Source organism: Camelus bactrianus, chromosome 2 (genome assembly GCF_048773025.1).
Source record: "Camelus bactrianus isolate YW-2024 breed Bactrian camel chromosome 2, ASM4877302v1, whole genome shotgun sequence".
NCBI classification, from domain to species: domain Eukaryota; kingdom Metazoa; phylum Chordata; class Mammalia; order Artiodactyla; family Camelidae; genus Camelus; species Camelus bactrianus.
In genome coordinates this window covers 94,654,173-95,688,916 of record NC_133540.1, presented here as the reverse complement: position 1 = coordinate 95,688,916, position 1,034,744 = coordinate 94,654,173, and the positions used below count along the sequence as shown (strand labels likewise).

Sequence of the window (1,034,744 nt, the reverse complement as noted above, 5' to 3'; positions counted from 1 at the left end):
TTAGCCACATACTAGGGACAGTTTGCCATTTAATCCCCAGCAGTCCTGTGTCATGCACACTGTTGAAGGACTAGAAATAGCTATGAACACAGCAGTGGTAAGCAGGAACCCAGAGGAACCTCAGAGGCTGGAGCCCTACTCTGCTGGCAGGTGAATGAATGCTGCAAGGGTTCTGAATATTGTTTTCTGCATTTTAAAAAAATAAAAAAGCTTGCTTCAATTCACCAACATCAGGCAATTACTGCTGTGACTCTAAGTCTGAAAAATTTTAAGTGTTAGTTGAATGACACTAATCCTTACTCTGAACCCACTTCTCAACAGTTTAGTAGGAAAATCTTTCTCAGCCATCAGCAGGGCTCCTTGTGAGGGTCACACCAAAATCAAAGAGGCTTACATTGCCTTGGGCTAAGTGGGAAAATACTTCGAATTGTCAGCTGTCATGGTACCCTGTGGTCCTAAACTGGCATCTTGATGACTGATGGCTCTCTCCTTTGCAGGGTACAGAAGTCCTGACTGTGGCAGGGAACCACCCTCCCTGGACATAATCTTAAAACCTTCCTCTGAGCCTTTCCTGTCACCCTGGGGTCCTGCCATGGGACTGCTAGGACTCACCAGCCTCTCTTATATTCCCTTTGAGAATACTTCCATGCTTGCTTCAGAAACACTCTTCCCTACCCCTGTTCCCCACCACCATTCCCATTTGCCAGAAATCTATACTTTTTAATGGAAATGAAAGCATGGAGAATCAAGCCAAGGAAAAGGATGAAAATTGACCCTCAGTACATCTTCAACACCAACTTGGCTAGTGAGTAAATGGCTAATAAGTATTTTACTGTGGGGAAGGGTGCAATCAAGAGCTTCCTCTCCCAGATACGGTGATAGGTTTACTTCCATGGACAGTTCTGTGTGTGTGTGTGACTTCATTATCCCTGGCTTACAGATGACTATAGCCCAGAGAGGTCCACCAGACACTTAAAATCACAGAGCTACTTAGAAGTCACGCTGAGGATTTAAACCCATGTTTGCTGGCCTCACTACCACACAGCTTCAGTGGACTTCTTAGAGAGTTGAACTATATCCCTTAACACCCTCTTCTTCCTTTTACCCAAGCTTTCCTTCATATTTAAACAATATTCCAAAATCAGCCAGTGAAAATCTCAGTTGGCAATTTAAACTGTTCAATCTAGGAATTATTTAAAGGTAGAATAAAATGCTGCAGTGCAGATACCCAATTATTCCACCTAAAAAAAAAAATCTAGCCTGGCCTGGCCCAGTATCACCACAGTCTAAAGTTTCCTGAAATTAAACTACTGAGCCTGAAAATAATTGGGGTAGTCTTAATCTATGCCAGACATCAAATCCTTCCCCAAAATAGATAGGAAATTTCCACTTGACCTGAGAGCCAATCTGACCCCACTAAATTCTTTTCTTTTTTTTTCTTTTTTTCTTTTTCCTTCTTTTTTTTTTTTTTTTTTTTTTTTTTTTTTTTAGTTTGGAGGTGCCTGGATCAACTTCAGAACTGAGGAGATGTGCCTTTTACTTTTGTAGTCTTCACTTTAATTAAAGGTACCCTAGTACTGCAAAAAAAAAAAAAAAAAAAAAAAGCAGCAGCACTGGTTAATCTAATACAAGCTAGCCTTTCTGGAACCTCAGTTTCTTCATCTATGAGAGAATCAAATTAGATTACATAGTCTCCTAGATTACCTCCAGTTCCAGTTAAATAAATGTTTTAAAATCAACACATACAAAACCTAGCATCTTCTCTACCCCATCCACATTCCCTAACAGAGAATGCCATTTTTAACAACTGTCTAAGCCAGAAACCTGGAGTTATACCTTCTTCCTACCTTCCCCTCACCCTCATCTCTCACCACACCAAAAACCTAATTCCCACCACACACATTCAATATCAATCACCATTCCCACATTTCTATTTCCAGCCTAAATCTTCCCTCTGAGCACCAGACACATCCAGATGCTTTCTTGCTATCTCTGCCCGTATGGCCAATAGGCATTTCAAGGTTCTATTGCCAAAAGTGAGCGTTTGATGCTCCAAACCTGCTCCAAACCCCATTTTCTGTTTGCTCAGGCCAAAAAGATTTGTGTCATCCTTGATTCCCCTCTCTCATTCCCCACATCCATTATGAAAACAACTCTGTTTTTTCTACCTTGAAAATATATCCAGAATTCTATCACCTCTTATCACCCCACTGCTACCATCCTGATCCAAGTCACCATCACCTCTTGTTCCTGTTTTGCTATTCCCAAAACAGCAGCCAGAATGATTTTTTAGAATATGAGATCATGTCATGCTTCAGATCAAAATCCTTCCTTAGCTTCTCATCTAAAACTTAAAGCAACAGTCCTTACCATGACCTACAAAGTGATATGTGGTCCAGTCTTCCTACCTGTTACCTTACTACTTATATTAGTCAGGGCCCTCCAGAAAAACATAACCAGTAGGAGATTTTATATACATACTTACTGGTAGACAGACAGAAGGTATTTCAAGGGATTGACTCACATGATTGTGGGAAGCTATCAAGCGTGAAAGTTGTAGAGGAGGCTGACAGGCTGGGAAGTCTTGGGCAGAAGTTGATTCTGCAGTTTTGAGGCAGAATTTCTTCTCACTCGGGGTGTCTTAGTTCAGGATGCTATAACAGAATGCCAAATACTGAGTGGCTTGTAAGCAACAGAAAATTATTCTTCACAGTTCTGGAGGCTGGGAAGTCCAAGATCAAGACATCAGCAGATTTGGTGGCTGGTTACCTGCTTGCAGGTTCACAGCCAGCCAGCCTGTCTTCGCACTGTGTCCTCACAGGACAGAAGGGGCAGGGGAGTTCTCTGAGGCCTCTTCTGTAAGACTGTAATCCCATTCATGGGGCTTCACCTCCATGACCTAGTCACCTATCGAAGTCCCCAACTTGTCATGTGATTTCTCTTGGGTTATGATTCCTCGTCATCTTCTGTGAAACTCATAGGATTTAAGCTACAGTAAGTAATTCAGAATGCAATCACAATGGCCAGTGTCAACTTCACTATTAGTTGTTTTGAAATATCCAATATAGGACTTCAAATGTGTTAGAGTGATAAATTAAGAGGGTTACTTTAAATAAGGGTTACTTTAAATAAGGAATCATGGAAATATTTCACTGGAACAGAAGGACAGAGACAAGATCTCCCTGGGGCATAACCATTACACCTCACTGGCAGACTCCTTAAAACGAGCCCACTAAGCCAAGCAACTGGCGACTTTTCCTGGAGGACCCAACTCCAGCTGCTGAGAGTTTTTCTAGACCAGTGCTGCCAGAGGCTCTGTCGTCCCACTCACAGCTTGTTACAGGACCAAAGACCACAGCTCATGCTGAGATGCCTCCTTCCCAGGCTTCTCCTTGGAGTGGCTTGTAATCCCCTTTCCTGTTTTCCCTACTTTGACTTAACCCGTGTTGTGTGCAAAAACCAAGTGATTTGTGAAATGAATATTGGCTTCATTTTGTGTGTCTCTAATCCTGGGATTCATACCTGGTCTTACCTCTGGGCCCTGTAACAAACACCCGACTTCCAAATACCATGATGCTGGGGATTAGGTTTCAACATGTGAACCTTGGAGGGACTCAAATGCTCAGCCTATAGCACAGAGAAAGCTCAGTTTTTCTTTCAGAGACTTCCAATGGATGGGACGCAGCCCATCCACATTATCAAGAATAATTTCCTTTTATTTAAAGACTACTGATTGTAGACGTTAACCACATCTACAAAATATCTTCACAGCAATACTTAGATGAGTGATTGAATAACTGGGAACTATAGCCTAGCTATGTTGACCTGTAAAACTAGCCATCACTCTACCTTCACTCTCTTTCAGTTCACTCCAGCCACACTGGTCCCTTGATGTTTCTTGGACCCACCAGACATATACTCATGTCAAGACCTTGTACATTGCTCTTTCCTCTCCAGAATCTCTTCTTCCAGATCCACATAGCTAGCTCCCTTTCCTTTAAGTCTTTTTCTTAATGTCTTTTCAGAATTTTTCACCCTGTACCTAAAACTGCAATCCTGACTACACAGTCTACACACAAGATTCCGTTTCTCCCTCTGTTCTCTGATTTTCTCCTTGGCATTTATCATTATGGAACATACTATACATGTTACTTATTTATGCTCTTTGTTGTCCACATTGCCTCTAGAGCATTAGCTCCCCAAGGGAAGTGATTTGCTTTAATGTATTTTGTTCACTGCTGTATCCCCAATGCCCAGAATAGCCCATAAAACTTACTAAGTATTTGATATATATTTATTAAAGAAATGCCTATTTCTTTTATTATTCTAGCTTGTAAGTATCTCCTTTGCCACCAGCCTCATTCCGACCACTGTCATCTCTGGCCTGGATTACTGAGAAGCCTCCTAACTAGTCTCCCTCCATCTATTCCTGTCTTTCTTCCAGTACATTCTCCATCCTGCAACATGTCTAAATCTGATGATGGCAGTCCCCTGCTCAAAACCTTTTCCCAGTCTTCACTGAGGCTAAGACTCTGAGAGACTGAGTCTTTGCTGTGCTCTCTATCTTCTCTCTACCCGACACTCTGTTCTCCAAGGGAGAACTTCCTATTCCTTGAATATGCCATGACCTCACCTCCAGTGCCTGCACACATGATTTCCTATACCTGGAACATTCCTATCCCCTTCATCATCTAGCTAACCCCTGCTCACCCTTTAGGTTCCATCTATGGCTCACCTCCCACCCCATCATCAGGACTGGGCGATGTGCCCTTCCTGTGAGCTCACAAAACTCCTTATATTTAGGACTGTCATAGCATCTTGTACCAGGTGAAGAGTAAAAGGGCAATTATACTCCTAGGGAAATGAGTAGCCAGAAAACAGAGGCAACCACTGTAGATTAAACTTGACAGTAAGATATGAAAGACAGGATGGCAAACAGGGATGAAGTGGGTAAAAATTTCACCGAGTATTTTTATGATGGAAGAGATCCAAAAATAGTTGAAAGCAAAAGAGACAGGTCCTTGGTAGACAGGAATAGTGGAATTGATAGGGAAATAAAAATAATGAGGGGAACCAGGAAAGGAAGATTGAGTAGCAGATTACAGAGGTCAGGACTCTTTTTTTGCTAGTCCAGGGAAAGAAGTAGGATAGATGTGTGGAAAGGAAGAGAGGGGTTTTATAAACCAGAAATACACTGAGGCTCTATATGAGGTGTGAATTGGGGGGTTGTTTGGTTGGATAGATACTAGGCTTTGCAGCCTCAGGTTGGAGTTTATATGACCTTTAAGACTACCTGATACTGCTTTAACAATTTGGCAGTACACAGAACACTTGAACTAATGAAAACCCCCAGAAAGGAGGAAGAAAGTTTTCATTTGAAGAGATCATATTCCTAAGCTTCTACTTGGCAGGTACTTACAGACTAACAAACAGTGGATCAAAATAATGTGCATAAATCCTATAACCTCCTCTTTTTATGGTCTCAAAGTAATAATGCCTTAGTGTCAACTTTCTTTTTTTTTCAGTTTTATTAGGTAGAATTGTTACAATTTGACTGTACATATACAACATATTGCATGTAAATACAAATACACAATATACTGCACATATTTTTAAATTTACATATATGTACTGTTTATTGTTTTTAAGAAAGTTTAGAGCTTTAGCTTTTAAACTTACATAGTTATCAAAGGCATAAAGCCAACCACAAAATAAGAATTAATTTAAAAAGATACATATACCCCACTATTAACAGCAACATTATTTATAATTGCTGAGATACAGAAGCATCCAAAGTGTACATCAATAGATGAATGGATAAAGAATATGCAGCATATATACATAATGGAACACAACTCACCGATAAGAAAGAAGGATATTTTGCATTTGTAGCCCTTCATTCACCTTTTTTTTTTTTTCACTTCAAAAACCAGAATTTTATAACTGGCATAAACATTTCCAGTGCATCAAAAATAGCAAAATACGTTTTCCCTTACTAATTTTAATATTTTCTCCTTATCCTTAATATTTGTCAGTTTGATTACTACATGCCTTGGCATGTTCCTCTTTGGGTTGATCCTATGTAGAACTCTCTGCACTTCTTGGACTTGGGTGACTGTTTCCTTTGCCAAGTTGGGGAAGTTTTCAGTTATTATCTCTCCAAAATTTTTCTCAGGTTCTTTCTCTCTCTCTTCTCTTTCTAGGACCCCTATTATGTGAATATTAGCATGCTTCATGTGTCAAGCAAGGGGCAGATTCTATGCTTCTAGCATTGTTGAGTTCTCTTAAGCTATCCTCATTTCTTTTCATTCTTTTTTCTTTTTTCTGTTCTGCAGTAGTGATTTCCACTAATCTGTCTTCTAGCTTATTGATTCATTCTTCTGCATCATTTAGTCTATTGTTGGTTCCTTCTAGTGTAATACTCATTTCAGTGATTTTATTTTTCAACTCTGTTTTGGTATTCTTTATATTTTCCAACTCTTTGCTAAAAACTTCACTCTGTACATCTATACTCCTCTTGAGTTCTCTGAACATCTTCGCCATCATTACTTTAAACTCTTTCTCAGATAAATTGCCTATCTCTTCATTGCTTATTTCTTCTTCTGGGATTTTATCTTGTGCCTTGGCCTGGGAGATATTCCTCTGCCACCTCTCATTGTCTGTCTTTCTATTTGTATTTTTAGGTAGGTTAGTTATGTTTCGATACCTTGGAGAGGTGGCCCTCTGTGGGAGATGTCCTATGCGTCCCAGCAGTACACTCCTCTCTTGTCACCCAAGGGCCAGGGTCCAGCCAGTCCCAGTGTAGAGTCTAGTCTGTGTTTGTGGATTCCTTCCATAGGGTTTGGGATTGTTGTTTTCTTATTTTTAGTACCTGCCTCTAGTGGATGAGGCTGGACTAGAGGCTTAATGCAGGTTTCCTGGCAGGATCTGGTGCCTGCCCACTGCTAGTTGAAGCTTGGTCCTGGACCTCTGATGGGTAGGGCTGTGTCTAGAGACGTTTGTGGCTTAGGAGATCTGCTGATGGGACCTGGTTTGCTGTTTTGCCTGAGGCTTCCCAACAGGCTGTTGAGTGGGGCTAGGTCTTGGTGTTAAAGATCCAATCAAGATGTCAGCCTCCAGGAAAGTTCACACAGATGAACACTCCTGGAATGTCTGCCACAAGTTTTTATGTCCCTGGGTGAGCCACAGCCATCCCCTATGTCCCCAGGAGACCCTCCCAAACCAGCAGGCAGGCCCAGGTTCCTATGAAATCACTGCCTCTGCCCTTAGACCTGGCACACTCGAGCACACACTTGTACGCTTCCCAAGAGAATGAAGTCTCTGTTTCCCCTAGTCCTGTGGGAATCCTGGAGCTAAGCTCTGTTGGCCTTCAAAACCAGATGTCCTGAGGTCTCCTCCTCCTCCCAATGCCAGAACCTGGGGCTGGAGAGACTGATGTGGGGCTTAGAGCTCTCCCTCCTGTGGGAGGGCATCTGCAACTTAATTATTCAGTTTGTGGGTCACCCACCCCGGGGGTATGGGGCCTGATTATTCCGTGAGCATGCCCCTTCTACCGTCCTGGTGTGGTTTCCTTTTTGTTTCCAGCTGAAGATTGTTTTTGCTAGTTTCCAGTCTTTTTTTCCAATGGTTGTTCAGCAGTCAGTTGTGATTTCATTGTAGTCTTGGAGTGAAGCGAGCTCATGGTCCCACCACTCCACCATCTTGACCCAGCACTGACCTTCTTTACATCATAATATACTACCTACCCACCATCAATTACAATATCATGTCAATTCCTGAACTCTACAGTGTGCAAGTGACAGTCACAGAATGGCTCTGCTTGGAATGTGAAATCCAACTCGGATGATACCTCTGCCAATGTTCTCTCACACATTCTCTTTTTCCTTCACTTTCTTTTGCTATAATTAAATATTAACATCATTATTATCTGTGTTCCAAATGATAAATCTGCTAGTTATGCTGTTCCATCTTTTTCCCTTTCTTGTTATTATTACCTGTGTAAAAATCATTATCTTTCTAAAATTGGCACTTAAAGAGGTGGCTCTCAAGAGGGACAGTAACTGAAAAGAAAAAAGCAGACAAAATTCAGAAAATATTTCAGTTTAGTAAGAACTTAAATGTTATAAATGGTATTAGTTTAGTCGAGAAAATTTTCCCCAAAGCAACTCATCTTAAAATGTGATGTGAAGGCAAGTTAATGGTAAACTCAATGTGCCTTCATTCATATCTACAGGAAAAAACTGACATGAAATGAGTTCAGAGCAACTAAACGTTTTTACTTATCATGAAAATTCATTGAAATGAAGCCAATTATGTTATAAAGACATGCAAACAAAAGTCTCCAAAAACTTAAAAAAAAAAAAAGCAAGGGGAAGATTCTGTGCTTCTAGCATTGTTGAGAAAGTAGACCCTTGTGTGTGAGGAATATAAACATTCTGACCCAAAAATAACAAAAATAAAATAAAAGGTAGTTCTCCAGGAGATCTCAGGCTGAATGAAATTTCTCAGCATCCAAACTATTTGAGCATAATGTGAACTAAGTAACACTAACAAAGTGACTTTCGCTTCGTCAAAGTTTCTTAATTCTTGTATAATACAAATACCCCAGTAGGTAAAAGTATCTAGATCTTTCTGTAAATTTTTAATTGCCTTTAAGAAGTCTATCAGTAGTATATGAATTTGAATAGTGTGGGTCCTCTGGCCTGGCCCACTCTGAGCAAGCAGAATATTGAAGTTATAGACATTCAGCCTGAAAACAGGTTCCTGACATTGCAGCCAGCATGAAGTCTGATCTAAATCACCTATGTTAATATTTAAACATTTATATGGCTCCATATAAACATCACTACAAACCTACATGCAGACTGGTATAGCCAAGTGCTCTTTTTTGTAAACATACTCAGGGTTAAAACTCAAAGAATCAATTATACTCTCTCCAATGCAATATGGCATAGCCCAGGTCACGATGTCTCAACCCCAGTGCCACTGCCATTTGGGGCTAGATAGTCCTTTCCTTCAATGCTCAGGGCTGTCTGTGCATTGGAAGATGTTTAGCAACATTCCTGGCCTTTACCCACCAGATATCACTAGCACACCTGAGGTGTGACAACCAAAAATGTCTCCAGACATGGCACAATGTCTCCTTTGGGGCAAAAGTATCCTTGGTTGAGAGCCATTTGGCTGGTTGGTTTTAACTTAGTTGGTCTAAGTTGAAAGTTGGGGTTTTCCAATCTGATTTCCTGGGTTAGAGTCCTAACTCAAACTCTCGCTGGCTATGTGACTTCAGCAAGTTACTTCACTCTTCTATCCATCAGTTTCTTCATCTGTACAATGCTCACTCTAATAGTACTTCAAATACTTCCTGTGAGGATTAAATAAGTTGCTATAGAAAGCCCTTAAATAAGTCCATGGCATATAGTAAATGCTTAATAAATTTAAATAACGACCATTATTATTATTTGGTTTATATAACTATTAGTGGATAGAGGAACTCACAAATTGGAAAGCCCAACAAACGGGTGGGCAACCCCTCCCCAGTGTATGGGTCCTTGCCCGCCAACTGGGAAAGAATTCCCAACAGAGGGAGAGGGACCAAGTGAAAAAAGAGTTGCTTTTATTGCTCAGAGAGAGAGGAAAAGAAAGTACTCTAGTGGGTAGCTGGTGGAGACAGCTCCAGCCCACGATCAGCTGCAGGGTCTTTTATCAGAAGGTTCTGCCACCATTATCTTCATTCCAGGGGTGCCAGTCATCTTCTACTATTGGCTCTTCTGTCATGCAGCTCAGCCCTAAAACTGAAACTTCAGGGGGAGGAAGAGAACAAAGAAAGAGAAACTGGGGTATGTCCTTGGAATTAATGCAGCAATGGTGGAACATAAATCGTCCTGTGGTATGACTAAGTCCTTGTAATTAAGGAGCCAGCTGTGGGATAAGAGAGATGTCCTGCCTTTCATCAGCCTGGCACTGTCTTTCCCTTCCAAATCAGCCAGGGTCAGTAAGCCTCCTAATCACCTCTCTCATAACCATTTACTACTAGCAAATCTACTTCATATACATGATCTCTCTTTTAATCTTCATAACCCCCTTGTGTGTGGGTGTGAGGAACGTTGAGCTTATGGTGTGTGGTGAAGGTCTGTGTTGAGTAAAAGCATTTTACCCAGAAGCACTTATTTTCATCTTTATTTTCCAGATTAGAAAACTGACACATAGGAAAAATAAAAAGGATTGCCTGAAGTCATACCACTTTTTGTGTGTGTGTGGTAAAATATACATAACATAATATTTACTACTTTAACCACTTTTAAAAGGACAGTTCAATGGCATTAAGTATATTCATATTATTGTGGAACCATCACCACCATCTATCTCCATAACTTTTTAAAATTGAAGTATAGTTGATTTACAATATTGTGTTAGTTTCAGGTGTTCAGTAAGGTGATTCAGTTATACTTTATTTTTCAGATAATTTTCCACTGTAGGTTATTCCAAGATACTAAATATAGTTCCCTGTGCTATATAATAAATCCTTATTGTTTATTTTGTATATAGTAGTATGTAGCTATTAATCCCATACTCCTAATTTATCCTTCCCCCACTCCTTTCCCCTTTGATAACCATAAGTTTGTCTTCTATGACTATGAGCCTGTTTCTATTTTATAAATAAGTTCTTTTTTCTCATTTTTTTTAGATTCCACATATAAGTGATATCATATATTTGTCTTTTTCTGTCTGACTTAGTTCACTTAGTGTGATATTCTCTAGGTCCATCCATGTTGCAGCAAATGGCATTGTTTCATTCTTTTTATGGCTGAGTAGTATTCCATTATATATCTACCACATTTTCTTTATCTATTCATCTGTCAGTGGACATTGAGGTTGCTTCCATATCTTGGCTATAGTAAATAGTGCTGCTATGAACATTGGAATGGATGTATCTTTTTGAATTAGAGTTTTTGTCTTTTCCACCTTTTTTTTTTTTTTTTTTTTTTTTTTTTTGTCAAGGAGTGGAATTACTTGATCATGGGGTAGCTCTAATTTCAGTTTTATAACGACTCTCCATACGTTCTCCATAGTGGCTGCACCAATTTACATTACCACCAATAGTGTAGGAGGGTTCCCTTTTGTCTGCACCCTTCCCAGCATTTATTTTTGTAGACTTTTTGATGATGGCCACTGACTGCTATGAGATGTTACTTCATTGTGGTTTTTGCATTTCTCTAATAATTAGTGACATTGAGCATATTTCATGTGCCTATTGGCCATCTTCTCATTGGTATGTCTTCTTCAGAGAAATGTCTATTTAGGTCTTCTGCCCACTTTCTGATTGGTTTGTTTGTTTTTTGATATTGAGTTGTATGAGCTGTTTATATATTTTGGAAATTAAGCCCTTATCAGTCATATTGTTTGCAAATATTTTGTTTCATTCCATAGATTGTCTTTTCATTTGTTTATGGTTTCCCTTGCTGTGCAAAAGCTTTTAAATTTGATTAGGTCCCATTTTGTTTATTTTTGCTTTTATTTATTTTGCCTTGAGAGATTGATCTAAAAAACATTGCTACAATTTATGTCAGAGAATATTTTGCCTATGTTCTCTCCTAGAACTCTAGGAGTTTTATGGCATCATGTCTTATATTTAGGTCTCTAAACCATTTTGAGTTTATTTTTGTATATGGTGTGAGAGAGCGTTCCAATTTCATTGATTTACATGAGGCTGTCATCTCTATAACTTTTTCATCACCTTGAATTGAAACTCCATATCTCTTAAACAGCAGCTCCTCATTCTCCCTAGCCAACCCCATTCCCAGGCCTGGTAACCAGCATTCTACTTTCTGTCTCTGTGTATTTGACTATTCTAGGTTTTACAAGTGGAATCATATATTTGTCCTTTTGTGTCTTGCTTATTTCACCTAGCATTTTTTGAAGATTCAACCATGTTGTAGCATGTGTCAGAACTGCATTTCATTTTAAGGATAAATAACATTGCATTGTATATTTTAGGCAGGGAGAAATTTTACTCTACCCTTCTGGATTCTTCTGGCTGGGTAAGAATTAAATTGGCATGAAAAAGATTAACAGAAGACAGTCAAATAAAAGTTAATAACATGTATACCAGCAAAACTGAGTAACTTGCCAAAATGGGCTGAAGCCCTCACCTTAAATACCGTCAGCTAAAGACAAAAGAGGATATGGAGGGTAGTGGTTTGAGGTTTCAAAGGGGAAAGAGGAAATTTATATGGAGATGGGAAAGCAAATGTTTGGTAAACAAATGTTTGCTGGGCCATGCAGGGACAATGGGACACAGTGAACTCCGATCTTGAGACCCTGAGTCCACACCTAGCCTATACTCTTTGTAGATAGCTCTGGTGATAGTGCTATTCTGGGAATGGGCCCTTTATTTAAAATCTTTAGACAGCTTATTGGGAAGTAAAAACAAAGACTTCTTGAGTGTTCTGTTTCTTAAAAATAATCAACCTAAATTAATTCCCATGCCAAGGAGACATATTTTGGGGTGGTAAATTTTGCTCCCTTATGTATGTATATATCACATTTTGTTTACCCATTGATGTACACTTGAGTGTTTCTACTTTTTGGGTATTGGAAGTCACACCACTTTTAAGTAGGAGACTTCTGGCTCCTGATCTAATACTCTTCCCTATATTATCACAAAGAGAACTGATTGCTTTATATAACCTACAATCTCCCCCAAACTCAAGAGGTTTTCAGGGAAATGGTCATCTCATGTAAAATGATTAGCTGTCTGAAATATGGATGCTGAGCATTTATGAATAAATGAAATCAAACTAAGCTTGGCTAGTCCATACTTAGTTTCCATAAGATAGTATCTCTACTTTCTCCTTTTCCTTCATTAAAAAAAAAAATAGTTTGCAGAGAGACACCAAGAGACCATTAGCTGATGTACTATCTCTAGAATTATTTCTAGAGGTAAAACTTCAGGGCTGTGGACAAAGAATAAAATGTTGCCTGCCAATCTGTAAACAATGAATGTTGCTGGCTATCAAGACATCAGCCACTGTAGCCCCCAACCATGCACACTGAGAGGAATTCAGGATAGACAAAAACAGGATATTGGCCTAAGATACTTAAGGGGCATATCAAAGGAATAATGTCAAGGAACCCATCTTCCCATACTTAGAAAAGCACTAAATCATTAACTTAAGATGTCTGTTTTTTTGTGATTAGCAGTAATCTTTGATATTCGACTACATGTTTTGCCATCCCCCCCCGAAAATTCCTGTGTATCTTTTTTTTTATTGAGGTATAGTCAGTTTACAATGTTGTGTCAATTTATGGTGTACAGCACAATGCTTCAGTCATAAATGAATATACATATATCCATTTTCATATTCTTTTTCACTGTAAGCTACTACAAGATATTGAATATATTTCCCTGTGCTATACAGTATAAACTTGTTTATCTATTTTATATATACCAGTCAGTACCTGCAAATCTCAGGCTCTCAGTTTATCCCTTCTCACCCCCATCCCCACTGGCAACCACAAGTCTGTATTCTACATCTGTGAGTCTGTTTCTGTTTTATAAATAAGTTCATTTGTCTTTTTTTTTTTTTTTAAGATTCCCATATGAGTGATATCATATGGTATTTTTCTTTCTCTTTCTGGCTTATTTCACTTAGAATGATGATCTCCAGAGCCATCCAGGTTGCTACAAATGGCATTATTTTACCATTTTTTATGGTTGAGTAGGATTCCATTGTATAAATATACCACAATTTCTTTATCCAGTCATCCATTGATGGACATTTAAGTTGTTTTCATGTCTTGGCTATTGTAAATAGTGCTGCTATAAACATTGGGGTGCAGGTGTCTTTTTGAATTAAGGTTCCCTCCTGATATATGCCCAGGAGTGGGATTGCTGGATCATATGGTAAGTCTGTTTTTAGTCTTTTGAGGAATCTCCATACTGTTTTCCACAGTGGCTGCACCAAACTGCATTCCCACCAGCAGTATAGGAGGGTTCCCTTTTCTCCACAGCTTCTCCAGCATTTATCATTTGTGGACTTTTGAATGATGGCCATTCTGACTGATGTGAGGTGATACCTCATGGTAGTTTTGATTTGCATTTCTCTGATAGTTAGTGATATTGAGCCTGTGTATCTTGGCTCCTTCTTTACCTCTTTGGAGCAGTTTCTCAGAACTATCTGGGAGATGGTTCTCAGTAAAGCCACCAAATAAAACATAATTCTTAACTTTAAGTTGTGCGTTGTTTTCCAGTTGACATAGTGAAACATATGATATAGAACTGCTTCTTAGAAAGTAAGTCCAGAGTGCACTTTCTTTTGAGTTTCCTTGTCCCTATGTCAGGTTTTTACTTGCAACTGGCCTCATTTCAAAAGCTCAAGATGTGTCTTACTCACTAGAACACGTGTACAAAGTCTGCTGCAACTGTTTACCTCTGCTAGTCCCATCAGCACTTGGAATACAGCTCTTCTCTGGAGCTCTCTGCAGAGGGTGGCTCTTTGCTGGGACTAGACGGGGACCAGACTGAGCCAGAGGAAACGAGTACAGAGCAGAGCCATGAATATTGTCTTGGATTTCCTTGTGCTTCTGATCATCATCATCTACTCCTACTTGGAATCCTTGGTGAAGGTTTTCATTCCCCGGAAGAGAAAATCTGTGGCTGGGGAGATTGTTCTCATTACAGGAGCCGGGCATGGAATAGGCAGGCACACTGCCTATGAATTTGCAAAACGGAAGAGCAGACTGGTTCTGTGGGATATTAATAAGGTAATGAATTCATGTGCCCATCTTTTAAAGGTACAAGTGAGACAGGTGTTTAAATTTTCCTTTTCATTTGCTTACTTTTGTATTTTTCTGGGGCTTTACATATGCTGTGCATTAGGATGGTTTGATGAAGGGAACAAACCAAACTGAGACCTTAGCAGTGATTTTTATGCCACAATATGCAGGTTTGATAACATAGACTCAGGAGCCAGGCTACTTCCAAACTGTTTAAATTGAGAAGTCACTTATGTTTTCTGTCCCAATCTCTTCATCTCTGAAAGGAGAGTAATACCTCAGTGGATGGGCAAGAACAGAGGTTAGTAAACTACAACTAATGGGCCAACCCTGGTCCCCGAGCAGCCTGTTGAGCCAGGAATGGTTTTTTGTTGTTGCTTTGTTTGTTTGTTTTTACACTTTTAAAGTGTTTTAAATCAAAAACCAAATAAAAAAACAAAGAAGAACCATGTGACAGAGCCCTTTAGTATCTCCTCTCATGCACACAATCCTAAAATATTTACTGTCTGGCTCTTTACAGAAAAAAGAACTAATTGAATGAGTATTTTAAGTGCTTAGAACAATGCCTGGCCATAGTAGACATTAATTGTGTTAAATAAAACCTCCGTGCAGAGAGTCTGGATTTTTCTTGTACTGTTATTTGTAAACACGATATTAACTACTCAAAATAAAACTGAAGTAACTGAAATCTTTTATCATTTCCCCTAAACCTTTGAATTCTGATAAGGCCATGAAAATATACACAGATAAATGTTTGTAGGATTTTAAGACTGGAAAAAAATGGTCAAGCATTTTTGAGAATCAGATTTTTTACATATCACAATGAGATTTTAATTGCCATTATATTACTACTCTATCATGTTCTTTGCTGTCATGTGTAGTTAGCACCTATTATCTTAAGGCCTTCAAAAATGTCTCTTGAATTTAGAAAACTAGTTCTCCAGTTCTTTGTAGACATTAAAGAATGCTATTCAAGAAAAAGTTGATACATTTTTATATAACAGATATGGGCATTTATATTATGGATAAGCTGATATACATGAAAGTGTTTTGGTTTCAGTTTGGTCCTTGAAGAGATTTCAATAAGCTTTCTAGAGAAAAACAAGAATTTACAAATTAAGAAAATTGTCTGCTGTTCTTAGGCGCTTATTAAAATAAGTAAATAAATAAGTACAAATTCATGAAAAAGTCTTGATGAAATCTAATCTTTGGATCTCTCCAGTTGTGTCTTTTGAGGGAGATGGCTCATATTTATTATTATTTTTAATTCCAGTGATAAGAAATAAAAATGACTTATTTAATTCTGCCTAAAGGATGAATCACCTAACCTCACAGGATCTCTTTAAGTCCTTGAGTTTTATGATTAAACATTTAAGGTATTAAATGATACACCCTAAGGCTGCAAATGTAACTCAGATTTTACCTGTGGAAGGTGCCAACTGCCTTTTGGTTATGCTGGCTTTTGCCTTACACTACAAGTCATGTTAGCAGTTTGCTTACAGTCAATCTGAACAGTTGATTTAGCAACACTGTGATAAGTGGAGTAAACAACCACGTTGGAATTGAAGCTTAAGTAAGTATTTTGCTTCTAGAGAAGAAGGCGAGGCATTACATTTTGCAGCGCTCTAGCTCAACATCTGACTAAGGCTCTTGTTGCTGGGTGCTCTACCGACCTAGAACCTAGAGATATGAGGGTGTAACCTTGTAGTCTAGCAGTGAGCAAGCTCCCAGCTGAAACCTAATCTGGTAAAAGATGCTCTGTCCTCCCTCCTTACTCTTCGGCAACTCCCCAAAAGGCTATGAGGGATAATGGCTCCCGTGATTGAGTGTCCTAAACTAGGAGGGTCTGTTCTTTGGGACTTCAGACTGCTGCTCCAGGGTTTAGCCTGGTGGTGAAATTCTAAGGACCTGGGGGAGACAGTGCTGGCTAAGGAAACCACTGCACACTCATTCAAGGACCACCCCAAATAACAGCACACCACTGATATCCCAATGTGCAAAAAGGGCTCTTTGGGTGTCTTTACCTCTTCATCACAGGGAAGAGTTTACAAATTATTAGAGGAAAAAGTATAATTTTGAAAACTTTAAAATCTGCTCTATAAAAATAAAAAATTGAAAAGAATTCTAATTTTCCACAAATGCAGGTCAAGAAACATTAGGGCAGTTTTATCTTAGGAAAGAGGTCTTTAAATTTAAACTAAAAAGAAGTTACTCTGTCTCCATGTCCTGGAATTATGTGCAAAGTAGTTAATATCGATGAGAATCCATCCAATGGCCCTTGGCCATTTTCACTCCAGAACAATTGAAAAATATAATATCATGTCCCCAAGAGTAGTAACATTGTCTCCCCATGAAAAGTTTTCTCGAATAAGATCCTTCTTACTCCTTCCCTCTCCTTCCCTCCTAGAGAGTTAAATCAGAATCATCAAGAAAAGTATGATGGAGGGTGGAGGGTGGGAAGGGATAGACTGGGATTTCAAAATTGTAGAATAGATAAACAAGATTACACTGTATAGCACAGGGAAATATACACAAGATGTTATGATAACTCACAGAGAAAAAAATGTGAAAATGAGTGTGTATATGTCCATGAATGACTGAAAAATTGTGCTGAACACTGGAATTTGACACAACATTGTAAAATGATTATAAATCAATAAAAAATGTTAAAAAAAAAAAAAGAAAAGTATGATGGGCAGAGGTATGTAGTTTAAAATTATCACTAGTTTAGAATTGCTGCTTGGTGCTTTACTGCCTATTACATAGTTAGTGCTCAACAAGTATATGTTACATGAATTGTCAAGATTTCTTTTCTTCTCTATACTCAAATGTCTCCTTTCATGATGCCACAAAGAGCAACATCTTTCAAGCATGTTTTTAAGTTACAAGAACAAAGCAAACAAGGTGAAAACACATGACTAATATGAGCATTCCCTGGCAGAAAAGCCAGGTATTATCTCTGGGAAGCAGGGCCTCTGATGAAATTTGCTCACAAACAAGGAGGACATTTTGGACAAGAATTTTAATCTTTAAAAAAAGTCTTCTCCAATCCTTTCTCCCTCACTTTTGTCCCCTAGCTGACCTACATCTTTTGAATTTGTTTTTTCCAACTGTAGCACGGTGTTGAAGAAACTGCAGCTGAATGCAGAAAATTAGGGGCCACCACCCATGTGTTTGTGGTAGACTGCAGTAACAGAGAAGAGATTTATAACTCTGTAAACCAGGTGAGACTTCAGGGTACAAATTTCTTCCCATAATTTTGTATCCACTTACATGGATATGAAAAGGTTCTTTATGACTGCCTGATTTAAATTAGATCTTCTTTCAGCCTGTGTTGAGGAAGTTGTGTGAACAAAGAAGGACATGTACTTTTTCCTTGCGTATAATCCACTAAACTCTGCCTATTGCTATTGTTTCATATTATTAATCAATTTCATTCTAATCAGAAGTTTGAGCAGTGCTATAGAGTGACAGAGAAAAGATTTATCACCAGGGAAAAGAATCTCTTTGTAGTTTCATTTTAGTCCTATTAATTTTGCAGTAATTTAAAAAAAAATTTCCCTTTAATTGTTTCCTCTTTGGGATTTTATTTATGTTGGTGCCATTCTAATACTCTACGGAAAATGTAATATTAGTAATTATAACAACTTTTAAGAGTAAATATGAAATACAACAAACCAAGCACTCTGATAAACAATTGCCCCCTTTAACTTAATCCCTACAATAACTCTATTAACCTCATTGGAAAGATAAGCAAATTGAGATTCAGACATTTTAAGCTAGACCAAGGTCAGGTAGCTAGTAAGTGGTGGAGCCAGGATTACTCAATTAGCTCTTTTAAAATATTGGGTAAGAACTGACATAGCAGACCAAGGTCATGTACCTAGTAGGAGGTGAAAACAGGATTACTCAATTAGCACTTTTTAAATGTTTGGTCAGAACGGATATATCAATTTATCAACACATATTAATTTCACTTTATTGATAAGTTAAAAAAAATCTATGATGTATTGGATACTGAAATTTAGATATTAAAAAAAAAAAGTTTATCACTGGTTTATGGCAGTGTTTCCTTTGCAAGCACTGTTTAGGTTAAAGGTCTTTCCTGCCTGAACTCTCATCAAACAGAATAAAGAATCTAATCCTGATCCTGGAATGATATCAACCTCAAAACTTTGAGTTTCTATAATACACCCAATGAATGTGTTCTTTCTATTTCAAAAGGTAAAGAAAGAAGTGGGTGATGTAACCATCGTGGTGAATAACGCTGGGACAATATACCCAGCTGACCTTCTTAGTACAAAGGATGAAGAGATCACCAAGACTTTTGAGGTCAACATCCTAGGACATTTTTGGGTGAGTATGAGTCAGAAACATTCCTAGTTTGTGTATATCTCCTGACACCTCTTCTTAAGGTACGTGAAGTTCATAATTGAGTTCACATCCTTCTGAATGGGAAACTTCAAATCTTTGCCTTAAGTCAACTTTCATCAAATGTTAGTCTAGTTAGTCTGCCTTATCGGCCAGTATCTAACACAAAGCCTGGCATGTACTAGGTGCTCAAAAAATATTTGTGGAGCTTTGCTAAGGATTGTCAGTGGACATCTTCTCAGTGCTTTGGGAAAAAATGCATATCGTGTACATTCACTTGTGACCTCATGTCATGGAATTTCAGAATGGAAAGGACAACAGAACTCACTACTTGGGTGTGTATAGGGGTTGGGGACTCTTCCGGATGACATTCTGAGACAAGCTCTAGATCCAGGCTGGAGCTTAGATATATATACAGACCTTTTATAATTAGTTGGTTTTGTGAGACTGAAGTATGCCTTTGTAGAGGGCATTTTTATGAATTAATCTCCCAGTGCCTCAATATTAGTGTAGAACTTAGGACAAATCTGGATTCTGGAAGAAAGGAGAAAAAAAGAGATCTGTTCCCCAATTTCCCCAAGCCCCTAACACATGCTAATGAGAATTGATAATTATGCCCAACAAACTACATAGAGACCCCATGAATTCATTATCTATAGCTGCATAAAAATGATATAAAAACTTAGTGGATTAAAGCAACAATAAAAGCTCGTTTTCCTCTCACAGTTTCTGTGGGTCAGGATTTTGGGGGTGTCTTGGTTTGTCAGTTCTGTGTCTATAAATTTGCATAGGGTCCATAGGGTGGGTTTATAAAATTTGCATAAAATATATTGATATTTCTCACAAAACAGTAAAGCTTTTTGGAGGTAAAGACTTTTTGTTTCCTATAACATCAACATATAATGCACAATATCACAAGTAGGGAGAAATTAAATTTAATTATGATGCATTGTGACCATGGGTCAGTACAAAACTCAGCTTTTTCTACTCAACTTGATATAGATACACAGGATTTTAAATTCTTCTCATTCAAAAGATAAAGCCCCAAACCAAAAGCAATCGCATGATACCAGATTACCACAGGGAATTTTTTCAGTTCTGAAAACTCTGGATTTTTCCCTTAATAATATTGTTTAGATGATATATCCATAAAGGAAATATTTGATTCCCTCTGAAAGGAAGCAGGGGAAATTAAGATGAGTTCTTGGCATGTGATAGCCAACGCACAGCACTCAATGCCAGCTGAAACTAATTATTTTAATCTTTTTCATTTCTATCGTTTGTTTAGAAGTAATCATGGAATCTTGGCACATATTTCATTTCACCACAAAAGTTGTCTCAAATGACATTTTGTCTTAAAAATAAAACTACCTAATTTGGAAACCTAACACCTGTCATTGTTTCTTTACTTTTCTTTCTGCAATGATCCTGAAGATCACAAAAGCACTTCTTCCATCCATGTTGATGAGAAACTATGGCCACATTGTCACTGTGGCTTCAATATGTGGCCATAGAGTGATTCCTTATATTATTCCATATTGGTAAGTATTACTTTCCAGCAGTGCTATATGTTTTTATACTTTTATTAGACCTCAGATTCCAATCCTCATAGCAGGGTAATTTGGATTTACAGAATATACATAGTAGTTTAAAATAAACTTTTAAAAATGACTTCCCCTAAAACAACAAAACTGGTTGTAATCATTTGAAATATTTTTAGATTTCTGAAAACTCCTCCATAGAGCAGTGAAAGAAAACAGTAATGCCAAGTATGTTTCCATTGTATCCTGGAATGAGTAGATGTTAATGAAAAAAATAGGGAACTCAATAGAGTAAGAAAAAACATACAGAAGTCCAAATGAACACAGATCTGTGCCATGGCCTTCACGGCCAAGATAAGCTAAACAGAGTGGCCTCTGGATTAAAACATTTTCCAGTGTGTATGTGCCATGAAAGATTGTGTGTGTGTGTGTGTGTGAAAGAGAGAGAAAGAGAGATTGAGAGAAAGCCTTAAAAGTATTAAAAGATGCAGATAGCATATTCCATGCTCTACCAAGGACATAAAGAGAAGGTGGGAAGGCCCTAAGGACACACGATTTGCAAAATATCTTTTCCTTGTCAGCTCCTTCAATGGCATCTGATTTCCTTTTTCCTGCCTTATACCCACCTCATAGAGAAATTTGACTTGTTGACATTTTGGCTAGTTCTTTTTGTAACTGCCAATATGTGAGTATCAGTGGGTGGGTGTGGGGGGTGGGTAGTTAACTGGTTTATTATTTACTTACACATCCATGTTCAAGGTTAAATTTATTTCTGACACTGAATGTAGTCACAGATGTTAAATTTCACTGTATGTCAAGGTGCCCTTGAACATAGTTGTTTCAAGCTGCCTCTACCATCTTAAAACACAAATAAGAATTTCATAGATCAAACATTTTCTATTGTTTTAATGTTTAGAAATGTGGAAGCCCAGTTGTAATAATAGTTTTCCTTTTTTCTTTTCCTTTGAGAAAGCAGCCAGCCTTTAACTTCATTGTTCTTATTGTCATCTGGGCTAAAAATACAATTAACATTACATAGCTCCTTATAGGTAATAAAGTTATTATGCATATGCTATTTTATTTAGTCCTCAAGACAGCCCTATATTTTATTATCAGCATTTTAACCAGAAAAATCAAAGGAAGAAACAAAGTGATATGTTGAAGGTTGCACACACTATCATACCCACACCACCTGAAATCTTTTTACTCCAGAGTTTTACAATGAAATTAAGAAGACAAAGTGCATCCACATTTCAAGAAAGAAACTATCAAAAAAGAGAGGAAAAATGTGTAGAGTCCCCCCAGAAGTCTGTGTTTAGTACAGATACTAGTTACGTAGTTTTCCTAACCATCTTTTTCCTAATTCATATTTTTCAAAATAAAAATAACAGTAAAAACTAATTTAAAAACAGTTTAAAGATTAAATGAAAAACCTTACCTGGAAAAGTGAGCAGTAAGCCAGTCAATAAAAGTTATGACGATTTGTTCTACTTTATTACTGTTAATAAAGAAATTTGTACATGCAGAATTCAGTGAAATCAAATAAGAAAATGTAAATGAAAATTGGTGACCAAGTCAAAGGTTTTGGGGGTTTGGCTTTTACTTGTTCCCAAACCTAATCAACACTGCCTTCTCACAGAAAGCTTTCCCTTCACTAACTGTGGGTAATTCGCTTACAGCTCCAGCAAATTTGCTGCTGTTGGCTTCCACAGAGCTCTGACATCAGAACTTCAAGCCTTGGGAAAAACTGGTATCAAAACCTCTTGTCTCTGCCCAGTTTTTGTGAATACCGGGTTCACTAAAAACCCAAGCGCAAGGTGAGGTCAAAATCAAGCTAGGGTGGAAACATGGCATAAGAAATTGGTATGAAAATTATATGAGACATTTTTAGGTGGGTCAACCAAGAAAATAGAAAAAAAAGGAAAAATATTTTTTCTTAATGTTATTGTACTGCCTTTACGTTTTCACTTTGAAATTAGATGAACAAAGGGGTAAGTGTATCAGGGACTAGCAGGAATGATTAGCTGCCAATGAATTAGTCATCTGGGTATCCATTTGTGTCTAGGTGAAAGTTTCAACATATACTCAAGTGCTGAGGGAGTGAGAATGGAGGTGGGCAGGATAGAGAGGAGTGTGCTTCATGGGGTGGTAAGAGTGTCCTCTCCTGGAAATGGTACCTAACACCCCCCTTCCCCATTCGTGATTCATCCTCCTTAAACAGGGTATGAAGATGTACACATATGTGTACCTTTTCCATCTTCCACAGCACTGGTCACAAGGCTGGCATAAAGTACTCCAATATTTTCCAAACTTGCCTGATCCTAAGAATCATCACCTCTGCTTAAAAAAAAAAAAAAAAGTTCATAGGCTCTTCTTTAGAGATTCTGATTTCACTAGGCTGGAATGCGCTCCAAGAATGAGGTGTTTAGTTTTGCTTTGTTTACAGACATACCAGGTAAGCCTGGAGAAAGGTTTGGAAAACATTGACATTGTAAATATAACCACATTAGTTTTGATCACTGTTCTCACCTTGCCCCCCTTAAAAATACAAATGTTCCTAGGAGCTGCAATAAATTGAGTTTCCTAAGCCCTTAGTCAAGGTGAATTTCTACAAGTACTTTGTCTCTAGTAAGGGAGGATTTTGAGACCATAAAAGAGAAGTTGGTCTTGAAAGGAAAAAGGCAGAAAGGTGAGGACAAGGGCCCTAAAATTAAGACACCTGCTTCACAAATTTGCCTCAATTCTAGCATACATTCTGCTGCAGGTTAACAAAATATACTAAGCTTGATAATTTGAAGCCAACTTATTACTGGAATGGAATTAGTCCAAAATATAGTTATTCGAGGGAGCTAACATATTCCCTTTTAAGCTCAGCCTCATCTGAAGCTACTGACTCAGAAACTCTAAATCAGCTGTGTCGTCTCTGGAACCGTAGCCGCTCCCTGGCAGCTGAGTCCTTAATTATGTTAGAACATAGTTACTTAACAAGTACACAATACTATATGAAAGTAAATTCTGTGATGCAGTTGAGACTCTGGGCTCAGTTTTCCTAAATAGGAAATTGGGCCCAATAAAAATCTTTTTGGTAAGCATTCAGGTTTAGTGTTTGCCCAGAGTACAGGTCTCCTAGTGCGGAAGGCAAAGCGAATGAGAAGAGTAAGGCTAATGTGACGTTGGGTAGCGTGGGTTCCTGGGGGTGATCCCAGGGGCTGACACAGGCAATGCTGACGATTTGGGGTTGGTCTCACCAATCAGACTACCTGATTCTGAATTTCCTTGGCAAATGCTAAAATGTCCATATAGGGATGTCAGGGTTGGCTCAGAGACTGGGTTGATAGAACCAGGTAGGCGAAATCAGGGAAGGAAGAGGCAGTACCCAGTAATTTAGAAAACTATTGATTTGTATTACTGTCTACTGACTTGCCATGCAATGCCGCGGAAACCTCAGTCACATAACAATCTGCAGTAAATTACAGAATACCTCAGGGAAGGAGGTTGTAACAGTTACTACTTATTTAACTCCTCTACACAACCTTTTTACTCACTAGCCATTCCACCTGTGCCTAGACATTATAACTTTTAGTTTCAGTCCATTGACATTTTCATTTCCAGTCATCATCTTGCACTAAAGGTCATTCTACACTAGGCCTGTGGTTATGAATACTTCTCAAGAACCCATGTATACACAGTCTTCAGCATAAGCAAGGTCACACCTCTAGTTGTACTGTAATAATACTCCCTGTGCATATCTTGAACTCTCATTAAACTGCAGCATAGGCAAGTCAGCCGTGAATCTCAAGTATTAAATGCCCTCAAAACAATTCAGCTTTATGGAATACCTCCACAAGAAAGCAAGTATGCTTACCTGTAAGATTCTCTTCTTGTATCCAATAAGCCCTGAGGAAAGATGTCAGATGCTTCCTTTCTGCCCTGTGATTAATCCTACCCACTACTCTTCCTTACTTGGCTCCTCTTCTCCTCTGCTATCTCCTTCCTCGCCACCATTTTGATATTTTGAATGAGTGAGCCATGAAACACACCTACTGGATGTGAAAGTATGAGATTGTAATAACAAAACACCCACATGGCATGGGTAGCAGGGAGGCAGGTAGCATTTGTGCAGTGAATCCTGGAACTTTAAAAATCCTAATTGGTGAAAAGATAAGTTAACTTTCCTACTTTCGTTAATTTAAAAACAACAACAAAGAGAACCAAACATTTCCTTTTTGATCACAGACTCTGGCCTGTATTGGAGACAGATGAAGTTGCAAGAAGCTTGATAGATGGAATACTTACCAATAAGAAAATGATTTTTGTTCCATCATACCTCAATCTCTCTCTAACACTGGAGAGGTAAGTACAGTAAAAAACAAACAAACAAAACACCTAAAATATGAAAACACCAATAGAGCTATCATTATGGAGATTCTTTCAGGTGTGAAAGTTGCCATGGGAACTCTCCATGCCTGGGGAGATCAGTTAAGTTTCCTCTCTATTGCCTTACCCAATCTATTAAAAGAGAATGATTCATTTTCTCTACTACGTCTACCATCTCCACCCAATCTTTGCCAGAGACTGTTCTAATTGAAGGAAAAACAGTTTAAAGAGAATGCAAAATAGTGAACTAACTAAAAATAAAGGGTTTATAAATAAACCTGCTAGTGTTTTGATTAAGACTTCATTAGATCTACGTACAGATCAATTGGGGGAAAATGGACACATTAACAATATTGAGTCTTCCATTCCAAGAACACAAAGAACACAATATATCTTTTCATTTTTTCACCTTTTTCAATATGTCTACACAGTATTTTGTAGTTTTCAGTGCACAAACCTCACACATTTTTGGTCAGGTTTATCTCAAAGTATTTTGGGTTTTTGATGCTATTGCAAATGGCATTTTTAAAAATTTCTATTTCCCATTGTTTGTTGCTAGTATATATTTGATTTTGGCATTTTGTTCTACATTTAGCAACCTCGCCAAACTCACATCTAGTAGCTTTTTTGTAGATTCTAACAGATTTTTTAGATAGATGATCATATTGTCTGCAAATAGAGAAACTCCTACTTCTTTTTTCCAAACTGTGTGTTCTTTATTTCTTGCCTTATCACAGTGGCTAGAACTTCTCATGCAATGTTAGAGAAGATTGGTTAAAGCACATGCGCAAGGGTTGTTCCTGATCTTAAAAGGAAAGTGTTCAGTCTTTCACAATTAAGTATGATATCTGCTGTAGGTTTTTCTCATAGAGGCTTTTTATCAGGTTGAGGAAGTTCACTTCTATTACTACTTTGATGAGAATATTTATCAAGAACAGATATGGATTTTGTCAAATGCTTTTACTGAACAAGTTAAGAAGATCTTGTTGCCTTCCCATTTTAGTTTGTTAATATGGTGAATTATACTGATTCATTTAAAGATTAAATCAACCCTGCATTTTAATGTCTGTCTTATTTTTGTGTCAGGATACGTCTTAACCTTATAAACTGAGCTGGAAAGTATTCCTTTCTCTTCTCTTTTCTGGAATAACCTGTGTGAAATGAGTGTTATTTCTTTCTTAAACATTTTATAGAATTCAACAGTGATACTGTGTGAGTCTGGTGTTTAGTGTCTTAGCAAAGACAGTAAGCTCCTTAAAAGCAGTAGCTGTCTTTAAAGTATTTTAGGCTACCTTACTATAGAGGGCAGAATAGATATTCAGTAAAAACTCAAGGAGAGGTGGAGAGATGGATAGAATGCATTCTGGTGGTGTCACTCTGTAAACTCTTAGCATCAGGATTCACTGACAGTTTCAGCAGTGAGCCCAGACCTTCATTTTTAGGTCTTTACTCATGTAAGATTTCATCTAAGAGTTTACTTATATAAGATGAGACAGTGAGAAGAGTGATATATATCAGTGCTTTCTTTATATTTGCATAATATTTGACCTGTGAATATTAAAGACACACACATAAAGAGAGAGGTGGATGTGAAGGAAAGGAGGAAGAACAGAAGAAAATTAAATGCAAACCAGATAACTCTCAAGGTCATTTAACTGGCAACAAAAAAGTACTCTGGTGTCAAAGATTTTATTTTTTTTATTGAAGTATAGTCAGTTAACAATGTTGTGTCAATTTCTGGTGTCCAGCATAATGTTTTAGTCATACATATACATATATATATATACATACACATATATATATATATATATTCCTTTTCATATTCTTTTTCATTATAGGTTGTCAAAGATTTTAAATTGAAAATTTTTCATCTTCTGTTTTCATACAGATTTCTTCCTGAACGTGCCTTGGCAGCTATAAATCGTGTACAGGATATTCAGTTTGAAGCAGTGGTTGGCCACAAAACCAAAATGAAATGAATAAATGAGCTCCAGCTTGAGATGTATGCACCTTAATGATGTGGAACTAAGTTTAGAGTCAATGCTTCAAAGCTTTATTTCACATTTTTCAATGCTGTTAATATTAAAAACAGTAGTTTGGCGGTTGCAGCAATTGAATGAACAAGAATAATTACCTGTCACTCTATTTCTCAAGAATATTGATGTGGTTTTAATAGTCAGATCCATTTTTCATTCCATACCTCTTAAATATGTCCATGCTTACATAAACATACTTAGAAGGTCATTTTTCTGTAAGATATTGCATTTCTTTTCTTTTCATTTAAAGGTAGACAAAGCTACCTCCCTGAGAATAAATTTAAAAAGAACTTTATTTATATAAGGAGGGCTTAAGATTGTTCTCAAAGTAGCCTTCCAATCTGTAAGCTGGCCACAGAATGTTGGCAGGTACCCAGCGTGAGCTGCAGGTTGGAGATAAGTTTAAGTAGGCAACTGCGCTCCAAAAGACAGATAACTTTTATGCAATTCAACATTTGGAAGCTTTCTCCCTTTTCATCAGCCCCAAACAGTGCGATGGTATTCTGGCCTGTCTCTCCTGATTCTGTCCCTTATATATCTCTTATATGCACCAAGAGTGGGCCCTCCATGCTTGCCACCCTTTTTGTAATCTCTTAAAATACTATGACTTTACAAAAAGTGACTCTCTCTTGAATCTCAGAGTATCTGAAATTATAACCCCATGATAATTTCTTTCTTTATAGTTTATGCTTTCACATATCATTGCTACCAGAGATGTTTAGACAGTTTTGAGCTCCAAAAATGAAAGCTAGCACAGGGAGAGGACCTAGGCTGACTGCCTAACAGTGCACAATGGATCCGAGAGAGGGAGGGGAAAACAGAGTGGTCTTTTAATAGAAAGAAAAATCTGATACCCACTACATCAAGACTAATCTTGTTTTCTGTGTTTTTCACATTTATTATAGATTGCTTTTACACTGACTATCCTCCTGTTTTATCCTCATTAAAAACAAATGATTAATAAAAACAAAATTTTTAAAAACAAATGATAAATACGTTGCCTTGCATTTTTAAAAAAACCTCCTGAAACCTCTTGTAGCCATAAAATTAAGAGTTTTGATTTCTAATCTCTGAGTCTCTGTGAGTCTCCTTCATAAAGCAAGGATCTGGGTTGTCACAGCTAGATCTTGCAGATGTTGAGGAGAACCTGGGGTTCTCCCAACTCCAGCTAGTTTGACAGTTAGGAGTGCTGGTTTATGCAGTGAAACTGACTGAGTCCTTTCTATGTGAGGCACTGAGCAGAGTGCTTTCATTTTAAGATTTTTTTCCTAGTTACTTTGGCAATAATTTCTGTTCATGTTATTCTTTTAATTGCTTGCTTTGAAACAAAGAACTTTATGAGTGAAACCTCAAAATGTATTATTTTAAAAGTATGATTACAAAACTTCAAAAGAGAAATATGTAAAGTAAAAAATATAAACGCATCCCCCACAATACCATTCCCTAGAGATCAGTCTATTAATGCATAATCATCTGTTCTTTTTCTAATGCACATGCTAGCATATATATGACGACTACCTTACATTCTTTTAGTGCATATGTTACATAAAAAGTTCCAAAACATGCATTATATTCTGTAACTTGCTTTTTTAACTTACCAGTGTATCCCAAACAGCCTTTTCTTTTAGTACAGAGTTTAACCTCATCCTTTTTCATGTGTACATAGTACTAGATGATACTATATTTAGCCATTCCCTTGTAAATAAAACATTTAGGATGTTTCCAATTGTTCTCAGTTTATTTGCTGATTTATCTACATAACAAATACCTATGGAGTGTCAGTCACAGTTCTAGGTGCAAGGGAAACATCAGTGCAAAGAGCAAACTCCTTGTCTTACTGGAGCTCACATTCTAGTAGGTGGGATAAACAACAGACCACAAACATCATGAGAAAGAGTAGTAGTAGAGTCAAAGAAGAACCCTCTGAGAACTAACATCGTGGGGTAGAAATACACATGGAGTGAAGGCATGGCCCATGTGAATATCTAGGGAAAGGAAAGTGCAAATTCTGATGAAGGAACAAACTTCTCTGAAGACCTGTATGAGGGCCACTGAGGCCGGAGTGAACGAGCGAGTGGGCAGAGTTGTAGGTGACATGCTCAGAGAGATACCAGATTTTTGAACACCACATAGGCCACAGTAAATTTTGATTTTTCTGACTGTGAGAGGAAGGATGTGAGGAATTTGAGTTGGGAACTGACCCAAATAAATAAAATCTCAATGTTAGGTGCACAGAAAAAAACTCCTTTTTGAATTCAATTTTGGTTTCACTCCTTTGTGAGTGAAACTCAGAGAAATACCTGGAAACATAAATATTGAGCTCTCTTTGCCTTTTTTCCTGCATACTTGGAGTATGGATCTCTTCCTTGTAAGTTCCAGCTGAGTTTCTAAATGTTTTACTATAACCATCTCCACTTCATAATTCTCTCCAGGGGTCCTCACTCCCACCAAAATTCTAGTTCCAGGGCTACCTTTAGAGTGTGCAGGGCTCCGGGCAAATGTTTCTCATGGGTTCCTGCCTATATAAATAAGACTTTTTCCTACAGGCCTTACGTACCTTTACTCATTTAGTTGTTACAACAATGCTGCGAGATAGATAGTACTATTGGTTACCATTTCAGATAATCAGCTGTAAAGTTTCAACATCTCATCCAAGGCCACATGGCTGGTGAGTGAATGGTGGAGCCATCAGTCCAGCTCCAGAGTCCATACTCTTAAACATCGTGTTATCTTTTTTTCTTTTTTATTGAAGTATAGTCAATTTATAATGTTGTGTCCAATTCGGTGTATAGCATGTTTCAGTCATACCTATACATACACGTATTCCTTTTCATATTCTTTTTCATTATAGGTTACTATAAGATATTGACTATATTTCCCTGTACTATACAGTAGAAACTTGTTGTTTATCTATTTTATATATAATAGTATCTGCAAATCTCGAACTCCCAATTTATCCCTTTCCACTCCTTTTCCTCCCTAGTAACCATAAGTTATTTATTTTCTATGTCTGTGAGCCTGTTTCTGTTTTGTAAATAAGTTCATTTGTGTCTTTTTTTTAAGATTCTACATATAAGCGATATCATATGGTATTTTTCTTTCTCTTTCTGGCTTACTCCACTTAGAATGAGGATCTCCAGTTCCATCCATGTTGCTACAAATGGCATTATTTATTTTTTATGGCTGAAGAGTATTCCATTGTATATTTACCACATCTTATTTATCCGCTCATTTGTTGATGGATATTTAGGCTGTTTCCATGTTTTGGCTATTGTATATAGTACTTCTATGAACATTGGGGTACATGTATCTTTTTTAATTAGAATTCCCTCCAGATATACGCCCAGGAGTGGGATTGCTGGATCATATAAGTCTATTTTTAGTTTTTTAAAGAATCTCTATACTGTTTTCCATAGTGGCTACACCAAACTACATTCCCACCAGAAGTGTAGGAGGGCTCCCTTTTCTCCACAGCCTCTCCAGCATTTATCATTTGTGGACTTTTTAATGATGGCCACTCTGGTGTGAGGTAATACCTCATTATAGTTTTGATTTGCGTCTCTCTGATAATTAGCGCTATTGAGCATTTTTTCATGTGTCTATTGGCCACCTGTATGTCTTCATTGGAGAATTGCTTAATTAGGTCCTCTGCCCATTTTGGATTGGGTTGTTTGTTTTTTTGTTGTTATTGTTGTTCTTATTTAGTTGTAAGAGCTATTTATATATTCTGAAAATAAAGCCCTTGTCAGTTACATCATTTGCAAATATTTTCTCCCATTCCATAGATTACCTTTTTGTTTTGTTTATAGTTTCTTTTGCTGTGCAAAAGCTTATAAGTTTAATTAGGTCCCATTTGTTTATTTTTACTTTTATTTCTATTGCCTGGGTAGACTGCCCTAGGAGGACATTGCTAAGATTTATGTCAGAAAATGTTTTGTCTGTTTTCTTTCAAGATGTTTGTACTGTATTATCTTATATTTATTTTTGAGTTTATTTTTGTGTATGGTGTGAAAAAGTGTTCTAACTTCATAGATTTACATGCTGCTGCCCAGTTTTCCAACACCACTTGCTGAAGAGACTGTCTTTTTTCCACTGTAGATTTGTGCCTCTTTTGTTGACAATTCATTGGCTGTGAGTGTTTGGGCTTATTTCTGGGCTCTCTTTTCTGTTCCATTTATCCATGTCTGTTTTTGTGCCAATAGCACACTGTTTTGATTACTGTAGCTCTGTAGGATTTTCTGAAGTTTAGGGGGGTTGCTCCTCCAGTTTCATTCTTCTTCTTCAACATTGCTTTGGCAATTCTGCATCTCTTGTAATTTCATATAAATTTTAGGATTATTTGTTCTAGTTCTGTATAAAATGTCCTGAGTGATTTGATAGAGATCACATTACATCTGTAGATTGCTTTGGGTAGTATGGCCATTTTAACAACATTAATTCTTTCAATCCAAGAGCATGGGATAACTTTTCATTTCTTTAAACCATCTTTAATTTCCTTAATCAATGTTTTGTAGTTCTTTGCATATAAGTCTTTCACCTCCTTGGTCAGGTTTATTCGTAAGTATTATTTTGGATGTGATTTTAAAAGGGATTGTTTCTTTAGTTTCCTTTTCTGATATTTCATTGTTAGTGTAAAGAAATGCAACTGATTTCTGTATGTTAATCTTGTATCCTGCTACCTTTCCAAATTCTTTAATCAGCTCTAGTAGTTTTTGTGTGGAGCCTTTAGGGTTTTCCACACATAGGTGGCCTGGAAAAAAACAAACATTTCCTCACTTTTTGAACTGCATATGAAGAAGGGTGGCCAGGAGGAGCTGAGAACCCTTCAGCCCACAACCAGCAGGAAAATAGGAAACTAAGTCCTACAACTGCATATTAATCCTGCCTCAAACCAAAAACCAGTGAGTGTGGAAGAGGACCCTGAGCCCAGATGAGATCACAGCCCTGGCTGACACTTTGATTTCAGTGCAGTGAGACTCTGAGTAGTGAAGCCAGGCCACCATATGTCTGTACTTCTGACCTACAGAACTGTGAGCTAATATATGGTTGTTTCTAAGCCATGGTATTTTAAATTTGTAGCATTTTGTTACACAGCAATAGAAAACTGACACAGGATGTCACAGTGACAGAGTCCATTTCCTTGACTAAATAAACATCATGTAACTTTCACTCCCACTTTCCAAAGTGTATTAAATGTTTAAGAAATTAAATAAAATTTTTTTCCTTTTGAAAACATTTTATAAAACAGTTGTTCCCTTTTCCTGTGAAAATGTTTTTATAAGTATTTTAAGATGTTTGGAGAAAATATTCATATCTCCACATATTTTTTTTTCTCAGTAAGAAAATGTTATGACACATTGACTGATCCTGAAGAGGCTGAAATCTAAAAGGTAAGATGCCAGGTGACAAAACAAAACGTTTTTGTTTTGTTTTTCACTTGACTCCACTATAAAATTTCCAGAATATATAAAACTATAAAGTTCTATAAAATTGTCTAAAACCACCTCCTTTCTTTGCAGGTGGGAAAGAGCAGGTGGAGTTCGAACAGGTAAGTCAGGCAGCACACCCCTTGGTAACTTTTGTTTCCCTGCTTGTACCTCACAGATGCTGTCTGAGAAAGGCAGTGGCCAGATCATCTCTGGCCTTGTTACAATATATGTCTCACCACTGCTGAGCTCATTAATCTTGTCTTCTTTTCCCACCCCTCTCTTGGGGGCTTGCTGGGTATAATTTTTCTGGGAATAAAGTAAAAATAAAAGTGTACTCATTTGAAACATTAATTTTGAGAGTCACCTGTTTCTATGTCAATAACATTAGAGATCAATCCAAAGGGATTTTATTCTTTCTCACCATGTTCATTGAACTCTGACTCCTAAAGGTAAGTCGTCTTTGTGCCCAACAACTTCATTCGCCCTAATGGAGACAGACTGCAGCTGACTTGGGCTGGGCTGGACAAGTTCCAGGCAGCATTCTGGCCATTATGCCTCAGGTCAAGGTGGCCTTTGCTGAATGTGGGAGAGGTACATTTTTGACATAAATATGATTTGTAGAGAAGAGTAGGCAGTCCCCTCCCTGTCCTATCCCCATGGCCTCCACTTATCATCCCTAAGCCGTGGGAGCTATGCTCTCTGGTTCCTTTTCTTCTGGTGCTGGCAGCTGACCTTGAAGGCCATTAAAGCAGTGGATTTCAGAGAAATGGGTGGAATAGTCCATTTGACTTGTTTTGATTTGAGGGTCTCTAGGTTTTACTAGCTTTGGAAAAAGAAGCCTTCCCGTGGAGCCTTAGCCTACTGGTATTTGCACATTGGAGTTTTGAAGCAAAGCTTCAGCTGCTAATAAAATTTTCTTTGCCTATCTTGCCTTCTTTGATATGGTGGCTGAATGACTAAATTAAAGAAATTATAAATTATTATATAATAATTTTAAATAACCCCTCACAAGTTATTATAATTCTATGCATTAATGAAACATTCTGTAATGGAGTTACATTTTATTTACTAAAGGAACAGAATTTAACTCTAATTTAATTTTAATTTAATTTATTATTTTACTAGTATAGCTAAAGAGAAAGTTTTGCTGGGTTAAGTAATTCAAAACAAAGATGATTCTCTTATTGAACTCGTTTTACTCAGCACTGCCTAAAGAAATGTTTTATGAAAGTATTAGGGTAGTTACTAAAAACAAACAAGTGAACAAACACAATGAACTTTAGTTCTCTGGAAATTACAGAAACAAGTAAGTTTATATAAACTGTATCAATCTTAACATCTTTTTAACCAAGTTTCTTTTATTGGGGGAAGACAGAAATTATTGGTAGTAAAACAAATAAAATCTGGCATTAGGTGGGTATTTTCCCTTGGTGAAGATGTGTGTAATTAATTTCAAAGTTGAATTCAATTATTAAAAATCCTTCAAAATTTTCCTAAATGAGGAAATGACTGGCCACAAAAAGTTGTTTGAATTGAATATATAATCTAAAGCAGTGTTTCTCAACCCATTTAAGTCACAGTATCCTTTGAAGTCCTGATGAATGGTTTGGCTTCCCTACAGGAAAAAAAAAACCTGTACATAAAAACATAGTTTGGCATATGCAATGTGTAATAGCTATGTGTAACAGCTAGATATGCATCTATTTTGAAAGACTTGCTTGATAAACAAGGAAGGAGTCATTTTCCATCTAATTAAGTGTAAGTTCTTCTTACTGATCATAACTAGCTGGCATTGAAAATATTTTGTTTAAAAATTCTGCAATATATTAATATTTATAATAATGTTTTGGAGTATATTAAAGCAATATTTAAAATATTTTAAGTATATACGCAAAATATTTTCAGTGGGTGGTAGGGTTTGAGATGATTTTTTAATTTTGTCTACTGTCACCTCTGTTGTCAAGGTCTTTCCAGGGTTTGTTTTTATAATTTGTTTTTCTTTTGGCAGTTAACATTTAAAATATAAAATTCTCATAAGAGAAATGCTCTTTTCATTCTGGATAAAGAATGTTGTGTGATTATAGATAATGTTAAGAAAATATTATCCAGGAATTAGAAGCTTTTATTTATTTATTTTGGCTTATTATTATACAGATTTATAGAATATAGTTATAAATAGTACAATGACGCTCATATATCCATTGTGCTGCCTCTGCATTTGTCAGCTCTTAGCTAGGTTGTTTGATCTTTATTTCTAACCACTTCCACCTCTTCTATTATTTTTAAAATTATGATTTTGAAAACTACATAATATTAAATTTACCATCCTAACCACTTCTAAGTGTACAGTTCAATACTGTTAATTGCATTGACATTATTGTGGAACAGATTTCTGGAACTTTTTCATCCTGCAAAACTGAAACTCTTTATCTGTTGAACACTAATTTCCTCTTCCCTTCTGCCTTCAGCTCTTGGCAACCACCTCTCTACTTTCTGCTTCTATAATTTTGACTATTTTAGATACTTCATAGGAATAGAATCATACAGTATTTGTCCTATTGACACTGACTCATTTCATTTAGCATAGTGTCCTTAAGTTTCATCTGTATGGTAGTATATGACAGGCTATCCATCTTTTTAAATGCTGTATAATATTCCATTGTATGTATGTACCACATTTTATCTAGTCATCTGTCAATGAACATTTCGATTGCTTCCACCTCTTTCTTCTATGACTTTTTAAAAATAAATCCTACCTATCGTATTATTAAAAATATTCTTTATTTCATATTAATCCAATCCAAGTTAGGTCATTTTGTGTTAAGTAAGTCAAGCCCCTAGTACAATATTATATATGTCTAGGTAATCATTATGTTACATGATATATAATTGGGCAGAAGGCAGAAAGAAAAGAAAGAACTTATTAATGGGTAAAATGTTCAGTTTTTTTAAACCTAGAAATCTGTTGCACTGTTTGAAGTTCACTGCTGAGTGGCTGTCATGACTTTCTGGAGTTAAGAGGAAACAAATTCCCCATTCAAGCACTAAAACTGGATAATTTATAGAGATTACCTTAGTGTGACAATTTCAGATTTTCACCAGCATTAGTGTTTGTTCTAAGATTACAAACAACTCAGATGGTAAACACATTTTAGGGAAATATTCTTAAATCAGAAAACCACATGTTATCAGTTGCATCTTACTGTATAATCAATTTGAACATTTAAAAATCAGTGGGGTAACTGGCAAAATTTGAGTAAGATCCATAGATAATAGAATTATAACAACATTAATTTCCCAGTTTTAATAATGGTACTACAATTTATATATGATATTAACATTTGGAGAAATGGGTTGAAGCTTATACTTGTACTATTTTTGCCACAGTTGTGCAAATCTGAAATTATTTCAAAAGAGAAAAACTTTTGAGTGCTAGTTTCTCTATAGATAATTGGTATCTTCAGAATGAAAGTTAGATTTGCCCTTTTAAAGTCCCAAACTTGGTGGATTTGACATTGAGAAATGCACATACTGTAGGAAGGTAAAAATAAAAGGGTGATAATCTTGATCATCTTACATCTGAGCAAGAGTACAGCGTGCTGAGAGCTTCCTGCCAAGAGATCCAGCCACCTTTCTGACATGTAGAGGGCTAGGTGCCACCAACCAACCAGAGATACCCACCAAGTTCTTAATCTTTGATCTTTTTTTATAATAGCATAATTTTTATCCACAAAAAGACAAACTAAATGTGCAACTTGGAGCTATGTAGAGAACAGGAGAAGGGGAGCTTAATATCATTTCAATTTATTATTCTTAGCGTAAAAGAAAATATAAATGAACTAACTTCACTTTCCTAATAGCTGGACAGAATTAAATTTCTATGAATTTTTTTCTCCATGCTTTTTTCCTGTGTTCCTGCATGAGCTTATATCTCCCTGTATTCAGTAAATGTGAGTTAATACCTGACCCTTTATTATGCAATTAATAAAATCTCTGAGCCTTATATTAAAAACTGTAAGTAGTTATTAATTTCACAGTTGCTAATATCCAGTAAGCAAGCGCAAGTGTTATATTGAAGATAAAGTTCTAGGCAATAGATCCAGGTATGAAAGAAAACTCTGAGCTAAATTTATATAACACAAGGTAAATAACTGGCTTAAGAAAAATTCAAACAAGCAGCCACTTTACTTAAACGGTGCCAAAGATCCAGTTTCTGTAAACCAAAGGGTTTTATATCATATAGACACTCCTTAAATGTTGAGTTCCTTTTCTAACGTTCTAGTTCTGTTAATATGTTGAAGACAAGGCCAACTTGGTGGACATGCCAGCTGTGCATTTGCATAGAACCTTATGCTAAGAAGGGCCCCACGAATGATTTAATGCTCTACTGCCATCATCTTGAAATTCTTAATCATTTCTGAACAAGGGATCTTGTGTTTTCATTTTGCACAGGGCCCTGCAAACAAGAATCTGGCCCTGGCTGAAGTCACATCCAGTACCAATCAGCCTTTATCCAGGGGAAGGTTTCATAGACAGCACGCCTTAAGTGTCTAAACCCCAGGCTCAGCCTCTGTCACTTCAGGTTAGAAAGGAAGGCCCCAACCTCAAGGTCGTTTACCATTTATGTAAAGGTATTCAGTGAAGGCTGATTTCCATTCCTTTCCTTTTCTCCCTCCCATTTCCCATTTTTCCTTTCCCCTTCCCTTCTTTCCCACTTTATTCTCCTTTTCTCCTTCCATTTCTTCCCTTCCCAATTCACCCACCGTATTACTAAGTCCTCCTCCTTCATTCTGCCTCCTCTCTCCCATTTCTAATGTTTTCTAATTTCTAAACATTTCTAATGTTTCAAATTCCCATTCCTCTCTCCCGCTTCGCTTTCTACCTAACCCTCACCCATCTTCATTCCCCATTCAGGGTGGATCTTTGAGAGCTGGCGCCCCAGGACCTAGTATGGCCAGAAATAATGAGGCTCAGTGTTTCTACTAATGCTGGCTCTGCACTCCCAGAGAGACCATACCCTGAGGGCTTTTTTGATCCTACAGAGATGGAATCAACGACTGTCACTTGACTTTTGCAACACACATTTCAAATTTTTTATTCCCTGCTTTTTAGTCATTCCAGGTTGAATCCAGGGAAATTTCACCATCAGTTAAAGGACATCTTGGAAATCTTTTTGAAATGGCCTGAAAATAGACTTGAGAAAAGGGAGATGGATCAAGGCCCTCTAAAGCCCCTGGAATCCTGGAAATCTGGGTAGATCCATCTGACCCTGTGGTCATTCTTGTCAGCTAGGAAACTGTTTACATGTTTAATTTGCACTTAGGTAACTTATCGCCCAGCTGTGGCTGCATCGGGTCAGAGTCTGTATACTCTTTACAAAAGGTGCTGCCCTGTTTTCAGGACCTTGCTGAACAGGAGAAAGTTGAACATTACAAATCTTGGCTGACAAAGCTTAAACAAAAGTAAACAAATGGAACACATTTAGGGGTGGTGCCAACACAAAAGGCAGCAGTTGCTCTTGATTTGCCAGGGCCTCTGCCAAGTGAAGGTCTGATGATTTTGATAAGAAGAACTTTGTTCCATTTCAGTTAAAAATTCATGATTTGAACTGAAACATAATACAGGTTCACACGGAAGGGTACCTTTTCTTAGTTCATTTGGGGGAGGGATGGGCTAATCTAGAGTAGGTTCTGGAAAAGACGTCACAGTTCCGACTTTTAGTTGCGGGGAGGGAGTGCAAAAAGCCTTTTATTATTGCTTTCTCAATTTTTAAGGGACTGTGATTTTTCTAGAAGCAGAGAAATTGTGGAAGTAGAACAGAAGAAAAAATTATTTTCATGGATCAGTGTTTGGCCAAGTACGTAAAGGAGTGTGAGTAGCCTGATAATGCTTATTATGATAAAAACAAGGTACAATAGCAAATAAACTCCACATTTCCAGTGGTTAATTAACATAATGAAAGTGTACATTCGGGGGAGGGTAGAGCTCAGTGGTAGAGAGTGTGCTTAGCATGCACAAGTCCTGGGTTCAATCCCTAGTACCACCATTAAAAATAAATTAATTAACCTAATTACCTCCCACACACACAAAAGAAATTATTTTAAAGAAATTAAAGAATATTTTTTTAATTTTAATTAAAAATTTTTTAAAAGAAAGTGTATTTCTTACTCATATTAAGGGCCCATGCAAATGTGCCTGGTCAGAGGGGAGCTTTCATGGTCATTCCAGGGTGTGCAGTCCTTCTTGTAGTTCTGTTCTCTAGGATCTTGGAGTTCTCTGAAGTGGATACTGTAAGAGAGAATGGAAAAGTCTCATCCTCTTCTAAAAAGCCTGCAGCCCCATCAGAATATCCATCAACAGATAAATGGATAAACAAAATGCAATATATCCATACAATGGAATATTATTCAGCCTTTAAAAATGAAGGAAGTTCTGATGCATGCTACAACATGGGTGACCTTTGAAGACATCCTGTTAAGTGAAATAAATCAGACACAAGAGGACAAATATTGTACACTTCCAGTTACATGAGGTATCTAGAACAGTCAAATACAGACAGAGAGTAGAACAGTGGTTCCTAGGAGCTGGGGGGAAGGAGGACTGGGGAGTTATTCTTTAAAAGGTACAGAATTTTTGTTTGGGATGATGAAAAAGTTCTAGAGATACAGAGAGTTGATGATTGTACAACAACGTGAATGTACTAAATACCACTGAATTGTACAGTTAAAAATGGTGAAGTTTATGTTAAGTATATTTTACCACAATTGAAAAAACCTCAGTGCAGAACTAGTCAAGAGCATCTGGGAACAAATCATCTTTGGCGGGGCAGCTGCCTTCCAGTGACAACGGCACACTGTGAGAGGGAGCATGGAGTTTGGGTGGACATCTAGCTTTTCCTGCCACAACTGGGAAGGGAGAGGGACAAAGCACTGAAGTATTCCCTCACGGATGCTCACTCATCCCTTTTCAAATAAAACGAATTCTGGGTCATTATTTGCTTTCAATGGTAATAGTTTAATCTCACCTTTCTCAATGTTATCTATATTCATTTATTGAGTCCTTACCATGAGGTAAATGCCCTGCGCATATTAAATTATTTAAGCACTCTTGTTATCCTTGTTTTAGGATCAATGACCCGAGGTACAGAGAAACTACCTAACTAGGTCAGAATGTACAGCTACAGACTGTCCCAGCCAGGGCTGCACCCATTGTCAACAGAGCCCGTACTTTCCCCCCATACCATCCTGCCTTCCTGGAAGCTGTGCTGTATTGAGACTAAATTGTGTTATATTTGGCTGAGACAATGGTTCAGCTGCTTTTATACTGGCTCACGCAAAAGAGAAGGTTTATTTGTCTTTCATTTCATTTTAAATTCTAAGCTATTGAGAGGTCCAGGGGAAGAAGGCAGCTGTCCTCTACGGTATTATTTAGGGACCCAGACTCTTTCTAAGGTGTTGCTCCACCCTCCCCTAAGGTGTATCCCTTGTATTCCAGCTCATCCTGCTTCTGCCCAAAGGCAGTAGGAAAGAGGAAGTGAAAGGAAAGCAGTTTTCTTCTGAGTATACGACTTGGAAGTCACACTAACCACTTGGAAGTCGGGCTCAGCCATAACTTAGTCATACAGTCACACCGAGCTGTGAAGGGAACTGAGAATGTGTTGTACAGCTAAGCGGTCATGTACACCTTGGAAACTCAAGGTAGACTTGATTATTAGCAATCTCTGCCATGCTTGGTCATCACATAAGGGTCAGATGCTTACTCATCAGACCATATGTAGCAACCAGGTACCAGACATGGAGAGTTATTAAAAAGAATGTATAGAGAAAGTATCTTGGAGAAATTCTAGGTCATAGAGAATAAAGTGAAAAATAGTTTGTAGAAATAGGTAAGCACAACTTGGTAGGAGGATGAACCCTAATTTTAGATTCCAGAAGACTCAGGTTCTAGTTTGTCTCTGCCATGTTCTAGTGTGTGAATGTGGACAATTTACTTAATTTTAGTTTCCCCATCTATAAAACAAAATTGACAACAACATCTACTTTCAGAATTATTTTGGCAATGAATAAGATAATGCATATAATGCCTAAAATTTGCATCAAGTTTAGCATTTCCAAAGCCAATTCTCAATATTCTTTCCCAAACCTGCTCTTCTTGTAGTCTTCCCTACACAGTAGATAGCAACTTCATCCTTCTGACTTCTCAGATTAAAATCCTTGGAGTTACCCTTGACTGTCCTTTTCCGACGTCACATCTACACCGTCTGCAAATCCTGTCCACTCTTCAATCAAACCACATTCACAATTCAGCCACTTCTCACCACTTGTCCTGCCACCAGCCTGGTTCAAGCCATCATTTTGCTTTGCCCGGATTATTGCAACAGCCTCCTGTGTTCTCCCTGCTCCTTCCTGAGCCTCCGACACTATTCCCCAGCAAACAAATTCATCTTTTAAAATAGAAGACTGATTACATTCAGAGCTTTCCTTAGTTGTCTCACTTAAGAGTAAAGCCCTTCACAACCCGGCCACCTGTTACCTCTCTGACCTTATCTCTTCTTATTCCCACTCTCTTTAATTCAACCAAACATAGAGATCATAGGTCTTAGAGAGAAGCCACCTGTAAAGTATGGCTGGACTTTATCTATTACTGCTCTTTCCTATTCAGAGCAAGACCAAGTCCATGCTAGGAAAAGAAGGGAACAGAAATATTAAGCATTTCACAGTGTTGGGAAAGCTTATTTTGAAAAGACATTAGAGAGGAGGTTTTTATTTAGAAAATGCATCTTGTCAAAAGAAGCTGTTGGAAATGTAGCTGAGGCATTATTCAGGCCTCAGCTCAAATGTCATAGCCTCGGGGTATCCTTCCGTGACTGCCCCATCTAAATTAGCCTCTTTATCCTGTCACTCTTCATTTTATTCTGTTTCTTTCATAGCACCTACCACTAGCAGATACTTGTTCACAATTTATTTGCTTATTTGTTTAGTGGTTCTCTCCCTTGCAAGAGAACGTAAGCGCCAAGAACCTTACTGGTTTTATTTACTGCTATATCCCAGTTACTCGATCAAGTGCCGGCTACTTATTAGGTGTTAAATATTTCTTGAATGAATAAATGTGCAAGATAGTTGTGTGAAGAAGTGTATTCATTAAGGTAACAGTAATCACTTTAACAGATAAATCCCCAAATCCCAGTGGTTCGTAGGATAGAATTTGATTGATCATTCACATTGTTACCAAGCAAGAGCTCAGTGCCCAGCGCATGTAAAAGCCAATACTGTGGCACTGGCTTTTGAGAAGAGAAGAGCTGTATTTGATGTCAACTGGCAAAGAGACAGGAGGCAGTGCTCAAATCTGTCTCCCAGATCTGGGGTTCATCTAAGGGTTTGGGGAACAAGTTGGTATGTGCAGGCTTCCATCGGAAGGCTTTGGAACTTGGCCATTTATGATAAATTGTGGTAAAGGGCTTCAGCGCCAGGTCTTTCTGGGCAGCAGAGCCTTGGCTTCTGAAAGGGTTCCCATGTTCAGGTTCGGGTTGTGTCCTTGTCCTTTGGTTCCAGCTGTTATTAGAGGTGAAAAGTTTCTCCTCTGTCCACGTTTCAACTGCATGACTTGCAGTTTTGTTCTGTTGTCTCTGAAAAACAACTCAGCATCTTGTGGTTGACAGAATAGGACCAGTTTGAGCTGGTCTTGTGGTTCCAACATGAAGTCTATTCAGGGGCCAAGCTCCTTTTTTGCAGCTCTGCTCTCCCAGAGGGCTTTGATGCTCTCTGCATTCTGTCAACAGAAGGCGAAAAGGGGAATGGAGGTTTTTGTAGGCTAGGCTTACAAGTGACATATATTACCTCCTCTTCCCTTATTTTGGCTGGAACTCAGTCACATGACTACTTCCATTCAAAATTTCTTTTGAAACTACGTTGTTGATGGATGAATCAAGTCAGTGATAGAAGCACTAAAATTACTGTTCTTTTCCCAATGTTCCCAATGATAGTGAAATGTTCAAACGTGAAAACCTAAAGGTAAATCATTCATGTAAAATGCATTTCTTTATAACAGAATTATAGTAAATTTAGAGGAAAATTAAATTATAAAATTAATTTTAATAAATATTTATGGAAACTACAAGTTAAACCATTACATTTTATTTCCAGTAAACCTCTGGTCATATTTTTGTGGGGGTGTCCTTAATAATATCACTTCACTCTCCTCTTCTCCATGACCTTGTACAGAATAATCTTTATAAAATCATTTTCTCTGCCTATTTATAACACATGCCTTCCTCCTCAGGCAAATAGTATAATTTAACCTTAAATATTGCATCTTTCAAGATGATATTCTTTTGAGATAAAACTAAAAAAGGATACTAGAAGAAAAGGGAAATGAAGCTAGTTATAGGGAAAAGAAAAAACAGAAGACAACTTGAAACTAGTGAGTAGCACAGGAAATGGGGCATGAGATACGTGTGTGAGGTTCGAGATAGAATTGTGTATTTAATCATCTCTTCTGGGCAAAGTCACAAACCCCAGAGAAATTTGTACAGCCTTCTTAGAACGTTTCTAGATGGCATTACAAATTGTCTGTTGCTCTCCTGCCTCTCCACTGGATTAAGCTCCTCTGGTGCAGGACCCTTGTCCTTCCTTCTCCAGATTCCTGAATCTTCCTCTGGGCCTGTACTCAGAAAGGCCTCAGTTAATGTCTAGATGAAATTCTATAATAAGACTGTTGAAAACAATGTAGAGAGAGGAACACTTCCCAAATCCACCTCCAGAATGCCAGCATTCAGACATATCCCCCAGGCAGGAGACCGGCAGCTATTTTGCTAAAAAACTGAACCACTCCAGAGAAAGTATCTATAGATTCTGGCATTTTGGGGTCCAAGATTGAAAAATTCAGTGACCCTCCAAAAAAGCTTCAGTGAAGCCCACCTGACAAGATTTACTCATACTTTTAGTTCCAATTAATATTTACTTTTACCCATACTTTTACTTCCAATTAATATTTTAGAATTCAGGTACACAAGGGTTGTCAGGTATTTTTAAAATATGCCTCCTGCATGGCAGCTAAGATCATAAACAACTTTTTAAGAACTAAATAATAAACAATGAAAAGAGGAAAACTTCAAAGAAACTAATTTATATCCTCAGAGAGATAAGATGTTGCATCTAAGAAACAAACAAACAAAAAAAGATCCTAGTAAGAAGGAACAAAATAGAGTTCTTGACAATTAAAAACTAGATATCATTCCTAAAAAATTCTGTGAAAACTTGGCAGCTAAAGTTGAGGAAATATCTAGAAAGAAGAACAGAAAGAGAAAAAAATGGAAAATTAAAAAAAAATATTTTTTAATGTTTTTTAAATGTCTATCCAGGTTGCCCAATATCTGTCTAATAGGAGGGCCAAGGGGGAAAAAAGTATGTAGATAAATAAAAATAAGAAATAGAATTCCATTGTCAATAAAACCACAGAAGAAGGATATCTAGCATTGATCAAAATAAGTGTCCAAATTGAAAGAGCTAATTGTATTTATATATGAGTATCTAGATTGAAAGATTGCTACTAATAGTGAATGAAAAAAGATTTATACCAAAGTTCATCACCATGAATTTTCAGACCACCAGGGACAGAGATGATATAGACAGAAAAAAATACCACATCCAAAGGTTTGGGAAGATAATGGCATCGAACTTCTCAACAGTAACATGGGGAAGCTAAAAGACTAGGGAGCAATGCCTACAAAATTCTGGGGAGGTATAATTTTAAAACTAGAGTTTTATATACAAGAAAATTATCAAAGAAATGTAAGGGTAGAGGAAGACAGTGCTGGAGAGGTAAGCTTTCTAACATAAACGCAAGCAGAAACAGAAGATTTTCAACCCTCTACCCAGCCTTTCTCAGGAAGTAACCAGAGGATATGCTTCATCAAAATGAGGGGGTTAATCAAGATAGTATAGGTAATTAGAAGAAAAACATGGAGAGAGAGGAGAGGTGAGGTTACAGCAGGCCTAGAGAATGACAAGTCCAGATTAGAGCGGGACAAAAAGGGATTCCAGGAGGGCTATCTTCGTGGTGGGCCAGAGCACACCGCAGGGGTACGGGCTCAGAAGGGCTGAATGTGTGCTTCTCTTTCCATCTCTGCATTCAGTAACATCACATTGGCTACTTGAAATCTGCCATGGTGAGAGTATTTACACAATGGAGAAGGGAAAAAGCTAAAAATCAGGATTTGGTACCCTCTCTCCCCAGGAGAGCTACTTGTTAAATATTTACCAGCTCACCCCTGAACTTAGCATTTGCTGCTAAGTTTACTCATTGAAAATTTGTATTAAGAGGTATTTTATCAATGAAAAAAGAGGTATTTTACAAACCTATTGGGAATTAAGGGAAACTTGAGCCATAAGTTCAAAGAAAACTAAGCAAGTGGGGAAAAACACGTATAAATAAAATGTATAAATACACTAGGAAAAACAAAACGTATAAATACATTATAATAATAATGCATTATGTGGCTCATCAAGGGGCAAAATTTTACAGAATGATTATAAAGAAAGTGCTGAATATGGGTTTAATCAAAACTGGAATATAATTATATTGGAAGGAAGAAAAAAGGGAAGGAGGTCCTTGCAAGAGTACAAAATCTTCAACTGTCACACTGGAAGTGGTGGCAGGCGTGAGAATGTCCCCTCTTGGATCTCTAGATGCAGGGAGCATATCTACCTCATAGGCCCAGCTGCTGCACTTTGAAATCCATCACCACATTTATGTGGAGGCCAGACTTCCCATGGGCTGCTCCAGCCAGTGACTGAGAGAGAAAGAGACACTAAGTCCAGTTCCTGAGAAACAGGAGATTCCTCCAGTGGCTGACTGCGACTCAAGGACTCCCTAGTGGCCTTGCAGACCTTTCCTTAGAGCTTCCCTGTAGTCTAAGGGGACTCAACCTCCATCTCTCTCCCTTCCCTGTCTCCTGACTTAGTAAGACCTGCGGGCAGTCTGACAGCATTTCCCAGCCTTCCCCCAGTTCCCTCTCTAGTTTTTCTCACAGGCACTTCCCCTAGTAAATTTCTTGCTTCTGTGTCTGCCTCTTGGAGGGTCTGGGCTAACACAGAAGTCAATTAATAATATCTAAAATTGATGAATCTAAAGATCATGTATCTTTTTTTCTTGAAATACACATGTAACTATCAGAAGAAAGATCTAAGAGAAGTAAAAGAGGTGAAGAGCACCCATTTTTAAAAGGCTTTAGCACTACTTGACTTTTTAGTATCTGTGTACATACTATTTTTAAGTAAACCATTTTAAAAAGCAAAGACCACAGCTTTAAATATTAGTTGATTTAGATTGTTAAGGGGAAGCAAACTTTTATCTAAACTGTTCTTCTGTAAATGATTCCTTTCATTTTCTTTCTGGATATGAGTAGTGACAGGCTGATTCAATAAACTCCTTGCAGACAGCTCCTCCCAGAGGGAGCAAAATGATCTGCTGACTAAACTTGCAGTCTGGGATGAAAGTACCATTGACAATGCCCTTGAGTTGCTGTTTCTACCTTTGATGTATCTGGAAGGATAATTTTTAGAGATGTTATTTTTTTTCCTTCTCTCCTCCTCACTACAGGTAGACAAGCCCTTAGGATGACTTTGCCTTAGGGATTTTTCACAAAAGTTGTATAAATCCTCAAAAAATTCACTAGAACTTTTAAACAAAATCTAGGCGGACATCTTTCACATATTAAAAATGTTTGATATGCTACGACAGTTTATTGAAACATTGTATTCTATTATCCAAAAACAAAAATAACACCCTTCACTATTCATGACAGTTGAGTATTTTCTTATGCTGTCCTCAAGTCTTTGTGAAGAAGCTACTTAATCATAAATCCTTTTAATTTTTCACTGAAAATGTAGTTGGACACTCTAGTTAAACTGATCAATTAAAACATAAACTTACCACCATACTCTCTCATAACTCCTCTAAAATGGCAATGAAGGAAATGTTAAAAGGTATAAAGTCACAGGATAAAAAAAGAAAAGGCTGTAACAGGGAAGAGAATATACAGAGCAGATGGGTAAGTGGTGAGTAGCAGTGGATCAGAGAACCCTGAAACCTAACCCCCAGAGGGGTAAACCTGAAAGAAACAAACTGACCTTTGCACTTAACTTTGAGGAAATTAAAGTAAACCAAGCAAATAAATATAATGATATCCTCAAAGACTTAAGACACTGTATAAGAGATAAGATATATTTAGAACAAGAAAAATGTGCTATTTTATAAAAGGAACTTTTAGGAAACAAAAGGAGAAATCTTGGAAGCTAAACATAATATTACAGGTATTAGAAATGCAATAAAAGTTTGAGAAGATAAAGCCAAGGAAATTTCGCAGAAATTAAAAGAAAGAGACAAAGAGGTTTAAAAGGAAAAGAGAAAAAGATTAGAAAACAGGAGAACCAGAGGAGTTCCAGAGAATAGAAGAAAGAGAGGAGGAATTAACAAAGAACAATTACCAAAAAATCCCCCTATGTATTTAGTCATGAATTCATGTGTTCACTTTTCAGCGAGTACCTTCTATATACCAGACCCTGTGCTGGGTGATGAGAATTCAGCAGTAAACAGTAAAGCAGTAAAATTCTTGATCTCACAGAACTTACTCAGAAATGAAGGCTGTAATTTCTCTGGTAGAAAGAGCCCACTGAATATCATGTGTAATAAATAGAAAAGGTTGACAGTAAGGCACACCATGATGAATTTTCAGAACACTGGGGATGATGAAAAACTCCTAAAATCTCCCAGAAAGAGAAAATAGCTTATTTATTAAAAAAAAAAAGACTGTGAATTAAAAAAAAAAATTGGCTTCTCAACATTCACACTGGAAGATGAAAAACAATGAAACAATGTTTTCAGAATCCCAGGGGAAATTTTCTCCCCAGAATTAAATTCCCCGACCTAACTATTAATCAATGTAAGGGTAGAATATAGTCATTTTCAGACATTTCAAGGTTTCAGAAACTTTACCTATTGTGTATCCTTTCCTGGGAAGCTACAAAAAGAGGTTCTCCACACAATGGAAAGTAAACTAAAAAAAAAAAAAAAAAAAAAGATGTAAGATCTAAGAAATAGGAACTCCAACACAAAGGAGGTAAAGGAAATTCCAGGACAGGAGCTGGGTAGTAGACCTGGAGAGTAACCAATCCCAATGGGAACGGAAGGTAGGGCGCTTCAGGGGATGGTTGTTTGCAGAAAAAGGAAGGGGAGGGGAGGGGACAGGGCGCGGGAGGGGGAGAAAAAGCAGGTAACTTGTCTGATATAGATGCATAATTTAGGAGGAGATTTACCCTGCTCTCAAGAGTTATGAATGAATAAAGAGTGGGTAGATAAACTAGTATCAACTATACTTTTTAAAAAAGTATTTAAAAAGGCAATTTTTAACTCTTAGGCGGGAAACTGTACAGGAAAGGAAATGTAATCATAGTATGATACATGGTTCACGTGTTAATAATGCTTACACAGCCATAATAATGTAAATTCTCAATATTTATTTAATTTAAAAGGCTCATATGAGGATATTGGGAGGAAAGAGGGTGGGAGATTATGCAAGTTTAGAGAGAAGCTGTTGGAAGTGTAGGATGGTTACTTTGTAGAATTGGGAATGTGTAAAACGGGAGGGAAAAAAAACTCAAGAAATAGTAGTATGAACACGTTATTTAGAAACATGGAAGGACATACCTGAAGAGTAAATTGAAACAAATGTTTCTTCCAGTGAGAAGAAAGGTGGTGGGGATTTCTGTGGTAGCAAATGCTGGTTTTCATCACAAGCCTTATTAAAATCTGAGTATATGTATTTCTCTCATAAAAATTTAAATTATAAGAAGGCAGGTAGTTAAAAATTGATGCTACTTAGAGGAGTTGTCAAAAAGTATGTAATAAAATATAAAAATAATTGCTCAATAAATCTATTTTCTTTAACAACAAAAAATGGACCTCTCTGGCCAGTTCAGGCACTCTTCTGAATCTTCTGAATCTGAAGGAAGGGCAAAGGAATAAGTCATCCATGCAAGTAAGTACTGGTCCATGACTGTGGAATCAAAAGCAATCAGGAAGTGCCTAAAGCAATTTAGGCAGTGGGTCTACAGTAAATCATTAAGTAGGCATAAGGTTCTGATCTGCCTTCTGTTCCTCATTTCTACATGTGATGGCAGGCATGTTTGCAAGGAAACTCTGAGTCATTTGGCAGCAGGATTAGTACTCATATTCTTTTTCCTTCTTAAAGAGGAAGTGGTATAAAATCCATGGTATCAAAAAAAAGAGAGAGAGAGAGAGAAGAAACAATGTTAAATATTTATAAAGTATTAAAAACAAAGAGAGATGGGGGAGAAAGACAGAGAACAAGAGACAGCATGTGCATTAAACAGGATTTTCTGATTTGGCAATTTTTGTCATTTTATTATATAAAACGTGGACAAGTAACTCTTTGAAGCCCCATCTGGAATGGATTTACTACTGGACCAGAAAACTAACTCAGTAAATTCTGTAAGTATTTGAAGTAAAAGAGTACTATTCTTTCCATTTCTTCATTTAAACTTTGATGAAATAAGTAAAACACAGAGATTCTCCAAGAAAGAGAAATAATGGAATAAAGCAAAAGGACAGAACCTCCTTTCCTCCCCTCGATGATTAATGGTGCAAAGAAGAAAAGAATGTATTTTCTTATAATCCATTCTTACCCATGTATCCTATTAATAGTTTGTCCTCCCTTTCACTTACTAAAATCATGCTTAACAGTGTGTATCAAATGGAAATTTTCTTTCAGAGCATATGTGGTGTCCTCCACAGGAGCAGGAGAGCTCCAGAGCTTCAGACTGCCTTTGTAGCAAGAAAGGGGAAACAGAAACAAGGTTGAAGTAGCCCTTCTTCTCCCTCCTCTTCTCTTACCTCTTCCTCCTGCTCCTTCTCCTTCCCTCCTCCTTCTTTTCAAACAATCTGCTTAAAGAGATAAGCAGGTTAGCAGGAATAAAGAGAATGGTGAAGGAGGAAGGCAGAGTGTATCTCAGCTTTGCTTGGCATCGCAACAGAGAAATACCAGCTAATTACACCAGCTGAAAGTCTTCATCAATTTAGAGTCTTAAAGAAAGGCGATGCAAGTAGAAAGCATTACCCAGTCACCCTTGTGAGTTTCTCTGTCTTAGGAGCCTGTCAAAATTATTCTAGCCTGTGCTGTTCGAAGCTCTTTGGCAACACCAACTTAAGAGATAGACTACAAAAGTAAAGATGAAATATTACCACCTCCCCAAATATAGCACTGTAAATAGTTCCTGCCACAATGAGACCTTTCAAAAATCTATTTTTCTAGTGAAATGAAGTGAAAAAATTGGATTCACCAGAATTCCCTTCACGGAGAATACTGTATTTGTACAAAAGAAATGCCTCGTCAAACCTGTGTATGCTGATTACTGAGAAATTGAGGGAGTCTGAATATGGGTAGAAAGCCCTCTGTAAGACAAGAGAATGGATTTTCTGGTTGTTTCAGAACAGCAAGAGAGAGAAAAGGGAAGCAAAGAGGGGAGTGGGGTGGTGGAAGGAGGATGGCAAAAACCTACAATGTGACATCTTTTCGAGACCACCATCAACATTCTTCATGCAGATCTGCAGGAAAAAAATCCTGAAAGGCTCGACGCTCATGAGTAGAAAATGGTGAATATCCAGATTTCATCTCCAGGATGTCACGGGACTGATCAGAGATTGCCTGAAGGGAAGGGGAATGGTGAACGCAGAGAGAAGTGTGAGGAACCAGGAGATCACCAGACCTCACAGACCATGATGTCAGGGCTTTGAGCCAACTTTAGCCAACTCTTTCAGAGTTCAGAGACCAGGTGTCCAAATGGCATAGAGGTGACAAGTTTTTTGTTTTATTTTGTTATTTTGTTTTTAAACCAATCCAGGCTGTTTGGAATTAAGGTAGAAAACTCAGTTTGATCTCAGATGAAATCATTTTAGAATCAGGTATGCCTCTCACTGTTATTACTGAATTAGACACCTAGTGATGGGAAAGGCATAGACCCTAACAGAGCATAACCTCTGAGGGCCTTTGGAATTCAACAGTGTCACAGGGAAATTAGGGAAATTACTGAGATGGTGATTACAGGCCAGGGTGGGGAGAGTGAGAGTTAAGGGAGATATAATTGAAGAGAGAATGTTTCAGACAGAGACCCAGACTTACCCAGTGCCACATGACCTTCTTGGAATGCAAAAGTCCAAGGAACTCCTGATGACATAGGGGGCTATATATTGATATTCACCCCAGCCCTTATCCTAATTTACCTACCTAAAAAGGATTTTCTAACTGAATGGCTTCTGTGGGGCTGAAGATCAGACAGATATGAAGAACTCTGGTCTAGACTGCATATTACCATTAATTGGAAACATTTAGAAGGGAGCAGAGACTTGAAGTTGTAAGGAGAACATACCACTGACATAGAGAAAGGATGGTAATTAACCCAATGTACAGGCTCCAGCCTTGGGAATTAGCATGGACTCAAAGACGCCAGTGTATTTATATTGGTGACAAAATGCTGGCCAGAGTTCAAAAGAAAACTACGACCAGTCATATGCCAGTTTGGGGGCTATGCACAGATGGGGATTTGAAGAGTCCCCCATGTACATGTTAGTACTCAAAGGACTTTTGCTGTGAGAGTTGCAACAAGGTGGTAGGAAACACAATTTGGAAAACAGGACCAGTTGGAAGGTATTACTCTAATAGCAATTTAAGCAAAAAATCAATGTAAGAAGCCAAGCTGAAGGACCTCCTCTCCTCCCCTAAACCAGGGTAAAGAGGTATACCACTTCAGATTTGGGAGCAGATGCAAAAGTAGCTCCCTTTCCCTTGTTCACCCTGGACCCTAGTGGCTAATTACACATACATGCATTACACCCTCACTAACCAATAAACGGTGTTCTAATATGCAGGTCATTTACCTAAGAAACCCACGTCTTCCCAAGTTTGATTCTTGGCTGTCTCTACATATTCAGCAGACTTGGGTCCCTGCTTCTGGTCTCTGCTCTGCCACTCTGTCCTAGCACAGGGCATTACTTACTTTGCACAGCTCTCCAGCAGAAGCATCTCCTACTGTCCTAGATGAGGACTCCACAGCCTTGGGGCCGGACCCAAGAGGTAAAGAGAGGGCATCCAGATGTAAATCAATATTTATAGGCTTAGAGGTTCAAATAGCAACATTCAGTCAACATAAACAATATGTGAGATGTAACAGGTCTTTCCCCAAAGATAAAAGTCCACCTAAAACAAGAACACTGGGTACAAAAGATTCTAGAATAGTCCCAATTTATGCCCAGCAAGTGTAATCACTTGAATCCTGGCCTTTTCGAACTTTTTTCTGTCCTTGAAAGTTTCAGGATCATGTCTAAAGAGTACCTGGTATGACAAGCCAGATGGAGTAAAAGAGAAAGGAGGCTTTCCAAAGGCAGATTATGAAATCACTGTACTTGAATCAGCTGAAAAGCAATGATTTGAAAATTTCCTGACAGTTCTATTATGTAAAGGAGGTGACAAGGAGAATTGCTACTCAATGACAGACTCTGACCAATGGGGAAAAATTTGCTGGTGAGATAGAAATGACAAGAATCTTGAGAGAAAGTTACATGTCAGTCAGTATTAGAAATATTTAGCATGAAGAGGCAAGGACTTATGAGGCACACAAATGCTATCTTTAGTGTTTGAAGGGCATCGATGTAGAAGAGAGATTTAGATTGTCTTATGTACCCCTGAAAAGTAAAATTGAGTCCAATGAATAGAAACCGCAGGGTAATAGATTTCAGTTACTAGAGAGAAATAACTTTCAAAAATAGTGCTATTCAAAGATTTGATAACTATAATCACCAGTGCCACCTTTTGGGCATTTTGTTTTGTTTTTAATCTCATATTATACAAAAGTAGAGAAAGTAACTAGTAAAGATGGGACGTTCTCTGTTGCTAGGGGTGTCCAAGCCCTAGCCTTGTGGTCAGCCTTGTGGTCAGAATTGGTCCTATAAGCATTGGGATACTTAGTTACTTATTGGTACATAATGAACCACTCCAAAGTTTAATGGCTTCCAACAAAGATATTTGCTTAGCTCATGAGTCTGTGGGTGGGCACTTCGAGGTAAGTTTAGATGGACAATTCTGATCCCAGCTAAGTTCACTCATGGGTTTATCCAGCAGAGAGGAGGGTAGCAAGAGACTGAGAAGCGTAGAAAGCACTGGCATACCATCACTGCATCCCACTGGCCAAAGCAAGTCACAAGCTCAACCAAGACTCGAGGAGAGAGGACACAGACTTCACCTCCTGAAGGGAGGAGTTCAAAAGCCATATTGTAAGGGGCCTGGCTACAGGGAAGTTGAAGGACTGTGGTGACTTTCACAATCTTGTACAAAAAGTCACTCAAGGATCTTTAGCAGAGGAATGATGTCATCAAATAAGTGTTCTAGAATGATCGTTCGGGCAATATGTTGAGAGCCACTGCTTTAACATCCCTGAAATTATACTGCAGAAAGCACACAAGTTATATACAGTCTTCACTTCGCATGGTTCTGATATTCACAAAATTCAGTTACCACAGTGTAGTTAAATAACACCATCCCCAACAACATAGTTCCAATCTCTGTTACTGTGGTATAGGAACTGAGTAATTATGTCAAATATCAACTTCACTGCTTGCTCTTTAGTCCACAAATCACTATGTTAATAACAGATGCACACAAGATCAATGACCAGTCATGTCACTCCTTTCAAAGGAATGACTAGTCACACTGTCAGTGACTGGTCACTGCACATCTGGAATTCAGTTCACACACAGACAGCAAAAACGCAGTTGTGTGGTCCCCTCTTGTATCCCAGTGATAAATCCCCATGAAATTTTACAAAAATGGATCATCAAAAGAGGGAATTGGTCAAGAAAAATGAAGGTACATCAAAGAAATAAAAAATGGTATCACTAAATATAAAACTCAAACCAAACATAAAATGAGTTATAAAGAAAGAGTGGACCATGGGAATGTTGACATTACATTTGCAGCCAGAGAAACTTAGTGAAGACAAACTAACCAACAAAAATGAGAAAAGCAGTTGTAACAAAAAGGATAAAGATGTCCCAGGGGAAATGACAATAGTAAAAAACTTTTCATCAAAGCAACCCTTGGAGATATTTTACAACATTGATGGCACAAAGGATGAAATATTGGGAGCTGATTCAGACTTAGAAAGGAGTATGAGAGTCAGCCAAAGTACAGAAAAGACGCTCACTTGGTATCATAAGTTATGATAAGAAGGCAAGCACTATTCAAACTACTTGTGGCAAGTTTCTTACAAATAAACATTTAAATTCTCAATGTGTCTCATGTTTTAAATTACAGTCTACTAAATAAATATTAGTTTTACTATTTTTTCACTTTCTTATATATACATTCATAACCAACAGTGAAGCAGTTTTTAATATTTTGGCAGAAGGTCACAGAACAAGTGTAATTATTCCCATTGATGATGAAGATTGCTTTGCATGATTTGAGCAAGCCTAGTCATTTTCATGGACCCATGGTACTAAGCGGAGAGGACTGCTTCTTCAAGAAACTTCCTTCTTAGTCCATGAGATTGTTTTTTATAGTTACTAGATCTGGAATTTGGGGGGTGTAGTAATTGTAATTAATAAACAAAAAAAAATGAGATGTTAGGAAAACAAATTGGGATTTTTTTGTGTATATATATACATATTTTATTGGAGTATAGTCCGTTTACAATGTTGTGTCAATTTCTGATGTACAGCACAATGATTCAGTCATACATGAACATACATATATTCGTTTTCACATTCTTTTCACCATAAATTACTACAAGATATTGAATATAGTTCCCTGTGCTATACAGTTTGAAGTTGTTGTTTATCTAATTTACATGTATTAGTTAGTCTCTGCAAATCTTTTTTTTTATTGAGTTATAGTCAGTTCACAATGTTGTGTCAATTTCTAGTGTAGAGCATAATTTTTCAGTTATACAAGAATATACTTATATTCACTGTCACATTGTTTTTTGCTGTGAGCTACCACAAGATCTTGTATATATTTACCTGTGCTATACAATACAATCTTGTTTATTTATTCTACATATGCCTGTCAGTATCAACAAATTTCAAACTCCCAGTCTGTCCCTTCCCACCCGCCTCCCCCCTGGCAACCACATGTTTGTATTCTATGTCTATGAGTCTGTTTCTCTTTTGTATTTATGTTCTTCTTTCTTTTTTTTTTTTTAGATTCCACATATGAGCGATCTCATATGGTATTTTTCTTTCTCTTTCTGGCTTACTTCACTTAGAATGACATTCTCCAGGGACATCCATGTTGCTGCAAATGGCGTTATGTTGTCATTTTTATGGCTGAATAGTATTCCATTGTATAAATATACCACCACTTCTTTATCCATTCATCTGTTGATGGACATTTAGGCTGTTTCCATGTCTTGGCTATTGTAAATAGTGCTGCTATGAACATTGGGGTACAGGTGTCATTTTGAAGTAGGGTTCCTTCTGGATATATGCCCAGGAGTGGGATAACTGGGTCATATGGTAAGTCTATTCCTAGTCTTTTGAGGAATCTCCACACTGTTTTCCACAGTGGCTACACCAAACTGCATTCCCACCAGCAGTGTAGGAGGGTTCCCTTTTCTCCACAGCCTCTCCAGCATTTGTCATTTGTGGATTTTTGAATGACGGCCATTCTGACTGGTGTGAGGTGATACCTCATTGTAGTTTTGATTTGCATTTCTCTGATAATTAGTGATATTGAGCATTTTTTCATGTGCCTATTGATCATTTGTATTTCTTCCTTGGAGACTTGCTTGTTTAGGTCTTCTGCCCATTTTTGGAATTATCTACAAATCTTAAACTCCCAATTCATCCCTTCCCACCCCAAATTGGGTTTTAATAAATAAAAATATTTTAAAATTAGAATATATCCTATGGCTTTAAAAAAAAAATTAAACTGCTTTAAGATCTAGTAAAATGCTCCTGGAAGAAAAACTGGAATATGCTTTTTCATAAACATTACTTCAGAGCCAATGATAATGATGCATAATGAGCAACAAGCAGATCTTTATCAACAATGAAAGTTTCTTCAACAGCTATGACTCCTCATGGTCTCGGTCTGGGTCAAGGGGTGGTGACTCTCCATACCAAAGCAGGAGTTCCCCACACAACTTCTCTCCTTTCATACCCTACTGAGACAGGTGATGGGAATATTTTTCTTTATTTTTTAGGTGAACTGAGCTGCTTTGTGCTCAGAATCTACATTCCAGATCGATGATTTTGTGTCTTAGGAAATTTTTTTTTAATGTTTAAAAGAAATAAAACTACATGATTTCTACCAGGAAAAAAAAAAAAGAATAAAAGCTTCCTGCTACAAAATAAAAATCAGTTACAGCCTCATCTAAAATGAAAAGCTTCCAGTTTTAAAGGCATGCCAGTGTTTTGGGCGGCAGGGACTCACTGCCAATCTTGGAACCAGCATACTCTATTTGTTTTGGTCCCTCTGGTCATCTGAGCTAGAGGAATAAATAAAAATACCTCAAAGGCCACTTCTTCAGTAAATCTCCTATGCCCCTATGGTTCAGTCCAAAAATGCTGGTGAAAAAAAAAAACATTAAGGATGAACACAAAATTATGTGTCCAACAAAACAAGTTCACACACCAAAAAACCTTAAAAAAGATAAATGATTGAATCATAGCCCTCCTCTCCCACAATTAAATGGATCAAAATAACTCTCTTTGGGGAAAAAAAGAAGAAAATGGGAGAAATAGTGAAAATGCAAAAGTGGGCCTTGCATATGTTATAGCTATTTCTTCTGAAATTCTCTTCTTACTAAGTTACTGTGACAATCTAAATATAGACTTGTTATAAGGAAATAATAAAACTGTCATACATATTTATTAAACAAATACCTATATAGCTTTTACCAAATGCCAGACACTGTGCTGAGCACTTTTTGAATATTCACTCTGGGAATCATCTCTTTTTCATGTTCTTTTTCATTATAGGTTATTATAAGCTATTGAATATAGTTCCCTGTGCTATACAGTAGGACCTTGTTGTTTATCTACTCTGTATACAGTAGTTTGTAGCTGCTAATCCCAAATTCCTAATTTATCCCTCCCCTACTCCTTTCCCCTTTGGTAACCAAAAGTTTATTTTCTATGTTTATGAGTCTGTTTCTGTTTTATGAATAAGTTCATTTGTGTCCTCTTTTTTAAATTCCACATATAAGTGATATCATATGATATTTGTCTTTCTCTGTCTAATTTACTTCACTTAGTATAATAATCTCCAGGTCTATCCATGTTACTTCAAATGGCATTATTTCATTCCTCTTTATGGCTGAGTGTATGTGTGTATATATATACACACATACCACAACTTTTTGTCCAGTCATCTGTTGATGGACATTTAGGTTGCTTCCATGTCTTGGCTATTGCAAATAGTGCTGCTGTGAACATTGGGGTGCAATATCTTTTTGAACTGGAGTTTTCTCTGGATATATGCCCAGGAGTGGTATTGCTGGATCATCTGTAAGTCTATTTTTAGTTTTTTCCATGCTGTTTTCCATAATGGCTAGACCAAATTACATTCCCACCAACAGTGGAGGAGGGTTCACTCTGGGAATCATCGCAACAACTTTGAGGTATTTTTATTTACTTCATTATGGAAGAAACTGAGGCACAGAGAGGTTAAGAAACTTGCCCAATATCACATTACTAGTGTAGTGAAGCTGAAATTTGAACCCAGGTAGACTATGTTCTTTTTTTCACTATACTATGACATGCGGTAAATTTTTTCCACCCAGCAGTTTAGTTTGGAAAGCATTATCCTCTTTACTCATTTATAGGAACTTGGATCTGATTCCTAACCTATGATTTTCATTCAGTTTAATGGTCTATGAACTTTCAGTGAAATCACATTGTATATAAGGAAGAGATGTATCTTTCTTTCTTGAAAAGACAGAGGCCTATTTTTATAAAGTGACAGCCTTTGAAGAAATAATTATAGTTACCTGCTTCTAGTATTACTATATGCCAGGCAATGTGCTAATACATATATAAATTCCTTTTCAAAATCTTTTTCATTGTAGGTTATTACAAGGTATTGAATACAGTTCATTATGCTGTACAGTAGGACCTTGTTGTTTACCTATTTTGTATACATATCTTTCTTTTTCTGAAGACTCTATTTATTTATCTATTTTAGGGTCCCAGTGGTTCCCATGCAACTCCCATAGTCTCATGGTGGGGAGAGGAGAATAGAATTGCCGTTTCATTTTATCACCTCCTCAGCAGTTAGTTACAAATGGATCCCTAAAAAAGAAGAGTAAGTTTTGAAAAGTAAAAATGCCATTCATTTTAGAAGAACTCATTTGGTTATGCTCTTTTTACATAAACTTTACCTATTCCAATTGGCAATTTAACAACATATATTTAAGAAAATATATTAGAAATCTGTTCTCATTGTAAAATGATTATAAATCAATAAAAAATGTTTTAAAAAAAGAAATCTGTTTTAAAAATGGGATGTTTCATTATACTATCAAATTAACCATAAAGCATCTATTCACTACTTCGTCACTTCTTAAGTCTCAAATTTTCCTCAGCAACAACTCCTCGGCATTTCTGCCCCGCAGCAAGGCCCTCTATTTTTAAAAAGTTAGAATTTTCAAGAACAAATTTTTTAAGTAATAAACAATTTCCCCCATGTTACAGGTGCTGAACAGAGAGGTGCAACAGCTGACTGTGTCATTTCCCCCTCAAAGCCATGGATCGAGCCTGCACTGGGGGTGCCGAAGAAATGAGATTCATACAGAATCTGAGAGTGAAGCATTAAACTGAGGTGGGTCTGATAGAATTAGAGGAAGAAACATATGGAGCACCTTTGCCCTTAAACAGTGGCGAGAAGGTAAGTAGTTAATTCAAGGGCAACAGGAAACTCTGCCTCAACATACAATTACACAAATCCACAAATATATTCCTTCCTGATCCATTTCCCCCAGTGTTCTCTTCACTAGCCCTGGATGTCTAAATCCAGTGAGTTTTACTTGCATAACCTAAAACCTGAATAAAAGGTTGAAGAATTTTCTACACATCACTGTAAAGCACAGGCAATGTGGCGCTGTCTCTCTCAGACCTCATTCCTGTAGGTAAGTGCTTAGGTGCCTAAAATCAGAGCAGCCACCCACTCTCAGACCAGTACCAAAGAGAAAGTGCACTTTGCCCCCTCACTACAGCCACCATCCGGCTTTATACATCATCCCCCAGACTCTAGCATTACAGGGAGTTACTAGATTGAAGTGTTTAATGAGTGGAAGCGTTAAACAAAAATAAAAACAAAAGAGCCATCACAAACTGCAAATTAAGGGATCAGCAAAACCCCTGCTGGTTTAAAAATCCCATTCGACCTTGCCAATACACTAATTAATATAATAAAAAGCACAAAGATCCTGCTTAAAATTAAGCAAGCCGGCTGCCCACGCGGGGCTTGTTGCCCACTCTCTGAGCCAGCATCTGCTGAGAATGTAACCAATTGTCTCCTTGGGAGGTTAGAGGAAGGGAGGGGAAATTGCTTTGGCAGAAAGTCTAACAGTTAACTATGCCCCTTTTGAAAATAGAATTCTTACCCTGTTTTTAATGCCAAGCACATACAATGTCAAGTAAATTGGTCTTCATTCCAAACATGACAGAACTGCAGCAAATGGATGAAAGTGCAACTATTTACACTAACAAAAATAATAGAAAAAAATAGATACAATTTATCTCATAGTGTTAACCAGTATTTGGAATTTTTCTTCTTTCCAGCTTTCACTCCTCTCTTGTACCTAGAACAGGGCTTGGTACATAATGGACACTGGATAAACAGGTGTTTAATAATTACTCTGGTTAAAAAACTATATACTTGTTGATGTCCCACAGACACTGTTAATATTAAATCATTCAATATTAGTTCTTGATGCCCAGACTCAGAGGCTAAACATCTTGTTTTGCTTTATTTAATTGCTGATCATTTAGTATGCCCATCACTGTTCGAGGCACAATGAATAATATAAAAAAATTAAAGCTTCCATGAGCAGCTTACATTCTGGTCCTCAAGGGGAAAAAAAAATGCATGGATAGGAAAAGTTAACAGTACAGAGAAATAAGAACTGAGTGACTCCTAGCTGGAGTAAAGTGCTATACATATTACTGTTTCTTGATAAATAGTAAAAGCTGCCATTTACTAAGCATCTTCTATGTGCTAGACACTGAAATAGGTGATTTATACACATGATTTCATCAAATTTTCACAACTTTGCTTCAGATTAGGTTTTACAATCCCTAGGTTTACAGAAAAGAAAACAGATACTCAGAGAGGTTACTCAAGGTGATGCCGTTAAAAGACAGAGTTGAGGAGTCCAGATGTCTTACTTCAGAGATTACGTTCTTTCCAAAGTGTCATGCTGCCTCCTGTTTTTAAAACTTATAAAGTATGCTTGTGTCTCTCTCAGAGCTACAGAGGTATTTAGGAGATGTAGCTTGGATACTGAAATTCTGAAACTGCCAGGATATTTTGAGAAGTTTATGAGAAGAAAAATGGTCCAAGATTTTGAAATCTGGAATATTCAGGAAAATTTGTGCTCACTGTTCAGGGTACATGTGTAAAGAATGAAAGATTACTTATGGATAGGCAGGAAAATTTTAAGAAAGGGATGAGATTTGAGCTATGCCCAGAGGAATCTAAAATTAAGATTCACCCTTGCACTTAAACAAGGTCAAACAAAGGAGAAAGATGTGAATCAACGGATATGTCTACAGGATAAAGCCGTCTAGAATTTAACTAGTTTTTCCTCTACACAGCATGGGTTTTGTAGTTAGTCATGTTTAGCCTCAGGCAAGGTTCTTAATGGTGGCTGCGACTCATAATGAACACATCCTTCATTTTCCTAGGAAGTGAAAACTAGGGTTCAAAAAACTCAAAGGACCAATGATACCATACTTTTGTAATTCTGTTATGTACATCATTTAAAGTACCAAAGATAAAACATAATCATAAGAAATTCTAGCAATAAAAACATTTATAAAGCATTAAGCACACTCCCCTCTCCGATTAATCCTACTCCCCTGGAATCCTTCCATTCATTAACATTATTCAACAAATACTTATTGAGTGCCTGCTGAGTGCCGAGCTATGTCTTACCTAGACTCTTGGACAATCCACGAAAAAAATAGACTAATACCTTTGTTCTCGTATCTTTGTTCTCAATTTTACGTTCTAGAGGGAGAAAGGCAACAAATGATAAATATTTAAATTATATGGTGTATTAGAAGGTGCTAATTGCTTTGGAAAAAACAAGTAGAGCAGGTCAAGGAGGGTAAGGAATGCAAGACGGTGGCTGCGATTTTACAAAGGGATCCCAGGGTAGGCCTCACTGGCAAGTGCCGCTGTCTCTGCAAATCCAAATATATACTCACTCATTATCTTTTTTACAAACATAAGGTCATATTCTGATACTGCCTTTTCAGTTCAAAAGTAGATTGTGGGCATAATTCCGTGTCACTATGTGTGGATCTGCTTCATTTGTTTTAGTCCTTGCATAGTATTCTATCATACTTGTTTTCCATTACTTATTTAACCAACTTTGTCTTGAAAGTTACTTAATCTGATTCCAGTTTTTTCTACTATTACAAACAATACTGCAATAAACATCTTTATTTTTTAATGTGTCTTTGCGTATCTACAGAAGTACTTCTATAGGATCAAGTCCTAGAAGTAGAATTGTTGGATCAAGGATAGGCACATTAAATACTTGATAGGGAATGCTAAAGTGCTTCCCAAAAGATTGTTCCAGCTTACACTCTCATCAGCACTGTTTGAAAGTGCATGTCTTTTCTCCTACACCTTTATGAATAATAGGCATTACCATTTCATTTAAATCTTCATCAGTATGACTGGTTTTTAAACAAAATGCTCTTGCAAAATATTTGCAGTTCTCTAATTATTATTTTATCATATGTTTATTGTCCATTAATTCATAATGACAAGCATAAACCATTGTCAAAATTAATTTATAATCTACTTATGTATTTATCAAATATTCATTTCTACAATTGTCTCCTATAGAATGCTGTGAATATTTGTTAATATTAACTGAAATGTTATTTTAAATTAAAGAAGTTCTCATAGTAGCAATCTTTAAAACGTTCTGACTTTTCACTAGTTGTAGAACCTTGATTTTCTCTTGCCCTATGAACCATAACTATACTGTTTTAATGTAAGAATTTCAATTCTTTTTCACAACCCCTATACCATTTTATCAAAGATCTTGCTAGCTTTTCAACAAACTGGGTTATGATCCAGAAAAGAAAACAAATGCAACGTCTTAATAATACTAAGTACAATTGGGAGCTTGAATCTAAAAATGTAGGGAATGGAACTTTATTACAACCACCAATGGGCCAAGGAAACTCTTCAGAATTATAATACATGGGGCTGTTCAAAAGACTTATACAAGAAACTAGCTTAATTAAAGGAGATCCAGCCAAATTAAGGACTAATGGGAAGAGACATAATATTTGCTTTTAATTTTACCTTTTCTTGCCTCTTCTGGGTTTTCTTCCACTCCAGTTAGATATGGTTAAGCATTCTATTTTTGTGTGTGAACTATGTTGTATTTTTCTCATGTTTCTAAAAATCAGAGAAAACTTCACTATATTTATTTTTTACTTGAAGTATAGTTAGTTTATAATGTGTTAGTTTCTGGTGTACAGCATAGTGATTCAGTTATATATATATATATATATCTTTTCATATTCTATTTAATTATAGGTTATTATAAGATACTGAATATAGTTCCCTGTGCTATACAGTAGGACCTTGTTGTTTATCTATTTTATATATATGCTTAAGCATTCTTAACTCCCTTATGTTATAATCTTCTTCTATATGACTCAAGTTTTTCTTGAGAACAGGAAAATTACCATGTGAAGTCAGAACTAAGGGGCACAGGAGTAAGGCAGTGCCTAAGCACTGGAGGCAGCAGGAAGATGGCCTGTTTCCATTCTTGCCTCACTACAATCCATTGTCTGCATGGTAATGAACATGAGAATAAGGCTAGGGGAAAAAATCAGATCATAATGTTTTGCTTTCCTAATTGTTTCCATCGCCCTTAAAACACAAAATCCTTACAATGGCCTATAAAGCGAGACAGGATTTGGCCCCTGGCTACATATCTAACCCTCTACGACTTCTCTCCCACTCTGCTGCCACCTTCCAGCCAAACTTGCCTTCTTTCTCTTTCTCCACTCACCAAGTTTCTTCACACCACTGGACCTTTATAGGTGCATTTCTCTCCAGCTCCAGCACTTTCCCTCGGTGATCATGTGATAAGATCTTTCGTTAGCACTTGGTAGGATCCTTCCTCATTGTGCAAACTGATTTTTTCCCCTTATTGAGTTTCTCCAGATGGAATTATTCAAGTGTTTTCTTCTTTTGGAACAGTTCTGTGACTATCTCCATGTCTGCTATGAAAAGACAAGGTTTTATGGTCTTTGATACATGCATGTATACATAGCAAAGCTTTTGTAACATGCACTTCTTAGCCTTGAATTCTGGGTTTGGATCTTATCTGAATTTTGTTTGAAATGGATGAATAATACATACAGTTGAAGATCAACCAAATAAAAGAGATCCAGAGTAAAATTTATCCAAGAAGTAAATATGGTAAATTTCAAGAAAATATGGTGAAAGAGAGGTTTTTAGCAGGCAAAGAAGAAGCAGGAGATTTCACGCAGGAAGACCTAGGCTGTCAAAGGTGAAGTAGCAGACCACATCTTCTGTTGGAGTAGAGGAGTCACAGGATCTGGGGGCCTGAGAATAAGGGTAAATGTTGGAGAACCAAAATGGAAGAGATGGGAGTAACTTAAGAGAACGTGAAAGCGATCAGGTGGAAATATGCAGTAGTCCCAGTCGATGGGGTTTTTTACAGTTTCAGAATCAATAAAGAGAACAATGATAGTGTCCTGGGTTCAGAAGTAACTAATAGAAATGGCAAGCGGGCAGAAGAGTCAAGGGCCTAAGGGAAAGCAGAGAGAAGAGAATAAAAATCCCATGTCAGCAACTATCTCCTCAGAGTCAGTCTTGTTTTATTTATACTTCCATACTCTTCCTCAACTCATTAGGTTATTTTAAAGAAAATCCCAGGTATCATACGATTTCACTTGGATCTTAGTATGTATTGCTAAAAGATAAGAGATCTTTCAAAAAAAGCATAATTGCAATACCATTATTACATCTGAAAAACTATCAGTTCTTAATACAAATATCCAATCTGCGTTCAGGTTACTCCAATTGCCTCCTAATTTTTTATAGTTGTTTTGTTCAGTTCAGAATCCAACCAGAATTCACGCATTGCATGTGCTTTACAGGTCTCTTAAGTTTCTTCAAATTTGTAGTTGTCCCCTAGTTCTTTCTTTGCAGTTTGTTGTTGAAGAAACTAGAAGTAGGAGATGGACTCAGATATGCAACCAAGGCTAGATTTTATAAGGTTTTATAGGCCATTGGAAGAACGTTGGGCTTTAATTGCATTGGAAAGCCATTAGGAAAGTAAAATATTGTGATCTTAGTTTTTTCTAGGCTCATTCTCATTCCTGCTACTGTGTGGACAGTGGGTTATAGTGGGCAAGAGTGGAAACAGTCAGTCATTGCTGTCTCCAGCACTTAGGCACTGCCCCTAAGCCTATGTCCTTCAGTTAATGACTTCACATGAGGATTTTCCTGTTTTCAAGATAATCAATGACTACACTGGGTGTAGACGTTTTCAACCAAACAGCTATCTTTGGGACAAAAGACAACCTTCTTTTCGGGATTCTTAATAATGAACATACAGCAGATTAATCTTGGCATGGCAGAAAATGAGCCCTCACTTGCTCTGAAGTGCTCCCCTCTGTGCAGAGACAAAGTGGACCTTAGCCAGACTCGCCAGGATGAACTGAAACCCACTGTTAACAGCAGCTTGCAGCACAAGCCTCACTGAGTCTGCTTGAGTTGGCAGCATTAAAAGAAACTCAGCCCTTGTTAACTATCAGAGCCAAATGCCCCATCCTGTTTTTTCCAGCTTCCACTTTAAAATGGAGTGAATATTTCTAATTCTACTGAGTGCTGCAAACAGAACTCAAGGATTTAAAAAAACACACACACTTCAATGAGAATTAATACAGAGGTTTTTGAATTTGCATGCTGCCAGTGATCTCTGAAGTGTAAGTGCCAAGAAAGGGCCTTTCTTAACCCAGGATAATTAATATAAAAATTTGTTTTATTCTCCTGTTCAAAAAAATTAAATTTTCCAATATCCTCTAGAAGGCACAATAATTTTTGTCACCATAAATTATTTTTTATAAAATTATTTCCTGTTTACCAGTTCCTTTGGAACTTTGTTGCATAGTCACAATGACAAGCCAAATAACCACAAGTACAGGTTGAAGGGACTTCCATGTCAGACTGCTTGGGTTTGAATCTTAGCTCTGTCCCCTTCTTAATTGTATAACCTTAGGCAAGTTCTTTGACGTCTCTGAATTCAGGATTCCTCCTCGAAAAAGTGGAGATAGTAATAGGACTATGTCATAGGCTTATAATAAGGACTAAATGATTTAACATCAGCAATGGATTTTGAACGTTAACAATAGTTGCTGTTATAAAGTATTAGGTATTTTTAGCTACCTCCAAAGTTTTAAAATATTGTTAAGGCTATGATTCTTTTTCTAAGTACATAATCTGGTGGTTTTGAGTATTTTCACATAATTGTGCAACCATCACCACTATATAATTCCCAGTCATTCTCCACTCCCTGACAACCACTAATCTATTTTTGAGCTCTATAGATTTGCTGTTCTGGCCACTGCATTTAAATGGAATCATAGGAAATGTGGCCTTTTGCATCTGATTTCTTTCATTTACCATACTGTTCCCAAGATTTATCCATTTTGTTGCCTTTATCAGTACTTCATTTCTTTTTATGACTAAATAATATTTCTTGTATGGACATACCACATTGTGTTTATTCACAGTTGATGGACATTCTAGTTGTTTCCAGTTTGGGGCTATTACAAATAATGCTGCTATGAGTATTTATATAAAAGTTCTTGTATGGACATAAGGTTTCAATTCTCTTGGGTAAATAACCTGGAGTGGAATAGCTGTGTCATGTGATAAGTCAACTTTTAACTTTTTTGAGGAATTGCCAAACTGTTTTTAAAGGTGGTTGCACCATTTTGTATTCCCATTAGCAATGTATGAAGTTTCCCATTCTCTACATCCATGTCAACACTTGTTATTGTTTATCATTTTTATTACAACCATCACTGTATGTATGAAGTGGTATCTCATTGTGAGTTTGATTAGCAATTTTGCTAATGACTAATGGTGTTAGGCATTTTTTCATATGCTTTTTGGCCATTTGTATATATTCTTTGGAGAAATGTTTATTCAAGTCCTTTGCCCATTTTAAAATTGGGTTGTCTTTTTATTGTAGGGATGTAAATATTCTTTATACATTTTTGATACAAGTTCCTAATCAAACATATTATTTTGAATTGTTTTCTCCCATCCTGTGAGTTGTCTTTTCACTTTCTTGATGGTATCCTTTGAAGTACAAAAATGTTTATTGTTGGGGAAGCCCAGTTTTTATAACTCTGTCTTTTATTACTTGGGCTTTTGTTTTTGTAGCTAAAAACCATTGCCTAATCCAAAGCCACAAAGATTTATGCCTAGATTTTCTAAGAGTTTTATAGTTTTTATTTTTACATTTAGATCTTTGATCTATTTTGAGTTAATTTTTGTGTATGGTACGAGATAGGCACCCAAATTCATTCTTTTGCATGTGAATATCCACTGTGTTTATCCTCTGCCAGTACCACACTGTCTTGATTACTATTATTATTATAGTTTTACGGTAAATTTTAAAATTGGGAAATGTGAATCCTCCAACTTTGTTCTTTTTTTTGAAGATGATTTTAGCTATTCTGTGTGCCTTGCATTTCCATATGAACTTTAGAATCAGCTTGTCAATTTCTACATGAGACATTTTTCCATTTATTTAGGTCCTCTTTCATTTCTTTCCACGTGTTTTATAGCTTTCAGTGTACAAGTTTTGTATCTTCTTTGAAGCTATTTTAAATGAAATTATTTTCTTAATTTTGTTTTTGGATTGTTCATTCTAGTGTATAGAAATACAACTGATTTTTGTGTATTGATTTGTATCTTGGAAACTTGCTGAAATCATCTATTAGCTCTAATACTTTGTGTGTATGTGTACTCCTTAGGTTTTTCCATATACAAAATTATGTTATCTGTAAATGGACCAATTTTTACTTCTTCCTTTCCAGTTTGGATGCCTTTCATTTCTCTTTCTTGGCTAATTGCCCTGGATAAACCTCCAGTAGAATGCTGAATAGAGGTGGCAAGAGGGAACATCCTTGTTCCTGATATTAGGGGAAATCTTTTCGTCTCTCACTGTTAAGTGGTTTTTCATAGACACTCTTTGTCAGGATGAGGAAATTCTCTTCTATATCTAGTTGGGTGTGTGTTTTTATTATGAAACGGCGATTAGCTTTTTCAAGTACTTTTTCTGCATCTATTGAGGTAATTTTTCCCCTTTGTTCTTTAATATGGTATATAAAATTAATTGATTTTTATATGTTGAATTATCCTTACATTCCTGAGACAAAAATCCCACTTGGTCATGGTGTACAATTTTTTTAAAATATAATACTGGCTTCAATTCACTAGTATTTGGTGAGGATCTTTGCAACTATATTCATAAAGGAAATTGGCCTATAGTTTTCTTTTATTATGATGTCTTTTTGGTAGCAGAGTAATACTAGCTTCATAGAATGAGTTGGGAAGTTGGGACAAATCTAGGAATCTGTCCATTTCACATAAGTTATCTAGACCTATAATTGGAGTATAAGTTTCATAATATTCCCTTATAATGTTTTTTTAATTTCTGTATGGTTGGTAGTAATGGCTATACTTTCTTTTCTGATTTTAGTAATTTGAGTTTTCCTTCTTTTGTTTTTGGTCAGTCTTACTAAAGCTTTGTCATTTTGTTGATCTTTTTCAAAAAAACAAATGTAGGTTTCTTTGATTTTCTGTTTTGTTTTTATATTCTCTATTTCATATAATTCCAGTCAGTTATTATTTCCTTCCCTTTGCTTGCTTTCAGTTTAATTTTCTCTTCATTTTCTAGTTCCCTAAGGCATATAATTAGGTTATTGATTTAAGACCTTTCTTCTTACCTAATGTAGGCACAGATATAATATTTTTCCTGCTCTAAAAACATGCTTATTAAAAAATTATTGGGGGTGGAGGGTGGGAAGGAATAGACTGGATTTCAAAATTGTAGAATAGATAAACAAGACTATACTGTATAGCACAGGGAAATATATACAAGATCTTATGGTAGCTCACAGAGAAAAAAAATGTGACAATGAATATATATATGTTCATGTGTAACTGAAAAATTGTGCTCTACACTGGAATTTGATACAACATTGTAAAATTATTATAAATCAATAAAAAAAGTTGAAAAATAAACAGCTATAAAAAAAGAAATTACTAAAGGCTAAATGCATGAAATATAAGATATAATGCTTAGCCTCCAAGGACCTAAAAACTACAGGATACAGTTTTTTTTTTCCTGAAGGGAGAGCAAAAACAGAACTCATTATCATTACTAATGTTAAATTTGTGTTATTATCTTTAATATACCAACTAAAAGCTATCAAGCCTATCAGAAGTAGGATATAAATGATAAACATATAACTTATAATCTATCACTACATTAATGTCTCCCTGTACATCAGCCAGTATTTTCCTTATTCCCATGCTGATATAACTATCTCAGTCCTGTGATTTATTTAACCAATGCTTGCATCAGTATGTCGTTTGTTAAGCCTTCCAATAAAACAAACTAGAACTAGGCTAACTTTCTGTTCTCCTCCTTAACGTTTTTTAAAAACAATTTTGGAAGAAAGTTCCTACTGAGAACAGCTAAGTAAACACAAATTTTAAGTAAGAAATATATATTGGCAAGTATCTCATCATTCTAATCCCAACTCAAAGACAACTTTTCTTCGAAGTCTTCCCTGACTGTCTGGAAAATTATGTGTCTCCATAACCTTCCAATACGTTCTTTTACAGGATTTGCTGTGTTCTATTGTTATTGTTTGTGTTATTGTAGCATCTTCCCCTGTAGGCTGTTAAACAGTGAGTTCTGGAAGGGTGACAGGCATGCTTTACTCATCACTGTGTCACCAGGGCCTGACACAGAACCTGGGACCCACGCTGTTTATCCGGGAACATAGCTACCAGTCAGTTCTGGGATTTCAACCACCAGGATATGTGGCACTTTGGAAGTTTGTTTCACATCTGTCACCTTCTCACTTACCCTCTCATTGTCAGAGTTTGGCACTGTTACTGTCATCTTCACTTTAAAATTTGAGAGAGAGAGTACAGAGAAGTCAAATGATTTTCCAAAAGTCACATAATGAATACGTCTACTCTATAAATATATTTTCAGTCATCAATGGTCTAAAACGATGTTATGCTCTTCCCTCAGACTGCTCCCATAAGATGTCAATTAACGAATCAAGTTCATGCTTTTCATACTATAAGGCAAATATTCCTAAAGTAGAAGGAAGAGTAACGACTTTTCCATGAAACCCTAGAAGAAAGACTAGTGTTGTTTTAAACTTTCCCTTTAACATAGTGTCAAAGCTAACTTTTAGAGAGAGCCATTTTTTTCCCCTTCTTTTCCATTTCTTCCACCTTGGAGGGAGAATATTTCCTTCACTACTGCTCCTTAACCAGGATAGTCCAGCAGAGGGGGTCCAAGTGTTTCACAGCTACTACTATGGTGCCTTAGCTTCCTCCCACTGTGCCTATCCCAAAGACAAATTTGGTCCTAATTCTGGTATCAAGTCATTGAATGGGTCTGGCTTCCCCCTGGGGTTACATGAGGAGTTGGTAGGGTTTGAAAAGTCTGAAGAGAGAGACTCTGTATTTTATCACACATCTCTATATTCCATTAAGGAAATCATATTTAAATATACAATATGAAGTATAGAGCATAATTTTTAATACTTGATTTGCTATAGTTAGAGATCATGATAATTAAATTATAAAAACCATCCTTTCCCCCCTCCAAAGGTATTGCTTACCCAATTCATCTCAAAGGATGATGCAAGAATATTTTTACATTTTCTTCATTTAGCAGATCAAATACTTAAAAATCTCTCAACATCCACAATATGGACCCAGAACTCATTCCACTCCAAATCTAGTGATCCTTCCAAGAGCTGAATGTGATTGTGGTAAGTTGTTGGCTTGCCTGTGTTTTGGGTAATTTATGCAACATCTAAACAATAACAAAGAATGCATTTTGGAGTGCTTCTAAAAGATTCATTTAGCTTGAAATAAGCACTTTAAAAATTTTTTAAATAAATTAAACAATAAAAAAAGAGGTGGAAAATACTGATTATCTTCTATAGGCTGGCTATGGTGTAGGCATAAATTGTTCTTGGAGGAAGAATAACCAACCGAGTGACAAAAAGCAATGAGATCATAACCTCCGGCTACTATTACAATTGCGGTGTCTTCCTACAACTGTCCTTATGAACAGAAACAAGGCAGATCATAAAAAAGAGAACAGAATGACCAATGAGTTCATCCTTATTATTAATCAGAGAAATGAAATTATTGGTAAGGGCTTCGAAAAGAAAACAGAGGTGATAAAGTTGTCAGGAAATAAATAATCTCGTACATCGCTGGTAGGAGCCACTTAGGTAAGATGTCAGAAATCTTTTGAATTTATGTGCCCTCTGATGTAGCAGTTCCACTTTGCGGGAAATATCTTGATGATTTAGCTACAAGTTATACAACCTATTAATTTTTTTTTGAAAGCAGAAAAACTCAAAATAGCTAAAAATGAAAGCTTGATTAAAGGAACAGTAGTAGTAAGTCGACACAGTGAAACAGTCTGCAATCATTTTAAAAAAAATTTTTGTTTTATTTTGACTTTGTGGGGAAGGTAGTTATGTTTATCTAATTATTGTAATGGAGGTACTGGGGATTGAACTCAGGACCTCGTGCATGCTAAGGGAGCACTCTATCACTGAGCCATACCCGCCCCCAACTCTGCAATCATTTTTAAATGTTGTTAAATATAAATATTTTTGACTTGGCAAGTGATTTAGCATATATTATTAGGTGGGGGAGAAAAGCAATTAAAAATTAATTCATGTAAAGAAATGTTCCAACAATGGCAGCAGAGAGTGATGTGACAGAAAGAGTATCCTAGGGCCACCTGTCAAAGAGATTAAATCCCTGGATTTCCCCCCACACCTCAGAATATTAGCAATGATTCACTTGGTGACCATGGGCATCAGCCCACAGAAATTCTGAAGAAGCACAGTTACAATGTGGCATTATGGGCTGAATTGTATCCCCTCAATCCCCTCAAAAGAGATGAATATGACTTTATTTGGAAATAGGGTCTCTGCAGATGTAATCAAATTAAAATGAAGCCATTAGAGTGGACCCTAATCCAATGATTGATGACTTTATAACAAGAGGGAAAAGCCATGTGGAGAGAGACACGCACAAGAAGAATGCCACGTGATGAAAGAGGCAGAGACTGAGTAGTGCAGCTGCAAGCCGAGAACACCAAGGACTGATGGCCATTATCAGTACTTAGGAAAGGGCAAGAAGGATCCTACCCAGAGCCTTTAGAAGGAGCATGGCCTCACCTCGATTTGGGACTTCTAAACTCTAGAACTATGAGATAATAAATTTTTGTTGTTTAAAAAAAGAGAAAATGTTCCATAAGAATACACAGCAAGATATTAACAGTTGCTATCTTAGAATAGTGGTGTCATTTTTATTGTCTCATTTTTTCAACAAAAAATAATGTTACTTTTATAATAAGTTAAAATAACACTACCATTTATTTTTAGTTTTAAAAATGTCTCTGTAATTTTTCTCAGGTAGGTCAAAAATAGGTTTAGTATCATGAAAGCAAAGGAAGAGGAAAGTATCAGGACAGAGAAGTTATATCAAGCAAAGCACATCCTTGTATATTCATTCCTGCCACAAGTGGGCTGGATGTCATTGTTATCACAACATTCTACCTTAGAAGTAAACTTGAAGAATTTGTCAGTATTTCATTTGGGAAGTGATTCCAAGAAGCAGCTACAGAGAGGGAGAGGGAGAAAGGGAAGGAAGCTAATTAAGGATGCATTATCATGCAGCTCCCCCTGTGGGCAGCTGGGCTCAATCCCCAGGGAAATTCTGGGAAACCCTGTAGAAGATACCTCAGAGTTGTCCCCCATCAGGTAGGCGAAGTTGCTTGATTTTTAGTCACTAACCCCCTTCGTCACTGTTTGAGAGTTGCTCAGGGGGAGATTGGAGACAGCGAACTTCCCAGCACGTCTAGCCTCCCCTGCCTTTTGGGTTAATAAGGCAGACAGAAAAAAAAATTGGATAGAGTTGCAGGTGTCTGCTGATGGATGTGTATGTTTGATCTGCATGCCCCACTATTCAACTTCAGGAATAGCCCTACAGACACATCTAGATTTCTTGTGCTTTCTAAAGCTGATTTTAAGTGATTTTTTCCCCCTTGAGTGCCCACAAAATAATATGAAGATATAAGCATCCTCTGAAGTAGGTAGGGGGTGGGGAAAAAAGAGGAAGGGAATTAAGAAGAGTACAGTTTGTTTCAACTGGTCTGTGCTAAACACTCTGTTTGGTGCTATGGGAGATTGAAAAGTGTAACTCATTAATTCTGGTCCACAGAGGTTACAATATAACAGAATATTTATATACATTTGAAGCATTTAGGTGGCAATAAAGGATGTATATAATTGTCAGTATGGCTGATACAACTGAAAATGCTAACTGAAGAGAGAGGCAATTCCCTATTTAAAAGTAGGTCACACACTTGAATCCCAGACTAGACCAGAGGATTATATGACAGTTGAAAATGAGGGCGTTCTAGGTGATAAACCCAACATGAGCAAAAATGTCACAGTAGGTGGCTGACTATCTTCCAGTTGTCTCTCTTCATCCCTCTTCACCCTTCTCTGTCCAGCTTTGTGCCAGAAAAGCTGACCTTTATGGACAAAATTCACAGACTTCCTCGTCCTCTGGCTTCCAGCAGCTGCCTTTGTCAGGGGGTGTCACTTGAAGTCAAAGAGAAGGAGAAGGAGACTGGGGTATCTCTACCCTAGCTCCCATCCTGGAGGGTGGCCGCAAGTGAGCTGCTTTCCTTTACCAAGGCTTTATTTTATTTATTTTTTTAATTGAAGTATAGTTGATTTCCAGTGTTAGTTTCTGGTTACAGCAAAGTGATTCAGTTATACATATATATAGTCTTTTTTCATATTCTTTTCCATTATGGTTTATTACAAGATATTGAATATAGTTCCCTGTGCCATACAGTAGGACCTTGTTGTTTACCTATTCTGTATATAGTAGTTAGTACCTGCAAATCTCAAACTCCAATTTCTCTCTCCAACCACCTCATTTCCCTGCCCTAGTAACCGTAAGTTTGTTTTCTATGTCTGTGGTCCTATTTCTATTTTGTAAGTAAGTTCATTTGTGTCCTTTCTTAAAGATTCCACATGAAAGTGATATCATATGGTATTTTTCTTCCTCTTTCTGGCTTACTTCATTTAGTATGATAATCTCCAGGTCCATCCATGTTGCTGCAAATGGCATTATTTCATTCTGTTTTATGGCTGAGTAGTATTCCATTATATTTATATACCACATCTTCTTTGTCCATTCATCTGTTAATGGACATTTAGGTTGTTTCCATGTCTTGGCTATTGTAAATAGTGCTTCTATGAACATTGGGGTGTATGTATCTTTTCAGATTAGCATATTCTCTGGATATATGCCCAGGAGTGGGCATATAGTAACTCTATTTTTAATTTTTGAAGAAATCTCCATACTGTTTTCCATAGTGGCTACACCAAACTACATTCCCACCAACAGTGTTGGAGGGTTCTCTTTTCTCTACGCCCTCTTCAGCATTTATTATTTTTAGACTTTTTAATGATGGCCATTCTGACTGGTGTGGGGTGATACCTCCTTGTAGTTTTGATTTGCATTTCTCTGACAATTAGCATTGAGCATTTTTTCATGTGCCTAATGGTAACAAGGCTTTATTATAATCAATAGACCTCTCCACACAGCTTTCTCTTCTCTCCAGTTTCTGGTAACTGCTCCCTTACTAACTCAGGAGTACTACATTTAGACTTTTTTTAAGTGTTTCCTAGAAACTGTCCACACCTTTATTCCATTTGCCTCAAGTGACTCCTTGATTGTACTGTGAGTTTTCTGCCAGCAGCCTGCCAGTGGGGTCCTTGGGAGGAGAGAGAAGTGAAACATTTGGTAGAGCTTGAGGAAAGGGTTCACACCAAGGAGAGGCAGGTAAGATGGACGTTTCTTTTTAAAGTTTCTCTAAAGAAAAATGGTATTCCAGGTTTAAGGACAACATTCTGAGTAAAGTTTAAAAATTCTTGACTGACATGTAAATAAATGACTGCTTGCCAAAGCAGCACAGGTGATCATATGTCTCCTGTCCTGTGCCCTCTTTGGCCTCATCTGTTTTCTGCTCAACAGCTGTGAGCATAAAACAGGGTCTTTCTGTGGTACCTCCATCCAGGTAGGCACATATCCAATCACGCTCTGGACTTCCATGACTCAAGTCTCAGCTGATGATGAAAGTAGCAACTGAAACTTCCCAGACAGGCTGAACAACAGGCTATTCTGTTCTAATAATCCAATTTTGCCTCTGAGGAAATTGGCTGAAGGTTCTTCTTTTGGTTCTGCTTCCTTGAAAAAGAAATGCAGTTATAACAATTTCTCTTTTTCAATTTGGCTTATAAACTCCCAAGGAGAATCACTTACAAAGAGGATCTGAAAATTTAAGCTTCTTTCGGCACCATCCATGCAAGGATTTGGAGTGCATGAGTTCTAGACTGTGGCTGCATAACAGTCAGCAACCATTGAGGGAAAAGAATGACATCATCATCACAAGGCTGTAACATGATAACCTCAAAATATTGTCTTAAAGCTTCTGTGCAAAATGATCAAGGCTGAGGGAAGTAAATCCACATACCCTGCCTGATTAGTCCACCCTGGTTTATCTCTTTCAATCAATGGTTTTCATCTGCTGATCTCTTCACAGCTCCTGACTGTTGTAACTCCTTCTCCACTGACCCTGTGGAAGGACCCCAGTCCTAAATTGCTAATTAAAGTAGAAAAGAAAGCCTGCAAGCCTGGGCAGGCCACTGTGCCAGTTCCAGAATTTGGAAGCAGCTACATTTTGTTTATCACATACAAATATCATCCTTTTTACAACTGGAACTTCCAACCCTGAAAGGCCTGTAGTGGGACTGTTCTGGAGGTTTAGTTCAGTGGTCATCAGGGACTTAGGCTCTTTCTGTCATTCTTCCACCATCCTGTAGATGCCTTTCACCCTCAAAGAGCCTCATAGTCCAAGGTGGTTGCTAAAACTCAAGCTGTTACTTCCAGGAAGAAGGAAGAAAGAGCGAAGTATTTGGTAGAGCTAAATCAGTTCTCTTTAAGCAGCCATCCCCAAAGTCCCATGCAACACGTGTGCTTATACCTTATGAACAGAACTTCGTCCGTCAGGGAACCTGACAAATGATCTGTTAGCTGAGAACTTAGTCATCTCCCCAAAAACACTGGGATTCCTTTTGTTCATGAAGACTGTACTGCAAGAAGATACTGTTTAAGCAGCTACAAATACCTGCCATGCTGCATTTATTTTAATGAAAAAAAAAAAAACTTTTCAGAGGTAGGTTTCTTTATGAGAATGTGAAGATATCAGAAAGCTAATGTAATTGACATCTATATCTGAATGAAAGAAGTACTTTTCATAGAGACCATACATTTGGAATAATATTGGAATTGAAACACAATTACATTTGTATCACTGGGCCACTTTCTACACGTTAAAAACTCACCACTGCAGGTAATTTTCAAAAGAAACAAATCTCACTGGCAGTGACTATACCAAAGATGCCTTCTGTTTTAGCTCCATCTACTGACCCACCCCCAAACTACCCAAAATAAATATAAATCACTCTAAATAAGAACAGTGTACCTGCTTTGTAACCATATCCTCAAGTAATGTCTTATAGCCAAAGCTGCACCCCCACTGTTTCCATTCAAATTTTACCCAAATTCTCTGTTACATAAATATTCTGGAGCCACCAGTGAGAAATAGCCATCACGCTTTAAGAAGCAGAGTTGAAGAGTTGCAATGGAGACCTTAAGGTCCACAAGCTTAAACTAATTTCTTTACAGAAAATATTTGGTGAGTACTTTATTGCACAAAGTTGATATACTTTTATTTATTTCTCTGGTATGTTAAACAGCTACTCTATATCAAGTCTGTGCTCCTACTTTCTATTTAAGAAGCTTCCAGACAAATGAAAGAACAGATATCTAAAGAAAATGCTCACCTGAGGAGCAGAAATAGGTTGTAATGTGAGTACAGATAGGAAGCCCTAATCCAGAATAGAGAGGAGGGGAGCTGTCACCAGGAGAGACTTCCTGACGATAAACGGTATCTAGGCTGATGTTGGATGGTGAGTAGGAGAGAGTGAGCCAGGCAAAGAGGGAGAAGGCACAGCGATCATGAAGACCCAGGGAGAAATCAGGGAAATTCAAATATTACAGAGAGGAGAATGAAAAAGAGGTCAGCCAAGGTTCAGAGATACTTGTGTCAGATTAATGGCAAGGATAATGGATGGAAGGACTGTCAAAAACTTACTGAAATAGCTTAAGATAGGCTGCTAGGCTGAGGCCAGAAAATGCAGCCATCCAGAGTACGGTGGGGCCAAAGGCAGGAAGTGATTGCTGTTATGGGAGCTGAAGCACCACCGTAAAGGCTGTGGGGGAAGGTGAGAAAATAGAAGTTGAGATGTGGGAAGAAAGGTTAACTGCACACCAGTGACTCTGACCTGGACAGGAGGGGTGGTCTTGCTGGGGGTGTTCAGGCTCTTTAAGGAATTTTTCATAGTTACGCAGCTGTCCAGGGAACTGCTCTCTGACTGAAAGCTTTGCCTCCACTACAAATGAAAATAAAATGGTCCTCTTCATTAATCTTTCCAAATTCCTCTGCAGGCCACATGTGAAAATTCTTCTGGGGATTAGAAAGCCTTTTATTCCAGGATTAGAGATAAAGACTTAAAATACAAATGTCAATTGAGGTTAAAACATTGCAATTTATTTGGACCAAAGTACAACAGTGAGCCAACAGATATCAGATCCTTTCCAGTTTTGATTTATGGAACTTTAGGGAAGGGAAGGAGCCTCTAACAAAACGTCCTTACTTATTATGACTAGTCTTGTTCTCAAGTGAAGCTAGGGAGGAATGAATAAAAACTAAGAAGATATTTTTGTCATATTTAGGAAATGTGTGTTCTTTTCTTTCAGTTGAGGTTGTAGCTGAGGAAGAAGTTTCCTGAACCCTCCTAGGGTCTCTGTCTATGCCTGAAAATTAAGCAAAGACAGATTAACAGGATAAAGGCATACAAATTTTATTGAATTTTTACATGTACATCAGAGACTTCAGTACATTCAAGAGAATGAATACCCAAGGTGACCAGAGCAGTAAGCTTTTACACCTTTCAGGCAAAAAAAAAAAAACAATGTATTTGTGAAGAATTGACCAATGTGGTCTGGGCTAGGGTTAGTAAATGGTAAAGAAGTAACTAGGAAGATAAGATTAGTTTAACAAGGTTGTTTATATAGACTTCTTGGCCCTAAACTCCATCTCTGGCGATAAGAATGTCTTCTTTTCTCCTGGTATAGGAAGGATATCTTTTATATGGGAGTTTTATGACCTGTTTTGGGGAAGAAGAGTGAGGGGGGAAGGTAGAGTGACCTTCCTGCTTCTGCTGTTTTCTCAAATTTCTTCAGTTTAAGGTATTTGGTATGCCAAGGTGGCATACTTGAGGTAGCATGTTCTGAACCCTATCAAGGTGTATCTTGCTTTGTAAGATAGATATTTTTAAAAAGTAATTGAGGGCATTGTTGTTGATATATCACATTTTGGGGAAGGACTTTTCTCGCCAGTTTATTGTTATGTGGTTTGAGAATTTCAAGCAATTTTCAGAATTTTTGTCTGAATCCCCTCTCCCCAAAAAAGCTCTAGATTGGTATACTTTATATGGTCCCCACTCCTCCTGCCACCTTTTGCGTACCTTTTTATTTCTCATTATCTGTTTATTTCTCTGTCTCCTCCACTGGATCTAAGTCTCCACAAGGTCAGGGACTATTCAGTATTGTTCACCGTGTATTTCCCAGTTCCTAGCTCAGGGTCTGGCATGTAGTAGGTGCTCACTAAATATTCTTGAAAAAACGGTAACAAGATTAAAATATTGTGTATTTTTTTTATGTAGTTAGTAACTACAAATAGTCTGCTTTGGGTATATCAATTAGCAGAGAAAAAGAGCAGTCCTGTTCTATAAGCATTTTTTAGGAGACACTGAACATGCAATTAAAAAGAAAAGTTCAGATTATTAAAAAATTCTATTAGAACATGGTCTTATTAAATATGTAGTATTACATCATACTTCCACACAAATTTTACAAGTTTTCTTCTGAGTGCACACTTAAACCGGTCTTGCACTATTTTTCTAAGGGTGTTTGCATTTAATTTGCAAAATATAATGTTCTGCAGAGAAATGTTCTGAAATATTAATACGTATTTCTACTTCTGCCATTTAAAAAAAGAAAAGTGACTTTTTCTCCTAGAAATGAATTTCAAATTGTCATCTTGGGGTTTTTACATAAGATGCTATTGTTAAAAAAAAAAAAGCTTATTTCTAGCAAATCAATACAAACATACGTGTTTAATATTTATAAATGCACCTACGGTTGAGTTTATTCTGAAATAGATTCCTTGGATTGTGAAAGCTTGAGGTTACTCTAATAAAAAACACATTTAGGTGAATATCCTTCTTCCAAATTTGCTTTCTTTGCTCTCTCAAACTCCTCCCTCCTACATTTCATTGACTTTATTGAAAAATTAGCTTATTTCAGTATTTTTACTTGCAACGGATTTCAGCAGTGAGCGCTTAGGTCAATCAACTGCTTCCTTAGGCTTACAATCTGTGGGCATGTATTTATAAACACCAGCTGTTTTGTATATCCTTTGCAGAGCACGTGGAGAAAGTGACAGGAATAAAAGCCGAAGCCCTTTTTCCCTTTTTTTTTTTTTTTTTTAAAGACTTAGACCCTAAGAACCCTCATCATGAGCAGGAGGAGATTTACTCTACTGCCAAGGAAGTAAAGAAACAGTTGACTCCAGAGGTATTTATGCTGTGACCTATCTAAAAATGCGTTTTGAGAGCGTCCGCAAGGCGTTGGTCTGCAGTACCGGGCAGGGTAACACCCATCGTGGGGTGAAAACTCCCACCGCCCACAGGGAGCCGGCCGGGCGAGCGCGTGGGGGCGGGGGCGGGCCCCAGGAGAAGGTAATTCGAAACCACTCTTCCCAGGGTGCTGTGCGCAGGCGCGGGCACGCGCTCCTCGCCCCTTCCCTGAGGCCGCCGCTTCGGGGGCGGAGGCGAGAGAACGCTAGACGCCGGCTGAGCTCGGCGAGGCCGCTCAGCGGAGCGCGCGTCCGTCGGGTGCTCGTGCGGGGCTGGTGCGGCGCGGCTCCGGGCTGCGGGAAGCTGATAGCTCGGCTGCAGCCGTGTTGAAGCCGGGAGGAACCGAGTGGAGGAACGAGCCGCGGACTGAGGTAACCGGACGCTCGTACTCCCTCACTCCCCTCTTCCTTTGTGCGGTGCGGTCCGCTCACGCCAAGTCTCCCGTCGCCGCAGCCCCAAATCGTAGCGCCTCCCGGGCTCGCGCCTGTGGCGCGGGGAAACTCCAGGCTTGCGGGGAGTGACCCAAACTCCGCAGCTGAGAGCGTTTGGGCCCATTAAACCGCTGCACGGTTTCTGTCGCCCCCTTCGGCGTGGGGAACGGGGTCGCGTTCTTCGAGGGGACCCCCAGCCTCTGGCTCTGTCAGCCTCGCCGGCGGCCCCTCTCGGTCTTTCGAAGAAGAGAGGGGCTGGCAGGTGCTTCGCGGGGTCCCGGGAACGAGCAGCGCGGTACGGCTGGCATGGGCTCGGGGTCCGGGGAGGGCGGCGGGACACCCCCGAGACCCGCGGCCTGTGACTCGGGGCCCTGCGGCGCAGGACTCGCAGCCTGCCGGGGGGTGGCCGCCCCTCCGGGACTGCTGGCTCTGGGGGCATGCTGCGGGTCCGGAGGGTTAGCCGCCTGTCCCGCACTGGCCCGCCCGAGAGGCTCGTTGCCCGTCTGGACTGGCCGGTCCGCGGGGCTCGCTGCGAGTCGGACCTGCTGGTGCCGGGGGTTTGCAGCCCGCGCCAGGTGGACCATCCGCGGGGGTGGAGACCGGATCGGAGAGTGCCTCCCGGTGTGACACGAGAACTGCAGCCTTTTTCAAAACACGCAGCCGCTCGTTGGAGTTGTTTTACAGCCCCTGATGCCAGCTCGTTCCTCCTTCCACTCAGTTCTGGGCTTAGTTAGCTTGCTAGTTTCCTGAGGGAGGCGATTTGTCTTCATAGTTCTAGCCAGGAGCTGGTCCTTCACTGGATTTGCACAGTCCTAGCGTTTGGGCACCTGAGTTTGAAAAGCTTTTTGTTTTCCCACTTAGCAGTGTTTGATCTGATGACTTTTTGTAGAAAATTGAACTTTTCTCAGTGCTCCTTTTAATCTGTATTAATAGAATAACTGTCCTTTTATGCTAGTGTTACCACTTTGGAAAGACTCTTTGGGAAAAGGTTCTTGAAAGAAGTTGGGTTGACACGAGAATTATATCTACTGGTTGCATTTCTTCTTTCTTTGCAGTGTTTTTTTCCTGTGTAGGTTGAGAGCTGTTTGATTCTTGGTATTCTTGATTCTGACTCTGTAAGGAAATCGAGTCCTGCCAAAGGATAGACTTGGATAAGCAGAGGACCTCTACTTGGCGGTGGCTTTTTTCATTGGTTGCTGTTTTTCCTTGTCCTTTCTACTGGCAGCCACTTTAGTTTGTCAGCCAACCCATGACCCATTTCAAACTTTTAGTCACTTCGCATATCACCTTTGAGATACCAAAGAGGATGAACATAAATATCAAAAGAAATCTTAGGATACCGTACTCAGCTGTTGTATTTAGCTTTATCATATTAACAGTTAAAACTGCTAATTCTTTTAGCATTTGATAAGATTGCTACTGTTGCTTTCTAAGATGACAGTATATTCTGTAATAATTGCATGTTCTGCATCCTGGCAGGAAACTTAATTCGCAGTCAGTGAGGGTAGTTTTTAAAAACAGTGTTTCCTCATTTGTTAAAGAAGAAGGTAAGGTAGGTTAATTTGACCCCCTCCCCTCTCTGTCAAAATAGTTTATATTTAGAGCAGTTTTAGCTTTATAGCAAATTTAAGTGGGAGGTACAGAGAGTTCTCATATACCTTCTGTACCCCTAGGCCCTCTGCCTTGCCCCATGTATGCACAGCCTCCTCCACTATCAAAAACCCCTCACCGGAGTGGTACATTTGTTATAACTGATGAACCTACGTTGATAATACATCATCACCCAAAGTCCAGAGTTTACATTAAGGTTCATTCTTGGTGTTGTACATTCAGTGGGTTTAGACAAATGCCCTTTTTCAAAAAATTAAGAACTTTTAAGTTATAGAGAACCGAAAATGGGTATTGTCATTTTTAAAAGATTAAGGGGACTGTTGGGGGGGGGTTTGTCTTTTTATTGCTAAGTTTTGGGGTTTTTTAAGTGTAGTAAGGGGGCTATTTTGAACATCCTAAAAATTAATTTCAAATAGCTTTAGTGTTTGAAAAAATTGGATATTTAAAGTTTGGTTTCTTATGTTTGAATTTTCAACAGTCATTAATTTTTGTATGTTAAGAACTAAAGAAAAAAAAACTAATGAGGGAGAAGAAATGCTTCATAAAATTACAGAATGTCATGTTTTTCAGTCCTAAAACTTAATAGCTTGACCATTTCTTCACTTTTCTGAAAAACATGTTTCATGTTAACCAGTGAAGCAAGAGGAAATTGAACATACAAAATGTAATATTTTTAACTGATATCAAGATTAAAGGTATAACTTCAATAAAGTGTGACCCATTAGGCTTTTTTAAAAAATCTGTTTTCTCTGTTTGAGGGACTTTTGTGGAAGCTTCAGGATATAATGTTCTGAGCTCAGTTCTGGAACTAAGCAACTTTGAATTAGAATCCCAGCTCTTCACTTGTTGTCTGTGGGACCATGGCAAGTAATTTTCTGAACCTCTCTTTCTTTAGCTATAAAAGGAGGATAAAATATTAATTGTTATAGTATGCGAAATCATTTTATAAACTGTAATGTACTGTTGTGTTCATTGGTATCATTGTCACATGCTGTATTTTAAAATGTGTCCGTACAGTTTATTTTCTGTTGGATACTGCTTATGTAAGTACTATCAAACTTTTTTTTTCAAGGGTGGCTGTACAAGAGAGTTCATTGTCTGGTTATGAATAATTTAGTTGGTTTTTGTGAGACAGTAATAAAATTATGGAAGAGGGTCAAAGGGACCTTAGGAAAATTTCTACTTCATCTCTGGTTCTTAACCTGGATCTGTAGGTACACTTGTAAATGGTCTTCCAGTAGTCTGTGAATTCTGTGTATATCTGTACTTTTCTAAGGAGAAGACCCACAACTTTCAACATAGTTTAACAAAGGGGTTTGTGACCATCCTCTCCACAGCCATTCTCCCCTCAAAGGTTCTAAGAACCATTAGCTTCAGTATCTAGGCAGGTTTCTTTATTGGATATTTTGCAGGTTATTTTTAAAATTAGTGTTTATGAGAAAGGAAAGTGAATAGGTTTCTGTTCGTGAACAGGTAATTTTTGCAGCACCCGAGTGCCTGTTTTGTTTTGTTTTTGAACTACAGTGTGATATTTTTGGTATATTATGCCCATACCAATAAAAGTGCTGTTGCTTGTACCTGGAGCTGACACCACTGATTGATCCATTGTTGTTAGGCAGATACTGTCTGTTCCTCCTCCCACCCTGCCAGCATTGATGAGCAATAGAATGCATGGCAAAGAATGGCACCCTAATACAATCCAGCATGTTAGAATATTGTTTTGAAATGTTAAAAGATAATTTGGTTTGTTTATTCTAAAATTTGGACTTTTTCCCTTTCTCAACAAAACACCAAATGGTAAAGAAATTAAGTATTTTTTCTTCCAAACTAGATGACGAGATTTATATAGTATATTTGTTGTATAATATTTCTTCTTGTATAGCATGGAATGTAAAGTTATATTGAATCCTAATTGATGATCATTTTAACGTTCAGTATTGCTAGTTTGGGGAAAATATGAAATTTCCAGTCAGTTTATGTAGATTAGATTATAATTTGTGATTTTCATTTATAACATTTAAAATTAATCTTGTTTGCATTTTGGAAATTTCAGAATTAGGTTAGCATTCTAAGTTTGAGTTCATTCTTGTGATAGAGTTTGGAAGTAAGCTGTATCAAACTGCCCTATTTTCCTTGTTTGTGATAGATTGCTGAACTATAAGGCTTTACACTGTGAAGCCAAGTTCTGTTTCTGGGTCAATTACCAGTGGTAATCACAAGGTCTAAAGAGTATGAGATTGATCAGCTGATGCTGTACAAACTTATGAATGAGTCTGTCCAGTGGAGTAATGTCTTTGTCTTTTTACTTGAGATTTTTTTTCTTTTCCCCTTTGATATTGGTATTTTCATTTGAAATCTGAATGCTTTTCAAAGTTCAAGGTTCTAAATCAGTACTTGGGGATTTATAGACTGAAACAGCAGAACTCTGGCTCTCTAGATTTGCTCTTTATAAAATAGTCTGAGAGGTCTATATAGATCTCAAAGATCAATTAGAGATGAATGTAAGATGATCAGTAATTTTACGTATATTCTCTTGAACTTTAAAAAATTCAAAGACATTTTCTGTGTGGAGAGAATATTTTAATATATGTATTTTAGTTCTCATAAAGGAATTTATATATACCATACAAAGATATAGTTACACTTCCTGTACAAAGAAAAGGTTAATGCCATCTTTGTTCTAGTATTGAGTTTTTGCTGATAGGCAAGTCTATGTTGCGTCCTGGGTATTGCCACTTAAATACTGTGTGACCTTGGGGAGGTTTCTTAGCTTCTCTGAGCCTCATTGGGCACAATTATAAGTAAAGGAATAATACCTCTTTGGGTTGTCCTGAGGATTGAAATGAATAAATGTGAAATAACTAATTCAAATAATAGCAGTTACTTATATAGATTTATGTGTCAGACAATTTATAAACTCATTTAATCCTTGTAACAGTCCTATCGAGTTTGTACTGTTACTTTCCTCATTTTTACAGATTGAGAAACTGAAACTAATGAAAGATTATGTAACTTAACCAAAGTTATACAGTCATACAGAGTAGATAGTAAGCGCTCAACTAATGCTGACTGTTGTTATCTAAAAAAAAAAAAGAGTAATGTAGCTAGTTCTCATCTTTTGCTATAGTGAAAAATGAATCTGAATGTAGATCATTAGAAAGCATACATTATTTCTTTGCTGGAAAAAATGTCGATTGGAAGATTGTGTTCCTCACCAAGGACTGAGAATCACATGATTTACAAAATTAATAATGTAAATATATTGAATGCTTACTGTGAACTAGATACAGGGCTAAGTACTTTACATATGTTACTTCATTTATGCTTCACAACAATCTTACAAGACAACTGAAACTCAGAATGATTTTAAATGACTTGTCCAAGGCTACACAGCTAATACGGAATCCCAAAACTGGCTCTAAACTTTGCTATTAACCACTAGTTTTTGTGCTTTGTGTTAGATATGCCTAACAGATTTCTCTAAAAAGGAAGGCAACAGCTTAAGTAATTTTAAATAGAAAAAAAGAGTACTCTCATAGTTTTAAAACTAGTACAGTTGGCCATCTATATCCATGGGTTCCATTTAGGCGAATTCAGGGAACTTCAGACTGAGAATATTCAGGGGGAAAAAAAAACTCCAGAGTTTCAAAAAGCAAAACTTAAATTAGCGGCGCACCAGCAACTATTTACCTAGCATTTACATTGAATTGGGTATTATAAGTGATACAGAGAGGATTTAAAGTATATGAGAGGAAGATGTAGGTTGGTTATATGCAAATACTGTAACATTTTATATAAGGGACTTGAGCATCCTCGGATTTTGCTGTGGAGTGAGTGTCCTGGAACCAGTTTCCCAGGATACCAAAGGACAACTATAAATAGTGATTATCCAAAACTAGTTTCATATGCCAAATCTTGCTCGCTGTCAGTTTTGTGAAGTTTTTTGGAGCACAACCAGCCATTCCTTTATGTATTATCTACGGGTGCTTTCCTACCACAGTGGCATAATTGAGTAGTTGTGACAGAGTGTGGATGGCCCACAAAGCCTAAAATACTATCTGACCCTTTACAGAAAAAGATTGCAGACCCCTGACCTAGACCAACCCTGTTTTTCTTTTTTATAAATGAAGAAACTGAGACTTGAGAGATAAGGTGACTTTCTAATAATGCAGTTAGTTAAAATCCAATTCTCCTGACCCCTACCTATCTCACTTTTTTTCTGCTCTACCATGTTCTCTCTCTATAAAATCAACAAGTATACTATATGATCATTATATAAGGGACTTTAAACTATTATAAAATGTTTATGATATATAGGAATATTTAACCTAGTTAAAACAGACACACTAGTTATAATAACAGTAAACATTTAGTCATTTCTCTTTTTAGAATTTGAAGAGCTTTGGGTATATACTTTGTATGGTGCATGCCTTAAAGTTCTGTTGCCGACTTTAAGCTTACATTTCCTTATTTTCCTCCACAAATTCCTCTGTAAAAAAGTAGAGACTTTTGGAGTCATTTCATTACTTGATTCCAAAATAATAATTGGAGTTAGAAACCTAACACATACACATATTTACAAAATAGAAATCATACAGTCTATCTAGTTCTTTCTGCTTACCGTTACATTATCCATGAAATTTTTAAGCACTGAGGTTATGTGTTTGGATTTGAATTTGGGAGTGATAACTGGCAGCATTAAGAAGGATGAATGTATTGGTGAGAGAAGAGATTGAGGGAGGCTAATAATAATAATTGTAAGATGATTGGGCCTGCAACTAAAGTGGTATGGCTAGAGAAGCAAGGTCAACAATAGGAGAGAAATTTAGGAGGTAGGATATCTGAAACTTGATTATAGTTGAATAAAGTGGAACTGAAACTTTGAGTATATGTGAGCTATTGTATTCAATGGGGGAGCCCTCTTGATCACAAAGGTTAGTTTAGGTTCTCCCATAACATCCAGTATATCTCTCTACTGTTGCCTTTAACCACATTATTATCATCATCACCTGTTTGTGTCCCATCTAGATGATTCAGGCTCCTTAATGGCAGAAATTACGTCATGTCTTATTCATCTTTTTTTTGGGGGGGGGACTCATTTTATAGATAACTTTAAAAATTTAGATTATTCATGCATTTTTTAAAAGCGAAATATAAGAGATAGATTGGTTAAGGTATTCCTAAGTTTTTTCACATTTAGAATCTGACTCTTGAAGCAATTTTACTGAGTCATTTGTTTTTCCAGACATTATAATCTTAGTCCATCTAGAGGATGGATGATTCAGGCTTTCATATGAGTGCTATATCTGTCTTCTGAGACATTTGCTTTTAAGCCACCAACACCATTCTTCAAATTTTGATGCAGACACTCTCTTGGTGTGTAATCCACATTCTTTTTCCATGTATCTTAGTACCAGACCATAACACAGCCTCATCTATTGTGGGTATCTGCCTTTCTTGAGCCCCATAAAGTGGTGCTTCTCAGATTCTGTGGTGAAAGACTAGTTTGTGAATCAATACTTTGTAAAAGATGACAAAAATGAATTACTGGAAAAATGAAATGAAAAAGAGGACACACAAAATACATACCTCAGTTTTTTTTAATGAAATTCAACAGACATAAAGTTAGTCTGTCAAATATTACTTTGCTAAAAGAGTTTCCAAACACTCCATTTTTGACCTACCTCATTGCAGATTTGTTTTGAAAAAAAAGTTTGTGGACGACACTCACTTTGAATAGCACTGCTATAAAGCACTTGATTGTTGCTTTTTGTGTTCATCTTTGAATTTCCAGAACCTGTAATATAACAGGTGATAACTGACTGAATGAATGGATGATTAAACTAATATAAGACAAATGGTGTTTACCCTTAAGACTGACAGTATTTCTATTTTTTTATTGAAAATTCTTGAAATGTTATAAAAGCACCAGACTAGTATATATCCTTAGTACATGTATGTGTATATTGGATTATGTGTTTACCTTGTAAGAATAAAAAAGTGTGTTCCCAAACTCCTTTAAAAAAGGCTGATTCTTCTTTCCTAGGAGGTAGCCAGAACAGAGAGCTGTAAACTCCTTGAAGTGCAGGAGGCTGCTTCTGGTACCTGAGAGGCTCTCACTCAACTTTGCCTCCTTCGCCTTGTGATTTCACCATTCCAGACTGAAATCATGGCAGGTCCAGAAACTGAGGCCCAATTCATTTTCGCCGGCATCAAAAAATACTTCAGCTCTTACACTCTCACAGGGAGAATGAATTGTGTACTGGCCACGTACAGAAGCGTTGCTTTGATAGTCTTATACTTCAAGTTAAGGTCTAAAAACACTCCAGCTGTGAAAGCAACATAAATTCTAAACTGTACCTCATCTGTTAAGGTCTCATCCCTGAAGAAGCTAGTGTCAGCTCATCTTGTGATACTCAGTTTGTACAATAAATTACGAACCTGAGGGAAAGAAAAAAAAGACTGATTCTTGTATAGCCATGGTAATAGTCCCCAGAACCAGTTTTAAATCTGCTTACTTAATAAATGACAGTTTTTTAGAACTAGTTAAACCAATAACAGCTTCCCTTAGAGGCTTGCAAACTCCTATTCACTGAAAGTCCACCAGCCACTGAACTCCACACTTCCTCCCAAACCCTTTGTAAGATTAGCCATGTACTTTTCTTAGAGGCTCAGAGGAGCTGTGCCTGACCAGCAGAGTGCTCCCTGAAGTAAGTAACTATTATTTAGCTTTGTGTTTTTTGTTTTGTTACAGATGTCAAGTGGGGATTATCTCATCTTTTAACACTTAGAAACAAATTAGTGGTAAGTTTATTTTTTAGTAGGGTTTATGTTTTTATTCAAATAATAATAATTTATTAGGTATAACCCTGTAACTTCTATGGCATTCTCAAATAAAAATAGTCTTCTAAGAGTTCATACACATCGTTCACCTATTTAGGTAAAATTTAAGTCGTTTTTTTTTTTAATGCTTTATACTAGATTTTCAGACTATTATGTGTAATAAATTGTCATCTAGTTCAAGCAAGGAAATGACTATGGATAGTGAAGCATCACTAGAATGCCTTCTTAATAAAACAGATCCCTAAGTAGGAACATCTTAAATGTTATACTTACATACTTATACTCAGTATAGTGAAAATGTTGTTTATAGATTCTGAAAATGACATTAGTATTTAACAAGCAAAATTCGATAACAAATAACAATTGTATCTAATATGTGCTAATGTTAAGAAAAACATTTTTTTGTAAGTCACAGTAGTAAATTGTTCGAAGTCATGTGTACCTTTACTGAGTAGTAACTTTTGAAGCTGTAGTCCAGTTTGTCAAAGCAGCAGATTCTCCTTTAATCATTGGCATAATATATCTTCTTTTGAACTATTTGATTCAAAATTTAAAATCTCTACTCTTTGCTTTTATAAATAAAAAGGGAATGAGTATAGCTTATTTGACTTAAAAGTAAAAAATTAAATGTTAAGAAACATACCTTTGAAATGAAATAATTCAAAAATATCTTTGTTAAAATATTTACATATGATTGTGATTAAAATTGTATATCCAGAATGCAGTGTTATTTTAGCTAAAATAATTTAATTTTTTGTTGATTTGGATAAGCATAGAAAAATAATCTCTAATGTTCATAATCTGTTCATTCCAAAAATACTTTAAGTACATCTATTTATGATATGTTGTGCTTAACATGGGAATGATAGGAGTGAATAGAAGGTGCCTGTATTTAGGGGCTTGTGTAGTATTATGGGAAAGAACAATACTGAATAGGCAATTATTAAAAGTATTATAAATTTGACTAACAGTTGAATATGGTATAATCCACTTTATGTTAAGTGCAATGAAAAAGATATGATCAAATTGTTACAGGAGCACAGAGGCAGTACATGTGGTCCAGGCTAGGAATAAGACAGATTTTCGGGGATGACCTTTTTGAGCAGATGAACCTGAGCTTAGTCTTAAAAGGTAAGAGTCAGCTAATTAGAATGGGCATTTCAGAATGAGAGAATAGCCTGAGCAGAGACAGAGCAGTATGAAATAGCATGGAGTGTGTGGAGAATTCATGCAGTCGGGTTTTCCTCTATACAACATGATGTGGGGTTTACCATCTTGATATTTCACAGATATTTGTGAGTTAATTTTGTTAAATACACACATTCTCTGTCAACTTTCAGATATAGCTCTAAAATTGATCAGATGCTGCTATAAAATGTAATATTTTGTATCATTTTAAATCTTTTATCTAATACCAGAAATTGACACATTATAAATTTACTTCAATTAAAAAAAAAACTTCATCTAACTGAATTGTGAAGAATACAAACTAAAGTTATTTTAAAGAAGAATGAGTCTAATAGTACCATTGCTTCCTGTAGTAGGTACTGCAGCAGTAACTATATAGCGTTGAGTTTTTTGAGGTACTTTCAGTCAAAGTGCTGTTCGGAGTTCTTTCTACTTAGAGCTGTTCTGATAAATGTGTGGTATAAAAGTCACTCTGCCTGTAAAGATCTTTATGAGAATAATACAATATATGAGTTAAAACAATATTCTTCAAGAATAATACAGTATGAGTTTTTACAGAATTCTGCATAATAGTATTTCATATTAATAGTACATGCTAAAATGTGGGATTGTAAGTGCAAAGAAATTTGAAAAGAGAATGAAGTAGACTGACAACATGGTAGTATCTTTAGGCTTTTGCTAGAAGTTCTGTTTTCTGTGATTCATTGTAAGTTGTGTTTACATGTAAAATATGTTAGTTTTGTTATATATTCTCTGCAGTGAACCAATAAAACCTATTTTCTTCTGTTTGGAGTTCTCTTTTCTTTAGAACTTCCTATTTTGTTGGTTGATACACTTAGAGGAACAGAAAAAATAGTCTCATCTTCCTGTCTGCTTCACTGTCATAATGTGCCAGGGTGTGATTAGAAACAGACTGCCATGGACCATCTCTTTTTTCCTGATGTCTTAATTCTCTTAATATATTTGGGAAAGGGGAGTACCATATTTTTTTCTATAAGAGTCAGAATCTTAGATACATGTTTTAAAAATTCTGAGTTAGAGTTTAGGTGGGATTATACTCTCACTTGTTATTAACATACAGTCTTTGTAAGTCCTACAGTTGGCTAAGTTCCTTAGAGTGAAGTGTCCTAGGGTAAATTTTTTTTCCTGTTCTGTCTTCATGTTCTAGTATATATAATAGATTTTTTTTTAAGTTGAAGACATTGTATTCTTTAAATAGACCGTTTTAAGAGAATTTGGTATAGAAAGTTTTTGAGCTTTTGTGTCTTGCCCAAATCTGAGGTCAAATGTAAAAAAATTTTATAAAAATGGGTATTAATGCCCTTTTCATAGAGTAGTTCTCTGACAAAGAAATAATTTTATGACTGTAATAAATAAAGCCTTTTACTAGACAGAGGCTATAGTAGTTTGGTATATGGGGGAAAAGTGTATGATAGTTTTGAATTGTATGTGTTTAAACCTAGTAAAGTTTAAAAATATTAATGATGCCTACAATCATAATACCCAGACACTTAGGGCACCAAATATGGTATGGTAAAAGTTCTAGATGAAAGAAGACTCATTAGACTACTGGTAATGAAGTTGACCCAGTTTTTTAATATTGGAAAAAAAAAAAAAACACCCAACCCACAGAAGTCATGTTAATTCAATTATTATGACCCAGGCTCATGTGGATAAGATACACAGATGTTTTTAAGACATAATCTTTTCAAAGAGTTCAGACTTTATTAAGCAGATAAATCTAAAACATAAGGAAAGATGTTGAATGAATCCAAAGTACGAAGTACTGTTTGTGTTCATAGAGGGGAGATCACATCCCATTGGAAGGATTAGAGAAGGCTTCATGAAAAGAAGCATTACTTAATAAGCTGGGCCTTCACATCATTCCCCCATGAGGAATAGCTTGAGGTCTTGCACATATACTTGAGGAAATGGAATAGTGAAGTCTGTGATACAGTAGAAGAATGGGCCTAATTAGAACTGAATTGAAACCCTAGCTCTCACCATTTTCTACCTGTGTGACTGGGCAAGTCAGGGATGTTTAGGCCATCTGTAATGTAGTTGTGATTCTTAAATGAGAGAGTACAGTCAACCCTGTGTATCTGCAGGTTCTGCATCCATGGAAATGGAGGGCCAACTACTATATGCCGTTTTATGTAAGGGACTTGAACATCCTTGGGTTTTGGTATCCGAGTGGGTTCCTGGAACCAATCCCCTGTGGATACAGAGGGACAACTGTATATGTAAGATCTGGGGGGAAATGTGACACAGTGGTTTAGTAGGTTGTCTTTCCCCTACTTTTCCCTACTTTATGTCAAAAATCAGTGGTGGAAGAGATTGGAAGGTAGGCTGGAGTCAAAGCAGGAAGGGCCTTGAATGCCAGGATAAGCTGTTGAACTACATAATATTAAGCAGTTTGGAAGTGACAGGTATAGCTAGATAAATCTGGCAGCATTGCCCTTGACAAATGTTTAGGGGTGAGAAAGAGGGGCACTGTGATTGGTTAATGGAGGTTATTATGGTTAATGGAGTCTATTATAGTCCAGACAAGGTATGTGGGTCTGAATTACAGAGAAAGAGAGTAGAGTTTAATGAAAGTAGGAAGAAAAAGATGAGTAGGAGAGAGGTTTTGCCAAGTAGAAGTCAGGGGAATTGAGACTGATGGGTTATGTAAGTCAAGAGAGGAGTCTGATGTGGCTCAGGTTTTGAATTAGGGCACCTGAAAAAATGGCGTTGCTACTTCCAAAAGTAAAGGAATTATTAGAAAGAGTAGCTGGTTTTAGAAGGGAGAAGATAGAGACCTTAATTTTTCATGTTTTGTTGTTGTTGTTGTATAATTCTATTTCACTAGCAAAATGCTCTGAACAGTAGTATAGGATTTAAGCGCATAGACCCTTGGAGTCCTGCTGGCTTAGTTTGAATCCTGGCTACACCACTTACTTGGGCTCCACTCCATCTCATTGTGCCTCAGTTTCTTCATCTGTAAAAAGGACAATCTGTAAAAAGGACAATCTGTAAAAATTTCTGGCAATCAAAGCTTTTTTGTTAGGTTCATGCGCATATAGAATTATTATATCTTCTTGGTAAATTGACCCTTTTATTAGTATGTAATGTTGCTTTTTAATTGTGGTAAATAAACACAACATAAAAATTTCCCGTCTTAGCCATTGTAAAGTATAGAACATTAGTGTTAATTGCGTACACATTGTTGTGCAACAGATTTCTAGAACTTTTTCATCTTGCAAAACTGAAATGCTTGTACCCATTGAGCAATTCCTTTTTCCCTACTCCTTGGCCTCTGGTCACCACCATTTTACTTTCTGTTTCTAAGAATTTGACTACTTTAGATACCTAACTCATGTAAGTGGGTTCATACAGTATTTGTCTTTTTGTGACAGCCTTATATCACTTAGCATAATGTCCTCAAAATCCATCCATGCTATAGCATATAAAAATTTTCTTCTTTTTCTAAGACTGAATAATATTCCATTCTGTGTATATACCACTTTTTCTTTACCCATTCATCCACTGATGGGCATTTATGTTGCTTCTACCTCTTGGCTATTGTGGATAATGCTGAGATGAACATGGGTATGCAAATACATCTTCAAGGTCTTGTTTTCAGTTCTTTCGTATATATATGCAGAAGTGGGATTGCTGCATAATGTGATAATTCTATTTTAAATTTTTTGAGGAACTACTGTACTGTTTCCATAGCATCTGTACTATTTTAATATTTCCAGCAACAGTGATAAGGCTTCCAATTTCTCCACATCCTGGCCAACATTTGTTCTTTTCTGTTTTTTGTTTTGATAGTGGCCATCCTAATAGATGTGAGGTGATACCTCATTGTGATTTTGATTTGCATTTCCCTGATTTGGTGATGTTGAACATCTTTTCATGTGTTTATTGGCCATTTTTATTTCTTTGGAGAAATGTTTATTCAAGACCTTTGCCCATTTTTATATTGGATTGCCATGTTTTTTTGTTGCTGAACTGTAGGAGTTCTTTATTCTGGATATTAACCCCTCATCAGATATATGATTTGCAAGTATTTTCTTCCACTTTTTGGGTTACCTTTTCGCTCTTGGTTGCTTCCTTTAAGATACAGGAGTGTTAAAGTTTGATGTAGTCTCTCTTTTTTTTTTTTTTTTTTTCTTTTGTTGCCTTGCTTTTCTTGTTATATGCAAGAAATCATTGCCAAAACCAGTGTCATGAAGTGTTTCCCCTATGGTTTCTTCCAGGAGTTTCATAGTTTCAGGTCTTACATTTAGATCTTTAATATATGTTGAGTTAATTTTTGTGTATGGTGTAAGGTAAGAGTCCAACTTTATTCTTTGTAATGTGGATATCCACTTTTTATATAGTATCTTTTTATCACTGGTAATTTTTTTTGCTCTGAAGTTTGTGTTGTTTGATAATATAGCCAGTTCATGTTTTTTCCAATTACTGTTATGGTATATATGTTTCTATTCTTTTACTTTCACCTACTTGTATCTTTATACTTAAAGTGGCTCTTTTCTTGCAGGCAACTTATAGTTGGGTCTCATTTTGTTTTGTCCAATCTTACAGTCTCTTTTTTCTTTTTTAAGCATTTACTTGAGATAATTATAGATTCACTTGCAGTTGTAAGAAATAATAAATCTTGGATATCCTTCACCCAGTTTCCCTCAGTGGTAATATCTTGCATAACTTTAGTACGATATCATAACCAGGGAATTGACATTAATACATTTCTGCTTACTTTATTCAGATTTTTCCTGTTTTACATGCACTCATTTATGAATGTATACTTTATCACATGTATGGATTCATGTGACCACTAGCACAGTCAAGATACAGTATAGTTCCATCACAAATATCTTTTGTGATACCCGTTTACAGCCCCTGCCACTCCTTGCCTTCATCTTTCCCTAGCTGCTGGCAACCACTGTGTTTTCCCCATCTCTATAATTTTGTCATTTTGAGGATGTTACATAAATGGGATCATACAGGATGTAACCCTTTGAGATTGGCTTTTTTTCATTGAGCATGTTATATGTTTTAATTGCTTATTCTTTTTTGTTGTTGAGTAGTATTCCTGAGTCTCTGAGTAGTATTCCTTTTAGTTGGAGGCATTTAGACCACTTTTATTTAACATGATTATTGATACAATTGGTTTTATTTTTTTTTTAATTGAAGTACAGTCAGTTACAATGTGTCAATCTCTGGTGTACAGAACAACGTCACAGTCATGCATATACATACATGTATTCATTTTCATATTTTTTCCATTAAAGGTTATTACAAGATATTGAGCGTAGTTCCCTGTGCTATACAAAAGAAACATTTTTTAAAATCTATTTTTGTATATAGTGGCTAATATTTCTTAATCTCAAACCCCCACATTTATCCTTTCCCACCTCCTTTCCCCAGTAACCATACAATTGTTTACTAAGGCTGTGAGTGTGTTCCTGTTTTGTAGATGAGTTCACAGTGTCCTTTTTTTTTTTTTTTAAGATTCCACGTATGAGTGATATCATGTATTTTTCTTTCTCTTTCTAGCCTACCTTAGAATGACAATCTCTAGGTCCATCCATGTTGCTGCAAATGGCATTATTTTATTCTTTTTATGGCTGAGTAGTACTCCATTGTATAAATATACCACAACTACTTTATCCAGTCATCTGTCGATGGACATTTAGGCTTTTTCCATGTCTTGGCTATTGTATATAGTGCTGCTTTGGACATTGGGATGTGTGTATCTTTTTGTGTTAAAGTTCCCTCTGGATGTATACCCAGAAGTGGGACCATATGGTAAGTCTATTTTTAGTTTCTTGAGGAATCTCCATACTGTTTGGTGCATGGCTGCACCAAACTACATTCCAACCAGCAGTGTAGGAGGGTTCCCTTTTCTCCAGACCCTCTCCAGCATTTATCGTTGGTGGACTTTTGAATGATGGCCATTCTGACTGGTGTGAGGTGATACCTCCTTGTAGTTTTTGATTTGCATTTCTCTGATAATTAGTGATATTGAGCATTTTTTCATATGTCTATTGGCCATTCACATGTCTTCATTGGAGAAATGCTTGGTTAGGTCTTCTGCCCATTTTTGGATTGGTTTTTTTTTGTTATTAAGCTGTATGAGCTGTTTATATATTCTGGAAATTAAGCCTTTGTTAGTCGCATCATTTGCAAATATTTTCTCCCATTCTGTTGATTGTGCTGAACCAAACCAACCGTTTTTTTAAATTAAGTTTTATTGGAACACAGCTACGCTCATTCACTTACAGTTGTCTATGATTGCTTTTGTGCTACAAGGGCAAAATTGAGTGTTTGTGATAGAGACCTTATGGCCTGCAAAGCCTGAAGTATTTACTATATGACCCTTTACTGACAAGATTTTTGACTCCTGGTTGAAGTATTTTTCTGTTTGCCCCACCTGTTCTTTGTTTATTCTGTATTAGAAATGTGAGCATAAAAGAGATGTTAGAGGAGCTTCTGGCTATTAGAATACCTACATGTGCTTTCCTCAGATAAAATTTTAGATCTGACCGAAGGTATCTGTATTGGTTTTCTACTGTGTTACAAACTACTGTATACTTAGCGGCTTAAAATACATTTATTTCACAGTTTCTGTGGATGAGGAATCTGGGCACAACTTAGCTGTGTTCTCTGCACAAGATCTCACAAACACTGCAGTCTGGGTGTTGGCCAGTCTTTGTTATCATGTGGAGGCTTAACTATGAAAAAATCTACTTCCAAACTCATTTAGGTTGTTGGGAGAATTTCTTTGCAGCTGTGTGACTGAGGACCCTAACCTTTTACTGCCTCAGGCAGAGGCCTCCCTCAGGTCCTGGGATTGCCTGTAATTCTCTGCTATATAGCGCTCTCCATGGCACTTGGCTTCCTCAAGACCTGCAGGAGAGCCTCTCATTCCAGTCTGCTCACAGTCTTATATAATGTAACATAGTCAAGAGAGCGACACTTTCTCACCTTTCCATTTTCTGTTAGAAGAAAGTCACAGGTTCCTGTCACACTCAAGGGGATTATAGGAGGGCATGGCTTAGTGGGAGTCACCATCATGTGTCCACCACATTAACTTTAAGAAGATATGAATAACCATAATTGATAATCTTTCATTGACCATTTTGTTTTCAAGCAGGTCTCTTGTAGACAACATATCATTGGATTATATGGTTTTTTTTCCTTCTGCCTATCTGTCTTTTGATTGGAGCATTTAATCTATTGATGTTTAATTACTGATAAGGAAGCATTTATTTCTGTCATTGTGCTATTTGTTTTCTGTATGCATTATCACTTTATTTTGAGCCTCATTTCCTGCATTACTGTTGTCTTTAGTGTTTAGTTGATTTTTTTGTAGTGAAATGTTTAAGTTCCTGTCTTATTTTCTTATGTGTATATTCTATAGATATTTTCTTTGTGGTTTATCATGAGGATTACATTTAACATTCTTAAGTTATAATACTCTAATTTGAATTTATAGTAGCTTAACTTTAATGAAAAATTCTACTCCTTTACAGCTTCATCTCCACCCCTTTTCATTGTTTTTTTTTTTTTAATTGAAGTACAGTCAGTTATGTGTCAATTTCTGGTGTACAGCACAATGTTGCAATATTGCATATACATACATATATTGGTTTTCATAGTCCTTTCAGTTGTTGATGTCACAAAATAACATCTTTATACATTTATACCCAAAAACATGAACTAAAAATTCTTTCAAATTATTTTAAAATTGTTCTTAAAATTAAAATTTTGTTTTATTTAAATTCTTCTTTCTTACTTAATTATTTTAAATTATACTCCTAAATTATGTAGGAAACAATATTTGGTGTTACAAACCAAAATTACAGCAATACTAGCTTTTACATTAATAATTTTTTAAAAATGTATTTGTCTCTTAAATACAAACAATAGAGTTACAACCATTGTTAACAATAATACTAGCTTTTGTAATTAAGCATGTATTTACTTTTATACCTATATGACTGAGTTATTGTCTAGTGTTCTTTCATTTTATCTTGTAGGACTTCCTTGAGTATTAATTGCAGGCCAGGTCTAGTGGTCATGAACTCCCTCAGCTTTAGTTTGTCTGGGAATGTCTTAATTTCTCCCTCACTTTTGGAGGACAGTTTTGTTGGATATAGATTCTTGGTTGACAGAGTTTATTTTTTAGTACTTTGAACTTACCTGCCCTTTGTCTTTTGGCCTCCAAATGAGAATTCTGCTGATAGTCCTATTGAGGGTCACCTGTATGAGCTGAATCACTTCTTGTTTTCAAGATTCTCTTTGGCTTTTGATTATAATGTGTCTTGGCATGGATCTCTTTGAGTTCATCTTTGTTTGGAGCTTCTTGGTTGTTTATGTCTTTCATCAAATTTGGGAAGTTTTCAACTGTTACTTTTTCACATATTCTCTCTGCCCTTTTCTCTCTCTCTTCTCCTTCTAGGGCTACCATGATATGTATGTTGGTCTGTTTATGGTAGCGTCCCATAGGCTCTGTTTATGTTTCTTCAGTCTTTCTATTCCTCAGACTTGATACTTTTTGTTATTTTATCTTCAAGTTTGCTAACTCTTTCCTCCTACTCAAGTATGCCTTTGAATCCCTGTAATGAATTTTAATTTTAGTTATTGTACTTTTCAGTTCCAGAATCTCTTTATTGTTCTTTTTTAGGTTTTCTATTTCCTTATTTGATAATTCCATTCTGTTCACACAAATTACTTTTACCATGTGTTCCTTTAATTCTTTGAGCATCTTTAAGACAGTTGTTTTAGAGTCTCTGTCTACTATAAACACCATTACTTCTTTTTCAGAAATAATTTCTGTTGATTTATTTTTCCCTTGAATAGGCCATACTTTCCTGCTTCATTGTATGCCTTGTGATTTTTTGTTGTTGTTGAACACAAGACGTTTGAATCTAATAATGTGGTAACTCTGAAAATGAGATTCTCCCTCTTCCTTGAGGTTTGTTTTTTTAATTGTTTCTACCCTTTTTGATTGATATAGGCTTTCTCTGTGCTGAGAGTCAAACTGAGGTGTAAACTTAACGGACTTCTCAGGTCTTCTCAGGTCTTCTCTGAGCCTTTTCCTGGGCATACATGGTCACTTTTTCATTTTTCTTCTATATGCATTTGGTTTTTTATTGTCTCAGTCTTTAGTGTCTTGCTCCCAAAAGGGGAAAAAATGAAAATGAAGGTGTAAAGGGCACCAGCCATTTAAATCCTTGGGAAGTCACTTAAGATGAGGAGATGGGAGGCTTGCAACAATTGGGGGACGTATAGCAACAATGGCTGCCCACCTCTTTGCACCTCTGCGATCAGAAACAGTAGTCAGCAGTCAGAGGAGAGAGGCTTGATATTTGGTGGACACAGTCTTTCCTGCCTACTGTGGCTCCTGCAGACTCTGCGCAAGCTGCTTCAGGAACACATGCACAGCTGCTAGCTACATGGCTGGGGGTGTAGGATGGGCAGCTGCTGCTGTACAAAGAGCTGAAATTGACCAAAATTAACTGTAATTTACCATTTAAGTTGTCTTCTGGAAGTTGTAAGCCTTTAGCAGATTCCAGAGTTCCAAGATAGTTATCAGACAGATTCTTGCCGATGCAGTTGTTGACTCGGTGGGGAGGCAGATTCCTCATGTTTCTATCCCACCATCTTCCCACAATTTTCCAGTTTGATATTAAAGGAGTTCCTTCACTGATATAAAATAATTAGCTGAGATAACTTATGTGACATTTAGTATAAAAATGCAAAGTTACTTATTTTTTCAATAATGATTTCTACAGTCATTTTATATATATAGCATTCAGTAAGCTGTAATTACTAATGATTGGGTTTTGGGGGGGTTGTTTTTATGTGTGTGTGGTTTTTGTTTTGTTTTGTTTTAGTCTCAGCAAGCTGAACAATGGCAGTTGAGTGGATTTTGAAAAATGTCTGAAGTTTAGTGAGTGGCATCTACCTTCTACCTTCTCCCCATCCTTTACAAAAGAATAAATGGGATGTTTGAGAAGAGAGCTGTATTAAAAGAAGAGTGTTACAAATGGCTTCAGAATCTTTGAATGCAAAACAAGCTAGGAATCGCCTCACAAAGGGGAAAAGGCAACAGCACCAGCAAATAAAGAACAGATCTTCAGTCAGTGATGGTGATGGAGAAGATTCCTTTATCTTTGAAGCAAATGAAGCTTGGAAAGATTTTCATGGTTCTCTTCTTCAGTTTTATGAAAATGGAGACCTTTGTGATGTCACACTGAAGGTGAGATTGTCTTCTTTTTTCTTTTCTCATCCTCTTCAGTGTATTATGAAAAATAAAGGTTTCTGTAACCAGGCAAATTTTTGGTGCTGTACTACTTATAGCCAGGATGATTTTAGTTTCAATCCTTTTTTAAAGGAGAAGGGACAAGGGAGGGTAAGTAAAGGGAGCTTAACATAAGAAAAAATTATTGTACTAATTATATGTTAATATTCACTGTTTCTTAGTTTAACTTCTGAAAATTCTTAGCCCTAAAACAAGTAGCTATTATTAGTGAAATGAGTAAATTGCTGTTGATCAGAAAAGCTTTCAACTTATGAATTTAAAAATCTTAATGTATTCATTTACACTTGATGTAGGTTAGAAGTTAGAATTCTTGGTTTATGTAGCTGCACTAGTGTTTTATTGAATGTTTCTATTCTGGTACAGGCATATCTCGTTTTATTGCATTTTGCTTTATTGCATTTAACATATATTGCTTTTTTTTTATAAACAAATTGAAGGTTTGTCAAAGCAACCCTGAGTTGTCAAATGATGGTTAGCACTACTTAGCAATAAAGTATTTTTTTAATTAAGGTATGTACACTGATTTTTAAACATAATGCTGTTGCACACTTTTAGGATAGTCTAAACATAAATTTCATATGCATTGGGAAACCAAAAAACTTGTGTGACCTGCTTTATTTCAATATTTGCTTTATTGCAGTGGTCTGGAATTGAACCTGCAGTATCTCCAAGATAAGCCTGTAATTTCACCTCTACTTCAATACTGTTGTCTGTTAAGTGAGATTGTTTATACCTGATAGTGAAGTAGAGTCTATTTAGACTTGGATGAATAAGTCTTTGGTAGAGTTTGTCTAAGTCTATAGGATCATGTTGCTCTGCTACAAAAGACGATTTTAATAAAATTAGAAAATTGATAAAGCAGTGTGGAAGAACATGTTTTCTAATTGTTTCTCATTGCTCATTTAAAGTACTTTATTATTATTCATATCTTGCAGTGTAATAATTAAATTCTTTTGGTGATTTATGTGCATCCATGCAGTATTTTCCACATGAGATTTACCACTTTGCGATCTCTCAGATGTTACTTTCTGCTTCTTATTAGTCAAATTCTTAGAGGTCAGAATTGTGGGGATTGAGGCCATCCTCAGAGAGTCAGATCAGGAGACACTCAGTAAAAGTCCATAAACTGAAAACATAAACGCTTGAGTTTCAAGCCCAGAACGTTCAGGAGTATAGTGTTACACTGTAAGTGACCCCTGTTCTTTTTACTTAAACTCTTAGTTTCCTTATATGTTTCTAGGTCCTAAAATATTGAGAAGGAAGCCATTAAATAATTTTACTAGCTTTGTGTGAAATTTAGCCATGTGTATATTTTAAGGAAGGAACACCTAAACTCTTTGATCTGTGTAGCATATTATGTTTAACGCCATTGTTCTCATTTTCAACCCTAGTGTGAAATTCAGTGACCCACATTGCCTTTGGCAAAAATAAAATGTAAAATAGATTATTTGTATAATAAATTATCAGTTCAGTATATTAATATGTGTTGGAAAATAATTAAACAGAATGTTATTATATAAGTTTTATAATTGGACTTTAGGATGATTTTTACTAGCTGCTACATATAAACTTAAGTGAAAAAATAAGGATACAGTCATTTTAGGGCAAATGATAACTGATTTCATAACTTTTCTTTATTAACTTCAGCAATAGGTTGAAATGAAAACTTAAGAAGAATCTATGCTGGAAACCCAAAAATACTGTGTTTGAAGCAATGACAGAGGTCTTTGGTAATGAGAAGCTTCACTAATTTAAAGGGGCTATCATTTTTATTTTTTCAACTAAAATTAATTAGGTTTTTGTGATGAATAAGTGAATTGATAACATGTAAAGTCCTTAAAACAGTGCTTAGTGCATAAAAAAAATAAATATCAGCTGTTAGGTTCATTACGTGCACTATTATTGTTTTTCCAAAGAGTGTCAGATAATTCTGCTATGGTATATTCTGTTCTTATTTATTAGAAAGAATTACAACTTAATCTTTTAGCAAGTCTGCTCTTGGATTCATTTAATTGTAATTCAGCATTTCTTAAACTTTCGTAATTTAACTATCATAGAACAACTAAACCAAATAGGATTATGGATAGTTTACAATGCTGTTTGACATAAACTTCACTTTTTACATTCATATAACCTTAGGGGTTATGCCTTGATATATACATCTCCTTTTTGCTATTTGTTTCCGTTGATCATTATTGCTTTTAGAACAAACATTTTAGAAAGGCAATTATCAAGACTTGTTTTATTGTTCATATGTAAGGCCATTAGTGCATTTTAAAATTCCAAAGTGAGCACCTATATTAGAAACAACAAACAAATTCGTTTAACAGATATTTACTAAGATCTTACCCTACTACATGGAGAGTATAAGTAAATTTGAATAATATGCTGTACTTGCCATAAAAGAATTTGAAGGTTAGCCAGAGATAGGCACATTCACAGCTAACTATAATACAACTTAGTGATTGTCATTTTGTGGTATTTTTATGGAAGCATGGGAGAAGATCTATTATGTCTGAGAGGTGACTGGAAAGGCTTCACTTAGGAGACTGTATATTATCTTGAGGTCATTCCAGGGAGAGGTAAAACTTGTTTATACTTTATTACATTTATTAGAGAAATATTTTAAAATAGTATATCTAGTGGCAGGTCTAAAATTATATCTGAGGGAAGCTTTGTAAGGGCAACAGTTTGGGGACAGGGCAGAGGGAAGTTGTCTTGAAGGGGTATTGCATAGCACTCATAATGCTTAGATTGTATGTCACAGATCGACAAGAGTGGCATTTACAAAGATGCTTTTACCTATACTTTATGTTGTTTGAGGAAGTGTCATTGTTCTTTTTAAAGGTAACAGTTAATTTTACTTGACGAGTTTAATAGGGATTATTAGAGGAGGACAACCCCTAACATCATCTCTTGATGCCACCATTGAATATGTTTCATTCATAGTATTTGGCTTCTTTTTTTTTTTTTTTTTTTTTTTGATATGTGTGCTTCTGTGATTTTTTTTTAGGCAAGTATTTATAGGATTCTAATAAACATGTTGAAGGCTGTAAGTGTTATAATTATTTGCTGTCAAAACTTTCAACTGACCAAGTAAGAATAAGAGCTCTGAAAAATTGCAGGGAAATAAAATATGTAAACTACATTAGAGTAGTATACTTCCCAGAAGTAGAAATGATAAAATTATTATCCTTATAAATGTAACGGTTAATTCCTGACTAGAAAACAGACATAATTTAATAGAAGCGAAAGTAATTTTGTAATTAACATTTAAATATTCTGTGTTAAGAAGTCTAATAAAATTATGATCACTTTTACTTTTATCCTTTCAACTAGTAAATCAGTATTTTGATTTTTTTTCATGTTGCTCCGAAAAGGAGGTATTGAAGTATTTCTATCCATAGATCCTTTAACACCCAAAATGCTACTACCTAAAAATTGTTTCCATTGTGAAAGTTTTTAAAATAAATGTGGTAAGATTGTAGAACAGTGAATGTGGCTAGACATTTCAATATGCTAATTCACTGTAAGCTAAGACATTATCTTGAGCCTTATACATTTAACCCCTTCTTAACCTTGGCAATTAAACATGTTTTTTGGCTACTCAAGCTGATTAAAATTTTTGGCTGAATGAAAAGAGTAGCTAATTGAGCTAAAAGGGCAAAATTACAAGGGATTAAACTGAAAAATTAGAATATAGCTTATATACAAACATAAAAGGAGACAGGTATATAGGCTTTTTTCCCTTCAGTCTTTGTTTCTGTACTGCTATGTGTCTTCTGCACTTTTATTTCTATGTAGTTCTTAAACATTTAGCTTGAATTACTGTTGTGGCATAATCACAAACATTTCAAGCTAATATGCTTTAGTTTTTGTTTTAATTATAAAAAATTTTTAGTATGTTATAGTTAAAAACATACTTAACTATTAATACTTAGAAATGAAACAAATCTAAGAACAACTAGTTCACGAAAGAATAGTTCACAGAATAGCCAAATTTTTAAAAAGCACTAAATATGGCAAAGAAGAAAAAAAAATCGTTGAAAAATTCTTCCCTTATCAACGTATTGAACATTTAACACATTTATTGCTTTTGAAATTTTGGTGAAGGAAGTATTTTCAAACACTGCTGGTGGATATGTAAATTGGCTCATTGTTTTTCACAGATGGTTTGGCAGTATATATGAAGAGCTATAAAAAGCTTAAATTTATTGATTCGTTAATTCTGCTTTTCAGATTTTACCTTAAGGAAGTATTCTGAAATGCTGAAAAAACCTCTGCTCTAAAATGCTGTTTGTGTTTAAAATATGGAAAAATTGTCCAAATGGCTGATATCTCAGTAGTTAAATGAGCTGTGTTACATCCACTGTATAGAATAATATACAGCCAATAAGCATGAAGGTTTCAGCGTTTTCAGAAACTTAGGAAAAGATGACAAAGTTCAGGACAATCTCAGTTATGTTTCAAAATGCATGGGAAAAAGTTAAAATAATATCAACAGGTTGACATATTTGTTGAATTGTGAGTAAATTTTTTCCCTTATATTTTTCTGTGCTTTCTTGATTTTTACACATTGAATATGTGTTTTAGTCAGGGGAGGAAGAAAACTTGAAAAGTAAGTGACCTTTAATATAAGATAATAGATAGGTTCATTTTATAAGTCAGAACTGATAGTTAATAGAAGTTTTATTCTTTGTTTAATTTTTTTATGTCATTTTTAGTTCATTTTTAAAATCTCATAATTCAGCAGATCATTTATTGTTTTCAAACAGAGTTCTACTTAGTTTGTCATGTAGTTTTTCTGGTTGGACCTAAATACTGAATTCAGCAATAAAAATTAAGGGTGCTTGACTTCCCCTAGTATCCCTTCCCACCAGACCTCCATGTTGAAAGTGAGATGCTTTATCAAACTCAAAGCCTTTGTTTCATTGTATTTTGATCCATGTTGGCTGATGATCTGTGGGAAATTACTCAAGGTTTTGATTAGATGTTTGTATTTCAAGCTTTTATTAAACAAGGGATCATTATATTAGTTGATATTCTACATATTTAACTGCTTGAGTTTTAGCTTGACTTTTTTTCCTCTGAGCATCTTGAATTATTCTTATGTTCACTGATCTAATAAAAATGTAAACTAAAAAATTCACTAGTTATCAAGGACATACTGTAGTATTTATCTCTATAATTTTAAATTATATAATAACATCTAATATTTTATAGTTTGTGCATTTTTCACCCAGTTTTAAGCATCTAGTTTTTAGACGTTTATTTTTTCATTTTAAAATTTCTGATGAGATGTTTTTGATAATCGGTAATTATTTTTATGTACTAGAGAAGAAAAATTTGGGAGTAAATGCTTAAGAGTATAATGACACTCTATAGTGTTAAAGGAGAATTAATGAATGCATAAAAGTTAATTTTTTTTTAATGTTCCTGTTTCATACATATGGCTTAAAGATCTCTTTAAAGTTAAGGTGGGTATTCTCAAAGGTACACAGGGGTGTGATTAAATGTGTATTAAATATCTATTTTACCTAATTTGAATCAAACTAGAGTTAAAGAGAAACAGCCTTATTATAAACAATATGAAAATAGCTTGCAAGCTATTGATTTGTACAGCTTAGATGAGAAGGCAGTGTTAAAATGATGTTTATTTGGAAATTGTAGAACCTTATAATACTATTATATAATAGTGTTAGTTGTTTGAGCAGTTTTATGTCATGTGAGATTTACAGATATTTACATAGAAATTAAATATCAGTGGTGTCCAGTGCAGATAATCCAAAAAAGAATATTTTTAGACTATTTTTAAATGTTTAATACCAGATTTCAGATCCCATTTTAAGGTTGAAGTAAATTTGAGAACATTTCAAGCTTTTTGCTGCAGTCTAGGTTGCAACTTGAGACTCAATGGAATCTAAATCCTGCCTTGTGAATTCTTTTAAAAAATTAAATATAGTATAACTAACAGAAACAGCCTTCCTATACTTACTGAAATAAGTGATATTCATTAATGAAAAAAGTTGGGTAAAGGGAATTTATAAGCAAAACCATTTACACATTGTAACATTCCTCAGGCTTTTTTTATGTTTAGAGTTCTTATTTTAAAATTAGTTCCCAAATAATGAGACACAACTATCAGTGTATTATATAATCAAAAATGCTGCATGAAAACAGGAAAATTGCTAAAACATAGGTAATCCTGTTACTTGTACTCATTGATTATTTAACATAAAGTGCTGGGAAAACCAGATAACTACTATGTTTAAAAAAAGAAAAAAGGTATCTGTCATCTCAGTACTAGAAACTTCCAGATGGAAATAAAGATTTAAGTGAAAAACATAAAACCATAAAAGTACTAGAAAACGTACTTGAAGTAAATATTTATAGAATATTAGAGTGACTCCCATTTCAAACATAGCACCTAAGACAGAAATCATAAAGAAAAGATTGATTTTTAAAAAATTCATAGGGAGTGAATAAAATTCAGAAGCACACTTACAAAAGAGAAAAGTGTGAAATATATATGGCAAATGACTTAATATTCTAAACATCTGAGGAGTTCTTACAAATAAAAAGTCATAGAAAAAGAGTTCACAGAAGAAATACAAATAGCCCAAAGGGGGGAAGGTTTATAGCTCAGTGATAGAGTGCATGCTTAGCATGCACAAGGCTCTGAGTTCAATCCCTAGGGCCTCCATTAAAAATAAATTAAATAAATAAACCCTAATGACTTCTCCAAAAAAAAAGAAAAGAAAAAAAGCCCAAAATTTATGAATGATGCAGTCATATTAGTGAAAGAAATATAAACTAAAACAATGAGATATTTCATTCATCAAATTGGCAAATACTTCTTAACAAATTAACACTCAGAATATGGCACAAATATTGTTAAGTAGAACAGAAACGGACAATTTAGCAGTATGTAGGTACAAATTGTACCTATCCTTTGAAGCAGCATTTCTATTTTTAGGAATTTATCTGTGGGAAATAATAGAGAATGTAAATAGATATTCAGTTACAACAAAGTTTACTACTTTGTCATTTATAATAGCAAACTATTGGAAACAATCTAATTTTTCAACAACTAAAGGGGTGAGATTTCAGTTTTTTTATTATAAAATATGTTTTATAAAATATGTCATTTCAAAATAATTTAGATAGGAAATGAACAAACCTCAGTTAAGTTCATAGTAGATACTACTAAATTTCTAAACATTTTTTACTCTATTTGTTTTTTTTCACTGATAAATTGTGGATAATAAAAGTACCTACTCATGGGGGTGCTGGGACAATTAAGTGAATTAATACATGAAAACACTTAGAATAGTCCCTGACATGATGACTACAGTTACCAATACTGTATGGTTTATTTGAAAGTTGCTAAGAGAGTAGGTCTTAAAAGTTCTCATCAGAAAGAAAAGAAAAATTGTGATTATGTGAGGTGATAATTTACTAAAACTCATTGTGGTGATTGTCTCACAGTATATACATATATCAAATCATTAGGTTGCATAACTTTTTTGGTTTTTGTTTTTTAGGGTTTTTTTGGGGTGGGGTGGAGGTAATTAGGTCTGTTTATTTAGTTATTTTTTAAATGGAGGTACTGGGGATTGAACCCAGAACCTCGTGCATGCTGAGCAGCATGCACTCTACCATTTGAGCTATACCCTTCCCCTGTGTTGCATATCTTAAATTTATAGAATGTTGTATGTCAATAAAACTTCAAAAAGTTAAAAAAAAAAAAAAACTCAACAGATCAAAAAAAAATATAGTGCCTGATACAAAGTGCTAGGTGATGTTTGCTGCTGTCCTCATTAATTCACAGAATGCTTCTGAAATATGAGATAATATAGAAAAATCATAGTTTATGGTATAGACATTATAGATAACACGTGTAAAAGTTAACTGTCTAATTTGGAAGAAGAAAATTGCCTGATTTTAAGAAACTGGCCTACATTGAATGTAAGTGACCAAAGCATTACATTGTTAAAACAAATACACTAAATTTGTCTGGAATTTTTGTCCCTGCTACAGCACATGCTCGATGCTGATCTAAAACTAATTTTGTTATTAAACTGAGTCTTTTTGTTTGTTTTGAACAGGTTGGCTCAAAGCTAATCTCTTGTCACAAACTGGTATTGGCTTGTGTTATTCCCTACTTCAGAGCCATGTTTCTCTCTGAAATGGCTGAAGCCAAGCAAACACTGATTGAGATCAGAGATTTTGATGGTGATGCAATAGAAGACTTGGTAAAGTTTGTCTATTCTTCACGGCTCACGTTGACAGTTGACAACGTCCAGCCTCTGTTATATGCAGCCTGTATTCTACAGGTTGAACTGGTGGCTAGAGCTTGTTGTGAATACATGAAGTTACATTTTCATCCCTCCAATTGTCTGGCAGTAAGATCCTTTGCAGAAAGTCACAATCGAATAGACTTAATGGACATGGCAGATCAGTATGCTTGTGAGCATTTTACTGAAGTGGTGGAGTGTGAAGACTTTGTAAGTGTGTCACCCCAGCATCTCCATAAACTTTTGTCCTCCAGTGATCTAAATATTGAGAATGAAAAGCAGGTCTATAGTGCAGCCATCAAGTGGCTTCTTGCCAATCCCCAGCATCATTCCAAATGGTTGGATGAAACACTTGCACAGGTAGGGACTGAAGTAAGATTGTGTATAGATATGAAGTGATATGGAAGCAAATCAGCATGTTCCATTTAGCATAAGAAGTGTAGATTATCCATTGAGGTAATACAGTGTGAAAATGGCTTTGACTCTTACTTGCCTGCTTACTCACTATACCATTTAAGGATAAGTCTGAATGTGTTACATTTGAATTAGAAATACCATTATCTGCTTTTTAATCTGAATATTTAAAATATCCTTTGAGGTAGTAGTAATGAATGTTTTATTTATGCTAAAATGTTCTGAGAAAACACTGCTACATTAGTTTATAGCTATTTTATAATAAAGTTTCTAAATTTACTGGATTACCTTGCTAATGAAAGTACACTTATTCCTAATAATTGGATTTATTCTGGAAGGAACTGTAAGACATCATTTTATGTTTTGTTTCCTCACTACAATTTTACTTTTTCAACATCAGAATTATATACGATGTCTCTTTTAAATTATTTATTTGTTAATTTATTTTTACTGTCAACAGACATTTTTAACAGGGAGATAACAAATAGGCCTTAGAATTACTTTTGAAAATAAGTTTGTCAACAAAAACAAAGTTTTATTTCTGTTTTATCTTGCACCTGAATCTTACTCGTGTGTATGTGTGTGCACCTTTAACTCAGTCACATAATGTGGTTTGATCATCCCTTTAATCCACTAGAAAATCAGTGCATCTTTAAGAGGAGAATGGTGAGTGCCTCTACTGAAAGAGGGTGCATCCCCTAGTATAACCTTCCAGGTCATAGAAAACATCACCTATTTGTTTCAGATATGAATTCTTTCACATACATGTGAAAAATTAATCACATTTCCATACATTCAGTCTTAGCTTTAAAAGGCCAGAGAACAAAGCACCACAATTTTGTTTTGATTATGCCTTTCCTGTAGCAGCAAGGGGCCTTGTGATTATGACAGTACCATTTTTGGAAGTGAATAAGTAACTTGACTGAAGACAATTGAATGATTTTATCCAGTCTACTTAAACCTGTATTTAAAAGGGAAGATATATTTAACATGTAATCTCATTTCATTAGTGCAGACCAATACTGGAAATTGCTTTAGAACTTGGCACTTTGAACTACATTCACATGTTAGAAAGGATTTATGAAGTAAATGAGTTTTAAAAAGAGAACATGCTACAGTGAAAGTAGAGAATGAGCTATCCAATTGCAAGTTAAATTTTATATCTGCAACTATTCACAATCTTAGGTTCGTTTGCCGCTGTTGCCAGTTGACTTTCTTATGGGTGTTGTGGCAAAAGAACAGATTGTCAAGCAAAATCTAAAATGTAGAGATTTATTGGATGAAGCAAGAAATTATCACCTTCACTTGAGTAGCAGAGCAGTACCTGACTTTGAATACTCCATTCGGACTACTCCAAGGAAGCATACTGCTGGTAATTAAATTACTTATTTTATCAACTCTGCTGAGAAGAGTTTTGTTGTATTTGAGGGTTGGTTATATATGCCCAAACCTAATTGTAAGATGGTTAGTATCTGATTGTCTTAAAGTAATAACTGGCAGATAAGGTTACATATGAATTCTTGACTGTACGTGATTCAGGTAGTTGTAGCAATAAGCCAGTTTTTTAAAAAGCTGTAGTATGACTTATGCATTCTGAAGAGCTCGCTGAAGTATCTTGTCTATTGGTGTCTTTTTGATTCTCCCAGGCAGAATTAGTTCCTCTGTCACTTGTGTTTTTAGAGCACTTATTTTGCACTTATTTTACTATGTTGCATTGAAATTTATTTGACATATTTTGAACCCTTCAAAGACAGAGAAGTATTTTATTAGAGTTGCATCCCTAGTGCCAAGCATGCAGCTTGATGTGTATTATGTATTTAAGTATTTGTTTTTGCATTTCATCAAATCAAAAGACACTAAATACACCTAACGTTAGTATAATAGACCATATTAGACTCTTAGAATCTAAAGCTCTTTTATTTGAGGAAGCATGCGTTTTTTTGCCTGTACTTCCCACAATTTTCAGACTTCGTATTTTCTCGAGAAAATAGTTTATGTTCACTTATGTTCTTCTTTAGAAATATAAAGAATATATTTGTGAGATAAGGGAAAATAAATGAGGTTTATGAATTCAAGGATCAGTACTCGGAACAGAGACCTTGTACATTTGCTACTATGTAATACAATTATCAAATAAGAGACCCATGGACTAGCCTAAAAGCAACTATAAAAGGTAGTACTCTATTATGAATAGTGGGATCTTTACCTAGGTAGTATAAAGAAAGTTTGAATGTCGTAGATCTGCCTATGAAGAAGTAATTCTTCAGAATAATTAGTTTAACATGAAAAGGACTGCTTATTTATTTTCCTTTTTTATAGGTTAATTTAACAATTTTTTTTCAGTTAAGATTTTTTCTTTTCTTGTGAATTCTGTTTTAGAAAGTCAAGGTATTCTTCAGATTCAGATTTGAATTCAAACGACATCTTGACAGCTTAGATGATATGCCAAACATACTAGACCCTCGTATACATGATTTCTTACGTGACTGCAAGAACTTTAGGAAGTAGATTTAGTGAAGGATTTGATCCTCATGAGCACGGGGTATTATTCCATTTTACAGATGAGGAAACTGAGAATTAGAGCAGGAAGGGCCCACAACATAGCAGAGAAAGGATTTGCATCCTAATATTTTTACTTCAGTTTAGTTTGTCCTTTCATGTCGTGTTCCTAGGTGACCTATATAGCTGAAATATTAGTGTCCACTTAAATAAAATCTAATCATTGATTGGGCTTACATTCTGGGATTGTAACTCCAGACTGTGGCACTAAACATTTGTAATTTGGGGCAGATTTCTTAATCTCTGAAGGCCTCAGTTTATTTATAAGTAATTTGGACTGGGATAATCTTTAAAGTCTCTTCCAACTTTAAATTTCCCTGATTTAAAATATTTAATTAGTTGGGAAACTGCATAAGTAGCTCTGGTTATTCATTTATGCAGTCATTCCGCAGACATATAATTGCTTTCCACGGGGCAGGTTCTGGGTTAGGCATTAGAAATGCAAACACAAATGGAGTATAGCCAGCCCTGTACTGAGAGAGAGAACTTTTAGTCTGATCTAGGGAAATAAACATATGAATAAATAAATGCAATAAAGTATTACTGGTACTTTGATGTAATCACAAGGTATGGTGGGAGACAAAAAGAAAAGAGTGGTTATTTTTACTTTGGAAGGGACAAAAAAGGTTTTATGGAGAAGGTAACCCCCAGTCTTAGTTTTGAATAATAGGTATTCTTCTGGGTGCCACTAAGAGAAGGGCATTCAGTTCATTTTACATTTATTGAATGCTTAGTACCTGCTAGACATTGTGCTAGTCTTTATTAGTGCATAAACCCTTAACACACCATCTTAATCTAGTTTAGATTCTGGTGACGGATAATCAATGTAATAGATCATTTCAGTACTGTATGTTAAATGAATAATAGTTACCAAAAGTTGGCTGTCGGAACACTGAGGATGACCACGGCAGGAGCATGAACATTAAGAGAATGAGACGCAGAAGATCAGGTTAGACACTGCCAGGCCATTATGCTGTTTTAAGGCTCTGTCTTGCAGAGCAGTGGTTCTCACTGTGTGAAGCAAGTGGTGGCCCCCTGACCAGCAACATCAGCATTCACTTGGGAACTTTTTAGAAATACAAAATTTTGGATCTACCCCAGACCTAATGAATCAGAAACTCTTGGGGTAGAGGGGTCAGCCTAACAATCTGTGTTTTACGCTCTCCAGGTGATTCTGTACCACACCAAAGTTTTGATCTTTTTTTAAAAATTGTAATAAAATACATACAATATAAAAATTGCCACTTTAACTATTTTTAAAATGTATAATTTAGTGGCATATGATAAAATTTTTAAGAACTGCTGATGTAGGTAATGAAAAGCTGTTGAGAGAGTCCTTAATTAGATTATTTGGTTGATAGCCCGAAAGCAAAAAGAGTACTGAGTACTAAGTGACAAGAGAAAACAGGATTTTGCAGTAATAGCTGATGAGGGCCTGCACTAAAGCAGTGGCAGTGGGAATATTGAGGGAGAGGAAGGAAGAGGTTGTTTAGGTAGGTGAGGAAGAAAATGCTTTTGAACATTTTGGTTTGAGGTGCCTATGGGACACCAAGTGGAAATGTGGCTTAGAAATGGATGTTGAAAGGCATTATGATACAGATGGAATTTTAAGTGAAGTATTGAATTTTTCCTGTGTGAGCATGGAGTATCTGAGAAATAGGCTAAAAATGAAACATAGAAAACATAGGAAAGAGAGAAATGACTGGAAACAAAAGGAGACCTTGATATTATGGAAACCAAGAGTGATAAGGAGTTTCAAAAAAAAGGGGGTGATCAACATATCAAATATTTTAATTGTGTCCCATCAGCAATTAACTTTATGAGCTTTTTAGCTTTTATAATGGCCTGAGCAAGAGCAATTTTACAGAGTGGGTGAGAGTTTTAACCACTTCTTAGTGGGATGTTAGCAAGCAGAGATAACTGATGTATCCTATTTGAGAAATTCAAAGGAGGGAAAAAGAAAAAGAAATTTAGATTTTTAGTACTATAATGACATTAAATGCTATCCAAATAACTCATTTTTTTGGCCATGAATCAAAATTTTGACTTTCTAAATTTTTTTCTGTACTTATTTAAAAAAAATTACTGTGATTTTTAACCTCTATTTTGTGTCCTTACCTTTAGGCGTGCTGTTTTGTGTAGGTGGTCGAGGTGGATCAGGTGACCCCTTTCGCAGTATTGAATGCTATTCTATCAACAAAAACAGTTGGTTCTTTGGACCAGAAATGAATAGTCGAAGGCGACATGTGGGTGTAATTTCAGTGGAAGGTGGGTCACTATTGTTTTAAATCACATCTCATGATCAAAATGCTCTTTTAAAATATTTGCACTTAGAGAATTTGTTTCTATAAGAAAAATCCTACATTATAAAATGTTTCCATATATCAATAAATTATTTGGGTGGTGAATATTCACTATGTGCCCATAGATGCTCAGTGTATAATCTGCTGCATATAGACGTTAATGGGAGATGAGTATTAGGGAAAAAGCAGTTAAAATAAACTATTCTGAGTTATATTTGCAAAAGACAAACTAAATAAAAATATTATTGAATTCAAATAATATATATCAGCTTTTTTTCCTGTACCCATCTAATTATTATTATTGAAATAAGATTTTTTTTTTTTTACTGGTTACTGGAAGTGAATTAATTGCAGAGCCATGGATAAATTGTTAGGAGACTTTAAAAAGTCACTTTTCTTCTGATTATGAGTTTATAAATGCTTTGGGGGGGAAATATGAAAACATGTTTTAATAAAAAATAAAAATCATCTGTAATCCAAACACCTAGAAATAGTTAACATTTTGGTATGGAATATTTCCAATTTTTATTTCATTTAGAATAAAAGTTTGATTTATTGTATTAAGGGTTTTATATTTTTATATAGCATAAGAGCATTTTTTGATTTTATTAAACATTCTTTGAAAGGATGATGAGTGATTTCATTTACTAAGTAATAAAAAGTTGGGACATCTAAGGGTGGGATAATATTTAAACATTTAAATAACTTCTTGTAAAACAGCATGTCTCAGGTATTGTATTAGTAGAAACTTACATTTTCATTTGACTACTGAAGTGACGACATATTGCTGAGCAGAAGAATATGTGTTAAATTAATTTATCATACTATTTTAATTATATATTGATATATATAAACACCATTATCAATTTATTTATTTGTAATCAAGTGAATACTTCTCTTTTTGGCAGGTAAAGTGTATGCAGTGGGTGGACATGATGGAAATGAACATTTAGGTAGTATGGAGATGTTTGATCCTCTCACTAATAAATGGATGATGAAGGCATCAATGAACACAAAGAGGTAGATCAGCATGGAAATTTATTTTGATTTGTTGGTGGAAAATAAAGCTTCCTGTAATTGAAAGGGCTAATTTTTTACTTTTTAGAAACTGTTAAAGCATCCAATGTGATACTTTTTATAACGTTTAAATTTTTCCTGAAAATTAAGAATAGAATCATGTCTTTGAGTAAGATGATTGTCATAGTTTTCACTTACACCTCAGTGATTATTTTTTAACTTTAACTTTGAAACAATTTTAGGTTTTCAGAAAAGTTTTAAAAATAGTTGAGTTCCTATGTACTTATGGTTCTCAACTGAAGATAATTTTGCTCCCTCTGGAACACTTGGCAATGTCTGGAGACATTTTTTGCTTGTCACAACTTGAGGGCCAACAGGTTGGGGGAATTGCTGTTGGTTTCTAGTTGGGCGAGGCCAAGGGTGCTGCTGAAGATCCTCTAATACACAAGAAAGCCCTCTACAGCAAAGAATTACCCGGCCCCAAAAATTAATAGTGCTAAGACAGAAATCCTACTGTATACTCTTCACCCAGCTCCCGTAATACGAACATCTTACACCATCTTAGCACGATTATTGAAACTAGGAAATTTGAAACTAGGAAGTAACATCAATGTAATGCTGTTAATTAATCTGTAGACCTTATTCAACTTTTGCCAATTTTTCTGCACATTCTTAGGCTTCTAATTGGTCTTTGTTGCCTAACTGTATTGGTCATAATCTAATATAGTGTGAATGGTAGCAGAGGTGGTAGATGTTTTTGTCTTGTCCTTGATCTTAATAGAAATGTCTTTAGTGTTTCCCTATTAGGTAAGATACTAGCCTTAGGGTTAAGGCATATGTATTTTAGCATGTTAAGAAAATATCTTTCAATTTCTATTCACTATTTTTTAATCATTATGAGCAGTTAATATTTAAAATATTCATCCATAATAAATTGACATATATATTGATAAGTAGATCAATCTCTTTAGAGGAGAAAGATTTTTAGTAACATGACTTAGGAAATGTTGACTAGCTTTGAATACCAAATTTTCAGATGTCTTAAGATAGAAGAATAGCTAATATCATATGAATAAGTCAGGATTCAATAGCATAGTACACCAAACATATTCTAGATCTACAGGCAAAACCTAAAAATATTTAAATTAGAGTTACAGGTTAAAACCTGCTTTAGATATTAAAAAAAAAATTGCACCACTACAACATGGTGAGAAGTCAAATTTGTGATTATGTTTCATATGGAAAAAATACCTGAACCAATATGAAGCACAGTTCTTAGAAAAGGAGGGAAATGAACATAATACAGTTGCCTGCATTAAGAGAAGTAAAGCCTTTGGATCAAGGGAGATTGTAGTTGTACTGTTCTTCATGCTGATCCTGTCTGTATCTGGAGCTGTGGTCTCATGTTGGGATATGCAACACCAGTTGGAATATGGGAATAAAAAATTAAGACTTTCAATATATTTTTTTATTTCATCCTTAAATTTATTTTGAGTGGGTGTTTTATAATGAACATAACCTGTTAGTACAGTAATAAATGTTTATAATTTGAAAATGATTATGGGGGTGCACAAAAATTGATATAAATGTAGGAGTAATTTTATGGGATAGATGTAAGGACTGACATATTAGAGATCTGAAAAGCGTTCATATAAAAAATTGTTGAAGGGGTTTGGTCTGGAGACATAAGTACTTGAAGGAATATCTGGATGCTTTAAGAGATGATGGAAGGAAGGAAATTCAGCAAATAGGGTGAGGATTTCAAAGACTGCACCTAATAATTTACATAAACCTAGATACTAGAATAATTCTGCCTCTGTTTCAGCGTGAAAATATAATAGAAGAAAGAAAAAGAGGGGTGTTAGAGTAAATATTGAAAATATTGCTTAAGAGTAGCTTTGTATACAAAAACAAAAATCAAAACATCTTTATTAGAATTTTATTGAAAAGAAACAAACCCAAATTAACAAAACCTAACCATAAACATTGACTTACGTGGTTTGCAAACTGCAACAACATTCTGTAAGAGTTAAAAAATGACTTGTTGCCAAAGTGAGCAATTCCAAATTGAACTGCCCGCAGGGATCCATTGCCATCTAACTTTCTATTCTTGATTAATTTCACATAAAGTGTTTTTAACTGGTTTTTCTTTATGTGTTAAAAGTATGAAAGATTAGCTGGAAATGTGAAGAGAGTTCTGCTGAAAAGAGATCTTTAGCCTTTTTTCACTCTTGAGAAGAAAGAATCTTAGGGGGAAAAGCTGGTCTTAAAATATACTACTTATCTACAAATGACATTTGAATACTTCAGTAGGCTTGATTTATGCTCCATGGTAACTACAAATAAATAGTTTAAATTCTAACAGATGAATAAAAATGAGGGAGAAAATCCTAAAGTATATTTTTAATTTTTATATCTTTGCCTCTTTTTCATCATAAGCAGGTTTTTTAGCCAAGTATTGAGTGAATTTCTCTAGCAAAATAGTTCAGTTTCTTTAATGTTTTAAGAATATGCCCTGAGCACTACAATAGCTTTCTAACTGTATAAGAAAAAAACATAGAACTGCAATTATTTTCTCATATTATTTGCTTGTATAATTTGTAACCCCACAAACCACTGTTTCAGTGCATCCCAAGATAATTTTCACATGTTAAGTATCTGGTTTTATTTGTTTTTTCCCCTTTTCCATCTTTCCCCTAAAATGGATACTTATATTTGCTCAAGCTGTGGTTTTACTGAAACCCATCATCCTAACAGAGCATCTCTAGGGGTCGATTTATTTATTCAACATATACTGGTTAAGTGCCCATTGTAAGATATACCAAGTGCTGAAGATGGAGCAATAAATAAGATAGCCAGTTTCCCTATCTCTGTAGAGCTTACACTCTAAAAGTCAAGATAAAAATAAAGACATAATTACAATGGTAATAATGTTAGCACCAGGATAAGTAAAGGATACTTGGGAGCAGAGATCTTAATGAAGTCCCATTTAACCTAAGATCAGAAGCAATAGAAGAATTTAGCCTGGTTAAGTGGGTGATGGGTAGAAGGGTGGTGGATGGAAAGTGATAAAGAGTCTTTGAAAAACTGGAGGTGAATGAGAACAGAGAGCATGAAAGAAGTCCAGTGTGTCTGAGAAATTAAAGGGAATAGTGTTGGGGGGGGGGTATAGCTCAGTGGTGAAGCACATGCTTAGCATGCACAAGGTCCTGGGTTCAATCCCCAGTACCTCAGTTTAAAAAGGGAATAGTGTTGAGAGGTAAGGCTGAAATAGTAGGCAAAACATAAGGGTCTTTCAGGTTTGCCAGGATTTTTTATCTGGTCGGCTTAGAAATACACACACACACACATTTTTGGTAGCAGGGGAATGATAGAATCACATTTTTCTCCAGAGTTCCTCTGCTTATGAAATGGAGAAGGTATTTGAGGAGGACCAGGGTGAAAAGTCTGGGGGACTGAAAGGGTTATTGTAATATTTCAGTCAAGAAAAAATGGTGGCTTGGACTCAGGTGGTAGAAGTTAAAGAGAAAAGAGGACATATTTGAGAGTTCAGAAGTGTACAATCAACAAGATTTTATGATAATTATATGTGGGCGGTAGAAAGAACAATAAGGTAGAGGCAATGATGATCCTTCAGTTTCTGGCTTAAACAACTTAGTATGGATAGCAGTATGATCTTCTGCACTGGGAAGAACAAGATGGTGAATAGGATAAAATTTTTGTTTCTCTTGTGATAGGTGTGTTAGTTTTCTCTTGCTGTGTAACCATTTACGACAAGCTTAGCAGCTTAGAACAACATCCATTTATTAGCTCACAGTTCTGTAGGTCAGAAGTCCAGCAATTTTTACTGAGTTTTCCACTTAACGGTCTCACAAGATATCTATGTCAAGGTGTAGGCTGGAGGCTCTTATGGAGGCTCTGAGGAAGAGACTACTTCCAAGGTCGTTTAGGTTACTGATAGAATTCACTTCTTTGGGATTATAGGACCGAGTTTCTCATTTTTACTGGCTGTAGGTCAGGGGTCACTCAGCTCCTAGAAGCCACTGTGGGGTGCTTTCCAGGTGTTCTCCTCTGTCTTCAAACAAGCAGCAGTTTGCAGAATTCACCTCGTTCTCTAAGTTTCTGATCTGACTTCTGCTACCAGCTGGAGAAACCTCTCTGCTTTTATAGGGCTTGTGTGATTAGATTAGGCCCACTCAGCTAATCTCCCTTTTGCCATATAATGTAGCATAATCATAGGAGTGAAACTTGAGGGTGAATATTGTTGGGGGAGATATCTTAAAATCTCCCTAGCACAGGGAGGTAAACAGTGAGTTTCATTTCAGATTAAAGTTAAAGTTGAAGAGCCAGGTAGATTTAAAAAGTTAGATATACATCTGGAAATATATATCAGAGCTCTCATAAATTCATGGAAAGGATGAGATTACCTGCAGAGAGTATAGTGTGATAAGAGGCCTTAGAGAACTTCGTAATTTAGTGATGGAGTAGAGAAGAAGGCACTGTTAAAGGAAGCTGAAAAGTACCAGCCGGAGAGATAACGTAGAAGGAAACTCAAACATGTGATGTCATGAAAATCAAAAGAAGAGAGTTTTAAGGAGTAGGAAATAACCAATGATGTCATATGCTCTTGTGTTCTGGGGGCTAGGAAGTGGGGGGGAATTACATGGCACACTTACTTTTGCCATGGTATATAACACTGGTATGTTCTAGAGTGCACACGCACGTGTTCACCCACACCTGAAAGTTTATAACCACAGTATTTTGTAAATCATTGCTTACGAGGTTAAGGAGACAAAATGAATGACAACATTATCCTTAACAATTTCTTTCCTAAGATACTCTTGGTAAACTGAAAGTTAGAATTTCAGTAGAGCAGCCCTCTCTCCAGTAATAGTAGCTAATACATAGCACTGAATATGGGCCAGTCACTATAGTGCTTTCCTTTATTGACTCATTAGGATCAGCTGTGTCTGCTCTTTCCTCAGATGAATTACAGATGAAGCAGCAGAGTAGTACAGGTTTATACAGTACACTTTTATCCAAAGTATATACCAAGTCAGTGACGTATAAGTTTTAGAATAGATCAAATTTTATTGCTGCAGTGTGTTAAAAAAAATTGGTATAGTTTTTTCCAATCACCATTACAGTGAATTAGCTTTTTATTATATCAGTAAGTTGGTTTATTAATTATAAACAGGTACTATACATTTCTTTATACTTTGATACGTTTATCATCATTTGTATTATTAATTTATATGTATATTTTGACATTAGTAAGATACTAATAATAAAGTAAAATGGGTATGGGATATATAGGAACTCTGTGCTGTTTTTGAAACTTTTCTGTAATGTAAGTATCTCCTAAAATAAAAAGGTTTTGAAATAGGGATATTTTCACTGGCCACTTCTCTTCTCTGTTATCTTCCATTTCTCCAGTGTTCTCCAAATTTTCTCGTCTTGTTTCATGCTCTCTTCTACACCATATATGGGGCTCAGCTTTAATCTGTTAAGTACAATGAGGAGAAATTATGACTTTTGATTATGAGCGTGGGTTTTGGAGTCTGACTAACTGTTTTACTCTTAGCTCTGCTGTTTTCAAACTGTCTGGCCCTGAGTAAATTACCCCTCATCAGCCCCATTCCTTACGTGTAAGGTGGCGTTGACTTCAGTATCAAACTCATAGTTGTTATCTTTTTAAAGATAGTATTTTTATAGCTCTTGGCTTATGGTACTAAACATCATAATAGTTTTTTTTTTTTCAGTTTTCTACATTAACATAGTTTCATCATTACAGGTTTTATAGACAACTACTCTCAGAGTTTGCAGAGAGGCAAGAACATGGCAATGACAGTAATGTGTAATGTGAAAATTCAAAGAAAAGACAAAGCAACTATTTGATGTTGAGATAATTGGTAATAGATTATGTGAGATTATGAGGTTAGGGTTCAGGCAGCCCCACATCATATTCATTATTCAGAAGGCTCTGCAATAATGATAATAAATATCAGACAAAGAGTGAGATCCTGGTTTAAATAATGCTTTTTTCCTTTTCTGTATCTCCTTTCTGTTTAATACTAATCTCATGAAATTTAGGCCACCTGATACAGCAGAAAGACCACATGTTAAAATTTGCAAAATTACTGTTAATATTTGATGCAGCCCATAATCCAAAGGTCAGAGAAGGCTTAAATAACTCCCGTCATTCTCTAAAGGGGTTTCCCCAAAAAGCACTTCTGACCTCACTATTAAACTTCATTATTTGTTTGTTCTATTTAAGATTTTTAGGTGAATAATATTTCTTTCAATTCCTTGTTTTGGTAGACAGATTTCTAAGATGGCCCCCAAAATTCCTACCCATGTACTCACAGGACTGTGAATACAATGGGATTGCACTCCTACGAATGAATTAGCTTATAACATGGGCTAAGCCTCTTCCTTTCCAGGAAGATAAATAAATGCCCTTCAGAAGTAGAGCAATGTGATACAAAGCTTGTAATATAAAAATTGATGTTATTTTGTTCGATACAATGAACTGCAACAAAATGTGGTCTTCAATTACATGAATTTAGTAATGAGATTGACTTCTGACCTCTCTAGCAAATCATCTGAGTTCATCAGCCTCTCATATGAAATTGTTTTACTAATTGAATGTCTTGGACTCCATTTATAGTATTTTGTTGGATTTTCCTTTATTATTTCATTTGAGTTTGGCATCACCTGTATAGGCTGTGCTTCGTAAAACTCCAGAAGGTGCTGTTCATAGACTTGCAGTTTGGCAGCCCTGTAGCCCTCTGTTGAGAAGATATGATAAATCTAAAAATAATGGGGAAAAGCCACATTGATGTTTAACATGATGAATGGGGGCATTAGCACAATTTTTTGGCTACCTTTTTTCTGGAAACAAATCAGAATGCTAAAGTGTTTTATTACTTTTGCAGGCGAGGAATTGCCTTGGCCTCCTTGGGAGGCCCAATATATGCAATTGGAGGTTTAGATGACAACACTTGTTTCAACGACGTGGAGAGATATGACATAGAATCTGATCAGTGGAGTACAGTGGCACCAATGAACACTCCCCGTGGAGGAGTCGGCTCTGTGGCTCTTGTGGTAAGTTATGTTGCAGCTTGCTCACTGGATTGGATTGTATCACATCCCCAACCAAAAAGGAAAGACCTGTGTATTCATATCTCCAGGATGCAGTTAATGATTACACCCCAGACTCTTCCATGAAATACTGCTCTCTCGCACATTCTAGTCTACCGTTAGGACAGCAGAAAATCCAATTCAGAATCTAATGTCATGTGTTTTTATTTTTTTCTTTATTTAGAACCATGTTTATGCAGTAGGTGGCAATGATGGAGTAGCTTCTCTATCTAGTGTGGAGAGGTATGATCCACATCTCGATAAGTGGATAGAAGTTAAAGAAATGGGTCAGCGAAGAGCAGGCAATGGAGTTAGTGAGCTCCATGGTTGCTTATACGTTGTTGGTAAGTGGATGGTATTTCTCTAATTTTTTACAGGACATAAACACAGTAACACAAATTGCATTGCATTTAGGCTCAAGTGGAGTCAGTCCTAAGATCTGCTTTTGAATTCTTAAGGTTCATATTCATACTTTTTTGTTTTCATCTCATCTTTCATGTTTAAACTCTACCTCCATATTTTTACTAAGAGTAGCAAGTAATCTGAAGTAGGGGATTACATTTAAATAAGACATTTTTTAATGTCAGGACACAGATTGAATGTGCTTTGTTAAAATAAATATTTAAAGACCTAAGACATGTTTTTCTCATCTTCATTTCAAGGGAATTATGTTGACTACTTTAAGCAAACTAATAGGTATTTCATATGCATAATAGCTATTAGCATCTCTGTATTGCTTTCTGACTTACTATACGGTACTTTCTCAGACTTTCATATGGAAGGAATAATCTGGCGAGGCCCAGATTCTGTATTTCTAGCAGCTCCCAAGTGATAATTGGTGCTATTTCTGGTCCACTTAACACATTTCCAATAGCAAGGTTTTTAAAGAATTATGAAATGGGGATAATAATGCCTATCTTTAAAAATTATTTTAAGACTCCAAGATGATGTATGTTAAGCTTTTCAAACTGTGTTTGTTATTTGTTACCAGTACACAGGTAGATATATTGTAATTAATAATGCCTTCCTTTACAAGAGGAGGAGATGAATTTGGAGAGGGGGTCGCTAGTGTATGTCACACTTTCTTATGTTGATGTAAATTGGTGTTACAGAACTGAGAGTTCTTGATAAGAGAGTGGGATATTATTAGCATTTAAATGTCTGCAAATAATAGAAGTATTACTGAGTATTTCAGTGCTCATGTGTATTAAACAAGAAGAGAAATAACAATTTACGTCTCACAGCTCCCTGCCTAGCATAGGCATTGTTATGTGTTGTACGTCAATAGGAGTATCACTGCTGCTGTTACTTACTAAATCTTCTGGGCCCTTATAGGTAGAACAGACCTAGTAAAGATAAGACTGACTTAAGGTTGAACCTTAAAAACAAACCCTCTTGGTCATTCAAGTCCTACTTAAAACAGGCACTACCGATTTGAATAAGAAAATTTTGAAGGTAACTTTACAGGAAGCTAATTGCATCCTGCCTTTTCTGTTCTTCTGCTTTGAGTTCTTTATTCAAAATTCGTATGTATTACCTAAGAAAGTGATAGGGGGTCCAATGAAAAAGTGGGCTAGAAAAGTATAAATACCCTGTTTTAAAAACTTAATCTTCTACATGAGCATGAGCAATAATTAAAACTAAAGCCTTTGTTACAATGAAAAAATATAGTTGTGATAGTGATGAAATTGCTATATACATTTGTTAAAATTCATTGAAATATGCACTATGATCAGTGGATTTTTACCTCAGTTGATTAAATAAAATTAAACTCATTAGACTCATTAGAGAAGTTGACTTTGTTGATTTTTTTTTTTTTTTTTTTTAGCTGACCTTGTTTCTAAATAGACTGGTCATAATATCAGCACTTCCTGTCCTCAGGAAAATAGGCTTAGTCACCAGGGAGAGCTGTTACTCACGTAGACTGAGATGGAGCCTAAAAAGAGACACGTTTATTTTTAAAGGAAGGAGCACTGTTAAAAGGACAGTCTCTATGTTTAACCCTCAGGAACATAATAAGTAACATTGTTGGGATGATCTATAGAGAGGACTATCATCATCTATAATATATAGCACAAAGATATAGTTTTGGCAAAAATCAGTAAGAATTCAGTCATAGTCCACCATCTCTGTAATTATGGCAATTATAGAACTAAGGGAAACAGTTGGAAAAGTTTAACTTATACCTAAAAGAGTCAGATGATTTAGTGTAGTTTATTCTCTTCTCAAGCCCTCTTGCTGTTTAAAATCTAATATATACATGTATACACCGTGAGAAGGAATCTCAGTACTGTCTTGCTTGCCTTTAGGAGTCTAAGGAAAAATTATATGAATGTTGTGGGGTTTTTTCTTTTCTCCTAAATTATCTGCTTGAATACAGGGACTCCAGTTTTTCCCACTTTAAGATTTTTAATCCTAGTGTTGAGGAGAATTTAAATTATCTTGAATTACAGAAAATGTCTAATAGGAGTTGGTAGTAGTGATAGATGGTGGGATTTTCTAAAATGTTTTGAAAAGCTTGGTTTGTAGAAGCTATTGAATTGAGATTGAATGGTTAATTTCTGTGAAAGATAATGCTATTTTAAAAATCTTTCTTCATGTAGGAGGTTTTGATGATAATTCTCCTCTGAGTTCAGTTGAGCGGTACGACCCTCGAAGCAACAAGTGGGATTATGTAGCAGCTCTTACCACTCCCAGGGGTGGAGTGGGGATCGCGACAGTGATGGGCAAAATCTTTGCAGTTGGTGGTCATAATGGCAATGCATACTTAAATACAGTAGAAGCATTTGATCCAGTGCTGAATAGGTAATTTTTATTTTTCCTCTATGCTTTCTTTAATGGGTTCTTTCAGTAACATTACTCCAGAGTGCTAAAATACTGCTAGACGTAGTTAATAGAAAACATTTGGGATATCTTATCTCCGCTAGGAAGCTTTTACTGTCTTTCAAAACCAGTCCCATAATAGGGAGTTTTTGTTTTGTCTTTTGAGTAAAGTAAATCATGATTTGTTTTAAGATGACATTCTTTCTCCTCTGTCTTTTCAGGTGGGAGCTTGTTGGATCTGTGTCTCACTGCAGAGCTGGAGCAGGTGTAGCTGTGTGTGCCTGTTTAACTAGCCAAATTCGAGATGTAGGTCATGGATCCAGTAATGTGGTTGACTGTATGTGATGGGAGTTCCAGCACCAACTATTTAGTCATATCTGATAGGGAAGAAAGACAACTAGGATTTTGTAATGACTGCCTTTGAACAGTTTTAACAACTGCTAGAGTCTTATTTAAATGTAAACTTGTATTGTGACTAAGCATAACTTTTGGAATGGTAACTGAAGAATTACTAGTAATAAAGTTCAATTTGCTATTTCCCACTGTAGCAAATAATGAAGTAGGGAAGGAAGACAGTCTAGCCTGAAACCATACCTCCAAAAAAATGTTTAAATTAGTGCCAAAACTTGGAAATCTCTTTTTAAAAAAGTGTGGATGAATCAAAATGTAAAATGGATTCATTTGCTGAGCTTTACCTTTTGCCTAAAGGTGTTAACCTTAGACAGTGGATTTTTCCTAGAGGGGAAGTTAGAACCCATTCATCAACACAAGGATACCAGGACACATAATGGACCTGCTCCAACTGAAGATCATTTCTCTTTGGTGCTGATGAATTTATGCCGTGCTTTTTTTAGGTGTTGATTTTTCAATTTCTTGGATATTTACAGAAGTAGAAAAAGTGTTTCATCTTTCTGAGTGCCCCTTGGCTGCATTTTCAGAATTTTATAGGGATGCTGTAAGAAGCCCTTAATTTCAGTTTGAATTGTTAGGACACCAAAAGACCTAACTGAACTATTTCCATCTGAACGAATCTACACTTTTATTTTTTCATCTCACGCAAAAAGGATTTGTTTCATAATAAGCAAAAATGGAGCCAGAGGAGATACTGGAGAAGAAGGCTTTAGAGTCGACATTATTCTAGTGCCCAGGTGAGATACTGTGAGAGTGAATGGTGTTCATGACACGACTCCCTAATGGAAGGACTCTGAAAATATGTTTAACTCTCCTCGTTGATTTATTCATTTGATTTTGAACCCAAGATTTATTAACTTTCTATTTTGCTATTTGCCACCATCATAGTTTTTCTAACTGTACAGAATCTGGATTTATTTATTATCAGAAAAGGAATGCATTTTTATAAAAACCCTTAACAGACTATACTTTATGATTAGTTCAAGATACTGTAAAAACAGAGGAAAATTGAAACTACTGTTTTTTCTGTTATATTTATTCCTCTCTAGTGTATTTATTGAACTTTAATTGAAATTTTTTCTTTACATTAATTTGAAGCTAGATATTGATACACCTACTGATCTAACTGCTCTTCATGGTTTTACCAGCGTTATAAAACGGCCTGTTCATTATATGTATATATTTTATAAATATTTATGATGACTATTAAAATATTCTATTTTGTATTTGCAGTGTAGTTCAGTATCTCTCTTCCAGGCCTTCCTAAATTTCGTTCAGTAATGCCTTAGACTTAGTATAGTTTACTGCTGGTCAGTTATCTTGTTCACAAGGAAGCTGGGGCAGTGAAGAATACTTCCCCTATATATCCATCCCTGAAGTTCATTGCCTAGTAGCTGTAATGGTCCTCATGAAATGGCAACCTGGGCTTATCAGTACAGTAAGGCAGAAAGCCACATTGCAAAAGCCTAGTGCCTTGGGTATATCCGATCAGAAAAAGAAAAAATGTGAGAAGGCTTGGCTAGCAGATAAAGGTCTTTCATGAAGCAGATTTAAAAGGTTCCAAATTATGCCATTTTTTTTCTGTCAGCCTCTGGGCAAGTCCATAAGTCATTGCTGGATCTGAACCAGTGTTCTCTTGTACAACTGTACCCATATTTCAGTCAGTCCCAAAAGCATTTGACTCTGTAGCACTCACTGGACTGGCTACAACTGGCTGAATGTGGGAATAAGGCTCAAAACCTGGCTTCAGCTATTTCTCATGTCTAATGGAGTTCTTGTATAATAATGCATTTCTTGTATTATAATGTTTTTATGGTTACTAGTGTGTTATATTTATTTTTGTAGGGGAGGGAATCTTATTGTTTCTAAGATTACTTAGAATGTTTTTTTCTTGAACGTCTTTCTGCCTTTGTCATGTGTATAGAGTATAGGAGCATAAAGGTATTACATTTCCATTACTGGTTTTGTCTATACAGTAGTCATCTAATATCCTAAGTGGATCCCCTAGCTACCCATAAAATATGGAAATAAAGGGAACATGTGGCTGGCTGTTACATCATGTGTGAGCAGAAGCATAGCCTTGAAGGACCTGACAGTGATTTGAAAAGATTAAAAGTAGAATCCATATGCAGTCTCTATTAAAAACATTCACTGAGATATGAAATATGAATCAGGCAGAAGGAATCATGCAATTGAAAGATGATTATATCCATAGGAATAGAAAGATGAAATATTCAAAGAGGATGGCTACAGGCCTGTAACTTTAACTTCAGATGTTAATATAACTACCAAAAGGACATAAAATAGAGCTAAAATTCAGAAATTATAAATGGAAAACAGAAAAAAGTGAAAATTTACACATTTCTTTAAGGAATATTTCTAGAAATATTGTTTGATTCTCCCATATAGTTATTAAAGCCAGTGCTTTTACTGTATTGCACTGCCACTTTAAAAACAAATTACGTGATAATTGCTTTTGACTAATTTTACTATATCCTCTGTAACTAATTGATCATTTTAAAATGTATGAATAAATTTTGTACTCCCTCCAAGGAGTATTATTCATTCGCTTAATTCCTAAATGCATTTTGAGCTTAATGCCTAGATAAGAGATTGTTGAAATTGTATAAACTACTCTTGCAAACGGTAAACTTGAGTTTTCTTTGTTCCTTTCTATGTCTTATATGATAGAGAATGCGTTTAGAATCTAATTCATGTCTTAGTTAAGAATGTTTTCTGTGGTTTATCATACCAGACTTTTAAAGAAACTATACTGGAATGTAATTGACTTTCTTTTTTTTCCTTTATGTGGAGTTACAAGTGTCAATAAAACCTCTCTATATTTTCTTAAAATCATGTATAAATTTATGTAGTACTATTCCAGCAAGTCAGAATAATTATCATATATACTACCAGGTACTGAGATCAGAAAGTTAGGTTCACATCAGTGCTTTTTATTGATTCAAAACATATTGCATGTATTTATTATAAATAGGAACTGCTTTCTGTACAGCCTGTTTTTCATTGTTTGATTGCTTTTTATAGAATCTTTTCACAACTATGTAATTGTTTATTTTCCATCCCTCAGATACAAAGATTTAGTAGGTTGACTGTAACATTATTCTCCTCAAAGAAAGGATCTTCATATTTAACTGAAAATAGGAAGATTTTTGTTACCTTACAAAAATTGAAAGTTAAAAGCAACCGATTTAAGCAGTTGTCTCTTCAGCAATTGCAGGCTTGTAGTATATAAATGTGATTCTTTATGCATTAAATGGATGTTGTCCTTCCAATTAGTAACCTCATGAAGCATGAATTTTGTTTTTCTACCTATCTTGCCATTGCTAAAAACTTTTCTGAAACTCCTCTTTGAAAATAGCCTGAAGATCCATTTTTAGGTCACTCAAGAGTTAATTAGTCTCATCATAGTCATATGTTAATTTTGACCAGAACTTAACTTGATAATGGCATTGTGTACTTTATTCATCAGACTTGATTTCAAAATATTTTATGACTATCACAGGTGAAATTCTACCTTCAAAGAATTAAGATTTTCCTCCTGGAAAGGATTTTTTCAAAAATCAACAGTTCCAATGGAAGATTTCTAAAATTACCCTAAGCAATAGTAATTTGAGTAAAAAAGTATTTATCTTCTTTAGAAAGACAAATAATGCATGATTTCACATGTATATGGAATCTAAAAAAAAAAAAAAAAAAAGAACAAACATAATAGAAACAGAGTTATAGATGTAGAGAACAAACAGGTGGTTGCCAGAGTGGGGAGGTTGAGGGGAGGAGAGAAATAGGAGAGGGAAATTAAGAGGTACTGATTTCTAGTTGCAAAATGAGTGAGTCAGAGGTATGAAAAATATATTGTTTCTTTGAGAGGACATTCTTTATTTGAATGCAGAAATTCTGGTGGGTTTTGTTGTTTTAATAAATCATTCTTACATTATCTTACTGGTTGAGGCTAAATTCAGTCTACCTGAACAAACTATTTAGAATATAAGGAATTAATTTTGGGTAATAGCCCTGTAATTAATAACTACAATTTTTTAATGTATAGTCTGTGCCAGTCACTTTATAGTAACATTTTAATCTTTTCAGTAATTCTGCATTTTACAGTTAAAAAGAATAAATTCAAAGACAAGTAACTTGCCCAAGATCCACAATTAATCAATGGTTGACCAGTATTCTTTGTGACTTAAAAATTCCCCTGTTCCACCTAACCAGCTATGCCTCTACTTTTTCAAGGTAGTACATACATACTTAAGGAAAGATGATTTTTTTCATAGCCTTTTCTTAGCAGTATGAAAGTATTTCTGGTCACTATTTTTTGTCAGTTTCCATTTATTTTATTGAGATATAATTATGTTTCAGGTGTACAACATGATTCAATGTATGTATGTTGTGAAATGATCACAGTAAATCTAGTGAACATCTGTCATCCACATAATTACAAAATTTTTTTCTTGTGATGAGAAGCTTTACGATCTCTCTTAGTGCCTTTCAAATATGCAGTGCACTTTCATTAACTATAGTCACAATGCTGTACATTACATCCCCAGGACTTACTTATTTTACAACTGGAAGTTTGTATCTTTTGATCCCCTTTACCCATTTCTCCCACCCCATACATTGCCTCTAGCAACTACTGGTCACTGTATTTCTATATGTAATATTTGATGTGTATATGAAAGTAGATGCAACATGAAAGTTATTAAGCATACTAATAAAACACCTACATATCTACTCCCTAATTAAGAACCAGAACATTTCTGGTGATACTGACTCTGTGTTCCTTAATTCCAGTCCCCAGCCTCCTTTCTTCCCAGAGGTAAGTACTGTCCAGAATTAATCATTCCTTTGCCTTTTTTCCTTCTGTTTTTATACCACTATACCTAAGCCATGCATTGTTTACTTTCATAATTTCTTTGATGAGCTTTATTAAAAATAATATTCTCTATGTCTTAGGTAACTTGATCTTTTCATTCAATAGTTTTGTTTTTTTAAATTTTATGTTGGGTATAGTTTCCCTTTTCTTTCTTTCTTTTTTTTTTTTTGCTTTTATAGTGCCAAAATGAACATTCATATATAGTTTCTTGGTACACATGTGCAAGTTTCTTAGAGTATATACCTAGAAGCAGAGTTGGCTGTAAGATAGATGCTTGATCAGCTTTATGAGAGTTTTACAAGATAATGCAAAATTACTTTCCAAAATGGTTATGTCAGTTTACAGTATGGTTTATTACTTACTTGCTGTTGTAAGACCTAGTTCTTGCCAATCTGTTAGGCATAAAATTATACTTTATTGTGGCTTTAATTTGCATTTTCTTGATTGTTGAACATGTTTCCATGATTATTAATCATTCCTGTTTTTTCTGTGAAATATTTATTGATGTCTTCTGTCCATTCTTTTTTCTTGTTTATACAAGAGTTCTTCATAATAGGCTACTAATATTTCCATTTTTTTTATTACACATATCTCCTCCCAGTTTATGGCTTATCTTTTGGGGTTTTGGGTAAAGAAAACTTCTTAATTTTAACCTATTCAAATGTAGTTCTTTGTCTTAAGATATTTCTTGTTTCTTCTAAAAGTCAAAGTCTCTCATAGTCATCAGTCCACCTGGAATTGATTTGTCTATGGGTGAGAGAGAACAAATTTTATTTTTTACTATGTGGATAGCCAGTTTTCTTTAAACTGTTTAGTGACTAATTCATCCTTTCCCCAGGGACTTTATCTACATGGCCAATTTCCATGTAAGTAAACATCTGTTTTGGGACTTTCTGTTCCATTCCATTGGTCAATTTGTCTAACCAAGTGCTAAATGACATATATGATGAATTATGGAGTATTGTCTCTTTTCTGTTCTCTGAATTATTTAACATTGAAATAATCCATTTCTTGAACATCTTGAACCTAGTTTTCTTTTGCAGAAAAATTAACAATTCAGTGTCTTACTGGTTATATGATCTTTCAGTATTTTTGTTTTCTTTTAAGTCAGTTTTGGTAAGTTTTACTTTTTAAAATATCATTTGCTGGATCCCACAAATTTTATTTGCACTGTTTTCATTAATTTTCACTTGCAAATATTTTATAAATGTTCAATACACGTTTTTCTTTGATCCATGGGTTTAGAAGTATATTTTAAATTACCAAATATGTCTTAATTTCATTTGGTCTGACCATGGTATGTTTGATTCCACTTCATGGAAATGTACTGAGACTTGTTTTATGGCCTGTTATGTTAAACTTTGTTGTTATTTATGTATTCTTGAGAAGCCTAATGTTGTGGTGTAGTTTCTGTATTTGTATATTACATCTAACTAGCTAATTGTGTTGTTCAGTCTACTGTATATTGCTATTTTTATTTTCCTTTGAGCTGTTTGACCTGTCAGTAGAGAAATGTGTTGAGATTCTATATTGTGATTAGTTTTCTGTGTGTGTGTGCGTTGAAGTTTTCTGATTTATGTTTATGCTAATTTAAAAGAATTGAACGTTTTATTTTAAGTAGTGTAATTTTCAGATGTGTATTTGATTCTGTGCCTAGGGATTTTATCCTGGAAGGGTGCTTTCACTGGTTAGTTTTGAAGTGTTCATGGGCCCAAAATACTGCAGCCCTTTCAGACCTGCCTCAGACCCTTTGTTCTCCCTTGCTATTAATAAAGGCAAAAACACCTTCCAGTTTCAGTGCTGTTCTGGAGCTGGTTCTCCACATGTCTTAGTGAGTGCTGTGGCTCTCTCGTGGGTCAGTACTGGTGGTTTTCCTCCTACTCGTTGTTAACACCTCATTTGTTAATGTCTTATACCTGCTCAGATTGTGGGGTTCCTGAAACTCCTAGTTTGATTAGGATGTTCATAGGCTTTTTAAATTTATCCTCCTTGCTCTGGCTGGTTAATTTTTTTTTAGGGTGGAGGATTAAATGATCAGAAATTTTACCAGTACCCCACCACTCCCCATTACCCAAAAACCTTTTTTTTTTTAAATGAAGGATTTTGGTTTGTGTTTCCCTTCCACCTCCTTCAATCTTGCAGCGGTTAACCTTGAAAATTTCATTGCATATTTCACAATCTAGAGTTAATCAGTATGTTAAATGCCTTTCTGAACAATGAAAGGCACTAAAATTCATCACTTTTCTTCCAACTTTTTTCAGTATTTTCGTTATTTTGCAGCCCATATTTAAACATGATTAAATATTTATTTGGGTTTACTTTAATCATTTTTCTTTTTAGTATCTCAGACATTCCTTCTGAGGTAATTTTTTTTCCCTAAAGGATGTATTTCAAAAGTTACTTTGGGGAAGTTCTGTTAAAGTAATCTCCATTTTTGTTCATCTGAAAATGTCCTTATTTTACTACTTTTAAAATGTATTTTTAATGTTTTCAGCTTTATTCAGAAGTATAATTGATGAAATTTAAAGTATACAATATGATTTGACATATGCATACTTTGTGATTATCAGTCAGGTGATTATCACAGTCCATCACCTCACAGTTACCTTTCTCTGTGTGTGTGGTGAGGACGCTTAAGGTTTACTCTCAGCAAATACACAGCACTTAACTGTTCTTGATAGTTTTACTAGATACAATTCTAGTTTTCTCTCTGTTTTTAAGTTATTAGTCCACTGCTATCTGGTTTTCTTTGTACTTCAGGTCAGCTGCCATCTAATTATCTTCCTTCCTATGGGATCTTCTGTTTCTCTGCTGCTGCTTTTAAGATCTCTTCATCTGTTCTGATCTGTAGTTTCACTATGGATGCATCTATATATGTCTTTCTTTGTCTTGTCCTGCTAGTATACAGTGTGATTCTTATATTTGCGATGTATCTTTCTGCCCTGAAAATTTCTTTCATGGACTCATTGAATATTACTTCTGTTTTTCTAGAACTTTAAACTGTCTTCCTATGTACTAACTTTGACTTCAGCTCTGTGTAACCTTTTGTTAAACCATTGAATTTTTAATTTTGATTACTAGGTTTTTCTTTCCCAAAAGTCCTACTTCATTCTCTCTTAGCTATGCTTGGTAATTTTGATGGATTTTTAGTCTTAATTCCTTTCTTTTGCTGCATCTTTTTCTTTCTTTGGGTGGGTCATAGATAGTTCTTTCTGTATCCCATGGCTGATAAATCCAGTACCTGAAGTCTCAGGAGGTCTAAATCTGTTTATTGTCTCTGAATTTTTCCTTATGGTGTCATTCTTCCCTGTTTGATGATTTTATTTCGTAAATGCATTCTTGATTGAATCTGTGGAAATCCACAAGTTCCAAATTGGGCATGTTCTTTCTGAAAGTTTTTTTCGCATTTGCCTCTCTAGGCCAGGAACTGCCCTGGGACATCTTTGCTCTCTTCTTGGCTCCTGGCCAAATTCTAGGTGCTCAGGTTCAGCTAGTCTTACTGTGGTTCAGTGCTTGGTGTCCCAGTCCCAGCGCTGATAGTGGCATTTGTCCTCAGGGCATCCGTGGCTTTTCTGTTTACTTACCACTTCTGCTCAGAGTCTAGCTTTTATATTGGCCTTGGAGGTTTCCTTGCTTTCCTGAGACTCCAGTAAAGCATTTTAAAGTATGTTTATAATTATGTAAGAACTAACAGTAGTGGGAGAGCCCTTCAGACTACAGGTCTTTCATAACCCCTGCCGGCAGAATGTTGCCACTTCTGTTCTAGAGCCCCCCAAATGGCATAGTTTTGTCTTGTTATTCACTTAACCTTTCTCTTATGTGCTGCTAGACTTCTCTGTAAAGTTTTCATGTTGACTTTCTTAGTAGACCTTAACAGAATGAGCTTTTTGGTCCCATATCTTTGTCATGCCTAAAGTTTCTTTCTTAAATTTAAACTGGGAGTTCATAAAAGGATAATCCATGAAATGTAAGATTTCTTGGCATTGGTGTGTGTATCACTTTGCCCTGCATGTCTCAAGTATCAGTTATTTTATATACACCAGTTCCTTAGCACATTGCTGTTAAATCCCTTCATAAATAGGACTCCAGAGTAGTTATGTAGATTCAGAAAATAACTGCATTCTGTCTGAAACTTTGCAACCTTTCTTTAAAAAGAAGTTTGTTTTGGCATTTGGCCAAAAGTAATAAAATTCCTACCTGACCATAAATTCCCTGATTTCCCCCTATTCGTCTGCAAACAATTATCTTTTTTCCTGTCTGGAAACCAGAGCTCAGGACTGAACAACACAGTGGCTATTTGTACTGCATTCTAACACAAAGTGCCCTAATTTTCCTGCTTCTGCTTGTTTCGTTTCTCAATACCTATTCTGATGCAGTACTAAATCACTGTGCTTTTTTGAAGACCGGCTTTATTGAAGTATAATTTATATAATAAAAAAGTGACCCATGTTTACAACCCATGATTTAGTAAATTTATTAAGTTGTGCCAACATCACCGTAATCTGGATTTAGAACATTTTCATCATGCTTCCAAAACTTTCACGCGTCCTTCTTGCAGTCTCCACTCCTCCCCATCCTTTCCTCCCTGCCTTTCTCTCCAGGCAACCATTGATGTGTTCCTGTCCATTAATTAGCTTTTGCTGGGTATATCATATAAGTGAAACTATACTCTGTATAGTCTTTTGCATCTTGCTGTGTCACTTAGCATGATGGTTTTGAGGCTCATTTTATATGTACTATAGCATTTTTACCCCTGAATATTAGTCCATCTTATGCATATACTACAGTTTGTTTATCCACTCACCAGTTGATCATTTGGATTGTCTCCAGTTTGGGGCTGTTATGCATAATGCTGCCATGATGCCATGAGTGTTCACATAAAGCATGTTTATGAACATGTTTTCATTTATCTCGGGTGGGTTCATACAAGTGGAATTGCTGAGGCTATTCGTTTTTTTTAAAGGAACTACCAAACGGTTACCCATAGGGGCTGTACTGCATTATATGCCTGTCAGTGGAGTATGGGGATTCTGGTTTCTCTTCATCTTCTCCAATGCTTTGTGCTGTCTTTGTCTTTGATTATCGCCATTCTCCTGGGTGTGAAGTGGGATTCTCCTTGTGTTCAGCGTATATTTCTACATTTTTTTTTCCTATAGGAAATGGCTGCTCTCTAGTGGTGCATTCTACACATTACACTTGGGAAAAGGGCACTAAATAGAAAGCTTAAAGCTAAAACATGTTAAAGTTTACACTGATTTCATGTTGTGCCTGCATTATTTAGCACACTGAGCGCAATTGAGGCCCAGGTTCAAAATGTTTTCCTAATTACCCCTGTTAATAGTTCTCAGGACTTGGCTGGTTGGTTGTGGCTTTTACTTAATCCCTGGAGGTGCCATATATTCAAACGAAGCTTTTGTGCTTCAGATCTCACCCACTTTATGCACTCAGGCCTTTTGGTATAAAGGGTTACACCTGTGGAGTGGCTAATGCTTATGAAGACGGGGAGGAAAAGGCCAGACACAGTTTTGTTGACTCATACCTACCACATCCTTTTAGACCAGAGCCAGAGGAGTAAATAATTCTTACTAGTGGAGTGAATGTAAATTCCTTTTAATGAATTGCACACAAGTGGAATGTCTGGTGGCTCCTTGGTATTTTCAGGTAACACTCTGTAAATATGCCTGTAGAGAGTTGTAAAACTTTAGAATGGGTCTCAGCTGCCCCCAGGCTCCTAGGGCTCTGCTGAAATGAGAGCAAGATGCACATTAAAAACTGAAAAAATTGAGCTAAAGAAGAAACCCGGCCAGCGACGGACTGACTGAAGGAATGTGTATTTGGTAAGTAAACAAAGATGTGGCTTCAGGAAATTAGGGTAGTAAAACTAAACACTTAATTGTTTAAGCAAACTGTAGGTTCTTACTTTAAACAATTAAATGTTCAAAAAGTGGGGAGAATGTACCTATGTGAAATTTCTCTTAAATTTTTGGGCACTAGCACAATGCATTTACCTAACAATGTATTTTACTTTCCTGACATGTCTGTAAAATGATCATGTATATTTGTATGTGTGTATATGTACATATGTGCACACACACAAAAGCCTAGTACAAAATAGTAGAAAGCATGATGGACCCATGGGGTCTGCGCATGGTTGATTTACTGCTTCAGTCAAATGGAAGCAAGAGGAGAGGCCAGACCATCCATCCTTGTGTGACAATTTGGTACACAGTAATTCTACACCATAGTAAATGGATTATTTATCAATTAGGGTGGGTAAAGGGATATAAGGTTTAGGACAGAAGGTAGTTTGTTCAACTTCAGGATAAGCAGTGGCTAGGAGGGAAATTGAAATAGTTGGGGGTTAAAATTTTTAAATATGCATCAGAACTTTTTTAATGTTGCTATAACAAATACTGCTTTTTAAAAAATTAATATGTGGAGATTTTGATTAATCCAATGTCATTGCCAAAACAAGAGATACTTAACATAGACAAAATTTTATCCTCTGCCTTTATTTTGGAACCAAGTCTGATGATTTATATGAACAGTATTGTTTAACTCTTCCCAGAAAAACTATCATAAAGTCAGTAGGGTATGTGTGTATGCTTGCCTGCCTAGTTCTGCAAACAGTTTTAAAGATGTTATAAATTTGTTTTGAACAATGGTAACAAATGTGTAGAACACTCCCCATCTCCTGATGATCTTGAAGGACAGTGGGGTTTTTTTTGTAAGTTCTGTGTAGTTAACTCACATTTAATAGGGAAATGTTTGATTGCTAGTATTTTCACTGTAGACTCTAGGATATCATTTTAACTCCTTCCTTTTTTGTTACAGGTGAGGAAATAGAGTACCAGACATTCAGGTAACTTGCACAAGACAGAGGAGGATGTTTGTTTTGCCTAGATGCCTATACCCTATATGGTGAAAATTAGAGGACTGAATGTCTTGGGCCCCAGTTGGACCCTTCTAAGTCATCAGTTTCTGAGTTGAAGTTTTATTTGGTCCCTTTACTCTCAAACTTAGAGGACCCAGGGGGAATTCATGCTGTTGCCTATTTTAGTTATTTCATATTTGCTGGGACTTTAAACTTTAAAGGTTACTTTACATCATTCATGACTTCTAAAAATTGTTTTCATGCTACTTTAAAGGTTTATCACATATTTAATATTTTAAATTTTTCTCTATTAAGTAATCCATGCCCTCAAATAGTATACAAATGAGAAAAAAAAAAAACCTGTCCATCTCAGCAGTCACTAGAATTGTTAGTGTCTTGACTAGCACTGGTAAATGGAGGACGTCTACAAGGCAGCACGTGAAGCGGCGTTAGACAAGGACTCCTTCCCCCGCCACTGTGCTGTTGAAGTTTCTGTGGCTGCAGGTTCTCAGGACTTCCTTCTCAGTTTGTTTTGTAAAACCTATTCCTGCTCATAATCCAGTTTTACTGATTGTCCCCCATAAAACCCCAAAACGGTTAAATGTTAACTGCTTGTGGATGACATTTTTAAAAAGCTTATAAAAGCCACATTTCCTTTAGTTTGTTCTCAAGAAAAATCCCTTCCTAAGTTGAGGTCAAACAGATCTATACCGTAATGAGTTTCATCTTTTACAAGCTGCTTGACCATAGACATAGCTTAAATTTCATCATCTGTAAAGCAAAGTAACGACTCATTTGAAAGGTGGTTTTAAAAATACAAACCATAGAAAATGCACAGCACGTATCACTTAATACATGTTCCTTTCCTCTTCTCCATGTTTTCACTTTCTAGGCCTGTTGTGCTAGAGCGATGGGAGTGTCATGGATGAGGTAAATGAAAGGAAAAAAGGCCGAATGGCTCCATTTTGCTGTGGGGAATTCAGGACCAACACATAAGCATAAGAGGAATGCTGTTCTCTGCCTAACAGATTAGTTGGTTGAAGTAACCCAGTCTGAACAGTATGACCATAGGGTGTTCACTTTAGCTTCTGTGTTAGGACCACTGACAAGGCAGGACAGTGGGTATCTCAGTGTAAAATCACCAGATCTAAATTAACCTGTCACCTGGGTGGAAAGAGACATGCAGTCCAGGAGCTGGGCAGCCTGACACATATTCTGAAGAAAGTCACTTTGTACACAGGAATCACTAACACTTTGAACGGATGGGAGTAAATTTCACAGGGGTAAAAAAAAAATCAGTCTTCCTTTGCTTTTTACCTTCATTTAAAATAAGCAAATGTGAAGTTAATAGGGCTAGTCAAGTAAGGCTCAGGACTGACACATCAAATTTTAGGTTTGATCTCTGGGGCCATAGGGAAACCTACAGTGAACTTCCTTCTGTATACCCACTGGGTCTCAAACCATTGCCAATGTTTTACAGCTTCCAGTTTATCCAGGATGAGTGTCAGTTCCTTGGACCAAGAAATAAGTTTTAAAGGTTAATGGAACTTTAAATCCTGAAGACCCATGTCAGGGATTGACCATCACCTCCAATGCTGGAAAAAGTGGGGAAACGTAAGCAGCCTGTGATGTCGTCCGAGGTGCAGGCAATGGAGCAAACTTGGGAAGTCATGCAGTATGTCAGAGGCAGTCAACAACCTGAAGAGAATCTCACAGAAATAAGTACAAGAACAGGCATTCCACAGAATCAGAAATCCCAGTGGCCAAATAAATTTGTGGCAAAGTGGTTAACTTCAGTTGTCAGAGAAATGCAAATTTAGAGTATAATACTGTTTTTCACTTTGCAGCCAAAGCTGGCAAGAACTTAAGCTCATCCACAGTTGGTATAAGAGCTTCTAAGGAGAAGTGGTTTGGTAACAACAAAATTTTTTTTAAGTTGGTTTATCTTCTGACCCAGATATCCCGCTTCCAGAAATTTATCTTTTAGAAACACAAGAATGCATGATGATGTGTGTACCAAGATTCCTCAGTACAGCATTGTTTATAACAGCAGAATAATTGGGTGGGGTGCCAGGGGAGGCTTACGTGCATAATGGGAGAATGTTTAAATAAATGGTGATATAGCCTTACTACACAAAATGATTAACAGAAGACATATAAAGTGGAAAAAAAATACAGTATATCCAATTTTATGTATAAAAACAATGTGTAAGTGCACAAAAAAGTTCTGTGCACACAAAGTGCGCCAAACTTACTGGTTGTTTACTTTAGGGAGGAAGGGATGAAGTAAACTTGCTCTAAATTCTTTTTGCTCTGTATGCTCATGTGTCTTTTTTTTTTTTAAGTCTATTTGTAAATCAGTTTGAAAACAATTTTTACAAGATTTCAAAATGATAACTCTTGTAGTTGTAGGCTTGGGGGATCTCTGCAAAACCACTCTACCAGATCACTTACTCCCTTGAGATGCTTGTGAAGACCTCAGGTGCAGTTGGAATCTCTTCAAAGACTACAGGACAAATATGGAAAAACAGGAAGTTAAATAGTTAAAGACATTTTTCTAAAGCCCATGCAGTTGAGTACAATTGGTTTTCCAGTAATAGTGTATATATGTGTATGTATACACGTGTGTTGCTCAGGTGATAATTTACAGGAATATTTAGCAGTGGAGAGATACAGACCACTTAACTGTTTCTGCCTCTGACGTGTGAAATAAGGTAAACGAGATGTTAGGACTGGGCCCCAGGAATTGAGAAGGGTGATGTAAAGCACTTATCCAGAGCAGACATATGGTCTTTTAAAGTTAAAATAGAATTGTCTGTTTAGAAAGCATTCCAAGAGCCACCCTCCAGTCTGTTCTAAGGGCACAGGTCTTCATTATCAGAGCCTCGCTGTCTCACTACAGTCTTGGCTTTCAGTTGAGTGTGGTCCGTGGGGAAACCACAAACACTGACAGAATCCTGTTCTAAGACAAAACAGTCTCGATGGTTATACTTTTCTAATCACAACCAAGTAAGAGATAAACCTCGATTATATTCTGAAGACCCACTAGGCTTCAAAGCTGTTTGGAATGGATTGAGGGGGTTCTAAACACTACCTAGATGTCTTAATTAAAAGTGGCCTGGATTGTGACAATTTATATTTGCAGCATCTCTGGCAAAAAGTGAACAAATGCTCGTTTAAATAAACTCCAAAAGTGCCTAAACACTGATTTAAAGCCTGAGAAGGATACACACAGGAGGGTTTCTATCTCACCTCAGAGTTGCCACCGGTAATCAGCAGTAGGAAATGGGCCTCGCAGTGTCCTGGGAAACAGCCCTTACATACAAAAAGCGGAAACTGCGGACATTGATAGAAGTCGGCCTACTTAAAACTAAACAAACTTTGTTTAAAAAGTACCATAATAAAAATTGAAAGGCAAGATACTTTGGAGAAAAATATTTACAACATAAGAGGTTAATATCCTAAATATATAAATCAAGAGGAACAAAGATGAATAGCCCGGAAGGATCATCTGTTCTTTTTTACTACTCAGCATCCTCTGTTCATTAACAGAACCTTTCCTAGTTGTGAACTCATTCCGTATGATTTAAGTGACAACTTTCCCCACATCTACCCAGTTGGGAACTCACACTGGGTCTAGGTCTAGAGTATTGGGCATGTAACCCATGTGCCACACACAGCACCTTCACATGTAAGGGGACAAATACTGTAAGAATGAAAACGTAAGTGAAAACATCAGAAGACACCGTTTCCCACCTATCAAATGGAGTGATTTTTTTTCGCCTTTTTGTTTTTTTCCAAACATAGTACAGTTGGTAAAGGAGTAAATGATCACTGAATGCTAAAATCAGTAAGTGAAAGATGGCTGCAACAGGGAAAGGCCCCAATTAACAGTTTTGGTGACGGTATCTTAACCAAAGACTCAAGAGTTACCATCACTAATGATTTTAGGTGCCTTCTTACGTGATGCAATACGAAATACACAGCACCACCTTTGAAAGATTCTTGCCAAATATAATCAAGCCTCTAAACCTAAGCTTACAGAGAATCTACATAGGAGATAAGGGAATGAATTAAAGGACACTGAGGGAAACACAAATCCAAGATGCAGAACATTACATTAAAGAGACATAATGACCAACTGTAATGTCTAAAACTTGACTGAGTCTTGGCTCAAAAAAATGAGCTGTAAGACCTTTGGGGCACAATTAACAGAAATTTGAATGTGAACTGAATACTAGATGTTGAGAAATTTTCTTAGCTTCTATAATGGTATTGTGGTTATGCTGGAAAACTTCCTGAGAAATGCATGCTGAAGTTTTTAGGGGTGAAGTGTAACTCAGTGTAAATATACACATGCACACATTTTCATTAAAAAATATGAAAAATCCAATCTGTCCAACTAGTTTGCTCCAGGAATGGCTGTGGGAGCATTCTTTATGATATCCCCAAATCAGAAGTAATGTCTAACACGGGGGTTGCTTGAATAAATTGGTACAACCATACAATGGACAACTTCTACTAAAACTCTGTAATAGACAAGATGTGACATAGAAAGTTTTTGTGGATTTAGAATAGATAAACAAGATTATACTGTACAGCACAGGGTAATATACACAATATCTTGTAGCTCAGAGAAAAAATGTGAATGAATATATATATGTTCATGTATAACTGAAAAATTGTGCTGAACACTGGAATTTGACACATTGTAAAATGATGATAAATCAATAAAAAATGTTTACAAAAAATTTTTGTGGAAAAGATGAAAGCCATCAGAGAGGTGTAATGGCCCATTATCCTTCAAGGCCTAGTTCAAATGAGATCTTGTCCCTGGAGCTTCCCTTACTCGGGACTAACACATGCCCTTTCCCACACCTGCTGTTTCCCACACAGGTCTTGCTGGCTTGTCAGCTTTACTATTAGCTTGCCAAGGGTGAGTCCGTTTGTTCATAGGATCAACATAAGTAGGGGTCTACCTAGTGTAAGAACAAAAGAATCAGAGGGGAAGAGGTGGGTACTAAGGACTTTATCAGTGTCCAGTCAGACTGGAGCATCAACTGTTGTGATACTGCAGTGAGGGGAGGGAATAAGTTAAAAAAAAAAAAGCCACAAAGCCCGAGTGTTCATGCCAGAGACACTATGCTATAATAAGCACACCATCTAATGTGATCCTCACCATCTCATTAGGCAGACACCAAAGCAACAAAGTATAAATGAGAAAAGAAACTTAGGTTAAGTAACTTACCCATGGTCACACAGCAGACTGGAGAGCCAGGATTCGAATTTAAGAAGTCAGATTTCAGCACCTAGAGTATTTCTTTCGGAGGGGCAAAGGGAGGAGAGACCAGATGGCCTTTAGATTCCTTCCAATATTAACATTCTATAAACAATCTGTCTACCCAGCAAACTGAAAATCGGCGAATTTGGTCACTGGCAGCTGATGTTAGGATAAGCCATGCAGGTGATACTAAGCTAATTTTTGTTGATTGAGCTCTTGAAAAATAAACTGAACAGAAGGATGTGCTGTCCTCTGCCCACACTTTTCCCATTGCAAGAGTAAACACATATTGTGAATAAGGGCACATGATTCCACGTGAGACTCCTTTGGCTATAAGTGGTAATTACGTATAGCGATTTTAGGAATTACTTTATATTCAGGCAAAGTAAAAGCATGGATTCCACCCAAATGATTTCTCTAAATTTTTATTTATTTTTTTTTACAGCTCTATCCTCTTGTCAAAAGTAAAGAATTTGAAGACGAACAAGTCAATTACATGTTTTTTTAAACAGTAATTAATCCTCATTACAGAGAACAACAAACAAAAGATCTGTGGCACATTATCTTTGGAAAGATCTTTTGCAAATTTTTCTTCTAAAAAAAAGAAAACCTGTAATTCTCACAGATCACATATGTCTTTCAAAGGACTACACAAGGCAGCTAGATTTTATTCACAGAAGCCCCAAGTTGCAGTTCCAGCTGAAGTAGGTAACACACATGGAGTCCCCTCACCTGTGCTGCACATCTTCCCACTGAGAGCATCGCTGCTTTCCTATCCTACATACAAAATCACGGTGTGGACTAGACAGCGGGCACGTTATTTCACAATAATTAAAGAAAAATTCATATTATTTTAGACATAGACCAGTGATCTTCATTTATCAACTGGACAATTTATTTTTTAAACAATTTCAATAATACCAAGATTTGACTTTCCTCTAAAGTTATAAGAAAGCAAAAAAATATATATAATATAATATATAATGGTAATAAATAAAAAAGGTAACCCTGCTCAGGTATCATCCAAAACATGATCACATTCAGAAAAAAAATCAAAACAAGATTTGGGACTATCGTGTATAAACACACACACACCAACATGAACAGTGTATACTTGCTATCTGAGGGGGGTGTGCAGTAATTTTAACAATACATGTTGATGGCCTGAAAATTAACAGAAGTTAATTAACAAAAGTTAATACTGCCTGTTTTAAGCATCGCTTAAACATCTACTTTTAAGCAAAGCAAGTTACCTTCCTTAGGTCAGCCACTGCCCGGTCTGACCAGTGCAGCCTGGTCAGCCTCGCTGTCAGTGGTCTTATTCCCTTGTCCTTCAGGCCGGTGTAGTACTATCCGGGCTCACAGGGAGCTGTAAGTCTCCCTCACGTCCTCTTGGGGAGAGAAATACATATAGGCACTTCTCTACCCATCACAGTACCTGTCAACATCCGACACATCGTGGAGCACAATACAGTGTGACTTTCCCCAGGACAACAGGAAATTTACAGCCACCTTAAGAAAGGTGGTAGATGGTGCTTGTCAACTCCTCATAAATAAGAACTAAAGAACATGGCCAGTGGTCACAATTCATTCTCAGATTCTTGGTGATTAGCACAACTGGACTGGATGTTTGAGGTTTATTTGGTAGAAATACCACTTGCAATGTTTGAAGGAAAATCCCCCAACACCATGTTACTCTGCTGCCACTCCACCTCCCACAAACAAAATGACAAAAGATAAAGCACAGGGGAAAAACTCACATCCATAAATTCTAAATAGGATAAAAAAACAAAAGAGGCAACCCGCTAGAGAAAGAGAAGGGAGCAAGTACCGCTATAACCCTGACCACGATGAGCAAATCTCTACACCTGTGTTTCTAAAAGGTCAAATATTCTTGCAAGATTGAAATACTGCTAATCAGTATTTAATACATGAAGTGGTTCAGTTTTTCACAGATTTTGTGTAGTGTCTGGGAATATAAATCCTTAAGAAAAAAGGAGAACTTGTGGTGGGAGGTGTAGGAAAACAAGGCTTATTTGATTCACTTACCTTAAGATGCACAAATACACCTCAAACTTCATGAAGCAGAAGAGAAAAAGGTGCAAGATCCACCTCACCATGGCAAAATAAATACGGCATTATTCCAAAATTAGGTTTGGTCAACAAAGGCACAATAAATATATCCAATTCAGCTAGCCTCTTTGTGTGTGTGTGTGTGTGTGTGTGTGTGTGTTTTCAAACACACATACTTCCTTTTATATAGAGATAAAAGTTTTGTCCATTTGGGAGGGCACAATGGTTCTTTTTGTTTCTAAAAATTATTGAAGAATCATTAAAAAAAATAGTAAGATCCTGATCCTACTAACATTAATATTTAAGGTACCAATTAAGGAAAGTTTTCAGCCAGAAAAGGGTAGTTTGTCAGCTTCTAAACATCCTGAGAATGGGCATTTAAGGATATAAAACAAGGGAGAAAAGTGTGGTCCAATCTGTCTAGGGGAAATAGCTAAACATTTTTGTCAAAACAGATTATAAAATAAAGGTCCTTTTGTTCCAAAAAAAAAAAAAAAAAAAAAAAAACAGGCACTTTCCCCACTCAGTCTGGTAGTTAAATCACAACATCAGGTAAGTCCCGTTCCAGCCCTGGTAATACGCTGGCTGGACTCTGCCACTCCTCACCACACCTAGCACCTGGCTGATGTTTTCACATTCGTAACCCAGTGTCATCTGGTAAATTGCAGTAAAGTATTTTTCACTGTTTAGCAGGGCCCTTAGTCTGGCTAAAATCTTATGTTCAGTGATTCACATTTTAATTATCTTCAAGGACAGAAACATTCAACATTTTAAAAAGTAAAACAGTATTTATCCATTCCTTAATAAAGACAGACACACACACACTAGAAACTGTAGTGCCAAAGGCAAGACTTTTACACTCAATTTTCACTCAAGATGTTTTTTGTATGTGTCTCACTGTGAAGTGTGTACTACTATGGTTGTTTTAAGAACTTCACACATTGAAAAGCTTAATTTTATAATCTAATCCTTTCAATTATCTACCTCAGTACAAAATTTGCCTTTGGGGATTTAAGCATGCAGTGGAAAAGTGCAAATGACTTAAAAACCCTTTAGATTTCTATATAAACTGTAACAGCAAAAAGACCTTAGGGACATTAAGGATTCATCAGCCACTACCTCTTACATACTCTATTTAAAAAGTAGCCATTAAGATTTCTTTTAGGTACGATGCATGTTGCAGTTAAGGATCAGAAATATTCCATGATCAAAATAGTACAAACTGATCTCTGCAAATTCATTAGTTTTTCAAGGGACAAATAAAATTTCAATATAAATATCAGGGGGAGGAAAACGCACAAAGAATAAGGCCACTGAAAAAGGAACCACTTCTTTTAGACACGGCTGAGAAATTGACTTGGAAATGTCTTCAGTCAAAGGGGGCTCTGTGGCTCCCGACAGGACACACACACTCGGCACGGTCTGCACAGACCAGAACCTGTGCTCAAGAACGCACCCTTCCAGACTGACTGGTGGCTTGTACTGGGGACTGATGGGGTGGAGGGGGACGGAAGGGCCAAGGGATTAGGAGGAAAAAAGATGTTAAGTAACCACATAAGCCTGATCCTGGTGTCTTGTCTCCAGGTAAGAGACGGACACACAATGCCATAACCATACAACCTACCAAGCAATTACTGTTAACAACAGGTTCCTTTTTAGACGAGTCATTTAAAAAGGACCATGGTTTTGCTTTAGAACATCCATCAAAGAAATCAGCCCATCAAGATCACACATCAAGTTCTTATGTTCCGATATTGCAATTGCTGTAACTCTCCGGCTTTAACCTAAATATGAGGCTAACAGACCTCTGTCCTAGCTAGTGAGAACCAGAGAACAGGCTGGATAATGTAAGACACTGAGGGAACAGCTTCACACAAACAATTCATATTGTGAAAAATAAGCATCACTCCCATCCTCTACACATCCCTTTTATATAGTTACCAAGTTATCAAGACAGTTCTTACATTCATCGTATGGACCTTAGACCTCTTCACTATAAATAAAGATGGTGCTCCCTTCTTCACTAATAAATAAATATGACAGTGTCAAGCATGCTTGGTGCGAAACAACGTGCAGAGGAGCAGGACGGGATGAAGGGAGAAAAGTAAACGAGCTGTAGCAATAACACTCACTCCTCAATTGTTAATACATGTGCAAATTCTACTTCTAACAGGGATAAAAAGAACTGGCTTCTAAAAACACTGCACTCAAAATAATGCTTCCAATAATAACCCTCCAAGTTTCAATGAAAAAAATCTGTGCTTATGAATATGTGGGAATTTTTTTTTTCCATTTTAGGTCATTCAGAATAAACTTGGGTTAATGTACAGAACCTGGCAATAGCAACTTACGGGAAGGCCACAGTTTCTCTTCAATCTAATCAAACCTAGTTGACTGAGAACACTCTGGAGTGAAGGCATGCGGTGACAATTTTTTTTTAAAGTCTAATTAACCACCCCAAATTGCCACAGCCTAGCAGGGAGTTAGTTTCTCCTAGACAATCAAGGGCTCTCAAAGTCTAGTTTTGCTATAAATATAAAATAATTCGTAGCAGAAAAATATAGCCTCTCTAAGAAGATTTCATTTTTCTTTGTTCGCTGACAAAACTCTGAGTTGGTTAGACAACACGAGTTACCACATAACTGCAGCCCACAGATCAGCACCTCAAATTCCAGAGCCACTTACACAAAAATCAAAAAGCACTTCAGCCATCTTGTCATGGACAAATGTTGGTTCCCTTCTTCCCCAACGTAGAAAATTCAGAATATAGTCAATGTGATGGACTGCCCTTCGCTGAAGCAGGGGGTGGGAATGGCGGCACCACGTCCTCCGTCTTACATGGGGACCTCGAGATGGCTCCCCGGGGTGCTGGAGCTTCTCTCTCTGCCACTCCGATGTGGGCTGGCTTCTGACCCAGTAATGGGAGAAACCAGAGCTGGGGTGAATGTGCAGTACTCCAGGCCATGGGGCGGATGCCTTCAATTGTATAAACTATGACAATACTTGGTATTATCAAGGCCACTGTTCACTGGTGGAAAGTGGGGTACAGTGGAGTCCTTCACAACTCACGTTTCATAGATGACCCCTAGAATTTATTAAACAAATATTTCCCCTATAATTTAAAAGCAAAAAGAAAACATCCACAAAACCCTACACCAAAATTCACTGTTAAAGAAACTTCCTTCTGGGAACGAACTAATGTGGCTACTGAGATGATGTGAATTTGCTTTCAGAGTTGAAATTGCTTCTCCTCATTCCATTTGCATCCTGCTGGTTAAAAAAGTAAGGAAATGTTTCTAGACCACTCATACACCCACAAAGGCAACATTGCACTTCTGTCCTTTAGTTAGGAAAGGCAAGATCATCTCTGGGGCCAGCTTCCTCTTCTCTGCTTCTGCATAACCATCGTGTCCAACCAATGATTCCACAGTTCTTGAGAGTTTCAGTGAACAAATGTCCTGGCCAACTCATGGTGCTTCTCTTCTTGAGTCTGGTGTCCTGCTGAGACAGATGTCTGGATGTCTTGAGGCTTCCAATGTGCAAAAAAGTTCCCAAGACATCAGATCAACCTGGGCCTCCATTAAGGTGTTTTGGTTACTTGTTTTAGCCGCTGAAAACCCTGTCTTGTGTAGTGCACCAGATCCATCAAACTGCTGTTAAGGGCCAGGGTGCACACACTTGTGCTGAGCTGAGCAAAGAATTCTGCAAAGCAAAACCAAAACCACATAAACACACTTGCACACACAAAAATAAAAATGAAAATGTGAAAAGTCAAGGTTCCAGAAACTATATCCCCCACATTATTCTGTACTTCATCTACCACAGTAAAAAAAAAAAAAAAAAAAGAAAAGAAAAGAAAAGAAAAGAAAAGAAAAGAAAAGAAAAGAAAAATCACCATCTACTGCAAAAGCCTGCTAGCTCTCCACGTCCCTCCACTAGTCTAGAAGGGTAGGAACTAGGTTTGTTTCAGAGCTGAGTCCACAATGCCCAGCACAGTGGCCGACCCTGGAAAAGACCCAATTTATACCTCTGGATCAGTGGATGCATGAATGAAAAATAAAACAGCACAAAACAAAACATCCAACACATTAAAAAAAAAAAGCATCACCAGTTTGCTTAAAAAGAAAACAAAGTTTCAAGAGGCTGTGGGGAAAGTAAGCAGCTGGCCGAGTTCTTCCCCACCACCAGGAAAGACGGCACCGTGGCATTCCACGCCGAGCAGTGCCTCGGGCAGCACGCCCTGCCATCTCCCAACCTTGGATTTCTCCAAGGGCCTTCCTCCCAAACAAATCTCTACAATGTTACTAAGCCGTATTTCTTGTACTGGAGCTAATCCTCTTCTTAACATGTGCTGAACAAACAATCAGCTCGGTGCTTAGGTTACCCAACACCCCATCCCCAAGGTGCCGTGCCTGGCGTCAGCCGACCTTCCCTTCCCAGTCTGCTCTGTCCTTTTGCAAGCACCCCCGTTCAGGCTGAAACAGTGACACCGGAACTTCTGAAGGGGCAAGGTGCCGAAGCCACTTCTAATCTCATTTTGCTAAGATCTAGCCACAGAAACCCACCCCCACGCCACAGGACTCAAGAAAGGACTGCGACTAGGTTATCAGATGGAATGGAGAAAGCGTCAGAAGGGGAACAGGTACGCAGTTCTTTTCTTTGAAAAACTGAACATAAAATACGTACAGTGTTATTATGCCCCTCCCAATCCCCACGCCCCAGTAATAACCACCACAGAACCCTCTACCTTTATTCTTCTGCGTGAGGACCTCAGCCTGTTCCCAAAGGTCAAAGGCAGTAAGGACGTGGGAAGTGATGGTGACGTAGGAGGAGGTCATGTTCTGGATGGAGACGGGGGTACTGATGGCGGGAGGCAGCCCACTGCTCCCCGCGCTGCCAGCGCTGGGCTGGGAGCCTCCGCAGCCAGCTGGAGAAGGCATTGGAGAGAGGGGGGATGGCGTGCCTGTGCTTCTGGAAGCAGAAGAAAAGAACCAGTTCATCACCTAAACTCCCACATTACAGAATTCCTGTCTCTGGGACCCGCGCGGCTCAAGTCACAAAGTTTTAGTGTGTTCTTGCCAAAATGACAATCACTTCTAAAACCACTTACTTCTACAAGGACAAAGAGGCACACTTCCCCTTCAGTATTCTGGAAATTTACTTCATAAAACACAGTGGGACGGGGTCCTCTGAACGGAAAAAGTAACTGGGTAGAGGTGAGGCGTCCTTCACCGGGCGTAGAATCAGGTGGACAAGTCTGTATTCCAAGTGTATTTCCCACGCCCTTTACATATGCTTTCCATCGGCCTAGAATCCCTCTCTCTTCATCCCCGATCCAAATTCTCCTAGTAAGACAATACTTCCCGGGAAGATGGTCCTAGTCTCCTATGTATTCATTCTTTCATCCGCTCAGTACACGTTACTGAGTGCCTCCTCTGCACCCGACACTCTTCCACACACTGGGGCTACATCCTAGCTTCCTTTCTGCCACCACCTGAACCTATCTCTCTGCATTTATCACAGCCCGTGATGCTTTTCTGTCTATTCCTTTTCCTGCCTCACAAGCACCTGGAAGGCAGGGATCATTCCTTATTAATCTCTGCATTTCCAGCACTTAGCACAGCAGGTGCTAACAGGGGGCTCCTGATAAACACTGGGCAAGCCCGCCCTCCGCATCAGTGGCTCAGTATGTCCTCTGCTCTCCTCCTGACTGTACAAGTGAACAAGTGCCTTGATGCAGATCAAACAAACGCAGGCAAAGTCACTCCGACATCTCAGAGCTGACAGAGAATGGGAAGGTGGGTGTGCAGCAGTGGCCCACGAGGTAGTTACATCTGCCCTGGGCTGCACGGGTCCTAAGTGTCCCCAGCAGGACGTACATGTTCAAAGACTAGAAGCAGAAGCTCCCCAAAGGCGCTGTTTACTGCTGCGCCTCTGCACCGAAAACAAGGAAGGTGCTCAGTACACACAGGCTGGACGACTGGTGAAGGAGTTACCAAAAACCACGTGACTGACAACCTATTAACGCAGAACAGCATCTCAGAGGTGGGAGTCATGAAAATTCTCAGAGGTAAAGAAGCTACCTCTCAATCAGGACTTTCTGTTTTTAAGAGAGGTCATATGGGAATCTCTTCTTTGTAATGTGCTGGAAATGGGGTCATTCTTTAGGTGATAGTCTTAAAATAGCAAAACCTATCAGAACCAGGAGCTTTTTAAGGAGCACGACCAAATTAAAAGAATGTGTACACACACACACACACACAATTAGGCAAGTACTAAAAAGAAAATTCTATCTTCATCTTAAAAACACCCACAGAAGGACTCTGGTTTTTCAATATCTTATGGAATATGTGAGCAATTTCAGTTCACAAAGTGGGGGAAAGAACTGAGCCAGACCTAACTGTTCTCATTCTAACGTCGCTGCTACAGACCCTGGAGAAGGTGGAAGGCATGTGGTTCGGGACAGTGCTTGTTTACTGAAATACCCAGACAATCTGTTGTGGAGAAGAAGGACTGTGGCTCTGGTCCTGCTGGCTCTGTCTGTTCTGTGCTGTTAGGCACTTCCACATATCCTCCCCCTCAGAGCTCTAAAGTTTGAACTCTGTGTTCTTTGCAAGTACCATTTTATGTTGCCCAACCAGCAAACACCTTGATTTACAACTATTCCTCAAAAAGGCAGAAATATGCCAGTGATTTAAGCTGAAGGAGCAAATCAGCACATAGATATATATATATAATTTTTTGAAAAGTTTAAGTCACAGCAAAAGGTAAAAAAGAAAGACATCATTTCGGAAGTTATTTAAATCAGACTGACAATTACCTTGCAACACATGGCGAAGGTGCCTGAGTGACTTTGGAGGAAGTCTTGACGAAGTGTTCGTTGAGAGTGCGGGAATACTTTATTGCTGTATCTTTTTTACAACGGAACATGGCCATGTTCAAAATGGACTGGCAACGCATGCTATGAACATAAAACAGGGTGAAGTAAAGTATGACCTCGCAGACACGAGCATCTGTACTACAGAAAGGCAGGCTTGACTCCTTCCACCCCAGCGAGCACACTGGGCTTTTCACCATCAACACGAGCAAGAGAATCTCAAGACTCTCACTGCACCGTTCACATTATCATCAGAGTAAATATTGGTGAAAAAACACAAATATATACAAATATAATTGAAGTCACAAGCCTAAAGGTCCTGAGTCGTCAGTTACATGGCAGTAGACGCCGTTTCACAATAATTATCAGTGGGATTAACCCCTTGACCATACATCCTGCCACTTTCTGGTACTGATCTGCCTTTCATGATAATTTTCACTTTAAGAAAACAGATACCAGAATCTCTTTGTAATATCGAAAGATGCAAAAGCAACTGTAGTACTATTCAGATAAAGGGGGAAAGTACACACCATAAAACAGCAAATATTTTCTCTTGTGTTGGTGTTGTGGCATCTGAGAAGGATTTTAATGACATTATGAACCTACAGGAAAATATAAAATTGTATGAGGTTAAAAAAAAAAGGCATCAAGAAAACCCCAGACACAGAGACACCTTATTATGTTTGTCTTGGTTTTGTATTGATTTTTCCTGAAGATGTGAAGGCATGACAGCAACGCAGAGGGAAAATGAGGCTTTAGAGCAACGATTCAAGCCATTCAGAAAATAAGGCGAAGACACGCCTCTTCTCTGACCTGCGCACCTGCTTGAAACCAAGCAGCAGCCTGTGCCCTTACAGAGTCCCCTGCTGACGTGCAGGTAATAAACACGGAGAGTTTCAACCGAGACGAGAGAGCACCTGATCAGAAAGCCAAACTGGAAAAACCAACCCTCTCCCTGAAGGGTTTGGCATCTCACTGTGCACTTGGCAAAACAAGGCAGCCAGACCCAGTTACTCTGTTCCAGCACTTCGTCTAGAATACATTTAACTTTACGATAAAAAAAAAAAAAATTTCCTGGATCAGTAACTTTTTAAAGGCTCCCCTTTGTTAAGCTGTCTTCCTACTAAAGTTCAAAAGGATTAAAGCAATAAAGGTGAGGACAGAAGCACTTAAGAGGAAGGCAAAATGACTGGGCACTTACTTAATGAGGTCCACGGTTTCGGAGTAGATGGAGTAAGCTGACCTGGACGCTGGGCCCTCCAACTCCATGGCGATCCCACACTCAATGAAGGACAAGGCGGCTTCCAGGTACTTAAACGCCTTCCCAACCTTGTCTGTCTGTGGGCGAAGAACACGGTCATTGTTAAGCCTAAAACAGACTTCTAGTTTCTCACACACATTCTTTACAGTAACTCCCCTCCACCGTCTGACTTTAATTGTGGCTAGAGAGAAGTATGAGAGCAAACAAACACAAAATGGTAACCGAAGCCCGTCAGCTCTGACCTGCTGAAAATTTCCTCGTGTTACTAATGTGCAGTTACTCATTATGTAATTTTCCTGAGAAACAGATTATTCTACACATCCAGAATAATGCAGACAGTTTCTTTGTATGGGCTGAAGTTTATCTTACAATAAGGAGAAAATATTATGGTTTAAGCATCTTAGATGTCATATTGAACAACAATTTTTTTATGTATTTGAGAACCCAGCAGATCATCTCCTTGGGAAGTCTGGGTTCAGGGCACAAGGCTATCCCCTGGGCTAACAGGGGAAAAAGTTCAGAGTCCCTTAATGCAAAAGTAGAAATTTGAATGAAATCAGATATTGGTGGTTACCAAAACCTGAATACACAGTTTGTTACTTAACGCTCTCCTCACTTGGTGGCATTCAGCTCACCCAGCACCCCCCCACTTGGCCCGTGCACCACACGCTGTAAGAGCAACTGATCAACACGGCATTCGCAAGGCTGAGGTTTCTGCTGACACCTCTCATCTGATACGTTCAAAAAGAAAGAATGAAAACAGGAAAGGTGCAAGTGGAGTATAAGGAGATGGTGGCATATTAGCAAAGAAAGACGGCTTAGGGCTGCTAGTTTTAATTTTTAAACATAACTTGATTTAAAAATATGTCTTCTAGAGAAACCAGGCTCAGAAAATTAGTGACAGAATAAAAATCAAATCAGCATGCCCAATTAATCAACAGTACAGGGCCTTAGTGGTTTGCTTCGCTGGTGGGAATTTAACTCTTCAGACTTACTCATTCAATACCATCTCCTTTCATGGACTGTCTAAAATTCATATTGGCATTAGGGTAGAAATAAAACAAACCATAGTACAGCAATTGGCCAGTGTCTACTTTCTTAAGTATTCTGTAAGGTTAATAAGTTACTATGTATCTCCTGAGACAGGGTTAAGGTCACAGAGTTCTAATTTCCTTACTCAACAGTAGGTAAAATAAGAACAGAAGAAATACATCCTCTACGTTCAGTTATGCGCTTAACTATTTGCAGTGCAAGATGGACAACTTTGGGACGTTGTACAGCTAAAGGAGAACGTGACAAAGAGGCTGGCCATTCAGGTTTCTGTCCAAACTGGCGTATTTTGAGAGTGGAATGAGCTAGTATTACTTATTAGAATGGGAAGCAGCAGGTACAGGAAGGGAGAAGAAGATGCACATGTGTACAGATTAAAAGCAAAGCCAGAATGAAGTTCCCTGCAGTATTAATTTTGTTTGAATAATGAGGAAACCTAGTGCTGAAAGTGTCCAGTGTCAAGGTAAGTATTAGGTCACTGGCTGACCAAGACAAGTTTTAGTTTACTGAATATTTGCACTTTTTCAAAACTCAAAAATTCGTGTAGTTCTAGCAACAGCCGTGGAAAGTGAAAGGAAGAGGCTGGGAAGACACCACTGTGGGGTTGGTTGCAGGAGGCTTAATGTGACTCAGGTCATCCAGGCAGAAGGTCACTTTAGACATAGTGTCTAATTTGTCTCTGTCCCCCTCACAGCATCCAGCATGATAGGGACTCAATCAACATTTTATCTGATGAATGGGGACCTGATGAAAGTGTCTCGGCCCAGCCCTCCCTAGCATGAGAACAGATGTGAGTCTACAGAGTCGGGATGAAGGACACTGGGCAGGGAGTCTGACGGCCACTGTGGACGGATCTGACTCAATCCCTGTGGACCTCCAGACCCTGTGGTTAGCTGTGCACATGGCAGGATCAAGGCAGCCTCTACCGTTCTCCTGTGGCACAAACTTCAACATATCTGCAGGGGTTTAGGTCTGGGGAATACACTAAGTAAATAAAAGCCCCAGTGTCTTAGATGTTTAAATATGACAAAGGGCAAAGCTTATCTAATTATACTGCAGCAGGGAAGTAAAAGCATTATTTAATTATGTATGCAATTAACATAAACTACCACCTTCCAGAAAGTCCAACAGCCACCAGTTAAAGAGAGTTCACTTCTTTAAAGTATGTTTACCAACAGTGCAATCATTACCTTCACCTTAAAGTTTTATCTGATGGCACTGGTCTACTGACTAACTTCACTGTTAGGCTCTCAAGGGCTTTAAGATAACTTTGGAATGCAAACAGGCTACCTCACTTTTTGAAATGTTTCAGGATAAACACAAACTGACAAGCTTTCAGTAAGCGAAGAGTTGTTTTTCACATCCAAGGAATTGATTCAGGGAGACAAGGAAGCCCTCATGTATATTAAATAAAACACTAACCAGGCAGGTCAACTTTCAATCATCTAGACATAAAACTTGTGACTAGCAGTTTGTACATCTGCCCATGATCAGCCTGAATCAACAAAGTAAAAGTAATTTCATTCTCCAGGAACCCCTTGACCCTCAACTCATTAGATGCCACAGCTCCTGTGGGGCCCGTGGCCAGTGCCCAGCCCCGCAGTCCCCCCTCCCACCCCGCACCAGGCTTGGCAATATGGAATCCCCAAGAATAAGTCAAGACTGACCATTAATTCTGCTTTGTCCTTCAACCTCTTGGCCTCCTTCATGTGAAAATCTGCCTGTTGTCTGAAAGAGAAGAGAAGATCAGGGGTGAGTCAAAGGAACTTAAAATGACTGGACTTGGGCAAGACGACTTAAGAAGACTAGAGGGTGAACAGGATGGGAGGAGAGGGAGGGCAGAGAGGAGGGAGGGCGGGGGGAAGGGAGTGGGAGGAGAGAGAAGCAGCAGCATCCATCCAAAGCCTTACTTGTCAGGCTTCATGTGAGGCTTCCCTGGTTTGGAGTTACCATTTGGCAAAGAAGGCACTGGAAAACGATTTGCAGTATCTCCAGAAGATCCCTTAAGAAATCATTATACAGATCACACTCTAACATTTAAGATCACTGACCTAAATGTACCATCCCTCTAAATTAGCCCAAAATACTAGTTCAAAAAAGAGGAAATCAAACACTGCACACTTCAGCGTGGCCAAGAGCTTTCTCAGCTAGATTCAACTGAAACTGTAGTTTTTGATCGTATTTGGGACACAAAAAAAGCTGTAAGACGGGCATGTCCTAGAGAACAGATTATCAACAAAGCCAAATCTAGTATTTTCTCTTAGGTAACACACGCGCTCGCGCACACACGCACACACACACTCATCTACCCCAGTTTAACAAGAAGAGAAGAATTTGCATTTGAGAAAGTGGATAAATTTTTTCCCATTATAACCAATAATGAAAGTATTTGAAATCAAACATCCAAACCAAGAACTAACCAGGGTAAACGATTTTTTTTTAACTGCAAAATACCTGATGAAAAATTAACACAAAAATCTATTCTGATTTTTCACCCCAAACCACTTTGAGAATAAACTGACATCTAAATTTTCATGTAATATTAACTATCTTTTACTCTCCCTACAAAAAAGTAGATTTTTTAAAAAATTATTTTTTTATTTTTTATGGCAGGGGAGGCAATTAGGTTTTTACTTAGTTATTTTAATGCAGGTACTGGGGGTTGAACCCAGGAACTTGTGCATGCAAGGCATGCACTCTACCACTGAGCTGTACCCTCTCCCTCAAAAAATAGATCTTAAAACAAAAATAACTCCTCACTACTTTGTTAAAAGTGATGGACAGCTCTGAAATATACCACCACTAGCAACTTCTCTTATCTGGGCGTTTGGAGTAAAGCTACACCTCTATGTTCCGGCCCACACAGCACCGCCTCCCCGCCTTACTCTGTGCTCTGCAGAGCTTCCAGAGCCCTTCCCCTCTGCTTTTCTGTGCTTGGAAACAGAAGTGTCTTTGTGGTTGCCCTTGGTACTACTGGCACTTTTGGGAGCGTCCTGCCCACAGGAGTCTGCTTCCTGCCGTGGCCTCTTTGGGGCAGACTTGGCTGGCTTCTGGGAAGACGAGGATGAGGACGAGGACGACACGAGTGAAGGGGGAAGCATTTCCTTCTTTGAGGGCTCAGAGGAGGGCCTTGGAGTTCTGGAATGAAACACCATACAAAACTAGGTTAAAGCAGAGCATGAACTGGCTGATTTAGGTGTTGAGCGGTAAGGACAAAATGGCTGTTGACATAAAAGATTAAGATATCACAGAGCATGAAATCCATTTTTGTAGAAAGGTCCAACTTCAGAGTCCTTTTTTGATGCCTTTGGAAAATCTAGTTGTAACTATGAGTAATGAATGAAGTCGTGTAATTTGTCCCTAAGCCTGCAGAGTCTGCCAGCAGTCTTACCCTGACCTACCCGACCTGGTCTGCAATAGTTGCTGCCCAACCTGTACCTTTCTCTGACAGGCAGGCAGGCCTGGGTGCCACCTGCTCTCTGACCCTGCACATCTGGCTCTCTCTCAAGTCTGTTGGCCCCTACATGGTGACACCACTCACTTGTTTTTGCCAAGTCTTTTGTGCTTTTGATAAATCTAAGTTTGCTGCCAAATCAACTGTCAATTCCTCTAAGGTCCTCATGGAGGAAAGTAACACAAAACAAAATGAGCCCGAAGGGGTTTATTATTTTCTCATTCTACTGTGGAAGAAAAATATTTTCGCCATGTCAAGATCCAGGAAGATTTGAGCAGCTTTCTAGACTATTCCTAATCTCTATACTCACTTTGATTTAGAAGAATCTTTGTGGGAGGATGAAGACGATGACTGTGATTTGACGTCCTTCTCCAGTTTGACTTTCTTGCTATCGTGGTCTCTTTCTGCTTCACCCTATCAGTGTAGTATAACAGAGTAAACTGTTACAAACATAACTGTGCAGACAAAAGAGAAAAATATACAGCAAAGACAGTTAGACTTTTGGAAACATTTAGGTAAGTACCTACTGTGTGTGTCTGTGTATGTGTGTGTATTTGGGGGGGGTCAGACCATCCAGATTTGACATGACTTATATTGAGAAGATTTCTGCATGAAGAAGGACTGTCCTTCATACCCAGGATGCAAACAGCTAAGTTTTCCCACGACAACACATATACCAAATTTACAGACTCCCTCCTGGTCTGGGCTCATGTATTAGCACCGTGGGAAGGAGGAGCCACCAGCTCTCCAGCAAGGACAGTGAAGTGATGGGTGAGAGTCCTTCAATCAACTCAGGTGCATTTGGAACTAAACTCCTGGGGCAGGGAGGAGAGGGGGCAGGGTACAGCTCAGTTGTAGAGCAGAAGTTCTGGGTTCAATCCCCAGTACCTCCATTTAAAAAAAATTTTTTAATAAAGGTCAATCTTTTAAAAACACACACACACACATATATATATATATATAAAAACAAACAAGTTTATACTGTTATGGTGCAGAGAACTATATTCAATGTCTTATAGTAACCTATACTAAAAAAAACTATGAAAAAGAATATATGTATGTATATGTATGACTGAAATATTATATTGTATACCACGAATTGAGGCAACGTTGTAAAGTGACTATACTTCAATAAAAAAGAATACAAAAAAAAAAAACTAAATTCCTCTGACTGTTGGGGAGTTGGGGGAGGGAGAGAGAGAGAGAAATCTGGGACACCGCCAGCCAATCTAGGACAATCCCCCCCAAACCTGAAACCCTCTCTTAGAGCCTTAAAGGGAAAAACATGCAAGTGATGAGATTGTGGGGGGCCCCATTTTCACCAGTCTCTCCTTCTTTCTCCAAATTTCTCCAAGAAAAATGAATAAATTAAGACGAGTAGGCTCAAGCTCTCCCCAGGCGCTAATAAGCAGCCTGGCCCCACTCAATAGGAGGGGAAACAGCACAGACACGCCCTTCCTTCCCCCCAGCATCCTGCAAACAAGTGTGCCCAGTGTGTGCCTCCACCCAGCCTCCTGTGGAAACCATTTCTCTCTCGTTTCAAAATGGACCAGTCAAACTGACTTATAAGGATACCTGCTTTTACTCTCTCAGTGCGCACACAGGTGAGAACATTTAGGGAAAATATGGGTAGAGAAATTCAATCCAAGGGAAGGCTTATACCCACTAGAGGCCATTTCTGCACTGCCCTGCATGCTCCATCCCAGAGCCGGGCACCTGGGGAGCACCTGAACGTGGCTAGTCCAGGGACAAGTGACATCAGAGACTTTGTGCAAAAAAGGAGAATGTAATCATTAAACTGTCTAAATTATTTCTCTTGGGTTTTTTTCCCCCTTTTAATATTTTTTATATGGCTACTAGAAAATTTTGAATTACAAATGTGGCTCACATTGTATTTCTATTGGACAGCGCAGTTTTACACCCTTTTCTAGAGGTCATCTGCAAAATGGACCTTGAACTTCCAATGAGCCTATGCAAAGAAACAATTCTTAAATGTACAGGCTGTTCAGAAATATAACCATTCATTACAGAGAACTGAGGTAAAAGGACCTTGAGGGACCTACGGAGGAGATAGCGCGGAATGTGACAGCACACCCACAGGCACAGCGGGAGCACGACAGGAGGCCGCACGGAGCCGAGTCTCGAGTGGCAGAGTGGCAGCGGGCGCGGCCCAGCAGCAGAGCCCCAGGGCGCAGGCCAGGAGGGGACTGCTGGGGCTTTGCCCGGCGCGTAACTTTCAACGATTCATAATAGTAATGCTCGACCCGCACTCAAGAGGTTGGCAGAGAAAACAGAATACACTGGAAATGACTGGGTTCAAATAGAACTCTACTACCAGGGATACCCTCCTCGTCACTACAGCCAGGGTGCCCGAGAGGCTCTGCCACCATGGAATTCTCTGGAGCTTTAGATTAAAGGACACACGGCTGGCCCAGCAAACACTGCAAGAGGATGGGCAATTTATCTCTGGGAAAAGTCACAGAATTTGCTAAAATATCCAGACAGGTATAACTTGTACATGAAACTGCAACATAAACTTTCTTAAAAGGAGGGCATTTTCCAGCTGTTAATGACTTGTAGGACTAAGTCCCCAAGACAAAGCTAAGCATTTATGTTCAATGCAGAAGGTTACTTCCTAAACACAACACCAAACTCCAGAGGTGGAAGGAGAGTTAATTTTTGTTTGTGTATCTTCATGCTGCTTCGGACATGCTAGTTATGACTGGAAACCACAGTGGCGGACCTTACTAACCGCGCATGAAAGTAAGGCTCCCAGTGAGTCAAACCTCCCCGACTGGTTTTACCTCCGGCTTGTGCTGCTCGGTGACTCAAAAGAACAGCCCAAAACCAAGAATCCCCACACATGAGCTTCCATGCTAGCTTTAACCACTCTGTTACTGGAAAAACATGCTTTCTATTGACATGCTGATAATAGTCTGTAAGCTGGCAGAAAGTAAGCCATTGAATCAATTAGGCAAAAATCCCCTTTTGTGGCCTGGGCCCGCCTGCCAGAGTTCACGCCCATGGGCCAAGGTTAGTATTCCAGCACACTCTGCCCTTGGAACCCTCTGGACTCCTGTGGGAACAGTCCCCGAGGAACCCCCAGAGCAGCACTCCGGGGGCGTCTGCCAGCTGGCATGGAAGCAGGCCTGCACTACAACCCTGAGAGGATGGATTTCGGAAAGGGCCGTTAGAGGGAGTCACCCGATTCTGGGTGCAGGAAAACGCAGACGTGAATTCCAAGACTGGAAAACATGAGGCAAGGAGTTCTTAACATTTTTCTGGGTCAGAAGCCATTTGAAAGTGAGACGAGAGTGATGTGCTCTCTTCAAGAGGAGAAAGGAGTCTCCGTTGCCCAGTGGCTTATGCACAGATCAACTCCCATTTCAGGGAACCCCATCTAAGGTCTGGGTCTCAGAAATTCCCTTTTCCGGGACAATGTCTCAAAGGTGCCTCCATCTCCAACAGGAGGCGGCTGCTGACCACCTGCTCCTGACTGACTTGTTTGCTTTTCTTAACCTGTTGGGTCAGGCAGCCATGGGTTATCTGCCAAATGCCGCTCCACCTACGAGTGGAGCAAAAGGGCAAGAATGAAGACCATAAAAGGAAGAGCTGGGACAGTCCAGGCCAAGCAGGTTTCTGCAGGGAAAGCCTCCACGGCAGCCTGCTGCCTGCCCAGCCTCTGGCTCACCAACAAGGTCCTGTAGGTAACACAGGGAATGAAAGCAGCTTTTGAGAACTGACACTCATCTGAGGACACAGTTCTTAATAGGTGGAAAGACAGTCTACTCAGAGCCTGCCATGACAAGGAGAGATGAGGGGCATCTGGCAGGGAAACTGAAGGTGGGGGGCGGGGGCACATCAGGATCTCAGGAGGGGGGACAGTGGAGTGATTGAGCCAGAGATGTACAGTGATCTTGAACTATGACCTCGGGCCTTGCTCCAAGAATTCCCCCCACCTCCACTCCTGCCAACAGACACTTGTGCATCCCCCCACCCCCCAACAAAAGGTGTGAAAGAGGGAAGATCACCAGACAGAGAGGAGTCAGCATACCGAGCTCCAGACCCTCTTTCGCCAAGTGATGTGGGAGTCTTTCTGGATCTCAGGTATGGAAGGCAGCAGCTGAACAAGAAATGCGTGAGGTTTCAGTACTGCAATTCTAAACTCCACTGTCCACCCCCACAGGGAAGCAGACTAGCTTGACAGCATGGGGAGCACAGCAAATGTGGAGAAGCAGCCTTCTGGGAACTTCAGGTACTTTTCCAGGATTTGCCTCTGCAGGTTCAGTAAGACGACACAGAGGGCACCAAGTCCAAGCTGGCACCAAACGGGGGTAGGACTTACTGAGAGAGGTTACAGTCACTGGGGTAAGTGCCACAGACAAGGAAAATGAATCCACTTTCCCCCTTCTTTTTGGAGAGGGAATACACGGGCATTAGACTGGTCCTAAACCAGCTCTTCATATGATGCTCTTAGGGTAACTAACAGGCATGAAGAAATTAGATGTAAGTGGCTTTTTAAGAAATTATAGGGATGACTTTTCAAACCCTTGATTTTGAAGGATAATAACTGGGCATGTTGATGTGGAGAATCAACTCAAGGAAAAACAGTCAGATCTTGGATAGAAGGGAAGGTCTAAACCAACCATCAAGCAATAAAAATGCACATTTTCCCACCATATCTCATAACTTCCCTCCCCATTCCTCAAAACACACATAAATGATGGCAATGAAATATGTTTCCAAAAGGGTCCAAGCTTCTTGGTCAGTAAAGCAATTATTTAGAAAAAGGAAAAGACCTGAATGAATGTAACCTCCCAGTCCGTTATTTTTCTGTTAAAGACTATCTAGCATTTTATTTGAAAGACAACCTATAAAATGACTGGATTAAATGAGATTATCTACGAAAGTGCCCCGGGCAACACTGAGCTCACAAGGGGAGCTTGTCGTTTGTTTGCTATGTTAGTAACCTCCCAAATGCACCCCCCTGACTGTATATTATGTTGTGCATCCCAATGTCAACTTTTCTTTCAAATCTGGAAAACATAAAGTTTAAAATTATATAAAAGAAAATACAGGTTCTATTTTAAATTCTAAACTGTAATCAGGTTGAAGAAATTCTGTAGTTTACATAAGGATCATGTGAGTTCATGACTATTTACCCTTATAATTTTCTCTACTTTTCCTCATGAATTGTCCCCTCTCACTCCTTTAAAGTAGTAAAATACACACATACAACAGGCGCCACATTTGATGGCTTTATCACAGCTGTTAATCACCATTAACTCTTTGTGATCATCTTCTCACACTTTTGAGTCTAAAATGGCTTCAAGTATCTATTAACCCTCTGAAAATATTTGTAGGATTTTGTCCCAGGAGGAGGATGGGTCTTTAAACAAAAACACTAAAGCCCACTAATGTGAAGGAGCAGGTACATTATTCAACTGCTCTCACCACATCCTCATGGAGCTTCTCCTAGTGTTCATACTTAATATGAAGGAAATGGACACGTCTTCACTATCCCAATTTGGGGCATTTCTACCCAAACTTCAAAAGAGACCTGGGCTGGCCATGAAGCAGCCACGCTCATCAAGGTGCCCTAAGCAAGCGGAGTCAGGGTCCTGACAGGAAAGGCGGGGGCCGCCCCTCGCAGGCAGAGAGGACCTGAGGTTATGATGTTCAACATTAATATCACTTGGAATCCAGCAGGAAGTAAAACCAATGATACATGATCCTCTGATCATAAAATTAGTATACAGTTGGCTGACGTTTATATTTATCCAAAAGTTTCTAAGTAATGTTTCTAACTAGTGACATACAGCAGGCCAGGTTGTCTAGATCCATGATATCTAAATGGAGAGATTTCTTGGTCCAAAGAACTCGCTTTGTACAATTTTGGCTTGCTAATGAGGTTCTGTTCCAGAGCCTCAGGCAACAGGATTACCTGAGGATTTAGAAAACACTGACGGGAGTGTGGAGTGCGGGGGGATGGGGAGTGACACATGTCCTGCCACCAGTTCTAAGGGCTCCCCTGGAGACTGGAATGTGCAGCCAGGGTTTGGAGCCACTGGTTCAGACCCTGATGCCGTCAGTCCCACAGCAGAGAGGCAGGGCCTCTTTCTCTGTGGCCCTCTCTTTCCCAGGGCCAGATTTCTCAGCTGCCTGCCAGAGCTCTAAAGCAAGCATGCACTTGCCTAAGACGAGGGGGTCATTATTTCTCCATACTCTCACCAGAAAGATAAATGAGCTGCCCTAGTGGAGCTCAGCCAAGGGCTGGGAACGGCTCTCAGAGGGCACAGTTCATACACTCAACAGGGACAGCTGAGTTTCCCTTTCTGGAGCTGCAAGCAGAGCTTCTAGATTTGTACTGGAACACGGACTATGCTGAGAACAGCCTCAGGCAGTCTCCAATTTCCAACATTTCCACCAGGTTAGGAAGCACTTTACAAGTTAATACTTCTCCCCACTCCAGCTGGGGCAGTGGAGACTAGGTGATATTATGGCAGCTGGGGGAGAGATGATAAAAGATCTTCCAGGAAGAGGTAAAAGAGTGTATTTCTGAAGTTTTCACAGGTGTATTAGGTGCAAACACTTTTTTCCTAGCCTGGTCCATCACGATTTTCTCCATAAAGTTTTACACCTCTAACATGCACACATTGTTTTAAAAGTTATTGTGTACGAGAATCTGCTCACTTCTAGTTGAAACAACGCCGCCAATGAGCACTTATCCCATCCCCACTGGACTTGCCCACTGCAGCTACGGTGGCAACACACACCCTCATGTCTCATTCAACAAGATTCTGGAAAAACCGCCGCCCTTCGCTATTTGATAAAGTCATGTTATATTTTTAACCCAGTGGAGTAATCAGTTGAATGAGACATGACAGCAGCCTTCATGATCTTTTTGTCCTTGTTATTCTTAGCTCAACTTCCACAACTGAGTAAGAAGTGTTTTATGTATTTACAAGAGGGTTAAAGTTTTTATTCCTTCTCAGCAGGAAAGAGTTGGCCCTTCTCATGCTTTCCACACAGAATCTTGGGTAGGTTGGCTTGGGAACGCCGCTGGGGGAAAACACTGACTTATCTTTCATCACCAAGAAGCAGCAAAACACACAGCAAGAGGGCAATGATTCACAATAAAGGAGATTGTCCAAAATTGTGAGGGCGTTAAATAATACAGGGATCTTTTCTTTTTTTTTTTTTTTTACTATGTTCATTCCTTAAGTGAGGCTTCCAAAAATTGTGATAAATACTCTATAATGGCTCTAAAACTTTTTCATAATATTCTGCTTATTAATAAAAAGTCATTAATGGAGGTCACAAACTCTTAAATCTGGTGGTTCAAAACTAATGAAGTGTTAGGTGGCATGAGTTAAAACACAGATGTAATAACAGTATTAACAAGATCAAACTACAGGTGTAAAATCTGGCGTGCAGCGCTCGTGTCAGTAATCCAGAATACTAATTAACATTTCAGTTCATGTAAGGTTTTAATTTCTAAGGCAAAACCTAACAGGCCGAGTGGTAAATACCAAATTATCAGAATAGATTAAAATGTACCGTTAAATGCCGCATCATTCTAAAGCAAGATATCCTTTTCAATGACTGCGTCATCTTTTTCTTCAAACTAGCAAGACCGCTGAAGGAATTTGTCATTTATTAACACGCATCTGCACAGTGGGAGCGGAGGGGCTCCGGTGTAGGAGAGAAGGCTACATGGAATCCAAAGATTTCCAGCCTCTTCGAAGACAACTCTGGGTTATAATCAAGGCCCAAGACAGCCCCAAGCCCACAGCAAGTACGTTCCACACCGTGGAGGGAGGTCGGCCCCCACACTCACCTTTCTCTTCTTGGCCAATTTGCTCGGATTGTCTGAGCCTTTCTTCTCAGAATCCAGTTTCTTCCCTGCAGACGGCGGTTTGTACTCCGGTTTCTTCTGGCGGCCGACCTTCCCAGGGGGCTGGGGTATCCGAGAGAGGAGGTCGAGGGTGATCTTCACCATCAAGCTTTGCGGGGGCGGAGGGTCCCTGAGCGGGGAGAGCTGCTTGGGGTCTCTCAAAGGCACCAGGGGTTTGTCCTTGCGGCGGTCCTCCTGCACGACCACGGCCAGGCGGCAGCCACTAGTCCTGGCGCCGGCGCCGCGGGCGGGGCCCTGGCTCTGCGTCACGGGGACGAGGGCAAAGTGCTCGGGGCTCCTGTCCTCCGCACCGTCCTTCGCGGGCGCCTTCGGGGGGCCCGGGAGGCCGCTCCGGTGCTTCTTCCGCTCGCTCGGGGCGGGCACCGCCGGCTTGGGCTCGCGGCTCTCTCCGGCGCGGGGCCGCCCTTTCGTCTTCACCTTGGGCTTGTCTTTGGAAGGCTGGTCTTTGGCGCCGTGGGGAGGAAGTCCGGGCTCGCCCTCCACCTGCAGGCAGGCACGCGTGCCCGCCGGAGCGGAGGCCTTGACCGCTTTTTTGGTTCCCACGGTCTGCCTCTGCGGGGGCTCCTGTTGGGCGGGGGACTTCTGACAGCTCCTCTTGCCTGCGTGGGGGCCTTCCGACGACGGGGGCCGGGGGGCTTTGCTGGAGCTTCTGGGGGGAGGCTCTTTGGATTCCGAGCGCTCGTGGCCCGCGGTGGCACCGTCGCCGCCCTTGGCCTTACCATCCGGGTGCCGGGCCGGGGGCTCGGCGCTGCCCGGAACCTCGGGGGGCACCGCAGGCTGGCTGACTTTGGTCAGCCAGTTGTCTAGCTGCCATTTGTTTACTGTTGGAGGCTCAGGCTACAAACAAGAAAAAGGAGAAAGGGTTAACTGACCAATGACGACACTCTCCATCTGGTTTAGTCACCTGATCCTCTAGGACTGCCGTGAAGATGCAATCATCACCCCCAACCTAAGGATTCAGGTCCTTTTGATCCTCCCCTAACTACAGGTCAAATTCTATTTAACTCCTCTTCTTTTCCATTTCTGATTTTATTTATTTGGGCCTTCTCTCTGTTTCTTGATTAGACTAGCTAAAGCTTCATTAATTTTAAAACAACTCTTAAAAAACAATCTTCCAATTTTTTGGTGCCACTGGAGTTTTACTGTAGCAGACACAGTCTAACAATATACCATTAGATACTGACCAATGAAGACCGTTGGCAACTGCCGATAAGTCTGTGTTAACAAATACTCTGTTCCCCTGGTAATTACACTGTAACTTAAACAGAACTGACACATTTTGGCTTGTAAACAATCTTATCAGAAAATAATAGGGAAAAGAAGAATGGAAAGAATCCTCTTATCAAGGATTTTCAGAAGTTCAATGAATAAATGAAGTCAGTGATTATGGATGAGTTTCATGTTTTTATGCTCTTTTTGACATACTTTTCAACTGAAAATGGCTTTCTTCAAGACTTGATTTCATTTCTCTTATTTACAAACATTAATACATAACACAGTTTTCAGTGTTTTCACAGACATACTGTATACTGATTTTCAAATTTTATACCTGGGTGATAAAAAGCCAAAGTGAGGTCACATTAGCAAACCATTAATCCCACTTGAATTCTTTAAAAATCAAACATGAAGTCTCTTGTTACAGGCAATCTGGTCTGAAATAGCACCTACTTTCCTAAGAAACACAGAGGCTCCAGAGCACACAAAAGCAATGAGATTATACTGATTATCTGTGCACTCACTTGGCAAGTAAACAAAGTTCCTAACTTCTCCTGTTAACTGCTGTGGAAATCTTTGTTGCTAACTGACTCTTGATGCATCACAATGTTCTCTCTCCAACTGGGTTATTCAGATCTTATTAAAAGAATGACAAGGACACCTTTATCTCCAAATTCCACTCTTATTGCATACAGTGGTATACATGAGGTATTTATTTGGCCATTCCTAGAGGTATATTACTATTCCTATAAACGTTATGCTGTTTGAAAAATATTAGTGTCTAATAGAGTAAGCAATGGTTATACTTTTTTTTTTAAAGGGCAGTATACCACTGACATGCTACATGTTTTTCTTAAGATCCATTTGACAGGTGGCTTTTATAAATGACTAAATCATTTCCATAATGTACAAGAAGTTAACTGAAAGATATTCCACATGGGGCTTAATTGATTAGATCATGGATATGGAGCTCGCTCTGGTAAGTGGATGGTATTTTATGGAGAAGATTGTTAACAATTTTCCCAAGTCGAATATCCCAATTAAACTCTAAAAACATGCAAACTTAATATGTTTAAGATATGTAGATACAGAGTAAAGGCCTTGGGGGCCAGAAAAGGTTAGGTAATAAAATGATCAGGTAGCTAGTTTGAGTTTAGTGTGATTACAACAAAATAGAACTAAGAGGAACTAGGAAGGACCACACTTTGGCCAGAAAGAGGGGCTGCGGAATTTTTTTTTTTTTTCTTCCTGCTCAAGACAACATACATTCTTTATAGCTCTCTTTACTTATATCAACTCTATAAGCATGCTCTCATTTGAATTTCAGAGTAGGGAAAGAAGAAAGAAGCAAATTACTCTAACAAAGTCCCAGGCGTTTTTTCACAGGTAATCTGAAACTGTATCCAATATTCTAACAAGACAGGACAATTGTTTACGGCAGAGAGAAGATTACCACACAATATCTACCTGTCAGACATTATTTCCTACAGAGACTTGAGGGTGTGGTAATACTAGTGGTTAACTGATTGGGACAAAGGATTGAGATATGTCATTTGTCAATCACCTCAGGAGCCAAATCCTTCAAACTTTTCTCAGGAAAGGTATAGCGATCTCTCACCAGGGCTACATTTATGACTGTACTGTGATCACTGACACACTTGCTCTATAGAAGAGTATTTATGCGTGAACCAAAAGGGAAGGTCATTCCTGATACAAGTAACATCCGCTTCCCCCCACCCCAAAACAGGGCAGTGTAAGATATGCTTAGCAGTCCCTGAAGGAATATCCTGGCTACAGAAGTAAAACACATTTTCTTCCAGCGTGGTACTAAAAACGTCTAAAAGGAAGGCGTACGGCCCAGTTGCAGGGCCACACTGAGCTGGCGTGCCCAGACAAAGGGAAAGGGTAGGGGCGATCCCTTCTGTGTACCTGCTCTGAAGATGTAAAATGGACAGAATTCCTTTAAGGTCAGATATTACTTGGTTGTTGGGATGGGGGAAAGTTTTACATGAGGGATTGATTAAAAATCAATTTTAGGATGAATTTTAAGAGTGTTAAGTGTTGGACAGAATCAAGGTTTGGACTTTCATTTCTTCCTCAGCCTTTCCTCATGCCCCACCCCAACCTCCCAGTGCTGGATCAACCCAAACACTGCACAGGAGAAGTACAAAAATATGTGATTAATTTTCATTGAGCATTTTAATAACTTTGGCCATTATGTCCCTTTATTTCTCCTAACTTCTCAAATTGGCAAAAGTTTGTGTACTTCATTTTTTTAAATTTTTATTTATGTATTTATTTCATGTCATATAGCTTTATTATTTCTATATGCTTCCTTACGATAGCAACATAATACTTAAATTTTAGGGGGAGGATGGGGCTCAGTGGTCGAGCCCATGCTTAGCATTCACAAGGTCCTGGGTTCAATCCCCAGTACCTTCATTAAAAGATAAAATAGATAAACCTAATTACCTCCCCCGCCACAAAATTTAAATAAAATAAAAATAAATAAATTTTATTATACCTAGATAGGTATTTATATTACACTGTCATTCACTCTATATAATAATTTAAAAGAAGGAGGAGGCATTGCTTCTTAGGTTAAATATAGCTATATCCAACAGGGAACAAGCCCACATAAACATTTTCAAGTATGTTAAAAGAAAGAAAAATTGAGGGGGGAAAAAAGGTTGTATGGTAGACTGCTTTGGGTAATGTGGCCATTTTAACAACATTAATTCTTCCTATCCAAGAACATGGGCTATCCTTCCACTTCAAGTTTGTGTATTTTAGACTGAATTATGATTTTGAATAAAAAGCTTTTCTAGTCACAACACACATTCTACTTTTTCAGTAAAAAAATCATAGTTGTGAGGGAATATGAGCCCAAAACTTAAGAGAAAAGACAAAGCTGCTTAGCAGGTAATCAACCACAATAGTTTACTACCAAAGAACTGGACAATGAAGAGATCAGAAAACTAAGCAGACCCCTGAATAACTGGGAAAATAATCATTTTCCCCTAAACTTCACATTTCTACTGCTTAAGTGCAGCACTACAAATGTGACGTGGCCCACGTATTCTCAAAAGCTGAGATCCACATTCTGACTCACACTATAAAGCAGAGACTGAAAGTGGCTTTCCCCCAAGTTTACCACCAGCCCATTGACACACACACACAACATTTCAGATCTCATAAGATCACAGGGCTTCTTCATCAAATGAATTTAAAATGGAGTCCTAAAGAGCAAATTTCTCAGCATTAAAAATAAAAGGGTGAGAAAGTTAAAACTAGTAACTATGGCCTATTATGGAATTCATGTAACTCTCAACTAACACAGATTTACAGTAATGCAGGTATTTATTTTAAAAGGAGAGAAACGTTGCTAAATACCTTGGGAGAAAAGTAAATAAAAGTTTAAAATCTGCAAAGACAAAATATTTCTGAGGAAGCCAGGCTTTGATACATAACATACAAAGCCATACTCAAGTCCAGATTTGCACATCAACACATGTACAAATATGAACCTATTTAGGAAGGTGATTTTAAAAAGTAAAGTAGAATAGGAACATCTATTTTTCATCTAAGAGCCTCTAAATCTAGTCTGGTAACCTTTTGAGAAACAAGATATATAACTTTCATTACTACAAGTACGAGATAAAATTCTTTTCAAGTTTCAATTATTCAACCAAATCTGTGCCATTCCCATTTTATTTGAAAAGAATGTGATGATTTAGTTGGATTCACTTGCTTATATCAGGAATCAAACACGCATGCAGATCTCTGAGTGAATAAGGTGAGACAGAGAGCACAGATCTGATGAACAGCAACGTGAACAACCACAGCATTTCTGCAGCACACATTTGGTACCTTGTTCCCTGGGACATAGAAAAATTCCTTCAACAGCAGTTACCATTTTACCAGGAAGCAGTGCCCCCAGAAACTGAGCAGTTTTTAAAATCTTAAAGGCACTTCAAGTGCAGCTAATGCTGATCTGTTTATTCACTCCACAAAATATTTACTGCGCACTTACTCTGTGCCAGACAGAATTCATGAACAACAAAGAAGATGACACTCAGTTATTTCCTCAACCTCCCTTGCCCTGGGACATGGCTCCTCAGTCTCACTTCATCATCTCCAGATGTATTTGGTTAGTGCTCTAGGGCAGTGGCCTTGCTTTCTAAACAGCAGGACGAACACTGAAAACTTTTAACGCTTTCTTAATCAGAGAACCTCATTTCCTGAGATTCCTACCTAAAACATGTAAAATAATTTTCTACATACATGCTAGCTGGGTTCACTAAAAATACCTTCCCTTTTCACTAAGTATCCTTCCCCAGCAAACATTTCACATTGCTACTCTTAAGTTTTGAGGACATTTGGCAACCGTGTTAGTTGTTACTAAATTTCTGGTGTTTAACAATCCAGTAAATAGTATAAATCCTCCAGATAAATTTAGTGCTTGAGATTTTCAGTCTCATCTGTTTGTCTTCATAGTATCTCCCAAGGGTGGGTGACAGGCAAACACAATTATCCCTGCTTTCATGGGAAGGAGGGAGCAAGAAACTCAGTGCTGGCAAAACCACTTTGCCATCAATTTAATGCATGGCTTTTAGTGATTCAAAAATAGAACCTCTGAAGGCTTATTTCTAGTTCACGTTCCTGCCCTTTGCTAAATCAGGCTGTCTCCTTTTGATTTCCTTAATTCACGCATTCCTAAAATTTCAAAAAGACTCCTTATTAATATTAGAACAGCAGCCAAATGAAATGAGTTTTCCTCCTCTAAAGAAGGGAAGAGAAAATGGGGTATGCACATTCTTAATGAGATGCTCTTCAAAACAGCTCTAGCAACAATGGGAAAGAACCTATCGTCTTAAACAGGAGACAGACGACTTCTCTCCCAAACCTCCATTGCCACACGTCTGGGAAGAAACCAGTAAACAGACACGGCTGGCTGCGCATGCGCGTGCGGGGCAGCAGGACCACGCCGCCCGCGGGCCCCACCGCGGCGACTCCAGCCCCGGCCACGGACCGCGCCCCTGAGACCACGGCCGGGAGGGGACCCGGTACCTCGGGAGCCGGGGCTTCTCGGGGCTCGTTCTCCTCGCTGTCACTTGAGCTGCTCTCGCTCTCCGAGTCCGAGGAGCTGTCTGAGTCACTGGTGCTCTCTGACTCGGCGCTGCTGGAATGTGCTGAGGCCGCCGCTTCTGGAAGCGACTGTGGAGCGCTGCAAAGCAACCGGGCGAGAGTCAGGAGGACCCTGCGAGGCGGATTCCCTCCCTCCTTCCTCATTTCCTTCTTTGCCCATTTTTCTGCTACTCGAAAGAAAGGACCTCAAGACTCCCTAACAAAACTCAATGACCAGAGCATCCAGTTGAGAGGCCCACAGTGGCTGCAAAATCCGTGAAAACCCTTAAAACGACTCACCACGTAAGCGCATAAAAGAGAAGCCTGTGGCATTCTGCTCCCAAAGAACATTGGGGTTATATGAAATGTAAGTGAGATGCTGGGTGCTTTAAATTAGGGGTTAGCAAACCATGGCCTGAGCTGGCTGCCTGCTTTTCTAAATAAAGTTTTATTAGAACACATCCACATGTTATTTTATGTATTCTCTACGGCTGCTTCTATAATACAAAAGCAGAGTCAAGGAGTTGCAACACAGATATGTGGCCCACAAAGCATAAAATATTTACTTTCTGACCCTTTTAAGTTTGCTGATGCCTGCAATACAAAACCCAAAGGAGTTAATTTATAAAAGAACAGCCAATACGTTAAAATCTCCCTCTATTCTCAATGTGAGAACCACCTGTAGAGTAGCCAGAGACTACTGAATATAAACGGTATTCCTCTGGAAAGTGTCCTCAAAGGCAATCCACTCACACTTCTTCTTGGGCAGAATCATAAAATGGGCCATCCTTTCAAGGTGGCTTAGCATCATCCCCAAACATTAGCTGAAGGAGAGATTAACTACTCCGAGTTTTAAGGACAGGGCAATAACTCTAGGTGGGTGAGAAAACACACAGTGATCACACTGCTGGACACATAGACACAGAATTTCAAAGCATATCGTAAAACCTTGCCCTACACAGAATTAGCCAAAGCAGTAAGTCAATAACTCTAATCCTGAAAGCCTCCAAATCAACCTAAAGTATTTCCAAAATAATTGTATTAATTATATTAGAATAAGTAGAATAACAAAAAATTATTAGATAATAACAAAATCACTAGCTGATGCAATTTTAAAATAAGCACTATACAACAGAATATTCTCATATAAAATGTTGAGTCAAATTTGTGGTAGCTGGAAAGCTTCAGCCGGAGATAATCAGAATGAGACACACTTTCAGTATTATTCCTGCCTCTAGTATATCCTCTACCTTGACTTTTCCTTTTCCCCCACTCCACTTTTAAGTTAGGTTACTTTGTCATATTTTATAAGTTGTTATAAGACACCAGAAATTACTGAACAAAATGGGATAGAAATAAGTAAGCTGTGCTTATGAATTCTTAAGACTTTGCATAACTACATGATCTTCCTCCACATTAACTATAACCTCAGCTGTATTAGAGGTAGGTTCTTAGTGCTGAACTTGTCTCAGACTAGATCACCACGTCTCAAGGGAGTAAAACAGCTACAGTGTAATCGAACAATTTGTCCATGGAGGACAGCTATTGGCATATTAAAGCATTAAACTCAGTACCAGAGGAAATGGTTAAAAAGGTAGTTTAGAGAGCTCGCATTTCCAAAAACTAAAAGCATCATCTTCTCAAATATGGCTAGCTGTTTACAAAGTAAAAACCATCCCACTTTCCATCACACTAAAATGCAGTCATTTTTAAAAGCAGCTGAAACAATTAGAAAATTCAGAACTAAGACAGGCACTATGGAAAATAATTTCTAGAAACAATTCACTTTTTTTTTTAGAAAAAATACAGCAAATCAGTCACTTTCATAAAAACATAGGGCTCTTCAGAGTAATTTTTCAAATACTGGTTACTGATGAAAGTGACTTACGCCTATTTTTAACCTCTTGAGCATTTTAAACACAAAACTAAATAAAGATTTAGGTGGAGGCAGGGAGTTTCTCTTTTGTAGCATTAACAACCTCCCTAGGGCTGATTTAAGCTTCCAAAATATTAGACAGGTAATTTCTTTTAACTGATCCTCTATCTCCTTCTCCCATAATGAAGCTATGAAAGTGCTAAATAAGGCTGCATTTTCCCCATTTGGTAGAAAAAAGCAAACATTTTATACAGATGGGGAGGAACCCACACACGGTACCTTGGAGGTGCAGATGTGGAAGAAGGCTTCTCTGGGGTCTAGGCATTCACATTAAGGGTAAGAAGGAAGAGGAAAAGAACAAAAAAAGGTTAGGATAAGTGGCTCAGAAATATTAGATGGACTTAAATGGACTCCTGGTACTGGGGGGTGTACAAAACTTACTTGATCGCTGTCACTGTCCTCACTGTCACTGAGCTGAAGGTCATCTTTGAGCATGCTGGAATGGGCAGGGACAGAGACAGTGTGGAGTTTAAAATAATGTCTAGTAACTTCTTTCAGCAGATAAACAGAAAATATGCTTAACGAAACAGAAGGAGTGATGGGATAGGTGTAACTTTTATTTATCAAATACTTTATTTTCCTGGAAATGTTAATTTTTACAATTATAACACAGAAACTAGTTCAGTCCAAGCTCTTTACCATCTCAAAACTGAATCTTTCACATGTTCTGAGCATTAAAAACAGAACTACAAGTTCTACAAGGGGCTTTCTGCCATCCCTGAGACTAAAGTTCCCAGGCCCACACAAATAAAACAAACAACAAGAAAAAGAAGTAAAATAGAAAAAATATAATAAAATTTTTTTCCTATGGTCTCTAACAACGGGAATAAATGATTAAACATTCAATGAGTTAATATTGGATGAATGAATATCTGTAAAGTACTTAGAACAGTACCAGGTACTTCAAAAGTGCTATCTATGAATTAAAATAAAATATATAGTAAGATGTATGAGGCTTACCGAGGCAACTGTCACCAAACAGTGCAGTCAGTTACGTTACATTTTTGTTCAAAAGACATTATTATTAATATTGAGCTTATTCTCTCACACACACACTCACACACACACGCCTCCTCTTTTGTCTGCCTGAACACGAATCAGTGGAAAGAGTAGTTATACAAATAACACTGTTGTCTAAAAATATGTTTTACCTTACTGCTATCATTCAGGTAAAAATAAAAACTCAGTTCACTTCCTCAAAGTTTTATTAACACTTATCTCTAGGCACCCTGGTTTATGACAAACCTAAATATTAAAAGCACACAATTCCAAATCTGTAAATCTTTACTCAAGTCTTAGCCCACTTTCCTATCCCCTCCCTCCTTCACCTTCTTCCATGAAGATACCAGTATCAACGGAATGAATCTGTAATTGCTCCCTCCCACTTCTCACAGAAGTTTTGAGCATGAATATTTCAGGAAGTGTTACAAATGAAACTGAAAAAAATATCTGCATGACTATTATTGATGCTCCGAAAAGCAAACTGTATTAGAAGTTACAATCCTTTGGTATTTCTAAAAATACCCCTTTAATACTCTGACCAAAAATTTTACTGCAAACTCACTACCTATCACTGAAATAAGTGTGCACGATTATTTTGGGAATCCGTGGTAAAAATCACTATATTTTCTAATGAAAAGAAGTGATAAAACTTGGCTCTTTCACAATGACCACCTACATACGATGTTGTAATTCTGCCAAGGATGTATTTCCACCAACAAATGTACTAAAAAAATCTTGTGATGAGTTTCTTTAAAAATACGAAAACTGTTAGCTACTTGTAAATGTAGATCTTGCTCAGTATTTATCTAGTAGAAGCTAAATTCATATTTTAGCAAAACTAGAAGACATAGCTTTCAGATATAGGCTTGGCAGCACCAATCACAAGAGTGTATATGAAAAAAGTCACTCAATAGGTTTACTGCTAAAAGGTGGCTTGCCTGGCATACACACAAGCAAAAGATAAAAGATTTATCTTTAGAACAAATGTTAATATAATACAATAAAAAAAAATCCGGCAGAGTATATTCAGTATTAATCAACAACAACAAAATCATAGGAAATGGACTTTTTGTTTCTTAGTTATTGGGTTTGTTTAGTATAAAGCTGATTTTTCTTAATTTCCCAAAACACTGATGACTGTATAGTCCAACCATGCCTCCTGTTACAAGCAGAGGACTAAATACCCTGCAAGCTGTCTGCCTAGCTTCCACGCACAGATTCTTCTAAAGTCAGAAAGAATATAATGTATGTTCAGTATATCAGAAAGTATATATTCTAACTTTTAGCTCTACTTGCTCTTACGGAATAAAAGGGGCCATAAAAGTGCTGTCCCAGATCCTGAAAACTTCGCTTTCGGAGCAGTAGGTAGACAATAACAAACACAGGCCTGCAGGTAGAAATCTTACTCAGGACCTAAAGAGTTGAGGGACAGTGGCCTCTGAAGGCAGATTGCTACGGGCATCTCCAAAGATGCATTCACTCAAAACAAACAAACAAAAGATAAACCAATACGGTCAAACAAAACGTCACTTACATAGTACTAAGGATTTACACATGGGATTTCATTTAATCAAAATTCATGGATATAATTTATTTGACACAAGAACCGGCAGACATAGTGTAATGTGTCTTCCAACCCAGCCAATGGTACGCACAGAACCTCCCAGAAACCATGGTTTATTGTATCACCAGAGATGGGTAGCTCGACATAAACCAGGAGTGAGGGAAGGGTACTTTCTAAAGTTTCTGATAGCAAACATGTATTGTGTCTCTAATAAGAAAAAAGTTTACTTAAAAAACATGACTAAGTTTTGATATATAGAAATATATAAAATTAATCATAAATACCATTGTGAGTTTTTTTTTTTTTAAGATCTATATAGTTGGGAAAATGTAACCTGATGACAGGTAAAGGTTTTATGTTTAAAGGAATCAGTTGCTAAAACCCTCTACTTGTGCCACAGATAATTATATTTGGAGCTAATCACATTACTGAATTACTACACCAGTTATACTATGCTAGTATAATGTAAGCTACTCTGTTATACTTCGTATTTTATATACTAGGTTGGTCCTTGAATGTGTAGAATGACAAACTTAGTTACAGCACATCTGGGTGAGCACCTCCGTACTCAGCAGAAAAGAATTAAATCTCTTAGACCCAATCTCACACATACCAATAAAACCTAGGTCAAGAAAACTAAGACCAAAGGTACGTACTCAACCGTAAGCTTTTCTGGGGCAGGATCAAGTCATTTTCACTTTCGTATTTTCTATACCTAGAACTTGGCAGGTACCCTAAGAAGCTGGCTGAATGAATAGTGTCCCTTTTGCTGAACAAGTAACAGTACCACCTAACTGTGCCCTCTGTGTGATCTGAATGAACTTGACAAGCATTGCTTATAGTAGCAACCCTGTGGGCTGGCTCTGATCATCTCACATTCTAAAGATGAGGAAACAGCTCAGAACAGCCACCTAATTTGCCTAAGATCATGAAGCTGGTATATGCTGGACCTGGCATGCAAAATCCATTCCATCTGGATATGATCTCCTTGCTCTGGCCCATAACGGACAGTGGTTAGAAAACCTAACAGATGGAATGAAATCTAAGTTACAGAACCCACTGAGAGAAAGACTAGGATTTGGATGAAAATAGTAACTATACTGCTGGAATAAAATGAATATACCATTTCTCCTCTATGAAAATTAATGAACTTTAAACCTTATATACTTTTAAAACTGGTCAAATAACTAATTTCATTTCCAAACTCCAGGGTAAACCAGTTATTTCAAAGACATGGCACCATCTGGCTTAGCTTGGCACTGTTCAAAAGAAGACAAGTGCTCAGGTAAAGCCACTCTTTGAACTACCATGTAGGTTTAACCACATTTCACATCATTGGTTAGGTAAACTTCTTACTAAAAGGTTACAAACAGTCCTCAGTCTCCTTTGTACAAATGCATCCTTCAGGCAGCTGTTCTACAAAGCGGGGAGAGCCGTACAGGTTCTGGCAGGCACGCTTCAGGGGCTCAGAGGACAACCGTTACTGTGTGAAGACACACCAGACAAGCCTTCACTCCTTTTCCGTTCCTTAGCACTGGACTTGCCCAAAGCTTCTGTAACATCTCAGTTCAGAACTCCCAAACTGTTTCAATACACTGATTCCTTGGCTTAACATTTCCTATGATCGTGCCGTACATTCTATTTGCAAAAGAGCAAGTGGAGGCAAGTTCAAGCAGTTATTTGCAATTAAAAAGTCACAACCCTGGTATTAGGTGTGCTTAAAATAGCAAATAAAGTGGTACATATTTTTCAGAAACCATTAATGAGCATGTGAGAATATGTAAACTTACACAATTCTCACATTTCCCAAATGTTTAAATTAAATCAGGCTTTGATTTCTATTTTGATACGGGGCAAAAATCAGGACTGCAAATGCTTTGTAGGAGATGGTGAGAAGTGACAAATTAGGGCTCGCTCCATATACAATAAATTTAAAAAATGAAAAAGCAGACATTAAGCAGTTGTGACACAGCATACAAGGGGAACTCTCCAAATGGTGACAATAGTTGGCAGAATTCAAATTCGTGGAGAGGCTGTATGCAAGAGATGATGGATTAACAAGGTAGAGGGGAAAGTGATTCGGCTATAGTAGTGAGCTTATGGCTGATGGTAAAATTATGGTAAAATTGTGGCCAGAGGTATAAAAGATTATTTAAACTTTGTGGATGAAGAGAGGATTATCTGAGGTCAAAAAAATAATTATCTGAGGTCAAATAAGGATATAAGAAAAATCATGACAGTATAAATGAGAGAAAGTTTGAAGTTAATAAATAAGATTAAATTTTTATGTATGCTAAGTAAGATACTAGTACAAGATGCTATACTGGACAACTAGAAACAAAATCTAGAAAAACTGCAGCTGACAATCATATACCTATTTAACATTGCTTATAGACAGGTGAGTTACTGCACAGCGGCAGCCTATTAAGCCCCTTTAAAGGTAGCAAGTATTCTCTGCCTCCCTCTCATCATTCAGGCTCCAGATCAAATATCGCCTTCTCTGAAAGACCTTTCCTGACCCTCCCAGAAGTATCAGCAGCACCCAAAAAAGCTGCTTCCCCTAGCCTGTCACTATCACATCACCTAGTCTATATTACATGCCACCCGTGTTTAGTTACCAGACATGCAAGACAACAACTTTGTCTTACTGGCTACAATTTCCCCAAATACCTAAACCAGCAGCAGGCACACAGCATGTGTTCAATCATTATGCACTGAATGGATGAATGGAGGCCATTTTTGAAACTATCTCCAAGTCACCTGGCGCCAAGCCCAGAGAATAATATTTATATAATTGGGGTCAAAAGCATGTTAAAGAATGACGAGAATGATTCTTCTTATGTAGACTATAAACTCATTTACATTACACTTATCTATTAGACAACAGGCACTTGATAAATTTATTCTTTTTGTCCATTTTATTTGACCTTTGGTCTAAGACCAAGTTTTGGAAGTATATATTATCCTAAAAGGGTGCTCCCAGAGTAGTTCAAGCCATCATTTAAGAAAGTATAGCTCCAGGAGAAATACTTTGAAGGAGATAATCCTCCAGCATCTTATCTGTATTTTTATAATTCTTTAAAATTATAACATATAATTAAATTGATATATATATTTAATTATTTATAATTAAACATTTGTTATAATTGAGAATTATGCTTCATTTCATAGCTTCACCAGAATATCCCTTCAACATTTATGCAAGTTTCTACCACTAAGTTGTATACGATGTGAAGTTAAATAGTGCCCTGCAAGAGTCCTGGAATATTGTCTAGTAAAGCCAGAACTCCAAGAACTGACTACCCCAAACGACTGTAATTCTGCCATGAGCTAGTTACAGGACAGCGCAGATGGGGAAAGGTGATTCTGCATTTGGAAATTTCAGTATTTACTAAATATTGATTTAATGTGTCCTAGCAACTATAATTCTGAAATAAGCAGATTTTTCAAACATTGCACGGAATGACCATTTGTTTGCTTTCACTTAAGAATGGAAATTATTCAATACTCAATATTACAAATTCTCATTTCTCCATAGCATGGCTAATATTAACTCACTTAAAAACTCAATCACTTGTTAAGTTGAGAGTGAAAAGTAAAGTGCATCTTTCTTCAGCAATACCAGGTATCTGAGTCCTGAGAACTAGCATTAACCACAGGATCTCCATTTACACTATGAGATGCTGAAGGTTTAACGTAGACTCACAAGCATATCACTGACCAGGCCAGTGTTTGTTCCTTGTTTTCAGAAGAGCTGAAGAACTGTGCATACAGGACAGTGGTATGATCTCAAGGACAAATAATTTATAAGTTTTGCTCCTAGGGGTGACTTCTACCACTTCCTCCATAATGTTCAGCAGCAAGTAGCACTTGAAGCTAAAGCTGTCATTGGAATAAGGCCCCAGGTGAAGCACCTTCACACAGCATGAGCTAGCATTTAAAAACAAGACAAAAAGAAGTATCTAGAAAAGGAAAAAAAATTTTTTCCTACGGCAGTTATGATTTAAATGAACTGGTACAAGTAAGCCATTTCTTTGGGCTGAATTCTAAGATATTTCAGCTGACACATGTGTCCTGATGTGATGGTTTTATATTACAGTAAACTGACAGGATGGGTCTTCCTTAGTTCTTTGCTAAGATATTTAAAAAACCAGTGAAGTTTTGAGTAAAAGCCAAAACTCAGGCTTATGTGGAAAGGTGTTAGATTCTTTCCAGCCGTCACTGAACTCTGCACCATTCCTTCTTGTACAACTTTCGGGACAACCTCAACCCCCGTCTTCACGTCCAAAAACTTCCCTCATTTCAAAAGAAATTTTCCAAGTAAGTAATAAAAACCCCAAATTGCTATAATTGCTAATTTCTACCTCTGAGTTGAAATAGGTACTGATGATTTTTGAAGCAAAAATTAGACAAATAAAGGAGGGCACCCTCTAGTAAGGCTTGGCAACTTCAGGGTAGGTAGTGGGGTGGGAAAGACGGAAGTCAGCCACAATAATGTCCATCAACTACTCTATAGTTTGTAAAACAGTAACACGTGATCCCTTTGGAGAGGCTGGCAACTCACTGACACTTGGCAACTGCATCTGACTGTACAGAAAGGGAACTCTCCACAATTATATGAAGGACATTACAACTGTACAGAAAAAGGAAATTATTTCGTACTCTGCGCTGAGAACTCAACAGATCAAAGCCTTGGAAAGGAAAAAGATGCCAGAGCCAGGAGCCCTGAAACCAACATCCCCTCCCGTAAACTGAGAAGCAAATAACACTGACATCCTAGCTAATCACCTCCCTGAGGTGCTTGGCCAGAAGGAGGTCATCATTTAAGAACTAATCAGAGCTTCAACTACAGAGATTAAAAGTAACGGATTCAGCACCTGTTTCTTTCTCAGCTACATCCTTCTACCACCTGGCTAACACCTACCCGCCCCCAGGTCTGGACAGATATAAGAGTTCATACAGACTCTCCACAAGCTTATCCTCCAGTGCCAGGCCCCTCTTTTTCCCTTTCATAAGTACTCCTCCACTTCTGTCAGGAGTCCCGAGTACTAGTAACTCTGAAAGAAAAAGCATTAAGACCTAGATTGGTTTTTAAAACCAAGGTACAAATGACCCTGTAATTAACTTTTTTTCCATGACATTCAAAGTGCATTAGACGATCTTCCGGCCACTCCATGTGTCACTGAAATAGTTTAACTGCATGTCAAAGAGCCCTGATGCCGACACTAGATCAAATCTACCTGCAAACACCAAGAGATTTGCCATGCCAACTCTGAAACAATGACTGCACTTTACAAATTAATTGGGACACTGCTTTCATCCAATCTCCATACAAGTGATTCTTTTTTCCCAAAGGCACATTTCATTTTGGCACTTAGCAAAGTGCCACCCCACACAGCCCTCGGTATCCACCCCGCCTCAGGATTACTTTCTCTCCTGCACCACTCTTTACCTCTTCACCTGCACTGGGCCCTATGTTCATCCCAGCTCTAAATCTATTGGGATCAAAACAAATATTCTTTTCTAGGTAATTTTATACATGGTAAGGTAATAGTTTTTTATAAAGAAAACACTACGTATGCTACTGATATAAGCATATCTGTCATAAATTTTCAGACACCTCTGATTTTCAGTTTAACTCACGTATCAGAGCTACCCATTTCTCTGAGTAGCAAAATCATCATAGAAAGTGGTCAGTCCCTACCAACTACCTAAGTCTGAAAGCTGATGGAAACTGGTGTGGAAGGGTGTGCTCTGGACTGCTTAGTCTGAAGCGACTTCTCAGGCCTGGGCCAGACCCAATGGCCCTGCTCCCTCTACACACCGGCCCAGGGAGCCAGCAGCCTCCACCCGCTCCGCCCCTCAGGAAGCCCCTCCTTTCTGTTCTTACTGTGAGTGGGATGCAAGCTCTTCAACTCCCCCGCCCTTGCTGCCCCAAACACATCAGCAGAGCTTCTTACAGTCTAAAGAGCTTTACTTCCAACCATTACCAGGAGCACAGGGTGTAACGGTTTGGGGAAGCAACGGAGCTCCCCAGGATTGCCCTGAGCGTCGTCCTTGGAGTCGCGGTGTCTGTTCCCCACCAGCCGTCAACTGGCTTCCCCAACCACCTCCTCCTCTTAACGTCATCTAAGGAGATGACTCTAGACTCTCAGAACTCAGGATAAACTTTTTTTTTAAGAAACAAAAAGGGAAAAAAGAAAAGGCAAAAAAGACAAAGGGGAAGACTGACATAGGGCTAATTTCTTTCCCTAGCAAGCAAAACTTCACCATCAGCCAGACCTACAAATGAAAGAGATTTTTATTACACGCACAAAAATTCATCCTTCAAACTATAACAAGTTTGTCTTTTAACAATAAATCTCTCATTATTTTTTTTCTTACTTTGGGGAAGTCGAAACAATCGGATGAAGGATCTGACCTTGGGAACAGAGATCTAACCCAGCCCCACACGCAGTCACGGTGAGGAGACAAAAAACCTCTTGGCCTCAACTATACGCTTTGTAAAATATTCAACCCACAGCAACACCTCCTTCCAAAATACATGGATAAATCCTAGGCTTAGAAAACAGACGGTGGAGACTAGCAACGCCATTAGTACCCGCTCAGATTGCAAGAGAGGAAGCCCTCCTCACCACTGCTGGTCATGAAGTGAAAGGAATATGAGTTCAACACCAGCAAGAAATGACAAATTGGGTCAAAAAGCTGGTTTAAAAATCTTTACTATGTAGTTTCAACTGTTCCAAAAACCCCAAAATATATCTGGACTTACTTGGCCTTAATAAAGAACAGCTGGGCAATAAGACATTATTTATTAGTTAAAACTAGGCCAAAAAAGTGGCAGAAAATCTTAAATTGTGCACATCCCCCCAAATTTGTTTCCAAAAGCTAAAGCTATTTAAGATTGAAATTTATAAAGCTAAAAGCCTTCTATTTCCCACGGTTAATATGTAGATAATGGCTCAAAGGCCTTTCCTTTTGAGAATACCCTTTAGCAAACTCTTACGGTGCCTAAACCTTCAATAGGATCCAAATGGAAATGTAGGTCATTTCTTCCCCTTACAATGCAGCAGTATTTTGAGTCATTACTTGAAAGCAAAGGAGGGGAAAATAAAAAACCTATGCAAGAGTTTCATGGGAAATTACAATGTAAACTTTTAATAAACATAAGCATTTTACTTACGATGTTCCCTGCTGAGAATTACTGTGGGTTTTTGAAGATGTATCATACTGTTCTGTAAGGGAGGGAAAAATGATCAAACACAAAGACAAATTCCCGAGACTATTAGTTATAAATTCTCTCTTTTTTTTTTTTTTTTGCTGTCCCCTCCTTCACCTTTTTCACCTAAACTCTTAGAATACTTGAATTCCATCAACCAGGGTGCTATACACTGCTTATAAAATAACATTTATGTTACCGCTAGAGAAGGGGCTTGCTCAGAATTAGAAAATCCCTTAACAAGAACACACTCTGAGACATGCTATCCAGGCTGCCGGAGACTCCCATGAGTGGGAACCTTTCCTTGGTATCGGGGGGCATCCCCCCACAGAAGCAATATGACTGGGCGGCCCTCACCCCCCACCCGGTGTGACTTCACCTATCTATCAGTGACAGCCTAGCACTGCCATTTATAGCTTCTGTCCTTGGCCCACTGTGCTCCCACCTGCACCCCCATACATTCATTCAACTGCTATTTACAAACTGCCTGTTAGACACCAAGATGTTCAGGGCATTTGACCTTGTCCTCAAGGAGCTTGCAGTTGACCAAGGGACACCAAGCAGGCGCACAAATACCTACAACCACAGGCAGTGTGAGGTAAGTGCACAAAAAATGGACTGTCTCGGGAATCTAGACAATAGTCACTCTGCTGGTAATGGCAAAAGGAACAAAATCAGTTGTGTCACAAAAGATGTGTGAGATGCAGAGAGAATGACTGCCGGCAAGAGGGAGATGGGGGTGGGGAACGCCTTTGGACGGAAGAGACAATGTGAGTGAAGGTAGGAAAGCGGGGACAGGACAGAGGGGTAGAGCCGGGGTGCAGAGTCGGGGGGCAGCACGGGAGGACTGGCCCAAGTCAGAATTTAGACGGCTCTGAATGCCACAGTGGGAAGTTAAAACTTCTGTCGCTGGGCAATGAGACACCACCACGGCAATTCCTCAGAGACATCAGCCTGGTGGTGCTACCCGACAGAACATGGAAAGGAACAGGAAAGGTTCAGCATGGAGGCAGCAGAGCAGCTGGGAGGATGCGTAACGGGGACCTGAAGCAGAACTCGAAGTGAATGGAAACATGGTGCCTTGCAGCAGGGGTGAGGAGATGCCCCACCAGCGTGAGGTGGAGACCCTCGAACATGTGCAATTAACCGCTTCATCCTCATGGTGGCAGCAGCTCTTATAGGATATTTTTTAACAGCCTCCCCTTCTGGCTAGCAAGCTGGGGCTGGGATTCCCAATTAGAGGGGCTAAATCCACTCAGACAGACTCCACACAGTCATCTCGGCACAGTCCAAGCTCCACAAGGCTCTGGTAATCCTCAGGCAGCCAAGTTTTTTTTTTGCACACATGGACATTAATACTGGGGCATTCCAGTAAAATCCCTATACTTCATCCTCTACAGACTCCAAAACCATAAGGTAATTTTTCAAGAAATCTGAATTCTCCTGCTGAGCTTACTTTGAGAAATAGATGTCACACTCTACTTCTCTGAAAGCTCTATCTGCACCTACTCCACTCCCTCTTCATCCAACATACAACGAGACCCCTCTAGTGCCCAACTCTACCCCCTAAAGGTCACACTCTCAGAGGTAAACAAGGTTTTCCAGAACACCAACAGACAAAGTGGTAGCAGCACAAAAAAACCCCAGAGTAAGCATTTGCTGAGCCAAGACCTACAGGAGACGTGCCAGCATCTGAAGACTTCTCATCAGGACAACGAGGAACCAGTCCACACTCCTGCACAGGCCCAGAGGGCCACCAGCCTGGGCCAAAAAAGTGCTTACCAGTTCATCCTCAACTATATTTTGCAAAAAAGGAGAAATCAGACAGCTTAAAGGATTATAGGGTCTTTCTAAACCAGGAGTTAGCAATCATGCAAGATGTGAGTAGCCCAGTGGAAGGCATATAATCTGCATGACTGGCGCCCTAGGACATTGGGGGGCAGGGGAGCAAGAGGTCAAAGGTGCACAGCAATGCAGCCCACAGCTGAGCTGGGGACCCGCCTGCTCACTAGTGCTGCCAAGATGTTGGGGGGGTGAAAAAGATTTCCCAATCTCCCCAATACTGTGGCAAGATGGTCACATTCATTTCTCTGCATCTGGAAGGCATTTAGTTAGCAGTTCTTTGCAAGGTCTTATTCGTTATCTCTAGAGCAGGGGATGGCAAACTTTCTCTGTAAAGGTCAGGTAGCAAATATTTTAGACTTGGCATGCTATACCCTGTAGCATTAGTAATAAATGAGTGGGCATGCCTGCAACCTAATTAAACCTTCTTTACAAAAACTAGCTGTACAACAGATTTGACTCTCAGGCTATGGTGTGCCTGCCCCTACCCTAGAGGAAAGACATTCGTTTTTCGCTTTTCTCATCTTTTCAACTCTCCTCGTATCCTTGCAATTTATAAACAACAGGATAATCGAGGGGAAAATACAACTGAGGGAAAAGAATGTGATGGGGAGATCTGAAGAAGAGCCACCTCTGTGGGGCGTCCATGAGCAACCTTCTCTGGACCCACATACATGCTCCACACACCCTACTGTGGTCTCCCCGTCCTCTGAAGATGAACACTCCGTAAATCAGGCACTCACCAGATGCTAAGGAACTAAATGATTCCAAATACACTAGGCATTTTTGTAAGGCTTCAAATGCCTCGCATGTAGTTAGGACACAAAGAACTGACTGAACTGAGGAGTTATTGATGAAGAGAAAGGCTGGATCCAGTTAGCTTTTTCCTGTTTCCCCCTGAATTCTCAAATATTTCCAATCCATAAAAAAAAAGCCAGAAAAGAATTACATGGCAAATACATAGAGAAGGACTTAAGAAGCTATGTGCTCTCTTCCTTATAAAAATTCCGTACTTTGTTTAAAAAAAAAAAAAAAAAAACACAAGAACCACATAAAATACCCCAACCCATTCTTATATACAATTCCAGGGTAACAATGCTTTCACAGTAGCTCTTCAGATATTCATCATAAGTCAGGCAACCCCAAATTATATGTTAGGTACTTTATAAGATATCTTCATTAACACTGCAATAATCCGAAATTCTACTTAAAGACCAGCTTTATGTTTGCCTCCCTTCCTATGTTTTAACCACAGGAGGCCCTATCTCTGCTGGGGCATCTTTCATTAATTTTTTTTATATTTAAACAGTCAACACCATGCTTTGTTCTCCAACGCAATCATCTGTTCCACGTATTTACTTACTTTGGTTTTGGGTTGCAGAATTGATATGCTGAGAATCCTAGAAAGAAAAATAAAAATCTCTAGTTATTAGAATATTAAGGTTTATAAATCTAAGACTGCATCACTGCTAAATCTTATAAACACTGATAAATCTAATTTTTACATAAATTAGGTTTTATTGCTTCTATTCTTTCCTAGAGTTTTTCCTTTGATGTCAAGCAAGGATTTTTTTTTTTTTAAGCACAAGGTATAATGTTTTACCTTAAAATCAAATAATGAATTACCTTTAAAAAAAAAACTATTACTAGAAGAGATAGAAAGCATCCAACATGGCAAATTCGGGTTTGGGTAGATAAATCCTCAGTGACATCATGGAAAGGAACAGAGAACATGTATTAACAATGTGCATATATACCAGGCTGGACCGAACACAGATCTAAAGGTGGTATTTCTGTTTTCTGAAGATTATGTACAAGTACAGAACAACAGCAACAAAAAAGGCAGTGTTTTTAATATAACATTTACAATCAACAGAAACATGCAAGTTAGCAACTGATTAGCTTGTTATTAAAACCATCACTAATGCAACAGATCACATTAAACTTTAAGAAAAGGTAGGAGGTATGATAAATGTAAGATGTATGTATGCATCTAAATTCTGAAGCAGGAAGCAGACACCCTACCTCACTTAACTTCCCTGTACCTCTGACTCCACCTCCCCCACAACTAAGTCAAGACCCTCAAAAATGACAGAATTTATTGTAAAGTCCTGAATGCCTTCCTAAGCCACAAAACCCTATACAAGTGTAAGATGTACTTACTGACATGACTTGGCGAGTAAAGCATGTGCAAGCATTAGGAAGCACTTTAGAAACTAAAAGTAACTTGCAAATTTAACCTAATTTCCAAAGATTTCAACAAGTAATACTTAATCTGGCACACAGCAATATTTCAGACTTTTCACTGGTGTGGATGCAGGGCTTGCTGTACTTGTAAGCAGTTACCTTTGTGGGAAAAGGAAATTTGGAGGGCTCAGCTGTACTAGGCGTGTGTATTGCTGTCAGAGGAGGAGGCCATGAATGGGTCATTTCCTGGAAAGAGATTTGGAAAGGCAAGATAAAGAAAATTATAAACAGAACATTTACTGCTACTTCAGTTAACTTCTTTAACTTAATGTAGAGTGGACTGATGGTAAATGAAGAGTAAAATCTTAAGAGTTATTCCATTTACTTAAAAAAACAAAAAACAGAAAATACCTCCTACTTGGTGGGCTATATTTGCTCAAAAGCTGAAGATCTCCAACAAACAAAACTGAAAAGAAATCAGTTTGAAGAAGGAGAGCACAGAGCAGGACCGGCCTCAGAACCCTGCGGAGCCTGAAGCGTGAAACGGCAGCAGGTAGCACCAGAGCTTATGTAACTATGAAAACGCAGTCCCGTCTCAATGTGCTCCTTCTCCCTCAGCTTCTTTATTGCACTTCCTGGAATTATTTAAGTTCAAAGGAAGAAGAACTTTCCTGTTTGACTTAAGCAAACAAGTAATTCAGGTCACTTGTTCCACTTGGGAGAGTTTTAATGGATTTGACCCTTCCCTGGTACACGTTACTAGGACATAAGAACTTCTGTGGAGAACGCTTTACAACGTGACCATCCCTTTTCATTAACAGAAGTTTCATTTTTATTTGCTGTTTTCATGGAGGCAAAACTTCTGTGTCTTACAAAGTAACATACCTATCTGGACATGAATTCTTTTCTAAGCACATTTGCTTGCTAAGAACAAGTGGAAAACAAAATGTCAGATTAAAGGTGCCTGATCACAAATGTGCCACACACACACTTTGCTGAAGAGCTACAATGACACCAGAGGTCGTTAACACCAGCCCCTTCACTTAACAGCTGAGAAAACCGAGGTCCAAAAGGACAGGATCAGGTCCCCCAGGAAGCTGCCGGCTGGCAGCACAGGGAACGCACCACCACCACCACCCGCACCCCCCGCCTTCTGAGTCCAAGAGAAAGCAGCCCATCCCCACGTGTGTCAGACCTGCCTGGCAAACTGGCGTCAAGGTCGACAGGCAACCTCCACCAGCAAGCTGGGGAGCCGGGATCCTGCTGTACCACCTGTACAGAGCACTGGGCCTTCTCCCACAGCGGTGACCAGCCTCCCCACGACCACAGAAATGCCATCCGATCCTTGCCACAACTGGAAATTGGTGCAGCGGCAAGCATCTCCATTCCCAGCCTCCATGCACATCTTCCCACGGCCGTCCTTGCCAGAGCCCCAGGACATAAAGGACCAGGCACAGTGACAAGCAAAGTAACCTGCACTGGCTTTTCTGAGTAATTTTTGCTCAAGGTGGTATCATGCCCTTGCTCACTTGACTAACCACCTTCTGCTCAGTACAAGAGAGGAATTCTGTACCAAACGGCAACGGAAAGGGTAGCAGTTCTGGAGCCACAGTCCCGGATTGGACCCGAACTCCGACCCTGTTGGTCAGCTCAGCTTGAGGTGCTGGGGCTCCGTGCGCCCCAGCTCTCAGGAAGACCTGGACAAAGACCACTTATTTTTCAAAGCGTATGTAAAGTGCCTGAATACGTGGTCAGAGAAAGCACTTAGTAAGTTAAAAGCATTACAATTTTTAATTAAAAGTCTAGTTTTTAAAGAATTTTAAAATACTGCACCGCAGAAGAGTTCCCTGTTATTTTATTTATTTGGCTCTCCCCTAACGTATGGTACCATTAGAATGTTACAGTGTAAAAACATGTAATAATTAATTGAGAAGGTGTTTGAAAGTATCACCTTTCTGTCTTCCAAGAATGTCTTTAGGATCCCAATGGTATCGGTATCTATGACTTTCAGTCACCACGGATTCCCAGGAAACATCCATTGTACTCTCAATGCCTGAGGCTGCCCCAGCTATTAAATTAGGCAGTTGGAAAGTGCATAAACTCTTTCAGGCCCTCAGTGGTTTGCTGGTAGTGTGAAAGAATTTATATACTTCCCTAAATGCCCCCCTTATAGAGGAAGTGAGGCCTTATGAAAATTGGGGCCATAAGGAGAGAATGGCCAAGTCCTGAAAAACAACTTACCACACGAATGAGGGCAAATCACCTGGCACCTGCTTCAGACCTGGCCTTCCAGGTGCCACCGCTGCTCTCTCCTCCCCACTCTCCCCCCTGCTCACCTGGCTCTAGACACGCTGTCTAGTTCTCGCTGTTCCTCTAACGCACCCGCCTGTACCGACCTCAAGGCCTTTGCGCTCACTCTTTCCTCTGCCTGTTCCTCCACTCACCTGCCTGCTGTATGACTCACAGCCCTTATCAACGTCTGACACTTTATTATATATTTATCTTTCCCACTGTGATCTCCAAGAGAGCAAGGACTCTGTCTTATTCATATGGCGTCCCCAGTGTTCAGAGAAGTATTTGAGTCTTCATGGATATTTGCTGAGTAAATGAATGAACAAAAATGGTGCTGCCACTCACTGCACCAGTTTCACTGGCATGCTGCACTGAAATAATCAATGTCTACAAGTCCTGGGTTAACTTCCCCTAAAGGCTGTTGAGGCTGTGCCACTGCAAGGAGAAAAGCTGAGCTGTTTCCACACGCCCGCCGAGGGCACGGTGCCCTACCCAGACCCTTGTGCACAACCGATTCCTGGCTTCTGGCAGTGTCTGTCTGCTGTCTTCTTCCCCCACCAGTCTGCAGGAGTCACAGGCCATCACTGCCCCTCATCACAACACTTCCTCTCTTAGTATTTCCACCAGAGAACGGAACAATCTCTGCCATGACTGATTTTCTGTCAGGGAGCTATTTACAGCTTCTCTCGCCCATCAGAAAGATGCATGTCAGGATCCTGGCAATCTTCATAAATTACTGGTCGGAGATACGAACAGGGACCACAAGGCAGAGGCAAGTATCTGGATCGGCATCTCAGAGTGAGAGCTGGGTCCAACCCTAGAGATCACCCACTGTCTACCAGCCCGGGGGCTTCAATCTACCAATGAGGAAACTGAGGTCCGGGGATGACACATGACTTAACTGGGGCCCACAACAGAGGAGGAGAGGAGGGGACGGACTCCAAGTCTCCACGAGGCAGAGGCCCATGCCCCTCTTCTGTCCAGGACACCCTTCTAATCGCTTTCTCCATCTATGATTTCCAAATGAAAACACTCACCTGTGGCTTGTGTTAAATATCCACTTTCAAGCATTTCCAGGCAAGTAAGAACTCATTAAAGTGATGTTGGCTGAGAGGGGAGGACAGATGAGTTCATTGAATTAAAAACGCCTGCCTGACACTCTAATGCCATCACCTTACATAAAGGACTCAACAAGTTGTATGTTAACACACGTCAAAACCAAACACACCCAGGAGACAACTAATCTATACCGCTGTATTTACTTATGAAATAACCATTGAACAAATCGCAAATAATTTCACAGAAAAGGCTAAGGCCATATTTTATAACTAAGTCATCTGTTACTTTTATGACTCATCTTACCAAAGAATTTCAGAAATACCAGAGGGAGAGGATAAAATAAAAGCTTGATCAAGACAACTTATTATTAATCTTACTTGATGGCTGGCAAAAATTTCTCATTTTCTGCAGTACAAAGTATGTTTCCTTAGAACTATTTCTCAGAAAATTCTAACTACAAAAGTAAGGGATCAAACATTGTAAAAACAATAATGATGGAACTGTTTTCCAAATATCTGGTTAGACACCACTTTTGTCAAGAATTTCACACATGAGAAGGTAACCAATATACTTAATTAGTGGTTTTAGCATCCCCTCACTTAATACTTTGCAATGAAACATTAAAGAAAAAAATTAGATAAGCACGTATTTTGAGGGAAAAAGTATGAAACAGAGATAAAAATTAATAGGTATATGTGTCATCTCTCTCCTACTTCCAAAAAAAAAAAATCAAACTTTATAGTAAAAGATGAAGAGTATCAGTAAAACAGACATGAAAAAAATTAAAAGCCACAGAAGAGGAACAAGAAATAAATAAACAAAACCCTCAGTTATTACAATTACTGTATTTGAGTATTAAATTTAGCTCTAGATTTCCTGGAAATTAAAGCCAAAATGAGAAACAACAGTTTATATAATTCTCTGATAAAAAGAAAGCATGCTGATTCATGAGGAGAATTTATTTTTTTTTTCCTGGAACTGAATTCTAGAAGGAATTTGTCATCCTTATGCAAGAAAAACTGAACAAATGGATAATGGATTCAATGATGTATTTGTAGAAGCAGCACAAATGTTCCTGGCATGATCTCAATAATCAAAAGCAAAAAATAACCCTTTCAAGGTAGGTCTAAAGATGTCCATTGACTTTCTACCATTTTTCCTCTCATCCCTTTAAAAATTCATAGTCTCACTTAAGATGAGGCCACACATAGGAGATGCCACCTATAAAACACCAAGAGGTGTAGATCAAACACTACATAACCCCTGGTGCCTCCCATATGGCAGCAGCACAGGGAGCTTCCACTCGGAGAAAGAAGTGAGCAACTCTCCTGGGTCTTTACGGACAACCGGAGAAGCATGAGAGACATGTCTTAAAGCTCTGCTCCAAATGCCTTGCAGTTTGTAGACTTCATTTCAATTAATAAAATCTGTCAGAGAATGCAATAACGTTCTAAGACTCCTTTTGTTATTATTCTGGCTTATTCTGCTTTGCTAGTTACGTTTAAAGGGGTCTGGAATGACAACTGTTCATTAAAGTCAAAGAAAATGAATATATGTCTGCCTACTTAAACATTTCAAGTGAGAAATGGTAACAATAAGCTCACCTTCAGAATCTCTTCAACGCAGTGGACTTCACTGGAGTAGGTCTGCTGAAAGTGAAAAGCAGGAAAAAGATCAGCACACGAACCAAAAAGCAACTACAGAGCTGGTCTTAGTAGACAGATGCTGGTATTAATTAATACAGCAACATTCTTGTAAGTAGAATCACCTCAGGGCCCACCTTTTACCAGCTATGTATTAGGAACCCCACATTCTGGATGAAAGAAAACCAGAGATTAACCTGACTTAAACGGGGAGGAAAGGGTTCCACTGGAGACAATGGCAGACTAATTTTGACCCTCAGGTCAGCAGTTTCTGATGGAAAACGTATATATTAAATGAAGTTAGTGCGTTAGTAAATCTATGGGGATAACAGATACTACAAAAATAGAGGCAGAAAGAGGAAATCGGTGCCACAATTTGCTGCTTCGTAACAACATCTGTCCAGTGAGCCAAGCGAAATGAACACAAAGACAGTGATGAACTGAACTTCTTGAGCCCACAGTAAGGAGACCAACACCCAATCAAGGTTAGAGTTTTTGGTAATGTTCTAACCCACCAAAAATTCATTTTAAAGTTGGCCATCTCCAGTTCTCATTCAAGGCCAGCATTTTCATCTTTCATAGAGGCACACACACATACATGTGTGCACACTCACACACAAAGCATGTCCCCAGAGAAAGCCCCTAGGGAGAGAGGAGATTACCTAGCACCTTGGAGGAAAGATGCAGTTTATACTTCTTGCTTAGCCCCAGCTAAACACATGACAGCTGCCGCTGGTAGTATCACAACCAGTGTTCAAGAGAGTCATCTTACAGTCTTTATTTTTAAACAGAAAAGTTAAATATTTAAAAAAAATTTCACTTTTCCTTAACCAGAGATATGGAACAAATCCCATGACTTCTTGGTTATCAGTGGAAAAGCAACTGTTGCTCTGTGTCAATTCATGAGCCAAGCGTCCCGGCCAAGTCCTATACAACACACACCCCTCCCACCACTGGCCTGCTGTGCAGAAAGCACTGCTCTTCCCGGTCAGTCCATCCAGTGCCCGCCTCACAGCCAGCGTGTGCAGATGGGAAAGGATTCTTCTCCCAGCTCCCATTTCTAATTTGAGTTAATTTAATACTGTGCTGGTTGCTAATCTAGGGTTTATTAATCCAACATTCCCTTCATTCTAGTTCCTCTAAGGAAAAAGGAGAAGAAAGGAAAAGAGCATACAACATTCACACTGTCCTGGAATCGAATCTAATGGACATTTCAAAATTCAAATGCAATATGACTTGCCTGGGTCTGGATTTTAAACATGTAAATTTCATAAAGATGGTTTTATTGAAATGCTTGCAGTTTGTTATTTTTGAGGTAGAGTCTGGAAGTTAGGAGGTATAACCAAACAATCAAGGGTATCCCTTTAATTTGCCAGCCCTATCAGACCCATCTGTGGGTATTATGCATGTCAACAACTAGATCTGCTTACCAGATTTCTGTTTTTCAAGATGATTTAAGGAATGGCTAAAAACTGGACCAAACATTAGAAACCAAACATTTTAGCACAAATTTCAGAAACAGAAATTAATGCTATTTTGACCTGAGGGTAAAATGTAATTATACCTCATGGTTTCAATTTTTTCACATGCGTCATCAGGAAAAATAATAATTAGGAGTTGAAAGTGAATCAACAGAACAGCATGTGACTACGACTCTGGTCAAATAGTCTCCTCATCCTATCTGCTGCTGGAATGAGAATGGGAATCCAGTTAAAATATTTGCAATCAAGGAAATAGTGAAGCACAGTTCAAATGAGAGCAAAAAAGATATGCCCACTGCTTCCAAAAGAATGATGTCAGAAACCTACAACTTCAGGACACTAAAAGACTCTGATGTTCGTTATTACTCAAGCTGTCACTTAGCCAAGATGTTGCATGTAACTAAAAGATTCATTATTTTCTCCTAACATTTTATTACATGAGATGATCCAGGACTATAGAAGTTTTTTCTAGTTTATTATTTATTAGTATCTGGGTAAGATAAATATTGCTAAATAGTCACCATTTAACCCATTTAAAATTCTAACCAAGGTCTAAGGGTCAAGCATTAATTGGTTAATGTACTGTGAATTTCCACATCAGGTCCATTATGGAATTAGGGGTATTTCAAAGGGGTACAGGAATTCCAATCCAAATACACGAGGATATATCTTATTTAAAGATCGCCAGCAGCACTATTTATAATGGCAAATAACTGGAAATGATCAAATGCCCAGCAGCAGGCTAAAGATTTTTACCGTGCGCCCTACAGCAGTATGTTACACAAACAATACACATACATACCCACCAAGGAATGTAAATACATGTGCTTGCACAGAAGGATGCTCAAGACATTTTCAACTTTTTAATAATTTCATACTTACAGAAAAATAAAAAAAATAATAAAAGAAATTCCCACAAACCCTTCACTCAGATTAGCCAAATGCTGGCTTTCTACCACATTCGCAGTGTGTTTCCACCCTCCTCAGCCCACCTCACACATTTGAGAGCAAGTCAGAGTTAATGCTCTTTTACTCCTAAATACTCCTGTGTGTACCAAGACACGCTTTAAAGCTTTATTTAAGAGGCAAGAGATTGCAAGATAGTCTCTACAGCTGAGTCCATTTTATGTTCCGTCCACCCAAGGCTCTTGTCTGCACTCTTCCCTGGCCCAAATTAGAGATTCTCAAACTAAGGTACAGTAGGCATTTCAGCTGTGTTTGCAAAGAAATATCTGTAAGGACAGGCTGCCTTGTTTTAAAAAGTACAACTTGGCACCTCCAAGTCTGCCACTGGAAGGAGACATTCCAAAAAGGGAGGCGTAGTTCAACAAACCATTATGTCTTAATCCCTTCCCTTAAAATCTGCTTTCCCCACAAGGTCTCCAGCTGAGCAGTGCTGCTCCTGCTCAGGGAAGCCAGGCTCTCCCTTCAACACTGTGGCCAAAGAGTAAATAATCAGCCTCTCAGAAGCACAGCCAAGTTACGGCTAAAGATCTTAGGTAAGACTTCCTCAAAGAACAAGAGACGAGAAAAAAAAAAAAAGCAACAGCAAAAATCTATGCTAACGACATGAATCTAGTTTGCAGGTCCTTCCCTGTCTAGCTTTCCTTCAGTGGCAGAGACACTGACTTTGGCACATGCAACCACAGATGTCACTGCTGTCTCCCCTCCTCAGTACCTAGGCTCCTAGAAGAGGCCAACTCAGACACCTCTCAGATCTGGTGTCCTGTATACAGACACACCTCCCGGCGGAGCCCTCACCTGCCCGCTGTGCAATATGGCCGTAACACAGGAACCATCCATCTATTCAATTAAAAAAAGTATTAAATACATACTGCACTTGATAATTGCATTAAGCTCTTTACTCACTATTATTTCCTCCATTTGAGGAAACTGTAAAACACGCCATCATTAGCTTGGCAGAGGGGAAAGCTTAGGATACTAAATGTACCATCAGCCGTCGACACATCTCTCACCACAGAAGCTGCAAAATGAAATAAAAATCTGAGGGAATTTTGTATAATGCTCCATTTCTCACATCAGTCTCTGTGGTATTACCCCAGTTTTTTTTTCAAACCTTTTTTTAATTGAAGTACAGTTGATTTACCATGTTGTATTAATTTCTACTGTATACCATAATGATTCAGTCATACATATAAATATATACTTTTTCATATTCTTTTTCATTACAGGTCACTACGAGCCATTGAATACAGTTCCCTGTGGTATACGATAGGGCCTTGTTGTTTAGCTATTCTGTACATAGTAGTTTGTATCTGCCAGTCCCAAACTCCCAGTATTATTCCAGTTTTTAAAATGAAACTAAATTTTAAAGAAATTAAGTTACATGCCCAAGGATACACAATGCTCTCAAGTAACTGAGCCTCACTTCACAATACTGCTACACTACCTTCCCAAAAACCTCAACCTTCAGGCATGAGACTAATGTATTAGTATTTAAAGGGGGGATATGATCCTAGTTGTCATGTGCATGACCAAAAACATTTTTTTTAGAGATTGGAAGTTTTCCTCATGTTTGTATGAAGAAGCTGTTCAGACTTGAGTGCCCCTTACTACTACTATGGGGACTTCAGACCAGAAAAGGCAGCAATGCTGGCCTCCGTCTGCATTTCTCTCTCCTGGAATGACACTGTGTAATCCTAAGAAAATGCACGGATACCAAAATAAAATACATTCGTCCGTGTCTTCTAAGCATGACACAGTTTGTTTTAATAAGCTAAAAAGAGCCAGACGGAAGAAACATACCTCACCACTGAGACCAGGAGGCTCTCGCAACACTGTGTTTTAAGTCTCTCAAGTTTCAACAGAACAGCACTTTTCTAACAATGCTGTTCTCAAAAAGGCTCAGTTATCACTAACCAGGACTGCAGGGAGCACGAGGGCGGCATGCTGATGGGGGAAGCCAAAAGATCTTGGATCCCCGTTCTGGCTCCGCTGAGGACTGGCTCTTGCAACACTGGACAAGATTCAGCTTCTTTGGGGCTACTCCTCATGGCAATAAAAGGATAGCATTACCAACCCTAACTGCTTCATACGGTGGGCATGAAGGTCAAAGGTGAAACTGTAAAAAACTTCCAGGAGGCATCCGGGGCCAACATGATCAAGGCAGTCTTCACTGGTGTGACAGCTTCTAAAGTTTAAAAAAATTAAAAAAAATGCCAGTGCTAGTTTTCTTCAAGTATATGTCACCTTTCGGGTTACGGTTCAGTCTGCAGTATCTACCTGCAGTATCACCTATCCCTGACTAGCTGGGAAGTCACATTCTTCCTGCCCCACCTGGAACCTGTTTCCCTCTCCCATTCAGGTTGGGATAACTCCTACTCAGACTTTGGGTTGCAGTAAATTAAAGACCATCTTTTGGAAAACATTCCTTGATTCCCTCACTCCCAAAACTGTCCAAGCACCTCATGTCACACCATCTCTGCTGCTTCCAGGTTACAGTTCCAGGAGGCAGGGGCCAGCTCTACCTTGCTGAATCCCCAAGCACACACACCGCCTGCCACACAGAGGCAACCACGAAACATTTGCTGGTACAGTTTACAGTCTTGGAACTCAGAATATGGAAATAAATTTCCAATGTTTAGAGCTTGCAAGGCTTACTAAACACTGTAGTTTGTCTGAATTATAAGCCAACATCTTAATTAACAGCCTACACAGAAATCAACACACCAGGGACAGAAAGGAAATTGTTTTGCATTGTTTTCTCCTTTAAAAACATTAAGACTATTCTTAGCACCTATTTTTCACATATCAGATTGGCAAGACAAAAAAAAGAAAGACTGACAATACTGCGTGTATGAGATAGATGTGGGAAACCTGGCGCTCAAATACCGTGGTTGGCGGAAGGACACAGCAGTACAACCTCTGGAGACAACAATCTGACAAGAGTCACCAAATTCTAGCTTCTCATACTCTGACCCGGCCACTTGACCTCTAGCACCAATTACTCCTACGTGTACAAAAAGACATATGCACAAAGCGATTCACTCCAGCCTAGTTTGCAAGTTAAGTAGTAAGATATTGGAAAAAATCTAAATGCCTACCTGGAGGTAACTGGCTAAGAAAACTGATGCACACCCCTTAAACAGAACTACTACCGGCGGGTGGGGAGGATAGACTGGGATTTCAAAATGTAGAATAAACAAGATTATACTGTATAGCACAGGGAAATACATACAAGATCTTATGGCAGCTCACAGAGGAAAAAAAAGTGACAATGAATTATATATATGTTCATGTATAACTGAAAAACTGTGCTCTACACTGAAATTTGACACAACACTGTAAAATGATTATAAATCAATAAAAAATGTTTAAAAAAGAAAAAGAACTACTAAGCAGCCTGACAAAGAATGAGGGTGCTCTTCTCACACTGATCTGGGTAATCTCCAAGATACACTGTTAAGGGGAAGGGAGGAAAAACCAGGTGCAGTATATGCCAGGATGTGGATAAATGAAAAGGTGATGTCAGAAAAGCACATGGTTGTCGAGTTAATGATGCATAAAATACCACTGGGAATAACGCAAGAAACCTGTAACATCAATTACTTCTAGAAATGAAAACTAAGTGGCTGGTGGGTTAGAGTAATGAGAAAATTTTCACTGTGTATCTTTTCCCCTTTTAAATTCTGCATTACGAAATCTATTATCTATTCATAAAAGCACAAAAATTAGACTGAGGTTTAAAAAATAGGGATAAAACTTTTTACTCAAAGTATAGCCAAAGGTCTTCTGCCACACTGCTATTTACCTTCGGTCAGCCTTCCTCTACACAACTTTCCTTCTTCCAAACACACATCCATATGCATCTGCCCCCAGCTTCCTCCCCGGTGCTCTGGGCTTGCCCCATGGAGCACTCTGCACACTAAAATGTTCCAGATTTACAGGCACCTTCCTGTGACATGCTCCTGGGGAAACCTAGGACTTGCTGTCAAGGTCTGGCCCAGGATTTGCTGGCTAGTTCATTCTCGTTTCCCAAACTAGGTACTAGAAAGTCCTTGACAGAGAGGCGTGGTGGCGGTGCAGGAGGTCTCCCTTTTAAAAAAAAAAAATAGGTCATACCTAAGTATCATACCTAAATGCAGGACACATTTGAAATACACAAAGCTTCACAGGATTGTTGAGGAAGAAATAAGACAACGCACATTAAAGCTAATGCCGCACAAAGAAATCCAAGCATTTATCTAGAAGACGCCATAATCAGCATTTCCCAGACATGGATTAGAGGAGGAAACCAAAAGGCCTGCCTGAGCAAGGTTTTGACATAAAATTAATTTTATTCTCAATACAAAATAAATTACCTAAATACCCAGGCCTATTTGAAGAACTCGCGCATACTATACTGCCTGGGTGTGCCTCCTTGGGCTGCAAAAGGCACAAGCTGCGAGCAGTATTACTTCAGAAGTGTCGTGTCCTTTGGGCAACTACCTAAACACCTACTTCCACACCCAGGATTTTAGGTGAGAATTTTTTAAATCCCTGGACAGATTTATAGACACACATAGCACAAAGAGAAAAAAAGAAAGAAAGAAAACTATAGATTGTTAATATGGAAGAAAGAATAATGGGACAGAAAACAGAATAAGATACCCTTAACAGTCTTCCTAAAGATGAACAGTAGTATAATGTAGACTGCAAACCAGTTTTAGCTGTCAAACTCTCCCTTCAAAAAATTAAACACCCTCTACCTCTCCCAAGGTATTTTCAAATAACAGCAAGGTTTTGGGTAGTTTTTTTTCTTTTTTAAGTGATACACTCCAATACGTAGCAAAGAATTACTCACATGCTCCATAGAAGCCTCTTTTTACTGCCAAACTGGTCTGCCAGGCATGAAGGCTACCACAATTAATGTTACACTAACTGCAGAAATCTCTATAGTTCTCCAAAGAAATGTTTCAAGGAGAATAGGAAAGAGATTGTAAAGGACAAGATTACTTTAAATTAAGAGGACTGTATAGGTCACCTACCGCTATCATCCAACAAAAATTTACTGTGGAAAGACCAAATTCTACTCGTACTGAAGGATCTGGAAGACAGGGAGCAGTGTGGAAACAGGGGTGTCACAAATACTGGCGGCCCCTTCCTGCAAGTCTTTACTGTCTCCCCACCTTCAACCCCGAATGGTAACCCACAGTGTTCTAATCTGTCTCTCCCAGACTAGCTTCCCCAAAGCAGGGCCTGGTTTTATTCCTCTCTACATCTCCCAGGACCTTAGCATAATTCTGGACTAACACACATAATACACAAGCCGCATCTGTGAAATGAATGAATTTGATTTTGCCATTTCATGGCATCTCCAACAAAATTTACAAACACGAGAAGGCCAAAAAGTAATTATGGAATATTTTATAGTGAATTCTCCATTTTCCCCCCTGTATATTGGAAGCACTATATGTCTCCTCAAATTTGCAAAACTCCAGGCAACTTCACAGAACAATGTGGTTTTTTAAGATACAGAAATCCTCAACCTAAAAATAAAAAGGGAAATTCTATCACTACCACCAATCTAATCAGATTTTTTTTTAACCCAAGAAGCTGCTGCCTAAAGTGCAATTTAGGGATGTGAGTTTCTCAAAGAGCGAAGTTTCTGATGTGACAGTAGCATGAAGTCATGATTGTTGGGGGAGGGGTACACTGGGCATGCTTGGGTGGGGTAAAGGAAAGGTATGTCTCCTTGAGACAGGACATCAAGAAATATTCCAGGATAAATGAAGAAAGAGTGTTGGAAACTTAGAAGATGTGCTGGCACCCCCATTCACTTATTAAATGAAAACTAATATTCCTAATTTTTTTTAAGTTTACCTTTAGGCAAATCACTCCTTTATAGGCAAAATATGTTATCTCTTGGTCTGTCCTTCATCAGCTAAAGCAAAAATAGACTTAAAAATGGAAAGAGAAAAAAGCCCCTAAATATCATTACTGAAACTCATAAAACCTTACAGGAAGAAGTATTTTGAACTACAGGTACTTTAAAGATCAATACAAGTAACTAGAGAATTTATTGCTCCTTCCCAGTCACTGTGATTTTTACCAGTGAAGCAATTTGCTTTAGTGTCATAAAGAATTAATTTTTCTAAAGTATATGAACTTTATAAAAGTTCATAATGTGTATTAACTAAACTACTTGAACTATTCTAGAAATTCTGCTTTGATCGCCATTAAAATAAGGCATCTTATATACATGCACCTCAATGTTCACAGCAGCACTATTTACAATAACCAAGACATGGAAACAAAACTAAATGTCCGTAGAAAGATGAATAGATAAAAAAGATGTGGTATATATACAACAGAATACTAATTAGCCATAAAAAAAAAAAACAATAAAATAATGCCATTTGCAGCAACATGTATGGACCTGGAGATCATCATTCTAAGTAAGCCAGAAAGAGAAAGAAAAATACTATATGATATCACTCATAAGTGGAATCTTTAAAAAAAAGAAAAAAGACACTAATGAACTCATCTACAAAACAGAAATGGACTCGCAGACATAGTAAACAATCTTATGGCTACCGGTGGGAAGGGATAAATTAGGGAGTTTGAGATTTGCAAATATTAACTACTTTATATAAAAAGATAAAACAAGTTTCTACTGTATAGCACAGGGAACTACATTTAATATCTTACAATAACCTATAATGAAAAAGAATTTGAAAAGGAACATATGTATGTAAATGGATGACTGAAACATTATACTGTTCACCAGAAACTGACACAACACTGTAAACTGACTATACTTCAATAAAAAAAAAAAAAAATGAAAGAAAAAAAGAGAGGGCATCTTTAAATTATGAAACCTAGGATCTAGTTCTTAAGATCTCATTTAAATAAATAAAAATAAGAACAGTGAGTAGCTATTCTGCACATATATAATTATAAACACTTACTTTATTTAAATATACAAATAAATGTGAGGGGAGTAATAAAAGCATTGGTTTTTTTAACTGAGATCACCTGAGTGCATAAATTTTAATATATTTGCAAGGTTTCTGTAGAGTCACAGAAACATTTTATTTTTTAAAAAATGCTATTTATGTTGCTGCATTACATGCAGAAATGTCTTCAGTATGACAATATGTCAACTAGCTTCTCGGTGTAAAAGTTACAAGGGGTGGAGTATACCGGAGATAGGTTTAAATAGACTTAAAAACAAAGCACCTGGATGAAAAACAAATGTAGAAAACTTAGCATTGTTTGACAGTAAATATGTCTAATGTGTTATTCATCAACTTTCTAACTTTTGACTGTGAACCATTACCATTCACCATGTAATAAGGAATCAGAAATCCCCAGAAGTCTAAGACTTGAAAACACTGTGCCTTTGATGGAAGATCACATGAGACCCCACGAAGCCCATTGTGGGTGTAGCAACCATGAATGATTTAGTAAGACTGGCTTAAAAGGCACTGCTTTAAAAAGAAAGAAATAGGCAAGACAAAGAACAAGTCTAGACACTGGTTCTATTTCAGTGATAATAAACTGACAAGTTATTACAGTTATCCAAACTGTACGATCTAACTCCCCTTCCACAACCAGCTCTACTCACTAAAACAACCTTCAGGTTTTTTAAAAGAGGGATTTAATTTTTATTTTGAGTGGATACATTAATTTACAAGGCAAGTAGTCTTTTGATTGAAATATAACACTACAGGGAGGGTGTTAAACCAAAGTGTGATGTTTTGTGACCATGCTTACTCCATGCCCACCCTGCCCTTCACACACACACACAGAGTGCTCTCTCACAAATCATATTAAGTGATGGTTCTAAGTCTAAAACAACACCACTAAATTACTTTGTCAACCACAACAGGATTTACAGATGCATAAACCTGCTACTTTTGAGTGTACGTGTCTATCAAATGTAAGTGGCAAACAATGTTCCAGAAACATGTCTAATTCTGTGTTTCACAGGATGCATGGGCATTTTTTTATAGTTAGGCATAAGCGCAGACTACAGCGGCACCAGAAAAAAAAAAAAAACTTTCCATCAGTTTCTGGATGAGGTTGAAAGAAACTGAAGTCATATGAATAAGATAAACCATTTAATCCACGCTTTGTCTGAAAGGACATAAAGATTTTTATCCTGGGTTTGTACCAGCAGTAATCTCAACAGTCCCCCCTGGGCTAGGTGTTGCCTGTCTTGTCTCCTGGCATCACAGTTTTTAAAAACAAAAAACAGAACCCAAGGGAAAAAAAGGGAAAGAAAATTACTGAAGCAGTAGACTAGTGGCACACACACTCTGAGGAAACAACCTCAGCTTCAAACTACCTTGGGGATTATTGATACTATAATAAAACACAGAGGAGAGAAGGCAAATAAAGATGGCCCTGCCCTTTGAATCTTAATTCTGAACAAGTAAATTCCCTTTATTTTTGGTCTTTAATATTGAGTAACAGGTCAGGGTCTAAAAAAAAGCCCAAAGATCATTTGAGAAAGTATAATTCACTTAATATTATAACATGATGATGATCATATATCACTTACTTAATCCTATTATCAAAAAGCACCTAAGTTTAACAGACTACTTTGCTTTTCTATAACTTATTTAAAACTAGATTCTTCTTAGAGAAAAAAAGAAAAGTTTACAAATTCCACTGAATCTCAGGTAGATTTAAAAATCTTTTCCGGCATTATAAGTTTGGTCTGAAAGTACAAATTGCATGAGCCTTCCAGCAAAGTTCATCTCATAAAGTGATTTACTGAACTGGCAAAAGTGAAAATATGTTTAATAAAATTTTGAACAAACAAGTGCCAGTATTTCTTTTTTTTTTAATAAATTCAAGAGCCAAGCTAGATAAATATACATAATTATTCTAAAACTTATTTTAAATAGGTATTTAGAACTTATTTTAAATAGGCATTTAATATGTGCCAAGGAGAAAATTTTCTTTGTAAAATAAATGTAGTCTAATACCTGCTGAATTTAAAAGTATTTTAAGTATAAAGCACATCAGACCACAATTCTGAAAGTTACAGTAGCAAGTAATACGTTTACGCCCATTTTGAAAAGATGAAGCAGTGGCTCTGCACATCTTTCTCCATCTCAATATATTTCTCTGTCCTTCTGACTCTCTGACATCCCCTCACATGGTCACATACATGCAATGTAGTTTGTTTTTCTTTGGGGAGTGGGTAGTAATTAGGTTTATTTATTTATTTACTTTTTTTTTAAGCATGCACTCCACCACTTTTAGCTATACCTTCTCCAGCCTTGCAATGAAGTTTTAAAAGTACTCTTTTGACTTTAATCCAGAGCCCTTGACCCAAGACTCCAACTTTCTGAGTGTCCTCAGGCACAGTGTAACTCAGCCACATCTGCCCTACCTCCCAATATTCTCACATTTACTGTCATTCCTGTTTTCTCCCTTCCTTTCTAAACTTTCTAGAATGCAGCATCTAGGTGCCAGAGAAGAGGTAATATGAAGAATAGATCATCATTCTAACAGGAATGACAAAATCAACTTCCTATTAAAATTGCCTTGAAAAGATGGGAGGGTCAGTCCAGCAGAGGTAAATTACATCTCAGTTGTACATAAATCCACCTGTGGCCCCGACTACTCCATATACCTGGCACACAGCCCTGCTGGGGGAAAGGCTCTGGGAGCCTCCTTCACTCTTCCTCACCTTATCATAACAACGTTCCCATTTGGGGGGTGGGTGGGGGTTGACAAGGAAGGAAGGAAAGAAAGAAAAGAACAGGAAAGAGAGAAAGAAAAGGAAAGGAAATGAAACGAAACGAAAGAAAACTAAAGAAAAAAGAAAAGATCCTTCCAACTTGAAGTTCTTTAATTAGTATACAGCCAAATCCTCTGTAAAAATAAGCAGTATTATGAACATCGCCACAATAATGTTGTCTATCAAGCAGCATTAAATGAACCTGAAAGTTTTAGATTGGCTCCTAGCAGGTAAGTCTTACCTGCTGTACTCTCTTTTAGGTGAAAGTTTCAAGAGGCCTCCCAATGTTAAAAGGTTATTTTCTTAATAACTTTCTCTCCAAAGTTTTTGTAGGACAAATAAACCAGTTTCTTCTGGACTTAACTAGAATACGGTCTTTAAACAAAAAAAAAAAAAAAAAAAAAAACACTTGTGAGGGATGTAAGTCACTAAAAAACTCTATTGCTTCTTAAGTCTGAGGGTAACAGATCCTCAAACTCATTTTACAACACAGTTCTTACTTTTAAAAAGCCAAAAAGCATAATCTAAATTCAAATCAATGAATGGAGTATTTGCACTATAATAACTTGAGGGTTTCTCCCTGCTTCCTCATTATTTCTGCCCAATTTCTGAGCTCTCTTGCAGTGGATGGAAGATTCATTACTGTTTAACCTTAAAGTAAACAAATTCTACTTCTGGGGGTAGGAGGAGGGTGGAAATGAAAACACTGTCATCTTCTCTAATTTCATCACATCTACTTACAACTCAGATAGATACAGACTATGTGAGCACAAACTATGCTGAATAAACTAATGAGAACCATAAAGCTACACGAACAGTAGAATTTATCTACTATACCTGCTTGCACTGAAGCAAGATTACTTCTGAATATTCCTAGACTACTAGAAATCAACACCACCACTTGTATGTTAAAACTTGGGTAAGAGCGCTACAATATTTCACATTTGACTTGAATTTCATTTGTCTGCTGAAAAACAAAGCAATAAAAGCCAAGGAGGAACGGGGAGGGGGAGGAGTGCACACATGTATACACACATAATTAAACCTTTAGGGTGCCAATAGCTTCAATTTGTACCTTTCCTTTAGGAAGACAAAAGAAACCAACATTTGCCAAGTGATCCAGAAGTTCAAGACCAGAGTTTGAAAGAGGAACCAAATATCTGAGTGGTAAGGAACTGTGTATTTTAAAATGTTTTTAATTTCTTTAAAATGCACTGCCAAAAATATGCTGTGATTTAGTCCGGATGCAAAACTCTAACATTATACTTTCTCTGCTCTTATGCCATTAATTCATTAGCAAGAGGGAGAGAGGGAGAGAGAGGAAAATCCACAATCCAAACCAACAACCATGCAAATCTCAAGAGGTATTCCAAGTCTCTAGTGGCCCCAAAAGGGGAAAAAAAAAAGCCACCCACACCACCTGTCTGTTACCTATCAAGTGTACACCAAGGGAGGGGACATGGGAGGGGCTGAATGCCTGCGGCTGGGAAGCTTATTTACCTGGTTTGTAAGGTCAGACTCCCAGCAGCACTGAGCTACAGAGGTTTTTCGGATCCTTCTCTTCTTTGATGTTAGCCCCTAATAGAGGAGGCAAAAGAGGAGAAAAGGAGGGAAGGGAGGACGGAGGAAAGAGAGGAAGGGACGAAAGGGAAGAGGGAGATAAAAAGGGGGCACAGAGAGGGAATGGGAGAGAGAGGTTTTTCTTTGAGGCCTCACTCGCCTAGGACCTCAGGCTCGCACTTACTGTGGGGCTGCTGCACACTGGGGCACTTACCTCCGTGAACATGTCTTACTGCCTTCCTACATGGCAAAAGAGCTTTCCTGTTTCCATACATCCCTTTGCCAGCCCTAATCGGTGCCACTAGGTCACTGTCTTTTGTGCTGGCAGCTGCAATGGCGGCCCTGACAGGAAAGAACTTTTAATCTCTTCCCTCGTACTGAGCCATAAGCAGCAGCCAGTGCTCCCAGGCACAACTCCCCTGGCTCTGCTCCTAAAAATGCTCTCTCAAGTACACCGTTGCTTAGCAATATTTGCCTTCCCCCTGTACATTTGAAATTGGCAACATCTGTCCCTTTGGCAGTTTTGACTTGTGCAAAGCACCATGCTCAGAGTTTAAAAAACACGTATAGCTTTAAGAAATGGGCAGTCCTCCACTCCTCCCATCTGCCCACAGATCCAAGGATGAGGAAAGCCCCTCAGATGGTTTAATCTTCACTTAGCTTCAATGGTTGACACAAAAATCTACAGGATTCAAAATATTTAAGCCCAGAAGGAGTTCCTATTAAACTGCTCCTAATAAGTAGTGCTTGCACAATGACACCTGGGTCTGAACTAAGAATCTCCTTCAGTTCGAAATTTTCTATATACTTATTTCTATCACCAGGTATTATATGTAAATATCTGTTAGCAAAATAAGACATAAAGGAAATTTATTCATGGAGTAGGTAGGGTCATTTTCAGCTCACATTATAGCCCGACCTCATAAACAAAAATACAAAGACAGATGTACACACACAGAGACACAGATCAATGGCAAAGGGATATAAGAAGTCTAGAGAACAAAATTCACTTAATTCCAACATTATGAATTTCAAAACAAATGATCTTAAGTTTCTTAAGTTTTTAATGCATCCCTCAACACAGTCATCTTAGCATTTTACTGAGGTTACTCATTAACACTAAAAGTAGATCATAAAACTGTAATTTTATACATAAGAAAAAATCTAATAAAAATAAAACTTTTACAGGTAGTATATATGTTCTGCATATAGTTTTATTTTTAACTAGCACATAGACGGGAAATAAAGGTCAGAGTATTGAAAAGCATAGAAGTCAACTAAGAATTGGACCATGCTCTGCACATACAAACTTTGGCATGTAGGTATTTTTATTCCTTTAAACAAATCAGGCTACAATTTTCTTTTTGGTCAAACCAATTTTGACATATTAGAAACACATGTTTTCAAAAACATTTTATAGGAACCAAGTTAAAGCAACAAAGGGCAGGCTGACCTGTTGCTCTTATCAAGTCTCTACCTGGAGTTCAGAGACAGAAAAGACTGGGTGATACTAGTGGCCACTAAAAATACATCCCAAAGGTCTCTAACTGGATTTAACAGCAGCCCTGAAATTCCATCACATGCTTGGATGTGTAATCCTGCTTAGCCACAAGCATGAATTCAACTAGAAGGCACTTCACACCACAGCTCATCACTCACTACTTGCCCAGATACACAGTAATTCCTGTGAAGCTAGGTTTTTTATTGCAGTTTATGGGAGAAATTTGTGCAGACTTTGCAAATTGGGGAATTCTCAAAAATCTCAGATATTCCTCCAAGTCATCCTCAGTGGTTCTGGCCTTGCAGGGAAGTGCTTACGAACAAGGTTCTGAGTTGGACACACCAGCTTCCAGACATGGCTTTGCCAGGGGCAACTATTAAATTCAGTGCATGGGAATAGCTTAAGCACAGTGCCTGGTACACAGTACATTCTCAATAAAACACAGGCATCACTTTTATTCAAATATTAATCTTACCATGACACAAAAGCCTCACTCTTTTCCCCCCATTTCTTCCATTCTACTAAACCTTCCCACTTCTCCACCCCATCACACAAACACAACTTTTATTTAATGAACATCTAGGAAAACTTCCTCTAGAAATGGGAAGAAAATACTAAGGGAACGAATGACAACAAATTCTATATATTTTAATAACTACGTAGTACAATCATGGCTTGTATCTCTCTCTCTTGATTTATCCTCAAACAGACAAAGTTTCTCCAGCTCTGAAGAAGCCATTGCACACTAGACACCTGAGTCTGCAATATGCTTCTAATAAATTCTGAATTAATCAATCTGGGAGAAACATGATGATGTGTAGAGGCTGGGATCCTGGGCCCCGGGGACCAGGAGGACAGTGGGGGCAGGGGCTGTGGTGCTGTCCACCAGGCAAGTGCTGACAAGCCTTGAGGGTTTGGTTGAGACTGCCTCCCGGAGACCGTTACATCAAGCCATTTACTGGACAAGGAGAAAGTACAAGAAAGCTCCCCCTGAGATGAATTCCAGGCCCAAAAGGGGAAAGCAATGACTGGTCATTTAGTACTGTCCTTCCTTCACCATGACTGTTCCTTGACTACAGAGTCTACCTGGCAATGATGGGCCACTAGAAAGCTAAACCCTGGGGTTTAATTAACCAACTACTAGAGCATTATTGAGTGTCTCTCCATTCTGAGGCTTCTGGCTTGAGACCTGCTCTTAAGGACGAATGCCATGATCTATCCCACAGTGACAGTCAATAAATAATTATTAGGCCTGCAAGCGAGGAAAATAAAACACAGGCTGGAATACTCTTATCAAAAACAGCTATATCTTCATTACTATTCAGTGACAGCTCTGCCTTATTCTAATATTCTGAAAATCTATGGCCCCTGTACCTGTTTTTATCTCTGAAAATGTTCAAATAGAGTCCAGCCCCAGTCTCCTTCAAATCCTACATACCTAATAACCTGCAGGACAACCTGCTGACATAGTCAGAAATACATTCCACACAGTATTATCATAAAAACCTTCTGAAAGATATTCCTCACTCAAAAATGTCTACAATTTGGCATTCACAGAGGTAGCAGCAGTAACAGCTGTCAGCAGCAGAAACATTTATTAAGCACCATTTGGATGGAGCGGTGGTGGAAGCGGGAAAGAAAATAATGAACAAAATTCAGTTCTGAACTGAGGAGTTTTTCAAGCATGAAAAGGTCTTTCATTGATGAAGGCAAGGAAATGTTTTAAGTCACCTCAAGGCCTCAAGCTTATTTTTATTCTATGGCATTGTCCCATCTCTTACTGAACTTTGTAATTCTTTCCTCCATGACTCAAAGGATAGTCTAAAACAGTTTTATCCAAACTTCAGTCATTTCCACACCATCCTGATGGTGATACAATATTGTAATACTATCTGTACTCTTCTCTTTAAGTCACCTTATGATGAACTCATGTCGTTTACCTGGCCTCATCTAAGAAACAATATTTATGAAATCCTGGGTTTGATGAGCGAGTGTGTGTATATATATATATTTTTTCTAACTCATATTGAGATAACATAGAATAGAGATACGTGCCCATATACTTCTTTGGGAATTCATACAGTAATCACTATTATTTAAACCAAATGCTAAATGAACGTCGTGAAGCATTTTGTTGATGTTTTTTAATAAAGCTATGGTGAGTCCCCTACCTTATAAAATCATCCTACGTTATTCGCTTACGTAAGTGTTGCCCATCCTCTGTATCAGATTCTGGAAGCCTTCACAAATTACATGAAAATATGTCTGCTCGTGCCTTTCCTTACTGGATCTGTGACCCAGAACACAAAATCAACACTGTATGATCTGCAGTTCAGTATAATCATTTTCCAGAAGTTTCGTGATGTCCAAATACAACTGAAAGCCCCCTACAGTTCTCACAACAACTAGAACAATTCTGGAAGCCCAAAAATATAGCAGGTATTCAGCAGTTTATTAGTGGCACAAAGTATTTATTCAAGTCTCTTATTTTAAAAAGCATCATATTTTTAAACATGAATAAAATTAAACCATGACACAGAATTTTAGTATTTCACCAAAACAACTGAGAAATACCGTCAAACCAACCCAAAACATTAAGATACTTCTTAAGACCCTGGTGATTCCTAAACACAGTTGTAGAGTCAATAAAGACAACTTGAAAAGATGGGTAATATACAAATTTTCCACAGTGTGAATCTGCTTTTACTGCTAGGCATTGTCAAGAAAAGGTGGGACATCCCAGTCTACTATATGCAAGGTAGATATATCCCATTTCATTTTCACAACAGCCCTGTGGTTCAGGTGGAACTGTCCCACTTAAAGGTGGAGGAAAATGAACCCAGGTATTCTGACTCCACAGCGTCATCCATCAGAAACACTACTTCCCACTTACTATTTCTGTAAAGCCTTAACATTAAAAACTTTTCAACTAAACAAATTTCAGATTCTATGCCAAGGCAAAGAGATGAATCTACATTTACTTATACATTTAGACAGTATTAAAATAAGTATGATAATGATGTGATACAGAAGCTATTTATTAAATATTTACTATATGCCAGTCACTGATTTGGGGGTTTCACAAACACTGTCTTCCTGGGGGAGGGTACAGCTCTAGCGGTAGAGTGCATGCTTAGCATGCACAAGGCGCTGGGTTCAATCCCCAGTACCTCCATTATAAATAAATAAATAAACAAACCTAATTACCTTCCCCAAAATAAGAAAAAAAACCCATAGATGTAGAACACCCATTAAAAAAAAACAACCCAAGTCTTTCTTAATCACAAATCCATACTCTTAACCACCACCTATAATGCCTACAAGTCCCATCTAATTAGTGCCCCACCCCCCTCCAAATCTTCACGTATATCTTTCTACTCTCTATCTCTGTAACATCCAGAGCTTTCAGCATTCCAAGGGTTACATGTTCTATTATATATGTATTATTCATGCCGAGTTATAAAATAAGTATTAAGACATCAAAATTCTCAGCCATGATATTGCTAGGTGTAAAAATAACACGCAACAAGAATAGTTTGGAAATACTCCAAAACAGTCACACCCTAGTTCTTAAACAGTACCCTATACCAATTAAGTACACTTGGACAAGTACAGAAAACTGTACCCTAAAGAACCTGTACACTATAGCAACTTAAACATGAGTTGTCTGTGTAACTACAGGATCAATATTACTAAGATTAACTCTTTTTTTTTTTTTTTTTTTTTTTGGCAGAGGGGAGCAGGGGATGTGATGGAGTCTCTGGAGCTCCCCCAGGAGCCAGAGCTGTTACATCCTCCCTCTTCGCTGCAACCAATAAAGGCTGCTCACAATACAAAAACAAAAACATAACGTGGTTACTAAGATCAAAGGAAGGAAAGTAGCTCTCCTTTGCTGAATGGGTGTTGAAAACCAACTTCCTATTATTCACTATAAAAACAAAAATAAAAGGTTTTAAAAGATATGCTAATGGACATGGTACAGGAAACAGCATCAGAGTTCAATTGCTAGAATACAAACTCTTTTTAAAAAAAGAATCATAATATTTCACAGAAGAAAAAAGCATCATGACTATCCACCCCCTCATCACACACAGAGGAAAGAAAACAAAGCAAGCACATTTCTACTTGGTGACAAGGAGGATAAAAACCCATATTCCATGGCTTTCCGTGGCGGCAAACCCCCCCCCTTTTTAAAAAAAAAAAAAAGGAGTTGTCAAGTAGGCTAACAGTGTGAGGTTTTTTTTTCTTTAACTAAAATATGAACAAGTGTCTGAATCACACATTTAAACATTTATAGGAAAACATCTTCATGTTTGGAAATAAGGGCAAAAAGATAAAGAAGCCAAGTAGGAACTACTTTACATAATGCTGTTTGAAAGTTTGAAAACCAACCCCTTTTCACTTTAAAAAAAAAAAAACAACCCTTTTCACTTTAACTAGGTATCATTAAATACATTGCGTTATAAATCCTTCTGAAAAAACGTGTCTGGGTTCTCATCCCTCGGGTCTGCCCAAAGAGAGGAGCAATCACAAGGATGTGACTCATAGGGAGAGAACACCAGCACTTAACAGGGCTCAGGCAGGTGACAGGAGGGGCCCAGGAGGGCTGGGGCAAGACGGAGTGTGTGCCCGTCTAAGGAATTCAAGTCCTACGTTGCCAGCGCTTCCAGTATTTTAAGAAAAAAATCAAAATACAGATTTCAATGAAAAACCTACTAATTCGCAGATGTTGCAACTAAATCAACCCACCATACAAGACACTGCCTCTCTGAGTGGGGGTCCTCCAGTGTCAGTTTTAACACTTCCTTCTCTCTCAAAGGAGGGAATAAGGGGTAGGGAAATAAGCCCATTTTGAAGAGAAGGATCTCTTTTCATGCTAAACATGGCCCCATATACAGAATGGGCTTCTTCAGTTCCCCCCAAGAGATGGTAAAGAGGCCCTCCGCCTGAAGGGACAAAGCGTGAGGCACCTCACTGCTGACCGGGGCCGGGCTCCCCTTGGCTGCACAAGCTCCTGCCAAGCCTGCTCCGGCGGACTGGCAGGGGCGGCCTGACAGATCGCTAGAAACATGAACCAAGGAAGCAAAACAAACCACAGTGTAGTTATTTTACATGACTTGCACGGAATAAATCTGTGAACTATAGGTGAGTCATAACATAATAAAGGACTCAATTAGGTCCAGAACAACACACCAGTGTTTTCCCTCGTCTTAGCAACTAGTTCACTGGAATCTTGTGAGAATATAAGGGACATAAAGGACCCTGGTGTCTCTGTTTTACCCTTTACTGCAAGATAATTAATCTTACTAGAAAATTAAACCCAGGTTGCCAGTCAGGCATTTTCAGGGTCAATAATTCTTAAGTTACTAGGATACCAATTAATGATACCCAAGTGGTCTAGAGAAGTTAATACCTCTACCCAAAGTGGTTGGCCCATTCCCAAAAATTTGAATCATTCAAAGGCAAAATATTTAAAATTGAGAATCCATTGAGATTAACAGCAATTTTATTATAAGTACTACTTATATTTAAAATTTTTAAAAACCCATCGTACATTAAAGGAAATCTGGTGTGGTATTTAATACCGAGAAAAGTACCAATATACATGACAGATACATAAAAATCATTACTTTCCAATTTTTATAGTACATAAAACCCCCTGATTAATCTCTAAACTCAAAACTGAAAAGCACAGCACTTTGAGGCTGGAACTCCACTAAGAACACCCAGTAATCGGATTAGACTGCTTATTTTCAAACCCACACATAAGAACGCCTAAAATGACCCAGGAAATACTCAGGCTGAAAATGGTAAGTCAAACAATTCCTCTAAAAACACTGTTGAACTTAGTGCCTGCACTTTCCATCTAAGTGTCCTAAAATAGGAAATTCAGTCCCACATCAATTTTTTTCTCCCTTTGTTCCAACACACATTTACAAGAGATTATCTTTCAAACTCCACATCAAGATGAATTGGGTAAGAACTCTGAAGCTAAGCCCCGGGCACAAAGTGTCCCTGTTCTGTCCCAGTCCTCACCTGTGCTAAACACAAAGGACAAACAAGCAAGTAAGACAAAGGACCCCACCCTCAAAGTGTTTACCACCCGGAGAAAGACACAGAGGATGATGCCAAAGAGAAGTGCTGAGAGTGGCGGTGTGGGCACCAGGAGCACAGGAGAAAATTCTAATGTCCTGTGTGACTGCACAGGGGCTAGAAGGCAGCAGCAGGAGGGCCACAACCCAACCCTAGAGAGACAGTAAGAAGGCAACTGGACTCACAGCGGCTCTATTTATAACAGCCAAGACACGGAAGCAATCTAAATGTTCATTCACAGATGACTGGATAAAGACATTGTGGTATAACTTTTATTCAACAGTTTTGGAAGCCCTAGCGATAGCAATCAGAAAAGAAAAAGAAATAAAGGGACTCCAAGTCGGAAAAGAAGTAAAACTGTCATTGTTTGCAGATGGCATGATGCTATACATAGAAAACCTTAAAGAAACGACCAGAAACCACTAGAGCTCATCAATGAATTTGATAAAGTTGCAGAATACAAAATTAATATATAGAAATAAGTTGCATTTCTATACACTAACAATGAACTAGCAGAAAAAGAAACTAAAGAAACAATCCCATTTACCATCACACCAAAAAGAATAAAATACCTAGGAATAAACCTACCCAAGGAGGCAAAGGACATGTACTCCAAGAACTACAAGACACTGATGAAAGAAACTGAAGACAACACAAATCGAAGGAAAGATATACTGTATACTTGGATTGGAAGAATCAATATTCTTAAAATGGCCATACTACCCAAGGCAATATATAGACTCAATGCAATCCCTATCAAATTATTAATGACATTTTTCACAGAGCTGGGACAAAAAATATTAAAATTTGCATGGAAACACAAAATACCCTGAAGAGCCAAAACAATCTTGAAAAAGGAGAACTGAGCTGGGAGAATCATGCTCCCTGACTTCAGACTATACTACAAAGCTACAGTACTCAAAACAGTATGGTACTGGCACAGAAACAGATCCATAGATCAATGGAACAGGATAGAAAGTCCAGAAATAAACCCACACACTTAAGGTCAATTACTCTACAACAAAGGAGGCAAGACTATACAATGGAGGAAAGACAGTCTCTTCAACAATTGGGAAAATTGGACAGTTACCTGTAAAAGACTGAAATTAGAACATTCTCTAATACCATATCCAAAAATAAACTCAAAATGGATTAAAGACCTAAATGTAAGACCAGATACTATGAAACTCCTAGGGGAAAACAGAGGCAAACCAAACTTTGACATAAATCACAGCAATATTTTTTTTCAAACCAGTTCCCACAGTAATGGAAATAAAAGCAAAAATAAACAAATGGGATCTAATTAAACTTGAAAGCTTTTGCCCAGCTAAGGATACCATCAACAAAATGAAAAGACAACCTACAGAATGAGAGAAAATATTTGCAAATGATGAGATTGAAAAGGGACTTGTTTCCAAAATATACAAACACCTCATACATCTTAATATCAAAAAAAAAAAAAAAAAAGCAACCCAATCAAAAAAATGGGCAGACCTAAATAGACATCTCTCCAAAGACATCCAGGTGGCCAACAAGCACATGAAAAGATGCTCAACATCACTAACTGTTAGAGAAATGCAAATCAAAACTACAATGAGATATCACTTTACACCAGTCAGAATGGCCATCATTAAAAAAGTCCACAAACGATAACTGCTGGAGACGGTGTAGAGAAAAAGGAACCCTCCTACGCTATTGGTGAGAATGTAAACTAGTGTAGCTACTATGGAGGACAGTATGGAGGTTCCTTAAAAAACCTAAAAATAGACTTACCACATGATCCAGCAATCCTGGAGGAAACTCTAACTCAAAAAGATACTAAATGTCCATCAACAGATGACTGGATAAAGAAGATGTGGTATATTTACACAATGGAATACTACTCAGACATTAAAAAAGAATAAAATAATGCCATTTGCAGCAACAATGGATGGACCTGGAGATTGTCATTCTAAGTGAAGTATGCCAGAAAGAGAAAGAAAAATACCATAGATAATTCACATGTGGAATCTAAAAAAAAAAAAAAAAAAAAAAAGATATATGCACCCCAATGTTTATAGCAGCACTATTTACAGTAGCCAAGACATGGAAACAACCTAAACGTCCATCAACAGAGGACTGGATAAGGAAGTTGTGGTATATTTACACAATAGAATACTACTCAGACATTAAAAAAGAATAAAATAATGCCATTTGCAGCAACATGGATGGACCTGGAGATTGTCATTCTAAGTGAAGTATGCCAGAAAGGGAAGGAAAAAAACCATAGATCATTCACACGTGAAACCTACAGACAGAAAAAAGAAGACACTAATGAACTCATCTACAAGAGTAACAGACTCGCAGACATAGTTAAACAACCTTACAGTTACCAGAGCAGAGGAGTGGGGGAAGACAGGGTGGGGAGGGATAAATTTGGGGGTTCGAGGTTTGCAAATATTAACTACTATATATATAAATAGATAAAAAACAAATTTCTTCTATATAGCACAGAGAACTATATTCAATATCTTCTAATAATCTTTAATAAAAGGAATATGAAAAGGAATATATGTATGTATATATGTATGACTGGGACGTCATGCTGTACACCAGATCGACACATTGTAACTGACTTTACTTCAATTTTTTAAAAAAGGGGGTGTGCAGTTGTACCAGCAAGAGGAAGAACATCTCCTTCATTGAGATCAAAGGAAAGACAGAAATGGTGGGTGTGGATATGGACTCTTTTTTTTTTTGAGTCATTGTAGATGGAAAGATTTCACATCTGGTGGCCACCTCCTTTGAACGGTACAAGCCAAGTTAAAGGCCTCAGATTAAGCCACGTGGCCGCCACCACCAAAAGTGAGTTGGAATCGTCTCATTTGAATCATCTGTGCCACCGAACATCTGCATGATTTATCAGGTGCCGACAGGAAGGCGGGGCCAGGCAGAAAAAAGAGCGCTCTTAAGGCTTTAAATGAAAGTGTTGCTCGAAGAATCATTACTCTACAGAAAACATGCTGTGTGGCAGAAAGAGTACTGGAAGTAGAAGCCAAGGGTCCTGGTTTCGTGTTCCCAGCTCTGCCACTTACGTGCTTAAGTCATTAAAGTTCTTAAGAGACTCAGTTCCATGGCATGTAAAATGGTGATTCGTGCCAACCACCTTGTCTAACTCACCAGGCTGCTGTGACAATCAAGAGGAAACAAATAAGCAAGTGCTTTGGGAATTAAAGGGGAGGCAGGGTGGGGGAGACAGTAAAGTATTTCCGAATGCATCAAGTTTTTAAGAGTGAAATCTTTACACCAGGACTTGCCAAGCTAAGAGAAGGCTGCTCTTCAGGAATAAGCTGGAAACCCCTGTGCCATCAGACAGGGGTAGACCGCTGAGGGCAATGGTCCTCACCTTGGCAAATCAGTTTTTAAAAGCTTGACAAAACTCTCACGCAAATGCTTTCTTTCCCTAGGCTTTTCATTTGTTTTAACACTCGAAAATCAATTTTTAGGGCTTTATTCACCTAGAACATCTTAACTGGGAATTCTGGGTCCCTTTGACCTGATCCCACCTACATTTCTCAAGTATGCTCCAATAAACAAAAGTATGAGGAGTCTTCCTGCCTCCCCAACAACACTGACTACTCACTTTGATAACCCTACCTTTTCCCTTACAACCCAGTACAAAGTTTAACTATGAGCACTCCTACCACCGCTTACTGAACTCTTGTTATATACCAAGCACTGTCTAAAGCACTTCAAATGAACCACCCTCAATCCAGGAGCTCCACTGTACAGAAGGACAGACTGACAACACAGCAAGGTCCAGTTCCTTTGCCTCTACCCAATCTCCTTCAACCAAAGGCCCAGCTACTCCTGCAGGATTTCTCACCGTTTCCTGCCTTCAGGTCTTTCCTCTCCCTAATCCTTTCTCTTGGAGTGCACTTTCGCTAATACCCAAAGTGCTTCAAAAGTCAACTCTAAAAAAAGGTACAGCTTCCTCTTTGCAAAGGCAGCATAACGTAGGTGTCATAGGTAAGGGTATGAACTCCAGCCAGACTACCTGGATCTGGACTTCAGATCCAGCACTTAAGGCCTGGGTCAACTTGGACAAACGAATCTCTGTACCCCTGTACATCTCTCAATAAAACAGCGACAGGAATGGTGCTCATCATGTGGGATGGTTGCGAGGGTGAAATGAGTTGATATGCATAAGGCATTTAGAACAGTTCCTATCGTAAATGTACAAGAGAACGGTGTGGGCATTATAATTAATAGTTCCAGATTACCTTTCATACTGATTATACTTTGTATTTTTTCTGCTATGTAATAGATGTACAATGACATTGTCTCTCTCATTAGCTCCCCTTTCTATCTAGTGGGTGTTCAAACATTTGCTGACTAAAAGGGCAGAAACCTAGAATGTAAAAAGTGGATCCTTCTATGACTAAACTGTTCCTGACAGGAAAGATTTCTGAACATTTTTAAGCATGCCCAGATTATTCGGTAATAGGAAAAAATTTTTTTCATAAATTAACATGTTCTCAAGGATGAAAAGAAAAAATGTTGGAAGTAAAATAAGAAACTCTAATTACAACATAAAATTATGTTAAAAAATTTTTTTCCTTAAAATGCAATGACAAATATTTGATTTGGGGTAGAGTATTTTAAAAATTGAGCTGTAAGGAAAAGGAGAATCCGTCATGCCTGATGTTGTTTAAGAATGAGTGCAGGAAATCTGAATAGCACAGAATGCTTTCCCTTCTTAATTCATGCAGCTCAACTCCATGCTTCAGTCTTACCCAATATGAATTTTCAAAGTTCTGTTTTTTCGTAAACTGGAACAAAAGGGGACAGAGCTAGAAATAGGACCTCTAATTACTTAAATACTAAGGCCTCTAGATTAAAACATTAAACCTCAAAACCTTTCAGCCAAAGGGATTAAGGAGATTAGAATGGGTTTGACAAATTACCCCAAGGCTGGGGGCGGGGGAGAAAAAGTAGGCCAAGCTTAAACAGGGGATAAAATGAAGTTCCAGAGAAATCTAAGGGGGTGTGTGTGTGTGTGGACTCCGAGCATCTGTGCAGGGAAAAAAAAATGGTCAACCTAGTGATTTCAATAATTAAAAAAGGAACAATACCCATGTAAAAATAGTTGCTTAGAAAGTTCTTGGAAAATGTGAACATGCCACAAAGTTTAACCTTGGAAAATAATGACTTTTCAAAGAGATCTTGGCAACTGGAGAGGAGAAATCCAAGGCCAAAAAATAAACTTGTTATGATAACATGAACCAGGATCCTCTGTTAAAAGGAATTCTGCTTAAATGTCTCATGAGTGTTGGTCACCTCCACCAAAACAGCCTAAATCAAAACCACCAGCTCAGTCATCAACAGGGCTCCCCTTGGAATATTTGGTTTTCTGTCCCTGAATATTATCAGTTGGCTCAAAATAAAACACAATTAATCTAGAGAAGAGCTGAAATGACTGGGTGGCTATGTGAGAGCCTGGGAGAGCGCACAGCCTGGAAAGATTCTAAAGCACTGACTGTCTCCATCTTGGCAGCAGCGCAGCATGAGGGACCCAGGGGGGATCCAATAACCCTCCACAAACATCTCAAGTGTGAAAACAACAAGGAGGAACAGGAATTTCTTATCCTGGTACCAAATGTACTTCTGGCATCTTGAGAAGGAATGGAAAGTAAAACGTACAAAGAAAACAACTCCAATGAATACCACCCAAAAAGATGTTCCAGGTTCAAGTGCAGGCTTTCTTCCTGGGCTTCTACTTAAGCAATTCAATCCTTTGCACTAACTCATTTCTAGCAATCTTGGAGCTTTTCAAAAAATTATTCTGCCTGTGTTATTTAAAATGTTTCCTTCAGAGTTCAAAGTGTTTCTTCAAACTCAGAAACTTATCAGGATCAGGAAATTAAAGGTGGCAGCTTCTACTCGGCTCTAGCTGGTGAAACTGAAAATCTGACTTTTTTCACCAGGATTTGCCAGTTTGTAAATACTGGCTTAGGGCTTAGGGGGGCGGGGGCAGAGAAAGGAAAACACTGTATACAGACAACACAAAATAGTCTGCAGGCAGGTCTAGCCCTCAGGCTGTTCGCAGCTTCTGCTCTAAAACTTCTGTCAGTCATTTGCCACTACTTTCAAACTTCTAAATTTAAATATTTTGGGGTCTAAAATTCAGGCAGCCTGCAAGCAGATACAGGTTACTTACTACTCATTATTTCTCATAGACAGGAAGTATTCTAGCTCCAGACACACTATCATCAAGGGGATTGTGCACACAGACAACCTTTTTTGCTTGGCTATCATTTTCCTAACAAATATTTCAGGCGGGTAGGTTTGCCCAAGTTGACTGAGCTCTAGCTCATGGAATCTAACTTAACTTTGCAATCAAAGAGCTACTGTAATTAAAAGAACATTTTTAGAAAATTGAGTAAAGCTGTTAGGTAGTTGAGATAGAAATGAGCACTGGGCAGGGGGAGAGGAAGGGAAAAGGAACAACCCAGAACACAAGGAACCTGAGCTGTCAATTAACCAGAGCGCAGGGAACCTGAGCTGTCAATCAATCAATCAATCAATCAATCAATCAATCAATCAATCACAAACCCAGGATATAAAAACAGAAAAAAAGAAGGAACGGTGCCATTTTCCCTCTCTTGGACTGGCCTGCTCCCAATTCTCAGGAGTGTACTATCTTCCACTATTTTTTTTTTTACTTCACCAATAAAAATCTTGTTTTTTATCACACTTTATGTCTCTCGTCAAACTTTTTTTTTTTGACTAAGAACTGAGGTAATTCTTATTTTCCTTTTCCCGGTAACAAAACTAGGTAAGGCTGTATCAGAATCTTACATTCCCCAGGAGCTTGAAAATGTTGGGGGCACAAGAAAAGAAAAGAAAGGGCTGTAAAGGAAGGGCGTAATCTTGGAGGCCCCACTCCCTGATTTCTTCCCTGAGGTTCCTCTCATGTCATGCTCAGGACAAGCAGACCCATCAATTCAGCTGATCCTTCTGCCTAGGGACCCACATGGAGACTCTGGAACCACTGGGGAGGGGACCCTTTTCTGACTCCTTGTGGCCTGTTATGAGCTCATCTGGAACAGTTTTCACTTCCAGGCTCTAGAAAAAACCTTGAGAATCAAAGAGACTCAAGCCCCGCTGTATACTTCTTGAGTCAACCTGCTACGGTGGAGCCTGGAAATTTTTATCTGTAACCGTTTGTCTTTTTAACAGGCTTCCCCCAGGTGAGTCAGCCTTGCCTCCAGGTTTCAGAGTGAACGCAAAAATTCCTTTTGATCTACAGTACTGGGCTTATAACCAAGAAAGCTTACAACCATCTCTGTGCATCACGTGGCATGAACCACTGGCACACACTGCTCTTTCTGCTTCAAATGCTGGTGCTGTTTAACTCTTAACACACCTATCACAGTCTCAGTGTTCATGTGCCTCTCAAATTCATGCTGAGATACTAACTCCCCATGGTGATGATAAAAAGAGGTGAGGGCCTTTGGGAGATACTTAAGTCATGAGGGTAGAGCCCTGATGAATGGGATTAATGCCTTACAAGAGAAGTTCCAGAGAAGTTCCTAGCCCCTTCCACCATGTGAGGACACAGCAAGAAGGTGCCAGCTGGGAACCAGGAAGAGCGCCCTCACAAGAACATGGCCATGCTGGTGCCCTGATCTTGGACTTCCAGCCTCCAGAATGTGAGAAGTAAGATGTGTTTATAAGCCACCCAGTCTGTGGTATTCTGCACAGCAGCCCAAACGGACTGACAGTCTCTCACTTCTGTCACTTTGACCCACATTCAGGTCTCACTCAATACTTCTTCCCTAAGTGCCTACGTTCTAAACCACAATCCCTTTTATCAATCTTACAATAGTTTGTAGGTTCCTTTATAGAACCTGCCAAAGTTCTTACACACTGATCTAAGTGGTTACTGAATACTGTCAGTTTCTAACTAGATAGTTAAGGTCCAAAAGGACTGGAATCATCTGGGTTTTGACCGCCCTTGTGACCCCAGCCCCAGCAAGAGGCCTGGCAGATAGTAGACGCTCTAGGTATTTTAGTTAAAAGTTGCTGAACTACTAGGAATAGACTTACCATATGACCCAGTAATCCCACTCCTGGGCACATCCAGAAGGAACCCTACTTCAAAAAGACACCTGCACCCCAATGTTCATAGCAGCACTATTTACAATAGCCAAGACATGGAAACAGCCTAAATGTCCATCAAGAGATGACTAGTTAAAGAGGTGGTATATTTATACAATGGAATACTATTCAGCCATAAAAACCGACAACATAACATCATTTGCAGCAACTTGGATGTCCCTGGAGAATGTCATTCTAAGTGAAGTAAGCAAGAAAGAGAAAGAAAAATACCACGAGATCACGCATATGTGGAATCAAAATAAAAAAAGAAGAAGAAGAAAAACACAAAACAGAAACAGACTCATAGACAGAATGCAAACTTGTGGTTGCCAAGGGGGAGGGTGGTGGGAAGGGATAGACCGAGAATTCAAAATTTGTAGATACTGACAGGCATATGTAGAATAGATAAACAAGACTATACTGTATAGCACAGGGAAATAAATACAAGATCGTGTGGTAGCTCACAGTGAAAAAAAATGTGACAATGAATATACCTATGTTCATATATAACTGAAAAATTGTGCTCTACACTGGAATTTGACACAACATTGTAAAATGACTATAACTCAATAAAAAATGTTTAGAAAAAAGTTGCTGAACTGATGATGCATATAGGAGAGCTTTACTGTATTTTAAGTGATGATCAGCACTACATACGCCATCAACACATCAAAAGTGAACCTCCTGAAGGGGCAGATCATTTCATAACAGGGAAGTTCCTCTTTTCAGGGTTTAAAATAACAAAGCTGAACTATGAAAGTAGGAAAAGACTACACACATGAATGCAAAGTGAATCACCATCACAGTTTTCCACTGCGGATTACTTCTGTTAGGTTGGCAATTTACTGAAAACGGAAGACTCAGTTTAAGAGTTGCCATGAGTCAAAGTAGTCCAACAACGAATTCACAGCTGCAGGTGAAACTTCAGTCTTGGAAATTAGGTGGAAGGATCTGGTTAACAGAAAATGTTCCCAAATGATGTCATGAGAGGCCACAAGGAAAAGAGCAACTGCTCTGCAGAAATCAGAAGCTATCAGGACTCACAGCACGACTTCCTCTGGAGGGGAATGGAGTGCGAACATATAAGGAGGTAGAAGCAGTAGCAAATTTAAATTGACGGTAAATTCTGCTAAGTTTCAGTGACTTACTCTGGTAAATTAAGATAACTGTACTATTTACATGTACACTTCAAACCCTAAGTGAAAAAAAAAAAAGCCTATATATAATTTCCCCTAATCTATAAGCAGATTCTCAAATTTCCAAGACGATTTTCAATTTCTGCTTCTGAAGACCCAGCAGGTCCTTATTTCTCCCCACCCACTGCCCTGGCCGCAGGTAAAACTGAGCCAGGGAGGGCCTTATCAGGCTCACCTGCCTAGTCCCCAAGCTTTAAATACCCACTATATGCAAACATAGCCCAAATTTATTATTCCCAGTGCAAAGATGTGATTTCTTTTGTTAGGATTTCTACTCATCGTGTGTGAAACTTACAGGACTTAAGCAGTGTTAAGTCATTCAGAATGGAGTCCCAGAGGCCAATGTGAACTTCTGTGTTAGTTGTTTTGAAAAGTCCACAGCAGGGCTGCAAGTGTTTTTGAGTAAAACCAATACACCTACTGACAGACTCCTTACAATGAGCCCACTGGGCCACACGACTTTAAGGATCTTCACTGGAGGACCTGACTTCACCTGCTGAGAGGTGTGGATCCACATTCCATGTGGATGCTATCAGAGGCTCTGTCGGCAGAGAGGACAACTTCCAGCTCACACTTGTCCCATGACCGGACTGGAGACCACTGCTCGTGCCGAGCACCTCCTTCCTGGACTTCTCCCTGGAGTGGTTCGTTACCTCCTTTCCTATTTTCCTGACTTTGACTGACCTGTGTTGTGTGCTAATTGAATGCTGGCTCCATTTCACGTATCTCCAATCTCCTGATTCTCACCCAGCCTTACCACTGGGCCCCACACAAACATCCAGTCCTAATATTTTCTCTGAGCTGGTCTGCTGCTGACGACTGCCAACTTGTCGTGTTTACCTGGAAATACAATGCCATCTCAAACTTAATATACAATCTATTCAGAGCTCTTGGATGTCCCTCCAAACCTGTTCTGCCCAGGTCAACTCCATCTCAGTAACAGGTATCATCCCACCATCCACACCTTTCAAGTAAAAAAAACAAAAATCTAAGGGCCTTTCTTGATTTCTCACTTTCTCTGGTGCCTGCGACCCACTCCCATCTCCAGTCAATCACAAAGCCCTGTCAGTCCCTTGCCCAGTGTATCTGGAATCTGTCCACTTCTCACTACGCCCACTGCTAGTATCCTACTCTGAGCCATCACCATTTCCCACCACCTAACTGGCCTCCCTACTTCTGCCACCCTTCACCCTCCATGCCATTTTCCACCCATGAGCCTGAACGGTCCTTTTCAAAAGAGAAAGTACATATATCACTCCCCTACTCAAGATCCTCCAACGGTCTCCATTCAAACTTAACAAGCAGAAGTAGAAAGACCAAAGAACTGAGGGTTCTAGCTCTGGCTCTGCTACCAACTAAACTGCAGCAAAATTAAGTGAGTTCACCCTCCTCTGCCTTATTTGAAAAATCAACGGGCTGCAGATTGAGCTTTAAAATTCTAACATTCTAGGTGGGGAGGGTATAGCTGAGTGGTAGAGCGCATGCTTAGCATGCACAAGGTCCTGGGTTCAATCCCTAGTACCTCCATTAAAATAAATGATTAAAAACCTACTTACCCCGTCCCCGTCAAAAACAATTAAAATTCTAACATTCTAAATCCAGTATACAATTTTACATGCCTGCCTCAGCTTATTTCATTTCCCCCTTTCAGTAAAATGCCTATTTCTTAAGTCCTGCACCTAAGCACATCCACTCCAGCCCAGGGTCCACAATCAGGAACACTCACACAGAGATGCCACAGTTTACCTCTCACTTTCGTATGTTAACTTCAGGCAGAAAAGAGGGCTAAAATGAAGCGCGGCCTTCCATGTGGGCAGGTCTGCCTCTGCTGTGGTAACTCTACAGCTGGAAGGCATCCATGTGAGACGGCGGAGTCCTGGCTATACCCTCAGAGGGGTTGTTCCAAGCTGCCTTACATCTTCCAGGTGACACAAAACTAAAACCAAATGCCCAGAGACAAACCCAGTGCAGATTTTGTGCTCTAGCCTCTACGTAGTCAGAATACTGCCCTTCGGATAAGTTTTTCTAAGATTAAGTTTTAACGGTGAGAATGGCCTCTCCTAGAAAGGAATACTATTTTTTAAGGAGAACCAAGTGAAATACATAAACCAACCACTTCCTATGAAGTGAGAGGACAGAAAGTAGCAAGGAACCCACACAGCATGGCTTAAGAACGAAGCAGCACCGGACAGACAAGATGACTTTCCCGTTCGGGGTCATTTTCTAAAATACTGTTTGATGGAAGCAGTGGAGTAGGGGGAGCAATGAAACAAACCACAAAACCCTCACACTCAGAAAGCCAGGAAAGAAAACCTCCTCTGACTTGCCCTAGGACAAATTAAGCAAATAAAGGAAAACCACTTAGCTACCCCAACCCTCCTTCTCGGAGCTCAACCAACAGCCAACTTCCCCTTCTGCCCCGGCATTCTCTGTCCTCCGGCCCCAGTGCCACAAACAGCCAAGACATCACTAATGTGCTCCTTCATATACATATGCTCTGTGGCTAATTCCCTGCTTTTTCTGTCTCCCACCTCTACGTTTTCCTCTGATTCCCTAGAATATCAAAATTTGAGATTTTAAAAATCCAATCTACGTATTTTATAAGCCATTACAAAGCAGCCATTTTAGTGAACAGGAATGTGTCTATGTGTATGACTGAAACACTATTCTATACTCCAGAAAGTGACACAAAATTGTAAACTGACTGTACTTCAATTAAAAAACAAACCAAAAAAACATTTTATTGGGTCTCTGAACAGAAAATTAAAAGTAAGCCTGTGAAATGTGAGTTCTCACTAGAAAGAACTAGACCAAATCTAAAATCCAGCTAGCGCCAATATCCGTGCTTCCCAGATTCACTACCTCTTCATTACAAGTTCTTTGCTGAGAGCCCTCCATCTGCCTGACCCCCGAGTTTCATCCTCCCAAGGGCTTCAAGGCAGTTGGCACCTCAGCTGCCACTGGCCTGGGAACCCTGATCAGAGACCAGAGGGAGCCATTGTGTTAAAATGAATGCTGACTGCAAGCACAGGCTGAAGATGAAAAGTTCACATCTACTCAGTTGTTGATAGCAGATCAAGAAAAGCCAAGAAAACTCCATTCTCTCATCACCAAACTTACCGAGGATTTTGTTTGTTTCATATGCAAGGGCCATCTAATATAGTCCTATGTTTGAAAAATATATTAAATCTGAGGAGCTTTAAAATGTCGGAGAAATCTCAACTCATCTTTTTTCCATCAAGAAAACAAAAGTTTAACTGGGATCCTCTTGCCTAAAAGGTCTACTGGTAAACCTACTGGTGGAATTTACATGGGTCCACTGTGTTAAGGCTGACATTTGGAACTTCCTCTCTGCACCTAGTAGCAGACAGCTAATTGTTTCATGACCTCCACACTAGACTGTCATCTCCCTGGGGGAGGGGCAAGGGCTTTTTGGCACCTCACCCTATATTTATGCATATGGTTGGACATTTGGTAGACAATGCAAATATTTGCTAATTTGTCTCTAAGTTATTTTAAAGCAAATTTGAGTTGCTTAGTTTTCTTTTTAAAGAAAGAATGTTAAAATGTCCCCTTACCCTTTTTTTTTTAAACTAGGAAAGCAGAACAGACCTTAGTTGATAAATCAAGCAAAGAAAATTCCATTAAGTTCTTTACCGTCTGAATCACAAGGTAGGCTAGCTAACTATAGGAGGAGGGAGGACCTCACTTTATTCTTCTCCATCTTCATTCTGTTCCCTATCCATCCCTACTGCCTATCACAGCCCAAAATGTTCAATAAATGGCTCACTGCAGTGAATCTGCATAACTTAACGGGGTTAAAGGGAGAGTTCTGGCGTCTTGGTCATTTCTACCATCCGCTTTACTCCCCTCCTCTAATATTTCCTCAGCCTCCAAACCTTTCCTTTTCCAAACCTCCAAACATTCTGAAGACATCTGGAGATACTCCAGCTCAGGAGCTGACTGCGGACAGAACGTTAACCTCTTCTAAACCAAAAGCTGACACCACAAAGGAATAGATTTTCCTCCTTCAAGATAAGGGTTCTTTCTGGCTAAAAGATCTTGGAGACTTCTTTTTTTCCATTCTTACGGCATTTTACTTCTAGCACTATGTAAAACTGGTATCTGGGCACAGCATTTGAGCAGTGGATATGCAAATTAGAATGTTTATCCAACAGATGTAACTAAACCACAGACTTTACCTCAACAGATTAGGGCTAAAATAAATTCACTTCAAACATTTCACTTTGCACTATTAATCCGAATTTGAGTAACTTGTGCTAAGTTAAAATTTCAGTGATAGGATGTGTGCTCTGATTCACTTCAAACACCGTTTGTCAAAAGGAGCAGATAAAGGAGTTTTCCCTTTGTTTAAAAAGATAAAGTACTTTGGTTATTCGAAAAAGCCATAGCTGAGGAACATTCTGTATAATTTGTGACTCACTCTCAAATGAGAAGTCACCACAACCCTACTCTTCTTTGGTAGGTGGTAAATAAAATGTATTAGAACAGAAATTTAGTTTCAAAGTTTCTTACAATTTATAGGGAACAAATCTTTAAAAATTAATACTTGGTCTTCGACATTCTGACCTCTGACCTCGTTTTCACTTTTTTATGGTTTGGATCTGAGGAAAAACCAACTGGGGCTGAGGAAGTATTAACCACCCCCCCAAATCTGTCTTCTTTACACTGTCTTTAAAGCCAGTGTTCCCCAAAACCAAAAAAAGTCAGACAGTTCCAAACCTTCCAGAAACTGTCTCATGATAGAAATGTCTTCTGTGTTGATTGGGTTGTGGGTCGTACAGGTGTGTACATTTTTCAAAACACAGCAAACTGTTCCCATCCCACTATTTCACTGTATGTCAATTATGGCTCAATAAAAAAGATTTTTTAAAACTTTCTACATATCACATTTCAGTACCTGTCATCAGTAATCCATCTCAGACCTGAGTTTTTTGTGGGTCAACAAGATCCCAAAGCCAGAAAGGAATCTCCCTAAACAAAGGTCACTGACACCCCTGCCCCCAATTCTCTGGAAACTTCCACCTCAAATCTTTCCTCATCCTGGAATTGACCCCGATGTGAAAGATTCCACTCACCTCGACGGACTGAGAAGGCATTTTCAGCTTAGTGAGCTTGGCTTTGGCAGGCACTTTTAAGTCTGTCTTTTCAAAGGTCTGTGGCCGGTAGTCCTCTGGCAGTGGTTTCAGTTCAGGAGACTCACTAGGAGCCTGATCTTGACCATCCATGGGCCGGACATAAGCCGTGGGCTTCTGCTGCATTGCAACGCTTTTTGAGGGGAGTGGGGGTGGGGGGAAAGTCTGAGAAGGTGGCTGGGGAGGGGCTACCCCAAGGCTGGCAACCGCCACTGAACTGTCTTGTGGGGTCTCTTTATCATGGCCCTTTCCCACCGGGTCCTTGGGAGATTTGGCCGGGCAGTAGCCTTTATTGTTACTGCTACTGCTGTGAACCTTGCTGCTTCCTTGCGTCCTGGGAAGAGTCTGCTGGTTGGAATGTACAGGTGACAAGGGGGGCACTGGGGAAGGCAGAGAGGAGAACAAAGGAGAAAGCGCCCTCTCTGGAGCGGAGTCTGTCATGGAAGCACAGTGGTCTCCGTCAGCCCTGCGGTCACCTTTTTTGGGATGACCAGAGCCGTACCCCTCCTGACCAAGGCGCTCCTGAGTCAGGTGCTGGCCATCCGGTGGGCCGTAGCTTTTGACGTGGAGACTCGGCATTGGTTCCATTCTTGGCTGCGCCATCTTTGGGTTACCAACAGGAAGTGGTCCGGAGGCAGGAGTGTTAACAGGCTGGTGGTGGACACTAGAGTGGAAGGAGTGGGATGGAATGCTGCTCCCCTTCTCAGGAAATAAAGGATATCTCGGCTTTGCCAACCTATTTTCGGAAGCATCCAAGCGCTGAGGGTGGGACTTGGAACTAAGGAACTCCTTCACTTCTTCATAGTTTCCCAACATGTTCTGTAATCGACTGGATAGCTCATCACCTTTATCTGTCTGCAAAAAGACAGCAGAGTTAGATACTAAGGGTGGAAAGGGGGAGGAAAACCACCGTTTAATAAGCCATGTTAAGTGATGTCATTATAAAAGAAACACCTTGATTTAATGTGAAACACAGAATTTAACGTGCAATTTTAACTCAATTCCCCTGTTCAAAAGCCTGTCATGGACAAATACTACCAAATACAGGAGACTAACATTACAAAAGAAAACCACAAACTTTGGTAATTTTGACTAGCAAGGTTCAGAGAATTTTCATATTTTGTATTCAACAATTTCTAGGATAAATTGTCCTATTTTCACAGTTGTGACCCTTGTTCAAATTCACTTTCATCTCAAAGTCAAATATGGTGATAAAATCAGACTCTCGCGCATACAAGAAATACCTTGTAGGGCTCGCCAAAGAGCGGGACCTTTTCAGAAAATGTCTCTTTCTCTTGATGAGCTTCCTGGTTGCGTCTTTCCTTCTCTTTAATTCGAAGCAGGTTTCTGTCTTCATTGTACAAGCTGCTTCAGATGCCACAAAAGAACAAAAACAAAGTTTATCAGTATCTGGGCTTTGCTGTGCATATGCGCATGTGTGAGGGAGGCAAGGACTGCTCAAGCAGCAGCAGCAACAAGGAAGCTGACTTAAAGAAAGCGTAAATCCCTCAACCCATTCCCAGATTAAATTAAGGCCTCAGTCAACTGGCCATGACCCTCCAGCCTTGGGTCTTGGCTCTGGAAACCAAAATTTTCACTCTGGGCTACTGCCTTCATGACTCAGGACTGACTCCAAACGGGACAGTCTTTTATAGGTAGTGGTGGAACCAAGACAAGATTTATAATATTTTTACTTCCAGCTTGCAAAACACAGGGTAGAGGTAGAAGCTTTTCATCTGAAGGAGTCAGCAGGATGTGAACTGTGAAAAGGCTGTTTTCCTGGATCAGTACTGTACATTTTAGAAGATTAAAATCAAAAGGCTTATTTTGTAATTAAAAGATTACCAGGCACCCAAAACAGCATTTACTTTATTTTCTGCCCACTCCACTGGAAGTGTCTTGGCATGTAAACCTGAAAAGATAATTTGTATTTCTCATTTCAGGTGTCAAGGACGGGAAAATCCAATTTTAGATACCAGCTTTATCTACTGAGAAACCTATCATCGACTTAAACAATATAAAAATGTATCCTAAATCATCAGCCCTGGCACCAAAGGAGTTAAAAATGCATCTACTGTCAAACAAATCACAAAGATGGAAACCAAAGAGCCCAGTTTTTGATATGAACTAAAAGTGGGCTTGCCTGAGGTCAGCAACTTGGGCCACGCCCTCCCAACCCCAACATGTGACATGCAATAATGAAAATAAGAACCATAAGTCAACTTTTGTCCTCATAGACTTGCTTTAGGGTATCTACTGAATCCCTCCCCCCAACGTCACCACAACGTTATTTGAATAAATAAGAAAACATTCAACTGCCTCTCCAAGACTGTCTACCTTCAGAGATTCCAGCCTTGATGTCAGACACCCTCCTTCACTCCTTCCTGGCCTCTCTCCCCTCTCAGGACTTCTCTGATTTCCTCTGACAAAAGCCTGCCTGCTGGTCTCCTGCCCCCCAACCCCAAGTCTTGTCCCTATAATTTAGCATTCTTATGGAAGGAAATCTGATCTAGGACTCTGGTTTTCAGGTTACTATATCCATACTCTAAAATAACAAGCGTTCGATGGCTCTTTATTGCTGCAGAATAAACCCTAAATCTGTGCTTTGGCATTAAAATTCCCCCATAATCTAGTGCAGATCTACCCTAGAAATTACCTGTCTCCCCACAGACCTACTACATGCATTCTAACAGTCATGTCCATGCCCCAAACATCTGTGAAGGGCAGCCTCTTGCTCCAATCCCCCGACCGTAGAACCTTCTACTGAAAGATAACCAGTTCTTCCAGGACCAGTTGATCTACAAAGTTCAATGCTTCTGCAAACCACCTCTATATTCCAGGCACACCAGGTGACTCCCTGCTCCCTAGTGATATCCTGGACTTGGATACTTTCATTCTAATCCCACGAATTTCCTCTGCCTCTCTCAACCACATACCTCTATCCCCAATTTTCAACTACCAGCACATCTCGGGTGATTCCAACTGCACCCACCCTAAAGGCTTCCTCAAAGCTACCAAGTATGTGCTGATTTAACATACTGATTGGTTCTCTCGCCTTCTCCCCTTTCCTCTTGAATGTGAACCCCATCATAATAGAACCTCTCATATTTTTATCCTGGTGCTAATGCATGGTATTTTGAATAGGCACAAAACATTTAAGTTTTTTAATTAAAAAACAGCTACTATCTTACAGCCTATCTTTATGAATTTACTTGTAACTTTTAAAAAAACTTAACTCCAGAATGCACATGCAAAAACAGTTTTTAAACTGTTAAAATCTGTAACCATCTAAAAAATGATTGTCTGCTATTTCCATAACCTTTCAATCTACAGGTTGAGGGTGGGGGTAATTAACTCACTAGACTGAATTCACTGGGAAGTAGTAAAGAATAATCTGCTTAGACTGTTGTATCAAAAACTTTCCCTAGATAATGGATGTCTTGGTATCAGATTTCAAGAGAACTACAAAGTGAACACTTATATTAGTCGACATACTGGCTCTTCTATGGAGTCTTCTTTAATAACAGAGTCTGAATTGCACACGTCTCGGACATTAGACTTACTTCTGGTGGACAGCAGCACAGTGGTGACCACTCAAGAATTCCTTTCTATTGTTTTATGATTTTGGTAGTTCTTGTTGGCTCAAAAAAAAGAAAAAAAAGCCACGTAGCATTAACATCCAACCATGAGAGCCAAGTAAGAGGGTTGAGCAAGAAGAAACTTTTTCCTTCAACCGCCACTTTGTTTGCAGGAGGGGTAGGTCATACAACTGTCTTCTAAGCAACTTGAACTCTCAAGCTTCTCTTCCCCAGAGCTACCTGGTACAGGCAACCCGCGCAGAAGGGGAAGCAGCTTTGCAAGGGCATCTGCCTTGCTGTTCTCACCACAGGGGGGTTGTCCCTTGTCCGATTCTGCTGGTTACAACAGTGGGGCCTCCGCAGCTTGACTGGCTTATGAGCACTCATGGCCTGTGGCTCTGCTTTAAGAGGCAGAGCTCTGCCTGCTTCTGAGAAATTGCTACCTCTGTCTCAGAAAACGGAACCCAAATGGCAAAATCCTCAGTCACGTGAAAAGTGAGCGTGTGTAACCGTAGCACCTCAACTGTCAGACTGCTCGAGGTCCTCGCTTAATTTTCCTGTCAACAATACACGCATCTTTAAGAAAAGCTACATTGGTTTAAAATTACTAAAGTGTTTCTAAATCAATCAGCTCAGCTTCAGCTCAGCATCGATTAGGTTTCATCACACTTCTAGATTTTCTTTCCAAAATAATAAAAGCTGCTACAGAAATAACTCAATTTTACAAAATTCCAAACACTGGTTTATTGCTATGTGATTCAAAAACTGAAGTGCGGGCCTCCCACCAGGAGGAAATTCTACTAAATTAAGGATTGTGCTTAATTAAATGTTTAACCACATTAGTTTTTTTTTAAAAAAAGTTAAGTAGCCACACCCAGATGTTATTGGCAGGCATGTGTAATACCATTCCAATTCTGACATGAGCTTTGAATCTATTTTTTTTTTTTTTATCCACCATCACCCTTCAACTGAAAAACCCACAAGTAGTGAGGTGAGGAAAAAACATCACAAGTGTCACTGGTAGGATGAGTTTTATGAGGTCTAGACTTAGTACTAGAGAGAAACTCACTCTCACCCACACTGTCTGCTGGGCAACTCCCTCCTGGGCCTTGCTCACCAAGGCTCCTGGGCAGGGCAGAGGAAGGCAGGAGAGACAGGAAGTGACCAGTCCAAGTCCCAGGACAGCACAGGGTAAGCCGGGAGCTCTCATTCTTCTGGGCTGTCTACCTTCTCCTTGCAACTAATAGGGTTTTGCCAGCCATATGGGGTAGCTTTCTGGTTTATTAAGCTTTTTTCTTTTTTCAATTTTTGGGGGAAGTAATTAGGTTTATTTCTTTTTTAATCAAGGTGCTGGGGATTGAACCCAGGACCTCATGCATGCTAAGCTAAGCTATACCCTCCCCCTCTAGCTTTTACTTATTAAGTTTGCAATGGCTTAAGGAATGGTTTGTTAAAGTGTCAGGTAAATCTTTTCGTGATATTTTCTTTTTCTTGGTTCCATTTTGAAATCAGGGGAAGTTTACATTTAAAAAACATTAACACAATTAGTAACAGGAGTAAGCCATTGTTCAGCCTCTTACATACAAATCATTGTTTTTAAACTAAGGTGAGAGGAAGGAGAGGGTGGGTGGAAGAATTTTAAATGAGGGGATTTTAGGAAGCAATAAATGTCCTACGCGACTCATAAACTCTGTAATTACTTTTGAATAATTACAAGCTGACTACCACTTCATTTAATTAAAGGTAGCAGTTCTTCCTCTGGTATGAAGGGAAAACGCTTCCTCGCTCTCACAGGATAACCTCATCCCAACATCAGCCCCGTCACACTTTGTCACTGTTCACACAGAGTGAGTTACAGCTGGCCCTCCGTATCCCGAGACGGGGAACGCACAGATGTGGGGGGCCCACTGCACCAGGCCATTTCCCATGAGGGACTTGAGCACCCTGGAACCCACCCCCGTGGACACCAAGGGACGACTGTACAAGTCCTCCTTCACTGATTTCTCCACAGCTCTCTGCGTTAGAAAAGAGGTCCTCAAACTTCTGTGAGCATCAGAAGCACCTAGAGGACTTGCTCAAACACAGATCACAGAGACCTGCCCCTCCCCCAAGAGTTTCTGATTCAGTGATTCTGATGTGGCACCAGAGACATACGCATGTTGAGCAAGTTTCTAGGTGGTTCTGAAGAGCACAAGGGAGCAGTCTTTGGGGGCTGCATGGACTGCTTTAGGCTGTGCCAGTAATGACAGCAAGGGTGAGAGGAGTGGCGCCAAGGAGGGCTCCCACTTAGCACCTGCTCCCCGGGGGGCACTGCTTTAGACGCAGCACATTGGTCTCCTATTTAATGCTCACAACGACTCTGAGAGAGGGAGAATATGAACTCCATTTCCCAGGTGAGAAAATAAGGCTCAGAGATTAATTTACCAGGAAATGGTAGGCCTGCAAATTCAAACACAGGTCTGCCTGGCACCAAAACTGGTGTTCTGAATCACAGTTTGGCCGGTAAAGTTCTCAGGCTGTATTAAGTAGGGCAGACAAAGGTGTGCTGGAGTGTGCTCATCCGCAATGGCTCATAATTCCTTAGTCTCAAATCATCCAGGTATAGTATCCCTGCCAGCAGAGTACCTCAGAGCCATAAACTACCTGTCTGGTTAAATGTACCCACACAGATCTGTCCCTGCCTAAGGACCCCTCTGAGAGAGAGACGGCTGACAACATGAAGTTGCTTGTCAAGTTATAAAAACTCTGCTACAATATTTTAGAGCCCGTTTTAAATTTACAGATTTGAGGTCACTGACCCTATAACAACCTCTGGATTCACAAGTCATCTCTAATGTGTTAAGGGGCCCTTCATATTCATTTCTTTCAAGAACAGGCTGTAAATAAACTTGCACCGAAGTGGCCATTACCCAGTAACTTCTGGCCGGCTGACCTCGAGCCATGTTCCTAGGGCCTCAGTGCCAGCTTTCTGGTCAGCCCAGGAGCCCCCATCTGGGGGGAGAAAACAAGTCACATGGTGATTTGAAGCAGCTGACTGGATACACAAACAAGTCCACGTGCTGAAGTGCCCCTGGGGGGAGGGTGCAAAGTCTGACCGTCTGACCACCCAGCAGACATCCATGAATTCCACCAAAAGTTTGCAGACATATTTTTAGATAGGGAATAACTTTAATTTGCGGTAGCCAAGCTCTTGCTTTTCGATCATAGGCCACTATCTGCAAGGTACGACGCTGATGCCTCAGAAAGATCTATGCAAAATGCATCAAACCACCTCCTCTACCACTTTTTTTTTTTAATTAAGTGAACTAGAAAGACGGAATGGGGGAAACCACAGGCTTCAATTTCCAGTGCCTGGTGAGAGAGTGGCGACACGTGAGACTCACCAGCCATTACTAAGGTGGGCTGCACCACAGATGTTCTCACTGACAGAATCTGTTCCCTCCCCCTCCAACCACGTCCCCAGTCAGCGCGGGGGTGGCCTGAGCGAAGGCTGGAGAGTGGCTGGAGAGCGACAACAGGCCAGGCCAGGGTGCGCTCGCTTTGAGAGAGGTGGTGAAACTCCCGAGGAACTCAGAGCCGCCAGCCTGGTTGGCCCTGAATGCAGTCGTTCAGCCAGCCCCATGCTGGGGCCTGTCAGGGCGCATTTACTCCCACTGTTCAAGGGCTGCTCCTTGGGGGGTAGGGGCCCATGTGTTAAAACACTGTGATGAAACTTAAGAAGACTAGTTAGTGTGATTTCCCCTTTTTCTCTTTCCCTTGCACTAAAATAAGAAAGAGCACACGTGGAAGGAGGGAAGGGCAGGCCGGAGCTGGGCTTGGGAAGTGGGCTGCAAGCACCTTCGCCGGCCAGAGCCCACGGGCCCTGCTGCTAATCTAGGTTAGTCATGCAGGATCGCTGAATGCCACTGGGCGCTTCCATGGCAACCCGGCCCACGGGGCAGGCTGTGCACAGCTGACTACCCATTTATCACCCTTGACTGGTCACTTCGCACAGACCTTCCTCTGATGGATGTGACCAACTCACATTTAAAAGTTTAATTCTCCCTTGGAGGATAGAGTGCAATTTCTCTTGTGTATTTATCTTCATAGGTGTGGAAGAGACATTTGGCGGAAGGAAGGGGGAAATCCTGAAATCAACAGGGTGCATTAATTCTCAAAAAGAACGAGGCTTTTCACTGTTTTAGAAGCACTATGCCATCCTGATTTGAATGTACAAAGGACAGAGCAAAACATAAAACTCACAAGTCTATTCACAAAAGACAGGCAACTCTGGCTTAAGAGAGTGGTGATATATGTGTCACAAAGTGACAGGCAAAAGGACAGCAGGCTTGGGTGCTCACTTGTGCAAGTGACTTTTTTAGTTTGGAAGCCACCGCTGTTTTAAGTCCATCTTCTGGCCCTTTGTTTCCATATCCTCTATTCCTACAATTCAGGGATTGGAGAACATTTTTCACATCGGTTTTATGAAAAAAAGTCAATATGCTTCAAAGCACCATATTTTGTCATTAAACTGTATCACTCACAAATGCATTTAAATATGAGACATCAAAGTGGCTCCATGGTGGAAGGTAGAAGAAATGTTGCTTCAAAGAATGGAGAACGTTTTCCTCTCCCGCTTTGCGCACGTCAAAGAATTCACAACAGACTTTCTCATAATAAAAATCACTCAGCTAAATCTTCCAAGGACTTCACCTTCACTACCCCCTCCACAACTTACACACACAACACACATGAAGAGAAAAAATCAGACTTAATCCCAAAACAAAATCTCATTTTATATAAAAAAAAAAAATCAGCCAAGCAAAAGGACAAAATAGCATTATGTCACAGCTGTTTTCCTCAAGGAGCTCCCAGGGGACCATCTCAAACTAACAGCTCTCTCTGCTACTCTCTTCTGCTCGCTGCAAAATGCTCAGCCTCATTAAAACACTGAAATAGTTGTATGTGATGCCATTTTGCAAAATTAAATCAATCTTTTAAGATTTTTTTTTATACGTTAAGGGCATACATACTATGAGTTTTCAAGTAAGACTGTATCTACCTGGCCAAACTTGGCGGAGGCACGGGGAGTTACTTCAATTCTAAGGAGAGACGTGTTACTTTTAATTTATCTTTCCAAATGAATCTACCAGGTGCCTCTGCAGGCCTGTTAACGTAGAACAAAGATCTGAGAGGATACACTTTACAAAAAAATCTATCAAGAAGGAACCCCAGACTAGGGTGGAGGAGGTAGGTGGTTTAGGGAAGATCTTGCTTTAACATTGTTTTAAACATGCTTTTTCACAAGGAAGTATTCATTCATTATTTGTATAGTTAAAATTTCTAATTAAAACCAAAAGCAGCAGCCTCAGACACATATAACATCAAAATGAGGGGTAAAGAAATACTGCTGTGTTGATAATTTTGGCAGTTAACTCTCATCAGAAACTCTGAAAACTGATTCTGGACCCTGGACTCAGCCTTTGACATTCACTAAATAATAATTACAGACCCATCTTCATAAAACTGCCTTGAAGGCTGTGTTCCAAAGTTCACACCAGCAGCTGCTGTTTTTTAACTGAAGTAGTCTCATTATAACCCATTTTGTTCTTCTTAATAAGTCATATAAATATATCTTGAGGGGCATTTTTTTACCCTATAGATGGAAAATCACAAGAACCTGTCTTGCTCATTAACTGGTCTTAAAGGGGGTTTGGGGGGAAGGGGGAAATCATCAGCGGGGGGGCGCAGTGGGGATACACAGCTCTAACAAAAGTAGGATGAGGAAAAGGAGACAGATGAGCTAATGCGTCCCTGTGTGCCGTACACCAGGTCCCGGACCTTCCAAACACATTTTAAAAACAAGAAGCTAGTTCTGACAGAGGAAGGCCTTGGTGCCAGTGACACAATTACACAAACCACACCAGGGAGAAGAAATCATTCCCAATTTTGAAGATCTGACGATGTAGATAGCTAGCAGTTAATCAACTATTTGTTTTTAATGTTACTTGAAGTGAGAACATATTAACGTTACTGACAAATTCCAGAAAACTCGGTCTGAGAAGGGTTCCCTAAAAATGCAGACAGGACTTAACTGCAGTTAATTGAAAGGACATACAGAAATTACTCCCTGGGTCAGGCTCACTGGGGCTAAATCTGATACCTGACTAGTTATTTATGTTTATGTCCCCTTTAGTTAGAAGGATCCCTGGTGATCCAGAGCCGCCTCTGCCTGCCTGCTTGTGGGCACTGCGCATTTGGCACCCATCAGAAACATGGGTAGAAGCTTCCCCTGCAAGTCTGGTCTGTGCTAGGATCAGCCAGAGCTCTGGCCTCATTCCCAGGGCATTCTGCTTACACACTCAACTGACCGTGAAGGACCACATCACATACCTATAAAATAATGAGGCTGGTGAAAGTCTGTATCATTACAGCTACAAATTAAAAGAATGCTGCAGTCACAAACTAAGGAAGAATGCAGACAAGCAAGCCTTAAGTTTTGTTTTTTTAATGCTCGCCTCATTTAATTCATACTCAACTTAAAAAAAAAAGTTTAGGGCATTAAATCAATTAAGCATGCAAAATTGAAATGAAGTGTTGTGTGGACTTCCTCCCTTCTTGTCATCCTGGGCTACCTAGCTCCACAAAGCTGCCTCTCTCTAAAAAGCATGCGTCTGGTCCTGTTACTCACCCATCTGATAAGCTTTCTGAGCCCCCTGCTGCCTACAGGATTAAAGCTGACGGGTGACTGTGCAAGCAACCCTTTTCCACCTGGCTTCCACTTACCTCTCAGTCCTCACGGAGGACCCTTTTCCACTGACTGCCTCTCCATTCAACCCTGAGCACAAGGAACTGGGAGGCTGGAGAAACGGCCCTCCTCTCTCTGCCAGTTCTCTGATGAACTCCTAACTTGACTTAACTCCTAACCTGACTTTCAAAGCCTTCCAAAACATCCCTGCCTCCACTCTCACCTCCCATCTCCTGCTGTGAATGATTTCTTTCTCGTGAAACATTCTTCTTGCCAATCTGCCCATGTTTACATTTACAAAAATAAGACTGTACATGAGCCTACAGATTTCCCTTATTAGACTGTGAGCTCCTTAAGGGCAAGGACTATTTCTGAGTGCTTAGCAAAAAGTGGTGCTTAACACATCTTTGACTAAAACAATTATATTCCAGCCTTACTCAATTGCAAACAACCCAGAATTCCACCGAATTCTGCCAGTCTTCTTTTACTATTTGATGACAAAATATGATTCATTGTCTGATGCCTAAAACCGATTTTACCAGACTGTTGTACGCATCAAGTGATTCAAACCTGGAAGGAAGCTGACATCATTCTTTTCCAGATCAGCCGTGCAAGCCACCTCAGCTCACAGAGTATGTTTATCAGTTAATGTTATAGGTTTTATTCTTCAACTAGTCATAAAAGTCCAACTATACTACATCAAAGGGAAAAAAGGTTGGCAACATTTAGAGCAAATACAATTTTAAATTAACAAGATTCAAAATACTAATAAGGTGTCTCTAGGACTAAAACTTCAGCAACAACACTCCCACAATGAAAAATTCTCTCAGAAAACACAAGATCTAGGAGTATTTTAAAATGCAAATCAGACTATGCAGCCCCTTCCACCGAGGAAAGCCCTCCACCTCCAAAGGCTCCCCCGCGTCCAAGATTCCCATCCAGACGCCTGGCCAGGCGGCTCCTTCCTCACTTCCTCTCCACTGCTGCCTCCCACATCCGTTCCCCTCCAGTGTGGCCTTCCCATGCCTGCTCGAGCTGTGCACTGCTGAGCCCCATCTGGATACTCTGTCCCTAAAGACAAGGACAACGTTGTCACCAGTATCTCCGGTTAAGTATCAGCTTCTCATCGAGGTCCCAGATCTGAATGGCCACTCTGGCCCACCCCCACGCCTACCCTGGGCTCTCCAGTACTTCACTGTGCTCTCTCTCTTTTTATCACTATCTAACATGGTCTTGTCTGTTCATTTATCTGTTTAATTATATCTGGATCCCCACCCTTACCTCCAGGAAGAATGTAAGCTCTGCAGAAGGTCAGTCACCTTTCCTCTCTTCCTCCTCACTATGTACCCAGCACTAACCTATTAGGCTAAATGAGTATTAGTTGAGTGGATGGAATTCTGCATACAGCTGCAGACACAATAGTAGTTTTTTTAAATTAAAAAAACATCATACATACCAAATATGCCACACTGATGAGGGATGTTGAGGGTAGGGAAGTATACATGTGTGGGTGGGGAGGGCTATGTGGGAACTCCATGTTTTCTGCTCAATTCTGTTGTGAACCTGAAACTGCTCTAAAAGAATAAAGTCTATTAAAAAAACATACAATTTGAAGTTAACAGAAGCATTTTCAAAGACAATCTTTTTTTTTTTAACTAAGCAGTTATGGACAGCATCCTCTGATTAATACATCAAATTTTCAATCACCACATAGAAAACAAGGGAAAAAAAAATCATTTCCAAAAGCATCTTGTATCTCATGAAACTGCTAAAATGTCCCTAAGTGGATTTTTAAAAGCAACTCTTTTCTCAAATTATACAGGAGCAGTTTTTTGTTGTTGTTTTTAAAAAAAAAAAGATTAAATCTAGTCATAAGAGATCAAACATACTATGTGGCTATTTTTTAATCACTCAACAGCTTAAACATCAGATAATTTCCAACACACACCAAACTGAACAAACTACACTCTACAGAACAGCTTGGAAAACTGTACAGGATTTACCATCCCAAAAGGAAGAGTCCCTCCCAATGACTGAACTTCTAACACACATTCCAGAAAACCAATTGCACCACATACGATAAGAAGAACTGTTTGAAACCGGGCCAATGTACCAAATCCAGCTCCAGCCAGAACAAATGCTCAGCATTTAGACTTGCTAACCAACTGCAAAAAGCAACAGGAAAAGGCTCACACTTGGAAAATGAAAGGAAAAGCAATGTCTGTGTATTGATAAGAACAGTAGGAACAATGGGATAATAAGGATACTGGCAGGATGCGATTTATTTCCCTAAAGAAGAAAATATTAAGAAACATTTATTCTTTAAATGAGTACAGAGAGATCCAACACATTTTTCAGTTAATGAACAAACCCCAGCAAATGGCAGGGCTCCTCCTCTACCTGCTTAATGAAGCTCAATCCACAAAGGAAGAGGGGATCTAAAGCTGAACTCAAGGATCCTCCGTTCCCCAATCAACACACAACTTTCAGGAGTAGAAATCATCACCAGTTGCGTTTTAAACCTAGTTAAACAGGCTGCTGTGGACACACGTATGAAGAGACAAACTTCCTAGGACTGAAACAAGTTTGCAGGCTTGAACAATCGCATGGAATAAAACCACACAGATATCTAATCTTCCCTGCGATTTACACAAAGGAGAACAAAAACCTAAGAATAAAGTGTTCCTGTAAGTGTTTCTACAGAACCATCAGCATTTTCCTTTACATCTTGACTTACAGTTCTCTCTCCTTTTGGTTAACTGCACATGTCACATTTGTTTTTCACAGAAAGAAAGCTCCATGTCATAAAAACTAGAGCCAGTCTCATTATTCCATTTCATTCCACAGACAACTCGAGTAGGAAGAACAGGGAGAGTATTATAGGAGAAGAAAGCTGGAAACATGTATTGGTGTTTTATATGGCAACAAGCAACAATTACACGTTTCTAAATATTCTCATTTCATCATAACCCCGGCTCACCTCCTACCACCGGCTATAACTGGCCTGGCCTTAAAGCTGAACAGTAAGTCATTGTGTTTCTGGAGAAGTCTCCCTTCATTTTGACCTCTGCTGAGCAGTGTTATGAGCCTTACAAAGCTTGTCAGGATTCTTTGGGCTGGATTTTGGCCCAGCCGTGAACATTTATATGCAGAATCTATCATTCTTTTTCCCCATCACTGCCAACAGGCAGTTCACTTGCATAAAACAAAGGGTATTTATCAAACTTAATAAAGCACCCTTCCCCTTCTTCAATGCTAGTAAACTAGAATCGGAGAGCTCAATTATGTGAAAAGGAAAAGCAGCACAGTTCAGGATTCTGCAGATTATGCCCTTTAGAATGCTTCAGAATTTCCATTTTTACCTCTCTCTTCAAAAAGCAGAGGCTAATATATCCATTGTAAGGAAATGATAAGGAAACATTCAGAATTATCAAATACACTGTTAACTTACATTAAACAAGGCCTCTGATTGTTAAGTATTTTCTTCAAACAGAACGGCATTTTAAATATTATTTACGCCACTTAAATTTATTTAAGAGCACTGCTGCACTCATCTCTGGTTTTCTGCAGTCCGACTCAAGATCTTAACCCGAAGAACGGGAACAGGAGATGCTTCCAGTCAACCCTGACCCCTATGTGCTAGACCCAGCAACAAAAGAAGTAAAGATACAACCTAGTGGGAGAAATAAAGGGGGGGGGCCACTACGAGTGACTACAGAGGTCGGTTACAAGGGCTCAAGAATCAGAGGAGAACACCAGTCTACATGGAGGGGCCTTGGACAGTTTAATTAAGAGCAGTGCCACCTGAGCTTGCAGGCTGGGCAGAAGTCTGGTAGAGTGGAAGGGACCCCCACACCCGTGCTGAGCAAGGGATCCTCGGCCGTGGGTATCTGCACCCATCTCGCCTTGTTCCCCACGCACAACTCCTCGTAGAACGGATCCAAAGAACCCTGGGGTGTTTGTGGGGGTGACAGCTTTTTGCAGCCATCCACTCCGAGAGGCTTGCCTAGGCCTCAGCGGTCTTTCTTGGGGACAGTCCCCTGATAACGTCGTGTGGGCTTTCCTCAGCCTGAAACGATCATCTCAAATACCCCGCACACCAAAAACTGTCCATTTTAGAAAATGAATGGGGTGGGGGTGTCAAAGTTTAGAATGCAAATGGACTTGACAGTGGCCACAGATGATCACAAAAGCAAAGCTGATGACTCCTCCCACACCCTCCTTCCCTGATGCGTGGAGGGCAGCCCCAGAGCCCGAGCGCACAGCCCGCTACAGAGCCTCTCCATGCAGTCCACCTTGATTGTCTAATTCAAGTGTTTTACACTGTTTTCAAGACCTCCAATGTATCATTCTGTTTGCTGAGCCAGCGGTCACAATTCCAGAACTGAAAAAGGTCAGCAGTAAATTTAAAAGAACGTTTAATTGAATATCTCCACCTGAAACTGTTCCTTAACTTCCCGACATGATTGGGCCAGAAATTTCAGAGTTGTGAGTAAAATTAGTTAGAGAATAAGGCTACCAGTGCCAAAGAAGGGAAAAAAAATTTTTTTAACATTCTTATTTGACTTAACATTGATCAATATTCACGCTTCCACCTGTAAATGTGCACTGAACAAAGTTAGCAGAAACAAAAAGAGGGACGGGAACAGGGGTTGGCCAGCTATGGCTTACGGGCCAAGTCTGGCCCAGCTGCCTGTTTTTGTGAACACTGATTCGAACACAACCGTGCCCATTTGTTTACATACTGTCCACGGCTGCTGCGGCCCTAGGACAGCAGGGGTGAGGAGCTGCCAAGTTGAGTGGTGGCAGCGAAGAATGGAAAGATATACAAAATCTCTACTCTTATCTCTAATTATCCAATTTTAATGCCTTACTCTCTTATTCCAAAAGATCTGGATAATGCAGTGTGTGGTGAGACATGTCCTAAGCTGCCAAGCCTTCGGGTTCCAGCGCCACCCACAACGTGTCACTCACACTAGGATGCTATCCGCCATCTCCAGGACTCAGCTTCCCCGTCTCAATACCTTGTCTGGCCTAACAGTCAAAAGCCTCAAAGAGTTGAAAAAAAAAAAAAAAGTGTGCTGGTGGAAGTCAGGGAGATGCATGAAGCATAAAAACCATGCCAGTCACTGGTTCCAGCTGCATCTTCAACAGAATAATGGCCTTCACACTACAACTCTTAACAATTTTATGATGAAATAAATGGAAAAGGACAGGATGTAAGGGAGATGGCAGAGCAAAAGAAAAAACATTAAGGGAAGCTCTGGGATTAAAAACTCCCAAGGCACAGTGAGTCCATCCAACTTCCCTGAGCTATCTACTCTGGCAGGCCGGTGTGGTTTTTGGAAAATATGAAGAATTAGGCCAGTGGCTGCTATTAAAGGTCAGAACTCACTGTTCCTCAAATGTCCTGGTTCTTCAGAAGTCTGGTGGGAGACTGCACCACTAGATTTGAGTACCTTTATTTAAATAAAAGGACAGCTGTTAGGTTGATGGTAGAAGGGAACTGGTTCACAGCCTTGATAAATTAAGCTGAGATCTTCCAATGGAGGTACAGTGAACCTCTTATTTGATGTCTTATTCCTTTGAATTTAAAACCTCCTAGGGGATCTCCCAGGAATTAAGGCTGCTACCCTCACCTCTGCTCTCAGGGGGACGCTGCCTCCCTCACAACTCTGGCCCAATCATAGTCTCAACTGTTTCCTTACACTCAAATAGCTGAGACATAACTGGAACATTCACATTAAACTTTACCAAAAGCTGGAGGATAACAGAACAGAAATAAGCAGGTAACATGCAACCAGATAATTTGATTGACAATTTACAACTTTTCTCGATTCAGCTTGGAGCCCTTGATTATGTATAGAACCACCGCCAGGGAAGACATGCCATCACCCCCAGACTTCTCTCATCCTGCCCAGGAGGGAGGCTCTGAGACCCCTGCGCCCACCCACACGGGATGACAGAAGTCACCTATGCCTACCACTTTCGGGAGAGCCCCCGCCTTCCTACCCCTGACTTTCACACATAACCCTGGAAGCACATAACCCAGTCAGCCTAGCATTCATTCCTCTAACTCACACACCCTTAACAAAGGAGCAAGGGGTGAGTTACTTACACTCTGTTCCAGGCATTTTACTGTTACCCCAAAACAGGGAGGTCTTAAAGAATGGGTGGAGCCAGTAGTCCTCGCAAAGTGTCTTCACTAGGGCAAGGGCTAATTCAAACCAAAAAAATGTATCTTTAATGATTCTGGAGTCAGACTCAAATGTTCAAAGTACTCTGTAAAGAAGAATTTGCTTATTTTAAGGAAAGCAGTCACCATATCCCTAGTCATGGACACAGAAGAAATTTCAGTTTCAGCAGTCATGGCAGAAGTCATTTTAAAACAATATTCAATATATCTTAGAAGGTGCTAAAATGCCAGAAACTTAATACAGCAATCCAAGAGAATTCTTAGCAAAAGAAATCTGGGTAAAGAAAAATGTACCTTAACCAAAGGTTTTAGTCTGAGACCTCTATAAACTAAGTAAATAATCTCTACAAAATGAGACACTATCAAGCACATACAACTCATCCTACAATTAAAAAAAAAAAGAAAGAAATGACACCCTGGAAGGAGGAAAAATAAAACAGAAGAATGTCTGTTTACTCATCTTCTAATCATCCTCCCACATACACACCAAAAAAATAGCCCTAAGATTAGTTCTATAACGTATTCATAGTTTGAGTTACACAGATGTATGCCTTGTCAAAACATACCAGTGCACTCAAGGTTTGTACATTTTGAAGCATAGAAATTGTATGGCAGAAGGGGAAGGGGGGGTCACTGTAAATAAATACTTGAACATCAGTTAATGGCATACAAGCCTAAGTATTTAGGGGGAAGTACACTGATATCTGCAAATGATATAAAAAGCACAAAAGGCAGACTGCTGGACAGTTTCAGAGACGAAGAGATGAAGAGATACATGGTAACGTAAGTTCAATAAAGTGTTAACAATATAATCTGGGAATAAGGCTTTTTACTGCGGAATTCTTTCAACTCTTCTGATGGTTTGGAAATGTTCACATTACAACATTAAGAAAAACCACAAGAATAAACTAGTAAATATGATAGGAGCTGAGAGGCTGCCCCATGCTGGGAGCTCCCACAACTTTCCCTCAGACATATTCAGAGACTTCTGGTGAAATCTGAATTTTTATCAGAAAGGAAGAACTTGGAAGCACAAATTCACCTATCCAATAGCATGGTGGACCTTTGGAAGGAAAGGAAGGAACTAAGAGTGGCCCTGAACTTGTGAGACACACGATCGCATCGGCTGTGAGCGGAACTGAAACAGCTTGATCGTCTGCGTGCGTGGTGCGCATGAGTGGTCTCTGCACGAGCACACTGAGCAAAACCTTACCTCACTCCTTCAACGTCTTGCTCTGGCTTCTGCTTTTTGCTCTATTGAGAAACTACAAGCCATCAGGCAGAGATACATACACACATTTGCAGGAGTCAGTTTCGGGCTCCCATCTGCAAAGCTTTCAGGGCAATCGCCTTAGCAACCACTGTGAAGACTTAATTCACCTTTTCCTCCTCCTTTCCTTCCCCATCTTCAACTTAAAAAAAAAAAAAAAGTTTTTCCCTATTTGAGAACTAGGTTGTTTGTGAGGTTTTGGAAAATTAATCTTCTTTGATTCTTGTCCTATTTCTTCATGTACTGATTTAGTGCCTATAAAGGAAGCACCAGAATCACATTTCCTTCTTCATATTTCAAAGTGTTTTTCCTGCAAGCCTTCCCTACAAAATTACCAAGCAAGAAAGCTTTGGGCTTTAAGGAGGGCCTAATTCTATGGTTCCGCTTTCCCTAGTTTGAGCTGCATCTGATATCTAACATACAAGAGGCCCAGATTTTAGAAATGCATTTTACACAAGTAAATCTGTAATACAATAGGTGGTTACTTTATACCTACCAATCTCCGTTTCTGCATAATTTTTTCCCTCAAACTAGTTCAAAATGCTGCTGCAATCAACCTCTTCCCTGGCAGATATGTTGAGGCCCACCTCACTCAGGGTTCTCTCCTTGCTCCTTTAGAAAGCTCGCCCTCGTTCTCTGCTAATGCGCCCTCGCCACCTCCAACCCCTCGACCACCTCCTGCTACTGAGCAGCTGGATGGCCACTCAAGGTCTCCAAATGGAGACCTTCTTTGGTTGAATCTGGAGAAGACAGAGAGGAGGCTGAGCAATATAGGGCAGGGTGGAACATGCTGGTTACCAGCATACTAAGCTGGGTAAGAGCATGGTCTCTGGAGTTAGCAAGGGGTCAAACTGGGCTCTGCCACTTGCCAGCTGTGATCCTCTGGGCAAGTCATTTAACCTGAGTCTCAGTTACATCAGCCATAAAAGGGGGGGGGGGTGCTAATAATAGCCCCAAGTCCCTAAGATTAATATGAGGATTAAGTGAGCTAATGACTGCTAAACTGCACAGTCAACAGAGCACTGAAGTGGGTAAGCAAGAAGTCTAAAAATGCCCCCCAGATGCAACTCCAGCCCTAAAAACTATACCCAGCTCTTCACCCACTCAGGTTTGACACTTTCCTAATTCACAGCTTGTATCCATTCAAGCTGGTGCCCACGCCACGGCCCTTCTGCTTCAACAAATCCTTCCCTCACCACACTCAGAAGTGTTTCTTCCATTTTCTGAGTTTCTATGAGAAGTCTGACCACTTCTCCCTTTTCTATAGGGCTGTGTAATCCCCACGGTACCCAGCAATGTCTTGTGTACTGTGTCCCAAAAGGCTAAGTAACTCATATTTGGGGCCAGCACTGATTAACTGGAAGTCTGAGGACAAGGTACAGGTGCTCTCTGAAGCACACCTATGATGAAGGGGACCTGGAGAGCAGAGGTCCGCAATCATGGCACTGCTGATGTTCTGAGCCAAATCGTTCTCTGCGGTGGTGGCTGTCCTGTGCATTTCCAGGATGTTTAGCAGTATGGCCTCTATCTTAAATGATGGTAGCACACCCTCCTCCCCACTGTAACAATCAAATACGCGTGGTGGGAAGTGGAGTTGGAGGGTATAGCTCAGCGGTAGAGTGCAGTGCTTAGCAAGCACGAGGTCCTGGGTTCAAACCCCAGTACTTCCATTGAAATAAATAAATTAAAATGTTTCTAGACATTGCCAAATATCCCTGGGGATGGGGGGGTGGTAATATATACTCTCTTCCTTTTTTCCCTTTCTCCCCCATGTTGAGAGCCACTACTGGAGAATGAGAAATAGTCCCCAAGTCACTGAATTCCTTTTCTACCGAGAAAGCAGATTGAAGACAAACATGGAGATCTTTCCTAATAGCTACTTTTGTGACAGGCACCTTCCAGACTATCTTTACCAAGCTATGGCTAACAGGGTAAGTCACAAACCCTAAGCTCTAGTTTCCCCTTCTCTAAAATAGAGACATTGTACCAAAGGTTTCGGACTGTTGTGACAATTGAATTACCTAATGCATACATAATGCTTAGCCCAGTGCCTGGCACACAGTTAAGTATTCAGTAGCTGTGAGTTATTATTAACACATACAGCTGGAGTCCAAGAGCTGAGCAAAGCAGCACAGATGTTGCCTCCATTCTTTCTCTGCTCTTCCCATTCCTTTCCTCCCCAAGGAGAAAGTAAAATAATTCAATACTAAACACAATGCAATGGTTTTTTAGAGCTGACAGCATTCAGAACAGGTGAGAGAACAGCAGGAAAAAAAGGGAGAATCGAAGGATGGCATGAAAAGTGTGGTGTCCTGCATGGGAGGCAAAGAGGTACGTACATTTCATACTAAAAAGGAAGAGGCAGAAATATGCCTGTTTCATTCCACAAAGAGTTTCTTATAAGGAAGTGGCATCCTTATAAGAAGGAAGATGAGGGGTCAGAAGGATTTACATCTTTCATCCAGAAAGGTTCTGCCCATGTGTATCTCCCCTTCCAGATATTACAGCAGTTGCCTGAATTACAAATACCTTACAACTTCAAATAGTTCCATCGTTTCTCCCTAATTCACCATGTGGCGACCAAGTTGCAGGGGAAAAGGCACTTCCCAGTGCTGGGCATTAGGAAAGACTGACCTCACATTTCTTCTGCACATTTCTTCACCCTAAGAGGAATTTTATAAATACCAGGTTTCCCTATTCTCCCTCCCTTTCCTCGTTTCACAGTCACAGTTCAAAGACAGACAGACATACACATACAATCATGTTCCATTTTCTCCATCCTTCCTTCGCTCCATTAGTAAACCAAGGAACACAGGCCATATGGATAGTGTATACAGGACAAAGACATTTAAATAAAAGTCTGGAGTAGCTTAATAGAGGCTTGTGTCAGCTGTCACTTGCTGTGTAACCCGGGTCAATTAATCTTCACAAGCCTCAGTTTTTTCATCTGTACAATGGAAGTGACCATCTCTGCCTTACAGATCCAATATCAAACATGCAAAGCTCCTGGCTCAGGACTCAGAATATAACAGAATGCTCAATAAGTAACTGCTATTATCATATACCAAAATTATACATAAAGCCTCTGTCCTTCAAAGCGCCCAGGTTTACCAACAGAAATACTGCCCCAAAAATTCATTTTCTCCTACAATTTCCTTCTACTAAGCCTAAAGACTCCTCACACCACTCCTCCCTCCCTCCTGCCAAACAAAAACTAACTTAAGTGTAGGATAACCCATCTTACTCAAGCATGGTTTGTAAACTTTGTTTCATCACCATTATTGTTTCAAATATTTGACATTTTGACAGCAAAAGTGAGAAAACATTCTGGGTTCAGTCTGGGGGCGGAAACCTTCATCACATGAATCTCATTGCTGCTTCTGCAAAACACTTTCTGTGTTCCAAACCCATTTTGGGGAGAAAAGCAATTAGTAATCAAGAAACTAGCTATGCTTTTTTTTTTTTTTTTAATTCCCAACACCTATTGAAATAACTACCCACTCTTACCAGCTCAACTATGAAAACATAATGGTGGTGAAAAATTTTTCAATTAAATCAGAAATGTTTCCCTCAAGTAAACGAATAATTCAGGGACCCTTGTCATCCTACAGTTTGGGCACAATTTTTAAAGGAATTCTATAAAAATCTAAGTATCTGAATTTTCTATTCCTGGTAATTTAAACAAACATAATTCAGATTAAGATTTACAAAGTTAAAGGCAACTGCCAAAAATCTGTTTATTTTCTTGTCAATTTTAAAGTGAGACTGATAGCAAGAAACAAAACAGCAACTTTTCAAACTAATATTTAAAGGCATGGCTAGAAATTATGATTTCAGTCTCTGTATGATTCCAACTTCTACTGAGGCAATGTGAGCATGCCTGTACATTATCTGCACGTGTGAATAGAAAAGAAAAAATCCTACAAGGAATCTTCAATTATTACAAGTCTGTGGGCCATATTAGCTCTTCAACTATGAAAATCTTACAAGCAAAAGTGAGGTTCATAAGTATGGTGTTCAGTGTACGTTTCCACAATCAGAACTAGGAATAGACGGTAACATCTATTAAATCCAAGTGGTGGTGTGTTAATTTCTCCATTTCTACCTTGGCTCCTAGATGTTTTATAAAGTAACTTCTTGTTTCAGTCAATATTAACTGGACTCGTTTGGCTTTTAAAATTATTCTTAGCACGACATTTCTAAGTATAAAAGTTCTGAAAATCTTATCTATTCCTTTTCAAATTTAAGAGAAAAACAACAATCTCAAAAATTACAACAGTCTAAAGTAAGTAAATCACTTATCAAACATATATAAAGAAAAATTCAACTGGCCCTCTCCCTCTTCAGAGTCGGCCCACATTCTGTCTATGGAGTGTGTACCTAACTTTTAATCTGAGCACCCAACACCCACACCTCATGGCCTTTCTCTTGCCTTTCAGTGTATCTCTCTGAATAAATCTACTTTTACTCAAAAAATAAAAAAAAAGAATAATTCAACTATGTGAAAATATTTAATGTGTAAAGAAAAGCTGAAAAGGAAACAAACAAAACCTCTGGTCAAGCTGTTGAGATTTAAGGAAGATATTTATCTTTCACTGTAATTACAATTAACTTTAATATAGTGTTACTTTCATTTTACTGAACTACAAAAAGATTTTAAAGAGCCTAAGCCATATCTATTATGGTCAAGGAAAAGTGAATGACCAAGCAAGTGAGATATTATCCCCAGCAACAGAGTCTACAAAATGCTCCTTCTGCCAAAAGCTAGTCAGACATCACTTAGAGAAACATGATCTCACTTAGAGAATTAATAACACATTCACTCATGACAAAAGCAAATGTACATTTTTCTCTTTTGGAGAAACTGAGGCAAACAGCATTTCTCAAATGTCTCCAAGATAAAGGAGTGGCATCTGGCTGGTGATTCAGCCCCTGGCACTCTAACTTACCCTTTTCCATTCCATGAAAATCTACAGAGAACACAGTAATCCCATTTAAAACTCTTAAATACTTCTGAAAAACAGGATGAGGTTTTACAAGTTTGTTAGGAAGTCATTCTATTAAAAGCCACCACTTTTTGACAAAATACTCAAGTTGATTTTGAAAAATATACATGAGAAAATATCCATGGAAATTCTGAAAGCACAAAGGGTAAAGAAGAGAGGTTGGCTCAGCCACATATCAAAACACATTATAAAGCGACAGCGATTCAGTCTGATGATGGCTCTTGAACGGAGAACAGAATGCCTAGTTTTTGAGTGGGAAGGTGGGGGTGGGGGGCTGGACCCCCTCTGCCACTCCTTAAACCAAAATAAAATCCACATGGATGAAAAATGTGAAGATAGATCTTTTATTTTAGACATGTACATCACCAGTACTCCTGACACTTCCTGGGAGTATATGTAAGCAACTAGTACCTTCAAGGGGAGTGACCTAAAACTCACAACTATGAGTATCTCTGCACCAAAGTCATCGTATCACCATTCATAAAGCAAAAACTTCAGCAGTTAGTAGGAGAGATAGAAACTCTTTAATTGTATGAGACTTTTATTCACGTCTTGGTCCAGGGCAGAATAAGTGGACAAAAATAAGAATATAGAAATAATGCAAAATAGGTCTAAGGTACAAACCCACATTTAACTGTGGACCCTGAAAATAAAGAATATACCTTCTTTTCACATATTCACAATATGGTCATAAAAGTACCATATATTATGCCACAGAAGGTCTACAACTTAGTACATTTATTTGAAAATAACTGTAAAATAGTGGTACGAAAGAGAAGCGGTGATAACGAACACAGGATCCTTGAAGCAACTCTGTGATCAAATACAGCTGTGATGCATGCAGAGGGTAAGAACTTTCAGTTCCTACAGTAGTTTGTTGTGATCACATTTTTCAAGAAGCCACAGAATCCCTTGAGAAAAAGGTAGTTAAAACCATCTGCTACCTCCTAAAATACCCAAGGTAGGAGACTATCTATGTTCTATTTCTATATACACTAAAAGACCACCACCTTCTACTGCATTTTCATGCTTCACTATCTTCAACAAGAAGTTCATTCCTGGGCACTGCTTAAGCCTCTTAACACTTATAAATTATTTATTTCTTCAAGATCTGTTTTTGGCAGAGGTGGAGGCCATCCTTCACCCCACTCCCCACAGCAGTCTTACACGTGTATAGGAAGATGCCATGCAGACTACTGACCGTTTTAAATCGCCAGGCTTAAATATCCTCCTCACAGTCTAAATCTTCATTCCCTTATGACTGTCCTCACTGAGCTGTGACTTCTCTAATTCCATCACATCCAAACTAAGAAAAATGTCCTCTCAAATTTCTTTTCCACATGGCTAACTTGTTTATATTTATGCACCCATCAAAGCAAACGCTTAGAAAATATAGTCTCCACTTTAAAAGTTCAAGTTACACTGTTACGGAACACATTATGCCTTCATTAAAATTTTTTTTAAAAAACAGGTCTGAGTTTTGGTAGAATTAATCCACAGGAATAATTAAAATTTTATTTTAAGAAACGGACCCACAATGCTTATTTCCTAAAACTGTATTTGCCCTGTTTAAAATGCCGGTCCTCCCCCTTCAGCATCACTGATTCCTATGCAAATTCTGAAAGGACAATTCATTCTAACACGTTACGACTTGCTTTTTCTCCATTTCAAGTCAACTTCCTCGAAGGTCCTCATGCCCACATGAGACCAAGTTCCCCGCACTCCCTTCTCTGCCACCGCCCCGTTGGGTTTTCGCTGAAGCACTTAACAGTTTTCAGCTGCTTTGCCGCCCGTTTGCTGATTTTGTCTCCTTGCAGGAAGGGGGACTCTGCCTGAAGCAGCTCAGAGCCTTGCATGTGCTGCGGGTGGACCCATCAATGCAGGACGTGGAGAACCAATATTAAAAGCACTGTCCATGCCTGTGGATAGACCACAGTCATAAAGCTATTAATACTGATATGTAATCTTTAAGTAGGTAAATTAATACCAGAAGTGGTAAATTCCGATAACACACCATAACACACCAAAGCCTCCAACGCAGAAAGCATGCTGGGCAAACTTACTCAAGACAGGCCAAACAGTGGACAACAAACCAGGGCCTCACTGCATTTAAGGAAGAAAAAAAAAAAAAAAAAACAGAATAGCAAGGGGGTGCTGAAAAGATGACCTGCTTTTATTACCATCACACATGCACCAACAGACAATTTCAGAGCATTTAATGAAACCTTTGTTTTTAAAATAGATCTTTGTTTTCCTGAAGTTTGGAGCACACCACTGACTGAGGACATGTGATCACCACCTTCCCCTGGCAGGACCCAAGTTTTAACGATAATTTCCAGAAGCTTCACTTAGATAACATAGCTGTGTGTGTGAGGCTGTAGTGAATGAGAACAGTTAATTTTTGCCTGAATGCTTTTTATTAAAAAGTACACTGCAGTGACAATTTCTAGGGCCATTCTGCAGTTATGAAATAAAAGATTTATATTTAATAATATATTTGTGGTATCCGAATTGTGGGCTGGAAGTTTCTTTTGCAACTTGGACAACAGTTAGCATGCACTGATATTTTAAATTTTAACTTGGTTTTCTTTAAACAGTCTTTAATAAGTTTCTTCATCAAAAAGCCCAACTAATTTAAGAAATACTGTGAAGAATTTTCTATGAGAGGAAAAAAAAGAGTTGCATTTTTAAGTCATATATAAATTTAAAACATTTCCTAATAATCAAATGCAAAATGGATCACATCTCAGAACCACTATTTTCACAGCCCAACTATTTTATGGACATAGTACATAACACAAGAAACCAAGTGAATCAGACTGGTTTGTCATACTGAATATGATTTTAGAAGATAAGCCTTGGGTGAGCATGTATTTTGGAAAACAGCTTGGTGGTTTCTCAAAAAGTTAAGCATAAAACTGTCGTTAAGACCCAGCAAATTCCACTCCTAGGTACCTAGCTAAGAAAAAGAAAAATACATCTACATAAAGACTTGCATGCAAATGTTCATAGCATCATTATTCAAATGCTAACTGCCCCTCCAAAAAAGCTGGAAACAACCAGTCTGCCCTATCCAGACAATGGAATTAATTACTCAGCAACTAAAAGAACAGAGCTACTGACACAGGATATGCCATAGATGAACCTCAAAAAATTATGTGAGTGAAAAAAGACAGATGTAACAAACTACAAGGTCCTGTGTACATGAAGTGCCCACCAAAGGCAACTTTACACCCAGACAGAAAGTAGATTAATGGTAGGATGGGGCATGAGGGATCTTATTGGAGGGATAAAATGTTCTAAAACTGATGAATGGTGATGGTTGCATCAGTCAGTAAAGTAACTAAAAACCACTAAATTGTACACTTGAAATGGTCAACTTTATGATATGTAAAATAGACCTCAAAGCTATAGAGGGAAAAAATTAAGAACTTAGGCTGGAAAGAAGCATTCATAAAACAAGAAGTAACACAGGAGATAAAAGATCTGCGTGATGGTGAATGGACCTTGACTAAAGCTAATCACTCTTCTTCTCCTTTACAAAAAAAGTCATTTACTGAGCTACCAAAAGACCAACCAGGGGTAAGCTTCTACTTCACTCTTTAAAATAATCAATAATACCAATACCTTACGGGTGTCACACAGAACTATGGGTGACCTCAGAAACCAAGTTCTGTTCTAGGCTTGTCGTGAGAACTGTCATGATTTTTAAGACTAAATTAAACTCACATTAAGTAAATCTAAAGATTTTCACTCTATCCTTAGAAAAGTATGAGTGTTAAAATAAACATATGAAGAAGTTTCTGTTTTTAAGACTAGGCCCCTATCATGAGGGTTAAAACAAAAAACCCTAACACTATGAGGAAAATGATAGAATTTATCAAATTCATTCTTTTACAACTTCCAATCTAGGGCTTTTTGTCTTCTGGGCACAATTCCCATTTAAAAACAAAAACTAAGTTTAATTGGTTTACTTTAAATTTTGCTAAAACCAAGTGACACAGACATTAATGTGCTTATTCTTTCCAACATCTTCAGGGAGCAGAACTTCACTCTGAAACAAATGTAACACACTGGGTTTCATTATACCCTTTTACTATCCTAATGTTAGTAAATGCTGCTGCCTAATTTTTTCCATGTGGTACAAAGTTTGTATTTACACAGTTTTTTTTTTTTAAATGAAGAGTTAGCACAAGAATGGTTTAACTCTAAAAGGGAACTAAGGGCGGGGTTGGGGGGGAGTGGGAAATACACAGACTATAAAAGAAAAAAACAGAAAAACAGAATTTCTAGAGGCATAAATGCTAGGTCAAAGTTACTTGGGAAAAAAACATAAAATGAGAGCTTTACCTTGGTTTACTGTCTAGAACGCTGTACAAAAAATATCTGCCTTTAACAACAACGCAAAAAAACCTACTTAAAACAGCTTATTCAGTCAGTGAGAGGTTATTTTCTTTTACACTTGACCTTAGTCAAAAGGCTGAGAAGCGATGAGGTTATTTTCTTTTAAAGAACAAAATTAAAATCCTAATATCATGGACTCAAATCTTTATCAATGTTTTGGCAGCTAAAGTTACCAACTTATTAGACAGGTACTTAGAAATTTCTATGGTCAAATATTAATTTGTCAATCATGAGATAAAAATATCTTAAGTTCTGCAAAGCTGGACAGAAAACAGGTTTCATACTTTTGCACAGAACAGTGGGAACTGGTTAATTTTATATCACTTGCCATAAATTCACATGCAGAGTAAATCAGATACACCTGTATTTTTAAAGCAACAAGAATGGGGAGAGGGAGAAAAGCAATTTAACAAGTTATCCAGATGCACGTCATCCAGGATGAAAGTCACATGATAGCCTCTGCTCTATCGACCACAAAAACATATGCCCCAAATCAAAATTTAATTACACTGCACGACAGTCTGTGAACTGTGCTTCATATTTTATCTACTGCTCTGCTTTTGACAGGACAGTTTCCTGAAGGAAAAGTTCCAAGAATTGAAAAGTTACAACACCCACATACCAAAAAGTGTTTCCTGAATTTTGTTACAGGAACTGACATCTGCTATAATTTTAACATTTACTTCCCATAGGAGTCCCATTTAAAAACTTTGTTGCACAGCATTTGTTCGACGACAGTATATCTAGTCGATGCTTTTGTTTAAAACAAGAAAAAAACACCCAACTTTCATTTCAGCTCCAAAAGTCTGGATATAACTGACCAACTCGCAATTAGTTATAACTTTTCCCTGTGAACAAAAACAACTGTCACCTGATAAACGAGGGGGGGGGGGGACCGGTCACGTGTAGAGCATGAGTTAATAGTTTTGTGAGGAAGCCCAGAGTGGATAGGAAAGGGTAAATTAAGTATCCAGCTTCTTGGGGAAGCGCTGCTTGATCAAACAGTGGACATTACTTCTTGGTACCTTCCTTTTCTTTTTACTTTTAAAATACAGGTGCATTTGGACATTTCAGCTAATACAGGCAGTAACAGGTGCGTCTACCTTCTCTACCGATCTCTTACTTGAATTGAATGGGGGAAACACGTGTATATATGAATATATATTAAATCAAAATAGGACTGCATTACACGATATCGTGTATACGCTACTGCATCTCTCTCGCACACTCCCCATTTCACACTGTGGTCGCTGGGCCTCGGGCCTCAGACCCAGCAGGGCTCCACCCAAGCACCACCCCGGACCTGCCCAGTAGGAATCTCTAGGGGGAGTGGAGAGCAGAATCTGCACGTGAAGCAGTACTCATGGGGTTTCTTGTGTCTAATCAAGTTTGAGAACCTTGAGCTTAATATAAACACATTGGCTCCTAACATATTCCATTACTTGTATTTGCTTAATTGCCAATCCAGCAGCAAGCAATACTGAAAAGAAAGACAAGATCCTTCCGGGCAAAATAAAGACCAAGCCAGCGACTCAAGAGCCGCATCCTTAACTCTCCTCAGTCCACCCAAACGAGGGATCGTGTGGTCCGCAGGGCTCCAAGGAGAAAGAACAATCCGTGGTCCTTTTAGAACGTGGTGGAACTGTGGGTGCCCTTTGGAAACAGTACCTAATACCGAATAAAAGACAATTTAGCTGTCAATAGAAATATAATATATTTCCCCCTTCTGTTTGCTTCAGTTCCTTTTGACAAGATGTCACTACTGGGATTTCCTCTTAATATATTAAGTCTGACATCACATTACTGCTTTGGCTAATAGCTTTAAGAACCTGATAGGAGTCCAATCTAGTTAAATTAAAAACGAAGCCAATAAACCAATGCTAGAAAACAACAGACGTTCACCAGAGAAAAAAGACTTTCAGGATATTAAGTCTGCCAGCTTTGTGACCATCAAGTTAAGCTTTAACTCACTGTGGATAGATAGGAAAAGGGAAAAGTTTGCACAGGGGCAGGATTCTCAACACTGTTCACTGCCAAGACACAAAAAGTCAGCACTGGGATGGTTATTAAAGTTAATTTTTACTTTTGGGTCTCCAAGGGCATTAACATTAAGTTATAAATCTTATCCCCCCACCCCAGGTGTAAAGCTAAACTTCATCTGGTACATTTATATTTGAGCAAGACATTATTCTGCATTCTACTTGCTGTATTATTTTAAGCAAATGAATATTCATACTAAAGTGAATTAAGAATAATCTGAAGCAGAACTTAAAGGACCACAACTTTAGCTTTCCCCATTTTTTTTTTTTACTTGAGTAAAAAAGACAGGCAATCATTTAAGAGGTAACTCATGCACCCACCCCTATCAATAAAATGTAACTGAACCGCAACAAAGAGATTATGACACCCAAGCTTGCTATGTTTGTACTTCTAAGCCAAGAAACTTTGTCCTGAAGGTGCAGATTGTATTTCCAAGTAGTCCGGAGGGAAAGTCAGGATACAGTGGTGTTCATAGTCCTCCTCACCACATCTCGCATACAGGATTTTCCCTTTCAGAAGACAGATTTTGGAAATATGTTTATTTTCCTACCTTAGAAAATGAATGAAAGAGAAATTTGCAAATAGAAAAACCTAATTTATATATTTAAAAGCAAACCAGTTGACTGTTAACTCTCAAAGCAGTAATGAAGTTACTCAGCTTTATAATTCCTCCATTTTACAGCTATTAAGTAATACAAAGATTTGGATGCTCAAAACAAGTGACAGTACCAAGATGAGAGTTTCCTCTTATCCATAATTAAGATAATATTAAATATATTATATTTAAATTTAAATTACTTAAATGTAGCATTCACTAAATTCCATTTTCAAAGAGTATAGAACCAGCTACTGAATGCCTTTTCATGGTGCAGCATGGAATCCTCTAACTCTCCTGAGACCACTTGTATTAATTTTGCCAAAGACCATCCCCACAAACCAGCTGACTCAAAAAAAGACGACTCAATCCTCTTTCCATCTTTATCATGCAAGAAGCTCTAGTCCAAGTCAGGAAGCTCAGCTGGGCTCTCAGGATGAACTAGAAGGAAACCACTTAAGAGACCTGTCTGTGTTTCTCTTCTGTCAAGGACACTATTTACAATGGTGTCATAAGGGAAAAACTGAAGACATTCACTGGGTCGAAACACTGCATAAATTATTTCCCTCTTGAAATCACTTCCTTGAACTGCACTTTCCAAAACACCAGTGTTCTTCTTTGATATTTGCTCATATTTAATCAGAGCTTCTTTGCTTTTGCAAATTTTCTTCCAAGGTAATCTTTATAGAGCTCATAAATCAGGGGTGGGGGCAGAGGGGGGAGCAAACTGGTTCCAGACCAGTTTAAGAGTACTGCTCTTTGCAATGGAAAATGTCCCCCACCAGAGTCACATCCACCAAAAACCGGCTTCATAATAATCTTGGGAACAATCTGACTTTGCTCTATTATTATTTCTTTAAACTTCATTAACTTTAGTCAAATTCAAACAAAAACACTGGGAGAGTTGACTAAACCGAATTTCCACATCTTCCTCAAAAGATGTGCTCAGCCACCAGAAGCTACTCTCCTAAAGAAGCAAGTTCAACTCCCCCATTCCCATTCAGGCACCCCTCCCTACAAGGTGGGGGCGGGCCAGGGCTTCTCCAATAGCACAAGGTGTATTTTAAACCGGTTAATCCCTGTCCATAGTGTAAAATACGTATGTGTTCCTTTCTAGAATCCAGAAATTGCTTCAATGAAGGGGTCAGCAGAGATGGAGTACCAAAGCCCTCCTTTCTATTTCATCCATCAACACACTCCTCAATATAAAGCAAGCTAATCCTCATAGAAAAGGAAAGACCTACAAACTGATGGGACTCCATGTCTACCCCTACCCATCATACAGGCTTACTCGTCCACAAAAAAGGGCGTACCAGGTTGTATATACTTCCAAGAAAGTACAGTCTCCAAGTGCTTTAGATCAGGATTTAGAAACTAAAGCCATAATCTGTAAGTATTTCACATTAAAGAAAGCAAGTCTGTTACAATTTCCACAAAGACTAGTCAATGTATCTGTTGTGCTTACAGATTCCAAAGGAAGCACACACTGATCTGAGTGGAGGGATAGCATATGCCCTGTTTTAACTGATGTTGCATTTTTAACTGACTGCCTCTTTCTCCCCATCTCTGAAAACACAAACCAAATATTCACTGTTTTCAAAATATTTACCCAAAATCTAATTTGTAAAACTTAGGCAACTGACCTTTCAATTCAATGTCTTCCATATCTAGCAGAAGAAAGCAACCACAAATCAAAACAAAATTATCAATCTTCTACTTTTAGGTTTTACAATGAAGGAGTGAAATATGCAGCCTCAATTTATGAAAGTTCACAAGCCAAGAAACACTTAAGTAGTCCCTCCCTCATTCAAAGTACTTCTAGCTCATGCAGGAGATACTAAAAATGTGAGACAATTATCTTAAGGAACCAACTACAGAGAAGAAATACACATGAAAAATTAGTCATACACCACTCATCAATATCAAATGAAGAATATATCACCTTATAACAATACCAAATAATGAGAGAATAGTGCCATGGTCAGCTCATGTATTCACTCTCAGTGCTACAAAATTCAGTTTCATTTAAGTTCCCCTCTACCTTTTTCACTAAAAAAAAAAAAAAAAAGTAAACAATGCACAAGGAAACTCCTGTGGTTAGAACAGACTGACTTATGAATCCACTGAGTCCAACAATTTAAATTAATTTTTCCAAGAGCAGAGAGATGCTACCTCTCTGCTCTTGAAACAATGAGGGACATGTGGGCAAGATTTTACTAACCTTGATTATATATCATAGGTGATGGTCCCATTTCTCTTAGCACTACTCAGAGTAATATGGCCCAGCTTTGAGATTTCCCTGAAATCCAAAAATATCTGCAATCTTCTCCATACATTCTTTCTTTGGATCTCAAAGGTTACCTACTCTCCCACAAACACAATGTCTGAATGAACATGGACCATAGTCCAGCTACACCTAAAGAAAATGGGCACTTGTGAGATACACTCCCAGAATGCAGACTTGGAAAACAACAGACTACCATGGCCTTGTGGCTTTGTTCCTAGTTCAAGGGAACATATGAAGGCCAGGTAAAAGAGCGGAATATGTATGGTCCTTCAATTTCAATTACTGGCAAATTGAATTACCACACACCTGATAACTCAGATTTTTACATCTTGTAGCCAAGTCCTTTTAGCAGAAATTGCTTTTCGTGCATTTATATGGAGGCTTTGCAGCTCCCTCTTAACACCCCATCTCAGCATTAAAGAGGCAGCCTGGAAGTAAGGAAATGCTGCAGAGCAGCTCAGGACTCAAGCACTGCTCTACCCATGTGACCTCAGGCAAGAACAAGGCTGGCTGGGCCTCAGTTTCCTTTAAAAAAAAAAAGTGAAAAACAAAAGTACTTACCTATTTAAGTGACTGAGAATAGTCAAAGAGGTAATTCAATTACAGCCGCTGTGCCTGGCACACAGCAGTGTCCAATTTAGCTATTACCTCATTTGAGTCTTAATTAGTTTAAGGGCGAAGACATTGAAATCACTCACACCTGAGTTCAAATCTCAGCCTTATATTACTGAGCTCTGTTGTATAGTCTTTAATTTCTTAGATCGTGGTATTTTAATCTGTGGTTTTGATGCCATGGATCCCTTTGGCAGTTAAATTTCAGTAAAGCTTAGCAAAAAATAAAGATGCAACTTTTGTTTCTCATCCTAGTTTTCCTACTACCTGGTTCCAAGAACCTTTTAGAGCAACCAGTAAAACAGGGGCAGGGATAAACCACTGAGTTCAGAGGATTAAATATATACACAGAAGGTGCTATACAGTGAAGTTCTTTTTCTTCCTAGAAAGTTCTATACCTTAGGAAAAAATTTCAAAGTCTCATCAAGTTCAAGCTTCAACATTAAAGCATTGATTTCTTTGAGTGATCCATCTAGGTCTTCAGATGTGAAATGTGTTTAGCCTTATAAGATTTCCCCCAAATCACTATGTTACATCAGAGAGCAAAACTGAGGAGCCCTATTATTTTAAATGTAACACCAAAGTGCTTTCTAGTAAAATTTAAAGTTAAAGAACGTATAGGCAAGTTCTAAGCTTCCCTTAGCACCAACTGCTGTCACGACTAACATTCAATTACACACAACAGTCTGAATCTCATAAGAATCACGACAAATGCCTTGTCATCACTCTTAAGCGCTCATTACCATAAAAAAATAATAATAATAAAGCAACAAACCATGGAAAGCCAGGGCTCGAGGTTCTTATAACAGCGTTCCTGACAGCAACTGCAGTTCATTATCCTCTCCCTTCACCAACCCCAGTACGTTCCTGGTCTTTGCCTACTCAGCAAATTCAGGCAAGCTGTGCCGTTTTATGTGCAATCGTACATTTTGGCAGTAAAATTTCCAGTCACTTACCAGGCAAATTCCCAGTCACCTCCGTCGAGGCGAACTGTTTTACATTAATTAATTTCTAAAATTCTGCTCAAGGCGTTAGCGGGAAAAAAAAAATCAAGAGAACCAAAGGAAAGTGCACAAAGAAACTAAAGGACAATTTGGGTAAAGGCAGACAAGTTAAGTCAACTTGATTACTCTGAAAATAATTATTTTTGGAAGACAAGAGAAATTTAACTTTAATCTGAACTTGAACTCAACCCCTCTCCTCTCCTCTGCAGAAAACTGTCTCGGATGTTCTCCAAACTGTTTTTTATCTGACATAATGAACCACAGCATCAGGAATGACGAGAAAGCAATGACAAAGCTGCTTCCTGCCCGTCTTCTTCGCAGCACCCCAAGCCTTCGCCCGCAACCTTCAATCTCCCCGAGCCACTAACACATTCTAAAAGTTTCTCTCGGTGCCTGCCTTACCTTGACTGGGCTGCCATCATTCAGTTTATAGAGCTCAAGGTCTCCTGTCCATGAGCGCCTTCAACCCGCGGCCCTTGTGCCAGCGCCGCGCTCACCATTTGCCGGGGCCGGGCGGGGACGCTTCCCCAGCGCGACTCCCCGATGTTACGGGACTACCTGCTCCCGAGCCCGGGCGTCCTCAGCGCAGCCTCCGGCTCCGACCGTATTGGCTCACGCTAATCCTGATGGACATCCGGGCACTGGGGCCTCTGCGGGCGAACTACACTTTGGACGGCCCCGGGTAGCGTCGCGTCCGAAACCAGAGTGAGCGCGATCCCTCCGGGCGATTCCAGAGAAGGGAAACCAAAGGGGTCCGCGCGCAAAGCCCACCAGCGCACAGCTCCCGCCGAGCGGCACTTGAACTCAGGTCCGCGTCAGAAGAGAAAAGAAATCGTCCTCTGGCTGACATAAAGTTGCCCGAGTTCGCCTAAACACCCCCGTCAAGAAAGTTCTGGTGGTACGGTCCGCCTCCTTAAAAGGGCACGGCGCTCGGCTGGCCTGGGCCGGAGGCTGCGCCGGGCGGGGGCGCCGACGCAGCCCAGCTGGCTCGATCGCGGCCCGGCCCCGCCTGCAGGCTCCTGGCTAAGGCTCTCTTGCCAGGTTTTAACAATGTACAAACACACACCGCCGGAACACACAGTACCCGGCTGCTCAGAACTCCAGCTCCAATTTGATTATTTGTTGAATATTGGGCCCCGAGAGGCTGCAGGGAACAAGGAATAAAACCAACGCAGGAAACCACGTTCGCTACTTTTGACCATTCCAAAGCTTGCAGTCAGGAAATGTGCAACTAACGCACACTTGTTTGACTTTGTTCGCTTTCAGTTTTGATTTCGTTACACTGAAGCAAGTATTTACAAAACGCCCTCTCCTTTATTGGACAACATGCAGATTACAAAGGAAACAGTAACTCATGTGGTACTTAAAGAAGTAAATAAGGAACTGACAAATTCTTAGAACATTACCAAGAATGCAAACCAACAAAATATTAAACACAGTAAAGTACAAACGAAATCGTGTCCTACTAAGGGGACCAGGGAAGGCATTTAAATTTAAACTGTGCCTAAGGCTAAGCAAGAAAAAACGTAGGTGGACAGGAAGGAGGTTGTGCTTCAGCATCTCAAGGGGACCAGTACCACACTCTAGGAGCTGAGAACTCCTTTTTTTAATATATTTTTTAAACTTTTTTTTTTAATTGAGTTAATAGTCAGGAGCTGAGAACTCTTAAATGAATGCTGAGTGAATGTCTGCCCTGTGGACTCCCCATTCTACCTACAATCATGACAATGTCACCATCTCACAGAGATACTCCAGACCTTATTACTAAGAAGCCAAGGTATACAGACAAGCTGACGTCTGCAAGAAAACTGCAGAGCTGTGAGGTTGGGGGCTGGAGGGTAGGAGGAAGGCCCAAAGCATCTCTATCAGTGGTTCTCAAAGTGTGATTGGTGGACTCCTGGGAGTTCCCAAGACCTTCCTAGAGGTCAGAACTATTTTTAGGATAACACAAAGACATTATTTGTCTTTTTCACTGTGCTGACATTTGCACTGATGGTGCAAAAGCAATCGTGGGCAAACTGCTGGCGCCTTAGCACTAATCAAGGCAGTGGCAGCAAAAAAAACTAGTGGTCACTGCACTCTTCACTACCACACATTAGCAGTTAAAAACAAAAGAGCCAATTTCCTTTATGAATGTCCTTAATGAAGCGAGAAGTAGGAATTACTACTTTATTAAATCTTGACCCTTGAGGGCAGGTCATTTTGATGTTCTCTGTGACAAAATGGGAAGTACACAAGAGGCACTCTACTGTCAGAGTGAAGTACAGTGGTTGTCTAGAAGAAAACACTTGTGTAATTGAGTTGCAAGCTGAACTAGCTATTTTTTCATGGACTACCATTTCTACTTGAAAGAACAATTGACGAACTGTGGTTATTCTGACTTGGGTATTTGGCAGTCATTTTCTCAAAAATGAACAAAGTGAGTCTGTTTCTTCAAGGAAAACTGACCGTATTTATTGCCAATGATAAAATTTGAGGTTTCAGGCATTTTGGAAAATTTGACATCTGCCACCCTGAGCTTGACAGCTTCCCAATTCTTAACAACTTTCCTGATGAGGTAAGTACGGTAATGAATATGATTTTAGAAAATCTGCATAACTTAGTAACCAATATTTTCAAAACAGTACAAAATCATGCATGGGTAAAAAGATCCATCCAAAGTGCAAGACAGACCAAAGGATTTTAATATGTCAAATTAAAAAAAAAAAAAAACCTCAAGATATGATTTCAGATTCCACATTGCAACTAACCTTTAAGAAACTATGACTTGTGGAGTTTTGATACAATATCCCAAAAAGGTATTAAAATACTCTCCTCTTTTTTGTATGAGTCTGGATTTTCATCACAGATTTCAGCCAAAATAACACTGCAACAGATTGAATACAGAAGCAGATATGGGAATCCAGCTGTCTTTTATTAAGCTAGACAGTAAAGAGATTTGCATAAATGTAAAACTACCACTCCTCTAATTTTTTTTTTTTTTTTTTGGTGGGGGAGGTAGTTAGGCTTATTTATTTATTTAATGGAGGTACTGGGGATTGAACCTAGGACCTCATGCATGCTAGGCATGTGCTCTACCACTGAGCTATACCCTCTCCTCTTCCTCTAATTTTTTTTTTTTGGAAAGTTTTTTTTTAAGTAAAAATATAATTTATGTTAACAGGGAATAGGTTTCTTATTTTAAAGAATTCAATATTTTAGATATCTCAATTTTCATTTCTAATACAGCAAGTATCAATAGATAAAACCAACATATACAAAAACTCTTTGGGGTCCTCAATAATTTGGAAATGCAGAATCAGTCCATGTCACTTGCTGATATTTCCACATCTCCCTGACCTCTTCACATTCATCACGGCTTCCCTTATATTAAAATGTAGCATTATAATATCAGCTATTCCTGTATAACCTATTAGCTCCTAGATCAGCTTTGGCAAAATGTCAGATCACCTGTGGCATGTATTAAAAACAGACTCCAAAACTACTGAATCAAAATCCTTGTGGGGTGAGGTCTCAGGGATACACACTTCAACAAACTCTCCAGCTAATACCTGTCTGCTTAAATGTGAGAACCACTTTCCTAGAGTATGTGTATTTAGATAATAATGTTGAACTTTTGATTCAGTATTGGTTTATAATCCTTCAATCATTTTAAGGATCATGGTTGGAAAGCATTTATTTTTAAACATTAAAAGATCTCTATCAGACAATAAAATATCACTGCACGTATATATTCTTTTGCAATAAGAGAGTAATAAATCTTGAACGAAACAAACTATAAATTTAGGCAAAATCTACTCCCCCCAAATTTTTGCTTGCCATTTCCCCCATCTTTCTCTTGTTGTTCTAAATACCAACTATGATCATTTATGCTTTAAATTGATATCAGACATATAAGTAAGCTGAAACAATATTGCACAATAGCATTTATCATAAATTTTCCAGGTTAGAAATGTAACATCACTTACATTAAAAATACAGTTTTCCCTCTGTGAACTGTGTTAATGGTTCTGACACCAAAGATAGGAAAGAATACAGCAAATATTTACACAAAAGGAAGTAAGAAATCAACTGCAGATCAAGATTACACCTGAGATTCCCCAGGCTCTTAAGATCATTTGTAATGTAAATTAGTGAAGGTAATTTGAAACAGAAGTGGGATTACACTCGATTTGTCACAGATCTAAAAATACTAGAGGAAAGTGCTGGAGAAATTACTCTGGAACTGGATACCGCATGTGGCTGCAGAGAGAGGTACAGCAGGATACACATGGGCGTTATTATCTCCGAGTGTTTTGAAAACATCAAGGTATCCGACCCAGTCTTGTTCAGCAAAGAAACTGAACAAAAAGACATTCTTAACCTTTTGGGGGCACCTAATTTTTTGGCTTTCTGATGAAATTTGAGGATAAAGGCCCATGCACATAACATTTGCTCTACTTGGATGTGATTCGTGATTCCCCTGCAGCCCACCTAGGAAGAACCTGAGGCTCTGTAGGCTTCAAATGGTAAATCTCTGGACCCTAGGGTATGTTCAAACTGGACCAGCTAATGGACTCAACTTACCTTCCAAATAAGGGGTTGATCTTCACTGCCCCTTTAAAAAGTTGGAACTGTCTTAGTAATTGCCCAGTTCAGTGAAGAATTTCTAACAAAAGCAATGGAAAGAGGCATACCTGTCTCGCTGCTAGATGGAACTCTGCCTAGTAAGGCCAATCTGAAATAAAATCTTCAAAAATTGGAAAGAATGGAAAGATACTACATGACAGCAAAACATCATCTACACATCCAAATCCCAAGTTTCTCAGAACAGTGATAATACGCTAATCAGTTCCCCATTTCCTGAATTCACTAATCCTTCCATGACCAAGTATGCTAACACCAAAAAAGTAAGGTATACAATTTAATAAATGGGGCAGAATTTATAAGGTGAGTGCGACAGACTAGTTTACTACCTGAAACGGGTTCCTGAATCACAAGAGTGCCTTTTTATTAGCTCTTTAAATTAATGAGCTTTACAAACGACACTTGCACACATGTAGTGGCAATAATACATGGCCTATGCAACAACACACCTTAAGTACAATTACGAATGTGCACTAGAATTGTTATCCAAGAGTGAAAACAGGATAGTCTTTCAAGTGCTCCATCATTTATTTGGCAAAATACAGACGGACATATGTTAAAAATATGTTTATATTTTTAAATTTTGGGGGGTGGGGGGAGGTAATTAGGTTTATTTAGTATTTATTTATTCTTAGAGGAGGTATTGGGGATTGAACCCATGTCCTCATACATACTAAGCATATACTCTACCCCTTGAGCTATACCCTCCTCCCAAATTTTTTTTAAGTGATAGGTGGCAAACTCTTTCTAACATACCTTAGTTTAAATTTAAAAGAAACATTTTTTTTCCAACAAGTTGTCTTAATCATAACTCTTAAATACCATTCAATGTATGCATTTGGTCTACAATAGTCACTCAATGATTCTACTCTTTAGTGGCATTTTTAGTCTAAAAATTACACAGGTCAAATCTAAGAATTTTTACTTCATTTCAATGGGATGTTGTTTGATGAGGACACTGCAAAAATGACTTCACCCAAAGAAAGGTGCTTAAGGTGCCACTGGATGAACTCAAATAAATCAGACACAGGAAAAGGGAGGCGAGATGAGCAGAGAGACAAAGGAGGAGAAATAAGATGAGGGAGGGCAGAGACAGCAGGGAAAACTGGGCAATAAGCATCGCTGGAAATTAACTGGCTTCCCCTTCAGCTGTGACCTCAACACAGAGCAGATGCTCCTTCACTGGTCCTGAGCAGGTCCTGTCTGTCCCCAGGCACTCTTCCGAGCTTTACTCCACACTTTTCAGGTCCTCTAACATGGCCTTCAAACTAGAGGAACATGGAAGTTCTCAAGAGGTAAGAGGGCAAAGGTTTGAAGTAAATTATTTCCAGGTCCTTCTTTCCCAAAACAAGGGCTCAGGCTTTCCTCCCACTTCCCGCTTGCCTTCCCCCCCTTGAGTAAGACAAGCAGGCCTCTCACGCACCCCAAATCAGTCTTAGAAGCTTACACTGCTCCCGGGTGCAAGTGCCTCTGGGGCCCCAGAGGAACAGTTCTATGTGGAGGACAATCCCTGAGCTCAAATCAAGAAATACTCCTCATTAGAGACGTCCAGGTAACCAACCTGCAGCAAGGCCCGTGCCCCACTGATCCAGCTACAGGTTAGAATCAAGAAATGCGGTGGAAGGTTTTCTCTGATGGGATTCAGCTGATGGGTTGAGAATGCTGACTTGCAGTTTTTCAACATGCTTTTGGGGGAGCACACAAGCAAAAATGTTTAAAGACTTCTGCTCAATTTCACCTCTTCCTTCACGGCATGTCTTTATTTCTGGTCTACACCTTTCCACATCTTCCTCTATTTGTGCACAGACAAAACATCCCTCCTCCCCTCCCCATCCATACCAGTGACTTATTCTCAGCCTACAAACTCAAGTTTACCCAATCCTGCTCCCTCGTCCCAACAGACACTTTTTTAAAACAGTCTTTTTATCTTGGAATAATTTTAGATTTACAGAAAAGTTACAAAGAATTCTCATATACCACCCCAGCCAGTTTCCCCATTTTCACATCCTATAGTACCATTTGTCATTTGTCAAAACTGGGATATTCACATTGGTATATTACTATAAGCTAAACTCCAGACTTTATTTTGATTTCACCAGTTTTTCCATTAATGTCCTCTTTCTGTTCCAAGATCCAATGCAGGGTATCACACATTGCACTGTGTGACAGCGTCTCAGTCTTTCCTGGTTTTTTATGACCTGGATAGTTTCAAAGAGTTCAGGCCAGGTGTCCTATAAAATGTCCCCCATCTGGGTTTGTCTGATGTTTTTCCCTTCAGTGGAGGGAGGGAACTGTGTTCCACCTCCTGTAGGGTGGTAGTATCCACACATTGTATTTCTCTAAGAAAGATTTGCTTCTCCATTTATTATTCAGTCATTTATTTATACCAGTATGGCATATGCTTACATATGTATTTTACTCTTTGGGCTATAATTCAATACTACATGCTTTCTTTCGTTGTTCAGATTATTCCAGCCGTGGCCCCTGGGCACTCTCTCCCGTCAGCGCCTTGTCCCTTTGACTTGCTGTGGTCCTTCTGTCTTTTGAGCACTTCCTTACTTTCTGGTACAAGATGCTCCAGGCTCATCTTCTGTTTTCTCTACCACGGTTCTTGAAGCAGCTGTTTCTCCCACATATCACTCTTCTCTCCTTAGAAGCTACTGCCCAAACTCCTTCTGCCATCACAGCCAAAATTCCTAAATGAAGAGTGTCTGCCTCCTTTGCAACACCAGTGCCCACCTTCCTTGAAGCTCTTCTCTGTGGACTTCTATGACACTGATCTATTTTGGTCTGGGGTAGGGGGTCATTTTGTTTCGGAATTCTTTCTGCTCACACATACAGGATTCACTATAAAATGCTGGAAAACTTCCCTTATCTCTCAGTCCATATGCTGTCTCGGGCAACATCAGTAACCCTCTAGAAGTGTAACTCCAGCCCAAACCTCTCCCCACAACTCCAAGTCCCTTCTTTCCACCTGCCCAAAAACACATTCCTGGATGTGAAAAGGTACTTGGCGGTTGTCCAAAATGGATCATTTACTTAGTGAAAAGTATGTCACCCTGGAGATGCCAAGAGCCACCCATCTCATTCACTCTCAGTTGCTGCTTGGGTCTGCAAAGGGTGGTTTCTCCATAGATGGAGGGGACAATGTCCAAAGGAGGAATGGGGGAGGGGGAGGTAAGCTGGTTCCATTCTTGGGAATAAAAGCAGAAGACAAAATTCAAAGAGGGCTTCCAATTAGCAGATCAGGAGGGGTGTGGGTAACACAAAACTAAAAAATTCCACTATCTTTATCATGTGTGCAACTGTAATGATCAGTGATAAACCTCTTAAAATAAGATCTGCCTCCTTAAGTTTTTTACTAGTAAAAACCAGGGAGTGTGCACAATAATGAGTGTGCAGGTAAGTGTGCAGGGTAGTGATGCCTTTAAAATGGAAAGGCAAACAGGTTAGGGAAAGAGATAAAAAAAATCAGCCTGAGAAATGGCCCCAGGCCAGGCAGTAACCCCCAGCAACTCAAACTCAAGGGGCCAGAATTAATGTGGCTCCAACCAACTCCTCTCCCCGAGTCCCGGTCACCAATCACGAAAACTAAAGACCAGTCACTCCTTTTCCTGGCTCTTCCTGCACATGTAATCATCACCCAAATCCCTAAGGTCTCTTGAGATAGTAAAAGTGCAGGAGTGTGGGAGTTGGAGATCTTACTTGAAATACTTCTCTGTTTTTCTGAATTTATACAAATAGTCTCAAGTTGCTTTTTCTCTCCCCAGGTTGAATATGCTTTCACCCTCTTGTTACATAAAAATATTTTATGATATGGAAAGATATTACAGCATAAGTTTAAAAAAAAAAAAAAGTAATTGCTATACAGTGCATTTGTTATGAACCCACTTCATCAAAATTGAATTAATTGTGTGTATTAAAGAAATTGACTGGACCTGTGTACCAAAGTGCTAGCCATAGATATTCTTGGAAGGAAGGATCAAGTGACTTATTCTGGGCATTTAAAAATGTTCTAAGTATTATAAAATGAACACTTGTCTGAAATTTACAATTTTTACAATTGTGATAATTTACAATTACTGTAGAAAATAAAACTATAACCAAATCTTAGCTCTAGAAAGGAGACCAAGATCATCTAATCCACTTCTCCATGCAAGAATGCTCTCTGCCTAGACTGGCCCGTTTGTGTATCTCCAGGGACATCTGTTGTAATTACAAGCCAGCCCCTTCCACCGCTGGCCAGAGACAGAGCTCAAAAGTTCTGTGCTCCATAGAGTTCAAACTGGCTTCCCTGCAGCCGTCATCCCTTGGTTCTACTTTTGCCCTCTTGTTGCTAACACAGCCGTCCCCCTTTCCTATGCTGTTTCATGGTGCACCCTGTACTATCCTTTCCCCTTATACCTATGCATGTTTTTATTTTTAAACACATCTATTGGAAGCAGATTATTGTGTTGGGTAAAACCCAGCCTGCTGGATCGCTGCCTGGTAGGTTTGATCATTTATTTTAATTATTGATATGGTCTGGGTTTAAGTTCCATCAAGTTGTTGTATGTTTTCCTTTTGTGTCTTTGGGTTCCTCAGTGGCTCCATTCCTGCATTCTTTTGCAGACTTTCAGGCCCCACCCAAACCTACAAAAGCAGAAACTTTCCGGGTGTGGTCCAACAATTAGAGTTTCAACAAGCCTTCCAGGTGATTCTGTTTTACAGTAAAGTTTAGAAACCACCGCTCTAGGGCTAACAGTATGCAACCTTAACTTACCAAATTGTATATAGAGTCAAAATTGTACCAATTCACTGACATTTCCAACATCTCATTCCTCTTGGAAATTAAAAATGATCATAAGGTCTTCCATTTTTTCTAGAACCCCTCCCATTCTCTGAATTCAGGTTCTTCTTCATACATCATTACACTTTTTCAATAGGTTAGTAAGAATTATTTCCCTTGCCAACTCTCCCCCAACTCAGCCTTCAACCCCACTGCCAGAACATAGAATATACTGTTCCTAAAATACACATCAGATGTTACTCTGAAAAGAAAAGGAAAGAAAAGAGGAAAGAAAAGAAAGAGGGAGGAAAGGAAGAAAAAGAAAAAAAATTGTGTATTTCCTGCCTCCAGGCTGAAGACTAAACCTCTTTCAGAGGCATTCAATACTCTCCCCAATTTGGCCCAACCTCAGGAGTTCTCTTACCCACCAACCTCCCTCCATCCCCTCCCCACCCCATCACCACAGACGCCCTCCCGCCAGACTCTTGTGCCACCAGGCTTTGCACAGAGGATTTTCTCCTTGTTGGAATGCCCCTTCCCCTCCTCTCCAGCGGAAGACTCCCTACCATTATTCAAATTCCAACCTCGAAGAAGCCTTCTCTGATATCTTAACCTTCACACTCTTTACCTACCACAAACTCTTAGCTCTTCCGTCTGTCAAGTCAAGAGGCTAGATGGGATTAAGGGGAATGTTTGCTCGTCTGAAGGGAAAAGCAGCCAAAAGATACTGCAGCTAACAGATGACCTCTGCAACACAGAACTGTGAAGAACTCTGCTGGCGGGGCGGCTGGCAAGATTTCCTCCTACCCGTGAGTGAGAGATCAGCCCCCAAACCAGCACCATCTGGGGAGGACTCTCATTATGCAACCATCGGATTCTGACCTGGGTTCACAAAATGCAAGTGGAGACCAGTCAACTGTTTTCAACATTTCAAAAAGTCCAAAGGAAATCACGTATTCGCCCATGGGAAGTGTGTGAAGGACTCCGCTTTGGGCCTTTCTAGAGCTGATGCCAACTCGGTGTGGTAATAACAGTTAGCTCATGCTGACCAGGAAGTCTCACAACTGCATGTGGTCTGATTAATTTAAATAGGAAAACAAACAAAATTATTTAAATGTAAGTTTGTCTGGTAGAGGGACTCTTTCAAAACATGAAATCCAAAGGAAAAGGGAAAAAATAGAAGAAAGTAAGAATTAAACACACAGACAGAAGACATCGTTTTGAAGACAGGTACTCCCCCCTTGGATGTGAACTAATGAAAACAATGCAGATTCCTTCAGACTGAGCTGAGGTTCACAGCCTCGGCTACACAGGAGTATCCCCTAACCTGGGAGATTTATAAATTCCTGATACTCAGGCCACACCTCAGGCCAGTTAATCTCTGCAGGTGGGACTCATGCATCACTGTTTTTTAAATGTCCTCAGGGGACTTAACGTACAGCTAAATTAGAGAACCTCTGCTTTCAAGCTGGCCCCTCCCAGTGAGCTGACGGCATGCCTGGTAGAAATGCAGAATCTTAGGTTCCATTCCAGATCTACCAAATCAGAATTCATATTTTAACAAAATTCTTAGGGGATTCATATGTCCATTAAAGTTTGAGAAACACTGCCTTGGAAAATACAGAACATTTAAGAATTGCTTAACCCAGCATTATTTATAACAGCCAAGATATGGAAGCAGCCTAAGTGTCCATCAACAGAAGAATGGATTAATAAGATGTGGAATATATACACAATAGAATACCACTCAGCCATTAAAAAAAAAGAAAGAAAGAAAGAAATTTTGCCATTTGCAACAACATGGATGGACTTGGAAGCCATTATGCTAAGTGAAGTAAGTCAAAGACATATGTTGTATAATAACACTTATATGTAGAATCTAAAAAATACAACAAAGCAGTGAATATAACAGGAAAAAAAGACACAGACAACAGTTACCAGTGGGGAGAAGGAAGGGGGAAGGGGCAATATAGGAGTAGGGGATTAAGATGTACAAACTGTTATGTATAAAATAAGCCACATAGATATATTATACAACACAAGGAATATAGCCAATATTTTATAGCTATAAACTCACAGATTATTTGAGTATAACCTTTAAAAACTGTGAATCATTTTACTGTACACCTGTAACATATAATAATTGTACATCAACTATGCTTCAAAAAATATTAAATTAGTATTCATTTAAACTATTATTTTATTAGAGTATTTAAGATTTTATTAAATTATAAAATCTTCCCTAAAATAATTGTTATAATTAATTAGACTTACAAATAAAATAGTAAAATATATGTAAAACTCGACAACAAAAAGAGCAGCTTAACCTCTCAAAAACAAGTGACCAATATTCCCTGATATTCAGTCTAAAACACTGATCTGTAAACAATGCCTTGGGACAGTCCTCTCTGTTGTTGGAGGTTTTTCCATCCCTTCAAACTACCCTCAAATTTTCCTGATTACACATAAGAAAAGGGAAAGATTTAAGAATTGGAAGAAAGGGAATATTTCCCAGTCTTTCTTTGCAAGGCTGTTTTTTCCTTTTGTGAGGGGAAAAAAAACCACATACATAGACAAGCCACAATGATCAGTAAATTGCAATGTGTAAGTTACACAAGATCTGATCTCCACATACATAAAAGAAGTTAACTACTGACAGTTTTTTGTGATACCCGGGCCTGTCCTAACTGTGCGGTTTTTATTCCTAGCAAATGTTTAAATCCAAACAATTCAAAATCTAACTTGGGGTCTCAGTTTTACTTTCCACTGCAGGACTGAGGATTTCTTCCAAATTGTCAGAGGAGTTTTAGTTGAGATTTATTTGTCATGAGCTCTGTCTCCTTCAAGGTCACATGCAAAACAGGAAAATTCAAATGAAATGAAATCAACATTTATTAAGCACATATAATGTCCAAAGCCCTGTGCAACCTTTTAGAAGAGTTTGTGGGGTTTTTTTTTTTTAATCCTTGTCTTCTGAGCACTTACTGTAACTAAGAGACAGGGTACTCCATTTTCTAAGTCTTAAATATCTTGAAAATACAGCTGACCCTTGAACAATGCGAGGTTTAGGGGCACCAACTCTCTGCGGAGAAATAACTGCATACCATTTATGGTCCGCCCTCCATACCCAGGGTTCCTCCGTGTCTGGGGTTCTGCGTCCACAAATTCAACCCATGTGGGATTATGCAGTGCTGCAGGACATTTATTGAAAATAATTCTGAGTAGTCCCAACCTGTATTGTTCAAAGGTCAACTGTGTAACAAATTGAAAGAACCAAAAGTTGATTAATAACCTATTAAACCTTTTCCCGATCAAGGATCTATAGGTGATTGAGCTAATTAAATAATTAGTTTTAAGCATTATGTTGAAGAACTCATTTAAGAAAATGACAGCAGTTTCAGTTTACAGCACTGCCTATGTTCTCAGGAAGGAGGGGCCAAGGTAAGAATTCTCAGCTGGGAAGTTGTGAGTGTTTGAACACCTCAAAGCCAAAGCCACTGCTGGCCTCAGGCCTCAATGCTCAATAACATAACGGGCCCTACACTTCCACTTGGAAATTCACTGAAAGATGACTTTCCCTCCAATACGAGTATACTCCCTCAGTACACATGTTGGAGACACTCAGGAACAGTCTTAAATACCACAGCCTGAGCATAATGGCAAGCAGAGTGATCGGAATGGTTCTGTTAGTGATACGAATTGCCAGTGCTTGCTGATGGCCTATAATACGCCTGGCCTTGTCCTGAGTGCTTTGCTGGTATTAAGTTAATTCTCAACACAAGCTGTTAAGCCAAGTACAGTATTACCATCCTGCTTTACAGATAAGAAAAGTGAGGCCCAGGAAGCTGGTAATTTTCTCCAAGTCAGGGGTTTGTAAGTGGTGGGACAGAGCTATGACCCTAGGTCTCTGGCTCCAGGTTCCTGACTCCTAGTCACTACGCCACTCATGCAGCCTCTCTGGAGAAGCTACTGTCACTCTCTCAAGGAAACAGTCGCAGGGTTACTTCCATGTTTTCAGAAAATCATTTTTCGTGATATCTGTTTCATCACAACACTCCCAAATTTGACATGACTTTCGAGCCCAGCTAGATGGCTCCTGCGAAATGCAAACGGTGATTTATTATCATGGTTGGTTTGGTTTTCTTTAGGAGTGTTTGGGGTTGAAATTCAACATCTGGGACCAGAGCACCTACCATTTTTCAATGACTAAGCATAAGGATATTTTTTTTAAAAAGCAATTTGAAGTAAACATCGAACTCCAGTCCTGTTTTTCACCCGATATTTTGGTACCATGAACCCTACAGTCCCCCACAATGATTCATAAGTCACGTGAAAACGTCGTTTTCATCCTTCAGAAAAGATGGTGGTAGGAAGTTTGCAGAGCTACAGGTTAATGCTACTGCACAACATGACTGGGTCACAGTAATACAGTTACTGATGGTGGTGACATCAAGGACAATCATTTTATGACTAGGAAGTGATTTTAGAATACGAACTAACTTGGCTGAAACAATTTCAACTCACAGAATTTCTCTCTCCTCCCTCACTTTAACAAATGTATAGTTGCAAGGGGCCAACCATATATGTAGGTTATAGATTTCCAACAACCTCAGATAAGTGGGTCACAGCTGAGAGACCAAGATAAAATAATAAATCAAGAAACACTGTCGACCCAAACAATTTTCCTAACACTCATACATTTATTCTCAGAGTTAAGTCAAGGTCCTGGGAAATTCACTGGTTTTGGACAGCTTCCTACAGCCTACATGCGATACTTAAGCCCTAGGTTTTCAACCAACTTTGATGACGTCTATAGCACATTACCCAAGACATCTTTGGCAAGAACCTCCTTGCACTCTCCCCACTCATGGCTGGTGGCTAGCAGTTTTGTTTCATGGACAGCAGCCTCTCTGAGCCCAGCCTGAAACTGCTCTCGGGGAGCCTGGGGTTTCAAGAAATTGTGCTGTACACAAGCTCTCGTGTACAGTTCTCTGAAGATGGATCCTATGGCCGTGTGTTTTGTTCATACCTCTCTGATGTCAACAGCTAGCCAAGACTCTTTGGATATTACCAAAGCAGGGGTGCCAGTGCCCCCCAACCCCACCGCTGCCTTTCACAACTCATGCAGTCTAAAGGGCTAAATCTTTACTACACTACAACGGTTACTGCCTCCGGTTTCCACATGGGTATTAGTTATCCCCTCTTCAGGAATGAGGACTTCCACATGGAGGGCTGGCTCTCAGCCAAGTCTGACTCAGTCCAGTCTATAAATTGTTGTCAAGCCCCTGGCAGACCCCTGGCTCAAGGTTCAGAACTGTTGTGTTCAGACCCTGCTAGGGAGGGGGCAAGTGACCAGGAGAAAAGCACAGAGCAGCTTTCTAGGGTCAGTCAGGTCGATCGGCCCCAGCCCTGGAGTTCCTGCCCCCAGAGGTGCACAGATTAAATAAAGCCTTGTCCACAAGCAACACAACTGCTTGCACATAACAGTGTAAGACTAGGAGAAGGAAAACAAGAGGGAGTGGCTACGACATAAAGAGCAGAGAGCAAACAGAAAAGACATCTAATCCTCTTCCCTACCTCACATGTGAGAAATTCAAGTACCACCGTTTTACAGCTTTAAACAGACTTACAGATGAAGATTTAAAAAAAAAAAAAAGAACATAACCACAATACTACTATCCCACCTAAAACTTTCCCTTTAATATTCATATTCATAAAATTTTCCTTTAATAATCTCAACTATCCAGTTAGTCTTCAAATTTAATTGATGTGCCCAGACCCAAACAAGGTCCTTTCATTACAGAGCTGATAGGCCTGTTCAGTCTTTTAATAATCTATGTATTTTTTTCTTGAGGTTTATTTGGGGGAAAATTATTTTCTACAGAGTTCTCACATTGTGGATTTTGCTGATAGCATGAAGTGTCCTGTAACACGTTTCTCAGTCCAGTGTATTTCCAATAAACTGGCTTGATCTGATTCCTGTCCAAACTTTTGGAAAGACTGTTTCATGGATGGTTTGTCTACATCCCACGGAATCCCGTCAGGATACACAATAGTTAACTCTTTAAAAAAAAAAAATTAACATTAAATAATGGATTTGGGTAATAATAGCCATCCCAAACCATCCCATTAAAAAGTTTCTCACCATCTTTTAACATAATGATATTATCAGCTACTGGTAATCACTGCCTACCCAGTTTGAAAATGAATATTGGAATGATAATATTCCAATGCTATCACTGTATTTGCTATTTTTTCTTATTTTGTTATTTTTTTTAAGTAACTTTTCCTCATTAATTATTTGGTTACCCAAAGTATTCAGGAAATTAGGCTAAACACTTGATTCTTTGTTTCTTTTTTTGTTTTTTAAAAATTATATATTGGTTCTCTACCATTCTCCAAAGGTAACTAATGGATTTTGTTGTTTTAGTATCATTTTAAATCCATGGGTTTAAACATTTGATGTGTTTTAATCCACTGCAGTTTTTATTCGTTTGTGTCCCACTGGCTGATCTTTGGCTGCAAGAAACCCTTCAAGTTGTTTCTGGAGTCCTCCTGCTCTCACACCAATAATCTCTGATAGTGTTTGTTTTCTGGTGATGATGAGAAAAGGTAGGCTCATCTTGTACATTTCCAGACCCAGATCTAGAATCTAATTCCAGTCTTTACTGCAAAAAGCCCCGATTCCTTTTAGTGAGAAATGGTGTGTAAAATCTATACCGTGGGGTCTGGGAGAGTGCCCTGCCGCTGCGTTGGCCATTTTTATGTTTCTCTCCTCAAGGGCCAGAAGAAGGAAATGCAATTTTTGAAAACATACTAGGCAGCGTTAGTTTCCATTGATATTTTCAATTAAATTTAGGGTTATAGTGTTTTTACTTAGCCTCTTTGATTCTGTTTGTATCTCTTTTCTCTCACACTGAAAATTTTGTTTCCTAACCAGTGCAATAATGATAGCTACGTCGTTACTAAACATGTTTGCTGAGAACAGTTTAAGGTTTCTCTGTCATTAAAAGTTACTTAAAGTACAGACGATCCTCACTGGCAGAGGAGTGCAGGACATAAAAAGGACTGCCCAGGCTAAAACTCCACAAAACAATCGTTAATAATCAATGGGGTAAATTACAGTTGTTTCATGTCTTTAACCAATTTTTTTCAAAACACTAAAAGTTCAGAAGTTTATAGGCAAAAAAACTAATATATATATAAGGAATATGTTACATATAAATAGTATATACAAAATGATATATATAAGTACTTAATATAGTTACCGGTTTACGGGGAAATGAACAAAATAGGAAAACTAACATTTCATTTAGTGTACTGTGATCTAAGACATTAGACACATTTGAGAATTGAGGGGTTTCATTTGTTTAAAAAAAGAGTTCTTTGAGCAGTGCCTGCTTCTCCTTATCACGTAACTTATGACACAAGCGGACACCTTTTCCATGCCCTAGCCAAGTGTCACAATGGATCAACTTTAAAGGTGGTGAAATATCTCTGGGAGTTCTTTTAATGTGAGCACTTTGAGGCACCACTTCCTCTGAGACGTCGTCATCCTTTCCATCTCAACCACTTGGCTTATTTATTTCAGTGTTACTTCCACTCCGCTCCCCTGGCAGCACATGCCCACAGTCAGCTATTTCTTCTCTAACTTCACTCAGGCGCTATTTGAATTTCACTCCCAGCATTGTCACTTATTGTTTCTGTCCTGCACTTTGGTCTTTGTTGGCCAATTCTCTCTTTCGACTATGCATCTGTGTGAAAGGTCACACGGGTTTATCACTGGGAGACAAGGAGGCAACACAGTGACAGGCTTTGCTATCTGTGCATGAGCTAAATGACCACCTCAGCGACCAATCACCAAAAGGCTTTAAAAGCAGTGACATGACTGGTCACTGATCATGATGCTGTCTGTTATTTAAACAGTGATTTGTGGAGTAATGAGCTGGCAGCAAAGTTTGTGCTTTATGAAACTGCTGTGCTCACTGAAATTTGAATCACTGTGTTGGAGGACTGGTGTCATTTAAACCATGACAACTGAAGTGTGTGTGTACTGGAACTGTGCAAAGTAAGGACTGACTGTGATTCCTCTCAGTAAATATAAACCACCAATTACAGAAACTATTAATTTCACTTGCTCATTGTTGCTTTCAATTTTTAAGGGATCGTTTTCCCCTCTTTGATTTTGTTTTGTAATTGTGTGTAACATTTAGTAGTTCCAAAGTGAGCCACAAAGCAAGGTACATTCAGGTGCATCTAGCTTGTTTTTGTTCCCCCATCAGTTTTTGGTTTATCCTCTTATTACATATTTTTTAATACAAGCAAATACATATACATTTTCATAGTCTTCTTCCCTTACTAAATAAAAGATAACATAACTATACATAATATTCTGCACCTTATTTTTTAAAATTATATATCTTAGAGAAAATTTAGGCTCATCTTAAAGGTATAGCTATGTGTTAAAGTAGCGCCTAGCATGCACAAGGTCCCAGGTTCATTCCCCAGTACCTCCACTAAAATAAATAAATACCTAATTACCTTCCCCAAAACACACAAAAATTTTTTTAAATAAAATAAAATATCTTAGAGATCACACAACAGCAGAAAACAGTCCCCATTTCTTTTTATAGTTGTGAAGCGCTCCACTGTGTTGCAGGACCTGATTTTTAAACACCAACTCCCTGTTGACATTTGGGTTGTTCCCAGTCTTTTGCTATCACACACAGTCCGTAATAAATAAACTTACAGATATCTTTTTCTTATTTTTGCCAGTGTATCTTGAGGATAAATTCCTAGAAGGGAGCTGGCTAGATCAAAAGGTAAATGCAAATGTAACTCTGCTCCCTACCGCCAATTCCCCTCCGAGGGCTCTGCATGCTGCGTTCCCACCGCTCTGAGTGGGAGCGCAGTACCGTCCCCCCTACAGTCTTATCAACAAAACGTGCTGTTGAACTTTTGCTTTTTACCACCCCTGATAGACAAGATCTGATAGTGCTGTGTAGTTTTCATTTGCATCCCTCTTAGTATGCATGACTGAGCATCTTTTCATATCAAAGGGACATTTTAAAACCATAACTGTTTTGACAGGTTTGATATTGTAGAGTAAGAGTTTTCATACAAACTTTCCACAAAGATAAAAAAAGAACTATTAAACACATTCCTTAAAAAATCTGAGTAATTTAAATACACTCCCCCCCAACACACACACAGACTTTATTCATATCAGTTCATCTAATCAATACATATTTGAGGGGTTTGTTGCACCAGGACCTGCCCCTGATGTGCTAACAAAGGCTGGGCAGAGGGGCGTGGGAAGGCCATGGAAGAAGTTAAGTGTTTAGTGGGCACCCCAGTCATCGGCACATCACTGGAGTAGAGAGTATCTGAGGCAAACTTTCAACAACAGTTCACTGGGTCAAAAGAGAAAGGGTTTTCTAGGCTTTAGAGATGGTCTGAGCCAAGAGTAATAAATGGTCACAACAGAACAAACCTGCCTTTTCTATTTTAAAAATAAAAATCTTAAAGAGGTGGTGGGATAGGCCACAGGTGCCAGAATTATGGTGAGAAAAGCAGAAAGAGATACAACCAAAAGTTTAAACTACTATAATTAAACCCTGTAACTAGGTACCTCTAACCTGATGTAATGCCCAGCACTGATTATGGAGTCCACAAAAAGTAATCCAAGAAGAGAGTCCAGGGAGGTATTCTGTTGAAGGACAAGGATACAACCCCTATTCCACATGGGTGGAATCCTTTCCACTCAGGATTAGAATCTGAGAAGCCAGCAGGCTTACAATGAAACTTTCTATACTGTGCAATTTACTAGACAGAGTCTGTCATGATACAAGCATGAAATGTAGCAACGAGAAAGAAGCTACCACCACCAATAAGACAGTATTAAAAAGTAATTCTGAGATTCTTTGGTTGAAGTAATTACACATCTAAACAAAAACCCCAATATAACTAAACCACTTCATAGCTTACTTCTCACTAAACCTATCAGCAACCATTTACCTTTCCCCTCACACCCACAATTAAGACTGTAAGAGTCAACACAACCCAGGGCAGAGTACACGGCTGATTCATCTCTGTATCCCCCACAGCACCATGTGAAGTAGGCATTCAATAAATATTTGGTGTATGAAAGAATGAAAACACCCTCCCATAGTAACAAGCCCAGACTTTTCCATGGGAGGACCTTTCTCCTGAATTATACGTTAGGGCAACTCCCTAGTAAACCTTCCAAATAAATTCAACAAACACTTACCGGGTACCCAGTAAGCTCAGTATTAGGCACTATTCTTGGCAGTGGCCTGAAAAGATGAGTAACCCCTAGTCCCTAACACCCGGAGGGAACTCAGTCTACTGTGTGAGAAACACGAACTATAAAATACAATGGGAAAATGCCTCTGTGGAGAGAAAATGATGTGGGAACACAGGTGAAGGAACAAGTCATTATGCAGGGACTGAGGGGGAAAGGTGAGCTCAGAGAATCCACAAAACTTCAATCCCAGCCCCCTCCTCCCCAACACTCATACATGCTCATATCCACTCTAAAACAGTATTTGAAAAAACAGACGATCAAATCGTTCCACCGCAAAGAACCCTTCAAGGGTCTACAATAGGTCAAAGCTTATCTCCACTCAACGCAAAAGCCACGACCACCACCACCTGCAGCTAGTGGGCGCCTGCCGTTTTCAATCCTTACAGTAACCTGAGGTTGCTGCTGCCATTTCAGTTTGACAGACCAGGAAACTGAGGGCACAGAATGATTTTTTTTTTTTAATTTTGTCCTAGATGTCGGACATGGGAAAGCCAGAGCCCAGTTCTGGCACAGAGCTCCTTTTGTGATCACCCACTTCTCAGCCTCATCTCCTGCCTCTGGGCTCCTTGCACCATAAAACTTCAGTAATATCAAACTACTTTAAATTCTGTGAACACAACTCAAGTTGTTTCAAACCTCTGTGCTCCTACGTGGAAAGCCCCTCAGCCACCCCTCACCAAAGCCTTCCTCGGCATGGCAATAAAAACTGTGTGCCCCTCCCATGATCAAGTATCCTTTGTCACAACCCACCATCCTTGAGCTTATCACACTGTATTATAACTCCTCGTTTGCATTTACATTTCTACACTTAGTTCTCCTGTACTTACCCTATGACAATCAACCTTTATCATGCTTCACTGTAATTACTTGTTTAAATGTCTTTGAAGACTTTTAAGTCTTTTAAGACTGTCTTAAGGAGTTTTGTATCCCCAGCACACGGTGCACAGGAAGCCCTAAATAAATGTTTGTTGAACTGAAACCAAATAAAGGTGAAGGTAGGATAAACAGGCTTTTCCCAGGAAAACAAAGTAGTGTTGGAAGACCATTCCAGGCCTGGGACCAACAGGGTCAGGAACACAGAAGTACAGGAAGACATGGCTTTCGGAGGGGAAGCAGTGAAAACTCATGTTGCTCTGCAGGGAGCCCAGGAGACACACAGGGCAAGCACCAAAGAGGTGAGTGCCTATCAGGCTGCATACACCCTCAACATGCTCCTTAGGCAACAGTGATCCAGCAGAGTTTTTTAAACAGTTGTGGGTTAGAAAGATCACTCCAGGAGGGGAGGGTATAGCTCAAGTGGTAGAGCACACACTTAGCATGCACAAGGTCCTGGGTCAAATCCCCAGTACCTCCTCTAAAAATAAATAACTAAATAAACCTAATTACCTCCCCCACCAACAAAAAAAAATTTTTAATAATAATAGTCTTTAAAAAAAGAAGAAGAAAGTTCACTCCAGCAGACACGGGGGATGGAGGAGGCAGCAGCTGGCTAGAGGAACAGGGAACTGGAGTCGGCTGGAGAAGTCCAGGCAGTTACTGTCAATAGTATTTACAAGACAACAGGGAAAGAAAGAGGGCCTGGAATCTGAGACCAGAAAGGGACAGCAGAACCTTCTAAACCACGAGCTGAGAGTTGTTCTTGGTGTCATGACCCCCAACCTTAGCTAGTCACCAAAGTTCTTTTCTGAATTTAACTGATGTGAGCAAAACATTACATTCAACTTCTTAAAAGTGTATGTGAAAAGCTTCCTTGTGGTTGTTTCCAATTGTTAGCCTCTGAGATACTTGATTTGCATACTGTTAATTAGAAGAAATATCATCCTTTCAGGAAATCATAAGTTAGCGATTCTTGATGGCATTTCCTGTCTGATTCCCTTCATTTGCACTTAAAACCTTGGAAGAAAAGCAAATTCACAGCAAATTCACAAAATGATAATGGTGGAACAGCCTTTAGAAGGAGACCATATTTAATATAGAAATCACTGCATTTCTAAAAACTCTAAAGTTTAGGTAGGACTAAGTTGAACTCTGCCACAGCGATGCTACAAGCGAGATGGCATGACCCCAAAGCCCCCCAAAGAAAGTAAAAATGAATCAGAGTAACCGTGGTTCTCAGTGGGGAGCTCTTACACAGGACATGTCACCTCCTTCCACGACCCTGCAACACCTTATTGACACTTCCATTAGAATACTTATATCACACAGTTTCATTATTTATCCGTGTGCCTTATCTCTCTGGTTAAAGGGACCCCTTATATCTTGATCCTCTTTAGACACCAGATTTTAACGTACCATCTGACATAGTAAACGTTCAATAAATACTAAATGAATGAATGAACAAAAAAACTCTAAAAGTGGGGGTGGGGCTTTCATAATAAAAGCTTTCTTGGTCATCATTCTAATTCCAGGAAATAAAGCTGAGCAAATCTGTTATTTGGTACTTCCTATCTCTCTACCAAATCAATCTGCTTCCAGAAATAAGGAAAAAGGTAAGCTGCTATTCTAGTCTAAATATTTGCATTAAAATTTGAAGGCCACACCGTAATTTGCACACTTCCTTTTTTTTCCTACTATAAAGGGTGATTTTAAGCACAAAAAAAAAAAAAAAAAAAGAGGTGGGGGGATTGTCTGAGGCAGAATTGGGAAGCCCAATGTAAAATTCAGCATAACCTACTAAGCAATTCTGTAGATTACTTCTCAGTGTATCACTCTCTCACCCTGCCCCCTCCAAGAGGCTGCAGCAACCAGGTGTGATGGGCATGAGACCCAGCCTAACTGGTCTTCCCACCTCCAGCCTCTGCCAGCTCCATATTTTGCTGCCAAATTAACCTCCCTACAGTACAGCCTGTGATTAACAGAACCAAAATGAAATCACTGTCCTCTGCCTTCCAACGCCTCTGTGCAGCAGTGCACGCACTCATTCAAGTCCATTGCAACATCAAGGCCAGAAGCCTCAGGGATGTCTCTGACCTCCCAAACCAACTAGCATAAATCCTAGAGCTTCACTGGTCCCGGTTTTCATCTTTCCCTCCCTCTCCTTTCCATTCAACCTGCTTTCACTCCCCCTTCTGGTGCTACCAGGCCCAGGTTAGATCAGCTATGACCAAGAAAAACAGAATGGGGGCTACAAAGACTAATTTTAAATTTGCCAGTAGCCATTTTAAAACGGTAAAAAACAAAAACAAAAACAAAGAAACCAGTGCAATACAATTTATTTAAACCAGTATATACAAAAAGTGTTTTCACTGTTTAACTTATAATCAATATGAAGTTACTGATGAGATCTTTTACATTTTTCTCCAGACCAAGTCTTTGAAATCTGTGTGTATTATGCATTTCCAGGACATCTCAATCCAGGCCAGCCACATTTCAAGGGCTCAACAGCCACGTATGGCCAGTGGCTGCTTCACTGAACTCTAACAGTGCAGGCTTAGGAATGACCCCACTGCATCCACTGCCTCCTTCTTTTTCTCCTTTTGAAAATACTTTAATCCAGCTCTAATAGACCATTCCCTAAACCCATTTTCTTCCATGTCACTCCTCTGGCTGTCCCTTAAGCATGTCTTTTCTGCTTCTCTCCAAACTTCAATATCCAGCTCAAGTGCTACCTCATCCATGAAGCCGTTCCCTTACCCTCCCCTCATAATTCATCTCTATCTCCTTTGTGCTTCCACGTCCTCTTTGCAACTCTAATAACATTGGTGCTTTTGCCCGTTGTACCCAGCAGACTGTAAACTCCCTAAAGACATAGCATTGCTGTTTATATGATGGCTCTCAAAGAACACAGGGCAGTGCTTTGCATGCAGCAGACTCTTGATGAACTTCTGATGAAATGAATTCTTTGATTTACCAGCCTCACCTGGGACGAGTGTACTTTTAACATGAATGCACACCCAAGATACGGGTGGTTCCAAGTAAGCTCAACTATTTATTGCTCAATACCCGTTGGCAACACAAGAACTGAATGTTGGGTGCGTCCCAACCCTGTCGTGGAAATAGTGACACTAACTCACACTCTGACCCAGAATTTTAGCAAATGTCAGACATCAGAAGCATCATCTTCACGTAAGAAGAGGACTGAGGCCAGAATCCCTGGACATTCTACACAGCATCGTAGGCCATATTCATGAGACTTAGTCACAGATCTAACTATTACAAATAACATGCTCTAACAACATGCTAGAAAATGGAAATTCCAAGATTAGATACCCTCATCTGTGTAACAGAGTGCTGAAGTCAGTAACAACCAGGAGAAGTCGGGACCTGGTCCCTACCCTGTAACGTTTCATGTTCATGTACCTAACCTTTGGCTTTCTCTCTTTGTGAAATGAGGGGAAAGGATACTTTCCGTCCCTGGCAGAGACAGTTGCCCCTAAACCACTTTTGCTGATGCCCACCACAGTGTAGACATTAGTGCTACTCCTCTGGTCAAAACTCCCAAATGGCTTTCCATCTCACTCCAACAACTTTCTAACAGCCTACAAGGCCCTCTACAGCCTAGCCTCCTGCTAGCTCTCTCAGACCTCATCCAACCACTCTCCCTCCCACCACTGCTCCAACCTCACTGACTGCCTACTGCCTCCAGGGTCTTTACACATGCTCCCTCTGCCTGAAAAATTTCCCCCACCCCAGCTCTAGTCATGTGTCTGGCTCCTACTCCTTCTGGTCTCTGCTCAAATATTTACCTTATCAGTGAGGACTTTCCCGATAACTTGAGATAAAATAGCACACCTTTCCCTCATGCACCTGACACTGTTTACCCCCACCAGTCCTGCTTTATAACGCTGACGTGTTACATTTGCTCTTTGTCTGCAGTGGACATGCGCTCCAGGAAAGCAGGATCATGATGGTTTTATTTGCTGCTATATCCTCACTGCATAGACCAATGCCTGGAATGCAACGAGATCACAAATACTTATTGGCTGAGTAAGGGAATGTGCAATATTTTAATTTTCTTAAGGAAATGGCAGAATAAGGGATCATTTCTTCGCTTTTTCAAATAATATTTCAGAAAACATTTTCATTTTAATATCTTAAACCTAACTATAAAATTAATACATATGCATCATGGAAAAAATTTACTCTAAAGTGTATAAATTTTTTTTAGTCATTCCACTAAGCAACCTGAATAATTCTATTCCCAAGAAAATTAATGTTGCAAGGGTTAGGACGTGTCCTTTCAGACCCATTTTAAGACATGTTTGTCTAGATAGAGCTCTATATACCTAGCCATAAAAATAGATCATGCCTTTGATTCTATTCCATAATTTGTATATTATACCATGCTATGTTGACACACATAGAATTATCTTATTCCTTTTAATAGCTATTTAGTGTTCTATTTTGTTGGTAGACTCTAACGCCCTGTTGATGGACAGATTCTAGCGTCTTTCATTTGAAAAGGACCCCCCCAAACAAACGAATGAACAAAATCTCAGGTCAAATAATTCACTGTGTGGCCAAGACATTAGGACCTCACCTACACATCCCGAATTAGAGCAGGAACCAATGCACATTCATGAAGCAACAGGGAGGCACTCGGTGCAGAGGGCACCCTGTGAGACCTGGGACCAATGAATGCAATCCTCCGCTCCCTACAAATGGCCCCTTCTCTCTCTTCTGTTCTTCACAATCCAGCAAGCATTTATAAAACTACAGATGCTTCTGGGGCCCGCTGTGCCAGCTCTCTGGCTTTCCTGTTCTCCTGCTCCTATTTTCCCCCTTCTGAAAGACGGATTATCTCACCCCAGACTCACCCCAACACAGACTTACACCTATCCATTCTCCTTCACCCATGTGCTATGCAAAAGATATCCATAAGGGTCCCCCTGAGACCCTCCAGGGCAGACTTTATTTCCTGAGCTGCCTTCGTGATTTATACAGCAGTTTCGCCCCCTCTTCTGTCCCCAGCAGTGATCCCAGAACAGGATGTTGCTCATAAATCTTTTCCCTCGGCTTACCTACCACCCACTGACTAGCTTATTTTTACAAGAGTTGCCATTTCCCATAGTCCCCTAGTGTAAGCCCCCTGTGTAAGGTCACAAAAGTGTGGTTCCTAAGACAAACCTTCTATGTTATCGCTTATATGTGGAACCTAAAAAGCAAAACAAATGAATGTATATAACAAAACAGAAACAGAGTCACAGATGTATTTAACAAACTAGTGGTCACCACTAGAGAGGGAAGGGGGCGGGGCAAGATAGGGATAGGGGATTTAGACATACAAACTACTATGTATAAAATAGATAAGCAACAAAGATACACTGTACAGCATAGGGAAATATAGCCACTGTTTTGTAGTAACTTTAAATGGAGTATGGTCTATAAAAATATTGAATTACTATGTTATACAACTGAAACTAACATTATAAATCAATCATATTTCAATTTAAAAAAAAAAGTGTGGTTCCTGAGGTCTTTGTCCATCACAAGAACCAGACAGTCAAAATGTCATCCTTCTGCCATTGCAAGTGCAGAAAATTCTACAAGGGGCTAGGAAGGAATGTTGATATATTTAAAAGTACATCCTAAACCCAGAGACAAAACTCAGGCAAAATCGCTAAGAGGGCATTACCGTTTGGTTATAGAAGCCAATTCTCATTCCATCTTTAAATTATTTAACTAATTAATTTACTGAGTGTCTTCCAAGTCTAGGTACAATGCCAGCCCTTGGAGACACCAAGATGACAGCTCTTAAACAACTGTCTGATGACAGAATCTTGCAAGGAAGGGAGGAGGGTATAGCTCAGTGGTAGAGTATCTGCGTAGCATGTACAAGGTCCTGGGTTCAATCCCCAGTACCTCCATTAAAAAAAAAAAAACACTTAATTAATAAAAATCTAATTTCCTCTCCCCCCAAAAAATAAAATAATAAATAATTAAAAATTAAAAAGTGTATCAATAAATGAAATCTTCCTACTCTATTACAGTTAAAAAAAAAGAATTTTGCAAGAAAGATAAACATAAAAGTAACTTAAGGAATAAATGCTGTAATAAAGGACGGCACCTTTGAGAGGCAGGGGTCCACTGCTGCCTGAGAGTGAGTGGGGAAACTGCACAGAAGAGGTGACTGAACAAGTAGTCGAACAGCACTGGCTGCTCTGAACCACTCCTTCCTACCTTCTCTTCTCCTGGTCCCCAAGATAGCACTCTCCTGTTTCTCCTCCCACTTCTTTGGCAGTGCCTTTTCAGTCTCCTTGAGCCTTCTTGCTACTTAGTTGTCACTTAGTTTCCTGTTCTTAGACATCTTCATCCTCTTTCTCTCCTTAGGAATCTCATGTACAATTGTGATTCAGTTTCTTCTGAATAAACGTGTCACTTGAGCCCAAACCTTCCCCCAATGAGCTCCGTTCTTACATAACCAGTTGTCCACTTGACAGCTCCTCTTACAAGCATTTTCATGGGCATCTCAAATTAAACATTCCTCTGAAGGACGTGTACCATCTTCAGTCTTCCTCCTCTTGAAAAACAGCATCTCCCAGTGACATAGCATCTCCCCACAACAAAGGTAAGTAGGTAGAAGTTCTTTTTTTTTTTTTTTTTTTTTTTTTTTTGGTGGGGGGAGGTAATTAGATTTATTTATTATTCTTAGAGGAGGTACCAGGGATTGAACCTGGGACCTCATGCTTGCTAAGCATGTGCTCTACCACTTGAGCTATTCCTCCCCCTTAGGAATTCTTGATCTTTCTTTTATACATCCTTTGCAACCAACCAACCTACCTACAAACATCCCCCCATTTTTCGCCATTTCTCCCCAGTTATCCAGAATCCATGGGGGTCTCCCAAGCTCTCCCATGGACTATTAATAGGCCTCTAACTGGTTTCTGAGCTTCCACATTTGTCCCACTGTACTCCACTCCCCACTTGACAAGCGACCTTTTAAAATCACATCAAACATTAACCTACTTAAATTTCTTTGATGGCTTCCCATCCCCCTAAATATAAAGTCAAATTTCTTACTATGCCCTCAGATCATTTCCTGGTCTGGTGCTCTATGTTCCAGCTCTACTGAAGTTCACTCAGTTCCTCAAAGGGGCCCTATCGTTTTTTTCCACCCAATCTTTAGAAGTATGTTTCCTTTTATCTAGACTACATTTCTCTTCTCCTCATTCCACTACTCAACTTTTTCAGTTAATTCCTCAATATACATTAATTTTCTGCCCAGCTACCTCTTCCTCCAAGAAGCCTTCCCTGACTATTCCCTAACTCTATGTTTAGGTGTCCTTCCTGTATGTTCCTGTAAAGCTCTGCTAGCGCTTACATATGAAGGAATGAATGAATCAAGCAGAGATGGGAGGAAGGCATAGCATGTGCCAAGGCATGGTATTTGAAACACAAAGGCCTGTATATGGAATTGTGAGAACTCCTGCAGGCACCAGGGCAGGTGGAAGGACAGGAGTGATGGGAGATGAGATGAAGACAAGGCTGAGGCCCAGGGAATGGAGGGTTTGAGAGCCACATGAAGGGACTCAATCTCTAAACTGTGAGTGACAGGGAGCCCTGGAAGTTTTTTAAGTAGAGGAGCAAATGAACACAGGGGAAACCTCGAAGGAACAATTAAGTTAGGCTGAGAGATGATGACAAACAGTTAAGGGCATGTAAGAATATGTGGAGGGCAGTGATGGCATTCTGGAAGCAGTTCTGGCTTAGCAATCCAGATGTGGGAGTCATCTCTGAAGCTGTGATGAGAGACTGTTTGCAGAAAATCTGCAGTGTAAGAAAGGAAGGCAGTAGGGGATAGAGGTCTGAGAAATGACAACTTTTATCAGGTAGGAAAAAAGGAAGTCGAACATGAAAGTGAAAGGGGCCAATTAGAACAAACAATAAGGAGCTTAAAAGCCAGGATAGGTGTCTCAGGGCAGGGTCAGGGAGGAGGAAGGCATGCCCACATCGTGTGTCCAACCCACTACGCAGCGCTCTGCACACAATGGGTGTGGAGCATCTGCTGCCGTGTAAGCTGATACACCGGAGATCTCTGCTCAGGCTTCCGCTATTCCAGAGAAGCCGCGTGGATTTCCCAGATTATCAAGACTCTCTCTCACTAGAGAAATCGTCCCCTTGGGGAGTTGGGGAGGATAAAGAGCACACCCACCAAAACGTAGCTTTTTGACTACATTTCAAAAAACCACACCTGCTCCCTGATTCAAAGGATGACAGAGGTGAATCTCTTTGAACAGAAACAATAAATTTGTCTTCATACAAAATACTACTTGCTACTTTTTCAAATTGGGAGTTTTAATGTATCCTCTAACTTCATAAGGGAGAAAAATCTTGCTGTTGTGGGAAAAGGTCATCTGAGTGGGTGCAAGTTGGGGAGGGGTGCAAAGAATCGGACAATGTCAGACACACTGATGGGGAAGAACTGTGTGTGCCAAGTCTCCACAGGCTGAAATCAGCACATCTTAGAGGGTCAAATCAGCAGACTGGCTGAACAAAGTAGTTCTTACGGATTCCCAAATGAGCACTGGCCTCACAATGATGCCAAATATCAGTATTTCCTTTCTGTGAGCCATCATGGAACACCTATCTTCAAAATGCAGGCAATATTCCTGTCTCCTGGCCATACTCCTCTCCTGGACATAGGCTTAGAATGCCAAAGGAGAAGAGAAAATGTTCCAACTCTGGGCTACACCCTTCATCCCTCCCCTCTGGCCCCGGGATTGGTGACAGAACAGGCTTAGCAAAAGTGTGTGTGGAGCTTAAACACTACGTGAGCTGCAAGCCCCGCTTAACAGACAACAATGCTGCTGCAAGATGACACAGACAGATGAGCCTGAGGAGTGAAATCCAGGTGACTTTGAAGCAGCACTGGTTGTAAGGCTTGCTGGGCTTTGAAGCAATTTGTTTTTAAAAGGTCGATGAAGACAAATAGGCAGCAGTAAACTACTGTTTACACAATCCTGAAGACTATACACAGGCCTTAAAATGTAGTTTTCAACAGTTGGGTCAACAAGCAATTGCCTCAACAGCTACAGGATTGCACAGAAGCACCAAGTTAACCCGACAGTAATAGAGCAAGAACTTTGGGCCGTTTTTTCCAAGAAAGGGCAAATAAATACCCATTACAACCATCCTCCATCCTCGATCCTCCATGACAGCAACAACTGTAACAGCAGCAAACTCAATCACTCATTAATGACTGGTTTTGCAAAGCACAGAGATAATGCTGAAAGATCAAACAGACCTCCAGCGTAAAAGAAATACACAAGTTACACAGATGTGTGATGTGACACTGAGACTGAGGGAGATAAGCACCAGAGGTCGTGTTAGTCCAGGTCTAGTCAGGAACAGAGAAACCACACAATAATGTGAACAGCGGTGTAACACGAAAAATGTTAAACTATGAAGGGGAAAAACTATAAAGACATAAAGAGAGACTCTAAGGGATACCCTCAGCTGAGACAGGGTACCCTAGGAAGGACAGACTTCAAAGGGTGGGGGGTCACCCCCCAAAGCGGATATTGAGATGTCACTGGCGAGGGTATGACTGCAGCCCACGGATGGCAGAGAAGTTCACTGGAACTGGTCCACACTAGCCAAGCAGCAGGAAACAACTCTCCGGATGCAGGCAAACCAAGGCTGATGAGGTACACAGAGAGAGCTGGGAGCCTCTGCTGGAGCAGTGTGCCAGTGTCTGCACTGAGGGCCCAGGCAAGAGCTGCAAAGTCGCCAAGAGACTGCAAGCTCTGGGGCGCCTGGCTGGGGCAGAGCACCACTGGATGTGCGCACGTGTACACACACAGACGCAGTGTGCATGCTCGCACTGACAGACTGTACAGCATGAGTAAGAAAGAACAGCAACCACAACCAGAAAAAGAATCTAACTGCAGCTGTGTCCCTCCAGCACCCCCTACTGACCAAGTGTAACACCACGCTCACTGTAAAGGAGAAAAGCTGAGAGTCCGTTACATATAGTACAGCAGGTACTGAAGGGTGAATCTGGAGAAAAGAGACATTAATTCAAATCTGGCACAGACGTAAAGGAAACGATGGGAGTGCATAAAAAGAGTAATGAATTTCTTGGATGATTACAGTTTTAGAAGAGGTGATACTTCAGCTGAATACTAAAGGATGGGTAAGATGTCAACAGGAGGAATAAGAGGAAACTCATTCCAAGTTGAGAAGTCAGTTTTATTATAATTCTGGGATCTTGAGCAAACCTCTTAACCTCTTCAAGCCTATGTGTCTTATAATCCCTATGAGATAAAAATGCAACAGCTGGGGAAGAGAGTATAGCTCAGTGGTAGAGCACATGCCTAGTATACATGTGGTCCTGGGTTCGATTCCCAGTACCTCTATTAAAATAAATAGATAATGTAATTATCTCCCCCCAAAAATGAAGATTTAAAAATGCAAGAGCTAACGGTGAATAAACTTGGAAAAAAATTTAAAGCACTAGATGAAAACCACTTGATAATACTTTTACATAGCAACTAGAATGCAAGCTCTAGTAGGAGCTCCTGCAAGAATGATCTACCACCCCCAGCCCAGTTCCTTCCCTCCCCAGCCTTACCTCCTAGCAGACCCTTGTAGTATCAAGGGTCTCCACAAGTCTTTGCTGAATGGATGAGTGAATCTTGGATTATCGTAACAGAGAAGACCCTCCATTTAAAATCAAACAAAAAATAAGTAAGTAATAAATAAATAAAATCAAACAAACTGAAGGAAATGCATGATTTCTTATTTACTTAACATAAAAGGGTAAAAAGGATTATTAATTAAATAGCTACTTTCTCTACACGTTAGACACACTTATCTTGATGTTCACCCTAAACTATATCTTAATGCAATACTGTAATAAGGAAATACGAAATGAAGGTTTCACTGAGAAATGAATTCATAGCATCATCTACCATTTTAAATTACACAAATTCTTAATAATATAAATTCCAAGATGACAAACAAAAACCCGCCTCATAACCACCTGAATCCACAGCCAGCAGGAACATTTGATTAAGCAGCTCACACACTGCCAGACCGTGGTCACAGCCCGGGATCTCTGAGCTGGGTCTCAGAGCAGGGGTAGAGGGTTGGGGGGTTGCTTCCCTGTACTACTCAATGGAGCCCAAACTTTTAAACCTCCTAGGGGCTTTAAAGACATCGTTGAATTCAAATTCTCCAGGCCCCAAACACTGAAACTGTCAAAGGAAGGTCAACAGAAAGAGAAGAAAATTAGTATTTATTAAATACCGACTCAGTGCAGGCAATGGGTTTTTAAAAATACCTTATCTCACGTAGTTCTTATTATTCTTATTTCACAAATGAAGGAAGTGCAGTTTGGAAAGGTTAAATACATTGCCCAGCAGCCCAGCATTACACATCTAGTTGGGACTAGAATTCAAGCCGAAGTCTCACTATTTCAAAGCAAACGCACTTTCCCTTCAACTCAGGCTGCCTAGGATGAAAATTTTTCAGCAGAGTCTCAGCGAGCCTGTAAGAAGCATTCTGCTCACCTGATCAGCGAGCCTGTAAGAAGCATTCTGCTCACCTGAGTCACTGCCGTGGGTTAACAACACGATGACAGAAAGGTACAATAACAACGACATTAAGAACTGTTCCAAGTATCCTCCCATCTCACCCTATTTATTGCCTTTGCTCTCCACTCTGTCCTTTACAAGGAACACATATTTTAAAATACATTTTTTTAGACAAGTAAGATTAATATTCCCTGCTCTCATTTATTAAATACTCTGTTCTATTTGAAAATCAACACTTCCATTCTTAAATTAAGGACGATTTCATATCTCAGTTATCAAGTGCTCACTAGGGGAAAGTAAATTTCTGCCGGATGTTGAGAGATAATCTAAAATGAGAGCGCCTACAACTTCTAACCGTTGAGAGCTTGATTTATTAACAGGGCCACCACCTGACATCTGTGCGATGCTCCACGGACTGCAAAGTGCTCTCGAGGAGACAGCACACAGCACCTCACCGCGAGCATGAAAACAGCTCTCACTTATCTTAGGATGGGCACCACCTCCATCCCTCAATTTTAAAATTAATTCAGCCTTTTCCTGCCAGCAACTCCATTAGTCACCCCTTCCATCCTTTCTTATCCCCACCCCACCTTCCACACCCCAGGGTAAGGATATCCACTTTGTTCCTGCAGTAGAAAAAGATGCATGTTTCTCTGGCTGCTGGAGCCATGCTGAACCCATCTCCCAGGAACAATCTTTTATCTAGTACTCCTTTCCAACGTCAGAAAAGAAAGTCAACCACGAAGGATTTCTGGTCCAAGCCTCAGTTTTTCAAACTGGAGCTCAGAAAGGATTTCCCTGCCGCTGGCTTCCACCAAGTCAATGTGGAATAGACTTGGGGTCTGGTGACAGAAGGAAGGTAGCTTCTTCTGTATCTGTCACTGATCCTTTTTCCCCTCTTTTTCATCTGTAAAATATAGCCTCTTAAGGAGCTGTGAGTCTGAAATGAAATCGCACCTATCAAATACTCATTAGTACAAAATCTGGTCACTGTGCTCATTAAATATTAGCTGCTTTTGGTATCTGAACTCCTAAAAGCCGTTTTAACCAGGAGTGTCTCCCACATCTTGCCATTCCAGTATATCTCCAGAAAAGAAGGCCTTGGAGACTCTCTTATCTAGAGTTGAAAACACCTCGGCTTAGAGGACAGCTTCTCTCTACCCACCATCCAGGGGTGCACTCCCCTCCTGCTGTGACCTCTGCTCCTTCCTCAAATCTCACAACTTGTTTGGAAGATACACTCGGAAGGTGATTACCAAACACGTGGGAAGGCAGTAAACACATTAGAATTCTTGGGTGCCCAGCACCTTACTGGTTGCACTCGGGTTACAAAGGGCAGTCTCTGACCTCCAGCTGTTTAAAATCTGGTGGAGGCTTGGCCGGATGGCAACAAAGGAGCAAGCGAAAAAACAGCGCACACGAGATAAGCGTGATGGGGAGCTGGGCACACCATGATGGGAGTTTACTGAAGGTGGACCTTCAGCTGCAGGGTTGAGTTTAGAGAGCAGTTTTCAAGTCTTGGTTCCAAAAAACGCTAGATTATTAGTGCTAATAATAGTGTTTTAACGGTGTTGCTTTCAACATAAACATTGAACATAAAATGTTCAAATACTGTGATTTTGGTTAAGGGTTTTAATCCAAGGCAAAGCCCTGTACTCCATAAATAAAAGGAGTATTAACTTTAAATGTAAATTTGAAAACAACAGCCTGTGGACTTCTTTACAAAGTTCTAAGAATTTACTTAAAAATTGACCTCCTTCTGTGTTGCATGGGAGTCAGGGAGTTTTTCTCTTTTTGTTGGGCAGGAAATGGAACAGAGAGGGATCTAAGCCCTCAGTCTCCCTAGAGGAACAGGGCTCAGAAATTCTGCCCTGTTCTCCCTTCTTGCAACGAAAACGCCGCTGAACCCAGGACACTTCAATTCTCAGTCTAGCAGGAGTACCTGTGGGGCCACCCCGGGCAGAGCCATTTACCCAGGATTTGAGAGTCAGGGCAACCCGGGTAACAGAGGCTGCCTCCCTGTCACCCTAACAAAGATCTTCTCCAGGGTGAGCAGTCAAAATTCAAACGAAGGGCAGCCCCGCGCTCTCCACTAGGAAACCCTGTTTTCTTTTAATTAAAAAAAATGTAGAGGTCACCCCTCAGCTTTGTTTACCAGTAATGAGTCCAGCAGCCCCCATTTATCACCCCTGGAGATTCTTTTACACTTTGATGTGAAAAGAGTCAGGGCTCATTGTGATTTCAACTACTCCAACAGCAGCCTTTTCACTTGCAAACGAAGCTTGGGCCCCCAGTAAGAACTGACTGTCAGAAAAAATTCATTGCCTTTCCTTCCGATGATTTATCAGAGATGGGGAAAGAAGCTGGTTGTAAGACAACTTTCCAGGAAGGGTTCCCAGCACACCCCTACTGCATCGCCGCCTTCACTGGCTCTTTCTGCCCAAGTGCCCCTTTCCCACTGCTCCGAAAGGCCTAACATTACTTACTGTTTCCGTGCTCCCTCCCTTAGGGCAATGCACCAGGGCAAGGAAGACAGCAGCACCCCAGCTTGCCCCTAACCGACCCATAATCGTCCCAATAATTAAGTCACAGGTCACCCGTTTTCCTCGTCTTTACCAGCCTCTTACGTTAAAGGGGATTGAGTATTAAGGGAGTTTAAAAGGAAAGAGGATTTAAAGATTGCCTGACACATGTAAGAATTTGAAGTGGGAGTCAAAAAGAGGAAGGGCCCAGCAGGACTAAGATTGTTTTTCAAGTAAACTTTAAAAATGAGAATACAACATACATTTAAAAAGGGCATGGCTCAGAAGTGCATTTCCACAAAGTGACACACTCCTGCAACCAGCACCCAGACCAAATCATGGAGCAGTACCAGCACTCTTGGGCTATTAAACTATTTCTAGCAAAAAGACTTAAGTCAAATTTAACCGAACTTGAGTGCTAACTTCCATTCTACAGGAAATACCTGGGACAGAACTACAGGGATCCCCAACCTCTGCACTAGTGACATTTGGAGCCAGAAAATTCTTGGCAGTGGGGGCCATCCTGGGCATTACAGGATGTTTAGCAGCATCCCTGGGCTCCACCCGCCAGATTATGACGAAGAAAAATCTCTCCAGACATTGTCAGATTCTCCCTGCTCTGGGGAGGGGGGGATTATTCCAGGCTGAGAACCACTGGTACATAAGAATAAAAACATATTAAGAGGAAGCAACCACACAAATCCACAAAGTAGGACATATATATATATTCAACTCAGCTTCCTCCACCAGTCAACCCCCTCCCCCATCACATAAGGAGGGTAAATGCTTTAGGTTAAGACTTAATTGACAAAACCTAATGCAATGTATGCACTTTGGTTTGCTTCAATCAGGATGTAAATAACTTTAACAGACATTTTAAAACAATCTGGGCAGCTTGGATATGGGATAATTAATAGATGACTCTAAAATGTTAGTTTATTAGGCATGAGACTGGTATGCAATTCTGTAGGGAAATATCCTTTTTTTTTTTTTTAATGAGATGCACATAAGGTACGCTGGAGTGAAAAAGCAGATGTCTGGGATTTGCCTTAAAGCACTTCAGTGAAGAACAAAAGCAAAAGGATAGATTTTTTTTTTAAGTGTGGCAAAATACTGAGAAACGTTAAATCTGGGGGAAAGGGTATTTGAAAGTTAATGAACTATTCTCTCTACTTGTATTAATGTCCAAATGTGTCTATGATAAAATTTATTCTTTCAAAGTGAAGAAAAGAAAAAAGAGTAGGCAAGAACTATGATAAAGTCTATACTAAATTAGGTTATCATGCCCAATCAGGGCCAATATTAATTGTTCACTGCTGCTACAGTGCACACGATTTCTTTCTGTCTTTCCCTTGTCCACACCCCCTCCTTTCCTTTCCCTCATTTTCTCCCTTTAGACTGTCTTCCTTGTAACAAGAAGTCTTGGACCACCCTCAAGCTTTCAGTAACTGAGCTTTCACAAAATCTGTTCACTTAACCATATCTATTAACATCTTACCTACGTAAACACATACAATCCAACGTCTACCATTTTAAAGTCATTTTAAATCAACAAAAACGGTGGCACTTTGCACTACAGGTTAGGAAGACGGCACCATCAAATGAAGCATCCGAACTTGTTTGCCTAAGGCAGAAACGAAACTGCACAGCGCCTCACGTTGTTAAATTGTTTAGTATAGTCATTTAAAAATTTCCCACCAAAACAAACTTGTTGCCCCAGCATTCCCTACAGTCTTTTTCCTCCTTTAAATTACCTCAAATGTTTTTATTTATTAGTCTCATTATATAGCATTTTAAAGAGCTGTCAAAAAATTTTTTATTGACTACAGTTGATTTACAATGTTGTGTTAGTTTCTAGTGTAGGGCATAGTGATTCAGATATATATATATTTTACATATACATATTCTTTTTCATAATAGATTGTTACAAGCTATTGAATATAGCTCCCTGGGCTATACAGCAGAGTCTTGTTTATCAGCATTCCCTATCGTCTGATTCACACATTCAACTGCTAACTCCTCCAGGTCTTTGCTTCCTCCAGCACAATGAGGCAGAACACCACCTGATCTGACCACATTACAGGGTTATCATGAGGTACAGAAAACAAGACTCAGGTTCTGAAATAACGTCCTCCAGGCTTCTGAAAAACAGAGGAAACTGGAAGGAACTCAAATTCTTTCTTCCTAAACCTGTTCCACAGATTCCAAAGGAAGTTAGCTTCAGAAGAAAAGGATTCTGAACCCTCCAAAAAGAAAAGGGTTCTTCCCCAAATCAGGATAGTATAAAATTGTCATTCCTACAAAGATGGTATAATCCTTAACAATTCAACTTATTGGCCATCTTATCCACCACCAAGGACCAAACTGTCACCTAAAATGATATAATGCCAACTCCCTGGACTAGAATCCATTCTGTGGAAGGCACTGAATAAATATTAGTTTGTTCTGCTCCAACTCTACAGCATTAGTAGAGCATTCAGGGCTGAAGGTAAAGAGAAAAAACATACACAAATATACCTGAAACTGACCATGGGCACACTGACTTGTGAACTTAGAATAATCTAAAGATGACTCTAAACATAAATCTACCATACAAGAAAGCAATTGCACCCCTAAATATCTACCCGAAACAAAACATACATGCAACATTATTCATAATAGCCAAAAAGTGGATACAACTCAAATGTCCATCAATTTGGTGAACAGTAAAACATTGGTATATATCCATATAATGAAATATTATTTGACACAATAAAAAAGAATGAACTATTGATATATGCTACAACATGGATCAATCTTGAAAACCTTATGTTAAGTGAAAGAAGTCAATCACACACACAAAAAAAACCCACATACTGTATGACTGCATTTATATGAAGTGTCCAGAATAGGCAAAAGTATCAAGTAGATTAATGATTGCCTGGGGTCGGGGGTGAGACACAGGCAGTTGCATCCATCGAGGGTGCAATTCTGAATCTGGATTGTAGAGAGGACTACACAACTCAGTAACTTTACTAAAAATCATTAAATTGTATATATAATGGCATGTAACTTATACCTCAATGAGTGATTTTTTTTAACACTTGCTACTTGTAAAAAAGAAAATACTATGCAGCAGTGTTCTTACAGTTCGTGTAATTCAGGACAGTCTCACAGCCAATATTAAATGTAAAACAGACCACAGTAAAACCTGTAAGTGTATCCACATGCCCCGCAAATAAACAAACGCTTTGTGTTTTGTTTCTAAAGATCTGTTTCCTCTATCATGCTCCTTCCGATGAATTCTATTCTTGGAGTTGCTCACAAAGGAATCCCTTCCATTCAAAGAGTTGCCTCTAAAAAAAGCCTTTCTCCTTGAGGTGAACTGAGGAAGGTACTCACTATCCTGAAACCCACCAACCATTCTAACATTGTCACCAGAGCAATAGAACTAATAACTTACCGAGAATTCATGATCTACCAGGCAGGAAGTGTGATAAGCACTTACATACATTATTCTCCTTATCCTCATTCTAATGAGGCTTTAAAAGCTGACCAATTCATCCAAGTAACCGATGTGTCAGGGAACTGAACACACGCTGTCTGGCTCCAGAGTCCCACACTCAAGCTCACAGCACCACACGTGCAGCAACAGGTCAACCAGATCTTACGGGTGGAATTACTCAATACTTCTACAGTTTAGTCTTTGCCCCCCAAATTTAACTGTCTCTTGGGGAAATAACTAATTCTGAAAACGATTTCCTCTTCTAAACCCATCACACTGAGTGACTCATCTTCAACCACATATGACAGTGACACACACTTAAGAGTTAGGAACTATTTTCTGAAATAAAGGGAAACAATGTGCTCTGTATAAGAAACATTATTGCACTTGTAAATCAAACCTAAAACAACTTGCTTGGGGAACACAGGAAATTTCACCATTCCAGGTGTGGATTATTTACAACGTCCAGGCCAATCACTGTTTCAGGAAAACACGGCCTGCAGCTATTAATCTCTCTGGTAAGCATCTGGAAGTTAGGCCCCTGATTTACTCACACAAAGAAAATCTGTCCGTATAATAGGTGCTAATCAGCTTAACACCTTGTAGCTTCCTCACTAATTGAGGACTCTTCTCAATTAGGAGAGTTAAATGGTGTTTCAGACCCTCGGGAGGGGGGTGGAGCTTTCAGGACCACAGTACTATGAATCAGGGTTCACAATATTCAACCCCTCAAATCTTCCCCCAAACGGGGAAACACATCAGCAGATCTCCTAACACAAACAGAGGGTGAGAAGGGGACACGTTAGTGAAATAGCAAAGACTCATGTTCTCTCTTACAACAAGGGAAAAAAAGTAACTAAAAACTCCAAGAAAAATAAAAACACCATCCAAAGATGAAGCGATTCAAAATGTGGCACGAATTTGAACAATTTTATTCAGCTTAAGAGTTCATTTGTCCTGGTCAATATGAATCTTCTCTTTCAAGTGGTACTTGGGTTGACTCTGAACCCAAAGAGGAGAAATGAAACCCTAAACACTACTTTGCTTCCCAGTCAGAATAATGTAATAAAGTTTATTGGGTTTTCAAGCTTTTATTATAAATTAAAAGACAAAGCTTGCAAGGGTACAGATAATTATAAAATAAAATGGGCTATCAATCTGGACAATTTAAAACTAAAAGCAGAGCTAACAGCTGGAGCATAGAGAGAAAAATGGAAAAAAGAGTAAGGATAATTATATTCTCATACTAGACTATGGAAAGTTGATGAAAAAATTTTTTAATTTAATGTTGATTCTATAATCTACAATAGTATGCTAATTTAAAATACATTATTATAAAGGCATTTAAATGTTAAAGATATTTAAGTTCATGAAATAAAAAACAAACATCAAAACTGAATAGACAACACACAAGAATATATGATATTACTTTTAAATAAAAATTCAAAAGTAGGCAAAGCAAATCTACAGTGTTAGAAGTCAGAACGGTGGCAGGCTTTGAGGGAGATCATAGCCGAAGGGAAGACACGGGGGCTTCTGGAGAGCTGGTATTGTTGTGGTTTGATCGGTTACACAAGTGTGTTCACTTTGTGAAAATGCACTGAACTGTACTAACAATGTCTGCCCTTTTCAGATTGTTATACTCCAATAACAATTTTTAAAAAGAAGAAGAAACAGGAGGAGAAGAAGGGTGAGAGGGAAAAAAGAAAGGTTCAGCAGTGCTCAATGTCGATAAACCTGGAAACCAAGGAACAAGCCTATTACTTATAAGAATTAAAACAAACACTGTCTTTAGGCATGACATTAATATTCTGTCCAACATTTATGACTTTTGATAGCCCTGAGCAAAGTAAGGATTCACACTCAGACTTCTATTCAGTATGAGAAAGCGGAGCTGCTGACTCAACACACGTTTCCTTTAAAATATGTGCTAGTCCTGGACTAGTTTCACATGAACTTGATGATTTTTTTTTTTCTGGACTACTGAAAGATTAAACTACCATGATTAAACATTTAAACAAGTGAGCTATTGGTATATATTAAAAATAGAGCTCCACTTAGGATTTCCCCTAGCTTATCACTTGTACTGGGTATCAGAATTAAAAGAAGCACATCAGGGAGGTAAGGAGCTGGAAAGAGAAAATGTAACAAACAACAAAAACAGCTCTGTAATTGCTAGAGAGTTACTACAAAGCACAGTTATCTATCCTAACTTAATAATTAGCAACAATGGAAAATGTATGTAAATAACAGACTACAAAATATCTTTTTAATCTTGCCACTGATAATACTGTTAACTATTATAATTGATTCTTCTACCAGAAATTATCCTGGATGCAATATCAGTAACTAGAAAACAGCCGAAAAATCATACCTCCAAAACATCTTGGAAGTGAAATTAAAAATTTTTTCATCCTCTCAAATTTTCACTTATCTGGTATTTAGATTTCTTTGTAGAAAGACTCAGATTTAATATTCTACAGAATTTCATCCAATTGATTAAATCAAAGGGGCTTCAATTCAACTGCCAACAATAATTTTTCGGGAAAATGACTAGTGACTTCAGAGCACACATGGAAATGTAATCAGATGTGAAGAGCCATAAAAATTCTAAATGAAAATGACAAAGAATCTGCGTGAATATTAAGATCTATTAAAATACAATGAAATATATAGCACCATTGCCAGAAGAGACAATCAAAGGAACAAAAGAGTCCAACAATAAACTCAAAAATGTGATGTAATTTGGACATAGCACTCAAATCAGTAAAGACAGATGATTTAATAAATCAAGTTGAAACAACTGGCTAGCCTTTTGCTTAAAAAACAGAGGGCTCCCTAACATCCCTAGACCTTTTCATTTTCTTATTAACATGGAGATTTATAACACACGCTTTACACTGAAATTAATTACAGAGAGATCAAAATACTAAAAAGTCAAAGATCTAAAATGGGTCTCAAGAGGGCGAAGCAGCTGAGGTGTGTCAATCCGGCTGTGTGGGAAAAAATGTGGTGAACCAGAAGGCATCCGTGCTTTCCCAGCCTTTCTTTAAATCAGGTCTCTCTGGGGCAAGCTGACAAAGCAGGTGTCTGCAAGAGGGAATGAGTTGGAAGTTTGGGAGTTCTGGCTGGAGAGAGCAACATCTCTGCTCACCTGAAAAGAACGGACGGCACACCACTTGACAAGTTCTGAATTAGAAAGCTCACACCTTCTCTCAAAGAGCAGTAACTACTCAATTCCATCCGAGTGCTCCCCAACACTGTTCAACCTTAAATTTTTCAAGAGAAGATAGGAGTCTAGATTGTCATGTAAAAATCCTTGGCAGATATATATTTTTTAGAGCACTGTGAGGGGCCCAATGAAACCCATCTGTTGACCAGATCTGTCCCATTGGCCACCAGCTTACAAGTTCTGACTGAAATGCAAAAAACGAAACCTTTCAAGTGCCAGCAGAGAACACATGACATTATTTTCACAATCTTGAAGTAGGAAAGACCTTTCTAAGCACAATCAAAACCAGAATCCATAAAAGACAAGACATTTAACTACATAAAAATGTAAAACTTATGTGGAACCGAATATTATGAACAAGCCTAAAAAAAAGAAAAAAAAAAAAACACGAATGATAACAGATTCCCCTCTGGCTCTAGCAGAATGTGGACTGCCGCAGCCTGGATTACACGCTTTTCTCTGTGAGGGAGGAGAGTGTACCAAGTTGAACAACAGGATCACCAGGACCACCTGGAATACAGGAAGGATTTCCGAAATGAACCAGAAAGGAAGAGGCAGTAGGAGAGCATCAGGATGGTCCAGAATTACAGTCTCCATCATCTATTACTCGATAAAAATGTCTCCTACTTTCATATGTATTTGAATATCTCATAGTATAAATAAAAACTGGTCGGTGATATTAAGAATTCCTTCTGGGTATCAAACAAGTTATTCTTAATAACTGCTTCAGAATGTAAATACACTCCCCTCAACCAACCCTGACTGTGTACTATATGCAAGGCAGTTAACTTTATGTACAGAGTTGGAGGGAAAGACGTGAAAGTCATAAAATGTAACTGACAGAATTCCCTGATTCAAGGCTCTCATGCGACAGATTTCATCATGACATTTGTTTCAGCACAAGCTGAATTGCGAACATTTTCCCAATCAGTGTGATATGGACCAGTACCTTGAACACAGAATTAGGATGCTAATCTAACATCCACATGTTAAGAAACTAGTTAAGAGACTCAGCGAGCACTAGATTGAAAGAAAGTATACAGCCAGTCTAACAGGTTTGATTTAACATAGAGAAAACAAATTTTCATATTTTCCTGCACCAGAGAGTTCATAAGTCACAAAAATTAAAAGGACCAAACTTATTCTCTGAAAAACAGATTATAAAATTAAATATTATCACATCTTTGAATCATGGATTTCACGGTTACCTGTTGCCGCTGCTGTTGACCCTTTCGGTAAATGCCATTGCTGCCAGTCAGTGGAAAGCGATGAGTCTATTCATCTGAAAGAGAAACAGCAACCTGTGAAGATCAGCCCTTAAGTAAGCTCACCGGTACACCTGACCTGCAAGAAATCTTACTGGAGACAGAATTCAGAGTTCTTATTTGAATAAGAGAATGTTTCTTACCAAGTTGCATGTACACACTGACTAGCATATAGCAAAGGGCAAATGCACTTTTAATTTTAAGGCTGCTACTCAAAGCAATTTCAGCAAGGGAAAAATGTGCACAAATTTATCATGAGGAGGAAGAAAGGAAGTGACATTTCCCCAGTGTCTACTTTGTGCCAAGCATTGTGTAAAGCCCTTTTGAAAACGACATTTCATGTAAACATTAAAGTTGCAAGGTACATACGAATACCACGTATATTAAATAGTCCATTTTATATATAAGTATATATATGCAGTTTGCCTAACGTAACAAGTGGTCTTAACAACCTCACTATAATCAAAAGGAAAAAAGGTAAAATAATATGGATGAGAAAGAAAATGAACAGTTAATCATCACATAAGAATTCAACACTGAATTTAAAAAGTGGGCCAAATTTTCGATGAGGCAAGTTTTCGATTTTATTTCCACTCATAAAAGATATTTAATCCCCAAAGCAATTCTGGAGCATTCTCTCAAAATAGTACTGGTTAAAAAACGTTGTTATCCAACCTGGGCAGATGGCCTTGGTACTATCTTGTATATCTCTAGAAACCAGCTCTCTATGGTCAACACTATCAACAGCTGTTTCCTTTTCCCTTCCTTGTATGTATTTGTGAATTTACTGCTCTTATCCTAACTTGCTTTAAATAGTTCCTATTTTTTCAAACATCCTTAAGGCAAAGGGTATGTTACTAAATTATCTTAGCACAGATTTAATAAACTAATTGATACAAATGGAAACATGACATTTAATCTGTAGCAATTTTAGCTAGCCTGCTATGTTTAAGAGGCTAACTGTTACACTTCTTGCCTAACGCTGGAGAAAAACCAAATGAGAGTCCTTCAGCTCTACTGGGACTCCTGATACCGTCTTTTATCTCTCTCTTTCCATGAAATTAAAATTGCTGACTTGCTGACCACAATGTTTTCATTTGTCACTATCTCCTCCCCCAAAAGAATGCAACATGGATGTTACAAACATTTTAATTAAACTCACACTAGAGCTCTGAAATTTTCAGGGCCAAACATGCTTCGGAGTAGGATACTCCTCCAGCCAGCTTAGTGGCCCTAGACAAGTTTCCTAAACTCTCCAATTCAAACCCCAATTGTCTCCCTCCCACCCCCACCCTGTTACTGTCTCACCTTCCCTCTCTCGAACACTTTTGTTTCTCTTCCTGCTCTTCTTTTCCTACCCTCCTTTCACCCGGCCTTCCTCCCCAACTTCACTTTCTCTCTCTCTCCTCCTACCCTTCTATCTCACTGTTCCCCGCCCCCACCTCCATGCTCTCTCGCTTTGCCTCTTGACTTGCAGGGCTGGCACACAACAAGTGATCGATAAAATAGTAGGCATTCATTTTGGCATTAATCTTCCTAACACTGTAAAGTCTTCTCAAGAGTCCACGATGGCTGTCCCCAGCACAACCCTTCCAATGAAGATGCCCCATCTACTTGCAGCCCAACAGCAGCCTCCCCGGGGCCCACTGGTGGAGAATGAGAAAGTACTATGGCAGGAGGCAGGCTGGGCTGTTGCGGGATGCCAACCTGAGAGAGTGGTCCTGAGTTCACTTGTTCTGCTCATTTACTCACTGAGCCAACAAATATTTCCTGAGCATCTACTGTGAGAGAGAAGGAAACAAGCACTTGCCATCACTGAGTTTACAAACTACAGGAGGTGAACAAAGATGACATATAATATATAGACGTTAGATTTTAAAAGGTATTATAGAGAAAAACAAAGTGAAAAGCGAAGAGTGCCAGAGAGGAAAGGAGGTAAGGTGCTGCAATTTTACACAGAGTGGTCAGAGAAGGAAACATTTCAGCAAAGGCTTAAAGGAAGGGAGGAGCAAGCCATGCAGAGAATAGTAAACGAGGGTCTAGCACTCTGGGTGTCGACGTTCATCAACTGTAACAAATGAACCGCTCTAGTGGGAGATGCTTATTATAGGGGAGCCCGGGGGAGGGCAGTGAGGTCTACCGGAAAGCCCTGTACCTTCCATTCAATTTTGCTGAAAGAATGGAGGGAGGGAGGAAGAGAAAGAAAGACAGGAAGGAAGGAAGAGAGGGATGGAGGAAAGAAAAAAAAGGAAGGAAGGCAGGCAGGCAGACAGACAGACAGCCTATTTTTTTTTAATGGTCCTAGAAACTGATGAGTCCAAGACTAAAGGAGTCAGCTGAATCCCTGGGTCTCTCTACTGGTTTCTTGGGTAGATGAGTTAAGTACAAAGTGAAAGACATATTCTCTGAGGAATCTGGCCCCTCCATGCAGCCAGTGCCTCGTCTGCACAATTCAAATTCGTAACTTTGCATGGAGGCTTGATCCTTTCCCACAGAGTCAGGGGCAAGGAGGCAGCATTGCCAGATTATTGACTCTTTAAGTCTCGCAGGAACGACCAGATTCAGCCTATGGAAGTTTGCTTGGGTGATGATGTACATATGATTTGCACAGCTGCATGGAGTGCAACCCAGATACAAGGTTAGTTAGGCTAGATTGGAGATCTTTTGTAGCCAGGAAGTTACTACCCTAAACCGCTGCTAAGAAAGGCAACTAGTATATGCTTCAGTTAATGTCTCCTTCAAAGACTTTCTTAAAAATACTCACATTTGTACAAGGAGATTTGTGCAATAAAATGTTTATAATAGCAAGAAAACCGGTAACCACCTAACACCTACCGACACAGAAATAGTTAATAAATTATGATACATCATAATGAGATGCAATATAGCATCAAAAAGAATAGGTTTCTCCAAACAAGATGCTGAACAAAATGTACAATGTGAGCCAATTTGTTTAAAAAGAAAATGCTTTCTTTTTATATTTATGCATAACACATACCCATATAACACACACGCACACAACCACTCTCTGGAAAGGGGCACTTTCATCTTTTATTATGCATACTATGAATCCTTTATTACCTGTGTAAACATTTTTCTTTCTAAATATGGAGATGGGGGGGGGGAATGGATGTCCCAGATCATAAATATTGAAACCAGAAGTTCTTCCCAATGTTTTCATACATTTTTATATCACTGTCACAAGATTATAAAGACAAAGTAGAATAATAAATGAGGGGGCAGTTTAAAGTCCTTCCATTAAAACAAGCAGGGAAGATACGAACTCGGCTCTATTTAAAAGACAGAGCAGGGCTGTATAACACACAGAAAGTAAGTTCAAGGGAGACAGGTGACCACTTTGGGCAAATTAAGCCCTACCAGCCTCAGTGATGCTCCCATCTGTAAAATGGAAAACAGCCTCTTTTACAGAGTTACTGAGGAGAGTGCTTTGTCACAGCTAACTAAAACGTCCAGCACACTGACATATGAAAAGCACTCAATACACAGCAGTTCTTATTTAAGTCAGCAATGTCTATCTTACATTTTATGTAACTGAAGCAGACTAAATTTCATGTAGGCATGCACCCTGCCAGATTTATCTAAGTGACCCTTCTATAGTCCTTCCAGCCTCTTGCAATGCAAATTTATTCAGAAATTAAAATGTCATGTATATCAAACTACTTTTCCTCCCAAAATAGCAGGTAAAACATTTCAAGTAAATTTTTTTCTTGTTTTTTTAAGTCTTACACTCACACCATACACATATATAATTATATAATTACAATTAAAAAAAAAAAAAGGAGGAAGAATACCAAGAAATGATTCAGGATATTTTCAAATATTCTGTTCTAGGTCATTAAGTGCTGCCAACCATGTATTTCTGGGGAACCTGCTCTTAGGAATCTTTGTGATATGCTGGTTAAAAGGCCTGCTTTACAACCTATCAGCTATACGAAAATCAAGAAATCACTGTTCTTCCCCAAGGTCTCAGCCTCTCATCAGTGATATGGGGCTTCATGGGGTTGTCAGAGGGTTCAATAAAATGTGTGCAAGCACAATGCCTGGCTCATGGTAAGCACTCAATAAATGGTTGTAGTGGTTGTTCTGGTTATTTTTCTGCCAACCAAAGCACATATCTGAGACAAGCCATACATTAGAGAAGCTTTTCAACTGGACAAACAGTGCTAAGCAGATCTCAAAGCCCCATGACCACGACCCAGTTTCCAAAGGGGAGTATGAGGAAAATAACGATCCAGAGGCCAGAAGATGCCCCGCCTGGTCAGTAGTCGCTAGTCAGATCCACTTCCCCTTCTCCACACATACCCTTCAGGAATAACAGTCTCTTGGTAACTGGCAAAGTGTCAGGAATGAGTCATGGGTCATACACTGTTTTCATCTGAATTCTCCAGAAATTTACCGCAAGCAGCTCATAATCTCCCAGGGCCCCAAAATGACTTGATCACCTCCAATTCCTTTAGCTCTCCAGTGCCACACGAAGTCCACAAGCTTAGAAATCCACAATGGAATGTGATTTCTCCAACTATCTCTTCTCTACTTCAAATCCTCTCTCTAGGGGGCTCTGATGTTGCCCCCAAACTCAAGTACGCATCCCCCATCTCATCAGCTCCCTCCCATCATTCAGGTCTCAGATCAATGACACATTCTCAGAGCAGCTTCCCCTGAATACAGCTGCCAGCGTAGCAGCGCTGTGCCCTCCAGCCAACCCATGCTCACTCCATTGTACTCCATGTGTGTCTAGCTGCAAGAACCACCACTTAATTATCAGAGGTTTACACTTCTCCCACAGCAAGTCTAGAGGAGGGTGGCTACTGGTATAATTTTAGCTGTTCAGTGAGGCCGTTGGGAACGCTGGCTCTTTTTGCTCCACCATCTTTAGCATGTTGCCTTTGTGCTTGTCATCTCATGGCACAAAAAGGTTGCTGCCATAACCAGACATCTTATCAACACTCCAGGCTGGTAGATGAGAGGAGAAAGGTGCGGCTGTGTCAGCCACCTCTGTCTCCTTTTGTCAGGGAAGGAAAATCCTTCCCCAAACCTTTGCTATCTAAACACCAGAACTAGGTCACATGGCCTCCTCCAGCTGCAGGGGAAGCAGGTAAATCAGGATACAAATTGTTACCACTGACCGAGAACAAACATGATCTATCACGTAAGGCTGGGCACGGTGTCATTCCACACACACAATCAAGGTTCTCTTAGCAACAAAAAAATGGGAATGCGCATCAGGGAGGAAAAATAACAGTGCCGGCCACCCTTATCTTTCCATGGTATGTACTACCATCTGCAATTACCTTGTGCTAAATAAATAAATACATACAAACATAAATAGGTGTTAATTGCTTATATCCCCTTAACAGAATGCAAGCTCCAGGTCTAGCTTTACATATGTAGACCCAGAGCTTATGTTTTAAAATAACTGACTGTCAAATTTCTCACGGTAGGCAGATATTATAGGTACCGGAAATATAGTAAGGATAGTCTAAGTAACGCTACAGTAGCAAATTAACCCCAAAGTTTCAGCGGGGGCTTGACAGAACAGAAACTTATTTCATGCTTATTCTTTGTGTCTACTGTATATGGGGGAGGGGGTAGGCAGGGAGCTTTTCTCTGTATCGAGAAACCTAAGCTGGAAAAAAACTCAAGTTGGAAGCTCCACTATCTCCAAATGTGGCTAAAAGGTTTACTACAGTAAAAAAGAAAGGTGGAGGGTCTCACAGAGCCACTTAAATGCGTCAGTCCAGAAATACCCGTACGTAACTCCCATAGACAGCCCACTGGACAGAATTAGTCAGTGATTCTGTGTAACCTGAGGAGGCAAAGACACATGCGTGAGCACATGAATGTTGGTAGTGTTTCTGCCTCATTCCCCAATGGACTGGTAAAATATCACACAATGTATTATCCCCATTTTAGAATTTAGACCCATTAAATAAATTTCTCAGAACAAAATCAAACTTAGGGATCCTCAGTAAAGCAATTATTTCATCTTATAAGACAATACTTACCATTATAAAAAGGGAAAAAATTTTTTCAGGAGTAATGGTAAATATTTATACAGCACTTCTCATATTCTGCTCCAAGTACTTGCCAAATCTCAGTACCTTTAATCTACCCAACTACCCAGTAAAGGAGAAACCACAGTATTGTTAACCCCATTTTATAAGGGAACGGAAAAGTGTTGGAAGCCCGTCATCCCCGGGCCTGTGGTATTTCTGCGTGTCTACGCAGAGGCACTAACCGCCTTCATTCTAGACAATCCTTCAGGATGCTTTTTTAGAGAAGAGCCTTAAGAAAACATACGTGTCTTTCTGGAGCAAAGGGCAGCATGTTTACTGTCCAGTATAATCAAAATAATGTCTCCCTCTGAAGCAAAGGGCAGGAAGGCATGCTTACTGCCCATTATAAAAGATTAGTATTCCCTAAACTCAGGATTCCTCTCCTTAATACAGCTGTGTTTATAGGTGTCATCTGGTTCTCTTCGCACCTCTCCTCTTTAGAAACTAGGGCTGAGGGGACCAGTGTAAGAAAACAATGATACTCTGGCTATAGCCATTATTATGAATAATAAAGCCTTTCCCAGGAGTACATGAAACTGAAGATTAGCTTGTTGGCTTAAAAGTAGGGTGAAATCTCAGAGCTTTCACAGTTCTTGACAAGAAGTTAAGTAATTTGCCTAAGGTCTGACAGCTAGTAGGTGGCATATCCAAGATTCAAGCCCAAGCTGTCTGGTTCAGAAATCAAACTTTAAAATTCTTTGCTATACTGAAGCAGCTCTCAAAAAAAAGTGTAATTCCAAAACTAGCAGTATTGAATCACCCGTGAACATGGTACAAGAGCAAATTCTTGGGCATCACCCCAGACCTATTGAATCAAAACCTCAGGGTGGGGGGAGGGGGAGGGAGAGAAATAAATGTGCTTTAAAAGCCTTCCAGGAGACTCTGATGCTTATTAAGTTTGAAAAACACTGCTAAATTGCATGTATTCACTGTATCTATGAGATTGAAGGAAATGGTATGGATATATCCTGATTTCCATAGGGATGTGAACTGACCTTTCATAACCTGAATAATGGATTTGAAGTACTAAGGGAGATGACTCCTCAGCCCTTGTATTTAGTTTTTAGGAAGGTAAGAATCTTTATTTGGAGCAAAACAAACACCACATGTCTGTTTAACAGGTCTGCACATTTTCCTTTGGAGTCACGAATATATGTCTGGAATGTTAAATGAAAATACCTGCTTTTTATTCCCATAATGATTAGAAAGAATTACTTAGCCAAAGAGAAACACTATTTATATTTGAGAGTCAAGCTGTAATTCTTGAAAAACAGGAAACCACATATCAACAGTGTACCATAGTAGAAAGGGCACCAGGCTTTGAGTCAGAGAGTCAAGTCACTTAACTTCTTCAACTCAATTTCCTGATTTTAAAATGGAAAATGAACTCCAACTTCAGAGTTGCAATTAGGTTTAAATGATATGTCATGTGAAAGCCATGGGTAAACAGCTTTTGTGCTACATGAATGTAAACTCTACCTTCATGGGCTCTTTCTCTTTCTTGATCTGGTGTTATCAGTTCCTCCAGTGCTTAGAGTACTGCCTGGCACATAGAAGATGCCCCATACTTATAAGGTATTAGAAATGAATATGAGATATTATATTAATGATGTAATTGATGCCTCTGGGCTCCATGTGTCACAATCATCTCAGTCTTTTAATAAGAAAAAGTCACTCCAACTAGAAATCCTTAGTCATGTTTAAAATGGGCCAGATAATTTAAGAAAATCAGCTGATTTTCTTCCCCTGGAGAACACTACTGACGGAGCTCTGTCCTCAGGCATAAGACAGAAACTCCTATTAACAACCCTGATGGCCCTTGAGTCTCCTGGTCTGAAGTCTATCATAATCTCTTGTGCGTATACAGTCAAAAATAAAGGATATGTACCTACAAAGAACAAATACTTTATATTTACATCTGCAATGAGGTAGAATTTTAGTAAATGGATTTACAGGGTTTATGTAATCGATTTTAATAAAATGTAAGATTCAATATAGCAAATAATAAATAAGCTACTACTGTGCATAAAAAAGTGACTGATAGAAAACCACTGTCAATATAATTTGGGAACAGAAATCACTGTTGAATTTATAATTTAATGAAAAAATATAACTTATTTACTAAACTTTTTATATTTATGGTAAAAGTGGTTCCTTAATTTGTACTCTCTCCAACACACTTTCTCAATCTCCTGAAAAATTAGTTAATGGTCTAGTCTTGAAATAGGGGAACTTTGGGCTTGTAGCTTCAACAAACATATCTAAGTCAGCAAATGAATTCAAGCTGAAGGGCTGCTTTCAGTGCACAGCTTCAACAGTAAAGAGAATATCCCAGCTATGTTGCCTATATCCTAAGGGACCTGGGCAGGGTATACTGCCCCCTATGTATGCTGTAACAATCCAGGTACTTATATATACATTAGTTCTACCTTTTATTTTTATTTATGTATTTTTTTTGGTGAGGGGAGGTAATTAGGTTTTATTTTTGTTTTTGGAGCAGGTACTGGGGATTGAACCCAGGACCTTGTGTAGGCTAAGCATGCACTCTACCACTTGAGCTATACCCTCCCCCCTAGTTCTACCTTTTAACAAGTGAAAGCATTAAGGCCATTTCAAGACTTGGAATTTTACCAGTCAACTAACTTCCTAAAAGAATATGCAAGTATGTTTGATGAAAAAGCACAAATTACAGAGTTGAGCAGGAAACTTTCATTTGCTTCTTTAAAAATATGGAAAACAAGTTTGCCCTTTTTTCTTTTCTTTTTTTTTTTCTTTCTTTTTTTTTTTTTTTTTTTTTTTTTTTGAGAGGGGGTAAGGGAGAGAAGGTAATTAGGCTTTTTTTTTTTTTAATGAAGGTACTGGGGATGTTGAACCCAGGACCTTGTGCTTGCTACGCACACGCTCTGCCACTGAGCTATACTCTCCCCTGAAGTTTGCCTTTTCTAAGCTTATTTTTTATCCATCTTTTCAACTCCCAAGGCAATATAACTTCCACTAAACAATCACGTGGCTACAGTGATTTGTAGAGGTTCCTAATAAAGATGCAACTCCTATATGTATCTTGATTAAACAGTACTCTTCAAATATAATTCAAAACCAAATTAAGCAAATATCTTAATCAATAAAAAAGGTAGCTATTAGTTCCACCAACTCGTTGCAAAATTCGGTTAACCAATAGGAAACAGAAGAGAAAGCCAGTTTTGATGTAGTCTAACTACATACTGGCTTATAGCCCCACAGTGAAATACTGACTTCTGGTGGCAAAAAATGCATGTGTACTCTGCATCTGGCAGGAGAAAGCAATGTTGAAAAATCACCTGGATTTTACTGTTGCCATAAATTCTCAGTCTCTTGATGATTTTTGTATTCTAAATTAACACATTATGAGTCTTCAAAATCACATTTTTACACAGTTAAGTAAATACCAAATGCCAAAGACTACAGAAATTCAATTGCTACAGTGAATAAAACATATTAACTCTGATGTATAGCAGTTCATTTTCTTCCTGTAAGTAGAAAGGAAAGAGTTCACATCCCCAGCCTCATCATTCCTGCAAGTTCTATTTAGAAATGGAAGGAGGGGGAGGGAAGTCCCCAATATCTTTTTTTTTTCACAGCGTTGTGTCCCACTCTTCAATACCTCTTCGTCTTAAAGTGACCAAATCTGTTCCAAATACTTTCTTTGGTACCCTCCCTCCTAAATTAGCTGAATTCAGATTAGTCTTCTCAGTTTTAAGTACTAGTTATCTATTTTCCGGCTTTCTCTTAGTCTCTTTTCATATTCTCTTGGGTAATTATCCTTCAGTTCTCTCCATCCACTTAGGCATATTTATCTTCAAATACAATTCTTTCCAACACTGGCAAGAGACACCATCTTTAAATAAAACAGGCGAATCATCCAGAATTTTCAACCCTCCTGTGAATTCATTTCCAGAGTATTCACTCAAGGAATCCTTTCCACTAAAGATGAAAGGCAAGCTAAGGAAATACATTAGACAGAGGAAGTAAACATTGAAACAGGGCCATGCCTAGGTATTCTTAAGTCTCTGAGCAGAATTAGACTCTCAAGTCCAAAGGTTTTCTCGTGTCTTCCATCCTCACTAAGTCTAACCCCACGTAGGTTCAGGAGAGATGTTCCACTACAGACCCTACCATCTACCACTTCTGCATGACCTTGCTCTGATATAATCTGGCACAAGCAAAATCCCCCAAACTCTCAGGCCGGTCCCTTGCCTGAGGTTTCTGTGCCTCAATTACTAAGCTCACCTTGCAACCGTCCCAGGGGACACTGGATCTTCGCCTTAACGTGCGCTTTCGCCTTTAAAAGTTTTAAATGTCTGGCTTCTCGATGGTACGTAATCCCCCACCCACCCCCGCCTCCAACGTGCACCAACACAGCTAAAAGGACCCTATCCCACCCTTTAAAAAACAAAATTTCGTCTGCAAGACCTTCCCCCACCGCCCACCTTCATCGCCCCCTCCTCAATAGAGAAGGGCTCCCGGAAGATTCGGACACAACTCCACCTCCAAAGCCAAGGGTCTTCCTGAGAAATTTGCACAACAATACGGGGTCTGTGTGTAAACTCCGAGAAGACTAACCTAGGAGGAAATTATCAAGACCCTCGAAGGTCCCTCGCAGCTTCATTAACGTAACCACCGTTACAGTGAAGTAAAGTATGATTCCTGTAACCCTCCAATTCCTCTCCCTTTTAAATTGCCGACCCCTGCGCTCGCAAAGTCGGAGGGCCGGCGTGCGGCAGAGGATCAGTCACCAAGAAAAAAATTATCATCAAGGGAAATTAACCAGTTCCACGTTCTGCAGATGCCGTCTCCCTCTGCGCCAGGGGCAAGTCCCAGAAGGTGCCTCCAACTTTTCCCCTCCCTCTCTAGAGGCTGCGGACCACCGACGGACGCCTCCATCTGAGTTACAGTTTGATAGGATTGGAATCACTGATCTCTCTCTATAAGACGCAAGGGGGAGGGGTGACCGTGTTGTGGGGGAGGTGATTCGGAATGGGGGAAAGAAAAGCACCATTTTATCCCCCGGAGAAACTTCTGGGATTCTTCTATTACGCAACCTGGGGACCAGGTTCCAACAACAGAACATTTTTCCGCAAAACGCCGGGCGCACAGGCAGACGTCTGATTTTGGGAAGGGGCAGAGTGGGAGGAGGATGGGTCTCTTCCTGTGTTCCCCTCCCCAGTTTTTCTAGACGCTACCTGCAGCGGATTTGTAAGTGAGGGCGGTACGAGCTCTGCGTTTCCTTCGCCGGTTCTCCCCGAAGGTTCCCACCGGAAAAGTGGGAACGCCAGCGACTTGAGTCAGCGTGCTGGGAAGCCGGCAGCTAGGCGGGAGAGCCTGGGCTTCCCAGAAGTCAGCGGCCGCGGAGCCTGGGCCAGGGCTGACCCCCAACCCGAGGCTGGGCGCAGGACTCACTTACCTTCCAGACCCTTAGTCCTCCAGTCTCGGCTCGTGCGCCCTCGCCGCCTCCGCCCGCCCCAGACCTGTTGCGGTGGGGAAGGGGCGCGGGTGCGGAGAGCGCAGGGGAGCGCGTGCTCCCGAGGCTCAGCGGCGGCTCGCGCGGGACTCGGCTTCCAGCCGCGGAGGCGAGAACGCAGCTGTGCCAGCGACGCGCGCAGGCAGCGGCCGAGTGCGCAGGGGCCGCGCGCTCGTCCGCTTGCTGGTTGGCAAGCTCCGCGCGCCGGCGGCCCCGGAACGCCCGGTAGGCGAGGCCACACCCTCCCCCAGGAGGCCACGCCCCCTCCCGCTCTTCCCCGGCCCACGCCCTCTAGCTGGCGCCACCCAGATGGAGAGGAACAGCGCGGCCCTCCCCGGGAGACCAGTGGGAGGATCGAGGGCGAGCAGCCGCTCCGGATGGAATACTGCAGTGACCGCACCGACAGCGTGGGTGACCCTGCCCCGGGCTGCTGTGGGGCACAAGAACCCTTTCGCTTTACAGAGAGATTAAGCTCAGGGTCAAGTTCTGACTAAAAGTGTCAAGAAGTCTTTTTGCAATCTCCTACACAGTTGAAGGAGATTCTGTGCCCTTTAAAGGAGATAGTAACTAACATTATAGAGAGCTATACGTTTTATAAAGGGCTTTTACACACAGGCTCATCTCATCTTCACAGTAACTTTCTAAAACAGACAAATTATTGCGACCATTTCCCAAATAATGAAACGGAAGAGCTGAAAATAACTATAAAGTATTTTGCCCAATATCACAGGCTAAAAAAAATGGCATGGGAAACCAGGTCTCCTGAATCCAGCCTTCCGGTTCTTTCTCTTCACCAGCCCAACCATAGAAAATTCTAGTGGGTATATGGGCTTTGGCAAACAGATCCAAAAGAGGAAGGGAAACCTAATGTCTGGTTAAGTTGCTACCCGATCCCTTTTACCAACATACCAGGAAAGCACCATGCTGAGTTCTTTGCCTCTCTCACCTCGTCCCCCGAAAGAGATGCAGAAAGATTGCATCAAATGGCCCAGACAGGCTTTTCCCCCCAACATCTAAATGGTTTAAAATGGGTGAAATTATTTGGATGAAGAAAATCACCTTACTCAAATGCAATGTAAATGTAAATAAATGTAGTATATGAAAATAACCTCCTTCCGTGCCCTTTATGTTCTTTCTCCTTCATTTTTTACTTTTTTGTTGTTGTTGCTGTTGCTTTGCCCCTCAAGACTCCTTCATTGTCTACATGAATATTGTTTGAAAACCCAATCGATAGATCTTTGCATTTCCAAATTAAACTCTTGGCTACTTGACTTAATTTCCCATGGATTGTTTTCCAAAATATAACTTCTCTCTAAGCTTCTGTGATGATAGCGATTTGATTTACCTTAACGTGTAAAATAATTAAGGTGCCCCTGATAAGGTCTGGTGTGCCTCCAGATGAAACCTTTGGTGGTCTTCCCTGGACAGGGTGGGACAGGAGTCACCCCTGACAGATGTATGTTTGCACATTTCTTAAAGGTTTCTAACAGATTGATATCTATTCTAATCATAACAAATATTTTAATCTTCTTGTTATGGAATTAATGCATCTCACTGTAAAATATACATCAGCCTAGTCATCATTTATAATCTGAAGGTTTTGAACTATATTCAATATCTTGTAATAACCTATAATGGAAAAGAATCTGAAAAAGAATATATATTGGGAAAACTGGACAGCAGCATGTAAATCAATGTAGCTAGAACACTCCCTTCCACCATACACAAAAATAAACTCAAAATGGATCAAAGAATATATATACATATAAATCACTTTCTTGTACACCTGAAACTAACACATTGTAAATCAAATATACTTCAATTTTTTTTTAATCTGAAGGGTTTTACCTCTCCTATCTGAAACTTTTTCCTATCTTCTGTTCCTTATCCTATAATACCTCCTGATACATTCAAACTGTAGTCAATTTAGTAAATGATGTCGACAGTCAAAGTTTGATCATTTTATGTTACTGCTTTTGGAACTGAGGGATGTAATTTTGTAAAACTTTTTAGTTGAAGATGGTGCAGCTTTGGTTCAAAGAAGAGATCATTCCATTTATAGGAATATTTTTAAGGCAATGTGCTGGGTGATGGGTCATATCAGTGACAAAGACAGAACTCCTGTTCTCCTGAGATTCCAGTGCCTTGTGGAATCAGGTGAATAAATAATTTGAATGCACACGTCTATTGATTAATTTCCAGAAAGGTGCTAAGTTATTTTAAAACATGTAAATTAAAACTAATTTTCTTATACTAAGTAAAGAAAAAGCAGATAGTCATTCCAGTGAGGTTTTTTTTTAAGATGCTTTTCTGCCTTTTCTCCAGGTTACATTATATAAGCGGTTAATAAGCAGGCTACTTTAAATAATGATTATACCATATGTAAATTTTCAAAAAAAAATGACAAAAAAGAAAAGTAATCATGCAATAGAGATGCAGAGATATTTCACTTTATTAGCTATAATTTCCTCTATCTTCTTTATTATAAGAATTCTTAAATTACATTTTTAGCTCACTCAATGAAATTCTAGCACTTTCTTAATCCTGACAACCTGGTCACTTATTTCTGATTATGTTTCCTGCTGAGGTGAAGCATGTCTCTGACATCAGTGATCTTTTCCACAACAGAACTGGAAAAAAAATTTTTTCCCCTTAATACAGCTATGGTACTTTTTCAGCTGCCTCTTCATGTAAGGACACCTGGGATGTTAGTTACCTGGCAATTTTCAGCCATGATTTTACTTAAATTTTGAAGACAAACAAGTGAATCCCCTGGGTCTCATAGACACTCATGGACTGTATTCTCAGAGCTCCTGAAGTGTACAAGGGGGCAGGAACACATGTTAAGATTGAGACTCGGGGGCGGGGGGGAATGTGCCTGCATCACCACCCTGACAACCTCTTGTTTGGCCAGCCTGAAGTACTCCTAAATTCTGCAGTCAGCAAGACCTGAGTATTTTAAACCAGCAGTTTAAATTATTTTATTCCGAAACTACTGCATGTATGTTTCAAAGAGAATGAATTTCTTCAAAGTGTAAAAAAATCCTTACCAAGTTGGTAAATAAAACCTAATCAAATTCTAATCAGAGCATAAAACTTGTGGGGAAAAAAAAAAAAAAAAAGCAACCAACCCAGAGTTGGGATAAAGAGGTGTAGATGAGGAGAGGAGGCCAGTGAGGAGAGAGGAGGAAGGATTGGCCTAAGCCAGGTAAAGGGCAGTGGAGGAAGGGCCACTTCCCAAAAAAGAACACAAAGAGAGAGGGGGAGTAGGACCTCCAGGCAAAGATTACGATAAGAAATAAGACAGGAAAGGGCAACTGGAAATTGATGGTGAAGGGCCCTATGTGCCAACCTAGGGAGTTTTCTTTTCATCCTAAGTGCACTGGGTAGGAGACTGATTTGATCAGGTTGCATTTAGGACTACTGTGGCTGCCATATGAAAATCAACAGGAGACAGGAAGGCTATGGAAGAAGTGTGGAGAACTGGGCAGAGACTGTAGGCAGACACAGAAACTCCTAGTTTTACATCTTTCTTTGGGAGGCAGATAAGCAAATGTAAACCTGCTATCTTTTGCTGCAAGAAGAACTAAATGCACAATTATTATAATTAAAATTCATGTATTTTATCATGAACACTTTGTGGAAAACATGGTTCCTAGTGACCTGACATCACTTTTTCAGTACAATATGTTTCAGATTGTGTGTGAGTTTTTACTTATTGCTACTACACACCACTTCCCAATCCCAGTGGAGATTATGAATATTTTTTAGTCATGTGATAGTGCTGTTAAATTAATTTCATATTTAAAGTAGTAACTTGGAAAATTGCAGTGAATCTGGAGCAAAAGAACATGAGTACAAATCCATATTTTTCTCTAAAGAAATGAACTTAGGGGTTTAACTGAATGTCTACAATTTACCAGACATTTCACACATATATATTTTTTAATCCCCTTGAAAACATTTGCATAGTTCTAGTTAATGTATAAAGGAGGAATCAACTCAGAGAGATAATTCACCTCTATTATGATTATATAGCAAATAAATAGCAGTGACAGTATTTGAACTTAGCTCTTTTGTGGCTCAAGGTTATGTTTTCACCACTATCAGCATTAGATTAGTATAAATACCCAAACTATATCCCAACCGTAATGTCTATTACACTTAAATCCACATCAGCAAGCCCAAGGGAGTTAGCAATGGGTTTTCATTCTGACAGTTACATCTGGAGGGTTAAATAGGAAGATGATAAATAAACTGAGGGATTATGGGAAAGCCAAATAGTTGGAAAATGAAAAAGAGAAAGAAATAACATGCAGAGCCAGAATATAAGAGCCAAGTTATGGTCCCCCAGTGGGAGCGGGACTGGGGGTAAAAGCACCCTACTGAATGTCTCAAAGAGGCAGAAAAAATGGCTACAGTAGTTTATCAAAGTGTCACCAGAAATAACTAGAGCTTTGAAAAAATCTGTTTCTTCAGGCAAAGACTTTGTTTAAAGGAGGCACTACAGGCTGAAAGAGCAACCTCAGGAACAGTTTTGGGGTGGACCTGCAAACTCAGGGCGATTGCTAGGAAAGGAGAATTTAATAAGTAGTTTTTTAAAATACGAAGTACTACAAGTAAAACACCAATGATTAATATGTATAAAAGTTAAATGATATTAAATATGAATGCCAAAAAAAAAAAAAAAGAAAATCTCCCTAAAGACTATGGCACAACTTTAAGAATTTAATACTATGGTTCACTCAATCCATATCACTCTTCTAAGTTCTAGACTATCACCCTCATTTGTTTGCAGGAAATTTCACCAGGGTCGTCACACAGGCAGAGCAAACTCAGCATATGTAGTAAGAAACTCATAGTTTTTCACTCTGTCCATTTATTCTTCCAAAACCCACCCAATGCAATTCCTCCTATTTTGTTATGAACTTTTGCTGCTGGTACCATTATAGACCCAGGATTCAGGTTCAAATGTCCATTTCCAAGGGAACCCTCCTACATCATTGGTGGGAATGTAAATTGGTGTAGCCACTATGGAGAACAGTATGGAGGTTCCTTAAAAAATTAAAAATAGGGTTAGTATATGATCCAGCAATCCCACTCCTGGGCATATATCTGGAAAAGATGAAAACTCTAATTCAAAAAGATACATGCACCTCAATGTTCATAACAGCACAATTTATAATAGCCAACACATGAAAACAACCTGAATGTCCATTGACAGGTGAATACATAAAGATGTGGTATATATATATTACTCAGCCACAAAAAAGAATGAAATAATGCCATTAGCAGCAACATGGATGGACCTAGAGATTATCATACTAAGTGAAGTAAGTCAGACAGAGAAAGACAAATATCATATTATATCACTTATATGTGAAATCTGAAAAAATGACACAAATGAACTTATTTACAAAATAAATATAGACTCAAACGTAGAAAACAAACTTATGGTTAACAAAGGGGAAAGAGGTGATAAATTAGGAATTTGGGATTAACAGATACACACTGCTATATATAAAACAGATAAGCAAGGGCCTACGCATAGCACAGGGAATGATATTCAACATCTTGTAATAACCTATAATGGAAAAAGAATCTGAAGAAGAATACAAATATACACACATATATATATAAATCACTTTGCTGCACACCTGAAACTAACAACATTGTAAATTAACTATACTTCTGTTACTGGGAAAAGGGAAATAAGAACTACCTCGGTTCTTAGTCACCCAAAAAAAAGATTTTTGACGAGAGACAAAAAGTGTGATATAAGCAAGATTCTTATTAGTGAAGTTAAAAAAATAGTGGAAGATAGTCCACTCCTGGGAATTGGAAGCAGGCTGATCCAAGAGAGGAAAAATGGCACTGTTCCTTTGTTTTTCCTCTTTTTATATTCTGGTTTCTTGATTGACTGACTGATTAATTGATTGATTGACAATCCAGGTTCCCTGTGCTCTGGTTGATTGACAGCTCAGGTTCCTTGTGTTCTGGATTGTTCCTTTCCCCTTCCTCTCCCCCTGCCCAGTGCTCATTTCTATCTCAACTACCTAACACTTCCATTTAAGAAGTAAATAAAAATAAATAAACACATAAAAAAATAAAATAAAACACAAAATATAGAAAACTAACTTTATTACATTAATGAAATTGAAGTTTATCAATTATCAAAAAAAGTCCATTACTTACCAAGTCATGGTTAACTTTGCTTTTAAATATCCCCCTTTCCTACAAGTTCCCTTCCTGTTTTTGTTTCATTTCTCCATTCTTTCACTTAATAGCTACTAAGTGTCAGGTACTAATTCTGTTCAATTCTGGGGCTATAAAGACAAGTAAGAGACGGTCCTTGTTCTTGGAGATTTCACATCTAGAAGGAGAGTGTCGAAGGCAGAATTCTAAGATGGCCCAGAAGATTCCCACTTCTGGTGTGTATTTGCTATTTAATTTCCTCTCTGCGTGTGAGTGAGTCTGACCTAATCGAGTGAGTTCTTTTTAAATGGAAACTCTAGGGGCCAAAGAAGGAGGAAGTCAGAGAGATTTGAAGCTATAGCAGATACTCTCCTTTGGCCTTGAAGGACCAAATCGTACGTTGTACGAGGGCCACATAACAAGGATCTGAGAGTGGCCTCTAGATACTGAGAGGTCTTTGGCTACCACTTGGCAAAGAAATAGGAACCTCAGTCATACAACTGCCAGGAAATGAATTCTGTCAAGGGAACTTGGAAATAGATCTTTCCCAGTAAAGCCTCCAAATGAGGGAAGATACAGCTGGACATCTCGATTTCAGCCTGGTGAGATCCTGAGCAGTGGACCCAGGTGAAGCGCGCTGGCCTTCTGTCTTACAGAAACTGTGAGGTACTAAATGGGTGTCGTTTTAGGCTGTAAGGCTTATGGTGCTTTGTTACGCAGTGATAGAAAACTAATACGGAGAGATAAACGAATAAACAGATCATTGTTACTCAGTCTGCTTACTGCTTTGGTAGAGGCATGCATAAGGATGCTATTAGAATCTAGCCAGGGGCATCTAACAAACACTGATGGACTACGGAAAGGCATCCTGCCAGAAGCAGACCCCAAGATGAATCATGAAGGGAAAGACAGAGTGGGGGGAATGTGTATGACTGGGGAGGAAACAATGCTATGTGCGCAGAGGGAGCTAAATATGCACAGGTCCTGGAGTAATAGAGTTCATGGTGAATTTCAGAAACTAGAAATACTTCAATATGTCTACAGTTAAAGGAAGGATAGTAAAAGATAAAGATAGAGATGTGAGAAAGTGTAATTTAAAAAAGCAGCACGAGGGGGACGGTATAGCTCAGTGGTAGAGCGTGTGCTTAGCATACATGCAGTCCTGGGTTCAATTCCCAGTACCTCCATTAAACAAATAAATAAATAAATCTAATTACACCCCCCCATTTTTTTTTTAATAGCGCTTACCATTTACAGGTTGTATACTATGTCCAGTGTGTAATCTCAACCAAGATGTTCACAGTAACCCTGAGTGATGTACCCAAGTGTGCTGGTTAGTTGCTCGTTTGCCTCAAATCCAGTCTCTGCTCTTCTTCTACTCTGCTGTGAGTCACAAGGGGTTGATTCTTGCAAACCACCTTTTCCAGGCTTTTTGCGGGAAACCAGCTTCTGGCGGGGTTTGGCCAATGAATGGCACTGGGAGGAGACTCCTGGGTACTACTCTTCTGTCTCTGCTCTGAGCAATGGCTCTGACCCAGTGGCTGCCCCACCTCCCTAAGCGCTAGCTCTCACAGACCCTGAGGCTTGGCTTTGCCTCCTGAGCTCCAGTAACACCGTGTCTTCCCTTGGTCACAGCCTTGGGTGTGGCTGTTCGTGGCTTCCTGTAGTTGCTTAATCCCTGGGTAACCTCACCTTTCCGTGTTGGGTCTAAGTATGTACCTTTTAACTAGTTCCCTTGCTGCAGAAAAATGTGTTACAGCTCGGTGTTACAGCTCAATTGTGACAGCAACCCGGATCCGGGCGAGAGACCAAGCAGCACTCACAGAGTTGGAGAACCCAGGTTTATCACACCACCAGACCCAAAGGAGTCAACACTCCAAGCTCTGGACCCAGTTGGTAGGTTTACACAGGCCTTTATAGGCTTCAAGTTTTACACTTTGTAACATCGTATGCAAATAAAGTATAACAGAAGTTGACCAACCATGAACAAGCTTTGTAGAAATAGACGATTCAGGAGTGAGAGAAATGACCAATCAGGAATGAGCTCCATGCAAATGAAGTACTACAAATGGACCAATCAGAAGTTAGGGAAGTGGACCAATCAGAAGTGAGAGTAATAACCAATCAGTAGTGAAGGAAATAACCAATCAGAAGTGAGCTCAGGGAACCAATAAAATTTTAGGGGTAAGTAAGCTGTTTCAGAGGCAGAAAGTGAGATAGAGCCTCTGGGCCAGGGAACTGGATGATGCCAGCATGAGAGTAATGGCCCTGCTTGGGGGCCCTGCTGGGTTTCTTATGGGGCTTTCAGCCTCACGCTTAGTCAATTCTCTGTTGAATTACCACCTGGCATGAGGGTTATTCCTAACTGCATCCTTACTAAATCAACATGTTTTACAGATGAGGAAACTCAGAAAGACTGAACAACTTGCCTAATTACTCACAGTTAGTATATTATGGGGGCTCGATGTAGACCACGACTGTGAAGTGTATCGAGGTCTATCAAGCTCTCTTGTCTCCCTGAATTTACCATTGCCATATTGAGTCAGCTGCTTTTCGTTTCACAATTATAGGAGCCTCTGAACTGTTCTCCGTCTCTCTTCTCTCTAATCTGTTCCCCACAGTGCTGCCGTCTGAGTCCTCCTTAAGCATATCTCTGGTCATGAGACGTATCTGGCAACTGCAAAGAGAATTAAGCTCCGACTCCCCATTCTAGAGTCAAGACTCCCTAGAATAGTTTTTTTTTTTTTTTTTTTTGAGGGGGAGGTAATTAGGTTATTTATTTTAATAGAGGTACAGGGGATTGAACCCAGCACCACCTGCATGTTAAGCACATGCGCTACCACTGAGCTGCACCACCACCCACCCAGAATACTTCTTAAATCAGTCTTTTTGCCTTCACTTTTGTTAAATATTTGCTCTGCTGAAAATCTACCCTTGATTTTCACTTCTGTGTCTTTGCTCATACTGTTTCTGTTGCCTTTAGCTGGAATGCTCTATTTCTACCTTCTGAAATAATCTCTCACTTCTACCTTGTGAAATAATATCTGCCTTTCAAAGGTTATTTATTTATTCATTCATTCAACAAACCTGGGAAAGGTACATTCAAGGTCTTCAGGATAGAAAGAAAAACAAATTGTTCTTATCTGAGGAAGGGAAATAGCTCAGTGATAGAGTGCATGCTTAGCATGCATGAGGTCCTGGGTTCAATTCCCAGTACCTCCATTAAAAAAAAAGTAGGAGTTTGGGATTAGCAGATACATATTCCTATATATAAAATAGATAAAAACAACAACAACAACAACAAAGACCTATCATATAGCACATGGAACTGTATTCAATTTCTTGAAATGAGCTGTAATGGAAAAGAATCTTAAGAGATATGTATTTATGTACATGTAAAACTGAATCACTTTGCTGTCCACCTGAAACTAACATTGTAAATTGAGTACACTTCAACAAAAAATAAGAATTAAAAAAAAGTAGGCCTGTCAAAATAAAATCTTTGGTGCATAGAATTTTTTTTTTAAGTATTAAAAATTGTTCTTATCCTCTATGTGTTGACAGATTTTTTTCTGTGAGGGGCTAGATGGTAAGCATTTTAAGCTTTGTGAATCACACGGCCTCTGTTGTAACTACTCAACTGCCCTTGTAGCACAAAAGCAGCTATAGCTTCTAAATAAATGAGTAAGTACGACTAACCAACAAAACTTTTTTTTACGAAAACAAGTGGCAAGCTAGATTTGACCCATGGGCTGTAGTTTGCTGACCTGTCCTCTGGAAACTCACATCAAAACAAATGGAAAAGCTAACAGGGAATAATAATGAATAAAACACAGAAAAGAGATGTGGAGAATAAAAGTAGAATTGCCAGCATTTATGTAAAAGGAGTCTCAAAAGACAAAATTAGAAAGAATAAGGAAGAGGAGAATATTTTTGAAGAAAAGAGTAAAGTTAAATTTCTCACGACTAATAAAAAGTGAATGCTTTCAGATCATAAAGTGCCAAAGAGGAGATCAGGAAAAGCCAGACCTAAACATAAAGAGAAAAATCTGAAACTTTCTAGAAAAAGAGAGGACACGTGACCTACAAAGGAACAAGAATCATATTGATATTGGACCTCTCGACAGCACACTGGCTGCTGGAAGACAAAGGAGTAATATATGTTAAGTACTAAAAAAACTTGAGCCTAGAATCTTGTATTCAGTCAAAGTGTCATTCCAATATGAAAGCATAGGAAAAGTGATACTCAGCCTCAGGCATATATGTTCTCAGAAAATATTCCACAAAAAGATCCACATTGATAACATTTTTGAGGAAGTACAGAAATGAGAAGAAAAATAAAAAGTCCAATTGCGCTTCAACAGTTACCATAAGTAAGGTATAGCTCAAGCAGTAGAGCACATCCTTAGCATGCACGAGGTCCTGGGTTCAATCCCCAGTACCTCCTCTAAAAATAAATAAATAAATATAATTACCTTTCTCCCCTGCCTTGAAAAAAGAGAGAGAGAGATCAGAAGTAAGAGTAGTATATATTTAAGTAAAGCTTGTTGTAGCCTTAAAAAAGAAAAAGCAACTGGGGCCAAAGAAAAGAGAGAGAAAATATATCCACTTAAATGCAAAACTAAAATTCTAGATATTATTAATATGATGGATGCCTTGAGGGGAAATGAAAGGGACAGAAGGACATGCCAGTATATATTTCTTTTGTTAAGGTAATAATATGACAAGTTTAGAAAATAAATAGGGAGAAAATAACTAAGGTTATAGTTGTATCAGTCAGGACACAGAAAACACACTGATAATTTATCAGGGAAAATTTAATGTTAAGAGTTGGTTATGCACTAACAAAAAGGTGGTTCAACTTTTCACAAAGTTAATACAGCTATTGAGAGAGGTAAAAGAAAACCGTAGACTAGCAAATGCAAGCAGCACTCCTACGTCTAAGGTTTAGGGAGAATACCCACTGGAGGAACAAACTCGAAACAGGTCCCATCTTCAAGGCAGAGATTCAGACCTCCTTGCAGTGCAGAGCTGGGGTGCAGCCCGCAGCCCAGGGCTGGTCAGCTGGAAGCCCTCCTCTAGGGTGGTGATAAAATTTGCTGGAGAGTGAGTGCCCCCGGATCCCCATAAGAGACATCACAGAAACAGGAAGATCCAGGAAGAAAAGCCACTGTTTCTGCCATGCCTTGAGGTGTCCCTCCAGTGCCCTCTGCTGATAAGGCTTAACATCATACCAGCTGGCAAAAGACAGTTGTTCACAGGTCCCACTCCAGGTGGCTTTGGAGCTGATAAACAGTAAACTGGTAACTGGCATAGTCCTCCTCCATTTTTTTCCCCTACTCAGTACTATTTTGTCAATATTCATCCATGTTCTGTGTGTATAGTTATCGAATATTCTGCCCAGAGCACACTTCCTTGTTATCTTTTTCTTTTCCTGTTTTTGGGTTGTTTTTACAATTCCGTAAGATGTAGAAAATGAGTAATAATGCAAACAGTTTTAGCCCATAGAAATGGAAATGAATTGTGTCCAGTGAAATATAATTGATTATTTCCTTATGGTTAGATCATCTTGTATCTTTTTGTAAATTCATTCTAGTATTCATCGTTGCTTATGTATGTGTGGTTGTTTGAATTCTTTGATCTGCTTGTAACATCTTACTGGTTTCCTCATTAATGAGTGAGTTAAGTAAAACCTCTGACACATATTCATTTTATATTTGTATTAGTTAAAATCTTAACTTTCGAAAATTTATACCTTAAATAAGCCAGTCCTAGAGTAGTCAAGGTCATAGAGGTTGAAAGAATACTGATTGCCTATGGCCTGGGGGAAGGGGGAGCATGGGGAGTTACTATTTAATGGGTACCAATTGTCAGTTTGGAAGGTGAAAAAGTTCAGGAGATGGATGGTGGTGATGGTTGCACAAAAATGTGAATGTGCTTAATGCCAGTTAGCTGTACATTTAAAAATGGTTAAAGTGGTAAATTTTGTGTTATATATATTTTACCACAATTTTAAAAAATAAAAATTAAAAAAATTATACTGTAACACTGGCTGTATTAGTTACTTCTCAAATTCAGTCACAATTCTACTAAATATTCTATTGCCTAAAGACCACATACTAAATTGTAAAGTTAGCTGACAATAATTTGTATGGGAAATAATGGGAAAAAGAAGGAAACATTTAATATTTACAAATAAACACATACACATAACAAGCAAAGAGAAAATATGCAAAGCTATTACCATCCTTATTTCTGTAACTGGTCATGAGCCACAGTTGGCCCCCATCTTTTATCACCTATTCTGCATTTCTTTTGCTCTCAGCTGGACGCTTAGGTGGTCAGTTTCCTAATAGAGTGACCTAATTTTCATTCTGGAAGCATATCAGTCTTTGATATTCCTGCCTCTTTTTCGTTACATTTCCTTAATTAGTACTTACTGTTGGGCATGGAAGTACTAAGGGATGCCCCAGGAAATGCCCTGGGTTCCAAATATAGACCTACTGGTCCTCATGGGCTAGCTGCAATCTAAGTTTCTCCTTGGTAGTTGGGATCAATCACTGTATCAGTACAGAGACCCTTTTTACTACCTGTTACTTTGTGACATAATAAGTCCAAGATGGCCAGGTAGCAGCCTCATCTTCCCATTCAGGGCACTCATTGTTGTGTCCCCTGGTGGAAGAGTTTCTCCCTTGGGAACAAAGACCTTTAAAGCAGCAAATCTCAGAGTCGCCAGGGTGGGAAGCAAAAATTTGTGAGTGGGTTATTTGATACAGTAGAGAGAGATGCCACTCCTATTTACACCCCTTGGTTCTGAATCCATGTGTTCTGGGATGTGGAGGCGATACCACAACATAATAGTCTCTGATTCAAAGCACATGCAGCCCTAATTACTTCCCCTTGCAAAATAAATAAATAAATAAATAAATAAATAAATAAATAAATAAATAAATAAATAAATAAATAAATAAATAAATAAATAAATAAATAAATAAATAAAATAAAATAAAATAAAATAAATAAGTGAAAAAAGCACACGCAGCATCTTGCAAAACAGAACCTGTCTTTAAAGGTGTTTTCTCGCAACTGGCACCATCACTGAGTTTTCAGTAAGCAATTCCACCTTTACAGCAACCACTTCTAGATGATGGAGTGTGGTAAGACCAGTTTATTCTATAGGTGTCAGTTCACTACTGCGTTTCTATGGCTGTGAAATGAATTTTCTAATTAGGTTTATTTATTTATTTATTTTTAGCGGAGTTACTGGGAATTGAACCTAGGACCTCAGGCATGCTAAGCACATGCTCTACCACTGAGATACACCCTCCCCTTGAAATCAGTTTCTTGATCAGAAGCAATGCCCTGTGGGATACCATGATGGTGGATAGGGCATTCTGTGACTCTACTGATGGATGTCCTGGCAGAATGATTATGGGTAGACAAGGCATTTGTACCCAGAATATGTGTCTATTCTAATGAGGATGTTTTTTCTGTCCTCTCAACAATGGAAAAGTTCCAATGTAATCGGCCTGCTGCTGATCAGGGTGGCTGCTGATCACCCTGAGCAATGGTGCCTTATCAGGGGGCCAGTGATGGTCTCTGCTGTTGGCAGATAAGGCACTCAGCAGTAGCATTAGCCAGACCAGCCTTGGTAAGGAGAAGTCCATGTTGTGGACTCCATGGCTAGCCTCCATCCCTGACATGACCATTTTGTTCACGGGCCACTGAGTAAGCATTGCATGTCTGCAGAAAGAGGTTGTTTGACATCCACAGAGCATGTCATTTGTCCTCTGGATTATTAACAGCCTCCTTTGCAGTGAATCTCCTTTGGGGAGCATTCACTTAGGTAGACACAAATATCTTTATGATCTGTCCTTTACAAGAAGACCATCAACATTCCTCTTCTCCATATGTCTTTGTCACCAACCTTTCAATCTGTTTCCTTTCCTAACTATCCAAACAGTTAGCAACCACACATGAATTAGTGTACATACATCTGTCTTCTCACAAAAGCAGATATATTAGCTTCCTAGGGCTGCCAAAACAAATGACCACAAATCAGGTGGCTGGGAACAACAGAAGTTTATAGTCTCATAGCTCTGGAGGCTAGGAGTCCGAAAACAAAGTGTCAGAGGGCTATGCTCTCTCTGAAGGTTCTAGGGAAGGATTATGTCTCACCTCTTCCTAGCTTCTGGTGTCTGCTGGAAATCCTTGTGTTCCTCGACTCATAGATGTATCACTCCAGTCTCTGCCTCTGTCATCACGTGGCAATTTCCGTGTGTATCACATCTAAATGTCCCTCTTATAAGGACACCAGTCATTGGGTTAGGGCCCACCTTAATCCAATAGGACCTCATCCTAACTTGATTACATCTGCAAAGATGCTATTTCCAAGTAAGGCCACGTTCACAGGTTCTGGGTAGACATGCATTTTGGGGGAGAACACTATTCAACCCAGTACAGCAGACAGTCCTACTGGGAGGGTTTTCCTTCACCACTGTCCCTTAGAGTCATTTCTGTGAGGAGCTTTGTCTAAGCACATTACCATGAAGTTAAAATTTAATTACAAAAGGATAGATGCAATTTTACATATTTGAAACATGTATTTCTGAATAACCTTCATGTTAAAAAGGAAAATGCAAAGTAAATTAATACTTGGAAATAAATAGCAATGAAAATAATACATGTAAGTATATATATTTATTAAGAAATAAGATAGCTTTAAAATGAAGCAGCTAAGCATTTAACTATGGTATTTGAATAAAAGTAATATCCAAGGAAACAGAAAGGAAGCAAAAAATAAAAATAAATAATACAAATAAAGGGAAGAAATAAAAGCAACAATATTTTTTAAAAGACAGAAAATATTAAAGAAATATTAAATGAGAGGCAAGTCCATGGCAAAATTGATGAAGAGAGAGAGAGAGAAACCGCAAATAAATAATAATATGAAAAAATGGAATTAACCACAGTCTCAACAGAAATTAAAACTTAGCAAAGCAGTATTATGAATAATATAATATGAAAATAAATATGAAAACCTAAATGAAATGGACAAAACTGAAGAAGAAACACAAAACTGCAAAAATATTGCAAGGAGAAAAAAACTTGACTCGATCAATAAATATTAAACAAAACAGAATAAAACCTCCAGGCCTAAATGTTTATACAGAAAATTTCTACCCAAGTTTTAAGGTATAATTAATGTGTAGTTTATTCTTATCAGCAAACATGAAAACAAATGGAGAAATCTTAAATATATTCCTTTGAGATCAGGAAAAGGGAAAGAGTGTTCAATATTCCTGGTAATATTTAGTATAGAATTACTGGTCTTGACCAATGCTATTAGGAAATTTTGTAAAAGGTGAAGAGATATAAGAGAAAAGACTAAAATGTCATTTTTCCAGATAATATGATTATTTATAGAGAACAACCAACAGAAACAAATCATAAACTTATTAGAATAGGAAAGTTGAACAATATTTTTGATACCAGCACAACAGACACAAATTAATTGCTTTTCTCTACAGCAGCAATAATGAACTAGACAATGTAATTTAAGGAAAGATATCATTTAAAATAGCAGCAATACATCTATGAAGAAAAATGTAAAACTGCAGTAGAGGACCCAGAGGATGACCGGAACAAGCGAGAGGACATTTCATGCTTTGGGGTGAGATAACAATATCACAGATATTAATGTTCCCCAATTAGTCTATAAATCCAATATAAACCCAATCAAAATTGTAGTTGAAAATTTTAAGGAACTTGATAAACTCACAGGGAGGAGTAAAAATTTATAAATACCCCCTCTCCCATCACGCACTGCACGTTCGTGGGGAACCTGGCGCTAAACCATTCCTAGACTACCTGCTTCTGGGCTGGGGTTTCTTACATAGCAGAGCATCTCCCTCAGCCCTTGACACAAGGGTTTGAAAAAGAAAAAAAAAAGAAAAAGAAGAAGGGGAAGGGGAAGGAGGAGAAGGAGAAGAAGAAGAAAGAAAAAAAGTCAATTTAAAAAATATTTTAAAAATTAAAAAGGAAAAAAATTAAAGTAAAAAACAAAAAAACAAAAAAAAGAAACAACAAGGTTCATAAATAGCTAAGTCAACTTTGGAAAAGTAGAATAAACAGTAGGTTTTGCCCCGTCAGATATTAGGGCATATTACAAAGCTATAGTAATAAATACTGGGTATTGTTGGCGTTGGAATAGACAGACAGATAAATGGCAACTAGACCACCATGTGGAGACAATAAAACTGGATTCCTTCTTAATACTATGTACAAAGGTAAACTACAGACGATTTATGAGCTTAAATGTGAAAGACAAAACTGTATATTAATGGAAGAATATGTAGGGGAATTTTATTTTTTGAGCAGGGAACTTGGAGGGTGACAGCCAAACATAAACAGTGACGGTGAGGATGAATGGTCAGACGGAAGCTATTAAGGAAGTTACCACTGACAGACTCCTTAACCTTCCCTTCCCACGTTTAGAGGAGACAGGTGAAGGGGTATAAAATGCACACGCATTGCTATATATTATGTAGTTACGTGTCATAGATTTGTGGCACAGTGTTATAAAGGGGACAAAATTTGGAGCCAAAACCCAAGTTTAAGTCATGGCTCTTTCACTTACTAAGTGTGACCATGAGCCTTAGTTTTCTTATCTCCATAGAGTGCATGGTCAAAAAAGATAAAACTTGCAATATACAGTATGAATGTAGTGCCCAGCACCCGCCCCCTTTCTTTTTTTTACTAGCACATCCTCCTTCCTGTTACAGTTGATCGTTGGTCTATGTATCTGGGAGTCTGCTTTCTCACTTGCTGTAGATAGGCCAGTTCAAACAGGATTAAACAAAACAAAACAAGAAGAGAAAGGGGGAATTACTAGCTCTTGTAAATGTCAAGTCCATGAGTAAATCTAACTTCTGGCGGGGCTGAATTCAGGTGCTCAAACGTGTTTCAGGAGGCTGTCCCTCTCCATCTCTTGGCTCTATCCATCATAGGTCTGGTGTGCCCTGTCTGGTGTTCCCAGCAGTTTCATGATATTATCTTCACAGTTTCAAGAAGAGCCTCTTTTCTGTAAATTCTCACAGAAGTTCTGGGATACGTAAGCTGGTTGGGTTAATGTGTTTCCTTTTTCATCCTTGAGCCGATCGCTGCAGCCAGGCAAGCGGCACTTGTTTTGATTAGCTTAAGTCAGTATCACGTGGCCATTCTTAGAATTTAGAATGGAGTCAGGTGCACCCAAACTATGAGTACTAAATGTGGGTTGGGGTAGTTTCCCAAGGAAACACAGGCTTCTGTAATAAAAGAGGAGAGGAGGAGGTGCTTGGCAAAGAAAAATAAGATATTTATTGTAATATTGCTTCTCTTTCCTTTGTCTTTATTGTTCATTTTGACAAGAGAACCAGAAACCTGGTGATTAGTTCCTCAGGGAGGAACTTGACTTGAATTCAAGGATGGCTGAGTACATAAGACACCAGGTTGTGTAGAAGAGTAACTTGGAAACTGGCAAAGTCACTTCCTTGCCTCCTTATTACACAATCAGAGGACTTAAAATTTTTTTATTGAGATACAGTTTATAACATACAATTCACCCATTTACAATGCACAATTCAATAGTTTTTTGTAATTCAGAGTTGTGCCACCATCATCACGATCAATTTTAGAACATTTCATCATCTATGTACCCTTTAGGAATCACTTCTCCCCTTAATTCCCCCACCCCCACCAGCCTTAGACAGCCATTAATTTACTTTTTGCCTCTATAGATTTTCCTATTCTGGATATTTAACATAAATGGAATAATGTAACATGTGATCTTTTGTGACAATATCTTTCACTTAGCACAATATTTTCAAGGTTCATCTGTATTGTAGGACATATCAGTACTTCATTCCATTTTATGGCTGAATAATATTCCATTGTGTAGATATACCACATTTTAAAAAGTCCCATTCATTAGTTTATGGACATGTGTGTTATTTCCACATTTGGGAGTTGTTTTTAAGTGAAAATAAGTTTTCATTTCTAAGGGTAGACTTTCTGGGTCAAATGGTAACATTATGATTAATTTTTTGAGGAACTGCCAGACTGTTTTCAGCAAGGGTGTATAAAGGTTCCAACTTCTCTACATCCTAGACAGATCTTTCTATCACCTGTCCTTTTAAAAATTACAGCCATGTAAGTAAATGTTAGGTAGTATCTTGTGGTTTTGATTTGTATTTCCTTAATGGCTAATGATGTTGAGCATCCTTTCCTGTACTTTACTGGCCATTTGTTTATCTTCATTGGAAGAAGGTCTTTGTGGATATATATATAATTTTCAATAATTTTTTCCCATTCTGTGGGTTGTCTTTTCGTTTTCTTGACAGTGTCATTTGAAGTACAAATATAAAATTTTGATGAAGTCCAATTTATCTATTTTTTTTTATTACCTGATTTTTTAAAAATGCCACCCTTGCTGCTTCTAAACCTGGTACTTTATACAAAAGCTTATCTCTGTTTATTTTATACATAAGCTCTCACAAACACTTTAGGCAAATCCTAAGAATATTATTTAAAAAATATGACTCACCAGCACGGGACAGCAGAGCCTGAATAAGGTGAGGAGGACATCCATCTGGAAGTGGCCAGATGTGAGGTGAAGGCTCAGAACCCACATAGGGCTAGGAGGACATCCATGCATGAGGAAGGCCCAGCTCTGAGTGCTGGAGCCCAGAAAAGGGAAGAAAGCATCCACGTAAAGGAGCAGCCTGACGTAGGGAATCAGAACTTGACTGAGCTGTGAGTTCATGCAGGGGACAGCTCAGCGCATGTGAGAGGCCAAAAGGAGAGAGAGGCTCTCACACAGGGCGTGGGGTGGCCTGGCATCGAGTACTGGAACACAAGTGAGATGAGAAGGGTTTCTGCATGAGGAAGAGGATGGCGTTGGTGATGGGAGATTGATTATATTCAGGAAGAATTATCAAATATTAAGGATAATGAAGGCCAAGTTTGTCACTACTGGAGAAAGGACTAAAAGTATAGAAAGGAAGAAAAGTATAGAATGAACCTTATGGTGTGAATTAGAATTGGAGTTATTGGTGAGAACTCATGGTTTTTAATATTTAGAGATATAGAAATAAAGATGTAATTAGGTATATATACACTTACACATATGTATTCTTATATACATGTTCATACATACATAAATACATACATACACTCGTGTTGATTAGATCTGTCCTCTGCAAGAACCCGGAAGCAGTGACATCTCAATAGCAATGAGCAACACTTGTACCCAGATATTGGTTTCTAAATACCGTCTGAGAGCAGGCAAAGCAGCTGGCTTGTAGATGAAGGAAGAAACCCGTTCATTCCAGGACGGCAGAGAGTGAAGTCACAGTGAGAGGCCAGGGGCCTGCAGTGGTTTGGGGACCAAGCTTTGGGTCCACACCAAGAGAGAGGAGGATCCTGGCCCTGGATTTGCAAAGTGATGTATCGGCATCAAGTTCTTAACATTTCTGAGCTGCAGCTCCTCATCTATAAATAGAATAGCATAAGGGTAGGAAGGGAGGATGTGAGTGAAATGCCTGGCATGCTGTGAGCACTCAGCATTCTCGCTGGGAACACCGGGAAGGTATATTGTAGCTGCAAAGGTCAATCAAAGACATAAACAAAAAAGCAGAAACTCTGTGAAAACTTTCCAAAATCTTCATCTAAGTTCAGGCCAGGAAACGGGTGCAGTTCCAGGGGTTTTCCAGTCCTGTATACCAGCCTTGAAATTAGTATGTATAATTGCTATTAATCCTTTCATGTTAATTAAGCCTATTAATACAACTTGTCACAAGGCACCTCACCGGTGTGGTGGAGAGTCCCAAGAGCGGGGAGTTGGACAGGGGTGGGATGGGAGGAGTCATGCCAATTTGATTTCATTCCACGAAACTAATGCGCTGGGGAAATTCCTGTGAAAACGGGCTGCCGCTGGGATCTCACCACTGCTCAAACCAGAGTCTTCTCAGTTTCCTGCCTCTCCCAGCAGTGCTTACATCCAGTGAGTCACCAAGACTTCCTTCCCAATTTCCCCACAGCTGTCCTGTTTCTCTTCACCTCCACTCTTTGGTTCCAGCCCTCAGCTCTGACTTACGTTGTGCAAAACTTTCTAATTGGTCTTCCTGCCCCTAGTTTTGATGTTCCCCAAACCATTCTCTTTCCCCCCATGTAATGATTTCCTTTTTTCCAAGGATTAATCGGATCATGTCACACCCACATGGAAACTCCCCAAATCCTATTTCTTCCAGAATAAATGTTGCACTTCTTAGATATCATTCAAGGCCCTCCTTCCATACAATCAGCTAAAACCAAGGTCCTCCCTGTCTGTTCTTCATGATGTTTTCACATTTCCACCTCAACTCTACCTATCTTCCTTCCTTTTCCTTTTTGCAATGACAATTCCTTTTTATATCCTGCTGTCAAATATCTTTAATCACAGTTTAAAGTGCCCATAGGAAAACAAAGAGTCTAAGAGACTGTGATGTAAGCACAGGCCCCTGCCCCTGCCCATCACATTCTCCCCCTCCTCAGGGTTTGCAGCTTTTACTCTTGTTGGTTTTTTTTTCATGCTTCTTCCATATCTCTAAATAAAATGCTTATGTTGCTACTCCATTTTAAAATTTAAACTTTCTATTTCAGAAAATTTTGCTCTTTTACACACACACACTCTCACCCTTCCTGACCACACATTTTGCCAGTAAAATTATATTACAATTTTGCAGAAATAAATATTCATGTAAATGCTAATCCAAGTTGAGACGTACTATATTATGACAACTTTTCCTTTTCTGCTTAATTTCTCCCTTTCCTCAGTTTTCTGTCAGTTCTGTAAAACTCCTCCCACTATATTCAGAGGCATCACTTTTCTTTTTGGTTTGTTTTAAATCATTTCATCTCCTTGTGCTTTGCCTCTTACAGAAGTGCCCTCAAAGTTTGTCTGCAGGTCTCTCGATTTATTGGCCTGTCGTGCAGTGAGCAAAATAAGAGCTTGGACTTGGTAGCATGTTGATCTTAGGCCTTTGTTACAGGCCATTCATGATGGTCTCTGGGAAGGAATCAATAAGATGAAGGGGCCAGTTTCACTAGGGGTGGCTCATTCACATCCACGTTCCCCGGAAAAACATGGACCCTGAATTATCAAATTCAATAGTCTGTGAATGAGCATCAGGGAGGTGCAGAGGGGAAACTCTGACATGACTCATCAGGCTTATCATGGTCGGGGTGCTCATTTGTAGATAGGCCACAGTGGCTTATAGGAAAGAATGCTCTACCACCTGACCGTGAACAGAGCAGGGACATTAAGGGACTGGGTTTTTCATGGGAGGAGAGTGACAGGTCACTAGGGACTGATTATCCAGGAGAAATAATGCAGGGGGCAAGTTGGTCACTTTCTCCATTGGATGGCAATAGCAGTTGTATATATTTATGTTCAGAGAAAAAATTAGTCTTATTCTTGGAAACTGAAGAGAGTCCATTTATCTTGAGAGGCAAGTTTAATCAGAAGAAGCAGAATAGCATGTGTATGTGTATGATTCACGTAAAACTGCTGCTATCAGCTTTTGCTACTGTGGTATCCAGAATGTATCATACGGCTCCTGCTTTAATTAATAACATTTAATCAATTTTGTCACCCCCCAAAAAAGTTTGTCTACAGCTATTATCCTGGGACCTCTCTTCGCTTCTCATGATGGAGGGCTTGTCTAGTAGATCACATGTCATCTTCTTTTTTGGTTTACTCCCTCCTTTTGGAAAAGCACATTATTTTTCGTTTCCTAGAGAGAATTCAGTGTAGGTATATATTTTTTAAACAATTGATTTTTGGGGTTGGGGGGTAATTTATTTATTTATTTTTAAATGGAATTACTGGGGATTGAACCCAGGTCCTCATGCATGCTAAGTATGCGCTCTACCACCGAGCTGTGCCCAACTCCACAGTGTAGGTATATTTTTTGAAACCTTGTGTGTATTAATATATTCTCATTCCACTTTCATGCTTGAATGATCATTTCACTGGGCAGGAAAATTTTATATTAAAAATATTTTCCTTCATAATCTCATCATCTAGCTTTCAGGGTTGTTGCTGAGAAGTCTGATTCCATTCTGACTCCTGATTCTGTATGTAGGGTCAGCTTACTTGACTTTGAAGCCTTAATTCCCTCCATAGCCTGTTTCAGTTAGGATGCCTTCAGCAGTAAGTGAGTGAAAATCAACTCAAGGTGGCTTAAAAAATAAGAAAATGTATCTCATATAAGAAATCCAAAGTAGGATGGCTCCCAAGATAGTTGATTCATTGATAAACAGCATTATCCTTAAGCCTAATCTTCCCATTTTCTAGCTTTTCCCTCCTGTGTTTTCTCCTTAGATTTACTCTCCTTCTGGTCATGAGGTGGCTCCACCAGTTCCAGGTGTAGCAAATGTCCAGACATGAGAGGATGTATAGGAGGAAAAGATAATCCCTTCACAGTATCCTTTCTAGGAGTGAGGAAACCTTTCCCAGAAACTCCTAGTCAATTTTACTTCATGTCTCATTGGTGAGAATGTTATCACCTGCCCAAGGGAAAATCAGTCAGTGACAAAGTGAACGGAATTACCTTGATTGATTTTGATTAAATCAGGATTCACTCTCAGGAGCTGACGGAGTAGCCAGCATCCACACAAGACATGACCAAGTGGAGGAGGGTAGACGCCCCACCAGAACTGGAGCTGCAACAGCAAGGAACAAGGGGAAATGGTTTCGGAAGACAATGTCTACTACACTCCGGGATGCACTTTGTTTCATTGATCCTGATGTGATTACAGTTCCTCCCGTGCTCATGTTTTTAGGCTCTGATTCTGCATTGGCTCTTGCTGTTTCTGTCACTGTCTTCAGAAAGCTGAGGGGTAGGCTTGATATTTGGAGTCTCCCTAGGAAGGCATTTATCTCCATGCACTTCACCGGCATTAGTCTTATGTCCCCTGTGAGTGTTGATATTGGGTGCTTCCCTATTCACTGAGTTGGGGCCCTGGCTGCAGGTTTGCACTGAAGCTCCTCCAATCACTACCAAAGCTAACTGGTTCAAGGCGAGGACAGGGAACTCAAATTTAACCAATCAGATTCTCTCCATACTTGGTTTTAGAACTGAAGTCTCCATTTGCTTCAAACTTTAACTTCAAACTCAAGAGGGGCAGCTGTATTCCATCTTGTGCTTTGAGGGGTACAAAAATCAGCTTGCAGGGAAGGGTGCGAATGCACAGAGAGAAGCAGAAACGCGATGGAGTGGAGTGCTCCTGGCTTTCCACTTCTTAATTTCAGTCCTCGTCTGAGGGCTCGCTGCATTCCTACACTTGGGTCTCATGAGATAAGCCAATATCTTCATTACAAATCCCCCTTTCAATTTAAACTAGTTCCCTGGAAGTTCTGCTATTTTTAACCAAATTACAACTAACAGGATGTCCAGTCTTTCTGAATTAAGGCTAAAAAACCTCAGAGCTTGCGACTTTATCATGTGGCTCAGGGCCTCTCTCTGCCTTATTACCAGGTTTAATTTATTGTTACACTTTGTGGGGACTCTGGTATGGTTGGGAAGGGGATCTGAGATTTTGTAGGCAAGATCTGGTAGAAAGGGTGTGTGTCTGGTTCATGCAGAGACTAGTAGATGTTTCCTTTTTCCTTTCACGCGGCACACAGTAAACATTAATACATATTTGAACAGACGAGCATTCTATACCTCATAAATCTGAATCTGATGAAAGATTAAATTTTGAAGCGATTGTTAACAGCTGTTGTTACATGATCTAAAAGCTCAGCAATTATTCTTACCTGTTGCACCTGTGGTCTCTGTGTTGTGGTATTGGCCTTGCACCCTTGGGTTATGCAGCCAATTTGCCGTGGGGGGGACAATCCTAGGGCTGACACAGGAGACCACTGAGAGAAGGCCTGAGGAGTTACGAACAGCTTGGCACCCATCTGAACAAGCACTTTGGTTCAGAATCTTGACATAGATTTTGCCACCTCTGATCATGTGTTTGCCTTCTGGCGAACTTCCATTACTTTTTGACCCAACTCTTTATCTACATAGTGTTTTGGACAAGTTACAACTATGGTCCCAGGATCCCTTTCCTTGTGTGATCTGTGTTAGAATTAGAAAAAAAAAAAGCTGGCATGAGATTTGGGATGTAGCAGTGAAACCAGAGCCATGCTCTGGGAGAAGTATGCAGAGAGGCTAGCACATCCCAGCTGGTCGCCATCCTCCACTAGACTGGTGGCAGGTCCAGAGGTCCTTGTTATCCCCTGCTCCACACCCCAGTCTTCTCTCAAGTGCAGACCTTGCTGGCCAGCAATGACTCCAGGCCAGGTGGTTTCACTCTGACAGCTGAAGTGCCTGGCTTTCCAAATGAATTTGCAAGCTCCATCCTGCCCACCTGTACCAGCACTAAAGAAGGCTGGTTAGTGACTTTTCCCTGATCCTTCAACTTCTGCTTTCAGACTCTTCATTTCCCAGCTTCTCCAATAATGTGGGTAGTAACTATGTCTTGTTTGCTATCTGTGAGCTGGTCTTGAGATGAGTTAAGGCCGTGGGACCCAAGGCCACGATCAGAGCATGTTTGTAGTATGCAGTAAATAATTGCTCCACGCATGCGTCAATTATATAAGATTTAGAACAAAGAAAATAGAAGTACGCATGTGCTAGAGATATTCTGTAAGCCTAATGAACAAAGAAACTCAGACCGCGCATGTGCTGACAGAAAACAGATAAAAGCAGGACAGGTGCATCAGAGAGGCACCTCCCTGTGGCAATAAAGTGTTGTTAACCCCATGGTGTCTCCGGCTGAAGTCTGTCTGGCAGTATGGCAACTCCTCCTGCATTTTTTCGTTTGGGCCGCTCACCTCTTAGAACCCCACATCAGCCTCCCTCAGCTGACACTATCCCACAAGTCATTCTAGCGTCTAGTATATAATGAACCCTCAGTGTACATCTGCTAAATAAATGATCTTTAGTTTGTAGGAAGAAGGAAATAAAAAAAAGAAGGAAAGAAAAGGAAATTACTTCTCTCATTGAACTGGCCCAGATGGTGGAGATTCTCTTCTGAATAATTTTGGCTAGGAGGAAAAGGGGCTTTCCAATCTCTTCTTACTTCTTAAAATAATTCCACAAGGCATATTCCTTAGGAAAAAAAAAAAAGGCACAGTTGAAAGAGAGAAATGAAAGTAGCTTGCTTGAGATCCTGGGGCCAGAGAGGAAGTAAACCAAAATTAGAACTTGTACTTACGTCTTTCCTAACTACGGCTGAAGTCTACTCAGGAACCCTTTAAGTTTTATCTCCCTGCCTTTATCAAACCCACTTTTGTTCACCACCCTTTCCACCCCCTTGCCCACATACACAAGTAGACATGTTCAAACACCACCACTAAAAAGCCTACGAAAGTATGACTCTCCCAAGTGGAATACATTCAAGTCATTTTCATGGGTATTTATTAAGCATCTTGAAGTGGGGAACCTGTGCTGCAGGCAAAGCAATGAAGCATAGAGGGCAAATGTGGTGTGCTGCTCCTGCTGGAGAAATTTGACAAAAAATCTTTGATGTGGAAACATTGTCGGTTGTTACTTAATTCCTGTTCTCAGCACCGTGTCTCTTTCTCATTCCTCACTTGAGTCTTGGGGTTGTGGTTTCCTCATGAACAGACATCCAAAGCAGCTTAATAAGATTTGGCAGAAAGAGGTCCTCCAGCCTGAGAGAACACTTCGTTATTCCCTAGGCAAGTGGTTCTTAAAACAAGGTACCAGTAAACCTTCACCTGGGGAGCCTCTTTAAAATGCAGATGACTGGCTTCCTTCCTCGTTTTCCTCCTCTAACTCTGTCCCTGCAGATTAAAAATTCAGGATATTCATGACATTTGTATTTTTCACAGGACTCCAGGTGCTTACCTGATGCAGTGGTCCTCAGGCCACTCTTTGAGAAATGTCCAAAAGCACATGAAAGAGAATCACCTGAGCGTTTATTTTTGAAAAGATGATTCTTGACCATCTGAATTAGAATTTTGGCACCAAGGCCTGGGAATTTGCATTTTGAATTAATTACTCTCTTGATTCTTAAGGGTCCACAGATCCCCCTTTGAGGAGTATCACCGGGTCTCCTACTCTACATTGAAAGTGCAGTTTAGACACAAAGCCCTTTGGAGAGAGAAAAAGGTAAAAAGGGAAGGTCTTTCTCTCCAACAAACATTGATTTTGGATTCATCCTTTCCTAACTCTTAGAATCCGTCGCCAGTTTACTGCCGATCTGAGCATTTCCTGGGAAGTGGCTGGGTTCCCAAGGCCAGGCAGCCCTCACAGCCTCTGGGGTGGTCAGGACTGCTGATGGGCCCATCCCAGCTAGTCCTGATTTGCAGACTAAATATTATCTGCAGCCCCATCAAATAGTAATGGGAACCTCAGAAGCCTAGTAGGTGTGGGGAAGTCAGGAGAGCACTGAAGAGGTACTTTTCTGTCCTCCTGACTCACACTTCCTTTCAAGCGCATTCCTGCCTCTTCACTCCACCCCTCCCCCTCCCGGCTCCCGGACCCATCTGCAAATTTGAGGAGGCTTTCCTGAGCCACCCCGCCCCGCTCCCCGCTTTGTGGAGGACACTCTGCTCCATAAGGCACTACTTTTTCTCACTAGCTTCTCATAACCAGAGCTGCCACTCCGTCAACTTTACTAACTATAAAATCTGCTTCTAGGACTGAACGGAGCTAAGCACTGGGAATGCGCCAAATGCCTGGACTAAAGCTACTGCAGGAAAAGTGCTTAGGGCAGTGCTTGGCTGGTTTAGTAATTAGAGCCATTACTCACCATCGCTTTGCTGTTTATCTCTCAGACCCTGGAGAACGCGTCCTGACTGCTGAGCTGCTGCTCTTTGCAGGTGAAAACCTGAGGCTCCAAGAAAGTTTAGTCACTTGCTTCTGATCACACGGCTACCAAGTGGTGGAAGTGGAATTTTCACCCAGTTTAGAGACCGCTCCAAAGCCATGCTTTTTCAACTGCAATTATTAAAACCTCAGTCTGAGGACTTACATTCAGAATAAATATAGGAAAACTTTAAAAAAGTTAGCTGGAGATATATACACATTTGTGTGTGTGTGTGTGTGTGAAATTAAAATAACTTATCAACGACTTCAAAAAAATTACCCACTTTATATGGGGAAAGCAACAGATTAAACAAGATTGGAAATGTGTTGATAGCTCCTGACTATCACTGGATATGGAGATTCAGTACATGAATCTCTTTGCTTTTGTATCCGTTTGAATTTTTCTTCACTGAAGAGTTAAGAACTAAATGCACTTTATATCTGTCCAAGATCTTGTGATTACAGTAGCAGATTATCTGTAGGCCCTAAATTGGTAGTTGATAGACTTCACAGTTAGTGAGGATTCTCTTGTTTTGAAAGATTTTGAATACTAGGTTTTTATTTCTTAACTAACAGCCATGAGAGTCCTGCGATGAAGGTAATGCTCCCTTTCAGGTGGAAAACCAAGGCAGTGAGGTACCTTCTTGAGGGCTCCTCGCTGCCATGGGAGGAGATTTTGAACTCAGTTTGTCTCATGTGCACACATATTATCTTGCCCTGTTTGAGGGCACCACCTTGAAGCAAATATTCATCTTACATATCAGTTAGGAATGATTTTACCACAAATAACAGAAAACCATACTAATCATAGTGTACATGGCTTACGCAGTAAGGAATGTTAATACTGTCCTAACCAGAAGGTTGGAACAAAGCAATTCAGGTTTGATGCAGTCACTCAGTCACGGCTCCCAGGTTCCAGGCACTTTCTGTCCTGAGGCTCAGACACCCCCTGCACCATACCTTTCCATCTTTAGGCTTGTCTTCTCATTGGCATAAGACGCTGGCCTCACACAACCTTTCAAGACACATAAGAGTGGAAGGAAAGTCAGGGGCAGTGCTGGCAAATTCTTAAATGTGTTTCTTTCCTCAGCGGGAAACAAAATATTTCTCGAAGCTCCCAGGAGACTTCCTCTGTGTCTCCCTGGCACAGTGCTTTGTCTGTGGCCACCTCAGTTATAAGAAAAACTGGGAAGTTGAGTAAAAAAGGATAAAATGACTAGGGTTGACTTAGATAAGTGGTCCATAAGCTTGGGACACATCGAATCACTTGGCAGTGTTAGATTACTATTATTTATTATTATTTAAAAAATGAATTTTTACTTAGTTTTTCAGGAACACTGGGGAGAGATTTGTAACACATAGCCCAGCAAAGTTTCCTAAATATACCTTTGAACATCTCTCTGTCCCCAAAGTCCCACTTCTTGTATCAGTTGCCTTAATCTCACCCTGTCTTTCCAAAAAAGTGAAAGCCTTCGAAATTCTCCTCACTGCACCCTTTCTACTTCTTTCTCCTAACTCCTCATTTCCAGACCTTTCCTTCTGTGTCTCTTTATTTCTTCCTCATGTAAGAGACATCTAGCCCCTTGTGTTAGTTACCTATTGGAGTAACAAATCACTCCAAATTTAGCAGCTTAGCAATAAACATGTTCTTTCAGGATCGCTGTGGGTCTGGAGCTTGAGAGCAGCTGAGTCGGATATTCTGGCCCAGCGTCTCTCCTGAGGTTGCAGGCAAGATGCTGGCAAGGGCTGTGGTCATCTGAAGGCTTGGCTGGGGCTGGAGGACTCACTTCTGAGATGGCTCACTCATGTGGCTGTTGACTTGAGGCCTCAGTTTCTCACTCCATAGGACTGCTCAACATGGCAGCTGGCTTCCCCCAAGGCAAGTGGTCTGAGAGAAGGAACATGCAGGGAGCCCAGGGCCTCTGATGGTGGAGTCTCTGAGTCACACACAGTCACTTCTACTCTGTTCCGTTTGCTAGAAGACAGTCACCAAGTCCAGCCCATACTCAAGTGGAGGGAAATTAAGCTCTTCTTCTTGAAGGGGGGTGTGTCAAAGGATTTGTGGTTATGTTTTTTTAAACAACCACATCCACATATCATTTAACTTCTTTATCACACTGCAGTGAGTTTTTTGAGGGGAGAGGGACAAGGGAAAAAAGGTACAAAGGAATGGGAACATGAGTTGGTAGCTGTGTTAATCTCCTGGGACTGCCATCACGGAATGCCACACACTAGGTGGCTTAACAACAGAAAGTTATTTTCTCATAGTTCTGGAGGCTGGAAGTTCAAGATCAAGGTGCTGCCAAGCTTGCTTTTCGGTGAGGCCTCTCTCCTCGGCTTGCAGACGGCTGCTTTCTTACTGTGTCCTCACATGCCCTTTCCTCTGTGTGCATGCACTTCTGGCGTCTCTTCCTTTTATGAGGACACCAGTCCTATTGGATCAGGGCCCCACCCTTGATCTCATTTCACTTAATGATCTCTTTGAAGTCCCTTTCTCCTAATACCGTCACATTTGGGGGAGTTAGGGCTTCAATATATGAATTTGGGGGACACAGTTCAGTCCATGACAGTAGCCACGTGTGGCATGTTGCTGCTTTGCCCATTACTGCCACTAAGATCATTTTAAAATAAAATGGCTTTGTGGCTTTTTTGGGCATTATGAATATATTGTACAGTTTAATATAATCGTAAAGTTACAACAGTTTTATAAACAGTATTTTAAAGTAACATCTTTCCCTGTAGGAAAACCATGAAAGAAATTCTTAAAGCTTTTTATTGTAGAAAAATAGTTTTTGCAGAAAGATGCATAAAACACAAATGTACAATTTAACAAGTTACAAGGAAGAATCATCCCTTTAACGGCTAACCAAGTTAAGAAATAGAACACTGCCTGCAAGTCAGAAGTGCCCTGCACGTACTTCACAGTTACCTCCCTTCTCCCTCCAAGCGTAACCGCTGTCTTGCATGATACTCACTTTGTTGCCATTCTTTATGTTTTTACTACCTAAATATTCATCCCTATGGAGTGTTCAAGGGTCTAGGGATACAGTAGTGAAAGAAATAGAAATCCCCCCCCCGAAGGAGTTTATATTCTGACACTAAATAATAATAAATAAAATGTATAAACTGTGTGGTATGTTAGAAGGTAAGAAATGCAAAAAACAAAAAAAAAAAAACCAAACAAAAAAACAAAAAAAAAAAACCCCAGAAAACAAAACAAAACGCAGAGCTGGAATTTGCTTGGCTCTCTCAGCAGGTAATGATTTCAACATCAGAAGGGAGATAAAGGGAGAATTAAAAGTATGGAGGGAAAAAAATAAATGCAAAGAAGGAGAAAGGAATAAAGGGGAAAAAGAGAAGAGGGAACAACAGAAGAAGGAGAAATAGAATGTCAATGGGGAAGAAAACATAACAGATGTTAAGAAGAGGGAAGGAAGGGAAGTAAGAATGAGGCAGAGAAAGAAAGCTGTGAGGTTAAAAGTTCTCCCTCATCTGGAGAGTTACAGAAAAGACCCTGAGCTGGAACCACTTTATTTACATTTTGGTGAAACTAAATTCTTAATCCGAGAGGGCAATTTCCTATATTTTCCATTGCTTCCATTTGTTTAATATAAATTTATTCTTTGTCAGCTAAAACTTAGCTTTCGTGAAAGCACTCTTTAATACTTTACAAAATTCAAGCGGCTATTTTAGAGACGGATGTTTTACAGCCCATAATAGATGACTGGGCTGAGCAGAGGCTATGCAACATGCCTGGACTTTGTAAGAATTGACAACTATTAATAAAGTATTTTTCTTAAAAAAAAAAAAAAAAGCAGAGCAAGGTAAGGGGATTGGCAATGCAGGGGCGAGGGTAGGGAACACTAGAGTGTTAGGGAAAGTCTCCTGGAGCAAAGGCTTGATGGAGGGGAGTGCCATCCTGTCTGGAGAAAGTCTGTTTAAAAGCCTCAGGTGGTGTATTTTGTTTCGTAGGGCTGTTCTAACAAAGTACCACAAGCAGGGTGGCTTAAAACAACAGGCATTTTATTCCTTCATGCCTTGAAGGGCCAGAAGTCTGAAATCAAGGCGTTGGCAAGCTTAAGTTCTCTTTGGAGGCTCTGAGGGAGAACCTGTTCCTTGCTTCTTTAACTTCTGATCCTTGCTGGAAAACCTTGGCCTTCCTGGGCTTACAGACACATCACTCTGTTCTTTGCCTCTCTTGTCATGTGGAGATCTTCCTTTAGGTCCCTGTCTTTTTTGTAAGGACACAGTGATTGTATTTAGGACCCATGCTAATCCAATAAGACCTCATCTTTTTTAAAGAAAATTTTTATTGAAGTGTCATCGATTTACAATGTTGTGTTAGTTTCAGGTGTACAGCAAAGTAATTCAGTTATACATATTGTGTGTATATATATATATATTACATATATATAATATAGATGTATATATTATTTTTCAGATTCTTTTCCATTACAGGTTATTACAAGATATTGAATATAGTTCCCTGTGCTCTACAGTAGGTCCTTGTTGATCTATTTTATACATAGTAGTGTGTATCTGTTAATCCCAAACTCCAGTGTATCCCTCCAGTACAATCTCATCTTAACTTCATTACATCTGCAAAGACTCTAAATAAGGTCCAAACAAGGTCACATTCATACGTACTGGGAGTTAGGACCTCACCACATCTTCAGGGGACACAATTCAACCCGAGACTTGAATACACCCTGCGGGCTTGGGAAACAGCAAGGAAGCCAGGGAGGCTAGAGCTGCTTAGATACATTTGAGAGAGACTTTGCTTAACTGTAGGGTAGAGAGGAGTTCGTTTTAGCATTGCTTTACCTCTATTTCTTTCTCGAGTATATAGTATATATGGGATCAACCTTAAAATTTAAAAGCATATTAGTTTGCAGGGCCTACTAATGAGCTGCAGGGGGTGTCCGTTGATTTATTGTTGGTACCGTGAAAGTAGAAATGGAACCTGAGAGACAGTTAAGAATTGGTGACTCTGGCTGATAATTCAGGATTGATTTTAAGCAGATCACTCTGGCTGCTGTGTTGAGAACTGTAATGTCCAAGATTCATAGGTCTGATGCTAGTTAACCTAGTAAAGTTGACCGATACCCAGCTAATCAGAGGCACGGCAGGGATTCAGACCCACGCAGTCTGGCACCAGGACCCATGCATTGGACTTCCACCGCACTGCTACCTGCAGGGTGCCTCCACTCCTGGTGTTAACCCCCTGTGTTATCTCAGGCACCACTGGCAGAATAATACTCTCCTTGCTGCTTTCAATTACTTGCTTTTGACGCCAAAACCCAGGAGGGAGCCAAGAACAGGGGAGAGCCTGTGTTCTGGCCAGTGGAGCCAGAGAAAGAGGAGTCTGGTCTTTCTGTCAAGCACAGTAAATCCTATTTCCTCTCAAAACTCACACAGGTACATTGTTCAGTAAAGGAAGTAGAGCAGATCTTGGGCAGCCAAAAAAAGAAAAGGGAAAGAAGAAAAAGAAAACACACACACACAAAGTTAACTGTGTTAACTATGTGGAGTGATGGATGTGTTTATTACCTTGATCCTGGCAATCATTTTATAATGTATATGCATACCAAAATCATCACTTTGTACACTTTAAATACATACAATTATATTTGTCAATTACCCTTTGATAAAATTGAAGAAAAAGAATTTGTCTTAGGGGTTTAGGCAGACAAAACAATTAAGGAGTTAAATTCACAGACAGGTTTAACATTAGGAAGTCAGTGTTTGAGCATGTATAACAGATCCTACACTTCGAAATAATTCCTTTTTTAAAGATCCTGAATTTTGGTAGATTGATATTTATTGCCTATGGGGGCTTATATGAATTCTAATTTTAGATTTTGGCTTAAAAAAAGAAACTTAATTGTTTTAAGACAACTTTTACAACTGACAAAAAGAGAGGCAATAACTTCTTTTTCCACATTTCTCCAAGCTGAGAATGTATACTTTTCATAATTGACTTAACTCTTCGAAGGAAAAGAGCTTTTCTTACACATGGGGGGAGGGGGGAAAAGGGGGAAGTTTAGACTGCAGGGGCTGATCACAGAAACTTGCATACAGAAAAGTGCTCAATAGATATGTGTTAATTGGCTTAAATTTAATTGAATTAAAGCTCAGGATGGAATATGGATCTCTGAAATGAATAAAATTAAGAACATATAAAAGATGTTTTGAACAGGACCGAATATCAAAGCCAATTATCAAGGACCTTCTGGTATGGACCAAATGTCTCAATGGACACTTTGGATATGATCAAAGGTCCTGCAAAGTTAATGAATGTTTCATGTAAGTGGGTAATATAAAAGCTTTAAGTTGTAAAAAAGAAAAAAAAAAGAACATATCATATGGATATGGTAAACCTGGGATATATATCTCCAAAAGAAAAGATTTTAGGATTAAAAAAAATGGTATCCTTTTGTACATTAACTATAAAGAATTCTTTACATAAATATACCAAAACACAAAATAGGTAAAATTATTATCATTTACTAACTTATTAAAGACTTAGTGCTGTAATATTTATATATAGGATTTAGACAAATTCATGGAACCAAGCATAAAAACATTTCTGAGATCTATATATTAGGTTTCATAAATGATACAAAGGCTTAGAAATCGTTCATATTTACGGAGTCTCCAGCCCAGGTGTTTTGGCTTCCTAGTTAGACTCTTCCTATCAGAGCACATCACCTCTTCACATGGTCTTTCTCCTCAGGAAAAGAGTTCAACTGATGTGATTTATAATGTATTTGAAGAGTCAGTAAAATGTGACTCATTTTAACAAATGAATAACTAGAGATCTATTGTTTTCTGATTGCTCCTACTTTCCTACCTACTCTTAAAGTAACACTATAAATAAGCATGAAATTGAAATGTCAATCGGGCTGAAGCAGATAAATCCTTTCATTAGAACACTATAGGACGACACTGTTACACTGCCAGAGGCCTCATATACTAAGCTGGGTAAAGACCTTTCTTCCTATTCTTACAACAAATGCTTTATGCTTGTGCAATGGAGGAATTCAAGTGTCGCTGTCAGGGGCTGAGCCCTCCTGATGTAAACAACTGCATGGCAGATGCAGGATAGTGGTGCTGTCCTGAGACCAGCCAGGGATCCCCACCAGGGATCCAGGTTTTGTACTGGGGAGAATCCTAGGCTGTAAATCACATGCCATAGTCTTGGATCAGGATAATGGATTCTCATCTGCTTTGCCTCCCGCAGAACAGAATGGGTACCTGAGAAACTGTAACTTCTGCCTCTAAGGGGAGCAGCGAAGACTGGACACTAGCTGTGGCTATTAATTTCTGTTCTGGTCAGAAAATAATGTGTTTAAGGTACAGAAACCTACCCAATTGACCTCAAATAAAATGGATGTGTAGTGAATGTTGTTGCTAGGATGCAATGGAAATCTCACGGACAAAGGGACATATAGTCCACCCAGAAGATCCAGAGAACTCAAAGGAGGTAGGTCAGGAGTGAAACTGACCTGGGTTAAATTTGGCTCTGCAACTTACTAGTTGTATAATTGTATGTAAGTCATTCTGTAATCCTATAAACTCTTTTCCCCTTAACTGTACTAGGGAAACCATTGTCTTCTTTCCTCCTAAGCTGTGAGGGTCAGATGTCATGTCAGATGGCCAAGAATGATGGCTGGCATGGAGTAGGCGCCCAATAATATGCTTTAAAATGATTCAGTGCTCTAAGTGTGGCTCATGGGAGAGTCATGGGGCAACCCTGGAAATAGAAGAGATGGTTTAGGGAGTAGGTGATGAATTATATTTTGGATATGTTGAAATTTTCACTGAACAGGATATTCAGGTAGGAAGTTCCCACAAACCATGCAAATGCAGGATATGAATTCAGGAAAGAAGGCAAGGCTGGCTAGAGAATCAGATTTGGGGCCCATGCAAAGAGAAGTGAGTTACATCAGCAAGAGGAGAGCTGCTGAGAGCACTGGTGTAGAATAAATAGGGGAAGATGGGCATGCACAAAATTAAGGGGAGGAAGAAGAGGATGGAAACCAGGGAAGGAGTGGTTAGAGAGGTAAGAGAATTAAGAAGTTGCTTGTACAAAGGGGTTGAGAATATTTAGGGCTTTCAGTGCTGTTAAGTTCTTTGGTGATTTTTTAAAAAGTACATTAAATCTTCATTAATTAATTAGGATGTTAAATGGGCAATTACTGTTTTCTAAGAATTTTTTTTATTGAAGTATAGTCAATTTACAATATTGTGTCAATGTCTGGTGTACAGCATAATAGTTCAGTCATACATATATATACATACATTTGTTTTCATATTCTTTTTCAGTATAGGTTATTACAAGATATTGAGTATAGTTTCCTGTGCTATACAGTGTAAACTTGTTTATCTATTTTATATATGTATCTTTGATGATTTAAACACTTTTGCAGATGAATTGCTTTATCATTGTCTTAGAGCTGGTGTCATTCCTAGAGAAGTTTTGGGGGTAGCCATGAAAAAGTGTATGCTGCATCTGTAATTTATATATTAAAAGAAATAAAACATTGCTCTTTTAAATTAAAAGAGAATACATAATGAGAAATTAATAGAATGTTTGAAAAGGGGAGTTGTAATAATATTTACAAGTATATACTCTAAAACCTTGCCCTAATTACTAATTACAATCTTGGAGGAATGTATAGTGTGGTAGAGAAAGCAAAATATCAGTGTTGGGTCAAATCCTGTGATCTGCTTGAGGTGCCTGTTTTTTCCTTCTCTAATAACGCAAAAATCACATCACTAAATTAGTAATAGCATCTACTGATGTGATAATTACATGAGACAATGTATATGAAGTACCTTAAACAGTGCCCAATGCATAGTTAATGTTATCACACAAGTATTGTTTTTGTATTATGATTATTACACCTCCTTGGCAGTCCTCCTTGTACTTTAGTTTTACCACTAGGTGGCAGCAATGCTCTCTTAACCAATTTAAATGAAAGGTGGCAACTTTCTGAAATAGTTGAGATCAGTGAAGATCTTTCCTTATTCAATAGGAAGATGTGTGTAGGGCACCAGAAAAACAGGGGGAGAGAGATTAGAGATCGAGATAGAGATAGAGAAAAAAGGAGAGAAGGGAGAAAGGGAATGAAGGGAGAGGGAGGGGAGGAGAGAGGAGAGATGTTTAGAAATAATTTCATATTTCATAAGAAAATACTGAAGTAGTGATTATGGGCAGGGGGAACAAGACCCATATTGGATACCCTTCCACATTCTGTAGAATTTAGTGTTATTTTTGTTTACAAATACACATGGGGGAATGATGGTTATCATATACTGCTGACCCTTGAAAAATGAAGGTTATACATACCACATCTTCTTTTTCCAGTCATTTGTCAATGGACATTTAGGTTGTTTCCATATCTTGACTATTACAAATAGTGCTGCTGTGAACATTGGGGTGCATATATCTTCTTGAATTAGAGTCTTCTCCAGATATATGCCCAGGAGTGGGATTGCTATATCATAGGGTACGTCTATTTAAATGATGAACATTTATAATCTTATATTTTCTGAGGGCCGTGAATCATGCAGTGTCTTACCATGTGAATTTCTCCATAAGTTGGTTTGTGTCCTCCCCACATGGCAGCTGACCTCTTCCAGGGTTAGTGATCCAAGAGAGACGACAAGAAGGTTAAGCCACAATACCTTTGATGACCAAGTTTCAAAAGTCATACTCTAACTGCCACCATTTTTGTTTGAAGTGAGTCACATAGGAAATAACTAAACACAAGTGTCAGGAATAATATAAGTATACAGAAATGAAGTTCCCATGTAGACAAATTAGACTATCTGGTCTCTCTCAGTGTGATCCTGAACCCACTGCATTCTTTCTCTGCATCTTGATTTCTTCATCTATAAAAAGAGAACAGGTCACGACACCATGGCTACTTCAACTCTAAGGTGGCCTATCTCTGCCCCATCTGAGTGTGACTTCAGTTAATAACTTGGTCTCAGTTTTTTCATTTCTAAAACGAAATGATCCTAAAAGTGGCTTTCAAACTTTTTAGATCCACTGTAAGAACTACAGTTATATTGAAACAGCGCATACACACAGGCATGTGTATGAGAAATGAAAGTTCCACAAAACAATTCTTAAAAATACTTATTTGCATGTTGTACTCTCATTCCCCTCCCCCAGGCTATGCTAATTAATTTAAAAAATTCAGGTCAAATCCTACTATGTTGATTTCACAATCCAAAGATAGCGTCACCATTCTTTGTGTTAAAATACTAACAGCCCCTTTCACTCCTGGCTTCTCAGGGGAGTCCTCATCTTCCAGTTTCTTGGAGGCACAAAAGTACCCTCTACAGGTGGGTCAACCCTGCCAGCCTGTTCTAATTAGGCAGGAGCTAGTATCAGAAGTAGCTTGTCAGGGTGGAAAGGGTATTGCGTTTACCTTCAAAAGTTGGCCCTGTAACTCACCACTATCTGACCTTGGGCAGTCCTTTAGCCTCTCTTAGCGGAATCCTCCTCTCTACAATTCAAATAGTAAGTACTCCCTTGCCCATCCCGTAAAGTTTTCCTAGGTTCAAAATTAGATAATTGGGCACTTATCCTGTGGCAGAGAATATTTACAGACCCCATCTTTGACCCACACAACCACCCTGTAAGATAATAGAGTAGTTTACTTGCTTTATAGGTGAAGAAATGTAGGCCTAGAGAACTTACGTAGGCAAGATCTTAAAGTTAGCAAGTGGCAGACCTAGAATTCCAAACCAGTCCTTACTCCAAAACCCTCATGCAAAATGGAGGCAAACTATTTTCACCTGACGTTAAGTCGTGATCATCTGACATATCAAAATAGCAACACATTCTGAATCCCCCCGGTGTAATGACTTCAGAAAGGAGTCCGTCAGGCCTTGTTTTCTGATCCTATTTTGCTCTTAACGCGGGCCACGAGTTTCGAGATTTAGCGTTTAAAACGCCTTGACGCACCAGGACGTGTGACCTCTAACAACGCTTCCGCTCCTCCAGAGGCACCCGTGAGACTCGCTCCCGGTCAACACGTCGGGATTGGGCACATTTCTGTAAGTGGTGCCCTCAGACCTCTTCTCACAGCCCCCTCACATCTGGAAGTGTGGTTTTCATGCAAAGGCCTCGCTTACAGCCCTCTCTTTCGCTGTGGGCTTTGCTCCGTCAAGCGTGACCCGGTCCTCGGCCGTGGGACACGGAGCACCCCGCCCCCGGCACCGAGGGGACCCCGCGGGGGCCTTATCCCGGGCCCGGCGCCCAGGCTCTCTCGCGGGTGGGACCCGCACCACAAAGCCCTTTATTGAGGCCCGGGCTTGACGCGGGGCCGCCCGCGGCTCCGGGCGCGAGCAGAAAAGAGGCGTGTGCGCGGCCATGTGCGCCTAGATGGGCGCGCGCTCTGCCCTGGATCCGCGCGGCACCGCCGCCCCCCAACTCCCCCAACCCGCCAGACCCCCTAGTGCCGGTAATCAGGCGCCGGCCCTTTCTGCGGGGGTCCTGTCTCGCGAGGCCCAAGGCGCACCCCCCTCCCCGGCGTGTGGGGTGCGGGTGGGAGGAGGAGCGAGGCGGGACGGCGCGCGGGACGGCCCTCCCCTCTCTCCTTCTTTTCCTCCCGCTCCTCCTCTCCCCTCCCCCTCCTTTCTTTCTCCCTTCCCCCCTCCCCCTCCCTTCCCCTCTCCTTTCCCCCCTCCTCCCCTCTCCCTCCCCCCTCCCCTCTCCCTTCCCCCCTCCTTCCGTCTCCCTTCCCCCCTCCTCCCCTCCCCTCTCCCTTCCTCTCCCCACCTCCGGCCCTGCGGCGGCCGCCGACTCCCCCGAGCCGGTTTTTACTGGAATTTGCGCATCCCGCGGGGAGGAGACTCCGAAGAAGCGTGCTCATGAGGGGAAGTGGTAGTGGTACTTAAAGTGGGCCAATTTTCAAGTTCAGATTTTTGAAAAAGGGAAAACCTGGGAAGGTTTGTATCCTTTAAAAGGCTCGGGCGGGGGACGGGAAGTTCCTGGGCCCTGAGAGCTATTTGTCGCTTAAGATTGCTCCAGTCAGACACGTTTTGGTGGTAAGGTGTTGAGCCAGTTTGGCTGGCTTAGGCAGTGACAGAGTATCAGGACGGAATGCCAATGTATTAACCTGGCATTTTCTTCTTACTTGGGAAGAAATGATAAAATGAGTTCGTGGAAAGTAAACGAGAACACAGTTCTACATTAGGAGTTCTGTTCAATGAACATTGATTAGGGACGTTCTGACATTTAGAAGTTTTGGGGGGAATCTTTTTATTATTTGAATATAAACATAGTCAAGTGCATATTTTATTTTAATAGTAATTAGATGTGTTGCAATCATTTCAGGCAAAGTGAACGGAAGATCTGAGTCATTACATCAGGCACCTGTGTTAGGAAATTGGACTGTAACAATTCACCATGGCTTATGGTTTGCCAAGAAGGAATACAGTGAAAACCATTTTACGGAGCAGTTGTTACGAAGTGTAAGTATTTTTTTCACAGTAAAAGTAAACACTGACCGTCGTGGAGAGTGTTCTTGTTAAAATAAAAGTACTGGGCATGTTTACACTAGGCTATGTGTGGCATTTTCAGGGGTTGGGGTATTGATTTTTTTTTTTTAAAGAAGATGCTTTTGTAAGGATATATAAATTTTCTTAGTTGGTCTTTACAACAAAACAACACTTTAAAATGAGGAAACTGAGGTTTGGAGAAGTGATTTGATCAAAGTCCCACAGTCATGTAGTAAGGAAGTGACTGGTTTAGAAGTCTGAGTCTTCTTACTCCAAAGCAACATTTTCTGCTGTAGACAACCACCTTAAAATACCTCTTTAGATAGTGTAAATCTACCTAAAATGCGTTGGTGCCAGGTACATCTTAACAGGACACTTAATTAGCAGATATAGACAGTTTTGCATTCTGTAAGCTTGGGCAGGCAATGTATGGACAACATGGGCTTTGCAGTTAAGAAGACCTGGGCTCAAATCCTGGCCTTACCCGGGCTCCCTCTGTGGCCTTGAGTAAATTACTTAACTTCTCCGTGCCTTGGCCTCCGTGTCTGTGACGGAGGCCTATCAATACCTGCCTATGCGGTGTGGACTACAAATGAAGTGATGTATGTAGAGTACTTGCACGTTGCCTGAGGTATAGCAGGCCCGTAATGAACATGGTTTGCTGCCATATAGTAGTATCACTCTGTAGTATTGTCGTGCTACCTTGTTTTTAATTTTTGGATTTTTTTTTTAACGTCTCTGCCACAGTCAATGACATATTCATTGATGTGAGTCAATTAAATTTTACTTTTTGACAGCGTTCTAAGAAGTATATGGATACACCTCACGGAGTTGGAAAACCAGAGAAAGCTCACCATCATATTCTATTAAGATTTATCAATTCAGTATGTGATTAGACCTTCAGCTGTAGGCAGGTACCACTATAGTCATCATTATAAACGGAATTTTTATAACAAAGATATTCCTGTGTCTGAAGAATGATTTAAAGCTCTGATTCTGTGGTTTTGGTTATACAGAAATTTGTATCATAAATAATATCTTCAAAACCAGTGTCGTCTTTATCATTCTCACAGGAAGGTATTTGATATCATACTATTTACAAGAGCAGCTAAATTAAGAGGAGAACAGTAGTAGCACTCTTTGGAGTTCGTTTGCTAAAGCAGCTCCTCACCTTGGACTTTTCTTGGTTGAGTGTTTTTAAAAGATTAGTAAACAAATACACTAAAAACATTCAAACAGTATAGAAGCATTTGGAAGGAAAATAAAAATGTTATCTCTCATATCCCTATTCCCATCCCCCCTCAGTCCCACTCAGGTAAGATGTTTTATATTTTTCTAGAATTTCTGTCTGTTATACAAGATACAACACACTGACACGTACACACATGTGTATGTACACATGTATTTACTTGTGGGATTATATTGAACTTTGCTCCCTCTCCCCCCTACATATCCTGCACAGCCTAGTGGTTAAGAGCACAGATTCTAAAGTCTGACTTTCTGGGTTCAAATTCCAAAGCCACGATCAACAGCCTTATGATCTTGAGCAAGTTCTCTGTTCTTGTTTCCTAATCTGTAAAATGAGTATAATAACAGCACCTGCCTACTTCACGGGGTTACTGTGGCAATTAAAAGTATTTATACGTGTAAACTGATTAAAGCAGCATCTAGCAGATAGTAGGTGTTAGGTAAGCATTAGCTGTTTTATTGCTTATCTTTCCAAGTCAGTATATAAGGATGAACCTCATTCTTTGATTATGTGTAATACAGTTTGTTTAATAACCAGGCTCTTCTTGATAGACATTAAAGCTATTTTGTGGGTTTTAGGAGGACAAACAATGTTACATTGAGCATTCTTATAAACACATCTTTGTGTGTTTGTTCAAGTGCATGTATAATTGTAGACTTCAAGTCAGTCATTAAGATTGGATGATAACGTAACAAGGAAGCTGGAGGAGGAAAGCAGACAGCATGTGTGCAATACCCTCACTTCCCCTACTTGTACCAAAGCAGGTCGTCCACCTTTCCTCATGCCTGCAGATGAGAAATGTAGCTGATAAGTTAAATTTCCAAATTAGGATACATAAACAAATCCATTAAGATTTCATTGATTATTTTAAAATATTGTAGCTTAGGATTTCATTCCCTTCTCTGGTTTTCCAAGGCTTCTCTTGGTACTAGTGCTTCTAAATATACCTTGGGTTCATACCAGCTCTGGTTCTCAGTTAACTTCTGAGTCTCTGTTTCTTTGTCTACCTCCATGGTGGTTGTAAAGATTAAAATCAGATCACACACTCAAAGACTTAGTGTGTGCCAAGCATCCTGCTCAGTGCATGATTATTCCCTTTGTTCCTTCTGTAATGTGACCATATTTTTGATCAGCCAAAAAGGACTTGGAGCTTATAGTTCTTAACTACATCCTATTTAAAGACATGGAAAGATTGGATTGACTCCCAAGGAGGCTGTTTTTTGAGCAAATGTTCCTGTCATTTTAACTTATGTTCATTTTTTTAGTATATCTCTACATTAGTTAATATAAAGCTCCTTCTCCTGACTTGATTTGCAACTCTGGGAAATCCTGAATACTCTCCTGTAAATAAACCAAAATGTGTAATGGAAAATGGAACTGAAAATTAAGATGTCATCTCTATATCCTGCAGTAGATGTCAATAAATATTTATTGACTGAATTAATGAACTTTTGCTTCAGACAGGAACCCTGGGAACTTGCACTGCTTACGAAGACCTGGCACACAAACCTAGCCAACATCAAGTTGCCTTTCTTGAAAGAAATTGCATTTGGTGGTTCCATACGCCTCAAAAAATGTAAAACCACTAAGGATGGTCTGGTCCCTTCAGCAGAATGTAAGTTCTGTTAAAACTACTTTAATAAATTGCAAATTTTGTGTGCATTATTTTGATTAGAGAAATGTTCAAATCTGCTCATTCACACCCGTACTCCCTTTCTATGTAGCCCTGTCTCCTTGTTTCAGATTCAAGAATGTGAGTTTTGCTGTGTGGTAAATATTCATTTTTGACTGAATTATGCTTGGTAAAAAATGTCAGTTGGATTGCTTCATATATTTTATTTTTCAGCCATCAAACTTGAAAGGGAGTATGAAATGAAGCGCCTGGATAACCTGAAACGTCAGGAAAACGCGGCTGAGGAAATTAGGTTTTCCCTGAGGGAAAAGCAGATTGGTTTGAGAAGACCTCTTCCACCTAAGTGACAGTCATCTTGTAATTGAATCTGTACTCTCTGCTTCCTACACCCAAAGAGGATGAAGGGCCCCGACCTTTCACTGTGTGAAGTTTGGTGCAGACGTCCGAATACCCGCTGGTGGATGGGCCAGCTCCCGCGGGTTAGCAGACAGCTCTGACAGATCTTCTGGGGTCCTGCCATGTGCTTGTACCTTTGTATCACAAGCGACAGCACTGTAAGTAGATGAAAATGTAGCCGGCATTGAGTAGTCATTTGTGTTCTTGATTTTGGTTTTTGTAAAATTGTACTAGGGAAAGAGGAAACTCCTTGTCAGAGACATTATTTTAAAGAATATCTTGAGTGTGCATCTTTGAGGCCCCCAAGGGGGTACCAGAAAAGAGAGAAAGAAATTGCTTTTAAAATTTTAAACTGTGAAAATTTTTAATGAAACATTGTAGGTTTCATTTAGTAACTCTCCAGTTTCTAGTTTTCAGTGAAACATCCTTTACTATTCTCTTGTGGTACTTTAAAGTGGCAACTAGAACTTACTTTGTTTTTGTTCTCCAAAAAAAATTGTCTTTTTCCATTTGCCTAATTTCATATTGTCTCCCTGAGATGCCTCTTGGAGCATGTGGAACACATATACGTATGTGAAAATGATATGAAAATACAAAGACTGCATTTGTGAGACCTGTTCCTTGTACAGAGGGGTTGGAGAATGGAGAATTGATTAACTGGAAAGAATTGGATTTGCATCAACCAATTTTCCTAGAATTTGAATCCAGGAAAGCACACTTGGATATGAAAGTTACATTTAAGCACAGTTTAGTGTTTGTTCGATGATTCAGCAGGCATTTTACGATCTTCTGGTATTTTCGCCTCATTATGAAAGTCATAATGGCACAGTATTTAAGAGTCCATACTTTTGACCTGGCTGCTGCCTTCTTCAGATCCCAGCTTGGCTGCTTAGAGTGGTGTGACCTGGAGTGAGTTTCATTTTTCTTGCATGTGAGATAGAGAGAATACTGGTATTTACTTCCTTGACTTGTCACGAGGATTAAGTGGAAACCACCTGGCACACAATGGGAATCACTGTAGTTTTAGCTGTCACTGTGAGCATCCCTTTGTGTGGCTGCGATCTCAGTACTGAAGAGGATGATATCAGGCTGACTTTGTAGACCTTTGTGAGACCAGAAGTCTTGAGTTTTCAAAAATTTGTTTTTTTAAAATATATTTTTATTGAAGCACGGTCAGTTTACAATGTTGTGTCAGTTTCTGGTGTACAGCACAATGCTTCAGTCACCTTGGAACATATATTCATTCATTCTCATATTCTTCTTCATCATAGATTACAAGGTATTGAATATGGTTCCCTGTGCTATACAGTATAAACTTGTTTATCGGATTTATAAGAATCCTCCCCTGTTTTGAAACGAGAGCCACTCTGCCAGAGTTCAGTAGGTGTTCTGTGCGATTCAGTGGGTTTGTAGATGTAATTCTTGGTATATTTGTGGGAGAGGGTGAGCTGTGAGTCTCTCTACTCTGCCATCTTGGCTTCACCTCCTCAAAAGTTTGGTTTTATTCTTGTCAGTGTATATGTCCCTGCCAGACCATATGACCTGATTTTTTAGTTCAAAATCTGGCCACAGTACCTATGGCACGTCCTGATCATTTCTGTTTATGAACAATAATCTCTGATAATTAGCTTGTCACTTATGCCCTTCTCTTGAAAGGAGCTTGGAACATTTGTGTGCACAAAGTCACTTTTTAACTCAGAAACATACATAATGGTTTATGTCTGCTCTTGGGAGTCACCAGGGAACCTTAAGCATCTTACTCATCCCCTCAGAGCCGTTCACCTCTAGTTAGTGACATTAATTGAAGGTGTGAATTATATGCTTCCATCCTTCTTCAGAGCTGTTGTGCAAATGAATGAAATATGTATCTGTTTGCAAAAAAGGTTTCCAGAATTCAACATTTTAATATTCCTTGGGAAAAGGTGATATTTGAAAAAATTTTAGTTTCCTGTCTTTCTCTTGGTAGAAAAATGCCTGCTTGCAGCTTTAGGGTTCTTCTAAATTCTAGGATTCTTATGTTTTCAGGCAGATATTTATGAACTGGCTTTAACCTGCACATATTGAAGTAAAATGACATCACAAAATAAATGTAATATGTTGTGCGTATGTCTCTCTCCTCACATGACACAGGACTAGGAATAATTTCCCGCTTATGTTAGCGCTCCAGTGCCTTTTCTCCACGCTGAACTCATGGAGCCCCTCAGTGTACATTTATTGATTATTGATTGAAAGTTTCCTATGGTCAGAGGTTTATAATGGAAAGTACTTCATGGTTGTGTCCCTACTTTTTGTGTTGGGTTAGTTTTTATGGAGGGGTGGCCATGATGTGATTGAACATGGGCTCAAACAGTTCAAGGCAAAAATAAGAATGAACAAATACACAATTTTACATAAACCGTCTTAAAGTTACACAAATTTATTTTAAGCTGTAACAATTAGCATTTCTTACAGGGCAGGTCTAGTGGTGATGAGCTCCCTCAGTTTTGTTTATCTGGGAAAGTCTTAATTTCTCCTTAATTTTTGAAGGTCACTTTTGCCAGATGTCGTATTCCCAGTTGGCAGTTTTTTTTACTTTGACACTGAATATATTATCCCACTCCCCTCTGGCCTGCTCAGTTAAGGAGGTTTGCCCACCCTTCACTGGGGTCTGCAGTCTCTTGTTCCCACTGCGGTCTGCCTGTGATGGTGCAGTGTCTCTGTGCTGTAACGAGCTGCCGTGCTTTTGTGTGTTCTCTGTGGCCCCCAACCTGTATCCAAATCAGTGTCCTGAGTCAGGTAAGACAGAAACCAGGTTTTTGAGGAGCCCCTGAAAAGAACATTGGATGTACACTTTACTCTTCTCTTCCCTTCCTGAGGGAGAAGCTGGGGGTTGGGATTTTTCTTTTCATCATGCCAGACTGTGCCGGGGACACGGAGTAGCTAGATCCCAGAATTCTGATAGGAATCAAGGCGGAAGACTATTTACATCTAATATAGCATAGTGATTTAGAGCACTGGGTGTAAAGCATGGGCCATCGGGGACTGAATGCCAGTTTTATCACTTATTAGCTGTGTCATCTCAGACAGATGATTTAACTTCCCTGTGCTTTAGCTTCTACGTCTGTAGAAAGTGGATAGTGATAGTTGTGACAAGTGAGTGAGTTAATATGTACAGCACTTACAGCAGTGCCTGGCGTAGAGTGAGCGCGAACACTAAACATTAGCTCCTCCACCGTCACCCACTGTGCTTGGTACTCTGCAGGCTTTTGCAGTTTGGAAGTTCATGTCCTTCAGTTCTGGGAAATTACTTTAAATTATTCCATGGCTATTTCCAGCTTTGCATTTTCTATATACTTTCTAGAGTATTGTCATTCGTATACTGTAACTTCTGTACCAGCTTTCTAATTTTTTATCTTTCTTCCTCCTGTCTTCCATCCCTTTGTCTTTTGCTCCAGTTCTGAGAGAAACTCTCGGTTTTATCTGCTAATCATTACAAGCTTTTCATTTCTGCTATCATGTTTTTTCCCTCTGAAGACGTACTCCTCTCCTTTAAAAAAAAAAAAAAGGAACCTGTTTTATTCATAATTGCTTAGCTTATCTTTCTGAGAACACAAAATAGATTTCTTCTCCCTGTATTGTATGCATCTCCTCAACATTATTTTTGTTTATTTTTATTTCTTTTATGTTAAAAGCTCTCACAGTAATCCAGGTGTGACAAAGTGCATAACTTAAGGAAATAATGGTGGAATGTAATACAGGTCTGACTCAGGAGTCATGGAAGAAGTAGAAACCATAGGATAATGTCGTCAATTGGATGTGTCTGAGTTAAGAAATGTGGGAATTTAGGATGACTTCCAGATTGTGAGCTTAGGGAAGGAAAAATTGTCTTAGGTGTGTAGGAGATACATTTAGTTTTAGATATGTTGGTGTTTGAAGTTCTTGGGAGACACTTGAGTGACGATCACCAGTAGTAGTGGGCTTTATGGGGGGGCTGCTCAGGAAGGAGACTGTGTAGAGATGAAAGATGAAACCACAGGTGTCTTTGAGCTCATCCAGGGGGAGCAGACAGAATGAAAGAGGAGAGATAGTGAACATCCTGAAACTTTGGTTGGCAGTGTAGAAGAGGCAGATATTTAGGGCAGAAATGGATTAGATACCTAAATCCTAAGTGAATTGCATACTGCATTTTATTTTTAATGAAAAATATTCTGGCATAGAAATTTAATAGTAAATAATAGAAATTTTTGGAGAGAATCTTTCTTTTTTTCAGCTGACAGATTTTCCTCAATGGAAACATTTTATCATGGGTCAGAGGAGGAAGATGGAAAGGAAGAGGAGAGAGAAAAAAACCATTTGCTAAGAACTTAGATGCAAAAACTCTTCTAGGTGCTCTATTCATGTCCTGTAGTCCTCACAACAGTCCTCTGACATCAGGGAACTAAGTCTGGGGACAGGCCTGGGCCAGGGCCTTGGCGAGGCAGAGCTTATGCCCTAGTTGACAGGGCAGCAAGTATGGAGGAGAAAAAAAAGTCTTCTTTTGCTTACTGTCTCTAGGTACCTTAGGGCCTTGCTTTCACTCAGTTTCTCTGGCCTCTTTTCCTCATGGTCTTAAGAACAGTTATCTCTTTTCTATTCCAGGAAATGGCACCATTTCCATTCCATTTTTGTAGTCCAGAAACCTACGAGTCGTCTGTCCTTCCTCTGTGTCCTCATCTCCTCTTCCCTCCCAGTCCAGTCCGTCAGCAGCTCTTGCTGGCGCTGCCTTCAGAGTGAATCCCAGATGCACTGCTTTTCTCAGCCTCTTTCATCCTTGTCCAGACCTCCATCATCTCTTACTTGGAATATGGAGAAAGCTGCTTAACTGACTTCACTGCTTTCATTCTGGCCTTCCTACTGTAGTCTATTCCCAGCTGCCAGAGCAATTTTTAAAAAATGGCAACCACGTCATTGCCAAAAAGATCATGTCCGTCCCCTGAGTAACACCCTTTCCCATGGCCTGCGAGGCCCTGCGTTATCTGACACTTGACTCCTTCCTTGACCTCATTTCTCCCACTCATCATCCAGCCCCGCTGGGTGCAAGCGTGCTAACCTGCTTCTTGTTCTCTCACAGATCAGACTCGTTTCTGCCTTGGAACCTTTGACCTTGCTGTTTACTTTTCCCCAGATTCTCTTCCCTCAGATTTTCAGTGATGTTTCCTAATTGTTTAGGATTTAGTTCAAATGACATCTCCTGAGGGAGACCTGTGACCACCCTCGATAAATAGGTCTTTCCTTTTACTTGCTGTCCGTAATAGCATTCTGCTATTAATTCCTTTATAGCACTCATATCATTATCCACAGTGATTTATTTCCTTACTTATTTGCCTATGTTATTTTCTGTGGTGTCTCTACTGTCTATTTATAATAGTACCTACCCATAGATGCCACTCTGTCAGTATTTGTTGATTGAATGAGTGTATTACCTTAAAAATTGTTGAAAGGGTACTGCTTTTTAAAATCAATGTTTCTAATGCTTTAAACAAAAAATTTCTTTTTATTGAGGTATAATTGATTGAAAAGGTGCCACTTTTGTAGGGTGATCGGGGGATTTGATTTTTGCTGTCTCTTCCCTATATATGCTTAGATACATATTTTTCAGTTTTATTGGGGTGTGATTGGCTATACCATAAACTGCACATATTTAAAGTACAGTCTGATGAGTTTTGACGCCTGTAGGGTTGTCATCACGATCAAGATAATGAATATATCCACCCCCTCAAGAGTTTTTCTGTGCCTCTTGTAATCCATCCCTTCTCGCTGCTCCTCTCCCTCCCCCAGGCAACCACTGATTTAGCTGCTTCCTGGCACTATAGATTGATTTGTGTTTTTGAGAATTTTATATAAATGGAATCATACAATATGTTCTTTTTTTTTGGGTCAGGCTTCTTTTCCTCAGCACAATTATTTTGAGATTCATCCGTGTTGTTGTGTATGTGTTCCTGTTTATTGCTGAGTGTATGGATATACTGCACTTTGTTTATCTGAGAACTTGCTGATAAACATGTTGAGTTGTTTCCAGTTCTGCGTGCTTACAGATAAAGCTGCTGTGAGCATTGTGTGGGCACATGCTTTCATTTCTCTTGGGTGTGTACTTCAAGGAGAGGAATGACTGAGTTGTATAGTAGGTGTATGTTTAACCTGACCCATTTTCTTTCTTTTTTTGTAATTGAAGTAGAGTTGGTTTACAATGTTGTGTTAATTTCTGCTGTACAACACAGTGATTCAGTTATATATGTATATTCCTTTTCATACTCTTTTTCATTATAGCGTATTACAAGATGTTGAATATAGTTCCCTGTGCTATACAGTAGGACCTTCTTGCTGACCTATTACATATAGAGTAGTTAGTGTCTGCTAATCCTGAAATCCCAATTTATCCCTCAACTCCCCCTTTCCCCTCTGGTCATCTTAAGTTTGTTTTCTGTGTCTGTGAGTCTGTTTCTGTTTTGTAAATAAGTTCATTTGTGTCATTTTTTTAGATACCACATATAAACGATATCATATGGTATTTTTCTTTCTCTTTCTGGCTTACTTGACTTAATATGACCATCTCTAATTGACCCATTATCTGATCCTTGTTTTAGTTCTGGAGGAATCTGGGGCTAGATGAAGGACTTGTAACTCCCCCAAGGTGACACAGCTTTGAAAGAAATGGACCATATGCTGTGCCACAGAGCACGTGCTGAATTACAGAGAGCGCGAGCTCTCTCACTCAGAGATTAAGCTACGAGTGTGGACATACCTCAGAGATATTGTGGGTTTGGTTCCAGACCACTGCAATAAAGCGAGTATCACAATAAAATGAGTCACGAATGCTTTGGTTTCTCAGTGCATATAGAAGTTCTGTTTACACTATACTATAGTCTGTTAAGTGTGCAATAGCATTGTGTCTAAAAAATGTTCATACCTTAATTAAAAACACTTTATTGCTTAAAAATGCTAACTATGAGCCTTCAGCAAATCAGTCTTTTTGCTAGTGGGGTTGTGCCTTAATGTTGATGGCTGCTGATTGATCAGGGTGGTGGTTGCTGAAGGTTGGGGTCACTGTATCAATTTCTTTTTTTTTTTAATTGAAGTACAGTCAGTTTACAATGTTGTTTCAATTTCTAGTGCACAGCATAATGTTTCAGTCATACATATACATACATAAATTCCTTTTCATTATAGGTTACTGCGAGATACTGAGTATGGTTCCCTGTGTTATACAGAAGAAACTTTTTTTTTTTTTAACTCTATTTTATATATAGTAGTTAGTAGCTGCAAATCTTGAACTCCCAATTTATCCCTTCCCACCCCATTTGGCAGTTTCTTAAGATAAGACAACAAGGAAGTTTGCTGCACTTGGCACTTCCCTTCACAAACAATTCTCTGTAGCATGCAGTGATGTTTGGTAGCATTTTACCCACAGTGGAACTTCTTTCAAAATTGGAGTCAGTTCTCTCAAACTGCTTCAACAACCAAGTTTATGTAATACTCTAAATCCTTTGTTGTCATTTCAACAGTCCTCACATCATCTTCATTATTTTTATTATAGACAGTGCTTCAGTGAACATACTTAAGCATGTCTCTTTATGCACATTGTATGGGAATTTCAATCTAGACTGTATGGCTAGAAGTGGAATTTCTGTGTCACAGGATACATATTTTCATTTACAAAACGCCAAATTGCTCTCCAAAGTGGCTACACAGTTTATGCTTCTTCCAGTGGTTTATGAGTATATTGGACATTTGCCTTTTTGTTTGTTTGTTTGTTCATTTTTGGGCTGCCCAGAATCTAACCTCATTTCTGTGGTTTTGTGAGTTGGAAAGCCAGATTCTTGCTCTGCCTGATCCCTAAAGCCTTGGCACAAGCCAAGATATGCCCGCTGGATACTTCTTCCTGGGACGTTGAATCTGGACTGAGAGAGACGCAGAAGCCAAGCTGGCTTGGCGTTCATTTCAGTGACAGTGTCACGGCATCCAGTGTCTGGTGGCAGAGGTAGGAGTAACATCAAGTTACTAGTGCATCTTAACAGACCCCGTCCCATGTCAAAATTTTAGCTGTGATTCTGTTTCCTGAAGTCCTTGAGCCTGTTTTCTGAATCTTACTCTCTTCTTATTCATGCAGTGCACACTGTGACCTCTCCAGTAGCCTTCCAACAAATTCCCTTTCTCCTGCTAGAATTGAGTGTAGTACACTGTTTTCATATGTGAATCACAATACATTGGAGGGTTGTGAAATCAATTTACTAGGTATGACCAACATTTAAAAAATGAAATAGTATAGAATAGAAAATTGGAGTTCACTGACTGTGGTAAGGGTAGGGATTGTTTCATAAAACATACACATATAAACATGTATGTGAGTGAGGGTGTAGCCCAGTGGTAGTGTGTGTGCTTCACATGCATGAGGTCCTGGGTTCAATCCTCAGTACCTCCACTAAAGCAAAACAGAACAAAAAATGTGTACAGATACATACATTTGTGTACTAAGTTGCTAAGTGAAATGCTTTTCTTATTTTAGTTTATGGTTCAAACATTTGAAAAAGTAGTGATTTGGTGTTTAAGATCTTGGGCTCTGAAATCAGCTTGTGTTCCAATCCTACTTGCCAGCCCTGTGACATTGGACAAGTTACTTTAGCTCTGAACCTTGCTTTCCTCATTTGTAACATGGTGGAGACTGCTAGTTTTCTACCAGAATTATTTCCCCCTTCTTTCATAGCTATGATATTTTTTTAGTCAGTTCAGGCTGCTCTAACAGAATACCAGAGACTGGATGACTTAAACAACAAACAGTTATTTCTCACAGTTCTGGAGGCTGGAAGTCCAAGATCAGCGTGCCAGCATAGCCAGATTCTTGATGAAGGCCTACTTCCTGGCTTACAGATTGTTGTCTCTTGTTCTGTCCTCAGATCAGAGAGAGATCAACTCTCCTGTGTCTCATCTTATAAGGGCACTAGTCCCATTCATGAGGGCTCCACCCTCATGACCTAGATAACCTCCGGAAGGCCCTACCTCCAAATAACATCACAGTGGGGATTAGGGCTTCAACATGAATTTTGGGGACACAACATTCAGTCCATAGTAGTGTGGTAGCTGAGCACATGACTGTGCAGCTAGACCACATTTGCTGCTTGACTTAAAATTAAGTGTGGAGATGTGGCTAAATTTTTGCCAATGGAATGTGTGGCAGTAATGAACCTTGAAAAGCATTGTGCATACCTCCTCCATTACCTTTTTCCTTTCTTGGTGGGTAGAACCCTGATGTGATGGTCATCTGTCTTTGGCAATGTAGGCAATGATGATGCAGACCAAGTAGACAACAAAATGGGATGTGCCTGGGTCCTTGAATGACTGTAGAATTCTACCAACCTGGGCTACTCACATCAAGACTATTGAATATGAGAGAAATGTCTTTGTTCTCTAAGTCACTGCATTTTGGAATATCTTTGTTATATAAATCTCATCTTTACGTTAGCTAGTACTCTATCTTATGGAGCTGTTGAGGATTATTTATGAGCAATTCCTGGTGAATAATAAGTACTAAATAAGGTATACCTGTTTTGTTTTGTTTTTTAAATTAAAGCCTAGTCAGTTTACAATGTTGCATCAATTTCTGGTGCACAGCATCATGTTTCAGTCATATATACATGTACACATATTCATTTTCATATTTTTCATTATAGGTTACTACAAGATATTGAATATAGTACCCTGTGCTGTACAGTATAAACTTGTTGTTTATCTATTTTATATATGGTAGGTAGTATCTGTAAATCTTGAACTCCCAATTTATCCCTTCCCACTGTCTTCCCCCACTGGTAATCATGTTTGTTTTCTATGTCTGTGAGTCTGTAAGGTATACCTGTCATTAATTTTTTTGAAATCAAGTATTTTGATTAGTGAAATGAGGGATGAGTTTAGCTCAGTGGTTCTCTAGGAGGGGTAATTGTTCCTGCTCCCCCTCCCCCTCAGGGACATTTAGCAGTGCCTGGAAACATTTTTGGTTGTCTTAACTGTAGGGTATCATAAAGGCATCTAGTGGGTAGAGTCCAAGGATGCTGCTGAACATTCTACACTACACAGGACGGCCCCCCACAACATAGAGCCCCAGATGTCAGTAGTTCCAAGGCTGAAACCCTGATTTAGCTGATTGGTTTAAGCTCCTCAGGATATGTTGCTGAAACGGAAGTTTGGGTCAGACTGCATGGTTGAGAATCATGAGGTAGGGTATTTCCCCCAAAGAAATGCAGACCATTGTTACCATGACTGAAGGAGAATGGATGCTGGGCAGCAATGGATAGATGTCTCCAGTGCCTTTTTGACTCCTCACATTCACTCACACCCTTTCCATATATGAACCCATTCACTTATTTCTCAAAATCATATCCAGCTGCTGCATCAGCTCCAAGTCCAAGATTTCAGGGTGATACACAGTCCTTTCTTCAGTTTGGATCTTGTGACCAGTGGCTGAATAATATGCCATTCACTCTAACACTGTTGTTACACCATAATGGAGAGAGAGCAGGGATAGACACATGCAAGACCATCTCTAGTTTTGCAGATAGATGGTCTCAGGTCACAGAGCTGGCATTCCTTTCTTGGTATTTGGGGGCAGATAGCAGGGGGGTTGCTGAATCTGTTCAGACTTCACTAAGCCATCAACCCACCATTATGGAGCCCAAGGTGAAATCCAATTACAATTTTCTTTTGCTTCACTTGGCAGTCAGAGGGGTAGGAGACAAGACAACAGAGGCATTGACATGGAGGCTTAGAGATGTTTTCATCGCCTTTAAGAGCAGATATAACCTATGAAAAGAACCTAGTGACCTTGGCTTGCTTTATTTACAATTATGGGCATAATCTATTGGTCTTAATTGATCCCTAGAGTAGGGAAAAGTTGCCTGTGTACCAGAGTCTCAGTCTATTTTGGAATTTTCTACTAATAGGCTCTTTCCCTCCATTCACATGCTCCTTTCAGTTTCATTCCCTCTCCTCTTCAGATCATCTACCTCCACTCTGAAGACTTGTTTTTCATTTTGAGACTTTCACAGTATTAGAATGTAGGTGTAATCTCTTTCATGTACTGCCATTTTATGTGCCATTTTTTTCCTACATCAGATCAACTCTCTGTCAAAGCAACTTCTTCCAAATGCCAGAAACAGACTCCCTCGCTCATTGTTTTAGAGAGTGCTCACCATATGGATATTTCCTGTTGGAATTTAGTCTCTTGTTCTTACCACACATGTAGAGCAGGTAAGATAGCATAACCTGAACCCAGCAAATGACCAAACATTTCCTGGGCTGCGTTACCTGCACCACCTCCTTCCCCAGGAGCTCTGTTGCAGCAAAGCTCGGGTGTTTGCACGAGACTGCCTGTCAGAGCTCTAGCACTGCAGTTTAACAGTATCGAAATCACTTGAAGTACGTAGTGGAAGTAGCTGACTTCATTTCCTTCAAGAGAAGAGGATTGTTTCACAGTGGTGGTCTCCTTTCATCACAGAATTGCATGACTGTTTTAGTATTTCAAAGAAATTATGAAATTTTACTAACAGAAGTCTTTGAAAAGCAAATCAGAAAATTGGAAGCAGGAGCAAAGGAGAATTTATTTTTGATACTGACCTAGTTATTTTTCTGGCTTAGATGCAACAGATGTTGTTAATAATAATAACTAACACAATAAGTAATATTTATCAAGCACTTAAAATGTCCCAGGCATAGTATCTAGAAATGGGCAGATCAAGAAGCTAGAATTTGTACCAGATGCTTGAGGTTGATCCCTGGTTTTCCTATGAAATGCTTGAGTTCAGCAGCACCCTCTATGTTGATGAATTTTGGCTACTGTACTAGGTACATGTCCTCCACCCAATTGAGGGTGGAGAAGAAATAGCCATGGCTTTAACGTTTACTGTTTTTTGTTTTGTGGAGGGGATAATTGAGGTTTATTTATTTTATTGGAGGTCCTGGGGGTTGAACCCAGGACCTCATGCATGCTAAGCACACACTCTACCACTGAGCTGTACCCTCCCCTACAAGATTTCCTGTTGAAAGTATTTAAGGAAGGGATAAACAGCCACTTTTATCATGATTGTAAACTGTCTGACTTGCCTGGTTCCACCCAATTTTGGTAGTTGGTTGTTGAAAGGTCAAGGATCTATTTTGCTTACGTATGTTTTTAGGGAGGCCACTGTAAAGTAGCTTATAATCTACAATGAGTGGTACGAAATACTCTTTGTATTTAGGATAATGAACGTTTGAATCAGATAATTACTTCAAAATAAAAGAGTTATTCAGACATGTAAATTAGCATATTACCTTTTCAGCATGGCTATTATTCTTTTGTAATGTTAGTTAACAAGTTCACTGTGCACTTGTGTTCAGCACCTGGTAAGGCACACGAATTAAGGGTTTAGGAAGGTGAATAGTCGCGCCTAAGATGTGATGTTTAGTTTGAGTAGCAAGAATAATATTTTATACAAAGTGAAACTCATGAACTTTTACTATTTTATTTATTTTCATATGTAGTATGGACCCTGGAGTCAACCCCTATCATCCTGCCTTGTCATTTACTAGCTTAGCACATGGCAGGTTGTCTAACCTCTGTAAGCCTCTCTTCATTCATGGGTAAATGACGGTAATAGTGGTACCTGCATGACAGGGTCGTTGGGGGGATTAAGTGAGATGTGTGTAGGGGAGAAAAAAATGTTTCCTCTCCCCACCTTGGGTTCTCCAGCTGGGGCCTTGCAAATTAGACTAAAAGATTAACAAGAGAAAGACAAGTTTATTATCGTATGCATCTCACATACACAAGGGAGCGCTCATAAATGAGTGACTCAAAGAAGTGGTTAGAGCTTGTCCTTATATAGCATCTGACCAAAAGAACAGTACATTTTTTGGGAAGTGACAAGATAAAGGAAAAGGACTCTGAGCTTCTAGGGGTGAGAAGGCAAATGTGTGGGGAAACCAGGCTAGTTTAGCAGGGTCTGTTATGTGGGTTCCTCTGGGTTGATAAGGGTCTAGAGTTGTCTCCAGTGATTAAGTTCTGTCCTTCCTGGTAGAGAGCGGAGGGGAGACATCTTTACAAATTTATGTCCTACTTTTAGGCAAATAGGAGGAGGGCAGGGAGCTCTTCTTGTATCTGCTTTATTCTCAGTTGCCTTCTGCTCAAAATAGTCCTTGTGCCCAAGTGTCATATTTTGGGGCGGCGGGCTCTTACTAGCCTTCACACGTCAGGGGCCTGTCATAGGGCCTGGCACTTAGGAAGGACACAGTGCCTGGTAGTTGTTGCTGCTGTTACTGTTATTGTCATAGAAAATTAGGAACGCTCATGGTTGACAAACCCCGTTAATCTCATTTGTTACAATCTGTGGATTTTCTTTTCATAATTCTAAGACTCAAACTGGCGAGAAGAGTTTATGGTTATCTGATCTGATGAGCTGAAGTCGGAAAAGGTTGCTGGGAAAAGAACCGTGAGTACTATTATAAATAGCAAGGCACCAGTGCCGGATAAGCAGGTCTTTCCAGTTGGTTTTGTTGATGAGCTGCTGCATTTTCCCTACTGGTTATTTTGTCTTGAAGGTGGAGCAGGTGCTGTTTCAGGCTAACCCCTCTGCGAGCCCATCACCACCCTTTCCTGCTCCGACTCGGCCCATCAGTCCTTCTCACGCCCACACATTCCATCTTCTGCAGGTGTCTTTTACCTGGAGGTTTGGGTACTTGTTAGGCTTCCTAATAAAAACCGATGAACAAAGACAATGAGTGAGTCACCTCAGTAGTCTGGCTCGATAGACTGGTTGTTATCAACTTTTAGGGAGCTTCTTGAAATAACCACAGCTTACTCTGTCTTTATTCCTTTTTTTTCAATTCCTTTTCCCTGACAATAAAAAAATAGTGATTCATAGCCGTTTCAAAGATGGTAGGTAGTACCAAAAATATAAAGAAGAGAAAAGTCATCCACAGTCCTATATACGGAAGCAATCCCCATGAAGATTGTGGAATCTTTCCCTTTGGTCTCTTTTCTGTGCTATTTTCACATGGCTGGGGGCACTCGATCTGGGCCATATGATCTTGATTTCTTTTGCTTAACCTTCTAACGTAAACATTTCTCACATTTTTAAAGAACTCTGTAATATCTCATTTTGCCATAATTTACTTAAATTAGATTCACTTTAGGCATTTGGGGTGTTCGCAGTTTTCTGCTTTTATAAATAATAATGCTGTTGTAAATAAGAATGTGTTTATAAAGAACAATGCTGTTATAAACAGAAACATTTATAATAATAATAATAAATAACTTTTTTTGCCAGTACTGCAGCTGATTTTATTAAGACTACTTAGCCCTGTAATAGCAAGGCTGTTGGTACATATTGCCAGACGCTTTCCAGAAGGGTTGTGTGAATTTTCAGTGCTACCTGCAGCATGTGAGAATGTCTCTTTCACTCCGCTCTAACGAGGGATATTCACCTTAAAATTATTTTGTTCTTAGAAGAAACACATGTTATCTTAATGTCCTTAAAAATTGTTAGTAATGTTGATTACTATACTTAACTGTTTTGTGTATTTTCTATTCAAGTATTGGGTTCTTTTTTTTCTGTGAGGTGACAGTATTTTTATTTTTAAGATTTGATTTTTATGATTAGGCTTTTTATCTGGTGTTATGTAACAGTCTGTTTCCTCACCACCATTTCCCTTTAATTTTGGATTAAATAATTAATTTGGATTAAATAAGTAATTTTGTTTTGGATTTCTCTCTCTCATCAGTTTACCTAAATTCTTCTGGAATCTGTAGGATTATGTTCTTCAAGCTTCTAGAAGTTTCTTGTGCTGATTTTCAGAGTTTGGCAGTTTCTTAGCCATGTTTAATTACCTTTCTTTTTGGCACTTCCTCTTCAGCCGTTACATTCCCAAGGTGAAGAAGCCAGGCTTCTCAGTTGGTTTTTGTGAAGAGTGCCTTGACCTCTAATTCTGTCTGTAGAGAATAGAAATGCATGAGATAGCTCCTGTGATTTGTAGGGCTGGATCTCAGAATTAAGCTGCAGATATGTTGAACATACTCAGGTGCAATTTAAGCTTGTGAGCATAGGAAGTAAATTTAGAGATGAGGGGTTAGTTCGTTTTTTCCTCCATCTTTATGCCAGATAGCAGTGTTTACCCCTGAGGTGGGTCTGAGGATTGCCAGCATGATCCAGCATGATCATGCTGTTGACTCCGTTCATTGCTTCCACCTCTCTGTGCTCCGGGGAAATGAGGACAGGCTGAGAATTAGACTGGGATTTAAATCCCAGGGTTACAACTTGCTTAATAACCTCGGACAAATCACATAGGCCTGTCTAGGCCTTTGTTTCCTTATCTGTGAGGTGGGGAGTGATAGTCCTTACCTCTTAGTATGGATGTGAAGATTAAATGGGACCTCACTAGCTTGGGGTATGAGTTCGACTTTAAAAATTTTCTAATCAATCACTTGAATCCCTCCACGTCAGTAAGTGTAGGATCCCCTATTTAAAATCTCCTTTACAGTTGACCAAGAACTCTAGGGGCTTACTCTTCCAAAGGAGCCTCCTCCTCGACTCCAGATGGAGAGAAACTCAGAAAAGCCTGACCAGGCCACTGGTAGGCCCTGGTTTTCAGCTGCTGTTGTTTTGTAGGGACCTTTTGAATAAATCGGTTCTACCCAGTCCAGTGGGTCCTTACCCACTGCCGCTGTGCCCCTTCTGGTCCAGATCCGTGCACACAAAGCGGTGGTGCCAAGCTTGGCCTCTCAAGGTTACTTCTTTTCAGGTTACATCCACCTACTCAGGCACTGTGTGCTGTATCACTCTGTGCCAAGACAGCTGGTCCCAGAGGTACTTGCCACTAGTCCAGACACCCCTTCCTTTCATGATATGTAATTAGACTTTAGCATCTTTTCCTACCCAGTGGACCTCAGTTAGAATCATCCTAGGAATTCATTTGAGAAATTCTGATAACGCTGAATTTTAAAAGGCAAGTGGCCAAGGTCACCTTCCCCTTTGGAGACTCCTTAAATTCACTATGCAAATTTAGCCCCCTCCTCCCAGCTATCAGGGCTGAGTACCAGACAAGTCACCAAAGTTCCTAGCACATCCTCCTCTATCAGGAATGGAATATTAAACTTAAATTTGTACAACTGAGAAGGGCCATTCAGGTGATTCTTTCGAGAACAAAGAAGGTCTCCCAAGGGACTGTTTGGCATTCTCCAGACAGAAAATAATCTGATACCTTCTTTCTAAAAAAGTTTTTTTAAAAAAAAGTTATGCTTCACCAGATACAGCCACATATGTGTAAAACACCTAGCATGCTTCTGTCACTTAGTAGATGCTCAGAAAATGTTAGTTGTCTCCTTCCTCTGTTCCTCCTCAGCTCAACCGCACCTTGCATCATTCAGCTGGGGACACGTAGCCTTCCAGAGACCTAACCCACTCCTCAGTGTCCATTTCTCTGCTTGCCTCTGCATAAACCCAGTGCAGAGGGTTCTGGGTTGCCTCCTGACAGGCTCACCAAGGGTAGTGTAAATGTTCGCTTGTTCTTGGGTATAAAACAAGAGTTGGGGGCAGCAGGTCCTCATAGTGACCTCTGATGGCCTCCAGCAAGGTTTCACTTTCAGAGCTGCTTTTGGGGGTGGGGGGTTTGCCTGAGGCAGTTCATACTTCCTGCAAATAGTTAGATTTCATTTTGCATATGTATTCAGCTTGTTTTTTATACAGCAAACATGGCCAGAGCATTTTGTCATGGAAAATAATTTGCTAATCCGAAACTAAACAATGCGTAGCTGTTGTCCCTCTTAAGGCAGGTGGAGCGTTTATAAAGTGTGCCTTGTCCCAACCTTTGTCCCACAAATAAACTTCCTGCTTTCTGTGAGGAGGGGTGTGGCATCTGCTTTTTGGAGCTTTAGTTTCAGGGAACCGTATTTTCCTTGCCTGGTTTTGCCAACAAAACATGTGTCTGTGTAGTTAAGGCACATAGAGGGGCCCCAGGCCATTGCAGTCAGAGGCTGACCTCAGACTGTCTTCAGACTTCCAGACAAGCTCTTTACTGTGTTTCACTGCCGAATTCCCAGACCTCACCACGAGACCCAGGGGTGTGGCATCTCAAAGCCGACTCTATATTCTCCAAAAGAAAGGGACAGCTTCATTGAATTATTTTGGGTTCAGAAATGAGTTTCCACATGTTTCATGAGACAAATCAGGTGTTTAATATATTACTCTTACAGGTGTTTAATTAGGGCTTTAGACACAAATTCTCATAGAAATAGAAGAAAAAGGTGAGACTAATTTCAAAGCTCTCTTGAAATTATCCCTAGTTCTTCCTGACATTTCCTTACCTGGAGTTCTTTTGCTTTAGTATCTTCACAGGAATGTTTTACTAATACCATGAGGTGTGGCTTTGGCTTAGCTGCCTTTGTTTTTTCCAGAGTTAGCCTTTTCTCTCCGCAAAACATTGCATCCTGGTGCTTTGAAATTCCCATTGAGTTCGGAGAAATTATGTCTTGGCAGCCAACTTGCTTTCCTGGAACACAATGTGTTGCTGACGACATACCAGTTGCTCCACTTGACAGTGGGTTTTCTTGTCTGTTTCACTTGGGTGTTCAGTGGTGAGTAAGAACTGAAGTGGAAAGCCGTACTTACCACAGTTTATTAGATGGTTCATGCCCACGGTAATTACTTTCATAATGCCACTCATGAATAGATGGATCAGATTAAGGTGAATCAGCTGGCCGGCCAGCAGCTCCTGGAATGATTCTCCACGCGTGATTTTGTTGTGTGGTTACAGAACGTGGCAGGATGGAGCTGCCCGGCTATCGCGGCAGAGGCTCATTTGTAACGCTGCCTTAAGGAGATAAGAAGATGAGACCAAACTGTTCCAGCAGCTCAGCCTGCCCTGCCAACAGTTCGGAGGAGGAGTTTCCGGTGGGGCTGGAGGCGTATGGAAACCTGGAACTTGTGTTCACGGTGGTGCTGGCCGTGATGATGGGCCTGCTTATGTTCTCCCTGGGATGCTCTGTGGAGATCCGGAAGCTCTGGTCGCACATCAGGAGACCCTGGGGCATTGCTGTGGGACTGCTCTGCCAGTTTGGGCTCATGCCTCTTACAGCCTATCTCCTGGTCGTCAGCTTTTCTCTGAAGCCAGCCCAAGCGATTGCCATCCTCATCATGGGCTGCTGCCCAGGGGGGACCATCTCAAACATTTTCACCTTCTGGGTTGATGGAGATATGGATCTCAGGTGAGTTACACTAGGGGCGCTCATCTGCCTTCCCCTGGTAGCACTCTGCCTGGGAGGATGACTGATACTTCTGTGTCCATCTAGGTGGAGATTCCAGTGAGAAACATCTTACAGAGGCTTGTTCAGGCTTGGGAGCGCTTTCCTGGCTGAGCTTAAAATTTACTTTGCTGTCATTGTCCTCTGTTTCACTGGCAGCTCCTTTTCTGAGTTGAGGGGTTTGGTTCATTTGCAGCAGTGAAGGCAGGTCTCCTCCTCATCCAATGGCCCTTCCTAGGTGTGAACTCATTGTCACCCACACTGACAGCGTTCACAACAGTCCTGGTTTCACAGTCTCCCAGGATGGAGGTTCAGAATCCCAGAAAGAGAAGGATAGTGGTTGGCAGCCATGTGATGGTGGGGGTGGTGGGGGGCATAACCAATGAGGCTCTCGAATCTCTAACCAGCAAGTGCTGCCTGAGGCCCTAGTTTATGAAATCAGTATTTTGGGGAACTGGATAAAGGAGCCTTTGGGGAATGCAATGAACGTCTCCTATTTTAAGTGGCCTATTGAGTTGACTTGGGGAATGACATAAAGACCATGACTAAAATTGTTTCTTGTTGCTTTACAGATGTTTAACATTCATTACTAGAATCTCGTTTCTTTCACTTAAGCCAGTGACCTTATTCCCAGTTATGGTGTAGATAAATACCCCTGGGAGACATTAGGCTTTATCATTCATTTACATTTTAATGAGAGTGAATGCTTCAATGGGGGAGAAAGCATTTGAGGAAAGAATAGAGGAGTCACAATTGGAAAAATGAAAGGGCTAAAAACACAGTGGTCTTTCTAGAGTCTTTGCTTACTTATGACCAAACTGTTGCACCTTTTGCCCAGGGAAAGAACTACTTATAAATTTAATTCTTTGTTCGACATGTATGTCATTTTGGTGAGATTTATTGTACAATGGATGAATGACTCAGGTGCTGACTGTGCTGGGAGTTGACATTTGTGACTCAGCTGCAGGTATGGGTTTCTAGTTTCCTGCATGTGCTGAATGTGTAGCATATGGAACTTATTTCACCTATAAATTTTAATGAGTTCGTGCCAAGCAGACCAATAATTAATTTTCATGTGGCTATGTTTTTAGTTCCCCACTTATCAAAGTGAAATGAAATGAATCACTTGCATTGCTAATTCAAAAAAACACCACGAATAGGTATTGCTGTTTCAAATTCAGTAAAGTTGATCACTAACGTAATAATTGGGAAATGATAAATATTCTTTACACAGAGTGCGTGTAACAGTGATAAATTCCAGGACCTGAAGGCTTTTGGAAAGAAAAGGAAATATAGGTATTAAATACCCCGACAGGCATGGGGTCGATGCTTTCATGTATTCTCATTCTCTTCTTTCTTGACTCTCATAATAACCTTGTAAATGACCTTTTATTATCCTGAACTTTACAGCTGAGATAAGTTTGACTCGGATTGGCTAAGTAGGTTGCCAAATGCTACAGATGAGTATGGCAGGACACACATTTAAAGTCACATCTGTTTCTCATCAGTCTGCAATTTAGGAACTTTCTTCAATGCCATTTATTAACACAACTGGATCTTCTGTTCTGAGTAGGAGCATAAATCTTTAAACAGTGTTCTCCAGCACTTCTGTTCTGGGAAAGAGAACATTTATTATCTTCATCTCTTTTTGGCCAACATTATAGTAAAAATAGCAATTAATAGGAAGTCTATAAAAGATTAAGTTCATTTTACTTCTCTTAATACGCTTTTAACTTTGGTCAAATTATTTAACCTATAAACCTCATCTCCTCATTTGTAAAACAGGATTAAAATTACCTATTACAAGACTGTATTTTAAAGGAAGAATATATATGCAGAATAGCAGGCACATAGTAGGTACCCAATAGATATTAGCTATCATCCCCTTTCTCTTACAAAATTTTGATTTTGAACCTCAGAAAATAAAAACGAAAACCAAGCAAAAAATTAAATTCTAAGAAATGCAATTTAAAAATGACTAAATATTCAATTTTCAAAAGCTTATAGAGACAAGAGTAATAGATCTTAAATCTCAGTAAAAATTGCAAATAGGAGGAAACTGAATATTATTGAGTGAAACAATATCCAAGTTCATTATGTTTTTCTCACTTGATTACCAACAAAAATAACTTTTAAGCAAAACTCAGTAGATAGTCATTGATAGGAATTCTGTTTTTCATGCTGGATAAGATCCAGGAGGATTTAGTACAACATCTTCGTTTTACAAACGAGGAAATTTAGACTGAGAGCTCTTCAGACGACCCCAAATGTGTTTCATGCCTTAACTCCGTGCTTCATTCAGTTTACTTGTAGTTCTCCGTGTACTCACACAGAGAAAGCATTTTCGGAGTTTGCACGTGTGAACGAGTTCCTGCACTCTGCGTGTCCGACGCTGGCACCAGTCATCCTCCCACCAGTCACCAGGGCTCACCATCCCAGCAGCCCGTGTGCCTCCCATCAGGCTTCATGTCACCATAGCTGTTGCTTCCTATCTCTCCACTGCCATCACCTCAGCTCAAGTCCCACCATTTCTTTCTTGTCCAGTTGTGGTATCTTCACAGTGTTCTCCCTACCTTCAGTCTTTCCGTCGTGGTTTTGTGGTAGGTGAGTAAGGCAGGCTTTGGGGTCGGGTTGCCTGTCCTTGTATCCTGACTTAGGACCTCTTTTCTGTAACTGCAAATCATGGTACTTCCTTCATGGCATGGGGAAGAGAAAAGGAGCGTGTTATACATATACAGCTGCTCAACACCTGCTACATCGAGTAGAAGCTAAGCCGGGTCTGACAGACTTCTGCAGGTGTATTTCCCATTAACCCCTTGAGCACAACTGGTCTGTAGTCAAAATAGACGATTAACTGTTCTTTAAACATACCCCACACTTTCTCAACTTGCTTTTGCCCATTGTCCTCTCAGCCTGCAAAGACACCTGGCCTGGTCTGTCGCCTCCACTCATCCTTTGTTGTAACTGTTCTGGAAAGCTGTTGGTCCATGTGTATGAAGAGCCTAAAAATCATCCTTCCCTGGACTGAGCACAGCAGATCCTGGCAGGGTCCTCTCACATGTTTGGGGGCTGGCTAAGTGTAGACTGGGCTTGGATGGCCTCACTGGGGACAACTGGGGCCTCCTCCATGTGGGCTCTCATTCTCTGGCAGGCTAGCCTAGACCTAATTGGCTGGGTTCTGAAAAAGAGGAAGCATACAAGGTCTCTTGAGCCCTGAGCCTGAAACCGGCTCATTGTTACTTCCACCACATTCTACCGGCCAATGCGAATTGCAAAGCCAGCAAATTACGAGGACTGGAGAAGTCGATTCTGCCTCTTGATGGGATGAGCTGCAAGGTCACAGTGCAGATGTCATAGAAAAGAGAAAATATCTGGAGACATTTTTGCAATCTACTGTGCTAACGATGGACAGAACTCTTGTTTTGGACAGTAGGACATGAAAACATGTGGCAGTACAGTGTCGTTAAGTGCACCACTCTGAAGAAACTAACCAACTATCACTTACCAACTGGGTCATCTTAGCAGGTTATGTAAATGCTCTGTGCCTTAGTTTCCTCCCCTCTAAAACAGGGAGAAGCATTAGCTACCTCACGGGTTGTTGCAAGGACTGAATGAGCTAATAATAATACATACACAATGCTTAGAGTGTTACCTGGCACAGCATGCTGTGTGAGTTACTACTACTATATGGAACAGGCAAAGGAGCCCTGCGCCAGGGGTCTGTTTTAGTCTCTGCTCAAGGAGCTGTGTGCCTTTGAGCAAGTTACCTCTCTGGACCTCAGTTTCCTCATTTGTAAAATCAGTAGGTGAGACTCTTGAGGTCCTTTTCTCTATTATGGTGCAATATATACATAACATAGCATTTCCCATTTTCCCGTTTTTAAGTGTATGGTTCAGTGGCATTAAGTACATTCACATTGTTGTGCAGTCATCACCACCCTCCATCTCTAGAACGTTTTCATCTTCCCAAATTGAAACTCCATCCATTAAACAATAATTGCTCCTTCCCTCCAGGCCCTGGCAACCGCCATCCTATTTTCTGTCTGTGAATTTGACTACTCTGGATATCTCATATTAGTGAAATCATGATAAAACACTTGTCCTTTTGTGTCTGGTGTATTTCACTTAGCATAGTGACTTCAAAGTGCATCTGTGTTGTAACGTGTCAGAATTTCCTTTCTTTTTAAGGCTGAATAATAATCCATTGCATGTATATAACACACTTTGTTTATCCATTCTTCAGTTGATGGACACTTGGGTTGCTTCCCCCTTTTGGCTGTTGTGAATCATGCTGCTGTGAACATGGGTATGCTGCTAGGAACTGTTGGAGTCCCTGCTTTCAATTCTTTTGGGTATAAACCACAAGTGGATCTGAAGTTCTTTTATGCTTTAAGTATTTTGTGACAGTAGGAAAATAAAGTAAAATTATGAAGTCTAAGTATGTGCCTCTCCCTCCCCAGTTTTTAGTGTTTCTCCTGAAACTATTCGACAGAGGTGCCCCTCCTTGCTGTCCCCAGAGCACTAAATATGCAGTGTTTTCCTGTCTATCGGAGGGGCCTCGCCCGCTAGGTCTCTGAGCTCCTCCATGGCTTGTTCGTCTTTGTGTGCTCAGTACCAGCCTGGTGGTGGCAGGCACTTGATAGACGTGAGTGAATGACTGAAGGAAAGTTTCTGATTGCCTGTGTGTGTTACAAAAACTCTTGAAATGCTGTCAGTTTATTGGTACAACTCAGGACAGCTCCCACTGTCTTTACTTTGATAACTTTTGGTGCACGAGGTCTTTTCCTCCCTAAGTATGCGTTTGTGTCTTCAGTGGCAGAGAAAGAATTCTGACCACTAGTGGTGGTGGAGCCTGAGGGGTTCAGTGGCCAGTTTTGAGTTTTGGACTTTAAAGAAGCTCTTGGTTCTTCAGCAGAGACCCTGGAAATAGGACTTGAGATTTTTCAGGTCCGTCTAACAGGGCCTGGTGGAGAACTGACCATCTTGAGAGACAGAACTTAGATTGAATCCATGTGACTTAGGGTACATTTTTTTTTTAAACTTTCTTTTATTGAGTAATAGTCATTTTACAATTAGGATACAATAATTCTATGTACCTTATAATTCTATGTACCTTAGTTTTCTTGTCTATAAAATAGAAAGAATACCTACATGTAGGATTATTGTATAGACAAAAAGAGAAAATGTATTTAGTGAGGTCTGATACTTAGCAGGTCGTGCTCAGTAAATGCTGGTTATTGTTCTTGAGAAGCAGCAGACAGGAATAACATTTACATTTGAGGATGAGAAACCTGGCCTTGAACTCTTCTCTAGGGCCAAATCTGTTGATCTGATCTTATAGCTTACTCCATGTCCATCTGACTAGCTAGATTTTTTTTTGAGTTAAAAAAATTTTTTTAATTGAAGTTGATTTACAATGTTAGTTTCAGGTATACAGCAAAGTGATTCAGTTATACATATATATATATTTTTTCAGATTCTTTTTCATTATATGTTATAAGAAATTGAATATAGTTGCCTGTGCTATACAGTAGGTCCTTGTTGTTTATGTTTTATATGTAGTAATATGTGTCTATTAATTCCAAACCCCTAATTTATCCCTCCCTGCCCTTTCCCCTTTGGTAACCATAGTTTGTTGTCTATGTCAGTGAGTCTGTTTTTGGTTTATAAAATAATTTGTATCCTTTTTTTTTAGATTCCATATATAAGTGATATCACATGTTATTTGTCTTTCTCCGTCTGACTTACTTCACTGAATATAATTTCTAGGTCTATCCATGTTGCTGCAAATGGCATTATTTCATTCTTTTTTATGGCTGAGTAATATTCCATTGTGTGGAATGAATATATACATATATATACACACCACATCTTCTTTATCTAGTCCTCTGTCAGTGGACATTTAGGTTGCTTCTCTGTCTTGGCTATTGTAAATAGTGCTGCTGTGAACATTGGGGTGCATGTGTCTTTTTGAATTATAGTTTTCTCTGGCTATATGCCCGGGAGTGGGATTGCTGGATCATATGGTAAGTCTATTTTTAGTTTTTTAAGGGGCCTCCTTGCTGTTTTCTATAGTAGCTGCACTAATTTTCATTCCTACCAATAGTGTAGGAGGGTTCTTTTTTCTCCACACCCTCTCCAGCATTTATTATTTGTAGACTTTTTAATGATGGCCATTCTGATTGATATGAGGTGATACCTCATTGTAATTTCAACTTACATTTCTCTAATAATTAGCAATATTGAGCATCTTATCATGTGATTGTTGGCCATCTGGCTGTCTTCTTTGGAGAGATGTCTGTTTAGGTCTTCTGATTGGGTTGCTTGTTTTCTTTTGATATTAAGCTGTATGAGCTGTTTGTATATTTTGGAAATTAGCCCCTTGTCAGTCATGTCATTTGCAAATATTTTCTCCCTTCTGTACATTGTCTTTTCATTTTGTTTATGGTTTTCTTTGCTGTGCAAAAGCTTTTACATTTAACTAGGTCCCATTTGTTTATTTTTGTTCTTATTTCCATTACTCTAGGAGCTGGTTTGAAGAAAATATTGCTGAAATTTTGTTAAAATGTTCTGCCTATGTTTTCCTCTAGTTTTATAGTATATGTTCTTACAATTAGGTCTTTAACCTGTTTTGAGTTTATTTTTTGTATGGTGTTAGAGAATGCTCTAATTTTACTCTTTTACACGTAGCTGTCCAGTTTTCCATGCACCACTTATTGAGGAGGCTTTCTTTTCTCCATTGTATATTCTTGCCTCTTTTTTCATAGATTAATTTACCATAAGTGTGTGGGTTTATTTCTGGACTTTCTATTCTGTCCCATTGATCTCTGTGTCTGTTCTTATGCAGTACCTAGCTAGGTAATTTTTAATTTTTTTCCAGTGAGGAAGCTAGTGTGTACTTTCATAGTTTTGAGTGTCAGAGTTCCTGAGTTTACTGGTTACAAACCAAAACAGTATTTGATAATTTAAACTCCAGTTGCAAAATGGCATACTTATTGATGCTACATTTTACTGTAATGCATATATATGTAATTTTCATGTTTTAAAGGAGGTTCAGGATTTACCTGTTTGTCCAGACTTGCTGAATCTGTCTCATTATTCTCTGTAATAGTTGGGGGTGGGATGTCATTCTTCTTAGTGCAAGTGGAATCTTGTTATATTGAGGTCAGATTTTGCCAACAGTTTTCCTGCATGTGAGCAGCCGAGAGATCCAGCTAGCCACATCCTCTGTTTACGCTACATTGGAATTTCATGGCAGTAAAACAAAAGGTGTGACTTTCCAGTGCACGCACACGTTCACTGTGTGCTTTTCCAGCTTTGTTGGTATTTATAAAGTTGGCGAAGCACCAGGGTCATCTGTCCCCATCCTTGACCGTTGCTGTGAACATTACAGGCTTGAACAGTTGTATAAAGAATGGAAGTAGTAACCTATGTAATCAAAGATAGAGAATCAGTCTGAAATAAACCTCACACTTTGCTTCCTACTGTCATGGATCTTAGCTTTCTGCTGTTTGAGCCAAAGCCATACAGGAGGGAAACGCTGTTCATGAAGTTCAAGGTGAATGTGACGTCATACAAATTCCTTTCAGGATGTGGTGATGCGAGGAGCCAGGAATGTAGCACTGCCACAGACTAGGGGTTTGGAAAAGCTTCCCAGACACACTCTTCGTGGATACAGAGGTTTGAGAGCTGTGGCGAGCTGCTTTTCTTCCTTTATCTGCTCTCTAGTTAGGAAGAAAACTTTGCTCAAAGTAAGCATTCTTAATAGGACAAAATAATTTTAAATTTCTATGGAAAAAATCTATACAAGAAGTGCTCAGAATAGTTTGAAAAGAAAAACTTATGTGGAAGTATCTGCTCTGTCATATACAGAAATACTATGAAAACACTGTAATTAAAATAGTCTGGTATTTGCTTAGGGAAAAAGAACATTTTGAATACACTTGAACATATATTTAATACATAATGAAGTTGGCACTTCAGTCTAGTGGAAAATTGTTTATTTGGGAAATTTAACACACTTGCCTCTCTATATAGAAGACAATAGATTAATTTCATACCTTATACAATATAAAATATAAATTTTAGATGAGTTAAAAATATAAATACAGAATATAAACCAATTAAAAAGTAAAAAGTGGGGGCAATATTTGAATAACCTCAGGAGAGGGGTAAGTCTTTAATAAGACAAGAAACTCAGAAGCCAGGAAACAAATGGACAGATTCAACTATCTCAGTGTTAATTATTTATTATGGCAAAAGTCATAAGCATAGTAAAAATATAAAGTAAGCCTGGTAGAAATATTTATGTTATATCTGATGACATATACTTTAAATTTAAAAGAGCTCCTACAAATTGAGAAAAGAAAAATCAGACAAGCAAAGCTGTTTAGAGGGGACACCCATGAAGCTAATAAACATGAGAGAAAGCACAACCTCGGAGACAGGTGTCTAACCAAAGAGGGAGATGCGTTTTCCAGTGTTCTCATGAGAAGTAAAAGGATTGATCACCTCCAGTGTGAGCAGGATTGTGAAATGCAATGAGCTTTTTAGAAGTGAATCTGGCAGTCTTTATTAAAATAAAAAACACAGACTTTTGACATAGTGATTCAAATTTGGCATATCTGCTCTACAGAAAGAAAAGAGTTATTTCAAGTGAAATATGTACAAGAATGTTTATTATAGCAGTGTTGATAATAGAAGAAAAAGCAATTTTTCATCATTAATGAAGTGATTGAAGATATTATGGCAAATTTATGTTGTACTTTGCAGTTCTTTAAAAAATGAATTTAAGTTACACGTATTGTCCTGAAAATATGTCTATGATATTAAGTGGAGAAAAAAACCAGAAGCATCCAAGCTGCAGAGTAGGTTGTCATGTGTGATTGTTTTAAAAAGAAAAAAAAAAAAACCCAAAAAATAAACCTCTATTCACTGAACAAACAAGTATAAAACAGGACTACTTAAATGAAAAAAAAAGGGGAGGGATATATACAAATACTTATGAATTACCTAAGTCTGGTTTTGGGAAAGGGGCACCAATCAGCTAAATATTTGACAGCACATCTTTGGGATAGATTCCCAGATGTGGAATTGCAGGGTCAAAGGGCAAATGCATGTTTAATTTTGCAGATATTGCCAAACTCCCTCCAGGGGGTGTGCTGTTTTGCATTTTCACCAGCAGTGACTGAGAGTGCAGGAGTGTTTTTAATATTGGAGTATAATGTTTGCTGCCTTGCCGAGAGTATAAACATTCTTCTGAGAGAAAATGTCACAGCAATCGCAGATAGATTATTTTATAGGCAGGGTAAGTAGATGGAACATTGGTGATTCATATCATGAGGGGATGATGGGTAACTTGCAAGCCTGATAAAGTACTGGAGGACGCTTGCTGTCTCAGGTCTCAGCCCTGCGAGGGGTCTCCTTCCTGTCCTCCGTGGGCTGGGAGGTTGCGAGCCTCTCAGTCTCTCGGCCATTTGTGCCATGGTCACAGAGTGGGCATATCCTGTGTGCAAGGCAGTCTGGTGTGAGAACTTAAAGAATGAATATTAAACAGTTCCCAGACTCTCGGGGCCTAGTGCTGCAGTGAGTAAACTCTTGCTTCATCCCGGGTTGTGCTGTATGATGGCCCCTTCGCCTCACCTCATCAGTAGAGCAGCATTAACCATGTCAATAAGCAGCCTGTACGCACTTAAACAGATTGTGTACCTTCCCCAGCAAGTTAAGTTATTTTGTTGACCTGAAGGATATCTCATTTCCATTTACCTTATTTCCCCTAATTTTAATGATTCATTCTGTCGCTGGTTTTATTGCCCAGATGGGGACAAAATTCTTTAAAGACAGAGTAGATTACTGGTTGTCAGGGCTGAAGAAGGGAATGGGGAGGGGCTGCCAATGGGGTGGAGCTTCATTTTTCAGGGGATGAAAATATTCTGGAAACAGAATAGGATGGTATATTCACATATACTAAAGGCACTTTAAAATGGTGAATTTTATGGTCTATGAATTTTATCTCAATAAAGAAGAACTGTATAAGGAAAGAAAATGAATCCTTATAGTGACTAGCAGAACGTTTAGGACAAGTAAATGCTCATCAAATATGATTTAATTGATGGATGGCAAGAACTGCTGGAAATCTTTTTCTAGACCACGGATACAGCCATCATGTGTTGAATAATAAGACAGGAGGGAGTTTCAGGTAACTTAACTCTGCGTAATCTCTAGGATCTTGTGCCCAGGAATTGTTTTCAATAAGGACTAAATTCTTCATTTCAAATTCTCCCTCTTAAGTGTATCACTTTAATTCTACTTTCAGCATCAGTATGACAACCTGTTCCACAGTGGCTGCCCTGGGAATGATGCCACTCTGCCTTTATCTCTACACCTTGTCCTGGAATCTTGAGGAGAATCTCACCATTCCATATCAGAACATAGGTCTGTATTGGGCTTGTGAAATGAAATAGTAGCAGTAATGTGATAGTAATAATAATAGCTATTGTTTTTTATGTCTCCTACTTTATATAGGGTTTTTAAAATTATTATCTAATTTAATTTTCCAAATAACCCTAGGGTAGAGATTCTGTTACCAGTTCCATTTCCTATAGTTTCAGGATTAGGGAGGTTAAATAACTCGACCAAGGTCGTGCAGCTGGTAAGTGCAGAACTGAAATTCTGACTCAGCAATCTGACTGATTCAAAAAGAGTCCAAGCTTTTTTTGAAAATAAAGCCAGAAAACTTACTTATTAAGAAGAAAAAAAGAAAAAGACAAACCAACCCTTACATAATTCACTAGAAAGCGATTATACTCGACTCACAGGTTACCTGGGTCACGGTGGCTCTATTGAGACCTTAGTTCCCCCGACTCCACCTTTAAATTGCTTGTGAGCCTTGACTTCTTTACTAATCAACGTAAATGATTCCTGTTGACTGTGGAAGAGTACGCACACGTCACAGTTGCACCCACGTAAACTCTGCCCTTTTTCTAGAGATCTCTGTGGACTTACTAGGCTTGGAAGAAAGACTCGGTGAGATGATACACCCATGCTCGTTTGATCAGAGCCTGTGGAGAGGTGGTAGGCACTGTTACTCCTCAAACTCTACTGTGCCAATCTGGAGTCTTAAGTTATCACTTGGGGGGCTTACAACCCATGGCCCGTAGTTCAAAACCATGAGCCATGTCCTGAAGCTCATTATATCTGTAAAAAATTTGAGTGAAGTCTTAATTTAGAAATTGTGATTTTACGTGCAGTTTTTTTCTGATCACTAAATTATTTAATATACTGTTTTGATGATATATTCTAAAGGGCACTTGTAAACAGTTAAAGCTCAAAATGTTACGGGCAACTCATATAACTTTGGAGCCAGTATTGCAAGTGGCCAGATTCGGAAAGTGGCCCTGGAAATTGTCAGTGTGTGAATCTGATTGGCAAGTAGACCTCTGCTCTGTTGAGCCTGCCTTCAGTGTCTTTACTGTGTTAATTAAAAGGCATATTTCCCCACCTGCCTTTGGGTTACCTGGCTACACTTGGAAATATGAGAACTTGCTCTGGTTTCTGTAACGAATGCTACTTTTGTCCCGTAATAGACATTCTTTCCTTTGTGAAGCAAATCACCCACTGGCTTCCAATAGAGAAATAATAGCTGTAGCTGTAGAGGGGTGACCCAATACATAGCAACCAAAGAATTTCATAGACATAAAGGGGTCTCCTGTTTTCTAATGTTCTTGGTTGTCTCTGAAATTCCATGTGATTGTCAGAGGGATCTTAGAGAAATGGTAGACCATGTATGGTGACATTCAGTGGTATCGTAGACCCTTCAACGACTGTCTTCCAAAGATTAAGAATAATTTTCTTTTGGAGGAAGATGCAGAAATAAAATGCAGCTTTAATTAAAACTTTTATCTAGTTGAAATAGACATAAATTGTTGGGGACTGGGCAGTTAGGGTGAGAGGGGTCCTGTCTGACAGATTTTTCTTCTCTGCAGGAATTACCCTTGTGTGCCTGACCATTCCTGTGGCCTTCGGTGCCTATGTGAATTACAGGTGGCCAGAACAATCCAGACTTATTCTTAAGGTAAGCAAGATGGAACTTAAGGTAACTCCACAGGCCAGTTAGCACATTTCAGACTCAGAAACTTGACAAATAGATGCAGGCAATGACTAGAACAAAGGGGCCAGTCAAATACAGCCCCACACCCAGCAATTTTCCTTACATGTCCTGCATTTTTGGATCCAACCGCAATATATCCTCCACTTCTAAGCCTTGCTTTGTCACCCCTGTGGGCCCATACACTGAGGCTTATGACACCCTGCAAAGTGTGGAACTCCTGCTTGAGTAACAGAAAAGCTTAGGCCTACATGTGGCCAGTGAGAGCCCATTCATTCACCAGGCCCCACACAGGCGCTCTCAAGGGAAGGCTGTTCAAGTGTGCCGGAAACGGAGCCCAGTGGATGGAAGTACAGCTGGCTTCACAGAGCAGCAGGAGGAGAGGCAATCTTTTGGAAGCATTCCTAGGAGAGTTGTACACATGAGCAAGGGCTGCTGACACATGAGTAACTGTCAAAATGAAATCATCCAGAACGCATTGACCCTAAAAGAAGGGAACTGGAACCTTCCACCTCCTCTTAACTTTCCGGGGTTGTCCCTTGTCTGCTGGAGAAACAAGCAAATGTCCTCGTTCAATGGCTTTTAAAATTAATCTAGCTAGAGAGGAGGCCTTCTCAACAGTGGTATCAATCTCTTGGAGTGTCTTCCATTTTTCCAATTATGCATTGCTTTAGAAGATACACGTGTTTATTCTGTGCCGCTTTCATGAAGATTTAAAAAATGTTTCAGTTATTTTTTTACATTTATAAAGTGGGAAACATTTGGAGCTAATTGGAGGTTCAGCTAAGAAACTTCAGTTCACTTTAGTCTGGGGTTTATGGTTTGGTTGAGTTTAAGCTCTTGACGTTTGGCTCTACCTGACGGAACACTCATTCCATTTGCTGCACGAATGGATGTTGCTTCCCCAGTTTGGCACCAGACTGAACAACTCTCGCTATTCCTCCAATGAGATGAAGAACAAGAGAAGAGGGGTTGACAAGTAGACAGATGAGCTGGGCACAGAGAGCTGGAGTAAGGACTAAACGCTGTACATTTGGATTGCACGTAGTGACTTTACTGTCATTTCAGTAGGAGGAAATTTCAACGTGTGGTTATAATTTTGTCTATAAAACAAGAGGAGAGAGCTTCATCACGGGAACCTCTTACTTTTCAAGTACTCTATCTTGGATTTCTTAAAGGGCATCAACAAAAAAATGATTATTTTGGTATTTCTAGATCCTCTATTTGTCTTTCAGTGTCAATGGAGAAACCAGATAAATTTTCTATATGTCTGTAAAGAGCAAATTAAAAACCCTTTGGCAATTCCATAGGAGTTGTGGGAGAAAATATTTAATAATACAGATAAATATTCTAGAGCACCTTAGTTAAAACTAGGATAATTTAATCATTATTTTGGGATGTCTTCATTCTCTATTCCTAGTCCTCTTTTGGTTTTAGATCTGATTCATTTTCTGAACAAGTTGCTGTTGGTAAATTTTAAACTTTTAAATCCTTTTCTTGGTAGAAAGTTGGAGTAGGATTTTTACAATCGGAGGCCTTTGTGTGTTCCAGCATCTTCCCGTTAGGCAGAGGCCCAGTCTGTCCTCAGATTGAGCAATAAAAACAACCGCCAGAATACATCTGTGGTCCATTGAGTTGTTTTTATTTTGTTTTGGTTGCCCATGACCATCTTCCTCCATGCCCTGAATCATTTCAAATCAAGGGTGATGCTGTAACTGGGTGCATAGTTTGCTGCCGCATGGTGTGAATGGGAGCTTGCCAAGATCCTGATTTTCCCCAATATTCTGTATTTTGCTTCCTTGCTATTTGGTTTAAGACCCAGACCTTTGAGGGGAAAAATCATTGATTTTGTTTGTTTGTTTCTTGTTGTTTCTGTTTGTTCTGTTAAAAGTAAGGTACCTGTCTGTACTCCTCACATTACACTACATCTGTCTAATGAAGAATGGGCACATTTCATTTGGAGGAGACAAGGGCAAGGATCAAAGCGGTTAGAAGTCGTCGGTGGTTGAAGGGGTGGTGGGAAGAGAGTGGTGGATGGTCAGGCAGGGGAGATCTCAGACAAGAGGCTACCAGGGCACGGTCTGAGAGGCTGTGTGTAGAAGTGTTGGATGCTTATTATCAGATTTCAGTTATTTCACAAATTTGTCCTGTCTGTGAAAAACTCTACTGCCCAGTCCTTCTGGCACAATCCTCCACTTGAAAGGGAACCATACTGATCATAAAATAAGAAGGCTTAGATTTGTGTTGAGCTTCATCAGATTCTAGCTCAGCCACGTCACTTGACCGCTTTGGACCTGAGGATTTTTCTGTGTAAAATGAGATTGGGTCCGTTGGTCTCTAAGTCCTCTCTTTGTTCTAAAACTTCTAGGTTCCAAGCCTTTTCGAGCAGTGATGGACTTTGCAAAAAGATGATGATGTTTACATGAACCTATTTTATTAATTCGCCTTAGGTTGGGGCCATTGTTGGCGGAGTCCTCCTCTTGGTGGTCGCGGTTGCTGGTGTGGTGCTGGCGAAAGGATCATGGAATTCAGATACCATGCTTCTGACCATCAGTTTCATCTTTCCTTTGATTGGCCATATCATGGGCTTTTTGCTGGCACTTCTTACCCACCAATCTTGGCAGAGGTACAGTTAAATTATCTATCAGCTTTTACAAGGAGGACAAGTTAAACACACTGCCATTGGCAGGCTTTGCTGCCTGGCTGTGTCTGGAAGCATGAAGAGTTTTGGCTTACAAGGTGGATGGAACAGGAAAACTCATCATAAAGAGAGTGGAAAGAGCACAGTAATTCTTTATGTAAAGGAAAACCAAGGCCAAACTGATGGGAGACTGTAATTTGTGAAACTGGAATATTAACACCACTTGTAATCTGGACATGCTTCTCTTATTCTAATAGTTAAATAGGAGGGCGAGGTGGTTTCACTAAGTAGAGATCACTATAGGGCATGAGCACGGTGCAAGAGATGAAGCAGGAATTTATCTTAAATATTATCATGACGAGTTGGGGCGTATGTTATATAAATACCGTGAAATGCTAAAAATGATGACACTCCGTGTTGCTGTGCCTGTAGATGCGGTGAGCATTACCATACAGGGTTGGAGGGAACATAGACTGGCACAGACCTCTGGAAGGCAATTTAGTCCTATCAGTCGCCTTATATTACTCCCTCCTGCATTTTCTTCAAGTGAGGTTTTTCCCCCCTTCCTCTCCTTCCTCTCCCTCTTCCTGTCTTTCTCTGTACCTTTCCCTTCCTTCTTTTTTCTTTCTTTTTTGCAAAGAAATGAATAAAATGTAGAAAAACAGTAGAAAAAATTGATTACTAAAACCTTCATTGATTGATGATTACTAAATCATTTTAGACATTTGGTTTTTACTTGGGTTTTTTATGTTTCTTTTCAAGCATTGTTTAGTTTATACTGTTTCACATCTCTGATTCAACTGTCCATTCTCATCTCCTCCAGTCCTCCACTCCGCGTGGGCAGGCTGGCCTACAGCATTTCCAGTGCTTACTGAACAGGCCAAGCTCATACCTGTCCCTGGAACTTTAATTTCAGTAATTCTCCCACATTCAATGCCTCTTCCCTTCTTCCATCCTCTAATGCCACTCTTCCTCTGAAGCCTTCTGTAACCATCTGCGCCACTTTTCTGAATTTCTATGGTCTCCCTGACTCTCGATCATACTTTGTCTTGTGTTGTTACTGAGCCTTTCCTACGTGTGTATCTTGTCTTTTCACCCAGATTCCCAGGGCATGGTTTGTAGGCCCCTATTTGGAGGTGCCTCTCCAGAGACTATGCACAGAGTAGGCATTCAGCAAATAATTACTGAATGAGTAAACACTGTTAGTGGCCTAAGCTCATAGCTTACATTTATCACTATACATAAGAGAAAACTTAAGAGTAGTCCTTATTGCTAGTATGTTACTTGAACATTTTTTCCATTGCTAGGTGCTGGACCATTTCCTTGGAAACCGGAGCTCAGAACATTCAGATGTGCATCACCATGCTCCAGTTATCTTTCACTGCCAAGCAGTTGGTCCAGATGCTTAACTTCCCATTGGCCTATGGGCTCTTCCAGCTGTTGGATGGATTTCTCATTGTTGCAGGTGGGTAGAGCCCCCATTGGGTAGATTTGACTAAAAATTATTGACCCAACTTACCAGCTCTTTTTTCAGCCTGAATATGCATGTGCTGCCCTTGTGATACATTTTCAGTCTGACATTTCTGGGGAAAATAAAGGGCATAAACAAGATCCTTTGTCACAAGTGAAGTTTCACAGAAAAATATAAAAAAAGTAAAAATGAGCTTATAATTAATTATAAACAAATATGCTTTACAAAAAATGCTATCAGAATTCTCCATGAACACTTATCTCAAAAATGACATTTTTTATGTTTTATTAAGAGCTTTGAAGTCTTCCAAATGTTATTTCACAGTACTGTGACTAAAAATTGTGCTGAGTGGCTATGAAATACTTTTCAACTATGAAATATAATATATACACAGAAATTAAAAGTGTATATGTTTATATGCTTACCTATCTCTACAGCCAAAAATACATCATTTTGGAGTCATTCATTATGTAAGTTCATAGAAGGTAAATTTAAAAAATACAGACTGATAGGTATGTACACACACATGTATCTATTTTAATCTCAGCTGTTGTAAATTCTTACTGTTGTCGTAGAACAGGTTCTGAGTCAGGCTCAAGGATTACTGATGTACGATTATATACTGATTACTGATAGAACAGTCGTCAGTATAAGGGACACTTGGGGTTTAATGCTCCCATGGGATAAATCCCAGCAGAATAAAACTCCTGGTCTTGGATCCAAGCTTTACTTCCTTCTCATGGTGAGACTGATGGAAAGAACATGCTGGGCTTGTTCCCAGCTGTCCCCCAGCACCAGGAGAGCACTGCCCACAGAGTGCTGACTGCCTGACCTCATGACTGGATGGGTGAGCCATCAGCGACCTGATCCACGGCTCAGTCCCGAAAGGTCTGTTCCAGACAGAAATAGCCCTCCTGATACACTGAATTATTTGGCTCTGGAGTTTTGTCTTTACCTTTTACTTTTACCCTTCTTTTTCTTATGTGTTTATACACACATGATCCAAAGCAAACAAACCCCCAAAGTATTGACAAGTACACAATGTCACCAAATTATAATCTTCACTAAAGTGGTTTTTAATACTGCTGTGTTTTAACACCTAGTGTATAAGATGTACAAGAGGAGACTGAAGAACAAACACAGGAAAAAGCACCCGCATTGTGCAGAAGCCTGCTGTAAGAAGAAACCCAAAGAGACCAGTGCTTTCTTGGAGGTGATTGAAGAAGCTGCTCTCACTCCTGGGCCGTCAGGGCCCGTGGATCTCACGGTGCTCTCGAGCCAACTGGCCGCATCTCACGTGCCAAGTAGGGGCTTGCTGGCTTGACGGGTCCCTATCCTCCTCAGCGGGCAGCAAAGACAGTGCAGAGCTGATGAGTGAATCTCGTTGTCAGGGCTGATGGGAATGTTTGAGTGTCAGATGTTAACGTATTTATATTTTTGTGTGCATTGTGAATTGTCATAGGATCCCTTTTTGAAAGTCTGTTCTGCCTATTTCAGGTTGTTCCTTTGTGGGTTTACACAACATAGCTACCAGCTGCTGTGTGTGTTCTATCTTCCCATACAGTGAAGAGTGACCCCCACTGTTACGTGAAGTCATCCTCAAGTTGAGAATTTTAATGTCACAAGAGTTAGGACTGTATAGAGGGGATGTCACCTCATACCGCAGGGCAAGGACAGAGTCTGGACCCACCTGACTTCTTGACTTTGGGCAAGTCCTTTGTGGCATTGGGGAGGAAGCATACAGCTCTTATTAAAAATGGGGTCTTTTTGCAAATGATTGTTATTTTTTAGAGCTTGAAAATCTTTTTGGATTATAGATGTAATACATGCCTAGAGGGAATTTAATGGACATTTAAGGTTAATATTTTTACTCCGTAGGGAGAGGCACACATATATTCTTTTAACATATATTTATATGTTGTGGCATTTTAAAAACATGGAGATCACTCCATATAAACTTATGTAAGTCACTTAATGACATATTACGGAGCATCTTTATGTGTCAGTCTTTGTTGAACTACCTCATTCTTTAGAACAGTGGCTCCATAGAAATATTCCAGTGCATGGAAGGACTGTAATTTATTTAACTGTTCCTTATTCACAGACATTTAAATAGCTTTCAACTTACTGGTATCACAAGTGCTACAAACACTTGTGCCTTCATGGAGGTATTTCTGTGGGATCACTTCCTAGGCTTGAATTGCTGGGTTGACTGCACATCGCAATGCTGGGCAGAGAGCTCTCTGGCACCGTTGTATAAAGTGCCTGGGAGCACCTGGTTTCCCACAGTCGCACCAGTCTTAAGAATGATCATTCTACTTTAGGAAAATATCTCGTCTAAAGTTGCATTGTTAAAATTGTGAGTGAAGTAGAGTATTTTTCATGATCACTTACCTGTTTGTGTTCTTTGCCTGCTTTTCTATTTTTTTATTTCCTTTTTGATGGATAAATTTTAACATATTAACATATTATATAGATCATGACCCTTTATCCTGTTTTGTCAGTATTTTACCTAGTGTTTTGTCTTTTGTTTTTGTGTGTCTTTTGCTGTATAGAAGTTTTATATTTTTTACATATTCAGCTTTATTAGTCTTTTAAAAAATGTTTTTTGCCCTCAGTGTTGGTCAAATGTTAGACTATTTATATTTTTGTATGGATTGTGAATTGTAAAAGGATCCCTTTTTGAGAATGCATTTGGCCCCTTTTCAGGGAGTTCTTTTTGGAGCTCTGCACACATGCTTATTAGCTGCTGTGTATACTGTCTGGCAGTAGGTAAGACCCATCCTCTTTCTCTATTCTTACAGTATTAAAATCCCATATATTTTTGTTACTTTTATGTATTAAATATGTACATGTTTATTCCATTTTGAATTTCTTTTTCCCTGTGTTAAGAATCTAATTAATTGTCCTAAGATTGTATATTGAATCATTCATCTTTACTGACATGAAGTGCCACTTTTATCACATAACTTCCTATATAGTGTGTTTTTGTTGGACTCTGGTTCTGTTTTTTTTTCTTATTTGTAAATTTTGAAATCTGTGAGAAACTGTATTGTCTGAGATTTAGTGCTTTACAATTTTATTTTGTAAGTATACTTAAGAACTTGCAGGTTTTATATATATAATGACAATGATTACTATGGAAAGAGGTATGGTAGGACAGAAAGAGCCCCCTTAGGTGTCACAAGTATATTTATGTGGAGAAGAAGTAAACACATGTGTGCCATGATTGTTAATTCTCAGCTGCTGCAATGAACAGTCAGGAGAGTTGTATGTTTAGAGATCCTCAGTTCTAAAATGAGCTTTTAAAGAATCCTCAAAATAGGGATTTCTAAATTATTTCTCTATATAGGCACCTAACACGAAATGGTAAATTCCAGTGCACCATTCTGAAAGCATTAGCTGCATGGTCAGTATTTGCCAGTCAGGACAGGTCTGGAGACAGGTCTACCAAAAGCTATCCTTTAAGACAGAAACAATCACAAATCAATGTAAGGGTTTCAAAGTAGTCACATCAGAAGACTGCCATCTCCAGAGATGGTTTGTTAACATGTTACTAGAACAAGAAATGGTCAAGTTGTCCAGGAGGTCATCCATTATCTTTAAAAAGAATAATGTAATTTAAAAAAAGCTCTAATGGAATAAATTATAGTCTAGCTGATCTAAATAATCATACATTCATAGTAGCTGGGGCCTACATGCAGCTCAGAAGTGGGGCCAGAGAAATAATGTGAAGCAGAATGAGTCCAGTTCTGTGTCTGGAAAAGAGCCAGCTGGAGAGCCGAGGCAGCACAGCACAGTGGAAAGAACACGGGCACTGGCAGGGCTCCGTGTCGTCGTCCACTTAAAGAGCTAGAATGACTCAGGAGTTGTGGGTTGAAGTCAAGCAGTCCTAGAATTGAAACTCAGCTTTGTTATTTGGACAACCTTGAGCAAGTGACAGTCCTTCTGCACTTGTTTTCTTCCTTATAAAGGATGATACCCTGCCCACCTGTGGGTCAGTGCCAGCCCTGGGCCCCCTAGGTACTACCGTCAGCTGCCCGGGGGCCAGGCCCACCTCCCAGTGGGCTGGCACTGGCTCTGGAATGCCCTAGGCTGTGCAGCAAGCTGCACTGGGCCCCAGCGCTGCCCGCCAGTGGGTCAGCAGCCGCCGCAGTAGGCAGGGCTGGGCAGGCAAAGGCTGCGGTCAGCCCTGCCTGACAGTGTGCCCAGCGTCGCTGGCCCTGCCCTGCAGCCCTTGTAGGGGGAACCCCTAGAGTATATGGCTCTGGTGACCTGGTGGGAGTGTGCTGCTGGGCCCCACAGTACATCTCCTACCTAAGGCCACTTCTCTTGAGATTGGGAAATGTAACCAACCTACCTAATGTATACAAATAAACATGGAGAATTAGGCAGAATGAAGAGAGAGGGACGAGTATGTTCCAAACAAGGAACAAGACAAAGTCCCAGAAGAACAAAGTGTAGATAAGCAGTTTACCCAATAGAGTTTAAGGTAATGACCATAAAGATGCTCAATAAACTCAGGAGAACAATGGATGACCCAGTGAGAAGTTTAACAAAGAGAATATATAAGGAACCAAACAGCTGAAGAATATAATAACAAAAATAAAATATATACTACAAGGAATCAACAGTAGATGAGATGATACAGAGGAATGGATTAGGGAACTGAAAGACCAGTAGTGGAAATCACTGAAACTGAACAGAAAAAAAATAATAGACAGTTTGAGACTTTCAGGACATCAAGTGTACTAACAGTCACATTATAGGGGTCATAGACGGAAGGGAGAGAGAACATACCTGAAGGCATTAATAGCTGAAAACTTCCCTAATCTGGGAAAAGAGACATCCAGGTCCAGGAATCATAGTTCCAAAGAGGTCCACATTAAGATACATTGTAATTAAAATGGCAAAAAATTAGACTCTTAAAAGGAGCCAGGGAAAAGCAACTTTTCCCTGTAACTACAACACACAAGGGAATTCCCATAAGAGTATCGGCTGACTTTTCAGTAGACACTCTGCAAGCCACAATGGTGTGGCATGAAATATTCAAAGTGATGAAAAAAACCTACAACAAAGAACACTCTATGCAGAAAGGCTATCATTCAGGTTTGAAGGAGAGAGAGTTTTACAAAGAAGTAAAAGCTAAGAGTTCAGCATAACTAAACCAGTTGTACAAGAAATGCTAAGGAGATGTCTCTAAGTGGGAAAGAAAAGGCCACACTAGAAATACGAAAATTATGAAAGGAAAAATGTCATTGGTAAAGGCAAATATACAGTAAAGATAGTAGATTAACCACTTATAAAGCTAGTAGGAAAGTTGAAAGACAAAAGTAGTAAAATCATCTATAGCCACAATTAGTTAAGGGATACACAAAATAAAAAGATGTAAATATGATGTCAAGCACGTTAAATGTGGGGAGGGAAGTAAAAACGCATGGTGGTTACAATGCAAACTTAAGAGATCAACTTAAAATTATATACATATATGTTTGTTCCTATATGTGTGTTTATATATATATAGTGTATATAGTTATATATACACTATATATATATACACTCATGGTAACTACAAACCAATAATCCGTAACAGATAGACACACACAAAAGAGAAGAGTCCAAACATAACAATAAAGCTAATCATCAAGTCATAAGTGAGCAAAAGAGGAATGTAACAAAAAAAAGAGCTTCAAAAACAATCAGAAAACAACGAAAAAAATGGCGATAAGTACATAGCTATTAATAATTACTTTAAATGGATTAAATGCTCCAATCAAAAGACACAATGTGGCTGAATGGATTAAAAAAAAGACATATATGCTGCCTATAAGAGACTCATTTTAGATCTAAAGACACACAAACTGAATAGAGGACTGAAAAAGGCATGCCATGCAAATGGAAAACAAAAGCAAGCTGGGGTATCAATATTTATATCAGACAAGATAGACTTTAAAACAAAGATTGTAACAAGAGGGAAAGAAAGGCATTACATACTGATAAAGGATCAATTCAACAAGAAGATAAAACAATTGTAAAAATATTGCGCCCAACATAGGAACACCTAAATACTTACAGCAAATATTAACAAGCAAAAGGGAGAAATTGACAGTTACACAATAACAGTAGGGAACTTTTAACACCTCACATCAATGGATAGATCATCCAAGTGGAAAATCAATAAGGAAACACTGGCTTTAAACGATGCATTAGATAAGAGGGACATGCATATACACGCACACATACAGAACATTCCATCCAAAGGCAGCAGAATACACGTTTTTTTTTCAAGGGCACATGGAAAATTCTCCACCATAAATCACTTGCTATGCCACAAAACAAGTCTCAGTAAATTTAAGATTGAAATCATATCAAGCAAGTTTTCTGACCACAATGCTGTGAGACTAGAAATAACTACAAAACAAAAACTGCAAAAACCACAAACATGGCGATTAAACAACATGCCACTAAACAACCAATGGATCACTGAAGAAACCAAATAGGAAATAAAATAATACCTGGAGACAAATGAAAACAAAAATACAATAATCCAGAATCAATGGGATGCAGCAAAAATAGTTTTAAGAGGGAAGTTTATAGTGATACAAGCCTACCTCAGGAAACAGGAAAAATCTCAAACAACCTAATATTACAGTTAAGTAAATAAAAAAAGAAGACCAAACAAAACCCAAAATTAGTAGAAGGAAGGAAATAATAAAGATTAGAGCAGAAATAGAGACCAAAAAAAAAAAAAAAAAGGAAAGAAAAAAGATCAATGAAACTAAGAACTTGTTCATTGAAAAGATAAACAAAATTGATAAAACTTTAGCCAGATTTATGAAGAAAAAAAAAGGGCCCAAATAAAATCAGAAATGAAAAAGAAGTTACAACCAACACCACAGAAATACAAGGATCATAAGGGATTACTAAGAACAATTATATGCCAATAAAGTGGACAACCTAGAAGAAATGGACAAAGTCCTAGAAATGCACAATGTCCCAAGAAGAAACAGTAATGAAATTGAATCAGTATTTTCAAAAATCCCAACAAAAGTCCAGGACCGCTTTACAGGTGAATTGTACTAAACATCTAAAAAAGAGTTAACACCTATCCTTCTCAAAACTGGTCCAAAAAATTAGAGGAAGGCATGCTTCTAAACTCATTCTATGAGGCCATCATCACCTTGTACTAAAACCAAAGACACCACATACACCCACACAAAAGAAAATTACTGGCCAATATCACTGATGAGCATCAATAACAAAAATTCTCAAACAAATTCAACAGTACATTAAATGATTATATACCATGATCAAATGGGATTTAGTCCAGGGAAGCAAGAATGGTTCAAGATCCACAAATCAATTTGATCACCATATTAACAAACTGAAGGATAAAAATCATGTGATCATCTCAGTAAATGCAGAAAAAGCTTATGACAAAATCCAACATCTATTTATGATAAAAACTCTCCAGAAAGTGGGTATAGAGGGACCATACCTCAAAATAATAATGGCCAAATATGACAAGCCCAGAGCTGACATCATACTCAATGATAAAAAGCTTAAAGTATTTCCTCTAAGATTAGGAACAAGACAAGGATGCCCACTCTTGCCACTTCTATTCAACATAGTATTTGAAGTCTTCCCCATAGCAATCAGACAAAAACAAAACAAAACAAAACAACTCAGTTTGGAAAGGAAGAAGTAAAACTTTCACTGTTTGCAGATGACATGATGCTATACATAGAAAATCCTAACACACCACCAAAAAACTAAACTCATCAATGAATTTGGTAAAGTTGCAGGATATAAAATTAATATATAGAAATCTGTTTTGTTTCTATATACTAACAACAAACTATCAGAAAGAGAAAATTGACAGAACAACCCCATTTACAATCGCATCAAAAAAATAAAATACTTAGGAGTAAATCTAAGGAGGTAAAAGAACTGTAACTCGGAAAACTGTAAGACACTGATGAAAGAAGTGAAGATGACACAAACAAATAGAAAGATATTGTTAAAATGACTGTACTACCCAAGGCAATCCCTATCAAAATACCAATGGTATTTTTCACTGAACTAGAACAAATAATTCTAAAATTTGTATTGAAATTCAGAAGACCCCAAATAGTCAAAACAATCTTAAAAAAAACAAAGGTGGAAGCATCATGGCCCTTTATTTCAAATGATACTACAAATCTACAGTAATAAAAATTGTATGGTACTGGCACAAAAACAGATCAATGGAACAGAACAGACAGTGTAGAAATGAACCCACACTTCTATGTGCCATTAATCTATGACAAAGGAGGCGAGAATATATAATGTGGAAAAGACACTCTTCAATAAGTGGCATTGGGAAAACTGGACAGCTACATGCAAAAGATCAAGCTGGACTATTTCTCACACCATACACAAAAATAAACTCAAAATGAATTAAAGACTTAAATATAAGACCTGCAACCATGAAGCTTCTGGAAGAAGACACAGGTGGTATGTTCCTTGACATCAGTCTCAGCAATGTCGTTTTGGATCTGCCTCCTCAGGAAGGGAAAACAAAAGCAAAAATAAGCAAATGGGACCACAGCTGACATTCCTGAACTGCAGAATCAATTCCAGCGAAGTCTACTTCCAAACTGGTTTTCTTAAGGGAAGAAATCTCTAATCTGTGTAAGCCTGTTTGATTAGTTTTTGGTTACTTGCAGTCAAATGCAGTTCCAAGTTGATACATTAAATTTTAAACTGGCTTTAAAATCTTATGCAGGTTTGTTATATTTATCACCAGCATAACAAGTTACCTTGAATTATATAAAATGGGAACACATTTTCTTACTGTCTAGGTATCTGACTAAAGGACAGCTTTGGTGAATTGTTAATCTCTTGAATGTATCACATTGCGTGTAGATAACTAGTCATTTTAAAACCAAGAGCTCTAGCAGGCTAATGGAACCACAGTTGTGAACACCTTGCCCTTTCTCAGCAGTTACTTCCCTTTTTATCATAATTCAGAAATACTTCTACTAATGACATCTAACAAAGTTTTGATTTGGAGACAAGGTGATGTTTCCAATCCTGAGGTGCTCAGGACTGTTCTAAGGTACATTCTTCTAGAATATACAACTTTAGCTCAGTTTTATAAATAGACTCCATCACAACTCGTGCTTCTCCTTCTACAGCACAGAGTTGTCTGTCGCTGGGAAACAGCTGCTCAGCCAACTCACTTCCCAGCTTTCTTGTGCTCAGGGGCACTGTTTGAGTAATTCTTGCTGACGGAATGAATGGCAGTGATGCACTTCACTTCCAGGCCTGCCTGGTTCATAAAGTCCCCCACAGGTGGCCCTCCATACCCTTTCACCCCTTTCTGGCTGGAGAAATGGAGACAATTTCCGGGATGAAAAGCTATGTGTTGATTACAGAACCTCCATCAGCCTGGGTTCCTAACTGTTGGAGGGAGGAGAGCTGCCCTGTTGAGCTGTTCTCCTGCCCAGAACTGTTAGATACCTAGAAATAAGCTTCTGTTATGTTTGAGCCATTCTATGTTTGGGTGTGTATTTTATGGTACTTAGCTAGCTAACGTGTGTTAGGAGCCAAGTCCTGTTTATTCATTCGCTACCTGGCACTGTGGCATCACCATGCTTTCTAACCAGCGTGCCCCTAGCAAGTGGCTAACCCTGTTCCGAGGTAGTGGAGCCACCTCCCAGACGAGGAGGGCGACATGTTTACTATAATGAAGTTTCCATTCAGGGTTTGTAAACCGAAACCCGCATTTTCTTCCCCTAGTTTCCATTTCCTAGCTACATTCTTTCCAGAAAAAGGATCTTTCTCCAGCTTCCCCCCTCCCCTCTCTGTTGACTTCAGATGGTAGCTAATCACCTCCAGCTGTACTGGCTCCTGGAGCCCTGCTGGCCTGGTTTCCTGTCATTATGACAGGAAAACAAAGTCTCATGATTCCAACTCACTCGGACAGGAATTTCTAAATATCTTTTTAAAGCCATAGAACCCCCCCCTACCCAATGAAATCCTTAGCTATAACCCAGTCTGTAAAAACTCTTCTGATTGAAGTGGGAATGATGGTGGTGGTACTTCTCTTGCCAGATTCAGAGCTACTTCTGAGGAAGGAGTCACACCTGCTTCCTGTGAGGAGTCACACACACCGTTCTGGGGTTTTGTGCATTTCCTGGTACCGTCTTCTGCCCTCAGATAACCTCAGCTCTTCAGGTGCAGGTCCCAGCAAATCGTCGCACTCGGGTAACATCTGAAATTCCAGTTAACTAGCTCAGAATTGGTCGCTCCTATGAGGATGAGCCAAGCAGTTTCCTTGGTCTAGGGGTGGCGTCACTCACGGCGGGGTTCAGTAGCACTGTCAGAATTAGGAGTCCGGGACCCTTGCTCAGCGCTGAGCATCAGAAGCAGGTTCTTTGAAGCCATCTCTTTCCCTTCAGGCAGACCAAATATAAACCTCCCAGGTGGTGTGATCTTGTTTTCTTTCATTACCCCTTGTCAGCCAAGATAGAAAACTCTGAGTTTTATTACAACGAGGACTTGAAAACTCTGATTTATGTATCAGTTAGGCTCACAGGAAGGCGGTAGGAAGTGAGACTGAAGTTCTTAACCACTGTTGTCCAGTACCTGACCCTCACCATCAAATCAGACCTTGGCGAAGGTCTGCCAGGCTTTCTGACAACACTCCCGGTCCCTGGGGCTGGCACAGCTGGGACCAAGGGGGAAGATGGGGAGTTGGGGTCCAGAAGTTCCTGCCTTTCCAGGGGCCGGGATGTCGTTAAAAATAGCACACTGAAAATGTTTAATTTGTCTGCACACACTTTTGGCTTGTTCATGTTTTAAGGTGTATTTTTATTTACAAAGTGAGATGATATTGTATAACAGATGATGCAGTTACAAATGTATCTGATATCTCCATTTTCATGAAAAAGTATATAAATATATTACAGGAAGTTCTATATAGTAAACATTAGAACTGATACAGTAAACATTTGCTACCTGTTTTTCTATGCCAATATTACTGTCATTTAAAGCTTAAATACTGGTTTCAAGTATCCCCTATAAAATAACTCTAGTTTATTAAAATACTGGAAAATAATTTTGCTATAAACAAGATTGGTGCATTAAAAACATACTTGGTGTGTCCTGGTAACAATGTCAACTATAATCAAATGCTGCCTTAATCATCCCTAAAATTTGCATTATTCAGTTAGTGTTAAAAAAATCTTTAATAATTATCACAGGTTAAAGTAGCTGTAAAAAAAATACAGCATTTCAACATTATTTATTGTTACTAAGAATGCCCCTCTAAGGTAGAGGAGAATAAGCCTAACGATGTTGTATGGACTTGATGCCCTGTGATCTTTGTTTTAAATAGAGAGCAGGAGTGTCTGCTGAAGTTAGGAGGGAAATGGACAGACATCAGAGGCTGTTCTGTCCATGTCATTTCAGGGGCTGGGGCTGCTCTCTTTGCTCTTCTTCTGCTTGAAGGCGTGTCAGGACGTAAAGGATGACTTGATAGCAGAAAATATATTGATCCTATAGCAAAACAAAACAAAACAAAGTAAAACAAAACAAAAAAACAGGGAGAGGGAAAGAAGACTTTAGATGTATAATGTGAATATTACATATATATGTATCTTCACTATAGGAAGTGATGTTTGAGTAATTTTGAAAATATGGAAAAATTATCTTATAGGGTTGAATGTAAGAAGCAGGATATTGAACTGTGCAGTGTCATAAAAACGGTAAGAGACAGAAACCAGATTGAGATAGAGGAGGGAAAGGGCCTTGGGGGTGGGTGGGTGAGTGCTAACTGAAATTGTCTCTGATTCATGGGCCACTTCTATTCTTTGTGCTTTGGTGATATTTATGATTTACTTTTATAATGGAAAAATAAACTTCCTAAAAAATTTCTTCTAGACTCTGAACTCATCTTGATGTTTTGAAATGTCAAGAAATTAATACCCAAGAAGCTACACAAAAGAATTGTCTTGAAATGTTAACAACTCTGAAGAAGAGGAATACACACAACTGTTTTATTGTTTCCTTTTTGCTAATCTGAATTCTAACTTGCCCACATTTATCCTTGACTCTCTCACACCACAAACAGCCCACCAGCCGACACTTGACGTAACGTCCTCCTCTCCCTGTATCCACACCCACCACTCCAGTCGGGGCCACCACAGCGTCCACCTGGCCCACCTCCCGCTTCTAACCCTGCACCCTCCTTCCCAAATCGGGTCATGTTTTTTTTTTTTTTTAAATAACATTTTAAATTTTTATTTTAATTTAAAACAATTTTTAAGGTTTTTGATTGAGTTATAATCATTTTACAATGTTGTGTCAAATTCCAGTGTAGAGCACAATTTTTCAGTTATACATGAACATACATATTCATTGTCATTTTTTTCTCTGTGAACTACCATAAGATCTTGTATATATTTCCCTGTGCTATACAGTATAATCTTGTTTATCTAGTCTAAACTTTGAAATCCCAGTCTGTCCCTTCCCACCCTCAGCCCCCTTGGCAACCACAAGTTTGTATTCTATGTCTATGAGTCTGTTTCTGTTTTGTATTTATGTTTTGTTTTTGTTTTTTTTTTAGATTCCACATATGAGCGATCTCATGTGGTATTTTTCTTTCTCTTTCTGGCTTACTTCACTTAGAATGACATTCTCCAGTAACATCCATGTTGCCGCAAATGGCGTTATGTTGTCGGTTGAATAGTATTTATACAATGGAATACTATTCAAACAACAACAAATGCCATTTGTGAGTTTCGTTTTAATACAGCAGCCAGAGCGGTCCTTGAAAATGTGTCAGGTCATGTCACTCATACTGACAATCCTGTGATGGCTCCATTTTTCTGAGGGGAAGGCCCATGCCCTGGACCTGTCACCTCCTCTCACAGCTCCCCTCCTCTCCTTCCACCTCAGCCACACTAGCCGGGACTATTCTGGAACACACAAGACCCACTCCCACCTTGGACTTCCTGAGAGGCTCTCACTCCCGGACATCTGCATGACCCCTTCCTTCAAATCTTAGCTCAAGGTTACCTCCTCAGTGCTGCCACCCTATTTAAAATAGCACCCCACCTGCCATGGCTCATCCTTTAGCGTACGCTTTGTTTCTCCTCTAAAGCATGTATCACTTTCAAAGATCCCAGACGATTTCCTTTTTAATGGGTTTATTACCTGCCTTCCTCATCACCATCCCCTAGAAGATCTTTGTTGTTCTAGCAGGGATCTTGTTCACTGATACGCTCCAAGCATGTAGAAAAGTGCCCGATACAAAGCAGGCACTTGATAAATATCTGCTGAATGAGTGAACTTCCCAAGTCTAAAAAACTGCTGACACAAATCAATGTTTTCTTTACTTACAAAATGTGACTGTCAATCAGCTTAATATTTAGGACACACATATATATATATATGAAGGGAAAGAAGGCACATTCTAATTTTGATGACAGTAAACTTCCATATTCTTCAAGAGATAGAGAAATATGAATTTGTAGATATATGAAAAGAGCTTCTTCCACATTCTTCCCCCAACACATCACAGAAAGGGTAGTGAAACTACGCAGAGCAGACAGACACTGTAAGTAATGCAGTCCCTGTGAAGGACCCATGTCTGTAGGTTGGTGGCTGATATAACTCATGTTTTGACTTCAGGTCAGAGAAATGAAAATGATCAAAACAGGGTAAATGAACGCACCCATTCATTCTTCCCCAAGGGTGCCTTCTCCAAGCTAAGCAACTCCAGCCTCCCTTCCTGCCTTCTGGTCAATGCTGCTGATTCTACTCTCTCTCAGGAAGTTTCTGGAGCAAAAATTTTGCCTTCTATTTCTTTTTTATGTTGGAAATGGGGAAGGAGTGCCACTAATTACGTGTTATTTTGTACTACTCCAAATTTTTGCCCCAATTCTCTGTAATCTATTCATTGTGGATTTTGCATTTCCTCATTTTTTAAACTATAAGGCAACATTAAAAAAAAAAAGCCTAGAAATACTTTCACAAAAACCCAATTCAATAGAAGTAAATAGCCAACACTCACCTCTGTCTGAACCATTCCATGTCTTTGTAGTCTCATGCAGCGCACTAAATCAGAGATGTCAAACTGCCAAAGGACACAGAATCTGATGTTATATAAAAAGGGTAACTGAATTTGACCCCCAAAGAGTGACCAAGGAGTGGCTTATAAGGATTTCTGCACCTCAATCTCCTTCCCCTTCTAGCAGTCCTGGGAAACTGTTCTGTTCACAGTAAGTTGGTGAGCTGACTTTGCTAACATTTGATAATTTTATTTATGATTTCTCTAAGAACTATGAAGGCTATTCTGTTGGAAAATCCCCAAAAGAAATTCTCTTCTCTCTGAAATTTGACTATTTTCTAATATCTTCATTAAAAAAAAAAAAACACAAGGCAAATTATTTTCCCTACATTTTGCTATTCAGAATAAAATTCCTAATCTTTTCATTTTCACTGATATTTAACAGTTTGAGAACAACAGACTGTTTCATTTTGTCTTACTTAAATGATCATGGGAGATATGAATGTGAAGAGCAAGATAGCACTGTTTTTTTTTTAAACAAATTCTTCAAGAGACAATGATTTTAATTACATATTATGTACAGTAAGATATTCTAACATTTTAAGTATGATTTATATTGATTTAGGTTTTAAGTAAGATTTGTCAATTTATCAATTTGTATAACAGAAATATATTTCCCAACTATAGGAAATAATAACAAGAATATAAGCTTTTCCATTTCAAAAATAGATTTTCTTTTGTGCTTCAATATTTCTATCCCTAAACAACAATGACTATCTTACACAAGCCTAAAGACTATATAGAGTAAAATGCAATACTGCATAAGGGGCTTTGAGCACATGGTTAATAAAACCCAGTAAAATACATATGTTTGAGGTATTACTTCTTCTTCATGATGGCGTATGTGGTTTTGAATGTTTTCTAAAAAACAATTTTATGTAGTAGGAAAATTAAGTCATTTATACATACTTTATAAATAAAATAAATTCTGAGATCACAACGCATTATTAAAAAATTGGACTCCATGTTATTTCTAGTCAAATACTTGTTTAGCCTATAACTTGTACTCACTTCAAGATCTTGACTGATTAATCCTAGAACCACATCTATGCATATCAGGGTCCCGGAACGTCCAATGCCAGCGCTGCAGTGTGTGATGATGGGGCCCGATCTGTGAATGTGTCTCATGTAAGAGATAAAAGTGAGCAGGTCGTCTGGCTGAGAAGGTGTATCGTGGTCTGGCCAGGCAGTGAAGTTCAGATGAGAAATATGTCGCACCTCTCCTGTCTGAAATTATGTGACAGAACAAGTAGATAAAGGCATATTATGTTGTCCACATATAACTGCCTCTTAATATTATTCTATCCTTTTAAATTCTGACTTGTCCATTGGACAAGTAGAAGAGACAAGAAGACTCCATCAAACAGCACACAGAGGGCCTTTATCAAGGAGGCTGCTAGGTCCACACTTTAAATATTGGTAAAAACTACTTTTTGGAAACTCTAAAAACAAACTACAGTTTGATATGAACAACCACCTTTTTGTAATGATCCCATTTCAAATTCACCTCAGATAAAAGCCCCAATCATTGCAGTGGCTTGTAAGCCACACACGATGTGGCCAGGCTACCTCTCAGACCTACTGTCTTCGTCCTGGCCATGTCACTCCAGCTGTAGGGACCTTGAAAAATACAGTTCAGTCTCAGGGCCTTTGCACTTGCTCTTTTGGACTGAAATGCTCCCCTCCCCCTCAGATATCCCTGTGGCTCACTCAAGTCCTTCGTGGTTCTTCCACAGCATCATCAACAGCAGTATCTTCTCATTAGGAAGTAAGCTCTCTGAGGTCAGGGATTTCCTTTTATTTGTGTCGTTAACTGCTGAACCCCTCGATTCCATAATAGGGCCTAAGCTCTATAAACATGTGTTGATTAAATAAACAAATCCTTTAAGGAATACTGAACCACTGTGCTGGCATCGGCAATGGGTAGGCTGGTACAAAGGAATGACGAGATGTAATCTTGAGTTCTTTGTAAAATCACAAATCAAAAATGATAAAGGAAATTCTCAGGCTATGTTGACATGCCACCAGTAAAACTGAGTCAGAATGCTTTGTTTCTATGTAAGTAAAATTATTCTGTTTCTTTAAGAAAGCTAAAACTCCAATAGGGAACACGTTACTCACACAGAGCTAGTGTTACTGGGCGGGGGAGGAAGTAAGGTGAGGGGTGTGGAGATGCGGAGATGGCAGCAGCTTCACCCTCTCATCTAATTCAGGCTACATGTACTCAGTGCTTAGGGGCTGCAATAGGAATTGCAACAAACATTTATGCTACAATTGTCCACGTATTAACAACTTATGTTGTCTTTATGGGGGGATATTTCCCACTTAGAATTAAAAAAATAAAAGTTTATTGAGTCTACTTAGAGATTTGACCTTAAAAAGTGAGTTTCCAGCAGATGGCTTCTGAGCCATTCTGTGCCATCATTAAGCACAGGATGATGGCTGATCCTATTAAAGTCCTGTATTCTCATTTTCATTTTAATACAGTACATACTGGAGGAAACTGTTTGGCCGGATTCATCAAGAGGGTCATATCTGAGCTTATATTAGATTAAAAATAGGTGGCATTAGTTCCACTGAAATGGGAACCAGGAAGTCATTGGCTATTACTTAGAAATAAACTGATGCAATCATGGAAGGATGTGGTGCACGTACCTGAATATCTTCGAGGGTCATTGCTCTTACTACGAAGCCCTTCAGCTGCTGCATTCTCACGAGAGCCAGTCGGAGCCTGTCACTGACCATGGTCGTTCTGCCTAGGATGTTAGGCCAGTAGCGCTGGCATTTGATTTTTTCTCCTTCTACTTCTTGGGTCATCATGGCTATCACTGTGGATTTTTGTTCCCAAATCATCTGCCAGAAATCTCCAACGGTTGTTGGGAGAGGTCCTTGGCAGGCAATGTAAACGAACTCTTCTTTGCCCACTGGTACCTTAATGAAGCTGGCGTTGATATAGCCACCTTCATCTCCAAGAGGCACTCTTGTAGCATCGTCTGTGAATTTCCCACCACAAAACAGAGTCATCCATATCATGCATTTTTAAACAAGAGCCTTATAAACAAGGTGAGTCGAAGATTATGAGATTTCCTCATAATCACAGATGAAATCACAAACATTTTAATAAAGGCGTATTTTCAAATTATAGTACAGTCAAATATTTTACATTTGCTCATTTCCCTCATGTTACAAGTATATTTAAGATGTCAGCTCAGTGAGTTCCTGAGAAAATTCAGTACTGTTCACATAGATTTGGTTGAAGAAATTAAAATTAATAAATTAATAAAAGCATTTAGAACTTCTTAATAGAGAAACACAACTTGGCTACTTCTCCATTGTTATTTTAATAATGACAACAACAGTGAATTTAGTAAGAATGACAATGCCAAAAATTATTCATGAAAGAAAAATTAGTATTATAGTGAAACTACTAAAGTACTTATTATAAATGTAATTGGCACAAGTAAGTCTTGCTTATCTAATTAAATTATATTGTTTTAAATAAGTAGCCAAAATAATTAACACAATAAATAAAAAGGTAGCTCACTTTATTCTCCAGGCATTGTAATTTTATATAGTCAAAATATAAATTTTCAAACCAGACTGCCCCAGTGAAAAGTATATATAAACCATTTTATCCAAGAGGATTAATTTGTATGTACTTATTAGAAGTCATTTCTATTTCAAATATTTATAAATTTAATTTCTGTGATTACCAAATTATGACATTTAGTAATAGATTTCAAAATCCTCCATCAATTACCGTTCTATTACTTGACTTCTATCTCTTGGTCCACAGAAACAAATGCACTCAGTAGTTCTGGATTTATGGCTTATCCCATTCTGCCTTGAGATACTAGTCTGCCCTTTTTTTTTTTTGGCCTATATAGTTACCACCTACTTTATGTCAGACCATGACCCATTCCATTAAAAAAAATCCTGTCTAAAATTCAATTCTTAAAAGAAAGTTTTCCAAAATGAATTTTGTGTCTTCTATCTTGACTGAAAAAATTTAATTGTATTATTATTTACTGCATGATTTGTCACTATTGGTCCTGTTATCTATCTTTGAATTTATGACTTCCTGGCAAAGATAAGGTCAGTGTGTCATATGGTGTAATCTAATAGCTAATATGTGTAAATGTGGCTGGTGATTATTATAAGAGGTTGCTAGATGTTACTATTTTAGCTATATACATATATTCATATATATTTAAAAAAATCACATGTTGATTGGTGAAATGGGTAAAATATGGGTAAAAATAATTGTTATTTTTTCCTTCCGGTTCTGAAACAATTCAAAGTACAATGCAATTTGATAGTACCACTGTGGCCACATGCGTGTATACAGCTATTATGTACCACAGACATTTCTCTAAACTTTAAATGGTGGAATAAATAGACTATCACTGACACATGAACTCAGAAACTGCTTACCCAGAAGTCAACTTATATTTTTAAAAAGACTTTAAAAATTCGTGAATGTCTGAAGAAATGCTTAAGATTCCTCTAATCAATTTTCAGAAAACACAGATAATTTTAGAAGAATTAACACTGTATATCTAAATTTATTTGTTACTGATGTAAATCTCTGAGTGTGGGGGTGTGTGTGAGTGCACACTTACGTGAGAGACATAAAAGGTCAACTAGCACATAAGTTTTAAATTATATTGAACATACATTTGATTTGAAGCCAAATTAGAACTTACAGGGAAGTATATTTTTATATCGGTTCTTTCTTCTGTTTTCCTTAGTCTGTCCAATTAGACACTGATCCAAAGGTTTTAATTCTTGAAGATTCTGTAAGCAAAAATGGAAATAAAACGAAATTTGTTGAGATAAGTAGTAATTCAGTAATAATTGCAAATGCTTTAAATGTGCAGGGTGCAAAACTATTGATCAGGGCAAACTGTGAGTGTTAAATAGATATGTCCTGTCAAGATAAATAAGCCTAAAATCCCAATACTAATTCAATATACCAGTTGTTGAAATATACTGTTGCAAATATCTTAAAAAATTTTTTCAAATTTTTAAAAAATTTGTTTGTTTGTTTGTTTTTGTGGGGGGAGGTAATTAGGTTTATTTATTTATTTAATGGAGGTGCTGAGGGTTGACGCATGCTAGGCATGCGCTCTACCACTGGGCTCTACCCTGCTCCCCCCATTGTTGCAAGTATCTTTAACATAACATGTTGTAGCAACTAACTTTGTGAGGCAGCACTTTGTACCTTAATTTCAAACTTCAGTTTAAAGATGTCTATAATTTCATGTTAGAAAAAAAGCAGAACTTATATATAAAAAAATCTTTGGCTTAAAGTAATAAGCTGGAGCAGAATTTCCTGACCATATTGTTTCTGGGGTCACAGAATATTCCATGTAGTGGAGTTGTGGTTAGATAGTCCAAAGCCTCTAAAGTCAACACTTTCTCACTTTTCACTTGTTCATTAATCCAGCCAGCCAGCCAGCCAGCCAACTCAACAAACATATATTGAAAGTGCCTACTATATGCAAGGCACTGTAATAAATGCTGGGAATACACCAGTGAGAAAGAAGACATGATTTGGGCTCTCCTGGAGATTACAGCCTACTGGGAGAAACAGGCAGTAAAGAAGTAAACCACCAAATATTGCGATATATGCTTTGAAGAAATTAACAAGCTGCTGTGATTAAAAACAAACATCTACTTAGTAAAGGGTTGTGATGCAAGGTCTCCGAGACAGTGACATTTAAACTTCAGACCTTAAAAGAAGAGGTCTCTCCTGCAAAATGGAGAGGAAGAATATAGCTTAACTATCATGAACTTGTCTCCAAATCTATAAAATGGTATTGAACATACTGAAAGCATCAAATACAAAGCATCCAGCACACTGTAGAAGTTCCCATTAGAAGTTGGTTCCTTTCACTTCAGTGGCTATAAACAGTTCAGGAAGTAGACAAGTAAGCAGATGGTTTGAGGGAGACAGGCAAGGTAGACCCCCAAACCACAGTGGTGCTACATTACTCTTTGGCCTCTTGGTATATAATGGATGGGGCCAGCAGGACCACAGGAGCAAGGCCTCTGACCCATTGCTGCTTTCAACTAGGGGGCACATTCTTGGAGCTATAATAAATTAAAAACTGTTGCTAATGATGAATCACATGTATAGTGTATTAATTATGAAGTTAGTGGATGGTTGGAATTGTTACTTGATTTTTTAAAAAAACTCTTTATCCTTACATTATGAGGATAATCTGCAGGGAGATTTATCAATTTATCCAAAGTAGTTAGAGAGATCCCTTTAAATCCATACTATTAGGATCCTAATTAGAAAAATTAATTTACTGCTAGAAATAATAAGATGGTGCTTTTATAGTTGGAAGTAAAGTTGTAAAGTAATAGACATTTTTAAAGTTTTCAAAATTTCTCCCAACTTTGCACAAAACTTTGTTTGAGAAAGAACCATTGTCAGAAGCTCCTTACCTCCAGCTCCTTAGATGGAATTCCTTGATCTAGTAAACCCCGTAACATTCGAATGACTGATTTCAACTCAGCACCAGTGTATTTACCCGAGGGAAGCACTTTGACGATGGGGAGTGTGGCGAGCTCCTCATTTGTCAGAAAGAGAGGATCTGACAAGAAGACAGAAGTTGATTTTTTAAAAAAAATTTCCCCCAGAACTGATTTAATCAAGTAAGAGAACTAATTTCATCTATTTTTACAAAACTGAGAGTCTTTCAATTAATAAGGCAATAGAATTAATAGGTAGGCAGATAACTACAAGCAACATAGGAAAATTCTGGCCACAGCAAGGTCCCTGTACCCAACTTTTAAGGGAACATTTCACTGACTGTTCAGAGTTCTTAAGGCTCCTGCCTTTCAATTACTTATAGTTTATAAAGGAGTTTAAATTGTTTGCTTTTGCTTCTCTGAAGTCAAATGGTACTGTTTACTTGATGAAAATGTATTTAGTCCTGTTTTTACTTTGCATTTAAATTGGTTTCTGAGCACATGGAGAAAAGATGAAGGGAGATGCTCCAGAAATGCTTTACAGGGGGCACTGCAGTGGAAACAGTGATTTCTCCCCTCTCTACCACCCATGGTACTCAGTGCCACAGTCTCTGGCATTTGATAGTTTTCTCCATGTAAATGAAATCCTAAGGGTCTGTGGGATTTTATCAAACAAGTGATATCAGTTTCTAAGAAGAGTTATGTGTCTAGCTAGTACCTGCTCTATCTATGGAAACTGCTGATAACAGAAGGCAACTACTATCCTGGAAAAAGTAGGAGAGACTTCTCGCTATCGTCTGCACAAGTGTAGCTTTAATTATGTCAATTGACTGATATAAGGATTTTGATGATGCAGCTACTATGCAGGCAAGAGTAATGCCCCACATTGTGTGAGATACTCAGGAAGTGTAATGGCTGGGGCAAAGCCTGGTTGTGAAAAAATCAATCACATGAAGTAACTGTAAACATTCACAGAACTGAGTGCAAATGCAACAGGAGCTGAGGCTGGAAAGATGAGCCTGGGCTACAGGATTTGACAAGAGCATCACTAACACTAATGGTCTTACCTGAATCAAAAAAGTGTTCTCTCAATGTCTCTAATATCTTTCAACAACTAAGACTTCAAATTACAAAACCATGTTCTTTCACTGCATTAGTATAACATTAAACACTGGAGAGAACTTCACTTCTCACCTGACTCAGAATAAAATGAGAGAGGCAATAATTGTGAGGACAGACCAACTGACTCTTGCTCTTAAAAATGAGGTTGAGGAGGAGAGGCAAGATGGCGGAGTAGAGGGACGCTTGTAGTTCACCCTCTCCCACAAATACACCAAAACTCACATCTATGGACCCACTCAACCAACCAGAGCACCTGCTGAACTCCAACAGAACACCACCCTCTTCGAAGGACAAAGATGCCAAAAATCTGGTAGAAGAAAAGGAAAAAAGAAATAAGAAAAAATAAAACAGTGCGGGACCGGTCCCGCAGGGAGGGAGTGGCAAAGGAGGAACAGCGCTCGTTTGCTGGGTCTCCCCTCTCCAACTGAGAGGCCAACGGGATGGAGGGGGAGCCTCCGAGGCTAAAATCTGCCCCGAGCACCCCTTGACCAACAGAACTAAGTTAAATGGGCACAAAGGGTCCCCACGACACCCAGCCTGAGATGCGAGGCGGCAGCTGGGGCTGGGACAGGCCGCCTGCACTGGTGGAGGACTGAGGCGGCTGCACTAAGGCAGCCCTGGGGGACTGCAGGGTTCTGTGCACCGTGGCTGGGAGGGGATACGGAGCAGAACAACCTCGGTCCCCATACATCGTGAAAAAAGCAAAGAAACAAGGCTGGTGTGCCCTGCAGGGAGGGGCGCCGTAGCCTTTGGCTCCTCAGACCCATGGCGCCATTACTGGCACATCTCGTGAGAAGAGAGGCGGGGTGCAGCCACAGCCACCATCTCCTCCTGCGCACAGAGCCCGGGCGGGGGTGGGGCCGAGACCTGAATCCTCACCCAGGGGCTCCGCAACCTCCTAGGCAGGACTGAGACTTGTTTACAGCCTGAGGCAGATAGGATCTTTCTGCCCTGGCACCTCAGAGAACTCGCGCTGCCAAGACAAACAAGGAGCTGAGATTTGGCACAGAGCAGGGGTGGGGCCGTTCCATGGTCTTCCTGGAGCCTGCCTACGGAACGCCTACCCGAGGTGGAGCAGGCAGCTGCACAGAGCAGCAGGGCAACTGGTGCCGGGAGAGGGCAGGGTGGCCACCTGCCTTCCTGGCAGGAACACAACACCTGACCACGGTGCTGGGAGGGGGCGCGATCCACCCACCTGCCTCGCCCAAGCGCAGCATCTAAGTGCAGCATTGGGAGGGGAGGAGAGTGACCCAACTGCCCACCGGCCACAGTGACAGAAAGATATTAGCAATATGAAGAAGCAGAGGAACCACCTCCAATTAAAAGATCAAGAGAAATCCCCTGAAAGCACGATCAAGGAAATGGACATTGATAGCCTACTAAATCAAGATTTCAAAAAAGGACTGATCAAAGTACTGAAGGAACTAAAAGAAATAGTGTTTAGAGATATAAAATATGTCAAAAATGAAATAGAAGCTATAAAGAACGAAGTAGAATTAGTAAACTCATTTGTTGAGATGAGAGCTGACCTAAAGGCTGTGCAAAGCAGACTAGATAATGCAGAGGAACGAATAAGTGACCTAGAAGACAGGACAACAGAAAGCACCCAATCAGAACAGCTGAGAGAAAAACAAATAACAATGAAAACAGTATAAGGGACCTAAGGGATAATATAAAGCGTGCCAATCTACGCATAATAGGGGTTCCAGAAGGGGAAGAAAGAACAAAGGGGATTGAAAAGGTATTGGAAGAAATCATGATTGAAAACTTCCCAAACCTAAAGAAGGAATCAGATATCCAAGTACAGGAGGCTCAGAGGGTCCCAACAGGAAGAACCTAGACAGATCCACACCAACATATCATAATCAAGACGGCCAGAGTCAAGGATAAAGAAATGATCCTAAAGGCAGCAAGAGAAAAACAGAGAGTGAGTTACAAGGGAACCCCCATAAGGCTCTCAGCTGATTTCTCTACACAAACTCTACAGGCCAGAAGGGACTGGCAAGATACATTCAAAGTCCTGAATGAAAACAAGATGCAGCCTAGGATACTCTATCCAGCAAGGCTATCCTTTAGAATAGAAGGAGAGATAAAGAACTTTACAGACAAACAAAAACTAAAAGAGTTTAGCAACACTAAACCCATGCTAAAAGAAATACTGGCAGGTCTACTCTAAATACAAAAGAAGCAGGATGCTACAAAAATGAGAAACTCATAACTGGAAAGGAGATAACTGCCATGAATTACAAATAGAATAAACACATTGTAAAAGAAGACATCTAAATCATTAAGAGTGGGAGAGGGAAGCAAAGAAAGCCACTGTGGAAAACAGTATGGAGATTCCTCAAAAGACTAGGAATAGACTTACCATATGACCCAGGAATCCTGCTCCTGGGCATATATCCAGAAGGAACCCTACTTCAAAATGACACCTGCACCTCAATGTTCATAGCAGCACTATTTACAATAGCCAAGACATGGAAACAGCCTAAATGTCCATCAACAGATGACTGGATAAAGAAGATGTGGTATATTTATACGATGGAATACTACTCAGCCATAAAAACCAACAACATAACACCATTTGCAGCAACATGGATGTTCCTGGAGAATGTCATTCTAAGTGAAGTAAGCCAGAAAGAGAAAGAAAAATACCATATGAGATCACTGATATGTGGAATCTAAAAAAACAAAATAAAACATAAATACAAAACAGAAACAGACTCACAGACATAGAATACAAACTTGTGGTTGCCAAGGGGGCTGAGGGTGGGAAGGGACAGACTGGGATTTCAAAATGTAGAATAGATAAACAAGATTATACTGTATAGCACAGGGAAATATACACAAGATCTTGTGGTAGCTCACAGCGAAAAAAACAATGTGACAATAAATATATGTATGTTCATGTATAACTGAAAAACTGTGCTGTACACTGGAATTTGACACAACATTGTAAAATGACTATTACTCAATAAAAAAAATGTAAAAAAATGAGGTTGAGATTCAAAAGTAATAATTTCTTATCTTTGAGGTAGTCTCCTTATTTTACTACAAGTAAAATGTGCTCCTTGACTTCTTATTCTAAGATGGCAAAATTGTGTCTTTGTGTTTCCATTCAAAGCATTTATATGTTTATTTACATGTTTTGCTCCAAGCCACTGAGAATTTTAGCCTAGAACTCTGCAAAACCTGGTTGTATATGTGAGTGTTGATAGTCTGTCTACGTGATTCTTTATGTATAGAAGCTAATAATGTAGACCTAGGGTGAAATAACATATCCAAATATTTTGAAAACTTCTAATTCTGAAACACTTATTTTTTCTATCCACTGTTTTTGCTTAAAAAAGTTGCTAACAATACTCTTGCCTTTATTGGAGTCTTCGTGGTTTGTTGTTTCTATTGGCAATTCATCGCTTCCCCATGTTATGTCATCATCATCAGTCTTCTTTTCTTCTGACTTTTGAACTAAGCTATGACAATAAAACATATTTATAATATTTTCTTCAGTTTTGTCTCCAAAATAAATTTAAATATTATGTATTTGAACTACATATGTTCACTACAGTTAAGGTATTTAAAAATAGATTACCTGATTGAAAAAACTCACATCCTCAATTGTTAAAATTTATTGGTAGATATAAATTAAACTGAGGGACAGAATTGTTTATTGTGGTTTAAATTTTGCCCTCAAACAAATCCCAAGTCTTTGAACCTTAGATTGAAGGAGTCCTCTTGGGGATGGAGAACATAGTGCTTTGCTTCCAACCTTCCACGTGGATAAGTAATTACAATTGTGTCAGATGGCTCTCTTTTGTTTTCTTTTAACAGCTGTCTACTATTGTTCTGTATGAAAGATTCTTAATTTAATTACAGAAATCCCTACTGATGGATATCAGTCTTTTGCTACAGTCAGGGCCTGGAAGGACATTCCTATATCTGGGACCTAACAATGTAATAAAATTCAGTACAAGTTCTCATTATTCTAGAGGTGCACAGCAGACGCCATCTCCTTGGTAGGGTGGTGGCTGGAAGAGAGAAACTAAGTAGGGGAGTAGTATTTAGTGATAAGACGAGATGAAAAAGGATCCCGCAGAGGCCTGAATACATTCTTTCACTTTCTGATATCCAGAGGCACAAAGCAAAGGACATTTGTCTGATGACACTGGTACACATCATTAAAGCACGACATGCACTAATGCTCCCAAAACATCATAACAGGACAGCAATTATGCTACTTTCATGGCGGAGGTTTTCCTCTGCACCAACTAATTGAGCACCATAATTAAAATGTACTTTGCAAGTTCTCTATCCATGAGGTCTGTCTGGTCTTCCCGTAAGCACACTTTGTCTGCAAGGATATGTTTTGGACCTCCTTCCATTAGCCATTTCCTTCTTTCTCATTCTTTTGAACAGCTGTTTAGTATTTCATTGTATAAGTACACTCTACTTTGTGAATATTACAGTTTTTTACTACTGTAAACAATGTTGCAATGAATATTCTTATAGAAAAGCCTTTGCATAAATATGGTAGTGGGACCAATTCTCAGAATTAAAAAAACCGCTAGGTTCAAGGGTATGTACCACAGTTCTTTGAGTCTATGGCACACATCATTGTAAGACCCACTATTACTTTATGTTAAGAAAGAAATAATATTGATTATTGTAATTGTATGACCTTTCATGATTTCAGAAATGTTAAAATTTTAAAAAAGTGTATCCAAGAATTAGTAACAGGCAAATATATTTTACATGTTAATTGGGTTTTCAATCACCACCCAAAGAAATTACTCTAACTTACCTCTCCTTCCTCCTCTCCTCCCCCTGCCCAACAGGGAAGAGTCTGTATCTTATAATTATTGGCAGCTGGCCCAGATATTTGCTAATCTTTTAAGTATAAAACTATGCATTTCTGCATTAATAATATGTATCCCCGAGTCTATCTTTACTTAGAAAAATTTACTGTTGATTTGCTTTTCTAGGAAAATGCAAATAGCTCCCTTTGACTGGTTGGTTATCATTTAATATGAAGCAAAATTTATGTATAACCACTTTGTTGGCCAACAATATATAAGTTTTCCTGATACATCATTTAGTGTCACAAAAAAATCATTTTACATTAGAAACTGTTTTCAAAAAGAAAAACATTTGTGGGAGTTAGAATGTTTCTTACCTTCTTTGGTTTTATTTTCTTATTAAAGAATAAAATTTGTGAAGTATAGAAAAATAGAGAAACAGAAAAATACATTACCTATAATCATACCGGGAGAAGATACTATCATCATTGTTGGCACATTTCCTTTTAGACTTTTCCTCTATTTTTTTCCAGTGGTCAAGAGCAGACTGCTTTTTTTCAGCAATGTTATAACAAATACATTGTCACATGTCACTAGAACCTCCTTGTAACAACATGCTTAAAACATTCTTCATATTCAACCATAGTTCCATATTTTACTCAAGAAGTCTCATTTTATTGGAAAAGAACATATTAATTTTAAAATCAGTATCTAAATGAAAATTTTCAGAGGACTTCTAAAAAAAGAATGAAATTGCTATAAGTATTTTAAAAGTTATTTTCTTACCTTTCACTTTTTACTTTTTCATCACAATATTCTTCACAGCCATTCATTTTGGTAGACTACAATAAACAGAAATCAAAATCAAATTAGCACATTGTAAAAAAAAATCAAATAATCTTATAGAATGTTCAGTTTTTTCCTGTATATTAGTTCCTATGTTCACTGTTACTGCTCATCCTTGTGTTACAAAGACACACATGATAGTCAATTACATGCCGAACTGTGGCTGAGGCATCTTCGAGTGGCCCGAGAGTTTTTGCTGGTTCCACTTATTCACCTTCACACTCATTTTGGCTTTTCATTTCTTATATTAAGGGATATGAATGTACAGAAGTAAGGAAAAAGCAAAATAAAAATCTAAAATGAAAGTTATTTATATGCACATTATAGCACATGTTTTTACACGGCTTCAGTTTTAAAATCTAAGATTTCCATGTGCTAACTTATCTTGCTCTTTTATTTTTAAAGTGAGGGTATCTCCCTAGGGAACACAGATCAATCAGTATGTCCTGGAACTGAGTACGGTGTCTCAGATGTGCAGGTCCTGCAGAAGCAGTTTGCTACCATCAGAAGGAGATGCCAAGTAGCATTTTTACATGGTTAATCTTACATTTCAATCTATCAGGACTAACTATCTTAAATGGGAAATTTCTTTCATTTCAAGGCCCTGTATTATCTAGCCTCTGTCTACCTCTACAGTCCAACTGGTTTTGCTCCCCCCTTCACTTACTAGGCTTCAAACTGACAGGTCTTTCTTTTAGTTCCTTAAAGTCTCTTTTCACTTTTTCTTTATTCAATCTAAGTGCCTTTTCCTTCTGAGAATGTTTCCTAACCACCCAGTCTAAAAGTAAGCCTTTTTGGTCATTCCCTTTTATAGCACTTTTTTTTTTCAAAACCTTATCACAACTAACTGCATTTTTGTGTGTTCATTTGATCTTTCAGTTACAGGCTTCGCAGAGTTAAAAACTATAATTAAGTTACTTTGACATCAATTTCAATTTCTTTGAGAGAAATGCAGAACTTCTATGGAGGAAGAAAAAATGTAGGTTGTTTTTATCCATCGGTAACTTTTAAAGAGCTTCTTAGACCTTATCTGTTTTTCGAAGTTGATAGTTGATAAATTTTAGTCTGGGTTAAAACTTTTTTCCAAAGTCATCTGGATTTCTTATTCCCCATCATAATCCTAGTCTAGGAATCTACCATGTGTGCAATCATTTTGCAAAGTATAAAGTCTTTTGCAAGTGCTAAGTGCTATTACTGACGTTAAAATAATGAGATAAAGCCCAGGTGGAAATACACTATAGTGATACTGTAGTAACCAATTTCTCACTGTTTTTGCAGAGTTCACTTGTGTATGGTTTAGGGTTGGGTCCTTCTCCCTTCTCACTCTGGATTATAGGCTCTTTGGAAGAGGAAGCAGCTATAGTACTGCCTCGAGGAAAAGATTTAAGATTTTTATCATGGCCAGTCCTTGGAAGGTTAGTTTGTAATCCTGCTGCCCAAAGAATCCAGAGGCAGCAACTTGAAGAGTAGAGGAGGCATCTCCTGGGTCCAGAACCAGCTACCTAATTTGTAGTGCCCAGTGCCAAATGAAAATATGGGCTCTTTCTTTGGCATGGCATGTAAGTCATTTCATGAACTCATCCCTGCCTATCTCTTCAGACTTAGCTTTCAAGACACCATGTGATACCCTACTTGCAAAGATTTAGTGCTCTGAATGTTCCAGGCTGATCCAGACCTTCACATCTTTGCTAAGAAGCTCCTTAGTAGGGAATGCTCTTTCCCATTTTATCTCACCGATCAAAATCTTTAAAATTAGGAAGCTGTAATAACCACTCCCACCTACTCCTGGGTAGCCCGTATCATTCCCTAATTCTTTATAACCCTCTCTAAACTCTATATAAACATTTAGCAGGACATGTTTTTAACTACAGCTTTTTGTAGAGTTGAAAGTATCTGTAATTAAGTTATTCTGATATCAATCTCATTTTATTTGAGCGAAATCAGAACTTCTGTGGAGGAAGAAAATTTACTTATTTGCATGTGTACAGCTCCCAAATTGACTGCTTGACTGCATAAGCAAAGTTAGGACAGAAACCCTGATGTCCCTTCTTATCCTGTTATCCCCAAAGTAATCAGAGTCAAACAAATTCAGTAACAGCCAAGTGAAGAGTTTTGAAACTTTAGACAATAATTTACAATCATGTATACGACTGGCATTCATTCTTCCATTCATAACTAAGACACAGACATTGGCCCGAAGTACTTCACTAAGAGGTACAGTAGTCCCCCTTTATCTGACGGGGTTTACGTTCCAAGATGCTCAGTGAATGTCTGAAACCTCGGATAGTACTGAATCTGTTTTCTGTTCACGTCTTCCACTCACACACTGAACGGCTTTTTCATCTTACCTAAGCACTTATGCATTGTGGCCATAACTTTTGCAGTTTGAGGTGCAATAGCAAAATTAGCACAAATTTCTTTTTCCTTTTCACAATTTCACAGATAGAAGATTTGTTCTTATTGTAGATCTTAGCAACCAACCTCAGCATACAATTTTTTTCTTCCCTTATGAAGTAGAAAACTTTCACCTTTTCACTCAAAGGAAGCACCTATGGCTTCTCTTTGGCATATCCAAATTGCCAGCATCACTATTGCACTTCGGGGCCATTATTAAGTAAAATAAGGGTTACTTGCAATGATCGATCTGATAACCAAGATGGCTACTAAGTGACTAATGGGCAAGATATGCCGGACAAAGAGATGACTTATGTCCTGAGCGGGATGGAGTGAGATCTCATCTCACAGTACTTAGAAAGGTATGCAATTTAAAACTTGGAATTGTTTATTTCTGGAATTTTCCATTTAACACTTTCCAACTGAGGTTAACTGTAGGTAACTGAAACCTCGGAAGGTGAAACTGCAGATGGTGGTGGGGACTACTGCAGTCAAGTCTAGAGTTAATTACAACTGAGGGACAAATACAATGATTTGCACAGCTAGCTAACGGAGGGATAATCTTTCTTCTTAAAAAGGACATTCCTATACTCTTAACAATACCAGCGGTTAGCAGCTTAACTTTTGGTGCATGATAAAACATTCAGGGTTGTAGAATATACTGGTAAGAACCAACTCAGTAAATAATCTTCCATTCATTTAGGGTGATCCCAGAATGGCACTTTCAAAATTCTCAATTTTTTCAAAATTTCTAAGGGATTCTTAAAATCACTCAAATGTAGGCAATCTTCTAGAGATATAAGATGAAATAGAAAACACTTCCAGAATACTGGCTCACTCTTCCTCTCAGCAATGGAGATGAATTTGTCTTTTAAATTTGCCTTCTTATGAATATAATTTCTACTGGGATTTTAATTCATGGTTTTGAAACAAATGAAACTTTTTCATGTTTTTACTTTAGTAACTTGTTTTTTTGTTTTCTTTGTTTTGCTTACCATTAGTCAAAATCTCTTCTAAAGCAGAAGTCTCATCTATTCAAGTGCTGATGTATTATTTTTAAGGATGGACTGGCCTGAAGTATTTGGTCTTAAACATCTTGAATTCTCAAGGCACAAATTTGTGGGCTTCATCTGTACTTCGGTGGCAGGACAACTTATATGTTATTTATATAATATTTCCTGATAACTGGTAGGAATATTCTTCCCCCACGAATCTAAATTTTTAGATTTGTTCTGGATAGCTTTACACCCTAATTCGTCTATGTAAATTATTTTACAAAGCCATGCTGCCTCTTACTGGGGAAAAAAACCCCCAATACCCAAAATATTTTATTGGACTACATTTAATTTATGGGTAAATCTAGGGAGACTTTAAATTTTAGGGTTTTTTAAAGATCAAAGAACAAGGAATGTTTTTCTTTGATAACTTCTTGTATGCTTTGTAGAGTTTCAAAGTTTTCAATATAGATACGTATATTTTGTGTTGAATTTATGCCTAGAACTTTTATTTGTTTTGTAACTATTGTGAATATAATTTTATTTGACTATATTTTTTAAGTGGTTAAAGCAAAGACTGTGTTATGGACTGACCTGTGTTCCCCCAAATCCACAGGTTGAAGCCCTAACCCCCAATGTGACTATTTTTGGAAATAGGGTCTTTATGGAGATAACTGATGCTAAATGAGGTCATAAGTATGGGGCTCTTATCCAATAGGACTGATGTCCTTTTAAGAAGAGGAAGAGATCCCAGGAATGCACACACACACACAATGACCATATGAGGACACAGCAGGAAGGTGGCTGTCTGCAAGCCAAGGAAAGAGGTCCTGCCAGAAACCAAACCTGCTAACACCTTGATCTTGGACTTCCAGCCTCCAGAACTGTGTAAAGATAAATTTCTTTCTCTCTTTTAAAGACACTTGGGTTGTGGCAGCCCCAAAAGACTGGAAAAGACTACAAACTCAAATGCCTGTAGGAACCAGACAAATAACATAAACCTTTGAAATGCTGGCGGAGGAGGTGGGGCTTAATTCTGTCTTGTGAGACCTGAGAGTTTACATTATAAAGAAATAGGGATCTTGGCTGCATTGTTGTTTATAATAAATAAGAAATTTAATATTCATCAATAGGTAGCCAACTTAACAAATTATGGCATATCTATGCAATAGAGTAATAGGAAGGCATTAGAAAGTATGAGACAGATTTTTATGTACTTGTGGAAAGAAGGTACTAACCATTTTTTAAGTGAGAATCAAATTTAGAACCACGTGACAAAATATATATTAAAAAATTATATGTTTTCATATGCACAATGGAAGCATAAAATCAAAATTTTAACAATAGCTATCTCAGATGAAGATGAGGAATTGGTAAAAAATAAAAGTGTCATGCATTTTTAGACGATTCTACTTAAAATGTTTTTTACAATGGGATATAATATTTTCATAATCAAAATAACAAGAAAGCAACTTGAATGAAGTTTTCTGCTGTCAACTTTTGTTATAATAGTTCAGTATAAATGAGACACTATAGTATGTTAACAAGCTCTTTTTTTTTAAGAAAAGGCATTGGATCTGACATTTTTGAAATGGAAATTAAAGATTTTTATTTATTGTCTTAGTTAAGAGACTTCAGAATATACATTTCAAGGGGAATTTCAAATAGTAATATTAATAAAAAAATAATAAAAATTAGTATGATTTAAAATGTTCAGAAAACCTTTTTCAAAGAGCTTATTGTTGTAATTATTAATATTCTGATAGTATGAAACAACATCTTAAGTAAAAAACACTGTAGTGTGACACATTGTGAGGTATCCAATATTTGTGTAATCATTTTTTTTAGATTAGGAAATACGTACTCAACAGATTTAAACGTCCTTGTATTTATACACATTAATTATTTATAAGTGTTTAATGAACATAATCGTGCGTATATGAGGTTGTGTGTGGATACCTGCATGGTAAGAATCCAAACTAGCTTAGTTTTGACAATTCTGAAGATGTTCAGTAGGAAGAGTAAGAAGAACTGTGAGGGAAATTATCCTAGAACAACGAGCAAGATCAGATTCACACAAATAGAGTGATGCCTAGTTTAAGCAGGCTTACATACTATTTATCCATCATTTCATGTTTTTTTCTTAGCTCACTGTCCCAGATCTGACATCTTAGTCTTAAATAAATCTATCATTACAATTTTGAAAATTAATCATTTCTCTCTCTCTTTTTTATTTTTGGTGGGGGGAGGTAATTAGGTTTATTTACTTAGCTTTTTTTTTTTTTTAATGGAGGTACTGAGGATTGAACCCAGGACCTCATGCATGCTAGGTATGCATTCTACCAGTGAGCTATAACATTCCCCACTCTTTTTTTTTTTTTTTGGACTTGAGGAAACTTGACTGATGATTCTTTCCCAGGCACAGTTTGACTCTTGAATGCAACAAATAAAATTAACCATTATTTCCCCTAATGTAATTAATCCCTAAATGTAAATTTTCAGAAAAATAGGCAATAATCTCAGATGATTCCAACTTTGGGATTTAATTTTTTTAAGAATTTAGTAAATTTATATAACATACATTGAGTACTAATTTCTGTACAGCTTATTTTTACTAGTTTGGATCCAACTAGCCCAATATATGGACTAGGAATCAGTCAGCTGTCCAAATCTTTTAAAACAAGTCTCAACTGAAACTGCACAGCAATCACAGCAAATGTCATGGAATAACTGAAAGAATGAGATGTTTCCACGATAATTAAGACAGGCATCCATGAGGGGCAGGAGAAAGCGTTCAAGGAGAAAACCAAGTTTTCTACCTAGGTTAGGTATTATGTGGAACGGGATCTTGGAATTCCCAACTTTTATTTGGTGTAAAAGTAACAAAGACACACATGACACACAAAAAATCAGGTTTGGGGGGCACTTTTTTCGTGAATGGAAACCTTTAACAAAAGAGGTTGTATGATTCAAAGGCAAGATCTTTCTCCAAACGGAGTTAAGAGACATCAGTTCTAATTCTTACTGAGGTTACTAACCAGTCATCAGGATATCATCTTTAATATTTACAAGGGAAACTGGCCAGTAGGGAGAGGTAAGGCCTCAGCAGAGAAAGTAAGTCTTAAGTAAGCAGATACGTAATTCTAACAAGACATAGCATCCTACAGTGTGTACGTAGGTGTTATTCTTACCTCCGTAAAATCTTCTGGTAAAGGTGAACCATCACAGTCGGTATCTTCTGCTCTCTCCTCAGGTAACTTCCCATTGGTTTTCAACGCACCTGGGAAAGAGAGAAACAGGCCAAGAGGAATTCAAATGATTCACAAAGGCCATCTTGTGCTGCTTTAGTGTACCAACTTACTCATTCTGGATCATCTACCTGGAACACAGGCATTAGTTTGGTTTAAAAGATTCTGAGCTTCTTCATCCACAACATCCAGCAGAGACTGGATAACTTCAGCTTCTTGAGGATCATCATAAATATCTTCTTCTTGTACATCAGATTCTTGAAAAACAGTAATTTACATGGGGTTTTACTTCATAAGTATCGATATGAGAAAGAAACAGTGTGTCAAATATAATATGCCAGGGCGTTCAAATTTTAAGCATCCACTTTGAAAAAGCAGCCATGACTGAAAGAATAGCTTACACTAAGGGGACCCAGGTATTTTTAGTTTTAGAGCTACTTTGGCTGTTGTGACAAAAGACCACACAAATGCAACTGAATAAACCAAAATCAATGTCTGTGATACACCTCTTTATGAGACATTAATGATTTAATGTTTATTTCCCTAAATTAATTGCAAATTATTGATTTATAAAAGAAACTAAGGAAGTTTCAACTAAATAGGTTTTGTTACAAGGATTAAGGATATAACAGGGCAGCCCAAACATCCCCAAGAAAAAATTTCTGAGTTATTAGGTAGCCTGAGAATTACTGCATCAAAGAATACAAGAAACATTATCAAACAAAACAGCTATCTCTTCAATCATTTAAAAATCATTTTGCTCTTAGAGATGAGAATGAATACTGGACATCTGTACAGTAATGCAGCTAATAACATGAATTTTACATTGTTCTTTTATTACTTTGAATATTAGTCTTTCCTTTTAAAGCTATAGGAATACGTAAGGAAAATAAGAGAGGCTACCAATATTTCTTATTACCTGAATTATTAGGGCATTTAGAGAAAATGGATGACTCATTTGGAAGACTACCTTTGGACACAATTAGATTTGCTGATTCCTTCATCTGATAAGTAGCGCATTTTCCTTCAGGGTACAAAACTTCAATGATTTCCTCCCCATTAACCTAAAGTATAGAACCAAAGCAAGTCATTAGATTACTGTTTTACTAACTTCTAGGATCAGGGAGGGACCGCACATTGCCCCTCCATGCCCTTCTTCCCTTCTTTCTTAGTACAAAATCCACTTTGTATCTCCCCATCTTAGATCAGTGCTTCTAGGAAATACCAGCACAATGAAATGTGAAAAGGGGATGGGGCTTTCCATCATCGAATACTTCTGGAAACACTAGATTAAAAAATATTAAATCAACATTTTTATTCCAAGAATTCTCACAATGCTTCATGATATAAATTTTGAGTTGTCAGAAGAGAAACGTATTATGTAGTATTTCCTAAACTTATTTAACTGCAGAAATCTCTTTTTAAGGCATATCTCATGGGACTTGTCTTCCATAGGAACTTTTCAGAAAAGTTAATTAGGACTACGAAACTTAGAAGTTGAGGGAAAGGGGAAAAAAAAACCAATCTTTTAAGAATCTGTGAAATTGCTACATGGACATAGTCTTCATTTTAGCAACCTGATGAATTGTTAGCTGTAAAGATTTTCAAATCTAGTCTAAATCTCATATCAATTCAAGAAAAATAACAATGGATTCATAGTCATAAAGTAATTATTGAATGGACTGTAACTTTAATTCAATGGTTAACTGTGAAGCACTTCACGGCACAAAGCCTATTAAAAGAAAGTGATTTGGGCAAACATGCAAAATTAAATGATTAGAATAAATTAAAATAGTTTTATACAAATAAAACACGGTTTGCTCTAAAGATTTGGATTAAATAAAAAGATTACTCATTTTATTAAGATAAAAAGTAGACATGGTAGATGCAATAAAATTATTTCTTCATAAATAGTGGTTACATAATGTCAAAAAATTTCACTAGACTGTAAAACTTAATTCTTCGTAAGAAATTCATAGTACAGACATTAGTATTCAAGGACAGGATATTGTTTGGGAGAATTTCTGGAAGATTTTAACTCCAACAAAAAATGTTTGCAACCATGAATAACAAAAGTCCTAATTTCTAGAGTTTTATGTTAATTTAAACAGAAAGTCTACCCTTCCTCCCTTTCAACAACGTGGTGATATTTACAAAGAAAATAAGCACTATACAGCATGACTAATACTTGAAATACATGAAAATTCAGCTGCTTCAGCTATGTGAAATTGGAGAGCTTCTGAATAAACAGAACAAAATAGTGAGTGCAGCTCAATCCACAGATAACAAGAAATTTTTATTTTTGCGTCCAAATAATTTCTGCCTTATAATTCTTCTGATGCAGTATCTTTTCAAGACCTGTTAAACTTGTCAAGAGTTTGAGATAACATAGTGAGATGAAAGGCATAGACTTTGGGGCGTCTGGTCACTACGTTCATTTCATCCTCCTACACTAAACCCAGCTCACATCCAGAAATCTTGTTGAGCTGATAAGATTTTCAGATTACTAGGAAGGAAATGCCTCAGCCCTGGATTTTATATGGAAAGACATTCAAATAGTGAGGTTCAGAACAGACTACATGGAATGTGTGTGACAGAAAAAAATTCCACAAAGTGAAGATTCAGCTATGAGCTGTGTACATTACACGCCAGAAAGTAAAAAGAAACGTTAGCCACACAAATGGGCATTATATGTAGCCTTAAATTAACAGCTTGAAGTGAAATTTAGTTATGTATTAAAATAGTTTCGTTAAATCACCTCCAGATTTCTCTGTGCTAATCTTAAGTGATTTACGTTCTTTCATTTTATTTTGCAGTGAAGTATTTTCTATGTCTTTCAAAAAGCAAGTAAGCCAATTTCTTTTGCCATTACTCTTTTGCCTCACTAGTAGCAGAGATTTTTCATTTGAGAGTCACTGCTAGTCAACATTAAACCCACTTTTTTTTTTACATCAACTTTTTTTTTTATTACCATTGACAAAATCATTCACTAACACATACCCTAAAGCAGTCGGAATTGGTCAAGGTTAAGGAGATACTCTATGATATTCAGCACTAAAAACTGATGCTGTTTTAGAGACGTTTGGCCACATTGGACAAGCTGGCTAAACAGGTGAAAGGGAAAATGACACACATCTCTCACGACTTCTCTCCTTTTTATGCCTCTTTTACTGATTTCGGTGAGAGCTCTGCAGGTGGAGAGGAAGCCAGAACTCTGTGTTGGGGGCTCACCCGAGCCTGGCTATAGACACTAAATCCACTCTTAATGACATTCTTCTCTTCTGGCTATCTAAGAGACAATCAAAGGAGTTGTGCACATTAATAAAAAATTCCAGCACTAAAGGTATCTGTGTAAGCAATTAGCTTATTTAAGAGCTGAACGTGTGCCTGATGATGTAAGGTTACCCGTGCGGGGGCTTTTTGTTGTGCGTTTTACTTAGCAAGTTCTATTGGTTTGCTAAGTGCATGTATCTAAAACTGATACATGTATCTAAAAAAGGCAGATACTTAAATGTGAAGTCAGTTTGGCTCAAAATACAAATAAGCTGGTTATTAATAGCAAAGGAATAAGGACCTGAAGAAGGTGGCCCTTCACTTACTTACCTTGGAGAATGAATTATTTGGTGTGAGTGCAGGTTTGATACAAGGCTCCACAGTGTGATGACCTGAAGGAAGAACACAGAAGGAAAAGGATGAGCCACTCAGAACCACAACAGGGACAACTAAATAATGAAAGAAGACCCACATTTCTGTGCATGCTCCTATTTTTATTAGTACACTAAGAGAGGTCATATCACAAAGTAATTTAAAACCAACTAGATGTAATCAAGTATCAGAGAAGGGTTTATTTCAAGGACAAAGCCAATTCCTTAAAAGTAAATAGTCTGCATAAAAGCTCAGTTCAGGATGAATGTTTCCAGTGTGAGATTACTGAATATAGATTTTCCCAACTAACTGCGAGAGATATCACAAGTGCTGAACTATAATCACTGGACTTTTTAAGGAAAGATAGCAAGCCCTTCATCTCATTTCACAAAGACTAGCAATTTAACACAGGAAGATAAGTTGGATACAACTGGAGAGGACTTTTAGTAGATTTCTAAACCAAAGGCTGATTTTTAACTCAATCATTAGCATAACATGAGATTGTGTTTCCCCTACAGTTGAAAAATTTACATATTTAAAAAAAATTAGATTCATTACTTCCAGGAGATACAATACCTTATTAAACTGCTAGGAAAATTAATTAAAAAGTATAACAAAAATCAACCACTGGTTCAAAAAAATCATATTGGAATAGTATAAAACACAACAGTTTATTATTTGTAATCTCTCCCTCCTGTTCCCTGGCAACCACTGATCTGCTTTATCACTACAGATTAATTTGGATTTTTGTACAATCTTGTATAAATTGAATAATAATGAATTCTTTTTTTGGTCTAGCTTCTTTCATTCAGCATATCTATTTTGAGTTTTTTTAAATTATGCTGTTGCATGTGTCAATAGTCATTCACCTTTCTCTCTAAGCAGTATTCTGTTATGGGGATATACGACAAACGGCTATTCATTCAACAGTTTTTGGAAATTTGAGTGGTTTCTGATTTGGGTTATTACAAAGGAAGCTGCTAAAAACATTCCTGTACAAGTTTTTGTGTATGGATACATGCTTTCTTTTCTCTTGACTATACAGACAGGAGTGGAAAGGCTGGATTACATGGTGGGCACACGTTTAAATTTTTAAGAAACTGTCAAACTGTTTTCCAAAATGGTTGTAGTAGTTTACATTTTCATCACTATAAGAGAGTTCCTATTATTGACACTATATGATTTTCAGAATTCATAAAGAAATTAGATCAGAGAATCCCATAAACAGACGACTAGGCAGTTACTACAAGGGGGGCCGGGCCCAGCTACTCTCCGTGGCCTTGAAAGTTACAAACAGGAGTTTTCTCCGCGGTCACTGGGAAAGTGCTCTCCTGATTGCTCTGTGAGATAGTCTGCTCTAATGTTCACCAGAACTCTTAGAGAGCAGCAGGAAGGAAGGACCTCTGAGGCATTCAAGATAACAACAGAGGAGAGAAACAGATGTGCTTTTGCTTTTGCTTAGAGGATAATCAAACTCCTGCAAGTGACAGATTTCTCCTAGCTATCTGGTATTTAGGTTCTACTGCTGGTCCCTAAAAGTTTAGTTATATATGAAATACTAGATTTACATTCCAAATACTCTAACCACATTCCCCTGTGCCTCACATTCTTATATGAATACCATCAATAAAAGCTACATTTACTGAGCCTGATTAGGTAAATGAGAGCACAGAGTCAGACATCCTAGGTTTAAATTCTCGCTGGACCATTTATGAACCCTGTGAGCTTGGGCAAGTTATCACACTTTTCTGTACCTCAGTTTCCCTTTCTATAAAGGGGGATAATAGTAACACTAGTCTCATAGGGTTGTTGTGAGGATTTAAGCACCTAGAAGAATGCTTAGTCCAGAAAAAGCATTAAATTTATGTAAACCGCTGCCACCGCTGTTAACACTACAGTTTCTATTACTATGCTGGAATATAAGACACACACTTTGTTTACTCATTGCTATATTCACAATGCCCAGAACACTGCCCGGCACAGAGAAGAAATTTAGTTAACTGTCTGAATAAATTATTATGTGACAATCACCGTGATAAATGTTTGACATATATTATTGTATTTATGACTCATTATAACCTTGCAAATTAGATACTGTTAATATTCTTACTTTACTGGTAGAAAATAGAGGCTTAGATATGGATCAAGTCACTTGCTACGGTTACACAGGACTTGTAAACAAATCCCAGGGTCCATGCTGCTCTATTTCCTATTATGCACTCAGTTTTAGAGATGCTCTTATTTAAATGTAATTTTTTTTTTTCACTTAAACCCTGCAAAACAGTCTGGAGGGGCAATAAAAACATTTTAATGATAGTATCGCAACTTGCTTTGGGGGAAAAAAGTTTCCTCTCCAGAGCTACTTGTGTTATAAAATGAATGTATCCTTACCATTGGCTTTGGTTGACTTTGGGGCTGAAACAGCTGACCTCTTGGAACTGGGAACCACTGGGTGACCATCTCTGTGTTGTAAAGAATAAGAAAATGCAATTGCAAATTATTTAAGACATTTGTTTAAATATCTTTCAAGCCATCTGTTAACTATTTAACCTCAGGAGTTTTATTTTGGCTGGGCTTCAGGGGGCCTATGCATTTCCTGAAGCTATAGACAAATTTTATCAGCCTTTATCTATGTATGTGCTGGAGGGAGATATTCTTGACTGAAAAAAAGATTAAGAATCATTTCTGTACATAAGGTTTCTTTGTGTTTCAGTTCAACATACTGCCATACCTACCCTCTCATTTAAAACACTGGTAATATCCAGGATCTAATGACTTGCTTACTGACACTCAGGCGATAGATCAAAGATAACTTCACTCAGAAGTCACAGATCACTAAATTTTATGTATCTAAAGCCCTTGATATGTGTGTTTCTTTTAAATTACTTAAAGGGAACATCTAGACAAAATATACATATTCAGAGAATTATAAGAAGAATAGTACCACCCAATATGTCAAATAGTCAAAAGACAGCACCTTGCAAGAGGATTGGTATGCAATTTTATTGTTGCTTTTACTTGAAAGGGAAAGGAGGGGGCCTCAGGTGTACAGTACGGGGAGAGGCAATCAGCCACAGGTCCTAAGCATTCCTGTATGTTCTTGCCAAGTACCCCAGAAATGCGAGACCCTGACCACTTTTTATCTAGGCCAATTCTCAAGGCCACGTTTACAGTGAGCAAGCTTGAAGACTTACGTAACCTCTCTCCCCAGACAAAAAGCAAGCCTTCTTACCGGCTGCCATAAAGTGGTGGGTTCCCTGGCTCTTCTCACAGTCCTCTTCTCCTGTACTACAGCCCACCGCAGACATAGAGAGCCACTAGGCCCACATGTGTCATCTCTATGGGGCTGAGAGGACATGTGGAGCCGACAGTAATACCACGCTCATGCTGCTTGCTGCGCCTTTAGTGAGAAAGTCTCTGGTCTCTGATCCGGGAGTTTCATATCTTCTACCAGCACCCATGGAACAATGACTGGCTAGTTTATTAGCTTGTAAGCAGGGTAAAATTATAGACACTCTACAGTTCTTGACAGACAATGATCACAAATATACACCCTTCCATTACAGTTACCCTGTGGACTTTAAAGAGGGCAGAAATAAATAACAGTGGAGAGGGAGTTGGAAGATTAAGGAAGGGGAAAGTAACTGTGAATATTACTACTGCATCTCCAGTGACTTCAGCAAAGATAAAAGCAGAAAGACAACAGAAAGTGATTTTAGGCCTGAGGTGAAGGGGTGCTCCAGAGATTCAGAGGCAAAAAATTCAACTAGATCTATGGGTAGCAGAGATGTTAATTTTCACAAAGACATTTTCCAGGTTGTTTGAACACTTTCCTCCTCCACTAATTAACATTCAGCTACACCTGTGAAAATAACCCTATGCCCATCTAATTTTTAGAAATATTGAGGGAAATAGGCGAGGGATTATATTCAAGGGAAAAAGTATACAATCCAACTTAAAGGTTCAGAAGGAAAAACAGATTTATGATCAAGTGATTTAATGAACAGTTTCTGTATTTTGGAAAACATACTATATAAAACTTACCATGTATCACAGATACCAATGTGATGCTTTCTGTTATGTAACTATAAAACCATAATTCAGAAAGCCCGGGTTCATGTACCTGTGGTAGGCGTAGTAATGTCCCCACTCCCACCAAAAATGTCTACATGGGAAACCTCAGAACCTCCGAATGTTACCTTGCATGGCAAAAGGGATTTTGCAGAGGTGAGTAAATTAAGGATCTAGAGATGAGATTATTCTGGGTTATCCAGCTGGGCCCAGTGTAATCACAGGGGTCCTTATAAGTGAAAAAAGTGAGGTAGGAATGTCAGAGAAAGATGTGAGGACAAAAGCAAAGAGTGCTGTGAATGCTGGCTTTACAGATGGAAGAGGGCTATGAGGCAAGGAATACGGGCAATCTCTCGAAGGTGGAAATGGCAAGGAGCCTACAGGAGGAATGCAGCTCTGTCAACATCTTGATTTTAGCCCAATGAGACCATTTCATTTTTCTGACTTCCAGGACTGTTAAGATAATAAACTTGAGTTGTTTTAAGCCACTAAATTTGTAGTAATTTGATAGTGGTAGGAAACTAATAGAAACACTTTTTTTCAATTTATTTCCATTATTAAGTGAAAGAAAAGTTGCCATTAGCATTTCTTATAATGTGAAACTGTCATGACATATAGTGAATATGATCACCTATGCCTCGTTGGTTGCAGACATGAGTTCAGGTAGGACTGATCTTGTCCCAGCTCTGGGAATGGGTCAGGACTGGCTTAGACCAACTGATATATTCTTACCCCTTTGCCTCATCAGGACTGGCCCTCATCTGGGTCTAAGGCAATCAGCACACAGTCTTTGCTTTACCAGGGTGATCAGTGAGATTTGTTTGAAGATTGCTCTGGATGGTATGTTATACAGATGTGAGGCATAAAACTGACATGGCCACTTGACTATCATGAAGGAAACACACAAACTTTACAAACCCCTGCCCATTTAGTCTGAATTACTAATTCAGAATTTTTTGGGGAGAACCTAATATCTTTTAACAGCCTGAAATGCATGTGCGCACACAAACAAAATAATTGCAGAGTACCTTGTTGCTTTCAGCACCACCGAAGGGAGTGACATGTCTAATGCTCTCTTAGCTTCTTCTAAAGTCATTCCTTGTGTGCTGACTCCATTCACATAGTGAATGATGTCCAAGAGCTGGAGATTACCCTCAGTGGCTGCGGCTGACCTTGGATTGATATCACTAACGTATACCACTTGATGAAGGCTGTCATGACCTCCAGATAAGGAAAAACCTTCAGGGAACAGAAAATATTTGTTTCCTTAGTCTTAGCAGTACTTACTTTTAATCTAGCCAAGAAAAACCACACTGCACAAAGCATGAGTCTGCATTACCCAGCTCCTCTTTGTTGCATGTAAATGCAATGTCAGGTAGCAAATGAGGCAGCACTGGCATCCTCGGTAGTTCTAAGACTCGGCCAAGAACCAATTGGACTGTCTTGGGTGCAGCTCGGAGTAAATTCACTGCATCTGTGTGAGTCATGTTTGTGACATCTGTATCATTAACCTACAAAAATGAGAAAGGGGCAAAGTAGGATTATAATTTTTGGAACCCAGAAGTTGCCAAGAAAATACAGTCATCTCTCTCACTTTTTATATAATTTATATTAGCCAGTAGGAGATTCACCATAAAGGATGGTTTCTAGTTTATGGGTTTATCCTAGTTTATTCCCTTTCTGTGGAAATCATAAACACAATGACCAAGTAATCATAAATGAAATAATAATGTAAAATACCTAATAAATGTGTCATTATTTTGCTAATACAGAAAATTTATTCTTACAGCAATTTAAGAAACTTTCTGTCCCTGAGACTCAAGATGGCTTATTTAATGCCTTAACTGAAATTAAGCATTTTCCAAACTATTAACTATATAAAGGCCTGTACTTTTTACAAGGTGGAAACAGAGTCTTTTACTAACTCATCCTTCTTGCTTTTCATTCTTTAGCCCGGGCTTGATCTTTGGCCACATTTGCCCTAATCAAGTCTGCTTAAATGTCTCACCTTTATGAGCCGGTCCCCGGGTTTTAGCCTTCCATCACTTTTGGCTGGATCCTGAATGACATCATGAACGTAACAACCAATACTCTGATTGCCTTTGGTCACTGTAAAACCCAGGCTTCCTTTTTCTGACTTAATCAGGGTAATGAGGAGTTCTACCTCCTAAGGGAAGAAAACAGTGATTCTTTTAGGTTGTCTATTTTGCTGTATAGGCAAAGAGAAAGATAACTATAATTTCCATTGATTAACAGAGGACACTAAACCTTAGAAGGTTACTTAACCCAACGAAGTGAAGGAGGTAGGTATATCCAAGCTCTAGACAGACACCCACCCCCACCCCCTGCCCATGTTAAAGCTGGGTTTAAATTCAACATGTGTTTGTCTAGAGATGGCTGAGACAGAACTTACTCATGCTTCAGTTCAGAATAATGAGATATAAACATCCATGCCAAGAGCAACAAAAGATTTTTTTGGGGTAAAAACATGAAGTCTGGGTGATTAAGTATCACAACTTGATATATTTAGTTGTGTAAAAAAATATTTTTTAAGATTTCAACTGAGACATAAAGGTTGCTTACAGCTTACAGGAGAGATGACAGGTTTCTAAGAAAATTACTCAAAGATTATTTTCACTCTATTGCTAAGAGTGAAATTGAAGAGGTAGATGCTACACACATTCACACACACACACATACACACACAATTATAGGGAAACAAAGTATCTGGAAAGATTAACTCCAAAATGCTTATGGTTTTTACGTGATGAGATTGTAAATGGTTTTAAATTTTTTCTTTGTTTTCTAATTTTCCTCCAATAAATATTTATTATTTAGATAGTAAAAAGCAGTATTGAAAAAGCATGACTTTGAACCAGTGTTAAGGATATTATTCTTGGAAATTTGGCTTTCAAACTGAATTTGTAGGTTTTGAAGTTTTAAGATTATTAGTACAATGAAAAGCATTCCATTTAGACATCCACAAAAAAAGTGTGGAGGAGGACAAAATTACATTCAAACTTGATTAAAAATTAAACAGGTAATCATCAGAATTTGGGAAACAGCAGGTACTATATTATGTGCTCCACACATGTAATTTCATTTAATCCTCACCACAATCCTATGAGGTTATCAGTCCCACTTTATAGCTAAAACTGCTAAGACTCAGAAGAATTAAGTAATTTGCCCACGGGCACCTGCCAAACTGCAGCATGTCAGTGGTAGAGTCAGAATTTATACCCGGGTTTTTTTGCCTTTTCCCCTAATTCTCAGCAGAGACATACCAGATATATTATCTACTTACTGGACACAGAAATGAGGCTGATCTGAAAGATACCCTTTTCCCTGAAGGGAAATTGTGTGTGACTACATTTGACTTGAGAAAATATAGAATTTGCTTCATACAAAGGAAACAACTCACGAGCTCAAAGTCTTCAAGGTGGTTTTCCAAGTCATTTTTCAAAGATGTCAAGCTTTCTTGCCTAGCTGGCTCAGAAGTGTGACGTATCTGGTATCTATCCCCTGCATTAGTGGAAGCAGATCCCAACTGGGGTTGACAACCCTGCGCAGGAGCTCCCCCTGGGGGCCGAGGGGAAGGAGGAGCACTATGGAGACAAAGCAAGATTACTTTGAAATACACGGCAGTGTCAATATAGTAAGTTTGTGGCACAAACAGAAAAGGCTTAACAGATATCTATATCTGCTTTTGACTGAGATCCTAGCTACTTTCTGTCTGATTCTGGACTATGAATTTATCTCACATCTGTTATGTGCTAACATTACTGGTTTTTATTTTCTGTCCAGCTCTTTGAGCTGCATAAATTGGTAAGAAAAGTTAAATAAATATACTTCTGACTCTTAGTTGTTAATTCAAGGCTGAAGCTAATGTTATCAGAAGCCTAATGTGTGTTTCAGCATAGTAAGAAAAAGAAAAATTAAGAAAAGAATGAAAGTCTGACTCCTGTAGTTATTTTGGATGACACAATAGGGGGAAGAAACCCTCCCCAAACTGAACAAATACAGATGGACCTCAATATATACAAAGTTGTAATCAAACCATAAAATGTATGAATAAGCATCACAGGTATAGATGTAGTCTTTCCTTTTGTATTCATCTATGCTTTCAATCATTTCTTCTGTGCTCTTTTACGTCCTACCTTTTGCAAACTCTCTACCTCTTCCCTCCCTCCCGCTTCCTTTGTATTTCTACTCCCTAATCTCCCATCCCACCACTATCTAAACAGGTCTTTTCTCTTTCTGCTAAGAAATATGAATCATGGTGAAATACAAAAAACTTCCCTAATTACTAGTAAATATGCTCAAGAGAGCAGCACGGTTCAGGTCAAATGGCTGAAGAGTTTACCAGGGTTTGCTGACTAAAACTATCAGACCCAATGGCTAGATATCCAATAGAATCATCTTCTGCCTAACACTTGTGAAGTTCACATACAGACACATTTCATTCTTAGTGAAATGTAGGTTGTTGCTCATGTTACTAACAACAACTAGCTGCTTTGAGTGCTACACATAAGATTGACAATACCTGTCCTCAGGTTCTGGTTTATTAGGTATTTTCTGAGGATAGTAAAACATGGTGCAAATGGTGTCTTCTCGACTCCTGAGTGCTTCATGTTGACTGTGTGCCTGTGACACCATGTTGTTTAGAGTCTGATGCAAAGCTGAACTCCAGCTCAGGTTTGGTATCTTTGCTGGAGCTTTCACAAGGTCGTCTTCTCCACTCCCACTGCTGTCGCTGTAGCTGTCTCTCCTGGATGGGGATGCGCACGGTTTCTTGCTTTTGTCAGACATTTCATTTTCATCTGAGCTGGTGCCTTGCTCCACACAGGCTGGGTGAGGAGGGTCTTTGGTGTTGTTTGGAGGTCCTTGTGCTGGAGAGTGCAGTGGGGTCTGGAACGGACACATTTAAAGAGATCAGGGTGTGACAACTTATATTAACTTTGGAACACTTAATTGAAAATGCACATGTTAAACAACAGCACTTCCTACTAAAATATTCAATTAATTTTTTGATAATAAAAATAAGTTATGCTCATTAGAGGAAATAATAATCTATAAAAGCAGTAACTGTTAATATTGTACAACTTGTACTTTCATTCAGAGTTACAGTATATATTGCACTTTGTATCCTGCTTGCAAAATTTAGATTTCTACCATGAGTATTTTCTGAGATCCTTAAATATACTTTGAAAACAACTGCATAAAACTGTATAATAATCTTACAGACGGCTATACCTTTAATTTATTTCAGAATTTTCCTTTTATTTGATATAGAGTTGTTTCTAGTTTTTCACTATTAATAGAAATCTAGGAGAACTTCTTTATATGTAGATTTTCACCTGAGTTTCTCATTGTTTCCTTGTAATTTTCTATAATAGAAATAGAATTTTCTATAATCAGCACATAGGATGTTTTTAAAGGCCTTGTTAAATATATCCAGATTGCTTTCCAGGAAGATTATATCAATTTATACACTCATCAAGAAAGTTCTTCCTATCTGGTGCCCAAAATCAATGTAGTCTCTTAAAATGCTATTTATAATGCACCTGACAGAAATGTTACTTTCCTATTAATGTCCTTATAGTACTACCTGCCTCTCCCTGACAGTGAGGTTAAAGTTTCCGGGGACAGACACTCCTGCCTTTCACACCCAGGGATCATGTTCATTGGTAACAGAACACTATTTTAAGTAGATGGGCCAAAGGCTCTTTCAATTAGATGATTATTCATCTATGTATGGATTCTTACTTATTAGTATGCAATTTATAATTAACTACCAAAATAGATGTTGGATCCTTTTAGCTATTCCTTAACATAAGAAAGGGAAATGGACAGATTGTTTATTATGTGATTTCCAGTATTAAAAATGAAGGCAAAAAATCTTTTTCTTTTTTTTCAGGGGGAAGGTAATTATGTTTATTTATTTGGTTTTTCAATGGAGGTACTGGGGATTGAACCCAGGACCTCATGCATGCTAAGCATGCACTCTACCACTTGAGCTATACCCCGCCCCCCCCAATCTTAAATAATTCTTATTTTCATCTAAACTAGCTCAGAATGAGAATTACATTTCTGAGTCTGGCTCAACGAAGAAATGGACAAAAGATTTTTGTAACCATTGTTTTATGTCTTTTTCTATTTACATTTGGAATATAAATTCCTAAAATCCTAGAATCCTAGAATTCTAAAGTTGGAAGGGAGAGAAGAGAAAGTGAATTGAATTACCTTATATTACAAACACAGAATGTACTAAGAGGTTATGTGACCCACTCAAGATAATACCCCTAGCTAAACAAGCAACTGGGGTGAAACCCAGGAAATCAATCAATGATGAAACCACTATAGCTGAAGTAATCACTCAAATGACACTCTACACAAATGTAAGTTACGTCTCATAAGTCTCACCAGAAGAGCAGGATCGATTTCCGGTAGCACACCAGGTGGAGGTCTGCAGAGAAGTAAGGATACTTCTGGAGATGTTCCCCTGAGAGCGGATATGACTTCCTGGGGGTACCATGAATGACAAATGAAGATACAGTTAAACAGCATTATGAAATCATTCTCAAAGGCCAATCCATCCCATTAAAAATGCTACGTTCCATATGCTGGGGGCTCACCTGCTGAGACAGTCCTTTCAAAGAGGCTCCGTTCACTTTCAAGATAACATCTCCCACATCTATTTTTCCACTTTCTGCTGCTGGCTGTCCAGGAAAGAGTTTTTTAACCCTTACTATGCTGGTATTCATTTGTTCAGGTATAAGGTTATCTTCTCGAGAAAAACTGAATCCGAGCCCTGAGCTGTTTTTAAACAATTTCACCTCAAATGTGTTCTCTGGAGAAAAAAAGATATCCAAAAAATTTAAATATTTTTAATGTGTTGTGTATACATATGAATATATACACATATATACTCAGATACATTTTAAAAAGCCCATTTCCACTCTATTTACAACTTTATATGTACTTGCTGTACCCTTATTCTACATTCAAATCCTACTTCATACTCTTTATCATTAAGAAAATTTAGTTTCAAAAGAAACTAAAAGAATAACCAAGAAAGGATGAAAAACACATATTTAAAGAAAGAGCAACGGAAGAAATAAAGGACATGGGGCAGTAGGACAGAGTGGATAAGCAGATTTTATTTTCATAATCAGCAAAGATAACATAGGTTGGGTTGTATTTTCTCCTTATTTGAGGGACTAATTCAGCGCTATTAACATTTGTATAATGATATAAAAATTTGAAATAAAAGCAAAACAATGACTATATACCACCACCAAGGACATTAATGCTCCTCAAAAGGAAGACAGATGGACTCTTAGAGTAAAAGACACTTCTGTATTATCAACAAATTTAGCCTTATGAAAAACTCACTTCTACATCAGTCTTAATTTTCTGATTTGACTACCAGTTAGTGGTAGGTATATCCAAAGGCTGGCAAAGTTTGCAAGAAAGATCAGTATCTGTGAACTATTAGGTGAATTTCTACCCCGGGTTAGCTTCACAAGTCCATGAAATTTAACAGACAAATAGAAAATGTAAAAGCCAAGGTTTCATGTGGGTTTGAAGCCATTCTAGGCAATTATTTGTATTTATTTTTTCCCTTACAAATTTTATTTTGAATTTTACAACTATTTAAGGCACTATTAAATGTCTATAATTTGATTCATGTATGATTTCATTATCCAAAGCCTTTCAGACTTTAAGAACTTAAAATGTGTCTGTTTCTTAAAACAAAAAAAAGGGAGGGGAGAAGATATAGGTCAGTGGTTCAGTGCCTGCCTAGCATGCACGAAGTCCTAGGTTCAATCTCAAGTACCTCTATTAACAATAAATAAATGAATAAACCCAGTTACCCCCCACCAAAGAAAACAAATTAAAAATAATTCAGTATAGTGCTGCATCAGATTATTATTTACACTTGACAAGAATAATTAAAGACACCCAGGCATGAATTGTGATCCAACATGTAAAACTCGTTTTGAATAATCCAGGAATAAGTTTAGGGTAAGATGACAGGCTCCCACGGTCTGACCTTCAGTAACAAAGCTGTAATCTTTGACAAGCGTTATTTTCTTCGTCATGTTTTCTAGGGCTGGGCCTTGGGCATCTGGATCTGAAAGGGTGCACTGTGGGGTTACGGGGACATGTTCTTTGGATGCTGGAGATTGTCCCTTTTCTAACAACAGATGAACCACCTGGACAAATAGAAGAGCACTTCATTAGCTATGAAGAATCATAAGAAAGTAGGTAAGTTTTCAGGACTTTGTACAGTTGAGGGTACAAAATCATTTAAGGTAACTACCTGGTCCACCAAAACACAGATGGAGAAAAAAACAGAGCAACAAAAGCAAGGGATTGAGAATTTCAAAATTAAGTTTTTATTATTTTCTGTATGAAAAGATAAATGGTTAGAAAGAAAAAATTCTATTATAAAAATAATATAACCATGTTAGAGAAAATTAGGGTATTAGGATAAAATCAGCACTACCCTTATAAAGACCATTATAAATAATTTGGTAAACATCTTAAATCAAAATGTATTAGAGCAATGTGAATTTAGACTTTGGGCTGAAGGATAACTAGAAATGAAAACCACTAGATGTCTGTAAATGTTTAAGAGAAGAATTATAAATGCAATCCATCCCCCTCCTCCTGTCAGATCTCTGGATATTAAAGGCTAATGTGAAATAGAAAGTCAGCTTCCTCAATGAAAATCCCTGTCATAATACTCACTTCCAAAATGTAAGAAAAACAATACGAGAATGTTTCCATGAGTCAGGCTTTGTTTCTTGACTAACAAATCTGGAGATCTCAGTGAAACTGGTATTATTCGCACATTATTACATTCTGCTAAGGGATCTTAAAAGGGTGGTATAAGGATCTATTACCTGTCCTGTGTTTCTCAGGGTTTCCACAGCTTGCTTGTGAGTAGCTCCTTCCAGACTAACTCCATTGACAGCGAGGACACGATCACCTATAAATTAGGCAGTAATGTTGAAAGAAGCAAATCATAAAATGAAGATTTTACATGCTCTTTAATATCTTGTGGTCTTGTTTTGTACTCATTTGCTCGAGGAGAGACAAATTCTTGACAAAACCGTGTCACAGAGTTTCTTTAATACATATTTAATTTCTTTCCCAATTCTACGGCTCATCCTAGGTACCTTTTAGAAGAAGGTATTATAAATAGTATAAAACCAATTTAAATCATGGAAAAAAGATAAGCTGTACTACAAATGCAGAGAGACTGGAGGGAACTAACCTAGTTAGTTCTTACTGGGCTGCAGATGTCAGCGCTTTGGCCAGGGCACTATCCCTTTCCCGTTTTGCTTCTTAGAAAGTACAAGACATGAACTAAAACACTGCAGATATTTTCTGATACTAGAGAATAAGCTAGAAAGAAGAGTTTTAGGAATTACATCAAGGAGCTTTTTAATGCTGCAGTCCTAATTGGTATATTCTTATTTTATATTATGAATCATTTGAAGGTCTGTATCGACATTCCAGTTTCTTCTGTACTTGTTGAAGTGATGATCCTGCATGTAATTCCCTTTATGTAATTACACACACAAACACTCTACCTTTGTGAATTCTGCCATCGGACTCTGCTGCTCCCTTGGGAATAACAGCTTTCACATAAATGCCACCATGTCTGACACTGGTATTCACACCTCCCTAAGTGGAAAAAGACAGAATAACATTTTGTAATGTGAAAAATGTCACACTTTATCTTTCAAATCTGAGACCTAGAAAGCATTCAATTTATCAAAGCCAAAAGCAGCAGAATCATATTAGCACATGTAATTACTGTAATTCCCATGAATATTTCTAGCTAAGTTTTCCAAATGTTAAAGCAATTACTTTTTAGGAAAACTCTTTATTCAGAAAATAACAACACGGCAGATCTTGAGTTGCTTTTCCTTTTTTAACCCTATACCATGCATTAGGCACAAGCAGAAAGCAAAATCCATCCATGCAAAATTAGTTTGCAAATAGAACTGTCAGAAAAAAACAACAGCATATGAAATAAAATATTTCAAGTCATATTTGCTAATCTGAAAGCAAATCTCATGAGTCAAGGAAAAATTGTCTTAGAGTTATGGTATTTTAAAAACTGCTAGAAAATTAGTTTTTCGTTTTGGTCTTTATATGTTAATAGTGCTGTTTCTGCGTTATTTCTAAATGGCTTTTTATAACTAACAATATCCTTCAAATGTCATAAATGATAATGTTCTACTTTAGGGTAAAATATATTCACTAACAGAATTCTAAAGTAATTTCACCAAATAGCTGATGCTTATATTTCAACTACTTTAAAAGTACTACATATATTCTTGGGAACCTCTAATTTTAAGATACTAATCATATTTATAAGATGTATTACAAAGAGAAAGGGCATATAAATATACATTCGACTTTAATTATTTATGATGTAGGTTAAAATGTATTATTCCATGCTTATGCAGAAGCTGTCAAATGTATACAAAGCATACTTATTAATTTTATAATTTTATATTTTCTGAGTCTTGTATTCAGATTAAGCAAGTATGAAAACTATGGAGGAAAAAAATAGCATTTGTCTAATTTCTTTCAAACCACAGGAAAAAGTGACCAGCACACTTAAGTTTTCAGAAAAAGTTTTAAGTTATAATTCAATGTTTAATTTTGGGAATATTTGACAAGTTTCCCTTTTGAAGCAAAATTATTCAGTGAATAAACTGGCACACAATAGGCTGCTGGAAATGGAGAAGAGAAAACATTTGAAAACCTTGTCAAACAGTACCGTGACACTTATCCCCAAGCTGTTATTATTTTTAGCCAGTTCAACCTCAAAGATATCTCCAGGTTTAGGAGGTGATGATGGAAAAGTTTTAAAATTCATTTTGTTGGATGTATTCATTGAGGAGGAAGATTCCTTAACAAAGAAAAACAAACAGAAGGATTTCTTGTTAGAGTCAAACTGAATTATTAATGGAAGATCAATATGTGTTTTTTGGAAAAATTAAGAAAAAACAAGATATTAAGACTGGATTCAAAGATCATGAGGGTTGGAAGCAATCTTAGGGATCATCTAATCCAATGACTTCACAGTTTATGGTTGAGGAATTTGAGGTCTAGAGATTAAAGGGTTTGCTTTAGGTCAAACGTTTATGGCAGAGGGAAGCCCAGAAAACAGCTCAACTCTGGCATTCACACTATCCTCATCCAATGCTTTTTATACACTCAAATTTAAAGTATTTCCATTTGCTTTAAAAATCAATATATATCAAACAACAGCTTTTAACTTGGGCCTTTAAGGTGAGAAGCCTTCATGTTTACTTTGCTAATGTTTATAAATCCAGTATAAACATAGGCACAACAGCTAAGCCCCGTTTATAAGGGCATAACTCTCTTACGAGGAGGAATGCTGGCTTTTCAGTTAACAAAGGGTTTAAGGTCCTCTTCTGAATCTGCTTGTGAATATGAGTTCAAACTTACATCATTTCTAAAATTTCTAGGAAACGAGCAATTTTCTATGTTGTCCTTATGATCATACATTCAGAACTTCAGAATAGTAGGCCATCAATAGTAAAGTCAACCTCCCACTATATGAATTATTTAGGAACAATTTTTTTCAGATATTAAATTCTCTTATTAATATAAATAGTAAGTATGAAAGAGATAAACAATTTGTAGAAAACAATCATAATCATTGCTTTGTGTAATCACATAGCCAAGTTCCCAGAATAATAGCCATTTTGGAGTTAGTATTTGAAGCTGCTAATTTCTCTGAAAGTTAGCATCAAATGCAGCAGTAGTTAGTAGCAATGTATAAACGATTCCTCCTTTCCAGAATAATGTACTCAGTTTAGAGTGGATTATTCTGCTCTGTAATATATTTGCTGTTCTTTGCTTTGTTAAATCAAAAAAAAAAAAAAGACTCAAATTAAACGATGCCTTTTTTAGGGTGTGATGATCCTGACTGCTGGAGTAAGTGGCTTCATCCATGTCGGAATCTCCACGATCAGAGTGATCCGCTGCGTCAGATAGGCTGGTGTTTTTAGCTTTGCTTCGGTTACTGTCAGTAGAAGTCCGCTTTTTCTCAGTGGCTTTGGATACTACAGATGGGGAAGGGCTGCCATGCTGTGATTCCTGCCAGCTTCGGTCACCTACATGGCTGGCAAAGAAACCATTGACCTGGCTCTGGGACAAGCTGGCACTCTCAGTCCTGGAATCTTGAGAACTCAGGCTTCCTTCCCGCAGGCCCCCAGACAGCACAAATGAGCTCTCTGAGATGTGCCTTGGGGTGCCATGTTGCCAGCAGTGATCCTCAGAAGAATCTACAGCACTGTCTTGCATGTGAGAAGGTTTCTTCATGTAGTTTTTCATGCCATTGGCAATGCGCACAGGGGTAGAAGGCACTAAAAAGTCAAAATCCACCAATGAGTAAAACAGGTTAGTGACACACGTCTGTGCTTATATTCACACACAATGTTCCCTGATGATCGTTGAAAAGATTTTACACAGGATAACACATGCACAACACCTGACCCGGGGCCTGGAACCATGAGAAGGACCCAACAGATGTAGCACATGCTTTCTGTTTCCTTGGCTCCCTCTTTTGGTCATTCTTTCTGCAACTTCTAATGAAATGCACACCCCCTTAGCCTTAACTCCCCATTTTCATTCTCTAAGACCTATTTCAAGTGAGTCCCCTGTGAAGACTTTCTTAATTCCCTAACTAGAGATAATCTAAGTCTCCAAAAATCCTTGACCCTTATTTAATGGTTATTTATATACTTGTTTTATATTGTCCTACCAGACTGCAATTTTGGTCTCCAAGGAATTATCAAGGACGGCAACTCCATACTCCTTACGTACACAGTTCTTTAAAAAAGCCACTTGGGGACACTCTCCTAAGACACAAACCACAGGTGATATGTGTAAAAGAATTTACACACTGCAAATTTATTAAAATGAAGAGCTTTAAATGGCAAGCAAAACCAAGGAAAACTTAAATAATATACACAGAGTTCCTAGATGTCAATAACGAAGTGTACAGTGTTAGGCAGTGAGACAGAGTCTGACCCCAGACTCTGAGCCCTTCCCACTGGCCGCTGCACTGCACGTCCCATGTGTACTTCTTTCAAACACTGCCCCCAACTTGATCCTCATGACAACACTGTGCAAGACAGACAAGGCAGGGCTGAGGTCACGGTATCCTCTTAAAGAAAGAAAAATAACCATAGCTCAAGAGAACTTAAGTCATATAGCTAATAAGTGGCCCAGGCATGGCTCAAACTCAAGTCATCTGATCACTGTCAAGTGTCGTTTTTCCAACAACATGCTAATGGCAGGGATTATGAGACAAAATGATATGGGTCTTGCTTTTAAATTTCTGGTATACTGGTACCCTTTCCTTTTATAATTGGGTTCAGGCCAGGACTTCAAAGATAATGATTATATAACTATATTAATTAGGCAATGATTAAGAATTTTATTTCTGATTTGGCCTAAGAAGTGATGGAATGCACTGACTATTCAAAATTTACTGAAGTGACATTGATTTTGCACAACAAATCCATTTTTATGCGTATGTTACTAAAGAGGAATGAGACAGAATCCTAGAAGTGATGAATGAAAGTTATACCAATGTATAGAATTAAAGCAATCAGAACTGCACATACCACATTTCCTGAAAGAATATAAGAAGCTTAAACCCAATTTATTGTCCAAGGTATTGAAGTTCTTGTGGAAAGTGAGATAGAACATACAGCTAAGAGACAGTCACAACATTACCTTTGGATATCTTTTCTTTTGGCTGAGAGATAACAAGTGTCACGTCTTCGGGTGCATTTTGCAAAATTTCAATTGCAGCATGGTGGCTGACCCCTTCCAGACTGACACTATTCACAGATATCAAACGGTCTCCTGTAACAACAGACAGTCCAGTATTTTCAACAACAAAGAGAAATTCACGCTAAATCTTAGAAATGTCACCTCCCCTTCATTATTTTTGTTTTGCCGAAGTTCTACTTTCACTGGCTTGCAAATTCATGCCTGTCAGTAAGTATCTAGAAATTTCCCAAATTTAAAGTACCTGGCTTTAAGCACCCATCCAAGTCAGCTGGTCCTCCAGGGGTGACTGAACTAATAAATACACCGAGATCCAGTCTTCCCATCTTCTCTCCACCAATAATTTGAAATCCTGTGAAACAGCACATTTTAAAAAGATCTTCACGGGGAGAGGTAACATAGGGATAGGAGGTTATGACGTACAAACTGGTATATATAAAATAAATAAGCTACAAGAATATACGGTACAGCATAGGAACATAGCCAGTATTTTATAACTATAAGTGGAGTATAACCTTTAAAAATTATGAATCATCACAGTGAAAAAAAATGTGACAATGAATATATGTATGTTCATGTATAACTGAAAAATTGTGCTCTACACTGGAATTTGACACAACATTGTAAAGTGACTATAACTCAATAAAAGAATGTTTAAAAAAATTGTGAATCACTATGTTATATACCTGGAACTTATGTATTGTTGTAAATCAACTATACCTCAATAAAAAATAAGTAAAAAAAAAAAAAAAAAAAAAGATCTTCGTGCTATTGGTGCTTTCAAGGACTAATGACTACCCTGCTTGAGACACAGATGTGTAGACTCGTATCAAACACGATTTAGTAGGTAATGCTTGTGAGATGGGACTTAAATTTGGTGGAAATATTGCTTGTAAGCATTTCATCTTTGGCATTTCCTGGCTGGCCGTGTGGGTTTAGGGGATGCAGATGGGCAGAGTGGGCCGGTGCCTCAACGCCAACGCTACACGATCCACTTTTTCTCTTTCAATTCTCAGATCTTTAACAATCTTAGTGACTTACCTAAGCCATACTTTGCATCTTTTTTCAGGTTCACCAGGGTGATCTCCCTTTCTGGTGAAGACACTATGCTCCATCTTTTGTGTAGCACATCTATTGGAAATGAACAATTTTAAGACAAAGTAAACATAATATACTTAGGCATTGACACTGCTCATTTCAATTTAAATAACAGCTCATTAATGGATTGCTGCATCACTTTAACATTATATTTTAAATAATATAATGCCATTATTTTATATTTTGATAGTGATTTATAGTTTACCAAATGACTATATGCTATCATATTTATTCGTTATAAATAGTAACTTGTGAAATGAGTATATTTCAGTTACAAATGAGTAAATAAATCTTGAGGTTAAATGATTTGCGCAGGTTTCCTCAGCTAGTACAGGCAAGAGGTGAATCCTAAACTACGGTGGTCAGACCCCATGTCTTTGTTACAACAGAGTTGATGTCATGAATTTGACAACACTCAATATGTTAAGAATTTCCCACTGAGGGGGAGGGTATAGCTCAGTGGTAGAGTGCCCGCCTAGCATATAGGCCAGGACCTTCCTTAAAACAAATAAATAAATAAACCTAGGCACCCTCCTCCCTGAAAAAAGGGGAAAAAAAAAGAATTCCCCACTAATAAGTGGCTGGCACTTCTACTTATGAAGAGTAAAATGTTCATAGTAAGTTGTAGGGTGAAACAAAAAGAAAAAATAGGATTTATTCTTTTAAATCCCATTAATAATGACTTGGCTAGCACATTTACACTCTCAAAGGACTTTCATTTATTTCTTATTTTATTTGTGGAACAATCTCATGAGGTAAGTTAAAGAGATTTCTAATCATTGTCTTGCAGATGAGAAATAATAGTTCAGGGCTTGCTCAACATTATAGCTAGTATCACTGCCCAGCAAAATGCCTTAAGTAAGTACTCAATAAATCCTAGTCAAATAAATTCAGTGAATGTTGGCATCAGAACTACAATTCACTTTTTCTTATTTCCACTTAGGTTTTTTTTTTTTTAAAGTAAACTGATCATTCACAAATATCTCCTAAATTAAACCAATAAATATGCCATTTGTCATGTTAAAATTACTTCATTTACTTAATAATCAAGAGCATTTAAACACACACACACACACACACACACACACACACTATGAACCTAGAACTTACCACTTAGTTCTTGTTATGAACTAAACAGGGTTCCTCCTCCCTTTCCTCAGAATACATATATATTGAAGCCCTAACTCTCTGTACCTCAGAATTTAACGATATATGGAGATAGGTTTTTAAAAAAAATTTAAGTTAAAATGAGGTCTTTAGGATGGGCCTAATGCAATATGACTGGTGTCCTTATAAGAAGAGGGAATTTGGATACAGACGTGTGTGCACAGAGGGAAGACCACCACCTACAAAGCCAAGGAGAGTGGTTTCAGAAGAACTCAACGCAGCCATCACCCCGATCGCTTGTGTGCATGTGTGTGTGTGTGTATTAAAATGTTTCCCACACAGAGACACACACGCAGAGAGACACACGCAAATTGTAACTGTGCAATATTTTTGTGTATTTACTTCCCTAACTAGAAGCAACAGATTGGGCTCTCTGTATTCAAGGATTCATCAGTAAGATTTAAACATTAATTAATTTAATTTTTTTTCATCTTTCAAATATTTACTTAACAATTGTCCTGTGAAAGTCCCTCATTAGGCAATTGGGGAAAATAGAGACAATGTATAAGAAAGCTGCTAGCATAATACATGTGAGCCTGACTGATAAATAGAATGTTAAGATTTTAAAGAAATAGCTGTATTATGAAGCCATGAGTCAGACCTGAAAGGAGAGGTTTCTTCCTGCCAGAAATAAAGAGTTCAAGGAATAGAGGTAGCGTTTTAATAAGTGGATTATGGAGAGGGTTGTACGTAACAAGTAAGGCAGTAACAAAAGCTGAGGTGGAAAAAAGGCAGAAAAGGTTCTGGGAAAACATCACAGATTAGCATGGCTGGAGTACAAGATTTGAGTAGATGGAACTGAATATTCTTTTGGAAAGGGGAAGCTTTGCTAACCTCCTCTTTTTAACAGGATCCTCCCCCAGTGCCCCCCTCCCCCCTTCCCACTCCAATATAAAGTGACTTATTCGTGTTGGGAAAGAAGGAAGGATGTTGGTGTGGAGCTACATGTTACTAGACAGTACTGTGTACATGTCGAGTTCCTATTTGTCTTGTCTTGTATCTCTGTTGTATTCACAGAGATAGTCAAAATACTTTACCACTGGTTAAAAAAAAATCAGTAAGTATCTGAGGTACAGGAGAATCCAAGTAAATTTAAAAGTACAGAATTTATGAATCACTGAAAGTGAGGAGCTAGATATCTCAAGTACCAATGCATTTCTGAGTTAAATTACCTCACAGAAACAAGCAGTAACATTCAAGGAATACATATTTTTATATTTAAAAGAATTCTTTTCCCATTAATACACTTCATGACCACAGCAAATTCTGCAAATATTTTAACATTAAAAAGAGGCTGAAATCAACTTCTTTAAGTAATAACACTTCTTATATGCTGGTGTCGTTCTCAATAATGTTTACCTGGGAAATATCTTAAGAATAATTGATAAATATGTAAGTTAGAAATTAAATGTACACCGTCTCTGCATTAGAGACTGTTGTTCCAATGTTGCCTTTCTCATCTCTCATAAGGTTCATGTGGACATATTCAGTCTCTAACTAGAATAACTATGGATACTAATTATAGACGTTATCTATGAGTAAACTACTTGAATTTCTTAGTAAAAGTATATTTGTGATAAGGCCAAAACCATATGATCAATTTAAGTGAAATCAATGATTCTTTTTGCAAGACAAACTAGTTTCTTGGTTATAGATGCAGACCCTTGTCAACTATCAGGCAACTCCATGCCACTGATTCTAAGAGGAACTGGAATACTGGTAGAGGAGGCTGGATAAATTCATCACTAACTCTAGGGATAAAAAGACCCGTTTCAAACCTTGGGGAGGATGGGTCAGTAACACCATACTGATATAAAAACAAAGAGAGGTATTTTTCATTGTTATATTACCTAATATACTAACTGCTCCTGAGGCAGGTAAGGGGGATCATAATGGGAACTTTGGCACAAATTAGCTGAGTGCACTGCAGACACATAACATTTCTGGGACTCATTTAACTCAATGATAGAATGAAAAGGCTTGGTTTAGATAAACTTTAATTTCCTTTTGGTTTTTAAATTATTTGACTCTATCTTGTTTCTGGCTGATTTCTGTATCTGTTGAATCCTTTGTGAGCACTCTCAATTTAAAATTTGTATGTATTATAATTAAACATTAGATTAAAAAAGCCTCAAAACAAAAGCCACTAGCATTTAAAATTACACTGGTACTTGACATCCAACTAAACAAAGTGTGTTTTAAAATCTTCTGCATAACGTTTTATAAGTAGGAATTAAGAGTACTCAAAAAGACAATAATCAGTTTTAATACTGAGGAAAAAGCTTCTTTAACTATCTGTACCAAGTTACTTTGCACCTGAACAAGCTTTTTCACACGAGGTTTTTTTATGTTTTGTTTTGTTTTGTTTTTTCATTTTGTTTTTGTTAAGAATCTGGTGCTTGATCTTATTTTGTGGTTTGGACAAGGAAGAAGGTGGCAAATCCAACTAATAGTCAATTTTCAATTATATAGTAATCCTAAATTATAATAAAACAAGAAACACTGTAAACCAATTTTACATAATTCTGTGCTCCTGGAAGAGAGGACTCAGAAGAAAAGTGAGAATACATGTGCAGAGACCCATTCTGAGGAAAAAGTGGTAAGAGCCAGAGATTGGGTGCTCCAGTCCTGGGGGTCCTACACAGGGGAGATGAGCCCCCTTGTCTGATTAGAGAATTTTAACACCCCACAGACATCAATGGATAGATCATCCAGACAGGAAATCAACAAGGCAACAGTAGTCTTAAATGATACAACAGACCAATTGGATTTAATAAATATATATAGGACATTACATTCCCCAAACAGTAAAATACACATTCCTTTCAAGAGCACATGGAGCAGCCTCCAGGACAGATCACATGCTAGGCCACAAAACAATTCTCAGCAAATTTAAGAGGTGAGAAATTATATCAAGCATGTTTTCCTACCACAATGGTATGAAACTAGAAATCAATTACAGAAAGAAAAATGGGAAAAGAACAAGCACGTGGAGACTAAACAACATGCTACTAAAAAAACCCAATGGATCAGTGAAGAAATCAAAGAGAAAATCTGAAAATATCTCAAGACAAATGAAAATGGAAACAGAATTCTCTAAAATTATGAGACATAGCAAAAGCAATTCTAAGAGGGAAGTTTACAGTAGTGCAGGCCTTCATTAAGAACAAGAAAAATCTCAAATAAACAACCTAACCTACCAATTAAAGGAAACAGAAAAAGAAGAACAAACCCCAAAGTCAGCTGAAGGAAGGAAATAATAAAGATCAGAGAGGGAATAAATAAAATAGAGACCAAAACAACAACAACAACAACAACAAAACTAAAAAAAACAAAACAAAACAAAAAACGAAACCAAACCAAAACAAACAAACCAATAGAAAAGATCAATGAAACCAAGAGCTAGTTTTTGGAAAGATAAACAAAATTGATAAACTTTTAGCCAGGCTTACTAAGAAGAGAGAACCTAATAAAATAAGAAATGAAAGAGGAGAAACAACAACCAATAGACATACAAAAAATCATAAGAGAATATTACAGTTATCTGTCAACAAACTGGACAACCTAGAAGAAATCGACAAATTTCTAGAAACATACAGCCTACCAAGACTAAGTCAAGAAGAAATGGACTGATCAGTAGTAGAGAAATTGAATCTGTTAAAAAGAAAAAGAAAAAAAAATAAAACCAAAAACTTCTAGCACACAAAAATCCAGGCCTGGACAGTTCACGGGGGGAGTCTACCAGATATATAAAGAAGAGCTAAGACCTATCCTTCTCAAATTATTCCCCAAAATTGAAGAGGACAAAACACTCCCAAATTCAATCTATGAGGCCACCATCTATTATTCTGGTACCAAAGTCAGACAAAGACATTACAAAAAAAAAAAATTACAAGACAGTATCTTTGATGAATATAGATGCAAAATTCCTCAACAAAATATCAGCAAACCAAATGCAACAATATACAGAAATGATCATACACCATGTCAAGTTGGATTTATTCTAGGGACGCCAGGATGGTTCAACTTTGGCAAATTAATCAATGTGATACACCACATAACAAAAGGAAGAAAAAATTACACAATCATCTCAATAGACACAGAAAAGGCATTTGTCAAAATTCAATATCCAGCCATGATAAAAACTCTTAACAAAATTGGTATAGAGGGAACATATCTCAACATAATAAAAGCCATTTATGACAAACCTACAACTAACATCATACTTAATGGTAAAAAGCTGAAAGCCTTTCCTCTAAATTCAGGAACAAGACAAGAAGGCTCAGTCTCGCCACTTCTATTCAACATAGTATTAGAAGTCGTAGCCACAACAATCAAACAGGAAAAAGAAATAAAAGGCATCTAAATTGGAAGAGAAGAAGTAAATTGTCACTATGTGCAGATGACATGATACTTTATACGGAAAACTCTGAAGTCTCCACCAAAAAACTATTAAAACCAATAAATGAATTCAGTAAAGTTGCAGGACACAAGATTAATATATAGAAATCTGCTGTTTTTCTATACACTAATAATGAACTATCAAAAGAGAAAGTAAAAAAAAATATATTGATTAAAATCGCATCAAAAACAATGAAGTACCTAGGAGCAAACTTAACCAACAAATTGAAAGACCTATTCACTGAAAACTAGAAATCACTGAAAAAAGGAAATTAAAGATGATACAAAGAAATGGAAAGATATTCCATGCTCTTGGATTAGAAGAATACATACTACTAAAATGGCCTTACTACCCAAAGGAATCTACAAATGTAACGCAATCGCTATCAAAATACCCCGGACATTTTTCACAGAAATAGGAGAAATAGTCCTAAAATTAATGTGGAACCACAAAAGACCCTGAATTCCCAAAGCAAGCTTGAGAGAAAAACAAAACAAAACAAAACAAAACGAAAAACAACACAACTAGAGGTCACCCTCTCTGACTTCAGACTATATACTACAAAGCTATAGTAGTCAAAACAGCACAGTAATGGCACAAAAGTAGACACAGATCAATGGAACAGGATAGAAAGCCCAGAAATAAACCAGCACACCTATGGTTAATTAATCTATGACAAAGGAGGCAAGACTATACAATGGAGAGAAGACAGTGTCTTCAATAAGTAGTGCTGAAAGAACTCTACAGCTGCATGTAAAATAGTAAGATTAGAGCATTTCCTTGTAACATATACAGACATAACCCCAAAATAGATGAAAGAACTAAATGTGAAACCTGAAACCATAAAACTCCTAGACAACAACGTACGCAGAACACTCTTTGACAAATCGTAGCACTATTTTACTGGATCTGTCTCCTAAGGCAGCAAAAATAAACAAATAAGACTTAATTAAACTTAAAAGATTCTGCACAGCAGAGGCAACTATTGACAAAATGAAGACAACCTACTGAATGGGAGAAAATATTTGCAAATGATATGACCAACAAGGGGTAATATCCAAAATACATAAACAATTCATACAACTGAATATTAAAATACAAAACAAAACACAACCAAATCAAAAAATGGGCAGAAGATCTGAACAGACATTTTTCCAAAGAAGACATACAGATAGCCAATAGGCACATGAAAAGATGCTCAAAACTGGTAATCATTAGAAATGTAAATTAAAACCACATGAGAAATCACCTCACACCTATCAGAATGGCTACCATCAAAAAGTCTACAAAATAACAAATGTTGTCAAGGATGTGGAGAAAAGGGAATTCTCATACACTGTTGGTGGCAATGTAAAATGGTGCAGCCATTATGGAAAGCAGGATGAATACTCTTCAAAAAACTAAAAATAGAACTACCATATGACCCAGCAATTCCACTCCTAGGTATATATCTAGAAAACACAAAAACACTCCCTAGTGTTCATAGCACCACTATTTACAATATCCAAGATATGAAAGCAACCCAAGTGTTCAACATACGAAAGGATAAAGAAAATGTGGTATACATATACAATGGAATATTGCTCCTTCAAGTTTGACCTCCTTACGGGTCTCTGAAAGTCATAAAAGGTTAAGATTTAATTTTATTCCTTCGGACCTTGTATTGTGATAAATAACTTATAATTAAAAAGTCCTATATTTGACTAATGGGCAAGTAATTTAACTTTCTGATCTCAGTCACCTTATTTAGAACAACAAATTTGCCATGCTCTATTATGTCAAACTCAATTCTCAACAGAGCACTAATTTAGGGGTCTTTGGACAGATTCAAAGAGAATTTTGAAGCACGCATAAACTTGTCTGCAAGCCAACTGGGGAACACCTCCATGGGAAGGTAGGTTGGCCCCTCTGTAGGTTGCGGGGCAGCTGGGAAGAGGTGTCTAAGGTTTAAACACAGACCGTAACCTGCACATAACTGCTCATTTGGTATCCAGTGTAAATTCATATTCTTTTCCACTAGAACCTAGGTAAAAACACATTTTAGGTTCTTACCCTTAAATAGATTATAATCTAGTTTATTTCAAAAGTCTAGCTGGGAGCAATAATCTCATGAATCATTAGGCATTACTATTGCTGGGAGACAGTCTAAAGAGTGGATTAGAATGGGGCGCTGGAAACACATCTGCATTCAAGTCATGGCTCCGGCACTTGCCAGCTCCACGACCTACTGCACAACTCAACCTCTCTGTGCTTTGGCTTCTCATTTGTGAAAAGGAAGTAACATTAGTTCTGCCTCATAGGATCGTTGTGCGGACTGAGTGGGAGATGAACATGAAGTGCTTGGAACAGTGTTTGGCACACAGTAAGCACTCAATAGCTGTTAGCCAGTAAGTACGACCACTGTGGGCATGTTAATAACTGACCTGCTTCAGGGACAGACATATTCTAACTTCCCTGCATGTAAGACATTCGGTCATCATGAAAATATATTTATATATAAAGCTATATTCCAAGGTCTTAGCAATTTAGGCCCAAGTATAAGCTGACTTTTTCTTTAATAGTATGCCTTCAGATTTTTTTGAGGAAATAGTAAAAATATGAGATGAAAAAAATCCTTCATTTGCTGAGTATTTAAGATGTTGTAAAAGTAAAAAGATTTACTTTCTGACACAATTTTGCTTCTAAACAAAATTTTCCTCTCTTGAACGACTGGTATGTATATTTCCACTAGAGAATGAGAAAAATACAAAATTGACAGTTCTGACCTAAAAAAAAGAGCAGTTTCATACAGTGTAACCAATTTTCATGCCTTCCTTTTTGCCTTGGCTCTCAGGAAAATGAGAACTAAACTTAAAGCTTCATCAAGCTTAATTATGTTAATACTTTTGATTCTTATATATACTTCTTTCTCATCAGGCTCCTGATTATTTCAACTTTAAGAATTTGAGGGTAAAACAAACATTTTGGAGGTAAGTATTAGTAATATATAATAATATTCTTCCTACCCATTAAAGTTGGAAAAGTTACATAAGATAATGTATATGAAAGTATTCTGTAACCTAAATTCTAAAAATTTTGAATCCACTGACTTTCAAATCACTGCCCAAAGTTTTTTCCTACGATTTTTTTCCTCTTAGTCTCTTTCCTATACTACAAATCTCAATATTTAAAATCTCTAAATTCTCCCCAAAAGATTTAGGATAAGACTCAAAGCTAATTCCCATTTAGTTCCTGAGCTTCATCCTGGCCCCACAATCCTCCACACTGAGACTCTTGCATTTCCCGGAATCTGTTGTCTTCCCATATGTCTCCATGTCTCCGATCACACCATGCCCTTGGTCTAGAATACTTATCCACCCCATTAGGCCTGAATAAATCCTCCTTTTATTTCAAGATTCAGCTCAAGCATCCCTTTAAAATAACAGCCTCAGCTAAAACTCTTTTCAGTAAAACTATCTCCTACCTACACTATCTTGGCCTCCCAATTAGTGTCCTCATCTCAAATGCATCATTTCTCTACTTCATCAACATTAGTCTAAATTATAGGTCCAATAACATCACCAAGATGCTGAAAAACACAACTCTCATTCAACTCTAGCGTAAGGCCTAAAATCCTTGGCACAGAGTTGAAAACTCTCCATCACTACATCTAAAACTAGCTTATAAGATACAAGAGAAAATACGATGGAAATGAGGAGAAACATTTTGTAAACCTACCATTTTCTTTTAAGGGTACTTGGGATGAAGAATTTCCAGAACTATGCAAGGTCATTCCTGTGGTATAAATTCAATTATTAGACAGTTTAAAAAATGGTCAGATACTAGATATAGAATTAATTTCTTCTGATAAATTTATAAAAATCAGTAAACTATTAAAGTAGTAACATTTTCTTTTATTTACACTCAGAAAAATATGTCTTCCCATAATGGACTTTTTTTTTTTTAAACTACTTTTAATGTCCAGGTAGGCATATTAACTTGTTTTGCAGAATAAATTTAAATACAAATGGACTGTTTCTGACAATGACATTCTGATGTGTCATGCATGAAATGATGAAACTGAGTTTTAAAGCGTTTGTTCAAATGTTAAAAGAAAAATCAGTATTTAATAAGAATGCATAACCCAAAACAAATGCAGAAAACAAATTTTCTTTCATGGTCGAGTCTTATTTTATTTGTGTTTTTCTATGGAATATTTACTGCTTTACTTCCGATATGTGATGGATTTTTCTGTAATGAAAATAGCTTGAAACCTATAAGAGATCCCATTATATAGGAATATACTTTGAAAATAATTTTATAAAAGATTGAATAGTGTCTTTTTAGGCTATTTTCAACACACAGGGTAACCTATAGGATGGAATCTTATCTTTCATCTGTTTAAATATTTTTTTATTCAATTCAAATTGATGACAGTGGAATCTCTGAAAGTTGTGGAAACCTACGTTAATAAAGTAATATGGTTTTACATAAATATTTATCAACTATAGGGTGGAGTTCTCTTTTGACTTCATTTAATCCTCATATCCCCAATCCAGTTACAGGGTGAAAAATACTTCTTAACTTTGTATAATTAGGGTTAAGTGATCAAACATAGTTCTAAGGGAGAGTTAATTAGTATTATTTGATTAAACGACCACAGAAGAGGGTATCCTTGGTGACCTTTTGTCTCCCCAGCTGTTTCCTATTTTGAGTAGTTGTTCAGACGTGTGTCCTAAATGTCTACTCTTGTAAAAGACTGATTTCTCGTGCAATATCCTTTTAAGATGCAAAAAAGCAACAGGAATCCTTAACTGTTTATCTTATAAGGTAGTCTGTGTTTATAAACACAAACAACTTCTATTTCACTTAAATAGTTAATAGGCCCCAGATAGCTGGGATAACTTGAGAGAACTTAAATCAACTAAGAATTTCTACCAGATCACCTATGGCACATTTCATAAAACTATCTCTTTCCAGAGACAATTCCATTCTGAAAGTACCCTAAACAAACTTTTCTTAAAAAAATACAGCATCAGTAGAGTCTACTCTCACAGCTTGTAAGGAAAATCCTAAAGAAGGCTGTCCAAAGCCCTGGCACCAGACTGCCTGGTTCTCTCAGTAAGACCGTCATGGCTTTTACCTGCAATCAAGAGAGAACCAAGTGATGGTCTGTGTCAGGAGGCAATCACTTGTTAAATCAATTTTTGATTTCACCTGGTACACTTTAAGTAGCCTAAAGCTTTATATTCACAAAAAGTTTTAACAATTAGGACAGAGAACCAAAAACATTTTCTCAGTCATTAGCGTGATCTCAGTCATGTCACTGTGAGCAAGAGGGACAGGAGGAAGAAGGTAGGCTCGTTGATGCTGACCTATAACACATGCTTGACCAGGGTCTTCAAAGGATGAGGAGTCTGATTCATGTTTCCTCCTTTCAGGGCTTCTATTTAAACTTGCAACAGACTTTGAACTAAAGAGGGAAGAGGAAGGCAGGGTGGGGAAGTGTCAATGTAAAAAAAATATATATATATGGTGAAAATAATAAAATGTCAAAACAAAAACAGAAGTATGAAATGCAGAATTTACAAATATGTAGCTCGGGTTAGTTAATTATGTTCTTACTTATTAAGTTTTGTGAATCCTGCCAAAGATTCTGTCTCAGATCTTGCCATCTGGTGAAATGGTTTTCCTACCAACTCCGCAATGGTTTGTGGAGGGGATTCCATGTCAACACTGACATTTTTCCGGTGAGGATAGAGAGAGGCCTGACTGAGATCGTGGTATGATTTACTCATCCCTCTAGGCTTTTCCTCCCATGAAGCTTTGTCACTCTTCTCTTTGGCACTGTTTTGCAATGGCTGGTAAAGCGACAGCTCTGAGCAGGATAGCCTCTTCAGAATCTCAGCTTGGACTGACAGAGGTCGAACGGCAAGTTTGTTCAGGGTGCTGCTGGCCAGACTACCAGTGCTGATTGCTCGTCCCATATTAAATCCTCTAATGGACTCTGCTTGGAGATTCAGGCTCCTAAACGAAGCTCTCTCTACAAGGAAATAGGATTGCTTTACACGACGGAATCACCGTAGTACCTTAATGTGAAGAGCTATTTTAATAAATAAAAAAACCAGCATGCAATTTTTAATCATTTTGATTGCCAGCATAAGTAGGTAGCTTTCGGAGAGCGGCAATCAAGGATTTTAAAAAGGAGGGTTGGAAGATCCTGGTTTCTCTACCATCTCTCCATCCTTGTAGCCTTCTCACAGCCAGGGCCTGGTCAGCATTTCCTTTCACAGAGTGATTTTCTTGGAGCTAATAATGTTTGGGCTTCATTCAGGCTTGCTGACCCCAAATTGCCGATTACAGTTTTCAACTAGAAGTGAGAATGATGTTTGACAGAGAAAATTTCAACCCTACTAGTATCTCTGCTAAAATATCAGCATACCAAGGACGGAGAGAGGGAGAGAGGAAACCTGGATCTGCCAACATGGTCCGACGTGGTGAGAGCATGCCTGAAAAAAGCTGTGCAGAGGAACATTTTGCCCAGAGGAAAAGTTCTTATTATATTTTTAAAAGCTTATGGCAGATTGTAGTGATGTTTGCACAACTCTCTTAACAATGTGAATATACTTAAAATCACTGAATTCTGTTAATTTAAGTGAGTGAATTGTATGGTATGTAAATTATGTTTCAATAAAATTATTACCAAAAAACCCTAAAACAAAACAAAAACAAAAACCCCAAACCAAAAGCAAAACCCTTTTATGGCAAATTTTCAATCATTTCTGATTGAATTACTGTGCCCATACCACTTTCCCACCTTACTGACTTTTCATGATTTACCTGAGGCACAGAAGACATGGGAGAATCACACATGTCTTTTCTCTTTTGTTCCTGTTAATTAATAAGATTAAGGAGCTGGGGTTCTTAAATTCCTTTCACTCCAAAATACGTATCTAAGGTCTTCTTTTAGAGGCTAAATTTAGAGATACTTTATAACAAGTGAATGGGTGTTCTATTTTGTGAGAACCAACGTCATGTCAGTATTTGAACATTTGAGGCTATAAACAAAAGCATTGCATCACACAATTTTGGCATCAAAACCCTTTCATGTATTTAAAGGACCAGGAGAACACAATTTCAAATGGTTTAGTTGTTCACACATTAGTAATCCACATCACAAGGCACCCCGTCTGGCCCCACCTCATGGAAAGTACCAACCCTGTGTTGCACTCTATGGGAATACAGCTTGACCATTACGTAAACAGCTGTGAAACTTGTTTTTAAAAAGAAAATGTCAGATGTTGCTGACTTAGATCTTTAGATTCTGTTTCATTTATCTTCTAATTCCTAGGAAGATTAATAACCAGTATTTCATCTTAAATGTAAACAGACAGGGAAACACTGAAGCTCTTTAATACTTATACATCAGAATGAAGTTTAAATAAACATGTTTCACCATCACCAGGAAAATTCAACATTCTTTTTCTGAAGTAGAAGTGGACACCAAGTTAACACATGATAAGAAAAAGATGACTTTGGTTTTAAAATTCCCAGAATAATCTTAGCTTTAAAGTCAGAGTTCTTATTAAAGCAGATAACAATAATTCTATTTTCTTTACTCTGAGAGCAGACTCTAATTGAAGATGCAAAACTGAGTCTTACACAGATTCAATTACCAGGAAATGCCTTTATACCCAATAGATTTCTTCACCCTTAAGGAAAATGTACCAAACTTTGGCAGGAATAGGGACAGCCAGTTCAGTATAGGTTAGATTTGGTTTGCAAACATACCAAGGATTATGCTATTTATAAATACACTTACAGCTGACTCCTGGATAGAACTTAAAATACTGCACATGTTCATGGGATGGAATAATAAACCATCCACTTATCTGGTCTGTCCTACTGCCTTACACCTGGAAAGGACTCCAACATAGAGTACCAGGATGGGAAAGGACATTAGAATGAACCCACATCCTATTACTAACATTTCAGATTTGAACTCAAAGGCTTGCTAGTTCCACACTCAGTCTGCATTCCACACTGTGCTATTGTTCAGTCCCCTGTGTTTGTTTTTTATTTCCTTATATCATTAACTTAATTGTATGCTTTTTGAGGAGAGGGGCTTCATTTATTTTCGTTAACCCATAGCACCTAGCACTGTATCTTACAAGTAGTAAGCACGCAGTAAATGATTATTAATCTTAATTTAATTTCATGCAAATTAGTTTTTTGAAAACTTATCAAATATAAAGAGGATTGGATTAGGAATTAAGAGATCAGGGTTCCAGCTTCCTTTGATGTCTACGAGGTTAAGTGAGACACTTTTCTCTGAACCTGTCTCCTCATCAGTAACATTGTGTACTTGATGCCCTCTGCTTTCTTGGACCCACATTCTGTGACTCTAAAGAAATAACATACACTTGTTAGCCCATCAACCTCCTGTATGTTAACTCCAGTTATTTTCACTTGTCTAGTGCAGACAGTTAAGTAGGCAGGTGGTTACTTCTAAGCTGATTCCAAGCAGAGAACAATTCCTTTGAAGGTTTAACAAAAATCTGGGAATAGATGTAGATAATACCACCTTAAGTCCTTTCACACAGGAGTTTAAGGGTACATAGTCGCTGTGTTCCTGGGGAAAAACTGAGATGCACAGAGCATTCCCACCTCATGGATGAAGAGAATGAGACTTCAAAGAGTCAGTCACTTTCCTAAGGTCATTCCACTCCTACTATTGCTACTACTACTATTACTAGGGAAGTAGTGGTCAAACAATGTCCATGATGGTAATGTTAATAATGATAATGAATATTTATTCAATACTTATTCTGTGCCAGGTACTTTCACATGAATTCATCTTCACAATAACCTTACAACATCAGTATTATCATTATGATGATCACTTTACAGATGGGGATCTAAGGCAGAGAGTCTGAGCAGCCTGCTCACGGTTTCAGAGCTTGCTAGTAATAGAGAGGGGTTTGAACACTGGCAGTCTTGCTGCCTGGTTCAGGCTCTTAAGTACTACACTCTATCATTGGAGATGTTGAGGGTGGAAACCTGGCTTCACAGTTTTGTCTTCTGACTCTTCACTACAGCACACTATACCAAATCTATAATGATGTAACCGTCAACTGTTCAATTCTAGTTTGTATCAAATAGAATGTTAGTCTAAGTAGGAATACAGATAGCTCTAGTAAGTTTGACACTCCACTATACTTTAAAAATATATGTAAGAGCATACAAATTTTTTAGCAGAGCAAAGCAGTGAAAGAAAAGGAATAATAAGATTACTTTGCAGCAGTAGTTATCATATCTTAGCATGCATAAAAATCATTACTGAGGAAAGCCAGTTAAAATGCAGATTCCAGGGACTACGCGCCCAAAGACCACAACTGAACAAGTTTCAGGTAGGTTTCTGGAATCTTCATTTTTAATAAGTATATAGCCCCTACCGTCTGGATTCTGAAAGGCTGAGAAACATCTATTCATAGGTTGCCATCACCCCAGTCTGATCCCACAGGGAATATATTTTCCATAAGATTTTAGGATGTGAGAAAGTTCAGATAAAGAATTCGTAGGGCTCTGATGCACAAGGTCCTCAGAGCTATTCAATTTAAATTTTTAATCAACTTCTTCAGAGTGTTTCACTGACATCTATATGAACTTACTCTGCAGAACTAGATTTTCTATAACTTCAATCTCAACATGTGGTCCTACAGAGTAAAATTTAAATATTTCAATTCTGATTGAGATATTTTTTCAGAGATAAATTAGTTTCTTCTGCTGGCGCCTTTTCAAGAGGACCTGAAACCACTCTCTTGACCATTTATATTGGGTACTGCGGTTATTTATCTCAGTCTCAGCACAGGGACGTACCCAAGAAAAACCGACAAGTGGGAGATCTGTCACCCCCAAACTGTGATGGTATATAACTTCCCTGCCCTGGGTGTATACTTCCCGTGCCCCCTGCCTTGTTTCCCATGTTCTTTCCTTCATCTGGAAAGCCCTTCCATTTATCTTCAACCTACTTATTATTTTTGTTCTTCAAATTCCAATTCAAGTGCCACCGATCACGTACTCTAGCCTCTGATTCCCCCTTTCCTCTTGCAGTGTAGATTATAGGGATTGTACAATATAATCTGTCACTAAAACCATGACCCTCTGTTGCTTCATGTACGTTGGTCTTATCTTCCCAAACAGCGTGTCAGTTTACTGTGGGTAAAGAAGATGACTGAAACTTTAATAATATTTACATCAGACAGCCTAACAATAGGCACAAAATAGACAGTTCAGCAGGTATTGCTGACTGATCAGGGGTATTGTTTTCAAAATGAACATGAAGTTGAAATCTTGGCTTCATTTGTGACACCTTTATAAACTTGACTTAGTTGTTTGACATCTGTATACCTTATAATTTTCATCCTAAGCATGGAACATCTTTTAAAGTTTGTGGAAAAAATCATGCATGTACCTTGGAGTCATTTGACATAGTTTGCTTCTTACCAATATCCTGGGCATCTTGGTTGCTCTGTCTCGCTCTCATCTGCAGCTGGAACTTATGCTGGGAAGAGCAGAGGTGCAGCAGGTACTGGCATGTCTTACTGTTGTCTGTCTGGAAGGCATGTTTTATTCCATCTGATGTATTTTGCAATGTGATTTTCTTTTTCTACAATATTAATTGGGGTATTAAAAGTTACTATATTATCCTATCACTTTATTACATGGCCAAATTTTATAAGCAATAATTATTAAGTAGAGATATTATTTTTATTTCACATCATTAGGCGTGAATATTCCTTGACCTATATCTAATAGAAATATAGAAATACATAATTTTGTATTATTACAAATTCAGAAAATACATGAAATTAATATTATTTGCTTAATACAAGTAATGTTATATTACTTTTAGAAATGGTAGCCTAAATTAGACTGTACAGAGTGTAACCAGCCACTAGCACGGGAAACAGTTTCCTTTAACTAGATTACTGATATTTTGAGTTTACTGCAATGTTTACAAACACCAAAACTGTTTGAAAAAGAAATTATAAGAAATACGTGCTCTACTTCCTTGGATAAAGAAAATGAAGTTCAACAAAAGCTGATGTATTAATACGTAGTAATAAGAGCTGTGGTTCAGTCAAGAAAAATCTTGGTGGCAAGAAAGCTAGGATACAAGTTGTGGGAAGTTAAGGAAAATGTTGGAATGTAGAGGCACCGGATAACGTGCCTGGGCTGAGAGATGAAACACATCAGTATTCCCTCCAAATTCAGGGAAAGGAGGCAAATGACAAATTAGTTTTATCTCCCTGTTTCTTTTTTTTCTTTTAAAAAATATTTTATTTATTTATTATAGTATTATTTAATTATTTAACTTTGGTGGTGGTGGGAGGCAATTAGGTTTATTTATCTTTAGAGGACATACTGGGGATTGAACCCAGGACCTCAAGCATGCTACGCATGCGCTCTACCACTTGAGCTATACCCTCCCCCTTATCTCCCTGCTTCTTAAAAAACAAATGTCTCTTAGGAAGGGGACACTCCAAAATATAGTGATCTATGTGGTAAGGCTTGCAGTGATCCATATACCTTAAAAGACTGGCATTCAACATGTCAGGGATCTAAGCCTAACATCCCTGAAGAATTGTTTAAGTCCAGTTAGATTCCACTGTAGCTCTGGCTTCTTCCACTGTGCAGATTATTCCCTCTGCTTCATATCTTTGTCTTCTATCAAACGCAGAAATAGGCACAGATAAGTCAGATTTGGCAGGCTCACAAAAAATACAGAGTATTACTCCAACTTCAATGATGCAAGTGCCATCTTCATAATTCCTGGTCTTGTTTATCTAAAAATTTTTGAACTGCTTAACTTCACTTGAAAAACTTAGCATCACAATTGGAAATAGAAAGCTAGTACCACTTGCCATAAATAGAATTCAGCCATAAAGATATGTAATCAATGCAATAAAAACAAAATAAGACTATTAAATCCTAGCTGGATGTTGTTACCAATGAAATCTCAGGGATGCTGTTCTCTTTTTGTCAAAAAACGAAATCAGCAGGTATTAGAGAGGAGTTAAAGATATAGTAGCACCAAACAAGTATGGTGACTACCAGTAGTATACCTAGTAACTCTTCAAATACTTGGAATTTTTTTCCTAACAAACATTGGACTTAACCACTGTAATTCTCAAGGATGTTGAACTCCACAGTTGTAAAGCTGTGCAAGTTTGAAACAAATCACAAGGATAATTGATTCTAAGTGCTAACTGATGGACTGGACCAGGCATGTGCCTAAGGAAATTCAGTTCTAAGAGATAAGAAGGGTGAAGGGTGACCTTTCTATCTTCCCAGAGGCTAGTGGAGGAAAAAAGGAGGGTCAAAAAAGAGAGCTCTGTGTTAGAGAAAGAACTTCAGGATAAATAAGTACTGTTAAACAAGGGAATGGTTTGCATGGAAATATGTTCTAGTCTTTATTACTGAAGATCTTTACAAATGAGCTAATCACAGCTGATTCTATTTTTATAACAGGGCTGATGTGATAGCTGGCAAATGATAGAGAGCTAAATGCTGAATGGTTATTTGATTTGCTGCCTTTTCACAGTTGGTCCAAATTAGATTTGCATTTAATTAACCTAAGGTTTCCTCTAAGCACTTGCTCTGCTGGCACTTCCAATGGGGAGCTAAGTTAAACCTAGATCATTTCCTGGTCTTGACAATCTTGGGAAAATAAGGATGGTCTGGGTTTTCCTGAGAGAACACATTATTATCTGGTAATCTTAGTGGGACTACTGGGTTTTATAGGAAACCAACCAACTAACTATCAGGCCTAGAACTGATTTCAAAGGTCTCTAGGTTGAAGATTATCCAGGGTCAGTTAGGACCTTGATATTATATCCTTATAAACATTGTTCTAGTGAGACCAGACTTCAGCCCAAATATAAACTAAAGATGTCCGTAGTCCCTGAATACCATTAGAAAAACAATTACCTGAACATATTTTTGATTTACCTCTGGGGTTTGCCAACTACCCTTCAATGTTCAGATTTTCCAACTATGTCCAAAATCAAAATATGCCTTTATAGTTCACTGTCTTTCATAAACATGATTTTCTAAAAAAATCGCTTTTCTAACTTTATCACCATAGATAGTATACACTAAAACTTAAAAGTGTAAAAAGTCCTGTGGCTACTTCATAAAATCCAATAAATTTCTGAACCACTGAGATTCAAATACAGTTGCTGTTAAGGACCTATTACTGAGCTAGACAAAGTTCACTGGGATTAAGATAATTATCAATCTTAAATACATTAGATGGTTTTCTCCATGTGAGAAGCATTTGTACCCTAGAATAAGTTCTGAATTAACAGAGAAGTCAACTCAGTTGTAATTTAACTAAAGTTAATGGTGCATATAACCAGCTAACCATTCTTCTAAAAATCACCTCCTGAGAAAACCCAAAGCAAATAAAATTGCAATAATACTTCCTACAACTAAGAAAGGAGAGTTAAATAGTATTAAGACATATAAGCCCTACTGAATGCTAGGGTCTAAAGGTCACTTAAGGAAAGTCAATTAATATGTTACATTTGAAATTGACAACAACTATTTAAATGTAGAATCAAAAGAGGTTAAAATGGACATACGGAAAAAGAAATCTTCTTGGTTTCCCTCCATGGAAAGCGAAGGACCAAAGTGCGAACTCCATTGTGTACCTCAAACACAAGGACACCTTTACAACAGACTCCAAGCAGTATTCCCGTTTGCGACTTTTTCTCAGGGTGCACTCGGTGAAAATGAACTCCGTATTCTGTCAGTCTTTGGCAGACCTGTTGGAACAATACCATAACATAGCAATGCACCATGGCAAAAGATGACTTAAAGATACAGAAATTGTATCAGTGTCATCTAATATGGAAAGGGTAATCTTTTAAACAAATGTTGCTGGAACAACTAGATATTCACATGCCAAGAAAATGAATCTTGACCCTTACTTTGCCCACTATATAAAAATTACCCCCAAAAGGATAACAGACTTAAATACAGGAGCTAAAAATTATAAAATATAGAAAATCTTTATGACTGTGGGTTAGACAAAGATTTCTTAGATGGGACATAAAAAATGTGAACCACAGAAGAAAAAACTGAAACTACATTAACACTAGAAACTTTTTCTCTTCAAAAGTCAGTGATAGGAAAACCTAAAGGCAAGCCACAGACTGGGAGATAAATACATATAAAATATACATTGGATAAAGGAATAACATCTAGAATATATAAAGAACACGTACTTCTCAAAAAAAAAAAAAGAAGTCACATAATCATACACAAAAATGGGCAACAGATGTCATTAGATACTTCAACAAAGGAGATATATGAATGGTAAATAAATACCTGAAAAGATGCTCAAAATAATAGTAATTAGGGAAACATAGATTAAAAACCACAATGATATATTACTACTTACCTATTTCAATAGCTAAAGTGAAAAAAAAAAAACAAAAACAAAAACCAGATCAAGTGTTGTTAAGGATGTAAAGCAACTGGAAATCTCACATTACTGGTGGTACTGTAAAATTGTACAACCACTTGAGAACAACTTGGCAGTTTCTTAGAAAGTTAAACACACACTTACCATAGATCCCAACAAACCTAATGGTAGTTATCTACTCAAGTTATCTACTCTCTCTCAAGAGACAGAAAAACTGTATGTTCATGCAAAAATGTGCATTTGACTGTTTACAGAAGCTTTATGTCCATCAACTAAAGAAAAAATAAACAAATCGGTGCATACCTGTACAAAAGAAAACTACTCAGCCATAAAAAAGAAACTATTATACATAGCACGCCATGGATGAATCTCAAAAGTATTATTCTAAGTGAAAAGAGCCAGACACGAAGACTCTCAAATATATGATTCTTTAACTGAAACTCTAGAGAAGAAAAAACTATGGTGATAGAAAGCAGATCTGAGGTTGTCAGAGGTTAGGAGTCGGGGGAGGGGACTGACTGGAAAGGGACATGAGGGAACTTTCTGGTGTTGGAAATACGCTACATCAGGGGTTGGCAAACTCCTTAGTAAATATTTTAGGCTTTGGGGGTCATATGATCTCTGCTGTAACTACTTAACTTTGCTGTTGTAGTAAAGTAGTCAAGTAAAAGTAAATATAGACAATATGGAAACAAATGAACATGGTCAAGCTCCAATAAAACTTTATTTACAAAATAGGTAGGCCACAGTTTTGAAACCTTACTCTTTATAATACTTGTGGAGGTGGTTGCCAACTGATTGTATATTTTTAAAACTCACTGAATTGAACATTTAAAAGTGGTGAATTTTATAGTGTGTAAACTATACCTCAATAAAGCAGATTTACAAAAAGATACAAAAATTTTTCAAAGGCCGTATGATATATAGCAGAAGGGTAACCTTTGAAAGATGTATTAATGAGGTTAAAGAAAAATTCTCAGGTTTGAAGAAAGATGCTAAGGCTAAAGAGAAAAGGAGTAACAGGACACATCATTAGAAGGAGAGGGACAGCCTACTGTGCATTAAGCACGGTACCTAAAGGAGGAAGATTGAAGCTCAGAGAGGTTAAGTTCATTGTCCAAGTTCCGCCAGCTGGTTGAAACAAGAATTCAAATGCAAGACTGACTGAAAATTTCCATGCAAATTCTTTCCACTGTGTTAGTCTGCTGTTTACCTTTATTAATAAAAATATAACTTGCTATTTACTTCCTACAAGTATAAAAGTGTAATAACTGAGGGAAAAAAAGCACATAATTTAATGTCTTTAAATGCAAGCTCAGACAAAACAAACCACCTTGCCTTTCCCACCATGAATCCTAGATTACAGGTGGTTTAAGTCTGTGAATGAAACCCCTTCATAGATATTTGCAGGGCTGGGAAACTTGGCTCCCTTCAATATAGAACAGCAAATTTAAGGCATACTCTTGTTACGTCCTGGAAAGAAGAGAATGGTCTGAAGTTTCTCTTCTCAACAGAATATTATCTTATTTTTGCTATTCACACTGGAAGTTTACATAATACTATTTTTTCTGATCATAAATGCACTCTTATTTATCTTAGGTCTCACAGGAAGCTGGTGGCAGAACTGGAACTATAAATCAATTTTCCTAACCCCCTTCCCCTACTACTTGGCATTAGTGGAAAAACCATTTTTAGATGATATGATTAAATTTTATGCCTTTTAAGAAAAAACACAGCAAAACAATTCTAGAATCAGCTTGAACTTGCCTCTCTTATCCAGATAGTCACAAAATCCAATTGTTTCTTCTTTAATATATCTTGATTTTGAGAGTATGAAATAGGATAAAAGCATATAATCCATAGCCAGATAGATACAGGTTGAAATCAGTTTTGCTCCACATACCAGCCATTGACTTTGGGAAATACATTTCCTCAGTTCCGTCTTTTACAAAATGAGAATTGAAATACCATGGTTTTAGTTAGGAATAAATGAGATGAGATAATGCATATAGCATCAATTATTGGCATCTGAGCTTTTAAATGTATGTCCTCCAACATCTCTTGCTTTGAAAAAGATACAAAGTTTATCATTTGTAATCTTTCACACTTACCTTCAAAAATTCTAACTCTGTCTCTTTTTCAGAAGCTCCCACATAGGTATTATGCAATTTGGGTAACTCTTCTTTGATATAGGATAAATCAAGTTTCTCCATCACTCTGGGAGGCAAATAATGCTCTAGTCTAAAATAAGACATGCCATGAACCTAGAAAAGAGAGTGTCTTTGTAAGTAAGCAATTCTGTTTGCCTTCTTCCTTATATCTTAAAGTTCTTGCCTCAGCCAAGAGATCAGGCACTTCTATTTATAATTCTCTCGGAGGAATGAGTTTTAGAGGACATGACTTAGTCTTTCTCTTTTATTCAGTGACTGAACTGTTTGGCAAGCTTCAGGAGAAGAGTGACAATTACAGGCCAAATGTCACTATAGTTAAGGGTTAATGTCATGAAGGATGCTGCTTGAGTGGTGCAGTCTCTTGCTTCTTGCTTTCTCTTAGGTCCACTTACCTTCAGGAACATTTGGCTTTGAACACCTGTTCTCCATACAGTGAGCCCTGCTAGGTTCTCAGTCTGTCACTGCATGGATCTGTGTGGAAGGTGGAAGACTCCTTTGATCCAGATTTGGTTGGTAACCCTTATGTCTAATATCTATTAGTTAGATATGGGGAGAAGGAAGGATAAGTGCTAAATATACTAGAACTCTGAAACAGGATAATTTCAAACAGAAAAAAAAAAAAGAAATCTTACACTATGGTTTTAAATAACCAGTATACATGGAGAACTTGGTCATTTTGAGGCACCAAACTAACCTCAAAAATCTCCAGATCTAAAGAGCAAACACCTCAAGCAGGTTTATTCTTTAATTATGCTGAGGATAAGAACACCACTGCAAAGGTGGTCCTGGAGAAGAAAAAAAATCCTACCTCTGGTTGATAATCTCCATACTCAGCCTGGAGAGCCAAGGATGCTAGCAACAAAGAAGTCTCGTCATCACAGTGCATCCTTTCCTCCAAGATATCTTTTCGCAGCTGAAGATAATACTGATGACAGGTCAGAGTATGTCTGGGAAAACAAACACACACACAAAACATGCAGGCTTCGACCTTTAATCTCAGGGTGATTTTTTACTATTGGCATAAGTTTAGTTGCCAAGATGGTTTGTGATTAAGCACAAGAATTTAATAAGCTATGTTGAAGGAAATATTTCTTTTATGATAAAGAAGACCTTATCTCTGATCAGAATCAAATAACTCAGTATCAGTAAACTCAAGGGTCCAAAGACCAGGGGCCAAAAAGAGAAATACAGAAACTCCTGTGTACTTACTGTATCAGACTAACATCATCCATGAAAAATTTAATTCGGAAAAACAAAGTAAAATTAACAGCGGCTTTGCTCTTTTTCTTTGGTTCTTCTTTCCATCCCTCTGGAGCCACTTTGGTTAATTTTAAATCAGGATCAACAAAGAAATATTCATGATCTAGAACAGAATGAGAAGCACTGAGATAAAAATATGCTAATGTTTTCTTTTACTTTCTTCATTTTTTGGTCAAGCTTGCACAAAACAGATTACATGAGAATAAAACAGGATTACTGAGAAGTAGGGCAGGGAATTCTGAGGCACTACATACGGATAGGAGGCAACATGGTTCAGTCTTTTAAAAATAATGGCTGTGAAGATAGACCTGAATTCAACTCCTAGTCACATCATTTATTATCTGTGTGATACTGAATGAATTATATAATCTTTCTAGACATCAATTTTCTTGTCAATAAAATCAGGATAGTGCTAAGTCCTGGTATTTTGGTTTGCTGTAGAGGTCAAATGACATAATGGATATAAAACACTTGGTAGTTCAAAGCATGTGGCACATGGTCAGCATTCAATAAATATTAGCTATTATTTGTTACAGCTAAGCTACCAGTTGAAACCAAGAAGGAACAATGATCATCATTTTATTTTTAATGTCATCACCTAAGTATTACTTACTCTCTCCAGCTAAAAGATTGTTCAATAAAATCTTACTTATCCAGAATGTTTAAGAAATTAGTAGTAATTTAAATAAAAATTCTGATTAATTACATATTTTTGTATAGATAGTATTGCCTGGTTAGTCTAAAATTATAATTAATAAAATTAATAAAAATTATATAATTAATGTAGTATCAACAGGTACTAATTGAAAATTTATTGGATGACTCTACAAAATAAATGATTAGTTTATAAGGACCAAAAAAGTAGCTGAAAGATATATTTCTTTTATGACAAAGATGGCATTATCCTGATCTTACAAGGTTTCAGGGTGATTTGATCCTTCAATTGTAATTAATTGTGCTTTGTTGTCAAAGTTTTTTAAAGTTAAGTTTTGAGGTAAACTGGAATCTGAAAAGTTGAAGAGTAATTTATATATATGGTAATTTATTAAAGAAATATTTATTAAAACCCAACTCCAAAGGTTTCTTATTGTTATAACAATTCTAATTGATAAGCGGCAGCAGCTTCTACTGCAGCTGTGTTCTGAGACCTCTGTGGTCGTGAATGTCACAGAGGTCAGTGAATATAATGCTTAAAAAATATGTGAAATGACTTATTTTCAGTCATGAACTGACCACACTTAAAAAAGACACTGTATATTCCTAGGATTGTAAGCTAAAGAAGTTTATACAGAGATTCAGAAATAGGGCCCGGCTATATATTCAAATTTGTATTAGCAGGGTACTGCTTTCTAGAGTATATACATATGTGGGCAAAATAATGGTCCTTAAAATATAACAGTTAAAATCATTTTTATATAGCCAATGCCAAAGAAAAAAAATCTTCATGGTCAGGTGCAGGAGACGCAAAAAAGATACAGCTATTGAAATAATGTACCTAGTTAGGAAAAGGAAGGGAGTTCCTAACTCCTACTTCTCAATGCTGACATATTCACAGAGTTAATATTCCCTAAAACAAGGTTAGGCAGAGCAAGCATAGGAAGTTGTCTTATTAACGAGTTTCCATAGTGTACCCTGAATTTAAAATGTCTTGGTACCTTTGAGGGTAGCTAAAGCAAACAAATGATGTTCCACTAAGCCAATATGGGCCACAACCATATCAAATACATCTTTACATATAGTTTTGGTATCACAAGTCAGTTCCAGTCTCTGCCCATTCAGAAGCATTATGTTTACTTTTCTTCGGTTATCCTCATTCTTCCCTTTCTTGGTCTACAATTGAAAAAAAACGAATGGTGCTTATTAATGCGAACATTATAAGAATTGCAACTTTAAAAAAAAAACCCTTTACTGAATTTATTTTCTAAAAGTGACGCAAAGTGGTTTTATTACTTACAAGGATAGACCGCGGCAAATCCAAAGATATAAATGGTTCAACCGTCATTTTCACAAACTCAGGGCCAAAGAAATTCTGTGAATCACATAAGCAGAATCAATAGTTTCAATCATTTATTCCAGCTCTTTCTTTGAAATAAAAATAATGTAATAATAATAATAATAAACTACGTGTAAAACCACTGTATTCGAACTAGGTGATGTGAAACAAATGTAAAAACTTTCAATAAGCAAGTATAGTGGAATTTACCAAGAACAGGAATGGAATGTGCCTCACTCCTAAGCGTGAAAAAAAGTTTTACCTCAGCTTTGTTTTCTACCAGTGATGTAAAATAAAGCCTTGCTGTATATTGTTTTACAAGTTTTTCATGTTTTGGACCCCAAGTAGACCCACACTCTCAAAAAAATTAGCAGTCTCAATTATTAAAGTAACATAGAGTTATCAAGCTCATATAAGGATTTGGTTTAATATTGCTAATGTGTAAACTGATTGAACAGAATCTCATTATTTCAGAGAGTGATATTCAATTTGTCCTAAAACAAGTCATAGTTAATGGACAACGTCTACTTTGTGATTAAAAAAAGATACCCATCTGTAATCATGTTCTTGCAACCCTGTACTTTTTTGGTTCCAATTAGTGACAACTAGGGATGGTATAGGTATCAAGTCTCTGCCCCCCACTGCTGCCTTTAGTAAGAAAACAGTACCTTAGGAGTTGGGAGGACTCAGAAGCTGGAGAAAGTAAAGCCCATACTTTGCATTTACTGCCTTTCAATCTGTTCTCTCCCTTAACTTTTTGTATATCCAGGGGTTTCTGCCCAGAAAGGAGAACTGATTGAAGAGATAACTTAAAACAAGTTAAGACTCCAGATGGGAGCAGGATTCAGAAGAGACTGAAAGATTATGTCCAAATGGGCAAAAAGCAGAATGAACACAGGGATACTCTCCAGGCCAAAGGCAGGTGGGGTGTGTGTGGGGGTGCACTCTTATGCATGCATGTGTTTGAACTCATGGGGGTTACTGGAGTTTTATTTTTGTTGGTTTCTTCTCTGCATTTCGCTGTATAGCTCATTAGGCTGCTTGATGTGGGAATTCTATCTAATCAACTGGGCGTGGAACATGTGACAGATACCATGTTAAGTAAAAGTTTAACATTAAGCATTTGTTAATATTCAACGAACCAACAGGACACATTTTAAATGAGAACAGAAACAGTAGAAGAAACACAGAATCTGATACAGATCAACTAAGGCAACAGGGTATGAACCTTAAAACGTGTCTACACCAAAAGTAATATAGAAAAAAATTAACCCAAAACTTATGTTTTGGGAAAAAAACATTACTTCAATTGTGAAATTGTTCTTCCCAATACCAGTATTCCTTTTCAGCCTCAAAAATATATCCTTCCTGTCTTTTGTTTAGAAAAAACACTATGTGGCCCTTTAATGACCAGTAGTTCAAATTCTTATATAGCATGTCTCTGATGAAGAAAGTATGTTTTTGAAGTAGTCAGAATCTGATTGCCTGAAAGGAAACACAAGTTTTTAGTAAGATGACACGTAACAGTGGTATACTATAAAGGTACAGACTACCATTTATGACTCTAAATGAGCCAAAGTTCTGCATTAGCTCTCTGAAACAAAGGTTTAGGAAAAAGATGTGTGTCTATATATGTATGTACGTGCCCTTTACGTTTTATGTGTGTCTTTAATTATTAGAGACCCATGCTATTTTGTATATCCTGCCTACTGCTTAATTTTGACAAATGTATTGGTTATAATGATAAATTGATGAATCCTTATTGAATTTCTTCCTTTTAGCTTAAAATAAATTGTTGTATTTTATTGGAATCTAAGAACTTTAAAATTGGACATTGTCTTATAAATTACAACCCAATTTCACACTTTAAAAATTAGCACAATGAGACACGAAGAGGTTTAAAAATGTACACAAAGTCATACTTCCAGAAATTAAAAAGTGAATTATTAGAGATTGAATCCAAGTCTTCTAATTTGTAGTTCAGTTTAATTTTCACTGTGTAATACTGTTTCTTCTCCTTAGCAAACTATGAGGGAAATTTGAATTCTATCAATTTCAGGGTATACAAATATGCTTTTAAGATAATTCTTTGTAGCAATTAAAACCAAAACAGAATAGGATAATATACTTTCTTGATGAGAACTAAAAAGAAAAAATTCACCCCAGATTTTATCACTTTTACTAATATTTATTTTGCTTTTGAAGAATTATTTGTAAAAGAACAATACAAATGAGATACTGCCTCACCTTTCAAATTGGTGATGATAAAAAAAGAATAATAGTATCAGAGTCAGTAAGAATATGGTGAAACAAGCATAATCAGAAGAAAAATAAATTGGAAGAAATTTAAAAAAAATTTTGTTGCTCCATCATTAGCTGCATAGAAGAAATTTTTAAAGGGCAATTTGACAGTACATATAAAATGTCTTAAAAGGTATTTGCCGTTGACTTGGCTATTCCACTTGGAGGAAGTTATCTGCAAAGATTTAGCTATAAGGATGTTCATCAGAGCACTTCATGCAATAGCAACAACAAACGAGAAACATTTTAAATGTCCAATAATTGGAAACTGATTAAATACATTATGGTACATAGTAAAATCACATAATGGAGTACTTTACAGCCCTTAACATCATAAAAGTTGTAAAATGTTCAGGATATTTTACATGAGAAAAGACTATATTCATTGTGTGCTTAAAGTATAAAGGATATATGTTTAAGAAATATAAACCAACTAAACACATAAAAGAAAAATCCCCCACAGATATAAGATGCAGTTTTGTTCCTTCCTGTCTTTGGGTATTGTAATGTGAGGATACGATGCTTGGAGCTAAAGCAGTCTTCTTTTAACCACAAAGAGAACTACTGCCAAAATTCTGAGAATGGCAGGGCAGAAAGATGGAATGCACTTGACAGCATTCTTGAGCTTCTGAACCATCCTTGAACTCTCTGTCTCTGATCTTCATGGTTTGTGGGGGAATACATTTCTTAATATTAAAAAATAATCCCCTGCAATACTGAATAAAGCCGGTTGACTTCAAGGATCATGAACATACTTTTAAAATATACAGTTAAGATGCCCTGAATCTATCTAATGTTATTTTAAAAATGAAATCATGAAAATAGCTAATGTTTATTTTGATATCAACCAACAAGATATTTAACACCAATGGAAACTAATATGAGATTTTAATTTCGCCTACAGGCAACTTTAGGATACCCACAGAATTTTTTAAAGTACTTTGCCTAACAACTCCCCATGAGACAAAGTTTAGATGCAGTAACCCGAGAGTCAACTTACCCTCAGTTTCCTTTGGGTCATGGCTGTTTCCAGGGCCATTTCTCTTAAGGGATCCCTGGTGATGTCAAGCATGGAAGCTTTGATCGTGTCTCCCGGATACAGGCTCAACCGGGACTGTCTAAGGGCCATTCTGGCTTGCAGCTGCATCATTTCTTCTTCTTGTCGTTTCAGCATGATCTCCTGATTAATTAAGTTGCCTTCAAGGGGTGTTTCATATTGTCTGCCATACAGAAAAGAAAAGAGGGTTGGGAAGAAAACAATTATTTTAAGTCTAATCAAGAAAAAACCTGGTTAGGTTTTTAACAGATTTCCTTTTTTCATCTCAGAAGAACCCTTGCAGTAACATTTCAGTGCTACTGTTAATATGTTTATAGTGGGGTGTCCTGTTTTCAGTAGTTAGATTTATATCTTTCACCTCTTCTCTGAACATTTCAGCATCTTCTGAAAACTGCTCCCCCCACAGTTCTCTCAGATAAGGGCTGTTCTATTCTCATAATCCTGCACCCATGGGCCTGGACAAGCAATACAGACTCCCCTTAATTTTTACTTCAGCTTCCAGATCATTACTGACCCCTCCTCCACTAGCCCCAGCTTCCCTGAAGTGCATGCTATAAAACCATACCATCCACTGCTCTGCTTTGTTCTAGACATTGTCCTATTGGTCAATTTCCCCTTATTCATTCAAGATTTAAGTGTCTGACTCAGCCTCCTCCACCACTACTGCTGTCATCATTCATGGTGGTGTTACAGGGACTGAGGGGTCCTCCAACACTCTGGCCTCCTCTACCTCGGCTGGCAATCGACTCCAAGGGTCATGCTGGCTATTAGCAATAACTGCACCACCTCTAAAATGTCTTATTTCTATTGTCCAACACCCTCTCCATCTAATCTCTTTGTTTTTTTCTAGCTCACTTCCTCTAACACTCTCCTTCAAATAATTCATCGACTCTATCAGGAATTTTAATCCACTGACCTGACCACTTGCTCTCTATTAATCCTCTCTTGCCTTAACATTGCTTGAATTCTAAGGGCCATCGTTAAAATCACTCTTTTGCATTCAACCTCTACTCTCATGAAACTGCAGAACCATGCTGACTGACCCCACTGAGCTCTCAACACTGCCTGGTGATTCATTTTCTTAAGAGAACTATTTTATATTTTTCTCCTTCTCTTTTCCTTTCAAAGCTCCCATACTTTTTTTTTTTTTTTTAACTGAAGTATACTCAGTTTACAATGTTGCATCAATTTCTGGTCTACAGCATATTAGTTCAGTCATACATATACATATATATATTCCTTTTCATGTTCTTTTTCATTATAGATTACTACAAGATATTGAATATAGTTCCCTGTGCTGTACAGAAGAATCTTGTTGTTTATCTATTTTATTCAAAATTCCAGTACTTTCTCCCTTGTCCTCTCACAACTGATGACTCTTCCTCAGTTTTCTTGGTGAAATAAGAAGTAATCAGGAAATAACTTCCTTATCCTTCTGCTATCAGACTTCCCAAATCTACATCCATATGTTCTGCTGTCTCTTCTGTTACACCTCTGCACACTCACCCAGGCCGCAAACCTCCAGTGTGCATGGGGATTCCACTGCTCTCCCTGCCCAAAGACTTCGCTCCTGCAATTACCCTCTCACATGCATCAAGAAGCTTATACACTGGGTTTTTCTCATTAGCATAGAGACACGCTGTACTATTTTCTACTTAGAACAACAACAACAAAAATCCTCCTTTGGTTCCACACTTCCTTTCAGATTCTATCCCATTTTTTCTGTTGTCTTTTAGAGTAAATCTCTTTAAAACTGTCATTTAAATTTTATCTCCACTTCCTCTCTCACTGCTCTTGGACTCAGATCAATAGTGTGAGTCCCTACTATTCTACCAACACTGGTCACAAAAATGACTGCTCTCTGTGTTTTTATCAAAGCTAAAGGATAATTCTCAATTTTCATTTTACTTGATCACTAAGCATCACATAACATAGCTGCTCAATCCCTCCTCTTCTTGGAACATCTGACTTCTGGGAAACCATGCTCTTTTTATTTTCCTTCTATTTCACTGGCTCCTCTTTCTTAATCTCTTTTGTGGGGTCCTGCTTCATGTCTAATCTCCTAATGTGAGACTATAACAGTGCACAGACCTCCAGATTTTTCTAGTCTCCATATACACTTCATACATACCTGATCTCATGTAGTCACATGACCTTAACTGTCTTATGTATTCCTATAACTCCAGGCTCTCTCTGAATTCTAAATCTACTCACCTGCCTAGGTGAGTGTTGTACGTGGGTCTTAATACGCATCTTTAGCCTAACATGTCTAAAACCAAATTCTTGATGCTTTCTCCTTATATCCAACTTTTTCTCAATCACTCACCAGTTGCTTAGGACACAACTTAGAGTCATTCTTGACTCCTCTTTCTTACAAATGCCATATCTGAACAAGCAGCAAATCCTGAAGGCACAACCTTGAAGATGTCTATATCTGACCCTTCTCTGCCACTAGCAACCTAGTCTGTGCTGCATGCATCTCAAATGGAGGAGTGTCATTGCCTCCTCACTGGTCTTTTACTCCTGTAATCTGTTCTTCTCAGAACAGGTCAGAGTAATCCCATTACAATTTAAATCAGATCATGGCTCTGTACGCTTTCATCCAATGGCTTCCCATTATACTTAGAACATCCAAAGTGCTCCCGTTAGCTTCCCAGGTCTGACATGATTTGGGTCCTGGTTACCATCCACTCTGCCTTTCCCTCACTCTGCTGCAGCCACATGGCCTTTCCTGCCATTCCTCAACGTGCCACACATCTCCCACACCTCAGGGCCTCTGCACTTGCTGTTCCTTTTGACTGGAACCCTCTTCCCCCTGATATCTCGACATTTTACTTCCTCATTTCAAAGAGTTTTCTGTTCCAATGTCATCCCTTGGGAGAGAAGCCCTCTCTGATCACCCTCCCTATGTAAGACAGAACTTGGACGTCCCAGCCCTGTAGTCTCTGTTCCTTCTCTATTCCTGCTTCATTTTTCCTCAAAGCACCGTCACTAACTGATGGCGCATTACTTACTCGGTTTTTAGTGACTTAGTGGCTATCCCTCAGCCCGATAAAGTCCCAGTACCTAGAGGTACCCAGTACACGGTAGGTACTCAATAAACATTTGTTGAGTGAATGATTGAACATAATTTTATGGCTCCCTCTCACTTAATGGGGGTCAAGGATAATGATAAGAATTTGAATCTATATATTTTAACTCATATTTGCTGCTTTCATCAAATATATTAGTCTTTCTGTTCAAATCATTTATTACCAGAGCTACAAATAGGGAGCAAAAATGTTTATCGCTTTATCTATCCCAACACTATATCTGGTAGAAGACTGAAAATTTTGAAAGACAAAACAAAAACAAAACAAACAAAAAACTAAAGAAATCTAGGTGATTTAGGAATGAATAAATAGGTTCTTTTGAGTCAGGAGAAAAAGGTCACCTCATCAAGCAAACACGCACAGAAACCGTGGGAATTGCACCTAAACTGTACTTCAAAAGTTAACACAGAAAAAAACCTTAGAGATGCTCCTTGGGAAACAGCTTTGAACATCTTTTTTGGTCACTGAAAGACATGTTTGATAGCTCAAAATCCCAAAATTACTCATTCTGCTGTATCTGACTCATAATTTCCTGTTACTTTCCCCCCACCCGCTATGATACAAATCAATAGCGCTGTTTGGATCTATTTTTCCATTTCATTCTAGCTAAAGGGAATGGAAATTTTTATAAAGAAGCATGCAACATGTCTAAATACAGAACTATTTATAGCTCTCACAAATATGCGACCTAAAGAACAAACAGAACCTCCTGACTATGTACTAGCATGTTAAGGATATTATCGGAAGCCTTTGTCCACATGCAGAAAACTCTGCACTTGAATAAGGAATTTAGACTTTAATGTGTTTTTCCTTGGGCAGGAAAGAGATGGGACAGTCTAAAAGAAGCAGAGTTTAGCATCTTACATTAAATGTAACAAATACAACCTCCTTCTCCTTGAAGTATTTTTCTTTCACCTATACCTTTATCTAATGCAGATGCCATGAATACCACGTCGTGTTTTTTTCCCTCTGAAAGTGTGAAATACAAGGTAGCTTAATACTAAAACACGACTTGATGAGCTAAGGTCTTAATGTTACCTAAAATAGAACCCATAAACAGTCAAAACTAAGATTCTGTCATAACTCTGACACTTTTCATATATTATCAAGAAAATTGAAATAAGACTCACAAAATGATTTAGTTTTGTTTGGAGGAATATGCTTTTAAATAACTAGCAAACTGACTATAAAATCAATCAATTATAGCACATAATCCCAGAAACTGTTCCAGTTGTTCTCTCTACTCCTGCTTTTGGTTAAGCTAAAAGGGCATCACAGTAACAATTTATGTTTTCTCCAAATTACACATGTAGAGAAGAGTGACTTCCTCGGTCCCACACAGAGCGTAGTGCAACTCAACATTTGTTTCTTAGTGCTGGTCATCCCCAGATAGTTTTAACTTCTTTAACAGAACCATGTTAATATCAATCACAGATCTGTCTTTGTCTCTTACCTTTTTGGCCAAAATTACCAAAATGGGGTCATCACAATTATGATTACCAAATGGGGTCATAGTAATATAAAATGCTATTATGCAAATATAAGGTAATGAAATTTAGGTAAATGAATTCTTATTAGAGTGCTCCTCAAAGAAAAGTATCAGGGACTATATTAAAAGGAACAAGGGAGAAGAGAAAAGACATCAATTTAATAAAAATTCAAACATTAAGGAATAATTTTAGTGCAATGTATTTAATTACTTGGAGTCTAAACCCTGGATAAACTGTCTGCTTTAATCACATGGCTAGGGTTACCTGGTCTATTAATAGTTTACGGGTGTGAAACAGTGTCTGCCGGAATTAATTAGCTAAAGGGCAAGTTTTTGTTATTGTCCAGATGATTCTTTTGTATATAATGGCACTTGAATTGAAATGAAGTGAGATATCAAATTTAAAAGGGAGTAAAGTCTGAAGCAACCTCTGGTTCTTTACTATCACATTACAAATTTCAAATTAATGCTTAACATTGACAACGTGCTTTTGTTTATGTAAGGGACCTGTGCACACATGGAAAAGATACACATCAATATATTCACTGCTGATTTGACACTTTTCAGTTCAAACAAGTAAATCAATCCATAGCTATAATACCACCATCCCAACCCTAGCCTAAGAATAATACCCAGCACCTTAAGAGAAAGCTGAGGATTTTAGTATGAAAATGAACTCTAGACAGCCCAAACTGGGCTTTTAAAAAAAGTGCAAGATAACCTCTTTTAAGCCAGGAAAGATGTAGTGAAAAATTAACTTTTTACATAATAGGTTACTTAGTAGTAATCTACTAATTATTCATTCAACAAATAATACTCACTGAAAGCCTGCTTGTTGGACCCATTCAACCTTGCTCTGAGAAATCAAAGTTTACTATCTTCTCACAGATGTTTAATGCCATGCCTCCAGAACTTGCTTACTGTTAATAAGTTATTTTATATTCAGATTGACAATTTTAAAAACCAAGCACAAACTATAAATAATCAGAGTCAGTTCTAAATTTAAAGGATCCCAATAACTCAAACCACTCCAAAAACCTTTTACATAATTGAATGGATTTGTAAGAATGTAAAGAGGAGGGAAAGGAAAAGAAAAATGTAGAAAATAAAGGGAAGAGGATAATTAAAAAAAAATTCTTGATTCTCACAAAGAAAACAAAACCTGTCACTGGAAATATATTATCATCTTTTCATGTTGCATACCTTGGTCTCTGTGACTGGCCTTGACCTGAGCTTTCATCTACCCCTGGGAGGCCGCTGTTGGACTCAAATCTCTTTGAAGCTTCACTTTTTCTCACTAATTGTGAATGAAAAAGGAATAGCACAAGTATAAAAATATGAAGTAATCTTATTTAAAACTCAAGCATTTAGCAGATACATAAGATAAGTTTTACAAATCATATTCATATAACCAAATTAATGACAGAATGTCATTAAACTCTTTAGAGGTAAGTCATAAGTCATGTTATTTTTGAAAACAATGAATTATTCCCTCTATTATGAAAATGACTATACTGCTGTTTGATAAAACTGCTATTAAGCTCCTATAAAACTATTAAAATGGTTAACTGGCAACTTTTTATAATTTTAAAATCTTATGTGGAATTATTCCTTTGACATCTTATATCTCAACACTACCAGAAGAGAAGAGCAATCACGGTTTCTTAAGACCATTTTGCTTGTCTGAGTGCCTCTCACCTTGTCTGAAATCTGATTCAGAGGAAATAATAGATGGACTTTCACTGGAGGTACTGAAGATGTCACTGTGGTAAGCTTTGTACCTTCGAACTGGTTCTAGAAGGATTAAAACAAAAACATTAGAAAACAAAGTCATTAGCTGTTCCACACAAATCAAATCAAATGTTATATTTATTCCCGTGAGATGAGGACATTTTATATATTGCTTTAAATTTACTAATTGCTGGATGGTATTCAGAAATGTGACTACAATTTTGAAGTGGTTTGGCATACTGGTTAAGAGCTTAGACTCTGAAGCCAGATTGCCTGGGTTTGAATTTCAGCTCCGCTACCTGCTAGGTGCATGACTTTAGGAAGGTAACAATAGTGTGCATCTCATAGGCTTGTTCTGAGAATTAAATGAATTAACGTATGCAAAGCTCTTAGAACAGAGTGGTTGCTATAAAACATCATCCTTAACAAGCAGTTTTTGAATGCTTACTCTGTGTAATTCTGTTAGGTGCTATAATAGGGATGGAAAATCCAAAGACACAGTCCCAAGCTCAAATAATTTAAAATGCAAAAGTACAAAATACTTAAGCTGAACACTTAGTTCCACCAGAATGAGATGAGCAAGCACTGGGAGTGGGGGGTGGGGGACTGTGTAGGGTTGGGCAGTGCGTGCTCTGCACGAGGGGGGCAGAACGCCACTAAAGTCTAAATTCTACCTTCTCAACGTTTCTGACTCACCCCTTCTTAGTGCTCACGATCGCTATCACAGATGACTATTTACCTCACATCTGGACTATTTCACGTGTCCCAGATTCCCCTTTCTGCAGTCTTGCTCATCTCAGTTCACATCACAGAGAGTAGACTTCCCAGAAATGAAAATCTGAGCATCATGCTGTATTTCTTAAACTAGAGTCTTCAAGATACAGTTTAGAATCTCCTTAGCTTAGTATTCAAAGCCTTTCACAAGCTGGTTCCTGACTGCATTTATAGCAATGGCTCTCCATAGTGTGAAGTCATAGATTCTTACTTGTTAAAATCAGATGAAAAGTACAGAACTCTCTTCCCCACCCCCCCCAAACCACATGGATACACAAACATTGAAACAGAACTTTAAAAACTCAATCCAAGTAGAACCTTTGTTCCATGACACCAACACCATCCACTTCTCCAGACCAATTCTGCACTCATGTAACTGGATTTACAGATAACTAAAGGCATATTAACGTTTAGATTCTTTCCTGAGATACTCTCCCTGCTAGGAATGCTGTTCCTCCCTTTTCTTTAGAATATTTTTTCTTTTCCCTTTAAGAGAAGCCTTAAAGGAAAACAAACAAACAAACTTTCATGTCCACCAAAGCGTTCGTGATTACCTAAAGGCTGAGGAAGGCACTGCTTCTTTTATTTTCATATTGTCTATGCTTAACTAACTGTGAGTCTTCCACGGTCTAATAGTTCTCTCTCCACTTGTTTCCTCTACCTAAACGATAAACTCTGACAAAAAGGACTGTGTCTTTTTTATATGTACCTCGAGTATGTGGCAAGTGTCTGATGCATAGCAAGCACAAAATATTTTCTGAATGAATATGAAATGAGTGAAAAGATGAATACAAGTGATGCACAAGGGTCACTGATGACCTTCATTGTTCAGACAGGTCACAGGCCAAATCAGACTAGATGGTAGGAAATAGAGATAATGAGTAACAGTATTCTTTCAAGAAGTTTGAGGGTTTGAGAAAGGAAAAAGATTTTTTCTTAAAGTAGACTAAATGAGTTATCAGGGTCTTTTGGGCAGGGTGGAATGTCTGAGAATGATTTTAGGCAGTGGATAATAAGCCTGTAGACTGGAGGAGATTGCAAATGATAGTGGGGAAAACTGATAAAAAATGTGATGGAAGCAAGAGGAGATGGAAAAAACCCAACATACATGGGATGGTTAATTTGGCAAGGAGGAAGAAACTTTCTTAAGAGACAGAAGTGATGAACAAAGGAAAAAGTGAAAATACAGAGGGAATCCCAAGATACTCATATCAGAAAGTTGCTGTACTCCTGGTAATAAAAAGTAAATCACTTTCTTAGAAGAGTAAAGAAATTCTGCTGTGAAGAATACGAGAAGAGTCAGCAAAAAACACATGAAAGCTTTTATGTAACCATGAGAGTTTAGATTAGACTAGAATGTATGTATTTTACTAGAGCCAATCAGAATGGTTCTGTGGCTTTTTCTTGGCACTAGAGAAAGCAGACCATGGGAAATACCTAGACTGGAGGAGTGACATGGGATGTCTGGTGGCAGACTGTCGAGGTATATAAGGGTTTCTTTTTCACTAGTTTCCAAACTTGAGGACAAAATGAATTATTCCCTTGTGCTAGAAGGCATTTAATAGAGAATGTTAAAAGAAAAAGAGATGAATGAATGAATGAAAGAAAGAAATAGCTAAATAGCAACACAGAAAGCAGGCTTGTGGAACTAGGACAGAAATGATGGGCTGGAAAAACTGGGAGGTCATGTTGAGATGAAGGACAGGAGTCACACTGGGAGAAGCACAAGGATAAATGACTGGCCATGGACTTGACAGAGAGGCAATTACATACCGTTCTTCTAACAGTGTTTACCTGGAGAAGTAGGCATAATACAGCAGACTCCTGTTTTGTCCAGCTTTGTATACAGTGAACATGAGTTATCACATAACACTATGATTAATTAAAAGTTTTGGAACTGAAAATCCAAGTATTTACCAGCACTTAAAAAAAAAAAGATTCCATTCTACCACAGGGATGTCTCATGGTAAAATAATTTTTAAAAACTCCCCTGGTTTAAGATGAATGTGATTTGAAAGGATTGTAGAAGACATCAAACAACAGTTTTATGTAGTACTATTTAAATTTAATGAACACGGTTAAGTGGTTATGTAAGAACTGCTATTTTCTAGGGGCACCAAAGAACTTTTTGTTTTATTGTATCGAACCTTCATGCTAAAGTTTAGAGGGGTTTTCCCAAGGTAACTTCACCAAACGACAAACTTGGCATTGTAACGTACAGGACAGTAAAACCATCAAGGCCAAGGAGAAGACACAAACATATGGAGGTAATATGGTTCTACCTCCCGAAGAAAAGTTGGAAGTTGCAATAAACCTATTTAGTAGATACAGAACTTCAGTCACTTGGATGTTATGCCACGCAGTAACAATTTCACACCCCATGAAACTATTTCATAGCTATTTCTGCAAAGTGGCTGTAAGACAGTAAATACATTTTAACTTTAATTTCCACTCTTTGGTGGTGCTTTCTAACTGCTTATATATTATTTCACAAGTCCATATTCCCTGTCTTTTGCTTGCCTATATTTTGTTTCCTTTACTCTGACAACACTAGTAAACTTCTTTCAACCCTTGGGTCCCTTAAAACAAATTAATGTAACTTTGACAACCCCTCTTAAAAATATAACAATAAATCATCTTCCCTTGATGAACTACTGGTCTGTAAATGCTCTCAGTACCACACCTGGGGGGAGGGAGGACACTGCCTCGTGACGCTTTACCGTTTTAGAGTTAATAGGGCACAAGCACTTTGGAAAGTTGAACTGGATGACTAGTCTGGCAGGGCAGTTAGGGGGTAGGAAGACTGTTTTTTTCCTTCTAGACTGGGGTAGAGATGGGGTGTCTATGTTAATCAAAGTGGTGGAACTCTTTTGTGAGCTTGTTTTCCAGAATGTATCTTTTAAAATGTTAGCTATGTTCCTTTCATGTGATGGCATGGCAGTATTACCAGATTAAAGTTCCCAGGCAATATCTACTACTCAGACACGCTTATAAGAAGGTTATAATCGGATTAAAGTTCTCAGCCAAAATTTACTACTCAGTTGTGCTTACAAGCCCTTGTAAGCTTTCCATTTCTGAATTAAATAATACATATAACAGTTTCAGGAATTATTATAAAAACACATGTCCTTTATCAAGAGCATCTGCATTGGTATACATGGAGAGGCACATTTTCCATGCTGACAGATCATTTCAGCAGAAATACTTCTTGACTTTCTGAGATGACCTATATAAAAGGCACTAACTAGATACAGTGACTTTCTCCCCCTGTTTTGGTCTGCAAAAGAAGGGTAATCCCTAATTTTTTACAAGGTGTCCTAACATTACTAACAGCTTTTTGTTTTGGAGCATCTAGGCAACAGAGATGTGTTTCATTCTATGTTTATGTATAATACTAGCACTTTAGATTTGGTCCAGATCCCAGGAATGTGGTATTAACTGCGTGATTAAAAACACACACAACTTTTTATTACACAAACTTCTAGATACAAAAACAGAGAGTACAGTAAGCCTTCATATATATCCATCTCTCAGCATCAACAAAACCTAATGATTGCTGTATTTTCTTCTTCTTTTTAATTGAAGTATAGTCACTTACAATGTGCCAATTTCTGGTGTACGCATAATGTCCCAGTCATGCATATATATATGTACACATATTCGCTTTCATATTCTTTTCATTAAAGGTTATTATAAGATATTGAATATAGTTCTCTGTGCTATGCAGAAGAAATTTGTTTTTCATCTATTTTTATATATAGTGATTAACCTTTGCTGATTATTATTTTAATTAGAAAGTATTAAACTTTTTTTTAAACAAAGAGATGCTCCTAAGTATTTATAGAATATTACAAAGTTTTTTGAATGCCAAAATTCTTGAATCATGTGCAATGGATCTGTTAAGAATACTCAAATACACATTTTACAAAATACACATGTGGCCACTTTCATTGCAATGTTAAAATTGTAATCGCAAAATTTTAAGCTGTCACATTACAACTGTAAAACTGAATTTATTTGCCTTTTGTGGGATAAAATTAGACTCAGTATCTAACTTGCTGCTTTGCAAATTTCTTTTCTCAGCTAGCAAATACTTAAATGAAACCTACGTTATATAAATCAGTGCACTAGAATTCATTCAGGATTACTCCTCATTTCACTGGATGATGTTCTTCTCTTTGACTTCCTGTAAGTACTTAGTTTTTAGATGTGGAAAATGAAGTTGTAGTTAAGAATCTTACTGTAGAAACACTAGTGAGTGCAAAAGAAAAAGTGGGAGAGTGAAATTAGCCTGGATACATGTCACCAGGAAAGCAGCACCAAACTGAATACATGTATATAAACATATAAAACACACAGGAATATAGTCTCTCTAAAAAGCATTTTGTGGAATAGTGGTGAGAGAATGAGAAGAATAGGGACTAAAGAAGAATGGTTTAAAGAATTCACATCTGGAGAGAAGTCTAGTCATAGAGACTCTGTAATCACACATGCTCTGACAATTAAATATAATCTTTTAATTTCTAGTATTATCTTACCATAATTAAGAGTATACTAATTTTTGGTTAGAATACAAGGTATAAAAGTCTGACAAATATTTGATTACCCTTTAACTGTAATCTGATCCTCTAAACAAAATTCACTCCAATTCTACTAAGATATAAACTCCACTTAAATAGCCACATTAAAAAGCAGCTTTTCAATAGGCGCGGGCTTTGTCATAAATTCTTGACAATTTAGAGTCACAATTTCCACCAACACTTAACACATTTAACACTTTGAACATGTAAATCTGTGGCACGAGATCATGGACACTGTATTTCTAATGTCTAGAGGATTATGAAGACCCGCATATTCCGCGCTTACATAAGGCTATTTTGGATGAAACGTTCAAATCTACAATCTTCACATGAAAATGAATCTAAGCCAGCACAAACTGCAATCTAAAAACACCATTTACAAGTGACACATATTCAAGCTCAGACAAGTAACATGAAGAAACTGAGACTTAGGCAGTTACAACATCAGAAATTAAATCACCACTTTGAGCTTGGCATTTCTTTACCTTTAATACATGACCTAAATTACAGATAAGAGTTTCAAAGAGAAATGTGCTAAAATGACTTGTTTTGTAACTCAGAACTATAAAAAAAAAGTTTAAAACCCTGCATTTTTATGGTTACAGGGCCTAACAAAATACTTCAATCTTGAAATACAGCAGAGTATTTCAAGTAAAGTAGTAACATTATGTATTTGTGTGTGAAACATTTTTCTCTGTGCTTTCTTTTCAGGGGGTTATTTAATTTCTGGAGATGAGAGACTGTACCTTTTGTATGTTCACTAGAGACCAGTGAATTCTACATTACACCATGCTGCATGATACATGAATAGAATATATTCTAAAGTCCCTCGAAAGCTAGACACGATCAGTAAAATTTTTAACCAGGAAGAAGAGACCTCATGCAAGTATGAATATATATAAATAAGGAAGGATATATGGAGACATACTCTGTGAACTATAAATTACAGAATGTAAAATCTGTGCAGAGTAGGGATTGCAACAAGAGTGGACAGTCCCCTATTCCTTCCATGAGGGCCTTGTGTGACGCAGTGGCCACAGATCTGGGCCAGCTGTACCACTTCTAGCATCCTCCTTTACTGTTATGAAGTCAACCATCCCTTCTACAACTTTCAAACGGTACAGAGTTCTAAAGGAAATCAACTGTATTTGCTGTTGGTTGGTCAGGCTGTGACTGATAAGTATGTGATTTTCTCTTAAAGTTGGGCCAAACAGAGCAGAAGGAGATGGGATTTTTGCCTCACTATATAGTACAATTTATCAGAGAATATTGTATTGCATACCTGAAATAGCACCATTGACTATATTAAACGTTTAATATTAATAGCCATGTTGCAATATTCAGTTTATGTTATCAAACACTTACTAAGGATCTATTATGTCAGGAGTAGTGATAGATGCTAAGGATATAGCCATGAATTAGACCAGGTCAAATTTCTGATGTCTATAGGAGAAACAAGCTCCTCAGAACGAACAATTGCAATGAAAAATACAGGCCATCATCCTGAAGTAGATGATGAGAGAAAGCTTCTTGAAGCAGGCAATGCCTGAAAGCTTTGGCAGTCTTAAGGCAGGAAGCTTCATGAGTAAAAGCATATATAAATATAAAATGGACTGTAAGGAGGGAAGGGGAAGGGGTGGAGGACACATGGTGTTGGAGTGACATAAGAGATGGGAAATGCTAAAGGATGAAACTGGAGAGATATGATAATGGAAAGCCTTAAATACCATAATCTGAGGAGACTGAATTTTATCCTGTTCAGCTGATGAAAAGTTATTAAATGGCTGAAGGCAGAGAAGAAATGTATTCAGATTTGCATGGTGAGAAATGGAGGACAAATTATGGCTGAGAGATCAATTTAGAAAGCTATTTCCACAGTCCATGGGCAACAGAAGGAATTGAGAGATTGGGATGGAATGAAGAAATATTTTGCAGGTTAAAGTTGCTAGGTCTTAAAACCTGTGATGATACTCATTACTAGTAAGATCCATTTTAAATCTTTCTTAAAACATTGACCCATGCTTTTCAGATGGTTCCTATGTCAAAGCCAAACTGGGTTCACATTAACTAGGTATGAGTTAGATTTAAATTAGGTCCTCAATTTCTGATCAAGCAAGCAGCCTATGATTCCTATGGACTTTAAAATCAACATTATGTTACTATGAATACAGACATTGGAAAGTTTGTTTTGGTTTCACCTTTAACTTTCCTTAATGTTTAAAAACACAACTTCATTTTTTCCACTTGGATAAATCAAAGGAAAGAAGCAAATGTCTATTCTCAGTTGTGTTTAAACTAAAGAATAACTCACTGCATCTCTCTTCTCAAATGCTTCTCAAACCAATCTTTCCTTCTTTGAACATGGGTTATTTTATACTGGACGAACCTTACATGACAATGCTCTGAAGCTGCATTATGTGGCTATGTAAACTTAAATAAAATACTCAATTCCTTGGTTGCACTAGCTACAATGCAAGTGCTCAGTGTCACATGTGGCTTGTAACTACTGAGCTGGACTTGGTAGATATAGGACATTTCCTCCACTGAAGACGTTCTGTTGAACAATGCTGGTCTAACATATTAATCTCTTTAAAAAATTTCAGCCCTGGAAACACAGTAGGAACTTGATTCTTTCTGGCTAAGATGCTGAATCCGTCTATAATATTGGCTCTCCAGAGATACAAATTATATTTGCATCTTTGTAGTATAATCATTAATCATTAAAACACCGATCATCCACTGTGGATTGGGTGCCCCTGAGTTAATACAACTGTCACCCAGATTTGGGTTATGTGGCAATCACCATGTTAACACTTAAAATATATGTGATATTTGGCCAATATCACAAAAAATTCTTGTTTGTTCATGTTTACTTCTGTGGAACTAAGTGAAATAGAAACTAATTATTAAAATTATTTATTTTAGTTCATGGAGCAATCCCAATAACAACTCAGTCTTTTTTTGGCGGGGTGGGGGGAGGTGGGGCTATTCACAAGGAAATAGGGTGAAGAAATAAAAACTGAGTAGTTCATCTTTACCAGTTTGGGATCTTAGAAAAGAGAGAAGTTTTGAAAAAAATTTCTCTCTCTCTATAACAATGTCACTAGGAGTACCCTACATGATGAACTATAACATTTATGAATCCATCCTCTTGCTTTTCTGAAATGTATAAAAACTTATGCACTTTCAAATCCAATGGAATGAATCTGAACGGAAATGAAGCCTTAAGGTGCCTCAATAATGAGAACAGGATCACATACTTGAGGGTTTACATATTCTAGTTGCACAACAGAGAGTTTAAGCTGTATCCCCAGAGCAGTCACAGAACAGCCAAACTAGGCTGGACCAGGGGCCAGAGCACTGAAAGGAAGGAAACAATACTTAATTTAGACAGAAAGTAGATTGACTTTAAACCCCTTACATAAGTAATATTTAATCATAGTCACTTTTTTAGAATTTAGTTATATCTGTTCTTCATACTCTCCCTTCTAGTATCACACAGAACGCAGAGGAGTTTGGACCATTGGAAGCAAAATGCTATTCACGGTCCCCACCCAGGGTGTGGAGTGCTGTTCATACTATACTCACAGTACCGGTTCCAAGTCACTCTCTCATCATCAGGAGTGTGCTGCCAACCCACAGAGCAAGGGATAGGGAGTGTGTGGTGATCACACCACAGACAACACGGCGACAGATACTTTTATTAGAAAACAGACAATTTCTCAGATCTTGAGATAGAGTAGAGAGAGGTGGAAAAGAAAATCCTGGAAACAAGGAAAAAAGGAAAGGAGTAGAATAGGACAGTCCCATGCTGAAGTAGAAAGAGTAAAATGAAAAGAATAAAGCCAAAAAAAAAAAAAAGGAATGATATCAAATTTTGGAATTAGTTTCCAAGAGAGAAATCTGTTACGCTTCTTTCTGCCCCTTCTCTACTTCTTTATGAATGTAGAGAACTATTTGAAAGGTAAAGTACTAACTTAATAATCACAGTAGTAATTTTATATTTCTATTTCAATCACAGTTTCTTCTTTAGCTTCTTTTTTGTTTCTAACTTTATTTTTTCCCCAAAGAAATTAGAGCACTCAATAAAACCACTGCTTTTTGACAGTTTACTCCCTTATCTCATGGGGCACATGATAACCATCTTACAGACCCCACCATAGTAAAGCCCCACCAAAACACTATCTAAAACAAAACCAGACAAAACCCCAGTGTCTGCCACAATAGAGCATGTAACACAATGGAACCACATCTTAACTGCTATCCAGTGTGGTTTACTGAAGAAAGAACCAAAAATGCCTCATTTCGAGCCTTTCTTTTATAATGATTCACTGTATTAAAATTATATAATTTTATTAGGAAGAGATGTAAGGAATGTGTTTAGGTGGTTAGCTGAATGTTCATCTTCCCAGGCAGTAAAATGTTTTCCCAATAATGTATCTGAAATGTGTCCGCTTGCTGCTTGAAATCGGAATGGCAGAGTGGAAAAAATCTTATTCTGGAGCTCCAGAGACCTGGATTCTATATTCACCTCTGTTATGAATTATGAATTATGTCTCTGCTTTGGCAAACTAATCTACTCTGGGTCTCTGAAAATGAGATGTTTGGTTTAAATAACATCTAAATTCCTTCCACTACCAAACTCCATGATTTTAAGGTCTGGACACCCCTGTGCTAGCTGGCTGGTTGATGTTGTCAGCTGAGGAGATGCGAGGGAGGTGATTTAGGTAAAAGCTCCTTTCAAGGGGATGGGGCCCAGGCTAAGGAAAGGGCTATACATCTGAGGTTCAAGGAGACAACAGTCTGTCCTATTAGTTCACGGAATCTCCTTCTGTGCCCAGAAGAACAAGCTGAAATTTATCAATTTCTTTTCTTCTGATTGCTATAGTAACACAGTGAACACTGGAACACAACTTTTTTAAAAATTAGAAAGTAACATGTAGTGGGAAATCTTTAGACTGGAATGCTGAAATTTGTGACACAAATCCACAATCTCCCATAATGATGGAAACTTTATCATTAACTAGTTATGTGATCCAAGCACATGTACTCTAAGACCTCTTCTAATTCTAAAATTACTCATACCCAGTAGCAACTTCCAATTGTAAAGACCACAAAAACTGTACAGAGCATTATGAAAATATTTTCAAGTACTTTAAAACAAGAATATTTAAAAAGAAAGATGTACAAGAAAATGTGTACGTTAGTCATGTAAACTGTTCTGCTTGATTTGTCACACATAAAAGGGATCTATGGAGCCTACTTTTCCTAAGAATTAAATGAGATAAATGGGATTTACATTATTTTTAATTCTTTTTTCTTCTTTGTATACTAGCTAAAATCTTCATATTAGCAATCTGCGCTTTATTTGCAGAGTTAACGTAAATTATCTTTCCTTTAGAGAAAGACAGTACAGCATAAAACCAGCAAGTCACTCAACCAAATAACAAGAACTATTGCTTTTGAATTCTAAACCTTAAACTTCCTTTCGAACAATGCTTTTAGTCTAAAGCAAACATAATTTATAACTATTTGCAAATCACTATATAATAATGGAATTTATTTAAGGTAGTGTAAGTATTTCCATTATAAACTAATATTTCCAAGGTGTTTTGTTTTATTTAACTTGGTTATAAAATATACCCTGGGGGAAAAATGGGTAGGTTCTTTGCGGTAGTAAATGCTTTTAAAAACTCTTCCAAACTAATGAAAGATTTCAGGATAGAAATTGTCCTATATTACACAATTCAAAGCATATTTTATTTTATTTTAAAAAGATCTTTTCCTTTTCTTATATCTTATAAGAAACCTAAAATTTCTAAAACTGGAAATTTGATTTTTAATAACAAGTTATCATTTTCAACAAATAAAAGTCTACAAAGATTATATATCACCTTTGCAGATATATTTGCATATATGGAAACAAGTTGGTCTATTTGAGTTTCCTTAATACACTTACACACATGTGTGCACGTCTCCTGAGAAGATAAAAGACTTCTATGCAAACCTGGACATAATTTGGCTTAATCCTAATTTCACAGGAAATCCCCCAAATCACCTATTCAAACAAAACATGTTAAACAGACTATTTGTTGCAGCATAATTTAACAAATTAAAAATATTTTCACTGAAGTTTTGATTTTTTAATATTTAACTCTCAAACGAAGGTTCAAGTGTATTAAAAATACTTTCCTCGGACTTCACTAATCCACATTACTATTAATTTACTAAACAGTAGGTCAAATAATCTTTTGTAACAGACACAAGAACATCAGAAATTATGATTTTCATATTCACATGTTCAGAAAATATATCACTCAGGGGAGGGTGTAGCTCAGTGGTAGAGGGCGTGCTTAGCATGCACAAGGTCCTGGGTTGAATCCCTAGTACCTCTACTAAAAAAAAAAAAAAAAATAAAAAAAATAAAATAAAATAAAATAAAATAATTAATTAAAAAATACATAAAGAAACCTAATTACCCACTCCCCCAAAAAAGAAATCACTCAGCCTTTTAAATGTTAGAAACACTGTGCATCCTCACGATTTATATTCTGAGACAATCATGGTTTTATATATTTGAATCATTGAGGGAATTTTTTTCCCACAATTAGTAGGATTTCTTTACATAAATGTCTCCAAAAAGGCATGCTCATAAGACTATCCAGCTAAATTATATTCATATGTTAGCTACCGCACAACTCTAGTCATGAAATACAAACTCTGGGAGACTTTATTTTAAGCTACAAAGTGACTATTTTTTGCTGTCATAACAGTTGAAATCATGCATAAAACAAATTTCTAAGTTTTTACTTTCTGTCTTTGAAAGTTTTCAGATCTAGATTATACTTGACCATCTCATAATGATGGCTCATGTTTTTAAAAATGCAAGTACATACAAACCCATAATATCAATTAAGTGTTCAATATTTCCTCTGTAATTTCAAATTCCTTACTGATTTGCAATTCCTGAATTGGAAAAAAAATGCAAATCTTTATTTCTGAGAAGTAAAGTACAATGTGGAGTGTATTTTCAGCTCCAGAACTATGCTTAAAACTGAAGTACCAGAGCAAACATTTAGCAGAGCGCTTTAAAAGCAATCCATGAATCAAAAATATTAATTGGGACAGTGGCCTTAAAAATGAGTATGACCCTATATTACTACTCTCACTGAACTAGAAGCACCTTACAGATCCTTTTAATCAGCTATGTCCCAGGGACAGAGCAGTCAAGGGGCAGTTATAAAACTTTAATCTTCAAAAATGTAGAGGATTAGGTTGAAAATTCTCTTATTTTGCTTTCTCTTCCATCTAAAGAGACTAAAAATAGCCTCTATCCAATGTCTAGAACGTAATTTTATTCTATTCAATATACTATGCTTTGTGTGTGAGTCAGATATTTTTTGAAACAGCTTTCCCTTGCAAATAAGAGTTTATCATTTAGAAAGTTATTTTATGTCCTCATACGAAATATATAATAATTTGACTTATTAATTACTTTACATTCATTACACAATTAATTTATTTTTTGTTAAGCCCATTTTACACACAGGGTAACTGCAAGACTTGGAATGATTAAGTCCAACTGCTGAAGTAAGGATCACATAATTCAAACCTAGGCTGACTCTTAATCTATAAAACTAAATACTATTATTCTAAAAATATAGATTTACAACTTCACTCCACACCAAAGAAATGATAATTTCCAGAAGTCTTGTCCCAAAATTTGTTTTTTGAAGCTGGAGGTTTGGGAACCAGCGCTTTATCACCAGGCTACTATGCCTCCCTGGGATTGCTGATTTTGATGAACTCCATCTCATTTCCATGAACCAGTCCTTTACGGAAGCCTCCCGCAAGACAGTGCATGACAGGCGGTACTGTGTAGCATTAAAAAGAAGTATAAAATATGGCTCCTGCCCTTGAGAAGCTCACAATCTAAAAACGTACTACCCAAAATATTGAGAGACTGTTAGATGATGGGGCGGGGTGTGTTTAGAAGGGATGGCTTTGTGGAAGCAGTGTACTTTGAATTAGGGTTTTTGTGGAGGGAAGAACAGAAATTGACAGAGAAGTAAGAGACTAACCTGGGTACCAGAGGTTTAGCAGTGGAAATAAGACTTGTGGAATGGTTTAACAACCCTTCTTTATTTCGAAACATAATTTTAAATATTTCAATTCAATTCTCTCTCAAACACACACAAAATTACTAACCTTCCACATTCATGGCTTCTCTCAGAACCTGAAGTTTCTTTTGTCTTTCTCGGATTCGGTCCAAAGCACTTGATATTGCTGAGGAGGTGGGCAATTCTCGTGTGTGAAACACTGGATCCATTTTCTGAGGGCCAAAGATATTCAAGGCTATGCTTCCATCTGAGTATCTTCCCTCCTTTTTTCGAGGAGTAGTTGAAGTCCGCACTGTTACCGCCTCAAGGAGAGACTGTCGGTATCTGTCAGTCTCCCCAGAAGAGAAGTCTCTGTCAGCTGTGCAGAGCAAGTCCATGGATGAAGCCCAGATCTTCTTCTTGGGAAGCACATCAATGCTGCGGATAGCTTTTTTTTCTGGCCCACTAGTTTGGAACTGGTAAGGGGAGCAGGAATTTTCAGAATCTTCATGTCCAGAATTATTATCTGATGAAATGTCCTTGAAATAATCTTCCTCATCTTGTGTGTCTCTGATGGACAGAAATCCCATAGATTTACTAAGCCCTTTGTTAAGAAAGGTCTGATGAGAGAATGGAGACTTGTATGTGTCTAGTACATCAGAAGTAGAGCTTCTCCCTGGAATGATAAGAATCTATCATGTATGTACAGAAGTTTTAGAAAAATAACTGGAATGTAACCTTACTATTGACAATGAAAGTGGTGGCAATTTCCTAATTCTCCAATGGAGAATCAGAGCTGAAATGTGGTGGTGATGGTGATGGTGATGACAGAGCAAGTGGAAAGAGATGCTATGTTTGTATAACTTTTCAGAGTCCAATGTTTCTTATTTAATGATATCAATAACAGATTGAATTTACTTTTTAAAGTAGCATTATTTTGCATTTAAAGGTGAATTATTTGGTTTTAAAAAACAGGTAAGAGTTTCCGATACTCTCCAGTTTGGTAGAATATTAATTATTCATGAAATTATTTGGGGGTAATAATAAAACATATAGTCTACTCCTTTATCTAAAGACATAATTCAAATATGTATTACTTTAATATGAAGCCCTGGCATCTTCTGGTCATTGAAATAAATGTTTAAAGAAGAAACAACATTTTTTTTTTTCTATATTCTGGATGGGAAAAAAAGATAATAGTATTTGGAATTCTTAAGTATCTAATTTTTATTATGATTAGAAATGTTTTCAGAAAATTTGATTGTGTTTGAAATCCAGACAATCTGATTGTGCTTAAATTATGGAAGAAACTTAATTTTTCCATGGCAGACCATCATGTACTGAAATAGTTTTTCCTCTCGAACATAATGTATCAATATTTTTCAACTGGAATAAAGTACCAATTCTTATTTATGCCTTAGTCCTTGATATAGTTAAAACTAGTATAAGCCATTTTAATTTTTTTAAGGCAGCAGTCAGTAAATGCATTGAGACACAGCAAAAATGCCCAACCAGAAATTAATTTTTGAATCCACAGATTCAACAACAACAAAATCACACATATATATGGCTCTACTATTAAAAAAAGAGAAATGCAGAAAAGTATGTTATAGTAACTAACCCAAAAGACCATAAACACTAAAGATTTCCTGGGTGACCATCTGTGATCCCTCTTTGACAATCTATTTGCTATGGATACAATAAAAAATGATGACTAAAACCTTTCTAGTAATAAAAAAACTATTTATTAATTCATTTGAAAAGTTAATTGCCTCCTCAGAGCAAGAAGTATAAGCTTTAAGTCCCCAACTATAAATTTTATCTTAAAATTAATAGAAAAATGAATTAATTTCAGAATAGCAACAGATAATTGCTTGAGAATTGGATTCAAATATTTTGCTTTTCTTGTAACCCATCGTCCCCTGAAAATGGATCCACTTAAGTGTAAACAGGGGTAACATGGATACTTGAGGCACATCGTCTATAGAACACGGAAAAATAAGGCACATCACATCTAGACAGACTGTCACCAACCTCAGCTTCTAATATAATCTAAAATTGATAAATATATGTCTACGTTGCAGTATTTAGTGGTGAGTTACATTCTTAAGCCACACATTGAAAGTCATTAATTTAAAATTATATTACAAAATAGAGAACAAAGATATTCTTGAAAACAGAATACAGCAGATAAAAAATTAGAACTGAAAGAATTTAAGGATCATACAACCATAGATGAACTCAACAATCAGCCTTCTTTTACCATCTACCAACAAGTAGTCAAAACTCAGAGAAAATCAAACAAGTGGGTATTCTGACAACACCATAAATTCATGGTCAACTATTCTGACACTAAACTTTATGTGTTAATAGTAAGTTCACTCATTTTCCACAACAACTGCTTTGCTTTTCTTCATTCTTCAAATTTCCCACCTTAACTCTCTCCTCTCTGTCTTTTGATCTTGTCTCATATTCCACGAAGCAAATAGAAGCTGTCAGAAGACAGCTTTCTCATTTTTCCAGGACTAATTCTACACATCTACCTGTGTCTGCAATCTTTTCTGTCTACTGTCTCAAAGGATGACATTTCCTACCAGTCGAAGGCCAATTCCCAATATGAGTTCAATTCCTCCTTCCTTTTACTTTTTCCCCAAAGATTTTATATATTAACCAAAGATTATATAAAATTAATATTTATATATTCATATATGAAATATATTTTAATATATAATTTACATATTTATAAAGATTGACATATTATTTAACATATTATTAAATTACACATTAATTTATATATAATATATATTTTCCAAAGAATATATATATTAACCGAAGATAATTTCTCCTTTCTCTGTTGCATTATCCCCCATTTCTATGGAGTCATTCCCATTGGTATACAAAATGCTCTAATACCTCCATAACCAAACCAAACCAAACAGAACCTCTCTCCTATTGTCACATTTCCCTCTAGGTACTATGTCCCCCAATTTCTCACTTCACATTCATTATTCTCCCCACTGTAGACAACTTCCAACTCCTCTACACCTTGGCAACTCTCATCACACATCACTAATGATATCCATATTACCAAATCCAATGGACAGTTTTGAATCCATACCTTATTTACCTCTCAGCAACAACAACTAAAAGTGATGACAGTCCCTTAATGAGTCACCTTCCTGTCTCTACAAGCCTGGTTTCCTCCTACTGCTCAGACTGCTCATTCTAAGTCTTTGCTTTTTCCTCTCCCTCTACTGGATATCCAAATTGTTGGATTTCCTTGGGTATGAGTTTTAGGACCCTATTTTTCCACTCTTTCCTTATATAATTTCATCTATTAACAATGCTTTTAAGTATTATCTATGTACTGACAACTCCCAGATTTTTATTCTTGGCACTGACCTCTTCTGGAAGCTCCAATCTGAAATAATTGAAACTTCTACTAGTATATTTCAGAAGTACCTCAAACTGAACATGATTAAAACTAATCTTTTGCTTTCCACATCCAGAGATGTGCATTTTACCCCTTTCTTTCCAACTTCAATAAGTGGCACTGTTACCCAGCTGAGTGCTCAAAACAGAAATATGGGTACCATACTGAAACCCTTCATCTTCTTTATTTCCCACATCAAATCCATCAGAAAGTGCTGGCAGGCTAAATTCTCAAAGTTACGTTATTCCATGTGATTATTTCCAATTCCACTGCCATCCCCCTATTCCCAGTTAACTTTATCACCTGAGTAGATAACTGCAATGGTCTCCCTGTTTCTTCTTTCTTCATTCAGCTACTCTCTACTCAGCATCCAGAACTATCTTTTCAAAATACAGATTCCATGATGCCACTCCCCTGCTTAATAAGTCCCAAAGGCATACTACTGTACTCCAAATAAAATCTAGACTCCTTTTGGATGTGCCGGTTGAATCCTTTTTAGTCACATCTCCATTACCCTTATTCCATCCAGGCCACGGGTTTTTCTCTGTTAGGATCTCTTTATATGTTAGGGCCTTGTACATACTATTTTCTCTGCCCTGAATGGTCTATTTTAGACCTTTCTTGCGGTTAGTTGTTTCTTATCCTATAGTTTTATTTTAAATGACTTCTTCAGTGAAGCCTATCTTGACCACTATTGAAACAGACCACTTTCCAAATGTATCATGAGTCTATTCCATTTGGAACAAGTAAATTATCATTCTCTTCTAGGTCATTAGTATTTACTAGCAATATATTAATAGGTCATGGTATCCTAAAAGAGCCATGTCTTCTCATTAGCCATATGAAGCTTAAAATTAGTAAGATGGCTCTTGGATAACCACTGCTTTATAAATGCTAGGTTTTTTATTGTCTTTATGCAAATTAGTAGACATGAAAATATTTCATTTCATATTTATTAAAAGTTCAGAAATTTATTTAAAATTCTGGAGGGCAGTGCAAAATTATAATAAAAACAATTCCTTTATAAGTTTTCACTAACTTCCTACAAAATATGCCAAATTTAACCATGGCTTAATCTGCTTTATATGTTTGAAAATCACATTATGATAGCTAACTTAAAAATCTCATGACTATTACTTAACAGAAGATGATTTTGAGCCACAGTTAAGGTCTCTTCTAGTCGTCAAAAGGACAAAGAATGAATGGTGGAACAGGAAGAATGAGAAGGTAAGATGGTGGGGAGGGGAGCAAGGGGGCAGTGATACTCTTCAGGAAAACGGGCAAAAAGTTGTAGAGGTGGGAGACAAGGTTCAAGGTGATATGTGCATACTTGTTACAAATAATCTAAAGTAAAATTGTAAGAGCTTTGAGCCATGAAAGCATTAAAGGGAGAAACTGAGTGTGGGTGACCTTCTGAAGGAAGAGAAAGCAAGCAGTAGAAAAGAGATGTCTGGAGCTAAGTGGTTTCTCCAGGGGATCTTCTAGCCTAGGTTTACTTTTTGGAGGAAAAAGGAGGCACATCTTTAGGCAGGGACCCAGAGATGTGGATTTCAGCAGGTTACAAACATTACTATTCTTAAATCACGTATTCCCAACCAGCAGGAGTCTCAATGCGTTTTCTCATGTCAATGATGCTCACTGTCTTCAACTACACAACTAGACATGTAATTGCCCAAGTAACACGTCACAGGTGGATAAAATAAATGTGGCATCATACATAGCAATATAATATTGTGGTTGTTTTATGTTGCAAAAGCACTAGGGAAAAAATTTCACTAATCTGGGAACTCAAAATGACAGTTCAAGAGTAGAATTTGGCCATATAAATGAGGAGAAATACAGAATTCTAGGCCCATTTATTAGCTACTTAAGTCTACTAGATCAGTGAAGATATACTGTTAACACCAGTGCCACCAGCCTAATAACTGTATTTGAGATTAGATCAACTGCTTTCCAGATCTTTCTAGACATATGCCCAGACTATTATAACTATTTTATTAAACAAGCAATAAACAGCACTAAAATCAATTAAGTACACCTAATAGCTATGCTAACTACTCATTTTGATCACAGGAAAATAAACTAGTAATACTTCTGAAAAGAGTGCCATTGGAGCTACTCTTAAAAGATTTTAGGTGGAGGCTTCTGCGATACTGTCCCATTCTGGCGGAGTTAGTAGCTCCTTCACCTAACCTCACAGAGCATGCCGGACCTCTAAGAAGACATTTCTCTCATTATATTAAAATGATCCATTATATGATATATCTGTCACCACTCCAACTCATTTCCTCACCCTGACCCCCGACTGAAAGAATAACATAAGGGACCATGTTGTACTGGTTTTTGTGTTTCCAGTTCCTGATAAAAGAGATTCCAAAAGGATGTTTGTAGAATGGGTTGGTTATGTAACTTTTGAAACCTTTTAAAGCCAATTTAGGTAGCATAATCTACCAGAAAGCTTATTATCAAAAGATGGGGTTTTAATTCTAGTTTTATCATTTAATCTATGAGCTTGGGCAAGCCACTTCATTTCTGTTTCTCACTTCCTTGGCCTACAAAAATGTGGGTATAATCTGTTATGCCTTCTTTTTAGAGATGACAGGATAAGTGAATTAACCCGTATGAAATCTTATGAGCTCTTCTGAACAAGGGCAACATAAAAATCTAAATTTTGCTTCCTTTTTGTTTATACTTTATTTTCTGCAGCATATAATTATCAACTGAGGGATAATTTAAGTTCTTTTGAGAGAAAATCATAAAACCAGAAATCAAAAGATCTATCACAACAGAAGTTTTAGATTCTATAATAAAAAAATCAAATTATTCAAAACAGAATAAGTGGTTTCATCTCTTGAGGATGCTCTGAGTTCAGAGAGTTTATGGACAACATTAGATTACATACAATACTAGTATTCAAATTTAAAATGAAACCATAAACACTTTCAGAGAGTACATGGCTTGCTAAAAGGTAAATGGGGAACAATAAATAAACTTTGAAGAGCTATGAAGAAAAGATTGTAAGAATATAAGGAGTCTTCATAATAGAACACATTCCATTTATTAGGTAAAGTTGAAAAAAAATTTCCTTGTAAAGTACATTGTGTTTTAACTATTTTTGTTATTTATGATTAACATTAACATTAATGGGATATCTTCATCTTTCCTCTCACACAGACTCAAAAAATTCATAGCATCTCTTAGAAGCTAACTTCAAAATGACATTTCAGTATTAAAAGGGGCTCCCCGATTCCCCATCTGTCCTCCCAAATGTGTTCAAGTACATAAAAAAAGAAACAGGATATTATCAATTCACCCAAGTTTTGAAGCACTATCATCCTGATCTGATCAAGGTGTAAATTTCCACCTGAAGCGTGGCAGGAAATGTCTGATTTCTTTCTGCTTAGGAAGCCATTTTATCAGCATAGGCAGTATTAAATAACAAAGCAGGGGCACGCAGCCCACTAGCTTGGGCCTTAGCCTCTGTAACAGATCTCAGAGATAAGACACAAGGAGACACCTTTTGAGGTCATTTACTCATAGATGAAAAATTTTAGTGTTAAGTTTTAGATGAACAATCAAATGACTTACATACAAGGCATTACCCCTAAAACCGCTTACTTCTTTTAATCTGATTCTGTATCTCACGCCCATTTTGACATTTTATTTATTGAAAACTGTGGTCAGGAACCTAATAAACAAAAGCTATCCCTACATGCAGGTTTCAGGTTGGTCTGCATCAAAGAGAACGCGTTATTACTAATGTAATATGACAGTGCTGCTTTGCTGCAAGTGACGACGGACTTTTAAGAACTGGCACTGCCCAAAAGTAAACCAGTGTCCTAAAAGAATATTTCTTCTTTATGAGGTAACTTTTTTTAACCTTAAAGATTTATATTATAGTGGTGTATGCCATTGACTATTAGCTTTTAATTGCTTCTACCTGGTAATGTCTGTAATTAGTATACTATGCCGATTCTGTCCTTGAGATGTGATTTTATAAATTTGTTAAAGATAAATTAAAAGAGCCTTTGAGCAGTGCTCCTGTGGTAAGCAATGGCTAAGAGGGGTTGGGGAGTCCTCTCCTATTTCACTCGATCCAAAAAACGTTACTGTTTCTTTAAGTATAAGGACCTCTAATTATACCCCAAATTAGAGGAACTAATTTAGGTTCATCCTGAGTGACAAACTGTACTTTCTTATAAAGTCTCTTGAATTTAGACATTGGGGAGATTTTATTCTCCAATAAAGAGATAGGGTTATTAGAGAATTATTTATTAGAGAATAAAGAGATAGGGTTATTAGAGAATGGACAGTCTATTTAAAGATTTCTCTGCTAATTTTCTTAAGTTGCAACAGTCAATTCTATTCATTCGCATTTGTACAGTCTGTTTAGTCATAGAATTTTAAAGCATTATTAGACAATAATACTAAGTCTTAATACTATAAAAACAAAGTTACAAAGGAAAGACATTAATAATTTGGTTTAAAACTTCAGATCTATTTGTTGTTATAAGAAAATAGTCTAATAACATGAGCCAAGATGGTGAACTACAGTTTATTTTTTAATTTTTACTCTGCATACAACTTAACATTCAAAATAGGTTATCTGAAAAAATAAATCATAAGAGTGTCACAGATTTCTTTTTGGAATCATTAAAATTGTATTATAAATATATTATTGTATCTAATATTTTTATAGAACTTTTTTCATCTCCAGTCAATCAACAAATGTTAAATTTAACACCTACAAAAACGAATGTGCTTAACGTATCAAGTTTTCCCATCCCTAGCATCTACATATGGCTTCATAAATTATGTATATATGTAAATGATGAGTACATAACCTGCTATTTTAAGTATGTTATATAGTTGGCATAGATTCAGTTCAATCTCTAATTACTAACTCTAAAGTGTTAGGTAATAATTAATGTCTGTAACAGTAAGATTTTGAATCATTGAAAGTAATATAATCCAAACTTTGTTGATGCTTCTTAGTCTTTAAACTTTGAGAAACTAAACATGGCAGGGTCATTCTTTACTTTAGAGTCTATAGATTCATGATGAATAGGGACAGAATGGGGGTGTCATATATACAGGAACATTTTTTACTCTTAGAGAAACAAACTATCTTTAAAAATTAACAATAATGTAACATTGTATTTACTAACTCAACAAGTCACAAGCAAACAAACTTCAATTCCATAGCGCGGCCACTTAATGACAGGAGGAGATGACAAGGGAACTTCGGAAAGAGGAAGAATAGGAAAAAGAAATAAAGAAGCCAGGAGGAAGGGAGAGAGAGAGATAAAAGGAGATAGGAGGAGGGACGGAGAAAACTAGAAAGATGATAAATAAGAGAAACAGAAATCATTTCTTTAAAACCTAATGTTTACTTATTAAATTATTCATCATGTCTCCTTGAGAAAGACTCCATTTAGTTCTAAAACAGGAGAGTGATTGAAACTTTGAAGGATTAAAGTGTTTCTATTCTTAGCTCTAAAGCTCACATGTTATCGTATCTCAAGTCCTAGTCTGGTTTTAAGATAAGAGAAAACAAGAGTTTTATCTATGAGAGAAAGATGTGTCTATATACATGAGTATTTAAGGAAACAAAAGAAAGGGTTAAAAATACTTTTAAAAATTAGATCAAAGTATTGTAAAAACTAAGTTAAACAAGTCTGCCTTCTTCCCTTTTTTCCTGAGCCACACACAAATAATAATAAATGTCTTAGAAACAGAGCCTTATGCAATCTGAAGTAAATTGATTATATTTATGACATGAAAGCTAAGATACTTCTTCAGAAAAACAATCCTTATTCAAAATAAGTAAAATGAAAGTACTAAAACAGACACTTAACTAACTGCACTATTACAGAATTACTCCACAGAAATGATTTTATAGCTTTTCTTTGACTTCTTAAGATAAGTAGTATACTTGCTTAGGACACATTCTTCCCTCTCAGACATGAGAGCTCTGCATTCTTCAAAACATTTGGTCCAGATAATCAAATGTCTGTGTTTAGTTTCCACAGTGAAAGTTCCTCACAGATTTTAAATATGATAGCTCTGCTCTGATTATCTAATTAGTTAAACATCTTAACTTTTTAATCTGACTGTAAAAATTAGAATATTTTATTAGAATATATTTAAGCAATATTTACATTTACTTATCTCCAGCTCTAAGACTTAAGACAATAAAATATTTCACCCATAAAATATTCTTGCTAATGTTTAAATTATCATAATTATCAATATTGCTTGATGAGAAGAAAAGAGAACAAAAATAATAAGCAAAAGCGAAAGTTTATTTTATAAATAAGCCAAGATTGAAATTTAAAATTTTACTACTTTCATTTCATGTGTTTGGAATTTCTGTTCATTTCCTTAAAAAATCAATTTAATAATTATGTAGGACCCATAATTATCTAACAGTACTGGCAAATAGCAAAATCACTCTTCATCAGTTTTTATTTAATAAGCATTATATAATCTAAGATAGTATTTGATAACTGCAAATCATGAAATTAGTCATAAAATCAATTTAGTGGGTTGTGATTAGCATTAAAAAAAGAAACTGAATAGAAAGTAACAATGTGTACAAGAATGCTGCATTCTGAAATTTCTGTTTCAGTATCATTTATATTCACAAGTGTATTTTTTGTTTCTTTGTGCTTTAAAATGTATTTTAATACAAAATACCATGAGTAAGTAAATAAATGATATTATTTCTGTAATAACAATATTAGGAAACAAATGATTTACTGTGGGAGTCCTGACAGTATTATTAACATTTTCTGTATAACTATCACAGATTTATATATTAATGTACCTAGTGTTCCTGTATGTTTGCTGTCTCCACTTTGCACACTTCTGACCATAATGGTCACAGTTACCAGACTGCCAAGCTAGGTAAGCATGATTTTGTAAAGGAAACAATAACTAAGGTTAAAGCCTAAACATTTCCTATTTATGTACTCTTACCTGTTGGTAATCCTTTTCCTCTCAATCGGTCTCGAATAGCCTGGCTTCGATCAGGTTTTTGTTCACTGTTACGGGAAAGCTGATCCGTCTGTACAAGGGTAACCAAAAGTCAAGTTTGACAAAAGAATCTCTCTTTTGTTTTCATGGAAATTACCTACAGAATGACACTAGTTAGATATTTTGTGAAGTGTGTAACATTCAAGTAAAAACATTCTACGTTTGCTATTATTAATACATACTCCTTGGATAAGGTCTGTCCAATTCATCCTCAAAAAATAAAAGGTAAGAAACAGTTATCAAAGAGTAATCTGCTAACTAGGGCCAAAGTAGTTAAAATAAAGTAGTTAAAATGAGTTCCATTTAAAAACAGCAAACTTCAAGTGTTCTTTTTTTCTAAACTGATAACTATATTCATCTCTCAGGTTTGATTGTAATTTTAAAACCATGCTAATTCTGATATAATAAAGCTTTCTCCTGATTGTAACTATGCATTGAGAGTACTGATTTAAATTATTTTCAAAAGTAATTTTCTAGACTTTGCCTGCCAGAAATTATATTTGAGAAATGCTTTAAACTAAATGGACACACTGAAGGATGACAAATTTAAATCAATTTTGAGACTTATTTAGAACAAAATGTTTAAGTAGTCTTAAACTTTAATTACTTAAACTGAGGGTCCTTGTTTAATATAGCACGTCAAATTAGGTCAAATTCCACATTACAAGGGGTGAAATGTTAGACAGAATACTGAGTTTATTCAAATGATCAATTTGAGTAGAAACTTTAAGAAATAAGTGGAAGAAGAGAAAACGGTGAGGAGAAATTACTTAAATCTGGCACCATAAGCAAGCATACATATCTGCTTGCACACATACACGTTTTAATATTCCTCCATTTGTGAAACTTGTGTAAGTATGAATTAAAAATCCATTTAAGATAGTATATTCAAGGTATTATGCTTCCTAGTAAGAAGACCTAAATGGAAATATTTCTGAAATGATGCCATCATTTAAATTACATAAATGATATTAATCTAGACTGTACTATATTGTCAGTAAGTGAAGAGATACTATCCCGTATCTTTGAGAATTCCTGCGTTGACACTATTAGTAATAATAGCTGTCATTTATTGAGTGATTACTATAAGGCAGGCACTACCTTAAGTGCTTACATATTTTACATTATTTAATCTTGAAAAAGCCTCATGTGGCATATATTATTATTATCCTTATATTACAATAAAGGGAGAAATAGTAAGAAAACTCTAAGGACCTTGAAGAAGCTTACCAACATTGAAATAATTATCTTCACCAGCGTTAAGTAACGTGGGTGGTACAATTCCTATTTTACAGATAAGTAAAACTGAAGTCAAAGATGTTAAACATTAAACAGTGGAAGAACCAGGACAAGTAAGCTGGCCTGCTGACTTTTACTCTATGCTAATTAATTTTAAGGAAGTAGGATTACGGTCCCTTGCAATGGATTTCACACTGAGTGAAAGACTAACGCATTCTGTCAGCTACTGCAGGCAACAGCAGCTTCAGAGAAGCAGAGGGGCTAACGGCACAGACTTTGGTGTCACAGAGATCCAGATTCCAGTCATGTCTCTGCCATTTACCATGTGTGTGATCATGGGCAAGTTATTTAATCATTCTGAGCTTCATAATCTCATCTTCATTTTAGAGACACTCTCTTTTAACCTGCGGTTGTTATGATGAATAAATGTGAAAAAGCACATAGGTCACACAGTGCAGTGCCTGGCACAAAGTAAACACTTAAAAAATAGTAGCTGTCAGAGTTACTTCTGTCCAATGATGTTCAAGAGACTAGTAAGAGCAATGGAAAGATGAGAGGAGCATTATTATTTGTTCTTAGAAACCTGCCCCTAGAAAGGTGGGCTTTCTATATGCCAATTCAAGTTGACCTTTCTGTTCATCCTCCCACTAAACAACCCCTCAGCATACCCCACGTCAAACTTTTTACTGTTCCTCAAACATCCTGCTCTTTCCCATTTCACAGCATTTCTCCAAGTTTACTTCCCTCTACCTGGATTACTCTTTCTATGTCGGCTGCAGGATCTAGTTCAAAGTTTTATTTTGCAATATGGTCATTACTTGTATTCTTTCTCCTCAAACTCTCATTGCTTTTAACGATTTTACTGCTACCTTTCATACCTTTCTTTGCATTTTTTAATTAAGCACATGGTTGCAGAACTTTAAATATGAGCTCTTAGAAGACAGAGCAAATATTTTATTTAAATTTATATCTCCTACAGTGTTAGCACAGGTTACAATGTAGATGAGCAATAAAAAGTTACTGTAAAAAACAGAACTAAATACTAAACTTAAAGGGATGGAGACCTCTTATCTAATTTAGGCAATTACTGGATGGATAATAGAATTTCACAGAGGAGTATTTCTTCATGGAAAGACCAAAGAAAAAAATATTTCCAGCAATTTTACTATAGCAGTAAAATCAGCAAACAGGACCAAAGTCTTAGAGGAAGTATGATGTAATAAGATTCTTGCACTGACAGATAGCTTTGTGAGTCTCAACTTCTTCATTCATAAAGTGAAGGAGTTAGTATACAGATCAACATTTCTCAAAGGGAGTTTTACATAACATTAGTATTATGGGAAGATCTGTGAAAAAAGGCCCAAATAAGTTTGAGAAATGTTTCACCTGCATGCCTATCCCTCTTGAAGGTTAGTAACACAATGCAGTGTAAGGCTCTAAGAAGTTGTGCAGTGAAAATGTATTTAATTTCCCTTAAGTAGTTTTCCCTCATGTTTATTTGATCATAAGGATTTTTTTAAACAAAAGATATTTGAAAATATGCAGGAAACTTCGGCCTAATAAAGAGTTTTCATAGGTCTTTAGTGGCTTTACCTTTATTCAAAAGAAAAATCACATGTAGGAATATAAACAAATAAATCAAACAGAATTGGAGCAGCTCTAATTAAAGAGGGAAAATAAGCAGCCAAGAACCGCCTTCACTCACTCAGCCTCTACTACCTGCATTCCTGTCACTCCAAAACCACAAGGGGCTCCACGGGGTGCATTTTACAAACCACTCGCCTAGAAGACTAGAGGAGTCTGTTTCGTGGAACTTGGATATACCTCTGTCAGCCATATGACATCCTGGGTAAGATGGCAGAACCAAACCCCTAGGAATGAGGACTTAAGAGGAAGCCAGCAAGAATCCTGCATGACAGTGGCAAATCCACAGTCCACACAAAGCAGAGGGACTCAGGCACGATACCCGAAAGGGTAAGAACAGAAAAAGTTTAGATCTAGACCACATATCAAAAAACCAAGGAGTACCCAAACTAGAGCAAATACGATGCTATATAACTTAAGGAGTGCAGAGGTGGGGCTATTAGATACACAGTTTGTTATTCCTGGGATGCTTCATATCCAAGACAAGAGGAAAATGGAGGAGTCCTGGTCTTTCGGCAATCTAGCATGCTTCCCCTTTATATACCAGGTGTCAATGTCTGAGGAAGGTGGGGAGGGTCCAGACTAACAAATGGGTAAGAAAGAGGTATAAAGCAATAGAAAGTGAATTTAAGTAATTCTGAAACCCATTCTGCATGTCCATACGATTTTCACAACAGATAGAACCACTTACTGAGAGCTCCATGAAAAGATGTAAGAAAAGAGGCAAGAAGACATTCTCAGCTCTAACATGCTGTGATTCTCTGATACTTGCCAGAATAAAGTTCTTTAATTAAAAAAAAAAAAGGACTAACTCTCATAAAATCTAGGAGACTAAATTATTGCACTGGGCTTCTAAATTTTAAGTACTGTTTCAAATAAGCAATTAACATTAGAACATGAAATTCCATCTCCTGCTCCTAGTCTTAACTGAGAAAATGCCAGCCATATAGCATCTTTAAAGAAAATTTTGTGAAATGCTACTAAATTTTAAAATATGACTATATGCACTATCAGAATTGTAGCTTACCCCGGAAAGATTTCCCAGAACCAGTTTTACCAACTGTTTCACGTAGGAAAATGAAGGTGCACAATTGCTATTCCTGATGTGGGCACTGCAAGCATCCAGGACAGTCCGAACAGAAACCCGGGCATAAATAACATCCTCGCACATTCCAAGCAGTATGCTGTTGAGATGATCTCCAAGCTTAATAGGCTGAATACAAAGCAAGAAAAGGTCATGTTGATAAAGTGTGAGTAAATCTAACTAACATGAGATAAGCTATTCCAAGAGTCACACAAACCACACCCAACATATTTCAAATTCAAATGAATTCCTGATCTAGTAGCATATATATTTTTACTGCATTTTATCTTTTCATAATCCAAAAAAACTATTAGCAGAAGATGGTTAACATCTATCTTTCCCAGATAAGAAGTATTATAAAAAAACTCTGGGTTTTTTGTTATGATAAAGAAATGGAATTTTTTTTGGTTATTCAAGTATTTTAGTAAGCAGTTTATATATATACATTATTTTGAGGAATTAAATAATTTCCTAACATTCCGTAAACAATATGTTTGATATAACTTGACACTCTCATGATAAATTAGAAGAGATTTCAAATATTGCAATGACTCAAGGTTATTTAAATATAAGTTTTCATTATGCTGGTGAAACAAAAGCCAGATTGTGAGATCTTTTTTAAATTAGTTGACATAATTTATGGAATATTATATCTAAATATCCAATAAGCATACCAAGAAACGCAAATTTAAACCATAAAAAGAAGCCACTACAGACTCAATAGAATGGCTAAAAATAAAGAGATTGATAATATTGAAGTGGTGGTGAGGCAGAGAGCATTGCTGATGGGAGTCTGCACTGGTACATCCACTTTGGTTTAAAAATACACTTTCCCTGTGAGTCTTCCCTTCCACTTCTCATCCATTTGGGTATTATGCCATCCTTTAGAGCTCATCTTAGATGCAACGTCCTTTAATAAACCTATCCTAACACTCCAAGTCTAGCTAGAGGCTCCTACTCTGGTTTTTCATAGCATCCTCCATTTTCCCCAACACAGAATTCTTCACAATGCAGTGTAATTGGTTATTTAGTTGTCTGATTCCATGAATGGATTCTACAGGCCTGGGACATTATATTCCTAGTGTCTGGTATTAAAGTCTGACATAAGGTAGGTGCTTAGTAAATATTTCTGGGTTAATATTAAATATTTCCCAAAAATGATTATGATTTCTGATAGTAAAATAGAAGTAAAAGTTTATACTTCCCTTCCAATTTATACATTACAAATGTATGACTTCATTTTCAGTTACCACAAAAGAGAAAGTATTAATTATAGGCTGTGATTACATTTTACGTGTGAGTTAAGTTTGTATAGAATATGACACCAATATTTCCAGCAATAATTTAGCTTTCTCACTGACATTTGTAGAACTGAAACTGAGGACAGAAAGTAAATACACAGTATTTTTCATGATATAAAATGAAACCAAACCAAGTTGAAGACTATCATTCATCTTTCATGGATCTTAATATGGCTGAATTTTAGAATAAAAGCCTAAAATGCTTATTGCTTCTTAATTTGATAAACACACACATACTCCTCGTTATTTTTGTTTTGAGTTCTAAATGGCTAAAATAAAACTTAATTCTGTATGCTATATCTTTGATGAACTAGAGTTATTTTTAAATCTTTGATTATTATTTACTACTGTTGATGTACTACTTTTTGATTACATATTTATTACCATGTTTATATTGTGTCTTCAGGAAGCAGTTACTTTAGAAAATAAAGACTAGAAGCAGCCTAGTGATCACCAGAGCCTAAGACCCCATAAAGCTTTACCTTAGTATGTGTCTGCTGCCGCAGGGGCAGGGAAGTATGATTTTGAAGTGACAAAAGAACAAAGTAATGAAGTATAAACTCTACAGAGATATAGAGCTACTATGCCTACAGTTTTTGCATCAAGAAAGGTTATCACTTTCTGTTCAAGAATGAATCACCATAGACATTTACAATCCCTCTTTATCAGTCATTAACTTTGAAGAAACAAAGTGGACTCTCACTTCTCTTGCTATAATTCTGAAGAGGCTACTACACCGCACAGACTGAATAGTTGAGACACGGGCACTGACTGCTATAATTCTAAAAATAGTAAAAGAAAAATAATTCCTTTAGTATTTTATTATTATCTCATTCTGAGAGTGTAACATTATTAATGTGAACAACCAGTATAGAAATGCTGGTGTGCCTGACAACACACTGTAAAACACATATAAATACATGGAAGAGCTTTTGAAAGGGTGGAAAGTTGTACAGATGTGATGACTTGACTTACTTGGCTTTGAGGTACTTCATGATCAGCTCCCCAATACAATGTCATTCCAAGAGAATAAATATGGATCTAGGAACAGAATTTTTAAAAAATCATTTTATGGTAAAAATTTAATTTAGCAAGTACTATATATTCATAACTTTTTCCTCCAAAGATAGTATAACAAATGATTTGAGAAGATTATCATTTCATATTTTGCATAAATGTATGTGAGAACTTAAAACAGAAAATAAGACTGGAAATTATCAGAACAGACTTTCCCCCCCATCACTATGGGTAATCATTTTTGCTAACAGTATAAAAAATGTTTTTTAAATGTGAGGCCTTTTGAAAATGTGTTCACATGTGCGGTTCTTTGAAGTCCAGCCCGTCACTATGAGTAATCATTTTTATTATTTTATTTATTTTAAAGCTTCCATATGCAAACTCAAGCAAATATGTATAATCTTATTTGCTCCTTCTTTTACAAAAGGTAAGAACTTTAAAAAATTACTCGGCAATTTGCCGTTTTAATTTAACAAGAGAGGTATTTCCATGCCAGTGCTTAGATAAGATTTCATTCTTTTTACTTCTGAATAGAACTCCATTTTGTGACTACAGCATTGTTTATTTAACCAGTCTGTTATTAATGGGCAATTAGAATTTTACTAAACTTTTGCTATTATAAATAATGTTTTAGCAAACAGCCTTGTTGATAATGTCATTTAGCACAAGCAGGTACTCCTCTTTAATTGACTCCCTGAGGTCATGGTTAAAAGAGTAAATCACCTGTAGTTTTGATACATTTTCTTAGATTCTTCCCCACAGAAGTTGTATCATTTTGCATTTCTACCAGCAAGGTATGAGAGGTTTTTTCACAAGATTTATCCACAGAATGTGTTATGAAGTTTTGGATTTTTGCCAAACTGAGAGAAAAAACAAATCTCTTTGCAGTTTTGACTAGCATTTTTCTTATTAAGAATGGACAGGGTAGTAGATGGAGAAAAGGGTCAGAAAAGATTCCTTTTTCATTGTTTGTTTGCTTCTTAAATATTGGAAAAATGACAACATATTTTATGCTGGTAGGAATGATCCAACAGGGAAAAGTGGAAATGCAGGGGAGACAGGAGACGGTTGACAGAACACTTGAGTAGGTGGGAGGAGATGATAGCTACTGCACAAATGAAGCAGTTGGCTTTACAGAAGCACAGACAGTTCTGAAGTAAGGAAGCAAAGAATATGAAAATTTATGTGGATAATCTAGCTGTGGACTCCTGGGAGAAGTCTTTCCTGATTGCTTCTATTTTTTTAACCCTGTGAAACAGGAAGCAAGATGATCAGATGAAAGTAAGGAGAGTTACTCCTCGTAAGTAATCATTTTCCATTTTTCCTCCTGTTAAGAGAGATTGAGAGCTAGACTTCTAGCCCATCTCTACTAATGCTGCATAATCTTACCATGTACATTTTTTGCACCAGTCTTACTCCAGTGTCATCTTATTTTCTTGTCCTTATTTTTATTTTGCTCTTAATTTCTCACCTGTATTTTTTAATCTGACAAACTGTCTTAAATCTTCTTTAGAAATAGGTTGAGGTAAATACAAATAAAATTGGGCATCCTTTTCATCTTACAGCACTTTAATCTGTTCCTAACATTGCCTCCTAAATTATTCCTAAATTACAGACCAGAAAAAGTTGTTCCTCTTTTCAAATACTGTCATGGCTCCCAATTTTCAAAAGTCCAAATTCTTTATGATACGCAAGACTCACTCTGACCTGCCTCTATCTCCATTTTCCAGGCAGATTTTAAAGTATTCTTTCTATTATCACTCCTTCTCCTATCACAACAGAAAAACCTCAGAACCACTAAATAATTCTCTATTGGCAAAATAAATCTTTCTCTTTCCAAGCTTTTCTTGAGCAGTTCTTTCTACTAGGAATTTCTTTCTTCATCGGTCAATAAAAGTTCTACCTATTATCGGTAGTCCAGAGATGATGTTATCTGTTACAAATGCTATATACATTTTCTCAAAAAGGATAAAGCTTCCTCTCTTATATGATAGTTATGACTTATATATATTGTTAATAACAGGTAACTAACACTACCTGTAATATAGTCAAGATGTGTCCTTGTTTGTCTTCCTTGAGGGAGCATTTTTCACACATCTTAATATCCTTGATAACAATTAACAGAGCACTTGAACACAGCAGATATTCAATACATGCCTGCTGAATTCAATTAAATGTGCATGAAGGTCAAGACAGCATGCCGCAGGCTATTTGTATCATGTTTCTGTTTAGACTTCAAAGAACCACACATGTGAACACCTTTTCAAAAGGCCTCATATATGAAAAACATTTTTTATACCGTTAGCAAAAATGATTAATTGCATACTCATATATACAAAAATTTTGATTTGTAATCCTTTGAGATACTGGCAGTAATTTAAGACTCTTTATTATATTTACTTCTCAGTATGCTAAATGAGTTATATATTAATAATTTTATACATAACTATATACAATTAATAACATCATTCCTAAAATGAGGATATACAATTATACATTTGCTGGTCATTTATGTAGATAGTGTAATGATTAATTCTATGTGTCAACTTGACTGGACCAGGGGATGCCTTGATTTTTAGTCAAACATTATTCTGGGTGTTTTCGTGAGAGTGTTTTTGGATGAAAGTCACATTTAAATTGGTTAACTGAGCAAGATAGATTGCTCTCCCCAATGTAGGTGGTCATCATCCAATCATTTGAAGGCCTGAGTAGAACAAAATGGTTTACCACTCCCCCCCGCCCCAACCCCAGGTATGAAAGAATTCTTTCTGCCTGACTGCCTTCAGACTAGGACATCAGCTGTTTGTTGCCTTTGGACTTGATCTGAAACATCAACTCTTTCTGGGTCCCCAGCCTGCTGGTCTTCAGAGTACACCACCAGTTCTCCTGGTTCTCAGACTAGAACTGCAGCATTGGCTCTCCTGGGGCTTCAGCTTGCTGACTCACCTTGCAGATCTTGGAGCTTATCAGCTTCCATAATTATATGAGCTAATAAATCTCTCTTTATACATACATACAAACTCATACACACACACATATATCCTACTGATCCTGTTTCTCTGAAGACCTCTGCTTAATACATATAGATATGAATTATCTACATATAGGAAAAACATGCAGAAATGATAATTGCTATTTTATTAGGATAGTGCTTTATGGGTTTGAAACTTTTAATCTTTTATAAATCATTTAAAATTTTGTTAAAGGAATAACTCCACGTATGTCAGATCTTTGTTAAAATAATACATAATAATATCTGGTACCTAATATTAGAAAAATATTAATATTTGAGAAAAAGTTCTTAAAGAATACAAAGAAAAATGTTTCCCTTTTACATTTATCCCAAAATCACCTATAGAGTAAAAGTGGACAATACTTCCATACACATTATTGATAAGTTAAGAGTTTCTACTTTTGGCATAGCCTGAAGAGACTAGGCAGAAAGAAGAGCAGTGATGCCAAGGCGAAATTAAGTTTATACAGTAACACTGCCATTCACTGACAGCACGTAGTTCATCTAGTTGATAAACAGCAGTAAATGGGTTTCGGTTTAATTACACACATTGTGCAGAAAGAAGGTCATACAACGAATGATCATTCAGAAATAGGCAAGTATCTGGCCTTCATGTTTTCCTTTGCTTTTTATTTAATTAGAAAAAAAGGAGACTACAATGGCCCATGTAGTCCAACTGACAAGTACCTTCTGTTAAAGATCAGCAAGCCCAAGGCCTAAAAGAAATCAGGCATTAGAAGTTTAAAAAGTGCTTTTGATCTACCTCTCACTTCTATTACATATTTATTTAACTTCCAGAGGAATTTTTGGTTTTGTGATCTTTGCCTAGGCCCTATTTGTATCAAAGTTCTTGGTACTTACCTGTTCCTGACGGACAGCACAGAGAAAATCTATTCCCCGCCCTTAGCATAGTAGCCTAACAAGCCAGGATGGTTTCTTGTAAAGTGGGTGCTTTTGATAATGATGATTCATACACAGGGGTCCATGAAAAGATAAAGACACTGGTTCTCAGAAGACAGCATTTATAGAAGAGCTAGTTAGCTATCTAATTAGCCATTCAACATTATTTCTGAAAGTCACTAAGCTAGAGATTGTGGTAAGATACAAATATCTCATCCTGGTATCAATAACAATACTATCATATACTAACGTATAAGCATATTAATAGCAAGCATGTACATAATGTTTACTGTGTGTCAAGCTTACACTATATACTTTAGCTCATTCAATGTTACAGAGGGGGAAGTAACTTGTCTGAGGTCACATAGCTAGATAAGTGCTGGAAGCAGAAATAAGAGTTAGGAGATTATGATAGGAGTTCAAGAGAATGGAAATGAGAACCTGACCATAGCCCTGGCAACAGGGCTGAAGAGGAAGAGATTAGAATGGCTGGACTTGAAAAATTCAGGCACCTAAGGGGATATGTAGGAAGGGAGGAGTCAGAGACACAGATTAAAAAAAAAGTAACATGGAAAGAATGGAGGTCAGGGACATAATATAACTCAAGGGGAACGGAAATATGTTTTTGTCTTTACAGTTACAATGGGCTGGGATGTAAACTCTGTGAGTGCAAGGACTTTGTCCTCTTTATCACTTTATCCCAGGACCTAGGACAGCACTCAACATATAATGGTAGTACATAAGACTTAGTGAGTGCTTACTCTGTGCTGAGTACTGTTCTAAGCACTTTACAAGTATTACCTTATTTAGCTTTCTGCTCTATACCAGTGGTTCTTAAGATGTTATCTGCCAACCAGCAGCATCAGCAGCATCTGGGAACTTGAGAGAAAAGCAAGTTCTCAGATCCCACTCCAGACCTACTGAATGGGAGATTATGGAGGTAGCATCCTGCCATCTGTGTTTTAGCAAGCCCATCAGGTGATTCTGATGCATGATCAAGTCTGCTCTATGCCCTACCTGCCATTTAGATCTTGCTTTGAATTCTGGACATATACACATAAGTGAGATTGGTGGACCACATGATAGTTGTATTTTTAATTTTTTTTGAGGAAACTCCATATTGTTTTCCATAATGCCTACGCTGTTATACATTCCCAAAACACAGTATACAAAAGTTGTAATTTCTCTGCATCCTCGTCAACACTTGCTATTTTCTGTTCTTTTGATAGTGGTCATCCTAGTGGGCGTGAGGTAATATGTCTACAACTCTCACAAAAATTTTCAATTACATGTTGGACTCTGGGACTAGATAGTCCTGGAATTTATTCTTTAGTGACTCACGGAGTGCCTGTCATATAACAAGTATACTTGTCAGATTTGTGGATAAATGAATAAACAAATGGGAAGGAGGGGAGAAAGGATGGGTTAATAAGATCTAACATAGAATAAGCATGGTATAGTGTGGTTAAGGGCATTTGGTCTTTTTTAAACAAGTTCATTTGAGGCCCCTACACCAAAATAAAAAACACAATCAAGCAAAAAAGACTACATTACCTTTTCAACATCGGCGAGAGAGGTTAGTGACTGATTTTGAAGAACCTCTGGTGCAGTGAATGCTCGAAGATCCTGATTGGAAATATTTTCATCTGTAAATGACACGCTACCAGATGGCAGCAACAGCAGAGACCACGGAGAAATGATGAAGCCAAGGGCAGCAGGATCAGCTATGCTTACTGGTTTGTAACCACACAGAATAAAAAGAAAAAAGAAAGATAACTACTTAAAACCATAACCAGAGGAACACTTATATGAATTTCCCAGCATATTCATATATATGTTAATATAAAGCTACATACACCAAATCAACATGTTACAAAAAAAAGTGGGTTTTATATAGCTATTACTGTGCGTGTTACTAACAACGATGCCTTGATTGGGCTTAATCTTTCAAAACTTAGATGGTAGAGCTTAGAAACTAGAAACAGAGAACTTTCATTGTCAGTCATAAGAATTAAACTTGGTTCAAATACTTTATCACAGTGATATAGAGATATGAATAAAGATCAAAAGTTCTTTTTTTTTTCCAGTGGATTGTGGATTCCTTTAAAGATTTAGTGAAAACTATGGTCGAGAGACCATTTCAAGACAACTGCCCATAAACAAAACCCTGTGGACAAAGGTGTTCATGGATCTCTTTTCAGCCCGTTAAAGGACCCAGGTTAAGATCCCCTGATTTAGACTATGCTGTTCTGAAACTGACAGAAAGACATTCCTTTGATAATTCATCAGATTTAGAATTAGTAAAATTTCCAGCTACAATGAAAGTCTCTTTTTTGCTCAATATGTATATTTGTCTGAATTTGAGTTCTGTCTTGTTTGCACTTGTTCATTATTTCAGGCAGCTTCTGTGCTACCACAGGTGATCAATGAGGTCTCTAACTTTGTTTTGTTTTAATATTTGCCTGTGCGGGTGCCTAAGAGCTCCATTTAAGAGTACTACCCCGCCCCCTAAAAGTCCTTAGATTTCAGCAGGTTTCCTTCAAAAATAAATCTACACATTAGGCTCAATAAAACAGACTTATTAGAGAGAATTTTATTTTGTCCTCCCACTTCAAAAGGAAATTAATATAGGTTTTAAGGTAAATGCTAAATGAACTGACTTACAGACTGAAGAAATCTCTATAGGAAAGTCACAGAAGGCCTCTGACTGCCAGTGCATTATTATTCAGTCTGAATGGGTTATACTGCTCTCTCTATAAGTCAAATCACAAGAAACTGACAGAAGTCTATGGGACAGGTATCAAACATACAATATCTATGATTTCCTAAAAACAACTTTTAACTTTTATTAGAAGTGAGCCATCCATTCTTTCTTTTTAACCTCTACCTATGGTTAATATTCTGATCATCAGAATTAATACAAGAGTAAAGTAATGGACCTGGAGATCGTCATTCTAAGTGAAGTAAGAAAGAGAAAGAAGAATACCATATGATATCACTCGTTTGTAGAATCTAAAAAAAGAAAAAAAGAGACACTAATGAACTCATCTACAAAACACAGACTTAGTAAACAATCTTATGGTTTTGGAGGGGAAAGAGCGTGGGAAGGGATAAATTTCGGAGTTCAAGATTTGCAAATATTAACTACTATATAAAAATAGATAAAAAATAAATTTCTTCTGTATAGCACAGGGAACTATGTTTAATATCTCAAAATAACCTTTAATGAAAAAGATGATAAAAATGAAAATATATGCATGACTGGGACATTATGCTGTATACCAGAAATTGACACATTGTAACTGACTACTTCAATAAAAATAAATACATTTTAAAAAAATCCTAAAAAATGTAAACTATTAACATTCATTTCTCCTTTAAAGATGAAAAAGCCAGCTATATGTTCTCTTGCATTCTTATGAATTTGAAACACATCTTTAATAACTGTGTCAAGGAAGAAAAACATGTTTGAATGCATCTTTTAATCAGCCAGCATCTTATGTTGCCCTGAAGCCAAGTTACAGACTAGTGATCCTCATATTCCTACCTAACCACCTATCAGGCTGCTAAAAACATGACTCAATTCTCATGACAAAATATGTTTCAGTGAACCATCACAGCTCATAAGCCTAGGTATACTGTTGTCTTTCATGGCTACTTTACACATTTTCTGTTAAAAACTTCTTGGGTCTTTCACACACAAATACCACAAAATCCAGCCAGAGAAGAACTCCAATGTGGCAGAATAATATTATCTTTGCTGAAGGATGCTATTCAGAATATTGAGATTTTACATAATCTAACATTTTACATAATGTCACAGACATTAGAAAACTGTCTACAAACAATTCCTTTCAAAATAGCAACTAAAGAGAACAAATATGAGGAGACCAATCCAGAAGGCAATGCACTAACATCTGGTATGAGATGGTGATGCCCTGGAACCACAGCGGTGGCAGCAGAGGTAGTGAGAACCTGCTGGCACCTGAAAATGTTGTGGAGGTAATGCCAACAAGAGACTGGGTGTGCCGTGAAAGAAAATGGGGAATCAAGATGACTCCAAGACTTTGGTCTCAGTAACAGAAAGGATGGAGTGTCATCAACGGAGGCTGAGAAGACTGCAGGACAGGTTGCTGAGGTAGGGGCCAGAAGACAGTGGTAGGAATTAGAACTTTACTTTGGGACAGATTAAGTTTTAGGTCTTTGTTAGAGGTTCAAATGGAGGTGTTGAGAAGTCAGTTGGATTTCAAGTTTGGGAGAAAGGTTTAAACTGGAGATACATTTGGGGAGTTACTGGCCTAACAGACGGTATCAAAGGCCTTGTGACTGGATGAGAAGACCAAAAAGTGAGTTAAAACAGAAGAGAAATGAAGGACAAGGACTGTGCCCTGGGATACTCCATCATTAAGACCAACTGCTGCCTTTTTTTCCTGCTTGTTGTTCTCCTGGGCATCCAGACAAGCAAGGCGCTGCAATCTCCCTCTCACATTTCTCCTCTCACTCATCAGTGCCAGTCTCCACCTCACCATTTTAATTAATTATTTTTACTGGCTTTTCTATCCAGCTCCCCAGCATCCAATCCTGAACCTCAGAGAGGAGGCTTGGATTCTAACACTTGTGTCTAGTTCTTCTCAGCCTTATTTGGGGACAGACTATGATTTCCGGTATACCTGTTACCACCTGAATTTATAAATCATTAGAGGTCACAGCTAACACAGAAGCATGAACATCACCCTGAAGTCTAAATGCTGTGTCCTGTTCTGCCATTCTGGATGCTCGTATCCATTCAGACCAGAAAAGGGCTTGCTACACTTCTCCTCACCCCAAGCCACAGACTAACTCTACCCACTCTGTGACAGGGCAGCACAGAACAGAAAGTGGTGAAGGTGAAAGTAACCCCTAATTGCTGATCACTCTGAAATTAAGAGATTCAGTCACTCACCAGCACAATCAAGGTCATCAAAATCACTGCTCTGGTAAGAACTGTATCTTTCAACTTTTGCTTTACACAGTAGGCTTCTGTTTATTTGTTTTTACTGAACAGCTGAAGTATACCATTCTTTTAAGCCCTATGCATATTTAAACATAATGTTCTCAAAATTTTAAGTCATTTGCTCATAGAGTCCACAGTATTACTGAGGAGATAAAATGTACTCATAAATAAGTACAAGATGGAAAGCATAAGGCATCTGAGAGAGAAAAAAGAATACAAAAGGGAATTTAGAGGAAAGCAAAATTACTTCACTTCCAATGAAGAGAGAATTAATTTCTTTTTTTTTTTTATATGTAGCCCATTAAGATGAGTAAGATTTTTCTGTGGTTAAAGGGGAGATTCCAAAGAGAAGAAACAGCCAAAGCAAAGGCAAGGAAATTATTAAATTTGTACAAGGAACAGCAAAGGAACGATGGAGAACAGTAAGAAACAGAATTGCTAAGGTGGGTCATATTTTTGCTTGTTTAAAAAGACACGTACAAAAAAAAGACAAATATTTTTGCTGTTTTCTAATGTGATTCTTAAATCTCTTGTAATAAAGCTAAAGCAGCTGTGACAACAAACTACATTGCTTTCAAATTTCCAAAACACACACATGCCATTTAAGTACTGCATTCTTTAGAAAATAAGCCACAAAATATATTTTTCAATAATTATAAAGGTTATGTAAACCTTCAAGTGAGGAAATTAAGAGTTATCGCTCGCATCAGTCAAATTTGCCCTCCTTGTCTAACTAAAAGGAAGGAATTTAAAACAAATGTATTCATAATCCTTCAAAGAATGCTAACAAAAGAATATTTAAAAATGGAATTTCAGAAGCTTGTAATTTGGTGTCCCATAATGTTTTAGTTGTACGATGACTGTACTCAAGAATGCTATTATTATGAAAGAGTAAATCTGATGTGAACTGATTCCAGTACTCAAGAGATTCTACTTATAGACCTTTACCAACATTCCACAGAAAAAGTTGCTTCATCAAAATTTCAAGCAGTTAGAGGCAAAGTTAGAAATAAGCAGAAATCTGATATGCAAAGAAACATCTTAGAGCTTCTTCCCAATGTTCCTTTAAACTAAGACCCCATGTACACATTCCTCCCTCCAGCCCAAGGGAATCTTACCATGTCCTTTCGGATGTCCCCTTCATTTTATTTTTTGGCCCTCCATTATGGTATAAAAATTAGAGAAATGACCTTATCATGTCATTGGTAAGGCAAAACTAATCAAAAGTATCAGGAAATCATTTATAGACTTAGAACAACAATGATATGGTTTTGACCTGAAAAGTTAAATATTAGAGTGCTTGGCAAAAATCTATGCAGAGGCCACTGTTTCAAACTCTGAAGGATTTGATGAAGTTATTCTATGATACAGAATTCTCTCAAAAATTCAGTTCATAAGTGCAATATATATATATATATATATATATATACACACACACACACATATATATATGCAGTGTTAAATAATCATTGGGTATAACAATGCACAAACAGAATAAAAAATGTGGTGTAGAGTATTTCCCCTCTATTTTAACATTTTCTTGACAGTAAAGCTTTGTGATAAATTAAGATTCACTGGAAATTAAAGTCTATTCTCCAAATTGATTCCCAATTAAATTTTTAATTCCTCATACATTTTGTTACTAATTTTTAAAACTTCAGTTTCTCTAATACAAAATGCCAATCCCTTTTTGAAAATAAAATTGTGTATTATTATTGGAATTAAGATATCTGTATAATGTAAACTGATAACGATAATCTCTTCAAAGACATTTTACATCATGCAAATTTCCTTGATGTAGCCAATCATTCAATAGCATTGAATAAACCCCTTTAAGACTTTGGTCCTCAAGAACTTAGATTCTGATGTGGTAGTTCCCAGACTCTGCTAAGCTCACTCAGGAGACTTGGAAAGGTATCAGACAAACTGCCAGCTTCATTTCATCCCTTTAAATATCTGACTTCATTAATTTAGTATTTGGTCTCATTTAATTAAGAAAGACAGTAATGTGTAATATCAGGAGTGCAGACCGAAGCCAGAATCTCTGGGTTCATATTCTAGGTTTGACCTTTATAGCTTACATTGCGATCTTAAATAAATTACTTAGTCTCCCTGTGCCTCAATTTCCTCATCTGGATAGATAAGGCTGTTGTGAGGAATCATGGCAAAAGCATTTAGAAGTGTTCCCGGCACACAGTAAGTACAATACAAAAGTACTAGCTATTATTATTTAATAAAACTTTTTCTCTGAAGATACCAGATGTAGACAATACATCTAAGAAAAGGTTTTACTTAAGTTTATCTTCAATCACCTATTTAACTTTTCCCCGCAATGGAAGACAAGGAGCATACCATACATGATAAGTACTGTTTCAGAATAACAGATCAACTTCCCAAATTGCCCTATTTTAGATCTTTGGGAATTTGCAGGGCACTTCTTCCCTAAATGTCATATTAGAAATATAGAAGATTTAAGGCACAAAGTATCCTAAACCACTAATTTTTTCTTCAGTTCTTGGGAAATATACTTTCTATAAGTGTTCTACTTATTACATGAACAGATCCTAAATTTAGAAAAATTAGTCTAAAATTTTACAATCAAGGCAGTTTGTACTTATTGAGTAACTACATGTGTGAAATTGGTTTTACTGTACCTAGTCATGATCTTTAGGTATAACATGAATTATTAGATGAAGAAATCTATTTGAATGTACACTTAACAACTACAAGATCAGCATCAAGTTTTAGAAAATTTTATTTGTAAAAGAACCGAAAGCATTCTGATGGCAAAAAATTATGCAAACTTCTTATTCCAAATTGATATGAGTGTTTCTTCACTAGAAAAGGAAAGACACTTTTATTTCTTACTGATGACATTTACTCATACACATTCTTTTCCTTTTTTCCTTCCTTCCTCCCTTTCCCCCTTTCTTTCTTTCACTACACACATGCAAGCCACTTATCCAAACCACAACCACTGGAATCTTGGTATGACCACTCATCAGTTAGGCTTCTAGTAGTTTTGTTTTGTTATGTACTTGCAAGACTTGAGAGAATTCCAAACCATGTATCTTGGTAACAAGACACTAATGAGATCTGAGTTTAACAAGAGTGATATATAGGCAATCTGTATTACTAAAACTAAATTGATTATGACTGAAAGCAACAGGGCTTAAATGGCTGGACAATATGGATCTCTAAGAATTTGTCCTCTTTTTCAGCAAACCTCCGTGGCCACCTGATCCAAGCAGCAGCAAAGAAATAATAGCAGTTCTTTCCCCTTGTTCCTTGCATTCTTATCATACTCTGAGGAAATTGTTTATTCCTTTATTCCTTTGATGCATTCAGTTCCTCCTCTCAGATTTCCCTTGGTGTTCACCTTTCCCACAACCTTCTTTATCCTCAATAAAAACTGCACACCCCAAAATTACATGCCGAAATACTGAACAAAAATGCTTTTGTGACTCTGTTTTCACATACTTTTTCCAGAATATAAGTGGTTTAAGAATAGGAACTATAAACTTCCTAAGATCAGGTACAACACCATTATGATAATACAGTTGTAATACTTGAAAAAAAATGAATTTGTTTACAATTCTAACTCTAGACCACTGGTCCATGCCTGTTCCTTCTGCCCTGCTCTATGACAATAGCTTATCAATTTACATTTTGCTGGTTTTCCAAAAAGGTTATTTTGAATACCTATTATGAAGAAAAACAAAGTTTTCTTTCAACTTTCAAATACTAGGAATGCTAAATTATTCTCCAAGCAAATACTCTGGCTCTTTATTCTCCAGTCTTTATTACTTGTAGTTACACTTTCAAGTAGGATTCAAAGGAAGTGCCAGCTTTGTTAACTGGAATACTGCAACAAACTTATTTACAAAGTATCTGCCTTTGAGGGCTTCGGGGTAATTAAGAAAGCACAGAGGCCTCCTGTCTCCTAAGTCACAGGACTTTCTGTGTGATTTCTGGAGACAAGGCTCAGGATTCTACACAGTGTTTTCTAAAAGCTTCCTGGGGATCCGGATGGGCATACCAGCCTACCCAACACACAAGTAAGAACCAGTATCTTTATTAGAGACTATAAAAGGATAGCATAGTTCAACCAAGGTGCATCTTGACCTTGTACCTGCCCCATTTCTATGTCAACTAACCGATACTTTAGAATATCATGAGGATAAACAAGTTTCTTCTGTAAAGCACAGGGGACTTATATTCAATATCTTGCAATAACCTATAATGAAAAAGAATATGAAAGCGAATATATGTATGTATATGTATGACTGAAACATTATACTGTACACAAGAAACTGATAGATTGTAAACTGACTATACTTCAATAAAAAAATAATGAAAATATGGTAAGACAGAGTATGTACAACTCTATATCCTTCTCTAATGCTTTAAATTTTTTTCCACTTACAAAGTCACAAATGAGGCATTTTACAAGAGATATGGCAAGACAGAAAGTGTTACGAGTAACTATTTTATCCAAATTGTAATAAAGTCATTTTGTATTAGAAAGGCAGAATGACTACCAGAAATAATTTTAGACTAGAAGTGAGACCTAAATAGTTCTTTTCTATTTATAAGAAAGAAAAGATGAATAAACAGCACCAAACTAAGTATATCATTGACTACACATTTAGAAATAAATTGCCTTATCCAGCTAATAAAATTATTTTTATTTGGCTTTTTTCTATCTTGTTCCCAAAGTAAAGCAAACTACAAATGAACTTCCAATGCATTTTATTTCTTTCCTGACACTTCCTATAAATCCAATAAACAACTATATCGTCTCAAGCCTTGGGTGAGTGCCTTTGATCTCCTCCGCACTGTCTGCTATGTGAATGTGGCATTAAGCATACAACCAGTACCTAGACGAGATCCTGGGATTAATATAAATTTTTATTTCCCCAAGGAGGGTCCAAACTTTGAGAGTAAAACTTTTTCTTATAATATTTTAGGCTGCAGACTTCTAAAAGGCAAATCTGCTTGAAGGTGGTTTCTTTCTCAAAATGCACCTATCATATCTTGTTTGACTACCCCATCCAAGCAGCTGTAAAAATGTTTCATCTTGAATGGTATAGTCTATTTAAAAACCTGCCTTCATTGTTAGTTTAACAATTTTGTCTAAGCAATTTCAGAACCAAGAGCTAAGTTTCTTAAAACACTGGCATTTCTGTTGCCACTTAACAACTTCGTAACAGCCTCTGTGGATCACACATCTGCCATATTACATTTTGTTAGACAAAATAAACTATAATTGAGGTAACTAGCAATAGAAATAAGTTATATGGTAAAGACCCTTTATAAAGCAGCAGGTTTTGGGGTTTCCCCCTCCAATACAGACAAAGTTTCAAGTTAAAGGAGTTCTTCCACCCCTGCTAGCTACATAAAACCAGGGCAGGGGTGGAAGGGGAATACAAAATTTAAGACAATGAACTCAGCAACTTTTCTCTTTACTTTCAAGGACCTGGAATTTATACAAAGACTGAAAAACCAATAAATATCAAGGGTGACTGTCATTTATTTCATTTTTGGAGAACTGGATGAAAAGGTCAATGAAAATGAATGATTTTTAGTTTCCAGAAGGAAGGAAATACACAGTGTTCCAGAGAGGACTTGCCTTTATGATGACATGATTCCACATAACCATGATTTGTAGCTGCTTATGAAAAATATTTTTGTTATCACAAATGCCATTCTCTGCAGCTCTTTAGCTATTACCCTCCTATTTACATTTTAAAGAAAGTTTCCTTTCCAAAGGGGAAGGGATGCTTATTTGAGTGGTAAACTATTCTATTTTTCAAAAAGCAGTATTAGGATATATTTCCTGTAAAAATGTTAACCATGACTAATACACATCACCCCAAGAAAGAAAAAAATCTTAACCTGTTACTAAATGACACAAGGCATAAAATTCCATTCTGATTTCTATATATGAGAAAAGAAATATGAGAAGTAATTATAAAATGTTTTATTTAAAAAGCTTAGTTACATAATGTGGAAAAAATCTTAGTCAGAATGTTGAGTAAAATGAGTCATATTCACTAAAGAATTCACACAGTATGGTTTTATTTATATAATGTTTAAAATCAGATTGCTTACAAACCTATCCATGTGATATGTCATAATAATGATTACTCTTGGTAACCAAGAACCGATTAGGAGGAAGGATGAGCGGGCCATCCTGGGTGCTGGAAATGTTCTCTATCTTGATCTAGGTGGTGGTTCTCTATGCGTGTGCACATTCACAAAATTCATCAGGCTGTACAATTAGGAATAATGCTTTTAAGCCATACATGGAAACAGTCTAAATGTCCATCGACAGATGACTGGATAAAGAAGATGCAGTATATTTATACAATGGAATACTATTCAGCCATAAAAACCAACAACATAATGCCATTTGCAGCAACATGGATGTCCCTGGAGAATGTCATTCTAAGTGAAGTAAGCCAGAAAGAGAAAGGAAAATACCATATGAGATCACTCATATGTGTAATCTTAAAAAAAAAAAAAAAAAAAGAACATAAATACAAAACAGAAACAGACTCATAGACATAGAATACAAACTTGTGGTTGCCAAGGGGGAGGGGTGTGGGAAGGGACAGACTGGGATTTCAAAATGTAGAACAGATAAACAAGATTATACTGCACAGCACAGGGAAATATATACAAGATCTTACGGTAGCTCACAGTGAAAAAAAAGTGACAATGAATATATATATATTCATGTATAACTGAAAAATTGTGCTCTACACTGGAATTTGACACAACACTGTAAAATGACTATAACTCAATAAAAAATGTTTAAAAAAAGAAAAGAATAATGTTTTTAGTGAGGGAGGGTATAGCTCAGTGGCAGGGTGCCTGCTTAACATGCTCATCGTTCTGGGTTCAAGCGCCAGTACCACCATTAAAAATAAGTAAATAAACCTAATTACCCCCCCAACAATAATAATAACATTAAAAATGTTTTAAAAAAAGAATAATGCTCTTTACTATATACATTATACCTCAATAGTTTTAAAAAATCCTTCTAAGTATTAAATTAAAACACTAAATACAGTAACATTACATTTGTCAGCAAGAATGGAGCTTCAAGCATAACCTGCAACTTTCTCCTCTAAATATATGGCTCTTTGAATTTAGAAAATGGCCTGTTTGTCTACAGCCAGAGAATTTCAAATCAAAACACGTGTACTGACAGATTATGTGTGGGGGAGAGGTGGCACACTGCAAGTGCTTCATGTTCTTGTTAAACCCTCATTATTCGTTTCAAGAATGCTAGATATTAAATTAATGTCATGTTTTATAGTTTGTTTCCAGGGAACATGTTAGGTAATTTTATCCGGTTCAAACACATTTAACTTGAAGAACCTGTTAACTCTGGCCTTGCAAAGGCAGGGCAAGATGTGGCATGTCAAAGACAACTAATACACCCTGTTAATCAAGAAAATTATGGTCGTAAATAATTAGGAATGTAATATAAAGAGACTAGTTAGGATCTGTTCTTTTAAATTTGCATAGGCTATACAAAGATTTACTCAAAAGCTTTTAATCCACAAAAACTTCTGTATTTCTTATAAAGTCTTAAAAAACCAAACCAATTAGGAAGGCAATTTGAAGTTCAGTGCTTTGTCTCCCTTTTCCTGCATTAAGTGAGTTACTCTCCTTTGGTTCCATCAGACTGGAAGTTTCACATTTTCTTTTTGTTTTGTGATTATCCTTACAAACTTTAAGGATATTTGACTATGCAAACTCCAAAGTCAAAAAACCTGCCATTCTCATGAATAGATTCAAACCTTTAAGCTGTTTTTTAACTCCTATCACCTATCCCAGCCTAATTTTATTAATTTATTCATAATTTTTAATTTGACAACACTATTATTGATGTTTTATACAGCCAAACTTACTTAGATTTACCATCAAGTTATTGAATTCTTTTGCTTTCACTCCTTCCTGAAGCTTTCTTCTTCCATCAAAGTTCCCTTCTTCCTGAAATACACCTTTTAGTAATTTCCTCAGTGAGGGTTTGTTGATGGTAAATCCACCAAGTTTTCGTCTGAAAATGTTGATCTTTTTATTGAACCACATTAGGAGGACATTAAATTCTATCTGCACACTTCAGAATGGTAGTTGTTACCCACATATGGCTTTTAAGAACTTGAAATGTGGCTAACATAACTGAAGAAGTGAATTTTAAATTTATTTTAATTTAAATTTTAAAATGAATGCTTAATCAATTAATGGAAAACTTTAAAAAGTATGCATGGAACAACTTGAGTACATAAACCCCACCTTTTCATCAGTACATTTCATGAAATCTAAATATTTTTGAAGAAATTGAGAGTCTGAAGTGAGATGTGTTGTGAGTGTAAAACAGATTTTTACTCAGTATTAAAAAGTGTACTTATTAATATCTTATACTGATTACATATTAAAATATTTTAATACACTGGATTAAGTACAATATACTATTAATTGCATCTAGTTCGTTTTAACCTTTTCGTAATGAGTCTCCTAGGTAATTCAAAATTATATGTTTTATGCATATTACATTTCCATTAGACAGTATTGTTCTAGGTTGAATTACATTCTTTATTTTTTCTTTTAAAAATAATTTTGAAGTATTCTTGTAGCAGTTTTAAGATGATATTCTATCAAATTATGATTCCACTGTTGCTGTTAAGAGGTCTGCTATTAGCCTAATTGTTTTTTCTCTTTGTGTCTTTCTGATTGATTTAAACATCTCTTTATTTGTTGTGTCCTCTACTTCCAAATCCATGAATCTAGGTGTGAATATATTTCTATTTATTTTGACTGTGACTGAAGTTTCTAGAATATGAGGACATATATATTTCACCAATTCTCAAAAATTCTCAGCCATTACATTTCCACTTACTGTTCTGCCTCCCATTCTCTCTGGTTTTCCTTCTGGAACTCATATTAGAGGTACGTTGGACCTTCTCATTCAATCCTCCATGAACCTGAAGTTCCTTACACTTTTAATATCTACGTGATCTTTTCATCACTGTTGTCTAATTTTCTCTTTAAAAAGAAAAGAGAATCTATATAATCTGTTGTTTAAGATCTCCACTGGGGTCCTAAATCCCAGTTACTGTGTATTTCATTTCTAGATGTTTCATTTAATTTTTTTTTTTTCATTCTGTCTGCCTTAACTTGCTAGGGCTGCCATTATAAATACCACAGACTAGGTGGCTTCAACAATGTAAGTTTATTTTCACACAGTTCTGGGGTGCAGAAGTCCAAGAGCAAGGTCCCAGCAAGGTTGGTTTCCTCCAAGGCCTTTATCCTTGCCTTGTAGGTGGCCATCTCCCTGTGTCTCCACATGGTCTTCCCTCTGTGCGTCTGTCCTAATTTCCCCTTCTTGTAAGGATACCAGTCATACTGAATTAGGGCCTGCTCTAATATCCTCATTTTAACTTTAATTACCTCTTTAAAGACCCTACCCTCATATACAGTCATATTTTGAGGTACTGGCAGTTAGGACTTCAACACGACTTTTGGGAGAACAGAATGCAGCTTGTAACACTGCCCATAACACTGGGTTATTCCTCCAGCCTTGTTCTTTTTCTTCAGTATTGCTTTGGCAATTCTGGGTCTTTTGTGATTCCATATAAATGGGCCTTGAGTTTTCTTTGGGAGACATTTAAAAATATATATTCAATCATCTTAACAGATAGAGGGCAATCCAAGTTGTCTACTTTTTCTTGGTGAGCTTTGGTAGTGTCTGTTAAAGTATGCATTTCATGTAAGTTGTTGAATTTTTTCAATAATACTGTTTATAAATTTCCCTTATTCGTCTCTATAGAATCTGAAATGATGTCACTTTTGCCACCTGTTATTGTTTTTCTAAACATCTTGTTGCTATGCTCACAGGGAAGCTATCAATTTTAAAACTTTACTGTCATGTATACATAAAATGATTTCATAGTTCTAAATAGGTATTGCTCATAATGACCTTAAAATAGTTACACTACCTGCTATCTGGAACCTCATCAATATTTGTTTTACAAAACACAGTAAGAAATGCAACAAGATCTTCTCAGTTTTCCAAGGACACTTCCTGGTAACTGAATTTTTTTAATGTAGACAATGAACCTTGCTTGTTTTTTTTAGCACTTCTGTTTATCAAAATACTTTATTCTTTACCTCTTTAATTAACTAATTTCACTAATTGTTACTCTATTTATTAAACAAGGAACCAGAAATAACTACAGATAATGGGATTTTTATGGGATTTATATCCTTGCCTAAGTAAGAGAGATTGGGTCTTTTCCTCTGATTAGTTATGAAGAGGCAATTTTAGAAACAACCAGTCATCCACTCTAATACCTTAAAATCCCATAGACAAAAGATCTGTTTTATCCAAAGATTAAATTTTCACTATTAAAAAAAAAGTCATTGTCATGGGCAACTAATATAATTTTAAGTTAAATTTCCCAAGGCAGCAGTAATTCCATTTCTAAAAATTATCCAGAATGCATGTGAAAATAGCATCATATTTTATTATTTAGGACCACTGAGCCCCTGCATGAGTACGTCCATGATGTAAAAGCTAAAATCTTAAGTATGTATACATTTTTAGACATAAGCTATGCTTTTCCAATCAGTTAATAAGACGGACCAAAATGCCTATAATTAGAAAGTCATGATATGAGACGACCGTTAATGAAATTCCTCCAGAACTTTTATTTCAATGATCATAATTAATCTCCTAATTAAAGACAGCATCCCCTTAGTGAGGAAAAAAAAGTAAAATTCAGCTATCTACTATTTACAAGAGATACCTAAATCACAATACAGATATTTCAAAATGAAGGAAGGATAAAAGATACACTAGGTAAATGGCAAGGAAAAGGAAGCAGAGGTAGCAATATTAAGAGCAGAGAAACAAATTTATGGCAACGAGTAGTTAAAAAAAAAAAAGGGAAAAGGCTTATTTTATAATGATTAAAGATTCAGTCCACTTAAATTAGTCATTAGCCATTATATGCATCACATAAAACAGCACAAAAACGTATGATGACAGCAGTAAGAAGACTGACACAACATCAGCATAGGGAGAATTTTAACTATCCTTAAGAATTTGACACAGCAAGCATACAAATAAGGATATAGAAGAAAGTTTTAAAAGCACAAACATTGACAAGCTTAAGTTACACCTTAGAAACAGAAAATAAACATTCTTTTCAAATACCAACAGAATAATACAAAAATAGACCATGTTCATAGCCACAACAAAATCTCAAAAAAAATCCTCAAAGTAATCACACAGATCATATTTTAATAATCACAAGACAATAAAACCAAGGAACTTATAACAAAAGGAGAACCACTTACCATGATTGCCATCATCTAAATATTTCTTTGGAATTACACTTTTTTAAGAAGTTTTACATTTTTTCTCCTCTGAAGAGAATTTCATTTGAATTGATGTCTTCAAACAAGGTCATGCTTAGACATCATTATTTTACGTATAATAACCACAGCAACTTTGTTTTTAAAAAGACTAACAGCCTTAAATTACTAGGATGCTCAAAAAGATTAAAAAAAATAGACAATTTTCTCGACCTGTGTTCAATAATCCCCCAGTGGAAATGTTTGTTTCCAGCCTTCTATGTATAGGAGCATCAGTTTGCACTTACATACCGAAAGAGACACAGGTTCCAGAAGATAGGGGAAGAAAGCCATCCATAAGAACTAAAAGATTTGTATAACAAACACAGAAAGACAAAGAAAACCAAGAGAGAAAAGCACATTTTAGAAAAACAAACTTCTTGGAAACCATAGTATTTTACCTGCTTTCCACCCCCATTATACTCCTAGTATTATTCATAAGGTGTCTACTAGAGAACCAAGACCAACATTATTCATCCACAAAATAAGCAAACAAAATAGCTATTTTTACTTCAATTCTTTAAAATAGTCAGAAGCACCTGTGGCAAAAACAGAGTGTGCTATCAAATTCAAGGAATGAAAAATCATAGATTTCAGATAAACTAAATCAAGTAAGAATGAGCTTCCTTCAAATAAGCAGAAATTTCCAATTGGCAGTCATAATCTCTAGAATGCCATAGAAGCCAAATTCAATTTCTCTATAATACTGATGTTAATCAGTGAATTGGACTGAAGGCCTTATGGTAACCAACTTCCACTGGGCAGTATTTAAGATCCAGCTGCATCACAATTCATTTTATGAACAAATTCAGTCTCTTTATTGTAATATGCCAATGTTATGCAATAATTGCATCTCAATGACAAGGACTTAACATTTAAACATTCAATCTCTATTAATACAAAATTTGAAAGAAGGAAAACCCTTAGGTACTCAGTGTGCAGAAGGCTTTATATTCCATGAGTCATGGCCAGGGCAGCAATCTCACCATCAGTATAAGAAGTATTATCTCTCCCTCCTCTGAACATCCCTAGTACTTATTGTCTCCATCACATATTTGGCAGGCTGTTTTTAAGTAGTAAACTTTTTACACGCATCTGTCTGATCTGAATGTATCCCTTAAGGGCAAGCAGCAGTCATGCCTTCTAATTACTGGCATCTTCCACACAATACCTCACAAGTAGGAGATGCTTCTTAAGTATTAATTGACTATTGTTAAGTAACTGAGTAATGCCACCAACATATCCTTTCTTTAACACCACCTTTGGAGTATAGCTACCTGCTCTATACTCCAGAGTGCCTATGCTTTCTAAAAGTTCTCTAAAAAAACTAAAATGAAGCAAACAAAACAACAAAGTCTACTTATAATACCTAGATTTTAGGTAAGCGGCATTAGATAAAATGAATAAATTTTCTTTACATTAATCCTACCTCTAATCAAAGAGTAGACCTTCAAATACCTACGTTATAGCAAAATTAGGTGGGAAAACAACAACAGCAAGAGCAAAGCCTTAATATCTGTGCTCACTCTTCCCCCACGCTCTGGACTTTCCTTAGTCAGTGGTCACCTCCACACCTTCCAAAAGGTTCCCATGGCTCCTGGCCTTCCCCAATTCAATTGTATAATGGGTCTCAAACTTTAACATGTTTCAGAATATCCTCAAAAACTTGCTAAAGCACAAACTGCTGGGCTCCATCCCCAGAGTTCTTGTTCGGTGGGTGCAGGGTGGGCCTAAGTGTCTGCATTTCTAGCAAGGTGACAGGTGATGCTGATGCTAGTCATCCAGGGACCACACTCTGAGAACTCTTTTACTCTCAGACCCTCCCCTGTTTCTGTCACGTTTACTGTGCTTGATTAATTAATTCAAAACAACTTTAAAGTTTACTTCTTCCTTTAGATGAAGCTTGGTTTCTTCACCTTCTATTCTAAGTATGCGTTAGGTATGTGGTGTGAATGGCAAACACCATCTTCATGTGGAACTTTTCAGCATGGTATCAAACGTTTTTGGACAACCAAAGGGTGACTCCCTAACTTTTCCAGCTCAAAAATGGCACACAGTCATTTGTACCAGGTATCCACCTCTACAGGGAAGCAAAAAACTAGTTACTCAGTCTGCATTATCCCAGGGACGCACATACCATTCTCTCCACTGGGGATTTTTTCCCTCCCTCTTACCTGGTTAACGTCTCCTCTTCTTTCGGGTCTTAGCTCAGAGGTGACTTATACAGGGAAGACTTTCTTTTCTTCCTCTTGACCAGGTCAAGTTCTCCTACTATGGGTTCTCATAGAGTCAACTGTATCCCCTCCCTGCTAGCCCCTGTCATGTTTTCATTTTTACATTTGTTTATATAAACATTTTATGAATAGCTACTTTCCACACTGGACGGTAAGCTCCAGACAATGTTTTTGGGTTTGATCATCATTGTATTTTCAGTGCCAAGCATGATTATCAGTCACATAGAAGATGTCCTAATGAGGGTAGACAAGATCTGAGCTTTTTCAGCCCTAAGAGAGCAAGAGCATTCCTTTCTAGACTCTGCACCCTATTTGTTTTTCACCTATCCTATACTAAGAAAAAAAAAAGACTTACCTTTTCTGAATAATTCTTGGAGACTTTCGGCACTTTGATTTAATACAGCCCATATTTCTTCCTCCTGCAGGGGTCCACCCCGAACCTCCAAGGCCTCAGCTAGTGACACGTGCATATTACCTAAGAAACAAAGGTAACAGATGGCTTACACATCAGCTACTTCACTGTACTTGCAGTACTGAAAATGCGACATCATTGATGAAACTATGAGGTCCCTGACCACCAAAGTTCTCAATATAAATATAATATAATCCTACAGCTTAAAGTCATAGAGGGGAAAGGAGTTGGAGGAAAAGAACTCTCAGAACAACCAACTGCCCCAGCCCAACAGGGTCAGCCTCAGAGACAAAACTGGAAAACAGTGGTAGTGACTACGTCGTGGGAGAAGACAGAGACCTCAGGTACCAGGGGCCACCAAAGCACAGATGATTAAATCAAAGCAGCCAGGCCAGACTGAAGATCCAGGTTTAATTCTATTTATCCCAGGTAAAAAGAGTAGAGAGGAGTAGAGAGAAGACCCTACAGCCATGGTTGGGGAAGTTGGGAATAAGATGCAACACGTTTTTTCCATTTACTAGTTGTTTTCTGTATCTCTAATATATATAAATATGAACTGTGCACTGAATGGACTTAGCTATTTCTAAACCCAGCTTTGCTGCCAACTTCCCCTTTTCCCCTAGGAAAGTCATTTCACCTCTAAATTTCAGCTTCCCATCTTTGACATCGGAATAATAATAGTAATAACAATGCCATTTTGAGGTAGCTATAACAAGGAAAGAAGTTATGCTATAAACGTACTTTGTAATCTAAGACTACAGAAGTTGAATTAATAAAAAAATAAAAAAGATGCCTCGGTGGTGACATTTTGGGAGGGTCAATTTTTTCAAAGGCATTCAATTAAGTAGGTGATATACTGATAAAATTTAAGATTTTCTATGGGGCTCAATAATCCTATTTTCATTTTCGAAGAGGAAAACACAGCTAGTCAAAATCCTTCTGTATCAATTTTCCTAAATTGACACTCATTGAAAAGAAAATTGCGATCCAGGTCGAAGATGGCGGCGGTTGCGTCCCGGGTTTCTGGCCTGCTAGGTCGTTCCCGGCTGCAACTGCGGCGGCCTATGTCGAGTGGGGCCCACGGCGAGGAGGGCTCAGCTCGCATGTGGAAGGCCCTCACCTACTTCGTGGCGCTCCCCGGGGTCGGAGTGAGCATGCTGAACGTCTTCCTGAAGTCGCACCACGAAGAGGAGGAGAGGCCCGAGTTCATCGCTTACCCCCATCTCCGCGTCAGGTCCAAGCCCTTTCCCTGGGGAGATGGTAACCATACCCTATTCCATAACCCTCATGTGAATCCGCTTCCAACTGGCTATGAAGATGAATGAAGAGAACCGGGACCACTACCCAGTGGGGACCACAGCACTGGTTTGGATCATTACTCTGCACACATGGACCAGAAAAGTGTATGGGACCTTAAGCTCACCTTGTATCCAGTGATGACCATTATACTGATCTTCCGTCCCTTTGCTTATAGCAGGAGATGGCTTAAATAAATAACTTAGTCATGAAAAAAAAAAAAAAAAAAAAGAAAAGAAAAAAGAAAAGAAAATTGCTCTCTCTAGTGATCACTAAGGTTTCTACTCTAATCAAACCAATTTAAGCATAATGTATATCTTGATAGACAGAAGCAGATGGGTTTGGAAAAGAAACTAAAGGGAGCAGAAAATGTTAAATACTTATGTTCTGTAATTATATCCTTCATTAAATTTTAAAATCAACCTATAAAAACATCTGTTTCAGATGAAAGTTGAATTTGTTTACTCAGCTAACAAGAAAAGCTAATATTTTCTTTTAATTTATATTTATGATCCTTTAACCCAGATGGAAAAAAAAAAGCAACTATAGCTCTACAGATGAGGCCAGGCTTGCCCTGTTACTTTCTTTTTCAGATGTTTACTATAGCATTTTATTCTTAGAGTCTGCCTTGAGGGGTGTCTACTTAAATGTGCAATCTGGTACTTAAAAGGGAAGATAGAAGATATTGCTTTGAAAAAGCCAAAAGGGTTTTATTTAACTTGTACAAGAAGGGATTATTTATTTAGACCCCTCGCTGCCCCCACCAACTCTTTAGGTTTCTCATGTATTTTATTATACAATAGCGTAGTAATAGCACAGTTATTAAAGGGAAAAATTGGAAGCTTCACTCCTGTCTAAGAGATATCTGAGTAATTGCCTACATAAAACACTATATTAAATTGGAAGTTTCAACAGAAACAATCAGATACCAACGTGACCTGTGAGAAAGACTACTCTAGCAGATTTCCAAATACGGATGAGAACCGGTTAGTTAGCTCTAGAGCCTACATACAGGGTTTACAGAGTAGAGAGAAAATTGCATAAGGAGAATTTCTTTGAAGAGAGTTGTACTGATTTTCATGCCTCCCCCAAAGCAGGAGTGTGGGAAGGAGCCTCTGCTAGACCTCAAGCCAGTGAAAGAGGCTTCAGTGGGACCCCTTGGAGTGCCTGGCGTGTTCCCTGGAGTTGGGGAGGACACCACAGACTGGAGCCTGATACTTCAGGGGTCAAAGGCTTTGGCTATGGCTCTGAGGCAGCAGCCAGAGGGAGCAGAGGGCACACAGAGCTGGAGTGAGGGGGTGTGCTGTACTGGGAGCTGGCTACTCTTCCATTAGTTGGGTGGCAGCGGCAGAGGAGGTGGGCAAGAAGCAGGGCCACACAGCCTGGTGCTAATGAAATTCTACCCAGATGATGAAAATGTCCCCAGATTTAGTTTGTGCTAATGGCTTTAGAACTCTGTGCCTATACCACAAACCACTGAAGGTTTATTTTAAAAGGGTGAATTGATGGTATGTCATTGATACCTCAATAAAGCCATTAAAAAAAAAAGAACTCTACCCAGACTACTACCAGAGGCTCCCAGGGTACTACCAGGAGGAGGAGGAAGTGAGGAGAGAGGAGGGGGACAGGAGGAAGTATGGGAGGGGGGAAGAAGAGGAGGAAGAGGAATTAGGTATTGGCTGGCAGAAGGAATGCTTTGAGGTGTCACAGGAAGCATAATTCCAGTGAAGAACTCTGAAGAACCCACAAAAGTATACATAAGAGAACGAGTCAGCCTTAAGCACGTAACAAATTCAAAGGCAGTGAAGCCATTTTGTAACAGGAGTCAGGCGAAAGACTGTCTCTCTACCTTTCTTCCTGTCCCCAGTTTAAATCCTGAGGGGGTCGGAAACAGCAACTTGCAAATGGATGGAGGGAGATGAGCAACAGAAAGAGAAGCCAACCCCATTGCCTTCTGCTTAGAGCTGTTCCTAGATGGGGGAGGGAACAGTGTTAGCTTTAAATCAAGATTGAAATGTTGCTTAATGTACCTACCAAGTAGGCACTTTAAATTATGGAACTGACACTGTATTTTTAACTCGAGTAACTGTAGCTATTATTATCAAAGGGTAAGAAGACAATTATGGACTTGAGTTTTCATATAGAGGCAAGAGACTACGTTCCTCTCATGAAGGAGAAAGAAGGAAAAAGAGAGAAAAAGGAGGGAGGGCAGAAAGAAAGAAAAGTGAAGGGTAAAATAAGTTGCTTATAATTATGCCTTATGTATTCTGTTGTAAAACAAATGATATACATCACCCACATACAAAGTGTTAAATCTTGAGATACTGTTTTTTCTGAATTCTTAAAAGACTGATTTTTAAATAAAAATTTTCCTATAAATAAGAAAATGAAAAGGTAAAAGTAACTTCTCAACACAACAGATTTTTTTTTCAGTGCTTGATTTTTCTGTCTACAAAAATGACGAATGATCCCTCTATTACTTGATTCAATCAGGTCTGAATTGTATTTTATTAATCCTCTATTAATGTTTATTAAAATTTTTTTTTGCCTATTCAGTAGGATCTCTATGTATCTCTTGTGGGAACTGGTTAGATCATGCAAACACAGAAGAAAACGTTTGTTTTTTTTTAAAGCAATATCATCCAGCAAAACAGAATAGATTTGGCATTTTAAATTCATAACTTTGCTAGAAGAGAGGTTTAAGATTTTAAAAAACTGCCTCAACCCTCCTATCACCCAATCTCAAGACAATGTAACATTAAAACAGCTTTCTAAAAATCAAACAAATAAACAACAACATAACTATAGCTTATAAACTGTCTACCACCACCACATCTGGTGACTGCCTATCATCATCCTCTCTGTTATTTTTATTCACCTTTACTACAGCTCTCCAGATCAGTAGCTCTGAAAGGAAAGAGAAAACAAGGAATGACAGAAATGCAGAAGTGGAAGAAGGATGCAACAATAAGAAAAAGGAGGGAGAAAAGCTTAAAGTCAACTAATAGATGAAGGAAACAGTTATGAAAATTCTTAAGAGTTTATTACTTCAATTGTTTCCTTTAGAGGAAACGCAGTACTAGATAACTTGGGGTATAGATGTATGACTGGCATTATCTTACTATCAAAAAGGTCCTGCTTTACAATAAACATAACCATATTATTCACTTTTATTTCCTTGAAAGTGGTAGGCTACATGATAACTAAATTTTTGGAAAGACTTTTGAATAAGAATAATTACATGACAGAATCAGAATCATTATTACGTTTTTGGTTAATACAGGTATTATCGTCATGACCTCAAAACTGTGCCCACAGAGTCAGATAAAGCCACAAAAAGATTCTAACAGATGTCACTTTAATCCTGAAGGATTTGTGTCACTTGAAAATAGGAAGTACATAAACGGGATTCCAAAAAGAATGAAATAGTAAACAGATTAACTGAATCCAATCAAGTGATATGACAACCTGTCTGGGGGTAGACTAGAAATGTTTTATACAGACTCTAAAGAAATAGGACTATGAGAATACCCTGTTTCAAGAACAAAGCAACTATAAAATAGAGCTCTGTGTGTGCCACTAGCTCGGGGCAAACACACACTTATCAGCCTGGCTAAGGACTTCTCTGGTCATTAAAAAATTATAGTGAGTTAAAAAAAAAATTATAGTGAGTTGAGAAAGCAAGCTCTCAAATTATAAACATCTTTAACCCAGAAAGATTTACAATGAATTTTATAAAAGATTAAGAGAGGCAAGTCCATATCTTAGTATTTTTTAAAATTAAAGAATCTGTACATAGTTGGTATTTTAGCTGTTTATAATGTTTAAGAGAAATAGGTCAGTTAGAATAACAGATTTGCCTTGTGATCCCAATTTAAGTAATGTAATTGAGAAAATTAGAGTTCAGGCTTGTATAAAATACCACTGTAATATATAAGAGAACTTCAGTCTTAGCATACTAATAAATTTTCATTAGAGACTTATTTAATTACTCAGAAAAAAAATTGGTTTTTTTGGTTAGTCTGACAACTGAAATACTTTTGGAAATCAACTTTTAATTGTATGAATGTAGTTTAAAACAGTTAAAGGGTTTTAATTAACAAAGTCTGAAAATGGGATTATACACCCAATCAGAAGTCCCCTTAAAAGTGATTATTAAAATTTTCTACGAGTAAAATAAGTGACCTTAGAAACTTAAGAACAAGGTTTCAGAATTTGTAATTTACTAAGAATATTCATTTAAAGATAATTTTCAATAAGCTTTTCTGTGTACAATAATATCTTGGAGGCCATTTTTTAAAAGTTAGGAGAAAATCATTGTGATCTTGGGTCAAATTTTTCTTAGATACAACATCAAATGTGTGAACCATAAAATTTAAAAAATGATTAGATTTCATCAAAATTAAAACCTCTGCTCTTTGAAAAGAACTGTTAAAAGAATAAAAAGAAAAGCTATAAAAGGAAAATACTTATAGATCACATAACTGATCAAGGATTTATGTCCAGAATATAAATATATATAATATATTTATGTCCAGATTATATCCAAACTCAATAATATGAAAACAAACAATGCAATTTTTTTCTTATCAAATGAGCAAAAGAAAATATATGGATGGCAAATGAGCCCATGAGAAGATGCTCAAGTTCAATAGTCATTAGGACAAAATAGAAATAAAAACAATGAGATACTGCCACACAGCTATCAGAATTACTAAAATGAAAAAGACTGACCATGTTAAGTATAGCCAAGGATGTGGAAGAACTGGAACTCTCATACATTACTAGTGCGGATGTAAAATAGTACCAGTTTCTTTAAATTAAATGTAAGTCCACCACACGACCTAGCCATTTCACTCCTAAGTATTTACGCAAAAGAAATTAAAGCATATATCTACACAAAGACTTGTCCACAAATGCTTGTAACAGCTTTATTTGTAACAGCCCAAAACTGGAAATACGCAAATGTCTACCAACAAGCGAATGGATAAACAGATTTTAGTATATTCTAAATCTGGAATATTGGAATATTAATTAGCAATGGAATATTAATTAGCAATAAAAAGGGAATATTAATAATCAATAATTATTGATATATGCAACAGTATGAATCTCAAAATTATGCTGAGTAAAGGAAGCTAAACCAAAAAAAAAGAGTACATGTGTTATGACTACATTTATACAAAATTATAGAAAATGCAAACTATAGCTACATAAAACAGCTCAGCTGCCTGTGGATAGCACTGCCCTATGGAAGGGCATGTGGGATTGATTACAAAAGGGCATGAGAAAATATTTGGAGATGATGGATATGTTCATTATCTTGACTGATGATGGTTCACAAGTGCATACATATGTCAAAACTCATCAAATTGTACACTTTAAATATTTGTAGCTTATTATACATGAATTATATGCCTCAATAAGGCTGTTAAAAAGAGAAGAAAACAAACTAAACCTAACCAAAGCCAGAACAGCATTCATTTTCTTTGTCTTGTGAAGCTATCTAATTTTTTTTTTTTTAAGTCAGAAGAAACCAAACCCTAACATCAGGTAATACATGCTTTAAAAAAGTCTAACTTCTCCCATTAAAAAGAAATTTGTAAGACTAAAGAGATCAAAATCCATGGCTAAGGTCTGAGATCTTCCCTTCTTAGAGAGCCAAAGCATATCTAAGATGCCATGTAACTTACATTATTAAAGTTAGAATTTATGGATTGATAACACAATCTTTAAAAAAAAAATCATTATTCAAGAGAACAATCTCTTGTTTTTCTTTCAACTTCTAATTTCCTAAAGCATTTGAACCCGAAATTTTAAATAATGTGAAATTATTTCTACCTTTTAACTGTCGATCTAGAAACAGTCAACACCAAGACACAAGTATACAAAGTAGAAAGAATAAAAAGCACTATTAAGCTTTAAAAGACTAAAAGCTAATCTCCCTACAAACAAGTAATAAAATACACTAATATTTCTTTCCATCAGAGGGTAAGTATAATCAGGTAGTAGAGAAAAAATATTGTTGCCTAATATACTCAGGAAAGCCTAAGAAAGAATTGGGATTTTAAGGAGAAAAAGAGATAAAAGTAGATAAGTTTTAATTGGACATCGTCTCAAGGTAGAAAACAGCATGTGTCCAAACATTTTTATTGACGTTGGAGCAATGCTTAGTATTTGTCAACTTTTCCATTATACTTTCCCAGTGAGAGAAGAGAAACTAAAACAAACGCAAGTTAAACTGCCTTTCTGGGCCTCTGGCTCATGTCAACTGCTTATCTAAATAGAAATCATATATGCCTGTTCCCTGTTTTTCAAAGGACAGCTTCAAAAAACCAGAAGAAAACTTCTGGAATTTTTCAGCCTCTTTAAATGTATCATTTAAACTTAGGAGAAGAGTAAAATGGAGGGGGAAATCCCTGATTCCACATATTTTATACTTCTCCTCACCAAATGGGAGGTACCAACAGAAAATAATGTAATGGTAAGAACTTTGGTTTTGAGTATTGTTTTTTTTTACATCACCCCTCTTACCCACCCACTGACTTTTGTTCAGATCATTGCTTTAGAAACCTGCTCGCTGGTCCTCCTCAAAAAATGTGGACTTAAAATGTCTCAGAGTAAGTCACTAAAGGAAATAAATATGTATAAAGTACAAAAGACCAAGAAAAAATTCGTATTTGTCCTTTATACTGCAATAAACAAATTAATGTGGCAGGCAGAATTCTGAGTCTACCTCAACACTCCTTTCATGTTGTGAACTGCCTAGGTAGGGGTTATGTGACAAGGACCTGAGGGTGGCCTCTAGGAGCTGATGGTGTACCCCAGCCAACAACCAGCAAGAAAATGGTCCTACAACCACAAGGCACTGAATTCTACCAACAGACAGTGCACATGGCAGAGGGCCTGAACTGTGATGGATCAGTGACTCCTTTTCCACTTTCCACTCTGCCTTGCCCCGCTTTGAATCCGAATGTCTACAATAGTTATCCCATGCCTCTCCGACCATTTCACACTGGGAATGTTGGGGCAGTCTCTAGTTTTACAGGTTCTTAGATAAATGACACACAGGAGCCTCATTTATACTTAATTTAGATGATTTGGATGAGCTTCTGGACTTTGAGCTGATGCTTTAATAGGATGAGAACCCTAGAACAGTGGGAGGGGATGTATTTTGCTTGTGATGTGTGTATGGGGTCGGAGGGCATGAATAACTGAGGGCCAGAGGGAAGACTATGGTAGGCAGAAGTCTAAGATGGCCCCCCAAATTCTGGCCCCCCTGGTATACCTGCCTGTATAATCTTCCTCCCATGAGGATGGATGGGACCTATAAATATCAGGTGGCAGTGGCTCACTTGATTAGGTTATGTTGTAGAAGACTTTGTTGGAGCAGACTGGAAAAAGATTCCAAGACAGGGAGCTCCCTCCTGCTGGCCTTGATGACAACTGTATTGTAAGCTGCCTACAGAGGGGGCCACCTGGCAAGGACCTGATGGGCTGAGAGCAGACCATGGCTGACAGCTAGTGAGAAAATAATGAATTTACACCTATAGCTGCAAGGAACTGAATCCTGCCAACAACTAGTGAGCTGAGAAGATCCTCAAGCGTCAGATAAGATTTCAGCCTCGTGTGACCCTAAGCAGAGGACCCAGTTAACCTGTACTTGGACTCCTGACCCATGGGAACTGTAAGATAATAAATGTGTTGTTTGAAGCTACTGACCTTGTGGTAGTCTGTTATACAACAATAGAAAACTAATGCAACCAGGGTATATAGATTTTGAAGAAAATGTAAACAAAGTCAGTCCCCTTATTACACTTCAGAAGTTGTCTGGATAATGCTTTCAGGCCATTAAAATGGTACTCACAAGAGAGGGAACATTCTGAGTAAATTAATCTAGATACCAAGCTTTTTCCAAGCCTATTACCTCATTCTTTAATTGACAAAGCAATCTGCACTGAGGTGCCTCTTATCATACTCTGTTCAGGATGTAATGTTAGATGGTCCAGAAAGATTGACCAGAGCTCACTTGATCCAGAAGTGAAGTTAGCTAACATAAGCAGGACAAGCAGTGACAGTCTGTTGAAGAGGCTCCTGCTGCTCTCCCGATTTCCCACCTCGCAGCATTCGCAAGATCACGGCATACTTCTGTAGTTGTGATCTCACTGAGAAGCAAGAAGCCAGCTATCAGCGGTGTCAGAAGGCAGAAGGCAACAAACACTACCTACTCCACAAATACTAAAAGCTTGAATGCTGAAGGTGAAAGTGATGTCTGTCTCTTGTCCTTCCTTACAAATCGACTAAATCTAAAAAGTTTGGGGTAAATTTATACCGTAGTAAAATAAAGTAGCATGTATCACTCTGCATCACGGTGGACAAATCAACTGACTCCAGATAAAGTGCAAATAACTTCCCAAGTCACAGATGAAGCATAGTAAACCCATGCATACTCCAGTGACTACAAGAGTAATTTCAACTTGGTAGTTGGAGACAATCAAAATTCTTCTCAAACTGCTCCATTCTAAAAAGGATTTTGAAATTACCAATCTCCAGTTTGAAATGTTTTATACAACATTTCAATCTATAAAATATCTAAGTTTTCTATCTAAATTCAATAAATCTAAAACCCAAATTTAAAACACTAAACAGTGACACAAGAGGTACTCATACTGAATACTGCTCTTCATTATGCCATTTTTATTTTATCAAATATAACTGTGACAACTAAACTAGATGATTGCTTGTAATTTAAATAATGACATGACTTGCAAGAACTCATGAATCCAATCTCAAACCATGTGGTGTGGGCTACTCCCTTACTTTGTGGCAATCCAACTCACTCTACAAAGATGCATTTCTCAAGGTGTAGTTTTCATGTCTAATTTTTATTTCAATTAACTACACAGTAGTCTTGTGCAACTGTCATAAATAAGAATGACTAATATGCAAAAGCAATGGAGCCCTTTTCACATGAGAAGATTAAGGAATTCTGGCTTACAGACAAATAATGGCAAAATCACTTTGCATAAATTATTCAAATTGAATATTAATATATTACAGATTAGAATGGGAACAATGTATTCATCTAAAAATTCACTTGTCAAAATGCTGACATTGGTTTCTGATTACATCACATCATCTCTTTTAAGTCTAATCAATGCCAAAATTATTTTTTGCTCATATAATCTCTACCTGTTCTCATAAAGCTAGTAGTGTTCTCTATGTCCAGTTTTACTGGAGAATGCGTCCGCTGCCAAGTCTTCACCTAATCCCCTTAGGGGAGATTATTCCTAAATCTCTCTCCAGCCTTAAGATATCCTTGTTCCTAATTCTAGATTTTTCAAATTTAACTATGTACTGTACATTTTTGTCTGAATAGATACTGCCTTCTTGTATCAAATTCAGTGCATCTAAAACTCCAAACAATCTTTTCCTCCAAATTAGTCACTCTCACTATTCCAAGCAGATTAATGGAACAGCTATTCCTCTAGCTACCAGGCTCAAGTCCCTCTTCTTTGACTTTTTTTCCTTTCACCTTAGTCTTGTCACTGAGAACTGCTGCTTATTCATTCTTAATCTCTCTCAAATTAATCTTTCTTTCAAGTATCATTTTCCACTATCTATATTTTCCTCTCATTTTGTATATATACATACTTTTGAGTTTAAAAAATAGTAATTATTCTTTAAATACAAATCTGTGACTTTCTTTCTTCACTCCAAATTATTTTGTAAGATTTATCTATGTTCATTTGTGTTGCATATTTACTTTCACTACTGATTAGGATTCCACTGTAATTTGGTTTCTTTCTTTCTTTCTTTTTTTTGCTAATAATGTTGCTTTGAACATTTCTGTACCCATATGCATAACAGCTGAGTAGAAATTCTAGGTCATATGGTATGCACATCCCTGTCATTTGGATAAAGCCAAGTTGCTTTTCAAAGTGATTATACCAATGTATACAAAGTGATTATACTCTAACAAGTAGCATAAAAGACCTCGCTATATCAAAACCCAATACTAGGTATTGACGGAGTTTTTTTATATCAAACTGGTAGTATGAAAATGGTTTCATATTATAGTTTTAATTTACATTTTTATAATTACTAATGAGGTTGAACATTAAATTTCTATTTAGTTACTGTATTAGTTTACTAGAGTTGCCATAACAAACACTATAGATTGGGTAGCTTCAATGATGGAAATTAATTTTCTCACCAATTCTGGAGGCTACAAGTCCAAAATCAAGGTGCTGGCAGGCTCATTTCTCCTGTGGTCTCTCTCTTCGGACTGTAGATGTCTGTCTTCTCCCTCTGTTTACACATAGTCTCTTCTCTGTGTTGTCTGGGTCCTAATCTCTTCTTATAAGGACACCAGTCTTATTGCATTAGGGTCCCAAACCTAGTTTTAAATTAATTTTGTCTTTAAAGACCCTATCTCAAAATCCAGTTACATTTTGAAGTACTGGGGGTTATAAGTTTTGGGGTGACAATTTAACAGTTACCATTAGAACTGTAACATACTTATACCTTGGCTTCTTGATTTATATACTTAAGTCTCACTAAAAAAATTAATTTCAAATAAACTACACCCTATCTACTTCACATTTCTAAATCAAAGATTCTAAAGCAGAGCTGTCATCAGATCATTAGTCTCCTCATAAAGCTCCACTAAGTCCCTAAGGATTACCAAATAAACTCCAAACTTACCCATAAATTCATTTATTGACTATTTCTTATATAGTAAGTTTTACACTGAGTTCCCAAAAAACAAACAAACAAAAAACTGAGTAAGGTATGATGTCTGGCGTTAAAAAAACAAAATCTAAAAAACCCCTCAACATTTGTAGGTAAAGGAACAAATCAATGGTTGTAATACATTGTGGTATACGTTATGGCTCATTATCCCATGGGATTCCAAATGAGCATTCAATCAGATCAGAAATAAAGATATCAGAAATAAAGATACCAGAAAGAATTCTGAGGTTGGGGTGGGGCGGATGACTTTTGGGTCAATATGGATGGATAAATAGGAGGAGGGCTGATGAAGATGAGACACAAAAGTTAGAGTTAAGGTCTTCCAGGCAAAGGAAATAACCTGTAAAACTAAAGACAGAGATATGACACAGTAGGAAGTGTTCAAATTCTGTAGATTATCTAGAGAAGGGGGAGGGGAGATGAGATGAGGCTACAGCAGTAAGTAGGAGCCAGATCATGTAGGGTGTTTCTGTGATTTGCTAAGTAGTTTGAATTTTATACTGAAACCTGTGAAGAGGCATTGACAAATTTTAGGGTGAGGCATAAAATGATCAAATTTTAATTTTTAAAGGATAATTTCAGTTATAGAGTGGGAACTAATAAAGGTCTTAAACTATAGATTTGGAAATCATCAGTATGTAAATGGTAGACAAAATCATGGGTTTGGATAAAGTCACTCAGGAAGAGCATATAAAGAAAAAGTTAAGTACCAGAGATCTAGAGGACACTAGCATTTAAAAGTTAGAGGAGGAAAAAGAGCCTATAAAGGGATCTGCAAGGAGACAACCAGAGAAATAAGAAGAAAATCTTTGTAATATGTTAGAATAAAATAGAAGTTTCAAACAGAAGATGGATAGAATACAAGATTAAGAACGTGGAGTTTTGTGCCACATTGTCTGGGTTCAGATCACTAGCTTTGTAACTTTTGGCAAATTAATATTTCTAGGCTCAGTTTTCTTCTCAAAGCAATTTATTACCAGTTCCTATCTTGTGGGAAGTTGGCAAGAATTAAATGAGATTCATATGAAATCCTTGGTTCAGGACCTGATACAGAGTATCATTAGCTGTTATCCATCTTTATCATTCTCAAACAACATAGAGAAGTCATGCAACATGACAGCATATATATTTGGCTCTCTGAATGCCACAGGTAACCTCACCCAAAGATGTTTCAGTAAAGTAGGAGAGAAAGCAAAGTAACTCTTGACTAATTTCTAGTAGCTTCATTGGTAACAGAAGGAGTAAAGTTAGGATGACAAATTTAAAGGTGAGGGTGGATGATGTTTGCTTTGATTTTAAGTATATAAGGGACTCTGTATATATGCTGAGGGAAAGAGCCAGTAAAGAGGCTGAAGGTATAGGAGAAGGTGGGTGACCAATTGTGACTGTCACAAAAGTAGAACTGATCACTCTTTAGATGTTTTGTCAGGTTCACTGAAGCTAAGGGAAAGTAGAATGTGTGCAGATGGAAGAAAGTCAGGTGGAGGACTTCTTGCTTAAAGGGCTCACTGGTTAAGTGATGTAGTCATTCTGACTTGTTTCAAAATGCTTGCTACACATGTCCATTTGCTTACATGCTGCGAAGATCGACCTTCTTTCAGGGTGTATTCAGGAATCTGTAGCTCTCCAGGTAATTCCCATACACAATAATGCTAAAGAATTATCGCACTAAACATCTTTGGATAAAGCTTTAACTCTCAATTCCAGTAATTCCTATGAGCATCCTCATACTAATCAATTCTAAAAGGGGAGCAATCAATGTCAGATTTTCCCTGACCCTGAGATCAGCCAGTTGAGTATTTCCTTACCATGTTCATCCTTGATTTCTTGAACTAACTAATAATAAACGGCTATTTTAAGTGGTAGCCTTTCAGTATAGAAAACTAGAAAACCAAAGCAAAGGGACTGCTGGAGTTGCAGCATATAGCCATAGAGTCATGCATAATGAGCATACTGGTCCCCAGGTGTTCTCTCTTAGCTGCCCCGAGAGTGAGAGGTTAGTTCCTCAACAAACTAGTGAATATAACAGAAAGAAACAGACTCACAAATACGAGAACAACTTAGTGGTTACCAGTGGGGAGAGGGAAGGGGGAAAGAGTAGGATAGGGGTAGGAAATTAAGAGGTAAAAACTACTACGTATAAAATAAACAAGTTACAAGTACATGTTGTACAACACAAGGACTACAAACAATAGTTTATAATAACTGTAAATAGAGTATAACTTTTAGGAATTATGACTCATTAAGTTGGACACCTGAAACTTACAAAATATTGTACATCAACTATACTTCAATTAAAAAAAAAGTTAAAAAAAAGAAAGCTAGAAGAGAGTCAAATTGATTGGGAGAGAATGATATGATCAACTAGATTATTTAACCACTCATTCATTCATTTAAATATTTATGAAAACTGTTATGTTCTAGGCATTGGCAAGTGCTAGATTTTTATTCATTAAATCAACAAATATTTATTGAGACCCACTCTAAGCCAGACACCCTTTTAGACACTGAAGACATGGCAGTGAAAAAACCAGACAAAATCACCAAGTCCTACAGAGTTTACATCCTATCAGAAGAGAGAGACAATAAATAAATAAGTAAATAGAAGAGAATAAAGCTGTAGAGGAAAATAACTCCACAGGAGGGCTAATGAATACCACAGAGGTTAGAGGGTATAGATTTCAAATAAAATAGTCAAGTAAGAGTCCTTGGTGAGAATTTGTTGTTAGGACAAAGATCTAAAGGAGCGTAAGCAAAGCAGAGATATCTGGGAAAGAACATTCTGGGCAGAAAGTGAAAAAGCCCTGAGTCAGGAGAACACCAAGGAGAAACACTGAGTGAGAGGAAGAGAAAACGGAAGATAAACTATATAGAGTCTTCCGGGCCACTGAAAAAACTCTGGCATGAACACTGAAATGGAAAGCTCACTGGAAGGGTTTGAGAGATACGACCTGAGCTGTTTTAAAAGGATCACTCTTGGCTGCTGTTTTGAGAACAGACTACAGAAGGGCAAGGGCAGAAGCAAGGAGACAATTGGCAAAAATCCAGGCAAGGAATGGTGGTAGCTTAGCCCAAGATGATAGCTGTGGGACAGCTGGGAAGTGATCAAATTTTGGTAATATTTTGAAGGAACGCCCCGAAGGATTTGCTGATATGGATGTTCTGTGCCCTGAGAAAGGGGCACGATAGAGTTGTCGTTAACCAAGATGGAGAAGGCTGTGCGAGGAGTTTGTTTTGAAGAAGTTTCAGAGTTCAATTTGTATACGTTAAGTCTGCAGTGCTGATTAGACATTCCAGTGAAGATGCGAGATACTTAGCTGGATATATGAGTCTGGAGTTAATGGGAGAATTCTGAGATGGAGGTACACATATATGGAGTTTGTCAGTATACAGATGGTATTTTAAAGCCCTGAAATGTTATGTGATCCCTAAGGCAGTACGTGAAGACAGAAGAAATACCCAAGGGCAGAGGAATGAGGACTAATCAGAAAAGGAGTCTGAGTAGGAGTGGCTTTGCTCCAAACGGACCTCTTAGAGAAATCCCTGATTATCTCAGAATTGGTTTGGTGTTTTAAATTATACCTGTTCAAGTCAGAATCTAAACAAGGTCCACACATTGTGTGTCTCTTTTCATCTAAAACAGTAATTCCTTAGTTATTTTACACCACTGATTTGTTGAACCCAAATTGGTTATACTTTTAAAGTCCATTTTTTTTTCTCATTTTAAACCCTAGAAGCCCATCACCAGAAACAGATGAATTAAATGGATAGCAGATAGGTATGGTTTTTCTAGCCTTCATTTGCTAACTTTTAAAAGGATTTTATGTATTTATTTATTACCAAAGTCTCTCCATAAGCCTACATTCTGCTTTCTATAATTATCTCTTGCAAAACTACAGTATCTGTTTTTGAAGAATTAGTCTTTATTAACATTAGCAGAAAAAAACTAAGCTAAAATAAATTATAAAAAAAGCAAAACTCATAATTTATGTTCAGACTAGTCCATAGAGCATGAAATAAGGCAATGGCCCTATCTTCCAACCTGTACCAGTCTGAAGACAAATTTAAAAGAATTTTACTAAGCTGTGTGGTAATTATTCAATGTGCAACTTGAAGAAAGAAAATAAAATGAGCAAATAACTGGGTTGCAATATTAAGTCAAATGACTTTTTGAAGACACAAAGCAGAGACGATTTTAAGAAAGAATAGTGTTTCTTTAAAGTTCTGTATGTTACGGATTCTACTATAAATGATGAACTACACAACTTATTAAGGTCAATTAAAATGGACTAAGGACAGAACTCTTAACACATCTGATCATCTGATATTGCTAGTTGGGTTATAGCTACTGATTATTAGGAAGAAGAAGAGAAAAGAGAGAAGGGCATGAAGGAGGGGAAAGGAAAAAAAGATGAATGACAAAGGAGCAGCAGCAAGAGAACGAGAAAGAAAAAAAAAAATCTGGCTTCCCTCTACCTCTTACGTTACTCTTACTACATGCAGGTGCCCAGTCACTTATGAGAAACTCTTGCCAGTAATGCCGCACTTACACTGTATATTACAAAACACCAGCAAAGGTCTGAATCAGCATTCAGTAATCCAACACAGTAACATTTCTGCAGCAAGCTTACTAATATTCATACTAAATAGGATAAATAAAAACTGTAAATAGTCTCAGTCAGTTCAAGTCAGGTTTCATCATCCAAAAACCTCAGGTCGGGTATGCTGCTAAATAAGGTATGAAAATACTTTTCCTTTTTCAGATCTTTTTGGATTCTGGAATTGCACATAAAGGATTGTGAACATATGTTTCACTAAAGAGGCTCACTAGCTTTATATCTTTGGGATCATTTTGGCGTAATTCTAGGGACACGAGGGTAGAATTGAATCCAATTAAAATTTATATGGTAAAGTCAAGATTATATTTAAGGGCTTTTTTTCCCCCTCCAAAATATAGATTAAAATTTCTTAACATTAAATATTCAATTGTCTATTGTAAATATAAGGGGTTTTGACCCACTAATTATTAAAGTGGCCACATCCTCAACAAAGGACTTTCTGTCTATGTTCACGGCCTGTAGCGTGAACCCTACATGAGTAACCTGGCCCAGGCTTTGTCTGCCTTCTGAATGTAAGGAATTTAATAAGCCGAGAAACAGGAAAGGATTCAAAAGAAACACAGCAGAGGTTTCCAGAGACAACAGATACCTAAACAAAAAGAGAGGCAATCTTCAGCAGTCATCATTTAGTTGTAAACACTCAAGTATTTAGAGGGAAACAGAGCTGGGACTGCAAAGTAGTAATAGTTACTTGATAGTCACTTCTAAAATCACCTCCAGAGCAGTGACTTTATCTATTTGAGAATATCTAAGAGTAACTGCAGATGGCGAGCACTTTGGTAATCTGGATTGCACAAAGAAGACTTAAGAACTGGCATCTGATTACTGAGCATAGCTGTGAGTTAATTATGTTCTGTGTTCATTACTCAAGGAGAATGTGATCTAGTATATATGAGCATTATGATTCAAAGAATATGTTGTGTAACACTTTTTGCTTGTCATTTATAGCATATGTAATGTTAGTGACATCATAGCCTAAACGGATGGAACACCCTCAAAAACACCTCTGTAGTCCTCATGTAAACAAAAGATTTCATGTATCTAAATGGATGAAGTGCCTGGTCATGTTCTCAACTTTCAGTACTCTTCTGGAACAGTTCCATTTTCATTTTTTAAAAAAGCTAACTTTTAAATTAGGGGTACCACACAAATACTGTACTAGATCATTCCACTACAGGGCTCAAGGGGTATAGTTTTCTTTTCTCTTTTTAAAGTTCTTAATTTCCAAACAACCTCATTTGAAACTGGGCTTTGGTTAAAGAGACTTAATTTTGTGAAACAGTTTATCTAAGAACAGACGCTAAATTATTGATACTGTTTAAAAATATATATATATATATACACATATATATATAAATATATGTATCAACTCAAATCTCAAATATTACATACTCATAAGGAAAATCATCACTAAACTTTGGTTCTTTCTACTCGTAACTTGACAGGAAAAGCAACTTGTCAAAATAACCAGTAAGGAAACTTCTTCCAATGTCTCCCAAAACAGGAAGGACAAGTATCTTTATTCCCCTCAGTCCTGTTGTAAGAACTTTGCAAGTTATAGAATATCTTTTTTTCCTTCAATGCCAAACTGCAAAAACAAAACAAAACAAAAAGAACCCAACAAGAAAGTTTTGTCTGGATTTTGAAATGAGCTAATGGCACACTGAGTATACTAAGCAAGAGACACTTAGCTCTTTAACAGTTCTGTTGGGTAGCACAGGAAATTACTGTATTATTTCAATAATTCTATGAGTTACTATTCCATGAATACTATGATTATTCCATACTACAAATGGGGAACTGAGGCACAGAGATTAAATAAATTGTTCAAAACCATATACCTAGTAAATAGTGGAGCTGAGATGTGAACTTATGCACTATGAATTTCTTCATCTGAAAAATGGGGATTGCTGGGTTTAAACATGCAACAGTCTTTGAACAAGTGCCTGGCACACAATAATTGCTTAATAAATGTTAGTTATTATTATTAAGAATTAGATTAGTGAGAGATTTCAATGAAGAAATACAAAAAATAAACTGGATAGTTCAGTCCTGGCAGCTCACAGATGGAACTTTGACGAAGAAAAGGGGAATGTAGGCTGCATTTGCAAGTACACTAGCCTGAGATGGGTTTAACCTACAGATAAGAAAGGAAACTCAAGCTCTTTGATCTTTTCAATATCTACCACAAATGAAAATTTAGACTTAAAAAAGGAAAAAGCTTTGCTTGCTGTTTTAGTAAGCAAACATGCTGAAGCTGCATTAAAACCCAGATAGGGAAGAGAGACACTCTGGAAGCCTTCCATATCCTGAGATTTTTCAGTGGGAAGAGACCCAAAATTCGACTCCTATCACATCACACTTCCTTATTTCTTAATGTCTTTTCTAACATCTTTGATTATTACATTTGGCTTAAGGTGGAGCTTTTCTAAGACTAATGCTGGTGGTAAGAGAGAATTTCTGCAGCTAAATCTTAGAAAATTGAATTCCACAATAAGCAAGTTACTGTTTAAATTTTCTTTCAATACTCCTGATTAGGTCATGGAGAAAGTCCCAGTTTAATGCGAGTTACTTTGTTTTATTTGCTCATCTCCTCTTTCAACAAATAGAGACATGTCCTAAGCGTGGGGCACCGCTGCACAGGCAGGCCACTCTATTATAGCCTGATGACATCATTACACTCGCATATTTCAAAATGATACTGACTTTTGTACTTCCCGTTTACTTACAGAACATTTTACTGGTTTTCCATTGAAGAAAATAATACTGATCTAAGGTTTCCATTTTAAACAAATAAATTCAAGCATAAAAATGGGATATTTAAAAAATATAAGTAAATAGCATTAGGATATGGCAAATAGTATGATAGCTGTATGCAAATGAAAAAACAAAGTAAAGGAAAACACCAGCTTAAAAAAATTCTATTGAGGAAAAATGGATGACTTAGCAAGATGGTTCAATTAACAGGCTCATTAACACTTACGGGCTATTTGTGGAATCCTAGAACCTCTTTCTCCCAATTTCATGAGTCATAACTAAACATCGGCACCTCAAGTCTAAACAGCCAACATTGATGATATAATGAAACATATACCATACTTCAATTAAATGTAATATTCCAATTACATCACAAAATGTGTTTATTTATATACATCTTATGTTTCCCTGCCGAATAAAAGGAACAGTATTTTTACAAGATGCTTTTCCCTAAACCAGAGCATAACTTTCTCCTCTTTCTAACCGGCCTAAATTCAGGCAGAGCAGTTTCCCCTCTGGGAATTACAGAGAGAACTGGGGTGGGGCATAGAAAAGAGTGAGGTAGTGGATTTAATTATACTGAATTTACATTATCATGTAGCTAAAAAAGTAATTCTTCCTAATTTCCCCTTGTGTCTGAGGCAAAGGAAAAGAAAAGGGAGAGGAAGAGCCCCAAAATGACTCTTTCGTATTTAATATTCCACTCTAATACCCTCCACTCCTTCCTACTTATGCCATGTGAGACATGTATCTGGGTTTTTCTCCTCAAAATGAAACATAAATAGGGATTCAGCATACAAGGAGGACATGATCAATGCACAAAGTGTCTTGAATTTTTGTTCAATGCTTTGAAAAACATAAACAAAAAAAGATACGCTGTGTATACTTTGAATCTTCACTGATTGATGTTAAATATTCCTTAATATACTAGTAATTTAATAGACTTAAAAAAAAACACGGAAGCACTAATAATACATATTAAATCTTTCAATTCACTCTTTGTTCCAGTAGCACATTCCACTCCTGCTCCCCTTCATACTTAATGTTTCTGAATCCGACGCCTCTCCAGGGTTCTCTGGGACGAAATGAGTCCACCCTTTTCTATCCCATTCTGTTCATTTTCTGTGCTTGATTTCTTCCACTTTGCTTCCTCAGGTAACTTTACTCCTTATGATCATTTAAAAATGCTTGATTTTTTTCTATAAGCAGATAAACCCTCATCTGTTCACTTTTTTACTGAGTTTTTAGCATTTTAATTTCTCTACTATCATTTAAGCAGAGACTAAAGAAATTAATTTGATAAATCTGTTCAACCTTCTTAAATTGAAAGTTTTTTGAATACTTTTCTGATGTAATTTACACACTGAACAACTCCATCCTCATTTATAGGAAAAGTGCATAGTACACAGACCTAATTATCACAGGGCAAATAATAAATAGAAAAATTAGTACTTTGAAAAAAATCTTACAGACTAATAATGTCCATGTTGCCAAATTCAGTGATCCTTATCTTACACTCAGTCTACCTAACAGGCATATCATTTATCAAATCAAAAACTGAATTCTTGATTTCAACTACTAAACCTCTCTTCCAACATTCCCCATTTTGAAATGGAACTGAGCCAATTTATTCAGGCCCCAAACTTTGCAGTTTGGAGTCACCTGATTTCTATCTTTTCCTCATATCCCACATCCAATCTGTTAGCTCTTCTTTCAAAATATATCTTGAATATATTTGGTAAGTTTTGAGACCTCTACTGGCTACTCTGTATTGTCTACAACAGTGTTCTGCAATAAAACCTCTGATGATAGATATATCTTACATTTGTGCTGTCCAACACAGTAAAGTCAATAGCCATACGTGACTGCTGAGCCCTTGAAATGGGGCTAGTGCAAGAAAGGAACTGAATTTTTAAATTTTATTTAATTTTAACTTAAGCTGTCACATGTAACTTGTGGCTACCATAGTGAACGGTGAAAGTCTAGAAAACTACAACAATGAGGTTATAAACGGTCTTTTTGCTTCCCCTCTTGCCCCTGTAGTCTCCTCCCAATAGTGATCCTTTTTAAATGTAGATCTAATAATGTCACTCTGCTTCATGGTTTCCCATCACGTGGAATGAAATCTCAGCTCCCTATTCAGGCTTACAGTTCCCTACATGATTTTTCCCCAGGCTACCTCTACACCTCACCCACTCATTCTTCCCTTCAGTTCTGACACACTCAACCCCAGCAACGGTGATGCAAGCCCTTGCATTTGTCTATACCATCCCCGCCTCAAATATCCACAGGGCTTAACCTCCTTGCTTTATTCAGCTCTTGACTGACTATTAATTCACAGAAAGATTTTCCTTAAATACCCAGTCCCTAATTTTCTCCACACCCTTATCCAATTTTATAATGCTTCACAGCATTTACAATACCTGATGCTATATTATAGATTTAATTATTATTGAATGTTTCTCACAGCCAAATACAAAACTCATGAAAACAGAAAATTTGGTCTCTTGTTAATTGGTGTATACCTAAATGTCTAGGATAGTGCCTGGTACAAAGCAGATTCTCAAAAATTTTTACTGACTGACTGAATAAACTTAAACTCCATTTATTCTCTTAGTCTCACATTTATATAATAAAGATTTATTTAGTGCTCATTATTTAAAAGGCACTGCATCAGACAATGTGGGGAATTCAAATTGACAGCAGCATAGATCTTGTACATCTGATAACCACTGGAATAATCCTTAAAGTTTCTCAAATCTTAAGATTTTGAGTCTATGACTACAACTGGGAACAGCTGGGACTGCTTCTCTTCGGGATGAGAGCAGGAGTAGAACATGCCTATCCTCCAATGTTAAAACATTTGCCCTCTGGAAGGAGTAGTCTTTTTATAGTATTTCTAACAGAATGCAGAATTGAGACCAATCAGTTAAAATTAGGTAATCTTCAGTTCAAAATATAGACTTTCTAACAATATAGAAAAACTCTTGAGGTAATGTTCTAAAGTGGCCAAGCAGAGGGAAATAACTATTAGGTAGGGTTGTCAAATTTTCCTATGTTAGGTGCGTGGGGTGGCCTTAGGTGACCTCTAACATGCGTTCCAAGTCTAACATTATATTGTCTATAAAATGGTCTAATGAATGCAAGTTAATACGTCAATCATTTTCAGACAAGTTGCTTCCTGCTTTTTATATAAGTAGTTAAGTCTGAAGACTGACAGATAGCAAGGAATGGAAATGAGAATCAAAACAGAGTTACACAAATATTCTACTGAATAAAAAACACTTTGTACCTGTATTGTAGAAATATACTCAACTATGAGGCTGCAGTATATGAAATTGACAATATTTGACCATCTTTATAGTTCAACTTAAAAAATGACTTGCCAAACTTTACTAGCATAGTCACTATGCAATTTTTGCATCTGTACTATCAGGAAGTGAGCCAAGTCTTAACTTAAAAGTGTTCAGTTAAGGAAAACAAAATCAGTTCAATAGCATATGCCTTCTAAAATTTCACTTATATCAACAAAACATAACTTCTAGTTCCGATCAGTAGACCATGAGAAAGTCAGTCCTAATAGGTCAATTAATTCTTAAGCTCTTGGTGGGGGAAAAAAAAAAAAGCTAAGAACAAATGTGTACTAAATTATATCTTAGTATTAATATGCAATTCAGTAGCAGATTCAAACTTGTTAGTGAATAATCAGAACCTGGATGACCATCTCTTACTTCCATTAGTAATTACATCTTAGGGAAGCAGTGCAATTATATCCCTAACAGGTCTTTTCTTCATTCAAAAACCAAGCATGGTGGGGGGTGGGTATAGCGCAGTGGTAGAGCTCATGATTAGCATGCAAGAGGTCTTGGGTTCAATCCCCAGTACCTCCACTAAAAAAAAAAAAAAAGCGTAATTTTTAAGTCTGCTGTTTTATGAAGGGCATTTCAGCTTTCTTAAACCTACGTCTATATCTCAGCTGTCTAATGTTAGAGGTATTTCCAAAATCAACAATATCTTACTGGAATTGGTACCATTCTTTTAGTACTGAGATTTTTGGATAACCAAGTTTTACATTCTCCATTACAGGACTGCTCTGTTTTAATCTGTGGCCAACACTGCATAAACTTCATATCAGGAAATAAATTCTTATGGCTTTTGTTTCTTTGTAAAAGACCAAAGTGATTACATTTATCTGAAAATCCCAAATGTTTTTTTTTATTTGAATTGACTAATTGACTATGACAAAAGTATTCTGTCAAAGGTAAAGGAAATTCTTAAAAGTCAAACCAAAAAATAACTTCACCAAGAAATGATAAAAGGAAACGGAGCCCACAGTATCTCCAAGGTATGTCTGTACTTGTTTTGTCAGTTCCTGAGAGAGACATATTGAAATCTCCAACTACAACTGTGGATTTGTCAATTTTCACTTGCAGTTCTGTTTTTGCTTCAAGTATTTTGAAGCTCTGTTATTAAGAGTATAAATGTTTAGGACTCTTAAATCTTCTTGATCAATGAACCCTGCTGTCATTATAAAATGGTATTTTTTCATCCTGGTAACATTCTTTGTCCTGCGATCTACTTTGTTTGATATTAATACAGCCAGTTCTCTTTTAATGAGTGTTAACATGGTATATCTTTTCCATCCTTTTACTTTTAACCATGATTGCATATAGTTTGCTGTTGATTTTTTAATACAATCTGACAAGTTCTGCCTTTTTAATTAGGGTGTCTAAGCCATTTAATATGATTATTGATATAGTTGGATTTATTGTTTTGCTATTTGTTTTTTATTTGTCCTGTTTTTCCTCCCACCCCTTTTTTTCTTTTCCTGCCTTTAGATTAACAATGATTTTTATGATTCCATTTTATCTCTTTAGTTAGCTTTTAGCTATAACTCTGTTATTTTACTTATTGCTATACAATTTAGGTTTATTTATTTCTTTATTTAATGGAGGTATGGGGGATTGAACCCAGGACCTCATGCATGCTAAGCACATGCTCTTACCACTAAGCTATACCCTCCCCCCATCGCTATACAATTTATAGTACACATCTTTAACTTATTCCAGTCTACCGTCACATGATATTATATCATTTCATATAAGAACTCACAATCGTATACAGTTGACCCTTGAACAACACAGGGATTAGGGGCACTGACCTTCTGTGCAGTTGAAAATCTGTGTATAACTTAGCCCACCATATCCACAGATTCAATCAGCTGCAGATCACATAGTGCCATTGTATTTACTGCTGAAAAATTTGCATGTAAGTGGACCAATGTGGTTCAAATCTGTGCTGTTCAAGGGTGAACTGTACTTCCATTTCCCTCCTCTTAACCTTTGTGCTATTGCCATGCATTTTACTTTTACATGTGTTATAAATTCCATACTACATTATTATTTTTGCTTAAAAGTCAATTACCTTTAAAAAGAAAAGGAAAAGTTTTTTGCACATAAGAAATTACAAGCACATTAAAAAAAAGTACCAATCTTTATCTATAGGTATTTTTAAACCACTCCCATGTAACTTCAACACTGTTATTCTTGGTACAAATAAAAACATTTTTTTTTTTTTTACAGTTAGCTGATCTTGTAAGTCAAGTCATAAAATGTTACAACTATTATTTAAAAATGAAAGTGAAAAATTATTAAATATCTTAAGACTGTAGTCTAACTAACTGGTGAGAGACCTGGCTGAAGTGATATAAGAGCCGGCTCTCTGCACAGAGAGATTCATCACCTCCCTGGACAGACAAGGGTATGCTTTCCCCCTTGCATAACTCCAGAGGGCACATTCTGAACTACGTGAAGCTAAAAACAGACATCTAAACTTATTGGCTCCCATATCTGTGTAAATGTTATATTTAAAAAACATTAGATAAAAAGTATGAGAGTTAAAGCTGCCACGTTGAGTGTTCTTGACCATTCAACTAGGATAATCTGATACGTACAAAAGGAATTGATGATATCTGCCAAGCTGTCTGCCAGCATCTCTTTCCTTCCTCTTTGACTCTTTACTTGATCTTCTCTGACCTGTGATCAAATGTCCTATACTATTTGCTCCTTCCCTGGGAAGGCAGTGTAAAGAAATGGTAAAGTACCTAAGCTTTAGAGTCAGACAGAATGAGTTTAAGTCCTTGCTCATTCATTTAACAGTTGCATAATCTTGGCAAGTTATTTCACCCTCCTATAGTTTACTTTCCTCATTTGTAATAGGAAAATAATAATGGTACTTAAGTAAAGGGTTGCTAGGTGGATTAAATGAAATGATGTAAGTAAAACTCTCTGCCCAAGGTAAGTGCTCAAAATGTTAGCCATTAATGTTTCATTATTGAATTTTGGGGGATTCTTATAGAGTAGGCCTATTAGTCTACTTTTCTCAGCCTTTTATAGATTACCTTTTAAAGACATTTAAATATTTTTAAAAAATCTGTACTTTCTACTGTAGTTAGCATTTTCACTTGGTATCTATTTGGTATCACTTCTTTTCTGTCTGAAGGGCTTCAACATTTCTGCTGGGATGAATTCTTTCAGCTACCATACCTCTGTAAAAGCCTATTTCACTTCATTTTTAAAAGATTTTCATTGGGTAGAGAAATTCTAGGTTGACAGTTTCTTTCAGCACCTTAACGAAGTTGTTGCACTGTCTTCTTGTTTGCACTCTTTCTGACAAGAAGTACACTGCCATCCTTATCTTTGTTCCTCTTTTTCTTTGGCTGCCTTTAAGATTGTCTCTTTATCACAGGTTTTGAACAGCTTGAACATGATGTACCTTGGTGTAATTGTCTTCATGTTCCTCACGCTTGGGGTTCATTAAGATTCTGAATCTGTGTGTTTAGAGTTTTCATCAAATTTGGAAAAGCTTCAGCCATTATTTATTCAAATATTTTTTTCATCATGGCCTTCTTTCTTCCCTCCTTTAGGGACTCAAATTTCAGGTATATTAGGCCACTTGAAGTTATCCCACAATTCACTGGTGTTCTGTTTATTTTTTAAAATTATTTTCCTCTGTGTTTCATTTTGAATAATTTTACAGGTATGTCTTCAAGTTACTAATTTTTTCTCCTGTAACGTTTAATCTGCCATTAATCCCATCCCACATATTTTTCATCTCAGACATTATAGTTATCATATTTAGTAGCTCATTCTGTTGCTACTAACTTTTGCACATACGGAATACACTTATAAAATCATTTTAATGTATTTATCTGCTAATTCTAACCTCTCTGTCAGTTCAGAGTCAGTTTGATTGATTTATATTCTCATCATAGATTGTATTTCCCTGTTTCTTTGCATGCCTGGAAATTTTGTATTGGATGCCATATATTGTCAATTTCACCATGTTGGATATAGAGTATGTTTATAAATATTCTTGAGTTTTGCTTGAGGTGAAGGTAAATTATTTGAAAACTTTTAAGTTTGATCCTTTTGGGTCTAGCTTTTAAGATTTGTTATTCTGGCCCAGAGCAATGCTCAGTGTAGGGCTCATTTTAGGTGCAAGATTCTTCTGTGTACTCTACCTAATGTCCTGTGAATCTTGAGGTTTTCCAGTCTGGTTTGTGGAAATAGGCACTATTTCCAGCCCTGCTGGAATACACAAATATTGTTCCCTCTAATCCTTTTGTATGGTTCCTTTACAGCTCAAGAAGTTTCCCCACATGCATGTGTGTACTGAGTTCTCAGATGAATACGAAGGGGAGCCTCTAGATCCCTGGGGTTCCTTCTCTGTGCTGTTCTTGCCTCTCCACTACTCTGTCCTGTTAACTCTAGCTGCCTTATTCTCCATAGACTTTTCAGCAATATGCCCTGAATTCAGGGTGTCTACCATTCTCCATCTGGTTTCCTATTCCTTACACCACAGGCCTAGAAACGCTCTCAGGTTAGTAAGCTAAGCCATCGTTAAGGTTCACCTTGTTTCCAACTCTCAAGGATATCACTCTTTCATTGCCTGATGTCCAGTGTCTTGAAAATTGTTGTTTCTAATACTTTATACAATTTTAGTTGTCAGATAAATCTTGTCCCTGTTACTCCATCTTGGCTAGAAGCAGAAGTTTTGCTGGTTTATTATGTTTATTTCTCTGTACTAAACCACTGTAAATGGCATCTCAATTCAATTATCCCTGATGGATTGGGGTCAAATCTTACGTGGTTATGAGGCTGCCCCTTTAGATTGTTACTGTGTGAGTCTTTTCACTGACTGCCTTAAAGGCAGTCATTCTTCTGTTTAAAAAGCACAGTTGAAAGAAACAGTATGAAGGCTAAGGAATTTTAATGCTGTGGAGAAGAATGCCTAGAAGTTCGTGCGGCTAAGTAAGTCACAAAGTAATTTTCATTCTATAGAGCTTCTATACGAAGGATTTTTCTTTTAGAACTCTCGCAAATGAAAAGAACATTCATGGGGGGAGTATGGAGATACTGAATGTACAGGCAGGAGAAAGGAAGGAAGAATGACAGACTTTGAGAAAGAAAGGGGTTGAGAATGAAATATTTCTAAGAAATATCATGGAAACCAAGTCTTTGATACATTTACACACCAGACATTGTCCTCTATATATTTTAAGAAACAGTCTTGTTCTTTTCTTTCTTCCTACTCAAAAATCCAATGTTTACTTAACTAATATGCTAAAGTGAAATATCAATCAAAGCAGACAGCTGGAAGAATTATTATCATTATTATCCTTTAATAAACGTCAAAACAAAATACGGCAAGTTCATACAAGTGTAAGGTGGTTAAGATAATCTAGGGCACAGGTTGCCCAGGGGATTTACTTGGCCTGCAGACATGTGGTGTTTGGCCTATAAAGCAATGACCACATCATTATTTTACAAAAGTGTGAATTTGTGGCCAGTATCTATAAACAGGAAGACTTCACAAATTGGAGAGATTTCATATAAAAATCTTGGGAAAAAAAGGAGATGCAGCAGCACTCAAAGTGGGAAGCAGATGCTCCCTTTAGCTATAGTCTGAGCCCTTTAGTTCAGCACAACTGTCCATCATTCATTATTGTTTTCCTCTCCCCGCAACTACCTCTGGCCCTTCCTGCCCCTGCAGGTATTTAAGCTACTGACACCTGATCCAGGGAACATATATTATTCCAACAAAGTAACTTGTATTTTTTTAACTCAGAGAACAAATATAAGAAAGCTTGACCAAAATATTTTTTTTTAAAGGAGAGAGAGGATTCCTAGAAAGATACATTGCAAAGAGTACTTAGTTTTCTACCAATTGTAGGATAGCTGTATCTAGGGCACATTTTTAAAAACTATAGATTCCTGGGGATCTAGACAGTATTCCAAAATGTTTATTTTTAACCAATAATTCAGATATAGCTCATGTTTGGAAACTACAATCTACCCTACCTGTTGCCTCTGTTTCAAAAGGTACACATAAAAGTAAGCATAATTGCAGAGAGCTGAAACAATATTACTAAAAAATTATGCTCTGGCACACACTTTTCCTCCCAATGCACTCTATTTAAGCAGGAAAAAAATCTGAACTTGAGGTATACAGTCTGAGTAACTCCATATTTAGTCTTCAGTTTTCATGCTTCAACCAAGAAAACCAGAAGAGCAAGCATGCTAAAAAAAAAACTGCTATATATCAAGCATCTATGTAACAAAAATTTCTATGTTTTGGGGTTTCTTTCTAACTCATTGCTCCATAAGAGAACTGAAATAGCTCGAAGTTCCCCTTCCAACTGTAAATTGACCCAATTTCGACTGTACCAAATATTTATCAACTTCAGTTAAAAGAAAAATTTCAACCTAATAAACAAAACAGTGTATTAGTGGTAAGACATTCAAGTTTGCTTCTACTACTGATTTCTAACTGGTAATAAAAGAATGGGGATTAACAGGTCAAAAGTGTAAGAAATATTTGACTAATGAGGTAATTTGAGGGGGAGAGAAACAAAAACCAGAAAAATAAAGATATATTGTTAAATATATTAAAAAGGAGGACTTTGTATAAATTATTTTCAAAAACAAAGAACTTTTTACCATAATAAGAGGGTGCATGTAAAGTTTCACTCTAAGGAAGACTAAAACATCTGTCTGGCATATCATTCATTACTGTTTCCTCCTGTGTCTGGTGACAGGACTGAAAGTGAAGGCTAACAAAAGATCACCCACAGGGGACGTGGAGATAGGAACAGAAAGACGACTTGCTTTTCAATCTGTGTACTGCTCAATCTTGCACAATATACATCTCATCTATTCTAAAAAATAAGATACTTAAAAATAAGAATAGAAACTTTATCTGCTATAACAAAGTCTGCACAACTCACCCTTTCAGAGAGCAACAAAACTGTTTACTCAACAAAAAAACCTGCATGATCATGTCACTATTTGCATGAAAATAGTATATAGTTCTTAAGTGGGAAAAAAAAGGATGTGAAGACAGTTAAGGGAAAGAGTTAAATATTGATTTTATGTTTCAGAGAGCTCTAGGATACAAATTCTGCTTCTGTAAATAAGAGCAAATGTCGACTAATTTATACTGTGAATGAATTTTAAAACCATATGATAAACTAAAATTTAGAAACTTTTGTAGTTCTCCTATTGGGCACTTTTTATACCACCACATATAAAGCACGCAAGCCTACTGAAAGAGTTGATTCAAAGGAGAAAAAAAGAAACTTTGTTAGCAGTCACCAACAGTTCGGGGCTCTGTAAATACAGCTGTCAACAAAACCAAAGGACGATTTTTAAGTGCACTAAGGATGGAATGGAGAGTTGGCCATGAACTATTCTTAATGACCACACCTTAATAAGATCATTACTTCTAACCCTGAACTATAAGTTACAAATGGTTTTCACTATTAAAATATCTAGTGTGTAGCAATAAAGTACACAGTTGTTGGAACAGACTACCTAGATTCAAAATGCTGGCTCTTCCACTAAATCATCTATAATTATTTTGGGCAAATTAATCTAACTCTACCTCAGTTTCCTTATCTGAAAAAAATGGGAGGTATTAGCAGTATCTACATTAAGGTTGTTTTGAGAAATTAATTTTTTAGTAAACAGCATATTTTATAAGTGTGTATTATCATTATAATTATCTAAACATCCTGGTAAAAAATGATCCAGCCTCAACTACATCTTCTAGTTCATGTAAAGCACTGGCTAAGATAACTTGATGTATTACAATCAGTAAGCCCCTTCCAAATTAAAAAGAAAGTCTTCAGGCAAAATATCATAATCTATTCCTCAATTCAACAGAATAGCTTCTATTTTAATTCTTCATAATCTAATCTTTCTACTCTAAAACAGGTTGATTTTCCTTTATACATCACCATGTTGGGCCTATTTGTTTTTTTCTGGCCTTTTTACATTGAAAATTTTCATAAAAAGTAAAGTAAAACAAAAACTATGACTATAATCATGCTTTATTTACTAAGCTTTATCTTTTTTCCATTTAACATTATATTTCCATGTAATAAACAACCTCTCATCAACTAATTTTTGATGATCACAAAATTCCATTATGAGGATTTAGTATACTTAAAACCATTCCTCCTCTGTAAACTATTTATGTTGTTTCCAATTTTATACCTTTGCAAATAATGCTGTGATGAGCATTTAAACACTTTAAAAACATTTTCAAAAGGACAGTTTTTTACCTTTACCCAACAGTTTATAGGAACTTAATGCTAGGAAGACCACAAGTTAGTAGGGGGAGACCTTGGGGAGAAAAAAGCTGAAAAGAAAATACACTACCATTTCAAGAACAACATGTTTTTAAAGATGAACAATTCCATAAACTTAGATTCCAACATAGACTGTGGAGTTCTCTTCCACATTTCCTATGTAAATTGAGGTACTTTTTTGCTTCTCCTTGATATTCCTTGTGTTAAAAGATACTAAAGGAGAAGTTATGGTTAAGATAATTGACTGTGGAATCAGACAGACATGGATCAAAATCCCTGCTCCACTACCAACCTGCTGTGTGATCTATGGCAACTCACTAAGCCTCTCTAAGCCTCAGTTTTCTCACCTGTAAAATAAGAATGATAACATCTATCTTATAGATTTCTTATAAAAATTACTAATATCTTATTTTAAATTCTTAAAAATAGTGCCTAGCATGTAGTAAATACACAAATAGTATCTTGTCATTAGAACTATTTTCACTTTTCACTTAGGTTACTTGAAAGATATCATAAACATATACATGTGTGGTTTGTGTATAAATTATTGGCTTAATCTACAGAGTATGACGGCACTGGTGCATAGTTACAAACTGCTGCCCCATATAATTGGCCTTTAAAACACTATTCAGTGGGTGGGAGGTAGAGCTCAGTGGTAGAGCGTGTGCTTGCCATGCATGAGGTCCTGGGTTCAACTGCCAGTGCTTCCGTTAAGGGGAAAAAATACATTTTTTTTAAATTAAAAAAAAAAAATTTGTTCAGTCTAAAAAGCTAACTCTTAAAATACAGAGATATAAAAACCTTTATAATGTCCTGTATTAGCATAGTAAAAGAGGATTTAAATAAATTTTTAAAAGATTAAATAATAGTTTTAACGGAATCATAAATATGAATTTTGTAGTTTATAGCATATATCATGTTTCTCTTTAGACAGTAAGAAATTCTTGATTAAGTCTTTTTCACATGATGAGGTCAAATATATTTAAAAGGATGCTAAGTGAACCAGGAGTAATTTATAAGCTAGAGTAACATTATTTCCTCTAGTTGTTTTTTTTTTCTTAGAACTATTTGGTAATATAAAAAACAGAAGAGGAAAATGCACCAGCCACCATTATGGACACTTTATTAATCAGGGCAATGGTGGTTAATCTTTTAGATGACATGGCCAGCCAAGATATTATTTTTATAGGCCTACAGTGAATTTTGCTGTTACTTAACAATCAACTAAGTGACTTTAGACAATCAATCAAATATTCGTAGATAGCCAAGAAGTTTTGTATATGTTGTTTCAGGATTCAAAAAATATATCAAGTCCTGAGTTGGTAAAGTACTAAATATACTTTTGAATTTTACTTTTTAAACAATCACACTTGGTATAGCAGATAAAACATTAATCTGAATTAAAAATTTAATGAGGTTCATTTCAAAACTTTTTAGGGATTGATATCTGTCAAGTACAATGCTAACTTCTAAGAGGATAGAAAGTTCTTTTGGAGCCAAAGCAATTTGCAGAAGAGATTCCCAGTTAACGTAAAATTGTGAATCCTAGTGATAACTAATAATAAATAAGTATAAAGGCTAACAGTAAAGTCACACTAGTAGCAAATAAAAAACCCAACTACTGTAGCACAATATTAAACAACAGGATGAGACTTTAACACTTTTTCTGAATTTATAGTGTAGATGGCTCCTTTTAAAGACAATCCCCAATTCCAGATTAAGTGTATCAAGCAGTAACTAATTCACACATCATTTTCAACTGAACAAACATCACACACACTTTAGAGTCAAGATCCTTGGTCAGCTTGTTCTAACAAGTGGCAGAAAGCAGCAAATAATAAATATCTTAGATTTGATCAATAGTTGGCTTACTGAGCAAATTCAGAAAGTGCTGAGTAAAATCACTTTCCATTTCAACCAATCTTCCCAGCCTCGTTGAGGTTTCCTTATTACTATAGGCCCCATATCTTACTTGATTGCAACAATCCCTGTACCTTACTCTTCATTTTCTGCAGATGTGGGTTTAGGTCATCACTGTTCAAATTTTCAAATTTAAAGTCATAAGGCCTATAAATCCTTTATCATCTCCCATTACTTTCCCAGTAGTGATGATTTCTAACCTTTACATCTCTCGTCAAACCTCCAATTCTCCACCACTAACAAATCATACTCAAAAGCTTGCCTCTTCTGACAGCACTGTCTGCAGATAATGGCATTAAGTGTAAATTCTCTTACAGAACCTTATTTTCATTTCTATTCATCAACAGGCCCACATCTATCTTTGTAACATTCCCTTCCATTTTACAGAAAAAAGCTGCTCTTCTTATGACCAAAGCTAACAGCTCTACCTAGAGCTCATTCTTTCCCATCCAGACAGAGCCCCATGAAAGATTACTCTTTTGCACACTTTCTGGAATTTTAAATCTCTTAATCTCATAGAATCTGTTCTTTCACCATATCCAATCTAATAAATTTTTCTCACCATGAAATCTCCTAGATCATCCAAATCTCACCTATTTTGCCAACAAATACCATCCTGTTTGCCAACTTCCTTTCTATTCCTGTCCTTATCGGTATAGTAAAATGGTTGTTTTAAGGTACTAACACTCTACTGATCACACTGTTCTTTTTCTTCCACTCTTCTTTCATCGTCTTTCTTTGGCTCCCTATGGCATCTGCTGCTGTTGGTCAAGTACTCCTCAACAGACTCTCCTAATGTGCTGTCTTTCATATTACACTTTCTTAGTTCTTTTACTCTTTAGACACTTCCTTTTCTGTTCCCCTACTCTACTCATTTTCACATGCCATCTTCAGCACTTCTTTTTAACACTTCCTCCCTCCTGAATTGACTCACTTGTATCTTTTATTCTGCTCTATGACACACCATGCTCATTCCCAGGCATCTAATAATGTCCTCAAGACAGCTCAAGCTCTGACCAAGTGAATCCTTTGATCAACCTACACTTTTTTTCCTTAAAACTTTTACTGTACTTGTTCATTGTTTTGTAAAACACATATGGTTTCCTATCTTTCCTATCTGTGTTTTTCTTTAACCTAGACTTTAAGTTTTTTGGTAGGAACCATTTTCATTTTATTTTGCAGTATTTTTCAATATATAGAAAACAATCCTGAACATAGAGTAGTCAGTCAAATACTTTATAGCTGTATAATTAGTTTAGGTAAGAAACATATGACATTACAATAAAAATTAATTTATATTCCTTGTAAAACATTCATACTGGTGCTATTTCAACAGAAGTCAAAATCCTGTGGGTATTTTTTTCTACCGATTTCCATATTTTCACACATTCAAGGGAACATGGAAGATCTGTCCACCTTATTTCCTTTAAGATGTCAACCATTTAAGTTTTAAAGTGACCTATATGTAGCTACTATGTCTAAAAAGATTTTACCTGTACATCTGCACAATGTATACTAGAGGCTAAAATCTGAGTGAATAAGGAGATAAGTCATTCTTTTTTCTCGGTATAATTAATCAGGTTTCTTAGGTTGCTGTTTTGCCCAATATATATAGATGAAAATGGAAGTGAAAGGTAAAGAATTCTTGTAAACTGAATCCATGGGCTGTGCCCAATCATTTCATATTTGTAATGAGTCAGAAATAAAGCTCATGGAACCTTATGAGGTAGATATTATTACTTCCATTTTACAGATCAGACACAGACAAATAAAATTACCTATCCAAAATGACTCAAATTACCTATCCAAAATAACTCTAGTTACTAAAAGAGCTAAAATGCAAACCAAGGTCAACCTAAATTCAAAATCTGTACCCTTTCTTCTATATTATGCTTCTAAATTTATGTTTGAGTGTGAATAACAAATCATGGCACTACCTAGATTTAGTTTTCAAAAAAGCTAAACATTTAAGGACAGATATAAATATATTAATTTTGTCTCATTAAAGGTTAACAATAACTCAATTTAATATTTAATAGTAGGTTAAATACTGATTTTTAAAAATTACATGCATGATACATATTTATTGTAAGGAATTAGGTTATCAAACAATGCAAAGTACTAAACAGTCCTAATGGCTGTGAGCCTCCACAGAGTATGAATCCAGTTTCTTAATTATTTTCTAGGGTCAAGACACTTTAATTAGCATAATTTAAGTGCTAGATATCAAGTGGTAAGTTGATAAAAACCAAGCCCACCGCCCAAACCTAGCATAGGGTCTATAATTTATCCCTATGTACAACAACTACATTTTATTAAATGGAAACAAACAGAGTCAGATGTTAGGATACCTGGAGAAAACAGTAATTGGATCCCCAATATCTACCTTCTTCAGTTACTTTTGGGACAGCCAAATGCCCAGCAAAAAAGAATTCCCAGCATCCCTTGATATACGGATGGCCAATATAAGCAGTCACTGGGTAAGGCTTTGAAGAAAATTCCTTAAAAGGATCTGACTCAGCTGGAAGGCACACCTTTTTGTGCCACTTCCTCCATTTCTTTCATATTCTGTCTGCCTAGAAGGACAACACTTTGAACAGAATGCTAACAGCCATTTTGTAACCATGTGGCCATCTTGAGAATGAAAACCATGCATTAAAGAGGTGGAGAAGAAAAAAAAGATGTCCAGGTTCATTGCCATGTCTTGAAACGGCCATACCATCTCTGGAGTATTACATCTGGACTTTATATTAGAGAAAAATAAATCTCTGTCTTCTCTAGGCCGTTGTTATGCTAGGTCTCTTGTACTAGCAACCCAATGCAACTTTTAATTGGAAGAGGTAAAACAAATAATTCATTGTAGGGACTAGAATAGGGCTGAGTACAAAGAATAGTTCCCAAATCAGTGCTCCTATCATGAGAGATGCTAAGAGATATTCTATAAATCTTTCTGTGGTCAAATAAATAAATGAAAATGATACATAGCTGGCGCTCTGTAACCACAGGTTCCACAACCACAGATTCAATCAACCTGGAATGGAAGATGTATGGGGGAAAAAAATTCCAGGAAGTTCCAAAAAGCAATACTTGAATTTGCTCCTGGGCATAGATCCAGAGGGAACCCTAATTCAAACAGACACCTCCACCCCAGTGTTCATGGCAGCACTATTTACAATTGCCAAGACATGGAAACAACCTAAATTTCCATTGACAGATGACTAGATAAAGAAGTTGTGGTATACTTATACAATGGAATACTACTTAGCCATAAAAAATGATAAAATAATGCCATTTGCAGCAACATGGATAGCACTGGAGAATGTCATTCTAAGTGAAGTAAGCCAGAAAGAGAAAGAAAAATACCATATGATATCCCTCATATGTGGAATCTGAAAAAAAAATGGATGAACTTACATATAAAACAGAGACAGATACACAGACATAGAATACAGACTTGTGGTGGCCAACAGGGAGAGGGTTGGGAAGGGATAAGCTGGGAGTTCGAGATTTCAGATACTGACTGGTATATATAAAATAAACAAGTTTATACTGTATAGCACAGGGAAATATACTCAATATCTTGTAGTAGCTTATGGTGAAAAGAATATGAAAATGAATATATGTATATTCCATGTATGACTGAAGAATTGTGCTGTACACAGAAATTGACACAACATTGTAAACTGAATATACCTCAATAAAAAAAAAGGAAAGGTTTAAAAAAACAACAAAAACCCCCTTGAATTTGCTGCATACTGGCAACTATTTACATAGTATTTACATTGTGTTAGATACTATAAGTAATCTAGAGATGATTTAAAGTATATGGGAGGATTTGCCTGGGTAATATATGTAAATGCTACATACTCCATTTTATATAAGGGACTTGAACATCCTCAGATTTTATATTCATGGGAGTCCTGGAATCAATCCCCTGGAGAATACCAAGGGACAACTGTATATGTTATCATCTTGGAGATTCATAAGGTATATTAGTATATTCAAGGTTCTAAAAGTGCACACAGTATCAGTTAGGACAAATGTCTACAAATACTTGCTAAAGAAGTTTAGGTTATGTTACACAACATTTACTCTCGCGGCACAGCAATGTAAGATTCACAAATATTAAGTAATACCACTGTTTATGAGACTGTGAACATGTACATTTAAATATATTAGAATTTATGTATCTGAGAGTGTTACTTTCAAAATAGACATTTTGGGTGGATACATACCCTTGTCCTCAAACACAGTATTATCAGTGACATTTCTGGGACTCTCCTTTCTAATCAGGTTTACAGTCATATTTTAAAAGTCACTTCTTTTACTTTATAACCATTTTTCATTTTAATTGAAAGCATTAAATTCTCCTTAATCCTTATTATATACTCCTTAATCACTCACCTTTCTATAACATGAATATATTATTTAATTGAATCAAACCCACTATCAAAGAAGAGATGTACCACTAAAAAGGATCTTCAAAACAGCATGCTATATGCTCTAAAAATAAGTCCAAAACAGGAGATACAGTGTTCTAAAAATGAATGGTCTGGAGAGGATGACATTTCTACAAGTTTCATGAAGTGTGTGTGAAAATCAGGTACAGGTTACATATATCAATGAGTTCAAGTAACAAGTGAAAGAAAAATAAATATGGAGCCCAAGGAACAAAGTAGGGCCATAAACTTTGAAACAAAATAACATATTTAAGTTTATATATTACTTTTACCCAGTGTTAAAAAAAAAAACTTGTTATAAATAAAAATATACCAAAAACAATAATAGCTAATATTTATTATATACTTAGTATGCATTAAGTATCGCTCTAAGTGCTTTACATGTATTAATTTATTTAGTCCTTACAACAATTCCATAAAAGAGGCCTGGTTATTATCCTTATTTTGAAGATGAGAAAAATTAAGCACAGTAAAAAATTTGCACAAGATCACAGAGCCTGTATATCAGAGTCAGAAATTAAAACCTAGGCCGACTGGCTTGAGTCTATGCCCTAAATCCCATGCTATACTGTCTCTCTAAATCAGACAGGAGTAGTCAACACCATGCACAGCTGCATCTAAAAACAATTCATATATATTCAGTTCAGTACCCACATATTTGTAAAGTTTTTACATATTATTTAATTTTTATCTTCACATCTGTTCTGTGTGGATATATCCTGTCAACAGATTCCTTTACCTGGCATGAACTCAGATGACTGAAGATATGTGGCCATAGACTATTCCATTTACCTGCTGTTTTGGAAATGTGTCCTCTCTACGTATCACCAGTGTCTAGTAGAGCACCTGGCACTGTATAGGAATTTGATGTACACTTACTGAGTAAAGAACAATTAAAAAGGGAGCTGGCCATGAGAATGTGGTTAGATGAGTCCAGGTTCACCATTACTGCTACTAGAAAATCACTCAACTGGCTTGGTTCACCAACAGTGACTCTTTAATACCCCTTTAGGTGGAAGAACAGTATTATCTATTTTTTAGTTAAATCTCAGTATCTCAATACAATCTTAAAACATCTTTGAAGTTAGATGAGGTCTTGATGTACTAACATAAACACTGAGAAAGAATCAAATGAAATCTTATTTAAAAAACATAGCTCGGTTTGGTCTTCAGTTACACAACAAATGTGATATATTGTGTGACCATATTAAGTATTTTATTTAAAAGTTGAAGGAAATTCCCACTAAATTTTAATAATGTAAAATAATATGGTCTAGATTTTTTCATTGTAACTTTAAGAATTATAGAACTAGGAAGGATATGTTGACTTGAATTATAACTAAAATAGCAATATTGCCAGGTAGTATATAATAACACATATCCTATTTGCTATTTATTTCTATACACCTCAAAGCAGTGCCAGAATTTCAAAGCTCTGATTGAGCACAACTGAATGGTATATAACCACAATACAGTTTCAGCTAGTTTAGATTTGATAATTGGATATTCCTCAACTAAATTATATTTATTACATATATTTTTAAAGTGTCAGCTTTTTTAAATCTAAGAGGTTCTTGTTTATCATTTTTAACTGAAGTGTAGTTGATCAGTTTTTTAAAAAAAAAAACACTTATTTCAGCATTCATGAAGTGCAACTATAAGGATACGTTAGCTTTTGTAAATTTTCACAGAGTACTCAGAAAACTGAGGTATGCTACATTTGAATCATTGCCTGAAGGTCCTTCCTTTATGTATAGAAACTAGCGTCAGAATAAATCAAAATAGGTTGTGTAAAGAATGAATTTAACCAATTATGTTTAAATAATCCCATGAAATTACATCTCAGCACAAGTCAAGAATATGAAAGACACTGAGGGGGGAATGAATTTATCACTCAAAATCTTACAATAAGGGAAACTCTTGTGTCAAAATACTGATTATTTCTTTTTACTTCAAAAACTAGATTACACTATATTTTCTGGAAGATATATTTGAATAAGATCTACAATAAATAATCCCTTAATAGTTTAAGTGTTCATTTGAAAAAGTATACTTTTCTAGAAAAAGCGCTTAATATTTCATCAGTGCTAAAAGTAACTAAGTTTCTTAAAACGGTTCCTTTCTTTTAAAAAATTCCCAGGCTATATCCTTCTTCCAAACAAACAAAAAACAAACAAAAACCCCCCAAACCCCACCAACTTTGAATATTTTTAACACATTCTCAGGTTATAGAATCTTTCTATCCTTAATTTAAATTATTCAACAAGAATAGCTCATTTTTGTTCCACAACTGCACAAGAACAAAAAGGAAAAGCATTAAAATATGAAAATGATACTGTAAACAAAATATTCCATCAGACATCCTTTTGATAAAATAACTCTCAACATTCTGGATCAAATTGGTCTGAACTGAGTAGGTAAAAAAACATATGTTTACATAAAAAGAAATACAGCATCTACCAATAAGGAAAAAAAACAAAAAACAAAGAAGGAATACCTTTAATTAAAAATACTTTGTTTCCATTTCTATCCATTTTAGTGTGTTTCTACTCAGAACATATTAACCCAATAAAGAAAACTTTTGACCTTTTTAAGGTCTGTTAAGGAGGGGGTGCAGCTGAGATAAACTACAGGGCAGTTTCTTCTAAGCTGTGCATCAGTGGTTAACAAGTGACAAACACTATTAAAATTCATGACATAATGTTAGCTTCTAATCATCTCAAACTGTTTAGGAGCCTCATTTTTGCTGAAGGGGATGCTTTCTTGCGGGAAGAAATAAAGTTTCTCATGTATCTGTATGTTCATGTTAAAACTAACAAGACGGTTTTCTGTTGGAGTTAAATTATATCATATGACAGCTAAGAGTCTCTATTTGTAAGAGAAAAAAAAAAAAAAAAAAAAAGAACCTTCTCCAGATAGAAAAACTCTGAGTCAAATCCTAACACATAAGTTGAAGTGATGAGCTTCTCTATTTCCTGAAACGACCATAGTACAAGAGCAACGAAGCCGCTGGTTAGATTCCCAGCGTACTGATATAAATAATAAACAGAAGGACAACTCAAGTTTCTCCTCTCAGTTAACTCTGAAAAGGAAAACCTCACAATTTGATACAAGCAATTGAGGAGAGAGGTAATACAAGCATCAAAAAAGTGATATTTCTCCTCTTAAAAAAACTATCAAAAATACATAATTTTAAATTATAAGTCTGAAGGAAATTACTATATATATATACACATATCATATATATCATTTCAGATGATGAGAAATTGGAATACAAATTTTAAAACCTCTAGGTTTTTGTGATGATAGAAATGTTCTGTATCTCAGCTCTTCGATACAGTAGCTAATGGCCACAAGTGACTACTGAGCACTTAAAATGTGCCTAGTGGGAATAAGGAACTGAATTTTAAATTGCATCTAATTAAAATTCATTTAAATTTAACCACATGTGCAGCTCTAAGGAACTGGAGGGAAATATTTATACCTTAAATTCTGACTCAAATAATAAAAATCCTGTAGATGGGCATATACATAGATGCTTCTGAGACGTATTTTATTCTTTTAAATTCTTGTGATTTATGTAAAGGAAAGGACTTTACAACATAAAAATGATGCTGTGTTTGTGGGAATCAAGTTTTTTACATTCACCTTCTAGAGAGGACTAGAATATTAGTTGACAAGTTGGCTCCATGTTGTAATTTATTAGGGAACTTCTAAAAATATGGTTGTCTGGGTCCCACCCCCAAAGTTCTGGTTTAATTGGTCTAAACTGAGTTCTGAGCATAAAGATTTTTAAAAGCTCCCCAGGTGATTCTAACATGCAGCCAAAGTATCACTAAACTAGAAAGAAAAACTCTTTTATTAAGCATAGATGCAGTATGCAACCAAGGACATTTCTTTGCTGGTCACCAAAGAGGGCCTTTCAACAACCCAGATTCAAGTCAAAACCCCTGAGGGCTAATATGAGTTACAGGTTCTAAACATTCAGGAATGATTCGGGTGTACAATCATAAGTTTTTGCTATTATTGACTGTTGTTCAATTATGAAAAAGAGATTAGAAAGGAAGGAAATAAACTATGAGCGTCAATTTTTACTTGCCGCCTTTGTGTATATTACTTAATTTCAATCCTCAAAATATCTTGGGAGGTAGATACTATTAAATTATTTACAGATGTGGAAAGTAAATTTAAAGACGTTCTCTAGGATTTGGACACGTTTCTGAGACAGTAAAGTACACATTCTTTATACTACAGTAGAATTCTCTCTGAGAAAGTTTGTTTCGGTTAATTTTCACACTGGAATCAAAGAAAAAAAAAGAAAAAAAGAAAAACCAAGGTTCAATGGTGGAGCACAGGATAAGTCAAAAAACGCTTAAACAGGTGCTTAAACCAGTTCCTGTTCCTGTATTTCCTCAGCACCTGATAGCAAACTCTGGGAAAAATATGTTCATCTGTGGTTCAAATCTACAGTGGCCTCAACATTAGACCATTCAGGAGTTGCTGCTTTTTATTCTAAGAAGTTAAACAATTGGTCTCCTACTGCCTCACAAGCTATTAGCTATACTTGTACATTCTTTGGACAGGATAGAACAGGATGCTTATTCATAGTGCCTGACACTAAAACAGAAATAAGGCAGGAGTCTTAAAGATGTTTTCATTTTGCCCCCTAGACTCACAGGATTGCTAGAATCGTTCCTCCTGGAGCAGTTTACAGACCACAGTTTTGATGTGACATATTTACAGTGCGTATGTAACTTTAACTTAGACCACTGAATGTCATATTAACTTACTCGCTAAAAACTTTTAAAACCCAGTTCCTGAGTTGTTCAACTCATCTTAATTTTCAAATTAAGAAAAGCTCTCAGAGAAAAAAATGGGAAGAGCAGAGCAACAGACCCTTACCCTTCCCATCAGCATTAATCCTTCTGAGAGCCAATATCCTCTCTCCTTGTTCAGGCCCTTACCTTGTAAAGGGACATTAACTCAAATGAGACACACTTGGTTACATCAGAGACCTGACAGGAGAAAACCTTCCATTCACCATTCTAATTAATGGCACAGACTTCTTCAAAGTATTTTCCAAAATAAGAATATGTTGACAGGAGAAACTCCTACCTCCTACATGCACTGGCAGGAGTATGGTCGTGTTTCCTTCCCATTTCAATGGCTTTTAATTACAATTTAATTAGACCACAAAAAATGTTTCATAGTTTATTTAAAAATTACAAACTCTGTCAAAGAGGAAGCAGCAGTGGCAGCAGCATACCCCAGTAGTCCCTGTCTCTAAGTATATTTGGGCTGGGCAATAAGATGAGCTGGAAAAATAATACATCCTCGATTGATATAAGCCACACTGATGCTTTTCCAATCCTTAACCTATTAAAAGTAGAATAAGGCAAGGATTTAATCTGTTTTTCTTAATAAAAAAATACATAATTCCATACCTACCATCTACCAAAAGCAACTGATTGGCCAATTTTTACATCCACTTCCTCCATTTGAGGCATGCCTCCAGAAAAATGCAATTTAAGTTTTATAACTTCTGAGTAGTTGCAGATACTAACCACTATATATAAAATAGATAAACAAGTTTATACTGCACAGCACAAGGAACTATATTCAATATCTTGTAGTAACTTTGGGTTAAAAAGATTATTTATGTTCCTATATGACTGAAGTATTGTGCTGTACACCAGAAATTGACACATTGTAAACTGACCATATTTCAATTAAAAAATAAATTTAAAAAAACCAACAATTTTTGACCGTTATCATAGTACCAAAATCTGTCCTTTAAATCAATGCTGGTTCTAATGGTTTGTGTATGTCTTACTTGTGACATGAAAAGCTATAAATATTTTTAGATGCTGGTAATCACCCTCTGAAAAATAAGTAGACTTTATATGCAAGGAAAAGTTTTGGTGGGACAAATGTAAATTCAAAGACAAACCTACACAATGGTTAAAAAAAAAAAAAGAAAAAGCCATAATACTCTAATTGTAGAAGTGAAAGACACTGCAAATTAGTTCCTCTTCTTAATAACCCCTAGATATTTTTTCTATTTTTAATTCCAGCTTCCATTCTACCATCTCCCCCACACATACTCCCACAAAGTCTCTAGAACATCAAAGTTAGAACACAATGTTATTAAGAAAAAAGTATAATAAATTTAAGATTGGATAAAGCAATTCGCCTCTGTATGACCTTCTGAATCAATATGTGCATGAATTTAATAAATAATGCTCCTAATTATATTAACACAAGAAATACTTTGTACCGTAGCCACAACCAATGCGAATGAAGCAAGTTTTCACTTTGATCCTGCCAACTCAGTCATCAAGAATTTGGGAAAATACCAACATTTGTTTCATAATACAGCGACTTCTTTTTTTTCCCCATCCTTTTGCAAACTCGGTAGACATAAATTTAAAAATCTTTCTAATTAGTTACTTGCTCCCTTCAACCCACTGATCAGGTGTCCTACATTTTGTTTAGGTCCCCGCCTTGAAAATAAACCCGATTGCCCCATTTTCTGAGAAGTAAACTCAGCTTTAAGCAGCTCCCTATGAAGTCACCGCGTTTGTTGTTTCAAAGATGCAATTAAGCGAAAATGACACAAGGCTGTCGAAGAGATTAGTTGAAGTGTGTGGTGTCGATGATACATGTGTAAGGCCAATGAAACTTGTATTGCTGTAAATCTATTTCAGTGCTAACATTTCTCCCCATTCCCCCTTCTCCAATACATTCACAACAGAGGGAATTTAAACTTCGTAAAAACTTCTTGACTTTACCAAAGTTTCGGTACTACAGTCGCACGGTCGCACGTACGGGCAAGGAAGGGGGTGTGTGTGTGTGTGTGTGTGTGTGTGTGTGTGTGTGTGTGTGTGTGTGTGTGTGTGTGTGTGTGTGTGTGTGTGTGTGTGTGTGTGTGTGTGTGTGTGTGTGTGTGTGTGTGTGTGTGTGTGTGTGTGTGTGTGTGTGTGTGTGTGTGTGTGTGTGTGTGTGTGTGTGTGTGTGTGTGTGTGTGTGTGTGTGTGTGCAATAAAAGAGTTTGCATCAGGCAATGTCTCTCCGTCTGCCCCCTCTTTCCCACCACCCCACCCCCTCTTCCCCGAGCCCTTACATATACAAATTCTTCTGGGCGGCCTCTAACCACACCATGTCCACAGTCATTTACAGAAATTAGAAACAGACTCCGGGAGCCTTTCCTTTAGCACGCAAAGAGCAGAGCTGTAGCAGCATGATGGGGCAATGTCACTCCCTATTACCCCACAACTTTTACTCCCCCTCTGGAGTTTAATTCCCAAGAATCCAGCTTTCCTCCGCGGAGAACTTGGATCTACCTAATTCACAACAAAAGTTCATCTCATTCCTCCCCACCCTAGTCATCCCACCCCTACTCTAATTCACCAAAACACTAAAACCAAAGACAAGTTCCTTCCACCAGGGCAACAGGAGTTGATTTTAGGAACTGGAGCAAAAGCAGAGATGGGGAAGGGAGCAAGTGCGGTGTACTTCGGTTTGCACTTTCTGCACAAGCAGTCCAGAGCCCAGGACAGCTCTAGTCCTTACCTGATCGCCCGGAGACCCGGTCCTGCTACAGAAGCGCGGGGCGAGGGCTGCGGGGAAGCGGCGTCGGGGCGGGCCGCCGGCAGCAGCCGCGGGCGCCGAGAGCCACCACCTCTTCTTCCCCAAACGGCTGCGGGAGTGGGCCGAAGAATCTGGAGAAGGAGCCTGGGGAGGGGGAGAAGAGGAGCAGCATCTCCTCCTCCTCCACGCCTCGGAAACGCCCCTCCAGCGGCGACCCCGGCCGACCGCCTAACCCCCGAGCGCTAGCGCACCCTCTCCGCTCTCTGCTGCTCTGCGCTTCTCCAAGGGCTTCGCCAAAACCCTCTGGCGCGGGGTGGCTCAACTCCTGCAGCCGGCTCCGAGGGCTGCCGAGGCGGACCGCGGAGCCTGGGAGTGCTGCTCGCCTGCACGACGGTCTCTAGGGGCCGGAATCATGGTGTGTCACCCTCGCCGCGCCGCGGCCGCGGGAGCTACTCGTACCACTCCGGCTCCACCTAGGGCGGCCGCGCCGGCCCCGCCCCCGGTCCCGTCAATCAATCCTGTCCGGACTCCAGGAGGACTGTGAATCACCGACCCCTCTGGCCCCTCCGCCTCATTGGCCCGACGGCCCTCTAGCCCCGCCCCCTCCCTAGGGACGTGGTCGCCGGGGAGACCGGCGCTCGGGTTCCCATGACAACCAGTGCCTTGGGCCTGGCTTTTCGCGTTCTTCTAGTTTGCCAGACGCTCAAGTTGATGGCCCGGCAGCAAAGTTCCTAGCCCCTGTGGCTTGGACTCGTAATTTTAGGCCAAGTTGAAAATGCAGCCGACCGCCCCCACACTTCCAACTTCGGAGACAGAACGTTCTGGCCCTGGGGAGTGTGAGGAAGAGTGAAAAATGCCTAACTGCTAGCTCTTCCCTTGTCAGTCTAAATAGCCCCTCCCCCCGCGCCCTTCCTTGCCTCCAGCCTTGTTTCCATATTCACACCGGGCGGATTTCGGCTTTGAAAGGGTGAGGAGAAGAATGAGAAAGAGCAGGGCAGAGCAACCTCCCCACAGCAATATAGCAACTTGGAAATGGCGGGGTCAACGGAAACAGCTCGGTGAGTTTTCCCACAGCTGTAAAGTGATCTTCAAAGGTGTGGTGGCAGTACTTGGTCAACCCTAAGTGCCCTCAGGAAAACTCTCAGTGCCATATTTTTGAAGAAAAAAGTATGTAAATTCTTGTTATTTTCCTTCTGAGACTAAGGTAATCCTAAAGTTGAAAAATTTAAGTAAAAGGTTTAACATAGTCGAATAGAATAAAGAACATCCGTTTTTCTATATAGGCCTACACATTACAACTTGGCAAATGTATGTTCTAGCAGCTATTACCCTCCTGCAAGCTGAAAGATTTGGGCTTCAACAATTCACAAGAAATCTTACTGAATTCATGAGCGAATGCTATCTTGTCATTTGAGTTTCAGAAGTTTGGGTTTATTCTCAGGAGTATAAGGTAAACCTGGTATAAAGGAGACTTGGGGGTTAATTAGTCTTGGACCCTAGGTGAATCTAAACTTTATGGCTGGTTCCAAAATGGAGAGATCTGAAGCAAAGTTAAAGCTGCAATCCTGGGTTCCCTAGCCCCTGAGGCTGCTGTACACGCATGATGAATGAGGGAATTAATAGTAATGATTTACCTTTGGCAGCCCTTGAGTTTTCATTATCTCATTTACTAAATGAATAACTGTTCAGTGAAATATGCCTTGCAAATGTGCAGTGAATGTGATTACTCACAATGCTAAACACAACACAAAATGCATAGCCGAATTTAAGATTAAGGGCCCTGCCGTCAAGGAGATAACCACAGAGCCTAAGAAGGAAAACTAGCATTCCTGAAACAGTTTAAGATTATAGCTAGACTGTGCAGCCAAACATTAAGTACAGTAGTCAATGAGAGAAAGTCTGTGGTATGTAGAATGGGCTGGATTAGTCAGATTAAGGAGGAGAGGAATTTAAATTGTGCTTTGAAGGGTAAAGGAGTAGGATGAATGAAGCAAAAATGAGGAAAGACGTTTGAAGGAAACATAAAACCGAACTGCAGCAGCAGGAGTAGAGTGGTGAAAGTACCAGCCCAGCTGAACTAGAAACAAAAGTGAAGAATTGGAGCCCTCTCCCCATTTTCTGAAATAGGAGTTTTTAAATATTCTGGTTTAAGCCTCAGGGTGGTAAGATAGGGAGAGGTAGTTTTGTGACAATAAAAACCTCCCTGGAGTATCTGCCTCCGTTTGCCACTGAAGAAAAGGTCATGTATTTATTAGAAAGAAAAGTAATATCCATAATACTTGGCGTAACTTGTGAATTCATGTCAAAGAGAAGATATAAAGAGTATGGTGTTGGAAATTTTCACAGAAGTCGACAAATCACAGTGTTGTGAGTTTTTTTCTTTCTTTTTTTTTTTGTATTAAGACCATTTCAGGTGGTTGCCCTCAAGGCTTTTTCACCAGTAATCCTTCTGTTTTGTATGAGCTGAAAGGCTGGTTTTAAAATAAATGGCTGTGATACCAAAACCTGATAAAGAGTACACAAAAGAAAAATCTACAGGTGATCTCATTTTGGATATAATATAAAATTAAAACACAACATTACCAAATAGAATCTAGAACTACATTTTGAGTGATATGCCAAAGTTAAGAGGAATTATGCCAGCTATATAAGAATGACTCAACAATAAAAAATGTATTCATATAGTTGACTATATTAATAAGTCAAAGCTGTATGAGTGTCTCCATACTGAAAAGGAGTTTGTAAATTCCAGTATCATTCCTTAATACAAATTTTTAAAGAATATATTTTATACCAAAGCCAGAAACTTTATGTATAATGAAACAGTGTAATTATTCCCACTGAAGTCAGGAACAAAGCCAAGAATGCCCACCATCATACCATATAAGGAAATGATAGCCAATTAAATTAGATGTGGAAAAGAAATAAATATTGAAAATATCAGGATTGTCATTTGTTTGCAAATTATACAAAAACTCCAAGGATCAACTGAAAAACTTTTAGAAGCAATAAATGATGACTTAGGGTAACCAGTTATAAAATCAAGAGCTTTCCCATGTATAAACCATAACCAGTTAGAAAATAAAATATAAACAAGTCCTATTTACAATAATCACAAAAATTAATTAGGTAAAAATGCATACTAAGAGAAATTAATAAAACTTCAAAAATCTTAAACTTAAGAAACAAAAATGTTTGAACAAAGAAGCGATATACTTTTAGGTTAAATACGAAAATTGAAACACTATAAAATTATAATATTTTTAAAAAGTAATCTATATATCTGGTACAATTCTAACAAATGTCTAACAGAATACTTTTGGGAATTTAAAAAAATATTTTAAAATTTCATTTGAAAGATCGACCATTCAGAAATAACCAAAAAGATTCCAAAATGAGAATAAATGAGGAATTACACTAAACGATATTAAAATAAATTATAAATCACAATAATTAACAGCAGATTTGATATCAGAGTAGGTATGATCTATGATCAAGTAGGTATAGTTACATGGTAAAAGACGAATGCGCATCATTAAATATATGGTGTTAAGTATGGAAGTTCCTTAAAAAATTAAAAACAGAATTACCATATGACCTAGCAATTCCACTCCTGAGTATATATTCAGAAAAAACAAAAACACTGATCAAAAAGGTACACATTCCCCAATGTTCTTCATAGCAGCACTATTTACAATAGTCAAGACAGAAGCAACCCAAGTGCCATCAACAGATGATTGGGTTAAGAAGATGTGATCTATAGACATTTATATAGTAGAATATAAGTCAACCATAAGAAAGAATGAAATACTGCCATTTGCAACAACATGGCTGGACTGAGAGAATATTATGCTTAGTGAAATAAGCCAGAGAAAGACATATACTGTATGATATCACTTATATTTGGAATCTAAAAAGTAGTACAAATGAATGTATATGCAAAATAGAAACAGACTCACAGATACAGAAAACAAACTTATGGTTACCAAAGGAGAGAGGGAAAGGGCAGAGGGACAAATTAGGGGTATAGGATTAACAAATACAAACTATAATATATAAAATAGATAAGCAACAAAGATATACTGTATAGCACAGGGGATTATACCCATTTTCTTGTAATAACCTATAATGGAATATAATCTGCAAAAATACCAAATCACTGTGCTGTGTATCTGAAACTAACACTATTGTAAATCAACTACACTTCAATTTTTAAAAATAATAAATAAATAATTAAAAAATTCCTGCTAATACTAGTATATCACTTAAAATCATGAAATTCTCATGAGCAGGCATTTTACTTGCTCTGAATTATTACTGTGACTTAGTAATTAAAACAAGGCATTGAAAAAAAGAAATAAAAAATAAATGGTGTTGAGAAACCTAGCCATTTCTTGTTTACCTTTTCAGACACACGCATATACGCATACATACAGTTTTTCAAAGAAAAATTAGCTCATATACTGATCTAATATCTTGATTTTTTTTCACTTTATAATATCTGTTTGATCTCTATTATCAGATCCTGTAAATGAGCCTTCTTTTCTATGGCTGCATAATATTCTGTTGCTTCGGTGTATTATAATTTATTCAACTCCTCTCTTTTTAATGGGCACATAGGTTATTCCCACACTTTGGCTATTTTTCACAAGTTGAAATAGTTTTCTTTGTACTTGGTCCTGTTTTACATGTGGAGTAGAACTGCAGGTTTAGCTTTTATAAGTATAAGTGCTTGATTAAAGTGTAGGCACATTTTACTTTTTGGTAGACAAAGCTGAGAAGTGGTACAAGTTACAGTCATCCCAGCACATATGGAAAGTTTGATAGCGCTCTGTTTCTCCACACCCTCCCAGCACAGCATTATCAGACTTTTTTGACCTTTGCCAATCTAATAGGTACAAAATGCTATCACATTACAGGTTTAATTTCCATTCTCTTATGAGCGTCTTTTTGTATGCCTATAAACCATTTTATTTTCTGTTACCAAAAGTATTCTCTCATATTTCCTTCTAGAACTTTTATGGCTTTCACATTTTATTCTCTAATCCATGTGGAATTTATTCTAGTGTAGCCAGAGTTACCCAGTTGTCATAAAACCTTTAAAGAATTTTTAAATTTTACTACATAAAATATAAAGCTTCTGAAGAGTAATAAAAATAACAATGAGTATGAAATTTAGAAAAGCAATGAATAATTGAAAATAAAACAACTGTATAAAGAAAAATTAAAACAAAAATGAGATGTTTATAACTATCAAGTTGGAAAGATATTTTTGAAGACATATCTGGTATTGGTGAAAATATGTGAAATAGATCTCACTGTTGGTAGGATTATAGGTTCGCTTATTCCATCTGGGAGTGCAGTTGCAGTGTCCTTCATAAATATATAATGTTTATGTTCTTTAATTTACTCCATTTTGGAAATTTATCCTATAGAAATATTGACACACATGACCAGAGATATGATCAAGAATATTCTTTGCTATTAGTAGTCATAAACTTAAAAACAAAATAAATGTCCCTAATGGTGGAATGATTAAATTAACTCTGGTCACCCACATATATTACCTAGTGACAAAATCAAGTTACCATACAGCATGATCTAATTTCTTTTCAAAAGTACATGTATCTATATATATGATATTTATACTGTTAACAATCGTTTCACTGAGGGTTAGAAATATTGCATTTCTGAAATGTTTTTATTTAAAATCTTTACAACAAGCACATTACTTTTGTGTAAAAGGTCAAAGATGTTAAAAAAGACAAACTTCCAGCTATAAAATAAATAAGTCATGGGGATGAGGTGTACGGCATAGAGTCTATTATAGTAATACTCTATTGTATGTATGACAGTTGCTGAGAGACAACTGTTGGACAATGCTAATTCAGAAACTGGCATACCTGGTTTTTCTCTTAAAGAGTAAATAAAAAATTATTTCTCTTTTGCCAACTTCTGTTAAAAAAAAAAAACAAAACGATCAACATAGATTATCACTAACAATAAAGAAATTAGATAGTAGGCCATAACACAAATTTAATTGGGCTCCCACATGGCCCATGAGGCTTAGAATGTTCATCACCTGGGGACTGTCCTGGTTTCGCACTATGAGGAACGTTTTATGTGGGACCCATGCATCACCCCATAATGGTTTCCTTGAGACTGTATTCCAAGTATGTATGTTTTGTGCGTCTAGGGAAAGCACCTATACATTTCAACAAATTCAGAAAGGGGTTTATATTGCTCCAAGATATTGAGATTGTGTGCTTTAAGTGCCAGTGATTTTAAAATACTGCCTTTCACCTCAAAGGTTGCAATGAATTCTAGGCTAATCTAAATCTGTAAATAGCAGTGTTTTCCCAGCTGGCTTCTTATGTTCATCTCAATGTGAAATATTTGTATTCTGCTTTGTACCAACTATGTTAGTGTTTTTTTCCACCTTTAAGCCCAGAAACATTTCCTTTCTTGCTTACGGAGTAGGGACTGTGATGGGAACTTTGCCCAGGTGAGAAGCAGAAGCAAGATAAGTAATCCACCAAAACATGAGCAGGTAATTGGAGCACAAACTCTGACAGTGCTTAAGGAAGACTTTGTGAGGCAGTGCCAACTTCCAAGTGAACCAAGAATTAGCTAGGGAAAAAAATGCAGCGATGGAAAACAGATAGGACTACAATTACCCTCGGGTCCGTTGAATAAGCAGGTTATTTGGTAGTAGCTGAACTCTCTCTAAAATGTGAGAATTCCCATAGAAGGTAGAGTTACATGACAGCAATGTCAGAGGTAAGTCTGAACATTGGGAGGCAGCCTGCTAGCTCAGTATGATGAAAGAGCACAGCGTTTGCACTCAGGGGACCTAAGTACGAATATTGGCAAGTCACCTAATTTCTTTGAGCATCATTTTCTTCCTTTATAAAGTGAAGGAAATGAGAACAGCTGATATGTTTAACACATAATAGCCTGTAATATTCCTTCAGTATTCAACAGGATTGAATGAAATATGTGTATGAAAACTACTTGTAAACTTTAAAGCACTATTTTTAAAAAATCAGATGACAACAGCAACAACAAAAGCTGTACCGATTTTTTGAATAAGTGTCTTAGAATTAATGAGAAAGAAATTTTAAATAATCTCTTTTATTCTGAAGGGAAACTTTAGAAAAAATTTATTAGGTGCCAGGGCTAACTAGTCCTATGAAAGGTTAAAAGTCAGAAAAATTTGATTTTGGTGCTCCTGTAACTTCTACTTTTCTTTGCCAACCAGATTCTTAGCTCTTTTCCAATTTTCCCCTACTGGCTCCAAACTGGCCAGGCCTTATTAGTTACTCTGATTAGGGCTGGCACTGTGTCAGACTAAAAGCATTCACCTACTCCTGCTTGATTTGCCAGGTGCTTAGTGGCTCTACCTGAACCAAAAAATATTTCTCTCACCTGAGTAGCTACACTGGTAGTTCTCACTTTTAGTCACTGAAGAGTTAAACAGCAAGGTGTTAACTTTAGAAGGTTGAAGTTAAAAGTCGCTTTACCTTCCAGCTTTCTCTCTCTGCACATTAGTGTGATTGATTTATCACATTAGGTGGTTGTCACTTTAAACCCTGGGGGTGAGAGATACTGGAGAGGTAAATTTTAATTAATGAAGGGGAGGCAGGGAGGAGGGAAAGCTAGTTTCGGTGTGAGTGGAAGAGAAAGCAAGAAAGAGGAAATTTGGTGGGAAAGAGGTCTGTGGTATGAGGGTGACCATCAGGGCTCATGATACCAGGGGAGGGGACCAGAGGAGTATAGGTAATACTAAAGGGGTGTGGCACAGAAGTCAAACTGCCTAATTCACAATTTTTGCTAGGGCTGGTCCTGTCTCTGACTCATTTCTACTACTTGTCGTGGCAAGTTATGTAACCGCCTGTTCACTTCGGTTGAAAGGGAGTATGGCAAATAAGCATAACCCTTGTGCTCTTTGAAACTTAGCTGTGTTTGAACATACACAAAGTAATTTAATGTGACTATGCGGTCATCTAAATCTGACCTATAGGAACTTGCCTTAGGGTTCATGACTTAATCTTGATTTTTTTGTGTGTTCCCAGAAATGGAAACCAAATCAGAAGTTAAGCTTTCTAGTTTATGTTCTGTTTTAAAAAGGGTGATTTCACACTGTCTGCTGGGAGTGAACTGCTATGCAAGAAAGTTGATCATTAAAGGCTTTGTTGGGCAGAATTGGAATGTTTAATAAAACAGAGCATCAGTTTGTAAAACATTTCTTAAAAGCTGATTGCCTTGGTTTTTGCATTCTCCCCTGTAATATCTAGTAGAAAATTTAGGAGGAAAATGGTGTTATTTATGGAAACTAGTTATCAGTTTAGGGCCAAATCCATACTTACGATATCATATAATTGGGAGAAGTGTTGAACCTTCCACATTTCACAAGTACGTAAAGAGAAGAAATTTGTCTCAGAGAGTCCTTTAGTTCATCTAAAAAGTTAATAGTAGGGAACTGTAAGAAAAAAAAAATACACATGTAATTTAGACATTTTATTTTTACTAAAAACCTATCATTATACATTCATTAGCCAATCTTTCGATGCTGGGCTAAGGTCTTTTTGACCATGAATCTGCTGTTTAGAGTTCCAGGTTGTCTTGTTTACATAAACCGTTCCTAAATGTAAAATCTACAATTTCATGTTCTGTTTCTTGTTAAAGGAAATGTAGAACTTGAGGACACTTGTAAATAGTATAAATTTAGAGTACTTCTTTATTTGTATAATATATTCCAATTTTCTTGTTTCTGTAATTTGTGGCAGTAATTTATCCTTTCATAGCATTCAACTTCATTTTTGAAAAACAGTGGTAAACTATACATGATACAAAATTTATCATTTTAACCATTTTAAAATTTCAACTTCATTTTCAATGGGGAAAATATCTTTTACACTTACTCTTAAAAAGTGTATAAAAATTAAATTACCTAATTACATTAGCAAGAATAACACACATTATAAGTTTGGGAAACTAAAACAGTTGATTTTGATGTAAGCTTCATAAAGGCAGGATTTTTGTCTCTGGTATTCAGTGCTGTGGCCTGGAGCAGTGCCTGTCACATAGTAGGCACTCAAACACTATTAAAGGAATGAATGAATGGGTCTTAGTAGTTACAACTCAGCTGGGGGAAGGATGACTATGCAGGTATATGCCATGACATAGCCCATTAGTAAACACTTATTAGTAAAACACTGTTTTATAGAGGAAATGGAGAATACTAGTAAATCTAATGTTTGACTAAGTGGAGATCATTTATGGTGCTTCTATTTTATTTTGAAAAATCCCCATAAAGTGCTTAGCACAATATCTTATACACAATAAGTGTTCAGAAAATATTAATCTCTGTTGATTTTTGGTTGATATCTTTATTCTTATTACTCTACTCAGGGAGGGAGAAAGAAAAGGGGGAAGGGTAAATAGAAGAGATATTAACATTGCACATATACTTTTGGGGTATAGAGGGGAAAAGAGACTTTTCTACTCCCTCAGAACAGTTACTAAACTATACCGTTAGTGTGAACTCAAAGAAAAATGATCTCTGTTGCCTTTGATCAGAGAATATACTCCAATTACTCCATTTTGAAGAGAATGCTTCATTGTAGTTTTAATGATCCTCCTTTCCCTCATCCAGTTCTTTTAATGGAAAAGTCTTCTCGGTACCACCAATGGCAGTCTGAATTAGATGAAGAGTTAAAGTATCTGTTAGTTAAAAACAAATTAGCCAAAGATGACTCTCTTTAAAACTCTCACCATCTTGAGCTATGGACTGGATTCTAGTCACATTAATAATACAAATTTAGCCCCTTCTGCTACCACAGAGCCTGTAGACTCCTGAAAACATCTTACCTACTTCCCATATTTCCAGGATTCCCCAAGAGATAGTTCATAGTGCTCTGTAACGTTTATCTTTGTTCTTGTGCTCAAACCTTCTCCTGAAAGTCTAAAGCCTGAACATCGCTTGCAGCAGGGAGCTTGCCACTTCCACTGCTGCTGAGACCCTCCATAAGAGAATCAGTGCTGGTGTCAAGAGGATTGTCTCAGTGCTCCCGAAGCTGCCCACCAATGAGTAACAGCGGGGCTGGGCTCAACGGCAGGAACCAGGCCACCACTGTCACCTGGTTCTTGCAGCAGCACTGCTTGTGTTCACTATATCACAATGTCTCTGATGCAATTAATTGTTCTTTGAGGATGGAGGTGAAGGGAGGTAATCCCCATGCTGTGCTTTCCCTGTACAGTCATCACCCTACACAAACACAGACTCACACACACTGCTCTTTCCCTTCAACGAAAAGTAAAAACACTTCTGTGCATAAACTCATTCAAATAGACACTTTGAGGAATCACCAGCCCTCCCTTTCAGCAAACAGCCAGACTCTGATAATCAGAATATTGCAGGAGGATGCAGTGAGGATTAGTATCATTCTCTTTAAGATAAGAGCTGTCTTATAGTTAAAGCACAGTTACAGCCACAGTTTGGGGAATCTGACCATGTTTTTCTCAGTAGAATATGAACTCTTTGAGGGCAGTGCATCAGAAAGGCTATCGGCTCCAAGTAACAGAGTATCTGCTCAGAAGTGGCTTAAACAAAAAGGGTTCTTTTTCTCGCAAGAAACGAGGTGGTCCAGGCTGGGTCACTGCGGTTCTGTTTGCTTTCCTCTTACAATCACAAGGTGATGCTGTAACTCCAGATACCTGGTCCTCTTTCAAGGCCAGAGGAAGGATGGAAATGTGTGGGGCCAGCCTTGGCTGTTCCATATATGTATGTATACACACACACACACACATACAAAATTAAAAGCTTCTCCCAAAAGGCTTTGCTTCAGTATTCTTTCACCTGCGTATTATTGGCCAGAATTGTGTCCTCCTAAACTACAAGGAAAGCAGGGAAGCAAGTACTTAGCTCTTCTAGCCTCAAGAGAAGACAAGCATAGGAAACAGAGTTTGGAAATGGATGTGGGTTTATTAAGGCAATCATCAGTGTCTGCTCCTTCAGTATCCCTAGCATGGGAGTACTACAGGCAGAGTCAAGATTCAGCGAGTGGTGAGAGTAAGTCACATGGATATAGTAACAATGAGTATTTCCGTGCATCTTTACATAACAAGCAAGGACTTTATGGGCTATTTCAATTTAAAACAAATTTTAAATGAATTATTTGTATTTTAATAATGCAATATTTTTATAAAATAATATATTTTTATATCACATCAACAATTGTATTAATAACGTGTTCAACTATAACCATAGTAGTAAAATCAAAATATAAATAAAAGTTATCAATTAAAATGCAAAAACCTTATAAAAGCTTAAATTTTATTTAGTGTCCTTTTTTTCTCATTTACTATAGAAAATTTCCTGTCAAATTACTAGTATTTCAGGGTTCATTTGTTTAGTTCCCAGTTTCTGTTTGATGGTCATCAGTGCAGGCCGCTGCCTCTTTCTTCCCATACTGTTGTATAAGTGGTTTTTTTTTTTTTTTTAAGATGACAGACAGTTATTTCGGTTTGCTCTAGTTATAGGTTAAGCCAAGTAAGATGTAATAGCTTTAAGGCACAAGAGACCTGTTTTGGAGGAGAAAACAGAGAGCCAGGATAGTTAATTTGATATGATCATGAGTGCATAGTTTTGGTAAAATAAAGATGTTGATAATATTTGCATTATTGGTGCAAAAACTGTTGTTTAATTTTGTCTGTTTAATACTACTATTGTTATCATTCTCTGAAAATCATATATTTATATTAGTAATATGGCATCTAGCCCTTGAAAATAATATAATTTTATAACGTACTTCTAACAATGTAAAGAAATATATACTAGCCATTTTACCTTGGACATTTAAGTTTCTTATTCCCTAAAGGGATTGTTTTTGACTTTGAAAGAGCTAGAGATTACTTTTGGCTTATCTTTTCTATTTTTTTTTTCATAAATGGATTTGATGTTTGTTACTACTTTCATTTCACAGATGATAAATATTTGTTGTACTTTTGAAAACAAAGAGAAAAACCTGTACATTTATTATGATGCTCCTGACAATTCTTATTATTCTTGGCAGCTGATTAATAATATTTTAACAGAAAATAAATCTTTTGGGGGCATGAGTTCTGCAAATCATCTTATCCACCTGCCACTTCAGTGTTTGAAGAATGGCTTATCATGTTTTCCTAATTTCTAGAAACGTATCCATGCCAACTAATAACATACGAGAACATTCAGCTCAACTGTTATGTTGTTCTTTTATTCCTATTAATAATGTTTTTAAAAATTAATAGTCTCTTGAAAGATACATGGATATAGATTATATAAAGAATTCTAAATTCTTAAATCTCATCTTCACTGAAAAAGCACACATATGCACGATGACAATGCACAATGATAACTCAGAGAAAGATAAGTTGGCTATGTAAAACTGAACAGGAGTGAACATACAACTTTGTTCAACAGAACACCCATTTGGGGGATTTGATGTGACTGAAATATCATTAGTGGAGTTTTGATAAACTGCTTACTGTTTTTCTTTGTTTTATTTTCTTGCTTGTGAATACACATAATTTTCATGGAAGAATCTTGATTTAATTTTCTTAGCTGATATAATCTATATTTGACAGTTTTTATCATATTTTTGATAGCACATTATTATTTTTAAGTTTTAGAAAGTTGGAAGGGGCAGATGCCTTCTCTGCTTATAATAGTTATTCAATACATGTTTAATTTCTTCTAATGATTTTGCATATGTTGACATTTTTTCCTTTTCTATTTTGAGGCATGCAGCTGCTCTTCCCCTTTCTTTCTGTAGTCTTTTATTTGAGACAAGAGTATGTCCATATACCTTAAGAAATTCGAACAGACATAGTGCCATGACTTCTGACTGTCTGCTAGGTCACCTCTCTATGTCAAAGTATTTTTTTTTTCTCACTTAAAATAAAAGAACGGGGCCAAAGAATTTCATATATACTCCAAAAATAATGTGAATTGGAACAGAAAACTGTTCATTCAAATACCATTGACCGTAGAATAGTGATTTTCCTATGAACATAGAATAGGCTTTGCTCTTGGGAAGAATCTTGGAAGGGCCATAGAGAAATGCACATGCTCCTTTGATTTCACAGCTCCAGGCCAAATAGCTTGGCTGAGAAGCAGTCTGAAGAGGAGTATTCCTGAGTTAACTTGGTGGATAGATGTTATGTGCTACATTTTCCTTCCTCTCCTCTGCCAAGTCCCCATTCTGAGCTCCACTCAAAGAAATACGTTTCCAACTGAGCTGTCCAGGTTGCATCGGGCTGGGGGATGGGAAATAGATGGAAGAAAGAAAGGTAGATTTGTTTAATCATTTACACAATTCTAAGCCCCTTAGCTTCCCATTAAAATCTTGTTGAAAAAAACTTGGTTTCATTGTGTTTACTTAAGCCTTTAGCATTTGTTTTATGTTCTTTGACTCTACCAAGAATGACCTTTTTAAGAAAAGAAATTAAAATTTTTGATAGAACAGCATATTATTGAAATTTTATGTAATTACTATTTCGCAGTCTGGAAAATACTATAAAGTTTAGCCAATTTAAAACTGATTTATTTTTATACAGGGGATATTGTTAGGTTTCATTATGACTTTGTTTCTAAACATACTATTTGTTAAAGTACAAGTTTTCATTGAGATGGCTAAACTAGTAACTTTGAAAAACATTCTAAAAACATAGTGTATACTTGATTTTAAAAATATTTTTCTTTTACTGTACCTGAGAACTGAAAAACTTTAAAAAATTGTTAAATAATTGTTTAATAGTTGTTAAATAATTACCGTAGCAGTCAGTAGCTTTAATAGAGATGTAATCTCTCTGCACTTAAATTTTCTCATTTGTTAAGTGATGAGTATTTCTAAGATGGCTAGATTTTAACTAACATTAAGTTTTATTTCAAAATATTGTGTGATATAAAGCAAGAAATAGAACAGTGCTTATGGGAAATATGAGGAAATATATACATATGTGTACATATCTAGATTTGCTTGTATTTATATAAACGAATACTAAGAGGATTCATGCTGTTACAAATGGTTACCTATAGGAGACAGAGACAAATGGACTGAATGTGGACAGCAGCGGGAGCAAGACTTCTGACTGTATACATTTGGACATCTTTTTGCTTTTTGAAACGTAAAATTATGTAATCAGGGGAAAAGAAAGGCACATGCAGAGAACCTTAAACAGAGATACCCACAGAAAGAAAATAGAGATGTGGGGGAGGAAGTAGAGATGGGGAAGATTCTTGCTGATGGCTTTTGTTTTCACTGAGAAAGAGTGAGATAATATGTTGCTCCAACGTATTGCTGTAGTAGTGACATGAATTTGGTATCTTTATTCCTTTTCTTTGCAGTATACCTTGTTAAATTAAAGATACATTGTTACTGGTACAAGATAATGGGGGGTTGGTAAATTCTAAGTTAGATTTGTATTTTCTGAACAAATGTTTTAAGATTGCAAGATATTTATAAATTTTAAAATAGTTATTAAGAATAACAGTGTCATTCTTCTTTCACTTGCTTTCAGTGTTTTTTAGAAGTAACTTCATTGTTCCTCTATTATGGGTGCTTTTATATATGTAATGATAGTGTTGGTAATCTGTCATTATCTAGTAAAGCTATTTTTTCTTGTTTGCTTATAATTAAATTTGAAATAGCTTTTCCATTAGGAATCTGGATCTTCAGCATTTTCTGTCTGAAATACTTCATTATGTTGCAAGATGGAACTTGATATGCAAGATGTCAATCAAGAAGAAAGTTCTCTTTTTGTTTATTCTTTCCTTCATGAATATTTTTCCTTCTTTTCATTCATTCAAACAAAATTTACTGAGAGACAACTCTTATAAACTGCGTATTACTAGACATTTCTAAAATATAAGGAACAATGACTAAGCTAAAAATAGTCTGATTTAAATGTTCGCAATCATTTTAACATTTAAAACTAAATATAATTCAAATAGTTCTGTAGGTCTCTTAAGAGAACAACAAAACCCAAAAACCAACAACAAACACACAAAAAACTATTTTACTGGCCTTTATTCCCCATGTGAGGTTATCTCTCCACAGAGGCAACTAATTCCGACTTTCCCAGCTCTCCCTTCTGACATTAACCTTCATGTTTCTAAGTAACATCCCTGGGCTGCTGTTGGAAGCAGCATCATAAGTTGGTCAAGAACTGCTAGGATTCAAATCCCAACTCTTCCACTCACTGTTTCTGTTCACCTCGAGCAGTGTTTCTTAACAGGCACAATTGGCATTTTGTGCCAGATATTTTTTTGTTGTTGTGGGGAGTCATACTGTGCATTATAGAATATGTAGCAGTGTCTCTGACCTCTACTCATTAGATGCCAGTCGCGCCGACCCACCTCACGTATAACAACTAAAAATCTTTCCAGGCATAGCCAAATGCCCCCCAAAGGGACAAAATCACCCCCAGTTGAGAACCACTCATCTTGGGGAAGTTAACTACGTTTTCTGTGACTTTGTTGCCTCATCAGGAATTTGGAATTTATAATTGTACTAACTAAATATTGTATTGACTATACTGGGTCAGAGCAATAAGGCAAGAAAATAAATAAAAGGCATATAGAACAGAAAGGAAGAAATAAAACTCATTTTCAGATGATATTATTGTCTCCTCTACAATACAAAAAGTCACAAAAAAATCTACTAAAATTAATGAGTGTATTTAACTGGGTCACAGGATACAAAATCAGTTATATTTCCATATACTTGGCAAGGAGCAATTAGAAATTGAAACATTAAAAATATCATAACAGCATCAATATATGAATATTATGGGATATATCTAAGAAATGTGTAAGATTTATACACTGAAAACTATAAAACATTGGTGCGAGAAAGGAAAGACCTAATAAATGGAGAGATATGCATGTTCATAGATTAAAAGACTTGCCCTTCAGAAGACACTGTTGTAGAAAAGTGAAGACAGATTAGGAGAAAATATTTTTATAAAAACACATCTGATTAAGAATTTGAATCCAGAATATATAAAGAACTCTCAAACTCAATAAAAAAGAAAACAAACAACTTTTTTAAATGAGCAGAAGTTTTAAACAAACATTTCACGAAGGAAGATATCCAGGAGGCAAATAAGCACGTAATTATTAATGAACTATGAACAAATAATTCATTGATAAATGAACAATTAACATAATGAATAAATAACATAATTATTCATTAGGAAATGCAAACCCAAACTAAAATGAGATATCATTATATATCTACCAGAATGGCTGAATTTAAAATGTTTGACCCTACCAATTAGTGGTAAGGATGCAGATCACTGGAACTTCCACACTTCACTAGTGGGAATGCAACATGGTACAACTGTGTTGGAAAACAACTTGGCACTTTATTATAAAGTCAGACCCCTCTTCATGGAGATGAGACCTGTATAACTGAATAAGGCCTCATGCTCAGAAAAGCCCCACACTTGATTTAATGTTCTACTGTTGCTGTCTTGAAATTCTTAATAATTTTATCTCTGAACTTGTGTTTTATAATTAAAGTCTGTTGGAACACTGGAACACGTGCGGTATATCTGCCAGTACTTGCTGCCCCATTCACATATAGTGTTCAAGATGCCCCATAAACACATAATTCCTGTGGACACATGGTACATGAGAGTATGGCGAGACTCAAATGTAGTCAGTACAAGTAAGTTACATCTACGACTAGGTGGGGACAGACAACCTCTAGAAGCCACATTTTCTGTTTGAACCAGGATTGTTTCTAATGCAGAAAGAAGACAGTGGCATTCTGAGAAACACAATTATTGTCTGTAGTATTAGTAAAACGCTTTTGGCGGAAGTGACAATACCAATAAACCAAAAGCAGAGTGTTGGCAAAATGTATGCATATCAAGACTTGACATAAACAATGAGTTAGTTTTATGTATTGGTTCCACTGTTTTGGTAAGAACAAAATATATATGCGTGTATGAGCTGCAAAATACAAATCGAATAATTTTGGTGGTTTCTGAATTAAATGTCATATTTGCGTTTAAAATGGCATTGTACAATATAAAGATAAATGTTGAAAATCAGACTAATTTAAATTTTCAAATTTTCTTTCTTTAGAAAATATTAAATAGCAAATAAGAAAAACATAGCAAGGTGAAAGACTGAGGAAGATAGGAAAAAGCTTTATATTTTAGTATTTTTAGTGACACTTTTTTCTTGCCTTTTACACGAGGGGCCTGACACATTATATAGTTGACCATGTAAAAGTTAAACAGTCAAATTCCAAACACTTAGAAATATACAGATTTAATTATGCATTTACTATATGGCCGAGAAATCATTTGTTGGGCTTCAATGGAGGGTTATCAGGAGATACCCAACCAGATATCCCAGAATGCTACAGACAGTGTTCTTGGAGCTAAGGAGAACAGGTTAATTCTCTTCATTTAAAATACAGATTTTTAATTTAATTCACCTGTTTTTAGTCTCCCACTCTAGCCCTTATCTATGCTTAGTACTGCCTTACATCCAGAGTCCCTCTGGTTCAAAATTTTCAAAGAAAAAGCCTCTAGTCTTCTATTGAGTAAGGGGAGGTGGTCACCTTGCTTCATAAGGTTATTAGTGGCTGGGGGCAGAGGGGAAGAACCTGTTTCTTATTCAGACTTTTAACCAAGCCTACTATTTGTGGCTCCCGCCAAGCCTCCAATTCCTGAGGCTTTCTAAGGTTTTGCCAAATGAATAAGTTTGCTTCTTGATGTTCCCAGCTACAGGCACTTACCTTTCAGCTTCCTCTGGTCTGCTAAGACAACAACTTGATCATACACTTTCCAGATTCTCATTTGTTTTTGACAGTTCTCTCTGCTATCTTCTCTCCAGCTCTTCTTTTCTTTGAGGTTCTATATCTTTAAACATTCCTTTCCTGCCATTATTTTTGTGAGAGAGAAGGGAAAAATACATACGTGTTCTATTCACTGTTACTGAAAATAAATATTTAAAATTTGGATGTCATTGCAAAAACTTTTTTAAAAATTTATTTTATTTTCTACAGACTTCTGTCACTAAAAAAATTATTTTACTCTTTTATGTAAAACAATGCAACTTTAAAAAATGAACAGTGAATGCAGTGAAGAGAGAAGAGAACATGTAACAAGGACTATGTCCATAGGAGGAATAGAGATTACGGTGTCTTCTCGGTAGAGATCCCTACTCCCACTCACACAGTTGTGGTTATGTACACCATCAGGCAGCTGGGTATAACTGGAATCAAGTCCGTGGTAGGGGTATTCCATTAAGCATCATCTACACCTGAAACGAATCATATCTAATCCCATCTGAGCATCTGCTTATCTGAAGACCTGAACTAACCCACCAACTACCCTAGATGACCCTTGTGCCCTCCCTTCTTTGGTTTTCTCCTATTTAGTTTTTCCGACTCAGTCTGATGCCATCTACTCCCAGAAGTCTACCCTGAAACCATGCCACCAAGCTAATATAGATCAATGTTTTCAACTTAAATTCTCAAGTTATATTCTCTTTCACTCTATTTATTGCATTATAATTGAATGTTTGTTTCCAGAATCAGCACACCTTTTCTGTAAAGTTTACAGTTGGTAAATATTTTAGGCTTTCAGACCAAGAGGCAAACTCAAAGATATTATGTACACATTTATATAATAAGAGAGAAAACAAATTCTAATGATTTTTATTGACAGAATTAAAAATAAAATAACAATTGAGTACCATTTTTGTAATATAGATAAACTTATCAGAAGAGTGGAATTCTTTTGGGAGAAGATAACATTTCTCTTAATACTGGTTCAAAGTTAATGTTCTCATTTATCAAATTGATTGCAAATGTTTATCTGTAAAAATTATTCTTAGCTCACAAGCCTTACAAAAATAGGCAATGAAGTTTCCTGACCTCTGCTCTATTTGTTTAGCTCTTTGTCTCTACTATATTTTGAGATCCAGAACCTGTCCTTGGTCTTACTCATCTTTGAATTCCCAGGCAATGAACCACCTGGCACAATATAGGTGCTTAGTAACTTAAACAAAATTTTTTTCAAGCAATGAAAAGATTTAACTCTTATTTTAATGGATAATACCTTGACTTTATGTGTTACCTTTCCTTTAAGGATTTTCAGATCTCTTATCTCATATCTATTACCTAATATGCGGTAGGAAAAGGATTGATGTTATTAGTCGCATTTCACTGATAGGAGAGTGACACAGTAGTATAACGAAGACTAGAATTAAGGAACTCTGATTCTCAGCTATAGAATTTTTCAGAGGATTATAGTACATTCTCAGGTATATATATCTCTGGTCTATTCCAGGAGTTATCTTTTATCAGGAAACTCAGAGGTGTAAGTAAACCAGCATGGACTGGTATAGATAAGGAAATTACTATAGCACTTGGGTGGATAAACACTAAAAATCTGACTACAACTTAAATAACATCCCTGGAAATAATGTTCTGTACTGAGTTTTCAAGTATGAGACATCATACTTTTGAATAATATTTTTATGTATAGTATGCAATATAGGTAATTTAAAAGTGCAGTCTTAAAAAATATTTACTAAAATGAGTGTAATTATCATGAATAAATGTGGAAATAGGTGATTATTGGCCAAAATATGGTATTGTTACGGAAACGACAGGCCAGTCAAGAAACAAGCACCACTCGGAGGGCTGGAGTACTCAGATGTATTACGCCCGTGGACTCAGAGGGGCTTCTGCTCTGAAGCTCTGAGCACCTCCAAGACGTGCACATGAGGTTTTATAGGTTAAAGTACAAGCTTGGGGTATTCGGCCAATAGGCATGGAACAGCTTTAGCAGCATCATTATCACAAAAGTGGAGGCAGGGGGGCAGCAAACCAACATTCCAAAGCCAGATATATCTCTTTGAAAATCCAGCTGGCTAGCAAAAAAAACATGAACAGCAAACCAACACTAATTAACTTAGATTTACAAGTTAGTCCAGCAGAACTCAGATCAGTATTCCGATACTTAGACTTGTGAGTTATCTTGTTAGCCCAGCCCGGCTTTTCCTTCACAGTATGAGTTACTTTTATATCTGGTGAAATTAGGAAAGGAACAGGGTGTTTTCATGCTTTTGTGGCCAATAATTTCCTGAGAGACCCCACCCTAGTCTTTGTTTTCCATGGGTCCCTTATCAAATCACCACTATTATCAGGAACAGTGTTATTAACTACTGTTTAGTTCTGGTTTCTGGGGATTAAAATAGACAATAGACCTGATCCTTGGCCTTGGAAGAGAGAATAAATACAGTCAGTATAACAGTGGGTGAAGTCCATATGATCCTTGTCAGAGGAGGACAGGAAAGGGGGTGCTCCACAGGGATGTGAGTGTGTACAGATCTGTTGATAGGGAGAGGGTTGGGAAAGGCTTCCTGGAAACGGTAGCACTTACACCGCATCTTCAAGAAAGGTAATAGAGACGTGATAAAACACATGAGGAAGGGCTTGAGCAAGACCGTGAAGGTAGAAGGTGTGTGAATGATGTGTTCAGGAAACAATAAATAGACCAGTTTATCTTGAGCAGGAGTTTTATATAAGGAAGTCATTGGAATACATTTGAAGTGTTAGGAATGCGGAGAGAAAAGCCCGATAAAGGAGCTTGAAAGTTTAATGTAGGAAATGGTGAGCTGTCAAAGAAATTTAAACAGGAAGATGGGAGTGGCATAGGCAACAAGAATTGTAAGCAAGCTGAATCTTATCTGTTCCGGGGCTGAAGTGTTGAATACTGGATTGTTTTTGCTACATTAGTGTGTGCTACATAAAAATGTTACATCCATGTATTTATTTTTCACTGCACCTTGTTTCCATTAGAGTTGGTTTTTAAATAGCTAAACATAATTTTATCTCCAGTGATTCAAAAGGAAGTTGAAGACATTTCAGTGTTTCAACTATGTGTCCCATTTTTGGGTCAATTATGCTATTGTGAATGAGCTGAAGTGGCAGCTTTTAGAGATAAATCTGTGTGTTTGAGAGCATCTTTATAGTCTATCATAGTATTAGGAAATATTTATTAAACATCTTATACATTTAACATTTTTGTATCCTGTTCACACTTTTAATGTCATTACAAAGTAATAAAAATTCTGGGAATGAAAACTGTAGTTTAACATGGATTTAATTCTTCCAAGCAAAGTGAGAAATGAACTATGTGTGTAATTTGAAAATATACTCTGGATTCCATCAATAAAAATGTTGTTCTGTGCTATTAAAAAACAAAGTTGTACATAGGTGAGCCGGATTGGATGAATGTGTTGTACAGTAGGAGGCTGCCCATCTTCTCTTCTGTCCCTCCTCCTCCTGTTCTGAGTGAACGCGGTGGACCATCTGGCTGCCGCATGTGCAGCCAGCTGCCTTCTCCACAGGAGAGGGAAACGTAAGAATTCTCACAGAAGCAAATTTGTAGGCTTAGGCTTCCTCCCGCTAGTCTGGATGAGTTCTCAGGATGCCAGGTCATTAAGCACACTTTCCAGTGTGGGAGGCCCTTGAACCTCCCCCACTATCTCTGGCTTGAATAAATGCAGATTGTTCCACAAGCCTAGGCAAATACTCTATTGTGTTCTTCTTGGGAGTAGTTTGACCTTGTGTACTTGAAGAATTCCTCCAAGATAGGGCAAGACTATCTTGCCCTTCCGGAAATTCACCCTTTACAGAGATTTGTGGCCTAAATCCAACCTAAAGAATATTTCCTTCTTTCATCTCCTTAAACTGCTGGTGGGAGAGGGGAAAGGCTGCCCCCGCAGCTCCAAGCCTGCATGGGGTCATGAGACCTCTTCATTGCAGAGTGGGCAGTGGGAGAACGGGATTCATCTGGTAGCGTCTCAGCATTTCTTCATCCTCAGGCAAATGGATGTTTAACACAGCTATTTCTGATCTTCTCTCTGAGGTCAGCTAGCACTCTTTTTGAATCGTGTACTATATGTTAAGGGAGGGAAGGGTGAAAGACTGCAATAGAAGCAAGCAAAGGGCTCTGAAACCCACTGCTTTGGGAGAAGGTGACTCCTGCACTACTTCTAACAGTTGCAGCCCCTTTCCTCTTCTCTCCATGTGTTTATTTTTCAAAACGCTTTGTGCATCCAACCCCTTTTAGTGGTCAGGAGACTGCTCACCTTAAAGCTATGTGAGCAAGAAGAAGTTGGCTATGTCTATCAAATAATCAGAAAAGTTACTCCAGTCCAAAATGGGCCTACTTACCATGATGACACCATAAACATAGGGGACAAAAAATAAACAGATATTTCAGCACATAAAATCTGGTCATTTAATTGCCAGGGTACAAATAATGCTACTACCTTGAACAAATTCTCTTTTAGATACTCTGAATTTCCTCTGTTTCCTGAAATTTTCACAGTGATTTCACCTACTGATTTCAACACCTTTTTGTACCTCCCCCATATTTTATAAATGAATGAAATGCTTTTGTGAGAAATTGGAAGTTTCCTATAAGGAAACTGTAGATCAACATGCAATAGTGAATAAAATTCCCTTCTTCAGCATTAAATTTAAGCTCCACTTTTATTTTTGCAAAGCTTTCCATGACATTTATCTCCACCAGCGTATTTGCTCTCATCTCTGCACACCTGTTCCTTGCACTGTGTCCATTCAACACCTCACAGGTACTTACTAAGTGCTCCACGGATGTGACATATGCCAAGAGTTATGTCGGGGTTTTTATATGCTTGTAAGGAAGAAAGAAATAAACATAACAATACGAGGTAGTATTTGACTGGTGCCATAAGAGTGATACAAAGAAGTGAAAGTGTTTAGATGAGAGAGAGAGAGCAGTTTCGGCCGGGGGAAATCTGGGTAGGCTTTACAGAAGACGTGGCACATGAACTTGACCTTAGATGGGTAGGATTTCAACAAAAGGAATTCTAAACAAAGGAACAGTGTAATCCAAGGTAGAAATATGGGAAAGTATGTGTCATATATAGGGAATGATTTGCTATGTAGTTTAACTTACAGTATGAATGGAACTATTGCAGCAGGTAAAACTGATGAGTAGATTGGCATCTGATTGTAGAAACTTTGAGGCTAGACTAAGAAATTAAAATTTGATTCCAAAGGCATTAATTCTTAAGCTTTTTGAGCAGGATTACACAATCCTGTATAAATACAATCAAAATAGAAGGTAGAATGAATAGTCAATGCAGGAAGGATCAAATGAGGGGATTTGCCAGAGGTTAAATCATTTTAGCCTCTTTTTAGAGGAGATCATTGTAGTGATCTAAGCAGGAAGTGATAAGTGCCCAAACTAGGGTGATAAATAATTAGAATGGGGGAAAAATGAATGATTCATCATGAATTGTAAAGGAAGAAGCAGTTTATATTTAATCTAACCAATTGTCAGTTTCTGAGAGCAAAGATTGTGTCTGCATCTTGTCTCCACAGTGCCCGCTACATTGTTTGACACAGAGAAATGTTTAATGATGAATAAATATCCTCCTTTATTACCTACTATATCCACTTTCATATTGTCTGCTTTCAAATAATTGTGTCTTGCATAGACTAATTAATGTGTATATATATATATATGTATATATATGTATTTTTTTTTTCAGCACAGCTAGTCTTCTATAAGAAAAACAGACCTTAATAATATTAGAGCAGTTTTTCATTCACGGTAAATCAAAAGAGAAGCAACAATGAAGAGTCAACTCTGGAAAAGAGGGAGGTGGTTTTGGTGAATTGCTCTCTTTAAAAAAAAAAAAAAAGAAAGAGACTGAAACTGAACTCATATGCTTGAAGCACATGTGAGTCTGGTTTATTAAGGCATGGTAGAATGATTATTAGAAATACTACAGCTACTACTAATAAGCATTGTATTATTCACATTACATATAAAAAGTCATGATATACAGCAACAAATAGTCATCTAGGAAATCAAACACGACTTTAACTACAGTGTGAGAAGAATTTAATGTGCTTTGTTCTATTTCTGACACGAACTCTATACAAGCAAAAAGGCTTCATTCCTTGCACAGTTCATTAAATATACTCTATGATGTCCTGATCTTGCACAGGAAAGAATCCACTAACTGAGTGAAAAGATTTTATGGCTCTTTATTTTGAATTGAAAATAGTTTACCAAGCTTTCGACCACCAAATCAGTAAGGATTATTGCACAATTGTTGTTGGTTTTGTTTGTTTTGTTTGTTTTGTTTTGTTTTGTTTTGTTTTGTTAATACTAAGTCTATAGCTTGCTGCATCAGTTAAAAGGAGGAATGCTGATATATTACTGCTTAACTACTTCAGACCAGCTGTTAGAGAGATAAGGGTGATGGATGGTGCTTAGCTCCAAATGGTGAAATTGACCTAGTTTAAGCTACCAGACAGAACACGCAGATTTATCAACTACTCCCTAACATAAATATTTGGGAGTATATGACAAGTAAGTGCAACTGATTCTATCCAAACCTTAGAGTAAGGATTCCAGTATAAGTTGCAATAAATATTGAAAGAAGATGTGTCTTCCTTTCAAAAGCTCCCATTTGATGAAAATGAACATACTTCTATTTTAAGAGGAAAAGATTATTTTATAACATGTCCAAACTATGTGGGCACACACTAGTGGACTTTGGAAAATATTTTAAAAATCCAGCAATTGAGAGTTGCTAACAACAGGAATCTATCAAACCTAAGTCTTGGAGTAAATCATTCACATTGAAAAGTCCTGCTATTTTCTTTATATATATATATATATATATATATATTTATATATCTACTTTATATGTAAAATGGTGAATTTAATTTAGTATAATTTAATTTAGTATAGCCGAATTTTAAAACAAAATGTTTACTGTGAAACTATATGACTAATAATATCCTAAACTTAAAAACTGGTGGCTTTTATATAAGGAAAGTGAGTGGGCATGAAGGGTGAAGCATAAAATACTTGAATAGTGTAGTTTCAAAAGTTTCAAAATTAAAATGGTGTATTTTTGCCTTTCCTCTCTTTCCTTTTTCCTCAGTGGTAATCATTGCATTGCATTTTATACAAATTATCCAGAGTAGAGCAAGGGAAAGAAGAAAGAGTCCAGCGTGAAGAGAGATCCTTTGTTGGTAGCATGATCTGGTGTGATTTAATGGAGTGGTAGGACATCACAAGAAAACCAAACAGCATAAGCAAACCAAATTTGGAATAAATCTAATAATAGAGATCTCCCAGTAAGCATTTCCATCTAGATAAGATAATTTAAATATAATTTTTTAAATCCTGTGATTTTTAATAATTTTTTTAAAAGATAGGCATTATCTATTTGATAAGAGGTGCTAGTCAAGTAAGGGATAGAAAAGCAAACCTATTAGATTTGGATAAGGCTGAAGATAAACTTTTTGGGATGTCTCAACAAAAAAAGGGAAAAAATGATAGGAAAAAAGTGTTGGTTTTCATTTCACTTAGTGGCAGTCATTTGCTGTTGAAAAACTTTAATAGAAACATGGATACACAGATTTACTTTCACAGTCAGTGTGAAGCCTAATGCAATAGGCAGAGAAACTAGTCGTGACTGGGTTTATGGCAGGTTTTCAGTTCACAAAGAGCACAAGCCTGAACAAGCCAACATGAGTCACTTCATGAAGTTGTATCATAATAATATTACCATAAAGATTTCTAGGTGAATGGCCTCTGTGGACTCTAAAATATCCTGGTAAATAATCCAATATGTTATGCTAGACATTTCCTGAAAGTTTTATGTCTCACTGTAAGGCATACTCTATAATTTCCTCGGGGTACCAAGTTATACATTTAGTTGCAAAATGTCAAAAATGCATTTTGTAGCAAAAAGAAAGCAGTAAGATAAATCTTCAAAGAGGCAATGTAAATTTTTCACATTTTTCAGAATGAGAAAGTAATTCAACTTAACTGTGTTACTAAATGAGAAACTTTTTTTTTTTTTTTTTTGTGGAGGGTGTTAAAACATTGATACTGACAGGGAGGCGAAATGAAGAGGCCGACAGCATGGTTACCGGTAAGGAGTTTCGTAGTCACACTGAATGAGTCCCTGGTTTATTTTGTATCACTGGGCAAATCTTATACTAATCTTTTTTTGTTTTCATTTTCTCAACTATAAAAAAGGGGTAATAATACCAATCTGTCTCAGAGGGGTGTGGCGAGAATTAACTAAGGCCCATAAAAGGTTTTAAAGGCCAAGGATGAAAGACACCATACTAAGTACAAGCCTCATCATTAGCCCTGAAGTTGTTGGAATATAAAAACTCATTTGTTGTTGGCAAAATTCTGAAGCATCAAATAAGAATACACTTTTCTGGATTTTTGTGACTCATATTTATTAATTGATTCATAAGTGTGTTTTATTTAGGTGTTCTATATTAAATTTTTCAACCTAGGCTAATCAAAAACTGAAGGGAATACTAGTTTAAAAATGGTAATTATAGCCAGTTAGAGTTAAAAGTGTATATTTTATTTGCTTTTTGTGTCACCTCTGTGTGTCATCAATGAGCTAATCAGGTGTTTCTTTCCAAAGAATGATTAAGTCTAGAAGAGCTTCTTGGGGTTACATGAAAGAATGAAACATTTTAATTTGTTGCCACCATTTAGCATCAAGGTAAAAATGAGTCTTCTTAGAATAAAGATTCTGCCTGAGTCAGGACACAATCAAGGGAAGTATGTTTCTCTAAATGCCTGAATTTAGAAGCCAACAGGAAAAGTATACGAGAACAGTAATTTCATTTTCAGAAATATGACTCCTATTGCACCCCCCTTCCCCATGACATTGAATCTCTTGGATGCCAAATGACTAATACGAAAACAGAAAAACGTTGTGATGAATCAGTTATCTCTGTGTTTTGTAAGGGGAAAAAATATTTGTCACCTACTTTTAGATGAAACTAAATAGCATTTTGATTTCATTAAATTTCTACAGCTAGTGCTAAGTAAGTGAACAATCTTACCCTTTGAAATATCACTTCATTTATAGGTAGTTTGTAAATAATTACAACTGGAGCCAATAAGATTCTGGAGATATTATTTCCTAGTTAAATAATTTCTCAGTTGGATGAAATCTTGGATGACATAAATTAGCAATGAAACTGTCATACTTCAGAGTTCTGCTTTTCTTAGGCTTTGAAAAATGTACTGAGTTTTTAGTGATAGTCTTTCCTTAGGTCGGTTCATGGGAACAACTCATTACTGATGTTTATTTTGCCTTGGGTTGGGCTGTAAAACTACTCTACAATAATATAACTTAGGAGGCTGTTATTTTAGAATTATTATATCCTATGCTGGTTGTGGTCAAGACTCGAAAACCAGTAATATGTCTTTAAAACATTTACTATTGCTATTAAAAAAAAAAAAAGATTTAGTTTCTCTCCAGACAGAATTTCATTAATGCTCCACTTCATATAATTTTGTTACTGCTGTTAAAAACTCATCTATCCTTTACCTAGTTCTGAATGTAAACATTAACTGTCAAGGTTGATAGCCATGCAATTAACCAGCTTGATTTTGGCTAGAAGATGAATGATTCACTACTTTCTTATGTCTGATGAGTGGTCAGAACACTGTATTTAAAATGGCTCCATCCCAGAGGGAGAATCTTATGGGTTTCACTGCCCAACCCACTCAGAAAAAATAAGTCATGGAGGTTATAGCTGAGTACTGACTGAGCATAAAATTATAAAGACATTGTATAACCTGATCATCTTGCCAATGTTATAAAAATGGCTTTCATTTTTCACATTGTTAAGTTTAAAAATTTAAGGCTTTTCAGATATTAGGAGATATTGTCCAAGTTATCTTTTGGTTTAGTTATTCTTTTTGCATCTGAAGACTTGAAAGCCTCCATAATAAACAAACACCATATTTTTGCTTTGCTGGGCATCTAACTCTTTTTGCAGTCACAGATCTATACTCTGTGAAACAAAAATATTTCTCCTTTCCTGGTTTGTTATGTACTATCTCTTTTAGTTGATAGAAATAAACTGTTCTCATCTCCAGTGACTGAATCAGCAATTACTTTGCAGGTTCCTCTGCCTGAAGATTGTCTAAAAATATTTCTCTGTTTATTTCTGCTTAAAATTAGATGAGAGTAAAAGCAAGTCTTTTTATTCTTTTTGATGTATGTGTTATATTTTATTATATCAGACAATAGATGAGTATGCTTTATTAGAATATCATCTAGAATTTAGTAAAAAAATAAAAAAAGAACTAACACATTCTATGTAATACAATTCAACAAAGGTGTATTCAGAATGTTTTATCTGGAGAGGAGGAGGGGTAAGTAAAAGCTCTTTGTCCTTATGGAACTTGACATGCTTCTGAGATAGAGCAGGAGGTGTTTGGTCAGTTTGATAAAATGACCAGATATAATGCAAGAGACTGTAGAATGCTATGGCCCAAACACACTGAGCAGAATATAATTTTAGTAGCCAGAATGATCTTGTGGGATCTTCAAATTAAACTTTTATTTTATTGATGAAATTCTGGATATTATAAGGCATGATGTGATTAGTAATACATTTGTATCTAGTCAAATTATCACAGTCTTGATTTTTTATGACCTCTAGGGGTGAAAGGATAATTCATAGATGATCCTCATCCTTAATTTAGTTAATAGTTTCTAAATTTTCTCTTACCAAACTTCTTAAACTTTTAATGAGTAAAATTTAAATGTTTTTCCCCCTATGTGATAGTTCATTATTTTCATTTAAATAACCTATATGAAGGTAGTCAAGGAATGAAGGGTTCAAAGAATAAAGTTTATGTGATATAAAATACGGAAAATATGTAAAATACCAGCATTTGGTTGCTTAAGAATTGATTTCAGGCTGAGGCATTCATTGGCTCCTGACTTGACATAAGAAACTATTAAGCAGGTAGTCATTTATTCAGCTATGTTTAACATTCTGCGTAGCATTTAGGACTCAGAACTTAAAAACTTGTGATCCTTACTCTTAAAGAATTCAGTCTAGTGGAATAGGCAAATGCATGAGGAAACAAATTGAATACACAGAAAGAAGTGCTCTGGTAGATGCTGGGAACGTCAGGGATGGCTTCACAGAGGAGCTGAACTCTTGATACTCTTGAAGACACAATGGGAATTTGCTATATAAAGAAGAGGAGGAAAGGGCATTTCAGGCAAAGAGGACAAAATGTGCAAAGGCATCGAGTTTTAAAAAGATATATGAGAAGCTCACTGTGGTTTGGAGCTTGAGGTTGCGGTGGGGAGTGGAAGGAAATGAAATTGGAACAATACATTGGAGTTACATCTTGCAGGGCATCATACGCAGACAAAAGAACTTGGCTTTTACAGAGTAGCTAGTGGGAAATCAGGGGGAATCATTAAACAAAACAGAGGGCGTAATAATATTTGTTTGTTAGTAAGATAATCCTTGCAGGAGTGTAAAAATGGATAGTAGGAGAGACTGATGGGGGAGGTGACCGGATGGGGCACTATCATTAGCCTGGGACAGAAGTCAGAAGAGTCTGAGTTGAATTAGTGGCAGTGGAAACAGGAGATAATGGTCATGTTTTGAATATATTTCTGAAAGAAAATAGATGGGATTTGGATGTAGCTGGTTAAAAGAGGAGGGACTCCAGAATCAGTTTCTTACTTGGGAAATTTGAGGATGTTGATTCCATTAACCATAATGGGAAAGGAAGGACTATTTAAAGAGATATTATTATTTTAGTTTTTTTAATGTATTAGGTTGAATTGCCTATGGCCAAGTTGATAATTGTTTGAAAAAGCTGGTGTGGAACTTGAAGATAGGATAGAATTGGAGATACAGACTTAGGAACCATGAACATAGAAAATACTTCTAGAATGTGGATTAAATCATGTATCTATAAATATAGAAGGAAAGGCTACCAAGGATGAAACTGTGGAAAACATCAACACTTAAGACAGTGTCCCTCGTGCATTTTCAACTCATTCCTCCCTTTGAAAATATAAAAATCTCCGCTTACCTCTAACTATGGCAATTCAGATATTTCCCCTTGAAAGCCCATACTTTCTTGTTTTCTCCTCTCCTCTATTTCTTTTAAGAATTTCTAATTGAAGAAGCAGTCTGAGCAGAAGGAACTATTGAAGAAAACAGAGGGGTTCTTAGAGTAGTAGGGGGAAAATCATGACTGGATGGTGACTTAGAAGCCAAGGTCATATTAGTATCACATCCCTAATGCAAAGCCTGACCAAATCATATGAATCGAATCTGGGCGTCACCTTCCTTCATGGAACTGTGTAGAATGGATGACTTGGGTGCCTGTGCCCAGTAGAGCCATAGAAGTTTGAGTCCTTCACTTCCCTTAAGTCCCCCAGCATGCTTGGAAGTGTGCATGTAGTTTCTGCTCCCCGTTGGGGACATGGAGACTTCACCTCCACCTCCAATTACCTTTCTCTTGAACGGAGCTGAGTTAGGAGTAGAACGGATGGAAGGAGGAATCTGAACATGTATAGGAAGAGAATGGCTCTATGCCAGTAAGCAAAGCACTTTTGTTTTCCATTTTGAGTGACTCAGTGACTGCTCATGGCTCAGCTCAGACTACCTAAAGCCCTCTATTGGCTCTAGGGATTCCTTGACCCTTTGCCTTCTTTCCCAGAGGAGGGTGAACAACAAATAAAGCACCATTTAAGTGATTTATTTCAATCCTGTCTCTTGCCACACAGATACTAAACATTTACAAATGAGTCGGACAGTAGGGGTCCCCTTCCTCCTCCCATCAGCCCTTGTCTACTGCTTGGGCCAGAACTTCACTACCAAATGGATCCTGGGGAGTCTTCTCTTAAACTCTTGTCCTTTCTCTTTGAGAAAGCTGTATCTGTTAGTATCCCATTCTTGTACCAAAGGCTGTCAAATTAGCTAACACAGTTTTGTGGATGCTGGCAAAAGACATGAGACTCCTAGGTCAGGAAAAAAGGACTTTATTATACATAATGCATTGGGCGGCATGAGTTTCAAGTTTGTGTCATTTGTACCCCTACAAGTCGTAAGAGAGGTGATGTGCAGCAGCCCAGGGGAGTGCTGCACAAGCAGTGGGTTTGCATCACCATGAGGAACCTCTGAGGACCCTGAACTTAGGAACCCCCAATCAATTTTAAGGTGGCTGCAAGCAGACTTTGCCAACCTTTGCCCTGGAGGGAAAAATCTTAATTGTACTGTGCAGCAGACAAACCTGCCTCCTACTCTAAAGAGATATACTCCTTCTGTCTTCCAGGGTTGTTCTCTATACAAACATCCTTGAAAAGATAACCAAGGAAGAAAAAAAAGAAGTAAATTCCTTTGCTTGCATGATATGCAGAAATGTGAGCAATCCCTGGAGAACTATTTCCCAACAAGTAGGTTCTAACTATTCTTTTCTTCCTCCCTCTCTTAAACCCTCCCTTTTTGTATTTTCTCCTCTTTATTTGCTTTTAAGATACAATTTGATCCATAAAATTATTTTTTAATAATAGGTATCCTGTAATGACAAAATTCAGTAGAAATAAAAATCTGTCTTTAAATTTATGAAAATAAAATTCAGGCCCAAACTGTTATGGCGGCAAAGAGTGGCAAGAGAATATTTGGGAAATATTTTTTTAATTCTATTTTTTGAAGTAGATACTTTATGAACTTTAATAAAAATACAAAATCAGGAATAATCTTTTTGACAAAATTTCACACACTGTTTATGATACTAACTTAATTACAATCACACATTGAGTAGAAGTTATTTCTAAAATCACAGCACTAATAAGCTTCGTGAAATTGACAAACACTGTATGTTGTCACTTAGATGTGGAATCTAAAAAATAAAACAAACAAATGAATATAACAAATCAGAAACAGACTCACAGATATAGAGAACTACTTGTTACCAGGGAGGAGAGAGAAGGCGGAGAGGTAAGAAAGGAGTAGGGGATTGAGAGATACAAACTACTATGTATAAAATTAATAAGCTACAGGAATATATGTACAGTACAGAGAATATAGCCAATATTTTACAATAACTTTAAATGGAATATAATTATAAAAATATTGAATCACAATGTTGTACACCTGAAACTAATGTAATATTGAAAATCAACCATATTTCAATAAAAATTAATTAAATTAATAAATCAGCTTTAAAAAATGAGTGTAAATAATAGGTGTAAAAGCCTGTCACAGAGTAGATGCTCAGCAAGTGTGCTTGTTAATATTATTACTGTAGCTGATACATTTGTTGTGGTACTTTAATTCATTTCCAGTAATAAAATTCGTTTTACAAAAAATAAAAAATAAAATCACAACAAAATTATTTTATCTGTTTTTGCCTAGTTAGAAAATTCATAGGCAAAAGTAAAATAAAAATTTTTAAATTGATATTACTTCATTTAGCATATGTGATGTGGTCATTAAATAGTAGAAAACATAAATTTCTGTAAGATAATATCGGTGAAATAATTTTATTTATTGGACTAACACATGTATACATACATCATCTTTACTGTAAATATTAGAAGATAGGGGTCAAACTACACAAACTGCCACAAATCTAGATGACTGTAATACACTATGTGGATAGCATTATTGCTGTTCACTTAGTTCTTCCCCTCTGTTTCCAGACAGACAAGAGGATTGCACTTACCTGCCTCCTTGACGGGAGGTGTAGCCATGCAGCCAGCTTTGGCTTATGTACTGTGTGTAGAACTGATATATATCACTCTCAGGAGAAAATTTATTGCCAGTGTTGTGAAAGCACATGCTGATTAGGAGCTGCCATTATACCATAGCAGTCTAGAAAGTGGACCACAGAGAAAAGCACGCCTCAGAGGACTTCGTGTGAGCAAGGATTAAACTTTGTTTCTGTTAACCCCCTGACATTTGAGGTCTTGCTCTTCTTTTCACTTCTCACTGAACCTCTGCTTTATAATGATGCTACTACATCTTGTTTATTCTGAACTCTGATGCATATTGAATACTGTATCAGCATTGTAGGTCTAACACATACCCCCGCCCACCACACACATGCACAAACTGTCCACTGTCATACTTTAATGCCATTGGGTCTCACTGTAAGATCTAGACTCAGTGGTATGGACAGTAGGTCTATGTATGTGTGCTCTTGAGTCCTAAATGAACTAGTTCACTTTGGGTCCAAGCTCAGAATGTTTGTGAGAAAGATCTATCTCACATTTACATGGAGAAGTTTTTTGTCTTTAAAGCAGATGGTAAATCTACACTCCAGGCAATTGTGGTGACTTGAAAGCTATCCTTGAAAGGTACTGATATAATGCATAGCAACTTGTAGATCACTTGTGAGATTTATTTTTTTTCTGCTCGAAGTTCCAAGAGGCCTGACTTTTAGGGTGTAATGTATCTTATGTCTTTTTTTAAAATCTGCTCTTCTTTGATAGGATATAGTTTTTGAGGAAACTATTTTATTTAAATAAACTTAAATGAATTTAAAATACCATGTTATAATGCTTCTGATTATTTTTGTATCCCAAGTATTTAAAATAAAATGTTTACAAATGGAAATAATAAATACAAAGTCATTCATTCTTTTAACCAGTGTTTATTGAGTGCCTATTTTCAGCCAAAAATTGTACTAAGCACTGAGAATACAACAGAGAACAAAAAACAGGCCCAGTTCCAATTTTCATGGTCAGACACAAATAAATAAATAAAATGAATATATAGTTATAAACTGAGATTGTGATCTAAGAGAGAGAAATATAATTCTGTGAGAACATGCAGTGAAGAAAACTAACCTATACTGGAAGTCAGAAAAAATTTTCCTGATTTCCAAAATATGAATGGGAGTCAGCTGGGGAAATGGAGGATGAAGGGAGGGCATTGAAGCATGTTCTAGATGGGGAGGACAGCATGAGCAGAGGCCCTCTGACACGAGGGAGCGTGGTGCATTACACATGGCAGCAGTACAGAGAGTGAGGGAGGCCCTCTGACATGAGGGAGCATGGTGCATTACACATGGCAGGAGTACAGAGAGTGAGGGAAGAGTGGACCAGACAGTGTTAGTTTTATAGTCCTTCTAATGGAGCTCGGTCTTTATCTTAAGAGCAATGAGAACCATCAAAAGATTTTAAACCTGAGGCTTATGTGACCAGATTAAGTTTTTATAAAGAACATTCTGGTAGCAGCATGAAAAATGTGTTGCAAAGAGGCCAGGCTAGATGTAAAGGAGACCAATTGAAAGACTATCACAGTAGATCACAGAATAAAAAAGGGAAACTAGAGTAGTGGCAATGGTGGTGGAGTAAAGTGAACTACAAGAGAGATACTTTGGATTCAGTTTCTAGGACTTATGGATTGGGTGTGCTGGGTAAGGGAAGGGTTGATGTCAAGATACTGCACCTAATTCCCTGGCTTGTATAACTGGGTGGATGGTAGTGATTTCACTGAGGTTACAGTGGAAGAGAAACTGATTTGAATATGGGTGCATATAGGAAAGGATCATGAATTCATTGTGAGACTTGTAGGGTTGAAATGCCTTTTAGCTAGCCATGGGGAAATTTTAAGTAGACATTTGAGAATATATATGTGAGTGGCAGAAAATCCAAAATAACAAGGGCTTAAGAAAGAAGACTTTGCCTCCATAAAAGTTTAGTACAGAGCTGTCCAGTAGAAATACAATGTAAGTCATGTATGTAATTAAAATGTTTCTACTAACCAGTTAAAAATGTAAAAAGAAACAGTAGTAATTAATTTTATTAATGTATTTTACTCAGCCAGTGTATCCAAAATGTTATAATTGGACATGTAATCAATATAAAATTATTGAGTTATCTTACATTCTTTTTTTCATACTAAATCTTCAAAATCTGATACATATTTTGTACTTGCAGCTCAGTTTGAACTAGCCATATTTCAAATGCTCAGTAGCCACATAAGGCTAAAGAGTGCTGTATGGAACAGCACAGGTCTAGAGGTAGGAGGTCCAAAGATGATACAATATTTTACAGTCTGAGAGACCCACCTTCTTCTGCATGGCCTTCATTTACAAAGTCACTTCTTAGTCCAGAGGTGCAGTTCCATTCGTTAAGTCTGTATTTCAGCTAGCAGGGAAGAGTCAGAAAGGAAAGAGAAAAATTTATCTTTTCCCTTTAAGGTTAGTTCTCAGAAACATATATACTACTTTTATCTACATCCTCTTGGTCTGAATTTAGTCACATGACTTGAAGACCATGTACTTAACTACAAGGGAGGTTGGAAAATATAGCTTTATTTTGGGTGGCCACGTGACTAGTACAGATCAAGAGTTCTGTTGCTACAAAATCTACTGGAGTACAATCATCAGTCTTTTCCAGTGTTGGCTCTGTACACCCTTCTTCCTACATAAATAATGCATTTGTTGCTGTCTTTCTAAGAGAGACAATTCCAAAGTCAGTCATATCAAAGCCTCAAAATCTAGGATCTGAATGATGTACGGTATTTCCTACCCGGTCCCAATTTGGCTCCTCTTGTTTCAGTGACCATAAACTAAAGGATAAGTTATTTGCTTCCCTTTTCCTATACTATGGTGGTATAGGAGCAGGGTAGCTAAAAAAGACACACCCATTTGGGAAAGGGGAGAATGGGTGAAACCCAAATCCTAATATACAGAAATGGGGAAGATTGTCTTCTCTGGGAGGAGAGTAAGTTCTGGGTTATCCCTTCCTCTCCCCACCCCCTTTAGAAGCTCTGGTTCTGCTCCCCTGGAGAAAGTCCTTTGCCCATCAACCTATGTAGCCCTGTCACTACCCTCTAGGGGATTCTTCCTTATTCGTTATCTTTACATCTCCACAATGAGGTAGGCATTGGAGAGGATACTGCACTATATCTATTACTTTCTGCTGATTCAGATTTAGATGTCCAGTGTGTTATAGGTGTTGAACAATCACAGCTTTTTGCAGGCTAGACTTGTGAGAATTCTTTGGCAACAAAATTCCTCCCAAATTTACTTGACTTCCAGTCTGTTTGCACTGGTCAGTTTCATATGTAAGTAACCACAGCCAAAATACTTGTCATTTTTTTTTTCATGAAAACTCTGGTCTCTATTGGTAGCCTTTGAGTTCTCCTCATTCCCATCAACTTAATGATGGCTATGAAGTCAACTAAAGCAATGGGCTGATTATTAAAAGGCAAAATCTCAAATCTGTCTTTTTAAACAGCTTTGGTAAGATAGGGCATATGTACTGTTAAGACTGGAGTTTCTAAGACACTGCTTAAAACTGTTTCAGTTGGGAGAGAGAATGCTCGGCTTTTAAAATCGAGAGATTCTAATTGATCAGATTTTCAGTGTCCTTTGATTGCAGGCTATCGGCAGAATAGGTCTCTCAGCAGAGCTGAAGTTCTTCCCACCTTTGCTTGAAGTCTGGCTAGCTCTAGCTCAACCTTGTAAGAATTTGACACAGCCAACAAGTATTCTGATTTCTTTTTTCTAATCATTTCCCAAGTACTACATTCTTTTTTTTTTTTTTTTTTTTTTGGTGAAAATAAGAAAGAGCTAGAGGTGCAGAGAGGAGAAGTGTGCACAGGAGAGAGACAGAGAGACAGAGACAGGCCTCTCAAGCTCAAGGGAGTTAAGAGGCTGAGATTTACCGAATCCTCCTGGCTGGCTGGCCAAAGATGATGTGGGAGAATAGGTTCTTGCCACACATAGGAAAGAATTCAAGAGCAAGGCATAGTAGAGTGAAAGCAAGTTTATTTAGAGATATACACACTCCATGGACAGAGTGTGCTCTCTCTCTCTCTCAGAAGGGAAAATGGCTTAGGAGATAACACACTCCTTAGGTAGAATGTGGGCCATTTCAGAAAGGTGAGAAGGAGAGAATCCAAGAGGTCTGGGGTGTTTAGTTTAAAGTAAAAGGAGATACACAGTCCATAGACGGAGTGCGGGCCATCTCAGAAGGTGAAGATAGAATGACAGAGTGAGAGCCACCCAAGTACTACATTCTTAGTTAGCAAGTGGTCTGTCTTCCAAGTTATCATAGGTAACAGTTTTATCAAGTATTTTGCTAAGACATGGGAAGGGTTGCTACCTTTCCAGCCCATGGGAAAGTATTCCAGCTACTTTCAGTGAACAAGTACCCTGTATATCAGGTTCTATGTTTGAAGCAGCTCACTTTTGTATGCAGAATTTTATATTAGTTAGTATTAGTTTGAGTCTGAGTGGCAAAAAATTTCAAATAATAATGGCCTAAAAAAGTTTTTTCTTTCTTGTGAATGTCTTGAAGTACATGACTGGGATCCTGTGTCCTTCTATCTTGGTCTATTGTGGATGAACCTCCATTCCCAAGGTTACCTCATAGCCCAAGCTGGCTGTAGTCAAAGAATGAAAAATGAGTTGATGATGGGGAGTTGTTTATGTTATGCTATTTGTCATACTGTGCCTGTCTTAAAATGGAAATATTTATTAATTGTTCACTGATCTGAAATTTCATTACGATAATTCTAACCTCAGGTTTTTGATACCACATCATATTTCCACTTTTCTCAAGGATGTCCTTGAAATTCTCAAAGAGAAATTGACTTCTGTATATGTGTGAGGAATTGGATTACAAAAGCAAATGAACCATAACAATGATGGTTAAGGTGATGTTTGATAACTGTTTTTCTATGTAACCCCCTGCATATTGATATTTTTGCTCATGTAATACCACTATTTTATTGTTTTAAAAAATGTGATATCTGAATCATTTGTGATTGAAGATCAAAAACAATTACCCCAAAACTTAATTTATACAGAAAGATAACTTTACTCCAAACAGGTTTATGTTTATGGGAGTCTCAATAAGCAGCCATACTGCAATATTGGAAACTTCTACTGAAAAATTAATTTTCACTCCAGTGCAAATATTTTTTTTGTACACAGAAATAATAATAGTTTTGAAAGTGATATAGTTAACTCTGGGAGTCTTCACTTATACATAATAAAATTAAAGAAATGAAAATGAACTTAAAATACTTCCTTTAAAAATATCAGTAAAACAAAACAATCATTATCAATGAAAACATTGTAATCCCATAAAAGTTGCTCCCAAAGTTTATCTCAAAGTTATTCAATAATAAATAGAATTAATTGAAACTGATGGGCCAGAGAAAATTATTTGTAGTTCACACATGTAATTGTTCCTCACCATTCTTCCAACTAATATAGAGTCAGAACACTTTTGCAGTAGCTGGAAAAAAAATGGTAGAAAATTCTGCTCAAGGATTAATCAGATGTAATTGAAGCTTTTATTTTTATACTGCATTTTATTAAAAGTGTGTGCTTCATTTCCGACTTTTCATGATGAATTCAATTATCTTAATTTGAACATAGTATTTAATACATTTTAAAGTATTTTGAATAATTTTATCTACGGAAATTTTTTTTATCACAATGATAATGAATGGTTAACATTTATATTTTTATAAATTTTGATTTTATTTCATGTTTTATAATATGTTCATAAACTTTTATACTTTAGATGAATTAAATATTTAGTTTCACTAATTTTTAAATTTTAAAATACAACACTAGCATTTATACTGGCAGTATAACATTATGTGAAATAAACAGTGAATTACCAGTAGTATTTCCACTTTGCTCCAAAACTGAAACCACTAATCCATAACAGAGAAAGCATAGATTTATTTGGGCCTCACAGTGTTATAAGAGAATGAAGGTATTTAAAAGGAACTAAAACAATGCAGAACACGTTTTCAGCCTTTTCCATACCTGAGAGCTCTATATGATGTCCTTCTGAGCTCTCATTGTTTGCAGTGAGCAGGTTGTAGTCTGGTGGAATAGTAAAATTATTAGGATTGGAAGTAGAACTGAGGGCAGCTACACCTACTACAGCTCAGAGAAAAGCAGAGGGTAACTGGTCTGATGTCAGTAATCAAGCTCTCCCTCTTGAATTTGTACAGTGGGAATTTATGTCTGGGAACCTTTTGTTTTCTTTCCCCAAAATGCTTTATTGAACCCAACCAAATCTGATCTTAACTGTGGGGCAAGACTGGCTTTATGGGTGAATGTCGTGGGCAGTCACACAGGACAGGCACTCAGAAGGGCCTCCTGCCTGGGTCAATGCTCTGCTGTTGCCCTCTTGAAATTCTTAGAAAGTTTTGAGCCCTGAATTTTCACTTTGCACTGGACCTTGCACATTATGTAGTTAGTTCTGTGGCAGTGGTTTGCTTTTATTTTTGAAGGAAGAATGGTATAGACACTCTCTAATGTATATCTAGTGTATGAGTAATTTAAAAAAATCTAAAGTTGGTGTGTATTTTATTTGAATGTATTTAGGCATTAAGGCAAAAGGTCTTTAGTCAGAGTTGAAGCGAAACAGATGTTCAAAGTGTTAAACTGTGTAACTTCCTCCCATTAACACCTCTTTTCTCCCTCCTGTCCATCAGGGCCTTTATGCTCCTTCCTGGACTTCCCTCAGGTCTTCCCCCTGATGTCCCACCATGGAAAATGGAACAAGCATATATATTTTTCACTTAGAGACACACCTATCAAGACACACTTGCTTGCTCTTCCATTACCACACAGACCTAGGCTATGCCATTGGAAAGCAAACCTCCGATGATATTTTAATAATTCTTCTGACATCTGTTCATCATAGCCTTAACCACTATGGGAAAGGCGTCTGCTGTGGAGAGTACTCTGGGGGAAAGCAACCTGCTTCTGGACTCCCCTGATCCTCACAAAAGTGCCCCCTTTTATTCTAACTTACCAATGATGCCCTCTACACTAAGGACAAGGGGAGAGAAATGAAGGACATGAGGGAAAAATACCCTTTTTTTTTTCATTCCCAAGACTCAGCCTTTTAACCTAAATCATCGATTCCCCTCCTTAAAAAGTCTTCAGGTGAACAAATCCTTGCACTCATTTCAAAACCCTGTATCCTTGGCTGTGTGGGCTTTGCCCTGTATTCTTAGCCTTAGGATGATACACACATGGGCTTTGTAACATTTGTAACTTAGAAAGCTAACGGTTCTGTTACCTCTTGAAATAGTGAAAATAAAACAACAACAACTTACAGTTCTGAAGGACAAAATTTGCAGACTTGTCTCTGTAACCATGAAGTTGCTGTCAGCAAAAGCCCTTTGTTCACCACAGGAAGCAATCTGGTCATAACAACTTCCTTTCTAGCAATTCAATAGAACTATTGTTTCTGAAGCTTATCAGATAGACCCACTACCAGAAATCCCCACTGGCAACAAAATAGAAATGTTCTTTTTATAATCAAGGAACTATACTTCTCTCAAAATGATTACATTTTATTTTATTTATATTTTCTTTGTTTATTAAATTAGCTTGCATTGCTCACTAGATTTGAAAATGGAGAACGTAAGTAAGTGATACTTTGATTCACTGAATGAAAACTACATTTGTGACTTGAAGCTACTTGAGAAAGAGAAAGAGAGATAAAGGACTATTTAGAAGATATTTGTGGCTTCCTATCTTGCTGCATTTTCAGTAAGAATAGTTGGTAGGCAGTTACCTACAATGCAGTCTGTAATGTCAGCCTTGTCTACAGAGTCAGGAGTTTTTCTCAAAAAAATTTTATTTTTAATCCATAAACCATTAAAGTGCTGTCTTATTTTTAATTTGCAGGATCTATATCCTTTCTATGTTACCTCCTGCTCCCCTACTTCATATTAGAAAATTTTTTTTTCTGCTCAGTAGTTATACTAGTAAGCACCAGAAAGGCCATGCATGACCTCTTGGGTTATTTAAGAATAACTTAATCTCTTGTGGAAAAAACCCCTCTGCAGGCCTTCTTTGGGGGAGATAACCTTCTTATTGAAATTCCTCAGTTCCTCCCACATTTCCCATTCTTTTCCCTCCCCATCAGCAGCACTGAATTTGGCAAAGAGACTAATCACTATTTCTCCCTCTTTGCTTTTCTTCAGTCTTAGTTTAAATAACGTTTCTACCCTTTAAACCTCCTCACTGCTCATTATAGAGTTTCTTTCACTGGAATGACTGTGTCTTCTGGTGTTTTCTGTTCTTCCCCTTCTTCACTTAGATGAAGTGACTCACTCCATCCCTTTAGATCCCATCTTGAAACGTTCCTGGGCCTGTTTTCTTTGGACTGAGCCTGACTCCCACGCAGTCTAATTCCCTTTTCCCTCCCCTTAATGTCCTTGCCAAGGTTGCAAGTATTTAATTGCATTTTTTCTGCATTCAGATTTTACTTCTTCTCTTTTTAGTGTTTAAAACATTCAAGTTTTTCTTAGAAAAGATTACCCAGTCCATTTCCATTATGTTTTCTTCTCTTAGGTTAGAAATTAAGATGAACAGAAAAAAGGACAGTACAGAATTAAAGGGTTTTAAGGCTTCTGTTTTCCTTAGAGCCCTGAGAGTTTGGTATCTCCTGAGACATAATGGAGAGTCTCAGGTCATGCATCACTCCAGAGCATGGGGAGTTTGTTCTCAGCGCACCAGAGAATTTTTAGACATGTAAAGAGAGGAGGCAAATTCCCAAAGGAAGTTGTAGGACATGGATATAAGAATGGAAGAAAAAAAAAACAAACAGCTGAGAAATGAGTTTAATGAAGCCATGGTTAGTTTAGAGCAGAAGTAGAAGTTACTAGGTTGGCCTCTGTTATTCCTGCAGCTCTGTATGTGCTGCACCCTTCTCTGTGCATCTGCTTCATCTGGGCTTCATCCTAGGTCCCCTGCTTGGACAGACCCCCACTAACCAAGGATGTGGTGTGAAATATTGCATCACATCCTAGTGAGCTGCCTTTGCTTTGTGATTCCTGGGATGGAAGCAACAGTAGCAAATCTGCCTTTCCCTAGATCCCTCCAGAAGCCCCTCCCACTGTCTGTGCCTCTGATAACTGACTGGATGAGGCGCTGCGTGCTCATCAGGAAGAGCTGTGGCACCATCTGTTGTGGTGTACCTGGGTCCTAGGCTGAGCTGGGCTGATGTCAGGGCCCAGCACTAGCTGTACTCTCATTCTGGTGACAGGCGATGCTAGGCTGTAAAGTTTCCCTGTGACAGATAGCATGAAGACAAGATAGAAGGCATCAAAGTGATACTGCTAGCTTTTGGTCTCAGAAGCAAAACAAGTGTTGTAGGTAGAGTTCTCTTGAAAGTATTTGGAAGTTAAAACTTTGGCTGGCATAGCAGGGACATTTTGTCCTGTCACATGTATACCTGTTGGTACCTGATGTTGGGAGATGGAACCTGAGCTAGAATCTGGTTGACAGATCAGTGACCTCTGTGATCTTTCAGGGAGTTTAACTCTTCATTTTACAGATGAAGATACTTGAGGCTCAGGAAGGTCGAAAGACTTACTGAAGGTCCACAGCTTGTTAGTGACAGAGCCAGAGCTGAAACTTGTATCCCTAGGCTTTCTGTCCAGCACTGCCCTACAGTTCTTATGTTTGTAGCTGCTGGCTGGTCCAGGATGTCAAGAGACAAAGACCTCTGACACGTCTTTTTAATAAATTGGGCTTCCTAATGTTACTTTCCTGGGCGTTATGGATATTATTGCTTCTATCTCTCCATATTCTGAATAAAATATAATGTGTACTCATTGTGGAGGATAGAAAATTTAGAAACAAGGGAGAAGAAAATCATACTTTGTAATTCTGTTACCCAGAGAGGATCACTATTAACATTTCCTTGATTTCTTTCTAATCTTTTCACACGTAGTTGTGTGTGTGTGTGTGTGTGTATTTAAAAATTGTGTATATACAAATTGAGGTTGTATATTTTGTATCGGCTTGTATCCTTTAGTTGCAAATAACAGAAACTGACCTAGTTTCAAATTTAAGGAAGGAAAGGAATTTCTTGGCAGGCTACAAAATCAAAGAAACACTCAGGCCTTGGAAAAGTAGTATCCAGGAAACTCAGCTGTTTTTATCAGAAGAGAATAAATACCGGATAGGCCAAAATAGCATTGAATATAGATGTCTTAGTTTTGAAATTTACAGTAACATCTTGGATAAATAACTTTAAATTTCTTCGTCACTGAAGTCAGTTTGTTTGTTTCCAGTTCAGTGTAATTCTCTCTTCCGGATTGTTACGACATTCAGAGCTCAGTCTCCTTCTCAGAACTTTTCTTTTCCATCCCAACTTCCTCCATCCCTGCAATGGCCACTGGGAACAGAGGTAGCTCATGCCATTATCCTGCTGGCAGGGGATGGATATCTGGTCCCTGTGTTACCCTCCAGTCCTTTCTGGCTGTGTCTTGCCTTGCATAAATTTTGCCTGTGGGCCCCTGGCCCCACTGATCTGCTGATGATGTAGCACATCCTTTATGTTCTGGGTACTGGTGGTGCAGTACAGCGTGATTTCTACTAGGAGTTTTGGCATCATCCCCTGCTGCTGCTGAGAGCCAACTGCCCCGGTTCTAGTATGGGACCTCGCCATCCTCTGCTGTGGTCATCCCTTACCCTCACCCATCTGCCAGCTGGCTGTCTCATTATTCCCAGCTCCCTTCCATTTACCTCTCTAGGAACCATAGGATTGTAGGGGTGAGTGGTTCTGTCAGGCCCCCTCTGTCTCTCGTCCTGACCTGCTGCCATTCATACCCATCTGCAGCCTCCCTCTGTTGTCAGTGGGTATTCTGAAAGTGGTTCCTCCCTGATTTCATGGAGGAGGAAAGTGGAACAAAAGTACCTTCTTTTCTCAGATCCGAAAACCTATTTGGAGCACAAGTATCTATAAGGCCAGTGGATTTCTGTTCTAAGGCAATGCCTCTGATTGATCCAGTAGGTCAAGAGCTACAGGGCAAAATAAATAATTTGGCGAAAAAAAAAAAGAACCCTCAATTTAAAACTTTCAACTAGTTTATCTTTCTTCATTCAATTTGATACCCTATGTTTTCCACCACGAAGAGAATTTTCCAATACAAGGCTGCATAATATTTAATCATCTACATACTTGTTTAGTTATCTCATAACTCATTTAACTTCTATGATTCAATATTTAGATCATTTGGGGATTTTATTATTATAATCAATACTGTAACAAATGTCCTTGGACAAACATTTATATATGTCTTTTATTTTATTGGACAAGATTTTTAGTGGGAAATTTTGGGGGGTCAAAATTTAAAAATAATCTTGATGTATTTATTTCTGTACCCATCAGCAGTACATGAGGGTGTGTGACTTACTGCATATTTGCTGACATTAAATAATGATTTAACCTTAGTTCCTCCTAGTCCTTACTAATTTATATAACAGAAGGGGGCCATGTTAAAAACTAATAACTTCAATATTGCTTTTATCCTTCCTTCCTTCCTTCTTCTCTTTTCTTTTTTCTTTTTGCCCTTGTTAGCTGATGTGGGACCTCTGGTGCTTTTGGAAATTCTCCCTAAGCCCTGTGATCAAATTTTTCTAAAAGTGCCGAAGTCTTCAGTCTTGTGCTCACCTTTTTTCCTCAGCTCAGTAACTGAGGTTTGGAGCTTCAGAATGGTTTAGTAAATTGCTGGAGGATGCCTTCTCTCCCAGCTTGTCACTCCAGCAGACCCCAAGCTGTGCTGGTATGTTCCAGTGCTTCAAAAATGATGAAATTACTCTTTCAGGTTTTTTTTTTCCCCCTGTATGACCTCTCTCCCTTCCTCTGTAGGAGTTCAATGGAGGAACTGGGCTAGAAGACAAATTTGAAAGACAGACCAGATTGTACCAGCAAGAATTGCTGTTTTATTGGCCTAAATTCATTATTCCAAATTTCTTCCTTCCAATGTGTTCTTTTCCAAGAAGCTCTTCAGTTTGAATACAAATAGTTTTTTAGGAAGCCCACCCTATGACCTTGACCCTAATTGGGGCTGATTTCCACTTAGACTCTAGGTGATGTGACTATGATAGCATTAAAAATGATTTTTAATTTGATAGGTGAAAATAATATCTTGTGGGCATTTACATTTTCATTTCTGTTCTAATTATTAGGCCAGGCATTTTTCTGTATACTTGTTTCTAATTTTTGTTTGTTTGTTTCTTTCTTATTAGTTATCTGGTCAAGTTCTTTCTCATTATTCCATTGTATTTTAGTATGAGATTTAAAAATGTTACATATATAAGCTTTTGAATGATCATATTTGCTGGAAATAGGTACCCCATTTGGGGGGCTTTTCATTGTTATTTTTATGCATACAAAAGTTTAACATTTTTATGACATACCGTGTTCACGGACAGAAACAGTGAATACAGTAAAGACACCTTTACTGCCAACTGGGTTAATGGAAGCAACGCAATTCCAATCAAAATCTAAAAAGGTTGTATGTAAAAGATTGCAACTTTATTCTAAAATTTATATAGGACAGAAAAGGTCTAAGATCATCTAAAATATACTTAAAGAAAAAGTAAAACAGGGATATTTGCCTTATCAGGTATGAAAGATTTGTTATAAATTTATAGTAGTTAAGACAGTGTGGTATTGGTGTTGAGACGATACTCAGGAGAGAAAAGGAGTGACTGTTCTTTAGAGTAGTAAATGTTGCTGAGATAATTCGTTAGCTACATGCAAATAAAGGAATTGTCTCTTTATATCCCTCCATACATGAACAAAGATTCAGTGTGGACTAAAGACCAAACTGTGGAAGGTAAAACTTTTAGACTTTTAACATATTTTAAATTTCTTTGCGGGGGGGAAGATAATTAAATTTGTTTGTTTATTTATTTATAATGGAGGCTCTGGGGATTGAACCCGGGACCTCCTGCATGCTAAGTGTGCGCTCTACTGCTGAGCTATACCTTTCCCAAAACTTTTAGACTTTTAGAAGGCAATATGGGAGGCTATCTTTATAAATGTGGGGTTGGAAAAAATTTAAAACAAGACTCACAAAGTACAAACCATAAAGAAAAAAATGGATAAATTCAACTATATTAAAATTAATAACGGCTATTTGTTAAAAGACAGTGACCAAATAAGCCGTAAGTGAGGAGAAGACATTTTCTACATGTATAACCTAGAAAGGATTGGTTTACAGAATAAAGAATATCAAAAAGCCTAATTATAAAGGCAATAACAACCTGATAGAAAATTAGGCAAAAGTTAGGAACTGTAAGTATTTCTGAGTGAGGCTTTGAGACTTGAGTCCCTCTTGGCTGGCTTCTCTGTCCTTTTGACATGTCACCCGTTATTCTTTGAGCACTTCCTTATTAATGCACAATAAGGTATCTCAAGCTCATTTGCACTTTCTCTTTCTCAGTCTAGAATCAGCCATTTTTCCAGGGATCCCTGATCGTTTTAGGGGAGAATTTTATTTATGAACAAAGACTTACATTATAGATGAAATTATAACTGTTGTGGTGTCACTGCTCCCATTTCCTCTCTGTGGACAGAGGGAGGGAATATTTCTGTGGATACTTAAACACACGCACATTTACATCTATGTTCATTTCCATATATATCTATAATACAGAAAACCATTATGTTCACACTGAATCCTCCAATTAAATCCATCACCATGAAGTTCAACCTCATTTTCTCCCTGGATCTCATTATCCTTAATACATTTACTTATTTAATCAATTCCCTTACATGCACCAATCTCCTTTTGCCCCACTGCCACCTCCCTTACAACAGTGACTTCCTTACCCCACTTAAACTGCAGGGCTGCTGCAGCTGGACACCACCAGGTGGACTCCCTTTATATCCTACCCAGTCTGCGATACCCTGAGCCAGGCACCTTCATGCATGGGCACCTTCCTCACCCTGGTCAGCCTCCAACATGCATGCTAGGCCTTCCTCCTGTGCCGATGCTCATATTACCTCACTTGGGGTCACCATGGCTTTCCCTATCCTGGTGCAGATGCCTGTCATGCTTGTCTCCACCTAATGTCTTTATGAGTGAGTTGTTTCTGGAAAAGAAGGGAACGGAAAGAGGAAAGGAAGAGCTCTCTAGCTCTCTATGGTTTCATTTTTTATAATTATCTCTTTAATCCATAGGAATATGACATAATTTTTATACTTGTATCAAACCATTATTTACTAAGTAATTCTCTATATTCCCATATAACTATTTTTGATCAGTATAATAAGGTACAATGTTGAAATAAGTGACAATTTTTAGTTTTGATGAAAGCAGTAGAAAGACGTCTCTAGGAGCTTTCGAGAAAGCAAGTTGGAGATTTCATTTACAACTGAAAGAAAAAAATAAAGTTGAATTTCAGCAAGGCTGAATTTTTCTTTAAAAAGACAGTATGTAAAGTACAACTCAGGAAAGTTTTAAAATTAAAATTAAATTGAGAAATCTGTTCCCTGAAGTGTGAAACCTCAGGATGAATAGATGTAGTTAATATGTCTGGGCTCTGTGACTGCAGTGTAGTAGTTACTCATGAGGGATTGTTCTCTAATACACATCTGTTTCCATCTAGAAAAATAAACAAAAAAGCCCTTCCTTACCCTTGGCTCCACTTCTTTGAATTATGTCAAATAAAATTAAACACTGAAAACCAAAAACTTTCCAAAGAAAGCATGGATTTATCAAAGCATATTTACTATTATAGGTATTATTTTAAAAGACTACCTGCTGAGCATTTTTAGTGCAGATTCTGCTCTTCTATATATCACTAAATTCTTCAGCAGATAGTGTACTTTTCTTGGTCTTGCCTTGAGCCAAACTATCTCCTCTAGTTTTCCTCTATCAATTTTCAATTGACTAGAACCTCACAGTTGTCAATCTCTGGGGACATGGGGAAATGAAATGTCCCATTACTTTTCTCCCTTAATGCATTACTCTAGACTCACTGTGAACTTCTTCTGGGATACATCCCATAATTCCCTTGGTTCTGCTTAACCTCCATAAGTGCAGTGGCCATAGACTTGATAGAAATTTTGTGGGATTATCTGTATCATAGTTGAAAACATGTTTTGAAGTATCTTTCTGTATTATATTACAACAGACAAGCAAATGTTTCAAAATCTCAGCCCTGGGTATGGTAGATAAAGTTGTTTTAGCTTTTTTTTTTTTTTTTTTTTTGCATTTTTCCTTTTGAGAATTGTTTAACTGTCAAAAGTAAAAGAGAACGTACATTAAAACATATTTTTGTATTAATTAAGTATATTGTTGATAGAAAAGAATATAGTTAACTTAGGCTGTGTCTTCATGTGATTCTTGGGTTGTCCATTTTGAATAAATTGTTTAATCTGTTTAGGCATTAATTAACTTGAATTGTTTTCTAGTAAATTTTAGAACTTTGTAAAATTATCCTGGAATTTGATGACTTTTGCAGATGAATTTCAGGTGCTTACTTCTCAAAACAAAGTTCAAGGGGCCATTTCTTTCTTGTCACCAACAAAACTCAAAATGGAAATAAGGACCCAAAGATCCAGTTCTGACAGGTTGAGAAGAAGATTAAGCCATATGTACAGATGGCCATGAGTCTATAGCATTGATTTTTTGAGTCCCAGGATAGAAAAAGGACTCTGCTATAAGCAGGAGGATACTTTCCCATTTCTAAGGATGACTGGGCAATGTATTAGTGGATTTTTTAAAATCAGCTTTTTATTTTGGAATAATTTCAAATTCACAGGAAGTTGCAAAGAAAGTATAGAGTTCCCATATACTCCTTATCAGTTGCCCTTAATGGTGTCCTTACAGTACGATTGTGCGTTCGTCATAACTAAGAAGCCTGCGTTGGTACATTGCTATTAATTCAACTTCATACTTTATTCGAATTTTACTAGTTTTTCTACTGATGTCCTTTTTCGGTTCCCTGATCCAGTCTGGGATACCACATCTCGTTAATCAGCACATAAGTCATCACATCTCGTTAATCTCCTCTAGTCTGTGACAGTTTCTCAGACTTTTCTTATTTTTCATTACCTGGATGGTTTTGTGGTGTACTTGTCGAGCATTTTGTAGAATATCCCTTACCTTTGGTTTGTGCTGATGTTTTTTGCATGATTAGATTGAGGTTATGGATTTTTGGAAAGACTGTCCACAAGGATGAAGTATCCTCGTCACAGCATATCAGGAGTACATGCCATCGACATGACTAATCCTGGAGATAATAACCATATCAGTTGTTTGCCAGGTTTCTCCATTGGAAAGTTACTGTTTTTCTATTTCCAAACCCTATTCTTTGGAAGTAAGTCACTAAGTCTAGCTGACACTCAAGGGGGGGAGAGGGCATGTGGGGAATTAATTTTTACCTCCTGGAAGAGGGAATATTTACATACATTGTTTGGAAGTCATCTGTAAGAATAATTTATCTCTTCTCTGTTATTTGTTTATTCATTCATTCATTCATTCATTCACTCATTTATGTATATTAGCAGGGATTCATGTGTATTTATTTTGTATTTTATATTGTAATTCCTTGCCATATTATTTATTTTGTTGCTTAAATTGTTCTGGTTTTGGCCATTGGGAACTCTTTCACATTGGCTTATATGTACCTTTGTCACACTTCTATCTTTCTGTGTTTTAAGCTTTCTGGTACCACAAGATGCTCTGGACTTACCATGTGTTTGGCCTCCTCCAGCCCTATAATCATCATTTCTCTAAGGAGTTCTCATTCCTTTATTGGAGAATGATACTTGGATGAAATTTTATAGTAGGTTTTAGCCTAGGTAGACTTGGACAGACAGAGCTCAGACAGTTTTCAGATTAATGATCAAAGACATGATCCAAAGTCTAGGAATTTTACCGGAAACCACCCTACTGAGGAATTTTATGAAAATTCCATCAAAGGCATTTAAGTGAATTATAGGATTGAAGAATAGTGCTCATATTATATCATCTTGGAAATTTTCATTAGAATGAGCAGGATTTATCAGAATGACAGCATATTAAATCTCTATGATTCATACCTGAGGGGCGTTGCAGTGGAATTCAGTGGACTCTGAGAACAGCCTGCATGAACTTTGTTGGAACTTAGGTAAACAGGAGCAAAATCTACAAGTAATACATTGATTCGTACTTGAAAGAAATTCTGTGGTTAATTGAAAAATTTTTTTCTGGATTAATAATTATGATATGATTCCTCTCTGTGACATTCTACATATATTTCAAAAAAAGTGGGTCAGCATAAAAATTTTTTTAAAAGTGTGGCATGCATAGTCAGAGGCACTACAAAGAATATAAAGACATATGAGAAAGTACTTCTGCCTTCCAGGGAGGTAAACAATATAAGGAAACATTATGTGGTGGGAAAGACAAGTATTAATGAAGAGCCTTGGGAGCTGTAAGGTAAACATACTCAGAGGCGGTGGGAACAGGATCCCTGAGGAGGCAGTAGAGGGCCGTATCTTTAGAGGCGCCAAGAGCCCATGATTCTGAGCAGGGAGTTCTTGTGTATTTGTGATAGGGGGAGGGAAACGGAGACAGTGAAGGAGACTGGTTCCTCTCTCCATCATGGGAGAAACATACTCACTAGTCGGGGAGCAAATGAGGTTGAGTCCATGGGGCAAGAAGTCTGAAGAGGGTGAGAAAATCAAGCAGTAAGAACGTGAGCAGGAAGCAATACCTTGGTGAAATTTATTTGTTCAGAAACCCTTGGCTCTAAACCACTTACACACTTTATTTTAAAGTATATTATTCAGAGTTAGGACACAAAGTGGCTTAGAAGAAACCAGAGCCCAATAACTAGAAGGAACAAAGGTATATCCATAGCAAATATTCAGCCTTATGAAACTTTTGTGGGGGAGATATTTAGCCAGCTAGTTAGTAATCTCAAAAGAATGAGTGTGGATGGAGATCTCTGTTTTGATTTCCCACCAAACTCTCAGTGCTTTACTTTTTTTTTTTTATCATGTTGTGAATATTTCATTTAAAAATTTTATGTATTTATGTTATCATGGTAAAATATGCATAATGTAAAATTTACCATTTTAACCATTTTTAAGTGTACAGTTTGGTGGCACGAAGTACATTCACATGGTTGCTCAACCATCACCACTGTTCGTATCTAGAACTTACTCTTCATTCTGTACTGAAACTCTGTACCCATTAAACAATTACTCCCCACTGCCATCTCCTTCCAGCCCTTGGTAACCACTATTCTACCTTCTGCCTCTATGTACCTGACTACTTTAGGGACCTCATCTAAGCAGAATAATATGTATTATCTGCCCTTTAGTGTGTGGCTTATTTCACTTAGCATAATGTCTTTCAAGTTTTACTCATGTTGTGATGCTATACTTTTATTCCTAAAGTAGTTGCAGTCAAATTCTGCTGAGTTTTTGCCTTTTTTCCTGAGGCAATTTCATAGCCTGGGGTAAATAGGTGGACACATGAAATACACATTGGAGGGAAGAATGTACAACGTCAATAGTAGGGCTATCGAGACCCCAGATCCCTTAGCTGGAGATTGAGGACCAGGCATAGCATTAGGGCTGTGGGCAATGAAGGACCAAATCACATGGCTGAGGCCAGTGATATGAGGCTCGGATGCTGGACTGGGACAGAGATACTAGACAGGAAGAGCTTGGAATTCTGTGAGTCCGAGAGTTGTAGTGCATATGGAGGTGACTGTGGGTTCAAAAAGGTGAAGGGAAAGACACCAGTGAGTGACTCAGATGCCAAGGAGGGAGTGGCCACTCTGGCTGGCTGATGCAAGAAAGTTTTCATAGAAAAGTTGATATATAAAGTGAGTAGAATTTGGACAGGCAGAGAGGATTGGGGTAATGATCTACGCAGAAGTGGCATTAAGAGAAATAGGGAGATGGATACTGCAAGATGCTTTTGGAGCTGAATAGACCAATTTGACTGAGTCTGTAGGGGTTTGTATGGAATGCAGAAGGAGATAGGAGAAGACTGATGGTGCCAGTTTATGAAGAACACTAGATAAATGATTCAGAGTCTTTTGTAAGCAATGGGCATCATCAGAAAATGAACCAACTTTATCCTTTCCTTTGCCTTAACTCCCATAGCCTTAATCATGACCTTAATTAGAATACTTTGCCTTATAGTAGGTTGGGAAATGTTTACATCTTCTGTAAGAACTTGAACTGTCTGAAAGCAGAGCAGTCTATGTTTCTCAGAGTATTAAGCACAAATGTCTTGAACTTCCTAGTTCCTCAGTAAGCATTCTCTGAATAGAATGGTATTAGACTATAAGGATTTTGATGGGAGGATGGGGTAAAATGATCAAGGCTGTAATCTAGGAAGATTAATCCGATGAGACTGTATAGAGAAACTGGACAGGTTCACTAGTGGCGGAGCTTTTACAACAGTGAAGTGGTGAGGGAACCCAAGGCATTTCTCTTCTAGGCCTGGACAAGAGGGAAGAATTGAAGAGAAATCTAATATCAAATAACCCAGTGTTTGCATGCCAGTAGCCTTTCAGTGGCAGCTCAAAACAAAGGTTAGGAAAAAAGAAAAGCTGAGGAATGAATCATCAGTTACTCCTGCTGCATATTTTCTCCTGTGGAATCCTGAACAAGTTACGAAACATAAGGCCAGTAAGTATAATTTCTTTTTCTCAGAAACCACAGAAGCTGGTGCTTCTATCGAAAACACTGTCTATGTTAGTCAGAAAGTAAAATTAACCTAGCTGTTCTCATTTTATATTTGGACTTATCTGACTAGTTGATGACCTTGTGGGTCCTTTATAAATGCGTTTCCTTTTGTCTGTGAACAGTAGAGAAAAACATATTTGACAAGATTTTTGTTGGTACATGGAAACACAGTGAAGTGTTTCCTAGTTATATAGAAATAAGATTACTTGCTGAAAGTCAAGCCTATACAATTCACCCACAAGCAATAGATTAGCCACCTGTACAAGTAAACCGTGAGAAATTGCCTATAAGTCTGGATCTAAAGAATTTGGACAAACTTTAGGGCATGCAAGTTTCTCTGCAATGCTTTGGCAAAAGAAAAATCACAGCACTTATTTACCAAATTCAGTGAAGCCTGGCTCCAAGGCCCCTCTCGTGAGAAGGGCACGGGCTGGTGGTGAGATACCAAATGTCAATCAATGTTGAGGGCTCCTCCCCTTTCCTGGGGGTTTAACTTTAGTAAGTGCCCAGAAGCTTGTTATCTAAGCCCCTGGGATCCGTTTTGAAGATGAGTGTCTCCTCTCACTCTTTCTCACTGGTTGGTGGACTCTTTTGCTGACGCTCCTAGGCCTGGTGTCGAACCTCCTTCTCATGCCGTGCAGCCCCAGCCTCCCCCAGCCCTGAGTGCTCTGTGTCAGGAGAGACAATGACTTGGCATCTGTGACAACCCCCAATCCTGTCCCCATTCCTTGGTAAGTCTATAGCAACAATAACAACAGTATCAACGAGTATAGTAAAATAGCCTGTAACAACCACCACTGCCTCAAAACGATCCCGAGGTATCAGGTAGTTTTTTTTTCTTATTAACGCATCTGTAATGATGTGTTAACTCACCTGTAACAGTCTGTAACACATTGTAATCAAGGGGATCTGAGTGTATTCTCAGAGTAAGGGCTCTTAAATATGACTGTTATGTAATGGGCTCAAATATAATCAATTGCTTTATAACTTGCTTAGACAAAGACTGGTGCACCTCTGAGTTTGATAAACAGTATGGAATCTAGAGCAAAGGCAACCAGTGAGGAAGAATTTTTTCAGCAAATCTCCAGCACTCTTTAATTTAGATGGTTCAATCATGTTGGCAGGTTACATTCCATATCCATTGTTATGGTGGAAAAGGATGCACCAAGTAATTGTTAGCTCCGCAGTCATGGAGCTCTTCCAGCTCCCTCCTGGTCAGCTCCAGATCCTGCATGGTTGAAATCTCATCATGGTGGTGAGGTAGCCTTGAGAAATCGCACTCCAGTGGCCAGTCAGCCTAAGTAGTATTTCTTATCTCACGTAATTTAGCTATATCCAAGTTCAAAAAAGACCTGTCTGTTTATATTAAGATGACTACAGAAAAAAAAAAAAACCCAACATATCTGCATTTGGTAGATTCTTATTTTCTTACTGTGTGGTACATAATGAGGAGATTGATAGTTGCTTGTCTCTTGAAATGGAAATGTGCCACTCATCCATTCATTCATGCAATAAATATTTACTGAAAGTCTAGTATGTGCTAGGCACTGTTCTAAGTGTTAAAGCCACAAAAATGAATCAGATATATATGATTTACGTCCTTGGGATATATTTAACCCAAATTGTTTTCTGACCTTTTGTCTAAATCTCTGTCTCTCTCTCTGTGGTTTTTTTTTTTTAATTTTTTTTTTAATTCTCACCCAGAAGTTTCTAAACATCAGGCTGCTTCTATTTGACTCAATTGCAGATCCCTGATTATAGCCATGGATGTTATGATCAAGTGGATCTAGGATGGATCTCTGTATTAAAAAAACAAACAAGCCAGAAAGAGAAAGAAAAATACCATATGATATCACTCATATGTGGAATTAAAAAAAAAAAAGACAAGTGAACTTATTTATAAAACAGAAACAGACTCACAGACATAGAAAACAAATTTATGGTTACAAGGGGGAAGAGGGTGGGAAGGGATAAATTGGGAGTTTGAGATTTGCAGATACTGACTGGTATATATAACATAGATAAACAAGCTTATACTGTATAGCACAGGAAACTATATTCGATATCTTGTAGTAGCTTACAGTGAAAAAGAATATGAAAACTAATATGTGTATATTCATGTATGACTGAAGCATTGTGCTATACCCCAGAAACTGACACAACATTGTAAACTGACTATAATTCAATAAAAAAAAAAAGAAAACCAAAAAACCTCCTAGGTAGTTTGATGTGCAGCTAGGTTTGAGAACCAGTATTACTAAAAACATTCTAGTCATTTAGAACTAAAATTTTGGTGGTGCCTGAACCATGTATGGATAATGCAAACCATTGACAAGTATTGCAGGAGGTCAAGTAGAAATTTTCTTTTTGGCGTGTAACCACTGTTAAGACCCAAACTGAAGACAAAAGGCACAATGTGTTCCTTACCCTAAGTTTATAGTCACCAGCAGTTGGGGTCAGCTGCCCTCCCGCAAGGCTCACTGAGAGGCCCATAGTTGTAGAACTGGCCCAACCACCCATGGCTGTCCCCACCTCCCAGGGGACTTTGCGAGAGAGGAAGACAGCCATTTGGGGAGTGGATGTACAGGCATTCCTTCTCTCAAGTCAAGTGTGTGAGGGAGGGGAGCGCGAGTAAATCACTTGAAAAGAAAAGTAAACAGACATTTTGTTCCCTGGCTGTACACCCTTCTGAAGCAGCAGACTTGCTGGTGTGCCTTGCGTGCTGTGGGAATGTGAGGAAAGAGAACTCAGCGGAGATGGCATGAGTGGAGAGGGGCCTCTGCTTCAAAGTGAAGAAGAGGAAGTCCTCACACGTCTGCAGACCTGAGGGTTGGCTTTGAGAAATATGTGAGACTGGGGGCCACAGCTGTCCCAAGATTGATTCAGTGTCTGGGGCAAGGAGAGGTGCACGTGTGGAGGAAGCTCACCAGGGCAGCATCTGCTAAAGGAAACCATATCTGTCACCAGCGGGGAATCTTGGAGCCACCGCTGGTCCTCACCGAGCCCATGACGGTAGTCCAGACTAGCAGTTACAGTCAACAGTAGCTACTCAGTCGGATGACAGTTTGCTCAGTCACATGAGGAGGTGCTTGTGCTCTTTTCTCCTTCCTCCCTGCTCCAGTTCTGAAGGAGCTCACACCTAGAAGGAGGGGACAGAGGTGACAGAGAGCCAGAACTCATTCTCTCTATCGTACCCCCCCCCACCCCTGCCCAGCTCCCTCAGCTTTTAGTCCCAACTGAAACTCAGACCTCTTCTGGGTCATGGGACAAGTAGGGTTTTGATTGAATGAATGTGCAGTTGAAGGGTTTAAATGAACAGGACTGAGACTGAAATAGCTGAATGAGATCGGCACAACCATATTTGTTTGAAAAGCACATAAGTAGGAAAGATGTATTTGGGGAGCTGCTGTTCAGTAGGAAAGTGGTGTGTGTTGGGAAACTTATTGGAAAAATAAAACCATTATATATCTGTAATGAGTTGATAATGCTTTTGTTTAAATTTTTTGAATAATTATATATGCACATGTTATAGAATTCAAAAGATATAAAAGGCTAAAAGTAAGAGGTAAGGTTTTTTCCCCTCACCTCTCCCCCAACCATGTAGTTCTATGTTTCTTTCCAAAAATATCACAGAATTGCATCATGTTAAAGTTTCCTCAAATAGTCATGTAATTCTATACTAATTGTATAGCACTGATGAATATATACAAGAAGTATACGGGCTAGATATATTTCCACATTCTAGGGTTATTTTTTGGAAGCTGTTGCCAGACAGCATCATCCCATCCTCATTTTGCGACCCAGTGAAATCTCAGCGTTTGAAATTCCCCAGAAACAGATGTTTCTTTCCTCAATGGACAAGTTCCTGGCTGCACAGAATGACAAAGTCGTAGCAAGGTTGGAATTTTCCCCTCCCATGAGGACAGCGTGGGTTTTCAGCACCTGTTTACTGTGGGCTTTTCCATTCTGAGGAGGGAGGAACAAAGTGGGAAGATTTGAATAAAAATGTATGAACTAATGCATGAAACGAAGAAGCCCCCAGAGGTAGAAAAATGAGTAAAAGGTGAGCTTCCCATATAGGTTACTCCTCCCATCTGCTGTCTCTTAGCAATTGGATTTTGATAATCTGAGAACTCAGTACAAATGCGAGGGTTTAAATGGGGAAGGGAAAAAAACCCAGAATTAAAGAAACAAAACCATAATCTCTATGAAGACTCCAGCAAAGCAAGGGGGAGAAAAGGGGTGTGGGGGAAGGTTTAAGTGTTTGGAGCTCCATCTTCTGGTCATGAAACGGGATGGAACTGAAATATGAAAATCATGAAAGCTAAAATACTTCGACAGGAACTGCATTAAATGTATTATCTCATTTAATTTATCTGTTCTGTCAAACAAATTACAAGCTCTTGAATTCAGAAATTAAGTCTCTTCATGATCTGGCCCCAGCAACCTCTTGTTGTGTCCGCATTCACTTATCCATTTAAACAAGCGTGTCCTGGAGCCTGCCAGGTGAACAGTGTTGGCTGGGCCCTGGGAGGTGCAGACGCACCAGCCTTGGCACCTGCTTAAAGGGTGACTCTTTCATTTGCATGCTGTCCAAACCCATCTTTGTTATTTTATATTTAGTGTAAACTACACAAGTAGTACATAAATAATGCTTCTCTCCCTAAATTAAAACTTGACAGAAATGGCTAAGTTTTCCTTTGACTGGCACTCCAGCATAACCCTCTCTTCCTCCCAGCAGTAATTGTAGCTGTAGGTTTATAGATGTTATTTAAGCAGTGACATATGTGTCAACACACATGGAAGTTGTTTGGTACTCCTTGTAAATCTGAGTAGGAGTGTATGTATGTATGTATGAGTATGTTTTACACAAGTAGTAAGATAGTATACCGCTGTATGCAATTGCATTTTACCCCAAGATGCAAGACGTCTTGAGGGATTTACCCATGATGTTACATATCTATCTAGTTTATTCTTTGTAATAGTGACATACTATTTCATAATATTTAGCCTGTCTCCTTCTTAGGCTTGTTTGCATAATTATAAGCAATGCTTATAAACATTCGTATGCACACAAGCATTTCTCTAGAGGAGATACTGAGAAGTGGGATTGTCAGGCCGTGGGGTGTGTGTATTTCTGGTTTGACAGACACTGACTGTTGCCCTCTGAAGTGGCAATTGTAATGAAAGGGCTGTTACCCCACATTTCTTTATCTGCACGTCTGCTAGCATTTGATATAATCAAACTTAATTTTTAGTGTCACTCTGATAGTTCATAACTGGTATTTTATCATTTTCACTTTTATTTCCTGTTTGTTTTTCCTCTTATGTTTATTGGCCATTTCATCTTTTCTTCTGGGAATTGCCTCATGTTGTTTCTGTGCTTATACCTTTATCCATTTTTATTGGGTTGTTTTGTTTATGTTTGATATGTGGGAATTCTTGGTATATTAAGGATAAAAGTTGGTTATATACGTGGAAAATATTTTTCTGGATTATTTTCTTTTCACTTAATTTTTTTATTAAAGTATAGTTGACATACAATGTTACATTAGTTTCAGGTGTACAATATAGTGGTTCGACACTTAACACGATGAAATATTCATCACTATGAGTCTAGTTAGCATGTCACCATAGAAAGTTATTACAATATTGTGGGCTATATTCCCTGTTCTGTATATTACATCCTCATGACTTATTTATTTTATGACTGGAAGTTTATCCAGTCATGAAATATCCCTTTACCTGTTTCGTCCATTCCCTCACACCTCCTCCTTCTAGCAACCACCAGTTTGTTCTTTGTCTCTATGAGTCTGTTTCTGTTTTGTTTATTCATTGGCTTTGTTTTTCAGATTCCACATATAAGTTAAATCACATGTTTTTTTGTCTTTGTCTGAATTGTTTCACTTAGCATAATACCCTTTAGTCCATCCATATTGTTGCAAATGGCAAGATTTCATTCAGTTTTATGGCTGAGTAATATTTCATTGTGCTCCTTTTAAAAACATTACCAGTGATATTATTTATAATGCATACATTTTTATTTATCAATCTAATTTATCAGTCTTTTCCTGATATATATTCATTGTATATTCTTATGCATACAAAAAACTTTTGATGCAACAGTGGGTTTGCAGCACATTTTTCAGTATCTCTTCTGTATCTAGTAGAGTACTAGACACTATGATATAATGGGAAGACACCTATGAAAAAAAGAAATCTATGAGGCACTTATATCTCAGGCTGGAATTCACATTTAAGAGAACAAATGAAAAAAAAGAAAACTTTTACAAAATAAGTTACTAGAGTAGGAAATTTATTTGAAAAAATGTTTATTTTTGAAAGCCATAGAGAAATGATAAGAATGTAGTGTTGGTTAACCAGGAAGACGTCCAGAAATAGGTGGAGGTTTAATCAAAATGAAGATGTGATAGGTGATACTTGGCAGAGAGCAGTGGGCAGAGAACTTTGGTTGGTATGAAAAAATAGTGCAGGGTCAAGAATTAGCATGTTGTATCATGGGGATGCAGAGTGGTTGGGCTTTGCCGCTGGGGAGGCTCTGTTGGGGACATTCATTGTAGGGGGGGTACTTCAGACACACACACTGGCACTTCCTGCCCATCCCTTGCCCCAGGCAGTCATCATGTGTCTTATTGCCAGCTCTCACTTAGGAACATGCTCATTCAGGTGCAGATGGTGATGATTTAAGATTTGGAAAGGCAAAGCAATTAAAGGTGCGGTGAGACGAGGAGGAAGAGAGGGTAAAGACTTTCTTTTCTAGTTAAGATACAAATATGAGCAAAGGCAGAGGTGCGAAGGTTAATGGACAACTTGGAGAAAAGACAGTGGTTTCATTTGGCTAGTATAGCAGGGTTTTTTAATGTTTTTTAATATGGAAACCTCTTGTTAATAAGAAATAAATCAATAGGCCCCTACATAATAATGACTATTATTAGTGCCTTTGATTGAGAAAATACATGATGATAAAATACAGTTTAACAATTGTTTCTAAGTTGTGGGGAGGGGGATCTCAGTGGTAGAGCACATGCTTAGCATGCACAAAATCCTGGGTTCCATCCTCAGTACCTCCATTAAATACATACATACATACATACATACCTAATTACCCCCCACCAAATTTAAAAAAACAATTGTTTTTAAGTTAAAAACATATATAGCAGAAATTTATATAGTTTACAGATAATAATTGGACTGACGTGAATTCACAGACCCTTTTACATTGCTCTGATACCTCCTAGGTCCTTGGCCCACAGGTGGGGGTTGCACTACGCTAGCGTAGGGTTTCTGGAGGAAGGGTCATTCTGTGAGAGATTCATTCATTCATTCAACATATATTTATTGGACATCTACTAAGTATAAGGGACTCTTTTAGTCTCTGGGAATACAGCTGTAAAAGAAACAAAGGCCTTGTTGTCAGAGAGCTTACCTTCTAGTGGGAAGAAACAGACAATATAGAATATTACACAAATATAATATTTCAAACGGTGCTAATTGTTATGAGAATAGGGAGTACCTGGGTAGGTTGCGGGAATGTTATTTAAACAGCGTGGAGAGAGAAGAGCTCTCTAGTGTGATGATACTTGAATAGACATTTGAATGAGTCAGAGAACCAAGCAGCACCAAGGTCAAGGCAACAGCTATTGCAAAGCCCTGGAGGTGGAAGCGTGCTTGTTGTCCTTCGTAACAGCAAGAAGCAGGTGTGTTTAGAGTGGGGTTAAAAAAGTGGGGGACTGTGGTAGAGGATGAGGTCAGGGAGGTAGTGGGTAGCCAACCACATTATGAAGAGTCCTGCAGGCCATTAAGTTGAATTTTGCTTTGAATTTCACCCTAAGTGATACAGGAAGAAGCCATTGGAGGACTTTAATTATAATAGAGACATAGTCTAACTTAATGTTTTAAAAGTTACACCGTGGCTGTTTATGAAATAAATTATTAGGTAAGAATTGGAGGAGGAGGCCAATTGTAGAAATCCAAGTTAGAGATTAATTGTCAAATGCTTTTGACTGGTTGAATAAAGTAAAGACTGAGAACTGACCCTTGGATTTGGCAATGGGGTGGTTACTATGTAGAGTGTACTCAATTTGGTAGGTAATAAAGAGCCTTTGAAGATTTTATGGGGAAGTGATATCATCAGTGTTGTACTTTATGAAAATCTGTTTACTGGTAGCAGTAGATGGGAAGGATTAGATTAAATGAAAAGAAATTTGAGACTAGAGAGACACTTTAGGTGCCCATTTTATTGAAAGATTATGGGGTAGCAAAAGGAAAGGGAGTTTTAGCGTCTGAAGTGAAAGAACTACACAAAAGAAGGGAATATAGGGTAAGATGGAGACAGAAGAGTCAAAGTTAAATTTTTTGAAATTGTGTGAGTAGGAAAATCAGAGTTCCATTAACAGAGATGGGAAAGTCAGGAACAGAAGATGATGCCTTTAATTTTGTATATCATGACTTTGAAGTCTGGACATGTAGGTTGATTTTAATGCTCACCTTTACATTACTGTTCTACAATCCTGTATCAGCAGCCCCTGCTTTGAGACTTCAGAGGCATTTGGTAAACCATGATCTTCTGACTGAGGCCCTTGACAACTGGATCTCACTCTTCTTCCTAGAGTAAACCTTTGTTACTTTACTCTGTAGTCCATATTGATGATCCACACGGAATAAGAGCCTCGCAACAATTTCCTTATTTTTCTTTGACTTAAGGTGCGTGTATGGTAAGTTTGGGTGAAGACATCCTTCAGAATGGAAATGTAAGTCCAGAATATAAAAGAGAGATAAAAGTTGAAGAATGAAAGGTAGGATACCTTTGCTATCAAACTGGATAAGAGTTCCAAGGGAAAGAATGTAAAAAGAGAAGAATATTAATTACAGGTTTTGGAAACATTCTATGTAGTAAGAAAGTTAATTTGAAAAATGGATGGAGTAGTGGGAAAAGATGTACATTTAAAAACTATTGAGATCTTGGGGGAGAGTATAGCTCAGTGGTAGAGCACATGATTAGCATGCATGAGTTCCTGGATTCAGCCCCCGGAACCTCCATTAAATAAACCTAATTAAAAACTATTGAGATCTTAAATGTTCTCAAAGTAAGAAAGAAATGATAGTTACTTGATGTTATAGAGGTGTTAGCTCATGCTGTGGTGGTAACCATCTTGCAATATATAAATTCTTCAAATCCACATATTATACGCCTTAAACTTATACAATGTTACATGTCAATTATGTCTCAAATTAAAACATTTTTAAAAATTGAAAAAAGAGAAAGCAAAGAGGAAAAAAGCTTTCAAGAAAAATTTTCAAAAAGAAAACTTTCTTTAGTCAGTCATCTTGATGGGCCATATTGTAGTGGAAAATAAAATTCAGTGCATGAGAGTGGTCTAGGGGAGACATAAAGATAAATAAACAAGAAGGTTTATGAGGGCTACAGGAGCAATCTGGGGAAAAACTGGGAGACAGGAAACAATAGGAGGGGATGGAAGGGATGTTGCAGTGGGAGTAGGACAGAGTGAGGATCCCAAAGGAGACGATCAATGAAAAGCTCCTGATTGCGGGTATAGCTTTGGACTTTTAAAAAAACAGACTTTTAAGAAAATCTCTGTGGTTTTAGGTTACTGTGGATAATGTGATATATTGTCAATTTAATAAAATCTTTTCAGAAGAAAATATGGCAATATTTTAATTTCACAGATTGGTTGTAAGATTTATCAAAATTCCAAGCACATTAAAATGAGTAAAATGTGTCTTTGAATAGAAGAAATACTGAATTCCATTTTAAATCTTTTGCTGTGTTCTGTGATACAGTATACTTCTAACCTCATGTTGTCATTGAAACTTCAATAAAACTATAGTGTGAAAAGACCTTCCCAGATTAGTATTTTCAGGAAATTAGTGTTTTGGAATGTATTCTATGTTGAGTCAACATGGAGTAAGCTAAGGAAATATAAAGATGACACTTGGCAATTCAGCAGAAGCGAGAACTCTGAGGAAGTGACTCAGAGTAATGGAAGGTCCTTTAGAGTTCATTAAGATATTAGGAATGAGGTGGGAGATGCTGGTGTTCCATCGTATGCAGGGTAGGGATTCTTTCCATTTTAATTCACATAATATATTTTAAAATATGTGACAATAGAAGGGGGTGGTGACTATTTTGGGGACATCCAGCTTGTAAATGTGTGGGTCACAACACTTTTAAGGAAGACAAGAAGAAATGGAGGTGAGAAATTTAGTCATTGTAGAGGTAGAAGAAAGTAATTTCAGATTATTTGTAATACTTGGGTGACTATATTTGGACTGGTTAAGGTGTCACTAAAGCTGCTGACCTTTAAAAGTTGCTTCTATCCTGTAATGCAATTTCCTACTCTCTCTGTCTTAATTTTTTTTTATAAGAGGTTAATTGACTCCAAAAAGTCTTTACTTTCAACTCAGGAGAATGTTAACTTTGTGCTTTTTTGGGATGAAATGGATGTGTCTTTTTAACTTCCATGTAACCCTGACTAGGTCACCAGTTTCCAAATTCACCAAATTGTGTGGAAGTTGGGAGAAAAGTTCAAAATATTGTACTTTTCTCAATGAAGGACATCATCATTTCATTCTCTGACACACGTAGTGATGAATGCTGTTGTAATGTCTCTCAGAACTGCGTTGGGTTCATTCTTTGATTTTACAGTAATGTGTGTGTGTGTATGCTGTGTTTTCTCTTTTAAGACTATTGGTTCTCTTGGAAACTGTACACCCAGTGTAAACTATAGATGGATAGTATGCATTTACCCCAACTAGTTGTAGGAGAGTGAACTCTTCTCGTCAGGAGGGCTTTTCTTAGTTCCTAATTCTCTTTCTGCTACACAGCAATAGGGCATTAGGATGTAGAGCTTGAAAAAGAGCCCCATGACACACAATAAAATGGTATTTTAGTTCTGTATGTCAAGACAGTATATATAGTGTAAATGATTCCTTGGTTCAGAAATATGTGAAATCTTAATATGTACTTACTATATAAATATAGTTGTATATTTAGTATATAAAATATACTGTATATAAAATAACATGTACCTCAACATAGTGCATATTTGAACTCAGGCAACATCAGTTGTACTAAACTTTTATGGTTATCAATTTATTGTTTAAATTACCTATGAAATTCAGGGTATTCTTGCTAATTTCAATTGCAAAAGAATCAAGTTTTTTCCAAGTTGTATGGAGTTTCACATCACTGCAGATTGAATCCTTATCTTCATATTGAAGTATAAAGAAGTTCAGATGTTTAACAAAGACACTATATTTTCATCACTACTCTAAACTTCTAACCAGTTTATATTCCTAAAAATTAAGGGGTTTCAAGTAGTTACTAGAGAAAAGAATCACATTGCTCTAATAATAAGGAGTTTCAGGTGTTTGCTTTGTAGATGTGGTATATAGATTTAAGTTTCTGTGAGACTTATATTTGACCTAATGTGTATTCATAACTGTGTTAGTTGTAGCAACATGACTTTCACTTTGCATACCTAATAAGGGTGACCGATGAGTCAGACTAATGATACTACTTTCTGCTTCTTTAGCATCTTTCATCTGCAGCTTACTACATACTTTGTAAACACTAATTAAACATCATAACACATCTCGGAGGAAAGGTAAGTATTATCCTCTTATAGGGAAACAGATACAGAGGGCTTAAGTAAGGCAAGTATTAAATATACAGACCTGAGTTCTATAGGTTAACGTGCAAGCGGTGCTCCTTCCTTGGTGCGGAGAGAGAAGCACAGGTGTAATCACTTCAAGTAAACACAGTTCATGGGGGGATAGGAATTTCAGGAGGCCCAGAACCCTTTGTGAAGTTACTTTTGGAGATTATGTACTAAAGTGAAACTCCTGGTTAGGGTAGTGTATATTACCCAGTACTCAAACTTATCTCCTTCCTGATGAAATGGAAAATCAGGTCAGGATGACTGCAACGTGCTTGAACTTAATAACTCAAGTGGAATCCTATGATCTGGGTGTTCTAGCACAGCCTTGATTTCAAATGAGTGATGATCTGCTTATCCTGTAAGGAGATTCAAGCTGTTCTTATTGTGTGACCTAATTTTGGGTTTAAGAATCAAATCACCGTAACCATTACGGTTAATTTTAAAGTTTTGTTTCTATATCCATTCCATATTCAAAATGATGTGGGTATTGAGCAGTTTTCAGGTAACTTAGGCGATTCATAGAGCCTGTATATTAGTTGTAAATTTCATTCAACTGCTAGTAACACACATAGGAATTTAACAAGATGGACTTTTTTTTTTTCTTTCATAAGGGACTGCTGAAGAGAGACCCCAGGCTCTAGATGGGCCATCTAAAGTGGCATCAAGGATCCAGGCTCTTTCTCTTTTTTCTCCACCATTCACAGATGTGGTTTCTATCTCCAAGGTTATCTTATGGTACAAGATCGTTGCTAGGGTTTGAGACATCACATATATGTTCCAGGCAGGAAGCATAAAGGACAAAAAGTCATACTTTAGCTATTGGTCTTCAGGAGCTTTCTCTAAAGGCCCACTTACTGTTCATCAGCCATCCCTAACTGCAGGAGAGGTTAGTAAATGCAGTCATTTAGCTGGACACACCACTGCTTGGAATTAAATCAAAGTTCTGTTATTAAGGAAAAAGAAGAGACTATATGTTGGATAGGTGACTAGTGGTTTATAGCAAGAAACCAAAATCAATTATTAAAGAAAAAAAAATCCTCTTTGGACAGTGAATTATATGGGTGGCCTTTTGTCTTGCTGATTGATGAACTGAACATCTGACACATTTCCACTGCCTTTCTTGATCTGGAGGCACCGCCTATGGGTGTATCTGTGTGACCCTGGCAGGAAAATAACCGAACCAACAAGTGCATCAGCAGAATTGTTTGGAAGTGTTCTTGCTGCATTCATCCCCACCCTGCCTTTGGTCACGAACTTACGTGTAGGTTCCTGGTGCACTTACAACTCAGCTGCTGCTGATCACAGTTAGGCAGAACCAGGATAGGGTAAACCTCCCCTTTAATGTTTGATTACAGTAATCTGGAATGCAGAGCCACTTTTGTGCAACTTTCTACACTGTACCTTCTATGAGTGTGTCTGTCTCTCTGTGTGTTATCCTGAGATCCAGCTGTTCCATACTCTCCAGACACTAATTGGGAGGAGTTTGAAAGCATAGGTGGCAGGTAACTTGCTTGAAAGGAATGTTTCACTTAACAAAATTCTAATTGTAAAAACTCTGTGGGTCGGGGGAGAGTATAGTCCAGTGTTAGAGCTTGTGCTCAGCATGCATTAGATCCCGGATTCAATCTCCAGTACCTCCATAAATAAACAAATCTAGTTGCCCCCTACAAGTGATGTGGACATCCAGTAGTAATTTCTTCCTTCCTTCCTGTCTTTCCAAGAATGCTTCAGAGCTACTTTCTTAGCAAATTTCAATTATACAATACAGTATTACTGATTAGAGTCACCATGCTGTACTTAGAACTTACTCATCTTATAACCCAAAGTTTGTGCTCTTACCAGTTTCTCCCCATTTCCCCCAGCTCCCAGCAACCACTGTTCTACTCTGTTTCTATAAGTTTGACTTGTTTTTTTTTAAAAAAAGATTCCGCATATAAGTGATACCATGCTGTTTGGCTCATTCCACTTTGTCTTTCTCCATCTGACATTTTACTTAGTGTAATGCCCTCCAGCTCCATCCATGTTGTTGCAAATGGCAGGATTTCCTTTTTTAAGGCCGAATAATATTCCATTGTGTGTGTGTATGTGTATCTCACATCTGATTTATCCATTCATCTATTGATGGACACTTAAGTTGTTTCTGTATCTTGAATATTGTGAATAATGCTGCATTGAACATGGGAGTGCAGATATCTCTATGATGTTCTGTTCTCACTTCCTTTGGAGAGACTTTCGTAAGTGGAATTGCTGGGTCATATGGTAGTTCTATTTTAATTTTTTTGAGTAACATCCATACTGTTTTCCATAGTGGCAGCATCAGTTTACATTCCCACCACCAGTGCACAAGGGTTCCCTTTTCTCTGCATCCTCACCAACACTTACTATTTGTGGTCTTTTTGTTATAGCCATTCTGACAATTGTCAGGTGGTATCTCAGTGTGGTTTTCATTTTCATTTCTCTGATGATTCGTGATGTTGAGCATTTTTCTGTTGATGTCTGTTGGCCATTTGTGTATCTTCTTTGGAAAATGTCTATTCAGTTCCTCTGCCCATCTTAAAATCAAATTGTCTGGGTTTTTTTTTTTTTTTTTTTTTTGCCATGGAGTTGTGTGAGATCTTTATATATTTTGAGTATTAACCCCTTATCAGATATATGATTTGCAGATATTTCCTCACATTTCATAGGTTGTGTCTTCATTTTGTTGATCATTTTCTTTGCTGTACAGAAGCTTTTAAATTTGGTATAGTTCCACATGTTCATTTTTGCTTTTGTAGCATTTGCTTTTGGTATCAAATCCAAAAAAGTCATTGTCAAGACCGATATTGAGAAGCTTACCCTGTTTGTTTTCTTTCAGGAGTTTTGCAGTTACAGGTCTTAAATTTAAGTATTTAATCCATTTTGAGTTTATTTTTGTGTCTGGTGTAAGATAGTGGTCCAGTTTCATTCTTTTGCATGTGACTGTCCAGTTTTCCCAACACCATTTATTAAAGAGATTATCCTTTGCCCTTTGTATAGTCTTTCCTCCTTTGTCATAAATTAATCGACTGTGTAGTTATAGGTTTATTTCTGGGCTTTCTGTTCTGCTCCATTGATCTGTGTGTCTATTTTTATGCCAATATCGTACCATATAGCTTTGTAATATAGTCTGAAATCAGTAAGTGTGATGCCTCCAACTTTGTTCTTCTGTCTCAAGATTGCTTTGGCTATTTGGGGTCTTTTATGATTCCATACAAATTTTAGGATTATTTTCCCTTTTTTCCAAAAAATGACATTAGAATTTTGGTAAAGATCGCATTGAATCTATAGATTACTTTGGGTAGTAGGGACATTAAAAACATTAATTCTTTCAATCCATGAGCATGGAATGTCTTATAGATTTCAACATACAGATCTTTCACCCCTTTAGTTAAGTTTATTCCTAAGTATTTTATTCCTTTTGGTGCAATTGTAAATGAGATTATTTTCTTAATTTCTATTTCTGATAGTTCATTATTAGTGCAGTGAAATGTAACTGATTTTTGTATGCTGCAACTTTACTGAATTGGTTTATTAGTTCTAACAAGGTAATAGACATCCTAACAGGTGTGAGGTGATATACCATTGTGATTTTGGTTTGCATTTACCTGATGATTACTGATGTTGAGCACCTTTTCATGTACCTGTTGGTCATTCATATGTCTTCTTTGGAAAAATGTTTATTCAGGTTCATTTTTTAATTGGGTTATTTGATTTTTTTTTTTTTTTTTGCTATTGAGCTGTATAAGCCAGTTGTGATTCTTTGTAATTGAATGTAACCATTAAAAAGTAAATGATCAATTCCATATTTGATCTAAAGGTATGGTCAGGTGAACTTTGATTTAAGATGAGAAGGTAGTTTAGAGATACAGTCGGAAATAATGCATACTTACCTGCTCCGCAAATATTAAGAGCTTTGTAATTTTACTGAGTGCCACTTGGGTGTTCCACAGCATCTTCTTTGTAGATACACAGATGAGGGGCTGAAGAAAGTGGAGTTTATTCACTGGAGAGAAGGGCAGCTATGATTGGGGGAAAATGATACTTGGAGATCAGAGGGTCCCTCTAATGGTAGCTGGCATAAATACACTTAGGCAACGACAAATAGTATGACGTATCCTACATACTCCTGGTGGTGATTTATACCTCAGAACGTCACTCCTATTTAATTCTAAACTTTTAATGTGGCAGTGTTGTTGATGGTTAAGTTCTCAGTAAAACTGCTTACCTTTTGTTTACTTAATATAACTTTGGGAGCTTGTGGGTCCTTGTTGAGGGAAACCTGGTCTCTTTGTGTCTGTGTGTGAACTTCTTTCTTCTTGCCTAGGAGGCACAGCCATGCAACTTTCAGGGTTCTCTGTTAATTTTCTAAAGGTCTCCAAAAGCAATGCCTCTGTTAACAATGCTCTTCCTCGGTTTGGAATATAATTAGCACTAGATAATAGAGTTAAGCAGATGGAAATTAAAATGTGTCTCAGTTTTGTGGTAACAAAGGGTTTCCTAGGACTGAACCCAGAAACAGGCAGCCTTTCTCCTGGCTGCCCGCAGGCCTTACTCTGCAGGGGCAATTCCTTTTTACCTAAGGTGCTGTAGTCACATGGTTTATAGTCCAAACCAAGACAGTTCTGAGAGTTAAAGGAGGCGCTAGGAGGGTGAAATGCCATTACTGTTCCGGGCAAACGTGGCATGAGGTCACTGACCTTTATCTCGTGACAGCAGTCAAAGCAGAAAACACCCCTCTTTGGGCAGGCAGACCTGAGAGAAGGGAGGGATGGCTCAGGAAGCCAGTTGTGCTCATGGAAAAGTCATCCTCATACTGCCCAGAGGAGGAAAAGAGGTTTTTTCCTTCAGGCCTCCTCTAAAACTCACACAGCTGGCGGAGGGCCAGAGTGGGTGCTGTAAGCAGAGGGCCAGAGCAGTGATGCACAGAGCTGTTAGCATTGCTTCTCAACTCTCTATTCAGTGATGCTTGGTAGATTGAGCTTGGCCATGATGGGAGTACTTACACCATGGGAAATGGCAAACTACAAATCACCACCGTTCTTTCCTCTCCTCTGGTAGAGCTGGTTGTTAAAAATCCATCAGCACACCGTTTGGCCCTGGAGTGGAGTTTTTTTTTTTTTTTTTCTTGTTTCTTATTGAAGTATAGTTGATTTACAATGCCAGTTTCATGTTGGACTGGAGTTGTAATTCCCCTGGGTTTATGGTTGATACTTCTCCCTGCCCTTATTGTCTAGTGGAGATGTTCACGATCAGTGATTAAAGGCACATTTGTGATTGCCATGAAAAAACTCCAGCCTTTGCCTCCTCTGTATGCCTCTCAGACGTGTACTCCATTGAGCCTGACCCCTGGGCCTCAACAGCTACAGTGCAGCCTGTGCTCTGAGTCCTCTGTCTGGAAGGAGCCAAGGGCCTGAGGGTGTGTCTTCATTGGCACTAAGACTGGCCATTCAGCGCAAGCCTCCAAAGTCCCTTGTCCAGTCGTTGAGATGGGAAGTGTAAGAGTCACTTTGATGCTTCTAAGAGTCTTCCGGGCATTGACAACAAGAAACAGGCTAGTTCATGGGGGAACTGAAATTGTTAGCAGTGATATTGTCAGGGGAGTCACAAAGTACCTGAGTTTTAGAAGTTAGAGGCTGTAGATTTGAATCCCATGTGTGCAGGTAACAACTGCGGAGCTTTGCAAAAAATATTTCACTGTTTGGAGTGCTGGTTTATTTTAAAGTGGGACTAATAATCTCCAGTTATACAGTTTTGAGGATAAATAGCACGTGAAAATGAGTTATAAATCTCAAAGAGCTATGTTAATGTAAAGTGTTATAAGGAGAGTGCATATTTTGTGGTAAAAGGAGAGGTTACTTAGTTCTGACATTTTTAGCTAACATTTGTAGGACAGGAAGTGCAGCTGGATTTTCCCAAGGTTGACAAAGCATGTGCTTTATTTAGCCCTCTAGCAAGAGTAGTGACTTGCATTTTGGAGAGAGAAAATTTGATATAGCTCCCTCAATCCCTCCAAAATAAATTAATCATCATTGGAAGAGTAGAAATGTGTTGGATTTCTTTATGCTTAGTTTAATGTTTTAAAATTATAATTTATAATAAGGGAGCTGGGTTATTGTACTCTTAAAAAGTACTTAGAATTTCTTAAAAATAAAAAAACCTTAATTCAGCCACTATGAAGTAATTTGTACTTAGGTTCTTACACCTCTCTTTGTCTTAAAAAGAACTGGAGTGAGGGAAGCCTTCACAGGTGCGTTTTGTGTCTTATACGTTGTACAGAGCACGTAAGGGCTGTTTTTTTCTCCATAATACAGGCAGAGCTCGGATATAAAGCTACTTTAGTATAATGTTTTGTTGTAAAACACAAAATAAATAATTTTTAATATTTAATTTTGATATATTAAAAAAACTTAAAGAAAATTGAAATCTTTCAAAATTTGAGGCCTGATTTTTTAAGCATGGGTTTTTAGATGTATCTTGGCCTCCCTCTAGTGTTAGCTGAGGCAAACAAAAATCTGGGGGGATAAAAACTCATTTCTTTGAATCAAAAACAGAGTTTTGAACATTTAATTTAAAGGGCTGGAAAGTATGTAATTGATTCAGGTTTTAGCATTTCTTAGATACTAAGGTTAATTTGCATTTATTGTTCCTATTGTTTGGGGTTTTGTTGCTATTATTACTTGAAATCTTATGTTTATTTTTGGTGTTAGTGGGGTATTTTGTGTGTGTATGCATGTTCTTTTCCATAAAACCCAGAGCTCTATGTCCAGTTACAAATTCAAAGTTTTTGATGCTTTGTTCCACATCTTCTAGTACAAATTCTAGAAAAAACAATTTGTCAATAAGTTTTTGACCCAAACTGAGATTATTCTGGTGGGCTTTTTTTTTTTTAATAGAAATTAATATATTGCAAAAAAAGAATTAAACTGGAATCCGATCAAACCTGTAGATCCAACTACCAATTTGCAGGGAATCCAGAGGACAGAACGTGTTAGAATACACTGAGGAGATGTGATCTGTCAAACTCAGACTACAAGGACTTCTATAGGAAATAAAAGTACAATTCTTTAACAAATGAATTGCAAGAGTTAAAAAAAGAGGATTGAAAGTGGAGCCTGAAAATTAAAAGAGACCCAAAAGACTACGGTCATTTACTGTATCTGGTCCTTATTTGGATCCTGATTAGAATAAGCATGGTGAAAAAAACCTATTTGTAAAATTTATGAGGCAAATACCTGACAATACATGTTTGATATTATCAAGAAAATTTTTTTGTGTGTAATAATGGTATTTTAGTTCTATTTAAAGACAAGATATTATCTTTGAGATTCACACTGAAATATTTATAGGTGAAATCATATGATATCTGGGAGCTACTTCAATATCCCTGGGGAGAAGGAATAGATGGAGGTGAAGATACAGCAAAATTGGCCATGGGCTTATGTTTGTTGGCACAGATGGGTACCTGGGTATTCATTATATCATTTTATCTACTTTTGAGTGTATTTTAAATTCTCCATAATAAAACATTAAAAATGTCTATAAATTGGTTACAGTGCCCCTTAATACTAGCTATGTAAATGAATACAGGCTATCAGACCTAACCCTAACCCTCATCAACCCAAGACAGGTTCACTTTGTGCTTTGTTTTGCATTGGAGGCACATCCTAAAGTTGTTAGAGTAGCCCTGGAAGTCTGTCTCAGACCACAGTCAGCCTTGATTTCTTGGACCGCTAAGAAATTGGGTTAGTTTTATCTGGACCTAAATTCCAATCTAAGTGAAAGGGATCTTAGACGACTACAGGTCAGGGCTTCTTTGGGAAGAGAGTTGGAAAAGCTCAAATTATCCAGCTCCTTGAGATGGTATCAAGATCAATTAAGGATAAGTGAGCAAACATCTCAGTTTTCGATGCCTGAAATTTGTCAGGCATTTTAAAGTTAGAGTAGTAGCACGTTGGAGTAGTGATGAAAAAGAAGACATTGATCCTGATCTTCACATCCACTCAGCTTCACGGGTTGAGACTGGTCTATATATTCCTTCCCTAACGGTCTTCCCTCCTCCACTCACATGTGGAAAGTCACTCCCCTGCTTGTTCCAACGAGGCTGAGTACTGCTTTCCTACCTAGTGTTCCCCTGGATTCTTGCTGTGAACACACTGTCCGTGTGGACCCAGGATGCTGCCAACCTGCCAGACTTCCCTCACTGCCCTCTTCTGATGCAGTGTTCCTTCTCCCTACCCACAAGCACACTAAACTGAGCCTCCCTGCTCCCTGATGTCAGTCTGAAATGAGGCATGACCTTTTGCAAAATTTAAACTAAATTATTTCCCCTTGGAAGTCCCAAGATAAGCCTAGACCACTTTCTAATCTCCCACATAGCTGCTTCATCATTCATTCAGCATATAGCTATTGAGTGTCTAATAATTTGCTGGGCTCAGGACTAGGCAATGCTGATAGAAAAATAAGCAAAAAAAAAGAGCACGGTTCTTGCCTTCACTGAGTTTGCAGGCTAATGAGTTTTAAGGGCCCAATATAGACTTGTTTCAAGTAACAATCTTTTACTGAAGGTAGAAAGATAAAGGAAAGAGAGCAGTACATGGAAAATGACTTCTGTGCCAGCCCAGGCTGGCTTCCTGCCTCAGTCTCTCTTGGTCTGATTCCATTTGTGTAGGGGCAGCTTTTCTCCCATCACTGGAATTATTCTGGACTGTTATGTGACTCAGAATCCAGGACAAACTCCAAAGACCTAGAGAGAGAATATTTTTCTGTGAACTCTTTTAAATCTACTTCCTTAAATCCTCATTTCTTGCCAGGGTTAATTAACCTCTTCACAGGAAACTTAGAAAAAAATAGAATTACAAGAGAGAGAATGATCAAAACTTTAAAAATTAGAACAAAAAGAAAGACTATGGAGGCAAGTTTCAGCCTTTTATAAGGAAGAATTTTCTAACAATTTTTGATGTTCAAAATGAAGGACGTCACCTCGTGAAGTCCTTGGAAATGTAAACAGGCAGGATGACTATTTTTTCAAGGCTGTGAAAACTCCTGTTTCATTGCTAACACTTGCTTCTTTGAACAATGAGAGTGGGAATATTAAAGGTCCTGTAACATCTGGAAGGGAGAGGAGTATCAGGGGAGACATGTTTTCCCTTTATGTGTAAGATGCGTGTAGACAAAAGTGTAGACGTCAGGATTATCATGTGTGCCAGCAGATGGAACACTGGCCTGAGACTGCAGGAGCAGTGGTGTACCCCTTTGCCATGGGTCTTATATTCTCAGAAGAGACTTGAGCAGATTCTTCACTGAGAGCAGATTTTACTCCAGCTTCCAAGGTGTTGGTGTCTGCTGGGAGGCCTGAAGACGTCTAGCACAGTCTGAGTTATCCCTTAGGCCACTGTCAAGGAGGCAGTGCTGGCTGTGTTGCCAGTCATAGAGTCTGACACACCAAATGTGGTGCCCTGTCACCACTTAGGTCTGGATCCTCCTGAAACACAACCGCCACCACTGCTACCATCAATCAATCACTGTGTTAGGTTGTGCTGGGTAACAAACTACTGTGAAATCCTAGTGGCTTAGACAACAAAATTTACTTCTCACTTTACACTCCATGCCCACCATGGACTGACTGAAGTTCTGCTCAAGCCTCTCCCCCTGGAGCCATGCTGATGGTAGAGCCGGCACCTGAAACTTTGCCAGTTACCATGGCTGAGGGAAAGAGAATATGAAAATTGCTTACTGGCTCTTAAAATTATTTCTTGAAATAGGGTGTTGGGCCTCTGGGTTGTGATTAGGATGGCATTTTGATTATATTAGATCTGGGATCCAGAAATAACTGGATCTAGCCTCAGTGAAAAATTCCGATGAGCTAGATAGGACCCCACCAGGAACTCTTTACATAGGCCTGAGCATCTTAGGACTAAAAGGGGTTAAATGCCTGCTGTGCTTACTTCTCCACAGCGTGGGTCTGAATCCTATTCCTGTTACTCCACATCTGCCAACAAGGGGCTGAGGGGAGCACAAGATAGAGGGGAAAAAACTAGAGAGCATTTGTCTCAGAACCTAGTTGGGGTAGGCATGGACTGCATGTCCATCACCAAGCCGCATGGGGGAAGAAGCCAGAGACCTGGAGAGAGAGCCCAGAGCGGAGCCCACCTGTGGGAAGCATGTGGCGTGGGGGGTGGCAGGCTGGCTCAGGAAGGACCGGCCTGGGGGCACTCTGTCACTTCTCTTGGGAACTGAGGGAGAGGTAGAAGGGAGTACACACACATACACACGTTCTCTTGGTAAAATTTCAGAATCTCCCGTCCAGCAGGGTGGCCCATAAAACTGTCATCATAATCCATAGCAACCATCATGGTGGACACAGTACTGAAGAGAAAGTCATGAGAAGATGGGGTTTCCTAACGTGGCTTCCTTCTGGGTGGGCTGGGAGTAAAGGGGGAGAGTGAGCAGGGCTTTAGTTCTGGGTTCTTTCCCGTTAGGCCTTATTGTCTGGCAAGAATGATCCTCAACTGAAGCATGTAGATGCATGTAGGGGACCAGTTAATCTATTTTTATTTCTTATTAGGAAGGTATGTCACTTTAATGCTTAGACTTTGAAAAGCTCTTTGTAGGGTTGTGGTTTATGCTTTTCCTTATAATTTTATTCTGTATTTTTCAAGTATGTACAAGTATTCTTATTTTTTTCTTGAAGGCGAGAAGTGGTCTATTTTTTACCTGACACATAGAATGTGGCTAGGGACTGTGACTAGGTGTGAATGTCCTCTCCAGCTTCTAATTTGGGTCTCTAACCACTTCCTTTCCAGCTGGGATTCTTAAAAACAAAGAGCAAACAAAGTAATATAGTCCCAATGAGTAGGTTATTTCATTTTCTGCACATAGTGGTTTGTTAATGACAAGCATATCTGTTTTTTCTTAATAGGAGAGAAGTTTGATTTAGACTTTTACGTATGAAATTGGTTCACAGAGTTTATTTCTGAGGATATTTCTCAGAGTAAGAGTAGTAAGAATACGTTCACAGATTCTAGGCATGCAAATTACCCTGACAGTAGGTCCTGAGAAGGAATGATGAAGGTTGGGATCCTGTGACACCAGCAGGCAGAGCAGTGTAGGGCAAGCAGAGTTCTTAGGAAGCATTTATCATCAGGGGCTGTGGCCAACTCTCTCCCTTCTCCCCTTCTCTTCCCTAAGTAGGTACCTGATTTCCAAGCATCCTTTGTGGGCAGAATACTCTTCCCACTTCCCCTGGCCGAATAAAAATATCCCTTTACCCTTGTTAGCTTTGCAGTGTGTGGGCTTTGGAGCCAGACTTCACAAGTTCAGATTCTTGCACCGCCATGCACATGACCTTGGCAAGTCACTTAATTTCAGTATTTTTCCCTCTTGGGTGAGGATTAAATGAGATAATTAATGTAAAGTGCTTAAAGAAATGCTGGGAACTTTTTTGGCGCTCAGGAAAGGTATGTACTCTCTCTATATCTACAATTACTATGGGAGTCAGCTTTCCCAAGGCGACTAGGTTTTGAAGCAATTTGGACACACTGTAAGATCGTATGTTTTGCCTTTTGGTTCAGGAAATATATCACAATATCTGTTACTTCTGAAATGAAGGCACCTGAAAACCACAATTTAAAAAGGAATGTTACCCATGAGGGGTTTCAAAATAAGTTATTATCTGTCCAATTGATCTTAACCTCCTACTGGATCAACATACTTGCACAAAGACACAAGTTTAAAAAACCTCTCTCTATAGTCTCTACTTATTCTGGCTAGTTGCTCAGGATCCTCTTCTTTCTTGTATTTCTCTTTCCCCTTTCGTTGTTCCCACATTGGAGTTTGGGGTCCCTTTTACTTGGTCCAGGATTCTAGGATTTGACGCCACTTTGAAATTTGCTTCTGGCTGCTTCAGATTTGATTACCTTCAAGACAGCTTTCTTGTCATTTTGGGCCTTAGTACCTCTGCCGTGTCCCAGCTCTTCTCATCCTTTTGGTTATAGGGTCTCCCTACTGATTGCAGGGGCAGACCTGGGCGTCCCTGAGTCAGAGCTGCTGGGAGACACTCTCCTGGGACGTGGACCTTGGTTTACCCATCCTGGCAGGAAGCAGCAGTGTCTGGGGTTTGTAACCCTGGTGGGCAGGCAGATTCTTAGTCTTCAGAACTGGGGTGGACTCAGGAGGATATAACAAAACTCCATGGCAGTGACAAAAAAGGAGCTTCCCGAGGGACATGGTAGATCTTTCCCACCAGATACTTAGTGATCATCGACCAAGTGGGTGCCTCTGTCTGGCAGGGATGTGAGCCCCTCACTTTGGTTGTGCCACATCTCTCCTGCCCTGAGTTGCTGTTAGTGTGAAAGTAAACTTTGTCATGCACCTGCATTTAAGGAACTTGTATTTGTTTGTGTCCATTTTTCAACAATCACAGCACTGTCACCCTTGTGATCGTGGTACCCCATTCCAGTCTCTGGTCCACACAACTCAACTCATGCCTGGGAGATCCTTCAAGACCCTGAGAGGGAGCCAAGAATGCAGACATTCACAGGGACTGGTCTGCATCTTTCCTGACAGACAAAAACAAACAAGCAGTAGTTTTGAGGTCCTAGGGAATTTAGCTAGACAGTGAGCTTTTGGAAGTCAGGGACTCTATCTTACTCATCTTCTCCCCCCGACCCCTCCAATACCTAGCACGATATCTGGTACATTGTAGTGTTGGAATTTCAGGAACTAAATTAATGACACTTCTTACTTTCCTTCTTAAGTTGGGAACCAATTAAGAGATAGACAAAGGAGTCAGGCAGCTAGAAGTCAACAGGCTGCTGCTCAGATTAGAAAAAGGCATCTTCTTTTTCTTCCTTTGGACACAAGACTTAGAAGAAAACACCCACTCCTGGAAGATGATTGTAAAGAGGGACTGCTTCTGTGTGGATGGGTTAAAAGAAAGGTGCTGGGAAGCTGGCTTGGTGTGCAGAATCTGGGCTGGATTTAGTCCCTGATTGTTCCCAGGGCCAGTGCCTTTGTGCATGTGCCTCTGGAGATCAAAGCAAGAGGATGCTTTATATTTTTGTTTTGTTTTTAACAATAAAAGTTGAATTAGTGCATATTGCATAGATATACCTTCACAATGGACTTTCTAATAATCTCTCATTAATTGAATGTATCATTTAAAATAGTAGGATTCTCCTTGTAAGAACAGAACCTGGCCCACTACACTTACCACATGATAGAGAATCAGCCAGGATCTGCCCTCCCTGCACTGGCAGATACGAAAACCTGAGGCTCAGAAGAGCCTCTGCCAAGTCTGCTTTTGAAACAAAACAGGGCTTTTGAAAACGAGCAGGACTCTGGTGGGACCTTCTTGGGGATAGACCCCTGGTGTCCCCCACCTCTTGTTTATAGAAAAACTCTGGCCTCCAAGGACTTCCCAAGTTCCAAAGGGCAAATTTAATCAGAGAAGTGGGAAAATGCACAAAAGCAAACCGTCAAGCAGGACAAAATAGTAATCGTTTAGCCATAAAACAAAGTCAAGGACCCTTAGTTCCTCCTCAAGGACTACAGATAATATCCTGAACCACATCCTTGCATTGTTTTGCAGATACTAAAACCCCTACCAGGTGGAAGAAGTTAACTGCATGCTGACCACCAGCATGTAGACCCCAGATAGATTAGAACTAGGAAGTTGGTGCCTGAGATTCCTGAAACATCACCCTATTGTCTCACTACCAACCAATCATAAAATTGAGCACAAGCTGATGACGCTCCCTGTGATCCTGTCCCTCACACGGCCTTTAAAAACCCTTCCTTCAGTCATCAGGAAGTTTGGGTCTCTTGAGCAGAAGCTTCCTGTTCTCCTTGCTTAGCCCTGCAATCAGTGCTGTACTTTCCTTCACCACTGCCTGGTGTCAGCGGATTGGTAGTGAGAGGACCCAAGTTTGGTTCGGTAACACTTTCTCCCAAATATACTTCCTTTCTTTCCCTTGGACGGAATGAGTGAGGGGTGGGCCAGGGGAAGGCCAGGGAAATTATCGTCGTGGAAGTTCTTACTCATGGAATCATGAATCCAGGAAAAAGGAGGTTTTTAGTGACACAGTACTCAGCTAATATTTCCTGAATGAGTGAATAAATTTTAAGAAGAGTCCAATATGCAGTTTATTGTATACATGTAGTGAAGAAAGAACAATGGTAGAATAGTTAGGAGGCAAGTTTCGTGGCTTAAATGAATGTTTTGTGACTTGCTGATATATCGGGAGTATGTAAACCATACGTGGCTTGTTATCTGGAGGTTTTGTTAAACTTTGACATTGGAGGTGGGGGATTGACTACTGATAAAGGAATAGAAAAAGGGCCTTTTGAAGGGCTTATCTGTTCAAAGAGTGAGCTGGAAAGTACTCAAGATATGTTGATTTTGGTGGAGAAAGATTAATTGACTCATTTGGAAACCATTCAAATTTGACTAGAAGGAGAGGAGATAAGGAGTTAGAGCAATGATTTCTTAACTTGGGTACATTTGAACCGACTTTATCTCTAGTGGATATAATGAGAGTTAACTTTTATTCCTTGGTAGGGAAAAAAAGATACACCCCATGAATTCTCAAGTTACTGCTTCAGAAGGATGTTTTTCCTTTCTGGTATCAGCCAGAATGCTACACAAGAGAATGACAGAAGCAATGAGAAGGCTTATTTTGGGCCCTTTTTGGGACTCTGTGTGTGTCTTATTTATTATGCATTAATTACATTAATTAGGATTAATTATTTCATATTTATACATTAATTAATTTATATTAGTTTATCAACTTAGTCAAGGATTTTAAGGTTCTAAAACACATGAAACAAATGAATTTTGGTGGTGGAGAAAAGATCAGCTGTTGGGTTGGGAGTGGGTGACAGTGAGGTGAAGATGGGCACCCCGGAGACAGGGTGAGAGCAGTACCCACTTGGAGGTATCTGAGACTGAATTAGTAATCTGTTGCCACACAAACAACTCCCTCAAGGTTTAGCAGCTTAAACAACGGTCATCATTTAGCCCATGGTTAAGCTGTGGGATCAGCTTGGTGGTTTTCCTTCCAGTCTTAGCTGGGCTTACTATGAGTCTGTGGTCACCTGCTGCTTCTAGATAAATTGGGGGGTCCGCTGGGGGGGTTGGCTGGTCTCAGGTGGCCTCCCTCACATGCGTGGTGGTTGGCTGGCTGTTAGGGTATCTTGGTCCTCCTCTATTGGCCTCTTGTTCTCTCACAGGTTACAACAGACCTGTGAAGTGTTGGTTCCAGGTTTCCAGGTGCAGCAAGGGAGCAAGCACAAGCACTTTTAAGCCTCTGCTCTGCATCAGGTTCGCTAATGTCTCACTTGGCAGGTCACGTGGCCAAACTCAATTCAAAGGGTGGAGAAATAGAATCTCTTTCTTGATGAGAGGATCTGCACTGCCACAGGGAAGGGAAAGATTTGATGCCGTTTTTACCATCTGCTATAGGACTCTAGGCTGCTGTGAAGGCTGCAGGCTGGGGAGAAGGGAAGAGAGGGGTGTGCAGAAGGGGACACGTCTACTTCAGAACTTTTCCTGGGGCTGCCCCTAACTTGGGCTGAGTGCCATTGTGCAGTGAAAAGAAATCTGGCAGACTCAGAAACTAAAGTTAATACCAGAAATTATTGGGAAAGGGAAAAGTAATAGAGGAAAGGAGCGTGGCTGATTAGAGGATACGTGTTGCAAACATATTTTTAAATGTTGCACAAGACAGCCTTAAATATTATTTCAACTCAGTCCAGTAATCTAGATCTGCTAATACCCTCCCTTTATCTGGATGGGGAACTGGGTTAGAGGATGTTATCCAAATCATAAAATTGTGTGCAAGGAGCTTGAGAAAACCAGGAATCATACTTATTAAAGTTGAAACTAGGCATTGATGAAAAAGTGTCATTTCCTTTATTGTTGTGGAAAACTGGTGACAGTTGATATCTTACATTAGTTTCTTTTTTTTATCAGTTGTGTCAAGAGAACAAAAGGACAATGTATTTGGCCAATATTACTGAACTGTGTATATTGGAGCCTTAATGAGATGAATAATGATCTGAGCGGAGCCTCATTTCAGAAATGGGAGGAGGTGGGGAATGGTGTGAGGGAGCTGCTGCTCCTTCAGTGAGCTCGTCTACCAAGGGACTCAATTAAGACAGCAGGTGGAGCCACGGGAAGAACTTGGCTCACTTTCTTTTCTTCTGGGCCCGGTAGCCTCAGATCTTGCGGCCTCTCAGTCCCAGCTTCCTCTCAGTAAGTTGAGGATGTTATTATTTGAGCCTTAGACTATTGAGGAATCTGCCTTAAAATCAAGGCTTAGAGTTTACATCACCCAAAACTCCTCTACCTCTCTTGTCTTTGTGTTTGTTGATTTTTTTTTTTTTATAATTGACATTTTTTAAAGAGTAGTTTTAGGTTCACAGCAAAATTGAGGGGAAGGTACAGAGACTTCTCATGTATCCCCTGCCCACATACATGTGTAGTCTTCCTCCAGTATCAACATGCCCCACCAGAGTGTACATTAGTTCAATTTTTTAAAAAGCTTTATCTTGAAATAATTTAAGTTTCTGAGAGTTTTCTCCAGATATATGCCCAGGAGTGGTACTGCTGGATTATATGGCGAATCTATTTTTAGTTTTATGAAGAATCTCCATACTGTTTTCCATAGTGACTGCACCAAACTACATTCCCACCGACAGTGTAGGAGGGTTCCCCTTTCTCCACAGCCTCTCCAGCATTTATCATTTGTGGACTTTTTAATGATGGCCATTCTGACTGGTGTGAGGTGATATATCTCATTGTAGTTTTGATCTGCATTTCTCTGATAATTAACGATATTGAGCATTTTTTTCATGTGCCTATTTGCCATTTCTTTGGAGAAATGTCTGTTTAGGTCTTCTGCCTATTTTTTGATTGGGTTGTTTGTTTTTTGTTATTGAGTTACATGAGCTGTTTGTATATTGTGGAAGTTAAGCCTGTGTTAGCTGCATCATTTGCAAATATTTTCTTTGGTTCCGTAGGTTGTCTTTTTGTTTTGTTTATGGTTTCTTTTGCTGTGAAAAAGCTTATAAGTTTAATTAGGTCCCATTAGTTTATTTTTGCTCTAGTTGATGTCAACTGACTTCCTTTATTCCACTTAACTACTTATTTCAGACTCTTGACATCTCTTTCTTAGATTTCTACAGAAACCTCTTTAAATATTCTACTCCTTGCCTCCTACCTTTTATCCTTTTAATTTATCCTCTCTAGTATACCAAAGAATGTCTCTGGTGCACTATATTCTGCAGTATTAGAAAGATATGGGTTTTGGAGCAGAACAAGCTCTGCCCTACAGTTATGTGTTTTCTCCAAGTGACTTCATTTCTTTCAGTTTCAGCATTTAAAAAAAATCTATAAAATGAAGATAATAATACCCGTACTTGTTTCTTATGTATAAAATGTGCTCAAGCATGATCATGGGTAATTATAACCAGTATACTACTAATAGTGTTAAATTATGGACTGGGCATTGTACTAACTGCTTTATGTGCACTACCTCATTCATATTCATTTACCTTTGGATGGATTTTATTATCCCCATTTTCCAGATGATGAAATGAGGCACCATTTGCACAAAGTCACATAGCAAATAAAGTGGTGGGAATTCAAGCTTAACCACTTGGCCTCCTAAACACCTGCTCTAACCACACAACTACGGCTATTATTAGAGAGCGTGGAAAGTGAGAACACCGTGGAACTTAGCCCCAGTTCTTAGAGGCTAGATGAACTTGGATGAGTTTCTTAAAGTTTTTGAGAATCAGTTATTTTATCTGTGAAATGAGGATATAATACTTCTAACATGGTAAAGGGAAATAATGAGAATGGATTATATAAAGTAAATGGCATGTACTATCCCTCAATAAAGGGTATCTATGATTATCATTATTTCTAAATTAAGAATTCAGTTATTTATCTACACTGTTTAAAAGTCCTGTTGTTCTCGCTCAGTGTCATCAGGATAAAGCCCACTCTCTTTAGCATGGCCCACTGAGCCACGCATTAATGCCCCTCCCCTCATCTTCCACCCTGAGGTTTAATAATAATCACTTGTAGTTCCCCAAACATGCATGCTTTCTTATAACTCTGCTTTTTTAAAAAAGAATTTTTTAAGGCTTTTTTGGGGGGACAGGTGGCAGGTAATTAGGTTTATCTGTTTTTTTTTTAAATGAAGGTACTGGGGATTGAACCTAGGACTTCTACGCATGATAAGCACATGTCCTACCACTGCGTTATACTCTCCCCCTATAACTCTGCTTTTTTTTAAAGGCTGCTTCCTTGGCCTGGAAAACCACCCCTCCTTCTCTGGTCTCCACCCCAACATTTTTAATTTTGGCTAACTCTTATTCTTCACTGTTTGGATCTCCCCCTGCTTTTTTTTTTAAAAAAGCCATATTTGGTTAACATACCAACTTCCCCAATTATAATTGAATGATTTTTCTCAGATGCCTTTGTAAGTGGGCATACATCCATTGACTCTTGTTCCACAGTTGTTTACTGGTCATTTTTCCTAGACTTGAGCTATCAGAGGGGTGAAGCCTGTGTCTTTCTTGTTGGTATTCCAAGACCTTAGCACGATGTAGGAGCTCAAGGAATGTCTGATGTGTGAGGATTAAATGCAGTAATCATAGATACAAAGCCTGGTTTGTGGCAGGTATTTAATAGTAAATATTTCCCAACATTTTAATGATTTTGTGTATTTATCACATAATATATTCTATTTTAATAATATTTATTTAATTATTTATCATATGAGGGTGATGTTTGTGGCTCAGCAGTCTGCACATTAGCCTTTGTTCCCTTGTACGCATTTCAGAACTTAAGCAACATGTTTAGTGAAGCCTCTCTGCTACAGTTTATTCTATATTCTTACTTTTTAGCTGAAGTAATTATAAAGTGATTCTGCAACTGCTTATTTTCCTCATTGTCCAGACACAGGGAGAGTCTCCAATTATTTGGATTTTTTTTTTTTTGAGCACACTCGCTAACCAAATGTAATGTCTTTTGTTGTTAACTAATCTAAAATAAGGGCATTTCCATTAAATCAAACTAAAAAGAATCAGCAAGGATTACGCAAAATGACATAAAGAAACAAACATGACAAGCAACACAAAGAAGGCTGGAGATCCTTTTAGAAAGGTACCATTTGCCAATCTGATCTGTCTTCTCTTTTGAGGAAGATTCAGTGCTGGGAGCCCCTGCTGGGGAGAAGGTGGAGGAGGGAGGGGGACTGACAGGGACACAATTTAAATGTTTTGACAGCTTAGTCAAAGGGACTGAATTGCCACAGGCGTTTGCACATTTTAACCCCTGCTGTAACAGCCAGAATTCTTTTCTTGCATGATCTAAATCCAAGAATTAGCTGTTTGGAAAACTGACCTGTCTTATGCCTGGCACAAAAAACGTAAAAAATATCAGGTAAGCAAGAAATTGAATACACTCAAGTCTCTGTTAGGTAGCAGTAATTTATTTTATTTTTATTTTCTTACTTTTATTTTTCATTAGATTGTTAATCCCAGACATAACCAAGAGTGCGAGAGCACTGTGCCTTGTTCTCTTGTGCCCCGTGTGTAAAATTTCAACAACACATTCTGGTAGGATGAACAGATTTAATGGTAAGAAATTAAAAAGTCCACTATGATTTAGCTCTAAAGTTGGCTGAGTGAGTTCTTTGCAATTTGTAGGTGCTTCAGTTCATTTCTTTTGTCAAAAAAAAAAAAAATGCTTGTTGGAAGAGGCAAGTCAGTCCACAGTTAACGTCTCATTTTTGGGAGAAGGTATGGTCTTTTAGGATACTGGGAACTTTCTGTCTCTCCCTCTCCCTCTTTTTCCTTTCTCTCTCCCTCTATCTCTCTCTCATCATGGCACGTAGCTAGAAATGGGGTAAGGAGTAGAAGAAAAGAGGAGTGTGGTATTTGGAACATTGACTTCATATAGCATTTCATTCTACAAGCAGGATGTGTGTTGTTGGACTGACTATTGTTTGAAATGAAATCCAGTGGCACTAGGCTTTGGGTAGTGTTGTTAAATTTCAACTCACAATTCACAATCACCAACCGCTGTGCTAGGCACAGGGGAAGATTTAAGAGCACTAAATGTCCATCTGCTCTGTGTCCCTGTAAAGGAACCAGGCAGGACTGTGCAATTCAGCAAACAAAATGTCTGCTTAATAATTTATTAAGCTAATAAGAATTTCTGTGAATAAACAAGGCCAGCATGAAACCATTTAAAATGCATCCTCTTCTGGATTTAAATATTATACTCGTATTTTGGAATCCATTGTAAATTTTGGGAAGGTTTGATTTCTAATAAACTGCAGCATTTCCCCCTTCTCTTTCATTACAGTTTTTCTTTCTTGTGGCTTTTCATTTAGAATGACTTAAACTCCATGATTTACTTCCTCCTGACTTTGAAGTAGTAAAGAGAACTAACTGAAAATGCCGAGAATCTAGAGAATCAAGCCGTCCAGTGTTGAACAGAGAGTGCTTATTGCTCTGCTTGTTGGATTGGTGGTTCATGGGGTTAATTTGAACTTCTTGCCTCCTTCAGATTGTAAGACAACTATGTTCTAGCAGTGGTACTTGCCTCCAAATCGCTCTTTCCATTGTATTGGACTAAGTGGTTGCTCAGCCTTGAGAACAAATAAGCCTCCATAAGCACTTAGCTCCCTCCTGGGGAGAGACTTCCAGAAGGTTCATTCTGTGTCACAGCTAGGGACAACACTCAAATAATGGGCAAGAACAACACCAAAAATTTTTAAGGGGAGACTAATTAGCAAGAGGAACTTTGGCTGCAAGTTGTAGAATAGAGTTTTAGAGGTGGAAATAATAGTGGTAAAGGTTTTTATCCCTCCACTTCATAACTTTCATAGTAAAATGCTCCAGCTTCAAAGCTGTCTCTGGCAAATTGAACTTGGGGTCAGGATGATGGTGATTGGCTGTTAATGCCCATGACCACACATTCTGTCACTTTTATTTCTAAATGTTTGTTTTCTTCATCCTGTGCTAGAGTAGAAGGAAGTATCTGCAGACGAAGATTTCTGGATAACTGTCAAGCTGTGTTCACTCACTTATTTATCCTTCATTTATACGGCCCGTCAGGCTTCTTTGGGACGCTCACTCTTTGTCAAGTACGGTATTAATCAATACTTTGCCTTCAGCACCCTTTCTCGCTTTGTGAACTAAAGTGAGGTGCAGTGGGGTGAGCTGGTCAAGGGTGATGATGAAGGAAGAAAAGACATATTTTCAGGGACCAGTATGACATCTGGTGCAAGAAAATATTCTTAGTATGTTCTTCCAGAGATAATAGATAATAGAAATTGCTGAATAACATTTAGACATATCTATGCTTTTGAGGGACAACTGTTGAGCCTCTGTTAATAATAAGTTCAATTTAAATATTTTGTTTGGGTTTCATTTCACTATACAATAATAGGTAAATTAATTTGTATTGTTTTTTAAAAGCAGTATATATGGACCAACCTTGGAATGTCTCAATTATTGTATGTACAAGATATTTTAACACTGATTAATCTCTCCCAGAGATTGTCCCCCAACAATCTGTAGAATTTTCCATATTAACCAAAAAAAAAATTAGCCAAATGTGGCATTAAATTAATTGAGCAAGAGACCATTGCACTGCGGTGGCCCTAATGCCATGTGGCCTGAGTAAGCAAAACAAAATCTAAATCTGCAGATGCCTCAAGGTTACAAAATCAGAAAGCTTAGGACAACTAATCACAAATGGCCAACTAGGCCTTAAGCTATAGCCAGTCAAGTAATTTCCTTTCTTTATTTTTGTACTTTCTCTGAATATGTCTTTCCCTTGGCTCCTGTCTGCAGAGCACCCTTAACCACTTCTGGTTTGGTGCTGCTTCATCTGAATCAATTTTTGCTCAAATAAACTTTTACTATTTTAAATATGTCTCAGATTATCTTTAAACAATTTGTATATAGCTATTTCATTCATCTCTAACAAATAATTACTGAATGTCTGTGATGTGCCAAAAACATTCAGAGGTGAATGAAATTGAATTCTTAATACACTGTAAAGTTAAACCTCTGCAGGAACAAGTTGTTAGTCGTTCTTTGGAGGTTAACAAATCACATTGAATCACTTTAGTTCTCTGGAACTTTGCCTTCCCAAACAGAGGATGGGTTCCTGCAGTTATGTAATGAGCAAGGGGTGGCCACCAGAGCCAAGGAGAGCCTGAACCAGTTTGGAGTCCCTCTAATGAGGGTTGGTAATTGGGACACAGAAATGTAGATCTGTTGATAAACTTGCTGGAGCTGGGAGGTGTGGCTGTGTTTGGGTCAGGAGTGTGAAGGAGCAGAAAGAACTAGGCAGAGAGTGCAGGAAGAGAGATTATTTCCTGGTCACTTTCCAATTCTAAGAGTCAGCTATGTGATTCTGAGTGTACTTTCTGCCTTTGAGTTCCTTGAGATACTTTTGATATAATTTTTTCTTTTTAAATAAAAATTCTCTCTGTACTCATTCCAGTTTGAGTGGAATTCTTGCCAAACCTTCACAGTAGTTCACTCATTTCCTCTTTTTGAAAAACTCAATCCCACTGCTCTGTGGTAGCATCTACTAAGGTTGATATGTGGTATCTATTCAAATATGGCTGGTTTTGACTTCCTCCAAATAGAAAGACAGCATTTGTGGTTTCAACCAATTTTAAGACCACTATTTCTAAGCAAGAAATTTTAGAAAGACTTCAAAGTTTTCCCAGGTTCTGGACATCACTTCTAAAGAAACAGCATTTTCATTGCTGAATGAAGTGTATCAGAAATGACATTATTTCCCATGAAAAATGCCAGGGAATGTCTTCTCCTTACATGGCTGTCTGTATAATGCTTTTACACATTTCTGAATCTTGTGTTTCTGAAACCCTGTGTTTCCAGCCTGCAATTTTATCTTTTCTCTGTGGTTTGTTATTTTTTTTTTTTTTAGCCTCGTCTAAGTAAAATGCCAAACCACTCCTCTTAGATGGTCACAAATGTGTAACTGAGTAAACCTGTTAAGCCATAAGTACTTCAAGATTTTTTAACAGGATCCATAAATATCATTTAGAATTGTTTTTAATAGTTTAAAAACACTGTGGGAAAATAAAATTATAGAAGACATATTATTAGGCTACTGAAAAATGTATTTAAATTAACTAAAATGAACTCCTGTTATCAAGTTAAGTTTGTGTACTTCTCAGAGTTCTAGTTTTCTAAAAAGGAAAACTCTTTAACTAGGAACATTCATCACTTTAAAGGTTAAAAACAGCTGAAATTAGGATTTGATCTATGATGCACTTCAGCCTCCTGTGCTGTAACTCAATTTGATACATACAGGTTTATTATGACAGTTGGTTTATTTCTGATGAATGTTGCTATGAAAATTTCTCAATACCACAACAAACCCTCTAAACTCTTAAACACCAAATGAGTGTAATTTTATTCAAAGGCAAAATTCTTGAATTACTCTGAGTTCCACATATTTCATTTACACTTTCATTTTCTACAATGATCCTTCTTGATTCATATTAGAGGATTACCCAGGAATCACCTGGGTTCATCTTTGTTAAAAAAAATAGAAGTGAAAACATAGCAGATGCATTATAGTAATTATATAACAACTTCTGCTGCAGGCAAAAAGAATCTTTCAGACATTTTAATTAAGCCAGTGGTGTTTCAGCATGCTAACAAATACACTTCATTTGATCTTCACAAAATCTATATTATAGCATACATAATCACAGGAATAATGTGGTAAAGTGCTTTACATTTTGAGGAAACAATCTTTTTCTTAAATCAACTTTATTTTAAATTATAAATTTCTACTTTTCAAATAAATTCAGGGAGGTAAGTGTAATTTAAAGAAGACACGAGAAGCCAATTAATTTGAGAAGAGATGGATTTAAATATAAGCTTCCACTAGATTCAGTCTTCATGGATTTGTCTTTTATTTTGTAAGAATAGATCAGTAAAACACTTATGAAATAAAAATTTTTCCTTAATGATAACATCTCCGTAGTATCAAATTCTATTGCAATTGTACTAGAAGAACTAAATATTTTAATTCTTAATTAGTAATAAAATATTAATAAATATTTTAGTAAGACTTAAACTTGCAACTGGCTTTCTTTTGGTGACTGTAATAGCCACGAATCTTAATTTCTAGATTTTTTTGTTTGTTTTATGAGGGGGAGGTAATTAGATTTATCTATTTATTCATATTTGGGGGAGGTACTGAGGATTGAACCCAGGACCTTGTACATGCTAGGCATGCACTCTACCACTTGAGCTATACACTCCCCTCAATTTCTAGATTTTGAGTAGTCTGACTCAGTTTACTTTGGCATTCTTTTATGATTGTTTCACCTCACATTTTACTATCTCCTATGATGACATTTTTTAGAAGTCTCTTTCTTTAGGAGGGTCTTCTATATGCAAAGTAATCCCCCTACTCGCATTCAGTTCTTTCCCTTGGTACTGAACAGTTATGAATCCTTTTGCTTGCAAAGGTAGAATAAAGAAGGAACAAAATATGGGATGAGAGAAAAGGAAGGAAGCAGAAAAATAAAGGAAATAAAATGGGAACAGGTGAAGAATTTTATTTTACAGAAGGAGGTATAAATAGAAACATTAACTTTGGAGAAAATGAGTGGGTAGAATGAATGAATGAATAAATACTAAAATAAAAAGATAGCATAGTGTAAAGCAGATATCCCATATCATTTATTTTAGTTAAAGGGAACATAATCTCATGAATACAAAGAAGTTAAATTCTTCTGGAAGATGTTAATGTCAAAATATCTATTCAGACTTGTCATACATTAGATAAAAACATAATCTTGCACTGTGAAAATATTCTGAGATATTTCTTTTGTAAAGAATTTTCTAGGACAGGAAGCTCCAAATGACATCAACTTCATGTTTCAATTACAAACCAAATTAAAATTATTTTAGAATAAAAATGGGATGCATCTTCATTTAGAAGCCAGATGTCTTATTAAATATAATTTCCTCTGTTGGCTGCTTTATATTAAGGGCAGATTTCAAACAAGAACAGCTTCTATGAAATGTAATTATACCCCTTCTGTAGCTTTCATGGTCATGGAGGCTGGAATAGGAAAGTACTTGACAAACAAATCTGCAAAACAGTTTTCTTTTTCCCCTATAAAGAAGTTGCTTAAATCCAATCAGCTATCATATTCCTTCCCTATTCCAGAACATTGTATTGCCTAGATTATGTTGGATTGATTGATATATCCATTCAGAGTTTCCTGTTGTGGTTTTTAGAAAAAGCCTCTCATTGCCCTATCCAACATTCAGCCATTGAATACTTCTTTGGTGGGAGAATGTACATTTTTTATAATTTTCTTAGTCTCATGAATGCTTTGAAATGGATGCAGTACCATTAAAGTCAGAAGCATAAACTACATCTGGTGTTCGGCAGTTAGAGTTCTTTTTGTTTCTTTCTTATGTGCACATGCTGGTGAAAAAAACAATTTCTTTTGCTTATTTATTATTCTGGTTTCTACTCTGTACCCTCTTTTTAAAAAGTTCTTAAGGCATCTGTCTCTCAATGCGAGGTATTTACTGTCTTTTTTCTGCTACTTATGCTTACTGAAATTGGAAATTATTGGCAAACCTTCGCAATAAGTGATTGCCTGCTTATTAAAATAAAGTTTACTCAGGTGCTCTCTGCATTGTCCAGTGGACAGAACCATAGAATCCAGAAGCTGTCTGCCTACTTGGTCCAAAAAACCTGCCTAATGCTCTTGTTCTAGGGATTCATACACATCATGTCTGGACACTGGGGAGGAGCTCATGACTTGCCAGGTGGCCATTCCACCTTTGGACAACTCTGTTAGATAATTCTCTGTTAGATTGTGTGGCAGTCTTCCTGAGGCTGCCATGTATTGATCACAGTTCTACCTAATGGCAACATATAGACACTTTCTTCTGTTTCCCACGTAACAACCCTTCACATATCTGAAGGCAGCTGTTTTGCCCATTTGAGTCTTTTCTTTCCCAGATTTAACATTCCCAGTTCCTTTACTTGTATTTTATAGGAATCCTCTGACCAGTCTGATCAGTCTGGAATTCTAATCCTACATCTGCTAGAAAGTTGATACGACTTGAGTTCTGTTGCTGTTTTTATCAAGACATTTTGAAAATTATTCTGTTTCAACTTTTTAAACCAACTATTTATTTTTCTATTTAATAAGGCCCTCTTTAAAATCTGTTTTGCGTTATGAAATATTCAAAATGCAAAATAGTAAGTGTACCCGGTTGTCAAATAAAAACAAACGCAGACTTGGTAAACAAAGACTTTGAGAGGGCTATTGCATGGTGGGGAAAGGGATTATTGCAGTCGGCAGAACGTTTTGACTGTAAGATCTGCAAGCACCTCAAGCATCATGCAAAAAGAGATTTTGTTTATAGAAAGGAGTAGTAAGGCTAGAGAGAATGGTGTAGGGAAGTGAGATGAAAAGGTAGCAAAATGGGATAGTAGATTAGAGAACGTTCTGCTCTAAGGCCAGTCTGTTCTCTGGAGGGCCTGGAGCAGAAAGGAGTACCTGTCTGCGGGCCAAAGTTGAGAGACCTGGAAGTAGGAGAGAAGTTAACCATAGTTTAACAAGCCTTTTGTTCCAACAGATCAGTGGGGACAAGCAGTTCACCTTACCAGTTATGAGACAAAGAATGGGAATTTGTAAGGTCTGTATCTGGCCATGTCTAAGGTAAACAATCGTGCCACCTGTGCATCTTACCTAATTTACACAGGACCAGTGGTTCTTTGCAGTAAGCCATTTTCCATAATACAAAAGAATGGGTGGGTGGGTTTTTTTTTTCAGACATTTCTGGTTTCCAGGATCACAGGGCTCTAGTAAAACTCAACATCGTTACTATTCACCACTTGATTTCACGGATGTCAATGTTTTGGGCCATAGTTACTCCAAAAACATTTTTCAAATAATATACTACAGAGACAATGAATCCTTGCAACCAATTTCATTTCCTTATTTTTCTCCCCAGATTTATCCACTATACTGAGATACATATGTATCTCTCTTTGCTTTTAGACTTCGCTGCTTATATATGGTCCATCAAACACAAACACACGCAGAATATTGTTTAATGTATTTAAATTTGCTAAATGGTATCATGCAGTATATCCATACCTATCTATCTCTAACCTAGCCTCTATCACTGTATCTGTATTTATATCTGTATCTATCTCACTGTGTAGGAGGGTTCCTTTTTCTTCACACCCTCTCCAACATTTATTATTTGTCGACTTTTTAATGATGGCCTTTCTGACTGGTGTGAGGTGATATCTCATTGTGGTTTTGATTTGCATTTCTCTAGTAATTAGCAACATTGAGCATCTTTTCATGTGCCTGTTGGCCATCTGGATGTCTTCTCTGGAGAAATGTCTATTTAGGTCTTCTGTCTATTTTTTTGGATATTAAGCTGTATGAGTTGTTTGTATATTTTGAAAATTAGTCCCTTGTTTGTTACATCATTTGCAAATACTTTCTTCCATTCTGTAGGTTGTCTTTTTGTTTTGTTTATTGTTTCCTTTGCTGTGCAAAAGCTTTTAAGTTTAATTAGGTCCCATTTGTTTATTTTTGCTTTTATTTAGAAGCTGGTTTGAAAAAAATACTGCTGCAATTTATGTCAAAGAGTGTTCGGCCTATGTTTTCCTCTGGGAGTTTTATAGTATCTGGTCTTACATTTAGGTCCATTAATCCATATTGAGTTTATTTTTATACACGGTGTTAGAGAATGCTCTAATTTTATTCTTTTACATGTAGCTGTCCAGTTTTCCCAGCATCACTTATTGAAGAGACTGTCTTTTCTCCATTGTATATTCTTTCCTCCTTTGTCATAGATTTATTGATGATAAGTTCATGAGTTTATTTCTGGACTTTCTATCCTGTTCCATTGATGTATATGTCTGTTTCTGTGCCAGTACCTTGCTGTTTTGATTACTGTGGCTTTGTAGTATAACCTGAAGACAGGGAGTGTGATTCTTCCAGCTACATTCTTCTTTCTCAAGATTGTTTTGGCTATTTAATGTCTTTTGTGTTTCCATACAAATTTTAACATTTTTTATTCCAGTTATGTGAAAAATGTCATTGGCAATTTGATAGGGATTGCATTGAATTTGTATATTGCCTTGGGTAGTATGGCCATTTTAACAATATTGATTCTTCCAGTCCAAGAACATGGTATAGCTTTCCATCAGTTTGTGTCATCTTCAATTTGTTTCATCAGTGTCTTATAGTTTTTGAAGGACAGGTCCTTTGCCTCCTTAAGTAGGTTTATTACTAGGTATTTTATTCTTTTTAATGCAATGGTATGCTTTTATAGTTTTTAAATTTGAATGTAGCTAAGTGTTTTAGTCAGCCTAAGATAAATCATGCCATGGTAAGGGAATGCCCAAATTTCAGCATTTACTGCAATAAAGGTTTACTTTTTACTCACATTCACATGGGTTGACAGGCCCTGCTTCACATTTTTTTCAGTCCAGGGATCATAGCTGAAGATGTAGTTCTTATTTTGGACATGCCAGTCTTACAGCAGAGAGAAGAGAGAGATTGCAGACTCACAGGAAGGCTCTTAAAGCTTCTGTTTGCAGGTAGCACATATTTTTAAAAAACTGAAGTATAGTTGATTTACAGTGTTGTGTTTGTGGTATACAGCATAGTGATTCAGTCATACATATACACGTACATATTCTTTTTCATTATAGGTTATTACAAGATAATGAATATAGTTCCCTATAATAGACAGTAGGACCTTGCTGTTTATTGGCACATGTCTCTTTTTACCTGTATTTTACTGGCCAAAGCAAGTACATGGAGTTAGGGTATATAATTTCCCACAGGTGAACCTGGTAGAGAGTGGGGCAGCAAATATTTTCATAATGATACAGTCTGCCACACCAAGTTCTCCAATCCCTTTCTTTGTGGTTTGTGCTTTTTATGCCCTGTTGAAATAATTCCCTAACTAAATGTCATGAAAGTATTCTCCTATATGCACTCTGAAAGGCTTGATTTTTACACTTGTGTTTTTCATCTGTCTGGAATTTATTTTTGGGTATGATGTGAGATCGATATCTAAGTTTATTTTATTTTTTCTTATGGATAATCAAATATGCCTACCAGCACTCGGCCAGTCTGTCCCTCTTCCTCTGATATTTTTAATGTGATCTGTGCCATATATCCAGTTCCCAGATAAATGTGATCTCTTTCTGGTGTCTCCAATAGATTCTGTTTGTCTGTTTGTGTATGCCTATGCCAATTACTCTCTGTGTCTCTGTCTCTGTCTCTCTGTCTCTCTCTCTGTCTCTCTCTCTCTCTATATATAATTAATAAATATACCCAACCACGGTTCAGCCTTGGGAATTTAATTACTGAAGAGAGACTTTTTCCTCTATGTTGGGTAGAGTTTTGTTTTTTTTTTTTTTTTACCTTAAGTTTCCTATCTTGGAGACAGCCTTTTCCAGGACTTGGTTTTCTGTGCCATGTCTCCTGGCCCTGCCCTCCAGATCCATAACATTGGCTTCTTTTGTCACATCTCTGGCTTTGAGTTTTTGCTTCATTTCTGGCACTTGATTTACCTTTTAAATTTATTATTATTACCTAGCTATGTAAACTAATTTGGGGGTTATATTTTATCCAGTATTTTGTTATTTTGTAACATGAGGGGAGTCTGTACGTCTCAGTCTACCCTGTTCCTGAAACCCACTGGAGACATTAAAAGTTGAAAGTCTATGATATTCAAATGAGGGAAGATCTAATGGTAGATTTAATAATAATTTGATTGACAAAAGAAATATTCTATAGATACAAATCTTCCCAGGGATTCTCAAATTACGTATAAGCAACTAGCTTTTAAAATTAATTAAAAAGCTGTCTGTTACCTAAGCTATTTTGATAGGCAAGCTTAGCTTATAGGAAATTCTCTGACTTTGTTCCTTGTCATGGTGTGTTGAATTTCATGTCTCTGCCAATTTTCTCTATTTATTCTCGATAAATATCAGAAACAAACTGAAAGAAGCTTTCAGATTTCAGTGTGTGTGTGTGTATGTGTGTACATGCACACGTGCATAAAAGTGCATGCAGAGGAGAAGGAGGAAGTGGGAATTAGGGAGGGAAAGGGAAGAAGCAGAGAAATTTTTCTTTTGCTCCTTCTCTTTCCCCACAGCTACTGTCCTGCCTGCAATAATTTCTCTCACCTGCAAGCTCTGAGTGAAAGTGAATGTTATGTGTAACCCAAATGTCTGATGCCTGTGTAGGCTCTAACCACTTAACATAAAGGTCTCATTACTCAGCTTCCCCAAACGAGGATCACTCTGCTTTAGTATATTTGCGCTGCATGTTAGCCATTCCTGGTTCTGCCTGTTCTCTAATACTGTTTAGTTCCTAACCGTGGTTATGTTCTGCCCTTGGCCTCTGCGTACTCTGCTCTAGCACTTGACTTAGTAATAACGTGCATACGTGTGCAGGCTCTGGAGCCAGATGATCTGTTTTCAAATCCTGGCTTGACGCTTATCAACTGTAGGATTTTGGGTATCTTACTTAATCTTTCTGTATTTCAGTCTCCTCACCTATAAAGTGGTTAAAATGAATCGCTAACTCATGGGGTTGTTGTGAGGGTTATGTAGTGAGGGGGTTGTCTGATATCCTCAGATTTTGTTTCTATTTTTGTGCACACATGTTCCAGATGAGCTGTCACTCCCCATCCAGCACTGGGTGTCTCTATTGTCAACTACCTTTGTCTGTACTCAAGACCCGAAAGTACTTGGGAATTTATGTCTTTGTCTCCCTAATCCTCAACCTCTAACCAATGACTGATAGCTGTAGAGTATAAATAACTCCATCTTCCTTGCCTCCTAACCATCAGATACACTGGGTGACATAATCCTGAGGTATGTTTTACACCAAAGCTCCTGTGGGATCGCGTTCCCCTGACGTGGCTCACACCTTTGCTTGGCCTCCTTCACTCTCAGGTCCTGCTCCACCACTCCCGCCTTTCCTGAAAACCCTTTTTATTAAATCACTTTCATGTAAATCCTCGCCCCAGGGTCTCTTCCAAGGGAAGTCAAATTAAAGCAGTTTATTTGATTTACTACCTATGTAGGATGCTTTCCACATAGTATGCCATATAAATGTTGGCTTTATTATTCATGCTATTACTGTGCTAGTCTCAGGCAGGATGGTTTGGTGAAGGTCCCCTTTTCTTCACTGCATCATCCCCAGAATATATATCTTATTATATCTAATAATTCACAACAGGACTGCTAGTACAAGGTTGTCATGTACCAGCTTTCCAGAAGGTTTGGGATTAACAGTGTAGGGCATGAAAACTTAAAACTAGATGATGAATACAACTTATTTGTAGACTCAAGAGGACTCTACAAATAAATAGAGTCTGGCCTTGCCTCCTTCATTGGTGGTCTATGCTTTTCTCGGATCCTGAATGGGGGCAAGCTCCTTTAAAATCCTTGTGATGTAAATTCCCATCCTCTTCAGAGAATTCTGTCTACTCATAGGATCTTTCTAAAATGTACCTTTGGATATGATCCTTTTCTTTGCGTGACTGAGGGTGAATAATACACCAGGATTTACATCCAAGTAGCATGTCAGACACTAATTTCATAGCCTTTTACAATATTGGGAGAAGAAAAAAGAAGAAAATAACTTTTAATGAAAAAAACAGTTTTGAATTCAAGGACTGCAAGCATTAAAAGGATTTGGTCAGCCAACATATTGTTTTGTAAGCCAACATTTTAATGTTCTTTTTTAAACAAAAGGAACGGTTTGCTTTAAGACTTGAGACATTAAATGTCAAGTTTAACCTCAGGGGTTGTAAGTGTTCAAATAGCTATATTATATGAAATTCTAGAAAACTCGGTTTGCCATGGAAATGTCACTATGGCTGTAACTATGGGTAACCTATTGTGGTTTTATTCCTGAGTGTAAAAAAAGCACTGAAATTCATACCCCAGGGGTAACTGAAGAGGCAAAGGCAGAGATAAATGAAGTGTTTCCATTATTCTAAAATAAACTTTTGTTTCCCCCACACCATTTTCAGTTATAAATATAGTACTTTTGTTTTTCAAGTAGACTCTTGCACTTACAGAAGATTTCAATTTTGACAATTCTGAATGCTGGTGAATAATATTTAGCTTAGGTTTTGATGTATGTGGTATGAAAGAGTCATGTCAAAGTTTTGAGTTTTGGAGTGTCTGGGGATATTCTGGAATTCCCTACTCACAGCACTATAAATTTAGAGAGAAAACGAAACCATTTCATACTGATTTTTTTTTGCTCAGAACTAGCCTCCGTCATAAAGTTACTGAACTCTAAGAGATATTTGCTATTTGTAGTTGTAATGTTCGGGGAAAGGATTTGACATAGTGCATTAGTTTTCTATTGCTACTCTAATAAATTGCCACAAACCTAGAGGCTTGAAACAATGTGCATTTATTATCTCACAGTTTCCATGGATTAGAAGTTCAGGTACAACTTAGCAAGGTTCTTTTCTCAGGGTTTCACAAGACTGCAGTCAAAGTGCCAGCTGGGCTGCATTTCTTTCTGGAGCTCAGGGTCCTCTTCCAAGCTCCTGTGATTGTTGGAAGAATTTGGGTCCAAGAGGTTATGGGACTGAAGGACTCACTTGCTTGACGCAAGGCCCTCTTACAACATGGCAGCATAGTTCAAGGCCAGCAGGAGAATCACTCCCTCCAGTCTGAGAGACATTCTTATATAATGCAGCATAATCACAGGGTGACTATACACCATCACTTTCGCCATATAATGTAACCTAACCAAGGGAGTGATTTTGCTACTACTCTTGCCATATTCTTTTAACTAAGAAGCAGGTCATAGTTTCTTCTGCCCTAAAGGGGATTATGTAAAGGCATGCATTACTTATTGGGGATCATGTTAGGAAGAGTCCACTGCTCTTGGTATACCAAAACCTGTGTAAATAGGCTATATATCATGTTAAAGTTGAACTAGGGTCTGGTAGTTTTTCCATTTTATGTCATGGTAAATTGAGATACAATTAAAACTTGTATTATGGAAACACACAGGTCATCAAGACTACTGATGATCTTGAATAAAGCATTCTTTAGCTTGAATTTATTTCTAAGTTCATAAAATAAGTAAGAGGTATATGTTACCTTCATGACCATGATGACATTTGTACTGTCTTTTGATTAGTACCTGTTGGTCAGCCTAGAGCTTCAGAAGATTTTGACGGATTACAGGGGTAGAAATTTTTCATAGAGGATTAGATTAGGAGATAAGAAAATGAGATTCCAAGAACAATAGAGAAACAAGAGCCAGTTAGGAGATGCTATAGAAAAATGCTTATTTGTAATAGTGATAAAAGATGAAATACCTAAAAATAAAATTTACAAAAATTTACAAGATCTACATGAAACAAATTAAAATATTACTGAGGAACACAAGGAAGACTTGGACAAACATTGAGGCATACCATGTTCATGGAAAGGAAGATTCAATATTATGAAGCTGACATTTCTCCCTAAGTTAATATATACATCTAAGCTAAAATACTAATAGGATTTTTATTTTGTTTTAACTAGACAAGTTTACTCTGAAATCCATACAAAAAAATGATTAAGAAATTATAGCCTGGAAAATTCTAACTATGAAAAAAATGAGAGATGATTTAGGCAGGATTTGCTGATCACATATTAATATGTATATGCTATAATAAAGCTACATTAATTAAGTGTAGTACTGGTATATGAACAGAAAGAATAGAAAGTTATGAAATGCTGTCAAATATATATGGGGTTTTAATGTAAAAGTGGTATTTGAAATTAACAGGGAAAAGATGCTTTATTTAATAAGTTCTTAAAGGACAATTGGATAGCTTCTTAAAAGAAAGCATAAAGTATGACCCCTGTCTCCCCCCCACCCCAAGAAATCCATATTGGTCAAAGGCATAGTATTAACATATTAAAACTATTATGTAGCAGAGGAATCATGGGAGATGGTTTTATAACCTTGGTGTTTGGAAGGCCTTTATACAAATGACACTACCCTTCTGAAACCCACTAAAATGATGTAATTTAATTTTATAAAAAAATTTAAAATATTATAAACATAGAAAAATCATAAAACTGGAAACATTTGAAATGTATTAGACAAAAGTGCTGTTTTAATATATAAAATATTCTATAAATCAATAAAGAAAAAGGACCATAGGCTAACAGAAAAGTAAGGAAACTGAAAAAAGGAAATAAAAATGAAAACACTTCACTCATGATAAGAGGAAGACAAATATAAAACCATAATAATACACTACTTCTTTTCACTATATTAAGTTGGCAAACGAAAGTTTGATAATACATGGTTAGCACAACATAAGGAAACTTACTCTCCTACATTACTGGTAAGAGTGTAATTTGATACAAACTTTTTGGAGAGTAACTTAGTAATACCTAGTTAACTAAGAAATTCATATAGCCTTTGATCCTGCTATATATTTTCAATGTGTTGATCTAAAGTATATTGATACATGAGCAAAATGAATGTACAACTATATTAATAACAGTATTATTTATAATAGAAACTTTTGGAGATGATCCAAATGCTCTTTAATAGAGTATTGTTTAAATGATTTGTGAGGAAAATATGAGCTTTTGGAAATATTTAGTGTGTGCTGAGTACCATCTTATGCACTTTACATATACAATTTAAGTCTCACAATAAATATATGAGGTGAGAATGACTGTCATCCTCTTTTATAAAAGAGGAAACAGACTCAGAGAGGACAATAACTTGTTCCTGATAAATAAGGAATCTGGGTCTCAAACTTAGGCTCCAGAGGTGACATATTCTCACTAGGCTACAGTTTCTCCCGTACATGTGGAAGACTAGGAAGGTATAAAAAAGAAGGAAGCCATTTTATGTACTGTACTAATAATTTGGATTGTCTAGAAATACACACTTGTGTGTATTCCTAAGATACATATTTTATAAGAAGACTGCAAGGAATATAATAATGTAGCTTATTATCATTTTGTGTGATAAATATTTATAAATACATGGTCTATATCTGTACAGATATAAAGAAATTAGTGTGAGGTTTGCATCGGGGAGAGAAACTAAGTTCTTGAGGAACAGAGGAAGGAAAATTTATTGTTTGTGTTTTTCATTTTGTGTATTTTGAATTTTGTGCTCTGCACAAATACGGTTTATTGAAGAAAAATAACAATAACAAAAGCAGTAAACACAGGGAAGAGTAATTCAGAGGCCTGGTTTATATAGCATGTTTTGCAAATATCTTACTTCCACTTATAAAGACAGTTTATGTTATAAAAATTTAACATGCACCATAAATAAGTGAAAAGATGAGTTCCAAAACCTGAGAAGAGATATTTATTTGTAATACATAGAACCAACAAAGGGTTATTATCTAGGACTTATAAAGGACTCTTAATACGTCAGTAAGAAAAAGACAAACAAACTAGTAGAAAAAGTAAGCAAAGATATGAACAGGTAATTCAAAGAGGAAGTTTAGGCTAACAAACACATGAAAAGATGACCACCCATGTGAATAATTACGGGAAGGCAACTTAAAATGAGATAGATCATTTCACACACCAAAGTTTAAAAGAAGTATTAACAAGGATGGAGAACAATAGCAAGAACTGGTGGTGGAGTGCTGAATGGTACAACCACTTTGCGGGTAGTGTGGTTAGGCCCAGCAGGGTGGAAGATGCCTCTGGACACCTTGTGACTCAGCAGTTCCAGCCACACGTGCCCAGGGAGACGTGTGAAAGGATGTTCACAGTAGAATATTTTTTAGGCGTTAGGTAATGTAATTGTCAAGTATTTTATCTTAGAATTTCTAAAGCACTTGGCAATTGATACCTATGTCATCTATCAGATTGGCTTTGCTACCATGTTTTTACTTTTTTAAGTGGTTGCCCTAGAATTGACAATATACATTTACAACTAATCCAAGTACATTTTCAACTAACACTGTACCGCTTCATGGGTACTGCAAGTACTTTATAATAACCAAGCATGATGGTTTATTTTGTGTCAGCTTAATTGGCTGAGAGGTGCCTAGATGAAACATTTTTTTCTGAGTGTGTCATTGAGGGTGTTCTGGATGAGATTAACATTTGAATTGGTGGCTTAATAAAGTAATTGCCCTACCTAATATGAGTGAGCATCATTCAATCCAATGAGGGCTTGAACTGAACAAAAGGCAGAGGAAGGAAGAACTCATCCCTTTGTTCCTGCCTCATTAATTGAGCTAGGACAACTCATCTTATTTTCTTCTTCCTCTGACCGGAATTTACACAAGCAGCTGCCCTAATTCCCAGGCCTTAAGGACTCACTGAATTGCACCACTGGTTCTCCTGGGTCTCCAGCTTATAGATAGCAGATCTTGGAATTTCTCAATTTCTCTGGAGGACCCTGACTAATTCCTCCCTCTCATTCCTTGTATCATTGGTGTCATTCATTTCACTTATATATAAGCAATAATCATCAAATATATTGTTGCTATTATTATTTTGAACAAACTGTTATATGTTAGATCAACTCAGAATAAGAAAAAAAGTTTTATTTACCTTCACATATTCCTTCTCTCTCATCTTCTTCCTTTTTTTATGTTGATCTGAGTTTCTGACCTTATATTATTTTCCGTCTCTCTGAAGGACTTCTTTTAACATTTCTTGCAAAGCTGGCCTGCTGGCTATGGATTCCCTTAATTTTTGTTTGCCTGAGAAGTCTTCATTTTTCCTTTACTTTTGAGGGATAATTCCAGAAGATACAGAGTTCTATTTTGGTGTCTTTTTTTTTTTTCTCTGAATACTTAAAATACTTCACCTCACTCTCTTCTTGCTTGCATGGGTTCTGAAGAGAAATCAGATATAATTTTTATCTTTGCTCCTCCTTAGTTGAGATGTTTTTTCCTCTGGCTTTTTTCAAGGTTTTTTCTTTTCTTTTCTTTTTAATTGAGATTAATTGGCATACAATAAGATTTTTTTCTTTATCTTTGATTATCTTCAGTTTGAATGTGACATACCTAGGTATAGTGGGATTTTTTTTTTTTTTGGCATTTATCTTGCTTGGTGTTTTTGAGCTTCTTGGATCTGTGTTATGGTGTCAGACATTAATTTGGTCAAATCCTCTGTCATTACTGCTTCAGATGTTGTTTTTGTTCCTCTCTCTTTGTTCTCCTTCTGGTATTTTGTTATGTTACACCTTTTGTAGTTGTCTTACAGTTTTTGGATATTCTGTTCTGTTGTTTTCAGTCTTTTTATTTTTGCTTTTCAGTTTCTATTGGCATATCCTCAAGTGCAGAGGTTCTTTCTTTGGCAGTGTCTAATCTGCTAATGAGCCCATCAAAGACATTCTTCATTTCTGTTACGGTGTTTTTGATCTCTAGCACTTCTTTTTGATACTTTCTTAGAATTTCTATCTCTCTGCTTATATTGCCTGCCCATCTGTTCTTGCATGTTGTGTACTTTTCCCATTAGAAGTCTAAGCATATTAATCACAGTTGTTTTAAATTCATGGTATGATAATTCTGATTTTCCTGCCATATCTGAATCTGGTTCCGATGCTTATTTATTCTCTTCAAACAGTGTTTTTTTGGCCTTTTAGTATGCCTTGTGTTTTTTTATTAAAAGGCAGACATGATGTTCTGGGTAAAAAGAATTTCTGTAAATAGTCCTTTAGCGGTGTGGTGATAAGGTGTTGGGAGAGGGGAAGTGTTCTGTAGTCCTATGATTTGATCTCAGTGATTTAGTGAGTCTGCACCCCTGCTCTCTGAACTTCACAAGTGCTTCTCAGTGTTTTTTCCCCTGCCTTATGGGAGACAGGATGGCTTGAAAGGGGCTGGAGTTGGGTTTGAATGGCTGGAGTTCCTTTCCCGCAAGTAGATTAGGCCCCCAGTAGTTTAGGGTCTTGTAAAATAGTTTCTTGAAGGTAAACTTTGTTAGGAACAGAATGCTCTAGTGATTTTTAAGTGATTACTTTTCTCTCCCCTACAAGAAGCATAAGAGAGTTTTTCCTCCAGTCTTCACTGTGAGAACTTGGTAGAAGTCCTGACGGTAAAACTCACAAAAGTGTGGGGTTTCCCTAAGAGGAGCATCCTCCACCCCAGAATTTTTAACTCTTCGACTTGTCCACATTGAGTCTCCAGCAATTCATCAATTACAATTTAGGTTTTCCTACCCCAGCACTGATTCTCATGGAGGTTTCTGCTCATGGATTTCTGCACTGGTAAATTATAATTCTCTATATGCATTTCTCCAATTTTGGGGGTAGCAGTTTGCTCTGTGACCTCTCTTCTTTGATGGATCTCAGTAGAGTTGTTGATTTTTCAAATTTTTACTTATTGTTAGGGTGGACTGCCAACTTCCAAGCTCCTTGGAAGGACTGACTGAAAACAGGAAGTCTGCTCAGGGACATTGTTTTTAGTATTAAAACATTTGAAACATCCTAAATATCTGTCGTTAGGAGAAGAAATAATTAGATTGTGGTATATTCGTATAACCGACTGCTGTAAGTTAAATTAATGCATTGGATTTATATGATTTAAAGTGGCCATATCACAAAAACATAGAGTAAAAAAAGCAAATGCAAAATAATACACAGAAAACAATGCTATACATCATTTATGAATACATATGTGTTTAATGAAAGTACAATAATATAACAGAAAGGTACATTTCTTTAGGATAGTGATTTCTTCTGGGGTATAATGAAGAATAGAGTCACTGAGGAATAGAACAGGGATTTCAGTTATGTGTATAATATTTCATTTCTAAAAAGAACAAAAGATTTAAAGCAAACGAAACAAAGGATTAACATCTTGTAATTATGTGTGACCTTAGGAAAGCTAATTAACCTCCAAGCACTTTAGTTTTCTTTCTTTGACAAAGAGGCAGTTGTGAGGGTTAAACTGACGTATGTATGTTTCTAATACATTATAAATTATAATAAAAATGTAAAGAAAAGTTACTAGGAAAGAAGATTGAAATATTTTAAGAATTTAGATGAACTTAAAAAATGATATTATGTGGTTTGTTATTGTAACAAGTTCTATCATATTCAACTCAAATTAGAACAAATGTCTCTGTTAGCACTCCTTACTCTAGCTGTCATTTTATTTGAAAAATGCCACTAATGCTTCTGCTGATCAAGGGTAAAATGGAAAAACAAAGCATTAGTTTTATTTGTTCTGGAGGAGTCAGGGACTGACTTGATTTCCATCTTCGTTTCCCGGGGAATGTGACAATTTTTGCTAAACTTGTTTGATTTCTGTCTCCATATTTCAATAACTCACAAGGAGACCTCCTTTTGTGTCCCTAGAATGAAATAAAAATATTTTCAAGCTCCTAGTGGAGTTTGTTACTGGTCTATTTATTAACAAAATACGAGAAAGCTGCAGGAGAGTCTTCAATGGGGGCAGCAGAGGGAATCAGAATCCTCCCTGAATATGCTGCTTGTATGTTTTCTTCTTTGTCTTCTAGTGTGGATGATGTCTCTGAGCTGATTGGCATCTTGGCCCATGTTTTCTAAATCACTCCAGCTTCATGGCATATCAGATTACTGTGACTTTGATTGAGATTGCTTTGAAAAGTACAGTGTTTTTGAATGACTTGGAAACTACCTTCTGTTTAGGAAAATGCTTGTACTCTGGGTGTCAGTAAGGCTGAGATTATTAGAAAAAGATAAAGGAAATAAAGTCCTCTGGGAACCAACTTTCTAGCTTTAAGTGAGAAGAAATCTACACAACCATATGAGCTATGAAAGCCACTGTTTGAAGCCCGAAATTTCTATTGTGAAATATCTTGTCTTTAGGACACATGCTTTGTGGCTAAAAGGTTCATATGGTTTCTGTAACTATGTAACACAAAAGTAGGTCTCCTTGACCCAAACTGAGAGAAACTGTTGAAGTGTGAGTTCCTCTGTGAACTCAATGCTTGTAGCAAAATGAGAATAAAGATATTTTTAGCAATTCCGGTGCCAGCTTTGAGATGAATCAGAACATTGCCCTCCAGGTCCAATATTTCTATGACTAAGTGAAAAAGGCTAGGGAATCCCAGGTTTACTTTGAAGAATATACAGACGGGTACTCACACTTTTATGCCATATGCATGCAGATATGCACACACAAATATACCCTATCTCCTTTTCCTTCATAGGAATGAGGTTTTCTCTGTAGAAATGAAACATACTCAACTAAATAGAATAGTTTAATATTTAATATGAATCTGCCTCCTTTAATAAGTATACCAAACACATTTAAACTTTTTCTTGATGATTCATCCATCACTATTAATAATTAAATATGTTTTTATTTCTCTGTAATGCTTTGCTTTTATTCCCTCTCCCTTCCCCATTACTAAAGAAATACTCATTAACAGAAAATCAGAAATATAAAGAGGAAAACATCAATTATTACACTTACCCAGAGATAACCAGTGCTAACTCTTTGTGTAAGTATTTTCAAATGCACACTCATAGACACATACTAAGATAGGAGCATAAAATCGTATCTTTTATGATCTGTCTTTTTCTCACAGTGATTTATCAGGAATACTTTTTTTAATATCAAAACCCATACCTGAAACATCATTTTAAATTACCACATGATACTCCATTGTGTCAGCATGTATTTTATTGCAACAATTTCATATTGTCAAACAGTTAGATTATGTTCAACATTCTTATATCACAGACAACACTGTATTAAATGTATGTGTGTTTGTATGTGTATGTGTACAAATATGTATCTTTATGTATATTCTTAATTATTTCCGCATAATAAATTATCAGGTGTGGAATTTATATTTCAGAGAACACACACATTCCTTCAGGAATAGGAGTTGTTTCTCTGAAATGGTGCCAGGTTTTTCAGCCTTTAGCCTAGTCCTTTGAAAGAGCTTTCTTCTGGAGTCTGGCTTAAAAAACAAAAACAAAAACAAAAACAAAAACAAAAACAGAAATCTTTCAGCCTGCCTCCTCCAGGATTAAGCCGTCTCCTTAAGGCTGAGTGGGATTGGCTTGTAAGCTATTTGAATTGAGCTGTTGTGCTGTAAATTGTTTGAGCTTTTGAAAATTGTGCTTTACTCTAGAGGAAAGACCTCTAGGAAATGGGAGTCCAGTTATCTAGGTGTTTTGAGGGCACTCCTACCCCCAGAACGACTCTGGTCAATTTTACGTGTGAAATTCTTGCCCCTTCCTCAATGTGCATTTTTAACTAAATGGACCATTCAAGTTCTGACAAATGGATTTCATACAACTTCCTTCGTCTAATGGGTATTAATATGTTTTAGTCATAGTTTGTACGTTTCCACACTGGACTGAAGCCTTCCCTTGCAAACAGGCTGCTACTGCTGCTTCTCTGGCTAAAGTCCTTTTGGGAAAGATTACCCCTACCTGGACAGCTCCTTTCAGTCTTCGTAGTAGTTGAGGAACCCATTTTACTAGCCCAGTGTTTTAACAAGTCTGTGCTGTAGGGCTTGTTTTACAGCACTTTCACTGTACTTACCACCCTGAAACATCTGGTTTAGTCACATGCACTAATGGCATTTTTAAGACTCAACTGGCAAAATTAGAAGAAGCCTTGCAAATAATGTGACCAAAGGCATTGCCACTTGTTCCTCTAATTCTCAGAGCCCCTGCTTTTGGAACTCATAGCTCTCATCCTTTAAGATAGTCACCAGCTGCCCAGTGTACTTGATTCCTCCTTCTTTTGACTCACAACTGATAAAAGGAGAGATACTCCAATATTGCAAGGCCGAATTGCTTCTATTAAAAATAACCATGTTAGGTAGAACAATCTTTTCACAGTGTGCTCTTGGAAGATAAAGACCTTAAGCATCACAGTGTGCAACCTGGAGATTTCATCTATTGGAAAAGATACCTCCAGAAGAACTCTCTTCAGCCTCACTGGAAAGGCCCTATCAAGTACTACTAACCAAGCTTTGTGCTACCAAACTCCAAGGAACAGACTCCTGGATCCATGTGACACATCTAAAGAAGATGTCAAATTCTGACCTGCATATCATCTGATAACCTGAAAATAAAGATTTCCTGGGATTGATGTAGACAATAGCTGATGAGACAACATTTCCAAGACATTCTGACCAGATCTGTTGGAAATTTGTCGCCAAACCTTTGATGATGATGTAATGCTTCAGATGATCTCCAATGTCTATGATCTTGATAATATTTGTACTTTGGATAAATAGTGTCTGAGAGTTCTCCCTCCTACCTCTCATTGTTACTTATGTGACCATAATAGGTTTCCAGTTTGTGCACTTTCCATCCAATATGAGACATAACACCTAAGAAAAATTTCCTAATATTGAAGGAAAAAGCTGCTGAAACTAAAACCCCTGAGTCTTGATCATCAGTGTTTTCAGAGAAAGATCTTGGTCAAAAGGGGAAAATGTAAAAATTAATTAAAAAGAGTTAGGGAACCAGAAGAGGGAGTACTCATGCTCTGTGATGATAGCAGAGCTCAACAGGAAAAGGAAAGACTCTTCTTTCCTGGCAAGGACTTAGCCAGTGAAAAACCATGGATGCTTTGTTTACGATAGCCCCCCGCCCCACTTTCTTTTCTTCTCTGTAAAAACGTTCTCCTTCCTTTGCAGTGCAGGGACTTGCATGTGGCTCATCATGGTTGCAGACCCCAAACTGCAATTCTCTGCTGATTCCAAATAAACCCATCTTTGCTGAGGAAGCATCTGGCAGTCTGTTTCAGCTCAACAATTTGTATTTTAAAGAGAGATGAGGAGATTTCCCTTAAAGGTTTTGTTTTTATTCTCATATAAAGAGAAACGTCTGAAACTCAGAAAATGTTTGGACATAGAAATTTTGGGGCTAGAAGGAATATCTTTTCCCATGGATTAAAATATACAGTTCTTGAAAAGATTTAAGCAGACTTTCACCAAAGAAATGTGAATAGCAACTAAAGATATGAACAGGTGCTCCACATTATTAGTCACCTGGAAAATATAAATTAAATCCAAGTTGAGATAGTACTACACACCTGTTAGAATTGCTAAAAACAAAAAATAGGACTTAAGCAGGCATTCACAAAAGATATGTGAATAGCAACTAAAGAAATGAGCAGGTGCTCCACATCATTAGTCACCTGGGGAATATAAATTAAGTCCAAGATGAGATAGTACTATACGCCTATGAGAATTGCTGAAACAAAAAATAAAAAACAAAAAAGCCCAACGAACACCGAGAGATGATAAGAATGTGGACTAACATTGCAGATGCAGTGAAGATGAAATGCAAATGCAAAAATGGTACAGCCATTTGGAAAACTGACAGTTCCTTTAACATTAAACATACATTTACCACATGACCCTGCAATTCTACCTCTACCTATTTACCAAGATTGAAAAAAAAAATTCTGTCTATCCAAAAACATATATGCAAATACTTACTGCTCAGAAATAAAAAAGATGAAAAAAGAAATTAAAAAATGAATATTGATTTATGTAGGAACATGAATTCATTTCAAATGTATTAAGAACTCAACAGGCTGCATAATATCTGATTTTACTTACAGTCTAGAAAAAAAATTGTGGAGACAGAAAACAGATCAGTTGTTGCCAAGGCCTTGGGATAGGGTGAGAGGGTCACCTTAAAATTGTACCATGAGGGAATTTTTAGGGTGACGGAACTGATAAATTTCTTAATAGTGGTTGTGGCTATAGGACAGTATGTATTTGGCAAAGCTCATAGAACTGTCCCTAAAAAAGAGTTAATTTTACCGTATGCAAATTTAAAACATGAATAAAAATTTAGAAGTTAATAAAATTCTATTTTAATAAGAAAAAGAAAATGCCATACCAAAGTGTCTGTAGTGGCCATATGAATATGCATTGCATACTTCCAGCACAAAGAGCTTGATTGACCAAAGGGCCAGCTTCTGTGCTTGCAATTCTTTGCTGCATTTGCCAGTGACTGAGCATGGCTGGGATACTAAGGGAGGCCCATTCCTGAGGGTCATGGGTCTCCCCGATGGCCTTGTTGAAACTTCCTTATGCTATACCAGAGTGTAAGACACTTCCACCTAACCTCCTTTCCTTCTTCACTCAAGTCAGACTTGCATGGTGGTTATGGTTCTCCCAGCCTCACTGGCTCTCTTCTCAGTTTCTCCCACACAAGCATTTCCCTAAATAAAATCCTTGCATGTTTAATCTTGTCTTGGCAGCTGCTTGTTGTAGGCCTTGAACCAACACAGCCTCCAATTTTATGCTCTATAATATGATCACCACAGAGATAAAATGTATAATCACTTTTTTTTTATTACTTTTACCTAATCATCTTTTTAATAAACAGTTTATTGAATACAGTATACATGAAGACATACAAAATGTAAGCATACAGCTCTATAAATTTTTGCAAAGTGAAAATATCACCTAGATCAAGAATAGTAACATTACTAGTAATTCAGAAGCAAATTTCTCTCCATGCCCCACAAGCTTATGTCCTCTTCAAGTGACTGATTCCATCTCAAATACAATTAGTGGCCTGAATTCCTACCACTATAGATCTGTCCTGCCTATTGTTGAATTTTAAATAAGTGGCATCACTAAATATACTTTTATTTTGATCTGGCTCCTTTCAATTATGATTATGCTTGTGAGGATCATTCATGACGGTACATACAGCATCAGTTTATTCCTTTTCATTGTTGTGAAATATTTCGCTAAATGAATATATACCACAATTAATTTATTGTATCAATAGAAAAGTCCATTCTACTATTGATGGACATCAGTGTTTTTTCACTTTTGTACTCTTACAAATAATGTCATTATGAACATAACTTGGACATGTGTTCTGGTGCAAATATATGTGCATTCCTATTTGGTATATCACTAGGAGTAGAATTGTGATCATAGATTATGTATATGATCAGAGTAAGAAGATATTACCAAACAATTATGTATTATATATTATATGGTTATACTTCTATCAGCGGTATATAAGCATTTCATTTCTTCTACAATCTCATCATCATCATCAATGTTTGATATAAAATTGACAAGGACATAACAGTAAAGGAAAATTACAGGCCAATTTCTCTCATAGACAAAGATGCAAAAAATCTTAGATAAACTAGCAAACAGAATCTAGGAATCTAAAAAAAGATAATACATCACAATTTACCTTGATTTATTCCTGAAATGCAAAGGGAGTTTAGTATCTGAAATATCAATTGATGTGTTTCTCCACGATATCAGAATAAAAGAGAAAAGTCACATAATTGTCTAAGTAAAAGGGAAAAAGCATTTGATAATATTTAACACCCAACCATGGTTTAAAAAAACTCTTGGCAAACTGAAGTGAGGGGAACTTCACTAATTTAATAAAGAATATATATTATGAAGAATATATATGTGTGTGGCCTAGTTGTTGTAGACTAAATTTTGTGTCCCCCACCAAATTCATATGTTAATATATATATATATGAAGATTGTGGCAAACACCATTTGTAATGGTGAGATATTGAAAGCTTTCCCCCTGACATAAAGAAGGAGACAAGGAGATGTTCTCTATTATCATTTTTACTTAACTTTTTTAGTGTGAAGGTCTAGTCAGAGAATAAGGCAGGAAAAAAATGGTGTAAGTATTGGGAAGAAAGAAATAAAATAGTCATTATGCACAGATGTCATGACTGGATGCATAAGAAACCCAGAAGACTACAGATACATTTTAGAATTAATAAGTGAATTTAGCTAGGTTGTTAGATACAAAGTCAGTTTATAAAACTAAATTTTATTTCTACGTATCAGGAACAAAACAGTTGGAAAATGAAATTTTAAGGAAAGTACAATTCAACATAACATCAGAAATGGCTTCATCAGTGCTTATGCTAAATGACAATACACTGCTATGCTTTTGGTGTCCTCTTATCAGAGTTTTCATAGTTTTCCAATCTCTCGACTCAGTGGATTGTTAGCTACCATTTCTGTTGCTCTCACTATGCTTATTTCTAACTGCAACTTCTCTTAGTAATTTTATGCCCTAAGTGTGCTATGATTGGAAAAATCAATAAAATTGTATAATGGGTAAAAACTATTTTAATAAAACTGAAAGCATTTGAGCACCCAGACTTTGCGACTTTTATTTTGGCCATCTAGGCCATGTCAGGGCCTTTTATACTTATATCCAAGATCTGATTTTGCTCAAAGTGACTGAGATTGCCAAAAGTGCAAACTCCAGGGAAGAATGCTGTAATTCTGTGTCTGTCTCTCTTTAGATGATAGAAGAGACTAATGAACTCCCCAGCTCCTTACTTGAATAGGACATTTCTTCAAGTTTTCCAAGAGATTATTTCATCTTGAAAGGTAAAGAAAAAGGAAAGTTGATTTTAGCTTCTGTACAGAAATTTTAAGCAAGATATTTTATCTCCCTTAGGAAAAAAATTTGGTTTAAATCTTGTCACTAAGTTTGGTATTAGATACTGACTCTGATGTGATGTAAAATCACATCACTCTTAGGTAATGTTGTGCTGACTTTAAGAAGACTTTGTTTCTAATACTAGTTGAATTTGGCTCAGCTTAGTAAGTAAAATTATAGCCAAATAGATACTATTAACCAAATAAGCCAATAATTATCAGGACCTGACCCCAAAAATTGGGCTTTAGAAAGATGTAATCCAATAAGCATTGAATCTCTGTAGCTAATCTAACAGATGGAGCAAAAGGAACTAGCGAAGAGCTAGGCTTTTCTGGTTGACAGGAGCTGGTGGGACTACATTATTAAATATCTGTGCTCTAGTCATAGCCTGTGGGTACAGAGCTGGCATTACAGATAGTTTCTACTCTATTTAAGAAATACTAGTAGTAGCTCCCTAAATTGATTTCATTGCTCATTAATATGTCATGAACTTCAATTGGAAAAGCACTAATTTAGATGACACCAAGATTCCATCTTTAAAAAAATATATATACATATATTTATTGAAGTATAGGCAGTTTACAATGTTGTGTCAATTTCTGGTGTCCAGCACAATGCTTCAGTCATACATGAACATACATATATTTATTTTCATATTCTTTTTCACCATAAGTTACTACAAGGTATTGAATATCGTTCCACTGTGCTATACAGTAGGACCTTGTTGTTTATCTATTTTATATATAGTAGTTAGTATCTTATTAGTCTATTTCTACTTTTAAAGTGATTCATGTAAAAAATGGTAAATTTTATTGTAACATATGGGTAGGCTAGAGGAGAGTCTAATAAAATAACCCAGAAACAAATGTAAGAACCCAAACCTGATCCAGAATTTCTGCATTTGTGAGGCAGGACTGAAAACCTTTTCCCTACACCATTATTATGAGGATAAATAACATAGTGAATATGTGTAAAATAGCTGCGTAGAGCCTATGGTGAATGGTTGTTTGCAAAGATACTGATCAGATTCTTCCCCTACCTTCTTGCAAAGATAGCTGAACAGTCTTCTTTCCCCGCTGTAATAGGGCTTGCCATTTCTTCTAAGAGATATAGTCCATTCTCCTAATCTTTCCAACTCCTGCTGGAGTCTGGGCTGGCTTTTAAGCTTTGCCTAATGAAAGGTGAAGTGATGCTGTGGTCTTCTGTGCTTTGGCAACAAGAAGCTGTGAGCTTTCATTCTTATCTTTTTGAAACTCTTTGACTAACATGTGAAGGCTTTTTGAGAATGAGAGACCAGGTATAGAGACCCAGTAGTCCATACCAATCACCAGACATGAGAAAAGCCACATTAGCCCACCCAGCCCAGTTGTTGTAGACTAAATTTTGTGTCCCCCACCAAATTCATATGTTAAATCCTAATACTCAATATAATGGTATTTGGAGGTGGGGCCTTTAGGAGGATATTAGGTCATGAGGGTGGAACCCTCATGAATGAGATTGGTGCCCTTTTAAAGAGGCTCCAGAGAGATCCTTTGCCTCTTCTGCTGTGTGAGTACACAGTGAGAGGATAGCTCATCCAGGAATGGGGAAGCAAGCTCTCACCAGACACCACATCTGCAGGTGTCCCGTTCTTAGACTTCCAGCCTCCAGAACTATGAGAAACGCATGTTGTTCAACTCACCCAGCCTATGATATTTTGGTATAGCAACCCAAATAAACTGACACCAGTCGAGCCTACCTATTCCTGTAGCCATAGAGTAATTCCATTTGAGACCAGCAGAAGAACCACCTATCTCAACCCAGCACAAACTGTTGGTCCACTAAATCATAAACAAAAAAAAAGTTGGGTGTTATTTTAAGTTACTCTGATTTGAAGTAGTTTATTACACAGGTTGGATAAATGATAGATTTGTCATGAGTGAAGGAAAAATATTTAGTTTTCAGGAGAGGATATAGCTCAGTGTTAGAATGCATGCTTAGGATGTATGAGGTCCTGGGTTCAATCTCCAGTACCTCCATTAAAAGAATAAGTAAATACATAAATAAACCTAATTAACACCCCCCAAAAAGCAAAAAACTTTAATTTTGAAGTACGATTTCTAAGATAACTATTTTTAAATACTGAGATTTATTTCTTAGGATTAGGTAGACAACATTAAAAAATTTTTTTTGGCTTATTTTTGTTCTCACTGTATATTTATCTCATTTCCAGATTATATATATACCTAAACCACCACTATTTAAGACAAAATTGAGTTTGTTGAAAGTTTGTGAATCAGAAGGAATCTTTGCCTTTGATTAGTTTGGGCCCCTTACATATAAATAAATGTTAGATAAATGGGACACAAATATCACAGCTAATACTTGGAGATAGGTCTGTATTGCATAATGTAGAAGACCTGTGGATGATCAATATTTGAATCTCTCTCAATGAGAAAACAATAAGATAGATAATTTCTTTCTTTGAGCGTGATAGGGGATTATAACTCTAATTAGTCATAATGCAGCAAACTAAATTTTGCAAGTGCAGATTGTTTTTTCAAAAAGTTTGCAGAGTGTAATATTAGTAATAGCTAACACTTACTGAGTATTTAATGTGTCAGACATATTGTAAGCATTTTTCAAACATTTTTTATTGATTTATAATCATTTTACAATGTTATGTCAAATTCCAGTCTAGAGCACAATTTTTCAGTTATATATGAACATATATATATTCATTGTCACATTTTTTTCTCTGTGAGCTACCTAAAGATCTTGTATATATTTCCCTGTGCTATACAGTATAATCTTGTTTATCGATTCTACCATTATGAAATCCCAGTCTCTCTCTTCCCACCCCCTGCCCCCTTGGCAACCACAAGTTTGTATTCTATGTCTGTGAGTCTATTTCTGTTTTGTATTTATGCTTTGTTTATTTGTTTGTTTGTTTTTTAGATTCCACATATGAATGATCTCATATGGTATTTTTCTTTCTCTTTCTGGCTTACTTCACTTAGAATGACATTCTCCAGGAGCATCCATGTTGCTGCAAATGGCATTATGTTGTCGGTTTTTATGGCTGAGTAGTATTCCATTGTATAAATATACCACCTCTTCTTTATCCAGTCATCTGTTGATGGACATTTAGGATGTTTCCATGTCTTGGCTATTGCAAGTAATGTATTCTAAGCATTTTTTAAAAGCATTGTATGATTACACCTCAATTTCCTTCTCTGTAACAAAGGGATAATAGTAGTAGGTATGGGTGAGGAAACTGAGGCACAGTGACTTGGTTTGGGTCTCCTAGAAGCAGAACTTGAGATGGGGATTCTTACACAAGTGATTTATTGTAAGAATGCTCTTGGAAGAAAGGTGGTGAAGGAATCAGGATAGGAGAAGGGAAAAACTAAGCCAGAATGTGCTCTCAGATAAAGCCTAGCTTCAACCTAATCCTATGGGGAGTTCTGGAATATTAATTGCATCAAAAGGCTAGTCCTACTTTGAGTAAAGGAGTCCAGCCTTTTGTATTCCTGTATCAGGCAGTTACTAGTTGAGGTCTGGCTGCAGCTGTGATTTCTGGGGTACCTAACGTTCTAGAAAGGATAAAGCTCCTGTTGCCAAAGGGAAGTTCTCAAGGAAAAGGAGCAAATGTGACCCAGGAACAGCAATTACACCAGCTGAGGGATGGGGGCACCAATGGAGTAAAGGGATCTGGATGGGGCATCAGCGGTGTCTGATATAGTCTTCCTCTTGCACTGATGAAATCCACTTGTTTCTCACATTCAGGCTTACTCTGTCCAAGTGTTGCTTCCCCAAGATTCTGACTGGTTACAAGTTTTGGAAAACCTGCAAGAGAAGGATGAGTAGGAAAAACTACAGCCTCTGTTGTTACAGTCAATCCTAAGATCATATCTGATACTCATTATCTTCTGCTTTTACCTTCCATTCTATTTTCTGTCCCTGCTGGTTAGCACTTCTCCAGTTTAAGGTGGCCTGCCTGCTGGAGTGATCAAGACTCTCAGTCCTGAAAAGTTTAAGCCCCTGATTATTTTGTCTTCATCAGACCAGTGTTCCTAAATTAACTCACTTAGTGTTGAAACTGGCATAGGAATACTAAGAGATGTCCTGCAGATTATCTGAGTGTCAGTCATATTCTATGTGTCCCCACTATGTAGCAATAGTCGCTTAGCCTCATGATGACCAGGGTTATCATCTCTGCCAGTATATTAACTTCTCTTTGCTAGTCTGCTGGAACAAGGAGCACAGTGACCAGGCAGCCACTATAGCTTGAAGTTCAGTGGGACTCTTAATGTATCCCCTGGTGGGAGCGAGTACCTACTGAGAGTCAGGATGTCTATTCCCACAGAGCCTAAAGATTCAAGGATAGGAACAGACATTCCTCGAGGGGGTTATTGGAGTGACTGTAAGCAGGAAAACTCCTGTTTGTACTCCTTTGTTCCCATATATTCTACATTTTGGAGATACAGCACCAAATAAAGGGTATTGGTTCAGTGAGTATACTGTATCCTGAAGGCCAGTGTTCTGTCCTCACAGGGCGTCTTCTTCAAACTGGCCCTTAGCTGCATCTTCAAGAAGTGACTCCACTATTCTATCAGCTCAGCAGCTTTGGATGGTATGGTATGTGTTAGACCAGTGGATTTTATTATCATGGTCTCACTACTAAACCTCCTTTGCCATAAATTGTGTCCATTGACTTGAGGCAATGTTATGAGGGATCTCAACTCATAACAGGAGTACTTGTCAGTTCTGATTGAAATAAATCATTGCCCTTTTATAGGAGGAAGGGACCTGATACAATCAGTTTCACATCACTAGGTTGACTGGTGTCTGTGAGGGATGGTTCTGTATTGGAAGCTTGGCATCTGTCTCTGTTGCTAACATGTTGAGTAGTCCACAGTGATGGTAGCTAGAACAGCCTTGGGAGCCTGTGCTGTTGGGGTCATGAATGAATAGCCTTATTCTTTGCCACTGTGTCCTCTCTGTTCATGTACCCATGGTGCCAGCACTGATTTGGCCAACTACAGAAGCTAGGTGACATCCTAGCAGCAGAGTCATCCTATCCACTTCATTTCTGAGCATTTCTGCAGTAGATACACTCTAGTGGGTATTGATGTGGAATAGAGATCTTTGTGCCGAGTCCCATAAGTCCTTCTACATGCCTCTTTCCCAGATACTCATTTGTTTTCAAAACTGAGGTGTAGTCAGTTTATAATGTTGTGTCAGTTTCAGGTGTACAGCATAATGTTTCAGTCATAAATATACATACATATATGCATTTTCATATTCTTTTTCATTATAGATTACTATAAGGTATTGAATATAGTTCCCTCTGCTATGCAGTAGAATCTTGTTGTTTATCTATTTTGTATATAGTAGTTAGTATCGGCAAATCTCGAGCTCCCAATTTATCTCTTCTCATCCCCTTTCCTCTTTGGTAACCATAAATTTGTTTTCTATATTTGAGTTTCTGAGTCTGACTCTGTTTTGTAACTAAGTTCATTTGTGTCCTTTTTTTTTAGATTTCACATATAAATGACATCATATGGTATTTGTCCTTCTCTTTCTGGCTTACTTCACTTAGAATGACAGTCTCCAAGTGCATCCATGCTGCTGCAAGTGGCATTATTTTATTCTTTTTTATGGCTAAGTAATATTCCATTGTATTCATATACCACAGCTTCTTTATCCAGCCATTCTCCAGATATTCTCATCCATGATTTACCAATATTGCTACTTTCAGGTCTCTGATCAACCAGCTAAGCAGTTTGCCTCACAGAAACTGTATGTATTCTTCCCTTGGACACTTCTCTCTCCATGCAAAATGGATGGCCAGATGCGCTGCCCAGATCTCTCCCTGTTGGAGGGGTTTCCTCTCACTACTCTCTTTTAGAGTCAACTTGAGTGGCGCTGTAGACCACCAACTGACCTTTATCAGCTTGTACCAACATACTGAACTGACCTGTCTGTGAACTAAGTTTAGTTTTTGTTCTTCGCCAGCTGGTCATGGGGAAAGCCACCTCCACTCAAGCCATAATTTGGTCCCAGATGTGAGCTGAGGGTGAGGCCTTGGTACCGCAGTGGTGAATGACATGGAAATCTGTACCACGTGTTTGTGCAACTTTCTTGTGCCCTCTGAACCTGATAGCTACATCACTTCCATTTTATATGTATTTTCAGAGTTGGTTCTCTGGAAGTGGACTCTAGGAAAAATTTGAGGTACAAGATGTTTTTAAAGAATCAATAGTTGTGAAAGGAAGTAGAAGGAGGCAAGACTGGGCACAGGAAGAAGTCAAATTTCATCCAGGTCCACCAAGGCATTGGACGACCTGATTGGGAGCTCTGCAGCAACTGGTGACTGTTGGAGTGTCTTGCAATAGGCTGGAAGAGCCAGGCCTTAGCTTCCTTGTCTCTCTCAGTCACTTGATGTGGGCACTGGGAAAGGTATAACCTGGGGTTAAGTGTCTCTCTGCTGCTGAGGCGGACCCTTAAGGAGCTGAGTGCTGGAAGTTGTCTGTACTTTTACTGTTGGTTGGCGAGTCTTCCTCTGAGCTCCGTATCTGTCTCAGCCAGCCTAACCTTATGACTCAATGGGATAGGTCTGATCGTATCCAGATCGTCATCTGCAGTTGCAACTGTGTGTCCTGTGATCAGATACTCAGTCTTCACTGGAGCCCAGGAACATGCCAGAAGCTGTTTGTAAACAGTGCCTAATTCTCTGCTACAGATGACATGCTCTTATTCTAGAAGCCTGAGGCTCTGTGCTGCAGTTCCCCTATGAAGGCTTGTCAGAAATTCTATTTGGTGTCTTTCTTTAGCAGGTACCTCTCCTATGAGATCTGCTAGGTTATCTGTCCCAAGATGAAGGGCTGCTTTTACACAGCTTGGACCTTCTGTAAACTAAAGACCTTCTTAGTTTTTGCTCTGAGACCAATTCCAATCTAGCAGTCTTTCTCATCCCTCAATAAATGGGTTGGTGTTATATTCCAAACAGAACACGCTGTGCTAAAATCCCAAATTGGCCTACCCAGTGCTGTGCTTCTTTTTCAGATGTGCAAGGTGAATAACTTGCTCTTTAATTTGAAGAGGATCGTTGAGCGTGACCTGGGTCACTGGACCCTTAAATGTTTTACTGATGAGATAGGCCCTTAAATCTTTGCAAGGTTTATCTCCTACCCTCTGGAACACACTAATTTCACTGTGGCACTCAGAATACTTGCCGCTTCTTGCTAATCAGGTCTGATCTGTATGATATCATCATTATAGTAAGTTTATGTGACGCTCTATAGAATGTCCAGATGGTCCAGGTGCCTTTATTGTAACAGGCAGCAGGAGGTTTATAGCCCTAGGTCAAGACAATGAATTAATATTTTTGTCCATCTCATGTGAGTGAAAATCATGAGACATGAGACAGATTTGGCCAGGACTCCATTTACTATCTCATTTCCATAATGACACCAGATATCAGCATCAACTCAGACCCTGTGTACAACAGCCCTCAAAAGATCTGGGAATTCTCTTTCCCCAGGATATCATTAACTGAGTGAACTACTGTAGTCCTTTGGGGGTAAGATTGGGAAATTACTGCTATATACATTTTCTGTAGTCTTTTACAATCCTTCCTAATGTAGTCCCAGCCTCTACTTAAGTGAATGAGTTCTAGGTCTGGGAATTGGTTCTGAACTGGAAATTGGACAAAGGGTCATGACTTTCCTGTTGGAGGTCTGACTTCAGCTTTCTGCTCATCCACTCATGATCTCCTTTGATTACATAAATTAGAGGTTATCCTTATTGTCTGTCTGTTTATTTCCTCCTAGGAACCCTATGTTTTATTTGCTGACTCCATTGATCCCTGTGAGTCAGGCCATCTTGTCCTTGCTGCCCGTCATGGTAATTATGCTTTTCTGGCATCTGAGGGTTAAGTGCCACCCTTAGACTGGCTCTTCTGGGAGCTTATCATCCCTGCTGCGAGAGTGAGAGCAGCTCTGTAACGGCACCTCCTGTTACCAGCTCCAGCTCTCGGAAGGCGACCAGTCCCCAGTCAGCTTCTTAGACATACAAATCTCTACTTAGAGTTTGCTCTCTGAAGATTCAGTCTGCAGTACTGGGTTAAGCCAAATTAAACATAATTTCTTTACAGAGGGTTTTTAAATGTCTTTTATGCCAAAATGGAATGTGAATTTCCATTAACAGTATATAACATTTTGAGTAAAACCCCTATTTAACTATTTTGTCATCGAAATTTCTTTAACTCCCAAACTGGCAGTTTCTTGGGCCCTGATGTTATTAACACTATAGGTGAAAAATATCTCAAAATGTTATTTTTAGACTTATAATTCTCTAGTTATGAGCATGTTTTTACATCATTTTTATGTTTGTATTTCCTTTTCTGTAAGCTGTTCATTGTTTGCTCATTTAAAAAAATTAGTTGTTAGTCTTTTGTTGATTTATAGAAGTTCTCTATAGATGGTTGGAATTAGTTCTTTTCCTAATATGATAGAAAATACTTTTTCTTGATTGTTATTTGACATTTGAAGTTAAGAACTTTTTTTACTTTTTTTTCTCTTTCCTTCCTCCTTTCCTTTCACACTCCCTCCTTTCATTCCTCCTTTGTTTTCTTTATTTCCTATCATATTTCCTATCCTAAGCCATTGTAATAACCTTCTAATGGTAATAACCTGGCTTTCATTCTCATCCTTGTCAGTTTTTTATTCATACAACAGCCAGAATGATTTTTAAGAAGGGCACATGTGAATATGTCACACCCAAGGTTTCAGATACTTCAGTGGTTTCTTGATGCTCTTAAGATGAGGCGCCAAGTTGGTTTATAAGTCTTCTGTAATCTGGGCTCTCACCTACTCCTGTAGCCCTATCTTTAGCCACTTCCTTTCTTTTCCTCTAATGTGTCAGGCCTCGTTGCCTTCAGAGCCTTCACAGGTACTGTCACCCACCTGTCCCTCTTCATGTCCCTGCAACTTTGCCTGGGTAATTGCTTGTTCTTCAGAGCTTATCTCAAATGGCACTTCTGTAGGGGCAATTTTTCTACCCCTCAGATTGGGTCTCTGTTATATACCTTTGCTGCATCCTGTAATAACCTTTGTAGTCCCTCAGCCAGCTACAGAGTATACATAATTAACCATTTGTTTAGTCAACTGTTTGTATCTCCTGCAAGATTCTAATCCCTGTGCTGTCAGGAGTTCTGTCTCTCTCCTTGGCCCTCTTTTTGTATTCCCAGCACTTTACAAAGGGTCTGGCACTGAGTAGATGTTCAATAAATAATTGTTTAAAAACTATTGATTGAAGGAAAGAATGATTGAGTTTTGAGAATTAGGCAGTAGAAAAATGAAGATTTTTAGTACTATGCTGATACATTTACATTTTATGCCATGGAAAATGAGGAGTCATTAAAGTATTTAATAACAGAGATTAGTTTTAGTCTTGTTCTATTCTTCCCTCTCTTCCTGCAGTGTTGGATTTTCAATCAATAATTATTTCTTGAGTATTCTTTATATGACTAGGGATCCGCATGGGTACATAGTAGGGCATCTGTAATCAAAATAGAATGCATTTTTTTCTCTGTTGGTTTAGGGAATTGATTTTAAAATTATATCTGACTTTTTTCTATTATTTTATTTTAAGCAAATAATTCTTAGAAGAGAGTTACTATTTCTTCTCAATACTCTCCCAATCCTCCCCAAAATTTCAGTGGTCTGAGCCATAATAACAATGTTTTATTAAACAGGTTAACATCACTGTATTAGGGAATTACATCTTTTTGTTTTGTTTTGTTTTGTTTTAGGGAATTATAGATTTTAATGGTAATGACATGCTCATTGCTACTTTTGTGAAGAGAGGAAAACACCCATGTAAGTATCAGGTCTTGAAGAAAAAAGATCTATTTTTTGTCTTACACTTTTTAACCTAGAAATTATTAGATGATGATCTAATAATAAACATGATAATACTAATAATAATAACAGAATAATAAGCAGAAAAGATATCTCTGTGCTTCTTTACAGAATGGCTCTGTAATTTCTGTTTTAATCTCAGTACTTACTTTTGTTTACATAATGCTTTTCATGTTCAAATTATTTACCAAAAATTAAGTAATTAATTATAATACTAGACCATGCAAGGCAGATAAGAATTATCTTCATTTTACAGATTAAGTCAACTGTACCATATTCCAAGTGATTAATGTTTTAAAATTTCTAATACCAAATGATCTCTGTTCCTCTGGAAGCATGTGGAAATCCAAATTTACATAGTAATTATGTGTTCAATTGTGCTGTGAGAAAGCAAGTGGCAGGCCCAGATAATCCTCCAAAAAAAAAAAAAATACTGGTAACATACAAAAGAGTTTTTTATTCTTGTTGAATCGTAATATTATTCACATATAGTAGTTCCCTTCTTGGAAGTCCTCTAAAGCTAAAACAAAAACAAAAACAAAAACCCAAAATAAAAAGCCTTGATAAATACTTTTTAATGTATAGAATCAATGCAGTGAGATGGTTCAATTTGCATCCTGACAAATGAAAAAGAAGCCACAGTCTATTTGGAGATAAGAATGATGCCCAGCCATTTCCTTATCGTTTGGTACATACATAGTAGTACTGGGCTGCATCCTGGTTACTATTAGTACTCCTTCTGCAAGAAGAAAACTTTTGTGAAGAGAATTTATTGAAAAATAAGTAATGAAATATTGTTGAGAATAATTCTTTAGCTTTATATTGTGGAAGGACTCTGATAAACATGCCATTTCTGTTTTTGAGAAAACATAATACTTTTTCTCTTTTTCATGGCAGAGAGACAAGTTATAATTGTTAGTGAAAAAAATGAGGAAAGTGTTTATCTATCGATCTGTCATCTCCTCCATACTGTGTTCTACCATGTTCAGAAGGAAGGCCATCCCCATTCAAAAATAGAAAAGGAGGGTGTCTGGTTGATGGTATTTTAGTTCAGTGAGAACAGTTTCTTCAGCACTGTCTGATATTGTGCAAAAGTGCCAGATATATCATTATTTATAGATTCAGGGACTTCTATTTCTGATGATATGGTGTACCAGATGTCTTGAGTAACTCTTCTTGTAAAGAACATCTCTAAGTCCTGGAAAAAAATTTTAAAAATTGTTATTTAGATGAGTCATCAAGAAAATAAGGGAAATTATGGGAGAAATGACAAGAAGGCATGCATCAGAGGGCAAGAGACAGTCAGAGTCACTTTAATGAGCTGTGAAAGGGTTATGGGAGACTAGTCTTGGGACTTGTGCAAGGTGGAAGATTGGGCCATAAAGCTAGATCCTCCACATCCTCAGTGGTGGACCAGAAAAAACCCGGCCTTCTGGAGGGTGATGTAGGGATTCTTGTCTATCTCTACCATGGCTCTGGGAAAAGCAGGGGAAAATATGTCTCTTGAGACGTCTCCATGAGGCCTGCCCTAACATGTTTTTTAAAAATTTTCCCAAATCCATACTATTTATGGATTGAAAAACCTTTGGCTAAAAACTAAAGTACTCTCCGGCTTCAAGTGTTTTTATGCCCCAAGCAAAATCAAAGGCAAATCTCTCTGAAGACATTCATTATAAACCCAGGCCTCAATGCAGTCCCTCAGGGAAAATTCCTATGCATATGAGCTGACAATAAAAATCATCAAATACATGCAGAACCATGAGCAAGAGCCAGTAAAAATGTCAAACTACATAATCAGACCAACAAAGGCTGAATATTGGAATTTATCAGATGCCAAATGTAAGTATGAATATTTAATATTTTTAAAGAAGATGCAGGATATTATCATAAATACCATAGGAGACAATAATCTGCCAAAAAGAACCAATTAGATTTTTAAAAAAGAACAAGAAGAGCTTCTGGAAATGATACATATAATTATTTGTGAGAAGCCTGAAGGACTGTTTACACAGCAGATTTGACATGATAAGGAAGGAAATAGTGACCTGTAACATGCCCTGAAGAAGAGAGGTATAAAATTGGAAAGTATGAAAGAGAGGTACATGATACGTGTAAGACCGAGTAAGAGGGCATAATATATATCTAACTGCAGTGTCAGAGACTACAGAAAATGAAGATGAGGCAATATTTTAAAGAAATAATAGTGAAGATTATACAAAAATGATGAAGGGTGTGAAACTCAAATTCTAGAGGCTCACTGAATCCCTAGAAGAATCTTTAAAAGTAAATCCACACTGAGATCTATCCTAGTGCAACTGCCAAGCCTCAAAGACAAGTGAAGATCTTAGAAGCTGCATGATGATGACTTAGTTAATTTCTTCATAGCAACAGTAGGAGCCAGAAGACATTGTAATAAAACTTTTAAATAGCTGAGATAAAATTATTGTTCATCTCGAATTCTCTGCCATGTAAAACTCTCTCAAGAACAATTGTAGAATAGGTGTTCATTAGAGGAAATGCTAGAAGATTTACTTTGAGAAGCTGCAAAATCATCTTAGGAGGAAGAGCTGAGAAGAAAAGGTGAGCAAAGACAATGGTAAACATGTATGAAACTCTAAATAACCAGTGAGCATGTTAACCATCAATAATGATGTCCAATTTGTGGAGTAAAAAAGGTAAAGGTGAATTAAAATACTGGAAAAAAGAAGCTTTCAAGATGAGAAGGTGTAGCTTGAGTTAAAATGAGGAGGGAAAAAGTGTTATATCATCAGATATTAAGATAAATACCCATTTTATATTTTAGGGTAATTACTAACATAACAATTAGAGTATAAAATTTCCAACATATTCAAAAGAGAAATATGAAGTAAGAGATATATTTATGTAAATTAATTCAACTCTTTAAACTGTCAAAATATACTAGAGAACTTTGTGCAATTTGTTTTTCACATATCAAGGCAAAATATTTTAACCCTCTTTCTCTTCTGCCACCTTTTCCTCTCTCCTTCCTTATTTTCTTTAATTATTCCCTGGGCATCTGATATGTAATAGGACTTAGGTAGGTACTATGGATTCAGAGATAAATAAGACAGTTTGTCAGTAGTTCAAAGTCCACCTACTCTTTAAAGGAAGGAATATTCTGATGATACAAAGAAGTGATAATTTTCATCCATGGGAACATAAATGGAGCTTCAAAGAGGGCAACTATGAGAAACAAGAGAAGATTAAGAGGGTACAAGACCCTGAGCTGCTAACACAGCTCTAAATTGCAGTTATGAGGGTGACATAGACAGTTTTTATTGACTTGGAAACCACATTTGTTCATTTAATGCAGCTTTAATATTTTCCTTAAAAAAGTGGTCAAGTTAAAAAATGAAAAAACTTAAGTATCAATTTTTGGTAGATTTTTTTCCTTCCCCAGCATTTATAGACTATTTATTATGTGCTGAGTACTATATATACATTGACCTACCTCATCCTCTCAAAGGACATATGAGGTAGGTACTATTACTGTCTCTGTTTCAAAGGTGGGGAAGCCTAGGCTGAACTGGGCAAAGTGATTGCAAAGAACTAACCAATTCCAGAACATAGATTGTAAGTGAACAGGAAGGGATCTGTCCTCAAATAAGTGTGGTCCATATACAGGACAAAAGAAAGCCAAGCAGGCAACTTGTCTGATGGCTTTTTCAGTTTCTTTATGTGTCTGTAAAGGGGAGCAGCAGTATGCAACATTTCCCAAACGTGTGAAACTGGTATGTTTGACCAGCACAACATGGGGGGTGCAATCCAAATGCAAATTTATTTTTGTCTTTCACCATGTCTCTAAATTTTCTTCAGGGTAGTTGTATTTCCCTAGCCCCTGGATAAAGACTTGACAAGGCTAGATTGTCTGGTCGCTCAGTAGTAAAATCTTTAATTTACTTTTGGTTGGAAACAGCATCTTAGGTCAGTTATTAAAATCTTCTTCCCTCCCCAAGCTGGGACTGGCTGCCTGGCAGCATCCATCTCTCTCTGACTCTCTCTGTCTCTGTCTCTTTCTTTCTCTCTGTCTCTGTCTCTGTCTCTCTCTCACTAGCTGCTTTTGTAAGATCTTCCTGCAGTAGGAGCAGGAGGAGGGAGGGAGGGAGAGAAAGGGGACAGGAGATTTTTTTTATTTACCTTGCCATAGCATGGCTTCATGCTTTCTGAGTCTGGCAGACGTCTCATGCTGGATCTTTCTCTCCTGGGTGCTTTGGAAGCTTCCCTGCATCTTTTCTGACACAGGCAATGATGCTCTGTTTTTCCTTCTGCAGCTTCCCTTTCAGCCTTGGTTTTCTGCTGATCTACTTTAGATAGACTCACTCTGTTGTCCCCTATCACTCTTCTAGATGGTCCTCTTGCCAAGTTTAATTGGCTGCAGGCCACTTTTTTTTTTTTTTTTTCAGGTGGCCCACTTCTGCAATTCATCTACACCTTCAAATGTCTCAGCATATCTTTTGGCTTGACAGACTTGGAGTCTGGAGGCCAAGCCAAGGAAGCCACTTCTTTTTCCTGCCAGAGGAGCCAAGCGTGGGTTCATGCTTAATGGCTCTTTCAAGTGAGAATCACCCTCCGGTTCACTTTGTGTGCCCAGCTGCGGGGGTCACATACTATGCTCTCTGACTAATATTGTTAAAACCCCTTTCATAAACGTGCAGTAAAGAACAAGCACCTCTCCATCCTTCTCAGTTCTCTTTGGTGATGATGGGGAGTAGACATACAATCTCTCTAAGTAAATCCCTCTCTCAAATCTTTATTCTATTTCATCGACTTTAAGAGACCATCTATATTAGTTATCTGTTGCTGCATAACAAGTTATTCCCCCAATTAGCAGTTTCAAGCAACAGACATTTATTAACACACACAGTGTCTAAGGGTCAGGAAGCCTGGAGCAACATAAGGTGATTCTAGTTCAGGGTCTGTCTTGAGGTGATAGTGAAGGTGTCAGCCAGGCAGCAGTCACCTGACACTTTCTCTGGGGCTGGAAGATCTGCTTCTAAGATGGCTTACTCATGAGCTTATTGGCAAGAGGCTTCAGTTCCTTGCTGGCTGTTAACAAAAAGCCTCAGTTCCTTGCCATGTGGAGTCTCCACAGAATTGTTCATGACATAGCAGCTGACTTCCTCAAAGTCCAAAGTGAGCGATATGAGAGAGAGATACAAAGACAAAAACAACAGTGTCTTTTATAACCTAATCTTGAAACTGACATTCTGTCACTTTTGCTATATTCTATTGATTACATAGACCACCCTAGGACAGTGCGGGAGGGGTCTTTCCAAGGCTCTGAATTCCAGGAGGTAGGGATCACTGGGAGCCATCTTGGATGCTGGCTACCACACTATCTATTGTAAATGCACCATTTATTTTATGGACTACTAAGAAAAAAAGTCAAGCATTATGATATGAAATCAAATGTAAGGCATATGTAATTTCAGAAATGTTAAAAGGTAAAAGAACTGAGTCTTAGAATTGATGACATGCAGAAAAATCTCTCTTATTGGTAAGGATATTTTGAAGTCCTAAAATTGATTCCTGATTATTTTTATTGAAACTGCATCCTGGTCTAGAATATTGCTTTGGAATTTTTGTTGTATCTTGTATACTTCAGTTGAAGCCACCAATTTATCCCATCCTCCTTCCGCCCACTCCACCTTTTTTCTTGAACCATTCTCATGCACTAATTTTCTGCTGAATGCCTTTTGGGACTATTGTTCTAGTTTAAATGCTAGTTAGTCCTCTCTGCTTGTTTCTGTGGTTTAAATCCCTTTATTGTTAAATGTTATCAGAGTGTCAACATCATGCAGATTGAAGCAGGACACAGATAGTCTTTAAGTGGCTTTGTGATCTCATTTCACAGAGGGGATAAATTATAGGAAATATAATGAAAATATCTACTCAACTGGATGGCAGAGCAAACTTTTTATTTTAAATAAGCAATTTGAAAAATTAGTTCAGATATTTAAATTACATCTTTGAGAATCTGATGAACTATATAATTTTTAAAAAATTAAAAAAATTGAAGTATAGTTGATTTACAATATTGTATTAGTTTCTGGTTTATAGCATACTGATTCAGTTATATGTATATATCCTTTTTCATATTCCTTTTTATTACAGGTTACAACAAGCCATTGAATATAGTTCCCTGTGAATTATATAATTTTTAATGCAGCTTATTTAAAAATATTTACTTAGGTGAATTCAGGTTAATCATTGTTTCCATTTTAATATTATCCATCAATATAATTTGATACTTTAAAACAACAGCAATGTTCAGACATATTTACACTGAGTATTTATAACTATTTTTCAAATTTTAGAATGATTTACAGAGGAGGGCATGTGCATAATTGAGAGCAGGGACTCTGAAGTCAGGCAACACTAGGTGGAATATAGATTCTGTTAATTACTAGAGGTATAATTGAGCTCCTGTTAACCCCTTTGAGTTCCAACTGCATTTTCTGTAAAGTAAGAATGATGTTAGCTACTCTATTAAGAAGTAGTGAAGATTAAACAAAATAGTATATGTAAAGTCCTTGCCTATTGACTGGCACATAGTGGCCCCCAACAAATGTAGTTATTCTATTATTTACCAAGAGGCAAGGGAGAATTTTATGTGTTGTTCTGACTTCATGTCTGTTTGAGGTTTTAAGAGCATCTAAAGAGAAAGTGGGAATTTGGGTGTTAGGCAAAGTTCATACTCTGCCTGCACTTTTATTCTGAAAAAGACTTGAAAATCCAGTCTGCAGTGACTGACAAATTATTTTGAATACAAGTGCTTTAAACATCATAATAAAAAATTAGACGAAAAATTAGATGAAATTAATTTTCAAGACAAGGGAATCTAAATATATTTAAAGAAAAGGGAAATTTTAGCATTATACTTGATAAACAGTATATATGACAAACTTGACAGTATTATAATATATCATAAATAGGAATAATGAAACATACAAAATAATGAAAACATACAAAATAACCAACATTAATTTATTCCTTTAGGCTAAACAACAAGAGGCTAAAATACTGAAAAGGAAAGAAATACAGAGATTTTTTTTTGAAACAAATATTTGAAATGCAGGAATTTTTAGCATGGTTTAGTTTAGACTGAGTCTAGAAAAAAATCATTTATTTGTGACATATATTTAAAACATAGCTCTGTGACATCACTGTGGAAAAAATGAGTTCAAGAAGTGAAGGGAATCCATAGGTTAAGCAGACTGCTTAAGTTGTAAGGCTGGTTGGTTTTGAAGAAAGATCTTAGAAAAACTGAAAACTCCAACAGACAAAATAGGTACATTTTTAGTAGTCTAGTGAAAATACCAAAGTCTGAATTTCTCTTTATTTGGAAACTAGAAAAATACTTGGAGTCATTTTGTATATTATATATATGTATACATATATATATTTTAAAACTTTTAAAAATTAGCTAACACATGCAACTTCCAGTATTTCAAGATTAGAAATAATGTTGGAATGAATATTCATTTTGTTTTAAGACTTCCACTGTATTATCTACTGTTAAACCAACAAGCAATGTTATGGGAAATTAAATTCTATTAGGAAAAAGCGGGATTTTATCAGTCCTTGTTCTTGTTGACCTCTTTGCTGTTTTCTGCGCCTCTAAGTCTTGATTGTTGCTTTTCTTGTCTTTCACTATCTAAATGCTTACTTGCCTCTGTCACTCCTCTATCTCCTTGCTGGTTATGCTTCTTTCTGCTGACTCTGAATGTGGACTTAGTCCTTGACACTGCTGTTTCCTCACAAGAGTCTTTCCTTAGAAGGCTCATTGAGAATCTCCTTAACCCTCTACCCTGGCTGTGACATTTTCCCCTGAGATTTATTTCTTCACCTCTATTTGCCAGCTGAACGTATTTCTCACGGCCGGTTATGTTGGAGTCTCTGAAGTCAGCTTTAGCTATTCTCTTTCCACTGTCTCCAAATCAAATTAGTCACAATTCCTCTTTTCTGATTCATCGTCTCAGATTAGCAGGAGTCCAAAGCCCTGCTGGTTTTGTAAACATAAAGATAGAATGGGCTGGTGCAGGTGGCCAAGCATAATTCAATAGGTGGCTTCCTGTGGTGAGGGCCAAACTGGGAGCAGGGAGCCAGCCTGATCAGAACTCCTTCCCAAAGTGCTGGGCAGAGTATCAGAATCTAAGATGAGGCAAAGCAGTGGAAACAGGGAATATAAGACTTTAAGAAATGGGTCTGAAGTGGAGGGTGGGAAGTGAAGTCTTCTAGAATTCCACAAGCTGTCAGAATATCACCATGGGTACTTTTATAAGGCATCTTTAGCCTCATAAAGGGAAAGCTGTCTTAGAAGCACTTCCTTTTTATGAATATCATAACAGTCCCCCAGTTGGGTTGTGGAGCTCACAAGTCTTCAGTACATCTTATATATTACTCTTAGATTTTGATCCCTGAAACGATCTCTTTTCCTGTGCTTCTTCCTCCTTCAAAATTTTATTGACTTTCTTTTTCCCACAGACAAAATGCTTTGCCAGGCAACGGAAGCCTCCCAGATCTTTTACCCACTTCTTATATGCGGGTCCACATTCCAGGAAAACCAGGCTACTTAATACTCAGGCTATGCAATAAGGGATGTCCGCACCATTCTCACACTCTTCCTATATTATTCCTGTCACAAAAAATAACATCTACAATTTTTTGATGAATGTGAGCCTCCAGATTTTCTTTTTTTTCTTTTTAAAAGTAGAGATAGAAACACTTTATTATTGAATAAGCATTAAACCAGAATGTGATGTGCATCACTGGCAATACTCTAAGACGTTGCAAAACAGACAATGCATGTATGTGTGTAGCCAAGTAGATATGACCTGCTACACGCATGCTTTCATGATAAACAGTAAGTAAGTATCAAGAGGACTTGATAGCACCATTTGTCACACACAGTTCATCCCACCTTCACCGGATTATTGGGGTGACTATCTGTTAGCTTATGGGCTTCATCTAGAGGAAAATCTAACTTCTCATGTCTTTATGACATGAAGGAGTTTTGCCAGTTGGAATAAGGAACCCACTGAAGTCAGTCTCCTACCCTTCCTTGGGAACTGGGAGAAGGAGGAGCTTCTGCCTTGATGTATACATTTCAGAAAGATGGCTCCCAGGTTCTTGAGAAAGACATTCATGGTTCAAAAAACTGGGGGAAAAAAAAAAGCCAGCTGACAAAAGGCCTGTCTGGTCTTCAGTGGGATATACATATTAAAGAGATGAGAGAAAGCACTTAGAAGTCTTCTAAAGTAAGTACTCTGAGAAAACAGAGGGGGAGAAATCTTTTTCCCTATTTTCAACAGGGAGAATGAAGCCTCTTCAAAAAATTGTGTTTGAGTCACGTGGAAATACAGCGTGAGACTGTGTTTTCATAGCACAGAGCCACACAGCCCAAAACACATTGCCGGGTGTGCAACAATGACACTCCAGCACAACCTGGAGGCACACATGTGCAGACCAGGGGGCCCTGTGTGATGTATGTGTGAAACTGACACATTTCTGCACAGCCTGGGACACCTCACAGACACCCTGGGGACCTAGTGTGAAAGGTGCAGGATGCTGCCATCATGTCAGATATGACAGATGTGAGGTCTCCAGGTTTTCTAGGCCATGTTAAAAGCTGTCTATACCTTCTGTAATCTACCACCTAACTGCCACAATCATTAGTAAGGACATCCATCACTCCTACAAGAGCCACTGCCTACATTTGTTAATTTTTATTATATGCTAAGTTCTTTACATACACTAACTGGTTTAATTCTTATTTAATCCTTATTTATTATTCCTTCTGAACATTTTTATCAATAGGGCATAAGTAACCTATCCAGGCTCATTGTCCTGGTACAACCAAGTTCTGCCTGCCCTCATGCTTTCCTTTTATGCCTTAATCCCTTTATCATCTAAATCCTGTGGTTGGTTGGTTGTTGACTGCAAACATGTATATATTCTGTGTACCTACCTGGATGTTTTGCTCATCATACAGAGAAGCCCTTGTCTAAAATTCTTTAGGCAATCCTCAGAGCTTAAAGATAGTGTCACATGAGTGACAGATGCTTAATCATTATTTGCTGCTGTTTATGTCAATGCTCCAGTGTTTCTAGGATGAAAAGGCAATCAGAAAGTTGGCTATTTAAATTATCTTCTTCCATTTGTATTTTTTAATAGAAATATTTGTATGATAATAATGAGAAAAATTCTTACAATGTCACTAACCCAGCATGCTTTTTTCTCCCCCAGTTGCTTCTGTAGGTAATACACATTTTACCCTAAGCTATTTTGATTTCATTGTGATACTAATGTATATGTAAGTACTAAAAGGGGAAATATATACCATATTCATTTTAGTTTTATGCATTTCTGAAGTGAGGGTCCGGGAAAGGAGTTGATATCTGTGGAAAAGAATGAAACTAATGAGAAAATAAACGTCAGTTTTCAACCTTCACAAAGTACATTAGCAAATAACAACAAAGGCTGGGGAAAGAATTAAAATTCATTACAAAAAGTCTCTTATGCTTTTCTTAATGTGTTTCTCTTCCTAATATAATTCCTGTTTGCTAAGATTTTCCAATTTTCATTATCTTAACAGGCTGTTCTCATTTTGATAACACTCCCAGTTGAGTTTCATATAACCTCCCGTGCATCATATACCTTTAAAACTTTTCACCTTTTTGTTTATATGCCTGCCAGTTTGTTTTGAAATTTACTGTAGTGAGTGTTAAAAATATCTTACCTTAAAGTACACTAAAGATAATTATGTACTTATTGGTTTACTGAGAATGCCAATAGTATTAATATGTGCAATGTTTAAAAATTTGTCATATTTACTTTGCAAAGGAGAAATAAGCTATTTTGATTTTCTGTGCTATTCTCATAGGTACATTAGGAACCAGATAGGTAGCCATTATTTCTTTTTCTTTTTTTAAATTGAAGTATAGCCAGTAATAATGTGTCAATTTCTGGTGTACAGCATAATGTTTTAGTCATACATATACATACATATATGTGTTTTTATATTTTTTCATTATAGGTTACTACAGGATATTGAATATAGTTCCCTGTGCTTTACAGAAGAAATTTGTTTTTTTTAAATCTATTTTATATATAGTAGTTAGTATTTGCAAATCTCAAAGTCCCAGTTTATCCTTTCCCACCACCTCTTCCCCGGTAACCATAAGTTTGTTTACTATGTTTGTGAGTCTGTTTCTGTTTGTAGATTAAGTTCATTAGTGTCTTCTTTTTTTCTTTTTTAAAATTTCAATATTTAGGTCTTTGGTAAGTAATGGAGTAAAAGGACAAGAAAGATATCACTGCCCTAAAGCAAATAAAAAACTAGCTAATGCTGTATGTAAAGTACCCGGCACAGAATATGATAAAGGACGATGACACTGATTGTTTCAGCTGTTGTGGTTGTCCTTAATAGTGGCTATGGCAGTTAAGTGATTGGCAAAATTGAATATATTGTAAAAGATTGAACAATTGAAGTATTTAGAAGTTTCTTTCCCACCTATGCCTTCATATTTAACATTAGAGGATTAGTCCCATGTGTTAGACATTGCCCTCTATTTTTATCTTCTTTAAAAATGCAAGTACTCATGGAGTGTAATACCTTCAGTAAGGTACCTTGTCAACCGAAAAAAAAATGCAGGAGTCTATTTGACGTCTGAAGAATTGCACTTCGAGAGGCATGGACTTGGGTAACCTTGAAAGAGGTTTCAGGGGAAGAAAACGAGTCAGGGGTTTGTAAGGACAAAAAGCCACAAGGTTGTTAAAAGTTGCCTGGGAAGAACTGTGACTGACTCTGAGGTGAGTAAGAAAATTTTTGTCCTTAAAGAATCATGACTTGTTTTAGGGTAGGGCCTGATAAGTAGATGACTATCAGGAGTCGTTTTAGGGTCCGCTAAGTATTGTGAGTTTCTGGCAGATATTCTGGGTGCCTTCATTAAGACAATACGTGGTCAAAGGTCAGGTTCCATCCAGGCTGAGATGTGCACAAGTCACACTTCCATAGTGGCCTCCCAATGTTACCGAACCAAACTTGGGTCCGCTCACCCACAGGCAGTAAAACCAATCTGCTGACACTGGGTTGTGGTGAAGGAAAGTGCAGCGTTTATTGTAAAGGGGCCAATACAAGGAAGACATGTGGCTTGTGCTCTAAAACCCCGAACTCTCTGAAGGGTTTCAGTAAAGCGTTTTTAAAGGCCTGGTGAAGGGGTGGGAGCCGCAGGGTCTGTGATCCCATCATGCACAATTCTCTGATTGGTTGATGTTGGGGTAATAGGGTGGTGTCACAGGGACTAACATTATCAATTCTTAGGCTCCAGGATGTGCTTATGGTCATCAAGTAGTTCTCGTCTTCATTTAGTAGGTGGTTTTCACGTCTGTAAAACAACTCAGCACATGTGCATCAAATACTGTTATCTAGGTACTCTGGAGAGGAGCTAAAGCAGAGGATATGGGGAAGGGTCTGTCCTGGGAGGACCCCATAGGGTCCTGCTCAGTTATACTGGCTCCATCTTAGAGAGCTCTTTTAGCAATACTGATTCCATTTTGATTTTCCTTTCACACCTAACACTTCATTCATTCAGCTAACATTCACAAAACACCTGTGTGTTGCATGGCACCTGTGAACAGGACAGATAAGGCTCTTGCCCTTAAGGGCTGACATTCTAGTGTCAGAGCCAGATGACCAATAAATACACAACATAAACACTCAAAATAGTTAACTGATGGGATGAGGTGCTAAGGGACATATGCGAGGTGCTGAGATAGATAATTCAGTGGAGCAGGGGGTGGGGAGGACTACTTTAGGCAGGGAAGTTCCTCCCTGAGGAAACGGGAAATCATGTGAAAGGCTGGAAGTGGGCCAGAGAAGAGAGGGTGAGGCTGGAGCACAGGGAGGCACCGGGGAAGGTGATCATGATGGAGCGGAGACGGGGCAAAGCTGATCCTGGGGACCTTGTAAGTTGCAATAAGGAATTCAGGCTTCATTCTAAGGGCAATGGGAGCCCAGTAACAGGATTTTGTCAGAAGACTGGTGCAGTTATCACTTGTTTTCCAAAGCTCACTCTAGTTGTGATACAGGGGATATTTGCAGCTAGACATGGTGGGCTGAGATCTGCCCGCGGGCCTTCTGCTCCAGCGCCCAGGCTCCTCCTTCCTGAGCTGTATTCCATTTCCTTGCCTTGATGTTTCATGGTCCTCTTGCCTGGAGCAGCCTCCTTCCTCCCGTTCTCCAGCTGGCAAACTCCCATTTGCCTTTTTAGATACAAGCTCAGATGTAACTTCCTTTATGAATAGGATGACCGAATAATTATCATCTTCATGAAGCATTTTGAGGGACATTATTAAAAATGATCCTAGGAAAACATGAGTGAAACAGACTGTCCCAGTTAAAACAGGGATGTGTGGCTCCTGTGCCCCCTTGTTGGTTATACTTAATGTCTTCATGGCATTCTGTGCTATTATTCCTCCTCCTGGATACAAGATGCTCAATGGTTAAGGCATGGACCCTGAAGTCATGCCACCAGAATTCAAATCTCAACTCTGTCCCCTATTTATTTTGAGCTGCGTGACTTTGGTCAAGTCACACAAACTCTCCAGGCTTCAGTGTCTTCACTTGTGTAATGTGGGTAATGATGGTATTTCTTTAATGATTATTTTATTGTGGAGAAAAAAATTAAATAATATATGCAGAATACTTAGCATTAAATTCATTAAATATTAACTAATACTGTTTTTTTCAGATAGGCCTACAATTATGTTTATAGTTCTCTCTCTCCTAATAGACTCTGAACTCCTTAGAGCAGAGACCATGTATTATTTATTTACCTTTGTATTCTTAGTTTACAGCCCAATGCCTAGTATACAAAGAATTTTTTTTAAAAAAATGGCTGAAAATGCAGAAAAGATGAAAGGAGACTTAGAGATTTTTGTTTTTTACTCTCCCCACTCAACTTTTTACATTTGAAAGAAGAAAGTTAAGTATATTTCTCAAGTCACAGAGAAAAAGAATCAGAATCTAGTTCTCTTAGTTGCCTGGCTATTATGTCCGATTTGATCATGGTGAGAATGAACAGATACCTATATACCATCAGGGAAATACTGAAGTAATTGGAAGAGTCTGTTTCTCAAAATCTGAAACAAGTACAAATTTTTATTCAGTTACTACTTAGGAACAGTAGTATTTTTATTCATTTATTTTCATTTATTTATTTAAATAATTAAAAAAGATTTTTTTGTTGTTAATGGAGGTACTGGGACTTGAACCCAGCATCTCCTGCATGCTAGGCACAAGCTCTACCACCGAGCTATACCCCCAACCCACACATTACATTTTTTTTAATTGAAGTACAGTCAATTACAATGTGTCAATTTCTGGTATACAGCACAACCTCCCAGTCATGCATATACATATATATATTAGTTTTTATATTTCTTTTTCACTAAAGGTTATTATAAGATATTGAACATAGTTCCCTGTGCTATACAGAAGAAACTTTTAAAAATCTATTTTTATATATAGTGGCTAACAAACTCCCAAATTTATCCCTTCCCACCCCCTTTCCCCAGTAACCATAAGATTATAAGATTATTTACTATGTCTGCAAGTCTGTTTCTGTTTTGTAGATGAGTTCATAATGTCCTTTGTTTTCTTTTCTGTTTTTTTTTTTTTTTTTTAGATCCCACATATGAGTGATATATGGTATTTTTCTTTCTCTTTCTGGCTTACTTCACTTAAAATGATGATCTCTAGGTCCATCCATGTTGCTGCAAATGACATTATTTTATTCTTTTTAATGGCTGAATAGTATTCCATTGTGTAAATATACTACAACTTCTTTATCCAATCATTTGTCAATCGACATTTAGGTTGTTTCCATGTCTTGGCTATTGTATGTAGGAGCACTAAATTTTTAGATAAAATTGAATAGTGTCTTTTGTTGTTTTTTTTTTTTTTTTTTTTTTTTGCTTAATGGTGTTTTGCTTATAAACTTAAACTTTTAATCAAACACAAAAGTGAAAATTAAAATAAAGCTTATTATCTCAAGAATTGTTCAAAATAAAATGATGATTGGAATAGGCCAAGATAAAAAAGTCAGAAAGGCTTATCTTGTTATACATTTCTCTTTAAACCTGATCAATTTAAAATGTTTTGAGGAGAATTAACTATTTATTGCTATTAAACATAAGGAAATAAATGTAGTTAATTATGGTAACTGCCCCCTAGTCCAGAACAATACAAATCAGTTCCCTAATATTATTATTAGTCAGCGTACCAAGAAGCACGGAAACAAAAAAAAGCAACAGAACTTGGCAAAATGACCCAGAAGATGGGAATGCCTATTGCACCTTAAATTAATCAGATGGACACAGTGCACCTTAAATTAATCAAATGCACACACACGCATGTACACATGTGTACAGACTAGATAACTTCATCCAAAAGTAGACTTTGTATACGTAACACTGGATTATTTTATTTTATGTTTTTGATTTTGTCATTTAAATTCATTTCTGTATACAGTGTGGTTTCCAAAGAAACCAGGTTAGAAATCAAAATAAAGTTCAAGTGAATATCTATTTTTAAACAGAAGGATTTGGACCATATGTTGAGTAATTTGATACTAAGAATGATCTAAGGTATATTAAATTTACAGGAGAAATGAAGGTTGATTTAACACTGGACTATTTTAGACAGTTATCTTAATTTAGTTTTTCATGAGTCCTTTAGGGTGCCATCATTCCCAGGATTTGTGGATTAATGATGGGGCCATCAGCAGAAGTACTTGTAGTTAATATGCAAGAATTTTAATAACAGGAGAACTAGTTCCTCGACAACCCCAAACAATTGTCTAATTTTACATCTGGTTCCTTTCTGAGTAAGTTGTTGTTTGATATTGTGTTCCAATACATAGAAAAATGAATTGAGAGTTGGCCTCACAAATAAGTGAGCAAGTGACAGCACTGCACAGATATTTGTTGCTCACATCTACCTCATTCCCTCTTACCAAACAGTCCCTTACCAAACATTTATGGTATATTTATTGTATTCCCCTTTAGGACTCATATCCCTTGGTAGCTTCCAGCCTCCTTAGGAGAAGGAACCAGGTCTTATTCTGTGTTTACCCTAGTGATTGGTGCAGAACTTGGCACATATTTACTGAAATTAAGAATATCTGTGATGGAATGAGTGAGTGAGTACAATCCCATGGAGAGCATCATGTTAGGAGATACAGGAGCCACACTGATGACTAAGATATAGTTCAAAGTTCTCCCTTGGGTCCTTACATCTTTATTTTCAAGGCTTTCTGTAAAAATTCAGTGATAATTTATTATCACAGATATTAGCTGATGCCACTGAGCAAGACAGATTACTAAGAAAAGGTATAAGAAGAAATAAATAGAAAATAGAACACAGGTGATTTGAAGCTTTATGAATTTTTCACTAATCTCAGTGAATATTTGCTTATAAAACATTATTTCATTTCCATTAAAATCACTCATCAAAACTGATGAGTCTGAAATTCAAATCAGGTATATTAAAAATACTAAGTGATTATTAAAGGAATTCAATATTACTACTTATGAATACATTACATTTTATGGAAATACTATGGAGATAAGTATGGAGGTTCATTAGAAAACTAAAAATAGAATTACCATCTGATCTAGCAGTCCCACTCCTGGGCATATATTCAGAGAGAACTCTAATTAAAAAAGATATATGCACACCAATGTTCATAGCAGCACTATTTACAATAGCCAAGACATGGAAGCTACCTAAATGTCCATCGACAGATGAATGGATAAAGAAGTTGTGGTATATATATATACACACACACATATACATATATATGAATATTACTCAGCCATAAGAAGAATGATATAATGCCACTTGCAGCAACATGGATGGACCTAGAGATTATCATATTAAGTAAAGTAAGTCAGACAGAGAAAGGCAAATATCATACAATATCATTTATATGTGGAATCTAAAATATGATACAAATGAACTTATTTACAAAGCAGAAATAGACTCACAGATATAGAAAACAAACTTATGGTTACCAAAGGGGAAATGGGAGAGAGGGATAAATTGGGAGTTTGGGATTAATGTATACACACTACTACATATAAAATGGAAAAGCAACAAGGACTTACTGTATAGCACAGGGAATTATATTCAATATCTTGTAATAACCTATAATGGAAACGAGTCTGAAAAAGAATACATATATGTATAACTGAATTACTCTTCTGTACACCTGAAACCAACACAACTTTGTAAATCAACTATACTTCAATTAAAAAAAAAGCATACAATGAAACTGAAAAGGAATTTTGTGGAAATGAGTTGATTTAAAATGTGATCTCCAATATGATGATATAGTCTATTTGATTTGAGTCCTATGGAATATAGATAAGATCACGTTGTATGACAACTTGTTATATGTGTGATTTTTGTGTTTGTAAATGTATGTGCAGTAGAGATCAGTTGTTAAACATGTGTACCTAGTAGTATTTTTATGATGTATTTAATTTGCAGAATTGATGTTTCAATTATTTTAAAACCGTCAAAGGGAGAAGGAAAGCAAAACCTGTAAAACTGATAAAAACACACAGAAATCTGATAAAGAAATGATTTTTCATTTAGAAAATGACACATTTTATAGTCAGAGCTATACTTCAAAGCCAGCAAAAGAGATATATTTTTAAATTTGTGAAAACTTCTTAGATGTAGATACTTGCGAATGTTCTACCGTTGCTGTTTTGTGATAAATAGGATTAATTGATCTAGCCTTTAGAAAAGATTGTTAGAAACAAAAGGAGGAGTATTTTATACTAAAATATTTTCAGTAGTCTGTAGTTGCTAATTTTAGTTTATATTTTATTAGGTCTTCTTGGTGAGTTTCAAGTTACTGCTTTGGTGCATTTCACAACAAATGATTTTGCCCTAAGTCTTTAGTAATCTGTTACTTTAGTTATTCTCTCTCTAATTGATGTGTGAAAGTAGAACATTTTCTATGACATTAGATAAAAGTATACACATTTTTAAAAAATGTAGGGTTTGAAGAGAAAACACACTTTAGATGGTGATTTAGAAATGGCAAACGCCACACCTTGGGAAAATAATTCCAGATTAAGAAAAGTCGTTTTTACTCTTAGCTAAACACTCTCAATTTACTGTTAAATCAAGTATTCAACAAGTGTTTATTGACTACTGTGTGCCTTTAATGTTCATACTATTAATCATAACCTCCAATAACATTTATTGAGTGTGTACTGTCTGTAAATTACTGTACTAAAGGGAGCTAGTAGTTTGAAATGATTAATAGTTTGTTTATATGCAGTCGAGCCAGGCTCTGCTGTGTGTTGTCTGGGGTTTGATGGTGCACTGAGGTAAGCTGCAGTGTGTTCAGAGAAAAAGGTTAGTTCAAGGTCATCTGAAGCAAGGAAGTAGCTTTGGAATGAAGAAAAATTTCTACATCTTAAGGCAAATTTTGAGAAAAATATCTTATGAATTTTTCTCTAATTCTTCACTCTACTTCTCAAATGCCTACTATGTACCGTATGTACATATGCAATGTACTATGTGGGTAAAAAGATTAGTAAAACAGCATTTTTTAAATTATACAGTTTAAAAATTATGCTTCTTTTAAGGTTATTACAAAATACTGGCTATATTTCCCTGTACAATATACCCCTATTTTAAAATCTATTTTTTACAAGTATTTTGTATCTCTTAATTCCATAACTTTATCTTGCATCTCTCCCTTCCACCTCCCCACTAGTGACTATTAGTTTGTTCTCTACACCTGTGAGTCTGCTTTTGTTTTGTTATATATTATTTGTTTTATTATTTAGATTCCACATATAAGTGATAACAGAGTATTTATATTTCTTTCTCTGACTTATTTCACTAAACTCAGTACCCTCTGGTTCTGTCTATGTTGCTGCAAATGCCAGAATTTCATTCTTTTTATGGCTGAGTAATAGTCCATTGTAAGACATTTTGACAGATGTGAGGTAATATCTCATTTTTTTTGCATTCTCTTTTTTTTTGAAGTATAGTCAGTTTATAATGTGTTATTTCTGGTGTACAGTATAATGTTTCAGTCATACATATACATACATACATTCATTTTCAGTTTTTTTCAGTATAGGTTCATTGTGGTTTTGATTTGCACTTTTTTGATGATTAGTGACACTGAACAGTTTTCATGTGCCTATTGGCCATCTGTATATCTTCTTTGGAAAAATATCTATTCTGGCCATCTGTCCATTTTTAAACTTCTTCTAAACTGAGTATTTTATTTATTTCATTAGTTTTATTTTCATAGAAATACATAATTTACTGCATCTAGTGTTATGTACCCTCTCTCAAGTAACTATGGCTGAAGAAACCTATCAAATAACCAGAAAGATAGACCCAGTTCACATGAAAATACACCCTCTAGGTATTTTTGTATCTTGTGAAGCTTCATGGGGACACACAGCACTTTTTTCTAAGAATAGCCATAAGTTTGGCTGAGTGACTTAAACATTTTACCTTTTTGCTCCTTAGAACAGTCATGCAAAGAAGGGATGGCTGGGTGGGACAGATAACACTGTTTATAGACATGGATGAGAAAAAAGAAAACTTTTTAATATCTTTTGGTTTCTTCATTTACCTAAATTCTTTCCAGCCATAGGCACTGATTATTCTGCTCAAATGATTGTAGGTTTGCTTTCTTAACTCACTATTTCTTATATTTTATCAGTTAAAAGGTATTACACAGATGTGAGTTATTGAGGTGTGTGGAAGAAGATGGTGATTATGATGAATGCTATCATTTTCCATCCAGGCACTGGGCTAAGGACCATTAACTCATTCCATTCTCACAACACGTTTATGAATAGAGATTCTATTATTTGCTTGTTACAGGTGACAAAACCGACTCTTGGCTTAAAGTTACACAGCTAATAATCTACCAAGAACTGTAATACTAGGACTAAGTAAATGAGCATGATTAGGTCTGTAAAAAAAATTAGATGCCCACACATTCTGTGGTTCTAAGATTTGTTAGGATGGTAAACATCTATAGTATATTTTAAAAGCTACCTTTAATTTGCTGAAATAATTGTGTGTAGGTTTCCTACACTGAAAATTGAGGACAGTTCTATGTGTGCTGTGTCAATATGCAGATTTTCATTTGGTTCCTTTAAGGCTGGAAAGAATTCTGGAAGTTTGAATTTTCAAAATCAAATTATGTTGGCACCTCTTTGGACTAAAGTCAAGTATTTAATTAAAAGGATAAAATGTAAATATTAATGTTCAGAAGAACATAGCCACCTTTGCCTTTAATTGTTATTTGAAGTGGACAGCCAGTTGTTCCATGTCACACTTATGCAATAATGAACAGCCAATTCTTTTAACCCCATAAAATAGCTCATGGTTATATAAAAATTATATGAAATACGGTCTTACCTGTCATGATTATTGAACTCATAATTGGTTAAGCCAGACTCAGGAACCAGGAGCGCCAGCTAGATTGACCCAGAGGAGAACAATCCAAGCAGAATGTGGTGCTCAGTGTTTCAACACCATGGTAGCAGGTAATAAGAGACTGAGTACAGCTGCTACTAGTGCTAACATTTATTGAGTGTTCATCATATGCCAGGGCACTTTTTAAAGTTTTAAGCACTTTAAAATACTAAACCATTCAATCGTCATACAAATTAGGTCTGTTATTACCCCCATTTTACAAATGAAGAAACGAAATCTCAAAAATGTTGAATAATTTGTTTAAGGCCACGCAATAACTGGTGACACTGGCAATTGACTCCAGGTAGTCTGGCTTCAGAATAAGCATGGAAAGTTTGTAATGAAGTATTGTGTAGTTGGTACAAAATGCAGTGACTCCTACAGTCAGTAAGAAGTGAGGACAATACAGAAATCCAGGGAGGCCTTGGGAAAGATAGGTTTTTAGTTAAGTGTTGAAGTTTAGAAGCAGGCTGTAGTTTTGGAGAGGATTGACAAGGCTAAACCAAAGCCCCATATTCAGGCTTCCTGTGATTTCTATTTCCTCATCTTCTTTAGGTGAGTGCTGCCATGGGGAGTGATAGTGCAGATTTTCCCTGTATTGGGTGACTTTGTTTACATAGTGGCAATAAGACCCATAGCACGGAGTGTGGGTCTCTCCCAATGGGGAGATGTTAAAAGTGCCTAAAAGCAGTAGCCAGTTCTCTGCTGCTCTGAGAAAATTCCTGGTTTCAAATTATATTAGAGTTAGCTAGATAAATTTAGAAACTTATTAAGGCAAAATGACAACAGATGAGACAAGATTAGGGCCAGAAAAACGTGTAAGGGGTTCAGGATTTGGGGCCATCCTTGCATGTAAGGCACTTTGTACGAATTAGAAAAAGTCACTCCTCCTTCCCAGAGCTAGTCTGATGAGTGGACTGTAAGAGGGGTTTCATCTCCACCTGCCCACTGGCTGGGGTCCCAGCTCTTTGAGGTCCTTTAGTTAACTTTGAATTAAAAATTGTTTCCTTGAATAGATTTAATGTAGTCCCTATCAAAATTTCAATGGCATTTTCACAGAAATACAAAAAACAATTCTAAAATTTGTATGGAGCCACAGAAGACCCCAAATAGACAAGGCAATCCTGAGAAAGAATAACAAAGCTGGAGATATCATACTTACGATTTGAAACTGTATTAGCAAAGTAATCAAAACATTATAGTAATGGCATAAAAATAGACACATAGACCAATGAAACAATCAAGAGAAATAAACCTTTGAATCTATGGTCAACTAATATTTGACAAAGGAGCCAAGAATATTCAATGGGGAAAATACTCAATAAAAAGTGCTGAGAAAACTGAAACTGGATAATCACATGCAGAAGAATGAAATTGGACCCTTATCTTACACTGCTAACAAAAATGAACTCAAAATGGTTAATGACTTAAATATAAGACCCGAAACTGCAAAATGCCTAGAAGAAAACATAGGAAAAATCTCCTTGACATTGGTCTTGTCAATTTTTTTTTTTTTTGATATGACACTGAAAGTGCAGTAACAAAAGCAAAAACCAACAAGTGGGACTATATTAAACTAAAAAGCTTCTGCGCAGCAAAAGACGCAATCAACAAAATGAAAAGGCAGCCTATGAAATGGAAGAGAGTATTTGTAAGTCATGTATCTCGTAAGGGATTAATATCCAAAAATATGTAAAGAACCGATACAACTCAATAGCAAAAACCAAACAACCCTATTAAAAAACAGGCAGAGGAAATGAATGGATAGTATTCCAAAGACATACAAATGGCTAACAGGCACATGAAAAGGCACACAACATCCCTAGTCATCAGGGAGATGGAGGTCAAAACCACAGTGAGAGATCACCTGATACCTGTTGGAATGGCTATTATCAAAAGAGCAAGAGAAAACAAGTGTTGATGACGGTGTGGAGAAAAAGTATCCTGTGTGCACTATTGATGGGAATGTAAATTGGTACAACCACTATGGAAAACTGTATGGAGGTTCCTTAAAAAATTAAAAATAGAACTACCATATGACTCAGCAATCCCACTTCTGGGCATATATACAAAGGAATTGAAATCAGGATCTTGTAGAGATACCTGTCTTCCCATGTTCATTGCAGCATTATTCACAGTAATCAAGTTAAGAAAACAATGTGTCTGTCGGATGGATGAATGGATAAAGAAAATGTGATGTATATATAGATATAGATATATGTATATCTATATACTGTTCAGCCATGAGAAAGAAAGAAATCCTGCCATTTGTGACAACTTGAATGAAACTTTAGGGCATTATGCTAAGTGAAATAGGTCAGAAAGGAAGAGGCAAATACTTAACATATTACTTATATGTGGAGTTTAAAAAGCTGAATTAAACAAAGTAAAGAGTAGAATAGTGATTAACAGGGGTTGGAGGGCGAATAAAATGGAACGATATTAGTCAAAGAGTACAAACTTCCAATTATAAGATAAATAAGTTCTGGGGATCTAATGTACAGCATGGTGATTATAGCTAATAATACTGAATTATATACTTGAAAGCTGCTAAGAGAGTAGATCTTAAATATTCTCACCACAATAAAGGAATGGTAATTATGTGATGGGATGGAGGTGTTAGCTACACTATGGTAGTAATCATTTGCAATATATAAATGTATCAAACCAACACACTGTGCACCTTAAACTCACACCATTTTATATATCAATTATATATCAATAAAGCTGAATGAAAAAGCAAAGTGCAAAAGAGCAAAAAAAAAAAAAAAGTTTCCTTCTCACCAGCTTTTACCAGTAGAGAAGTATGATTATATTTCTAGCCTAACCAGGGGAAAGAAAAAGAAAAAGAAAAAGAAAAGAAAAGACATTAAATGTCTACCTCTCTGTAGGCTCAAATTTCTGCTGTATTTCTTCTGGCTTCTTGTGCTTTCCTGGCTGGCCTCTTGGCTGTGGGGGAAGAAAAGGAAAACTCCTTTTTTCAAGATGTAATTAGCACTTCCCCTGGCACTGGCTCCTGAATTTCTGCCAATTCATTCTCCATGAGTTTTCTGCTAGATCCTTGCTTCCACACCAAATGGATTCCCTTATCAACCAGCTCTGAAAGATAGGTGATAGAAGGAATGGTTGGACTAGATCTTCAAAAATGGCTTAATATGGAGACTATAGTTTTATAATGTCCCAAATCAGCAAACATGACAACTACACATGTTTTTGTTGGGACAGTAATAGCTACCTTCCACTGATTGCTGTAGGTCACGTACTATGAAATGCTTTATACAAAAACAACAACAAATGAGCATCAAATACAATGTGCCAGGATCATGCCAGACTCCTGAATAGGAGTTTCTTATTTAATCCATCTAAACCATTCTAGGAAGTACACAATATCACTATTCCTATTGTCTTTTTTAAAACCATTTTTTAAATTGAAGTGTAGTTAATTTACAATGTTGTGTTAGTTTCAGGTGTACAGCAAAGTGATTCAGTTTTATTCTTTTTCAGATTCTTTTCCATTATTGATTATTACAAGATATTGAACATGGTTCCCTGTGCTATATATTAGGTCATTGTTGTTTATCTGTTTTATATATAGTAGTTTGTATATGTTAAGCCCTAATTTATACCTTCTCCTCCCCATCCACTACTTTCCATAAGTTTGTTTTCTATATCTGTGAGTCTATTTCTGTTTTGTAAAAATGTTCATTTGTAAATTTTTTGATTCCACATATAAGTGATATCATATGATGTTTATCTTTTTCTGTCTGACTTACTTCATTTAATATGATAATCTCTAGATCCATCCATGTTGCTGCAAGTGGCATTATTTCATTCTTTTCTTATGGCTGAGTAACATTCCATTTTGTATATATATCACAACTTTTTTATCCAGTTATCCGTTGACAGACATTTAGGTTGTTTCCATGTCTTGGCTATTATAAATGGTTCTGCTATGAACATTGGGGTGTGTGTATCTTTTCAAATTAGAGTTTTCTCCACACTCTCTCTGCTTTATTGTTCAAGGTCATAGGGTTAGCAGTCTATTCATGGAGATTTAGCCCAGGTAGCCCGTCTCCAGTGCAGGGACCTTAAACTACTATACTGTTCTTACTGTCTGGCTACTGAGATAGAGTTTGAAACCAGGACTTTCAACATCTGGGGCATATATTGTACGTTCAAGATTCCTTCCAATGGTGTGAAACAAGATTTCTATGGATTTGCCCTTCTCTACTTACAGATTGTCTTGCTCTGAAATATTTTTGCTCCTTTTCTTTATAAGTGGGGCTGAACATGGTAGGATCAAACTGTCATAACTCAACTTTAAAACTGAACTTAAAAGATAATAAAAAGAGTTTTAAACAGTGATAAAATACTTTCTTTGTAATAAATAACAATAAGAAAGCATCACCTTTAATGAAAAAGAATATGAAAACGAATATATATATTTACATGCATGACTGGGACATTGTGCTGTACACCAGAAACTGACACATTGTAACTGACTGTACTTCAGTAGTAATTAAAAAAAAGTAAGCGGCTTCCAAGGAAACTGCAAGGCAGCTAATCCCACCACTAAATTTTTCTTTCAGAGAGCAATATCTGTTACATGCTGAGTAACATCTTATACAATTAGAAAGCTTATTGTAATTTTTAAATGTGAATTGATTCAAACAGATTTATTATAGAAATTAAGTCAACTGTTAACCATATCCTAATCTCTTCTCTGCCTTTTGGCTAAGATCAAGTGTAGTAACCGATAACCATATCCTGATTTGAGTACATTAATATGGGCTTTGGGATTCAAAGTTATTTTCTGTTGTGCTGTCATATCTTTGTGGTGACTTACACCCAGTAAATTAAACCTCTCCTCTACTTGAAAAAAGAAAGAAAAGAAAAAAAAAAGAAAGGAAGGAAAGAAAGAAAGAAAGAAAGAAAGAAAGAAAGAAAGAAAGAAAGAAAGAAAGAAAGAAAGAAAGAAAGAAAGAGAGAGAAAGGGAAGGAGGGGGGAGGGAGGGAGGAAATCATTATGATCCCTTGCTAATTTTTCCTGTACATTACTATAATAATGCTTTCAGGGCTTGAAAGATGTCTGCTCCCTCTTAATACGACATTTGTCATGAGAAACTGTACTAAACATGGATGTGGGAAAGAAATGCATTAGCGGAAGGGCACCATAAGAAACACTCAATAAAAAAGAAAAAAAAAATCAGTTAATAATGTCAGAGAAGAGGTGACCTTTTGTCAGAAACTTGTCTAACCCTAAGGCGTATCATTGAAATTTCTAACACAGTGACAAAATAATGATAGGTTAGCAGTAACTTTGCACATGATGTGATTGTGAGATGTGAGAAATATATGTTTGTATACGTGTGTATTATTTGTGTATTAGCAATACACACCACAAAAGAATTAGCTGCATCATGTTTTTCAGCGTTTTAGTTCCCCATACTTCTTTACATCTCATCTAAGTGCTTTTTTGGGTAGAAACTATAAAATTTAATACGTATTATGGAAAATTTTAAATAAATGTCTTTTAAAGGTATTATCAAGTTTCTGTTCTTTTCTAATATTGCTAAGCAGAATTAGCTGTTTCCTTCTGTGTCCTCATTGTACTAGTTCATGCCACCGGGACAGCATCTGTCAAAATATATTACAGCTCAGGAACCACCTCAAACTGTGAGGACATGAAGGCCAGAGCCTGGCTTGCTCACCTTACCCTCCCAGCACCCATTAGTGCACCTACTGCATGTTAGGTGCTCAGTACTGGACTTGTTGAATGAATGGACTGATAAAGCCGTATTGGGTGCAGGTTGCAGCTACAAGTGATTCTTGCCCTCGGACTACTCATGGTACAAAAGGGGAGATTGTATATTGCTTATTAATAATAAAGGACATTAATACTGGAAGTAAAAATGTGTGCTGAGTAAGAATCTTGACTTACATTTGAATTCAACCTTAAGAGAGGCAGAACTGTGCAGTGACTAGGGACATGGAATTCTGTAGGTGTTATTTGGGTTCAGTCTCAGCTCTGCTATTTGCTAACAGCCTGACTGAGCTTCCGTCTCCTCATCTTAAGGGCGGATATTGATAATAATACTATCTACCGCATACAGTTGTTATGAATTTAAATGAATTAGCTCTCTTAGAGTGGTGGAAACAGCATCTGGCATATAATAAATAGTCATAATTATCTTTGGATTTAAAAGAGTATTTAGAAGTAATACACAAGATCTTGGGACTTTTTTTTAAGGATTTAGAAGTAATACACTATGGGCATCTTTCTTGAAATAGCTTGTATAGAATACTTAGTGTTGCAGTAACATAGTGGATATTTACTGTCTCATTACTGTGAATGGGTGCATTTTGAGTTGTTTTCCAGAAGTGGTGGAAGATTTATGCGCCCTTTCATTTTGAAGAGCAAAGTTTCCCCACAGATTATGCAAAAGTGGACACAGATGTGTGGAGATATTGATTCCCCTCAATCACTGGGTTGTGCCTGAGGGTGGCCCAGAGTCCTTGGCTGTTGTCTCAGCTTGGCGCGACCTCATCCACTGTCCCAGAGCATCATGTGGGGATTGTTTTCTGTGTGAGCCAAGATCTGGTAAAGGTTAGGAAGCTCTGTCATAGTAACTCTGAATTTCACTTCACTTTTTAAAATAAATGGGATCCTACTCAAGATAGAAAATGTGCTAGAATGTCAAACAAATACAGTGTTTTCCCCTGGTATCCCTTTCCATAGATAATTGTGTTTCCTGAGTTTTTAGGTTCCCAAGTTTGCTTCATCTTCTGATTATCGTTTTTTTTTTTTTTGGCATTTATTTATTTATTTATTTATTTATTTATTTATTTATTTATTTATTTATTTATATTAAGTATAGCCAGTTTGCAATGTTGTATCCATTTCTGGTGTAAAGCATAAGGTTTCAGTCATACATATATATACATAAATTCGTTTTCATATTCGTTTTTTATTATAGGTTACTACAAGATATCCTTAAGCCTACTAAGTCATGGTTTCCCAGCTTGTAAAAATCATACACCACTGGGGGTCGGAGGGCATAGCTTAGTGGTAGAGCATGTGCTTGGCATGCACGAGGTCCTGGGTTCAATCCCCAGCACCTTTGTGAAGGGGAAAAAATTATACACCACTGTTAATTTAAAAATCCTTTTTAATATTATTTGAGATAAAAGCAAACATTTTAAAATGAAAAAAAAAAAAAAAACCAAAGGGTAAATAATTATTTTACTTTCAAACTATACATGTTTTTCTAATTTTGATATATCCCTTGGAGATATATCCTCTCTTTAAAAAATCACTAAATAAATGCTTTAGTTTTAAAATAGTGATAAACTAAGTAAGTATGAACAAATGACACATTATTGTTTGCTCAAAGAGAAATAATTTCAAGTATCACCAGTTCCTGTTTCTTTTAGTTTCTGATGTTCTCCTTTTTCACTAACATGTTTTAAGTGTTATGCTCTTAATGTTGCAATAATAGAGTGCAACTTTAATACCCGTTAAGAGGTCCTTCGCCTTATGTGAGTTAGTGAGACATAAAGAAGTTAAGAAAGATACTTAAGTTCACATAGAGAGTTACTATAGAACTTAAGTCATGTCTCTATTATTGTCCCTGGTGTCACGGAGAGCCTTCAGATTTGTTTTCATTTTCCATCATTCTGCTTTAAGAGTATGACCAAGACCCACAGATTTAATGATAGTGTCTCACAGAGATTAAGTAAAGAATACTTATCTTAGCATCACGACATAGATTGGTTCTTTGCAAAGAAGCTGAAAATATTCCTTGATTCCTTCAGAAAAAAGTTGTACTCAATGGAACAAAAGCTATTGCAGTATTTAAAATACTCAGCTGGTTAATGTTTGCCTGGTAGTAGTTCTGTTAGAAACATTGCTTTCTTTCTTTTTGATCATAAATATTACTGTTATAGCTAATCATAAATGGTTTTCTCAGCTTATGAAAGTTGTAGGATTGTCAAAATCAATTTACATAATCAAATTTATGATTCTATAATATATTCTTTTTCTTTTTATTTGTAAAGGTTAGTAAAGTATTTCTTTAAGAAAAAAAGCAAACTTGATATAAAAGAGGAACCTATAAGAAATAAAATAAGATGGCCAAAAATTTGAGTTGAATTTATTGAAATAAATAACCACAGGTTTATGTGGTAGGCATTTCAAATTATCTTGTTAAATTGTCTTAACTTTTAAATCAAAGCTATGCTTGAAGGAAAAAAGTTCCATTTATTTTAGTCTCTTGATAAAAGGTCAAAATATACCTACTTTTTATCAACACATTTGAACTTGATTTCTATTTAAAGAATTTTAAATACATATTGATAATCCTCATTAAAACTGGCAAGTGTGCTTTGCCTTGAAGTCAGCTTCTGCAAGAACTCATGTTCAAAGATGTAAGTCTAACTCCAAAGGCCTTGAATAGCAGACTACAAAAACTTAGGTTATACTTTCTGTGTACAGAAATCTTATATGTAGCTTGTCATGGAGCAAAAGTTCCTGAAAGTAATCTTTGTACTTCTCTCCATCTCCCCCAGTTTCACACTCACATTACCTGAAAACTGGGTTTGCCTCTTGGTGAGTGTTGAGCTAAGAGACATAGCCAAGTCAAAGATAGGAAGAAGGAAGGATTTTAGTACTTGCAACAAATAAGGAGAACAGGGGGATTTTTCCCAAAGCAGTGTCTCTCAAACCGCTACTTGAGGGAAGTTTTAAGCTAAAGATGCATGCATATTTAGGAGAATTCAGCATAGAACTGGGGCAAAAGTCATTGTAGGTTGACAGAGCCCATGTCCTGGTTGACTGGAGCCATGAAGGCCAGCAGGGGCCAGCATTATCCATTCTCCGGCTTCAGCTAGTTAGGTGGTTGTGTGCTCAAGGGGGTTTGAATCCTGTAAAACAGCTCAGGAACGTGCATCAGGCTAATCTTCACCTTTGAAACAGAACTGGGAGTCTTAACAACTGATTTTTTTGTGTGTCTGATATGGTTAAGAAATTTCCTGGCTTGGTAATAGCTGTATGTTCTTGAACATTCTGTTTTTCTTTTAAAATCATTACCTACTGAGACTTGTTCTTCTGCATGGACAAGCATTGTGGCCAGGCTTAGATCACAAAATGGCTTAGCCCTAAAATGGCTTCTCTTATGTCAAGAAATCTACGTCTGGTTCTTCGTCTCTGGGGACCCCCTATTCTATCTGCCTATAATAATAACTGCTAGAAACCTTTCCTGTCCTTCTAAAAAAATCCCCTCCCCAACCCGTTGTCAGTGTCCACTTCTTCTTCACCCCTCTCCTCTTCTGAGCCAAACTGTGGTCCTTCCTGCTGCTCCAAGTCCCCTCAGAGAATTTGTTCATTCATTCAGCAGGCATTTATTGAGCACCTACTGTGTATCTGACATCATCCTTAGTAGTGGGAATGGAGTGGAGAATTATAATCCCCATTTTATCTGTTAAACATTTTTTCTTTTTCCAGATTACAAAAGATCCAACTCAAACTGCCTTATCAGGTAGATAGATAGATAGATAGATAAATAAATAAATAGACTTAATGGTTTATGAACAGACATGACTCAATTCAGAACTCAAAAGACATCCTCCAAATCCACTCTTCTACTCTGCTTCCTCTAAGAGTGTCTCCATTTTCACGTTCTGCTATCCATCTTTGCAAAGCTTCAGTCTCACAGCATGGTGATAGGCATTCCAGCATAAGAGATACTTCATTTCCCTGATGCTGCAAAGAAAATTTTGGAATTGAGCTTATTGGTCCTGATTGGCCTATTTTGTTTCTGGTTCCCACTCTAGAAATCACCAGTGTGGCCAAGGGCTGGAATGTGCTGCCTGGCTCAGCCTATGGTTGCTCTGTTCCTGGATCCCAGAGGTAGAGTTAGTTTTACTTGAAGCAGTTGGGCTGAGAATGTGAAAGGGATGGTTGCCCTGGAAGGAAATGAGTGTGAATGCATTCAGGGTGGTCAAAAGACAACAGTCCATGCCACTGGTCTAATTGCTTTCCCCCAGAGGACCCGATCTCCCCTCCCCATGTTAATAGACAATATCATCTATCTTGTTGCATATAAATTTTTTGCTTCATCCAATCTAATTTCACATACAATGCAGGAATTTCTTCTCCTATACCCCCAAGAAATTCAAACCTTCATTTGAGGATCACCAGAGAGAGAGTTCACTGCCTGGGGAGGTAGCCTGACTCTCTAAGCCATAGGATTGGACCTCTGTCATTTTCTACTCCACACTTGGCTGGATGTGGAGTTACAAAAAAAGCTGTCAATCTTAGAGTAGATAGTTCTATTATTCTTCAATCATAATATAGTTGAAAAACTTGCATGTAGACATATGCATGGTATTACTGAAAATTGAACTATTCTAGCTAATATGAACAGATGATAGAAGTCTAAATTGTTTCCATTTGCTCTCATCTTAAAGGATAATTATTCAAGCAGAACTTTTTATTACAATTAGAGTGGTGATCTATGATAATATTTATAGAGTCTTGCATTCTGATGACATGCAAGTTTGAGAAATTCAAATATTATTTTATGTGCTTAAGGAAGAAGCCATTAAATATACAAATAGGCTTGAATGTAAATTATGCAACTCTAGTTCCATCTTCTTCAATTTCATAACTGGTTTGTGTATAGGCTTTCACACCTGAAAATAAGGCCAAATGTGGAGGAAAAAGGGCCTTTACTAAACAATATTCTAGTATTTTCAGAAAAGTTGCACTGGTAACACAAAAAGATAAAATAATGAAACCTCTCAGATAGAAATTGTGTGGCGCATACTCTAAGAGCCGGTCTCTCAAAGAGACAAGCGTGGGAAGATACCAAGGGTGATATCTACACGGACAGAGACTGGTAACTTTATTTTCTGGCCCTAAGTGTTTTGAAAGGCACTAAATGTCAGACGGCTTGGGAGGAGCTATAAAGGTCTTAACACACAAACCACGCCTGCTGTTTATGTATATTTGCATAACAAAGCTAAAGTAGCAGAATCACTAGTTCCAGACAGAACCAAGATTTCCCTAGGGTTACACAGAAGTCAAAGGTGGAGTCAGAGGACTAGGTCCATGGATAACCCCATAGGAAACATTGTTTAAACTCGTCTTCACTCTGGAGGAAATTTATGTAAGGGCAGAGATGAGGCTTTTATCTGTTCATTCCTAATGCAGCTTCCTAAAGAGTAGCTCACAGCAGCTGATGGTTGGAGAGAAGAAGCCTGTGAGAGATATAGCCCTGCTTCCCTTACATCAGGCTCCCAAGGATATAAATATATATATATTTGTAGGATGTATATATATAAATATATATATATTTGTAGGATGTCAGTTAAACCATTCATCACTTGTACTTTGTTTTTCTGAATAAGAACCAGTTGCATAAAGCAGGTATACAAAGGGTTTTTTTCTCTCATAACAAGGGGTACCACTGTTTAAAAAATGCCTTCAACTTCAACACCAGTCTAGGCATTTTATCTAGATGACAAAAGCTAATATTTGGAAATTCAGCCAGGAAAAATTTTAATATCTGAAAATTAATAGCACAGACATTATTAACTCAGATTTAATATTTTTGGTCACATTAGGTTGTAAAGAAATGTTGTAAAAGCTTAATTTTATTCTTTTTTTTTAAGTTTCTTTTTGTCATCAACCTAATCATCACCTTCTGTCCTTTGGAAAGTTTTTAAACAAAATTCAAGTGAGACTTCAGGCAGATGCTAAGTAAGAGGAAAATAATAGGCATCTTGACTTAGGTGTAAACTTCTGATAGTAGCATTTAGTCACAGTGAACTGTGACTTGGTCAAGACTGTACTCTTGGTCGAGACCTTTTTTCCTTTTACTCCTCTTAAAAGATTTTACATTTCTTTTTTCTCCCATCAGGATATAACAGATTTAACATTTAAGTTTTGTTCTAGGCATGATGAGACAATAGATTAGTGATTCTCAGTGGGAGAAGATAAGCCACACTTCCCCAGGAGAAGTTTTGGAAATTTGGGATGTTTTTTGTCTTTTTTGGGTGTTGCAATGATTGGAGGAGGGTCCAACTGGCCTTTAACTGGCTGGGAAGGAGGCTAGATCTTTGGCGGTGTGTGGGACAGCCTACACAGTGAAGAACTGTCCTGTCTCTGTGCTGCTTTCGAATATCTCACAAGTGACAAGTCTTTATATTTTGTCATGATTTTCATATATACTGAATTTTCTAGGAATGCAATTACTGTATAGGTAGAGGAAAGATTTTATACAATCTTTTTATGTTTTCAGAGTTCCTAGGGGTTGGTAAGGAATTCAAAATATGTTACTGAAGGCAGTATTGCTTGTAGAATTTGAATTGCTAAAATGGATCATTCTGCCTTAATAGCTGTTGAATCCATGTTGAAAGGACCTTTCTCTCTCATCTATCCAACTCTGAATATATTTATTTATCCCTTATTTTAAAATGACAAATACAGAGAAGAAATGCTGACAATATTCATTTGAATATTGTCTTTTCTAAAATCCAAGTTTACTCATTACAAGTGAGGGCAAACACCTGGCTTCTTCTTTTTCTTTTCTAATGGAGCCATGCCTGAACATTTAAATACTGAAATGTATATTATTTTACTATATGTATACATAAAATATTATTTCTATTTTATTTCACAGTTGATGCATTGTATTGATTCTTTGAAATTGTATAAATAGGTAGGTTTAATTATTTATAAATTTCACTCCATGGTAGTAAAGGAGGGTGACAAAAAGATTTATTATTAAATATGTGTATTAAGTTGGATGGGATTGAAAACTACTGCAATAGATCTGCCTATCAAAGTAATAAGCCAAAAAATGCATAATTTTCAAAGAAAAAAAGATTTTCAATACTTTTTGACACCTTAGTCATTGCAAGAATTAAAAGGAGTCAAAATGTGGAAAGGGGAGAGAGAATTTGTTAAAAAAAAAAAAAAAAAAGGATGTCTTTGAAGAGGACTACAGCTTTTAGGTCCCCACTCTCCTTCCCCAGGTGACTTGGGCAGGATGCTACCCTCCACTTTGGGTCCAGGATAAGAAGCTTCCATGAGACCACTTAGAATGCTTGAAACACGTTCCCTACAGTTGGAAACATATATCCTTCCTGACATCTGAGAACATGAGAGGAGCTGGAGGGGGCTGTCGGAAGGACAGAAGTTCTGTGTTTTGGCTGATTTGCGTTTTCAGAGTTTGTGAAGTTAATGGATGCATGCCTAGATATGGGCCCACGAGGGAGAGAGAGCCAACACAGTGCCTTTTCACATTCCACCTTAGCCTAGGGGATCACTGAGGAGGACACAGGATTCCAGCAGGTGAGGGTCTGTGTGGAGTGGTTCCGTATCTAAGGGCTAGGGGGAGGGTGGGGGATTGTGAGCCAAAAGCAATGGATTTGTACCTGTCAAAGAAGCTCCATAGAACCCCCAACTGTGCCAAGAAGAGAATGAGTTAGCCTTTAAGAACTGGCAGGCCCAGAGTGTTAGCTGCCCAGCAAGGCAGGTAATGTCCTAACTCCTGTATTTCATCTCCCTCTTCTTCTAATCTGGGGCTTGAGATTGAGGGAGGAAGTGAGTTGGAACAGAGGACAAAAGCCAACCCATACTCCTTCCCTAAGAACAGTGACAGTTAGCTATAGGTCTCTGCTGGGGAGGAGGAAGAGACCTCTCTCCTTGGAGTGAAGACTCAAGCGTTGATGACCATGGGATTGGACCTTCTAATTCTGAACTGAGACTTCTCATTTAATTAAAAGGGGCTGTATGGACCAACGGTTATGTAGGAGTGAATCAATAAGCAATGAGAACTAATTGAGATGTGGATTTCACCGAGGTGCAGAGGAAAAACTCCACCCCACTGCACAAATTTTAAGGGGATTCTCAGGGCAAAAAATGTTTGTTACCTTCCCCAAAAGCTGTGTAATACATTAGGCAAAATCATGCTCCAGGTATAGCTCTTCCATTTACCCTTATTCTTCTCCTACTCACCTGCTGCCATTACCTCCTCTCTGATGATGTCCTTGTACTTGTCATTTACACTGCACCTGGGTGAAATTGTCCCAGCACGTCTGTGCTTTCAGTCTCAGTAACGATAAAAGAAAAGACCCGCCTCATGCTGAAGGATTTTTAGTCTCCTTTTCAGGAAGTAGAAGAGCTGTTTGAAAATGGACTTATTCCATCAATATATAGGCAAGACTGTAATGATAAAAAATTATATTCTGTTGTAAAGAAGCAACACAGTCCTGTGTGTCCCCTCTATTCTCAGTACTTTACTACAGCACTACTTCACTTCTGACGCCAGACGTGTGGGTTTTCCACACATCAAGCAATTCCGTGACACCAGCTGGGTGTCCTACAACTTAACACAATTCCGACACCGTCTGTCTGGAGGTAGCATCAGATCTCAGGGTTGAGGGCTCAGTCCTGCAAGGCTGCCCCCCTTCCACCATCTTCGCAACACTCATTCTTCAGACATCACTCCCGATATAGGTTGTTACCCCTGCTTCTGACCTACTAAGTATAAACTGAAGGTTCCCACAACCTCTTCCTGGGGTTCAATTAATTTTCTTAGAGCAGCTCACAGAACTCAGGAAAAAGAGTTTACTTACTAGATTACAGTTCAGTATAAAAGGATATAATTAAGGAACAGCCAGATGGAAGAGATGCATAGGACAAGGTAGGGGGGAAGCGGCACGGAACTTGCACATCCTCCCTGGGCACACCGCTCTCCCTGCACCTCCATGTTTTCACCAACCTGAAAGCTCCCAGAACTCTGTCCTTTTGTTTTTTTAGGAGGTTCCATTACTTAGGTGTAGTTGGTTAAATCAATAGCTATTGGTGACTTAACTCAATCTCCAGCCCCTCTCCCCTAGCAGGAGGTAGGGGAGCTTGGGGTGGGGCTGAAAGTTTCAACTCTCCAATCAAGTTTGTTTCCCCAGGCACCTTTCAACAGGAAGAACTTGTTTGCTTGGTTAAGCCTGGGAAATCTAGGGTTATATTTTCAGAGTGCCTTCTGGTCTCTTCTTATAATACTTTCAGATTTTCTTGTTTGTTTCACTGTTGTTATATATCTGTTAGCCAGAACCTTAAATGCTTCTATGCAGCCACTGTCTTATTAGATGCTTCAAAGAGAAAACAAAAAGAAATCATACGATTCATTATCAAACCAAAAACCGCATACCTACAAACAGAACAATTAAGGTGCATCAATAACAGTGGTGAAGATCTGGACAATTCTTGATGGTTTCTTCTGCAACTTTGGCTGAGGGAGGAATGAAAGGCAGCTTTAAAAATAATAATTCCCACACTTCTAGTAAAAGACTAGTTGTTTTTTAGCCATGGTAACAAGAAACCACCAGAACTGCTTTTAAGCCTGTTAATCAATCAATGGCAACTCACCTGAGTGAATATACTTCTACAGCCCAACCAACCAGTTACAGCTCCTCACTTCTGGAAGTCAGCCAGACTCACTCCAATGAACATGTTTTGAAGATGAAACTGTTACCAACAGTGTGACCTAAGCAGCCGTGCTTCCGCAGTTAATGTCAACCCACTTCTGCCAGTCCCTGAACTCCATGCTTCCTGAACGTCCGTGCAGTATCCGTCATCTGTTCTGCTTGGGGACCTTGTGCGTAGGCAGCATAGCTCTCCCTAAGCAATAAATTTAGCTTTGAGGTGTTATTTCAGATTCTGCATAGTGGAATCATCCTTTCTCTCACTGTCGTTATCACCTGAATCTCATCTGCACTGAGATGCCAAATAGCATAGCGGTTATGAACCTGGACTCTAGGCTGATTCTGCTTCACTGTGGCTGTGTGATCTTGAGCAATTTGCCCCAGTTTTTTTCATTTGTAAAATCAGGAGAATTAATAGCATCTACCTGACAGCGTTAAATTAAATATATGAACCACCATAAGTGCTTTTTAGATATTAGCTACTACTACTATTTCTTGCTTTTATAAATACCTGGCATAAGTTCAAAGTTAAAAGGAAGTGAAGAGTTTCACTATTTCTTTACAATTCAAGGCTTTGCTTGCACTTTCAGCATTAATATTTTAAAAGTATAACCTTAATACTTTTAAAACTTGGACGAGTTGTGCCTATGTGTGTGCATGCTGCATACGTACATACATACATGTATCTCTGTCAATTTGAAACTATTCCCATTGTTTGAGGAATAGCTTGTCTTCAGACTACATTCACAGCAGGAACAAATATCTATTTAATATAGTGCATACTAATGACACTGTAGTATTATTAATAAACAGTTGGATGTTTGTTACTAAGAACTAGCATACTGAGTTCTGTATTTTAATTTTTGCACTAAGCTTATTACATGTATTACGTCATTTTATTCATTCATTATTTCATTTAACAAGAATTTATTATGTGTCTACTTTGTGCCAGGCAGTGTTCTTGGGGCTAGAAATGAAATGATGAGCTGTTGTGTTGAATGCATTTCATTCATCTGTATTTCTTTTTGAAAATAGAAATGTCATGGAGATAATTTGTATTATTTATTGCTATTTATCTTTATGTGTATTTACGTTTTTTACTTACACAAGGAAAAATGATTTGAATGTTGTTTTGTTACAAGAATTCTATTGCCGCCAATGAATTGACTTGTTATTCAGTAACATTGGAAATGCAAAGAAAGCTGGGCACGTTTTTGTGACATCAAGCTTGTGGTCAGGATTTCCAGGGGCAGCAAGTCACAAATACTGTTTCTTGCTCTTTTAATTCAAGTTCCCCATAAAGACTAGTAAGTAAAAGTCATCTCATATATCTTTTGGCAAATAACTGAACTGAATCTTTGATAATCTTCTTGATTCTTCTTGTGTTCACTTTTTAATTTGTACTACTTGGTGTTAATATTTGTTAGTTATTAATTTTTGAGTTATGCAGAAAAGTTAATACTCATGTACATTTTTATATCCTTAGTAATAGCTATAATATGTATACACATTAACTGACAAAAATAAATAGCATACAACGCCATGTGATAACTGTGGCATGTTTTATGTAAACCATATGTGTAATTGACAAACACATACCTTTTTTTCTGAAATAGTTCAGATAAGTTACAAGTTACAGTATACATCGTGGCTCTTTAGGTGGATTTTCTAACATGGTTACAGTGCAGTTATTACCTTCACAAATTTACATTGATAATCTACCATTTGTTTAGTAGTTTTATTATTTTTTAATTTTAAACTTTTTTTCTGCATATGTGTGTGTATATATTTAAAATAACTTTTAAAGAGGCAAATTTCTCACTGTGTTAAGTAACTGCCTTAAACATTAGTTATTCTCAAATAATACACTGGATTTCATGTAAATAATAATCAGCTAGATCCAGTTAAAAACACAGATAACTGATATTAGGATAGAGTCTAAAACATAATTTAGAAAAATACAAATTGGAGAATGTCAACATGAATTTTGTAGCTGCGTTTTTTTTTCTTTTTACTTTTCTTCTGTTGCATGAGGAGAGTGAAAATAATAGCTTGCAAACAAGGTGACCAAGGTGCTCCCTTCGCTTGGTTGAATAATGTGCGGAGATTGGACAGAACACTGTGGCAGAGGCAGGCTCAGGGGTTCCAAGACAAGTGCTCAGCGACTCGCCCTAGTCCAAACCTCAACCTCAAGAACAAATATCAGGAAAGGTTTTTTATAAATAAGATTCTGAGTGAATTGATAAAATTAAATATTGTGTGATTTGGTAAAGGCTTGCACCTAAATCATTGTTTATTGTGAAAGGCAGGCCTAATTTAGTGTTTCAAGTTTGATACACGTCTGTTTGAGTACATTTTGGTAATAATACCCCAAAGTAGGAAATCATTGGTAAAATTTAGTAGAATCAGGCTGGTAGAAATGCAATTTAGTTCTTTGTTTAAGCTTGAGGGACAGCCTCCCTGACTAAGGCCATTACTGCTGCCCCCCAAAGTACAGCCAAACAAGTGCAACTCGACCAGTGCCCTGCTTGCCTCTCCCCACCCTAGCTCCAGTCATAGAATTTATAATAAAATACACTGCAGCTATATGCAAATCCGATTGGGCTATTTCTCCAGAACTTGTCTTCTCCATAGGCCCCTGTTCTAAGCCATTTTCTCCTGTATCCCTGGTTTTTATCCTATTGGCTTCATTCCTAGATTTTTTCTTTCTGTACCTCTTTTTAATTAAATAGTCTTTTTAGACCGCCCTCTTCTCTCCTCTATTGAAGTCTTGTGTCGAGTGATGTTCCACATCCATCCCAGTCTGCTAGCCTTATAGGATCTCCCAGGATGTCCTGGGAGATAGCTCAGTATGTATCTTCCTATACCCTAATAGGATACATGAGCCCAACCTAGATCTCAGAGCCCCAGACCATTCTGTTATCTTATCTGAAAAGTGGGCTTTCAATAGCCAACACTTAAATCTTCATGTTTCAACCTGTAATACACTAGTTCTTCTTGTTGGCAGAGAACTTAAATTGCAGAATCAACCTTTTGTGGTAATCTCTACGGCCAATCAACAAATATTTGGTAACCAGCTATAAGTCAGATATAATGCTAGGTATAGGGTTTCAAGAGGGCCAGTAAATAAGACCTTTTCCCTCCCTGCCTGGATTCTGAATAAGTTAAGAAAAAAAAAAAATAGCACGGCAGATGGAAGCAAAATATCGCCTCTGTTTCTCATAGAGCAAGACTGAAGACAGATTCATGAGAACACCAAGTGGGCTGATCAACTGAATCTTAGAATTAGAAATAGCTACCCATATTGGTCCCTGCAGTGCTATACCAGGATAGAACTTTCCTGCACAGGGACTTCGGTCCCAGAGGTGAAGTGAAAAACATCCTCTTGCAGGCAAGGAGCTCCCAAGACAGCGAATGGTATAACTGAGCATGCCCAGGTGTTCTTCCCAATTTTCGTTTCTCTTACACAAAGGGTGTGTAAAGGGACAGGGAGATGCTGAGGGAAATATATCTCCATGTCAACCAGGAGTGGGTTAATGGGATTTCCTTCTGATTGAATGTGCTATGGATACAGTTCACAGACATGGTCTCTCCCCTCACAGAGCTTATAAGCCAGTGGGGGAAAGTAGATATTAACATATAATTACAAATGATGAAATGGGATGCACGTCTTTTGTACTTTCAGGGGGCAGAACTTGAGTGATGAGTTGGATGTTTTAAAAATATTTTTTCTGCTGCCAGTCCTTTTGTCTGTCTCCACCTGGATGAATACTGTGATCCTAGGCTTTCATTTTTGTGCTTTAGTCTAAATGTCCTATTGCTATTCATAGTCTTTCTTTACATCAGACATAATATAATAAATTATTTAATTTTACTAAGTTAAAACCACTTTCCAGTCAGTCTGGTTACACCCAGATAATGTTCATGGAGTATTGGGTGTTCCAAAATCTTCAGTTTTATATTCATAGACAGTCTCTTAATTTACCCCTCTCAGGAGCTAGTCATATTCATTGCATGTGGATTTTTACAAGTTTAAATCTCAGGTTTGTTTCCTTACTTAAAAATTCTTGGGCAGCAATTCATGGAAACCAAATAAATTTTTAGAAATTACCACTTTTTATCAGTTCATATTAAAGATATGTGATTAATTTATAAAGGAACAGTGATTAAATAGTTCATAGTATAAAGAAAAGGGAAGGCATATAGGAAATACTATCAAAGCAATGAGACGAGAGAAATAACACTGCTGAAGTCAAACACAGGATTTTTTTTTTTTTTTTGAAATTTCACTAAGTGTGATGAAACCTTTTGGAAAGCTTGTGCCATTTCTGGTGCCGAGTTTTACTGCATTAGATTGTAAATGGATAGACTAATAATGGTTGTTAGATTGGTAACAATAATTAACAGTGATTGGTAGATTAAAATGGTTAAATAGCAAACAGAAATTTGCCAGTTGTTTCCACAGTGACTAGTCAGCAGCTTGGCAATATTTCTATTCATTAATTACAGAAATGTTTATTTTATGTTACATTAAAACTTATTTTTATCTACAAAACAGAGCAGACTCACAGACATAGAAAATAAACTTACGGTTACTGGGGTTGGGGGAAGTGGGTGGGAAGGGATAAATTGGGAGTTCTAGGTTTGCAGATACTAACTACTATATATAAAATAGGTAAACAACAAGTTCATACTGTAAAGCACAGGGAACTATATTCAATATCTTGTAGTAACCTATAATGAAAGAGAATATGAAAAGGAATATATGTATGTATATGTATGACTGAAACATTAGTACTGTACATGAGAAATTGACACAGCATTCTAAACTGACTATACTTTAGTAAAAAACCTTATATTTATCTAAAATTGAGAAAGATAAGTAGTAAAATGTATGAAGATCAAAATATGAACAATTTATTTTTTTATTGTGATATAGATTTACAATATTATGTAAGTTTTAGGTATATAACATAGTGATTCACAATTTTTTAAAGTTATACTTCATTTATAGTTATTATAACATACTGGATATATTCCCTGTGCTGTACAAATATGTCCTTGTAGCTCATTTATTTTATATGTGGTAGTTTGTACCTCTTAATCCTTACTCAGGTCTATGCCTCCTCTCCCTGCTTCCCTCTTCCCACTGATAACCAGTAGTTTGTTCTCTATATATATGTGAGTCTGTTTATTTTTTGTTATATTCACTAGTTTGTTTTATTTTTTAGAGTCCACACATAAGTGATATACAGTATTTGTCTTTCTCTGTCTGACTTATTTCTCTTAGCATAATGTCCTCCAAGTCACTCTATGTTGTTGCAAATGGTGAACGATTTTGTTTTTATGTACTTTTAAAAATTCCAAATAAATTCTACCATGCCAATGCCCATGCTATTTCCAAGAACATTACGTGCATAAGAAAACAATTTAGATGTAATTATTTAGAAATCTGTTTTTTTCCTTCTCTTTAGTTTAGGTGGGAGTTGTTAAAACTTTAGTTGTTTTCTTTTGGGACAGGTGTGCATGATATAATTTTTGCTCTATCAAAACTTTGCAAATGAGTTGTCAGGATTTGTATGAAACATTTATAAATAAAAAGTCAGCACTTACTGTTATCCTGTAATCCAGTCCTATAGTCAGTAAATTTGTCATCTCCACATTCAGAATACATTCTGGATATGAAAAGGAATATATTTATAGATATATTATAAGTGAATCACTATGCTTTACATCAGAAATTAACACAACATTGTAAATCAACTATACTGCAATGAAAAACATTACATTCTGAATCCAGCCACTTATCTTCTTACCTGCCCCTACCATCCTCATCCAACCCACTGTCATCTCTTGCGTCAACTAATAGCATCCTGATTTGTTCCTTTGCCTCTGCTTTTCCTACCTAGACTCTGGTCTCCACATGCTTCTTGCTTCCAGAGTGGTTCCTGGTGTGAATCAGGCCCTGCTACACCCCGGCTTCCAGTTCTCCGTGGCTCCCCATTACACAGTACAGTTTGAAGTCCCTGCCATGTGCTCCTGGTACCTCTCTGGCCTCTTTTACTACCCTTCTCCCTTTCCTTCCTGGCTTTCTTGCTGTTTTTTGAATATACCAAGCCCTGTTCTGTCTTAGGATTCTTGCACTTGTTATTCTTTCTGCCTTGAATACACAAACTTCTCTGCTTAAATGTGTGTCTACTCTGTCCCTGCAATTGTAATGTAGCCTTAATGTAGCAGGAGCTTCAGCTATTTTCCAGCTCCTGGTAGGTATATAGCACCTGGTACATAGGAGGCACTCAGTAAAAATTGTTAAATGAATGAACAGGCCGATGACAAAATCAAAGCTAACATTTTGTATTTTAGAGATGGCCCAGATAAAAGACAGTAATGATGATGCATAAGGGGAGCTGTCATGTTTCTCCAATGCTTGTAATATTTAAGTGGACTGTAGGAAGTAGTGACTACTAAATAGTCCATGAAGCCTTGGGATAGAATGATGAAAGCAATGATACTTTTTAGATTGTTGGGAAATGAGAGCAAAGAGATGTGAGGATTAAAAATTAATCAAAGAAGATAAACTAGGCCATTTAATCCTTTTCAGTTATTATGCACTCTAGCCACACATATTTGCTCTTTTGCCCTTCAGCTATGTAGAAGGTACATTATGTCATCTCTAGTCATGGCTTCTCTTTTTAAAAATTATTTGTATTCTTGGCACTTCACCCAACTCTTTGTAATGATATTTAATTTTTTTGAAAGTAAGTTTTCTGCATCTTCTACTTATCTTAAATCTATAGAAGCGAATATTCATTACTTCATCCTCTATCAGAAAACGAGCACAATTTTGTGGTTTTGAAGTCATGTCTGGATGTTTTTGTTTATTTGTGGTTAATATTTCATCTTGGATTGACATAAAAGTGTAACAGCTTATTTTTATTTTACTGGATCCCACTTAAATCAGATTCTTCATGAAATTAATAAATGTTTCCTTTTCAACATTAGGATACTCCATGGAAAAAATGTAAAAATAAAAACCAGGAAGGGAATTGAGTTTATGAATGATTTATCTACCTGCCTATCAGATGCTGAGTGGAAAAGGAGGGCCTGAAGGGTTAATGAGAGAATAGGTGATAGGTTCTACTCTGGCCTGGGGAAGGCTTGCTCAGACAGCAGGGAGCTGCTGACAGCCACTGTTGCCTGGGTCACATAGCTCAGGGGCACCACTTGCTGGCTGTGTGGCCTGGAGTAAACACTCAATACCTCCTAAGGGAGCAGTTTATTGGAGGGAGCTTGGACTCTTCCAGTCTTGTGCCCAAAGGGAAGGAAAATAAAAGAACAAGTCCTCTTAGAAAGGAAGCCTAATGTATGCCTGAGACTACTTTATTATTTGTATTGACTTTACACTATATGAGTATCTTCTAAACATTTAAAATGTCTTAACTTGGGGGATGGGGAGGGTATAGCTCAAGTGGTAGAACGCATGTTTAACATACACGAGGTCCTAGGTTCAATCCCCAGTACCTCCTCTGAAAATAAGTAAGTAAATTTAATTACCTCCCCTCCCCCCCAAAATAAATAAATAAAAATTAAAAATTTCTGAACTCGATTTAATTCTTATAACAATTTTATGGTGTATGTAGTATCATTATCCTTATTTTACTGATGAGAAAACTAAAGCACAGCGAGTCTAAGCAGTTTACTCAAGGTCACACAGTGAGTAAGAACTAGAAGAAGCAGGGATTTGAACCCAGGCAGCCTGTCTCTGGACTCATACACTTAACACTGTTCTTCGCTGCTTCTCACACGGACCTGAAACTGTGTTTCCCTAACATTAACGAGCGGCAGAATTATCATGACAGGAATTCAGTAAATGACAGGTCACTGTCAGGTGAAATTTATGCCTGTCTGTTGGTAATGATAATCCAAGGACTTTGTACTGCTATAGTTGTGACTTTTTTTTGTATTTTGAGTGATCTTATTAATTTATATAGTTCTTTTTTGCCTTTTAATGCATTTATTTTTGTGGTAAAATACACATAACATAAAAGTTACCATTTTAACCATTTTAAGGTAAAGTTCTTAAGTATATTCACATTGCTGTGCAACTAATTTCCAGAACTTTTTCATCTTGCAAAACGGAAACTCTGTTATCTTTTGAACAACTTCCCACTACCCTCTTCTCTAGGTAGTGGCATCCACCATTGTACTTTCTATCTCTGCCAATGTGATTAATCTAGGTACTGCATATAAATGGAATCGTATCGTATTTGCCCTTTTGTGACTGGCTTATTTCACTTAGCATAATGTCCTCAAGGCTCATCCATGTTGTAGCATGTGTCAGAATTTCCTTCCCTTGCAAGGCTGAAGTGTATTTACACATATATATGTCATATTTTGTTTATCCGTTGATTGGTTGATGGACATGTGGGTTCCTTCCATCTTTTATCTGTTGTGAATAATGCTACTATGAATATGGGTATACAAATGAGCTTATTTATTTTAAACATTATTCATTTTATTAATTGGATTAGTTTGCCCAAAATTGCTTTTTATTTCTGCCTTTTTAACTTTTCTCTTTAAAATTTTTTTCTGTAGTCCAAATTACATTTGTTACAGAAACTTTTGCATTACTTTTGGTGAATTATTATTATTATTACTATTAATTTACCTGTTTTTAGCCTGTTCCATTAGTTTAACTTAGTTTCATATACAAAATAAGGACATTCTACCAGATAAGAGATTTTCACAGTGTTTTTGATGAACATAAGAGTTGTGTGAATATCTGAGTCATAGTTTATTTCTTGACTGTATTTTAAATGTATTTTATTTGTTTAACAATAAGAACACTCAAATGTGATCCAAAACAAACTTAACATAACAAATGTCACCAGTATATTAACATATGCTGTCAAGTTAGCACACTCATTCATAATTCAGTTATTCATCATATGTTTATTGAGCTCCAGTTTTATGCCAGCCACTGTGCTGGTGGTAGGTGAATTAGCAGTCACGGTCCATAGGCTCAAAAGGTTTTCAGTCCACAGGTGAGACAGATATTAAAAATAAACAGACACAGAAAATACATAATTGCAAACTGTGATAAGGTCTGAGGGTAAAGAATAGGGAACAGTTAGTTAGAATAATGAGTGAGACCTTAATTTAGCAAATGGTGGGGCTGGCCAGGGAAGGGCTTTCTGAGTAGGAGCTGGGTAACACTAGTGTGAAGAATGAGTGGGGGCGTCAATGCCAGGTCAGGTCAATGTAGAGCAGAGTTATGCTGAGTGTCCTCTGTTTGCCCCTCCGGATCCACTCTCTACCTTTCTCCACTCTTCTCTCTGCTCTGTGAGGCTGACCTGAATGGATTATAATAGGCAGTTGAACTTCAGTGGTTCTCAGCTGGGCAGTGATTTTGATCCCCAGGGGATATTTTTGGTTGTTGCAGAATCTAATGGAATGCAGATAAACACCCTACAATGCACAGGTCAGTCCTGCCCTCCCTGCATAGAGTTACTGGCCCAAACTGATGTCTGTAGTGCCACAGTAGAGAAACCCAGTGGAGGGAGGAAAGCAGTGTCCAGGATTTTATTTCCTGGCTCCTTCCCTGTAGAATTATCCTCAGTTGGCTGTATCCCTTGCCTGAAGGTGCCTGTTTCTCACAAAATGGAAGCTCTCCCTGACTGTCTCCTTCTCATTGAGCCTAGGAGTGCTAAAGCACTATCCTCTGTGGTTCCTTTATACCTACATCTTTGTAAATAATCCCTTTGTAAATATATGCACCTTAAATTATCCTTTTCAAAAGTGCCATCTATTTCCTGTTGGGACCCTGAGTGATTTAAGGCTATATTCCCAGTAGAAGAGAGAACCTGTGTGAGGATTCCAGGAGGTACAGCCATGGGAGGGAGGTGCTCCTTTCAGAGACACTGCATAAGGCAGAGAGGAGGGACACAAATACCCTGGTCTCTCCTATTATTCCCCTATCCAGTCTCCTGTAGTGCCTCCCATTGGCTAAACCCAGTCAGAAGACAGCTAACAGCAATGTCTGGGAAATGCCAGTTGCAAGAGCCAATGGAAGACAAGTAATGGATCCAAAGGCAAATGTACATAGGCTTGCACGGAGAGGGTAGCCCTAGAACAAGAACATCTAGGATGTCACTGCAGTGGCCCACGCAGAGCCTGATGGTGGCTTGCATTAGGATGCCAAGCTAGGGAGATGGGAGAGACAGAAAGAAGGGAATAAAGCTTCTCCTGCTATCTTTGGATATACAGTTCAGGGAACACAAACTTAAATGCTGCAGGGCCCAGGTGGGTATTGAATGGAAGATGGGGTGTGTGTGTGTGTGTGTGTGTGTCTGTGTCTGTGTGTGTGTGTATGTGTGTATGTGTGTGTGTGTAAGGCCATCTGGAAGAGCAAACCATCTAAAGTAGTCACAGGTAGGAATATGGCCCCAGTATTGCCAGACCCTCAGAGATTTTTTAAAAGGAACCAGAAATCTAGATTTTTAAGTAAAATCTTTCAATTTTTAATCAATGGCAATTAATTAAAAAACATATGCTATGAACTAAGTTGGATTTGACTGCAGCCTCTCGAGTCCAGAATGATGAGTCCAACTGACATAAACTAATTGTAAATGAGACATAGGATAAAGTTTCTAGCTCTGCTTTGATCTCTATTTTTAAAACTCAGAGTCTATCAGTCAGTTCTAGTAAAGAAAATGTATTCTCCAACAAAATATATATATATAGAACCAAATTTTGTGCTGGTAATGACAGGTCTGCATCTGCCATCCGTAAGTCAGGATTGAAATGTCTGGTTCATCAAGAAAGCCACACTGTGCTCATTGATCACTTCTACTGTAAACAAATGGTACAAATTTAAATCTGCATCATGTATTTATAATGACTTAAACATTACTTTACAGATTTTATACACTGGGCTCTGTGTGAGATTTTGCTGAGGAAAAGAAAAAAGGATTTCATTTAGAAAAATTGAAAATAAGTAGACTAGATAAATGCACTGAGTTTGTGCTTGGAAAACTGATAACCAGAAGGCCTGATGCTCAGGTCTAGAATGGTTAGAAAAACCAGTTTGTCAGTGGCAGTCCTTACCTACGATTGGTCTGTTCTCTCTGTCAAAGCTGGGGGCTAACACATAGACTCCAAGCAAAGTCAACAGATAATTGTGACATGGTGTCTCCAAGCTGTGTTGATGCCGGGGAAAGCAGACCCACGTAGAGGAGTGGCAGTCATAAAACCGGAGAGTCTAAGCCAGCAGAGTACTAGCCATGTATCAAACCACATTCTAGTAGAAAATGAAAAGAAACCAGACAACAACCACCACCCCAAAGCGCCCATGCCCAACAAATCAAGTAGTTTTCATGTTGTTGTGTTCCTTTCTAGGTGGAATTCACATGCAAAATAATTTTTACAATATGGTAATGCTGGTAGTAGAGTTGTGATACATGTCCTTAGAGATTTGGGTTCCATCCCTTTCAGACTTCAAGGTAGTAATGGGGTCATTAGGCTGGATCTTGGGAAAATTCTTTCGGCAGGAAACTTCTTTCGGCTCTAGGATAAACTTCCAGTTCCTTAAAATGGGAAATAAGCTGTCTGTCCCCTGCTTTTCCATCAAACCTCAACTCTCACCACACAAGCATTGTGCTCTTGTGCCCCTGAGCACTTGTGTTCCACCTGTGCTTAACTACTTTTCATTGTCTGAACCCACCAGACTATCCTGTGCTACTCTGGGCAACTTTATGTTGCCTTTTTTAAAAATGGAAGTTCTTTTAAGCCTACATTCACCTGTTACTTATTCCATGAAGCCTTTCCTACCAGTCAGGTAGAACTGACTTTTCTCTTTTGTAATTCATGGAACATGATGAAATGCTCTGCCCTAGGCTTCTTAAGGGCTGGGTCCATGACAGATTTATACTTGTCTCTCCTGTGCCTATTCCAGTCCCAGGTACAAAAGAAGTGCCAAATAGATGTTTAGTGGCTGAATGATATCTTCTTTTTATAGAATTTTTAAGGATGTCAGACCAAATTTGGAAGATTGTTGCACTCAGTCATTTACCAAATATTTATCTAGTGTACCTACCATGTGTCAGGCGTTGTTCTGGGTGCTGAGGATACACCAGTAAACAAAACATTGCCCCAATCCTCATATATTTTAGAAGAGAAGACAGAAAATGAACACAAACATCTAATATGTCAGAAAGGGATAACTGCTGTGAAGAAAAACACAGCCACCGAATGAGGTTTAGAGGTGATGTGGGGCACTGTTTTAGACAGGCTTGTCAGAAAGTCCTCTCTAGAAGACCTCTCCATGAGTTCTAAATGAATTGAGATGCAAATAATGCACACGTTAAGGAATAAAGTTTAGAGAGGAGGAGAAGCAAGTGCAAAAGCCTCGAGGGGGAAGCAGTCTTGACTTTTTGGAGAAACAGCAAAGAGACCACTGCTGGCTGGCAGAGAAAGCAGTGGAGGAGAGAAAGTGGAGGATAAGGTCAATGGGGGAGCCAGGAGCGGAGCCTGGTAGGGCGTGAGAAGGAATTTGCATTTCATTCTCCATGTGGTGGAAGCTGTTGTGTGTTTTGCAGAATGAGAGGCATGGTATAATTGATCACTGTGTTGCTCTGGGGAGAGCAGACTGTATGGGAGCAGGAAGACAAGCTGGAGGATTGTTTAGTTTTGGGAGGTGTGTTAGCAAAATGACACGAACTGGTGGCGTACACAATAGAAGTGTATTGTCTCACAGTTCTGGAGGCTAGAAGTCCAAACTCGAGGTGCTGGGTGCTGGCAGGATGGATTCCTTCTGAGGGCTGTGAGGAAAGAATCTGTTTCAGGCCTCTCTCCTTGGCTTGTAGGAAGCCATCTTTTCCCTGGGCCATTTCATCTTCTTCCTTCAATGCATGTCTGTGCACAAATTTCCCCTTTCTAAAGGACATCTTGTCCTTAATTGACTGAGGACCCACCCTGTATTGGATTCAGGGCTCACTTTACTCCTGTATGACCTCATCTTAACTAATTACATCTGCAGATCATGTGGACTGTATTTCCAAATAAGGTCACATTCTAAGGTACTGGGGGGTTAGGACTTCAACACATCTTTTTGAGGGGACACAATTCAATTCATGACAGAAACTTTAAAACATTAGCATATGGTTTATTTTATACTTTATTATTTTATTGATTTGCTATTTTATTATTATTCATTCATTTGACAAAGACTCATTGAATGTTTACCAGGAATTCTTCTAGATATGGTGGATGTAACCATAAATAGACAGAAAACCTTTCTGCCCCTCATGAAACTCACACTCTGAGATACACATTCCCTTCTCCTCTCAGTAAGATTTTAAGATCATCTAACCCTTCACACTCTGGCCCTCTCTCACCAAGTCTTGCAGTTCAGTTGCTGACTCCTGACATCAAAGACACCTTGGGAGGCTCTGTTGATGGCTGTAGCTGATCGTTGTTCTTATTGTTAGGGTAACTTCTCCATAGGACTTGGCAGAATCACCTTTCATTCTTCTAGAAATCTGAGTCTTCTGGGCCATCGAGTAATAGGGCTCTACTGGAAGCTGTTGCAGCTGTGACCATCTGTCTTCAGAGATCCCTGCAAGGGTGGCCTTAAATCAAGGAGAGTCTGGATGGCCCTCACCATCAGACTGCTAGTACTAACCTGATGAGAAGACGTCCTTAAGAAGTGGAGAGGCTTCATCTGAGACCTCCTCCATCTCTGTAAGACAGCTACTTCACAGGGAATGAATGGCTGCTGTAGAATGCTGCTGAGTCCAAGGGCTTTAAGTTATTCATGCCATTTTGGACACTCAGCCTTGGAAATGGGTGTCTCTTTTAAAGCCATCATGTGTCTCAGTGCCTTTGATGGTCTCCTCTGGAGCAGACCTCCTCCACCCTCAAAGGGTCAGAAGGAATCTGATTGAAAATTTTCCCCACAGGAAGTTTGTCTCCTGTGGTTGCAAGGTTTAGAATGGAGTCATCTTCACTCTGGTGGTTCAGTTTAGGAATGGATTTTGTTGAATTTAAAATATTTTCTCTATTTTCAAAAGACATGGCAGAATGTGTTCTGCAGTATTTTTGGTTGAGAGATTCTGAATTAGCCTTGGGAAAGTGAATGGTTGGCTCTTAGAATACCAAATGCTAGGAACTTTAGACAACTGTATTTAAAAAGATATAATTTAAGACCTTAAATAAATATGATTTCCTTTTTTTTTTAACCAAGCACTATGTTAGCTGTTAGGGATGATGGGATGTTTGAGACATGGTCTCAACAAGCACTCAGTCTAGCCGACAATGTAAGTAATCGTAATAGTCAACTTACACATGCACTTTAGATAAAAAATTTTGAACTGTCTGTAATTCACAATTTCTTTCTCATGAGGTCTGAATACAGTGAATTGGAGTCCTCCTATTTCAGGAAAATTTGTATTGGGATTTACAGTGTTTACTTAACTTTAAGCCTTGGTTTCATGATGCCTGTATTTCCATCTGGAAAAATCAGGATACTAGTGTGTTATTCACTTTGCTAAAATAATAACTTATTTAGGTTGCTATGTGTGAATATTGTGAGTTTTTTTTAAGTATTATGGAATATATTTTGACTAGATTTTGAGTTGGGAGTAAAAAAATACATTAGTACTATTTGACTAGACCCAAAGATAAGTCTCGAGGCTATCTGAGAAGAAAAAGAAGGGAATGATTTCCTTTATTTTGTAATTTTTTTTTATTTTGAATGATTACTGGAGTTTGAGGTGGCAGATCTCAATTATTCTTACCAACTGAGTGTGAATTATATTTCATTAGTAGAATGGGATGATGCCTAGAATAGAAGAATAAAGGTGAAAGGCCGCAGCACGGTGCTTGGCACATTGTAGATGCTGTTTTGAGTTAAACTGTTGTGGAACTGAGGGCATTAATTTGTACTTATATCCACTGTATTAGAATGACAGTAAGTTCACAGAGTCCATCACAGAAAATTGTGTGAGATTCACACAGAAGATAAGGGGATACTTAACATTATGGATTGAGAGAGTGTTTTCTACCGGACCGTTACATTTCCTGCAAATTGAACCTGGTTTCCGCTGAATTTTTATGTTTTGTAAGTTGAACTTCACTTCTAATGTGTCTATCCCAAGTTCATCACTAGAAGTTGTTGCAGTCTTTTGGTGTGACTTGTGATAGTGAGTAATCTGGCCCATTTCTGTGTTTGAAGTATTCCTCATTGTGTTATGTATTTATCTTCAGTCAGTGGTCTCTTCATTACCCTAGGCTAGTTCCCGCTCTACAGTCCTAGGAATTTCCCACAGAATACATTGGTGACTGTGCTCTCAGTGTGTGTGTGTGTGTGTGTGTGTGTAAAGGAAAACACGTCTGTTTTCCTCTACTCGCACTCACAACACTTTGTTGTGAGTTACTGGTGTAGCTCTGTGTGGCATTGGTATCACTTCTGATAATGTGTGGGTTTTTCCGTCACACAAGCAATTCTCTGACACCATCCTGCAGTTCAGTTTGATTCTGACACGAACCGGAATTAGTGCAGAGCCCACTGATGAGGGCTCAGTCCCACAAGACTGGCCCGCACTTCAGATACCAGTTGCTAGTAGTAGGTTCCCCAGGTTCCCCACGACTTCTGCCCTACTTGGCTACAAGTCAGAGGTTCCTATGACCCTCTCCTTGGATTCAGTCATTTGCTAGAATAGCTCACAGAAGTCGGAGAAACACTTGTTTACCAGTAAATGGAAGCTCTCTGAATGCCATACTTTGGGTGTTTTTATGGAGGCCTCTTCACAGAGGCATGATTGCTCATTAACTTAATCTCCAGCCCCTCTTCCTTTCCCAGAGTATGGAGGATGGGGCTGAAAGTTCCAAGCTTCTAATTATGGCTTGATCTTTCTGGTGACCAGCCCCTCTCTCAAAACTATCCAGGAGCCCACTGAGAGTTTCCTCATTAGAACAAAAGATTGGTTGTTCTGACACTCAGGGATTCCAGGGTATTTAGGAGCTCGGTGTCAGGAACCAAGACCAAAGACCACGTATTAGAACCAAAGATGCTCCTACTACTCTTACCACATAGGAAATGACAAGACTTTTAGGAGCTCTGTGCCAGGTACAGGGTGGGGAACAGGGAGAGAGGCAGACAACAAAATGTATATTTTCTGTTATTTTACAGTGTGCATTTCTAAGTCTTCCTGAGTCACCCCAACTAAGAATAATCTATTTTGCCCCAAACTTTGATTGCTTTATTCCCACTGCTCTAATGATTTAGCAATTAAAAAAGCACCTCTCTTTATGATTATTCAAATCCAGGTCTAGTAAAACATTGAGCTCCTTGAAAAAGCGGAAGCAATATCTGAAGACTTTTGTCTGTACCATGTATAATAGATACTCAATGAGTGTTTACTGACTGGATGAATTCTTGTTTGTATTTGTGTGTGTGTATACATGCATTCATAACACCATTGCATTTCATTTCTATAAATGATGTCTTCAATTAAAGTATACAGCTGTGTATATAGCTGAAAGACTGCTACTAGTTTTTTTTCCACACTGCATATGGGAAGGGGGTTTTCAGTTTAGGAACTGTAGTTATTTGAAGGAATTGAAATTTTATTTCTTGAATTCACACTTGGCCTAAAACCTGTGCTGGAAAAGAGCAGTCACATTCCTTGCAGGGGAACACCAGGGATTCCATTAGCCTCTGCTGTTTCTCAGCAGTTCACAGCCATATCATGTTTTTAAAAAGCTATGTTACTTTACATCCTTGAAAGGCTTCTTCTTTTTAAAAAATTAATTTTTAATTAAAAAAAATTCTATAGTGCTTTGAAATTTTCAAAAGTTTTACACACTATTTCATATAATCCCATAATAACCCCTTTTTTTATCCTCTACCCCTATATTGCCCCTCCCACTTCCCTCTCCCCACTGGTAACCACTAGTTTGTTTTCTTTATCTATGAGTCTGCTTCCTTTTTGTTGGATTCTTTAGATTCTACATATAAGTGATATCATTACAGTTTTTGTCTTTCTCTGACTTATTTCACTTAGCATAACGCCCTCCAAGTCCATCCATGTTGCTGCAAATGCCAAAATTTTCATTCTTTCTTATGGCTGAGTAGCATTCCATTATATATATGCCACATCTTCTTTATCCATCTGTTGATGGACACTTCTATACCTTGGCAATTGTAAATAGCATTGCTATGAGCATTGGGGTGTATGTATCTTTTTGAATTAGTGGGGTTTTTTTTTGGATATATGCCTAGGAATGGAATTGCTGGGTCGTAATGTAGTTATATTTTTAGTTTTATGAGAAGTCTCCATACTGTTTTCTACAGTGGCTGTACTGGTTTACGTTTCCACCAACAGTATAGGAGGGTTCCCTTTTCTCCACATCCTTGCCAAAATTTGTTCTTTGTGTTCTTTTTGATGATAGCCAATCTGACAGGTGTGAGGTGAGATCTTATAGTGGTTTTGACTTGCTTTTCCCTGATGATTAGCAATGTTGAACATCTTTTTATTGGACATCTTCATTTCCTCTTTGCAAAATTGTCTTTTCAGTTTGAAGGGCTTCTTCTGCTTTCCTATCTGGGGGCTTCTCTGCTTCTGCTCACAGGACGTATTGCCCTGACCGCCAGTTCTCCATAGGCACCACACAAGGCAGAAAGAACAACAGGGTGTCATCAGTGCTCCCACTCTGAGTGTGTGCAGAGACATTCCTATTGGAGGGGTGCTGCTTTTATAATTTAAGCTCATTAGCATTTCCCCCCCTTTGCCTCTCAGTGTAGGAACTTCAGTCAGATACGTGTGAATTTGAATCCTGATGCACCTAACTTTTAGCTGTATGATCCTGGACAAATGACTTTAAGTCCTAGTTTTTCTGTCTATAAAGTAGGGATAATAATCCTACCTACCTAATGGGTTAATAATGAGGACTATAGTCATGTAGCATGGGACCAAGCACATAGTGGGTGATCAATAAATGTTAGTGAGTTAACGATCAAGAAATGCTGTGGTGGGGGTGGGTGTAGCTCATTGGTAGAGCACATGCTTAGCATGCGCTAGGTCCTGGGTTCATTCCTCAGTACCTCCATGGGAAAAAAAAAAGATGTTGTGAGATTGGAGCTCATATCTGTAAATCTAGCCTAGTGCCTGGGACAGAGTATGTTCTCAAAAGATAGTAGTTAAAATAATATTAAATATGTTTGTGATGATATTGGTGATAACAATGATAAAAATGATAGCAACTATGACTTTATTATTGTCAAGTAATATTTATTAAACAACCCAAAAGCCAGAACTGATTTCAGCAGTGGATCCTGTTTTGTCTGCCTTACATTTTCATTTATGATATAGATATTTAGTTTGCATCTTTGGCCCCATAAGACAATCTGGTTGAAGGTTTTCTATTTTTCCCACTACTTTCCTACTCCCTTCAACCAGGGAAGTATTATGTCTTTACTCTCATCCAAACATGATGTGATTTTCTTCACTTTTAGGGCCATTCTCCTTAAATTCCTGACTGTCCAAATTCTATTCATTGCTCAAGAATCATCTTAAGACTGTCTTCCATTTTGTTACAGAACTATAGTTATCATGTAATGTAGACCCTGCATTTTATAAGTGGAGAAACTGAAACATCAACTGCCTGCCCAATGTCTCCTGGGTTGTTAGTCATAGTGGAATTAGAACTGAGGTCTCCATTTTTATTGGACCATGCTGCTTCTCAGCATATACAGGATTTGACATCCATGTTTTCAGCATGGATGCCCATGTTAAGGTCTTCCCTCTCCAAACTAGAGACTTCATCATTTAATCCTATGTTTAAGGACTTATTACAGATTTTTTTTTCTCTAGTGGGCCAATCTTGACTCTGCAATAAAACCATGGGCTTTTTCTTTAATGAGTACCATGTCACACTTCTTTTCCAAATCTTCAGCACAGTGTTTTGTACTTATATGCTGCTCCATGGTTTGCTAATTAAATTGATTTTAATTAAATTATAGGAATGTCATCTAGTTCCAGCAGCTGTACTATTTTTGGCTTAGTTTTCTTGATTGGGTTCTCTGTTTCTTGAGAAAGAGTATATCTCTGCATCTCTGCTGACCAAGTAGCTGAATTTTCTCTGGGAAATTTCCAGTTAGAATTGCTGATGTCCTGAATAGTGTCTCAGTGTAGACTTGCAGGTAGCTTCAAATTTCTTCACGTTTATTATTAGTTCCATAGTGCTGCTTCAACACTGCCAAGCAGCATGTGATCAACTGCACCTTCTCTTATGTGTACACTTTAAGAACATTATTAAGCAATACAAGGTGAATGCTTCTGGGACACTGGACCATGTTCATAGCTTACAAAGTTATACCGGGAAATTTAAATTTAAGTGTGGTTTACATCTTTCTTACTGCCAATAGATTCAGTTGAATATTCAATATTTATTGACTATCATGTATTAAGTGTTGCACCAGGCACTGTCATATACATTAAAAAAATTTTTTTATTGAAGTACTGTCAGTTGCAGTGTGTCAATTTCTGGTGTACAGCACAATGTCTCAGTCATGCATATACATACATATATTTGTTTTCATTGTCATATACATTATTTAATTTGATTCTCACAAAAATTCTGTGAAGGGAATGTTGTTACACCCATTATGTCAATGCCTAAATTAAGAAATGGAGAGGCTGCATGGTCTGGCTAAGTCACAGGCAGGAAACAGGAAGGTTGTTTGAACCATAGATTTAAACAAAATCTGTTGGTGAGTCCAGTATTCTTTCCACTATCCAATATTTCAAATAAGCTTTAAAAGTATTTATACATTATTTTTGTAATTTTAAAAATGTCCTGTGCATACACAAGATGTTCATTGAATTTATAATATCATCATTGCTATATCTTCATGAATTTAGACAATTTTCAAAATTAGATTCCTGTTTCCTTGTCTCCCTCTTGAATATAACATTTCAAAAAAGGTCAAATGGCATGCTTAGGATACTCAGAATTTTTTTGTGAATAATTTGAAAATCTAGCAGGCATAAGCTGTACATCCAAGTTAATGCTGATGATTATTTGGTTCAAAAATATAAGACCAAGTATATCAAATTCTCTATTTTATCATTAACTAATTACTGCTCTTTTGATTGTTAGGATACTATCCCCGTACATTACTGTTACATATTCTATTGTTCTATTGCACAGACCTAAAATTCACTAATTTGGTGATTGGAAAAATCTTCTCCTATCAATGTTTAAAAATAGGCTCTCTAATATTAGGAAATTTCATTTCGTGGTGATAGAGGATCTATATTTAGAAAAAGAACACTATTAACCTTTTATTTTAAATTTAATTACGAAAGTTTGGGCTCGCATTTTGTCTCTTGGTCTGCCTCCGTGACTGTTTGCCTTTTGAGTGCGATTATGGCAAGTCAAAGTCAGTGGTGAGAATAGCCTTTTTAGAAATGCTGCCATTTGTGACAGCATGGATGGACCTTGAGGGCATTATGCTGAGTGAAACAAGCCAGACAGAGAAAGACAAATACTACTTGATGTCACTTATATGTGGAACCTGAAAAAAAAAGTGAACTTATAGAAATAGACAGCAGAAAAGTGGTTGTCAGAGGCTAGGGAGTGGGAGAAATAGGAAGGGGTTGGTAAAAGGTACACACTTTCCGTTATAAGATGATTAAGTTCCGAGGATCTCATGTATAACATGCTGACTGTAGTTGATAACACTGTATTTGTATAGTTGAAATTTGTGAAGAGAGTAGATCTTAAATGTTCTCATGCAAAAAAATAGGTAGATACATGTGAGGTGGTGGGTGTGATAATTAACTCAATGGGGAGAATCATTTTATAGTGTATGCATCTATCAAATCATCATGTTGTACACCTTAAATATCTTACAACCTTATTTGTTAATTATACCTCAATAAAGCTGAAAAAAGACTAGTCCTTTTCATGAAGATATGAATTGCTGCAGAGTGGTAAGAAGCAGAATTTCTAGGCCAAACACAAATATAATCCATCATATCTCCATGCTTTTGTCATGCTTCTGGGACACTGCAGTAAAGCAAGGATAAGGAAAATTGAAATTGCTACATATGTACATCGATTGAAGGGTGGATAAACCTGAGGATGTCTGGCAAGAATGACTGTTTCTTTATCTCATACACCAGCTTATGCTGGGATCTAAGAAAAGGCAGTTTTCTATTAGTATCTTTGTTCAAAAGACAAATACTCTAATTAGATTTTTTTAAGCTGTTGCTACCTGAGGAAGCTAGAGCTACTTTGATATTATTTTTAAATAGAATTTTCCCTCCATAATTATTGTAAACTAAATCCATGATTTCAAAAGTCTACCAGGATACTGAAAAGCTGTGTATAACTACGATTTTCCAAGCAGCAGATATTCTGCACTTACAATCAAAATTTGCTTAACCACAGAGGGACATAATTTGGCTAGTTGTGGGTGTTCCCAGTGGGAAAAAAATCAATGCTTTTCTAAGCTTAATAAAAGTTAGCTCAAAGTACATTTTCTACCATTGAATTCTAACAGTAGTGCTCTGTCCACTAGGAAAAACTTTCAGCAGGCCAATTTTATTTACTTTCTTTAGATGTGAATACAATTGTTTCCTGAATGTACAATTGATTCCTAAGCAAGAAGAAAATTAAAAGTCAGTATAACATGACATTATACAATTGTCAAAAAATATACAATGGAGTAAAGACAGTCTCTTCTGCAAATGGTGTTGGGAAAACTGGACAGCTGCATGTAAATCAATGAAACTAGAACACTCTTTCACACCATACACGAAAATAAACTCAAAATGGCTTAAAGATTTAAGCATAAGACAAGACACTATAAACCTCTTAGAAGAAAACATAGGCAAAACATTATCTGATGTAAATCTTAGCAATGTTCTCCCAGGGCAGTCTACTTAGGCAATAGAAAAAAAAAGCAAAAATAAACAAATGGGACCTAAATAAGCTTTTGCAGAGCAAAGGAAACCATAAGCATAACAAAACAAAAAGACAACCTGTGGGAATGGGAGAAAGGATTTGTAAGAGATGAGACTGACAAGGATTTAATTTTCAGAATATATAAACAGCTCATACAACTTAACAACAAAAAAGCAAATAACCCAATCCAAAAATGGGCAGAAGACCTAAACAAGCAATTCTCCAATAAAGACATGCAAATGGCCAATAGGTGCATGAGAAAATGCTCAATATTGCTAATTATCAGAGAAATGCAAATCAAAACTACAGTGAGGAATCACCTCATGCCAATCAGAACGGCCATCATGAAAAAGTCCACAAATGCTAGGGAGGGTGTGGAGAAAAGGGAACCCTCCTACACTGTTGGTGGGAATGTGGTTTGGTGCAGCCATTATGGAAAACAGTATGGAGATTCCTTAAAAAACTAAAAATAGACTTACCATATGATCCAGCAATCCCACTCCTAGGCATATATCTGGAGGGAACCTTAATTCAAAAAGATACATGCACCCCAGTGTTCATAGCAGCACTATATACAATAGCCAAGACATGGAAACAACCTAAATGTCCATCAGCAGAGGACTGATAAAGCAGTTGTGGTATATTTATACAGTGGAATACTACTCAACCATAAAAAAGAATAAAATAATGCCATGTGCAGCAACATGGATGGACCTGGAGATTGTTATTCTAAGTGAAGTAAGCCAAGAAGAGGAAGAAAAGTACCCTATGTTATCACTTATATGTGGAATTAAAAAAAAAAGGACATAAGTGAATTTGTTTACAAAACAAAAATAGACTCACAGACGTAGAAAACAAACTTATGGTTACTGAGGGGTAAGGGGTGTGGGAAGGGATAAATTGGGAGTTTGAAACGTGCAGATTCTAACTACTATATATAAAATAGACAAACAACAAGTTTCTACTGTATAGCACAGGGAACTATATTCAGTGTCTTACAGTAACCTATAATGAAAAAGAATATGAAAATGAATATGTGTATGTATATGTATGATTGAACTATTATGCTGTACACCAGAAATTGACACAACATTGTAAACCTACTATACTTCAATAAAAAACTCCCATAAAATTGTATAATACAGAGTGAACCCTAATATAAATTATGGATTTTAGTTAATGATAATGTATCAATAGTTGTTCATCAATTGTAACAAATTTACTGCACTGATTCAAAATGTTAATAATAGGGGAAACTTTGTGTGGGTAGGGGAGCTGGGTATATGGGAATTCTCTGTACTTTTCTGCTCAGTCTTCTCATAAAGCTAAAATTGCTCTAAAAAATAAAATATGTTAATTAAAAAGAAAAGGGAGTGCAGAGGTAGATCCCTTCTCTTCTATGACATTGAAAGGTCACCAAATTTATTCTTATTAGAAACCACTAGTGGTTTATTTTACTTTCTTTTTTAATTGAGTATAATTTACTTACAATATTACATTAGTTGCAGGTGTACACACAGTGATTTGACACCTGTATATATTGTGAAATGATAAATCACAATAAATCAAGCCAACATCTGTCACCACACATAATTACAGAATTTTTTTTTCTTGTGATGAGAACTTTTAAGGTAGGTTTCTCAGCAACTCTCAAATATGCAATACAGTATTATTAACTATAGTTGCCAGGCAGTACATTACATCCCCCATGACTTATTTACTTTATAACTAGAAGTTTGTGTGTTTTGATCTCTTTCACCCATTTCACCCTCCCCCCACCCAACCTTTGGCAATCACTAATCTATTCTCTGTATGAGCTTTTTTTGTTTGTTTGTTTTAGATTCTACATGTAAGTAAGATCATATGTATTCATTTTTCTCTAACTTATTTTGCTTAGCATAATGCCCTTAAGGTCCATCCATGTTGTCACAAACCGCAAGATTTCATTCTTTTTATGGCTCAATAATATTCCATTGTGTGCACACACACATACACACACCGACACCATATCTTCTTTATTCATTCACTTACTGGTGGACACTTAGGTTGCTTCCATATCTTGGCTGTTGTAAATAATGCTGCAATGAACTTGGGAGTGCAGATATCTTTTCAAGTTAGTGTTTTTGTTTTCTTCAGATAAATACCCAGAAATGGGATTGTACCATGTGAGGAACCATTAATATTTTAAGTTTACTCCACTGAAGATTATTATGGCCATAGTAAACTGTTGGTCATGTGTTTCCTATCCAAATAGAATGATGAAACATATTGATTAAAAATTACATTTGAAAAGTTGAGATATAAGTTTTGATTTACTTTTAAGAAACTTAAATAGTTATTTTTACCCTTAAGTTTTCTTAGTGCTTTTAATTTAGTGATATGCAATATGACTTTTCAAAAGGGAGTTATTGTTTGCAACATATCTGAGGATTTTAAATTACGGAATTGTTTTGTGACAAGTGTTCCTCAAGTGGAAGTGTCATGAAAGATACATGACTGACTTTCTGAGAGAAGCATTATTATATATCTTGAAATGAAAGTGAATCCAAGTCAATGCTGACTCTCTGAATTCCCTTCATATCCGTTCACTCACCAAATTCATTGATTTATCCTTCATAATCTTGTTTATGTTTATTAAACCATTTGTACCCTCTTACCAACTATCCTAATTTATAACCCAGATATCTAACTGTTGAAAGTGTAGCTAGGTGACATTCCTTTATGACAACATCACTGTTATAGTGAACTCTTGGACTTCTTCTGTAACTCTCTTTTTTTTTTTTTTTTTTTTTTTTTTGCAGCTGAGACCTTTAATTCTCATCTGAGGGCTGAAGTCCATTCTAGACTCTGGGATAGGGTGTCAGCCTTCCCAATTTGCCTGGGACTAAGGGGTTTCCTGGGATGTGGGACTTGCTGGGAAGTCCCTGGTGAATGAAGACTAGTTGGGGACCCTACTCTGGGACCAATATTGATAAGGGACACCATAAGTTACCACAAGACATTGTATATATTTCCTTGTGCTGTACCGTGTGAACTGGTTTATCTATTTTATTTATTTTTTAATTTGGAGTTTCAAAACTTTATTTTTTTGTATATATATATTTATTGTATATATATATCAATTTACAATGTTTCATCAATTTCTGGTATATAGTATAATGCTTCAGTCATACATATACATGCATATATTCATTTTCATATTCTTTTTTGTTATAGGTTACTATAAGATATTACAGTAGAAACTTGTTGTTTATCTATTTTATGTATATTAGTTAGTACCTGCAAATCTCAAACTCCCAGTTTATCTCTTCCCACCTCCCTTCCCCACTGGTAACCATAAGTTTGTTTTCTTTGTCTGTGAGTCTATTTCTGTTTTGTAAATAAGTTCATTTGTGCCCCCCCCCTTTTTTTTAGATTCTACATATAAGTGATAATATATGATATTTTTCTTTCTCTTCTTGGCTTACTTCACTTAGAATAACAATCTCCAGGTCCATCCATGTTGCTGCACATGGCATTATTTTATTCTTTTTTATGGCTGAATAGTATTCTACTGTATAAATATACCACAACTTCTTTATCAGTCCTCTGCTGATGGACATTTAGGTTGTTTCCATGTCTTGGCTATTGTATATAGTGCTGCTATGAACATTGGGTTGCATGTATCTTTTTGAATTAAGGTTCCCTCTAGATATATGCCTAGGAGTGGGACTGCTAGATCATATGGTAAGTCTATTTTTAGTTTTTTAAGGAATCTCCATACTGTTTTCCATAATGGCTGCACCAAACCACATTCCCACCAGCAGTGTAGGAGGGTTCCCTTTTCTCCACACCCTCTCCAGAGTTTGGTTTTATCCAGTAAGGAATGTGATCTATTTAGGTGTTGATTTGTTGATTTTTTTTAAAACTAATTTATATTAAATGATCTAATTTTAGTAAGTTAATTTTTCCATAGTGTATAAAACAAACTTAAAAGACCATTTGAATCATCTAAATATTATTTTTTATTTTTTACATTTTTTATTGAGTTATAGTCATTTTACAATGTTGTGTCAAATTCCAGTGTAGAGCACAATTATTCAGTTATACGTGAACATACATATATTCATTGTCACATTCTGTTTTTCGCTGTGAATCTAAATATTATTGAAGTGAGTAGGTTGAGAATTAAAACCCTAAATTGTAAAATACAGCCCAGTGCAATGTTAGCATCTGCCACCCTTTGTGACTTGTGCCATCAAGAGTTAACACCTGATGGAAGAAAATGATTGACTTTAGCCTATTCATAGTTGTCATTCTATTTTTATTGGTAACTAGTATTCTACTATATGAATATTCCATACTTTGCTTATCCATTCTTCTGTTAATACACTTTGAGTTGTTTCTGATTTTTACCAATTATAAATAAAGCTGTCATAAACATTTATATATAACTTTTTTTTTTGTGGACATATGTTTCTATTCTCTTAGCTGACTATCTGTGAACAGAATTGTTGAGTCATACTGTATGTATATGTTTATCATGTAAAAAACCTGCCAAATCATTTCCCAAAGTAGTTTTATCATTTTATACTCCCACCAGCGATGTAGGAGAGTTTTGGTTTCTCCATATCCTACTCAATATTTAGTGTTGTTAGTGTTTCCAGTTTTAGCCATTTTGGTGGAGGTGGCATTCACTGCAGTTTTAGTTTGTCTTTCACTGATGACCAGTGATGTTGAATACTTTTTTATGTACTCATCAACCATTTATATATCTTCCTTTGTCAAGTGCCTGCTGAAGACTTTTGCTCACTAAACAAAATTGTTTGTTTTTATTATTGGGTTGTAGAATATTTTTGTGTAACCTAGAATTTGTGTATATCAAGAAGATTTTCAGGTGTATGTATCAAGAGCATTTTCTTCTAGTCTGTGGCTGTCTGTTTTCTTTGATGGTGACTTTGGGTAAGTGGAAGCTTTTAATTTTCATCAAGTCTATTTTTCTTTTTCTATTATGGTGAGTGCTTTCTGTGTCCAAAGAAATCTTTGCCTATTCCAGGAACAGAAAGCTATGTTTTTCTTCTAAAAGGTACATTTTATTCTAACAGCTTTATAGATTTTAACTTGTGTGTTTCAGTGTATAATTTATCTTGAATTAATTTTTGTGTTTCCAATGTGAGGTAAGAGTTAAAATTCTTTTTTCCTCATTGATATCCAGTTATTGGGAATTGACTTTTGATATCAAAATTTAAAGTAACTTAAAATCTTGAATGCCAGTTGTTTGGCTAATCAATACGTATTTTTGCTTGAGACACAGTTGTCTTATAGATATGCCCATTGCCAAGACTACAAGTTAATAATCAACTGTTTCTGGTTGAACTCGAAATTAAAGCAACATCCAAAAACTTGCCCAAATGGATGAAAATGACAGAAAACTCATGCAGGACTTTTCCCCCTAGATTCCCTCCTTAAAAAAAATAGCAGCAGCAGCAGCAGCAGCAGCAGCAGCAGCAGCAGCAGCAGCAGCAGCAGCAGCAGCAGCAGCAAGAACACAAAACCTGATGTGGTCCTGTACAGTTTTATGATGTGTTTCAGTGTCTGTCATCACTGCTTGGTTTATAGTGGTATATCTTGTATATCTGTTGCATGTTGTATGCTTCCTGTTAACATACGGAGGAAGCTCCTCATTCATTAGGCATGCTAGATCTAAAACATAACGTAGAATGATATAAAACTCAGTCCTATTTGGTTACAATAGACAGAAACCCACCTTAAAGTTGTTAAAGCAAAAAAGGAATTTGGTTCGATTATGTAACTTGAGAATCCCAAGGGCTGAAGCTGGTTAGGCCAAATATATATTGAAATTTTTCCTTGTGTAAAGAATATTTTTTAAAGGTTGAAAAAATTTAATAATTAAAAAAATTGTGGACACAGTTAACTGCTCTCATTCTAGAAAATAGGTGTTAAAATTGTATGGAAACTTAAAAATATACTCTAACAGTCAAAAGCAGGGCAAATTACTTAAGTAAAATTGAGATATCTTCCCCAAATAGTAATAATGCAATTTGTATCTGTTTTCTAAAGAATTATCCCAATTAAAAAGAAAAGAGTTCTGATTTGTGAACTCAGATTATCATTACTTTCTTTCCACATTCAAACTGCAATCTAAGAGTCTTTGTTGAGTTTTTTTTTTAGTGGGTATTTATTTAGGATTTTTATGAAAGACAAGGAGCCAGAGAAGAGAAATTGTGCTATGCAAATAATCTCTGGGGTCCAGGCGGGACCCGAATGCTTACTTCGCCTCTGAGGTTATTACCATCCTTGTTTGCTTTGACAGTTTGAGATGCTACATGTCTCTTGTTGTGCTGTTTGCAAAAAGCTGAGCTAGTTGAAAGGCAGGGATTGACTGTATTTCCAACGGTGTTTTGGTCTGTGAGCATTTGCTCCTCAGTGCTGCTGTGTGCCTGCCAGGGCTGCATAGAGCCGGTTGTTTCTCCGGGTTGTGCAGACTGGCTGCCTGATGTCCTGGCTGCTGATAGTGGTTGCCAGCGAGCCCTATTCCTTTCCATTTTGCCTGGTTCTCATTTCATCGGAAAACACAGTAGCTATAGCCGCACATAGACTTTTTCCTTTTTTCCTTTCCCCCTCTTACCCCTCCCTAGACCTCTCTGGGCTTTGACGTCACGTGTGCTCCTTTCGGTTGCCATAGCAACCCCATTCCCCAAGCCCTCTGTCCGTCTCCTCTGGTAGGTTCCACAATGGTACAGGCAGCATCACGCTGCACAATGGTTTCCAGGCAGTGAAAGAGGGTGATTCAGCAAGCCACTTTTTTTCTTCTTCTTTTTTTTAAGCCTTCCCTTCTCTTTTTATTTTTATGGGGGTGGCTGGTGCTTGTTATATGCTTACCTTTTCCCTTTCCTTTTTCATTTTTACAATTTTCCTTTTTTCTCATCACCCCTCACTTTCTAGGGGCTTGAGTGACTTTAAGATTGGGTTTTCTTGGAAATCATCTGTCCATCATTAATTTTAAACAATTTCCCCACCTCCAAAGAATCTATTCCTTATTACAGTTCGGAATGTGGTTATGAAAAACAAGTAGGGAGGATTTCTGGGGCAAACACTGCTGGATCAGGATCCTAGTTCTCAAGCACGGAATGGTAGGTGGCTCTTTGCTCATTCTGGGTTCTAACCTGGTTTTTGGAGGGTGGGGTGATGTCTGTTGGTTGCTCCTGGTGTGGCGGGAGAGCAAGCGTGGGAGAGGGGGTCAGAGATGGGGTGGAAAGCAGGTTAATGAAGTGAACTATCTCTGAGGCAAGAAGCCACCAGCCTTTCCTTCTGTGTGGAGCATCTCTCTCTAGACTTGGGCGTGTTGAGACCTTTCTGTTTGGAATGAAGGTTGGCAGAGGGTGGGAGGGAGCATTTTTATTGTGACCAGGGGTTTTTAGACCAATGCAGAGCTACAGAAGAGAAAAGAAAACCAGAGACAGAGAACAGCTGTGCTTGTTAGAAGTGCCGACCTCAGTCCCATAGCTAAGAAATGTTATAGGTTCCATGAAACATTAAAAAATCATATCTTTAAGTTATGCGTTGATGGTTGCTTTCTGAGAAATGTTACATAAATAAATATTTTGGGACATATTTACATACTGCAGTAGGGAATGATATTTTTATATTTTAGTTGCAAAACTAACGGCATTACTCTCGCAGAGACACTCTAGACTAAATTTGGGGTGGGGAGAGGAACACAGAACAGGGGTCAGGTTAGAGATCAGAGGAAACATTACCACTGCAGTCACACAGGTAAGGGGTCCCTTTAAGAAAGTGATCTCCAAGTCACAGCAGGCAGCTTTTTTTTTTTTTTCCTTTATGGCATGGTTCCCAGGTACTCTGTACTGGGATACTGTGTCCCCTAGAAATGTCAAAGCTCATTTGGAAAAAGAGATACATCATCAGAAATGAGCTTGACAATATATTTATCAGAATTTATGTATTTGTGCCTGCAGCAAAATAAATGTGATTTATTGGAAAATCTTCAAGTAAATCAAGGCTAGAGATATTTCAAGAAAATTACATACATATATATATTTTTTTCCCCTTTCTATTTAAATCTAGAGACTGAGTCTCTGCTTTTACCCCCTGAAAACATAACTCCCAGGGTACAGCAATTTGGCCACAGAAAAAGAATGGCTTATCCCATGGCAGTCAGCTCTGAAGCAATCACAGGGTTGTTTACATGGGCTGTCTTTGCTGCAGAGCCTGACAGCCTCTGTACGGCAGCCCTGCCTGCTTATGGTGTGTTGATGATAACTTTTTGTGAACGAACCAGAGAGAGGCAGGCTAAGTCCTCTGGGACAGGCCACAGTTCAGACTGAAGGAAAATGGGTCTAAGTGCACCAGGCATTGCCAGCCCAAGGTCCAATTTCTCCTTCCGTCCCTAGTCTGCTAGTTGTCAGACCCCAGAAGAGCTCACAGAATGCTGATCTACGTATTTAAAATGGTTGCAGGAATGGCTATTTCTCTCAGAAAGGCGTCTGTAAATTTTCTGTCTTAGGTGATGTTTATGTTGTAAACATAGACAGTGATGCTGGAGCTCATGAATGAGCTCGCAAGCTTCGGACTCCGCTTTGGAGCCATTGGATTGTAGGAGCCGGACAGTTCTGGATGTAGCAGTTTTGCTGCCTCTGGTATGTATTCCCTTCTCCGCCTTGATCTCACTCTTAAAACTGACATAAAGTACTGGATTAGCTTTTTTTTTTTTTTTTAATCACCTAGAGCAAACTAGATTTTCTCTCCCTCACAACGGAATTAGAAAATCAGATGACAAAGGTGGTCTGACCTTAGATATCAAAGAATCTTCCTGCTTCCTCATTTGCATTATCACTCCCTCCTGTTGTTGCAAAGTATCTTAATTTGACAATCTCCTGGTGTTACAAAATCTTCACAGTTTTCTTCATAAAGAGATTCTTGATGATGAGGCAGTAAGGCATTTTATGTAGAGTGGGAAAAATCGGCTGCCTGCAGCTTCCTGCTTGCCTGCCCTAGAACAGCATCTGCTGTGGGGAGGAGTGTGTGCCGGGCTGGAAGGGGATGTTTACGAACAGACCCCAGAGGGACCAAGTGTGTTTTCGCTGTCATTGTCTGGTACGTCTGCAGCTGTTAGTATTTAATGGTTTCATAGTATGTGGTCAATATTTTTCAAGGTTAGAATGAACTGAGAATTGATTGTGGGTGCCATAAAATATCTGTATATTTTTAAATTACGGGAAAATTCATAGGATTCCTGTAGGAATATCATAAGCAAAAGGAATCTGCCTAATTTAAGTAATGCGAAAAAGCCTCTCATACTTAAAGGTAAAGCCTCTCGTATTTAAAGGGAGGTTCTTTCTTTTTTAAGTTCTTTTTTTTTGTGGCTTTATGTAAATGAATCTTAGTGGAAAAGTCTTTTAATACTGATGATAAAAGATAAAGACAAATTGAGTTTTTCTCGTTTGTTAAGCACAAGGACAGATGCTCTCCCTTCCTGCCTGTGTTCTGGCTGCAGGTCACATTTGTAGCCCTAAGACTTTACATGGATTGCTGTGTTCAAATCGAATAATTGCTTAGCTGCTAATGAGAATAATGGACTCAAAGCAAGAGAGGCTTCCTTCAATTAGAATAACATTTTAAATTCTTTCTCCTTTGCCCTACTATTTGCTCTGGCAGTCTCTTTTAAGCATTTGCTTGGACATTGCAACACTTAGGCAGAAAGAGGCATGAAGTGTCCAGGAATGACATGAAAGGAGTACAGGCTGTGTTTGCTGCAGGCTGAGTGCCTCCTTCCACAACACATGCATCTCTCCCACCTCCTGCTGAGGACCCAGGACTCGTGGGAGAAGTTGGGCCTGGAGACTACTGGGGGAGACGCTAATGCAGAAAGAACAGAATCCATTTGTTTCCTTAGCATATTAGATACATTGATTGCGTTACATAAGTCTAAGATGAGACATTGCTGCTGATTCAGATAAAAGATCATGCTGCATATTGATTGTTTGAGAGAGAAAATGTGATTTAGAATTGGAGCTTGGATTCTCAGAAATTTACCTGTCTGTACATATTTTCATAGCAAAGTTGTAAGGTTTTGACTAAAGATTTTTCAGTTTGAGTACATTTTATCCTTATAAGAAAAATCAAGGCAAAGAGGGGCAAAGTGGAAAATCTGTTATGGTTTAGATTCTACCCCCCCCGCCTCATTTAATGGAAGAGAACTCTATTTCTAATTATGAATCTCAGTAGAAACTCTAAATGGAGACTTCAGATAATACTGAAAATGCCTTGATCAAAAGAAAAATTTTTAGTTGGAAAGGGGACTGCAAGTTTATAATTTTGATAGAGGATTTTCTAGTTGAATTGACATTTTAGATTCATAATGAGTCACTATGGCCTTTCTCACTGATCTTATCCCTGGTGACTAGGAGATGTGAAACCCATAAGCTTATAGAACTAATGCTCCTAGAAATGGAAATTAAAGTTTTGAATGGAAGAAGAAAGGACTGAAGTTTGCTTAGAAGCGTTCCCAACCCGTAGCTGCTCCAAAACTCCATATGGTGTGCAAGTGTGAAGTGAAGTTCTACCCCAAGGCCATAAGGCATCTGCAGAGTACCCTGCTTGGTAATAAACAGGAGTTTTGCTATATTGTGTGTGTGTGTGTGTGTGTGTGTGTGTGAGCGCACGTGTGTGAGTGCATGTGTGTATGTGTGAGAGAGAGAGCGAGGAAACAGGGTGATAACCCCCCCCACACACAACTCAGCAATGACTTAAATACACTAGGAATTCATCTTAGCAACTTGTCTTCATAGAAGTAAAACTGCCTCCTGGTTTTTGGATGTTAACCTGCCTGGGTGCTCCATGTGCTTCCTGAAAATGAGTTTCTTAAAGTAATTGTCCTCTTCTCATACATCGGAGATAGGATCTGAAAGTTTGACAGCGAGGTAAGGCTGAGGCCTGTGTATTTGGCATGTTTATTCAGTGTCTGTGCTTCCTCTGTCACAGCACTTACCACACACACTGCAGTAACTGCCTATTCCTGAGCTTCCTGTGTTCTCTACTGCATCATCTCTGTCAGGGACTGACTGTGTCTGCCTCGCACATAGTAGGGACACAGTCGATACTCCTTAGATGAATGTCTCCCAAGTACAGGGCTAAGTTCTACAGGTGAAAGAGTTTGGGAAGCTGTAACGCAGCATTTCTGCCATTTGGAGTTTATAATTGCTTATGGAGATGAGATTAATTAACAAAGATGGTGTATGATCAAGGGCCCGTATTCAATAAATATAATAGAGATTAGGAGAAGAAAGAAGCCCACTCCTCTGAGATGGCGGTAGGCCACATTGGGATGGTGGGGTTGGGCAGTGGTGGGGAGATGTGGTGAGGGAGGAATTCCAGCAGCAGTTGTAAGCACTTGGCCGGGAAAGGGACTCTTCCTTGAGGCAGAGAGGACGTTTATTTGGGGAATGGTGACCATACTTTCTAAACTAGAAATCAAAAGTTGTGGTTTGATAATGGGTAGAACATTCATCGGAAACTGGCATAGTCCTGGAGAATGTGGTCCACTATAATGTCGAAAATTAACAGTTGCAGATTGAAGTTACAGACCCACTTTTGTAACTGAATCAAATTATGGGAAAACATACATACATGCATCTCATTGTAGCTTCACACCAATTTGAGTTTAGTTTTATTATATCTCACATGCTTTAGAGATTTTCGAACTTCTCCACCTCCTATTATTCATAGCTTTTTAACCCGTTGTTCCATATGAACCCATTGCAGTTGATTTACAATGTTTCTTCCTTCCTTCCTTTGCTTTGTTTTCTTTTAATAATGGAGATACTGGGGATTGAACCCAAGACCTCGTGCATGCTAAGCATGTGCCCTACCACTAAGGTATAATACCCATCTCCAAACCCATTGTTCTTCTGTGAGAAGCATATTGTGCAAACATGTAACAGTGGAGCTGTCCCAGTTGAAGCTGAATAGGGTGCCTTCTATCACAAAACCAAAGCCATATCAACCAAGTTGACAATTACTAATTGGGCTTATGTTCAAATTTTAAAGTATCTAGCTATTTTGGTGTTGGTAACACCAAAGTCCTTGTGTTTGTGATAAATTTGAACAGAGTAAACTACCTTGAGATAGATGTTCTATTCCCTCTCTCTGCATCCTTCAACCCATAACTCTTTGTTTTTGTCAATGTTCTTATTTTCTAAATGCAGGTGAAATCCCCATTTAAATATTAAAATCAAACTTGACCCTGTTTTTGCTTTGATTTTAGGCTAACGTGAGAAATACCAACGGCAGGACCATCTCAGATCTTTGTTATGGCAACTCAGGCAAGAAGCTGTTGAATTAGAACCATTTCCTATAGATGAGAAACCATACAAGCAGTGGTGAGTTGCAAATTTAAAAATGTTCCTTGGCAGGAAACATGTGGTCTTGTAACCAACTTAAATATTGCATGTGATTTAGTGTATGGATCTGAAAAAATACTGCTCCAAATACTGCTCCAAATAATGTCAACTGAAGAAGTGAAAATCAATAAGACAGAATGTTTAACTGATAGTGTGATGCTACTAAAACCACATGTAGGAGCTTGACGTCTTTTCGTGCATGAGTGCATCATACAAAACCCTAAGTAAGATGGCTGCAATGAACAGTTTCATGTGGCTGAGTAACAGATGGGTAACAGTGTTTTTGCAACATAATTCTAGTTTTTACTGATTTGTCCCCTCTAGTAAAAGAATTGGTTCTGAGATATATTATAATGCTTAATTCCTTTTAGAAACACACACACACACACACACACATATACATTCCTATATAAATATATAGGAGTATATATAAGAATGTATATAATATATACTAACATAACATTCAGATCTTTAGAAATAAGGGAAGATAAATCATAAAATTCAATTTATGGACATTTAGCCTACAAATTCTTTGCTTAATGAAAGCAGTATTAAAAATAGATCCAGTTGCTTTGCTAGTTGGAATAATTATAAAACTTTCTTGTTATTTTATAAAAATATCAGCACACACAGGCTGAATACATTTTTGAATCAAATACTTGATGCTTCAGAGTCACCAATGTCAATAATCAATAGACTCCAGCAGAAATAAACCAGTCATAATCTGTCAAACTATATTTTAAGAGAAATAGAGTATGACAGTCGTGCCTGTAAGACTCCAAAAGAAGCTGTTTTGAACTAGTGACCAATATTTCTCTTTCATTTATTTAGTGGCTTATGTAACTCTGGGTATGTAGGCTGCCCTATGAATTAATGCATTACCTATAACTGCAGAGGACTGATGAAATTAACCTTATATTTATTTCATACCGTGATTCTCATTACAGTCTGCTTACAATTATGTTGAGATCTCAGATATAATAGTCATCACTATGCTGTGCTTAATCAATATGTATTAAACAAGTGTTAGTTAGAAGGAGAATCATATGTAATTGCCAATAATTAACCATTTTGATTTAAAATAAGGGCGATTTTATGTGGCTGACCTTTGAGTTATGTGTCACTCCTAGTGTTGTAGAAAACATATATTGCTTCGTTTTAAATATGTATTCATTAAGGAAACATTTATTGCAAATCTGTGGTGTAAATATCATCCTTAGCTCTTGGGACAGATAAAAAAGAAGGTACCTGCCTTAATGGAGCTTTGTTTAAAGAATGTTGCACTTATAATAAAATATGCCATTAAAAAGGGAGTTGTTTCTAAAGAGTGTGGCACTCATCCACTGCTATTAAATGGGTAGACACAGGGTGCTAAAGAATGCACAGCAGAGGAGAGTCTAAGACAGACGGGATGGGGATTTGTCAAGGAAGGCTTCCATATTTTAGCTGAATGTTAAGGACAGAGATTAAGCTAGAAGAGGTTAGCTAGAAGAAGGGGAACAATGAGAACATTTTTCAAGGGCCCAGAGGCTTGAGAGAGCATGATTGGGGCACTAGATGTCATTTGCTGTGCTGGGCATAAATGCGGGTGGTAGAAATAAAGCTGAAGAGGGGTACAGGAGATACACCATGAAGGATCTTTTAGATAAAACTAAGGAGTTTGTATTTTATTCCAAAATAAGGAACCTTTGGAAGATTTTAAGTAGAATGACATAATTAAACTTATTTTCTAGTAGATGTCATGCACCTAAAAAGATTGTCTAAAACACATGCAGTTTAAAGGATAATTATCAAGCAAACCTCATATAACCACCATTTATATTAAGGAATAACTCCCAATAAGCCCTTTGTGCTTCCTTAAGATCATGTGCTTTTCCTTCCCCGCTAGGGGTAACCACCAACCAGTGCCCTACCTCTTGTCACACTCTTTCCCTTGCTTTTCTTTGCAAGTTTTCAATCTTGTAATCGTTACAGTATATATATATATATTCTTAGTCACCTGATTTCGCTAAACACTGTAAGATTCTTCTATGTTGATGCATATAGTTTATTCATGCAACTTGTATAATAATCTATACAAGTAGTATATAGTATATTATATAATTATATATTATATTATAAAATATGTTATATAGAATATATATATACTTGTATAGAATACTATCAAGTATGTATATTTTATACAGATATAAATAGTATTCTATTCAGTATATGAATATGCTGAAATTGACTCATCTGTTCCACTATTGATAGACATTTGGATTGTTTCTATATTACTTATTTGTGTGTGTGTGTATCAACCTGAGTTATTTATATATAAATATAATAAATAAATGTTAAATAAATGTATATATATCTAAATAACACTATTAAGTATATATATGATCCTTTTATGCATATAGATATTATTGCTCATAGATTCTAGTATACATATGTGAGTTTCTCTAGGATACATTTTAAGGAAAGGAACTACTGAGTTTTGGGGTACATGCATATTCAGTTTTTCTAAATAATGTCAAATATTTTTCCCAACTGGTTGCATCAATTTATATTGCCATCAGCAATACATAAGAAGCTCTTATATCCTCACTACCGCTTGGTTTTTAAGTTCTTTAAAGTTGCTAATCAGGTGGGCACCTAATTGTACTCATGGAAGTATTAATTTGCATTTTGCTGATTACTAATGAAGAAGACTATCTTTTCATTTTTTACTGGCCATTTGATCTTTTTTTGTAAAGTACCTGCTCAAGTATTTATGAGATTTATCCTTCAAAATAAGAACTAGCATTTACTGAGCTCTTACTGTGCAATAGGCACTGGGCTAAGCACTTTACAAACATTTAATCTTCATATCATCCCTATAATTTATAGATAAGGGAACTTTAGGTTTAAAGAGGTTAAATAACTTGCTGACAATCACAACAAAGAAACAGTGGATTTCGCATTTAAGCCCAGGTCTTTCTGACTCCAGAATTCTTCAATTTTTTGAATAGTGTTTGGAAGAGGATTAGATTAGAGCTAAGGAGAACTTGTAAGGTGCTATTGCAGGAATCCAGCTGAAAAATAATAAGGGCATAAACCAAAGAATCATCAGGGTAGAACATAAGTACAAAGCAAGTGGACTCAGTAATGAACGTTGTGGGTGAAGAAGAGGGAAGATTTTAAAAGTCTCAAGTTTGAAGACTTGTTTGCTAGGTTGATTCAATATTAGTCACACAATGTACATTTATATTCCAGGTATTGTATTTAAGAATACATTTTATGACTCCTTGATTCAGTGAGACATAAATTTAATTCATAGGATTATAAAGTTTAGGATCTAAAAAGACCACAGTATTTATTTGCGTCAACTCTTTACTATTTTAAAATGTGGAACCTGGTGTGAAAAGAGGTTAAGTGGCTTGTTCAAGATCACATGTTACCATCAGATTAAGAATAGACCCTAAACTTGCAAAGATTGCAAAGAAAAGAAACTTGCCTGCTTTGAAAAAATTAATAATTTAAAGTAAAATCAACTTACTTTATCTCCCAAACATTTTTCATGCCACTTCCCTTTGAAATAAATCTATTGCTACTGCCAGAATTGCCCTCATCATCATTGTTAGCAGGTTTATTATTGTTATCATTAGTCTAGCATAGGATCTTCTTGCCCATTATTCTCCCAATGAAACCACCAGATCTGATTTGCAGTTGTTGCCATGTATCTGCCCTGCGTACTTTGATACGCTCCATTGCCTATGTAATAAATTCCCTTCTCCTTAAAATATACCATTCTGCCATCCACCTCCAATTTAGGAACTGATGATCTCTCCAATGGCCTGGGGACACCAACGTGCTTCAGTCTCATCACACACTCAAGTGCTTCTTACTTCTGTGATTTACTTCATACCGTCTATTCTGTCAGTAATCACCCCATCTATCCTTTACTTAGTCACTAGTCATCTTTTAAGACCTTTGTGTTTCAAAGAGTGGTCTGGGGACCAGGAACCTGGACATCATCTGAGAGATTGTCTTGATCAGAATTGCAACATCTCAAGTCCCACCGAGAACTACTGACTCAGAAGCTTTTGAACAAGATTCTCAGGTGATTTAAAGTTTGAGAGGCGCTGCTTAGGCTGACTTTAGACTTCGTTAGATGTTATCTCCTTCCAGAAACCTATTCTGACTCCTTCCATTAAGCATCCCTTCCTGGTGTTCTCACGGTAGCCAGTGCATGTCTCTCTCACTGCATTACCAGTGTTTTGTTAACTGTTTTTATGTCTGTCTCTCTACCTTAGACTGTGAATAATTTGAGCCAGATCTAATTATCTTTGACTTTTCCATGCCTAGCACACTTAGTATTACATGACTATTTGTTGAATGGTTAAAAGACAGAAGAAAAAGCAAGATGTGTGTGTGTGTGTGCGCGCGCACGCGTGTGTATAGCAGAGGCAGGAAAAAGAAAATAACAAGGAGAAAAAAAGCATAGCCAAAGGGACTTTGTAGAGAAATAACTAGACTACGAAAGACATACGAGAAGTTGTATGTCTGAATATGACCTGTAAAGCAGCCTGACAGAGAGTCTACAATCTTATTTAAGTAGATAAGGTGATAAATATGAATATTGTTTGCAAAATCCTTCAGAAGCAGTGATTACCTTAATTTCTCATATAATAGTATGGTTATGTTATTGTGGTTGAGTAAATTTTGCCAAAATTTGTTTTACTTTATTAAACAAAGTGTCTTACCGTCCTTTTAACTAGTCAGAGACTGTTTGGAATATTGTGTGAAAGAGGAGAGAGGATGCTGGTTGGTTTTGAAGTTGCACAGGAGACAGAATTAAGAGGCCACTGAGTAGAAGTAAGCACTGTATATAATGGGACTTTCTGGTGATTAAAATTATTTGTCAGTCTGTGCTTTTTGAAAAGTAGAAAACTTGCCAGCATTGCAAGTATTTAACTATTTTCATGGTCAACCAAATATCAAGAACTTTTTAGAGATGCTGCTACTTTATATGAGGGATTGAACTAAGTGACCTCTAAGGTCTAAGGTCTGTATGAATTATGTGTCTGTATTTGTTCAAAGAGGTGCAGGAAGATGAGAGTTATAATAAAGATTATAATAGTGGATAACATTTATTGAGTGATTTCTTTGTGCCATGCACTGTTCAAAGCACTTTGCATGCACTGATTTGTTTAATCGTCCCTGAAATCCTACTAAGCATTTACATGTCATGAGGCTGAAACATTGGAGGTTTAGTAACTTGACCTAGGTCATGCAACTAGTGGTGGTAAACCCAAGGAATCCAATTCTGGAGCACTTCCTCTTTTATTACCATATGGTATCCTTCTCAGAATTAAAGGTAAAAGTTGGACCTGAATGGAGCCTTAAACACTAATGTGATTTGAATTCCAGGTAATAGGAAGAACAGGGACTTTAAGAAATCATAACAACATAAAGTAAAAAGATGTAGAAATGAGCATAACAAGTTTGTGGAACCAAAAGTCTTACAAATGGGATGAAACAGAGAATAGATTTATCATTATAGGGCTGCTCTGTTTGGCTTCTCAGTGGGCTGCAAGTTACTCAGATGGGAAACTAAATCCTTAGGTTTATTTAACCTTAGTAAGATCAACATAAGTAACCCTTGTATTGTATACAATTTTAAAGGCTTTTCACTGTTTGGTGGTACCTTAGGCTATCTCTTAGAAGATAGATTTGGGACTTCCATTGTTTGAGAGGTCCCAAGTAATTTGATGTCAGATCAGGAAAATAATAATCTTTTCCTGGAGCTTATTTGAAGAATAAGTCAGTATAAATTTTAGGATATTTCAGATTCTTCATAAAGAATTCTCTGTATTCTGATAAACAGTATAAGAGAACTATTACTAAAATAAAAGTATGAGATATTAATGAAGATTTGATTAACATAAATCTTCTCAGCTTATTGGGAAATTGAGTCTACAGTTTAACAGCATTCATTACATGTAATAATATATTATTTATAATGTAGATACCAGAAATGATAGATGCCAGATGTTTTGAAGTTTTCTTTCTAGTTGTACTTTCGGAAGGTCTAGTTGGTTTTTTGGTGCTTTAAATCCTTAAGGCCCACTTTCAAATGCCTTTAAGTTTGAGAATGAATAACCTTGACGGTATTATCTTTACAAAGTCATTAATAAATCTTAAGAATCAACATAATCCTGCTTTGGAATTTAGTTTATTAAGATTTAAAGATATCATACCCTCCCTTTCCCCACTCCGTAAAGGAAAAGATTGAATAAAATGTATTCGGGAAAAACTATGTGAAATAGTGGGTAGGAAACAATTAGTTTAAGCTGTTTTTCATTCTTTATGAATTTCAGCCAAATATATCATGTCAGGTGTCTGTTGACTATCCTCTTGCCAATCAGGGTTCAGGTCAGCAGTGTGGAAGGTGGCAGGCAATCAGACCTCACATGCTGACTTTTTTCCTAGTCTTGTTCCTAAGTATAGATGTCTGACTCTGTGTTATGATCTAAGGAGCCAAAACACCCTCTGGTCCTCAACTCTCTCTGCTTCTGAACCTGATACAGTGTGTGAAATTTCCCACTTACTCCTTTGGTTGAAGACTGTTCCTATTAAAATAGAAATGTTATGAGGTAAATTGGTTGGCTAGCTAGCCTGATAAACTAACTTGAGTTAAGGTATGAATTGGCGATAATGGGTTTTGAATCTAGGTAATATCCACACTTGGATAAATGTCTTAATGCATTAACACAGAAGACTAAAGAAGTGCGATGTATGGGAAAGAGTTTTATAGGAAGGGAATCAAGACTGGTCTGAAAGAGAGTGCTTTGTAGGGGTTTAGTAGATTATTTAAACTTTTCACTGTATTGTCTCTGGAAAAGGAAGAGGACTTGATGTTGGATTCTCATTGCAGCTTTGTCATGAATTAATATTCCTTTGGGCAAGTCCTAACCTAGCTGAGTTTCAACTGTGTGTGTGAGGGAGTTGCGATAGATGATATTTAAATTTCTCTTTAACTCTAAAAATTGTATGGATTAAATTGTACAGATTGAATTAAAGCATGGGATAATAATGCCCAAAAGGCCAGGCCAAGTGGAGTACCTTTGTGATGGTAGCCTTGGCCAGTGAAGGGGCTTCATGGGGATGAAACGCAGCTTCACAGACAGGTAAAGGGGAAGATAGGCCAGATGGAGGCTTAGAAGGGCCTGGAGGACAGACTTGCCTATTCCCAGTTTTGCTTTGGCCCTCTCCCTTTTGTTAGCTTTAGCTTAATTCTACCCATTCTCACTCTAAATCTGGAGATACCATATTTTAGTTATAGGAAGTCACTTCTCATTACTGAGACTTGACATATCCATAAGGAAGATGGTTTATGTGTGGGCAACATTTGACTGCATCTATTTTACATATTTTTATCTTTATTAAAATTATCCTCTGCTATTGAAGGACTGGTCTGCACAAATGTTTTTTCACTGATCTATTTATGAGAGGAGTTTTAAAAATCTGACTTTAAAAATCATGATTTCTAAGCTGTATCGAAATTTACCAACACACTAGGTGAAACTATTGACATCTTAATCACCTTGGATGTCACATCAATACAACACAATTCACATGAAGGTTAAGATATTTTCAATGGGTGGATTACTATGGTCATCTCTGAAGAATGAGTAAGACACAGCTCTTCCTTTTTTCCCCTCCCTCTCTCCTTTTCTTCTTTCTTTTTTATCTGTTCCTCCCTCCTACCATCTCTCCTTCCCTTCTTTCCTTCCTTCCTTCCTTCTTCAAATATTCACTGGCTACCTCCTCTGTGCTAGATACTGCCACATCAAAAATAAATTCATCTGACACATTGGACAGAGAGTTCCTTTAACAGAGGCTGAGTTCAGGGAGCAGTGCAAATGACTCAGCCACCACCCACACATTCTCGACTGGGGCGCCACAGAATGACATGAGTCCCAGTTCTCCCAGGCAGCAATTCTCAGACTTTGTGGTCTCATGATTCCTTTATACAACTTAAAATTATTGAGAAACCTGAAGAACTTCTGTTTATGTGGGTTATATCCATTGGTATTTACCATATCAGAAATTAAGATACAAATTTGAAATAGATAATTAAGAATTAGCAACAGTGAGCCTGTTACATATGATAAATAAAATAATGTATCTTTTAATGAAAACTGCTTTTTATAAACCAAAAATAATTGTGACAAAGTATTACATTTCTGCAAATCTATTTAATGACTGGCTTCATGGAAAACCCCTGAATTCTCTTATCTACTTATGCCTTCAGTCTGCTATTATATCATACAACATGCAGCCTCTGGAGGGCTCTACTGTACATTTGAGAGAAAATGAGAGTGGAAGTGGCCAACTATGTCTTAATAGTATTTGGAGTTAGTTTTGACTCAGGGACCCCCCTGAAAATGTCCTGGGGACCTTCAGGGTATCTGTTTACTATACTTTGAGAACCACTTGTAAAAAGCATCGCTTATAATGTGATAAATTAACATCTCTTTTATGCATATAGAATGGTACTATTCTCAGAAAAATAGAGAAAATAGTGTGTTTGATCATTCAGAGGAGGAACCCTAGACAAGAAAAGTCTGTAAGATTGTAGCTTCCACAAAGGCAGAGATCTATTTCTCTTTTTTACCTATTAGCTGTCACAGGGCCTGATATATTGTTGACTCTGTGAATCTCAATGATGGAACATTCTAGTAAGACATGTACTTTCATAAGTCACGATAACCCTAGGTGGAATATGGTGAGTGCTACAAATAATGTTAAATGGGTCTTGTGGAGTTGGAGGGAGCACCCATTTTCCACTGAGGTTTTAGAAGGGATTCATGGAAGAAACAGGATCAGAGTGGAACTGTGAAGATGATTTTAGTAGTCAGTGTTGGAGTTGGAAAGGCTACTTCTAGAAGAGGGAACAGAATGAGCAAAGAGAAGCGTGGACTTGGGTTCAGAAGTTTAGGCTTGGGTGACCGAGACACAGAGGAGATGGTAGTCAGAGATATGGCTGGAAAAATAGACTGAGGTTCTCAGTGCTCTAGGAAGGAATCTGGGTCTGTTTCCACAGATAGTGGAGAGCTCCTGCTGTTTTCTGATCAAGTTTAAGAAAATGAATACGGTAGCAATAACGAGAGTAGTTTGGAGAGGGGAGAGAATGGAGGCCAGCTGAGCTATTAGGAGGGGGGCGCTGAGAATCCAGCATGGAGAAGAGTTAGTAAGAATCAGTGGAGAAGGATCCAGTAGATAAAGAAGGCCTCCGCTTCGGTAGTTTGGAGTAAGAAGTTGCAAAAGAGATAGGGCTTCAGTCAGTAAGGAAGGGGAATGCCAGATTCTTTATGATTTCATTGTAGACCCAGCCACAGTATTACTGAGCAGTTATACAGAAGTCCTTGGACTTTGGTTTCTCCATATGTAAAATGCAGCAATGGGTTGCTTGCCAATTTGTGTCACAAGAGTTCATGCAAAGATTAACGAGCTCTTTGGCAGAAAGGCACTCTATTAATCTAAGCCATCAATAATAAAAATGAGAATGTTTGCCAGATGCTTTTGCTCCTATGTTGAAGGCTGCTATGCAAATAAGAAATACTGCTTGGAACTATTGTCACTGTTAATGATAGTAAAGTCATTACCATGAAATGCCTACACAGCAAACTTACTCTCTGTCAATTCCAAAGTGGGAAGATGAAACCAGGCATGGAAGTCCATTCCATTTTGTTTACTATGAATCTTGCTTATTGTAAACTATTTTCCTGGTTAGGAGGGACATCATTTTAAGAGTATTTGAATTTCACTGAATCTCATTACTTCCATCACTCTATTCTGGTCAGGTTTTTCATCACTATCAGAGGCCTCATTATCCTGACTTCTCTGTGCAGGTAGAGGTGGTACTACTTGATATGTGCATCTGTGTTCTTGTTAATTGTGGCCACTTCTATTAATTTAACACACAGCTTTATAGCATGGTGGTCAAGCATGTAAACTCCAAAGTTAGACCATCTGGTTTAAACCCAAATTCTATTATCTCACTTGAGATCCTGGTTAATTCACATAATCTCTGAAGGAAACAGATGTTTCCTTATCTGTAAAAATAGTGCTAATAAAGATGGTGATCTTGTGAGGTTGTTGTGAGTGTATGAATGTAGAACACAAGGCATAAGGTACTCAGTAACTGCCAGGTTTTATTCTGTTTTTCGTCAAATTTATTACTGTTATCATCAACATGTCTTCTTCTTTAATCAGGTTCCTGTTCCATTCCTTGTTAATTCATTATTTGTTTACTGGTAGTTAATTTGTGACCATACAATTGATCAGCAGCTTTTTCTTTATTTAGAATAAACTTTTTGAGGAATCCCCCAAATCTTAAATTTTATTCATTATTTTATATATATATATATATATATATATGTACACACACACATATATATGTACATATGTATATATATGTATGTTATATTCCTGCCAGGCTTTCCCTTGCCTAGCAAATCAGGTATTTAATTCTGCTGTGAGTATAAAGGATCCAGTAACTTGTTCTAACCATCTAACTGGTATTATTTCCCATGGCACATTGTTATCCTCCCACACAACCATCTTGTAAAGAAAATTTGCTGGCCATCTTCCTTCTTGACTCTTTTATTTTATTCAATCTTTTCCCAAGGTCTGTAACAGTATGTTTCTGTCCTTGCTATCAATCATGTCTCTCTGGACTTCTAAAGGCACCTTCTCATATTAACTCAAACCCTTTGAGGCCCATTGTAACATACACCAAACCCTTAATACATAATGTTGAAGCTCAGTGAGTGTTTGGAGCTACAACCAAACCTGTGCTCTGCTCACTAAACCAAAACTCATTTTTATAATTTGCATGAATATCTCAAGAATTGTTGGACTGCTGTGCCCCTGCTCAGCACCCAATCAGTTGTTACCCATTACTATTGATACACAATGCTTATAAATTCCTGTGAGTTTCGGCTGAATATATCATTGACAGATTCTCCCCTTGTCTTAGTTGCATGGGTGACTGAGTATTTATCCACCATCTCTCTCTGCATTGTCTCTAACTTCCATGGGGCAGAAACCAGAGGAAGGCAATGGTCTTGCTTCCTATGAAAAGTTGATCCTTATTTGCTGATAGTGAATCTGTTCGAATTGTAGAGGACAGAATGAAAATGACTACTGAAAATAGCTGCTATTAGAGGTGGGATGATGACTGCGTAGTGAGGCAAATCAGAATATATTAGCATTTAATCAATTCTTTCTTTTATGATTCTAAAGTTGAGTATCAGCCTTAATCATTCTGGTTTAGAAGTTGTTTAGCTGGATATACCAGGAGGGAGTTTCCTTTTTGAAAATTGTCATACTCCATCTGATATTAGGTCACTGAAGTTTAAATTTAACACCTCAGCTTTACACATCTTTCAATATGAGGTTTACCTGCTTTAGCCATCTGCTGATTTTGTGATCTTGGCTGTGTTAACCAATGCCTGATTTCTTGGTTTTCTCACTTGTAAAATAGGAACAATAAATGTATGTGTCTCATAGGGTAGTTCTGAAAATTTCACTTAATTTTTTGCAAGAGATGTAAGATAGAAGAGATTTAAAGTTATTAGAACAGTGCCTGGGACGGAGCAAACTTCAGTACCCATTAGCAAGTATTATTTATTACCCATCTGAAGTAGCATGGTGGTTTAGAACTTGATTCTGGAATCAGACTTTTGGACTTGAGTCCTAACTCTGTCGCTTACTGCCTGGGTAATTTTGGAGCCCTTCATGACTTCTCTGAACCTCTGTTTCATTTATAATTGGGACAGTAACAGTACCTACTTAACAAGGTTTATGTAAGGAATAAATGGAAATCACTTAGCATAATTTTCACTGACTATTAGATATTATTTTTATAATCCTTATGACATGAATTATATAGTAATCATAGTAGTAAATGCTTATAGAGAACTTACTGTGAGCCAGGCAATATCCCAAGTACATTACACATATTGCCTCATTTATTCTTCACAATACCTTACGGTAAGGTAGGTACTATTATCATGCTCCTTTTACAGATGAACAAATTGTGGCGCAGAGAGGTCAAGCAACATGTTCAAGGTCCCAGAGTTAGTGAGTGGCGGAGCAGAATCTGTACTCTTCCACATTACACTTTATTGCCTCTTGGGAAAAATAAAGAAAAATGTTGACTACAATGTCTGAAGAGTGAAATTAGACTGTTGGGCTAATGATTGAAGCTCTCACTGTGTCCTGTCCTCTTTCAAACCCTTAATGAACTCATCTACAAAACAGAAACAGACTCGCAGATGTAGTAAACAAACTTATGGTTACTGGGGGTAAGGGAGTGGGAAGGGATAAATTGGGAGTTCAAAATTTTCAAATACTAATTACTATATATAAACTAGGTAAACAAGTTTCTTCAGTATAGCACAGGGAACTATATTCAGTATCTTATAGTAGTCTCTAATGAAAAAGAATATGAAAAGGAATGTATGTATGTATATGTATGACTGAACTATTATTCTGTACACCAGAAACTGACACAACATTGTGAACTAACTATACTGCAATAAAAAAGTTAAAAAAAAAAAAAGAAATAGTATTTAACATTAAATTAAAACCAAAAAACCCTAAATCTATTCATGTGGTCAGTTAAACCCGGTTAAAATGAAGATTGATAAGTAGCTCTGGGGAAGAAGAGAAGGTGAGGCAGTTCGCAATAGGGGAAACTGAAGTCTCTGTGCTTGAGGATGGAAGGGAAGCCTCCAGTCCTCTGGCCTCAGATAAGCTCCTATTGTCCTGGGATGAGGTGAGAGGACCGGGTTTACGTGAAGACTTCTGCTCTGATTTAGCTCCAACTTCTCCCCTTTCCTGCTACTTACTTCAGTCATTGCACGGCTCTGTCTGAAGCCCCAGGCAATCACATACATTTACTATTTATTTATTTATAAAGAAAATAAATGTGATTTTATTCTACTTTGTGGTGCATATGTCCCTGGTGAGCCGACCTTTGTCCTGGGCTGCAACCCTGCTTTTCTACTCCATGGAACAGAATAGTGCCTGACTGCGGGGGACAGTGTCAAAGGGCTTTTTGGCTTTCAAGTCATACAGATCAGGTACTAATTCCCAGTATGACACTGGGCAATTAGTTAGCAACTTGAAGACTTGGTTTCCTTATCTGTGAAGTGGTCATGTTTTACATAGCCATAGTTTTTGAGGGAATTGAATGTAAAACATTTTAGTATGGTATCTGGCTAAAGCAGGGAATTACATTTTATTATTGTTATCATAACTCTAAAACTTTTGAAAAAGATTTGTTTGCTTTGGCTCATTACCAAGCAGTTTCATATAGAAATAACTAAAGAAACTCAGTTATTATCATGGCAAATGCCCTGGGGCACTTTTAATAAAATAAAATAAATTTTATAATAAAATAATGCCATTTGCAGCAACACGGATGAAACTGGAAAATGTCACTCTAAGTGAAGTAGGCCAGAAAGAGAAAGAAAAATACCACATGATACCACTTTTATGTGGAATCTCAAAAAAAAAAAAAAAAAAAAAAGACGAACTTATTTACAAAACAGAAACAGATTCACAGACATAGAAAACAAACTTACGGTTACCCGGGGAAGAAGAGGGTGGGAAGGGATAAATTGATAGTTTGAGATTTGCAGATACTAATGTATATATAATAGATAAACAGCAAGTTCATACTGTACAGCACAGGGAACCATATTCAATACCTTGTCGTGACCTATGGTGAAGAAGAACATGAGAACAAGTGTATGCATGTTCCTGTGTGACTGAAGTATTGTGCTGTACTCCAGAAATTGACACAACATTGTAAACTGACTGTGCTTCAATAAAAATATATTAAACAATAAAATAAATCTTATGTTCATCCTCATTAGCATGTATGCTCTGGGATGACACCCCTCTCCACCCAGGTTTGGGGAAAGCAAGCTGTGAAAAGGGGATAGGGTTGGGAAGTGCAAGAAAAAAGTGGGTCTAGAAAATAATACTCTGCTGTTTATATAAGTGAGATAATGTATGTGGACGTGCTTTGCAGATTCTCAACTTCTTTGCAAATATAAGATTAAAAAAAATTTCTGTAGAAATTCTGACAAGAAAAAAAGTATGGAATTAGTTGAGTCAACAAAGGCAGGGAGCAGAAGAAGTCTTGCATGATGTGCTAAGGAAAGTACGATTGGGTTGGAGGAAATCAGAATTTGAGCAATTGGATTATTAGAAAAAGGCATGTAGATAGATCTTGGAAAAGTATATATGATAAGGATAAATTAACCAGTCTGATAGTGTTTGAATATTTTGGTAAATCAGTAGGGGTTTGAGTGCCAGGTAGAGGAGTCTAAATGACATTCAGTCAGTCTCAGCCTATCCCAGCATCAGTGCTTGGTCCCATATACTGATTCACTTGGTGATCCAGGGAAGCAGAGAGCAGCATTTTCTTTCATTATATGCAGAGTGGCTATAGTATATAGCCTTGACTGAGTCACTGATATAAAGACTATTTGCAATAATCCCTCTTCTTGGGTTGTGAGCTTGGGTGCAGATGTCTACCATATTATGGACCCAGAATTTGCACCACTTTCCACTTCCCCATTCTCTCTCTGATATGAGGCAGTTTCTTCTTTATGACTCTTGAACACAAAGGGCTTATTACCTGTCTTATTCTAGACATCCACTCATGCAAGTATGGACAGAGACCTTGACAGTGCCTGAGGTATCCATCTGAAGTGACTCAGGTACGATTTGCCTTTCTTGGGTGATCGAAGTGATTATCTAACCTCTATCACTAGTGCAAAAAACTGTTTCTTAATTTAAGCTGTGGCAAGACTTCTTAATGCATTAAACTTACCACGTGGAGGTAAAGGTAATCTGGATGCACCATAAGTTACCATATTGATTCCAAGGATAGATTTCATTACATTTATTCATTCAATGAATGTTTATTAAATACTAGCTATGTTCTAGCTGTGGCGATACAGTAATGAATATAATGAACTAAAAAAATCACCTCTGATCATCTCTGTCTTCATGAGCTTATGTTCTGGTTGAAGCAGACAGACAGTAAACCAGAAGAATAAATAAAATATGTTGTATATTAGATGTTTGAAATGGTCAAGGAGAATATTAAAGCAGGAAAGCGGGTTGGAGAGTATGGTAGAGGTTTAGAATTTTAGATAGGGTGACAAGGGAAGGGCTTCCTGGAGTGTTATTAAGCAAAGACCTTCTTTGATAGGTCTTCATGAGCATGTGTTCCTTCTCTGCACGATTCTGTGTTTGTCCCTTTTAAAGCTGTGTACTTGATACAAGTGATAGCACTTCCTGGATAAGTCCTCTAAGTCTTACCTTCCCAGATAAGACCCTCTACTCAAGGGTCTGTGGGTGCCCCTAACTGCTTGATAGAACCTCCAAACAAGTTCTCGAAAATCGCTTGTAGTAGAAAGTAGAGTTGTTGAGCTTAAGTGAAAACATTCGATTCTGCTTAAGACCAGGTCTCAAGTAGCAAAGGCCAACTTCCAGAGTTAGTCACAGTGATTTAGCTTTCCCCAAATATACTTACCACTAATTTAAAAGAAAACATCTTAAAACATTTTTATTGTCTCTCTTCCATGAAATTGATTCTTCCCTAACTTAGGAATTATCTGACATTAATTTATAGAAGTAATTTCATGTTCTAGTTGTTTTCGAAAGGTTATTGTGTGACATTTCTTTGCTCATTCATTTATTATTTGATCTTATACTGATTTCAACATGAATTATGCTTGTCTTTTTATGTTAGAAAAGTCTTTTGATTCTGGTTTGAGTTCTTTTGACTAATTTCCAACTCAGGGGGCATCTCTGACATTATATGAGCTGTGTGATATATTATTGTTTGCAGGGAGACAGAGAGACAGACATAAAGATAAAGAGGGAGAGAGGAAGGAAGAGGAGGAGAAGGAAGGAAAAAGAGAGCAAGAAGATGAAAAGCCAAATGATTTTTAGAAACATCTTAGCCTCTCATTTCTATCTGTAGTGACATTATTTGGTTGTTGTCTGTTACCTTACACTCTAAGGCAGGATCATTATGGACAGAGTATAAATTTTAAAAATAACTCTTCACGTAGTGTTTATATTCCAGTGTCTTCAACATGTTTGATATAAAGGGCATTTAGCTTTAGTTTCTAAGAGCTTTGTGATCTTTTCGTTTGAACAGACTTCAATGCCTAGCACAATGTAACACAGACAACAAATAATTAATGTTTATTGGCCAAATTAAAGTATATATCAGGGGTTATCCCACGTATTTTATAAGTTACCTTTTGCTGCATCAAAGCTATTCAGGGGACGTTGGAAGTGCAGGTTTGGTGTGTGAAGATGGGCATTGACAGTTAAGGCCCACAGAGAATCTAACCAGTGAGTGCAGGTAGAAAATTAGGCTATCTTTCTTCCTCTTTCCTCCCTCCTACTTCTTCCTGTTAGCATTGATAATCTCTCTCTCTCTCTCTCTCTATTTATATGTATGTTTTTGAATGCCTATTATTCTAGGCACTGAGTTCAGAAAAGGTCTAGTCCTCATAAGATCCTAGTCTGGTGAGGGACACAGACATTTCCCTTCATAGCACCTGTCGCAATTTGTAATGATACAATTTATGTGCATGTTTACTTTAGATATTTAAATAAAATATGAGAAATATTACCAGGAGGGGGCTACAGTATTTTTGCAAGGGAGCTGAATATAGTTTAGGTGTCAGAGAAAGTCTCCTTGAGTAAAGATGGTTGGGTAGGAATTACTCGGATGAAGGAAGGAGGCTGGTGGAGTAGAAGAAAGTTTCTGACTGAGGAAACAGCATCTGTGAGGATCCAGAGGTGACAAAAAGTTGAAGAGCTGCAAGTTGTGCAAGAGAGAGAAGAAGAAGAAGAAATGAGGCTTAAGAAGTACGCACGGTCCAGATTCCATTATGAAGAGCTTTGCGTGCCATATCCATTATGTTGCAGAAGAGTTTTAAGCACAGGGTTGGAAGCATGATCAGATGTGAGGGTTAGAATAATGTTCCCTTTGCTGTATGGAAAATGTTCAGAGATGGGTGAGACAAACAGTGAAGAGACAAGGAGCTGCTGCAGTGGTCCAGGAAAGACACAGTGGTGGCCTGGACTAGCTGCTGTGGAGTTTGAAGAGAAGGGGCTGGATGTGCTCAAGGGATGTTTAGGGGGTTGGTAGAATCTGCAGGACTTGTCTGCATTTGGAAGATGAGGGGAATGACAGAGTAAGACATGATTCCTGGTTTCTGGCTTGGATGACTGTGTGGGTGGTGATTGCAAGTTTAGAGAAAAGGAACACTGGAGGAGGAACAGGCTTGGAAGGAAGATGAATTCAGCTGTGGACATGTTGAATCTAAGATATCCAGTAGGCAGTTGCATATGTATGTTTAAAGTTTAAGAAATAAGTGTGGGCTGAAGATTCCGTTTAGGCTTCATCAGCAAGGAGAAGGGCGCTGTAGCCTGGGGAAGAGAGAATCTAGGAACAAACCTTGATAAACACCAACAGAGAAGGAGAGATCAGAGAAACAGGAAAATTATAACAAAAACAATAAAAGCTAAAATGTATATGACAATTACCAGATATCAGGTACTATTTTATGTGCTTTTACGTATATTAAATCAGTTTAATCACCTTGAGAGTTTGGTGCTACTGTTATCTCTGATTTTGTGGATGAAAAATACGTAAGTCCAAAAGAAGTCACGTGACTTACAGACAGTCACACGGCCAGTAGATGTCAGAACTGACTTAAACATAGGCATTCTGGCTGCGGAGTTTGTGGGTTCTTCCTCCACCTTCTTCTGAAAGCCATGGTGTTATGCTGTCCAGACACTCTGAGGAGAAAGGAAGTCTAGAGCCATGTCACAGCCTAGAGGCCAAGGAAGATCAGGGCTGAAAGTTGTCCGTTAATTTTAATGACATTTACCACTAACAAGAACTCCTTTGCTGTTGTGTTGGCCGAGAAGACAGATCACAGTAGGCTGAGGATCTCCTGGGAGATGAGGAAACAAAGACAGCAGGTGTACACAGTGTTGTCCAGATGTTTGACGGGGAAAGTGAGGAGAGAGGAGCTGGGAAATTCTGGATGACAGACTCAGGATAGGAAAAAAAAGTCATGGAAATGGATTAATGTGGGGGTAGACCAGAGAGGGGTTCTCTATGAGAGGAATAAATTTGAGACAAATTGCTTTTTCTAGAAGGCAGGTATGGCCCCAAATAATCATAAACAATCCTTGATTATAATTTCCAGAATTTGTTGCTTTTTAAAAATCTCTACAGCCATACAGTAATTAGTTGACTGCCATTACTCACATCAGCAGCATTAAATTTGGAAACAAAACCTATGGCCAGGATCATACTGATTTGTGATTTCTCTCTTGAGAATCTTGGGAACAAATAATTATAAATTTTAACTGGGTATAACCAGACATAAATAGAGTGCTCTCACCTACAACAAATGACAATCATATTTTAGTGCATTTCACTCCATTTGCTCAGTTTTTTTCCCATTTATTACAGATGGCAAGAGTTGCCTTGGGGAAGCTTCCCTAAAAATTGCTTTTCCGTATAACTTCAAATCAGGTTTAATTTTGACCTTAGGCTTTTGTCTTAGAAGGTCAGTTGGACCAACATCCCTGCTGTAACCTCCAGATGATTAAGGAGTTCTTATGAAAGATTTTGTGGAAAGTTACAGGATGAACTGGCCTATTTCTCTGTGGGAAGGTAGGGCACAGGAAATGTCACGAATGCCAAAGTGGTACTGTGCTGTGTTAAACCACAAACAGTGCCTTCATAACAAAGGTGGGTTGGAATGTGTTCTTTAATATTCTATGTAATTTGATGAGTGGTATCTTTCCTTTTTTCTATTGTAGAGAGCTGAATTACTGAGAATATATATATATATATTTTTACTGAATCTCAAAGACATATTAATTCCAGAAGTTTTTTCCTTCTTTATCTTAAATTCACAGCATGAGTTTGATGACCTTATGAAACTTTTGGGAATAATTAAAAAAAAATCCTCCTGGTGAAGGGGAATGATTTATAAAATGATGAGTTTAAGCTTAAAGTTGTATTAATGTAAAGTTCTATTTAAGATAAAGTTTGTTTAAAGTTTTATTAAATTGATTTCAATGTAAAATGCATTTAAATGTGAAGTTTTATTATTTTAACACCTTAACTTTGTTGTATTAGTTTGTGCTTTTTTGAAACATTCATAGTACATTTGTGTATTATTTGAAGAAAAAAATAGTGTGCTATGAGTAGAGCTCTGCTATCTGCACTAATCATACCTTTTTAGGAAAAAACTGTAAGGTTATCACCTTCATCTTAGAGTCTACGTTTAGGTATCAGTAAAAGGAAAGGGGAGTGGAAAGCAAGGTTAATGACAGACAAATACAGTTAATGATTAAGTGAATTTCAGTTACAAGCCCAGCAAAAGCATAGGCAAAACCATTTAAAGAATCATTTTGGTAGTTTTTTCCCTTCTTAACAGGCCTTGTAGGTAATTATACTTGCTGAGTCATTTGTCTCCTTGTGCATTTCCTCATATTAACTATAAAATCTATTTCAGGAGGTTCATTTCATGATTGATTTGTTGATAAAAAATGCTTGAGCCATCCCCTGTTAAAAGGCTTCAGTGACTATTTGCTTGAGGAAATTCTCAGTACATAGTCTTGACTGAATGAAAAACAGGGCAATGAGGCCAATGGAGATCCTTTTGCCTTCCAGGTCAGTGAGAGTGTGAGGGCGAAGGACCACCTGTGCTCTCGGAGTGTACCTCTCAGCATCCCTTTCTGGGAGTCATAAACAGAGGGGCCTTTTCCCTCTGTTGGGCTTGTTCTGCTGAGACTCTACTCTTGAGTTTACAGGCTGATACAGGGTGCAGAGGGGACTCTGAATCACATTCAAACTGAACGTGCCTATACATCACGTAAGAGAAATTTCCTGTAGTCAAAGGAAATGACCGAGTGTGCCCTGTGTTCTGCGTCCTGCCCGTGTGCCATTACGTGAGGGGATGGTTTGTCCTTCCTGACTTCTGTCACTGTCTGCCTTGTGTGGAAGTATCTCTGCCTTTGGAAAAACCTGTTTTTCCAGCTCATGCTTTGCTGGGAGCTTGAGAAAGGCTGTCGAATGTCTTTGATTTTCAGAACTTTCCTAGTGGCTTAAGTCAACCTTGAGAGAGGAAGGCACTGTTCCTCCCCAGCTCCCCTGTAAAGATTCGTTAGCTCAGGTGTTAATATATATAGTGACCTGCCCTCTGTCTCTGAGTTTATAGTTTTATTATAGATCATTCACAACATTGATAAACTGCTTGACAATGTTTGTTTTCTCTTTAGTAATTTTTTCGAACCTTTTTTTATTCAACAAATATTTATTGAGTATCTGTTACATGCTAGGCATTGTGCTGTAATTGTAGGAAGAAAATGAATAGTATACAATTTTTACACATGATCTATTGGTACCCAGAAGGAATACCAACAAATATATTTAACAGATTTTAATTGGCTTATCATTTTGATAAATAATTTGGAATACTAACCCATCATTATGATTATATCAAGTTAACATACAGAAATGAAAGCAGACTCCTTTGCAGTGATCCCTACTGCTTCTCTGAGTCTCTACCAGAGCTTCTCTCAGGTGTGGAAGAGCAGACAGGGAAAAGTAATGACAAAGATGAAATTTACCTTGAAAGCCTGCTGCTTGCATCTGCTTTTGATTCACTTGTGGGTAGCTCATAAATCCCATCAGGTTGAGGAGTTCCTTAAGTTAGCTGGTACCGGAGGTTCTCATGAACTTCTATTTGAATGCATAGAAACTTAAAATAAGTGCCATATTATTGTTGTATTATTTCCCATAAAACGGTTCTGATTATTCTGAACAACACAACACAATACACATTCTCATATGAATAGGTACTCGTTTTAAGGGAGAAAGACATCCATGTACACACACTCACACACAGCCATGTACACATATACTCTTGTGTTCTCTCTGATGGCCCATCATAACTGAACTTTCCTGAATTAAGGATGTAAAATTCTACTAAATTTAAAGTCTAGAAAATAGATGCCTCTGTCAGTCCTTATCTAAGTAAGATTTAATTGTTTTAGCCTCTTCATTGCTTAATGATCTTTGTAACTTTGGGTGTAGCTGCATTTGAAAACAATGGAAGACATAAGAAATATAAGTTTTCCCAAAAAGATTCATTTTCCCTCTCTCCCTTTCTTCCTGCCTCCTCTTTCCTCCTTTTCCTTCCTCCCTTCTTCCCTTTCTCTCTTTCTTTCTTTCTTCATTCATTTTGGGAAAGTAGAAACGAGATGACCTGCAAAGACTAGAGAAGGGGGTTATTCAACAAAACTAGGAGAAGAAAAAACGAATTTGTGACTTGGGATCTTTGCATAGGGCTATGGAAGGAGGCACAGAGGAGAACAAAGTGATCAGGACAGGCGTGGGGGAGGGGAAGTCACACTGTTTTAAGCCCCGAATGCGGATCTCTTTTCGCTACTGGCCCAGACCAAGCTCAGGACCTTGTCCTTGCCCAAGGTGACAGGCTGTGGATAGTAAAAGGCATCTTCCTCTTTATTACATAGTGCTGGTTTCCTACTTAAATGAAATTGTAATGTAACAGTGCAATTTAATGTCTAGATGAATTGTGTTCTTAAAATTTCTGTAATGGTAATAAAATGAAAAAGAGTAGAACTAAGAGATCAGTGAGTTAAAGACTTACATGCATTCATCCAGCTGATTAAGATGTGTGTAAATATGTTTATATGTGTGAAGCATGTTTGATTACAAATAGAGTTTATAGCATTTTATAAACTTTAAATAATTATTGAGATTTTAGAAAAATATAGTATTTAAAAATGTACAGTATTACGCAACTTAATTAAGCATCATGTAGGATGTTGAGATCATGTTGTCTTTTAAGGAACTGTATTCAGTGCAAGAATGAAACTTGTAAATGTTCAAACATTTGCAAAAGACAGTAGTGCTACAAGTAATTCAGGGAAGAGTGTCAAACACTACAAGGTAGAATTCCATAAGGTTTCATTGGTTAAAGCAGGATGTTGGCTCTGATTGAAGAAAAACATTCCTATTTTTTAAAACTAAGGGTAAGATAATCTGTGGTAAAAGTCAAAAACAGAAATTAAGATATTGTGTGTTTGGTTAATTTCTCTTGGAATAGCCAAGGTTTCCAAGATTTGTAAAATTTAATAATCTGACTTTAAACCAGATGGATTACATAGCACATGAAATAAAAAGACTTAAAAAGACATAAAAAGACTCTGAGTCCTTGTACATTACATTTGCTCCCGCTACACAGTTATATAAATGTTCTTAAAGTAGATTTAAGAATGCTGAAAGTAGTATAACAAGAAACAAGGTGGTTAAATACTCAGTGTAGATTTAAAATCAAGTAAGTGTGTATATTTTCTGTGCTACTAGGCATATTTATAATAATTTGTTAGCATAAATAGTTTACTCTACTTTTCATTAGCAATTTTATGTCCCTACTGAATGTAGTCGACTTTTAGTTCTGTTATTTGTTATTGCTTAATTTCTTTTCCAATAGTGAAAAGAGCTATAGACTTGTACTTGGTGGATTTTCAGCTATTTCATCTTAAAAATCTAATGGAATCTGACCACAGATGACTCCAGAGGCATACTAAATACCTAAAAGGAATTTAGGCTATTATCCTGTGGACCTCCTTTTTCAATGTTTAGGGGGAAATTGTAAGAGGGATGGCGACTCTATGGCAAGTCATCTCCCCATTAAATCTCTAAACCACTACTGCCCCAGCCCAGCCCCTTACCATTTCTCAGCTAACCCACTGCGGTTACCTCCCTCCTGCTCCCTGCCTCAGCTTTCTCCACATTTGAATGTCAGAGTGAATTTTTAAAAATAGATTGGACGTGTCTCTCTCTGCTTATACACATCCAGTGGTTTTCCCATAAAGTCCAAATTTCTTACCACAGTAACCAAGTCTTGTTACAGTCTTGCCAGCCTCATTTCCTGGCCCTTGTGAATCTGAGACTCTGGTTATTCCCTGAACCAGCCATGTCCTTTTGTGCATTTCCTTCTGACAGGAGTATTCTGTGTCTGCTAATCACAGTCTCTGACTGGGTAAGTCACATGTGTTCTGCAGTGTTACTGACTCTGTGAAGACCTTCTGGATGTGTTCAAACCTAGCAAAAATAATGTCCCTTTTTCTTGTTCCTCATAGCTCCTTTGAGAAATCCTCAAAGACAGGGTTACTTTCTTGTTACCATTCCTCGGGCATGCTGTATGAACATGCTAGGTGCTCAATGAATATTGGTTGACAAGTGAATAAATTCTGCCTAGGGTTTTTGCTTTCTAATTCTTTATGTATCCTTTTCTCTGCAATAATTTACCCATTTAATACTGTTAAATATATATTAGTAATCTAAATTTTATCATTGTTTAAACTAAGGAAACAATTAAGGTGAAATGAATTAAGGTGCAACATTCTACACTAAATTGTTTTTTTACTTAAAAACTCTGCATTGCAACTATAATAAAAATAACAATGTTCTAATACGACTTTTTGCAACTTTCAAATATGCACTGCAGTATTACTGACTATAGTCACCATGCTATATGTTACCCCAAAACTTACCTCTTGATCCCCTTCACCAATTTTGCACCCTGCACACATCTCCTTTCCTCCAGCAACCCCCATTCTGTTCTCTGTATCTATGAGTTTTGTTTTGTTTTGTTTGTTTGTTTACATTCCATACATAAGTGAGATCTTATGGTCTTGTCTTCCTCTGTCTGATTTATTTCACTTAGCATAATACCTCAATGTCTGTTCATGTTATTGCAAATGGCAAGATTTCCTTCTTTTTAATAGCTGAATAATATTCCATTCCATGTGTGTAAACGTTCAAATTAGATTTCCTTTGTGTAAAAGTCCTTGTCCAAAAAAGTGTCTAATTTAGAATGCGATGGTTAAAGTATGAGAGCCTATGCAGACTACAGACTAAAAAATAATTTAAAAAGGCACAGTTTTTGCCATGAAAGGCAATTTTTTTAGAGGCTGTGTGTGAATAAAGATGTATGTTTTAAAAGGTGCTCAGACTTATAAGTAGGTGGAAGAAATTCATAGGCAAGAATTCCTGAAATGGGGAGTGACTAAGAAATGAGTGGAAAACATGCTCATTAATAATGCTGTTAATGATAGAAATTTGGCAGAAGATTTTATGGATAGTGTGAGTTTCTTACATTTATGGAGATGGAATATATTCTTCTATCTACCTATTTGGTTATTTTATGCACAGAATGAACCAGAGATAATTCCTCAAAGGAGAGATCAACCTGAATAAATGGTTATATTTAATATTTTTCCATCTCTAATCATATCTCTGCCTAAAGTTGTTCTTCTTTCCTGGACACCTCTTTCTAGTAACTATTAGAAGTTGAGTCCAAATAATAAATATTATGAAGGAGATGTGTCATGAGGGATCGAAAACAAACTGCTTCTTGTGTTCAAATCTTGATTTTGCCATTTATAAGTTTTGTGATTCCAGTATCGTTTGACCACATTAAACCTCTGTTTCCTCTATGAAATGGAGACACTAATAGTAGTAACACATACTAGTCGTTATGTGGACTGAGACACTGAATGGATGGTTCTAGTATCTGGTACACAGTTGATTATTATCTCTATGTCTTGTCAGTTCTGCCATGAAACTAGGTGCTATAACGCATAATATGGCCCTTCTCTTAGGCTCAGATGTTGATATTGCTTCTCCAAAACCTTTCCTGGGAACTTTCCACCTCAAACAAAGAGAAACTGTACAATATTTTCAATTTTATCATTTAGAACTGGTCAATAACAGACTATGTAATAGTTCCATCCTGCAGTCTAGGTATGGCAAAGAAATACCCCTGTAACATCACTTGAATTTCTTAGAAAGGAGATTGTTTCTTTTTAGATTAAGGTGGGCATTAGCTTCATGCAGACGTTTTTCAATGTATATTGTCCTTGGTGGTTTGACTCTCTTGATTATCCCCAAATCAACTTATACATTCTGTACATAATAAATAATATACTGTTAAATGTAAGAGTAAAATAATAGGTGATGATTTTGTTATTGTATAGAATCTTCTGATCAGTCCCTGATGCCACAGAGACTATGACGGGGAACTCCGTATATCATTAGTAGAATTCTTTCCTGTTACAATTATTTTCTCTCTAGAATTTTCAGTTTTTGTTTAGACTGTTACAGGAGAGATTATGATTGTAAAATCTGATAGATCTGGTTTACACTTTGGTTCTGACACTTGCTTGTTGTATAATCTTGGACAAGTTAGTTTTCCTGGTATTCAGGATGATTTGGTGAGATTTAAATGTGATTACATACATAAAATACTTAGCTTATTGTCTGGCACAGAGTGGCAAACACTATTTCTAATTTATTTTGCATTTGTACCTTGCCTGGCCTGCTCTGAATTTACAATAAAAATGAAATGTGAGACCACATTGGGAGCCTTAGAGATTACACAGATTTGCTCCCAAGCGACCATAAAGAAGAGAGCAGAGAGGAAGTTGACCTTTCATTACCAGCATTTCCTCTCCAGCAGGTGCGGTGGATTTCTGCTTTTATCTCCTTCTATCATAAATACTATTTTTCAAAATGTACTCATTTTTCCCTCTGAAATCTGAAAAGTACTATTTTCCTCTTTCCTGGCCTAAATATTTCAAATTTTGAATGATCTTGGTGAACATCTAAACCATAATTATTGACTTTAAATTCCCCAGGAGAGAAAATGGTGCTTCTGACTGGCCCCACGGGCAGGTCTGTAATAAGGGGCTGAGGTAGCATAGAGGATAAATCTTAGCTGATACCAGCCTTCTTAACAACAGCAAACCTCTGCTATATGTAGCTGCTGGCATTTCAGAACAAGGTAGTTAGTCCTATGAACGAGTGTGGACTTGAATTCTGCCACAGGAGTGCCTCCCAGTTACTGACTCTTTCTGCCTTTTAAGCTCTGCAAGGAGATCAGACTTGAGCAGAAGGCTCTTAGACTTCTGTGTAGGTATTATTCACGTTGGTTTGCCTCCTCCCTGCCAATTAATTTGTGTTAGAATTCATAACTTCACATCTTCTTTTTTGGTGCTGCCTTGTTCTCTGAGTTCCATAAATAGAAGCTCTGCAGAATGTGCAGTAGCTGACTAGATTATGTTCTAAAATATTTCACATATAAGGGAGGCATTCTCCTGAGAAGTGGGAAGCTGATGCAGGAGAGAAATTTCAGGGATAAACAAATGCAATTTTTTTCTGCTGTCTTTCTGATCTGTAAACAAAATTGTCAGAAACTCTTCCTTAAATAGCTTCCCATGACTCAAAACATGCTGTCGTGCTGTTTAAACATGGGCATTAGTTTGGGGCTATATTTCAGTTGCTATAGATCAAGACAGATGATTTTATGGAATTATGAACACTTGATTTACAGTGGCATCTAAAGTTTATCTGATAATTCTTTGCAGACCTGCATTTGAAAAGGAGATGTATTACAAATGAGACAGTGCATACCTGTCTTAGAGTTACAGAACAGGTTTACAATTGAGATATTTAGTAAATCAACTCTTGTAGATTATTTATTATTTAATACTCTATGACACTAATGCGATTCTTTCTGGCAATAAATGTAGACATTCTACTTGCTTTGGTGTCAGACTGTGTGGGAACTTGGAATAGAAATAAGCATCAGTCCTGAAAATGGACATCAGTTTGAATCCCTGAAGGCTCTCGTTAAAGTTGAATTTAAGAGACTGGAATTACATTTCAACAAACAAGGTATAGAAGAACCTTACCTATTTGATCTCAAATTTCTGAACTACAGATTGGAAGATACATTTTCGAATTAAAGACTATGTTAATCGGAATAGCATAAGATGTCTAGCTTGATGCTGATACGGAAACCACAGATTGTACAGGTTAATAGACTTGTCCAAGGGAATGAGTTAGAATCCATGCCTCTGCTAACCACAGTTCTTTAGATTTAACTACTTCTTATTACTTTTAAGAATTTCCTTTAAAGAGACAATTTCCCAAAACTCTGACAGTGGCAGCAGAAACTGAACGGGACTTGGGTGTAAGTATATTTCAGAGGTCATTCCAGAGGGCTGGAGTGAAGGAGAGGGAGAGGGAGATAGGGGAACAGGTCTCCACCATGGGCAGTAAGGGCTTGATTTGGTCAAGACTTCCTGAGAGGCAAACATTAGATATCCCAGTGTTGTCAGCTTGAGGACCTGAGACAGAAGCGCTTGGGAGCAGTGGCTGCAGTCCTTTATTGGTTGAAGGTTGCCTCTGGGGCCATTAACCTCTCCAGCACTTTTAGGCTGAGCTTGCTTGGGGGTGAACAGACTTTCTCAGAGTTGGAGAAAGCTTGGGCCATGAAGTAGGGAGAGATATGGTGCCAGCCTGAGTTAGAATGCTGCCAAAGTAAGTCTGAGCCTAGCTGGAGCTGTCCACTGCAGCAGCGGCTGAAAAATCAGAGATAAGCGGAGGGAGAGGGCAACAGAAGGGTCTGCTGCATCTGTGTCCACGTTCCTGATAGCGTGTAATTACATTGCTTCACATTTTCCCCATGGGGTGATTCAGGACCTTCTATCCTTTTCATCGACAGTTTTTTCATTCTGTTATTTGCATGAATTTCCTAAAATAGAGGACTCATCTATGTGTAAGGAATGCTTCGTCTTTGAATCCTGAAACTGTTTTTCAGCATTTTCTCTCCATAATTCCCATTCTGTTCTTTTTCACTTCTGGCCTTTGCCCTGCTTCTCCGTTTACTCTTTGCAGTTAATTTGCTCTGGCTGCTTCCCATTTCCTCCACTCCCTATGCCTCATAGCTTAAACTTTCATTTGACCGTCTGTTGCCTGGTCATCATCTCTTAGGTCTATCTCACCTGCCTTCCTCTAACAATAAATTTCCTGTTCTCTAACCCAAGTTTTATTTGCCTTCAATACATCAGTTGAAGTGATATATTGAAATACATCTTCTGAAAAAGAACATATATATATATGTGTGTATCTATATCTATATCTGAATCACTTTGCTGTACCCCTGAAACTAACACAACATTGTAAATCAACTGTACTTCAATAAAAAATTAAAAAAAGAAATACATCTAGTATTCTACTCTTTGGAAACTTTGAGCTACTCTTTGGAAAGTACTGATGGTCCCTTCTGCTACTTCTGAAACACTCTCTAACTCACAGGTTCAATAAATGTAGATGGTGCCTCTTTCCACTTAGAGTTGGAAGGAACTTTAGAGATAATCTGTGCGGTCCCATTTCACTTTTTAAAAATTTACTTTATTTTAATTAATTAATTATTTAATGGAGGTACTGGGTATTGAACTCAGGACCTCATGCATGCTAAGCATGCACTCTACCACTGAGCTATTCCCCTCCGTGCCATCTCACTTTTCAAGTGAAGAGGGGATATAGAGAGAGGTTAAGCGACCTGCTCAGGTCCCACAACTAATAAAGACAGAGCTGTGGGGTCCCAACACTCAGGGATCTTTTCTGTCTATCATACTGCCAACCTAATATAAATCATTAATTAATGTAAATATTATGAATTGCAGGCTTCTGATGATTGGGGAATAGAGCTGTTTATTTGATTTATGTAACTCTTAACAATGGGCACAGTAATAGACAACTTGATAACTACAGGTGGAGATCAGATGAGGCCCTTCAAGTAATGCAAGGAAATGAGAGAGAAGACCATTGTATCATTTACACTTCCTCCCCAGTTATACTGCCTGATGACTTAGCTTCTTATGTATTACTGAAGCATTTAAAATCTATGGATAATTTGAGCTACACGGGGCAAGACAGCTTAAGCCAAATTTTTGTAATTATACATTTTCTCTGATTTTTTTTCGTGGTGTTATGAATGGGTTTCTATATATACCCCACATTAAATATAATCCTAGAAAAAATGTAAGAACTATGTACATTCATTTGACTTATTTTAGAATCTTATTTATTCTGTAGTGATTAATGATATTTCAGATTCTTCATAAAATCAACCCTGAGTAGATTAGATGCTGTATTGGGTTAAATAGTGTCACCTTGGACCTGTGGATCTAACTTTGTTTGGAAATAGGGTCTTTGCAGATGTAACCAAGTTAAGATGAGGTCATCCTGGCTTTGGGTGGGCTTTAAATCCATTATAATGGGTGTCCTTTAGAAGAGAAAAATTTGGGGAAATACAGGGAAGCAGTTCATGGAAAGACAGAAGCAGAGATTGGAGTGATGCATGTATATTCCAAAGAAAGCTAAGGATTGCTGGCAACCATAAGAATCTAGACGAGGCAGGGAAGGATAGTTCCTTCAGAGACAGCGTGGTCTTGCCACAGCTTGATTTCTGATGTGTGTTGCTTTCAGTACTTTGAGAGAATACATTTCTGTTGTTTTAAACAAAGCTTGTGGTACTTTATAGCCCCTGTGCTCATTTGAACTTGAAACCCCTTGACCTAATGATCTCTGCCTGCTGCTCCTGCTTTTTAAGTCAATGATTATTTTCTTAACTGTGATGGAAATCACATCACCTTAAAGTTTTTGTGCATGTGTGTGTGAAAGAGAGAGAGAGGGCGACAAAGACACACACACACACACACATACACAAACACACACAAATTGTACCTTACTGAATGTACTGTGAGATTTCATTGGAAAAGATAATTCTTATGTAGCCATGTAGATATTAGTCATATGACCAATTCAGATTTATAATCATATGTTAATTTTCTTTCTGTCTGACCTTGATAAAAAGTTGGTTTCAAGTTATTTGGTTAAGTTTAATTTAGAACAGAGAAAAATATATAAATGCCAGGTTCCACCTCACTGCAATTTTTTTTTTCAGATTTGAATGTTATTTTTGGTGCACATGGTAGTCATCTATTTATGTTTCTGTTTGTAAAGATCAGCTATGCCAGTACACTTCCTCTTGTTTTCTCTGTATTTTTCTTTGCTGTATAGTGTGGTGTTGGTTTTATATGATTTGTGTTGCTCCTGAAAGCATCAGTTAAAGGCAACTGTAGATAGGGAGAAACACCAGTCTTTGGTTACAGAAGTGTTTCTTTTCTTTTTTTCCAGTTTTATTGAGATATAGAAGCACTTCTTAAGAAGAGATCACTCTAGCAATGGAGTCTTTTAAGGACAATTTATAAACAAATCTCATTTATGAATAAGTGTAAAGATTTACCTGCACAGAAGAGAAATCTTAAGTGTACAACTTTTGTTGTTTGGAGGAAGAAACTGATATTTTATTTTATTTTTCTGTACATATCACAAGTTATTAAAATGTATTTTCAATAAGTCTAGGTAAAGGAATTTTAATGCAAATCTGCATTTGAGGCTGTGTGCGATTTCTGTACACTTAATTTTGCTTATTTGGTATATTTGTCTCAGCATCAAAAATGTATAACTTAAGTGAAGTTAGATAATTCCTTTTATTTACCTTAGAAAGCAACTCTATACATACACAGAAGTAAAATTATTCTGATACAACAAAAACTATTCTGGTACAACATTCTTGGAAGATAATTTGACAATGCAGTATTTAGCAAGTGAACAGTAAAATGTTTACACTGTTGGGCTTAGTAATTCCATGTCTAGAATGCATTTTACGTGTGCAATCAAAAATTATGTAAAGATATTCATCCAGTGTAATTTATAATAGCAAAAGTTATAAGCAGCCTCTCTAGGAAGTAAAGAGCCTCACCGCGCCTACTGTTGTATGTGTGGCAGAAACTGAACTATGTCATCTCTCTGCAAAGGGGGAGATAGAAGTTAGCATCATTTGGTGAGGAAATGTAGTCAGTCTTTTAAAGTCTCATTTGCTTTCTGCAAGATAAAAAAAAATTCTTTTTAGTGGCAATGTTGAAGATGGAGGTCCTCAAAACTCCATGCAGGAATTATCCCAAAGGTGTCCCATCAGGTAATGTCAGTGCCATTTAAAAAAGGTATGCAGCCATGATGGAGAAACTTAGACTCACAGAAAAGACTGTGTGTGAGACTTGAACCAGATAATGCTTAGGAATTTGGCTTCCTCTTTCTTTGTGTCTCTGGGCTTGATTCTGACTTGGGCTCTCACAGGAAACCAGTATCACAGCCCATCTTAAAAGTAATGTGACCTGTGCCACAGTAGGAGATATGCAGTAAATAATTAAAGCTGTCTTCATGAAAAGCATTCCACAGCAGGAGAGGAATAAAGAATCTTCCTTGAGAAGAAAAATCACACAGTGAGAAATGAGGAAGAAAATAACGGAGAGCAAGCCGTCATAAATTGTGCCTCAAGGAAGTGACCAATATTTTATGGACAGGACCCACGCTTAGCAAGGTGAAAACGTCTCTGTGGATTTTCAGGTTGCCAGCAATTTTAGAATCAGCTTTTCCCTTGACGTCACATTGGTGTCATATTAACGTTTCTTGTGAGGAAGTTACTGATGGAGGAGCCAGTGTAACTATCCATGTTTATCAGGAACCTTCGCACTTTGTCATCACTTAGTCGTATATTACTTGGCATGTAAATGGAGACTCATGTTTAAGAAATATGGTTTCTGTACTTTTGAATAAAAACCAAAATGGAGAGTATTATGAATTTGCTGAGGGCGTTACTGACACGCTCCAACAGTGTGAAGGGGAGTGGGCAGCACCTGCACGTGGCCTGGCACGCATCATTGCTGGCTTAGGTTATGTTTAGTACTAGTGTGTGCCGACACTGCTCCAGTCTCTTCACGTGTCTTAACTCCTTGGTCCTTAGCAGTTCAATGAAGAAGATTCTATCATTATTTCTATTTTCTGATATAGTCTCTGGGAAAGAGAGAGGTTAGTAACTTGCCCAAGGTCACACACTCGGAAGACAGTGGGATTTGAATCAAGACAAACTGCCTCTGGTTCCAGTTTTCATCCCTACAAATGATTTCCAGGTTATGGCCAGGAGAGGGAAGGTCCCAGTGGTTAGGTATATATATACATCATTATTGCTAGAAGCATCTCCTTTACGGAGTTGTCCAGCAGATTGTTGAATGCAGGTGGCGGGTGTCCGAAGGCAGTGTGACCCTTGGTCTTTACTTCCTGAGCGTAAGCCTTATTCACTTATTGATGCATTGATGCAATATGTGTGCACAGAGGAGTCAAGAAATCTGCATGCCTGAGTCCATCTGTCTTTTGTGTACCAGCTCATAATTCACCAGTGGCAACAGTGGAGATATGGGCATTGATTAGCATCAGTGGAGAATGTGGGACTGCATTTGAACCTCAGTTATTTTTCATTTTAGTTATAGAGTTTGTTTTTTTTTTTTTATAAAGGAAGCAAGTTACAAAATAAATAAGAAAAAAACTGGAATACAGGCCAGATTCCAGTGCCAACAAAGAATACTCTCCTTTAAGATTTTGAATTTGAGAGGGTTCCTTTTCTTTTCACTTTAACGTGAGGATTGCAGGATTTTTTTCCCCCAATTTTCTAAATGGAAGAAATTTCTGTGTCCAGGGTTTTCAGCAACTGAGGAGCACAAAGCTGCTAATAATGGTGATGATGATGATCGCAGCACTTGACTAGCACCTCCCTAGGGCCAGGCAGTGTTCTGAGGACTTTACATATGTTAACTCATTCGTCATCATATTGAGTGTTTTTAATTTTATGAAATAAAGTTCACAGAATAAAATTTAAATACTATTTAATTGAACACCAGTTATATTAGCAAAATTAGCAGGAAAAGTAGATGGTTTTTAATTTCTTAAATGATACATTTTCTTTCCTATCTCAGATGGCCTTGAAAATTTTCCTTTTTCCTTGGTCAGCAGAGCAGGTGCATTGTTCCCCCAGTCTATACTAAACTAAACTAAAAGCTTGATGACTCATCAGGTGAGTAGCTTGTGGGTATTACTCTTGGATACATGAATGTAAGTAGGCTATTTGTAACTTATCTAAATCATGCCATGAGACATGTTCTCACTTGCAAAAAGGTGGATGACCTATAAGAATTCATGTAAGAACAGAGGCACAGAGGTGTTATATTACCGTGTCCTCTTACAAGTTTATTTTCTTTCCCCTCCTTTTTTCCTTTTCTCTCTATAATCTTCAAGTCAAAGTAGCAATTCAGCAAGGAAAGCAGACTGTACTCGTTTTAACCTTTATGCAGAAATACAGGATAATAATGTCAGATGTTTTATCTTTTTGGAATAAAATGCCATGATAAAAATCAATCCATTTTTTTCCGTAAGAAAATCATTCTTCTCTTTTTTCTCCTTGAGGTTTAAGGTATTAAAGAGATGTCTAGATGAGACTTAGGACTCTATTCTAATGCCTGCTTGACCTCCACTCTGGAATTCACCATGTTCAACAACCATTTTCTTTCTTCCAAATCAATTCATTTCTTTTTTGTACTTTTCCATTAATATTAGTAATATCATCATTTCCCTAGTGGACTAAGGTCAGAATCTGAGTCATGTTTGAGAAATCTTTCTTTCTTAATCATTATATTCACCTGTTGGTACATTGTATAGATTCTACCTGGAAAATGACTCTCACTACTATAACTCCATGGTTAGAACTCCAGTTTAGGATGCAAGGCTTCTTGCCTTGCCTGGGGTAATAGCTCCTTACTGGTGTCCTGCCTCTTTTCCCTAATCCGCCTGATGCAAGGCTCTCAGATTACTGCTTAAAAATCTTTGATTATTCCCTCTTGCCTCAGAATGAACTACGAACTTTTCAACCAGGAATTCAAGGACCTTTACCATATGGCAGCATCATTCTGCTGTTCCTGTTTAACTTCTATTTGCCCAACAAGTCTATGCTCCAACCAAACTAGATTCTTCACCATTTCCTGAACATGAATCATATATTTCTATCTCCTGTCTTTGTTCTCTTTTAGAGCCATTTCCTTTTCCCAGGATAACCTCACTTTCCAGCTCTGCCTTTTTAAATCATATTTGCCTGTGTATGTCTACATCTGTCACCTCTGACTCTCCCTCCTTACCCCAACCTAAAGTACTCCCTTCTCTCTGTGAATCTCCATAGCCCTCTGTACTTCTTTTAAAATTCCTTGTATTATAATCAGCGTTACATTTTCCAACACTCTCCCAACTCTCTAGACCCACACCCATGCACTTGTGTAAGAGTTCCTTATAAAAAAATATTAGGCCAGTTGAATGGAACACCGTAGGCTGGTCTCAGTTACACATTAGAAAGGCTCAAAGATCTGCATTTAGCATATTAAAAACATAGCCTGAAACTTTGTTCAAAGTGAATGCATGGACTCCCTCTATCACGAGATTGGCTACGTAGGAATATATTTGTTTTCTAATTAATGGATCTGTTGGGCCTTTTCTGGAAATTTAGCTTGATTTCTATCATTGTAAATCAGCTGAAGGTCTTTCCCCCTAGTGGCTGACACTGCTTACGCTTCATTTTCTTGTCGGGCCCTCCTTATGGTGCATGGTTTCCGATCGGAATGACTGCACAGACTCAGAAGGTTATCAGACCCATGCTTGCATTGTAGACTCTGAGCCACTTAGAAATACTTAGAAGTTAAAGTAAAAATTTACTCCCACAAAGGCTACACATATCCGTGAGCACACGTGGAGAATAGTTACCCTTGCAGTGTTAGCTCACGGCCTTCGTGGCAAGGTTTTCATTCAGTAGGTGAAGGCTATCACTGACAATGTGAGAGCTAAATCTTTTTTTTTTTAACTTCTGAAATTTTCCAAGAGTAAACAGAAAATACATGCCACAACTTCTCCTTGATTTTTCCCCTAAGAAAATATATATGTATTTTTAATCTTGAAGTATTGGAGGAGAAAATTCCAATCTAGATAGTGCATATTTTATTTTCCATAGTGATTCTGGGTACATAAAATCATATTTATGGTTTTAAGACCAAATTTAATCGTATCTTTGGGATTCTTAAATTGGTGCCACTAGTTTGCTTATGGCCAGATTAGAAAGGAGTTTTGAATTTTGAAATTTGGATATTTTTGTAGGAAACTGATAGAAGTTAATTGATCAATCCTGTCAAGTTATTTCCCCATGTCAATTTAGTTATTGACTAAATAAAACATGAACATGTTATTTTCTTTTTTATATATAAAAAAAGGAGTTTTGAGTAAATACATTAATGTAGCAGAGACATTTTTAAAGTTTAGAAAGCAAACAGGAAAATATTAAATATTGGATTAAGAAATACTCCAAAACCAGTCATAAATGTAGAAATTGCAGTTTTGAAAAAATTCAGAATTAGGAGTGAGGAAACAGAAAACATCTTTTAGCCTGACATTTTCAGGTTTAAAATCCTTCATTGGTTTCCTACTGTTTTGGGGCAAAGTCTAAAGTTTTTAGCACAGCATGTGAGATCCTTCACACTTTGATCCCAAGCCCCCAGTTCCAGTGTAATAATCTTACCTTCTTTCCATGGCTGCATTGACATCTTCCTCCTCCCATAGCCTCATTCTCAGGCATATCCAAGTACTGACTTTTCTATATCTCTTTGTATTTAACATATTTCCCCCCCAAATTTGGAATGCCTTATTCCGCATCAGGAAAAACTGTTCAAGACTTGGAAACGGATTTCCTAGGTATTTTCTAGGGACCCTCTGGGAATTGTTGATTCTATAGGGGTGTGCTGGGTTGATTGATTTTTCTATTGACTAGACGATTTTACAGTTTTGTAACAGTAGAAGTTAAGTTGTAGAAAACTAATAGCAATGCAAATGATTCTTATCCATAGCAATACAAACAATTGCTATTCATAGCAATGCAAGTGAATTTTGTCCGGTAGAAGATATAAATCTCTGTAAGTCAAATAAAATGTTTGACATATGCTCATTTTATATATAAATGACAGTAATGTTTTTGACTTTTTGAAAATTAAATTTATTATCTGTGCCTTCAACTACCATGTATGAAGCTCCTATTTATTCTTTAAAATATGGTGAAAATACCACCTTCTCAGTGGGACCTTTTCTATTTCCCTAAACAAAATTAGCTTCTTGCCTCATAATGATCCCATTACACTTTCAATCTACTTCTACTGCGGCTCTTAACCAAATTGTAGCAAATCTATCTATATTTCTGTTTTTCCCACTAGACTAGATCTTCAAAAGCAGAAAACATGTTTTATTCATCTTCATATCATCTACTCCTTTGCCAAGCATATAGCACATGACATACAGACATTTGCTTGGTAAATGTTTATCAATGAATCAAAGTAGAAATCACAGAAGAGGGTGATGGGCATGTTTTAGCATTTGTTGATGAGGGGAGTTTGCTTCTCACAACAAAATCCCAGAATAACTCTTTTACTTGTAGACCTTATGGGAAAATATAATTCAGCATGAAATTGAAAAAAGTTGAAAGAAGATGCTTAATGAAGCGAGAATGACCTAGAAGAGATAAGGATTAAGCGAGCTGAGAGTTAGAGGTTTGCGTTATGGCTTTTTTCCTGAATTACTATAGTTGAGACATTTTTCTTCTGTCATGCTTTATATATCTGTAAGCTAGTAATGATAATAATTACAATTATCAAGACAGAGGAATTCCTGTAAGGGGATGTTAGAGTCAAAAGTGGGCATGGGGCAGCCTTACTTTCATTTGGCAATGAGTGAGAGAAATCTAAAATAAATACGGCTTTATTACAATGTGAAGTATACAACTATATATAGCTTGAATAAAATTGAAAAGTGACTTGACTCTTTACCTTAAATTTGGAAGTCTTTAGAATTATCCTCACATCCTCACCATTTATATTTTTACTTTATTTATGTATTTTTAAGAACTAGTTTTTGGCAAAATAAGCAACCGTTAGAATGGAGAGGCAGACGTTTTTGTCAGATACTTTGCACAATTAAATTTAATTGTGTTTGGATACCTTAAGATTCAGTTACTTTTTTACAAATGTTTGGATATTCCTTCTGAAGCAAGGAGTCATTTCTAGTATTTACTTCATAAATAGGTCACTTACAAATAGCGGACTTAAAAACCAGCAGTAAATTCTGAATTTATGTCCTGGCAGGTGAGAGAACCCAAACTATTTACTAATACAGCTCAGCTGCTGTTTCCATGGCAACAGAGGCCAGTTACTGTCAGCCAGTCTCTGATGGTTGACTTCAGCAGTGAACCCTGTGTGATGCTGCCAAGTGTCTGGCTTCTGTGTTTCCTGTTCCAAGCAATTGTTTCTTATTCTGAATACTAATGACTGGTCTACAAAGGCCACATGGTTCAATTGCCCTGAAGATGGGCCTGGGAGTCACATGTGGAAGAGTAGTGAGCGTTTTGCCTGTAGTGAATTTAAAACTGTACGTAACTGGGTTGTACATTTCCTAACTAGCTATGCCAGTAATTTATTAATAATGTTACCTTGCTATTGTTAGGCAGCTGGGCCTGAATGAGAAGTGACAGCACATCGGTCATCGTTGAGTCAAATGTGTTTTCAGGAAGGCTCACTGACTTTGGCTGGCCAGCATTGTCATGTAAATCCAAATGATTGTGCACATGGTTGCCAGCAGAAAAATACATTTGGAACTGAAGTGCTTTTTTTGCTGTTTAAAATGTTCATATATTGATTGCTCTGAAATGGAGAAAAAGCAGCTGCCTGAAATGCCAGTGAAATGGCTGAGAAATTTAAAATAAGAGGGGAAAAATCGGAGCATTTGAGTAGAGAAACAAGTTAAGTGGTTTTTGCTCTTTGAAAATGAAGAGTACTGTGATTTTGAAGTTTTAGATATATGAGGATCATCAGTGTAGATCCCCTTTGACTGGGTCACAACCTATCCCAGGAATCTGAAAACCAGATTTGTTGTAATTGTATTTCTCTCTAGAGCATACATTCCCTGAGGGTAGGCTGTTTTCATCACTGCATTCCTGACAGCCAGCACAGGGCCTGACACACACTGAGTACTCAGTAAATATTTAATGAAGTAAATGAAACTCAATATATCCTCTGCAAGAAGTGTCTGGTTTTTAAGCCCATCAAGTTCCCCGGAAGAAGCTATTAGACTCATCCCTTCCTTACAAAGCATATAACCCACTACATGACCCTCAATGCTAAACGTCTGATGTGGAAGTTCCGTTGGCAGTTACTTATGGCTGTGGCCAAAGTGTCTGTTCCCAACAGACCCCACTCAGAGGGGGCTCTTCCCATCAGCATTTTCCCCCAGCTAGTGGATCTAATAGTCATAGCTTTTGGTGGCCTCATTGGTCATTTCTGACCCTGTGGCCACCCTCTCTACCTCGTCAAGGTCAAAGCTCCTGCTGGCTGTTTTGCGCAGGCACCTCTGATGATTTTCCTCTCCTTGTGCCAAATTCTGCCCCTGGTTCTCAACTGGAGACCATTTCATCTGCCTCCTTTCCCCTCAGCTCCTCCTGCCCCGGGAACATTTGGCAATATGTGGAGTCATTTGTGGTGAGCACAGCCTGGCTGGGGTGGGGTGGGTTGGAGAGTGCTGTCGGGTCTGGTCTGTGGAGGCCAGGGATGCTGCTGAATCCTACCACGCACAGGCCACCCTCACCACAAAGACTTTTTTGGCACAAAATGTCAGTAGTGCCAAAGCTGAGAAACCCCGCTCAGGGGCTTCCAGTTCTTTCGTGGAACCTGTTCAGAACCCTTCGGAATGACACTCTCTGCCTTCCTCGTCTCTACTCCTCCCCCACTTTTTTTTCCCTTTAAATTTGGCTTGTTTTCTTATACTTTTAAAATTTGCTTTCTCTACCTCAAGATGTTGCCACAGAGAGACTCTCACTCATTGCTACCAGGGTCTGAACTCAGATACATAGTATTCTTGCCTGTAGCCCCAAATTCCAGAGGGTAGAAAGGCAAATATGCAGATTGAATGCCAGGAATAATCAATCCTGAATATCCCATTGCTTTTAAGAGAGACAGAAAAAGAAGCTCTACAAATATACCACATGGAATTTTGAAGCTGCTCTGTAAATAATAAATGTTTTGCATTGTTCTGAATTTTTTATCACTGTAGAGGAATTGTAAATTGAGTATTTGTGTATTACATCAAATTTTGGAAAGCAGATGTGGTTCAATAACCTTAATAATATTGTTTTTAGGATGGGCATTTTTGTGTCTTTGAAAACTTCAAATTGATTGAATTACATTATAGGTATTTTAGGAAAAGAACTGCACATGTTTATTCATGGATATGAGGCTCAAATTTTGGTTCTAATGTGGAAAAGTTAGATAACTGCACAGCACTTGATAGACTTTTTCAAAACTTTAAAAAGGGAATATTGAGTGTAACTTGTTTAATGATTTCAGTGACATTTGAAGGGAGGGAAGCATTTCATCTTTAAATTCTTTAGAAATATTAACTAATTAATCTTCATAACCCTCTTGTAATAAGAAATGTATTATTATCTGTTTTGAAAGATTTGAGCATGCTTACCATATAATATTCCAGTTTAGCAAATTCATGAACAGTGGTTAAGGGTAGTGTTTCTGCTCTCGAATACTGTAATTAAATCCCCTTCCCAGATGCTTTCTTTGTAAATAGCATAACATAGTAATTTTTAGTTTTTGCCTTTAACCAACTAGTCTTGATAGTTTAAGGGAAAGGAAATCTGGATAATAAATTTACAAAGTACTGAGATAAATTAATATTATATTAATATCTCTATGCTGCCAAAATCAAGTCTATAAACTCTTTTCTTTTCAGTTTTTATTTAAAATACTTTTAAAGTTCCTTTTCATGAATATTCACATATTTAAAGTTGCAAAATGAACAAAGTATTATTATTACTAAACTGATTTTCTTATTTTATGCTAACTCCTATTTACTGCATCACCAAATTGATTCAAATTATAGACATATAACAAGGAGGTCATGACTCACAAGTATTCAAATAATTGGTAGGCCCTTCAGGTTTTGCTTTTATCAATAGAAATTTAGAGGTTAGGTTAGCATAATGTAGAAATTTTGTCTTTATGATTGGTAAAAATTCAATACAGATATGATGATACCTAATTGCTTTCATATGACTTCAGAAAGAAGCCTAACTCATTCATTCAACAAATGTTTATTGACAGCCCAGCCCGTGCCAGTGACTAGGGATACAAATTGTACAAGAGAGGCAAAACAGCTAACAGAAACCACAGATGCTTATAACCCTTTAAAAGTTAATACCATACTTTAGGCAGTGGTTCTTAAAGTGTGGTACCCAGACCAGCTGCATCAGTGTCACCTAGGAGTTTGTTAGAAATGCAAATGCTCAGGCCTGTGAATTAGAACCTCTGAGGCTGGGGCCCAGCAGTCTGTGTTTAACCAGCCTTCCAGGGGATTCCCGTACACACTGAAGATTGATAACCACTGCTTTGGCAGGTTGAGATTGATCTCTTCCAATACTAAGGATACAAGAAGTCAACTTTTCTAAAGGCAGAGGTTCTAGGAATAGAATTTACAAAAAAATGTTTTAAGAAATAATCAGAAATGCACATACAGGGTCATCAAATGACTAAGATATAAGAAATTCTCATTATTAGGGAAGAAATGATAGTAGAAACTATTAAAACTTCTGACTTTAATGAGAATTTGACTCTGCTATCCTCCTGAGTAGATTAGGTCCCTTGTTTTATTCCAAGTCTTTGGCGTAAGATTCCTTGTACCATGAAATAGATTTTACGCAAAGAAAATTATATTTGCATTCCAGTTCTGTGTTCACCAGTCAGTACTGCTCTTGAATTTTTCAAATCTCGTCTAATAGGGGAATTCCTACCTGGTTCTGTTTGGTTCCATTTTATCAGAAGGGAGCAGCTTTTCTTTCTAGCTTCTTGGTGCTCCTTCAGATGGTCCTGTGTTCTCCCATTTCTGAGACCTCAGCCCTTCCTTCTTTTTTAGTTAGTAATTGCTGAACTTTCTTCTCTAACTTCTCACAAATATGGCTTTAACTAATCTTTAGGAGCAGGAAGGCAAAAAGTTTGCATGGCAACCAAATTTTTCTGTTTTGCATTTCCCTTAGATCCTTGGAGTCTTTGTTTTGGTTTCTGCATTGAGCAGGGGAGGGAAGAAATAGTCTTTGGGTTATTAGTAAGAAAGAAAAGGAGGAGGGAAATGCTGAGAACATACTGTTACTAATATGAAGAGACATATTGATGACAGAAGATATAATACCAAATGATACGTTATATCATACTTTTATAAAACTGTATTTTCTATTTCTTCTGTATCATAATAGACAATCAATATACATTGGAGCTAGAGTTATTTTTCTAAAATAATCATTTGACAGATATCCTTTGAACATTTATTATGTACCAGGAGCTGCTATAGATGTTAGGGAGATAGCAGTGACCACAGGAAAAAAATCCCTGCCCCCATGAAGGTTATAGTGTAGTGAGGAAAACTGACCAAAAAACCCCAAAGCACATGTGTTAAAAGTAGAGCAAGTTATATGGTGAAAAATTCTATGGAGAAAAATAAAGCAGGGAAAGAGGTTGAGAAGTAGGGAGAATGATATGGATTTAAATGGTCTGGTCAGGGATGGCCTCCTTGAGAAGGAGACATATGAGCACAGACTCGAGTAAATGTGGGAACAAGTCAAACCGAATCTGGGCAGTGTGCTCCAGGCAGAGGGTGCAGCCAGTGCAAAGTCCCTGAGGCCTGGGGTGAGATGGGAGAGTAGTCGGTGAAATCCCATGGGCCTCATAGGACAGTGAAGCATTTGAGTTTCATTCTTTGGAATTCATTTCAGACACTGAATTTTCATAATCAGAGGTTTCATTTGGATCTTTTTTATATCTTCCATTTCTCACCTCATTATGTGCATACCTTCTTTGTATGCACACTTGTGAAATTCTTAAAATCTGCTTTAAGTCCTTGCCTGCTAATCCCATCTTTTCTACCATTCCTGGGTCTGTTTCTATTGACTGATTTTTTTTTTCTCCTGCTTTGGAGTCATATTTTTTCTGCTACTCTGCATACCTGGCAATTTTTTATTGGATACGGAATATTTCGAACACTGTGTTGTTTTATTCTTTGATGATGTAGACATGAAAGCCAGGGGGATAGAAGTGTCGTGCTCTGTTTTAGCATATAATTGAGCTACTTTGGATCGCACTGATCTTTTCAAATCTTGCTTCCGTGCTTTAGTTTGGCAGGTCCACAGTTGCCTTTCATCTAGGGCTAATTTAACTGACTACTCAGGTGATACCTCTCTGAGGACTCTATCCAAGTTCCATGGATTATCAATTTTTTCCTCTCTGGCCTGTGAAGAGGCAAACTATTCCCAGGCAGGCTTGAGCTTCGAGAATTTCTTCAGGAGGGTCTTTTTCTTGGTTATGTGGAGTGTTAACCCAGATGGTGCTGGTCAGTCCCCGGCAACGCCTCAGAGGGCTTTCTCATCAGATTTCGGGAGTTCTTTCTTGGCTGCTCGCCCCTTCCAGGTAGCCTTCCCCAGGAAGTCTAGCTGCCTTAGCCTTCCTGAACTCTCATCTCCCACCTGCAGGACACTGTGAGACCCTGAGCTTCCTTAGGCTTCTCCTTCCCTGTGGCTCTAAAGCTGCCTCCAGACAACAATTTGGAGAAAGTATAAAGATCACTTAATTTATTTTTCTCCTTTCAAGGGTCACAGTCCTGCTCTAGCTATTGTCCAATGTCAGAAAATACCTATTTTCACATATAAATCTTTTTTTTTTCTTTCTTTAAAGCAGGAGAGCAGTCCTCTTGACTATTAACCCCTCATGGGGAGAAACAGAAACCCTACTATAACTTCTGATTGCCATATGCATGGGCTAATTAAAAGCCTTTCAGAACCTAACCTGTTTATGTTTTTATTTATATGTGAACTCTGGCCCTCACTTAAAAGTCTGTATACAGTGGAAGCATAAATTCTGCCCACGTGTTTTGGATAGGGTTATCTCATAGTGAACCCGGAGACAGTGATTTATGTGCAGAGTAGTTCATTTGGGAGGTGATCCCAGGAACTAAGAATGGAGGAGCGGGTGAGGGAGAGGAGACACTGAACAGTGTGCTGTCAGCCTACTCACTGGATACAGCAAAGGGCTCAGTCCTGCAGAGGAACTCGGGGAGGTCAAATGGGCTTAGCACACCTTAGAGCTATCACACTGGGAAGCCAGGTATATCTCGCTACTCCTCATCATTTGTCGCGAGCTGCTTCTGTGGGTGTTGATTCTGCACGTCTGGTTTGTTCTATGTGCGGGTTGAACACATTTCCTATAGCCAGAGAAAAGCCTTCAGGCAGAGAGCTTCAGGTGTTCACAGTGGGCAGCCTTCATGATGTGGAGGGGAAAGCCAAGGGGATGTAAGTGGGGTACCAGTTACGTTACTAGCACTAGAAAAAGATGACGTTAAACTCATTCTAAAGCAGGACTGCTCTTCTTTCAACCTAGCAAACTAAAGAGAGCTAAACTAATAGCTGCAAGCTTCTGTCAATCTACTTTTCCTTTCAAAATAATTAGAGAATGTTCTCTAAGTTTTTATTCCTCAAAAGTACAGTGAACACCTAACTCACAAGGGATGAATAATCCTTTGTTTTTAATATTTCCAAATACTTGAAACTTGGACCCTTTAGGTAATGACATTTTGACGCATTAATTTTTTATAGAAATATATCCATTTTTTATTGACATCTTAAGTAGAGGACATGAAATAGGTTTTAGATTTTGTTGGAGACTTAGTAATTTTATTCAATGTCGAGTACTGAAACCACAGACATAGTTGCCTTTGTAGAAGGGGAGAGAAGGAAATTTAGGGTAGATGGGCACATTGGTAGTGGCTTTCTTGACAAAACATCTCATGCCAACTTAGTTTTATGCACTGATACCTTTCTCACAAGAGGAGAGCAGCTTGACAGCGTGGGCAGGGAAATAATACTAGTGAGTTAGATAAAAACAGTTATGAGATCACAGACCCCACAGCCTTCTCTGAGTAGTTCCGCTGCCCCTCCCACAGCCACATTATCTCCTTTGCTGAAGCTGTTCCCATCCTTTGACTTGTCAGCCCTGTTCAAAACTCATCTATTATTGCTACGCCACAAACACAGTTGATCCCAGGCATCTCCTCATTCATTCACTCAAATGCTTTTCCCTCCAAGATATTGTTGACAGAATTAAATGAGGATTGTGCTTTGACATTTTAAGAATTGTGCCAGAGATGTGGAAAGAAGGATTATATTTTCTTAATAATCATGGAATCAGTATCATATTACACTTTTTTTGGACACCAGTCAGTTGCACATGTTTCTGTATATTCCGCTAAACATTTTATTAGAAATAGAATACAGGACACCACTTAAACAAGAATTAAAACTTTAATAATTAGGAAATATTGAAAAGCTTGAAATGTTCTTGATTAATTGGCCAACTTCCTTATACACACTCTTCAAAATCAACAACCCTGTGAAATCTGAGAAGTAAGTGTCTCTCTCCATGGGATCTATTAGTGAAATGACACTGTGGCTTAGGAAGATTTGAAAAAAAGGTCTGACGTAACGGTGGTCTTCCCTGAGGGAAGCACGATTACCTGAAGTTTTTTTTTTTTTTTCACTGTAAGTATAAAAATTTATAAAATTAGTAAGAAAGAAATTATATGATTATGCATGTATTTATTTATATTTGACTCCCAGCTATTTTATTTTAAAAGAACTTGTAGCATTAACCCTTGAAATTTTGTTTTTCTTTCTCCTGCTTTCACCAAAGGGCATTTGGTTCCTTGGAATCTTTTCAGTTTGGAAGTTGGCAAGTACCAGTGCACAGGAATATCACATAGAAGATAGCCAGTCTGGAGAAATGAATTATCTGAAAAAAGAAAAATTTATGCTGAAATGTTATCATTTACAATTTTTTTATCCCAGCATCTAGCCTTCCAGTGTCATGTCTCAGTTTGAAATGCCAAAGCTAGATGCATTTCTTTAAAAAAATATGTGTGTAGCTCAGTTGACTGCCTTTGCTCAAATAAAACCTTGTGCTTTATCTGTAACTATTGGGCCAGCAATGAGGTGTGCGTAGATGTTTTCACTGAGAACCATTCATCAGAACATCACATTCTTCTCCGGCATGGGACAGGGTGATATGTAATGCGGCTACCTAGAATTGGCTAAGGATCTTTAAATCACCTCAGCCGTTGCTTTTTTGAAGTACTGATTTCACCCAGATAGGTCATAAACACTGCTAGATTGAATTCTATAAGGGAGAGGCTGTGTTCTTTTGCTTATTGTATCCCCAGTGCCTAACATTGTGCTGAGATGTCAACAAATATTCAGTGAAAAAATGACTTAAGTCCCAGACTTTTTCTGATATTGTGTTCCCCATCATGCACAGGTGAAATCTGGGCCAGTTCTCCAGCTGTCTGGGCCCCCACTTCACTGTGGCCAGTCCTCGTCAGCAGCTCTCGGTGCAGTGGGTCACCTGCTACCACGGTCCCCTCTCCCAGGTTTCCTTTTCTCTTACCCAGGTTCCCTTTGCTGGTTTCTCCTTCTCATGACTTTGAAATGTTGAAGTACTCTGTAGCTTAATCATCATAATTTTGACTCTCTGGTGTTTCCCCAAAGCATTGCTGTGATCAACTGTCCTGCAGCCGGTAAAATGCAGCCCATTTCTGGTTTAGAAAAAAGTTGAATAATCTGAAACCATACGAAATTTTAGATTAAAATGTTTAATAGTGAAAAGCATGCAATTTCCCACATGATGAAAAGTGCGGAGTTTGACAACATTAAGGCAGCAAATGCAGAGTTTAGAATCTTAGATTTTGTAGAATTTGACACTGGTGATCATCTAGTCTGATGCTTTATTTTATTCATGCTGAAGCTGAGGATCTGAACTTGGGAGGTGGCAAAACTCAAGCTAGAATTGGGCTCTCTGGGTCACCACAGTCTGGTTCTTTCCTCACTGTGCCATTTTTCCATCCTTATTTGAGTCCCTGATCTTGGTGATCACATCTCCAGTGGTAACCTCAAAAGCCTGTATGTATCCAACCTCTTCATCCTATTGTGTTTTGTCATGTTAGATTTTCTTTTCTGCATATTTGAAGCCTCAGTGATCCAGTTCAGTGAGTCATACTTTTTATCACAAGAGTATGAACGATGCAGACACAGAGATCCAATTTTTAGATAAATTCCAAGGTATAGCTTGATTCTAGATATCATTAACATTATTGAATTATTTTTGGTAGTGATTAGTCTTTTTTTAAAGGAGTTAGGCAAATTTATACAGTAGTGTGCAATTTATGGATTAATGGGAATAATTTTAATGTAAGCGTTTAAACGGTGAAAACTGCATTGTGCCTAAAACATTTAGGGACAATAAAAATAACTTGACTCTCTTAAGATTTTTAGAACACCTGATGTTTAGAAATGTAGACTAAACCATTACTCACGACTCTTTTTTTAAAAGAGTAGCAGCTGTGTTTCTTATCTGGTGATGAATATTCTTAAGATTACCATATGGAAAAGGGTAAGGATATATTTAGATAGTATGTAGAGTTCGTATGGCTCATTTCTGGTTAAAAAAAAAACCCACAACACAGAAAAGCAAAAACCAGAAAGTTTGTGGTTAAGACATTTTGATAGAAATACTTCAGATTAATAGATAGCTTAGGAAACAAAACTAGAATCACTCTAATACAAGTTTCAGTGTTTTTGTTTACCTATGACAAGCAGAGATAACATTTTAAAAATGTTTTTGTTGATTGCTTATAAAGGGGAAATACTGGATTTATTGGTTTATAATCCTAGAAAATGGATTTTGCTCTTTGAAGCTTTCCCTGATGATCCTTTTTCCTCACCCAGCTGGGTTAGTGCTCCTCCATTGTCCTACAACACCTGGAGCAGATCATAGTACTTTCCTCATTGAATTGAAATGGCGTGTCTTTATTCTTGTCTTTCCTGAATGCAACTCAAGGTCCCTGAAGGCAGATCTGATTCTATATTTCTGTAAACAGTGAGGTCTGCCAGACAAGCTCTAACTCGCTCTCCATTCGTCAAGTTTCCAGATCCTGTTGGTTCAGGCTTTAAATTTCTTTCCCATCAGTCTTCAGTGACACTGAAAAGTATCATCAGCAAACCAACAGAGTTACTCTGCCTAAGGCTACTCTTAGGTAGGTAGGTAGAAGGGGAACAGGCTCTAGAGATGACAGCCTTCCTCCCCACCCCATCTGTCACTTGCCTAAGGAATTCCACAGCACCCTCATTCAGCGCAGCCTTGAGGTTAAGAGCAAGAACTCTGGAGCCGGATGCCTGGATTTGAATCTCTGCTGGGCCATTTACTAACTGTGCCGCTTACTAGTTGTGTGCCTTTGGGCCAGTTTCTTCGCTTCTCTCCGCCTCAGTTTCTTCATCTGTAAAATAAGGCTAATAATAGATCCTAAGTCATTGGATAGCTATAAGAATGAAACTAAATGAGTTAGTATACGTATTATATATATATATATATATACACACATATATATAGTGCTTAGAACAGTGCCTGGTACAGAGTAAGCCCTGCAAGTGTTAGTTGTTGTAATTGTTATTATTTGTTACTTTTCAGCAACACTGCCTCTCTAGGTAGTGATGGGAGGAGCAGTAACAGAATCTCTATGGGAATGAGGTGGTGAGGCCCTGTCACCAAAGCCCTGTAGAGAGACACTGCTCTAGGCTGGAAGGCCAATACTGCCCAGGCCCTGAGCAAGTCAGCTGCAGATCCAAAGAGTGGGAGGAAATCCAGTTACGACCCACTGCGCTATAGATCAAGGGATGCACACCGACAGCTGGCCGTGACTTGATCTGCTGGTCCACGCAATTCTTCAAAAGTCCATGTCACTATGCAGATGTTAGGTTTCTTTGAAATTCATGAATGGAACATCACTGAACTTATATAACCTCTTTCTTCAAATAAGAAAATTTCCTTGAGTTTTAAGTAAAAAACTGGAAAGAAATCTCAGTTTTTTTAGAAGATGCAAATTTTGTTGAATAGCCTTTAAAAGCAAAATTCCCTGATTTTGGTTAAAAATACCATCTCACTAGCTTTCTCTAATGCACTCACTCCCATCTTCTAACATAGATGTCTATAAAAACAGAGGCAAATAAAAAAAGTCAGAACAGAAAAAAAAAAACAAAAAACAAAGAGAGATTGGTAAATTTACTTTTGCTAGATTCCAAGGGACTTTCCACTCGTTGTAAAACCATAGAAACTTGACTGGGAAAAGAAATGGCTAGGCCCTGTGGCAAGAAAGAAAAAATCTTGCTTTTCTGAAAGTAGGTATGAAGACCCTTGTTTCTTTGTCACTTCATACCCTGAACAGTCAAAGGCTGTTACCCATCTGTTATCCATCTGTTGTTCTCCACGCCCGCACAGACGCTGACTCTGTGTCTGAAACAATGAGCAAAACAGCAGCAGTAACATAGGTGGTGATGATGGTCATTAGTAATACTCACCAAGCTCTTGCTATGCACAGGCTGCCGTTCAAAAGCCTCCTCACCACTGGTCTTTATTTAGGCATCACCACAGCCTGTCAGGCAGGTAGTATTATTCCTGTTACCTGAACGAGGATGTGGAAGGCAGTGCCTTGGAAGACCAAGTCGAGACGCGTTGCCAACATGCAGCGGGAAGGGACAATGAAACGACGACAGTGCAGCTGACAGATCTGGAAACCAGGGAACGGATCTCCAACCAACCCTTGGAATGGAAGTTGTTCAGAGGAGTAAATGAGAACTTGCTGCTGCAAAACTGGCATCTTGCACCCCGAAAGCCGGATTGAGACTCGGAGTTAGAGTTTTGGGAGAAAAAGAACAGCTTGCGTTGCCAGGTAAAGGGGAGTCAGAGCAGGCTAATGCCTTAGAGATACAGATTGTGAATCCATCTTCGAGTTGGGGCCTTCAAGTTTCATAGAAAAAAACTAGGTAGAACAGAAAAGATGATAACCACCAGGGTGCACTGCAGGGTACTGCTGCATCCCCCTTAGCCTCGAGGAATCTTTCTGGAGTCACAGAGGAACTGCGAGGGTCTGTCCATTCTTCTGAGGTTATCGGGCCTCTACCTTCTTCCTGGAGCATAGCCTCTGGGTTAAAACAATTGTAAAGACCGTCAGGGAGAAGTTCAGGGATTACTTAGCACAAATGCAGTGAGGCAGAGAAAGCAAACTACAGGATTTCTTAGACAGAATCAGCAGACAGTTTCAGCATCAGGGAAGCCTTTTCCTTTCCTACCCCTTCAAACAGCTGATGTGAACGCAGCAGCCTTCCGGAGGGAATGCACGCACTGAGCACGCACAGCTCGCTGCTGGAGGAGCGGAGCGTCGCTGGAGGCAGGTGTTCTGGATTCAGGTTCTTCCTCTACTGCAGGAGGCGTGACCGTGCGCTTAGCCCCTCTGTGCTTGTTTCTTCATTTGTAAAATGGAGATGATGATGATAATATGTTCCTCAGACGGTTTTTATGAGGATTAGGTGAGTCTTACATGTAAAGTGGTACGTAGAACTGTGACCCACAGTAAGTCCCCAGTAAGTGATCGTGATTATGATCATTATTTTTATTATTGAATGGGTGAGAAGAAAAGGGAGGAGAACTCATGGTCAGATAATTTTGAGAGTTCTAATTAACTGAATTTGTTTACAGCTTGTCTCCTCCTATGCTTACCTAGATTGTAAAACTTCAAGAAAGGGATTTGCAGATTTATTTGACCACAGAACCTCCTCCTTCCTCCCCCTTTTTTCTCACGGAGTATATATAATGTCTTGTGGGACCCAGGTGTTATACAGACCACAATCTAGGAAATGTTCTTTATTTCTCCCCCACTGGACAGAAGAATAGAAAAACAGATGTGAAAATGTCTTTCACTGATGACCTGCTCTGCAAACAACTGGCCATCACAGGCCTTTTTAGCTTTACAAAGCACCATGAATACACCTCTTTCTCCACTGTACAAGACCATATATCCAGGCACTCAAACCTTGTGATCACTCACTCTTGACAACGATATCACCTTTAACATTGAAAGTTTTCTCAGCATTTTTACAGAATGTTGTAAAAAATGAATTTAAATTGACATGACTCCAGTCATCTCCAATTTGGAGATTTATTTTATCATATTGTAATTCCCTCAACATGTTTGTGCTTCATTGTCTTATTTCCATGTCAAAAGGACACTCTTGTATGTTGGAATTACATTTCTCTGGTGCATCCTACTTTGGTATTAACATAAAAACACATTATTCAGAAGTTCATTTTATTTTTTCCCTCAGAACTGCTGATAGCTTATATTGATCACTTTATGTTTTATTTAATGTTTCTGCACTGACGGCGTATCCTACATGGCTTTCCAGAACTGGGCAGGAGTTTATTCAGAGAGAAGTTAGCTAGCTTCTATAGGAATTATTCCCACTGTACCCCGTTACTGCTAATCTGGGTTGGAGAAATATAATTAGAAATGAAATCTCCTGCCATTCCAGTGAATCTTCTCTATGTAGAAAAGAAGGAAAAAGTTCTGTTATTGAATAAACATTGTCAAGCTGAAGATGCACATCACAGGCAGTCTGCTAAGGAGATTGCAAAGGGAGACAGGAATCTCACCCTGTTACATAGCTAGGCAGATACAATCCATTACATACACGTTAATTGTCTTCAACAAAAGTGAAACCCAAAACAACTTGTAACTTTATGACAAGCAGCAAGTCACATCGTGAAGACAAGCAGCAAGTCACATCGTGAAGACAAGCAGCAAGTCACATCGTGAAGCCAAGCACCTAGGCTTAAATTTCCACAGAGACAGGGAGGCAAGTGCCATCCATCCTCCTGGAAGTTCAGATTTTAAAGAAATGACTCTGAGGGCTCCAAGAAATACAACCCCAGGATGCAGAATTGACACAAGGCTTATTAAGCTTTTACAAAGATCTATACACATCTCTTTTAAGCAGTTCCAATTTCAAGTTTTCTAAGGAAAATGCTAAAGGGAGGGGGAAGAGTACTCATTCTTTTTGGCACTAGGGAAAATTTAAAATAAAGTGTTTCTTTAGATCTATATTTACCATTGCAATCTCCCATGTTTGGTACTATTTTATAGTTGTGCTACAGTTTTTAAAGGATCTTCATTACTGTTTCTACTTTTTCTGAGCAGTTTGCAGTTGTATAAATATCTAGCAAGTCTATAGTAAAATACCAAACTAAGCAACTATCGGAATTACAATAGGCTAAATTAAAAAAATACAGTATTCACCTTGAGAGAATATCTATAAATCTATCACGCTAATGTATGATTCTTGATTAGACTTCTTAATTCTTGATTAGGAATGTTTACATTAAATTCACAAACTGTTGTGGAGACTGTTGCTTGTTCTTTCAAGTGATTGACTACTTCAGTGTTATTTTATAGTTTTTGGTGAATCTTCCCCAATCGGAGCCTAAGGGGTTGTTTCATTCTGTAATCTCATAGTCGAAATTTTTAATTAAGAGTTTTTCTTGTAAGGCCAGTGAATTTGTTTAGAGTTCTTGTCAATCACATAGGTAACACTGCATTTACGTGGTGATCTAGGCCCTTCAGTAATTATTCCATCTTCTCAAATAATTTTTCCCACATGCAAAACACAAAGATACCCATGGCCATTCTCTAGCATCAGCGTCTTCTTATGAGGTACCCATAGAAGGGTATAGATTGAATTTTAGTGTTTAGTGTAAAATGAATTGTCTTGAGAACAAACCCAAACTATGGGCCATTTTTGGACCAGTCCAACCAATAGGTATTGTCACAGCAGTCAATTAAATCCCCATGAATAATAGGCATCCACCTCTGTTTACTATCTGTACTGGGACTGGAGAGAACTTGCATGATAGGCAATTGAGACATGGCTGAAAAACTGTCTCTTTTCTCAAGGAGCCTACATTCCAATGAGATTTCCTCTCCCTTTAACTTATCATCTCAAACACCAACTCAACAAACTTCATTTCTTTTCGATCAAAGTGTGAGTTGAGGACATTTTCAGAAGCAAGACTTAGGGGCATCTCTCCTCCCAGACTTTAGGAATTGGGTCATTGAATAACAGTATCCGGGCATACACACAGCGTGTTTGTTGTCATCTGAAAACAATCAAAACTAACATTTTTAAACTTAAGCAGCAAAGGGCTTTGTTGGAAGAGCATGTGATGGTTCACAGAGCAGCAGGAGCTTTGGAAATCCAGGGTGGGAAGATGGCCAGGAAACCAAAAAGGTAGGCATTTGAGCACGTAGCCTGATTTCTCCCTGGGGAGAGTCTGTGTGGAATGCCTGGGCTGGGAACCTTCTGCCCTTTTCCATGTTATGCTTTCAGGAGTCAAAATTCCAGTAGAAATATTTGATTAGATGAGCCAGCTTCCAGTAATGTCAGCTTCATTATAGCAGAGGAGTAAAAGGAGGGAAAGAGTTATTCCATTTTGCTTTTGTTGGGGAGAAAGAATTTTCCTCTACTCTTCAAGGCTTCTTTTGACTGGTCTAATCATCAGGTTGGCATGAGGCAGATTAACAAGAGAAAAACAAATTTCATTTTGTATGTGCAGGAATCCCACATACATAAGGGACTCAAAGACAGGGTAAAATGGAGTATATATATGCCATCCTGAGCTGAGGAGTGAGAAGAGGGACTGGGGCTTCAATTGGAAGAAGGGCCATTTACAGGACAGTGAGAAGAAGTGCAGGTATTTGGTAATGAGATGTTTGCTCTGCCATGCAGATGGGTCACTCAGATAAAAAAAATTTTTTTTTTCATGCTGTACACCAGAAACTAACATAACATTGCAAATCAGCTATACTTCAATTAAAAAAAAGAATTAGTATGAAACAAATATGAAATATTTATGAAATAAAATTATTATAGCACCAAAATAGAAAGAAATTTTACCCTACCTGGCAACAGTAGATGGAGATGTGGTGTGGGTTGCAGTGCTGGGTGTGTATTTGTGGTAGGCTAGAGGAGGAAGGGCGTATGACTTGGTTTTGGTTATTAGCTTTGTTCCTAGGAATAGAATAGACGTTCAGTAATTGTTTTTCAAATCAAAGCATTTCTGAGAGCATTCCCTAGAGCCAGTCCTCTAAAATGCAGATCTGACCATTCTATTCTAACATTTTTGTTCTCAAAACCCTTCACTCCTTCAGTGGGTTCTAATTGTTGCTAGGATAAAGGCCACATTACATATGCTGCTTACAATGTTCTATGTGACTTAGTTTTTTTTTTTTTTCCTTTAGTTTTCTCTCACTCAGTGCCACCTTTCACTCTGCGTTTCAGACATCTTAAATAACTTGTGGTTTCTGTCTGTAATTAAGGTCCCTAGTCTCACTCAGATAAAATTTATCTCTGGTAATAATATTAATTCTGGGAAAGACCTCCAATTTAAATTCTTCTAGGTAGTTAAGGGAAGGACAGAAGTTTCTCTTGAATCAGCAGGGTCTGGATTTCCTTTAGTTCAAAACAATGTACATGCCAAGGTGGTACATTTTGGGGAGGCTCGTTCTGAACCCCTTCAGTTTGTAGAGTGGGAGAGAGCACTGTGCTTCCAAACTGTTTTGACATTTCTGTCAAACGGCGCTGACTTTTACATGCACTGTTCTAAGTGCTTTGCATACATTCATTTATTTTTACAACAACTCTTTTTGGCAATATTATTCTTCCCATCTGTACAACAAAGCAACTGGGCACAGGAAGTTAATTTATTTGCCTCAAGTCATGCAATAAATGGTAGAGATGGAATCTGAAGCTTGGCACTCAGGTTACAGAATGTGTCCTTCTCCAGCTTGCTCAGTCTTGCCAAAGATGAGTGTTCAGAGACTTAGCATTAAAAAAAAGAAAAGAAAAGAAAAAGAGAACGTGACGAGTCAAATCAACAATCATCAAATCAACAAGCAAATGTTTCTTCTGTTTGATGATAAAATATGGGATTTCCATTTTCTCTTTATTTTGTATATTGTAAATTCATGTATTTTTTAAACTTGTAATTTTGATGTAATGTTAGATTTACAGAAGATTTGCAAAAATAGTTCAGAAAGTTCCCAATATAGTCTTCACTCAGCTTCCCTAAAGTTAAACACTTCGCATAATGGTGGTATAATGAACAAAGCAAAGAAATTAACACTGCTGCTTCACTCTTAACAAGCTGCAGACTTTAATCCTGTTTCCTCAGTGTTGTTTCTCTGTTCCAAGAGCCAATCCAGAGTCCTACATGGCATTTACTTACCATGGCTCTTTAGTCACCTCCAATCTCTGCGAGTTCCTGCCAGTTCCTTTGTCTTTTTTTTTTTTTTTTTTTTTTTTGTCTCCTGTGACTTTGATACTTTAGATGAATAATGGTCAAGTATTTTGTAGAACACTTTCAGTTGGAGCTTGGTAACCTTTCTTATGAGTAAATTGAGGTTGTGAATTTGGAGGAAGAAGGCCCTTTTTAGTGCTTTTTACCAGGGACTCTGTCGTATCAACGTGTCATATTATTAGTGATGTTAACATTGATCACTCGATTAAGATGACTATGTTTAATTTTTAATCATACTTTTCTTTTAATAAATTATTAAGTTAAGTTTTTTTTTCTTCCTGAAACTTTAATTGGGTTAACATTTCTAGTATTTAGTAAATTTTGTTTATTTTTTATTTGCAGGTTTTATTATATTGCAAAACCTCTAATTCATATCGATTCCTGTATCACATATAACTCATTCTTGCCTTTCAGTGTCTAAGTTTCTGTGATTTGGAACATAATCTGTTCCTTAAACTACACATAACTGAATGCTCCATCTGTGTAATAAGCTAAGTGAAAGATGAGCAGTCCACTATGTCCATATTTTGGAGTAGTCGCCATAGCCAAAGGCAATCCTTATTCTAAGACAAAATGTAGTACCACACTAGGGAGTTAGTGAATTATAGTCAATTCTGTCCGTTTAATGAGTATCCAGGCCATTTCTTTTGCTGTTCTTGAAAGCTACATTTGTTAGTAAGGCCTTCAGGCCAATTTGGCTATTAGCCTGGGTTTTATGATACTATGAATAGCTCATTTGAAACAACATTCCATATGTAAAACTGTACATCTGTCTTTTGATATGAGTAAAACATGTGCCAAAATAGTGACGTTGACAAATTATTCTTAAAGAAAACTATTTGTAATCATCCCTGTGTAAGCCCATGATCTTTTGTCATTTGTATGTTTTGCATATAACTGAAGTACCTATTTAAAAACCGTCGTAATTTTAATACTTTTGTGTTTCATTTACATAATAAATTTATATATACATATATATCCTTTTTTTCTTAGATTAGAGATCCAATCTGTAAGCCCTCCTTAATTTTTTGCAATCTTTGGAGTAGTATTATGTGTTGCTCGTGTGTGTTTGTCTCCACTTCAAAATAGTAACATCTGCTCCAGGCCTCCAACAGATAGTGACAATTTTTAATGTTTGGTAAATTCTTTGTTAACAAAATTAAATTTAGAAGAGTGATAGTGAAGGCGTGGCTAAAGGTAGAAAAAAATAAAATTATAGACTCATTATAAGCCAGTATTTAGTATGCTACAGTTTTAGCAATGCTCTTGTATTTATCAACTTGGAACATGGTGATACTGGTTACTTAGCGTTCTTGTGTACTTTGCTTTTGCAAAAAAAAAAGTTAGCATTTTAAAAAGTTATGCTCTGTTTAGCCATCTAGTCACACAAACATTAGCTTTTATCTCAATGCTTAGGATGCTTAGGTATTTTTAAAAGCATCGTAGTAATCTTAGTATTAAATTTGTTATATGATTGCTTTTGAACAATGTTATTAGTTTGTTACTGCCAAGAGCTAGTATAGAATCCTCAAAACTTGGTTTTTAATCTTAACACTAATACATGAAAAATCCTGAAAGTTAAATAACTCAGTTTACTTCCCAGGATATATGCCACAAAGGGTATATTTACAAATCATTACTTCCTTTTTCTTTTTTTTTTTTCTGTTTGTTTTCAGGTGAGTGATGGGGAAATGGGAAAAACCATTTGGCAGTAGGGAGCTGGACACAAAATTAAATGTCCCTGTAGACCATCTTTGGCTTCTGGGCAGGTTAAAGAGCCCTGAGTCAGGGAAAGCATGCAGTAGTGGTGTGCTGGAGCTGGCCTGGACCAGCTTGCAAAACCACTTCTTAAATTCTAAGGTGTTTTACCACCCAATTACTAAATACAGCCATTATTAAAAATTACATTGTATAAACTCACAAACAAGTGCTACTAAAACTAAAGATAAATAAAATCTGGAGACATCATTTCCTGGTTTTTAAAATTACACTGTACTATTGTTACGTTATTTATGTTCTCGAGGCTATTAGTCTGTTGAAATGCTCTGTGATGGTATGCCACTGCACATCTCTTCCCAACTCTGTGTACTTGGGGTTCATGTTGGTAGCTTGATAAGCTTACAGTGAACATTGTGAGTATGTGTTTTCTTAGAGAAAATAAAATCAAACATAGTGGAAGGCCATGTGATTTAAAAATCGCTATTCTTCTATTATTACTGACTTTTTCCCCATCAGTCAAACATACTACGTTCATCCCTTTCTCAAGAGTATTTGAGGTTGCTGTTGCATTACTTTTGCCTAGAATACTTTTCCCTCCAGTATACACTTGGCTAACCTTTTTCCCATCTGAAGTTGTGTATCATCCCTTCAGGAAGACCTTGTCTGGTTGTCCTGTCTAAAACAGCCCCCCTGGCCTGCCCACGCCCTGACCTGGCACAGTTGCCTCTCCATCACTCTGCCCTTATTCTTGTTCTAACACTCACTACTCTCTGAAAGTATACAGTTCATTTGCTTGTTTGCTGTCTTTCTCCCTTCCTGTAATATAAGCTCCCTCAGGGGAGGAATCTCCTATCATCTTTTTATTTTTGATTTTTCAATGCCTAAAACAGGGCTGAACACACAGTAGATTGGCAGTACATTTCTGTTTTTTAAAAATGATATAAGATTTGAATAGACTGTATTAATAAAAGGCATCTAAATTATTATTATTTAAACTTTTTTTATTGAGTTATAGTCATTTTACAATGTTGTGTCAAATTCCAGTGTAGAGCACAATTTTTCAGTTATACATGAACGCATATATTCATTGTCACTTTTTTTCCACTGTGAGCTACCACAAGATCTTGTATATATTTCCCTGTGCTACACAGTTTATCTATTCTACATATGCCTGTCAGTATCTACAAATTTTGAACTCTCAGTCTATCCCTTCCCACCCCCCTTCCCAAAGGCATCTAAATTAAGATAGGGATTGGGAAATAAAGTAAAATTTGAATATGAGATAAAATGCAGTTAGTCAGAGTATTACCACTTGAAATAAAGAGGCCCTAAGACGATGAGATAAGCAATTCCAAACAAAACATAATTTTTTTTTTGGTGTCATTTATATAAATTAAAAACATTTAACTTTTGTTAAGTTTCTTTGAGGATAGAATTTGGCAATAGATTATGTTAAAATTCTAGTTGGAGATGGGATTTGTACATTGCATTAATTATGCTGCACTTATCCATGGAAATAATGCTTCCAAAGCAACACTAATTACATGAATGAGAGAGGGTTTTATTTTAAGGAACAGCAGCATATTCAGATTTTTTGTGGCATTTCTCCAGCTACAGAAGCTAGCTGTCAAGAACTATTTTCTTTCCCAGAAGACTTTTGTAAGGTCGAAGCTGAGGCTGCAAGTCTATTACAAGCCAAACTTTGTATAATATGAGCAAATAAAATGCAAAAGAACTTTTTCAGTGGCTTTGATGATGGTAGCTATTCCTAATGTTTAAGAGCCTAGTCAGGTTTATTGCTGACTTTTAAAAAGTGTTCCCTGTGGATGGTTAGGCTATCGGTAATCCATGAAGTCCCGGAGTGTATGGTTTGTAAACTGAGGAGTAAAGTATAATGAGGCTATTGCTTAAGAGGAGTAATGTGAGGATAGGCAAATATTTGGGGAAGGAAACTTTTATTTGTTATTTCACTCATTGATACCACAAATAGTTCTTATGCACTGATTATGTGTCAGACATTGTTTTAGGTGCTGGGAACACAATGAAAGAAACACTTTCTATCATCAAACACTCTAATGGGGGAATAAAAGAAACAGGCCATTGCAGTACAATGTGATAAGTGCTGGGAGTTGAGGCTTAGAGACTAATTAGAGGCCACTCTATTAAACTGGGGAAAGGATGATGTAGTCCAGGGTATGCTGGTGAGTTCTGAGTAACTTGGAGAGATGTTTAAGTGATAAAGAAGGAGTTTAGAGGAATGCTTGAGAGTTAAGACCATAGACTAGGAACCAGACCGTGAGTCCAAATCCTGGTGTTTGCCCCCAACTAGCACTGTGATGCTGAGCTGTTAGCCTCTCTGGGTTTGTGTCTCATTTAAAAATTGGTGATAATGATAGTACCAGATACTCAGGTTATTAAGAGGAATACCAGAGTCAAACCACATGAAGTGCTTCAACCAGTGAACATTACCTTCTATGAGTAAGTTTTATCTTTAGCAACAGAGGAGATATCTGTGAGCAGTGGTTAGTGTGATGGTGAGTGGGCAAAAGGAGGAAGAGGAGTCAGGATTGACTTGTGGTTTTCTAGCCTGTCCCAGCAGGTAGATAGAGATGTGATTTTCATAATCTCCTGAGTGGGCTAGTAAGGATGGAAGCAGAACTGGGTGTGTGAATAGGAGGTGAGGCAGTACAAATGAAGAGCACACCAGGGGGCTCCAAACTGGGTGCACTTATGATCATCTGGAGGCTTTAAAAATATAGATTCTGTACCATGCTAGGCTTACTGAATTGACTTCCCCCAAGAGAAGACCTAGATGTGTGAATTTTTAGAGGGTTCCAAAGGTGATTCTGATGAAGTCAGTTCATGGAACAGCATGTGTCCCTGTTTTAGAGGAATCTCACAAGAATTTAAGTTTATAAAGGAGGTTATAGAAGAAAATAGTTCAAAGAAATTGAAGAATGAAAACAGAAGAGATCTAAACGTATAAATTCCGATGGGGAAGATCCAGCAGACACAGAGTATTTGAAGTTACAGAGAGAATAAATGATAGAAAAGGCCCCTAGAAAATGAAATAAGATAGATTCAAGATGTAACGAGGATGATTAAATCCTCCACTAACCAAAGGGAGTCAGAAGGAATGGGTGTGGACCCAGATACATTGTGTGTGTGTGTGTGTGTGTGTGTGTGTGTGTGGTTTATGGTTAGGGTTAGAGTGACGATTTGTGGAAATAGTTTGAAAAATTACTATCTGTTGGTTTGATGTATGATAAATTGCCTCTGGTATTAATTTTCCTTTTATTCTTGTTAGTAATAGAACCCCCCTGAATTTTAGCTAGGTACATGGCCTCCCTTGCAGCTAAATGTGGTTCTGTAATCATATTCGGGCCAATGGGATGTGAATGGAATGATGTGTGCATTGTCTGGGAAAGATAAAGTGGCTTGCCCCGATTCCCCTTTCTCCCCACCTGGCTGGGAAGTGACTAAAATGGAAGGCAGTCTAGGACACAGATGAAAACCATGTTTTCGTCACTTGAGGGCATGAGCCAGGGGTCCTGGCTGTTGCCCCAAGCAGAGCCTAGACTGCTTGCTATCTCCCTTTGCATGTTATGCCAGAAGCAAATAAGCATTTATCTTATTGAAATACTGGGTTGGGGAGCTCCTTTGTTACAGCAGCTTACACTATTGTACAGACAGATTCTATATTCTCTGTAAATGAGGAGATGACATTATTTTCTAAGAATTAAGAGTTGGTGGGAAAGGGCATAAGGTTTGAAAAGAAAGAAATTAGTTTGAAATAACTAGTTGTAGGGGATGGAATAATAGAGACAGGTACTAGGAAAATGCAGAAATGCTGTGTTAGTGGATGGAGAGATTTCCAAATTAGGAAGCCCACCAAAAGTATGGGTCCTTGCTTGCCGGTTGAGAAGGTATTCTCAGCAGAGGCAGAGAAACAAAGTGAGAAAAGTACTTTATTGCTCAGCCAGGTAGCTAGTTGAGACAGTACCCCCCCATCACCCACTGGGCTGAGAGTCTTTTATTGGAAGGCTCTGCCATCATTATCTTCATTCTGATGGTGCAAAAGCCAATCACTTTTTTCATGTTACGGGCTCTTTCCTCCTGCGGAGCTCAACCCTAGAACAGGAACTTCAGTGGGGAAGAGAACAAAGAAAAAGATACTGGGTTATGTCCTTGGGATTAAGGCAGTGGCTGTGGAACAAAAACATCCTATTATGTGGCTGTGCCCTTGGAATCAAGGAGCCAGCTGTGGCCTAAGAGAAACATCTTGTTTTTCTTAACAGTTTGACATTTTCTTCCCCTTGTTAATAATTAGTCCGGGTCAGCAAGCCTGCCTAATCACCTCTCTCAATCGCCTGGTAGTCTTGAGGAACCAGAAGACCATTGGTCATGGAAAAATATGAATTGGCTAAATAAACTCAACAAAATAGGAGGAAAACACTAAAACAGGTTTAATATAGATTTCTATCAGAAATTTTCACACTTCTCAAAGTAGAAAACGTTTCATGAAAATAAAGATCAAAAGTATATTTTCAGTGTTACAATACCTGTTGAACAACCTTTGCACGTATAGATGATAGGCTTGCTTGACATTGAAGAAGTCAAACAGGCATTGAGTGCTAAGCTGTATTTAAATGCCAAATCAAATACGAATAAAGTGCCAGGAAAGTTGAAATTATGTAAGATGGAAAATGCTTTAACCTTATTGTGGGAAGTTTCCTGAAGAAGACGGCTTTCTAGTTAAGGCTCAAAATTTATATGTCTTTACACCTTGGAAACTACAGCACATAGATCTTTTGTAGAGGTAGTAAAATCATACTTGACTTTAGAATCTTTAAGGCCTGGGCAGTTGTAGCCCTAGAGTGGTCTTTCATGAGATGGGGAAGCTTACTCTGGCATTTGCTGTCCTTTGAGTCTTCCACATCTGACGAAATGTGATTTTAAGTGTGACTTTCCCAGTAGGACCATGTAGGATTGAGTATATGGAGTCACTCATTAGATGTAGACTATGTCATCTCCTTGTCATGGATTTCACTTTCATCTTATCTAAAAAATTATGTAGATTATTTTAGATTGTGACCTTCTTTATATTCTAGCAAGGTAACACCTAGCAGCCCTATGTTTTACACAAAATTAGCTAGAATTTTACTCCCTAAGTAGATATAGAGATAAGGGTTTTTAATATTTTTACATATTTATCAGGCAGTGTAACTGGAAGTGATTTCTTTAAGAATCCATTGTGGTAAGAATTTTGTATTTATTTTGTGAAAAAACTGGTGCATGTTCACCTAGTGGCTGCACAAAATTATTATCATAGGTTTAATTTTCTTTGTTTTAATCAAGATCCTTTGTTTTGGAAGAGTGGAGAAAGTTGATAATGCCAGTAAAAGTGATTTTCAAGATGAGTAAGATGTGCTTGTACACGTAAAGCCTCAGAGACGCTTGGTATTCACTGGGAAAGTGTTTTAATTTGGGAGACAGAGCCCTAAGCCAAATTCCTTATTATCCTCAATTTAATTGAGAAAATTGCTTAACCTCAGCCTTTCTGTCAAGTTTGATTGACAGGTAACTACTAGTGGGAGGTGCACTGAAATGCTGAGTACCTTAAAATGTCCTGAGACTCCTTGAGAGAGGTGATATGTATGTAACAGGAATAGAAAATCTTAATGTGTGAGGAGACACGCTCTTCTCTATTCTCCTGCCTCACCAATTTACTCTGCAGATTGGCAAGATCTTTAGAGGCTGAACAGTAGAATCTGGGATGAGTATTTGCATGAAGATATTGTCCTGAGAGAAAAAGAGAACAGCGGGGATAAAAGGGAAGAGGGAAGGGAAAGGGAAAGCTCCATCAAGAGACAGAAGAAAGGGAAGGAGATTTAAGGAAGAGAGTGGGAAGGGAGAGTGGGGAAAGTTAAGGAGGAGGAAAAATGGGAAATCAACGGGAATGAGAAAAAAAGAAAGAAATAGGTTGCAAATTGGATCTCTAACTTTTTTCAGGCAGTACAACTAGAAATTGGAATTACTTTTGGTTGCTGCCTTTTGTTTCTTTGAATACAACACTTGGTACCAGGTATTTGAGTTTTATGGAAAAATCACAGAAATTATACATTAGCTCCCTATTTTCAAATACTTTCCAGTAGTGCTGTATCGAAATCAAACATGATGAAGGCAAAAACTTTGAAACAATATCAATATCTGATTGCCCAGAGCCAGACTTGGTGACTGCTGGCAGTAAGTCAAATTCTCTGGACGTCATAGACACCACCACAAAATTGTATTAGTTTCTCCTAAAATACTTTGTCAACTTCGTGACCGTGAACCAGTTAATATCCATACTATAAAAGTACAAATGAAACATGTCAACTGTCTTCTGTTGGTTGATTTTATTAATGGGATTTTAGAAAAGGATGAAATGTGAACTGTCATTTGGAGAACTTTTTGGACTTTGCTAACAGGTGCAGCTTGTATTTTCGCTTTGTTAAATAACTCTACAGAGCAGTTGTCTTTCTTTTGTTAGGCCTTGGGCAAGATGAAATTATGTGCTCACACAGCTTTTATTTCCTTTTTATCACAGTGGAGCTGTTGTTTTCCTAAAGTGAGAATGCTGGTGTGTACCTTATAGTAAATAGAAATGGCAGATTTAAAAATATTTAGGTAAAATAATGAGATTCTATAATTAGATATGTTGAAGTGTTTGTTTCTACTTGGTTATTTTATTTTGTAGAATTTTAAAAAGCTCTGCAAAATAGCATGTGTTAACTTTATTAAAAAGAGACCTGGAGGCTGCTCTAGACCCTGTCAACTGAAACAAATGCACAGCCTAAAAGTTGAGAGTTATGTTTTATTTGGGGGAAGGACTTGAGCCAGGATAACAGCCTCTCAGATCACTCTGAGAAACTGCTCCAAAGAGGTAGGGGAGGAGCTAGGATATATGAGTTTTACAACAAAGACCAAGTAGCCTGAACATTAAAAGATTACTTGTTAACTGAAGAAGACCAGACATCTCAAGTTAAAGAAATCGGTGCTTTTCTATGTATGGGAGGGAGCAAATGTTTGGGCTCATTGAATTCATTCCTTTGACAAGCACCTAGCTATCTAGGGCCAGTATCACGTCCTTTCTTGTTCTGAGTCCCCTCAGAGTGCACCATCGTGAGTGGCTGCAGAGGCTGGGCAGCAGGCTTGTCTTCACTGGGGGGTGGCGGCAGTGGCTGATGACTTGATGGCTTCAGCATTCTCTGTTTACTGATATGGCTTGCATTTTTTTTCGTTCACAATCCTCTACCCGGGAGGCAACTGTATTTTGCAGATGGCTGCTAAGGTGGAATTCTGGGTAGATCAAATCACATGTCAGTGCTGTTTCTTACGAGCAGCAGACGATGCAGTTTGCTCAATGTGCATGTTGACTCCGGGTTGTATGAGACCTCCTAAGAAACTTACTAAGCTTGAGTCATCAAGCAAATATCTTCAAGTAATGTGGGCTTTGGTCAGAAGCAAATGGCAAAAGCAGTTTGCCTTCTCTAGACCTGTGAACCATAGTAGTCCACATCTATTTGGACTCTTCTTGTGGAGATGTGAGGGACAGTAAAAGCAACAACAACAGGAAGAAACCTGGCAAAATGTGAAGGAAAGAAAATTAGTGCTCATGTTAGGTATCTTGTGTTTTTATGTTTCTCACCCCAAAATTTTCACTTAAAATTCAATAATGAATATAAATGTATGGAAAAAAATAAATCTCAAGCTCTATTTGACATCATACAGAAATTAATTTGAGGTGGATTATAAGATTAAACATGTGAGCTAAAGCCGTAAAATTTCGGGGAAACATTTTAAAAATAGATTTTATACTTTGGAGTAGGTAACACTTTTTAGACATGTACCAGAAGACATTACATGCAAGAAAAAAATACAGTAAGAATAAGAGCTTGCCACATTCAAAGTCAAATTAATCTCTTCATTTTATGTGTCAGAATGCTGAGCAACTTTTGAAGAGTAAGATCCCCAATTTCTAGCTGGAATTAGAACATAAAATGCATTCCATTTCTGTGCTAAATGGATACTATAATAAACTGATCCATGTAATGCTTTTAAAATATTTTGATTTTCTCAAAGAAATTTAAAGTATTTTATCATAATATCTGCGTGTTTTCTTATTTAAAGTTGTAAACTTTCTCTTATAAATTGATACCATAATATCTTCACAAGACTTTTCATCCTCTTTAAATTATAATATTCAGTTATTCAGAAAACAGCCTCATGGTAGCATATTTTACTTTAAAAATTTTAAATTTAGGCTAGCTCACTGTAGAAATATCTTTTAATTAGAATTTTCATATTAGTTTTACTACTACTATATGGGAACCTTGTTAGTATATGACCTTAAGGATGCCAAATATTTGAATTTTGTGTTATTGCAACTTGTATTAGAATGAGGTTGAATTGCTTTCTGATAATTTGTATTTTGTTATCTAGGATTTTATTATTAATTAGACTGAGGCTGGGCTTGGCTGAGCAGGTAGTAGCAAGGAATGCAGTATCTGAAGTGGTACTGCTCTCCAAATGGGAGCAGACACATGGAGGAAGAAGAGTGTGAATTAATAAATGAAGTGGGTTGCACAGAGACAAGAGAGTAGGTGCAGAGACACAGGCCGGGAGTGCTGAGACAAGTGCACAGACTCACTGTGCTCGTAGGCACGCAAGCACTTTCTAAATTGAATTATTAAGACCTGGGAGTCAGAGGAAGAGCTTAAGGAGTGCAATGAGGTAGTCATGGTGATAAAAAGGGAAGATTTTAGGAGACAGAGTTTGAATTAACTGGAAGAAGAGATTTGAAGCACTGAGGCTAGCAAAGAGAAATTTGAATTTGTCAAAATGACAGGAACCAAAAACATTAAGGAGTCCAGGCATGTGTCATAATGACAAGCAGATATACTCACTACACAGCCTAGTGTAGCTCACTCTAACAGACTAGTGGGTTCTAATAATTTATGTAGTTTATGTTTAGGAGGTGGGGAGAGGAAAGCAGAGAATGTCACATTGCATTGCAATAGTTTGATACTTATCTTTTTCTCTCATATGACAGGTATTTTATTACTCTTACCTTTGTATTGTACCATATTTTGAACGGGGAAAGGTGCATTTTAGCCATTTAATAAATGTTGGCAGACATTGTGAAGTCAGTAATTAAATCATTACTGTATGTATAATACCACATACCATGCAGTATTCTAGGCACTGGAAATGCATAATAAAGAGCAACATAGAAGGAGTCACATCCCTCAAAGAGTTTATATTCTACTGAGGATAAGAGAGTAGAGGAGACAATGACATGTAATTCACTCAGTCACATACAGATGAGTTATATAAAGCATTAAAAAACTGGGTAAATATAGAAAATGGGAGGATGGGTGAGTAACTCTGGCTGGAGCTGTCAGGGAAGGCCTGTGGGAGGATATGATATTTCAGTTAAGACCTGAGTGGTGAGATGGAGGCTGTCAAAATGAAGACCTAGGGAAAGAGTATCTCAAGGAGAAGGAACACAAAAGCAAATAAACAAAGGTTGAGATGTGCTTTGGGTGTTCAAGAGAAAGAAGGACAGCATGAGTGGAGCGGAGTGAGCAGTAGAGGATGGAGGGACAGGAGACCTGAGAGGCAGCCAAGTAGGTCTGAAACATTGGTGTTTTGAATCAGGATGGTGATAGTAAGGGTCACGAAAGATGACTGAATTAGGGATACATATAGTGAAAGCAGAGCAGATAGTATTTGCTGACAGAATGGATTTGGAATATTGAATAAAAGAGGAGAATCAATGATGGCTGCAAGATTTTGGAAGGACAGAATTGATATTTACTGAAATGGGGGAAGACCTCAGTATGGCTAGGCTTTTCAAAGAAAAACAAATATTCAGTTTCAGACATTTTAATTTTTAGACATCTATTAGACATGTAAGTGGTGACTTGGAGTGTGTGTACACACACACACATACACATTGGACTTCAATGGAGAAGTCCTGACTATGACTATAGGTACAAGTTTGGGAGTGGTCAGCATCTGATTATATTTAAAGAGGAGACAAAATGAGATACCCTAGGGAAGGAAAGGGGGAGAGGAAAGATCTGAGGCCTGAGATCTGGGCACTTCAACATTGGAAGTCAGGAGATGAGGAGACTGAGGAGAGATCAGTTAGTCAAGCCAAGTGAAGAAATTCTTTCAAGGAGAGAATGGTCAGCTGTGTCAAGTGATGCTGATAGGTCAAGCAGGTTTCAGGTCAATATTTTACCATTGGATTTGACAACAGGGAGTCATTAAATTTTGACAAGATCTGTTTCAGTGGGTGGTAAGGGCAAAAGCCTAACTGGAATGGGTTCAAGAGAGAAGGAGAAAAGGGATTTGAGGACAACAAGTATAGGCTTTGAAGGAATTTTGTTGTAAATACATACAGAGAAATGCGATGGTAGCTAGAAGGGGACATGGGTTCAACAAAAGCTTTTATTTTGTTCTGTTTTTTCCCCATTTAAAAAAATTGATGTACAATATTATATGTTACAAGTATACAATATAGTGATTCACAATTTTTAATGGTTATACTCCATTTATAGTTATTATAAAATATTGGATATAGTCCCCATATTATACAATATATCCTTGTAGCTTGTTTTATATAAATATTTTGTACCTTTTAATTCCCTGCCTCTATATTTCTCCTACCCCTTTCCCTCTCCCCACTGATAACTACTAGTTTGTTCTCTATATCTGTGAGTCTGCTTCTTTTTTGTTATATTTACTAGTTTGTTGTATTTTTTAGCTTCCATACATAAGTGATATCATATGACTTATTTCACTTAGCATAATACCCACGAAGTCCATCCATGTTGCTGCAAATGGCAGAATTTTATTATTTTTTTATGGCTGAGTGCTATTCCATTGTGTGTGTGTGTGTGTGTGTGTGTGTACCACATCTTTATCCATTCATCTGTTAACAGACATTTAGGTTGCTTCCAATTTACATTCCCATCAACAGTGTATGAAGGATCCCTTTTCTCTACGTCCTTGCCAACACTTGTTATTTGTGTTCTTTTTGACGGTGGCCATTCTGACAAGTCTGAGGTGATATCTCATTTTTATTTGCATTTCCCTGATAACTAGCAATGTTAAGCGTCTTTTCATGTGCCTGTAAGTGGGGTGATATTAACACACATTTGTATGCTAGTGAAAGGATTCAACAGAGCATGAGAACGCACTATATAGAAAAGGGCTTTGAGAAAATAGAGCATATTAGAGCAGGTGTTAGGGCACAAGAGGAAGGGCTGGCAAAGATCTGAGCAGCAGTACTACTTCCAGAATAGCAGAAGGAAAGGCAGAGGGAGAGAGCAACAATTTTTGATGGAAAGATGAAGTAGTTCTTTGATTACAGCGGTTTTCTTAAATTATGATATAAGGTTATCAGATGAGAGTGGAGCAGAAGGGGTTTTTGAAAATTTTAGGAGAATAAGAAGAAAGAATGAAATAGTCATCTAGGAAAATGGGAATTGAAATTTTGAGGGAATAATCATGGATTATTTCTGGCAATGCTGAGGAATCTTGACTCAAATTTGTAGGGAGACTAAGCAGTATGGTCAGGATTTTCTACAGTAGTTCATTTGCTTAAGTTCTGGCAAGAATAATTGGATCGTTGTGTTTAACAAAGGCCAGGGTTTCTCCAGGCAGATATAATGAAGGAAGAGTCTTTCCTATTTCAGTAAACAGCAATTCCATCCTTCCATAACCTTGGAGCCATTGTTGATTCTCCTCTGTTTCTTTTCCATCCCAAATCCAATTTGTGAGCAAATCTTATCAGAGTGATTATAGTGCTGGTCCATGGATGAGACGCTGAGTAAAAAGGGAGCTAAGATTGTTGAGGGAGTGTTGGAAATGAAACATGGTCGGGTAATGGATTGGAGAGCCTTAGTGAGGATGGTAAAGTACTGCTATGGATTACGAGATGAGTGGTTTGGATGCAAAGGAGGTACTTTGAAATTGAGATTTGCATGTTCTACAATTATTGATGGTGGTTAATCCTTGAGAGTAGAACCGTGTGAAATTGGCGGAGAAAAAGTCACTGGAGCTCAGGTAGTCAAGAAACGAAGAGGCCAGTGCATTTGTTGGTGGCTGTTGAAGTCACTGAGGATGATGGTAAGATAGTGGAGGAGAGAAAGACAATGAGTTTAATGTTAAGTTCATTAATAAATGTAAGATTCATGACATCAAAAAGGAATGGATGGTAACATCTAATGAAACCAGCTTCAAATGATTTAGGATTTTAAAAGATAAAGAAGGAGAAAGTATTTGGAAAAGGCACTGGAGAGGAAGCAGCAAACGTACTTTACTCAAAATCTTTGAGAAACCTGGGACATGCAGCGAACCATAGCTCCCACTTGAGAGCACTGTTAGGGAAAGCCAGATGTCAGGCGCAGCAGGAAGGTGAAAAGTCATTTGAGGACACAGGAGGAGGAGTTTGCTGATGAAAGATTGAATTCCAGAGGGCAAGGTGGAAGGGTGTAGGAGAGTGGGGACAGATTAGGGAATATCCAGGGATCAACCCCCCTGAGGGAATGGATGCTTTGGCAGGCTGGGTCTTCTGATGGTGACTGGGGGAATAGGATGGTAGAGAGTGATGAGATTAATTCTGTAAGCCTCAGAGCAAGTTGTATTTGAAGACCCCCCAAGTGGCTGACCTCTTCCTTGAGGGGAAGACATACTCTTGAGAGGGGTACGCAGAGAATTAAGAGCTTAGGACATCTTGAGATACTGGGAAGAAGGAAAAGGATACGATGGGAATCATTACATTTACGTGGCTGATTCAGTTGCTTTGTTAGAGTTCTTCTTTTGTCTACCTATCAAAAATCGAAGCAGGGCAATTTTATTTTCGCAGAAACAAATTATAGTATTGAGGGAAAATCTGTACTAAAATAGTAACTTCTTTGAGCTTTTTCATTCAAGACAGCATTTATTTTGTAGCTATAAATCCATTTCTAACTGACTGCATCCATTTACATTTGACTTACACACTTGTTAATTTGTTTCATCTAATAGTCAGCACAGAAGCTTGGGCTTGGAGACCAAAATGGTCCCAACAACCGGGTTCCTCAAATAAATCTGAATTCTGATGTAAAGAAAATACAGTACATTAATATATACCCATACCATCAAAGATGCATTTGATCAGGGTTGAAATGAAAAATTTTATAATACAGGGGACAAACACTACTTTTTACATTGTGTTTTTAATGCTTTGCATTGTGTCGGTCTGGCAGGCTGACTTCCTAAGTCCTACTAAGCGGCCCAACAAGCAGATTTAATAACCAATTAAAAACTCAAGAGGATTAAGTGAATTTCAGAGTTGCAGACAGAATGAAGCTTCTCAAAATCCTAGTTCATTTATGGTTGACCAAGATATTATTAGTACGCATTAGTCAGTCAGGAATCAAATAAATGACTCTTGTTATTTTTCACATGCTGTGAGCCAGTTGCTGCTCTAATTGATTTAGGATGTAGAGGAAGTAGGAAAACGTGTAGGAGGCTTAGAGGATGCTGCGTAACCTGTTTCCAGATGCCTCTGACATCATCAGCTTGCGAGTACAAATGGGACCGAATTCAAACACTCAAATATTTGTCATTGTTGCTGCTACTGTTCTAACCATCTGCCTGGATGAACCCTTGAGCTCTCACAACATTTCTGTGAGCTAGGGACTATTAGTACATCCATTTTACAGATGAGGAAACTGAAGCACTGATTATTAAATAACTTGCCCAAGGTCATACACCTGTAAGTGGTAGGCCAGCATTTGAGCCCAGGGACTGACTCCAGAGCCCAAGATCTTCCTACAGTCCTATATAATTTCACAGGTCGTGGCAGCTCTCCACTTGGTCCATGCTGAAATTGGACCTCATTCTCCATTTACCAAATAGCCCTACTCTTTTCCTTGAGTGTTTCATACACATAGCCAATGTTAAAGAGAAATTCGTATATGTTCTCTTGAACTAATCTGCCATCCCTTTTATAGCATTTATGCCAATTTTTCCTTTTTAAAAATTTCCATCTCCCTTTATCCATCTTTCTACTTATGAAGCAGCCCTGTTGTCAGACGTGAAAATACTGAGTTAAAGGTGCTGTCCCTTGCTGCTCAGAAAGCTGTCAGTCCTCAAGGTCAGAAGAGCCTGGCATTCATGCAGAAGGGGTAATGAACCTTGCCCCAACCGTGGGTGGCAGGCTGTCATCTTGACGCTGAAACAGCACTGCTTGTGGACAGCATTAAAAAAAAACCCTCTTGAAAATAGTTTCTGCAGCTTCTGCCTCTAATGCATCTCTCAATTTGTGCTCCAAATATCCTAAGGGGTTGAATGAGAACTCAGGCATTCTCCTAATCTATTTACATCTTTTCTCCTTCAGTGCCAGTGTACCAGAAATAAAACAAAATGAAATAATAACCCATATGTGTTGCTTTCTCTGTCACCAAAGCCAATTCATTTTTCAAGTTATTTCAATGGATACTCAAGGGAGTGACCCACAAGTTCCGTAGCCTGGCAAGCCACCTTTGGGCTTAGTAAGGACTTTGAATTGGCAGACTTTGTAACAGCGTGGTTTTTTTTTTTTTTTTTTTTTTTTTGGCTCTTGGGCAAAGAAATGCTTCTGAACAGGTTCAGAATCTGTATAAATTCCACAGTCATCAAAAACTAAGAGAAGGGGATATATTTTAGAAGAAAGAAGCATATTAAGGAATTCTATTCAAATCTTGAAGAGCTGGGTACAGGACCAGCCTCAGGCACAATTGTGAATTAGATGATGTTTTTCTTCGGTGTTCCCAGCCTCTCCTTTCAACCATTCTGTTCCTTCCTTGCTATAACTCTTTACCAGAATCAGGAAAGAACAAAAAGCAAATATAACTATAAATTTAACTTTAATAACTTTTTGCATTTTAAATTTATTTCTAATTATAAAAACTTTTTTTTTTTATTACCAAAGGAGTTTCAGACATCACTGAAGAGGATTAGAATGAAGGGCAGGGGATTTAAAAAAAAATCCTCTGGGAGCCCTAAAATCACAATTCACAACCTACCAGCTGCTCTGACTTTAAGGCTGTTTCAGTTAGTGGGGCTATTTAAAGATTTTCCCAATGCATTCCAAGAAGCTAAACAGAAGTATCTTGTCCCTTCTTGTTCTTGTATGGTGTGAAACTCATTTGGCTTGGAAAGTTTTTTTACTCTGTGAATGTTTGCACTTTGAAAGACCATATTCTTAATTTGTACTGGCAACTGTGCCAAATATCTTGGCAACTTTACAAAAAAAATAGCTTTAATGTTAAAGGAGACTCATATACTATGAAGGCTGTCATAATATGTTGAACTGGTAGGGAAAATTGGAATTAATATGACATTTTCTTGCTAACTTCAAATTTCAAAATTAAAACACATTTTATTGCAAGCAAGAAATGGAAGTCTTGAACACATAACTTTTCTGCTGTTTATGTCTGGAGCAACTAGAATATTGACTTTATCTTTAATCAACAATCATAATAATTGTGATCATTTGATATTACGAGTTTATATGAGAGAAATAAGAGGTGGAAGCTTTCTGCAGCTAAACACAGTTTAAAAATCTCTGTACAGCTGAATGGACCTTTGGAAATGATCCTTTTGTTGGAATGTGCTTTATAATAGTTCTTGGGTTATAATGATGTTACCAATAATAGTATAATCTACCACTTTTTTTCAGTGCATATTACATTCAAACATCAGTGTACATCATCTTTAGTGTTTATTAAAACCTTGCAGGATAGGTCTTGTTCTCTCTGATTTCCAGAAGAAATGGAAGCTCAGATAATTTTGTTGACTTGCTCAGGCACGAGTGATGTGCTCCAATTAAGATGCAAACCTTCATCTATCCAGACCTAAAGCCTTCGCTCTTTCAACTATATTCAGCTCTATCTCTAAACCAAAAATTAATCCCTGACTATTTGTCATACCAATATATAAGTGGCAGTGGCTATAAGGGCACAGGCAGTTAGTTTGAACCAGGGAAATAATAGCACAGTCGTGGGGCATGGGGTAGGTAAACATCCAGGTTTAGAGGTGATTCTGGCTGGATTAGTTTGGAAGTTGATGTAAGTAGGAGCTCTCAAGGTAGGTGACGGCTGGTGGCTGAACCAAGTGGACGCATTCGGAGCAGGAAAATACGTTACAAGAGCCTTGAAAAATAGCAGAAGCCATGGTGTTTCAGTGTGAGTTCGGCGAGAAACAGCATACTCACATTTGGTAATTTGAAGAGTATTTAAAAAAGGGGCTAATTTAAATATGTGGATAGGGTATAGAGAAATGACAGGGGATAGTGTGATCTCCTGAGGAATGTAAATACAGGAAGCTGTTCCCATCCATAAGCCTAAAGGAGTCAGGGGACAGTGGTTCCTGAAACCCGGACATGTGACCTTTACAGCAGTGGTTCACAGTAGCTGTGACCTTTACAGCCACCCTATGATGGCTTTGATGACAACCTCCTTATGATGCACCCCATAAGGAGGGAACTGGAGAAACAAATACCCCAACTTCCTGTTTTACCCTCCCTCTAATCTTTTATGGTGCTCCTTAGTGGCTCAACAGGAGGCTACAGGGCACGGCATTAATGAACTGCATGCTGGTCGGTCTCCTGCGTACTGGGCAGGTTGGAGAAAGTGGGAGAGGAGATGCAGAGGTGCAAGTACAAGCGTCCCAGCCCAAGATGTCAGGCAGAGGAGCAATAACCTGTCAGAGGGAGGGGAAGGGATAAATTGGGAGTTCAGGATTTGTAGATACAAACTACTATGTATAAAATAGATAAGCAACAAGGCCCTACTGTATAGCACAGGGAACTATATTCAATACCTTTAATAAACTATAAAGAAAAAGGATATGAATAAGAATATAATATATATATATATATATATATATATATATATGACTGAATCACTATGCTGTACACCAGAAACTAACACAACATTGTAAATCAGCTGTACTTCAATTGAAAAAAAAAATCAAGGAGACCGTAGAGCCAAGGAGACTGGAAAGCTGGGTTAGGATCAAATGGGACTTCAGAGCTGAGGCTCTAGCTTGCTTCATTCACTGTATTGGTGAGAATCATTCATTCATTTATTTATTCATTTATTCCACGAAACACTCCTCAGTTTCTGTTACATGCCAGGCCGATGGTTATTGTACTAGGTACAGTGACACAGTGTGAGTCAGTCATGAGGTGTGTGAAAAAGGGCAATCAGAAACATTTTCCTGGTGCGTTTATTAATTATTTATATATTGTTCTATTACCTACTATTACTCTAAATTCTACAAGCAAGGCCATGGGGTCTTTTTAGTTCCATTAATTAATCAGATTCACAAGGTTGCCATAAGTCACACAGGCATCCAATTCATTTAGAAGGAAAATTTTGCCATTTGCAGCAACATGGATGAACTTGGGAAGTATTACGCTAAGTGAAGTAAGTCAGACAGAGAAAGACAAATACTGTATGATATCATTTATATGTGGAATCTAAAAAATACAACAAACTAGTGAATATAACAAAAAAGAAACAGATTCACAGATACAGAGAACAAACTAGCAGCTGCCAGTGGGGAGAGGAAAAGGGGGAAAGGCAACGTAGGGGCAGGAGATAAAAAGGTGCAAAGTACTACGTCTAAAATTAGCTCCAAGAATATGTTGTATATATATTGTCACCACAGGCCAATATTTTATAACTATAAATGGAGTATAACCATTAAAAATTGTGAATCACTATACTGTACACTTATAACTTATATAATATTCTACATCAACTACAATTTTAAAAAGTCAAAAAAAATTCACTTAGAAGGACATGGGACAGGAGCCCCAGTTGGCCAACAGGGCAACATCAGGTATTGCTCTTCCATGAGACTAGCCCTTACAGCGGTCCGTGAAATCTGAGTGGCAGGCCGAGAGCTATACTCTTTGGTTTCCCACATCTCAGGTTTGAAAGAATGATTCTCAGATGGAGCAGGTATGAAAGTTCCCCTGGCTTAAAAGCCCCCTATTCCACAGGAGCCAATATCTCTTGTAACAATTCCATAGACTGGGCTTTTATGGTCTTTACAAAAGGCATGACCAGTTACAAGAGTCTAAAACTATGGTATCTCCATCAATTATTTATCATTCATTTATAGTTTTTACCTCTCCAGATGCAATTAACCAAACAAAGATTATTTTCACCATAAGCAATGCTACCTAGTAATGTAGCTAACTTACCTCCTGTGTCAGGTTGCCAAGGGAACAGACTAGAAAGTGAATTGAATGTCAAATTCTAAGGGAGAAAGGGAAGAGATTTTGTTAACCCTTCGTCCATGCATATTATGCTTCTAATTCGTATTTGCTGGAACAAACAGAACCGGAGAAAGACATGTCAAGGGCATGGGACAAAGTTTTTGAGCTAGGCTTTGAAACATCGAAAAACAAATTCAGCTCCTGTTACCAAAAAGAAAGCCCACATTCTGTTTTGCACCAGCAAATAATTTTAAATAATCAGTGAGCCAAGAAGATCTTCCAAAGAAATGATTCATAATAATGGGATGAATTGTTGTTCAAACTATTATTATATGAAGGACAATGAACTACAACTAGTTTTGTATTCAGGCAGCCCTTGGAATCAGCTGATATCTTAATATTTAGTTTGCAAAGCAAAAAATATTGAAAAGATGGTGTGTTTTTCTGTGTCATGAAAAATATATTAGCACGACCTTTCATATATGTGTCACATGACACATTATCTCTTTGCCTCTCCTATGTCCTCCTGTGGCAAACTATGCTTCTCTTATCATGTTGTATTATAATTTTTTATAGAAAAATTTCTCCCCACTGGACAGTAAACCCTGTGAGGACAATAATCATATTGGTCTCATTATTGCATCTGCAGCGTCTAATTCAGTGGCCTGCATAGTAAATACTCAGTAAAGTTTGTTGAATGGATGAATGAATAAATGAAAGAATGTAACTACAGTGCACACTATACTGGATTCAAACTTCGAACGAAATTTTTCTTATAGGAAGTACCTTTGTTAAATGGCATTAAAATGACTTCCCTAAAATTGTATTTTTTGTAGAGTCAATCACATATGTTACATTTTAAGGATGACACATGAAGATTGACCTATTAATTGGTGAAGCATGCAGACAGGTTATGAGTTGTAGTATATTTTTCTACAGTGAACTACTATAAAAATATTTGCCAGATGCCTAAGGGCTCTCCCCTGAATTTCAGTGGACTTTTAATGTTGTCTTCAAAGTCCCTGCAGAGTAATTCTTAACAGTGAAATTCAATTCAGAGAATCCACTACAACAAGGAAAAAACTTCTCAAATCCAGTTAAGGAGTGATGCAGTACAAGTCCTAACTAAAGAAAGAAACCACTTCTTGGAGTTTATTAATTTACTAGACTAATAATTCCATATCTTACATTTGATAGTGCTTTAAAATCTGTAAAAAGATACTTTCATTTGCTATCTTAATTAAGCCCCAATTTCAGATGTGTAAGCCCAATTTTATAAATGGTAAATCCTCAAAACACAATGTGGGCTCTGGAATTAAACAGCCTTGTGTTGGAAACATGACTATCAGCTACAAACTGTGTGATCTTGAATAAATCTTGATAAATTTCTTCATCTGAAAACTGAAGAACATGATGGTGCCTGTTTTATAGGATTGTCGTGAGAATTGCAAAATGCAAAACTACTTGCTGGAAAAGTAAATGGCAGATAGTAAGTGCTCAATATGTGTTCACTATTATTAACTTGTTTGAAGACAAATGATTAATTAGTAAAAGTAAAATTTGAACCCAGGTCATTGTTTCTCAACTTCAGTGTTCTTTCTACCAGTCCACATTGTATGTGTATTGTTTATTTAAAATTTATTTGGAATGGTGTATTTTTGAGAGGGCAGGGTAGTAATTAGTTTTACTTATTTATTTATCTTCAGTGGAGGTACTGGGGATTGAACCCAGGCAGGACCTCGTACGTGCTAAGCATGCACTCTACCACTGAGCTATACCTTCCCCCCTAGAATGGTGTATGTTTTGCCTATGTCACACTTTCTCTGGCATTTGGAGGTTGTGCTGCTTAGTTATAATCATATGTTTTGCCTCTGAAATGTGATCATCTTGGTTAAATGTATTAGATAATGGTTGCTGGTTGATGGTTTTCATTTGCAGATGTAAATGGCTTTGGAGGGTAATGTTTTTAAAAAAACTTTATCTCTATACACTTACAACAGAAAATTCAGTATCTAAGTCATTAATTATCTAATGATTATCAAAACTATAGAAAAATATCACTGAGGGCTAAGAGCAAAGGCTTCTTTGATCTACCTATATTTCACTTTCATAATATTAGAACTGTAATTCTCTTGATATGGTTTGAATGCTTCCTTGTTACATAAAACATAGATTCAATTTCACATCCACAATATCATTCACTTCCACCAGGAGGTTTTAGGTAAAATATTGTACTTGGAAATGGTACTTTACAGAAGACATAAATGTAGATCTAGTAGACTGTAGTAGGTCAGAGTTTCGATATGCTGAGTTTGAGTTCTCTGTGGGTCCTCTAAATGTAGATGTTTATGAAGAAGTTAGATATATGGGTCTGGGATTCAGGAGGAAGATATGGACTGGAAATACAGATATTTAGTATCTAACATAAAGAAGGTGTTCAAATCATGTCAGTGGCTGAGATCTCTCTGAGAGAATATGAAGAAAGAGTCTATTGAGGGAAACTTAGAGAAAACTAAAAGCTATGGGATGTGTAGAGGAGGTTTCAAAGGATACAGAGAAAACCCAGGATTCAAGAGAAAAGCTGAGAGAGACTCTTGTCCTGGAAACCAAGAGATCCATTCTTTTGACAAATATTTTTTTGAGCGATTTGTGTGAGATGTTGAGATAAATTTGTGAACACAGCAGATAGACTTATTTGCTGCTGGGGAGAGACAGACAAAAATATAATAAATAAGTAAATCCTATATTTTGTAAAAAGATGAAAATATAATAAAATATAATAAAGCAATGTAAGGGAGACAGAGTGCAAAGGGTGTAAATTTAAAATTAGGTAGTCTGAAAAAAAAATCAAACCAAATAGTCTGGGTAGGTAGACAAGAAAGTGGCATTTGAGTAAAGACTTGAAGGAGGTTAAGGGAGTGAGAGATAAGTAATTTCAAGAAGGATGCAGTAGTCTACACGTTTCTGAAAGGTTAGGTAGGATACTGATTGAAAAGTTTCCATTTGATTTTTGAGATTGAGAGTCAATGTTGCCCTGGACAGAAGGAAATCTAGTAGCACGGGGCAAAGGTAGAAGGCAGATTCATGGGTAGATGAATAAATGTAAAGAAAGACAGCAAACAGGGACCTCTCTTTCTACCAGTATAATTTTGAAGGGAAAAGGAAAAAACAGTGTGGTGTCCAGAAGCACAGATTAATAAACATTTTGTTTAATAAAGATTTGATTTCATTTTATTACTAGATAGAAAAGATTTGAATATAATTATAGACAGAGAGGGGTTGAAGCCAGCATAGAAGAGGTTAAAATCCAGGTGGTCAAGAGGATGTGAATTTATAAGAAGAGATACCTGAGGACCTGGGAAATGGGGGAAAGAGAATGGGATATAAATGGAGAAAGAGCTCTTCCGCTGGAACAAAAACAAATAAGGAAATATTGTGTTGCTTATAAATAATTTAGTATTGAGAGGAAGCAAATGATGACTAGTTTTTCCTATGAAGTAGGGAATTGATGTCATTTGTTAAAAGTGATAAAGTAGGTAATGAGGGTAGGAGGCCTGGGATGATTTCACATAGCTACTGTGGGACAAAGAATAAGGAAATGATTAGGACTGCAAAACAATTCTGAGGGTACAGTTAAAGCTGGAATCTATGAATTTTTCATACCATTCATCTTCATGATTGTGCATTCTGTCTTTTCTGTAGCATGCCCTAGCAGTCTAGGCATAGAAGAAGAATGAATAGACAGCTGAACTGATCCAGGCCAGAGGTTTTGCCTGGTATGTGTGATGAATTGACTGGGAGAATGTGAGTTAAGGGGTTTGGTGAGATTGTATTTTAAATGATACTTAGATTAGTCATAGAAAAGGGAGAGAATAAATAGGCTCGGGCTGATGAATTAGGACCAAAAGGAGAGACTAAAGGGAAGAGAAGACGATAGAGAGGCTGTGAGGGAACTGGAGATATAAGAGAATGTGGTTCAATGAATCTGACATTGGAGTTTAGGATTTCAAAAATGGGGCACTTCTGGGTGATATAAAGCCTGAGATGAAGATGCCTGCAGGGAAGTGGAAGTGGGTAATGACTGTAACTGAGAAGGACAAAAGAACTGTCAGGCAAGACCATTGGACTGGTCAGCAACATGGGGATTGAATTCACGCAGAGTGATGGCAGGGATTAAGAGGGAGGTTGTGAACCGGTATGAAGTTATTGCTGAATCAGTGGATGATTGTAATGAGGAAGAAAGAGGGAGGTGATATATGAATCACATGAGCCCCAAAGGAAGGTTTCATGATACTGAAGACGTTCTGTGAGATTCAAGAAGGCCGGCTAGGAAATCCACTCTTAGTGGATGTGGTATATAGATTCAGATCTGTCCTTTTAAATAACAAATTAAGCTTCAATTTATCGTAACCCAAACCAACCTAAAGTGATTCCTTAATTAACTGGGCTTTGCTTCTTTCACCTATACTTTTTTGGATGAGAGCAAAGCACGAGAAAATAAATTATTATCAGGATTAATAAAAAGGTCAATTTGTTGGTCATGTACAGTAGAGGATATATTCATGCAAATATCCTATATTTTCCTACAATTACTTCTTTAAAATGGTACAGTGAGAAATGACATTTGGAATAGAGGCAGAGGAACTGAGAGCATGGCCAGTCACCTGTTACAACTGACCTAATGTAACAATTAAAAATGGAATGTGATGCACAAAGTTTCAGATACCCCATGATGTATCTTTGAAAAGAGTGTGATTTTAGTTTACCCATGATGTGGTTATTTGCTCAGAAAAAAATATAGGTACTTATTAAATAAATTGAAATATTTGTTCATTTGGCAATGTATATCCCATTTCTAGTCTGAAAAGGAAAATTTTCTCTGATATTAATGGAACTCTCAGTTCTCAGGATAAGCAAAACAGAAACATAATGTTGTAAGTTTGGCCAATTTCAAAACAGGAGCATTTAAAGAATGGAAAATTTTATAACATGGCTTTACAGCTATAATATATTTTCTCATTGTAACTAACTGTTGAGTTTTTGACTGTGGACAATTAAAGTAAACCAGCAGATTTTAGTTAAAGGTATATTTCCACTCTTCTCTGGAGAGAATATGCAAGCTGCTGACACATTTGTGCACTGGTGAGGGCACTGGTTCAGACTATCTTAAACATGCTGGCATTAGTTGATTGTAGAGATGAGAGCCATTGATAAGGCTGTTCTATAAAATATAATAAAAATTACTTGTGAGGAAGAATGGGAATGGGGAAAATATCTTGGCTTTAGTGTGCCTGCAGTACATGAGGTTCCTAAATACAGAAACTTTTGTCCAGTGCCTATAAATGTGTAATTCAGTGTCACTGTACCTGCCTGATACCTGCCCTCCTTCCTTTCCATTTGTCTTCTCCATTCTCTTTCTTTGTATCCTCTGGCTTTTCATTGAATAATTATATATTAAGTGCCAAGTACATGTCAGGTACTGTTTGGTGCTGTGGGTATGCAAAGGAAATATATTCTCTATCCTTAACCTAAGTTCTGCTGGGGAAAAAATTAAGACAAAGCAATATCTCAACACAGTTTCTAAATCTCGAGGCAATGCTGGGTAACTCAAGAAGATTTTTGTTTATGTGTAGGGACGTAGCAAAGTAGGAAAGTTTTCTTTTCCCCTTCCCCCAGAAAAAAATTCAGTTTTGATAAACTTTTCCAGAATTTTCCAATCAGAAAAAATTAGAGAGAATTGGGGTTTTAAAAATATTCAGTATAGACATAAAAGCTATTGTTCAAGACAAGATTGTAGTTTGAATTAGATCTGTAGGGGAGATCTCCAGATCCCCTGCCTGGTTCTCCTAAGAGCAGATGGAATGGACTGTGCATTGTCAGGACAGCGTATGTGTGTTGAGATTGGAATGCAGCTCTTCCACTTGAGAACGTCTCCTGCCACAGCATCCTATCTACAGAGGTCGCATGCATTGAGGAGGAAATCAGCAAGAGTGAGAGATGCATAGACTGAAAACCTCCATATCTAATTCCATTCATGTTCTTCAGTCATTGACACCAGGAAATGCATTTTTAAAAACCTCTATACGTTACAAAGGTGATGCATTTATTTTTGGAACTCATAGACGGTGAGTTGCAATCCAGTGGTAAACTGGAGAGTGGCAATAATCCCAGGCAAAACTGAACCAGAAGGGCTTCTCTATTTCTTATCTCCTCACTCTGTCCTACTCAGCTTTCCTTTTTAGTCTTTTCCTTTGTATATAAAAAAATGAGAATCTCTTTATCATTGTTTTTCTTCAGAAAATAGGATTCTAAGAATATGTTACTCTGATTAAGCAGAGTGGTCATCGGTGATATTACGCATATGTTACATTTTTGCATTAGGATGTTAGTTTATGTTCTTCTTTTGAAACATAAACCCTATTTTGCCAAGTGTTTTGACGTTTTTGAAGAATATTTATAAGAACACACTTTATTTTAAAGCTTTAAAAAAAGGTGTTTAGTTTAACATTGATAATAGTAGATTGCTATCTTTGCTCAATTATTTGAAGAACCAGGATCTTTTTCTTAGACTTCTAATGTGGAAGCAATTATCTGTTGTGTTGGGTAATTCCTTCACTTCTAAGTGTTGCTCCCTGAAGTTTTATTTCAGGGAGAAAATTATTGGTCAGTTGGTTTAAAACAACACTTTAACTGCATGATTGAGATTACTTCTTCCCCAGCTATGATCTCAACTGTTATAGCATTGGTCACAGCGAAAAATAATAGTTTTGTCCAACAGTCAATCTGTCATGTCCCCTGGCTGTGTTGTGGCTCATGACTAATGGTGAAATTAATCAGTTTGGCTCTTTGAGAACATGTTTCCTTGACACTAGTACGTTGTTAAGGCCCCAGGAAGCATTGTCCATGATTTGTTTACAGCAATGGCTAAGTTTTCAGACATTACATAATTTACTTTCTTCTTCTTTTTTTTTTTTTTTTTTTTTTGCTATTTTTCTATTCTATAATGAAGAAATTTCAAGACAAAGAATATCAGGTAACTCCTCTAGAAAATTTAGACTTTATTTAATTAAAAATTTCAGAAGTAACTTCAAAATTGGGTAAATGTTGCCTCTTTCTATTTTTTTCACTGTAAAAGTCTCTAGGTTTTTAGTCAATATTAATAACAGAAACATAGTTCAATAGGAACAATAGCTATTTTTATGAGATACTCATCTCGAGGCTGTATAATCTCCTGTTAACGTTGTTTAAAATAGAATTAAGCTTGTCTGTCTGGGTTGTTTTAAAACCTCTGATGTGGGTTCTTAAGACGATCACAAGTGCAGTACAAGGACTGCAATGCAATCAGCCACTTGCCTATGTGATTACTGGAGAGAATGTTTATTTCAAAACTCTGTAGGCTAGACAAATACTTTTATTTAATTAATGATCATAGCTCCATGGGTTTGTTAAAGCCCTTGCAAAAGTTGCTAAAGATCATCATTCCTGTGAGTTTAGCTGGACAATTTACTATGGAAAGGCCTTAAAAGGTCATTTATTTAATCTTTCTGCTTTTGGACAAAGACAAATGTTGAGAAATAGTCAGATATTATTTTTAGCTGCCCTATTTTTGTGTATTTGTTCCATCCTCACTTCATGTGATTTCCCCTCTTTTAGACACGAGGCTTTCTGTGGTACAGTCACTTAACATCTTTACTTAACATTTCCATTATGGTTTAATCATATGTAGGCTCTACAGTCGAGAATGAGTTTGTTAAGGCATTGTTGTATAATCATGAAGTTTTTCTAGTTTGCTGCCTCAAATATAAGCCTCTTGGATGAAGTTGTCATTGCAGTGCCCAGCTGACCAAGAAACCTGGCTTTAAAATATTTGAAAAGCCTGTTTAATATGGGATTCAAGACAACAAAAATTTGTTGGCATTGGCCAAACCCACTATATGAACCAAAAAACGATCTCCCATTGTGCTGATCAGTTACTGCAGCCTGCATTTGCAGGCAGACCCGCTTCTACTGACCTCGAGTCATTTCCAACCCCTCTTCTCTCTTGCTTTCTTCTTCTACTATCGAGGCTGGAAAAGATTAAAAAAAAAATTCTCTCTCTAGCCTCTTTTGCTAAAAGGGGTGACCCCTGGGACATGGTTGTGCCCAAGTGGAAGTCAGCTGAGATTGTGTCTCAGAAGATTTCACTTTCTAAGTTAACAGAGACCAATTTGGTGGGCACTGGTCTGCCCCTACTCATTTTAGCAGCTAATGAGCAGAAGCCTAGAGTTTTAGTAATCATCTTGTGATGCTGAAGGATCCTGCCCAGAGAAATCACAGAAACACTGGCCTTACATAACTGAGTCACTAAATCAATACAGCAACCACCCACGTCCAGATGTCTTTTTAAGTGACAAAAATAAACTTTTATTTAATTTAGCCACTAAGCTTCATTATATGTATCTGAAAGCATATGGTATATGTGTATATATATAACATATACATATAATGAAGCTCTGGTTTTAGCTATCAGTTTATCTTCCCTAGGAATTTGATAAGAAGCTGGAGGTTGAAATGGCCAAGAGAATTTTCTTGGACCTAGTCAGATTTCTTCTCCTTTGTTATTTTGGTTTGATGATTCAAATTAGTTTCACAATTGCCTGGGCTCAATTCTACTTTTTAAAACAAGTTCAGAGCCTTCAAAGTCTTTCTGAATGAGTTCAAAATTTAGATTTCCAATAGTATCTTTATTGATTGATAACATTTCTATCTTATCACCATCATGATACTGAAATTAAGGGTTTGTTCTTTGAAATATTTAGTAAGACGGCCAATTCAGCTGCTCTTCAGCCTAGAAATGATAATGACGTCACTGCCCTTTAGGGGGGTCACCGGTCGGCTTCTCTGTTGCCTGTCACTGCAAGAGTGAATCTTTCTGGTTAGCCGTGCATTACAATAGAAGATCCTGTGTCCTAATTCTCAATTTAGGTGGGAAAGAAGGGTTGCTTAATGGAGTCTGACCTGAGAAAGGTTTTCCTTCAATGGGAGTCAGGAGCTCTCATGAGATTTTCTTGGTATCATCAAAAATCTTTTCTGGCTACAGCCATTTGAGATTTTACTGCTTAATTATTTCATGTGGACTTAGTTCTAGGCTACATTTTCATAAAATCTCCAGTGCTTATCCCATGCATATAGGAGGTGCTTAGTAAAGGTAAATTGTTTAAATGTTAAGTGACAAATTGAAATTAAGAGAAAATTGAGTTCTCTTGTTAGGTTCTCTTGTCAGTTGGCTTTACGAGAAGAAGTTTATAAATTAACATTGTAATTTAAATAACCAGAAAATTTCAAATAATACTTCAAAACTAATTGTGGAAGAGAAGCTTAGCAGAATTAGTAAAGCTACAATGAAGCACTGACAAATTATGATTGTCAAGAAAGTAATCACAGGGTTTTACAAACATCAGAGTTTCACAGATACCATAATGGTAGCTAATACATCTCTTGAGCTTTTTGCCTCTTTTTGCCTCTTAGGTGGAGAACTAGAAAAGACAGAGAAAAACAGCCTTGACCCTTTATTTAGCTCTATTAACTCAACAGAGGATAATGGTGGGTGAGATGAAGGAAGTATAAAGCTACTTGAATATGAGAATAAAATCTAGAAGGACTTTTGAGACTAACCAGACTAGGGTCCTAGAACTTGTCCCTTTTCTTTTTTGAAGCACATCGTTACTGGAACTTCTTGCCATTCTCAGACGTTCCCTACACTTTTGTAGTTATATGCTGCTGATCAGGGTTTTCCCACTGCCTAGAAGGTCTTTTCTCTACTCTTTAGACTCCTAGTCAAACTTCAAGATCGGAATAAAATGTTAACTCTTCTGTGAAGCATTCATAAAGTACTTCAAAGCATCTTAAAGATTCTCTTCTCTGTGCTCTCACAGCACCTACACAGCACTACACACACACACATGCACACACACAGAGTTTATATATTCTAACACTGTTGCATATTATGGTAATTTGTTGATTTATATGTCTTTCTCCTTTCCTAGACATTAATTCTGTAAGGGTAGGGGCTGTGACTCATTTATCTCCCTAAACCAGGACCTCACAATGCCTGAGACAGAGTAAGTGCTCAGTAAATCTTTGTCAAGTAAACAGATGTCCTGGAAAGGGAATGACTCAGTAGTAAGTTTCAGTGGCGTTAACATAAATGTTGTATTACAGCAGGTCTCAGGGCAGAGGGAGAAAATATAGGTTAGATTAAACAACGGTTGTTAGCAATTTAGAATTTGTGGATAAGGTGCTTAATTATTGTTAATATTTGTCAGATACCTTTGGGTCTAAAAAAGAGACCCCTTGATTCAAGTTGGCTTAACCAGTAAGGGAATTTGTCATCCAAACAAAAGAAAGTACAGAGGCAGAGTGGGCTGAGAGTGTAGTAATGTGGGGGCTCCAGCTTCACGTCTTTATGATTCTTTTGGCTCCTCTCTCTTCCCTCACGTGGGCTTTAACTTCAGACTGGCTTCCTTCATGACTGGCAGGTGGCTGCCAGCAGCATTGGCATAACATGTGTCCTTGCTCTGGGGTAGACCTCCCTTCCTACCATGGAGTAAACATTCTTTTTTATATTCTTTTTAAACATTCTTTGTTAGTCTGATTGGTCCAGCTTAGCTTGTGTAGTAGCCTGGGCTATCATGGTTGTCAAGGAATGCCGTTTAATGATTGGTAAGATAGTTGGGATGATTGTAATTGTCTAATCAAGAGACCCTTTTGAAGTTGTAAGGAATTAACTTCCCCAAGCCACGCAGGGTGACTGTAGGAAGAGTGTAATGGTTAAGAGCACAGACAGCCCCACTGCTCTCATTTAAATCCCATCTCCTCCATTTACCTGCTCTGTGACATTCGGCAAGCTAACGCTAACTCAGTTTCTGTTTTTTTAGTAGGGCTGGTAACAGTACTTACTTCATAAAGTTATTATGAAGGTTAGTGAGTTATTAGATGTAAATTATTGAAAAACAGGGGAGGCACTATTGAAGTGTTAGCTCTCACTTTCTGATTATTTGACAAAAATTGATGTTATATTAAAAAGGTAAAAGCAGAGAATAGATTTTATGTAGGCAAGCAACAATGCTCATTATGTAAGTTTTTGTTTCCTTTAACAAGTTGACTTTTAGGATCATCCAGTTTATTTTTGAATGTTTACCACTTTCGTAGTGATGAGTTTCAAATTTAAAGAGAAAGATGATCACACAGGAAATTGTATGCTTAACTGTGTATTATTAATCATGTCTGGAAAAGAGGAAAGAATATCTGCCTGTTTATTCTGAGAGTATATATTCTGCCAATCTGTAGCCAGATTAACTATGGACAAAATACTGTCGGTGTCGCGATACCATGTACACATACACACCGTATGCGGAGAGAGCTGATGGCTGCTCTGAAGCTTTATTAAGTTGCACAGTCTTATATAGCAAAGAAGAATGACAAGGGAAATGGTTAACAGGCAGCGTCTGGCTCAAGGTCAGAAGACCCTTTATGTTTTGGTAAATCATGTTCGTGTTGGCACCAGCAAGCCTTACAGCTTATCAGGGCGGAATGTATGAGAAACGGCTGCTTCACAATATTCTTCTTGGACTCAGGCGGTTGTGCCTGTCTTAGGTTGCCCCCCTCTGGGGATCTTACCCGTCCTTGGCTAACCAGCCTTCTCACCTCTGAGTCTGCAGCTTTTTATAACTTGTTTACCATTCCAGCCCAAGGCCTGTTCCCTTGTTCCCACAGTCGGGGGCCTACAAATACCTAAAAATAATTTAGATTAATGTATACTTAGGATTTAATCAGATTCTTAAACATCATCTGCTTCACCCTTTCATTCTACAAATAAAATTTAGACTACAAGAAATTACATGAACTTGCCCAAGATGGTGCAGCTTGTGGCAGAACTGACTTAGAGTCAGAGGCTTAAACTTCACTCATGTATTATTTCACTGGTCCATATAACACCCCTCTTGAGTGCCAGACTCACACTTCTATGTAACTAAACCTAGAGACTTTGTCCTCTTATTAAGAATTAGCCTTGTGCTAGTGTGTGTTCTATAATTTGTAGTATAAAACTGTTTACTCAGTTGAAGTCAGCAAATCAATGTCTTCAAAGCAACTTGAATATAAGCTCTTGCAGTTAGTATTATGGTATATATACAGGATTTAAAGGAATAGGTTATGCAGGCTACTAGATGTGATTTATTTAAGTCATATTTTTCAGGAAATAGGTTGCCAATACTAGCTTGAAATTTTAGCTGTTTGCAGTGAGTTAGAATGTCAAGTAGAATTCCTGGAGAAAGCTTTGTTAATGTTTATAAAGAGGGAAAAATGCATATTTAGACACATATTGGCTAAAATTCCTAAATATTAAATATTAGAAATGTTACATAGAAAATATTGTGTTAGTGTTCAAGGACAGGGGAGTAATCTGGAGCTTTCCAAGCTTCGTGGTGTAAGTTTAAAAAGAAAATTTCTCTGGTTCGGAGATCACATGATGAAATTCAAAACAGAAGAGGCAGGGACACTTAAGAAGTTCAGTCCTTTGATCATCCCTCCCGAAGCTGCCTTTTGAATTGGTTGCTGACTGTTTCCTGCCTTACCAGCGCGTCTTCCAGGAATCACAAAGCACACATACACACTCCGTGTGGTACTTCATGGTCCCTCCCTGATGTTTACTGGAAGCATCATAAGCCACTTTACAATTCCTACAGGACACCGTTTTTATTAGAGCTGGTTCTCAGCTGTCACTTCACTTGCCCGTGCTGAAAGATGCTCTCAAGAACTATTGTGAATTGAGTCACTAGAACTGGCTTTTTGTTTGATGCATAATTAGAGACATAAGATCAAGTAAGTGTTAATTAGCAGCGATATATTAAAGAATCTATTTTGGAAACTGCAGGTATCTCAGATACAAGAAACTTTACCTTTCCCATAACCCTTGTTGCGTAAGTTTTGCACAATTCAGTGTATTCCCTGATTTAATATTATTATTCATTAAAAATCATCTTGTGTGGTTGTATTATTTCATAAATTATGAAGAAACACAAAATAGCTGGCATTGTTTTTCTAAGTGTTTTTTTTTTAAATACCTAAACACTTCTCTTTTTCATACAGACTTTCTCCCCTAGTTTCATGCTTCTTTACTTGTAAACTAAGAGTTATGAAAACATACAGAAAAAGGTGTCTGTGTAGCATTGTGGATGTGCTAGTATCAGCCTCCATTTATGTGACTCCTAAATCAGTGTTTTCATTTGGACTTCATTCCTGAACCCCAGCATTAATCATGAAACAAACACTCATCGAGTTGCTGCTGTGTGCCGGGTAGTGTTCTCACGTAGTAGTGAATCCAAAGTCATGCCTGCTATTGCGAAACGTTCTACATTCCAGCGAGTCCAGGAGGAGGTTGGAGACGTAGGGGAGGACAAACAATAAACAGACAAATGAATGAATTCTAAGTTTACAGAGAATAGTGCTATGGACTAAGTAAAGCAAGAAACAAGGATTCTGAGTGCTGGGGTTGGTGGCAGAGGTAGCAATTTTAACTAGGTGGTCAAGGAACACAGCCCTGGGAATGCAATGTTTGAGTTCAGACCGAAGCAGCCCAGGGCAGGGGATACATAGGTATCTGGGAGAAGAGAGTTTCAGAGAGGGAAAAGTATGTCCAAAGGCCCTGAGGTGGGAGCATGCTAAGGTATCTGAGGTGCTACCATGCCAGTGTGTCTGGAGTGGAATGGGTGCATCAAGGGAGTGTAGAGAACAAGTTTAGGGAGATGAGGGTGCCAGATTGCCTAACCTAGTGGACTATTGTGAGGATTTGGGATTTTACTATGAATGAGATTGGAGTCATTTGGGGTTTTGACCTGTGAAGAGATATGCTCTAACTTTTTTTTTTTAGCAAGTTTCCTCTAGTGATGTCCTCAAGTGATTGTGTGTAGAATAGACCGACTATGTATGATCAGTGACCAAGTATCTTCACAATTAAGGCTTCTAGACACCTGGAACTCAGTATATCTGAAATTGAGCCTATTATCTTTACCCACTGGTCCTTTCCTTTATCTAGAGCGCCAATTTTGGTTAATGGCACCATTATTCTCTATTCCCCCCCTCCCACGTTCTCTTACACCCTTATCTTGCCAGCTTCTGTTAATTTCACTCCCTGAATATCTCTTCAGCCTGGGTCTGCCTTTCCATCTTCCCACGACACCGTAGTTCAGACCTCTGCTTGAACTGTCACAATAGCCCCTTACCTTCTTCCCTCTTTCAGTTGTCTTCCCCTCTGATCCTTGGTTATGCATTGCTGTTAAGATTTTTTAAAAATACATATCAGATCACATTGCTCTCCTGCTTGAAATTCTTCTGTTTCATTTTGGAATATGAACTTTCTAGCTTGGCATTATTCATCACTTTATAATCTGACCTACATTTCTATCTGGCCTTGTCAAAATACAGGACTCAAAATCTGAATCCATCTTTTTCTCTCTTGTCCAATTGGCTAACATCTGTTTAACTTTCAGGATACGTGGTAGCTGAATAATGTCCCTCCCACCCCAAAAACCCACATCCTAATTCCCAGAACCTGTGACTATACCTTACATGATAACAGGCTCTAATTATGCTTCTGCATAAGTTGCAAGATTTAGCAAATGAAAATACAAATGCCCAGTTGAATAAGAATTTCAAATAAATAACAGATAACTTATTGGTATAAGTGTGCCTTGAACATTGCATGTATTTTATCTGGCAGCTCTACTTCTGCACAGCTGGTAACAAGCTCTTTAAGAATGGTAATAAATGTGTATCTTAAACATCTACAGAGCAATTACAGGACATACTGTAGAAATCATTCTAGTAGCCAGGATAATTCATCAGGCTATTAAAAATCTCCTCCTTGCATTTTGACTTTCTTGTTAGCATTAGTCTTAGTCGAAGATTCTAAGGCTTATCAATTAATCTTTTCTGATAAAATGTTCATATGGAACTAAAATTGTGATATTCCTACAGTGTGCCTTTTTCTCGTTATTTCAGCCTTAGATTTTTATACCACTTTCCCCAGGGCTTTAAATTGCCATTCTTATCTGGGCAGATAAAAAAGATCATTAATAAAACCAAGCAGACTGAGTAAGTATTTAAAAGTGCAGAGACTTTATAATTGCCAGTACAACTAGAGGTGGTAAAAATGTTGACTCGATGTTATTAGTGGAGATAGTCTATTAGTGGAGATAGTCTGTTTTGAAAATTAGCAGCAAACAGTGGGTTTTCAGGACAGGCATAGTTCCCTCACATTTGTTTTGAATATTTTCTTAGAAGTGAATAAGCCCAACTCTCTTTATGTGTTATGTGCTATTTTCTTTAAGTGGTACAATTTAGAATCATATGATAATTCATACACAGACAGTTCACGTGATTGATCTCCCATTTAAAAAAGAAATTAATAACCTGCTAAAAGAAAGACAGTCCTCAATGGTAAATATATTTTGTAATCAACCAAATTGTGTGAATTTAGTTTTTCTATAATCACTTAAAGATAAAAACTGAGAAATAGTTTTTTTCCAAACCATGACTGATTATTTTGCATTCTGACAATTCAGAATTGTTCTATGAACATGTCATTTTAATTTTAATCTGGAAATTATTTTCATAAAATAAAATCCAAAAGAGTTGCATTTGTCATCTTACAAACCACAAAATAAGAACATTCCTGTCTATTTCATGTTTTTAATGTGGCCCACGATGAAAAGCCAGTTGTTTCCCTGCATTTTTGGTGAATATCAAAATGTGAGTAATTTCCTTCATAACAGAATATATCAGTTTTTCCTACTATGGAATGGATACTGTTTACATACAAAGACAGGTGCTGGAGAAGAGAGCCTAGATTCTTTTTTTGGTTGTTAAATTTATTTTTTATTTATTAAAAGATTTTTGTTTGTTTGTTTTGGGGGGAAGGTAATTAGGTTTATCTATTTATTTATTTTACTGGAGGTACTGGGGGTTGAGCCTAGGTCTTCATGCGTGCTAAGTACGTGCTCTACCACTGAGCTATGCCCTCCCCACTGAGAGCCTAGATTCTTACAGAGTTTTGAAAGTTATTTCTACGTGATTGAAGCTTGATAAACTTGACTAATGCAATGAGGTTTTCCATTTCAGGTGTGGGTGTACTGTAAATTCATCTTGATGACCTTGCATGCATATTGCTGCCATATGGTCTTTTCACAACGGCTACTTTATTATTTTATTATAACCAAATTTTAGCTCATTGAAAATATTTTAATGGTGCATAATGGATGTATCTGGGAGTGTGGGCAGTAGATATGAAGGAATTAAACTTCCCATGGATCCTGGAATGTGACCTTGTTTTTCCCATTGGGATTTAATTGGGCTCTTTATGTTTAAACTTCCCCAAAGTTCAATAGAGTGTTGGTGGACAACCTGTAGTTGCCTGGCAAACTCATAATGGAGGTTGAAAATTTTAATACATGGAGTATTTTTGATTTCTCGGAAAGAGCAAATTCAGAGGTCTTATAGAACTATCATTGAATGTTGCTATGTTTAGGACTATGCATAGTCTTGTTTTTTAGTAAAATGAGTAAAATTGAAACATGGACTCGATGTGTAGTATGTAGTCATTGTTATTCACGAAGGACTTGAATTAAGACATAAAGCTAGGTTGATTGAAGCCAAACCTTATCTGGGAGTCGGTACTCATTCATTCATTCAGCAAATATGTGTTGTATGCCTACCATTGTGGCTGGTCCTGTGTAAGATGCTGGGGATGCAAACATGAGTAAGAGATATTCCCTTCCTCAAGAGCTCCATGGTACTATGAGTAACAGGCATTTGTAGTTGTAAGATAAAGAGAGTGGTAGAAATATGCCTGTGGTATCTTGGGAGTGCACTGGAGCAGTTTTCATAGACTGGATCTGGCAGGAGTGGTCTAATGAGGCTTCTAGGATGAATTTATATCTTAAGTGAAGCTTAAAATATAAAAAATAGGTTAAAAAGTAGGAGTGTGCGAGAGAAGGATTTTAGGGAGAAAAAACTGCATGAGGGAAGGGGTAGGGAGACAGCACATGGTATCGTGAGATATTGTAAGCAATTTAAGATTGTTAAAATGTGAAGTACAGTCAGAAAAGAAATCTAGAGAGGCAGGTAGTGGTCATTCCATGAGGGTCAGAGATACTTGATCTTGGGTAGGTTGGGAAGATCCCTGTCAATGTTGTTTTATGTTTCTTTTTTTTTACCCTCCTGTGTGAGAATAACATTCTTTGAGAGTCTCTGAAGATTTTTAGTTTGGCCATACACAATCCCCAAGGCTGGTCTAAATGTCTTTTAGGACAAACCCTACCTTGTAATCAATTTTGCTGACAGATGGGAAAATACTCTTAAAGACCTGAGAATAATCCTATTTGTCTTTTTCCAAATAGTTTTTAATATTCTGCAAAGTAGATATTTACATTTTTCTACCTCCAGGAGAACAAACATGTGAGGAACAGTGTGAGAAAGCCCCCTTCTCATTTCTGGTGTATCACGGGCTTTATGTCATCACAACTGACAAGACAAATTGTGACATTCACAATGTGTTATTATTGGACGTAAAATGTTTTTTTTCAAAAACCAGGTAAAGCAATCCATCAAATCCATTGAAAACATGCTACCAAGTGAAGTCAGGTGAACTGGATTTACAATGCCTTGGGAGTATAGATTTCTCACATGCAGGACCTATAATCATTTGACATGAAATTGGTAAATGTCAGAGACAGCCGTATCAGACTCTTAGGAATTCATTCTCACTATGGAAATGGTCTTCAGTTATACTTGTAATGTAGAATACAGAATTCCTCAGTGTGTTGTCCTAACATGGAATAGAAAAGTAAACTGACACATCTGTCATTTTTTACTTTCTAGAACCATCTTTGAAATTCTTGAGGAAAAATTAAAGTGATGGTGTCCTCCCGGATTGCTACATTGTAGGGTAGCCCATTCAGAACCTGAAATAATGTGTAATTCACAGTGTTGAATTTAAATATTAGCAGGAAAATATATTCAGGGTTGATGCGCTTTACTATATTAACTTGTTTCCTATAAATAAATTTCAAAACATTTTAAAATTCTGGTATAATGTACCATAATCATTGACACTGAAATAATAATCTTTTAACTAATAAAATGCTAACAATAATATGCTAAGTTTATCTTCTTCTATTTTAAGATTTAATTACATTTCTTCCCGTTATATTTGACACCATCCAAGGACTCTAAAATGCGCTATGACCTTGAAATATAACTTCTTACTGAAAGTCTGGTAAAGTCTAAGGAGTAAACATTGGCTGTTTAGACACTCAAGTGATAGTTCAGAAACTTGTCTGTTAGGTATCACTTAGATTCTTTTTTTATAAAATCGGGCCTGCCAAGCTCACCTCAGTGAGAATCAAGTGTATGAGCACATGCTGAAAGCCAGAAAGCCCTATGTAATGAAAAGTATTTTTAACTTAAAAAAAATGAAATTCCATATTTAATTAGTTTGATACAAGGACCACTTGCATTAATCTGTCATAATGAAAAAGTTTTTCTTAATCTACTCTCAAAGAGGAATCTGCTGTTAGACGTCTCTGTGTCTACGCGTTCTCTTTTGAAATGTGTATGCGTGTGTATATCTGTGTCTCATCTACAGCTATGTAAATATCTGAGTATCTAATAGGGTAAATATGAATGGAAAAATTTATAGAGAATATATAGGAAAAAAACTTAACAATGAAGCTTGAATCCATGCGCATCAAGAGTACAGTGACTTCTGGAAATATTCCCTATTGCCTTTATTTATTTTTCTTTCTTTTTTAGTTTAATTTGCATCTATTTATTTATTTAATTAATTTTTTTATTGAAGTATAGTTGATTTACAGTGTTGTGTCAGTTGCTGATATACAGCACAGTGATTCAGTTATATATATATATATATTCTTTTTCATATTCTCTTTCCTTATAGGTTATTACAAGATATTGAATGTAGTTCCCCTGTTACTTTTAAATATGGCTAGGCGAATAATATGTGTTAGTATTTTATTAATAATCATTAAGTATAAGAATTTTAAAATAGGAATAAATGATATATTCACCCTTCCCTATTATTTTACTGACAAAATATGGGAACAATGTCAGGGTCACCATGACTACTGCCAGCTTTGGACTCAGAGGACTCAGAATGGAGTCCTACTCACACCTAGGATTCATTACAGTGAAAGGATGCAGTGCACAATCACCAAAAGGAACAGGCACATGGGCTGAACTGAAGGAAATCAGACACAAGCTTCTGCGCGTCCACTCTCAGCAAAGTCTCAGAGAACATGTCTAATTCCTGCAGCGACAAACTGTGACAATGTGGCTACCAGGGAAGCTCACTGCAGACTCACTGCCCAAGACTTTTATTGGAGTTGAGTCATGTAGTTCCCTCTGCCTGGCATGTTCAAAAATTTGAGAGTCTTAGAAGGAAAGCAGGTGTTCAGCGTAAACCACATTGTACACACAGTTTTGACATTCTTATTAGTTCTGGCAGTGGTGGGAACGCGCCTCAAATCCAGGGTTCCCATACTCTGGCCAGTGAGCAAACTTTGAAGCGGGCGTTTTTAAGGATAGCAGTATCAGGCCTGCTATTAACTCTATTCTGCATGGAAACCAAATCTGTTAAACTTCAGATTCTTGAGTGGGTACTGAAACTTTTTCCCCCTAGGATATTAATGTACTTTAGCAGTTGAATTTCCACACTAATTGGGAATAGTTAACTTCAGGGTTTCTTTAGGCCAACTAAACATCTGCTGTCTCTAAATTTTAGATTACTGCAGAATAAAATGAGGCTTGATTTTCATAGAGAATTGTATTTAAGATTTTATTTCTATCAGCGGTGACTCTCATTAATTTATCTAGTTCATTTCTGCTCACTCTTCAGCCTTCAGCCTTAAGTCCTTAATATTTATCTATCTATGAATCTCAAATCCTTACTCTTCCTGACTGTCTAGGACTGATCCCATTATAATAGGTCCACATGACATAATATACTTTTCTTCTCTGGAACTTGTCACAGTGCAAAATTGGCATTTCTGGATTTTCTTTTTTAATGGAGGCACTGGGGATTGAACCCAGGACCCTGTGCATGCTGAGCACACACTCTACCACTGAGCTGCCCCCTCCCCTAGAAATGGTTTTGATAAATGTCTGTCTTTCCCATTAGATCAGAAGCTCCACTGTATCCTTAGCGTGTAGCAGACAGAATTCCAGGCCTGTAGTGTGTAGTCAGTCAATGTTTGTTACCTGAAAACTTTAGGGAAGTTTGATTTGTGTGTGTCCTCAGATCATCAGAATTGAGGGAGGGAGCTAGCTCCTGTGTATAGAATTCTGGGTTTTAAAGAGTGGTAACTAGGCCAGAGCTCAAAAAAGATTTAAAATAAAAACTGTGGCATGTTTAATGCATTAATGTAGAGGGGTGCTGTGCTCACCCTGCAGAGGGAGGACAGACACCCACCCCAAATTTAACTTGGATGTTGAGACTAATGATGTCACACACATACCAAGAGGGTATGAAAATGCTTATTGCTCATATAACGGAGCTTTCTGGGGAAAGCAGGGCATGTGCCGAAGCAGATCTAAAAATGGCATGAGAAAGCAGGGAGCAGAGACTGGCTTAGGAGTTTATCATGGTTAAGGGACGGGGCCAGGGTGGGAGTTTCTTTATGCCTGGCCCAGGGCTTGTGTGATTTGAACATCCCACTGCTGCCAAAGCAGGGAGAACCTGGGGCTTTCTTATCAGCTAGGGCAGAAGTGGGGCAGAAGTGCAAAGGGGGAGAGGAGGGAGGCTGGAATAGGGGAGGCCACCTCCTCCTGCAGTAGGCTTTGCCCGGGCTTGGCTCTGTCCTGTAGCAAGGAAGCCTCGTGGCAGTGCTGATCTTGCAGGGTGTGCTTCTGGGACCCAAGGCATGAGGTTCGTGCTGCTGAGTGTGGAGGATCTTGTACTCAGGCCCTGTGAGAGCCTCTCTTCTAAGGAGACTGCAGAATGCTTCCAGCAAATGCCATTCTGATGGTATGTAGCTGAGGAGGGCAGTTTCTTGTATCACAGTCCATGTGCAATTTATGTCCATTATGGGTGGGCCAGAGATTCCAGGGAACATGAGAGGAAGTTTCCAAATAAAGCCTTCTTTGTAAAGAAGGCTCAAGGAGGCAGGGGGCACTAGTGGGTGTGCCTTCTGTATTCCAGTTTGGACAGTCTAAGCCTTTTGTTGTAGGAGGTCTCATTTGCCGTGGGCTAATTTGTAAGGAACAGCATAAACGGGCTTAAGTAAAATTTGTAAATGAGGAATATGTTGCCTCCTGAATCCAGGAAGGTCTAAAAGATGCTGGGCTTGCTTTAACACTGTGAGTGCTGAAGTTTAATGACTGTTTCTGGATAATGTCAGGGATGGAGTGACCCTTGGCTTACCAGGTAGTTTTCAGGGATTTAACTGCGGTGATGGGGCCTTGTACTATGTGTGGGGCAACCCCTGTCCCTTTTTTGTGAGCTTTTATGAATGTTTGACTAAGTGTGTCAATTGGATCTCCTTGGAGGAGGATGTCATCAGTGTGATTAATATTTGCTCCTGGAGAAAGTTGGATGAAGTTTAGACCTTGCCGCAAGGACTGTGTGTCATGGCAGAGCTGTTGAAGTACTCAAGCAGGGGTAGCCAGGTAAGGGTACATTATGTGCCTGCAAAGGTGAAGGCAGACGGTAAACTGTGACTGAGAGGCTGCTGAAATAGGCATTGAAGAGAACATGTTAACGAAATCTATAATAGCAAAATATATAGCAATGGCTGATGGGCTGGAATCAATCATTTCAGTAATAGTGAGTGTGGGGACCTTAATGGGCGAGGCCACAATGTGAAGTTACTGTAACCCATTAGGAGGTGCCATTCATTCTAGGTTTAAGAAAAGGCCCAGTTTGGCTGTTGATGGAGGAAGAGTGGCCATTATCACCCTTTTTTTAATATAGGTCTTATAACAATTCTTGAAGGGGAAGGTGTGGAGTCCCTTTTTATCAGGCCAACTGCAAGGACCAAAGGCTTAATTTAATTTTAATTTATCACTCATTGGGTCAGAGTATCCACAGTCACTATGGGAGATTTTAGGGCCATGGACACCGTGGCTATGGGAAATTTAGGCAAGGTAGTAGTTCCTGGGGGTTGAGGTAAGGCATAGACATTTATCTCTATTTTATGTTTTGTAACTTTCCTATGACTATAGATGGTACTCTGTTTAAATTTAGTAGGATTCCCAGGTTTAACTGGAATTTGAATCCCAGAATTGATTGAGGTTATGAGAGTTTGGCAGTTGGTGCATTTCAATAGATGTTAAATTTAATTCAGAACCTACGTGGCAGAGGCATAAAAGCCAATCAATTCCCTTTTATCTTTTTGTTGTATAAATTCTTTTAACGAAATTTGGATTTCCAGTCCAAGTGTGGCCTTCTGTTTCAGTTTTTTGTTTCCATCTCCTGTATGAGTTTGTTGTTGTTTTGTTGCTGTTGGGTATACCTCAGTAGGAAGGAGGTCCTCTCTACACTGCTCATATTTATGTTTCTTCTTCCAGAAGCCTCATATCGGTATCTTAAAGATGAGGGTTCTCTTCTATGTCAGTGTTTGCTTTATAGGGTTGAAGGAACTCAGGCTGATGTTGGGTGTGGACTCACCCCTTGGCTGTGTCAGGGGGGACTCATGGGTGTTTTTCTCTATAATCCTAAGGGTAAAGAGCTTTGTTGTTGATAGAGGTATAGGCAGCAGCATTAGCAAAGGCAGCTTAGAGTGTCCTGGTTTTAGCCATGTGCTTTTATGAGTGTGACCTCAGCATGCCACACAGTAACTGCTTTTCCTCCACACAAGAGACCTCCCAAGGGGCCTGCATGTTGTAGAGGATACGAGCCTTTCTCCTGAGCACTCTAAAGAAGAGGCCAGTTCCTCGGTGAAACACAGACCCTGAGCCTTGTGTCAGCGGCAGTGTGTGTTAGAATCAAGACACATGACTGACAGATAGGTCCAGGTCCAGACACGTGATCCACGGCCACTCGAAGGAGGGCCCCGATTCCATACTCCTGTCCTAAATGCCAACTTGTGAAACTTCAGATGGTGGTCAGTTGAATCCATAACAGAAGCTTGAGAAGACTCAGCAAATGCAGGAGGAGAGATGGATCTCCCACCCAACATTTGCTTCATATGTCAAGACTGATGATACCATATGTGCACCAAAAAGGTATGAAAAGGCTTGTCACTCACATAATGTGACTATCTAGGGGGAACAGACAGGGAAAGGCTTCCTAAGCGGGTCCAAAAAATGGGTTGAGAGAACAGGGAAAGGAGACTGGCTTGAGATTTTATTGTGGTTCGGGGTGGGGCTGGGACAAGGGTTCTTGTGTGCGTGGGTCAGGGCTTGAGTGCTTTGAACTTCCTGAAGTCACCAAAAGAGGGAGCATCTGAGCTTTCTTAACAGCTTTCCCAGATGTTGAGCAGGAAAGGAGGGGGAAAGGGGAAAACTGGAAAACGGACGTCAAACATCAAAAATGAAATCAGACTCTGTATTACAAGAGGGTGGGAAGGAACTGCATGTGTATTTCTAAGTGGCCTCTTTTGGTATTTGAGGTATGTCTGTTTATAAGGAAATGTTGGGTGTCTCATTTTTATGTAAATTATACTTTGTGTTAAAAACCATGCTGAGATAACCTTTCTTGCTTTCTTTTTTAATCCCCAAATTTTATGTTATCTGATACAGAAATTTAATAATACTGATTTACTGAGTCTATTATTAGCACTGCAGACTTTAATAACTATTCTGCATGTCCAGTTCAAAATCATCAACACCATCTGAATTTTATTGTGTTCTCATACAGAATTCATCTAGGAAGTCAGTCAGCTGGAATGGACATGAGCAAATAAGCTTCTCATTTTGGACAGTTACTATACTTTATGACTTATCATGACCATAGTGTGTAAATAGTTCTTAAAAATGTCAAATGTCAAACTGAACCAGTGGGCTCATTCAGTGAGATTTCTCATAAGAGTGTTCTCATTTTCAATTATGTGGATGAACTTGGTCAGCTCTGGCCTTGCAGTCTGAAGTTGTGGTTTGGCATCATTCTCTTAGAAGTTGCCTGTTGGCATGGATCTTGTAATATACCATTGTCCTGTACAGATAGAATGTAAATTTAATGAAGGTAGGAATTCTTCTATGTTTGGTTTGTTCATTGCTGTATCCTCAATGCCTTAAACAACGCAATAATAGCTACTGAATAAATATTTTAATTGAGTTCTTTGACAAGACGTACTTTTTACTCTTTGATAATTAAAAATAATTCATTGTAATTTCAATAATAATAAGCCTAATTTCAATTTCAGAATCATGATATCCCTCAAACAAAGAGTACCACGGTGATTTTTTAAAAAATAATTCGTGGAAGGCATGTTTTTTGGGTGATTGTTTAAATATATTGAGCCAGGTTAGAAGGAATCATAAGTAAAGCAATTTGTTAAGCTTATATAATCACATATATAAATTATGTTTATTTGGCATATTTGATTTTAAGGATATAGAAATCTTATATGAGCCAAAAGGACAGGCTGTATATTATAGTCAGTCTTTAAGGGAACTAGATTTGTAAAGATTTACGTTAGATTCTCTTTCTTTTTCAGGGAATGACATGATCTTCTTGTCTTACGGTTTCTTAGTTTCCATTTTCTCATATCACTGGAAGTATTGTGCAGTGGATAAGAAAAAGGAATCAGATTGTTAGGGATTGAATTTTGGTTTTACACAAATATGTGATTTGGGGCAAGTTAGTTACCCTCCATGTGACTCAGTTTCCTAATTTGTAAAATGTGGCTAAAAGGAGTCTCTACCTCATAGGGTTATTGTTGAAACCCTATGAGATAGATAATATTTCAGTAACATTGTTATTGAAAATTAAATGAAATAATGCATGTAAAGTATTTAGTGTAGTTTTGGGTACATAGGGTAAGTGCTTAATAAAATGTAGCAAATACGAAATTTTAGTGATAACTAAACTGTATTGTTATCGTAGTATGTGCTTTCTTCTTACACTTCCATAGCCTCATTTTAAAACACAACTTATTCCTTCATTTAACTTAAACAGTCTCTTAATTTTCCAATTCCAAATTTTCAAGACAAAAAATATGGTTGACGCAGATGACAATTTTGAGCCAGAACACAAGAGACTTCATGTAGCTGTCTGTCCTGGGTCAGCCCAGTCCAGTCAGCTGTGATGGTGGAGGTGGCTCAAAAGGTACAAAGTATGGCTGCTTGGACAGCTGGGGCTATGGGCCTAAGGACCAAAATCTCTACATATGCAGTTATATATATCTACAAATATTCATGTGTATGCACTGCTTGTTTTTAAATAATTGCCTAGATCTACAATGAAACAAGATTGTAGCTTAAGATAAAGAGGCTATAAATATATTAGATTTGCTTTGCCAAGTCAGGGTAATGTTGTTGTCTTTAACTGTTGGGATCCTTGGAATGCACATAAAAATCACGGAAATTGACTTTAAACTGAGTAACAATAACCTCAAGTGCTTATATATTATATGTCTTTACATTTCTTGGTGTAAGGAATCAGTGGCAAATTGAATCTTACTGCAGAAGAGCTACTCTCCAACTTAGAGAATTCAGCAACTGAAAACTGATAAGAAATTGAATAAAGTATGTTTTAGAGGATATTGCAACCATAAAAACATTATACTTTTATTTTTCCTTAAAAGTAGTTTTATTAATCAGGTAGATTCCTAAAGATTGGCTTGCCATTAGGCCTAGAACTCTACGAAGTACACAAACATGTTAGGCTTAACTGCTTATCCTCAGTGCTCAGCACAAGGATTGGCACATAGATAGTACCCAGTACATGTTTGTTGATTGAGTAATGAATGAAAATTTTCAATACACAAATTACCATATGGCTATTTAACTGATGTATTGAAATATGCTTCCTAGAACAAACAATACTAGCATTCATATGGAACAACAACCCCCTGGATAGTCAAAGCAATCTTGAGAAAGAACAAAGCTTGAGCCATCACACTTACAGATTTCAAAGTATATTATAAAATTATAGTAATAAAAAAGTATGATGTTGGCATAAAAGTAGACATGTAAATCAATGGAACAGAATCGAGAGCCCAGAAACAAACCTGTACATATACGGTCAACTAATATTTGCCATGCATATCAGGTTTTCACTTGTAATAACACAGTTTTCCTGAGTGGGCATGGTTAAGGCTAGTCTTGAAGTATCACCCCTTGAATTACTTCCAAGGACTGACTCATGTAGTTATCTGGAGTGATAGATTAAGCGGTAAGAAACTTGTCAAGTCACTTTGGCTAAATGCCTCTATTAGTCTTTTCTACCCTGTCGTTTAAACTTGGCTCCTGGGATAGTTGAGATAAAGGGACTGTCTACAAATTCTTTAAACTTATCTGAAGTAAATGCAAATCCTTTGTGAGAAATAACAGTGTCTCATTATCCACATATAGTAATGGTCTGTCTTCAATATTCTATATCATCAATTGTCAGTAAATATGTAGGGCAGATTCTTTTACAGCTTTTGCTAAAATGTCAGTCTGCATTTTTAGCAATATATTTTTTATTACTATATCTATTTTCTTAGCAAAAATACCCTCTCTTCTCTAAAGCGACTGTATATCTCAAAAAGAAGCATAAGAATTGAGCATAACAGTTATTGAGCACTTACTCTGTTCCAGGCGCTGGATTGCTCTTCTGATTAGATCCTGAGTCTGATCTTTAGCTTTTTTTCCCCTCCAGCTGCAAGAAATGAGAATCCCTTCATATGCTGTGAGGGAGATCCTCTGATTTGCATACTTGGTCACTACCCGATGATTAATCACCTTCCACCTTCCATTGCTTTTCTCAAATACACTGACATTTCCTAGCAGTAGCCTTTTGATCCCATGGTTCTTAAAAAAAATTACATTAACATTTTATTTTAGAATAGTTTTGGATATACAGAAAATTTGCAGACAGCTCAGCGAATTTCTGTATATTGTTGACTCAGTTCCCTCTAGTTGTTAGCATCCTACGTCACCATGATATATTTGTCATGTTTGGTCATCATGTTTTCCTAGACTTCTCTGGTATGTGAATAGTTTCTTAGACTTTCCTTGTCCTCAATGCTTAATATTTTTGAGGCAAACTGGTCAAGTTTTTTTTTTTTTTTCAGAATGTCTTTTGATTTGGGTTTGTCTGATGCTTCTCTTGTGGTTAGACTGGGGTCAGAAGTTTTTGGGAGAAGCCCGCAAAGTTGAAGTGCCATTCTCATCACATCATATAGAAGGTGCATGCAATCAATATGACTTATCACTGATGATTTAACCTTGAACACCTCTTTGCGGTAGTGTTGGCCAGTTCTCTCCACTGTAAAGTTACTTTTTCCCTCCCTTTTCTTGTATACTCTTTGGATAAGTCACTAAGGGAGTTCATTCTGAGGGGTAGGGGGTGAGAAGGTGGAGTGGAAGTTAAGTTTCACCTCCTAGTTGGGGGGATATCAACAAATTATTTTGCACCCTTCTGAAGAGAGATTCTTCTCCCCTGTTTATTTGTTTAATAATTTATTTATACCAATATGGACTCATAGATATTTATTTTATGTTTTGGGTTACAATCCAATAGTGGATTATTTATTTTGTTACTTAACTTGTTTCCCATTTGGCCATTGGGAACTTTTTCAGGTTGGCTCTTGTATCCCTTTGGCATTCCCTTATTCATAGCACGTTTAATTATGATGGCCCTTCAACCTCTCAGGTGTCTGAGATATTGCACCTGCTGGTGCTTTCATCCCAGGTCATCACCTGTGAAAGTTGTAACACATATTCCGCTACTGCATGCTACCTTATTACTAGTGTTGGGATGGTCCTTTCCGGACAGATTATGCACATCTAAATTCCCACCTTAAAGTTGGCTTCCCAGAACTATTCCTGGTATCAACTTTTCTAGGTTGGATTCCTGGGAAACATATTCTGATCCAGAGGGCAATTCGTTGCGGGAGGCTTTTAGGAAGACACCTGGAAGGAGGTGGGGAAAGCATCATGGACAGAGCTCAGCAACAGCAGTGAAATTGCAGCAGAGGCTTCAGCTGATTCCACGGGTAACTGTGAAGTTGAGATGACCCTACAGAGAGGTCTTAAGTTAGGACAAAGGGTGGATGTGTTGGCAGGGGCTGGGATCATACCCTGATTCGTTGAGAAAGGGGTGTAATCTTTGGCAGAAAGCTTCCTTTAGCAGTGGACCAGTCCTGAGAAAAGGCTTAGCTGTGTGAGATGAGTGGCTCAGTCATGAAGAGGGAAGCTGGGCATTGCAGTAGCGGCCACTGTAAATGAGAAATGTGCCCGCTGGTTTTATTATCTGTAGATATGCTTGGTTATTGCAGCCTCTATACTGCCTTATTTGCAGCATAAGATAAATGAGCAAGGTAGACATCCAATGTGGCTTTTTCCTCCACTCCCCCATTTTGAACTCTTCCCGTCAAGCCACTGACCTGTAAAATCCAGTGACATGCTGGATGGCATGTTCTTGAAGCAATTTCTCAGGATTTACATCTCCACACTCCTCTTTAGTTTGATCCCAATCTGTTACCATTTCTTGATTTTGCCTCTCTGGCTTCAAACTGGATTTTCTACGTTTCTAGGCTTTTCCTTGGAGTTGAACCCTGACTGTTGCAACCAGTTGGCATTTCCTAATCCCTTCCCACTCAGACTCTATCCCAGCTGGGTGAACTGAAGTCTATTTTCAGGTAGGGGAATGGGAGAACTTCCCCAAACATGTTCATTGGAGAGAAAAATGATACAAAAAATAAAAATGTTAATCCTAAGGTGTTCCTTCAAAAGTCCCTTATGTTGTGAGACAATTAAGACACAACTGAATCTATTGAACATATTTAAAAGTTACAGAGAGCCTAGAGATTGAGACAGAAATAAATTTAAAATAAACAAAAAGAGATGTTTGCCCAGATCCAAATATTAAAATGCTAGATAGAAATGCCATAACAAATACAGTATATTAGGCTGAAAATGTCACTTAGAAGGAAACTAAAATATTGTGTTTATTGTTAAGAAATAATTGTAACATTTTGAACTTGCTTTTCTAACTCTAAACACAAATAGAGTTCAATATGTGTACATACATTTCCTTCTAAATACCAGCCAGTTAATTATATGATCGATGTATGTAAAGGAAGAGAAAACATTCCTCTGTTGCTTTTCGTGTGTTAATACTAAGTAGAATTTAAGGAAGACTCATAACATCACTGCCCCTTCTTTCCTACCTCCACTGAGTCTACTTGTCAAAATGTAAAAGCTTTGTTATTGTTTTCAAAAAGAGATGGACATGGTTCATGACTTACAATTTTTTGAAATCATATTACTCCTATAATGGTCTAATATTTCTCCACGTAGCCCATTATTCAATTAAAAAACATAGAGTTTCAAAACTTTAGTATATTGTCAACTTTGACATTTGTTTTTTTGTTTGTTTTTACTATGGATGAAGCATTTAGCATGAGTAGCTCTTGTAAGTGATGGCTAAGTACAGGTCAGCTTTCTAATTGCTTTTTTGAACTTTACTTTTTGTTGTTGTGACATTTCAACTTATGAACTATCATAGATGAAATTGAACCAAACGAATTTAAATGGCATAACATTTGTTTTGTCAAGAGTCATATTAAAATGCCTTTTGATTTGTTTACACATTTTTAAACAAGCAGTTTTACTGACATTTATGTAGCACACATTTTAAAGTAGGCTTTTTAATGCAACTCAGTATATCATAATTTACTTAGATTGGATGTGGATAAAATTTCTAAATATAAGGTTTGGAGAAGTGTGTGCAGTTTTATGTTGTAAGATTAGATGGTACATTGTTATTTATATATATATTTCTGAAAAAAATATTAAAGCAATTAATTTGTTATAAAAAGCACTAAACCGGGAGCCTTGTCTGTAGATGATTTTCTATAGATGTTTGTTCTCTTCTCCTCACTTCATTTCATGATCTGTAATTTGCTTTGATTTACACTAGCAGGTAATTAAAACATTTTGAATGCAAGAATATTGATATTCTACTTGAAGAATATAAAAGATTTTTATGTAAATAATTACCTGAAGAAAAAAAAATCTTCAAACTGTCAATTTAGTTATTATTAAAGAAATGACCTTCCTCTAAAAGGTTAAGTGTTACTCGGTTAAAATTGCTAACCATCTTTTTGATAATCACAAAACACTAATATTATATATTTCTATATTTCCTGAAATAATGGATGTATTATTCTTATAAAAATATTCTTTTAAAGTATCCACTGCAACTAGGCTCAAAGAAAAAATTGAGGGAACATTTGACTTTATGTGAACTTATGGCTTATTCTGCTTGAAGCTTTGGGTTGTGATAGGAGTTTGTGTTGGCAATATCACAATTATCCTCCTTTTCTTTCTTCACTCTGAGGTGTTGACTAATGTGAAGAAACCATTATGTTGCTAAATGAAATGAGTACCTTTTTACATTTGTGATTCCTTAAATTTGTGCTTTACTTTAGCATTTTAAAAGATTTGTCTGGGCAAGATAGGATGTGTGTGCTAATTACCCCTGCAGTAAGGGGCTAGTCAGAGAAATCTGGCCTGCAAACCAGCAGGTGAAGGAGACATGTGCTTGTGAAGGACAGCAGTAGGAAGAGGAAGTGGAGGGGACAGAGAGGTTATGGATGAAAAGAAAGGATGCTAAACCTTGTGTCTGGGTGCTTTGTGTGGTGATAAATATGTTCCTGTAAGAAGAGTTGGCTTGGAGCCCTGGAAGAAGCTCCTTCCATTTCCATCCTCCTTCGTGCTTATCTCTACTTCAGAGTTTATGGTTAATTATTTTTACAAATCATTTCCCTTCTGCCCTCTTCACTCCAATTCAGTTGCTAAGTGACTGGAAGATAAAGTGACCTCTGAATTTATTCTTCTCATTATATTGTTAGATTTTTCCACATCACTTAAGGGATGGATTAGTTCATTGTAAGTTCAACACGTTTCAAGGATTCAAGTTGACATTTCACCTAATTAATAGCCCCTGTTGGCCTAGTTGTTCTGGGGATGCATAATTAGAGCAATAATGCTACTTGTTCAGTAGAATTAAGATTTCCTTTTGCCTTTTAAATTAATTACCCGAAAGTTTATTTGCTTTTTCTGGCTTAAGGCATATTATTATGCCCATCTGTGTTAAAATAAACATTTTTAAAATCCAGCCTTAGAAAAGTTAAAAAGTACTCTAAACATTTTGAACTCTGAGGATTTAAAAATAAACCTATATATAGATATGGAATTTTAACTTTAATGGGACTTCCTTAAAGGCAATAATTGTAACATTTTATCTTTGAATGCTCCACTTTTTTACAAGGAGTCCCCACTATAGCACCTGACATAAAGGAGATACTGAATATGTACATATATTTTTCATTGACTTCATGTGATAGGAATTTGAATTTTCTTTTTAAAATGAAGCTAATATTAAAAATGGTTATCCGTATTATAAATAATTCTGACTAAACATCAAAACAAAAATACAAACACTGTCTATTTTTGCTCTTTGGGATTTGTAGTCTGTGTGTATTTACCCTTTGTGATGTGAAATGTTATTCACTTATCAAATTGTGTATATAAAAACACATAGCACCTACTGTATCAAAGCACTCTACTCTATGCTTTATAAACATTACCTTATTAATGTGGAATCACTAAGGAAAAAAACACCATCTTTTCCCTCAGGTAACTATTTTAGAAAAAAGACCATGTGTAATTCACATGCACGCACGTACAAACCTAGAAATGAGAGTGGGTGTGTGGAGCCTGCAGACATTAGATGCTGAGGGTTCTGTGTGTAGACTGATGGCTCTGGTAGTACGTCTGGTTTCCTGAGTAACTGAGGAGCTGTGTTTCATACCTCTTGATATTTAGATGGAGAAATGTCTTGAGAAATGCTGAGGAAAAAGTTGATGAGGCAAAGAACGGTGGTTTAAAAACCTCACCTGAGCAAAATCCCTTTTGTGATAGATAATGAGATATGAACTGATGGTGCCTGCTACACCCATTAGAACTAACTTAAGAAAAATTTTATTAGTTTTACAAATTACAAGGATGATGAAAAAATCCTGTTTCTCTATGTTAATATAATTATATACAGGATATTTTGGTGCAGGTCCCATGTACATTAATTTTAGGAGCAATTAGAAGAGAAAAAAAAATCAATTCCTGAGAGGCCATTGCTAATATATTTTAAATGTTTGCTGGCCAACATTTTGAGAAATCTAATCTGTGTTTACTGCATAGCATTTGGGACATTTGGGTTAAAGTCCTTATTGCCTTGCTGATGTATGAATCTGGAGAATTTCCTAGCCATTTACCATTAGGCTTCAAGTTTCTCATCTGTGAAAAGAAGTTGCTTAGATGTTTGCTATGTTTCCTTTCAGTTCAAAAGCTTTGCATCTGTTATTTTACCATAGGCTGTGGTAACATTTTTCCTTATTAAAAAGATGTAGTCTTCATTGTAAAACTGGAAAATACATGAAACACAAAATGATAATATGTGCATATTTCTATCTCTGTAAAACTATATTCATATCTGTTTAGTTTTTAAAAGATTGGGGGCATATTGTCATATATTTTGTTATGTTTTTCTACTTTACAATATATTGTGAACATTTATCCATATTACTTAATAATGGTTAAATGGAATTATGTTATATGCTTTTACAATAATTATTAATCAATTTTTATTGAACATTTAGTTTTCCAATGATATTGCTATAAATAATGCTGTGGTGAACATTCTTATAGATTAATCTTTGTACAGATACTTGACTGTATCTATAGCATAAATTCTTAGATATGGAATTAATTAAATCTTAAATGCATTTTAAAGCAGTTGAATACCTTGCTGTCAAGCTATTCCCAAAACTGAACCAATATTTACTGGTAACATCTATTGATTCATTCACTAAATATTTGTTTAGTGTTATTTTATATTGGGTAACATGAATGAAGTACTGAGAGAAATGGATATCTGGGAAGAAGAGGGCAGGGTTGGTCTGTTTCTCTGCATTGAATATTTATCATAAAAAGACTTCCATAATTTGGTAAATAAAATACTGCCTTTAAAAATTTTTTTGCTATTAAGATCGAAATGCTTTTTTAAAAACTTAACTTTGATATCCATTTCGTATTAAGACTATTTTGTTGTACTGACTGCCTTGCTTGGTGTCTGTCTCTCTTTGGTGAAGGAAGGTAAACTCTAATATTTATTAGTTCTCTAACAACTGGTTACAAATCACAGTTTTTGTCATCAACAGTAGAATTTTTCTTATCAAAATTAGAGAACTTTACTTTCCATTATATGTTAGTGATAAACTGATCTTTTTTTTGTTTGTATGTTTTTTGTTCTTATGTTGGTTCTATATTGTTTTAAATCGACTTATTTCTAAAATACCATTTTCTTTTTCCTACTTTAATACTTTTTTTTATGCCCATCAGTCTTCCTTCAGTCCAGTTGTTCTTTAAAGGGGATTCTGATTCTTATCTCTAGTTGCTTTTAAGATTTTATCACTGTGTTGGCTGTTCTATAGTTACTCATAATTTTCCTGGGCATGGATTTATTTTTATCTATCCTGCTAAGGACTTAATTATGTTTTTCAGCTTTTTAGGAGAATTAACTGTCATTATTACTTCAAATATGCCCCTTGCCCTTTCTATTTATTTACTTTGTTCCTTCTGGAACTTCCATTATATTTGTTTTGCATCTTGTTACTGTATCGTCTGTGTCTCTCAATCTTTCATATTTTCCATCTCTGTGTTATTCTTGTGAGTTTCCTTTCAGTTTATTAGCGCAACTGTTTCTGTTTAACCTATTAGGCTTGTAATTCAAAAGCTACTTTTCCCACAATTTCTACTTAAATGAACTTCCACAAGTTTATTTTCAAATCTGTCCATCTTTCCTCTTACCATAGTGATATCTTATTTCTTAAGGCATTTATTCCTTATTCCCTCTCTTTAATTATCTTACTGACTCCCACATATGGTCTTTCCAATTGTTTTTCATCATGTCGAAAGTTCTTGTGGTGATATTACTTCTTTTTTAGTACCTGATGATTCTCACTTGTGGTGTTTGCTTCCTTTGTGATATTTCTGGAAATTTGTGATTCATCTTTTGGTTTCTTATTTCATTTCTGGTACCTGGTAACTTCCTGTTTGATCACCAGTACTCTGAGAAAAAGTGCTCTGGTTTGTATCATTTTCCCACTACAGCCAATTCTAAACTACTGAAGTGGTGTCCTCAAGGAGGGAGGTGGGAAGAGATGTGTACAATCGGGTTTTGTCAGCTGATTGTAGGAGCCTATTTTAGAACACCAACAATTTTCCTTTTTTAATGTAAATTCAGCTGTCCATCAATTTTTGTTATAGTTTGCTCAGTTCATATAGAGTTTTGTGAGTAAGAATTTTTGTTAGCTAACTGTACCAGGTTTCCAGGACCAGAAGCAATGCTACATGTTCAAAATTAAGAAAAAAGCATAAAAATGTCTGTGTTATAATTCTTGAATTAGTGACTTTCCCCATTTCTACTTCTCTTACATGTCCTCTCTCTCAATACTCCACCTTACTTCTTAGGCATGTGCCTTATCCCCATCTCTTACTTTCTGGTCTCTATTGATTGCTTTACTCCTGGCTAAATAAGTTTATTAAAGGATTTCTGTGGAAGTAATCATCATGGTACATAAGCAATATTTTAAGAGCTGCTTGACTTTTAGAGGTAGATAAGCACAGATTCCTTGGAAGGAGATAGCACATCTCCTGAAGCTAACGATGCACTTCTACATGTTCCTGGGTAGAGTGCTCTAAATCAGAGGTTGGCAACCATTTTTGTAAAATGGTCAGATAGTAAATATCTTGGGCTTTGAGGCCATATAGTCCCTTTCACAGTTACCCAACTCTGCCATTATAGCGTGAAAGCAGCCATAGATGATGTGTAAACTAATAGATGGCTGTGTTCCAATAAAACTGTATTTACAAAATAGGTAGTGCATTGAATTTGGTTCATGGGCTACAGCTTGCTGAATCCTGCTCTAAACAGTCCATAGACCTGAAGATTTAGTCATATTTTTAATTGAGCATATGCACAGTTGTTAATAGAAAATTTTAATTCCATTTTCTAAATCAGTACTTTTTAAGATAATTACTACTTTTAAGGTATATTTACTTTTTGTTTGTTTTTTTGCACATAGTTGGGAGAATCCTTTTGGGCATGGCAGAGACAGAGTGTTTTTGTAATTAACAATAACTTTGCATTCTAATGTTGTACATAAGCTTGCAGGCTATTAAAGAGTCATTTATAATAAATATGAAATGTAATAAATATAAAAATTATTTATAAATAATGAGTTTGTTGTATACCAATTCAACTTGGAAACTGCTGGACCTTAAACTATTTTTGGGATCAATAGTTCATTTGGTTTTCCCTTGAATATATTGCTTTTCAGCGACAAACCGTGGGAGTGTGGAGCTGCCCGGAGCAATTTGATTTTTTGCATCTGTGAAGTTTTTCAAACCTCCTGTGGTTTAGTTGGCACATCTCACATAAAAAGGAATTTAAGTATTGATCTAAGCTATTAAAACACATCATAGTTACATTCTTTTATAGCAACTGCTGTGCACCAATTCAACTAATAAGTTCTCAAGTGTCTCTCATTCATACCACTTGGCCTACTGCTCTGCTCAAAGTGACCATTAACTCCTGTAAGCATGTAATGAGGAGAAACTCAGAGAGTACATAGCAAGAAGTGAACATATGGGGGTTTTCCCAAAAGAGCAACCAGTAATTGAAAGCACTAAACTCTCCAAATTATCATCCCCTCCCTTTTCAAGGTACTCCTGGGTCTTATATTGTACCAGGATGTTATCACTAATTCCACTTTAGTCTAATATCAAGATAATGCCCTGGCCATTTATGTTTCTATGCAATGATGTCAGATACTCCCTGCCATGCTGTCTGGATATATAATTACCAAACTCGTTTTCTGTGATTCACTGGGATTATCATACTGAAAATTCTTTTTCTTTTAATGTCCCTTTGTGGAACAAGAAAGTTCTGTAGTGACTTAGTCATAGTGTTACATTTGAAATCTTTATAATGCAAACCAGGAAAGGTCAGGATGCTTGCTTTTCATAGCCAGATTATTCACTCATTAAAAATTAAAATATATTGTTCATTTCAGGTGGTGAGCTGGATGTTATTAGTTCCCACATGCCCAGTTCAGCAGTACAGAACTAAAATAGCTCTGCTGGGTAGCATTTCTGAGGTCATCTTTACTGGACTCTTATATTTTCACTACTGCAAACTCCTTATTCCTAATTTGGTAGCATCAAATCTATTGAAAATTCAAAGATCTCAATATGAGGAGATAATGAAAATACTTAGATTTGTGGGAGAGAAGGAAAGGAGCCTTTCCCCTTTGATTCTCTTTTTGTTCAATATACATTTACTCGACATTAGCTATACACTAATAATAGTGCTGGCCCCCGGGGTTGTGAACATGAATAAAACATAATCACTTTCCCCAAGAAGGTCATAATGTAGTATAGAAAAGACATATGAACAAATAGTTACAATATTGTAAGATACTCATAATAAAAGTATGAACAAAGTGCTATGAGGAGACTCAGTGCTGCGTGAAGGTGGCTGGGAGAACATTTTCCCATTTAATGCACGCTACAAGATAATGAAACAAGGAACAACATATTTTAAATGCTGGAAATGAGCATTTGGAAAATGAAAATAAAGTAAAAGTGCCACTTACAAACATCAAAACATTAGTGCTTAAGAATAACCTTAAAGGTATGAAAGGACTATACACATAAAATATGTGAGTAAACATAAAATAGTTTTCTTGGTAATTTCTTAATGCCTTTATAAAATAGAATGGCTTATTCAAAGCAAAAAATAGCAATTGTTATGAGATTTATAAAATGTGTATAATAAACAATAGCTCAAAGAACTAGAGGTAAAATTAAAATATACCATTATAAGTTTCTTAAATTATGTGTGTGAAGTGGAATAACACTAATTGAACCTAGATTACTAATAAAAATTCAGATTGCAAACTCCATAACAACCATTAAAAAAAGAAAAAGAGGTATAACAAATAACCTATTAGATAAAATGGAAAACAAAAAATATAGTTCTTCCCCAAAAGGCTGGGAAGGAAGAAAAATGGAATAAAGAATATGAAGGTAAAATACAAAACAAATTGTATGATGGTAGACTTAAACTCAATAACATCCATAATTACTTTAAATGTAAATGGTAAGGGCATCTGTTAAAAGGCAGAGATGATGAGCAACTCATCACTTCTATTCACAATTGTACTGGAAGCAGGACAATTAGTCAAGAAAACACAGATTGGAAAAGAAAAAGCAAAAACTGCCTTCACTTGCAGACATTTCAGTGTATAAAGAAAATCCTAAACCATCCACAAAATGTTTACTAGATACGATAAGTGAATTTAACAAGGTTGCAGGTATAAAGTCATTTCCAAAAATCAACTTTATTTTTAGGAACATTTGATAAATGGAATACTAGGAGCATTTGGGAAAAGGAAGTTAAAATATGCCATTTATAATAACATCAAAAATATAAATTTTAAAGAATAAACTTAAAAAATATTTAAGGTCTGTTTATATACTGTAAACTTCAAAATATTCCTGAGATAAATTAGAGAGAACCAAAATAAATGGACAAATATATTATGATTTTAGATAAAACACCCAATATTAAGATACTCATTCTTCCCAGTGTGACCTGTAGCTCTAATGCAACCTCAATCTAAATTCCAGAAGGTTTTTTTTTTTCTTTGTGAAACATTAGGCTGATTTTAAATTCATGTGGCAATGCAAAGACTAGAATAGTTACCCAAATAAAAAAGAAGAAAAATTTGGAGGACTTACCTAGTTTCTAGATGATTATCAAACTGCAGTAATCAGGACAGGATGGTATTGGGGTAAAGATAGATGGCAGATAATTGGAATAGAATAGAGTCCTGAAATAGACCCACACTTGTACAATTATAAAGTCAAATGATATTTTTTAACCAGGTCAGTAAGGCAACTCAATATGGAAAAGAAAGTCTTTTCACCAAGAATGCTTGAACAATTGACTATCATTAGGGCCCAAAAATGGACCTTAACGTATACATACACTATGGACTAAAATTAATTGGAGTGGTATCACAGACCTAAAAGTAAAATTAACAATGTAAAGCTCATGAAGAAAATGTGGAAGAAAGCCTCATGAACTTGAGGTGGGCAAAGATCCCTTGACAAAAACCAAGAAAGCACCAATAAAAGGAAAATCAATCATAAAATGAATTTCATAAAAATTAGGTATTACTCATTAAAAGCATTAATAAGCTGAATATGCAAGCACAGATTGAAAGAAAATATTCATAATATATGTATCTGACATAATATTATGAAAATATTTATCTCAAATAGAGAATTTCTACAATTTATATAAAAAGACAGACAACTCCCTTCCCCCATCCACCGTCCACCACCACATGGGCAAAATACTTGAAAAGGCACCTCCCCAAGGAAGATAAATGAATGGCCAATAAACACATGAAGAAAGTTCTCAACACTATTAGTCATCAAGGAAATAAAAAAAAAATGAAATATTACTAAACATTTATTAGAATGGTTAAAATTTAGAAAACTGGTAACATAAGGGATGTGAGGCAACTGAATTTTTTTTAACATTTTTTATTGATTTATAATCATTTTACAAGGTTGTGTCAAATTCCAGTGTAGAGCACAATTTTTCAATTATACATGTACATATATACATTGTCACATTTTTTTTCTGAACTGAATTTTTTTTAAACCCAGCAACATTTTTTTTTTAATGAAGCATAGTTGATTTACAATGTTGTGTTAGTTTCTGGTGTACAGCAAAGTGATACAATTGTACATATATATATTCTTTTTCATTTTTTTTCCATTATGGTTTATTATAGGATGTTGAATATGGTTCCCTGTGCTATACAGTTGGTCCTTTGTTTATCTATTTTATATATAGTAGTTTGTATCTGCTAATCCCAAACTCCTAATTCATCCCTCCCCCACTCCATTTCCTCTTTGGTAACCATAAGTTTGTTATCTATGTCTGTGAATCTGTTTCTGTTTCATAAATAAGTTCATTTGTGTCATATTTTATATTCCACATGTAAGTAATATATGGTGTTTGTCTTTCTCCTTCTGACTTACTTCACTTAATATGATCATCTCGAGGTCCATTCATGAACGACTAAATTTTTATGCATTGCTACAAGGGGGTAGACAATGTGTCTGACAGTTTTTTGTAAGTTAAAACATATACCTATCCCGCGATCCAACAATTCTTTCTCCAAAGAAATGAAAATATATTTGTTCAAAAATACATGTATATAAATGTTCATGCAGCATTACTGATATCCAAAAAATAGAAACACCTCAAATATCTGAAAACAGAATGGATAAACATACATTTTACTCAGCAACAGAAGAACTATTGATACTTAACACTAATGCATTCTGAAAGCATTTTGCTGAGCAAAAGCCCAGCGGAAGAGTACATACTGTATGATTTCATTTGTATGAGTTCTAGGACAAGAAAAACCAATCTATACAGAGAAAGAAGTTAGAACTTGTTTCATGGGGGATGGGGACTACTGTCGAGAAAACGGTATGGGGTGTGCTTTTCAGGCCGTTCTTTATCTTCACTGGAATGCGAATTACGTGGATAGATGCATTTGTCAAAATCCATCAACCTGTACACTTAAGAACTGTTCATTTTGCTGTGGGTAAATTCTACTTAATCAAACCTAGATTAAAAATATTAAAAATAAGAAGTAGAGGTAACTATCTTCAAAACTTGTATGTAAATCTCATGGAAATACAGTAAAATCCCTTACAGATTGAAATTTGAGAAGTAAATTGTTTCTTTTGTTGTTGTTTTGTTTTACTTTTTACCTATTTTATGACTGTATTTTAGTAATTTTTTTCCCATGGGGGACTTATTTTGTCATATAATAGGAAGTCTAGAAGTAGAAAAGATCCAGAATTTCTTAATTCAGTAGTTTAATGGTATCATCAAGCACATAGCTCAGCATTTCTTCTCAAAATCATTTCCTGTAGTGACTATTATGAGTGTATTGCTTCCAGGCATCCATGTGTCGACAATGACGCCCAGTGAAAGAATGACAGACCATAAGTTCCTTGTGTCACTTGAACATTTTCCTATTATAAACTATCACAGACATATCAAGTAGCATATATTTTATACATTTAGGGTTTAACGAATAATGAAACAATTTTGCATGACCTCACCACTCAGCTCAGAGTAGACATAGTGAATACCACTGAAAACCCCTGTATGCCTCTTCCCAGTGGTGGTCTTCCCTTCCCCAGGAGAGCTGGCCAGGCTCTTGAATTTTGCATTTTTTGTTCTTTTGCTTTTCTTTACAGTTTTATAATAGTCAAAAAGAATTCCTAAATAATATATTGTTTAGTTGTGCATATTTTGTACCTTTCTTAAATGAAGTTAACCATTACTTCATTTCATTTGTTTAACACGTTTATGATACTTCGTCATGTTAATGCTTGTTTCTTTATTCCACCACTTCATTGCTATATTCCACTAAATGAATGTACATTATTTATTTATTGGCCTCTCTATGAATATTTGTTTTTTCCAGTATTAATTTTTTATTATTTATTTCTTTTGCTATTACAAAGGTATTCAAGTGGATGCCTTTTCTGTGTATCCTGGTAGCAAAATTCAAGACTTTCTCTGGAGATACGTGTTAGTAGTGTGGTAGGTTATGCACAAATGTTCTATATAATGCTATTTTCTCCTAAATTTGGTTGTTCCAATTGCCAAAACTATCAGCAGTATATCAATATCCACATCTGATCAACCTGTTTTCAAAAACTGAATATTATCATACTTTTCAGTTTTTATCAATTTGATAGAAAATAGTATCTCAATGTGGTTTTAAATTATACATATATTTATGGGCGCCTTTATATATCTTTTTCCAAGAAACTTATCTCTCTCTCTCTTTTTTTTTTTTTTTTGCTAATTCTTCTATTGGGTTCTTTGTCTTTTTCTTCTTATATTTTAGAAGCTCTTTATAGATTCTGGGTAAATCTCTCTCTAGTTATTTCAAATATCTTTTCTCAGTCTGTGGCCCCTTTTTTAACTCTATCACATTTTTTTAAGAACAGAAATTATTCATTTTAAATAGTCTGTTTTGGGGGGAGGGTATAACTCAAGTGGTAGAGCACATACTTAACGTGCGTGAGGTTCTGGGTTCAATCCCCAGTACCTTCCCTAAGAATAACTAAGTAAATAAATAAACCTAATTACCTCCCCCAACCAAAAAAAAAAAAAAAAAAGCAAAAGAATAAAAATAGTCTATTTTATCAATAATTTCTTTTATAACAGCATGTTTACACATTACTTATGATGTATTTCTCAGACATTCAACTACCTTTCCTTTTATATTATTGAAAGTTTGGTCTTTCCTGAAAAGTTTAATCCTTCTGGAACTGTGTTTTGTATACCACATGAAGATGAGGTAGGGGTTGTCAAGTACCGTGAAGAGTCTGAGATGTTACCCTACTTGCAAGCTACCTTTTATAGATGCTTGCAGAAGACACACAATCCCTGGGTCAGATCAAAGTTCTTTATTACATTAATAGCAGTAGCTAGGGTGTCAGAATTCATGCCAGTTTCTCAGGCCCTGATTCCTGCAGGGTGACTCAAAGAAGGTCAGGTGACCCTGCAAATACTGTGAGTTGTGTTACATAGAAAAAGAACTCCAAGCTTGGAGAACCCAAATCTTTTATAGTGGGTGGCTAGCATTCCTGACCTTTTCTCCATAGTGACACCTCATCTATATTATACTGGGAGTAATCAAACCTGCTTTTTGCTCCAGAGGGAAATATATCTTTCTTTTCCAAGGCTGTTTGCTCTATAACCATCCTTGAGAAGACAGTCTAGAATAAAGGCGGCCAGTGCTTCTGCTTATGACACACAGAATTATGAGAGGCCCATAGAGAACTGTCTCTTAACAGGGATGTGCTTCCTCCCTCCCCTTGCCCCGATATTTATGACCAGTTATCTCAGATGGTTTAATGTATGGATTCTTCTTTCCCCAGGTGTCTTTAATATAGTCAGGTTTGAATATTAACATAACATAATCAGGTTTCCATGTATGTATGTGTCTGTTTCTGGGCTCTCTGTTCTATTAATCAGTAGTCTGTCTCTGCATTGATCCCATATACCTTTACTTACTATGGCTTTACAATAAATCTTGACCTCTGGTGGAGCAATTTTTCCCCCAACCCCCACAGATACCCATTTTATTCTTCTTCAGAAGTGTCTTATATACTCTTGTCTTTTCATTCTTCCTCATAGTTAAAAAATCTACACAAGTTTCAATGTAAAATATTTTTTCATGCAATGCAGACCTTCTTTCTGGGATTGTTTGGCTTGCTCCAGAATTTTGTTTAAAACGTCCTGAAGTAGACTTTATTCAGGTGTCTCCAGTGTGACTTTCCACCCTAGATAGCTTCCAAGCTTTGGTTCCTGTATTCTGCATGCTGCCCTTTTAAAGCCAAAGTTCTGGTGTTCAGACATCAGCAGATGGTCTGGGGACAAGTGACAGGTTCAGCTCATTTACTTCTCTGCATGGATCCTTTCACATTGTCTTCAGCTTCTCTGAATTTTTCTTGCCTCTTATTTTGGCAGCTCAGCTGTGCATGTCTATTTCACCTAAACATTGTAGGAGTTTTGCGCAGAGTGTTTTTCAGGTTAGGTGATCATTCCTACTGCCAAAAACAGAAGTCTCCTGTCAGTAGTGGTTTTAAAATTGTTTAATCCCACAAAATTATATCTTGCACACAATAAACATTCAACAAAGTGTGTTTAATTGAACTTAATAACATTTCAATTGGGTTTTTCTGATGCTGCCTCATCATTCCCAAATAACCCAGGACCTAACTTGGCATTTCCGCTGTTAGATGATTTTTATTCTGTCATTTAAACTTAAAAAATATTTCAAATACACAGAAAATAATATAATTGAATCTTTGTACTTACCATGAAGATTAAACACATGTTAATATAGTGTCCTGTTTTCTTTAGTCTGTAGTTATATGACTAGATAACAAGCAGTGTATATTATTTCAGGTACTTTAAAATTTTACATTAATAATATAGTGATCTTCATGAACCTTTTGAAACCTGCTTTTTTCCCCCTTTCAACATCATGTTTGAAAATTTTATCTATACTGATACCCTAAGCTTTAATTCAGTTATTCCAAGTCCTAGCCGTAATTTTATTGTAAATTAAATTTTATTTAATGGTATCTTTATTCTACAATGAACATTCTTTTATATATCCTCTTGAACTTATATTTGAGACTTTAAAAAAATTAGATGCCTAGAACTGAAAACGCTTTGTAATATAATGTACTTAACTTTAACATATTAGGTATATCCAGTTTCTTCTATCTAGTCTTTATGATCGTGATGACATTGATCATTATAGAAGATAAGACATTTTTACCTTATTTTGTTATTTAATCTTTACAATTTGTGAAAAGTACCTAATAACTGGTCTGGACAAGGATTGTGCTGAATATATGTTGTGCACGACACCTTGTGTATAATTCAAATTCATACTATTAGATGATGAATAGTTAGGTGATTTGGAACTTCATACCCCTCTTTTTTTCTATAGGTATTTATGAGCCTCCATTTATTGTACTACTGCAGTGAACCAACCTTGGATGTGAAAATTGCCTTTTGTCAGGTGTGTGTTCCTTACAGGTAAAACAAGGTACAGTATATTCCCTTGTATTTCCATTTTGCCATCCCATCTTGCACATTTCCACACCAGAGTTAGTATTTATGTAATATTAAAAGTAGCTTAGGAAATAAAAGTGGATACCTAGGTGTTTTTTTCTTTCCCAGTTCATTTAAGTTAGAATAGGAATGAAGAGCATTCTTTTTAATAATTCTAAATATAGTATTTCATCACTGTAGGAAGTGATGTCTTATTAGATTTAACATCGTTAGTGTCATTTTCAGATCCTTGCAATGTGGTTTTAATCATCAAAATGGCTCAGTTCTATGTTACTTTTCATTCTAACGACAGATGAGCCCCAAGTAGAGTATCTCCGATACCTAAGTATCATAATATTTTCCCTAGGAGATGCTCAGTTTGCTTTTTGATGCCCAGTTCTAACCAGTAGTTGGTAAAAAGGCTAAACAACAGTAATGACAAAGGTGTCTTTCACCTACAGTGAACACTAGTAAGAAGGTGGTGTGCATGGACCAGATAAGAGTCTTTTGCTCTTATATTCACACAAACTCTGTTCTTAGGAAATAGGGTACCTGGGGCACCTGTACCTACTATACGTATGTTTAGGTAGTTCTCACTTAAGCCTGACATCATGACAGAATTAATAGTGCTCATTTTTACACTCAGAAATTGTTTGTTATTTGGCCAATAAATTATATGGTAACTCTATTTATACCCCAAGCAGAGAGCACTTCGGTTTTTCTCTAATGATTTTCATGGTGTCGTCTCACTGAGCTGGGCTGTAGACAGAGAATGAAATTCATCCATTGAGACAAGGTTTAAAAAATAACTCTACAGCTTCTATTATTTTGATACAATATTTTCTGATTCTAGAAGTAATATGTGCTTACTATAGAAAATGTAGAAAAGTACAAAGGGAGAGAAAACATTGGTCAATCTGTTCTTCTTGAGAGTAGAATTTCTGTGGGAAAGTAAAGCGTGTTGCATGCAATGAGCAGGATTTACTGATTTACTTCATCTCCCCAAACTCTAAATGTAGTGCCGAAAGTCTCAGACTTAAGATAACTGCTCTTCTCTAAAAAGAACTCTGTATCTGAGCAGCCTTGGTTAGAAATTACAAATCTAACACTTACTAGCCATTTGCTTATGACCTTGGGCAAGTTAGTTAACCTCACTGTGTTTCAGTACCTAACTTCTAGGTTTATGAGAATTAAGTGAGTTCGTACTTGCCGAACACCGAGAACAGTGCTGGAATGTTTTTGTTAAATAGCTAACTAAATTTAAAATAAATTTACATTCACTCTTCTGGTACTCCCTCTGAGTTCTAGTGTTTTACATATTATCAATATGTTGAACACTCCTACAGTTCTATCTCCAACACAAACCTCTCCCTGAAGCCAGACTCGTCTACCAACTGCTTGTTCTACATCTCAGCTTAGATGTCTAGTAGGCATATCAAACGATACATGTCCCAAACCAAACCCTTGACCTTCCCTCCAAAATTGCTTTGCTCTAATTCAGTAAATGCTAGATCCATATTTTCCGTTTCTTAGAACAAAATCTTCAGAATCATCTTTTGGGCAACACTTGGCATCCAATCTGTCAGCAAATTCTGTTGGCTCTACATTAACAATGTATCTGGAATCTCTCCACTTCTTGCCATTCTCTCCTCTACCATTCTGATCAAGCTACCGTAACTCTCATCTGGATTAATGCAAGAGCTTCCACACTTGCTCACCCCCAGTGGTTTGCTCTCAAACATCAGCAAGAGTGATACTTGAAAAGTATAAGTGAGGTCATGCCACATCTTGGTTAGAAACAAAACAAAACAGAAAAACCATTCAATCAAGTGAGATGTCTTCCCATCCCACTTATGGTAAACATTCTTCAAATAAATACGCAAGCCTTTAACCATGTAGCTACCTAGACACACCTCCCTGAAATGGTCTTCCTTTATTATCCACTTGGCCCATTCCTTCACCACCTTCAGGACTTGGCTCAAATGTCATTTTAAGAGAGTCTTTTGTAACTATCCTATTTAAAATTGCCCCTTCGTAGCCCACATTGCATACCCAACTTCCCTGCCTTTCCTTTTTCCCCTGCGTAGCGCTTTTTGGTATCTGATACACTATATGTGTGACTAATCTCTTGCTTCTCCCTCTCTGCTAGAATGCATTTTTTCCACTTGGACATGGATTTTTTTCAACAGTGTGCACACATAGGCTCACACAGGTTCACAAGGGTTGATTGTGCACATCTCTTCCCAGCTCTAAGTTAAAGGATGTTGGGTTGGTCGATTGAACTCTGTCATGATAGGAATATATACATTATGTAAATAAACGATTGCTGCAGATAAGTTCTCTTCTGTCCGCCACCCCCAGCCAGTTTTTGAGCAATTACCAGCACATCGTTGGGATTTTGTCTCTTTTGCACACTGCTGTACTGTAGCACTAACAATAGTATCTGGCATATGGTGGACTCTCAGCAAATATTTGCTTAATGAATGAATGAATGATGTATTTGGTTAATGTAATCAATTGCAACTGTGACTGTGGTCTGGTGGAAAATGAGCAGACCTGAATTTCTGGTTAGAATATCTGGGTTTACCGTTTGCAAGCTGTATGACTGAGCTATTTCCTTACATCCATGATCCTTGCCATTTACCATGGGCACTAACACTTAAACAAACCACAAACAAACAAGTTTATATTTTACTTATTTCATAATTAAATCTGAACTTTAAAAACTAGCAATTAGAAAAATCTTAACACTTCAGCTATTTTTTTAAATCCAAAGAGTTTTTATGTAGGTTGAAGTTATTTTTAAATCAGCTCCCAGAATTTGGGTACAGATGCAGAATGTCTATTTCTAGGAAGAGTTCTTTTAAAGCAAAGGAATACAGAGAAGAAATGAAGCATGAACTTTCTTAATGACTCTTGATTTTTTTTTCTCACTATGTGCTTTCAGTACCCAGAAAATATACATGCATATTCTATCACTTAAAAAAACTAAAAATATCATAGCACACAGAGTATTTCTAGTTGTGACTCAGAGCATTTTATTTACTTTCCATATAGAATTTTTATTTGATAACAATGTTTATTTTTTTCTTTTCCTGTAGCCCTATGCCTTATTTACTATTCTAGCAATTTAAAGAAAATAGTGTATTTATTTTTAGAGGCAGAATTCTCTTTTTGGTTTTACTTTAAAACTATATTCTTTGGAAGCTTCTCATTTCATGAGACATCTCATGGATCGTTGGTATGCTGTGGGGTTTAACATGATCTCCAGCAGGGGTTAGGTTGCTCCCAACTTCTTGCCACACAGACGATACACAAAGACCACCTTGTCTTTAACGACAAGTGTATCCGGATTCCAGGTCTCTTGAGTCTTAATCTGTGGCTTTAAAACATTAACAACCAAATGTATCCAGATTCCAGGTCTCTTGAGTCTTAATCTGTGACTTAATGACCAAGTGTATCCAGATTCCAGGTCTCTTGAGTCTTAATCTGTGGCTTTAAAACATGTCATATTTCCAAGGTTTTCACTGTTATCAGTAAGAAATCATAGAAAATATAGAAAATAAAATTGCCCAGATAATTACTTATTAACAGTAAATATGTACATTATCTGTAGTAGTATTAACTTTATTTTAGTTGAATTATTTGAAGAACATTGGATTCATTGAATTTTTTAGCTACTCCTGTTGATCTATTTTTTTTAAACAGCAAGCAGTTTTTGTAGGCAAGAGGTTTCTTGTTATATTCTGGAGAGAAACTTGTCTTTGTAATGTTAGACAATAAAAAAAATCTTTAGGTTGCACTTGTATGAATCCTTTACAAAAATATAGACCAACAGGTAATTGAAAGTGCAGAAACTCTTGATTCTCCTGAGAAATAGGTAAGCCTTCTTAATCTTCTTTCCTCTATTGAACAAAGAAGTGTAGAGCTGTTAAATTTCACTTTATGAATTAAAAAAAAATCAGTGAAGAGTGCTATTTTGGAACTCTGCTGTACTAAATAGATGAGTCAGGGTCTTAGCCAGGGAATTTATACATAGAAAGATATTTTGTGTTGGAAACTGCATGCACACCTGCTGGTGTCTACAGTATTTACCACATCCTGATATGTGTTACCTTTGGTTCTACAGGTTTGTGTTTTCCCCATTCTGCGGTGACTGCCTCTGGGGCAGGACCAGGGCATCCTCATTCTTGCCTTCCAAGCCCAGAATTCTATTTTAATTCGGTAAATGTTCAGTAAATGCTTTTTAAGTAAAATACTGTAAATAAAAACTCAGAAAAACACTGCATCCTGAATAGAAATCTGTTTCCCTTTCAAAATCAAGTTAATTTCTCAACATCTGAACACCTTATAATTTATATTGATAAATTTAATTGCATTTTGGTTATTCTGCTAATCACAAGTCAATGTTAACCCAACATTTATCTAAAAGTTGTTAAGTTATTGTCTGCTGTAGATGTTTACTAATGCTTGAGTTGGTTGTGAATTATTTGAAATGATTTCCTGATTTTCAGAAAGCCTGAGATACAGAAGGTTCAAATTAATGAATCAACAATTATGAGTTTAAATGAGTTTCTACTGTATAGCACAGGGAACTATATTCAATATCTTGTAGTAACCTGTAATGAAAAGAATATGAAAAGGAGTATAAGTATGTATATGTATGACTGAAACGTCATGCTGCACACCAGACACTGACACAACATTGTAAACTGACTATACTTCAATTAAAAAACAACAACAACAAAAATAATTATGAGTTTAAGTAACACTAGAAATAAGGGGACTGAGCTCAGTGGACTTCTTTTTGGCTAAGACACAGACACTCATCATGCCTTTGTTACATTTTCTATGCAAGCAGATACCTACACATTGACAGGCTGATTACTGATTAATTCCATCGTTCATTTATTCAGCACATTTTTACTGAGAACCTATCTTATGTATCTATAACTTGTAGAAATTAGGGATAAGAGTGAGCAATATAGTTGCTCTCCTCAAAGAACACACTGTCTAGTCTAAAGCACAGTAAAGAGTGGCTAGGCTTATAAACGTAAAGTAAACCTACTCCTCTTGGAATTAAAGACCTCAGTGGTAACTATGGGCTAAATAATAATTAGTCAGAAAAAAAAACCACTGCAATACTTACCAAATGCTTACTATGTGTGAAGACTTCATTAAGACTTTACCTCATCTAATTTTTTTTCTTTTTTCAATTAAAAAAATTAATTTTATTTTTTTATTGAGGTGTAGTTGATTTACCATGTTAGTTTCAGGTGTACAATAAAGTGATTCAGTTACACATACGCATACATATATATTTTTTTCGGATTCTTTTCCATTATATGTTATTACAAGAAATTGAATATAGTTCCCTGTGCTGTAAAGTAGGTCTTTGTTGTACATCTGTTTTACATATACATGTGTATCTGTTAATCCCAAACTCCCATTTATCCCTCTCCTCACCCATTCCCCTTAGGTAACCATAGTTTGTTTTCTATGTCTGTGAGTCTGGTTTTGGTTTGTCAATAGAATTTGTATCATTGTTTTTTAGATTCCACATATAAGTAATAGCATATGATACTTGTCTTTCTCTGACTTACTTCACTTAATATCTGATTTTTACAACACCATTAACTATCAAGACAGAATCCAATTATGTTTTATTCTGGAGCTGGAAATCTCAACCATTAAACTAGAAGGTCTTTCTCTAGTCCCATTATGAACTTCTTGAAATCTCCATCAGTTGTCCAGGGTTTTGACTGAACTGAGTAGCAACTAAGAACCAAAATACTATGATTAAATGCAAAGAAGCCTAAGATTCTATTTCCTACTGGTCACCAGTAGGGAAAAAAAAAGACTTTATATAAATTCTGAAGGATAATTGTGATATATAAGGTTTAAAATATTACTGAGGATATGACAGAAATCTCAGTCTCGTTGTGGATTTCTTATTGTCAAAATTATTCTTCAATATCTTTTGAGTTCTTATTGTTTTTTCATATAGCATCTTGTTGGATATGATAGCCAAGACTTAGCATGTTGAGTTTTTTCCAGTTAAAGCAATATTTTTCATAACAGGTATAAAATATTACCAGATAACTTAACTAATTAACTAAATTTTGTTTTAGTATGCTGATGTCTGGATAACAAAATAACTCTTTGTGTATATGTAATAATTTTCCTAGCCAAGATGACTGTTCTAAATAAATGAAAACTTAACTCTTCAGCAAATTTCAAAAGAGTGAGTAAATTTAGTGTTATATTTATTTCTTATGCCTTGGACAGGTTTTTTCCTAAAGATTTATTAAGTAATTATTCCAGTTAATAAATACATCCAATTGTGCTACTAAAGATTATCTAACAAAAAATGTAAAGGTTCTACGTAAGATTCGGTTCTGTAATGATGAACTTCTCTATATTGGTTTATTGTGAGTATGTGTTTGGTTTGCTTGAAGCACAAAGTTTGGACTTGACTTTTTGTTGAATAATCTTAACCTGAAATGTAAATGTAGCTTACTATTGTGAGTTTAATTATGGTTGAAGTGTTAATCAGATTAAATGAAGTTATTATTTATATCTGTCAAAATCATGCTATGAAATATCCCAGAATTATCTCTGGTTTTCAGTGTATGGTTAACTTGTGGATTCCATTTTAATCTATATAAATATTCCTAAGAAATCAACTAATTCTTTAAATATACTATTTTAATTCTGTTCTTCTTCTTATGACTTTGGAAAATATATTGTGATAATTTTGTTTTCCTGCACTGGTTTTATCTGAGGTTGGGGTGCATGCTCAGCAAAGGCTGAATTTTTCAGTAGGTTGAGAAGAATAATGTCTTCTTTGATTCTGAGTTCTAAGATGAGTTCCAATCAGGAATGTGTCATTCAACTCTTCTTTTTGCTTATCTTCGCTGAAGGTGAATATTTAACTGATTATGTACTCTGTACATCTCTAACTCATTTTTAAAAAGGTCAAGCAGCTACAAAAGTACACATTTAAGGAGATGAAAACCAAGACTTTGGAGAATGTGTAATTACTAAAATTAGGTACAAGTAGATCTATAATTGTGCAATGATAGGATGATAATAATATCATATAGGATTTAAGAATAGTGTCCTTTATTGTATAAATTAAAATAGGACTTTAATGTTCCATATTCTTAAATGTAGCATTTGATAAACTCCCATTTTCCTTTCTAAAAATACAAAGACATATTTTTAGAGATGAGTCCAGTGAAATCCAGATAACACACTTTAAACATTTTGATTCCTAAATGACTTTTTATTCTCCTTATGATGAAACACAATCTTTTGCTTTTACCATGAGAAAGTATTTTTAAAAAATTAACCATTATTTATTAACCTGGAAATTTTGTCCTATCTTGATTAAATAATACTTCTTATTATTGCCTATTTTATACTCTTCTTTCTTTCTTGTGGACACATTGGGAATATGCAGATCAAAAGTATAGAATTCAGGGTGCTTAGTTTGATAGGCTAGATCCTTGTGATAATGAAGCCAGCATTCCAGGCTTGACCCTGTAAGGGACAATTTAATATTAAGCTCCATGAGGACAGGAGCTTTATATTTTCAGTGCTTAGAACTTTGCTTGGCACATTGTAAGACCAAAATAAATATTTGTTGAGTGAGAAACATACTGAAATAGTGTATAGGCCTCAAATCTCAGTAACTCATCAGAACAAAAGTTTATTTCCTTTTGTACAAAGTCTAGGGCAGGTTAGTAAGGGATCTCCTCTATCTGGTGACACAGGAATTTTGACTTCTGCCATCTTGTGACTCAGGAATTGCTATCTTGTGGTGTCCAGCTAAGACCCCAGAGTGTGGAAAGCAGTGGATTGTGGAGGTACGTCCTCCAAATGCCCCTGCATTTAGGTGACACCTGCCACTTCTGCTTGTAGTCCCTTGGCTAGAAGTAGTCACTTGGCCCCTACAGATAACTATAGTAGTAGTAGTAGCAGCAGCAGTAGTAGTAATAGCAACAATCAACTTTGCTTAGAGTTTCCTGTAAGCTTATGCCGTGTTAAGAGCTTTACATAGATGTTCGCATTTAACTTTCCCACTAATCAAAAGAAGTAGATTACAGGCGTACCTCATGGCATTGTGCTTCACTTTTATTGTACTTCGCAGATAACTGTGTTTTTTACAAATTGAAGGTTTGTGACGACGCTGCATTGAGTAACTCTATTAGTGCCATTTTTCCAGTAGCATGCTCACTTTGTGTCCCTGTGTCACATTTTGGTAGTCCTCACAGTATTTCAAACTTTTTCATTATTATATTTACAATGATTTCTGTGATCAGCGATATTTGATGTGACTGTTCTAAGTGTTTTCGGGCACAGTGAATTGTGTCCATATAAGATGAGGAACTTAATTGATAAATGTTATATGTTCTGACTGCTCCACTGACCAGCTGTTCCCCTGTCCCTTTCCCTCTCCTTGTGCCTCCCTATTCCTTGAAACACAGAAATATTAAAGTTAGGCCAATTAGTATCTTACAAAAGCCTTTACCTATTCAAGTGAAAGAAAGAGTCATGTGTCATCTCACTTTAAATCAAAAACCAGAAATGATTAAGCTTAATGAGGGAAGGCACGTTGAAAGCTGAGATAGGCCAGAAGCTAGGCTTCTTGTGCCAAACAGCCAAGTTGTGAAAGCAAAGGAAAAGTTCTTGAAGGAAATTAAAAGTGCTACCCCAGTGAACACACGAATGATAAGAAAGTGAAACATCCTTGCATGGAGAAAGTTTTAGTGGTCTGGATAGAAGATCAAACCAGCCACAACATTCCCTTCAGCCAAAACCTAATCCAGAGCAAGGTCCTCTCCCTTCAACACTGTGAAGGCCGAGAGAGGTGAGAAAGCTGTAGAAGAAAAGTTTGAAGCTGGCAGAGGTTGTTTCATAAGGTTTAAGGAAAGAAATACTCTCCATAACCTGCAAGTGCTGATGTAGAAGCTGCAGCAGATTATCCAGAAGATCTCACCAAGGTAATTCATGAAGGTGGTGACAACTGAAGAACAAATTTTCAACGCAGACGAAACAGTTTTCTATGGAAAGAAGGCACCATTTAGGGCTTTCATAGCTAGAGAGGAGAAGTCAGTGCCTGGCTTCAGAGCTTCAAAGGACAGGCTGATTCTCTTGTTAGGGGTTAATCCACCTGGTGACTTTAAGCTGAAGCCAGTGCTCATTTACCATTCCTAAAATCCTAGGGCCCTAAAGAATGATGCTAAATCTACTCTGCCTGGGCTCTGTAAATGGAACAACAAAGCCGGGGTGCCAGCACATCTGTTTACAACATGATTTACTGAATATTTTAAATCCACTGTTGAGACCTGTTGCTCAGAAGGAAAAATTCCTTTTGAAATATTACTGCTCATTGGCAATGCCTCTGGTCACCCAAGAGCTCTGATGGAGAAGTATGGTGAAATTAATGTTTGTTTTTACGCCTGCTAACACAACATCCATTCTGCAGCCCATAGATCAAGGGGTAATTTCAACTTTCAAGTATTATTATCTAAGACATTCATAAGAACGTAACCGCCATAGATAGTGATTCCTCTGATGGATCTGGGCAAAGCAAATGGAACACCTTCTGGAAAGGATTCAGTATTCTAGATGTCATTAAGAGCATTTGTGATTCATGGGAAGAGATCAAAGTATCAATTTAACAGGAGTTTGGAAGAAGTTGATTCCAGCCTTCATAGATAACTTTGAAGGGTTCAAGACTTCAGTGGAGAAAGGAACTGCAGTTGTGGTGGAAATAGAAAGAGAACTAAAATTTGAAGTGGAGCCTGAAGATGTGGCTGAATTGCTGCAACCTCATGATAAAATTTTAATGGATGAGGAGTTTCTTCTTATGGATGGGCAGAGAGTGGTTTCTTGAGGAGGAAGCTACTTCTGGTGAATATGTTGTGAAGACTGTTGAAATACAAAAAAGAATTTAGGGTATGACAAACTTAGCTGATAAAGCAGCAACAGGGTTGAAAGAATTGAGTCCAATTTTGAAAGAAGTTTTACTGTGGGTAAAATGCTATCAGAGAGCATTACATGCTACAGAAAAATTGTTTGTGAAAGGAAGTCAAATGATGTGGTGAACTTCATTGTCTTATTTTGAGAAATTTCCACAACCACCTCAACTTTCAGCAGCTACCACCCTGATCAGTCAGCAGCCATCAACATCCAGGCAAGAGCTTCCATCAGCAAAAAGATTATGACTCACTGAAGTCAATAGCAAGAAAATATTTTTAAATTAAGGGTTTTTTAAAGATACAATATTGCACACTTAACAGAAAACAGTATAATGTAAATGTAACTTTTATATGCACTGGGAAATCAAAAAATTCACGTGTCTCGCTTTATTGCAGTGGTCTGGGATGAAACTCACAATATCTCCAATATATACATGTATTACCTTCATTCCATAAAAAGGACACTAAGACTAAGATTGTAAAAAGCTTGCCCAAGGCCTCATTATAAGGATTCTTAGTTAAAAGTTAGGTTCTTACCCTTTGCTGAAGTCTCGCTCTAGGATCTCTCGAGTGCAAAATGAGAATACTGTCTTGAATGAAATGATTTATTAGACACCTAAAACAGTATCTGGTCCTAATACTGGCTTGGTACATAGCAGGTATTCGAACAGTACTCATTGTCTTTCTTTATATATAAAGAACAGACAGGCAGAAGCCGTGCCTGCTCTATTTTCAATGACAACGTGCTTTTTCACACAATTTAAAATAGTGATTAAACATAATTTAAGACTTAAGAGTTTTTACTGCATTACTGATCAGTAATAAGCCATTGATCATTGCTAGGCCAACCAATATAAAAGTGATATAGATTCCAGACTGCAGTCCTCTTTAGAGAGTAACACTTCAAGAAATTGAATGGGGAAAACATGCTCTGGACAGAACAAAAGCTAATCCTTAATGTCGTTAAGTCTTGTCTCAAATCTGCTGCCTTTAAAACTCATATGTAGATCATTTGATTCAGATTTAAAATGGATTAACCACATGCCTTTCTGCCATAACAAACAGAATAGCAGGCATTGTTTCTGCCGACTTTATATCACAATCTTGGAGAGGCATCACAAGCAATTCAGTGTGCTGGTCATGACTGTAAGACTGAATAGCTCAATGTCTTTTGTGCCAAAAGCAGAATCACCACTGTTGGCGGATACGTTCCAGTATCTAAATGACAATACTAAAATAATATGCAACTGACCAGTTAATTTTCTGGAGGTGTGTTTTGTAGCGAATTCATCTTAGCTATCCTGTTAAGTAGATCAAAGTTACACCTGTAGCATCTTTAATAGTGCCTGGCATTCAGTAGGTGCCCAGTAAACATTCACCAAATTTCTAGGCAGCTCTGAAGATCCAGCTGTCCATCACCAACACAAGGTAGTCTACTTCAACCCTGAATCATTTAATGTTAAGCTCAGACTTCAGGCTCAGTTGATAAATGAAGGAGAAGGATGTGTTATTCATTCATTTCTCTTAAGCTGTAGTCCTATAGATCACCTCATCATAAGAAAACCACATCTAAATTACTTTAGCTGAACTAGTGAATAGTTTAATAAAAGAAGAGCATGCATTTTAGAGTTGGACAAACTTGAATTCATATTGTTACCACTAATTAATAGATCTAAGACTTAGAGACAATTAACAGCTCCGTATGCCAGTTTCCTCACCTGCTGATAGTGTTAAATATAGTATTTAACAGAATGCAAAGTTCACCTTTACCAGGTAAGCAATTAATACTGGTTCACCTTTCTTTCTCCCCTTGTCTTATTGAAAGTTGATATCGCATAAGTCATATGAAACATATTTCTATATCTTTGATTTAAAATATTATATCTATTGCCTGTTGTTTGATTCAATGGTTATTACATAAAAATCTATTGAATATTTTTTTCCCAAAGTTAAGTGCTAGAGTTACTTTACCTTTCCTGTGATCTATGGTATGATATATTTTAAGAGATTAATGAATCAAAGCTTGCCACTCACTGTGGTTTTGTTGTTTTGTCACATTTTCCCTTTGGCTTGCTGGGAGCCTGACAACTGATGTTTTTGCTCAAGGCAGTAGATGTTCATAACTTAAGTCCTCTGGTAAAACTATTGCCTCCCAGCCTGCTTTATTTGACATTTGTTCTTAAAACCGGATTTAATGGTTTTATTGTTTCTGTATCTTCTATGGTGAGCTGTACAAATCCTTTTTGAAATCACACAGCATATAAATAATATATGAATGAAAGAATAAAAGGGCTTGGTTTCCTAGGTATTAAGTGCAGAACTAATCCAGGCTTGGTGCTGTTTTCAGCTGTATCATTCAAGAGAAACTAAGAGCACATAACATTTGAAAATTCTTGATGTTTCCAGCTCAGGGATTGACTGACTAGTAGTATCATAGGCCAGTCATGCACAAATGAAAATGGGAAGGAGGGAGTGCTTCTGGCATACAGGTTATTAAATTTGAGAAAACTGCAATCAAAGTTTTAGATGCCTGCAGGATAAGATCAGTAATGTGGGATATTTTTCTTTGCAGAATTTCACAGCTCTGGGCAAGCAACTCAACTGATGATGGGGACTCATTGCACAAGGTCCTTACTCACAGTTCTGCGTAAAATGCAGTCTTTTCACAGAATAGATTATGTTCAGATTTCCTCTCTGCCTACCAAACTGCTGGTGGCAATGAAGTCTTTTAATTTAGCTTAAAATATTTTTTTGGCAGATGGGGGACAGGGAAGAAATGAGTTTGCTTTGAACTTTTGCAATGACAATTCTATTATATCCATATAAAAGTAAACTGTTGAGTCATTTAAATATAAGATTAAATATTCAGTGGAGGAATGAGTTTCTTTTTAAAAATAATTTGAAGGAACAATAGAATAGACTATTCTAAACCTATAGTTATTTTGAGCCAGATTGGTCTCCAAAACTTAACACTGTGGTGATTTATAATTTTTTAATATAATCTTTCTTATTTATAATTAACTTAATTTCTTAATTTCTTCTCTGGAAAGAGACTTTCCATTTCAGTGAGCATTTATGAATACCTGAGAGTTTCATGCATTCCTCCCAAGTGTTTTTGTATACATTTAATACAAATAGATGATGGAATGTTTATTTTCATGAGCTAATTGAGATAAAATTGATAGGGCACAGTATTGTACCTGTGAGGCAGGAAAACATGTCCCTGGGAATATGGCATCTGAGCCTGCTAAAGAGGTGCTGATACCAAGGAAAGCCATCATGGCATTATTTTTAACTTCCCCATCCTGTGTTTACTTGGCTTGACCTGCACGTCATCCAGTTTTTGCCTCTCTAGCTAGGTTTTTTGAATGGTGACATCTCTTAACATCTACTGTTCTCTAAAATAGTGGTTCTTGAAGTGTGGAACTTGCTAGAAATACAAACTCTTGGCCTAATCTTAGTCCCACTGAATTAGAAACTTGTCAGTTGGTCTCAGCAATCTGTGTTTCCCTGTGACTTGCTGGAAGCCTGACACTGACTTTTTTGCTCAAGGCGTAGCTCCTCAGGTAGTTCTGATCTGTATTAAAACCTCAGAATGTAGACCTTAAACTACTGGCCAGTCATGCCTTCCCAATATGGTGTGTGAATTCACAAACTTTGTAATGATGACTTGCAATCTTTTTATGAGAAATTATATGCTCTGAGATGGATAAAAAGATCACTGAGTAATTTTTATTTTAGAAAATGTGTCAGGGTATTAGGCATTTTATTTGAAGGGCTTTTATTTGTTTCTTTTTTTTAAACATTTTTTTATTGAGTTATAGTCATTTTACAATGTTGTGTCAAATTCCAGTGTAGAGCACAATTTTTCTGTTATACGTGAACGTACATACTTTCATTGTCACATTCTCTTTCGCTTATTTGTTTCTTTTTGACTGGGAGTATTATTGTGGCTGAAATTTCCCCCTCCTTCCCCCATGTAAGCCCTGTGATTGTATTAACCATTTTACCAAAACTACCATTAAGTCCATAGATAGCTTTCCCGTTATATGAAAAGTCCTGTTCTAGGTATGCGCTGGGAAAAATTACAGGGTGCTTCTCTAACTGTGTGTGAACAATTGCTGGGATGAAATGATATACTCCATTGTAACATTTGGCCAGCCGTCGGCCTGTCTAAATACAAAACTTTGCCTGTCCTTGAATCTGGGGACAGTGGATCTCTTTCAAATGTTTGAATCTGAGGTGTAGGGTAATCCTTGTTCTAACTAGGACTCTGGTTCTCAGTTTATCTTTGCCATAAACAATGGAATTTGGCAATGTGTAAGGACACAAAGTGTGTTCCCTGATGCAGTTGCAGAAATATTATTTCTGCTATATAATATAATACACATAAATATAATAAATAATATAATAATTTACTTTCCAAATACGTCAGGCAGAGCCGTATGATCTGTTTTACAGTCTTCAGGCAATTACTCCACTCCAGTGCGTGATTTTCAGTATGCATCAGAACACTTAGAGGGCTTATTAGAACAGGTTGTTGGGCCCCACCCTCCAGAGTTCCTGATTCAATGGGTGTGAGGTGGGAGTGAGCATCTGCATTTCTAGCAAGTCTCCAAGGGATGCTGATACTGATGCTCCAGGGAGCACACCGTGAGGATGATTGTTATAAGCTGTCTTTCTCAAAGTCAGAGCCTCAGATCCTCAAATCACAACCACCTGAACTGCCTAGTAATCTGCAGATCCTCAGGACCCACCCTGACAGCTTGAATCCAGGTCTCCGGGGTGTTGTGTCAGTGATTTGTATTTTATCAAGCTCCCCAGGTGGTACAATTCATATTCACGTCTGAGAACCAATAAGAGGAGAAGTCTGAGGACACAGTTAGCCAGAGAAAACAAAAATCGAGTCTCCTTTCCAACATTGCCAGTTTTATAGCATGACTTGGCATCTATGGTTGTTTACACATAGTAGCTGAGTGGATTAGTGTTAATGAATAGATATAGGCAATTAGTTGATATTCTCTGTTTGCTCTCAGCACCTTTTCTTTATTCTGCTATAAGATATATCATCCATATTTAACCACTTGTTTACTTGGGTGCCTCCACCTAGACAGGGACCTATCCCATCGTTGTATATCCAGTGTCAGAGATCTGGGACATAAGGGTCATTACAAGTGGTTAGTACATATATGCAGTGCAGTTGGAATAAGCGACATTTCAGAGGTGAGGAGAATACGTGGGGAAAAGGGAAATTGCTTACCTGGGTTTGATGAGACTAGTGTGTGCTAAGAATTATGTGGGTGGTCAGAAACCAGAATATTAAAAGAGAGAAAGAAGGATCAGAACATGACGAATTGCAAATCAGGCACTTCTTCCCAGATTAACCTTGGAAGGTGAATTCTTTGTTAGTCTAGCTCCAGTTGCTTTTTAAAACAAAAAACAAAAACAAACAAACAAAAAAACCCTCCTTTCCTAGCCAAGGGGAAAAAACGACTTTAATAGGGTTAGTTTACTGATACATCAAAAAAGTATGGAGTAGAAGTGGACTACGGTGTGGAGAAAAGTTCCTGATACTGCAGTTGAAACAAAGGATTGTTTAAATAATAATGTTCTTGTTTCCGCTATCGTTCACAACCATCCTCTAAATTCTAAACCCTGTTTAGTCTCTGTGAATGGGCTTACAGTGCCCTGATTCTTAATAGTCTTGTTTAATTTCCTGTTCTGTGTTTCACAGATGGCTTCCTGGATTTCAGACTTCTCATTATTGTATTTGTAAACTACCTGAATTTTTGGTCTCTGCCCAAACAACCTGAATTCCTAATCTGTAGTCCACTCTGCTCTCTGAGGCTCTGAGTGTTTGTACTGGATCGTTGCCTTCATCTCTCTCCCAATCATAGGCTGGTGCCTGTCGCGTATATAGTGCTCTCAAGCCTGTCTGGAGTCTTAAGGTTCTTGCAGTAGATGTGCAGGTTTTGCCACGCATGTTCACGCAGTCCTCAGTTACATTGCTGATGCTGCCTGCCTCCCTGTCCAAGAACACAGGAGCAAATTAGTCTCTACTTCCATTTCAATTTTTTATTAGAAGTGAAATGCCAAAAATGTCCAGGGAAATGGTTTTATGGCCAACTAGAGGTTCAGAACCTAAGGAAGTTTAAGTCTTTTTTCAAATTATATGGGAATTAGCTATTCAAAGGTCAGTGTATATTAAAACCATACAAAGTCCTTTGGTTTAAATTCTGGTCTCAGAATATTAAAGTCAGTTTTTGTTTTGTTTTGTTTTGTTTTGTTTACTTTGTTTTTTTTCTAATTAAAGTTTTGACATACTCAAAAGTTGTGAGGTAGGTAGGAAATTATTCATTGTGTGGTAATGCCCCACTCATTGCAGGACAACCAGCATTGTCTGCTAAGCCAACTAAATGCCAGCCACACCTCCTGTCCTTGTGGTACACCAAAACATGCCCACAGGGCTCCCAGATGCCTGCTAAGGGTTAGTGTCAACTCTAATGAGAGCCACTGGTTTAGACCATTCAATTTTCAAGTGCTGGGACTGGAAAGGAGCCCATGGAATACGAGAGTGCTCAAAAGTTAAGCAAGATCAGCAAGAAGGAGAGGAATGACTATTGGGTAGACATCCACCAGTGTGCCACCAGGAAAAGGCTAGACTATATTCTGGAAGGTCCCTTCTCGCTATAGAATCCAAACTATTTAATATCATAAAAAGTAATATAAGATCACTTGTGGGTAAACACAAATAATGAATAATGGACATTTACATTATATACATTCATAAATCATGATCCAAAATAACAATTTTCTCAATTGCTAAATGTAATTAATAGATGAACTTCTCTTAATGATAAACAAAAGATACAGCAATTGAGATTTAAAATCTAAGCTTGCAATGAATAAAAAAGCTGTCATGGAAATTTTAGAATAGTGTTAGTGACTTAAAATTTTTCAATGTTTAATGCAGGATGGTAGTATTTTTGGTATTAGTGAGGACAAACAAAGTCAACACTATTTAACTCAAACTTGCCTAATTAAAAAATTAAAACTATGCATTATTTTGTATGTCAATTTTTTTTTTTCTGAGAAAGGAATGTAGATACCGCCTTTTATTCTTCCTCACATGACTGTTAAAGCAGATAATCAGGGATCTGAAGTGTCTAACCTAGTCTCTCGGGCTGGTGTATGTTCAGTTAGACGTTTGCTGCATAAATATATGAGTTTAATGAAACATTTCAGAAAAGATGATTCAGATCTAACCTAAAAATATTTTATTGTAAATAGTTTTAATATTGAAAACAGAATTTTCTTTGCATATTTTCTAAGATCTTTTACTCCGGGTTATCTTACATGGACTAACAGATATTTTTTTCCTTGGTGAAGTGCAGGTTTATATAGTGATCACAGATGACAAGGATTAGTAATCATTAAAAGAACAGGCTTCTGTAGATCTCATTGTCACCCTGGTCGTCCCATCCGCTCGTCTCATGTTTCTGTTGTTCTTTCTTGCAGGGATTCGATAAACAAGTGGATGTGTCATATATTGCCAAACATTACAACATGAGCAAAAGCAAAGTTGACAACCAGTTCTACAGTGTGGAAGTGGGAGACTCAACCTTCACAGTTCTCAAGCGCTACCAGAACCTAAAGCCTATTGGCTCCGGGGCTCAGGGAATAGTTTGGTAAGTGGGATGGATTTAACTTGAATTTGTAAAGGGAACATGCCGTGTGTGCTGACCAGCCACAAACACACAAACACACACAAATAAATAGCATGACTTGAGAGGGGAAAAATCCATTCTACCAAAGAAAAGTAAAATTATGATCATTATCAGTAATTTATTACCCACTGGCCTATAATATATACATGCTTGCTTGTGACTAGTTTTTCTAGTCACCAAAAAATCCATTACAGAACAACCATGGAGAAACCAGGAGAAACAGAGGTTTTCTATCTGTTGCTAAAGTATTTAGAAAATTTTACTTGGATGTTTTCACATCAAGATGTGAGGAAACATGTGTTCAGATAACCAGCAAATAAAATCTCCTACACTCTAAAGAAGTACAAATGAGATCTCAAATGTGCCAGTGACTTTTAAAGTTCAGTGTTTAAAATTCAGTTACCTATTCGAAAAAGTGGTATTTTGAAAATTTTTGTTGAATATTTCCAAAGTGGAAAGATTCTGGGCTCCTTAGCAACCATTCTTTTGTGAGATTTTGAGTGGCAAATTGAAATGATGACAAATCAAGATCTGACTTACCTGTTATAAAACTTTTGCAAAAATGATGATACCAGATTGATAAGCATTTTGTTTAGGCAGTTTTAACTTATAATTTAGCAACCAAATATATTTAGTATAAACTTATTAGTATAATAATTTTCAACTTGGTGGCTTACAACGATAAGTAAAAATTTAGGACATGCACTGTAAGTATATGTATATTTGTGTTTATTTATTTATGAAGAATATTTACATATACCAATATATTTATGTTATATAAATTACTGCTATATTAGTAGTGTCCATTTAAAAACACAAACATCCCTTTTAAAGGATGAGATGAAGACAAAATAAACATTTTAAATAGATTTTATTTTAAAACTCCTTTTTTCACTCATTTGATATGATGTTATTTTGGTGAAAGAAAGCTAGCAGTGTACAATTATTTTTCAAACTTTCATCTTATATTTCATAAAACAAGTAAAAATCTGGTTTTCTTTATTTCTTATTTTATTCTTTGCTTTTTTAAAGACTATTTTAAGAGCAGTTTTATGTTCATAGCAAAATTGAGAAGGTACAGAGACTTCCCATATGTCCCCTGCCCACACACATGCATAGTCTCCTCCAGTATCAACATGCCCCACCGGAGTGGTACACTTATCACAATTGACGAACCTACACTCACACATCATCATCACCAAAATTCATAGTTTAGATTAAGGTTCACTCTTGGTGTTGTACATTCTTTGGGTTTGGAGAAATGTAAAATGACATGTATCCATTATTATGATATCATACGAAGTATTTCTGCTGCCCTAAAAATCCTATATAATCACCCATTCATCCCTTTCCCTATCCCTAACCCCTGGCAACCATTGATCTTTTTACTGTTCCCATAGTTTGCCTTTTTCAGAATGTCGTATAGTTGGAATCAAACAGAATACAGCCTTTTCAGATTGGCTTTGAATCATTTAGTAATTTGCATTTAAGTTTCTGCCATGTTTTTTCATGGATTGAAACCTCATTTCTTTTTAGCATTGAATAATATTCAATATTATTTAAAAGTCTGTGTGCACCATAGTTTATCCATTCACCTACTTTAGGACATCTTGGATGCTTCTAAGTTTTGACAATTAGAAGTAAAGCTGTTTTAAACACCTGAGTGCAGGTTTTGCATGGACACAAATTTTAGTTTCACTTTGTGTTGACAGCTTGTCTTAAGTTCATTCTCAATGCTTAGTCAATGCAAAAAGCAGAAGTACATGGTTGGAACCCAACTAACTTTTTACTAGCACTTAAAATTCATTCATCAAATACACCAAGGCTTTTATTGAAGTTCATCTAGTAAATGTCAATGCCATTCAGTGGTTGTTTTGTAATTTGAAAGATGGGACATTTTAATATTTTCAAATAATAGGCCAAATCTTTCATTTAGTAGGTATTTAAACAGTTAAGAAAATTTTTATTTTCAATGTTTATTTATTATGGTACAGGGATGCAAGTGAACCTCTTTGTGACACAAAACAATTTCATGGTGTGGGAGGCAGAATAATGGTCTCTCAAAGATACCTAGAGCATAATCCCCCAAATCCTTTATTTAAAAAAATTGAAGTACAGTCAGCTTACAATGTTGTCAATTTCTGCTGTACAGGATAATGTTTCAGTCATACATATACATACCTATACTCCTTTATAGAATCCTTGATATGTTATCTTTCATGACAAAAAGAGCTTTGCAGTTGTGATTAAGGTTAGGGACCTTTTCAAATGGGAGATTATCCTGGAATATCCAGGTGGGACCAGTCTAGGCACATGAGTTCTTAAAAGTGGAAAAGGAAGGAAGAAGAGTGGGTCAGAGAAATGCAATGAGAGAAAAGAGAGAAGAGATTCAAAGCATGAGATGGGTTTGCCTTATTGTTGCTGGGGTTTTGAAGATAAAGAATGTCAGGGTCCAAGGAGTGGGGCAGCTTCTGGAAGCTGGGAATGGCCCTCAGCTGACAGTTAGCAAGAAGATGGAGACCTCAGTCATACCACTGTGGGGAACTGAATTTGCCAACAAACCTGAATGAGAAAGGAAACAGATTGTCCTCCAGCACCTCCAGAAAGGAACTCGGTCTGCTGACAGCCCAGTGGGACTCATGTAGGACCTCTGACCTAGAGAACTGTAAGATAATAAATTTATGTTGTTTGAGCAGCTAAGTTTGTTGTGGATTGTCATGGTAATAATACTAATACATGTAGTGTAGTAAAGACTCTACCATTAAGATAATTGCTATAAATCTCCTAAAAGCAGGCACATTAAACTATAATGCTGTCAAAAGAAGGCATTCACGGTGCCTCTGTTAACCCTCTCCAAATTGTGAAATTCTCTTTTTCCTTTCAAGTTGCATCTTTTACCCTAGGTAATATGTGACCAACACTGGGAGGATAAAGTGTGCTTGAGCAGGGCCAATATTAATTATTAGTAAGGTTTAATATATTTTTTAGATTACAATATATGTTTATATTTTCTTCTGTATTCCACTGGATGGCTTGTATACCACTTGGAGAGTGGGAACTTTGTTTAGGAAATCACTGCTTTCATAAAAACTTGCAAAGTGAAATAGGAAATAAACCAAGACAAAAAATTCTTATGAAGGAGGAGATGGAGAAAGCAGAGTGATTCCTGGTTACCTTTTTTAAATGGAAAATTGTAGAACAGAGAAAGTTTTCCAAAGAGCCTCAGTTTGGATGCTCAAATATTCATTAGAATTATTTCATTGCCTTTCAAATAAAACTGCCACAAAAATGAGGAATACTGGTAAAAGGAAATTGATAGACTTCTAATGATTCAAAAATAGACCCAAAGCAGCATTTTGCTCAAGAAGTTAACAGATTGTCCCAGAAAGATTTGAAAATCTACTAGTACTAAGAATTTTGTAGTATGTTTTATAGGGCATATTGGGCCTCTATTTCTCCTTGTACAGGATGGAAATCATCCAAGGTCTTAGGTATAGTAACTGAAATAAATTTCAGTAAATAATAAGTCCTTGAGTAAAATTTTTAAACCAGTTTTACAACAAATTAGTCAGCAAAAGGACACCTGAATTTCAAAATGTTAGCCTTGAAGTTGCCTGGGATTAATATTAGTCTTTTGGTCTGCAGCTGAGGAAAATAAAACTAGCAAAGAGCAAGATGAAGGGGCAGCAGTGAGCTGGCATATTTCTCTCCCCCATCTTCCAGTCTGCCACTCTACCATGTACATAGATGCCACAATTCCAGTACATTCTTTTTTGGCCATGAGTATGATGGTGTCTTCCTCGTCCCTCTTCCTCAACCTAGCTTGAGTTGTCTTTGTTTACTTTTCATAACTTGGGTTTTTAATGTACTGTTCTTCTTGAAGATCTATTTTTGTATTAATTTGTCCTCTCTATCCACCTGCCTTTAATTGAATTTCCTTTTATCAATGGTGAGTTCATCCACTTCTCTCACACCGAACACACATCTAATCCCTGACATGCTTCTAAAATCTGTCCTTACCTCTGTTTATGAAAACTCAGATTTGCATATTTTGAATGTACCACAGAATCCTGAGTATAGTAACTGGGAGAAATTGGAAACTGGGAGTACTTGGGGTCTCCAGGAGGAGGTGGAGGGCAGACAATCTGAAATAGATGACTTATTTATTCTACTTTATTTTCTTTAGAGCAGGAATAAAATGTGGAGGAACCAGTTCCAAAAGGGATTTTCATCATCATTTCTTTTATTTTGGCATATATCACTATAAAATTCTGTGTGTATGTGTAAAGGATTTTGTTTTTCAAGTATAATTGTTGACATGTTGGTACTTATGCCGCAGAAGCTCCATCCTCCTAACTTGTTTGACATGAATTCTCATTTCTGCTGTTCCAGTTACCTTAAAATGGTTACTGGTTTCTTAGACTTTCTTTCCTCTCTTTGGATTGCTTCATTGCCTACTTACTACTGGGAAAACATATAGGCAATTCTAAAATACCTTCAAAAGGAGCTAATCATTATCATGCTATTTTTTTCATTCAGTATGGTTGGTAGACCAACAATGTTGTTATTGAGAATCATTAAATAAAATCTAATGTGAAACCTTTTGGAATAAATGAAAAAAATTCTAATTCTAAGGAAAAAAATTAAGATTATCCACTGAAACAATGATTATTCATTCTCCTTCTCCACGTGAGCTGAGACATCCTCGGTAGCTTCCTAGGTGGGGAACAGTAGAGCAGTCTGTAAAATTTGTTTTTAACAACAGTGGTCAGGAGCCAGATGAATAAATCATTTCAGAGCCTTTTTCCAATCATCAGAAGAGGATCCTATTAGCATTGTTTCTACTACCAGCTCCAGAACAACAACAAAAAAGAAGGTAGGAAGAAATCAACAGCAGGAAGCTCTTTGTCCTCTCTCACTTCTGTCCTGCTGTTGCTTGCCAAGCCAAGACACAGTTCTGTTTTCTCAGTTCTTTCTCCAAAGATGATTCAAACTGACAGTGAAAGTGGTGGTAAAATTCAGCAACCTAGTTTAGCAGAGAAGACTTGCCAACTTTGGTCTGCTCCTTAACTGAAAAGAGCTGATTGTACAGGTTACTTATTTGTTTATTTATTTGTTCCTTTATTTCATGGCTGTGATGCTTTTCATTTTTTTATTTTAAAAATTTATTTATTATTGAAGCATAATTGATGTACATAATTGTACAATTTTAAATGACAGAAAGTAAAACTGTATCTTTTCTTTCTTGGGCTTGTACTCTTTGTCATCTGCATGTGATCATCCAGCTTTGCAAGTTGATCTTACATAGGGTATTTATAGCAAAGATGTAAGCTTAATACTGAAAAAGCATAAACTAGCAGTGCCTCATTGTAAAAAATCTGTGCCTAGAAAATTAAATATTTAGAAATAAGATTATACACTTTATGTTAACTAAACTTTCCTAAAAATTCCAATTAGAGCTAGATGATAGAATTTAATCAAAGTAGAAATAACTATAGTTATAAGATGCCCTGGAAATAATGCAGTGGATTAATCTATTTTAAGATTGGATGTATATCCATGTATACATATACATAAAGAATGTAAAACCAATATGTAACCTATAATATAATATCTATGTACATGTAATTTATATACATACTAGTCCAATGGATTAGTTTATCTTAACTGAATGTATATGCTGTATATTATACACACATGCATTTTGTGTATATGGGATGTATATCTTTTGTTTTTCACAAAAATTTAAAAAATTATTTCTGGTCATCCTTCATTTAGTGGTCTATAGCAACAAGCTATTGTGCAGACAAATAATGTAAGGTTTAAATTTCCAGGCATGTTCAGCAGAACCTTGGGTGTTCACATATTCTTAGTCCATCACCTTCTTTAGTAAGTGGATACCAGTGAGTATAGTGATCCTGCCTAGCAGTGTCCCATCAGCTTGGTCACATTAAGGGTTCGATAGGCTGAAGAGAAGTCTAGAATTCCTGTGCTTGTGGCTTTTTTTTTCTATTTAATATGTGTGTGTGTCCACTGAGGAGGACAGGGATAGAAAACATTCTATAAGAAACACTTTGGTACAGGAAACTGAGTCAGTTACAGCACGTTATCTATGGCTCCTTCCTTGGCCCAGCACCTGATGCTGTGGGTATTTTGTTTTGGCACATAGGTACAGATGCATACGTGTTTGAACCTAGTTTGCTTCCAAATAGGATTTAAAATGGTGGAAAAACATAGATGTGACTTAATATCCACCTAGCAAAAGGGAACTGAGGGAACGGTGGTAATCGTGCCCCTCAGAGTAGAGTTTCTTTAAGGGTAGTGATAATGGATAAGGCAGATAGTCTACACTGTCGACTGAAGAACTCCTCCATGCCTTAGTAGAGGGGGAAGAAAAAGGGGTTTTCTTGGTGGTTTGTTTTTTTTAATTGTGGAACATAGTTTCAATCTTTGCCATCTGATTTCCACATAGTACTAGTAAGTAGCATTACTGTGTGTAGGCCAGGGCATTCATCGAAAACCAAACCAAACACAACAAACCAACAGAACCAAAAAACAACCCCTCAGAAATCTCTGCTTTGTTCAAGTGCTCAAAAAAATTACTGATAATAATGCCAAGTAGAGTCATATTCATAGAGCAGTTATCATTCATGGAATATTCTTCAAATAATAATAGTTTCTATGTGCTTTAAAAAATGGTTTATGGAAAGTCCCCTCTTTTTAATGTGCTCATTTTTATTAAAAAAAAAGACGTTATTGACTCACTGATGCAGCTTTTCTCATCTTGATGATGAATTGGAGCTCCTCCATTTAGACTCTGATTTAATCACCCTTGAAATAATGGCACACACTTACAAAATGACTGGCAAAGTTAGGGGATATCTGTAGACATATACCAGAACAAAAGAGATTGAACTTTGGCAATGTTAGGGTACATGATGATAAGATATTCAGTATCTTTATATTGCTGATTAAGATTAGGAGGGAAATTTATTAAGTAAATTATCTGAATTATGTAAAATATTTGCACATTTAAATATTGATTCAACTATAGATACTTTAAAATACCTTATATTATCATGTTCAGTCATTATAGTTATAAATACACTTACATCTGAGAATAATTGAATTTTTCATTGTGTTTTATCAATGATAATATTTAACTTTTTCTCACAGAATCTTGGTTTATTCATCTGTTCGGAGATAATATCAGTATCTCACAGGACTCAAAAAGTATAAAACAAACTAGATATGTGAAATTAACTTATAAATCTGATATTGTCATGACTTTTAGTAGATTCAAGGAAGGTAGACTTAATGTTACTCTTTTCTATCAACAGAAAATTGCAAAAGGTTAACATTTGTAACAGTTGCTTAATCTTCAGACTGTGCATATTGTTTGCATATTATAGATGAGAATATGGGATTTAAAAAATGACTTAACTAATGCTCGGTGATTGAGTCTGGTAAAGAAGCATCTGGCCTTTTCCATTCCTGTCTTTCAATCTGAGCTTCAGTTAAACAAGGTTATTTACAGTATTTATACAAATTTTAAATATTATTTTTTAAATTTGCAGTATGGCTACACAGACCTAGCTAACCATCTTTAAGTACAGAATTTGGATGGACATATTTTATAGTAATGAGGTTGACAGTATGAAGAGAGATGGGGGATCAGACTTCCTGAATAACACAAAAGAGACTTGATCAATGGGTCTCCGATGATGATTTTATTTTGTTTCTGGAGACATCACTCATCATCCTGTGGCACATTTCTCTTCTTGGAGCTCTTAATGAGCCATTACACTAAATGGTGCAGCTTTAATCACACACTTCCATTTAGCCCCCCGACCAGTGGACATGTACTACTTCTGGAAAATCAGTACATTTTGTGTCCCTTTTATTTTCCGTTAATTGTACCATTTAGACCCTTAACTGCAACCTTATTGATTGATACAAGGCGCACTTAGCTTCAAATACTGCCTTTTATATGGGTAAGATGGTTGAGGTTGAATAGGTCCAATGCAATAGGACAGAATGAGACAGTGTATTCTTCTTCTACACTTCAGTGTTATTCTTGGCCCTGCTGCGTAGCCCCAGATATTTACTTGCTGTATTTCTTTTTTAAAAATTATATGTATATATGTACTTTTTTTTTAAGTGGAGGTACTGGGGATTGAACCCCGGACCTTGTGCATGCTAAGCATGCACTCTGCCACTGAGCTATGCCCTCCCTGCTACTTGCTGTATTTCTTCATTAATGATTAAGACTTGTAAATATAACCTTTTTTTCCTTCACAGAGAAAATGTGGACTTTGAGAAATCATGGGGAGGAGTTTAATGGTAGTATATTTGCAGGAAAAAACATTATAACTGCCAGTGCAATGACTGATGCTAGAGGGATTGGTAGTATAAAATCCTAACAGCTATATTTGGTTTTGCAAAGTATTATGCAGATTTATTCTGAATTCTGTCTTTCTTCAGTAAATTTTTAATTAACTTATATCCCTGTAGTTAAAATTGACAGCAAGAGTTTGTAACCCAGAAGCATTTTTCTTGGCAGAAGGAAAAAATAGTCATTTAACTTCCATAGATGATTATTTACTTACAGGTAATTGCGTCTTCTCTGTAAATCAGTTATTGATATAAAACTAATGTCCTTAAAGGTAGAAATATAAGTAAACAAATTATTTTTTTTTTCAGTTTCTACTTCAAGCCCAAAGATTAAATGGTTAAGTGACACTGATTCTTATTTCTTTTAGAACCTGTCTTCAAGGGCATCAGTAGATATTTTCATTGCAGACATAAAGTTAGTTTATGGTTCATGTACTCTTTTGCCAGATGCATAAATCTTGATTGTTAGGATTAAACTGCATTCATGGTTACATTAAAAAAAAAAATAACCTATAACCCAAGCACAAATACCTAAAGGCTTAATCCTGCACTGTCCAAAGCATCTTGGAAAAGCCAACATTCCTCACAGAAAGGAGGCAGTGTCTTCAATTAAATTATGCTAAGTAACAGATAGCAATGGCTGTTCTTCAGATTCCAGAAGCCGTTCTCATTTACTGCTCTAAGAAACCTGTCCATTCTATCTGTAGACTAAGATGACTTAAAAGAAAAACAAAAGGAGAGAAGGTAGGTGTTAAAAATATTGTAACTAAAAATACCAAGGCTTCGAGGAGCTTTTTCATAAAGCTCAGAGGGAAGGTACTTGGCCTCTGTCTCTACAGAGTCATGCTTCTGGCTCATTACAGCATCATATTCTGTTTATAGTGTGAGCTGTCTTGCTAATCATGGATTTGAATGTGGAAGCTGAGGACAAAGGAGGACATCTTTTAGAAGTTCGAGTGACAGCCCTATCATTCCCTCGTTCTGCTCTCTATTCCTGGATTCGTTAAATTTATATAAAGTATTTGACCTCGTCAAGTGAATTTCACTGTACATGTCCAAGTTATGAGTCCAGTTTTGAACCACTGCATTTTAAGCTTCTCTGTTTGATGGAGGAGTCAGTCACTATCAGAGAGAGAATTTTGCCACTTCATTTGACATGCGGTTTCTTTTATTTAAAGACACATACTTTACAGTCCTCTTAGCTATGCTCTTCTTCATCTATATTTACTTTTATTTTTTATCATTAAAAATGTTTTCCACAGAAGATTTTAATCCATAAAATCAAGTTTTTACTCCCAATCCAGGGAGATACAATGTTAAATATATTATTTTTTTTTCCTTTGAGCTCATCTGGGACTGGAAAATATGGCTGGGGAAAATGTGCCCTTGTTCAGGGCACATAGATGATGGAGTGTGTAGGGGCTAAACCCCAGGCTGCCCTTCACCTGCCAAACAGTGTGCACTGGTGACCCCTTTACTCAAAGGAGCTGCTTTTTTTTTTTTCCCAACTGAAGTATAGTCAGTTTATAATGTGTCAATTTCTGGTGTACAGCATAATGTTTCAGTCATACATATACATAGATATATTTGTTTTCATATTCTTTTTCATTATAGGTTACTACAAGATATTGAATATAATTCCCTGTGCTATTCAGAAGAAACTTGTTGTTTATCTATTTTATATATGCTAGTTAATATTTACAAATCTAGAACTCCAATTCATCCTTTCCCACCCTCTTTTCCCCTGGTAACCATAGGTTTGTTTTTTATGTCTGTGAGTCTGTTTCTGCTTTGTAAATAAGTTCATTAATGTCTTCTTTTTCCCTTTTTTAGATTCCACATATGAGTGATATCATATGGTATTTTTCTTTCTCTTTCTGGCTTACTTCACTTAGAATGACATTCTCCAGGTCCATCCATGTTGCTGCAGACATAATTTTATTCTTTATCATGGCATCACACCTGAACTGATATTGAATGACTGAACTTTAGATTTCAGGTGACCAACAAGAGAAACTTAATTTAACTAGCGAAAATATAAGTTGGAGAGTAACTAGTATGTAGTGAAAATCTAGTTAATTTTACATTTTAAATAATTCATTGGCATGGAGATTTAAGCAGAAGGAAAGAAACAGAGAGGAAAATTATAAGCCAGATTATTGTCACACGTTAACATTGTCCCTTCTCTTACCTCCTGTCTCTGCCTGTATCTACTTATAGACGTGAATCTTTAAAGGCTCCCCTGTTCTCTGAGCCCGTCCTTCTCCTGCTGGATTAACATTTTTCCTCCTTAGCCTGGAACCATGAAGATTTTAAAGAAAGTCTCAGATACTCTATTTTCTTAACCTCCCTGCCCTCTGCAGCTCTCTGTTCTCCAAACCCTCATTCACATCAGCCCAACTGTTTGCTCCTGCTGAAGCCTGAGCCCAGCTGGGGAAATCGCACAATCAGGCTGATTTCCTCCATTATAAGTGTATGAGCCTCATCTTCAGCTGGGCCCTCGTTGCTACTTAGCAATCCTTTTACTTATGTGTCTCATCAGCTCCCTATCCCATTTCCCTTGGTGGCCGTTACAGTCCTTTCACAATTTTTGTTGCAAGCTCTGAGTGAGTGAGCTCCAATTCACCCGCTCTGTTCTTTGCAGGAGGCTTGCCTCCTACTTCCTGGAGAAAACAGATGGCCGCAGGCATGTGAGCTCTCAATTTCCCCTTCCACCTCCTGACTCTGTCTGCAATCTTCCCTGCCGAATTAGTTCCTCCATGAGGAGCTCCCCGAGGCAGTCACCCACCAGTGTTCTTAATTCCACCCTCTGCCCCTGGGCTCTGTCAGTTGCTCCCCGTCTTGTGTCAGCTGTTTCTTCTCCTCCAGCAGCTGCTTCTGATAGAAGACCTCCCACCCGATTCTCATGTAACAGAAGTTATTTAGAATGTCCCTGCCCCCTCAAGTTTGCCCCTCTCTGACTCTCTTTCCTCATTCTCAGTAGTCTGAATTTAGTGCCTATTTAAATTCTCATTTCACAGATGGTCCCAATTCTATTACCATCGCTGTTCTGATGGAATAGGATGCCATGGAGAAGGCCATTGACCTCTAAGTGATTAATAATCCATTGGCTTCTTTTTTAGCCCCCAATGTTTTACTTCTCTGTAATGTTTGGAAATGTTAAGTGTTCACTGAATTCTTCTTGAATGTCATCTTCCTTTGATTTTTCAAGCTGGGAATTTTCAAAATCTGCCCTTTGTTTGAAATTGGATGAACTGGCCAGCAAGCACATGAAGGGCAGCATAACATAGTGGGAAAGGACACAAATGAACTTATTTATAAGACAGAGAAAGATTCACAGACATAGAGAACAAACTTACAGTTTACCAGGAGGGAAGGAGCAGGGCATGGAGAGATAAATTGGGTTTTCAAGATTTGCAGTTATTATTATACATAAAACAGATAAACAACAAGGTCCTACTGTATAGCTCAGGGAACTATATTCAATATCTTGTAATGGCTATAATGAAAAAGACTATGAAAAAGAATACATATATATATATATGTATAAATGAATCACTATGCTGCACACCGGAAACTAATGCAACATTGTGAATTGACTATACTTCAATTAAAACAACAACAACAATAAACACCCCAGAATTGACTGAAAAAAAAAGAACGCAGACTCTGGCCAGGCTGCCTGGTTGGGATTCTGGTTCACCCTCACCTGTGTGACCTCAGTTACTTCATCTGAATATGGGGCAAGTACAAATATGCATGTATAGATTTATTGTTAAAACAAACTAAACTAGTTAATACAGTGCCTGGCTTTAGTAAGTAGCCAATACATGTTCGTTTGCACTAGTGTTAGCTGGCCTGGGTCATGGCCACTTTCTAAGGGATTGGCTAGATGGAGAGCTGTCTTTTATAATGTAATGCTCAGAGAGACAGTAAAATAATCGAATCCAAAGTTCCTGAAGGCAAGACTAGAACCAGGAGCCAGAGCAAGATGAGCCAGAAAGGCAGGTACTAATTCTCAATCCTAATGAAGCGGAGATTCTAAATAAGAGATGGCGGCAAATGCCAAGAACCAGTAGAGAACTGGTTCACGTGGGAGACACTTAGGAACAATGGAATGAATCTAGGACAAGTGTCATGAATATTATTAGCTGGTGCGTGAGTGGCAATCATGTTAAACTGGGTTGAAGTTAACTGTTTCCCGGTTCCTTCCTACTCCTATAACCAAGAATTATCCGTCTCTTTTATTGGTCTTTATCCATTTTTCAAATATTTGTATGTTTTAAAAGTTCTTCCTCCCTTGGCTTTTCATTTCCCTTCACAATTTGATGCCTAATGTCTTCTACATTTGTATCATTCTGGCTACACCTTATCTCTTTTTTATTGATATAAAGTATATTTAATGATCTACTTCAAATATACATTTTTATTGAGCTGTAACAGACATGTAGCAGTACATTAATTTCAGGTATACAGCGTAATGATTCTGTATCTGTGTATACTGCAAAATGATCATCGCAATATGTCTAGTTAACATCTGTCACCATACATAGTTACAAAAATATTTTTCTTGTAACGAGAACTGTTAAGACCTACTCTCTCTGCAACTTTCAAATATGCAATAGAGTATTATTACCTGTAGTTAGAAATGTAGGCCATCTAGTCAGTGATCTGAGGAGCCAGGCTGTTGAAGGCTCTGACATAGTCACGTGGTGGCATCTAAGTTCTCCCAAGAGCAGAATGGGATAAGAGCATGGAGGAACTTTTATTGGACAGGCCCAGACGCGATGTGCTTTCCTCTGTTTACATTCCACTGGCTAGAACTCAGTTCCATGGCCACCCCTGACTGTCGAGGAGGCCAGAGATGTCACCTAGGAGGAGGACTAGGATTTGCAGGATTTTTCCTATGTAAATGTCTGTCGTCCCTGAATCCAGTGTCAGTGCCTCTCTGACATGCTTCCACATCACCCTCTGTTTTCTTTGTCAAATCATCATCACACTATTTTTATATTGTTTCTTTTCAGTGTCTCAGTTCCCACTAGACTATGAGCTCCTTACAGGCAGAGACTGTCAGGCTTGCTCCCAGTGGTATTTCTGAAGCTTAGCACAGCTCCTGGCACAGACTAGTCACTTAATAAATGTTTATAGATGTTACTCTCCCTGTTTCCTCTTCGTCAGCTCCTGCTCACTCCCCAACTCACTGGAACCCACTTCTGTGCGCACTGCTCCATGCTAAGTTACCAGTGACCAGATGCCATAGATGGCAAGCTCTCTTCTGTCTCTGTCTTCCTTGGTTTGGCATTTGCCATTTCATCGTGGTACTCTCTTCAGGGTTTGCGTCTGAGTTTTTCAACGTTACCTTCTCCATTTAAGTGGACTCCTTTTCTGTAAAATTGCCTTGCAAAGGAGAGCTCTTGGATGTTACGTGATGCAGCCTTACGGATAAAGGGAAGAGTATATTTTTAGAAACAGGTAGAGTGTACCCCATCAGAGAGGAAATGCTGGATGCTGGAGGTCGGGTGTGTGAAGAGGAAGAGTAAGAGAGAGAGATGCAGAGGAGTAGAGAAAAGGATAGAGACGGAGATGCAGAAACAGAAATACAAGAGAGAAACATATGACAGATACACAAAAGGAAGAGGGAGAGAAGAGATGGAGCGACACAGGGACACAAAGCAGGTTGAGAGACATCCAGAGAAGAACAGAGACAGAGAGGCAGAAAATACCAGAGAGTGGAAACATAATTTGTTACAGGACAATTTCTGAGGAAGCAGGAAGATACTAATGAAATTAGCTTTGAATAGAGGCAATAATTCTTCATGAAAGAGCAAAATTGAGGGAAATGCTTTTTCTCTCTTTTTTGTTTACAGTGAAACATGTTTAATATAACATTTCTTCACTAATGTTGCTTTACTCTCAAATAGAGGTAGAGATTTGAATGGACAAAGAGTCTTTTGACCATACAGCCTTATATGAAAAGGCAATTGAAAGGAAAAGCAGGACAAAAGAGAATAGCATTACTCACAGAGCAATTCTTATGAAACTGCCACTTCTCTGTTTCTTGGCACTTTGAGGAGGATGGAACCTATTGGCTGAAGTGCCTCATCAGTGATACGTTTTCTTGGTAAATATGGTAACAGGTAGGGACTAGAAACGTGGACTCAGCTGCCATGTCCTTAGCATACAGATTATCGCATGGTGTTCGTAGACCTTTGCTTCTTCTACAGCTCATTGTAAGCTTTGAATATCTATATTTGTTTGTTTTGTCCTGAAACCAGACATCAAGTTTCTAGATGAGAGGCAGAGTGTTGTTACTCACAGCAATAACTGCATCAGTTACCTGTGCTCCCTTCTCCCCTTTCAGGGCTGTGCTGGAAGAGCCAGAGGTTCTCCTCTGCAAGCCAAGGGGTTTTTACACCACCAGGAAGAAGAGATTATGAATCTCAGAGTTTATAATATAGGAAATGCTACACAGCTGCCACCTCTTCCTTCTGAGAGGTAGAGATAGATAGACAGACAGACAGACAGACAGGTCTAACATTCCTAATATGAACAGATCTCCTCTGGGAAGGGAAAGGAAAGGTCTCTATTTTACAATTCTTTGGAATATAAAGGGATAGCTCCCCCGGCCCCTCAGGAAAATCTAATAATGCAGAGACATAAATAGACCTCAATGAGGTACATACTATTATTTACATTAATAATATAAAATTCTAGCCTTATAAAGACATAACACTTCTAGAGCCAAATAACTTTGTAAAATGACTATTTAAAAATAATTTTAAAATAACGTGCTGGTTTTTAACAATCCTCATTTAACTAGAATGTAAGATCTTTTACTATTTTAATTAAATTAATTTATAAATACGCATGGTATGGCTATATATTTACACTTAGTGTTTTGTATGCGTAAATAAAAAGAATCCCTTAAAACTTAACACCAGAAGAAAAGGGACCAGTGATTCGGTACTGCTTCACAGATATATTGCTAACTTCTATTGTGTGCACTCAAACATATTTATTGGTAACTTAGTTTGGAACACAATAATATCACAAACAACACAGTTGAGATTCAAAGCTATTTTCATCCAATTTAACAAGCTTAGCACCTAATAACTATTTTCCTTGGTTATCAAAAAACATGTCAGGGGAACTTAAGCTTTTGCCAGTAAAAGAATTTTTAAAATATGAAATATATCTTTGGAAAATTGGAAGAAGGTGCATTAATAAGATTGAAAAGGAAAGCTACTCTTTACTTTTGTTTCCATGTCTGTTTCCTCATAGTGCCTTGAAGTCAGGACCCACATATGTTTCACCAAGTTCACTTATTTATTTCCTGCCTAATATATTCCAGGCACCATGCTAGTTGCTGGACCTACTGTCATGAGCAAAAGTGGCAATTTCCAAATTATTGTCTAGTACATAGGACCCAGTTATAGATGTCTGTGTTAGAGAGGCTATACCTAAAGATACTCTAAAAGAGAGACACAAATTGCCATGGCTGAAACACTTCTCTCTCCCATAAAAATCTGAGCTGCCAAGCGGTCCAGCGGATAGGGCAGTTCTGTTTCACAGGGTGATCCAGAGACACGGGAACCTTGACAGTGTCGCTCTGTTCTTGCCCCCACGGCCAAAGCTACTAGGGCCACATTCTGGTTCGTGGGAAGAGATAAAAAGCAAGTGACCTGACCTATCTGTAAGGCTATGACCCAGAAATCGAGTGTTTTGCTCTGTTCCCATCCATCATCCTGAACCTGATCACAGAGTTACATCTGGCTGCAAGGAAAGCTGGGGATTAGATTTTTTGCTGAATGCCATGTGCCTATCTAAAGTAGGGAGGTTCCTACAACTATGAAAGGAAGGGAATGGATCTTGGGGACCATTAGTCTCTGAAACAGTTCCTGGATCCGATAATTGATATTCAGATCCTCTTCTTGTTCCTCTGACTTTGACTTGTGGGCCCTGCTTCAAATCAGTGTGGGTTTTAGTTCTTGATCTCTCTAAATTGTGTCCCAGCCAGCTGTATTATGTGGATTAGGGCCAAACAAGAAATGCCACGATATAACAAATTGTATGATAAATAAATGGACTAGTGTCCTGCTAGTCTGATGCAGTCACTCTGTCTCCTTCACCCTGTTTCCTCAAAATATTCCTCACTGTCTGGAACACAAGAGGCACTGGAAAAAACTTCATTGAATCAATAATGAATGAATAAATGGCATGTGTTGTAGTAATGGCTGTGACTAATATTCCTTTTTTTCCTTATTTTATTTTTGTTCAACTCTGAATCACATTTTTTGGGACAGGAAGAGAACCAGGCATAGGGCTTTTAACTTGGCTCTGAAAGTTTAGGATAAAAGTTATTGTTTTCATTTCTTTTGTCTTCTGTTCTATAATAACTATCCATGATGTTTGAGGACAATCATCTAGTTAAAATATGTGAAATTATAGGAAAGAACACATATCATCTAACTGCCTATTTTGCAGATAGAAAACTGGGGCCTAGATAGAGAAATGTTTGCCAGTTGTCATGTAAGTTATTTATATTACAGCCTTTGATTTTTAATTCCTTATTATTTTTTTAATTTCTAAATTTTATTGAAGTATAGTCAGTTTACAATTTTGTGTCAATTTCTGGGGTACAGCATAATGTTTCAGTCATACATATACATACGTACATTCACCTTGTTCTTTTTAATATTAAATCAATCCATTGATTCTGAACTTTTAAGTGCCTGATGTCTGTTAGATCTGAGGCTCACACGCAAATCAGCTGCCTCTAAATCAAGTGCACACTCTTCCTGGGTCGTTCTCAAAGTGTGGTTCCTTGGCCTGCAACATCAGCATCCAACTCTCCTGGGAACTTGTTTGAAATGCAGATTCTTGTGTTCCACCCCAGACTCAGGATCTCAGAAACTCTGAGGTCCCAGCCCAGCAGTGGGTTTTAACAAGACCTCCAGGTGATTCTGATGCTCACTCCAGTTTCAGAGTCACTGTCGTGCCTTCACAGGACAGTATGTATTAAGCATGTATTAAGACATTATGTGATATAGACACCCAATCCCAAAGCTACCAATTACTGGGAGCCTATGATGTGCTGTTCTCTGTGCTAGGTACTGTGTGCATCTCATCTCATTTAGTCATCACAGTAGTCTAGCAAAACTGTTATTGCTGTCTGTATTTGATGAATGGACTGCTCAGGCTTAGTGAGGTTGGCACCCCCCATACCCATAATCAGACATCGGCAGGGATGAGATCTTTAACTCATATTGTCTAACTCCAATGACGATGTGTTTTCTAGAGCACAGTTTTTAAAAGTGCACTTGTATTAGAATTTGCTCATTGAGAGGTATGGAAAAATAAGAGTATTTGATATTTGAAACACAATGTTTTCAGGACCATGAACTGCTTTCAAACCTCCTCTAGTTATCATGTGTTCCTTAAGATGCTGCTTTGAATTTTAACAGTTTTTTTTTTTTTTGGTTTTTTTGGTATTGCTGTTAGGTGCAAAAAAATATTTTGCCACAAAAGAATTGTCAGTTTTCTTTAAGTAATTTGTCTCCTCTGTTTATGCTGTTTGTAGAACTTGGTGAGCCGTCTGGTAGACAAGTGTGTAACCTTTGCAGTTGATGTTTCTTCCAGAAGGCACTGCTTGAGAATTGCCTCATGACCCTTAAGGAATGGGCTTCATCCTGAGTATGTCTGAGAGTCTAGGTGGCCAGAAATATTCTTGTCTCTCCAAATGAGGGGAGACTTGACTCTGAAATAAATTAAATACTCTGTATCCGATAGTTCATCATTCCCAAGTGACTAGGGGGCCAGTTGATCTGTCTCTTCTCAAACAGTTACTGATTACATAAAGACACCCTAGTCTGGAAAGTGTAGACGGCAAAACTTCAGTACACTTTCTTGCTTGACCTTCCTAGTTTTCACTTTTAGAGAAATTAAGTCCTGAGTAAACACTGCCCCTTAATAATTTGCCCAAAGTGGCTGGTTCTGGTTACTGCTGAGAGGAAACTCTGGAGTGTTTCAGATCTTCAGATTTTTCTAGAGAAGCAGGGTATACATACGTCTGCAATACATGTGTGTATATGTATTAGTGTGTGTCTGAAATCTAATGTTGAAATTTTGTAACTCATTCAATTATTTTAACACTGTGTAGGAAAAAAATCTACATTTTGAGGCTGCTTATATTCACTACATGTTTACTTTGCATTTTCTATAAACTTTTGGTGATGAACATTTTAAAAAATGATTCAAGTTCACATGTTTCTTTAGCATTGTAATTAGAGTTAATTTTATCACCTTCCTAAAGTTCCTTTCTTTTTGAATGACAGTTCATAGATTAAAAACAAACACCAAAGGAATCTGGATTGCCATCTCCATATATATTAGCTGAGTGGCTGTAAGTAGCTGACCTACAATCTCTGATCCTTGTTTTCGATTCCAGTAAAAAAGCATAAAAAATGCCCAGCACAATCTTTGGATGTTTAGTAGATAGTTATTTCTATAATTCCCTCCTTAACTATGGCAAAAAAAAAAAAAAAAAAAAGAAACAAAATGGATTTCCTCTAAAAAGAACTCTAAGGGAATTAACAATATTTTTCTTTTTTTTCCTCCCAGGAAAATAAAAAAAAAAAACAAGATAATTTTGAGGAAACAATGCTATTCAATGAAATAACTATAAACATAATAACAGATATGTCATTTATCATGTTAATTGATTTTTTTTTTTGGTTGGAATTTATAACATTTTTGTTAATTGAATTGGGAGGAGAAAAAAAAACTTCCAGTAGTGTATTTTAGGACTGACTTATCCTTGGGCTCCAAAGGACAAGATCAGATATTGACCCTCTGGAAGCAACTGAATTGCCAAATCTGGGCACTTAGTATTGGTACTTGGGTCCATCCATTGATGCTTCAAAATAGTGACTTAACTGGAAGTCCTAAAACAAAGGAGCAAAGCAGGTAATCTAGCTACATTATCTGGATCATCAAAAGGATGAAATTTGTGTTACTCACTTGGTAACTTGCTTGTAACACCTTCATAATCCACTTTTGTTTTCTTCCCATGGGACAATTAAAATCCAGATGGATGGCTTCTCATTGTCCTTGTTCCATGTCAGAAACTGCAATTGATTTAGAATGAAGTGAAGACTTGTTGATGAGCAAGGAGACCTAGATGACTAACTTCAGTGCTAAAACTTTCTGCCTTGAAGTCTACCTTGATCAGCTCAGGCTGCTGTAACAAAATGCCATAACTGGGTGGCTTATAAACAACAGAAATTTATTTCTCACAGTTCTGGAGGCAGGAAGTCCAAGATCAGGTTGCCTGCACTGGTCAGGTTCAGTGTGTGGTGAGAGTCTGTTTCCTAGTTCATAGACGGCTATTTCCTTACTGTGTTATCACACGGTGAGAGAGGAAGCAAGCTCTCTCAGGGCTCTTATAAGGGTGCTAATAGCACTTATGAGGGCTCCAGCCTCATGAACTCATCTATTCCTCATTATCTCCCAAAGACCCCACTTCTTAATACCATCACATTAGGGGGTAGGGTTTCAACACAGGGATTTGGGGTGGGGCACACAAACATTCAGTCCATGGCAAGTGTGTGGTGGATGCACCCTTAGGTGAGCCCTAGTGAGTCAAACCCTTGTGTAACCCTCTCCTCTTGGGTACAGGTGGAACCTGTGTCTTCTAGTCAATAAATTATGGCAAAGCGGGTAGGATAGTCACTTCCTCGATTAGGTGATAAGACTATCTTGAGATGGAGTGAGGGAATCTCCTGCTGGCGTTGAAGGAGTAGGTCACCATGTGGTAAGTGGGCCATGAGTCTATGACCCAGAGGCGGCCTCTAGAAGCTGATAGGAGCCCCTGGCTGTTGTAAGCAAGAAAATAGGGACCTCCATCCTACAAGCACAGGGACTGAATTCTTCCCACAACTGTGTGAACTCAGAAGAGAACCTTCAGCTCCAGAAAGTTCCTTCCTTGCCAATCCCTTGATTGTAGCCTTGTGAGACCTTGAGCAAAGGATCCAGCTAGGTTCTGCATTCATGGACTCCTAACCCACAAAAACTCTGAGATAATAAATGTTTGTTATTTTAAACCATTAAGTTCGGGGTGATTTATTATACAGCCTGGAAAACAAATGCAAGGTCATCTCATTTGCCTTCCTCAGGCTCCTTCAGCTAATCCTCATAAGTGGATGAGGTTCTTGGAAGGATGATGTCTTGGAAATGTGTCAAACATACCTACATTCCCATGTCTGGAGGATTTTAGACAAGTTTTAGTCTAATGGCTACTGAGTCATTAGCTTGTTAGAACTAGAAGTATGTATTGCTTTGTTAAAGTTTGCTGCAATCAGGGAATTCAACACTTATTTTGCTTAAATATACACCTTACAGGTTAAGGGGAGGTCACTTCTTAACACAGGACAGACTGAAACAGTAATAAGCCTTGTCAGACAGAGTTTTCCAAAGAATACTGTGCACCTGTGTTTGTCCTTCCTCTAACTATTAAGAGGTTCTGCTCAGTGAAGATAGTTAGATGTCATCGTACCTGGACTGTTTGATGTGGGGTACTCCGATAATTGTGTAATATGAAACAAGAATGACTGAATCCACACTATGAAAAAATAAAGATAAATACTATATAATGAAGTAAGAAATCATAAAGAATAAATGATGAAGTTTTGATCAAACATCCTGTTTCAATTCATCACTTGAATGATTATAGACTTTAACATTCAACATGCATAGATTTCAGCCTAGCCTCTGCCATTTATTAGCATTATGGCCTGAAGCCCCCAGAACTTCACTTTCCTTATTTGCAAAATGAGGATAATAATACCTACATCATAGCATTTTGTGAAGTTTTATAAGGAGTAAGTTTTATGGTATAACTAAAGTGTAAAATGCAGTGTGTAACACATATTAGATGCTCAAAAAATTCTGGTCCTCTCTCTTTTTCCCCAAGTCCAAACACACACACACAAATGTGTGTGTATACTCACACCCACAGACACATAAAAGAGCTGGTGAAAATTCTTTCATCTGGATTGAAGATTATTTTCTATTCTGGTCTAGACCTGATATTTCATTTTGTCTTACTAAATGTGAGTTACGCTTATCTGTTTTTTATTACATCAATATTATCAAAAGATTATTTTCTTTAGAGTTCTATTAGATTGCTCAGAGTGCATTTTAAAAAGTCTAATCTGTAAAAGTAAATTCTACAGAGCTCTGTTTTGTTTTTATTGAACACAGGACCCCCCTTAACCCCCAACAAAGACATGGAACTCATGACACAATTTCCTCCAGTGCAGGGGTTGATACCTTGTGTCACTACATCTGAGGTGTGAACTATACCTCTTAGTATCTTGTTCAGTGGTCAAGTATCTCATGTTCACCATGGGTTATAAATTTTATAATTTTTGTAAGTTACTAGCATCCTTTTTTTGTAAATAGTATCCATCTTGTAAGATGGTTTCATGATCCCTTCAGGATTCCCTCATGATCCCATGCTGAGCTTGGCTTGTATGTTATAGTGTAGCTGAACTCTTTAGAACACAGGACAAAGTCTTACAGAACCTGGGTCGCAAATAAGCTGTGTGGCTTTGGGTAAGTCAGTTGTCCTCTTAGGCCTTAGTTTCCTCTTGTATAAATAAAATGAGGGTGTCAGTTCAGTGATTAGAAGTTTTTCTAGCTAAAAATTCAGTCTTGATATGTAGCCCATTTGCTATTTCTGGAAATGTACAATATGCTTTTTCTTCCCTTTTGTAAATTGCTGCTGACAAGCACGGTGCTTTCAGCACTTTGCAGAGTATTTGTTGTACATCTGGTAGGAAGCCTGGGAAGTAATTATCAAGTCTCAGTCTCTAGCCGCCAATAGTTTGTGTATCTATGTGTGTGTGTATGTGAGTGTATACCTGTGTGCACACACACATGCCCACGTGTGTGTGTAAATTGCAGCCTGTTGGAATCTGAATGTGTACCTAAATTTGAATGATGAGGAGAATATACAATTTTTACTGCCAGAGTTAGTATTTTTCCATTTTCCTGGCTTCTGTTTCTTTGGAAAATCTGAAACACTTGAATGTTATTATCAGCTTATAGATGAAATAGAATACACACAGAAGTAATAGACTGGAAAATGTGTGTGTGCTTGTGAGTGATGGCAGTGAGATGGAGGGAGTAGAGTGGACATTGATGTTGCTTTGCAAGATTTGATTACTAATTGTTATTAACTCAAGTTTGAGTTGCCGCAAACTTTAAAATTTGTCTGATAAGGGACCTTTTCCATTTAGTGGCATGAATATATGACTGTGGCTGGATAAATTAGTGATCTATGAATTCACAGTTACACTTGATAATGCACATAGGAGGGTGTGGTTATTGAGTCTAGAGCTAGAGATACTTAATTTGGAGAGAGGTTGACTTTTCAGGGAGATGAAAGATATCTTCAAATATTTGAAGACACTTGTGTCAGTAAATGAGTAAACTTGCTCAGTTTGGCTCCCGAGAACATACATAGGATTAATAGGAGGTTTGATTTAAGAAAGAATGTAATAGGTTTGGTTTGATTTAAGAAAGAGCGTTATCAGAGTCAGAGCCATTCATCAGTGGGTTGTCTCCCTTGTGAAGGTGTGAGCAATTATGTAAGAGAAGGTGTGGTATTTTAAGCAAAACCTGGAAGGAAGAATATCTATATTTTTACTGGTGTGTAGTTGATTTACAATATTATACTAGTTTTAGGTGTACAACATAGTAATTCAATATTTTTATAGATTATACTCCATTTAAAGTTATTATAAAATAATGGCTATATTTCTTTGTGCTGTATAATGTATCCTTGTTGCTTATTTATTTTATACATAGTAGTTTGTGTCTCTTAATCTGATATCCCTGTCTCACCTATATACCCCATCTCACCCCTTCCCCCTTTGCTTTTCCCACTAGTAACCACTGGTTTCTTCTCCATATCTGTGAGTCTGCTTCTTTTTTGTTATATTCACTAGTTTGTTTTATTTTTTTAGATTCCACATATAGATGATATTATACAGTATTTGTCTTTCTCTGACTCATTTCACTAAGCATAATACTCCCTAAGTCCATCCACATTGTTGTAAAGGGCAGAATTTCATTTTTTACAGCTGAGTAATATTCCATTGTGTGTGTGTGTGTGTGTGTGTGTGTGTGTGTGTGTGTGTGTATGTACACACAATATATATTTATATTGTATCTTCTTTATCCATTCATCTGTTGATAAGCACTGTTGATTCATCTTGGCAATTGTACATAACGCAGCTATAAACACTGGTATGTATGTATCTCCTAGAATTAGTGTCTTTATTTTCTTTGGATATATACCCAGCAGTGGAATTGCTGGATCATATGGTAGTTCTATTTTTAGTTTTTTGAAGAACTTCCATTCTGTCTTCTGTAGTGGCTGTACCAATTTACAATCCCACCAACAGTGTACCAGGACTCTCTTTTCTCCACATCCTCACCAATGCTTGTCATTTGCTGTCATTTTCATAATAGCTATTTTGACAGATGTGAAGTGATACCTCTTAGTGGTTTTGATTTGCATTTCCCTGATGACTGGTGGTGCTGAGCATCTTTTCATATGCCTGGTGGCCATCTGGATGTCTCCTTTGGAAGAATGTCTGTTCAGGTTCTTTGCCCATTTTTTAATTGAGTTGTTTGGGCTTTTTTGATGCTGAGTTGTGAGGGTTCTTTGTATATTTTGAATATTAATCTCTTATTAGATATATCATATCTAAATATCTTCAAAACTTACCTTTTGTTATTAATAGTTTAGAAAATATTTTTCAGCTTCACAATTCATAACTGATAATGTCATATACATGTTTAGAATTATTGTTTGGGGAAAGCTCTAGTTTCTTTTATATATGGGCTGTAATGTTTGGAAAAGTTGTTACAGACTATCTTGTGGATTCATATATTTCAAACCTTGTTTCTCCACCACTACCTATATGCCTGCAGACTTCCAGGTTCAGGCACTGTTCATTCTGTGATGTAATTTCTGTTCCTGCCACTTCCTGTCACAACATTGGTTACCAGGTGAATGCACCCAATGGTTGCAATATTCTTAGCATGCATGCCTACTTCTGTAACAGCTGCAACAATTTAAATGACTGTGAAGCATATAATAATCCACTACCAAAATAAATGTATTTTTAACTTAATTTCCCCTCAGGCAGTTCCCCAAAATGTCTGCAGCCACTCTGATCCTACATTTTACAAGGGGAAGCTGATGAATGAGAAGGTGGAGTAAAAAGAGATAGTGGTCTTAACCCTAGAAAATTAAAGTAAAACAGCATGAGATTTGCTCTTTTAAAACTTATGTTATTTGTAAGTTAAAGAAATTGGAGTTGAGATTGAGATCAGAAATACTAGAGGCAAATTTTTGTTGAACTACATGAGAAAATTAATCGGTTTGACTTCATATTCTTGAATGTGTACATTTTTTATGACTCATAGTCAATCTATAGTTTCAAAAGTAATTTTGGCTGTGAGTCTTCAATAAGATAAATATATTTGACTAGATGCATTTTGCAATACAAAAAAAGTGTTCTGTTTGAATTTTCTTTTCAGCAGTCAACAAAGTGCAATATAAAACTATTATAAGTATAACCGTTACACTACTCAACGTTTTAACTCAGCATGCATAAGCAATAAAATTAGAGTCATATCCAATTTTATCTAAGTATGAAGGATTATATAAGTTGCTTATTAACGCATTATTTGAGAACTTTATGGACTAGAAGAGTATCTTATCTCCTGCCTAAGGCAGAACAAAAATGAGGTGACTATTAGAATTAAGTTCTAGGTTGGCATTTCATTGAGTTCATATTTGATAACCTCTTTTGAAGCTTGTACACGTCAATTTATTTCAATACTTTTATCAAATATTATTGGCTGTGCTTTCCAAGTTAGCATTTCAGACTCTTATTTCATAATTTAAATATGATACTTTGATAGTCAATGTCAGCATTCATGTAAAATGCTATTTGGAAGGTCTCATAAATAACACGGTTTAAAAATATTTAGTGGCAAGCAGAACATTTTTAAACATTAACATTTTACATTAGTTACTGACCTATAAACAAGATTTATGCTGAAACAATTGACTAATTGCATCTTGGCACAACATGCTGCCAGTAATTTGATCATAACCTCATGGGACCTTTTTTCTTTTTCTCATTTTCTGTCTTTAAACTACAGTAAAGCTATAGTTTATGATATAAGCTGTGGGAAAAACATAGGTCTTATTTTTAAAATACAGCTAGTACAGATGCTAAGATAAATCCCTAGCTAAGTAGGTAGTTCCCTGTGTTTTTCAAAACTGATATATTAGTTTTGACATGCAGTTTGGGTTTTATTAAATCCTCAAATTCAGTGCCACAGTCTGCAGTGCTAATTCTCCATGTTTATTATTTTCTGTATTTCTCCCTGACTCTTAAACTTTCTGTATGCCTGTTAGCTAGATAATAAAAACAAAACAAGCAAAAAGACACACAAGATCTTATTTATATACGTTTTCAATTATCAAAATGAAGCTATATTAGCAATTTCAACTGAAATGTTTGTTTCTAGAAGGAGCAATACATTTGATTTGATATTAGCACCTATTTCTAATCCCACAAGGACCTACAATCTACGATCTGCCGTCATTTTTCTGTTCCTGACCACCCTCATGTACTCGTTTTCCTCTTTACACAGCTTAGATATTGTGCTTCATATGACAATCTATCCCCTATATAAACCCTCAACTGCCTTCTCTCTTCCTTCCTGGCAAAATTCAAACGCTGGGTGAATCTGACTCCTCTCCACTAAGATAGATAAACGTGGCTGGAGAAAATCATGTAGTCGTGTTGACTGTTTGCTCCTAAATTCCAGACCAAAAGATGCAGTCGGCCTTTATTACTGCTCAGAATCTCTAGTCCATTACGTTTCTACCAAGCTAGGTGACACGTTTATCCCTTCCTCTATCTTCAAAACTCTAACACCTTTCCCCCCATCCTTTCTCTCAGCTGATGATCTTGCTTCCTATTTCACTGCAAAACTAAAAGCCGACAGAAGTGAACATCCACAAGGTCTCCACCCCCACCATCTCTACCTATGCCCTGGCATCTGAACCCAATTAGGCTGCTTTCCCTGCTGATGCTGGGCAGGGCTTTATCCTGTATAAACGAATCCCTGCGTTTGCAGCTAGATCCACTCCATTTTACCACCTCGAGCAGTTATCCTCTTTTCCATCCTCCACATTTCCTTAAAACTAGGCTTTCTCATTAGTGTCTAGTATTTTCTTCTCTTATTTTTGACTTAATATTTTCAGTTTGTATTTTACTCCTGTGTTAGGTATTCCCCACTATGTTATAGTTTTTTTGAGTACAAGAAACTTAGCCTGAACTTTTTTGTATCTATCAGAATAAATATTAGCCAGTTTTTACTTAATTTTATAACATGTTACATGATCTAGTAACATTTAACCTTCTTCTATGAAGTTTTTTATTTTATCCAAATAAAAATATCCAATAAGTAAAAACAGAGACATAGTTAGAAGATCAGTAAATTTCTGTTGAGTGAATGAAGAGATAGTCATGCAAGTCTTAAATGAACTTGATTTTCAAAACTGAGTATTAGTTCAAATTAGAAATTAGAAATGTTACAATGGAATTCCATTTCCTTAAGGTGCTTAACCAAAAAAGGGAGGTATTATTATTATTATAATCCTGGAAGACACAGAATTTGTATTCAAATGGTTTCATGTGATATCCTAGAATAAACAATTAATAAAAATATATATGCTTATGTGCATGCGTGCACAGGCACGCACACACACACACACACGCACTGCTTTAATTTTTACCAATGATGCAGAAAGAGCCTTTGTGAGAAGAAAATTTTGGTTATTGTTAAAGTGATGTACATTTTGACCTTTCTCTAAACTCAGACTACATCACAAAGGAGTAGATAAATACATCTCTTTTCCATTTTGGTGCTTATGAGTGTTGGGTGCCTTGGGTTCCTAAACTGACCACACATAAAACCACAGAAGCAGGATGCAGTGGGGGGCTGTTAAAACCAGCTCGTCAGGAAATCCATTTGGGGTCAGTAAGCAGGTTGTTAAGGACACCAACCAACAGGAAGAAGGTGGAGAGCACAAGAGGCAGGCATGCATTTAGGTGTGAAATCAATACTTGTATTTGATGAGTGGGATACCTTTTTGATAGTCGTGCAAAGAAATCCCAATGTATAGTCTCAAAACGCCAATTTTCTATCACTGTTTACAGTTCTTATGGAGATAGGTTTTGTGAGAAGAATACCATATAGGCCAAACCTTTGCTGAATAATCTTCATGTTTGTTTAAAACAAACAAAAAACAACTGACACTTGCAGAAGTTACTAGCCATTTATCTGGTTTTGTCACGTTTCTCTAAGAATTTGATCATCTAATCAAAAACAATTTTGTAATTTGTTTATATTTTGTTATGTTCTGTAAACCTAATTTTTGTTTCTTTTGTAAGTATGAGGAGTAAAGCTTTAGCAGCGTTCTGTCCCCAGTACTCATGCACTAATTGTTTCATGAGCCAATTATTTAACCACTCTGCCTCAGTTTCCTTAGCTCTACTAGTTTCCCAATTTTCTGTAAAAATACAGCAAGTTAGGTAATATCTGTTTAGACAATAAATGCAAATTTTAGTTATTATCACGAAGTGATTTTTCTATTATCAACTCTTTCAGTTATCTAAATATTATTTAACTATTTGTTGACTAAATATGTAAATGAATGAAAGAATGAATTAACTGTAAAATTAGAAATCAGAAAAGCTGTCATTTTAGTGGAATAGCTTGCAAAGATTTGTAACTTTTGATTTGGTAATAAAGATAATAAAGAAAATGTAGAAAATCCTAATAAAGTCTAGACAAACTGGAGAAAAATTAAAAGATGTCAATGTTGCAGTCATGTATCAGTTACATTATAATTTTTCAAATATGTACTGTGCTCCTATATATTTATAATAAAGATGTTCTTTTTATTTTGAAATAATTTTAAACTTGTAGAAAAGTTGCAAGAATGGTAAAAATAACTATAAAGAGATCATAGTAATTCTTATTTCGTATGATTTTAGTGAGGATCAAATGAGTTAGTATATAGAAAGTATTAAGACCTGTAGAGAGCTTGTTTGGAGGCTGTAGCAGGGGAGCACAGTTACTCGTACACCCTTGACCTTGACCTAGAAGAACGGTCGTCCTCTTCAACCGAGCACGCAGCTTCGGGAGGGACGCACGTGGAGCGGTGAGGGAGGAAGGAGACACTCGCCTAGCCAGCCGGATCAGCCAAATCAACCCTGGTGATCAATGGGGTGAAAGATTGCTCTCATATCCGAAAGTATTAAGAACTTTAGAAGTCAATGAATTGGGAGAAGAACTGCTTAGAACCAATAAATACTGGTTGTTACTGTTAAGCGTCAGTTTTGTCATCTGAACAATGGGGATACTACAAGTGCCTATCTTAGATGGTTATTGCATACATAAAACTTAGGAACCCAGGGGATTTCCTGTCTAAGTTAACAACAGCCTGTGCTATATAAATAATAAAACTCCTTACTGGAAGAAACCCAATCCCAGTTTCCATGAATACTTGAATAACATCAAAAGAAAATCAAAATTGCCTATGTGGAGACACTTTTTTGACCTAGTGTTAACAATTATATCAAGTCTTCACATTTTGGGTTTACCCAGGCTTCACGCGGGTAGCTATCAATGTGAGGATGAATCTAGCTGATCTTACCTAAACCAAATCTGGTAAATTATTTGATATTAGGAAAACATTTACTGCTGGAAGAAGATACAGTCACGTAATTGTTGCATAGAAATGCTAATAAAATTTGGGTAAAAAGAAAACAGCCTATTTGTTAATCTTCCGTTTTTCAAACTGGATTCTGTGCTTCAGGGTAAGGACTAGACCAGGGAGGGTGCTGGTACAGCACACCAAGAGCACACACAGCCCCGTGATGGATACGGCAGGTCTTCCTGGAACTCAGATTTCATGTGAAGACCGAGATTGATGGGGAAATGAAATTTTATATTAAAACAAATACAGATCTATATGAGATCAAAATGCAAATTTTACATGAATTATAAAGGTGAAGCATATGACTTTAGAAATATTCAAAAGTGATTTGACTCATGTTTGTAGAAATCTGAGACCTTTAATTCATTTTGCTCTACAATTAGGAGTATTTCAATCATTAATTAGCTTACTTGTTTGAAAATACTTATTTAGGGCCAACTATATGCCAGACACTGTACTGTGCTCTCAGTGCAAATAAAGGTGAGTAAGTCTCATTGCAGCATTATTTATAGTAGCCAAGACATGGAAACAACCTAAGTCCACTGATGGGTGAATGGATAAAGAAAAAAAAAAGTATATATATATACATACACACAGTGGAATATTATTCAACCATAAAAAAGAAGGGAATCCTGCCATCTGTGTCAACATGGATGGACCTTGAGGGGATTATGCTAAGTGAAGGAAGTCAGAGAAAGGCAAATACTGTATGATCACACATTATGTGGAATCGAAAAAAACTGAACTCATAGATACCGAAGCAGATTGGTGGTTGCCAGAGACGGGGCTGGGAGTGGGAGGAGGGATGGTTGAAGGTGTTCTAAAGGTCTAAACTTCCAGTTATAAAATAGATAAGTTATAAGATAGGTGCAATGCACAGCCAGATAACTACAGTTAACAATACTGTACTGTATATTTGAAAGTTATGAAGAGAGTAAATCTTAAAACTGCTCATTAAAAAATTTTGTAACTGAGGTGATGAAATGAACATTAGCTAGGATTATTGTGATAACGATTTTACAATATATACGTATATCAAATAATTTTGTTGTACACTTTAATGCAATGTTATATGTCAGTTATGTCTCAGTAAAACTGTGGGGAAAAGGTGATCAAAACTCAGGTGGCTCCTGCCCTCACTGGACTTACAATCAAGCAGTGTGACAGTTTATTTTTTTTAAGTTAATCTAACTTAATTTTCGTAACAATTTATGAAGTTCTATTAGTTATTTTATTAATGCTGTGTTACTTTAAGGCATTTTCTTGATAAGCACTAAAAATAAGCAGGAGTTTCAGACACAAAATAACGTGGCAGGGCCAGCCCAATTTAGATGTAATGAGACTTGATGAGGATGGTGAGGTGCGGATTAGAGAGAAGCAAGAATTTCTGTAAGGAGACCATTTAAGGGCAGTCTCTGCAGTACTTGTAAGACGTGATAATGTAAATGGAGTTAAGTGGGTTAATTTGAAAATATACATTGGAGGTAAATACGGGCCTTCATGGATTGGATACGGGCGGAGATGAGAAGGAAAAGTGAGGGTGACTTCTGCACTTGAACAGATGGGTATTTAAGAGAATGACTGGAGGAGGGAAATTTAAGGTTAAGAGAGAGGTCAGAGGTTCTTCAGTTTGGGACATATTAATTTTCAAATATTTTTGAGACATCCAATTAAGGTGATCAGTAGATAGTTGTGTGTGTGAATCAGGAGCTTTAGAAGACATCTTAGTGAAGATAGTATCTTGGCATCTTGAGTAACACAACATTAATTTAAAATGTGCTACTTGGTTTATTTAAACTTTTGTCCTCAGCTTATTTAATGCCATTTTCCTAACATATTTAAAGCTCTGGAAATAAACATTTTGCAGTAGCAAATAGAACTCCATGCAGTAAACATGTAGGGGATATGGCGCTAAATCCTTCAGGCCATCCAGGAGCACAACAACTTTGAGGACAGCAGAAAATGTACTGAAGGGCATCATATGGTAAGTGTACCACAGCGATTGCACAGATCAACTGCTGCAGGGGTAGAATTCAGTTTCTTAAGTATCAGCCCAAATGTCAGAGTAGGGGAGGTGAATAAAGAAAAAATGAACAGTAGATAAAGAGGAACGGAGCAGTAACAAAGGAAAGCGGTTCAGGGGCTGGAAGGAATAGCTAATTCACATTTTTAGAGTCCAGAGGTGTTGGGGTCATTCGCAGTTAGCAGTGAGCACCAGCTGTCAGATTAATGGAGGGCAAGCATGGAGCAGGAAACGCTGTGCTGGGAAGGCCTTGGGGGACAGAGGCTAGGCCCATGGGCTGGGCAGTGCAGTTTATTCCTGTCATAATTGTATGTCCTGTGTGCAGGAACCATTTGCAATTCCTGTGGGTCACTTAATGGGTCTCATTAATTTGGCAGGTGTCAAGAAATAGTACCGACCTCTGAGCCAAAGGAACCTCTTACCGTCTTTAGTTCCGTTAATTTTAGACATAGTGCATGTTTACTACAAGGCCAATCAGAGAGTCACCGTTTCAGAGTAAAGTTTCTTGCACAAATAAAGATGATGTGCTCAATATACTTCCACTCCTTAGCTGACTCTGACATCATCCAGGTTCTGACACTCACCTAACTTGCATGCAGATTTGTAAGGAAAATCTTATTAAAATAAAACTATTAAATATGAATCAGACTTTGAATTTTATTGCCAGGAAATAGGCAAAGGTAAGAATGTAGTAAGAATAACCCTGGAAGAGCAGTGACCTACTTCTGCCTCTTCCGTCTTGTGGAAACAATGTGCAAAATCCTCTTTAGCAAGAAGCACAGTGGCCATCAGTAGCGGGAGACCATATCATTTCTAAATTGGGAAAACTTAGACAGCGAAAGGCACACTAAAATACATTGGTGGGTGTCAAAATAGTACTATTGAAATTGAAAAAAATTACGTAAAACATAAAAAACTAATGCAAATAAAATTTTAAAATGTGTTCACATTTGATTACCTAAATATTAAAAATATAACATGAGAAAAATAATTATTCTTCATATATACTCATGTATTGTAATCAACTGAAACTTTTTAGCCCTATCTTGTCTGTCATTTGGTTTCACTGGTATTTTCCTGAAGAAGACTTTTTTCAATGTGATTTTTATTATTTGATTTGTTCAGCCTTTCTTGCTTCAGTTCCTTCCACCACATTTCAGTGTGCTTTTATTGACAAGTATTCGTTTATAATAATATCTATTCCCTAAAGTTCTTAAGAGCTGAAGTATTGAGATGCTCCATTCACTAAATCCTATGATTAAAGGTTTTTAAGTGATTTTGGAAAAAATGCATCTGAAATTTAGGACTTACTTACAAAAAGTTGTTCTTCAATTGGAATTATAAGGGGTGCCAAGAAAATGCTGATTGCCTTGCTGAAGCATCTTTACTCTTTGTTTCAACATCTGCTTTGTCTCCAAAATTTTGTAATAAATTTTGCATAAAGTTATGTACGTGTATGTGTAAAAATATTTACAAATCTTGGCCACCTTTATCCACAAGGGGATCCTGCCTTTTGCATAGAAAAAGATCCAGGCAAACTCCACAGCTGATTGCTCTATTTGACTGTGAGTTACTGCTTGTCAATCGTTGTGTTCCTCAGAAAATACACTTTGAGATGATGATCAGATGCAGAAAATTTATTAGGGAGTGTTTTGGGGGTTTAAAAGGAAAGGACGGAAGCAGAGAATGAAGTTTGGCTGCAGTGAAATCTCAGTGGAAGCCTCAGGTGACCCTGTTGGGAATTCTGAAGAGGGAATCAGCCTTCCCAGCTGTCCTAAACTGGGGCGAGGTGGCCAGGCTTTTATAATCCCAGGTTTATCAGTCACTGATTGAAGGCTGCTCATGAAGAGAGTGTAACTTTGGTTGGGCAGCTCTTTTCAGCTGAGGTTATAACCACAGGGGGCTCAGAGCTGAGGGGCTGCTAGCAGCATTCCCACCGGCTGGGATAAAGTCCTTTATTCCTTAAGGGGAATCTTAGCAGTGCGTCACAGCACCCGCACTGCCCTTTGATGCACTAATGGACTCCTGTTCCTGGGTTTTCCCCCCAACATGCTGAGAAACAATTTTCAGAAAATCAGAAACCAAAAATGTCTAGAGCCCATGAGAGTTATAATGTATAATGAAACTTAGATATGCCTGCTTCTAAACTTCCTGTTATATAATATAACAAATATCTTTAATAGTTAAGCCCCTATTAGTCATAATTCTATTACTTGTAATCAAAAGCACCCCTAACAAAGTATAAGCAAATTGATCTAGCCAAGCAATTCAATGACAAATTAATCCAAAAATAAACTGATGGCTTTTTAAAAAAATTTATTTTGTATTGAAGTATAGTTGATTTACAATGTTAGTTTTAGGTGTACAGCAAAGTGGCTCAGTTATACATATATATGTGTGTATATACTTTCAGATTCTTTTCCATTATAGTTTATGACAAGAAATTGAATATAGTTCACTGTGCTATACAGGAGGTCCTTGTTGTTTATCTATTTTATATAGAATAGTGTATATCTGTTAATCCTAAACTCCTAATTTATCCCTCCCCCTTTCCATCTGTTGACTTTTGATGGGGGATTAGGGAAGGCCTCTACTGAGGAGACGATATTTAGACTGAAACTTGAATTACGGGATTGAGTCAGGCAAGTGAGGATGTGGGAGGAGCATTCCTGGCAGAAGAAACAGTTACAAAACCCTGAGGTAGAGGTGATTTTGCAGGTTGGCCATGACTAGAGACTGTAATGTTTGGGCATAAAAGTGAGATATTTGAGGGCACTGGGTAGAGATTTTTTTGATAGTTTTCAATTAAAGTCTTGGCTTTGGGAAAAGGTCAAAGTGAGAACATGGGAACATGGGAAAAGAGCAGTGAAGGGTGCAGTATATATTCCAGGACAGAATTTGCCCTACCCAGCTATGGCTCAAGATGCCTGAGGTGTTCAGTAAAGTTTTTAAAAAAATTTATTTTCTAACACATAAAGTTTTTCTCATAATGCCTAGAGATTTTTTGTTTATTTTTTATTTTTTGGCCACAAACATAGTAATGTGATCAAGCACATTTTATATGTCATTTGATTTTAAATGTAATAGGGAAGGGGAACAAGAGAAACTATCAAATAAATAATTATGACTTAGGAAGAACATTTAGCAAGAGGTTATCTGCAATTACCAGAAGGGAAAAAAGCAAAACAATGGATTTTATGTTGAGAACAAGACTTGCCTACAGGGATGTGTTTTGTGTGTATGTGTGTGTGTGTGTGTGTGTGTGTGTGTGTGTGTGTGTGTGTGTTTATATAAATACATTCAAGGAAGTAGACATGATTTTATTGCATTATAAAACTGGATTAAATGACAGGAGTAAAACAACAGAAGGCTATATCTTTCTTTTATGGATGAATCTGGTAGAAGTGGAGTTAGTACTGTATGTCAAGAAATTGCTAGAATATGTTTAGCAAAATTGCTGGAAAGTTGCTAGAAGTTGCTGGAAAATCTTCATAAAGATTTTTAACTTTTTTTACCTGCAAGATGACAAAAGAAAAACTACTGAAAGAAAAAAAAGTAGAATTCTATAAACCAAGACACAAAAAAAGAATGACAAGAGTGATGGAAAACTCTCAGAGATTAATTTGTGACTATGCAGCAGGGATGCCAATTTGCAGATGTGTTTGCTAAACTGCTGCCAGTAATCACTGAGGAATTACAGAAAATGGGAAAGATTGTAGTGTCAGCCAGGGTTCATGGCAGGAGACAGAAACATTATAAGTAGGTAAAGACTTAATATGGTAAATTGGGTGATTGCAAAATCATTGGAAAGCCTGGAGAAGTGGTCTCTAGTCTGGGCTTCCTGGAATGACTCCCAGACACCAGAGGGCTGAATTGCCAGGGGAGCTGCCACCTCTGAAAAACTGAACTTCCAGAATACATGATTGTAACCGAGATTTGGGAAGCACAGAGCTGGAACTGTGCACTCGTTACTGCCGTCATCGCCACTCCATCATGCTGGTTATGGGGCCCCGGAATCTGGAGACCACTGCTGCCTCTGCTTCAACCTCTCTTCTCACCTAGGCATCTGGACAGTGACATGAATCGCTGCTTCAGAAGAAAATCTCACGTCTTCATGAGACCTTGTTGCCAACCGAGAAATGTTAGGAGATGACCACCCTCACTTTTGCCTTATGAATCTCTCATGGTTGCATCTGCATGGCAGGGCCATACTGGAATCCAGAGTACTAGCTGCAAAAGCAACCAGGAATTGTATGTGTAGCTCTCAAGTCTCTTCAGAACAGGAAGGCATGATGCAGGACATAAATGGAATTTCGGTGAGCCAAAGCACAGTATTCCATACAACTGTAGACAGGCAAATATTCTTATTTCTTTAGAGGGAAGAAAGAGGTTATGAGAGACACCTGATGAACTTGACATTGGTCCTAGTGTTAGTTAGAAAATATACTCTGTAAGTCATTAGGAAAGGATGTAGTGATCACTGGGAGTACAGGTTTCATTAAAAACAAATCATACAAGATAGCTTATTGGAGTGGTAAGTAATAGAACTACAGACCTATAATGTATCTGGATTTTAACAAAGCTCTTGCCTCAAACTTTTATATCCTGGGACAAACTTGTGAAATGTGGTCAAGATAGTGGTATAGTTGAATGGATTTGTGATTAGTAGAAAGATTAAAAACTGCTGATTAGTAGGTAGATGTCCAATTATAGCACATAAATATAAAAAGTTATTTTTTATCCTAGCCTGCATTACACAGTGGCTCCACCAAGGACACTGACTTTGAAAATACTGATCGTCATTATTTATTGAGTGCTCGCTCTGGGTGAGGCACTGTAGATATATTACTACATCATTTATGACTGACAACAATCTTGTCAGGTTATTATCATCTCTGTTTTTAAGTATGTGGAAGTTGATGCCAGAAAGTGTAAATGAATTGGTCATAGCTCCCCATCTAGTAAGGGGCAGTGCTGAGATTCAGACCTGGAACTGCTTCAAGAAAGAGGTACCAGAGGGAGAGAGAGCGTCACCATGTTTCTAGGAGAAACTGGCAAGAACCTGCCAGGATCCCCACAGGGCGGCATTTTCTCAGTTGTCCCACTTGGGCTCACTGTCTTGCAGGATCTGTTCAGTATCTCAGGGACTCAAACTCACACTGACAAGCCTCACTAAAGGCTCACACATGAAACCAGATGCCAATTTATTAAATTATGAGATATGTAATAGCCAAGCTAACCAAACATGGGCAGAATTCTTGCATGCAAAATTCTGAAGGAGAGCCCGATAAGCAGAATTTTGACTGCAGAGGATAGAGTCAGCCCAAGGAGACACAGATCAGATTGCTAACTGGCTGCAGTCTCCAACAATCACAATAGGGATGTCTGCGTGGCTGACTGGATCCCTGGACCTATCTGGGAGAGCACTTTCTTATTTGGCCAGGCGAACCAGAATTTGCCTCTCTGACTCTTTCCTAGGTCCACAGGACTGACTACTATTTTTTTGCTAGATATTTTAATGATTTAAATTGTTTGTGCTTAAAATTTAGTCTTTCTCTTTAAGGTGATTGTTCTGATCAATTTCCTTTTTTTTTGTTTGGTTTGTTTTTTTTGGCTTGTTTTTTAATATTTAAAAAAATTTATTTTCATTTGGGGGATGAGATAATTGGGTTTATATATTCATTTCAATGGAGGTACTGGGGATTGAACCCAGGACCTCATGCATGCTAAGCACACACTCTACAACTCAGCTATACCCTCCTACTTCATCTGATCAGTTTCCTGCTGATACAATTTCTTAACTTCAGAAAGCAAGTTCAGTTCCTATATTTCCAAATTCACTGTTGTCCTTGTGCATTACCTGTAAGGCTCCTTTGACTCTTTCCTTTACTCATGCTGCCATTGATAGGTTAGCGAGAACAAACGCAAGAACAGAAGTCCCAGTGCTGACATACAGAGTTGAATAACAGCAGAAATTTTGAAAAAGGCAGAATTTTTAATTAGCATAGGCTCACTGTGTGTCAATAGTGTGTGATGTATTTACCCAAGAAGCCAGGACAGACTTAGCTGTATTAACTGTGTCAACAGATTGAATGAGCAAGCAAGTGAATGAAGGAGTTAATAGCCTTTCTCTAGTCTTTACTGACACTCCATGCTTAGAGTAACAATGTTTATTTAGTCAAGGGTTCACATTTTCAGAGGGTATCAACAGACAGGAATATATTCAGAGGAAACTGACCAGATGGTAATAGGACTTGAAATCACACTCTGACAAATGGTGGTAGGACACTGGTGATATTTAGCTTAACAAAGAAAAGACTTAGGGGGAAAATAAGAAAAGCTAAGAGTTATTGAGTGTTTACTGAATGCGTATAGAGTAGACTGAGCATTGTGCTCAGTCCTTTAAAGGATTTCAAACATTATGGGTCTATCATAATAAAAAGGGAATACTTTATTTTGAGTTGCTCTGGAAGGCAGGGCTGACAGTAATCAATAGAAATCACAGAGAAATAACTCTGCTCATAAGAATGATGACATTTCTGACTCTCAAAGCTGTCCAACAATAGAATGAGCTGCCTTGATACAAAGGGGTCTGTATTTTTGAGGATGCTCAAGCAGACTGGTCAAACTTTTGATGAATATGTTTTGGAGAGGAGTAAATACTAAATGGAGGCATAGACCAGATAAACTCTGACTGTACAACCTTACTCTGTGAGTCTTTCATTATCTTACAATACAGTTATTCCTTTCTTTATCTTTCAATTTAGTGGCATGAGCCCTAACTGGTCAATGTCACTTTCAATTCAATAGATCTGTAGGATACTGGTTGCTGCCTTCCATCCTGGCAACTAAGACAAAATCCAGCATAACCCAAATTTGCAGGGATGGGAAACATTTTGTGAGTGGGTTTATTAGGTATAATAGCAAGAAGAAACTCATTTCCTTTTTTGATCGCCATGTATTCTGAGCATGGGAGAAACAAACAATACTCTGTATTGATTGCCTTTTCAAAGCATGGTAAATGATCATTCTCAAATAGTTTGAAAACTTCAAATGTTAGTAGCATTCATTTCTGTCTTTGTATTTAAATGTAGTTATTTATGCTTCTGAAATCCCCTCTGGTTGTGTTCCTTATTTCAAGCTTTGTTATTGTTAATACACTTTGAGCATCAGCTCACTTATGTATTCACGTCAGTTAATCTCACACCTTAAAAACTGGTTCCTGCGAATGAGTAAAGAATGAATGTCCACTCAAAATAACCAGAGAATGTTAAAGTTTTATAGCTAAATATCACATATTAATATCACATTATAATAGATATTATTAGATATTGATAATAATCGATATTATCTTATCAGTAGATGAGAAATTCAAGCCCAGAGAGATTAAATGACTTGCCACAGTCACACAGCTAGTGGGAAAGTTGAACACTTTTCTTTCTTCTTTCGTTCCCCACTCACTGATGCAATTATATGCTGTTTTCTTTTCCTAGCAAATAGAATGTTTCCATACTAGTCACTCTCATGTCTTTATTTACAGTCTGATTGACACTGGACTTGAGGAGCAGGTATTTGAGTACATTCCTGACTCATATTTTCCCTATCCCTATCTTTAGTTGAGTCAGGAATTCTAAGGGCTCCTTTGTTCTTAACTCTGGATCATGTTTGCATCTCTGCAGTGCTGCATATGACGCTGTCCTTGACAGAAATGTGGCCATTAAGAAGCTCAGCAGACCCTTTCAGAACCAAACGCATGCCAAGAGAGCTTACCGGGAGCTGGTCCTCATGAAGTGTGTGAACCATAAAAACGTGAGTTGTTATTTTAAACCTCTGGCAGTGGGAGGAGGTAAGATTGGGGAAAGAAAATCAGTATGCCAACTTGAGTAGGAAAGACTTTCTTTACTTTGCAATTTCTGTCTCTTAAGATTGTTTATCCTGCCCATATGCTACATTTGATTTCATTGTCCTCATAGTAGCTTTCTGCTTAAAAATCATCTGAAAACCATATGGCGTGTAGGGGATGAATCTGATAGATATTTCCCTGTTAAGAAATAAACTGTATTTGGTTATCTTGATCAAAATTAACCAGAGAGCTTCATGCTTTTCCAAAACAAACAAAGAGACAAACAAACCAAAACCAAAAATATCTTATAGAACAATATACTGTATTTCTTTATAATTTAAATTTAATTATTAACAGGTGAAGATTTGTATCTCCTTTTTGTTTTAGCTATAGGTGGCCTCCAACTGTTCAGTGTGCACACTGTGCTTTGGCATCTTGCTTTTTGTAGGGCTGGGCAAATGTGCAGGGACATATCTGCAAAGCGCTTCAGAACAGGATTGTCAAGAACATTTCTCATTGGAACTCAGTAGGGAACACTATTACAGGGCTTTCTTCACTTCAGAGTATAATCTTCTTCAACCACTGTCAAAGGTGTCGAGAACTCTTTCTATGCTTTCATTCTTCTTAGTAAGGAGAAATGGAAGATAACTGCTGTTTTAATAAAGACAATGTTCATAGCAACATTATTTACAATAGCCAAGACATGGAAACAGCCTAAATGTCCATCAACAGATGACTGGATAAAGAAGATGTGGTATATTTATACAATGGAATACTACTCAGCCATAAAAACCGACAACTTAACGCCATTTGCAGCAACATGGATGCTCCTGGAGAATGTCATTCTAAGTGAAGTAAGCCAGAAAGAGAAAGAAAAATACCATATGAGATCGCTCATATGTGGAATCTAAAAAAACACAAACAAACAAAGCATAAATACAAAACAGAAATAGACTCACAGACATAAAATATAAACTTGTGGTTGCCAAGGGGGGGGGTGGAAAGAGATAGACTGGGATTTCAAAATTGTAGAATAGGTAAACAAGATTATACTGTATAGCACAGGGAAATATATACAAGATCTTATGGTATCTCACAGAGAAAAAAATGTGATGAAGAATATATACATGTTCGTGTATAACTGAAAAATTGTGCTCTACACTGGAATTTGACACAACATTGTAAAATGATTATAAATCAATAAAAAGTTGAAAACAAATAAATAGATTATAATTATAATCATTACATATACATATAATTTATTACATGTAAACATGTAATATAAATAATTATTATAAACATATAATAATAACTCCCTACAAAGTTTTTCTTGAGTATGAAAATCACAGAATATAAGAAATTATCCATGCAGTTTTTATAAACAAGTGAATTTGTCATGAGGCTAACCGTCTATCAGTGGCACTAAGAAGAAGCAAACGTATGAGTTGAAAGATATTTGAAATACAAATAAATGGATTTAGGCCTAATGAGTGTTTCTCTTTTCCTCTATTACTCTACTCCAATGACACTTTAGCTCAGTCATTTGTTTGACAAATACTTGTTAAATGAATAGAATGTGCCAGGTATAGATCTAGATGCTCTAAGATGCTAAGAATACAGCAGTGAAGATAGGAGAGACAAATTCCTGCCACGTGGTGCTCACTGGGGAGACAAAGGCAGTCTGCAAAGTAGGTAGGTAAGTGTATAGAATGTCAAATACTAATAAGTGGTATCAAGTAAAATGAAGCAAAGAAGGAAGATAAAAAATTCTGGTCAGTGCAGAATGGGTAGGGTTACTCTTTTAAACAGATTGAGCAAGAAAGGCTTCACTAAGAAAGAGAAAGCTTATGAATTATGTACCCACCTCTCATTTGGCCATGCGAGGAGCAGATTTCTATAAAGGAATACGGAAATGATGGAAAGGATGATTCCAAAGAAAAGTCATTCTACTAAAACAATTTGTTCTTTCTGTGTGTTAAATAAAGGCAGGAGATCGATTAACCGCATGACCAGTGCCAACTCCTTCTGTGATAGCAAAGAGGATGAGAAATACTGTAGGCAATGGAAGATGGACATGAACAATAAAGCAACTGTGTGGGAAGTTTTGATAGTTTTTGTTTTCATATATTTGTATCTCTCTAATCCTCCTTCCAGCCCCTATAATGCAATAAATACATTTGGAGGAATTCTCAGTTACTTGGCCAATTTGAGGGAATCATACCCTCATCCTTGATTGGAATATGGGGGTTCACATTTATGATACCTAAAATGGATTTCCAAATTGAAATGGGAATTTGTAAGTGGAATCCTGCCTGCTACCCCCTTTTATGTGTGTATGTATATATGTTTGTATGCATGTATGTTTATAAGTCTGTGGAAATAAATTTCCAGAACTTGTTAACAGAGATGAATTTCACCCCAAATATAAATTCCACATTAGTGCTTGTAATACTAAGTAAAAGCAGAACTCTGTTAATGCTGTGGAAAGTAAAGTGAAATAGTAAAGGAATCCCAATTAAATTTTCAATAATAGAAGAGCCAATCCATTTAGAAAATGAACACAATTCTAGGAAGTGATAGCTGACATTATTGTGGGGCCATGACAAACACTGATTCACATCTGTGCATTTTAAGATGCTCGAATGAAAAAGGAACCGAGTCAGATTCCTGCCTGGAAAGCACTGAACAAAAATGGAAATAACCTGTGATGATCTGATTCTAAAGACAAGATATTTGATTAGTTATTAGTAGGAATTCAGATTTATAATGGACCAAAGAAAGAACAGAGGAGAAATCCTGAAAAGGGAAATCAAAGAAAATGAAGGTGATAAAACATGGGCATGGCAACAAGAATACATAGTGGGGACTTCACCTTTTAAAATAATAATCCTTCATTTACATAACATTGTAATTCTATTTTCTAGACTAATTTAGATTACCTAGATTATTTATTTACCAGGTAATATGGATTAGCATTTTTTCATCTTTAAGGGTTGTTTGTGTGTTGTGTGTGTGTGTGTGTCCTACACACAGTCTCTGATGTTTCTGTTTGAAGAAATATAAAAATGAATTACTTTCCAAGACTGATAAAGTACTAGAAAAACAGGCTTATGATGTATGTTCCATTGATATATGTAGACATTTTTCAAAACGCACCATAACTAAGTATACAGAATAACAAAGCACAAATTAAATTAAAACTTTAATCACAAGTTTTAAAAATATTTTGAAACAATTTTATTTCTATATGCGTATTTCATACCGCAAAGTTGCTTCAGAGGAGATAATCCTGGATGTTTTGATATGTTATAACCGTTGCCATGTATATATATGTAAAAGTATTTGATGATATTGTCACTTTTTTCCTCAACAAAAATCTTCAACAAATGAAAACTACTGAAGCTTTAAAACATTCCCTAGAATTGACTGCATTTCTCAGATATTAAAAACCATTTTGCTTTATTTATTATTTCATGCTTATGAAGTTTACTGAAATTCATTAGTTCATGTCTTAAAGATGTGTAAATCTTAAGCTTATTTTTGTGAAATGGTTGTGTCTGTCCTACGAGTAGAAGATTGTTCTCTATATTTTTTAGTTTTACTTCCCACTGGCACATTAATACAGAATATTTAACTGAAAGAAAATTTTGAGTTATATATGCATGCAATTTATTTGCATAAAACAAATTTCTTTTCAAAATTTACTTATACTAGAAGATAAACTTCTTTACTATTTAATATATAAAATAACTAAATCAGGAAACAAAAAAGTTTAAGAAACAGCATTTTGATAACTTCAAAAATACATTTTCCATTAAATTCATCATTGATATCATCTAAGATATACCTTTCCTCACACATACCATTGAAGCATTAGTTTAAATAATATTTGAGTGTGAAATAGAAGCAAAAGAAACCTTTAGTTTCAACAACACAAAAACTCATGACTCAGAATACCTTCTTGACATAGAACACTGCCTTGACTTAGAACACTGCCTTGACTGAGAACACTGCCTTGACTTAGAACACTGACTTAAGACCCCACCTTGTTTGTTTGAAGGAGGACGTGGCCTTACTAAGTCTTGCTGGGAGTTTCACTGCTGCCTTACTTTTCTTACATGGCTTTTTCTCCTTTTTTGTTGAATTACATTACAACCTATATTTACCAAGGAGGACCACACTCTAAAGCAATATCACAATTATGTATCTTCTCTGATACTTCTTTCTGTCTAATTTTTAATTGATTTTAACCTGAAGACAGATTGCATGTCCTTTCTGAGTGCAGTTTTCTGTGTTCTGTGAGATAGTTCTAGAAAATTTTTCCAACTTTTCTGTTTCCACCATAGCACTAGTACATATGTGACTTCGAGTTGGAATAAGTACTTGTTTAAATATGTTTTTTAAATAGTTAATTTTCTCCCTTTTTCTTTCTCTCCTTCTGTCCCTTCCACTGTCCCTTCTCCAGATTATTAGTTTATTAAATGTCTTCACACCCCAGAAAACGCTGGAGGAGTTCCAAGATGTGTAAGTAACAAAACTCATGAAGGAAGGGGGAGCATAGCATTCAGATAACTCAAGTGATACTGACAAAAATCAAATGAATGAAATCCCTTGTGGACACCAAAGGGAGGTGAGGACTGGCAGCAAATGGAAAGGATCCAGGGATAGGACAGGAGGCTCTGTTTCTGGTGTTACCTCCTGGAAAGACATTTCTGCTACTCTCTGAACTTCTGGCTCTTTGTGCTTTGTTGTCCCATGTTCTTGGTTCAATCAGAATCAGAGAAAGCTTATTACTTATTTTACATTTTTTATTATTTTTAATTTATTCTGTGAGCTTTCTAGAATGAGTCAGCTCACTTTGAGAAATATTAATAAAGGACATGATAAAAATCATCTTTAGCCTTCGTTTCTATTTTTGTGGTGTTTTTTGATTTTGTGACAAAAAAACCTACCAGAAGTATAGTGACAATAAGCAGAGGAGAGGGATTGACTCCTTTGTTTCACACAGATACACTGCATTTAATGGAAGATGCTATTCTGAATTTTTTTTATTTGTAATCATAATACTCAAGAAAGAGTTCAGAGAATTCAGGGTGAAGTGAGAACAAGATGAAGGTAGAAAATATATGGACAGGAACCACACACTAATAAATGCTACTTCTGTTAGCACTCTTGTGGTAGGGTTACCATGGGTAACACGCATGCAATACTTGCAAGTTTTTCATATTCTTAATTTGTCAAAAGTTGAGCTGGAAAGTTGGGACGACTTACAGGTCTAGGAGAGGATTCTGACTCGTTTGAAGCTGGAAAGTTGGGACGACTTACAGGTCTAGGAGAGGATTCTGACTCATTTGGAACTAACACTGTGGATTCACCTTGCAGTTACTTAGTAATGGAACTGATGGATGCCAACTTGTGTCAGGTGATTCAGATGGAGTTAGACCATGAGCGAATGTCTTACCTGCTGTACCAAATGTTGTGTGGCATCAAGCACCTTCACTCTGCTGGAATTATTCACAGGGTAAGAACACCTACTTCAGAATGATAATTAAGATGCTTGTGGAGAAGAGAAAGAGCAACTGTGGATTCTTTTCTTTATGTAGATGAGCTTGGTTAAATATAATATGCATCCTCGTTTATTTTCCTATAGAATCAGCACATTAATCAGAATCACTACTGTGCAGGAGGAAGCTTCAGCACCCTGCAGTTGATTTTGTTTAATATTTTGTTTCAGCTCATTGAGAGTCAGCTTCTGAGAAGCCTTGTGCTTTCTAGCCCCTTGATTGGCAGAGGTCAGAGGTGCAGCTGAAACAAGACAGTTCCTTTCCGTTGTTTGCTTCTGGTCCATAAAGACAGCTGCCCTGATCTGCTCTTCTGTCAGGCCTAGAAATGAAATATAAGCTGAAAGTTTTACGTTGCCATAAGGAGAAACCTAACAGATGACAGTAAATGATTTTTTTTCTAAAACCTCTTTCCAAGATGAGCTTAAATTGTAAAAATGATACAGTTCTCTTCTGAGTTTAAAAAAGTTTCTGAGGATATTAAAACAAAAAATCGAAACACTAACTGTAAACTTCTCGGGGCAGCACTTTTTTGCTTTTCGTAGGGCTCTCCAGTCAAGGGGGGCCCATCTGTGCTATCACAAGGCTGCCATGTCGACTGGGTAGATGGAAACCATATATTCCATTTGAGGCTGGCTTTTAATTTCTTCTCTTGTTCCTATTGTCAGGACTTAAAACCAAGTAACATTGTAGTCAAGTCTGATTGTACATTGAAAATCCTAGACTTTGGACTGGCCAGGACAGCAGGCACGAGCTTCATGATGACTCCGTATGTGGTGACACGTTATTACAGGGCCCCTGAGGTCATTCTGGGCATGGGCTACAAGGAGAACGGTAAGGACGCTTCTGAGCAGCAGCCACAGAAACTGTGAAGAAAATGAGGACACATTTGTAGATAGCCGAGAGTAATGTTCTCTTTCAGTGTGTATGAATACTTTTTTTTAAAAAAATAGAGTTGCCAGCTTTCATATTCAGAAGTTTTTCAAAAATACTACTAGGAAGACTCACCCATTAAAAATGCGAAGGATGTTTCTGAGAAGTAAGGTTGGCTAGAAGAGCACTGAAATGTTACGGCTAACACGAATTACAAGCGGAGCCTGATTAAACAGTCAGGTGGATACTCATTAGCATAGATGCCGTAGGTATTGAGAAAACGTGCTTTTTAGGTGGCAGCTCAGCTCTAAGCGAGTATAAACGGGAAGAAATCTGTCTGCTCCATTTAGCCCTTTGGCTTTATGTTACATCTTAGATTGATGGCTCTAGTCCTAGGAAAAGACAAAAAGATACAACAAATCCTTGGAGCAAGAATCTTCACAAATGCTCAATGTATAGTCAGTTTAGAATAATCCAAAGTGTTCAGGTTGGAAAAGAATTTCTTTAACACTTTAAACTGTTCTGTAAGTAATTGTTAAGGTAGCAATCGCCTAGTAAGTTTTTATAAATTCCAAAACCATCGAGAGGGAAAAATATTAAATTTTACACTACTGCTTTCATAAAGAAAAGCTAGTACTCATGAGCACTTTAAAAGAAAAGGTAGAAAGAATCTTCAAAATGTATTTCGGTTTGATTTTACTGAAATGAAGGACTCATGAAATACGTATTAGAAAGCACTGCAATATATTAACTTTGAAAAGAGTATTTCTAACAAGTAATGCGGTGTATTAAAAACACATCCAATATATTTAAGAATTAAAATAGTTTTATATTAGAATTTATATATGTACTCAATGTACCTTTCATACTTATTTTTTATATTCTATTCTGTTTAGTTCCCAGGAGTCTATAAGTTCTAGAGGAGTAATTATCATTGTATTTTTATGTGTAGGTGGTACAGAGTACTTTTTTGAAAATTCCCTGGCCACCAAAGTTTTAAAAAGTTTCTGACTTCCAGATTAGAAGAGAGCCAATCCTTTTGTGCATTTGTGCAGAGGAAGGGAAAAAAGTTCTTGGCAAGGTCAGGTTTACTTTGTTGAGCAATGGCAGAATTCTGTTACGTTTTGACTTGGAAGAGGAAAATCTGGTCCTCTTCTCAAGGCAATACCACCTCTAACTTATTTGGGTTTGATATTTGTATACTTTCTTCATAAGTTATTTATAAAAAAAAATCAAAGGGAGACCCAGTTAAAAAATTCAGTAAATCAAGAATCTATAAGAATCTGGGGTGGGGTATCTGAATTTGCCTAATGTGGATTTTCAGATCTTTGCTGCACAGATGGCATGTGATCTCATCCCTTCCCCTTCCCTCACCAGAAAGGACTGCAAGTTGCTGCCTTAGTCTTTTGACTTCTCTAGATCCATGGAGAAAGCATACCTAGCACCCTCGTGCTGCCCTCTCACCTACCTATGGGATGAAAGTAATCCTGCAGAATAACCTGCTTGCTCCCACATCAGGCATGCCCAGCTATCCTATTCACCTAACCTGCCTTCCTTCCCCAAGGAGCATTTTAGCCTAATGTTTTTGCCCCCAATTTCCCTTTGTCCTTACTAAAAAGCGAGTTGGAAGAGGGTAAAGATTGGTAAGAGAAGGTGAAGCATGTTTGGTTAACAAGTATGACAATTGAGAGACAAATGTATGTATATAATAATTTTTTAACACCGTTAATACTTTTATTTACTTTACTTCTAGATGACTCCTTTATACATGTGCTAATTAATTATATATTTTTTCTTGAAGTATTTCAAATAGAAACTAAAACTGATGTTTATTTACAAGAATAACTTCTGAAGGAAAAACTAAGCCCTGAATATCAGGGTTTCCTTCCAATATTTCTTTCTGCCTTTAAACCATGGTTCCAGCCATTTCCTAGTTTCTTGGATTTGGTTGCATTTACCTTATTTTGGATTGAAAAAGGGGTGTCGCTAGTTGCCCTATTCCATGTAACTGAATAGAATAGAAAATGGAAACAGCCACCCCTAAAGGTTGATCAAGATTATTTTCTCTACATCCAGCAAATGACATCGAAAACCCTTTGGTGGCTTCTAGCCATCACTCTGCCATGGAGATGCTTTTGGTTAAGCTGCTGCTTTTCCATGTTACCACTTTGTGGCACTAAAGAAGCAATCTAAGGCACTCACAAAGTAATTAAAAAAATAATTTGAGTTCTTACACTATACATTGTTTGTGTAATATTATAGTGCTGATTTTAATTCACCTTTTTGGCTAGCTTTTGGTGGGAGATAGAAATTGTACCTTCTAATCAAACTGTTCTTTTTCCTCCTCCTCCTGAGAGCAGTTATCTTAGTTAACTTTACTTTCCTCCCTTCTCTTCACTCCCTTCTCTCCTGTTCTAGTGGATATATGGTCTGTGGGATGCATTATGGGAGAAATGGTTCGCCACAAAATCCTCTTTCCAGGAAGGGACTGTATCCTTGTACCTTTTGCTGCAGCTTTACCTGTTTTGTTCTCTCTCCCTTTAAACACATAATGATTTTACCAGGAGAGTAAAGATAGAAGCAAAAAGTTGGGTAAGTGGTGTAACTGTGATTTTTAAAAAATGATTACTTCTTTAATCTGACCAGTACTGAAAACTACCTACCTCAATGATTTGTTTTAACTAAGTTTTAATGGGATTTTTCTTCTTAAATTATTTTCTTATCTGTAACTCAAAATAGCAGTGCAATTTTTTTTCTCATAAGTAAGAGAGGACACCAAATCCCAAATGAGTAAAATATATTTATAATTAGCAGAAGAAGCCACTATTTGCAAGTATTTTCCATCTCCTTTCTATAACCATTTTATGCTTCTACAAATTTCGGCATAATCATTTCTCTTCTTGCTGATGCCCTAAACTTCTGTCCATATCTTTATTGATCTGAATTATTCTTGACACTATACCCAGTCTTAAATAGGTTAAAATAGCACATCTTCCTTAAAATGTGAACTTCCACATTTAAAAATAATAATTATTTTTCAAATTGCTGGAGGTCAGGTGAATTTAAAATAGGCTTTCCTTATTTGACTTGGAGATGTGACTTAAACATAGATAATTGCTTTTCAAATGAAATTCAGAATTAAAAAAATGAAATGTACAGTGTGGGGAATAGAGACAATTAAAAAAAAAAGCAGTGTTGATTTGTGTTCCCTTAGTGGGTCTTATACTAAATTCGATCAGAAATTTCTTGGAGCGATAGCTCTGCTTTGGAATTATTAAATGAGCTGGTGTATTTCTGAAAGGACCAAAAGTTCATTCACTAACAAAAGCACATATTTGTGTTTGTAATTACTGATAATAAAGTTTACATATTAATTTAAAAAATATTTTTATAAGTACAGAAATACCCTGCTAACACACAATTATGCAAATCTAAGTACAATTGACAACTTCAACAATGATAATGCCAGATTGAATTCATTATATTTATCACATATGAATTTTTGAAATTGGCCATAAATATGTGATCCATAACTTTATTAAATATTGTATTTGATTAATAAGAAGGATCTATTAAGGGACTTTTATCATGTAGGAAATATTATGATTGTTATTTAACAGTAAGAGAAGTAGAAGAAAAGGCCAATAATAAAAAAAATCTGACAATAAGAAGTTGACACCACAATGAACATACATTTATGTAGTCATTTATTTATTCTGCCAGATATTAATGAGATATTCTCTAAATTCCAATAGTAATGTGAGTAAAGATATCTTCTAAAACTATGCTATCTAATAGGTAGGCACTAATCACATGGGTAGCTCTTGAAATTATGAAGTCTGAATTAAGAGGTGTTATATATGCATAATACATATTAAATTTTGAAGATATAAAAAGAAAACATGCAAAATATCTCAATTTTTATATTGGTTATGTATTGAAGTGATAATGGTTCTTTTTATTTTATGTTAAGTTATTTATATTTTGAGGATCAATTACATACAGATCAATTTAGTTGATTTGAATGATATTGTAATTCACATTCATATTTAAATGTATTGATTTCATACAAAAGTAGGAGTACTTTGTGTGTGTGTGTGTGTGTGCTTTTGTCTTTGGGGTATAATACATTTCAAATAAAAAAGACCTGGAACTTCTCAGTCATTTTCAATGTAAAGTTGCACAGCCACATCTCTGTAGTGCACTAGTTAATGGAAAACAAAAAGTCACAACATACCATTTCCATGTGACGCTGTTGTTACAGGTCACTTGATTCCCACGTAGCATGGTTCTCTGAGATCTAATTTAGCTATTCAGGTATTTATCATTAAATCATTAGTATCAGATTTAAAAGCCAATAAACTTAGGAAGAGTCAAACTTTTTTTATAACCCAAACTACCCTTCAGATAAACAAGCAGAGATAATAGCACCATATTGGTAATTCTACATTCTTCCAGAAGTTTTTCTCTTGGAGGCCTTTTTTTTCCATCTATCCTAGTTTATGTTTTAGAAAAATGTTTGACACTGAAAGTAAATTGTGAAAAATATCAATACATAAAATATATTTCCTTGATAAATATGACCCTAGAAATTTAATAAACCCTAATACACAATGTGTACATTGTGATTAAGGTTTGGATTCTACAGAATTTTGAAGATATAAAAAGATATATCCCTTTCTCTGCTTATGATTATATGCAGTATCGGTATTTGATAACCTACTGCCATATGTGATAATGAGCCTGCCTGCAGACTAAAAGTCAGTGGGGAAGTTACACAAAGACATTACAGTGGAAAACATCTTGCTTAAATTAAATTTTACTTAAATATGAGTAATAATTTCCAGATGAAATGCATTGGAAGAACTATCATCTCATTGAAAATGTTTCCATTTGGATTTAAATCCTTAATTGCCTATAATTAAAACTACAGTTTAATGTTTTAAGTCATGACCATATTTAAAAATTAAACTAAACCATAGAAATCCCTATTAAACAATGGATTACATATACTCTGTGTTTTTGAGTGGAATTGTTTCATTAATCTTTACATGAAGCTATTATTATGAGCTTCCTACCAGTGATAAAGAGATCGGAGCACTGGATCATGCTTCTGGTGATCATAACTGCCCTAGACCGTGATGATCAGACACAAGTTTAGGGGCTGATGCAGGTGATTTATGGGGAGAAGAATCATCCAATATTTTATCTTACTAAAATGATTCCATAATTTACTGGGGGTAAAATCAAAGTTTAGGCTATGCTAATTTATACTTTGACTATATCTAAGAGTCTTCAGAGACTTAAAAAATATTATAAGTGAATAATTAACTTAGAATTATTTAGAATTATTTCTGATGAATTTCTCTGAGGCTGAAAAATGATGTTATAATACTCCATCATCATAATCAACATTATTTCTCTTTCTCGACAGAACTTTTTAATGTCCCCTTTTAAAATCTGAACTCTAAGCAAAAGTAATAAAACACCTTGACAAATTGGGAAATCTTTTGAAATTATCATTGATGACTAAAGGTTTAACTGTTTTCCTACGTTAAAACTGTTTTTGCATTTTGAGAATCATTGTGTGGGTTTCTTGACTATTGATATGATCCAGATGACAACACAAGGTAGCTTCTTGATTATTAAAATAAACTGTTGGCAAAATAAATACATACATATTTGCTTTTCCATTCATTAGTTTGCTAACTTTTTTAATATCCAAAGGAATATTTATAAAATGTTTGTTGAATTCTTAATTATTCAAACATACACTATTATACACTCAATTTTCATTACAATTTTATGATTAAAACCTATTTTTTAGGATATATGTTGACATAGTATACATTATTACTAAAAATTCTTCTTAATGATGAAGTTCAAGTCAGAGAACAATAAATATGGCAGGTCTGCTTTTTCAAGCAGTCCAATGATCATATAAATGATATCAGTAACTTTGCATTGCATTCAGATTTTGCTTCTTTTAATAATGAACTATAGTAAAGCAGTTTTATGATGTTTCTTAGAATTTTTTTTTTTTAAGGACTATCTAATCACCGACTTCTTTCACCCACCCTTGAAACCAACAGGGGCATGCCATATTCTTGATTACTTAGGTCTCACGTAATTCCAGTATAGTTTTCATTTAATACCAGTTCTTTCCTCAAGCCTGATTCTTTTTGTTTGTTTGTCTTTTGTTTTGTTTGTTTGTTTTTGGAGGGGAGGTAATTAGGTTTATTCAGTTTAAAGAAGGCACTGGGGATTGAACCCAGGACCTAAGCATGCACTCTACCACTGAGCTATACCCACCTCCCTCCATTCTTTAAATATATTCTTCCTACTTTATTATTTCCATTCTACTTCAAATGATAGCACCTTCTCTGAGTAAAACCTGTGATGTTCATTTATCTTGAGTTCTAGCCAGAGTTCTCTGGACCTGGCGAATGTTAAAGCAAGGCACACCTTATTCATTTGAAACTTCTGGACCATGAGCATATTATCTCCAGTTAAAGCTGACAGTTAGGCAGCTGAAGTACCACTTCTTGCCTTTCCCTCTGATGACATGAGACATTTCAGTTAAAATAAAAATAATGTACATTTAATCTTGCCAAGAAGACAAGTTATCAAAGAATAGGTAAATGATTGGCTAGAAATACATTTGAAGAAATAAAACACCCTCAAATTAACTGAATATCATATATTTTCTTAACTTGAACAAATGAAAATTAGGAACAATCAAAGTAAGGTGAACAAAAATTGGAGGCTAGTACAGATAGATATTCTAATCCTTCTTAGCTCTTTGAAATAACTAATGCATCCTACCTAAGAAACTTTTGCAACTAACACATTGCTGTAGTCCAAGTCTTCTATCTAATATTAAGGCAATACAGCATTATCTCAAACTAGACATAATTTATGACTTTAAATAAAATTGGGATTTAAAAATTTCAGTAGTCATTCTTTCACACCCGTAAGCAAATTGCCAATAATCACAAATAATTGAAAAAATAAGACAATTTTTTTCTATTTGTTTAAAAGAATCTATTTTCACCAGGAATTTGCTACTACTCTTATTTTTTCTTATTATTCTGAGAAAATCTGAGTGAGACAGGAATCACTAGACCAGGAGCTGGAGATTCTGAGGTGATCTGAAAAGATGGAAGGAGGGTGTGGTTGTAAGGGGAAAATCCCTCTCCGAGAAATTTAGAGTAGGCCAGAGTATACTAGAGGGCAGGATGAGGCTGAAGAGTGATAAAAGGAGTTCAGAGAGGTATACAGAAAGGGTGCAGTGAGAGAGGACACAGAGAATGGACTTCCGGGGGTGGAACAGAAGGCAAGAGATTGAGCAGAGGGACCTTGACTGCTAGATGCCTTGGAGAGAAGCTATGAATGACCATGTACAAAGGTCCACTAGGACTGCTGGGTCCTCCAGGAGTTCCCTGTCCCCCAGAAATGGATATATAAAAGCATACTGGTTTTCCTTATCCCTCTATAGCTCTGTAGACAGTGTATTGAACGATCTTTAAAAATAAAGCAAACTGTTTGAGGGGGGAAATGACAAACAACACAATACATTCCCTAGTCATTACTACAATGCTCGATTCAGACTCTCATTGGCCCAATGGGCTCTTAGGACAAAGTTCATGAGCAGTGATACCCACTGCAGGACTTTTCTCTTTTGTCAGCAGTCAAATGAGTCTTCAGCTCAAAGCGCTCCAAGAACTGGCTTCTGGTCTTCTTTGCTTTAGTCATGTGACATCTCCTAAACTTCAGTTTACTTTGTAACATGCTTCCTTTGCCTGTCTTACAAGACTGCAGTGATGGTAGTCATCTGATACATATTAAACATTAGATGTTTACAAACATACACATACCTGTAAATACCTTCAAAAGAAAAGGAACTCTGATTTTTGGGTATGAAGTTGGTTTGGATGCACTCCAGCCCAGATAACCTTCAAATTGAATTAAGTAAAGTGTAAAAAATAGAAATAACTAAAAAAGACCATCTAGAGTAAAAAATTTTCTCAGAAGATGAGAAACCAAAATTATCTGTGAATTCAACAGTAAAAGGAAAGAAAATGAATAGTTTGTCACTTACTAAAGCACTTCTTCGAGTTGACATACAGAATGAAGTAAGGATAATTACCTGAATCTTCAGGGAGCTTGTATTTAATTTGGTGATGACATGAGATATTCAGAGCTAGCATCTACTATTTGTTCATCAGAACATAGAAAGTTTAAAGAAAAACATTTTTTCAGTATCAAGATTTCTTTAATTTCCTTATTTATATACACTGTAGAATTACATGGATTTTAAAGATGACAATTTTAAAAAGTTTGATGCAGTAAAAAAATTATTAAATCTTTTTACGGCAGAATATTTTGTAAATCCATTAGTCTACAGTTTTATTTATAATTTAGTATAAATTAAATATAAAACTAAAGATTTATATAATTTAATATATAGCTAAAGGTTTTCTTCTTTATTATAAGTTTTTAAGGATATTTTTGTTTTGTTAAAAAAGGGAGTCAAGGTTATAATATCTTTAAAATAAAGGCTAAAAATTAATGATACCATAGAAGTTATAAAGAAAGAAAAGCAGGTTGAATAAGTAGACTCAAGGAGAAAATCTTTCTCTATTTCCTGGCATTAAAATATTTAGCATTGTGTTCCATGAAAGTTTTTTACTTTTCTTACTTAGATTCACAAGTGCAAAATAGGTACATTCTCTGTTTATTTATGCGTATCACTAGTCTTTTATAACTCCATCTTTGCACTGAAGTTTAAAACAATGTGCTTTTGTTAAATATCTAATTAAATTTATAACTTTTAAAACAAGCTTTTCAAAGGAATGGTGTTCTGATTTTAGAAAACCATATTAAATCTTCTTGCTATTGTACTTGGAGGTATTCGTTGAAAGAAAATTTATCAAAACCCATTGTCTGAATCCTATGCTAAATGAAGATATAATTAGGTTGAGGAGAAAAGCAGTGTGGTCTCACAACTGTGTTGTTAGAGCCTCACAATCTCCTAGATAGGAAACATTTATCCAGTTGCTGGATTGAAGCTCATACAGTCCAAAAATATTTCATCATAGATCACAATCCAAGCCATTAGGCAGAGTGTGGAAGTAGCAATAAAGTGCTTTCTTTATTTAGATTTAAACTGCCAGGGCCTATATTATATCACTCCTATCTCTTGCATAGAGCAGAAAAAAGATAATTTATTTAATCTAATACCTGACAAATGATAGTACACTTGAGATTTTCTCACTTAGAAAACTGATGACTGTTTATTTTAGTAACACCAAAATTTAACATTCCTTCTAAGGAAAGTGACTCAGTTTCTGAGTGTCACAACTGCAAATGAATCTGCTTTTTGCCTGTGGGAATACTGATGGTGGGAGGGGAAATGTAATGAATCAGAATCATAAAAGCAACCAGAATTCTATCTGGGCAGCATTCGTGTACAAAACTTTATGGAGACCCAAATATCATATCAGATCATCTCAGAAAGCAACTGAGATTGAATTTCCCTATTTCTTCTTAGGTGTATGCAGAGTCAGTATTCATTGGAATATCTTGAAAACTTCGTAAAATAATCCAGTCTCACTCTGATAAACAGATACACATATTAGTTGAGTGAAGGCTTACTGCCACCCATTGTCCCAACAGGATTTAGTATCGAACCCTTTAATACCTGTTTCCTGTTATAGTTGTGACGACTGATTCATAAAATTTGGTACAATGGCTTTCTCTTGAGAAATAATCCTGTCTTTCATAATAAAAATCGACATAGATTCATGTGCATATACTCCACTTGGGTAATTTGTAATAATAGAGTTTATCGTTTCCAGATACAAGGCTTAGCACTTCAGTGGCATAGCATGGATAATCTGCAGGAATAAGAAAGTTTGAGTGGAAATTGGAAGTTGGAGGGATTTCCAGGGTATTATTACCCAGGAAAGATATATTAAATAAAGAAAATAGAATTCAATATATTCATTGGTAGTTCAGATCTAGAGTTTATATCTCTCTGCATTACTTTTATGCAAAAGCTTTGTGTTCTATTAAGTCTATTTTAGGTTCTGATATGAGGACACATTTCTAAAAATATTCTCCTTTTACCTTGGAATATCTGTATCCACAGAGCCACACAAATGAGAACCAGGAGATAGACCAGTTATTAAACCAACAACTGTCTGGAGCCAATTGAGGCTGAAGCAACACAGGGACTAAGATTCCACTCAGGTTGTCGGCTGTATTGTTGTTGCCGTTGTTTAAAGGCATATGTGAGGGAGAGTGAAAATGAAGGGATTTTAGTCTGAAGGATGAAAATTTGCCAGTTTTAGGAGAAGAGTGGTCAGGGATTGTAGATAAATTCACATATTTTTAGGTTATTTTTTGGATTAGGGAACCGGGTAATTCCTGTTTAGATAATGAAGAGACCTTCCATGGAGTCAGCTGTGATTCAGTACAGGGAATGCCTTTCTAAGTGGTTTCAGCAGTGAAAAGGATCACTCAGTGAGTGATGAGCGAGCTTCCCTCATTGGAAACAATTCTTAATTATATGTATAAATATAAGATACAATATAGCATTATATAAATAATAAATAAGCCTTTCTTATATACATTTAATTCATAGATACACACACACATATAAAAATGCATAGGGACACATAACTAACATTTATTGAGGACTTCCTGTGACCAGACAATGTGGAAGGATCTTTACCAAGCACAATTGTTTTAAGTCTTACAACATTTTACATAATAAGTACCATTTATCATCCACATTTTAGAGGATGAAAAGAAAGATGAAGTAACTTGGCCAAGGTTATATAGTTAGAAAGCAATGAAGTTAGTTCTGCAGCAGAAAAAAAAAAGGGGGTATTTGCCAGAGATAACATAGATTTTTTTACATTAAATAAAAAATAAAAATAGATGTTTTCTGACTACAGATAGGTCTATGGCAGAAACAGCCTTTTTCCAAAAGTTTAAATGGATCCAGGAAAGAGAAAAATCTTGCTTATTGAGTTTCTAGCTCTATTATTTTCTCTCTCTCTCCCACAATATCTATAAAAAGTACATACATGATAAATAACAACTTAGTCAGACTGGTCATTTGGACAGTATGATAAGAATATTTGCAATTCAAAAACAAATACATTTTCAGAGATCTTTTGTCCCCTTTAATCAAAGTACTCACCTCTTGTGAGACAGGTATTATCTGGAATTACAAATGCATTAATAATAAAGGGCTGCACAACTGTTTGCTCTATCTTTCCCTGATACTTCTGCATGTCACTTGCTTTCCTAAAATGGAAGCAAAACAAATTTGCTTCTCTGGGTATGCTTATCACCTTCAAAGCTGTAACCATTTCTTTGCAGTGATCACTCTGTTTAGGTGTTAAGTCAAACTTTGGAAACTTTGAGTTTAACCTGAGTGAGATTTTCACACTGGAAAGAATCTCATGAGGAATTCTCTAAGGTGACTGCCAACTTACAGGATGTAATTTGAAGAGTAAGTGGAGCAAAACTATAGTGTGCTGCTATCTTAATGCCTTTCCCTATTTGTTCCCCCTCGACTTCCCTTATTCTTCTAGGTTATTTTCCCCCATAAGAATGACCTATCTTTTTTTTCCTGAGTTTTCAGTAGGAACACGTGAGTAACAAAGTATAGTTAAAGAGAGAGATTTCACTTTCTTGCTTCGCCTTTTCCAATTTTGTCTCCACCTCCACCCCCACCCAAGTACCTTCTGCCCTCGCTTCCTGGTTTTAAGTTCTGGATGGTAATTGGCAGTATCAGAGAGACCACTGTAATTTCACCTTGAATTCCAGGTTTCTTTTGATTCACAGTCTCAGAAGAAGTGTTACGTCTTCAAGTCATGCTGTTCATTTCATGTTGAACCATCTCAGTTTGAAAGCCAGAATTTCTCACCATTACAAAGCAACCATGTTTATGAGAAAAAGACAAGGCTTGCTGTTTAGAAACATGCTCCTTTGATTGGAATCAATTAAACTGAGCCAGCATATTCCAAAACACTCACTCTTGAGCTAGCATTTCACTTCCGGAAATTTATTCATATTTATAGATCAGAGTAAGTGTGTTTTATAAAAGATACCCTTTCCTCCAAGATTGCTGGAAGCTCAGCTTTTCTTTTTTTTCTCCAAGTATGGTGTACAAAAGAATGAAAAAGAAACCAATTTGCATGTTTCCCATATTAACACAATCTAGAATAATTTACAATACAAATCAGTAGGATTCTAGTAGATGAATGCAAATTAGACCTTTTAAAATCAGAAACCAAATTAATCACCGAATTATAATTGCAAAGTAATATTGTTTTACATTAGGTGGCATTGAATGGCATTGTTAGTTCAGTTGCATAGCAGAAAGGGCCCTGACGTTCTTGTGTTCTCTCCGTCCCACTGTTTTAAAGTGCTGTAAGACTGGACTTTTATCTAGTCAGCAAAAGTTCAGACCATTGCTCTATCGCATGGGTAGTCAAGTGTTTTCATTTATTTGCTGTTCTATTCCTGTCTTCTTGTTTATCTTCATTTCATTTTTGTTTTCAGTTGACATGTGGTCAGTAGGGTGCATCATGGGAGAAATGATAAAAGGTGCAGTGCTGTTTCCTGGCACTGATCGTATCCTTCTTAGCAGCCAGTGGTCTCTATGGGTGTCATTCTCAATCAATTCACTTTGGTCTCCAATACAGTACTGTTGATGGTGTATATTCACTCTTCTTAGAGGCGTTCTGTGAGACTCCAATGTCAAATATTTACCAGCTGGCATTATGGTAGAGTAACCTTGTCTCCTAGCAAGATCTTATGTGAATAATACAGCATCAAATATGAAACATTCAACATGGTATCAAAAGATCTGCCTTAATTCAGTCCTATGAAACTAATAACAATGATATACTCTTTTTTACCATTTTTTTTAAGTTTTAAAATTAAGTTATATTCACAGCTAGATAATAAATGATAAAATCTTTCAGTTTAAGGCTGAAAATTTATGCTTTTATATCATAAGAAAGTCACTTGGCATGGAAATCTTTTATCAGATAGATTTATGTTCACCCACAAATACAGTAAGTTTATTTTTAGCACATTTGGAGAGCATGCATATGAATTTCAATTTTAAATTGATCTTCTAAAATTCTTTTCCTCATTTACTTAGTTTCTAGCGATAATAATGTCAATTCCTGCTTTCATTTTCTCCACATTATTAACAAGTGCAAAATTAAAACCTCATTAATTAGTAATGATTATATAAAATATCTGAAGAAACAAGTTTATATCACTTGGATAAGTAAAGGTGATCCCCTCTTAAGCAGTTAATAATTAGCAAGTAAAGATTCTAGAGGCTTTGAAGTGTTAAAAAGATATGGATAGTGTGTGATTAGTATATGGGTGTATAACTTGTTTTCTTCGGTTAAGTATCCTCCTACACTGTCACTTATGAAAATATTATCTCCTCATCATACTAAAGATAAAGCCTCTGCTTAAAGGATCATAATTCAAAACCAAACCAAATCGAACCTAAAATAATGGGGTTTTAATGTATAATTAAAATAAACCTAATTACTAATATAGCCTAACCATATTGCGATTAGCCATTCACTTTGGGGATTAATATATGACATATATATAATTTCATACACATATTCTCTGTATGTATTAAAGAACCAATTTATGAAATGACTGAAGTAGGCACTCAATTAGTTTTTGTTGAATAAAAAAACTTAACATGAGATGTTTTATTTAGTTAAAAATAAAGCTGCACTACTTTTACTTCTATTCTTACTGAAAATATTTTTGGTATGACATATAAAACACATTTACTTCTAAAAATGTTATGTCTATATTGCAGTTTTGTCTTCTACATAAGCATTTTATTAAATAGCATCTATGAATTTACCACATTCATGTTTATGTTAATGCTATTTAATAAGTATGTTGGTTTGACAAAAACTGATTTCCTTTAGATTAAAAAAAAAAACAGGATTTCTTTAATTCTCAATGAATTATAAACTTGAATTTGGCCCTTGGACATGAACATTAAACAGTTCTTAAGTTTTGGCTAATTTTCAACATCGATGAAAATAGACTTAATCTGTTACCTTCGTACTCTGTGATTTTTCAGAAGTTCATTGCATTTGAATAATTGATGACTAAAATGAACATTTGCCACCTATAAATGAAAATGATTGATTTTCATTACTTTTCATAAGTTTTTAAAGAAAACCAAATCAGATTTCCACAACTGAGTTATTAAATACAGATTAGCATTTCTCAGAATTCATTTCTTGAGATAAGTTGCTTGATTATCATTTCTTAACTTGGGTTTCAAAATTCCCTATAAGTAAAGCTTTGGGTTGCTGTTAATGTTAAAAAGTCTCATAGCAGATGCCCTTTCAATGCTTGAGCCTGGTATTTTTATATTGATTTATTCCTGGCACTCTTGTATAGGGATACATTTTAAAACATTTTGAAGGGCAAGTGGGAATTATTTTCAAAAGTGTCTCCACCGAGTGTAGGATGTGGTCTTTTAATCATTTCAAACATGTTGGTAAGTTTAAATCAGTATTTTTTAAGCAAATACATTATGAACACTGAGTATCATAAAGTTAAACTCTTAAAAATGCAAGACAGATTACTTGTTTTAACAAATTCCCTATTATTAAAAATGGCATATCTGAAAGTGGCAATAAAATTACACCTAAATCTATTAGATATATAATATGTATAGTATACATCTATGCAATACATCATTGGGAGTCATACACTATTTTTAATCAACATATTCTCATTTATATGAAGACATTCTCAAAATAAATGACTGATAAAAGTCCTTGCAATATGAGCTATGCATATCTTCTTAATATATAAACTAACTCAACAGCAAAACCTAAAATATTAATGAGGTCTTACTCCCTTTATCTTTAATGTCTAAACAAACTCAACACATTTTTTTAGCATTGAGAAATTTAGATAGCCATAAATAGTTCTGAATATTGTATACACTTATATGCTACTTTATTAGATGTATTTTAAAGTATGTAGTAGTTGAATTTTATTCAGATCAAATGTTTTAAACTCTCTGCAAAAGCTCATAATTCAACTATTGAGATACTTTTCTTTTGAGAGATCTCCCAGTTAATTACATCATGGTAGACACTTTTACTTTAAAAGTTACCAAATATTTTATATTGCATATGTGAATTAATATTAAATATACAGCTTTTGAAGAAGACCAATAACATGAACACACATGTATCACTACTCAGGTTAAAAAATAGAACATTACCAATACCTTTGAATTTTTTGTGTGTGTTCCTCCCCACTCATACTCTTTCTTCTCTCCAGAGGTCACCACAGTACTAAAGACATGTTTTGACAATCTCTTTGACTTCCTCATATTTTTAACACATGCATATTGATCCCTAAGCAACATTTGGTTTAGTTTTATGCATTTTACATATTGTATTATTATTTTGTGACTTGCTTTTTTTTGAAGTTAACAGTATATTTTTAAGATTTATCCATGTTGATGCATCAGAAATAGTTCATTCATTTTCATTGCTCTATAGTATACCAGTCTATGAATATTCTACAATAAATCCATTCTCCTATGAATACACTGAGAATATATTGAGTTTTCATTTTTGCTTTTATAAACAATAGTGCTATGAATAATATATGTATCTAGGAACATTTGGACAAGATTCTTTATGATAAATTCCTGGGCTCACAGGTGTGCACATTTTAAACCTGACTGTAACATCAGGTTGATTTCCAGAATAGCAGTATATAAATGTAACTGTCTACTCCACACCCTTACCAACTCTTGGTATTGTTAGGTTTGTTTTTAAATTTGTTACCAATCTCTTGGATATAAAATCCTATTTCATGTTTTCTTTACAAAGGAGGGTAAAGCGTCTTTTCCTATGTTTACTGGCCATTAGTATTTTCCCCTTGGTAATACATCTTTTGTATTTTAAAAACAATTTTTTTCTATTGTATTTTAAAAAACTAATTAGTACGAGTTATTTATATATTCTGGCACATAATCTTTGTCAGTTTTACGTGTTGCAAATATCTTCTCCCTGTATTTAGATTATTTTCCCATTTTATTTTATGGTGATTTTGGAATTTCACAATCTTGTTTGTTTTTTTTTTAATGGTTCATGTAGTTTTATGTCTTGTTTAAGAACCCTTTGATGCCTTTATATTCTCTAATAATTTTACTGTGAATGTCTTAATCTTTTGCATTTAAGCCTTAAGTTCACTTAGAATTGATTTTTGTGTATGGTATGAAAGAGGGATTTCAGTTCCATTTACTGATTAGCTTTTCTTTCTTTATTGATCTATAATGCTGTCTTTGTCATATGTTTTCACATTTAGAGGGAAGGGGTATCAGATTCTGGGCTCTATATTCTGTTCCACTGGTTTGTTTGTCCATCTCTATACCACTCCTACAGTTTCTTAGTGAAGACAAATCTATACTACACACTTACATTGGGTGAGGTAAATATCCACTTTTTTTGTCTTCTTCAGAAGTATCTTTGCTATTAATGAACATTGCTCTTCCTTAAATATTTTAGAATTGACTTGCTAATGTCTATAAAGTGGTCCCTATTGATATTTATATTGGAATTGTATTGATCTATAGTTCAATTGGTGGAGAGTTGCTGTTTTAATTCAGACAATTTTTATCTTTCTCCTGAATGCACAAGAATCTTAACACGTGCTACTTTAATTTAGACCATTACGATACCAATTTAAATATTCTGTCTACACCTAGTATTTTAGTTCTCTTTATTTAGATGCAAAAATTGACATTATTGTCATTTGACTGCATACGGGTAGAGTTTGTTTAGATTTACCCTTATGATAATCATTTTTGTGCTTATCATTACTTCTTGCAATTTGAACCTTTATTTTGAGATTATTTTCTTTCCTTCTGAGGTAAATCCTTTAGAAGTTCTTTAATGGGAGTCTTTGATGATAAAACTCTGTTTTTCTGATTGGTTTTCCCTTATTTGAAAGATAGCTTTGTTGGACATAGAATTTTAGTGTCAGTTATTTTCTTCCAGTGTTTAAAAACTGTTATTCCATGGGCTTTTTGTTTCCAATATTGCTGTTGAATAATTAGCTGCCCGTGTGATAGTCATCATTGGACATAGTCAGTCCCTTTCTCTGTTTTCATTTAGGAATTGTTTTCTTGGTCTTTGGTTGTCTGCTGTTTCTCTCCCATGTTACTAGGTGTGGATTTCTTTTTATTATCTCCCAGAATTCACTGTATTTCCTGAATTCCAGCCTATTTGCAGTCCCTGGAATTTCTCAGATTTTGTTTCTTTGAACATTTTCTCTCCCCTAGTTTTTACTTTATCTCCGTGAAAAAACTCTGGACATAAAGTAGACATTCATTTATTCAGTAAATATTTCTGAACACCTACTATGAGCTGGGCACTTTTTGTCTCTAGGGTTATATAAGGAAACAAAACTGATAAGAATCTTTATCATCATGAAATTTAAAATAAAAGGCACAGTATATTAGAAGATGATGACAGCTAAGAGACAAGAGGGAACAAAGTTCTTAGATGGAAAGCAGGGATTGCCTTTTTCTTTTTTGAGTTGTAACATAAAAGTTTTGTCTTTTCAGATTCTTTTCAGATTCTTTCAGAGAGAGTCTTTCTGAAAGAATCTGAAAAGACAAAATACATGTATGTATGTATATAACTGAATCGCTTTGCTGTCCACCTGAAACTAACATTGTAAATCAACTACACTTCAATAAAAAAATAAAATTTAAATAGTTAAAAAAAGAAAAGGTGCTTTAAAAACCATAGGAGATAATAGGACACAGTGAAAATACTGAACTTACGTGTTATTGGCATCCAAAAATAAAGTTTTGTCAAGCATGCTACATATAGCATGTTTTCTTAACCTCATATAAACTTGATTGTCCCTTCTTAACTTTTCTCTTCTATAGTGTTATACCCAGAAATGGATGTGATCTTTCAGAGAGGGTATCACAGAACAGAGCACAGTGTCACGTAAACTTCTGTTAAACAGAATTCTGCATTTCTTTTAGTGTTGGGAGTTGTTTGTATTACTTCCTTTGTTTAAAGTCATATTATGTACTAGTTTTTATAAGGACCTTGATATTTTTTATCTACAAAATACAGATGTCAATTTAAGTGATCTCCAAGACCTCTTCCAGTTTCAAAATGCAGGTAGAGTCAGATCTAGGTTTTGTGAGGCCAGAATATCATACAGTTGGAGGAGGGTATTATGTACAAAAATAATCAATTTTATCAGTGCAAAACTAGGTACAGAGTCTTATAAGGGGCATTTGTAAGTGAGAGGCTCCAAAGATTATCCTTTAATAAATTTATGAAAATTCTACCATTGTGACACACATTAATATATACTGGATTTGCTTATATGTGAAATGTCTCTCCACTTTTTGCTTTATAAGTAAATATAGGTTAAATAATAAATAGATTATACTGAGATGCAGATACATCATGCTTCAAATCTCAGTCTTTGGATATTCCATGTCCTACAGCATTCCATTAGCAATCTGCTGCCAGGGAACAAAGCACCTTTTACTAACTTGTCAGCTTTGAGGTTTTTATGTGTTTTGACTTGTAATATTTCCTTTTACTATGCTCATTTATAATGAAAACTGATGTTAGCTACAATTGTGCATTAAGTCACATTCGTATTTTATGTTACCAGAATTTGAGGGGAACTTTTTAGAGGAAAAGAACATTTTCAAATGAAAAAAAAGTAAAAATATTTTTAAAGTAACAAAACAACTCAAGATATAACCATGAAAATCTGGATCCAGACCTCTGTTGTATGTATCGACATATATGTGTATATATATATGGATATTCTACAATACAGAAATATATGTATATTTCTATCCTGATCTTTACAACGTCCTCAGAAGTTAGAGTTCTTTTGAAAACAAATTTTATCATAGAGAAATATGGAGTAGTTATTGAAAAATAAATTGTCAAATATTTTAAACTTAAATTGAATAGCTTTTGTACTTTCCATGAGTAGAACTCCATATAATATACAAGGTGATATAAAACCATCCCACGTATATATGTGATAGCAGCATATACTTTCAGTCCTTCCCTAGATGTTGATGGGTAGAACCCCTCTTTCTCTGCCTGTAGCCTATATGTACCATTTGTCATAATTTTCCATTTTTTTTTCAGGAAAGTGACATGCAGAAAAGGAACAAATGTTAGAATTTTTCTTTCCCTTAAATATTTCCAGATGAACGACCCCTAAGTTTTCCATAGGAAATAGATGTGGAATAATCTCTTGATGAAACTGACTCTATTCTAATTTATGTCATAAAACTGAAACATGTTAGTATTTTATTCTTAAATCTGGATTTAGTAATTCACCAGAGATTGTTAGTATTTCTCAAATATAGTCCAGGGACCATCTGGATTGCAGTTAACTGTTGGTGGGTTTTTTAGTGGTGTCAACCCAGGCATATGGACTCAGAATCTTGTAGATCAGTGGGGAGAAGGCAGTGATCTGTACTTTTGTAAGTTCCCTATGTTATGAATATTCAGTTTGGGAACCACAGTTTTATATCATGATGCCTAACACATGGCATGCATGCCTCCACTTCCTTATTGCACACTCATTGCAGACATAACTAACTGATTACAATATTCTTTCCTATAGGGCTAGCATAAAGCCACACAATAATACTCAACACACTGCCAACCAGGCAGCCAGTTGGCTTGCAACATGAAATAGCCTCTCCCGGAACTTTTCTATGCAGTCAGTACTCTTAAACAGTATTATCTTATTAAAAAAATAGTTAAGAATTTGGAGACAGGCACTGGTATTCTTTAAGTTACAAATAGATGCCAAAAATTTTTTGCACAAAATATTGAATATAAGGCTTAGAGCAGGGAAGAAAGCAAGTTTGAATTCATGAAGGTGTCATCTCTGGAAACCATATTCAACATAGCAAAAAAGTAATCAATAATGGGAAAAAAAAAACCATGAGGATACAGTAATTCAAAGGGTACAGTAGAGTGAGATCGTTAAATGACTCTTTATGGGTCCACTTAGTAGCTTCTGAAAGCTTAAATGTGCATAGTATAAATTATGACCCAAAATACTCAGAAAATAATAAGTCACTTTTCATTCATTATGTTCAAGGCAGTTTGTTATATATTTTAGAAATATTCTCAACCAAGGAAATTGAAGCATAAAATCTAAGTTCTTAGCTAATTGATAAAAATTAGCTGGGATAATTTTCAATCTTAGGATTTCAAATAATCATTTTTACAGTCTATACTTGCTTTATTCATCTATTATAATACTGTTTCCTGACATTAGTAATAGTCAAATTTGCACATTATCTTGTCATACTTTATTTATAAAATCAATGTAATATGTAATATGACTATTTTGTAATATGACTTTTTGTAATATGACTTTTTATATAGTGACTTTAGAATTAAATGAAGAAATTGTCAAATAATTCCTATTAAATGACATTTTCAATTTTTATTAAATACCTTTGATAATTACATTGTATGATAATTTCTTAAAGAGTAAATCAAAAATATTTAAAATATATTTATTGCTTTTTGGGTAACTGCACCAGCTGGAATCTGTAAATATTCATATCCTTACTCATCATAGAAAAATGCTGACTTACTGATGTCCTAAAGCAAAGAAATCCTTTTGCAAAAAGTAATTTTGGCCATTCTCTAAAAAAAATTTATATGTTAACACTAACACATAATCATAAAAAACTTAGTTAATATTTTCTATATTTTAAAAAATATATAATAATTGTGGAAATCTGATGATTAACTTTTTTTCAATAATATATCACCTATTTTCTATTTAAAGTATTAATAAAATTAGTTGTCTTATGTGGATATGTTTCCTGATAGAGTAGGAAAGCAGCTTCAGAGACATTTTTTAAGAGAAATTTCCTAAGATAAACATACCATCAATTTCATGGCCAAATTAAAAGAATTTTTACCACCTCAGTTTTAAACCTGCTTGTTTTCTTAATGGAATCCTTGGAATAAACACTGGATTTGGAGCCAAGAGATACGACTTTCCGTCTTGGCTTATATTTGGTTAATTATGAATATAAAAGAAAATCATGTGGTTAACTAAGGATAGTGGACATAGTTGTTCATGTTGTAATCCTGTGAACATCTGGAAAACAGATCCTTACCACTTAAATATAATTAGTCATGTTTGTGGGAAGAAAACTTGAAATGGATTGGTTAAAGTAAAGACATACGCTTTTTAAAGATGCCTATACCACATATTTGCAGTTAGAACATTCAACTATTTTATTAACAATAATAAAGATTCTTGCCTCCTTTCTTTTGTAAACCATGGCATCAAGGACAACTATAGTGTTTCATCTAAAAAGCAATCTAAGATAGGAAAGTGTGCTGAGTGCCTCTATATACCTTAATTATAACTTGTATCAAGAAACATGTTAACAGTTCTTATTTAACTAATTCCAGAATATTTGGCTCTCCTTAAACTTTACTGTAAAAATGCCATATAATTGTTTTGGGAATGATACTTTAAAAGCAATTCATTTTTTTACTAAATAACTGTAGAGTGGTAGCTAAATGTATCTAGAATATAATACTTTGTTGGAGTATTTTGCCAACTTTGTTAAATGACTCATTTACAAACAGTCTGGCAGCTTTTTTGTCCTTGCCTTTAGTTTGACATCAAATCTTTTGAATTCTAAAGAAATTTGACCAATGATTAAATGATGGCTTGTTTAGGGTATGATAATGTAACTGTATTAGAGAGTAGATCTCTTTCCATAATTTACAATGTAAGTATTGATATTTATTTAACTGCATTAATGGTTTCTATTTAAATGTATCTAAGTATAAGTAGTTACAGCTTACCTATATCCATAGTGCTAACATCAGCTTTTGTTTAAGGGTAACTTTTAACTCTAACCTTTTATGATTTTTTAGTTTATTTCTAATAATTCTGACTTACTGCTATATTCTCATTCACATAGTAACTTAGATGAATTTTTATTGAAACATGTCCTTGTTTAATTATTCCTGTTGTTTTGTAAAGGAATATTTTCCAGTTTTTCCTACCCTTCATTTCTTGATATTACACAATCATATATATTTTTTTATCCCAGTAACTGAGAGGATATGTAATAATTTAAATTTTATTCAGCCAGGTTACAAGGGAGATAGAAGAGGATTTGTAAATTAGCTTGATTTTATCTTTGTTCAATCACCTATCTGCATTGTTTGCATTCTGCTTTTATTTTTGCTGAATATAGTTAATTTTGTCTTCTGTCAGGACTGCCCATCTTTTTTTAGTCCAACCCTAATGCATAGCTGGGGTAAAGATTGTGCAAATCTCAAATAAGTAATATGGTAAGATTCCTGAGCTGTCACAAATTACATTAACAGAAATGAATTACCTTTACACTGAAGGATAGAGTGGTAGAAGAATGAACAACATAGGCGAGAACACTGCCTGTCCTCTTGGATTTAAGACTTTCCAAGGCCTCTGTCATTCATTGACACACGGCAAGGAAATCTGTGTGAAATCAGCTTCTTCCAGTTGGCTCTTCAGAGTTTTCATGAGTGGTATTTATCATTCTCAAGGCTCTGATATATTAAACATCAATAATAAATGAAAAAGAAAATCTCAATCAGGGGTATGTCTGTTAAAAACTCCTCAACTTTGGAAAGTATTAATTTTCATAGAGATGTAATATTTTTCTTGTAGAATTCCCTATGCTTAACATACTTTTGAAACACATGCACTTGGTTGAAATCTATTGTCTTAAATTGAAAATCCTATGTTTACCCTCATATCTCATTGAATACAATGTTCAGGGATGCAGGGCACTATTGTAAAAAGTAAGAAAATATGTACAAAACTGCAACCATTCTGATAAATAGAATTTTTAAAAGTTTTTGGTGAATAATTAGTGAATTATTTTATAATCAAATTTATATTGATCCTATATGTAATGCATATGAGTAGAAAACATTAACAGATGATGAAATTTCCTATTTGATAGAGAAAGGAAGAGGGGAAAAAAACCTAAAAAGGAATTTAAGAAAAATGTAAATGAATCTTATAAAATATTTGTGCATTTGTCATTTTTAGAAAATAATTGAAATAATTTCATGATAATATAGTATGTCATATTCTTTCTCTTCTAAATCACATGGTTATATAGAAGATTAGCTCAGTATAAGAAATTCTTCTTGTGTTATTTAAATACGTTTTCATCTTTACAACCCAAAGACTATTTCATGATGTCCTATTTTGTTAGGTAATGTTAGTTCCCCCAAAATGTATATGTTCCAAAAGTGAATTTAAAGTTCCAAGAGGATTCATTGCCTAACTATCTGATTTTATTATATTTTTGTCTTTTGTTGCTTATTTGAACTCCAGTTGTGTTGACTGCTCAGGATTCTGAAAAGCAGTTAGTCTCCCAACTAGTGAAAGGCAAGAACTAGTGGCCTGCTCTTCTTTTTGCCCTTAACCGTCAATTCTTAGATATTGACCAGTGGAACAAGGTAATTGAGCAACTAGGAACGCCATGCCCAGAATTCATGAAGAAATTGCAACCCACAGTAAGAAACTACGTGGAGAATCGGCCCAAGTATGCAGGACTCACCTTCCCCAAGCTCTTTCCAGATTCCCTCTTCCCAGCGGACTCCGAGCACAATAAACTCAAAGGTAAGCTCACCAGGGACAACTTCAGAGCCACTATGTGGGTGACAGGTACACAAGCAAGCCAGAGAGACACCTGTCTTTAACTTGAACTACCCCAATTTAAGGAGAGGTATTTTTAAAAGCTATTTCTTTACAGAGGAGGAATAGCCAAGGACTTTTAAATTGTCTGGACATTTAGAGAGAAGGGGAGTAATAAAGTGTGTGATAGTGGGATGATTAACTGCTTCATGGACTTACTTAGAATCTCAAAATTTTTTTGCAGTGTTAACTCTAAAACACCAATGTCATATACATGGAGGTAATTGTTCCAGTTCTTTTTATTACCTGTAAAATATTTTCAACACAAGTTTTTGATTGTAGAATCTTGGAGATACAGATGTTTGAGTTTTCTTTTATTTTATAGAATGCTTAACCACTATTTTTTCACTTTAGTGTGACAAATGAGATTTTTACCTACACATTTGATATGCAGTGTAAACACTTTCATTAATAAGTAATTTTTTCTACTATTATGTCTGCAGTTATGAACTTTAGTAACAGATCTTAGTTTCTTCACCCACAAAACTGGGATCATAATGCCTTAGTTATAGGATTGAAGACATGGAATAAATTTGGCAATGTTTAATGTATAATATAAATAATATTCTATCTTTTTTTAATTTAGGACATTTCAGAGAATGTGCTTTTGAAGCAAATTTGATTTTTTTTTTCTCCTGTTTGGGCTCAAATCCTGTCCCTAAAAATCTGTGTGAACCTGGGCCAATTATCTAATCTTTCTCTACTTCCTTTAATAAATGAAGGTAGAAATTGTCTACCTTATAGGATCATTGGGAGAATTAGTTGACTAATTTGTCAAGCACTTAAAACAGTGCTTGGCTCACAGTAAATGCTCAGTAACTGTTAGATATAAAAATAATAATAAATGTTTATTAATAATAATCATTATTTTAAGTATACCTGTACGTTATCCAAAAAAAGGACACATACTTTTGAAAATTTCCCCCAAATGTTCAGTGGGCAATTAATTAGCTACAGATTTAACTCACAGACTTTATAGCTAATATACTTAAATGAGACGGAGGAACTGAAATGCGGTGCTACAATTTCCCGGGGTCTTATTATCTCAGATTTCCATAAGGTGCGTTTTAAATGTGCAGCGTTGTTTCTTCTTTCGTGACACTTTTGTTGCACAGTTGAGTTTCCTCCTTCAGCTGTCTCTACTGGCTCTCTGAATGGTAACAGACTAAATTATTACTAAAACCACTGTTTTTAAGGTCAACATTGCCTATATGCAGATTGAGCAAAAGCTAATACCCCAAGTAGAGATTTTGAAGATGTCTTTGTGATGCTAATTGACAAGTCAGGTAAAAGTAATCCCTCCCTATTAAGACACTTAAAGTGTAACAATACGGAGACCACAAAACCCTGATTAAATTAGTTGGGATCATGAATGCACTTGTAGAAAAACTATTAAGTAAAACACATGCTTCATGATATAATTCCAACTTTCTTGAGTTTATTTTTTGGCTTTTTAATTCAATTTGAACCTGTATGGTTATATTATTTTTGCAGATAATAAACTATTATTACATATTTACAATTATTAAGTTATGATTTTAATATAAAAATTGGCAGATTATAAAGAATTATACAGATAATCAAAGGGAAGAATTTATTCTACTGCCACTGAATAGTGTAAAACATTTACTTACAAATGAAAGAATGAAGGATGAGGAATTGAAGCCTTTTCTCTTCCCCATTTTGTTCCTTGTACAAGCAGTACTGATCAGTGTTTCTTGGTGAGATGACTTGGTATTACTGCAGTTCATGCCCCTACTGGTGAGGAACCTACCCCAACCCCACCTTTCTAAGAGTAGAAACATGGGCATGTTTATGGGAGAACCTGCAGCAGTGTGTGAGTGTGGGTGTAAAATCACTTACAAATCAAAGAGATCCTTGAACCAATGAAATAAATAAATACAGCCCCATTAGGGCATAAAGGGGTCATTAACAATGAGAAATATTAAATACTGAAAATTAATATATAAGTATTTCTGTACTTTTATTATTCTTATGAACTTTGGAGTGGCAGTTTGGAAGTAGCATAATTTAAATCTGTAGAATTGAGATACCAATGAAAATGACTAATAAAAATAAAAAATCTTCTATTCTAATTTAAGTTGTGATTTTTAATAAATATATAATTAATATAAATAAATATAGAAAAGTATTTTTATTAAAATGTAACAATATAAGAAATACTAATGTCACAGACATGTGACTGTAGTATAATCAAAATTATGAAAAAATACATAGGACTAGAAGCGAATACATGAGTAATGAGAGTGGTTGCCTTTAGATGGTGAAGATGATTGATTTTTCTAGATTTTATGGTTTATGTAATCTCCAATTTAAAAAAATTAAGCTATATTTTCTTAATAATCAAAAGAATTGATAATTGAAAATACGTACATATCCATGGATTCAAACTTTGCCTTTTTCCTAATTCAGCAAACCAATTTAGGTTTTGTTTTCTTTAATTAGAACTTTTACCTTATGTTTGGAACAAATTGAAATTTTCACCATAAAACTTTCAAATCAGTTTGGATCTGTATTTTCTGTAAAATTTTATATATTTTTAGAGATTAAAAACTGAATGTCCTTTAGCAATGCCATTAAATAAGCCCACTTACTGGTTATTGCCATGTAATTTTTTTGTATCCTTAGCACTTCCCACTGTACCTGGTACACAGTAGACAATGTGTATCTTATATATTGGGAATAGGAAAATTGCACCTCTTGGGGAGTGATGGAAATGTTAGCTATTTTGATTGTGGTGGTGGTTTCATGTGTGTATACATCTGTCAAAATTCATCAAATTGTACATCTGAAATATGTGTAGTTTTGTATATAGGAACCATATCACAATAAAAGTATTAAAAATTAAATTAAGTTAAATTAAATTAAATTAAAAAACTGAACCTGATCCCTCACATCAATTTGGTTACTAAGGTTTGTGGATTCTTTCCCTCAAATCTATCCCCTCTTTTCAATCCTTGAAGTGTCTGTGCCCATTAAAGCCCTCATCACCTCTCCTGTCCTCAAAAAAGTCACCCCTGGCTTCCTTGCTTACTTCAAGACTCTGCTTTATCCCTTTTCCCAGATCAGAAGTTTTAAAGTGAGCAGTGTACACCCACTTTGTTTCCTTTTAGAAAACATCATTCTTTTAAATTTATTTTTACTTATGCAAGCAATGCATTCACGTATTCTCTTCTCCCCGAAGGTAACTATGATTTTCAGTGTGTTGATTATCCTTGCAGACCTCTTCTATGCATTTATGTATATAAATACAGAGAAAGGGAAATAAATATTTGTTATTTTATTGGGAAGGGGCAGATTTATAGAAATGGCATCAGGATCAGCGGATCATTTTACAATTTTTTTTTTTCACTTAACATCATGTCCATGTGAGTATTCATAGATCTACCTCATTCTTTTAAACTGCTAAATACAGTTCCCTGGCATAGTGGTACCATAGCTTATTCTGCTGCTCTATCTGTGGGAATTTATACTGTTTAAAGGGGTTTTTTTTTTTTTAATCCTTAACCAATGCTGCAGTGAACATCCTTTCTGTATGCTTTCCATGAACATGTGCAATTGTTTCTCTAGACTATATATCTAAAAGTACAACTGCTAAGTCATAAGGTATTCACATCTAAAATTTTAATAGCTGCCAAATCTGCCCTCTAGAAAATCTGTATCGAGTATCAATTTACACTCCCACCAACATGAATGAAATTACCTGGTGTTAGTGGATATTATGCCATCTTTTTTGCAGATTTGCTGGATAAAGATATTTCATTGTTTCGTTTTGTATTTCTCTAGACATTTGGTAAAGTTACCTGATGTTTGGAAGGAAGGTGCTAGTTGATCTTTTTTTGTGTTTTTGTTTTAATTTCTTCTCCCTTTGAAAAATTCCCTTGCCAAAATCCAAATTTTACTAATTTTTTTCCTCATTCATTGTTTCAGCCAGCCAAGCCAGGGACTTGTTGTCAAAGATGCTAGTGATTGACCCAGCGAAGAGGATATCAGTGGACGACGCCTTACAGCATCCGTACATCAATGTCTGGTATGACCCTGCCGAAGTGGAGGCGGTAAGGCTTAGGCTTATTTTACTTTCCTCCCACAAACCAGTGAGAGTGACTGGGTGCCCCCTGGGAAGAACTGAAAGATAGAACGCAGAAGAACACTCAAAGCTCTTACTTTTCCTTCTAAAAGCTACCTTTTTCTAGCTATGTTTTAAGTTGCATTTCTTTTTCAGGATTTCCTATGAGAGATGGTGATTTAGTCCAACAAACCTTGGCTGTCCAGGAAACACTTCCATTTGTTTTTGTTCAGTTGTTAGCATCACCCTTGTCTCCTCCTTTATGCTTAATTACCAGCCTCTCTTGATGCATACTAAATAACAGAAAACTTAATAGAGGATGAATAGCTTTGCCTCTGTTCCATTGATAAGATGCCTTTCATTAGTAAAGTGTGGTACTAGGAACATTCTGATTGTAAAGCTTTTATGAGGCCATTGGTGCCTTTGTGAAGTCTTGCATAAATTAGATGAAAAAATATGCATATTCCAATAAGGACACTATTATAGATTGGTTCTAAATTGACTACCACAGTAAGATATATCTCCGTATTTTACATCAAGACATAGCTTAAGCATAACTCTTGTTAATTTTTAAATTATATTTCTATCATTTAATATCTTCTCTCTAATCACTTTCTTCTGTGCCTTTCTTCTTTCCTCTGCGGAGCCGTGTAGGAATGTCTCCTGGTAGGAATGTCCTTTTGTTCTGCTTTGAAATGTTACTATCAGGAATATCACCTCCTCCCAGAAACATCAAAACCTACTCAAAATCTTTGAACACCTGTGCTAAATGATCTCATTTTCTTTTACATAACAGCTTCAAATTACTTTGTTTGAATTGGTCCTTAATCTTCTATTTGAAATACTCTTTTTGCTGGTTTGTTTTCTTGTGAACTTCTCAGTACTCCAGGGTATTCTTGCCTGAGCATATTTTTGCTTTGTTTCGGCTTCTTTCCCTCTGCTTTGTTGTGTGCTTGCCCATGTCAGTGATGCTAGAATCAAGCTGGCATAATTCTTATCCCTTCATAATTCAGGAGAAGTGGGAGCTGACAGATGGGGGTGAGGATCAGGTAGAATCAAACTTTATAGACACACTATTCAGAAAGCCACTTTTCCTAGTAACCCAGTCCGTAGGCATTCAAAACTTTCGGAGAAAACAGTTCAGTGGTGAATGTCTCTCCAGTGTGAAGACTGAGGTGTAACAGTCCTTGATGACATTTTCTTAAGATCCACTCTCTTAAGCAATTTTATGGTGATGCTGAGATTTTAATTGGCTTCAAATTAATTTTTAGTCACTTGATTTGATTCTTACAAAATAAAATCCCTAAAATTAATTATATTCGAGTGTCATTCTAATACTCTTAAAACAACCAAAAAAAACTATTGTTCTTATAACTAAACAATAGAATCTCTTCCAGCTTCTCACATCTTTCAAAGATGTTCTTGGAGTAGAATGAAATAATGAAATAATTAGGAGAAAGTATGATATATAAGTATATGATAATTAAGTATGAGAATTTTTTTCTCTGATGATTTTTGAGAAAATATTTTAGGTTATGTTGATAAGAATTTTAGACAAATTATTTGAAATTGTGGCTCACTTATTTTGATAGCTCAAATCATGTGGGATGTTTATTTTTCCTTACATCTAATGTAATGTGTATAATCTGTTTTTAATGGATTGTGGCCTAGAGTTTAATTGGAGTCATAAAGTCTGCATTTGTAATTCACTTGTAATTATGTTGCCTGTAAAAGAGACAGTAGCTTAGACTCTGTGACAACATATTAATGAACAATATCAATGAGTTTTTAAGTTACTTTTAACTTTTCATGAAAAATTCCTTTGAAGGCTAGAAAGACAAAATTTAGGGTACTTATATGACCTGAATCTTTTTCTCAACCATTTCAATATTGTCAAAATAATAGAGGAAGAAAATTTGAGATCAATGGAGAGGGATAAAGGAGAAACTACAAGAGAACATGATGTCTTCAGGAAAAAGAGAGAGCAGAGAAATGCTGTGTGTTCTCATCTGTTAATATACTACAAGCAGTCTTATCGCATGTTTCCCAAAGTGTCAAAGAACCAAAATAAAAAGAGAAGAAAGAGCATATGGATGCTGTCATAACTCTAAGAGAAAATTATTCGTGTAACAGTGAAGTTGAACATTTAAAGAATGGAATGTCGAGGTTAATAGTGATCTATTTGTGGAATAGTACATCAAGATTTTGGAGTTACAATTGCTCAAATTATTTGCAAGTTCTTATTCAAATAATGTTCAGAGCCAAAAGTATGTGCCCCATACAGAGCACAAAGGCCACATTTTAATGTCAGTGCTTTTCCATGAAACAGTTGAAAGGCATTTCTAACTCCGTTCCAGTCAGTGCTCATCAGGAGGACTCCAGGACCATCACAACTGTGATTTATCGAGTTGTGTGCATATTCACAGGTATGAAAGATGGGTCAGGTGTAAATTTCTGTTCTGCCACTTACTAGCTGGCCTTGGCCAAGTTTCTTAACCTTTGCTCAACTCAGTTTTCTTAACTAAGGACAGGGAACAATCATACATACTGCAGAGTGTTCTTCTGAGAATTTAAGGAGTTGACACACATAAAGTACTTAGTACAGTACTTGGCAGCCAGTAGAGATAATATAAATTATTATTATTCTCATGATCATTACTATCACCATTATGAGTCTTACATGTAAACCTTTACTACCTTTTGATATTAGGAAAGATGGATGTATTTGGTGAAAAAGACCAGATGGCCAAGAAACTACAGAAATACTCTACATTGTTTTAAAAATCACTAAAATTTATCTAGTTCCTACAAGATTTTAAAATGTTGGTCCTTTTTTTGCCGATGTATAGCCACCTCTACTTTGCCAAGTGTAAGAGAATTCAGTACCATTAATTTAAACCAAAATAAAGACAAATTACAGAGCTCATAGATCCTCGTTATAACTCTTTAAGAAACTAGGGTAGAGTGCGGGCTGTCTTGGGGAATCAACTTGAAGGTTTTCCTGTGCTCTGTTGGAGGGAAATAGGAGAACAGCGAGGGTCAGTTGCCTTGTTCCTTACCAGATTCTTGAGTTTAGAGACCGGGCTAGGATCGAGGGTGGCTCTCACCCAGCATCCCCGGACGGGGTTGGGGGATGGCCACACTTCAGGAGCGTCATTGTGAACTGCAAGCTAAGGGAGGAGTTGATTAACTATGTCTCAGGGCATTTACAAAGAGAACTTACGACCATAAAATGTGACCATTTTTTTAAATGGTTTCATTTCTCTCAGCAACTCCAGAGCACCCTGGGAAAGCTGCTGAGTGCAGGAGCCTTACTGATGGCTCCTGGAGTTGTTCTGCAGTGCTCGGGGTCAGGGTCGGGAGGAGGGTGGCAGGAGAGGAAAAAGAAGAGGGCGGGGAGGGGATGGAGATGTGCTCAGCCACTAAACCAAAGACATCAAAACTCAAAGTAATCATCATAAGGAAGCCAACTGAAAACTTACAGGTTAAAGAAGGACAGTTCTTTACTTCTTAATTCATGATAAGAAGGAAGGATCCAGACTGACATGAGAGCCACTGTCTGAGAGGGGACTGTGCCGGGATCCAGTCTCACGGCCAGCAGTGATCAGGTCCCTTTTGGAGGGCTCTGTCTCAGGGAGGCCGAGATACTGTCCTAAAGGGTCAAAACATTACTCTGGGAATTTGGACAGAGTGCAGGATGTACCAGTCAGGCAGCTGGTATCCGAAAATCCTGTTCTCCAGTTGGCAAGCCCCAGGTGCTTGAGAACCCAGAGGAGGGGTGGCAGGGGACCCAGGGCCTTCTGTGTGGTGGCTGAGCCAAAGCTGTAGGAAAGACTGCTAGAGCAGAGGCTGGGGACCTAGGCTCCAGGTTGATAGACCGGAGAGACGGGCTGCGAATGTTTTGTTGAGAATACGGGTACACATGCCATCCATGTAGAGACCACGGGAAAGGTGTGACTAATCCAGTCAGTTTGGATGGGGTGATTAGGGAAGCAAGGCCAATGTGAGTTTGTTTATTATTTCTTACCCAATTCAGGATTAATTTGGGAATTGGGACAAGGCTGGGTGGGAATTTAATCTACCTAGATAGACCCTGAGTTAAACAACCTGGTCTTCAGCTCCCCAGTGAGAGAATAACCTGGGAAACAGAATAACGCTTATGTGCGTTAGTGCTGAGTTTCAATTACAGTGAGTGCTTAGCAAGCGTAAGCCCAGAAGAGTCAGTAATGTCACACATGTACTGTCTGTTTATAAACAACATAAGGTAATTAATAAAGCCTTAAATGTTTTATTGTTATTCATATTTCCTATTTCATTACTTTAGGGATTATATTATTTTTTGCTGACAGTGAACAAATTTATAGGAACAAGCTAACCTGACTATTTTAAGCTCTTTTATTGCAAGGCCATCATAGATTTCATGCCCTTTGAGCAGAGTTATTCTTGACATTATTTTAGCCATCTTCCTGTCTGCCTTTGTATCTTATTGGTCATTACCAGAGTGAGCACATGGAAGGAATGCCCAACGACGCAGGAAATATGCATTATTTTCAACCTTCTTGTGACATAGGTATGTAAATTTTAATGTTGCATATGTCTGGAGATCTGTTCAAAGTAAATCTTAAATGAGAGCTTAAGGATCATTGTAGAATGGTTTTGTGCTGCACTTCAGCAAATATCAACATTCAGAATGTGAGCTGTACAATTGTGAACAGTGACAGGGACACAGGTTGAGAAACCACGATGAGGAAAGTAGAGTAGGACTGGGCATGGGGTCAGAGGCACTGAGAAGAGAATCAGAGGCCTGTGGCACAGAGTCCGGAGCTTGGTCTGAGCAATCCAGCGTGAGGGCTGACTGAGGTGTGGACAAGTGACATAGGGCAGCAGGTAAGACCAGTTCAGGAGAGAGACATGGAGTCCAAGGTTAGAGGCCTGAGCAGATACCACCCTAAAGGGCATTCACACAGTGATGAAGCTAAGAATATTTTCTGATTGTAGTGCAAAAGTCAAGCGCAGATACTCTTGGAACAACTCAGAGATTAGCAGCAGTAGGAAACCTCGAGCAAGGAGATGGTTTACTGGAGCCCAGGGATGGGTGGTGATGGCCTGTCCAGTTGGAGCTGGGTTATAGACACAGAGGAGATACAGCTCCTTTGGGCAAGAGAAATGGCAAGAAATGGCCTGGCTTCTCCCCACTCCCCCCATCTCCTAGTAGCATCTCCCTCCTCGTGGCTGAAACCAGCCCTTAACCAGCTGACAGGTGAGGCTGGGAAGTGCAGCCTGCAGCGGCCAGCCGCCTGAGACACAGAGCAGATAAAGGAAAGGTGAGGACTGCATCTGTGGGCGAAGAGGCCCAGGGCTGGCACTCGCCCATTCATTCTTTCCTCACTTGTAGCTCCAAAACCTCCAACTTAGTAAAACTAAAGTGGCCAATGGTCAGACATTGATCTGGAGAGGAGAAGACTGGAGGTTGGAAGGGGTAGTTGCTCAGGGGCTTCACTGGGTAAAAGTGAAGTAATCCTTTACCCTAGAAACTCCTAATAACTGTTTCATTTCCTCACATGTCTTATGATTTCTTGGCATAAGAGCATTTCTCATGGCGTTTTCAGCTGAATGTGTGGCCTTCCTGTCTTTTATATGTTGGTGTCACCTTTTCAGCTGTTTGTTGCATGGCTGGTGAGGAGCCTGCGGCTTGCTGAGCCAACGCAGGACAACATGTGCTCGGGGGACGAGGGGCTCACCATCTGTTCCCCTGCAGGTGTCTTGCATTCTGCTCTTCTGCTGCCAAGTAGGTGAAATACACACCAAAGGCCTCTATCATTCTTTCTTCGCACTCAGTCTCTTCATTATTTCTTCTTTGTCTTTCCTTCTCTTGTTAGCCCTTTCTCTTTCTTTATCCAGCTCCTACAGAGCCATGCATGTAGGTTTTGATTATTAACAGTTAAGTATTTATGCATTCACTCTGTAAATATTTATTGAAGCCAAACTGGGTGTCCCACACTGACCTAGGAACTGGTGATTCAGCAGTGAGTTTAAAATAAAAAACAAGGTTCCTGCTTTTATTGATTTTCTAATTCTCTTAAATATATTTATTCAGTTAGTAGCTAAGGGAAGTTTTTATTGCTTGGGAAACTTATAACTTATCATCTCTGGGCATAAATTCCTCCAAATGTGGGTTATCTATCTTATTTGACTATCTTATTTAACTTGCTTGGTATATAATAGTCTGAATGTAAGAAGAATCTGTAATAACTTGTCCCTTTCAATGTTAATCAGTTATAACTAAATTGCAAGGACTATCTTTCAGTTCTTAACCATATGTGCATCAATTGCTTTTAATTATATTTTTAAAATTATGATAATCTATCTCTAGCTGTGCTATTTAAAAAAAACTATTTGGCTTTGAATATAAATCAATGTCCTGATCATGTTCTAGTAACAGAAATGTGTAGGTTATTATTGAATAATCAAATAATCCTGCAGTTAGCATACTAAGTAAAGGAAAGACTTCACGTGTGGTTTAAAGATTCATCTATAAATATACCAACTATCTGGGGTCTTCAAATAAAATTCAGGTGAATGAGAGGGATGGTGGGAAATTATTCTCCTTCTTTACTTCTAACTCACTTGAATATATCTTTGCAGTGAAAGCTAGTATCATTTGATTGTGCACATCACGTGTTAACTTGCTCTATTACCTATTTCATGAATGAGTTATTGTTTGTATCATCTTTATCGTCACTAACTATGGTTTAGCCAGTTATCTTCCACTGAATTCTCCTGAGTCCATAAAAAGTTCCTAAAACAATGTGGGAAAGAATAGGCTTATAAACATATTCAATTATAAACCTATTAGATACATCCTGCTAGACTCAGAATGTTAGGAATGAGAAAAAATATGAGCTGCCCTGAATATGAATTTGATGCATCTACTAATCAAACAGCCCCTCAGTAGTTCCCTTTTTGGTGATAAACCACTGAATTAAATGTGCCTGTGCTTGCTTCAAGTATTTTATAATCTCTTTATTAAATCGGTGAATCTAACACGGTTAAACATGAAGTATCTAGAAGAGATGATTTAAAAGACTTATTCATGAAAACAGCTCTCTGTATAGCCTGTATCTCTCCCATTGAGAGGAAATGGGATTAAAGTCTTTGTAATTGACGTTTCCTTTTGGTGAGTGACATCAAAAGGTTAGGCCGTGTCCTCAAGAGAGCTTCTGAATAAGTCAACAATCTGAAATTCAGAAACTACTGTTCTTGTTTCTTCATTTCCCCCAGGGGACATAGACACATGCGTAAAGGGTTAATAGATTTTGTTTTGGTATGCTTTTAGTGTGCCTGAGAAGGAAGCCAGTTTGGATATGAAGTTTATTATATAAAGTTTAATAGAAACTCTCAAACTGTAAAAAAAAAAAAAAAAACAACTTTTAAATATTTAAATAAACATAACATGCAACATTTGAGTTATTTAAGAATTTTTGGGGACTAATCTGAAATCTTTATTGGGGAAGAAAAGTCTATTTCACCAAAATAATACGAAAACTAGTTTCTCTTAACATTTCATACGTAAGAAGCCTGTATTGCTTTTCATTAAAACAAAAAGACTCCGTGGTGTTATGTCTCTGATTATGACCTGGGATTTTATTAGTCATCTTATTACAGGTTTGTTTCTTAATGATCGATAGGGACATTCTTTTTTAGTAAGAAAAAAAAAATCCCTTTACTTTTCTTCAGATTCTTTCAATCATACTTTTTTCCCTTGGATTAAAATTTAGAAAACTTATAAAGGGTTTTTTCTTTTCATATTTGCAACTAGACATATCACTGTATGTGATAAAACACATAAATTGAGTTTTCTCAGGAAAGTCCTATGTGGAGCTTTTGTAAAGAAAATTATTCTCAAAAACATTTCTCAGATTACTTCTTGCATTTTAATAATATCAAAAACTGTAAGTAAATTCTCTTAAATATTTCCACAAGTAGGACAAACTACCCCATTTTAGAGCAGGGAAAAGAATAATTAACAACAGTGCCTCAAATATTTAATGTCAGTAATTTCATTTCCATAATACGCTAAAGCATTCCTTATGTGTTTTTAAATTTGACAGTCAGTCTAAGTGTTTCCCAAGTGCTTATCACTAGTCTGGTCTATAATTGGGGTGCAGGTCACTGGTGACCTTTTGCCATTAAGAGTTGGAAAGACTAAGAGGTTACTGAGTGATGCTGTAAGGTGAAACATTATTAGTCTGCTCTCTCCATTCTAAAATTGCCACCATTTAAATTCTTTTTTCAGACTAAATGTTCCTGTGAATCCTTTAAATACGATTTATTCTACGCACAGGGAGTTAATAAATTGGCCGACTCCCTCTCTCAGCTCTTCTCTCCATCTGTCCTGACACAAGGACTACCTCTTTGAGCCTTACGATTTCTTATTTATTGCAGCGTGCACCATGCTGTGAAAAAGCTAGCGTGACACCCTGGCAGGCTTAATTTGAGAAATAGTTTAGTGCCATCTATCTGTCAGAGTAGACCCTTTAAGTGTGGAGTTGAACTCTAAGTTGGTTTATTATGCTTGGAATGTATATAAATTTAGAAATAAGTAGGAAGAAACATGAGCTACAATGGATATGAATTTGATGCACTCCAATTACGTATTTAATTATAGAAAGAGCAATTCATATTTTTTGATTCTCATTTGCTCGGTGAAAGTTAAATCAGTGTCTCAGATTCCTAATATCTGCCGCTTGTGGAATTCCAAATTTCCATCTGTTCATGCTGATGTATTCTTTCAGCTGCAAAATGTGAGCAATTTGCTAATTGCCTTCTAGAGAAAATATGACTTACATTACCGTTCATATGCCCAGTGCCTCGGCTGTTAGAGTGAAGATAGCTTTTGAATCACACTGGGATTGTTCTGCCATGTATTATGTTGGCGGGAGCTTGTCAAAATGTTTGTTGTAGACAGACTTAGCCACCTGCTTTAAGTGGCCCCTTTTCCTCCATGACTTACAAAAAGAACATATACTTCACTCAAACACTAATTCATTTGTCTCTAATTTTAGCAAATTGTTCTACTGAAGGAAGAGTTCTTCTCGATTTCAAATCTTTGGGATATTCAGAATCCACTGAACATATACAGTTCTTAGGTGGCAAAACTGGAAGAGCTGAGTAGCTCATTCTCAGGAGATGCCTGTTTTGATGACTGATTGAATCTGTGCTCAGGTTTTTCTCTTCATACATTATCTTGAGCCCTTTAGGCAGTGAATATTGTTAATCTCTTGAATAGACCAGGGAGGGAGCATTCTTTTAAAAATGTGGGAAGGGAACAGAAATTATTTTTCTAGAACATTCCATAGCTGGTGCTCTCTGAAAGCCTGAGTTATAATGTCCTGTCAGGTTCTCCCAAATCTATGATTTTTTTTTTCTTCTTTCCTAGATGACTTCTTAGGTATTGTGAAAATCTCAAGGGAGCAGGCATTTGTGAGAGTGTGTTTTATTTTTCTCAATCTTTTCATTCGGGAAAGAAAGAGATTATTCAATTGTGGCATCTGTCTAGGATGCCACAAAGTAGTGTAACCCATAAACTGTGGGAGAGAAGAAAGCAAGTAATGCTTTCCCCCTTTTAGAGCTGTTCCTAAGAGAGAAGCAAAGAAGTCAATATCGGAAACTGTCAGGTTTTCTGTCAATGAAAACGTACCACGTTTTATAGTAAGAAGAAGGCTAGACAGCAGAAAAGAAAGGTGGGTCAGGAGAGAGAATCTCTGTTAGACAGCTCTGCCTGAGGATAAGTAGAAGTCATCAAAATGCCTAAACTCTAGGAAACATAACTTGGTAATTTGCATTCCTGCCTGTTTGCCTACCTGCAGTGTTTCTAAAACAGTCAAACTAGACCATTCCCTCTCTCAATTTTTGTCTGCCATAAGAGAATCTCCTTGAACCTACTGTGTGTATGAGTTCAAGGGCCGCTCTGAGGCATCCCTGCCCACCCTCGTATCATCATGAGTGTTTTCAATATAGAACCTTTACTGATAAAGAAACTGATACTGCTCTGCAGAGGTGGCAACAATTTCTTCAAGGCCCACACGTTAATTATTACACATAAACCTTGGAATTTGAAGGCCACCCCAGTTCTATTCCCAGCAGTAATGCTTATTTGGTGGGGAGCCCTGTTCAAGTTTTTAAATCTGCTCTGGTTTGCTACTCAAAATGTTTTTCTTTGCCCCATCTCTACCAGATTCAATGAGGTTTAATTGCATGATGAACTTTTTAAAAGTATATTCTCCTTTTTCAAAAATCCCCAAATAGGCACAAGCCCATTCTGCACAATTCAACATAACAAATATGTATTCTTCCGTGGGCTATGTTGACCGCTGTTCCACAGCTGAAGATGCACGAATGAGGGAAACACTTTCCCGCCCTGCGGAGCTCACAGCCTTGCACTGAGCTCTCTTACTCGGCATTCATTTCCTCCTAGAGCTTCTTTAAATGCGCCTCCGAGGGCTTGTTAAAAACATACTGCACGTATGTGCCTGTAATTGTGTGTGTACGTCTTCTTAGGGATGTAGTGCATGGGCTTTATGAGATTTGTAGAACTTTCACCTCCAAATTTAATTCTTAATATTTTAAAAGGCACTAGTTTGATGCAGAAAGCTCTGGATGAGGGGGCTACAAAAATACGTGTAATTTACTGTTGACTGTCAGTCATAGAACCAAGAGAGTAATGCCCTTAGAACATCTCAGGTTATATCCTTGAGGTAATTTTTTATTTGTACAGAAAGACCCTTTTCATCTATAAAGGTCCTACTTTTTTTAGGTCGGGGATGTAGGGGGAAGTGACAGGTAAATATAAAGCACCATGCTTTCAATTTTCATTATGACTTCTGAAATTAATTGAAAATATGGAAAAGGTTCCTGTGATCCTAGGCAAGTTGTAAATGGAATTTCTTCAAGAAATGGGGATTAATAGCCAGTGTCTGCTTTTCAAGTAACTGTCTCATTTTTCTTGCGCTGTGGAACTTGGCTGTGAAAGGTTCTATTGACAGGTTGGTTTACAGCTTCACGATGGCCCTGTTCTACAGTGAAGAACGGGTTTCATAAGAATGACTCATCCCACTGTCCTCATAGCTTGCTATCATTTCGTTTCTCCTACTTAAGGACTGACTTCCTTTGTACTGTCCATTTTTCTCTGCCATGTTTGTCCCCCAAAATTTGTTTTTTCTTTGCCCATTTTCAAAGAAAGTAGATATGCTGTTTATTGCAGCTTAAGAGTGAAACATGAATGGACAGCAAAAAACACATAAAAAGGCCTAAATTCTTCACTATGCAGGGGGGATGATAGGGTCAAGCTATTCAACAATCTTGTTTCAAAAGTCATGCTTAGAGTTGGTTATGTCATCAAGATTGAGAGGTAAGTTGAGGTTTCGCATTCTAGGAGAGAGGGGAAATAATCAGAAAGTATAATCCTTAATGATGCTGAAAATGAATGTGTGGTCGTGTGAAAACAAAGTTATGAGGGATGTTTATTTTGACCTTTTTTAGTCCCAAATTAAACCTGTAGGGATGAAGTCAGCATGTCTTCAGAACCAAAAGTCTATGGACTAGAAGTTTGAGGAGCTGCAGAATCAGAAAAGGGGTAGCCGGGGAGCATTCCTGAGCGCTAAATCATAGTAACCTTCAGATTCAGGGAAAAGGCTGGATCTGAACATTTTCTTCCCAAGTGTGGAACCATTGCTTAGGCCCCAGGGCATCCATTACGTGTGAGAAGAGGGTAGAATGGATTCATCCAACTAGGAGACAGAATATAGAAAAGGTTACACTCCCTTTTTATAAGTCTATTCAAAGTTTATGGTCTTTCACAGAGTATGCACTGTAATAAAATTATTATGTCCCTTTCTAATGGCAAGACCATTTATCATAAGAATGATAAAAACCACTTCTATAACTTGCTGCAGGTTTAATTTGGGACTCACAGAGTCATTTATGGAATAAAGTACACAGTATCTTGTGAAAGAACAGAATTTGTTGTTTATGAAGAAAGGCTTGTAATTGATAACCAAAAGAAATTCCCCACAGTTTCTAACTCCAGGGAGGATCTGATTTCCACTTTTACGTGCATTTTGAAACTGAACTCTTTTCATGTTCCTCTGAAAGAAGTGAGGGATAAAACAGCTATGCTTCAGGCAGTTTTTCTCAAAAGTTCCTATCTAAGATGTTTGTTGTTTTGGACTAAGTCCAGCAGAAAGCATTTTTGGTGACTTCATTTCACGACATATGCACCAGAATGCTGTTATCATGGGACAGCATCCTGTCACCACTTCTTTCTCTGAAGCAGGCTTGCTCTTGTTCTCGGCTCCATTGCCTTGTGACTCCTATTTAATCACAAAGAGAAGTCTGTTCCTAGCCAGGGTTCTTACACACACACTCACAGAGAAGTTCTAAAGTAATGGGTAGCTCCCTGACAAATAGAGGCTTTAGCAACAATCTAAGCAAAAAAATTGGACTTGCTGTGAGTTAATTTATAATACTGTGGCATAAAATCTAGCTTCCTCAAACCACTGGGTTCTAGGCAATGGGAGTGACAAAGAGCTACGGAATGTGGGGACCAAAGTCATGATGCGGCTGGATAGGAGATCACAGTGGAAACCACTCAGGATCCACAATTAGACCTGGACTCAAGATTTTATTCTACCGTGGACAAGTTCACTTCTTTCACTCCCTAAATTTTTATTGAGCTTCAATTACAGATGGTCACTGAGGAATCATTAATTGTAATAAAAAGACCTAGTTCCCATTATTTAGTTGCTTATAATACAGTAGGGTTGATAGATAAGTAAACGAAAAATTTTAACCACTCTGGTAAATTCTATGGCAAGGAAGCACAAGGTGCTACAGAACTGAAAAGAATGGTATGTTACTCATCTGTTATTGGACAGATGAGGCTTTCCGGAAGAAGAAGAGTCTTAAATGGGACACAAAGGATGGACAATAGTTAACCAAATGAAATGGAGGTTGAGAGTAAGATCGTCTACACAAAGGAAGCAACCTGTTCGAAGGTCAGGAGAGAAGAGAGGTCTTCCTGCAGTTCATGTGAGTAACTGTGTTGTGAGGTAATTCAGCATGACCAAGGAGAAGACCAGGCCAAGAAGCACTGTAAGTCACTGCCGGGGAGCACCCACGCTGAAGGCAGAAGGAGTGACTGTAGGAATATTAATCAGAGATGTATGTTTTAGGTGGACCATTCTTTCTGACGGGTGGGATGATGACTACTGGCAGAAAGACCATTTAGGGAGTAGTTGAGATAGTGAACTTCAGGGGCAGTGGGGATGACAAAAGAATGACAGATTTCAAGATTTTTTTGGTGGTATAATTGTCACAACTCATCTTCGTCTATGAAATGTCTTATCTAACGATATTTTAAGAGATAAGATATTATATGTGAAAATGCTCAATAAACTTTGAAAACACATGATGCTACTAAAGAGGGACTTTTTAGCTTGTGGTGTAATTGAAATAGTTTCAACCCGATAGTTTTAACCTATATGACCTAAGGCAAGAGAGTCATAAGAATGATAAAAACCACTTCTATAACTTGCTGCAGGTTTATTTCTGTCTTATTATTTCTGTCTTATTTATTTCTGTCTTATTAACAAAAAGCTCAATTAGAATTATTTTCTTTTTAAATTAGTCCTTAGACTACTTCATTACTGAATGAGAAGACATGCTCTTTTTCAAAGAAGTTCATTATATGAAATGTACCAAGTGGAAAAATAGGGGTAATGATGCCTTACATTGGCACATAGTCCTCTGTGGTTGTGTTTGTAATGTGGAAACTTGTGATTCTCCAACTTCATCTTCCACAGCATACCTGAGAAACACAGTCGTCAATTCTTTATGGTCATCAGCTCATCAGCACTCATCAAGTTGGTGATTTTTGATGGGATGTGTGGGGTACATTAGAATCTTGTGAGCAAATTATTCATTGGAAATAATCCTTCATCCTTAGGTGATTCTGTTCTTTACCCCATCATCACCCCCCTCCCCAGCACCCTGTCCTCACCATGTATACCTTAGAAATGACTGTTCTGGGAGCAACTCGAGGACAAGGCTTTTGTCTCATTCATTTACATCATCTTTGTAACTACTTGCTCCTAGCAGTTCTCAGAATAATGAATTATTTTATTAAGGAAATGTTTATTTTATTATTTTATTTTATTTTATTAAGGAAATATTTATTATACTAAGGAAATGTTTTAATCACCTTCATATTGACTATTTTATTTAACCTTCCCATCCATGAACATATTCTATATTACCCCAGCCAAAAGAAGCCCTACCACTACCTTGGGTACCATTATTCTTATTTTACAAAATTTAAGGTTGACTTTTACGTAGTCCACAGCTAAAACCCTTGGTTCTAAACACCAGTGCTTATTGCACTGTGTCACAATATCCTTTAGAAAGTTCTGTTACTCTTCACAAAGGAGGTATTTTAATAATTCATGTATTGAGATTTAGAATAGAAATGAATTTACAATAATATTTGTTATTTTTTTTCTGATAAACATGTTGTATACAAATGTGGTACATGAATGTTTCCTTATATAATGTGCCAAGTGAGGAAGGAGGGTGTAGCTCAGTGGTAGAGCATGTGCTTAGCATGCACAAGGTCCTGGGTCCAATCCCCAGTACCGCCATATAAATAAATAAATACTTAATTTTCTCCTCCCCAATAATAAGTTAAATAAAAAATTTTGGAAAGTGTTTCAAGTGTATTGAATCTACATAGGTAAAAGGGGCAGTAGTTACTAGATTAGCAGAACTCTTTTTACCTGATTGAAAAATATCATTAATCCAAAGTGTTTATGTCATGCTCTACCATTTTACAGACAGATCAGTGCTCGGAAAGAAAAAAGGCAAAACTTGTAATGAAAAGAATGTATATTTTAAATTAATACAAATATTTTTGGAATTGAAAAAATGTTAATTTTTTAGTTAAAATAGATAGAATTCCTCTAATGACAGTGAAGTATAGACAAATCTGTTTTCCTTAATTCTGTGACTGTGTTTCTTTACTCATTGTGGATTTGTGTCCTGGGGCTGCTCTGCTCATTTCCGCCATCTAGAGGCACATGGCTCTCTGGTTAATGTCTCTGGGATGAATTGTCACTGAGTCATGTTATTGGTATAGGAAGGCCGAGGGCCTTTTTCCTCCTGCTCATTTTGCTTCTGTCCTGTGACTGCCGGGCGGAGGAGCACGTGATACTTGGCTGACAGCAATATTTGTGTTGAATGTGCTGCCTTTTCACCCAGAACATTTTTCTGGCACCTTTATAGAGCTTATTTTTGTCGTATAACATATGACTGAGGCTAATGTGGCCTTTTACCTGTGGGAAGCCTTGCAATAAAAGCTGTTGCTTCTCATACTTTTAAGTTAACATTTTTTTTCTTCAGATGCTTCCCTGTGCCATCATCATATCACATATTATGCTGAAATAATCCATTTTTAAAATTATGTCTATCTTCCCAACTCTGCTGCTCTAACCTTCCTTGTGAGCAGGAAATTCAGCTCTACCTATCGAGTACATCTGTCTGGTATTTTTGTTGTAAACTGATTGGCTGTAGGACAGTTTTGCCACAAAAGGTAAGTGGTGGACAACCTGGTTTAACAGTCTGGTTATAATGCCAGTAACAGGTAATATAAAATAGGTAGCTAGGAATACACAGCAGTCTGTGAGAGCATTAATTACCGACTCTTTAGCTAATTCAGTTAAAACAGGTTGTCCTCTAATGCCATCTTTACCAAATTTATCACACAATAACTGAAGTTGGAGACAAGAGAAGAATCAAGATCGTCCCATGTCTCCCCACATGGTTACCTGATTCACGATGTTTGTAAGTTTCCTGAAAATGGTGAAAATTTGTTGCAGTTTAACTGTAGCGAACACGATGTAGACAGAATTTTGGTATTTGGCAGAGACTCTGACTTAGATGATTTCATGAATATACAGACTGGGCATGTGCTGGAACGTTTAAATGTAGTCAGAGCCGTGCTACAGGCTATTCCCATTACATGTATTGATAAGAGATAGCAGCGTCCCTCGTCTGCTCATTTTACTTCCAGGGGAGTCTCAAGAGACTTACAGCAGAGTTTTCTAATATCGTTAAGAACTTACGTTGGACGTTAGATCCTGAATTCTCACTGATGGACTTTGAGAAAGGAAGTATCACCCCTTTCTCTAAGGTGCACCCAAATACAACTGTCACTGTGAGTCTACACACGTTTTCAGTGTATTCATATTTTTTTTGTATTTTCATTTTTCATAATACATTTTTTTAATTGTTATTAATTTTTTAATGTTTTATTATGTCTTTTTTAATGTCCCTCTTTTATTTTACTTTTGTTATTTTATCTTTATCTTTAGCAGCAAAATTATTACCAATTAGTTGTGCAGGGAAACTACTCACAGCAAAGATTCTTAGGCGAAAATCCCTAGAAGCCTGAGTGCAGAGAACAGTGAGAGCAGAGGCTGATGCCCAGCATATGATGGATACATGTCGCCTGAATCGAACTCAGCTGGCCTGTGTATGACTCTTCTGTAGTGTTTATAGAACTCTCATATCCAATTTTAATTAAGCCTCTGAAAAACTCTAGAAAATGATGATTGTCCTCAACCAATCTTACTGCCCTTACCTTCTAGTACATCCTGACCACTTCTCATCCCTTAGTCCACAAAGACATCATCTCCACCCTGGACCACGTCGTAGTCTCTGACTTGTCTCTCGGCTCTACTCCTATTGTTTTCCCCTGTGGTCTATTCTCCAGAGTGCCTAGAGTTATCCTTTGAGAATGTGAAACAGTTTGCATAATTCCTCAGCTATTATCTCTAATGGCTTCTCATCCTGTTTATAATAGAACTAAAGTATTCACCATGGCTTATCCGAGTACTCACCGTGACTTACAAGGCTCTACTTCAGTGTTGTTCTAAATTTTGTTATCATAACCCATAGTAAGAAAGGTTTTATATTGTGACCCAGCATGCATGCATACACTGCCACCCCTCCCCCCCCATACACACAATTAAAGGAAAACCTTTACACTCTTGATATTTTCTCTCAGTCTACTCTTCTTGGCTGCATTGAAAGGAGCTGGTAATGACCCATCAGCTTGTTTCATGACTTCAATTTGCAAAACATTGCTTTGCTTGATCTGGCCCCTGCTGACCTTTCTCATTTCATTTTCTGTGCATCCCCCTTTCCGCTCTGCTCCAGGGTACTGGCCTCCTTGCTGTTCCCACACCAAGCAAGCTCACTCAGTGGGGGTCTTTGCATTGCAGATTCTTCTGCCTGAAGCATTCTTCCTCCAGAAATCCACATGGCTTCCCCCATTAATATCATTTACCTCTTTGCTCAAATGTTACCTTCTCAGAGAAGCCTTGTTGAATACCTATTAAGTACTATGTACAGTGTTAGACTCTGGTGAACAGAGATACAATCTTTGTCCCCAAGATTTAGTCTCTGCAATCTAGTGAGAAGTAAAACCAGTAAATGTTGAGTGATAAGTAGTCCAGATTTTAAGCTTGTTGAAGCACATAGAAAAATCCCAACTCAGTAATGTGAATCAGAGAGGCCGCTTGGAGGGGCTAATGTCTAAATAGAAATATGAAGGATAAAGCAGGAATTATCCAAGTGAAGGAAGAAAGGCAGAAGAGAGGGTTGTGCAAAAATCTCAGAGTCAAGAGAGGGTTGGGAGAACTGCAAATCCTTGGGGGTGATTCAGTGGAGAAGGGCGAGAAACCATTTAGGCTGATAAACAGGGACCAGGTAAGGAAGGAATGTCGAAACATTCTGATGGATGCGCTCTATCCTAAGGGCGAAGAGAAGCCATTCATAACTACCATGTATAAGGGAAATAAGCTATGAGGCTAACAGCGCAGCGAATATAGCCAATATTTATAGTAACTTTAAATGGAGTGTAATCTATGAAAACTATGAATCACTGTATTGTACACCTGAAACTAATACAATGTTGTAAATCAGCTATATACGTCAATGGAAAAAAACTAGCAAAACAGAAGAATAACATTATCTGATTTGAATTTCTAAAATGTCACTCTGTCAAGTGGGACTGGAGTAGAGAAAAGGGAGATGAACTGTGGGGGATAAACTGTAGTAACAGAGGTTAGAACTGATAATGGCCTGACAGTAGACATGGGCCACAGATTAAAGAGACGTTTAGAAGCTAGCAGTCAGCATGAATTTTAAATGGTTTGGGATAAAGAGTGGTAGGATTCAAGGATGACTTACAGCATGTAGTAGTTGGTTAATAAATATGTGTTAAATGAATGAAAGAAAAAAAAAGATTGATGACCTGGACTGGGTGATTAGTAGTGCAATTACTCAGTCTTTTCAATTAAAGAACCATAGAAAAATTTAACTTCCCAGGAACAATAAAGAGAATTTCCATTTTCAAGACGTGATTAAAGTTCTTGACTGTATCAAACTAATAAATTCAAGACCTAACATTTGAAAAAGCTATAGAACAGAATGAAAAGTAGAGAAAACTGAATTTAACTTCCTTGTCAAGCCATCGGAACATTATTTAATTAAGTTTTTAATTACACTTAGTTCACATTATAATTACAATTTGCATTACTAGCTTTTAAGTTTCCTCTGGTCACTTAGTGCTATGATTCTCCAAACAACATTAGTGCTTTCCATATGTAACAGATTATAATATAATGCTTTGCACATTGCAGGATCTCAAGAGAAGTGTGTTGAATTATTTGTTATACATTTGAAATTAGTTTTCTCTTGCATAAAACAGTATATGAAACTCTTCCCAAATAATCGGCTCATTGCAGACTAAGTGACTTACCCAAGGTCACTTGTCTTACTAGTGTCCGAGTCAAGGGTGCTCTGAGTTCAGCGCTGTTTCCATTTTTCCTGTGAGGGGTTTTGTGACTTGTTCAAGAAGCTCAGAGTTTCCCCTTGCTCTCTTTTGGCAAAGACTGAATTTGATTAAGAGATACAAATCTCGTGTCCACTTTGATCACAATCCACAAATCTCTCTGTTCCTGTTCTTTAAAACCACAGCAAATGATGATTTCTGTTTACAAAACATTTTTTTTCAGCGAGAAATAAATAGTATTAAAGACTGAGAGAAAATCACTTACTTTCTCTTGAATATTTTCTCTTGTGTCTATAGAAAGGAGGCGTGCCTAGGTAAACGACAAAACTTGCTTTGATTACTGTGTAAGTAGTTAGAACAGAGGTCTTAATCTCGGCTGCACATAAAATTACCTGGGGAGCTTTAAAATATCCTGATACCCAGATCTCACTCCAGACCAATTAAATCAAAATCTCTGAGGGTGGGATTCAGGTATCAGCATTTTTAAAGCTCTCAGATGACTTCAGTGTGCAGCCAAAGTTGAGAATTCTTGAGCGAGAGCAATTTGATTAAAGTCATGAACTCACTCACGCACTTTTATTTAATGTTTGCTTTTCTTTCTCCAACCACAAGGTGGCAGCATCACAATACAGTGCATATACTGACCTCTCTATTGAGTGGATATAGAAATTTATATCTGTAATACTAATTAATAGCATTTTGAGGGTTCCTCCAGCTAGAGACAGTATTGACATTTCCCCCTGTTGTTCTCTGTTGCTTTGGTTGGTTAATAAAACTTCTAAACATGTTTATTTGAACAGGTTAAATTAGCGGGAACTATATAAGCTATAGTTGGATGGAAAAATGCAGAGAACGTGGATTTTGCATTCAGATAGATTTGGATTTAAAGACTGCCTGCACCACTTAGCAATAGGTTTGTTTAATCTCTTTGGGCTTCAGTTGTATACCTAGAAGAGGAGGGTTGTTGTATGGACTAAATGAGATAATATATGAAAATCAACTTTGTGTTCTCTCTTTTCTGCATGTGGGTTCCTTCTCTCCCCGTGTGTCCTATCTTTCAATTTCCGCTGGTGGTTATACAAATAAATATACTGTAGCTGTCTTCATTTTAAAGAACAAAGAATCGAAGCCATTATTTTTTGTTACTACACCATTAGCAATGGAAGTACCATCCACCTTTATAACTAAATTTCTGTAAAAAAAAATTAGACTTTGTTTACTCACAGTTACTCTAGTTCACTTCTCAAACCTTGAAATTGCTTTCTCTGAGGTCACCAGTGGCCTCCTAAATGCCAGGCCCACAGAAAACTGGCATTTTGTGCATCCTTGTCATTTGAATAGGCAGACAACCTCCTCCTTCCTGACACATCCCCCCTGATTACTGTGGTGACTCCATTCCTGTTCTCCAGTCTCCATTGCTGTCTGAATTGTCTTTTTCTTCCTTTAGAATTGGGGATCCTAGGAGTTCTCTGTTGTAGCCCTATTTCTTTTCTCCCTGGGAATGTTTGGTATCTTGGACCACAGCCTTAATTTTAATTGTTATAAATGACTTTGAAACCTATACATTGTTACCTATGGCTGTTCTGCGTTCCAGATCTATAAATCTAACAGTCACTGGCATTTAGATTGGCATTTCAAAATTAACATGTCAAATTTTGAATTGAACATGTTCCCTGTCACCCCAAACTGGCTCCTCCTCCTTCCCCACATTTCAGCTTTCAATCCATGGCACTACTTTCCACCCAGGAGACTGAACCAAATCCCTAGTCATTCTGTATGCCTCCCCCAGGCCCTTTAAATCCAGATCGTCAGAGCTTCTCAGTTCTTCACCATCCCCTGCAAAAGACTTCTCGGTGGTGTTATTTAGCCTCTTACCTCACACTTAATCCTTAGCACAGATCAGTCTGGCTTCTGCATCGAACAGTTCTTGTTAGGGTCACTGGCTCTATTGTGTCAGTCATGCTCCCCTGTCCTCCTTCCCTCCTGTCCAGAATGCCCCGAGAGCACTTCTTCAAATGGTCACTTGCACATAAATCCCCTTCTCTGGACCTTCCTGGGGACCCAATGCAAGGCACCTTAGGAAAGAAGAATTAATCAAATTAGTTTCCAGAGACAGATTTTATTAAACTTCTATTCCCGATTGTGGAGTACTTTCAACTCATCAGACTTTTAAAGGGCATTTACTTCATCTGTAGAGTTAGAGTGTTTAATTTCTATTCAAGAGCACAGCCAATATTCCTAAAACTTGTCTAAGCAATTTTAAAAACTCAACTGATGTTTATTACAAGTTGCATTTGTCTACTTTTAGAGACAATTAAATTTTTGATAATTGGAAACCAAGGCATTGTTTACTGCATGGTAGAAATAACTGAAAAATAACTGTAGTTAGTCAATTATTTTGCTAATTGTTCATACTGCTATTACACTTCTATTAATTTGGCAGATTGTTGGTAAGACTGTTAAGCAAACATTGAACCTCACTGTGGATCATGAAATGTTCTTGGTGCTACAGAGAATATAAAGTTTCAGAAAAGACCAAAACATACCAAATGCTGTCATTAGCCAGATAAATAGATAAATGTACTTATAATTTAGTGCTATATAAAAATATTCTGTATAAATGTTTATTTTCCAATCAGGAGGTTAAAATTTTAAGTTCTATTTATCAAAAATTTAAAATACATATGGAAAACTTATTCTGTATGTATAGAATCAGAGAATTTAAAATCAAATTTTACACATTTCCTTAAACAGATTTTCTGAGTTAATATTGTACTAAAATTCACTTTTCTCGGTTGGAGCCTTACAGTAAATCACGCATCTTTTGGCAATCCTTAAACTGCAAAGGTTAATAAGAAAAACAAAGCATGTTTCACTAGGACATAATATCATTTTCTTTGATCCAGCTGCTAAATGAATAGAGAATTCACACAGGGGAAGACAATGCTATTTAAAGCTTTCGTTGGCATTTTCAACAAGGCAGCAAACACGCAGAGAGAAAAAGCTGAACAAAACCATATTGTATGCTTAATTAGGATAAAAGAAGCAGAAAAAAATACCAACATCTTGATGATTGTCATATGGTCAGAACATGACGGATATGGAAAAAAATGTTAACTCAGGGCTCAGAGATGAATAAAAAGAACAACTTTGTACAGTTTAGATTTTTCATATCTGGTTCTCATCTCTTTTGAGATTCATGTGTGTAGAGGTTCTGATGTGGTCCAAGATATTTTAACAAAAAGCATTTAGGAATATAAGTGTTGACTCCTTGGGTGATGATTGCCAGATCTAGCTACATATGGAGACTGACAGAAAATTGGAACAGAAATCAGAGTGGCAGGCTGGAATTTGTCACTGATGAAAATCTTTTGTAAGCATTGAATTATTCAGTTTCACATTTGTTCAACACTAAGGATTTCTTCATTCCATCTTTTCTTATAAGAGATCATACATTTTATCCGTAACTCTGCCACTAATTATCTGTATGACCATGGACAAATCACTTGTGATCGCTGAGTTGTCATGTTCTCATTTACAAATTGAGCAGGGGTGGTGCTAGATCTTCTCTAAACTCTCTTTCATCGTTAACGTTCTATAGTGCTGTTAAAAATAAGATTACTTTGAAGATTAACAGAATAAATTCATACATTTGACTCAGTGAAGAACTATTACTTAAATATATGATATAAAATGAAGTCACAAGAGGGAGCACTTTGTACCTTGGGAGAATCAATTAGGAATTTGAATAGATAACTGATTAAAAGATCTCTTCAGCAAGAAATCATGCCCAGCAGTAAGAACTCAAGAGAATGCCCCTCAAAATCCATTTTCTTCAATCCCAGTCTTATTATGTAGAACTGTACTCTTTTTTATGTACTTACTGGCAAGAGTCCTATTTTATGAGTTTTGCATTCCTGAAAATGGAGTAAATGGAAGGAAATGCTGACATGATGTCCTAGAGCAGGAAAAGGTGCAGGTGTAATTGTTGAGGCTCCAGTGGTCCAGAAAAATACTGCAATTCAATTGTTTTCTTCATCCTCCAATTGCTGTGTACCTGAGATCTCTAATATGCATGTTACAGTATTGCTACGTAGGCTGCTCACATAATTATCCTCCAAACACTTATGAGAATGAGGGCGCTGAGGACTATTAAAAACTACAAGGACAACAAGGCACACACTGGGACTGTTTTGGGGAAATTGAGACATATAGTCACCCTATTTGCTTTGGTTTCCGTTTCTTGTTTTATAAAGATTTTAATTTAAATATTGCTTAGGTCTTGTTCCATCATCCCCTAGTTTAGATTCATCCCAATTACTGTTTGCTCTGAATTGTTCTTTAAATTAAATTAAACTTTTAAACAAAGTTCTACCATTAATTAGCTATGCGACTTAGATATTTTTAAAAAAAATTTCTTTGAATCTTAGTTTCCTGGTCTGAGGATTATTAGGTATACATAAAGAGCTTAGCATAGAGTATCTTCTCAGAAAAAAAAAAAGTGGCTTCCCTTAATTAGATAGAGAATAGTGTTTTTCATTTCTCAAGCTCTTGAAGATAGCTGAGAGAGCAGATGTAGGAACATTACAATTACCTTCTTTTTTTTCAGTGTCACAGTCTGTTCTGCAGGTCCTTTTTGTTTCATTCATATACTATATCCATATTAGCGCTGAGGGTATTTCTTCTATATTGTTCCAGTTTTTTAGGTGGTATCTCATATTAATGTTCCCCACCAAGAAAATATCTGGATCTTTCTGGATGTGGTTGCAGTTGTGAGGTTTGGAAAATTTTATGGGTTTCAGAGGCATGCTTTCTATCATGAAAGCCAAAATCTTTGTTTCATTTACGAGAAACTTCCAATTACTTCCTCATTTTGAAACTCTCTGAACACTTCACTTCTATAACATTGCAGTATTCTCATTCTCCATGTGTTTCTGTAAATATCCCTTTCCCTTCCCACACTTCCTCCTCCTCCTTCTTTGACTTACCGTCTTCTGGTCAGCCTTTAAACTTTGGTGTCTGACTGGGGTCCACTTTGGCCCTTTACTCTTCCTGCCTGCATACTCCATGGGTGACCACATTCACTGCCATGACTTCAGCAAACATCTCTGGCTGATAGTCTCAAATCTGTACATCTTTAGCCAATAGCATTCCTGTGAATATCAGATCATATATTTATCAAATGGACATCTGTGCCCACGTAACACGTAGACTCATTTCTCTACCAGCCTCATTTCCCTTTTTCCATTCCCTGTATCTTTACTTGGTTCCACTACTAATGCCATTTTCCAGTAACTCATCTTAAACATCTTCTTTCCCATCATGCACATTCAATCAAAAACAGAATTCTACCAATTTGATTTATTAATATTTATCAATTATTCTTGAATCCATATTTTCTATCCATTTTTGCCTTCCCTACCCAAGTCAGACCTTCTAATATTTTTTTCTAGATTGTGCAGCAGCTCTTTCCTTGGATTTCAATTGTGTCTTTCTTCAATCCAGCCAGAGTTTTGGCCATGCCATTCTCTTACATTCTTCAGTGTTTCTCCCCGTTAGGAGGAAGTCTTCACTCCATAGCATACTAACCAAAACCATCCTTGATCCAGCCTTTCTCCAACCCATCTGCTTCTCTAGGGACAGCTCTTATCTCTTGCTACATCTGACTGCATAGTTATGTTTTATTATCACAGAACTGCTTCCCGTTCTCCTTGCATGTGCATGCACCTAAGCAGAGAAACACACACACACACACACACACACACACACACACACACACACACACACACACACCATCACCACCACCATCACCACCATTCTGTTTTCTAAAGTCTGCGGCCTGGAGTCATCTTTTTCTCCTTCTCCTTTTATCTTGACAACATCCAAGGCATCTTTTGCTCTAGAACAGATGTCATCTACTCCAAGAAGCAAAAGGTGTTTGCTACAGTTTTGTTAGGGTTTCTTCACTCTGGCCCCATATACCACATACACATTTATCATATTGTGTATTATCTGTTTTGCATATGTCTTACCCCCCTAAATTGTGAGCTCCTAGAGGTGAGTAGTCACATTATTCAGTTTTGAAATCTCTAGTTCGAATATAGTCTGACAAATACTAGGTGCCCAAAACCGTTACTGATTGAATGAATTTAAAAAATGAATAAATTAATTCTAATATTTACTAACTCATAGTGACTTTCATTTGGCCATGTGTTTATCTCATTTAATTGAAACAGTTTGTACATGTATACATAATATGTAATCGGTATAAAATAATACAAATACAAAGCATTTGTTTTTACAATCTCCAGGAATTTCTACAAGAATTTCAATCAAGGAAGTAGAGTCCAAATTTTAAAAAATAATAGAAAGAGGATCTTCAGTCTCTTGAAAAATATTCAAAAGCATGCAAGTCACAAGTCCTAATAATTTTATATATTATTCTTAATTTCTTCTCATCCTTAATTTTCTCACATCTCAAATTGTTCTTATCTGCTAAACTCTTCTAAAATACTCTCTGGAGTCCTTCTTACTTTATCCACTGCTCATCTCTTTTTTATTTAGATTGTTACCTAACAAGACAGAATCCTTCCTGTTTAATAAGGTGGAGAAGGGGAACCAGAGAGCAATAGAACACTGGCTCCTCTTTAGCAGAGGAAGAGGCAGGGACTGTCATGGACCATCTCATGGTGACGGTGGCTGCCTGAGCACGTATACATGTATGTGTTTGAATGTAGAATTACTCTCTTTGGATTATTGGCCAATTACTACTTTATGTTGCTATGTAGAAGACGTATTTATGTGAAGCACCCTTCCACTGCAGGTGATTGAATCCTCTCTTTAAAAAAAGCCCCAAAAGAAACTCTGAACAAGTAGCCGTTTCAACCATAACTATAATGCAAGTGTATTTAAAGCAGCCCTCCTGGTTTACTGAAAGGAAAAGTCTTGGAGTCAGTACTTTGCTTTCTTTCTTTGTGGTTTGTGGTTGGGGTCTACGTACTTCGTGCTTCATACAGCAACAGCTGTATGTTGAGGCTCCAAGGAAAACCTCTCTCCAAATAGTTTTGTTGCAAAGAGAAAATACCATTTAGGAACTTTGGCAGGAACTATACTCCTGAGCCGTGTTCAATTTTGAAACTTGAATGGAAAAGTTCACTGCATGGAGACGTCAGCCACACAGGCTCCTGAGCTGGGTCTGTTGTTAGAAGAAAACAGAGGCACCAACGATGCACAGAGCGCTGGGAGGGCGGGGAGGGGCTCTGAGAGCTTGTGCGCACTGTGTCCTGCAGGGGGCCTGGACAAGGCTCACTGCAGGGGGACCTCAGCACAGCTTTACGCATGCTCAGGAAGAGGCAAAGCCCCAAACCTGCCACTTGGTAAAGTGTCTTTACATAACCAAGGTTTGGCTTTGCGTTAGCTTAATAGTTTCACAAATTTTCAAACTTTGTTTTACTCATTCACTCAGTAATCATAACATTCCTGTAACTGGGGGTTTCTTTACAGTTTAGGGTAGAAGGTCCTCCCTCAGTCAGGTCCCAGGGGCAGTGCCTGACCATCCCAGTCCTCTTAACTTTACATAGTCAGTGTGTCTGGGTCCTCACTAGTGTCGCGGGGTAGAGCGGGGTCTTGTTCTGTTTAGTTCTTTCAGTAAAGGCTACTTAGCCGGCCACATCTGAGTCATGGTAGCTGGTGTGAAGCCTTCTTCCCCAGTAGAAATCACAGATTTTAAAAGAATGTCTGGCCTTATCAGTAGCTATTTCTCAGTAATTCATTATTATGTTGCCCCACCACAACTGGTCGGTCTTCTATTTTCATATCCAGCTACTTCTGTAGTGTATGAGGGCTGCCCCAGCATATGAGGGCTAAGATGAATATTCATGTCTGTCATGATTCAGGCTGCCAGAGATTCTCCATGCAATAAAGAAGGGCCACTGTGGTACTAGGGTGCTGCTCGTGGGCCAGAAAACCTCCCGCGGAAGCCAGAACTGTCTCTGAAGATCTGGTCCAAAGTCTTCCTATGAAAGCCATTTCTGAGGGATGCGTGTCCTAATAGACCTGAGTCACTTTATTGAGTAACTGTTAGTTTCTCATAAAAAGTGCTGCTTTGCGAGTGTTGGACAGGGTGGATTCTGGGGTCCCTGTGTGCTGGCACCAGACATTTTGTAGCTCTTCTCGGCACTGAATCCAGTGTTGGTGTGAGTCCTCTGCTCCTTCTCTCTCTACCTTTTCACTTTTTCGAGATTTTTTTTCTTTCCATGTCACTTGACCTGAGTCGAAGCTACTCTCGATCACCATGGTAGATGTCCCGGGTCCAAACATCAGGAAGCAGAGGTCAGGGAATGTATCTGAGACCCTCCTTCCTGCAAGGCACCTCGATTTGTGAAAATTCCTCCTTTTCCACCTTCAAATTCCTCAGAGCAAGAGTAATGCTAGTAACGCAGACTAGAGGTCCTGTCACATCGGTTCTCCCACAGAGGGTCAACTCAGGGGCCACTCGGGTTCACGGTGACCCACCTCTCTATACAACTGGCAGCTGCCTCTGCCTGAGGGTGCAAAATATCTTAAATCATTTAAATATAAGGCACACAGTGTTGTATAAAGATGTTTTATGATGCTTCACAAAAAATAAAAAGCTGATTAAGTCTAAATATTCCTTCATGCTGGGGACTAATACTGTGGTCTGTTTAGAGGTATTAGACTCTTCTTCAGGAGGGTCTGAAAGTGGAAGAAAATCTTACTGGTCTAGGGCAGTTTTAGTAGGGTTCTGTTTCAGGGCAAGTGAATGGAGGAAGTAGCAGCTCCCGGAGCCTTGTAATCAAGTGTCTTGTTTGCTTTTTAAAGACATGATATTAACTGCTCACACTTGACTTCTGAATCAGAAGGTTTTGGAAAGTGAGCTCTCAGGATTTGGATCCTGCTGCCTTATTTGGTAGCAGCAAACATTGGCATATGAATGAATCGTTTGTAAGTTTGTGGGGAAATTTTAACTTCTGCACCACTGTGATTACTCCACAATTTATATGAGATTCTGGTCGCCAGCAAAATCAATGAGTAGCGAGATATTCTCGTGCATTGTAAGAGTTTAGTTATTTTTTTAGGTTATTACAGAAGGTTTATTGTTTGTTTTTATTCTGCAGCCCCCACCTCAGATATATGACAAACAGTTGGATGAAAGAGAACACACCATTGAAGAGTGGAAAGGTGATTCTGTTACTTAAATATGTATACTTTTTGCTTTATTGAAACTCAAAAAAAAATCCTTAAGGCTTCTCCTTTTAAAACAAATTAGTAACTGATGATTGTCTAAGTACTATTCTCTTAGACCATTTTCAAAGCTCCTAAAACTTCATCTGTCTTTTCATACTGATAATAATAATGCATTTATTCAAGAATGAAAGGAATTAATTACTGACACTTTTAAAAAAAATAGTACTGATTGTCAAAATATTTGTCATGGTGAAGGGCAAGCTTCAATTCAAAATTTCAGAATTAAACATTCCATGTTTGTACATAAGATTATCACTTAAAATGGATAAAAATTATGCCTGGAATGGTTTTAGGCAGTAGAAAGTAAAAGAGAGTGAATGTATGAATTCATTCACTTAATGTATAGGACTTGAGAATTTAAATTGAAAGTAAATGTATCTGAATGGCTTATTTTTTTTAAGTAAGAAAATTAATTAATTTTTTCAGCAAAGCTTTTCCAAACACGTACTGTGTGATCAAGATCATAACTCAGGGTGAAACAACACAGAAGAGAACTATTAAAGTAATATAAATAATGACAGAATAGAGTAAATATGTGAAAACCAATGCAGATTATAACAAATGATTAGGTCCAAATGAGGAGGAACATAAAAGGGAGCTCTGAAGGAAAAAAGTGTTTGGGCTACCTTGAAGGACTTAATAATTGTAAGTTGGGAAGAGAAAAAAATAGAGGAAAACAACAGAATGAAAATATGAGAGGAAACCAAAGGATGGGAATGAGCAAAAAGTGTTATAAAGATAGTAAAGAGATTCCACTGGTCAAGTGGTCATGTTGGAGAGTGTGGAAAATAAGCACAAATAAACAGTAGATCAAATGAAAAAAGATAATAATGATGGACAGAAACAGATTTGATCTGATCTAAATAGGACTAGTAGGCACCCAGGGGTTGGTGAGTAAGTAAGTGATAGGTTAAAAAAATGTCACATGAGGAGGATGGACATGGGCTAAATTGTGAAACACTGGAGAAAGAAATACTTGTAAAGGATGATGATTATAAAGATTGTAAACCATTGTAAAACAAGAATGAATGGCATGGAATAATTTTTAGCTAAAAGGGACAAAATAAAAAGAAATGAAGATATATAAATTTTTAAATCTAGCAATGAAAAATCCATTAATGGATGCCAGTTTGGGAATACATTTAATAATTTTTTAATGTTGGGTTTTAGGCAAGTTTAGTTTTACAAATTCAAGATTTGAGTCTGGAAAAAAGTTGGAAAATTGATAGAAAGTGATAGTTTAATGTAATGAGAATATGTGCATCTCTTAGAGAGTGAATATAAAAGAAAAATGGATGTTCAAAGCAGAGCCATTAAAATCCTTAAGAGATAAAATTAAAATGCATCAGAAATACCCAAAAGAATTCAGAAAACAAGTAACGTGTGTTTTTTATACATTTATTTGGTCAAATGCTTTATTGAGCACCTTCTTTGCCAGGCTCTCTGTTATTGCAATAGATTGTAGAAATGGAAGAGTGAAGGAATTCTAATTGATTAGCAATTTACTCAACCCCATCAAATGTTCCTATTTGTCATAAACTAACAAATTTTCTCTTTGGATTAAGGAGAAAATTGATTTTTATAACACTGGTAACTGTTTCTTACAGAACTTATCTACAAGGAAGTAATGACTTCAGAAGAGAAGACTAAGAACGGTGTTGTGAAAGGACAGCCTTCTCCTTCAGGTACTCACTCTCAGTGAATAACCAATAAACCACTACTTGCATGCTTTTTTTGAACTTAAGGAGGGATTGCAATCAATAACATTGCTTGTAGAGCATGTGAACATATATCTCATGACTGTTTCCTTCCAATGATTTTAGTTTTATTCCTTTTGATATTGAGTGTGGCATTTGTTCTGATTATTCTGATTATAATGACCTAGCACAAGAGTTCTTTCAAAACTTATTTTAAGATAATAAGGGGTCTTGAAGAAATGTTTACATGGGCTGGTTAAAGGGTAACTGATTCTCATCAAAATTCAGAACTGTAATGCCCTCTTGACCACCAAGTCAATGTAGAGGTCAAGAATCCCTCCAGCAAAAACCTTTCCTTCATTCACTGTAATGTTTGCACTCTTCCCAAGGTTGGTGTGACAGTAGTTGAAGTCTTAAAGATGGAATCCAATTAAAGCCAGCATGGAAAATCTTTCAGTTTGCAATCTACAGAATCTAATACACATTTGCACATGGACATATTTTACTGATCCTACTAATGTGCTTTAGGATTACTTGAGATAATTTACTTACACTTATTAATGCTAATGTATTTTTCCTAAGACCTATGTTCTGAATATAAAATGAATGTATAAATGGTTTTAGAAAATGTGATGGCTTATCTTTAGCTTTAAACAACACTCAGATCTGGCAAACATGTAGGCTGCAAATTGCTAGTTTAGAGGAAAGTGGATTTTATGTCCAATTATTTGATATAAGATTTTCCCATGCACTTTAAATTGTTTCAGGAAACAAGATAGGATGAATCAATCAATTCTTCATACTGAGTCTACTCTTTAAGTGTTTTTCACCCACAACTACTATGATGTCCAGACAGATGCAATTTAGTTATGTCTTGCTTTTCTCACCTCTAGACTTGGGGAAATGTCCAATTCTATCTCAAGTCTTTCCTTTCCTCAAAGAGGGTTAAGGGAATCATTGGGGCTGGTTGTTTGCCCCGCCTATTTATTCAATCTTGCATCCATATTGATACAAGTCTGTAGAAGCTGCTTCTAACTTACCTGCATGTTCTATCTGCTGCTGATTAAAGAACCCCAAGACTGAATCCAACAGTCTCAACATGGTGCCTGCTAAGGCAAAAAGATTCTTTTGCTTAAGAATTCCCATAATGGCCAATATATTTTCCTATAATTATTAAGAAGACAAAATACCAAGATCCAGTGAAGGGTGACCTAGCTTCTTGGACTGGGACTGGATAAATCTAGCAGAGTTTCTTCTACTCATCTATAGCTCAAATTATCATTAATGCATCTCCTTTCCGTTTTTCAAAGAGCTCAGAATCATGCCACCCACTGCAGGACACCCCCATCTTCTGCTTGTTTCCTCTTCCACTTTCCCCTCCAGCCTAACCAGATCTCCATGGCAGCTAATCTTTGATGACATGAAAATCTCCAATTTTCTTTTCATTATTTTCACAGCACTTTGACAAAATATTCTTGTTCCCATGGTTCATTTTTTTTGCAAATTGTACAGCTCAGGGAAGGCAACATGGTGATTAGGGATGGTACAAGTGAGATCAATTAATCATTAAAGGGATGGGATGAGTGGGCTGCCATATGAAGAAAGGTTCAAATGGTTGGTAAAGAAAGTTTGTATGTAATCAACACCTAATTCTTTAATCATTAAAACCGTAATTCTTGTGCAAAAAGAAGTGAGTACAGGCAGAAGTTGCTTTTAACTCATTAATGGGGAAAATGGCAGAATGACAAAGTTTGAATCAGTGAAGATATGAGAAATTAGTATTTATGTAGTCTGTGGAAAAAAGAATACCAAAGTAAGATTATGAAATTAAATCAAAACTTCTAAGTGTCTTACAGGGCAACCAAACCTATTTTTGTGGTTGTCTTTTCTACCAGGCAGGATTTTAAAAAAAACAGAGTTTTACTTAATCAGTTTTCTACAAGTTTACAATGTTGTAAAACACGTGGACCCTAATCAATTGAGAATCTTAAGTCAAAAAAGTTATGTTCCGCAAAACAGTCAGACGACCCTTAGGAAGGCTTGTTAAAAGTGCTTAAGCATGATATTGAAAGGTTACGCGGTTATTTATTTTTGCACTAATCCCAAGATAATTTTCCTGAACAGTATCTAAGGCTATTGACCTATACAATTTCTATACTCTCTGGATAGATGGACCCAAGTACCCAAGTGTCCACCACGTAAATCCTTTTAAGTTTGCAAGAAATACGTTTTAGGTGAATAAAGCCAAAACCAGTTTACATAGCAGTTTGTTGTTTCCAGAGGGACTGGAAAATAAATGCAGTCTACTAAATTATTTAATGATGAATATAACCTTATTGTGGAGAAATTAGAATATTGGGCCAGGATGCATGAGATTGCTGCCAATTCAGATTCAATTTGTTTAAAATCAAACACACCTGCTCTGTTCACTTGCTCAGCATAAATTTTTTCTCAACTTTCCCATTTCTGTTAATGACAACTCCATTTTCTCAGCCTCTCCAGCCTGAAACCCCGATTGATCTTTTACTCTATCCTCACCTTGTGATTGACAGACACATCCTAAAATTTTTGCTTGCTATGTGCCGTACATCTAATTGCCGTCATCCTTTTCCATTAACACCACTATGATTGGAGTTTTCCTGAAGTAATTTTCCAAACTTCAGTCTATAGGTTTGATCAAGAATTCCACTGACCAATGCCTCCAAAGGCTTTGCATCACTTGTAATGTCAGCCTAGAAACCTCTCTCTGATTCCAATAGCCTTCTCTAATATAGTCCATATTTTCCCACCTTTTACACTACACCCATTCTAAGGTCCTGGATTATGGCTGTCTTACTTGACTGGACCCCCACCTTTTGGAATGCTGCCCATTCAAATTGCTCTCTTATCAAATACCACCTTGTCCCAAAATGTTTTTCACATCTTCCCAAAGAATAGGAACTTTCTTTCCTTTGGGTCTTACTAGTCCTTGTATGTTGAATGTTGTCTTATCACCCGATTTGACTGTAAATTTACTGAGAAGAAAGGCTGTATGTATTCATCTTTGGGTACCATGTGGTACGTAAGTGTTATGCCTTGCACATCATAGTAGCTTGATAAATATTTATTAATTTGAAAGTTACTGTTCAGGCCCTCCCTCAGCATGTTTCTTTGTCCTATTCCAAAGACAGAATTCAGGACGGGATTGTAGCGTTTTGCATTTGTTTATGCTTTAGATAAAGGTTTGCTGCTTTCAGGTGGTTATTTGATTTACTCATTTTGGAAAATGTATATTCCGGATTTTTCTTTTGCGGGCCTGTTTAGCTTAATATGTTAATGATTAATTCTAAAATATGCCACTTAGGTTCTCTGTGCCTGGGAGAAGGCCAGACCATTTTTTAACCATTCCAACTCCCTGTAACAGTACTACATTATCTACCTCATACACATGCTCAAAACTACAGTTGGCTGGCTTAAACAACTTATAGTTCAAGTGATTGTGAATTCAGTCTTTCACTACATGATTTTAAAGGAAATATTCCTGGCTTAATTTCGAGAAATCATACGTATGATATAATGTCATGACATACTTATGTCTGATACATGTGTGTGCATCGTGTAGAGACGTAGAACGGCCACGTGCTGGAGCAGCTCGGCCGGCTCATGAGAGCCCCTTGTGTACATCCACTGGGAGCTTTTTGACCTCATATTGGTAACTTGAAATCCCCCATGCAGGATTAAGACATAGAAACTGGCTGTCTCTATAAATCAGTCATTCTTTCCCTGTGGAGAGTCAATTGTCAGATTTTTATTGGCACACCACTCTGTGTGTGTGTGTGTGTGTGTGTGTGTGTGTGTGTGTGTATGATATGTATATATGCAGTAAACTATGCTGGAAAGAAAAAGCAATTACTAAGAAAGCTGGAAAAGTCAGCTTTTTCTGTACTCTTCATTCTATTCACCTTTTCTCATTAAGGTTGTATATCACATTTTATTTTGTAACTAGCTAGAATGGAGTAATATTACAACATAGACTCCCTTAATGTTCAGTCATGGCAACGCTGGGAACCAGGCAGCAAGGGAATAAATTAATGCAGTTTCTCAGTGATGAAATTCTTCTAATACCCAAACTCATGCTTCAGTGATGCTCTTAAAATGTAAATAGGAAGTTAAATGTGCATTTGTAGAATAATACATACGTTTGAAATTTATTGATGGAATTGTTGTATATCAATAAGAAATAAATCTGAACTTCAGATACATTTCTAAATAAATAATTGTACTCCCTTCTGCTATCTGATTTCACTTGAGTAGTGATTTATTTTCAAGAATAGCAGGGCTGCTTGCTTTCTGAATTGATTTGTGAAGATTGCTGAGAGAATAGCAGTCCATGAATAGAAATTAATTTTCTTCCAAAAGTGTTTATCATAACATGTTGGAGCTAGAACAAATGAGGAAGTCATCTAATACAAAACTCTCAGTCTGTTCACCACCCCCATTCCACCTGAGAAGTAAGCCTCCTACAAGTGACAGTGAATCACTGAAATAAGGATGCTTAACATCAGGATGGGTAGAAATTTTTCAGTCTCTAAATGGAAGATAAAGCTCTTTAGGTGATTTTAATATATAGGCCCATCCCCTCCGTATTCTGCACCCCTGGTAGTGTGTCCCTCCCAATTAGAGTTGCTGATTTAATCCAATAATTTTTTTTTATCTAAAATCCTCAGCCCCAAACAATCAAAGCTGAAGATTATGAACAAAGAGAAGGAACTATATCTCTGTGATTTTTTTATTATAGTATTTCTTCTAATTCTTTGTGCCTACTTTTTTGTGTTTAGATGAGTCAGGAGAATAACTTCCTTTAAAAAATAGAACAACATTTTCCCCTGAAATAATGAATACCTCTGGCTACATAACTTCTAGCTGAGGAATTTTTATCATCATAAGTTCCTTCTTTCCATAAAACCTATTTTTTTTCCAGGAAAGTTGAAAATAGCTGGTATTTTTTATTGCAGCCCTATTAGTATTTTCATTTGATTTTAATGTCATTTTATTGACAAAATATGCTTTACTGATGGTAAAACATTTTCTAAATGTGTATCTTTATTGGTTTCTCTGAAAGAAGGGGTATGTTTATCACATTGCTAGGGTATCCTGGGCAAGTGGACATTATAATCAAATTCAGTTCAGTTCAGTTCTGTTTGAGAAATTGTCACAAACTGCTTGATAGTAAGTTAACAACTTGAAGCCAGAATCTATGTCTGGACTCTTCTGTTTCATCCAGTAAGACCAGAGGTAGCTCTAGTCAAGAAGGCATTTGTTACAGGACAATAGAAAAAGAGATACAGAAGCACATTTTTTTATGTCATTAAAAATAAATGTGTGCTATAACAAATCAGGAACAATAGTCTGTGGAATCCTAGAAATATAGTTGATAAAGATTCTGAATTTTGAATAACTGAATGCCAACAACAATTTGCATTCAACATTGATAAAAATAAAGAGCAGGACCATTCCAACACAGAAGACAGGAATTACAGAAAGTCAGCTGATGAGCCAAAGGGGAAGAAGACGCTGACAACAAATGATTTCCCTTCCAGAGCTAGGTCAGCAGTTCCACCGGTTTCATCACAGGGAGAAATGTGCTTTCCCTCACAGAACCTCTCAAGACGAGTGCACGCAAAAGATACTCAGTGTTTTGTTAAATCGAGTACTTATTCTGCACGCAAGAGTAGAGACAGAAAGTAGGTTAATTGTTGCCCAGAGGCTGGGTGGTAAGAAATAGAGGATGGGGTTATTTGGGGAGATGAAAACACTGCAAAATTGATTGCAGTGATTGTTGCGACAACTTTGTGAGTACCCTAAAAAACAGAATTGTACAAATTAGATTTGTGAATTATATCTTAATAAAGCTCTTACAAAAGGTACGTGGGCAGTATTTTATATTTCAAATCAAAGCCAAATCTAAAATGTAGTGCCGTGATTTGAAAGCATTCATAGTGTAGGGATAGACCATCCAGGAGACGCGCGGATCATAAGCTCACTCTTATGACTCACAATTGATTGAGCCTTTATTAGAATCCTGTGTCTAGTTTTAATCTCCACCCTTTAATAATGATGTGGAAAAAGTGAAGATGATTCTGAGAAGCCCGGCACAGTGACGCTCAATTACTAGAGACCAAAGCTGATGAAAGGACACGAGCATGTTGGTGTAATTTAATGTAGAATCAAGGGGAAAAGCAGAACTGGGCATTTGCACTGTGTAATTAAGGGTTGTTTGCTAGCATATGAAATCTACTGGTACACACTGTGAGAGGAAATGAGCTAGCTCTGGACCATATGTATAAAGGATATAATTAAGTAAGGTTGGAATAAATTGAAGCCAGATAGCTTTACATTATGCATTGTTCTGATGAGAGTATAATTATTTACAGGAAGATGTTAGCAAGAGAGATTTAAAAATCTAGAGAGATTTAAGATTAGGAGGTAATGATACTTTTATGAGTTTAAAGAACATGAAAAATGCATAACCTTTTTTTGTATATGAAAATATCAGGATCCAAAAGGATATATATTAAATGATCAAGTTAGAGATACTTTCTAGCAAAAAGACTAGAAAGAAATATTCTAAAAGTTTAATAGTTTTTATCATTAATATCAGTGCACATTGTTATCTTTTTTCCTGTATTTGTTCACATTTCTCATAATTTACATATTTATAATCAACAAATAAAAATTTAAAAAGCATCTAAGATACATGTAATCTGTCTTAGTTTAGGTGTGTGGGTTCCTTCCAGATACGGTCACATTTTAATCACATTTTTTCCACAGGTAGGAAATGTCCACCCCAGGAACAAAAAGATTGTGTTAACCTCTCCACTTCATGAGATTTTTTTCTGACTTATTAGGTCTCAGTGATAACACTACTGTAACTTATTTTGTATTTACGATTTTCACCAAATATATCTTGCACACTATATTTGCTCACATTAGATACGACTTAGTGAGAATTCCTCATCTCTTATTTTATTAAATGCTTATACTACAGATAGTTTTAATAGTGAACTATTTCACAAAGCATGCATTTCACCACCCATATTGCTTGAGTATAAAGAATCTATAAAGAGAAAAAAATTAGTGGACTCTGTCCAGGGTGCTCTGGTTTAATTACATTCTGCAATGCCTCTGGCTCAGTTTCTTTTGTGGTCCTCAAACCTACTGATGCTCAGCAAGTTTTCACTGAATGATTACTATGAGCAAGTTCCTTCTCAGAGTTTCAAAATATTCATATTCCCACATAGCAGATACATTTTAAAAGTTTTGCGAATTATTCTAAGTTAATAATTCAGAGTTCTTATTTGTAGACTCCCAGGAATGCAAGTCTGCTGAAAGTAAACGCACGACCGAGAGGTGTGCTCCGGCTTCTCCTGTGCTTCTTCTGGTCTATAGTAACTTTCATCAACAGTTCTCCATGGCTTTTCTATATGGCTTTTCAGTTTGGTGTTCTATTAATGACTGTGTAATTGTATTTACTTAGTACCCCTACTTTTCTCTAGAGCTGTAGCCTCCAAGTAATTCTGACTTCTGGGCTTCATCTGAGCCCACATTTCTGGGATAGGAGGCTTACATGATTTTGTTTTTAAAACTTCCTGTGTTAGCTGTTCTATGAAGGCGTGTCGAATGAATGATGGGCCAGACAGCCCCGATCACTTTTGCCATGCCTGCATCCTGAGTGACATGAAGCCGAGTCTAGTTCCAGGTTTAGTCATGTGGGTCTTCATTTTCTTAGCACAGGTGCAGCAGTGAACAGCAGTGAGAGTCTCCCTCCGTCCTCGTCTGTCAATGACATCTCCTCCATGTCCACCGACCAGACCCTGGCATCTGACACTGACAGCAGCCTGGAAGCTTCGGCAGGACCCCTGGGTTGTTGCAGGTGACTAGCCGCCTGCCTGCGAAACCCGGCGTTCTTCAGGAGATGATGTGATGGAACACACACACGCAGACACTCATGCACACACACAAATGCAGACACTCACTGACAAGAAAAACAGCAAGGGAGAGAATCCAAGCCTAAAATTGAAACAAATCTTTCAGCCTGCTTCTTCTCCAGAGTTCTGTAATGCAGCTAAGCCAAATGTCTATTTAACTTCTAGTTGCTCTTGCTTTGGTCTTCTTCCAATGATGCTTACTACAGAAAGCAAATCAAACACAATTAGAGAAGCCTTTTCCATAAAGTGTAATTTTAATGGCTGCAAAACCAGTGACCTGTAATTGCCCTTTCAAATGGCATGACAAGGTGTGCAGTGGCCCCGTCCAGCATGTGTGTGTCTCTATCTTGCATCTACCTGCTCCTTTTGGCCTAGTCAGATGGATGTAGATACAGACCCGCATGTGTCTGTATTCACACAGCACTACTTACTTAGAGATGCTACTGTCAGTGTCCTCAGGGCTCTACCGAGACATCACGCACTGGGGTACCACATGGTCCATTTCATGTGATCTACTACTCTGACTTAAACCCATCTGTAATATATTGCCAGTATATAAGCTATTTAGTTTGTTAATTGATTAAGCTGTATGTCTTATAAGAAAACATGTAAGGGGGGACTATGGGGGGAGTGAGCTCTCTTGGACCCTTGGAGATGTAGCTTCCAAACTTGAACTGATTAAATGGCACTTGTATACCAATTTGTAGAAGGAACATATGTGATGCTTATGAACAGTGTGGGGTGGGAGGGGATACCAGTTTCCAGGTACTACATGGTTTGACCTTTAGAAGGTAGGAATACAAGCTGAGGGTCTTTTCTCTGGTAGCGAGTGTGTAGGAGAGACTAGAGACTAGGGTTGTGGTGTGGAGGAAGACTTAAAGATTATTACCCAGACACTAGGAGACAATGGCATACATATTTTAGAAAGGAGACCCCATTTGTCATTTACACATTTTATGTCACAACTGGACAGAGTGGCAGTTGGTGAGGCAGGGTTACGTGTTCACATCTGATGGTGAGGACCCCTCCCTGAAACGGAGAGAACGGTCTCCATACGATATCCTTAACAGAAGGCGAGCATACCCAGGCGATTTTCAGATTGTGGGCTGTGTTTTCATGAGTGTGCTACTTTCTAGGTTTAGAACTTGCCAAGGTTTTATTTTGAGAAGAAGCATTACTTCCCTCTTCTGGAATTAAAAAAAAACAAAAAACAAAAACAACTTAAAAAAATACCCAGAGCCCAGGGTGATCCTCAGGTCAGTCTCTGAAGATATTTCCCAGACATTCGTCAGGGGTTCCTCAGCTCCTTAACACGGCTGCTGTATCATGTTTATTTGTTTCTCCTCATAAATTTGAACCATCCAAGAAGGGCTGATGGTCTGAGTTTTGGAGTAGATGTGACAGCAATAACTCTGCCCATAAGTTACTGCTGCTGAACAGCTTTAGCAATACGAGTGTCTTAGAAGCCATGAGGCATTTGTGTCAATGCTTTGAAAATCTCCTAAATTTAGCTCAAGTTAAATGGAAGTGCTTTCCCGGGCCCGGAAGGAGGCACTGTGAAACACCCCGGCTATTTACAGCAATAATGGGGACCAGGTCGAGGCGTCTCTTCTCGTTCACTTTGGCGGAGTATCCGTCACCGCTCTTCGCCCTCTGACCACTTTGGTGCTCCCCCCGCCCCGCCCCGCCCCGTGTGGTGATATTTCACCGGAAGAAGAAGTGAAACGCAGGGAGTGGGTGGTGATGAGTGTGAGGTGACTGACCAACGGAGCCCCTTTGAAAACAGAGCAGCCGAGAACGCCAGCGCCCTGAAAACTGCCTTAAACACAACACTAGGGAAGCTGCGTCTGTCTCTTCTCAAGCAATAGAGTCAACCCCCCACCACCGCCACGGGGCGAGGCTGCCGTTTAAGGGATTGCTTCACACAGCAGGCGTCGTGACGAGAGGTCATTTGTTTAAAATGCAGAGGAAAAACACTCAACTGTGCAGCTTGTCTTCTGGAATAAAAGTGGCCCGGTTTCTCCATCTGGCTGCCATTGGTTTTGGTTAATGTTGCAGATGACCTGATTTTTAAAATGCTTCCACGTTCCTGGGAGCCCTCTCTTCTTCCTTCCTGTCACGTTTCCCCCAGCTCCCCACCCCCTTGCGGCTTGTCTTCTCCACACTCTTCGCTCTTTCCTTCCTCCCTGCTCTTCTCTTGCTATGCCGCGGCATCTCCACTCTCAGCTTTTTAAACACATGGGATTCAGCGCAGATAGCAGGCAGCTGGGAAGGTGAGTCACAAGGGGCGTTTCATCAGTCACAAAATGACATCAGGAGACAGAAGCCCGTCTCCAGCCAGCATCTTAGAAGTGCTTGATGTTAGGCTATGTCTCGTGTTGGCCAAAGTGATTTTTTTTTTTCCACTCAGATTAAACCAGGCAAAAACTAGCCAGTGCTCCTCCTCTGCTGTTGCTGCTTTTCCTAAACTCTACTCATCTGATCTCTCCTGTTGTATGGCTCTTGGGAGCTGATTACCTTGAGCCAGAACTCCCTACGGATAAGAAAGAAATGGAACAAATCTTTCATATTGAAGTATCACATACAGATAGAGCTAAGGCTTGGCTTCTTGACTTGTTCTGGGGTTGATTTTTTTCCTAGATTATCAAAGCAAGACAGGCGATGTGCCAACAAAAAGAAATACCATTTCAAAAGCCCACCAATCCTTCACCATCTTGGGTCCGTTTTATTACATCTTCAGAAGGTGATTATGTTATTCCCAAACTCACAGAATATATTGTCTTCTGCATTGTCTTTTCTTAAAACAAACAAACAGATATATCCTGTATAGTCAACTGTTTCTTCCAAAAGACTCTCTTGCTTTTCAGGGAGGGAAGTTTCAGGTCACCTGGACTATAATCTTGGAAAAAGTGAAGGTCTGCCTGTGGTTGAAGTTCCTTTGGGGAATGTGGAATTGGCACTCTAAGAGGCCTAACCTTCTGTCACTTCCTGTAGGGCAATTAGTTTCACGGGGATCCTTGAAGAAATGTTTCATAGTGTTTTGTGGGAGGGGTGGCTGTCTGCCCATGTGCGGGAGGAACCAAATTGTTGGGAGAGCTTGGCAAATCACCCTGACCACTTTGGTATTTTCATATGTATTTTTTGGGCCAGTGTGATAGAAAGAGACATGTTGACCTTACAACCAAACTTCTCATGGAATAAAAACTGATGAAGATCTTGCATCTTCAAGAATTTGATGACTGAGCTTAAAGGGAATGTACCCCACAGGTGGACCAGCTCCTGGTCAGTTCCCTCCAGTTGGAGTAAACTATTGAATTGAGGGTCTAGAAGCTGGATAGTTTTTTTCTCAATCTGTTATCATTATCAGAAAATGATTACCTAAGGATACTGGTAGCAGCTGACTGGTTAATCAGAAAACAAGCCTTGACAAATAGAGTAAGTAGCATAGGTCAGAATACAGAAATCCTTTTATGACCTGCCAGGGGAAAAAGCAATAGGCAAAAGTGGATTTTGAATTTTAAATAGTCATTGCAAAATCTAAATTATGCAAAATCTATTTCTATTTCATTCTCTTAACATATGACAATCTAAATCTTAAAAGTATTATGCTCTGTAAAAAATGCTGTCAGCCAGCTTTGCTGAAAATTTTATCTTCTGTAGCTCAGACAAAGGGATAAAATTGCCCCAGGAATCTTTGATCCCAACCACTTTGGGTCTGAAGAGGAATCCGCACCCCCACCCCACTCACAATACCCCACATGTGTTTTAATTGTGAAAGATTGACATTTTCCACAGATATCATTGAACCAAGAATGGAAACTCCTTTCTGTAAGAAAAACAAACAAGTTACATTGTAAATAGTTATATTAATTATTTTCCATGTGATTAAAATGCAAGATTTTGTTATTTCCTTTAGCACTTGGATAGTTCTTTTCGCTGTCTGAAATGGCTCACTTTGACCCATTTCCTTGGTCAGCAAGCTGAAATGGATAGTCTCTGTTTACATGTGGACTCCTGTGTGTCTAACTTTTGATTATGTGGGACCAATGGCCAGTATATTCTAATGGACACAAATCTCCCACCCCTGGTTAGCATTAAACTGTTCACCTTGCCATGTCTATCTTGCAACAAGACCTAACTTGCACCTGCCTGTTACTCTGCATGATTGGACTTCAAAGACTATTACAAATGAGGAGAATTGTATTTATAAAATGAACTTAAAGCACACACACAGATTCATACACATCTCACCCTTATGGCGCTAGATCAACCCTGGAAGGCAGAACTGTGCACATCCAGTTCCTTTGCAAGGTCTTAGTGGTGAGAGCCAACAATCAGCCTGATGGATCAAATGCACTTCCGTAATGTTTAAGAAGGATTTGAAATTATTTAAATCATTTCTGTGTTCTTTCTCACTCTCTTTCTTTTCATTGTTTGTTTGTTTGTTTGTTTCCCTTTATTTTCAAAATGTTGGTGGAACAAGAGGGCGAATGGGGGGAGAACTTCGGCATTTTTGAACTCTTTGTAGGTGGGTACTAAGTTGGTGCATTGTGATTTCTGTTTCTTATGAATTATTAAAAACCAGAGCAAATCTGCTTCCAGTAACATAAAACCAAATCTAAACCCAGACCTTGTTGGAGTTTGCCTGTTGCCACTGGTTGTCGTGCTGCTCATTGTCTTGGGTTTCCTGTCCTGACAGTATCTCTGAAGCATCTCACATAATTTCCTGGTGTGGTCTGATTGTGCCAGGAATAAAAAAAGAATGAGGAATGACCTACTGTCTCACTGTGGGTAATGAGGATACAGTATGCATGTGACCAAGTAGAAGGCTATGCTTTCATTTGAGATTGGGTTCTTCTAAAAATGACCTTCACTTCTGTCCGGGGATACTGGCTGTACATCTGCAATTCAGTAAGTGTCCTTTAAGGTATAAAATCGATGAAGAGGAAAAAATAATTTTCTGGGAGCATTAGGTGAGTTAAACAGGGTTAAATATCCTCTGTTAATTTGTCAGAATTCCTAGTCGGTTTAATTACTACTTAAGAGAGAAGGTAAAGGTTTTTGTGTTTTTGTTTTTGTCTACATGGAAGCCAACCTTAATATCTCAAACTGCTTGGTGCATTTTAAAAATATGATTTTGTGGCTTAATAAGATCACTGAACCTGTGTTAATTATGCTGGAAGTTATCTGACAATGTCGAGGAATGGTCCTTCTATTTTGGTAAATAAAACAATTTTATTTGACTAGTTAACTATTAGAAAATCTGGAAGGTAAACATACCTATTCTTTTTTTTTTTTTTAATACCTATTCTTTTGAGTTAACACAACCCTATCTTGTTGTTTATAGGAAAAATAGAAACCAAAAGTCTTTTGTTATCTCTGGCATAGCTTCCATTCTAATTTGAACCACAAATCTTTACTCTCTTACTAAGTTCAAAAGTGGCCTAATATAGGTACCTGAAAATACAGTATTAAGAAGGGAAATTGCATTGCACAAGATTGCTTATGGGAAGAAAGGGTCAGAAGGAGTTACTGGTGCATACTAGTTACCATATATTTGGTTAAATTTGATCCAATTTGTAGTGAGAAGAAAGGTGTCTTGAAAATTACCTTTTTTTTTTTTTTGCAACTACTTATATAATGACCAGCCTAGAAGGAGAATTTCGTTTGCTCAGTAGCTGCACTGCGTTGTATCCAAGGTAGAGGTTTTTAATGTTGCTGATTTACCAGAATGGTCTTTGCTACCTTTTGCATGCCTTTCCTCCAAGTGTTTTGAAAGGCATGCCTGGAAAATGTTTGCAAGTAGCGAAGCATACTGAAAGTCCCACCGTCTCAGATCAGTTCATGTCAGGGACCGCTGAATGTGGCAAGTCATCTCCCTCAGCTCCAGACTGAATTCCATCTGCTCAACCTTTCAGACCAGTGTGTTCTGTTTTAGTTACTGAAAACAAGCTATAGAAATGGACAGTTCTTAAGCACATGAAATGCGATGGCACACACACAAAGAAGAGTCCATTGCCCCTTTGGAATTTCCCATGCTTTAAAACCATGCTTATCCTAGTATAAAACCCAATGTAAAACAAGTCTGAAGTGCAATTGAGAGGACTCAAGTTTCACTCCGTGGAATAGGTGGCTTCATTTCCTTGTCACTGGACTTCTGGCACTGTCCTTCCCTGCATCTTGTTTGGAATCTTTCTGTTTACCCAATAGTCCATATTGTTTGCAACTTAGAAGCAGGTGCAAAATGTTACTCATCTTAAAAATTCTCCACGCTTTGCCTAGAAAAGTGTATCATTCATAGTTTGCCTTCCAGTAACAATTTTATATTCACATTGGTGAAAATATTGTCTATGAGCAATTATACACAAAATCAGTTTTTTAATCCAAATACTATTTCACATGGACTAAGAGAATTAGTAATATTAAGGTACTTGTTTTATAAAAGGAAGATTTTCAAAAAGCAATAGCTTCTTCCTTAATGTTAAAATATTGCAAACTCAGATTTGGTGCAAATCAAGCTCCAAGAAGATTGCACTGAATTCAACTTCTGAGCTACATTCTTAAGTAGGACATTCATTCGCTCTGAAAACATTGATTGCACATCTATCTGTGCATCCTAGGTAGGAGACAAGCACAGCACATACAGCATAATCCGTATCCTCGAAACTTCAGAGTAAATAGATCTTTCCGTTTAAAAATAAGTGGTTAAAGCAACACATCTTTATCTCATTTGTTTACTTTCTTTTAAAATAATAATGTTTTCAAATTAGTGGTGTGCCTTGAACGATTCCGTTTTTATCATTCCCTTAAAGCAATGAAACAAGAAACCCGCTGCTTTCAGTGTTGCCATGTTGTCTAATTGTGTGTAAGTGCACTTAGTGAATCAGCATCGGAAGATCTGGGATATTTTCCATCGCATTACAGAAGATGAAAACATTTTTACTCATTTGAAAAATAGCATGGAGATGAAAAATACCGGTAGGCCTACATTAACTCAGTGAGGAAATAAATGTATCTTCCCTCCTGTTCTTTTAATTAAAAGGTTAACTGCTATCTTTTGGTACGTTTTAAACACATATGAGTTTCCAGGTAAAGGGAAACATGTGATGGAATATTGAGACCTTGTCAGTGACACGATGTCTGTATCCTGGAAAAAGATAAAAAGTTCAGAGGCAAAACCAACAGCAACAAAAATAGTGTAGATGCTTTTATCCTACATTACATAAAGTTTATTTATTTATTTATTTTTCCAGAGATTGATATGTTTTATTTTTATCTCTTTATTTAACTTTTTTTTATTGAGTTATAGTCATTTTACAATGTCATGTCAAATTCCAACGTAGAGCACAATTTTTCAGTTATACATGTTTCCTCTGGGAGCTATTGGGCCTGGATGTCGAGCTTGAGGCTCATATTTCTGGCATCAAAATCTCCCAATCAGCAGATGACATCACAACGAGTACTGGGATCTCGCTGCAGTGATGCTCTCATACGGAGCCAAATCTCGGATATTTGTTGTCTATAGGTAATGACTGGAGTCCTAAGACAACTTCAGGTAGAATTTAGTCATTTATTATTTTCTATCAGAAACTCCAGCTCAGAAGATCCTTGACTATGTGAGCCAGAAATTTGACACTGAATTCAACATTCACTCGATTCATACTTGCTGATTGTGCACTTCAGTCTTCTGAGGACTTCTCTGTACACATAGTTGCAATCAATCCAGGCAACCTTCCTGCCTTCATGGGGTCTGCATTCTAAGGGGGAGTAAGGTAGTGGGAAGAACTGAGAAGACAGGCAGATTAAAAGAATACGGCATGAGAAGGGGTGCCATTTAGACGAGGTGATCAGAGCTGGCCTCTCAGAAGAGATGATACTTGAGCAGAGACCTGAGTACAGTGCAGGAATGAGCCATGACAGTACCTGAGGGAAAAGCATGTGCAAAAGCCCTGGAGTGAGAGCTTGCTTGTGTATATAAGGACTGGCAAAGAGCCTTGTGGATGAAGCAGTGTGGACAAGAGAAGTGGGAAAATAAATGAAAGTGAAGAGTTAGGCGTGGTCACAGCATGGCAAGATCTGGGGATTTTGTACTAAATATGGGAAGACGATGGACAGATTTGAACATGGAAGTTATATAACCTAATTTTTCTTTTAAAATGGATCCCTCTGGCTGCTGAGAGAGGAGATTAAGAAGAAAAATAAGAAAGGAAGGAAAGGGTCCATTGTAGGGTGTAACAGTAGTCCAGAGACATGATGGGGCGTGAACCAGAAATGTCAATGTTGACAAAGGGTTAGGTTTGGAATCTAAGGATTTGTCATGAAGGCAGAGTTGACAAGATTGATATGCAATATGACAGAAAGAGATCAGGGAATGACTCCGGATTCTTAAAAAGTCTAAACCACAAAAATCTAAATGATAGTGTAGTTGACTGAGAATGATGGGTTAGGGGCCTATTTGGGAAGAAAATCATATTTGTTGTTGGAAATGTCAATTGATGATGCTTATTCAATATTCAAGTGAGGTAGAGTATCTACAAGGCTGGAGTTAAGGGAAGAAGTTGAGCTGAAACATAAATCTGAGAATAATCTGCTTTTAAGGGTTTATTGAAACTAGGAGATGATATGAAACCGTTAAGAGACTGAATGTAGGATAAAGAAAAAGAAAAGTCCAAAGATGGACACATCTCTTGTTCCAGCATATAGAAGTCAGAAAACAGTAGAGTATTCTAAGGAATGTCCAGCTAAGTAGAGGGGAAAACCAGGAGAGTGTTCTGTCCTGGAAGCCAAGTAAAAGGTGTTTCAAAAATGAAGAAGTGGGCAACTGAGACAATGCCACTGAGTGGCTGAGTAAGATGGGGACTGAAGATTGACAATTGAACCTGATTTTGTGAAGGTCATAGCTGACCCTAGCCACAGCAGTTTCTCTGCAATATTGAGCAAGAAACCATGACTTCAGTGAGTTTGGGAGAACACGAGGAGGTGAGGAATTAGAAATGAGTACAGAAAATTCAAGAATTTTTTTCCTAAAAAGTGAAACAGAATGATGGTGAAATTAGACGTAAATATGAGACAAAGAGAGGATTTTTAAAAAGTTGTTATAGCATGGGTCTACTTTGGTGGGATTAATATTTAAGAGCAAAATATGTAATTCAAGAGTGAAAGAGTATTTCTTGGAAAGAGTGATAATCTTGAAAAGGCCAGAGAGATGGGCTCTAGGGCGTCAGAGGAGCAGTTGGCCCGAGAGACCAGGCAGTACGTCCCTGGAGCAGGAGCTAAGGACAGATGTAGGTTGTTTGGTAGAGATGATGATGAAACATAAGAACATATTTTTCTAATTTATTTTCTCAGAACAGGTAATCAGTAAGTTTATATAAGTAAGGTCGTCAGCTGAGAATGAGGAAGGGAAGAGTTCATGGAGGCTTAAGAAGCGTGAAATTGACCTTAGAAAGCATGAAGATAAGTCACAGGACAGTGATGAGAGCCGTGGCAGCCGTATTCCTACAAATATCAGGTAAACAAGTCAACATGGTGGTCTTTTGTTCTTCAGCCATGTTTAGTTTCTTAGGTGCAGGTTAGGAGGAAGTAAAAATTGGACTTAGCCAAAGCTGGGTTGGTTTTTTTCTTTTTCTTTTTCTTTTTTTCTCTGATGAGTGAGGTGGTAGAAAAGATGAAAGGATTTGAGAATGGAGACAAGAGAATGAATAAGATGAGCAACCACAGAAGCTAAGTTGGTCAAGGAGAAAGCCCCTGCTTTTCTCCTTGTTGTGACTCAGAGATGCTTTGAGAATATCTAAGAATTGTGGGCGTGATGGTGCCAAAGAGAGTGACCTAGAAAGAGAAGAGATGATGATGAGAGAGCAGATGCTTGGAATGGATAGTTTGGCGGTGGTGCAGTCATTGGTAATGATGTGGGGTAAAGTAAATTGTGTGCACAGGTGGCCGATGTCTAGGCAGGAGGAGAGCAGGATTTTCAGACGTGAGCAAGTCGAGGAGCTGTGTGGCCAGGTTAGTGGATGGAGTAGTGGTGGGGGAAAAACAGTTGATAAAACATTCTTTTGTGGCATGTGTGCTTCCAAGGAGGTTCTTAGGGAGGAGAGAGGATCAAAAGTCTGGAAGTAGCAAAGAGCAGAGCGAGACCTGCCTCTCCTGCAGGCTAACGGTATGCAGGTTGTGGGAAGGGAAAATAGCCGTCCTTGAGGGGGCTGCAGGGGCCGGTGTCTTCAGAAAGCAGCTGTGCTTCCCAGAAGATTTCAGGGATGATGATGGCAGCCTTTAGATCTAGACAGAGTAATGGAAAGTCTTGGCACGTGGAGAGGGGTCAGAGTTCGAAGCACACGACAGACCATGGTGAACGACATGGGGATACACGCATGAGGGAAGGCAAGGGCCCTGGATGTGAACTACTTTGGTGAGAGGCAATGGAGGATGGGGTGTGATGGCCCGAGCCTGGGGGTTACACAGCCATTTCTAATGACTCACGAGGAGGCAAGGAACATGTGTGTTGAGAGGAGAGGGCTGGGATGGGCACAGCATTTTCACAAGAACAGGAAGTACTTCGAGGGCTTCCCTCAGGGCTGAGACAACATTGCTCAAAGCCAACAGTGCCAATTTGACTCCTCATTCAAACAATTCAGTGTTATCCTGTGACCGTACTCTCTTCTTAAGAAAGGTGCCCCTACCTAGGTGGGCTGGGGGCCGGTCTCACCTGGGTTGGGCCCTCAGGGGACCGTAATGGTAGCAGCTGCACAGAGTCCACACACGAGTGTCATTCAGCCCTATACCCGAGCTACAAATGGCATATTAAAAAAAAACAAACAAACAATTTTCAACAGTTAAACCTTCTACTCTAAGCTCTACAGTAGTATCAATAAATTTTGTCTGCCTGGGGAACTATTAGTTTTCCAAGTCACTTTGCAACCAGAGGCCCTTCAGCTGGGCAGTTTTCTAACTTCCAACTCATTCCCCACTTGTGCAATTAAGAAGACTATAAAGGGTATAATGAAATAGACCTTTGGGAGCCACAGACCCAGCACACTTTCCCTGTGGTTCATGAATTCAAATGGCGAAATGTGTCCAGCCCTGGCTGCTTTCTTTGAATAAAACAGTAGGAATCACCTGGGTTCTGAGTGTGTTTTCAGAGCTCGTGGGGTTCGGGTAAGCTGTTACACACAGTGCCACCTCGATGGCACTGGCTTGATAGGTCGTTTTATACCATAGAAAATGCTCCCTGGAGTCTGCCCCATGGGCACTTTGGCATGTGCTGTTCTGTGCTCCTGGGAGGTCTCTGCCCCAAACGGTCACCCTGCCTGCTAACTTCCTATTCGTCCTTCAGGGCTTGTCATTGTTGCGGCTCTGCTGTGCCTTGTCCAGCCTCAGCTTTGTCATCTCTTATGCTCACTGTACGTCACCTCACGTGTTGATTACTGTGAACTTGGCATTCCAGGGCCCCTAGCCTAGAGCTGGCCTGGCACAAGGAGGCCTTTAATAACTATTCAGTAACAGTGCTGCTGACATTTGTGTAGACAAGTTCACTGGCCCACATTCTTAGGCACTTTCATTGTGTTTTACCCGACATCTTTAATGCCGTGTCATCTCCAGTGTCCACACAGAGCTGATGCAGGACAGTTACAGGTGGTTCTTTAGACATTACTCCCAGACCACGGATGTAACTGTATTATCTCAGAATAGAAAGGGTGCTTTGGGTTGTCTCTTCCTTGCCATCAGTCTCTGGGAGATTATCTGGGAAAAGTAGAGATTAGAGTCGTTGGGGCAAGGATGCAATTATTCCCTCTGCTGTTGCACGCGGCAGTCTTTTGCGGCCGGCCAGATTCCTCAGGCCAGAGTCCCGTTACGTTCTCTAGAAGCTGGAGCACCCCTTCAGTAGGAGGACTTTGAGGGCTGACAGCGACTACTCATTAAGCACTTACTTATATACCACGTACTGTATGAAGCACTTGCTTCACTGATTTCTCCAAGGAAGATCCAATGAGGAAGAGACACTATTTTATCCCTATTTTATAGAAAAACAAATTTAGTCTTGCAAACGTTATGTAACTTTTCTTAAGTTTGCATCGCTACTAAGTGGCAGAGCTGGGATTTGCAGTCAAATGCTCTGCCCCTGAGCCAGAACCCCGAGAGCTGCGATTTGGATCTGGGTTTCTGAATCCAAAAGTTAGTGCCTACTCTTTTCTATGATGCTGCTCTAAGCAGGGCCCAGATCAGCAGTGTAAGGAACACCAGGGTTTGTGGCCAGCTTCCCGGTCTTCCAAGGGGAGAGCATCGTATCAGTGAGTTGAACTACCCTACCTGGGAATGATCTAATTGTTTTTTAAAGGAGGCCTCAGCTTGTGAATAAGCAAAAATAAATAGGAGCAACATTATTTAAAATCCACTTGGAGTTTTTAGTCATCTCCTAATAAAGCTACATATAAAATCTACACTTCAGTAGGCTGCATGTCATAGGCATTTCTATTTTAAATGTTCTCTGAAGGATACTCAGCCATATAATTTGACAAGTGAAAGCAACATTATAGACTCAGCACTTGGAAGCAAATTCTTTCTTCTGAGCTCATAATGTAAGAATCGTTGCTGTCGCCTAAGGAGTTTTAAAGAAGTGCATATAGGATGTGGCCAGTGAACTCTTGACGCTGCCTGTTTATTTCCAATTTATTCTTAAGTCAATCTGCAGTTGTTTTTTCCCCCTAGGCTTTCAGCTGAATTAACAGAAGAACTAACGGAAGCCCAGATGGATAAGCTGTTCATGGTAGCCATTGAATGGAGGCCATCATCAGTGAGATTTATTATTGAATTAGTAACGGTATCTTGCATAAATCAAAGGCCAGATTTATTGCTAATGCTCCATGCTGGCACCCTGTGGCATAATAGTGGCGGAGGGGGAGGGATGTAAGGTCAATAAGGCACCATTCCGGTGTCCTAAGAAGCTCCTGTTAGCAACAGCGCTATCAGTAGAGCTAAGTGGCAGGCACTGGGATAGATGCATTGCATTTCACCTGTAAGTGTTGCAACTTTCTTACTTTGTAGGAGTTATTATTGCTGCTTGACAGATGAAAAAACTGTCATGAAAAAACAGATGAGGCTCAGAGAGGTTAAGTGGCTTGTCATTGCCTTGCGTCTTGCCTCAGGCACGCTGAGAGGCATAGCGTTGTCTGGCTCTCAGTTTCCTGCCATTACCGTTCCACCACACCACTTCCTAAAGTGCTTCCTATTTGGTGACAAAAATAATCAGATATAGGAAAGGCTAAAAGAGATACATACAAGTCGGGAACACAAAAGGTAACTAACTGCATCAAGATCCTAGGGTGCGTCAAAGGGGAGCTGACTTCAATTTGGCAAAAAAACCAAAACAAAACAAACAAAAAAAAAAACACATGGTTGGAGTGTGTCAGATAGAAGGAAGGCAGTCAAGATGGGGACGAAATCTGGACTGTGGAAAGTTCCAGAGGCATGAAATGGCATAGCAGGTGTGGAGGGACACGGTAGGAGATGAGAATGAAACTGAAGGCTAGAGTCATACAGACTGTGTGAAGGGCATGATCCTGATGGTAAGTCAAATGTTGTTAGCAAGCTCCCAGTATGGTCGGAAGGGCGGTCTGCAAATGAGAGTAGAGGAGAGATACTGGAACATTGAGAAATAAAAAAGGTGAGGTTGAGTGGACTAGGTGAGTGAATTTAAAGGTGAAGAAGATGGAGAAGAGGACAGAGGAGAGAAAAATAAGATTTAACGTTCATGGAGTCCTTCCTGTATGCTAGGTGCCCTGCTCAGCCTCAACACAAGCTATCTCATTGAAACCACATGACAAATCTATGAGAGCAGTATTTTTATTATTCCCATTCTACAGATGGAAGAAAGTGATGTATGGAAGATGCAGTAACAGCCGGCAAACTGTAGATCTGAATAGGCAGTTTGACTGCAT

At 37.5% G+C, this 1,034,744-nt stretch overlaps 7 protein-coding genes and 3 pseudogenes across 67 annotated transcripts; 8 read left to right on the top strand and 2 right to left on the bottom strand.

The window, feature by feature from the left end:
- Positions 1-14,425: 14,425 nt before the first annotated feature.
- Positions 14,426-28,086, top strand: HSD17B13 (hydroxysteroid 17-beta dehydrogenase 13). Its single transcript, XM_010966151.3, has 7 exons — positions 14,426-14,763; positions 17,892-17,999; positions 19,000-19,131; positions 20,581-20,687; positions 22,367-22,504; positions 24,924-25,040; positions 26,953-28,086. Exons 1-7 carry the CDS (start codon positions 14,554-14,556, stop codon positions 27,041-27,043), a joined length of 903 nt encoding a protein of 300 aa, XP_010964453.1. The 5' UTR covers positions 14,426-14,553; the 3' UTR covers positions 27,044-28,086.
- Positions 28,087-79,166: 51,080 nt separating this feature from the next.
- KLHL8 (kelch like family member 8) lies at positions 79,167-138,462 on the top strand. 19 transcript variants are annotated; one of them, XR_012500502.1, is made up of 16 exons: positions 79,167-79,400; positions 87,826-87,875; positions 98,993-99,357; positions 107,529-108,077; positions 109,317-109,503; positions 112,815-112,958; positions 113,902-114,013; positions 120,949-121,117; positions 121,338-121,497; positions 123,757-123,958; positions 124,198-125,124; positions 129,200-129,224; positions 130,120-130,147; positions 136,116-136,143; positions 137,048-137,085; positions 137,636-138,462. XR_012500502.1 is itself a non-coding variant. In XM_074346909.1 (11 exons), exons 3-11 carry the CDS (start codon positions 99,145-99,147, stop codon positions 124,319-124,321), a joined length of 1,860 nt encoding a protein of 619 aa, XP_074203010.1. In that variant the 5' UTR covers positions 79,167-79,400; positions 87,826-87,875; positions 98,993-99,144; the 3' UTR covers positions 124,322-129,139. The 19 variants fall into 19 exon arrangements, 1 of the variants encoding a protein (XP_074203010.1); XR_012500497.1 differs by having other exon boundaries at positions 130,120-135,118; XR_012500506.1 differs by lacking the exon at positions 130,120-130,147.
- Positions 86,797-87,795, top strand: LOC123619997 (ATP synthase F(0) complex subunit k, mitochondrial pseudogene; annotated as a pseudogene).
- A 3,383-nt stretch (positions 138,463-141,845) lies between the features above and the next one.
- Positions 141,846-315,197, bottom strand: AFF1 (ALF transcription elongation factor 1). Of its 6 annotated transcripts, none has more exons than XM_074346891.1 (22): positions 314,920-315,197; positions 303,346-303,419; positions 228,228-228,351; positions 226,927-227,838; positions 204,836-204,913; positions 191,117-191,161; positions 186,321-186,407; positions 185,338-185,374; positions 182,097-182,148; positions 172,729-172,783; positions 172,567-172,604; positions 170,355-170,511; positions 163,992-164,906; positions 156,462-156,565; positions 155,583-155,835; positions 154,608-154,699; positions 154,365-154,425; positions 151,588-151,724; positions 150,917-150,988; positions 150,330-150,470; positions 148,257-148,480; positions 141,846-147,211 (listed from the first exon to the last, which is right to left on the bottom strand). In XM_074346891.1, exons 2-22 carry the CDS (start codon positions 303,381-303,383, stop codon positions 147,090-147,092), a joined length of 3,744 nt encoding a protein of 1,247 aa, XP_074202992.1. In that variant the 5' UTR covers positions 303,384-303,419; positions 314,920-315,197; the 3' UTR covers positions 141,846-147,089. The 6 variants fall into 6 exon arrangements, with proteins under 6 accessions (XP_074202992.1, XP_074202993.1, XP_074203004.1 ...); XM_074346892.1 differs by having other exon boundaries at positions 228,228-228,348; XM_074346903.1 differs by lacking the exon at positions 204,836-204,913 and having other exon boundaries at positions 191,117-191,158.
- Positions 315,198-352,271: 37,074 nt separating this feature from the next.
- Positions 352,272-358,030, top strand: C2H4orf36 (chromosome 2 C4orf36 homolog). Of its 2 annotated transcripts, none has more exons than XM_045524964.2 (4): positions 352,272-353,156; positions 354,439-354,575; positions 357,312-357,466; positions 357,698-358,030. In XM_045524964.2, the coding sequence occupies exons 2-4, from the start codon at positions 354,511-354,513 to the stop codon at positions 357,829-357,831; spliced, it is 354 nt and encodes a 117-aa protein (XP_045380920.1). In that variant the 5' UTR covers positions 352,272-353,156; positions 354,439-354,510; the 3' UTR covers positions 357,832-358,030. The 2 variants fall into 2 exon arrangements, with proteins under 2 accessions (XP_045380920.1, XP_010964458.1); XM_010966156.3 differs by lacking the exon at positions 352,272-353,156 and adding an exon at positions 353,817-354,050.
- A 16,518-nt stretch (positions 358,031-374,548) lies between these two features.
- SLC10A6 (solute carrier family 10 member 6) lies at positions 374,549-395,431 on the top strand. The gene is given in 7 exon segments (XM_010966155.3): positions 374,549-376,115; positions 386,467-386,585; positions 388,136-388,224; positions 390,708-390,883; positions 392,206-392,363; positions 393,473-393,628; positions 393,631-395,431. Coding segments are annotated over 7 exon segments (1,122 nt in total). The 5' UTR covers positions 374,549-375,738; the 3' UTR covers positions 393,678-395,431.
- A 5,099-nt stretch (positions 395,432-400,530) lies between these two features.
- Positions 400,531-582,907, bottom strand: PTPN13 (protein tyrosine phosphatase non-receptor type 13). 10 transcript variants are annotated; one of them, XM_010966161.3, is made up of 48 exons: positions 582,409-582,907; positions 537,320-537,439; positions 519,859-520,037; positions 514,350-514,415; positions 512,017-512,202; positions 508,050-508,137; positions 497,745-498,311; positions 484,150-484,245; positions 483,655-483,748; positions 477,814-478,033; positions 474,474-474,548; positions 474,175-474,349; positions 472,469-472,622; positions 472,068-472,206; positions 471,200-471,352; positions 468,244-468,426; positions 465,101-465,263; positions 460,220-460,637; positions 459,970-460,067; positions 458,333-458,389; positions 448,990-449,079; positions 448,193-448,300; positions 447,892-448,023; positions 446,050-446,513; positions 444,881-445,027; positions 443,694-443,787; positions 443,001-443,086; positions 442,145-442,307; positions 440,724-440,938; positions 440,512-440,610; positions 438,632-438,996; positions 437,510-437,693; positions 436,097-436,255; positions 435,428-435,599; positions 435,117-435,327; positions 432,409-432,479; positions 429,976-430,037; positions 427,343-427,436; positions 426,504-426,629; positions 426,316-426,404; positions 419,676-419,731; positions 417,463-417,566; positions 412,945-413,093; positions 411,195-411,285; positions 409,144-409,481; positions 407,500-407,715; positions 406,432-406,494; positions 400,531-403,913 (listed from the first exon to the last, which is right to left on the bottom strand). In XM_010966161.3, the coding sequence occupies exons 2-48, from the start codon at positions 537,432-537,434 to the stop codon at positions 403,818-403,820; spliced, it is 7,470 nt and encodes a 2,489-aa protein (XP_010964463.1). In that variant the 5' UTR covers positions 537,435-537,439; positions 582,409-582,907; the 3' UTR covers positions 400,531-403,817. The 10 variants fall into 10 exon arrangements, with proteins under 10 accessions (XP_010964463.1, XP_010964460.1, XP_010964464.1 ...); XM_010966158.3 differs by having other exon boundaries at positions 427,292-427,436; positions 582,409-582,906; XM_010966162.3 differs by having other exon boundaries at positions 444,896-445,027; positions 582,409-582,906.
- LOC105077721 (cytochrome c oxidase subunit 6A1, mitochondrial pseudogene) lies at positions 538,367-538,925 on the top strand (annotated as a pseudogene).
- A 168-nt stretch (positions 582,908-583,075) lies between the features above and the next one.
- Positions 583,076-1,024,725, top strand: MAPK10 (mitogen-activated protein kinase 10). 28 transcript variants are annotated; one of them, XM_074346840.1, is made up of 17 exons: positions 583,076-583,484; positions 702,841-702,907; positions 707,374-707,525; positions 773,254-773,368; positions 888,615-888,693; positions 891,629-891,700; positions 909,240-909,409; positions 948,426-948,555; positions 953,055-953,113; positions 953,972-954,110; positions 954,819-954,984; positions 957,442-957,513; positions 978,625-978,807; positions 982,834-982,958; positions 1,011,017-1,011,080; positions 1,012,754-1,012,831; positions 1,020,617-1,024,725. In XM_074346840.1, the coding sequence occupies exons 6-17, from the start codon at positions 891,635-891,637 to the stop codon at positions 1,020,757-1,020,759; spliced, it is 1,395 nt and encodes a 464-aa protein (XP_074202941.1). In that variant the 5' UTR covers positions 583,076-583,484; positions 702,841-702,907; positions 707,374-707,525; positions 773,254-773,368; positions 888,615-888,693; positions 891,629-891,634; the 3' UTR covers positions 1,020,760-1,024,725. The 28 variants fall into 28 exon arrangements, with proteins under 28 accessions (XP_074202941.1, XP_045380951.1, XP_045380956.1 ...); XM_074346850.1 differs by lacking the exon at positions 888,615-888,693 and adding an exon at positions 692,902-692,989 and having other exon boundaries at positions 583,077-583,484; XM_074346812.1 differs by lacking the exons at positions 707,374-707,525; positions 888,615-888,693 and adding exons at positions 613,666-613,786; positions 692,902-692,989 and having other exon boundaries at positions 583,077-583,484.
- LOC123620010 (U2 spliceosomal RNA) lies at positions 728,221-728,381 on the top strand (annotated as a pseudogene).
- Positions 1,024,726-1,034,744: the final 10,019 nt, after the last annotated feature.

What these genes read in the sequence shown, in the direction of transcription:
- MAPK10 (XM_074346766.1), top strand. An exon ending in GGGGCTCAGGGAATAGTTTG is followed by an intron (nt 909,410 to 948,425) that starts GTAAGTGGGATG and finishes GCATCTCTGCAG; the next exon opens with TGCTGCATATGACGCTGTCC. An exon ending in CGAGCACAATAAACTCAAAG is followed by an intron (nt 978,808 to 982,833) that starts GTAAGCTCACCA and finishes TCATTGTTTCAG; the next exon opens with CCAGCCAAGCCAGGGACTTG.
- KLHL8 (XM_074346909.1), top strand. Translation starts at nt 99,145, where the DNA reads ATGGCTTCAGAATCTTTGAATGCAAAACAAGCTAGGAATCGCCTCACA. An exon ending in TCGGCTCTGTGGCTCTTGTG is followed by an intron (nt 121,118 to 121,337) that starts GTAAGTTATGTT and finishes TTCTTTATTTAG; the next exon opens with AACCATGTTTATGCAGTAGG. An exon ending in TTTGATCCAGTGCTGAATAG is followed by an intron (nt 123,959 to 124,197) that starts GTAATTTTTATT and finishes CTGTCTTTTCAG; the next exon opens with GTGGGAGCTTGTTGGATCTG.
- AFF1 (XM_074346891.1), bottom strand. Translation starts at nt 303,383, where the DNA reads ATGGCATTTACCGAAAGGGTCAACAGCAGCGGCAACAG. An exon ending in AGTCTGACCTTACAAACCAG is followed by an intron (nt 191,162 to 204,835) that starts GTAAATAAGCTT and finishes TTTCACTTTCAG; the next exon opens with CAGACCTACTCCAGTGAAGT. An exon ending in GAGAAGCCCCGGCTCCCGAG is followed by an intron (nt 164,907 to 170,354) that starts GTACCGGGTCCC and finishes TCTTGTTTGTAG; the next exon opens with CCTGAGCCTCCAACAGTAAA.
- C2H4orf36 (XM_045524964.2), top strand. Translation starts at nt 354,511, where the DNA reads ATGGCTTATGGTTTGCCAAGAAGGAATACAGTGAAAACCATTTTACGG. An exon ending in CGGAGCAGTTGTTACGAAGT is followed by an intron (nt 354,576 to 357,311) that starts GTAAGTATTTTT and finishes CTTTTGCTTCAG; the next exon opens with ACAGGAACCCTGGGAACTTG. An exon ending in TCTGGTCCCTTCAGCAGAAT is followed by an intron (nt 357,467 to 357,697) that starts GTAAGTTCTGTT and finishes TTTATTTTTCAG; the next exon opens with CCATCAAACTTGAAAGGGAG.
- HSD17B13 (XM_010966151.3), top strand. Translation starts at nt 14,554, where the DNA reads ATGAATATTGTCTTGGATTTCCTTGTGCTTCTGATCATCATCATCTAC. An exon ending in CCTTATATTATTCCATATTG is followed by an intron (nt 20,688 to 22,366) that starts GTAAGTATTACT and finishes ATTCGCTTACAG; the next exon opens with CTCCAGCAAATTTGCTGCTG. An exon ending in CTCTCTCTAACACTGGAGAG is followed by an intron (nt 25,041 to 26,952) that starts GTAAGTACAGTA and finishes GTTTTCATACAG; the next exon opens with ATTTCTTCCTGAACGTGCCT.
- PTPN13 (XM_010966158.3), bottom strand. Translation starts at nt 537,434, where the DNA reads ATGCACGTGTCACTAGCTGAGGCCTTGGAGGTTCGGGGTGGACCCCTG. An exon ending in AGAAGCCATGAATGTGGAAG is followed by an intron (nt 484,246 to 497,744) that starts GTTAGTAATTTT and finishes TAATCCTTCTAG; the next exon opens with AACCAGTTCGAAGGTACAAA. An exon ending in GTGGTGCTGAAAGCAACAAG is followed by an intron (nt 432,480 to 435,116) that starts GTACTCTGCAAT and finishes TTTACAACACAG; the next exon opens with AGATGGTCACCCAGTGGTTC.